General features: G+C 36.1%; 6 protein-coding genes and 3 long non-coding RNA genes across 33 annotated transcripts; 5 read left to right on the top strand and 4 right to left on the bottom strand.

Moving 5' to 3' along the window:
- Positions 1-7,164: 7,164 nt before the first annotated feature.
- ALX1 (ALX homeobox 1) lies at positions 7,165-27,636 on the top strand. Its single transcript, XM_084506163.1, has 4 exons — positions 7,165-7,517; positions 9,846-10,150; positions 13,868-13,996; positions 27,314-27,636. Exons 1-4 carry the CDS (start codon positions 7,286-7,288, stop codon positions 27,632-27,634), a joined length of 987 nt encoding a protein of 328 aa, XP_084362289.1. The 5' UTR covers positions 7,165-7,285; the 3' UTR covers positions 27,635-27,636.
- A 168,157-nt stretch (positions 27,637-195,793) lies between these two features.
- LOC311430659 lies at positions 195,794-259,018 on the bottom strand. Its single transcript, XR_014688927.1, has 3 exons — positions 258,877-259,018; positions 200,358-200,455; positions 195,794-196,754 (listed from the first exon to the last, which is right to left on the bottom strand). It is a non-coding gene; the product is annotated as an uncharacterized lncRNA (long non-coding RNA).
- A 28,513-nt stretch (positions 259,019-287,531) lies between these two features.
- RASSF9 (Ras association domain family member 9) lies at positions 287,532-325,797 on the bottom strand. 2 transcript variants are annotated; one of them, XM_084505608.1, is made up of 2 exons: positions 325,552-325,797; positions 287,532-299,745 (listed from the first exon to the last, which is right to left on the bottom strand). In XM_084505608.1, exons 1-2 carry the CDS (start codon positions 325,596-325,598, stop codon positions 298,470-298,472), a joined length of 1,323 nt encoding a protein of 440 aa, XP_084361734.1. In that variant the 5' UTR covers positions 325,599-325,797; the 3' UTR covers positions 287,532-298,469. The 2 variants fall into 2 exon arrangements, with proteins under 2 accessions (XP_084361734.1, XP_084361735.1); XM_084505609.1 differs by lacking the exon at positions 325,552-325,797 and adding an exon at positions 325,181-325,426.
- A 19,691-nt stretch (positions 325,798-345,488) lies between these two features.
- Positions 345,489-359,197, top strand: NTS (neurotensin). Its single transcript, XM_084507455.1, has 4 exons — positions 345,489-345,774; positions 349,826-349,887; positions 356,678-356,902; positions 358,808-359,197. The coding sequence occupies exons 1-4, from the start codon at positions 345,714-345,716 to the stop codon at positions 358,952-358,954; spliced, it is 495 nt and encodes a 164-aa protein (XP_084363581.1). The 5' UTR covers positions 345,489-345,713; the 3' UTR covers positions 358,955-359,197.
- Positions 359,198-381,386: 22,189 nt separating this feature from the next.
- LOC311430763 lies at positions 381,387-398,780 on the top strand. 2 transcript variants are annotated; one of them, XR_014689021.1, is made up of 5 exons: positions 381,387-381,593; positions 382,057-382,162; positions 383,762-383,887; positions 387,995-388,123; positions 398,637-398,780. It is a non-coding gene; the product is annotated as an uncharacterized lncRNA (long non-coding RNA). The 2 variants fall into 2 exon arrangements; XR_014689022.1 differs by lacking the exon at positions 398,637-398,780 and having other exon boundaries at positions 387,995-388,230.
- On the bottom strand, positions 390,815-782,209 carry MGAT4C (MGAT4 family member C). 11 transcript variants are annotated; one of them, XM_084507472.1, is made up of 9 exons: positions 781,824-782,209; positions 690,520-690,607; positions 654,613-654,648; positions 599,932-599,973; positions 418,726-418,829; positions 414,509-414,682; positions 398,662-398,817; positions 394,037-394,184; positions 390,815-392,579 (listed from the first exon to the last, which is right to left on the bottom strand). In XM_084507472.1, the coding sequence occupies exons 6-9, from the start codon at positions 414,590-414,592 to the stop codon at positions 391,423-391,425; spliced, it is 1,545 nt and encodes a 514-aa protein (XP_084363598.1). In that variant the 5' UTR covers positions 414,593-414,682; positions 418,726-418,829; positions 599,932-599,973; positions 654,613-654,648; positions 690,520-690,607; positions 781,824-782,209; the 3' UTR covers positions 390,815-391,422. The 11 variants fall into 11 exon arrangements, with proteins under 11 accessions (XP_084363598.1, XP_084363601.1, XP_084363600.1 ...); XM_084507475.1 differs by lacking the exons at positions 414,509-414,682; positions 418,726-418,829; positions 599,932-599,973; positions 654,613-654,648 and adding exons at positions 443,990-444,091; positions 455,588-455,697; XM_084507474.1 differs by lacking the exons at positions 414,509-414,682; positions 418,726-418,829; positions 599,932-599,973; positions 654,613-654,648 and adding an exon at positions 455,588-455,697.
- LOC311430722 (uncharacterized protein) lies at positions 779,999-845,410 on the top strand. Of its 10 annotated transcripts, none has more exons than XR_014688977.1 (7): positions 798,158-798,239; positions 814,863-814,927; positions 818,399-818,561; positions 820,169-820,284; positions 824,682-826,382; positions 828,720-832,951; positions 843,850-845,410. XR_014688977.1 is itself a non-coding variant. In XM_084507547.1 (5 exons), the coding sequence occupies exons 1-4, from the start codon at positions 780,593-780,595 to the stop codon at positions 786,059-786,061; spliced, it is 471 nt and encodes a 156-aa protein (XP_084363673.1). In that variant the 5' UTR covers positions 779,999-780,592; the 3' UTR covers position 786,062; positions 793,701-794,101. The 10 variants fall into 10 exon arrangements, 2 of the variants coding, with proteins under 2 accessions (XP_084363673.1, XP_084363672.1); XR_014688978.1 differs by having other exon boundaries at positions 818,404-818,561; XR_014688979.1 differs by lacking the exon at positions 818,399-818,561.
- Positions 845,411-916,905: 71,495 nt separating this feature from the next.
- Positions 916,906-924,822, bottom strand: LOC311430752. Of its 4 annotated transcripts, none has more exons than XR_014689012.1 (4): positions 924,094-924,822; positions 922,679-922,812; positions 922,084-922,208; positions 916,906-916,986 (listed from the first exon to the last, which is right to left on the bottom strand). It is a non-coding gene; the product is annotated as an uncharacterized lncRNA (long non-coding RNA). The 4 variants fall into 4 exon arrangements; XR_014689013.1 differs by lacking the exon at positions 916,906-916,986 and adding an exon at positions 919,724-920,532; XR_014689014.1 differs by lacking the exon at positions 916,906-916,986 and adding an exon at positions 919,724-920,549 and having other exon boundaries at positions 924,094-924,820.
- Positions 924,823-996,516: 71,694 nt separating this feature from the next.
- Positions 996,517-1,000,560, top strand: LOC311444797 (uncharacterized protein). Its single transcript, XM_084536184.1, has one exon. It carries the CDS (start codon positions 997,652-997,654, stop codon positions 1,000,163-1,000,165), a length of 2,514 nt encoding a protein of 837 aa, XP_084392310.1. The 5' UTR covers positions 996,517-997,651; the 3' UTR covers positions 1,000,166-1,000,560.
- The last annotated feature ends 30,065 nt before the right edge of the window (positions 1,000,561-1,030,625 follow it).

Raw genomic sequence — 1,030,625 nt, forward strand, 5'->3', positions numbered from 1 at the left:
TACTGTCTCTAACCATAGACTGGGGGCTGACTTTATTTGCCAATATCAATATTTGTGTGGAAAGCTTAAAATATGTTGTTTTTCCAAGAGCTGAAGTTTTAAGAGGGGAGGAGGGGGAGGCCCATGAATGAAATATTAGCAGCATATCGGTTAACCACTAAGTCCTTTTTTGTATTCATCTAGTCGTTTCTGGTAAGAAGGGCGGAGAGTTTAAAGGCTCGGGGATAGATGCTCCTTAATGCACACTAAGGTTTCGAAAGATACAAGCAGCTCTCAGCAAAGGACAAAATAAGGCTGAGACTGTACAGAGCCGAGTGCTGAAAGACGGGAACAAAATTGCTCTGTGGCTTTCAGCATCGCTGAGTTACACATTTTAAAATCAGATCTAGCACACATCGCAATGAAGAGAAAAAAAATAATTAAAAAAAAAAAAAAGAAAAAAAAAAGCAACGGTTCTTTCAGACGAGCCAGTCTTGAAAACCAGCAGTCCCTGTCAAAGTTAGCTCAATGCATCCATTTGTTAGTGCTTCCAAGCTGAACAGGGATCTATTTCTTAGACCCTGTCCCTTCTGTCTCACACCTTCCTTCAGCTTCGTGCTTAGAAACCAGAATGTCGACCCATATTTCATGCCTTAAAAGAAATCAATTCATCTGAAATGACAAGAGAGCCCCCCACACATTCTCCAGGCCCCTCGATACATTCAGAGCCTCGGGGTCGCTCCGGTAATGTTGCCCGTATATTTTCGGAATTGTCCTAATATTAATCAAACTGCCAGCAGGGAAGACTGCGTAGCTTGCAAAGAAGGGCTTTTCTTCTGGCTTGCTCGTTTGCAAAGGTGCGTTAATGCTCAGTGCTCCATAGTCAGAGCCGGGCTGGTTCGCTATGGTAGATCGAGGAGTTGTTGGTAAAACATCAGCGTTAGTTACTTAGACGTCTCCTGCACTTAAAATTCACAATGAGCTCATTTTGGGGAAACAAACAAACAAAACAAAACACATAGGAAATCAATTCCCGGGAGGGGGAGGAGGTTAAAAGCAGGAATTTTCAGCCATAACATGCTAGAGAGTTTCTTTTTCACGTTTGCATTTTGCTCCTAAGGCGTCTATTTCTTTGATGTGCAGAACGCTGTTTGTATTTTGCACTGCGTGTATCTCTAATTTGCTGGAAAGCACAGCGGAGCGGGAGAAGGGGGTCGGTGGGACAGGATTTGGATTTCAAAGAGCACATGCAGCTGCTGGAGCAATCCCTCCCCCCCCCCCCCCCCCCGCCCCGGCCTTTGTAGCCAGCAGGTTTGTCCCCGCGTGAAGGAGGTGGGACAGACGTCCCCTCCAGCAGCCCCCCGTCTCCGACTGAAGGAAGGACCGTGACTGTCTTTTCTATGTTCCCGAGTGGGAATCAGGACGCTATTCTTACACGAAATGCTGAGTAACTAGCAGATCCGAGAAGCGTCGATAGGGCAAATCTCTTCCCCCTCCGACAGTGCTAAGGTGCATGGGGCTTGAGTCCCACAGCCCAACTTTCAAAATCCTTTCTAAACTTGATAAAGGGCTGTAATAGCAGCCAGATAAAGCACAGATTAAATTCGTGTTGGGTTTGTTTTTATAGTCCATATGTAAGTAGGTTCCATTATAATTTGAACTAGATCAAGATAAGAGATTAATCTGTTTTTATAGAGCATCTCTGCTGAGATTTCCTATGGGGCTAAGATTAGATCCACACACTAAATATTATCTCGTTCCATTTTGTGTTGAGAGAAACGTTAGATGGCTTAAGAAGATTCATTACGTGTTGCAAGAAGAAAATTGTCGAAGTTCGTCCAGTTCTGACAGCAATCCATCTCTCTTAAGGGGAGAAGAGGGACAGGGGAACCTTCCCGTTCACTAGTTGCTTGTCTTCCCACTGAATATGCCTTTGAGGCACATGAAATCTTCATTTTATCTGTGCAGGTGTCGTGGAGGAAACCTACCAAACAGCTGAGGTATTGTCAAAGCGCCAAACTGCAGGAACCGTGAAATGATCGCTGTCATTACGTTTTGGCTGGTTTGTGGATAAAATCTGGGAGCGTCTGAACCTCGAGTCTGGCTGGGAAAGGCTCCAGGCTCGGGCCCGGTGTAATGAGAACCGACACTTCACTTTCTCTGCGCACTGCCCGGGGACGGACGCGGCTCAGCGGTCCCTTGCCCTGCCCATGTAGTGAATTAACCAGCAGAAGAGCCGTCGATTTGCTCCTATGCCTTCAGTTATCTGCGAAGCTACAGATCCCAGGCTTTTGGTAAAGTCACTCCAAACAAAGTCAATTAAACACTTCCCCTCCGAGCGGAAAATCTGAAGGCTACCCTCCTACACCAGAACCGATTTTTGTTTTCTTAGGTGAACAAAAACTGCCCTTTAGTAAGAAAGTTTATTAAACAGGATTCGGATCGGGCCCTTTTTGCAGCTTGGCTGCTGAGACCCGAAGCACAGTCGTTACTTTTACTCATTAGAATAGGATGCTCAATTAAAATAAATAAATAAATAAATAAATAAAAAGCTTAAAAAGCCCAACAGCCCTCAAAGCCCAACTTGTTTTAGTATGCACTGAAATGTATTGCAGATTTTTTGCTTGCAGTAATAATGCTGCAAGTGATTCTTTCTCACAAACAGGATGTCTGGAAAATTATAACTCAGCCGAGCTAGATTTTGAATCTGTAACTTGCGATTGCCCTCATCCCCCGGGGGGGGGGGGGGGGAGGAGGGCTTGGAATGAGCGTGGAGGGTCTTACACTTTCTGCCGCCTCCGCGGATAGGGTCGCTCATTCCCAGGACCGGGCAAGAGTTCCCGAGCAATGGGGACCTGGGCACTCATTGCTTGGTGGGTTTTGCTCTAGCCTACTCCCGAGCTGATAATAATAATAATGATAATAATAACAACAACAATAATAATAATAGTAGTAGTAGTAATAATCATTGCATTTGAACGTGAAATGAGTGACTAGGTGAAGCCTCGGCAAAGAAAGAGGTGGCTTCTGGAAACGCTGCACCATTTGGGCACCTGTCCTCTGAGAGCTTTCTTTCCCTTTGTATTTCTCTGTTTGGACCCTCCTTCCCTCCCGCAGCTGTTGTCATATACGGACCCATTCGAGGAAACACATAGCTCTGCTTTTTCCCCTACTAGTCCTCAGCAGCCCTGTATAAAAAAACTCCTCTGAAATATCCCGCTCTCATCTTCACAGCTTCTCTTTCCCACTTTCCCGGATAACTGGGAGAGAACATCGGAAAGAAGCGAATAATACCCAAATTCGTTTAGTCCGGTCCCAGGTAATGTTGATTTCTTCCCATTCCCCTTTCGTGTTGTAACTTTTCTGGACGGAAGAGAAGTGTCGGTATAAAATAAATTCAAAAATAAAAACTCCTTCTCTGTGTCCAGACATCCATAGCTAAAACGCGGTACTAGGATGGGAATAAGGACCCGGGATGCGGGCTCCTGGGCATTCGGAAGGGAGATCCTCGCCAGCATTGGTGCCGTGGCATTCTCACTTTATTAAGTAGATGCAACAGTATGACTAGATCCCCTGGCTATGCAAGGGCATCGTTTCGGCTGGGACCCGGCATCCAGAGCAGCAGAGGCAGCCTGAACTGAGGAGCCCAGGACGACCACCCCGCGCAGGGCGTGGGTCCTGCACCGTGCAGGTCCACCACCGAGCGTTTCGTTCCCCAAAACGCTCATTTTTCAGCAGCGAGACGCTTGCACTTTGTGCGATTTATGCGGGATCTTCATTTCTCCATTCGGGTCAGTAACTTCTGATCTCAGGAAGGGCAGGAATGTGAGAGCGGAGGGGGGAGGCAGCCGTGGCTCCCGCGGGAGAGCCCGCGAGTGCCGGGCAGGGAAGCCTCCCGCGGTGCGCGCCCCCCGGCTTATCTCAGGGGACAGGCTTCCCTCGAGGAGCCCCGAGGCACTGCAGGGGCGAGCTCCTTCACACCACCTCTGGCCACGAAACGTCTCTCCATCACACATAACACCCTTTCACAGAAGGTTTAGGAGATACTCCATCTCTGGAAACACAGCGGCACATCTGCACGCTGCTCTTAATAACCGGGCTGCCTGGCGGAGGGAGTCAATCCCTGAAGAAAGATGCTTTTCAAAGCTGTCTCACCTCAGCACACGACTTTTTTAAAACTTTTTTTTTTCTTTTCTGCCTTGTCTCCAGGGACCTGTCCAATCCTTTTTAAATGGTTTTAGCCCGCTGAAGTCAGCTTTCTGCTTCCAAGCTTTTAAGGAGAACGAATGCCATACGTGGCGCCAATTCTCCCCTAGGTTACATCTCTCCTTCCCTTTGAAGTCAGCTGGGTTGCAAAGAGGTAAATGAGAGCAGGATTTGGCCCCTGTAGCTAACAATGTTGTGAAACCGCTCTGTGGTTTACTTACTTACTTACTCATTTTTCCTGGGGTGGCGGGAGACTGTTTTTAAGACCCGGTTATAATTTGCGTCGGTCCCCATTTTTAATACTCGGGGCGATGACCGTGCAAACGTCGGTGTAACGACGGCGCTGCCCTCGCAGGGGAGCGCTTCACGGCGACAGGGCGACATCGAGCGGAGCCGCCACCGGGGCGAAGGCGCTGCGGGAGGGGGCTGCGGGGGGTTGCTTGCTCTGCCGAGGCGGGGGAGCGGAGGGGCAGCCGCTCCCCAGCCCGATCCCCGTCGCTGCAGGCGCTGCCACCGGCCGGGAGGGTACAAGGGAGTACGGGGGGGGAGGGGGGAAGAGGAGGTGGCGGGGGGTCGGGGGATCGAAGCCTCTGGGTGCGCTCCGGCCGAGGCCGCCGGGCAGGGAGCGAGCCCCGTCGCCGTCGGGCCGGCTGTTCTCCGTCGGCTGGACACGGGTGGCCCCCGGACGGGCACCCGCGCTTTCTTCAGCCTGCCTTGAAAATGCCCCGCTGCTGCTGCTGGGAGCTGTGGCTTTCACGGGCACAGGAGATGCTCCTCGTCCTCGGCTCCCCTAGAGTTTACTAGCTGCCGTTAAAGAGGGACATTTATTGGGATAAAAGTGGATTGCAGGCTGCAACAAAGTTGCATGTGTCTTTCATTTAAAAGACACCGAGAGCTCTTTTTTTTTTTTTTTTTTTTTTTTTTTTTTCCTTTCTTTTTCCCTCCCCTAAGGCATTTAGTGCTTTTAAGGCATAGTTATAAACAAGCTGCCGAAACGCCAGCACACGGAGATGCGGGCGGTAGGGCCGGGGGGCAGGGAGAGGATCTGTTTCCTTGGGTCTGGAGCAGGCGTAGCTCTAAAAGGTGCAAGGGGGAAACGTGCCGCTTCTGCAAGGACACGCAGAGCTCACACCGCCTCCGAGCAGGCCGCCGGAACGGTTCCGAGCACCGGGGCCTGCCCCTCGCTCGGGCAATGCCGCCGTGCTGACCCCCACCACGGGCCTCCCTCGGCGCCCCTTCCCCTTCTCCGGGCTCCTACCTCCCCCTCCACCCCCTCGGTGCAGCCCCCCTCCGTCCCCAAAGCACCCGCAAGCAGCCTCAAATCCTCCAGCGTCCGCCTCTGCGCTCCCCCGCGCATCCCTCGGCGGGTCGGCCGCGGGCCGGGGGGGCCGAAGGGCGGCCGCCGGGGGGTGTCGGAGGAGGCCGCAGGGCCGCGAAACGGGGCGGAGGGGTGGGGGTGGCCGCCGGCGCTGCGGACTCATTGGGAAGCAAGGGCAGGTTGTGCCTGTGCGTGTGCGCGCCAGGCGATGCCTGCAGCTGCTTGATGGGGCGGTGGGGAGAAATCGCTCAAGCACGCACGTCTAGCTTTGCTCTTTCTCCAGAAAACAAAACAAAACAAAACAAAAACAAGCAAACAAACAAACAAACAAAACAAAACAATAACAACAACAAAAAACAGGCTAAAGATCACCTGAAGAAGGAGCTGGGAAGTACACGAGACCTGAATTGGCCTTCTCTTCACCTTTGGCTGGGTTCACAGGAGAGGTCTCTAAGAGTCTCAGCAGCCCTGGCTGGCCATTACCGCACCTACACTTGTACACTTCAACTGCTCATTAAAGCTTTGTTTCTTCTTCCACCACATGGGGGAAGGGCCCTTCAAACTCGTTTCTGAAATAGCTTTCATAGGACAAACTCGGGCCCACGATGCTGTAATACTGATCTGAACAGATCACAGAACTGTTTTTTACCTTACTCTAATGAATATGAGAGTAAGCTTTCTTTCACCAGGAAGCATGAAGCAAGTCTTTTGTGTAACTTGGGACTTTTCTAAATGTTCCTCCTCTCTCATCTGTGTTTTAAATCCTGTCCATGTGCAAAAGGACCAAGGAATTTAACATTTCAAAGCTCATACTTTGGGTGAAAACCACCCACTTTTTCAATATCCATAGAAATGCACGCATATACGGCTCATTTCTTTTTATTAGTTAAGATTCTGTTTTGTTACTTTCTGTTTTAACCGCCTCATGCACACACGCACACACCACACACACATGCACACACGCACATGCACGCAGAGGAGGACTGGAGGTCTTTTCGATAGCAGCCACATTCCCACATTCTCCTTCAGGCCAGCTTGTGAAGTGAGCGACTTTTGCTTTTAAGTTCCTCTATTCTCCATTCCCACTACACGAACAACACCCTCCAAATTTCTTTCTCTCTTCTACTTTAGGACCAAACTTCTGAGTTTAATAAAGAAGGAAAGCTGGTTCTTAATTTTACAGTTTCAGAGAGCAGGACTGCAGTTACCAGTTGGATCGATTAAAGAAAATTCTTTATTTGAGCGTATGTGCCCCAGAAGTTACCTTGCCATGATCCTCCCCGGGATTTGGGGGAAGAGGGAGGGCAACCCAGGATTACTCTTTTCAGGATCCCTAGAGAAATGCGAATACGTTGCAGAAGGGAAATGTCCTTTCCGTGTGCCGTCCCTCCTCCCTCCTTGTCTCCCCTCACCCTCCCCGCACGCCTGTGTGTGTTTGTCCGTCTGAAACGGATCTATCTGTCGAAAATGGGCCTGGAACTCCCTCCTGTGTTAGGATTAGGTCTTGGGGGACCTGGGGAGGAGTTACAATGCTTGCCTATTTTCATATTCATTAGAAATGGGAGGTTGCATAAGGATCCCTGCTGAGCTTCAAGATATAAAAGCAACTTCGGGTTCCCCCTTTCAAGACAAGACAAATCAAAGGTTCAGAGGCAAAACAGCTCCCTGAGCTCTGAAAGTCTTTCCCTCCCTCCTTCCTTCCCTCCTATCCACTCACCCGCTCTCCCTCCCCTCCTCACAGTCCAGCCTCTGTCTAGGGAAGAGGCTCTCAAGCAGCCTTAGATGATTATGGATTTTCTGAGCGAGAAGTTTGCCCTGAAGAGTCAGCCGAGCAAAAACAGTGACTTTTACATGGGAGCAGGAGGCACTTTGGAGCACGTTATGGAAACTTTGGACAATGAGTCCTTTTATAGCAAAACGTCAGGCAGCAAATGTGTGCAGGCCTTCAACCCTCTGCAAAGGGCTGAGCATCATGTGAGGCTGGACAGGACATCACCCTGCCAGGACAATAACGGTAAGTCTTCACCCCAGGGTTATTCTCGCTCCTCTGCTTCACCCTTCCTGGAGATGTGCTGGACAGTCTGGGGTTTCTCCTGCCCGAGGAGACCAGAGGCAGCCACGCAGTGCTGGCATGGTGCTGGCATGTGGGGTGCTACCAGGTAAATAATACTAATAACATATAAGGCCAATGGCAATGATAATGATAATAATAGAATTATGATAATAACAATCGTGATTACAACAACAACAGAAATGTTCTAAAAGCAGGAAAAGGCGACCGCTCGCTCGGAAGCCTTCTTTGCCGCTCAGTGCCGCCCCCCTGGCTGCTGCCCTCCCTCTCTGCCGGCCCCGGGCAGGGTCCCTCGGCTGTGCCCCCGGAGCACCGCGGCGCTGGGAGCGCAGCGCCGAGCAAGGGGCACGGCTCGCCGGCGGGGAGGAAAGGGACGGGAAGGAAAAGCGACCGAGATCGGGATCGGGATCAGGATCGGGACCGGGGTCGGGCTTCCCGCCCGTGCCGTTCCGGGGCTCGGGGCCGGCGTGCGGTGATCCCAGCTCCGGCTACAAACAGCGGCCGGGCGGGCTCCGCTTCCCCCCGGCAAAACTCCGGAAAACGCAGCCCTGGGGCTCGGGGACGGCGGCGTCGCGAGCACGGAATGCGCTGTCTCGGTGCGGTACCTGCACGGGATGAAACCCGAGGGTCGTTTGGTCACGTCTGGTTCTGCCCAGTAACGCTCCGCGGTTATAGGATTTACCTCTGTTATTGATATGATTTTTTTTGCTGTGCTACCGAATAATGCACAACAGACATAACGTGTGATTCTTCATACTGACTGAAAACGATTGAGATAATTCAAACGTCAGTGTATTGTTACTATAATAATAATAATAGTAATAATAATAATAATAATTAATTTTCTAGCTGTTCGACAAAGGAGAACGAGGAATGTTTTATTTTATATAGAGTTTATAAATCCTCCCATTATTCCACCATGATGTAATTCATGTTTAGAAAAAAAAAAAAATTAAAAGTTCATCCCAGCAGAGTCGGAAATACGGTTAAAATCAGCTGCAATAATGAGACTAACAATAGACTAACAATATCTTACATTTTTTTGACTTCATATAGGTATTGCTTTTTATATATATATATATATATATATATTGAGAACATCCTTTTTGGATGAAACAGTCTGTAAGAAATAATGACAGATTTCTGCAAGTGCAACTTCGAAAAACTGCAGAAAATTGATTTGCCCATTGAAGTTTTTCTTAATTAGCTCATTTAATGTGTGCCTTAGGGGCTTTGGGGCATTTCCTACCTATGTATGTATTGATGGTAAGTGTATAAAATTTCTGTTTTGTTCAAATCACCTCTGAGTGAAAGTAAAAAAATTATTAAGAATACGAGAAAAACAAACAAAAAACCCCTCCAAAGCAAGCCCCTTATCGCATGTTATATGACATATTTGTAAATTTTGGTTTCATTTTTTTTTTGTCTGTTTCTGGGATTAAAAAGAAAAAAAAAAGCCCGTTTGAATCTTGTAATTTACTGCATGATTATTTTTTTTTCACTGATGTGAGATACGTAAAAATAGAAAAATAGAAAACATTTTCATTTGTATTAAAAAGCTACCGAGAAATATTTCTTATCTCTACGACTCAGATTTTACATAAAGAGGAAAAGTTCCTGCGATCCCTATGCAAAGTATTTGAAACGATCTCTTTTAACAAGTTAACATTTTGCAGAAACTCTCTGCATTTTCTAACCATAACAAACTTAATTGGAAACAATTCCACTTTACAAGTCCAGGAGAAGATATGTGGAATCTATTGAGTTTGTAAAGTGAGGTTGATTTTCAGTTTCATTTGTTTCTTAATTTGTCAGTTTACAGCTATTTAGTTTACTCTAAAGTTATTCTGCATTTTCATAGAAATAGAGCGAGCTTTGTTTATCTGCTTCCAAGCTTAAAGTTACATTTGCCAATAGCTTTTTACCACTTATATGATAATCTGTTTTGGGCTAAGGCATCTTATCTGTGCAACTCAAGTTGAATCTGATTTCATGGATTATTACCTACTTTACTGGCAGAGTAATATATTCAAGTAGTCTCTTTATACTGAAAGATTTTATATGATATTTTTAGACACATTTTTTTAGTTTAAATTTAGTGATTTAGTACTTTTATTCTATTTGTCATTAATGCAGAGTCCTTTTCCTCCATCTCATATGGGAATACATGTAGATACAGGATCTGGTACTTGATGACACTGTTTTGTATGAAACTTTCAACCTAAAGCTCCCCTTTTAACCAGTTATTTCCCTCCCCCACCTTGTATACAGTGAACTATGGGATTACTAAAGTGGAAGGACAGCCTCTTCATGCAGAGCTGAACAGTCCCTTGGACAATTGCAACAGTCTCAGGATGTCTCCAGTGAAAGGGATGCAGGAGAAGGGGGAACTGGATGAACTTGGTGATAAATGTGACAGCAATGTCTCCAGCAGTAAGAAGAGGAGACACAGAACAACTTTTACCAGTTTGCAGCTGGAGGAACTGGAGAAAGTATTCCAGAAAACCCATTACCCTGATGTCTATGTAAGGGAACAACTAGCTCTGAGAACAGAGCTCACTGAGGCCAGAGTACAGGTAGGAACCAAATTCCAGCATTTCCATGGCAAGTTCTTCATTGTAAGAAGTGATAAGTGGCACTCCTGGGGATTGTGCAAAAGACCATAAAGCTAATGTAAATAGATGATTTTGCTTTATTTCTTTTTAGACATAAGCTGCTATATTACTGTGCTAAAATAATTTGTTCTTCTTATTATTTTTAATAGCTTGTGTTGCTGTTCTAGAAACTTGTTTAAAAGATAAGAAAATAATATCAATATGAAAGTAGTCTTCATCTTTGGTTGTTCTTTACTGTCAGAATTTTATGTAGTTTATGCATTCAGTGAATGCATAGTGTTAATGTGTAAAAATCCCATTAAAGAGATATGTTTTATGTAGTTCAGATGGTTGATGATGCAGAACTCTGCTGCAGAGTTTGTGTTGCAGTATGAAAAACAGAAATTTAAAAAGCAATCAAATTCCTTGTTTATTCCAAAGAGTAAGCAATGAAGCTGCACATATATAAATGTATGTGTGTGTGAATGCTTGTGTATGCGATTGCATGTGATGTCTGTGTATGGCAAAGACATAATCCTCTCATCTCATGTGAATGCTTAAAGCTAGCAAAATTGGGAAATGCGTTTGCTTGTTTTTAAACTTGAATACTCAACAAATAATGTTATTCTAATTTTTGGATCAATACATGCTGGTGGACATTAATTTCAGTGTTTGAGCTTTCTAACTGAAAGATGATTCATTCATTATGCATATGACTTTGATGTTTATGATTTATGACTTTGGATGTTTAATAAAAGAAGCTAGAATATCCAGGAAAAGCAACCCTTCCCCCATTAAGATAATCTCCCTTAGAAAAAGGTGTTAACTGCATTTTGCAAGTTCATCATGTTTTAAGAGATCTTCCCCGTTCTGTTAATACTCATCACTTCAGTTTAGGGAATAGGAGTCCTGTAGATTCATACCAACTGAGATTAATTCTTTTAATTTAGTGACTTGAATATGATAACAACTTCACAACTTGTAATTAAATGCATACATGCATATAGAGAAATAGACATCAGCGCACATACATACAACTGAAATTAAACCAGGATCACTTTCAGAAAGAAATCCCATTACTTAATTTTATAAATAAGTGTTCGTTTCATGTCTGTTCAACCAGATGGCATACACACTGTTGTCATCTGAAAACAGTCCAAAATCATCTGTCAGTTACATTGATACAACATCAGTGATGCCAATGGAACTTAGTTCAATAGCATTTTAACTCTTCGGGCTCTGTGCAATCCCTCTCCCTCTGAATTTGGGACAATTTTCCAAATACGACTTCTATTCATTAGGCTTTACTCATGACTTAAAAAAAAAAAAAAGAACAAACAAAACCAACCTTGCATAATGTTAAATTTCTTCTCTTACAATTGCATAATTCTGTAATCATGAGAAATACTTCAAGAATAAGTTAATAGGCAGAACAGGGAGAGGAGAATAAGACTTAAATTTGTCTTTTTTTTTTTTTTCCCTCACATTGTTCTCAAAGTTTTAGAATCTTCATATGCTAAAAGTATTAGAAACAAGAGAAAAAAATATTAAAACATAAATGTCTGCACCAGTCTTTCATATAATATCTACTTCTATTTCATTTACATATTTTCCCCTTTCTTAAAAGATAACCGATCTTTGCATTTCTCATACACTAAATATAAAGGGAAATGGTGATCATTTTTATCCAGAGTAGCAACAGTATTCCATCACAAGATTAAGCAATTTTAAAGGCCTTACATCATTAGAGGCAAGCATCTGGCAATGCAAGGATAACAAGCAGCAGATTTTTACATTACTTTGTGGAGGCAAATGGTTACTTTATCTCTGCCAAGAGTCAGTTTCTAGTAAAGTGATGTAAACAGAAACATTTTGGGGGATTGTCAAAGGAAAAAAAAAAGTGCTTTTCTTCTTTAGTCCCTATAAATTCAAGCAAATTGTTTGATTTAGTTTAGCAGGGTGATCAGCTGGATGCCTTACCCACATTTCCCTTCACTGCCATTTCATCAATATCCAGTTTAATATTTATTCTGCATACATGCAGAGAGAGCCAACCTGAACCTAATTTATCTAACTTGTTCCCTTTCCTGCTTCATGTCAGTGAAGTAATTGGCACCCATTTTAAGGAGATTGTCAAGGTCTTTTTTCAATGAAAGAGCCTCATTACTAAATTCCCTTAGTGTGTTCTTGGTGCCTCCTGTGGAGACAGGAGATTTTTTTTCCCCCTCTTTTCTTTTTGCTGAGCCTCAGGCATAATAAATAATACAAATTTACCAACAAGGTCCTTAACAATATATACTCAGCAGTTACATGCATGGGCCTTGCTTTGATTGCTGAGTGCATTTTAAAAGATTGCACATACTAAATTTGCCATGAGTCCTTGAGAATTAAAATAAACAAAATTATGCTCTGGTTGCTTAAGGAGCATCAAAATAAAGTTCTCCAAGAGATCAAGATAAAAAGTGAATTATAACAAATAGTGTTATTTTTAATATTCTACCATCAAGGATCAGAAACTCCCTCAAAATGATGTTCACAGGTGCTGTTTACCAAAAAATAATATTAAAAAAAAAAATCCATTAATATAGGCATCTGTTCAAATGGGTTCACCATTCATTTAAAAGGGAGACTAGTCAATGATATTGTTTCCATTAAAAAAAATAATCTGTTAATAGTGTGACTTCTTTTAAAAAAATCAAAATTAATTTGCTGAGCACTAAAGACTTAGTTATATATTACTTTCATAAAGGAACACATACTTGTCTTAGCAGTTTATTTAATTCAAGATGAGTCTTGAATTAAGACTCATCAAACTAAACTGTTGGAAAGAAAAAAATGTTGAAGACCATTGGATGATGACAGATACCAGTCAAAGCAAGAAATGTGCATATAATAAATTTTGAAATAACACACAATACCTAATTTATTATAGAACAGTTCAAAGGTTATATAAGCATCAAGAAGGCAACTTTTAGTTGACATGTAGACATTGTTTCAAAATGAAATTATGTTGTAATCTAAATGTAAAGTGTAATCTAAATGGAAGTGTTTCTTCCATTGTTGGAAACATAGATATTTCCTAATACAAATGTGAAAAATGTCACAGTAGTTTTAAACTGTCTATGATATCATGGTACTTCATCTTTCTTCTCTGTTAGCTGTAACCTTTGGTTACAGAAACTCTTTTCTGTAGCATTGACTTGTGCTAGCATTTCCTGCCTTTTTATTATAGCCCTTGATAAAGTCTACATGTACCTCTAGGAGACAGAGCACAGGTAGTCATATCAAGTCAGTGGTCTTGTGAAATTAAGAGAAAGTCTCTTTACAATGCAACTTGCTACTACTTGCAGATTTTTCATTAAAGAGCTGACTGGCAAAATTAGCACTACCTGATCATCTGATTATTCTTTTGCCTATTTTTTTTTTTCAAAGACAATAGATAGGAAGTAACATATTTTAACTTTTTTTTTTTTTTTTTTTTTTTTTTTTCAATATCTAGAGATAACTTAACACTGAGAAGATTAAATTTTAACAGGAACTACAGGAAATTCATGAACTTCCCTTTCCTAGATAGACAGTCATTTAGTCATTTCAGTCATTTTCAAAGCTGCTGAAATAGTCCTTTTTTTTTTTTTTTTAATGACTCTGCAAACTATGTAATTAAGTTTATCTTCATGATTATCTTCTTGCTTACTCTAGGTTTGGTTCCAGAATCGAAGAGCAAAATGGAGGAAAAGAGAACGTTACGGTCAGATCCAGCAAGCTAAGAGCCATTTTGCTGCCACTTATGATATATCTGTTCTTCCAAGGACTGACAGCTACTCTCAGGTATAGTGAAGACCAAGTATTGTTTTTGTTCTCTATTTATCTTCTCTTCCATTCCTAGGCATATATCTACACAGAGGATTGAAGAAGACTTTTCTGTGTTTAGTTTTTACTGTTCTTTAGACTCGTTGCTGGGAGATGAAATTGTGAACAACAGTTTTGACACCTAATATGAGTAACTAACTCTTAAAATACAAGTATTTTTTAAGGAATGATCTTAGGAGCTGCAGTTTCACATAAGCTATGTACTAAAAATTTTTGGCAGTATGGTTGTGTAGCTAATTATATTTTGCACATAAAATTACATGTGGATTTGATCTACATACACATTCTGGATGTAGTAGAAACCCACTGAGATTGACAGGTGATCTCTAAGTACCTTCCTTCTGATGTATTAAACACACACCATTACTTTAGAGACCTCAATAGACCATAGAATGTAACAAGTAACTAGCATTAAATTTTTTATGGTCACAAATGATCAGAATTGAATCTATACAGCTGGGAGAGGGAAGTGAGGAGACAATAAAGCTCTCCTGAACAATAGTAATTTGATGACTTTGTTCTTCCTCTTCCTCTTCCTCTTCCTCTTCCTCTTCTTCCTCTTCTTCCTCTTCTTCTTTCTCAGTTCTCCTTCATTATATAGTAATGTATTATTGTGTAATAAGATCTTAACCTTCTGTTTCTGTTCTCCAGTTCATTTTTTCTGTCTCGCGTTACAATCTGTCATTGTTTTCCTGCTTGTTTATTTCATTACATTGAATAGTTTTGTTTTGAAGCCATTGCTTTTCATGTCTCTTGCTTCCCATTGTTTTTACCATACAATTTAAAAAGAAAAGGCTCCAAAGTAAAATTGTTTTATGTGTCCTTGTGGCAAAGTAATTCCACTACTGTTGTCTTGGTTTTCAAGTTCATCAGGTAATAGGGTCTCTGTTAGTCTTAGGAATACACTCATATTCAAAAACATTATTGGTTCTGTCTATGTGGGCTTGTTTTACTCATGCTCTGCATTGGCTGAGTATGATTAGCTTTGGACCAAAGGTTTCAGGCCCATGTCTCCTCTATCCTACTTAATGTGCTTTACTTAGGAGGTTGAACACTAGGTTCAGTGTCTAAACCAGACCTGGCTTGTGTTCTAGTAGCTCAGAGTATGGTCACAAACATTTCAAACAGGGTGGAACGCATCATTCTACTTGTTAGTATTTATAATGTAACAGTGTATTAATGAAATTTACATCAGAAACTGTTGAATGATACTTGGAACTGTTCAGCCTGGAGAAGAGGAGGCTCAGAGTAGATCTTACCAACGTTTATAAATACATGAAGGGAGGGTGCAAAGAGGACAGTCCCAGGATCTTTTCAGTGGTGCCATGACAGAACAAGAAGCAATGGGCACAGACTAGAACACAAGATGTTCCGTCTAAACATCAGGAAACACTTCTTCACTGTGCAGATGATGCAACGCTGACATAGGTTGTCCAGAGAGGCTATGGTGTCTCCCTTCCAGGAAATCTTCAAAAACCACCTGGACATGGTGCTGGGCAATCTGCACTGGGTGTCTCTGCTTGAGAAGAGGTGTTCGGAGCAGATGATGACCTCCAGTGGTCCCTTCCAACCTCAACCACTATGTGATTCTATGATTCTGTGATATACTGTATGTTTAAGAAGGAGGACACAGTATGAGACCTACCTAAGTGGAAGTGTGTGTAAAAAACAAAAACAAACAAACAAAACAAAAACAAAACACCACAACACCAACAACCCAAATCACACGTAGGTGGTTTGACCTACAAAGACACATGCACAGACACTGGTAGATCTCACTTAAGGTGTCCAAATATCTTTAGAAGAAACTTCTGGCTTCTCTATGACATCATAACAGGTGAACAGTGATTTGGCATTCCCATCTCTGACTCAGTTTTCTAGACTGGATTGGCTGTCTCCAAGCTCTTGTATTTTTAACAGGACTTCATCTACAAACGTTCACCACAGTCAAAAGTTTTATTAGCAAAAAATAAGGAAATAAATAAGTCGTTGGTAAGCACTTAAAATTCTTGTCCAAAACTAAAAGTTCTTTTAAAAAGAAACATTTTCAAAAGATAGGAGAATATCACTAAAAAAAATCTACACCCAATGAAACGTCTATTCTGTACTTTCAGATTGTTAAAAATATGAGTGAATTCACAGCATTTTTATTTTTTTTTGGATTTGTTAAAGAATATCTTCCCTGGGCTGATGACACATCTAAGTTTCAGGCTGGCAAAACTTTCTATCACTGATTTATAAATTCTTAAATATAGGAGATTGAAATGGAAATGTTGATAGCATAATCTATATAAAGCATCTCTTAAATATATAGAAATATAAAATGTATACTCATTTATAAATATAGATGTGTATTACTCACCTGCAATGACAGACTGTAGATAAACAGATAGGCTCAAACATAATTAACTCTAGTCACCTGCAAGAGAAAGTTGTATTGTACCATAATGTATGAATAGGAACAAGGAGCTAAATGAAGTCCTCTGTATATTGTCTGTTTCAGTTGGATGCTTATATGCATAGTTTTGCTACATGATAAAAACAAGCCATCTTACTCCTCAATAAAGAATGTGGCTACCTTTCTGTATACTGCAATAAGAATTAGTATCAAGGCAAAAATCACAGAACAGCTAATGCAATTTCACGTTCTTACTAACCTACTGGTAATTCTTTGTAGTTTCACAGTCTTAAATCATCATGATCAGTAAAACCACATATATGGTTTATCATGAATATATAGCTTATTTCCAGTGAGAATACTTTATACTTATGTGAGAATACAATGAAAATCCATATTAAAAACACAATAGCCCTAAATTAAAATCTTTTGAACTAAAACATTTATAAGTGCCTTACTCAAAGGAAATTAATATATGATACATGATTTACCTATAAGTTCATTAATCTATTCCACAGAAAGTGGTACTCTGACAGAAAGGGATATTTAAAATTGTGGCCTGCATGTTTGGTCTTAGCATTACACAATGATTTCCCAGATCAATTCCATTACTTCAGTGCTCTGAGAATGCTCACAAGTGGAAAAAATATGCAAGAATGTAAAGCAAACCTTTTATTATTTTTTTTTAATTAATTATTATTTTTTAAATTTGTATTGTGTACAAGCTCTCTTATTGTGACACTGACATCACTAGAGATTAGATAGATTTTGCCATACTTTCAAATAACCAGATTTTCCTGGGGACTGTGGGATACAGGTTACTCAAGCTTGATTATGAGTCCCTTCCTAACATGGAGGAAAACAGACTTTTTTCTTGGCAAAAAATATAGGATGATGTTGAAAAAATGATAAAATCAAGCTGGGATATTTATTTACTGCTGTGTGGCAGAAGAAAAAATAATAAACGTGAATTTCTGGTGTGCATTATATGAATTTGCAGTCTGAAGATTTCTGCTTTGAGCCCCACCATGGATATGTTCCCAAAATAGACATCCAGCTTGCATTCCAGAAGAAACATCAGTCTCTTTTGCAGCCAACAGAGGGTGTGGAGACCCCTGCTTAGTCTCTTCATCAATTATCTTCCTCAAGTACAAATTAAGAACATGATGCTGCTCTAAAATGTATGTCTATATAAACCTGAAAGGTTTTTCTATGAGAAAATTATCTTTTCAACTTATTTCAGAGAGAAGGCTGGCTGTGAATTTTCTATAAGCCAATCAATTTTGCTATTAAATTACAAATTTTTATCTTCAAAAATAGTAATAAACATTTTTTTTCCTAGATCATATTTGTTTGTGTTGCTAATTCAGTTGCCCATTAATTATTTTTACAGCATGTGGACTTAAGGTGCTGCTTATTGTGCAAAATTATTGCTTAGTTGTCTGTCAAGAACTTAACTAAATTGTCCAAATTCTACACAAAAACATCTCCCATTAATTATATTGGCAACACCTGGATTGCAGGGGAGGATAGTTAGCAGACTATTTTGGGACAATAATCTGTTATTCACCTGAAATTTCCAGGCCTTCTGTGACTACTGTTGGAAAATATAATAATGGAAGAACCAAATAGAATTAAGTTAAATGGCAAGAGGTAAAGCAAGCATTAGTTGACGATTTCTAAACGCTAGATGTTTTAATGTCAGAAATATCATAAAGTTTATAAGACTTCACTCAGGAAAACTATTTAACTTATGACAAAATTATGCTGAAAAATAGATTTTCTAGCACAATACTTTTCATTAATTTTAGTAAAAGGTTTCTGTTTAATTAGTTTCAAGTTTCTCTTTTGGATATTATACATTGTAGTCAAAATAATTTATTGGTTAAAACCATTATCCAAGACGCTTTGTACTTCATTAGTCAGCAATATTCTTCTGATGGTATGAAAGCTAAGAGAATGCATCCTAAGAAGAGGAAAATGAATGCAGATTCAGCTTGCCTAAGTAAATATTAGTAAACAAGTGATACTTAATTTGGTCAGCTAAGTGTAATGTCTAGTATTACTTAAGATGTATTGGGATATCTGAGACACTGTTATGGTGTTGACAAACAAGACTTAAAAGAAACAAGCACCATTCAGGGGAGGTAGTTGCTGGTCAGATAGATCTAGACACTTGTGTTTAGGAAATTTAATCAAAGAGACTTTTATAACAGAACTTGGTTCCGTTTAGAAGTAGGTGAAAATCTGGTCAATGAAGTAGTCTATTCCTAAAGTAGGTATAAAATAAGTAAGGCAATCTCTAAATATGTATTTTTTTCTCTGTTGCCTAGTTCAGATGCAGACATCTACAGATGTCTTTGATGGACATATGTATTTTGTGTTGGGAAAGGAACAACAAAATGGTTGCTTCTTACTTTATTGGTCTTGACCACTTTTGGTGTACTGTGCCCTGTGAGAAGGCTAATGTTACAAAGGCTGACTTTGTCAGATTCAAGACCTCAGTATGAGAAGTACAAAGGTACCAGCAAACCTGAGATAAACTAATCTTTATCCCCTCCTTATTTTCCTGAGTGAAATTTGATCAAAAGCCTATATTATTATCTGTAGACCTCTAGCTTTCCCTGTAAAAGTTAAATTTAATTTATAGTTATACTTATATATAAGTGTATGTAGAGGTAAGTGAAACATCATGTAAATAAACAGCTGCATTAATTTGTGCCCTTGAAAAGCAGACATAAGGGGCAACATTATATATCTCCACCCCACTTGTTCCCTTCCTACACTTCACTTCTTTTCCTCTTGTTCTCTGAATCTGGTTCACCTGTCATTGTCCTTCAAAGTTCCTCTGAAATGTTTTATCTTTTCAAACTGTTATACTTTTCATGCACTATCACATGTGAAATTTGTTTGTTCATTCAAATTTACTTGATAATGTAGGCAAGAGCTGGACAGAACTTAACTTACTTTCATGGAAAATCCAGCGTAGTGTAGATGGGAATCCTAAAAGAAGGCAAAAACATTTTAAAGATATTGGAACTGCAGAGATACAGGATGGAGGGTGCAGAAAGAAGGGAGAATGTTGAAATCGCACACACACACACACACACACACAAAAAAAAGAGTGAAGATTCTGAAGTTTACATTCCATCCATGATAAAGATAAATCAAATTAAATATGTTGAAGAGCATGGCATCACATGACTTGTTTTGGCAGCAGAAGTGTGTAGAAGTGGTATCAATATACATGTGTTTTGTACTAAGCCCTTGGATCATCATTACAGTTCTGCTCTAGCCTTAGTACATATGGGTAATTCTCATTAGCAATAATCAAAGTTACATGCACCAATTAAATTTTTCATATGGCATGCATTAGACACCACATGTTATTTGACTTAAAAATTCTTTTAACTGTAGTAGACATAAATGACAGTTAATCATGATAGTTCATTAAGGCTATGGGTACACTGATTAAGTAGGAGTAGATGTGGTAGACATATCTCAGCTATCTTCAAAGAAGCTTTACAATATACTCATGCTGTCTAGCTGTGACAGCATGGAGCTCAGGCTGGGCCACCACCTGGGTAGTATGTTTCTTGGCACAAATGTGCTGACTGTTGCACTGCTGTGGCTGATCTTTCAACAAGAGTAACACTTCTCATCTTTTTGGGTGGTGTCTGTTCCACACAAAGTAGTTTGTGCACAGTGCTTTTATTTTTTCTTGATTCTAAACCACTGTATGTTGTGAGACTCCTCAGAGTCTCAACTTTGAGTGACTTTAGCTGGGGGTTATTTATTTACAAGGCAAATTCTTTTTTTTTTTTTTTTTTTTTTTTAAGACAAAAACTTCTTTTAAATGTTATTTTCAAGTACGAAGTATTGTGTTTAACTGTATCATAGATGTGAAATGTAACTAATTCTTATTGTAACTGACCCTAAGACTGCAGTAGCAAGAGGTTACAGTTTATCTACAAAACATCTTGTACTAGAATTAAAACTTGATAACTTTTCAAATCCTGCATTATTTTGCTTTTTGGCAAACTGGTTAAACAGTGAAGATTTTATTTATTTAGTTAGTTAGTTTTACCATATGTAAGGCTGATGTGGACTGAACAGAAATATCTTCTATTTTATAGCTGTATCATTAAGCTTCTGGCTTACAAGATCCAACTTGTATTTTATGGACTTATTTGAAAATGGTGTGCTGCAGCTCTCATATGAACCTGAACCCAACAGAGTACAGCTGATCTTCACATGCTCACTAGGTCCAGTGGCTCTGCTAGTGTAAAGAGGATCACAAATTACACCAAGAAGTATTTTGTCTAGATCAAAATTAAAAAGTCAGTGTGAGTGTGGTGGTTCCAAAGCTAGTCATTGAATCTCTGTAGCTGGAGATATTAAAAATTTGATTGGATAGGACCTAAGTAACCTGATCTAAATTCAAAGTTAGCTGTAGGCAGGTGTGTGGAATAATAATACCAGAGGCTCTTTTCAGCCTAAATTGTTCTATGAATTGATGATTCTGCAAACTCAGGATGTACAGGCAAATCTCTGCCCATACTTTCAGTATTTCAAAAACAAACAAACAAATAATAATAAAAAAATGTAGTAAGTGACAGGCCAAATTAGTTGTGCTGATGGACTGGGAACAGCCTACAGATTATAAATTGTAAACTAATAGTTTTGAGCAGTTTTAATGGCTATTGAATTTAATCTGCCTAAGTAGCCCCCTGTGCAAAACCAGGTTTCAGATTTTCTGTCAGGGCAAGGACTGTTTTTTCACATGAAGAAAGAAGGAGTGACACAAGTTTACCATTCATACATTATTTTTTTTTTTCTATCGTCTGCATGTTTTCTATAGTTAGATGGATCCTTAAATGTTGTCTTCCTTGCTATGTCCAGGAACATCCTAAGAACAGAGCCAATGGGTATTATCTAATTAGTATAATAATAACAATAACAGTAATAAACTATTGGAATGGTAATCTAATAAAATAATATAGCACAAATAATATATATTTATTGTGTCATACAATAATAACAATTTAATATCTAGAGATCTTAATAGTGATGCCTCTTATTTATTTATTTATTTTTTAATCATGTGAAGCACTAAAACATATCCACTCAAATAGTAGCTGTGTATGGTTATGTGTGGTTGTCTGTTGGGAAGAGACTCTGGTCTGGATAGGCATGGGAATAAAACACCAGAAAATTAAAATATAATGCAGCACCAAAACAAACAAACAAACAAACAAACAAAATTAAATATAATACATTTGGTAATGGGAGAACCAAAACTAGGTAAGTGATAATAAAAGTCAGAAAATTTGAAAAATGAGTTTATGTGACTTCTCTGCATGATGTATAAGAAGACCAAAGTTCTAGGAACTTGGCATTTTAGAAGAAAAAAGCAATGAAACTAAGAAGGATGACCTATTACCTCAGCTAATTTCCCTCTTCAGTGTCAAGCAGAAGGTCATATGCTTAGGAAGTGACATCATAACTATGTTAACAGCCATAACTCTCCAGTTATATTCTTGTCACAACTTTGAAATCCTATTTTTTTTTTTTTTTTTTTAGTTCCTATTGGGAAGGGTGCATGCATGTATGTGTGTGTGTATAAAATATACAGTAGGTAAATATATTGAAGGGTTCTGGTAATTTCATGGTAACCACAAGAGCAAAGCTCAAGTTGTTTGTGATGTTAACAGAAACCAGAGATGTGCTGCATGTATAGGCTCATTCACAGTCTCTGAATTGCCTTTTATATAGTTCATGGATCACACAAGAGCTTAAGAGGAAAAATATTTTCTTTAAATTCATGTACATAATGTCCTTTTTCCTTCCAACATACCAGAAGAAGGCCTGATAATTTTGACTTATTGTAAAGCATTACTATATTTATTTTTAATACAGGAATATCTTTTGCACCTAGATTTCTCTGTAAGTCATTTATCCTTGCTGAGAAATGAAAATCTAATATCAAAAATGAAGTCACTCAACTACTAAAATTAATGGAAATTTAATATGACTGAAACATAGTTCTGAAAACTGTAACTGTCTCTTGAAAGAAGATGTAAAACTCTTCTAACATCTTAAATAATTTCTGAAGTTCTGAAGTTAACTCATTTGGATTCCCTCCTCTAATGAAGAAACCCATGGCACCACTTTGAAAGTTTTAGCAATGAAAGCTGCTCACATATTTCTTTAACAAGACATTGATATATTTTAGGATTTGTGGCTGAATTTTGTCCTCATTTATACCTGTGCAAGCACACGGAAGTTAAATTAAAAGAGATTTGTGTAGGATAAAAATATGAGAATAACTGGTGGTACTAAACTTAGTTTGCTGCAAAAAAATTAATAGAAATATGTAAAGAAAGGGTGATTTTGTGATACCTCCAGACCTCATAGGTTATTGAGCACTTTCAAAATGAGCCTCTGAACCTTCTGAAGTCTTCCCACCATGACCACATTAAAAGCAAAATCATGTGGACTTCCATTTGAACAGTTTATTTTTAAAAATATTCTTCCAATAATTTTATCTCTGCAATCTGGGCAACTGCAGAATTTGGGATAGGGTTTCTTAAGAAGAAATCTGAGTACGTCAGGTAAATAAAACTTTGTCCCTTGTGAGTTAGCTCTGGGGGTGATGAGCTCCTTCAGAATTAGCTCCTGTATTAGAAGTTGCATAGATGCATTAGTCTCTCTCTGGACAAATTCATCCTGTTGTGAATGTTTTGAGACTAATAATTTGGCCTGAAAACACCATCAGAAAGAATGGTGTTTTATGTGCATCTGTTTGAAATATATGTTTTTTTTATATATATATATATTTCTTGGATTCATTTTAAAATGTATCATCTCTGTTTTCCAATTCAGCAAAGCAAACTGGAGGGAAACAGCATGGATATAATAAGAATGGGTGATTTGTTCTGTAAAAAGAAAGGGAAAGAAAACCCCAACAGTTGCTTAATCTGTCACTGCTGCTGCAAGAAATGTACATATAACCACAAAATACAAAAAAGTACAACTAAAAGATTCTAGTGTTCCTGTACAAAAGAAAGGCACGATTTTTGAATGGATGACTGTGTTTCTGCTTTTGTCAGTTCATGATTGAAACAGAGTATGCGCAGTTTGGGCTTTCAAGAAAAGCGAAAGATATTCTCAATCTTATAGGTTGTCACCTGCTATCTTCTTGATTACTTTTCTTTGTACTCTAATCATGCTTCATATGGCTCCAAAATCCCTCCTTCAAAAAAAAATTTGCAAAGGCAGTAAGCCTTGGATGATCTCTCAGTTGCCATACACTTAACTAACATGTTTTCCAGCTCTTTCAGGGTACTTATTTTCTTTTTGTCAGCATCTGTAAATTCTCACACTCTGCAAAGGATGTGAGAAAACTTCCAGGCAAAAGGATACTCAGGAATCCTTGAATCCTGAGCCATAAAACATGTACTGCTGTCTTTGGGAATATTGTGTGTGACTCGTTTGTGCAACAAACGAGGAGTCACTGAGGGAGCTGGGCTTGTTCAGCCTGGAGAAAAGGAGGATCAGGGGCGACCTTATTGCTCTTTATAAGTACATTAACGGAGGCTGTAGTGAGGTGGGGATTGGTCTATTCTCCCATGTGCCTGGTGACAAGATGAGGGGGAATGGGCTGAAGTTGCAGCAGGGGTGTTTTAGGTTGGATATTAGGAGGAACTTCTTTACTGAGATGGTTGTGAGACATTGGAATGGGCTGCCCAGGGAAGTGGTGGAGTCACCATCCCTGGAAGTCTTTAAAAAATGTTTAGATGTTGAACTTAGTGATATGGTTTAGTGGAGGACTTTTAGTGTTAGGAGGTTGGACTTGATGATCTTGAGGTCTCTTCCAACCTAGACAATTCTGTGATTCTGTGAAACTTTCATAACCAAGGCAGTGGTTTAAATAGGTCCAGACGTTATATGTACTCCTGAGATAAACCATCTGTTCTCCGAGAACTAAAATACAAAATAACATTTCTGATTATAAGTCAAAACAGACTGAGGTAGCTAAGGAGTACTGAGGCAGCTGAAGATCATGTCAAGCTGTGGAGGGTCTCTTCTGAGCCAATGTCTGAGAGTGTTCTAGAAGTTGAAGCTAGGAGGCAAGAATGGGTATGTTATTTCTTTTTTTTTTTTTTTTCAGCCTAGAGAAGAGGAGACTGAGGGGATATCTTATATTGGTCTGTAGATTCCTCACAAGGAGAGCAGAGGGGCAGACTGATCTCTGCTCTCTGTGGACAGCGAAAGGACCCAATGGAATGGCATGGAGCTGCGACAGGGGAGGTTCAGTCTGGGTGTTAGGAAAAGGTTCTTCACCAGGATGGTGGTTAGGCAGTGGAACAGCCTCCCCAGGGCAGTGGTCACAACACTGAGCCTGTTCAGTAAGTGTTTGGAAAATGCTTTCAGACATAGGGTCTGATTTTTGGGTGGTCCTATGAGGACCACGCAGTTGGACTCACTGATACTTTTGGGACCCTTCCAGCTTGGGATATTCTATGGTTCTGTGATTCTATGAAGAGTTCTGAAACTCTCACTGGAGTCTCTCTCCTCCTGTAGATCTCAGAAGGCCCAAAGGAAGGAGGAAAAATTCTCGGTCACCTCCCCCAGACACTTTATTCACTCCATTACCTCCCAACAGATCACCTAAAATATGCAGAAGATGCCAGAGGTGCGCCCAATTAGCTGTGCGTATGTGTATGTTTGGAAAGGAAAGCTGTATTTATGTGAGTGGGTATGTTAGTGTGTTTATGCATGTATGTGTAAACAAGGAGACTGGGCAGACCAAGAGTTTGGGAAGACATTGCTACCCTGACTTTCCTTCAGTCCTCTTCAGGAAACCAAGATGAAGCATTTGCTGGTTCTTTTCTACTGCCGGAACTGCCAATGAGCCCAAATTAGTTTGCCAGCTCCTGATGACATCTACTAATGCAACAGTTTGAAGTACTAACTTTTAAAATAAGAATCTAATTACCTCATCCTTTCTATCTGCACTAGATCTTAGCTAGATGAGTTCGGTGAACTATAATTTATCTCTTTACTTGTTGGTGGTTTGGTGGGTATGTGTTGTTCCAAAGTAATAGGACAATGGGAAAATAACCCTCAGAATTAGAAACATTTTTTTCAGTCTGTGTGTGACTCATAATTTATTACTTCCACTGACCTCAAATTTGGCAGGAAAAAAAATTCAGCTACAGTGATAACCTACACATATTAAAGCCAAAATTCCTTTTTTTAATGCATTTGGAATGTGACGACAAAATTAAGTCTGAAGTGAGAGTTCACTTTATAGTGTTAACCGAAGAATAATTGCAATTACTCCAGTGTATAGCAGAGAAAAAAGACGTGGGCTCTATCCCAATGCAGCAGAGCAATGGCATACTCAACAGAAAACAAATTTTTCAGAAAAAAAAAAATCACAAAAGAAAAGGATATAGAATATGGTATAGGATATAGAAAAAGGATTCTGAACTGCAAATGATGGTTACAAATGCCTTGCATCATGATGTTTTCTGGTCTACTGCAGTTTGTAGTTTGTTTTTTTTTTAAAGTCAATATTTAGGAAAAAGATATAAGTAAAAGCGGAGAAGAAATAATTACAAAAAAAAAAAAACTACATAGAAAATTGGTGAGTGCATGTGAGAAGTGACTGAGGAAGTCACAGTTTGCCAGAAAGTATATCCATACAGTTGTGATGTAGAAATATAAAGAGCAGGGAATTAAAAAAGATAGTGTAGCTGCTGTGTGTGAAGTTTGATTAAAGCCAAGTGAAGAGGACAGAAGAAAAAATGCACAGTCACAGATAATGATGGGAACCTACTTGTGCCAGGCCTTGAAAAACTTTTTGTATGTTCATCTAGTAATAAACATGTGAAAAATACCTATGTATAGTATCTATTCATAGATGATAGGAGAAGTCCAGAGACTCAGAATGAAGCTTTAAGTGCCTGCCAAGTATAGAAGGCATTACACATCAAAGCATGAATACATGGTTACTCCAGATCTTCAGCAGACATTGCTGGTAACCACAAAGTTTGTCTCCTTGACTGTCATGGAATATTTTCCAGGGATGTACAGCACAGCCTGTTAAGTCTGAGAGCTGAAAAAGAAATGTCCTCAAGTATAATTTCATATAAAACTATTATGAAAAGAATTTTTGTCTTAAAGCTATTTTTGAAACAACTTCAGGAAAAAAACTCTTGGATATATTATTAACAACCATGCTTAGAATTTATGGTTTAATTTGCTTTAAAGTCATTTGCAGTGCTACACAAGATTTAATATTAATTTAATATTAATTTAATATTAATTTAATATTAATTTAATATTAATATTTAATATTAAATTAATATTAAATTAATATTAATTTAATACTTATTGGGCTTTGTAGCTAAAGAAAGCCTACTTTGTTTTGTTCACAATTTTACACTGTTTCCTACCATTATATTAAAAATGAATTCTGTTGAGGGGAAATTTTTATCATGAATACAGCTATGGTACTGTATACTCTTGACACCTTTTCTTCAATGGCAATTGTATGCCTTCCCTAATTCCACTGACTGGCTGGGCTGATGGCATCCTGAGGTTCAATGGTAAACATCCAGGACAGACTCACAGAGAAAATGGATGACAGAGTAGGGAATATGATTTAGCAACCCCAGCTCCCAGGTGATGATAGTGATCCATATAGTGTCTTCATAGTATGTTTTTAACAAGATTGCAGAGAACTAGATACGTAGTTGCATGTTTTTGAACAGAACTAGTTATGGATGTACTAAATGAAGCCAAGTAATGCAGAAAACAAAAGGTGAAATATCTAAATTTAATCTTGTTCATTTTATATGTTCCAGATTCAGAACAATCTGTGGGCAGGGAATACAGCTAGCGGTTCTGTGGTTACTTCCTGCATGCTACCACGAGATACTTCCTCCTGTATGACACCTTATTCCCATTCACCCCGGACAGATTCTGGATACACAGGCTTTTCAAACCACCAGAACCAATTCAGCCATGTGCCCCTCAATAATTTTTTCACTGACTCTTTACTTTCTGGGACAACCAATGGACATGCTTTCGAAACCAAGCCGGAATTTGAAAGGAGGTCCTCCAGCATTGCAGTTCTACGGATGAAAGCCAAAGAGCATGCTGCCAATATTTCCTGGGCCATGTAAAATAGCAGTAACTTTTGGTTTTCTTTTTACTTATTTTTTTTTCTTTTGCTTTTGTTTGTTTGTTTGTTTTGTTTATAGCAAACTGAAAACATTTTAATTTTGCATATTTAAAGGACACAAAAATAAGCTGCTGTGTGTGGAATGATAGAAATCACAATATACATGGTCTGCTTTAAAAAAAAAGAAAAAAAAAAGCAATATAATATTTAACAATAAAACATAAGAATAAACCAAATAGATCTACCATGCATCAAGCTCAACAAGCCATTATATATATATATATATATATATATATATAAACATGTTTTGTTTTACCAGTTGATGAAATGTGATTATAGAACCTCAAAAAAGAATAAACCTATTAAGAAAACTTGTCTACTCCATTGGTTTTTATCAGTCCTCTAGGCAAAATTAATACTTTAGAAATGAATACTCCATCAGGGAAGAACTCTGTAAAGGAAAATAAATTTATTAGACAAAAGCCATGAGGTAAATCTCTAAACACTCCATGCAGAGAAGGAAATATATGATCATTTATGTTGTAGGTGAAATCTGTAGACCTGACTCTCTCAGCACTGTGCTGCTGCTCTTAGAGAGCTCACTGGACAACTGTTGTATTAGTGCACAATGAAAAGAGAAAGTTTTTATTCTCTTTATTTTATGAACCTGAGTGTATTCCTATTAAAGATAACAAGATTTTTAATGAAGATATCACTAAAAGCAGGATCACACTGATTAATGGTGTTTCAAAGAAATGCACAGGTTGTGTGCATTAGTGTTTGAATAAAATCTTTAACATTGCAGATAGAGTATCTTGAAACTTAGGTGACAAAGAAGGGCATGGAAAAGTACTGCAACACTTTCAAGAGAATCCAGATTTAGAAACAAAATACAACAGCAAAGTTTTGCTTCTATTTCAGTCTTTTTTTTTTTTTTTTTTTTTTTTTGTTGTTATCCTACAGTCAAATTGAAAAGGAAAAAATCGAACAAGACTTTCCAGTTTGTCTGTAACTAATCTCAAGATGTTATAAGAGTACATTTCATTTAATTTTAGTAACAGTTTGTTGATACTTTGCTTATTTTTATTATTTTTTTTCAGAGTGTAAGACTGGCTTGCTCCCTTTAAAGTCCATAGGAAAAATCTTTGTGACTGCAGTGACAGCAGAATTTGGCTCTCAGCTCCCAGCCTATCACAAAGGAATTAAAATGTCAGCAGACTTTCTGACATTTCTGGTGGAAAAAAAAAATAGAGGAGAAGAAAAATACTTTACATCTGGAGAATTGCTATCTGCTTTGATTTACTTCTCCTCCCTTTCCCCTGTCACATTCCAAGCTCCTTCAGATGAGTGAAATGTCAGCCTCTTTGAAAGCAACAGTCAGTCTCTCAGGTTCATAAAGGCAAAGTAAATTAATTGAAATAAAGAAGGACTCGCATGGCTGTGATTAGAACAGGATGCAACTCTCTGGGCACCCCATGCTCCTTCTTGCTTTTCTCTCTGGCCATTAGTTACAAAGGGAGGGCGGGTGAGGGGAGAAGGGAAGATCAGGGAAGCACATTTCATCACTGCAAAAGCAGAACTACCAGAACTAATAAGAATGTACTCAGAAGAACTCCCAGATTGTCTCTGCTCCTACTCATGAGGCTAAACTTGAAAATAAAAATAGGAGATGTGTTGGGATGTGTCCATTCTTCAGTCTTTCAGTGGAATAAATAAACTTAACTTTGAAACTATTAGGATCAGTTGAAAATGAGAATTTCACAGCTAATTCTTAGCTGATTGAAACTAGGGTTGTCATATTTGCTACTAGTAATAAACTCAATGTTTAACACATACATACACTTCAATTTGTGGTTTCCTAATTTTATTCTCCTTCTAAAAATGAACTTCAACTTTGGCCTGAAGAACTGGGAAAGAGCATTCTGGTTAGCACATACCTTTTCCTTTTTATAGTCTGTTTAGACAGTAATAAAATGAGTCTTAAGATTTAAAGTAAAAAGATTTTTATTAGTACAGGTAAAGACACCACTTTTATATAGATACTTGCTCTACATACAGAAGTGGAAATACAAGTGCATTCCTTTTTTTTTTTTTTTTTTTTTTTTTTTTCTTGTAAGCAGGTCAAACTATTTCTAGTTCTAAAATATGTTTTTTATTTTTCTTTTTTCTTTTTTTTTTTTTTCAGTTTCCTCATAATTTTTTTTTTTTTTTTTTTTTTTTTTTTTTTTAGTATAGTATATAGAACATGTCAAATTGTTTTCCAGATAATATTTATTAGATCATCATTATTGGATAAAGAAGCAAAAGCTGTCAAACTTTGAGCCATTTTTAATTGTTGCCTGTCATTCAGCTTGCTTATTTATTTTGATAGCAGAATTTGTAATTATTGTCTTGTGAAATCTGGAAAAAAGTTAATTGTTGCAAGGCATTTTATGTCAAGAATAAAATTAAACAATTCCTAGGAATTTATTGCACTGACAGAATGCTTGGGGAAAATTAAAATAAATTTTCAAAACTACAAAATTTTTAGATGCTTGAAGACTTCAAAATCAAAGGGGAAAATAAAAGACTGTCATCTTCCTGCTGATTATAATTAAGTAAAAGGGATAGAGTTCTAGTTAAATTTTCTTCCTCAGTTTTAGGAATGGAAATTATTTGTTACATGTTGCTAGCATAACTTTATGCATTGGGCAAACAGGTATTCAACCCTTCATTAAACCTGAGGTGTGATAAGTTGCAGACCTGCATTTAGCTTGTCATGCTCTTGCATCAGCCTCGTCTCAAAGAATGAATGATAGTCTGTTGGTTGCAGCATTTCATTTAGCTAATGAAAAAGTATCTTCGTGTTAGATGTCAAGTACTACAACAGGGTCACATTCTGCCACTTTTATTCAGCAGTGCTTTACTCCATGAGTAGGTGCATTGATATGAGTGAGACTACTCACATAGGCCAAATTGTGAATCACTTGTAACTGTTTATTCACAATGGCCCTATTCATGCAAAGGGCTGCTCACCACAACATGAGTAATCGGTTCATAATCAAGCCCAGCTTAAGGTACTATTCAGCTTTGGTAAGGATGGCAGAATCTGGCCTACACTGGCTGAAGTCCAGACTCAGACTTTTTAACCAAGATGAGTAGCTCCTTATTCCAGAAATAGTGCAAATAAAGTCAACAAGGCTATTTGTAGGGTTCTCTTATAAGAAAATTGTAGAAAAGAGGCATTTCAGTAAATGCAAGTTATTCCAGTAAGTTTAAATTCAAGGTAGATTATTTTATTTCCCACTCTCACATTTGACAGGACTTGTGTTCTTGTGCTTTGATTTTATCCACTTAATGATTTCTTAGCATGAGCAACTAATGTTTTTATTGCTCCTTCAACATGTGGCAGATGCACTAAAAACAAAAGGAGGTGATTTACATGGCCTTCCTGCCAAGTACTTTAACTAATGTTTGAGATATGTGATCATCATGTAATGCTGAGCAGTAAATTTATAGAACTTCTGGGCAAAGAGTCCCTATCCTGTTAAAAGAGAAAGTGAAATATTGTTGTAATTATTACTGTGAAGAATTTGTGATGACATAGTGCTGAGCTCTTTTTCCTCCTATGACTGATTCGTCAACAATTTGAAAATGTTAAGCCTGTGTTCGAATTTTATATTTTTTTTTCCCCCACGGGTGTAAATTCATCTATGAAAATTAAAACTGCTTTTTAAGATTTGTACAGACTCAGGTCAGTAATGGACAACACTGCAATTAGCAGCTAAAGACCCTGTCTGCTTACCATAAAGGTGGTCAGAAGAGTTTGACACCGCTGATTTCTACCTAAAATTTAATTGGCAGTGTTACATACCACAGAAATGTATCAATGAAGGCAACTTTTGTTGCTGAGAATAAACTGAAATGAACTGTAATTCTTACTTGCCTTCTTTACTGTCATAATATTTTATGCTGTCAAGTGTTGAAAAATTCCAGTTCAATATAATAAAAGCATTTTGTTTTGACTGTAAACTTTATGGTAAGGCCCTGAAGTATATCATTGAACAAATACAAGCAATGCAGTGTATTTAATATAGTGATTTTTTAAATGATAGAAATAAATGCTTTTGTTTGCAAATAATAAAATTCAGTATTTTCAAAATGACAGAGATGAACTAATGCTTTCTTGATACATTTCTAAATATTTGCCTGTCTGATCAAAGGTAAAAACTAATTTTGGAACACTTAAACTGCTAAAATTCAAGGTGTTTCCAGGGAAAGTTCTTTCTTTGATAAGGCAATGATTTTTATTTATTTTTTTTTCCCAGCACTTCCATACCCAAGTTACAAGTGGTCAACTCATGTAATCTTGAGAATACACCCTTCCTATCCCTCTGCAGTGATCTAGAACAGGTTTGTCTGTTATCAGAAGGATAGTATGTGTGAGGTACACAAAGCTCATTCCAATGGCTACTTATTTATCCCAGTTATTTTGTATCAGTCTTGAGCAGCCCAAAGAAGCTGAAATACATATATGGTTTAACTTGGTTTACAGCTGCTTTGTATTGCCAGTGCAACACAAAACAGCTGTGGTAAACTGGTGAATTATTATCTGAAATATTGGCAACATAAGCAAACTTATTAAGTAAATATCCAGAATGTAAAGTTGAAGTAGTTGGAAGAACATATTTCAGATTTAAATTGTGTAAAATAAGCAGTAGAATGGGCAAACCCTGAATGTGAAGTATATGTATGAGATGTGCAGTGTGCAGGTATGATGATTGGAAATGGCAGAATAATCTTCTGGGAGGACAGTAAGTGTGCAGTGACAGAGCAAGGAGAAAACCTAAACACATGTCCTGCCATTCCTTCTCTTGAGTAAATTCCGTTACCTAAATTTCACCAGGACCTATGAAAATAAGAATTATTTTATTGCTGCCTTCCTTATCTCCATTTGCAAGAATGGCATGGGTTTAGGGAAGGATATACTGAATCCAAAAATTTACTCAAAAGGACTTGCAGGTGCATGACTGTCACTGCTAATAAAAACATATTGGTAAGTTAAAGGATTATTCTGGGGAGAGAAATCTGGTCTCTACATTCACTAATCATGCATTTTAGATTTTTTTTCCCTGTGCATTTTCAAGGCAGCATGAGGGCAGAACATGAAAGCACAGTGACAGTCAGACCAGTGAATCCACCAACTTTCTGGAGCAAGGCCAGTTTCCCTTGCACCACAAAGCTGTGGCATGCAGGTTGTTCTGTTTTTGGCTAGGATAGAGTTAATTTTCCTCCTAGTAGCTGGTATGGTGCTGTGTTTTTGATTTACAATGAGCATAATGTTGATAACACACTGATGTTTTAATTGTTGCAGAGCAGAGTTTGCACTAAGCCAAGGACTTTTCAGCTTCTCACACCACCCTGATGGTGAGGAGGCTGGGGGTGCACAAGGAGCTGGGAGGGGACAGACCCAGGACAGCTGACCCAAACTGGCCAAGGGGATCTTCCACACCATACATTGTCATGCTGAGGGTGGCTGGCTGGGGTGGGGGGAAATGCTGCTCAGGGATGGGCTGGGCATCAGTCAGTGGGTGGTGAGCAATTGCATTATTCATCACTTGATTTTTTTCTTCTTCTTCTTCTTCTTCTTCTTCTTCTTCTTCTTCTTCTTCTTCTTCTTCTTCTTCTTCTTCTTCTTCTTCTTCTTCTTCTTCTTCTTCTTCTTCTTTCCCTTCCCTTCCCTTCCCTTCCCTTCCCTTCCCTTCCCTTCCCTTCCCTTCCCTTCCCTTCCCTTCCCTTCCCTTCCCTTCCCTTCCCTTCCCTTCCCTTCCCTTCCCTTCCCTTCCCTTCCCTTCCCTTCCCTTCCCTTCCCTTCCCTTCCCTTCCCTTCCCTTCCCTTCCCTTCCCTTCCCTTCCCTTCCCTTCCCTTCCCTTCCCTTCCCTTCCCTTCCCTTCCCTTCCCTTCCCTTCCCTTCCCTTCCCTTCCCTTCCCTTCCCTTCCCTTCCCTTCCCTTCCCTTCCCTTTCCCTCAACCCACAAGCTTTTGCTTTTTTCTGATTCTCTCCCCCTGCCCCACTGAGTGGAGGAGAGGGTGAGTGAATGTCAGTGTGGTGCTTAGCTACCATCTAGGTTAAACTACAACACAAGTGAAGGACATATCATAACACTCTCACATAAGATGTATTTGAGATATTGACCTGTTTCTTTCTGTTGTTTTTGTTCTTCTAAAAAATAATAGAAAGATTATGTTGTTCTTGACCAACTCAGTTTCTTCAAATACTGTCCACACATGAGATGTCATTGACTTTTAAATATATGAAAAAAAAAAAACAAACAAACAGTGGATTTTTTCACAATATGTTATCTTCTCAAACAGCTGTTGTGAGTCCTCATAATAAATAGGTCAAAACTTAGCTCATGCTACCCACCTTCAGTACAATGATTATTCCCATAGGAATAAGCAGTAGTCTAGACTAATAAATCCATCAATGTATAGGCAATAATATTTATCCAAGTGAATAACTCTTACAACCCCCCCCCCGCAAAAAAAAAAAAAAAAGTAAAACTTAGTACTTTTTGATTGGCTCACAATTTGATGTTATGAGAGCATTTTTCCATGTTCTTATCCCAAATATAGCAAGCTTTCATATTCCATCAGCAACTAGCCACTTCATCTCTCAGAAGCTGGGGAGATTAATGATGATCTCTGCATCCTTTAATTAATAAAAACAAAGGAAATAGGCTTGATCCTGCCTGCCTTGTACTCCTGTGAGAATATCCATATGCACTTACCAACCACAGTTTTGTCCCACTGTGCCAAATCTTCTGCTATAATCCAGGAGTTGCAAGGGATTAGACTCTTGCCTGCAAAATTGTTCTGTGAATGAGCACTTACTTTATTGATATGGAGAGGGATATCTAAGAGAGTTAAAAGCCTTTTATGTTAAAAACAGAGCAAAATCCACTCTGATAATGATTAACAAACTGTTTGTAGGTGGTATAAAGTCCTAGTTAACACTTTCATGATTTTCCCTTCTCAGAAAGAGTTAAATTAAAATGGAAGCTTTGTTAAACCGTGTCCTCAAAGAGAGGTAGAAGTATCTGAATCTCTATAAGACTATATTTACTCCAGTATATTTAGTCATTCTTTTTATTTATTTATTTAAACTATTAAAAATGAGATCTTTAAGAGTGAAATAGACCATATAAAGCATGCTCATCGCATACTTCTTTCAAAGTGGGAACAACTCAGCTTCTAGAGTACTGTAAATGATTTTTTCTTTAGTCTTCATAAACATCTTAATATATAATGAAATACATATTTACATATTGAAAAATGTCAGAAGTAACTTAAACAGATAGGGTAAATAAAATAATGAATAACTTTGGGAACCTTTTAGAAAAAATAATAAAAAAAAAGGATTGGATTAAAGATCTGAGTTAGTGAGTATTATTTAGCAAATGCTTAGGTAATATATACAATGAGAAAAGAGGAGAATGCAATCATTAACTGGGAGTTTATTGAAAATTTGGAGCCAGAGCATTCAGTGTTGGCAAAGAGGGATGAAATTTTCCTAACTCTACTCAAAAATCTCCTTATGATCAAATACTAATTGAAGTTAGTGGGAGTCTTTCCAGGGACTTGACTTGAGAACAGAATATGATCTTTAATAAATACATAATACATTTACAGCTCTAAATCAAATTGTCCTGGAACAACATTATTAGTTTATATGAATGGTTTCTTGTTAGGTAGTCCATTCAGCTATTTTAAAAACACTGAACTTTATTAAATCATTGTTTTACATCTAATTGATTACATTATTTTCCATATTTTTTTCTATTATTGTTATTATTTTGCTTTTGTAAGCATTGGAGAGAAAGGGATGGACTGGACGATGTTTTTTGTTTGTTTGTTTGTTTGTTTGTTTTTCCTTTCTTTTTAGGGAGACCTACTCTAAGTGTTTTAATTTGAAAACAGTTCTGCAGTTCTACACATATGCTAAACTGATAGTCTAGAGGCAGAGCATTAACCCTTATATAAACTAATCGGGCTACTTCTCTTCAGGAATTTAGGCAAATATTGTAACTGAGATAAACAGAGAGTCACTTATATGTCCACATTTATCTACACTTCCTATTTGTGCTGCTAAATGCTTAAAACAACACTGGCTCATAAATTTACTTTTTAATTCTCATTCTTTTGGCAGTGTTTCCTACATACTGCACTTTTAAGAATGCAGCTTGGTCTCCTCTCAAATAAATAAGAGCCACGGAAGGAAAAAACTGCAGCTACAAAGTAGTTCTAACCCATTAAATGCAGATGGCCCACAGGGGGTTTAATCATAAGAGAGAGAACACACATCATGCTGAAATATAGAGCTGTTTTCTATCACTTGTTACCATTTGAATGTCTGTCCCAGGAAAGTGAATTCAATATATCTTCCTGGCCATCAGTTGCCCTCTGAATACTCCTTCTCTCTCTGATGTAGCAAGATTTCCCTTTAGAACATACAGAGATGAATGAGCTCTTACCACACGTAGAAGTGAAAGAAAACATTTCTTTCTGCACCAGAACAGATGAGATTCATCATTAAGAGAATGGATTTGACCTTGTCAAGTGGACCAAAGCAATTTATAAACAAACTCCTGCAGGGGAGGCTACTTTTGGCCAAGTACTATATTTGCAGTGTTTTACTTATGCCCGCTGCTACCTTACAATAACTTCACAAACAGGCTGACTTCCTGAAATATAGGGTGCTGAGAGATATCACAGATGTACCTAGAAACACTGGGATAGCACAGGGTTACCTCCCTAGAGGCTGTATAGAAATATATCCACCCACCTTGCTATCTTGTTCTTGCCAAAAGTTACTGATCAGTTGTTCACTACTCATATTAAAAGTTCACTTGATGTTCAGCATATGTATCAAACACCATATTTATACTTAAATATGGCATTATCATATAGTTGTTTGGGGCCATTTTGGAAGACAAATATGTAATTTGTCCAATATATAATTGAGTGGAATCTACTTTTCAGAATACTAACATAATACTAACATGATAACAAAAACAGTTGAGTGTCTGTGTTTATTTTGTTTCCAGGCTTGGAAAAGAGTATGAAGAGTCAATGGCTTGCTACAAAGTTGTTTAGACCATACTCCCTTTTTCCTATCTGTATTTTTTTTTCTCTTTGATAGAATTCTTTCTGATAGGATTCTTAAATTGCAGGTGAGAATTTTAAGTTTGGAAGTCTGAGCCACATAAGCTATTTTAGTGGGAGCAGCATTTTAATGGGTACAAAAGCAAAATGGCCCTCATCCTGTCCTGTCCAATAAGAAGAAAGAAAGCAAGGATATGCAGTGACTCAAAGACAGATCTTTTGTGTAGGAAGAGAAGACTGAGCCAATCCAAGGGAATTGCTGCATGGTGAAGTGAAGGAAAGGCTCACTGGATGTATAAGCTACATATCATTGTTTAGACTATGCTATGACTTCTAGGACATATTTCTGTACCTACATCGACGTTAGTCAAGACAGCAGAGCCAGATGGCATTATCATTTCCACTTTGGCTCCAAAAAGGGAATCATGGAACATTTATAGAAGATAACTGACTAAAATGCTCATTGTTCAATTAGACCCACTTTTCCTGTGTCATGTATCCTATGGCAGCTGGTGCCCAAAGCTCTTCAACTGTTTCTCTCTCTTCTGGCTGTTATTTTTGAGGAAATTGTGGAGAATGGTATCAAGTGTGGTGGACTTTACTTCTTTGTGATCATAAACAAGGTGAAGTTACTACTTACCTCAAAGTCTGTGATAATGGACCTGTATACAGTGACAATGTTTTATTGTAATTTTTGTTCATACTGCCTTAAAAGACATAATTATGGTCAATGATAGTGAGAAGGAGCTCTTTCTTCTGATAATTAGAAGCTCAAGTAAATTATATGAGGAATCCTTCAGGCCATTAAGTCTCCCAAAATTTTCAGAAAGTATGGAAAACAGCATCCATCATTTATGAGTCTTATGTGAGTAACCAGGATCTTGATACATATTTTAGCTAGGGAAAAAATCTATTCTGTCCACGTCTTGACTGCTTCATCTTAGATGCCCTTTAATGTTCAAAAAACAAGAAAACAGTTAACAATGTTTCATTTCCAGGAGATCAGAGTATTGACCCTTTAAGGTCAGAACAATGAAAAGAATTTCCCAAGTCCTTAGATGTCACTATATTGAATATATTCATAGCTGCTTAGCAGATTTATGCCTTATTCATCAATGGGTCAAGTTCTCAGGGTCTTCCAACATGAGGCAGTGGAAAAAAACAAAACCAAACAAATAAAAACTTATTTCTTATAATTGTTCTTTCTTAATGCACCTTTCAATGTGTGCTAGGTGTTTCTAAGTCATATATGGAGATGAGGGACACAGTTCTGATGCTGATTTCCTTAGTTATGTAATCATATCTCCACTTTGATTTCCAAAAGTGTAGAGAAGAACAGAGTCAGGGCCTTGTGCCTTGGATTCATTATTCTTGCAATGTAAATATATGTCATACAGAAATAGGAGAAGATCACAGCAAAGAAGAAGTGATTGTGTATTACTGTGTAACATTTATCTTGACAATTTTTTTTACAAGTATACATCTGTTTACAGTCTTTAAGATGAATATCAGGGTTCACAAAGAATTTTTATTACTTCTTTTTTTTTTTTTTTTTTTTGAAGATACTGTAGTTTATTATTTGCCTTATATGAAACAAAAACAAGTCTGTCACTCTCTCCACTTTTACTTCCAAGATGGGATAAAAGGTATTCTGCTCTGTCTCTGAATTTCTCTTAAAGCACTAATTCATCCTGAAATCAACCCTCACAGTTTCGCTCTACCTGAAAATTCATTAGAACATTTGTAGAGACATTTTGCTATGTTAAGTTTGGTCCTGTAAATATCTAGATTAATCACATTTCTATTGTTCTTTAGCATTATTGATTGTGTTGGAAACTGCAACCTATGATAGCAAGTGATATTTTCCATTTATTTTGTGTGTCCATATTCAGCTGAGAAACCTTGGAAAATTGTCGGGGCAAGAATTCTATGAACTGCAATAGCTTGTTACAGATGACATTTTATTTATATTAACTTCACCACTTCCATTCCTTTTTGGCATTCAAAATACATATATAAAGTGTTGCTGTTACTTTCCAGTTTGAGCTTAGAGTTCTTTGTTTTTACATAAAATAGTTCAGTTAGATATCTATAGTATGTCAAATTTTTGTAAGTCTTCAAGGCTTTGCACATCTGCTTTTCTTTTTTAAATATACAGGCTGGCTGTCAACTATTGTCTCTGTTTCACCATGTTTGTAAAGTTGTTGTGTAGCAATTTATATGCCTTCTTTTAGCCTTGATAGACTGTTAGAGTCTTCCCATTGAATTATTTGACTGACCTACTAATTAGTTCTTTTGAATTTTCTTCCTTGTTTTTGTAGGACAATATGGATTTCTACCAAAATGTATTTATTGTTACCACTCCCATTTATTCAGCTACTTGATTCTCATGCATTAGTCCTCTTAATCATTATAAAAACTCCATTTAATTTCTTAGCTTCATCCCATCCTTCTCTTCATTAGTACAGAATTTTTTATTTATTTATTCATTTATTTATTTTTCTGACAGGAACCTTAATATAGCTTTTACTGTACTGACCAACAAATTTTTCTTCATAAGTGTGTAATCATTGCTCCTGCTGATGCTGTTACATATGAGATTCATACCCAAAGGCTTCTTCCATTTAGCATTTACTACAGAAGTGCTGTCAGCCTCTTAGCTTTTATTAGTATCATAATCTGGTTGTAAATACGCTGGTGGTGGGAAAACCATGGTAAAAGTGAATTAACCATAAGTTATATATTTTTCCATGATGAGTATATTCTTGGATGTGGCCATTCCTTTATCTTCTGACCATCTGAAAAGTTCAAGGGGAGTGAAGAATGAGTATTTGATTCTTTCTCACTGTGGAAGTATCTCATAAGGAGATGTTTTAAATGTACCTTTATCTTTGACTGACCACCACATGAAAAAAAAATCATATATTGAATATAGGGAGGAGATTAATAGAAAGGGAAGAACATACATGAACTACACACTGTCAGGAGAATTTGTTTTTTAATATGTTATTCATATAGAACAAATTGATTTTGCTTGTCACAGAATACAACAGATTTACTGTTACTTTAATAGCTATGAGGTATTCCCTCTCTCTCTCTCTCTTTTTTTTTTTTATTTTTGAAATTTTAAATAAAGATTCCAGCCGACCCACATCTTTTGCCTTATCCTAAAGATACATTAAGCTGTATTGTCCTGTCTTTCTAAAAAATACAGGTAAGGCGTTTCAAGGATAGTGGCCAGTGATAATCCCACTTGCATGAGGTTTTGACATGCTCTGAAAATTCAAATACTCCTTTTGCAAAAAAGTTTGCAAATCCTGAAAGGTTTATCTGTGAGCTTTCCTTTGTGTTGCTGAGACCTAGGGTGAAGAAAGCCTTTAAGATCAAGGTCAGAAAAGAATTCTCACCTGGAGTGTTTTAAAGTTGAAGACATAAGTACCTCTTGGGTTAGGCTTCATCTTAGCTAGGGTGTTGAAGTTGTAACTTTTTTTTTTTTTTTTAACATCATAAAAGGCTTGTTTGAATTCTTTGACTTATACTTTAAACTGTATGTGAAATTCTCTGCAGAAAGTTTTGTGAAATACATTAAAATGTAGAAAGTATATGTCTGTTTCAAAAAAGAAGGTATAAGTCTGTTTCAAAGTGGGTGATATTAACAGAAAATTGTTCAGTCAAAAAAAAAAGTTGTCTTCCCCTCCCTCCCCTCCAAGTCTGCAACATTTGCCAAAATTGATATTTGTATCCAATTTTTTTGACTTTCATAAAAATATGATTTACATATTTTCTGATTTAAAAGAGGTTACAGATAAATGGTGTAAGCAACTGCAAGTGCTGTGTAGAAACTACTGATACTTAGATGTACTTAGATTGAAAACACTTCATTTTGCATACATTTTATTAACAGAAACAAATATTAACAGTCAATAATTTAATATTATAACATCAGTTTTGAAACTCTGTAGTACCAGCCACTGGATTTTACTCCCTTCCCTTGTTGATAACTGTAAGGGACATGAGCGCCCAACTGCTGTCAGAGAGCCACAGGGCTGACACCACTCTCATTGTGAAACATTTTAATTTGTTTCTCAAAACAGTTCACCAGACTTAGACTGCAGAAGAGCCTACCAATCTCATAGAGGAGTTACTCTACATTGGACACCCAGTTATAATGCTTTGGATAAGAAAGAGTTTTTACAAGTCTGAGTCAGAATCTGGAGAAAGGGTCTTTCAAGTTTAATGTCATATCTTGAAAAGATCATCTCACATTTTTACTTTTTACCTCTGTTTGTAATATACTGGATATCACTGACAACAGTTATGAGTATTTATCTTGCAAAGCACTTGTATAGCATGCTCCAAAATTAATGTGCTCCAAAAATTTACCAGGGTTGATGCAGGTAAGAATACTGAAGAACCATTTCTTTGATGAGTAGAATGCAGCAGTTTAAATATCCTATTAACCACAGAAAATAAGTATAGTATTACCACAGGTGCTGTTGAAAAAATTATCTGAGTAAAGGAACTAAGGAGCCGAGTAAAGGAACTAAGGAGCAAAATACACACTGTAAAAGCAGCAGCCATGTCCAAGAAGGAGTATGCAGAACTATCCCTTTCATGGATGTTATTTTTTTACCCTACTTCTACCCTCTAAACATTTTCTGTATATCTTAACTGCATGCATCTGAGAATGTATGTAAAGACATTTTTCTGATACATTTTCAAGTATGGAAATGTAGGTGATTTATGTGATGTTTTCCAGTTCCTGTGATGGCTAGTCCATGGAGGTGTATCAGCTTGATACACCTGATATTGCTCCTGACTGTTACTGCAGGAAATAAGTGTGGAAAGATACAGAAAGGGTGCTCTATAGTAATATGAAAGAGTATTTCTGCCCAAGAAACTTGCATATTAATGAAAAGCGATGATCTCCTCAGATCAACTAAAACAAGCTATTAACCTACCTTTTTTACCTCACTGGCTGCAGAAAAAGCCAAGGGAACCTGGCCTTCTTATCTGAAATCAGTCTTTGTGAACTCTTTATGGAAGAGATGTTTCTATGAAAGTATCCCCACTGGCTTACTAGGCAGAAGGTACATATATCTGCCTGGCTTTAAGGCATGGGGACCAAAAGTGATTGCAAGAATGGCTTCTGGTATAAATTAAAACCATCCTAGGTTTGTATTAGTTTATTGCAGCTCATCTAATGGATATTGTCAACAGGAAAGAACATAAGGTAAACTGTATGCTGCCTATGTCTGAGTACTCAACTGAAGCCAAGTTGGGATTTATTACTCTGATTCTCTATCAAGAGTCATTGCAGATCTAGCACTACTCATTGCACATGGATCTGTCTCCTTTAGATCTGTCTGATGTAGTGATAGTGCCTGTATTTGGTGAAACCTCACATAAAGATTGAGATAAGCAAAGGGAAAAATATTATTTAAAATATGCACAGGTCTGCACATACATGTCATATCTCACAAAAGTTGTGGGGGTTATAGCCTCTAAAGGTCTTTAGGTACTTCTGTGGTAAGAAAGTTTCTTTCCTATATCTTTTAAGAGGAAGGGAAACCCCTATGGGGAGGTCATCTGTGATATATGTTATCTTTGAAATGTGACTATTTTATATACCAGGTTCAAACAATGTGCAGTACACAAATGTATGGAAACCTCTGAGGACAAGTATGTGTAATGGTTCCTCCCTCTTCCTACTTCCTTCCCCCTCCCCACAAGTAAGGCTTGCAGATGTTTTCTTCTGCTCTTTATTCTTTTGTTCCTGTTTGTCTGTGACCCTTACTCTCAAATGATTCTTTTTTGTCAAACTTTGTTTTTTCCTGAGCCTTTGATCCTGTGCTTTGACTCTTACAATAATGAACATGACACTGTTAGTTTGTTAGATTTGTGTTATGATTGCTTATCTCTCAAAGTTCCTGTGAACAATCATACACAGTTTTGCCAGTGTCTTTCAGAAATGGGGGCTTCCACAAAAATTGCCACCTGGGCCTAAAAACAGGTGAAATATAAGCTTGTGTATGTAGATTAAATACTTAGGATTACATATTACAATTTTATATTTTATTATCTATCCTTCCTTTGTTTATATGTATATATTTCAGTTTTCCAGCTGTCAAAGATTAAAAACTATCTAAGTTATCGAACCAAATTGAGAAGACACAGAACAGACTAGAGTCTAGGGCTCCATTGCTGGGTCAGGATAAACAGTTCCTTGTTCTCAGAAAGTAATATTTCCTTATCTTGATGCTTTTTTTCCCCTTATTTCTTTGCCCAGACTTCTCAATTCAACTGAGAGAACCTCTGTCTGCTTCAAGGAAAATAAATATGCCTACACAGAAAACATTATGGTTGTTGTAACAGAGTATTAGGCATAGTATCTGACATATGCTGTGAAGATACTGTAAACCATGAATCTAGATTAACAACTACCAAACTTGTAAGGTTCTCCTCCATGCAACTGTGAATCAGATACATATATAGAGTAGCATACATGTGTAACAATAAAAGGACAGCTTGAGAGAAACTACAATCATGACTTTTCATACATCTCCTTTCAACTGTTCCATTGATTTACTAGAATCTTAAGGTTGGTGGATCTCCTTTGAAGTAAGATGACTCTCTAGTCAACACAAAGCTGATCAAGGATGCCACTTCTCCTTTGCAACAGCAGTGGAATAAGTTATCTAACGTTACTATTGTCAGCTGCACACAGACCTTCAGGTTATTTTAATTTCTGCCATAGGCAGACAGGCCCCAAGCTGTGTTCAGATAATCAGAAGCAGCAGTAATAATTTGGAAACAATATTTTTTTTTTTCCTCAAATATATGTGCTAAGTACAGCTTAGCTGGAACAGAAGCAATCAAATGCAACTTCTGTAAAATGATTGGGTGAAATGAGCAATCTGTGGGAAGAACAATAAGCAAAAAGATAATGGCTTGGACAGTAAATAATTGATCTTATTTTCCTGCTTTTTCTTCTTCAATATGTACTTTTTAAAAGCAAAAAAAAAAAAAAATCTAATAATTATTACGCAATGTCGGAATAAATAAGTCTAGATAAGAGAAAAAGTTTCAACAAAGACAGGTAATTAGAATAGAAAGAAACAAGTTCCTGCTTCTTTCTTTTTTCTTTTTTCTTTTTTCTTTTTTCTTTTTTCTTTTTTCTTTTTTCTTTTTTCTTTTTTCTTTTTTCTTTTTTCTTTTTTCTTTTTTCTTTTTTCTTTTTTCTTTTTTCTTTTTTCTTTTTTCTTTTTTCTCTTCTCTTCTCTTCTCTTCTCTTCTCTTCTCTTCTCTTCTCTTCTCTTCTCTTCTCTTCTCTTCTCTTCTCTTCTCTTCTCTTCTCTTCTCTTCTCTTCTCTTCTCTTTTCTTTTTGTAAAATATCTTCACTTAAAAAAAATCCAAACAAACAAAACCTGAAAGACAAGCAATATAAAAGGAAAACTAAAATGCTCCAAAGGATCAAATTAGTATGAAAATTTGGCAGTCAATAAACCAAAATTATCTACACTGATTCTCTCTGAGAGTAGCTGTTTACAAAGTTACCTAGAATAAAAGGAAATTCTGGTGAGATCTCTTCTTTCAAGAGTTCACATTGGTTACACTTAGAAAAATCAAAAATAATTCTGCTACTCTTGACCCATTACAAGTGACAGCTATCAGTGCTGGGAAAGGCATCTTATGATTTTCTAGTGATTATCTTGTAATTTCTTATTTGTATTTTCTAGATATATGCAACAGGAAACAATAGTTGTTGCTGGAGGGTTGCTGGCAGAAAACAATTATTTATAAACAATATAAATAAAATCCTGAACTGCTAGTAAATTGGCTAAAAGCTGGCAACCCTGATTGGGCTTAATGAAAGGTTTTTGTTAGGTAATAAATTTAAGTGACATGTATACTTAAATAACAAATTTGAACCAGTTCCATACTATAAGACAAACATATATGTTTGTTATAATTTAAAAACAAGAGTGGCCAAGGTTTGGATCAAATCCTGAGCTTCCCCAAAGTCTAGAAATATTCTGAGAATTTGTGGAGAAAGTGACATAAAGCAAGTGGAGATAAAAAACTGTCAAAACTTCGTATTTGTAAGTAAACTTCAACAAAATGTTGACATGTTTTAGTCTGGGATTACTTTTTTATAAAGAATAAATGGTTTGGTTAAAATGCTTACATAGGTTACATAGATGCCAGATTATAAGTCATCGATGGGTCTTTGTTGTACCTCTAAAAAATCTTAAACACAAGAATATGGAATAGAGTATGCCTGAATTTTTCAGTACTTCTTAATCGAGATATTATTACAAAATATATACAGAAACAGTGAAGGTTAAATCCTGATACAAATGAAATCAAAGAAAAAGCTCCCCCAAATCCTAATATTTTAGGATTTTATATAATATATTATATATATATATATAAATAATATATAATATATTAATATTTTTCTTCTGTGTCATCTTTACTATGCTAACGTTTACTTTGTTTCCCACAGGCCAAGTGCAAAAAGTTATTCATTTCTCTTCTACTTAGGATGATTTGTTCTCATGCCCAGAATCTCTTTTTGGTGTTTCTGGATGCAGATTTATAGCTCAATCAACTTTGTAGTATCCTCTCTTATGAGTGGGCTTTCTCTGGACACTATGAAATACATACACTTCCTCCATCCCTTTTGTTTGGAACTTCTTTTTAAATCTCACCATTTTTTTCCTGAAGGTCTACAGAACATGGATTGTATTTCACTGCTGAATTTAGATTATATGCAAACTACTTACCATGCCCAGATGAGACTCAGTTTACAGTTCTTCAGGATATGACCATGCGTATAATGCTCAGCTCTGAAACAACCAATAATCATTAGCAGAAGTACTGGAATTCAGAGGTAGCAGCTTGTTACAAGGAACCACATAATACCACTTTATGTACGTTTCTCTTCAAAATCTACAGTGTGATGATATCCAGGTTTTGAGCTCTTAGTATTGGGTCAAAAGCATCATGATCAGACAATACAAAATATTTATCTGATTTGAAATTTAATTTATTTATTTTAGTTTTATTTTAGTTTTATTTTATTTATTTAAATTTCAATGATTACATATATATATATATATATATATTTTTTTTTTCTTTCTCTTTTTTCTTCTCTTTGGTTAGCCTGTTGCAGAAGGTTGTCATGAGCTGGAACAGGCTCCCCAGGGATGTAATTGCAGCACCAAACTTATTGGAGTTTAAGAAGCATTTGGACTCTGCTCTTAGCACAGTCTGAATGACCTGTGTGGAGCCAGGAGTTGGACTTGATGATCCTTGTGGGTCCCTTCCAACTCAGGATATTATATGATTCTGTGATTCTATGATTTAGTTCATATAGGACAATTTTTGTGTAAATGCTACGCTCTTTTCCCAAACAGGCCCAAGCTCCGTGAAAGCCTGAAGGTGTCATATATAGCTCTGCATCCACAGTGATTCATAGTTTCTTTCTATGCAGATAATTTTCTTAAAAGTTTTTCATGTTGATGAGTGCTGGGTAGATATTTTAGTAGAACTGAGAATACTAGCCAAGGATTTAAGCATTTGCCTCAGTGCTAGGCAGATTAACTCAGAGATGCATGTTTATTATCCAGAATATTTTCTTTAAGGACACATTTACAAACTTCGTGTATATGATTCACACCAGAAATGTAAAGCAGCTCTGGCTATATGCAGGCTTTTCCTCTCATAACACTCTCACATATTCATTCTGAAGTAAGATCAGAAACAGAATAAATAATACATCATAAAGCCACATTCTAAATTTTTTAAAATTATAACTTGTTAAGGTGAATATATCATGAATTTTACTTTTTTTTTTTTTTTTTTTTTTTTTTTCATCGTTTATAATTACTTTTATCTAAATAGAAGATTTTCTTAAGATGATTCTTGTGTGTCAGCAAGCATATTTATTGGCACCCTGGAATTAAACTGGAGCTCATGGAGCTAGATGTAGAAATCCAGGGTTCTTAGCCTGACCTATAACAGACACATGTCATTTGGTAGAGGCAAGACAATCTTGTAACACTTATTCATTTCTAATTTACACTTACTTGTTCTGAGTGCTGAAAAGCAATTTTTATATTCTTCTTTCAAAATTGTGATCCATGATTTTTCTTTTTGGAGAAGGGATTTGAGAACCTTTGTGTAAGTTTAAAGGTTCAAGACGTATGGACAACTTACATTCTAAATGGAATGCTTATGAAACTGTCAGCTTGAGAGCAGAGGTGAAAGAAAACACATCCAGTCCTGATCCAAACTGGAAATCCCATGCCTAGAAGTACAATTTGGAGCTTGCACTTCCTTGACTTACACCCATTAAGCTTTCCACTATTTATTTGATAGTAAATTGTTTAGGTAGAGCTATATACTATTATGGTGTATATTTATATGTTTACCACTCATTTTTTATTACGTTATCATTAGTAAACATATCAAATTAATGTTGAAAAATTATATTTGCCAATTTTGTATTCTTAGAACAAATCAAGTTATTTATCTACTGTTTGCCTTGTTTTCAGTACTGACGTAAATTTAGTTTAGAAAGGGAGAGGAAGAAATACAAGTGAAAATCTGCCTTTTTCATGGTGAGAGGCACTCAAGGATAGGTGCAGTGCTCATTTTGGGCTGCTACAGCAGTCATCCAATATCTATACAATAACTGAATTGTGCAGATTTTCCCTCTATCTTCTCCCGCTGGTAGTAAGAATTCAGTAGCACTTTTACATGCATATACACTTTTAAAACTTCACAAAGGAATGCTTTTGTGAACTGCTATTTCAGATATAAACTAAACCAGTGACTCCTGATCAGTATAAAGCAGGAGGCAATAAAGGTAAAGCAATCATGAACATCATTATGGATGGACTTGGCTGGTCTTTTTGAGCATCAGATATAAACAGTTCTAATTTAGGTTGATCAACCTTTAAGGAAGTAGAGTGGCGTCTGAAATTGATCTTATGTTTTTATTATAAAATACCTGAAACTAGAATTTAACCAGCGAGATAATCTTATATATGAAATTAAAAACAGACAGTATGTTGCCAAAAACTGTTCCTTTAGGAACAGTCAAAAAAGAGAAGCTGGAGGGAAGGAAAATTTCTTATACCAAGGATGAAAATGAGGCAGAGCCATTGCAAGAGCTGTGGTGAGTACCAAGTGGTATTATTTCAGCACATGAATCTCTGGTTTCACTATAGCGTATATAAACATGAGTGTTTCTACTCTGACTTACTCTGGAACATTGGAGAGACTGCTGCATCCATGTAAGGAATGTGCTGTTGGTGACACACTGTGATGCTCCAGGTTCAGCTAAGCCACTTCATGAAAGGCAAATGGCTGTGCCACTCTCTAGGCTGCATTTTGAATTCTTGCTGTATCTGAGCAGAGTGTGATTGATGAACTGTGTGCAAGAAATAGTGTAAACACCTCTTAAAAAAACCACAGCTGCACTTACATCAGAGTTCTAAAAGGCAAACAAAGCTGGGGTGTGTGTGGGGGGAATCACTAAAAACTGAAGAAAGAAGAAAAATGGGAACATTTATATTTGCAGAGAAAAAAAATAATGTACATATAGAATGCTAAAGTAAACCACAAATTATTAGGAGTCCTCTCTCTATTTTTGCAATATTTCTGAAGGGTCTGCATGTATTTTTATTGTGACATCACTCTTGTTGTGAATGCATTTCTTACATGGATTTCTGTGGAATGGTGAAGTTGACATTAGGATTCTCTTCTATTTGGCTCCCATGTAACAGGAAAGTTCTTGTACTAAAGATTTTACACTTAAAAGAGATCCATCTTGTACAGGTAATGCACAAACAAATTGATGTATGATATATATGATGTATGATGTCTATGATATTACTATAATCTCAAGTATTATTTTTTGTTTAAATGATACCCATAAAATTTCATTGCTTCAAGCACATTTGTAATTGCATCCTTCACTAATTCACACATAAAAAAATGTTTTTAACAGAAGACAGATACCAACTGGAACAATTTTCTTGGGGATATGATAGATTCTGATTATATTCCTAAAAACTGTAACTTAGCTAGAAGTTACACATTCAGGACAAGTTAGTAAGTTATGTTCTATTGTCTGTATTTTTGTGATCATACTGATCAGCATAAGTGATAGTAAACATTAAGACATGCATGTTTGACTATTAAAAGAAGAAATGAAAGGAAAAGTGGTATTTCTGAGGTTTTATTCATTAATAATTCTGTATGTATAAAAATTTGGAAACATAATGTTCAAAAACACCAGATCAAATAAAAAAAAATCATTTGATATTTAAAAATTTTCTCTAATGATATCTGCCATTGAGTCGGTGTCATGAATGAAAACACATGTATATTTCTAATTGCCCAAGATGCCTGGTCAGTTCAACAAAACCAAAAAAATAACAACCCAGAAATGCCTACACAATTTGCCTCACTGAGTTCTTAGTGTTTCTGTCCTTTGGTGAAGATTGGACCAGGGTAAGATCCTGGAGAAAAACTCATCTTATGCTTCCTAGGAGGCCCAAAATATAGAACAATCTTAGAAAGAAATATATTGTTTGAACTGGGTTTGTGGACACCATGTTGGCTTCCTCTGGGTTGCTGTTGCCTGCTTTACACTTGTAAAATCTATAATACTCCTCAGTTATTTTTCTATGAAACAATCCAACAGCTATATTCACTTCCCACTGATTTTCATCATAATTTTACCTACAAAAAAAAAAAAAAAAAAAAAAAGGAGAAAGAGGAGAATGCACTTAAATTTCATTTTTTTTTCAATATGTTCATATTTATGAAACCTGATTGTTACATGTTCCATGTACCTCTGTGCCTCACAAGTGGAGAAGATAATAAAGATTATTTGTAATTAAGATCATGTTTTTCCTCCTTGTATCACTCTGACTTGGTTTACTTTTTTATACAGTAGTGTCTATACAGGATAACCTAAAAATAATGGGTGGCCTAAATATTTTACAAAATAAGTGTAGCTATTCAATCAATTTCTTTTGTTAACTGAGTTTAAATTCATTGCCTTTTAACCCACTTGTTTCTGTACCAAGAATTTAGGCACACCCACCCACACCCAAACATACATATACTACACAAAGACAGAAGTTTTCATTTCATATGCAGAAACATCCATCTTGCTGGTAGTGGAAGGGAAAGGAAGTCTCCCAGGAGCTCATTCCAAATGCAATGTCAAGTTTACAATAAACAGAATAATTAAACAGTTTACAGTATTTATTTTATTACTATCCTTGTGATTGCTGAAATTGTAAATAAATGCTCTCCTTGCAACAAATTTATTTTGTTTTCCAGAAGGACAGATTTGCTTCCTTTCCCTGCAATTATAATAATGGCCAATACATGTTTGTATTTAGGTTTCTGTAGCCAATGTAAGCCAGACAGACAGGCAGCTGTTGATCTTAAAGGATTATCACGAAACAAGTTCACTTAACTTTAGAATGTAATTTATCATTCAAGACAAAATTCTGATTGTGTTTTTAAAACAATTGCATTTAAAAAATTGCAAGTACAAAGTATATACAAGATATGAAAAATGATGTACTCTTCCATGAGAAATGGTACTACTTCATGGTGATCATGTCTAAATGCTTAGTTAGGCTATCAAGATAAGAGTCATGCTTATATCAGCCATACAGTAATTGAATACAAAATGCCAAAATGTGCTGACAAGAAAACAGATTTCCTCCTGAAATCTTTGGTCTCCTTGACTCAGCAAAATTCATTTTGCACCACCCTTTTCCTTAAAAGATGGAGGCAGGATTAAGGCCATGCTTGAAGGATGTTCCCAGGGACTTGGCAGCTTCTGAATGTCAACAATATAACTGTATTTTTCTAAGAGTCTAATTCAAGTCTGAATTGACCTCATATAAATGCACCATTAATGTAGATAGACATATAATCTGCTTCATGAACAGATAATACATTCCTTTTCTGGTCAATTCTTTAGGTAGTAGTTTCTCAGGTGGGTAAGAACACACACAAGAGTACTGTCATGGCAGTAGTTTTTCTGAGCACAAGGAATTAAAAAAAATTATATGGAAGGTTCTAGTACAGTTTCAAGATGTAGACAGAAATGTCTTATCTGAACTTATATAAGGTCTAGAGATCTTAATATTTTATTGCCTCTGGAGCCAAATTTTGACTTAAAACTTTGAAATATTTTCACATAATTAGTCTCCTATCAAAAAAAAAAAAGAATTAGATAAGCATTGGCAGAACCATCAAACTTCACTTGATTGCAGCAAACAATTTAATAAAATACAAGAACCTGACTAGAAACAAACAACCCTGAATTAAAATTGACAAAACTCTAGTATTTTTATTAGTTCTAAGATAAATATTTCAGTATCTTGGTTAGAAGTAGGTTTTAATAGAGGAAACATGCCCATTTAAATTAAACTCTCAAAGATTCCAAAGCTCTCCAAAAGTTTTGTTTGTCATTATTATTTCTTAGTCTGAGCTGAAAATATTTTTTCTATATTTGCATTCTTTCAGTCAATAAGAAACCAAATTTTTCTTCAAATACATTCTGACATTAACTTTATTATTTTTATTTTTTATTTTTAATATAAATTTCTTGTCATAGAATTCTAACGGGTGAATAAAAAGGAGAACCAACTCAAAAAGCGTAGCTGCATTTCTTAGGCTGAACTTATGAAATATACATTATACCAAACATTTTGTTTTGAATGATTGTTCTCTTTCCTGTGCAGAAAACATGAGCAATGCTCTTATTCTGCTTCTTCTATACATCCATCAATCTGTATGTCTTAAACCTTTATATGTATCTGTCAACACTTTCCTTTGAAAAAAAAACTTTACAAACAAACCATTTGGTATTTTGTTATTTGATAATGGGTAAATCCTTTGGTATTATACTCATATACAACACAGGACATCTCTAGCAGAGGAAAGGAGTCAGCAATAAAATCAATTGGAGATTAAGCTCATTCACAAGTGTTCAGTCCCCATTGAGCATAATGTTAAATATGCGTGACTACTTCATTCAATATGAGGGCTATTGATGGGGTCCCAAAACCCTAGTTAAGTTTTTATAAGCCTTTTCACTAGAGAACATAATTGCTATTTCCACATACCTACATTCAATTTTCAGGGATTACTCTAAGTGTGAATTCTCAGGTATTTCTTCCAGCTGTCTCCTGTCAACCTATAATCCCACATACAGAGCTCTGTCCCTGCAGGGTAAGCACTTGATCCTAGGGTCAAAGGTCCTTTAGCTCTTGACTAATGCACCTCATTAGAAGAGGAAAGCAGAATGTCTCCAGCAATTCAAATGTCATGAGAAGTAACAGAGCTATATATTTTTAATCATGTTAAACAGGTTTGTTTTATTGTAGATGCTGGGGAAAAAAAAAAAAAAAAAAAAGCAAAAAGGCTTTTCATATATAACCAGTGGAAATGCCGTATGTCTAGTTCTGTGCATCCAAAGTTGATATAGAAGTATGGAACTAAACTGAGAGGAAATAAAATACTGAATAATATATATACAGTAACTACAGTAACTTTTTTTTTTTTTGTTTTTGTTATGTTGGAAGACAGGACATAAATGAACAACTATGATTACTCAAGTATTTGAACTAAAATGAATGTATTAATTTAGTCAGCTGCTGGGTTCTTTAGTACTTTGTTTTAATGTTATGCAATAGTTTTATCTTATTCTGAAAAAGTAATCACCTCATAAAACAATAGATTTTGATTAAGCAATGAAACTGGAACAACTGAATTCCTAAGCAAATGTAAACTACTACATTTTCCACAAAGGTATTTTATCAGTTCATTCTAGTCTTGAACAAATTTCCTTTGCTTTATAAATTGAACACAGTTATTTGCATTCTGAAAAGATGTTATTTTGAATGTTTTTTTACTGTAAACTAACACCAAAAATTCTAACTATTTGTCATCCTTTCTTTCTAAAGGAGATTTACAAGCTAATTATATGAGCTAACTTGTTTGTCAAATTTGAACTGTAATTATTCAATTGTTGAACCTCATTTATCGCAGTAAGTTAACTTACACACTGGTATCCAAACAATTGCAAAGAAAGAAACGTCAACTATAGTTGTAGAATGTGTATTTAAACAAACAAACAAAACCTCAGACATTTTGTGTATTCATTGAATGGAGATATATAAGATGAAATCCTCATGTGACTGAAGACACTCTCCCACAGATCTCAAAACGGTTTGAAATTACTCTAAAAGCTGTTCTACCAGGTTTCTGCTGGACAGATGTTCTGGGACTGTGTCAAATTTTCTAGATTTTCTAGACATTTTCTGGAGTACTGGTAATCTTCAAATATGTGACACTATCATTAGATGGGACAAAACCAGAGAAAAATATGATGTCACAATCCAAGTTTTTATATCATGACCAAAAATGTTATTCTGGTACTACTTTAATGTCAAAAAACCCTGTCATTTTTTTTTCTGTGTCATTTCTTCTAATGTAATTATGAAACATAAATGTGAGACAAGGCACAGTTATTAGATTGACTTATACATTTGGAAAATATTGGACAATTCAGACACAATTCTTTATTTTGAGATTGTAACAATTATAACAGCAGTACATCTATACTTTATTTAAATTCTCTCTTTCTGAATAAAATATAACTTCACACAGTAGTTTAGAGATGTATCAGTAAGTATTTTTAATATCACTGTATAACAAATAAATATTGAAGATTTTTGCAACCTGCTGGTTTGCCACCATTGTGGATGATCCATATCATATTGTTTTAACTTTTGAGTAAAATGACCACAAAAATTGAGGTTTTATTCCATTTGGAGGCAGGGGAATTACACAGTGATTTTTTTTTTTCTTTGCTTGTGTTCCATGTATTAACATAAAAGGTACAAATTTCAGCTTTCTTAAAGGAAGATGTCTCTGGAAGACAGGTGGTTTCACTACCCACAGCAGCTACTTTCAGCCAGCATTCCAATCCAAAAAGATGACTTTCTAAGCCAAATACAATTTTAAGCTGTGCAACATTTATCTCTCAGTCTTTATTTTAGAGTGTACAGCTACGACTTTCTACCTGACTTTCTACCTGAGTTCACAACTCAGCATATTAACGGTGTGTACGCTATTATCTATTAAACACTTGGCTCTGATTGTCCACTTCTCTGAGCAGCCATCCACTTGTGTCTTTCTTCCAACAACCACTATAAATTAAAAACAGTTAAACTTAACAGCTCAAGGAAACTAAATCATCCTACAACAATAACACAGTTTAATTTGGGCTGTAGCAGTGAGAATGGAGTTACTGGACAACTTCATGTTTGTCTTACCAATACATGATTTCAAAGTGTCATTTACGACAGCTGTAAACTCTAGCCTTCTGGTTTGTAAGAGTTGTATTAAACCCATTCTGCTCATTGAAGAAAAACAGTTACATCTGAGGTAGCTGTCGCTACTAAATTGTTTTGTACATTTATTTTCCTGCTGGCTGTTGTTAACTGCTACAATCCTCTTTATAATAGAGTGAAACAACCCTGCTGGCCCTCAACCCTTTCTCTACTGTCCTACCTATCGTAGCCATGTTTTCAGTTTTACAAACTAGTTCATACATAAAAAGCTCAATATTGACAGAAGAGGATCTTCTCTCAAACTATTTTAATGCTGGCAATTGGTTACAGTGAAAGATGCAACATACTGTGATAATTATGTGCTTTAGGAGAAATTCAGTTATATATACCTAACAGGCCTATTTGTAAATAACCCACAAAAGTACTTGCTTCCTCTGGACTTAGGAATGCTATATATCTTATGGTGCCTGAAGATAACTGTAATTTTACCTTTCATTTCCATGGCATTGTCTCCAAAGTATCACTGCTGATGGTCCCATTTCACAACTTGCACACTGTTGAAAAGTTGACAGCTAACAATATAATAAAAAGGTAAATGGCAGCTTGAGAACTAACCATGCTTTTCTGTTTCTCTTGTAATACCAGGTGGCTAACTGTATTCGTGGTGGGTGTGTCCCTTGTCTCTTCATCAAGAAGCACCAAACATTTCACAATAGCAATGGTATTCATGTTTATTCAGATTGTTCACAAAGGAATAAGACACCATCTTCCTACATAGGATACAGACGTAAAAGCAATGCAGACTTTGACAGAACAAGTAGAATTGGAAACATACCTGGATTTACAGAATACCTTCTCTCCTTCAAAGATATTGAAGGGCATATAACTCTACTTCATTTCCATTGCTGTAGTGAGAAAAAGCTTATGGGGACAGTTAAAAGCTATAATCTCAATGTTAATGCTACTATTTCATAATGCTACTGTTCTGCATCTGCAGACTGTCCTTTTTGGTGAACAATATGTATGCTTTTGATTTAGTAACCAATTACATTTTAAGCCCTAACATTAAAAGGAAAAGAAAAAAAAAAAAGTAAAAAGTGGGGAAATGATTGAATTACATAGAACATATTTTTCTTTTAAAATGCAGTAAAGGATTCAACAGTTCAAATTGCTCAGGGCTGATCACATTTCTTTCAAAAGGTGCTCTGTATCTTGGGGGCAGTGTACATATCAATTCCTGCTGATAGTTCAGCAGATGCTTTTTTATTGAAAGTCACAGAAAAGAGTTGCAATAAAACTTGCATTAACAGCCAGAGCTCAAACTGAGGCTGCCTCTTGATTTATGCACTCTCCTTTGGTTTTGATCTTTTAATGAATGTAACTTGCAACATTATATACTCTCCTGGGATTTTCTCACTTACCACTCTCATTACTATATTCTCACAGTTGATCTGATCATGCAGTTTCTTATAATCAGGAAAAAGAAAATCAACAGACAGCAGTCAACTCTGCATGATTTTGTGATTTTTTGTGGCTAAGGATCCAATTCACAATTCAATCAGATGAGTGTGAGGATTCTGTTTTTATGGGGCTTTGGATCAGGCTATGAGTTAAATGCCTTTTCAGGGCATATCATTTTAGGTTATTCCTTGTGCATCTAATTGTTCAAGCGCCCTTCATCTCTAACTAATGTAAGTAACAGCAAAGAAGATAAAGACAAAAAACCTTGCAGTTTCTCTATTGTTCATAACAGTCAAATTCAATTTTTTTTTTTTCCCTAAATTTTAAGGAATACAATTATTTATGAACTACTTTAATCAGAGAATATGACATATGGAAAGTTCTTCAAGTACCATCCATAGCTCTTATTTAATCCTAAGAAGCTGTACAAAATTTTACATTATACTTGCCTCATGAAAATAACTTAGGAGGAAGAATCATTTTTCAAATGTTATTAATAGATAAAAGTAATCCAAGTATAAATGTTTCCAGACTGCAGCTACTGTGTGTATCTAGACTAGACATATATATCTCAGTGTTTTGTTTTTTTAGTCTGACTAATTGTCTTTGTCTTTAATGAGTCTCCTTTAAAAGTCTGCTTTATGTTTCGCAAATACTTAATCATCACTTTGCTTCATCTTTTTATTGGTAGAGCTTAAACATACACATCCAAACTGAAGTGGCATTACCTGAGGAAATGCTGGGCAGAAATCTTTTTTCTATTATTCAGATCAAATCTTTTCTCCCAGCTAACAAAAACAATGATACATTTGCTTTTTGCTGTAAATAGAAATGAAAAAGCCTGTGAAAATGGGAATTGTTCCAGTGTGCATAAAATACACTTAAAAGGGGACCACAGGAGAAAACATCCCTACTCAGGACGCCATCCTGGCCCTTATGAACTGTATCAAGAAGACTAGTAACCCTACTCATGTAAGTAAACATGTGTTAAAGAGTAGGTGAATAGTGTCTCATAGATGGAAGCTTTTACACTCTAATGAAACACCTTTGTGTATGATGTTATGTCAGTGGAACAGCATGTGGCTTTGGTACATATAAAAGCAATTATAGAAGCAATATTGCAATCTAACTTGCCTTTTTCCATTGGTTTCAGAATTTCAAGCTCCCTAAAAGCTCTAACCCATGTCAGAATGATTTTCTTATCATTTCAGAATAAAACTTACAATTCCTTTAATGGCCCAAGAGCTTCTCTGTTTGTTTGTTTGTTTGTTTGTTTTTTTTTTTTTTTTAGAAACTGCAAATAGTTTGAGATATTCTAAATATAATAGTGATTTGGCTTCTGGTTATTTATTGTCTTTTCACACATGTTGTGTCTTGAAACTATAGTATAGCACATGTCCAGATTTCAGAGAAAACCCAAAATGCAGAGTCAGATAATGTAACTACAAAGAGCATGTTATAGCACTAGCTTGTATTGGCCACTGATAACCTGCACCATCTGTCTTGCCTCTGACATGTTAACTGGATGAGGAGAGATGGGGCAGCCTCTAAAAACAGGAGCCATTATGAGAAGAAACAGCAGCCTAGGAGCAATCAGGTATTTTGTTGAACAGTTCAAGAGATCTTTTGTTTGTTTGTTTGTTTGTTTGTTTCCTTCTTCTTTTACCTGCTTTAATGTTCGGTATCACAGCAAACACAGTGTTTTGTAAGTGATTTAGAGAGAATGACTCAAAATTTTCTACCTTAATCAATACAGTATTATTGGTAAGGATTCTTGAAGCCCACTGAGCCAGCCAAGTATCTTTCTTTCCCCTTTTCTCTAGTTTAGGACTTGAAACCTGGTAAGCTCTGGCACAGTTGCACTGCTTCAACACTTCATGCCTATCCTCTTGCTGTATCATCAAGATAAGTTATCCTGTAAGTAATAAAAGATTCCTTTCTTTGTTTCACCTGCAAAGAGCTTTAATATGTCGTCTGTTAATATAAAAATAGTCTGACACACTGTTATTCATTATCTTATACTGTATGCATACTATATGATCATATATGTACATACATATAGAGTCAGTTAAGAAAGATTAGTATGATTTGTTTATGCATACAGAGGAAGTACTTATTTTTTTGAAGATCGTGTGACCCATACAATAGGTCACATGGTGGCACGTGGCAGACTTCACTGCCTATGGAAATACATGTATAAGTTTCTTTGGCACAAATATTGTGAAAATGCATACAACCTCTAATGTTCTAGTAGAGCTGGAAGAGCAGTCCACAACCATTGTTTTATTGGAAATTTTAATATAAGCATCTCACTTCATACTTGTGAGCTGTACAGAATGTTTCTGGCTACTGACTAGATGGACTGGGAATTTGAAACAACAGAGTAACTGTCTCAGCATTTCAGAGCTCAGTATAAAAACCCGGGGAGGGATGAGGTGGGAAGGAAGACGCTTAGTGTACAAAAAAGGGGAAAAGCTAAAAGAAAAATTAAATACGGTATGCATGTCAACTACTGACCACTCATTCTTATCATGCTGTGTTTTTAAGTGGTTCTCCATTTTGTTTAGACAATAAAACTACTCCATGTATAAAGGAAGTCCAGCCTTCCCTTTCATGGAGGAAACTTGTATGAATAATAAATTTTACCTCTTCCCAGACTTAATTTCATTTTTTTTTCCTTTCTTCTTGAAATGATATTGAACTGAACTATAATTGTTGGTAGCCTGCAGGACTCATGCTGAGCTGAATACAATGCAAGCTCCGCTGTTGATTTCTTTGCCTCCTTAGGCTCTTCTGTGAACAGAGCTGGAAACTTTGGTGTATTGGTTTCTGCTTGTTTAGAAGTATTTAGTTCTACTTCTTATCCCTCTGGTTTGAAAACTGGCATCTACTGGCACAGTAGATGGAAGGGTTCTGAAAACTGAACATAAGCTCCTGAAAACCATTATTATAGCCTTATGATATCACTTGCTGTGGCAAATACCAGACACACCTAATATGACATGCCAATTATGATGCCATTTTCTTTATAAGAAGCATGAAAATTTGCATGCTAATATGTAGTCCTAATCACAGCCAAGGTCCCTGTTCTGACCCTTCCCTAATGTCTGGGGATGCTTTGATAGTTCCCAAAAGCTAAATACAAGAGATTCAAGAAGACAACCCAAATGGTACTCTGGTTCCCATATAGAAACTGTAGCAATTTTCTTGCCTTAGTAAATAATCTCTGCCACTTTTATCTATGGTCTCATAAAGACCTCAGTGAGGTCTTTGGTACAAGTATTGTATAGCAGCTTTTACTGGTCCTCTGTGTTGCGTTTCTTTCTTAGTATGAACTCTGTTTGCTTAAAGACTGTCTACCCATGAACGTTAACCATTTGTGATCACATAACACCCTCCCACAAAATGTGTGTCTAAAATTAAACTACAGATGGTGTTCTCAAAGGTTAACCTTAGCCTAGGGTGCCAAATACCCTTAGAATCTCTCCACAGTCAATGGAAAAAGGAAATGTCTCCTTTAAAGCAGTATTCCTCAATCTGTGTTCTGGGAACCAGTAGTGGTCTGGAAGACATCTGATGGTAGTTCATGAAAACGTTGGAAACATTTAACCTTCCCCTGCAGAAAACACCTCCAAACTATATACAGAAATTCCTAAACATGCACACAAGCAAACAATCAATTTGATCGAATTTAAAACTAATAAACAAACCTTGAAAGGGCACTTGGCTGTAAATGAAAACCATTATGACAACACTTCATAATACATTACTAAGTTTTTTTTTGTTTGTTTGTCATTGTTTTTAAAGGTTTGGTAGACCATCAATTAGAAAAGAACTAAAGCTTAATTTTGAGTCTCTCTCTCCCAAGTGTCTACATGAAGTAGCTAAGGAAACTAATTTTCCTTGGATAAAAATTGATTCTTATCTTAAAATAACAAAATATGAAAATTAATGTCCATGGAATAGTGCATCCACCGTAGTATCCACCAACTAAATGGTCATTTTTGAAAGCTTTGGATAATTATCATTATATCATCTACCATATGGATGATAGATGATATAATCTATCTATCAAAAGGATGGTTTGAAGAAAGTATCTTAAAAAATCAATAAATTCTCCTCAAACTGAGCAGAAGAGTCTTTACTTTTTAAAAATAAGCTTGGCGGTGTTTGTTTGTAAAGCAGAGTTAGTATCAGAAGCATTATTAAAGGTCAAACAGACCATATCAAATAAAAATATTCTAAATTGCACCTTGTAAAAATATAATCTAATAAGAAAATGTTTTCATTTGTTATTTTGTCTGACTAAGGATTTTGCTAATTATAATATTTCTATGGTTATTTGTATCAAGTGAAACTCATTCCCATGTGTAAGGCACCATAAGGATTTCTGCCTAACAGATGGGCTTCTCATGGTTTTAATTCCATTTGGAAATTTTAGCTTTGTTGTGCATGAAACAAAGATGAAGAAACCCTTGTGAAGGACTTTGTGTGCAATCCTTATCTATATTGAGCTGCACCAGGAAACAAATCTGATGGTATGCACAGCAAAGAGATGAAGTTAAAAAAAAATCTTTTTCAATCCATCATTTTGAATGTTTAATAGTTTTATTTTGGAGTTAAATACATTTATTTTGGAGTTAAATACTTTTTTTTTTTTTTTTCTCAAATTAGCAGTCTAGGTCCTCTGTCAGTAAATTATAATAATCTGTATTATGATCATATGATCATAAATCACATCCTAGTTAAGAGTTTATTTCCAAATAAACTGTGGCTAACAGTTTTGGGATCCCATCCCAAAAGTTGCTGTTAGGACATTTGTTTCTTTTCATTTGAACTATGCCAACTTTTTTCATGAAGTATATTTCTTACATGTCTCAACAGATTTCCCAACATAAGCACACAGAATATTCATTGTTCCAGGAAAAAATAGAAGAGAAAAAATAGAGTTCTATGTATGAACAAAATAGTATCTAATAGAAGGCTGATTTCTCCAGCCTTCTACATTTTGTTAAAGATAAGTGAAGTGTTTAATTAACCTATTAAACATCAAAGAAAGAGAGACATAATCAGCTGCTAATTATTTTGTAAGTTTTAAAGTTTTTTTGCATGATTTTTTTGGTAGTTTTAACTTTTTTTTATTTATTATTATTATTATTTTTTTTAGTTTTGAGGAACTGATCTGTCTGACCAGAATTTTAGGATAAAAACAAATGTAAATAGTGTGGCATATATATCTCAATCCATGATGCCAAGTCAGTCACATTTTGTAGTACACTAGTATCTACTAGGCAGCAAGTCCAGAAAGAACATCCCAGGGGAAGTAGGGAGTAAGCAAAGGCTGCTGTTTCACATCTCACTCTTGTCCTAGTATGGAGTCCAGCTGTAGCTGAGGTCTTCACCAGGACCAAGGAATTGTAAATGGTTTCCCACTGCTTACCTATAACTAAAGAAAACTAGATCCAAAACATAGGTGTGTGAAGTTCCATTACGTCCTGGAGGTGTTTCGATATATTACTTCTGCCTACATTTCTATTCAAAATGTTCCTCACATTATATCTATCCAAAACTATCTTGGAGGCAGTAACAAGGCAGCCCATTTCAGAAGGCAAAAAGTTGAAACCAGAGAATTATATTACAGAGGGCTGACTTAAACTCAGTAATTTCTTACTGTGATTTCCTTAATGTGATTACCTATATTTGCAAACTGAACAATAATTTTAATAAATGTGTTCAAGTTATCAGAGAAAAGTCAGACATAGCTTCATTTGTTTTTATGCACAATTTACAACAAATTTATATTTTCAAAAATAAAAAAGAATGTATATGAATATATATATATTTAGAATATATATAACAGAAATTACATTATTTTTTGTTAATGTGAATATTTGTGGAAGAATTTCCAGGTATCGATTAAGTTTTTGGACACAATCAGAAGCCGGAAAGAGAATGAAAATATCATCTGGCAAATGATTTTTTTGTGGTTGTTCTGACTAAGGACAAACTCAGCACTTCCATATTCTCCACAAAAAAAAAAATAAATGGTTAGGAGGAGGTGAATTTTGTTGTCATTCAGTCAAAATATTTGATTTCAATGTGTCTTCTATGCTCCATCACAACATGAAGAGCATTCAAGAAGGAAAAAAAATCAAAAAATGCTTTCTAAAATAAAAGTGTAGGATATTTTGACAAAAGTTAAAAAAAATATATATTATTTCTTGAGTTTCATCTGCATTTTCTACAGAATTAACACAATTCTATAAAATATTTTTATTCCAAAGATGTAATTTGTTAATGTAAAAACGCCTACAGTTTTAAAAAATAGTTCAGAATTTAAGGCTTTCTAGTTTGAAATATCTTTTTTCCTCAAAGATTTTGAAGTTATAACTGAAGAGCAATCTTTATCCTGACCATAAATTGCCACCTAATTAAGACTTTGTTTCTTAACACACTGAACACACTTTCTGGGCCAGTAAACCAGCATAGGAAAAAAAATTAGAAATATTAATTATCAGAGAAGTTAGACTAAGAGATAAAATAGATTCACTCCTTCACTCCATTATACAGTGCAGTGCTATGTAGAAATATACGAGTTAATTCTCAATGAGAAACAGTGAAATGAAAAATCAATGCTTTGATGAATTCCCAACTGGTTCTACAGTAAAGTCACAGAGTTCACTTATCATAATGCTATTATAAGTACCTTTTTCTAAATGAAGGTTAATAGCAACATGCTGTGTTTGTTCCTAAATACAATGATGTCCATTTAATAACCTTACCATGAATTATATCCTCAATGCAGCCATTTTCCCCATCTCCTGCAAAAATATCTATCTTTATTGGTTTTCAGTTGTAATCCAGAGCAATGCCTCTCTCACAGACTGCATACATTTTACAAAACCATGTCAACATACACTCCTTGAGGAGGACATTGTTTACTTTGGATAAACCTGCCTTATGAAGGATAAAAACATTCTTTGTGCATGCTTATGAAGGACAAGAGTGAGTGTGCTACTTATGAAATGTTTCATTATGCAGTATGTGGTCTCCTTTATATAAATAATTCCTTTCCCCTTTTCTGTGAGAATACTGAACAAATAATTAAATGAAAAAAAAAGGCTAGGAAGAAATTAGTATAAACAATTTGAAAGATGATTCATAAGTTGAATTATGTTAAGTATATTTCCTACTGAGACATCAAAGTACATTTGGAAATGTGACATACATGTATCTTTTCTTTCCCAGATTTTGTATTTTAGCTTTCTTTAGGGTGCTGATAATTATATGCAATAACTTCATAGAATACATCCTTTTTTTTTTTTTTTTTTTTTTTTTTTAAGGGTTTTGTCTTTGTTATGGCAGTCCTGTGAGAGATGCTGTAGAGTTCACAGTCAGAATATATAAGTGCTTATCTGTTTGCTGTCTTTATGAAGCTTGTCAGCCACAAGGGAAAACAAAAACAAAATAAAATAAAAAGATCAAACAATCAACAAAACAACAAGAACAACAACAAAAACACAAGTGGCAAAGAACTAATAAAATGATGTTTTTTTGTATTTCAATTGCAGTAATATCTTGTGGACCTGATCAGACATTCAGGGTATTGTTTTCTAAAGTAAGCAATGCAGAACTTAGGTTTATAAAAGTACAAGGGCAATTAATTCACCTTTTAGGTGTCTAAGTCAATGAGCTACTTTTAGTATAGATCAGATATTTTGTTACCTTGCTATACCTTGTTTGAATGTATATCTGCAGCTGGATGTTCGCAGAACTTCCCTAGACTTACCAACACAGAGAAAATAATGTATACTTAAGCGTACCAGGAGTCCTGATGTAGACTTTCTACCACCTGTGTGTCCTGTTGGGCCTTCCTTATCAAATAAGAGAAGCATTCTTATCAAATCCGGACTGACTAAAACCAAGACTAAGAAAGCAATATTCTTCTCCCTTTTCCTTTGATAGTGTCATTGTCAAATGGCAATTTCAAATTAAATGCATCCTTGAGGTTGAACTGGAACTGAGGTCTTCTCACTTGGTCTAATGACCAAGCAAGGCAGACTCATTCCTATGCTTTATTTCCCTCCACTTAATGAAATGTTATTTTTATGGAAAATTTAATATAAATGCAGTAAGAGCCATTCATCAAATGCCATTCATCTTCTTTTTTGAGTAGCTTTTATAGTGATGCCCCATAGACAGTTTTCACAGCACAACAGAGCATATCATATGTACAAATTCTGTGTGAATTTATGTAAAACACCCCTGCAGCTTCCTAAAACAGTGGAAAGCTGCAAAGTTCAGAAAACTATTATGTATAAATCAGACATTATTGTCTTTTCAATTTCAATTTCAATTTCAATCAAATAAGCTTCAAATCATCAACAGGATGGAATTATACACTTTTTTGCACTTCTTGTCAGTGCTGCTTTCACACTCATAGAACAAACTTCTTTGACATTAAAGTTTTTTTTTTGTTTTGTTTTGTTTTGTTTTTTTTTTTTTGTTTTGTTTTTTTTTTTCAACAGGAATTGGCCTGGTTAGTTATTTTTTTTTCAGTGAATAACATTCACAGAATCACAGAATCACAGGATGGGTGGTGTTGAAAGGCATGTCTGAAGATCATCTTGTCTAAACCCCTGCTGAGCAGAATCAGCCAGAGCATGTTACACAGGATGCCATCCAGGTGGATTTTGAGTATCTCCAGAGAAGGAGAATCCACAACCTCTGGGCAACCTGTTCCATTTGCTCCTTCTTTTAATCTAAACTTTGGTGTTTGTTTTTCATGTAAAAAAGCATGAGATTTGTGAACAGTAATCATAGACTTCTGAGATGGTCTACAATAGCAACCAAGATTTTCATGAGTAATAAGCATCTGTATCTCTTTCAGGCCACTGAACTTTATGTTGAGCATTATCTATCATCTGCAAAGAAGACAAAACAGAAGAAATAGGTAAGACAAGAAAAATGGAAATGTGTGGAAGACAAGCAGATAGTTGATAGACCTTAACAGGTCCCATCAATCACAACTCTATGTTGAGTGATAAATAAATTCTTCAGTTAATAATATGGACAGTGAACGTCTTAGGTAGATAATGAAAGTACTTAGAACTTATGAAAGTTCTGCTGCATCCATATTGGTAAAATACATTTTTATTGTCTTAGAGTTTTCTACTAGTAATGTGAGTACTATAACTTGAAATATCAGGTCTTAGCATCCATGTAAGTGGTAAGCATATAAGTGGTCAGATTTGATTTAAAAATGCCACCATCACCACCACCAATGAAAAGATCATAGTCTCTTTTCTTTCATTTTTTTTTTCTTACATTTCATCTATGGTTGATGAAGTGGTTCTTGCTATCAGTAATGCAACATAAAGGAAAAACTATACTATATCAAACATATACATTTTTTTTTCCCCACAGTCTAGTTGTTTTCAAAATCATCACAGAAAATTAATATGCCAAGTACAATGGATCAGAAAGAGTTTTAGATGGAAAGAAGCCAAAATATATTTTCAAGAAAAATATGGAGCTGCAGGTTTCATGAAATCATAAAGATTCATCCTTTTGGCAGGCTAGGAGTCAATCTTATTTAAATTCCTCCTGCTCTTAATGTCTGTTCTTGGCAAAATTCCCCTAATAAGGTAAAGGGACCTTGATTTCAAAATGCTGTAAACTATTTATGTTAACTTATAACATGGCTCATTTGACTCCCCTTTCCCCACCCACTCCAGAGGGAATAGTATATAACTTTATGGAGAGAGAACCTGGGCTATTTTGGCAGTTCTTCAAAACAGAAATAAAGTTTGAACAAAGAAATGCATGTAGGGAAAAGATATGGTTATGTCCTCTGATTATAGAATTATTATATTTTGTTTTATTTTATTTGGTTTCTATTGCCTCTGGGAAAGTATTTTCCATCCATGAACTAATTTCTGGTGTTCTTCATGTACATAATCCTCTTGTTTTCCCACAACACTTAAAAGACAATTTTTATTTTAGAGCTTACTGTACATATTACATTGGATTCTTCAGCTCCTCAAAGAACCACCATGAAACTTCTGGAGTCTGTTCTATCTGTCTGTATGGAGTCAGTGTTGTACACTGACAGTGAGTGTATCCTGCACAAAGGACGTGCAGTGCAGACATCCTGAACAGGGAATGTAAGTGTATTGGAACAGGAATGTTCAGGTACAGAGTTAGATGATACAGTCCTGAACAGCAAACATGACAGTTTCATCAGTGCTTCCTACACAACAACAGAACATACCTGTGTGCTTTTTATTCATTTGGAAACAAATTATATTATTAACTAAGTTAAAGAAATGGTTGGCTTTATGTTTATATCAATTTTTCCAACAGGCTTTTTCACCATACCACAATAGCTAAATAATAAATATGCTGGAAAACTTCTTACAGATTTATCTAGTCTCTAAAATTACCAATTTGAGAATGAAAACAAAAGTACATTCATGCAATGGTCCAAAGTACTGATGAATAATATATACCTAGGACCCCACCACACTGTTCCTACCACATATGTGGTCGAGAAATAAATTTTATCATTCACCTTTGCTTGCCCTATTCCATCTCTGCCTGAAATACCTTAAGTCCTGAGCTGCATCAAAGTCTCTGTCAAAAGCACAAAGAAAAGAGTTCATTCTCCTACCCCTCAAGGTAGAACATTCATATTTCCCCCACTTGCTGCTGGTCAATTTTGAGGTAAACAGCAACAACATATTTACTTCTGTTATCTAATATCTAGATAGTCAACTCCTAGACCACTTCACCTACTTAAGAAAGAGATGGGCCAGTTTTCTTCTTTGTTGTTGTTTGTTTGTTTCAAACTATTTTTTTTTTTTTCATATTCTAGATGAAGAAATCAGGAGAAAAAACTAGATCTGTCAGGAGCTTGATAGGTTATCTAATTCATCCCCTCTGGTAATATCCTTGCTGTGTCTTGCCATGCCTTGCTTTGCTTTGTTGTGACTTGCCTTACTGTGCCGTGCTATGCCTTGCTGTACCTTGTCTTGTGTTGCCTATTCCTGAAAACCTACAGAATATTCATTCTTATCTTCCTGTCTTGATTTGCTCTTTAAAAGCAATTTCAGTTTGATAGCAGATGTCTTTTATGTTGGAAAATATTTTTTTTTCCCTTGCCTTCCGTTTCCTTGCCTTCCTTCATTCCCTTCCTTCCTGTCTGAATAATGATGTATAAGTGATACAGGATTCTATTGTCAGATTAAAGTGATCAATTAAGAACCTCTGAAGAGTGAGAAAGACTTCAAGTCAGGTCCTTCATGAACAGCAAAATATTTTGATCATCATGTGGGCAATTGGCTTAGGTTATAAGTAAGGGATCATTAATAGGTAAGGGATATATTAATAAGATCATTTTGTCTGAATTTTTGAGAGCTGAAACAAAGAACTGTCTAGAATGGGACAAATATAAAAATTCAAGAGGTCATATCTCTATGCTATGTAACATCCTCCCATGTCTGAAAAATTGGAAGAATATGAAAGACAACAGCTTGTGGTGGAAACTGAGAAACAGGAAGAGTTTAATAGGGTTGTTAATAAATATAGTTGAAGACTTCAATTCTTTGCTGATTTTGCTACAACTGACATTTTAGAAGAGTGTAGGCTTTGTGTGAAAACAACTGTCTGGAGATGATAAATTAACTGTTGAATGGTCAGAGCACAAAGAGTAGCATTACCGAAGATGTAACCCTGCCAGCTTGTAGTTCCTCTTTCTTGACTCTTTAATTGGCCTCCACTGCCCTGCTGACATGGTAGTCTCTTTGGCATGTTTTCTCTTTGTTCTCCCAGGGCAAGAGCAACCCAGGATGGGGAGCACAAATGCCTTGTTCCACCTTTGTTCTTCAAAGCAAGAAGATACACATATGGAGGCCATCATAGATCCACTAGTGCTGAAGCCAATGTTCTGATACTTCAGGTAAAAGCAAATAAGCATTTTGGACGTTGTTGAGGAAGGGATATCAGTTTAATACCTAAATTAAGATTAAGTACCATACTAGTTGAATCATTAATTTTAAAGAACCATTAAATCACTAATTACTAAAGCTAAAATCACAAGCAATGTCTGACCTTATCATTTTTTGATAAAGACATATCTAAACTCAAACTCAAAACTAGTGCTCAGAAAAGGCTTGACAGAATGTTTGTCCTGATAACATTAAAATATGCAAATCTCTTTGGAAATTGAGAGCAATTCTAGTTTCTGGAAAGCTGAATTGGTGTAATGTATGTTAAAGGACTGTGAGTTACTTGAGAGTGTTTTGATAATCTGAGTGGATATGCCATTCCCTGAGTGTTAGATGCAGATACTTTTAAGGCATTTTGCACAAGAAAGTAGGGTGGGAATTCAGTCAACAAGCAACAGAGACACCCTTAGCATTGGATATCCAATCACACAACTTCAAATAGCACTTTTCTGTAGTTCTAACCAAGAAATAAAGGGTAAATAGCTTTAAATCACTACTTCATAACTACCGCTTAAAATGGATTAGAGTAATGCAGTGAGAATGCATTTATGGACTATCTGAAAATTTAAATTAGTCATTTGAGTAATTTATTCAGTTGTCAAAGGCAAATCACCTATGTAAGTCTATGGGAATTTTGCCTGTGTAAGTCATAAGTAACCTCGAGAAGACAGAGCCCATGATGTTGCTATTATGATAAAATACCCTTTGGATATTTTACAAGCAGAAACCAGGATTTATAAAAAAAAATGGACTCCATGTGCTATTCTTTGTGGTATTGAAAGCACAGAAGTTAGGTTAAAAGAGATATTTCTAATAAAGTTTCAACTCCAGCCTGCTATGAGACTTGAGAATGTTCAGGCTGAATCCTACTGGGAGCTTCTACGTGGACCTAGAACCCCTCTGGGGAGACTTCTACCTTTGCTCGAAGCTAATTAGAATTCATGTTTTCTTAGTGAGTTAAGAGCAGTGATAGCCATTCACCCTTAAATTGCAATTAAGCTTAATGAGCAGCCCAGGCTGCTTTGAGTAAGTATCCATCCAGCAAATATTTTGACACTTTCCTTCATTTCAGGTTTACCACTGAGCACTCAGCAGGCGCTCCCATTTTAGCAAGGAAGTGCTAATGCCTTCAGTCCATCCTTTTATTCTGGTTAGTATGCATCTAATTGATAGCTCACCTCTGGGAAAACAAAACCAACAAATTTGGGTTAATGATCTGGCAGACTGAGAGGTATGGCTAAGTGTATTAACCCAGTCAACCCAAAACACCAACACCTATAATAATACAAGGAGAAATTAAAAGATTCCTTAGCAATACCATCATACACCACAAGTACTTTTCAAATGGTATCAGAAAAGTTAAGAATAATGTTTGCAATGACTTAATTTGTTTTCAAAGGATATTCAGTTTATAAAATAAAAATAAACATATCTTGTGGTAGAAGTCTAAGTAAAGAACCAAAGGTTAATGCCAGAGGACTGATGCAAATATAAGTTCTTATTATTACTTTAGATTCCTTCACTGAAGCACAGCACCTCTACAAAACTAGATTGAGGGTGCTGCATTCTCATCACACTGAGCAATCCATCTTCTCTAACTGTAGGTGTCCACATTTCAGGTGCTGGTATATATCTGGGTTATTTGTGCTTGTTTCTTGCCATGAGAAGCATGAAAAGGGATTTATATGATATGACTGATCATATTGTTTCATGTATGTCCCCTAGAATGAGATGCTCCACACCTTGGATATTGTTGTTCCTCTCTATTGATTATAACAGTCCGGACAAAAACTTCAGCTGTGTCTCTCAGTCATTATTTCTAACCTATTACCTGATTTCCTTATGAAAGATGGTACGTAAATAAAGGTAAGAGGCATATACAGACAACTGTTACTCAAAATATAGCTGTAGAGCTAAATATTCAGCTGTTGAAGTGTGCTTTACTGTAGTTGCTGAAGCCTTTTGAATTTATACCAGCTAAGAAAAAGTTTCAAGATGATATACAGCACAACTCAGATCCTCAAAAATTAGTGGTCCTTGTGAGAATGGACACCTTAATACTTCTGTAAAGTACAAGGCATTTTTTTATGTAAAGTACAATTCAGAGACATCTTTTGCACTTAGTAGCTTATTCCTTTACAATGGATTTCAGAAGTTACTAATTAATTGTACTCTAGAACCTAGAGCCAGCTGGGAAGATAAAAGCATGAAATCATATTTATTAGCTATACTGAATTGCCTCTTTATAAAATAAAGTTACAGTTTTTCTAAAGACAGATGTTCAACATTGCATTTCTAAGTGGTTCAGATCTCAAAATGGATTTACTGATTTATGTGGTTCAACGTTAAAGAAATTATTTAGTATTAATCAAGCATTAATAGAAAAAAAAAAAAGAATGGACTAACACTGACCTTTGTACCATATGTTTAAAAAAAAAAAAAGAAAAAAGAAAAAGAAAAAAAAAACTCTGCCACAGTTAAATTCAGTAAACTTACACAAAAGGTTCTCAGAATCTTTTTTTCTGTTTTTTTTTTTTTTTTTTTTTTTTTTTTTAAATGTGAAAAAGAAAAATGTAGCTAATCTCACAAGATGAAGATATCTGATACGTCAGAAATATTTACTCTCTTGGCTTTCTATCACTCCAAGTCTGGTTCTAACCTTATTGAACATAATACTGGCTTTTTATATAAATTCTGGGGAAGATTATGAAATACTGTAATACACTGGTAATAAACTGAATGTCAGTAATGTTCAGCTTTTGGGAAATGTATAATGCAAAAATGAAAATGTTATTTCATATTAGGGTAGGAATGATCACTTTCTGCAGTCTAATCAAATTTTGTATTTTTTGCAATCCTCCATATAATAAAAAGGTAAATATATTTTGAGTGAAAACTTGTTTACTCTACACTCAAAAAATCACACTTTGTTTTTTTTTTTTTTTTTTTTTTTTATTGGCTAGAGAGGTATTACATCTAGGTGAGGTTGTTTTTGTTTTGTTTTGTTTTTTCATTTTGCACAAACAAAAATTAAACAGTTACACTATATTTATTGAATATTTATGAGTTGCATTTTACAATAAGGTGAATGAATGTGTTGTGACAGCATATCTCCTATCTCTACTCTGATAGAGTCTATTTAGATGTTCTTTAGCCTTGAATGATTAAAAGAAAGCTACACAAAATCTGGAGAGGGACTCTATTGCTACATAACGTAGCGATAGGACAAAGAGTAATAGTTTTAAACTAAAAGAGGGTTGATTTAGATATCAGGAAGAAATTGTTTACTCGGAGGGTGGTAAGGTACTGGAATGGGTTGCTTAGTGAAGTTGTGGATGCCCCATATCTGGAGGTGTTCAAGGCCAGGTTGGATGAGGCTTTGAGCAACCTATTCTCGTGGAACATGTTCCTGTCCATGGTGGGGGGTGGGGTGGGAGTGGAACTAGATGATCTTTAAGGTCTCTTCCAACACAAACCATTCTATGATTCTATGAAAGAGTGATTCAGTGCACACTTCAGAGCTACATAAACTTACTGAAAGGAGCATTCCCATCATCTACCCTCTCTTACTAACTCAATTTCTTGCAAATACTTGGATTGAAAATATGGTAGCTGAAGATTTTGGATGGAAAATCAATGCTTCATTAATTTCAGCATATGATTTTTCAGATTTTGTTCTGTAAGAAACAATATTTGAGCCCCAAATAAATGAAAAGTTCAAGTAATGATGAACATTCATCATTAACATTCAAAAGTTCAAGTAATGATGAATAGATGTAGTTTAAAGATAAACATGGGGGGGGGGGGGAAGAGGGGAAGGGTGAACAAAACAAAACAAAAACAAACAAAAACAAAACTCCTGACATGCCTACTTTTTGTTGTATGTTTTTGATTATAGTGAACAAATATTCATAGTTTGGGTTATATTCCATAAAAAAATAAATAAAAAATAAATAATCAGAGAGACCCAGGAAACCTTTTTGTAATCTATGTTATGTCTAAAACATTCAAAGACATCTCAATAGAATTCAGAAAGAGTAAAACACTAATTAAGGACAATCCTTCAATAATCAGAACTCTTCTTGCAGTGCATTTGGATAGCCATATAAAAAGCTGGTTTATATTCATTTTTTTTCCAAAGAAAATGTACATTGATATTCAGGCATATTTATCTAACATCTCACACACAAGTATACATACAAATGGGAAACACCATCATGTTTACATAGATGCTGTGTTGTGTTACTCAGCCCACAGGGATGTAATTGTGATGACAAGTAAATAGTGATGAATGACTGAGGTCTTGATATGACAGCTGGCATGATTTTGTATGAACTGATACTGGACCTTAAAATGATGTTGAACACTTCATACCTAGGCAAAAAATCACAAGAAAACCCTCATGCATAATAGGTAAAAATATGAGAAATACAGAAATGTCCTCGCAAGGGCTGTCTTTTTACTTCAGTCACAGGTGAGAATAGAATAGGTGGGTACAGAAGAGAAATCATTACCACACAAAAATTTATGTAGTTGTGCACTGGCCAGAAAAGTAGAACAAATGAGTTTATCCATGAAGGTCACTAGTGCCAAATTAGCTAAAAAAAAAATAAATGACTAAAACTGAAAGAGGTTTTTAAAAGTTTTTGGCAAATTTTGCAAAGTGTAAAACAAAACAAAACAAAGCAAAATAAAAACAACCCTAAAATTTGAAATTCCTGCCTCCACCCAAAAATATCCAGTCAATTTTCAAATAATAAAAAGATATTTTGAAATAAATTAATTTTAATTGCACTTAGTTTGCAATATGTCTCAAGAATGTTTTAGAATACCAGAAAGAAACATTTGAAACAAAATGACATTTTACTGTTTTCAGGTATTTCTCATCCCTCTTTTAGCCATCCTAATTAGCCAGTTCCTTAATACCTATATGAGCAGCCTGAGCTCCCCAGAAACTCAGCTTTCAGAGATAGATTTATTTTTTCTTTGAAAAAAGCAGTTTCTGCTGTTGAATCTGGATCACATCTAAAGATCTCATCATTGTAAATTAGATGTTATGACCCTGCAATATTCCTTGTATTCATTCAGTAGGAAAGAAAACTGAGCCAAAAAAAAATTATATTTTATTTTAAAATAAACTGGTACATGGCTAACATAGAGCAATGATCTGATTTTATTTTGCATTTCATCCCACGTCTTGTTAGGAATGATTTGACAAACTTATTGATAGCAGATTATTAGTTGTTTCTTCCAAATATAACTTTGTATATCTCAAAAACTTGGCAACAAATGTATTACACTAAATGACTTATAGTACCTTGAGAGGATGTCATTATATAAAATTGACTCAACAAAAGATGACACAGCTCATTGACTACTTTAATGCATGAAGGCAATTCCTAACTGGATATTCAGTGAGGAAAGTCACAATTAAAAATTTCAAATTTTTATTCCCAATATCATCCTTTAATAGTCACTGAACACTATACTTAAAAAATAATAATTTGTTAGAATAAGCACAAAGCATGTATAAAAACATTATGCTTATGATTTCTGATGACAGCTATACAAGCTCTTCTCAGTGTTTAGAAAAGATGCTGTAAATGTGGAGATGCACATTCAGCCAACCAGTAATCCATTACTATACACACTGTTGCCTAAATATACTGAAAGTTTTTTCCATTCCATCTTTGAAGGGAATAAATATAATCTTCACACTTCTGGCCAGTAAGCTTTATTTTCAATGAATATTCTCTTCAAATTTGTCATATTCATATTAAACATTGAAAGACAAATCACTTATCAAAAAGGCCCATTTAACACTAAAATGAAATAATTTAATAAAGAAAATATTTTCTGTAAATAAGCAGTGACATAAAATTATAGAGGATAGGTACTTTCCTGCTATGAACAATGGAGGAAAATAAATATATATTTTTTTCACAGATGTAGTAAGAGGTCACACAGGTCACCATGTAAAAAGGTCACACAGATATGTATGTATACATATATTTAACATTAATTTATGCACAGACTTCAACCAAGTTGTTAATAAAGATTTGCAATGCACTTCTACATATAATCTGTCCACATGGAAATAATTCCAACCTATGGTTAAGATATTTTTGTCATGAAAACGGAAGAAATATATTCCTGAGCTGGCTCAAGATAGTACTGTAGAAGGTCAACTGACAGCTTACAGGGTGGAGTGGGTTGTCTGTTTCACCTCTCCCTGAAGAGATATGGATAGGATGCTGTAGCCTAAATGATCTGTCTCTACTGCTCATTTTTCTGCTGTAAGGGTACTTGATCAGTCTGTCTGTGAATGCCACTGGAGAACAGACAAAAGACAATAAGTGGGGTAGAGTGCTGTTATCTGTGGGAACTGAAAGGTACTAAGCTAAGGTTGTTGAGGTCTCAGCAATAAAGTCTCTCTGAATAAGGCAGAATGATTTAATCTATGCAAATCCCTCTGAAGCCTTTCCTTACCTCCTGCTCAAAGTGATGCTGAATCTTTCACCTCTTTTATAACCACTTATCACTCCCATCCTTTCACTACCACACAGCCCCATCCCAAAGTTCAGTGATCTAGACTATTTGCAGCATTGAGATCTTTTATTTATTTATTTATTTATTATTTTATTTTAGTGCAAAGTTATTAATTTATTTTAGTGCAAATAGCACTCTGAAAGGGAAATCTTGGTTAACCTGAAATTAATGGCAAATGTTCCATGTCCTTCACTGAAGCTGAATTTCATCCTGCAGACTACATTGAGTCCTCCTTTTGTCTGGGACCACATAAGCTATAACTCTTGGCAAGAAATAGTCTCTTTCTCGCTTCTCATCGTCATGTAAATATGTAAATATTTCATATTTATTACTGGTTTACATGCATATAGAGAATGCAGTCCTAACATTATAGCATTTTAAGCACATTTTTAAACTTAAGCCAGAATGCAGCCAATTCTCAAATATTTTGCTGAACTGAGACCAACATCTTTAAACACAATACTGTGGTTATTTCTTCTTTTGGATCCAATTTGGCATGTTTTGGGTTGGAGAGAGACAAATTTCAACTGTACTGTTACATTTCCCTCCTTTAGAGCAAAATTATTTTCCTGAAGTCTTAATGCACAAAAGAACTAAGACTGTATTTTAGGACAAAATTTATTTAAAATCAAAGTTAATTAGATTTGGCAGAATTTGGCTTGATATGAAAATCTGGACGGTTGGATAAGACAATAATATTTAAAGGAATTTCTATTCTGAGTTTTCTTCTGCCATTCATCTAAATCCCATAAAACACAGGCTTTTTTTGCATGTGGAAGTGTTTGGGAAGGAAGTAAGAATGTGAATATTGCAGCAGCATGATTGTTATCTATTTTATGAAAATAAGAGAAATAATGAGAAATAAGGACACCCTTATTTCTGTTCCTAGGTGTAATTTACCTGAATTCATCTCCAAAAGGAAGGAGAGCATAAGAAAATCTACTTAAGGGCATCATCTGGTGTGGAACTGCTATTATGGAATAGATATTCTAAGTTGTTTTGCTTTGCCCAAAAGCTCTGTTTTCTATATATTAGAATAAAAATGGTTTTATTTCACATTTCCTCTGTTGATTGAGCTTTTTGTGCAGAGTGGTAGGATGTTATCTATGTGAATCTACAGCACTGAAATGTTCAAGGCTTCAGGAAAGCTTGGGACTAGGAAATCTGTGTGTCTTTTATCCTCTGAATATGATTAATGATGCTTTGTGTTTTGCAAGACATTATTAAAAACAGAAGCCTATGACTTCATTGTCTCTGACAATGACTTTGAACATAGGGTCAGTTATTCCACTTTTACATTTCTTTGCAAGATTAAAAGAAAGTAAAAACAATTGCATTGGGAGGGGGAAACTTTACACAGATGTGACAAAGCAGGATACACACACGTTTTCAATATGCTTCTTCCAATGAAAATTCACCTCATTCATATGATACTGCTGGTAAGCAAACACTAGTGACAGGCAAATCTAGCCATCAGGAAAACATACTGGGTTCAGGATTATCTCAAGTACCACATGCTAGAATTGTTGAAAACATTAAGCAAAGAGTTCAGAGACTGATTGGGAAAATTACAAGTAACAGATGTAATTTCTTATTTTCATTCCTGAACATTCAGTGATTGACAAGAAAGTTATCATTATGCAGAACTGAAACATGTGCAATAGCAAATACGTATATTAAAATACTATTGACCTATTAAATATTAGTGCTTTTTTATTATTATTTATTTTCACATAAAATACACTACTTTCACAAGTAGAATATGCTGTATATTTATACAGTTTATATACAGTATTGTTTAAAGTGCTGGAAATCCTAGATCTTCCTCCAATATCTAAACAGGAAATTATTTGCTCTTTTTGAGCTATTCCACTCAGCTGTGATGCATTATTTTATTGAATTTCTGCAATATAAGGGTTATTTTTTTACTGATATCTTCACCTTTTGTGAATGTCAACAAGATTCCCATTGTACAAAAAGCCCAAAGGGGAAACTTAAGTCCCCACAGAAGTTAGTAGGAAAATTAAAAATGCTTTCAGCAAAGTTGAGGTTTGCTAAGTAAGCTGAAAATATGTTTGTAACAAAACCATCATCATTTTGCCCAGTGACAGAGGAATGACTATTATCTAACACTAGCAGTTTTCTGCCATCAGAACACTCATTCAGAGAAGACACTAGAAAAACATGGTACTTTGTTAGTCAAATATGTTTTTCACTGTGTTTAATTAACACCATTACAAAAATTGGCCTGCCAAATGAACAATGTGTATAACAGAATAGAATAAATAGAGAGACAGTCATAGTATTAATCTTATGCATGATCAAGGTCTCTTTTTCTGCACTGTTTTTCGTGTAACTGTTGTTACATATATTTTGGCCTTAAATATAAGGTGTGGTAGAATCAGTTGTGACCTTTAGAGTTAAGTCTTAAAAATGAACCAAATCAGTACATAATATCAGGGCTCTTTTATTTCCCTGAAGTTAAACAACATAGATTTGATTATTGTTTGCAATGATATTTTTACCCATTGAGTTACAGTTCACCAGTTCACTGAAAGTATTGACATGTTTAGAACTTTTGGCCTGTCTGATATAGGCAAACAAACAAACAAACAGAAAAACCTAAATTTCACCATTTTTTGCTATCTGTCCTCTGCATCCTTTTCTCACACCTTGTGGCTTGTCAGACCTTGTTAGACTGGCAACCGCTCCCTGATGGTGACACATATAAAAATCGATTACTCATCTCTGATTATCAGCCACAAATTTTTGTCAGATTTTTGTTGGTAAGAGCATGCTTAGACTTATTATGAGTTTTCATATGGGGCAATATCTGACAAGAAACATATAAATGATCTGGCAGGATTACAGAGCTGGGGTATCCAAAAACATCAAAGCCCTGGGCAGCATAGACTAGAGAGTAGCTGGGATCTCTGAGATAAAACTGATGGTTCTTCTTTATTGCTGGGTCGGCTGTATCTTCATGCCTTGAAAGGTAGGGATCTTAAGAAGCTACTACTATATACATATATATATACATATATATAGTAGTGGCTCTATTATATAAAAAGTGGCTCTTTATATAGCAACTATATATATGTCTGAGGAAGCCTGCACAGCTGGAAGCTCATGGGAGCTTTGTAGAAGCTAAGTAAGAAAGCAGAGGATGAGAATTGTCTTGAGGCTTCCTTGTTTTCCCCCAGGAATTTACAAATTCTGACATAAATATTATTATTTATCTCAATGACTTTACAAGAAATTTGGTTCATTGAAGATTTGAGATTAGTTTCTGCACCATGAGTCTTAATATTTCTACTGAGGGTCCCCACTAGCCTCTGGAAATTCATACTACTTAGACTCAGAACTGTATTACTACACTGTTGCAGCAATAGTAGACAGAAGGTAGACTTTGACAAGTCCTATTCCATTATTCAAACAGCTTTTCTGTCAATGCAGGTATGACTCTGGAAAGCAAGCAAGCAAATAAACAAACAAACAAACCAACAAAAATACACACACACACACAAACAACACTAAAACATACAAGAATATTTTGCTCTGACACCTGTATTTTCTCAAACAGGAGATATGTAAATATGTGAACAAACAACAAGCATGGAGAGGTCTTGCATTTAACAAATAAAGGTAAAAAACAAAGGTAGCTCTTTTAAGTGTCTATTTATTGATATTTATGCTTTTGCTTGTGTAAATAACTTTTCAAATATAAACAATGATTTTATTACATAGTCTGAAATATGTGATGTGTCATATTAACATGCTTTTATATATCTGTCTTTTTTATACACAAGCACACACATATATATGTAAAATATATAAAAAATGCATATACATGTACATAAAATTGTTTTCTTGAAAGTATGATCAAACTGTGTCATAATTATCTACTGATGGATTCTACATTTATTAACAATAGTATAAATCTGAAGAAGTCCATTACTCTATACAGTAATAGAGCTAATCTAATTTTAGTTTAACCAATAGCAGCTTCTTGTCCATTCTCCTCGGTTTCTCTTTATAATCAGTTTCAGAGAATTACTGTTCTAATGTTACATACACCTCACTGGACACCAGGCCACAACCTGACCTTAAATTTATATGAAAAATTAAGTGGAAGGCAAACGATTGAGCTGTGGTTTCTTTCAGTTCATATCATTGCCCTTGCATCTGGCTGAGGGTAAAAAAAAAAAAAAAAAGCAGCTGCCTGATACCTTAATGTCACTTTTAAGTTTTACACTGAAAAAGCACTAAGCAGGACTTACTCAGAGTCATTTTTCAGCCAATTCTTCTTCCTGGAAATGTGATGATGTGAAGACAGACAGAACTGAGGGAAGAAACAGTCCAAAAACCATCTCCCTCACTCTATTATTACGAATCACTCCTGTTATAGACGGAAAACTACACATACCCAGCATGCTTCAAAGAAGGAAAATGATGTGACAAAGCTATAAGGTTAAATTAAACAGATCTGATCTATACAACCAATTTCATGTCTGCATATTTTTCCTTTTAATTAAAAAGTAGTTTGAGATTGTTCTTACAACACATGATATCAAGTTAATGTAGTAAATCAGATCATAGTGTAGTTATGCACATCTGTCTAAAAGAACTGCATGAGTGTGGTTGTCACAAGTTAAATGAATTGGGGATTTCTTTTGTAATAGGGAAGGTAAAACTAACTTCTAACAACATGCACTTTGAAGTGAAGTTTGTGTGCTATGTTTCAAATACATATTTCAACAACCATCATTTTAGGCTTTAACAACCTTTCACATTTCAGCTAATGACAAGTACATTTTCAGCTTAACCAGTTACTCATTCTAACATGCATAGGTTCTGGAATTAGATGACGTAAGTTTAAAAATGAGACTTCTTGATTCTCAGTTCATATTTTTTATCCTTTTTTTTTTTTTTTGTAAAAAGCAAATCTTGCACACCAGAAATAAGTGCAGCAGTCATTTAATAACATTTTTCCTCTATGCCTTCACTGTGGCAGATGATCTGTCAAATAAATCATGTGGTAGCTATAAAAATGTGGGAAACTAACAGGGGACAAAATATCCAGTGCTGTATTGTCAATGAATTAAAAAGTCCTTTTCCATGCATAGAGGAGCATGACAGGACACTATCTATTTCAACACATTCTCATTTTGTGAGAATGATAGAACTCTTCTGGAAAGACTATTTGAAGAGAATTACCAGCAGAACAGAACTACAGCAAAGTGGTAGGGATTTCAGACATTGTCAATTGATTTGATAATACTTAGAAAACTTATTTAGGAAAAAAAAAAAAAAAAAAAAGAGAGAGAGAGAGAGAGAGAGAAAGAGAGAGAGAGACCCTGAATTATTGTGGCCTCCTAAAAGACAGGTGGATACTTAGTTGATGGTTGATGGCTAAGTGTAAGAAGTAAGTAACATTGAGCTCTCCTATAGTCAACAGATTAAAACCAGAAATTCTAAGACAAGTTTTATTTCACCTATTCCTACTTTATGATGGAATGAGTTTGGCCTATCTGTTTCTGCCTTTCTCCACTGATTTGCATGCCTAACATAGACCTAGATATTTGGATTAAGTGACAGATCATAAAGCTTGACAAAGGCTTGATATATGTTTGGAGGATAGATCAGCAGCTCTTTTCATATTGCTGCTATTAACAGATATTACTGCCCAAATTACAGTGTAACACTGGAAAGGTTGAAGGCTTTTGCAAGACTTATTCTCCATGGTTTTCTACCATGCCAATAGATCATCTTGATCTTCAGTGGGTGAAAAAGCAATTAGGTCTATTTTTTTCTGCTGACTGCTATCCAACTTCTGATGACTCTCTGGACAAAATATATCTTTGTTAAAAATTCAGCACTCTTTTCACTTCAACTATGACATAAAAGTTTACAACACACTTTTGTGATCTTCCCTACCTCACCCCCTCAAGCAAAATAACATACATCTATCAGATACGGTAGTGGTCATAACAGTGGCCATAAAAGGACAAGACAATTCAAGTATTATGATGCAGCAGCCAAACTCAGGCTGCTGGCTAGTTGAAGTGTAATTATTACAGTAGCTATAACCTGACCCAAATCAACTGAATGATTTACCATCTGTGGTCGTGCTCTGTGTTTAATGTCTGAAAACTTGTTTGTTTAATGTCTGAAATCTTGGTTGAGTCAAAAATCGCTCTCCAGACTTTTGATAGTAAAATTTAACTCCCCCCCCCCCTCAACCTCCGTCCACAATGTTATCCACTTCATTGACTTTCAAAACAATGTTGATCTTTAGATTTTCTCACATATCATTTTGGGTAACATTTAACTTATCCAGCTAAAAATACTATAAATGCTGGACTCATGTACTCATGGACTCATGGGCCAGCAGACCACTGAGTTCACCCACAGACCAGGGATCACAGTACAAAAGTGCGAAACCAGTAATATACATTTCTCTATATTATTATTATTATTATTATTATTATTATTATTATTATTATTATTATTATTATTCCCACTCAGGGCAACCAAACTTTGTCCTATAGCCTGCTTTAGCTGGTAATGTACAGATAACTGTGATTACTTAAGTGAAAACATGAAACCAACAAAACTTGTTTCAATAAAAATCCACATTCTGTTCCAATCTATGGTGTTACTGAAATTTGAAGAATGTAAAAGGAGATAAAATGTGGCTTAGATTAAAAACAATATTTGTTGTTTTTTTATAGTTTGGGTGTGAAAAAGTCTACATAATCAATAAGTTCCAAAGCAGTGGTGAGTTTTTAAAGCCCTTCAGATGCAGAAAAAATGGGAATATTAATCACCACTGGGCAATAGATCCTTTTTATTTTCTGGAAAAACAATTCTTAACATTATGTGTTTGGTTTATGTTAGTGTGCTTGCTAATGAGAGATTCAAATTAATTTCAACTGATGCCAGGAAAATAACATGTTCAACATTGTTGGGTAATACATATGTACGGAATACCATTGCTGTTTTATTAGACAGTGAAATTACTGATCACTCTTATGGAATAATAAAATATATATTATGGAAGAGCTCTTCATTCAATTTCTAGCTTTAAACAATAGATAAGTTCTATACTGTAAATAGTAATAATCCTAAATATATACCGTCTAGCACTTTAGTTTGAAATGAGAGAATAGTCTACTCAGACTCAAAACCATATGCTATGGCTAAAGACCCATGGAATTTACAAGACTTTTAGTATAATTATTCCTACTTAACAGAATTATGGATGAGAATGTAATAGAGGTTGACAGGGTTTACAGTACTATAATCTAATGTAATCCCTTGGTAAAGTGTCTCAAGTTTTATCTAGGTTATTTTTGAATTTCATTTTATGTTTATTATTTGGTCTAACGAGAGACCAAATGTTCAGAAGAGAGATACTGGCTTTAATGATTTGAAATCATCTACCTATTTCTCTAGGAAGAATCATAGTAATAAATAAATAAATAAATAAATAAAGTTCATATTTGACTTGGGAAAGAAACATACAGAAACACAACTTAAATAATGTTTTATTATGCTCAGTAACTCAATATCCTGTATTATAAAGAAATCTTAGTAAGTTTTTGGTAATTATGAAGTGGTGAAATATGTATTTCCCTTAAAATAGAAAAATAAATAAAATATTGCATAAATATATTTTAAAATTCAGCACATACAAATCACTAAAATTTATTATTTCTACAGTTTTACTGTTAATCTGGAAAAACACTGATAAATCCTTCAAAGTAATTAAAACTTAATGAATATACATACTTTATATATATATACATATATATATATACACACACACATACTTTCATTAGCATTATTACACTTACAGATAGGATAAAGAAAATAGCCATAGCAGAACTTTTACATCATTGCAGAATGAAGGATCTTTAGAGCTCATAGCAAAAGTATTTTAATGTTGTTATATAAAACTTCATGTAATTCTAAGTTTTGAATAAGATTTTATGGATGAAATAAACCTATTAGGTTATACAAATCTCTTTATGCAATATTATTCGTTATTATTTTACATAATCTAATGTTTTTTCCTGACTAGTCAAATGTCACAAATGTCAATCTCCCAAACACAGAAGTGTCTTCATTACCCACTAAATCCAGAAATGAAAAAAAAAAAAAGAAAATCTGTAATTCATCTTCAAATACAGTGTAACAGCTCTGAATAAGAGATAAGAGGAAGCCACTCTTGATGGGTATGATTTTCACTGTTCTGTGGGGAAAAAAAGTAAATCTAAAATTTTATAGAAGTAAAAATTATCTAAATTACCTAAACCAGTAGGTTTTCTGCCAGAAGTTTGAAAGTGGTTTTAGAAAATACTAATAATTACTAAAGCTATTTTAAAACTCTCCCTTCTTATTTTTTTTATCTTGTATTTATAAATGATATAATTTTATATTTGAGGGATCTAATTTATTAGTACTTATTAGATAGAGCAAAACTTATATTCATGCTTTCTGCTATATTTTTTTCTTAGCGTTTTTCTTCAGGTCATTACTTTTCTTCATTTTGTTAGCTGAGTTAGATTCCTCTGCTGAAGTACTGAGTCACAGATGATAACAATGGTAAATGTGCTAGTGTCAAGTCTCTTCTGGCATTTTTACTGGTTTGTGTCATGTTGACCTGCTCTGTAAAAGGTGAGATGACAGCATTTAAAAAAGAAAAAAAAGTTAAAAACCCACCCTAAGCCAGTTTGTGTTTGTCTTCCTATGACTTCAATTACATAAGTGGTTCTTCATTGATGGGAAATTTTAGTGAATAGAAGGCTGTGTCAAGATTAAATATATACATATATATGCAGTTAATTTAAAAGTACCTAATAGTAGTTTAATATGTTTTAATTTACATGAGTTTAATTTACATTTACCCTTCAACTAGGGGCCCCCAAAACAGATTACATTAATCTCAGTGAAAAGTATCTTATTTTTTAACTTGGTGACTAAATATGAAAAATGTATATCAAGCATGCAGTTTTGAAGTTAGTCTAGATATTTAGTTCTCTAGCATTTACTTAGCTATAGTGTCAGAAACATTTGTGACTTCTGGTTACCTTTCAATTTTAATTTAGCTTTCTTTGGTTTTTGAATTTAAAGCAAGCAATAGCTCCTTACTAACAGTTCCAAATTTTCCTTGGGACGGGGGGGGGGGGGGGGGGGGGGGGGGGGGCGGGTCAGAGAGGGAAGCAATCTTCAGTTATTCCTCTAAGAACATTTTGTTAATCTGAAACACTGAGGGGCAGAACCCTAAGTAATTAATAAAATTACTAGGATTAAATAGCAAAAGTATATTTTAGGACATGAAAGAAAATAGATGTAAAAGCCCCCAATGAACCAAGGCAATTTACAATGCATAAGAAAAAGAGAACTATGGAAATTCAAGGTCCATTACAAAAAATATATCTGCAATCTGAATAGTTTTCCTGACCCTATGGACATCCTGTCATGTTACATGTAACACCTTTTTGCCTATAGTTACATTAAGTGTCAGGGTTTAAGATCCACCCATATCACTAAGTAGACCATTTTCTCCTTTTTCCCCCCCATTTTATTTATTTATTTTTTTTCCCAAGCACAGGTAAAAGTGTTTATTTCTCATTCTGTATTTCTCCATAGACCCCCCCCCCTTTTTTTTTTTTTTATTTTTTATTTATTTATTTATTTATTTATTTTTCCCTGGAGACACGCTTATTTAAGTTAAAACAAAACAAAAGTTTTGTGCATGTCTGTGTCTGTGCATTATTAACTTTTGGTTAGAAAATATTCAGTGATCTATTCAGAGTTAAATTTGAGGCCTAGCTTAATGGACTGAAATGTTTCTTTAAAGACACTTATTTAAAAGATTAATTAAAAAAGTGTTTCTTTCCCACAATAGAGATTAAACCATATATCAGAATAGTCTAAGTGTCCTGTGGAGCTACTTATGAACTAGTTAGTGGTGACTGACAGGGCTACCCAGTGTGCCAATGTGTCTCTTGTTTAGGTTTATCAGATAACTGATGAAATGTTAACACTGATGGTGTCAGCTTCCTATTCGCAGTACTGTTAGATAAACAAAAACTGCATAGGATTGTTTGGGATTTTTCACTCATTTGAATTCTTAATTTGTCTTTTCTTGTAAGGTCCCTGTTTCTAATTAGCAGCATTTAAGAGGGGATTAACTCTCTTTTTGCCTTTACCAAGTCTACCATGTCCAGTTTTACATGCAGAATGGAGCTTTCTAGTGTAATTACAGTTTATGTCACAGAAACTTAAAAATAAACATATAATGATACTTTTACCTTTCTTCCAAACTTAGGTTGGCTCCTCAGTTGAATCAGAAAATTTGTGTATGAAAACAGTTTGATACAGTGTGTAATGAAGTTTTTTGCTAATGTAGATGCAATTAAAAAAACCTTCCTTTCAGAAGTTCAAATAGCTATAATGATAGAAAATGCCAACATAGGATGGGAATTCTCAGTTTTGGCTTTCCAAAATTAAGAGGGTTTCTAAATTAGTTGTATCGAGTCTGGCTGGGATGGAGTTCATTTTTTTCATAGCAGCTTGTATCGTTCTGTTTTAGGTTTGTGACTAAAATGATGCTGATAACACACCGGGGTCATAGCTATGCTAACAGTGCTAACAACATAGAGGCCACTTCTGCTTCTGACTTGCACCCCTCCCCCCAGAGAATAGAATGGGTGGTGCATAAGAGCTTGGGAGGGGACACAATCAGGCAAATGACCTCAATTAAGCAAAGAAATATTCCATATTCCATAATGTCATGTTTAGCAATAAAAGGGGGAACAAGATAGTTTAGGGAGGTTAGCCACCTAAGTCTAGATGGAGGCCAGTGACGAGCAGTGTCCCTCAGATACTTTAAATGACTAGACTTTACTGAGATACATAGAGTTCTAGACTACTAAAACTCTGATGTTACTAAAAGTATGATGCTATTAGATTTCTCTCCTTTGTTATTATTATTATGATTTTTTAGCTTTTGAATTTCCATTACTTATCTTGCATTAAAAATAGTAAGTCTTAATTATTACTGAAATTAAAATGGAGATCTATCGCCTACTATAAATTACTGAAAATTTGTTTTCATGCTTTTTAAATACAATCAATAAAGTATAATTCATCTGATACCACAAATCATATTTACCCAGGAATAAGAAAATATCTTGACATAATAAAAAGGTGAAGTTCTTAGTACCCATTTCATTGCAAAACAACAGCCTTATGACTTTAAAACAAGATCCTACCACATACATTCATTAGCATTATTTTTTTTTCTTGAAATCTCATGAATCTGAATATAATCAAATTATGAGTTTAACATGTAATGTAGAATGACAGGATGTGAAAAGCAATCCTTTTGCATTGTAAATACTGCAATGGTGATGGCAGTAAATAAGTAAGAGTACTGCTGCTGACCTGTTGCAGGAAGCCCATTATGCGGTCAGGGTTAGTTTTCCAAAGAGCTTACCGATTTCACAGTTAAGTTTTGCTGATAATTTATACTATTGGGTGACATTTCCCTGAAACTTTGTACATCCAAAAGCTATCATATTTGAAAAGTAATAGCACTCAGGTGAAATCCCGGTTGAGTGTAAAAAATGAAACATCATTTTAAAAAAGGGAAGAAAGAAGGACCAAAGGAACTACAGACTGGTGAGCCTCACATCTGTGCTTGGCAAGATGATGGAACAGACCCTCCTGGAAGCAATGTAAAGGCAAATGCAAGACAAGGAGGTGATCTGAAACAGGCAGCATGGCCTATCCAAGGGCAAATTGTCCCTGATCAATATGGAGTCCTTTTATGATAGAGTGACTGCATCAGTTTACAAGGGAAGACAAACCAATGTCATCTCCCTGGACTTCTGTAAGGCCTTTGACACATGAAATGACATCCACATTACATCCTGATCTCCTATTTGAGAGATGGATTTGAAGGGTGGACCATTCAGTGGATAAGGGATATTGAAGGCTTCACCCAGAGAATGATGGCCAATGGTCTAAGTCCAGGTGGAGGCCAGTGACAAGTGGCATCCCTCAGGGGTCTGTCTTGAGACTGGTATTGTTTAATATTTTTTATCAACAACATAGACAATGGGATCAAGTGCACCCTCAGCAAGTTTTTAAATGACACTAAGGTGAGTTGTGCATATAGTGATATAATGAAAGGAAGAGATGCTATACAAATGACAGGCTAGAAAAGTTGGCCAATGTGAATCTAATGACGTTCAAGAAGCTTCACTTGGATTACTGCATCCAGGTCTGGGGCACCCAACACAAGAACGATGTGGACCTGTTCTAACAGGTCCAGAGGAGGGCCACCAAGATGATCAGAGCACTGGAGCACTTTCTTCCCCTAGGAAGAAAGGTGGACAGAGCTGGGAATGTTCATCCTGAAGAAGAGAAGGCTTTGGGGTGACCTTATTGCAGCTCTTCAACACTTAAAGGGATCTGATAAAAAAGATGGAGAGCAACTTTTTGCTCAGGCAGTTAGTGACCAGACAAGGGGGGATGGCTTTTAACTAAAAGAGGAGAAGTTTAGATTAAATGTTTTTTAGGAGGAAATTCTTCACTCAGAGGGTGGTGAGGTACTGGAACAAGTTGCCCAAAGATGTTGTGGATGAACAACTCCAACATCCCTGGAGTTGTTCAAGACCAGGTTGGACGAGGCCCTGGGCAACCTGTTCTGGTGGGTGGCATCTCTGCCCATGGCATGAAGGTTGGAACTAGATGATCTTCCAACCCAAGCTGTTCTACGATTCTCTGATTTGTTCTATGATACATTTGAAACTAAAATTGTTTGGAATGAAATTCCTTATTTTATGTTTTCTACAAAATATAAGGGTTATAACAAAACTCCTCTTTTTATAGTTAAAAAATAAATAAAAATCTATGTATGGTGGAAAATTGTGCTCAAGGAAAAAAATCAGTACCCTGAAAAAGTAGCAGTTAATATTATTGACTGTTTTAAGTCAATTTCCCTCTCAAGCTGGCATTCATTGTCAGTCACCATCTCTCCAACATACAGGAGCTGTCTTTTTGATCTTCTCTACACATCAAATAACAATAGTTTAACTCTGATTGAAAACAAAGAGACCCAAAGCCATTTTTACCACACTTTTTGAAAAATATATAGTCCTTATTTTATGCTTCTGACAAGCAACAAAATTTCACATTGAATAGCAATCCTAGAAAACAGATGTTAAGAGTATTTCAGACATTTAGGAATTGGAATATACTTAATATTGCATCATTTTGCTTTCCCACGTACTTATGGAACTAGATTTAATTTAAAGAACAGATGGTACAAATCAGTACAACACCACTAATGTAAATTTTAATTAATCTGAAGATCTTTGCCTTCCCACTTTGGAATCAGATATTGTCTGTTGTGGGTTCAAACCTTATTGGCTCTGGTAGTCAGAGACCTGAAGCAACAGTTACTTCAGATTTGCAGAGCTGCTGGCTTTAAGACTGATGAGATACCATTCTTCCAGTGGAGTTGCACAGGTTGACTTCAATAAGAACAAATCAAGATCAGACTCCAGATTTCCTTTCAATTTTAACTGTTAATTTGCCATGTCCAACAAATAGATTGCATATATGGACATGAGGCTTAATAGCTCTGAATCCTTTGAAACATACAAGATGATTGTTAATGGGTTAAAGACTCCCTACCTCTGTAATTAGAAAATCTGCAATTAGAAAAAAGGTCCTGATCTCTGGAAACCATGCCTTGTTAGATTTCCTTAGTAGAAAAGATGGTAATACGTAGCATTACATGTGGTTACTGTTAGTCACATCCTTGCTGTAAGTTACCATAGTGTAGCTAAGATAATCATTTGTGACAAATGGCAGCAAGGCAAATCAGTCTAGGTAGTTTCCCTTGGAATATAGATACTATATGAGAAGGGACTTACACTGTTTTTCACTAGCCATTTTCCATGGGTGCAACGAACAACCATTAACTTAAATTTGAACTGCACTTAAAGAGAAAACAAAATGATTGTGTTACTATGCAGTCTTGAACTATAAAAACGATTGTCAGAGTTAGGTATTTGTTCACACCTTATTTATTTATTTATTTATTTCCCAGTAGAGTTAAACAGTTCAAGTTCTTTGTATTGATTTACTGAATCTGGTAGATTTCATTAATTACCTTAAAAGTTGCTGTTACTCCTAAGTATTCTTGAATTTATGGAGGAGGCTGGATGGTGAGATAAGAAAAATCTTCGTTTTCTTACACAGAAAAGGAAAATACATAACACTTTAATGAGAAAAAGTTAGAAACATTTCAAAGGGCCTTTCACAGCTATCTGGCTTTCAGTTACATGTATGCTGTGGTGTTCTGACATAACGTTGTAGGAGCCATATAAAACCAACTAGTAAGAAACTAGTAGAAAACAGAAATTATTTTGGAAAGTGTTTTTAGAAGAAAAAAAAAATATTTTGCTAAATGTATTTTCTGACTTGTGTTATAAAACCAAAGCAAACTTGGGTTTTTCAAAACCATAGGATGATGGACATAAAACTTAATAGAAAGATATGAATTTTCATCGATGGTAATAGTGCATTTTATTGAGACTGAATTTCCAAATAAAAATGTTTCATTCCAATTTAATGAACAGTTTTCCAGTTCTACACAGATATACAAGATACTAAGATAAGAGCAGAGATATTCTACATGCTTCAGTTTATTTTCTGGAAAGACAAATGATGATAACTCAAACATAAATGCTACAGAATGGCTCATGTCACTAGTGTTAAAGCTGAAGAGATTTAATAACTTTTTATTGAAAACCTTAGTCTTTTATTTATAATTTTATAATTTTTATAATATAATATTTATAATGAAACCCTTTGATGAGGCATAATATATAGTAGAAGAGTTTTTTAGATGTTTTCTCATTCATTCATTTCATTAATTTCCTTTTTATTATTATCATTATTTTTGCTAAAGTCATTGCTGAGTATCATTTGTTTAACATATAATTGTGTAAAGAACTCCTCAAAAATCTATACAAAAAATACCCTTTACTCATGACTGTGAAGACAAAACAAGTGATAGAAATGGAAATAGGGCAACGTTAAACTTCACCCAATAGATTTTTGTATAGCTTTTTCAGAACTGTCGATGGTAGTGTAAATCTTGTGATAGAATCCAAACTCTTCAGTGACTTCAGTGCCAAAGAATACTTAAAAGGCAACAAACCTCAAGCTCCTAAACTAGACATTTTGTTTTAATTTTACTCTTGCACTCCACAGAAATGTTTTATGTGTAGCAAGTTTTTCTACAGTTCAGATTTGCTCATAGTGTATAAAAAGCTATTTAGAAACATGTAAGAAATTATTAAATCCTTAAGCTATGACATACTTTCCTGTTGTCAAACTTGCATTCTAGCTTTCTTTCTACTGTATATTTTTATCTGTCTGTCTGACTGTCTCTTTCTCTCTTAAAGTAACTTAGAATATTTACAGTATCAGTAACTCATGGATCTTTCTCAATGTTACCTTCTAGCTATTTTCAGAAGAACTTTTTAGTCAGTTGGGTGTATGTTTACTAGCTTCTCCTTCCCCAGGTAATTCTCATTGTAAAACTCTTTGTAGGAAATATCTTGTAGTTATAGGATTACAATTTTGTACTTTATTGTCTTTAGGTTTTATAATTCCTTTGCCATCTAGACACATCATGTTACAAAACAATAAATAAGTGATTACATTATGTGGGTTGTATTATGAAAAAGACGCAACATCATGACCATTAAGAAACATAACATTACCATTGTTGTCATGTAATGTGTACAAACCTTGGAGAACACTATTTTAAAATGACATTTGTTTTTAAATGGTCCCAACAGCATGAAATTCAAATATATATATATGAAAGAGAGAGAAAGAGAAAGAGAGAGAGAGAGAGAGAGAGAGAGAAAGACAGAAAGACAGAAAGAAAGAATGAACTAACGAACCTTGGGAACCTTGCAATGCTGTTTCCTTTTTCCTTTTTAACTAGTGGTACTAGTAGTTCCTTTTTAACTGAGGCATCCCAAACTAATATAAAAGATGTCACTTTAATAGTGAACCAGTTAAAAGGTATGCCACAGACCACACATCATTAGCTCAGATGGTGTGTCTTTGTTATTCAATGGAAGCTGAAATTTTCACAACCTTTTCTCTACTTGTGAATGTCTTGTCCTTTCCATCACCATACCCTTCCAACAGTGTATGCCCCAGGGTGTAATCTAGGCTGACACTGAGGTCAGAGCAGACCAGTCTTGTGCCTTGTCTGTCCCTGGCCATTCATGCCTTCTTTTTTCCCTAGTCCTACTTCCTACTGAGGTTGTTGCCATCTCTTCTAGTTCTGCCAACTCATGGACAGCTGCTAAATGTATTCATGTTAACCATGCTGACTTGGGAATTGGGACCAGATTAGGGGCACAAACCATTTTACACGGATCAGTGAGAACCACAACAGCATGTCTGACTGTCCTTATTGTACAGAATTGCTGCAGTATGTTCCCATTCACAAGCCTCAGATATTTGCCTTTTGAATGCTGGTGTACTAATTCTCATGGTTTTACAAAGATTTCTAGCCTCTGGCTAATTTTGCATGTTCTCTTTTCTATGGACATTTTTTTTTCCTTTTCAGTTATCTAAAAGCTGTTGATTTTCTCAGTTGCTGAGATGATTCTGAACATCAATAGCCTCATGGACTATTTAATTTATTGCATACAGGAGTTGCTCTGTAATTATGAGCAAGTTACATTGTCTGGAACACGCATGAGCCTTCAGAATGTGAACAAAATATTATAGTAAGGAAAGATGTGAATGTGCATTCTTCAAGCTTGTGTGTCATGTTTGCTATAGGTAGTACATGATGCACATGAAGGGGATTTGGAACCACATTACTTGGGATAGCTGAAAAATACTGAGACATTTGTGTGGCATCCTTGCCCATGGCAGACAGATTGGAACTAGATGATGTTTAAGTTCCCTTCCAACCCAAGCCATTCTGTGATTATATGATTCATAGTGTTAAGAGTATATAGGTGGAGGAATGTGTTCTTTTACAGATCTTTTTTGCAAAACAACAAATAGGAATTTGGCTAAGCTATTTTTATCTTTCCTTATCTAAGAAGTCAGAATTAGTTGTTATCAATTCTGATAATAACTCAATAAATATTATTTTACAGAGCCAGAAATATTGTTGCTAACCAAAAATCTACTGCCAAACACTTCACCTAGAAATTCAACACAGTTTTTGACATGTTACATTTTGGTTTATTTTGGTTTATGTTTCTGAAATTTGAAATAATAAAAAACAAAACAACAAAAACCCCACAGATAATTTCATTCTGTTTTGAATTTGGCTCCATGAGAAATTGTTTAAAATATCTCATTAAATGTTATTTACCAGTCTGTACATACACCTGATTAATCTCCACAATAAATACATATTTAAAAGACACTAGGTGCTAAAAGTCAAACTAATATAGAGAAAAAGTATGTATTTTAATCAATTGCTATAGGCGCTGTCATTTCATAATACGTACCATTATAATATGTATGTAAATAATATGTATCATTTGTATCATTTTAGATAATACATAGATTTTACATAATATGTATCATTTTAGATATAACATTGAAATGTGTTTTCTAGAGAATTATTTCCAGTATCAGTAACCATATGGAAGAAGAAAACCACTAAAAGAATGAAAATAAGATGGCTTATATCACCTGCATAACTTGTTTTGTTCTCTGCCTTCAGGCTTCAAAATCCACTTCCCATATTTTTTTCCTTTCTTTAAAAATAATGTACATCAGTTTAATTTATCCCAGGTCCCAACAGAAGGATCAGATTTTAAGCATTTAATGCTGTGGTTTCAAATCCAATTTTACAGTGTTCATCATTTCAGAAGTAGTAGAATCCAAACAGAGCTTTTATTTATTTTTTTATTAAAAAAATAAAAAGAGAAAAAAAAAAAAAGAGAAAAAAAAAATAAAAGCTCAAGCATTTCAGTGTGTACATTCTTTTATTATTCTTATTTTAAGATATAGTTTTAGCATGAAGCTGTAACCTAATAAAAGCTTCTCAATGTGTTGTTTACAAATAATTCTGAGATTAAGAATTGTTTCTAATTTAAAATATGTAAAATATGTAAAAGTAGTAAAACCTTGCGTCTATTTGCACATTTGTGTGTATTTCTTCCTACAAGACCTACTGAAACTAGTGCACAAGAAGACACTATTTCAAACTACCAGGAAAAAAAAAAAAAAAAAAAAAAAAGAGCCATTGAACGATTGTAGAATAATTGCTTTGCATCTGTATGTAAGTACACAGTAGCTGGTATATCACCATTGTTCCTTCCTCCTCTTGGAATCAGTTGAGCAGTTTTGGTTACCTTTAGAACTTGACACTAGTTTGAATGATACAGTATCATCTTTTATTCTGAGCATGCTCTTCGTAGAACAACCACAACAAAAGATTCAAACAATCTCTACTGCTTCTATGATATGTGGTGGGGGCAACCTCTGCCATCTGAGCCAATCTGTATGGATGTGTTCACTATCCTACTAGTCAAGTCTGCCACCCTTACAGTATTAGTGTCTGTGTTTCCACTGCCTGTAGGGTGCAGACCCTACAATAAAGATCATAAGAATAAGATCAAGGGCTCATGAGCCAGCAGTGTGCCCTCGTGGCCAAGAGGGTCAATGGGATCCTGGCATGCATTAAAAGGAATGTGGCCAGCAGGTCAAGGGAGGTGATCCTCCCCCTCTACTCTGCCCTGGTCAGGCCTCACCTGGAGTACTGTATCCAGTTCTGGGCTCCCTGGTACAAAAAAGACAGGGATCTTCTGGAAAGAGTCCAGCAGAGGGCCACAAAGATGATACGGGCCCTGGAGCATCTTCCTTATGAGGAAAGGCTGAGAGACCTGGGTCTGTTCAGCCTGGAGAAAAGACGACTGAGAGGGGATCTTATCAATGTTTATATATACCTGAGGTGTGGGAGACAGTGGGATTTGGCCAACCTCTTTTCAGTGGTTGCGGGGACAGGACAAGGGGTAATAGCCACAAGATAGAGCACAGGAAGTTCCGCACCAACACGCGAAATAATTTCTTCACGGTGAGGGTGACAGAGCACTGGACCAGGCTGCCCAGCGAGGTTGTGGTGTCTCCTTCTCTGGAGATACTCAAAGCCCATCTGGATGCCTACCTGGGAAATCTGCTCTAAGGAACCTGCTTTGGCAGGAGGGTTGGACCTGATGATCTTTTGAGGTCCCTTCCAACCCCTTCAATTCTGTGGTTCTGTCATTCATTAAGCAAGAAATAGCTATGCTATTTCCAGCAAGTAAGATTTGCTTTATACGTTCTTCCCTGCACCTCAGTGCATAACAAGTGCAATTCTGAGGTTCAATCTCATTGACTTCAAAAGTGGGTCTGTTACTCAAAGTCAGTGCTGGGTCTACAGACCAAACAGAAGATTGGAGTGAACAATAATATTTTTGGGGGTCCACAAAAATTACAACTGATGGAGACCAGAAGGAAGCATTGTTTGCGAAGAATACAAGTCAACACAATACATCAATGCAAAACAGAGGACTAAGGAGAATCTCCATCCTTTACTGGATGTGAGGAGGAACTTAGTTACAAAAGATGAGGAAAAGGCGGAGGTGCTTAATGCTTTCTTTGCCTCAGTCTTTAGCAGCAAAACCAGTTGCTCTCTGGATACCCAGTACTCTGAACTGGTGGGAGGGGATGGGGAGCAGGATGTGGCCCTCACTATCCATGAGGAAATGGTTGGCGAACTGCTACGGCACTTGGATGTACGCAAATCGATGGGCACAGATGGGATCCACCTGAGGATACTGAGAGAACTGGTGGAGGAGCTGGCCAAGCCACTTTCCAACATTTATCAACAGTCCTGGCTATCGAGGGGGGTCCCAGTCGACTGGTGGCTAGCAAACGTGACGCCCATCTACAAGAAGGGCTGGAGGGTCGACCCGGGGTACTATAGGCCTGTCAGTTTTAACTCAGTGGAAGCTCATGGAGCAGATAATCTTGAGTGTCACCATGTGACACTTGCAGGGCAAGCAGCTGATCAGGCCCAGTCAGCATGGGTTTATGAAAGGCAAGTCCTGCTTGGCGAACCTGATCTCCTTCTAGGACAAAGTGACGTGCTTGGTGGATGAGGGAAATGCTGTGGATGTGGTCTACCTTGACTTCAGTAAGGCTTTTTACACCGTTTCCCACAGCATTCTCCTCAAGAAACTGCCTGCTTGTGGCTTGGACTGGTGTACGCTTCATTGGGTTAAAAACTGGCTGGATAGCTGGTCCCAAAGAGTTCTGGTGAATGGAGTCAAATCCAGTTGGAGGCCGGTCACTAGTGGCGTTCCCCAGGGCTTGGTATTGGGGCCAGTCCTCTTTAATATCTTTATTGACAATCTGGATGAGGGGACTGAGATCATCCTCAGTAAGTTTGCAGACAACACCAAGTTAGGTGCATGTGTCGATCTACTCGAGGGTAGGAAGGTTCTGCAGGAGGATCTGGATAGGCTGGACCAATGGGCTGAGGTCAGCTGTATGAAGTTCAACAAGGCCAAGTGCTGGGTCCTGCACCTGGGCTGCTACAACCCCAAGCAGAGCTACAGGCTGGGAGATGAGTGGTTGGAAAGCTGCCTGGCAGAGAAGAACCTGGGAGTGATGGCTGCTAGTCATCTGAATATGAGCCAGCAGTGTGCTCAGGTGGCCAAGAAGGCCAATAGCATCCTGGCTTGTATAAGAAGCAGTGTGGCCAGCAGGGCTAGGGAAGTGATTGTCCCCCTGTACTTGGCTCTGGTGATGTCACACCTCAAGTACTGTGTTCAGTTTTGGGCTCCTCGCTACAAGAAGGACATCGAGGTGCTCGAGAGAGTTCAGAGAAGGGCGACCAAGCTGGTGAGGGGTCTGGAGAACAAGTCTTACGAGGAGCGGCTGAGGGAGCTGGGCTTATTCAGCCTGGAGAAGAGGAGGCTCAGGGGCGACCTTATTGCTCTCTACAGATACCTTAAAGGAAGCTGTAGCGAGGTGGGGGTTGGTCTGTTCTCCCATGTGCCTGGTGACAGGACGAGGGGCTAAAGTTGTGCTAGGGGAGGTTTAGGTTGGATATTAGGAGGAACTTTACTGAAAGGGTTGTTAGGCATTGGAATGGGCTGCCCAGGGAAGTGGTGGAGTCACCATTCCTGGAGGTCTTAAAAAGACGTTTAGATTTAGAGCTTAGTGATATGGTTTGGTGGAGGACTTGTTAGAGTTAGGTCAGAGGTTGGACTCGATGATCTTGAGGTCTCTCCCAACCTAGACAATTCTGTGATTCTGTGATTCTGTGAAGTCCTGGCAGTGGGCTTTCATAAGTGCAATAAATGACTACCAAATACAGGACTGTGTCACATATGTGTTTGATAATAGGAGAAAATATACATGTCAATGTTAACTACCCATCTGACTTTCCCAGAAAATCTTTCTCTTTTTGGGATACTCCCCTTAGGGAAATCTGTAGCTGATTATAAACCAAATATAAATTTAACACATGAAATGGTAATTGTGAACTGAAAATTGGTTAAATGAATATTTTTACTGCACAAAATTTGCTGTTGGAGGAAATTTGGTTACAGTATCCTACCAGAGTGTAAACCACTAGTGATGGTACCACTGAGGTTACAGGCATAATGATGAAATGGCATCTTGGCATCTTCTTTGTGATCACTATAAGATTAATTGAATTAACTGTCAGTTCTCAGAGGCTGTGACATAAGACTGTACAAGTAACCAGTGTATGATGTTGGAAAGGAGCCAAAGATTTAATAGATATAGAAAGTGAATTACCTTCTTCACTATGAAGGGGCTCCTGCAGGTCAGGGTTCAGACACATTAGTGAGGTAATGTAGCAGAGCTTACACTGATACTACTTCTTCTAGTGATGGTTGTAGGAGGTTTGTCTGTTGGGCATCACAGATGGCCCTAGACTGACTTCACAGGGTGGAGAACACACATTTTTGACATAAACATAAAATATCAGATATTTTTATCAGATATTTGACATAAAAATCTGATAAATATCAGATACTCTCCCCTTAAAAAAAAAAAAAAAAGATAAAGAAAAAAGAGAGAGAGAGAAAAAAGAAGAAAAAAAAAAGAAGTAAAAAATGAAAGAAAAAAGAAGAAGAAAAAAAAGAAAAAGAAAAAAGAACAAAGAAAAAAAAAAGAGTTGCAGATTATTGCTTATATATAGCTTCCCTGTATTGCCTTTTCTTTGGAAGGTATTGTGGAATGATAAAATTCACCCCCTTTTTAAAAAAGTGCAGCCAAAAATAGCCTGGACATTTGATACTGAAGTTGCTCTTGTGCTACCCATTTAAGTTATGTATCAAGTCTAAATTTAATCAAGGCCACATTTTATTTATACATTTCATGCATTAAACTCATTTAAACTTTTAGTCAGATTTCATTAGAGGAAATACTACCGCGCACATCATGCAGTAGTAAAGCTAATGTGCTTCAGGAATTTGAAAGGATTTAGAGATTGGAGGGTCTGATTTCCAAATTTCTTCTTCTTTTTCTGCTTAGTGCTTGGAGCAGGTCTGTATGCTGCATGCAGTTTGTTTCCTAGGACACTAATACAGTCAGCATGCTCTGTACAAATGTGTAAACACAGACATTCCCTGTAATCAGTGCTTTTGGTGTCTTAAGGCAAGATTATGTTTTTTTTAGGAAATGTAATTTATGTTCAGGATTAAATTTCTCCTCCAGACTGATAACGTCTTGAATGTTGAATGAGATCATAAATATTGTGTCCTGACTTTTTGTCCTCCATCTTAGATCTTCATTGCCTATTTTAGTGTTTAAGGAACAGGAGACTGAAATAAATGCATCTATAATGACTTACTTTTGCTTATATAGAAATATAGTCTGCAAGGCTTGATAACATATAATAATAATAGTTATAACTAAAATTGTGGACAACTACAATAACACTCCTAGTCAATATTCTTGTTTTATTCTGATCACTTCTAAGAGTGAAAGAAAGAAAGAAAGAAAGAAAGAAAGAAAGAAAGAAAGAAAGAAAGAAAGAAAGAAAGAAAGAAAGAAAGAAAGAAAAAAAGAAAAAAGGAATATAATAAAATAGTAACATAGTTCTAACTAAATTTCACTCTTCTTGTTTGCCAGATCTATTCTGGTCTGATGTTCCCTGATGCTGTCATGCCAACTGTCTATGAAGTTGTATAATCTGCACACTGTCTTTTATTTTAATTGAAAAAAAGTGATTATATACATATACATATATATATTGCAGACTCACAAGACAGATTTATTTATCTTTGCTACATAAATAAATAAATAAATAGTCTGCTTTTACAGGCAAAGCAATTGGATTTTATTGTCATGTGGGGCCTTTTTTTCCTGCAGTTGCAATTGCACCATACACCCCAAGAATGGAATTTTGCCATTCTCGTGTGTATTGTATCATACAGTGCTGAAAAGTCAGTACATGGCAAAGCTTTAGTGACCCAGGGCATATTTGAACTTGTGATCTGGAGATGAAAGACTTCATATTTAATTCCCAGTCCCATGACTCATCCAGTCCCCCAGCATAGTTTTGGTTTGGGAAAGAAGCTTTTGAATTACAAGTGTGTAAAAAGCTTTCTGACAGAGTTGCAATTTTAAAACAAAATGGCCTGATTTACAGTCATGTTGAACCCTCAGAGTCCCACTGAATTAAGAGTATACAACAGTCATAAAAACAGAACTTACTTAGCACCTGTCTTCAAACCACTGCACAAAAGGTAAACATTGTTATAGCATCTAGGGATCATGACTCCAGATGCATATATGAGTCTGGGCTTTGAAAGGAATGGCTTATATAGCATCATTCCTTCTCTCCTCAGACTGTGAGGAAACCACTACAAAAGAGCTTTTGAAGACACTGGACATGTGGTATGTCCTGAAGGGCTAACAAGACTAGGAGTTCTGCTTTTTGACAGCAGAGAGTATGATTGCATCCCTGTTTGTGTCCCTTTGTCAAACTCTAATGTTTTACCTCCATGCGTTTTGAGGAAAAAAAAAAAAAAAAATTTCCTCTAGCAGCAAATTATTCCCCCAAGCTCAAGTACTTTGTTTCTCTGACAGAAAGGTGTTTTTTTTTTTCTTTTCTTGTTTTTTTTTTTTTTTCAACATGGAGTCAGGCAATCAGAGGGTGTGTGTGTAAACATGGAGCTGCACAAAAGAACTGAAGTCTCCCCTATTGTGTATATTATATTAGTTCAAGTCTCAAGCCAAGTACCTCAATGGTACTCACATTATCAGCTAACCTTCAGTGTAAGACAGTTGTCCAAGTGGATAATTTCAGGCAATCATTCTCAGATCTGTCTCATATTATTTAACATTCTCAGCTCCTGCCTACCTTAGCGGTATGAACACAGCTTTGGAAGGCTATGTGCTGTGGTTAACTTAAACCCACACTCATGCACAGCCAATGAAAGCAATGTAAATGTTCTTAGGTCTTACATAACTTCTTAGCAATTGAACTCCCTTGAGAATACATAGACATACCAACCATTATTCCTCACAGAAAAAAAAAATTGGAATGTGGTAGCTAAGTTAAAAATAATTTTAACAACAGTATCCAGGAGAAATATTGCCAAGATAAAGAAATCAGATTAGGAAAGTGACAAAGTAACTTGCGACCTCAATTAAGCAGAAACCTCATGAGATCCTTTCCTTTTGCATTTTTAGCATCTTAAGCATCTTTAACACAGATTGTAGCACTTCTCTGAACAAAAAAAAAAAAAAATAAAAAAAAGAAAAAGAAAGAGAGAGGTTTTCTTGCTAATATGAATAATAAATTACTTCTGGCTTTAGCTAGATAAAATATGTGTCATCATAAAATGGATTAATTTAATAAGTAGAGACATTATAACTAGCATATGAAGCTACAGTGGAAACTTCTGTCTGGTGTTATAGTACCTGTTTCGTGGAAATTTATGTATGATTAAACTCTAATTTAGCCTAGGAAAAAAGCTAAAATGCAAACAGCGAGGAACATACATGTAAACAGGAAATAGAGCTATAGCAGTTACTTTATGCAATTTTGCTGCTCCCTCACTGCCTTTGAATTGGCACAAGATGGTCATACTAATTTCACATGTATCACTTTCCTTGCTAACCAAAAGACAGCATAGAATCCTGTCTGGAACCAGGAAATTTTCATCCTATGAACATGAAATTTATAGATATCACTTTTAAATGGATGACACGACTAAAGTAACTTGAAAATACAAGGCTTTGAAAACAAAGCAAAGGATTCAACAAATTCTGTGGCTTGCTTCAGCTGCATAGGGATTACATCTTTGAGCCAAATTACATAAAAAGTTGAAGGTGCTATTTGCTGATCTAATTTTGGTGCAGGAGATCTATATTTCTGCAGATTTTTTTTTTTTTTTTAATTATTATTTTTTTATTTGTCAGCCAGACTTTGTGAATGCTAGAATTAAGTTCACTTCTTTTTAAGACAGAAAACAAATATAACTGCTAGGTTTACCATGGTTTTAGACAAAACTATTATTCCCTTCCATGGTCCTTGCAGAAGGAAGCAGTTCATTTTTAGTTTGCTCTGTATTCAGATATTTCTTGCAATAATATTGTCAGCCATAAAACAACAACAGCAACAACACTTAGTATGAAATTGGAATATAGTTTTTCTTTCTACTGAAATTCAAACTGACAGGAGTTTTTTGAAAATATATATTTTATATTAATCACTTTACACTGGTTTAATGCATTGCATTTCGAAAACAAACTAAAGGCGGTAAAAAATGTTGAAAGCTCTGGTGTTTCTTTCCTCCACTAGGTGTCACCATAAGCCAGTGGCTTTGGATGTGAAAATGTAAGAAAAAAGTTTGTTAGAACAGAGGTTTTATATTCAATCCTGGAGGCTGCAGTGGAATAATTTTACTTGCTAACCACTGAAGAAAGCCCAGTCCAGCTTTGAGATCAACAGAAAGTTCTGCTGATCTACACCACACTGAATATCAGAGCAGGACTGAAGATGTTCACCAAAAAAACCCACAACAACCAACCAAACAATCAAAAAACAACAACAAAATTCACAATAAACAACAAAACAACATCCTCCCCCCAAACAAACAAACAAACCAAGACAAACAAAAAATAAATAGACTGTTTCTATAAAAGTCTTTAAGAGAGTTTTAAGATTCCTTAATGGTGTTTATGAAAAATTGAAGATTTGATTAAAAAAATAATAATTATTTGAGATCAGAGAGTGGAGTTCAACTGTTGCTGGAGCAATTCCTGTAAGGAAGAGCTTTTCACCTGATTTCAGAGAAAAAATATCATTGTTTCACCCATCTATGGTTTTAACCTTCCCTTTTCCATTAAAACACCTAACTCCAATGTCTCACTCATCTGTCATGGAATAACAATTTAATAGAATAGTATAGAATAGTATGAGGTGACTCTTACGCAGAAATCACAGCATTGCCCCCTTCATCTGCAACAGTTGGATCCCATTGACACCTAAATGGTCTTTGGCTATGTCTGTGATGGAGGTGAGGGGGGTGGCAGAAAAAGAGAAGAAAGGCAGGTGTTATTATTATTATTTTTCTGGTGCTGTATTCACTTATCTTGTTTTTATTCCTTTTTATTTCTTCTTTTTCACAGTAATACTTGATGCCACAATAAAATTCTAGACACTAATTGGATCTATTGGTTACAATTTTTATTATTATGGATGCTTATTAAGAATTCTTCTAGTCTACTTTATGAAAAAAATATTGAGACTTTTTGTGAAACTTTCTCTACATTTTAATTTTAGCCAGACTGCATTTACAAAAAGTACAGCCTACTTCTGTGGTTTGATTCCTTGCTGCACACTTTTAGTCAAATTAGGAAATTCAAAAATAAAAAAAAAAAGTCATGAAAACACAAATTTGAAGGCATAACTTGAAGGTTGATCCATCCATCCCACACGATCACAGCACTTTACTGTTTTTGTTCTTTGTACTGAAAGTGAGTTAACTCTAGAAGTCTGAGGATACAAAAATAAAATGTATTTGAACACACTTGAGTACACACAGACTGACTGTAAAGTAGGTAATGTTGCTTTTGTTCACCACTCTAAATAGAAATTTCACACTTTCTGTGTTGACTTGGATTTTCTTCAATCTTTGTTTCCAAGGCCACCAGGTAATGGCTCCCCTTAGAACTGTTTTGAAGAATAAGAGAAAATATTTTGTAAAAAGTGTTGACCTTTCATCATAAAGTGACCCAAACAATATTAAAACAAAATAAAACAAAACAAAAACACATCAATAAACAAAGGAAATGCTGCTAACACCTGGTGAGTCAGGACCCCTACCTGAAAAGCCAATGTTTGAGAATGAAATAACTGTTCTGAAATTTGTGCCTGTCTCCTCCAAACCCCACAAAAGGAGTCATCTATCTATTCTGTTCAGGTATTTTTCATATATCCTACATTTTGTAGCTTTCAGAAGCTGTTGTGTGTATATGCCTTAAGGGATGGCCAAGAAAGAGCACTGGTCTTGAGCATGGGTAAGGTGGTGTAGAGAGGATTTTACCTTTCTGGTGAACTCTGTAGGTTTGAATTAACTTTTTATTTCTTTTTTTTTTTTTTTTTCTTTTTATTTATTTATTTATTTATTTATTTTCCCCATTAATCAACTACAGTCATAAATACCATTTGTATTACTCTAATTAAAAATGTGAGTTAGCTCTTTTCCCTTTGTACTGGAGAAGAACCACACCAGCCAGCTTAAGAGATAAGACAATGACACTGATATATATATGTTTTTTAAAGGATCCTAACTCACTGAATGAACTACAGTGGTAGAAGGGTGTCACAATGCTCTGCTACCAGACTTTTCATAGTTGGCATTGAGAAAGATCAAAGGAATCTTACAATATGTGCAAACCTCAATTGAGAAATTCATCTGAAAACATCACAGCAATTTGATTTTGATTTCAAATAAAAATATTTTACAGGAAATGCACTGTCAGGAGTATAATTCACAAGACTTTTAGCATAGAAGACAGATCATTACTGGATGTTTGTAAGCACTGTGATTTACACTGCTACTGGTCTGATCTTTTCAGTTATTGGAAAATCCAATGACCTCAAAAATACCACACAATCCATGCAAATGACAAAGAAATGGGATAGTAATGTAGCACAAAGCTCCAAGTAACCCTGAACTAAAAAGAGGTTGTGGGAATTTCCTTTAGTTAACATGAAGTCTGAGAACAAGTAATTGTACTAGGAGATGGAAAAAGTAGAGAAAACTTAGGCTGCAACAAAGGATTAAATTTCTGGTCAAAGGATTCTGGTTCAAAAAATAAAATAACCATATTCCTTTTTATGTTTCATATTTTTAAAGAGTCGCTAGTACTGTTCCCATCTATGAAAGTGTTTTGAGTAGTGAAGCCTGAAAAGAAAGAAAAGCTGAGTATAGAGTGAAAGTTAGGTCTGTTTGTTTGACTTCAGTGAAAACTTGCTTTCTAGATTAAGGGAATAAAAGTCTTCATCATTACTCAGCTTTACAAAGGCACTAATGCTGCTGTGCACTCTTTGCCAATTACTTAGCACCAATCTGGAGAATGCTGACCCTCTTTTATTTAATCTGTGTGGGTCTACGTCTTGACTCTCAAAGCCATTATTTAAGATGACCAGATATATTATAGTTCTTGCAATACTTTACAGCATCAGACAATGAATTTTGCCTTCAAAACACAAAATAGCATTCTGGGATACTTTACTTTGAATGTCTCATTTATCTTTAAAATAAATTAAGTTTTATAAAATTATTTGGTGTCTTGCCTTGAAATCTTTTGCCAGGTTGTAAGTAGACCAAATAAGACTACTAAATATTTAAAATATAACACAAAATCCTAGCTTCAGTAATTAGTTACTCAGAATTTGACTCACTGTATCACACACACACACACACTCATATATATTTATGAATTATTTTGAAAACAAAGACAGGAAGTTTTGCTGCTAAGCGTCTTAACTTTCATAGCAGAGAGTAAGGCTTGAGGCATATTATTTCTAAGATGCCACCACTGAAGGTAGTACAACACATCAGAGTTATGCATTGGTTTTGGTAGTTATCAGAGGTACATACAAGTAATTTTTTATTCTGATGATAGATTCTCAGTAGAATTTATGGAATGATTACAAATTTTCTACTATTGAAGTCAATGGGATGCTTTCCTGCAATTTCTACGAAGACATTTTATAAACAATATCGGGCCTTCTTCCTAGAGAAGAATTGTTCTGCAAGGTTCTGCCCTTGTTCTGCAAGGCACCAAATGCTGCAAAACTCAAAGAAGGCTGTGTAAAAAACAGATTGAGTCAGGCTGATTGATGATTCCTGGCTACTCCTGGCTATATTGTTTTCCCACAGAGAACAATGATCACAGTCATAGATACTTACATTTTGCCAATGAGCATGATATTTATTAACCAAATTCTGTGACATTGTAGGTATTAGTTAATAGCAAACATTATACTTGAAAACATATTAGTACTCAGCCTCCCAACCTGGAATTCTGGTATAGGGAACAGAATAAGCCTCCTACACTTCAGGTGGAAGTAATTAGAGACCTGCTGCTCCACCTGGACTGTCAGGAGTCCATGGGGCCAGATGGGACCCACCTGAGGGTGCTGAGGGAACTGGCAGATGTGATTGCTGGGCTGCTTACCATCATCTATCAGCGGTCATGGTCATCTGGAGAAGTCCAGATGACTAGAGACTTGCTGATGTGATGCCTATCTATAAGAAGTGTTGTAAGGAGGACCTAGGGAACTACAGGACTGTCAGCCTGACCTTGGTCCCAGGACAGGTGATGGAATAGGTCATCTTGAATGTAATAATGCAGCATTTGTGGGACAAGTGCAGGACCAGGCCCAGCCAGCATGGGCTCATGAAAGGCAAGTCCTGCCTGACCAACCTCATCTCCTTCTATGACCAGGTGACCCAAATGGTGGCTGAGAGAAAGGCTGTTAAACTATTCTACCTAGACTTCAGCAAGGCCTTTGACATAGTCTCCCACAGTGTTCTCCTGGAGAAGCTAGCAGCCCATGGCTCGGACAGGTACACTCTTTGCTGGGTTAAAAACTGTCTGGATGGTCGGGCCCAGAGAATGGTGGTGAATGGAGTAAAATCCAGCAGGCAACTGGTCGCCAGTGGTGTTCCCCAGTGGTCGGTGCTGGGGCCAATCCTTTTTAATATCTTTATTGATGATTTGGGTGAGGGAATTGAGTGCACCCTCAGTAAATCTGCAGACAACACCAAGTTGGGGGAAAGTGTCAACCTGCCAGAGGGTAGGAAGGCCCTACAACGGGACCTGGACAGGTTGGATTGATGGGCAGAAGCCAGTGGGATGAGGTTCAACATGGCTAAGTGCTGGGTCTTGCACTTTGGTCACAACAACCTCAAGCAGTGCTACAAGCTTGGGGAACAGTGTCTGGAAAATTGTGCAGAGGATAAGGATCTGGGGGTGTTGGCCATTGCCTGCCTGAACATGAGCCAGCAGTGTGCCCAGGTGGCCAAGAAGGCCAACAGCATCCTGGCTTGTATCAGGAATAATGTAGCCAGCAGGACCAGGGAGGTGATTGTCTCCCTGTACTGTGCTCTGGTGAGGCTGCACATTGAATACTGTGTTCAGTTTTGGGCCCCTCACTACAAGAAGGGCATTGAGTCCCTGGAGTGTGTCCAGAGAAGGTCTATAAAGCTGGTGAGGGGTCTGGAACACAGGCCTTATGAGGAGCGGCTAAGAGAACTGGGATTGTTTAGTTTGGAGAAGAGGAGGCTCAGGGGAGAGCTTATTGCTCTTTCCATCTACCCAAAAGGAAGTTGTGGGGAGCTGGGGGACAGCCTCTTCTTGCAGATAACTAACAATAGGACTAGAGGGATTGGCCTCAAATTGCAGCAGGGAAAGTTTAGGTTGGAAATTTCGAGAATTTTTTTCTCAGAAAGTGAGGAGAGGCACTGGAATGTGTTGCCCCAGGGAGATGGTGGAGTTTAAGGAGATGTTGGATGTTTTGCTCAGGGACATGGTCTAGTGGGTGATATTGGTGGGAGGGTGATGGTTGGACCAGATGATCTTGGTGGTAGTTTTCAAACTTAATGATTCTCTGATTCTATTTGAAGAAGCAATACTGAGCACAGAATTTTCTTTCTACGAAGTGTTCATCTTGTTGGCCCACCATAATAGTCTATGGATGTGCTGTTCTTATTATTTCCAGGGAAAATATCCTCATGGAAGGAAAAAAAAAAAAAAAAGATGAACCTTGAAAGTAAGTATATTTTTCATCTGGAAATTGGTTCTGGATACAAAAAAGCAACACCTAAAATTTGGTTTGGAAGTCAGTGTAATCTGGGGCAGAATACTGTTATGAACTGCTCTATCGTCCATAAAGTGTGTGTCTATGAAGACAGTGGATACTTTTTTACACTGTATTAATGTAAACAACTCTAAGCATTTATCCAGCACAAATTTTACAGCTTGACTTTGAGATGGCAAACATGAAAAGAATGCTTTTTAAATAAAATAAAAATCTATCCCTCTCAAAAAGTCCAGATAAACTACTTAAAATTTCTACCAAGTGCGTATTCATTAACAAAGCAAAATCTGGATCAACAAAACTTCTAAACAAAAACAACAGGATTGATATGGCACTTTGTTAGATGGATCGCTTTCTAGGGCTCTTCACAGTGGTGTGCCTCACCTGATACAGCAAGCTATTAAAGTTCCTGGAAAATAACCAGTCTTTGCTGGCTGGATCTATTCTTGATTATCCTATGAGATATTTCTACATGTAGGCTATGGGTTTTCTGCTTGGGGTATCAGATATCACTTGTCTGCTTATCTAATGTTTATTCATGACGTAATAGATGTGGTAGTGATATCACTACCTTGAAGCATCCACACTGGTCTCACCCCAGCAGTATGCTATAGAAAGAGGTAATTGCAAGAGTGTAAGAGTAGACAATGAGTTTTTGTATGCAAAAAAGGGGGTATGTATTGGATTGCACTACCCTGGTAATCAGTGACAAAATGATCTCTTTGGTGCTAGTTGCTATTTTATAATACAATCTAGCCAGCCACCCTTTTTTGAAATGGTCAAGAAAGACAATATTCTTCATGTAAGTAACACTTAATGAAGTTGTTTCTAATAAGTACAATGATCTAACTAGCCATTTTCCTTCCTTGGGACATTCTTCAAGGATAGACTAGAGCAATTCCAGACCCATTTGCATTAGAAATTTCAGATTAGCTAGATAATAACATGTGATCATCAAGACCTTTTGGATCTCTACTTTCAATATGAATGTGGTCTATGAAGAAAACAAGAGACCTTCAGTAAAGGGGTAACGTAACATGCTGGATGGCATGTTCTGCTTGGACAAAGGAAATAACTGTGCTCCTCTGAAGGATGTATTTCTGAAAAGAAGGGAGAAGCAATTCCTTCTTCTTCATATAGTTCATGAGAAATAATAAAGTTCAAGGACTCCTGGCCCAGGCCCATGTCCCAGTTAAGAGAAGCCTGTCTATACCTCACCTCTGTGGTGGTCATCTGATATTAAGAGATGGTTACCAAATAAGCAATGAAAGGGCCTAGGGGAATCCCTTCTGCAGTTGGAAGCTCAGTGTTGCTGCTAAACTCTGTTGTAAACCTAGCTTACTGACTTTGGGTAATGATTTTTGCTAGGCCACAGCCACAGGTCACAGCTATGACCAAGACACAGGAACTTGCTGTTCATGTACCAATGGAAAGAGGATCATCTGACACAGCTGAGTCCATGTGGCAGCTGTTTCACTGCCTCCCTTCATTTTCCTCTCTTCCTTATGAGCAATGGTTTCCCTGTGGTCATTAGTAGTCACATGCTATACAGGAGTTTCTTTGCTGATGATCATCTGCAGAATTTATTTTTTCACCCTCAAAGATTTCCTCTTCTGCATTATGAAAGCAGTTTTTTCCACCTAGCCCTAAGCATATATGTACTTTGTCTTTTTCACCACAATCTTTCACTGGCGTTGTGGGCTAAGCAGACTGTACAAACAGTGAATATTCTGAGTAATAATTTGTGCAGAAAGATGGCTGCCATGCTTTGGAGTCAAGCAACTCCAAGATTTTGTCTTCAATATAACAGCTGCTATTTAGATGGTGTGGATAGCTAGGGAAATCAGTATCACATGTTTGAGACCTTGTAACAAGAATAGCATAGATGTGGCCTTCACAGCCCTGCCAAACCACATATCTTGCCAGCAAGTTTGCTTCATGTGAACCACGTCAAAAATAATTTTAGATAAAAAGTAATGAAAACAGTTGACCATGATATAAACGACTTTAAGAGAGGTCACATCCTAAATATTTGTACCATGCTTCTAGACTGAAAACATACTGGTCAAAGAATTTTCAGTCAGAAAATGAAAACTTTAGCTATAAATTTCATAGTAGCTGTTTGCCACATGACTGGAAAGAGATAAAAGCACACTCAATGAGGGGTAACAGGGCACCTTGTACTGATGTTCATTCACTCATCTTTCTATCTACTGTTTTTGATTTACCATGACTTTTAGATCTGTGGATCAGTATTTTGCTGAACTGAAACCTATATTTCAGTAAAAAAGGTAATCACAACACACTCCATAAATATATTTCCTGCAAAACAAAACAATTGTATGTACTCCCTGGACTCTGACACTGTGGGTAGCTCTACAGTTTTTTTGGCAAGTTTGTTACTCTGCAATGCATTCAGAATCACTACCATCATGAGACCGAAAGGAAAATAAAAATTTTATATGCACATGGCATACAGTAAGCTCACAGAGCCAAAACTTTGGACAGCTTCTGCAGCTAAGTGAAAACTCAGACTTGCACTAACAAAACAAGAGTTTCTCCTTGTGTTTTGAGAAACTGGTCTGATTTCATAACCCTTAATTACTGTTTGTAAAATGCAAATTCCAGGTTTAGGCCGCAGTTTATTTCTGTTTGTTTGTTTTAAATCGGCACCTGAATGCAGACTCCTAGATAATTTGGTCATCTAATAAGAGCAGTGTGTTGACCTCCTCCAGCTAACAACTCACATCTGCATGGCCGATGGGGCTTTTGTCACATTGCTACCGAGCTGTGCTCCTGCACGTTGGAACACAGCACCATCTAGCGAGCCACAAACACCAGACACGCAGACTACGATCTAAAACATCCGTATCAATTATGAAAATCTAAAATAAATCTAAGAAAAGCCCCCGTGTTTATGGAAGATCAGCCACTGTTTTCTCTTCCAGTACAAATCTCCCAATATGTTAAATGTAACGATCAATCAGCACTTAATTAAATCGCAAAAGCCTTGGTAGACTTGTTATTAATTTAGTCATGCACTATCAAAATCAAAAGTACTTATTAGAAGACTAATTCATCCTGCTGAAGAGTTTTAAATATTTTTACCTTTTACAGAGAACAGGAAGAGAGGATTTGGCTCTCAGAAAAGCTACCACTGCTGTACCTGACCTGGTCTAGTGATTTATTTACATGAACGTAACAAGATATTAAAATCAGGCTCTGGAAGTTTAATATTCTATATCACTTTTCTCCCTCACTATGGCAACGTAAACTCAAATTTTCTCGTGCAATATACTTTGCTGTACTAGGAGCTATCTGCAAGACCTTATCTAATTCCATCTCTCTTTTTTTTTTTTTTTTTTTTTTTTTTTCCCTCTACTGTTATGTGTGTTGCTCTTATGACTTTCCTCTTAACAAGCCCATTGAGTCTTTCTCTTGCACTTGTATATACATGTATGCCATGTCATCTTTATCACTCCTTGAAAATTTATACAGGCAAATCACTTTCTCTTGGCTTAAATAGTTTCTAAATACAATATACCCTTGTGAACTTTCTGAACAAGGAATCAATTATTTGGAAAAAAACAATACTAGTCAGAGACTTCCCATACAATTAGTAGTATATTCCGTATTCTCTCACAAAAGGCAGATAATACTTTCAAACATAGGCAATCTTCTGAATGAAACAAAACAAAACAAAACTTAACAGAAGAAAGGGTAGCCTCAGGTTCAGACTTGTATATTTCTTTTTCTTTTCCTTTTTTTTTTTTTTCTTTTTCTTTTAATGAGAAATTGTTTAAGACAATCCCAAACCTTTTTAAAAATACGTGTGATTTTAAGGTTCATCAATACAGTGATGAGCCTTCCTTTTGGCAGTACTGCATTTGAAGCATTACAAATGAGAAGGTTTTAGAGACAACATTTTGTAACGAGAATCTAGGAGTACCTGACAAACAAACTTATATCTAGGTGTGGTATAAACTGTTGTCTAACATACATGACAGGATATGAACCAAAAGTTTCAGGAATTTGCAAGTTCCTCTATTAGCAGAAAAGATAAAATACAGTAGGATTTCTTGCAGGAGGTTTTGATTAAAACCAAACAAAATTGAGGAATCATCACATCTGTACTGAAATCTTTCCAGAATTGCCTGTTCTTTGGAGGCACTGTCTCTACTGAAAATAGTCATTGCTCTTCCCAGGAGTTTAACTGTACCTTGACAGAGTATCATTCAGTCTGGGTGCATGGACACAGGAGGGAACACAGGAATTTGGCAGCAGCCCAGCTCTTGACATTCTTGTTTTTATTATTAGAAAACTCCACAATGGTTCTACAGGTTTACAGAAAATAAACAACCCTGATGCAAGTGAAATGCAAGCAAACATTATCATCTTCTGCTAGGGAGATGACATTTTTTTCAGAGCTTATAATGTTGTTATAAAGACATTTCTAGCTTCTATCCAGACATATATAGCTTCAAGTAATAAACTTATATGTATGTTCTTCATCACAATATAACCTCTTCTTCCTTTCGTTCTTTTGTTCACTCTTTTGTTCTTTCACTCATTCTTTCGTACATCCTTTCATTCATTCTTTCATTCTTTCATTCTTTTTTTCCCTGAAAATATATATATTTTTTCACTTTTAAAAAGGTTTATCTCTTCACCTGTATTTATGCACATGTAGAGATCTTATTAAACTCTGGAAATATAAGGTTTGCACCAGTTGTTCAAGTTGATGGATGAGCCTGTATTTTTTTCATGAGTGTTTTGGTTAAAAAAATGGGAAACCCAACCAAAAATATTTTGTAAAATACAAAAACAAACAAACAAAACTGATCTTGTGAATTGCTAACTAAATAAATAAACCACTAAAAAAGACTGAAAGAGTGTTCCTACATAGTTTGGATAAAGTAATTTTCATTGGCTTTTTTGGGGGGGGAGGGGTGGGTGGAGGAAGGGGCTGTCCTTGGAAGTGAGGTGGTAAATGTAATGTCATCAAAGTTCTGTAACAATAATAGCTTCACAATACAAGCCTACATAATCTTAAGTAAAGAGAGTCACAGAACGACTTCTTGAGACTAAGTGAACTCTGGGGCAAACAAAGTGTGGTTTTGATCCAGTTTAGCAGCTCTGATGCTCACAGAATCACACAGAGTAAGCTAAGAAAAAGCGCAGTTACTCTCCTAATATAATTTCTCCAGATCTAGACTCATTCCCTATTACATTCTTTTGATTCACTGTTTCATTAATATCTGTTATCTACTTACTATTAAGCTTCTTAATAACTGTCCTGTCTTTTTATTTATTTATTTATTTATTTTTTGGTCACATTTTGTATTTACTTTAGTAGGTCTCATCTTTGTTAAAGTTTTCAAGGTTTCTAGATATTACTATTACAATAAAATAATGGTATAATATCCTGTTATTAAATACAGATATAAATGTAAAAGTGATGAGAAAAGGAAAGTTAATAGATGCATTAAAATTGTTTTCCCGGGTTTAAATCCTGAGATTGGACTCTCATTACTGATGATGGAAAACAGTTTACAAACAAAACTGAACTATAGTGAACAGTAATTACAGTGTTCTGGACAATTTCTGTGTTGCCTCATTCACTTTCCCTTCAATGTCTCCTCTACAGTCTGATAGTGAGAATAAAATAAGTCAATAAACTTTTCTCCCTGGTGAGATGCATATGACATTAAATTGAAGTTGTGTCTTTAGCAAGCAATACAACACAGTAGAAGGGGATCCGCAATGAAACAGCTGATCATTATATCTGCTGGATTTCAGGTATATTTATTTCAGATTGTCTAATTTATAATGAGCTGTTACGCTCATTAATTTTTGGATAATACTATATGTGATACTGAAGGGTATCTTCTTTTATTTAGTATGAAGGGAATCCAATGATCACACTAAGGACCCTCCAGGACATGAGCCCAAAACACAGCAGACAGAAACAACTAAAAGATCCATTTTAGAAACACACTGATCTGAAAAAGAATGCTAATACACTCAGAAATATCTGGAGATGTTCCAGTTAATTCTTGGTCTAAGCATGTGAGGAAGCTGCACTGATTTCATAACTGCTTGCGATGGCAAATATTGATAAACATTGTGTTATGCTGTTGGTCTTACTTCTTTGCGTAAGATTCTTGATTTCATAGAATCATAGAACGGTTTAGATTGTGTAGAATCTTGAAAACCATCTAGTTCCAAACCCCAGCCATGGGCAAGACCAGGTTGCTCAAATGCAAATCTGCTTGAGGGTAGGAAGGTTCTGCAGGAGGATCTGGATAGGCTGGACTGATGGGCTGAGGTCAACTGTATGAAGTTCAACAAGGCCAAGTGCTGGGTCCTGCACTTGGGCTGCTACAACCCCAAGCAGAGCTACAGGCTGGGAGATGAGTGGTTGGAAAGCTGCCTGGCAGAGAAGAACCTGGGAGTGATGGCTGCTAGTCATCTGAATATGAGCCAGCAGTGTGCTCAGGTGGCCAAGAAGGCCAACAGCATCCTGGCTTGTATAAGAAGCAGTGTGGCCAGCAGGGCTAGGGAAGTGATTGTCCCCCTGTACTTGGCTCTGGTGATGTCACACCTCAAGTACTGTGTTCAGTTTTGGGCTCCTCGCTACAAGAAGGACATCGAGGTGCTCGAGAGAGTTCAGAGAAGGGCGACCAAGCTGGTGAGGGGTCTGGAGAACAAGTCTTACGAGGAGCGGCTGAGGGAGCTGGGCTTATTCAGCCTGGAGAAGAGGAGGCTCAGGGGCGACCTTATTGCTCTCTACAGATACCTTAAAGGAGGCTGTAGCGAGGTGGGGGTTGGTCTGTTCTCCCATGTGCCTGGTGACAGGACGAGGGGCTAAAGTTGTGCTAGGGGAGGTTTAGGTTGGATATTAGGAGGAACTTTACTGAAAGGGTTGTTAGGCATTGGAATGGGCTGCCCAGGGAAGTGGTGGAGTCACCATTCCTGGAGGTCTTTAAAAGACGTTTAGATTTAGAGCTTAGTGATATGGTTTAGTGGAGGACTTGTTAGAGTTAGGTCAGAGGTTGGACTCGATGATCTTGAGGTCTCTTCCAACCTACAAATTCTGTGATTCTGTGATTCTGTGAAATTTTCATGCTAGGTTATGCAGAATATGAGAAAAACATTCCAACACAGATTTTGTTGAGAAGGGCTTGAGCATAACTGTAATCTTAACTGTAACCAGGGAAGAAATAAAATTCCATAGCAAGAAGAAATTCTGCAAAAAATACTATAGAAACTGTAGTATATATAAGTGTATATGTATACACTACAGAAATAGCATACTTAGGTGTGTTTTCACTTTATGCACTCTAGAACTTAGTTTCTAACTAAATTATATATATGGTGACTCTTAACAGAACCTTGTATCTTGATAAAATGCAGTAAAATGGACCTAAGTCTCACATTGCCAACAAAACATTCTGGTTCTAGTCCATTTTCTACTCCCTTATGTCCAAATTGCTGAATTTATTTACTTTCATAAAGGAGTTTAGATAGAAAAACTAGATATCAATATGATTTACACCTTCATTTTTGAAAGAGTTTAGTCCGTAGTTCTAAATTTTGAGGATGTAAATACCAGTAGAAATGAATATTACTTTTCATTTTTTGTTTTCAAAGGTATTTTGGCAATTTTTTCTTCAAATCCACAGGAGTCAGCTCTATATTACACATCACATCACATAAAACACAGCACTTTAAAGTATCCATTTCAGAGCAGCATTTATATCAGAGGATTAGATTCTTTAGAGGAAATGTTAGAAATGATCTCTATGCTTCATATCTATTATGTAATCATCAAAAGGTATGAGAAAAAAACATTCCACCTGCTGTCTTGAAAGCAGGCTGCTTTCCCTGTGGTATATTCCAGCAATGAGTTGAAGAAATATTATGTTGACAGAGCTAGAGTGAAGAAGAAAATGAAAATTGTTCTTCATCGGCTCTCATATCCAGCTTTGGCAGCAGAGTAAGCAGCTACAGTCTAATGACATCTTGTGTAAGTGAATTTACAAGTTGTCATTTTTAAGGATCATTTTCCTGTTGTAAAGCACACATGGTAAGTGAGTATTTTTGGAAGCAAAAATACGATTATTTTTACGCATAGCTCTTATGGTTTCTCTGACAAAATGATTTTCATTAACTTTTCTCCTTTTGGAAATGTGTTCCAATTGTCATAACTGATTTGTGAAAGGGATGGAATGGAAATATTTCCCCCAAAAGGTCTTGTTTTTTGTTGTTTTTGTTTTGTGTGTGTGTGTCTAGACAAATAACATTCATCATGCTTAGTGCTGAACAGTTATAAAAGAGCTTGATACTAGAAACTGTGTTAGTTCCTAGCAGTCCTAGCAGTAAAGTACGAAAGTACGAAACATTCACTATCTGCAGGATCTGTAGGCCTCCCATGGCAGTTTGGACAGAATGTGAATGGTGTACTGCATATGTGTATTTATTAAGAATTATTGTTTTGATAGATTTTAATGGCAAAGAAATGAAAATTAGTTTAACAGCTATTTTCATTCCGGTGGATTCATATAATAAAATAGGTTTAAAATATAGGAAATTGATCTCAACAGCTTTTTGAGATATGTGAGAGGATGTGGTGGCAGAGTAGTTCATGGATGTCTCTCTTTCCCTTTTCCTAGTCTACAGCTGGGAATAGAAGTTACATTGATTAATGAAAGAAATTCTGAGAGATTTCACCTTTTTTTTGTTGTTGTTGTTGCTAAGGAAACCATTTCCTTGGCATCAATGCATCCAGCAGGTCTGTCTTACTTTCTGCTGAGCTCTAAAAGAGGTATTATTTTGGAAAGGGGAAAAAAAAAGAATAAAGTCAGAGAGAAACAAGGAGGAAAAGAACAACAGAAGTAGCTGGAAGTTAATATAGGGTTATTACCTAGTTGAATTGAATTAACTCTTGTTTCTGTGTGGGTCATCTTGAGAGTTCTGTGCACAGGTAAGGATTTAAGGCTCCAGCAAGACTACAGATAAAAGCCAAAAGAGGAACAGAAGTTTCCACATGAGAGAAACCCAGCCCCTGCTCCTCATTTACTCAGCCCCTCCCTCTCCTCCTCCACAAAAAAAAAAAAAAAAAAAAAAAAAAAAGGAAAGGTGGAAGGTGGAATTATGTGGTCTGAATTTGAAGACAGAGACACTGTCTTACTGCTCTTCTACATTAAAATGGAAAATGGTGTTCTAATTTAATTATCTGCTCCCATCACACAATTTATATGATGCTATGTCAGATTAATTGTTCTGTGAAAACGTAGCAATTATTTGTATTTAATACCCTAAATGAACTTTTTGTTGGTGTTTCCACAATTGTAATCTATTTTTTATTTCACTTCTGCATGAGGTATCACAAATCCAGGTAAGGAGCATGAGGAGACAGATGAGTGAGGTGAGTGCGTCCACTAACTGTTCTTCCTGGCTGGCTGTACAACATACCATCTGTTTCCATTTCCAGAACTATTCCTTGCAAATAATTTAAACTCTGCTGAAAATGAAGTGAGTGACAAGCAGGATACACCAAACACCACATTTGGCAGGAAGCTGGCCGACATATGAAACCTATCAAGTACATTATATTAGTAAAACTTAAAAACTTCAGGTAGCAAAGTGGTTGGCTATGGGACAGAGCAGCAATATACAATCTCTTAAAAAGAAACAAGCAAACAAAACAAAACAAAAAATAAACTGCTACAAACATTTGCCTTCTTAAAATGAAATTTTCAAAATTTATTAGTGGTATGGAAGAATGAAGACACTGAAGATGGTGCCTTTCATAAGTGAAGCAAGGAAGTGATATTCCTAATGACCTATTTCTTTCATTATTTCTTTCTTTCATTATTTTTGTATGTAAGATAGCTTATTTCATGACTGTGAACATATACTAGTATATATCACCAAGAGATGAACACAATTACATACTTTTAGGGAACTTTAAGGGATTTGCAGGAGTGAGACTACTCCACAGAGAGGACAAGCTGTTAGCCGAGGGTGCCCCCAGCACAGCTTGGCAATGGCCCCCTGGCCAGGGTGTGATGTGTATGGGAACACAGCAAGACAGTGTCAGCAATGAGTCTCATTGAGAGGCCAGTGCAATTAAACAAAGTCAAGGTAGCCTCACACAAATGTCCAAAGTCAGTTCAGGAAAGCCAAATAGGAATCTGGCTTTAGAAGATGACAGTACCGGAACCAGTTCCAGTGGTGATGCAGCTCAGGCACCAAGGACCAAAGAGCACATGGGGTGAGGTCAGTCCAGGGAGCTAGTCCTACAGGTGCAGGCAGGGTCTAATTCTAGAATTATAGGAAAGTTTGTATTTAATCTGCTATCATGGGTGAATGTCACTCAAAACGGTGTCTTGGACATTATTGGACAATAGATGAGAACTAACCATGATATATGACTTAATTGCAAGAGTTTCATTGCACACTTATAGACTTCCATGTCTTCCAATGGATTTCCATTCCATATATGAAATTAAGAGCAATAGTGAAGGCATCATTGACCAAGGGAGCAGAAGTCACAGTAGCATTAAACACTGTCTCACAAACCTACATGTTCAGGAAGGCAACACCATATAAGAATGTGGTCCATACCACTGCAAAGTGGGTAAGTAAGGCTAGTGAAAATAGTAACAGGTCTTCAAAAATCATATATGTGATTTTTGTCATATATATAATTTTACATATAGATATAAAGTTTCCTCAAAGTCTTTCCTTTTATTTATTTTTTTGATCTTTCTTTGTATGACCTCTTGCATAAATGGAAATGCCAAAATGGGCAAATTCATCCCACAGCAATCCCTGCCATACAATAAATTGAAAGTACTGGGAAACATTACAGAGTGAAATAAATAATTGTTAGAAGGCTCTGAGAAGCAGGACAGCTGGGCTTGCAAGAGTGGTTCCTGGTTACTTTAAAATCAGTTATCTTTCTTTAGGGAATGCACAGTAGAGATGGGTAATCTTGGAGTGTATGATGAGTTTAAATATGCAGTTGATATCTAAGCAGATCAAAATGTCTCAAACTGAAATGCGTCAATTACTAGTTTGCAGTTCTTATGAAAAATTAATATTAGTGCTCTAGACTTACACCATCTCTGAATTCATGCAAATGCACTTTCTGTTAAAAGTAAATTAATGCCTTTATTATTATTATCATTATTATTATTATTGACTTTCTTCTCTCTTGCAGTAGCAAATGAAAGTTTTGTTCTGTATGCTGTGTTCTTTACTTAGTTTAATATGCAAAAAATACAAGTTTTCCATAGGATACATTAAGGATATAGTACAATGAATCTAACTGAGCACTTTTGCTTTTAAAGAAAGAGAAAATTGAGAGAAATAACCTCCAAGATTGCATAAAATTGGCTCGATGATTTCAAAGCCTTAAGTATGTCAGGATAGTAAGTTTTCAAAGCACATACAGTGAATAAAAACTCTCGTTTTTGATGGAAGTAACATCTAGTGAGTGACTAATGTATGCAGTATAATTAGGATGTATGATAGCCTTACTGGCCAGCAGAGAAATTATCATTCTTACTTTATTTTTATTTATTTATTTATTTTTTTTAAGAAGCATTTGTGCTTTTACCAAATAGTACACGAATTTACATAAATAAAGTCATTTGTCATTGTTTATTTGTAGCCTGAATAAAAAACTGCTGTGTTTTATTCCTTCTTTGGACTCAATTCTACAGAAAAATAAAATAAAATAAAATAAAAATCTCAGTTTGTCTTCAAATTCAGTTATTTATTTCCTAGAAACAGAACATTTTAATCTTCTAAAAAGAGAATTATATACTACTTTAAAGCATGCAGTATATGAAAATGCAATTCAAAACTGAGTAAACAAGATATGATTCTAAAAATAAATACTTTTATAAAATATATCTCCATAAAATGCCATGGAATTTGATATATTGAGAATTTTCTCAGTCACAAAGTCCAAAAATAAATTTGCTTGCACATAAGGTTTACTTCCCACTGAGTTATGCAGAAATGATCTCTGTAGATATAACTGGCACAATGTTTTTTGCATTTCATATGCACAATATTTTCTTTTTATTTCTCTGAAATCTTGTTTATTTAACTATTTCTAAATGAATATTCTGCTGCTATTGTGGGTACCTGCAACAATCTTTTGAATATAGGAACATGAACACATACTTCAGTTATGCTTAGGGGGGAAAAACAAAAACAAAAAAATCCACTTCCCACATCATCCCTATCTTTACATGCAAATAAATAAAATTTAGCTTCATAGTGTGGTTTACAGTGTTGATGATTAGACATCAGTGATCAATTTTCAGTTCAGGGGGAAATTCTGTTCACCTTTCCTTCTAAATGATATTATGCTGTCTTATCTAGTTATGCCCAGCATCTTCCCAAAAAAAATAAAAATAAAAAAGAAAGAATAGTATAGTATAGTAAAGTATGGCATAGCATAACATAATATAGTATAGTAGAGTACAGTATAGTATAGTATAGTATAATGTAGTTCAGTTGGAAGAGACCTACCCAAATCGTGAAGCCCAACTGCCTGACCATTTCAGGGCTAACCAAAAGTTAAAGCATATTTAGATTATAATCCTCTTGGACAGACATCAAAAGATCCTCAGATGTTGAGAATTCATAATGAAAAGATCTAACAAGAAGAGCAAATTTCCCCATACATGAGATTCAGGTCATCTTAATGTGAGTAGGATTCAGTTAACACTTAATACGTGTCTATAACATTGTGTTATATAAAGACTGTATCTAAAAACGTATCTAAAAATGAGAGACACCAATTAAAAAAAAATCTAATTTCACATTTGTACAGTGCTGTAGCTATTCAGGTAAGTGTATTTCATTGTCTGCTGTTTATCACTAATCAATCCTTTTTCCTGGTGGCTAATGTGCCAGAGTGTTGTACATTCTTTGTATCATAGACAGACAATGTAGAAGTTATCTTTAGAATAGAAGTTTTTATATGAAAGTTAAAAATGTGTGAGGCAGTCATTTCTTTACCTGTCACATGAGAATAAGAAATAACTTAGTGAGAAACAGAAGGCTTGCTGTTGAAGACATTGTATGCTGTTGCTTCCAACAAAACAACAACAACAACAAAATCCTGGTGTATCTTTCATGCCACCAGCTCTCAGTATGCGAAGAATGCTTCAAGAAGAACAGAACAGAGACCTTCTTTCATATGGGTGGATTGGCTTGGCAGATTTTTGCTCTATATTCCAAAGCACTCCACTGAGCTTTGAAAGACTACAAGATTTATCTGAGGGACCAAGGTAAGTTAGAGAGAATGGACTTTAAAGAAATCAAGAAAAAAAAAAAAAAAAAAAGAAATAACTAAGAATTTGGTCTTTAATTCCTAGTTCTATCCAGCTTCTTAATATTTCACTATCCTCCTCATCAACAGAACTGTGAAATTCTGGATTGAAAATGTGAAAATGCTATAATCACTGACTAGTCCATTCCCACAGATATTTCAGTCCAAAAATGTATGACAACTTATTTTGGCAAATGCATGGTACTTAAAAGCATAATTGAAAACAAACAAACAAACAAAAACCTTTCTGCTACATTCCTTCAATATATGTGTTCAATGTGTTAACTTGTCTAGTTATTAGAGATGTTTTTGAATATTATAGAGTAAATCACAGAGTGAGGTAAACAATAGGAATCCGTATTATGCCTCCTGAACTCTTCTACAGTTTTTGAGGATGACTGTTCTTATATTCATAAGAAGTTATGAAATTGTCAATAAAATTGATTAGTAAAATTCAGAGAATCAGAGTATCAGAGAATCATTAAAGTTGGAAAAGACCTCCAAGACCATTTAGTCCAACCATCATCCTACCACCAATATTACCCATGAAACCATGTCCCTAAATACCACATTCAAACTTTCCTTAAACTCCCCCAGGGTCAGTGACTCCACCACCTCCCTGGGCAACCCATTCCAATGCCTAACCAGTATTTCTTAGAAGAAAGAAATGAATCTGAACCTCCCCTGGAGCAACTTGTGGTCATTCCCTCTTGTCCTATCACTAGTTATCTGTGAGAAGAGGCTGACCCCAGTTCACCACAATTTAAATGAGCTCATGGGAAAATCTGATCTAACCTGCCTGTCTGAACATTATTTATCAGCATTGCTACCCAAGGATCAGGCAGCCCAGTGTGGTTGCACCACTGGAAGTCAGCGAAAGCAGCTGTCTCTATTTCAAACTTTCTAACATAACTTTTTTAACTTTTTTTTTTTTTTTTTTTTTTCCTAATTAAAAGTCATACTCAAGTAGCTGGAGAAAGCGGTAAGGTCTCAGTGTCTCCCCTGAGCCTCCTCTTCTCCAGACTAAACAACCCCAGTTCCCTCAGCCACTCCTTGTGTTCCAGGCTGGTCACCAGCTTTGTAGGCCTTCTCTGGACACGCTCCAGGGTCTTGATGTCCTTCTTGTATTGAGAGGCCAAAACTGAACACTGTACTCAATGTGCAGCCTCACCAGAGCAGAATACAAGGAGACAATCACCTCCCTGGTCCTGCTGGCTACATTATTCCTGATACAAGCCTGCTGTTGGCCTTCCTGGGAACTGTTGTTCCTACCTGCTGTTATTCCTACCTGGGAACACTGCCTGTTCATGTTCAGGTGAGCATCGACCAACATCCCTGGATCCTTTTCCTCTGCACTGCTTTCGAGCCACTCTCCCTCAAGCCTATAACATTGCACTGGGTTGTTGTGACCAAAGTGCAGGACCTGGCTCTTAGCCATAATCCCATTGGCTTCTGTCCATTGATCCAATGATCTGCATATATGAAAAAGAATAAAATATACTGGCCTCAGGAAAATAAAAAAAATCTGTGAAAACAAATTGAACATTTTTGCAATCTTTAAGTCATTCCCTTATGTCCTATCAGTGAGCTAGACTGGTGAAGTAGTCACAATAACAATCAACCAAATTAAAAGAAACTTGTTTCTTAGCACTTGAGTTTCCTTACTGATTCTACTTGATGAAAAGCAGAGACATCAGGCTCAGAATAGAGATGCAGCAATAATTCATATGATTATGCAAGGTAATTCCTAAAACTGCTGTTTGTAAGATGGACTCTAGACTGAAAAACTTCAGCAATAACTGTGAAGTGGCATTTTTAAAGGGGAGAATGTTATACTTTTCCTGAAGTGGTCATTGCTGGAGATGATACTAAGATAGATATGCCACAGGCTTGAAGTAGCCTTGACATCCTTATGTAAAAGCATCTGTCTCCAAAATCATCGCTGGATCATTTGAAAACAAAGAATGAAAGCTAATCTCACAAATACTAGAAAAAAATTATGTGGTTAGTCTTGCTTTTTTTATATATATATATATTTATTTTTTTTTAAGTGCTTTGGTTATATAAGCATAACATTTTTACACCTCTTACCTGCATACAAGAGTAAAACAGAGCAACTGCGCCATATAAATCATCTGCTTGTTTTTTTTTTTTTTTTTTTTTTTTTTTTCCTGTACATTCTACTGAAGCAGTAGTTTTCAAGGAGTAATTATAGAGGTTGGAAATTATTGCTCTCTCCTCATGAAGGGAGTGGAGGAGTGGGTGCTGATCTTTTCTCTCCAGTGACAGCAACAGGACCTGAGGGAGCGGAATGGAGCTATGAGAGTAGAAGGCCAGGCTGGGTGTTAGGAAAAGATTCTTCACTGAGAATGTGGTCAGGAACAGGTTCCCCAGGGAAGTAGTCATAGCACTGAGCCTGACAGAGTTCAAGAAGCATTTGGACAATGCTCTCAGACATATGATTTGATTTTTGGGTGATCCTGTGCAGAACCAGGAACTGGACTCAATGATCATTTTGGGTCCCTTCCAACTCAGATATTATATGATCCTATGCTTCTATGAATGTTCAATAGTTACAGCCTTACCGCAACTACAAGGAGATCAAAACTGAAGAAATAGGGTGGAAAGAAATAGAAGAAAACATCTGTTTTTAAAAATGTTGACAAGTGATTACTTGACTGAATTACAAAACATGATAATGTAAGATACTGTAAGGGAGAGCAAGTTTGAACACAAAGAATTTTTAAAGAGAATTGCTTTTTTAACAACAAGGTGATCCCAGCAGAATGAAAAATTAGTAATATAAACTGTAGCTTATTATAAAAATGTCTAGAACTTTGAATAAGCTGTTGTCTTAATCATCAGTTAAATCAAAACCAATAAGTAAACTAATATGTCTTTGTCAAATAGGAATTTAATTATAAAACTTTAATCTTGGCAATGCCACTTGAAAAGAAACTAAACTGTGACCAGAAGTGTGTGTTCTTATCCTTCCCACTTCCTAATAACACTTCGCTTACTTAAGGGATTTTATTTTCTTAAGTATTTTGTACATTTGACCTTGTATCCATGTTTTTTGCATGCAGTTGAGAGGAATATGCATGCATATGAGCTTGATCCAAAGCTCACGGAAGTCAAAAGATTTTTTTTTTTTCCATTTGTATATTACCAGTTTTGTATGAAGACTTAAGTAAAATTCTATATTACAGGAGACAAATTAAAAAGGGATTGTAAATATTTTTTGTGGACCATGTAGGCATAAAATCCTTTTCTGATAAATTTCTTTCAGACACATAAGTACTTCATTAAAAAGTCATTCTTCTGAGAAATATATAGGGCAGTAGGAATATCATGCCCTTGATATTATCTGCTGTTTTCCTTTATCATATTTTTAATCTTTCACTCTTTACAATTTGTTTGCAAAAATACTTGATTTTATTATAAAATTTTAATGAAATTATTACATTGTCATATTGTCATTGATTGTTAAAATTAATATAATGTTTTCATATTTACCTATTTGCTTTATTATACTACATATTTTTGAACTTTTAAATTTTACTTGCATTATTTATTTATCTATTTTTCTCTAAACAAATAAATAGAATTGTTAGAAAGGCTAAAATCCAAACTGATAGTGCTTTCTCTTGAAAGATAATCTCCAAAGCACAGGAAAGTCTGGCTATGCCAAAGCTCCAGTGTACCTATGATACTGAAGATCTGAAAAGAGTGTGAATAATTCATGATTGTAGACCAATATCCAAACTGAAGGGAAACAAACAAACAAACAAACAAACAAACAAAAAACCACAAACCAACCAACCAACCAAACAAACAAACAAAAATACACCAAAAACTAAGAACTGTTGATGCAAGAACCTCCTCCAAATCAAATTCAAGACACAGCTGAAAGTTACTGTATAGATATCATGTCTTAAACTTTACCTTAATCTTCAGTGGTACAGTCAGCAAGTTTGTAGAGCTTTCTAAGACCCTGCTTAGTAAGATCTGAAGAACTGATATACTTTTGCTATTGTCCCCAGTGTTTTTGATCTAAAGTACTTAGGGATTTATTTATTTATTTATTTATTTATTTATTTATTTTTGTCATTATTTCAGTTCACTTGGAAATATTTCTAGAAAAAAAAAAAAAGTCTAATTCCCCAAACCTCTTTGCTGTGCTGTAGTCTTGAAAAACAAACAAACAAACAAACAGACAAAACATTATTATACAGTAGACAGAAAAAGTTCTATGCTACTCCAAACAATTTTGTTTTCAGAAAAATGTTCAGAAGGCCTTGCATATGCCTTGGAGGCCTGAGGAGAAGAGAGAAGGAAGAAAGGAGAGAGAAATACAATTATTTAGGTAGTCCCATAACAGACTGAAACAGCAAGCTGGGACTGATGGAACTCCTGCTTGTATCAAGCCTCTGAATACAATGCAGAAATTCTGGAAGCATGTGCTCATTCATTAAGATTCCAGTAAGAAAAGCACTTGAAAGGTGTCATTTAAGATGCCATTTATTGGAGCTAAGACTATGAGAATAGAATAGCATGCCTAATCTTATGCCCCTTTAGATGTTGGGAGCATTGACAGGACTCCAAACGCACATGTAGCATGCTGTGCAGACCCCGTCCATAGCAGAGATTCTCCTCTTTCAGTCTCTCAAGGTATTACAGGGTTTTCTTATAAGGAAACAACTCTAGCATTTCTACATTTAAAACATAGAGTGTTCTTATGAGAACTTCTTGCAACTGTGTCAGATAAAGTCAAGACCACATGGGTGGTGCAGTCTCTGGCACCAAGTGGGAGCTGCCTGGAGCACCTTATGAGAAGCAGCCAGCTGCAGCCACTGAATTTGTGCAGCATGGGCCTGAATACCAGCCACACTGTAGGTGCATCATGGCACAACATTGGCCTGCTCGCACTCAGGTTAGCTGTGTTGTGGATCACTCAGTCCTGAGTCTACCAGTCAGGATCACTACAGCAGCTCCCATAGCACAGCATGGTTCTGTACTGACCAGACAGCCCATTCCAAGTTACCATAGAGCTGTTTGAATGGTGTTGCTACTGGGCAGACAGACTGTGCCTAAAGCCTCTTTGAGCATCCATGCTCAGGACTTCCTGATTATGCTACAATATATGTCATGAGACCATGTGATATAACTTTTCTGTAGAACTGGGTTGTTTTAATGAAGGTTTTTCCCTACAGGCCATTGTTTTAAGAATAACTTACATCAGTAGTCACCAATTGGGTTACTACCTGCTGGATATTTGATAGACTGCAAAAACACATTTTGCAGCTTCTGTCACTTTTTAACAGACACATTGAAATGACAAGGTATAGAAAGTCTTTTGAAAAATGCAAATCCTGCTGGCAAGCTATGCTGATATTTCCACTGGCTTCAGATCAGACCCAGAAATCCTGTAGGTTACTCAGCCCTGCAAAGTTTCAAAGCATGGACCTGTACTATTATTCCCACAGTGCAAATCAAATTCCAATTTTGCATCAGTTGTAATAGACAGGAATTGATTTATATATTGAATTATTCCAAAGCCTTAGAATATCCTCTAGACCTCCTAGGAGCTTGTGAAGAAGATTTAGAATTGATGATCTCTTTATTTATTGAAGAAACTCTGAAACTACATAATCCAAAAGTCAGTAAGGAAAAGATACAAAATAGCTTGAGTTAAAAAAAAAAAAAAAAAAAAAAAAAAAAAGGAATATTTAGTTCAATAAAGATGTTATTCCTGTCGTTCAAAAACTCCTCTCTTCAATTTGGCCAAGCATCCCTGAACTGGAAGGCTGAAAAAAAAATAGTACAAGAACACAGTAGTTTTATATTTTTTTTTTTTTCTGAAAACTCTAATAATTAAAATACTCATCCAGTATCCTAGAGACATGATTCAATTCACTTTCCTGGTCACAGAGTAATTTGTATGTTTCTCTTCTTGGGACACCTCCTTAGCTACCCCACTAAAAACTGTTCTGGCAGATGGTATACTATACCTCTGCTGTAAACTATGCCCCATTTAGTTTAAATACATATTGAAGACTGGATTCTGTATGCTCCATTAACTTGGTAAATGGACACTTTTAAACCAGCAGATATAAGTATCCCTTCTACTTCTGTCCAGAATTATTTGTTTTGAATAAAGTCCAACCTTTCTGGGGACAATTCAGAATTGTATTTCTATAGTCAGTATCTAGGAAAAAGGTCAGTATCATTATATTATAAAATATATAGTTCCAACTTTCCTCAGGCAGTAGAAGTAAAGAGTATTCAATATTTTTTTTCCTCTTTCTTTCCTCCTTCTTTCATCCTTCTTTCCCCCTTACTTTTCACCTTACATTCCATTTCAGATTGAATGAAATTTTCATGTTAAACAGAAAAAATAGAGTCAGCTGCTGAATAAAATAAATCAATTCATTGAAAAGACAGTTTACACATTTGCATATGTGTTTTTCAAATGATGAAGTCAAGATCAAAAATCCATTTTAGTAAACATTATGCAAACATAGAAATATGTTATACCTTTCTCAAATGATGTAGTCTGAAACTGTTCTTTTCAGACTGTGAATGAAAGAAGATTTAAGCTACAGGAGATTTTTCCTGCATATCATTTTACTACATAAAAAGTGAAATTAAAATATATTTGTGGTTACCATATACATAATACATACTGTACACCAGCTCCCTTTTCCCACAATGACTGGCTTATTTAGGAAAATTAGAGGGTAAAGTAAAAACAGTATAGCTTTCCCAACATCCTTTTCCTCAAAGCACTGACTCTCTGAGACTCAAAAGAATGGAGATCTCAAAACATCTTTGATATTCCTATGCCTTTGAAGTTTAGGGCAATGAGTGGGTGGCCATTGCATATCAGTGAATACTAATTTTGACCTGACTTGGACTTCATATAGGCATCTTTCTTCCATGGCACAGCTTTCTGAAAACTTCCATTTTAAAATGTTTTTTGTATCAACTCTGGCATAGGACATTTTTATTTTAGATCTGAATACATTTTCTACTATAAATCACTTATTCCATGAGAATTGCAATCCAAATTTCATGTTCCCTCTTTCAGTTGCATATCCATCATGATTCTATTTGTGTTTTGCACTGACAACCACATTTTGGATCCTCATTTGCTTTGGGTGTACTGATGTTATAAACATTTCCTTTCACATCAATATGTCTGAAGTTATACACATGGTTAAATATTCCAGTTTTCTTTCTTTGTTCTAAGCACATTAATTAGATATTTTTGAATATCATATCCAGATTTAAATATCTAGTCTGTAAACTTATTTTTAGAAGAAAATGTAGATTGTTTTCAAACATTTATCAGTTTATTTTACAAGTACTTTTCTTTATCAGCATGACTTCTTTATAAAGATCTTGCAAATTTGAAGCAACTGGATTTTCAAGTGAGAACACTTACTGTAATGAATGTTATATGTAAAACATAACATTTCATAATTTTATTGTTATATGAAAATACTTATTTTCACTTTTTTTCTCATTAAACCAAGGTCATTTTAAAAACATAAGACTTGCTTCTGTCACTCTCCTGTGATGAGTTATGTTCCTAAATTTTAGGTAAGATTATCCAACAGAGAGTTGTTTAAAAAATCATAGGACCATATAGTCATACAATCAATCAGGTTGGAAAAAGCCTCTAAGATCATCTGGTCCAACCTTCAACCTAGTACTGAGAAGTCCACTACTAAACCATGTTACTAAGTTCTACATCTACCTGTTTCTTGAAGACCTCCAGGGATGGTGACTCAACTACTTCCCTGGGCAGCCTATTCTAATACCACATTACTCTTTCAGTAAAGAAGTTTCTCCTAATATCCAACCTACCCACCTGGTGCAACTTGAGGCCATTTCCCCACGTCTTATCACTAGGTGCTTGGGAGAAGCACCTTGTCCAGTTAATTAAAATTGTTTTTCATGTAGACAACATAAATAAGCAGTTTTCAGGCAGACAAGTGGGTGTTATGATCATTCTACCAAAACTTTTTTGGCCAGCTCATGACCCAGCCAAGGAGACTTGGATTTCTCGGATGCTTTGTGGAAGGAAATAAGTTTCCCACACATTCTTTTGTGAATGGCCAAGACCTAACACAGGACTACTGTGTTCTTGTTTGCAAACATAAGAACAAACAAAAAAATGTCTGCAACGTAACCCGCTGTTAATGCTATCACTAAGCTTGCTAATAAAATTTGTTTGCTAGTTATTTTAAGATTATTTTCCCGCACTTAAATTACTTACTTGACATTTTATTCACATTTTTTTACTCTTGGTCCTGTTTTCTAGGCTCTCATGTTGCTATTATTTCCTTGTCTCTCTCCTTTGTAGTAGTTCCCTGCTTCCAAATCTGTTCCCATTCTCTTTAGTTTTTGTATACAAACCTAAATAAAAGTGCTGTTTTTCTTTCTCCCCAACAAAAAATGGATATGTTTGTTGGGGAGAAAGAAATAATATGGGTTTTGTTGTAGCTTTCTGTAGCTTCATTGCAGATCTCAGTTCTAATAATTCAGAATGTATATGTATTGCATTTACACTTATTCTCCAGATGTTTTGCATTTCATATAACTGCTTTTATATCCAGGCTAATATGGTTAATTACTGGTAAAAGTTCTGAAACACTATCAAATGATCTAGCAAAATCTAGGATAAGTCAAACAAATTATTTTACCATTAGTTAATTTACAAACAAGCACTTCAAAATTAATGACTGTTTGGAAAACAATATCTTTTAAATGTCTTTGCTTAATTATATAAGAATTCCACTGCCCAGGTTTCCTAGGTTTATTTTCTTTTGCAGAATGCATTACTGTTGAGCAGAGTTCTTGCTGGACCATTAGAACAATTTATTTACCCCACAGGTATTCAGAAACCTAAGATATTGCCAAGCTAAAAAGGGCATGATGACTTAAAGAATTGATGATGAATGTTTTTCTCCAGCAGATTATTCCATGCAACAGTTTATAACAAGAACATATGGAGTCAGAGAATCTTAAACCTAATTGCAAAGTATATCATGATACAAATTCAGCTCCTTTAAGAACGTGCATGTGAAAATATGTTTTATACAACTGATTTTGCATAATATTTCAGATGTTCTAGTCATCTGCTACTTTTTTTGTGCCTTGGATAGAAGACGATATTTTAAGTCTTAACTGAAAGAAATGATTAGAGCTGTTTTGTGCAATATATGAAATAGTTTTAGTATGGTGTCTGATGTGACACTAGATGGAGCTATATCTTTGAAAAGAGCCCACTGTTGGAAATTCAGCTTTTGAAAAGTAAGTAAAGAGGAAAATAAATGAAGAGAAGAAATCTCACAAGCAATATAATGATTTAAATTATTATGAAACAGAACCTCAAATAATTTCAAGTGAATAAGATGATTTTATATATATGTATATATATATATATACACTGAGAGCTTTCTCCACAGTGGTAACTCTTTATCAAATTACCATTGCGAATATAAAGCCTGAATAATCTTTTACCAGTATACATAACAAAAAATTAGCTTACGCCTATATATAAACGATGCAGGAGAATAATGTAGTATTACTTTTCTGTCACTCCTCTGCTCATCACAGTTCTATGAGGAATATTGAACAATGGTAATATTATATATATATATAATATATATATTTACTTATAGTATTGCCATTATATATATTATATATACCATATATATATATGGTATATCATATACATATATACATACACCATACATACATACATATATATATATATATATTCATTGTAGTTCATATTGTGACCCCATTAAAATAAGCTTCTATCCTACGGCTACTGCTCCTTGGAACGAATAACTCAGAAGCCATCTTCTCTGTGCAAGCAATTGTAGTAGTTTGGTTTGTAAAAGATAAAATGACGTGGAAAAACATAATCTAAAGATAGTTCCAATTAGAAGAAAAGCTGTGAGTATTTGTGGATGGAACTTTTCTTGCAAGAGGTTACGAAAGTTCATTAATTAAAAATAATTAAGGCTTCTTTGCATTAAGGCTCAAAACAAGTTTTGGAGCCTTGAAAAGAATAACTTTTGGTGAGTCCCATGTAAAATTTTCTGTTAGGTACTTGAGTTTTACACGATCTTGTCAGAAGTGTAATAATAGAAATAGGAAAGCTGGCTGTGAAACAAAAAGTAAGTATATCTAAATTAACTTTCCTATAAATTACACAATTCTTCTCCTCTCCTCTCCTCTCCTCTCCTCTCCTCTCCTCTCCTCTCCTCTCCTCTCCTCTCCTCTCCTCTCCTCTCCTCTCCTCTCCTCTCCTCTCCTCTCCTCTCCTCTCCTCTCCTCTCCTCTCCTCTCCTCTCCTCTCCTCTCCTCTCCTCTCCTCTCCTCTCCTCTCCTCTCCTCTCCTCTCTTTTCTGAGGAGAGGAGCTTTTTGTTCACTCAATTGCAAGACCATTCTTGGCTAGCTACAGAGATTGCTAAAGATGTTTTTCAACACAATGAGAAAAGATAAGGAAATCCATAGCTCTTTTCTTTACATTCTAGCCAAAAACAAATTTCCAAAGTCACCAGTGGGTGGCTAGACTGTAGTGAAATACCGTGTAGAGAAATGCTATGATTTTCATGAAGAGTTTTTTTTTTTTTTTCCTTTCTGAAACATTTAAATATGTCTCCTTCTTATTTTCTCTGTACTTTGCTGTTTTCAAGTAGGCTCCTCATCTCATTAATCCAATTTGTACTGGAAAAGCTTTTGTTGATTAATTCTGTATTTCATTATCCACCTATGTGGCTGGATGTGTCCTTCTTTGTCCTTGAGACAGAATTATAAGTGACTAAAACAGTGCCTTGAGGGGAGTCCTGTGGGAAAGGTGCTGATGCTAACTGGTGCTCAGTGAGTTTTGTGAATATACCTCAAAAGTCCTTTTAATCTATCTTAGTCCATTTGAATAGTGTGGAACCTTTCTGCAGAAAATAAATAAATAAATAAATAAAATAAACAAATAAACGAACACCCCTCACCCTAAATTTATCTGAAATGAGTAGATTTTGGCTACAGATTTTTGCCAAATTAACAATGTATTAACAGATGGATTTGGCTTTCTTCAGTTGAGAAACTTAACTTCAGTTGAGTTAAGTTTTGTCTTAACTTTAATATCACTTTTATGCCATTGAGACATCTACAGACAGAAGAAAGTGAACAATAATAATGCCAACATTAGCAGACATTAGTGTCCTGCTTAATCAATATATAACCTATTTATATAAACCAATAGACCTACTTATATTGTCTATGTTTTTGAAAAACAGAGAGGCTGTGGATTGTAAAATTTACAGTGAATCCATTCATAATGTTGTGCTTTAGGAAAAAAAAACAAGGGTTTTAATTTTCTATGTTTCAGAGTAAAACAAAATATAACAAAATATTTATGAAATAATAAACTCCACAGAATTAGGTGGAGACAGTACTGAACATTGCAAAGTTTCAATGCTACGGAAATCATAGAATCACAGAATCACAGAATGGTTGAGGTTGGAAGGGACCTCTGGAGCTCATCTAGTCCAACACCTCTGCCAAGCAGGGTCACCTACAGCATGTTGCATGAAATTATTTCTAGAATACATTGTTACTTCTTCTTGCATACACCAGTATGAGACACAGAGAAAGTCAGTCCATCTTGCTTCAAATGAATTATTGCTAGCCAAAACTTACTTGAAAACATAAGGACAAATTCTGTGTTGAAGTTCATGACTAACATGCAAGGAGATGGGTTATAAAATAAGACGAGGAACAGATTTAAATTTCAAAAACAAGAATTGCTCAAGCTCAGAGTCTCATATGGGTTGTCCTCCTATTAGAATGCTCACGAGTAGATATTATTAATCAAATTTGTACATTTAAAACATTAAAAAACTGTTCACATCATTGATACCATTGTACTGAAAGCAAAATGCAAACTACTGACAGTTCTGCATGTATAAACATATTACATTTATTTGCATTAGTCTGTGTTGCTAAAGATGAGCTGAAGTTACAATATAATTTGATGTTAGGGATTATTCTATGTGCCTCAGTTTCAGTAGTGATCGTGATTTTGGTTAGTACTTGTTAGCAGATTTTTGGAAGGCAGCCTCTTGAAAGTTGAAAGGAAAAAAAGGTAATGAAGAGGGGTAGGAAAAGCTTAGCTGTACTGGAAACATACAAATGAAAGCAGCCTTCTGTTTTGCAAACACACTGTTTTCTGAGAGAAGTGAATAGCTCTCTGAGGAATAAAACATTTGTAAGGGTGCAAAAAGGAGTTTATTTATTTATTTATTTATTTATGTTTTGCTATAACATTAATGTAACTTAACAAGCTTCAAGCACTAGAAGTAGGTTAACAGGATTAATTTTTAGTTGTAGGTGATAAACAGACTACTTGCAGAGAAGTCTTATTTCTGGTATGTGAGAAAAAAAATGAAAGTATAATGAAGTCTTGCATGAAACTGAATTTCTCCTTGAGGAACTGAATTCATTAACCATTTAAATTGTAAGTGATGATTAAAATACAGAGCAATTTACTTAAAGTATCTATTGATTTAGTTCCGCTAGATTTATACCCAGAGATTAAATTGGGTGCAAAGAACAGTGTAGTTATCCCAATGACTGGCACCAGATAAAAATCTAAGAGTACTGATGAAATTCTTTTGGTTCAAATTCAAAAATTACATGAGTGGGTATTTCTCACCAGATTTCTGTTACTAGCACCATAAATCAGCCTTGGAGCTAACTTCTCTTCTGAGTATTTGCAGGGCTTTTTATGTAATCAATACGGATTCACACAAGTGTAATGCAAAGTCTTAATTGCAAGTAGAATACAGAATCACAGAATCATCTAGGCTGGAAGAGACCTCCAAGATCACCTAGTCCAACCTCTGACCTAACACTAATACACTCCATTAAACCATATCACTAAGCTCTACATCTAAACATTCTTGTCATAAGACAAGGAGCACGCAATAAAGTAATGTAACTGGCATTAATTTTAATTGGCTTAGAGAGGTAAAACATATATTGAACACAGCAAAAGAGAAAGAACATGGAAATCATTTGAACTATTTCAAAATATTTTATTTTTCCTTTGCACATTTCTATGAATTTCCTCTCCTGAAATGATTATACCACTTATTTCCTCATCAATTTCTTACAATGCATACTGTAGCTAGATGAAAGAATTCCCAGAGGTGCACTGAAACTTTCTTTTAGTTTTATACTTTTATTACCAATTTAAATGAAGGAGGACTCACACTTTTTTTTTTTTTTTTCCTCACTCAGTCGCTAACATGCTGCTTTTAGAAATGTCATCATAATTGTTTCTAGGTTATCCGTAAAAACTTTTGTTCTTTTATTTTTTTTTCATTTTTTCTTCAGTAACTTTTACATTTCAGTGTCATCCATCCAGTTTATAACAATGAAAACAATGAATTAATGTGCTACCTAGGTCCCAAATAATTATCTACAAGTCTTTCTAAAAATCTGCATTATAATTATCTTTCGAATATCCACAGTTTACTAGATATATAAATGAACAAAAGCTAGACAGAACTGCTAGGTATACACTGTTCCAATGGTACGACAATGTTGGTTAAAAGACATCTATATTTTACATTGTTTCACAGATTTTTTTTGAAGTTCTTCCACTACAGAGTGAGAGGTGTGGTCTTTTCATCCCAGATTTGAGGATATTGCCCAGTTTCTGCACACAAAATTGGTTTTATAAACAGGAAAACATATGATTGAGGATGATTGAAATGACTGAAATAAATGTTTGCTGATTGAAGCTGGTTAATTTTTTAGATCATCCTTAACACAACATTAATCTATGACAGAGCAGGAAAAGAGTACACTAGGGACTTCTTCAGTAACTAGCATGTTTTTAGATGCTGATCCAGACAAGTTCATTTCAGGCTAGTTAGTGGCTGAAGCAAGTTTCAAAGCTTATTATATTAAATTAGTTATTTCTAAGAACTTACAAAAAAGTGTGAAATTCCAGAAGACAGGAAAAAGAAAAGAAAAGATGGAATGACTGCAAAATCTTGGCAGCTCTCCTAGGTAGATGTATGTCATACAAGAGATGTTTCAAATGAGTTTCAAAACAGCTGATGTGACCTGTGTTTATTCCCTATCACAAAAAATAAAATTTGTGGACAGCATTAATTGTTTAGAAAATCGAGCTTTATCTTCCATGTAGCAATATAAGTGCATAACTTTTTGATTTATCCCCTTGGCTATGGGAAACAGCTAATTCCTTTCTGCAGAACCACATCCATGTATCAACATGGTATTTAGTGTACCTATCCCTTTCACCCTTTCATGTCTAAAGACATATCATCTCAGTTGATTAGTGAGTAACTCAAATAACACAGTTCTTTTAAATTCTCCTTGCCATGTTTTCTTCATTCTCTGTATTATATGTGTGCCTCTTCCATGAACCACAGCCTTGTTTCTTGAGCGATAATTTTCCTCAAGTCCAAACTTGAGGAAAATCCAAAACTCTATTTTTAGATTGCTCTATTTGCTCTAGATGAAGCCTTTCCACTGCTAACTAGACGAAAATGTTTATTCTATGTCATACTGATGTTGATCCCATTTAAGCAACCCTTTGCAACATTCACCTTTTCCATCACAGAATGACAGAGGCATGTTCAGAACAGTTCTTTTGTAACCCCTCTCACTACCAGGGACACAGACTTTGAGGTTAACAAGAGACTTTAGTAACTGTGTTTTAAACACTGTTTTTCAGTGATTTCCCAATTTTGCAGACTATCTTATAGAAAGCCCATAGTTTCATGGCAGCTTATGAATATGTCATACAGGGCAACATCTAAATATTTACAGGGGTCACAATATATAATGCAATCCTCAAGATGTATTACCTTGTCAGAGAATGAAATCGGATTGATTCAGTGTGATTTACTATTTAAAATCCATGTTGACTGTTTCTTATACATCATTACACTCCAGATACTTGTCTATAATGTTTATTATTTATTCTTATATTGTTATAGAAACCAAATTTAGATTTATAATTAAATAGTTATTCACGTTCTATCTTTCAGAGGTTAAATAGAATAAGATACAGTCTAAGTTGTTCCTAAATTATATAGGTTATATAGGTTTGTTGCTTACCTAGAGAGAACCTTACTATTATTTAACCTGAAAGCTTTTGGGTTGTCTAAATGTAGGCACTTTTGCATGCTCCTAAATGCTTCCCTTAAGTCTGATGAAACCTACATTTAGTGTTAAAAAGGATCTAAATATTGCAAATATCTGTAGCAATTGTTGCTGGGAAGCATTTTACTTTTTTTTTTTTTGAATATTCATTACTGTGACTGACTCTGTTGAAGAGCCTAGGAGAGGATGGAATGGTTCTAAATTGCTAGGTCTCTTCCCTTTCCTGGCCTTTTCTGTCTTAGGTCTTAATTTCCAAGTATTGCTCAGGCAAATCCTTTCCACTGTATGTGAAGTCCCATCTCATCTGCTCCTTGGTGAAAGACTTCTCCCAAATGAGATATTCTTCCTAAATGGAGAACTGCAGTGGAATATGTACCTTGAAGGAGAGAAGTGATAAATAAATAAATAAACAAATAAATAAAAATAAAAACCTGAACAGTTGCTAGACTGGAATTCAAGAAATGCCCAGAAAAATCAAAACCTGGATTATAAACTGTAGTGGGTTTCTGTGGCAAGGTTTTTGTAGTGGAGGGCTGCAGGAATTTCTTCTGTGAGAAGAATCTAGAAGCTGTTCCATGTTAGATAAGGGCCAGTTTCAGATGTCTCCAAAAGGACCCACCACTGTCAAGAGTCAGGCCAATAAGTAATGCTGTTTGCACTTCTTTGAGAGCATATTTAAGAAAGGGGAAAAAAATGCTGCACAACAGGACCTGGGAGAGCAAAGAGTGAGAAACAGCTTTGCAGACACCAAGGTCAGTGAAGAAGAAGGGCAGGAAGTGCTCCAGCTGCCAGAGCTGAAGTTCCCCTTGCAACCTGTGGAAAGAACCATGGTGGAGCAGGTTTTTCCCCTGCAACCCATGTTACCACATCAGAACAAATTTCCATGTTGCAGCCTGTAGAGGAGACCAAAAGTGGAGCAAGTAAAGCTGACCTGAAGGAGGCTGCGGCCTGTGGAGAACCCCCATCAGAGCAGATTCCAGGCCAGACCTGTAGCCCGTGGAGAGGGGACTATGCAGGAGCAGGTGGCCTGGCAGGAGCTGCTGCCATGGGGGTCCCATGTTGGACCAGTTTACTCCTGATGGATGGACCCCATGGTAAGGACCCATATTTGGAGAAGTTCCTGATCTGCTGCCTCTGTGAAGCCCACATGGGATCATTTCGGGAAAGATGTCATCCTGTGGGAGAGACCCCGCACTGGAGCAGGGCCAGAGAGTAACAGAGAAGGGGCATTAAGAACCTCCTCCAGGTTAAACAACTCCAGCTCCCTCAGCCATTCCTTGTAAGACTTTTTCTCCAGAACCTTCAACAGCTTTGTTGCCCTTCTCCGTACACACTCAAGCACCTCGATGTCCTTCTTGTAACGAGGGGCCCAAAACTGAACACAGTACTCGAGGTGCGGCCTCACCAGAGCCAAGTACAGGGGGACAATCACTTCCCTAGCCCTGCTGGCCACACTGCTTCTTATACAAGCCAGGATGCTGTTGGCCTTCTTGGCCACCTGAGCACACTGCTGGCTCATATTCAGATGACTATCAACCAATACTCCCAGGTCCTTCTTTGCCAGGCAGCTTTCCAACCACTCATCTCCCAGCCTTTAGCACTGCTTGGGGTTGTTGTGCCCCAACTGGTTGGGCCTGCCCTCTTTTCCGAACTGGTTGAACTTGTGCCACAGTTCAATGTGGCCTTGTTGAACTTCATACAGTTGGTCTCAGCCCATCAGTCCAGACTATCCAGATCCTCCTGCAGAGCCTTCCTACCCTCCATCAGATCAACACATCTACCTAGCTTGGTGTCGTCTGCAAACTTACTGAGGGTGCACTTGATCCCCTCATCCAGATCATCGATAAAGATATTAAAGAGGACCAGCCCTAGTACTGAGCCCTGGGGGACTCCACTAATTACTGGCCTCCAACTGGATTTAACTCCATTCACCACGACTCTTTGGACATGCCTACCCAGCCAGTTTTTAACCCAATGAAGCGTACACCAGTCCAAGCCACAAGCAGGCAGTTTCTTGAGGAGAATGCTGTGGGAAACGGTGTAAAAAGCCTTACTGAAGTCAAGGTAGACCACATCCACAGCATTTCCCTCATCCACCAAGCACGTCACTTTGTCCTAGAAGGAGATCAGGTTCGCCAAGCAGGACTTGCCTTTCATAAACCCATGCTGACTGGGCCTGATCAGCTGCTTGCCCTGCAAGTGTCACATGATGACACTCAAGATAATCTGCTCCATGAGCTTCCCTGGCACTGAGTTAAAACTGACAGGCCTATAGTACCCCGGGTTGACCCTCCGGCCCTTCTTGTAGATGGGCGTCACGTTTGCTAGCCACCAGTCGACTGGGACCCCCCTCGATAGCCAGGACTGTTGATAAATGTTGGAAAGTGGCTTGGCCAGCTCCTCCACCAGTTCTCTCAGTATCCACAGGTGGATCCCATCTGTGCCCATCGATTTGCGTACATCCAAGTGCCGTAGCAGTTCGCCAACCATTTCCTCATGGATAGTGAGGGCCACATCCTGCTCCCCATCCCCTCCCACCAGTTCAGAGTACTGGGTATCCAGAGAGCAACTGGTTTTGCTGCTAAAGACTGAGGCAAAGAAAGCATTAAGCACCTCCGCCTTTTCCTCATCTTTTGTAACTAAGTTCCTCCTCACATCCAGTAAAGGATGGAGATTCTCCTTAGTCCTCCTTTTTCTGTTTATGTATTTATAAAAACATTTTTGTTATCTTTAAAAGCAGTAGCCACATTGAGCTTCAGATGAGCTTTGGCCTTTCTAATTTTGTTCCTGCACAGCCGTAGAATATCTTTATAGTCCTCCTAAGTGGCCTGCCCTCTTTTCCGAAGGTCATAAACCCTCTCTTTCTTTCTAAGCGCTAACCACAGCTCCCTGTTCAGCCAGGCTGGTCTTCTTCCATGCCGGCTTGTCTTTGGGCACATGGGCACAGTCTGCTCTTGAGCCTTTAAGATTTCCTTCTTGAAGAGTGCCCAGATTTCCTGGACTCTGCCCTTCAGAACTGTCTCCCAATGGTCTCTGATGACCAGTGTCCTGAACAGCTCAAAGTCTACCCTCTGGAAGTCCAAGATAACATTTTTACTGATCCCCCTCCAGACTTCCCCAAGAATAGAGAACTCTACTGTTTCATGATCACTCTGGCCAAGACAGATCCTGACCACCACATCTCCCACCAGTCCTTCTCTGTGAACAGAAGGTCTAGTGGAGAACCTCCCCTGGTAGGCTCACTAACCACGCGCATCAGGAAGCTATCTTCCATGCTCTCCAGAAACCTCCTAGACTACTTCCTCTGAGCTGTATTGTATTTCCAAGATATGTCTGGGAAGCTGAAGTCTCCCAAAAGAACAAGTGCTGGCAATTGTGCGACTTCTGCCAGCTGCTTGTAGAACAAGCAGCTCATCCTTCTCCCCATCCTGGTTTGGCAGTCTATAACAGACCCCCACCAGGATACTTGCCTTGTTGGCCTTTCTGCTGATCCTAACCCATAGGTACTCAACCTTATCATTCCCAGACTCAAGTTCCACGACATCAAAACACCCTCTAATATAGAGAGCCATACCACCACCCCTTCTGTGCTGCCTGTCCCTTCCGAAGAGCCTGTAGTCAGTCATTGCAGTACTCCAGTCATGGGAGTGGTCGCACCACGTTTTCATGATGGCAACCAAGTCATAGCTTGCCTCCCACACAATGGCTTCCAGCTCCTGCTGCTTGTGGATGATTCTGTATGCATTAGTGTAGATGCACTTCAGTTGGGCCACTGCCCCAGCCCGAACATTGTTCCCCCAGGCTCATCTCTAACAAGCCTCCTTTCATCCCTGTCCCCTTACTTACCTAGTTTAAAGCTCTCTCAATGAGTCCTGCCAGCTTCTGGGCTAGGATCCATTTTCCCCTTAGAGATAGGTGGGACCTGCCTGCACTTATCAGGCTGGGTGCTGAGTAAAGTGCCCTGTGGTCAAAAAAAAAAAAAAAAAAAAAATCTGTGTTGGCACCAGCCTCTGAGCCATGTATTTATCAGGTGGGCTTTCCAGGTCCTCTCTGTACCCCTCCCTGCCACTGTAGGGATGGAGGAAAACAACACCTGTACCCCTACTCTATCTACTAACCGTCCCAGTCCCCTAAAGTCATGTTTGATAGCCTTCAGGCTTCTCTCAGCAATTTCATTGCTGCCAGCCTGGACTATCAATAGAGGATAGTAATCAGAGGGACGAACCAGGTTGGGAAGGTTTCTGGCAATATCCCTGACCCAGGCCTCAGGGAGGCAGCAGACTTCCCTACTGGTAGGGTCAGGCTGACAAATAGGGTCCTCTGTTCCCCTGAGAAGGGAGTCACCTACAACGATTACCCTTCTTTCTTTCTTGGTGGAGGCAGTCTTGAGGAATGGAGTCAACTTCCTTGCCCTAGGCAACCTCCCGTGTGGACTTTCAACCACATCCTCACCTACCAGTCTCTCAACCTCCAAGGCTTCAAACCTGTTGTGTAAGGGCACCTGGGAAGGCAAGGCTGGTAGGGAGGGGGTTTGCTTGCAATGCCAAGCAGGGACATGTTTCCATTCCTCTTCATCTCCTAGGTGTCCTCCCTCTGCCTGACAGCAACAGGGCAGGGGGTCCACCTCTGTTTGAAGTGTCTTACCCCAGTGCCTTTCTTTCAGGCCTGGCAGGGAATTGCTCCACCAGTCTTGCTCCTGCTCACACTCCCTGACAGCCCTTAACCTCTCCACTTTCTCCTTGAGCTCTGCCACCAGGCTGACCAGGTCACCTACCTGCTTACACCTCACACACAGTGTCTTTGCCATCATCAGATGGCAGCAACAGGCTCAAGCACTCCCTGCATCCAGAGACCTGAACTGCTGCATTTTTGAGTGGGCACTCAGTCACAGACTTTCCAGAGCAAGGTTTCTGCCTAGTGTAGACCATGGTGGTTTAGCTATAGGTAGACAGCTGGTAGATGAGCTATTCTCATGAGTGGGGAGGGATGCTCTGTGGTGTCCTCTGAGCGCACCCAACCCATACAAACTGCCCACTGTTTGCCCGTCCTGGTCATTCATGCTCCCTAGGGGCTACCTTTGAACGGCAGGGGTGGGGGTGCTGCTGGGTCTGCCTACTCCTCGTCAGCCTCCCTTGTGAGGGCTACAAGGACGTGGCAGCTCCCTCGGCTGCCTTGAGTAGCCTCGATGTCAGAAAAAAAAGCCTTGCTGCCTCGATCTCCCCTGCTCCATTGCAGAACGCGTCTGCCCAGAGCCAATCGCCTCGGTGAGAGGGGGAGGCGCATTCACACTGGTATCTGTTTGTGTCTGTAAGGGCTATACTGCATCCATTCACCATTTGGTTCAACAGACTTCTACTTAGAAGGTTACTGTTTATTTGTGATGAAAGACAAAATGTAGAGGAAAAGAGATAATAATAACTTATTTTACAATTACCTATAAAACAGTCCTAGAAACTTATAAGGAAAATATTCTAAACTGCATATAATACAACTACTTGAAGTCACATTACATGAAGGAAAACAAATGTTGATTGGAAGATCCACAATTCCCTCAAGCAGAAAATCTGTGTATGCCCTAAGCAAAAGGAGACAAGTGTATATTGCAATAGTGTTTTCATAACTTGATAAAAATAACAAATCTACTATCTTGAAATTATGTAAAACCAGATACTTTTTGTCATTTATATTCTTAAAGTTGTAATGGTTTTGTTATTACTCCAAAAGGGACAGTAGATGGTAACATGGACTGGGATTCAGTTATTCATTTGCTGACTTTTTTTTGGTGTTCTTAGAATACCAGAAAAGAATTTTACAGCTCCTAGAATCCAGTATCTTTTCTGGAACTGAATTCTAATCTTCCTTACACCCTTTTCACAGGACAACAAGTTCTGACTGAAGTAGCTGAAATAAAATGCAGTCAGAGGTTAAAGGTGTCTGAAATATAATGTAAAGTTGTCCAACAGATAGAAGTCAACATGAAGGTTCAATCAAATATTCATTGCAGTGCAGTTCGTTATTTATGAAGACTGCTGTCCAGACATGGGAAATAATACCATTGTCTTACTATTTAACCACGTACATTATTTGCATAATTATTTTCTCAGATGAAATAGTTTATGGATTTTGTTTATGAGTTCAATTGTAAATTCCCAATAGGAGCTGTTTAACAAATAAGTTTGCCCGTGTTTCTGCTTCCTCTATTTATCATGATCAAGTAATGAAATAAATTTGCAACTGTTCAATAGACATGGAAAAGTAATTTTCTGTGAACTGTTTTGTTTGATATGTGTTTTACAAGGGAAGGTTGCTGTTGATACTGAAAATTCACCTGAGTTATCAAATTGCTAGTTGAGGAATCACCTAACAAAAGAGGAAGCACTGTTTCTGAGTAATTACCTGACTTTTTAACATATTTGGAAGATAGAACAACATCAAATTTAAAATACTGTGTGCATTAGAAGCTGCAGAGTAGGAATCTTTATGCCTCTCAAAGGTAGTGAGTGCAGCATAGCAATGAATTACTCAGACCAATATGAAGAGAATGGAGAAATAAGTTATCTTAAGTTTTATCTCTTTTTAAAAGAAACTTGCAAATAAAAAGTACCTTTGTTTCAGGAAAGCCCATTGTCTTTTCTAATTTATTATGAATATGTTAATGAAATTCAAAGAAACTCTTAAATGGTCTGTAAGCCACATGAATTTTGGAAGAGCTTTAAAAAATGTTAAGACAAATGCAGCAGATAAATGTCTCTCTCTGTCTCAGTGCATTTGTGTGAGAGTCCATGGGTATTCTGAGAAGAGAATTCAGCCCCAAATCTGATTTTAGATCTATGGAGAAATATCTGAAGTAAAATTATCTTAAAACTAACCTATGTACCAAAAGATTTAATGAGGTATTTATGTGATATCTTGTTTCTGGAAGACAGTGTGTGCTTGGCCTATGAAAAAAAATCATTCGAGATCTCAGAAACAAAAAGAACTGTGCCATCTCTAGCTTTTATTTACAGTATTAGAGAATTTGAAAATGTTATCTTTTCTTTTTTAAACTTTTTATTGAATGAATAAAGTTAATAGGGATGAGATTTGTAAAGTATTTTAAGTAAGCAACTATCAACCCCCTCAGAACACTACTTTTGCTGTTGGCTGTGTGAAAAGCTGACATTTCTGTTTTGGTTTCACTTGTGTTACACGCTGAAGACTCTCCATTCACAATGGCTAGAGTCCCCCTTATTTTTCATCTGGATTCTGAAGTACAATTAGGAGAACTGTCTTTAATTCTTAGTTCAGAAACACCACTGATTGTTATACCAAATTCATAGTTTCTGTGCTCTTTTACACAGACAAGGTAGTTTTTAAGAATACCAGACCAGATACGTGGAGATTGGTGTTTTCTCTGCTTTTTGATTTGCAGTGGAAAACCTCGAAGTCTTGGGAGTGAAGGGATTGCCCTTCTCCTTAATCATAGTCTCAATGAACACATGCACATAGCTAGCAGGACAATATGCAATTGTTAAAGGAAACAAAGGACATGTGTTGAAACCTCTCTACTTCCAGGGAAGTTTCAACATTCTGGTTTCTTTATTTTCCAAAATACCCTCTTAAGCTCTTTTCAGAGCCAACTGACTGAATGCATGTATTGTGTAAGTAGTAAGTTAGAAAGACATTTTGTGGAGGTGCTTCAAAGAATTTACAAAGGAAGGATATGCAAGTGGGTATGCTATTTGTTTCCTGTCCCTTGTAGGTATGCCAAATGGGTTTGCACAGAGATTAAATTCTCTTCAGTAATTACAGCAATTTAATTGAATTTGTACATACATGCAAAATTGTTCTTCTACCCTGCTGCAATTTGAAACTATTTTATAGAGGCAAAAATTTACTAAAAGCTATTAAGCCAACATAAAATATTTTGTAACAAATGTGACAAAATGTTCTGTTGTCTATTTGTTTAAGTCACGCTTCAGCTTATATTGTTTATGGGGAAATAACCATAAAAAAACAAATGCCAAAAGCTCTCTTTCTGCAAAGTACTGGGTGATATTCTACAATAAAAACATTTGTTGAAGTAGATTACTTTTCCTCACATAAGCGGGAGAGAATCATAAGCACAAAGCTCTTGGATAGACAAAACAGCATTTATCTGCTGACTAATCTAAAATGGAAGATGCTAATACACAGTTTGTATCCTGGCAGGTGAGAGCAATTACCCCTAATTGGGATATAAACAATGTATGAGTATTTCTGGGAGCTTGAGGGAACTGAAAGAGTGAGCAATTTATGTGGTGATATTTCTTTTTTCTTATTCCCCCCCCTTCCCCCCCCCCCTTTTTGAATATTGGTGCTGGTGCTCAATTTCAGAATGGAACCTGTAATGATGAAGACAGTCTTGCTGCTGTGAGTACCGATTTCTATTTAGTAGATCTAAACAATAGTTGTTCATTTTGCCATACAGAACAATAATTCACTGAAGCTATTAAATTAGACTAATGATATTTTAAAATACTTAGGAAGAGTTTGTCATCTTTTTTAAAATTTACACTGGATCTTATTTGTCTAAAAGAATGTAGATTTTCTGGATATCGTTCTGTTGATTACTGAGAGAAAACCTTTGGCTTTAAATTGGAGTTGATTACTGAGGGATTCTAACTAAAATTCACATTTTCACTATTAGATCTAAGAAGTAGTATTGCTGATTCTAAGTGCTGTTCTATAGTGTTGTTTGTCTTGTCACTACTGGGCTGATAGGCACCTGAGAACCAAGCATACTCGTGTGTGCTAATTGGTGCTGGACTTCTGAGAGTTCTCTTTAAAAGTGCATTTGAGTTTTCTGTCCATCTCCTATATTAGCTTTATATTGATTTAATGCTAATACCTAGTAAGAGGCTTTGAGTTCTCTTATAGCCTTTTTCCCATGCCCTTAGCCTTGGAAAAAACAAACAAACAACTTTTGTTGTGCTTGCAACTTATAGTTTATGTTTTCTTTCTAACTTTATTTGAATATACAAAAAAGCTATATCAGAACTCAGGACAGCACTTTCTATTATTCTATTTCTAGTTCACAATTGTCTACACTGAGACAATCCTGAAGGTGTTGAGGTGGAACCTAAATGTATTTTTCTAAAATTATCTGTCTTACAGGACACGTGGATCATTCACTTCATCTAAAGGCCGGGCACTGATGATGTTCCTTCTAGCTAACAAGAAGTCTGTAAGACTTTGGGAATGAAGGCCAGCCAGCTGGAGTAATGGTGATGGTGGCTGCTCCCAGCTCCAGGATTCTCCTTGAATAATGTGAGGTCAATGCATACTTCCTGTACTCTGCCCTACATTAGCTTTTTCAAATGAAAGAGATAAAGAAAGAGACGTAGGATTGTGTTGCTGAAGAGTCAGTATAATCCATATGTTTATGTGGCTAAAAATTTGGGAAAGACTTTCCCACAATATAGCTGATCAGAAACAATTCCTGAATTCAAAGGATGCAGGAATTTCTTTTATAGAGGAGTTAATCCTTAGATGTGTTTATGAATACACAGATAAAAAGTGGTGGACGTCTATTCAATACAGAAACTTGCGATTTCCTTCCTCTTCAGGAGGATGTTTATTACCATTTAAATATTGAGACACGTCTTCTTATATTTTAAAAAAGCAAACAACCAGGTTAGTAAAAATGGAAATTGTTTTGTAGGTATGGAAAACCATTAAACTTAAATCTTACAGTACAAATGACTTGTCTAGGCAAAAATGATACCACTCACTTCATCAAGTACAGCATCAAAAAATGATGCACTTAAATATGAATTTATTTCTAGCTGCTTTGGGGGTGAAGTAGTAGTTAAGTAAACAGTTACTGGTGTTTTAAAAAATAAAACCACACACACAAACAAAAACTATGTTTGTCTTAGAGTACTTTATACATTATCTAAATTTGTCTGAAACGTTACTTAAACTTTGAAAGTATTGTTTTACATCTATATGACTTTTCTTTTTTGGGGGGGGGAGAGGAGGCAAAAGGTAGAAGGGAGGAAATATCCTATTATCAAGATATATAAAACAATTATTTTTACTATTTTTTGTTGTATTTCTAGAACAGGAGCACAGTACCACTAACGTCTTCTCCTTGGAAGCTTCACTTTTCTGCGTAAAATTACTATTTGCATAAATAACCATGCTGGAAACATGTCATTTTTTATCATTGTCTTGTTGGAAAGAGATACGTTTGTTCATCTAGTGAACAGAAGGTTTTTAATGTAGTGCTTGTAACTTCATTATTGCAGGGGGGCGAGGCAGGGATACTGTCAGTATAATTGTTCCAGTAAATTGTAAGTTGTTCACTCAGATTTCCATATAAATATCTTTCTAGAGACTGAAATCTTTTCATGAACAGAAAAGATAACTGGACAACAAACAAATAGGTATACGTGCTCTTAAAGTGAATTAAATATATTCAAATTTAAAATTACAAATATAATACTGCATAAAAAAATGTGATGTTTAAAAATGCCTTTTGCAACTGTACATTAAAAGTAGCTTGACAATTAGCTAAGATAGTCCATAATTTTGTCCATATTTATTCTCCTTAAAGTACTACACTAATCTTGTCTATAGAAGATGCAAAATGAGTTGCTTGACAATCTTATTCATCATGATGTAAAAGATGGAGAAAATAGAGATCCATTACTTAGTGCAAAAGGAAACAAACTTTCTGTGATCTCCTGGGAGAGAATTTAGCATCGCATCAATGCAGCACCATCTCTGGAATGGATCCTTTTTTTTTTTTTTTTTTTTTTCTCATTACTATTTGTCTAAGGTAGTTTGTGAAGATCTTTAAAAGATCTTTCCACTGAGGTTGAGCAGCTTGTGAATTTGGTTTGTGAAAGAAAAAATAAAGAATTTGGAATCCATTTTCTTTGTATTTACTTGATTTCAAATTTTAGGTAGAAAGAGAGTTCTTAGAATCCTTATAAGGAGAGCATGAAATGGTTCTAAAATGGTTCTATAGGGGATGTGTACCTGTGTACAACTCCTTTTTAGAGTTATCTGGATCATTTTTTCATTTGCTGTATTTCCAAAAACTTCACTTTTGGGGTCATAGGAAACAGTTATGAAATACTAATGCTAGAACAGAATTGGCTTCACAACCTATTCAGCCATTTTCTTCACTGTTGGAAACTTACCTATCCAAAACACCCACTTACACTTGTCATATGCCATACGATTTGTAAGGATGCTTCTGAGACTTGTTTTCAGTAATCAAATACTGCATTATTCCCGAAGATCTGAGAAATTCTCAGTTACAAAACTTCTTGGCTTTCAATTTCCCAAAGTATCCCTTAAGAATTAGTTTCTGCCTTAAAGTATTAAAACTAATTTGTATATAAAACAAACAAAAAATACAAACAAAAAAAAATACAAACAAAAAACCCAAACCAACCAGCCAAACAAAAAAAAACAACATGTAACTCCTAACTGAGAGGAAAGAAAAGAGAGAATGGATAAAGTTTAAAAAACAAATCTTTTTGTTGTGGTTGTTGTTTTGTTTTGTTTAACTGTTGCCTATTTTATGTCACTATTCTTTCTGTGGAAGACCTGTAAACTTATAGTAATCTGAATTCTACAGAAAGAATAAATTGTTTATAACTTTGTTAAATTACATAAACTGAGAGCAAGCCTATCATCTGCTAGCTGATTCAGTTAGATAGAGTGACTGTCCTCCAGAGCTTTCTGCTTTGTCTTGGAAAGGTTTTCCATGTTTAGAATATCTCTCAAGCTGACTGGAGTACCCACTTTTAGTGACACTCAGTAATAATGATAAGCCTTTATGTATGTATATATATACATACAAAACAGTCAATGTTTATATTTATCTCATGTAAACATCAGGAGATGTTTACAAGAAAAAGTAAGCATATTGCTTAATATTTTGAAAAATAAAGAACAAAATAACAACAACAACACAACAACAACCAAAAAACAAACAAACAAACAAACAGAAACAAACAAACAAACAAACAAGGAATTAAAGTCCAGGAGATAGTTCATATGGTGGCTTTCAGAGTTAAAGATACCTCTTTAAAGCCTTAACACCTTCAAAGAGAGACAATATACGTTCATGAGGCCTAGTGAAAACAGAGAAAGCTGCAGATGACCCAGGAGCTCTGAGCTGATGACTATTGGTGACTGAAGTTATCACTTACCCTGTGCTGATACATAGACATCTCTTCTGTGCACAGCTGGAGACAAAATACTCTGGCTAGCAGTATGGTTGGTTTATCACTGTGGCTTTCCTATATATTATGGGCTCTAATAGTCCTTTGTGTTCAGCATTTCTCCTTAACTTGCCCTAGAAACTCTGTTCAAAATTTTGGGTCTTATTCTATATAGTAAGCCCAGGCACTATTGTTCTAGTTCTGGAAGAAGTAAAGTAAAAGTAAGCTTGGTGTTGTTTTTTTTTTTTGTTGTTTTGTTTTGTTTTTGTTTTTGTTTTTTGTTTGTTTGTTTGTTTTTTTCTTTCTCTAGCTATTCAGTTTTCTTGTTGGATTTCCTATTCTTTCCAGTTTAATTGCCTTTACCTAATGTACGACAAGATGCATAGCAGAACAAATGTGAGTTGCAATTAGGAGTATTCATAAAGCTGCTTTGCAGTTATGTATAATTTAGAGGTATTGTCATTTAATAGTTCAAAGATAGTGGCTCTGTTGCTGTGCCATGTGTCACTGTTTACAGCCCACATTTACATATGTAACTAACTTGCTATAGAAATCAGAACAAAATATATATTATATATTATTATTTTAGTTTGGTGGTGGTAGTGGTCTGTACCAATGATATATTTGGCTATTTAAAAGTGTGTATTATGTATTTTCTACTACCCTTCTGATTCTGTACATTCTTAAAATCATTCAGATAATATTTTATTTCTATGCTAAGAATATATGGGATCTATAACATTCTTCTTAATCTCTTCTACTGGACTGAAGATTCACTTTAGAATTACAACACTTCTCAGAAAAAACAAACTGTTAGTTTTGTACTGTAGTTTAGAGTGTGTGATGTAAGCCCAAGCTTCTCACAGTCACTGTCATTAAAAGAGACTTCAGAATTAGTGAATGTGAAGTGTTAAGAAACTTGAGTGCAGTGCACAGGTTGTTAGTCATTTCAATAAACAAAAAGAATGAGAACAATCACAACAAAAATGAGCAACTTGTTTAATTTGGTAAATTAACTAGTGATGCTGACTAGCACAATATTCTCCCACCTCTGTTACAGAGGCACAGAAACCCAACACAGAAAGTATTCTTTCCCTGGTGTCTTCCTGTTCAGTTTCTGCTAGTCTGTTCAGGCATCTGTTTTATCATTCAGATACTGAATTATCCTCAGTTGTAGATTTGTTATTATTCAGTAATGAAGGACCTTTTGGCACAAGCAGTAAGAGAAGTGTCTGTGGGCAATTCATAGAACCATATTTGCTTTCTGTGATGTCATCTTGATTTTATATTGGAGGTCTCCTTGAGCTTCACTAGGTGCTTCTTTCTAATCAAAGTGATCAGTGCATCCATTTTTTTTTCCACTGAGTCAGTTCCCACCCTTTCACCTTTAAAATCTAATTAATTTTAGCTTCGTATACACACACAAAGTGTTTAACAGGCTCACACTTGTTTTCACTTTGAGTGCTCTTATTTTTGAACACCTTATTTGTCTGTTATAATCCTTGTAAGTGCTTGGGAGATCTTGCTCAGAAGGAAAATCTGAGTGAACAAAGGCACTCTCTCTTCTTAGTTCATTTAATGGGACATAGAAAGAAAAAAAAATAATGTGTCTAAAAGTGGAGGAGGTAGGTCCCATGGAGGGAGCAGACCTTAAAAAATAACATACCACTGGGAGCATTACAAAATCCTGTAGAGTCATCTGTTGAAGTGAGTCCAGAGGAGGGCCACAAAGATGATCGGAGAGCTGTAGTACCTCTCCAGTGAAGACAGGCTAAGGGAGCTGGGTATTTTGAGCCTAGAGAAGAGAGGTCTCTGCGGAGATTTTGCAGTGCCCTTCCTGTACCTAAAGGGGGCCTACAAGAAAGCTGGAGAGGAACTCTTTATCAGGGGATGTAGTGATATGATACGACAAGGGCTTTAAACTAAAAGAGGGCAGATTTAGAATAGATATTAGGAAGAAATTCTTCACTCAGAGGGTGGTGAGGCACTGGAACAGGTTGTGCAGAGAAGCTGTGGATGACCAGTCCCAGGAAGTGTTTGGCACCAGGCTGGATGGGGCTTTGAGCTGCTCTAGTGGAAGGTGTCCCTGCCCATGGCAGGGGGATTCAAATTAGATCACCTTTAAAGTCCCTTCCAAGGCAAACCATTCTATGATTCTGTAAGTTCACTTTGGAGAATTGTGAAAAGAAATGAAGAAAGACATGATCTCCCATTGCTCAGACATAACAGCTATTATTTATTTAAATAAATAAATATATTACAGCACAGCAAGCCCCATTTCCACTGACTTCTGCTCTTTATCATTTATCATTTATCATTTTATCATTTATATCTGTGGAGGACTGTGTGAAAGGCATTGTTCTGTGGTTGACTAAACAGGGCAGAGGAGGCTGTTTTCCCTGGCTCTGTGCAGACAGTGATCATTATAGTCTTATGCAGCATGTGGAATCTGGCAAGGTCGTACTACCTGAGGTGCCTGATTATTATGACATCAAAACTATTTGCGTTGGTCATGCTGGCACTGAGGATGAACTTATGAAAGAGGCCTAGGGGAATTCAGTGACCAACTCCCTGAGTGAAGAGAAGAAATAAACAGAATAGCTTCTGCTGCTTTAAAGTAAAGATAACTTGGAAGAGAGAGAACTTTAATCCTGAGCATAAGAAAACAGAAACTTACTAATATTATGTTTCTCTACACCCAGCCACTCCTCCCCCTCCAATCTATTTGAAAAGACTTGTCCTGGTCTGGAACAAAGTTGTTACCATTCCTGAATACTGGGAAGCAACACAATTAGAACCACAAATCTGACATAATTCCATTCCTTGACTTTTATCAGGAAAGAAATCATGCCCTCCTACAATAACTTGTGCAAGTCTGAGCTCTTGCAAGACAAGTAATCATTTGCTTACTTATTAATTCTGACATTTTTCTAATGTTTTCCAACCTTCTCTTGGTTAGCTCTAATAGTGTTAGTAAAATATGTAACTACTACACAAATACCTGAAAAAAAGACCACTCTTGAAAAGCAAAAATAATATTTTTATATTAAAATTCATAAATCCTACTCTATTTTTAGAAACTGAACAGGAGGTTTCAAAAAGGAACTAAATGGATGTTATGGCAGTATCATAATGGAAATTTCACTGAAGTAAACCTAAATATGGGTGAAGCTTAAAGATTAAAATTTATTTTCCAGACACTTGAGATTTGTAACATGCCTTATGAGAAGAACAGCAAAACTAAGGTTTAGATACTGATTCCTTCCTCAGGAACTGCCTTATTATCTGTTGTATGTTTGTCACTAATCAGGTCTCTGGATGAAATTGAAATGTAAAGAGGAAAAGACATAAGTACATCTGTCAGGCATCAAACCTTGAACACCAAGCAATACTTGACCCATACACATAGGATGTTAACTGCAGCTATACAGCAGTCAAAGCTTTTTACAGATCATTGGAGATGACAGGCAAATATTAAGACTGTTTTCCTCCATAAAAATTCTTAAAACTGACCAAAAAAAAAAGTGTTTTAAAAAGTGTTAAAAAAATTTTTAAAACTGACCAAAAAAAAAGTGTTTTAAAAAGTGTTAAAAAAGTGTTGACTGGGGAAAAACAAACCAACAAAAAACAAAAACAACAAAACACAAAACCAACCAAACAACAAAACAAACTAAAACCCCTGAAATTTAATATTTAGGAGTCATTCTGTGCTTGTGAATTCCAATATGGACTTATTGACACTGAAAGTTTTATTACTTTATGACTTTGTCCTGTCCAGCTTGTTTCAGACTTTTTTTTTTTCCTTTTTAATTTGAGGCCTCATGACTATACATGGTCTGTTCTGAAAGTAGTAGGTCTCATTTTTTTTTTTTTAATTTATTCATGAGAATAGAACAAATGATTAGAATTTTTCAAAGTAGCACCCTTCCGCATCTACACACTGCTGCCAACGAGTTTTCCAGTTTTCGTACGCCTCCAGGAACACCTGGACCGGAATGCTGTTTAGCTCCCTCATCACGGCCTCTTGAAGGACTTCTACCGATGAGTGATACTTCCCCTTGAGTGCTGATTTTATTCTCGGGAGTAGAAAAAATTCTGGCGGGGCCAAGTCGGGGCTGTAGAGGGGCTGAGGCAGCGTTGCCACCTTGTGCTGGGCAAGATACTCCACTACACGGAATGCTGTGTGGCTCGGCGCGTTGTCATGGTGTAGCTGCCAATTGTTGACGATGGCTTGGCGGACACAAGCAATGCGTTTTTTCAGTCTAGTGAGGACTTCCACGTGAAAAACTGCATTAACTGTTTGTTCGGGTGGTACAAACTCTTTGTGGATGACTCCATGTCGATCAAAAAAGCAAATGAGCATGGACTTTTGCTTGGATTTGCTCATTCGTGCTTTCTTGGGGCATGGGGAAGCAGGGGTGTGCCATTCTGTGCTCTGCCGCTTACTCTCCGGGTCGTATTCAAACACCCACGTCTCGTCACCGGTCACTACATTGTCCAAAAAGCCGGGCTCCTCATTCACATGATGAAGAAGATCCTGGCAGGTCGCTTTCCAGTTGGCCTTTTGCTCCTCTGACAACACTCGCAGCACAAACTTTGCACACACTTTCCTCATGGCTAAGTTTTCTTTCACCATCTCAAAAACTTGGGTTTGAGGAATGCTCAAGTCATCAGCAATCATTCTGATACTCATCCTATGATCATGGTTCAGTAAATTTTTCACTCGTGACACATTTTCATTGGTCTTGCTGGTCGAAGGGCGTCCAGAGCAGTCGTCTTCCACTCTTTCCCTACCTTCTTGGAACAGCTTGTGCCACTCAGAAACAGCTGATCTACCCATGGCAGCATCACCGTAGGCCTTCTTAATCATGTCATGAGTCTCTTTGCCCGTTTTACCAAGCTTTACACAAAATTTGATCGTGTATCACTGCTCCAGTAAACGCTCCATGATTCTCCATGACGAGGCATTTCGACAGGTGTTCACAGTACAAGCGACCTGCTCTCTTCAATGGCTGACAGCCGACTGCCGATTTTTCCCAGCGTTCCCAATATCCCCCTCCACCGATCCTGTGCACGCAGACCACCTCTCATCTGCCCGTTCGCCCAGGAAAAAGCCAGTCCTACTACTTTCAGAACAGACCATGTACATTTATTTAAACTTATTGTCTCCATGCTGGAAATGGGAGTGAGAAAGATACTGTGTGTTATGGAAAACAAGCACATTAATGTAAGAGGAAGAACTTAAATAAATTGAGATGGTCCAAGAACCTTGCTTAACTTAATCTTCTCCTGAAAAGCAGATGACAGTCAAATAGCACAACAGGAGCCCAAAATTGATCTTTGATTAACTGTAATATTGACAGCAGTAATAACAATAACAGCAATCATACTGGCAATATTTGGCATCCAATTAAGTATTAGCATATATATAGTAAACAGTAAAAGGAAGACTAGGGATAATGTGGGTCCCTTGCTGAACAAGGGAGGTGTCCTGGTAACGGGATCTCTTTTTAAATAAAAAGATAAAAACTGTACCAGCAGGAAAGTTCTTTAGTTACCAATTAATAACAATAAATACCTGTTGAAGACTGATCCATGTTTTTAGTTTTTGAATCCACATTGATTCTAGCTTCACTGCCTTCAAGATATCATTTACAATAGGGCAAAAATGACAGGGAAAAAAACAAAAACAAAAAAAAAAAAAACAAACACTGAAAGAAATGTTACCTATGATTACTATGAAACAGGATGCAGTGGTTGGCATACAGATTTTCATTGTCCTGATATCTAGAGGTCTCCAATTTTAAACATCAGTTCTGATCATGTGTGTTTCTAATCTCAGGATATGAGAGACACTTGAGAGACGTGTTGTGTCTTTTAAAGAAAAAAAATAACAAAATAACAAAAGTAAGCAGTTGCAATGCTGGTCTCTGTAAATAAAATAAATAAATAAATAAATTAGTTGTCACCCTTTCTTCTTCACTTCTTTTAAAGTTAAAGTTGTAAATAAAACAAGATATAAAACAATGTGGCACATCCTGTCCTGCAGCAATTACATGAGTGTACCAGCAATATTCACTGTTATGTCTCCAGGCTGTTTTTTTGTAAGTATTTAATTCTTGAATTAATTTGCTATTTAAGAATGAAAGCAGCAGATGGTTGAGAAAGAAACTTATTCACTGTTTAATTTGATTTGTTTATTGTGTTGGTAATTAATTCCATGTATCAGGGCCTCCTGGTTGCTCCTTTTCCCACTTTCCTCCAAGGCACTTGAGCCTAGCTGGAGAAGAGATAGTGGATAAGGTACGCTGCTGCTTCCAGTAACATTGAGAAACCTCACAGCTTCCTGGCTAGTTTGTCTTCCTCCTACACTTTGATTTCTTTGGTCACTAAATTTTGAGCTAGGAATTGATGTTTTCTCTGTATTAGAATAGCAGAGTCTCTTTGGAGACTCTAGTTTGGAGGGTATCCTTCTGCTTTTACTGCCTTCAGTGTTATGTATCATTGTCTACTTTTTGGGTATTGTGAGCTCATATGAACTCTGTCAGTACAAGTACTTTGGTGAGGAGTTTGCTCACCCTTCTCTTTCTGTTCATTTGTGGGTTCTCTTGTTCAACAGTAATGTTTAATTTTTTTTTTTTTTACTATGTATAACACACCTCAAAAATACTGAAGTGACAGCCAAAGATGTTTCTCCTATATCCATTTAAATTTCTGTCAAAATTCTAATTAGCTTCAGTGTTCTGGGATCTGAATAAGCATTCAAGATGTCTGAGAAGAATTTGAGTTAATACTTCAATTCCCAAGATCTTAATAGTCAGAATTACTTTTTAATGCATTACATAGGTTTTCTGAGTTTCCAGTTCTTATTACCACTGAAAGTAGTGATTCATTAAAATAATTACTATTAAAATAATATAAATTCTGTTCTTAAACCCGAACCTTTTCTTGTGTTTCTTTTTTGTTCTTTAAAACTATTATAAAAAGTCTAATACTTTAAATAAATCAAGTACAAACTGAATGTTTTCATGAAGCTACATAAGTACTAAATTAGATTTAGTAAGCAGTATTGAAATAACATCAGATTATCAGTTCCTAAAAATATAACTGCATTAGTAAAACTAGATCTGTTCAGCCAGATAAATTAGAGGTTAAATCACCATTAACTTGGAAATGTTATTAAAAACAAAATTTGTTATAGAATAAGTAAACGTTGTTAGAACCACAACATCATGCTTCAGTTCAAATTTTCCTAATCTTCAGCATGGTTAGAACTCAGGATTTTTTGAATACTTTTGATACAGTACTTCCTACTCAAGATAAAGTCTTAAGGTAAGATGATTTCAGTGTAGAGTGTTTTCTAGTCAATTCATGAAAGTTTTATTGCTTTGCATTATCTTACAATGAGGACTAGCTAAAAACTTTTTACACTATGGCTAAAAAAAAAAAAAAGTTTAAAATTTTTTGTTTCTGAATCTCGTTCAAAATTAAAAAAAAAAAAAATCTCCTTTCAGATAATAAATATATATAGCTCATATTTTTTAATAAAACAGATACTGAAAAAAATAATATCATGATGTCATTGGTAAGTCTGAAAGAACTCACAAATCTATATTTTCTCCCTGCTGTTCAGTTAGACTTTTCCAGAAATTGTGACTTTTTTGTAGCAAACAATGATATAGTGTTGAGCAACAGGAAACTGAAGATAGATAAATTCAAAGATTAAATAAGGAACTAATTTTTGACACTAAGAATAATTTAGCTTAGAAACAATTTATTATGTTCTGCAATAGATTTTCTAGTTTTATGTTTTACTTCAAATGTTGTGTCCTTCAGAAGATGTTCTCTGATGAAAAATGAATTGGTTAAAAATCTCTGTAGCCTATGCTATGTATGAGATCAAGATGGATTCTCACATTGCTCCTTTCTTGAATTAAAATACATAAATGTAATCAGAGAATGGTTTGGTTTGGAAGAGATCTTAAAGATCATCTAATTCCAATCCCCTGGGACACCTCACACTAGACCAGGTAGGTTTCTCAAAGCCCCATCCAACTTGGCCTTGAACACTTCTATGGATGGGACATCCACAGCTTCTCTGGGAAAAACATTCCAATGCCTTCATCTCCAACACAAAATACCATCAGAATTAAAACTGCATCAGCACTGACAGCAATATGTTATCAGTCAATATTAAGTCACATAACATTGTTGAATTCCAGTTATGATGTGTAAATCTTATATCACAGAATCACAGAATTGAGTTTGGAAGGGACCTCGAAAGATCATCAGGTACAACCCACCTGCCAAAGCAGGTTCCCAAGAGCAGGTTCCCCAGAGAAGGCATCCATAGAGCAGGAATCCAGACAGGCCTTAAATATCTCCAGAGAAGGAGACACCACAACCTCCCTGGGCAGCCTGTTCCAGTGTTCTGTCACCCGCACTGTGAAGAAGTTCTTTCACATGTTGGTGCGGACATTCCTGTGCTCTATCTTGTGACCATTACTCCTTGTCCTGTCCCCACAAACCACTGAAAAGAGGTTGGCCAAATCCCACTGTCTCCCACACCTCAGGTATTTATAAACATTGATAAGATCCCCTCTCAGTCGTCTTTTCTCAAGGCTGAACAGACCCAGGTCTCTCAGCCTTTCCTCATAAGGAAGATGCTCCAGGGCCCGTATCATCTTTGTGGCCCTCTGCTGGACTCTTTCCAGGAGATCCCTGTCTTTTTTGTACCGGGGAGCACAGAACTGGTTACAGTACTCCAGGTGAGGCCTGACCAGGGCAGAGTAGAGGGGGAGGATCATCTCCCTCGACCTGCTGGCCACATTCCTTTTAATGCATGCCATTGGCCCTCTTGGCCACAGGGGCACACTGCTGGCTCTTGGTCAACCTGTTGTCCACCAGGACCCCTAGGTTCTTCTCCACAGAGCTCCTCTCCAGCAGGTCATCCCCCAGCCTGTACTGATACATGCGGTTGTTCCTTCCCAGGTGCAGGACTCTACACTTGCTCTTGTTAATCCTCATTTGATTTCTTCCTGCCCAGCTCTGCAGCCTGTCCAGGTCTTGCTGAATGGCAGCACAGCCTTCTGGCATGTCTCTTGCTGAGGGTGGACACTATTCCCTCATCAAGGTCGTCGCTGAAGATGTTAAACAAGACTGGACCCAGCACCAACCGCTGGGGAACACTGCTAGTCACAGGTCTCTAACCAGACTCTGCACCACCGATCAGCACCTTTGAGCTTGGCCAGTCAGCCAGTTCTCAACCCCACCTTACTGTCCAGTCATCTATCCCACACTTTCTCAGCTTTGGTATCAGGATGTCATGGGAGAGAGTACTGAAAACCTTGCAGAAGTCAAGGTAGATGACATCTACTGCTCTCCCCCCATCTACCTGGCTGGTGATGCCATCATAGAAGGCAATGAGGTTGGTCAAGCACAATTTCCCCTTGGTGAATCCATGCTGACTACTCCTCATAACCTTCTCTTCCAATTGCTAGGAGATGGCATCCAGAACAAGCTGTTCCAACACCTTTCCAGGGTCAGAGGTGCGACTGACTGGCCTGTAGTTTCCCGGATCCTCCTTCTTGCCCTTTTTGAAGACCGGAGTGACATTGGCTATCCTCCTGTCTTCAGGCACCTCTCCTGTTCTCCGGGACCTTTCAAAGATGATAGAGAGCAGTTCGGCAATCACCTCTGCCAAATCCCTTAGCACACATGGATGCATCCCAATGGGACCCATGGATTTGAGTGTGTTGAGCCCACTCAGACGCTCACGAACCACTCCCTTGTCAACAAGGGGGGAGATCTCCACTTTCCAGACTCTTTCTCCTCCCTACAGAGTCGAGGAGTCCTGGGGGGGAGTCCTGGAAGCAAAGACTGAAGCAAAGAAAGCATTCAGTATCTCCGCCTTCTCAGCATCTCCCGTTACCATCAAATACTATCATCAAATTTTATTTAAAATGTTTACTTAAATTTTATGGTTTGTTGTTTCATATGGGTAATGACATAGTTATTATCAGCAATACCTAGATAAGCAGTTACAATGTTGACAGTAATGTAGCCCTATACCAACAACATTTATGACAGCATTTTCTAAGTTATATTATTTTCTAAGAAAATAATCACAGAATTTTTCAAGTAGGCCCTGAATTCCCCAATATAAAAATTAAAATCAAGCAACATTTTAGTTAATTTGAAAATATATTTTGTTTCTTCCACTGTCCTATTAAGCAGAAGGATTACATTTTCAGATCCTGCATGCTTCTCAGGTTGGCTTACATTTTGATTATGAGCATGTGTTTTTTATTTTCATTATGTTTTCTTTTCTTATTATTTAAATGAAAAAAAAAAATAGTCCTGATGTGATTCTGTTGTGAAGAAATATTAGCACCATTTAGTTCTGGGCCAAATATTACATGTTTTATTTCTTCATTGCCCAAATTTTGGTTTTGATAAAGTGGAAAAATGTGTCCAATGGAGTAAGGAAAACAAGATGACATCAAAAGGCCTGATATCAAAACAATCACTGTAGCTTTAGCAACCTACAGAACTTCACCAAGGAAGTAGTTAACTCTGAAGTAATTTCTAACAGTAAGTAAAGAAAATTATCACTACTTACCTTCTAAATTGCTCTTGCAATGATTTGAAACAATATTATGTTATGTAAAGTGAAAGAAAGAAAATATTGGGGAGAATAAGGTAAGAAAACAGATAAAAACAATAATAAAAAATAACACAACCCTACTGTAAAGACTTTTTTCCTGTTGGAGATATATGCATAAATAAGGTACACAGTTTGCATATAAGCCATACCAGTAAATATGGAAATATGTTGTCTCTATTGCTTGTAAATGATTGCTGTAGTATGTAGGATAGTTTTCAGCCATCAAAGTGGAAATTTCTAGTTAGATTTCATCAAAACGCTTCAGCACCATAATTCCTCCACTGACAATGAATATTTTAGTAAATTGGTGAAATGTATAAAAGTTAATTAACTTCTTATGGGGACATTAAAACTGTAACATTGAGGAGGGTGAGTCTGGGACATCATGGGTAAGTTCCCAGTATTTCTCTTCTGTCCCTCCCCAGTATTCCCACATTGTGAAATAAAACCATTCTAACATTTAATATAGTGCATGGCTCAAAATAATTAAAATTCAACAGCATTGCTGAAGAATGTTGGTGTGAACTTGCATATTGCTTAACTTGAATGACTAGATACTTGGAATCAGTATCATGTTGATATTATCTTATTTAGAAATGCAAATTCCAATAATTCACAGAATCACAGAATTTCTAGGTTGGAAGAGACCTCAAGATCATCGAGTCCAACCTCTGACCTAACACTAACAGTCCCCACTAAACCATATCCCTAAGCTCTACATCTAAACGTCTTTTGAAGACTTCCAGGGATGGTGACTCCACCACTTCCCTGGGCAGCTTGTTCCAATGTCTAACAACCCTTTCAGTAAAGAAGTTCTTCCTAACATCTAACCTAAAACTCCCCTGGCTCAACTTAAGCCCATTCCCCCTCGTCCTGTCACCAGGCACGTGGGAGAACAGACCAACCCCCAACTCGCTACAGCCTCCCTTGAGGTACCTATAGAGAGCGATAAGGTCGCCCCTGAGCCTCCTCTTCTCCAGGCTGAATAAGCCCAGCTCCCTCAGCCGCTCCTCGTAGGACTTGTTCTCCAGGCCCCTCACCAGCTTTGTCGCCCTTCTCTGCACCCGCTCAAGCACCTCGATGTCCTTCTTGTAGCGAGGAGCCCAAAACTGAACACAGTACTCGAGGTGCGGCCTCACCAGAGCTGAGTACAGGGGGACGATCACCTCCCTAGCCCTGCTGGTCACACTGTTTCTGATACAAGCCAGGATGCTGTTGGCCTTCTTGGCCACCTGAGCACACTGCTGGCTCATATTCAGATGACTATCAACCAATACTCCCAGGTCCTTTCATGTTATTGCTATTTTAATTTAAATTAGCTTAATTATTGTTGACCAAACGCATGAGCTGTCCTGATCTGTTGGTTTGTTTTGCTTTATTAATGGCCAGGTTTTTTGTACAAATATTTGTCAATTGTATATACATGAACATCAGTATGAATTAGCTTGTGACTGCAGTGGGAGTAAGAATAGGCTCTACTGGACAAAATTTTGATTCTTAAGAAACAAGTTCTTACTCTACTTTTCAAGTAGCACCTGTGTAGTGGGTTTACGTGGCAAGGTTCTGGTAGCAGGGGGGCCGTAGGGGTGGCTTCTGTGAGAAGGATCTAGAAGCTGCCCCATGTTTGCTAAGGGCCCCACTGCTGATCAGAGCCGAGCCAAAAAGTGATGTTATTTTGCGCCTCTGTGAGAGCCTATTTAAGACAGGGAAAAAAAAACGCTGTGCCACACAGCAGCTGGGAGAATGAGAGGAGTGAGGAACAGCCTTGCAGGCGCCAAGGTCAGTGAAGAAGGAGGGGGAGAGGTGCTCCAGGCACTGGAGCAGATGTCCCCTGTGGCCTGTGGTGAGGACCATGGTGAAGCAGGATGTCCCCCTGCAGCCCATGGAGTACCACGGTGGAGCAGGGTTCCACGCTGCAGCCCATGGAGGAGACCACAGTGGAGCAGGTGGACCTGCACCGACAGAGGCTGTGGCCTGTGGAAGATCCCTGCTGGAGCAGATTCTGGGCCAAACCTGTAGCCCATGGAGAGGAGACCATGCAGGAGCAGGTGACCTGGCAGGAGCTGCTACGTGTGGGGGATCCAGGTTGGAGCAGTTTGCTCCTGAGGGATGGACCCTGTGGTACAGACCCCTATCTGGAACAATTCTTGGAGAGCTGCTGCCTGTGGAAAGCCCACACCGGATCAGTTCACCAAGGTCTGCATCCCATGGGAGGGACACCACAGCACAGGGGACAAGAGTGACCGAGAAGGAGTGGCAGAGAAGAAGCGCTATATACTGACCATTCCCCTGTTCCCCTGCACCGCTCAGGGGGAGGAGGTGGAAGAGGGCAGATGGGGGGAAGGTGCTTTTGGTTTCTTTCCTTTGTTTCTCACTTCTCTAGCTTGTTATTAATAGGCAATAAATCTTACTATCTTCCTACGCTGAGTCTGTTTTGCCCATTGCGATAATTACTGTGCAATCTCCTCATCCTTGTCTCAACCCTTGAGCCCTTTTCATTGTATTTTCTCCCCATTATTCTTTGAGGGTTTGAGGGGGAGTGAGAGAGCAGTTGTGGTGGAGCTCAACCTCCCACCCGAGTAAAACCACCACAACCTTTTTTTTTTTTTTTTTTTACTTCTCAGTATATCTGACAGCAAAAATAGTTTCTTGATTTAAAATTGTTTGTGCTGCCAGGTCAGAGCCACAAATCTTGAGTGGAGATAGTTTTATTCCAAACATAGCTGTTTTTATTTAAGTGAGATATATTTTGACCAGATCTTAGTCATCTGGGGCAAGCTTTTGAATTTTAGATGGGCATTTGGTGTTTTAAAGTAAAGCTCTATAAGAAACATTAAGGCCTAGATTCTTTGAGAAAAAATACATTGAGACAACAATGAAGAAGACAGCAGAGATGACAATTGGAAAGACAGAAGAGATATTATGATGTTCAACTGTTTTCTGTATGAGTTTTGAAGTGGTAAAATAACCCATATTTATGGAAAATAACACTTTTCTGAGATTTCCCACATCTAATGTTTCTCCAGAGCTTTGTGTGAAATGAAGAACTAGGAAGTCTTGGGAGAAGGAAAGTGATCTATAGTCTATTTCCTTCTTCCTGTGGGTCCAAAATACAGAATTTATTAGAGATGAATTATTTGAAAGGTGAATTTTGGGCCTTTCTACCACCTTCACCGGATCACTGGTGAGATCCTGAAACTGTACCCCTCCTCCTAAGTCTTCAGCTGCATAATTTTTTTTATTTTTTTTTTCCTGGAGGAAGTAGAGAAGCAAATAGGGTTTCAAGTATAATCCAGAAGTGGTAGAAAGAAAACATATGAACCTAAGAAAAGTTATTGCTTCTTCCTGTTGAGTCAATGAACAATATAAAAAAAAATGTAACTCAATTATGGTACTGCTGTATGAGTAGACATAGGTATTTTATAGCCATCCCTTCAGTAGATTTATTTCTTTAAAAATGTATAAATTCCACTTTGGTTATTACCCTAAATGTATTTTCAAACATAAATAATTAGTATCATTCTATATTAAGATATATGTAATGAGAACTCAACCATCACAAAATCTAAATACTTCTGTTTCCTCTGAGTTATAGTACTACAGTTATATAGCACATATCTGAAGTGGATATATTTTCAAAGACCAAAATTCGATTTTCTTTAGTGCTGAGGACTTAAGAATTATGCACAAAATATTTGCAATAGTTGATTTGGGTTTAGTTATTTTGAGACACAAGATTATTTCTAATTTCAGGTGACTTTGTAATATAAAGAGAAAAATATCACAGAAAAAGTATATGGCATACAAATGGTGGATGGAATTTTGATGCTTCTTAGCAAGAATGTGTACTTCAATGTGTGCTTTCAGCTCAGAAAGCCAACCATATACTGGGCTGCATCAAAAGAGGAGTGGCCAGCAGATTGAGGGAGGTGATTCTCCCCCTCTACTCTGTTCTTGTGAACCCCGACCTGTAGTACTGCATTCAGCTCCGGGGCCCCCAGCACATGGACATGAAAGTATTACAATGAGTCCAGAGGAGGGCCTCAAAGATGATCAAGGCACCTCTCCTGTGAAGATGATGAGGGAGTTGGGGTTGTTCAGCCTGGAGAAGAGAAGGCTCCAAGGAGGCCTTATAGCAGCCTTCCAGTATCTAAACGGGGGCTCCCTTGGGGGTGTGTGTCTCTTTGTCAGGGAGTGTAGTGATAGTACAAGGAGTAATGGCTTTAAACTAAAAACTAGTTTAGACTCTTTTAAACTAACCTATGTTTAGATTAGATATAAAGAAGAAATTCTTTACTATGAGGGTAGTTAGGTACTGGAACCGGTTGCTCAGTGAAGTTGTGGATGCCCTGTCCCTGGAATTGTTCAACACCGGGTTGGGTGTGGCTTTGAGCAACCTGGTCTAGTGGAAGGTGACCCTGACAGGGCAGGGGAGTTGGAATTAGATGATCTTTAAAGATCTTTAAAGTTCTTTAATTGGAATAGATTAATGGGTTGGATCTACTAATAATCTAATAATTCTATGGTTATATGATTGTATGAAAGAACTGATGTTTTATGTTAAGAGAACATTATATTTGAACTTGCTAATTCCCCCCACCAAAAACAAACAAACAAACAAAAAAAACTGTTCACCAAAACAATGTGACTGAAAAGCATTCTATTGATCAACAAACTTACAAAATACCTACCTGTCAGAGTAATCTTTATTTCATATATCAGTGAACTTGCCCTTTTTACTCTTTTGCAATTGTTATTTCACTCACTGACCTAGGTCTAACGACCTAGAAAATAGCTATACTTGTTTACACCATAATTCCTTTCTAAATAAGGAACAGCTTTACCTCATTATGTGAGCACTGTGTAAGAATAAACTGTGCTGAAACTGTATAGAGAATGTTTAAATGACAATAAATAATAATAATAATAATAATAATAATAATAATAATAATAATAATAAAATCAGGCAGACATGGTAGTGTTGCATTCCATGCACTTCTGTATTCTCTGATGAGCAATAACACATGGAATGACTCCAAAAGTCTAGTCATTTAGTCTTAAGTCTTATATTTTAGTTTGAACTATTGTGTTTGTTCTTTTTATTTTTCAAAGTTAATTTTACTTACTTAAGAGTTTTCAAATCATGTTAACTTAATATATCGTAACATAAAAATGGAGAAAAGTAAAAACATGAACTAACTCACCAGATTGCACAGAAGAGCAGGGAAAGAAACTGTATTCAAATAGAGAAGTGGTAACTTTACTATATAGACAATTAACAAGAGACACCGACAAAAAGAAAGCATGTATGTTAGGGTGCTAAATTTGTCCTCCATAAATCAAAAATCTATTACATGTTTCTTTCTGAGTGACTTGGGTCTTAAAGAGAAAATATGAGGTATAACTTGCAGTGAACTCAAAGCACAGGTTATAAGCAGAATAAGTTTCATTCTACTTAAAAGACCAATGCAATATGTTTTCCACAAGTTATTTTTACTTTCCTTAATTCCATGGAAAATTATGCTTTTACAGACTGAATGTTAATTTCAGGGCTGTACATTAACAAGATCTGTGGAACACTCATTAATATAAATGAATAGCTGAAACATTAGGCACAGATAGACTCTTATTTAGAATCTTAAATCTACTGCCAGCAAACGTATTTCAGCCTTGTCATTGGAAATGTATTACCATTTGGAATACAAATACTCCCTGAAGTTCAGTGTGTGCTATTTTTATGGCACAGTTCAAATTTTTATATGGACTCATCAAGTACTCACTCATTATTAAACTGTGGAACGTCGGAGCTGAATCAACAGCAGTACTGCAACATACAATCAGGCCTACACTTTCAAACTCAGTTTAATGCCTTGCTGAGATCACCTAATTCACCTCACTGGTGATCCACAGAGTAGAGGCAGAATGATACTGACTGGCAGACTCCCTTGTATGAAGGAGGGGATGATACAGCTGACCCGAGTAGGTACAAGCCCATTTTGCACTAAGGTGCCTTGCTCTATGCTTCTAGGAGTCCCAGTTACCTCCCTGTCATGGTGGAGCTGCACACCACTCTCACTAAATGTTGATGACCAGCACAACCTTGCCTTTATCTGACAATACTGAAAGAACTTCTCATGAGTGCATTGTTTCAATTTAACTGTAGAAATAATAAATAAAGTTGTTTCCTTGTAAGAAAATCCTATAACAACTTGAATGACTGAAAAGAATTGGGAGAATCTCTGCTATGGATAGGGTCTGCACAGAATGCTGCAGGTGGGTTTGGAGTCCTGTTGATTCTATGGCACTCGAGGCTCCCAGCATCTAAAGGGGCATAAGATTTATCAGTGCTATTATTTTCTTGTGGCCTTAAATCTAATAAGTATTATTTTAAATAATACCTTACAGAGTCTGAGTGCCTTTCTTAATGAACCTTCATAATGAACCAGTATCTCCCTGAGCAAAACACAGGCCTATGTGGACTTTTATTTTTTTTTTTCCTGACAGTGCTTCAAAATGTGAATGCCTGTAGGCTGTCCTTTGACTTCTGCTGCAAACATTTTGAAAGCCCTGGGTCAAGAGAATTCATTCTGATTCAGTCCATGTGAGCAATCCAGGGTTTGCTGGTTTCTAACGGCTTCCTGGCAGAGGATGACTATTATTCTATCAGCTCTAAATATTACCTGCTTCCACAAACATTTCCACTTAGCTGCTTTTTCTCCACATAAAACCTAATCAAAGCCAAAGCTGAATTTATGTTTGATTTAAGTTATAAATGAAATCTCTTATTAGCATGGATTATATTCCCTTCACAAAGCAAGTCATAGTATAATTTTATCTTATATACTTAAATGACACTGTTCCAGGCCTACATAAAACCCTCACAGCCACCCCCATATAAAGTTCTGTGGCATCCTGCTTGTACAAACTACAGTGGCCATGTTTCATCTCACTAAATTTAAGGGGTCTAACTAAAGCAGCTCAGTGCAACGATAAATAAAAGATATAGGTACTACAGGGCTGCCTGGTATAGTATGTGGATGGTATCGTTGCATTGAGCTGCATGTAGGACCTTGTATGAGGACACAGGATCTCTATACCACAATGAATAGTTTGAGGTCCAAAGGTGGTTTCCACACTGACTAGCTTACTGAAGAGGGAGCTTCTTCACCTAGTGAACAATGAATTCCAATGGAACTGGGAACCTCATTTCACTTTAGATTCAGAACCATAACCAGTTGAAGAGCTTTTGGGGTCATTTTCCTAAATTTGCCCTGTTAAACAAGACTGTCTCCTGTAAATGAGAAAAGTAGAGATTAAAGAGCTCTAAAGAGGTGAGGAGGCCAAAGATTCCTACAACTTGGTGAAATAACCCAATTCCACATTTCCATCCTTCTGGACAGTGCCTTAACTAGCTATTAGGTATATGAAGATTCTTATATTCACTAATTATTTGTAAAGTCATTCCATTGTATATTCTATCATTATCTTACATAATGAGGCTGAAGAGAAAGAAACAAGGGAAGCATGAGAACAAGTGGGTGGGATGTTCTTCTGAATGGGGAAAGAACTGCATTTCAGAACCTGTTCAATAAAAAATAGCTTACACCGAATTGATAGGTTGATCTAGAAAGTCTGAAATCGTCTCTGTGCTTACTGGTATTCTCTTGATATATGAGGATTCAGGTGTTCTCAGGCAGCACCAAGTTTATACCTTTGGTGATTTCATTAAATACCAGCTTATCTGTATGAAGGTAAAACTACTGCCAGATGTGGATAAAGTTTCTACTTTAAAATTTCTAAGCGGTTGAGTCATGCAAATTTACTCGATACAGATTTAGGAAAATATTTAACTTCTGAGTACCTAAGAGGTGGTAGGTAATATATATGTTTGAAGTCAAATAAAAGATCCAAGTAGACTGTGAAATCAGTCCCTTTTATTCTCAATGTTATTAATCTACATAAATTAGAGTATCCAGAATGGAGTAGCAAGGGATAGAACCACAGTTATTATTTCAAGGAATTGTCCTAACATTTTTAAGCTACACGTGCTTAGTTTATTTGTTTTACACAGAACAGGCTCTCTTTGAACAGAATTTCTTATTCCCAGAAGGATTTTAAAACTATTCTCTCCCAGCTGAGTGAAAACAGTGCCTCAGCTGTTACATCTGCAGGGAACAACAGATGCATAACAATGCATGTTGTACATATTGCATTGCACGCCACTGATTTTAGTCGTGTCTTTGCATTTAACGCTTTCTTTCTATATCCATAAGTGATATTTAGATAATTCAGATGAAGTATGTTCCAGATAGCAGTGTTTGTTTATTTATTTATCTGTAAAAAATTTTAGTAAATGCACAGTGATATTTACCAGAAAAAAAAAAAAAAACAGAAACCTTCTGTTTTGGGCCTCCCTAGACCATAATTATTAGAGAGATAACACAGTACACATGACAGATGTGACTAACTCTTCCAACCATAAATTGGAATTTGTTAGCATAACCACATGGCAAATATTCCTGAATTAGACACACATGCTGAAGTCAGTGGTGTTCAAACCATTCATGAACAGGAAGAGGCTAATTATTTTAACTGAAATATTCATCCAGCTGCCGATGTAATATGATTTTCAGGTTACTATTTAATTAGTGTTACAAGCAATTAAGAAAATTTGTCTGAAAAATACCATGTGGAAGTCTGCAATAGTTGATAGCACCGCATACATTCTTGGCTTTTCAAATGTGTTGGGATCTAGAAGTTTCATACAGGTGGATGGAATATACTGAATTTAATTCAGTTCCAGTCTGTGAACAGTTTTACAGCTTTTAGATAGCTGTAGATTCATTTTGCGGTCCCCTTATTTCCAAATCAATTATCTGTTTTAGTGTTGTTCAAGATCCTGCCATGTTTGACTTTAGAAATGTCTGTGGGAAAAACAGCTATAAATTTGTTGACTCATAAAGTAGCTTTATTTCTTTAGACATGGAAGGAAGTGCATGGAAAATTATTCTAGACTGTTAAGCAAAAAATATTAATTGCAACAATTGCACCCTTCTTCCTGTCTATGTTTCTACTAATGTGTTTGTTTAGCAGATAATTGAGCAAGACATTTTAATACTAAGTTATTCCTATGGACAATTCCTGCTTCATTAATGTCCAATATTTTGCTGGATTTTCCTATAGTAGCATTGATAATAGGACAAGAATTTTCAAATAATAGCACTATATTGTCGGTTTCCATTGTCTTGTCATTTCAAACCTGTTTTTGGAAGGCACACTTGGATATTAACATAAGCAATTTTTCAGAACATTCTGAGATTGTATAAAGCAAAAAGTATGAACTATGTAAAAATACTTGGCCTTAGTTTTCATTTCTAGCAAGGAAGACATGGCAAGAAGCTTTGTCTAGTGTCAGAGGCTTTGTTATAATTACCTTTTAAGGGAATAGCCAGATTTTCCTAAAGATTTTTCCAAAAAAAAAAAAAAAAAAAAAAGAGTACGGTTTCCTAAAAAGAAAAAAAAAAAAAGTATGGTTTCCATGAACCTCAAAGGATAAGAAGGACACTTTAACAGAATTGTAGCTGATGTTATTGACAATTTAACATATAGTGCCGGTGAAGAACTTACTGCTGTTGAAATATTTGCTGGTTTTTAGCCAGATCTGAGTACCATTCAGACTTATTTTGTATCATACATATACATGTATGAACTAAATTACTTATACAAATACAGCATTCTAAATTTTTACTCACACATTTTGTCTAATCATAATATTGTCTTATTATTGATACATTTCTTGTTGTTCATCTTAGGTTAGGTGATCTAAGCTTATATGTTTGGCCACTGTAGTGTTACTTTGAGCAGCCAAAGACATTTCCATTTAAGAGTCTTTCTGAATTTTGGTCTTTACAAGCTCTCTTTATCTCTGTCTGCTTGAAATTGCTATTAAATGTTCCACTGAGCTGTTCTTCCTATCACGTAAACTGAAAGAGAATACTTAGACAATAAAAACAATTGACCTTTTTGCCTTTTCTTAAATACAATACTCACACATCTTTTTGTAATGACATATCAATGACCATTTAACATTCAAATTGTATTTGATATCAAGGGTGACTTTTTATTTCCTATTACTGTCAATTATTGTATGGAAAAGGAAAGAAAAATATTTCTTAAATATTAAAATTTCTTAAATATTAAAATATTGTTTAATATTAAATAATATTTAATATTATTTATTATTATTTAATATTTAATAATATAAAATATTATAAAATATTATAATAAAAGAATTGATAATAAAAGTAAGGCTGTCTTTCCAATTCTTGTTTAAAGGTCCATAAATTAGTAAATAAAGTAAATAAAGTAAGTAGACATTGACAAACATGTCAAAAACCTGTATTTCATGCTATATGTACATATATATATATATGTACATATTCAAAACTTTTGTTGAAGTTCACAGGAGTCTGGGGTAGAACTTTAAAATTATATTATTTGGAATTAGGATATCTTAATCACTGACAAAAAGTTATTTTCCTTTGACTGCTTTGTCCATTTAAAAAAAAAAAAAGAAAGGAGACATTTTTGCAGTGCATAAAGACACCTTACATCTTTGAGCGACAGCCATGAAAAACTACATATTAAAATGACAGATCAAATTATGATCCATTCAAATTTTCTGTGAGGATAAACATTTTTCAGGCTGTGCAAAAGTCAAACTCAAAAAGAAAAATCTTGTGACAGGAAAAGGTGTTGATAAAAACTAGTTTCACTTAAGACCTTCATTTAAAGGGAGTAAAGAGAAAGAAAAATGAAATAAAAAGAGGAATATTGTTTTCTCACTCTCCAGCTGAAAGATAGCTGACCTCCTACTTGAGGTAAGCTGAAATTTGTAGATTGGTACCCACTTTTATAAGGAAATTCAAAATCAAATATTAAATATTCTTTTGGGTCCTTACAGAAAAAAGCAAACAAACAAAATATAAAATATCTATTTTGTATTTACAGACAAACAAACAAACAAAACTTCTGAAAAATACAGACAATTTTGTTGCAGCCTAACCACTAGATGATGACTTCTGTATGCTTTCTGAAATTTATGGAATGGTTAGCTAATCATCCAGCGGCTTGATACAGAACGCTGCATGTGAAAGAGATCCAGAAATCAAATTAGACAGAACCCTAGGTAATGTTAAGACCGGATCGGAGAATAAAGTAAATAAGATAGCACAGATCCAGTTATTTGAAGTCAAACACATGTCTAAAACCTCACTCACTTCAAAAGCAGTTCAAATACTCCATACTTATCCATGGAAGGATGGAAGAGGGAAGTCATCCTGCTTAAGAGAAGAAACTGGAATGCATTTGACTTACGTATTCTGTGACTCCACTGAAGCATCAATGGAACAGGAGATACAAAAATCATTTGACCCTGAACTAGCTTCTTTCTCAAATTAACTTCCTAAAGAAATCTTGAACATTCTTAAATAAGAATGACAGAAAAGAAAGGGTAGGCACCTATATCCTTGCTGAGTGCCTTCTCCCCAGGTTCTTTCTGCTCTCACCTTGCTTCTGAGAGAGTGTCCTGTTCCATTAAAGGCATTTAAAGGCATTTTTTTGCAAAACAGAGTCTGAAAGAAGAACACTTGAGCTGCTACCTAAAAGCTACAAATGGCTACTTCAGATTTTTATAACTAGCTCTTAGCCTTACTCAGTCCTACCAGTAGATAGCACAGCAATTGCAATTTATATTTGCAAGGTGTTTTTGCCGTCATGGAAGACATAAAGCAAAAGAGCTTTTACTTCAAATTTGGGAATAGCTTATCAACTTACCATTTTCCTCTCTGTCTTAGCTCTTTAAAGTTTCATTTAGAGGCATAATTAAAACAGAAGGTGGTTCTGTTTTCTTTACAACACACTGTGTCACAAAAGAAGTTAAAAAAAAAAGTTCTAGTAAATAATTCATAGACTGCAGATTTCTACATGAACTGCTTCAAAGCTTTCAACAGTAAGCTTTCAATGTTATACATTGACACATAGTTTAGAAATTGTAGAAATAAAAATGGTTTAGGAGATATTAGTATTGGATTCCTTATCTTATTAAATACAAAGGAAAACAAACAAACAAACAAACAAAAACCTCTCCAAACTAACAATTTAAATTGCACTCCAGTCCATGTGTAGGAAATCTCTGGTAGAAATAAAGATGTAGAAAATTGTTCTATCAGTACAATTGGAATGATCAATGATCAATGGGAATCACTAGTCATAAAAAAATAAGAAAGGAGAATACATGTAAGTTAAGGTTTTTTTTCAAGCAAGAGAGATTATTCCAGCCAAAGTGACTGCCGTTGAGAAGTAGTATAAAGCAAAATCCAAATTTTATTTTATCTTTCTTAGTGCCTAATCATTTTTTTTTACATTAAGAAAATTTGTACAGTATTTTACAGTTTTATATCTTATATAACATGAAGTGGAAAAAAATGTTTCTAAAAGTTTCAGATTCTGAGAGCTGTTAAGCACTCACTATTTTTAACAATAACTATAAACATTTCTATTCTTTAGCACTATACAGCTATGAACCTTGTCATTTCACAACATATGAGCAATTAAAATCGTATAAAAAGCAATTTAACTGCAACACCTATGCACTTCTATATATAGAAGCAACTACAAGTTTTTCACTTTTGTGGTCTTGTGGGGTAATGGAAGATTCTCCAAGCAAATTCAGTGGGGTAGCTGTTGAAATGCTACTGTTTTGCAGAAATTGTCTCCTAAGGAGAACACTACTATTAATCCTTTTCATAACAGAGGGATAATTTCATGGTTCCAAATCCTAAGTTACATCATTACTTGAAAGCTACAGGGAAAGAAGATAAAAAACTTTAAAGTTACATATTAGAATAGAGAATGTTAATGGCTCAGGGTGAAATTCTAAGTCTTTAAGAAAAGATGGTGTTGCAGTTATTTGTGCAGTTTACTTATATTCCCTTGCCACATGTCACAGAAAAGACTGTAAAATATGCCAGAGATTTTCAGAGGATCTTCACACTTGCCTAAATGTGTGGCCCCTTCTTATTCATAGCACAGTTCAATCAACCTCCAGGCTGAACAAAAACCAAAACAACCACCACCACAACAACAAAATAACACACCAACAACCAAATAACAACAACAACAACATAAACAACAAACCAGAATCATAAAGCATAAAACACTTTTCAGGTACATTACTATTTTTTCAACATTGTCATAACAACATTTTACTTTTTTTTTTTTTTTTCGTGAGTAGCAGATAACTGCTGCTGAATATTCTTGCAAAAATATAAAGCCAAATCATTAAAACGTACCATATCTTTAGGTAAAACAAATAAATAAAAAAATAAAACCTTATAACAGAACCTTGTAATAGTAAATAAGTGCCACCTCTTTTTTTTTTTTTTTTTTTTTTTTTTTTTTTTTTTTTGTGGTCTCAATATCACCTACAGTAACATAAAGGCAAAGAAGATCAGGTTAGCAAGCTTTTCCCTTTTCCTAATTTTATTTTCCTATTATTTTACAAACTCTTTACATCAAATAGACACACATACACTACAATTTGTTAGTCTCCAAATTACTTTTAAACTGGGGACTGGCACATTTATGCTACTTAAATAATTATGCACTTTTGACAAGGAATTTCAAAATGCATGTCAATCAAACAAGGGGAAGTTATTTTTCTCATTTACTTCCACTGTTGACATATGGCGTGGGAAAAACAAGTGCGGTACTTGTCATAAGGCTTCACTTGTTATTTGCTAAGTAACAGAGCCATTGGAATATAACTTTCAAAATACTATGAATTTTCTTTGTTTCTCTTTTTGGACCTGTTGATCAGGCAGCTGTCATGCTGTATATACTACTCAGATTAATTTATACCTAAAATTTGGGTAATAATGCACTAATGACAAAACCATTACAAAGAAAGAAACTTTCCCTCCAACTTTATTGGGGTCTATCTACAAACTTTATTATTAATTTTTTGTGCATATCAGTAGTGTCTGGGAACACAACCATATACTGTTCCTCTGCTGAGAGCACAATGAAAAAAGACTCTCCTAAAAAGCTTGTTATTGGAAGCTGTCCATACGGAAGCAGCTTTCCCAAATAAAGTCAGTTTTAACCAAGAACACATTTTTGTCATAAAGAAGCCATGCTGTAAGACACTGACAGAATGAATCAGCCAATTTTGACAACTGTTTTGTTCTGACCAGTGACCACTGGTTTACTGTTATAGGAAAATACAGAAAAATAGTCATGTACAGAGTGGTTCTTACTCCCAGATCTTTGTAATCAGCCATACAGGTACTTTCAAAGTTGGAAGTTAAACCCACCTAAGTTGCCCAGACCTATTTTGAATCCACATATTTATTAAGTCTATTATAACCTGTAACATTCCACAAGTTTATTTCTTTCATAAATAACTTCTTTCAGATTGCTACTTCTCGTAATACAGCTACAGGCACACGTAATGAAATGTTTGGTTTCCTTTTATGAGCAAAATTATCCTGTTCCATCCTCTCCACAGACCTAGTGATTTGATAGACTTCTGCCATAACTTTGTCTACATATTTTACAAAGTGGGGAGTCCTATTTAATCTCTACTTAGATGGAAATAATTTCTTACCTGTGAATATACTTCATACTTTCTCTGCTCTGTCCTGTTGAATTAGGTTAGAAAAAAGTATTCCTGTACAGCTATTCCAGATGCTTCCTTTGGGTAAAACCAAAGGATGAAATGGTAAAGGTAAAGAAAATAAGCATTGCAATACTGGACAGCACCTTGCTGTGTTTTTCCCCATCTTTTCTTGCTTTCCCTTCTGTCTACTATAAGCCTAAAAGTGTTTATAATTGATACACTCCTATTCTTGGTCATTAAAGGTAACTTAATTACATATACTTATGATAGCTTGAAAATAAATGTTTCAAGGTCTCAAACAAGTTATGAACAAGATCCACTTATGGAAAGGATAGAAGATTCAAGATGCATAATTCATAACTTGATTTCCTGTGGCTGTTAATGCCATTGTTTTGCCTAAGGAAGTATTTTCCCCTGATCTACTAGAAGAATGAGCATGGCTTCTGTGTATACAAAAATGAGCAAATAAGTTCAAGTAAATCCAAAAGGATCCACATGTAAGTCACATTCTAAGTTGCTTGCAGGTGAAAACATTGTCTCCAATTTGTATATAGCCAGGTGTGCAATGATCTTATCTAAAATGATCTTAAATGATCTTAAATGATCTTATGTAGGTCTTATCTAAAAATAAATAAATAAATAAATAGATGTCTATAGCATTAATCTGAAGTGGGTATTAAACCCTTCTACGTCAGGGCTATGTCTGAATTGATTTTATGAGTTATTTTCATTTCTAGGACACCCTACACTTCTACTTATGACTATCTGAAAGAAACTGAGCTTTCCCAGATGATTGTAGATAAATGTTACTTATTCTTTGGAAGGAATAAATACCTTTTCTATCCTTGAGGAAAACAAACAAACAGATAAGCAAACAACAACAACAAACAAAAGCCCCAACATTATAGTAGTCCTAAAATACATATTTCCGTGGCTTTACAACAGTTGTCAGGACTGGAGATACAAATATACATTCAGAGCTTTATGACTATTTTCAGATATATGTACATTTTTGTGTATATAGGTTTCAAAGGCTCTTAACTCCTGAGTGCAATTTACTGTAGTCATAACACTGCTTTGATTTTGGACAACAGGCTACCTAGTCCAGGACTACAAGAAGAGAAAGCTATTTTTCTTCTGCATTTTTTATTGTGATGCCAACTGTGGCTAAACCAGAACAGATACTTTACCTAATTAGGTGTATTTAAAGAAATGTTTTTCTCTATTAAAGGCTTTAGAGCTAAGCACATAATTAGTCTATGCTATAATTAAGCTGTGAATTATATATCAGTTGGCCTGTAGCTAAGAGTTCTGAGTATTAATTTATATTTTTATCCACTTTATTTATATGTTTTGTCTACAATGGGATCCACATTTTCATGTGCAGGTACTATGCAGAGAGTCTGAGAAACTGAGGAACATCTTTGTAGACTATTTCATTTTAACTGGATTTTAATTATATTAGACTTGTCTCTGTAAGTGCCAGAATATCACTTGACCAAATTTAATATGTAGTAAATGGGTTTCCTTTGATATCAAAGAACATGCTGGGTTAGATGCCTAGGACCTTTGTAATGTTAGTTAGATTCTATTTTATGTTTCATGTGTTATGAAAAACTCCAAAATTATTTCCTGATATATCTGTAGTAGAGGTACACAAGGAAGGAATATACCATGTGATCCCGAGGTATTAAAAGAATACATTACTTTTTATTTTCCCTAGTACGAGGTAATATTTAATGTAAATATATATATATATATATAATGCAAAAATAGTCCTGGTAGCATAAGCAAGATTCAAAGTCTTCCAAGGCAGCCTACCCACCAGACTACAAAGAAGTCAAATTCACTCTGTGCCTTCTCTCTGGTTCAATGAACCCTGAACTCTTATCCAACTGGGAACATCTTCAAAAGAGATGCAGACTGTCTTCACAGAATCACACACAGAATCACAGAATTTCTAGGTCTTCCTACACTTCAGGAGACTATAGCCTGGTGACTGGGACATGCACTTTGAAGGTGGAAGATGCAGATCAGTGTTTTCAGTAAAAGGATGGGACCGAACACGGGAGTCCAACCTGCTCAGTGGGTGCACTAAGTAAGCAGTAAGCTTACATACAGCATACACCCACATACTACATTCAACATACTACATGGGAAACATGCAAAGTACTTCTCATATGTCTTCTCCATCTGTGGTCTAAAAATGACCTACTTTAGATTTGCAGTGTTTGAAGAGAGTGATCCTGCCATATTCTACGTCCTCTGGAAGTGTTTTTACTGGATTAAGCTCTTGGGGTGATTCACTAGTTTCTCAATCTAAACTGAACTCAGACATGATCTAAGTGCTGAACTATGTAAGCCTGCCAAATACAGGACAGTTCTGGGCATGTGCAGTGACTTAATGACTGAAGAGATTTAACATCAAAAGTTGAGAAGCTTATAGAGATTAGTTGTCTCCAGCTCACGAGGTGAGTCAGGACTTTACAATCACAATTTCCCCTCAGCAGACCAAACTTACTTTCTTCTAGTACTTAAATCTTGTACTAGAACTTGCCTTTAAACCCTATTTACCTAAAATTAAATAATATAAAAGACCCTACCATTATAAAGTAGCAGGATTCTCTCATCCCTTGTTTTTTTTTGTTTTTTTTTTTTTTTTGTTTTTTTTTTTTTACTAGTCAACTGCAGAAACATCTTTCTTTAGAGAACAAACCATAGTAGCACATGACATGCTCATCAGTAGAGCAACATCTCATCAACCATATTCCTTCACCTCCTTCACCTATGAGCTTTTTCATCTGGGTAATAGCAATACTTAACCCTTGCATTTAAGTAGAGAAAATGTCTATAGAAACAAGAAAAATGCACCAGGCACATGACATTGAGAATATGTTTGCCTGGTAGTATGACCAGCATTACTGATACTCAACCCCCAAGCTAATTCACTTCAGTGCCATTATATTTTGAAGTAATTGGGACATACAGTAATGTAGAAATATGCCAGAAGATGCTCTCTAATATTGTCACATCATCACATATTCAGTGATCATCATCACTGAATATAGCTAAAGAAGTTTGATCTTTTCAGGATGCTGAATAGTAATCAGAGAGAAACTTCGTAACAAGTTATCCCATAATCCTTAAAGCTTCTATATGAAAACTCACTTTCTAAATCAACTCCAAGCGAGCTGGAACACATTTGGATATTAGTTCATATGATCCAGGAGGTATAGACATGATGACTTTTATTATTACTGTCAAAGGTGTCAAAGAAGAACCAACCAAACAAAAAAAAAAAATGAAAAAGAAAAAAAAAGTAGTTATGAATTTCATAATTGTTTTTGAATCTTCACCCTGGGGAAAAAAAATAAATAAAAAGATAAAAGTGTAGTTCTCAGATATCTAGAGTTCTTACCATTGTCACTGGCTTCAGCAATCATTACATCTACCCTGAAATCCACATATCTCTTTAAGTGCTTTATTTCAAAGTCATTCATGTTTGGAAGTGGTTGGTCAAGCTCTTTGTTGTGCAAATATAAAAGTCAACCCTCAGAATGAAACTATTTAAATGAGTCCTCAAATCTTCATAAATCTCTTTTTAGAGACTCTTTTATTAGAGTTTTAAAGACATTATTGCATGGGAAGAAGAGGTTCCTCAAGCACTGAAGTTACCAGACAAAACAGAGACTGAGAAAAAATCAATGTGTACATGACTGTGAGTCTGTGGGTTTTCTGACCTTAGAAGAAAGCTCAGATAGATGGCATATTGTTCTCTGCACACAGGTTCCTAAACTGTCATAGATCAATAGCATGTTAATTAAATTAATTGCATCAATTGCACTTCAGATAAATTTCTTTGCTTATGCTACATTCATCTGAAACCAATAATACTCATTATTCTTTAATTCTTACAATTGATGGTATAGCATTTTAAAACCTACTAATTCTTCTTTCTAAACCTTCTGCCACATTGTTAGTTAGCTTGGGATCAGTCACATATATTTCCATCTTTATTCAAGCTGAAGTCTACTGGGAAGGGAAAATGAAACTTGGAAAATCAAAAGGATCTGAAAGTAGATAAAAGTACATTTTCTTTTTAAGGTGCATTTCTTTTTTGTCTTCTGATTTTTTAAGATCTTTACCACAGACTGATGTTCTCAAGCCACAGGCTATTGAACTTTCTAGTACAAAGATCCAACTGGTACTGAATAATCACACAGAACTTTTGTTTGATCTCAACATAAAGCTTTTAAAGTCATGATGCTGAGCCTGCTGCCTACCATGCTGACCAATACTGTACCACTTCTTCCTTGTACTTCCCTGCCAGTCTGCACACATCTGTTGCCTCTTGCCTTGTCTTTCATTCAATCACAAACTTTTTTGATATAGTTGCTTGTTTCTGAAGTGTTCTCCTAAGTATTACCACAGTGCAAATAGAAAACAAGACTTACATTAAATCATATGCATTACTTTACTGTTTCCTTTTTGCAACAATAGAAAATGTGTATAACATGGTTCTAGCATGGTACTTCAAGATAACATATCTGCATTTGAAGGTAGTTCCAATATGAATGTTTTTAATATAATCAAACAAGTTCTTTAAATATTTAGTACTGTGAAAGCTGGAATCAAGATTTTTTTTTGTATGCGTGTATGAGAAAGTCTCAAATATCAGTGAAATGAGAAATTCATACACAGAAATACTTGCATTACTATGTGATTCTGAAAAGTGAGTACAATTGAGAAAAGCAATAATTAAATATTTAGCAATCTCTGTTTCTTATTTAACAAGAGTCCATAGGACTATATTTCCTTAATATATGCTTAATGCTTCTTAGTCTGACTCTTCAAATCATGTAATCACTCACCCAAATATAATCTACATTAGAGAAATGCCTCTCCTGGATTCCAGAAACAGCAAGTACATAATTAGATTCTAAAAATGCTGTATTTTTTTTATAGAATCATATAATCATTTAGGTTTGAAAAGACCTTTAAGATCACGAAGTCCAACCATCCACCTAACACTAGAAGTTCACTGCTAAACCATGTCCCTAAGTGATACATCCATACATCTCATAAGTACCTTCAGGAATGGCAACTCTGTGACCTCCCTGAGCAGCTTGTTTCAATGCTTAACCACCCTTTCCAAAAAAGTCCTTCCTGATATCCAATCTAAACTTCCCCTGGTGCAACTTGATTCCATTTCCTCACATCCTATCAATTATCACTGAAAGAAAAGACCAACACCCACCTTGCAACCTCCTTTCAGGTAGTTATAGAGAACAATGAAGTCTCCCCTCAGCCTCCTTTTCTCCAGACTAAACAGCCCCAGTTCCCTCAGCTGCTCCTCATTTATCTTATTTTCTAGTCCTTTCACCATCTTTATTACGCTTCTCTACCCATGCTCAAGTTACTCAAGTAACTTGTTGTTCTTGTAGTGAGGGCCCCAAATCCGAACAAGGTGTGGTCTCACCAGTGTTGAGTAGAGAGGGACAATCACTTCCCTAGTCCTGCTGACCACACTGTTTTTGACACAAGTCAGGATGTCATAGGCCTTCTTGGTCACCTGGGCACATGTTCATCTGTCAACCAGCACCTCAAGGTCCTTTTCTTCCAGCCAGCTTTGTAACCATTCTTCCCCAAGCCTGTATCTCTGCACAATGTTGCTGTGACCCAAGTGCAGGACCTAGCATTTGGCCTTGTTGAATGTCATGTGACTGGATATGGCCCATTGATCCAACCTATCCAGATCCTTTTACAGAGGATTCCTATCATTAAGGAGATCAACACTCCCACCCAACTTGGTGCCATCTGCAAACTTGCTGAAGGTGAACTTGATCCCCTCATCAATATCGCCGTTAAAGATATTCAACAAAATTGGCCCCTATACTGAGCTCAGCGGAACACCATTTATGTGACCAGTCACAAAACATATTTAACTCTATTCACAACAACCCTTTGGCCTGGACATCCAGACAGTTTTTTTTTTTTTTTTTTTTTTTTTTTTTTTTTACCCAAAAAACATCCATCCTAACCATGAGCAGCCAGTTTCTTCAGAAGAACTCTCTGGGAGACAATATCAAATGCCTTGCTAGTGTCCAAGTGACCAACATCCACAGCCTTTTCCCTCCTCTACTAAACAAGTCATCTAATTGTAGAAGGAGATCAGATTAGTCAAGCAAGACCTCCCTTTCTTAAACCCACACTGATAGGATCTGCTGACCTGGTTGCCCTGTATGTGTTGTGTGATGGCACTCAAGATGATCTGCTCCATGACCTTCACTGCCACCAAGGTCAGACTGGCATGCCTCTAATTCCCTGGGTCCTCTTTCTTGCCCTTTGTGTAGATAGGTGTCACATTCATCAGCTTCCAGTCAGATAGTCCTTGGTTATCCAGGACTGCTAATACCTTTTTGAAAGTGGCTTGGTGAATATTTCTGCCAGCTCCTTCAGCACCCTTGGAAGGATCCCATCTGTTTCTGTGGATTTGTGGGTGTTTAAGTGGCTTAGGAGGACACTAAAAATTTCCTCTTGGATTATAAGGGTGTCCTGGTTTCAGTTAGAACAGAATTAATTTTCTTCCTAGTAGCTGGTGGAATGCTGTGTTTTGGCTTAGGATGAGGATGAGAAGAGTGCTGATAACACCCCGATGTTTTAATTGTTGCAAAGCAGTGCTTATACCAAGCCAAGGACATCTCAGCCTTTTGCTCTGTCCTGCCAACAGGCAGGCTGGGGGTGCAGTAAGAGCTGGGAGGGGACAGACCCAGGACAGGTGACCCAAATTAGCCATAGGGGTATTCCATACCATCTGATGTCATGCTAAACAATATATAGGGGTGGCTAGCTGGGGGGAGGGGGCTGGACTGCTCGGGGTTAGGCTGGGCATCGGTCAGCGGGTGGTGAGCAATTGCATTGTGCATCACTTGTTTGTACATATTATTATTACTTTCCTATTATCAGCATTGAATTATTATTATTGTTATTATTATTTTTGTTATTATTATTTTCCTGTCTTATTAAACTGTCTTTATCTCAACTCATGGGCTTCACTTTCCATTTCTCTCCCCCATCCCAGAGAGGGAGGGGGGAGGGTGAGCGAATGGCTGCGTGGTGTTTAGCTGCCGGCCGGGTTAAACCACGACAAAGGGCTTCATTCTGCTCCCTGTCTTTATCTTCCAGCTCTGTGGGATGGATATTCTGATAAGAAGTAGTCTTACTAATACAGACCAAGACAAAGAAGTCATTAAGTACCTCAACCTTTTCCTCATCTCTCATTACTATGTTACCCCCTGCATCCAATAAAGGATGGAGATTCTACCTACTCCTCCTTGTCTTTTTTATGTACTTACAAAAACATTTTTAATTGTCTTTTACTGTGGTGGACAGGTTGCAATCATGAATTGTCACATGTGGCTGTATTAAATCATGTCAAGAGTTGCTGTATTTGTAAAATGAGCTTAGCCTGCTACATAAAGCACTATTACGAATTTAAGTGCTAAAAAAGGTTTAGAAGAATCTCTTTTCTTCAAGTCATCTGCCACTCAGGGACTTCTCATCTGAAACATTATAAATGCCCCATTAAATATATATGGAATTTACCATCCCAAAGGATAAATGTATGAGAAAAAGGGTTTCTGCTTGTTTGTTTTAAACTGTCTGCAGAGATTCTAATTCAATACCTCTATTGACATGACTGTATTAAAGCTGCATTAAATGAAATTACAACCAAAAATTATCTACTAAGCCACTCATTTCCAGTTAGAGTAGTTAGCAATATAATTATTTTACCATTTGCTTTATTAATACACATAATAAAGATTCTACTAGGATTTATAAAAAGACTAAAGTTAAAATGAATAATTCAATTTATTGTAATTTTCTTTTCAACTTATTTAATATTTGCTCTTTGAAAAACTTTGGGTTTACAATCTGCATGAAATCTCAAACCTGCAATCCAAGTGTGAGATAAAGACTCAAAATGGGGATGATAAACAGTTGTCTTGTGTTAATGGAAAATATTACAACATTAAAGAGAAATTTGTTGCAGAAATTTTCACAGTCTGCCTCCCTTTATTGCTTTCTGTCACATTCTTATGTGACATTTTTTTTTGTTAAAAGTTTATTTATTTATTCATATAGTTTTATTTATTTATTTATTTACATATTTAGCTATGTATTTTCTGAAAGAATGGTACACATGCATCACGATGTTGTAGGACTTTTTATGTTAATACATGCAAGTTCCTTTACATCCTCTATTTATTATGCCAGAAAACTAACTGTTCCAATCAGGAAGTAACATTTATTTGTGTGCAGAGATGGTACCAGAGAATGGCAATTGTCACTGCATATTATTAATATATGCTTGTTATTCAAATTGAATATTACAAACCTTTAATTGGAGTAGCACGAAATTTCGTTATGTTATTGTACTAAGGAAATAACTGCATGTTACCCCTTTACCAAATGCCCTGTCCTCTACAGAAACAGTTAACTGGTTGTAGAAGAATATCCTACTAGAGCCATTAGGCATACTATTCATTTTCTCTGTAGCAATATGGTCTGATCAAAAGGAAGGATGCTTGGCTAAAGTTTATATACCTGGCAGTTACAACAAGTATTAGAGCTAATCCTCTTTTTTTTTTTTTTTTTTTCTTTCTACTTTTATTCTATTTTCAAAATCCATTTAACTATATATTGTTTAGTTGCAGTCTTTCATTTTTATCCTATAGTTCTTAAGCTATGGCCTTAATTATTTATTTTTAATTATAAGTCAAAGCCCTTTTGAGTCAGATGTTCAAAAAGACTCTACAGTGCAAGGAGACTGTTGATTTTTGTATTATCTATCATATCTACTTATACTGAGTTAAAAGAAATGGACCACCAAATAGAACATGAAAATACACTTCCTGTAGCTTCAGCCATTTAAAAGGCAGATATCGTCTTATATTTTAAGCTCTCTCTGCAGCGAGGGATACCTGTAGAAGGTGATTCATTCCACTGCAAGGTTCATATCTAACACATTGTGAATCACACTTGCTCTTCTTCATTAAGAAAATCTAGGTGACTGGGTAGGTTAGTGCTTATGTTTTAGGCTGCTAAAATGAGGAGTGATAAATTTCACCTTGCTGATCAGAACCCAGCAATGATATAAAGACAATCATTTGTATTACTATCTCACATTTATAAAAAGGTACATAACTATAATTACATTGTCGCTTTACTCAGATTGACTTAGAATACCAAATTTATTTTCTCTTTTGTTTTGTCAGTCCCAGTTTGTGTCAAATGGAAAACTGTGTGAAACACGGATTACACTTATTCTTGCCCCCTTTGTGACATGATTTATGTTGAAAAAATATTGTTTTTTTTTTTTTGTTGTTTGTTTGTTTGTTTTCTGTTCATTTTTTTTCTAAGTCTGCAGGAATGAGAAACTTGTACATGATAGCTGTGTTCTTGCACCAGATAATGTGATAACATTTATCTCTCTCACTGCTAAATGACACTCTCCCTATTCTCACCAGCCTTATTTGAGACTATTAAATAGTTCAATAATTTAAAACAGTTCTTAGTTTCAGAAAAATGAGAAGAAAGTTGCCAATTTAATGGGATCAAATTTTAAAATATAACTAAGTTGTGAGGTTAAACTGTATATTTAGATTCATTGTAAATTAAAGTGGATGAAAAACAAAAGGCTTTGAAAAGACTATTTCAGTCTTTAAAAATTTAGTTAGGGAAGAAGAACTTGCATTGCATATTACTGCTTGGAAACGACACTTGTTTTTCAGCAGTAGCAGGCAGAATTCTTTTGCATTACCTCTAGTCAGAAAATAAGAACACTTCAAGTGAGGGAAAGCTTTTTTCTTCCTTTCTTCTCTTTGTTGCTCACTCATTGTTTTATTCAGAACTGCTGTGAATACAGGATCACCAGTTCATATGTTTGATGACTAAATAGTACATTGCAAACCTTACAATTCATATCATTGTAAACCCATCACTTTGCAAACTTGAACATAGCAAAATAGCATTTTAAAAGTAAGATGAGATAATAAACATCACCCACCCTTCTTGTTTATACTGCAGCAGTCAGTGCTTACTATTGTTCTGTGAAAAACACTAAGAAAACAATCATTTCCAGGCTGCATAAAAGCAGTGTAAATATCAGCAGGTGTATTTAGTGCTATTAACCTGACTGTAAAGAGCTTATTTGCACAGAATGTTCAGGAAGAAACTCTTATTACTTGGCAATGTTACTGGACAATATAGTCTTTAAACAAACCCTGAAATCACTAACTAAAACCTAACTGTGCATGGAATGGAAGCAGTGTTTAAAAGCCTAGTAAAACAGTCTGAAAAGGACCAAGCATCTTTGTGCTACTCAGTTATAATGAAAGCAGCAAACTTCACTTTGCAAAATGAGTTTCTTTTGATAAAAACCACATTACTTTTAGATACAAAGATAGGCATTTCTGTATAGAACTCCATTTGTTAGCAAGGCACTTCATAACCTGAAATATAGCTGGAAATTGAGTGAGTGAAGTCAGATTCACTAGATCGCTATCATTACCATTCTGAATTATTGATTGTAATCAATACTTCTTTCTATTATAATCACTAACAATTGGTTTGCAGATAAGATTTTTCACTGTCCATATTTATACAGCTGGAGCTGGCTATAGTTGAGTAACTCAGTCTTGATAATTCTGCTGTTGCTGCATAAGAAGATCAGAAAGAACCAATGAAGAACAACTGAGTATTTTTCAAAGAACATACAAAATAAGTGTTTTTTGGTTTGTTTTGGCTTGCTTTTTGTTCTTGTTGTTTTCTGTTTTTGTTTTGTTTTCCCTGGCAAAAGTAAACTCAGTTATTTGTGGGCTACAATGAAGCAAAGAAAAAAGAAAAAACAATGAAACAAGTATTGACTAAAGAGATACTAATTCCAGAACTTTTTCTGAGGAAAAAAAAAAAAAAAGAGAGAGAGAGAGATGAAGATACCACTGTTCTGGATCACGGAAAAATATATATAACAGCAATTTTACCAGTGTTTATATTGGCTACAACTACTAGGTAAGTAAGTCAACAATTGGGAAAATCCACAGGCCACCAACCACTGATCTTTTCTTCCTGATAGCAGAAATAATTGATCAATTGGTATAAACAACTCCAGTTGGAATGTTTTCATACTCAATATTTGAAATGAAGACAGCTAAGAAAAACTGATTTTTTTTTCCATGAATTACTCAGTCTTGATTTTTTTTTTTTTTTTTTTTTTTTTTTTTCAACAAGACACTTGAGTAAGCTACTCCTGACTCAGTTCTAACTCAGATATAAAAACTGAAGTAGTACATGTGACTGAACTATGAGCTACCTTTTATCTTCTGTTTAAATATGTTAGACTAGGATAAGGGTTTATAAGATCCCTAATATTATCCCTAATATCAACTTTAAAGAGCCAGTGGAAATTGGAAAAGAATACAAAAAGATTAGGAAAAAGATAATTAAAACCAATTGAAATACAATAAATAAATAAACAAACAAGAAACCAGGAGGCAAGAAAAATAAAATAAGTAAATGATGATAATGTTGATAAACCTAATGTTTATATCTGTCCTCTGGAAACTGAAAAGACAATCCTAGGGAAGGGAAGACAGAATACTTCAAATTTGAAGAAAAAAACAACCCTCTCAAACAATTGCCACCATCAACAACAACACACTTGCATACTGGAAGCATATCTGTGAACATCAGTTTTCATTCAGTATGTTTAATATTTTTCTAATACATAATAATCATAAAAATCTGATAGTTCTTTCATTCACACAGCAGGATAGTTTAAGCAATCCAATGCCCACTTACAGGCACAGATTTCTTCACTGTTCCATTTTTTTGAAGTTGTTGTCAGCTATAATTAAATCAAATATGAGATATCTGCAAGTAATGACGGAAAATTTCATGAGGTGATCCTTATAAGCAACACAAAGTTGTTAAGATACCTGATAGCTTCAAGCACTTTAATCTTCAAATCTGACCGTGAATTTTACAAGAGCAAGTATTTTTTCAATAGCTGAGGCAGTGGAGTATTTAACAAAAAATCAGAGCCTAGATCTTTAGTATCTTTGAGTAATTGATTTTGAACCCCAATCTGAAATGCCGAAAATCATATATATATATTTTCTGAAAAAGAAAAAAAGGAAAAAAAATAGTCTTCAGTTAGGATCTGAGTATGACTCTAAGTTACTAGATCTATTAGAACATCCTTTTACCTAATAAGAGGTAATATTTATTTGAACAACAGGTAAATACAAAGGGCACAGAAAAGAACTATTTTTATTGTCATCAAACATAAGAAGAACATTCAAATGGAAAAATCCTTGTTCTATCTTAGGAGTCAAGTATAACATTTTGAGGTCAAAGCTACTAAAAAAGACATTGTTATGTTGTTACATCTTGACCCTCAGTACACCCAGTTCTGCAAAATACCAGGAGATAATTTTAACATACAGTTACCTTCAAGAGTTTTTTCAAGCAGCTAAATGTGGTTAGAAGCCATTTTCTACTAAAGCATCCACACTTCAGATTTCAGGATGAATTTCAAAAACAAAACCTATGCAACATGATAGAATATTTTGGAATCTCAGACAAACTTTTTATTGCATTCAGTTTTATGAGAAGTTTACATTTAACTGAACAGGTTTCACCTGTTTTAAACTGTAAGGATAGTTTTGTTCTGTGTAATGTACTTCCTTTATTACTATCCTTTCTCTGTACTGACAAACAAACCATTAATTTCCAGTGCCTTATGCAGAGTTATTATATATATATATATATATACATATATACATATATATATATATAAAAGGCACATAGTAAGACATGGACTTAAAATTGAAGAATTGAATCTGATCTGAAACATATGAAGATAAAGGTTAGGTTATTTATTTATTTATTTGCCAGACTAGGGCTTTTGTATTAGAGCTGAGTCAAGCTCATATCTACATCCCCTCAGTCTTCAGGAAAGAGAAGCTGAAAAGACTTACAAGTGGGAAGGATATATACAGAAGAAAATTAGGGAAATAATCATCTTATTTCATGATTTCATGAAATAAGTATCTTATTTCATGATATTTTCATCTTATAATTAATAAACCATTCTGACACTCTCTGCGTAAAATTTCAGTGATATTCTTGGCTGTAAATTGAAATCTATTTCCAGTCAATCACATGTGTCATCTGCCCTTGTTCTGGTAAGATTTACTGATATTCTAAGAAAGAATCATACCATGAAGGAATTAGTATATAAAAAACTATTATTCTAGTTGATTACCTGCTGGCATGATTGCAATTATTATATATATATATTTTAAACCAAATAAAGTGAATTATTGATCTAATAAGGAATCAAGTACAATATTCCATATTTTCTGCTAAAAAAATACTATGTTTCTGAGCAGTAATGAAGATGAATTCACTCTTCAGAGGGCCAGATCTTTGTGGTAACAAACAATTTAATTTTACCTCTAAACATAAAAAAGTGCATGACTACACAGAGAAGTTAAAAAATTTGTGAGTTGCTTTACAGTTAATGCAAATCCTTTTGGTAAAGATGATACAGCCTTTGGGTACAATATATGGATATATATTTTGCTGTCCCAGAAAAAAAAATTATTGTTTTATAAATTAGAATGAAGAATAAACAATATACCTTTCCAGGTTTTGTCCATTCTGGCAATGGAAATGAGATTTGTAGTGTACTTAATTAAAATGAGAGTTGTTGGTTGTTTTTTTTCCTTTCACCATGACATTAAGACAATGCACAAAGGCATGGTCATACACAAAACAAACAAACAAACAAACAAACAAACAAACAAACAAAATGTCTATTATTTTCCTCAGGCTTACTGGAATCTTTATGTTAAACAAGTGTGTCCATATCACACATTAAATTTGACTCAGAGGTTTGACTCAGAGGAGACCAGTATGTTGCCAAGGTCTCACAGTAAGTGGCTGTTGCTCTAATTGCTCTAACAGTTATGTCCAAGTATATAAAAAAAAAAAAAAAAAAAAAAAAGCTTTAATGAAAATTAGGTTGGAATAATTACTGAAACTTCTTGGAAGATCTGAACAGAAGCCGGATGGGTATGCAGAACTTAAGTTCTACTGGCCAAGGGTAATGAAATAATTCATAGAGTTTTGGCTCACGATAAGAACAAACCAGGTCAAAACAATTTAATTTCCTCTGTGAAAGAAGAACCATCTTTGATGAAAAAAGGGAAGAATTATATGTCATATATGCATTCATAAATTTTTGGCTCTCTTTTACATGACAATTTCATAAACAAGGAAGAAAAACATGTTATAGATAAGACAACATTGAGCTAGTTGGAAAACTGATTTGGAAAAAACTAGTTTGATACATAGTAAATAAATTGTTCATGATGAAACCGAAGTAATTTATCTGATGATATCTACAGAGATTTGTTTTGGACCAGTACCATAATTACCATTTAATCCATTTTGACAAACAGATTTTCAACATCAGTACAGAAGGTGTTGCAAGTAGATCAGGTTACAAATCTTGATTGATTAGAAACACTGTCAAACCCCCCACAATATCACATAACATAAGGAATGACAATGATAAGATTTCAAGAAAAAAATAGCTACCAGGGAGAAATTTAAAAATGATCTCATGTATATATAAATATCTAGAGAGAACAGAAAGAAGTGATACTAAAATGATCTGTACTGGGTCCAAAGGTTCCCCTAACTTATCATTTTGTATTTGATACTTGCCAATAAGAACTGCTTAGGAAACGTTTATGGAATAAAATAAGATAGACTGTTTTTTCCCTAGTATAGTCTCTGAAATCTTTTATATTAAAACAGTCTTCTATTATGTAATAGGCAGTTTCATAAATTAATATAATGTTCTCAGCGTCAGCTCTGGATACAACTTTAAAATGTGTGGCACAAGTCTTATTTTACAGGTTTAGGTTAAAAGACAAAAGTAACCTTTTAATAATTAGTAGAGTTAAGTAAAGTTTCAAATCACTATCAGGAGAGATTTCTGTAACAGTAGGTTAGACAAATATTTATTAGGGATGTTTGTTTATTAGCTAATCTTGGAATGAGTCAGGGAATGAACTAAATAAACTCTTGAGATCTCTTCCAGACAAACTTTCTATTATATTATATCTCCCCAGTCATCTTCCAAACATCTTTCAGATGTTTTTTGTTGTTGTTGTTTCTTTGGCAGAAACTGTATGATGTGTTTTATGAATGTGCAAATCTCTCCCTTTACTTAACTATGCTGGTATCCCATTTTCTCTGCTGTAGGACCAGATTGTATATTTCTTCTGCATTATATACCATCTTGTTAATAACTGAATATTTAGCCATCAAATTGAAAAAATTTGTGCGCTGGAAGTCAGCTAAACACAATTATTTTTATTGTATTAGAATTATTTCATAAGAATTACCCAGACCACTACTAGAAGTATGAAATAATATATAAAATTAAACTACTAAAGGTTTCATGTAACATTTCTTGAGCAATTGTTGGCAGTCAATGATAGCATACTTACATACTTCTCAATTTACTTGCATTAAAGAAAATTTGAAAAAGAAAATGCCAATGAAATTTAGGGGAAATTTGCCTTTGTAATTCCCTGAGGGAAAAAATATATAAAATAAAATAAAATAAAATAAAATAAAATAAAATAAAATAAAATAAAATAAAATAAAATAAAATAAAATAAAATAAAATGTGATAGTTTTTTTTTCGTCTGTTGTTACTTTTATAGATTTTTCTCACTTCCTTAATTATGGAACATCTTATGACAGAAACAGTGAACCCCACCTTGACATTTGTACATTGATGGTAATCAAGGCTAATCAGGGCTGTCCCTGTATCACATAGCAACATGATAGTTTTTCTAAACAAAAGTGCACTGTAAAGGTCTTAATTCATCCTTTTATAGTCAGGATTTCCCCTGATAAGTTCAAGTTACACTTTTATTCCAGCTTGCTTTCTGTAAAATTATTTTTCCTAACTAACTGAATAAAGCCCATATTTACATTAATTGATCTTGTCATTTTTTTTGCTGTGCTTTCCCCATGATTATCAGTGGTCCCCATGATTATTTATGTGATCTTATGAAGATCACATGAAGAACAGTCATTTGTGAATACTTCATTTGTGATCTACTTTGTCTCACAGTCCTTAGCCAGCAGACAAGTAATACAAGATTAGCCCTCTCTGAGATATCTTATGAAAAAACTTGTTGCATATCAAGAAAGTTTCTGTTAGTATTGATCTATCAGTATTGATCTTATTTGACATGTACTTATGTCATTATACTAATTTTTTTAAAGGATGACTTCAAAGTTGTTTGTGCTATTCTTCCTTCTATGGTCACAGTTAATAATGCAAGGTTTGAGGAAAAAGATGGTAAGTAACATTACAGAACTTCTATGCCTGTTATTAACATTGCCTACTAAAATTTTCTGTCATATACTATTATCACATGGAAAATACTGATGTTGAGCTTGATGTTTTTGCTGTTGGTTTGTTTTGAAATTTATCTATTCAGTTGTAAATAACAGCTTCACAAAATGCTTTGAAGTGGTAACAATTTTTTTTTCTTTCTTTCTTTCTTTCTTTTTTTTTTTTTTTCATAACATGTTCATATATTTACCTTGATTCTCTACAGTGGGTTTGAACATTGATTAGCTTTGTTTTATAAATATTGTTTAACTGAGATGATTGTGTTGTTTCACTGAGGTGATAAATGTAAGTGAAATATCCTCTGTTGGGTTCAGAGAAATCTAGAAAGGCTCACACTGTGCTCTGTATCAAAAGTTCAGACGTCACTTTCCGTGGAACTTATGACAAGTTGGTGGAAAATTGTAGCCATATTTTGGCTGTTAAATCAAGGGAAAAGATTGCCATTGCCAAAAACAATTCCCTCTGCAATTCTTTACCTCTGTTATCTGCAACATTCTGCTTGTTATCTGTGTTCTCTTTTCATTGTTCTGATTGGCAAAGGAAGTACAGGTCACACTGCAGTGGCACCTGAACACAGCTGCTCAGGCTTTTCCTTGTAATGAAGAGCTTATTAGACAATAGTGAAAAATCAAAATGCACATTTCCTGGCAAGTTGAAAGGTATCACTTTCAACAGAAGGATAACTAATGCAAGGGGGAAAAGGAATCCTTCAAATTCATATCTCTTTATAAAAAGAACTATTGCATAAGTTTTGTCTGCAGTAAAATGTGTTGAGGTCTGATTAATAAAGAAGCTAACACAATGAGAGGAAAATTTTTTTAGTGGATACAAAAAGTGTCCTGATCAAATGCAATACAAGCTATATCAATAATGGCTTGAAAAAGGCTATCTTACTGCCTGCACCAAATGTGTCGTTTTTTTGAAGTCTGCTTAGGTACATTGCTTGTGCATTTAATACTATAGTTTTCTGTGTATCACTTGGTAAGGATTACAATACTGGACTGAAAACATAGTAATGGGCATCTGAGGGATATTATCAGTTTCTGGTGAGATATGAATTTGTTTCCTAAGTAGTTGGCTTCTGTGCAAAAGAGGGGTAGATTTTTTTGTACAGTTCCACCTACAACTTGAAGAACATCCTCCATTAGGTCCTGTGACTCATGAAGACAGCTCACATCCAAGGGAAACTTGAGAGCTGGAACCATGTTCAGGCTACAGTCAACATCCTAAACAGTACAGCCAGTATAGTCTTGAAACTGTTTAGCTGACCAATTACTGCATGTTCACTTTAAGGTGAAGTAGACTTTTCTGTAAATTTTGTTTTGTCTTATTTAATAGAGCTTAGGCATATCAACACACATTCAAACATCCACATTTGTATGTCTTAATTGCAAACTTATTCCCACGTAGATCATTCATTAAGTGTCAAATTTGAAAGACTTTACCATGTCTCTTGTCTTTACAGAATTTGAAACTACATGTATATCCATTAGATACCAATTTTTGGTTGCAATAAAAATCCTATTTGTATCTCAGAAGGTAATTTGATCAGTTGTCATATACCAGTGGAGAAATAAGGATATCACATGTATCTTCAGTTTAAAAAGATCTTTGTAGTCGTTGAGATAAACTGAGAAAATGTGTCTTTTTACAAGCAGCTACAGAGAACCACATAGAATTGTGGGTAAAACTTTAACTTGAAGTTCCAAAAGCTACTAGTAAAATTCTGCCTTCAGGTATAGTAATTTAATAATTTATATATAGTAATAATATAGTATATATAGTAATTTAATAATATATATATTCAATATAGACATAATTTTGTTCTTTCAAGTACTCCATATGTATCTCTATCCTCTAGCCCATGATTCACATCACTACCCCATTTAAAACGTTTATAGCAAGAGATCATTTTTGTGTTATGTTGGGTATCATGTTGTGAATTCTTGTCTAGTGCTCATTATCAAAGATCTGAGCATCTTTTCTAGCTAAAAACACAATCCTTTGGTTACTTTCATCTTCTAGAAAATGTCTTATTACTAGATGCAATGGCATGTATTTGTCAGCTATACTGTCCATAGTTATTTGCTGCAAACTGTATATACATATATATATATATTCATCCTAATCACTCCCCAAATTTTTGAGAATTTCCTTGGAGATAGTAAAAGATTAAAAGATTTTAACTGATTTGTTTCTGCAGTTTCACACCTGTTTTACCTCGTAACAAGAAAAGAAGTGTCAAGTCATTTCGTAGGACTTCAGGAAATTAGGAATAGAGATGGAGGGTCCACTCCTGCAAATCTTCCAATCTGATTACATTGCCAAAGACACTAAGCTGGAATGATTTAATAAGTTTTCTCAAATAATATTCAGTTTCAATAAGACTTTTTCCAATAACCATACTGGAATTAAAACTCCTATAGTTGAATGAAAATATTTTTAAATTTTAATTTAAGTTTTCCCCCATTTAAATTATGAAATTTCTGCTCTTTGAAATCTTACCTTTGGTGACTACTTGAGATAAAATAATGCACAATATAATGAATAGAAATTAATAGTATTATTTTTAAATCATAAGCCAAAATATTAAACTTAGTTCTGAATTATGTAGAGTACTTAAAGTGTAAAGTTTCATTGATCAGCACTGAAGCTTGATTAGATGAGTACTGAAATCAGCAAAGCATTCAGGCAGACTATCTGAAACTACAGAGTACTTGTAATAGTCTTCTATTTCAAATCATGTCTCAGACTCTTACAAACTGATATACAATAGACTGAGAGGAAAATTTTACTGTCTTGAAGAGATGATTTCCACTAGGTTCAAACTGGAGACAAAACATATTTAGGAGTAGTAGATCATTGAGACAGTAGATCTCTTGAGTAGATCATTGAGTAGATCATATTTAGACAGTAGTAGATCATTGAGTTAATTGCAAGTGATGAAGCTATTTTATGTGGTAGAAAAAAACTAATCAATATTTATTAACCTCAGGTAGCAAACCAGTTTGAGAAAGCTCTAGAGAAGTGTGATAATCTGATTTGATCATTTCTTGGACATAAAGACTATCACTCAGGACAAATATCCTGTTCACAGTTCTCACTTGTGTTTCACGTTATATTTGTTACAGGTTTGTAAAAGTTCTGTGATATGTCAAACACCACTCCTTCCTCTGGACAATGTATATTCTCAATTCTCAAATAAACAATCAGCCAATGAAAAATTTTAATGTATGTCCATCATTAGAGAACAAACATATTAGGTTATTTATATTTCTCATATCCTCTCATTATTGTTAACAATGTATAACATTGTAGTTGCTCACTCCTAGAGAATTAGTGAAAAGACAATTACAGAGACATCTATTCCGGAGACTATCAATTTCCAGTCACATTTTCCAAAGTTCAGCTGACCAGTCCCTGTTCCATCCACCTGAAGAGAAGTGCTGCTTTGATCTTTAAATATTAAAAGGAGATAAAAAGTGTAGCCACTGAATTCTATTGTCCAGTTTTTACATTTCCTATTTATTTTATTTTATTTTATTTTATTTTATTTTATTTTATTTTATTTTATTTTATTTTATTTTATTTTATTTTATTTTATTTTATTTTATTTTATTTTATTTTATTTTCCCCTTCAGTTGCATTAGATTACTTACTTCTAGAAGTACTTCTAGAAGTACCTTTTGCTTTGGCTTTTACAATATGCTTATAACTGCCTGTCAGCCTTCAGGTCTTCCTTTAAAACAACAGATATTTGAATAGTTCTATATCCCCTACAGCACAAGAAAAGGTAAAATAGCAGTGAATGGATTGAAAGGGCAAAAACATGGTACTAATTGGGTCAGTGTAGTGTTCCACAGTGGCACATAATACAGTTTGAGGTAATAGCCATTTTTTATCTTCAATATTTCAATATCTAAAATAATTATTTCAAAGTAAATTCATTAGGACAAAGAAAGAGACAAAATTCAGCAAAGGCAAAAGTATGAGGGCTTTCAAATTTTTGATGATCTATCCTGGTTATCATGACTGAAGATATTTTTCTACTACCAAAATAATTTAATATTTACTATGTTATCAAATCTATCAAGTGTACAATTATACTTCCACAGACTGATTTTCAGACAAAGAAGACAATTAGTGAGATGCTCAGGCTTTGTAGACAAATGATCTACAAATATTTTACCTTGCCACAGGTAGGGTGAATTAGTTTTTGCAGAGCTTTATGATGTAGACTTTCTAAATTTAGTTTAAATCTAAGTTATAGTATTATTACTACTATTGTTTCAGTCATTGTTCTAAAGATGTTCTACCCTCCTGAGCCTGAAGTGTGATGGGGCTCGGTATATAGAATGAGTATCCTATAACTTTATCAGTTTTTTTAATGAATTTTTTTGCTGACTCTTTAAATTTTTCAATTCTGTTCTGTCTTAGATTGACTTGCAAGCTGTGAACATGACTGTAATGCTCTTACATAAATGTTCTTGGCAGTTCCTAGCAAAATCGTTTTAGGTGAATATTTATATCTTCTTGGAGATAATATGCATAAGCCATAAATTACAGTGTGATTTTTATTTTCACATAGCCTCCTGTATTTTTTATATATATATAGAACTATATATATTTATATATGTGTATAAGGTTTCCTTATAGAACTACAAAACCTCTTTATGGAAGCAAGTTATGTTATGAAAAAAAAATGAGTTAGAGACAAAGCTGGAAATTGGAAGTAGAAAGAGAATATGGAGCCTCGCACTGAAGACAGTGAGCATTCACACTGATTTACAGGAGCTCTGGACTACACTTCAAATTTGAGGTGCTGCAGTACACACACACAAACATACACACACACATTATGAAAAACAGGAAATTATACAAAAAGAAAGTGTGGAAGTTACTCATAAATAAAAATAGAAAAGTGAGTAGTCTTCAGCTGCATCAGAGAAGAGCTATCTTGCTAAGAAGACTTATTTAGAACTTTGTCACTAAAGTAATCAGGCCTTCAACTAAAATAGATTTCAGAGATGTCATTCCTAGAGATCATCAGATGACTCAGGGTAAGCCATTCAGTAACTGTATGTCCTGGTTTCAGCTAGAACAGAGTTAATTTTCTTCCTAGTAGCTGGTAGGGTGCTATGTTTTGGCTTAGGATGAGAAGAGTGCTGATAACATGCTGATGTTTTAATTGTTGCAGAGCAGTGCTTACACCAAGCCAAGGATGTTTCAGCTTCTCACTCTGTCCTGCCAACAGGCAGAATGGGGGTGGAGCAAGAGCTGGGAGGGGACAGACCCAGAACAGCTGACCCAAACTAGCCAAAGGGCTATTCCATACCATGTCATGGTAAACAATATATAGGGGTGGGAGAGCCAGACTGCTCGGGGTTAGGCTGGGCATCGGTCAGTGGTGCATCACTGCATTATGCATCACTTGTTTCATACACATTTATTATTATTACTATTATTATTATTATTATTATTATTATTTAATTATTCTGTCTTAATAAACTGTCTTTATCTCAACTCACAAGCTTCACTTTCCCGTTTCTCTCTTCCATCCCAGAGAGGGAGTGGGGAGGGTGAGCCAATGGCTGTGTAGTGTTTAGCTGCTGGATGGGTTAAACCACAACACCATATCATTTTCCAAAATATTAAATTGTATCATTTTAAACAATAGCCGAGAAGTACAAATGCTTACTTTTCTCCAAATATAACATATAAGGATACTCAAGGGTTTTTTTGGTTTTGATTCTTTGTTTTGACAAGCGTAGCAAGGAGGCTACGCATTTGGGATTTGGGTAGAAACATAGCCAATGATGACTTTTCAAAAAATACCGTAACAACAACTACAACAACAACAAAAAAAAAAAAAAAAAAGAGGAAGAAATAAACATGTGGTGCATGTGGTGAGGACCCATTATAATGCAATCTAAAAGAATATTATTAGAACCCAAAAGAATATTATTAGTTTACTGCAAAACTGTAATTCATTGACATCATTCAAAAGCATAAAGAGATATACTTTAGTCAAATGATCTTTTGTAACTAGCAGGTGTCTAAGGTTGTAACTATCAAGTTTCTAACTACCATGCATTCTAGGTTCTTTAGAAAAAATATTTATGGTATATTTAAATATATTTAAAAATATGTTCAAGGCTCTAAGTGTCTCCCAGAACTGCTTGTTATGAGACAAACTTCTGAGAACAATGATGTGCTGTGAAGTAACTGACTGTGCTCATAGTCATGGGAGAACTATACATAAGGGAAACATTTCCTAAAATAAATTCTGTTTAAGATAGACTAAGAATAAGAGTACATAACTGTCATTCAAACTCTTGTTATTTTTCAAGTATGTTAGAGTTACATTTTCTTTCTTTCATCAATATCAGAAAATTAGAAAATGAAGCAGTTGACAAAGCATCAAGTATTGATGACATCAATGACTTTGAGTCATTGATATGAAAATCTACTGATTTTCCTTTTCTCAGACATGGAATATGAAAAATATGTAGTACTTAATCATTAACTAACAAAATATGTTTATTTTAAAACTTTTACTTTGTTATACATTACATCTCTCTTTTCCAGGAACCGTAGCCACTATGATTTGTCCTTAACAGGGAAATATGCAAGTAAACTGGGAACAGGCACTAGAAAAATTAATTGCTACAAGAAATTAAGTCTCATCTGAATGGGGATGGAATAGAAAATGGTTACATCAGCATAATTTTTATTTTTTTCTTTAATCTAATACTTGTAAAATTATATTAAATCTGTGTTAGGTGACAGAAAAAGCTCTAAGTACCAGAAGCACAACATGCATTGAAATGTACCAGGTCTGCAACCTCTAATGATTTGAATCTTTTTATTATAGACAACTGCTTTGTCAGATTATAGATGCAATTCATGCATTTTGTTTGAGAAATGCAATCTGAAGTCAAAACATTTTATTTCCTAACATTTGAGTGATCAGTTTTTCTAAGATGTGAAATGACTGCACACAATGCATGCAGGTCTGTGCATGATGGTCCTTCTTTGGATGCATTCCACTGCATGAATTCTGTAGGCACACAATTATCTCAATTACATGAACATGTGAAGAAAGATAAAGAGTAACTTCTCTGCAGAAAAAAAATTAAAAAAATCTCATGTGGAAGAAAACAGTCATTCAGTCATTCACCAGGTAGTGCCAGGGTTTCTGAGATTTAAAAACAAGGCCACTGACTAGTGAATATTTTATTTACTGGTTGTTGAATACATACATAAAAAAAGTTTTTACTTCCCACTCTCATGTTAACTGTCACACTTATGAGCACTTATGAGACACTTATGACACTTATGACACTTATGAGACACTTATGACACTTATGAGCAATATATAACCAGTATCTATTGTTACTTCTCTGATGTTACCTTTCTGTTCAGCTTCTTAGGTTTCATAAGTTGATACAGAACAGAAACCTAATATTAGAAGCTAAAGAACTTGCTGATTTTTTTTTTATTTATTTTTTTTTCTCATTATATTGTAAGTTTGGTAGGCATATGTAAGAAATCTCAGGCACCTTGTTTGGATTTTGTTTTCTGGTTACTCAAAAGGTCTGAGAGAGAGAGTCTGTACAACAGAATGGACACATTAAACAGGTCAGATAGAAGGACAAATGTTTCTGTTTATACTAAAGCTACTATTTAAATTACTTGTGCAGCCTTCTCTTAAGAAGACTTTTATCAGAAAAATACAAATCAAGGAACCCTAAAAGCACAAAATATTTGTTTCTTTAGTTTTCTGCTATTAAAAACAAACAAATAAACAAATAAAAAACACCACAACAAAACAGCAAACAGATTCTCTGACATTTCTGTATTTCTGTGTTTAAATTAAAATTTAGCTGACATTTACTAAAGCAAATTTTTAACAATGCATAAAATTTGTTCTGAGGTTTGATTGAATCAAATAAAGTCTTCTGTATTTCCTGTCCAGATGAAATACCCTCTTGAGAACAGGAAGCAAATCTGAAGTACATTTTAAAACAACATAATATAAAAGTTCACTAAAAAGTTCAGATACATTATTTTTAGTATTAAAAAACACAGAGTTATTTTTGACCATCATGTCTTTTGTTCACATCAGATGAGCTGTTTTTTTATCCTTTATTGCTGGTTTGTTGTCAAGAAAAATGACAATAAATTTGAACTTTCAGTAGATGGCAGTCTTATTCATTCTAAATTTCAGCAGTATATATGGTTTGGCAGTAGACATATATATGAAGATGGGTTTTATTCTTGCACAAATGCCAGTAGCAACCCAAGAAGAGTGTAAGAATGTGCTATTGAGCAATATGCTGAACTGGCAATTATATGACCTGGGTCCTCGCTTTAGTTCTACCACCTTACCTGACATATAACTGCGAGCTTAATCATATGGGCTTCATTCACTAATGGGCTTCTTTCAATTATCTAAAATGAAACAAATTTTAAGTATCATTAGCAATTAGAGACATATGCATAAACTCATACCCTAGGCTCCTCTTGTCAAAAAAATGAGCACTTGTAGAGTGTGTCTGAATCAGACTACGTGCTCTAAAAGTGAATAACTTCTAATTTCACTATAAAATCAAACTAAACAGAGATATTTAATTTTTAAATAGTTAAATTGAATGAACTTAACTTCATCTGTTACTTGTCACTTGCCTATGTTACTTGTCACATGCTGTGTATACAACACCTATTTTAATTGTTTTTTGAATTTTGGTTGGGCCTCTGAAAACTGCTCTCTGGGACATGTTTTAGTCTGGAAAGGTGCACCATTTCCTCTGGAGTAATTTGAAGTCAGCAACCTACTGTAGAACTACAGAGAATGAATGGCAGGGATGGCCATTTTAGGGAGAAAAAAGAAATAAAGTTTGAGGTTACTAAAATAACCAGAAACAACTCAATAGAAATGTTTATCTCAACATCGTAAATTTAAGTTATACTGCTCAAAAAGTAAAACATTCTTTTTTTTTTTTTTTTTTTTTTAAGCATGGATTTAGCTAAATGCCAACAATTGGTTCACAATATCCCTAAAATATTTATGTTTCAGAAGTGAGCTAGCAATTTTTATCCATAGGAAATACACCTTTGAGGAAACACAAATCTATTCCCACAAGTACAAAGGACAGGCAAAAGTTTTGTTGTAACTTAAACATTTTTATTTTCAAGAATGTCAGTAATTTAGTTCCCATGTTAATTAAGATCTAGTTCTCTTGAATTTTAAACATCCTAGATGTTTTTTTGACGTGTTCACTATATTGAAAAGATCTAAACAGATTCACCAAGTGCCTTCATGTCCAACCTTATTATTTTAGAGAAAGTCATTGGTAAATGGAAAGTCATTGCAATGTAGATCAACAAGTGAAAAACTTCAAGATATCAAAATGAAAATTTTAAATTATACTATTCCTATGGTTTACTGAATTTACCTTCATCATGTGGTGACTGTTCTTCTTTCAGATGATCACAGTCTTAATACAAATATAATCTATGATAGTATGAGATATACACAGAAATTGATTTTATAAAGGACTCAAAGTAGCATCCATTACACATCATACAAGAATATGCAGGAATTGGCTCTGTAGGTTCAATCCTTACCCCTCTGTCTTGGGGTAAGCTGGAATATTTTTGACTGAATAATAGTCACTGAACTTGTGTGTATCTTCTTGCTCTGAAAACAAGCATCTGATGCATTCCCTGGAACCTTATAAGCTTAATGCAGTCAAGTAAAATTTCCATGTGGATGTGCAGCTGAAAATAACGATTATCTTCAAACAGGTTTGATTCAGATTCTATTGATGTATGATACCACTAAGCAAGCTACATTGTTTGGTAGTGCAGACATCAGTATTTTGATACTGGATCAAAGGCATCTAAATTTGGAAAGAACAATTAAAATTAACAGAATTTAAAATAAAAAAGTAGACATCAGTAAACATTGAGTAGTACTTAAGTGTAGAGCACTTATTTCTATCATTAACTAATTGTTAAACTTAGGAGAATATAGATATACCAGTCAGTAAACAATGAGAATGGTCTGTTTCATTAAATTCTACTGTTGCTCATCTGAAATTCTTATCAAACAGTCATTGATTTAAACAAACAAATAAACAACAAAACTTCTATTATTAATATAACACTAACTTCATATAAATTTGAGAAAATACATGCTATTTTCATTGGATCATTTTATTTACACTGTCACTTAAACAAAATTGCAGTGGGTTAGAAAAAAAAATATGTGGTAAACACTTAAAAGATTCTCTGGCTCCAAAAAGTGATCTCTTGGTAAGGTTGAGGTGATCTCAACAGTTAAGGTTTTCAATGGTGCAACATACTGAAGAAGAATAAAAAAAAAATAATCATGGTGTTATTTTTGAAGCAGTAAGTTTTTCTTTGGAAAATGCAGTATCAGGCACAAAGGTGTTATCTGTCTGTCTTTTTATGGAGAAAAGTGTTTAAAACTGAAGGGCCTTAAGGATATAAACCAAGCAACAAGGATTAAAAGGATAATCTGTTACATTTCTGAAATAAAGTAGATAGACAAGATCGACAGTAGAAGAGCATACTGAATAACGTTGTTCCTTAATCCTTTTAGACATTTATCCCTAAAGTTTGTATCTTATAATTCTACATAATTTGCCACCGAGCACTTTCCTGAGTACAAATGCTTGCAGACAGTATACGTGCAAAAGTGTGATAAATACCTGACGCTGCATTAGTGAATCAGAACACTTTGAGAAAGGAAGGACATTTTCTGAGATGATTTTAGAGATGCTACAGTGATTCAAAAATATATTAAATTACCTATAGGAAAAATACAACATAAGTCAAATGCACCATCACTGAAATAAAAAAGGTCTGATATGATTGTCTAGGTAAAAATGAAGAAAGAAAGCTGTAACTTCATCATTTCCAAAATAAATAAATAAATAAACAGCTCCTGGCTCTACCTCTGTCACTTTTGACCACTCTAATGGCTTTTTGTTTTTATAAACTTATCCTTGGCTTGAATCTTCATCTCCAAAAAATAATAATAAAAATAAATAAATAAATAAATAAATAACAGTTTATATCCTATATACCCGGGCTTTTCAACTTTCCATGACAGTATTTATTTCTGGTAAAACCAATATGTCTCTAGTAAGATGAAATATGATTTAAAAGTAGACCTAGAATCTATGTGATTTTAGTTAATCCTTTTATAAACAATATAGCTTGCCTTAGGTCAAGTAGCAACGTGCTTAATACTAAACTCCAATACCCATTTCAGCAGACAGCTTTTTGACAGAACAATTTATTAACTTAAGGGAACCTCAAATCTAATCCAACCTTTTGTTCAACCTCCAGGAATATTACAGAAGTGCCTCTAGTACATCATGCAAACGTTGTATGGCCTACTTTGTTCTCCCTTTTACACAGCTCCAGATCAGATGACCTTTTCTTTTACCTTAAAGCGCATATTCAATTTCTTTTCTCAATACTGTTTTTACAAGTCAATTTACCATTATGATCTGCCTACCTTTGTTTTTGCCCAAGATGAAGTCACTGACAAGTGATTATAGCTTATGTGTTTCCTTATCTACATTATAACAAAGTGAATATAGACATAGTCTAAAAAAATCATTTTTGTAGGTATTTGATGACTGAAAGTAAACTCAGCACAAGCCATTTCTACCTACAGTTCAGAAAAGTGTGAAGGCAATGAAATTAAATACTTTGGAAAAGCTATAAAGAGACAGAGCCTTGTAATTGAGTAAAGTAGTTTGCCATAAGAACATTAGTGCAGACTGACACTGGTTTTTAGTTCAGTAAAAGACATTCTAATCAAACTTATTATCAAACTTAAGCGTTATTTAGAGATATTATAGAAAGAAAGATAATGATATGGTTCATTGAGATGCATCATCAAAAGATTTCAATATGATTTTAAAGCTAGTTAACAATTGACACATGCTATCATTGCAAATATTTCAAAGCAAAAGCCCAATTAGTACTGCAAAAGCCCAGTAAATAAAATCATACCCTCAGTTGTTTTTGTTCCTTGCTCTGATATGGAATTGTATCCAGTTTTGATTATGACATTTTGATCACCAATTTTTGTCCCAAATGTATTTTCTTTCCTGAAAGGAAAACAAAAACAAAAACAAAACACAACAAAAACAAACAAACAAAAAACAAAAACAACAAAAAAACCACCAATTAATCACTTAATCACCTCTGAAACTTACACAAAGTATTTCTTTCCAACAAGGCTTTACCTATTCTTGAGCATGATTTCAGTGTTTATGAGCTGTGATTCTGAAACCAAACGGAATTTTATTTCATGGAGACTCTATAAAACACCAATGACCCAACTACTTCTCTTGACTGTCACTCTTGATGTAAAAACTCATTTATTTCAAAACAACGACAACAACAACAATTGAAAGACTATGAGTGAAGTTTTAAAAATATGATGCCAGAAAAGAAACAATACTTTAGTATGTTATCTGCATAGCTTACATTTCCACAGGCTTTGCCAAAGACACTATAATAAATCAGGTTAAACTAAGAACAGAAATTCTGTTCATATTACCAATTTATTTTGAATATACACTTAAAAAAAGAAACAAACAAACAAAAACAACTAAACAAGACAAAACAAACAAATAAACAACAACAACAACAACAAAAAAAGCAACAAGCTAATTTAAGACACTACATTGATAAAAATAGCTGCTTATGTATTGTTTAGAGTAGATAAACATGTATCTGATGGCTCAAGGCTTCTCAGAATCACCCTTACTAAGTAAATTTTCCACAGCATTAAACAAACTTCTTCATAACAATTTAAAATGAAAAAATTCTTTTGTTACAAAACTCCAGTGGAACTCTACAATAAAATTCAAGGTAGAAATAAGTTCTGTCTGAAACACGACTCTTTGATATTTTTACAACATTAAGCTAAGAAGACAGATTTTCACCTGAATTTGGAAGCTGGTCATTGGAAAGTTGTTGCACAGTTGAGTTAATAAACATTCATTCTGATACTAGTTTCAGTCAGAGAAGCCCTACTTCTATATATTAAATAAAATGTTAAAATAAAGTCTATATATTAAATAAAGTGTTTGAAAAGAAAAAAAAAATCATAGAATTATACCATAGAATGGCTTGAGTTGGAAGGGGCCTTAGAGTTCCATCCCATTGCCACAGGCAAGGATGACGCCCACTAGATGAGGTTACCGAAGGCCTCCTCCAACCTGGTCTTGAACGCCTCCAGGAATGGGGCATCCAAAGCCTCTCTGAGCAACATGTTCCAGTGCCTCACCACCCTCGGAGTGAAGAATGAGGTCACCCCAAAGCCTTCTCTTCTTCAGGATGAACATGCCCAAGTCTCTCAGCCTTTCTTCATAGGAGAGGTGTTCAGTTTCCTCCCCTCCCCCTCCCCCTCCCCCTCCCCCTCCCCCTCCCCCTCCCCCTCTCCCTCTCCCTCTCCTTCTCTTTCTGTTTCAAGGAGACCTTAAAAACACAAATCACCTATTTTTAAATCTGTACTCTTTATGGGTCCATATGTAGACCCATAAAGACTCCGATGACAAACAGTACCTCATCATCATTCATCACAATTAGCAGCTGACCAGGGAAACCTGCAGATTCATGTCTGCAAATGTTGCTAAACTACTTCCTGGAATTAAAACTTGTTCTCCAAGATATATGTATTGTCAATGATCTCAGAGAATGAAATGTTGGGAAAGATCTAAGACATGTTACCAACTATAATTGGAAAATATATAGTTATATACCTATCTTCAAAAAGTTTTAATAGTGACTTGTTTAAAGAGGTCCAAAAAAGCTCACATAGTATTATAAATTTGGAAATCTTTATTCTGCTTCTTAGAAGAGAAACTTCTAAGTTCAACATGGTTGACTCATGATTACTACAAAAGTCTGTATGCGAGCTGAAAGCGTTCACATTATTAAAGTCTTCTGCCACATAGTTTAGCTTAATTTTCAGTAATTTATTAACTACTCCTGAAAAATGAGATGGCTGTAGTCGCACTACAAATATTTCACTAATAAAACCTTATAAGATTTAAAAGACTATGCAACTTACTAGGAGAAACAAAACAAAACAATAATGCTATGCAAAATCATTTATTTATTTACTTCATAGCAAATCAATCATCTTAAATAAGAACACTTGAATTAGTTTCTATGGGTTTCTTAAATCTGTGGTAGATTTCATGTGAAAAGAACACGCTCACATGAGATACGCTGCTTTGAATTATATAGGAAAAAAATGCATTGATCTCATGAGCTAAGATTTTTATTGTGCTTTTGCTAAAGTAAGCTGTAGCTTACTAATAAAATAGAATTACACCTAAGTTGAACACTAATGTGCTAATAATAAGATTTTTGTCTTTTGTCTCTCACCAATCACGTCTCTGTTTTCCTTTCCATAGTTTCCAGGAAGATCTGCTCTATGATCTTGTCAGGCACAGAGGTGAGAAACTACCTTGTAGTTCACCAGATTTTCTTTTCCCCCTTTTCAAAATGAGAGATATGTTTGTCCTTTTCCAGACATTGGGAGTTGGAGTTAGACTGGTGAAGTCACTCCCTGCCATGCCTGAGAGAAAGACTCCGGGGTGACACACCCGAAATAGTGATAAAGCCCTGCCCTGTAACTGTTGGGCAGAGAGAAGGGACCTGAGAAATGGAGAGGAATGGAAACAGGTCCTTGCTCAATGTCACAGGTGAGCTCCCTTCCTACCCATCCCACCTCCCGAGGTTCACTTACACAATAGGCTTGAGGCTCTGGAGCTCAAGGGGTAGGGTGATGAGGATGTGGGGCAAAATCCACACAGGAAGCTGTCTAAAGCAAAGAAGTTGACTCCATGCTTCAAGACTTCCTCCACCAAGAAGGAAAGAAGGATAATGGTCATAGGTGACTACCTTGTAAGGGAAACAGAGGGTCCCATATGTTGGCCAGACCCTACCCATAGGGAAGTCTGCTGCTTACCTGGGGCCTGTGTCATGAATATCACCAGGAAACTTCCTAACCTTGTTTGCCCCTCTGATTATAACCCTTTTGTGATAATTCAGGCTGGTAGCAAAGAAATTGCTGAGAGAAGACTGAAGGTTATCAAAAGGGACTTCAGGGGATTGGGACAGTTACTGGATGGAGTGGGTGCACAGGTGGTGTTTCCCTCTATCCCTTCAGTCATGGGGAGGGATACTGAGTGGACCTGGAAGGCCAAGAGGATAAATACATGGCTGAGAGTCTGGTGCCATTGCAGGAATGTTGGGGATTTTAATCATGGGGATGTTTACTCAGCATATGGCATGTTGGTTGCAGATGGGTCCCACCTGTCTCAAAGGGAGAAATGGACTCTAGCCCAGGAGCTGGAAGGGTTCATTGAGAGGGCTTTAAATGAGTTATGAAGGGGGATGGGGAGGAAATGAGGCTCAGTAGAGTTGTGCCTGGGGGAGCAGTCCCAGGGTTGGGGGTGAGGGCAATGGCGCAACTGAAGTGTATCTACACCAATGAATGCAGCATGGGCAACAAAAAGGAAGAGCAGGAAACCATTGAGCAACAGGCAAACTACGACCTACTTGCCATCACTAAAATATGGTGGGATGACTCCCATGACTGGAGTGCTGCAATGGATGGCTATGAGATCTTCAGAAAGATCTGGAAACTAAGGAGGAGTGGGCAGCATGGCTCTCTATATTAAAGAGTGTTTCAATGTTGTTGAGATCGGGGTTGGGCATGATAAGATAGAGTCCCTGTGGATAAGGATTGGAGGGATGGCCAACAAGGTGGACACCCTGGTGAGAGTCTGTTATAGACTGCCAAACCAGGATGAAGAGATGGATGAGACATTCTATAAGCAGCTGGCAGAAGTTGTGTAATCACCAGCGCTTGTTCTCATGGGGGAGTTTAACTTCTCTGACATGCTGGAAAAAAAAAAAAATACAGCCTGAAGGAAGCAGTCTAGAGGGTTCCTGAAGTATGAAGTATGTGGAAGACAGCTTCCTGACTCAGCTGGTTAGTAAGCTTACAAGATGGGGTGCCCTGCTAGACCTGCTGTTCACAAACTGAGAAGGACTGGTGAGAGATGTGGTGGTTGGGAACTGTCTTGGGCAGAGTGTAAAACCGCATCCTTGGAGTTTCAGAGTGCTGACTTTGAATTGTTCAGAACACTGACAAGGAGGGTCCCTTGGGGGTCATTCCTGAAGGGCAGAGGGGTCTAGGAACGCTGAATGCTCCTCAAGAAGGAAGTCTTAAAGGTGCAGGAGCAGTCTGTTCCCATGTGCAATAAGATGAGCCATCAGGGAACACCAGCATGACTGAACAGGGAACTTTTGCTCAGTGTCCAGGAGGAAAAGAGAGTTTACATCTGGTGAAAGAAGGGGTAGGCAACTTGGAGGGTACAAGGAAGTTGCCAGCAGGTGCAGAGATAAAATCAGGAAGGCCAAAGCCCACTGTGAGCTCAACCTGACCACATTGGTTAAGGATAACAAAAAATGTTTTTAGAAATATATTAATGGCAAGAGGAGGGCCAAGAAGAATCTCCATTCTTTACTGGATGCAAGGGGGAAACATGACTACTGAGGATAAGTAAAAGGCTGAGGTTCTTAATGCCTTATTTACTTCTGTCTTCAGTAGTCAGACCACTTATCTTCGGGGTACTCAGACTCCTGACCTGGAAGTCTGGGACAAAGAGCAGAAGAAACACCCCACAGTTCAGGTGGAAAGAGTTAGAGGCCATCTGCTCCACCTGGACTGCCACAAGTCCAGGGGGCTAGATGGGATCCACACGAGGGTGCTGAGGGCGTTGGCGGTTGTGATTGCTGACTTTCCACTTTCCATCATCTATCAGTAGTCATGGTCATCTGGAGAGGTCCCAGATGACTGGAGACTTGCTAATGTGACACCCATCTATAAGAAGGGTCATAAGGAGGGCCTGGGGAACTACAGACCTGTCAGCTTGACCTTGGTGCCAGGAAAGGTGATGGAACAGGTCATCTTGAATGCAATCATGCAGCATATGCAGGACAAACAGAGGATCAGGCCCAGTCAGCATGGGTTCATGTCCGACCAATCTCATCTCCTTCTATGTCCGGGTGACCCACCTGGTGAATGAGGGAAAGGCTGTTGACGTAGTGTACCTAGACTTCAGCATGGTCTTTGACACAGTCTCCCATAGTGTTCTCTTGGAGAAGCTGACAGTCTGTGTCTTGGACAGGTACAGTCCTTGCTGAGGTAAAAACTGGCTGGATGGCTGAGCCCAGAGAATAGTGTTGAACATAGTGAAATCATAAGTGGTCTTCCCCAGGGGTAGGTGTTGGGGCCCATCCTCTTTAATATCTTGTTTTGGATGAGGGAATTGAGTACACCCTCAGTAAGTTTGCAAAAGACACAAAGTTGGAGGGGAGTGTTGATCTGCCAGAAGACAAGAAGGCCCTGCAAGGGATCTGTACAGGATGGGTGGATGAGCAGAGGCCAATGGGATGAGGCTGAACATGGCTAAGTGGAGGTTCCTGCACTTTGGCCATGAAAACCCTATGTAGAGCTACAGGCCTGGGGAAGAGTGGCTCGAAAGCTGTGCAGAGGAAAAAGATCTGGGGGTGCTGATTGATGTTCCCCTGAATATGAATGAGCAGTGTGTCCAGGTGGCCAAGAATCCTGGCATGTATCAGGAATAGTGTAGTCAGCAGGACCAGGGAGGTGATTGTCCCCTTGTATTCTGCTCTGGTGAGGCCACACCTCGAGTACTGTGTTCAGTTTTGGGCTCTTCATTATAAGAAAGACATTAAAGCCCTAGGGTGTCTGAGAAGGGCTATGAAGCTGGTGAAGGGCCTGGAGCACAAGTCCTGTGAAGAATGGCTGAGGAAACTGGGGTTGTTTAGTCTGGAGAAGAGGACACTCAGGGAAGACCTTATTGGTCTCTACAACTGCCTGAAAGGAAGTTGTGGGGAGCTGGAGGTCAGCCTCTTCTCACAGATAAGTAGTGATAGGACAAGAGGGAATGGCCTCAAGTTGTGCCAGGGGAGGTTTACTCTGGAAATTAGTAGACATTTATTCTCAGAAAGAGTAGTCAGGCATTGGAACGGGTTGCCCAGGGAAGTGGTGGAGTCACTGTCCCGGGGAGTGTTTTAGTAAACATGGACTTGGTGCTTAGGAACATGGTTCAGTGGGTGACATTGGTAGTAGAGTGATGGTTGGGCCTGATGATCTTTGAGGTCTTTTCCAACCTCAATAATTCTGTGAACTTCATTCAGCAGTTCCCTTAGGACCTGCAGATGCCTCTCATCACATCCCACAGACTTGTTCACATTCAGGTTCTCTAGGCAGACACAGGGGAAGACAGAGATTCTTAATCACAGGAACACTGAATACAAAGACACCAAGCATTCAAGTTGTTAAATATTAGCCAGCTTTAAGTTGTTTTCAACATTTGGATAAAACAATGAATCACATATAAAAGCTTGAATCACAGAACCTTAAAGTCGTAGGCTATGAGCTATGTGACATATACTTACTCAAGCTAAAACCTTCTAGCAGATTAACCGTGAAGGTATTTTCATTTAGATAAGATGTTTTGAACAGTACATTTCAAACACTAATAAGTTGGAACTAATGAATAAATCACACAATGTTTCACTGAGACCAGGTCAGACTACCAAAGACATTATAAATTTTAGTAAAGTAAAACTAGCATGAAATATACAGTTGCCAGATACAATCTCAACTAATAGCTGTTTTGGAAGAAAATAATTGCAGTCTCATAGTCTTTCATCTTCCAAGTCTTTGGGGGGCAGGTGGGGTGTAATCATGTGAGGGAGAGAGGGGGTTATTACGGTAATGTCCTTCAAACTATGAGTGTTACTTAAGACAGTTACAAATATATACATTCCAATAAATATACACTTTACAACCATTTCCCACATAAAATGATTTCTGGAGTCAGCTCTATAGTGCCTGTAAAAACTGTGAGCTAAGATGAAATTAGCAGTGTGGAATCATCTCAGGAAAATTTAGAAATACTTCATTGTTGCCAATAACTTTAATTTGATTTCTTTGATATACAGTGAAAATATTGAGCTTACTTAAGGTCTTTTCTTTTAAGTAGAAAAGCATACAACACAGAATAAATTGCATAATCTTAGTTTAAGTTACAATAATGCTGAAAACATTTAAGCTGAGAATGCACATGAAAAATGTTTTTATGTTTCACACAGACATTAAAATAAGAATGGTTTCTTTATAGGCTACATTTTTTTAGTACAATAAATGTTTGGGATTGTTCTCTGACACTGAGGTTAGCTTGAATACATTGACTTACACTCATGCCATTACATTCATTTACCCTGTGAATTCACTGACTTGTCCTATCTCCCAAATAATTCAAGAACTCTTTGGGAAAGTTATAACTGATCAGGATAAAAAGGAGGCAGAGTATAGTCAAACAAATGTGTACAATAGAGAAAGAAGGGAAAAAAAATAAATCTTCCATTATTGTAAATATATACAGAAGACATGTTTCAAAACAATAGACATTAGAGAATGTCTATTATATACTGAATGTCTATTATATACATATACTGTAGTAAGTTTGTTTCAGTGCTTTAGGTAACAATATCTACCCAGAGAAGTACACAATCTACTGTTGTGAAAATTATTTTCCTGTTATTAAGACATATCTGTGAGATTATTTTATTTCTAAAAGGTTCTCCATATACTGAGTGGGATACTTAAATTTTATGTTGAGCTTTATCAAATAAGGTTCCCTTCTCAACCTGCAGTATATATGGCTCTGCCCAGAGTCTACACTAAGACAGAGTGGGAAGGGAAGGGAAGGGAAGGGAAGGGAAGGGAAGGGAAGGGAAGGGAAGGGAAGGGAAGGGAAGGGAAGGGAAGGGAAGGGAAGGGAAGGGAAGGGAAGGGAAGGGAAGGGAAGGGAAGGGAAGGGAAGGGAAGGGAAGGGAAGGGAAGGGAAGGGAAGGGAAGGGAAGGGAAGGGAAGGGAAGGGAAGGGAAGGGAAGGGACTACAACTGGATTTAAGAAGGAGTCCATGTTTACTTTTACTTTTTCCTCATCAACTCCATCATCAGTGATACCTGAAGTTAAAAATATCTTCTGATTGTCCATTAGTCCCACTATATCTAGTAAGAAGGAAAAAAAAATCAAGATAAAGCATGTCTAGTAGATATCATCAACAGGATGTTTCATCATATGTCCTAGATAACTTATTCCATGCCCCGCTGTTTATTTAGAATGATCTCACTGTCTAAATAGTATATTAAAGTAATATGATTTAATTACTTTATAGCTTTTATATATTTATTCATTCATGTATGTACTTTTACTTTTATTAATTTCGTTATAAAAGGAGCTACAACTATTTTCATGGTGGTTTTTTAGTTCCAGTTGACTTTCTTCAGACTGCATCAGACCTGTGCACAAGTAAATGAATATCTTCTTTTCTTGCAGCTAAAGCAAGCCTACTGCAGCAAAAATAGCTAGATTAATTGGTAATGAGTTTAATTCCTTTAATCCCAATTCTCAGACCTAGATATATTATCATTAATATTTATTTATCTAAACAGATTGGCTTTAGGGCTTTTCATATCCAGGGTAGTGCTTCTGTTTCCTTGTTATGATATTGTCAGAGAACACACCTGAATTCTCCTACAGCAGTCCTGCTACCTATCCAGACTAAAAAGCCAAAATTTGTTTATCACAGAGAATTCTTTACAAAATTTTTTAAAATATTGTTTTAATTTTTGTACAAAGAACAAAGTAAAAATGGAAATATAATATTCCAGAGATATAACATGAAAACAATAACCTCAAAATTAGAGATTTTCTTGTAAAATGTACTCCAGTCTTAGTTTTGAAATTAGTTGAGACTGAGCTTCTCAGAGGAATATTCTTCAGAGCAGACTTTGTCAAGATTTTTAGTTAATACATTTTCCTCTGCTGGTTAATACATTGAACATTTTTAGCTCAAACACAGGTAATTAAGATAATTAGTATCATGCTTATGATCTGATAACTCAGAGGTAATGCAAGAAGCTAGCATGAGTAATGAAAGGGCAAGCAGTAATAACCTAATGATGACATTTATTATCTACACCATCATCCCATATACTGAAAATTTCAAAAGCCACTTTGCTGACAGATTTGTCCTGGCCTATATTCCTTCTTTTGCTGCCCTGATGTAAGCTATATGTTAATGGAAGTGAATAGCAACATGGTGTGGTTAATCCAGAGAAATCCATGAGCAGACATACAAAAAGGTTTTGAAACAGATAATTTCAGAACATCTCATTTTTACCAGTAACTATTTTGCCAGAAGAAACTTTATAGCCTTGAGTTAGCACAGTGCTGCTGAGAGCACAAGCATCCCTATGTTATCAGTCATAAGAATTATTTCCTTGGAAATGGATTCACTACTTCCAAACACATAGAAGTTCACCTCCAGTTCTATTTCAATCTACTGTTCAAAACAAAGTCTGAAATTGAGATTCCAGTTGTCTCCACAGACAATTGACAGAATAAATAAATAAATAAAAATTGAGCCTTTAAACATTGAGATCTTGAAGTCACAAATACACAGCAGACAAATGGTTGTTGAAAATACAAAATACATCATAGAATCATAGAATCATAGAATATCCTGAGTTGGAAGGGACCCTTAAGGATCATCAAGTCCAACTCTTGACACCGCACAGGTCTACACAAAAGTTCAGACCATGTGACTAAGTGCACAGTCCAATCTCTTCTTAAATTCAGACAGGCTCGGTGCAGTGACCACTTCCCTGGGGAGCCTGTTCCAGTGTGCAACCACCCTCTCTGTGAAGAACCCCCTCCTGATGTCAAGCCTAAATTTCCCCTGCCTCAGCTTAACCCCGTTCCCGCGGGTCCTGTCACTGGTGTTAATGGAGAAAAGGTCTCCTGCCTCTCGACACCCCCTTACGAGGAAGTTGTAGACTGTGATGAGGTCTCCCCTCAGCCTCCTCTTCTCCAGGCTGAACAGGCCCAGTGACCTCAGCCGTTCTTCGTACGTCTTCCCCTCCAGGCCTTTCACCATCTTCGTAGCCCTCCTCTGGACACTTTCCAACAGTTTCATGTCCTTTTTATACTGTGGTGCCCAGAACTGCACACAGTACTCAAGGTGAGGCCGCACCAGCGCAGAGTAGAGCGGGACAATCACCTCCCTTGACCTACTAGTGATGCCGTGCCTGATGCACCCCAGGACACGGTTGGCCCTCCTGGCTGCCAGGGCACACTGCTGGCTCATATTCAACTTGCTGTCTACCACGACCCCCAGATCCCTCTCTTCTAGGCTGCTCTCCAGCGTCTCATCGCCCAGTCTGTACGTGCAGCCAGGGTTTCCCCATCCCAGGTGCAGGACCCGGCACTTGCTCTTATTGAACTTCATGCGGTTGGTGATCGCCCAGCTCTCCAACCTATCCAGATCCCTCTGCAAGGCCTTTCCACCCTCATTCGAGTCCACAACTCCTCCAAGTTTGGTGTCATCAGCAAACTTGCTCAAAATACCTTCTATTCCTACATCCAGATCGTTTATAAAAATATTGAAAAGTACCGGCCCTAAAATGGAGCCTTGAGGGACCCCACTGGTGACCGCCCGCCAGCCTGACGCAGCCCCATTTACCATAACCCTTTGGGCCCTGCCCGTTAGCCAATTGCTCACCCATCGTATGATGTTTTTATTTAGCTGTATGGTGGACATTTTGTCCAGTAGGATCCTATGGGAAACCGTGTCAAAACCCTTGCTGAAGTCCAAAAAAATCACACCAGCTGGTTTCCCTTGGTCCACCATACGGGTGATCTTATCATAAAAGGAAATCAGGTTAGTTAGGCAGGACCTACCCTTCACAAATCCATGCTGGCTGGGACCAATGACTGCTTTGTCCCCCAGGTGCGCCTCAGTAAGTTCGAGAACCATCTTCTCCATGATTTTACCAGGCACTGACGTGAGACTGACAGGCCTGTAATTGCTAGGGTCTTCTTTCTGACCCTTCTTGAAAATCGGCACAACATTTGCCAGCTTCCAGTCTACTGGGACCTCTCCAAATTCCCAGGATCGTTGAAAAATAATTGAGAGAGGTTCCGTGATGACGTCCGCCAGCTCTTTCAGCACCCGGGGATGAATCCCATCTGGACCCATGGACTTGTAGGGATCCAGGTGGAGTAGCAAATCCCGCACACGTTCAGGGTCAGTTGGGAGTTTGTCATCCCCACCGTCCCGGTCCTCCAGCTCAGGGCACCCCGGGTCCCGAAGCCCATCATCGGCATTGAAGACAGAGGCAAAGAAGGCGTTAAGCGTCTCTGCTTTGCCTATGTCATTGTCTGTGAGGAGACCTTCCCTATCAAGGAGCGGCCCTATGTATTCTTTAGTTCTCTTTTTTCCGTTCACATATCTAAAAAAACCCTTTTTATTTTCTCTCACAGACACAGCCAGCTTCAACTCTAGGTGTGCTTTGGCCACTCGAACTTTCTCCCTACAAACACGAACAGCATCCCTGTATTCTTTCCATGACACCTGGCCTTCCTTCCAGAAGCGAAACACTCTCTGTTTCCACCTAATCTCCATTAGAATGTTCCTGGTCAGCCACGCCGGCCTCCTGCCCCGCCTGCCTGACTTGCGATATTTAGGAATTGCCTGATCTTGTGCTTCTAGGCGGCATCTCTTAAAGAATGACCAGCACTGGTGGACATCGAGGCCTTCAAGAGCAGTTTCCCAGGGGACCTTACTGACTAGTTCCCTGAGCAGCCTGAAGTCCGCTTTCCCCATATCTAGGGATGAGGTTTTGGTGGCACTTTTCCTTCTGTCACCGTAAATTTTGAACTCAACCACTTCATGGTCGCTATGACCAAGGCGGCCACCAATCACCACATCTCCCACCAGACCCTCTCTGTTTTCTAGCAACAGGTCTAGGAGGGCACCTTTCCTAGTTGGCTCCGTTAGCACCTGTACCAAGAAGTTATCATCTAGGTGCTTCATGAACCTCCTGGACTTGCTCGTGTCAGCCGTGTGGCACTCCCAGTTAACGTCCGGCAAGTTGAAGTCCCCCATAAGGACAAGGGGAGTTAATCTCGAGGCCTCTCTTAGTTCTGTAAAGAATAATTTATCAGTTTTGCTAAACAAATTCTTGAGGTAAAAATCTGTACTGAAGTATATGTATCATATGAACTGAATAGATCATAGTTCAGTAAACTATGTCATATATCATATGAAGCACGAGGCCTTTTAGACAGGACCACCATCTCCATTTTACTAGTGAAACCACTCAAGCACAAAGGAAATGGAAGACTGTCACTGACAAAATGAGCCTTCTCTGAAAATAAATTCACAAGTATACTTACTATATGAACCTGTTTATGAAAAAGCAAAGAATAAAGAAAGAATAAAAGAAAGCAAAATACCAAAAGTCAGATATGGAAACTGCAACTCACTTTGCTGTAAGAAAGGAAATAGCAAATATTCAAATTTTCCAGAAGATATTTTTAAAGCATTTTCTAGTTTAAACTTCACTTTTTTTCTTTTTCTTTTTTTTTTTTTTTTTTCCTAATACATTTCAATTTCAGAGAATAAAATATGGAAAAATGTTTTATAGTTCTATAGAGCTGCAATTTATGCAATTATGATATTTATAAGCATAATTACAAAAAGGGAGCCATAAATGGGAAACTGAAAATTCAGAATTGGAAAACAAAATAAACAACCTTCAATAGGAGATTTAATTATAAAAACAGGACTATTAAAATAAGTCTAGTACTTATTTACTAGACTAGTACTTATCTAGTACTAAGTCTACTTATTATTACTATATAATTATTATATACTTATCTAGACTAGTCCACTACTAGATTAGTACATATTTACTAGTCTAGTACACTTTCTTACATTTTAAACAACAAAATAATTTCATTAATCCTACTGAGAAAAATAATTGAAGTTTATTGTCAGTGTTGCCCACATAATTAGAAAGGTTTAATCATATTTACTGCATAGTAAGACACGTAAAGATATTTGCAGGAAAGTAAGTCTTCACAACTTCAGAAAGACTGCCTATTAGAATAACTTCTCAAAAGTTATCAATTTTATAAAAATTAACATTTCATTGAAAAATATTAACAATCTATTAGAGGAAATAAGATTATTAGAAAATATTAGAAATAAGTTTTCCAAACAGTTTATTCTAAAGGATAATGTAAAGATTTTTGTTTCCATTTTCTTTTCTTAATAACTTGACTTAGCAATAACTTGTTAATTTCTCCTTGAATCATTTTTCAGTATTTTTGTTTTCATTGACTACTCAATTTTGGTCAACCATGCTCAAAATAAGAAATAAAGAATTCTCATTATAACATACATGGTTAAAAAAATAGGCACAGCTTTAGCAGTGTAGATCCTGTGTGAAAACATTATCTGTATGGGAAACTGGAAAGAATTAAAATTATGAAAGCAATTGAGAGCAATTATAAGAAAGTACAAAGTATGTGAGCATTATTTTGAAGTTCAGAAACAAAATATGTATGTTGATGTACATATTTTTATAAATCTTTGTAAATCAGAGTGCAAATGAAGCATATAAAGCATACAAAATAGATTATTCTTAATTTCAGCCTAAAAAAAACATTTCCAATTACGCTTGTTTCAAATAGTATTTTTAAAATAAAATTTCAACAAAAAATGCAACGCTGAAAGTGCTTTTATTTGAAAAAATCTTTTTGTTCCCTTAAAAGTTGCACTGTTTCCTGAAATTGTACTGGAAAACTTGAAAAGAAAACTAACTGCAGGATTGAGTTCTACATTTTGCTGGGCCAAATCTTGATCTTATGGAATGCTGAGCTTGCTGTCACTGATCCAACAAAATAATTAGGCCCAGAAATTACAACCATGGGTTAGCCTCAAGGATGAGAGGGATGTTTCATTGGATTCAGCTGGACAGTTACAGTGTTTGAGTCCAAAACTACTTGTTCTGCTGGAAAGAGTCCAGAGCACTTAGCATATTGTTAGATAGACACTTAAATGAGCCACAGATTGATCTTGTCCTCAGGTTTAGGGCTGTGCAACTCATTTATTAGCATAGGCTGAAGTGGTGGCAGATAATTACAGAGAAGTTACTGCAATGAACTCTGTACATTGCATGTGTGACAAGACACAAGGAGGAGCAGGATTCCCAAAGTCTGTTGGCAGAGACCTGGCATAGAGGTAGTTAGGCCAGAAAATGTCAGACCACACCCTTCTCAGTGAGAAAAGCACATCCATACAAAAGTATTTCAGCTGTGCTGAAAGAAGTATTAAGTACCATCTGTTGCTTACCTAGCAGAGAAAGTAAAGATTAAACAATTTCTTTCTTATGATTTTATATGTATCTTGTATTCAATTTCTCATTCTCTCTAAGAAATATACAGCATGTACATTCTCAATTGCTAACGATACTTTATTTATTTAATCAGGAAGTAGAGTAAGAATGACAGGGAATAATTAAAATAGCTCAGAATTTAAATGGTAAATGGACAAGCTAGTGATGAACTATATCTGATTCAGACTTCAAGAGTTTGCAAAGACATATATCATAGAATAGAATCATAGAGTGGCTTGGGTTGAAAGGGACCTTAAAGATTATCTAGTTCCAACTTCCCCACCATGGGCAGGGATGTTTTACAGAATAATTTTTTTTCATTACGTTCTATAGTTCTATTCACACTTCTTTGGGTATTTGAAAAGAATTGCATTTTTTCACATCTCTTCATTGATGCATTTTCTACTCTCGTAATTACTCTCAAGATCTTTTCTTGAGCTTCTGTGGTGGTTTTACTCAGGTGGGCAGCCGAGCTCCACCACAACCCCTCTCTCACTTCCCCTCTCCTCAAAGAGGAAGGGAGAGAAAATACAACACAGAGAACTCGAGGTTTGGGATGAGAAAGGTTTAATTAAAGGGGAAGGGAATGGGGAAAAAAAGAAACCACAGAAAGAGTAACTCTGCGTGGAAGCACAGAGAGAAGGGAAAAGAATATTCTCTACTTCCCATCAACGAGCGGTGTTTGGCCATGTCCTGGGAAACAGGGCCTCAAACGCGTAGTGGTTGTTCAGGAGGAACAGCCCCCTCCCCCACGAGAGCCCCCCCTTTTATTTCTGAGTGTGACATCAGGTGTTATGGAATATCCCTTTGGTTGGTTTAGGTCAGCTGCCCTGGCGATGTCCCCTCCCCATCACTTGCCCACCCCCAGCCTGCTGGCTCTTGGGGGCTTGGAAGGAGTCCTGATGCTGTGCCAGCACTATGCAGCAATAGACACAACCAGTGCTGTTCCAGCTATGAGTGCAGAGCACAGCACTGTGTGGGCTGCTGCAGGGAAAAGGTGACTCCAGCTCAGACAGACCCAACACAGCTTCTTTTAGTATTTCAAAATAACCTTTTCTTGAGATGGATTGAGCACTTCTTCAAATTGTGCTCCAGATAATGTAACATCACAGATAATCCCTCATACTTCGTAAGCATTCGTTTGGGTAGCTCTGTGTGGAACCAGGGGTTGGGCTTGATGATCCTTACGGGTCCCTTCCAACTCAGGATACGCTATGTTTCTATTATTTTATGATATTCATAAAAATACATAGGGACTAATAAAACAACTAGAAACACTCCTGCTGAAATCATTAATATAAGGACAAAATTTTAAAGGTATCCAAGTGTCAGGGACACACTAATTCTATGTGCTTTGATAAAATCACATCTTTTGATCCACAGTTTCTTTCCTGGTTAGACTATGCTGAACATTGTGACAAATGTAATCTATCTAGAAAAAAAACTTATTTCATAGAAAATAATGCAAAAAATGAGATATCAAAACTATTTGAAACAGGATACCAACACAAAATTTAAACAAATATGTATTTAAGATTTTTTTTTTTGTATTTATATTTTTATATTACATATATTTATTATGTTTTTAATAAAAGTAGAGGTCAAGGGAAAATGTTATTTGAACAAAAATGACACTTTGATTGAAATGTAGCACTAAAAATCTTGAGAGGTCCAGTATCCAAATAAAACAAAGAAGCAAGCAAACAAGCAAAGACACACACACACACACTTCACACAAATTTCTAAAATAGTCACTTAAGGCAAGCTGTTATTTTACTTATCTGGCTAAACATAGTATTTAACAGTGGAAGACCATAAATTTTAGAAATTATGAACATCACCAGATACAAACCGTACAAGTGAATCCAAATCCAAAATACAAATCCAAATCCAAATCCAAAAATGCTTATTAGTACTTACTTTAGTTTTAGCATGATTTTATAAAAATAAAAATGGACCACTAGGATGCAGATTTACTGTGCTGTTATGCATGAGGAAATAGAGAATTTTACGTGCTTTGATTCCTCAATCAAGGACTTATAAATCATCACACTGTAAATACTTAAAGTAGTAGTAGGGACAGTGGTAACAAGGAAAGGGGAAGGATCTAAAAAGTGTTAAGGTTGTTGTGTTTATGGCCATCTCATTAATTCTACTCAATATTATGCCTATGGTATAAGGCGTATGATGTTACTATGAATATTTTGTCCCTTCCACCTTTCAAGTTTTCTTCTCCCTTTACACAGAAGTTGAAGAATATCCTTCCTTACTTGCCTCTTTTTTTTTTTTTTTTTTTTTTGCCTTTATTTCTTTTTCCTTCTTTTCCTCCTTTTTCCATATCTTATTTGAGTATATTATCCATTATACAAGATTAACTAAATACGTTTTGACCTAAGCTATTCAACTGTCTTATGTATTTGTCTTTCAATATCCAACTGTATCTCATTACAGCACAAATTATTGGGTTTTACAAGCACAAAAGAGTGTTGAACCATTAGGTCAATGTTCCCACAGATGCAGAACATTAGGTTACTGTTTCAAAAAAACATTGCCTACCATTCGGTAGTCTCAGACAGTTGTGTGTACATAAATTGGTAACCAGTGTTTTACACGGTTTACAAAAGTAATCAAAATTGCTCATTCAGTCCATTTCCTGGCAACTACAGTGATTCAATAGTGGATTGTCATTAGTAGATTGTTCATTAGTAGTTTATCTATTCAAACAAAATATCACTACAAAATCTAATCCAGTTATGTTTTGAAATCCATGAAGTGTGCACAGTAGCTTTTTATTATTTTGGTAATATTTTTCTAAGAAATTCTTCACTGAGAAAAAGAAATTCAATGCTCAGAAGATGAAAAGAATAATCAAAAAAAAAAAAATCAGAAGCTCAGGTATTGTAAGACCTGTTGTGATATACGTTTTCTACAGGATTGTTCTATATTGTTTTTTTTTTTTTTTTTAAATATATCAAGATCTCTTTTCCCTTTCTCAAGTGATAGTTCAATTTCATATGTGATTCCAGTACTCTGTGTTCTATGACTACCCAAAACTATCCCTGTGCCCTCATACCTCCAATCTTCAAATAGTCAGGAAGTTATTATATATAATAATTATTAAGTTTGAGTGGGATGACTGTGGCTACTTCAAACATCCAGTTGAAAGTAAAAAAGTTCATATAATTGTATTCTGCATTTATGAAGTTCATAATATCAACATATATCTATGCATCTCAAAAACAAACAAATAAACATGGTCATAACATTTTATTTAAGATATTTTCTCCTTTCAGTGTACTCCATCTTACAAATGTATTATTCTCTAAATCTGTTTCTGGACATAGTTTCCTACTGTAGGCAAAGATACAAAAAAATGACTCAACCGACAAATCAGATTTTCCGTATACACTCTTACATAATGCAACAAAAATTGTTGAAGTTTTTAATCTCCAAATTTAAAACCTTGTTAATAGGATTTCATTTTAGATCTTTTCTGAATGTCATGTGACTAGAAGGATCTTCTAAAAGTCTTTTCTTTACAGCCTTTGAACCACATATGCCCAACATGACTATTTAAAATCTTAATAGAGCACAAACACTGTTGTTGTAGCACATTCATCAGACTGGATATTAGGAAAATGTTCTTCACTGAGAGGGTGCTCGGGCACTGGAACAGGCCCACCAGAGATATGGTCATATGCCAGCCTCTTGGAGTTCACGAAGAGTTTAGACAACACTCTCAGGCATGTGGTTTAATTTTTAGGTAGCCCTCTGTGGAGCCAGGACTCATAGTCAATGATCTTTGTGTGTCCCTTCCAACTCAGGATGTTGTATGATTCTGTGATTCAGAAAGAATCAGGTCCGAAGACCTGTCTGAGTTGAACCATCATCAGTTCTCGAGGGGAACAACGTTTCCATGCAACATTCTCCCATTCTCCCTTTTTTTCTTTTACAACCTTCTTACTATTTTTCTTTCCTCTCTGCCTCTCTCTCTCTCTCTCTCTTTTTTTTTTTTTTTTTTTTTCCCAGTTAAATCACAGCCTTCATAGATCTTCTTTAATTCACTGAAACTGATGATTTGTCCATCTTTATATATGTAAGTTACAAGCACCAAACTCATTACATTTAAGTGTCGGAAGTTAAGCTTCAATGAATAAAACAGGCCAAGCACAATGGCTGATCTTAAACTAAACTGGTTAAACACTTCAAAACAGAGTGCATTATGCTTTTTGTGAAGCACTGTTCCTTGCAGGACTCCAGACTATGTTCATGCACTTCCTGAGAGAACACTAACAGACCTATGTGTTTTATTTTTTTTTCCCCATTTATTTTTTTTAAGATACTGCAAGAGCAACAAATTCTAAAATATTTCAACCTGTTCTGAAACTGGAAAAGCTAGATTGACACATACAGACTTTAAATGAAAGGATAGTGTAACAGTCTGGGTGCTCAGAAGGCATGTGTTTAACACTCTGTTCCATTACATTTTCTGTGAGACTTGGCTTGTCTACGTTTCATTCCCACAGCTTCAGAGTTGTACTTTCCATTCTTCCCAGGGGTACTGTTAAAGATTATAAGGCTGGTTGACTTTCTGGCAACTGCAACTCTGTCACAGTGCACAAGTAAATAGGGAATGATTGTTCCTATCTCTGATCATTAGAACAAATTTAGTCTATAACTGTCTTGACTATTTTGGAGTTCAAAAGCTATTACCATAGAAACATTTTTAATAACTTCCAAAGTGCACAAAATACACTAGAATTAGGTTAATTCTGTTGTTAGGCACTGCACATAATATGCAACTACCTGGGTCCCCATGGAGACTGCAAATAATGCACATTCTAAATAGGAGCTTAATCACCAGATCAAAGCACCATACCTGCCTATGATTTTTTTTTTCCCCTTGTTTACAAAATGCCTTTATTATCTGCAATGTTTCTTTAAAAGGAGATTCTCAGTTTTAAAATGTTAGTGAAAACAATACTGCATACAGAAACCCTTGGCACAGAAACTCTATCCCATATCTGGAAAATATTTATTATGCTTTGGGATTAAATAAAAGGTTCTTATTTTTCTACATTTTATATCCCACTAAATACCAAATCATTATAAGGATATAATCTTTCTGATAAGGTTTTTAGATGTTTATTCTTGGATAAATTCAGAAATGGTTCAATTTCAGTTCATCTTCCGTTTAGCTAAAGTAGGTTTTCTAGATAATTGTGGCTTTTTTGTTTGTTTGTTTTGTATATATATTTATATATACCCATTAGTTTTTCATTTGCATCACTGATATATAAGATCAAGAGTGATTAGTGGAGATCAGTAATATACTGAGAACAATTAACTACATGGTTATATACTATGAGAAAAAGACAAGAAAAATCCCTTTTACATCGCCTGAAAGTTTGTTTTCTGAAATAACATACTTGCTTAATTTTCAGTCTTCTGTGTGCAAGTGTCTTTATAGCATTTGTATATCAGAAAAACAAAAGGCTCTCTAATAAGAGGTGAAATCAGATTTAATTGAAGCACCTTTAAAGGCTTCCTTCCTCTCAATTTATACAAATGTATATGTAGGATACAACATACTTCTACACTTTTCCCCTCCCTTTCTGTGATTTGTAGAATCCAGTTTCATCCAGTTTCTAGCAATGTGGATTTTCTTTTTTTTTTTCTTGTAAAAGTTCTTCTACCAACTACAGAATCAGTTTAGTGAGGAACACAAAATGGCATCTTAAAAATTCTTCATGTACATGAAATGAAATGAAGAATGTCTTCATGACATTCTTGTCATGAAAATTCTTCATGTACGTGAAATGTCTTCATGACAATCCATATGACTAATCTCACATTCAATTTCAGGTAAAATAGCAGAAAAAGTGTAACACGTGGCTGTATCAATAAGTACAGAATATGTGCAGACTGCCTTGTTAAAAATGCTAAATTCTTAGACTAGACTTCAAATATTGAGAGTAACTATATTACTTGCAGGTTATACAATTACACTTAATAAAACCTGAAACTCAAAACTTCATCTTATAAACATGGCATATTACCTCCTTCCTTAAAAAGAACTGAAGGAACTGTTTGGGTGAACCATATTTTTAATTTTATTTCATGAGCCTCATGATATGTAATATCAATATGAAAAGAGGCTTAAGGGCTTACCTCATCAGTCCTTCTGCTGTGCCAAAGAGTTGACATACATTTTCATACTATTTCACAAAATCACAGAGTGGTTAAGGCTGGAAGGGACCTCTGGAGGTCATCTGGTCTAACCCAACTCAAGCAGGGAAAACTAGAATAGGTAACCCAGGACCATGTCCAGGTCAGTTTTGAAGAGCTTCAAGGATGAAGACTCCATAACCTCTGTGGGCAACCTGTTCCGATGCTCCATCACCCACACAGTGAAGTGCTTCCTGATTTCCATCAAGATAGTCTGCACTGCAAGGTGGGGAAGAGAATATTGCCATGTATACCTCATGGGATCTATAGCTTTTATTTGAAATGTTGGTAGACTGTTTTGATGGTTGAACATACATGAGGAACAGAACCCAGAACTCAAGTTTGAAGTTATGGGATGCGTAAATATTGAATTGCATTTCAATAACTATAATGACATATTTAAATGTTAACACACACACACACACATATATATAAGAATTATTTATGAGAACAGCCCAGCTGCTGAGAAGACAAATTCCACTGTGTATCTCACCAAAGTTCTGCCACATTACATTGTCTACATCAAACTAGTTATTCAAAGAGTAAACCTAGTTTTGAGCTCATGATTTGGAGGGCTGGAAGCAGGAGAGCCACTTGGAAAATGTTCAGTCATCAAAGAGATCGCTTTTACACTGGTTACTTTCTATAAATGAGGGTATTCTTTTTTCCTAAATCTGTGCTGAGTTTACTGTCTCAGGCTGAAACTGTATGAAACCATATTTTTTTCTTTTAATGAACTTTATTGAGATTTTCATGAAAATACTGGCCTGACAAGCCATAACAATGCAAAAATTTCCTAAGCTAGTGCACCACCCACTAAGAATATTGCTCTATATCTGAATCAGACATGAGTCAACATCTAAATTGCTTAGAAAGGGATAAGGTAGAGTAACACAAAATAAAACTCATTCTTTTCAGTAACTAGAGAATTAAAGTAATATTTTAGATCACTGACATTTCTTTTTCAGTCTGTTGTGATCTCAAGGACTAGAGGATGCGGGGCAAAAAGTGTTATTTTTGTTTATTTCATATCATCAACCTTTGATAGCCAACACAGTTCCCATCATCAGTCAACAATGACTTTGAGGTTTTGTTGCCTCACCCATAGACCCGGGCAGGTGTAGACTAGAATGTTTGTTCTTACATTTAAAAATACTTCAGAAGATGATATTGGGCAATTACTGACTCTGGCCTGTAGCAGTCCACTCTGCCACCCATCTTGCTCTGACTTCGATGTGGCTGAACTCTGGTTGTGAAGAAGAAACATTGCTGTTTCTTTGATTCAGTTCTAATAATACAGTTTTTGTGCTTTATAAATACTTTAAAAAGAAGAAGAACAACAACAAAACTAAGTTTGATCCAGAAGAGTTCCTGATAGGAAACAGGAACAGGAAATGAAAAAATAGATGTATATTCATAGTATTATTTTTCTACTTTCTCTTCCTTTCTTTCTAGTGGTAAAGCATACTTTACCAGTCAAATGCTGAGTTATATCAGAAGGTGTTACAGTATGAGCTGAATTTTATCTTATTGCTCCCCACAGATAGGGGAACATCATTCCAATACTTCTCCTGGTTAACAAACTTCAATTGCTATGACGTTGCTATGATGTTCAAGAGAAAAGTCAAAATGAAAAAATATTTATTTTACATATATTATATGTTACTGTGTATCTATTAATCAAATATTAATTATTAATTAAATTTTAAAAAATAGTCAAAATAATTTTGATACATATTGCTTTATACAGCTCTTTACCTATTTTATCAGTTCCATCTTTCCTCAGTCTATATACAAGTCAGCTGTTGACATGCATAGTGGAAATATTAAGCAATATTTTCTTTCTTCCTCTGGAAATCAATTTTCTCTCATTTTAGATATACTTAGCATTAAAGTTGTGTAACATAATTAGGAGGGATGAGAACTGGAGAATAAATTAATTCATGTGTAATTAATGGTCTTGAAAGTTAAGAAAAATAGGACAAATTGCATTGATGTGATACAGCAATTTACAGTAATTTAACAATAGACTAATATGATTTACTCTAAAATGAGGTTGGTCTTCAGTTGCAAGAGACAAAAGAAACGAGAGGTGAAAATTGTGGTTTCACCTGTGAAAGGTGAAATGAGAGGTTAACTGGATAAAGGGTAGTAAAAGAACTGTATGTTGTAAAAGTCACCAAGGAGATTTGATATAACATACCATACATGCTTTAGGAAATGTGAATGCAAAATGGAACCAGCACTGGAAGCAGTCAGTGAAGTGGTCAGAGCAAAAAAGGATATATTTGTAAGAGGCAACAAAGACAGGCATATCAATGCTGTAAAGACTAGAATATCTAATGCATATATAAGTTCTATATATAAATGCACAATAAACATACACATATGTATATACATATATTGTATATTACTTAGGTTCTAGATATAAGCAATGCATACCTTAAAGCTGTAAAACACAAAGGTTTACCACACTAAAGTATAACTTTAAAAGTTATAAAAGTATAACTTTTTGTTTTGTGAAAAAAACAAAACAAAACAAAACAACAACAACAAAACAAACTAAAAAATATTAAAATAAGATTAGGAACTGCTTTCCCAGAACATTTTGTGGTAGAACAGAAGGGAGGAAACAACCATTATTAAGATGACAATTGATGTGTTTATGATATGATCTTGATACACGGTTCCCTGATATAACAGATTACTAGGCACAATGACCACAGTATTTGTAGCTGTCTGAGATGTTGACCTGACAATGCTGCTAAGCAACATCTTATGGCACATCTTATGCTTCATGACTACTTTGAATGCTGAATGGCCCCCTGCCAGACAAAGACTCAAGATTCAGTAAACATATTTCATCAGCCATTCAAAGGTACATAACTAAGCAGAAATGTCAAAGGAAGTGATAATGAAGGTCCGTATCTTCATTCAGTCAAGAAATCATTAATGATCCAGGAAATCAAATTTAAATATCTTTACTAGATTACTGTACTCCATCCCAGATGAGACAAAATAACTAACCGTCTAGAAGACCTTATTTGAAATGCAAGGTAAAACAGAGTAAACTTTAATACCTGTGATTGAAATATATAATAACGGAGCATAATATTTAACATTACTTTTAGAACTTTATTTCTTTCAAACCTACAATTGATTTAGCAAAATATAGGATTTATTTTTCTATAAATAACAGATAAATAAATATATATATATATTTCCATATGACAGTGACCTGCATTAGCTTTACCTTAAATCACTGATGGAAGAAAAAAGAAAAAAGAAAAAGGAAACAAGAAAAAAGAAAAAAGAATAAGTAAAAAAGGAAAAAAACCCTATACTTTCAAGTATATTAGGACTATAACTAAGTAGAATAGAAAAACTTTAGTAAAAATATCTGTATATGTTACATATGTAGCATAACACTAGTATAATATTAACATGTGAAGTAGATATGTTTGAAATCTCAGGTACCTGTTAAAGTCTTTTGTTACAGAGAAAACAGCAAAGGACCATGGTAGACCCACATAATAAGATTCTCTTCATAGTTCTGGTTATCTTCAAGCTCAAACAAGGTTACAGGTTAGCTGAAGGGAACACCACTGTCTGATATTACAGTGAACTGGAAAAAAAAATAATCCCAAGCACATGAAGTTTCTTCCCAAGAGTAAATGTTATTTTTAATTGGTGAAAAATAGAGCATGCTAATTCTATCAAATCCGTGAATGAATTACATATGTGACTATGTTCACCTGATTAAGGTAACGATGAATTTGAGAAGGGAAACATCTAAAGAAAATTATTATTTGAACATGATTTGCGCAGCAAACTCTATAAGAACTGTACTCTATTAACATTGGAATATTTCTCATGTCAGTTTTTAAAACTCAAGTATTGCTGAATTACTCTCCAAAATATCTTCTGCTGTTGTCCATAGCCTTCAAAATTTATTTATTTTTTTTTTTATTTGCCTAGCTACCAGCGAAAATATCTACATATCCTGTCCTATAACGAAAGATTAATACCTTTTTGTCTGGACCCCTAATTGTAGTTAAGGTAGATTTTGTGTTCCAGTTCTCTTTGGTAGAGAAAAATAGATAAACTTGCTTTAATTTAGACATGAAAGAAGCAAGAGAAACTAAATAAATACATATATAAATAAATAAAAAATTCACACACACACACACATATATACATTTCCTGTGAGATTGATATACATTGGCACAGGTAGCCCACAGAGTTGTTTCATCCTTGGACATGGTCCTGGGAAACCTGCTGTAGGTGGTCTTTCTCGAGCTGGGGTGAGTTGGAGAAGAGAAGAGATCACTGCCAAAATTTTATGATTTTGTGATAATACTGTATATATATATATATATTTGATTGTCTAAATCTGTTGCATTTTAAAAAAGCCACATGATCACAATGTTGCAGACTTTCATGCTAATATTTTCAGTCATGTTAAGAATTAGTCTTGTCCTACACTTAATAACATCATGCAAAAAATATGAGAAAAAGATATACCTCAGTGATATTGAGAAGAGAAGAGAAGAGAAGAGAAGAGAAGAGAAGAGAAGAGAAGAGAAGAGAAGAGAAGAGAAGAGAAGAGAAGAGAAGAGAAGAGAAGAGAAGAGAAGAGAAGATTAAAAATTAAAAATACTTTTAGTACCACATCATGAAAGTATACAATATAACATAATGTCAACTTAATTCTTTTTATCTGAACTCAATCTAAGGTGTTATTGTCTAGGGTTTCTGAGCAACTCATTCTCTGAACTGCTTATTTAAGTCAATGTGCAAAAGGTTATTCATGCTTCAGTGCTTCTATATCAGCTTTTACTGAAAGGTTGTTTTCAGGTCTATTTTTATTATGTTTGCTGACTGATTAATATTTCACTTCTTAGCAGCAATTGAAAGAAAACTTGGGATGATAAAACAAATTAAACTGTAAGCCTTCATCATACTTGGATTGCTGCCCAAGAGTTATGTAAGTCAGACAAATAATCAACATACAATATGGACTTTATCAACAGAGATTTTAGGTGAGTGTGTTATGGAAATAACTTTATGTTATTTTATTATTTATTTTTTTTTAATAACTCCATAATAACAATAGTAATTTAATAGTAATTTCAAAAGTAAGATCTACAACATCAAACATCAAATCAGATGATATCCTATGATAATAACAGCATATGAATAGACTTATTTTCTTTAGCAAAAACAAAAACTTTATAAGAATATGCCTAAGAAGTAGTGCATGCAGCTGAATTGGCTGAACCTCACAATAATAGACCCCTGTATTCAAACTTTAAAGGCAGTTCTTGCATAAGCGAACAATATATATACCGTAGCAAATACCGATAAGCAGTTTTACTTCCATTCAAAATGTGTTAGGTGGTCCACTTCATCGTGATATGCCGTTACAGTACAACACTTAAAATGCAGAACGGGACATAGCTTTAATTTGAATAGGGTAAGAAGAGAAGTGTACGTGGGTAAGGTGTACTGTGTCATTAGGAATATTCAGCCAGTCTGGGCAGTTGTCTTTAAGAGCAAGACAGAAATCTAATGTCTGAGTAAACATTCTGCTCCTGGGAAATCACATCCTGAAGACCAATTTTCACACACACACACACGCAAAAAAAAAAAAAAAAAAAATAAATAAATAAATAAAATAATAGCTAAATAAACAGAAAGTGACAGGTATGCTTTAAAATGTTAAATGTATACACAGATAAGATCAATTCTACTATATCAACATATATTATGATATATGTTTAGAAACATATAAACAACTACAGATGAAGACTAATGTATGATTTTGAACTGCTATTTCTCTCATACCAACATGAAAAAGCCTCTTTTTAGTGCAAGAAAATAGAATTTTTTCTCAAATATTCCTTCAGTGAAAATGGCAATATGTATGTAGAACTGACACAAAAACCTCACCATACTGCTGGCAATCACTCATCAACTTAGCACATTCACATCAACTGCATTATCACTGTTATTCTGGGCCTTATCAGTGTATGAGATGGTGCACTATACTATTGTATAGAAAGATGAGTATATCTAAGCAGTAATTATGTAAATGATTATGGAATTATCCTTTGCCTGAGAAAGACATTAATATAGAAAATTGTGTGAAAGGAGCCTTTTGCTCTATGGAGGATGTCATAGAATAATAGAATCATAGAATATCCCGAGTTGGAAGGGACCCATAAAGATCATTGAATCCAACTCCTGGCACCACACAGGTCTACCCAAAATTTTAGACCATGTGACTAAGTGCACAGGCCAAATGCATCTTAAACGAGCTGGGTGCAGTGACTACTTCCCTGGGCAGCCTGTTCCAGTGTTCAACAACATCCTCAGTGAAGAACCTCTTCCTGATGTCTAGCCTAAACCTCCCTTGCCTCAGCTAGAAACCATTCCCGCAGGTTCTATCTCTGGTCACTAAAGAGAATAGATCGGCGCCTTGCCCTCCACTCCCTCTCCTGCGGAAGTTATAGATCGCAATGAGGTCTTCTCTCAGCCTCCTCTTCTGCAGGCTGAACATGCCCAGTGCCCTCAGCCACTCCTCATATGTCTTCCCCTCTAGGCTGTTTACCATCTTTGTGGCCCTCCTCTGGACACTCTCCACCAGTTTTACATCGTTTGTACTGTGGTGCCCAGAACTGCATGCAGTACTGGAGGTGAGGCTGCAGCAACACAGAGCAGAGTGGGACAATCACTTCCCTCGATCATCTAGCAATGCCGTGCTTGATGCACCCCAGGATATGGTTGGCCTCCTGGCTGTCAGGGCACACTGCTGGCTCATATTCAGCTTGCTACTAAACACATCCCCCAGATCCTTCTCTGCAGGGCTGCTCTTCAGCATCTTGTTGCCCAGTCTGTATGTAAAGCCAGGGTTGCCCCGTCCCAGGTGCAGGACCCTGCACTTGCTTTTGTTAATCTTCATGTGGTTGGTGATCGCTCAGCTCTCCAATCTGTCCAGTTCTCTCTGCAAGGCCTTTCTACCCTCAACAGAGTCCATAACTTCTCCAAGTTTAGTGTCATTGGCAAATTTGCTCAGAACACCTTCTAGTCCTACATCCAAATCATTTATAAAAACATTGAAGAGGACTGGCCCTAAAATGGAGCCCTGGGGGACCCCACTAGTGACCATCCACCAGCCTGATATGACCCCATTTACCACAACACTTTGATGCCTGGCCGTCATCCAATTGCTCACCCATTGCACAATGTTTTTGTTTAGCTGTATACCAGACATTTTAAAATTTTGGACAACTGAAAAGTAAAAGCAAATTTAATAAGCTGAATGTGGACCACAAATCCTTCCCATATTTATGAAACTGATCTGTGCCATATCTTGACCTGTTATCCAAGCTATCCTGATTCTTCTTGTTGTCATGTTAAGTGTCTTAAATGAATTAGAATGAACAATTTATGCCCATTTATTCTGTTGGTTTATTATGATTAAAACCACAATAAATATATTTCTGGAGTATAGTTAAAATACATTGTTTCTGTCATGACAGGAGCTGACTTCATAAAATCTTCATAGTCTTTATATATATCTTCCTACTCAGTTTGTTGTTTTTTTCTGTTTTGCTTATCCACGAGAGGATAGGTACACTATCACATTAAGATACCATATTTATAGTATTATTAACAAGACATTTAAAAATGTATAACAACGAAAGGGACAATGTTAGATCCCTTCAGACTTACAATTAGTCACTGAAAAATGAATTGCACATACATATAAATTTGACATGCTGAATTAAAATGATGTTGATTGCATGTTCTGCAGACATACATAAGCTGTAATTCTTTGGATTCACTTTCCTGACATATTGTTCTATTTTATTATATAAAGTTTGAATGTGATGGCAAATCCTGCATATGTTACTCAAAGGACATATAGATTTATGTGCTACTATAAAAAGTAATGTGATTTTATCTCAATTTCTTCCCTAATCATTCCTAACTTCCCATTTTCCATTAGATTTTCCACTGAACATGAAATATTGCAGACAGCTATCTGCAGTAGCCTATTTCTAATACTGTGCTGATAAAAAGCAAATCAAATCCTCTGCATCCAAGTGCTTACTTTCCCAGAAAGACTGTAAAACTGTAATATAATATCTAAAACACAAGCAGATATTTTTAAGTTTTTAGAATAACCTTTCCACTAAAATGAATTCCATCATTTCCTGATTCAAAAAAATGAGCTACACAACTATATATTTGGGTAAAATATTTAACAGTACAAAAATAAAATAAAATAGTTTAACTCATTATGGACTTGGTGCATTCTGACTACTCTATTATTTTTCCAATAGTTATTGGAATATTCTAGGCACATTTTGGACTACACTACTTCTGACAGCATGAAACTGAATCCTTGTAAAAATTAATGCTGTTGCTGAAAATGTTTTTGTATCATAAGGAGTAGAATTAGTGTTTCCAATTATCTACATTTGGGGGTGAAAACTAACATCTCAGGGTTCTTGAGAAGAAATGCATGTTTTCAGTGGGCACAATTTAAATGAAAATCAAAATTTCTAGGAACAGAATAACTCTAGAGGTAACAGAGTAAATTAATTATAATGATTAGCATTGGCAGGTTACATCTCTGGTGAGCATCTACCCTAGAGAAAGTGTTCAGCATAACAGAATGAAATATAGGAGAAGTTCACAAAAAAAAAAAAAAACAAAAAAAAAAAAACAGTTCACTAGAAATACCTATTTAATAATGGGAAGCTCTGAAATCAGTGGTGAAAATCAATGGAAATCAGAGACTAAAGACTTTCTCTAATAACAGAAACTTCCTAGCACCCCTTACTGGCAGGATATTTTTCATAGCTATCAAGTAAACTAAGAAAAATAAATAAGCCTTTTAAACAGGAGCTCTTCCTGAGGAAAGGCTACATAAACAGAATCTAAATAAGCTTGAAAGACAATCTCAGCTGATACAACCTAGCATAGATTGAGCAGTGCCAGTTCAATTAACTGTTGTTGAAGTTCTGGCACAGGGTGTTTAGTTTCCAGAATATGGTCTCAGCTTTGCAATTTAGAAACCAAACATGCCTTAGTTGAAACAAGACTTGAATGAGGATCCTTCTAGGGTTTATTCTGTTAGTATCAAGAATACTGAAAGACCCCAGTTCTAGGATAAGTCATTACCTGTGATTTCCTAAACTCATAGATTAAGTGGAATATAAAGGGCCATTATGAATCATGCTGTTTGACCTCATGTTTAGCACATGTCAGAGAATTATGCCAGCAGAAGTACAGTGATGAGCAATTACTGTTGCTCTCTATTTAAATGTTTGTGATGCTTGAGCAGCTGAAAACTACAGATATCAAGGCATAAGAGAAGACACACTGAGGATGCAGAATATAATTTCTAGGATCTTCCTTTTCTACTGCGGCACAACAGAATTACAATGGCTTTGCTGTAAGACTGCATCTCCTGGGCAAAAGAAAAGGAATAATTTTTTTTTCTGTTTATCTCCCTAGAGTCTTTATTAAAACACATATTTGGAAGACATTATGTTATTAGCTGATTAGTAATGCAGAAATAGTTTCTAACGGGAACTTGATTTTCACATATGCCAGTGATGAGCATTCATTATTCACTCCTTATGGTTTTGTTTTGTCTTTTTAGACAGTTACTTGACAGCAGTAATGCTTTCCTTTTGAGAAATTCTGACAATTTCTTTTGAAGAACTTTTCTGTAAGAAGCTGCTGTGCAGGGAGTCAAAGCAATGATGCATTACAGAAAGAGAAATCATCCTACTGACTCTGGGGGCTGCACACACCTCATGCACAAAAAGTTGCCTTCCTGCCAACAGTCCTATTGGGCATGTCTGAGTTCTCTGATGATGAAGCTAATCTCCATGTTAACACTTACTGCTGTCAGGCCAAATAGGGTGACCAGTGCAAAGGAAATACAGACAGCATTGCCCAACATGAAGCTGGTTGCCAGCTGCTGTTTCAGCCCTGGAGGACACATATAACTTGAGTAATTTAGAGCAACTTTTTAAGACAGATCTGAACAATACAGGTACAGCTTTGAGAGAGGAACACTGGTAAAACAAACCTCTTGTGCTGCTACAGCACTAACTTTTGTCAGGTTGGTTCTTCTTCCTTTGCTTTAGAGAAATATTTCCTAACTGATACCTATGGGGAAAGCATTGCTTCTATAGTACAGATTTTCAGCAATGGTTCTTTATACTCTCATTCCTAGAGCAATGTTCAATTATTCAAATTAATTTTGGATCATTGTACTTATTGTATGTAATCATTCTATGAATTCTTAACTCTGAATTTTTCAATTATTTGTAAAGATTTCTCTCAGTGTGTTCATCCAATTTCATTCTGCTATTTCTCCATAAAAATAGAGATATAAAACTGTCCTTGAATCATATAGGAATACATGAAAAGCCTTTTGGGAGAATCGCAAGCATATACTATGTACATGAATTTTCCCATTGAATGATGGGCAGATCTACTGAAATGGCTGTAGTAGTTTTTCTGTCTCTTGTTGCCATGTAAGAGCTGCAACAGGACCCTCTTCAATGGGTACTGAGTTAGAAGCCAGAGCAGTACTGGGGAGCTAACAGATAGTGGTAGCTAAGCCTATGCTGCTTCTTCAAGTATGTGGATATAAATACAGAGGCAGTTGTATCACGTTCTAACATATACATAATCATCTGCATTCATTATAAATGATGACTAAATATTTCAAGTATTTTTTATTCTTGAATAAATAAACATATATAATAAATATTATAAATATATATTTTTAATTATTATTTATATACAGATTTTTAAGCATAAAAAATATTGGATATTTATTTTATGAGTGATACTGGAAAGGTATCACTCATAAAATAAAATAAATACAAAAAAAAAAAAAAAAAGGAAAATTATTGGAACACATGATGTAAGCTGAAGTCAAGCCAGGTTTCATATCACAGAATTGATCTCCTTCACATGTCATACAGCATGGATAGCTTCATTAATGCTAAGAAATTAATCTGACATAAAGAAACTGTGAAACCTATGTCTTGCCAAATGGAAACATGATCTCTAATTTCATTCATGCTATAGGTTTATTATTTGCAGTGTCTTCACTTCAGTGGGAAAAAATAAATTGGAAAAATGCTTTAAAACCCGCCACTTTGGAAATCAGATTATTTTCTTTTATATTTCACAATTATAAAATAATTATACATTTAGTTTTTAGAAATTTTGCTTGTGGGAAACAAAGCTGCGTTTATGAATAATGTTTCAGGATGTATTTCTTAGACGTGTAACATAAACGTGCAAACTGTTCCTCCTTTCTGTTTCTTTCTGTTTAAAACTTGCCTTGAAGTGCTCTATTAATCCCTTAGCACATAAATATTTGATCACAGATTAGTGGTGTTTCCAGGAAACAGCTCATTGATTCAGAATCTTGAAAAGTGAATAGCAATAGAATATCAAATTCTAGATTAAGATGATAACAATTTGCTTTTCACAGTATTTATTCTTAAGTTTGGTGAAAGCTAGGTTGTTTATTACTAGCAGTTCTACATCTGCTTATTATATTTATAGTACATTAAAGCTGTAACTTGTAGAATTAATTTTCATGAGAAAGATTATCAAAAGCATTGTGAAAAATATAAAACAACTTTCTACATTTCATTTATTTTACAAATCAAACTATCCATAGCTATTTACTAGCCATTTACTTCTTGACTAGTTAGATGGAATGTAACTTGCAGATTACCATTCCACTTTTCTAATCGGTTCATGTCATGAAAAGATTGTAGCTCAGAAATTTCAAATTGCATATTACATATAACAGAGAAAACATATTGTCTGTCTTAAGTATAATAATTATAATTATAATTATTAATAATAATAATAATAATAATATACTCCCTAGCCTGTACTTCTGCTCTGAATTATCACCTAAATGTAGATCCTTGTGCCTGTCTTTAGTAAGTGTAGCTTGTCATCCATGAGATTATCTGTAAATTTACTCCCATTTATGTATAAATAATAAAAGTAGTTCTCATTAAATAAAATATCAGCAAGTATATCTCCAGACCTAAAACCTGTTGAAGGTTGATCCAATTAATAGATTATTGTGTCATGAACCATTGGTAATATTTCTTGTTGTGATCATCAAGCTATGAACTCACCTCTAAGCAGCTTGTTCAGACTATCCTCATCATTATAAGTCTTGTCAGATGGATTTTTATTTATTTATTTATTTTTAAAGTCAAAAAAAAAAAAAAAAAAAAAACAGTGCACATAAATTTATAAGAATTTAGATACTGATTTTGCTACTACTTTTCCACTATCCACTGAAGATGTTGCCCTGTCATACAACAGTTGCTCAGCAACAAGTTGTGCCAAAACAGTGCTGGCTCATATTTGTCTCCAAGCTTGCAAACAGTTTGATCATTTTCCACTATTTTTCCATGAATGATTTACAGTTTTCCGATCTTCCTTTCCCCCTTTTTAAAAGAAATTAAATATATTTCTCTTTCCCAGCCTTCAAAATATTACTCATCTCTTTGTTCTGCAAAAGCAATCAATATTTTCTCTGAGATCATTTCAGACAGTTTTCTGCAATCTTTAGATTAATTTTATCTAGGTTCTGATCTCTAGACTATTTGTTGCCTGTTCTAGATAGAAATTTTCTCCTTTTGATTTATTTTTAGTTGAATAAACTCTTCATTATAATAAATCTAACTTTACTGAAGGCTGATTCAAGAAAAGCATAAAGTTCTTTGACCTCATTATCTATACTCCTTTATGTCCATTTTGAATTTTCCTTCTGTTTGTATACTTTTGTTCTGTTTGTTTTGTTCTGTTTGTATTATTTTATGCTTGTCCTTACTGTTTGAGATTGCAGTTAATGAAAAATTTGTGACTCAACTTCTCATTAATAAATTGATCCTCCTATTAAACTCTTATATTTTTGTTGTATTGAAATATTGGTTGTCATGTAGATAATTTTTAAAGGATTTCCATGAAGCTTTATGAGACTTATTTCAGTTCTGTTTTGAAAATGAGGTATTCTGAACTGGACACTAAAAACCGTTAGAAATTTTGCACTCTTAGCTGAAAACTGGAGATAACAAATAGATTTCTGACTGAAACTCAGATGCAGATTCATCCCAAGTAAGTCTGTTTTGATGAGATTGCTTTTTAATTCCATCTCTTTTTAAAAACAAAATGTGCTTAGCAAATTGAGACAGTGCAAATCAAAATTCACTGCATTACTTAATTTTTATGTAGTTCATTACTTTTATTTTATCTTTTCAGATGTTTCACAAAGCTCTGTGATATGTTCTAAATAAACTATTACAGAGCAAAAAGAAAAAAAAAAACAACACTATACGTCTAATATGTTTTCTGAAAATCAAAAATATCTTGGTAATCCTCAAAAACAAACATTACAATTTAAGTGGGCAATTTTAAAGATGTTTTATAATTGAAGAAGTCAAAGAAAGACACATTACTACATTTAGCATACTATGTACATCCACTTTTCTGTTTCGGCTCATGAGTTTTTGTGACTATTTCATTTTCTCTTCTCATTCTGTATCAGTCTTTTCAAGCATTGCAGTCAATTAATTGTATGATAAAACTGATATTACTACTTTTAGTTTCTAATCTTAACAGGAATAAAGTAATCAAGAAAGGTATTGAAGACTGCATTAGCAGGGGATTGGCTGTATAAAACAAACACTGCTATGTTATCATATGTTTTAGAACATTATGGTATCTATGTTTTAGAACATTATCAAGTTCTAAAAAGCTTGATAATGTCCATCAGGACCAGCATGCACAGCACTGATAACCATCCCATAGGAAGGAAGTTACCTCAGAGAAGGTATAAGTGAGGTATAAGGAAACACAATACAATATTGCAGAAGCCTGCTTCGACTTTCCTAGCATTGAGGTTGGGTTTTCAGAAAGCAGAAGTATTCTTCAGAGTGATACAAAAGAAAATAAATATATGAGTTACTTGTACATATGTTCATCCATTCCAGTAAGAATAAAAGCACATGCTGTATTAGTAAAGTGTAGGATAGCAGTGGGGTCCCTGATGATTCTATTTAAAAAAAAAAAATAAAAATAAATCAGATTTTTTCATATGAGCCAGGAAGAAAAACAAAAGTTGTTTGAAAAGATGACTAAAAAACTTAAAGAGCATGCTGCAGCTTAGTAGGAAGCTATAAACTACCCTAAGCTATATACACTAATTTATAAAATTAGTATATATAATATTATATATTATAAATATATATATTTCTATATTTCTATATATTTATATAATATATATTATAAATATATATAAAATTAGTATATATAATTTATAACCCTAAGCTATATACACTAATTTATAAAAATATATATTTTTTGTCCATGGTAAGGGGTTTAGTGCATTGTGTGGGTAAACTCTCCTTTTGAGATTTTAATTCAATATTGCCAGCCACAGGCACTTAAAAGTTATTTTAACACCATGCCTGGTTCCCACCCCACCCAAACAATGAGATTTGTTTGTACCAAGAGGAGTTACTGAGTTTGTTTATTTTTCTACCTCATTGTGAATGTTTATCCTCCAACTAATCTTAAATTTGGAAGGCTAGTTTTTAAATGAAAGCTGAGGTTTCTTAGATAATAGTCTGTTTTCAGTAGCTCAAGTTTCAAACAAAAAAACAGAGAAGACAAAACCAGCAAAGAAAAACCTCACCTATCATACAATTGATGAGAAAATACTCTTGTATCACAACATTTGCTGACACTATTAATGTTTTCCATACAGGAAATGAATAGCGAAAACACATGGAAACATGTGGCCAAATACTTTTCAGTATTTGTATTATCCCTCTGTGCTAAGAAAACAATGATCTATGTAACAAGTGTAATATTGTCATATAATACAGAATCTTGGCAACTTATTTATTATATTTTGAGAATAAATAGTCACCACCGTTAGAATGATGATAATTGGAAGCAGGACCATTTATTACAGAACTTTCAGTTTTCTCATATTAGCTAGACAGTGAAATGGATAACCCATTAAAACTTTTTCCAACTCTAGCATATGGGATTTCAAATCACGTATGGAGTACATGGCTAGGTCTATAAAATAATCACCATCATAGGTAACTTAATATCAAGTTACTACTTCTGGGTGGGTAGGCACCTTATGTGTAATTTATACGAGAGTTAAGAGCTTCAGAAAGGGATTCTCAAAAGTCAAGAGGCAGAACAAGGTTGTCTTAAATACCATTCGTCCCTCTTTTCTTTGCTGCTCTGTACATAGCAGAGTCCTCCTGGATTGTCAGAAGTCAATATAAAGCACAACGTTCATTTCAAGTAGATAAGTGGCAAAGTTCTATAAGAAGAAGACTACACAAAGTTTATTTATTTATTTATTTGCTGTATGTGATAACACTGAGACAGTAATGTTGATAGACTTAAGGTTTATAATGTCTGGAGAAAACAGGTCTAGTTGGGGTTGGACGATCTGACAACCAGAGGTCCCTTCCAACCTTAACAATTCTGTGATGATAATACTATGGTGTCATTCAGAATAACACTAACTTCTGTTGTCCTACTGTTAAGCTTATATTCAGTATAAAAGGAAAATAGGAGTGAAGTCAACTATTCTAGCCACTGAAATTCAAACATAAGTATTTGCTTGAGTGCAAGCAGGTTCAGGTTAGTAGTAATGCTACCAAAAGCCTGTGGGGCTAAGTATAAGCTCTATAAGAGGCAGATGTCTTCTGTCTCTGTCAGCCTGCACTTCCCTAAATGCAGAGCGATGCAAACAGCTGTGGAGCAGGAACTGAATCTCTCTGCTTTTGCTTCAGTCCTCACCTACTGTTTAGTGCAGAGGTGTAAATTAAAAGAGCCCTTTCAGTGAGTTGTGGTATGCAGAATCACAGAATCACAGAATTTCTAGGTTGGAAGAGACCTCAAGATCATCGAGTCCAACCTCTGACCTAACACTAACAGTCCTCACTAAACCATATCCCTAAGTTCTACATCTAAACGTCTTTTAAAGACTTCCAGGGATGGTGACTCCACCACTTCCCTGGCCAGCTTGTTCCAATGTCTAACAACCGTTTCGGTAAAGAAGTTCTTCCTAACATCCAACCTAAAACTCCCCTGGTGCAACTTAAGCCCATTCCCCCTCATCGTGTCACCAGGCACGTGGGAGAATAGACCAACCCCCACCTCGCTACAGCCTCCTTTAAGGTATCTGTAAAGAGCGGTAAGGTCACCCCTGAGCCTCCTTTTCTCCAGGCTGAACAAGCCCAGCTCCCTCAGCCGCTCCTCATAGGACCTGTTCTCCAGACCCCTCACCAGCTTCGTCGCCCTTCTCTGGACCCGCTCAAGCACCTCGATGTCCTTCTTGTAGCGAGGGGCCCAAAACTGAACACAGTACTTGAGGTGCGGTCTCACCAGAGCCAAGTACAGGGGGACGATCACCTCCCTAGCCCTGCTGGCCACACTGTTTCTTATGCAAGCCAGGATGCTGTTGGCCTTCTTGGCCACCTGCAATAGTTTTAATGTGCGTTACCTGTAGGGATATATATGTTAACATCTAATAGGTAGCTTGATGATTCGCCTTTGCTGCTGAGAGCAAAATGATCATTCGCTTAACTGAAGTGCAATTGGTTTGTTATATAAATCTAGAAATCCTTTTCTACCCTAAAAGAGCTGTGTTTGTACAGATATTCAAAGATTGTAAAAAATGTTAATTCCTGGGTTAAAAAAATAAATAAATAAATAAAAATAAAAGAGAGAGAGAGAGAGCCTCAGAAATGTAGAGCTGATACTTTAGAGATGGGCAAGGGCAAACCAATATCTGTAAAACTCAAAATTCTGTTCTGATAAATAGTCAGATGAGCCCATTCTCACATACAGGCTCTTCATAGCTAGCCTGGAAAATATATTAAGATAGAAACAGTCTGATAGACAATGCTTCAGAATGACACCTGATTCAAAATACTTTTCTAATGAAGATGTTCTTTAATTTTTCTCTATATTAATTGTGACACTCTGAAGATTGCACAATATGAGCAGCCAACATTTAATGTCCCTAAATTACAAGCATAAAAGAAAGAAACTGGAGAGGGCTGCTGCTTCTTTTGTTTGTTTTGCTTTGTTTTACTTTGTTCATTATGCTTTGTTTTGCTTTGTTCATTATGCTTGCTGCTCCCTTAAATTTCCTCCAGTAATGTTCAAGGAGAGAATCTTTCAATGTTCAGATATTACCGTGTGTTTATCCATATTCTAATCCATTTTTTCCTCTGTTTTCTATATCCAAGATTATGTACATTGTTGCATAAGCTTGAAGTACTTTGGAAGGTATTCTAGAAAAAAATAAAGTTTATGTCTGGTGGAAGAAGGGGTAGGCAACTTGGAGGGTACAAGGAAGTTGCCAGCAGATGCAGAGATAAAATCAGGAAGGCCAAAGCCCACTGTGAGCTCAACCTGACCACATTGGTTAAGGATAACAAAAAATGTTTTTAGAAATATATTAATGGCAAGAGGAGGGCCAAGAAGAATCTCCATTCTTTACTGGATGCAAGGGGGAAACATGACTACTGAGGATAAGTAAAAGGCTGAGGTTCTTAATGCCTTATTTACTTCTGTCTTCAGTAGTCAGACCACTTATCTTCGGGGTACTCAGACTCCTGACCTGGAAGTCTGGGACAAAGAGCAGAAGAAACACCCCACAGTTCAGGTGGAAAGAGTTAGAGGCCATCTGCTCCACCTGGACTGCCACAAGTCCAGGGGGCTAGATGGGATCCACACGAGGGTGCTGAGGGCGTTGGCGGTTGTGATTGCTGACTTTCCACTTTCCATCATCTATCAGTAGTCATGGTCATCTGGAGAGGTCCCAGATGACTGGAGACTTGCTAATGTGACACCCATCTATAAGAAGGGTCATAAGGAGGGCCTGGGGAACTACAGACCTGTCAGCTTGACCTTGGTGCCAGGAAAGGTGATGGAACAGGTCATCTTGAATGCAATCATGCAGCATATGCAGGACAGAGGATCATGACCAGTTAGCATGGGTTCAGGAAAGACATGTCCTGCCCGACCAATCTCATCTCCTTCTATGTCCGGGTGACCCACCTGGTGAATGAGGGAAAGGCTGTTGACGTAGTGTACCTAGACTTCAGCATGGTCTTTGACACAGTCTCCCATAGTGTTCTCTTGGAGAAGCTGACAGTCTGTGTCTTGGACAGGTACAGTCCTTGCTGAGGTAAAAACTGGCTGGATGGCTGAGCCCAGAGAGTAGTGTTGAACATAATGAAATCCAGCTGATGACCAGTCACAAGTGGTCTTCCCCAGGGGTCAGTGTTGGGGCCCATCCTCTTTAATATCTCTATTGATGATTTTGATGAGAGAATGGCGTGCACCCTCAGTAAGTCTGCAGACAACACCAAGTTGGAAGGAAGTGTTGATCTGCCAGAAGATAGGAAGGCGATGCAGAGGGACCAGGGGTCAATGGGCCAATGGGATGAGGTTCAGCATGGCTAAGTGGAGGGTCCTGCACTTTGGCCATGAAAACCCTATGCAGAGCTACAGGCTTGGGGAAGAGTGGCTCGAAAGCTGTGCAGAGGAAAAAGATCTGGGGGTGCTGATTGATGCTCCCCTGAATATGAATGAGCAGTGTGCCCAGGTGGCCAAGACGGCCAACAGCATCCTGTCTTGTATCAGGAATAGTGTAGCCAGCAGGACCAGGGAGGTGATTGTCCCCTTGTATTCTGCTCTGGTGAGGCCACACCTCGAGTACTGTGTTCAGCTTTGGGCCTCTCATTATAAGAAAGACATTAAGGCCCTAGAGTGTGTCTGAGAAGGGCTATGGAGCTGGTGAAGGGCTGGAAACACAAGTCCTGTGAGGAATGGTTGAGGAAACTGGGGTTGTTTAGTCTGGAGGAGATTCAGGGGAGATGTTATTGCTCTGTTCAACTATCAGAAAAGAAGTTGTGGGGAGCTGGGGATCGGTCTCTTCTCACAGATAAATAGTGACAGGATGAGAGGGAATGGCCTCAAGTTGTGCCAGGGGTGGTTTATATTGGAAATTAGTAGACATTTATTCTCAGAAAGAGTAGTCAGGCATTGGAACGGGTTGCCCACAGAAGTGGTGGAGTCACTGTCCCGGAGAGGTTTAAGGAGAGGTTGGACCTGATGCTTATGGTTTAGTGTGTAACATCAGTAGTAGAGTGATGGTTAGACCAGATGATCTCAGAGGTCTTTTCCAATTTTCACATTTTCTATGATTCTATGATCAAAACAGAGAGTATAGTGGGGACTAATATCACCTTTCCAAACACAGGGAAGAGTGAAAGAATTAAAGACTCAGCAAAACTAGAAATTTATGCTGAAATTTTTATTTGAGCATAACACTATATATTGTATTGACTTCATGTTCCTTATTTTTTTATTACTATTATTTTAATAAGGATGATATTTTTTCTCTTAAGTAGTACGTTATTTTTGTAATTTATTCCAATTTTAATTTTTATTTATTGTTTCATTGTAAATAAGTAATCTCCTTTATTATTTCTTTCCTATTAACCTCAATATAACTTTGAAAGTTCTTCAAGACCACCCCAAAAGACAGTTTTGAATAATATTTTATACAACATCTCTTTCTGAAAATATATCTCTGTATATATCACTCACAAAGTTCACCTAACCTTCTTGGATTCAAAATATATACTTCCAACTTCCACTTGAGTAACAAAATTTCTCTCTTCATGTAAATATATACTCCCATTAGCCAACATTAGCATTGTATAATTCTATTTTGTACAGTGTATTTGCACCTTATTACTGGAAAAAAATAAATATAAATAGAATAAAAGTAGGCATTTTCATAAGTTTTTTGAAGAAACTTAAGTTTACCTTAAAATTACCAGTTAGAAAATGTACTTACATTTCTGAAAATATACAAGTAGGGGTGTGTGTGCAGCTGGAGACAGGTAACTTGCTTTCAAGTCATTTTATGTATTTAAGAAGAAAACTTCAGAGTTCTACTCTAGGGCAATACTGTGAAGTTCTGAAGATTCATATTTTTTTCTTGAACATATAAAACATTTATTCTTCCAGTCTTCATTTTAAACAAATCTTGGAAGTATTTCCTACAGTTTTTTTTTTTTTTTTTTTTTTTTTTTTTTAAGTGCTGTCAAAATAACTGAGAATAATGGTATGAAACTAAGAAAAAGTAAATATAGGATATAGGCTGAGCAACAGAACAAACGAATGGTGAGGAAATAACCAGAACTCCCAGCTGGGGAAGATAAAGCACTTTGATCTGAGCATCTGAGTAATTTAGAACTCAGAAAATCATTTCAGAGAAATATCTTGCACTGGGCAAAGAATGATGCAGATGAGTATTGGTTGCTTAAATTCTTCTCTGAAGCTGACTTCTTATGGTAGACTATCATTCTACTATCATTCAACTACATTATCATGATAATGTAGTTGGTATCATATAACACCACAGATTCATCTCTGCAACATTTTTACAGAGCTGCTCAGGCAGAGTTTCTAATAGGGCCACAGTCCCACCTGAAAAAAAAAAAAAAAAAAAAAAGTGACCATTGCTCAAATTGTAAAAGGAATCTATGAATTATTTATATGGGTATGTGGGTTTGGGTAAACTCTTAATATATACATCTATAATAATGAACAATTATCTTATACAATAAATAACATATCTCTTGATTATATTATATATATGCTATGTGTATATTGTGGTATATATATTTAATATCACTATAATATTTAAGAATATGGCTAAAGTTAAAATTGTATTATACATCTTTCACATTTTTGTTTTTGTATAGTGATATTACATGTATTTGTTTTTTACTGAAATCATCTGTAATGAAAATGAGCATTCCACACATGTAAATGCACATCAAGCAAGCGTTCAGAAAATTTGTGTGTCATTCAGATATTCTGAAGTCATACTGAACATCAAATTTTTTGAAATTGTTCAGAGCATCTAAGGTTCTGCTTTGGCTATGTATTTTTGAGGATAACACACACACTCATAAATGCACACCACACAGACACACATACTTTGTCTGAACATTTTGTAAATGTTCTTCTATCCATCAAAAAATGGTATAAAGACCAAAACTGAAACTTAATAAAGAGATGAAATCTTTTCGAGAGCAGTTGGGATGTGACTACAGAAATCTGGTGTTCAGCAGTAAGAATTCTGGCAGTTTGCTGCATTGCAGGATTATTTGTTATCTCAGGGATTCTACTTCCTCCAGTGCTCACTACCACCATTTCAGTTTCCTTAATAAGAGCTCCATCTTTCCCTCACTACCTCTACCACTATGGCAACTCTCTAGCCAGCTGAAACTGTCAACGAGATCCATGAAACTGAGAAATAAGCCATGGTATAATACAGTTGCCTTTCCAAAATGAAAGCCAAACAAAACAAAACAAAACAAAACAACAACAACAACTAAATCGCTTTCAAACAGAAGAATGTTTGATTGCTTGTGGTTTTGTTTTAATATTGAAGTATTATTTCTTTCTTCCAAGAAGCTATATCAGGTTAATAACCACAGCTGTAATGCCTCATGCTAATTCATGCTAATCTTTTCCAGTATTTTTCCCTTGGATAAGTCAGTCAGGACTCCACAACATTCAATAAAATATTATCCAACTGCACAGCAGCAGTAGAAAATTTCCAGAACCTTGACGATACAAGTTTAGTCATCTGACGATCTTTACAAATTTATAATTTTGACTTGAAATATCTAGAACATTGAAGAAAGAAAATATGACAGAAACAAAGAGTAATTTGCAAATGTCATTCTCCTTCACACTCAAAGAATGAAGATGGAAAAAAAAAAACATGATTGTGACTCTGAATCCTTTTGGACCCACTGACAATCAGGAATACCAAATATTCCCTCAGTTAAAATAGATCAGTAAGTCATTTCTTCAGGCATCAGTAACAGATGGGAATGGACTAAACTGTGTTCTTATTTACACACTTCTGTGAAATTTAAAATTTTGAATCAATAGATTTTTCTCATGATTCCTGTATTCTCTTGAATATGTTTTTCCACACCATTTCATGCTACGACTTCATAACAGTACTTAACACTGATGAAGAAATAGTTGCTTTAAAGAATAAATCTTGTTCACCTTAATTTTAAAGCCCTTGACTCATTTTTCTAAGAACACCTACAGAATTAGAGGATTATTAATGCAAACCTGTGGTTTAGCCACAGATTTTCATCTCATGCTGATCTCTTTCACACTACTTACTTTAATTTCACATGTATTATTCTCCAATTATTTTAGTATGACTGATTAGTCTTTATAATATGGAGATTGATATACATACAGCAATTTTCCAATATCATTTTACAATTGGATATAGTAAAGTATGACTGTGGCAAAAAAGTATCTATATTCATCTTTACTTTAAATTCAGCTGAATAATAACAATAATTAATGTTCTTTGGTCTGACAGATTACTAGCTTTTTCACTAAACTGTTCCTGAACATAGTGCTTTCACAAAATATTAATGTGTACAAATGGAAATGAATTAGCAATGCCATGTGTTAGTAGAACTTCAATTCTTTTTATGAATTTTATTTCAATAACATAAAATTTCTATAAACATTAATGTTAAAAAACTAACGTTTCTAATCTCATTCATCTTTTGACTCTATTTGGAAACCAAAAAGGATGCTTTTCTGTCCCTTTGAACTATTCACCGCACAGTAATGCAATATTGAAGAGGGAGCAAACAATTGGAATCAGTGAGGTGTAACCATAGCTATATCTATTCAGTAATGTGGTTCTTGAGTACTCTTTTTTTTTTTTTTTTTTTTTTACCAGAAAATCTATATTAGATACACTTCCAATGCTTTAGAGCACCATCAGGCTTTCTATACCCTGATGAAATTCTTCAGAACAGTAATATATTTTGCATGGTGGCAACCTATTTCCCTGCTGAGTCTGTTGCACTAAAAGTTAGAAGTTAGAAACGTCAAGACAAGAATAAAGGATGCATTTCAGACTAGTCACAATCTCTAAGGCTTTTTTTTCAGAGTCATTGCAGGAGAAAAATGTCTGACTGTCCTGTAGATGTTTTCACAATAAAATTATCTAAAAAACCCTCAAATAGGCAAAGAATAATGACATTTCTCTCAGAACACTTATGCCTCATTTCAAGGTGGATGATGCATTGACAATGCTGGAAAGAGCAGTGAGAAGGAAATTAAAACCAATCAGAAAACAACAACAAAACAAACAAACAAAACCCCACCACCATTGCCAACAATGAAATAGAAACAGAAAGACCAGTGAGAAGCAAAGAAAAAGGCAGTAGGGATCACTTCAAGTAGATTTCCATAACTTTTCATGTTTGTCCTTGAGATTGTGTGGCTTGCTCTGCACTTTCCAGAATTTTATATCTTATTTCTGAAAGCTGCAGATTATGAGAAGCTGCTCTAATGTCCTTCTTCTTAGGCTATTAGCTTAGATTCCGAGGCTTGTTTGACCTGTTGCTGTTGGATTTTGGAGATGAGTACAATAGGTCAGCATTGTACAGCATGCTGCCTATGGCAGGCACCAGCATGCCATCAGAATGTGTTCAGCTCCAAAGCTATTGTTTCAATATGAAACTCAATTTTCTTGAAGTGACCAGCCAAACAAAATCAAAGTTAACCTACTTCTCTGGCTATTTCTCTATGAAAGATACACAAACTAATTTAACTATATTTAATAAATAGGAAAAATTCAGATCTGATGAATGGAGCAACACTGAAGACTTGATTCATACACACACACCTTCACTCTCTCTCTTTCCATCTGCAGCTACTGTGTCTCTGTCCTTTTTACAGTTAGACTTCTTCTAGTTATGTCTAATGTTTGTTGCAACACCTTTTTGAAGAGGCCTTTCATACTAGATGATCCTCCTATGTCTGTTTGTTTTCGCCTGCACTGCAGAATTTTTTCCTGTCAGAATATACTCGTTTCTCAGAGACAGAGTAGTTTATCCCTATCTCCATGAGTCTCTGCATTGCCCACCCACATCCAGAACACATAATCTGGCATCTGCCTGGCAGCACCATCTTAAACAAAACATTCAGGAAATAGTACATATACCCTGGACTAAGAAGAAATAGATTTAACGTTTCTTCTCTCACTTAGTTCACACCCTCCTTTTATCTTACTTGCTGGACCTGGTCTTATGTTGATGACTGACAGTCCTAGGTTCTGGGATAGATTTTCAATATGAAATAACATGACATTGGAAGATTCCTTGTTTACTTGTTTTCTATCCACTTTAGTAATTTATATAACCGATTTTAAAAGTCTGGGAGATGATAGTGTGATTGAGTGGATTTCCAGAGTAAAATAGTTTGAGAGATGAAGACACTGGGCTGTGTGCATCATTGTTGAATGAAATGACATCAACTGTCATTGAAAATCAGCTGTTTAAAAAAAAAGAGTTTAAATTTTTTTTTTTCTATTGAATTTTATCACTTCACTGCAACTGAAACATAAATGAAATTATACTCAGGAATGTTTGACTTCAGGATTTTTGGAGGTTGTAAATGAAGGTGGTTGTTTATTTCAAACATCACTTTGGAATATTTTAAGATATTTATTTATTATTTTTTTTAATTCAGAATATTTAAATAATATATGGACACTTTCCCAAATATCACAGATACCTGCATGCCTCTGATTAGGACTGATTTTTGCCAACTGCTAATACACTTACTATGATATCATATTACCACACAGAAGGAAAAAAAAAAAAAAAAAAAAGAGGAAAAAAGGATTGTCTACAGGAAGTCAAATGTAATACCTAATTAAGACCATATGGAACATATTGTGGAAACAAATTTGGTAAAATACAGGATTTTGTCAAAGCAGAAATATTTTGCAGGCATGCATCTATTCCAACAAAGTTTTAATGAGAAAACTCTAGGTTTGCAACACATCCAGAAAGTGAAGAAGTGATGCTTGCTATTCCAGTATGCTTTCCCAGTATCTCTGCATGTAAACTGACTTCTACCCATGAACACATAGAATGTGACTGACACAAGTATTTGAATATTTTCATATGGATGGACTAGTTGTCTTATGCTGCACATCATAAGAAAAACAATTATTTCAGAGGAATTCAATTAGTTTTAGAAATATTTGCATTGCATCAGTATTTAGATTTCAATTATACCTAAGCATGTTCTTTTGTTTTAAGCACAAAAATATTTTTCCCACTTTAGTTTCAATATGTGTCCCCAGATAGCCTGGCACCTTCCATAATTATTCAGTTAATGACAGTTAATGACAGTTAAATGGATATATTTGTATAATCTGAAGTTGAAAGGCTTTTTTTTTTTTTTTTTTTTAATCTTCTTTTAAATTCAATTGTTGTTTTCAGTTTTAATTTAAGCCACATTAGAGGGTATTTTTAAATTATGCTGGAGGAAGAAGCTTATTACAAAACTGGTGCCCTCATGGAAAGCTATGTTTTTATACCTCAAGCAGCTGAACAGTTTGGAATACTTTTACTGCTTTAACTTTCCTGGAAATACTGGAGATTCTGGGTATTAAGTTCAGTTTCTGTTACATTCCATTCCTTTCACTGTAGACAAGTAATTAATTTTCTCCTTGCAGTCTACCCCACTGAAAACATCTAAAAGTAACTTTCACTTCTTGTCTAGTTGTCTTGGAAACTACCACAGGAGAGAACTGGCTCTAATTTTCAACATCTATTTTGCTATGCAGAATTTTCTATTTTAGATAGTTTAGATATCAAGTGATTATTGAACACATAAAAGAATATAAAGTACATACTGACAGGCCAAAAAAGAGTTTATCTAAGGTTCTTTTGCAAGTTTGCTAATGAAAAGAACCTCAACTCCAAAGGAAGAAATAAAGAATCAAAAGAAAATTTGGTTATGTTAAGTTAAAAAGTGAGTACAATAGTTATATGAATGGGTATGAATTGGAATGTCTGATTTTGATATTTTACGGAGATTTAATTAGTAATGCTAATTAGTTAAATTAAATGAGATTCTCAAGATCAAAATGAGGAAGCTTCATAATCAAATTTTCATTAAAATGTAAGCTTCTGAAAAGTTACAGTCTGGTGTTTCTGTTTAGCATATGTTTGTTCCAATTTAAAAAGCACAAATGTTTGCTTTTGTAAACAAAAATTAAAATATGGTCAAAATTCAAATCAACTAAACTGTTCATTCCCATGTTCTTTGATTACCAAGTGAGGTAGCACAAATTGTAAAATGATGCACAATTTAGCATTTTGCTATCTATTCTAGTGTCTCTGTCTCTTGCCTGTCAGCAAATTTGGCAAGTTTACTAGCACGAAGGATAAATTAGCTACAATGTGTTTTTTTTTTCACTTAATTATGCTACAGTTAAAAGTAATTGGTGACTGATATCACTAAAATTAATCTTTTTTTCTTTTTTTTTCCTTTTTTTTTCTTTTTTTTTTCAGAAAAGATTGCAAGAAAAAAAAAAAAAACATTTTTGATCTTTTTAAAGGTTGGGTTACTGAAATGAGAAAAGAAAATGAAAGTTGGAGATGAAGCTGAATGACACCAGTAAATATGTCTGCATTCTTTGACCAGTCTGAATATTTTAAATATTCTGCAAAGCAAAATAGATAAATACAGGAAAGGGTGACAGATGTATATTATGATTACTCTATGAAAAGACAGGAATAGATCTTAAATACCATTATTTTTCCTGACAGTAGAGGTTTTCAAACTTTATCACAGTGACTTAGCTCTTTTTTAATCTTCTTTAAAGAGAGCTTCTGCTCTTTTTATAAACTACAGAATTTCACACCTCTTAAAATCCATTGTGAATTTGGGCAATGCACAGATATTCTTTTGGAGAGCATACAAAGAAATCTACAAACACCTGCAGAATCACCTTCCTGATGACTGAGGTATGGGTAATCCAGCTCATGACATGAAAGAGTAGAGCATGGAAGTGATAGCTATGAAAGTGCTTCAGACATCTTAAGGTAGAACAAAGAACAAATGAGATCAAAAGCAGCAGTCTCATATTCCAAAAGAAACCACCCAGATGCACAGAAAGTACATGCTAGTACCAAACTAGTACAGTAGAATGCAACATTTGAAATCTGTTATTTAACAAAATACATTAGGATATTCAGGATTTAAAATAATAATAATAATAATAATTATTATTATTATTATTAATAATAATAATAATAATAAAATCTGTTTAAATTTATGTTAAATACTTGAATTTTCTTATAAAAGTAAAAGACACATAATGTCAAAAACCATTTCCCTTTGTAGTTTTTAATCAGGACAATCTAATGTTAAACTGTTTTTACATGTATTGTCCTACATATTTACACTGTGCTAACATGAGCAGATGCATAAAAAAGTGACAGTTATTGAAAAAGAGTAGGAATCAAGCACATTCCAAGTCTGGAGCATAAGTGAGTTGTGACCTGACAATACAGATATTTAGCTTTAAGAGAACTTTATTTTTTTTTCTTTATAAGAGCAAGAAGTAGAAAAAATTTGAAAAATTGTAAACCCTCTGGTGAACAAGAAACAGTTTTTTTAAGTTTCTTACATATTTTTCTATAGTTTATCTGGAAATTCACTGACCATGAAAGAAAGATACTCAGTAGCCTTACACAGTACCATTTAATACATCAACAACACATTTTGCAGTATTCCTATCTTAGTTTTAGTGCATTTTGAATCTTAAAATGTTTATTATTTCCATTTGTGTCATTACTCTTGTAAGGAAACTAATTCAAAGTTTGGCCATTTCTGGGGCACAAATAACTATGGAATAATATAGGCAATCATATTCTGCCTACTTAAACTTTCACACTGGCTTTCAGCCATTAGTTTTTTGTAACCAGGTTACTCTCAGGCTGTGGGGTGTGCCTGCTGCTTCGTGAGACACAGTTGACAGCATAGACTTTAAGAGAGAAGACTTTAAGCTTCTAGGGGAGCTAGTTAGCTGTGTCCCCCAGAAATCTACTCTAGAGATTTTAGGGATCCGTAAGAGCTTGTTGCTTTTCAAGAACCACCTTTTAAAAGCTCAGGAGCAGGCTGAGCACACTGTGCTGCAAGTCAAGCAAGTGAGGTGGAAGACTGGCCTGCCTGAACAGGGAATTCCACCTGGAATGAAGGCAGAAAAAGAAAATATGTGACCTCTGGAAGCAAGGTCTGATTTCACAAGGAGAGTGCAGAGCTGCAGTTTGCATCTGCAGGGAGAAAATGAGAAAAGCCAAAGTCCTAGCAGAATTGACACTGTAGCATCAGACAACAGAATAAATAAAATAAATGTTTTTTCATTTACCTCAGTGGAAAGAGGAGGTCAAAGGAAAACATCAGACTGATTATTGGATTAGATGGTCACCTAAAAAGTACAGAGGAGCAAGTGGAAGTTTTTGTTTGTTTGTTTGTTTGTTTGTTTTTTCCCTCAGTGTTTAATAGTAATGACAGATCTTGGACTATCTGGACCTCAGAGTTGGAGGACCATGACTGGGGAACAGTGACTTTCCACCTGTGGTCAACAAAAGTGTAAGGGAACAGTTGCATCAGATCAAAATTAGTAAGTCCCTGGGTCCAGAACAGATACACCTCAGAGTGCTGAAGGAATTAGTGGATGCTATAGCTAGACACCTCTCAGCAATTTACCAAAACTCATGGAAATCTGTGGAGGTCCCTGCTAACTGGAAACTAGCCAACATTATATCCATGTATGAAAAGGGCATGAGAGAAGACAAGAAAACTATAGAACTACTAGTCTAACCTCTGTCCTTGGAAAAGTAACGGAGAAGATTGTCCTGAAGTTCTCCTTGTTGAGCTTCATAAGGTTACTATCCTTCATAAGTAACATATCCTTCATGAGTAACCTTCATGAAGTATCCTTCATGAGTAACCTTCATAAGGTTACTTATGAGCTTCATAAGGTTACATTAGGCCATTTCTCCAGCCTGTGCAGGTCCCCGTGGATGATATCAGATATCAGATACTGATATCAGATACTGATATCAGATACTCCTTGCAGTTTTGTACCATACGCAAACTTGCTGAGGGTGCCCTCTGTCCCATGATCTAGACCATTAATGAAGATGTTTACTTTTTAACCCCAGTGTGGACTTCTGGTGTACACTGCTAATTACAGGCTTCTAATTAGACCACAGATCACCACTCTCTGGGCCTGGCCATTCAGCCAGTTTTCAGTCCACTTCACTCTCTGCTCATCCAGCCCATACTTTATAAGCTTGTTTACAAGGTTATGTGAGACAGTGTTGAAAACCTTATCGAAGTCAAGGTAGACAATATCTACTGCTCTCTCCTTGTCTGTCAAGCCAGTCATCTAATTATAGAGGGTCACAAAGTTGGTCAAACATTATATAAGAATATCTCTTAATAAATTCACCACAATTCTCTTTGAAATTATAATGCTTATTTTAAGTCTCAGAAGCTAAAAAAAGGTAGAATAACAAAGAGAACATACCACTCAAGTTTCAAAGATAATGAAACACAACTGTAATATAGAAAACTGAATATATATATATATATAATTTTTTATCATTAATTACTGAAAATGAGAGAAAATGTTTTACTGAACTCACTAAAGAAAATATGACTACAGCCTGATTCTGATGTACTTAGAGTTTTCAGATTTGTGAGTTATGTAAGTTCATCACTAACCTCAAGCCATTATATGTCAGGTATTCCAAGTATAGGATTTTCTTTTACTGTTTTCTTAATTCCCTCCCAATGATTCACCAATTGGTCTCCAATGTTCAACCACAAACATATTCTTCCTGCTTGATATAAAAGTAAAATAGTTTTTGTGCACTTTCATGTTTACACTTAAAACAATTGACTTTCTTTTCCCAGATACCATTTCAGGTTTGATCAACAGGATTCCTATCTACAGCACTATAAGTTCAAAGCAGAAATTCAGTAATGGAGAAATGAAGTACAGTTGCCCTGGTAAGATTACAGACAATGGGATGGAAATGGAGAAAAGAGGGGTGTAAAACCAAAAACCTTACAGATGTACTTAATGTTTCTGTGCTACACTGTGCTATACTTCTAAAGTATGGCAGGGTATCCATCTGGTAATTAATTGTCGGATTTAACTTGTAGTGGAGAAATATACATGAATATCAGATTTCTGTTATCAGGGAAGATTTGCATATGAAGCAGAGAAAGATAGTTCTGTTTTGTTTACAGTCTATGATTTATCTGTTTAGCTTTATCACATATCATATATATATTTTTGGAAAATGAGCCAGTCCTTGCAACTGCCTGAAATTCACTCTTTCATTCATTAATTTCAATCCTGTGTATTGTATGTTATCGTAATCAATGTTTTTTCAGCGTACTTTATGTTCCCTTCATCATAATCAAATCAGTAAAGTGACAATCCAGACAACTCCTACTTAGGAGAGTGGTTTTAATTTCTCAAAACTTAAGTAATTAGTAGATGTCAATCTGTGAGGCTGCAGGTATTAATACCTATTCTGTATGTTTAATTATTTTTGATATCGTAAGTAGTGATACTATTTTTTTTTCTGTAATTTCCAAACATGTTCTCTACTTGTTTTCATTACTGTACTTTGTAGCTGTTTTATACATAGGGAAGAAGCATGGCTGAAAACAGTTTTACTGAGAACTTGTAAGAAAGCAGGAAAGCCTGTCTCCAGGTCTTAGGCCAAGATCCCAGCAACTGGGCTACCTCCCCTCCATTCTTGTCACTTATATTTATTAAAAAAAAAAAATCTCAAGATTTAGTCTTTCCAATGAATTCATTAGGTTACCTATTTCCAAATGGTGTTATAATAAATAGTTAGTGTTACTATATGTTGGTGTTTCTTTATTTTAGATTATCAAAGCAATAATACTCAAGTAACCTTTAAAGAGATGAAGTGCGCATGGTACAGCCCCCTCCCCCCACCTCCCCAGACACACACACAGCCATTCTCTCCAGGAAAAACTAAATATTCTTTGCTTGAGACATCTAACTCTGCAAAGGTAGAACTAACTCTTTCTACTTTGGAAAGTAAAACCTTTCCAGAGCGGAACATTTCAGTCCCTGAGACAGCTATTTCCAACGTACTTCAGCTCACCTTGTAATTTAGAGTGTTCATTTCATCTCTTCTAACCACCATTGAAACCTTTCATTAAATGTCTGAAGTTTTGAGGTCAACCATATTTTCTTTAATTTGAACAGCAGCATTGCTATTAGTGGTGATCAATAAAGTCAACAACAGTAAAAATGTTTTGGACTATCACAGAATCACAGAATTTCTAGGTTGGAAGAGACCTCAAGATCATCGAGTCCAACCTCTGACCTAACGCTAACAGTCCCCACTAAACCATATCCCTAAGCTCTACATCTAAATGTCTTTTAAAGACTTCCAGGGATGGTGACTCCACCACTTCCCTGGGCAGCCTGTTCCAATGTCTAACAACCCTTTCAGTAAAGAAGTTCTTCCTAACATCCAACCTAAAACTCCCCTGGTGCAACTTAAGCCCATTCCCCCTCATCGTGTCACCAGGCACGTGGGAGAATAGACCAACCCCCACCTCGCTACAGCCTCCTTTAAGGTATCTGTAAAGAGCGGTAAGGTCACCCCTGAGCCTCCTTTTCTCCAGGCTGAACAAGCCCAGCTCCCTCAGCCACTCCTCGTAGGACCTGTTCTCCAGACCCCTCACCAGCTTCGTCGCCCTTCTCTGGACCCGCTCAAGCACCTCGATGTCCTTCTTGTAGCGAGGGGCCCAAAACTGAACACAGTACTTGAGGTGCGGTCTCACCAGAGCCAAGTACAGGGGGACGATCACCTCCCTAGCCCTGCTGGCCACACTGTTTCTTATGCAAGCCAGGATGCTGTTGGCCTTCTTGGCCACCTGAGCACACTGCTGGCTCATATTCAGCCGACTATCAACCATCACTCCCAGGTCCTTCTCTGCCTGGCAGTTTTCCAACCACTCCTCTCCCAGTCTATAGCTCTGCTTGGGGTTATTGTGCCCCAGGTGCAGGACCCGGCACTTGGCCTTGTTGAACTTCATGCAGTTGGCCTCAGCCCATCGGTGCAGCCTATCCAGATCCTCCTGCAGAGCCTTCCTACCTTCAAACAGATCGACACACGCGCATAGCTTGGTGTTGTCTGAAAACTTACTAAGGGTGCAGTCAATGCCCTCGTCCAGATCACTGATGAAGATATTAAAGAGGACCGGCCCCAGCACCGAGCCCTGGGGAACACCACTGGTGACTGTCCTCCAGCTGGACTTGACTCCATTTACCATGACTCTTTGGGCCCGGCTATCCAGCCAGTTTCTAACCCAACGAAGCGTGCGCCAGTACAAGTCAAGAGCAGCCAGTTTCTTGAGGAGAATAAACTTTCCCAACTACTTTCTCAACTCTCTTTATTTAATATCACTTTCCATTGGCGAAGTCTTTTAAAGAGCTTTATAAAGAGTTTTTTAAACATCTTATAGCAGACATCTGTTTCTGTTTATCTGCAAATAATGAAAACCTCCTTCAGCCACAACCAACAAAGTGTTCTAGGGATTTTGTATTTTGACCAATTAAGTCACCTCAAATGTCTTGCTTTACCTTCTGCAAGTACTTCAGGTATTCCCACCAGATATTTTGAGAGATAATTGCTATAAAGAATGTCTGCAGGAAAATTCCAAACTAGATAGGTAGCAGCTGAAGGGAGGATAAAATCAACTCTAAATGCTACTGAAAAGTTCAGCAATAAGGGCTGGAGGCAACAAAATGGAAAATTCTCTACTAACAAGCTAAGTCCTTCATATGAAGAGGGGATATATAAAAGACACAAACCCAAGGCATAAGCAACTGTTTTGTTTATTTGTTGTTGTTTTTTTTTGTTTTGTTTTGTTTTGTTTTGTTTTGTTTTGTTTTTCATTTCATCTCCTTCACATGGAACACATGGAAATAATAGTACACTTTCCGTACCTTTTAGAACTAACATACCAGATTTTCTCTTAGGTTGAAACTGGTCAATGCTGCAGTTCATCAGCTTTCATGGGCAGATCTGTAATTAAATTATGTCTGATTTCACTCTATCTGCAAATGTGTTCTTAAGTCATAAAATAAGTTAGTCAAAAGCCAGTCAAATTGTATTATCATATGTTTACCGCAGGCTAAAAGGATACCCACAATCAAATGTTTTGACTTGGTTTATGTGTGATAACGTGCATTATTCACACCGAGTTAATAAAAATAAAATATTAAAGCCCCATTTGTTGGGTCTGGAAACTACTTTAGGTACCTCTACATATTAAGATTCTACAATATCAGCAGAGCCATTTGCTTCTGACACTCTTAACATGTGGCTGGAAAACTATGGAGAGGAAAAAGGGTCTGGGGGTGTTGCTTGACACTCACATGAACATGAGCCAGCAGTGTGCCTAAGTGGTCAAGGCCAACAGCATTCTGTCTTGTATCAAGAATAGTGTAGCTAGCGGGACCAGGGAAGGGATCTTCCCCCTGTACTCAGCTCTGGTGAGGCCGCACCTCGAGTACTGTATTCAGTTTTGAGCCCCTGACTACAAGAAAGACATCAAGGCCATAGCCATTTCCAGAGAAAGGCTATGAAGCTGGAACACAAGTCTTATAAGGAACAGCTGAGGGAACTGGGGTTGTTTAGTCTGGAGAAGAAAAGGCTCAGGGGAGACCTTATTGCTCTCTCCAACTACCTGAAAGGAAGTTGTGGGGAGCTGGGGGTCAGCCACTTCTTGCAGATAAATAGTGATAGGACAAAAGAGGATGGCCTCAAGTTGCATCAGGGAAGGTTTAGGTTGGAAATTAGGAGAAATTTCTTCTCAGAAAGAGTGGTCAGGCATCAGAATGCGTTGCCCAGGGAAGTGGTAGAGTCACTGTCTCTGGGTGTGTTTAAGGACAGGTTGGATGTGGTACTTAGAGACATGGTTTAGTGTGTAATATTGCTGGTAGGGGGACAGCTGGACTTGATAATCTCTGAGGTCTTTTCCAACCTTAATGATTCTATGATACTATGAAGATGCAAAATCTGAAAGAAAAGAATGAAATCCAGAGTCCCATATTGGAAATTTCACATTTGCATACAGTAAGTGGAAAATCAAGTGCTTTAGAATTAGAATTTCATAATTCTCAGGCCACAAAGAGTGGGCAAAGAAGGAATATAAGTTAGCTTCTTTCAACTGGGATCACCAAAAACCCTTGCATTACTTAAATCTACGTTCGTATACAGGAGTGGTAGAGATGTTTTGAGATGTCTGTTTATTCTCAGAAACATCAGGCTCAAAGTTTGTCTTTCAAAAAATAGTTCTTTATTGCTCTCTCTCAGAAATGAGACTGGCCATTCTTGCTCTTTATTTATTTATTTATTTATTTGTTTGTTTATTTATTTATTTATTTAATTTTCCCAAGGCATTTCAACCCAGTGGCTCAAGGCACAGTGTGCTTAGGCAGTGGGAGATATAGAAGCTATTTTTGGGAATGTTTCTAGCACAAGAAAATATTGTTACTTAGAATAGCCACAGCCTTCCCAGGTGAATGCTCCCAACACAAAAACATACAGCCTGGTGGTAAAGCTACTCCTGAAAAAGGAAGAGGTGTAGCCTTAAAATCCCTCAGTTGAAGGAAGTCATTGAATACTCTGTATACCTTATGCAGGTCCTCCAGTCCTCTACAGATACAGCAGTTTTAACAAATAAAACAATATTCTCTGGCTAATGTGGATTATCTAATTAGGCTGAGGCTTTTTACTAGTAATGTTTAAAATAATATGACTATGGCACCACAAAATCTGTGGGTAGGTAAGATACAGGCACCTCACGGTCAGCATTTGGACAGTGAGATGGTGCACCACAAAGCTTGCCACGCCTTACATAGGCATGTAAGGCTGTTCTACTTTCCACCAAACAGTGACCTATTTAAATAATGAGAAAAGAACATTAGTGTTATTCAGTATTTAAAGCGTTAATCTTAAAAGATATCACAAAGACCTTTCATTAATTTATGAGTCACCACACAGCACTGCCCACTTTATAACTGGTTTGCAAGCATCTTGTTCAAGAAACACAAGCAGCTCCTCCTGTTTTAAATGTCAGTCAAGCAATGTTAACATATGGTCTTTCATAGATAAATCTTCCAACATTATCATGGACACTAGAAATTATTGTTATAGAGATAACTCCCCTTCAGTTTTTATACTCAATTCAAATCTCTTCCACAGCATATTCATCTATCCCAGTTTCTGGCATTAGTTTGATTACATGAATAGCAATTACATAGAACTGTACCAGTTTTTCAGCATGACTAATTTTCTCAAGCAGGCAGAGAGAGACAGCCACACCAACAACACACCCACCATCATTTTGCATAATGTGTACTTTATACTTGCCAATCTGTTCACATATAGGGATTTTTACTTTTTTTCATCTGTTGTAACCAAGAGCTTTAAAAAGAGAACATTTAAAGAGATAACATAAAAAGTCTGACATAAAGAAAAAGCTGGACAAAATTTAATTCAGCAAACGGTAAGCCCAACTTCCATTATTTCAGAGCTATTGAAACATTAATCAGAAAGGGTGTAGACACTTTACACATTTGTGCATTTCCTGACTATATCTATTTTAAGATATACTGAACCATGTACCATGAGTAAACTAGAGATAGCCTGGAATTTTCACAGGTAATTTTATAATATATCCCACTCCATGAATGCATGAATTTGTTAAGATTTTTTTGTTGGGTGAATTAACACCTGGACTTCATCAAAATCATCAGTACACATTGCCTGTCTTGTTCTTACAATTCAGCACCAAGCCATAGAAATTATATTCACCAGTTATACGCATCCTCCATTGGAGCAGAAGCTGTGCTGGAACCTGGAGAGATCCACAGAAGAGAAGTGTTGCTTTGTACAACATGCCAAGGAAAAGGTCAGCATCATTCCAGGTACTTATGATCCCTAAAGGACAGTGATTCCGTGGGACTGCAAAGAGCAGGCAGAGAGTCACAAATGGTTTCTGAAGATCACAGAACTTCTTTGAACTTTCCTCTTTAGCTCTGACTACTTTTATTTCCTCATTAATGGACAGGATCAGAGGGAACCTGGTCAGTATTATAATTAAGTGTATATGAAGTTTAGCTAAGTTTAATTTGGACAGCATTTACTCTACTTCTCATTGCTTGTCCTGGAGTACTAGGAAGATAAATTTACCCACTCATCTTATTTATCATATTCCTGTTGTACCCTTTGCTTCACAGTCAGTAAATTAAATTACAGAAAGAAAAAATCTTTTTGAATTTATCTCAAGCTCAGAAATTTGACATTTATTTAAAGCATTTCCTTTCTTCAGCCAGCCAGCCAGCATTGTTCATAAGAAAACAGTGAAAAAGAGTAAATTATATATTTATATGTATGTATACACTCTGCTGTCCTCTACCTCTGAAACTCTACCAGAGTTGCTGGTCTGTGATCTGATTCCTAGAGAGGAGGGAGAAAGCTGTGCCAAACATGTGAGTGTGTGTCGTTATAATTCAGACCCAAGGCAGATACACTTGCAGCAGTACACTGCTGCCACAAATCTGTGCTTCAGCCAGGTGAGGTCAGGTGTCATTTATTGCCCATTCTCCACTGATGGCAGCTGAGGTTACCTTTCTGGATGTGCAGATTGCATGCGACTTGAAAAATGTAGGAGACATATTCATATTGTTTGAAAGTCAGAACTGGAAACTTACTGAAAGAGGTGACTGAGGTCTCTCTATTTAAGTGCCTATTCCCTTCTGAGCTTTTGTGCTGAACAGAGATAACCATCTGTGCTCAATTGCTACTTATGGTTTTGTAACATCAGCATCTGCTGATAAAGAAAATATGGGAGTCTGTGCCCACAATAACTGAAGCTTCATTTACCACATCAAAACTCACTTCCTAATTGTTCAGTTTTATTTTAGTTGAAGTACAGGTGTTGTCACTCCTTCTGGCATCTGAAATTATTTAGAGTAAGATTCACCCATAGAATTTGGTGTTGGCTTTTTTCTTTTTTTATATGATTAATAATAATAATAATAATAATAATAATAATAATAGATTTTTATACATGGATAAAAAGTAAAAGTAAAAATAAAATGTTCTTTATGTTTCTCAAATAAATTAAAAGAAAAATGTGCTTTCTAAGGGTTGTTTTTCTGTGTAACCAAATGCTCTCAATCTAAAATTATAGTTTTAGATTAAGGGGAAATAAAAGTGAAACCTCCTCAAAGATCATAGAACATATGTCTCTTTTGTGCCAGCTGTAAAAGATTAGCCAAGAATGTCTGCCTGTCTGCTACTGACAATTCTCAACAAATTTTCATGTTGCAGCACATGAAATATTAAATCATAAAAAATCAGTCTTACAATTAGCACAAAGCCACAGACCAGCAGCAAGCACAGTGTGTACCCATACCATTTTTATATGACATATCAATTTGGTGTGGAGTGTTGTATTTCAGATTGTAAAATCCCTGTTAGTTTTGAAGACAACAGTGTGAAAGCTGTGGATGACTTAACATAGGAAGCTGGTATATATTGTTAGTGCCTGAAGTGGGAACTTCTCTATCTCACATCAAGGGAACTTCTGTGCCACTGGAACTGCAGAGTATTTGCGTGGCTGTGGAGAGTGAGGCTGGTGGGCTTGCAAGCTGTAGCTCATATCTAGCTATGACAGACTGGAGATGGTTACATATAGAGCAGTTCAGTTGTCTATTGTGCTTACAGGAGCCACAGTAATTGAAATACTACATGAAAAGATCTAAATGGGCTTCTATAAGACTTACCTTGAGCTCCACCTGGTAGGCAACCATCTGCATTTCTTCAGGGTTGAAGTAGTCATCAAACTGTTTTATCTACAGTTGTGCAACATTACCTGGCTGTCTACAAGCAGCTGTACCCAAGCAGGAAGCATACAAAAGTATCTCCAGCCTCTGCACACACAGCACAACTAATCTGAAACTGAGTAAATCTTTAACAGGTAATTGGGTTTATGTAACAAACATTCTAAAAGGAATTACAGATAGATTTTACATAAATAAGAAGCTGAATTTCAAGAAGGAGCTGGAGTTATGACCGAAGACTGTCTCTACAGCAGAGAGGCTTCATTTCTGTTTGACAAAACAAAAAAAAAATAAATAAGAATTGAATTACTTTGTGCATAGACACACAGCTTGAGTAAAAAGACTAGAAACCAGTCCCTCTCTGATAAATTAAGTGCAGGCAGTGTTCTGGGATGTCTGAGTTTTCAAGGTCAGTTGCTGGAGTTGTGAGGTAGGGACCCCTTCTGAGTGCTTCAGGAAGTACCAGGTTACTTTTGCCATAGCAAGTAAGCCTTTGTGATGGTTTTGTTCACTTTGGATGTGGACCTTTCCACGAAAGCTGGGAGTCTAAACTGATTCATATTACAATGTTCAGCAGCCTAGAGGGTCTGAAACCTGCCCTTCTTCAAGACATACTGGATCTGAACCATATGCAAAAACCTTTCCTTGCAAGATGATAAGAAGTATTACGAAACCATTAGAAATTAAATGTTGGTTTTACTGTTGCTGGAAACAGGGAGATTGTTTCTTCTCTACATTAAGCAAAAAATTGTTTATGTTTGCATCCTCTGCTTAATACATATCTATATTTGCTAAGTTGTATGAAATCAACAACACCTGTATACTTTTGTTTAACCAAAATACCAAAATGTTCTGTGCTGTTAAAGTGGTAAGTTTGTATTGCAGGCATTATGCAAGTTTGTTCAAGATAAACTTATCACTGATACAATAATTGTTAAAGTTAAAAAATGACAATTTTGAAAATAATCATTGAATGTGACCTGTAATCAGTTTCAGTTTCTGTAACTTAATCCCCCAATAAATTGTTTGGCTTTGAGCATCAATTCAATGACCTAGAAAGGTTCAGAGGTGACACTTGCCAATACTGACTTATGCACAAACACAGACCTAATTCTGACCATCTGGAAATTTTACATTTTAATTTTATGTGTGTTATTACTCTGTATGTGCCTCCAAAATAATTACAGTGTTATGGTATAAACAAATATTTACACTAGACAAAATAAGAAAGAAATGCCAATCAACTCACCTGAAGAAGCAGGAATAAACCTACTTAATTATATGTAACAGTTGTTAAGCAACAAGTCAGGTCAGAGTGTAAGCTTAATTTAATTTTCTTTGATATATATATAACACTACAATGAATGAAATATGTGTATATATATTTGTTTTGTTTTTTTTTTTTTTTGGGGGGGGGTTTCCTTTTCTAGAGAAGAGGGGAGGGGAGGGGAGAACCTTCAAATATCACCTAGTCCAACTGCCTGACCACTTTAAAGCTAACCAAAAGTTAAAGCGTATTATTGAGGGCATTGTCCAAATGCTGCTTGAATATTGACAGGCATCAGGCATCAACAACCTCTCTAGCCTGTTCCAGTGTTTGACCACTCTTGCACAATGATTTGCTTTCTAGTGCAGTCTGAACGTCCCCTGATGCAGCTTTGTGATGTATCCATGTGTCCTGTCATTGATTACTAGGGAGAAGAGATCAGCACCTTCCTTTCTCTTCCCCCTCCTCAGGAAGAGAAGGCCACCTCTAAGCCTTCTCTTCTCCAGAGTAGACAACCAAAGTGTTCTCAACCTCTTCTCATAGGACAGGCCTTCCATCTCTTTTCCCAGTTTTGTTGCCCTTCTCTGGATGTTTTCATGGACCTTACTATCTTTTCATATTGTGAAAGCAAGAACTGTACACAATATTCAAGGTGAGGTCACAGCAATGCTAAATATAATGGGAGAATTATCTCTTTTGACCAGCTGGTTATACTGTGATTAATGAATCCCAAAATGTAGTTTGTCCTCTTGGCTGCAAATATATAGGCACTTTGCAAAAAGAATGCAAATATGTAGGCACTTTGAGATTTCTGTCTAAGAACGAGTTCAAAGAGAAGATATGAAGTGAAAGAGCTGAAAAGATTAGGTAATTGTAGCAGACTTTTCACCTCCAGATCTTTGTTTCACATTACAAAAAAAAAAAAAGTTATTGCAATCTGAAGACTGAAATAAATTTGGTTTAAATTTGCTTTTCTTAGTCCACTTGTTCCAAGTGAACATTTGTCCACATCACACTTATTCTGAACACAGAGGATCAAACTGGCTTTGTTCCTGGACTGCCTTTTTATTGCAAGGAAATGTTTCCTCTAGGACAGGATGTGCTTTACATCTATGAATAGAACTCTTCTTTTGAGAGTAATCATTAAATATGATCTCACCAAAAAATGGAAACAGAGGACTGAAGGATTAAAATGAAAGTTCAAAAAGAACAAGACTCCATGTAACTCAGTAACTCAAGATAAATATAAGACTTATAGACAAGGATCTACATGGTTTCAGGAGCATCTATATAAATGGTAGGATTTGGTTAGCTAACAACGAGGACAAAGAAGATCATAGAAACCTCAAGGAGTTTCTGCTATTAAAAATGCCACAGAAGATGGACCTGTCCATGCAATGATACATACAGAACTGCATAAATAATTAGAAACTCTATTACAGTGTTTTCCACCTCCTCAATACCTCCAGCTTGGTTTTCACTGGAAGCTGGCAACATTTTAACTTGATACAACACTCCCACCCCCACCCCCACCCCACACATTTAAGGTCAGTAAAAAGCTGACCAAAAAAAAAATATATATATATAAATAAAATGTGTAATTGCTGATTATGTATGGACAGCCAGTCAGAAGAATGTATTTTACTGATTTCATTCATTAAAAGAACAGGTGGAAACCATGTGCAAGACTGAACTGTTTGGTTTGGTTTAGATGTAGAGCTTAGGGATATGGTTTAGTGGGGACTGTGTTAGGTCAGAGGTTGGACTCGATGATCTTGAGGTCTCTTCCAACCTAGTAAATCTGTGATTCTGTGATTCTGTGAGTATTCTCTTTTTTAAACCTATATTTTCTAACACAAGTTTTATGTTGTAACTTCATGCATCACCTTAAGTGCCAGTGAGGTTTGGTGTTCTGAAAAGATGACTGTGTCCAGACACAAAAGTTATGTATCTAGCTGTAGCATATAGTGGTGTTAAAGGAACACTTTTAAATTACAGTAAGTGGAGGCATAAGCAATGAAATGCAGGAGTTTAAATGTTTGTGAAAGGGTCCTGTCACACAAATAGGAATTTGAATATAAATTAACCAAACAAAAAGTTGTCAGGGTCAGATGCTTCTCACTGACACCAGAAGATCATTGATGAACAGTAGTAGGTGTGTCTGCCATATACAGGACCAAAATACATAGTATATTCAAAATGTAGTACAAGAATCTTTTTATATATGCTTATTTACAAGATCACAACAATAAGGGTTTACTTCCCCCTCTCCACCCCCCCCCCACAGACACACTTTGTTGCATGATGAATTATTCCTAGATCATATATATTTGACAAGCATTTTCACAATATATTTGTTTTCTAGCTTACATCAAATGATCTTATCTCTTGTGTTAAGCAAGTGTTTTCAAGTATCTTAAATTGGGCCTGTGGTGAAAGCATTCTAGTTTTAAAATTTCAGGGTATACATATTATTATACCCACACTGGACTGGCCTTTGTCAGAACTTTATTCTGAGACTGTGACCTTATAGAATCATAGAATATCCCGAGTTGGAAGGGACCCATAAGGGTCATCAAGTCCAACTCATAAATACCTTGCACACTTCTCCCCACTATGCCTTCCCTCTGAAATGCAAATGCAACTCTTGTTCCATCAATGCATAGCTGAGACTGTGATGAGTATATCTGACAGCAACCATAAACAGAACTGTATGTAAGGTCAAATATTTTGCTTTAATTTGTGAAGCAGACAACTGATCAATTTTGACTGACTTGCCAAGAGTTCACAAGATTGAACAGTTATCTAAAGGATTCCAGTGCTACAGCTGGTCAGTTCAGACATATTTGAAGTACTTGCAACTCCCCACCCCCCACCCAGCCACACTTAATCCTAGGTATGTTGAGGAAAGATGAAAAAAAGAGAAAGAAATTATTTGTCTGAAGGGAAAGGGGGAAAGGGGAAAGGGGAAAGGGGAAAGGGGAAAGGGGAAAGGGGAAAGGGGAAAGGGGAAAGGGGAAAGGGGAAAGGGGAAAGGGGAAAGGGGAAAGGGGAAAGGGGAAAGGGAAGGGGAAGGGGACGGGAACAGGGACGGGGAAGGGCAAGGGGAAGGGCAGGGAAGGGCAGGGAAGGGCAGGGAAGGGCAGGGAAGGGCAGGGCAGGGAAGGGAAGGGAAGGGAAGGGAAGGGAAGGGAAGGGAAGGGAAGGGAAGGGAAGGGAAGGGAAGGGAAGGGAAGGGAAGGGAAGGGAAGGGAAGGGAAGGGAAGGGAAGGGAAGGGAAGGGAAGGGAAGGGAAGGGAATAAATCTCAAAATACCATCTGCAGTTGTTCTCAGATAAAATTTTCTTTTTCACTTGGGAAAATGGAGAAAAATAAATATGCTGAATTGATGTTGAGGATTGCTAACTATTTAAATTTTGGATCTTAATTTCTAAGAATAGGAACTGTGATCACTATTTCAGCTCAATAGAAATGTTGCTTTGCTTTCAACTTACATGTTATGTTAGGACAAACAGACCCTACTAAGAACTGTTAACAATCAGACCAACTATATAGCATGTATTGTTGTCATGTGATTTTTTAAAGTAAAATTACCATGTAGTAAGTTTCCTTCATGGTAATCGCAAAAGCTCCTGTTTATTTTATTATTGTTATTATATTTTATATGAATACAGGGCTTAGTTTTGTTCCTAGAAACTCTGAGTTCTGACTAGGAAAAAAAATATGAATAATTCTTTATAAATTACTGTTATTTTAGTTACTATAAAGCAAAATACATTAAAACTATCTTTGTCCATATGGTCATTTGGTAATTTATCTTAATTTCACCTATTCACTAAATTGTAAAAAAGTATTTCTCAATTTTTATAATACTTGTCTGTTCACAAACTGATCAGCTCAAATATTTGGCACTTGATTTTGCATAACAATTATTTAATAATTTATTGATTTTGCATAATAATTCATTTACACCATTCAATACACCATTACTTGTATTATTAAATTTACATTTGTAATGTTTTAAATAGGAACTTGCTGAATAACACAATTAGCATAATCATTTATATTTGCAATACTTTAACTTGAGACTCAACTAAAACTTGCACACCAGAGTAAACCAGACTAAAATTTATGGGTAAAAAGGATTCTTTACAACTCCTTTTATTCATTAAGAAAAAAAAAGAAAAAAAAAAAAAAAAAGCATGCTTTTGACAAACATAACCTAAATGGGAGAACTTTGAATCAAGTTTGTCTTTTAACTTACTACTGCAGCTAGGGGAGGGAAGACAACCTTGGGATTGTTGGGGTTTCTTTTCTCTGGGAAATAATTAATTAATTAAATAAATAATAATAAAAAGCCAAAACCATTATTTTCTACTTCACTGTAATATTCTATTTAAGTGTTTAGTTTTTGTTCGATGAAAACACAAAACAGTACTGAAGGTGATTTGCCAAAGTGGCAGATTTTGTTCTAAAAGTTTGATTAAAATTATTTTAGCCATCAGTAGTAGTACAAATATGTCTAAGATAAAAGAATGCATGAAGTTACTGTATTGCTGTACTAATATCTTGCTACACTAGATAATAGAAGATGCATGTTTTAGATATTTTATCAGAAAGGTTTAGATTGGGGTGATCAAATAGTTTAACTCAAAGTGTAACAGCTTCAAACACATTTCAGCAGAGGCAGATCTGAGAATTAAGAATGTGTTTACTACATATAATTAAGCAGGTCTTGAGCTTTTTTTATAGTACTTGGCCTAGTTTTCCCCATCTTCTTAATTTCCTCAGAAGTATGGCATGCCCACAAAATATTCTTGTTAAACATTGATACATATCGTCTACAACCACAATATACAGTATACTTTCAAATGAAAATGATGAAAGCAAAATTGTACTTCTCTCTATAATTTGCCTTGGGACACACTTACAGGATTCTGGAATTCAAACTTTATCAGAAAACATTTCAGTGAAGCAGAGAAACAAGCATTAGTATTAACGGTAGCATTTTTGTGTATTGCTATATCACCTCTGCTGATTTCACCAACAAACATAGGCCCACATAAAGAACTGTATAAAAGAAGCACACAGGTGTATCAACATTATGATACTAGGTGCCAATAAGTCTAATAGTTTGACAGACATATAAAAGAGTGAGATCATAAATATCCGGATCCTGAACCATGTTATATGCACAGGAGAAGCACACTGACATGTCCTATAAGAGAAAACTTGGGGCTCTAAGGCTGCCACAGCTCCAAAAAGATGGTTGATGCAGGGCCTTTGGGTATCAAAAGGCCAAGATCCCTTTAGGGAGCTTGCAGTTACCCTGGTTCTTCAATCAATCTGAATTTGGTGTATATATAGGAAATATGAATATAAAAGTGCTTGGATACAGGTATCTTAGAAAATGCTGAAATATTAAATTGTAACAACTAGTGCTTTCCTTTGACTATATTTGTAATAAATTTTCTTGTAATTGATATATATATATAAATATATTTTTTTTAAGTATAACTGTTCAAATATTATGGGGAAATCACCTACAAAGGAGATGGAAGTTAAAACTTTTAATGTTTTTATTCACCATAATTCAATAATGTAACCTGGTAATCTAATTATTGAATCTCACTTTCCTTTTTTTTTTTTTTTTTTTTTTTTCAGTCTAAAGTTCACATTTGCAATCAACAGAAAGAAAAAGCAAATGATACATAAAGAGTACAGTACTGCAGTGTTGAGTGTAAATGAATCAGAGACTCACTCATGTCTGCAGTATTCTCTTGAGTCTAAAGTAAACACCAACAACTCCAAGGTTAAACACTACTTTGACAGCAGGCCTGTTCGACTCTATTCCTCTCCCTTCAAGACACCCATTTTACATCAATTTTCCTTGTACATATAATTCACCAGTGCATTGGACAACTTCTTGCTTCTTGGCTTCCATTTAGCAAATAGATATAAAGACCAAATCAAAAATATCAGTCCCTCTAGTGATTCCCTGAGTGTGAAAAGGAAGACATGGTGACCAAGCTGGAACAGAACTGCAACTTCTTCCTCAAAATCCCACAGTAGACATTTCACAATCTTTCGACTGTGAAAAAATCACTGTGAAGACTTTGAAAATATATTTGCCTCTGCCAGGGATCTTTTTTTAAATAATTGGTCTTTATTTGTCCATTTGTTGGAGAGGAATTCTCTTTGCCTTTCTACAACCCAAGAGAAAGTTATGATCATCATGCAATAGCTATGATCATTGTGCAACAGATCAACAGATTATTTATTTTTTTGGTCTGTCTGGAACATTTAATAATTCAATATTTCTATGACAGTTATAATTAAAGGTGAGAGATAGCCACCAGAATGCTGAAGAGTTTGTATAAATTAAGTAATGTGGACTTCTGAATTGGGATTTCACTTACAGACTCATAGTAAGTATTTGTAAATGTACTAGCAAAGATGTTTAGACTGTGTCTGCTTTGTTTGCAAGGCTTAGTCCAACAGGAACCTTCTGAAACAGCTTTATAATTGGATGAGATGGAAAGGAGAACACATAATTAGTGGAATAAACATATAATTTATAGAACACATAGAATATATCAGAAAACATCATGTAGAAATAATATATCTAACAGCAAAAAGGATCATGGAGTGACAAAGTTTACAAAGTTTTGCCAGATATAACAGAAGGTAAAGTTTTAATTACTTTTAAAGAGTCAGCACACCTATAATCTGGGGAAAAAAAAAAAAAAAAAAAAAAAAGAGGAATCTTACACACCTGAGTTTTAAAGCTTTTATTTTAGTACTTCTCAATAACAGGCTCAACCTATGCTAATCTCATTTTGTTAGTTAAATGCCTCAGGCTTTCACTTAGTCTAAAATTCCAATTAATATAAAATACCACAAGATAGCATCAGGGTGGGAAAAGTTTGGCAAGGATCTAGTTTAACATACAAGCTGCATACAGTAATGAGTCAGTGGCAATCTTACCAGCTAGATAAAACATGTAAAACTGACAGGCAGACAAATGGAAAATGAGTTGTGGATGTCCTCTTTAGTGCAGTATTACAAATTGCTGATTTAGTTCAGAAAATGGCCAAAACACTTTGCAAATCAGAGAAAAACAGTAACTTGCATGGCAATATTTTCAAAAGTGATGATTTTTAATGCAGATATTGGAAGGATACTTGCGGGTGTCTTCTCTTCTTTCCTTCCTGCCCCTCTTTCTCATATGCATGATCCTCCCTGAACTTCTTAGGTGGAGTCTGGCGGTTGTGGTGAGATTGAGCAGGCCTCTTCAGAAGAAAGTCAACAAGGCAGCAAATGGTTGTGGGAATCTGCAGCTAAAGAGAGGACAGGAAAGCTTCCTCCTGTGTTTCCAGTTTGATTAGAATAATCACAGTGGTTCCTGAAATTGAGTTGCTTCCATAGTCGTTACTCCTACTACTTTCATCAACAAAGTCCTTATTGTTTGGACTCACTAGTGACCTCCATTATGAGTCTCTTTCCCCTTTCACAATTTTATACTGCTCTTAGGTACATTCCTGTTGAAGATGCACCATCTCCTTTTATTTCTGGGCTTGCTTATGTTGGCTTGAAAACTTCTTTTGCAGTTGAAGCTACTTCAGCATTGTCAGGTAACATAACAGGATGCTTTCTGTATAAAAATTACTATTTGTTCATCATTTCGGAATCCTATTTAGTTTGCAGGGAAGATGGTAGGTTGCAAGGAAGGCCAGAAGCTCTCTACATAATTTGTGGAGTCATAGACAGAAAGCACAATATTTTCTAAAGAGCTGTAGAAGGCTACAGAATAGCATATCTATAGCCATCTTCACTCTGAAATCAACAGCCAACATTTTCCACTGTATAATAACATGCATAGGCTAGAATTACAGATGTTGTCAAAGTATGACTTCTAGTAAAACAATTTTGGAGAAAATGTCCCACAAGTAACCTGAAAATCTACCTAAACCTTTGAAGAATGATGGGATCTTGAAGTTAGCTGCAGTTACATGTTTAATTCTACAGTAATCTGCACTTGAGATTTCAGCAAAAGTTGTTTGACAAATACAGATAAGCAGGTGAAGAACAGAGACAGAGTCATCCTTTCTGGGTTTTTGTAGCCATCTCTGAGTGGTGATTAAGAATGTTACAGTGCTTAAAGTACCTTTATAAAGAAGATGAGGTTTGTGAAAGTGGCTGCACCATCCACTAATTCCCATCCTAACTGAGAAGTGATCTAGCCTAGTATGTAACTGGAAATGCTTTGATGTGAGAGAAATATCCAAGAGGATTTGGGGTGATTTCATTTATTTATTTGTTTATACCAATGTAAGGCCAGAAAAATAGCTTTTCTTCTTGCTGTAGCTGTTCTCTGTAATGGAAAGAATTTTCAGTTTGAGCATTTACAGAACTGATTTTTTCCCCATATCATATCCATATCATATAATCTGTTCCCTGTGGAAATAGTGGCAGGGGCTGCTAGGACCAGTTTTCTTTAGCAGCTGTGGCTGCAGGAAAGGTACACCACAACTATGCCTATTGGTCCCTGCTGGAGAAAGGCAGAGCAGTTTCATTATTGTTGTTGTCCAGCAGCGTCGTCTTGCTGGAGCTGAACTATCAGGGAATAAATTTTGGAAAGCTGACAGTTAAAGGAACCTTTCCTTCTGCTGATTACAGATAGCACTAACATGGAGAAGCAAGGCAAGGCAATTGAAAGAGCAGCAGGTTGGCAAAAGGTGCTGACCAACACATAGTCTTATTCTTAAATCGTAGCCTGTGTCCCTTTCCTGGAAATCTGTCCTTGTGTGGTGAAACAGGAATCATCATTATAAGAAGTGGACTTGCTTTGGGTCACAGAGCCTAGAATTTTGTGGAAGCTGTGGCCAGGGAAAATTGCTGAAGGATGGCTTACCAAGCATTTTATCAGTCTCAACCTCAGAAAATTATAGTGAAACAAGAATACTAATTTTCATCTATTTCTGCCAGGATTCACATGTTACAATGAGCCCATATTCACATGATATCAACAGATATTAACATGGTATCAGAGAATTGTCCAGATCATGGCATTCCCCGGCAAAAATATTGATTCAACTTGGCATACTGTGAACACACCTGATAAACTGGACAGCTTTTAGCTTTCATATAGGTAACTTTCATTTTAAACTCAAAAATGCCCAGGCCCCATTTTAGCTATCAGAAGCATGCCACACATCAACCTCCTGATTGAATTGGTTGGAAATTTTTCAAACAGCAAAATACTGTTTTCTCTCTTAGTATTGGAAGTTCAAAACAATGGAGTTATCTGCTCCTGAGGTCATTCATCTGTATTGCAATTTCCTTATCCTCCTGATGGAAAGAAATGGTAAAACACACAAAAGAAAAGATCCAAAAAAACTCTGGAAGGACTACCTTACAAAATGTGAGATTGAGGCCTTTATAGTAGTTCTCGTGAAATGTAAGATTTTTTCAGGCATTGCTTCTTTAGGAGGTGTATTGGGAAATGTTAGGGTGACTTCCATGAACCAGTAGAAAGGGAATTTATTGGTTATAGTACACATCCACATCACCTCTAGGACAACTGCAAAGAATAAATTTTCAACAGTAAAATAGTGTTGATTAAACACTATTCTTTTGTCTGTAATAAACTTTATTATTTTGACTCCAAATGGTTGAATAGCATTCAGCACAAGGTTCCAAATACCAGGCAGTGCCATGCCATCGGGGACCTAGCTTATATTTTATCCTGGTTTTAGCTATCTCAGCTGACTACATAGTTCTGAATTGATTTAAGTAATTCATTTTGCAATTTTTTTTCAAAGGATGAGTTTCACTTCGCCAGCTGCGATAAAACAATCCATTATTTTTTCTTCTGTGTACAATGTCACAGGAATGCTTTCCAGCTTCACTAAACAGTTGTATTTGCATAACTGAAATTTGCAAATGAGGCCTCTTGAGATTTTAATAATAGGAACATGATCTAGAAGTAGATGCCATCACATTTTTTTTAGGTAAAGACATATTATTAGTCACAATTTCAGATAGAACAGGTTTTTTTTGTTGTTGTCGTTTTGTTTTGTTTGTGTTTTTCTGATGACTTTCATGTAGTCTAAAGTCCTTTTAAAAATATATATATAAACTTACTTTCTTATAATTCATTATGAATATCACAAAGAGCTATGAAGCTCTATCACATTTTCTATGACAAGTATACAATCTGAAATTTTCTGTTGATCTATGCTGATCCTGTGTTCTTCATAAATTAAATACAAACTTTTAATTCCCTTCCTCACATCCCAGAGAGGCAATTGAACTGCTATTAAATTGATTGTCTAAGCCTGCAAATTAGGCTTTAGACAAAAGTCTTTGGTTTATTTTCACTGATATGGAAAACAAGAATTATTTAAGAATTCAAAAATTATTTAAGACTTCTATGTCATCTTTACTTCGTGAATAATGAAAAAAATAATGAAAAAAAAAAGTTTAGATTTTAAATTATATTGGAAGTTAATGTCTCAAGAAACATAAAGTAATTAGTATAATCTTTCAAAGATTGTAAAGAAGCACTGCTGTCAGATAGATTTTGTTTGTTAGGGCTTGGTTACTTCTAAATGCTTTATTTTAACTGCATAAATAAAATTTATTTTTAGACAAGGCAAGTCCTGAAGTACTAATCTACCTGCAGTGTAAGTAATTTTTCATTTTCCATGGTATGAAGATGCATCAGACAGTATGAAAAGCTAGTTAGATTAGCTCTAAATTAAGATGAGTCATGTCAAGAGAGGACGTCTTCTGTGTTTACATTCTTGCCTCACAGTGACTTGGCTGAGGAACAAGGGCATGTCATACTGGGAAAGGGAAATATAAAATGTTACGTTGTGTTGTATGCATTTTTCAGTGGCAGCAACAACTGAGAACTTCCTTTTCTGGGGAACCTCCTAAGCAACTACATTGTACTGGTCCTGCAAACGGACCAGCTGCCAAGAAGCTGGCCAGAACATGGTGGCTCTGGACCAGTTGAAATCACACTGAAGAGCTATCTGAAAAGAACCCTAGGTAGCCACTCTTTTGAGGCCTGTACAGCCTCCAAGGATGGAAGTCACAACACAGGACTATCCTTTATGCCATGAAATCCCCAAACGAGAATGCCATGTTAGGGGGCACAGTATAACGCAATATCTGTTTGAGTTTGCTGTACAGATAGGGATGAAGTTCAGGCAATGCCCACATCAAAGAATGAGATCTGGCAGTGTACCTTTCTGGTACTCTTTCTACGACTCAGGCTGACCTTATCACCCCTGTGACTTTATAATCTCCTGATTATCCTGGATGTCAGAGAAAATAACATCTTTAAAAAAATAAAAGTAAATAAAACCTGAGAATTTTGATTAAATTTTCTGCTCCTCAGGAGTTTCTCAACTAGACTATCTCTAAATTCAAAGCTAGCTCAGACTTCTACGTCACTTTCACTTTGAGAAAGCTCTTAGTTTCTGCTGTGTTCTGGAGCAGACTAAGTTTTCACTGGAGCTAAGATTTTCAGAGAAAGCTAGACCTCCTCCCACAATAGTAAAAAGTGAAGGTTTTGTCCCAAAATCAACGATGCAAGGTTGAAACACTAGTATGGCTTGCAAACAAATGGCAAGTCCTGGGGGGTGGGGGTTCAAAATATATTTTTAGAAGAAACATATGCTAATCAAGATATGCTCTATAGAGCCGAAACATCACAATTCACAAGGGAACTCTATTAGACCCAGTTCTGAGTAGTGTTACAACTCCTGAGAAATCAAATAAAGTAGGTGATTTTTTTATTATTATTATTTATTTTTTAATTGCTTTTGCCAAGTTAAGGCCTATGGGCTTCCAGGAATATTTTTTAGTTCTGTTCCTTTCTATTGCTACTTTGCTGTAACAGAAGATAGATTACCATCTAAGAAAAGACCAGCAGTACTCTCCTTTCTGCTTTCAATGGACAGGCAGATCATTAATGCTATACTGCAGACTGCCTATGTCCTGTCTTCTGCAAACTAGACAGGCAACTCATCATCTGAAGGTGACTAGACAGGTATGGTCATAAAATACAACAGAGTGACAAACCCAGAGGATTTAATGGAATAAAATTAGGTGTTAGTTTGCAGATAATTTGGAGTATCATGCATCAAACTCAATAAAATAATGTCTACCATCTCTGAACAATGATGACTAAAAAAAAAAAAGTGTAAAAGTAGAATATTAGGATTCATTTTGTTCAGACTCCATTTCAAAATGATGAATGATTGATAATTTAGTAATGCAACAGCTATCCTATTCCAGTTTATCCATGATAACTTGTGACTGATATATATACATATATATATATTATTTATTAAGAGGGTATTTTTAGAAAATGGAAATATAACAGAATGGAAAAACAGACCGAAAATGTTAGCATTCTGCCAAGCCCTGTACAGACTGTGAGTTTTGTCTTGAACACAGAAGCCAAGGGACAAAAGGGGCTGCTGTCAACTTGCATGCTGCATTTAAATCCTAGATCAGCCTCTGTGACAGGAACAAATTCTGAGACACCAAAGCAAATTCACTCCTGGCAAAGTTTCAGAGAACAGCCTCGGGGCACCAGCAATGATTCACGCCTGCACCTGAACTGTGGATAAGGACATGTGAAAGCTATTAAGGAACAGCCGGGAGTAGGGCAAAGTCAACATGACTTCACTGTCAGAGGTGAGACCAAAGTGACTAACTGTCCCTTCCCCATTTACCCTTCAGAGCTCTCTAAGCCTAAACTGAAGCGCATTTATTTTGTCTCCTGGTGTTCTCAGTTGCGCTGCAGCAGAGAGGGTTTGATTTGAATGTGCTTTCCGTGGCAGGAGGTAGGTCGAGCTGGGCCCTGCTGGCTTGCTGGGCCTCAGGCCAGGAGCACCCAGCTCAGGAATGCAAGTGCTGAAGCCTATGCAGCCTCTGGCAACGGGAATTTATCACGTACCCATGGACCATTAATCTCATTAATCCAATTCTCTTTAGCACAAACTGAAGAATTCCTCTGTTCTCAGACAGTAAAATAGCTTTTCTGTACTTGTATTAAGGAATTAACAAGGCCTTCCCCTTTAGAATGATTAGTATACCTTATTTTAACATACCTTATTTTAAGTTTTCACATGGCTACCTCCTCAAATCTATGTGGGCATTTTTCTATGAAAATAGTCTACAACTGGAATCCAAACCAAAATCTATTTGCTAATGCTAGGTACTTCTTTTCCCGTGGTACTCCACATGCTATATGTATTGTATTTTTCAATCTAAATCTAGTTTAGATCATAATTTGTATTTATTCTATTTATTTTTGAAAATGTGGACCATAAAGCTTCTTCTGTGTTTTTTTTTTTTGTTTGTTTGTTTTTGTTTTTCCCAACCCAAATAGTGCAGAGTAAAACCTCTCTTGTTCATTTCGCTTACTGAGTGTAGAAAATGAATTTGCACCTTCCATTGCTGTTCACTTGAGAATTATGTTACAGTGTTATACAAATGCTTTATTGTTCAGTTACTCCAAACAATTTCTCACCAGCATTGATATTGACCTGTATTCTATTTCATGAGTCTTTGACATGTTTTGTTCCCACTAGTTTTCACCTGTTATCTTCTCAGTGTCACTTAGTAGTCTGGATTTCAAATGGATTATTTCTCTAGTAACTATGAAAAATAAATATTATATGTTCAACCCACTATAATATGGACCCTGCAATAGTAACATGCTGTGAATATACTAAATTTTCTCTACCCTTTATACTGGTCATTTGTTTAATTTGGAGATACTTTCTATACAACATATTATTAATAAAATATCTATTTAAAATAGTTTTAATTAAATTTTCCTATTTAAAATTAATTTAGGTTATATTGCTAATGAAAGCTAATGACAAAAGCATTTAGCTTACACGCTTACTAAGATTGTAGCACCTAGAAATGATGTTTTCTAGTTCATACTGCATTGAAACTTGAAAAAGAACTTGGATGGGAAACCATAAAACTTGGTGAAATACAACAATATCACAATATGTAAGAGCTTTCTGGTTTGGAAAACTTTTCACAAGAATTGGGGGTAAGCTACAGTTTGTAAGAAGAAAATATATTTAAAAATAAATACTACACAAAATGAAATTAATAAGCACAACTAGTCCACTGGGTATAATTTCTAAACACTCATGTTTGCAGAGGTCAAAATAATTGTAAAACAAGGCAGAATTCAGCTTTTTTTTTTTTTTTTTTGGTTGAATTTTATACTGTTATAACAGTACTATTTTCCTTACGACTGCTGAGTGTTTGAAGATTTCTGTGAAGATTTTAGTTACAATACTGTTGAAAGCAAGTTAGCACCATAAGTTGCAGATAACATAAACTGCTTCCCTGTTTTCCCTGTTTACATGGACAATGAGATAAGGGATGGAGTTTCCTGCTTTAGATTACGTAAAATCCAGTCATTGTTAATCAAAGGAAACTTCTTTCCCTTGTATCTCAGATGAAATCTGATCAAAATGTTTCAGAGAGCCATTAAGGCTGGACACAGGTTTTGTGACAGTCATTTTGGCAGATTTCTTCAGGGACTCCTGGGAATGTTAGTCTTCAAGAAGTGTCTACAAAGGCTGCAGAGCTCAGGGCTGGCTGGGCACCTCCTTGCAGCTCCCCATCCCTGGGCATTTTCCCTGAGCCTCCTCATCTCTCTCTCTCTCTCAAGTAGTAAAATAAAATAAATGCTCTATTAAGAAACTGCTTGTTCTACTTCCCATTCTAATACTGGAATGTCACAGGAAGGGTAAAAAACTTCCAGAGTGGTCTGAATATAATCTGACTAACTTTCCAGGAAGTTTTCCACTTGATACAGATGAAAACACAATTCTAAAAACTGTTTTTTTGTTTTGTTTTGTTGTTGTTTTTTTTTTTTTTTTTCTTCCTTCCTTCCTTCCTTCCTTCCTGCCTTCCTGCCTTCCTTCCCTCCTGCCTTCTTGCCTGCCTTCTCACCTTCTTTCCTTCTTTCCTGCAATCAGAACTTAAATTTGTGGCCTGGCCATAACAACTTAGAAAAAAAATATCACATGACACTGGTTTTAAGTAGATACTGCATACTTTATGGAACCACAAAATTTCTATAAATCTCAAATAAGAAATTTTATGTATAAGCAGTATAATTATTCACATCCAATACTACAGTCAAACAAGAAATAATGAGGGTAATTAAAGATATACATATTATGAAAAATATCTGTTAGACTGGGTTGTTTTGGCCAATGAGATAGCTATTGAACAATTTAAATGCATACTACCATTTCCAATTTTATTATAAATAACTTTGCAAGAATTCACTTCATATAGAATTCTGTTTTCATTTTGTAATAGTTTTCTTCCTAATTCAGCTTTTTCTTCATTTTACTGCTCTGCTAGCAAATATGAATTCATGACATTTCATTTAATATATTCCTCTCCCTTTCAACTTCAGAAATTGCACTGCACCAGCAAAATGTAACATGCAGGGCTGGTGAAATACTGTATATATTAACATGAAATAACTTGATTCAAACTAGCAAAATTTCATTGCTGACTTTTATTTATTTTTATTTTTTTAATTAAATGAAAGGATCAATGGTTTTGTTTATTTATTTTATTTATTTATTTATTTTATTTTTATCTGACACCATATTGGCAGGCTTATAGAACATTAAAAAAAAAAATCAATCAAACAAACAAGCAAACAAAACAACAACAACAACAAAATGATTAGAACCTGCAACAGGAAGCAGGACAAGGGATCCACAGAAAGAAAAGAACTCAATTTCTGAAGACAGAATATAAATGTAAATTCTTCACCTTTTCTTATTGAAGAATGTTAAACTTGTTTATTTTTTCCTTGCCTTGCTTTTCTGCCCATGTTATGTCTTCACCATTAAAAATATTTATGTTTTGTTATATACTTGTTCTTCAGTTTCTATTCCTTTTCCTTCCTGAGAAATAACGAAGATCAGTCAGGCTTCCAAAAAGAATTTTGAACCCCTCTCCACATGGTGCATTTTCAGAGTGATATTATTAAAGTAGCTTCCCAATTTACAAACTTAAAGTTTAAAAATATATTAAATCTCAGATAACGGATGGAAACAGGTTCTTTTGTTTGTTTGTTTGTTTTTTGTTTTTGTTTTTGTTTTTTTGGTGAGTCTTTTTCCCCCACCAGAAAGCATCTCCAACAAGGAACATGTTCAAGCACATGTTGAAATCTAAATACATATTGACTTCCCATAGAGAAAATATTGAAAATATTCAGATATATCTGTTTTCTCTAGATTAACTATTTCAGGAGATGGGCCATAAACACTTGAAAAATTTTACCTTTCACTGATGCCTTAAAAGTCTCAGCTGCATGATTTTGCTGTGATCTGTAAAATTCCCTCGTTTCCTGTGCTCACAAGCAATAAATACTCTATATTTTTATTAGGTTTTAGTGTATGTAGTAATTTAGTGGAAAATTTATATTGTATTAATTTCTCTTTCTAAAAGAAAATACCATTTCTAATTTCTAATTTCTAATAATTTCTATTTTCTCTTTCAGCTGTCTGTATGCATGATGCTGGGCCGACTTTTGTTCATAGAGAAGTGAATTTCAGAACCCTTCTTGGCATCATCCAACTACAGCAGTCCTCTATTAATGTTTAAGTACGGCAGGCCGAAGGGAAGATGTCTCTCCAGTATGCGTAACAGACCATGTACTCTCTGCTTAATGGCACTGCAATAAAAGTCCTCCAAATTAGGATGACTAGCAAGTGAGATACATTCCTATATGCTTGCATGTGGTTTTATTACGTGTTCTCCTTGCTATGTTGTTAGAATACGACATAATTAAGAATGTTCCACTTGCAAGAGGTATGAGAATTAATCTTCTAGCTTTATTTGTTACTTAGCAGGGCTATCCATAGAAGGTATAAGACACATTTACATGTATGTTTTCCCTGCATGCTGTACTGCAGAGAAGAACAGCATCTGTTTTTATTATGAATCACTGAATCAGAAGTCAACATTATCTCTGCAACATAAAAACATAAGGTAGGAGTTCTCTTACTATGAAGAATCATAGAATCATAGACTATCCCAAGTTGTAGAATCATAGACTATCCCGAGTTGGAAGGGACCGATAAGGATCATCAAGTCCAACTCCTGGCACTGCACAGGTCTGCCCAAAAGTTTAGACCACGTGACTAAGTGCACAGGCCAATTGCTTTTTAAATTCAGACAGGCTTGGTGCAGTGACTACGTCCCTGGGCAGCCTGTTCCAGTGTGCAACCACCCTCCTCTTGGTGAAGAACCTCTTCCTGATGTCCAGCCTAAACTTTCCCTGCCTCAGCTTAACACCATTCCCGCAGGTCCTATCACTGGTATTTACAGAGAATAGGTCGCCTGCATCTCCACTCCCCCTCGTGAGGAAGTTGTACGCTGCGATGAGGTCCCCCCTCAGCCTCCCCTTCTCCAGGCTGAACAGGCCCAGTGCCCTCAGCTGCTCCTCATACATCTTCCCCTCTAGGCCCTTCACCATCTTCGTCGCCCTCCTCTGGACACTCTCCAACAGTTTAATGTCCTTTTTGTACTGTGGTGCCCAGAACTGCACACAGTACTCGAAGTGAGGCCGCACCAGCACAGAGTAGAGTGGGACAATCGCTTCCCTCAATCGACTAGCAATGCCGTGTTTGATGCACCCCAGGATATGGTTGGCCCTCCTGGCTGCCAGGGCACACTGCTGGCTCATGTTCAACTTGCTGTCAACCACCACCCCCGGATGCCTCTCTGCGGGACTGTTCTCCAGCATCTCGTCACTCAGTCGGTACGTGTAGCCAGGGTGGCCCCGTCCCAGGTGCAGGACCCCGCACTTGCTTTTGTTAAACTTCATGCTGTTGGTGATCACCCAACTCTTCAATCTGCCCAGATCTCTCTGCAAGGCTTTTCCACCCTGAACATAGTCCACAACTCCTCCAAGTTTGGTGTCGTCAGCAAATTTGCTCAGAACACCTTCTAATCCTACATCCAAATCATTTCTAAAAACATTGAAGAGGACTGGCCCTAAAATGGAGCCTTGAGGGACTCCACTAGTGACCATCTGCCAGCCAGATGTGGCCCCGTTTACCACAACCCTTTGAGCCCTGCCTGTCAGCTAATTGCTCACCCATCAGATGATGTTTTTGTTAGGTTGTATGCTGGACATTTTGTCCAGTAGGATCCTATGGGAAATTGTGCCAAAAGCCTTGCTGATGTCCAAAAAGATCACATCAGCTGATTTCCTTTGATTGACTAGACAGGTAATCTTATCATAAAAGGAAATCAAATTTGTTGTTCAGGACCTACCCCTCATGAACCCGTGTAGGAAGAGATAGTTGCAGGATCCTGGCAGTGTGTGAAGATAGTGATATCTGGGAAAAATCTTTTAGGCAAAAGAAATGGGTGGAGAGAGAAGTGAGGGAATCACATGAGGATCAGCTTATAGAAGTGAACTGGTATGGCTCTAGGTTATTTGAACTACTCCATTTAATTCTATTGCAGATGCAAATGATGGCTGTAAAATCATCCCCAAAAAAGACACTACTGTCTCAACAGTGGTAGCACTGTTGGGAACAATTTTGAAAGTTAGCACTTCTGAATTTAATAGGACATTTCCATAGAAGAAACTATAGTCCTGCATATTGTATAACTTTTGGACCTTATGACAAAAGCTACTACACAGCTAGGAAAATATTCTGAATAGAACAGGAGAGCAACTGTGAAAGTGCTGGCAGTGAAAAAACAGATCATGGCCTTTAAACAGAAGGCCAATGTAAAATAAAGAGTCCTTTAAATAAGCAACAAGGAAATTTGTGTATCCTAAAGAAATATGTGAAAACATCAGAAATTATCTGGGCAATTTTATAGAAGGTAAGTGGTGATTCAATTTGTATCCTGATGCCTCAGAATCCAGAATGAGAAAATCAATTCATAATTTGTCTAATGTAAGTAAGTCAATGTAACCTGGAAACAATTTTACTTCGCAGAATGAAATCAACCAACATTGTACTGGGGAGAGTTCTGGAGGGGATTGTGTTCTGATTAATGAGAAACTGAGACACTACAACAAACAGCAAATGATTTGGACCCTATTTTGGTTTTAATTGCACCAATATGAATAAGACTAACCTTACTAATGAGTTTTCAGATGTGTCATAGTTTTGTCTGGGAAAGAGTTAATTTTCTTTGTAGAGGCTCATACAATGCTGTGTTTTGGATTTTTGATGATAACTGGTGATAACACCATCGATATTTTTAGTTGTTACTCAGCAGTGCTTGCACAGAGCCAAGGACTTTTCTGCTTCTTGTGCTGCCCTGTCAGTGAGGAGGCTAGGGGTGCACCAAGAGCTGGGGATGCACCACGAGAGTGGACACAGCCACAGCAGCTGGCCCAAACTGACCAAATGAATGTCTTCATGCTCAGCAAAAAAGCTGGGGTAAAGGAGGAAGGGGAGGACACTGAGAGTGATGCCGTTTGTCTTCTCAAGAAACCGATACATGTCATGAGCACTGCTTTCCTGGAGGTGGCTGAACACCTAACTTCTGATGGGAAGTAGCATATGGATTGCTTGATTTGCTTTTGCTTTACCTAGTGAACTGTTTTACTCTCAACCCATGAGTTCTCACACTTTTACCCTTCTGGTAAAAGGTAATATCTGAAATCAACTACATATTCCAAGGTGGAATATTCCCTCATTCCACCTTGGGAGAGTGAGAGAGCACTGTGAGAGAGTGTGGTGCTAAGATGTCTGCTGCATTAAACCACAACAAAATGTAACAGTCAGGTCAGAAACAAGACATTCAAACTTCAAATTCATCTTGGAAGAGATCAGGAGTGAGTAGTAAAAAAAAAGTGACTTTTTTTTACTACTTTTTTTAAAATTATGATATTCAGAAAAATCACTGTGGAATTTGAAATGAAAAATAAAGGCAGTTTATCAAACCCAAAGGGCATTGGAGAAAGTGAGTTTCCTAACAGGAAAAAATAAATAAATAAAAAAGTAAAAAAAAAAAAAAAAAAAATAGGTAGCATATTTGCTATTTCCATGCCCACATAATTTATTTCTCACAATGACCTTGTTTATGGCATATTAACATACAAACATAAAAAAGTGAAAACTAAGGTACATGTGATTGTAAAGTATTTTTTTCTTCTTTTTATTTTTTATTATTTTTTTTAACATTAGAAAGTACTAAAACCGCCTAAAGCAATATAGCTCACAGGATGATTTTTTTTTAGGCAAAGATAGCTCAAAATCCATAGACAGCACAGCTAGAGATTTCATCCCTGTCTTAAAAAGAGGGAAATTTTGACTGTTATTTTCTGTGGACTCTGAGTTATAGATTGGAAAATATGGTGTGTACAGAGGGTTGTAGGATTTGAGAGGCTTCACAGTACAAGCTTAAAAAGGACACTCTCCATCTACATAATCCACATGACCCACACAAATCTACCTTTATTTTTGTGAACTCTGAACAGCCTGTGTGTCACAATCGTGCAATGTGTTGCCACCACCTACTTTTTTTCCAGCTTCATCAATTATTTTTTTCATATTTGTTATTTCTGTGAGGTCTTGTATCCTGGCCATATTGCCAACAGCTACTACACTATAAGTTACTCTGTATGAGAATTTCAAAAGCATTATACTCCATAGAAAAGCATGAAAGGGTTCTTCATAGTCTTTGGATTAGAAAATCAAAACAAAAGTAAAGGATCATGTTCCTCTCTCCCATGCTACTTTGAGCATATGCTTAAAATGCTTAAAAATTGAAATACCACTACCCAATACAACCACAACAAAGAACAGTGCTCTTAAAAGTGTATTAGAAAGCCATATAGAGTGTTATGTACATAAACAACCACTTTTTCAATTTTCTTTATTTTCCACAAGATTGGAAGTCCAGCACATGTGACCAAAGAGAAATTTCAAAAAGAAATTTCATATATTTCATGGTGTACATTCTTAAAATTGAAGTCAAAGTAGCAAATGCATATAGTATATTCATGTTCATTGTGACTAGAAGTATATTCTCATTTGTAATTGTCATCCAATCCACGAAAGCATTTTTAGCATGTGCATGCTTGCTTATATTACAAAGTTTTAACATTAATGGTCCCATTGGGACTTTTACCATGGACTTCAAAGGGAACCAGATTAGGATTTATAAAGATTTGGCTAGTACCACTGCTTATTATTAAATACTTTCTTTTATGTTACATAAAACTTTGCCAGACTTTAACCATTTAGGGTGGAATTCCATCTGCTTCATAGTTGCCTCAGGCTGAACTCTTCTGGAAAACTCCAAACAAAACAATTCAGCTCTTTTTGAGAGCAAGGACTGACTAGGCAAGAAGTCTAGGATAGGGAAAACAGGAAATGTGAATGGGACTGGGATCATCTGGAAGAGGAAATTTGGCCTGGCATTGGCAGTAGTAATCTAGGACAAGGAAACCTATGACAGAGAATCTAGAGATACATGTTAGAAAAGGACCAAGCTGAGAAACTGGGCATAGGTCATTATGGAGAGGATAGTATGACTAGGACAAGAAGCCATGAGTGGGAAAGATGCAGAACTGGGATATATGGACAATAAATTAGAGAAACTGGAACAGGAGGCTATAATGCTGGAACAGCTTGCACTATTGCAGCATCATCTTCTCTGGAGCTCAGAGCAGAGCCCTTAGCTCTATAACCTCATTGTTCATTCCTCCTGGGGGCAAATAGCCATAAAAGCCACCAGCAAAATTACTCATTTTCCTCTACTGTTTGTCCATGCAGAGGATAAAAATTTACTAATCTTTCCCTTGACTTCATTAGTTTACATAATCATAAATCCTCTCTTTTATTCTATTGTGTTAAATGAGGGATATAAATATTCCAAATTCAATGATCTATACAGGTGTCAATATGAAACCACATCACAGAATTTCAGTTTTCCCCATTTCTTCTTTCAAAAAAAAAATCTCACATGCCTTCTGAATTCTCTGATTAAATAGGTATTAATTCACCTGGGGAGTGTCAGATTTAGGGTCAGATCTAAGCAATTGTCCCTTTCTGACTACAATATTCCTGCTGTTCACTAAACACTTCTGTAGAGGAATAGTAGTTACGTATTTAAGAGAGAGAGAGCACTGCTACCACTGTCACTGTAAACAACTGCAAAATATTATTTGCAAACCAAAAAGGAGACCTCAGAAAATTAACAGAGAACTGAAATCTGGGATTATAGCCAGAAAATCCTACATAACTGTGAAAAATATGTGTCTGATTTATATGCTTATGACTTGCATGCTATGTTCCCTCTTAGAGAGTGAAAGGGTCAGGTCAATTCTTCAAGAAGGTAAGAGATTCCTTCTCCCCTTGGGAAAGAGATTATGTACATGTAGGAAAGTCTCACAAAGACTTTTAGAGAAGGACAGAGGAAAAAAAGAAGAGGAATGAGAGCAAGAAACTGGAAACACATGTCACTATAAAGATAAAGGAATGGACAAACATACCTCTAAGACAATGGAAAGAGAAAATCCCTAGGGACAACATGGACTATGTCATTTTTTTTGGATGATTGACTGGCAGCTGGCTAGAACCGGCCTTCAGGGACATGGTGAAAAAGGAAATGTGGCCTTTTTATTTCTGTTCACTTTCTAATTCTATTTTCTTTTTAAAAAAATAAATCTAATTAATAATCAGAGCAAAAATACTTAAGAGATTTGGTGGAGTAGCATTGAGGTTTGATTTGGTTGGATGTGTAATATTTCTGTTTACTTCAAAAGCCTTGGGGAGCTCAAAGTAAGCAAAAGATCTAGGCAGAGTTGGCTGAAAGATCAAAGATCCTAATCTGGGGTTAGGACATGATAATGAAATGAACTTTTCAAGGACAACTACTGATTTTGCACTCATTGCTATCTAAACAGTCAGATTCCATAGGAAGAAAACTGGTGGGTCTACTCTCATCCTGGCAAACAGTATCATCCCACCTAGTCCCTAGAGTTTGTGCTAGGTATCACATGCTGTGTCTTCAATGGTATAGCTGCATTGCTCCAGACCAGCAGAAACTCTTCTTCATCTGAGAACTTGAGATCTAATTTAGGGGCATCCCAAGGACTCAGTGAAATGCAAACAAAATCAACAAAAGCCAGGATTTTGGACTTGTACCTGTCATTATGTCATTGAGGGCTGTACAATCATAGCATGAGTGAAGTTTTAAAGAACTCTTGTTAAACACGCAATATTAACAGGTATGTTTGACCTTAAGCTCTTTTTACTTCAGCTTCTCCTCTTACCAGAGTGGTTTGAACATAAAATTTGTGAGTCTTTGTGAATCTTTTGCGAATCTTTGATTGCATAGATGAACTCCACAGTGATTGCACAGTGAACTCCAGAGGGGAATTATTAAGTCTTTTTAATGGCTGAATACTGTGCAATGCACAAAGCAGAAAGCCATTCAGGGAACAAGAAGAGAATAATACCTGAGCCAGTGGTCCATTATGTAATAAGTATTTTTCCTGCACTGAACAAAGGAAGGTCCTGCTGAAAAATAGCATATGTAAATGTGATCGGTGCCTCCACATTATAATGCCTGAAGTCAGAGGAAGTGAATTCATTTTGTGAAAACTAACCCCTACATTTGAGTGCTTGATATTGAAGTTAAATAATATGTTTTTAAAGTAATTTTATTGGGGGGAAAAAAAAAAAAAGACAGCTTCTGTAAAATCCATGCAGAAATGTTCTTTGTATTACTAACACAAATATGAAAAAAAAAAAAAAAGAAAGCTATTTGAATATCCCAGATGTTGATGACTGTGATGACTGAAGAAATATTTCCATTATACAAGTGAAGATGTCTCTTAAAGTTACAAATTTGTTTCCATATATTGTACCTGCATATGGACAGAGGGAAAAGGAAACACTGTAATTTATTTTTCATATAAGTGCTATATATTATCATTTAACATAAGTTTTCTGCTGAAAATGCACAATAAAATTTAATTTAAAAAACAAACAAATGAAACATTTATGTCTGAAATTCTGGGTTTCTCTAGAGATTACATATTATTTTATATAATCCTGGAAATCCCAGACAAATTTTGTTGTCCTATTTGCCATTATCTGTTTCTCTAGATTAGAAGGAAAAAGTCATATGGGAAAAAAGGCAAACTTAAAAACCTCTAGTGCCAGCAATAACTACTACTCTGGATCTTTTCACTCACTTGAATAGGAACTTGTCCAAAATAATGGATAGAGAATGACTTTAGGATTCAGTGATCTCATTAAAAATCCCAACTTGGCCATTAATTGACAGGCTAAGTGATGTTGGCCAACTCCATTATCTTTTTCTGCCTTGCTTCACCTTGAAAATAGTGTTATTAATATATTTCATAAGGTGCTATAAGAACTCATGATAAAAAAAAATATTATAAGAGCTTTGCTTTCCTAAAAGCTACTATTGAAATAATCATCTGTAATTAAAGTGCTGCTGCATGTTATATTGAAATGTGAGCATTCTGATATTTACCAATTTACCTTTTTTTCTCATCCCTCCTCCCGAACATACACCTACACATCATTTTGACACATATAAAAATATGTTCATGAATCTATCCCCACGCTCCTGAAGGTCAAATGGCTTCCCCAGTACATAAATACAAAAGAATCAGCTGTCTTAAAAGATGCTTGAACAATGTGGCTTTTCAGTTTACATGATATATGAGAAGGAAAACTTTCAAAATACATTCCCTAGAGTCACCATTTAATAGAGCCAAGTCACAGACACAAATGGCAATGACACTAACACTGGTAGCTTTGTCTCTTGCTTTTTCTTTGAAACTATTTCAAGACATGATCCTATGGTAATAACAAAAGCCATGAGAAACTATTATACTTGGAAGTGGTGGCAGACCCTATGTCATTTGTTGCCACAGCAGGAAACTCCTGAGTATGCCCAAGATGAGGTATCATAAGACAGACAATTCAAAGTGAATCCCATGTGCTATTTGTAACTCACATACACAGCATGTCTTTTGCAGCATGAAACTAAGCCATTTCACAAATATAACAGAGGCTCTTGTATAACTTTCACATGCTTGATAAAAATCCAGCTATTATTTTTGGAAAATGACCATTGGTAAAAACTTTGTGCAATAACATCTTTGGCATGAGGAAGCAATGGTCATCATTTCACTTCATACATAATTGATATTCAGTGCACAGCTTTCCCAGGGCCTGTGGCAAGCCACAGTTCAGATACTGGACTTTCTCCAAGCTAGCATGGAGAAATGCTAGCTTGAGGCCTAGGAAAACAAACAAACAAACAAAAAACTGCATAGGAACATCCCTTCTTCCTTTGAAGCAGGGACACTCTTAGCTATCATGCACAGAAGCCTCTGTTACTGTCTCCCAGCCTCTTGTGAGCAGAGGGAGCCCATTTTAAAATAAATAAATCCATGTGCAACACAATCATTCACCTTTCCTCTCCCACACCCTTTTGGTAGCAAGAGAGGATGGAAGGAACTTCATCACTGATGGACACATCTTCCCATGCCTCTCCTTCGCATTTCTTCTTTGCTGTTCAAAATCCATTCCTGACCAAAGTCAAACTGCTGTGCTGGATGCCTGGATAATAACTGGTCTAGGTTCTGCAACCTTTGCACACTACTGCAATGAGTCCCAGTGTGCTCTTGCTTCTGAAATTAACAGTTATATACTTGTAAATCCTCTGGTTTGTTATTTGGAGAGATTAGCCAAAGGATCTTTGCATATGTGATGCAGGTGAAGCAATATGAATTACAGTAGATGCTAACCAAGCAATTTAATTAATTTATTAGTTAATGATTTCATTCAGACATGGCTTTAAAAAAAATAAAAAATAAAATTGGCTTTTAAAAAAATGACATTTTAATTCTCTACTGAGACTTACAATGCTGCTTAGTAATGTGGCATTAGGATCTGAGCAAGCAGGCAGTGGAAACTGTAGACCAGTCATCTGTATACAGATAGTGGATTGAAAATCTTGATGTACTAATCAGTATCTTGGCTAATATGAAGTATGAAAACAGCATGATTTTCTCTCTTTTGTAGCTTGACAACAACTATAAGACTGTGAGCATTCTAATAGCACAGCTTGTCATATATGAAGTATTTATTAGACATTTTCCTTCTACACAATGAATATTTCTAAAGTGAATAGTAACTGAAGAGATCAGGAAGCGGTTAAACTATGAATAAGTATTTGTCATCATCCAAGTTACTGTTTTTACTTCTTTCGCTTCTGTAAAACCTTTTTTCTTAGAAGTCTGCATGCCATAACCACTTCTGAATATTTATTCCTGGATCTGTTTTCTCTCTAGCACTTCCTCCCATTGATGTATTTATAAAACACCTTATGTTCCTTAATTCTTTTGCCTGGCAGGAATATTTGGCTATCAATGACTTCAGTGTTAATATTCCTGCAAAGTTTTACATTTCTAAGTCAAATGCAAATATCTGACCTTTATTAGAAAAATCTATACGGATACAGGGAACTCACTATTAACAACAACAACAGAAGTAAGAAGAAAAAAGTTACCAGAATTTTTCATTTGTAGGTAACCCAAAGCATCAACCTATGAATGACACAACAATCTCACAAATTACTTGTTTTGGATTATTAGCATCCTGAGCTGGGACAGCATTGTGTTGTACACTGCAAAACACATGAAACTTCCACAAAGAATAACAAAATAACTGCTTTTTGATGCTTGTAACATATTACATTCATCATCACTGTATTTGCTGCAACAGCTCTGAAATTGCTTTAGGATGCAGCATAATATTCAGCCCTACCTATCTGAGAACTAAGTGTACTAAGTTCCTTGCCAATTATGTGAAGTCAGATTACTATTTCTGCCTTCCCAACCCTTAAACAATTCTTCCCAATTTTTAACGCCTCAAGTCTTTTGCAGGCCTCACTGTACAGCTGTACAGTTGGATTTTCAAGTACATTGAGGCTTTGAGAGACTATCAAAACAGTAATTCCAGTTCTTTTTTTTTTTTTTTTTTTTTTTTCCCTCTACTTGTCTGTTCCCAAGAACATTGTATCATTTGCCAAGTTAGCTGAGGAAAGGTGTACTTAACTTACTAGAAAGGAAAGTCATGCAACTCCATGTGAAATAGTTATTCTTTTAAGGGATAAATAGAGTTTAAATTGCAGATGTTCTTATGCTTTCACATGTAATTTGCTACTCAGCATGGGTGTGTATATTCAGAGATCAACACAGTTTTTCAGGGAAACAGGCTGTTTTCAAATAACTTTATTTAATAAAAGACTATTTGAAAAATTACTTTCCAGAGGCTGCTATCAGAAAAGCACATTTGTACCAATAGGCTGTCAACTTTGTTGTATTGTAAATTATCCAATTCCCATTAGAACAGATGGAGTGTGGCAATTAGATGATGCCTCATACAGGACCATCTGAATTTTATTAACTGATGCCTTTGCTGAAACTAGAAGCTGGAGAACGCACTGAAGTATTTCTGCTTAGTTTGATCACACCTTAAATGAGATCCTTCATCTTAGTTTTGTCAAGCGGGGTAAATGCAATTATACTGAATATTTGTTTTAATGAACTGCCATTATATTGAATAAATCAAGTGTTGAAACTTCTGTCATAGAATACAACATTTTTGTAAAGATTTTGAAAGAAAGATTGACCCTTCCTAGTCTGTTCTTTTTAGTGACTATTTTGCATCACCAATAGCCCCATCAGTGATCTTAAAGCATGGGGTATTAAAGCATTTTAACATGGGGTGTTACAATTTCATGGTTCTGTAAAGGGACTTAATCAGACACTCCAGATTTCTTATCCTCTACCATTTTTCCAAGTTTTCAGCCACACCCAGCCATTAGTTCAGATAACCTACCCATTAAGGTTTCTGATCGGTCATTTTGTTTATCAAGGATCCATTTTCAGAGGCTTTTCTTCTGGAATGTACCTTAGATAGCTTTTCAGCCATAACCTGCATAGCTTGTAATGCAGAGATAACTGGAAGGAAAGTAACAACAGAGGAAGAAATGGAGAACAGATGGAAGAACTCTTTTTCTACAGTTTTCTAGGGTGGGTTCATCAGAAGGGTCCATTGCATGTCAAGTTCTAGAAGCATTCTGAAAAAGATGAAACCCCCTGAGAATTTACTAAGCTATTTAACTGTTAGTGTAAGACTAACATAATTACAGTACTTCATGATATTACAGTGCTTCATGATTTATATTGAATATATAAAGGAAAAATATACAGAAGTCAGTTTTGAAGGTATAGTTTTACAGCAGTAAGTTAAAGAGAATTGAGTGCATCTACATGACAAAGTTTAAATAGCAAAAACCAGCTCAGATTATAACCCTAATAAAATAAGACCAGAACTGATTTGTTAGAATTTTACTTCATATTGCTGCATGAAGCAAAACTGTCACAAACCTATACAGAAAGTGGATAGAAAATTAACAATTAAATTTGAAGCAATTTGGAAATTTATAATGCATCCCTAAAAGGCATTTAGCTAAACACTAAAGACAGAAGTAATACCTTTGGGCTATGGTATTTCCATTCTTTTGCACTAATAAAGAAAAAAGTTGAAACTTCATCTTTTTTTATTTTGTTTTGTTTTGTTTAATATGGTGATTTAACTTCCCTTTGCATTCATTCATTTTCCCCATCTTCTTCTCACCTTTCCTCAGGTGTCACGCACACAGCAGTTTGACTCTTTTAGCCCTGTGGTAGTATTACAATTTCAGCAGGAGGAAGTAGAAATGATTTACTGCGTGCAGAATCACAGAATCACAGAATTTCTAAGTTGGAAGAGACCTCAAGATCATCGAGTCCAACCTCTGACCTAGCTCCTCAGAACCTTCCTGCTTCTCTTACAAAGGTAAAGTGTTCCAGAACAGGAGAATCTAGATAGGAAGGAAAGCTGTAACATTACTATCTAGATAGATCCAAACCTAATTTTGTTTATTTCCTGGCTCTGACAGAAGTTTCACAACTTTGAATGACTCAGTCATTATGAGCCTAGTTTCTCACTTGTAAGAGACTATTTCTTTGACTGTTTGTCATTGTGCTGACAGTTGAATCTCTACATGTCTTGACATCAGAGATGTACATTGTGTAGGAGTGTAGGCAATACTTCTTTTAACTGCCAGACAGGAGAGCAGTAAAGAACTCCCAGCTTGTGGGTTGTTTTTTGTTTTGTTTTGATGTAGTTTTTTTGTTGTTGTTGTTGTTTGTTTGTTTGTTTGTTTTCAGATGTGGTGGGGGTGGCTCTTTTTCAAGTTTCCTGTGTGTGTGTATAAGAAGCTTTCAGTTAGGCTGAAATATATGCAAAGTCCAGGGACATGAAAATTCCAGAACAAGTAGATTTGCCAGTTCTAGAAACAGTGGTACTTTTATTACAAGGTAAATATTTTAGGCCATTTTTTTCAGGCCTCCTCTTTCTCTTCATCATTTTTTGATTATTATTTTTTTAAATTTATATATATACATATATTATTTTTTTTTCTGAGAAGCTGTAAAATTTAAGGGCCTATTTTAAGACATAAGGATAATCCGGTTTGGTCTTTGCCTAACACAGGCCATAAAAAAACACCAATAATTCTTGTAGTGGAACATATCATTTTCCCCTCCTATGTAAGTGAATGCTGTCAAGCTCAATAATTTGTACTTTTCTAAAGCATAAAAACATCCTGTCTCAATTTATGGAGTCCTAGAGATGATGAGTTTCCTTCTCTTTGGAAATGGATGATTACTATCATTGCATAACAGGTGTTTCTAATTTTTATTTTCAACCAGAAACAAATCTGGGGTTGTCATATGATATGGATGAGGATGGCTAAAGAGTTTGTCACACCCACAACAAGGGACAAAATATTCTACTTTATATCTGTGTGTACATCTTTGCTCTGCTGGCTTTTATAAATATTTTTTGTTTTGTTTTGTTTTGTTTTGTTTTTGTTTTTGTTTTGTTGGCTCCACTTCAACTCTTACTTTACTTTTATCCAATTTCATGGTAAACCACACTTAAATTTATTCCTTTCTCAGACCTCTCAAAAGCTGTCCCAGGACACAGAAAAAATAAGGCAGAAATTATCCAGTATGTCTATCTGTGAGGTAACAGTCAATTGTATGTTAATGTTGTTTCCTAATGTTGTTCTCTACTGTTAGAAGAAAAGTGTTAGGAGAAAAATTATGGCAGCACAGTTCAGTTCTGAGATTCATGATTATCTGCCTTGTGAGCTAAGTATCTGCCAAGCATAAACTATCCACTTCTGCAAAACTCACACTGGGACCTCAACTACCAGATGCAACTGGTCATATCTAAGTCTGCCTTGACAGCATTAGGCACATGGGATCACGGAGTAGGAGAGTCCCAGCACATTAAATGCGAGAAATATTAGTGCTGTAGCAAGGAAACTTGAAATGGGAGAAAGACATATACAAATGCATGAGTCATAACAAGCCCATTTTCAGTACATTTCAATACTTTGGTGTGTTAAAAAATAAAACAGCAACCTCTCCCATACAAAAATAAATAAATAAATAAAATCCTACAGATGAAGTTTCCCTATACTCTTTATTAGTTGGTGGTTTTCCATTCTCAGTGACAATCTTTCCTGTAATTCATAAAATCATGCATTTTTCATACATCCGTTTCTAAAAGCATTGATAAAAAATCTGTCTCAGTACTGTAGTAGCTGCACTAATAAACTGAATCTGTGTCTATAGCTGTTTGCACTGATCGTGAATCACAATGCTACTTGGGGAGTGTCATAGCCTAAAAACAAAATGAAACAAAATGAAACAAACAACAACAACAAAAAGTAATAAGGAATTCCTGATAAGGAATATAAGGATATTAATCGACTTACTTGATGGCCACATTTCTTGCATACTACTCTGCAGTTCTATTGTCATTCTGTAAATTCAGATGTGAAGAGTTTTTTTGAGGCCAATTCGTGATTTAAAACTACAGCATTACCAACCCAATAACTAAAAGACTTTAACAAGACCTCTTCACCATGACTTTAGCTTAATGATCATAAAAAGTTATTGGTTCTGAACTAGCTTCTCGTATTTAAAGAAAAAAAAAAGGGGGGGGGGAGGTGAGGGTCTTGTTTTCAGGCAGTTCTGCAAAATCAATAAATTTATTCCCTTCCTCACTCCTGAAAGTAGAGAGTCCCGTGTAATCACAAAACTCAAGAAGTTAGATTATCAGAAGAACACAGTTCATAACACGTTCTCTTGCCATCCTTACAAAGGGATTGTTGAGGAACACTCATCTTACAGCAGAAGCTGTGAAATGGCTTTGCTTCCCCTACATAGTCATATATAAGCAATATATCTTATATCATTATATATATATATCTCATTATATCATATATATCTTTCCTGAAACTCATGGAATTTTACAGCAATTAAACAGTTACACAAGCACAGGACTTGGTCTTTCCCTAAATGCCTATGTTGCATAGCTCAAATATTGACTTAACTACAAACAGTCTTGGCCTGTAATTTTAGACGTCGAAACCAAATACACAAAATATGTCTTGGAAAAGAATGCTGAAAACAGCAATGATATGAAAGTGGTTAGTCTTTACAGAAAAGAATTGTACAACTTTTCTTCAAAACACTTGATCTAAAATTTATTTATATCACTGGACCTTTGTTAAGAAATGAAAAACAACTGAATACCTGCTTGTTAATACAAAGTTCTCCCACAGAAAGGGAGTGTTCAAATTTACAGAACAAAACTGTTTGCATAGTAAAATAATAATCAAAAAATTGTAGCCCTCAAAGGCAAATATATGCAGCCCTCAAAATGGTGAATGTTACAAGGAAAGTTCTGCTTCTTGGGGTCACAATCAATAACACCATTCATGACCTGAGTGAACATTATCAAATCCATGTATTGCTAATCTGCTGTTCTGGAAATGTGTGACTGTGCAGTACAGCCCTGGGTTTATGATTGACCTGGCTCTTTTTGACATGACAAGACCAGAAAATAAATAGTACCAGTTCATAATTTTGTTAGCAGAATCCAGTGCAACTATAAATAATTTAAGAAATACTTCAATTAAGACTTAGGTTACATAAAAGAACCTTCTGATCCATTTAAACTTTTTCATATATAAAACAGAATGAAGGTAAGGGCAATTTACTGTATGCAAACTATTATACTAAAATACTTGGTGAACCTCCTCTCAAAGGAAGTCTATATACCTATTTTATGAATGTTTGAGCAAAATAAAATATAAAGTAACTGCAGTGTAGCTACTTAATCTGCAGTTTAAAAGAAATACATGCACTCAGAAGTCAGAAATAAAGCAGATCTGATGTGATAGAAGTCAGAAATAAAGCAGATAAGAATGAATATAAAATAAAAGCAAGATATTTTATGTTGGAAAAATTCTAAAAAAAAAAAAATAAAAATCTGATCTAACCAGCTGAATAACTCAAAAAAAAAAAAAAAAAGTACAAATATGAACATAATGGAAATTGCACAGAGCTGCAAAAAAGGTAAGACTGATATTTAGGTAAAGTGTGAAGATGAGTTGAATCAGAAATGGGGAAAATGGCAAAACAAGTTCACATAGTCTGTGACAACCTGCAAAAGAATTTAAATTACAGTGAACACTGCATATACATATACATATATATAAAATTTCTTATCACTAGAGTTTAATACAGAAGATGTACTACTTGTAGGTCATGACTGACAAAAGCTCTCTAAATCAAAAGATCCCTGTCTAATATTATGCCTAACTACTTTCTCATGTAAATAACTCCCTTTTCCTTGTAACTGACTTACTGATATATTATTCGCAAGACTGCATTGGTGAAGTGCTCAGAAGCCCTTGTGTACTTTTCTACTTCTATGCATTGCAGAATGAAAAAAAAAAAAATACCACAGAAAATAATTGAACTAACTGTTTGACTTTCTTCAGTTAATACTATAAGCTCCCTCCAGCCTTCATAGGATCAAATGGAGCTTCTGGCTGCCAGCAAACTTTTTGTAGGAACTGGGCTTTTTGCTTTTATTCTTTCTTAACTGGATCCTAACAAGAGTTATTCTTAAAGTAATCTTCCTTTCCCCTCAAAAATATTATTTCCTGAAAAATGCTTACCAATGAATGGACTGAAGATCACAAATTAAGTTTTCAAATATTTACATGAATTAAAATCTCAACCAACAGGCTAGTCAAGCAAAATATGCATACAGTTATTGCATAAGCCAAAACCTGCATTTACATGCAGAAAGACTACATTTCTCACCTTTACTGGGGATTCAGCTGACAAAGCTAGCACAGTCAAGAGTTTCTGTCATTCTTACAGTACATGTTTTTGAAAATGGAATGATCAGTTGGTTTTTGAATGAATCATTGATATGAAAAACTTCAAATTCCAGTTGAATAAGATAGAAATCTACTATGTATCATAAAATGTACCTAATGCACCTAATTCATAATTCAGAAAAAGCAAAATACTGCCCAAACCTAACTACATGTTCTTATTTGGAAATGTTTCCTGGGTGAAACCTGAAGGCTAGTCAAACATTACAAAGAGCTCTTACGGGAAAAAAAAAAAAAAAAAAAAAAAAAGTGACTGGATTCTAGCTGGACCTGATCTATTGGACATGAAAGGCAGCCGTAAATTTGATTCCAGAAATTCAGTCTGCAAGCATCTCTCTGAAAATCTCTGCTTGATGTAGGACATAAAAATGAAATATCTGTTAAGTATTAGAAAGAAACTATTTCTGTGTGTATTTTCCATCCCAGCAAACCACTCTTTGTGGTCAATCATTTCAGTCATGGAAAGTTCTGTTTGAGAACAGACTATAAGACTTTGTTATAGTGTAACATACTCTGGGTTGCTTGTTAAAATAAATTTAAAAAAAGTGACAATAAAATAACTTTGGAATGATACTATTACATTTTATGAAATGTTGTGTCACAAACAAAATAGAATCCTAAAAAATAAACTACATTCATTTGAACACATTTCAGATTTTATAAAATGTCAAATAATTTAGATGCTTTTCAAATACTGTAGTAAAATACCCAGAAGGATAAACACCACAGCTCTAGGAAAAGAAAATATTATGCATATAATCATGCTGAGCATGCAACTGCAAGCTTACTTAACTTGCAAGACCAGAAAAGATGGTCTAAGGTAGGTTTAGAAAAAAGTCCTTTGGATTAGACTTCTGTTCTTATGTGCATGTACCACTTGCACTATTAATGAACATATTCATCATTAGCAAAGATATTTTATTAAAAAAAAAGTTTCATGAGATGAAAATGGAAAAAAAAATATGTATATTTAAACAGAATGAACAGTTGAGTATATTAAAAAGTTAGCAAGGAATGCTCACATATTACTAAAGAAAATACAACATGCATCACACACAAAGTAATTCAAATTACTATTTGCTTAAAGTTAAATACATCAGTACATTGCTGAATTAGGTTCATAAATCTAGATTTTTGTCTCTCCAAAGCAATGAACACAATTAAGCAATCAGAAGTAGAAATGATATGATTTTGTAATAATGATTTGTTACATTACATCTGTTTATGTCTTTGCACAGTTGGAAATATGCAAAAACTAACAAATGATGATTCTGGGCATGTAGAGAAATGAAGAGCCTATTAATCTTAGCAGCCTAAAGCTGCAAGTTGAAATTCACAGACATGAGAGTTTCAATCTGTCAGTATCATATAATAGAATATCCTTTGTCAGCAATCTGTATGTATATATGGAACATAAGGCAGCCAGTAGAAAAATCCCTGAATGTACAATCTGAAGATAAAGATGTTATCTATTAGTCTGAAGTAATAGAAGTTTTTGGGGATTGCTCAGTTTTCCAGGGGAGAAAAAAAAAAAAAAATATATATATATATATATATATATGTAATAACACTGTAATTTTTAAGCATATAAGTGGATATTAAATACTGTAAATTTATGTATAATAAAATGATAATTGTATTTTATATTTGCCTTGTAAATGAAAGAGTCATCATTAAGGAACTTAAGTAGGTAATTAAATTGACTCATTTGCTTTCATCAAATTTGTAAAAGTATATAGTAAGTTGTGAAGAAACATGAGATTGAGGACTTTGTTCCATGGAAATTTTCATAGTTATATTGGTTACAAATATAATATTATGTTATGTGTTACTATTTAGGTATGTAGGAGCCAGTACACTTTGTATTAGCCAAGTGTCAGTACTGTTTCATTTCAGTATTATTAGCCCAGGTGACAGTCACTGAAGATCTCTGCCTAGATTCATATCAGAAACATCCCGAAACAATCAGGCTGACTCTGACCCTACTCACTTTGTTATTCCTTTCACTCTGTGTTTTTTTTTTTTTTTTTCTTTCTAAAATTTATTTTTCTTTCAAAACCCCATTGTACAGATGAGTGTAAAGTACTGAATTTCCTTTCACTACTCCTTGACGTTTCCTGTTTTCTCTCCCTGGGTAGAGTTTTTCTCTCCTCTTATGTAAGACTTTTTTTGAACTTTATCCATAAGTATAACATACTCTGTGGAATTTTTTATAAAATAAACCTCAAATGTTAAGATGGAAAGAGAACTGACTTAAAAGAATGTCAGAAAATGAGACAAAATATTTGGGTTTGCATTTCCTTCTGGGAATAATTAAAAAAAAAATGTAGACAGTTAAGGCAAAGTAAAAATGATTAAGTAAGGAGCATAAGGGATGATAAATTCTACTTTTAGCAACCTGAAAATACGTTAAATGAGTGCACAAAAAGTGTATAAGCAGATAAACAGCAAAGAGTTCATACAGTATTTAATTATCTTGTACATTCATTTAAATTCAGAAAGAATTTTTTTTATGAAATATCAAATTATAAGCTTCAAAATATTGTGAATTGTGTTATATTATTTTATTAAGAAATACTCTCTCAACCTATTTTTCCTATTTTCTTTTAAAACACAATAATACTCTAAAGATCTACGTGTTGCAGGGGATGTAGTGTCAAAACATATATTGTGGATAAAGATCATGGCCAAAAACCAGTACAAGTTCCTATACGTAAACTAACTCTGGTAGAGTGTGAGTGGAAATTATTTCCCACACAGGTCTTGTACTGGCCTGCATAGGTATGAATATTATTCTGCTTGAATTTTTATCCCCTAAGTATTAAAAAAAAAAAAAAAAAAAAAAAAAAAGACTCAGTAGAAATAACTATTACCTACATTCACAAGAACTCAGAGAATACATGAGCCTACTCTCAACATTCAGAGTTCTGCACTTGTCAGAGCGATACCACTGATTTCAAAAGATGCTGACTTGCATTAATAAATTATTACAGAGATATTTGATATATTTCCATCAGGAGCTGATGAGTCTACATATGACATTATTACTGAAGTATTCAAATAACATTGTATGATAAAAACACAACACAAAATATATTAAGGTAACTAGCACATATTCCTGGAATAAAAACTCTATAATATCCAGGATCCAATTTTTTTTTCTTTTTTTTCTTTTTTTTTTTTTTTAAAAAAAAAGCAACATGAAAACTGATTTTTTAGACTTTTTTTTCTTTTTTTTTTTTTTTTTCTTCTGTGTCAAATATATGTTAACCAGCAGTCCTAGCACGTCCGTCATTTTAGAATACAGATGGTTGACAGACATTTAAGAGAAGAAAAATATAGGAAAGGAAAGCAGTGCTCCTGAAAGTATATTTATTCCATCCAGGTATTGTCCTTTCATTTACTTTGAAGGCTTTTAATTCCAGGATCTGTTGGAACTTTGTTGGAGCTAAACTTTAGAAATGTTGTAACTCTTTCTCCATTCAATTCATTTAATCAGATTTACATTATGTTTTCAAAAGCCTTAAACAGATCGATCTGCAAAATAGAAACATGGCAATCCTCGGTGTGCAACCCAGAAATTATTCATGTTCTCTCTGTTAGCAAGGTTCTAGCTCAGAGTTAGAAATCTTGTTTGGTAACTGAGAAGACATACACTTCAATTCTGAATTTACAAGTGATCTTAATGACTACTTCCCAAGTGAAATAATTTGACACTCTCCTCTCCCTCACTCATGGCCCAATGTTTAAATTGGATCAGTTTTAGTTGTATTCTAAAGTTCTTACCAAGGAGATAACAAAAGGGCCATATTGCTGCTCCAAATCAGTACTGGACAGGATTGGACAACCTATCTGCTATTTGAGAAGAACAACTACCTGGCACTTGGGAACCAGTAGCCACAGCCAAAAATGTCTGGCCCCTGCCTGTCTCTTGTTTTATGTATGATATGGTAGTCATGATCTGAGGAGGCCAAAGACTTTGGATCCTAATGGTGAGATAAGCAGGAGAAAGCCTTCCTGAAAATGCCCCTGGGGCTAGGTGTGAGCTTGGGATTTGATCACCTCACAGAAACAGGAGGTAGGCAGTTCTGACATGCCCGCTGGCAAAACTGTGTGTCCATATACCGTCACCATGGCAACTGCAGGGTAACAGCAGAGGAGCAAGAGTTTTAAAGATCTTAGTAGCAGTTAGACCCTGCTGAAAGACAATGGAAATTAACTACCTATGTGTGTAAGGTCATTTTTAAATTGGGACATAGGTGGTTTTGAACCTACCATCCTGTTAACTCTGCACTAAGTTTAAATATATAGCATAAATGCAATTGCATTTTTTTGTCTTGCAGCATCATAAAAACTAATTTTTAACAGACTACATGCTTGATTATATTATATTCCAGGGAAACTCCAGTTGAATAAAGCTTATGTAACAGAGCAGAAAATCAATCTCTCCATTTAGTTGGGTCTAATATATAATTCACATTCCTTAAAAGTTAGAGAGATGTAGATGTGAAATAAAAGGTTGTGGGATATCAAAGCTCCAGGCTTTTGGTTCAAGCTAGTCAGAATGCTGCTGTTTCACTGAATATTACAAGGTCTAAACAGTACGTCCCAATTTAGCAAAGCCAACAACTTTGCACCTATTAGCAGTGAACCCATGAGACTGCCTGTGCATTTAATCACAAGTATACTTTTAAGCACATAGACACTGTTTACTTTGCTAGAGTGGTGCCACAGTTGCAACATCTTAAGGGGCTGGACTCTCAAGACAATAAAGTTTACCTATTCTTCTATGTATCCCTCAAAATGTGACTTTTCAAAAATGCATGACTGTTTTCAACTATGTTGATAACAGTACCATGTCCCTGGAAGTAATTTCAGAGTCCTGACTGTGTGTAGAGCTGATTCCAGTGTCAGAGTCTGTATCATTTATGTCCAGATTAGTCACTCTGTGAACAAAGTCAGGAACTGCAATGCTGTTACTGGAATTGCCACTGCCCTTGGGTGGCTCTTCATTCAATGGAAGCCTAGTTTCGATGTTGTCTTTAATATGTAGTAAATTAAATTCTTCTGTAAGAAGTTCATACTCTTTTTCCTTCTTTTGAAGCAATGAGTCCCTGTAGGTAAGCTCTTTCTGAATGCAGCTCAGGTATGAATTGATTCTCAGACCATCTTTCATACTTTTTTCCAGCTCATACTTTACACTTTCCAAATTTGAGTTTTCCAGTTGAGCATTAGAAGCTCCTTCTGTGTGAATATCATCTCCTTTTTTTTCTGAACATATACCATATACTTCTTTCTCAATTTCAGCACACAGCTTCTCTATTAATTGTTTGTGATGTTTCAGTCTCTCTTCAACCTGTAAAATTCCCTCACTTTTGCTGAAATATTCGTGCATCTCTTTTTGATCATCTGGCCTACTCCCTTGCTGCTCAGCCTCACTTGGATTGATTGTTAAATATGAGTTCTGCACATAATTTTCTCCATCATTGGCAACACGGTCTAAATGGAATTGTGCTTCACATTTTTCAATTTCCATATCTAGTTCCTTCATCCTAAGGACTTGCTGATGAATGGTATGATCTTGAGATATAATCAGATGAATCAGTGTCTCCATATTATCTCTGTCTTGCTGAACACTGTCCTGTTTAAGTTTGGCCAGTTTCCGGAAAGTCTTCCTGACGATTTTCTTTTGCTTGTCTATTGGCAACATCTTCATGTAATTGGCTGGGCTGAGTTCCCACTGCTTTTCTACATTTTGTACTACCTTAGCTTCAGCTGTTTTCCACAATGGAAATGAGAGGAAAGCATCAGACTTTACTAACACGAAGTGCAAATTGGGCTGCTCTTCCCCCCAGGCCTTCCAAAGTCTCAGAATCTTTGTCAACGGAGGAAGGACTCGCTCAGAGCCTCTCCATTTTTCTACAATACAGTAATCACTGGGTTTTCCAAAGAGGACCTTTTTCTCTCCGAATGTTGCTTGATGTTCCTCAAGTAGTGCTTGAATCACTTCTGCACAAGTTGTGCGTTTTGTCAGGCCACATACAATCTTCTCTTCCTGGCAAACCCACACCACAATCTCTCTTTCATTTGAAGCCATCTCCTTGCTGGGAGATCTAAAAAAAAAAAAAAAAAAAAAAAAAAAAAAACCAAATTTAAATAGAATTTAATTTTGTTACAGTTTAACTCAGCTAAGCACCACACCACACTGCCATTCACTCCCTCCACTTCCTCCATGGAAAATATCTAAAAATATAGAGTAAAATTCATGGGCTGAGATAAAAACAGTTTGATAGGACAGCAAATGAAGAGAAAATAATAATAATTAATAATAATAATAATATATATAAACAAATTAAGCACAATGAAATTGCTCTTAGAATCACAGAATTGTAGAGGTTGGAAGGGACCTCCAGAGATCATCATGTCCAACGCCCCTGCCAAAGCAAGCTCCTTAGAGCAGGCTGCCCAGGTAGGCATCCAGACGGGCCTTGAATATCTCCAGAGGAGGAGACTCTACAACCTCCCTGGGCAGCCTGTCACATGTGCTCCCTCACATGAAGAAGTTTTTCCACATGTTGGTGTGGAATTTTCTGTGCTCCATTTTTTGACCATTGCCCCTTGTCCTAACCCCACAAACCACTGAAAAGAGGTTGGCCAAATCCCACTGTCTCCCACACTTAAGATATTTGTAAACATTGATAAGATCCCCTCTCTTCTCAAGGCTGAACAGACCCAGGTCTCTCAGTCTTTCCTCATAGGGAAGATGCTCCAGGCCCTGTATCATTTTTGTGGCCCTCCGTTGGACTCTTTCCAGAAGATCCCTGTCTTTTTTTGTACTGGGGAGCCCAGAACTGGACACAGCACTCCAGGTGAGGCCTGACCAGGGCAGAGTAGAGGCTTGAACTGCTGGCCACGCTCCTTTTTATGCTCATAACCTGCTGACCAATCCCCAGCCCCTCTCTGAGCAGCTGTCCCATACCTGTCCAACCATCCCAGTTTTATAGATCAGCAGTACACCATATGGTATGAGACATCTCTCTTTGGCCAGTTTGAGTCAGGTGTCCTGGCTGTGTTCTCTCCCAGCTCCTTGTGCAACCGCAGCCTCCTCACTGGCAGGCCAGCACAAGAAACTGAAAAGAACTTGACTTATTGTAAGCACTGCTTGGCAACAACTAAAACATCAGTGTGTTATCAACATTATTCTCATCCTAAACCCCAAACTCAGCACACACCCCTATGAAAAAAACAAACAAACAAAACCAAAACAAAACCAAAAACCTCTATCCCAACCCAAACCAGGTCAAAATGGCAGAGACTACATGAATAACAGCTATAATCCTGATATGCCTACAACATTGAAAAATTCCTATTTTCCTGTACAAAACAATATTGTTTAAATTACATGAAGAAATACTTTTGGAATCAGAAAAATATGCCTATTTCAGGTTCTTCTCTAATATTAATGCCAGCCCAGGTAAATGTGCATCTCCCAAAAATGTATTTCATCATATTTATTTTTTGTACACTTAACAAGTGTTAACTATCAATAAGTGTCAAAGTGTGGCAATCTGCATTAAATTTCCAGACTGTCCTAGAGTAACATACAGATCTACAGCAGAGTAACTTTCAGTTCTGCATATCTGTTCTCATCACACAAACACTGCACAATTTAGGAGCTCTTAATATCACCCAGGGATATTCTGTAGGGAAGAATCATGCTTCCAAATAGATACTGAGGATAAGTGGACTTTGAAATACTGCTGAAAATGAGAAAAGATAACAGAACTTGATGGTAAAATAGATCTGTAGTTCTGCCACATCTGCATTTTCAAGCAATACAGATTCTTTTTCAAAATATAACTTATATGAATGCAAGAAAAATTTAAAAGCTTTAAGATACATTCTATTTATGAATTTCAATGAATGTGGTATTAACCTGACCTTACCAACTGGTACCACTTTACAGATACAAACATCTAAATTCAAATATCTAAGATCCCATTATAATTGTTGTTGTATCAATATAATCAGCAGAGCCTGGAGTGTGATTCAGATGACAAAAATGCAGAAATTTTACTTTAGAGATAACTTTTTTGTTTGGACTGCCATAGACTGTTCAATGACACAAGGCCACTGCCAATGTAAGAGATGTAGCTGAAAGGAGAGGAGGGTGTGATGTCCAGGATATTCCTATCTTCTAGCCTCTACATGAATAATTTCCGCTTACCCAGATCTGGTGATTTGGCTTCTTGCCTAGAATGATAAAACAATAAATTCTCTGAGCAAAAATGCATATCTTTAGATTTTCTGGTATCACTTCCAGTTCATTTTAATGAATGAGATTTAACCCAGTCTGATGGGGAAAGCCTGAAAACTATAATGAAAATATTGACAGTATTCTAAGGGCTCAATACCACATTTTTTTTTCTACCTATGACTAAATATTCACAAGACATTTCTATTTTTTTGAGACTTAGTAGGAATGGAGTTTTACTTGGGTTAGTTAGGGTTATACCTTATGATTATTAAAGCAATTCAACTTGTTTCTTTTTTCTTGTTTATTACATGGCATGGGAGAAAAACTGTAATCCAAAAAACTGAACCATGAATTGACTCAGTTCTAGGTGCCACTGACCACAAGGCAAGAATCCTCAAAATGCAGGAGACTGCAAATAAATACAAATAAGACGTACAAAAGTGACTTTTTTATTGCTACCACACAGCAGAGCTCTGTCCAATTGCTCCAGGCCTTGGAACATCCTTCCATAAAATTTGTGTTTTGTTAGATTACTCTGAGTGATGACATCATTTTCCCACTTCAATAGCTCCTTCTTACAGGCCAGCATTTTGCCACAATTAGTTTTTAAAACTGGTGTTCAGAAGATTAATATATTTTTCCTAGATTATGAAAATAAGAATATGTCACAGACATAGAAAATGGCAAAATGCATAAAGAAAAAACTATTTGAGTTACAATATCAGATTAAATAACATTACTGTTAAGTATGTCACATGCTAAAAAGTCAATACCTGTAAATTCTTTTAGGTTCACAGTATACAGGATGCTATAGAAATATTTTTGTCTGTTGAGAGATTAATAGTTATACGAAACATATAAATAGACAATTGCAATGTAAGTCAGCAGTGACTGTCAAATAGCTCAGTATATTAAGAATAAAATAATGGAAAGCAAATTATCAAAAGTAAGTGTCTCAAACTATGCTCACCACTTATACATAAACAATACACATAGAAATAAAAGTATACTAGCAGTCATTGAATTTCAACTTATAAAAGTACTGTCAGAAAAAAATAAAAATGAAATAGAAGTAAAAATGTAAGAAATACTAGGCTAGGACTTTAAGGCAGTAAGTTCAGAACAGGTATTTCCCATCCCATTGTTTTTCATAATCAATACATACATTTAAGAGTCAGTCTTCAAGCACTCTTCTGAGAGACTTATGTAATTTGTTTGCACATGGAAATTCCTCCTATTTTTCTCATTCTTGTTTTTGGCTGACTGAAGTATCATCTCCTGCTCAGTATTTTCAGTGTGCAATAGATCATTTGAGTTATGCAGAAGCTTACTTTCTCTTTTAGATATTATTAAGCCTTCAGAAATAAATAAATAAATAAATAAAATAATAACAACAATAAAAAAAAAAACTTAGATACTCCATTGCATTTGTGTACTGATAAGTACTTGTATTATACATGTTTTTACATGCATGTCCCACTGACTATTTTTTTTCAGTTACATTACACTTGTCTACTCAGACTTTACATTGAGTTTTCTTGGGAAGAATTTTTCTCTGCTGGTCTGCTTAACATGCTGAAGTCCACAACTCGTAGTAGTGCTGAAGGAATGGAAAATGCATACACATGAAGGTACACAAAGAACTCAAGTAGCTTGTACATACATATGTACTTTTACATATATATGTGTGTGTGAATGTATAATTATATATAATATACATCTAATTATATTGTCACCTTTTGGAGAAAAGAAGCAAAAACATTCTGTAATTCTTGAATCAAAACAGCCCTGTAAAGTGCAAATTTTTTTTCCATGTGTTTGTCACAACATATATTATCCACTTTTTTTTTTTTTTTTTTCAGTAGCCTTACTATGTTTTTTTGCTTTTGCTTTTTAATTCAAAGAGAATTAGTGAATCTTATAATCTTATTCATACAGTACCACGGAATTCTAATATCTTAGTGTTAGAATAGTGTTAGAAAGTGTTCTAAGAGTTCTTTATTATCTTCCACTATAAAGAGGTAAACCATTGTTGCCTACCATGGACCTTTCAAGTAAAATTTATTCTCTAATTCTTTAATGATAGTTAATCCAAGTTATGCCAAACAAAATTGAGGCTTTAGCTTGCCAGGGACACCATAACAATTATTAAAGACCTGCTTTCAGGATGCAAGGAGATGCTAATACTAGGACCCATCCTTCATTAAAAAGTGCTTTCTTTATTGAAATAGGAGACCAGATTCTGTATGTAAGTGGAATTCTTCACACTTAGACATCTGGAAGTTAAGATTTCAATATATGTGTGTGTATATATATATATATATATATATCATCAAAGCTCCTCCTTGACGTGAGAGGAGAGTAGATTTCCAATAAGTCTCCATATTCTAAATCGTTGCTTCAAATGAAGCTATTCCTCTCTTTCACTAACTACAAGAAATTTGTCACCTTCAACTAAACATTTAATTTTCAGATAGCTAAATACAGGTGAGAATAATCCAATCACATTCTGGTTTATTGTCCAAGAGAAGGGTAACAGGAATGGTTCGGATAGTATTAGACTTATTACAGGTAACTTAAACATGGGACCTAAAAAAATGCTGTTTAGTATGTTAATGTCATTTATAAGGAAATCCAGGAAGTAATTTCAATAGTAAGGAAGAGGTAATCCAGTTTGTCACTCCTTGAATAAATGTTGATCATGGAAAGCGATTTTTTTTTTTCTTCTGATATGTAATAATAGAAATGACAATATTCAACAACAAGATCTAGTTTTAGATGGTCATTTAAACAAAAGGGCAAACTTCTCATATTTACTGATTCCTTGGTCTTTGCATTCTGCATTTGTTTAACAAAAGCAAAAGAACGATTATTTTTGAATGACACATCAATTAATGAGTCTGTAGCAGCTAAGATGTTTTTCCAGTTTAAATATTTGGCTTTCTTGAAAAACAGTTTCAGAAACATCTTCTAGTAGCTTCAAAACTAGCTGGGCAACTTCTCTTTTTGAAAATGTTTGTTTACATCAACACCAATAATCTTTAAAGATTTCAGTTCTGATTTGAATTCTATTTCTTTGAATTGATCACTGAAATGTTCTGTCTATCTAACCATGATTTTAAAGCCTTGATGATAACAGCATGTCTTTTTTTTTTTTTTTTTTTTTTTTTTTTTTTTTTTCCCTCCAAAGTCCTTTCTGGAAAAGATGAGCATTTAAACTTCAGAATGGTCAAAAGTCCTTCCTTTTCTAAGAATTGTCAAAACTACAGTCCTTTTTGTTTGTTTTGATTTCTAGTTTCATACCTTCTATATTTTGCTTCTCTTCATTATCATCCCCCCAAAAAAACATATTAATCATATCATAGACCTCACACAAAGCCTTGATTGTGTCAGCACAAGCTGATTGTTGCATATCAGATATACATGTACGCTTCATTAATTTATTATTCAGGCCTAAGGGAAGAAAGGTAATACATTCCAGCAATGTACAGACAAAACAAAAACACACATTTATGTTGCACAAAGTCAACATATGAGACAGCTTAAAGCAACTCTTCTAATATTGACTAATGCAAGTGATGACTGGCACAAAAACATACATATCAAAAACATAATTCTTTGCCTTCATGAAAGTTTTAACACTCTTACTACATATGAAATATATAGCTTTACAAGCAATCAAACCAATCAAATAAAGGAATTCCTCCTACTTTTACTAATTTCAGTAAATATTATGCTGGGGCTAGATCATTTATGTATGATAGATCATTTATGTATGATATTGATAGCAGCTTAATATGATGTTTCTAAAATATCATTGACAGTAAAAGATTTTTTTTTCTCTGTTGGGATAAAAAAAAAAAAAAAACAGAGATAAAATAGTTCTCTCCCTTCACCACATTAAATTCTTTGTATACTTTCACTTGAAAATAAAATGGAATTTTATTGACATTCCTTTTTTTTTTTTTTTTTTTTTTTTTTTTTAACATATTCATCCCACGGAGCTAGTCAAACTGAGTAAATCAAAAATAAAACAGCTAGTCAACAGCTAGAAATTTCGCAGCCAAGACATATTTGTGAACCCATTGCTAGCACTACTGTTTAATGCTTTACTACTTTTAACTCAGTATGACCAATTTCCTAGACAAAAGTTTTTGTGTTAGTAAAATCCAAATTGATAATCCAAACTTCTATTAACTGTCTCCTCCCAGTCACTGAAATAATTTATATTGAATAAAAAATCTGCAGGTGAACATAAGTAACTCACAAGGAAACACATTAATCCTTTGCTGGAAAATATATAAAACTGTTAATATTTTATAAATTTACTACCAAAGAGTTCATGCTGGAAAGCCATCTGCATGAAATAGCTTAGTTTTGTTGGTATTGAAGTTACATCTATCTTTTTGGGTTGGAATATTGTTATACTTCTCATATAATATAATAATAATATTACCTTTATTTCTTTCATCATGGCATCTGCAAGTGGCATATAAACTGTAATTCTTGATGTCAGAAGGATAGTTTCTAGGATGCTAGCAGATGATATATATAACTAATGTAGCCTGTTTCACTGTAGAAAATGAATTCAATTCTGTATTTAGCATCTCTTCTTCTATTGTTTTTTCTTTTTGATGCTGTACTTTTACAAATACATTTCAATATACCTAAGACCCAGAAAGCCAAATAACATAGCATAGATAACATTTGCAATGAAAACAAGCAAACAAATCAGACAATAATTTGTCATTGACTGGTTGCTTTGATGGGGTTCTAAGGTGGCATGAGCTCTCTGGTAGGTATACTGTTATCATGAGCTCCCCAGAATAAGATTTATAAACTTCTACAAAAAATAAACAAACAAAAACAAACAAACAAACAAAACCACCTATATTTTGTCAAGATACCACCTAGAGTAATTCTCTCTCTCTCTTTTTTTTTTTTTTTTTTTCCCAATGAAACCAAAAGCAACTACATGTATGTGGCGGAATTGAAATAAAAAGATTTTAGAAACAACCCTCTTGCTTCTTACTGAGTACCTGCAGTTGAGTTCTTGCCTATAGTTTTTATGTCTCCCATCTCAGTGCCCTTCTGGAGTCCAGAATGATCTGCAGTCCTCTAAGAAGGAGGTTAGCAGCGTCAGACAGGCCCAGGCAAGGCTATGCTGCCCACACCTCTCAGCAGGCTCTCCCTTTCCTCTCCAGCTGCACACTCCCAGCTCCTTGCCAAGGTATTCTGTGCCTCGTTTGCTGCCTGTCACGTTGGGCAGTGGGGAAAGACCTTGTGGCCAAGTGAGAGTAGTCACTGAGACACTTGCTGTCTTTTGGAAAGGGCACAACAGAGGCATAAAACATCCTGAGAAAACACGAAACAACTACCACAAAAGTCTTTAATAATCTGATGTGTTCAAGGGTCTTTGAGTATGTTGCTGGTGCGTGCAAATCTGCCCATCTGTATTTGGGCAAATGTGCATTTGTGCTATGGTCTTCTGCACCCTTGTCATGCTTCCTCCATGTGCAAGATGACATGCCTTCTTTAAGCACTCGATAATAAACCTTGTTACCTCTGTGCCTCAGTTCCAAGCCATAACTAAAAACAATCTGATAGCTTTTAATTATATTTACTTTTTTGAAAGTATGGAGAGGCCGATATTACAGGGACACATCTTCGATACAAACAACTGCAAATACCTCATGTCTTCATAGCATAGGGCATGCTGTACTTGTCATTTGAGAACTTCTCTTAAAGGTTAGATAAGAGCTAAGTAGTTTATCAGTTTATATTTAGAAATTATAATATAATACTGCTTTTATTATTCATTTTTCAAAATATCAGCATATTACCATATATGTAGAAAGCATACATGAAGCAATGGATAATCACTGGGAAGAAAAAAAAAAAGATAATATATTTTGTCTCTGTGAGATTTGCAACAAGTAAAAGCAGTTTGATCAAACAGTTTTGATCAACAGTTTGATCAAAATGGATGTTTGACTGTGTAAGTTTAAACACTAAAGCTATAGAGAATACACAGCCCATATGAAAAATGAGTTCAAGAGTCTTTCAACCTTTTGGGGAACAAATGGATCGTATTAAAAGTTCACACTAAGTTTAATCAGACCATCCATATTTAATCCACTTTTTTACTCACCTTTCTATCACCTTCTCAAGAGTTATTCAGAAACTAATGAAGGTCAAATCCTATACTCAGTATGCCTCCTGTCTAAGTAGATTACATGCTTCTGAATTTCCTAAGGGCAGCAATGAGGAAGTATCTACTCTCTCACCACCCATTAAAGCTGGAAATATTCCAAATCCTTAGGGATTCAAGACAGTCTGTTAACTAACTACATTCCCATTCCCCTTCACCTATCCATAAAAAAAAAAAAAAGGCAAAAAAAAAAAAAAAAAACCATTAAAAATGCATTTATTTCAGAAATATTAATTTAATGTTATACAGTTGATGTTCATAGCATGTAGGGGATATAAATTCCATATATGAGGTGCCAGATTCTTGCTCTTTCTTTTGTATCACACAAAAGTAAGGGCAATGTCTAGCTAAAAAGTTTCTTGGCAAGACAGTAATAAAAATATGACAATAATAAAAAAATATATATAATCAGATTATTCCTGATACTGCAGGAACATTTGGAAAGAACACCATGCAACTTTTAAAAGCAAAATAATTCTTTCAAAATACATAACTCAAATTTCTCTTTACCATCTGTTTCCGTATCTATTTTTGTTCTATGATATAGCTTCCTCCTCTACAGAAATGCAAATAGGCATTTATTAGAAATAAAAGAGAAGATTAGGCATCTAGATATTCATGTGACATTTTTCAAACACGTGCATATTCAAGATAATTTTGATGTTCTAACTGAAATATTTCAGATATTTAAAATAAGAAAATTATTTAAACAAAAGTTATTTAAAACATCTAGCTTTGTACAACACATTTCTCTTATTATCAGTTTATGTATATTTTGCAATTCCCTTTTAAATGTATAAAATTTTGATTCAGAAAGATTTCCATACTATCAGGAAGTCTTTATGAAACATTTTAATTAGCAACAACTGTTGAGAATTATGGCTTATATCAATTATCATTTTTGCACTTAAAAGTATAACTAGTTCCTTTGCCCCTCCTCCAGAGGAATGCCTTCACCTCAGTTTGCTACTGAATGCTACAAAATTGCATTCATTATAACGATCTATGGTTAGAGCAATGATTCTGCCAATGATCTATGGTAGAAATTTGTTTGCTCAGTCATTTTACACTATATGAGTGCTTTATGACAATTTTATTAAATACTTTTGAATTGGTATGAGATAGTACTTTTCTGTCATAGATAAATAACATGACATTTATGCCTATTTAAAAAAAATCTGTAAGATAATTTTTTTATTGTGAATAAGTCATTCAAAACATAATTCTTGTTGACTTTAAATGTCAAACTTCAGTGAAAATCCCATGGGAAACTGTGTTTTTTCTAATAGCTGTACCACTTGGACACGGGTACCTAAACAAGGACCAGTATTTAAGAAACATAAAAAGAGAGAAACCCAATCCAACCAAAATAGATAAATAAATAAATAATCCATAATACTTAAATCAAAGGAATAAAAGCAACTCACAAGAAGGACCAACAAGAACTGAAATTAATAATTATATCATCTGATAAGTGGAAGTAATAATGCAGAATTTATATGACATAACAATATAAGCCAAGAAAAATGCACTAAATCATAAAGTTGTAGTAATAATAAAGAAATAAAAAGGAATTAATTGTGAGAGGAATTATCCACCTTACTCACTTGATAAAAGCAATAGTTATAGCAGATTATCCTGAAAACAAAACAAAACAATAAAAATGACATTCTCTGTCATTGTGCCAGTGGCAGATCATGTTTTGCAAAATCTCCTTTGCAAATTCCAAGTACAGATTTTCATCAGAGTTGACCAAAAGCTACTGTGTTTGCTTATAAGCTCTGCCCTATACCATGCTTACACTTGCAATAACTTAACCTATAGTCAGGTGAAACAGCTGCAGTCTCCATTCAGATGAAGACTGCATCTGCCCCTGCCTTTTTGTACTGTCTTACCTCTGAAATTATTTCCTTCCCCTGGAGGCATACATTCCCTATAAACTACATCCACACATTAAATCTGCCTTCCTGTCAGACAGATCATCCTTTCTCCATTGTATATTCAAAGTCATAAGGTTGCTAGTGGATATTATGCAAAAAAAGTTTTAGAATTTCAGTGAGTAACATTAACAAATTTGTAGTATATACAAAATGCCGTGATACGCACATCATATCAGGTCTGTATTTGTGATGGCCTGACACAGTGAGGGTTTGAGAACAAAAGAGAGCTAGGTGTCTGCCAAAATATTTTCCAAGATGAGCAACAATAACATTAACAATTTGCTTTACTGGGAAAATATGCTTTGATGTGTATATTGCAACTGCTACTGAGGAAGCAGCTGTGACACAGGAATGGCAGATCCATGAAGAATTGCACAGCCAAAACAAACACTGACATATCCAGTGGTAGGTATTCTTTAGACCACAATATGGGAAATAGGAAGATAGGCATTTTCAAATTCCTCAATGTTAGTAAGCCACATGCAAAGTTTAGGAATATCAATATAGTAAATGCTACATCTGGATTTTGAGCAGTGGCTAGTTCTCACTATATGAGAAGTGAAGATGCCACTGCTTTTTTTAGCCAGCACAAAAATTTTGCTACATTGCAAAAATATAATTACCTGTAGAGCTCCTATATGTATTTAAGTGTTTGTGCTTATTTAAGCATTGGTTATACTATATGAAATCTACGGGGCTCAGAATGTATCTAAATGTATCTAAATGGACAGAATGTATCTAAAATTCCATCACTTGCAATAATACAGAAGAATCAGAATTATGTATAGCTCATTTAAAATGTAGGCTTCAAAATGGCAAAATTAGATGTGCTATTACAGCTAATATAAATTTAGTTTATCTAATTTCTTCCATTAGAAATTTTTGTAACCGTCTTTTAGAAGCTTCATTTATGAGCTTTTTTTTTTTATTATTTATGAGCAGTTATTTATGAGCTTTCAACATTAAAAGAAGAGAGGGGAATTCCACGGGTTGTAGGTACTATTTTTGTTGTTGTTCTATGAAATTCTGTTCAGCTCTTGTTGAAAGGCCAATGTATACTATTTCTCTCTCCTCGGGTTTGTTGATATCCTGCTAAGTGAAGAAATAAACACAAAGCATTGTGAGGCTGGGTCTGGGCTGCCAGAACAAGAACAAAGTGCACTATACTTAGACCAGTGATAATAAGGTAAATTGAATAAAGGGAACAAGATGCAGACAAGTAAATGATAAGATTAGCAGTGTGAGCTTGCAGCCCAGAAGGCCAACTGCATCCTGGGCTGCATCAAAACAGGTGTAACCAGCAGGTTGAGGAAGGGGATTGTCCCCCTCTAGTTTGCCTTTTTGAGAACCCACCTGAAGTACTACATCCAGATTTGGTATCCCCAGCAAAAGAATGTTAGAGAGAGTCCAGAGAGAGTCCAGAGGAGGGCCACAAAGACGATCAGAGAACACCTCTTCTATTAAGAAAGGCTGAGAGAGCTAAGGATGTTCAGCCTGGAGAAGAGAAGGCTCCAGGGAAACCTTAATGTGACCTTTCAATATTTAAAGGGGTCTTATAAAAACAACAGAGAATCTTTACGCAGGTAGATAATAAGACAAGGAGAAGTGGTCTTAAACTAAAAGAGGATAGATTTATACTAGACATTAGGAAGAAATTCTTCACTGTAAGGGCGGTGACACACTGGAAAAGATTGCCAAGAGAAGTTAAGGATGCTCCATCTCTGGAGGCATTCAAGTCCAAGCTGGATGGGGCTTTGACCAATGTGATCTAGTGGATGGCATCCCTGCCTGTGGCAGAGGTTTTTAAGTCAGATAATCTTTAAGGTCCCTTCCAACCTGAGCCATTCTATGATTCTATGATTTCATGCTACCTTTCTGATACTCCCTGGGCTAAAGAAGACTGTTATGATTACCTCCTTGTGGACTTTTAAACACAGAGCAGGGCTAAACCAATTCTACATTTGATGACATGAGACATATGCAAACTTCATTCACACTGAAAGAAAAAAAGTCCAAATGGACTTGATTTCTTTTTATTCTTTCATTCTTTTCATTTCTTTTCATTCCCCAAGTTGAACTGAGGCTCAGCAAAGAACCTCTTCTGTTTCTTACAGTCTTTTCTTTATGACTACCTATTTTCATCACTGCTCTAGCTTCTCTAACAGCAGCCTGTGGTGTATTTCAAATCATAGACACAGTACTCTATGATTATGAAAAGGAACATTGAAGGAATCACTGTTTTTATCTACTGTTTTTATAACACCCCCACACCTCCAAGCTCATTCCCCAAATATACAAAATTGCTTACATCTACCTTAGACAAATTATGATCCTGAATACTACTTTTACAGCTAAATCCAGCTTTATAGGTTAGCAGCTACGAGACTTAGGAATTCATGAAGTGAAATATTTATGTATATTGCTCCCTGAGATAGGTCATGTGGTGTCAGGTGAGAATGAATGCCAATGCAAAGATGACTGGAAGTGGCAAGGAGCCAGGAAAGTAGGCTTAGAAATGCCCTTTCTGCAATGCAAGCCTTTGGATCTGCCCAGTCATCCCATTAAACACTATCCTTAAAGCTCCCCTTAATTATTTCAAATCTGTCCTATTGTGTATTGTAAAATTAAAGAAACCACATATCATTTTTTTCAAAAGATCCAAAGCCTAATCAAATCAGTATCCCCAAATCCAGCATTTGCTATCTTTGCTTTCTTAGTTTTTGTCAGTTAATAATCTTTCAAAACAGTTTATACATGTATGTACGTACATAAATATACATTTCTTATATAAATACACATACAAATATCACATATATGTTATATGATACATATATATATGATAAGATAATTATCATATCATATATATATAATTATCATATCATATATATATATATGTGTGTGTATGTATAATAAAAACTAGTTTGAGTATCTCTACAGTTTCTCAGGAGTTAGAACGGCAAGATGAGCTTCAATTTCTTCTGTATTTATTTCAATAAATTTTGCAGACTATGGAACTGCTGTTAAATTATTCTGTGTGATCTTCCCTATTTAGTTTGCTTTCATTAAAGTATATTGAAGGTGTCTCCTCAAAAGGGGTTCTATCAAGACCTCATTTACAATAATTTCTTCTTTTTTTTTTTTTTTTTTCCAGATTTCTCTCTTGAACTTTCTGAAACTTAATTCAATGACAAATGTGTTCCATTACTTACAATATTTGAAAAGCTGAAAGGAAAAAAAGGATGAGATGATGAAGTGGACTTACAGAAATCTCTAAAGAGCTAAATTGAGTAGTAGATACATAATTATGCTAACAAGAAAAGTGGCCAACGCTTTTTCAAAAAGAACCTTGAAGCATTTTACTATCCATTAACAATCTGGGAGACATGTTCAGCTTATGCTTTCAAGTAATTTTCTAAAATTGCCTATCAATGAATGCTTCAATATGTACTTAGTCAGGGACAGGTTGATGGGGTCTCTGAAATATCACTGCATCCTCTCTGAAGAAGCTGCTGAAAAAAATTAAATAAATTGTTAACCTTACCAGTTGGGCTCTGACCTAGCCAATGATAGGCTAAAGATGTCACAGAAGTTTGAAAAACTAGTTCTAGACAGCTGAACAATAGAGATGGGGAAGGCAAAGAGGGAAGAACTGTTGTCAGGAAGCAAGGTTAATGCTGGATCATAAAGATCAAGAGGAATGGGAAATTCTCTGGATTAATATAAAGAAGAAACTGTAGATGTGAGAGACAGAGAGAATGGTGTCTAATAGCACATACACCATTTTTAGCTGTGAGAAGAAGAAGGAAGCTTATTGCAGAGGGAAAATATTCCATGATTCATATAAAAATGTATGCGAACAAATTATTCAAACTTAATCATGACCTAAGCCCAAAGTCTCTTCCAGAACCACAAGGAAACAGAGATAAAGAGTAACGAAAAAAAAAAAATCATAATCTGTTTTTCAACTTTTTTTCATGTGTTCAGTTTTTATTTTCCTTAGCTAAAATGTGTTGCATTCTGTTAGAAATATGTCTTCTGTATCCAGCTGCGGCCATCTCACTCTAAATGAATCAAAATGAATTATGTCATAAAGATAAAGGCCTTGGAAAACTGTGTGAGATAACACCCCTTAATTTGACTGAACACTTTAAGAAAAAAACATTCAAAAATTTCATGCACCTGAAAAGATATCACACAGATACGTGTCTGTGGCCTAAGGCAGGTCAAAGAAATCATGAGGCTAGTTTTAGAAGACGCATCTCCAGCAGGATACTGATTATCCCAAGAGGGCTGTGACTCCAGAAAGACACACAAACTATGTGTTGTCTTCAGTTCACAAAAAGGCAGACATGAGTCAACATTCAAATTAATCTGCTGTTTCTTTACTTCATGTATCCAAATGTCTTTGCAGCTAGGGATCCTTTCAACATATGAGCAATGTGGATGACTTTATAGTTTAGGGAGGATAAAAAGACAGTTTAATTCTAATAAGACACTTCATAAGCTGAAGGGATACAGCAGTGACAGCTAAATGAAGGTATTCTTCCTTCTGCCATGAGAACAGTTCTGTCATGTTTGGAGGAACATATATACTTAGAAGCTTTCCATGTCACGTTCACATTCCATTTAGCACTTCTGCCTTTAAAAGGACTCCTGTAGCTACTCAGTTTAGCAATATGTAGACGTATTTGAATGCAATACAGAAATGTCTATTTCTGTGCATATTATTTATATGTATATGATGAGTTGGGATTTGTAATACATTTTATTTAACATTAGATATAGATGATACAGGTTAAATCATATGACAGTATATTTTATTAGCTAAACATATGCATTACAAGATCATATATAACACAAATTGTTGTATGTGCATTTGTATACTAAACATGGGCCTACCATGCACCTTAATAAAAAGAAATATGCTCGAGCACTCAGGCAGTCAAGGACTCAGAAACTTTAAGCATCACAATTAAAGTTTTCCAGGCTAAAGTTTCCAGGTTAAAGTTTTCCAGGGTTTCAACCAACACAAATTAAATTCAGCATATCCTTAGTTAGGTGCCTTCTCTGCCTTACATCAGAGCCCATCTCCTGAATGCATACAACAAATACTCAGTTTTGTGAAAGTCACAGAACGTACTGAGGCCTTACTGGCACTGAGTGTTACAACTTTCAGGTGCTTTCCCCGTTGCTGACATTCATAATCCCCTCTTGGGCACCTAAACTTCCACAAAAAGTTACACAAAACAGTTCAACACCTAACAGAATTTGACAGCAGCAAGTTCAGGAGGAACTGACCTAAAATAGGCAGAAACAAAAATTGAAGGATAGAACTTAAATATTTACTGTTAGTCTACATTCAGATGTTCACTGCATAACACATTACAAAGTTGATTAGAACAACAACCAAGAGTCTGATCACCTTCTCCCAGTAAAGCCTTCAACACAAAGCTTTGTCTTCCTCTGAGCTACTGTATGGAAATTGTACAAGCCAAGACAAAATGGAACAGCTTCAACAAGAAATACTGGGAGAATTTCATTTTAGAAAACTTGACAGGACTTCCCTGACAAATACATGTGGAAGATGCCAGTATGGGTTTTTTACAAGGGTGTTCTGGACACTGGGTCACCTGGCTGCAGTTTGTGTGCAATCACACATGCTCTGAACAGGGCTCTTAGGTGGTAACTCATATTTGAAAAAGGTGAAAGACTAGTCTTTTCTTAATTTTTAAGGGTGTGAAGGAGGTACATAACTACTGTTTTCAGGATGGATGTGAAACCTGATGGTAGTACAGGTAGCTGGAGAATGCTGACAGTTAAAATGTTACTACTGAGGGTTTTAATCATAATTTAATGGGCATAAAAAGTTTTTAAAGCTAGTCTTAAGAGACTACAATGAGATATAGGTATCAAAGCCCCTTTCATAAATTTAACCTTAATAACTTACTTTTGTTCAGTATGTGTCCACTTTACATCTTCTCTTTTATGTATGATACTATGCTTTACAGAAGAAAAACAAAAAAAAAACAAAAAAAAAAAACAATTTTTTATTACTTTTTTTTTTTTTTTTTTTTTTACTATGCCTTTTATCACTAGATATTCAACTGCTTCATAAACTAACAAATCACTTAATGTATCTTCACATTCTCTTCTATTGATAGAAGAACCCAAAGCTCAGAAAGAATTAAGCCAAACCATTCACTTGTTTAAGCTCCCAGTATGGTTAAACTGAACTGATATCTATAGAAGTGTCCAAAAGAGGACATCCCTAAATTTCTTCTGCTCAGCCCTTGTGCAAAACAGATGACAGGACATAGAATTATAAAATGAGTAACATGCAATGAGTAACCACTTCTGTAAACTGTATTTTTTGTGACTTGACTAGCATCACGTAGGAATTTTGTGGCAAGGCAGGGAATAGCATCCCTTCTATTAGGATGGTTCTCTCTTAATCATACATTACCCATCTATAATTCACCTCTCCATTCACTATTCCCTTTTTAATTACTAAAATGAATGGTGCAAAAGATGGTTAAATAGGTGTGCTACAAGGTCTGAGCATGCTCTATGAAGGTCTTCCCTTTGAAAATGATTGGGGTGGAGCTCAGCTCATCTACCTTTAGCTATTTAAAATGTAGATGCATAGTTAAAGATAATTTTCTGACCTTCCTCTGTAATCAGTGGCATAAGATAGGTACCTCCAAAGGGTTGACTAATCCCATACTAAAATGGATGTCTAAGTCTGAATGAATTACCCTCTGGAAATGGTTAGATGTATCCATTAACTGCAAAGAGCACTTAGACGAATAGATACCTAAATGTTCAATGGCTAAATTTGACTAAGATGAAATTCACCTTTTGTGCTTTACTGTATAGTGTATGTCTTATGGACAGTCTGAGAGTCAGTAAAACTAAGTACTGTGACCATCCACAACTGCAGTTCCAAAAATAACTCAGGTCTTTGTCTGACACCTGTAATGGCCTTCAAGAGTAAATAAACATGATTAGTTGTCTACCTAGACCTTAAAGTATGAGAACCAGAAGTATGGTAAGGTGCAGGAAAGTCAATATCAATCCTAAATATTTGTTAGGAGACTGGATTTGTTAAAACAGTATACTGTCAGCAAAGTGGCTCTGAGAGATACAGGCAATAATCAAGTTAAACAAGCAGTTAGTACTTTAGCAATCAGTACAGAGGAAGTCTGTCAACAGATAATGTCCAAGTGAAACAACAGGTCAGCACACCAATTTGCCAATTCTTAAGCCAACTGAAACAAGAATAGCTGAAAATCAGTGTATGATCCTGCATTTATAAATATCATTAATCAACACTTTGATCAGTAAGCAGAATCCAAATCTGATAACTTCCAAATGAAGCATAAAATGTCATCAAAACAGTGCCTTGACATTTGTTCTGATTTGTGTTGCTGTTGTTGCTGTTTAAAGAGTTTTAACAGTGGAAGCTACTCTCAAAATAATTAACCTTATTTTGAATTTGGAGGGGGCTGGGGAAAACAAACTAAGATGTTCCCTATGGATGAAGGAATCTATTAACACAGAGTAAATTGCAGGTTCAAGACCCAAGGGCAAACTGTCTTAAAAATGAGTAGTCTTCACTCAAGTACATTATTCCACTGAAGTCATTTATCCTTACAAGTTAAATTAAGGTAAACATACTTATACTTTAACAAACCAAAACTTGTTGTAATAGATTATTACATTTTTAAAAACCTGACTTTGCCCCTGAACAAGAGAATGTTATGCTTTTTCATATTTAATTTAATCCTTACCAGTTTGGTATTATTAAAATAAGGGTAAAATCAATATCTTGTGCTTGTCTAGAGAGCTGATTGTATTTTCCATTATGATGGGAAATTCATAACTCATAATTCTTTACAGTAATGAATGAGAACAGATTGGGTGGGGAATAAAGAAAACAAATTAATCACATTGACAGGTTTTACCCTCTTTCATAGCAAATACCTACCTCTATATAAATATATCTTCCTTTTGCTACTCAGTAGCTGAATAACAAGTGTGAAAAAAAAAAAAAAAAAGAATCTGAGGAAAACAGAAGTTTACATAATCCACAGGTTTACAACATAGGTTGATAGCCTATTTGATATAGGCTATATAGGGTATCTCACTTCTAATACTAATGTTCAAAAATGTATGTCTAGCAACTACACAAGCACCTAAAACTACAAATGAGATGGCTCAAACTATCAGATGCAAATGTACTCAGAAAGACAAGTATAAGAATGAAGGTCTGCGAAAGAGAAACACATTTTTAAATAGTGCATGTTTGAGAGGTCTGCCAAACTTGCAGTGGAAAATTTTCTTTCAGGTGTAGTGTCTTCTATTCCTCTCCATGTGATAACAGAACTTAAGTTTCATAGAATTAAAAATATAATCTCTGGACAATTTTATTATCTTTACCTGTGAAGACCTTCCATTCTGATTTGAGGTTTTAAAAGTTGCCTTTCTTTCCCCTTGTTAAACCTCACAAAACCACATCACTCCCCACAAGGCATATTTAAAATTATGAAAAACTTTAGACCGTTGAAAATTCCTCAGTGAATTATGTGAAATCAAACCTAAACAATCCACTATGTATTCTCATTTCTTTGTGTGGCAGCCAGCTCTAGTGAACTGTACAAGGATTAGAAACAAGGAACTCCCAGATTTTATTCATACCTCTCCTGCTAACTTGCTTTCACACTCTGCACTTCTATAGAATTTTTCACTGTCTAGTCATGCCATACTTGTTCTCCTGAGGCATGTAAATATTATCACCTAAATTAAAGCTAAGGAAAGCTAAGTGTGCTTATCAGTTTTCTGAAGTCACAAACAAGTCAGTATCATTATCACTATTACAACATGTGCTCCTTAAGCTCCTTACATTTCTGGATAGGCCAAGACAGGAAAAGGAGACCACTTGGTGATCCAGGCACTCTTTGAGGTTCCAGAAAGGTTATCAACACTTTCAAAAAATTGTTTTCTTTTGGATAAGGGTCTCCAAAATGTGTAAATTCAAAAATCATTACTTGGCTCCTGGGTTTTATATTTATGCGTAACGTATGTGCATGAAAAAAAAATAATAATCTTTTTTATTGTAAGAATTTTGCAGTTCCATGGAAAATTTACAGTCCTTGGGAGGGAAAATGGCATCACCAGAATTTGCATGACAACTATACTGCATGCAATTCTAACTAATTTTTGTTAGTGGGAGACATAGGCATGGAATAAATGATAAAAATAAGATGACACAAACTAATGACAGAAACTTTCAGAGAATTCTGTGTGATGCTTGTCTGTAACATGTGTTTTAGCTACCTGAGAATTACACTGAACTGTATTTGATTAGTACCTACATTCTGTATAGGATGGTTCTGGCCTTGGTTCAACAAATTAATTTAGTCATCCATTTTTTCCTTCTAATTCCATTTAGTTGCTCACTCTTTATGTTCATCATCCTGAGCCCATTTTACTCTGTTTTGTTCTATGTGATGATGGTGAAATTGCTAGCATAATAACATTGCAGAAGGCAGCAGAAAGTTACCATCTTTAGAGTATAACACATAAAAGAAGCAATAGAAGCAACAATGATAACTCAGTTACATATGCATACAACTGGGCACCAATATGTCCAACATTCAGTTCCAGGCTTCACTACAAGCGAATGTGATTTTAAGCAAAAAAATCTATCTTGTATCACCCTTTTTGTCACCATTAATTTTTATCTACATATTAAATACAGAAGTTGGAGGAACTAATTCATGTTTGTACAGCATTTGTGCTGAAAATGCTTGCAAACAATAACGTTCAAGATCATAATTTTGTTATTATTCATCATATGAAAACAAGAAAAATTCAGATATTCTGAGCTTTAGCATCTACCTTTGTAGGATAATCAAGAGGTTCTAGTATGTGACTAATTTTTCTTAAAGTTATTAGAATTTTAAACAAGTAATTCCCCATCTCTGAAAACCTACATTTTCTATTGAAATCATTACACTTAGCAACACATTTGAGTTTTTCTCCCTGCACAGAAAATATTCACTTTTCATTAGTAAAACAGAAAATCTGCCCAGCAAAATTTTTCTTCTGTATTACTAAAAACATTTTTTTTTCTGAGGTGTGCTTTCTCAGCCTGACTGTACATTGTTTCAGTGTTTCAGATTAGCTTCAACTTAACCTAAATAATGTTCCTTCCTTAGATAGTGTAGTATTACATACATCTATTAGTCATTTTATTTACTCCACTGGAATGAAATTGCTGTCTGCCCTCCCAGAATAGCAGATAATTAACTCTTTAGAAATAAGGTTAGTTAGCTAGACAAAAATCTCTTCCTGAAAGTGAAGTGAACAAATATGTACAAAGATTACAAGAAAATGTATGCAATCAGTTTGACCCTTGAGACAAAGCTGACAAGTCCGACCAGAAAATAAATTATAATGTATGAACTGCAGCTCAAAGAACTTCTTTGATAGCTCACTAACATATCTCACATTCAGGGAAAAGTAAAAATAAGTGTATGTTCCACCATTACCAAACATACACCATATTTTCAAGTTAAAAATTGAACACAGATAACACCACTGATACAAAATAAGCTTTTATCTCCCCGCCCCGTCACCTCCCTCCTACATGTCCCCCCTCCCCCCCCGCCCCCTTCCCCAACATACATACCAATGCCTAGTAGTTTTGGATCAAAAAGCACCCTTACAGCTTCACATAGACTTTTCTTCAGGCACGCTCATCCAAGAAGAGTAGTATTAGACATCTCACATGATCCCTTACACTTACAGAGTGGGTCACACACCGTTCATTCAGATAATCACCTGATCTCCAGTATAGTTTCCAGTCCAAACCTTAATGCTGAGCAATCTCAGTTTCACTTCACCAAGGCTTAAAAAGTACAGCAGCATACTCAACCGTAGAGCAATAGAAGTGTTCTGAGTAATACTCAAATCACTCTGCTACCTAGGTACAATGCAAAACTACTAAAGGGAGGGAGGAAGGGAGGGAACATGGCAATGTTAGCTCACTATCACATGGATGAAGTCTCTAATCTAATTCATTATCCTACACTGTAATAGAGATTCTGAGACAATAATTGAATGTTACTCTCACTGAGGAGGGGCATCTGACTTTCAGGACAGGAAGAACTCCAGCTGTATCTATATGAATGATATATATGGTCTTTCTATGTCTGAACCAGAGATGAGATTAACGAGATCAAAAAAAAAGAGTAGGCAAAGTAAATGATTGTCTCGTATACACTCTATGCTAACTGCTGTGGCACTGAGAAATTGATTGTAAAAGGTGGAAAAAAATCCATAATGAAGTGAAGAGCAATAAATACATTTAAATAACAAATTTATAATACAACTGCTTCATTGTAAAATAGCACTGTGGGTTCAGATGTGTAGTATTGTCAACAGAGCATACATATAATTGTGATAAACTTGGGATCAGCATGAATTACACTGGCAAAATATTTCTTAATCTATATTTCTTTAATATTTCTTAATCTATATTTCTTAATCTATGCCTAACAGGATAGCCCTGCAGAATCAAGAACAACTATGTGAAGAGAAATTCTCTGTATGTTCTCCCTTTTGGATGGCTACTTTCCCGGCCAACAGCCTGCATGGATCTACAGGGCTCTGACAAATTTGGGTAAGGTTTTTGTGAAAAACCCAAGTGGCCACAATGAAAGAGAAGCAGCAATGGATTCAGCTATTGTGAGATCACTGGGCAGGTTAGACAATGATAGATCCAGATATCCCTGATATGATGGATAAAGTTTAAAGTATTTAAATGACTGATAAACCTAAAGACCTATTCTCAGAAGCGACCAAATCTAGCATCCAAGTGTAGAGAAGTCCTAATCTGACAGAAAACTAATGAGGCATAGATTCCTCTTCTACTTAACAAACAGGAAATTGTATACAATGTGAAATACTGGTATACAAACACAGTAAGCATTTATGTTTTGTATATGTTGCTCATATTTGGATAGAGGGTTGTTTTGTCTCTGTGTAGTGTAATGTGCTAGATCAATACTAGACCTTATCTGCAAAGAACTCAGACTATGTACCTCAGCCTTTGGCTGAACATTTCCTCAAATCACACACTTCCAATGAGCAGTGTTCTTAAGAGCTCTGTATAAAAAATTATCCTCTTGGGTTTATTCGTGTTACTGAGGCTTAGTCCTGCAGGAAACTGTCCCTTTTCCTTAATTGCCTTAGAGGATACAGCTGTCCCTACTGAGCAGAGTTGGATTTGTAGGTGGGTGGGGCATGGCCTTGCTACCTTTTGGGCACTTTGTTCTCCAAGGGACAATGCCGACAAGTGCACACATGCTCTGGAGACTATAATTGTTGTTTGATGTCATAGGAGGTTGAAGAATAGCATAAAAACTTACAACTCTTGGAAAAAAAAATCAAGATATCACCCTCTGGCCAAGAAAAAACATGCTGGGGCCACTTTCCTAGTGGCCCTCTCCTACTCCTCTGAAATCTAATCAGGGCTGACTTAAAACAAGGACTTGTGTTGTCTCTCTACTGAGCTAGAATTCAGCAGCCCAAAAAGAGTAACACCAACAGATGATCCAAATACTGGAAGCAGTTCAACATGGGTTTTGTCTTCCTTTGAGGTTTAATCTCAGTTTCTTTCTCTAAAGGCTCATGACATCACAGCCAATATCACCCCTGTTTCCTGCTCAAATACTTCACACATGCAGGTAAAATTAGAGTAAACCCTTTCTTAAACTCTGAGTTCTTTGAGACAGAGACTGACATTTTATGACCTGGATGTGAAGAGTCTACTACAAAACAGGGCCCTGATCCTGTACTGGGACCTCCAGGCAATGCTGCAAGAGAAGCACTAATTATAGAGGTGTCATCTTGTTATCTGAGCAAATGAGTCTAACTCCTTCATTTTCCTTCTGGCTCTTGTTCGAGCTGCCTTCACTAAGCCATTTAACTTAGTTTTATGTCCTCCTACTGTAAACAGAGAATTACTCCTCATTTGTTTATCTCCAGCAATTATATTTGCATGTAGTTAATGGTCATTACATACTTTCAGAGAAAAAGCAAAATGGGAAGAAGGGCAGGAGAAGAGCACTTGCTCCTCCTGTACTCCTTCTTTATGCAACATTTTTTTTTTTTCTGTTACAACTGATTTTCTCAAAGCTATGGACAAGCACTAGACCTAATAAACAAGGCAGCAGATTAAATATATACATATATATGTGTGTCTTTTTTTGGTTCCTCATTACAGGTATGCAAACTAAGGCAAGAAAATGAGCCACAGGTTCTAACTCCCCAACTACTGCTTTTGATTTTAAGCTCACTTGACTTCCTTTTCAAGGTTTCAAATGAGTTGGCAAAGAAAATATTACAATGAAGATTATTTCACAGTTCTTTGGTCATATTACAGATCCAATTAATAATTGGATAATCAAAGTTTCGCTCTCAATATTCAGTATCATGTTAGCTTTACATACACCAAAAAACAAATATTTGAATAGAAAATAGTTTCAAGAATTATGTATTTTGCTTTTTTCTTGATTTAATCCCCCTCAGCTCTCACCTTTTCTGTAGTCACAAGACTTTCAGACCCGTCTTATTCATACTGCCACAATACCTTCTTGCCAGTAAAGACATTCATTCTCCCTCCTTCCCCACTCCACCCTCCTTTCTTTTTTGGGGGTGGGGGGCAGGAAATGAGAAGAAAGGAGAAGAAAGTGCTAGATGTTCACAGTAATGGTTCCTTTGGTATTTTAATTTTTATTGCCTCTTAAAAGCTCTGGATTATGACTTTCTTTTCCTGAGGAACAGAATGTCACATTAGCAAACACAGTGAGATTAAGGCAATTAGTCTCAAGATATATTTGTTTCCAAAAGAGAAACAAATTCACTTGAAAAGCATGGAAGTATGCTTTGCGATTTAACACAGTTATTCAGGTAACTGATGGCAGTAGTAAATTTTCTATTTTAATGGGAACAAATTTTCAGGTTCATGTAAAAGCAATTTCATGTCAAAGTTCACATCCACTTTTCCAAATCTTCAAACATAGAGTGGATCCCAATTTGAGGTGCTTCAAAATATTTCTGTTTCTAGACCTATTAAAATATGTTTGTTTAAGTAACCTATGATATCAATAATTCTAAAATGGTATCTTACTTTTTGAACCTCAACTGCTACAATCTTTCTGATTTATGTTCTGTATAACATATTAATATTTTCATGAAATCCCATCCCAAGAATAAGCTTCAATATATCAAATGGGAAATTCAAAAGTTAAAACTTGCCCTTAGAAGTAAAGCAAGATATTTTTATGTGACTTTTTAGGGCCCAGTTATGTTCGCATGGGAAAAGATTTACCCCCATGTACTCTTAAATATGACCTAAATTTCAGTCCAAGCATCAGTCGAAGAATGAAGAGATTATAAATGAGTTTTGAGTTACTCAGCAAATCAAAATTTCAGTGCTGTTTCCGTTTTTCTGTTCAATTTTATCTAAAACGGGTTTAGCCACTATTTCCATGGTGTCCAAAGTAGTATATTCACTCCAAGCAAACTTTAAAACTTTAGTGGCATCCTACCACTTAAAACGATTACATAACTCTGCTCTACACTATTTTTTTTATTACGATTATTTTTACAGTTCATGACTGTGGCATGTAGAAGTATGCAAAATGTGAGGGTCAAAGTCCCTCTAAAGAAACTTCGCAGGAGCCAACCCAGAGACCATAGCTGTCACCCAGGACATTTTTCTAGAGAGAGAGAGAGGAAAAAAAAAAAAAAGGCACTCGAGTTCAGCTGAGTCTAAAGGCTAACAAAAAAAGCCTTCGCGCTGCCCATTTTGGATCTGCTGCCGAACGAGGGGACGGAGTTGATGCTTAGGGGCTGCAGCTTTCACCCCAGTGAGGGAAGGGAAAACCAAAAGTGGAGGAGCCCAGACGCCAGCGCCCCGCGGCTCGGCCCGCCGCAGCCCTCCCGTGAGAAACTCGGGGAGTTTCTTCCCAGCGGGGGCTAGGGGCCCCAGGTCGCCCCGACCCTCAATGCCTGCAGGATCCGCACAGTAGGGCCGCCAGTCTCGCCTCCCAGCCCCGGCCGAACCTCACCTTGTTAACACGGGGGGCTTCAAATCTTTGCGTTCGTTAACACGAGAGAGGTTCAAAGTCAGGAAAATCTATGTTCCCCTCAATGGAAATATTTCCCAGAACTCAAATGTGCCAGAGCCAAGAGGGGGAAGAGTCGGAGAGGAGGGGGGAGATTGGGAACAAGGGCCCCTTCCCCCACACACGCCGACTTGGTGCCTCCGGCCCAACTCCCGCTCGCAGGTGAACCCCGAAGTTACAGCTCCCAGCAGCTGCGTGGGACCGGAGCGACACATCCTTCCCCCAGAACCAAAAAAAAAAAAAAAAAAAAAAAAGTGTAAAATCCATCATCCCTGAGCCCCATCCCTTTCCCTCCGCGTATGCACGCACTTTACCTGTTTTTATGCCGGGTTTTTAATAAATTCCTTCCAAAGGGAGCCATGATTCCAGCGGCAGAAGCATAACATCAGCGATCCCCAAACAATTCGAGGGTGTTCCCTTCTCCCCTATTTTTTTCCCTGAGCTCCTTCCAGCTTGTTAATAGTCACTGAGCGTAGCGATGAGCTGGAAGTTGTGCAATTTACTGCTAACTTTGAACTCCGGCTTGTTGCTGCTGCTGCTGCACCTTTGGAGTCCTGCCCAGCTGCAATCTTGAAGGAGGCGTTTAGGAGCAGGAAAAAGAAAGGGGGGGGGCAAGGGGGGGGGAGGGGAACACACACTTGCTTTTGTGATATGAAGTTATGCTCAGAACTTGCTAAACTTTCAGCTTCGTCACCCTAAGGGCACCAGCCAGCAAATGGGAGAGAAGGGGAACTCTATAAAAACACACAACAAAAGGATTGAAAACTTTCCCCAGGAGGCTCCAGCCACTTCAGGTCAAGTCGTTCAGCTAAACACCGTCGTTAATGAAGGGCAAGCAACAGTTGCCACACCAGTTCTCAGTACATAATAACCTTCCTTTCAGATCAAGGAGCAGTACCTCTTTAAAAGGTGTTGGACAAGTAATGGGAAGATGAAGGGAAAAACCTAGACCTCTGTGGCCCCTCTGTCCTCCCTGGATTTTGAAGTAAATTATCTGTTTGCATGACAGCCTTTGCAGACCTTTGTGTGGCTAAAAGCACCTTCGACAACTTTGTAAGCATAGCCTAGCAGAGAGCAAAAGAGGCAGCGACACGAAAAATTCAGATTTACTGGGATGTTGCAGGTCCTTTTGTGTTATTCTTTTGAGCTGGTTTGGCAGGAGGGAAATGAACACACACTACAGTTCCTGTCTGCTGGAACCCCATGGGAACAAGGGATTTGTAGTGAAGTTTCAGAAGGGAAAACTTTTAAAAGTTTCAGAAGAAAAATACTACCCCTTCCTCCCTACCTCTCCCCCCAAAAATTTGGAATGGAGCATGGGAAAGAGGCATTGCACCCCAAAGGTGGTTTGAGGGTCCTGGGACAGGAAGCCTCCAGCACAGCCTACCCTAGCCTTCTACTTTTTGCAGGTAATTTAACAGGTATATATTAGATGTAAATCTCCTCTCCCTCTCCTTCCCCCACTTATTACAGGGCAAATTCTTTATGTGGTTTACAGAATGTCAACATAATAGGGAATTGTTTTGTTAACTTGGAGGGGTGGGGTATGACTGGATAGTGGTCTACCAGACTGAGTACTTATCTGAAAAAGAAAGACTTTTCTTTTTCTAAATTCCCTTTTCCTCCCTTAGTCCAGATAGTCACAGCAGCCTGAAGAAAACAAAACAAAGGCCCATTCCATGGGTTACCTATTACTGGCAGTGCTGGGAATGCTCCACATATTTTCAGTTCAGTCCCACGCTTCTAAATTCTCTGAGCTGTGACTAGAAAGAGAGTGACCAGAGACTCTTAAAAGCCTTGTTTGTGTAATCATCCAAATAATACAAGAATAGGAAAGCAGAAATGAAACAACTTTCAGATTTCTTATCCTGCTGCCAGGGGGGGGATTTTAAGCAGTCTGCTTTTGGCATTATGAACGTAAGCCCAAACCCATTAAGTCTGTAGAAGTCTTTCCTTTTGCTTTCTCAGGTTATATGTGCCACGAAGAGGGGATTTTCTCATATTTAAAGGATAGGGAAATTTTTTCAGTCCCTAAGAGAAGTTCAAGGCATAATTGGCATAAAAATCAAATCAGTAAGACTTCCTGTAGAACAATTAATATTCAAATAGCTATTTTTATCAGCAGAGGCAAAATAAAATACCTTTATCTCCAGAATAATATTCACTTTTCTCATAATTACAAAAATAAATGGGAATCTAGCAATATATGTAGCTGGTTTTATTATTCATAAATAGTCACCTCACAGTTTTAATTTATTGAAATATGAAAATATGATGTAAATTGTTCTTCTTTTACTAGAATATGCAAAATACTTTTAAACCAAACCTATGTAATGTGGGAACCGGATCCCTCTATGCAAGTAAATCACAGTGTTACGTTCATGTAGCTAAGCAAAGAATTGTAGGAAAGACTCCAGCACTAATAAGCAGACATTTTCCCCTCAGCTGAGGGAAGGTTCTCAGTCTATTCAATTTCACAATTACTCTAATCAAAAGCAGAAAAACATCGAGTGAGTATATGATAAAGTTTTAGAAAACAATAAAGGAGAGAATCCTAAGAAAAAGAAGAACATTGCTGTTTGGAAGAAAAAAAAAAATAAATGACCGAAGACATTTAGTAAACCATAAAGAAGAGAATATATGCTGTCTCACTTGGTGTACAATTAATCTATAGAACCCAAAATAAAAGTATTAGATAGCAAAAGGACTTAGAGAGTTTATACAAACACATATACAGAAACATAAGAAAATGCAATAGAAGGGACATGAACTTCCATTCTTCAGCACATAAACCAGATTCTCAACAGAGTGGAAATAGTAGAAAAACATGTTGGAGGGACAGGTTAATTTTGTAGGCAGTGTTGACACAACAGTTTAGTGAGCTTGCCCTTAAACTCCCAAAATGCCTCAAACTACCCGCATTTGTATGTACATGTCCTTAGTTTTTTTAAACTCCAGCTCTGATCTTCCAAGAATATCAGGCCAACATTCCAGACCTGGGCCCTTCCCAGCAAGCCATAGGGGCACCAAAACCAACCACAGTTCAACTTTTGAGCACAATCACCTTCTAGTGATTCTCTAAAATGGCTGGTAATGTCCCATTTTTCACCCATGACGTGCTAAGCATAGCCAAATCATTCTTCTATACAATATCTTCCCCCAACAAGAAATAGTGAATGCAAGAGAGTTTCTAGGACTTGTTTTTGTTTGTTGGTTTGTTTGTTTTTGAAAACACTCCATAAATTGTGTATGTACTGGACTTAAAATCATCAGACAGACTAGTCAACAATTCACTCTGGTATTTAAGGCAGAAAGAAAAGGAATTATAAATTTTAGAGTATCACTTCCCACCTGGATAAGCTTGATGAATAATAAATCTGGATGCAAATCTTTGGTGCTTGATGAGAAACCTTAACGTTAAGAAATTTAAATGTTTCTTTTGCCATCTTTCAAAGCAACTCACATGGAATATTTTGCTCATCCCTTTGACAAAAATACTGCAGCATAGAGATGTGCAATCCAGCTTTAACCACAGCAGTCTATGGGTATAATTTCACAGAATGCAAAGAGCTAAATTAATTTTTTGCATGCAACAAGGAGCAGATGTGCTGCTGTTCTTCCCTTCCCTTTCTTCCCTCATACCTACTGCTTGATTCTAGCACTTACCTTACACAGTGTTTGGGTTCTCATCCAATCTCCTGGTAAGCAGGTAACTCACTCAAATTCCAACCCAGCAACAAAAGTTTGATCCATCTGTTTTGGACTGATTGGTGAGGTGAGTTGGCTTACCTCGGGATCAGAAAAGAGCATTCAGATGGTGTGATTTCCAAAGCTGGTGCAAGGGAGGAGTTGAACCAGAAACAGGACTAGGAGAGTGAAAGAGAGGAAACACAGTGAAAAAAAAGAATCAGAAACAGGGGGAAGGCACAAGACTTCCCCCTTTGGCTGTGTGGTAGGACAGCTTGGCAGCTCAGTGAAACCCCATGTTAAGAGTGGATTAACGTTAAATGGCTTCATCTAATCTAATGATTTGCTATCTTCTTTCCTCTCTCACTAGGCAGACTCATGACCATTTCCTTGTGCCAGGTCTGGTTGTCAACATGCTTTGTGTTTATACCATTCAATTTCTTAAATGGATGGAAAGTTGATGTGACACAGAAAAGTGAATAAACTTTTTTTTTTTTTTTTTTTCCCTGGGCTAGCTAGTTAAATTGGCTTATTGGGGTGTCAAACAATTGGCAGGATTGGCAGGAGAGAAAAAGGACCATGTGGGAGGAGGACAGTCTGAGCAACCCTGAAAAGCTGGATTGACTCAGCCACGTTGCGTAATTTCATTCTGACTGCAGCAGTGAGCAGCTCAATGGAGGCAGCAAAGGCTCCCTTTGAAACAAGATAAATTACTCATTCCTCGCTCTACATCACCATATGTAGTCTGATCCTAGTACACTAGCAACATAGTTTTACAACATCATAACTACTTCTGTCTGCTTTAAGTGCAGCCAAGTTTATGAATATAAGACTTAAAAAATAGTCCAATAGGGTAAGAAGTAAAGCTCAGTGCTGTGATTTAACTGGTTAAAACATAGGAAACTGAGAACTGAGTGATGTGTCTTCAGAGAAGCTGTGGATTTGAGTTGTTCAGCTTCCTTGAGAGGATTTTCAAGAGGGATGCAGAAGACTGGTGGGTGATGATAAACTGGCAGGTAAAGGTCATGTTGATGACCTCAGCTATTTTTTTTTTTTTTTTTTTAAGAAGAAAGAAAAGGAGAGAGACAGTTAACAGTTATTCAGAAAGGAATCCAGAATGAAGCTGAAAAGCTACTATAACCATTCATTCTGAGCCTACAGTATCCCTGGTATCCCATATCAAAAATTATATAGCACCATGAGGGAACAGCAAATGGCAGAGAGAACTTTTAAATAAAGAATAGTTTAATATACAATGAGAAAATAATTAGAGTTAAAACTTTTAAATCTGAAAAATGGCAAATGTTTGATTACAATGAGAGAAGTCTAATGTCATGAGAAAAAAAATAGAAAAAATGATTTCTTGCAGTGTAAGTACAAGGGCCTGCTGAAAAAAAAATCAGCAAGATTAAAATGTATTTTTTAATAATTTTCATTTTTAGTTAACTTACAGAACTACCCTCTGACTTAAAAATGCCATGGAGAACAAAAATATGAATAAATTCAAAGAGGTTATGCAAAAGCATGGACTATATAGCCACTATAAGTCACAAAAATCATTAGGGTACATAGCCCTTTGTACAGGAAACCTTTAGGTTACTATTGAGTTGCAGATTAGATCCAGTTGAAACTTCACCTCAGCCACTGTGACCTTTGTAGAGGACTTCCATGTAAGAATTTTCCTGCATTATAATACAGCAGTAAGCAAAACAGGCAGTTTGTCCCTCTGTAAGCAGGTTATTTCAGATACAAAACTATTTTTTATATTCTACCAGCCCCAAGTGCTCCTAATCACACATCTCATTCAGTCTCCCCAGATGTGGAGACAAATTCTTTGTCTCTGCATGACTTCCAGTCAGTACATTCCTAATCCAGCCCCAAATCTTTCTGTCCTTGCTTTCATTAGGTACTGAGACAATGCCCTGAGATTGGATTTACCATTTTTCCATTTACAACATTCTCCTCCCTTATGTGTTTCCACTCTTACTGTAATGGTGTAAATGTTTGTCATCAGCATCAGGGTATATGAAAGAAAATCTTTCTGTCCATTGTAGGGACTATTAAATATAATGGTCTAAACAAGCTTTCAGCTCAAAAAATACTTAAACTGCTGATTACCTGATGTGGGTAGTAAAAAACCTACCTTGTATTTGCCTTGGTTTTGCACTCTTCCCTAAACATCTGCCAGTATCAATGAGACAGGATGTGATGCTAGCAAAGCATTTGGTGTGATGCAGTAAAGCAGCTCTTCTATTAATGATTGGATGTAACAAAACAATTACTCTTTTCTTGTGTCTTTTCTCCACCAGTCTTGTAGATCCTTTTTCTCTACTTTGTAATTTTGATTAAAATGTGCTAAGAGACATGAATTAAATTCTCAACTCATCCAGAACTGCATGAAAAAATCATGGAAACATCAGGCACGGCTAAATGATCTAATATTGTTTTATTATTTTTATTTTTTTATTTTTAAATTTATGTTATGAAATATATTTCATTACTTTTCACAGCACTTCAAATGGCATGCTACAGTAATGTTTTGTGCTTATAGTCTTTGGTTCAAGCATATAAGTGTATGACTTAGTAGTTGCTCTATTGTATCATCTACATCAAATAGAGCAGTTTGGGTGAACTACTGTATCCCAAACTGCCATATCTGGGTTGATAATTGATGTAGAGGCCTTATCAGAAAACCGAAAATGGATCTGAGCACAGACCCATAGTTAAGATTGCATCCATCACAAAAGGTATGTTGGAAACACACCAGATACAATAAATAAATAAATAAATAAATAATATAAAAAACATATTCCTGGAAGAGTTTACATTTTGAAGAGAAAAGGCACATATACACACACATTTTTTCTTATTTAAATATATGCTAAAAATACTTTTTTTTTTTTTTTTTTTTTTTTGATGGGGGGATACAGATATAGAGTTATAAATTAATTTAAATAAACTTTTTCTATATAGCATTTTTTTTCTTTCAATAGATATATGTTAAATTTTCATAACATACTACAACATACCCTCATGTTCTTAAAAAAAAAGGCTCATTATTATGCTGCCCACATCCAATGATGGGCAATGACAGTCTTTGCAGCACTAAATGAGAAAAGATGAGCATAGGATTTTTAGATAAGCAATAGGCAGTACTACGTTCAGTGCTTGGAGGATTTTAAACAATAATGCAAAGGAATATGGAAAGAATCTATGAGAATGGTTCTCAGGACAGTCATAGTCATAGAATGGCTCAGGTTGGAAGGGACCTTAAAGATCGTCAAATTCCAATCCCCCTGCCATGGGCAGGGATGCCACGCACTAGACCAGGTTTCTCAGAACCTCATCTAACCTGATCTTGAACACCTCCAGGGATGGGGCATCCACAACCTCTCTGGGCAACCTGTTCTAGTGCCTCACCACCCTCTGAGAGAAGTCCTCCTTACTTTAAATCTCCATTAATGATGATATACTTTGCACTCCTCTATGAGATTAATAAAGGTATTAATTATAAAACTATATGCCTTTTGCTCTGCAACATTTATGTCCTATTTATTTTATATTTAATGGTTTTCTGAGGTTTAAGAACAGTAAGAATTCTCCCAAGATCTGTCTTTACACAATAGAATAAAAGTTTTCAAACCAAAGTCTGTCAAACTTTACTGTTTCTCTTCCTCCCGCTCCAATTTTTAACTATGTATGCTTTAAGAAGGACAAGGACCATGTATCCACCTGATCTCAAAGGTAAGGAATCCTCATGCCTTAAGGAATCCTCATGTCTTGACTACCTATAGTTTACCTTGTATGAATGTTATATTTAATTTACTTTTATTATTATTTTTCTAACAGTGTCATATTCTCAGTGGAATTGAAGATAAACTGTTGACATGATCGTGGCCAGGTTTGATTCCTCAGATAAACACATTGTAGGGATACATATATATATATATATTTTTTTTTTTTTTCTTGTGATATTTCAAAAACATATTACTCAATTGAGCTGTAGCAGTTATTTCATTATTCAACTCAGGAGCATTATTTTATATTAGAAAGAGAAACTCATTTTTAGGTAATTTAAGTAAATTTTACAGTCTATAGAACTGATCTTTGCAATTGAAAATGTTTTTCAGAAAGAAACAAGCCTCTGAATGTTCACTTGTATGCTGAATGAGAACATATTTTAGAGACAAACATCCGAAAAAAATGCCCCCTGGAGGTGTACGCTACTTCAGTCATTACAGATGGAGTTATATTCTTTAATGACAGTTCCTGAAATCCTGTCAGTACCTGCACCCATTAAGCCTATCACTTTTCAACTTTACACCAAAATCCTTGATATTGTTTTCCTGATGTACATTTCCAGCATGCCTGTTCTTGTCTCTCTGCATAGGGAGAAAGATCTTCTCCAGATGTCAGCTCACATGTGGGTCAGACACAAGCTTTCTCCCTTGCTAGATACCAGACATACATGGAAAATACACAGATCTTACTTAAATAGTAAAATACATCCATCCCTGTGGTCTATTCTCATGCAGGACAGAAACATTTATACCTTCCAATCCTGTATGATCTAGGGGAGAATTGAAAATATCATTGATAATTTCATAGTGGCAAAAAGCTGCTGTTTCACAATCCTATACTGGCACACTGTCAGTTCATGAATTACTTTTAAAGGAAATTAGTATACCATGAAGAATAAGAGAGCTTCTAATAGACAACATATGAAAATTCTAGGCTAAAACAGCTTCTAAATCTTCCTCTCACTCCATTTCTTAGGAAAAATAAAAAATAAAAAAGGAAAGAAAAAGAAAAGAATAAAAGATTTTTCAGTACATTTGGAGTCTGCATATGATGTAATACTTGGAGACAACTAAATTGATACTTGTCTTTTTTTTTTTTTTTTTAAGCTTCAGCATTGAATCCAATGAGAGTTTTGTCTGATCAAGGCCTTTTTACACAAATGAACAACTGCAAATATGTTAGTAGAGACTGGTCTCTGGGACAGTGGATAAAGCAAGTTTTTCTCCTTTAAGAGATAAAAAAAAATAAATTTATGAGTCTGGTCAGAAATCCACATCTAAAAGAATTTCTTACTTTCATCCTAGCTAGCAAGCAAATGTATTAGATGGAACATCAAATTAAGAATCAACCTGGTGTTAAGTTTAGAATAAAGCAACACAAACAGGACCAGCTGGGAAAGAGGGAAGGGAAGGGAAGGGAAGGGAAGGGAAGGGAAGGGAAGGGAAGGGAAGGGAAGGGAAGGGAAGGGAAGGGAAGGGAAGGGAAGGGAAGGGAAGGGAAGGGAAGGGAAGGGAAGGGAAGGGAAGGGAAGGGAAGGGAAGGGAAGGGAAGGGAAGGGAAAACTCTATTGAGACTACTCCCTGGAATGAGCAGAATATCTCATATTGTATTTTCTAGGGTTTGGTCAATTTCAAATTTAATAACACGTAGAAAACTATCTAAGTCCTTCAGAAATCTAAGCCGTATTTGCTCTTTAACAGATTTAGCATTAGATCCAATAAGGAAAATACACCTCTAAGGACAAGTTTAGGAAGATTTGACATGTCTGAATGTTTGTGACCTAATTCAAACTAAGAGATGGCATTGCAAACCAGCTAATACCAAGATTTTCAAATGGCACAAAGCCATGTGGGATGCATGTTTGCATCTGACATACCAAAAGAAGCCCCAGGCAGAAAGACTTTATGTAGCAGAGATATGTATGTCAAGATATACATTTTCTGAAGATGTTACCATGGATTGAAACAGGGTATATTTCCTCATAATGGAGCAGACTTGTCTCCTTGTAAATGGGCATTTCTGTGGAAATCTTCTGTGCTTCTTGGTCAATCATAAAGTCGCAGAATCACGGGATCACATAATCACAGAATCACAGAATGGTTGAGGTTGGAAGGGACCTTGGGAGATCTTCTAGTCCAACCTCCTTGCTCAAGCAAAGTTCCATACAGCATATCACCCAGGATTGTGTGCAGATGGCTTTTGAATATCTCCAGGAAATGAGACTCCACAACCTCTCTGGTCAACCTGTTCCAGTGCTCTGTCACCCTCACAGTAAATAAGTTTTTCCCTATGTTCAGACAGAATATCCCATGTTTCAGTTTGTGCCCGTTACCTCTTGTCCTATGACCACCACTGAGAAGAATTTAGCTGCATCTTCTTGACACCCTCCCTTCAGATACTCAAACACATTGATCAGATCCCTATGAGCCTTCTCTTCTTCAGACTGAACAGGCCCATCTCCCTCAGTCTTTCCTTATATGAGAGATGTTCCAGGTCTTTAATCATTTTAGTAGCCCTTTTCTGGACTTGCTTCAGGAGCTCCATGTCTCTCCTGTACTGGGGAGCCCAGAACTGGACAAGACACTCCAGGTGAGGCCTCACAGTAGAGAGGAAGAGAGGAGATAGAGAGGAAAGATCACCTCCCTCAACCTGCTGGCAATGCTCTTCCTAATACAACCCATGATAACATTGACCATCTTGGACACAAGAGCACATTGCTGTCTTGTGGTCAACTTTTTGTCCCCGAGGTCTTCCTCCACAGAGCTACTTCCTGACAGGTCAGCCCCCAGCCTGTACTGGTGCATGGGGTTATTCCTCCCCAGGTGCAGGACCCTGTACTTGCCTTTGTTGAAATTCAATAGGGTCCTCTCTGCCCAGCTCTCCAGCCTGTGGAGATCCTTCTGAATGGCAGCATAGCATTCTGGGGTTTCAGCAACTACTCACAGTTTTGTGTCATCAGTGAACTTGCTGAGGAGGCACTCTGTCCCTTCATCCAGGTCACTGATGAATAACCATACCAGACTTAAACCATACCAGACCCAGTATTGACCCCTGGGAGACACCAAGAGCTACAGGTCTCCAACTAGACTGTGTGCCACTGATGACAAAACTCTAAGATCCACCATTCACCCAGTTCTCAGTCCATCTAACTGTCCACTCATCCAGCCTGCATTTCCTGATCTTGCCTTTGAGGATGTCATGGGAGACAATGTCAAAAGCCTTGCTGAAGTCCAAGTTGACATAATCCAATGCTCTCCCCTTATCTATTTAGCTTGTTTTTCCATCATAGAAAGCAATCTGGTTGGTTGAGCACAATTTCCCGTTGGTGAATCCATGCTGACTACTGTTGATTACCTTCTTGTCTTCCATGTGCTTAGAGATGGCTTTCAGAATGAGCTATTCTATCAGCTTTCCAGAGACTGATGTGAGGCCAACTGTTCCATAGTTCTTTGGGTCCTCCTTCTTGCCCTTTTTGAAGACTGGTGTGGCACTTTCTTTCAGTACCCAAGCTCCTCTCCTGATCACCATGATCTTTCAAAGATGATCAAGAGTGGCCTAGAAATTATACCTGCCAGCTCTCTCAGCACTCATGAATGTATCCCATCAGGGCCCATGAATCTGTGGATGTCAAGTTTCCCTAAATGATTTCTAACTGATACTCTTCAACAAAATGAAAGTCTTCCTTTCTCTACATTTTCTCCCTGGTACCCTGGGTCAGGGATTCCTGAAGGCTGGCCTTGGCTGTGAAGACTGAAGCAAAGAAAGCATTCACTAACTCTGCCTTCTCTGTGTCCTCTGTCAGCAGGGTCCCTGCCCCATTCAGTAACAGGCACAGATTTTCCCTAAATTTCCTTTTATTATTAATGAATTTGAAGAAGCATTTCTTGATGTCTTTGATGTCCCTAGACAGGTTTAATTCCAAATGGGACTTGGCTGTTCTCCTCGCATTTCTGCTTGCTCTGACTACATCCCTATGTTCATCCCGAGTAGCCTGTCCCTGCTTTCACCTCCTGTACAACTGCTGCTTATGTCTGAGTTTTTTCAGGAGTTCCCTCTTTATTCATGCAGATATCCTGCTCCCTCTGCTTGATTTCTTGATCATAGGGATGCACCGTTCTTGAGTCCAGAAAAAGTGATCCCTGAATATTAACCAGCTTTCTTCTATGGTCAGTTCTCACAGGATTCTTCCAAGAAGGTGCCTGAAGAGGCCAGTTAGCCCTCCCAAAGCCCAGAGCTGTGATCTTACTTATTGCCCTGCTTCCTCCTGACAGAATCCTGAACTCAATGAATTTGTGATCACTTTTGTGTGTATTTTCCCCAGCTAATTTATTAACTATTATTTCAGCAAGAAAACTGCCCAAGGCCCAGGCACCTCACCTCTAAAGAATAAAAGGAATTAGCTCCATTGACTTCTTCCCCAGCCTGCTGGCAGCTAGCATGCTAAGTCCTGACAAGCATTATAAAAGGAATATATTTATCTAACAAAGAGGTATTGATGCTTTTGTCTTAGCATTCCCTCAGGTCCAAATCCACAAAGTTGCTAATATAACTCTTACTACCATTGAAGCTTATATGCAAAGTTACTAGTTCAGTGCTGCAAACATGAATGACATCTAGCACCATTGTACTGTTACTCATGCAGAGAAGTGTCCTCTCCTCTTATCTCCTGCATAGTGAAAATTACAGTCAGAACCATGTATTGAATCTATCTCTAGTACAAGGCCTCTATGCTGTGATGATGCTGTTGTCTGCACACTTCAAGCATTTCCAAACACAACTGCAAGCCCTATTCCACCTAAAAGAAAATATACAGAATAACGCAGCACTGACTACCTGATGAAGTCAGCTTTATATCTGAAGTACTCACTATAAATATATATGTAAATAATGGCCAAATCATTATCCCTAATGTTTCTATTTCTGAGAAACTTTGGAAGTGATTTTTAGAGTGGTAAACTTGGTCAGTGCTATCCTGTGTTCACTACTAAGGTCAGTAATAGCATTTAGTCAGTAATAACATTTGAAAACCTATAGAAGGGGTTAATAAAATGCATCTGGCATTTTGACTGAGGCCTCTGTCCATGATACACATTCTCCTGTTGCAGCTTTGGACTGCAGACAGTAGGAACTACCTATAGTTGCTCTACCTGTATAAACTTGCCACAGATAAAATGCCACAGATGTTCAGTTTTTGAACTCCTTCACACTTTCTACATCCCCCTAAGCTCTATAGTGATGCTATCTAACATTATGCTTTCTGCATTAAGACTCAGATGTTCCCACAGCAGAGGGACCTTTTCTGTATAAACAAATATTTTTCCTTTGATGATATTCATGAAAACAGGGGCAGAGAGCCTTACTTCTAACACCTTACATTGCTCGTAAAGGTATGGCCCTATGGAGTGAGACTGTTGCAGGTAGATCCCTGCAAAGCTGTGATTGTTGGTCCTAACAGAAGATATCAGTCTGTCTCACCAGTTACCGGTGACTACAAGTGCAGCACTTGTTCATCCAGGGGAGGCTGGGAACAATGGAAACAAAAGGAAAAGAAACTGAAATTTTCTGTTTTGCTCTAAAATTTTATTCACAAGTTTCAAAAATTTTAGTTTTCCATAAACCAACATTGTGAAATATTACAATGGACCACCAAGTAAATATGATGCTTTTTAAACCTACTTTCAATGTTGTACTGTTAATATATGTTCAGTTAATGTTTGAAGTATTTCAGAAGTATCTCACTAAAATCAAGAGGTGCAATCCAGGCCTCACTGTTTAAATCAACAGTTTGTGTTCCTCACTGTGGATACATGAAATTTACAAATACAGACAAGCTTGTGTTTTAGCATTTGAGTCATGCTGCTCATCTTAAAATTAGACATGTATGAAGGTGTCTGCTGGATTGGGGCTACATCATCTAGTGATTAGAAAACAGTCCCCTCTGGGTCTCAATTAAACATGGCTCCAGCAGCACTAATCAATGCACCAGGGGGTGGTTTGAAGCTGAGATCATGTCTGCAGCACAAGGTATGGCTGACATCACTGTGTTAATCTGGGGTGTGAGCACTCTGTGATAGCTGAATTCCCTAGTTTACCTGCAGTGAAACAGCACAACTGTTCTTTTGCCTGTAACATGTTTCTATTGAGAAGAGGGGAGAGAGTGAAAGAGGAATAACTAAACCAAGGCTTGATGCATTTATGATATGGATCATGACTGCAGATGTGGAACTACTAACATGGCACCTGGCCAGAAGGATGCTCTTCTCTGGATGATTTTGATAAGGAATTGGGGTAAAGGTTGCATGTCTTCAGAAATCCCTGTGATAAGCCTTACCAGTACACACATGGCTGGTATACCCTGCTTCAGACAACAAACACTTTTTTTTTTTTCTTTATTCTTTTCCAGAGCAGTACTTATACTTAAGATGTATTCTAGTTTAGACATGGCTTTAGTTAATTAATGTTTGTAAAACACTGAGATTGAAAGGTGTTGTGCAAATGCCAAATATTCTTCAGATGCAAAGCCTGATTTTATTTTTCAGAAAGACTGCTTTCTTTCTTTGTCTGTTATGTTTTTGCGTATGTTGTAAATGATTGGTTGTCTGTGTTTACTGTTGTAACATGTCTTCTTATTACTACCTTGTCTTTCTTTATTAGGATGTCTGCTTTTCAATCTTCAAGAAATTTCTTAAATGTTTTATATGCAAATTTCAGTCCACAGATGTGCAAATTAGATGTTTTCCATCTCTCATAGGTTAAAGGGCTGGAAGTTGCAGAAGGGGTGTAGATTTGGAATGCGCATGCTTGCTTGCACAGTACTGAAACCACAGGTCATTGAATTCATATTTTGGTTCTGAAGATAAGTCCTAAATCAAAGGCAATCAAATTTAGCAACAGCTTTTAAATTCTGTACTCATAAATAGGGAAACCAAACAGCTTGTATATGAATAATAAATTTAAGTTAAAAAATAGTTCTTTTGTGTTGCTTAGTGAAATTTTCTGAAGAGAGAAGATAAGGAAAAGCAACAAACAAATAAGAGAAACACTTCTACGAAATTATGCAGTGATTCTCACTCTTTTCTCCTTCTAGTAGAAGAACTGTGGAAGACTGTCCATGACTCCTGAGATTTCCTTTTATAAAAACAGAACGGTTATTTGTAGTTAGGGAACCTCTTCCTATGAAGAACATGTACCTGGCCAGTTGAAGATCTCAGCATAATCTCACTGATTTACAGTAATAATAACACGCTGCCTCTCTACTGTGCACAGAGGAAATATTCCTCAGTATTTTCAACTCAAAATCTTTTTATGACCATGTGATTTCTAAATAACTAGTTAAAGTGAAACTGACTCTCGGGTAAAGGAAATAGCACAATTATTTAAGAAATTTGTGAAGCTGGCAGGAAAGACAAAATAGAATGATTTCACAAGTTTCACAGCACAGAGTCCAATTTCTACTGACGTGATATAATTGAAGCAGTGCAATATAGCGGTATATACTGAATGGCTTTGGTTACCATGTTCCAGGGAAAACTGAAGAACAATTGCTGAGAAAATCTGAACATCATTCACCCTTTGAATTCTGATCAATTTTATTTTGCTCTTTCAGGAATTGTAGATAATTAAAGTAATAATTTTGCACTTTGTAACTATTTTATCAGTTTACAACAGAATTTTAAAGCATGATTACTCTGATGAACAGTGGATTTCATGAATATGCAATCCTCAACAAAGGATTTTATTAGGCTTTTCAGCCATATCCATTCTATATATTACATCCTGAAACTTAAATTAAAATATTCATAGCTCACTGGAGACAAATGAAAAATTGATTAACTTAGGTATTTGGAGAAAATGTGTAATCAGAGAAATGAGGAAGATGCAGTCTGTCCTGGGAATGCACTGCTGAGAGGTGAAAGTAAGCAGGAGGTGTCCAAAGCATAACTCCCATGACACACTGTGGTGGCACTTCTAAACTGCACTGTTTGCTAGGATTCTAGTAGGATTCTAGGATTGTTTACTAGGATACTAGTTAAATAAATAAATAAATAAATAAATAAACAATTAATTAAATAAATAAATAAAAGAAGAAGATAAAAAGAAAGAAGGAGTACGAGGGAAGATGGGAAGATAGTTTTCTTCTGGCTTATTTTATCCAAAACGAATTTTACTAAAACAATTATACATCTACACATATATATGAGAAAGGTTTACAATTTTGTTTTAACTGAACTCTGTTTTAATTGTATATGTGTATGTGTATATGCTGTATTTGCTTTACAATAATAGAAACAGGTTCTATTTTGTCAGGAGAAGGGTTATGGAATCTTGTTATCCCCAAAATATAATGGCTTTAAAGAAAAAAAAAATATTCAAAAGAAAAAATGGTACTTCAGATCATTCTATTGAGAAGAAACTTAAAATATTCTGTGATTTGAGAATCTTGATCCTCTGGGGTATATGCTTTGAAGAGTGAAAGCATCAAGAAAAAATTAGTACATTTAGTTCTCATCTGTAGAGGCTATATAGAATGCCACTTTCACATTTACAGGGTCCAGATCTTTAAATCATAAATACCTTCCTAGCCTTTAGAAGTCCAGGAAGTTTCTGCTGATTTGCAGCTCCTTGAAAATGTGGTGTAGATTTGCTGCACACTATGTATATATATATATATATAAACATTGGATTCAGCTAATAATGTGGCTACTTATGGTTTTGTTTAGTTTTATACAACAGTAAATTCTTGAATATCATTCAGTTAGATTTTCAAGTTTTCCTTAAAGTGTACAACCTCACAATTTTCTAAAATCATATCACAGGATGGCTAAAGGAGATTGGGTTTAAAGTAGGCAAGTAGGCAAGTAGGCAAAGTAGGCAAAGTAGGCAAAATGCTTAATCTTTTACTTACTTAGGAATGATTCACCATGTTAATCGGTATTTTTCCCTTACTTTGTTGTTGTTGTTGTTGTTTTCCTGTTATCATCAGCAACACAGCTGGTCTCCAGGATTTTAGAATTTTTACCAGATGAACACAGCACTTGAGCATCACTTTCCTGACGAACAAACCAAACCAAACGAAACCAAAACACCCTAGATATATTTTGAGACAGAGAAAGAGGCACTGAGGACTCACAATACCTGAGAAATTCATCTGCGGTGTCAGCTTTATACTTTAAATGTGTTTTCAATATGCTTCTGTCCTGCTGTTTTGCTTGAGCTTATTGTCTTTTGAGCTGACATAACAGAAATTAATGTCATCAGTTTTCTATCAAGCATTAATAACCTGAAATGCTGATAAACAAACTGTCATAGGGGCAAAGCAGCTGAAATTGCTACAACTAAATTCAAAGTTGAGATACTGAGTTAGCATCTTGAACCAGTTTGTTGTTTGAAATATTGTCTTGCTGACTTCCTTCAGAATCCTCCTCCTTCTAAAACACATACTTTTATGGTTTGGGTAAAAAAAAAAAAAAAAAAAAAAAATGCCCCCGCCCCCCCCCCCAAAAAAAAAATCAAACAAATTAATATATTTAATGACAAAATTTGAACATCTTGAATTGCATTTCTCTTGATTTGCACTTGAATTGCATATTCATTCTCACTTTTATTTCTGTTCCCAAGGCATAAGAATTCTAACCAGACTGTTCCTTATTGTGTTCCAGTACCTTCTATTGCAGGATCATCAGCAGAATGCTTTTCTCCTTCAGTTTGGTGATTATAGCTTTTGTGATATCCATATGTTGAGATGGTAGTTTTATGTTTCAGTGTCGAGGTAAACATAGATTTATGTATCTGTGCTTTCATGAACCTGCCATTTGACTGACTGTTTCATTACCTTCCGATGCCTCACGGTTGTGAATGGAAATGATTTATGGGCCTGGACAGGCTGTTTAAATCACATGTTGAGGGCAAGTAAAGATAAACTGAGATTCCCAAGTTGACTGACACTAATGAAGAGTTATAAATGTTTTCTCTAGCAGAGAAATATTTAAAAAGAAAGGTGGAGAGAAAGAGATTTGAGATTTTTTTTTCCTTATAGAAGTTTTTTTGATGCACATTCACAAGAGAAATCATTCTCATCTTGGAAAATGTGGTATAATGATGACTTGGTGAAGTCAAGATGATTTAAGGAATTAATTTTTTAAATAGTTAAAAATCCTAATATGCAAGTCTAAACAGGGAATTAGAAGAAACTACAGATGTAGGAAACGTAGAAAGAGTAAGTAAGGGAATATCTGGGAAACAGAGGACAGTTCAGTTCTACTGAGAGAAAAAAAATAATTAAAAAAAAAAGTCTGAACTCAGTTGTGCTTAATTCAGAGGATTTGAAGATAATATGTGAGAACATTCAATGTTTGAGAAAGATTTTTAACAGTGAAATTTCTGCTTTTACATTTCTTAGGAAAAAAAAAAAAACAACAACAAAAAAACAACCAACCAACCAACCAACCAACCAAACAAACAAAAAACAAAACAAAACAAAACAAAACAAACAAAAAAAAAACCACCACCAACAACAACCAAGCAGGTGAAAACAGCAATGATGAAAAAAGGTTGTGGCCCAAAACATATTATACATGCATCCTCTTGAAATTACTAATATTAGAATACCAAGATTAAAATAAATAAATAAATAACAATAATAATAAAAGCAATTAGGTGGTCATCATTTTTTAATGGCAGGGAAACTGGCAATTACTCTCTTCCTGAGGAAAAAAATAAAACGTCATTCTTATAAATTCCAGTTACATAAGAATATGGGCAATTACACTATTGAAGAAATCTGTGACAGAGAGTAGGCACTAGAAAATATCTATGAAATATGATTCTCATTCACAGAGGCTTCTGAACTGCAGAACACCCACAGAGTAAAATCAACTGCAGATTGGTCTTTCTACATCATGGAAATAACAGAAAATGGGACTGGAGGGGAGCATGAGTGGCCATCTAATCTAACCTCTGTGCTAACACAGATGAGTTATAGCTGAAATTCTGGCAGACTAACATAGCCCATACACCATGATAAATGCATTCCTTCCTTCCTTCCTTCCTTCCTTCCTTCCTTCCTTCCTTCCTTCCTTCCTTCCTTCCTTCCTTCCTTCCTTCCTTCCTTCCTTCCTTCCTTCCTTCCTTCCTTCCTTCCTTCCTTCCTCCCTCCCTCCCTCCCTCCCTTCCTTCTCTTTTCCTTTTCTCATTTCCTCTCTTTCCCATCTTAGTAGGGAAGAAAGATGTGTTCGGAGCAGTATGCAAGTCTGGGCTCTTAAAACAGCTAATACTACTAGAATGCACTCGGCTGTATTTTTTGTATGTATTTATGTGACCATAAAGCAAAACAACCTCCAAATATAAGTTTAGTTCTGCTGCAAAAGTTTATTCAGGAAAGAAGGAATTCAGTTAATTGAACTTTTCTCACCAGGTGTTCCATGTAAAAGGGATTTGAAATTTCTGCAGGTTTTCTATTTCTGCAGCATCTTTTCAGTGGCAGAGGCAGGCACAAAGGGTAGAGTAAGACAGCAGCAACCATCACTGTTCTTTGTATTTTAAAGGAAGCTTTCTGCAGTGCGGAGAACATTCACTCTAGCAGAAATCTACCAGAGCGTGTTTCTGCTATGTGTGGTATGTGTATCACATTGTACTATCTGCATTCAACAGATGGAGCATTTGTCTGTATTCGAGAAAAGTCACACTAAAAGCAGTAGCACTATGGAGGCTGACGCGAATCTTCAGCTTTACAGTTACACACTCACACCTTAAAGATTAGCCTGCCCTACCCCCTACTTCAGGAGATTTCCGTGGGAATTTGCTTGTTTAGCTGCCGGGCCGCTGAGGTGCAGGGGGACAGCCCGCGACAGATGCCCGGCGCCAGCCGCCGGGCGCCCCACGGCGCTGCCCGCTGCCATGGCGCCCCCTCCCGGGGCAGCGCCGCCAGCGCTCCGCGGCCGCACCGCCTGCCGCGGAGCCCTTTGTGTCCCCTACGTGCTTTAGGGGTCCGTCAGCTCCTTAGATGTCTTGCCAGTATTTTACAATACTGGTATTTTACAATACTGTTAAGTATTTTACAATACTTCCTTCCACTATTTTACAATACTGGCATGACATTCTCAGATGTCTTACCAGTATTATAAAATTCAAGAAGAAAAAACGAACCAAAATTCAAGCACAAAAATAAACCGTAGAAGAAACTTCTTGTAGGAGCGCTTACTCTCTTCAAATAATAGCTCTCGGTTTACTCTTCAGAACGGATAGCGATCCTCGCCGTGTTGGGCGAGACGCGCATTTCCTGCGTATCTATGAAAAAGCTGTAGCAAGTGACTTTCCCGTTGTCTTTCTCTCTTTTTCACACATGGAATTCATGTTTCCTGCCGCCGTGCCCGCTGCCCTGCCGGGCGTGCGGGTCCCGCCCTCGCTTCGGGGCAAGCTAAAAGGGCTAAAACAGCACGCCAAACGCCGGCCGCACGAGGCTCAGCACCCAGCGCGGGCAGGTGTCTGAGCTACCGCGGAAACTTTCTTTTCATTAACGATGAATATACATAATGCATGTGTCTGGGGGCTTTCCGAGCTCAGGGGACAGCTCGCAGCCGGGACAAGCGCGCTCGGGCGGCGCTGGGGGTGTGGGGGTGCTTGGCGGGGCTGCTGCGCGCCCCGCTGCGCGCCCCGCGGGGCTCCGCGTGCGTCAGGCGGGCACTGGCGTCAGAGCCGCCGGGCGCGGAGCGGCGGGGAGGGGGCAGCAGGAGCGGGGGGGAAGAGGGGAAAGGAGGGGGAGGAGGAGGAGGAGGAAGAGGAGGAGGGAGGCGATGGCGGCACCGCCGTGACATCACCCCGCGGCTTATATAGTTGGGGAAGGGTCCGGGTTCCCTGTCTAGTGCCTGCGGCCGCCCGCCAGCACGCTACCGAGGGCGCGGAGTGGCTCTCTCTCTGTGTCTGTCTGTCTCTCTCTCCGTCTCTCCCCAGGATTTATGGACTTTACTTTCTAGAGAGTGGCGCGACAAGGATGAGAACCCAGCTGGTGTGCGTGGTGCTTCTGGCCTTAGCCTCCTGCAGCCTCTGCTTAGGTAAGTCCCCGCCGCGCCCGAACACGGAGCCTCCCTGGCCCCTGGCAGCAGCCGGCCCCTAGGCGCGCCTGCCCCCTCCAGCGGGATCGGACGCGACGAGGTGGATGAACTTCAGGCGCCCATGAGCTGCCCCGGTAACAGGGTCTGGCCAGCATCGTATTTTCTGTCACTCTCCTAACTTTCTCCCTTCCTGTAAGACGTTGCGCCCCACAGCATCACTGCCGTGGTTGTTAGTGTAGAGTAGTCATTGAGAAACACACGCCGGTGTAGACTGTCCACTTAATTATGCTGCCTCATTTGATTTTTGCTGAATACAATGTATTACCAAACTATCATATATACTGTATTTTCTGCAACATGTATTAATATCTCCCATAGTCCAAATCAACATGACTACATATCCATTGTAGTCACTTTTTAGTAGCTGAAGTACAATTTTAAGATTCTGGAGGAAAAAAAAAAAAGCTAGTAACTGTACCAAAATGATGACAAAAACTGCTGGTCACAAAGATGTTGATCACACAATAGGAAGTTAAATGTAAGTGCATTTCTTTTCCATGATCAGTTACTTTAGAAACACAAAAAAAAGGGCCGTATATGAAAATGCACTGCCTTCTCATTTGGAAAATGACATAGCTGTGCCATTTAGGTCCCCTGCTTTTGTGAAAAAAACAAAACAACAAAAAAACAGGTGTACAGCCACAGATATGGGGCAGAATAGGTTTTTTCACTCTAACTTGCAAATGACCATCATCTGTAAGTCCACAGAATGTAAAGAGTAAATTTACAAATGGCTTTATTTTTGAGCTTCAGTGTTCAGGAAGACTCAGAATTCCCTTCTTTGGATGCAAGTTACCAATTTGCATTTCCCCAGAGAAGAAAAATGTAACATACTTAATATCTGTATTTTGACACAACTTAATCATTATTGTTTTGTGTATTTTAGAGAGTTGATGATCTTAGTGACAGGACTTAATATTTATTACTTTCTTCCCATATATCTAAAGCTTTTTAAGCAAAGGCATTAATAGTATTTTCAGTGAGGCAGTATAGAATTCATAAGCCCAGTAAAGCTAAAGATTTCAGTGGAAATTATAAGAGGTGCATACAAAAATAAATGAAGTCGTATATGTAACTAACATATTTCATTTGCTGGAAAAACTGAAATTAAATTTAAAAGAAATGTCATAGAGAAGCTTGCATGGAAGGCCAAATCAATTTTTACTGATACGGACAACTATGTCACAAAGAAAATGATCTTTAGTTTTAATTTCGCTTTGAAAATATCTGCCATCAGGGGAACGTATCTTCCTGTAGAATGTAACTATTTCTATAGAACGTAGATACATGAATAGAAGCTATATTTCCTATCAATAATAAATGAATAATTAAAAAGACAACAAATAGTGTGGATCTTCCTTAGATTTGGACAACAACATGTAATAAGTTTTTTTATTCTTTGCTCTCAGAGCATCTGCTCTTTTTATGCTTTTACTCCTCATCTGTCTCTTTCACTCCTGAATTATCTGGGTGCACCCCCTTTTCCTCCTCCAACCTTTGTTTCATTCTTCACTCTAGCAACAGTCTCTTAAATAATGTCCTCTAAAGTTCTTTTCTCTATCAAAATGTTTGATACCTATCTATTCAGTGCAGCTTTCCACTTCTGCATCTGTCTTCTACCCTTGACAGTGTGGAAACACCCTTTTATTCTATATGGCCTTTAAAAGCCAGAGTGCTGACCAGATGCAAGTTATTTTATTGCTCTCAGCTGATATAACTCAGCACACAACAAATCACAATGCTGTCACACCTGTACTGTTCACCCACTTGCAGGAGCTGCTGCTATCATTAGTAGAAATTCAGCTGTGGTGATCTTTTGCTTCCAGCAGAAAGACCTTCAGCTACAGGTGAAGCTGTTAAAAGATTAGGTAACAATGACAATAAGTTGTTCTGTAAGGTATTAGGCTAGAGAGAAATTGCTAGTGAGTTGCTGCAGTACTACTAACCAGTTTTACTCAATAGTTTTGATAACAACTTCAATGCAAAAAGAGGAATGAATGAATGCATTGAGCTAGTAACACAAAGGTGAATGTGAGCACGACTACAGAGGAAAACTGTTATAATGCATAGGAATTTTTGATGACCTGGATAATAAAAATGGGAAGAAGTACTACTGTGCAAAGTGTAATAGATTAGGAAATAATAAGTTTCCATTGCAATCTCCTTTTGACAGAACCATGGCTGTTGGAAATGTGTGAGGAGACATAGGACTTGATCATGCTATCTGACCTTACTCTTATTACAAGATAATAAGGTTTTTCAGCCATGAAAGACAAGAAAAATCCAAAAATGTGTCTGAAACATTCTTTAGCAACTGGAAAACATTAAGGTAGTGAAGTAGTAGGATCCCTGATCTAGTTTGTGCTGTGCTGTGTTGAGATCATATCAGGCACAGAGGAGGGTCACTGATGACTTAGGGAACAGGTGGCTATTACGTAGATCAGAGACAGTGTAATGGCTATGAGCATAGGCTTTCAGTGAAGTGTCTATGGTGTTTCCAGGGGAATGAATGGCTTATGTCTGAAAGACTAAAGTAGGGGCATTGTAGAGGCACAGTGACCCTGCATTTGTTTGATGGTCACCATACAAAAATACCTTGAAGATCTAAGTAGGGAAGGGTTATGAACATTCTTAAAACCCACATGGGATGGATAAAAATTAGAGGCAGCATGTATAGTGAAGGAGCATATATGTGAGCTGTGAATAAAATTTTAATTAGAAATAAATTAGGCTTGAAATTAGAAGAATGTGAATAGTTTGATAGTTTGGAAGAACTTCCCAAAGAAGAAATGTGGTCAGGGGTGGGTCATCTTGTTACTAAGACTGATCAAGATCAATTTTTAAGAGCATTGTGATAGTTGACTTCCTGTGCTAGCAGAAATCTATCACAGACAAGCACACACACGCATAAAATGTTTCTTATGATCCTATGTTTTGTAGACAGTAGTAAGATAATGGTGATGATGCCTGAAATTCAGGCTTAAGTAGAATCTATCCACAGATTCTATGGTAGGGTATTACATGCTGATAACATGTATCGTTTTAATAAAACTGAGGCATGGTTTATGCCTCAGTTTTATATGGAATAAATATCTGTGTAGTTTGGTTTTAAATCTATGTAATTGTATTGTTTGGCTTGCGACTGCTGGTATTCTGTGGAACCTAAAAGGCATGTGGAAATTTGTTTCACTTGATTTCTGTATATATCTCATAATTGAGCTGTGATTGCTGCTTCATTTTCAAGGCAACAGTTCTTCCTTGTGGTTCTGTAGAGCATAAAGCAGAAAAGTTTTTGACTGTTTTCTCTTTCTACAGCAGTGTTTACTCTCTTGACCAAATCAAGTCTTGCAAGACCACTGAGCTATTAAAAGTCAATTATATTAGTAAAGAAAATTCTAAGAATTTTGGTTAGAATACTTTCATTTGGAGTATGCATTATCAAAAGAGCTTGTATCACAAATGCTGGTCTTGCTCAGTTCCCTTATATCAATAAAAATACTCTTGATTTAACCAAGAATAATTGAGGCTAAATTTTGTCAAGTAGCTCAGTTGTCATTGATCTAAATTCTTACTTGCTACTTAGGGAAGTATTATTTGAAAATAAATATCCAGTATCTTCCAAGGTTAGAAGAGGTGACAAATAGTGATTATGAAAATCATACAGATTTTGAATGAGGATATGGCAGCAGTTCTGTTTAATGGAATGGTTGTTGACCAGTGAACTGAGATTAATGAATCCTTTCATTAATAATCCCTTCATTTGCATTTCAATAAGCTTGACCCTGCTTTAAAATGTTATGAGTATCCATTTCAAAATAATGTTACTATTACCTAAAGGCTCATCACAGTCCCTTTAGACCACTTTGCTGTACTTCTATTACAGTTTTTATTTTCTTCCAAAACTAATTGAAATATCTAAATACGATTTTCTGAATTCAGATGTCCTGATTTATAATGAAATAATAAACATATGTTACTGATTTATTCCCAGATTCAGAAGAGGAAATGAAAGCATTAGAAGCAGATTTATTGACCAATATGTATACATCAAAGGTAATTATTTTTTCTCTTTTAGTTGATGGCTATGGAGCAAATGAATTCTCATTACAAACCTAGAAGTCTTTACACAAAGTAATAACCTGTGGTCTGGACCTAAAAGTTTAGTGCTAGACATCACTTTGGTGCAAGATTTTCTCAGTTCAAAGGAAATTTAAAGGTGTTGATGTGACACAAAAAATGTTCCTCAGTTTTAGCACTGTTACTTTCATTAAACTGTCAGAAGTGTGTTATGTGTAGAGACATAAATTTATAAGAGGAAATGTGTTTCCAACAAGATTATGTATGCTGAAAGCTAAATTAACCTTTAGTCAAATCTGCAAGTGAGATTTTTTTATGCAGAACTTTTTTCTATATGCATATAAAATTAAGACAGTCATGAAGCAAAAGCTGTTAATGCATATGCTGATCTTAGTTTAGGAATTTCATCGTAGTGTTAGTACAAGAACACGGGGAGATGACTATGAAACTATTAATCTGGTAAATGACATTTCCTTGACAAGCGGCCAGACTGAGTGATGTACATGTTATTTAATACAAATAGAAAAAAGTTATGTTCCAAGCTCATACTGACATAGGTGAAGCAGCAAGTGTTGCACATATGTATTGAACGGGCTGATAGACAAGCACTTTTGCAACACTCTTATGATTTAAAAAATACAGATGTCTAATATTTCTTCAGCAACATACTGAAGAACAAACTCTGAAATGAGTGTTACAGGCTTAAGGTTGAGTGATTTAACTCTTGTTTCTCATGAAGTTCAAGTGCAGCTTGATTTCAGTGGAAAATAAAATGAGACTTTCATGAAAATTTTAAAATAAGGATTCATAAGCTAATGACTAGTCAAATGTTAAGGAGAAAGCCTGCCTGCAATACAGTATTTACTGCATTTGGTTGTGTGAGATTTTTCACAGTAGTCCTTGCTAGAATGAGAAATGAGGCTAGAAAGTACATTGTTCGGATCTGGTCTAGCAATTCTTAAATTCCCACGTTCTTTACTGGCATGGTAGATTCCAAATAAACCTGTTTGCCACTTGCTTCTCTAAGGTAAAGAAAGAATTAATGCAGATTATTTTTCAGAGACAATTTTAAATGTAGGAGGCTGACAAAAATAGTTCTTTCTCTGTGTGCCAAACCATAATGTGTCCTGGGAGAAAACCCTGCAGTTGTTGGTATTTTGGTTACTGGTTGTAGTGGAATTGTGATCCTAACTTTCACTGCCATCTTCTCTCTCAGCATGCTCAAGTAACACAATCTCAAGTAACTAAAAATGCCCAAATATAGTACACCAGTTTTATAATATGAAGATGTATATTATACACTATTACATGTTTTTTTAAATCATGTATTTGATCTCCTTGTGGTATATATATGTATAACATATAAGACAAGTGACACCTGAAGTAGACAGAAACAGTAGACATATGGCAGAGACACCGTTTTAATTCTAGATTATACCATTTAAATAATCCTTTAATTCATTTAACATGATGTCCTTTGACATCAAAGTAAGGAATCGTAGAACCGCTAAAATGTCTATAAAACTTCTTCTACAAGAGATAGACTACTATTCCGTTCAATAGTAAAATGACTTTTTTTTTTTTTCCCTATCTGTTTCTGCTAGTTTTTAGTCTACAACAGAGGTATGGTTCTAATAGGAAAGCCAAATTTTATGATGGTATATATGATAACTGACTTGGTTTTTGCTTGAGATCAAGTTCCAGTTGAGGGCAATTACTATTGAATTGTATTAATCATCTTTGACACTGACTTGGTTAGCAACAACAAGGGAAATTCAGACAACTTAAATAGATTTAGTGGTTCTCCCCACTAACATGGAGGGGAAAATAACGATAAATAAAAAGACAGTGTTTATGAAAACTCAGATCTAAAAATGCAGTAAAGTGGATTAGTACTTATAGTTCTAGTATGTCACAGAAAAGTTCTTCCTAAATAGGTACTTGTATTGGTATTAATGGTATTAAGACTAATAGTCTATCCAAAAATATGGAAAAAAGCTTTTTACCACATGGTTTGGTTCTGCAGACTGTTGTCCAGTGCCTGCTGGCCTTTTTTGCCATTCATCCATATGCTAAATACTTCTACAATATTTTTTTTTTTTAAAGGAAATACATACATGCTTATTTTGAACTGTCTTCAAAATTTAATACAGTTTGTCTTTCTCTGCTGTTACACCTCAAAGAAGATAAAGGGATCAAACAAGTCCCTAAAATGCTTTATACATGCATATCTCTTTTCTAAGATAAAATCCAAAGAGCCCTTTGCAAGATTTAGTAACACTACACAACCTGCGGTGTTACAAGTATGAAATTACCTGCTGACTGCGTAGTGTATCAAAAAGATAGCTCCATTCCTCCTCCTTAAATGTTCTGATGAAACCAGCATTTACATGAAGAATGTCCTTAACTCAAACAAGATTGAGATGATATCAGTTCAATAAAAAGAAAGGAAGAAAAGTGTTTCTTTGAATAACTTATCACTAGAATATAATGTTGTGATCCCCACTTACGTTAATTTTTTGAAATCTTGGACCCTCTGAGCTTCTTACGTTTCTTGGATGCCTATTCTGACAGTATATGCCAGAAAGTTTAACCTTTGTCAGAGGCAGATGAGGCTACAGCTGCCTAGGAGTTGTTGACTTCCTGACTCTGCTTACAAATCATTACATTTAAAGGCATCGGTGTATATCATGGAAGAACTTTGGCTGTAACGGAACTCAATAAATTATCTACTTAAAGAAAGAACATTTTTATTATAATTTCTATTGATACATACTGAACAAAATTCAACTACTGTTCTGAAGAGGAACCCTTGAAGCACCTATGTAGACAGTGCAGACCTGTTGAGCCAATACAGTTTGTACTACTGATACTTTTGCATGACTTCAGCAGCATGCTGAGAGATACCTGCACACTCCTGTTAACATTGATGAAAACAAGGAAAATCCCCGCTTTACTCTATGTAGAGGATTTAATGAAACAAAACTAACAACAAGGAAGTATACCAGGAAAAAAAAGGCTGCTATGAGGTCTCCCTGGAGAAGAGTTTTCTTTTTTATAGCAGCCTTTCAGTACCCAAAGGGAAAAGTGGGAAAGCGGGAGAGGGACTCTGTCATGGAGTGTAGTGATAGGACAAGGGGTAATGTTTTTAAACTAAAAGAAGGTAGGCTTAGATTAGATAAGGAAGAAATTCTTTACTCAGAGTGTGGTGAGGCATTGGAGCAGGTTACCTGAAAAAGCTGTGAATGCCTTATCCCTGGAAATGTTCAAGGCCAGATTGGGCAACCTGGTCTAATGGAAGCCAGGGGGTTCCAACCTCCCAACAGGGATTGGAACTAGATGCTGTTTAAGGTTCCTTCCAATCCAAACTAGTGTATGATCCTATGATTCTATGAAAAAGCACCACAAAAAGCCTTCTGTTCTCAGCCTTATAATACTTCAGGAATTCTGTAAGTGAAGTCCAAGTTTTTACCTATATTTTTGATGTCTTGAGGTTTATTTGGTTATGAATCTGTTTTTCACCTCCTTTCACTAGATAAAGAATATTAAAACAAACAAACAACAAACAGAAATGAACTTTTTAATTATTATTTAACACTTAGGAGGTATTAATTACAAAACAGCAACAATAAGTTATATTAAATAAATTGTATTGGGTCGTCATTCAACCAGAAACAGAAAGAAAAATATATCAGATGTATTATAACTTGGGATTCTCTGTAGTTTTTCATAGGAAAAGACCGTTGTCAAGAAGAAAATATTCTCAAGCGCATTTCAGTTTCATAGTCAATTTTAACTTCACTTTCAACTTCTCAAGATGTAAAAAGGTGTGGGAGATATGACTCTCATATATCAGAGTCATATTTCAGATGCGTGTTCAACAATGGAAATGTGTATATAATATTCACTTCATGAATTCTTCAGCATTAATAATTTTTAAATACTGATTCATTCAGCAGCCTCTCAGATCCCTCCCAGATTATTTTTTTCAAGTTAATCTTCCAAAAAATGTGTTCCTTCTTGACAGATATGAGTTCTTTGATCTCTCGTGGAGGTGTTATAGCAAAACATATCTTGAGCAACTATAGTTGCTATTGCTTAGAGCTGTGTGGAAAATACATCACACACTGGAAGTGTACCTGAACATCTGTGTTACAGTCATCTAAAACTATTTTTGCCTTTTTTTTTCTTTTCCTCCAGAATACCCATCTCAGAGATTTTCCATAACCTATAAAACAAAGCTGTGTGGTTGTTAATGCTTGCTGTAATAGTGGAGTGTATTAGAAAAGTAACATGGCTGCTTTGTTCAGTGAGTGGACATGACCTAGAGAGCTCCAAGTTCAGTTAAAAAAAATAAAAATGTTCTTAATGCTTTATTGTGTGGGTCTGCAGGAGTGTAAGTCAGAAGCATGTGTACTCAAGTAAAAAAATACTTTGAAGAGATATATGCATGGTATTATTGAGAATTAGACTCTTTTGACCAACAAAGTATGGTTACAGACAGAACTGCAAGACTATTTTCCCCTAACCTCATAAGTAGCAGCTAAGACCAATTGCATCTAATGGAGGCTGCAATTTAAGTATTTTACTAATAGAGAGAAGCATTCTTTTAAACAAAGACATGCATCAAGGTAACATAAAATAGAATCTTGTAATCAAAAGTTATTAAAAATTATTCAAGAAGGCATAATGTATTTCCCCATTTCTTTTCTTTTTCAATCCCATTCATTGAACTTGGTTTCAACTTAAAATTCTCACTTGCTCACATAGCACTGTCCCTAGATTTAATTCTTCATTGCAATTTAAATAGTTCATATTTCTTTCATATACCCAAGAGAAAGAATTGTATTGGAAAAGTCACCTCGTTTAGTATGAAAAGCTCCATGGTTTTGCATTTCACAAATATTTTAAAACAGACCAAAGATTTTGAAATTGCAGTGCACACTTGCTCTTTTTGCTAATTTAACTATTGTTAATTAAATTAGGCATTCTGTAAAGAGGTTAAGTTTGTTTTGAACCTGCCACATCTTTTCAAATAATTAAACAGACAAATTTCTGGAATGGAGCACCTGAATGGGACAGCAGATGAGCTGAAACAATGCAGAACCTTCTGAATAAAATTTGGGATTTGTTTTCTTCTTATCCTCAGAACAAAATACTGCTTGTTTTCTGAGACATGTCAGGAAGCTAAGAACACAGCAGTTGTATCAAAGGACTAAATTACTGTTATTCTGAAATGCATGTGTATATCGGATATATACTGAAGTAATGATTAAAGACAAAAGGGTATTTTTCAACTAATGATACTGGTGATGAGAGCCTTTCTTGTTTCTTGCTCACTTCTCTGTATTTTTCTTTTCTCTCAAAAAATAGTAGCAAATGTGCACAAATATTACATATAATACCTCTTCGTTAGGAAATTGATTTGAAGAAACAACAGGTTGTGTGATTACCAAATGTTCAACTAGGTAAGAACTGCATTCACACTCTCAGTTAATGCTGTTGGTTAGTAAAAAGCAATGTCTGTATTAATGCAATAACCGTATTTAATTTGGTACATCCAGGAAAAGAAACTACATTTTAGTTCATTAGTACAGTGTAATTTTAATGTACTCAGCAAGGAAACCCTTGCCAGTAATAAACAGAAATTTACTCTTTGGCTTTTGATTGGAGATTGCTATGTCACCAGTTCCAGTTGAAGGAAACTAGTCTCAGTAAGTAGTAAACTAATACCCATCAATACGAGAAATACAATTTGGAAGAAATAATTAATAGTGTGAGAAAGAAAGTGGCAAAGAAAACAGCGGTGAGTGAGGTAGGCATTATTTTTTTCACTCTATTTTTTTTCCATTGATAATCAAAGCTAAAGAAAACTACTACCACAGTTGCTTGAAAAAAATATTAATAGAAAGTAAAAATGTTTTTTCTTATATGTTTTTAAAGGTTTTAAAAGATAAATAGCTCCTAAATAATGTAAAGTATTGGATTAAGCAAAAATTGTCACAAACCATGGTGAAATTTCTGTTTATTTTTGTCTTTCTGTAACAACTCTGAAATGGTTCATTAAGAACCACCCAAAAACAGTTGGTCTCAGTTTTTCAGTCCAGCCACAAAATCAGGAATACTTTGTTTGCACAACTCTATTTCATCTTTGCTCCACCTTTAACAAATGTTTAACATCTCTCATGTTCATCATAACTCTCGAGTATCCAAAAATCCTGGGGCTTACAAATTCCGTAACATCAGATCCAGCCTCATTAGACAGCTTGCCTTGAAGCAGGGGCTCTGTCCTTTTCTTGGGGAATTTTGAAATGACTGGTATTTGTTCTGAACTGGGGAGGAGTTTCTAGTTAACCACAAGCATTCGGCTTGGAATCTGGCACTGGGAATTTATCCAGCAGTCCTGACTCATTGTCCTGACTTACACCTATGAATTTATATTATATTAATTTCTATTCCTGTTTTTGTTTGCACCTGTGTATAATGACTATGAAATGCTACCATTCTGGTTTGGTAGCAGTTTACTTTAACATCGCATATATCTACCTTGAGGGTAAGGCAGTGGGGAAACAGACTTTGTGTTTTTAATAAAGGAGTTGTCCTAACTTCTGCACTCTCTAATTATTATATTAAAGTTGGGCAGATGAAAAGGACTTCAAACAAACAAACTTGTTCCTACCAAAATGCTTGAATGTCACACATTACTCAAAACAAACCAAAAATTGTATATTTGGTTACATTAAGTAGAGGGCATTTGTATTTTCAGATTAACAGAGCAAAACTTCCTTACTGGAAAATGACCCTGTTAAATGTCTGCAATCTTGTCAACAACATGAACAACCAAGTGGGGGAAACAGTAGAGGCAGATGAAGAAGATCTCATTTCAGGAAGACAGTTCCCTGCTGGTCTGGATGGCTTCAGCTTGGAAGCAATGCTGACAGTATATCAACTCCAGAAAGTTTGCCACAGCAGAGCCTTTCAGCATTGGGAGGTAAAATGTCACAAATGCAAGTTTCAATGCCTATTACACTTTTGTGGTCCCTTTGTCTTCACAGTGATCTTTTAAAATCCATACCCTATGCGTTTCAAGCCTTGTGTGTTCTTGGCTTAAATCACTCTTGTTACATTGTCTAAACTTTCCCTACCTTTATGATATTCTGTAATACCTAATACCTCTAATATGCCTGTTACTGAAAGGGTTGTGAATTAATACAGTTTTTCAAGAGCTGGATGCCTGTTTTGGATAAAGATGCATGCACATATGTGAAGTATTCTTAACTACATAATTTCTCCAGTCTTCATAGCCATTCCAGGGAACCAACCAAACAAGTGGCAGTGAACCAGAGCAAAAAATTAAAATCTGCTTAACACACATGAAATAACTGTATATTTATTCAGGCATAACTAAATGTAGGCAGAGTTTCTGTAAAACCTTTCAAGGCCCTGAGACAAACTGAATTCAAACTACATGGACACATTCCCATGTATACGTGTAATTTTACTAGGTACTCTGGACTTACCATTGCTAGGAAACCAGAATCAAGGGAATCCTGCTTTCCTGTTCTCCCACACCTAAAGATTGCTAATCCTAAGTAGTGATTGTTTTTAGTCCACCTGTCATATGTACCTTAGTGCAATGATCACGTGAAGAACACTTAACAACACTGATACATATTGTATTAAAAGTTATTTTTTGTAGTATCACTACCCACTTTCCAGCAAAACCAAGTTTCTTCAGCTGTTACAGATACATGGGCAGTGTGATTGAGTCCTAATACCCTTTTGCTTGCTGAATCACAGCTCTATATTTGCTTATTCTCAATGTTTCATACCAGCTAGGATGGCCCATACAAAAGTCTGCAGTCTCTGAGAACCAGTTTTCTGAGGACTCCATTGTTTGCTGAAAAAGAGCTACCGTAGCATTGACCACATGCAATAGCCTGTAACTTAATCACAGCTCCTGCAATAACAATTGCATCACTTTTTGTGGTGGTTGGGAAGCACCACTCCTAATCACTAATGTGAAATTAAAAAAGGGTATTTCTCTTTCAGCTTTGGAACACTGTTAAGCGGCATAAGTTTTTTTAAAGTATAATAGAAAAAGAAGGGATAGAGACAGAGGGAGCAGGCTTGAAATAAACAGTTTATGCAATGAAACAAGTTCTTATGATCTTACTCATCCAGGATTGATTCCAAAGTCTGTTGAAACCAGCTTTTCCACTGATATCAACAGAATTTAGATGATCTCTTACTTATTAAGTAGTTAAGTAACAGAGTTTGATTGCTTAGGAAAATATTGAGGTGGGTCTAAACATGTTTTTAGTTTAATTCCTTTCAGCCACAATCAGCTATAATCAGTAGGATTGTACTTGACCATGGAAGAATGTTAGAAGAAAATGAATGAAATCCTAATAGATAAAGCAAGAATTAATCTGAAGAAAACACCTAAAAAACTCCAAGTAAAACTCAAACACAGTTATATAACATATTTGATTGATAAAATTTTAGCTTTATTTCATTTCATACTTACTTACTCATCATAAATTTTGATTTTTTAACTGTAGGAATTTGGAGATAAAAATATTCCTCAAAAGGTGAAACCAGCAAGGAGTGTTTCAGGAGGTTTTTAGGAGGTCTTCCAGTTAAATTATAAAGTGGCAATCATTAGGAAGCTGTAAGTCAAATTTAGTCGAAGAAGGATCAGCTTTTCTCTAGTCAAAACCAATGATCTCGTTAGTTTCAGCAGAATTTAAATATCACTTCCATAGGATTCACCAAATCAGTAGCCTGATACTAGGTTAGATCTGAGTTTGGGGCTTATAATGCTCTCAAGGAATTGATAATTTTCATTACCAAAAACCACTGATACCATTCTGTGTTTTCTGACATCCTACAGTTACTTCAACAAGATGCTTATGATCTAGAGAACTCAAGCCAAGAAAAGGAAATAATGAAAAGAAAAAATCCCTATATTCTGAAGAGGCAACTACATGTGAACAAAGCTAGAAGACCATACATACTCAAGAGAAGTTCATATTACTGATACAGCAGAGGAAAACAATGTGTATTTAGTTTATAGGTAACTGTGTGTTATGGTTATCTGATTTAGATCTAAAATTATACTTGTGTGAAAATATACTATGGAAAATCATCAAGATGACAACATAACTGTGTCTTTTTTTGTTGTTGTTGTTGGTTCCAATGGCTATTTCTTGATTGTGATTTTTTCCTACTTGAAATTAATTGGATCAGTACATTTGCAAATAAATCTAGTTTCTAAGCATGATGTATTGCACACTACTGAGATTTCAACATATTTCCAACAATACAGTATTTTTCCTAATTTTGCACACTGACATACACCAAGGAAATTGATATTGTCCATACACCTGACTGAGAATCTCAACAGTTTTGTGTTATGGAAACTTGTTCTTGGAACACCTCAAACATATATATGCTTTCAAGTTTTTATATAATACAATATTCAGAACTGCTGCAATATTTTACAGATTGGCCAATTTAAATTATTAGAGATTAGGTCTAAGTAAGGTAATATGGTCAAATATTAAATGGCAATTTCAAAATTCATATTTAAAACAGCCTGCTTGTAAGTGAATTTAAGTTCTTGATTCCTGATTTGCCACTTGCCATAATTTAAGAAAATGCATTAATGAGACTTTAACAAAAGTATGCTACTGAGAACAAAGCCAGGTATGCTTCAGAATCTCATGTAATGTTGATTAAATAAGGAAAAAAGTTTATTAAATCAGTAAAATAATTTATGGTGTTTACCTAATTTATGAGTGCTTAGGAAAAAAATAAAAACAAAAAAGTAAAAGATGATTCATGCTCCTGTGGTATTACTGGAAAAGTCACTATACTAATCCAGTTATATGAGAAATTTGGGAAAAAATATTTAAAAGAGGAATTAAAATTAGAACATCTTACATTTACTATTGAAAGCTATTTCCCTCTACAAAGCTCCCTCCCTCTACAACTCTGCAATAACAACAGGTAGTTTGGGGAGCTGAAGATAGTCTTGGAATGCCAATGGGAAGCTCCCATCATGGAAAAAAAAAAAAAAAAAAAAAAAAGTATTTTCAAGTGGTAAATTCTCAAGTACCACCTGAAACTCACACACTACCGAGCTCCATGTGTCTAATCCCTACATCAGATGTAGGGATTAGTGCTCCTGGATTCCAGTCTGGAAGAAAACCATTTGAACTGGGGGAAACAACAACAGTTAAAATAGAGAAAGAGTTTGTGACCTATGAAGGCTTGATGCTCGGACAAGGAGACAAAAAGTGGGAACAGACATTGCTTTTGAAGCCTACCTGTTTTCTGTTTGAGGTATTTCTTCAAAATGTTCCAAAAAATGTCAAAAATCCCACAGAGAATTACCAAATCATGTCACAGGTCATATTTTCTGACAATTACTATTAAACATATAGAGGGATGAGTAGCATGAAAAAATACACTGCTACCAACGGTTATACCAACTTTGTTACATGGGCAAGAATTTTATTTATTTTTAATCTTTTTACTGTAAAATGTATTTTCACTACACTAAAGCTACTTCTATTTCCTTTTCCCACTGCAAATGTTACCAGTTTATAAAATAGCCATTAAATGCATGCATTCACAAGATACAACTGAGCATGCACTAATTACTATAATCATTATAATTCGAACAGAGCAAAGTAATTAAGCACATTTGGCCTCAATGGTTTAAATGCTTAATGTGTTTAAGAGCTTCACTTAAATATGGTTATAGTAGATTAATTTCTTTTTTGTTTGTTTGTTTTTGTTAAACAATTGTAGAATTCAACTGGAGACAGTGTGCTCTTAAGTGAGAAACACTGCTCTTTCCAAAAACCTACAGGCTCTGTTCTATTATAGATAACTTACATTCTAAATTAGCTGTTGATCTGAAATAACAGAGCAGAATGGAGTTTGATGGAGTTTGTTCAAAAATTCACTGCAAGTAATATATGGGGGAAAAGAAAAAAGGGAAGGGAAGGGAAGGGAAGGGAAGGGAAGGGAAGGGAAGGGAAGGGAAGGGAAGGGAAGGGAAGGGAAGGGAAGGGAAGGGAAGGGAAGGGAAGGGAAGGGAAGGGAAGGGAAGGGAAGGGAAGGGAAGGGAAGGGAAGGGAAGGGAAGGGAAGGGAAGGGAAGGGAAGGGAAGGGAAGGGAAGGGAAGGGAAGGGAAGGGAAGGGAAGGGAAGGGAAGGGAAGGGAAGGGAAGGGAAGGAAGGAAAGGAAAGGAAAGGAAAGGAAAGGAAAGGAAAGGAAAGGAAAGGAAAGGAAAGGAAAGGAAAGGAAAGGAAAGGAAAGGAAAGGAAAGGAAAGGAAAGGAAAGGAAAGGAAAGGAAAGGAAAGGAAAGGAAAGGAAAGGAAAGGAAAGGAAAGGAAAGATCTTGCCATGGTACTTTTCTCTGTGTATTCATTTTAAGAGTGTAAGAGTTTAAAAAATATATAATTATGTGGTTGTCATCTGAGAGAAAAAAGCACACACCTGTGTTTCATTTGAGGATCTCAATGTTCGTTAAAGGATTCCACCCTTAACTAGTACCCTACCTTCAAGTGGAAATTACACTCTGACTCTGTGCTCGCTCTTTGCAAGGCACAGATTATCTAGATTGACTGTCAGAAAATGGCTTAAAATAACCCATTTACTTCCAGCACAGTGTCAATCCACACATGGTCAGCTATTGTGTGTCACTGGAGGAGGTAGATCTTATAGTGCGACAGAAGGTAGCTCGTTAAAATGTTCCCTAGCATTTGATGGAGGTGTTCGGGGATCTGTCAGAGTAATGTCATCCAGAGTGAAAGGAAGTCCTAACTAAATGAGGAAACAATATTCATAACTGGTCAGTAAAGTCAATGCTGGTATTTCAGGTTGTTGTTCACTGGTGAAAAGCAAATATAGCAGCATTAAAATGTTAGAAAACACACTGAAAACACATTATTAAGCCAGATAAACAGAGCTGTAAAAGGATGTTTTAATGTCTGGGGGCCCGTTATTTTCTTGAAATCTCATTTGACTTCTAACTGTTCCTGTTTCCTGCTAATCTCACTCCTATGGAATTTCAGTCTTCCTTTAACCCTCCTTTTCAGATGATGCATGCATTAAAAATATATATATATAATAATAATAAATAGGCAGGCACGTTTGTCTCTATTTAGCCCACTCTTTAAGTGGGATCCTTGGCCCTAGTTGTGCACTGCCTGTGAAGAACATGCTGTATTTGCAGCAACAATGAGCACTGAAAGAACTTCAAGGCAGAAGAGACCCTCACAATATGCAAAGATTTGTAAATTCAGACAGCTTTTTTCCCACTGTACCTCAAAATTGATTTAAGTTTAAAAATGTTGGTGTGAAGACATTAACTCAGATTGTTACCTTGGCTTAAATAAATTCCTCTTGATGTGGACAGGTGTGTATTACAGAGAGATGTGCTCTCTGTCTCCACAGAGAACATTTTTTCCTACATTGTCCATCAATCATGTTTATATGAAGTTTATAGATGAATAATTACACCAGTTATTTAGAAACTTTATTATTTCTTGTATTCCTCAGATATTGGATATTGTCATGTGTACCAACTGCATAAACCTCTTAGCTATTTCTAATGTAGAATTTAAATTAACTAAAATTTAACTTGATATGACATACGTTTGAATAGCTATAATCTGTAGTCTCAAAAATGTCCTAAATAAGAAAAGTTAAGCATAGAGAAGCACATAATTTATCATCTCTAAATCATATATTTCTTAGCTCTTCTTTAGAAGAAACAACATTTAAAAGTAATTGTTACTCTTCTCAAGGTTAAATTTGTGGTGATAAAATAGCTTTCCTGAGTCATATTTGTGGTATATTATAAAATCTGTTGTTTTCTGTCTGTTGTCAGTCTAAGCTTAGTTTTAGGTTTCAGGTAAAAGTTCAATGGCTGTGTTGTAAACAGAGTGAATGAAGTTTGGAGTTTCCTTATGAAAATAGACAATTGATTTAATTTTATGATGTGTGATTGTAGCTGTGTATCATACTCTACTCTTAAGTAACAAACATCACAGTCATGATAATTTGGCCTTGTTCTTTATTTTTTTCCCCAAGATTAGTTATCAGTTTGTGCTGTACAGTATCAAACTGAAGATGCAAGCTACTACTGTACTTGAAAGTAGAAGTGCACAACCAGGAGCAGGTTCTCCTGAAATTCTCTAGGGTTCCAGACCGATCATTGATGTTCCCCACATCCCAAATATTAGGCTGACTATAGGCAGTCATAAAACAACAGTTGCAGAAAACCTGCAGAACTCATACCTTGCTATCCAGATAGCAAAGGAAGTGGAGGGAGACACTGATGTCCAGTAAGAACCTGGGAAATAAGATTTTAATAACTGCAAAACTCAACAAATCAATAAATAAAATAAAAAGCCATGAATGAGGCTGCAAAATCTGCAAAGTTGAATAAAGGATCCCAACATATATAAATAAAGTAATAATAGATTTCCAAATATTTTTATTGCCCTCCCTTTACTGCACTACCAGGTTGCATCTGAATCGTATGTTTAAGCTTTGAGAACAATAAGAGCTAAAACATATTTGATTGCCTTTTCTCATTGCTACTGAAATTTGATTTTTTTTCATCCAATCTCTTGAATCTAGCAGGTGGCACTTTAAGACATGCACACAAAATAAAATGTCTATCATCAGTTTTGATGTGCCAGGTTCAGGATACCTGGATGGGTAACAAATGGGCTGGAAAAAGCTTTGTAGTACCTCATTGGCAGGCAACCTCCAGCTGGCTAAAATTAATGACTCCTTTGAAGTAGCAATATGGGGAAACAGCATGGGAAGCATTCAGGAGGTTTTGGAGAGAGGTCAGATATTAAGAAACATAAAGCCTTCAGAAGCTGCTAATTGCCCAACTAAGACTTGCTGTTTCCAAGTAGATGAGAGTGCACATGTACAGCTGTTGTCTCAGGAGACTCCTCAGATCCCATCTTACAGAGGGAAGAGGTAGGACTACAGATAATTGCACTTGAATTATGAAGGAATAGCAGTTGTTCATTTGACCTCCTAGCATACCAGGCATACCAGGCTGTTTTGAGTCAAAAGATACAATGCAGTATTAAACTAGCATTGTTTTCAAGCCACTAAGATCAACTGAGAGAAATAAAAGTTAATAAGAATCCTCTTAACCGTTTTACTCTTGAAATTCAGCTGTAGGAGTGCTGTGCAGGATACGATTCTCTTACATCTACATAAGGTGCTCCTTGGATAGTCTACACGTTTCTTCTATGAATGCCTGGCAACAGCCTGATGTAGTATCTAAGCTGCTTAGCAAAGTGTTAATAGTATGTGAATGAAAAACTGCTGTCACGTTTATGCTAGCAAATTTGATCTTGAGGATAGATTGGAGATTAAAAAACAAATAACAACAACAAAACTATTGGAGGTTTTACTGATTCATCATTAAAAAAAAATCCAAGCACATAACAGATAATATAATCTTAGATTTTATAATGTATTATATTTATTATTTCTTTCCATGAAGTATTTAACTCAAGGCCTAAAATAAATGTGCACACACACACACACAAACAAAGCACTGTATTGTGAATTATTTTCTTAATGGAAGCTGTCCATAGAGCAATATGACTTGGGAATCATTTTGTCTGAACTGAATGGTGTGGTTCCTCCATTATTTTTTTTCCAAAACAGTAATGTTTTTAAAAATGTAAAGACAAGTGTTGTAGAACATAATATTGTAAAGCCTTTTATTGGAAAGTAAAAATAATTTAGTTAACTAAATGAGTAATCCTTATGGCTAAAAAACAATTATCTTTCTCCAAAAAATGGAGATTAAATATATCCGATTTTACTTCAGTTACAGAGAAGATATTAGAAACAATTTACTTAATGATTCTTGCATGAATTAAATAAGTTGGTTATTTTTTGAGTGCTACCAAACCCTTAGGGAAGTTGTATAACCCGTATACTGCAGTTGTTGTTGTGTTTTAGTATCTTATTTACTGATCTTTTAAATAAAGAGCTGTTTGGAACAGGCAACATGCCTTTTATTCTGTGAAAAAAAAAAAAAGTAGGAATCAAAAGAATATTAACAAGAGGAGCAAAGGTATATGTGTATGTAGTCATGAAGAAAGGATGATTAAAATTATTCTGAAATTTGCAGCAAAGAGTATGGGGATATGTAACTGTATAATAATAAGGTACATTGATAGGCTTCCAGTTTACCACAAAAATAGGTAATGATGACACACATTTCTGAATGATTATCTTTAATATGCAGAAGACACCAAAGTATTAAGATTGCAACTGGCTTTGAAGCTGAAATCCTTGGTGAATACTTAACTGCTGTTTTCCTCAAACTTTCCCACTTACCGAAGGCAACTTTTCAGTGTAGTGAAGTTGAGAGTTAATATTCCGAGATCCTGCCTGTGGAGACTGTGGGAATTATGAACATTATAGATAGATAGATAGATAGATAGGTAGATAGGTAGATAGATAGGTAGATAGATAGATACCTGTGTGATTTTTTAGATTTCTCTGTTAGACACTTCTACTGAAACGATCTGTAAGAAAACAAGCAAGTGGGAAATAAAATGCAGACAAAGAAGGGTCTTAATGGGAAAATGTGGGAAGATGTTACCTGGGTAATCCTTCTGTCTGTTGTGGTTGAAGACCAGTAGGCAGCCAAACACCACCCAGTCACTCTCTAACTCATCATCGCTCTCTAACTCCCCCTCATCAACAGAACAGGGGGGAAAATACAATGGAAATCCACATGGGGTGAGATAAGGACAGGGAGAATACTCACCTTCACAGGCAAAACAGACTTAACTTGGGGAACATTAATTTATTGCCAACTAGTAAGATTAGAGAGTAGTGAGAACCAAAAGTAAACTAAAAACACTTTCCCCTCCATCATTTTACCTCCTCCTCCTGAGTGACACAGGGGTATGGAGAATGGGGGTTGTGGTCACTTCATAACACTTAATCTATACTGCTCCTCCTCCTCCCTCTCTTCCACTGCTCCAGCGTCCCTCCCATGTGATACCGTCCTTCCTGAACTGATCCTCTGTGGGTTTCCCACAGACAAATGTTTTCCAAAAACTGTTCCAACATGGCTCCGTACCGTGGGGTCCATACATCAGGAGCAAACTGCTCCAGCACAGGTCCCTCACAGGTGGCAGCTTCCCCCAGATCCCTTGCTCCTGTGTGGGCTCCTCTCCAGGGGCTGCAGCTCCAGCCTGGGGCCCGTTCCTGCGGGGGCTCTCCACAGGCCACGGCCTCCTCCAGGCCACAACCACCTGCTCCACCAGGGGCTCCTCCATGGGCTGCACGGGAACTTTCTGCTAATAATCCATGGGATTCATGGGCTGCACAGGGACAGCCTGCTCCACCAGGGGCCTCTCCACAGGCTGCAGGGGAGCTTTCTGCTCTGTGCTTGGAGTACCTTTTGCCCTCCTCCTGCACTGACGGTGTCTGCAGAGTCTCTATGTTTTTTGTTTGTTTGTTTGTTTGTTTGTTTTGTTTTGTTTTGTTTTGTTTTTCTTCTTTCTCCCAGGTGTTGTTATGCAGCAGTTTTCTCCCCTTTTCTAAATATGTTTTCCAGAGGCCCGACCAGCATTGTCCACTGATTCAGCTTTGACTAGTGGCAGGTCTATTTTGAAAACCATCTGGAACTCACTCTTACCTGACATGAGGCAGCTTCTTGGCTCTTCCTCCAGATCCAACCCCTGCAGCCCCCGAACTACCAAAACATTACCATGTAAATCCAATACAGGCTCCAACCAAAACAGTAAGCATTTTTCTTCTGGGATATGCTCAAACCCAGACTCAAACCAATCTAACAATATCTAATGATAGCATAGAGAAGATTATGCTTCAAGGAGAATTCACCTTTGTTTAGAGGGTCAAAACATGATCTGTGTTCCATTTTCTTCTTTGCATTTAATAAATATTGTTGAAGAAAAATAAGGAAATTACTCTCTGAACAGGCTAAAAAATGTCTTTGTTAAATACTTATATAGTACTCAGGGCAATTAAGAAACGAAGAGGCTGTTCTAATACAAAGAAGGTCGATAATAAAAGTTAGACTGAATTGTTCATGTATCCAGACTAAGTTAACTTAAATTTTATAAATTTCATTTTTCATGATTTTATTTCTTTGGTATTTTTTATCATTTTCTCTGCATTTCCATTCTCAGACCTTACTATTTCGTTCATTCTAACAGGGCTCCTGTTTGTTGCTCTGTTTCAAATAGGATGCTGTTATAATTTGAAGAACTAGAGATGGCCAAATGAGGCTGTGTAGTTGTGAAAAGCCCTTCATCTTCACATCAGTAAAATGTTCAAGTCTTTGGGGTTCCAACCAGGGTGACTTCTGCGTGGCCAGCACCCTAAAAGATGTTTTCTTTGACTGTTACTGATATAGCAAATGACTAGTAAAATATTTATTGAGAACCCACTCACCGTCCATAAACTAAAACAATACAGGATTACTGATTCTTGAATTAATTAATAAAAATTGTGATGCTTCACTGCTTAACTGTTTTCTCAAATCATTTGTGACACAAAAATATCTGTGAGAAACAGCTATTTCTATGAAAGTTTTCCTTCAGTGTATGAACATGGAGTGGCATTGAGAACTGTAGCTTCTATAAGCCAGGCTTCAGTGATAGAGTTTAGAGATATAGCCCAGAAATTTATATTCTCTTTAAAAAAAAAAAAAAAAAAAAAAAAAGTAATCTGAAACTGGTCTTTAAGCAAAGGAGATCTTGTAGATCTTCTTCAAGTATCCAGCCCAATCATGGTACATCAGATAGCTTACTTCGAAGATGGTTCTGTGACCTGGTTCCCAAATTCATCTTTCTTTGACCTGGATAATATAGATTATGAACAAGATCTCTTCTGAGCATTCAACAAGGCAGAAGGCAAAAGAAGATATGCTGTGCTAAAACATTTTTGATGCCTTATTAGCAGCTTTCAGTAGCGTGTGAAGAGACAAAATGTACTATTTGCACCACTTCCCAAGGCATACCTTAATGTGAAAGAAGGATCTGACATTTACTGTGAAAAGTAAAGTCTTTATTTAGATAGAGTGAGTGTTAAAATGTCTGAAGCATGGTGCTTGTAAACCTGATTTCTCTTCACTCAAGCACTTCAGTGCTTTTCTGTTAGAAAAGGGGCATGTGCCCCTTTGAGGATAAAGAAAAGCTCTCTGACTCATCTTCCTCAGCTAAACTTTTACCAAGAAAATGTGTTTGGCAACAGGTGTGAATAACTGATATCTCAAATTCACCAGTACAGTCATTCACTGAGACTGATAGTGTAGAAAGCTGAAACTTACTGAAACAGCAGAGTTTTGTACAACCAGCTGAAAAGATTTGGGAAAACAGAAAAAGGTCAAATAAACAGACAATATTATACCAACAATATGAAGTTTAATAAAGGCAAGTGCGGGGTCCTGCACTTGGGATGGGGCAACCTTGGCTATACGTACAGACTAGGCAATGAGACTCTGGAGAGCAGCCCCGGAGAGAGGGATCTGGGGGTTGTGGTTGACAGCAAGTTGAACATGAGCCAGCAGTGTGCCCTGGCAGCCAGGAGGGCCAACCATATCCTGGGGTGCATTAAGCTCGGCATCGCTAGTCGATTGAGGGAGGTGATTGTCTCGCTCTACTCTGCGCTGGTCTGGCCTCACCTCAATTACTGCGTGCAGTTCTGGGCACCACAGTACAAAAAGAACATTAAACTGTTGGAGAGTGTCCAGAGGAGGGCGACGAAGATGGTGAAGGGCCTAGAGGGGAAGATGTATGAGGAGCAGCTGAGGGCACTGGGCCTGTTCAGCCTGGAGAAGGGGAGGCTGAGGGGGGACCTCATCGCAGCGTACAACTTCCTCACGAGGGGGAGTGGAGAGGCAGGCGACCTATTCTCTGTAAATACCAGTGATAGGACCCACGGGAATGGTGTTAAGCTGGGGCAGGGGAAGTTTAGGCTGCACATCAAGAAGAGGTTCTTCACCGAGAGGAGGGTGGTTGCACACTGGAACAGGCTGCCCAGGGACGTAGTCACTGCACCAAGCCTGTCTGAATTTAAAAAGCAATTGGCCTGTGCACTTAGTCACATGGTCTAAGCTTTTGGGCAGACCTGGGCGGTGCCAGGAGTTGGATCCTTATCGGTCCCTTCCAACTTGGGATATTCTATGATTCTATGATTCTGTGACTTATGTGTTACAATGGAAGATCATAGGCTCTTCAGAAAGGATAGGCAGAACAGGCAAGGCGAGGAGTTGGTGTTGTATATAATAGATGGGTTGGACTGTATGGACCTTGCAATTGGTGGTAACACAGTTGAGAGCCTCTGGGTAAGGATTAAGGGACAAGCTAATAAAGTGGATACTTTTGTGGGAATCTACTACAGACCACCCAGCCAGGAAGATGACATCAATGATTTATCTTTAATGAACTAAGAGATACATATAGATTAGCTCTTGTCCTTATAGGTGACTTCAACTAGTCAGACGTGAACTGGGAATACCACACAGCTGATACAGACAGGTCCAGGAGATTCCTAAAACACCTTGATAACTTCTGTGTACTAAGATATTAAGGGAGCCGATTAGGAAAGGTGCCCTCCTAGATTTGTTGCTTGTAAACAGAGAGGGTCTTGTGGGTGAAGTGGCGATTGGTGGCTGTCTTGGCCATGGTAACCATGAAGTAGCTGAGTCTAGAATCTTTGGTGATAGGAGGAAAATTGCCACCAACACTTCAACCCTGGATTTGGGAAAAGCAGACTTCAGACTGCTCAGGAAACTGGTTGTTAAGGTCCCCTGGGAAACCACTTTTGATGACATTGGTATCCATCAGTGTATCACTACCTCTTAAGAGCACAGGAACAGGCAATTCCAAAATGTCAGAATTCAAGCAGGCAGGGTGGAAGATCAGCTTGGCTGAGCAGGGATCTTCTTTTAGATCTTCTAGATATCAGATGTGTACTGTTTCTTTAATTCTGTAACAAAAAAGGGAGATCATAGTGGGCTGGTGAATATTCTATTCAGAAGGAGAAGATAAGGAAAGAAAATAAAAAATACAAATAAAAAATGAGAGAGACTCTAAGGATAATGCTCTTTTCCATGTTTTACAGCAAATGAGGAAGCAACACGGTTTCTTAGACCTTGTCATTGCAACCAAACACTACTTGACCTATTGTAAAGTAAGGAATCATTTTTTTATAATCAAGACTGCCTTTTAGAAAAAGGTATTTTCTGCATACAGCCTTTTTTCAAACTATTTCAAGATGGCCACCAGAAAACTGAGTTAGCATGTAAACCATAAATTGTCATTTGAAAATAATTGGTATATTTGAAAATGATTGCTTAATTTCCCCAATCTAACACTGTTTTTAGCCCACTTTAAATGTAAACAAAACCACGATTGAAATATAGAAGTTTCCATGGCTTTTATACTCCACCAATTTCCAAACTGCTGGTGAGCACTTTTGACTTTAACAAAGTTACACATTTTACTTTTATGCTTCTTTCTGGCCAAGGTGGATTACTTCCTACTACAGATTTGAGGAGGCTATCACCAATACAAGGTACTATTATAGAGCAAGCCACTCCTTGAGCATGTACACTGACTAGCTTATAAAGTTAGATCATTTCCAACCTTATGTATCATATCAGCCAATTTGCAGCCCAGGGTAAGATTGGAGCTGCTGTTCATAATCAGTGGTCTTATGATCCATGTAATTAGCATGCAGGTGGCTGAAGAATCAGCAGTCAACCTGGCAGAAAATAAGAGCAGAGTGTGGATGACATAGCTGGGAGCCTGGTCTGCTTCATGTTTGGGACCAAAAAGTAGAATATCTGCCTTAACTATGTTTAGCATCTGAGGCTTGATTTTCACATAAGCACAGGATAATTAGAACACAATGCTGCTCCAGGCTTGAAGCCTACTTTTCACAGCCATACAGGTTAGGGTGGAGTGTCAGGGCTTGTGCTGAGCATTATATTCCCAGGGGCCCTGAGCTCAGCCTCTGGAATTTGAGGATTAGCAAACTGTACCCTTTTATTTGTGAATGCATATTGAGGCATTACCAGGAGAGACAAGTTGAACAAAACATAGACAACAGTATTATTTCAACTTTTAAGCTTTTCCCTTGTTAAAAAACAGTAATATACAGCTTTAATTTTGTTTGGATTATGAGATTGTTTCCCAATAGAAGACATTCACTGGCTTCTTAGATGAGAATACAAAGTTTGCATTTTTTTTTCTTGTAAGCACTGAAATGACTGAATATATAGATTCTAATTCAATATTACCATAGCTGAACATTAAGAGTATTAAAAAGCTAAAGTTCAAAACATTCCAAGTCACACCACCCCCTGCTGGCTCTAACAATATAAGCCCTGTACAAGCTTCAAAATTTACTGTTTCTGCTGAGTTACTCATTTCCAGAAGGTGCTGTGGATGCTGTGCACACAATTCTACATTTTATCCAACGTAATTATATCAGAATTAGCAGGAATCTTCCTGTGTTAAAGCCAAGGTCCATCTTTAAGCCAAAGCTAAGCCTTTTCTTGGGCTCATGTCAAAGCATTCGTAACATTTTGAAGTTGTATATCAATATCTAAATATAGTTTAAATACTTATTTGGATTATCCATCAGAAATATGCACCAGTGTTACAGGGAGACACAGAGCAAAATACAGCTAGTAGACTGCTAAAATGAGATAGGTGAAAGCAGTGCAGTCAGGAATCATTGCAGAAAAGGGAAAAATATGTATTAAAATATTTTATTAAAAAAAAATCCTTCTACTACTTCCCTTTTCAATCCATTCAAAACAAAGCTAAGTGACGTCTAAAACTATAATAAACAGATTTGAAGGAAAGTCATTTTACTAATGAAGTATTTCTCTGGCTTTTGGGGGAGTCAACAGACCTCACAATTATGTGTTTTTTTTTTTTGCAATATACCACCATCTGGTGGAAGGAAACAAAAAGACAAAGATTTTCAGCAGTTATCTGTCTTGATAACTGAGAAATTTTACAGCTAAAAATTACTTAGTGTTAATAGACTTCAGTGGGTCCTTAAGGCTTTGGTGTACCAAATAACTTAAAAATGTGAATTTTCTACACTGTTCTTAGAGAAACCTTATTCAGCTTATTTTTTTTCAAACAGATATATAATTTTAAGTATTTTAAATTTTAAAGGGTGTAAGGATGCTCTTAAAGCTAAACAAATATGTCAGTATTAAGAATAACTGGTCGGTAAGACAAGACAGAATTTTGCACATGATGATACTTAAAAATATTTTGCTAATAAATCAAGCAATATTTATCATACAGACTACAGGATATTACTATATATTCTCAGTACTGTTGGAATTTGATTACTTTCTTTTTCAAAAACTCAGTGTCAAGATGAGTTTATTTTTGCTATTTTTTTTTTTATCCTCACATTTTGGTTAAAATCTTAGAGGAAAAAGTCTGGTCACACTGCCCATTGGAGCCCTTTAGGAGCACCGCTTTCTTTTGCATTGCACTGAATATGCATGATTTATTACAGTTTATGATATACATTGTGCTCTCTCTTTGGTTGGCATGTACTCTCTGTGTATCCATCAGCAAATTAAGTTAAATGTGAGAGAAACAGTACTAGAAATAATATATATGTATCCATAAAAATACACCTTCTAGAAAAAAAATAGTTAAAATTTCAAATAATTGAGGAGTTAAAATCATAGAATCATAAAATGATTTGGCTTGGAATGGTCCTTAATTCCACCCTCCTATACCAGGTTGCTCAAAGACCCATCCAAACTGGCCTTAAACACTTCCAAGAAATGGGCATCCACAGCTTCTCTGTGAAACCTGTTCCAGTGCCTCACCATCCTCAGAGTAAATAATTTCTTTATACCTAATCTAAATCTACCCTCCTTTAGTTTAAAGCCATTCAGAGTTAGTTTTGTCTTGTTTGTTTGTTTTCCTTAATCATTATTGTAGAACTAAAATAGTTTTCAGTACTTTTTTTTTTTTTTTTTTTTTTTTTTTTTTTTTTTTTTGTCCCATATATCCACTAACCATTTCTTTTGGATATTGAGGTATGATGCCAAAAAACATAAAGACATTGGAGAACTGTCTGCTAAGTGATCTAAGCAGTCTCAGAGCCAGGAAACTTAATCTTGGAAATCAGGAAGACAGTAAAAGCTTTCCAAGGTATCTAGGGCTCCTGCTGAGCTAGGTCACATGATCACAGCCAAGCAGTCATCTCATCTGCCGGTTTCTGCGGAGCTCTGGCAAGATCAGCCAGTTCACAGGAGTGTGCTAAAGCCAGTCAATTGTCATTTTGTGATGGGGAAAGGTTTTCTTACAATAGTTGAGCCTCCTTTTCTCCATGCTGAACAATCCCAGCTCCCCCAGCCGCTCTTCGTAAGACTTGTTCTCCAGACCCCTCACCAGCTTCGTTGTCCTTCTCTGGACTCTCTCAAGCAGTATCTCCAGCCAGTTTTTAACCCAACGAACCAGTCCAAGCTGCGAGCAGCTAGTTTCTTGAGGAGAATGTTGTGGGGAACGGTGCCAAAGGCCTTACACAAGTCAAGGTAGACCACATCCACAGCCCTTCCCTCACCCACTAAGCGCGTCGCTTTGTCACAGAAGGAGATCAGGTTCGTCAAGCAGGATCTGCCTTTCATAAACCCATGCTGACTGGGTCTGATTGCCTGGTTGCCTTGCAAGTGCTGCGTGATGACACTCAAGATAATCTGCTCCATGAGCTTCCCTGGCACTGAGGTCAAACTGACAGGCCTATAGTTCCCTGGGTCTACCCTCCGGCCCTTCTTGTAGACGGGCGTCACGTTTGCTAGCCACCAGTCAACTGGGACCTCCCCTGATAGCCAGGACTAATAAATGATGGAAAGGAACTTGGCCAGCTCCTCTGCCAGTTCTCTCAGTACCCTTGGGTCCTTTGGGTTTTGTCCTATCTGCAAGTGTGGCAGCCTAAATTGAACCAGATGTTTAGAAAAACAGGGACTACATTAAATATTTAAATGTTTAAATATTAAATAGTGGCATTGTACAAGTATTGATACTATTTTCCTTCTTTCATTATACATCCTCTTCTATCCTCTATACATTCCTTCCCCCATTATACATTTCCTTTTCTTTTTAGACTTGTAGAAGGCAAAGGTCTGGGGTTTGCAGTTCAGCTGTCTAAATTGTTGCTCAAGTAATTTTCATCATTGGATAGAGTTCAGAGAATCATAATTAATAAGTGAAGAATGAAAGATTGCATCATTGAGTTTGCCTTCTTCTATAAGGGAGATGAGAGAATTTAATCAAGGCTAAAGCTAATTTTCCAGTTCCCATTTGCAGACTTCAAAAGACAAATAATCCACTCCCACCTTTGATAATCTTTTCCAAAAATTAATCATACTAATTGCTGAAAATAAGTTAGAATTTGTCAAATGTTATTTTGTAGCCGTTTTGTTTCTATGCTTTTTTTTCTTCCAGATTAAATATCAACCTTCATATTGGGTAATTTTTATCTTTGAAATACCATGCAAATGTATTTAAAATTTAAAATATCTCTTGATTTTCTTTTTGTTCAATTAAATGTTTTCATTATTCACTGTATGGAATGTTTCTATTTCAAACCAGGGCCAATTCCAGATTTTCCACCTAGGCAAATTCAGTTTGGTAAGAACTGGCTGATGAGGTCTGAGGACAATAAAGGGCATGAGGCAGGAAAAATGATCTGTGATGTTGAGGTGAACACTGGGATGTGTTCAGGAGAAAGATGTTAGTAGGCTGGTAGCAAGGTAGCAAGGCTGGGCATTTAGGTATGAAGGCAAAGGCTGTTGAGTCTATGAGGCTTGCTTTTAGTGGGTGGTTGAGACCAACGTAGGTAAATGGGAACTTGCAGAAATTTGGCCTTAGAAGTAAGGTTACAAAAGATCAGCCTTTCACAGAGCTGACAGTTCGAGGGTGAATATTCTTGAGCAGGCTGGGTGAGGAATGAGAACAACTGCTGAGGTTCTTCTGGCCCCAACCTAGATCACTCACCTCCTAGCTCTTACAGTTCTTTTTCTTCTTGCTGTGGAAAATACTCAATACTTTTAAAAGAAGCTCTGTCTCTTCCTCTCCTCTTTTGTGCTTTATGAAGGCTAAAGACAAAGAGTTTAGGCATGCCTTGCTGCTGCTGCAGAGGCAAAAAACATGCAGAATAGAGTTATGAGATGTGAGATAAAAGTCATGATCAGGAAGACTTTGTTGTTCCCTATGGATGTCTTCAAAGGAAGGAGAGGAAAGAGCAATCTTCCACATTTCCTTGTAGGAAAACACATTATTATGGAGACCATTCTTGTCTATCCTCTCTATGGAGAAATCAAGCTGCCTGTTCATATCTGAATTCATACCTGCATTAATAAAACTTTGCTAAAGTAGAAGTTCTGCATAATATTTTTATCAATCCTTTGCCCCTTAATAATAAATGTTTTTAAAACAAAAAGAGCACCGTCCAAATTTGCATGCCTATAATGTTATGAAATATGAAATTAGGTTGTTAAAACCTAATTACCTAAAAAAAAAAATACCTATTAAAAACCTAAATCAATAAGGAAGCAATTAGTGACACTGAATGTAAAAACTTAAGGCCAGTAGGTGGTACCCTTATTCCAAACTACAAAGGAGTCGGAAAGCCACAGTACATAAAAACCGTGAACACTTTCCCTCCCTGTTAGCCACTGCAGACTCCAGCATGCACTCTGGAACTCTGGGGACGGCTAATGAGGGCTTGGACATAGCAATAGCATGTGAACTGTGAAATGGCAAAGGGTCAGATCCAGTTACTTACAAACCCTTATAGCTAGAATTAGACACTTCGTTGTTTTCAGTGTTAGGAAGCTTTGACCTTTTTGGAATCAGTTTTTTATCTATTCGGCACCCTAAACACATACATCATGGACTGACAGATTGTATGACTGGTGAATATGATTATCTCAGTAAAGCTCAAAGATATTTAAGAAATTCATACTTAACTTGTAAGAACATATTTTTTGAGACAATTCTGTTTATTATTTTAGACAATTCCTAGAACACTGAAGGAATTTATGAAGAAAGGTGAGTTTAGTAACGTACAGCATTAATTAATGTACTGTTCCTTGCAGATATACACATTGAAATTATTGCAAAATGTCAGTACCTGTGAAATAAAGGCTATAATGAATATGTTACAATACTTTTCAAATGGATCCTCAAGATTTTGTTTAATGAATTGAGATTAGCAAAACAACAAACTGTGGCAGTAAATATTGATTTCATTTTTGAGACAGTATAGACTAGGAACTTCAGTTTAAAGCATCAGTATTCTTCAGGGTGTGAGTGTGTGGGGGAAACTGAGCTAAGAGGCAAAACAATTAGATACATGTTATTCAGTCAGTCTACTGGAAAGTACTCTACTAGAAGTCTTGTCTAATCCAAGTCTCATTTCAGCCTCTTACAAGAGAAATACCCTGTGAGGTTGCCGTCTCTCTTCAGCTTTTAACTCAACCTAGCACATGATGTATAGCTGTCTAGAGAATGGTTATCTCTGTAGGAGGTTTTACACTGCCTATTGTAAATCAGATGCCACAGTTTTAGGTTGCTTTAATATTGAGGTTTAGTGCCATCTTTTATCCTAATGAATAACAATAATGCTTGGCCTACAGCTGATGCTTCTGGTGGCTGATTATTTCCCATGGATCCCATGTCCTATTAATAAACCCCAGATCCCAGATGTCTGTGATATCCAATAATATCTAAAATGGCACTGAACATCAGTACTAATGAAGCTGAATCCTGTCCAAAACCAATTAATATCTTTTCCCATTTACTGACCCCAAGCAAATGAAATTAATTTGAAAATGTCGAGATGTTACATTATATTTTATTTTGTTTAATTAAAAACAAAAAACAAACAAAAAACAAACAAACAAAAAACCAAACAATCTCAAGTGTAAAAAACTGTGAGTACAGCACTTCTGGTATTTTTACACTTAACTAGAACAGAAGCACACAAAACATTCTTAGTTAAAAATAAATAAATAAATAAACCTCTGTAATCAAATACACTGAGTAGCCTGATAATACTTATATAGACTGGGTTCATTTGGAAATATCTTCTGAACTGAACTCAGTTTCAGACATTTCAAGATGCGCATAACTCAGAACCTGGCCTTCACAATGACAGTCGGCATGGTTTCATTAGTACAAATGTAGTGTTGCCAAACCTAACTTCATAGGTCCCTTTAGACTATTTCTTCTTTAGCACTACCAAAAAATGTATTATTAAAAAAGAATGTAAATTTCAGAAATTGAAAATAACTTTTTGACTGAAGTGTTGTCTTCTTTAAGTGATAGAAAAGAATTCATGTGGGTGCAAATTCTACTGTCTCTTTGTCTTTATTTTCTCTATTTTCTCCTGCCTTATGAATCCACCTAATATTGATCTGTGCTATAGCTCTCTGACATCTCTCAGTCTCTATTTGCCTCCCAGTGGGATTGGCTGTCGTAGATTTTTTTTTCCCATCCTTGTCATTTTTTAAAATTACTTTACTAAAGGTCATAACTTCTGTGACCTGTCTGCTATGAAATGGAAAGGATTGATGTAATTTTATCCTTTTTAGTCTCACTATCTCTCTTTCTCTCTTCCATCCTATTATGTAGCTCCCTCCCTTCCTTCCTTCCTTCCTTCCTTCCTTCCTTCCTTCCTTCCTTCCTTCCTTCCTTCCTTCCTTCCTTCCTTCCTTCCTTCCTTCCTTCCTTCCTTCCTTCCTTCCTTCCTTCCTTCCTTCCTTCCTTCCTCCTTTCTTTTTAACCTGAAGCCTCCTGCTCATCCTTCAAACAGTAAACTGGAGTTTTACAAAATTGTGTAATTGCAAATGTCATTTTCAATCTTAAAAAAATTTAAAGGATTGTGAAAATTACACTAGAAGTTTCTACAAGACTAAGTTCAATTTGTTTTCTATTTTCTATCCCTGGGTTTACAAGTATGCAGAAAAACACACTCCTCTTTGTTGCCCCCACAGCATTCTTTCCATACTGCCATGACTTTGCACCCTCTCACTAAGAAACTTGTTTACTGTCAGTGAAGTCTTTTATTATCTTCTGCTCACACTCTTAGTTATGTTAGAGTAGGAACCTTCAGCCACTGGTGGGAAGTATGGGATACACTGAAGGTAGACATGCAGACACAGAAACTGGGAGAACTGCCAAGGTCCTACAGCAGTCCCTATGTCTTCACTCTGAAGCCTCATGCACTCGCTGAACAATAATCCACCAACATGCTATACATGGTTATTTACCTTTATGCTTTTAATGTGCATTTAAAATATGCATATTTATTACTTTGGGAAAAAAATATTTAATATTTCAAGAAACTGTAATTGTATTTTTCTTTTTAATTCACTTAATAAAACCAAAAGATGTTTCTTCAGTTTTCTGTTTTTAATTTTCTTAATTCATTCATAAAGCTCCTGGTTTATTCTCAGCTATCTTTATCAGTCTGCTAGCAAAAGCATAGACTCTTTGGCTATGGAGATGGAAAATTCAGAACTAGTATTCAAGTAAGTCCTAATTTATGCATGTCAAACTGACATTCCCAAATCAGTATCATTTTAAAGAGTGGAAAATGCTTGTCTATAGTTAGCAAAAACATAGCAGGAGACATGAATGAAACTAAAGAGAATTTTTTCACAGGACCTGCTTTTTAAGATGCATGAATTAGTAAGCGATTTTTTTCTTTTTCTTATGGACACAACATTACAGTTTATATAAATGATAATAGGCCAGTGATGAAGCAAAACCAAACAAAAATATTTGCAGCTGAACAATGTGAAGGCACTAAGACCTGGGCCCTGTTCATATCTGTGCTGTAGTTTTATTACTAGGTCTTGTTAAATCTTAGAATTCCCGTGCTTTACTTCACGTGTTCAGACTAAACTTTTTCTCTTTCTCTTTCCTGATTTATCACTTTTATCTTTTTAGATCTAATACAATAAGAATATTATTGTATATATCAGTACAGACAATATAAAGGAAAGGGTTTATAAATATCAGTATAGATAACTGCTTAGTCAATATATATACAATGTCTTTTTTTCTGTGTAACTGAAGCCCTTGAGCTCCATTCCCTCGGTTATGCCAGCATAAGCAAATGCACAACCAAATGGTAACTGATCTGATCCATATTTTATTCCTCTGATTCATTGTCTGACTGCACTGGATACTTGTATGACAAAGTGCAAGGAGGCAGTGAAAAGACCAGAACAAAAGTAGAAGACTGTAAAACCCAATTTTCAGTTTCAGGAAAATCATGGTAATGGATTTTAATGAATTTTTGGATAACTGAATTTCATTTCTTAAAAAACATCAATACCAACAATGTCCAGTTTTTATGGTTACTCTGTTAAAGTGTCGTCACTAGCATCAGTTAAATGATTAAAGATAATTGCCATATTAAGGTGTGATCAAAGGTATGTTGAAATGAAGTCATACACCCCTTTCAACTTCACTGATCTTTGAAGAAACCTTGAAATATTTTAAATTATAGAATGTTTTAGGAGCACTGGAGATATATTTGTCATCTTTCACTTTGTTAGTGACTGTCCTCTTCTCACAGCTTATTCCTCTTCAGTGGCTGTGGAATTGCTGCCTCCAGGCTCAAGGAATAATTTAAGATACAGTAATTTCTCTACTTTGCCTATTCAGATGTAATCCAGTGTACCATTCTGCATGCTCACTACCAAAACATTTTTCCTTTGGAATGCCCTTCAGTATCAGAGCTATGGCAATTCAACCCCACTACTTTTTCACTTTTGCATCAGTGAAAAAGAAAGTACAAGCTCATTTTGGTAGGGAAATATTTCTTACAAATAATTCCCATTCTGATAAGAAAAACAAAACAAAACAAAACAAAACTAAGTAACCTCTAAAGAGAAGCAGTTAGAATGTCCTCATTTGGCTTTCAACATAGCCAAAAATCCCAAACCAAACCACCACCAACAAAACACACACACAAACAACCCCCCCAAAACAAACAAACATCACCACAGGTTCATAATGCACAGTGATTGCTTAGACACATCAGAAAACTAAAAAAGGCAGTTGAGGAAAAAAATAAATAAATAAAAAAGGTGCATTAGCACTCAGGAATGTGTTCCAAATAGCCTGAGTGCCAAAACTCTGTTCTGGGGTGCCATATGGGAGAAAGGATCTGTTTTCCAACAAAAAGGGTAAAAAATGAACAATTCTCCTGAAGGCTATAAACATTTTTCCTAATTGTTTCTTTGTGTCTCTCACATTTTTGTCTGAAAACTTCAGTGAACCGAAGCAGACAATATATACAAGGAGAACAGAAATAGCTACTGATTGTGTATGTCCTTAATGACCCAAACTTGTAATCCTGATCTTGTAGCAGAAGTGCAGCGAAGTCAGTTAAGCTACTGAGTACAGACCAAGTTGATGTACACCTCATTTATGAATCTTTGAATTTTACCCTTTGGAATAAAGACTGTTTCAGAAGAAAGATAGTTTTCCATAACTTATATGATGAGGAAGGAGGAAGAAGGTTCTGTTCCAGGTTACTGAAGAATGATTTTCAAATCCTTGGGGAATCTGTTTTAGCATTTGGTTTCATGAGAGAGGAGGATATTAAAGTCTCTGGTTTCTTACTGAGTTAAGCTATAGATCTTCTTCCCCTTAACAGGTTTTGGGGATATTTTAATCATCACATTCTATTTAGGTATAATATAAAGTTGAAGAAAATAAGATAGAGAAAGAAAAAAAAAAATAGCTATAGCTTTTGTTTTCCAACCAGTACTAGAAGTAGTTATTTGTACCAGTGTAACTTCACATAAGTGTCAGGCCAAAAAACTATGCTGGCACCAAGATTTTATTTTTTTTCAGTAAGAGCTAGGAATTTTTCCAAGACAGTCTGACTACTGGGAGCACAGAGTCTGACCGAAGTATGCTCACCAGATGGTAGATGTTTCCTTCTGGGTAAATAATGAAATCTATGCAAACTGGGAAGTAAGGGTGGGAAAGGTTTGCTCTTGTTGTTTTCGGTTTCTGGGTGCCTCTGTAACCAATAAATGTGAGGAGGAAAAAATAAAATCAAGCTAGTTTAAATTGAAGAAAAGAAATGCCTCACTATTTTTTATTGAATCTGATCTATTGTTAAATTAGTTTGGGAAATTTTACAGTTAGAATTATTTTTTTTTTCCCTTACCCTAATAACTTTATTACCTTGTTATTCCAACACTTGCTGCACTAAAATAAAAGGTCCCCAGATAATAATGATTGTTTTCTGTAGGGAAGGACGTGAAAAAAAAAAAAAGAAAAAGAAAAAAAAAAAGCCTGCTCTACAGGCCAGCTGGAGACATAGTGCAGTGAGCTGTCTGCCAGCCACTGTTGCCTGGTGCAGCAGGAGCAGAAGGCAGCACCTCTGGTGCCTTGGGGCCCAGATACAGTTTACTTGAAACACCAACAAAAATTAACCTGCACAAGGGCCCTGCACCAAGCAGTGGTTTTGCTGAGTTCTCCTCTTCCATTGGCTCCAAGGCTGGTGCTGTGACTTCAAGCAAAGTGAGGAGAGGTGACTATAACAAAAGTGGGTGAGTGGTCAGGATTTAAGCCTCAATAGCTGTTAGCATGCTGGACCCACTCTAATGCATGCCCAGGGAGTCTTCTTGGTGGAGTAGAATGGCACACTTGGCTCTAGTACCCTGTCTCCGCAGGAGAAGACACTGCTCTAACTTCATCATTTGCACAATGCTGGGTTAGAGACTTATCCCAGTTAGGCAGTGTATAGTAGCTCTACTAGAAAGCAAGCTGGCTGACATGCCAGATGATTTATAGCAGAAGTGGCGTAGCAAAATACTGCAAAATTAATGGAAAAAAATTCACCAAGTGCAGTGATCTCTATATTATGTAACCACAGAGGGACATGAAATGGAAGAAATGTCACCGTGAAAAGGCAGGGCAGTGGGAGAAAATGGTTTTTAGCTTTCTTTGTACTGAACTTGAAATACCTAGGACAGGTTCTAATGCTATTTCTCATACTCTCTTCTCTTCCAGAAACCTGTCCAGTGCCTTTTTTTGTTTATTTGTTTTATTTGTTTTCACCTTCTGAATATGTGCCAGCAGTGAGTGAGAGGAGTGGTAAAATCTGGATCTGAAGAAGGTAGTGACAAAAATAGATGATGGAGAAATACAAGTAACGTCCCACCTTTGCTGTCAGGAGATCTCTCTATGAAAATAAATAAATAAAAACAACTTCCAGCCACTAATTATTAAAATAATGAGACAGATTAACAATATAGGTTCAATAAACATTAAATATTTTCATCTTAAGGACTGCAAAAGATAACTGTTCTATATTTAGGAAGTATAAAAATATAAAAATTTATTGAAGGAAATGCATCCAGACCTGATTTTGTAGAGGTAAGGGAAACACATAGAATCATAGGATCATTCAGGTTGGAAAAGATGTCTGAGATCATCTAGTCCAACCTTTAACCTAGTATTAAAGTCCACCACTAAACCATGCTACTAAGTTCTACATCTACATGTTTCTAGAAGGCCACCAGGGAGGATGACTTAAATACATTATACAAATAAACTCAGTTTTATGAAACAGAACTGGAGAATTGTGATGCTTTGCTGCTGGCAGAAGAGATGAAAGCTTGGGAAAGGGAACTTTTTCAGTAATTTGTTTTTAATTTTTTTTTTCCCTCATAAAATCCTAAAACAGAGATGCTTATACATATATATATATACTTTTTTTTTTTTTAATGTACGGTTAAGGCATAAACACCTTTTCTTAAATATTGGTGCAGTGACTACATATAATCAAGTTTGATGTTAAATAACATGTGCTTCCTCATTTATTGTACTAAAGAGTTTATTGTAAAGCTATTGTAAAGAACAACTGTTTTTCATCAGTTTAAAAGAGAAACAAATATTAAGCTTTCAAATATAAGAAGACAAAAAATAGTTTAATAATAGGTTATGGTCAAGGTATATATATTAATTATAATCAATACTCAAGAAAAGTAACATCTGTTTACAAAATATGTGCAACAGCTTGGCAAGAGATATTGCCTAAGAGATTAAATTCTATGGAATTGGCTTAGAAGAAAGAGTGATTCACTGTAGAAAAGTCAATTTCCAAATTGCTTTTGACACACTGCTTTGATCAAAAAAATAGTTTCTCACCTTAGCTAGAGAGCTTAAAGTCTTTGATGCATAAAGTAGCTGTAGATGTAGGTTTCTTGCAGTTTTTTAATTAACACATATACACACACACACACAGACTCAGACACAGACACACACACACATTAACCTAAAAAGCTTTACCTGTCCTTTATTTTATTTATTTTTGTGTGTGTGAGTGTGTGTGTGTGTTTAACAGTTAAACAGTCTCAAGCATTATCATTTTATCTCATTTGGAGGAATATATTGCTTGTCTCATTTTGAATGCTAAAAAAATATATATATATTTAAAAAAATATCTGGCCATGTTGACTATTCCCCAAAATTAAGAATTTCTGGTTAAAGTAAAACTACATATTTACAAAAGAAAATAAAAGTGTGCAGATGGGAATGAGTTGAGGTATCAGGAAGAAAGAGACCACATTTTAATATGCAGTTTTTAGGGGGAGAAGGGAGAGAACATACGGAAGAAATTGTATCTTTGAAATGTAGGAGACAACCACTAGAGAGATGTGTTTTTTGTTTGTTTGTTTGTTTGTTTGTTTGTTTTTCCTTCCTTCCTTGAAAGACATTATTCATCTATGTGAAGGAGAGAATCCTGGCTCAGTTTGCAACTGTATAACCAGACCACTGCCAGGAAACATTTTCAGGAGTGATTAACAAAACCAGTTTGCTTTACTGGATTTTCATGAAGGTAAAAATTTATGCATATAATTTTGACAGAATCAAAGAGTGCATCATTAAAGCTTTTAGTCAAAAAAGAACTAACACTCTTCCTTTAAAAGGGTGTTGTATTATATTATGTGTATTGCATTCTCAGCAGAGGTGGCATTTAAATCTAGTGAGTAGCGACCAAGCAAATGAAATAATTCTGGGAAATAAATTACAGCTACTGGCCTAGTTTCCTCAATGAAAGTGAAAGAGGTTTGACAATATTTACCCACCATGATGTTAATTTATTCAGTACTGAAATTAAAGAGAGGGGAAGGGATTTCCTGTATGTTTTAGTGAAAGTGTAACATGAAATTAGAATAGCCTCTAAAGGTGCAGATGACCTAGAATCTCACAACTGGCAGTAGCATAAAGCAAGTGACTTAGCAGCACCACATATTGTTGTAAGAACCTAAAGCTCTCTGTACACGTACAAGAAAGAAAGCTAGAATATTTTAAATTGCAGCTCTAGACTTCAATTTGAGCTGGAACTTTAAATCCAGGCTATCAGAACAAAATGCACACACATTTGAGAAAGCAAAGTATACAATAACCTACTGTCAAATTTCCTTTAAAATATGCTTTTTCCTCTGGGGCTATATGTATTTTTGTCCCAAGTCAACCCAAAGAAAATGGGGTATCCGTAGTTAAAAGAAAAGTGAATCATAGGCTGCTTAAAGAGAAGGGTGTTAAGCCAAAGGGTCTTTTTATATCTTGAATTTTTATTTTATCAAAAATTTTCCAGTTACCATAGAAAACACAACAACTGTTCCTGGTCACGCTTGAATCCCTACTCTGGTAGACATAAATGTTCCAGTGCTACTGTACAGCAGGCTGAACAGACGTCCAATATTATCCTTTTTGTGTTCTGCATGCCCAAGGCAATGCTTTTAAAGCTGAGTCTTTCATTTTTTTTTTTTTATTGAGACAGAAAAAAGAAAGAAAAAAAAAGAAAAAAAAAAAAAAGAACAGAGTTCTAGGGGCTATAACAGTCTTCTTTTTTGTTGTAAAAGGGTTAATACAATGATGATACTCTGACAAACAACTGACTTTAAATAATAAGTTAAAGTGCACTCATACAGCAGAAATATACCTGACTGACCCTGTTGCTGAGCAACACATGCCTTCTTCCCATTGTTAAATACACATAGTATTTATTTAACCTTTTCTTGCCATCACAGTACTATCATCCCTTTCTACTCAAATTGCTAAAGATAGATGAAGCCTGATCACAAAGAGAGCTTTGAAAACAGTTTTAAAAATTAAAAATAGGTCTTTTGCACACTTTTTTTTTTTTTTTTAATACCTTTTTTAAAGCCATAGCCATAACTCAATGCAGTTACCTAGGAAGAAAATCCACTCTGATTATGCCAAGGGAAAGAGATCATGAAACTGAACACTGTGCTTGTGCTGTTTTTTAAAAAAATTAAACATAAAAAAAATGTTGTGAGTCTGTTCATAAACTGGAATATTTCATGCAGTACAAACACAGTATCTTTGAGATTGAGAATTCACAGCCTGAGATCTCCATGGCTGCCAGTCAGGTTTCCCTGAACTGGCAACAGCAAACCCAGTGTTAATGAGTAAATAGCAAGAAGGAGGGAAGGCAGCTATTTAACTATCTGAACAGAGGAAATAAGCATCAGCTTTTGATGTTCAGCTTTACTCATTAAATGTGAACCTCTCACATAAGCCCAGCATAAAGCTGGCAAAAGGTTTAATTAATAATGTAACCCTACTTAAAGTACTTTTGAGTTCAACAGGCCTTTTTAAGAGCCTTTTTACTGGCTGCCAGGGCAAAGTGAAATTTTATTTGAGAATATGCAGTAGGTGGTATGGCAGTTGAAAAACATTTAGAAATATAGCTAAAAAAATAGCCTTGTAGCTGCCTAGATGTCAATTCCATTTTATGCCAACTTAATACCAAGCTGGCATTTATGGAAATGTTACTGTAATTAATCTTACTCTGTAGTTAATTCATCTTTAAACTAAAATGTAATAAATATTGCTTAAGATTGAAGTGGGAGATTCATCTTTCTTATTTCAAAGCTGAACAAATTATTTTCATTGAAATTGCACTTGTGGGGAACATGCTGAAATACTGTGAAGAGTAACTATAAGAGTGGTGATGCTGATTGGAAATTAACTTTGTTTCATAGTTTATATGTATCACATGTTTTTACCTATGTTTACATGTATTATATTTAATAACGCAAAAAGAGCAGATCTCCTATATCTTTAATTACCTAGGAATTGAACATTCGGGCTAAACAACTTGCATAGCCTCCCAATATAGAAATAAACATATCTATTGTATGCTTACATGACTCTGGATATGTTCTTTCTCTTCATTTATAACAGGAGCAGCAATCTAACCTTATTCTAGCAGCCTGACCATGCTACTTGCAGTAAGAACTAATTAAACCCTCAGTAACACAGGATGAATTTCCTTTGTCAAAATTAGTAAAACAGGCAAGAACTTGGTAAATACAATGCAGAGATAACCAAATATATCTGTTTGTAGACTATTTTGGTTTCATCCCTCCAGGATGCCTAAAAAATATGGGGAAAAAATACATATATTAGCTTCTATGAAAAAAATAATAAATTACAAAATCTATACTTTCGGACTTTTATAGGTCAATCCTGTTTGAGCTAAAAAGAGCAGAAATATTACAGTTTTCTTCCCCAAAGGCTGAGGATTTGAAGGACAAGACTAAGTTCCTAGTTTTACTTGATCTGAAAAGCTGGTGGAATGGTGGAGACACTTCAATTCATTTGTCTTAATATATAGGATATGAGAACAAAAGCTCTTAATGTGTTTTCATTATAATCCAACTCTATTTTCCACATGATTTTTTTTTTTTTTGCAAAACATTTTGCTATACCATTTGAGGATATGACACTCCTTGAGCTCATAATGCATTTTCTGTATTACTACTGATAATTTAACACTTATTGAAATGTAGCCCAAAAGTAAATTTAACATGAGAGTAGCAAAAAAATATTGTTTTCATCAGGATCTCTGAAGTGCTTCACAATGAAAACTGGTTGCATTTGCAGTTTAGATGATGCTTGTCTATTTTTTTTTTTTACCCTTTTCCAAGATTAAATATTTTCTAAATTGTTTTATTTTTCTCTTTATTCCACTTTTAATAATTCAATATTGAACAGGATCCTGATTTTCCTTTAAAAATCAAAAGCACTATTTTCTAACAATAGAGAATAGTAAGCAGAGAGTAAAACAGAGCATCATGTTGAAACAATGATCTACAAGTAATACATTCATATAGCACCTTAGTAAATTGTCCTTAATGTAATAAATATAGCAAGTACACTAAAACTGCGTTGCCTGACAACTTCTGTGTTTGGGGTTTGTTTATTCTGCAATAAACTAGGGGCTCAGTTCTTCCTTTACTTCATAGGGAGTAGTAGTTTACTTCCTACGGATTCCCTGCATCATAGGGATCACATTATATGAAGAAAGATAGAAGACAAACTGTAATTTAGTTAAGAAAAGACGTTAAGTCCCAGGGGAATTATACAATGAGGAGTCCCAAACAGTGGTAATAGGAACAATACATGCATAAAGTAGTGAAGAATAGTAGTGAAGAATAAACCAATCCGTGTGCAGACCACAGTATCTGTGTTGGCAGTTCAGTATGAAAATACTGACGCTTTGTCAAAAAATGAACACAAGAACACTAACAGAACCCACTGTATACACCAACAAACAGACATTTGTCAGTGATAATCTTCTGCTTCATCAGTGTTATTATAAAGAAAATCCAAACTTTGGGAAGTATCAGTGAACATATACACATTTTTTAACGTGAAGAAAAAGATAATTATAACTTTTAAAAATCTTTCTGAAAACAAATTTAATTTAATTAAATTTTATGGCTTTTTCTATTTATTTTTTGAAAACAATTGCAACCATTTTCATGTGAATGAGATGGATAATATATGCGTTCCTTGGAGGAGCAGGTGGAACCGACATATTCATGTAAATGATCAAATAGAGTTCTTGCCTTTCCTAGATAAAATGAGTCTTTAATTTTTATTTTATTTATTTTTTTTTTTTCCCTAGATCAACTCAAATTCAACAGGAAAGATAGTGCATGCCTCTCCTTCCCAGCACATACCACTATCAACACCTAAGGGAAGTTTCCTTTGATAGTATATTCTTGGCATTTGTGGGTTTGACCATCTTATACTGGTAAGAGCCAAAAGACAGATGAGCTCTCATTACCATTTCTATGATACAGGAAATAAAACTCACTACTAGTGTTTTAAAAAGGAATAAAATTGTGTTCAGCTCTAAAAGGAATGGTGGTAGTTACTGTGACTTCCTAGACTCTGTAGAAGCTATAGATCAGAAGAGTGCAGTCTCCTAAATCCCATGAATTGGCAAATTTAGCACAAGCTAGTGGGATCAGCATTTCTGAACAGGGGTTCAGCTTGTGCATCCAATAGCTCACAGCTGTGACAGCAAGGCCAGGCACCAAACATTGGTGTCTAGACCCCAATCTGAAACTGCATTTTTGAGGAACTGTAATGTAGAACTTAAATGAAAATTAGCTAGATCAATATAAGCACAATAAAACAACAACAACAAAACAAACAAAATAAAAACAACAAAAAATCACGTATTTCATTAGTGAAAAATGTTTTTTACACAACTGAACTTTTTATTTTGATAACTGAACTGATTATTTTGATTTACAGTTCAAAAATACCATTTAAAGTATTTAATGTTAAGAACATTTAATTTGGACAAGCCATTCACATTCTGTGTGGTTTTGCTAGCAAGAACATTTTAAAGCCTTGGACTGAGTACATTTTCCATTCTAATTTGGAAGGTTAAGTTGGAAATACTGAATTCTGAATAAAAATGAAGGTAATTCTCTTTGTTAACATAGTCATGTTTGCTTTGGCAGTAATAGTTGATGATCAAGCAAAGGAAAAATAGAGTGACAGTTCATTTTAAAAAATAATGTTGACTAGTAGTCACTAGGTATTATCGACTAAGTAGCTGATAATCATGGGAGATCACTGTTAAAAAATAAGTCCTTCTTAGGTCTCTATAACCGTTTAAGATTAGAACATATTTTTCATTAAAAAAAAAAAAAGCAATATTTTCTTTTTCAGACTGAACATGTATGCTGCTCTTACAGTATATTACCAAAGATATATGAGAACAATAGAGAATTAAGCATATATCAATGAACAAAAACTCTTCTTTGAGAAGAGGATGCTTTTTTGAATTATGTGAAAGCATTTACTGGAAAATTTATTTTAAAATGTACCTTGCATCTTCGTATGGGGTTTTTACAAACCTGGATCTGAAATTAGTAGTATTTATTAATGAAAAAAAGCAATCTTAATGACATTTTCTGTAGATTTTTGAATAATTTACCCTTCTGAAATAGCTTTGTCAGTTCTGGATGTACTGAGTACAGTAGTAGGTTACTCAAGGTCAATGCAGGCATTCTTGAAAGTTATTCCTTGCCTTCCAGGTTTATCTAAAATCCATACATGTAATTAGACGATAACCATGGTATTCATTAGGTTGATAATATATAATATAATTATATTTTTATTATTATAATAAAAAAATAAAATTAGGTTTTTCATCTCTGTCACATTTGATACAGCTATGGACTTAGTGTCTACTGAGAAAGTCTGGAAAATTTCTTAGAGGGAAAGAAAAAAACATATATAAATTATGTTAATGTGTGTAATATAAATTATATAGATATAGAACCTCCCTGTGTGATACATTAAAAGCCCAAAGCTGACACTGAAGTCATTACAATTGAGGGAATTTTTCTGCTTATTGGCCCAAGCCAGGCAAAACACAGGGAAAAAACAGAGGCTGTGGAAGGAAGGCTGCATGATCAGGATTAGAAATCTTTAGGGACCAAAAAAAAAATTTTTTTTAAATAATAAAAAAAATCAAATTAGAAACACATTAATTGTTCCTTAAGATTCCTCATTTTGTATCTGCTCTATTCTTTAGACATCAGCTAGAAAAAACTAGTGTTACGTTTGCCTCCAGTTACTTAACTTGGTACACTTTACATTTCTATCATGTATAGACTAGGCATAGAATCATGGAATCATAGAATAGAATCATAGAATCATTAAGGTTGGAAAAGACCTCCAAGATCATCTGGTCCAACCATCACCCTCCCACCAATATCACCCACTAAACCATGTCCCTAAGCACCACGTCCAGCCTTTCCTTAAACACTCCCAGGGATGGCAACTCCACCACCTTCTTGGGCAACCTGTTTCAATGCCTAACTACTCTTTCTAAGAATTGTATTCTGTGAGAAGAGGCAACCCCCAGCTCCCCACAACTTCCTTTCAGGTAGTTGTAGCGAGCAATAAAATCTCCTCTGAGGCTTCTCCGAACTAAACAACCCCAATTCCTCATAAGACTTGTGCTCCAGACTCTTCACCAGCTTTGTAGCCCTCCTCTGGGTGCAGCTCAGGGCCTCACTGTCTTTCTTGTAGTGAGGGGCCCAAAAGTGAACAAATGTAATTATATAAGGTATAACAATTCTCAGGAAGCATGCTCCAGTATGTAGCTATGTGCATATTTCTCATCCATTCTTCATCCATTGAAAGAACATAAATGTTGAAACTGAGATATGTTAAGTTGCCTAAGACAACAGGGTTGCTTGTGAGGTGCCTGGATTTGATAGTGATAACACAGTTGCCCCTGAGGTGCCTGGATTTGATAGTGACATCTGTATACGAGCAGAATGCTTGCTTACTATGCAACAATTTATTTAAATTAAATTAAATTGGTTCCCTAAATAATATAGAAGCCAAGAAATACTTCTCTTAGTGAAAGGACCCAGAAAAAAAAATAATAATGTTTATTTATGGAGATAATAAATGCAATTATCTATTTTTTTCACATAGTTGTCATGTCAAATTTATAATTCTACATACATTCCTTTTTGAAAAGAAATTGCAATGATTAGACACACTATTTTCTTCCAGTGCTCAGAATGAAACTGCCAATATCAGGACAGATTTCCGTGTAACAAGTGCCTTTAAAAGAAACATGTCACCAACTATTGTACAAATGCATACTACCATAACTTTTTAAATTTATATGTGCATAAGGTGGAATCCAATTTATTTTCACAACATATCAGTCATAGCATTAAAAATTATGGTAATTATAGAATGTTTTGTTTTGTTCTGTTTAGTCCAGCATGTCTCTCTAAAAAAGAAATTATAATAAAAAGATGTTCAAGATCTCAAGAGAGGTTTCAGATCTTTGTGTTTCCTACAAAATTCAAAACTTTCAACAAAGAAGTGTTTGCATATTGCCTGGCCAAACTAGTAAAAAATAAATTTCCTTGCTTGCTTTATTATTTCCCCAGATTTACTGTTTCTCTAGTAAAGAGATGGAAATAAGTCAGTGTTTCTGGGAAATGATACCATTTGGGACCCAGCTGATTGCATTCACTCTGTACCTTCTCAGGTGGCTTCTTTTTATTGATTTGATGTTTGAGAAGTCCAAATGCTAATGCTTCTAATGATTAGCCACTCTTTTTGACTTTTGGTAACAAGTATTCTCATGCAGTTAATACTGAACAGAACTTTGTGCTCTACATCTGTCATTTCAAAATTCCCATTTTTGAATTCCCCTAGTCTCAAGTAAGTAGTGCATTGCCTCCCTTTTTTACTCCCTATAATCTTTTCTCCTACTTCCAGGGCCCCATGATGCAAAATGTCATTTTGCCGATCTTCAGTTCCAGTGACAACTTTAATCTTAGTGATTTTAATGGGCTTTTCAAATACAATCCCGTAGAAGTCCCCAGTAGAAGGAGCTTTGCCCCAGAAGTACTCATCAATGCTGCTGTAAGCCTTACTTGCCTCATAGTTTTCAAATACATTCATGTTGGTGTGCAAGTTTGCAGGTGGGTTGTCAGGGATATCAAATGATTCCTCTTCAAAATCATCATCTTTCAGCTTGTTTTCAGCTCCTTTGTAAGATGAGTAGTATCCCATGTGCTGGAACAGTGATGGTTTAAAACGTATCACTTCCTTTTGAGCTAACAGACCACGAAAGTGGATCAGCAGCCAATCACAAGGCATTTCTTGGTAAAACATTAACAAAAAATGGGCCAGGCGTGGAAGGTCATGGGAATGGTAAAGTTTTCCAATATACCCCAGTTTGGAGAATTCCAAAGTCACCCAGTAGGATCCTTCTCGTGAAGTAATTACTTTCTTAACAGTGGTCAAAAAGTTCTTTGAGCAGCGAACATCATCTTCTAGCATCACATAATAATCAGACAAGTTAGCACAAAAGTTTAGCAGGAAAGCGTAATCAACATTTTGTTTGGATCGAAACTTCACACGGTCTTCTGGGTCATTGTAATTTCTCTTGAGTCCATCCAGAACTGGATAATACTCCTCAGGGACATGAATAACTATTAGTCTACCTGCAATTATGTGATGTGCAAATTTCTGTGAAATATCCTGGACCATTCCTTCACACCAGGCAGAATCAAAATCTGCAAGCTGCACTACCACTGCAATTTCTTTAAGTTCCTCATAACTTGACTGCTCAAATATGGACTTGATGGTCTCAAGCAAGTAGTTTCCTTTTTTCCTTTTCACAGAGGATAGCCCAATTGTAAGATACCCTGTACAAAAGAAAATTCAGACAAAAATTGAGTATCTGACATGGAAACTATCTAGCCACAAAATTACCCTCCAGAGCTGTGCTTATATCAAGTATATCTTTTGAATGATAAAGTCTGGGAGTTTGTTGTGTAAACTTACTGCATGAAACAAAGGATATTTATTCATTTTTTTGTGAAAGAAGAATCTTATTGCAAGCAAATAGACATATGTAGACTATTGCATCAAACATTCATTCACTTGTTAACTGCAAAAAATGGTGTGAAATGGACAAAAGCCAAAGCAAAGTGCATGTATATGCCTGGGAGAGGAAAAAAACACTTAGGCAATATTAAGGATATAAAATATGTTAAAAGAAAGGAGATTATGACTTACTATTCACACAATATTTTTAAAACAAGGCACTATGAAATACAGCACAAAAACATGAGCTAAAGATTAATTGCCAAACATTTAGCATTTTAAGCACTCTACAAGACAAGTTCCACTTATGCATAACTTTACAGTTTTATGAATGTTGAATAGATAATTCCTCTCTGCATTTTCGGTTTTAACTGAATTTAACCATTTTTTTCTTGCTAATATTTCTTCTTCTAAGCCTCTTTCGGAACTCATTGAGCAATTTATAGGGAACTCCCTCTTGAAAGATGTAATTTAGATATTATTTTAGAGTAGAAGAGAACTTACTACTGCATATCTATGTTTCTATAAGTAATTTTTAATGTTGTTACACTTTTCTGGAGAAAGCTGCATCTTAATTATAAGCGAATAATTTTCATCTCTGCTGCTTTGGAGTCACTACAATTTTTTATTTTTATTTTTTTTTTTTTTTTCCCAGCAGTCCAAATTAGTTCTTTCAGATATCTGTTAATATATCTCCAGTTTGATGTAAAATATGTTAAGAATTAATAATTGAAATGGCATAATTTAGTAGAACCTGCTTCAAGTTTCTTAAAATAATGTGGTTTGTAAAAGACTGCTCTGATAAAGTAATGCAGAGTTTCCCTTAAGGCTAAAGTCTGCTCAAAATTCAGTACATTGTGCAGTGAAGTACTGCACAGAACCCTCAGAACCCAAGAAGCTGCCTACATAACCTGAAATTTCTCAAATTTAATTCAAACAAACTTTACCTTACAGCCTTCTATGCAGATCAACAAATCACAGATGATTTTCTTTTACTTTCTCTGCTTGGAATTCTAAGCATTGTTTATACTGGTGAAATGATCATTTAAAAATCAATCAGTCAAATCAAGGTGAAGATACTGTGGGGCATTCACTGCTAGGAGTGAATTAGCTGGTGTCCAGGAACTGTCAGTGACAGATAAATGTCCTACCACACTCTCTGGGATCTTCAACATTTGTCTCAACCCCTCTTTCCTTGAAATACCACAGAAACTACATGGATTTCACCCATTTTTAAATTACCTCATTTCATAACATTCAGATTGCAGTTACTTACTTTTTCTTGGCAAAGGCGTGCCAGCTAGGTAGCGATAGGAAATGTTTATAGATCCTGAGAAATTAGACAAATCTTTAAAAGTGTGAACATAGCGCTCTGGATTGAGCTGATGAGTGGCTGTTTCTCTGATTAATTGCTTGTCCCCTTCCTATTAGTGAGAAAACAAAAAGAATAAGAGAGGAAGAGAGACAGAGAGAAACACATTTGTGAATGCCAGCCGGAGAGGCAACATGGATAGGCAGGTTTACAAGAATAACATTTTTCAGTGTCAGCTTTTGTAAAAGCATATAGGTGTCACCTCTTTTTGTTTGTTTGTTTGTTGGTTGGTTGGTTTTTAAACCCTGTTATTGAATAACATGCATTTTTGGTCACAGGAAATAACCGTTCAAACCCTTTTCCTAAAAGGAAAAGAAGAAAAAATATTTGGACAAAAACTATGTAAATCCTTCCTTCCTTCCTTCCTTCCTTCCTTCCTTCCTTCCTTCCTTCCTTCCTTCCTTCCTTCCTTCCTTCCTTCCTTCCTTCCTTCCTTCCTTCCTTCCTTCCTTCCTTCCTTCCTTCCTTCCTTCCTTCCTTCCTTCCTTCCTTCCTTCCTTCCTTTCTCTGGAATCACTGAGGACAGCAGATTATTGAAAAAAATATGATGGGGTATTTGAGACAGGGATAAGAGAATATCAGTCAGCCTCAGATGAGATAATTTTTTTGATGCTGAAGTGGAGATTTTTTTTTTTAAATGTTTTCAATGATTGAAAACAACAACAACAACAACAACAACAACAAAACAAAAACAAAAACAGAACAATCAGGTCATTTTGTCACTTTTTTGAGTAGCTCCAACTCAGATGTGATAAGCAGAAATGCATGTGATCAACAGACAGTTTTTGTTGGATCCAGTGAGCATGGTTTAAAAAAAACAAAACAACAACAAAAAAAAACATGCAAATTTCTCACCCCCTCTCTCTACCTTCTATTTTTTTTTTTTTTTTTTTTTTTTTTTAGGAGTCTCTCTGAGCCTAACTGAAGTTGCAGAAGGGAAGCCTGATGAAGGCTTCATCAGCATTGCCTCATCAATAAGATAAGTTAGGTCTCAGTGAAAATCTTTCCCTCAGTCCTTAGTCCTTAAGAAAAGATAACATATCTAACAGGCTGCAGTGTCATGAGATGGAATTTAAAGGTAGGAATACTTATCTGCTGCTTACATTGTTTGATTCTAGTCTGATGACAGACCAGTGAAGAAATGAGTCTTCTCCTACAGTATGTTAATACACTAAAAATCTTCCTGATCTGTCATTAACTGAGAACAATGTGCAGAAATACTTCTGTTGGTAACAAGAGCAACCACAGAAGCAATAATCAGCATTCATATTTGATGATATTCAAAATGTGTCAAGATGGATTTTATGGCACAAAGAAAGATTTCTGTAAACCGATACTAGGTTCACTTTAAGTTCATTATTATTCTTTTATAGAAGTAGTAAATAATCCACTTCTGAGCTCAGTAAAGATCTTTGGCTGATATCCAGAGGTATCTACCTGCACTGTTACACTCTTGATCTGCAATGTCTCTCTGGTAATTTCATTCTAGTGCTGCTATGCAACTTTGCATTTGCTCATAAATTATGAGGGGAAGGTTTATGTTGACCAAATCCAGATTAAAATGTAAGTCATTGGACTGAAACTAAGACTTCATAAGATTTTCATGAGAGCTCATCAAATTAAAACACACACACACAGACACACAGACACACACACAAAACAATTGTGCTAGCTCAAAAGCTTATTATTTTTTAAACAGTCCTTAAGGTCAAAATATCATGTGTCATTGGTTCCAGAATGGAATACTAAGGTACTTATGTTTTGATTGTAACAAGCAAAATATTTAAACTGACCAAAACTGTTTTTTTTCTTTTTGAAAAAATGCCTGTTGTGTGTAATACTGTTGTTGTTGTTTTCATTCATTATTTGAATGGAAAGCAAAACAGAAACATGGATTTTTCCATAAATATAAAAACTGGTTCTTCTCCCTCTGACTACTGTGCAGAAGTTAGTGAAGATGAAAACTCTGATCATCTCTCCTTAGCTGTCTTCTTTGTTTCTGTGATGATTCTGGTTTTCCTCTCTTAATTAACCTTTAATACATCTTGTGGTGTTTGCAGGATCTTGGGCAATTCCTGTGGATGTCAGGGTGCTCCAAAGTGCTCTATTGTTCATACACATAATCTGTTCCACTAACAGTACTATGTCATCTACAGTACAACTATTGTTTTCATAGTGCAAATAACAACAACAACAACAACAACAACAACAACAACAACAACAACAATAATAATAATAATAATAATCACTTCCACAGCAAATGATCTGCAGGGACTCTCAGGTAATCCTGTAGAGATTCTTCAGACAAGTGAGAATATTAAACTGAAAAGGGAAGGTTCTACTCTCCCGTCCTAAGATTTGCAACAATGCATCCCACTTTCTCACTGTAACTTCCTGAAAGTCCACCCATTACATCTTGCATCTAGAGAAAGAGGTACCAGCCCCACATATCCTTGCATGGCCTTCTGTGTAAGACTGGGAAGACCAACGGGACCTTTACACCAGTTTCCATTACACCTGTGCTCTCAGTTATCTTCAGCAGATATCCCATCAGAAAACCAGCTATAGTTAGAAAGCCAGAAGGTCTTCAGGGATCTGAGGACTTTCTAATATCTTGATGGGGACTGGTTAGCCTGCTCTCTTTGAAAGCTATTCCCAGGTGTGTCTCTCCTTACCACTGACACATTAACTACTTATGTTTTTTACCTCAGCAGAGAAGGCACACCAGACAAGTTAACAGACCTATCAGACGTTGTCATAAGAGTTGAAAATAAAATTAAATAAATAAGCTAAAATATCAAGAACCCAACACATTTAAAAAATGCTTGATGGACCATAAATGTATCACGAGATCTGGGAAAACTGTCAAGAGACTTGGCTGAGAGCTACATGAATGCAAGCATGCCAGAACAGTGATGAAATGGGAAAAAAAAAAAAAAAAAAAAAAAAAAAAAAAAAAAAAAAAGCAATGAAAGAACAAATTTCTAAAAATGGTGGGAAAAGAGCAAATTAAGAATAAGACATGGAGCCACCTGAGGAGCTGGCAAATAGGCTAGGAAAAGGATTCAAAAACAAACCAAGAGGAACTCCATTGGTGGTGATAATAAAAACACTTTCAGAAACATCTGGGGGACTTGGAAAGGATTAAAGAGAGAAGAAGAAACATCAGGGAAAATACTGCTGGGGGAAAAACGTGATAAGCCAGGTCAAATTTGATCACAACCAGAGAATTATGAATAAATAAAACAATGAAAAACCTTAGTGCAAGTACTTTTAGAGAAAACAATATATCTGTAATATAGAAACATGCTGAAAGCATGGGTTATCTTTTCAACAGCTCAAAAAGTACTAGCATAGCCTTAATCATATTTGCAATATTAACAACATTGCAATAAGTAAACTTACGAGTAAAATGTTTTTAATTAAAATCACTAGCAAGATATATATATAGTTCTGATAAATTCAAGTATTTTATTATTTACATATTACACATTTTTGATATTATGACATTGCTTTTCAAACCCAAGTGAGAATGTATTTCACCTTCCAGAATATTAGAAAGCTCATACCACCCCAATTAGATGAATCAGACAAAGAAGTATGGCCCACAAGATCAGAAAGATACTCAGTAGTTCAATTCAAGATCAAGAAAGATGACTGTCTAACAATATCACAATGTTAAATATTTAATTTAGTCATTTTATTATTTGCAAGCTCCAGTTAATAAGTTGCAATATCATTTTACTGGGCCAAATCCAACTGGGCCAAATCCAACTGAACATTCAAACCATAATCAGAGTTTACTTGGCATTCATCAGTGAGACATCCATAGGATACATATAAATTGCGGGGTTATGTTACATTGTCAGTAGCCTACTTTTTAAAATTCCTCAGATCTTTTGATAAATCTTTGTTACTATCGTAAACCTACACAAGTTGTCATTTATATCTAATTGTTCACATTGTATCGCTGAACCTGGCTGACTCAAAGCTGAGAAACAGAATGTGAGAAAAACACAGAATAAAAGCACTACAAATAAATTGTTTTTACTAGGACCTTAAAGTAATGTGGAATTCTCTTCTATAATTATATTCCTATAAACATGTTTAATGTAGTATTGACAGGTGAGATTTGCAGTATGAACTGAAAAAGGAGCTCCTAGCTTAAGTAAGTATTCAAAGTGTGGAATTTCTACAGTAAAACTGATGGAAATTAATAAGTATGGGAAATACAAGCTATATTCTGTCTCAGCTGAAGATACGTAATAGAGAATGTCTTCTGCGGTCATTATCTCCCATACTTACAAAAACAGCAGTATATTTTACTTCTGTAAAAAGGCCTGTTCAGGTCTTACTGACATTGCTTAAGTGCAGTATGAAGTTGAGTTCATCAGGAAATATGTTGACAATACTTTACTGATAATGGTACGCTAACTGTGGGAAACTGCAGGAATTATGAACTTTACTGACCCACCAGGGATGTGTTTTGTTCCATTTGTTCCAGGCTTTCTTCCATCTCAGAAACTTACCAAAACATAACCGTCTTCAATGTACAAGTTCATGAACAGCAAGCAAATAACAAGGACTCCTAAGAATGACACTGCTGATCGTTTCCGCAAGCATCTCATTTTATCAAAATATTTCAAGTTGTGCCTCATGTGAAGAAAAGTATATAGTAGTGTCACCTATGAAAGAAAACCACAGTGTTACAAGAACTATTTCATCTACATTTTAGGTATAATAAAAAAATAATATATATTGAAGCTCTTAAAACATGCACAAAATATCAGAATATTCTCTTTAAAGTGGAATTAATTTCATGTAGTCATGGCCATCTTCAAGATTCAAGCTTAATATATAACCCAACCTATAACATAACTTTTTGTTTGTTTGTTTTTGTTAATAAAGAAAAATATCACATTTCATTCTACCCATTTTATGCTGGCAAGAGAAATGATTTGTACATTTTTTCCCTGTGTATCTGTCCTTCCTTTCAAAGACAGCTCGGGCCAACAGGCCAGGAGGAAGTTATAATATGACGCAATTCCCTTGCCAAATGGGAAAGGTCTGAATATGAGAACTACCAGGTATAAATGAGATATCTTTTCTGCAGTGTGGAAACAGTACCAGGACTGTGCAAAATCCCTCAACTTCAGACATCTGTACCAGTATGAAAAGGCTCTCTGAAGCTGTCATTTTCTCTGCTGAATGTAAGAGAAAGATGTCTAGCTTAGTCTGGACACATCTAAGCATTGGAACACCCTTGTGGCCATTTAGATGAATTTGACAAAGAAAAGTGGCACAGACGAGCAGAAAGCTCATTAGTTCAGTTCAAGATCAAGAAACAGCACTGTTTAATCATATGTTACATGATTTATTTCAGTCATATATATATAATCAATGTTACAGATTTATTTCAGTCATTTTATTACTTAAACAAGATAAATGCCATTTTTGGCTAACAAAACACAAACATCAACCTGTGTTAATGCATTTGACTACATGTCCTTGAACTACATGTGTTTGATAAAGGTCTGACCACAAACTGAGGAAAAAATTGGACTCCAGACTGGTCTGCATACTCATCAATTATGTCTTCACTGTTTTTCAGTGTAAAAGTACAATGCCTATTGTCCATACCAAGGTCTAATTTTTTATCATATTTAATATATTTAAGTCATATACAAAGAGAGCATAAAGGTCTACAAATTATGTGAATAGCATTGCATATGTGGTGTTTAAACCCTATATTTAAATACTTTCATTTTCTAAAGCACTGAATAACTAACCTGACAGAAAATATACCCGACTATGATTTGTCATGTCATGTTGAGAAATTTTGCACCAATAACAAAAAACCTTCCAAATGCAAAATTCAATCTCTATTTGCTTTGCCAAACTAATTAAATATATCTAAAAGTACAAAATATAAGTCCACTAGACTCCAGAGAACAGAAAGGTAAATACATCAAGAACGAGTAATGTAAAAATGTGACTACTAGGTTTTGTGCATATAGACAAACTGCAGTGAATGGACACTGGTTGTATAAAGCCTTCTTTTAAAATCACCGTGCTGAGAATAAGAACACCTATATGTTGCACAATGAAAAACAAAAACAAAAACAAAAACAATATATATTTAATTAATTGGTCAGATCTGTGCCTATTTTTTTTTTTTTTTTTTTTTTTTTGATGAAGGAAAAGTATGAAGCAGTCTGAATATACTTAAGCTGATTAAGTCTAATGTTTCTACTTTTTTAGGTTACAGTGACCCTTTACTCTTCCTTAATGTCTAATGAAAATGAATATCAGGAAGGAGCTATTATCAGGGTCATGAACCTCCAGACTTTTCTTTCCTCTCCAGTGACAGAACAGTGGTTAGTGGGAGTCTGTGGATTCAGCAGACTGTTAGAGGACATGATAACAGTTGTGGAAATGTGGAAAGATTGCCCCTGTTTTAGACCAGACCATGAAACATATATATATACACACAAACCCATATGTATATGTATATGTATATGTATATGTATATGTATATGTATATGTATATGTATATGTATATGTATATGTATATGTATATGTATATGTATATGTATATGTATATGTATATGTATATATTTCTCCCAGTAAAAAGACAACTTTCCAAAACAATGCGCTCTTTTAAATTTTTATTTATTTATTTATTTATTTTTTATCAGAGTATCACTGGAAAGATGAAATACTGACAACTCTCAAAGAATGGTGTAAGATAGCTTGACTACTGAAAATTCAAGTAGTGCTTGCAGTGTTTACAACCTCTTGCAGCTTCAGGGGTAGCAGAGATGCACTACAATTGCTCACACTGAAATTTTCCTTTGGAATACTTGGGAATAAGCAAGTGTCTTTTCACTCACATGACTGTGCCATATTTGCTTATTGGGCTAGTGGTATTACACAGTGTAGTGGGTTTACATGGCAAGGTTTTGGTAGCAGGGGGCCATAGGGGTGGTTTCTGTGAGAAAGATCTAGAAGCTGCCCCATGTTTGGGAAGGGTCCCATTGTTTTCCAGAGCTGAGCCAATAAGCGATGTTGTTTTGTGCCTCTGTGAGAGCCTATTTAAGACAGGGAAAAAAACACTGCGCCACACAGCAGCTGGGAGAGTGAAGGGAGTGAGGAACAGCCTGCAGGTGCCAAGGTCAGTGTAGAAGGAGGGGGAGAGGTGCTCCAGGCGCTGGAGCAGAAGTCCCCTGCGGCCTGTGGTGAGGACCATGGTGAAGCAGGATGTCCCCCTGCAGCCCATGGAGTGCCACGGTGGAGCAGGGTTCCACGCTGCAGCCCGTGGAGGAGACCACGGTGGAGCAGGTGACCCTGCACTGACAGAGGCTGCCGCCTGTGGAAGACCCCTGCCGGAGCAGATTCCGGGCCGGCCTGTAGCCCGTGGAGAGGAGCCCACGCAGGAGCAGGTGACCTGGCAGGAGCTGCTGCCCATAGGGGAGCCAGGTTGGAGCAGTTTGCTCCTGAGGGATGGACCCCGTGGTATGGACCCATATCTGGAGCAGTTCTGGAAGAGCTGCTGCCTGTGGGAAGCCCACGCTGGATCAGTTCATCAAGGACTGCATCCCGTGGGTGGGACCCCACAGCGCAGGGGACAAGAGCGACCGAGAAGGAGTGGCAGAGAAGAAGTGCTGTAGACTGACCATAGCCCCCATTCTCCCGTTCCGCTGCACCACTCGGGGGGAGGAGGTGGAAGAGGGTGGATGGGGGGGGAAGGTGCTTTTGGTTTCTTTCCTTTGTTTCTCACTTCTCTAGTTTGTTAGTAATGAGCAATAAATCTTATTATCTTCTTATGCTGAGTCTGTTTTGCCCGTTACAATATGTGTGATTTTCTTGTCCTTATCTCAACCCTTGAGCCCTTTTCACATATTTTCTCCCCATTCCTCTTTGAGGAGGGGGAGTGAGAGAGCGGCTGTGGTGGAGCTCGGCTGCCCACTCAAGCGGAACCATGACACACAGTTCCCTTGACTTTACTCTGAGAAACCTGACTGAAGTCCCTAAGTGTGAGGAAGGTATTTATAACTATATTTGGTGGTTATATATTTTCTTTTTGCACAAGCAGTTTTCATTAGATCATTGCTTTGTTGGATTAGGAACAGAAGTTGAGGGAATTATTCAGGTGAAACTGGAGGAATACAGGACTATTATTACTAATATTGATATGCAGAAAGAGAAGAGTTTAGTATGGCCACCATTTAAAAGAAAACAATTGCATTTCTTGTGTTGGTTTCACATGAAGTCATTTCAACTTTCTGGTTTTACAGATAGAATCTTTGAAACTGTTGAAAGAAAAACACAGTTCCAATGCTGCTTAATTGTTCTTAAAACTTATGGGTTATACCAGCCAAAGGAACCAGAAAGAAGGACACCTCGGTGATGATGCACCAGTCCCTGTCAGCGGGTCATGAAAGAGACACGGATGCAATCACTAACACCAGATGGCAGTGCGGGCGCACTCTTTCCCGACTTCAACCTGCTCCAAAGCCTCTTTGTTTCTACCAGTCTGAACGTACTATTTGGCATATTTATAATGTGAACCTTTAGCTAAAAAAGGTGCGCAGACTTGTACATACTGATTTCCTTACACTTTCCTAGAACTTCATCTTCTTGCTATTCTATTTCCACTTTGTAACATTGCATTGTGGAATATTGCACAAGTGACTTTTGCAAGAATAAAAAGGTAAATTTTCCCTTTGGTGTAGGTAATGTCAGTCATCTTTAGACAAATAGTCTCAGAACTTTCCACAGTGAGACCCCTGATGTTCTTTAAGACCGTTTGAACAGAATATTCGTAATTACCCAAAACTAAGACTAATATTGAAAAAAAAAATACCTCAAGTTATCATTCAGTTCTGAAGTCACAGCTTTGCTCACAGATTTTATGCTTTCATTGTTCATGCACAATTAAGTAGATATTAGAATGTTATAAAGGTAATTTGTTTCATAAAGCTGGCATTAAGCAGTTAAAATGTAATTATTAACATACATGCATGAATTCTAACTCTTTTCCTTTCTGAATGAGATTAGTTTTCTTCATTTTCTTCAGACCCCAAATCTCTAATATTTGCTTGTACTCGTGCATATTTGCACAGTTTTTCATAATAATATGAAACTTTTATTCTTTTGACTTTCAAAAATAATACAGCAATGAAAACACAGTGAACTAAAATATGCAATCACATGCCTTTGCAGCATAAAGAAAGTGTTCTTTATAGGACCTGTAAAGGTGTGAAAGCTCAGTAAAGACCAACCCTGATTTTCTCATAGTAATGTGATGTTTCCTTTGCAGAATTTGCAACACTCAACAGAATTTTATGAAATGTTTTTTTCCAAAAGCAAACCCCTAGTGACTTTCTAGTAATAGCATTCTTAATAAACAAATCCTTGAAACAAACAAGTAAAAAATTAAATTTAAATATAAAGCTGTTAAAAGTTTTAGTTTTAATTTGATATGTCTACGTAGCTTCTTCAAAGAAAATTTGTGCCAAAGCAAGATTTTCTTCCCTGTTTTCCCCCTCTTCAGAGGATTTTTTATTTTGCCAACCCTGCAGTAACTTCTCTGTACCACATACATGCAAGCTCAATGTGATGAGCCACTTCATATTCAGTCCACTTTAATTTTTCATCGTTTTCTGACAATACTTAGGATTTGTGCTTTGTCCCAATTTCAGAGATTTTTGTTCGTTTTCCTGATCTATTTGCTTTTCTAACAGATATATATCAAAAATCACTGTGACGTTCTTTTACCCTTAAATAATCTGGGTTAATGACCTAGACTTACCTGACCAATACAGTGAATCTACTTGTATCTACAGATGTAAAGAGATGCCACAACAAGATCATATTTATATTATATTCTAGTCTGCCTGAGTGTGATGCTCCAGCAGCTCAAGAAAAGTTGCTTATTTACTGAGGAACTGATAGATGTCAGAAGTGACATCATTTTTATGTTATATTTCCAAATCAGAAATGAAACTTTGCCTTTGAATGCAGAGTCTGTATTCTAGGGCATATGGTAAAGAAGATCCATTATTACATTTAGTATATAAACAAAATCCAGAGATAACACACAAAAAAAGCATGACTGGATTATTAAATCCTTTGTGAAATTTATTGCAATCCCTGATTTGACTAAAATGCTCAGAAGCTTTTTCACTCCTCAACCTTAGAACATATAATTCCACTGTTGCATAAATAAATTGCTTTACTTGCACTTCTTAATGCTTGTCCAATTTGTTTTTCAACTTTTCTTTTTGGAAAGCTGCACATGATGCCTCAAGGATTGCATGCAATCCTATTTAAAAAACAGCAAAGGAAGCACAGGAAAAACAAACAAACAAAAAAATATTTTTTTGTACATGGCTATTACGAAAATCTGCATGTGTCAGTCTTCTTAAATAAGATGAAAAACAAACAAACTAACAACGAAAAACATAAGTTGCCATATACATTTGAGCTACTGTTGGTAGTCAACGAGAAAATTATAATGGATAGGCTATTCCATTGGGCTCAGAGAGACTCCCATCAGGCTTTTCACAGTGAAAGCCTGGAAGTATGTAGAAAATGTTTCAGGCTGACAGGAAGGATGTTAGCTGTCATTCGCAACAGAGATGTAAAAACTGGTATGAGGTAAAGGATGTTTAATTCAGAATGAATTCAGAATGAGGCTAACAAATACAGAGGTTAAATATTGGATTTTAAGTTGGCAATAAGTATATTTTTCAGATAGTTTGCCATTGTTTGTGTAGCTCCACATGCTCAAAAATAAATGGCTTAGAGTTTATCATGTCTTCTGAAACTTGTATTCTAGATACAGAAAGCAAAAAGAAAAAAAAAAAAAAGGAGGTAGAAGTGGTATATGAGTGGTAGACTACCCAAAATTTTGACACTGGTAGGATAGGCAAATGACGTGGGTTTAAAAACAAACAAACAAACAAAAAAACAAACAACAACAACACCAACAAAAACAGATTTGAAAGGTATATTGCTCCTTGAGCCACAAAAAGTGACAAATTACTTCAAACAGTGGAATAGTTTATAGAAAAACACAGAACCTGACAATTTGGAAATAAAGGTTGAGAGTTTGGGAGGGAACAGATGCTTCAGCTAAGGCAAGGTACAAAAATACATTAAAAAAGTAAAGTGTGAATTCAATATGGAAATTGGAGGATGAAGTGTCTTCAGCTTTAAAATGACATAAAATGGAACTACAGAACTTTGGCTGCAGTGCTCTGGGCAAAATGTAAAGTGTATCCTCTGGCACGGAGGAGTCAAGTTGAATCAAGGTGAAGAGAAGACTAAGAAATAAGAAGATGTATTGACTTAGATGCTAAAGCAATATCTAATCCATCACTGGGTGGGTGGCAGTGTATATCACTGGATATATTTTATCAAACATATTGTAGTGTAAAAAATGGGTTTTAGAAAAATAATATATATGACAAGTTAATGGAACTCTCTGGAAAGAGCCTAGAAGGCTATAAAAATATCAAAGAAATCTGAAAGAGCCCTCAAGTTCTGCTCTGGGAGATGAAGCAAAGGGAAAAAAAAGAAGAAGATGGGCATGAAGAGAACACACTAATATCTAGAGAGAGTAACCTTAGAAACAGTTGGAGATTCAGGAGTGGAGGTTTAGGATGCATCAGAAATGAAGGTAGAAATGCCTGAGAATTGAAAATAGCATTGGACTATATTCAGATGAAAAAATGTACAGAAAGATAAAAGTAAAAATTGAGTCAAATAAGTATTTAATAGTTTGTGTCCATTGACACATCAACAAAGAAAAGGAAGACATGGATACAAGCTCTGATAGACTCAATGGCAAACTGAAACTTTTATAGACAACTACCACAAATAACATTTGTACAGTGTGTGAGTACAGGGAATATCACATACAATGCATACAGTGAGGCAAACCAAATTTCTTGAATCTGTTAGGCACTAAACTGAATATATTAGTGAGACATACTAGTCTGAATATACTTCTGCAGGTCTCAGTACCTTCACTGAAAGCGCTATATTAGCTACTGACACTTATTCTGTAAGCTAAATTTTGACTCAGGGTCCCATAGTCTCTTACCTGATGTTTACATTAAGAGTTTGTCTTTAGCCATAACCAAGTATCCTGGACAACACCATTGTAATGGAATTGCACAAAGAATTAGATGAACTTTCAAATAAGATAAATTTTGCTGGTGAAAAGAAAAGCAACATAAGTTTTGACTAAAACCAATTAGGATTCATCAGAAAAGTTTCATTCTTACCCTGGCTGAACTTGATCATATTTTTCTCTACAGCACATCATGTAGCTTCATTTCACAGAAAGGTAGCTGGCATCTTTATTTATTTGTAGTCTTGATGTGGAGAGAAGAAAGAGCCTCCTTGCAGCCAGTATATGATCAAGTTAGAGCAATCATTTGATGAAACACAAAAAGTGATGCTTGTCACTAAGTAGTGATAATCCCCCGTGCTCTTCTTGTTTCACAGTTTTCTGTGGCTAGTTACAATATGGTAGCATTACCAGAGTTGCAGAACTCTGAGAGGTATTATGCAATGAGGAACAAGGAATATCTTTTGTGAGAAGTATACACTTCTGAGGAAATACCTCTTGTGTAGCATCTTGTGGACCTATGTCATGTATTAAAAGCTATTTTAACATGGCATCCTTACATATTATTTCATAGAATTTATTATACAGAGCATAATAATGTGCATTTGGAATATCCTGCCAAGATCTAAAAGCAATGATTTTTTATTGGGTGAGTTCCAATATTTTATTTTATTTTATTTTATTTTATTTTATTTTATTTTATTTTATTTTATTTTATTTTATTTTATTTTATTTTATTTTATTTTATTTTATTTTATTTATTTTATTTTATTTATTTTATTTTATTTTATTTTATTTTATTTTATTTTATTTTATTTATTTTATTTTATTTTATTTTATTTTACAAATGGCAATTCTGGGAACTTTAATCTCTAGTTAGACCATGTTTAAGTGTTTCAGAATAGGAAAGAAATCCACTTTGAAGTGTGACTAGCTGTTATAATGCAACTTCCAATCTCATGAAATTCTGCCAAATAATTTATTATTTGCACAAAACCATGTATCTGTGAAGTTCATGGCACCCCTGGGAAATAATGTAAAATAGATTAGGAGATTAAATGTGAGAAAATTGGTTTTCACTGGCTGTATTACTAATCTTTTTCTCAGATAAGTGTTTCATTAAGACTTTCCACTGAGCACTCAGACAGCAGCTTCCTGATCAATAAACTAACTAATTCATTCTATAAAGAAGGCTTAGAAAACTATGTATGTGTTTAAGGGCCAACGGTTTGCTTCTTCTTTAAAATATAAAGCAACCAGGAAAAAGCAAAACAGAATAAAACAAAACAACAACAACAACAACAAAAAAAAAAACACTAAATCTTGGTGAATAAGCTTCTACAGAATGAAAAGAATGCTTTATTAAAAGCTACATTTTGTTCCTGTTTTAAAGATGTTTTATGTGTTAAACTTCATATACCGTCACAATAAAACACAATGCAGTAATAATTTTCTGCTTTCTTTTCAGTAGAAGCAATCCAGTGGGGACAAGATATATCCAAAATTTGTCATCTTCAGTTCTGATTCTGTATCCAGATTTACCAGCAGAAGCTCCACTGATATCTTGGAAGCTACTTGGAGATTTTCAGACTATGAGCCTTTCTTGCATTTGTTTATTTTTTGACAATAAAACATTACAATTATTTGCTATTTATGGGCTAGTCTATCTGTGATTATTACATTAATTATTTTAGTTGTATAACTAAGAGAGACAATATTAGAAGTACAGTAAAATCTGCAACATATTATCTTGCACTGAAATGCAATTAGGTCATGCAAGCTAAGCAGGAGACGTGGGAGAGGTTGCATTACTGCTTCTTCATTCCAAGTCAGTTCTGCCTGACTCTGTCAGAGTCCATGCAAATAGATGCTTCATAGAAAGGAAGCCTTTCGCTACCCAGGAAATATACCATGTACACTGGCAGCTTTCCACTACCATGATGATAATTTTAAGCTTACTCATCAGATTTCCAGCAGGCTTTAGAAAAGTGTCTCTAGGCAGAAATGAGTCCTGGGATGAATAGCTACACATAGGGCAAAGAAGCATTTCAGATCCATGAAGGCATGGTTTCTCTGAGAGCACATGCATCATATTTGCTTGCCCTCTATCTCTGTGATCTGTCAAATAAAGCTAGCTCTATTTGTTTAGGGAACATCTCTCCAAAGCCTAAATAATTCTGTGTGCATCTCTCTGTGATAACCTCTGATATCCAAAGAACAGCTGGACTAAACATCAGTTTAATCAGTTTCATTAAACTGATGTGCCATAATTCAAAAAAATAGTAGTGAAGCAGAAGGGATTGCATCCTCTGCCTTGTAGCAGATTCTTTTCTAATTTCTTTAGGAGATGCTTATTCCATTTTTTCTCCCAGCTTCAATCTATCTACTAATATTATATTAAGTTGTATCTGTTAAGTTATGCCAGAGATAAATTTTGTAACATAAGAAAAACTTCGTTTTCCAAGGCTTCATTGATAGAGTTTTCTGTTTGTTTGTTTGTTTAAAGAAACCCAAAACCAAAAAATCAATAAAATAGCCTGTCAGGTGTGGAGACTTCTTATCCCTAGCAGATGACAAACATGGTAGAATCATATAGTCATAAAATAATCTAGGTTGGAAAAGATCAAGTCCAACCATTAACCTGACCTGCAGAGTCCCATCACCAAACCATGCCCCTTGGTACCATGATGATGATCAATAAAGGCTTAAATGACCTTTTCCGCTATTCTGTATGTCACTTACTATATATAAATTCATACCATAGCAGTAAAAGACTGACTGCTATCAAACTTTCTATTGGCAAAAAATTTTTAAAAACTGCATTGTGATTTTTTTTTTTAATTTTTTCCCCTGCACCCAATTAATAGTTAAATAAATAAACAGAGCTTGATAGTAGGGAATTAATAAACCTTTAAAGTGGCCTTTGATGATTTTGTCTTGAGTGTTCTAAATTTAAGTTTCCAAACTTTTTTTCTCTGAAGAGTCTATATTGCTTCAGGTTAGTGATGGGAAGCTTTCATTTTTTGTGTGTCTTAAATTACAAGAATATCACAGAGACGTGCTTAATAATTAAAACAGTTATTTCAGTGTGAGTGAATGTGCTATTGAGAGCAATTCAGAGCACTCTGATGAATTCAATACACAGACAGAAAGGACTTTTCTTAAATGTTGCCAAGAATAAGTTCAATGTCCACTTTCATAATCTGTTTTTCTCATTTTTGTAATACCAGTAACTGAAGTGTACTTATGAGAGGAAATAAAATTTTAGAGTGTAGGAAAAAATAAGTACAGTAAAAGAATTGCTGACTAATAAATAAATAAATAAATAACGTCTATTTACAACTAAAGTTCAAAAATACTTATTGCTAATTTAAAGCTTTAGTTGGTCCTACATACTATAATACAAAGAGTAAAGTGTTTTTACTGAGAAAAGAAACAAAATATCCACAATACATTAGATAAAATAAAAAAGGCAAATAATAGATGTAAAACCTCTATGACATTAAAAAATAAATTTTATTTTATATTCTACAATTCATATCCATTCCTAGCTTAGCCCTCTTATATGTGCAATAGCTTTCTTACTTTTAAATAGCTCCTGAAATCCAGAAATGTGTATTATGGTGAGGTTTATATGATTGTACACATGCCACTTTGCTTAGACTGGTTCCTTTAGAGCACATGCTTTACACTATTACTCTGAAACACCTTTTGTAGAAGCCTCTCTCTGCCACTACAATAGACAGCTCAGGGAGACTAACAGTCCAATGAAGCAGTGACGTGAAACACCATTGTAAATGCTCTTAAAATCTCCAGTACTCTACGGTTTCCTCACCAGTTATGAAGAAAATAGTTTTAGTGGCCCTTAATAACAAGAGAAAGGCAATCCAGGAGACTCTAGGCTTCCAGGAAACACTACAACAGAGAAGCACATATGAAGGTCTATCTCCTGAGGCAACATATTCAGTCCATTCTTCTATTTGGACTTTTGGGATACGTCTGTTGGATGTATGTCCCATTACTTGTGAGCTCATTGGAGCTGTTTTTTGTTGTCTTCTTAGAATTACATTCTTTTGACCAAACACAGACAACTATGATGGCAATGTCTGAGCTAGTCACATTTAGTATCCCTTTATACCCAGTGCAGAAAGATGTATTTGTATGCTGTGATTCATCTCATTCTAAAGTCAGGGTCTAAAATATATCAGATGAATTGTGCCCTAAAAATGTCCATTTCTCCTCACTGGCTACAAAAGCAGTGTGAGATATCCAGATACAGATGTGAAAAGGGTGCAATTCCACCCACATTTTCCCTTTGTTTATTTTGTTTCATTTATGGGGATAGTACATATACAATAACTCACTGGCTCAAACTCCAAAGCAAGTACCTACGGCATGGACCCATACCTTTCCTGAGCATAGAATTACCTTAATTCTGATAATATCTTAAGATCAAATCATAAATCATCTCCATCTATGACATTGTGGCTGGCACTTCTTGGTTGCAGTAGAGTTCTGTAAGTTATCTTCCTTATAAAAAAATGACTTTTTTTTTTTTTTTTTTTTTTTTTTTTTTTTTTTTTTTTTTAATGACAGTTCCTTTTAAGCATCATGCAAGCCAGTTCTCTAACTCCAGGTATCACTCTCTCATGCTTCCCCCAGGCATTAGCTAGAACATTGTTTTGCTGCTGCTGGAGTTTCTGCTCAATGGATTCATAACAGTACAACACACAGAGGATGTACTATTACCTGCATGCCCCAGAGTAAGATCTTAATGTCTTTACTCCATTATTTTTGAAAGCAGATGGAGATATCCATTAAAGAGCTTAACAGCCACAGTGGACTCATGCCTTCAGGTTGTGTTAATGGGGAAAGTAATCTATGGGCTGTCTGTATCTTTGACTCACCCACAGTACCTGGCAAGATCAGAAAGTCAGTTCATTTGATGCATTCAGATGACGTATATAATTTTATATGGAATAAATTCACTATACACTAGGACAATAAGGCAGGGAGCTGCTTCATTTCAATGCAGTGAGTGAAATGATATTCTGCTTTTACCAGGTAGTGTGGGTAAGTCAAAGATCGACTCTTCAGTCTAAAGGTAACTATTGTGCACATCATTCATCTTGGTCTCTTAACTTCTCAAAATGTGATACCTTTTATGTAGCCCTTGGTATTCACCAAAGATCTACTTATATTGGAGAGGTGACAGTTTTGACCACACTCTTGAATACCACTCAGCTTCTTTTTCCAGAAGACTCAAGTTATAGTGCTAGGTTGTATGTTCATGTATTGTCATCTGAATGGTGATGTGTTTTGGCTCAAAAAAAGTTATTTATTTATTTTATTTTCAGTTGCTGGGGGAGGAGAGGGGGAGGCAAGATTATAACAGATAATTCACTAACTTCCACAAATGAGAGAGAAAAAGAGCAAGAGTGCTTTTCAGCTTTTACATAGCTAAAACAAAGTGACATGAATCTTACCTAACTTCAGTATTTGGCATCCACAACAAGTAATGACAAAGTAGAAAAATAAGGAATTAATACTGTTTCTTGGTACTCTGGATCTACGAAATTCTAAGACAAATTGAAGAAAATATATTACTGAATAAAGTGAAATCAGAAATAATTAATTTCCTTACTCGTACTCCTGATTTGCAATATAGATATAAGAATATACATAAATTCACTAGCTCTCTAGAAACACCTTTTCACTTCCTATCTCTTCAAAGTAGTATCTACTTCAAAGAATTTGATGTGCAAAGATCAAACCCCAAATGTAGAATATATCTGAAATATTTTTGTTGCTGTTGATTTATTGAGTGAATCTCCGGATTCACAATAAAGCAATTGAACTAAGCATTTTCTGCAGAAGCACCAGCTGAGGCCACTGATATATATGAGCCTTTACAGAAATCTTTTTTTAGCTTTTTTTTTAAATTATTTATTTTATTTATTAAAAAAAATATAAGAATATCTACAGTGGAAATTGAGGGCCTTGTAAAATCATTTTCAAGCAGATCTGAGCTCCTTACTGCAAACCATATACGTCAAAGGAGGAACTTTCATCTGTAGTAGTCTTGAGACACAGAAAATCCAGGAATGAAGAAACAATCTGCATTGTCTACCATATCCAAAAATACTGGGATAACATTCTAACTTGACTGTACTCATGAGGTTCAGTTGAGTATTTACCTTCATAGCATCATAGAATGGGTTCTCTTAGCAATATCATGAAGTTTCTCTGAGAAATATCACAAAACAACATTCAAGGGAATTAAACATAATACTCTCCTCCCTATCCCAACACACAACAGTGACTAAAAATATCAAAGGGACCAAACATTCTTTGCATTCTTTGGGTTTGAACACAGATTTCAATGTCTTTAAAATCAAGTATTTACCTTTTTTATTTTTATTTTTCCAAATTAGAGATCATAGATCATTAGTAGATCATAGTCAAGCAGAAACCAATAAGAAAAGATTTACATTATAACATGGGATGAATTCCATGCTTCTAATGTTAGAAGAAAAAAAAAAAAAATAGTAGTCTTTTGCATAATTTAGCTTCATAAGACTTGTAAAAAAGCTTCTTCACATATGTGATAAATTCATTGCAAGTTACTATTATGCTTAATCAAAAGTAGTTCCTGTTCTACTTTCTGGAAATTTTAATTGTTTAAAAGAAATGAATGGCAATCAAAAATTATTAGAGTCCTTGAAGAACTTCTCTCATCCACTAATATTAGAAGAAAAACAATGTATATATTCTTCCATATTTTTAAATATTTTATGCAGAGAAAATTGTTTTTAAGGAGTAAGAACAACCATAATTCTTTTTATATATATATATCATACACATGAAGATATCACATTCATAGTGTTTTCTCCTTATAGTTGCTTTGTAGTTTGTTTATTTTATATTTGTGGGCTTCAGAACACAAGGGTGAAACGAACAAGAAAGGAACATCCATGATAATACAGTCTATTGTATCTTACTGCTACCAGTCAATTGCTGTACAGAAAGTATTTTTTGAAAGTCAGATAAGATCAGGTATTTGATCCCTTTCCCAAAAGTTCTATTCTGTGCAAAGTAGAAAGGAAAATGATGCTTTAAACCCACAACTCAATCCACCCCAAACACACACAATAAGAACAATAAAACAAGCTCTTCAAGCTTGATCTTAAATGTGATGGAAAAGATAAAGCTTAGATAATTACAGTATTTGTGTAGGTATATACTGACTTTGCAGACATGCTATAGGATGCAACAGCATTTCAGAGAGGGTTGACCACTTTCAGAATTTCAAATTAACCATGCTTGTAACAATTTCAAAATATAAGGGATTAATTACACGTGTTACTGAGAAACTATTTCCACCATTTTAGAACCCAAATTATTATATATTAGGTGTTTTTCACTTCAGGGAACAATCCAATAGATTCATCTCATTTTAAAAGTGAGATTAATTCAACTTTATTATTATTCTTTGACATTAAGTCCAGTTGGAGTCAAATCACTATTGGTGTACTCCAGGAATCAATACTGAGATCATTACTGTTTTAAAATCATAGAATCATATAATTATTCACTTTGTGAAAGACCTCTAAGATCATCTAGTCCAACCTTTAACCTAGCATTAAAGTCCAACACTAAAGCATGCTACTAAGTTCTTCATCTTCATGTTTCTTGAAGACCTTCAGGGATGGTGACTCAACCACTTCCCCGTGCAGTCTATTCCAGTGCCACACAACCATTTCAGTAAAGAAATTTTTTCTAATATCCAACCTAAGTCTCTCCTGATGCAACTTGAGGCAATTTCCCCCATCATGGTGCTTGGGAGAAGGGCCGGATCCCCACCTCACTATAGCCTCCTTTAAGGCAATGGTAGAGTGTGATAAGGTCTCTACTGAGCCCCTTTTTCTCTAGGCTAACCTACCTCAGTTCAGCTACACCTTGTAAGACTTGTAAACATCTGTTTACATGTAAGACTGTAAACTGTCAACAAGTGAAATCATTCAGACCGTTGAACATGAGATTCTTCAACATCTTCATTAATGACCTTGGTGCTGGAACAGAATGTAGTTTTAGGAAGTTCACAAATGATACAAAACTGTGAGGAGTGACACCAGATGGTGGTGCTAGCATTCAGAGGGTCCTGGACAGGCTGGAGAAAAAAGCAAGAGGAACTTCAGGAAATGCAACAGGGGCAAATGAATAATCTCATGCACCAGTAGATGTTGAAGGTCTGAATAGCTGGAAAACTGCTTTGCCAAGAAGGACCTAGGGGTCCTGGTGGACAAGAAATTGTCCATATGCAAGCATTAGGAAGACCATTTTCATCAGGTAGAAAGATCCTTCTACTCCACACAGATGAGGACACTTTTGGAGCAGTTCTGGGCTACCTAGTAACAAAGCAAAACAAAACAAAACAAAACAATAAATAAATAAAATATGGACTTATTGAAGTAAATCCAACACTTTGCCATGAGGCTGACTAGTGGACTGGAGCATCTTTCATGCAAGAAGCTGAGAGAGCTGGGACTGTTCAGCCTGGAGAAGAGAAGGCTAATGGGGACATAAGTGTGTGACCAGAGGAAAAGAAGAGGGAGCCAGATACTTTTCAGGATCAGGTTGTCTGAATATCTAAACAGTTATTATTATTATTATTTAATAATTTAGTTATTGAACAAGAAGTTTGTGCAAAAGTTTACTTTGTCAGCTTTTTTTTTACACTAATGTACACTGACCTGTATTTACACTAATGTTATCTATTCACTTTCTTTATGGTTCTAAGAATTCCAACTCAGCTGGATGTTGAAAATCATGTTCTTTCTCCTGTGTTGTTATAGGACCAAAGATAAATGCAAATAATTAATGTTAGTTTAGAAGAAATTGTCCAATGATTCCCCTAATGTAGTTCTAGATGCTACACTTATCATTCTCATCTGCAAGACACAAGAGCTGCTAGTATTTCAAATCACTGGTAAATTTTTCTGAGGAGTGTCTTTAGACCCTAAATGAGAAAAAGTCTTAGAAAGAATATACCAAGGACCTCATCACACTTTCTACAATGAAATGATGAAATTTAATTCTTTTGGACATTAATTGTAAAATGACTCTAATTCTGTATCATCCTCCGTAGATCTGCCACTAAGGAAAGGAAAGATTAAGTCAACGTAGCCAGTTTATCTCTGTTTTCCCTGTAAAGGTGTACCTGTGTTCAGGCAGGTGAAAGTGTGGAATTAAGAATGTTTTTAGCACTTCTATTACTACTGTCCAATGCAACTTGCTTCTTTATCAGAAGGCAGAGTTTAGATCACATCATGCATTTGAACTAAGACTGAATACTAGCCATTTGATACATTATGCCAATTTAAATTTGCCACTTTCTCTTATAGGAGATGGGGTCTTCTTTCTATATAGAATAATAACTTTTTGGAATTCATGTCACTTGACTTAAATTGTCTTATCTAACTAAACTATCTGATTTATACTTCCTTTACACTCAGTGTATTCTGACTAGCAGTTCCCAAAGGTGACTCATTTAAACTTCACTTATAGCAGGGGAACGAATGTTTCTTTTAAGTGCCTTTCTCTTTATTTACTGACTGTAGAAATAACCTAGGTAGCTAGCTTAGTCTTGATCCCTACCTCTTACGTGGTTAAAAATAGCTGGAATAAACACAAGACTACTGCCACTGCTACCACCCAATAGTCTATTAGTAGACACTACAATCAATTGTATTTACTAAAATGTTCTTAAAACTTTTCCAACACCAAAAGCCTTTCAGTTGTAATCTGAAAATCAAACTGCTGAAATATTTATCTCTAAAAATACAAAAGGAAAAAATCAGATAAATGGTAGAGTTTCTGTGAGAGCTTTGCATGTTTTCTACTCCTGTTTATTTCCAAAGGCTAACTTGTTCCCTCCCAAATTTAGTGAAATATAAGGGAACTGTTACCAGTTAATCTCTAGTTAAAACTGATGAAAAATGGAAAAGTCATGAGATTTGTGAAAGTCTTAAATTCCCCATTGACTTTGGCCCAGATATCCTCCTCACACATCCAAGGACTGTGAACACACAAACTCCTGTTCCCTACTTCCCCGCCCTCTTCCCCTTCTCTCTCTCCCCCCCCCCCCCAATAAAAAAAATATATATATATTAAAAAAAAAAAAATCACTAAGAAACACTGGAAGATAAGTGAATAAAACCCAGCTAAGCCAAAATGTGTTCAGTATTCCAGGGCAGTATCAGAGAGGCCATTACTAATGCATGGCCTAAAACCTATTTGGAGCAAAATGTGTCAGAATATGCTTTTAAATTGAAGCTCTGGAGATCATGGACACATGTGCATCAAACACAGACAGTATCCTCAGAAAATAAAGTATTTTCAGTACAGTTGATCAATATTCTTTACTGTAGATATTTAGGTAACAATTTTTTTGACTGGCTGTTGTGTGTGTGGATGAGGGAAGTGGGACTAAACATATTTGCAAATGCAGCCAAGCATGTGTTACATGGTGACTTACTGATTTATATATTAGAAACATGCAACTCAGGAATATAATTGTAGTAAATTAGAGAAAAAGGAATATTGTCTGCAATTTGAAAATCAAGCTCTGGGCTTCTTTCATTCTAAGTTCACATTTATTAATTTTATATAAATCCCTAATGTTGAGAATAAACAAGGGTGAAAATGCCACAAAATTCTGACTCTCACTCCTACCTGGTTTTTTAGTTGTCATTGTTTGATGGAAGTAGGTATGGTAGTGAGAGGGACACATAGCGTGTACTGGAATCTCCTTCTTAATTATTTTTCTTGTGGGTTTTTTACATGTTGGTGGTTGGAGTAGTTTTTATAGTGTGCTATGGAATTTTGGAGATAGATATTTAAAGAAAAGCTGTGAGAAAACAAAAGGAAATTGTGCTGTGATATCTTCTTACTCTCAATGGTGACTTCCAGAACATGAAGTCAAAAGTTAGAACACAGCTATAGTTTTAGGTGCCATCAGCTCTCAGTGTGATATAATATCTAATTGTTGCTTATGTGTGTAGCTTTTTTAAAATGTTAGGTGGGAATGAGAAATCGAAGCATTTCTACTATTTTTATACAATTGAATGAGTTCTAATGACCATTGAGATTCTCATATAAAATATACTGTATAACTTTGTAATACATCTGGACTGCAGATAAACATCAGTCTATGTTTTCAATGGGCATCTGATTGGGAAAACCCTGTAATACCAATGTAGTATACCCCTGTAATACCAATAGATGAAAAGACACCTTTCTGGGATTCCCTTTAACCATATCAGTACATCATTTTAAAGTTCTACTTGAAAAGTTAGTTCATTGTGTAAAGTCAATATTTCCATCAAGCTTGTGCAATACATGCTTGTGCCTAATTTTTCATTTGTAGAAATTAAGATTATTAGAAATATAATGCAGGTTATACTTAATCTTTTATTTATTTATTTATTTTTTGTAGTAGTAGTTATGTAGATCAGTACTACATTGTGCTTTTTTTTTAATCATTTCTGTTCACACAGAATCACAGAATCACAGAATTTTCTAGGTTGGAAGAGACCTCAAGGTCATCGAGTCCAACCTCCAACCTAACGCTAAGTTCCTGTTAAACTGTATGAAACATAGTTTGTGTTTTTATACTGGCCTACAGCATACAATGATTTATAAAGAAGTGCAAAAATGTCAATTATTTAAATAGTTCCATTTCATTTTGATCTGATGTCTATTTCCATATTCTAATTTTTTTTCATAGTGGGAGAAATTCCAAACGTGGAACATGTGTCAACAGGCACAATAGTGAGAAATATTGCTAAAATATGATTGCATTCAGCATGATAAGCTATTCTTTAAATGCTGTTGTGCATTTTTATTGCCTAGTTAAGCAGTAAAATGAATGTGCTGTTATGAATATAAATATATCTCAGCATGCTTTAGCTAGTATGTCAAGATAGAAAAATACTGCTTCTCAGAATCTATGATTTTTCTCATAGGAAAGGAAAAAATCACACATATAAACCCATGATTGTCTTGTGACAACAACTAAAGGAATTTTCAGTTGTACTACTATACAAGCCAAAGAAAAAGTGATTCAAAGACATAATTATAGGCTGAACTGAATGCATACTTTTATGCTTGTAAAATTATTCATAATTAAGTAAACATATTCTACTTGAGATGGTCACACGTAAGACTGCAGAGTTGTGTACAACTGTAGAGGGATTTAAGACTATTTAGAGCTGTATAGAACATTAGAGAGATGTTGTAGTACTTAAAAAGGCAAAGTATTTGAAATATATTTCAGATTTTATATCCAATAAATATGTTTGGAAAAATATCTTCCATATCTCTTAAATATAACTTATATTCAACATTTCTTAAAAAAAAAAAAAAAAAAAAAAAAAAAAGCACTCCTTACCTCCTCCTCGCTGTGACTTTCAGTCACTGTTTATCCTGGAAGCATTACACACATCTAGGCTAGCACCCACATGCTTCACACCCTGCTGGGATGAGCCTGAAAAACTATACCAGAGCATCCAAGAGGTTTTTGAGCATCTCTGGCTGGGCTTATTAGAATAAAAATCAAATTATTTTTAGACACAGAAGCTCAAAACAAGACAGAATATAAATAAAAGAATGTGGAAACAAGCAGTGCTGGAACCTCTGTGTGAAAGATGGACCCTTCCTTTCAGATATTCTCTTGGGTTAACAATAGCTCCTGCTTGTAAGAGACTTTGCACAATCACTTTGGTTTCCTTTGAAAAAATCTTCTCCATTATTATCTGCAAGACCAGTCTATGCATCTGTTTCCCATTAGTGTACCCAAGCCCTTGTTATCTTTTTCAGACTTCCTCCACCACCTCAGCTTTCTTCTTGACCCTTCTCCCAATGTATGTTCAAATGTTCACAGAAAAAGAATAAAGTTTTCTTCCTTCTAAAAAGACATTGACCCAGTGTGAGCTGCTAGGAAGGTCAGACATCTTTGCTCAGACTCAGCTTTTGAACAGAATGTTCATTGACCTGGAAACTTTGAACAAACAGATAAAATTGTTTCTGCTTGTCTATAAACCTGTCACTTAATCCCAATTAGGGTGTTATGAAAGAGTATATGTTAAGTATTAGAGAATAAAATAAAAACCTGAGAAGCCATGATTGACTGTTACAGGCAGCCTATGATAATTTAATTATTATTAAGTTAAGATGTTATAGTATCAGGTCATACTGACAGTACAAAATAGAGAATAGCACAGCTTTCAACAAGCAAACCATTAAAAAAAAAAAAAAAAAAAAAGCTTTTTGAATTAAGACCAAATCACAAAATATTATTACACTGCATAGAGTAGCATATTTCATATTATTATTAAGATGTTAAAGAATTTTTTAATGAAGAGCTTTGTCATGAAGATTACATTCCTCTGACCCTGCTTAGGCAAGTGTTCCCACCTACAGATGTCTTCAGTATCTTTTTGAAGTTTTTTCTTAGTTTGCCTAAGTAAATTTATTTGTTATATTATTTCCCATACTAGTGTTGTTTTAAAATGTCCTTTACTTTTTATTTTTTTTTCTGGTCCTTCTTCTTTCTGTATTTATTCTCATTAAAGAATATCATATCATTGTTGCACAAAAATTCTGACATCGTCTTTGTTGCATTATTCTTTATTTACTAATTGTATGGCATAATTAAATTATTAGATAAAATATTTCTCTCTAATGACATAAAGACTTAATCTCTTTACATCATTTCCTTTGATTCTCACAATTTCATAGCTAATTTTGGAGATCAATGCATCATATCTGTAAGTATATATTCACAACACAACAACAGCCTGTGAAATTAAAATACCGGAAACCTATGTTTTTGCTTAGTATCAACTTACATTTTTACGTTTTACGTTGCTGAATATAAATACTCAAAAGAAAAGTGGAAACTAATCTGTAAGGTAGAGACTTATTTCTGAGTGGACATTTTTAATTTTAACCGCATGTAAAACCTGCTCTTGTTGTCCCTGCTTGAGCAAGGGGTGGACCACATGACCTTCAGAAATCCCTTCCAACAAAGTATTCTGTGATTCTGTGATCTGTGAAAGAACAAATGAATTGCTTCTGAAATATTGCTGTGAAAATAATTTGCAATGAATAATTAATCTGACATTTATTTATTTATTTATTTGTTTATTTTGAGAAGACATATGAAATAAAGTTGTTTTAGGATACTTGTCATTATTTTTATTCGTAGTCTTTGGATTAACTATAATTTGTTCCACGGAGATACTTACCATTTATAACGACTTGGTGATAATTTCTAAGAGGTGTCATGGAATGTCTCTTTGTCATAGAATAATGGAATGGTTTTGACTGAAAGGGACCTTAGAGATCAATTGTTCAGTAGGTAAGTATCTAAACATTATTATATTTGTTTGAGTACATAGAAGGGAAAAATATCTATAGTGTTTTCTCCAAAAAAAAATACAGTTGTCAAATGGTTTCCACATTTTTTATTAGTTTATAAAAAGGTAATAATTTCTGAGTTTTTTCAGAAGACCTCTCATTCTTTGTGTTCAGAAAACTTCATAAACTATCAACACTTTCTTATTTGTGTATGTTGGTTTGTAAGCCTCCTACTTGTACTGTACTTTGTTTCTAAACATCTTCATATTTTTATAGAATACAATGACTAAAATCATTCTGTAAGAAATGTATATTAAGAAGTGGGAAAATTGTGTCAAAATAAGAGAAAATCTGCAAATGATTTTCTCAGTTTCTCAGTGATTTGCAAGCTCAGTTTTCAGTGTGATCCAGTTCTATTGTATAAGAAACAATTATGTCCTTTTTCTCAAACACTGTTCTGCATTTCTGGAATGAATAACCTTTGAGGTTGAATGAAAAGCAGAACTTCTTTATGAGGGTACATGATTTTAGCCAAGAAAATAACCCATAACCCATGGCGTACAGGAGATATTTTCCTATTGTGCTAAGATGTAGCTCAAAATTTTGATAACTGTAAATAGCTTGAATTTATTATTTCAAAGTCAAGGTCTACAACCCAAGTCAGAAAATAAAAAATAATGGAAAGAAAAATACAAAATATGTTGAAGATGGAGTAAATCAGAATTTATTTTGATTAATTGAAAAGTTATTACTATAAAGCTTCCTCTGAATATCATACTGGTAGTTAGAAATTCTGAGTGATCTGTGATTTCATTTAACACTGCAAAAAGTCAACGTAACTCACAACTCAACATTACTCAACGCAATCAACTATTGACTCTTGTGTTTCTGAAACAGATCATTTGATGCTTTATTTTACTCTAGAGTAAAAAGAAATCTTTTCTTCCTCCTGATAAACCAAAAATGAGGTAGAAACATTGAGAGAATGATAGGAATGAGACCAATTAGAATCTATGGGCTTATGTTCTAGTCCTCCACTGACACCTTACCTCTGATCTGTGAAGCACACTGGACACAGGACAAACCTGTGTCGTACAATACCATTAGTGGTCATCTCAGAAGGAATCTTTACGATCTTAATCGTCTTTACGAACTGTTGAGTCTCCTTGAGACTTATATTTCGTTTCCAGTATTTCCTATCAGAAACTCCTTACTCCTTGTAGCTCTGTCTCCGTGACATAATCTCAGTGAACCAACATCAGCAAACAGGGGAAGATACTGGTCAAAAACAAACAAACAAAAAAAAGCAAACAAACAACAACAACAACAACAAAACAACTAAGAGGAGCCCAGAAACTGTAACAACTCTGGAACCTTGTGGGTGTGCCCCAGGGACTGCAGGACTATCTTTTATACTATCTTTTATTATTTTATTAAAGGAGACAATATTGGATAATGAGTTTGGGGCAGTCTGGACTGGAAGATCATGGGTTCATGGGTTCAGATTTTTGGTAGAAATATATATTTAGTAATAAGTTTTGAGATTTTAATTTATTTAAGAAAGGCACTGTGAATATGCAAATTTTATTTCTTCTTTTCACATTTAGAAGACAATAAATTTGGCGAGATGATGCCTGTCTTTGGAATCTCAGTGCAATTTCTGAAGGGTCTAGGAGAACAAAAAGATTTTTATCCAAATATCATTGGAAGTAGATTGATAAAATCCCATCACAGTAGTAAACAAAATAATATGGCAATAGCAAATGCATGTCAAGGAATGTGATTCAAGTAGGAGGAGAAAAAACAAGAATGTCCCAGTCATATACAATTAATTTAGCAAGGATGTAAAAGTCCATATTGTCATAATTTTTAGGATCTGTAGAAGAATTTGTTGCATAAAATAATGAACATAATGTGCTAATCTGCCATGGAAATTGTGTGACATAGATTGATTAATCTAGCTATAAAAACAAAGGAGGAAAAAAATATTTAAGACCTAATTTTACATTCTTATTATGTGTTATTAATTCTTCTTCTGTATCAGCCATGGAAGAGGAGGAAGTCCTATTTTAACAATATTTGCATATCTATATATCGTCTACCAAGAAGCAGTTTATAGTGTCTTCTATATTAGAAAATAATTGTCCAGCTCAGACTAAAGGTAATGCAAGAACTGTATTGTGCCATCCATACCATGGTATGGTTTTGATTTAGCATATACTGGTTCATTTTATTTAATTTTACTTCCTAAATAAACATACTGATAATACATAATGATTTATTGTAATATCATAGAATAAATGAATCATTCAGGCTGGAAAAGACCTCCAAGATCATCTAGTCCAATCTTTAACCTAGTACTGATTATTTCACCAGTAAACCATGCTACTAAATTCCAAATCTACATGTTTCTTGAAGATTTGCAGGGATGGTGACTCAACTGTTTCCCTGGGCAGCCTATTTCAGTGACACACAACCCTTTCAGTAAAGAAATTTTTCCTGTATCCAACCTAAAACTCCCCTGGTGCAACTTCAGGACATTTCCTCTTGCCTCATCACTTGGTGCTTGGGAGAATATCCAAACCCCCACCTCACTACAACCTCTTTTAAGGTAATTGTTAAGTACAATAAGGTCTCCCCTGAGCCTTCTTTTCTCCAAGCTAAACAACCCAATATCCCTTGGCTACTCCTCATAAGACTTGGTCTCTAGACACTTCACCAGCTTTGCTGCCCGTGTTTGGACACATTCCAGCTACTCAATGTCCTTCTTGTAGTGAAGGGTCCCAAACTCAAGACAGCATTCAAGGTGCAGCCTCACCAGAGCTGAGTACCAAGAAACAATCACTTCTCCTGCTGGCCACACTATTTCTGATACAAGCCAGGATACTGTTGGCCTTCTTGGCCACCTGAGCAAACTGCTGGCTCATGTTCAGTTATCTGTCCACAAATTGGAGGACTTGTTAGTGTTAGGTCAGAGGTTGGACTACATGATCTTGGAGGTCTCTTCCAACCTAGATGATTCTGTGAAATATTCCCAAATCCCTTTCCCTGAGGCAGCTTTCCAGACACTCTTACTGACCTACTTGCCAGTAGCATGGGGTTATTGTGCCACACGTGCAGGACCCAGCACATAGCCTTGTTGAACTACAAGGAGTTTCCTTGACCCATAGGTCCAGCCTATCCAGATCCCTCTGCAGAGCCCTCCTGCCCTTGAGCAGATCAATACCTACACCTAACTTGGTGTCTTCTGCAAACTTACTGAGGGTGCACTTGATCTCCTTGTCCAGATCATTGATAAAGATATTGAAGAGTACTGGCCCCAGTGCTGAGCCCGGGGAGACACCACTAGTGATCAACCTCCAACTGGATTAAGCTTCATTCACCATAACTCTTTAGTTTATAATACATCATACTTTATTATAGCATAACTTTTCTTCAGAACAAATAAAAATTTACAAATAGGGATTGGTTAAATAATTTTAGCTTACTAGTCACTAACTACTGATAGAAACATCTTCTAATGTTGTTCATGGACTTTTATCCTGAGCTCTTCTTATATAATTCTATTTATTCTTCACTGCAGAGTCAGCATACCTGTTCCTGTACATAGAATCATAGAATAGAATCATAGAATATCCTGAGTTGGAAGGGACCCTTAAGGATCACCAACTCTTGACGCTGCACAGGTCTACCCAAAAGTTCAGACCATGTGACTAAGTGCATAGTCCAATCTCTTCTTAAATTCAGACAGGCTCGGTGCAGTGACCACTTCCCTGGGGAGCCTGTTCCACTGTGCAACCACCCTTTCTGTGAAGAACCCCCTCCTGACGTCAAGCCTAAATTTCCCCTGCCTCAGCTTAACCCCGTTCCCGCGGGTCCTGTCACTGGTGTTAATGGAGAAAAGGTCTCCTGCCTCTCGACACTCCCTTACGAGGAAGTTGTAGACTGTGATGAGGTCTCCCCTCAGCCTCCTCTTCTCCAGACTGAACAGGCCCAGTGACCTCAGCCGTTCTTTGTACGTCTTCCCCTCCAGGCCTTTCACCATCTTCGTAGCCCTCCTCTGGACACTCTCCAACAGTTCCATGTCCTTTTTATACTGTGGTGCCCAGAACTGCACACAGTACTCGAGGTGAGGCCGCACCAGCGCAGAGTAGAGCGGGACAATCACCTCCCTTGACCTACTAGCGATGCCGTGCCTGATGCACCCCAGGACACGGTTGGCCCGCCTGGCTGCCAGGGCACACTGCTGGCTCATATTCAACTTGCTGTCTACCACAACCCCCAGATCCCTCTACATATTGCTACCTGGATAATTCATTAAAATCATTAACATCTAACCTGCACAGATTAACATTATCTGAAAATTTTGTCTGCCTCATTAGCCAAAGAGTTGTTATTTGTTGGTTTGTTTGTTTTAAAATTAAACCATGTTAACAACAGCTAACTAATGAACACACAAATCAGGATGTTTGAGGTAGAGTAATAAGAAAGATAAAACAATATACCCCTCAACCAAAGAAAGGGTTCACTGAGTCCTCCTGTCTTTGGGACAGAATTTTTGACCAAGCAAGCCCCAGTCATGTAGAATTATATATATATATATATATATATATATATATATACATATATTTCCAATATATATATATATTGGAAAGAGAGAGGGCATGATCACTTCCCATTTTTCTCCCTACCCTCCACTCCCAAACATAGTCAAAACCTAAAAGTCTCAGCTTCTTCCACACTACATATGGTAATCATCATGGCAGCTAGCCTGCTAAGGATCCTTTCCCTGTTATGGTACAAGACTACAAATGAAAATATCATATTCTTTCTCCACTCTTCTTTCCATTCTTCTAGCTCCACGTGAGGAATAACATTCTGCAGAGTAGTGTGATACAAGGTGAAATAAAAGGAAGAGGCAGACTGGCAAACAGGTCTGATTTTGAATAACGAAAGTGTGCAACAAAATTTATAAAGACACTAAATAAACTTACATCATTAAAACAAACAAACAGACAAAAGAAAAGAAACCAGCCCTTTATCTGTCCTGGAGGAAAAAAAAAAAAGAAGCACATATATTTTAATCTGAACAACCTTATTTTTTTTTTATATATATATATATTTTTTTTTTCCAGTATATCATTTCTGATGGAGATCACGCAAAATAAATAGGTTAGACTAAGAAAGCTCTGCCAACAAGATAAACCTATAGTCACAGACACATCTAATTCCTCAAGCTTTCACCATTAATATTTTAAGGTCCTCACTGATCTGCCCAATCTTGAAGAAAAATGTATCTTTCATTTAAGTAGACAGGGCAAAGTAATAGAATTTATTTGTATCAAAAAGGAAAAAAAAAAAAAGTGAAATGCAGAGTACAATAAGGATGTCATGCTGCAAAGTATACAGTTTACTCACTGTTACTTGGAATACTTATCACTGCTAGCTGTATTTATCTGAATAGCAAAAAAGCATTAACATACGTCTTCATTCCCATTAAGACAAAAATATGATGAATGCTATTTGTGGGTGTTTTTAAACTCTACCTAAACACTTCATATTTCTCAGTCATTCTCTAAAATAACATCCATTTCCTTTGCTGCAGATTCCTGTAAGATACCAATACTATTTCAAGTTTAACCTATCAACACTTTTGCTTTATCAGTATTAAAGAGAATATAAGAGGGAAATGATTCTTTACCTACATTCACTGATAAGTCTCAATGCAACAAGGTACTTGTTGCATTGGGTAAAGTGTCTTTACTTGGGTAAAGACACTTGAGAAGATTGTACAATTTAAATAGTTTTGCTGGTGGGTGTGCTTTCATTGATGATATGTGAAAATATAAGAACAGAAGCACTATGCAGTGCTCTATAGTAACTGTATCAGTTACGCTGAGATATAGAATCATAGAACAGTTTAGGTTGGAATTGACCTGAAGAACCATCTAGTTCCAAGCCTGTGGCCACTGTCAGGGACACCTTCCACTAGACCCGGTTGCTCAAATCCCAATCCAACCTGGCCTTAAACACTTCCAGAGATGGGGCTTCCACTTCTCTGGGCAAATTGTTCATAGGAATAACAAGTGTTTGCCTGTGGTAAAGAAGGAACAATGAACTTAACGTAGGGAAAGAAAAAGAAAAAGAAAAAGAAAAAGAAAAAGAAAAAGAAAAAGAAAAAGAAAAAGAAAAAGAAAAAGAAAAAGAAAAAGAAAAAGAAAAAGAAAAAGAAAAAGAAAAAGAAAAAAGAAAAAAGAAAAAGAAAAAGAAAAAAGAAAAAGAAAAAGAAAAAGAAAAAGAAAAAGAAAAAGAAAAAGAAAAAGAAAAAGAAAAAGAAAAAGAAAAAGAAAAAGAAAAAGAAAAAGAAAAAGAAAAAGAAAAAGAAAAAGAAAAAGAAAAAGAAAAAGAAAAAGAAAAAGAAAAAGAAAAAGAAAAAGAAAAAGAAAAAGAAAAAGAAAAAGAAAAAGAAAAAGAAAAAGAAAAAGAAAAAAAAAAGAAAAGAAAGAAAAAGAAAAAAAAAGAAGAAGAAAAAGAAAAAAAAAAGAAGAAGAAAAGGAAAAGGAAAAAGAAAACAGGTATATCAGTTATAACTCCATTAATGCATGCCAGTTTTATAATGTTGACCATGAACAACTCTACTTGTAATATAGTGATATATATGATTCAGAGACCTCCAGAAAAACCCTTAGAGCACATTACTTGTTTGTCCTGCCTAGGCTGTGATGTTTGATCAGATCTCAAATATGCAATTTGCAGAGCAGGGCAAGCAATGCTGGAAACTTTATCAGATGGAAATAAGAGAAACCTTTAGATGTTGAACTTAGCGATATGGTTTAGTGGAGGACTTGTTAGTGTTAGGTCAGAGGTTGGACTCGATGATCTTGAGGTCTCTTCCAACCTAGACAATTCTGTGATTCTGTGAAAAAAACAGATACTGAGGTTTCTGATATAGCTCTAAAATCCATCACCTACATCTGAGGATAGTTTTGCTTTCTTATCATCATATCTGTTTAGTATAGTATATTGGTGTGACATAGAAATTTTCCAAGATATTAAAAAGTCTAAAGACCAACATTCTCTGGGATGCTTATATATAGATATACAAGGTGATTGCAACCAACTCTCTTTACCTTTTCTGTCTTACTGAGCTACAGCATTATTATGGTATGACAGAAATGATGGTTGGGAGCACTATCTATGAATGTTATATAGGTCACTTCCTACTCAAAATGGGACTATAACCAACCCCAGAAAATGCCAGCTGTGGCTTTGTCTAGACAAGGCTTGAAAATCTCCCAGTGTATTCTGCAACTTTTCTAGTGGATTTTTTTTTTTCTCCTAATATCTTATTTGAATATCCAGCTGTGATCTCTGACATTAATAAAGAGCTAAAACTACCATTATGTTAGCCACCTAGCATTAAATATGGAAATTAAAGGAGGGAGAATAAAACTACTTACAACAGTCAATTTGTGCCACGAGATACAGGAACTAAAATATTAGTGCAAAATCATCCTGTAACAGCTCATAAGCAAGACACGAAAACTCTCCCAGCAGAAAGCTTTACCATTCAGGCTGCTCAGGGATCTAGTTAGCAAGGCCCCCTGGGAAACTGCTTTTGAAGGTATTGGTGTCCATCAGTGCTGGTCAGTCTTTAAGCACTGCTGCCTAAAAGTGTAGGATCGGGCAATTCCAAAAAAGAATGAAATTCTGGAAACTGAAAATGCTCTTTTAATTTATTGTCTTTAGTAGTTTATTAGAAACCTATAACTGGGCAAAGACATAGAATAAAATACAACTTAAATAAAAGACTAATGACTTCCTTTTTAAAATGTCATCAGTCTCTACAGTACCTGTTGAAAGCTTACATGTTGTATTTTTGGTTGAAAGAGAGACAGAACAGCAATATTGGTCAGACTCAGAGTAGAAACAGTTTTGTTTTAGTCCTTAGACCTATTTGCCTAAAATTCTTTCACTTACAAATATTAAGCTTTTTGAAAAAAACATATTAAATCATCAGTTTTACATTTTTACTCCAGAAGTAAAGTAAATCTGCTTAGTAAGATATATATACATTGTGTTCTTTTAAACCACTTTCTGTAAAACTCCTAAACTATGAACGCATTCAAAACATTTATTTTGTGATGCCTGAGAGAGCTAGTCATTTAATGAATCTCTTGACCAAGAATTTTTTTTTTTGACATTCAGCAAAATATGAACTCATTATTGGTTATGAATGATCTACCTTTTAAGACCTGATTTAAGTTTTAAATAAAAGCATCTATAGTTTTAAATAAAAGCATCTATAGGGAGGTTCACTGCATTTTTCTCAATCTATATTTATAGTCAATTCATGTCACCTCTAAAAATATCTATTTTTGCAACTCAGCAAAGCCCTAGCTCAAAATTCCTAGATTGTGTCTCTTATATAAGACACCTTCTTCAAGACATTTGTACCAAATCCTTTTCTCTCACATCCTGGAATGGGCCCTTTCATTATGCTCCTTTCATCACAGTTATGAGTACTCCTTTCTCCAGAAAGACTTTGCAAAACTGTTTGTTTTTGTTTTATTTTGTTTTGGTTAAATTCCTATGTAATATCAGACAGTTTGAGCCACAGTTGGGTCTGAAGTAGTTTCTCATATTTTGTCAACATCTCTGATCCCAGCATTCAGTGATTTACACTTCTGTAGAAAACAGACAAATGAGGCAAAATGCAACCCATTTCGTCATTGCCTTTCATGTTTATAAAGCTAGAGTTCAAGTATTTATATCCTTCAGGAGTAGATTTTCCAACCCTGAAACATAGGTCTCAGGGAGACAGACATACTGTCCTTTTGTGTCAACGTCCAGCTATGTCCTATACCTAGAACTGAGTTCCAGCGTGAAGACTTAAGCTATGAAGACCTTCACTAAAATATGTTTTCATAGTACTTACAGATATAAATTCAGAGAAGCTCAGAAAAGCCATAAATCCTCATCTACACAGTTTGCACATAGTTTATATTGTACTGATTCATATTAGGTCAAATATTAAACTGTTAATTTATACTAATATTTTTAAACAACCTACAGAATCATGTATTATCTTTGGAAATATTTCACATAATGAAAACCATGTAGACTCTTATAGTTCCCAAATGACTTTTAGTGAACAGGGCAACCAACTAGCAACTTTTCACTAATTCCTAGGAAATGTATTTATATTTATGTATAGAAGACAAAATGCTATTTAAGTATAGAAGACAAAATGCTAACTGCTTACTGATTATAGATGGAAATCACTACCACTGTAGGATAAATTTATTTTTAAAATTACCAAAGTCAGAAAACTAATGAAAGTAAAATTATGGTTATAAGTTAAATGTTACTTCATTGTTAGTGAAAGATCACTGAGCCTTTTTTTTTTCTATAAGAGTTTTTATATGCAGCACAAAGTTTCATTTTAGGAAATTTGAGTGGTCTACTTCGGTTTACATTTAAAGCCAAGAACTAAGCAATTGATGGAAAAGATGTCAATATAACCTAAAAATCTGTAGTCTTAACTAGTAAAAAATTGAAGGGTATTGATCACTTTATTTAAGGGAAAGGAGGCGGGGTCATTTTTTTTTATGTCCTCTAAAAAACTCACGTATGTTTACATTAAGGAAGATATATTTGACTCTTAAAAACTGAATATTTTCATTTCAATCTTTCAATATAAATGCAGTAAAATGCAAGAACTAGTACCTGACTCAGGAAAACTGAGTTTAAAAATTACCATTGCTTACAGACTATGTCAGCCCAATCAAGACATTTTACTCTGTTTCCCAGTTTTATTGTAATCAGTGCTTTAAAGAATCTCCTGCATCATTAATCTAATGCTTTACAACTGTATAGCAAATCCAGAAGAGTCCATAAGCTAGTTCACATTCCTCCATCCACTGTAGGTCAGAAAACATGCCTACAGTTTTACAGCAAACTTAGATCTACAGAGCTAAAGTCACAAAATGGGAATAAAAATTTCCTCAAAAAGAAGCAAGGGAGATCACTGTTCACCATATTACATCTCTGCAAAATAAAATAAAAAAGTATTAGAACAAATTCTCAGGTATTACTAGGAAGTCAGCTGCACCTAAAATTACAATGAAAACAACACACACACACACACACACACAAAAAAAAAAAAAGGTACCAAGTGCTACAGATATAACTTTGAAGTTTTTCTTTCTTTACGCATATCTAGATATCAGCTTTACTTTGTACAAGTAAGAAGCTTCAAAGAATCTATGGAGTAGTTTAGTTTCACAAGAAGCACCTACTAGGCATCAAACTTATTCCAGCCAATTTTCAATGCATCAGATGAATGCAAAAATTAAAATGAAAAAAAGTCCCATTACGTTATCCCTTCAGAGCAAGGAGGGAGAAAATTCTTTCTATCTCCACATTCACTCATTCAAAACATGAGCTTTTGTCTTTGTTAAACATTTTTGATAGATGAGTGACTGTTATCAGCTGTAAAATGGGGTTCAGAGCTCTGCAAGCAAAAGGAAACTCAGACCCTTGGGGAAATTATTTGTGTTCTCTCTCATAGGTTACAGCAGTTATGGCAGAAAGCAGACACTTAACTTAACCCTGAGGCATTCTCCACTATTTCTGAATGTGACATAGGTGCTCAGGAGTAATTTGTTGCCAACATCTTCAGAAGTAACCCTCAATAAACCCTTTAGAGCCTTTTCAGGTACGTGCAACAGCATGAAAAAGCATTCAATTTTCAAGTTTATAGAAGTTTTTGTCTAAAAAAATGAAAGGGTCATTATCCCTTAGAGTTGCAGGGGGAATTAGTAGGCCATAATCAAACTGACATGTACTAGCTAGACTGTTTCCTTCCCTTCCTCTTGCCTCACCTCGTCTCACCTCACCTTGTCTTGCCTTTATTTGCCTTGCCTTGCCTTTCAAGATATTTTGTACTTTAAAGACATTAATTTAAAGATTTATTTTTGAAACAAATTGTGATACGGCTAAATATATACATATGTATATATTATTGCATTACATTTTGCATATACATATGTATTACATATATGTATTTACATTTGCCAAAAAAAAAAAAAAAGGCTGAATGACCAAATGCAAGTTAAAAACAAACAAACAAACAAACAAACAGTTTTCAGTGTTTTTTAATTTAATTTTTTTTATGAGAAATATCTTACAATGGTTTTCAATATTTTCTTAGTGAAAAGAAGTAAAATTGCAATGAAAACTAGCACATCAAATGAATTGAGCAAATGATACATACAAATGCAATACAAATACAATACAAAGCTTCAATATGTAATTCTCCAGACTTCTTACCAAGAAAATTGAGATGGACTGTGCTCTTTTTGATAGTTTTATTTACTAATATTACCACCCGACTTCTCTCTACATTTTGTCTTTCCTATGAAACAGTAATGTAGTTCAACAAAAAGCATACAAATAATACTTTTAAACATTTCAGTGAGAGACTGCCAATAAAGCAAAAGAACCATGCATAATTTATCTGTCGTAATCTTTAGTTAATACATTGGGCAATGTTCTAAATAGTGTGATTTTTAAAAACAATAAAGATGTCTCACAGAAATATTAACTGTATGTTATATAGGAAGAATACAAAACAAATTTTCCCTAAGATATCTACAGGGACTGTGTTGTAATCCATTTCTTGTGCTGGTATTGTTTCCTTGGGCTATTCTATCTGGCCTGCTCTACCAAGACACAAAATTATGAACAAAATCTTCTTATGATGAAAGATTTTTTTTTCCTCTATGTGCTGCATTTACTTTAAATTTGCCCTATATACAAGCTGCACTACTTAGCTAATTTCTACACTACAGAGACAGTTTTGAAGCAATGTATTGATCCACTCTTTACTGATGAAACTGTCCTTATTCCCTCCATTTCCATCACTAAAGCCTGATAACCTCTCACTTGCATGTTGTTGGAAGTTGTTTTGAAAGAAAGAAAATCAAAGTGTTTATCCGTCTGTCAACAGTCTACTTCAAGTCTGATTCAGCTCCATAGGGTTCTGTTTGGGGTGAAGGGTTTACTTCTACCTCTTTTTCACACAGTCCCTATGGCAACAAACATTTCTTCTCACTGGACCTGCGGTGTGTTTCCATGGTCTGCCAAGACTCTAGTTTCACATGGGAACACAGAATCACAGAATCACAGAATTTTCTAGGTTGGAAGAGACCTCAAGGTCATCGAGTCCAACCTCCAACCTAACGCTAACAGCCCTCCACTAAACCATATCCCTAAGCTCTACATCTAAGCGTCTTTTGAACATTCAGTGATTCTTTCATTCAAAATCATATTCAGTGATTTTTTCAAGTTGTTTTGTGTTCAGCATTATTCCTTTTGTGTAGGGTGATTTAATCCAATAAAATTGTTATAATGTAAATGGATTTCACTTAAACACTCAGTGAAAATTAAAAGAATACTTCTTAGAAGAAATAAGAATTAAATAAATAATAATAAATAATAAATAAATTGAAGAAATAAGAAAAAAAAAAAAGAAATAAGAACTGGAACGCAACCTTGAATGTTCTAAAATTCTGGAATGATCAATGTCTTCAATGCAATGCTCAGTACTTGAGGAAAGAAAAGAAAGATAAGATACTACTTAATAATGGCATAAACTTGGAACTAAAAAGTAATAGTGGACAAGTGAAGATTTGGAGGAAAAAATAAAAGACTTAAATTTTGAGCAAACAGAATTCAGATGCCACAAGCAAGGTAAAGAACACTGAAGGGAATGATTGACAAACTTATAAAAAATGAGTGCTGCAGCACAAGCACTCGAGAAAAAAACAAGAGGAAAAACAAATAAAAGGAATCCTCTTGCTTTGATTAGATTCTCTGCGTCTAGAAGACAGATTATGGACACACAGGGAAGTAAAATAATCCAATTTCTTACTATTACACACACAATTACATTAAAAGATCAGTACTAGTGTTGAAAGGAAAACAATCAAAACTTAGGAAATACCTCAACTGTCTATTCCTATTCACTCTCAGCTTTGCCTCTGGGACATAGTTAATATGATAGTAATATAGTCACATGTTATTTTTTCTCATTTTATCCTAAGGGAACACTGAACTTCTCTTTAATTCCATAATTGGTGAACAAGAAGCCAACCTGTCCTGCTGCAGATACGAAGGCTAAGTGATTCCCATGAGGAAAAATGAGCATGTTTTTTTGAAGTGTAATGCACATTTGTTTCAGTCATGAAACAAACTATAGGGTTAGCAAAATAATCCACCTGCTCAATACTTGCTTCCAGTGTCATGCCTGAAAATGCCTTACCAAAAGTTAGAGGAAGAACAGTTTAATTTTGTAAGACAAACTTCTTGATTACTAAAGATGTTTAGCCATCTATCTTGAATTTAAACTAGTAACAAAAAAGTAAAAAGTTTGTCAGAACATTAGCCCAGACCATCCTGTTCCTTAAATATTAAGCATAATTCAGTTTAGTTTTAACTTAGTACAGTTATTCAAAATTAAATATATGAAGACAATCAACAACCTTCTTATAAATTCTTGATGCTGAGCACACCCAAATGCAAATAAAGTCAACGGTCTACACAAATGATAAGAAAGTCTTAATACCTTTTCCTTAGTTTTCATACATCTTTATACTGAATTAAAAACAATATGAACATTTTATTAAAGAGTTTTTTCAAGTACTGTTGTATGTGGTTTAGAAAAATCATATTTTTGAAGATTGAATTAAACTATTTTTTTTTCCCCATTCCAAAGATACTTGGAACATGTCATAAATTCAACTGAAATAACCCCAATTTTCATTCTTAAAGGCCAATGTAATTGTCCAGTGAAATCCAATCACATCTGAATGATGTGATTCATGATGTGAATGATGTGAATCACACCCATGAAGATGGGTGTTTTAATATTACCTCAAGACATATACCTCAAAAAATATTAATATTACCTCAAACCATGTTATCTGGAGTAAAGAAAGAAAAATATTTGGTTTTACATCTATTACAATATAAAAAGAGGTGATGATAACCTATCAAAAAAAAAAAAAAAGATTTTGCATGAGGGAATAATAGTAAGATATAGATTTGCCCCCAGATTCGGCAGATATATCAACCTCAGTAGTGGAAACAATTGATGAGAGTTTAGAGCAGTGTTTATTTGTATTTTACAGTTTATAGATAAATCCTAATCAGCAGAAGAAATAAAGGTAGTTATGAACTACCTTTTAATACGTTTAAAATACGTTTAAAATAATACGTTTAAAATAAATAATACATTTAAAAACGTTTAAAATATTTAAAAACATCCTTCCTGTAAAGCTGAAACTTTATTTACAAAGTAAGTTTCATTAGATGCTGATACAATCACACCTCAGCATCTAGAACCTACTAGTGCTAGCAGTAGTGTCATGAGCTGGTATTAATGTCATATAAGAGCTAATAAAACAGGCACCATATCTGTTCCTAGAAGCAGGAACAGAATGTTCAGTATATTCTTAAAATACAAATAACTTTGCAAGAGAAGAGGGAGATGTAGTGGAAGACATATGTAAAATACAGAATAAAGCTTTCACAAGAATTATGTGTCTATAATAAATTCAATTAGGATGTAAATTAGAAGAATGTAAAGATCTAGAACAATTTGCTAATATCTGTTAAAGGGTTAAAAAAAAAAAAAAAGTTATTTGACAGAGACAGATCCATTTAAAATAGTAGAATAATAGAATCATAGAATATTCTCAATTGTAATGGACCCATAACAATCATCAAGTCCAGCTCCTGGCACCACATTGGTCTACCCAAAAATTCAGACCATATGACTGAGAGTCCAAATGCTTCTTAAACTCTGACAGGCTTGGTGCCATGAGTACATCCCTGGGGAGCCTATTACAGTGTGCAACAACTCTCTCAGTGAAGAACCTCTTCCTGATAGTCAGCCTGAACTTCCCCTGTTCTTGACACCATTTCCTCAGGTCCTATCACTGGACACTAAAGAGAATAGATTGACACCTGCCCCTCCGCTCCCCCTCGTGAGGAAGCTGTAGACCGCAATGAAGTCTCCCCTCAGCTTCCTCTTTTCCAGGCTGAACAGGCCCAGTGACCTTAGCCATTCCTCATACGTTTTCCACTCTAGGCCCTTCACCATCTTAGCAGCCCTCCTCTGGACACTCTCCAATACATTCACGTCCTTTTTGTACTGTGGTGCCCAGAACTGCACACAGTACTCGAAGTGAGGCCACACTAGCACAGAGCGGAGCAGAACAATCACTTCCTTGACCGATTAGCAATGCCATGCTTGATTCACCCCAGGATACGGTTGGCCCTCCTGGCTGCCAGGGCACCCTGCTGGCTCATATTTAGCTTGCTATCAACCACAACCCCTGGATCCCTCTCTGTGGAGCTGCTCTCCAGCGTCTCATCGCCCAGTCTGTACGTAAAGCCAAGGTTGCCCCTTCCCAGGTGCAGGACCTGTCACTTGCTCTTGTTAAACTTCACGTGGTTGATGATTGTCCAGCTCTCTAATCTGTCTAGATCTCTCTGCAAGGCCTTTCCACCCTCAATAGAGTCAACAACTCCTCCCAGTTTGTGTCATCAGCAAACTTACCCAAAACACATTCTAGTCTTACATCCAAACGGTTTATGAAAACACTGAAGAGAACTGGCCCTAAAATGGAGCCTTAAGGGATGCCACTGGTGATCAGCTGCCAGCCTTATGTGGCCCCATTTACCATAACCCTTTCAGCCCTACCCATCAGCCATTTATTCACCCATTGTCTGATTTTTTGGTCCAACTGTATGCTGGACATTTTGTCAAGTAGGATCCTATGGGAAGCTGCCAAAAGTTTTGCTGATGTCCAAAAAGATCACATCAGCTGGTTACCCTTGATTGACTAGATGGGTCACCTTATCATAAAAGGAAATCAAGTTAGTCAAATGGGACCTACCCCTCGTGAACTCATGTTGACTGAAACCAATGACTGCATGGTGACCCAGGTGTGCTTCAGTAACTTCAAGGATAATCTTCTCCATAATTTTACCAGGCACTGACATGAGACTGACAGGCCTGTAATTTCCAGGGCCTTCTTTCTTGCCCTTCTTGAAAATTGGTACAACATTTGCCAGCTTCCAGTCAACTGGGACCTCTTCAGATTCCCAAGACCATTGGAAAATAATTGAGAGATTTCCCGCGATGACATTAGCCAGCTCTCTAAGCACCCTGGAATGAATCCTATCTGGACCCATGGACTTGTATGGATCCAGGTGGAGCAACAAATATCACACACATTCAGGGTTGGTTGGGAGTTTATCATTGCCACCATCACTGTCCTCCAGCTCAGGGCACCCAGGTTCCCAAAGCCCATCATCAGCCTTGAAGACAGAGGCAAAGAAGGGATTAAATGTCTTTTGCCTATGTCCTTGTCTGTGAGGTGACCCTCCCATCAAGCAGCAGACCTGTGTTTTCTATGGTCCTCCTTTTTCTGTTCACATATTTAAAAAAAGACCTTTTTATTGTCTCCCACAGTCCTGACCAGCTTCAACTCTAATTGGGCTCTGGCTGCACAAACTTTCTCCCTACAAAAAGAAACAGCATCCCTGTAGTCCTTCCACATTGCCTGACCCTGTTTCCAACAGCCATACAATTTCTTTTTCTGCCTAAGGTCCAGATCCCTGGTTAGCCAAGCTGGCCTTCTGCCCTGCCTGCTTGATTTCCAATATTTTGGAATTACCCAATCCTATGCTTTTAGGAGTCAATGCTTAAGGACTGACCAGCACTGATGGATGCCAATGCCTTCAAAAGCAATTTCCCAGGGGACCTTGCTAACTAGTTCCCTGAGCAGCCTGAAGTCTGCTTTCCCCATATTCAGAGCTGAAGTTTTGGTGGCAGTTTTCCTCCTGTCACTAAAAATTTTAAACTCAGTCACTTCATGGTCACTATGACCAAAACAGCTAGCTGCCAATTGCCATGTTGCCCACAAGAACATCTCTGTTCTCAAGCAACAGATCTAGGAGGTCACCCTCCCTTGTTGGCACCTGAACCAAGAAGTTATCATTGAGGTGCTTTAGAAACCTTCTGGACCTGCTTGTGTTGGCCGTGTGGTAATCCCAGTTGACACCTGGCAAGTTGAAGTCCCCCATAAGGACAAGTGCAGTTGATCTCGAAGTATTAGTTTCTCAAAGAATATTGATCAGTGCTGTCATCCTGTCTGTGTGGTCTGTAACAGAGATGACAGAATGACATCCGTTTTATTTGTTTATCTCTTAATCCTTACCCAGAGGCTCTCAACTTTGCCATCGCCAACTTCAAGCTCCACACAGTCCAGCCCCTCCTTCGCGTACAGCACCTCCCCTTCTCCCCCCCCCACCCCCCCAGTCTGCCCTGCCTGTCCCTCCTGAGGAACCTGTTAACCATCTATTGCAACACACCAGTCATAGGACTCACCCCACCAGTTTTCACTTATGCCAATGATATTGCAGCTGTGGGACTGGGCCAAGACTTCTAGCTCATCCATTTTATTCCTCATACTGCTTGTGTTTGTGGAGAATCACTTCAAGTGCACCTTATTGCATGCAGCACCTCATGGAGCAGACCAAAGAACCTCACTAGCACACAGTCCCTCTGATTCTAGTGTGCCATCTCTTAGTTTATCACCAGCAGGCCTGGTTTTATCCCTTTCCCCCTTCAACTCTAGTTTAAAGCCCTACCTATCAGCCTCACTAACTCCTGGGCAAAAATCCTTTTCCCCCTTTGAGAGAAGTGCATCCCATCTGATGCCAGCAGCCCCAGTGTTGTGTAGACCTTCCCTTAATCAACAAGCCCAAAGTTCTGCCAGTTGCACCAGTCTCAAAGCCATGTGTTTGTAAGATGAGTCTGCTTCTCAATATTGATCCCTCCTATCGTAACGACAGAGGCAAACACAACCTGTGCCAATGATCCTTTAAATAGTTGCCCCAAAGCCCTAAAGTCTCTTTTGATTGCTCTTGGACTTCTCCTTTCTAGTTCGTCATTACCAGCCTTTGTTATTACCAGTAGCAGGTAGTAGGTGGTGGGCTGTACCAGGCAAGTGACTTTCCTGGCAATGTCTCTTACCTGAGCCCCAGGGAGGCAGCAGACTTCCCTGTGGATTGGGTCCGGATGGCATATCAGGCCCTCTGTCCCTTTCAGAAGGGAGTCCTCAATGACAAGAACCCTTTTTTATTTCTTGACAGAAGATGTAGCAATGTGAGGGGCAAATTACCTTGCCTTAGGCACCCCTTCCATCTGGGGTGGGTTTTCATCTACAACACTGTTTTGACTGTCATGTTCTAGAGCCTCATACCTGTTATATAAGGGTAGATGGGAAGGTGAGGTGGGCAGGGAGAGGGCTCGCCTACCACCCCGAGCAGGAATCCCTTGGCCTATGTCCCCTCCTACTGCCTGGTGGGATGGGGCAAATTTTGTCTTCTGTGTAGAAGGAGACACTTGTGTTGTTGTAGGCTCATGAGTCTGTCTCAGGGAGGGTAGAGTGTACTTCCACAAGTCAATTTCCCTTTCTGACTCCCTGATGCTCCTGAGCCTACTCACCTCCTCCTGAATTTCTGCCACCAGACTGAGCAATTCTTCAACCTGGGCACACCTCCTACAGACACACCCACTGCTGCTGCTGTTGGACACTGGTAGAAGACATACACCCTGCAGCCCAAGACCTGGACAGCCGCGTGTTTCCCTGAGACATCTGTCTGGGTAGCCACATTGGTGACCATGGCTGAAGGGGCTGCAAAAGATGTGGAGGCCATGGTTTTCTGCCTGGTGGATATCATGACGGGGCTCTTCAAGAGCAGGTTACAACCACCGTTGGGAAGGACCTTTGGAGAAGAGCAGTGAGGGAGCCCTCCCACAGTGCGAACTGCTGTGCAAACTGCCCGCCATGCCCTGAGTGATGTTACATGACCTGTCTGCCCGTCCTGGTTGCTGTGCTCCTGGTCACTCATGCTCCCTATGGCTGCCTTAGTGCTGCCAGAGAGGGGCTGTTTCTGGCTCTGCCCATACCTTGTCAGCCTCCCTTGAGAGGGCTGCCTGGCCCTGGTGGCTCCCTCAGATGCCTCGAGTGGCCTCGATCCCTAGCTCTGCTGCAGAAAGTGTCTGCCCCAGAGCCAATCGCCCTGGTGAGTGCCTGTAAAATGGCAGTAATGTCTGATTTAAATGGCCCGCTGCCTGCCGGCTCTGCCCATGCCTCGTCAGCCTCCCTTGTGAGGGCTGCCAGGTCCTGGCGGCTCTCTTGGCTGCCTTGAGTAGCTTGAAGGATGGAAAAAAACCATGCATGCCTTGATCCCCCACTCAACTGCAGAACTTATCTGTTGCAGAACCGATCACCTTGGCAAGTAGTTGTAAGGCTTGTCAGTTGCAATAGACTGCAGCTAGTGACACAGGAAATCCTTTCCAGTTTGATATTTCAGTTCAGTGAGTGGAAGAAATTCTAAAAGGAAATTATAAAATTATATATACATATACTATATCTGATTTAAAGTTTGAAGAATCTAAGAACCTGAATATTGATGGTAATTTTTTGTGTGTGTGTGTGAAATTACATAATAAAAAATGAGTTCAGAAAGGAAAAGAATATATTAAAACAAAACAAAACAAAACAAAACAATACTAAGTCAAATATTTAATTTCTCTTAGGAAGAAATTCAGTAGCAAAAGGAAATAGAAGATGTTGACACTCAATGAAAGGTCCTATATAGAAGACAGCTAATAAATTCAGTACACAGGCAAGAGTAAAGAAACAAAGAGGTATATCTTACTGCTTCAGTGGCAATTTGGTGGCACTGAAGTCAAAAAAAGTCATTCATAAATGACCAACAATATATTACTAAAGATGAATATTAGAAAATAGAGCAAGTATGCGGGTACACAGTAAGAAAGTTTAGAGAGTAATAATAATTACATTATTATTTATAGTTATTAGTTATTAACAATTAGTTATACTAATTAGTTATAGCTCTTCATGAACATTGAAAATATAGAGGCAGGATACTGTGTTACAGTAGAGAAAAGGAGAAAAAAAGATAATTTAGTACCATCACTTAACAGGGATGGAGAACTTTCAGAAAGTAGACTATAAACATCTGCAAAAATAGAGGAAGATCCCTTCCCTTCCCTTCCCTTCCCTTCCCTTCCCTTCCCTTCCCTTCCCTTCCCTTCCCTTCCCTTCCCTTCCCTTCCCTTCCCTTCCCTTCCCTTCCCTTCCCTTCCCTTCCCTTCCCTTCCCTTCCCTTCCCTTCCCTTCCCTTCCCTTCCCTTCCCTTCCCTTCCCTTCCCTTCCCTTCCCTTCCCTTCCCTTCCCTTCCCTTCCCTTCCCTTCCCTTCCCTTCCCTTCCCTTCCCTTCCCTTCCCTTCCCTTCCCTTCCCTGCAACAAGAATAGGCCTGTTTTATCATATTAGATCTATTTTGTCTGAGATCCAGTTGCTGAAGTCATATACTAATAAGAGCTGCAAAAGTAGAATGACTCAATCAGTTGTACACAGATGTAAAAGATGAAAAGTTAATGCCACCGCTAGTCTTGATTTATATAATAGCTTAGCAGGTAAACATGAGACCTGGGTATAGTTTTATTTTCAGTGAGATGCAATTCTTACCCCTTCAGTATATTGTTTGAGAGAGAATTCCTGCAGCCAAGCACAAAAATGTTTTAACACATCACAGTAACTGAAATGAGGCAGTAAAATCACTTAAAAAGGAATCCAGATTCAAACATAAGAACCATTTCTGACAGCTGATGTAATGGTTCCAATTTTTCTTTTTTTTTAAGGCTGTTTACATTGTATTGCTTACAACACAGCTTCTCAGATTCAGCAGGCAAAAGTGGAAAAAGATCCCATACAGCTTAAATTGTAATGTGACAAAATAACATTCAGATTTTTTTTGGAGAAAAAAAAGTGCCTTTCCATAGCTCTGTTAAGTTCTTCTTTTGTCAATATGTCCCAGGAACTAGCACTCCTGAAGAAACAGCTCTACTCTGCCAAGTTTTTTTTCTTTCATGCTAAAGACTAGTTTTCAATGTGCTTGGGTTTGGACTGCTCTAGGTCTACACAGAGAAGTACAGAACTGCATTTCTATGAAGTTTTTAGGTCAAATTAGGCATGCCTAGTGAGTTTAGACACATAATTTTGTAAACAATAAACAGCAACAAACGAGTGTTTCATATTTAGTTAGCTGCTGTGTACCTGCAACCTGCTTTAGCTGCTTAAATCCTTTCCTTGAATTTGGATCATCATTATAAACAATAATTATCCATCTATTTACTTATTTATAGTGATTTAATGTAAAAGAGAAACTTTTGTACTAAAAATGTACCCTGTTGCAGATTGTGAGATCACTGGGACTTTTAAAATATTTTGCTACAGAAGAATCATCATAGAAAATTATGTACTATATTCTATGCTTGGGAAAAAATGCCTTTTCAATCTGCCTAATTAATTGTAACATGGTAAAGAAGATGAGAATGTATTACACAAAGCTTAAATGCTTTCAACCTCGCATTTGAAAGATTAACACAGGCATCTCAATATGAGAAAAACAATCCAGGGGGAGAGAGGCCCTGAAGAGCTCTTGAATACCTAAAAAGACAGGAAATCAATAAGGCTTGTAATTATTGGCACAGAGATTTAATGAAGTGTAAAACTTTGGTGTAACAACAAATTAAAACTCCATTAATATCTATGGGTAATGAAGGAACAAAAAATGATTCAGATAAAAAAAAGTTTTAGTTTTTTTTTTTTTTTTTTTTTTATGTAAAGAATAGCTGAGAAAGACTTTTAATGGTAATTTTCATGGGAACTTAAGACTTATTGTAAAGCAGACCTAAGCACTTTTTAATACTTCCCAGATGGATATAGTATTTTAAACTGGCAACAAGTTCCACTGAAAAGACTTAGAAATGAATATGAAACATTCTATGGAGAGGTTAATTGAGTTCATTTCTTGAAAGTGTGTTCTAAATTAGCTAACTTTTTTTTTGTTCTAGACAGAATAAAAGGTCTTTGAAGCTATTGTTATTACTGAGCCTGATCCTGAGATGCAGAAGAATCTGACTGATAGCAAGGGGAACCAGGAGACCAGGAGGCTGGTAGTTTACATGTGGATCTCAAGGGATTCTCAGAAGCATTCATTGTCCAAGGAGGATGAATCAGACAGCTTTGACAAATATTTGCAGTAAAATGAATTCCCTTCTTGTCTTACGCTGTGATTATTGCTGGATAAACTCTTCCATTTGTTTTAGTCCTTTCCTGTTTTATACAATCCAAGCCTCTGACAGAGACTGTATGATTTCCTATGACACTGTTACATATATATTTTCCTTGTATTACACAAGCAAGTTAGTAATCAATTTTGATGGATGTTAACACACTGTACAACAACCAATGACCCCAGAATAAAATATTCATCACAATTTGTTCTAGCCATGTGTCTTCTCTAAACATGTGATCTGTCTACGTGCATAAATGTTGTAGAATTTAATAGAGATTCACACAAGATGAAACACAGAAGTAGTTACAGATCTTACATTACTGAAACACTATCTAAGAAAAGAGAATGGCACCAACAGAGATAAATATTTAGTTATTGATTGAACTAAATTACAATACTAGGGAAACAGATCACCTAGCTTTTAGAACTGTGTGTTTAAGAGAGAGTAGAAATGATATGATGTTAGAAAAGTATGAAAATTAAAAGTTGAGAACAAGATTATAGTATATTGTATATTTAAAACAGTCTGTAAAGGGCCTGCATAGACTCTTTGCACAGGAATCTCACCTCTAAATAACTAACCAAAGTCCTTAATTCTGATTCAGAACCCTGGTTTTGATCGTCATTCCCCCATGAGAAATGCCCTCCTGGTGATGGTTGCTGTCCATATTTTCCTCAGTAACTGACTGCTAACCCCTTGGCAAAGGAGCCCTATTTTCCCAGTGACTGTAGCAGCTTGATTTTCTGTCAGGCTTTGAAAAAAAATGCAAAAAGATTCACCACTTGGGCATCTATTTCTCCTTCCTCATGGGAAAAGGCAAAGAGAGTGATAAAAATGATTCATGAGCTGAATTAGACTTTAGGAGAGATTGGAAAATGTGTTAGATGATCTTCCAAACATATTAAGATGAAGACAGCTAAACACTGTAATTATAAACAACAAGATTCTAAGCATCTCTTGTTAGTAATATGCTATTTTTTTAGACATTTTTAAATACCTAAAATATGTTTAATGCAAAACCAGAAATTGCTGCAACCTACCGTCAAATGTTTGAGGATATACTGAGCAGAGCAATTCTCCTTGAACCATCTCTTAATCAAGTTCTGCTGTGGGGTTTGAAGCTACTTCATTCTGACAGAAACCTGAGGGACAATAGAGATGGCAGAGAAGCTATGCCTCTGTAATGAATCACTGCTGATCGCAACAGAATCTATTCCTGCAGAACATCTACTTTTTTTTTTTTTTTACTTTTTTTTTTTTTTTTAAACAAAGCTTTGTTGATAGAAATTGCCTAACCAATGTCATGTAAAACCCAAACTTACACTGTGTGATTCCTATCAAGTCATATTTACAATAGGAATAGAATTATTTTTTTTTTCTGAGCTTGTTTATGTGGAAAATTCACAATATCAAAAAAAAAAAAAGTTTTGGAGGGGCTATATTTTATCTCTGTTGCAAGCTATAGCTCAAGGAAAATGTTAGACAGCTGATCTAATCTGTGCAGTCTTGGACAATGATTACCTATTATCTAGAAACAGAAAAATAGAATAGTCAGGCTCTTTAGCTACTTGTAAAACTTCCCCCAAAGTCAATGCTGTAAAGTTATTAAGAAAGCAAATATAAAGATTTCATTTTATGTCAGAAGAATCAAACATTCCAATTTTGCTGTTGTGGAGTATGGGGGGAACGGAGGAAATGACATTTGCAATAGTAAAAACAACAAAACAACAACAACAAAACAGTTAAATAAACTGCATTTACATTTACATTAATACAAACTTCAGATAATTTAATGCCATTCCATTATGTCATTGAATCAATGTAATGTGGTTAAAAAATTCAGGATTCACAACAATTGACAATACTGATATTTAGATTGAAGTCTAAAATTATATTAGGATTGTGTCCAACCAACTCAAAATTTCATCAAATCAGTCTAACAGAACTATTATGTTCCTATTATGAGCCTAAAATGTAAGAAGGTAGCTGTCACAGCAGGCCAAACCTGATCAGTGCTTATCTCCAACAGTTACCAGGCAGATAGTTAAAATAAAGTTCTTAGAATTCCAGACAGAGTTATTATGTGCATAAGGCATGGGAATATTTCAAATCAGCCAATTTTCTGAGCAAAGTCAGTCCAAAATCATATAGACTAATATATATGTTTTTTCTCCATTAACATGGAAACTAAATATTCCTATTAGTTTCCTATTGAAGAGGTGCTTTCTGTTTCTCTCATCCTCCCAGATATTATAAGTAGAAAATATACTAGGGAATATGTTCTAACTATTTATTTGCCTTTAATAAAAACAATTTGTCTCAATATTGAAGAAAACAAATAAATCAGTAAGGAAACAGAGAGGGTTTAAGATTTTAAGTTCTTTATTTTGTCCTCATCATACTTATGACATCTGTTTCTAACTTGCCATATTAAAATAATAATAATAATAATTTCATGCACTTAAGGATGCATTTCTGAATTGATTTTAAAGCATCTGCAAGCACTTTTCAGCCTTCAGTTTCCTAATTTGCTTCCTATCTTTTATTTAATGTTGTTTTCCTCTTCACTACACTAATTTCCCGAGTTGATTCTGTAGTTTGCTACCTGTCAAGTTTTGATTTCTTACAAAAATGTTAATTTTGACCTATTGTTAGTTGTAATAGTTTCTTCCAATTAAAATTTCCTCAGTTTTAACTTTTCTCCTGAAAAACTTTACACTCCCCAAAGCAGCATTAAATTACAATGTAAATACAGTTCCATGTTTGCATTAAGTAAAATTTATTTTTCTTTTTCTAGATAGCAACACATACTTCTCTTTCTTTACCTTTCTTTATATAGTATTGAAATTAGAGAAAAAAAAAAAAAAAGAAGAAAAAAAAGTCTTCATCCTCTGTCACATTATCACTACCATCAATGGAGTAAATTGAACTTTTTACCTAACCAGTGATAATGGTTTGTGACATTTCTCCAAGAAGATTACACCTACCTCTCCACAGTGTTTTGGATGCAATCCATGATCCGCCAGACCTGCCTTATTTATTTATTTATCTATTTAAATTACTAAATGTAAATTAAAATAAATAAATAAATAAAGATATTGTCTGAGTGCCAGCAGGTTTTTTCATGCTTTTCTACAACCTCATTTTATAAAAGATTTAAAGAAATAACCCAATTTACCATACAGCCTTAACATCAAGAAAACCCAGACAGGACTGAAAAAACAGATCAAGCATATGAATTCAAGTTAAAGATCTGAGTTAACTTAACTGGAAATCACAAGAATGTTAGTAAAGCTAGCAGTTTTCATGTAAAGCAATTCTGTTTCTCCTCAAACAGATTCCTTGTATTTCAACTATCTAATTAAATTTACAGGTTTATCTTCAAATGGGAAATAAAAATTAAGTATTATTTCCAAAGTTATTATTCAACTGGTAAATTTCATGGAAAAAAAAAAAAAAAAAAAAAAAAGCATGATATTCTTCAAACTGATTGAAAAATAACTGGTGCAATCCTAGGTAAAATATCTTTTTGAATCAATGGAGAAACGTAGGCATGATAGTAGAAAAAGGACCCTGTTTTTCAATATCTTCCTCTTCTCTCAATTTTATCGTTCTTTGACATCATTTAGTAAACATGGGTTTTTGTTTGTTTGTTTGTTTGTTTCATTTAATTTTACTTATATGTTCTTCTAAGTATACACTTAGAAAAATGTTTCTCAATAAATTGTTTTTGCTAGTTAATTTAGTTATTACAGTGTGAATAGTAACTGTTCCAAGGAATGGACAATCACCTAACATAATAATCACTGAATGGCAATGCTAGACACCTGAAGCTCACTGTATGTCACCATTCTTTTTATGTTTTAAGCTATTACTTTTAAAAACTGTGAATCCTTTACAAATATTGCTTATAATAAATATTTCAATACATCAAAACTGTAACTTCTGTTGAGTTCTTTATTCATGAATCAGAACACACAATGTTCTATGAATAAAACCAGTAATTGCAGGCCAAGATTTTACTGCCATTTATTTATTTATTTATTATAATTTTAGCAGGGGTTTACATTTACTTTCACTTTATTCCAGTCCAAATATCTTCAGATGCAGTGAACATTGAAGGAAAATAATTTATGTATTTATTTATTTATTTATTTTGAAACCATGGTGATAAATATTGTGATCATGAAAAATACTTCATTTTAAAGTAATTGCTTAATAAATAGCAAGCAGCTCCAGTTACATATATTTGTCTTCTTTGTTTGAAAAAAAAAAAATAATAATCTTGTATAGCAGTTTGCATTTATGCAGATTATTGCAAATTTGGTACAAAATTACAATGAATCCTAGTCCTTTTTAATTCTAGCATAATGTTTAGCACTTGCTCTTTTTATTCAAACCATAGCTAACTAAATCATCCCTAAAACCCCTCAACTTGATGAAGTTATTAGATTTAATCAGTAGCTAATAGATTTAATCAAGAAAAGAGTAAGATTTGTCCAAACAGGCATGTCCCTTTCTGTATTTCTTGAATTTCTTATGTGTTTCTCTTTGCCAGCACTTTTCTAAATACCATCTACTTTTCATAATTACACTAACAATGGAATTCCAGTATAGGAAAAAGAGGGTGCTTTTAGATTTTATCAGACCAGATAAAGGAAAGTGATGTTTTATTCCACTTAAAATAAAAAAGAAAATGATCTATCTCAAGAGACTTTTTTTTTTTTCTTTTGTCAACCAAGGACAAATACAAATATGTCTCATAGATGTAAGTTATTCTATTCTATTTAGAAAAAAAAATCTTATAAATGTAAGTTATTTTATTCTATATAGAATAAAAAATGGCCAATCATAGCAAATATATTTAGAGAGATGAAACTTTTATTAAGTTATTGATCTGACTTCTTCACATTGAAGTTCAAGTTTTTATGACATCAAAAATGTACTAGGTTTAGCTCCTAGTACACTGGCTTAAACTGAGTGAGAAACTGCCCTTAGGGAGCACTAGGGATTCCTGCAGAAAGACCTCTGCAGCTGTAAAGATGATATTGACATCATGACATCTTGTTTCTGAAATGAGTGCCAGAGGTGAAGAAAGGCAATGCCTAAGTAGCTCTTCAGCTAGTACAAATTAGTTAGAAACCATCTCAGCATTGGATCAAGCTAAAGAGTTGGAAATGTAGGAACAGCTGGAAGATGGCTTTATAGTCCCAAAGCTGGAAAAAAATATTGGCATGGCACACTGGGCATGAACCTAGGAACAGCTTTACTGATATTTCTAACTTTGTATATAAGTGGCACCAAATATGACTTTGGCACTGAGAAAATGTTGGGGCAAGTCTTCAGAGCATGTTTATTTATTTTTTTTATTAATTATTGGTAAATCCACTATGTTAGTATATATGTATATGTAAAGTATTGTATTATTAATGTAAAATTTGTTTTGATGCTATACCATATAATCATTTTACACAAACCAAAAATTCTGCTCAGTAGCTTATGTACAGTTATAAAACATCCCATAGCTCTCCACTATACTTTTCAGAGTCCTTTAGGAGTAATGTCAAAGGGCATTACCATTTGATTGATATCACTAGAACAATATTGTTCCATTTTGACCATGTTTAATGATTCAGGTCACTAGTCAAAATAATACTCAGTGGCTTTGTCTAATACATAAAACCTTTCTTCAAAGAGACTACAGAAATATGAGCTTTTTCTTTTGAGAAAAAATGATTCCATCTTAGACACTTATTTTTGATACTGCACAACTGTATATGAAAACAAAGTAAACCTACAATAATCAATTCAAAACTGCTTTCTTGAGTTGTACTCATAAAGGAAACAAAAAGTTCTATAAAGGAAACAAAAAATAATGATTTCAGGGGCATATAAAGATGCCATCATGAGGCATATAAAGACTTTTATGAACTTATATTTTACTGAGACTGTTTTTTAGGTAAACAAAGCTTGAAAAAAAAGGGGGGGTATAATCTTAACTGGAAAGTTGTTATAGTTATAGGAAGAGAGTTATCAAGATAACTGTTTATAACTATTCAAAAGTCAATGACACCTGGTTGAAAATTTGTTTTTTTTTTTTTTTTTTTTCCCTTACAGACTAAACCATATATGTTACTAAAATTAAATTAAAATAAAACAAAATAAAACAAATTAAAATAAATTAAATTAAAAATAGTCTGATAAGTGTAATACCAGTGGTTTTATTATTATTATTATTATTATTATTATTATTATTATTATTATTATTATTTTATTTTATTTTATTTTGAAGTCTTAGCTTGTTTCAATGTTTCAATTGATTTTGAAACAGGACTTTCCAAAAAAAGTCTTATTTTGCAGTCACGAAAAGTTCATTAAAGAAATATCTCTTTGTATGCAAATACTGTTATAATAGTTCAGGAAAAGACAATAAAACAACAACAACAACAAAAAACAACAACAACAACAATAATAATAATAATAATAAAACACTCGAGGTTTAAGGATGATAGGTTGCCTTGTTAATGTCACAGAATACAGGCCTTAGACAACACTGAGATCTTGAGTTACAGATTAGTTAGCTCTTCAGATGGTCTGATTTGATTTACTCCTGTTGAAGGCATCAGAGCGATATGTACATGTATACATCAGCTAAAAACTCAGGCTTTTGTATTCACCAACCTGCCCTTCTACTTTTCAGGTGTCTCTACAGGCAGTGCTGCTTTCATTTCAGTTATAGGAACTCTATCCAAATTCACATATAAATAATGAAATGTATATTCCAAAAAGTCCATGAAACTGAGGGTGGGATTCTATTTGCAGTTGAAGGTTTTTGTTTGTAGATACTCACAGGTGAACTAAGCTACAGTTCAGCTGAACATTAGATTTCTAGTGTGAATAGAAATTCCCTCATCTTTCCATCTGCCCTGGTCCTAGGGTTCTTCTGTTTCACAGGTTTTGCACTGTATCTGCTGTGTGTGGCTATCTCAGATAAATTAAGGCATCTAAAATGATACATGGTGACTTCATGCAGGGCTCTGAGTGATGTACTTACTCAGTACAGTAAGTGAAGGCTAAGAGCAGTTCAGCCCCCCGTAACATCGAAACTTAGGGTGGGATTCTAGATTGTGGCTAGATGACTTAATGACATTTCTGATACTTTGAGTCATCTTAGATATACTTACAGGGCTGAAAGATATGACACGAGACCAACAGAGACATACATGTTTCTGAAATGAGGAAACAAACTGAGCCTAAGAGCATATCTCACAGTCTTTAAAATGATAGACACATCTTGGAAACTCAATTTTGTGTTTGGGTGGCTCATCAGCTGAACTTATTAGGATCTATGTGCAACATAGACCCGGCAGCCCTCGTGAGGGAGGCTGACGAGGCGAAGGCGGAGCCAGCAGCGCCCCCTCCCCAGCCGTTCAAAAGCTGCCCCTAGGGAACGCGAGCGACCAGGAGCATGGCGAACAGGGCGGGCAAACAGGGCGTGGCGCGTCAGAAGGGAGTGGCGCGGCAGTTCGCGCAAGCAGGGCGTGCAGGAAGGGCAGAGCGCTCCCCCTACACACAAACAACACCTCCTTAACAACAGCCGTAGCTAGGTGATAATGGTCGCCACCAGGCACGGCGCGCTCTCCAGGAAGTCGGTACACACCCAGACCGACTACCTGTTAAAAAATGCCGCATTTCAGGTCACCGGATGCAAGGAGTGTCTGAACCTGTTGCTGCCATTTGCGGGAGGCAGAGAAACTGCGTGTGTGAGGTGCGAGCAGGTGGATGACCTGGTCCGCATGGTGGCGGAGCTCAAGGAGGAGGTGGAGAGGTTGAGGGCCATCAGGGAGTGTGAGCGAGAGATAGACTTGTGGAGTAACTCCCTGCAGGGCCTCAAGGGGAGGTACCGAGGTGAGACTCCTCAAATGGGGGTGGACCCTCTGCCCTGTAGCCGTCGGGCAGAGGGAGGGGATCTGGGAGCTGAGGAGGAATGGAAACAGGTCCCTGCTCGACATCGCAGGCAACGCCCTCCCCTTCCGGCCCCGCATTCCCAGGTGCCCTTACGCAACAGGTTCGAGGCCCTGGAGCTCGACAGACCAGTAGCTGAGGAAGAGGTAGCAAATGTTCCCAGGAGGATGCCTAGGGCGAGGAGGTCGACTCCACGCCTCAGGACTGCCTCCACCAAGAAAGACAGGAGGGTTATTGTTGTTGGAGACTCGATTCTTAGGGGAACAGAGGGCCCTATTTGTCGGCCTGACCCTACCCGTAGGGAAGTCTGCTGTCTCCCTGGGGCCAGGGTCAGGGATGTTGCCAGGAAGCTTCCCAACCTGGTACGCCCCTCTGACTATTACCCTCTTTTGATAGTCCAGGCGGGCAGTGACAACATCGAAGAGAGAAGCCTGAAGGCTATCAAAAGAGACTTTAGGGGACTGGGTCGGTTAGTGGATGGAGCGGGAGTGCAGGTGGTGTTTTCATCCATCCCTATGGTGGCAGGGAGGGGTTCAGAGAGGACACGGAAAGCCCACCTGTTAACACGTGGCTCTGGGGCTGGTGCCAACGTAGAAATCTTGGGTTTTTTGAACATGGGGCACTTTACTCAGCACCTGGCCTGATGGCCGCAGACGGGTCGCTATCTTTTAGGGGAAAAAGGATCCTGGGCCAGGAGCTGGCAGGGCTCATTGAGAGGGCTTTAAACTAGGTAGGAAGGGGGATGGGGCTGAAGCTAGGATTATTGGGGCTGTGCCAGGGGGAACAATGGCAAGGCCGGAGGATAAGGCAATGGCCCAGCTGAAGTGCATCTACACCAATGCACGCAGCATGGGTAACAAACAGGAGGAGCTGGAAGCCATTGTGTGGCAGGCAGGCTACGACTTGGTTGCCATCACGGAGACGTGGTGGGACCAGTCTCATGACTGGAGTGCTGCAATGCCTGGCTATAAGCTCTATAGAAGGGACAGGCAGCATAGAAGGGGTGATGGTGTGGCTCTCTATATTAGAGAGTCTTTCGAGGTTGTAGAACTCGAGGTTGGGAATGACAAGGTCGAGTCCCTTTGGGTTAGGATTGGCAGGGACAACAAGGCTAGTGTCCTGGTCGGGGTCTGCTATAGACCGCCGAACCAGGATGAGGAGACGGATGAGGAATTCTACAGGCAGCTGACAGAAGTTGCAAAATCGTCAGCTCTTGTACTCGTGGGGGACTTCAACTTCCCTGACATATCCTGGGAGCACAACACAGCCCTGAGAAAGCAGTCTAGGAGGTTTCTGGAGAGCGTGGAAGATAGCTTCCTGATGCAGCTGGTTAGTGAACCTACCAGGGGTGGTGCCCCGCTAGACCTTCTCTTCACAAACAGAGAAGGACTGGTGGAGGATGTGATTGTCGGGAGCAGTCTTGGGCAGAGTGACCACGAAATGGTGGAGTTAACTATTCTTGGCGAGGCCAGGAAGGGGACCAGTAAAACCACTGTATTGGACTTTCGGAGGGCTGACTTTGAGCTGCCGAGGACACTGGTTGGTGGAGTCCCTTGGGAGGTGGTTCTGAAGGGCAGAGGAGTCCAGGAAGGCTGGGCGCTCTTCAAGAGGGAAATCTTAATGGCGCAGGAACGGTCTGTCCCCACGTGCCCAAAGACAAGCTGGCGGGGAAGAAGACCGGCCTGGCTCAACAGAGAATTGTGGCTTGATCTTAGGAGAAAAAAGAGGGTTTATAAGCTTTGGAAAAGTGGGCAGGCCACTAGGGAGGACTTTAAGGATGTAGCGAGGCTGTGCAGGGACAAAATTAGGAAGGCCAAAGCTCATCTGGAGCTCAATCTGGCTTCTGCCGTTAAAGATAACAAAAAACGTTTCTATAAATACATCAACACAAAAAGGAGGACTAAGGAGAATCTCCATCCTTTACTGGATGCGGGGGGAAACTTAGTTACAAGAGATGAGGAAAAGGCAGAGGTGCTCAATGCCCTCTTTGCCTCAGTCTTTAGCGGCAATACCAGTTGTTCTCTGGATACTCAGTACCCTGAGCTGGTGGAAGGGGATGGGGAGCAGGATGTGGCCCTCACTATCCATGAAGAACTGTTTGGTGACCTGCTACGGCACTTAGATGTGCACAAGTCGATGGGGCCAGATGGGATCCACCCAAGGGTACTGAGAGAACTGGCAGAGGAGCTGGCCAAGCCACTGTCCATCATTTATCAGCAGTCCTGGCTATCGGGGGAGGTCCCAGTTGACTGGTGGCTAGCAAATGTGACGCCCATCTACAAGAAGGGCCGGAGGGCAGACCCGGGAAATTACAGGCCTGTCAGTTTGACCTCAGTACCAGGGAAGCTCATGGAGCAGATTATCTTGAGTGTCATCATGCAGCACTTACAGGCCAACCAGATGATCAGGCCCAGTCAGCATGGGTTTATGAAAGGCAGATCCTGCTTGACGAACCTGATCTCCTTCTATGACAAAGTGACGCGCTGGGTGGATGAGGGAAAGGCTGTGGATGTGGTCTACCTTGACTTCAGCAAGGCTTTTGACACCGTCTCCCACAGCATTCTCCTCAAGAAACTGGCTGCTCTTGGCTTGGACTGGCGCAGCCTTCGTTGGGTTAGAAACTGGCTGGATAGCCGGGCCCAAAGAGTCGTGGTGAATGGAGCCAAGTCCAGTTGGAGGCCAGTCACTAGTGGCGTCCCCCAGGGCTCAGTGCTGGGGCCGGTCCTCTTTAATATCTTCATTGATGATCTGGACGAGGGCATCGAGTGCACCCTCAGTAAGTTTGCAGATGACACCAAGTTAGGTGCGTGTGTCGATCTGCTTGAGGGTAGGAAGGCTCTGCAGGAGGATCTGGATAGGCTGCACCGATGGGCTGAGGTCAACTGCATGAAGTTCAACAAGGCCAAGTGCCGGGTCCTCCACCTGGGGCGCAATAACCCCAAGCAGAGCTACAGGCTGGGAGAGGAATGAGCCAGCAGTGTGCTCAGGTGGCCAAGAAAGCCAATGGCATCCTGGCTTGTATCAGAAACAGTGTGACCAGCAGGGCTAGGGAGGTGATCGTCCCCCTGTACTCAGCTCTGGTGAGGCCGCACCTCGAGTACTGTGTTCAGTTTTGGGCCCCTCACTACAAGAAGGACATGGAGGTGCTTGAGTGGGTGCAGAGAAGGGCGACGAAGCTGGTGAGGGTCCTGGAGAACAAGTCCTATAAGGAGCGGCTGAGGGAGCTGGGCTTGTTCAGCCTGGAGAAGAGGAGGCTCAGGGGCGACCTTATCGCTCTTTATAGGTACCTCAAGGGAGGCTGTAGCGAGGTGGGGGTTGGCCTGTTCTCCCACGTGCCTGGTGACAGGACGAGGGGGAATGGGCTTAAGGTGAGCCAGGGGAGTTTTAGGTTAGATGTTAGGAAGAACTTCTTCACTGAAAGGGTAGTTAGGCATTGGAACAGGCTGCCCAGGGAAGTGGTGGAGTCACTATCCCTGGAAGTCTTCAAAAGACGTTTAGATGTAGAGCTTAGGGACATGGTTTAGTGGGGACTGTTAGCGTTAGGTCAGAGGTTGGACTCGATGATCTTGAGGTCTCTTCCAACCTAGAAATTCTGTGGTTCTATGATAGACAATAATGACCAAATAACTAGACACTCATTGGTCTTCGAATCTGTGAGCTAAAATCCTACCTTGAGTAATGATAGCAATTTATCTGTCATCTTTCCTAACCACTTTCATGGTTAGAATTTATAGCAATAAATCCTTTATATTCTGGACAATAGGCAAGCTCTACACTGTTCTCTCATTATTAAACCAGAGATGATCCATAAACAGGTATGATCCATACTTCAGCTGATCTGTGCTGGCAGCATTTAACTAATAATGCTCATCCCCAGACATGTTTTCTAATCAGAGGACAGGATTACCTAAATAGACAAGATTATTACTATTGCTATTAATATTTCTTTGCTATTATTTGAATCAAACAATTTTGAATAGCCAGAAGACCATCTACCATTCCATAGTCCAAGCTAAAGAACCATAACAGATATGTAATAAGGGATTTAAGGTGTAAAGACCTCATAAGCCTTTTTAGAAGGTGTAGCATTAAAGTGTGGCAAACTAGCATTCCTCTTTGTAATGCAGAATCAAGATTTAAGAAAAACATATATTTAGTCAAAGGTTTCATGCTTATGTTTCTGTAGCTGAGCTGTGGCTTGGTAGTTGCTAGCAACAAGCAAACACGTGGTCAAATATTATTATTATTAAAGGTAATTTGTTTCATCTAAAGCAATAAATAGTTTGTGGTTTAAAAATAAAACTGCAAATGTGGAGAAGACCAAACAAAACTGTATTAGAATTCCCCCATTTCCAAATGTTTTTAGTCTTTCCATTGACACCTAAAAAAAAACCCAAAACAAACCAAACCAAACCAAACCAAACCAAACCAAACCAAAACAACATGAATATGTTGGACTCACTATCCTCAAAGATATCAACTTTGCAAGCATTTAAGACATACTGCATGAGGCAAGTTAAAGTTTAGGTAACACAACTGTGAGAAGTCGTGACTAGAAATTTTCTGGCAAAGTCCAGTCTAACTAAAAAACAGTATTTAATTAGACTCCGGTGTATTTTATCTATGGTGCAGGGTTTTTGTATCCAGCACAGAAACAAGCACATTCCACTCACCACAGCTGTTTTGTCAGAATGACATTCGCACAGTAAAACGACTAATAACTGCAAGTCAGCTTCAGTGCTTCAGGAAATTAGCCATCAGGGTCTAGGAAACTTCTGGCATGCTGGAATTTTGGTGGAAAAAAAAGCTGTAGATAACTTTTTAAATCTGTTTTGCACCAAGACCCTTCCTCTCAACACATTTCTTATATATATATATTTCTTATATATATATAAAATATACATTTTTCAGCTTGTCTAAACTTCAGTATAGGTTACATGAATTTGAAATTTCACCAGAAATGTATGCTTGGTTTAAACAAACAAACAAACAAAAAAGTCACTTCATATTATTACAAATATCTTCCTTCCTTTTGACCAATAAAGAGCTTGAAGACAATAAATTTCAACAATATTAATTCCCAATTTGTAAAAGCAAAATAAATTTTGTAACTGTAATCTTACAGGCATTAATAATTTTTGACACAAATTACAGCATTTAAGTATGTAACCAGATGACTGAACCCAAAAATTAAGTGTCTCAGCAGTTATGTGTAATCATTTGGTTTGCCATTATATATGTACACACTGTTGATTCTGGAAATGACTGCAGGTGAAAAATTGAAGACCAGGTTATGTCTCTTTTTAAAGCATAGTCCTTAATGTAATTTGTATCTTAATACACATTTGCAGCATATATTGTAATTGTTTCTCTAAAGCTCATATCTATGCTATGAATACATAACATCAGTAGCACAGATTGCATATTATACCTCCAGAATACCAACTGTGTTTTAAAATGCCTATTGATTGGAAAGTAGTAATTTGCATATGATGTGCAGGAGCTGCTGAAGTTTCAACATTTTTTTACATGATAAGGTTTAGTAGTTCATATTATTATGCCTACTGAAGTTAACCTTAAAGAGTATTGCAGAAAACCAGAAATACAATATTCTTTAAGGTTAAGATATTCTTAACTGCTCATGTGCAATGTAGATATTACTATAATGAATACTCAATGAACAAATGGAAAAAAGTTTATTAGTGGAAAGATAACAACTAGTTAAGAAATTCTCAATTTCTGTCTGAAAATCCTTGCAAATTGATTAAAAAAAAAAAAAAAAAAAAAAAAGAAAGAAAAAACAAATTGCTTAGAAATAATAAAGCCCGTCACCATTACAAGATTACTAAAAAAGCTAAATGTGTTGAACTGACCTACTATGCCAATATTTTCAATACAAGATGCACTACTCAGAGAAACATTCCATATTGGGTTAATGTGGCAAGAAGGGTTTGGTTGCAGGGGGGGATTCAGGGGTTTCCTCTGTGAGCAGAACCCAGCAGCTGCCCCATGTCAGATCAGAGCCAGCTCCAGATGGCTCCAAAAGGGACCCACTAATGGCCAGAGCTGAACCAGTGACCGATGTTGATTGGGCCTCTGGGAAGGTATATTTAAGAAAGGGAATAAAGTGCTGCACATCTGCAGCTGGGAGCAGCTCGGAGAGCTTACAGTGAGAACCAGCCCTGCACAAACACCAAGGTCACTGCAGAAGGAAGGCAGGAGTTAGTCCAGGTGCAAAAGAAGTTCCCCTGCGGCCTGAAGAGAGGCTCATGGAGAGGTGGGGCAGGCTGTCCCTCTGCAGCTCATGGGTAAAATGGTGGAACAGATCTCCGTGCTGTGGAGGAGCCAACGGTGGAGCAGGTGGATGTGGCCTGAAGGAGGCTGAGGACCATGGAGCATGCCCCAGCAGGAGCAGACTTTAGGCCAGAGCTGTGGCCCATGGAGACATGGAGCATGTGTCCCCCCCATGCATGTTGGGGACACATGTTGGAGCAGTTTGGTCCCTGTAGTATGGACCATATTGGAGCAATTCTTGAAGAGCTGCTGCTGTCTGTGGGAAGCCTGTGCTGGATACATTTGGGAAGGACAGCATCCTGTGGGAGGATTGGAGCATTGGAGCAGGGGAAGACAGTGACCGTGAAGGAGTGGCAGAGACAAAGCATTAGGGAATGATCACAGCCCCCCTTCCCCTTTCCCCTGTGCAGTCACTCAGGGGGAGGAGGTGGTAAAAGAGGGTGGATGGGGGGAAGGTGTTTTTAGTTTGCTTTTAGTGTCTCACTGCTCAAATCTGCTAGTGATACACAAGAAATTACATTAATCTCCTGTGCTGACTCTGTTTTGTCTGTGACGATAATTGTTGAGTGATCGCCCTGTCCTTATCTCAACCCTTGAGCCCTTTCCATTGTATTTTCTGCCCTTTTCCTTTGAGGAGGATGAGTCAAAGAGCAGTTGTGGTGGACTTCAGCTATCCAGCCAGATAAAACCATCAAATATGTCCTATGGAAGAGAATAAGTACTCAGAGTACAATTCCCAAATTGTATTTTAGAAAATAAGAAGCAGTTTGATGTTTTGCTCAGTTGATTCCATTGAATCTGTTTTCAGTTCAAACTGTGTTTGGTCCATTCAAATTAAAAAAAAATAAAATAAATTAAAATTACAATGATATTAAAAATATGTTCATCAGAAATACATACATATGTGTATATATATGTGTATGCATGCAAATATATATATATATATAGCATGTAGAAAATAAATATGGTTGAAACTCCAGTTTCAACTTGCAAATTATTGAAATAAAATATTTTTAAATAGCTTTCTTCCATAGTAATATGTGAATAATGAGACCTGGTAATCTGTCGTGGTTTAACCCGACCGGCAGCTAAACACCACGCAGCCGTTCGCTCACCCTCCCCCCTCCCTCTCTGGGACGGGGGAGAGAAATGGAAAGTGAAGCCCGTGAGTTGAGATAAAGACAGTTTAATAAGACAGGAAAAAAAAATAACAAAATAATAATAACAATAATAATAATGATGATACAATGGTGATAATACGAAAGTAATAATAGTATGTACAAACAAGTGATGCACAATGCAATTGCTCACCACCCGCTGACCGATGCCCAGCCTAACCCCGAGCAGTCCGGCCCCCTCCCCCCGGCTAGCCACCCCTATATATTGTTTAGCATGACGTCAGATGGTATGGAATACCCCTTTGGCTAGTTTGGGTCACCTGTCCTGGGTCTGTCCCCTCCCAGCTCTTACTGCACCCCCCAGCCTGCCCGTTGGCAGGACAGAGCAAAGGCTGAGATGTCCTTGGCTTAGTATAAGCACTGCTCTGCAACAATTAAAGCATCGGGGTGTTATCAGCACTCTTCTCATTCTAAGCCAAAACACAGCATTCCACCAGCTACTAGGAAGAAAATTAATTCTGTGCTAACTGAAACCAGGACATCTATCCACCCCTTATTCCATACCATTTATGTCATGCTCAGGTTACACTCTTTTCCATACATTCTAATTAGTCACCTATAGTAATCATGGTAGTGATAACATACAGTATAATATACTATTTAACATGGTGCAATTCAGTTCATGGGCTATTCTCACCCAGTATTAAATCTCCTTGAGGTACACACCGGACCTCTCCGTTCTTTTGCATCACCCACCAAGTATATCCAGGTCCCTGAGCGAAAACAATTCCACGAATAGGTTTGCCTTTTCCTGAGGCAGGAGTAGCCCAGACTGTTTTACCCAGCATATTTTTTACATGCACTACAGGAACTTTATCCCCATCTACAGTACGTAACAGGTTTGATTGGGCAGGTCCAGCTCGGTTGGTAGATCCCCTAGTATTGACTAACCAGGTGGCCTTTGCCAAATGCGTATCCCAGTTTTTGAACGTCCCAGCGCCCATTGCTTTCAAGGTAGTCTTTAACAGGCCATTGTATCGTTCAACTTTCCCGGAGGCTGGTGCATGATAGGGGATGTGATACACCCATTCAATACCATGTTCTTTGGCCCAAGTGTCTATAAGGTTGTTTCGGAAGTGAGTCCCATTGTCTGATTCTATTCTTTCTGGGGTGCCATGTCGCCATAGGACTTGCTTTTCAAGGCCCAGGATGGTGTTCCGGGCGGTAGCATGAGGCACAGGATATGTTTCCAGCCATCCGGTGGTTGCTTCCACCATTGTAAGTACGTGGCGCTTGCCATTGCGAGTTTGAGGGAGTGTGATGTAATCAATCTGCCAGGCCTCTCCATATTTATATTTCAGCCATCGTCCTCCATACCAAAGAGGCTTTGACCGTTTGGCTTGCTTGATTGCAGCACATGTTTCACAGTCATGAATAACCTGTGCTATAGCGTCCATGGTCAAGTCCACCCCTCGATCACGAGCCCATCTGTATGTTGCATCTCTACCTTGATGGCCTGAGGTGTCATGGGCCCATCGGGCTATAAATAATTCACCTTTATGCTGCCAATCCAGGTCCACCTGAGCTACTTCAATCTTAGCAGCCTGATCCACCTGCTGGTTGTTTTGATGTTCTTCAGTAGCCCGATTCTTGGGCACATGAGCATCTACGTGGCGTACTTTCACAGCCAGGTTCTCTACCCGAGCAGCAATATCTTGCCACAATGCAGCAGCCCAGATAGGTTTGCCCCTACGCTGCCAGTTGTTTTGCTTCCATTGCTGTAACCATCCCCACAGGGCATTTGCTACCATCCATGAATCGGTGTAGAGATAGAGAACTGGCCATTTTTCTCGTTCAGCAATGTCTAAAGCCAGCTGAATGGCTTTCACTTCTGCAAACTGACTCGATTCACCTTCTCCCTCAGCAGCTTCTGCAACTCGTCGCGTAGGACTCCATACAGCAGCCTTCCATCTCCGATGCTTCCCCACAATACGACAGGACCCATCAGTGAACAGGGCATATTTCTTTTCATTCTCTGGCAACTGGTTGTACAGTGGGGCTTCTTCAGCACGACCCACCTCCTCCTCTGATGATATCCCAAAGTATTTGCCTTCTGGCCAGTCCATGATCACTTCCAATATTCCTGGGCGACTGGGGTTTCCTATTCGAGCCCGCTGAGTAATCAGTGCAACCCACTTGCTCCATGTAGCATCAGTTGCATGATGCGTAGAGGGGACCCTTCCCTTGAACATCCAGCCTAGTACCGGTAATCGGGGTGCTAGGAGGAGCTGCGCTTCAGTACCGACCACCTCCGAAGCAGATCGAACTCCTTCATATGCTGCCAATATCTCCTTTTCAGTTGGAGTATAGCGGGCCTCAGATCCTCTGTATCCCCGACTCCAAAACCCCAGAGGCCGACCTCGAGTTTCCCCAGGTTCTTTCTGCCAGAGGCTCCAGGTGGGGCCGTTCTCCCCGGCTGCAGTGTAGAGCACATTCTTTACATCTGGTCCTGTTCGAACTGGCCCAAGGGCTACTGCATGGACTATTTCCTGCTTGATTTGTTCAAAGGCTTGTCGTTGTTCAGGGCCCCATTCAAACTCATTCTTCTTACGAGTTACTTGGTAGAGTGGGTTTACAATCAGACTGTAATTTGGGATGTGCATTCTCCAAAACCCCACAACACCTAGGAAAGTCTGTGTTTCTTTTTTGTTAGTTGGTGGAGACATAGCTGTTATTTTGTTGATCACATCCATTGGGATTTGACGACGTCCATCTTGCCATTTTATTCCTAAAAACTGGATCTCCCGTGCAGGTCCTTTGACTTTATTTTGTTTTATGGCAAAACCGGCTTTCAGAAGGATTTGGACTATTTTCTTCCCTTTCTCGAAAACTTCCTCTGCTGTGTCACCCCACACAATAATGTCATCGATGTACTGCAGGTGTTCAGGAGCTTCCCCCTGCTCTAGTGCAGACTGGATCAGCCCATGGCAAATGGTAGGGCTGTGTTTCCACCCCTGGGGCAGCCTATTCCAAGTATATTGGACTCCCCTCCAAGTGAAGGCAAATTGTGGCCTGCACTCTGCTGCTAGAGGGATGGAGAAAAATGCATTAGCGATATCAATTGTGGCGTACCACTTGGCTGCCTTCGATTCAAGTTCATACTGAAGTTCCAGCATGTCCGGCACTGCAGCACTCAGTGGTGGCGTGACTTCGTTCAGGCCGCGATAGTCCACTGTTAGTCTCCACTCGCCATTAGACTTTCGCACTGGCCATATGGGACTATTGAAAGGTGAATGAGTCTTGCTGATCACTCCTTGGCTCTCCAATTGACGAATTAGCTTATGGATGGGAATCAGGGAGTCTCGGTTGGTGCGATATTGCCGCCGGTGCACAGTTGTGGTAGCAATTGGCACTTGCTGTTCTTCGACCCTCAGCAACCCCACAACAGAGGGGTCCTCTGAGAGACCAGGCAAGGTAGATAATTGTTTAATGCCCTCTGTCTCTAAGGCAGCAATACCAAAAGCCCACCGGAACCCTTTTGGGTCCTTGCAGTATCCTCTTCTAAGATAGTCTATGCCAAGGATACATGGAGCATCCGGACCAGTCACAATGCGGTGCTTTTCCCACTCATTCCCAGTCAGACTCACTTCAGCCTCCAATACAGTCAACTGCTGAGATCCCCCTGTCACTCCACAAATATAGATGGGCTCTGGTCCTTTATAGCTCGATGGCATTATAGTACATTGTGCACCGGTGTCTACTAAAGCCTTATACTTCTGTGCGCGTGATGTGCCAGGCCATCGAATCCACACAGTCCAATAAACTCGATTGTCCCTTTCCTCCCCCTGGCTGGAGGCAGGGCCCCCCTAATCCTGGTCAGAATCTTCCTCGTTTCTGTGTTTGAAGGACTGTCTGCTGGAAGTTGGAGCAGCAAACTTTTCGGAGAATCCCTTTTTCCTGATTGTTTTCTTTTGCAACTCACGTACCCGTGCCTCTAGGGTCGCGGTAGATTTTCCATCCCACTTTCTCATGTCCTCTCCATGGTCTCGTAAGTAAAACCACAGGGTGGCACGGGGTGAGTACCCACCATATCGTCTTCCTTGTGTGGGTGAACGCCTACCCCTGACAGCTGAGACACTGCTTTGTACAGGTGCGAAGGAGAATAATCTCTCTTCAAGTTGGTGCACCTTTTCAGAAAGTTTCTCCCAAGTGTTCTCCTTTGGTCGGTGGGCACTGGTTGGTTCAGGTGGGGAGGACAATAGATTCTCTTCAAGTTGGTGAACCTTTTCAGAAAGTTTCTCCACAGCTGAGACGCAGGCCTGTAAGGAAGAGGAGAGACTTTCTTCGTACTGCCGGAGTTGTTTAGCCGCTTCACCCACTGTGGGTTCCTCATCCTCTTTCCAGGCCATTATTGCCAATGAGCTGGCATATGATGATGGTGCACTCCGTACAAACTTCCGCCACATGGGTCGTGTACACTTGACTTCATCTGGATCTGTGGATGTTTGTTTGACGTCTGGATCCTCATAAATCACTTCCCGTACGGCTAATTCCCTCAGGTACTGGATTCCCTTCTCCATAGTGGTCCACTTGCCTGGTAGACATAAAATATCTTCCTTGAAGGGATACCTTTCCCTCACAGCTGAGAGGAGACGCCTCCAGAGGCTGGTGGGTCGTGCTCCATCTGCAATTGCTTTGTCAATGCCGGCGTCTCGAGCAAGGGATCCCAGCCGCTTGGCTTCCCTGCCGTCTAATTCCACACAATTGGCTCCAGAGTCCCAGCACCGGAGCAGCCAGGTGACAAGCTGCTCACCTATACAGCGACCAAAATCTTTTCGCACATCTCGTAGCTCGCGCTCGTTTAGGCTTCGGGTAGTTACTGTTGCTCTTTCGGCATCCTCATCTTCCTCCTCCTGAATCCTTGACGGCCCAGCGTCGTCATCATCTTCGTCATCTCTATACTTAGTTTTGGCAGAAGCCTTACCTGGATTGGCAGAAGACTCTCTGCGTTCTAAACGACTTGAATTTCTATACCATATTTTCACCTTCTCTACAGGGGCAGCTTGCACTGCTACTGCTCGTTTCTCTGACTTTGCTACAGGGTCTGCCACAGGGGTTGGAATGCCCTCTGCAGGGTCAACTTGCACTGCTACAGCTCGTTTCTCTGACACGGCCACAGGAGCTGGAGCGGCTACAGGAGCTGGAGTTGGAGCTGGAGCAGTTGCAGGAGCTGGGACTGGAGCAGTAGTAGGAGCTGGAGCTAGAGCGGCTTCAGGAGCTGGAGCTGGAGCGGCTTCAGGAGCTGGGACTGGAGCAGTTGCAGGAACTGGGACTGGAGTAGCGGCCGGAGCTGGAACTGGAGCGACTGCAGGAACTGGGACTGGAGCAGCTGCAGGAGCTGGAGCTGGAGCAGCTTCAGGAGCTGGGACTGGAGCAGTTGCAGGAGCTGGAGCTGGAGCGGCTGCAGGAGCTGGAGCTGGAGCGGCTGCAGGAGCTGGGACTGGAGCGGCTGCAGGAGCTGGGACTGGAGCGGCTGCAGGAGCTGGGACTGGAGCGGCTGCAGGAGCTGGGACTGGAGCGGCTGCAGGAGCTGGGACTGGAGCGGCTGCAGGAGCTGGGACTGGAGCGGCTGCAGGAGCTGGGACTGGAGCGGCTGCAGGAGCTGGGACTGGAGCGGCTGCAGGAGCTGGGACTGGAGCGGCTGCAGGAGCTGGGACTGGAGCGGCTGCAGGAGCTGGGACTGGAGCGGCTGCAGGAGCTGGGACTGGAGCGGCTGCAGAATCCACCGTAGGGGTCACAGTGGCCGTTGGATCTGTCACAGGGTTTGGAGTGGCCGCAGGGTCTGTCACTAAGTTGACAGCAGTATCAATGGCAGCTCGATAGGCATGAGCCAGGCCCCAGCACGTTACAATGATTTGTGTTACTTTGGAACTGCCAGAATCATTACACCTTTTTTTCAAGCATTCTGCCAGTTTTTGAGGATTTTGCCATTGTTCAGGGGTGAATTTCCAACACACTGGGGGTGCCAACTGCTCTAGATGCCTGCCCATATCCACCCATACTCCCTGCCACCCACAACTATACTGCCTCCGGGCAGATCTCCGGATGAGCTTCATAAGTAGTTGTTTAACTTTAAGCAGAATCTGAAGTGCATTCATGAGGCAGAACAACAAGACTATGGTATTCTGAGTATTCCAGAAATATTCAATATCTTGGAGAGCTATTGTGACAAGCTCAGGGGATAAGAGGGTGGTGAAGGAGGAAGGCAGAGTGACCCAGGAGGATACAGGGGTGGTGAAGGAGAAAGGGAGAGTAAGCAAGTAAGGAAAAATATCCTCCCCTTTCCCCTCCACAGATTGACTCTCTAATGGAGAAAAACAATAGGTATAATTGCTAATAGTTCCCAAGATGCTGTTTCCAAAGTACAGAGTCCACGATGTTACTGAGTATAAATACCAAGTTAGAGTCATGACCAGATATCTTATCGTCTCATAAGCCATTGCTATAACACTTAGTACCATAATGGTCTGAAACCAGGGCCCGGAGAGGAGAAACAACACTACAGAGAGCAAATACGGAAAATAATGTACTATAATACTCAATTTGGAAAACAGGCGCAGCAGAGTTGTGATTAAAGCAATCAGCATTATGACAAGTGACTATTAAGCAGGTCTAATCCTTACACCAATTTTAGTTTAACACACTCTGATCAGATCTGCCGTTATCTCAACCTTTCGGGCCCCACGTTGGGCGCCAAAAAGACTGTCGTGGTTTAACCCGACCGGCAGCTAAACACCACGCAGCCGTTCGCTCACCCTCCCCCCTCCCTCTCTGGGACGGGGGAGAGAAATGGAAAGTGAAGCCCGTGAGTTGAGATAAAGACAGTTTAATAAGACAGGAAAAAAAAATAACAAAATAATAATAACAATAATAATAATGATGATACAATGGTGATAATACGAAAGTAATAATAGTATGTACAAACAAGTGATGCACAATGCAATTGCTCACCACCCGCTGACCGATGCCCAGCCTAACCCCGAGCAGTCCGGCCCCCTCCCCCCGGCTAGCCACCCCTATATATTGTTTAGCATGACGTCAGATGGTATGGAATACCCCTTTGGCTAGTTTGGGTCACCTGTCCTGGGTCTGTCCCCTCCCAGCTCTTACTGCACCCCCCAGCCTGCCCGTTGGCAGGACAGAGCAAAGGCTGAGATGTCCTTGGCTTAGTATAAGCACTGCTCTGCAACAATTAAAGCATCGGGGTGTTATCAGCACTCTTCTCATTCTAAGCCAAAACACAGCATTCCACCAGCTACTAGGAAGAAAATTAATTCTGTGCTAACTGAAACCAGGACATAATCCTACATGTTTTTGAAGATTGCTCTTTTTCAGTATTCAGCCATCTTTGTTCATAATACAACTTATATTGTGAAGTGCCATGACCTGCAACAAATCCCATTTTATCAGAAGAAGAAATGGCACTGCCAGCTTCCTGTCTCCAGACTTGATTCTACATTGATACACTCAAAAACATTGCCTCTTTTGTGGACACTGCACTTCTTTAAAAAATAAGCTTTTTCCTCCTTAGTGTTTTCATAAAGTTTTTATTGTTGTTGTTGCTGTTTTCCTGTAATCCATAGCATAATTACAAATCTTTTCCATGTGTAATTTATGTGATATTACTGTACTTTCAATTTCAGCTTCCTGATTTGGAGCCTATATGCCACCAAAGTTATTTGTTAATAAACATGGAAAATGCCTGACAGTACAGTTGCTGAGAAGACAGATAAAATGTACCACTTTCAGCATAAAGAATATCTCTAGATTTTAGGAAAATATGTTGCAACTGTAATAACTGAAGATATTTGCAGAGAACGGTTTCCTTTGGAATATGGAATATTTGGAAAATTTCTTAAAAGCTATCATAGCACTATCACATTTGTTTACAGTTGAAGTATCAAGGGACTAATTTCCTTGACATAAAGTTTAGTTAGAAATAAATTCATAAATAAATAAATAAATAAATGTGATAGGAACAGAATAAATTCTACAGGCTCCATAAGAGTCTAATGTGATAGATTTTAGGATAAGAAATGTATTTTGGATATGAGAAGAAGAGAAAACAAAGCCAGCTGCCTAAGAAGAGACATTTGTTTCCCTCTACTCACTGGCCTTTGGATATATAAAAAGTCATTGCTGGTACATTGTGCATCACTTTATTTTTTCTGTTCTGTTTCATAGGAGCATGATGATGGGATGCTCAGAAATCAGCATTTAGCTGATGTGCTAGGTCATTTTGTTGTAGGAAAAACTGAAAAATTGTATGTTGACTCAACTGTCTTGCAAATAAAAGAGCCCAGGAGACCACAGGAACTTTTTTCCTGGCTGCATGTTTTAACAGTATGCCACTGTTATGGTATATTAATAGCTGTCCATTTATTTAATCTATAATTTTTGTTTTCAAAAGTGCTAATCAAACTATACATGATTACACAAGGCATGCATAATGGAGAAAAGGAGGCTTAGGGGTGATCTTTTTGCTGAGGCGATCGGCTCCGGGGCAGACGTGTTCTGCAGCGGAGCAGGGGACCGAGGCGGACAGGGCTTTTTGTCCGGCATCGAGGCCACTCGGGGGAGCCGCCGGGACCCGGCTGTCCTCGCGAGGGAGGCTGACGAGGCGAGGGCGGAGCCAGCAACGTCAGTGGCGGGCTATTTAAATCAGGCGTTGCCACTGTTTTAGAGCCATTTGCTGAGGCGATCGGCTCCGGGGCAGACGTGTTCTGCAGCGGAGCAGGGGACCGAGGTGGACCGGGCTTTTTGTCCGGCATCGAGGCCACTCGGGGGAGCCGCTGGGACCCGGCTGTCCTCGCGAGGGAGGCTGACGAGGCGAGGGCGGAGCCAGCAGCGCCCCCTCCCCGGCTGTTTAAAAGCTGCCCCTAGGGAGCGCGAGCGACCAGGAGCGCGGCGAACAGGACGGGCAAACAGGGCGTGGCACGTCGAAGGGCGTGGCAGTTTGCGCGGCAGTTCGCGCGGGCAGGGCGCGCGGGGGGCTCATCGTCGCTCTTTTGCAGCTGCCTCTCCCTTCGGTGCTTGTAACCTGCTTGCCTAGAACCTGACCATGGTATCGACCAGGCAGAAAAACGTGGCCTCCGCATCTCGTGAGGCATCTCCAGCCACGGTCGCCAGTGTGGCTACTCAGACGGAGGGCTTGGGGAAACACGCAGCCGTCCAGGTCCTGGGCTGCAGAGTGTGCCCCAGCCTTCTGTCGGTCTCCGACAGCAGTGGTGGGTATGCCTGTGGGAGGTGTGCCCAGGTTGAAGAACTGCTCAGCCAGGTAGCGGAGCTCCGGGAGGAGGTGAACAGGCTCAGGAGCATCAGGGAATCGGAGAGGGAAATTGACTGGTGGAGGTGCGCTCTACCCTCTCTGAGGCAGGCTCACGAGACTGCCACGGCACAGGCGTCTCCTGTTATGCAGAAGACGGAGGTTCCCTCCTCCAGCCAGGCAGCGGGAGGAGACCTAGATCAAGGGGGGGAATGGAGGCAGGTGCCTATTCGGGGTGGTAGGCGAGCCCTCTCTCTGCCCACCTCACCTTCTCATCTACCCTTAAATAGTCGATATGAAGGACTAGAGCAAGACAATCTAAATGACAAAGTAGATGAAAACCCGTCCCAGTTGGAGGGGGCGCCTAAGACAATGCGACCTACACGTCACATTGCCACATCATCCTTCAAAAAAGAAAGAAGGGCTATTGTTATGGGGGGCTCCCTTCTGAAAGGGACAGAGGGACCGATATGCCGACCGGACCCAACCCGCAGAGAAGTCTGTTGCCTCCATGGGGCTCGGGTGAGAGACTTTGCCAAGAAAGTCAAGCGCCTGGTACGGCCCACTGACTACTACCCGCTACTGGTCTTTCAGGCTGGTAGTGATGAAGTAGCAACGAGAAGTCCGAAGGCGATCAAAAGAGACTTTAGGGATTTGGGGCGACTACTTAGAGGATCAGGGGCGCAGGTGGTGTTTGCCTCTGTCCTTCCGATAGGGGGGATCGAAGCTGAAAGACGTACTGTTCACATAAACTCGTGGCTTCGAGACTGGTGTGACCGGCAGAATTTCGGTTTCTTTGATCATGGGAAGGTCTATGCTACACCGGGCCTGATGGCACCGGATGGGATGCGCCTCTCTCGGAGAGGGGTAAGGATCTTAGGTCAGGAGTTGGCAGGGCTGATAGATAGGGCTTTAAACTAGAGTCGAAGGGGGAAGGGGCTAAAACCAGGCGCGCCGGTGAAGACCTAAGGGATGGTACGCTAGAATCAGAGGGGCTGTGTGCCAGTGGGGTCCTTTGGTCAGATCCACAAGGTGCTGAGTGTAAGGAGACGCACCTGAAGTGCTTTTACACGAACGCACGCAGTATGAGGAATAAAATAGATGAGCTAGAAGTCCTGGCCCAGTCCCGCAACAATGACATCATCGGCATAAGCGAAACCTGGTGGGATGAGTCCTGTGACTGGGGTGTTGCGATAGATGGTTACAGGCTCTTCAGGAGGGACAGGCAGGGTAGGCGAGGTGGTGGGGTGGCGATGTATGTGAAGCAGGGGCTGGACTGTGTGGAACTTCAGGTCGGCGATGGCAAAGTTGAGAGCCTCTGGGTAAGGATCAAGGGACGAACGAATAAAGGGGATGTCGTTGTGGGAGTCTATTACAGACCGCCTGGCCAGGATGATAGCGCCGATAAATTATTCTTTACAGAACTAAGAGAGGCCTCGAGATTAACTCCCCTTGTCCTTATGGGGGACTTCAACTTGCCGGACGTTAACTGGGAGTGCCACACGGCTGACACGAGCAAGTCCAGGAGGTTCATGAAGCACCTAGATGATAACTTCTTGGTACAGGTGCTAACGGAGCCAACTAGGAAAGGTGCCCTCCTAGACCTGTTGCTAGAAAACAGAGAGGGTCTGGTGGGAGATGTGGTGATTGGTGGCCGCCTTGGTCATAGCGACCATGAAGTGGTTGAGTTCAAAATTTACGGTGACAGAAGGAAAAGTGCCACCAAAACCTCATCCCTAGATATGGGGAAAGCGGACTTCAGGCTGCTCAGGGAACTAGTCAGTAAGGTCCCCTGGGAAACTGCTCTTGAAGGCCTCGATGTCCGCCAGTGCTGGTCACTCTTTAAGCGATGCCTCCTAGAAGCACAAGATAAGGCAATTCCAAAATATCACAAGTCAGGCAGGCGGGGCAGGAGGCCGGCGTGGCTAACCAGGAATGTTCTAATGGAGATTAGGCGGAAACAGAGAGTGTTTCGCTACTGGAAGGAGGGCCAGGCGTCATGGAAAGAATACAGGGATGCTGTTCGTGTTTGTAGGGAGAAAGTTCGAGTGGCCAAAGCACAGCTAGAGTTGAAGCTGGCTGTGTCTGTGAGAGAAAATAAAAAGGGTTTTTTTAGATATGTAAATGGAAAAAGGAGAACTAAAGAAAACATAGGGCCACTCCTTGATAGGGAAGGTCTCCTCACAGACGATGACGTAGGCAAAGCAGAGACGCTTAACGCCTTCTTTGCCTCTGTCTTCAATGCCGATGATGGGCTTCGGGACCCAGGGTGCCCTGAGCTGGAGGACCGGGACGGTGGGGATGACAAACTCCCAACTGACCCTGAACGTGTGCGGGATTTGCTACTCCACCTGGATCCCTACAAGTCCATGGGTCCGGATGGGATTCATCCCCGGGTGCTGAAAGAGCTGGCGGATGTCATCGCGGAACCTCTCTCAATTATTTTTCAACGATCCTGGGAATTTGGAGAGGTCCCGGTAGACTGGAAGCTGGCAAATGTTGTGCCAATTTTCAAGAAGGGTCAGAAAGAAGACCCTAGCAATTACAGGCCTGTCAGTCTCACGTCAGTGCCTGGTAAAATCATGGAGAAGTTGGTTCTCGGACTTATTGAGGCGCACCTGGGGGACAAAGCAGTCATTGGTCCCAGCCAGCATGGGTTTGTGAAGGGTAGGTCCTGCCTAACTAACCTGATTTCCTTTTATGATAAGATCACCCGTATGGTGGACCAAGGGAAACCAGCTGATGTGATTTTTTTGGACTTCAGCAAGGCTTTTGACACGGTTTCCCATAGGATCCTACTGGACAAAATGTCCACCATACAGCTAAATAAAAACATCATACGATGGGTGAGCAATTGGCTAACGGGCAGGGCCCAAAGGGTTATGGTAAATGGAGCTGCGTCAGGCTGGCGGGCGGTCACCAGTGGGGTCCCTCAAGGCTCCATTTTAGGGCCGGTACTTTTCAATATTTTTATAAACGATCTGGATGTAGGAATAGAGGGTATTTTGAGCAAGTTTGCTGATGACACCAAACTTGGAGGAGTTGTGGACTCAAATGAGGGCATAAAGGCCTTGCAGAGGGATCTGGACAGGTTGGAGAGCTGGGCGATCACCAACCGCATGAAGTTCAATAAGAGCAAGTGCCGGGTCCTGCACCTGGGACGGGGAAACCCTGGCTGCATGTACAGACTGGGCGATGAGACGCTGGAGAGCAGCCTAGAAGAGAGGGATCTGGGGGTCGTGGTAGACAGCAAGTTGAATATGAGCCAGCAGTGTGCCCTGGCAGCCAGGAGGGCCAATCGTATCCTGGGGTGCATCAAGAACGGCATCGCTAGTAGGTCAAGGGAGGTGATTGTCCCGCTCTACTCTGCGCTGGTGCGGCCTCACCTCGAGTACTGTGTGCAGTTCTGGGCACCACAGTATAAAAAGGACATGGAACTGTTGGAAAGTGTCCAGAGGAGGGCTACGAAGATGGTGAAAGGCCTGGAGGGGAAGACGTACGAGGAACGGCTGAGGTCACTGGGCCTGTTCAGCCTGGAGAAGAGGAGGCTGAGGGGGGACCTCATCGCAGTCTACAACTTCCTCGTAAGGGGTTGTCAAGAGGCAGGAGACCTTTTCTCCATTAACACCAGTGACAGGACCCGCGGGAACGGAGTTAAGCTGAGGCAGCGGAAATTTAGGCTGGACGTCAGGAAGGGGTTCTTCACAGAGAGGGTGGTTGCACACTGGAACAGGCTCCCCAGGGAAGTGGTCACTGCACCGAGCCTGTCTGAATTTAAGAAGAGATTGGACTGTGAACTTAGGCACATGGTCTGAACTTTTGGGTAGACCTGTGCGGTGTCAAAGAGTTGGACTTGATGATCCTTAAGGGTCCCTTCCAACTCAGGATATTCTATGATTCTATGATTCTATGATCTTATTGCTCTTTACAGATACCTTAAAGGAGGCCGTAGCAAGGTGGGGGTTGGTCTATTCTCCCACGTGCCTGGTGACAGGACGAGGGGGAATGGGCTTAAGTTGAGCCAGGGGAGTTTTAGGTTGGATGTTAGGAAGAACTTCTTTACCGAAAGGGTTGTTAGACATTGGAACAGGCTGCCCAGGGAAGTGGTGGAGTCACCATCCCTGGAAGTCTTTAAAAGACGTTTAGATGTAGAGCTTAGGGATATGGTTTAGTGAGGACTGTTAGTGTTAGGTCAGAGGTTGGACTCGATGATCTTGAGGTCTCTTCCAACCTAGAAATTCTGTGATTCTGTGATTCTGTGATAATAATTACTTAAGCAATGGAATCCAATGTTAATTTTGATGACACTGGTATGGTCGTTACATTTTTATATACATGCACATGCGCACACACATAAACACACACACAGTTTGCTACTGAAAAATGTGAAAAGCGTGGCTTATACCAAAACAAAAACTGTGCATTTCTGTATTTGGTCAATACAAGTACATTTTGGCATCAAATTTCAGTTATATTTCAGTAATTATTATTTTCTTTTATTAGTTTTGGAAATAAGAAATGAGATACAAACCAATAAAAAGTGGGTCAAGAAGTGGTGTTGCTATGGGAAACAGATATTGAAAGTCCTCTGTAATTTCACAGCTTGAGGAAAATACTAGTTGCTTTTGTGTGTCTCCCATGTGACTTCTCCTGAAGTGACATACTTTAAATTACATTGTATTTCTCAAGGCAAGATACCTGACAGGACATATAAATATATATAATTTATTTATATAGAAAAATGATACACAAAATGAAGGATTGCTCTTTTGATTTTTTTCTTTTTTAAAGTTCAGCGACTACTAACTATAATTTTAAAGTGTATTGGAAATATGTTTTGATATTTATCTTATCTATTTAAAATATTTATCTTCTATATAGTGGCTTCTAGCAATAAGAGTTTAAAAGGCTCATTACCTTACATGACAACAACCATCTTTAGAGGCAGTAAGAGTGGAATACAGCAGCCTTTAGAAAGTGGTTATTAACTTCCTTTCTTGTCCCACTCACCCTGCCCAGAGCATGGTGCAGAAAATGAAGAAAGATAATTGCAAGAATGATATCAGTTAACTTGACAGATTGCCATCTTGTTTTTAAAGTTTTCTTCCGTAGAGCTTATACTGTGTGCTCCAGCACTCCATAAAATTATAGAATCATCAAGGTTGGAAAAGACCTCTGAGATCATCTAGTCCAACCACCCACCTACCACCCATATTGTCTACTAAACCAGGTCCACTGAACTACACCCAACCTTTCCGTAAATGCCCCCAGGGACCGTGACTCCACCACTTCCCCAGGCAACCTGTTCCAGCACCTATCCACTCTTTCTGAGGAGAATTTTTCCCAATACCCTCACTGAACCTTCCCTGGTGCAACTTGAGGCTATTGCTTCTTCTCCTATCACTAGTTATCTGTGAAAAGAGGTAGACTCCCAGCTCCCCACACCTTCCTTTTAGGTGGCTGTAGTCTCCCCTGAGCTTCCTCTTCTTCAGACTAAACAATCCCAGTTCCCTCAGCTGCTCCTCATAAGACTTGTATTCCAGACCCTTCACCAGCTTTGCAGCCCTTCTCTGGGCACACCTCCAGGCCTCGATGTCTTTCTTGTAGTGAAGGGCCCAAAACTAAACACAGTACTCGAGATGAGGCCTCACCAGAGCTGAGTACAGGGGGAAGATCACCCTCCTGGTCCTGCTGGTTACCCTATTTCTGACAGAAGCCAGGATGCTGTTGGCTTTCTTGGCCACCTGGGCACACTTCTGGCTCACTTGTAGCCAAGCATCATAGAATTATAGAATCATAGAAACATCAGGTTGAAAAGGACCTACAAGATCATCTAGTCCACCTGTCCTCATATCACCAATACTACCCATTAAGCTACCAAATCATATCTTGTAGCACCTCATCCAAGCACATCCTGAAGACCACCAAGGACAGTGACTCCATCACCACCCTGGGCAGGCCATTCCAGTGCCTGACTATTCTTTGAGAGAAAAAGTTTTTCCTAATATCTAATCTAAATTGCCCCTTGTGCAACTTGTGGCCATTTCCTCAAGTCCTATCATTATTTATCTGACAGAAGAGGCCAACCCCCTCTTCATCACAACCTCCATTCAGGAAGCTGTAGAGTGCAATGAGGTCTCCTCTGAGTCTCTTCTTCTCCAGACTAAACAAACCCAGTTCCCTCAGCTGCTCCTCATAAGACTTGTGCTCCAGACCTCTCACCAGTTTTGTTGCCCTTCTCTGGACACGCTCCAGGGCCTTGATGTCTTTCTTCTAGTGAGGGTCCCAAAACTGAACACAGTACTCAAGATGAGGCCTCACCAGAGCTGAGTACAGGGGAATGATCACCTTCCTCATCCTTTTGGCTGCACTATTTCTAATACAGGCCAGGATGCCACTGACCTTCTTGGCCACCTGGGCACACTGTTGGCTTATGTTCAGATGAGCAATAATCAACTCTCCCAGGTCCTTTTCCTCTTCACAGTCTTCTAGCCACTCTTCCTCAAGCCTATAGCATTGCATGGGGTTATTGCGGCCCAAGTGCAGAACCCAGCACTTGGCCTTGTTGAATCTCATCCCATTCTCCTCAGCCCAGCAACCCAGCCTATCCAGATCCCTTTGAAGGGTCACCCTACCCTCAGGCAGATTGACACTACCTCTGCAAACTTACTGAGGGTACAATCCCCTCATCTAGGTGATCAATAAAGATATTAAACAAGATAGGCCCCAGTACTGACCCCTGGGAGGACATCACCTGTAATGGGATGCCAGCTGGACTTAATTCCATTAACTGCTACCCGCTGGGCATGGCCCTCCAGACAGTTCTTTAGCAAAGAGGAGTATACCTGTCCATGCCACAGGCAGCCAATTTCCCCAGGATAATACTGTGGAAGACCATGTCAAAGGCTTTGCTGAAATCTAAGTAGCCTACATCAGCAGCCTTTCCCTCATCTTCCAGTCTGGTCCCATGGTCATAGAAGGAGTCGAAGTTGGACAAGCCTTTCATGAACCCATGCTGGCTGGGCCTGATCCCCTGGATGTTATGCATGTGCCATATGATCTCACTCAAGATGATTTGCTCCATAACTTTCCCTGGAATCTAGATCAGGTTTACAGGCCTGTAGTTCCCTGGATCCTCTTTACAGCCCTTCTTGTAGATGGGAGTCACATCGACAAGCCTCCAGTCCTCTGGGACCTCTCCAGCTAACCAGGAACACTGATAGATGGTGGAAAGCAGCTTGGCAATCACCTCTGCCAGCTCCCTCAGCACCCTAGGGTGCAGCCTGTTGGCATCAATCAACACCCCCGGAAATGAAGGTGTATGTCTTGCTTTGCTAGTCCTCCATTTTGGTATTTTCTCTACTCTTTTTAGGTTTGAAAAGGAATTTAAATACTCTTTTAAATTACAGACAGTGGTACATGATGTACCTTATAAATGACTTTAAAGAAAAATATATTGATTTTTTAAGCTGCAGATAAGTTATCTGGTAAAGGTAAAGGATTTGATTTAGATATGTTCCCTCTTTTGACACATACTGAACTAGATTCTTGCTAAAACATTAAGACTTTGAATTTAGACTTAATAGGCATTTGTCTATATATGTTGACCTGCCTCCAGGCATCTTAGTACAATCTCTTGCCTGGAAGGCAGTCATGTTGACTACTACTTCTGGGAAGGGCAAAGTAAGAACTTTTATATCATTTCTGAACAAGCTGTTCTCATGACCTGCCTGCAATCAGTCTAGGAAGTACCTACTTATTAACTTGTTTTCTGTGAAGAAAAGCATAGAGGTCACTTCTCTTAAATTAACAGCGAGGGAGGAATTATAATAAATTCCTTTTTTTTTTTTTTTCATTCAGAGTTACAGGAGTACTAAACAAACTTAAGAAGGAAAAGAAATCTCTGTTATAAGAATATACATGGTGACTGATATGAGTGCATAGCATATTTAGTGAATTTCACAGGTATTTGTCAAGCAGTCAAGCCTACTGCTTTACAAATTTCTTATCTAGGGTGTCAGTGGGAAAGACAGGCTCAGCTATGACACTATACTAACCTAACTATACAGCTACTAGGTAAAAGGACATATTTATTTATGATATTTTCTACTGAGTTCACTAATTCAAGTAATATTGCTTATGACTCTTTGTGGAACCTGGTAGCAACTTAATGGGACTACCTTAATTTGAAAATATGAGCTGTATTAATTGCTTTTTACTGTACATGTAATATTCACAAATGCAGATTGACTGTGAATTCTGAATGTGGGTTTCAGAACGAATCTGTAAATCAACAACCTTTGTGAAAGCTTTCTTTCAGTAAAATGGTAAATGAAAACTGTGATGAAGGGCTTTATTAAATGCCTTAAAACAGATATATTTGATTAGCAGAATGTTCATGTACTATGCACAGTGAAACCAAATTTTATTTTTTTGTCTGTTTCTTTTACTTTATTATTTTTTTGCTTGTGTGTAAAAATATCTAGGGAATAATATAACCCCTAAAAATATGGATGTATTAACTAAAATCTAATATAAAAAAAAAATGGAAATAAAAAAATAAATAAATCTGGATTATGTACATATACATCATCATCAAGGACAAAATCCAGTTCTAATGATGGTGAGACCTGTCCTCACTGTGGGTAAGTTTCTCATCTTCTGCCCTGGAGCTCTACACTTTTCCCAGCTGCACAGATTTTCTATACTTGAATCATGATTTACATGGCTTATAGTCAAGTATGATGTATAGGCCAATAAATATTAGATAATTCCAAGGATGAAGTCTTAGAGCTTTAGAGCTCCAGAACACTTTAGGAAGGAAAAATTACCTAATTTTCTTATATAGAAAATAAAATTATTCTCTAGAACTTATTGAAAATGGTATGAATTCCTCTAGTGGTTTTATCTGGCTGGATAGCTGAAGTCCACCACAACTGCTCTTTGACTCATCCTCCTCAAAGGAAAAGGGCAGAAAATACAATGGAAAGGGCTCAAGGGTTGAGATAAGGACAGGGCGATCACTCAACAATTATCGTCACAGACAAAACAGAGTCAGCACAGGAGATTAATGTAATTTCTTGTGTATCACTAGCAGATTTGAGCAGTGAGACACTAAAAGCAAACTAAAAACACCTTCCCCCCATCCACCCTCTTTTACCACCTCCTCCCCCTGAGTGACTGCACAGGGGAAAGGGGAAGGGGGGCTGTGATCATTCCCTAATGCTTTGTCTCTGCCACTCCTTCACGGTCACTGTCTTCCCCTGCTCCAATGCTCCAATCCTCCCACAGGATGCTGTCCTTCCCAAATGTATCCAGCACAGGCTTCCCACAGACAGCAGCAGCTCTTCAAGAATTGCTCCAATATGGTCCATACTACAGGGACCAAACTGCTCCAACATGTAGAAATGCTGACTTATTGCCTTCCATGAAATGTACAACTCTGTTTCCTTTAACATTTAATTATAAAAATACTCCAGATATTAAAAACACATTTACCAAGAATTAATTAGAGTGTAGTCAATGACTCCAAGTATGCCTAGTATATAAAATATATCAGGGTTTGTGTTCAGTTCATCACTGACTTTTCTTCCTCCTTTTTGTGCTACACATTAGCAAGTTGCTTTGGTTTACATAAATTACATAATATCCAGTCTTTCCTATCTGAACTTCCTCTGATACAGCTTCATACTGTTCCCTCACATCATAACAGGATGGAACATCTCAAGCTGGAGGGGACCCACAAGGGTCCATTGAGTCCAACTCCTGGTTCCACACAGGAGTACCTGAAAACTAAACCATATGTCTGAGAGCATTGTCCAAACACTTGAACTCCATCAGGCTCGGCACCATGACCCTGGAAAGTCTGTTCCAGTGCCTGACCACCTCTCAGGGAAGCACTTTTTCAAAACACATATTTGTAATTTGAATGATCCATTAGACTTCCATGAAACTCTAGCCTTTCTTTCTTTTTATTAAAAAAAAATATATATATATTATTGTTATTATTTTTCCTCCTGTCAACATGCAGTTCAGCTTATATAGAATAAACATTTTAGGTTTTCTGTATTCTGTAACCCAGTGTTACAGCCCTATGAATAAGGACTCAGAGGACTCGGAGAAACTCATGTCATTGTAGTTAGTCACAGTGTTATTGGTTTTGTTTTGTTTTGTTTTGTTTTTACTTATTATGGAAAAAATAATTCTAATGATATTTTACATGAAGGAAATTATTCAATGTATAAGCTGCGTTACTTTTTTTGAGATACATGGATCAGGAAAAACATTGTGTCTGTCATATTAGACTTATGCTCTAATTAGTGTTTATGAATTGAAGTGAAAACAAGGAAGAGGTGTTTGTAAACCTAGAAATTTCCCCTATCAGGTAGAAAAGATATACATTGTTCTGTTTCCTTGTATTTCAGGTACATTAATGAAAGAAGTAATATTTGCAGACCCCATGCCATATAGTCACAATTTGTTCTTGAGAAGAGGAGAGGAGAGGAGAGGAGAGGAGAGGAGAGGAGAGGAGAGGAGAGGAGAGGAGAGGAGAGGAGAGGAGAGGAGAGGAGAGGAGAGGAGAGGAGAGGAGAGGAGAGGAGAGGAGAGGAGAGGAGAGGAGAGGAGAGGAGAGGAGAGGAGAGGAGAGGAGAGGAGAGGAGAGGAGAGGAGAGGAGAGGAGAGGAGAGGAGAGGAGAGGAGAGGAGAGGAGGCGAGGAGAGGCGAGGAGAGGCGAGGAGAGGCGAGGAGAGGCGAGGAGAGGCGAGGCGAGGAGAGGCGAGGCGAGGCGAGGCGAGGCGAGGCGAGGCGAGGCGAGGAGAGGAGAGGAGAGGAGAGGAGAGGAGAGGAGAGGAGAGGAGAGGAGAGGAGAGGAGAGGAGAGGAGAGGAGAGGAGAGGAGAGGAGAGGAGAGGAGAGGAGAGGAGAGGAGAGGAGAGGAGAGGAGAGGAGGCGAGGCGAGGCGAGGCGAGGCGAGGCGAGGCGAGGCGAGGCGAGGCGAGGCGAGGAAAGGCGAGGCAAGGCAAGGCAAGGCAAGGCAAGGCAAGGCAGGGAAGGGAAGGGAAGGGAAGGGAAGGGAAGGGAAAGGAAAGGAAAGGAAAGGAAAGGAAAGGAAAGGAAAGGAAAGGAAAGGAAAGGAAAGGAAAGGAAAGGAAAGGAAAGGAAAGGAAAGGAAAGGAAAGGAAAGGAAAGGAAAGGAAAGGAAAGGAAAGGAAAGGAAAGGAAAGGAAAGGAAAGGAAAGGAAAGGAAAGGAAAGGAAAGGAAAGGAAAGGAAAGGAAAGGAAAGGAAAGGAAAGGAAAGGAAAGGAAAGGAAAGGAAAGGAAAGGAAAGGAAAGGAAAGGAAAGGAAAGGAAAGGAAAGGAAAGGAAAGGAAAGGAAAGAACTGCTGAGTATTATAGATATTAATGATTTTTAGAAAAATGTAATAAATGGCATCTAAAGCATTGCCAGGCTTTTATGTCATTATTCATGAATGACTAATGTCTTCAGAGGACAGTAGCTCTGATATCCAAAGAAGCAATGATGAGCCCCAGGGAAGAAAGATGCAAGGAAGCAGTTTGTCATAGTATCCAAACACCAGAGCTATGTATGATATGAGATTTTAACAAAAGTGAAAATTAATTAGTTTTCCTGAATGTTAAGAATAACGTTATTCAGGAAGAGAGTCAAACATGTACAGTGGTTGAAATATCTGAAGAAAGGAGTGGAGTGGGAGTGGTAATGGGAAAGAAAAGTAAAAACAAGCAATACAAGAATAAACCATATTAGAATTTGATAGCTAACAAAATATCGTATAGTCTTTTTTATATTTTGGCTGCACTTACTAATTAAGCTCTCAACAAAATTACTTTTTACAGAGTAATTAATATTTAGCAACATTACAATAGAATTCATTAGCATCAATAATTAAAAATAAAATAATCTGTTAAAATAAATCAAGTGTAATTCATTTATTTTCTAGCCAATTGTTAAAGTGTATTCTTTTAATTAGTCATATATATTCAAAAAAATACAGCTCACATTCCTTACTAAGAAAAAGAATGGGATTTGATATTGAAATGAGCAGCTAACTGTGTATCAGTGATTGTTGTATTGCATTAATTACAAAAATTTTCCTTTTCTTCTTTTTCTTCACCGTCGACACTATCTTCTTGGTTCATCAGAAACAGGATTTAGGCCAATGCTGAGAAAAGCCACCAGGAATTTTTTCATTGACTTTGAAAAAGTTTTGAGAAATGGATTCTCTACAAACAAAGAGTTCTCCAGATATGGGAAACAATTTCATTCTAAGTCTTCTCATACAATTTTTTATAGTGCTGGTAGCTTTCAACACATAAATTCCAATTATGGTAATTTTTGAGGATATAAGTGAAATTTAAACAGGTATCTTAGTACCAGTGATTTAGCAGGATACATTTTGCACTGATATCACGTTTTTTTTGTTTGTTTGTTTAGTTACTGGGGAAGCTCACCATAGTTAAATGAAAGAAATAAAATAATGTATTTTATAACAAAGGAGTGGGAGACAACACGTATTTTCATCATATCAACTATTTATATGTTTACACAATGAGTCTAAGACTACCGATTTTATAGGACATAGTTATCTGTGAAGTTGTATTACACTCCTTAAAATTTTCAGGAATATACCAGGAATTAAGGTGCAGGTATGTACATTGAGGTTGTTACAAGTAAACTATGTCCTCCTCTGTGAAAAATTAGGTTTACCTCATTAAATATGTCTGTTTTAACATTACGAGGTCGTGCCAACATAGCGCTGGCATATCGAGACCTGTGTTATTCTGAAACAGCAAATGGATGCTAACTCTACAGCAAATTCCAAGTTTGGAAAACCCAGTAGGACTTAATAAATCCACACAATTTTTGTCTAATCTCATATAATTCTTCTATCAGATAGAACATACTGGTTTATCATAAATAGTCATAAACTAAATAGTAGTACTAATTTAATGGTTTCTTTGAAACTACATAATTGTAAACTATATGTTTTTATTTCTATTTTTATTTTTGCTTATATGTGAAACAATATGTAAAAGTAAATTTCAGGATGGTCTACCTGCCCACCCAATTTATGTCAACTCACCTTCTTTGAGCATTTATAATCCTATTAATTAACATAAGAAACATAAGATACACAAGTTTTTATTCAAAGAATATCTATATTAAGGTAGCTCAAGGGACATTATTGCCACAAGTTATAAGATGTACCATCTAAAACAAAATCAAAATAAGACTTTGTGTGTTTGTGCACAAGCACACATGCACATGCATGTGTATTTCAAACATATTTAAATCAAAATTATGTATATGTTTGTGTATGTTAGATAATTAGAGTTTAGTATAACCTAAAACATATTAGGATTCTTGTTTGGAAAAAAAAATAAGTCAAACATACTAAAACAATAACAAGACCCCACCACCAACAACAAAAGACCATGCAGTTAAAACTAAACAGAAATAAATAATTGATCTTCATTTCTTAAAAATAACTAGGCTTAATTGCCATACTCTGTTACATGAAATATCTGTTCTTACAAGTTTTTCTTTAGTTACATGTAAGTATCTGGCATCTATATCATTATAGTTCTTGTCAGGTCAAACTGAAGGTCAATATGAAGAATTCTTAAAAACACAGAAACACACTGAACCTTTCTGTAGTGAAAATAATCTTTCTAACATCTGAATAAAATATATTAAAGAATAAATTTTCTTTCACTATAGGGACAAAGGACAAGCAAGGCTGCTAGAAATATATATAATACTTTAATTTGCACCTTTTGTCAGATCCATGCTCATACATGAAAAGAATATTCTTACACGTCTTTCCAAAATGACACATGCTATCTAAATATTATTGAAGGTTAAAAAGATGTTTGAAAAATATGAAGAAATGTACATAAACATTCAGCAAAAATTTATATTATTAGTCATATGAGTTTAAAAATTAATATTCCTCAGTCATCATTCATTCTTTTTTAAAGTTTCCCCAAGTATTGAAATTATCACATTTAGCTGATATTTTATCTCTTTATCAGAAAACAAAATTTAAAATTGGAGGTACATATCTGAAAACAATCAATATGGAGACAGTTACTACTTGTGAAATCAGAGACTGAAAATTGCTGTCCAGCAGGAAACTGCACTGTCAATACATGGTGCAATACAAGCATCGTGCTTATGTGTTCCATAATAAAGTCACCATTTTATTCTGCAAAGAAAAAAATACTTATCATGACATTCAATATTGGATTTGTGCACAGAACAAAATGACTGTCTCTTTTGTCTTGTACAAGAGCAGAGCATGCCAATGTAAGGAGTGGTGTCACTAGTATTAAACTTATATATGAGGAAGAAGAAAAGTAAATTCAATGTTGAAAAGTTCCTTTGTTTTAAAATTTGAAACTCCAACAGAGAAATATAGGTCTTTAGAGTATGACAGAAATCTGAAACTAGCGAAAAGGTGTGGCTATTAGGCCTAAATTTATCTTCAGATATACCTTGAAATATAAATGTATAAGACATATTATATAAAACATATAAAACAACAAATGGAGGTGTTTTTTATTATTATTATTTTTTTTTTTTTTGACATTTGATTGTAGAAGTGGCATTAAAGTGAAAAAGATATTTGAGGAAGAGAACTACCTGGAAGGTCTGTTCACCAGAAGCTTTGGAGATGTGCTGAAGCAGTGCAAAAATGTTTTTTACTGTCCCGTCTTGCCTATCATATTTTGCTGCTGCCACTGTTCATGTAAATGGTGACTGGTTTTTGCTTTTTTAGTCTGCTGTTTTATATGTGGACATCCATGAGCTGTGATTTAAATCACAGAGGAAAAAAAAAAAAAAAAAGAATTTAGACAGCAAGATAGGAGAAATAATGGGCAAAGAAGGAAAGTAACAATAACAGAAAGTTTTTTGGGGGATACATTTGCAGCTAAAAAGTCAAAGAGTATTCTCTTTTGAAGATGTAGAGTTTCTTTCATCTAACTAGATTTCAGTGTTATATGTGATTTTAATGAAAAAAAAATCACATCCATTTCCCTACTTTATTTCTTTTTTCATCACTCCTTTGTGTATATGTTGGAGTCTCTTAAATTCATAACTTTATGTTTAAATAATAACGATATGCGGTCTATATTGTGAGTTGATCTCCACAAGCAAACTTATTATTATTATTTTGTTAAGTTTTCAATGCTGTCCGTTTTGTTCTCACTGATAACTTCCAATTACAAGTGAAACAGTTCATACTGTTTTTCTACACAGTTCTGTCAGTAGAATGACTAACCAGTTTCTGTTAAGGTTTTATTTTAAAAGATTCCCCCCTCCTCTTTTATTTATTTATTTATTTATTTATTTATTTATTTATTTATTTATTTCCCCTCCAACTCCTTTAGTAGAGTAGGTAGAGTAAGTGGTGGTAATTGCATATTTGGACTCTAGTCTGAGACCTACTTTTTATCACAAAAGTCACTACATGGTAGAAGATGATGTGGCACTATTTACAGGAATTTCACTGCAGGTTGGAATCAGGATTATGTCTGTTTGCAGTATGAAACTAAAACCCACTACATTATTAGTACCGGTAAACTCATGTTCAAATGTGTTATATATCTGGTTATATACCACACATTGTCTCAAAGTTGTCACATGGACTGTATAACACTAATAGCTGCTAATCCAGTGATGTATATATAGCAAATGCCATCACTCCAGATAAATACGTCATCATGGCAACAGAATTTGTGCTAAAATACTTCAACAGCATGATTGTAAATATAATACAAGTGCATAGACCACTTATTCTGTAATGTGCTATAGAACTGTTTACTCTGTATGTCCTTGTGTGTTTGCACATCTTTATAATCAGATAGTCTTCTGCTCTCAGGATATAGACATTTTTCTTGATTATTAACAGCCCAATGTTAAGTTCTTCTAAGGCTAATACCTTTAACACAAAAAATTCTTATCATATCTTTGCTCTGATAAACTTGACCATGTGTTTCTATGTCTTTGGAAAACCAGTTTTCCATGTCAGGAGTCTCACTGTAAGATTATGGGCTATCCATTATTATTGTTCTCCTTCAATTGTTATTTTTCCTTTATTTCTCATTGCTTCCTTCTTCTATCTCCAATTGCTCTTTCTCTTATTTATTTTTTTTTCAACCCAAACAAGTGTCAAAGCTGTTTTGATATTCAGACCTATTCCAATTATTTGGCAATATTTAATGATCTGTTAAATAAATTGTGGTTTCTATCCAAAGCAAACTGAAACCACATATCCAAAGCCACATAAACAAACAAACATACCAATAAATGAATAAAAAAGAAAAATAACCAATCAATCTAAAATCAGAAAAAAATGAGCTGAAAATCTGTCACAATCAAAGCTTATGCTTCCCTAGGTCAGGAGTCATGGCTTAATAGAAAATGTAGAGACAGTTCATGGGAAAACTCTGACAGGAGGGGACCTCAGGAGGTCTCTAATCCAAAACCCTGCTCAATGCCTGATCAGAAAAGGCTGCTTATGCTTATACCTAGTCAGGCGCTGACTTCTCATCTGTCTGGGCATCCTGTTCAACAATCCTCCCAGAAAGAAAGTTTCACTTTCCAATTAGAGATTTTCCTGTTTTGATCTATACCCGTTGTCTCTTGCATTCTCAGAATACACCACTATGAAGGCTGTTTTCTCAACCATCTCCATGTAGAGCATTTATTAGTTCCAACCCCAAGCCATTTCTTCTACAGACTGAACAATTCCTGCTTCCCCTGCTTTTCCTGGCAGGTGTTCAGTTCTATGGTCATCTTGTCAGCTTCACCAAACTTGCTCCTGTCTGTCTTGTATTGAGGGGGTCCAAAAGGTAGAAGCTGTATAGATAAAATTTAATGACTGCTCATTAAAAACCTGTCACACAAGCTCTCAACCAGTCTGTCATCCAACCTACAGAGAAATTCCAAACTGCACCTTTGTTCTGAAAGCATCTCAGTATTAGATGTCTTTAAACTATGGAGACTCTAGAGAAGTAGTCCTGCCACAATTGTTTCCTCCCCATACTGCTAAACGAAATCAGGAGTTTTCCTGTTGTGTTCAATGTTCTGTCCTTCCCTTTGTTGAGGGAGAACATTGGAGGAATGTTTTTTTAAATAAAAATATTTAAAATAAATAGTTTAGCTTTTGTCACTCTGACTGCATGACCTGCCGAATCACTTTGTTGGAAATTCATTCCACTGTTTTATTTAGATCTTGGATCTTCTTCATGCAACAATTTTCTTTTCAAAATATTGCTTTAGTATTTTTAAATTCTTCTTTGTTTGTTTACAGAAGCATGTAGGTGTCTTTCCTTCTCTTTACTAAGTGATGAGATCTCAATTATTATAGAAAAAATATAGGCATTGTTTTCTAGGCATTCTAGGTGTTTTTTTGTTTTTGTTTTTTTTTTTTAATTTAAAAATTATCTGTAGACTTATAAATGCTTTTCCTATTATTGTTTTTTCTTGTTAAATTATAGGCAACAATTAACACTCATAGGTATTTAAACCATTCAGCTTGTCAATATCTACTGTAGTATATAACAGATAAGTGGGTATTACAAATCTTTCTTGTTCTCTCCTAATATCCATTTTTTATATAAGTATATATAAGTATTGTACAGATGTGAGACATCCTGCAGTGTTTTTTTACACCAAATATTTTCAAAACTTCAAGTTCTTTATGTTTGCTTTCAGGATTTCAAAAGACAAAATTCATGTGCAAAACATTCAGTTTGATTATCCTTTCTTGGCTTAAATAATCTCACAAGAATGCTGTAAAATATTAAGATTTTCATTCTCATTGACTTTTGAGATTTTTCAATATTTTTTCTCCCTTTCACAAATCAGTTCAGCATCTGAAAATATTATCTCATGGGTTATATCTTTATGTTTTATCTTTCCGTAAATTTTTGTGACAAAGATTTATACTTTCAATCTTAGGCAAATTTGATTGTCTTCTTTACAGAAAGACTCCTACAAACCAGTTCCCACTCATTAGTATTAGAATCATAGTACAGAATCATAGAATGGCTTGGGTTGGAAGGGATCTAGTTCCAAACTCCCTGCCATGAACAGTGATGCCACCCACTAAATCATGTTGCCCAGGGTCTCATCCTTATTTCTTTCTGTCTTCATCTGCTTCACCAAACCATAAAAAAATAAATAAATAAATAAATAAATAAAAGCCTTTTGAGGTACATTATTTTGGTCTCTTTCTTTGGTTTCTTTTTTATTTTCACATTACTCAAGACATGACTGATTCTGAAAACACAGTTTGCAATTCATTTTACAGACACAAATTTGTAGAATCATATTCTCATATCACTCCCTGTGTTCTTCATTTTCATTGTCTCTGGTGCCTCTTTTCAGTAAATGCTTGAATAAGTCATATGAGATTTGAACATTATCTGAAATCTACATGGCAGTCTTCTAAATACTTGCTTTCAACTTGATACTCCTATCTATATTTTAGCTATCACAAACAATCTGAATTTACCTGCAGTTCATCTCTTTAACATAGCAAGCATTTTTTTTTAAATAACATTCTTCCAAGCCAGTGGTCTGAGTATAAACACACCCTGAGGCTTCTCTTGTTCTTGAGATCACTCTAATGTCAGGAATCAGCAAATGCATGATTAGCTGATTATGAAGCAACTAATGTCCTCACTCATTTTGGGTTGCCTTGATATGATAAGTTTATGAAACAGTTCTCTTTACAGACCCAACTTTGTATGTGTTTATTTAATTATTGTCTTTGTTCTTTCTTCATATCATTAAGACTCTTACTAATTGCAATTTTTTTATATGCAGGTGTGTTTCATACTTCCATAGTAGAGTCACCCACTGGTATTTGTTTGTTTCATTCAGGGAATGAAACAAACTTCTATTTTTTAATGCTTTTCATAAAACATATATTTAAACTTCCATCCTTTCGGAAGCTGCATTTAAGATCAATATTTTACCATTTTGCTTTTATTCTTAGCAGATTCTTCACTGATAGTGTCAAAACCAATAACTGCTGATAATAGAGAATCATTGGTCACGAAACTAAGTCCTATTTCATGCCTCAGAATCCCTTTCCTCCTATAAAACAGCGTGAATTCACTATCTTAAAAGATCCACACCCCGAGTATCTTGTGAGGCTGTGATATGTGTGCAGTGTTTCTGAAGCACATGGAGGGTTCCCTCCTATTTATGCACTGAATATTCCACATTCCAACTCCCTGTCTTTTTTTCTATGTTTTCTAATCCCACCCAATAGTTTACTTTTGGGTTCAAAATTTTAGAGGACTCGTAGTACACGAGATGTTAGAGGAAAACCTTTTTTTTTTCTTTTCTCATCAAAGTGATTGAGATTCACACCAGAATATAACTTTTATATATACAATGTTCTAATGGATATATTTGTTTTTCCCTATGAGAACAATTATTCCTAGATCTTTGTATTTGACTTTGTATTTCTTATAATAAGAGTTAAATTTCTTAATATATGTGTAAGAACACACACACATATATATGTATATGTGTGTGAGAACACATATATATACAGAGATTTCAAAGTCACAGGACACAAGGTGAGCTTCTTATGCAAGCCAGCAAACACAGAAGACTTTCTGCTAATAGTAATGTATTTCAAGTCTCTCAAGACACTCCAGAACCGTAGCCACTTTAATCTGATTATACAGGTTTGCCTGGAGTGTTTCTTAACTAGGATAGACTGAAACATCAGGAAAAGATGTGTTTGAATAAAGGCACTGCAAAATCTGAAAACAGTAAAGGAGGCAATCTTCTGTGATATTTGCTGATTCTGAGGACAAAATGTGTCTTTAACCTGAGTATATGTTACTATAAAAACTGAAAACAGTATTGTCAAGCAATAGGTGAAAATATCCCTTATCATAAGGAAATCATAACCTGTAAAATACACGTACCTTAGTTTAAGAATGAATAAACATCTGAATTCCTAACAGGAGTAATAGGATGAAAACACACACACACACCACCACCACCACAAGTTACATTATTAGACTATGAAATGATATTTCAGTAAAAGAGAGAAAAACCTTCCCTCTTGCATCTTATGAAGTATATAAGGATATGTTTATGCAGTCACAGGAATCCTGCATTGCCTAAGAAATATACCTGAAAAAATAAACGCATTTTGAATTTGTAAATGCTAAAACATGATTTTACACAAGAGTTTTAAAGACTAATATACTGGTCCAGGTATACTTAACAAGGATTTTTTTTTTTTTTTTTTTTTTTTTTTTTTTTGTGGGACACATGAAAAAAATAAACCTCTCACTCATATGGCTGAAAAAATGTGAAAATTTACTAGAAAATCTACTAGAAAACATAAACTTTCCATATTTCCAGTATGTTTTAAATCACCTGTTCCCCTTCTTTTTTTTTTTTATCAGATTATGCTTTGTTGATATCTGTGTAAACAAAGGTTAGTATTTTTAGCATTGCTTTTGTAATGAGTGAAGTAAAGAGCTACATTCTACATTTAAGGAACAAATACTAGAATTACTCCATGGCACAGGTTTGACATAGAGGTTGCAAAATTATTTCAACTAATTCAATAGGAAACAAAAGAAACATGAATTAAGAATGGAAAAAAAAACAAACAAACAAACAAACAAAAACAACACCATCATATTCTGAAATTTGACTAATAATAGTGACAAAATTTGTCAAATAATGATTTGATTAATAATAGTGAAAATATCACTTTATTGATTATGGAAAATTATTAATTGTTATTTTTAATTCAATAGATATAAGGGAACAATTCTCTAAATACATTACATGTACATCTCTATATATGTGCATAAATATGAAAACAACCTACATTTCACTATGTGTAGAGTAAGTCTAAGTCTTTGAATTTGTCATCAAAGGAAAATTTAGAAGAGAGATGTAAAAGAACAAAAGAGAAACCAGCTAAGGAGGTGATTACATTTTTAATAAAAATATTAATTAAAAGCAGATATAGAGTGCCATTTGATAGTTTTCATTTGTGGTCATAAAAAATGCAGCATGTAATGCTTGTGTTGTGATGCTTGTTTGGTCTTTCCCATTTTTAGCCTCATAGCACTCATAAATGTACCTATTACAAATGCGACATGATGCACAAGGAAGCAAAATAAATTCATGTAGCAAAATTGTAAGAAAGCAGACAATTGAAGGACTTCTTTTCTTGTTAACTGAGAATTTGTATGGGTTATTCTCCCAGGGAACACATTTTTAGCAGAAAATATTTCACTGATAATAAAAAAATGACTAGCTAATCCTCTTGAGATAAATAGATATCTCTTGTTCTATCTATAATCCACATGAATAACTAATTCTGGCCACAGATCTACTATGCTTGTATCTGACTCCAATAAATCTGCTTGCTTAGATAAACGATGACTAGGACCTCTTTTATTGTTTTGCTTCCCTTGCTATCATTTTTACCTTGATTTTTTATTTCTTCTGTAGAAATAAGTCTAAAAATTCAGCTTGACTTTCTTTTGAATTCTAAAACTTTCAACAGATAGTCAGTGGCAGAATCTAAAGCATTAATTAAGCACAACATAACAGTTAAGTGCATCTCTTACATCTAATGAACTATCTCAAGCACCTGCTAAAAATCTCAGAAAAAGTAGCATCTTGTCTTGGACATTTCTCCCGTTCTCATACATGCCATGCGAAACAAAGGAAATGCATGAGTAGAAAAAAAGAAACATAACTTTCCCATGTAGAAAATAACACATTCTACAACAGCGGTCAGCAACTCCAGACCCATTTCTGAGCCGTATGTATCCAATAGTCAAGTATTTCCAAAATGCACCTCCCTTTCTTGGCAGATGTTGCAGATTCTATCAAAAAGATTAATTGCCTCCAGTTATTCAAGCATTGTTATCCTCAGCGTATAGGGCACAGTTCTGAATGCAGAGCCTCAATAAACAGCTACCTCTTCCCTGAATCAGCCCTGATGAAGGGTTGTCCCAGTCAACTGCAAAAGAAAGCTAGAACAAAGCATCACCTGCCAGTATTTACTGAGAGATAAGGAAAGACTGTGCCTTTGCACCTTGATTCATCTAGAATTATGAGTAAATAATTTATGCAAATTACATGATTTGAAGCTGTTTTCCTTCCCTTTTCCTCAATTAACTTCCAATGGTCAGCAAAACACCATGGTGCTTAGAACTTTACAACGCAGGCCTTCAACACATGCACATGTTCTTCCTTCACGGTCTGTACTGATATATACCTGGCCTTAATGGCTGTGTACCACCTCCATTTTCCCAAGAGATAGCCTGAGGAAATCATGGACTTTCAAGATACTTTTAAAATTTAAAATTTAATTTAAATTTTCTAAATTTTCTTAAAAATAAATAATTAATTGAAATTGCTAATCAGGAAGCTAAGTATCAGCTAATACTCTTCCAGTTTTTTAATGTTAATTTAAAACTTTAAAGTTTTTTAATGTTCATTTCTGAGTGGCAGCTTATACTAATATCCATCAAAAACAAGTCTGAATTGCTTTATGTTGTGTTAGTAATTTTAAGTTTAAAAAGCTGAAATGTAAATTTGATTTGAAATGTGTTTGTGGGTTTGCATGCATAACACAAGATGAGGCCTAACATTCAGACAAACATTACATTAATTATTTTTTTCCATATAAAGAAAATCCCTTCACATTTTAATTTTCTTTTGTTATTATGCATTCTATACTTAAATAAATAAAGAGGGTGGAGTCATATTTATAATCATCTACATTTTATTTCTAAAACTTTACACGCTATTTCATTTACCTGCTGTCTGTGCAATTATAATGCAAAGACATATAAAAAGTCTTTCTTTAATACATTTGGATGTCAGTCTGACAGAGACAAACTTTCTGTTCTTATACATTCAAAATCGCAACATGCTATTGTTTGACCACAGCCTGGTAACAAATGTGATAACATGATCACATGTTATCTTAACTAAAGGAACAGGTTGTACTCATCTTCTTTAAATTAAGAATAAGAAAAAAGGTATTCTGAGAGGTGAGGGTAAATAACTGTAGAATTGAACAAAATTGAGTCCAATACAATCTCCAAACAAATACAATTTGAAGTATACATGTAAGTGCCATATATATGTATTATAATTAATGTCAAACTAACTCTTAAAAAATAATTACAAAAATTAATCTCCTACACAAATAAAACAATTCTTTTTTTTTTTCTTACTGAAATTAAGATACTTCAAACCGTTGTATGTTTACTTTACAAAGCTGTTAGTATGATAAAATTTAGAAGTTAGTGTTTAAAGTTCTTTAACACCTTAAAGCATTTTCTACATTACTATTATTATTGAATTATGATAAAATTTTGTTATTATAAGATTCAATGGTTACTTTCAAAAATGTTTCTATTGCCAATATAAAAACATGATCTTGCTTACAGAACCAAGAATATTCCTTTATTTTAAGAGATAAATGATGTGATATTTTAAGGATGTATTCTGCAGGCATGTAAAGCTGATAAGATTTGTATAAATTGAGGTAATTGAGGGTATTCTTCAACCACACACTGACCCTAGGGAGAACAAGTGCTGGTTACGCCCAAAGTTATGCAGAGCATGAGGTAATATATTATATTGTCAGAATATATTATATGTCAGTTCAATATTGTTATATTGAACTATCTTAAGTTTTTTGTAAGTTTTATCATGTTTATTATGTCAGTCTGTATGTGCTTTTCATTATTACTAGACTAAAAAATCTCTCAGGTAGAGAACTAAAATTAGTAAAAACTAGCATTTGATTCTTATGTTGATATTTACAAAACTGTCTCATATTCAGTCAGGACTAAAATATTAAGATTGACTTTTAAAAGAAGAAAACCAAAATATTTAGAAATGTCAAAATTTATGTCAGTGTTTTATACTGAACTTAGATCTATTGATACATTTGAGTCAAACTATTCAATTTCAGTTTGTTGAACTGATCTTATAGATAACTACTTGACATGAGTCAATTCAACATTCATCTATATTTCTCAACTTTTCATTTAGCTGAAGTCTTCATTCAATATACAAATGTACATATATTATTTATATATATTATTTAATTTAGGAGGAGTTATTGTAATGTTTTAGGTAAAAATAAATTTCAACTGATGATAGCAGAAGTTTTATCAACTTTATATTTATTGCATACCTACTAATATTTAGGATATTTTCTTGAAGCTAGAGAATCTACTCGTGTGGTTACCTTGTCTTTTTATGCTAATTATCTAGTAGCAAAATTTATAAAGAAAATTTTGAAAGCTGAAATTCTAAATAGAATCTAGAAAATAGAGATTTCTATTTTACATGCGAAGATAGAAATGCTGTCAAAGTGTGTGTGTTTTTTTTTTTTTTATTTTATTTATTTATTTATTTATTCTTCTGTTAAGAAGAATTTCTTCTGCCCAAGAAAATGCTTCAGCAAGGTTTTGTTGACTAAGAATTTGTTACTTGTCAACTGCAAAGTAGTATAATTCCTATATGGTCTGATTCCTTACCAATTTTCATATCAAATGTTTTGTTTCACTCTAGGCTACATAGTATCGATATGTTTACAACTACATTTTTAGTCTTTGAGTGTAGTATTCAGCTGTCGGTTAGTTATTTCTATAGTTGTGTATTGTATTAAACTTTGAATGCTTATTTTCAACAGTGATGGGAATAAGAAGAAATAAACTAGGATGGATGGGCCATTGAAACCACTGTTAATATCATTATAATAGAAAACGTTAACAATTGTCTCTTTTAGAGTACGGTAATAAAGTAGCAATATCATTCCAAGAATGAGTTTGCCTTTATCAAGGCTATGATAAGGACAGTTTTACAGAGAAACAGTAATTTATCTGATGATTCCAGGATAAAAGTCAATGATAATATCAAGTAAATGAGAACATAAAAGCGGTTGGCCAGGCAGGATAATGTTTTTCACTGAGCATGAAATATCATTTATGAAAATGGTAGTGATAGCAAAACCATTTGCTTTATTATATGGGCATAGGACAAACTGTGCCTATAGATTAAAATCTGAAACAGATATGTCTGATTTTTAGAATTGTTAAGGAGTCTTTAGCTACTTTAAAAAAATGCATCTTTTCTAAGCCTCAGCTCATTGTCACTGACAGCTATTACACCATATTCTGTTTTGATGAAATATTCTGATTCACGTTTAAAATATCAATATTATTTGACAAGTACAATACAAATAATTGATAGATTACAGAATAGAGAAGAGCTGTCAAGAGTTTTTTCTTTGTTGCTGGTTCTGGTAGTAGTTTTGTTTGTTTGTTTGTTTGTTTTTATGTGGAACCCATTCATAAAGCTTTTCAGTTCTTCAGGCTATTTTCCATGCTAATAAAATTAGATACAGTAAGCCATCTTTCTCACTAATTAGTTAAAAGAGTTCCATTTAATTTTTAGAACTGTGGGTAAGGGGCTGAATTGGCTTTTGAATTTTTGAAATGCATTTTCCTTTACTTGCTTTACTTGCAGTCATGTTGAAGCTGCTGTTGACCTGCACCCCTTTCTGTATAGCTGCTCTCCAGCCACTTGTCACCAAGTCTGTACCTTTATTTTGCATCACTCCATCCTAGGTGCAGCACCCAGCATTTATATTTGTTAAATTTTATACCATTGATGATTGCCTCAGCCTCCAATCTATAGATCCTTCTGAATGGCCTCTCGTCCCTCCAGAGAGTCAACAACACCTCCCAGTGTGTCATTGTCACTGAACTTGCTAAGGATGCATTCTACTCCTGCATCCATTAATAAAAATGTTGAATAGGACTGGCCCTAGAATTGAGCAGTGGGGAACATCACCAATGACTGGCCACCACACTTTGAGCTCTGTCATTTAGACAGTTTATCACTCAGTCAGATAATGACAGGACAAGGAAGAATGGTTTTAAACCAAAAGAAGGGAGCTTTAAATTAGAGGTTAGGAGGAAATTTTTCACTCAAAGGGTGGTGAGTACAGGTTGCAACCTGAGCTAGTGGCTGGCAGGGGAGTTGGAACTAAATGATCTGTGAGGTTCCTTCCAACCAAACACATTCTATGATTCTATGATTCAGAGTAATATGAAACTGTTTATCTCACAGTTTATAAATATATAGTCTAAGACTAAGGGCTTAGTCTAAGTCTAAGTCTAAGGGCTGCATTTAGAACATGTGTTTCTTATTACAGACCTGTTGCTTGATCAGCTGCCTACTAATAAAATAAAACAAAACAAAAGAAAAATAATAATAAAACACAGCACAAAAGGTTTGAATATTCCCTCATCATCATACAAGAGTGTAAGAGTGCACAGTGTTGTCATTCTGATAAGTTTTTATCATAAATAAATGTACACAGTATGTAAATACTAGGAATATTAAATAAAAATAATGAGAGATCAGTTGCACTTTTAATTCATAGACACATTAAATATCTTGTGGCTAAAATTTCTGTAATGGTACAGAAGATGTCCAAATCCTGAATCTCAACACTCAAAGTGTAGTTTACTCTGATATAGATTAACCACATTTTCATGACAGTCTTCCTGCATTATGCAAAATGAATTTGATTACCCAAATAGCATTTCAAGTAAATACTAACAATCATAGAAAAAGACTGAATAATGTGAAATACTGACCCAGGCAATGAATATGATTTTCACAGGTGCTCAGTGGTTTATGGCTCATGGTTTAGCAAGTCCTTCCACAGTTTCCTGTCATCTACTTGTTTAATCTTGCTTTGTTATCTAGTTTCAATCTAGTTGTTCTATCTTGCTTTGTTTAATGTCATTACCCACTTTCAGAAATATGTTTCCAGAAAATTCTCAGTGAACTTCTCAAAACAGCTAGGATAGTTCTCAAAGGACTGCTTAAACCAAGTTTATAATTTTACCTACAGTTTGAAATTACAAGGTCAGTAATCAGACCACTGCAAAAGAATTTATTATAATGAAACATATCTCCCATGGGAAAGTTTAACACGTTTTTATTTTCAATATTCTACTCATGATTCAAAAGCTTTCATTCTGCTGACATGAGATATCAGTCATCTTCTTACTGCAGAAAAGGAAATTAGCAGTAGTTTAGGCCTGTAGTGTTCAACTTTGATTTCATTAATGCATCTTAAGAATTTTTGCCTTGTCAAAGCCTACAATGCTTGAGTTCTATAGCACAATATGTCTTGAAATCTAATAACATTCTCCATAAAAATACAAACAATAATAATAGAACGGTTCTACTTCTTTCTGAACTCAATTGAAATTAGAAACTAGGAAAGTAATTTAAAAACTAGGGAGAAAAACACCCTAGATATGTCTTTGTCAGTATATTAACCCACAACCTGGGTTAGTATAAGTGAAGTCTGAAGATTTTCAGCAGATCGATTTCTATTCAAGTTTGTTTCTAGTTACCGTCTCTTCAGGCAATTGATTTCAAGGGATTATGATATAACAATATTAAAAATAGATCTGCGGTACTGTATCTCTCTTATTGTATATGCACTATATGTTGTGCATATTGTATATGCGCTATATGTATGCATATATTTGCAAGGTAGATATTGTGAAGATATGATTTTGGTACTGAAGATACTTAAACTTTCCACATGGCTCAGACTAAATCTTTAGGCTTCATTTTAAGGCAGACTATTGAGTGATAAAATAAATAAATAAATAAATAAATCTGATATTTCTAATATATAAGGTCATCAACATTACTTTCTTTATTGTACCCTTCTACAATAAAAACATTAACCCTGAAGAAAAATGTAAACACTGAAATTAGAGAATTAGAAACGGTGAGTCTCTTGAGCCAAGCAGCTAGTTGCATTAAAATATAATTAAACCAAATATATTTAACTGCAGAAGGAAGGAAGGGTGGAGAGAAGATAAATAAGAAGAAAAGTTTTTGGGGGACAGGTGAATCCCACATACTCAGTTGTTTTTCCACATAATAATTATGCCATTAAATTCTTCTGTATGAAAAACAAACAAACAAGCAGCAACAACAACAACAAAAGATGCAACACTCTTTGGAGTAATGAACTCTAGATTAAACATTCATGAAAGGTGTTATTATTATTATTGTTGTTGTTATTATTATTAATAATAATAATAATTATTATTATCGTTATCATCATTATTATTAATGATTCTACTGTTTACCATAAAATCACACATAAATTACATTGCAACACATTACCAAATGAGATGGCATTGGTTACATACATTTCTTTGCAGGAGATAAATTATTTTTTCTCTACAGGTTTTCTTCAAATCTTGATGTGTAAATGTAAACCTATTGAATATTATATTGCGTTGCCATGATAATTCCAGATGGCAAATGCAGAACAAGGCAAAAAAAAATGTTGAAGTTACAAAGATGATAGAAATTGTGGAAGAGGAAAACACACCTTTGATTTTCCTAACATATGTTACCTGATTACATTACTATGTGAAGGAAGGCATTCAGAGAAGAAATGTGTGTATATAAAATACAGTATAGTCCAAATTGCTTTGAAGCAATGAAGCATCTTCATTGTTAAATTGATCTAGTGTTAATGGAGTACTTGAGAAGCAGTAGGCCTAGATTTTGGTGCTTCTCTTCCAATGCTTGTTGAAATGTACATCTTTCTTTTCCTTTTGTAGAGAACAGACTACAAACTAAACAATAAGTAATATTCCATCTTTCAGGTAATAGCTGTGTTACTGACTACATTAGAAATTGGTGAGGCCCAGAATGAGTAGGTCTGTAGATCCAAATCTTTTTGGTGTAAGCATTCATTCTCCACATTTTATTCATATCTAAGGTGAGTGTATGGCAGGGGGTGAAGGGTGTAATTTCTGATTTAATCTCCTTTGGTCATGTGGACTGAAATTCTTCTGAGACAAATTCCATTAAACAGAAGCAATCATGTAATTCACTTCAAAAGTGCACTCCAAATCTAAACTAAGATACTAGTATAGACATGTCCACTATGCAGCAAAGAAAAAAGTATATTTTGGGTTAGAGACTGACTTTGGAGAGAAGTTTCTGAATTTAAGTACTTGTTTATACTTTTTATTCATTGCTTACTTGACATAAAATATACAAACACATCTATACTGTGCTCATAACAGCATAATCAGACTATGTTCTAATAATTCTTCCCTAGTTTTTGGAGGTCACTGAGAACAAAAAGTCATACATGTTAGTTGCTTGGTAATTTTTCATATTAATCTGTTATTTAAAGTTTCTACATCACTTAAACAAAAATATACGTTAGCTGGCTTTTGAGTCTGAGTTACTGCTTTTCCAGAAGTCTCTTAACATCAAATATTTTTAGAAAGTAGTACTCTACTGTTCCCAGGGGTCATAAATTTATATGCAGGTAAATTTAGATGGGGAAGGTCTCAGTTAGAATTATATCATGAGATCCTCTAACAGCTTGAAAGGAAAATGATTCCTAGTTACAGAAAGAGCCATAAATGTTCATTTTATGAGCTTCTGGGGAGTTTGACAGGTCAATGTAGGTGTAACTGTGCCACTCCTCTCCTGCTTGCTAAAGCTGATATGTGAAAAAGGTTCCTTCTGTCTCTGAGTAACAAATATTTCACACTGTAAGTTCTATCAATGCAATTTGTATTAACTATGAAATAATTGAACGGTGCTCTTAATAATTCAGTAAAAACTTAAATTAATTGTGAAATAATTCAAGCAGTGCAAACACATACAAAAGATAAAGCTTCTTCAAAAAGAATGACTATACAATATCTTCCAACTATATGAACAATCTTTCAGAGAATCAAGTTCTAAGACAAATTTAATAGATACAGTCAATAATAACTTTGTAAAATATGGCTATTTATTAAAATTTCACCCCCAAAATGTAGTTTATAAACTGTTTATATCCAGAGGCATCATAAAATACACCATCTCTTTTCTGATATCTTCCACACCCTGTTATTTAGTGTAATAACAGACCACACATGTAACAAAGAGAATTATTTTGATGATCAGGAAAATGTACTTCACAGTGCAATTAATCCTCTGCAAAAAGGATTTCTTTTAAAACCCTGTGATTAGAACCTCTTTAGAAATACTACCTCCCCCCATACACACAGTTTTCTGCATTCTGTTAATCATATCTATCTGAATCTCACTCTGCAATTTTCCCGCTTATCAGAAAAGATGCTTAATGCACTGTGATTAGTCCATTGGATGGAGGTTTATAATTTATATTTTGTGAAAGAGGTTCACACTGTTCTAAACAGTTATCTCCTTTATCATATTTCCAGAATATGTTAAAAACATAAGATAGAGTATTTTTTTCTTATCACTGAATAAAAGCATCACACTTGTTCATGAAATGTAATAGAGAGGGTAGCCTTAAGTAGAGGTACATAAACCAGTCAAAATAGGATAAAAAATAGACATGCAAAAGCCTGAAGAAAAATCAGCATGATGTCAAGGTCTGTGTAGTTGATGAAGCACACCAGGAGTTCTGCTTTAATGGAAATCATACTTTGTTTTCAGTCCTGTATGTATCTTGTAAGTATGTATGTTTTTCAGTCTTGTATGAACATGCAATTAAATGTATGCAAAGATTTTTTTTTCTTTCTGAAAAGAAGTAATAATTTCCTCTTTTCTTCTACTGAACAATGCAAAGAAAAAATGGTTTTTCACCTACATGGCTTTTTTATTTATTTTTTAATCATTTAAAATATGTTCATTTTATTTTTTTTCTCCCTTAAAATCTCTTTTTTTTTTTTTCTTTTTTTTTCTTCCTATACAGCTTTCTCCTCAGACTTCACAAAAGGAGGGGCAAAAAATAAAAGTTTCAGGAAAACTCATCTGGAAAAATTTTGCTATTATAATTGCCTTAGGCCAAAATAATTTGTAGTGCTGCGCTTTTTTATTATACAAAGTTTGATTTTTTTTCCTCTTTTTTTTTTTTTTTTTCCTAATAAAATACATTAAAGAACACTCCCTAGGCCAGCACCTTGCCTATATGAGTGCCCTAGGAAAATGTAGAGGACACATATTTCCTAGGGGCACATATATGTAAATAATGTACATGGACATTCTATGTCTTCCATGCACATATACTCAGGCAATAGCAGATCTTGATTCTAGAGTACAAATAAGGATTCTGATACCATTTGTTTACAAAACATGAAAAATTTCTAGCCAAGTCGTAGAAGTTAAAATGTACATAATACCAACATTTTGTAGCAGTACAGCTACTTGTGAAATGCACCAATTTCACTTTTAATCTTTTAGATATTTATTTTTTACTTTAAGATTATATAACCTTTTTTGCATACAGTTATTGAATATTAAGTCCCCCGTCAAAAAAAAAAAAAAAAAAAAAAAAAAAAAGCAAATAAACAAACAATTAGTAAGTGAGATACATTTACTTTCACGGTCATCTTATGAACATCATAGTATATTGCAGTAAATAACAGTAGCATGACCATAATTCATGAAGTTATTTTATACTAGATAAGAATCCAAACATTGTTTGTAAACTAGACAAAGTGGAAAACGCAGCTGAATCAATAAGTAATACACATTGCAAATTATTAGCAAAGCTAAGAAATGATAGGTGAAGCAACTTGGTGAGATGTAATGGGATCTTCTGAATCAGCTGCAGAAAAGCTGTTAGAATCAGTAAGGAGATTTATTTTCATAGTGCACCACTGGTCAAAAAATATAGTTTATACCTGCTGTCCAAAAGTCACTCTGGTACAATGCAGACCTTCTGTCTTGGGTAGCCACTCACATTTATTCTCTGTTCAAGATACTGGGAAAAGAAGGGAGTTTGTACTTGCTTGAATCTCACTTCAGTGCAAAACTGGGATATGGTTAGATAGTGCACCCATTCCCAGATATTTAAAACGGCTCATTGAGTTCACTAATATAAACCAGAATCAGGCCTATTGCATCATCTAGTCTGGTGAAAATATGAGTTCTTGGTTTAGCTTTAAACTGATGTGGAACTTTGAGCACAATTGAAAAACAACATGAAAGACCAGCTAGAAAAATGACTGGAAGCAGAAAGAAAATACATGAAAACCTTGACTTGAGTAAGTTCCTCATCTTTTTAACTCTATACGTCTAATCAAGTGTAAAAACTTTTGATTAGCAGATTTTAATTTATCATCAGAACACTGCATTTTTGTCAGTGTTTTGTCAGTTTTTTATGTTTTCTGGGTCTGTATTACCTTTGTTGTTGTTGTTGCTGTTGTTTTCTTACTCAGCTGATTAGATTTTTTATGCCTGCACAACAGGCAAAAATAAAGTGCAAAAGTTCGCTGAAACTGAGAATACAAACAAAGCATCACAGATAAGCAATAGCAATCTTTAGTTGTCAGGATTGAGCTGTTTATTTTGGATTTCTTTTTTCCTGAAGTTGAATACAAGTGCTTTGTTGTTGTTGTTTTGAATTTCAGTCATTCAAAACAAAAGTAAATGGAAATTCTTCTCAGAGGCATACTGTGTTTTCTTGCAAACTGGCTTATCAAGAATAATTTAGATGTTAGATATCTATTTCTATGCTGTGACAGCTATGATTTTTATTTTCACCTGTTTTGTTTCTTAATTTTATATATATATATGCACACATATATATGTATAAATAATTGTTAGAGTTTAATGGAATAAGTTCCATATCCCCCACTTTTGATTTTCTACCCACTTTTTTTTTTTTTTTTTTTTTTTTTAAGAAAAAAGATACTATTATCAGTCTAACATTCACATACCCAAAGCCCATTTTATAAATCTGAAAATTATCTTCCCAAAAGAAATCAGGAAAAAAAAAAAAAAAAAAACACAGGATTTTACAGAATCATAGAATCATAGAATGTCTGAAGTTGGAAGGGACTTCTGAAAATCACCTAGTCCAACCCCCATGCCAAGCAGGATCACCTACAGCATGTTGCACAGAATGGCATCCAGGCGGGTTTTGAATAACTCCAGAGATGGAGACTCCACAACCTCTCTGGGCAACCTGTTCCAGTGTTCTGTCACCCTCACAGTAAAGAATTGCCCTTTCATATTCATCTGGAACTTCCTGGGCTACATTTCGTGTCCTGCTGCTGGGCAGAACTAAGAAGAGACTATCTGTATCGTCTTGACACACTCCCCTCAGATATTTATACACATTGATGGGGTCTCCCTTCAGTCTTCTCTTTTCTAGGCTAAACAGGCCCAGTTCTCTCAGCCTGTCATACAACATGAGCTCCAGTCCTCCAGTCACCAATCAGCCCTCCTCTGGACTTGCTCCAGTAATTCTATGTCCCTCTTGTACTGGGGAGCCCAGAACTGGACACAATACTCCAGGTGTGGCCTCAGCAGGGCTGAATAGAGGGGCAGGATCACCTCCGTTGACCTGCTGGCAACACTCTTCTGAATGCACCCCAGGATACTCTTTGGCCATAAGGGCTCATTGCTGACTTGTGGTCAGCCTGCTGTCTACCACAACCCCCCAGGTCCCTCTCCACAGAGCTGCTCTCCAGCAGGTCAGCCCCAAGCCTGAAAAGGTGCTTGAGGTTATTACTCCCTAGATATGGGACCCTGAACTTGCCTTTGTTGAAAGTTCCTCTCAGCCCATCCCTCCAGCCTGTTGAGTTCACTATGAATGGCAGCACCACCCTCTGGTGTATCAGCCATTCCTCTGAGCTTTGTGCTGTCAGCAAACTTGCTGAGGGTGCACTCTGTTCCATCATTCAGGTCTTTGGTGAGTAAGTTGAACACTGGACCCCTGGAGGACACCGCTAGCTACAGGATTCCAAGTAGACCACTACTAAGAACAACCTTCTGAGCTCTGCCATCCAGCCAACTATGAATCCACTTCACTGTCCACTCATCTAGCCCACGCCTCCTGAGCTTGTCTGTGAGGATGTTATGGGAAAGTGTCAAAAGCCCTGCTGAAGTCAAGGTAGACTGCATTCATTGTCTTGCCTCATCCACCCAGATGGTGATCTCAACATAGAAGGCTATCAAATTAAGCGTGATTTCCCCTTAGTGAATCCATGCTGACTGCTCCGGATCACCACCTTATCCTCCACATGCTTGGAGATGACCTTCAGGATGAGTTGTTCCATCCCTTTCCAGGGATGGAGATGAGGCTGATTGGCCTGGATCCTCCTTCTTGCACTTTTTGAAGGCTGGTGTGACTTAGACTTCCAAGCTGAAGAGTAAGTAAAATGTCAGCAGCCAAAGTGTAGATGTAATTTTGCTCCAAACAATGATTTTTTCCCCCAATTTATTTCTCAAAGCTTTTCTCCAGAGATGCTCACCTAAATTTCTTTACCTTTTACTAGCTGGGGAATAATTTTTTAATGACAGGAAATTTGTTTCATTAATATTAATCTCAGTAGACATTGTAATGTTCTTTTTTAACTACATTTAGAGAGAAAAACAAACGAACAAAAAAATAAATAAAAAGCCTGAAATGCTCTGTGAAAAACTGAGTATGTTTTTGTAACAGGTCAAAAATTTAAGCTGCAGAATCTTTAAATAAAGCTGCAGCTTCATTTTCATTTCACTAAAAAACAAACAAACAAACAAAAAACACTCAATTTCTAGACAATTTGGTTCCTAAAACTGATTCACAGAACAGTAGCACATAACATGTATCTTTTATCACTGTCATGAGATAAACTGACTATGAAATAATTTTGATTTTGTCTATGGAATAAACACAGAATGATTTTTCATATTAATAATAAAATAATATTGAAAATAAAGAATTTTACCCTTCACTTGTCTTCACTGTGAACTCTGATTACAGCATCTTACAAAGGATCAGGATCCTGTGAGCAGCCATGTTGATTTGATTGTTTGAAATATTTGTGTAACCAAAAATCCTTGGCTTAAAAGCTATCATTTCCATATTAAATAACGATACAGCTAAAGGTAATCTGCAGTTATCTCCACTTCACTAAGTTAAGAACAGAAAATTAAGCACAGAGTTTCATAAAAATGGAATAAAGAGTAGAAAAACTGGAATAATCTTGCTAGAGACGTCATATCACTATGATTTTAATCATTATAAAACATTAAAGCATTATAAACAGACTGAGGTAAAGTTTGGTTAATACATAACACAAAGTAAATCAGAATGGTAGGAATTTGATCAAAACTAGGGCTCCGTGACTCAGAAAGTATTTCCTGGCTCATAATGATAACAGAGAAAGAAGAATCTGTCACACATGAGTACATATTTCTGTTCTTTTATGATCTGAAGCATTTATAGGTTTCCTATTTTTCACACTAGATCCATGGTTTCAGTCTTCTGTTGCACCAAAACATGAAGTGGGAGGAATTCCCAAAAAGAAACATATATCATCCAGACTAAATCTATTTAGTAAAATTTGGATATAAAGTGATTGCAGTATATATTATTCTCTCAAGTGTAGATATACCTCTCCAGAGACAGAAAAACAGGAGTGAAAAATGGAGGTATTGTAATGTCATGGGAGCAAAATACAAAAGAAACTGTTGGTCACAAAGTCGAACCCCCTAGGGACTGAAAATATTACCTCTTCATTGTCTTTCATTGCCTCTGCAGAATAAGGGGAAAACAAACAAACAAACAACAACAACAACAAAAATAAAACACACCACTCTCTAAGTAATTTAGAAATTAATCACCCTAGAAACTAGATGACCTCTCAAATGGTGAGTTTATTCACATGTATATAGAAACATTTTAAAAAGGAACAGAGGAACATTATCTTAATGAAAGTGAACTATCTGAAGAATAGTTCAGTCATATAATGGACTTATACACAGAAACTGCCTGTACACCACAATGTTCTCCAGATTCAGTTCTAGTGTAAATTAATGTGTTTTAATCACGTTAGATCATGTTAGAATGTCCACAGTGTGATACCAACTCGCAACCAGATTTTAGGAATAGTGACTGCATCAGCTGACAAGGAAGACTGACTGATGTTATCTACCTGGACTTCACTAAGGCCTTTGACACGGCCCCACACGATATCCTGATCTCCAATTTGAAAGAGATGGATCTGAAGGATGGACCATTCAGTGGATAAGAAATTGGCCTAAAGGCTGCACCCAGAGTTGTGGTCAATGCCTCTGTGTCCAGGTAGAAGCTGGTGCCAAGTGATGTCCTCAGGGGTCTATCCTGGGACCAGTACTGTTTCTCAAAAACAATTAACAATGGGATTGAGTGCATTCTCAGCAAGTTTGCAGATGACACCAAGCTAAGCAGTGCAGCTGATGCAACAGAAGGAAGGGATGCCATCCAAACGGACGAGGTCTTGACATGAGCCAGCAGTGCACATTTGCAGCCCAGAAGGCCAACTGCATCTTGGACTGAATAAACAGAGGAGTGGCCAACAGGTCACACCTAGAGTACTCCATCTAGATCTGGTGCCCCCAACACAAGTAAGATGAGGACCTATCTGAGTGAGTCCAGAGAAGAATCACAAAGATGATCAGAGGGCTGGAGTACCTGTCCTATGAAGAAAGGCTGAGAAATGGGGATGTTATGATACATCATTGCAACTTTTCAATACTTAATGGGGACTTATAAAAACAAACAAACAAACAAACAAAACCTTTCACTCAGGCAGATAATGATATGACAAGGGGAAGTGGTTTTAAACTAAAAGAGGGGAGGTTTAGATTAGAAGTTTGTAGGAAATTCTTCACTCAAAGGGTGGTGAAGCACCAGAACAGATTGCCCAGAGAAGTTGTGGTTGCCTCATCTCTGGAGATGTTCAAGACCAGGCTGCACAAGGCCTTGGGCAACTGGCATCCCTGTCCATGACCAGGGGTTAGATCTAGATGATCTTTAAGGTCCCTTCCAAACCAAGACATTCAATGATTCTATGAATATACATATATATATAAGTATATATATATTAGAGCTTTATAAAGAGGAAGGGAAGGAAAGATCAGGAGAGGGAAGGAAGGGGAAGAGAAGGGAATGGAATTGTCTTATCTTACTGAACCACCAGAAAAGGGGGAAGAGAAAGCTTATTTGGCAAAATTACTAATTTTTTAAAAACTTTTTTAGAAACAGACCCACACAACAGTAATAACATTTCTGTTGAGTACTCACCTGGAAAGAAGTGTCAGAATGAAAAAAAAATAAATCATATGGTGAAGGCAGTGTCATGGTAAAAGAACATTCAAAGAAACTAAAGAAGAAAAGAAGAACTAAAAGGGAAAACTAAGAAAGAGGCACCGAGATCAGAAACAATGATTCAAATGTTAAACTTTCCTCAAGTTATTACAATACATTTCAGATAAGTGAAGCCACCATTTCCAGGTCTATCTAGAAATTACATGATCTAGTAAATTAAAAGGCAAAATACTGTCATTAAAAAGGGAAATGTATTATTACATAAATTCTATTGTATGGAATAAAATGCTCAAGTTTCCTAAGCCATAGAGCATTTATTAATGAAGAGAAGTGACTGTCCCCACAGGAAATACTTCGAAAGAATTTCTCTAAACATATTAGAGACAACAACAACAAAAATAGTGTACAGTATCAAAATATCAGAAAAATAAGGTGATTTAGTCTCAAAATTAAGGGTAACATTTTGAACCTAATTAAAATAACAGTTGAAGATCTGTTCTTGATTGCCAGAATAATGTAGCAATGCAAGTAGATTTGTATATTACTGCATTCTACTGATTCTAACATGATTATTCAAGTAGTAAATTAAAGAATAACTTTTGTCAATTAAATAAATAGGTAAACTTATTTCTAAATTTAGCTTTTACTTATCTTCTGTTCTGAATAATGACATTTGATTATATTTTAGATTATTGTAACAAAACTTTTAATCCCCTATATAATCCAAATTCAATGACAGAAACATGAAAAAAAAAAAAAGTTATCAGGAAGTGAGATTATTGTATTATCACAAAATTTTACAGACTGATAACCCTTGCACTCAGATCCACACCTGTGATTTCTTCATAAGAAAGGAGTATACTCTACAGGAGAATAAAAAGATAAGAATAACACCACAGGTACTATAATCAAAGAAAACTGAACCTCAGTTGTCATTTCATTACCTTTCCCCCCCAAAACAAAGCAGCCTTGTTTAACATGTGAAAGTCTGAAATAAAAGCTATGATGATGATATTTTAGATACCTAAATTTCTAAGTTTAGGCTCCATATGTCTTGTTTTTTGGGAACAGCTCAAGTAGAGCTTTACTAAACAATAAATAGCCCCTGATTTGGATTTGGTTACTATGAATAAGAGGAAAGAAAGGATGGAGATGGTGGGTTGTTAACAACTTCACAGTTAAACTCATGGGAGAGCTTGGCTCTGTCAGTTTAAACATCCAGTCTGTTCTCAGCAAAGGAATATGTGCCAGAAGGATTGTAAACATTACAGTTAATTTATTGCCTGAAAAAAAACTGCAGTTTTAATTGATTGATGAATGAACAGTAGCAAAGAATAAGGAAAGTAAATTAAAACACTGCAAAAATGGACAGTTTTGTAATTGGAAATTGAAAACATCACTAAGCATGGCTTATTGCTATGTTTTCAAATGGAATCATTGCCTCGTGGAAACCTTTATTTGGAGACTGGATACAAGCAACACTGACTTTTATGGGGGAAAAAAAAAAAAGTTGTTTTGTTTTTGTTTTTGTTTTAATTAATGCTATAAGTATGAATGGACATAACAAACGTGGAGTTGTGCTGCTTCTGGAAAAAATCAACAAGACAATTATACATCAGCACTGACATGCACTTTAGATCTGGTCTAAGATCATACTATACATACCATTTCTGGAGAACACTGTTATTCTGGACACTAAGAAATAAAGATTAAAAGATAAGCAGAAGTTGTAGAGGATAACATTTTAATCAAGATTAAAAGATAAGCAGAAGTTGTAGAGGATAACATTTTAATCAATAACTAAATATTTTAGAAGATCGTGAATCTGTGAATTACTATTATTACTATTACTACTATTATACTATTACTACTGTTTTACTATTACTATTACTACTATTGTTTTTTGTTTTTTTTTTTTTTAAATGAACTAAACATTTATGCTATAAAGCTAAAAATGTTATATGACTTGCCCAATTTCACGTCCTAAATGTAAACAATAAATTAGATATATCTGCCATTGCATTTTGATGTTACTAAAATATTACCAGACACCATGGTTTAGAATTTTTTTTCCCCCAGTATGATGCCAGCACATTTAATTATTTCTATCATAAATGTACACAAGTTCTTTTATCTCCCTCTTAAATGGAAACATCCTTCTCCACTAAATTTTCCTTTTAGTATGTATATGCAAATGTATATACAAGCTGTTCAAGAGTTAGAATAAAAACTATTTCATTTGGAAATTAATCTTCAGCAAAAGGCATCTTTTTCTCTCATGCTTTTTCTAGATATTTAGAATATTTATTTCAATACATAATCTAAGAACTATTATTTAAGCTTACACATATTTTTTTCAAGACAAAATTCTTTTGACATGAATATATATATATTTTTTTCAAATAGTTAATATTTGATTATGTAGTTTAAATTTAACTCAGTTATATATTTGTCTGATTTTTTTTTTTTTTCACTGAAGTTTCTTTCAATTGATTGACATCACTTCTTTCATTCTGACTAGGTCATCTGATAGAAAGTGAAATCAGAATATCACATCTCATAGGCATGAAAGTGATATATATCACAACATATAAATACAAATGCTGACTATTCTCAAGTCAGTGCAAGCTGGGAAACTGTCACACAAAACACAGAATCACAAAATAGTCTATATTTACATGCATCAAAAAGTGAGTATGCAAAAGAGACAAAATTTTCCCAGTTATAAATTTGGTGTCATGTCACTTTTTCTTCTACATCTTTAACAAACATACCTTTCACAACAGAAAATTCCTATGAATTAAATTTAGCTTGTCTCTTGGGAAAGGAATATTTTATAGCATAGAATCATTAAGGTAGGAAAAGACCTCCAAGATCTTCTGGTTCAACCATCCCCCTACTATCAATGTCACCCACTAAACCAAGTCCCCAAGCACAAAGTCCAACCTCTCCTTAAACACTGTCAGGGACGGCAACTCCACCACCTCTCTGGGAAACCCATTCCAGTGCCTAACCACTCTTTCTGAGAATAAATTTATCTTAATTTCTAACTTAAACCTCCCCTGAAACAACTTGAGGTTGTCCTATCACCAATTATCTGCAAGAAGAGGTCAACCTCCGGCTCCCCACAACTCCCTTTCAGGTAGTTATAGAGAGCAATATGAGCCTCCTCTTCTCCAGACTAAACAATCCCTGTTCCCTCAGCTGCTCCTCGTGGGACGTGCATTTCAGACCCTTCACTAGCCCTTCTCTGGACAAGGTTCCAGGGCCTCGATGTCTTTCTTGCAGTGAGGGGCCCAAAACTGAACACAGTACTCAAAGTATATCCTCACCAGAGCTGAGTAGAAGGGATGATCACCTCCCCGGTCATGCTTATGACCTTCTTGGACACCTAGGCACACTGCTGGCTCATGTGTAGATGAGCATAGACCGACATCCCCAGACCTTTTTCGCATGTACAGCTTTCCAGCCACTCTGCCCCAGGCCTGCAGTGCTGCATGTTACCAAAGTGTAGGACCCTGCATTTAGCTGTGTTGAACCTTATCTTACTGGCTTCTTCCCATTGCTCCAAACTGTTCAGGTCCCTCTGCAAGGCCTTTCTATCCTCCAGAAAATCTCCACTTCCTTCCCGCTTGTTGTCACTTGCAAACTTATGGAGGTTACATTCGGTAAATGTACATCCAAATCAATAAAGATATTAAAGAGGATGGGCTCCAATACTGACCCCTTGGGAACACCACTCATGACTGTAGTATCACTTCAATGTCAAAGATAAAAGGTTTCAAATCAATCTGGAAACTGGCTGTTCCTCCTAACAAAGTTATATTTCCAGAGTTTGTTACTGTTATGTATTTCTTGTAGACCACTGTGAAGGCTTAAAAGAACAGCTTTAAATGGAATTAAGTTTTTTACCATATAAAATGCTTTCTGCCACTTAGAGTCACTGAAATGTTGTTCATTTTGTGTGCTGTCCTATTGCCAGTTTTCTTTCCAACAGAGCTGAAGTGAAATGAATATCTCAAATAATAAATATAAATATATATATATTTCACAAAGAGGACTGAGAATCACTGTCCCTAAATTTTCAGTACAGATATTTACGTTGGAGCTAGTCATCTAGGTGTTCTTTAATGTTATTGAATATGAGCCAGCAGTGTGCTCAGGTGGCCAAGAAGGCCAACAGCATCCTGGCTTGCATAAGAAACAGTGTAGTCAGCAGAGCTAGGGAAGTGATTGTCCCCCTGTACTCGGCTCTGGTGAGGCTGCGCCTCAAGTACTGTGTTCAGTTTTGGGCCCCTCACTACAAGAAGGACATTGAGGTGTTCAACCGAGTCCAGAAAAGGGCAATGAAGCTGGTGAGGGGTCTGGAGAACAAGTCTTATGAGAAGCGACTGAGGGAGCTGGGATTCTTCAGTCTGGAGAAGAGGAGGCTCAGGGCAACCTTATTGCACTCTATAGATACCTTAAAGGAGGCTGTAGCGAGGTGGGGGTTGGTCTATGCCTGGTGACAGGATGAGGGGGAATGGTCTAAAGTTGCGCCCAGGGGAGGTTTAGGTTGGATATTAGGAGGAACTTTACTGAAAGGGTTGTTAGGCATTGGAATAGTCTGCCCAGGGAAGTGGTTGAGTCACCATCCCTGGAGGTCTTGAAAAGACATTTAGATGTAGAGCTTAGTGATATGGTTTAGTGGAGGACTTGTTGGTGTTAGGTCAGAGGTTGGACTAGGTGATCTTGCAGGTCTCTTCCAACCTAGATGATTCTGTGATTCTGTGAAGATGGTATAGGTGGTCTGCTTCTGGTAACAAAATGAAAATCTGATAAATCACTGTCAGGTAGTGCCTGTCTCTTGCCTAGCTGTAAAATGAGTTTATTTGTTCAACCTACTTGCCCCCATACAAGTGACTGATGTCATGGAGGTACTCAGAAGTGTCCCACCTCACCTCACTCTGATACTGCAGAAGATCACAGGCAGAGTTTCTGTTGTCAGGCCTGGCAACCTAGGGCATCTCATGTGCTTTTGTGCTGTCATGTTTAGATACCTGAAGCCAAATTCACTTGAAGATTAAGGTCTTTCAATGTAGCTAAATATACAAATGTGAGCTCTTTTGTAGGCACCCATTATAGCCAGAGATGATTTATGGCTTGAAACACTTCCTAAACAGAAGCAGCTAATGCCTTTTGAGATATTCTAAGGTATTTGAGACTTCTGCAAAAGGCCAGTAGATAGGATAAATTACCCTTGTGCAACCCTCTGGACTGGCAGGTAAAGACCAGCTGGCCAGAGGTAGACCAGGACATCTCAGATGTCTCAGACACACAACTCACTTATACAATTATTCAGTACAAGCAACACACCCCTACAGTGAATTTACAGTAGAACCTGCTAAAACTATATAACTAAAAACTAAATAACTCTCTAACTCTCTAAGGTTAACTGACTAAAGTGTTTTTTGTTTTTGTTTGTTTGTTTGTTTTTTCTCCTCAGCAGCAGTATATAGTCTTTTGATATGTCCTAGGGGTATCCATAATATTCCAGTTCATCACTCATCACTGGCCCCCAGCAAACCCCAAAATAAAAACCTTCCTTTTGAATAAAATCTTCAGATTTCTTTTCTGAGCTGTGAAGGCAAAAATCATTTTAATAGTCCAAGAACAGTTCTTTGCTATCAATTTATTCTGTTTTGTTACTTTTTCTCTAATATTTATTTTGCTATTGCACATTCATAAAAAAAAAAAAAAAACAACACTTTAGATTTATAGATAAAATATTTTTTTCTCTTGTGAATGAACTGACTACATATTCTTGTTAATAGCCTGCTTTTCAATTCCTATTGTATTCCCTTTCCTCTTTTGCTCAGTCTCTCAGAAGTCCGTTCTGATATCACATCTTGCCAGCATTCTTCACTACTGTGAAATATTACAGAACTAAGACTGTTTTAATTAGCTGATCACTGCATTAAATTGTATCTATATAGTACTTCCCTATACCAGAGGGACATTTTTAAAATGTACGTACGTGAAATTACAACATGGACCTCAAATAGCTATTTCTATTTCTTAGCTTCAAATTTACATCTCATATGTACACTTTTGTCTGAGTCCTCTTTCAGCCAAACTAACAGACACCTTATGCTGCTGAGTTTACTTTATTTCCTCCTTTTACCGTTAATTAACATGCTTAAATACTGCTATCACAGCCTATGTCCCTATCAAGATTGAGGTCTTATTGTGTTAACTGCTAGGTACAGTAAAAATACAAATGTCCATCACATTCAAAACTTATGAAAAAATTTGTTATATTTCAATGAATAATTGCTTACTACATGAAATATTCTTCTTTTTTTCTGAATACAAAATATACTTGATTAATATACTTGGCATTAATTTAAAGGAACATAATATACAGTTTTTCACACTGAAGGATTAGGATGTCTCTCTCATTATGACAGAAGTCATATATTACCTAAATTTTAATTACAAACATTATTATAATGTTCAGACAACATGACCATCGCTATTTAACAGGGCAAGGTATGCAAAATGAGAACTACAAGTAGATTTATAACAAATAGCCATTCCTATGGCAAAATAGACTGTAAAGTTTGTATTCACAAAGAGAAAGAGTGAATATGTTTCTAAAGAAGCTCTTACTTTATGGAAGTAATGTATCTTAGAAGAAAAACACTGGAATTAAATGTTATATGAAAGCATATGCACAAGTGAAAATTCATATCCTTATTCCACTACATATACTAACATCCTGTTATTAGTAATAATAAAAGTAATGCTAATATAATATAAGTAAAATCTAAGTATCATCTAAGTAATATATAATATAATAAGATATAATAAGATATAGCATAAAATAACATGCTATTATATAACCTATATATACTACTAGTATAAGTATAGATAATAATTAGTAATTTTATATCCTGTAATATCTCAGAAAATAGAAGTGTGGCTACATTCAAATAGAACTGAACAGTCACAAACCTCAGTTACTATGAGTCACCAAAGAATTACAGTTACTCTGGGCATCTCTTCCCAAGAAACACTACAATAATAAAATCACTTCATGTCTCAAGTTTTGGTCAACTTCTCATTAACTTATGCTCAGAATCACCTCAGATTAAAGCATATATTATGATTTGCAGATTTTTTATTTTTTATTCTATCTGTGCACCTGGATGTACTGACTCCATAAGGCATACTCAGCCAATTTTCAGACAAGACCTGTGCACAAATACTTGGAACCGAATGCACTCTGGAACTGTAATTGATATGTTTAAAGATTAAACATGGATAATATAGCATAAGCACAAATAACAGACAGGGCTCCTATAAAGATTATGTGAGTGTGAGCAGTTTCTTGTACATAATCCTTTAAATCAAACTTAGTATAATGTGGCAGTATTGAGGTTAAAGCATGTTCATGCAAAACCACCAAATGGACAGGAAAGATACTTCCCATAATCTAGCAGCTCACTTGTTAAAGTGCTTGTAAGAAGGAATAGACCTTAGAGACAAGTAATAAAGATGTAGAGGAGAAAAAGCCTCTGGTCAAAGATACCCAGGTCCTAATATCTAAAAGAAGGGAAAATCTGATTTCCCAGGTGGCTGATGTCAATGTCACTTCTAAAACATGAGGTAGCAGGGAACAGAATTTGCCTCAGGCTTCTTTTAGCATCTAGTTTGGGGAAACAATTAGATTACATTTCTTGCTTCATGTTGATTGGATTTAGGACCCTAAAAGCTCTGCAGCATAACTTCAGCATAAATATAAGTTCTATTTTCAGGCAGAACAATCTGCATTAGTCACATAATGAACTTACAGTAGCCATTTTTATCCCCCAGAAAGCTCTAAAACCAACTAAAGACTTCAATTGCAGTAGAATCAGGAATACAGTTCTTTTTATCAGAAACCGAAGTTTCTAAATGAGTTCAAAGTGTCTGAGCATTTCAGTCTATGTTGAAATATCAGTACATGGTATAGCACTGCATGAGCTACTCTAATTGAAAGCTTCCTTTTTCTAGAAAGTTTGTTCATCTGAATCACTGACATCTCTTCCTTGAAGATGAGCTAGAATGTCTTCCTCTTCCAAGTAAAAATAAAATAAAATAAAATAAAATATAAAATAAAATAAAATAAAATAAAATAAAATAAAATAAAATAAAATAAAATAAAATAAAATAAAATAAAATAAAATAAAATAAAATAAAGAGCTTTTCCACTTAAACTCCTCCTTTGAAAAGAAAGTTAGGAAGGAGAAAGATAAGAAAGAAGGAAGGAGTTTCTGAAAGCGAAAGTGACCACAAATTATGTTAAAATAGCTAACCACAGAAAGCTTCCCTGTGTCATCTAGTGAAAGCAAAGAGAGTAACTCTATGATGAAATTGAAGTTCATGCTCACTAAGCACAATGCTGAACTGAGTCTGCTGTAGATAATAATCTCTAAACCTTCCTACAGCCTCTCTCTGGAACAAGACACCGGTTAGTGTGTTTTCTCTGTAGGAACCAAAGATTACTTCATGGTAATCAGAGATCCTGACAGAGTTAAGATATCTAACTTTTCATTGTGGTTTTTCATTTAGAAGATATTTATAGTAACAGAAAATACTAAAAACATAGTGTTACATATTGCTTTATTTTCTTGGCATGGTTTGCATTTGATATTTGCATCGTGGCTCAAATTTAGTGTTTATTATTATTATTATTATTAATATTATTAATTGTTCTTAGTATGGACATCTAGCTACTAACTAAATTTGTGCTGTTTTAAAGAAAAGATGATAAAAAGATTAATTATATTTTTAGAGGAAAGAAGGAACCTGTTCCAACAATGCTTCCTAAAATGTTTTTGAAGAAGACTAATTAAAAGAAATGACCTTTATGTTTTTCTATCAGTAATGTTTTTTAAATCATTCTCTTATTAATTTTATTCTCTTATTAATATTTATGAGATGTATTAAAAATTGGAGGTGGAGTAGCAAAAAAATACAGGTAAAAGTGTAACTGACCCAACTTTTGTGTCTCATATTTTGTCAGCATGAGAACTGATTCACCCAGAAAAGAATTCAATTAAGTAAACACTTTAGAAGTTTATAAATCTGCAAAGAACAAAACTTTAAGATTTGTTCCATCTTCAGATGAATATGTAAATGATATTTGAAACCCAGAATATTTCAGCTGGCAATTTTGGTTCATTACACAAATTTCATCCACTATGAAATTATGCAAGCTATTTAATATCTCTGTTCATCTTTTTTCTTCCAAAAATATATATTTTTAATGTATATTTATAAAAAGAAGTAACAAGGTTACAAGGTAATAACTCTATAAGGACTAATGATTTATAAAAGTGTTTAGGAAGGAATAACCAGCAGCATTATGGATATTACAGTCACTGGAGAAAGAAAAAAAAAAAAAAGAAAAGAAAAAAAAGAAAAAAAAAGTGAGATGTGTACATATTCTAGACTCAATTTCAACATAAAATACAAGTTAACAAGGAAAAAGCAGAATGAGGTGAAATGTGGGATGACTTTTGTGATAATATAAGAATAGTCTTCTTTAGAAAATAATATGCCAAGTTAAGAGATGGTGTCAAATAATAGCTATATTAAAATCACTAGGAGTTATGCTATTGAAACTACCTTGAAACAAGATTTTTCTCTTAGTCAATGAAAATTAGACCTCTTTCCATTCACACTTGCAACTCTCCTCACATCTATTTTCAGACATTATTTTAAAATGTGAAGAACTAGCATCGTCATTTTACAAAAAGAGAAAAGAAAATAATTCCATTTAATGTAGAAAATGTACTGAGATCTAATTTATTTAAAATAAGGTAAGTAAATGAAAGCAAAGAAATAACAGTCACATACAAGACATTAGTGTGAACAGTATGGAAAATTGAATGGCTTTAAAGAACATAGAGAAAAAACAAACAAACAAACAAAAAACACAACAATTTAAGATTTCACAGAATCACAGAATTTTCTAGGTTGGAAGAGACCTCAAGGTCATCGAGTCCAACCTCCAACCTAATGCTAACAGCCCTCCACTAAACCATATCCCTAAGCTCTACATCTAAACGTCTTTTGAAGACTTCCAAGGATGGTGACTCCACCACTTCCCTGGGCAGCCTGTTCCAGTGCCTCACAACCCTTTCAGTGAAGAAGTTCTTCCTAACATCTAACCTAAAACTCCCCTGGCTCAACTTAAACCCATTCCCCCTCGTCCTGTCACCAGGCACGTGGGAGAACAGACCAACCCCCACCTCGCTACAGCCTCCCTTGAGGTACCTAAAAAGAGCGATAAGGTCGCCCCTGAGCCTCCTCTTCTCCAGGCTGAACAAGCCCAGCTCCCTCAGCCGCTCCTCGTAGGACTTGTTCTCCAGGCCCCTCACCAGCTTCGTCGCCCTTCTCTGCACCCGCTCAAGCACCTCGATGTCCTTCTTGTAGCGAGGAGCCCAAAACTGAACACAGTACTCGAGGTGCGGCCTCACCAGAGCTGAGTACAGGGGGACGATCACCTCCCTAGCCCTGCTGGTCACGCTGTTCCTAATACAAGCCAGGATGCCGTTGGCCTTCTTGGCCACCTGAGCACACTCTAGCATGAGATGAGGTAACCTGTCTCTACTACAAAAGATGGATGGTAAATATTTCAACAATACTCTGAAATTGAAAGAAGAGAAGGAGAAGGAGAAGGAGAAGGAGAAGGAGAAGGAGAAGGAGAAGGAGAAGGAGAAGGAGAAGGAGAAGGAGAAGGAGAAGGAGAAGGAGAAGGAGAAGGAGAAGGAGAAGGAAGAGAGGAGAGGAGAGGAGAGGAGAGGAGAGGAGAGGAGAGGAGAGGAGAGGAGAGGAGAGGAGAGGAGAGGAGAGGAGAGGAGAGGAGAGGAGAGGAGAGGAGAGGAGAGGAGAGGAGAGGAGAGGAGAGGAGAGGAGAGGAGAGGAGAGGAGAGGAGAGGAGAGGAGAGGAGAGGAGAGGAGAGGAGAGGAGAGGAGAGGAGAGGAGAGGAGAGGAGAGGAGAGGAGAGGAGAGGAGAGGAGAGGAAAGGAAAGGAAAGGAAAGGAAAGGAAAGGAAAGGAAAGGAAAGGAAAGGAAAGGAAAGGAAAGGAAAGGAAAGGAAAGGAAAGGAAAGGAAAGGAAAGGAAAGGAAAGGAAAGGAAAGGAAAGGAAAGGAAAGGAAAGGAAAGGAAAGGAAAGGAAAGGAAAGGAAAGGAAAGGAAAGGAAAGGAAAGGAAAGGAAAGGAAAGGAAAGGAAAGGAAAGGAAAGGAAAAGCTAGAAGGCAGCCCAAAAGGGAAAACTATGTTTATAAAGGTTTTGTGGATGTGAACATACACAAAAGAGTAGTAGTTAAAGACTAGTAGTAACTAGTAGTAAAACAATGGCACACTGTATCTTGGCATCAATCCAGAATAAATAATATTTAGCATTCAAAAAAAGGTCAAAGTGCTGTATCCATATATTAACTAATTAATCTTTACTGTACCTCTGAAAGTAAGTAAATAAGTACTATATCTCTCGGAAAGTAGTGTGTGAACTAGAGCTATTAAGACTTCCAAGCTGTGATACATTTATAAATAGTTTATACCCTCAATGTAGTGACTAGGTTAAATGTATGTTCAATTACCTATTCTGAGATCTGTATGAAATTAAACACCTCATTGAAGACGCTTAATAGATGTGAGTACTTTTAAAATTATCTGCCTCTAATTCCCTTTTTAAGTAAGATAAAACAAAATACAGTTAACTATTATTATTCTATATTCAAGTACAGAGTTTTAAAAAGAATGTTACTTTCAGGAGAAAAAGCCTTGTTAGTTACCAAACACTGCTCTCCAAATATTTTTCAAACAGTCTGTTTTTATTTATTTGTTTGTTTATTTTAAAGTAAAATCTTTACCATGAAAAACTGAAAAAAAATTTCAATACGCGACTGGTAAAATGTTCAGGAGAGCATAAAGGAATAAGAGCCTTTGACTGTAAACGTTGTGCAGATTCTAAACTGTCTAAGTCACACCTGAAAGACCTATTCTTAGTCTTCAGATGTTAGGAAAAAATTCTTCAGTTAATATTTTTGAAATGTATCAGAACAGGGAAACTTTCCCATACAGAATCTTTTCTGAGGAGCTGTATGTCTTTCAGACATAAAAACTCTAAACTGTGAGTTTCTATAGATAGTGATGTCTGCCAGGATCATATGCCATCTGTTTTCTCCCTCAACTGCTAGACCACCAGACCATTAGCTGTTCGTACTAGAGAGGAAGAAAAAAACAGAGCTGAGGATATCTTTGTAATTTGCTTGAGATTTGCTGATAGTTTTGCCCTTCCAGTATCTAACACTCAAGATCTATACTGATAGACCAATTGGGTTACAGAAGCACACAGTTGCATTGCTTAGGCTAGCTGTGGACTGGGACCATGCATTGCCTCCATATATACTTCCATATCTACTCCCTCCTTAACTAAGGTGGGCATCCCAGTTGAAGTCTGCATGAGAGACATGGGACTTATTACTTTCCAGGCATAGCAATTATTACAGGTAATCCCATTAAAAAAGAAATGCAGATCAGTATGGGGATGCAAGGTATTTCTATGTGTGCTTTCACATCAAATCAAAAGATACTAGAAGTGGAAATGGTAAATGGAATCTGTTGAATGGAATAATGTGTGAAAGATTTTATGGATTAAATTTTACCTTATTCTCCAAAGTACAAATAAAGAAAGTTATTTTAGCATCTAAATAATTTACTCAATTATTTTGAACTACTTTCTAGACTGAACTTCTTTTTAAGTTATATATTATTCTATATATATTCTATATATATTCTCTCTCTCTATATAATATATATTAGTTATAAATATATATATTTAAGTTATATATATTTCAGTTTAATAATTTTCCAGTATTGGCACATGATTCAGTGTGGACTATTCCCAGCTTTTCTTGCATTGTTATTCTACTCTGGCTGTTGTTATAGCTGATTTTAAAATCCCATATACTTTAGTATTTTGGCTTTAAGATGTTTTTAGATTCACCAAAGCAAATTACGACTTCTTAATTCCTGATTTGATTTTCAATGTGCAGAGACTCTCTGGAATAAGAAGAGAGGATAGAGAAAATTATTATCAAATCGGAAGGTCACGTTTCTCTGTATAGAGAAAAAATGAGGGATACTACTACGTATGATAAATACAGCCATAAAAATGTTTTAATATATGATTTATGGTTTACAAATGATACTCATCATAATAAAATTACCTTTACAACATCACAACAAAATTACTTTTATTTTCAATTTATTTAAACTGTTATCTACCTCCTCTGTCTATGTATCCTGCTGGCCATCAAACAGTAGTACTGAATGTTCGCAGTTGATTTGATTCTGAGAACTCTAGTAAAATGAAAAATTCTGAGAAGGTATTATGATCAATTATATATATATATTTATTAACTTATATTTATTAACTTTGACTTGTAATGTTTACTATTGTTGCTTCTGTCTTTCTGATAATACATCTAATCATTTGGGTATAATAATTGTATTTATATATGAAATAATTAATAACAAGAAGACTTTCTTGTCTCCTTTAATAACTGGCGTTGTGTTTTATTAAAATGTTATTTATTAAAATACCTTTAGTTTAGTTTATTCCATGCTACCCTGAATTTCAGTCTGCTACCCTGAACTATACAAACAAGCTCCAGAACAAGCCCCAGAGAAAAATATATATATATATAATGAGGTCTTTGTATGTTGCTGTCAGATCTAACCCCTTCAAGTCTTTTAACTTTAGGGCCAATACTTTTTTTTTTTTTTTTTTTTTCTATCAGCCATTACTCATATTTAAATTGGATACACAAAATAATTTTTTCACAGTGTGGGTGGTGAGGCACGAGAACAAGTTGTTCAGAGAAGGTTTAGGTGCATCATTGCTGGAAGGGTTCAAAGATGGGTTGGATGAGGCTCTCAGCAACTTTGTCTAGTGAATGATGTCTGTCCATTGGAGGGGGGTGTGCTACACAACTTTTAAGGTCCCTTCCAATGCAAACCATTCTAAGACTCTATGATTCTATGAAATCAGAATTTGCAATATAAAGAGATATGTGATATTCACCAAAGTGACTCTAATCATATTTTTTATAACAACCATCTCTTCCTCCAAACAAAGATTTATACATCTGTAAATATGACTTGCACTCACTTAGCAACTAAATACAAATATTTTTAAATCTTGTGGTGAAATCCTTACTGTTCTAGTGCAATGCTGCTTATTACACTCCTGAAAAAATCAGCTGCAGGCTTTATCAGACACAGCTGAATAACAAGGCCCAATTTTTCAATGTTTAAACTGCTGTGATGAAAAGAACTGATATTTTACTCATGAGACTTCACCAAAAGGCCTATATAATGGATTATGATTTCTTTTTAGTATACATAATTGTTCTGTACAAAATTATTTTAGTTCAGTTTGGCATGCAGGATCAGATTAGACAGGCATCAGCATTTGTACCTTTACCAGTGCTAAAGACATTCATTCTTGTTAGGAGCAACAAAGTCAAACTAGTCAAAGAGATTCTGTGGACTGAGTCCCCAAGGAGCTGTCCCCAACAAGCAGAAGAATGCTAAAAACAATTATCAAAGACACTGTTAAGAGAAGTGAAGGGTCTGGAATGCAAGAGGGTCTGGAATGCTCCTACGGGGAGCAGCTGAGGGAACTGGGATTGTTTAGTGTGAAGAAGATAAGGCTCAGGGGAGATCATATTGCTCTGTACAACTACGTGAAAGGAACTTGTGAGGAGCTGGGGGTCAGCCTCTTCTTGCAGATAACTAGTGATAGGACTAGAGGACTCAAGTTGTACCAGGGGAGTTTTAGTTTGGAAATTAGAAGACATTTCTTCTCAGAAAGAGTAGTCAGGCATTGGAATAGGATGTCTAGGGAAGTGGTGGAGTCACCATCTTTGGGAAGGTTCAAGGCAAGGTTAGACTTTCCAACATTAATGATTCTATGATTTCTGGGGGATATATAATGCTGTTTTGTAAGCACACAAGTGGTTAAGACATGTTTGCAGAGCTCTTCACTGTGGAAAATGGAGGAGGGCATATACCTTTGGTGCAGGCTACACATACACTTCAGTTGCGGTGCAATGCAAGAACTTTTTTTTGTTTTTAATGACCTAATTTGGCAAATAGGAAATAAGTATTTTCATTCAAAGGTATTGTCTCAACCAGAATGCACTTGGGGAAATATGATGGAATAGTGAAAAACAGCACCACTGAAGACTACTCCATGGTATACATCATGATTGTTTCCAGTTCTTCTCTTAAGGACCAAACAAGGTTCATTGTAACCACACAAAAGCCAGGACTATTGTTGAAATATTTCTGATACTGTATTCTTGTGCAAGGGTAGATCATTGTTTGCCTTTTATATTTTTACATACACTGAGGAAAGTCAAAGTTTAGCACTTTTAAGTAATAACAAAACTATATGCTTTTCACAAAGAATTAAAAAAGACAGCAGAATTCTTAAATTCTTAGATATTATAATGGCAAGCATTTGCCCTGTCCTTTGTCATTTGCAAAGTAAAATAAACAAATTTGGGTATCAAAAACTAGTTGAGACCTTTATGCAGTAACTTTTTGAGAACATGGCAGAACAAGGGTCTTGCCACATTTCCAATAACTGCATTTTATCAAAGCTTTATGAAAATATTCTGACAAGTCATTTTTTCTTCTTTTTGTTCAAGAAAAGCTGGTACACTAAAATTATTTTTACTTCTTAAGATTGTATTGATTTCTTCCTACTCAAGTGGGACATGGTATTGAATAATTTATTTTAACAATTTGAAAAATTTCTACATTTCTGTAATAAAATATAATCTTAAAGTACATGTGATCAAAACAAAATATTCTAGGAAATTCAAAACATTTTATCATATTATATTGAATTATGTTTATTGATTTATATTCCAAACAGAAAAGTAAAAAGTAATTTGCTTCAGTCTTACCAAGATGAAGTTAGATTCTAATATTTTGCATTGTTATAAGATTTTTATAAAAAATCACCATTTGACATTATTTAGGTTTAAAAGTTAATCTGAGCAGTGGAATTCCATATAGATTTTCCCACTAAGCAGAGCTTCATGAAAATTTATAGGAAATGCCATCAGGTAGAATATTTTTGTCTTAAGATTTGTAAGTGCAAGTCTGTGATGTGGAAATGACAGGTCAGAAAGATAAAAACAATGCCATTTTAAGTGATAGATATGTCTAGGTGTCTTGGAATTCTTTGGAAAGCAGAACTTAAAGTAATTTAAAGTAAAATCGACAAATTCCTGATGGTGTCAGGGAACTGTGTCTTGTTAAAATAATCTTACTTTATTGACCAGAAATATATGTGTTTTTAACCCATAATGGAAGCACTAATCATAAATCACCAAGCCACTTTATCCATCCTCCTTTGACACCTTATTGCCTTAGAGTCTCCAGCTAACAGAGCCTCATTCTAAACACACTTTCAGCAGCTGTCAGAGAGATGGAAAAAATAAAATAAATAAATAATAAAAGCATGGTGATTGCTCTTGCTACATTTGTAGTAAAAGACATCATGGTAAATTAGACCTGTATCAAATGATTGCCTCCCCAGACCCTTTCCTTTTTTATTTCCTAAGTTATTAGACTATGGAAGACGTTATTTCCCCTCTTGGATGTTTTGCAGAGCCCCTCAGCCCCTCGCTACAAGAAGGACATTGAGGTGCTTGAGTGGGTGCAGAGAAGGGTGACAAAGCTGGTGAGGGGTCTGGAGAACAAGTCCTACGAGGAGCGGCTGAGGGAGCTGGGCTTGTTCAGCCTGGAGAAGAGGAGGCTCAGGGGCGACCTTATCGCTCTCTATAGGTACCTCAAGGGAGGCTGTAGCAAGGTGGGGGTTGGTCTGTTCTCCCACGTGCCTGGTGACAGGACGAGGGGGAATGGGCTTAAGTTGAGCCAGGGGAGTTTTAGGTTAGATGTTAGGAAGAACTTCTTTACTGAAAGGGTAGTTAGGCATTGGAACAAGCTGCCCAGGGAAGTGGTGGAGTCACCATCCCTGGAAGTCTTCAAAAGACGTTTAGATGTAGAGCTTAGGGATATGGTTTAGTGGGGACTGTTAGTGTTAGGTCAGAGGTTGGACTCGATGATCTTGAGGTCTCTTCCAACCTAGAAATTCTGTGATTCTGTGATTCTGTGAATGAAATCATTAAGGTTAAAGGACATTAACAGAGGTGTTGCACTGAGCACCTCTAGGGAATCAAAAGAATATCTAACAATGACTTCAATTCTTCATGGGTATAGATTGCCTTATTAAGCAGTTATAAGATTAGATATCTGAGTAGCAAAACTCCTCACACCTCCCCTCCCCCCCCCCCCCCCCCCCCCAGCATTTTAATTTGTTGTCTTTGTAAATAACTTTTTCAGGAAACAGGAAATAATTATGTTTCTCACATAACGGATTAATAAGAATTTTCAACTAACAAAGGAAATTGCATATTAAGATTAGTAATCAACAATTAAACACATTTTAAAAAAGCATAATTTATTTCTCTGAAATGCTAAAGTAATTAGGAAAATGTATAAAATTGTAATGAATACAATAAACTAAGAATTTGTAGAGAAAAAAATGTTTATTTGACTTCGGATGTATGTCTCGTAGATGAAGTCTTTCTTCAAGGTTAATGTATGCATTTTTGATCTGAAAATATAGTATGAATAGTCCCTTGTAAGTATGCTTTTTACACAAGTTAATTTCTTCATTCACCTAGGTAAGAAGTAGAAAAAAAAATGTTATTTAAATTAGATTCTTGTGCTTTGGACAAACTGTGAAAAGACAGAAAAATAAAACAGCTAAATTTTAACGTGGAAAAGCTTATTCTAATATATTTTCAAGTTTTAAGGTAATTTGGAATCTGAGAAAATTTTGCTTGGAGAAACATGGATCCAGATTTTGTGAAGCTCAGTATCCCAAAAGAAATACTGTTCTCAGTCCAATCCTTGTTTATACACCCATGTTTATACACATGTAATTATCTGTGCATCTACTTATCTAAAAAGATGGTAGACACCTTTGTAGAAAAATGTGTGGTGGACCACAAGTGGAAGATGAGCCAGCAAGGTACCCATGCAGCAAAATGGGTGGCCACCTACATCCTGGACTGTTCTGGCAAGTTCCCAGCCAGAAGATCCAGGGCAGTGATCCTTCGCCCTTTGTTCTGCACTTGTGAGACCTCATCTAGAGAACTGTGTCCAGGTTTGGGCTCCCTAATGCTAGACCAGAGTGAGTCCAACAGAAGGTCACTGAGATGGTGCGAGGCAGGAGCACCTGGCATACAAGACTGAGAACTGTATCTGTTCAGTGAAGAGAAGGCTCAGCAGAGGTCATATTGCTACCTGACTTGTTACCTGGCAGAGCCAGACATGTCTCAGAGGGGCACAATGGAAGTATGGGAGGCAGAAATGGGGACAAGCTGGAACATGGTGAATTCCAAGTAGATGTCTGGAAAATAAAATATATTTTGAGGGTCACGAGTGTAAATATCATGAGGGTGATCAAATGCTTTAAGAGGTTGCCCATAGAGCTTGTGGAGTCTCTGTCCTTGCAGATATTCAAAACTCAGTTGGTAATGGCTGTGAGCAACTTAACACTAGTTGGCCGTTCCTTTCAGCAAACAACCTGAATTATTCTGTTTTTAGAATAACATTTTCCAGTGTTTAAAACATAGTTAGAATCTAACCTAATTTTATCTATATACCTATACATGCATAGATATTTTTATATTTACAAACACATACCACATACATAAATACATATATATCCTTTACAGGAATAATGGTTCTATGGATAATGGACAACTGTGCTGGGTCTTGTTGGGATGGTGTTATCTGTCCCTGCAGAAGCCCACACATTTCTGTGCTCTGCACTTGTGCTCTGCCAGCAGCCTGGAGATGGGCAAGAGATGGGAGGTGACAAAACCAGGGCAGCTGACCTAAACCAACCAAAGGTATATCTTATAGCACACCATGTCACTGTCAGCAACAAATGGTGGGAAATGGGAAGGAGAGGTGGGGTTCTTGTTATGAAAACATCTGTCCTCCCAAGAAAACGCTATGCATATTGAGGCCCTGCTTCCTGGGACATGGCCAAACGTTGCTCGTTGATGGGAAGTAGAGTAATTTATTTTTTCTCTGTGCTTCTAAACGGCCTTTACTTTTTTTTTTTTTTTTTTTTTTTTTTTCCCCTCATGCCTGGCCTTTATTTTTGTTTGTTTGTTTGTTTTTTCCCTCTTCCTTCCCTTTTCCCTTTAATTATATTATCCTCATCTCAACAAGTGAGGTTTTTTTTTCATTTTCTTTTCTTTTCCTTATACTTTCTTCTGCCTCCCTTTTAAGGAGAATGAGTGAGAGCAGTTGTAGTGGAGTTCAGCTGCCTAGCAAGGTAAAACCACCACAAGTAGTAGCAAGAGATAAATCTGACGATACTGTGTTTAGATATGATTCATTCAAGAAGACCAGATATTTCATCACAGGGGATTCTGTTCAGTTTTGAAAGGACTATTTTCTTACAGGAGTGAAGGATGGAACTCCGTCTTTCAATCTGGTAGATAGACAACAATGAAGATAGGTGCTGATCCTGGAGGTTAGCCCAAGGCCTCAGGAAACAGCAGCTGCAGAACTGTGAACTAGCTGGCTGTAAAGTGAATATGACTTTCTTGACACCAGAAATCTTTTTCCACATGTGTCACCACAAAAGAATACAAAACAGAACAGCAACAACAACAACAACAACAAAAGACTGCCACTGATTTGATAAGAGATTGTTGTGAGGGAGGTTTATGACTCACAGAATAAACCTGTGACAGGAGGAATTCAAACTAATTGCAAACATTAGACAGGGAAGAAGCCTACCCACCTGGTTTAACGCTAAGGAAATAAAAGTGTGTTTGCTGAAATTGTTGGAGTTATTTTTTTTATAGTTTTGCCTGTTGTTTCTTTTTGTTTGTTTGTTTTTTCTTTTTCCAAGTGCTTAAGTAGAGGATGAACAGTCATTCAATAATGAGTGACAAATCTCTTTCCTTCAATTCTATTTTAAATGAGCTAGTGACAATAAATAAATAAATAAATAAATAAAAATCAATGGTTTATTGTGAGATTGGAAATGAAGATTCATTTCTAATTGGCATTGAAAAATGTCTGCTGGTTTCCAGTTCCCATGAGGTCTTGCAATAGAGTGACAGCTAATTGTCATTAATTCTAACAAAATGTTTCATCATTAACTTACTAGCATATTGTAATAATCAGAAATAATTAAAATCACTTTTACATTAAAACTTTTATAAATATGTAGAATCCTATTAATCAATTCATAATGAAATAAATGAGGACTGAGAGTCTCTTTTTGTGCTGTGTAATAGAGAACGAAACTCATTTGGAGTCTTTCACTGGACTCCTGGGCACTATAACAACATGAGAAATAAATTATAAGAGCAGAGCCATGCAAATTCTACCACTATAAACCTGTACTTTAATTTCTAATGATGTATGTGAGCCTGCTGCACTGATCATAACAAGTATTCACACAGTCTTATACACATGTATTCATCCTCTTTACATTTTTTCTTTTCCTCCAGTGATTTTTTTTTTTAAATCATTGTCAGTCTGTTCCAACTCTGACTCCATTTTCTGAACTTAAGAAAATTAGTTTAAAAATATTTATTACAGATGAGTGAATCAAGTGCACTTTGTATTTGGGAAATGGAAGGCTAGCCTTGTTTGCTTGAGCAACTTTCACATCCAGTAACTCTTAATGAGTTTCTCAGTCATTAGTCTGAACAAGTAAGGTTTTCTGGTAACAATAAAATAGGAACATGGTCTGCTAGTCAAGAAAGCAATCACACTGAAGTGGGGGTCTGCTGCTTTAACATTATGAAAGTTCAATAAGACAATAAAATTACTTCGCTGTGTAGTGCCTAGAGGACTCTAGAACTTTGAGGTCACAGATGACCTTCAAAGTCACAAAACAGAAAATGTTGAGGAAATAAAGGACTAAAATAGAATCACAGAATAACAGAATTATTAAGGTTGGAAAAGACCTCCAAGACCTTCTGTTCCATCTTTCCCCCTACCACTAATGTCACCTGCTAAACCATGTCCCTAAGCACCAAGTCCAACCTCTCCTTAAACATTCCCAGGGACTCCACCATTACCCCAGGCAACTTGCTCCAATGCCTGACTGCTCTTTCTGAGAAGAAATGTCTTCTAATTTCCAAACTAAAACTCCCCTGGTACAACTTGAGGGCATTCCCTCTAGTCCTATCACTAGTTATCTGCAAGAAGAGGCTGACCCCCAGCTCCTCACAAGTTCCTTTCACATAGTTTTACAGAGCAATATGATCTCCCCTGAGCCTTATCTTCTTCACACTAAACAATCCCAGTTCCCTCAGCTGCTCCCCGTAGGAGCATTCCAGACCCTCTTGCATTCCAGACCCTTCACCAGCTTCGTAGCCCTTCTCTGGACAAGGTTCGAAGGCCTTGGTGTCTTTCTCGTAGTGAGGAGCCCAAAACTGAACATAGTACTCGAGGTGCAGCCTCACCAGAGCAAAGTAAAGGGGGACAATCACCTCCCTGGTCCTGCTGGCTACATTATTCTACATACAAGCCAGGATGCCATGGCTTTCACAGAATCATAGAATCTAGGTTGGAAGAGACCTCCAAGATCATCTAGTCCAACCTCTGACCTAACACAAGTCCTCCACCAAGCTCTACTCTTTTAAAGACCTCCAGGGATGGTGACTCAACCACTTCCCTGGGCAGCCTATTCCAATGCCTAACAACCCTTTCAGTAAAGAAGTTCTTCCTATTATCCAACCTAAACCTCCCCTGGCACATCTTTATCCCCTCATCCTGTCACCAGGCACGTGGGAGAATAGACCAACCCCCACCTCGCTACAGCCTCCTTTAAGGTATCTATAGAGTGCGATAAGGTCTACCTTAGACTCCTCTTCTCCAGATTGAAGAATCCCAGCTCCCTCAGCCGCTTCTCATAAAACTTGTTCTCCAGGCCCCTCACCAGCTTCATTGCCCTTCTCTGGACTTGCTCGAGCACCTCGATGTCCTTCTTGTAGTCAGGGGCCTAAAACTGAACACAGTACTTGAGGTGCAGCCTCACCAGAGCCGAGTACAGGGGGACAATCACTTCCCTAGCCCTGCTAGCCACACTGCTTCTTATACAAGCCAGGATGCTGTTGCCCTCTTGGCCACCCGAGCACACTGCTGGCTCATATTCAGCCAGCTATCAACCAATACTCCCAGGTCCTTCTCTGCCAGACAGCTTTCCAGCTCCTTTCTGTCCACTTCCTAGGAGAGGATTCTCTGTTCCATGCTACCTGTGCACTCAGGACTCAGGAGCAGCAACTGGTGTCAGACCTGGAGGGCAGCCTGGCCATAGCACAACCAGGAGCACAAATGTTCGTGTGAATGGCATTGAGGACCAAGCTGGTGAGCAGGTGATGTGGTCTGGGAGCAGGGAGTAGGTGAAGGTCTCAGAAAGCCTGTCTTGATTGTGAGAGCACCTGTGTGTTTATACAGGCGAGAGCATAGGATGCTGACAGCTAGGGGGACTAGGATCCAAGGACAGCTGCTGGGCTGACATACTGAACTCTGCTGCTGGAGACACTCACATCACACATGGGTATTATCAGTAGCGGACATCCATCCTGCTCATCTGGAAGGGGAGCAGGATGAGACCATTGGTGCTGTCTATATTCATGTGCTCTGAGTATCTGCCTGTGTGGTCTGTGTAGCCAGCTGCATATGTATGTGATGTATAGGTTTGCTCTGTGTGTGTGTGCCTACTAGGAATGCATCTTTAGCCTTGCTACTGGCTGGGCCTGAGGACTCAGAGTGACAGCAGCCTTGAATCTCTCCAGCTGCTGGAACTGACTAGATACATTTTCCCTAACAAATTAAAGACTTTAACCCTTTTATGAAGAGTTTCCCTCTCATATGCCACTACACTGAGACTCCACTGTTGCACCCCACAACCTGTTCATAAATGAAAGACCCACTCACAAAGGAAAAAAAATCTCTCTTCAGTTCATCTGTCTGTTTGCTGCACTCTTCTCTTTCCTTTTTATATGCTTAGACTGCATCTTGCCAGCGAGAACAACGTAGATGAGATAATTACTTGGACACAGGTCAATAATAGTATCTCATGACTATATTAATGTGCATAACAAATAACAAATAATGATCAGTTTAGAAAGAGGGATTCCCTGTTTTACCAGTACCTTTAACTAGGTCACAAAAAACACAATGAGTTTTTAATTGACAAAATTCTACTGCTTCATGTACTTAGAGAAAAGCTGTGTAATTTGAAAATAAAATTTAAAAAACAAACAAACAAACAAACCCACAAAACAGGTCTACACAACAGTACAACTGTCTGAAAATGCATACAGGTGGTGCTTGTTTAAACATGATTACATTATTTTTTTTGGACTCAGAATGAATGAAGGAGAGTTTCACCTGAAGCCTCAGTAGCTCAGGTTTCTTGAACCTTTGTCTTCATAGACCAAACTTTTTGCCTTAAAGTAACATATAAATATATATAATATTTAATTTTACTTCTTTTCAAATAAAAATATGATTGCTTGAAAGAGAATAAGGTTCTCAATATTATTTACTATATTGTTTGTATTTACCAAATGAAGTATTTCCAGTTTTAGAAGCATTATCATGGAGCATGCATGCGTGTTTTCTTAGAGCAAGTATGAATTTCACATATAATATCTCTGAATATACTTCACAGGAACTATTTATTTTCCTGAGGGGGGGGGGGAGGGGGGAGTCACCCACACAGTAAAGAATTGTTCCCTGATGTTTTGTTGGAACCTCTTGTGTTCCAGTTTGTGTGCATCCCATCTTGTCCTAGCATTGGGCACCACTGAAAATAGCTTGTCTTGGTCTTCACTGAATCCTCCCTTCAGGTATTTGTACACACAGATAAGATCAACTGTGAGTCTCCTCTTCTCCAGGATGAGCAGTCCTAACTTATAGGAGAGGTGCTCCATTCCCTTGATCATCTTGGTTGCCCTCTTTTGGACAAAGAGAAGACGAGCTCATTTTTCTTACAGCATTGCAAGAGAGCAGGATGACAACCAGCCGAACTCAAAAGCCAAATGACTGTGTTGGGACAGTTATACCTTGAACACAGCAGAAATAATCACTGAGAAAGAAGAAAGTCACAGGGTGTTTGCTTACCTTGTAGCAAAGCAGTAACAACACTAAACAGGTATATCTGATTTTTCTTAGTTTGAGAAGACCATAATGGAACTGAAGTAAAGTACCAAAACAGTAGAAATCAGATATCATTGAAGAATGTAAATCCAAAAATTAAAAACTGAAACCTAGCAGTTTAAAACAGGATCAACAAGTGGGCTGTTATCTATATATATACATTTATATATATTTAATAAATATAGATATAATAGGTATAATATATATATATAGAATATATATAGATATAAAATAGATATAGATATAGATATAATAGGCAATGCCCTTATTATTCTGAATCGTAAGAACATGAGTGCAATATGTGTTTATTTAATGCACTAAAAAACTTTGCTAGCACATTAGATACACAAATCATGCCTCTAACTGCAGGTCAAATGAGATCTTCAGTGGGAATTCTGTGTGGATAAAGCAGAACACATAATGCACACTGGGAACTAGGTTTATAATCTTTTATGGCTTGTTTCTTTACTTGAATCTGTGTATATGAATTTGTCTGATTAAAAACAAAAACCTCTACATCTTATATATCACTTTCTGGTATCTATGAACCACCTGTGGTCCACATGGTGCAAGCTGAGAAACACTGGAATAGCAGAATAACTTAAAGGCATGATCACTAGACAGGAGAGAAGGATTAGGGACAAATATGACTGAATAGGAGAAAGGTGGTAATGGGCAATATTAGAAATAAATATATAAATAACAACAACAGGAGTATTAAAACACTAGTCAAGAAATGCAAGTGAAATCAAATAGACTAACTATAGGCTAGTGGGAAGCTGTCTGCATGAGAAGAAAGTTCTATTCTCACTGCAAGGCTTATCAGGAAAAAAACTGTTATCTACACAGAACTGTTGAAGAAACTTTTTTTTATAAATTTGTATCTTTTGTTTCTTAAGTTATCTCCAAATGAAGTGAACACTTAGGACATTTTTACTAGCCCTGTGACAGATTAAAGCTTTAGGAACATCACCTCACCACCCAGTCTGCTCATGCTACTTGGCCACTGTCTTCTGTCAGACAACACACAGTGATGGAGGTCCTGATCCGGTTTTTCTTTCACTGTCTTTGTCTCTCGCCATAGGTTTTCGCAAAACTTGAAATGTTCTTAACTAAATTTTGGCTTTCTCTGTTTAACTAGGGGAAAGTAGCGAGCATCTATCATAAAAAGCAGACAAGTAATATTCTCTTTAGAAAACAGAGGTGCTCTTTGAAGTGGTAAATGAACTACAGATAAGTTATTTGGGGTATCATAGATACCAATTAAATATTTTTCACTGATCATAACTGAATATTGACTTTTGAAAGGTAAGACAGCATAAAGGTTGAAGTGTAAAGTATATAGAGATCACTGTGGAAAATGAGATTCATGAATGAATAACTGATTAGTTTCAGAATGGAGTACGTAAGTCTGTGCCTCTGGGCATGTTAAATTGAATTTGACTGCTGATTCTGCTGGAAATCCACATTAGCACCAAAATTGACACTATATAGGCACTATTTTCAGATGAACAAATTATATTTGTAAACCTGAAGCTATATTGTAATGATACTTGTGATGAAATTGGAAGTCAATCATAAGATTTCATCTAATATCTTATAAATCCAATCAAATTTTGCTGCTGCAAAAGTAGACAGTGCAGTGCTGAAAAAGTATACCTCATATGACTAAAGTTGGCCTTTATTGGCATAATCACTGAAGAGCTCTCACCTATGCAATCTAGCATTCAACTGGAAAGCAGCATCAACAAATCTTTTCCAAGGCTGCCTGAATTATCTCACTACTGTTTACCAAATCAAATCAGAAATGAAAGAAAACAACAACAACAACAACAACAACAAAAACCAACAAACACAAAAACAAACAAACAAACAAACAAACAAAACATTTTCAGTATCATCTTTATTTTTTTTTTCAGCAAGACTTGAATAGCAGCTATTCTATCAAGGTCTCATTTTTATATCTCTATATTATAAAAGATACAATAATGGTTTTATTGTTACAGTATCTTGTTAATTATTAAAATGATTTCCAGTTAAGAAAATTAACTATGTTTTACCAGATACTGTCCTTTTCTTCAATGTTGTTTTCTGAGTTTTTAATGGACTAATTCTAATAATAATTCTGTAAGTGATGTTTTAAAAAATGTGCAGAAAAATGAAAGCAAAGTAGAACTGTAATTTAAGACATGCTGTTATGAGTGATTTGCAGTCAGTCTTTTTGCAAGACAAAGGATTGGTTTACAGGGTTGCTGAGAGCACAAATACAGAATGAAGCAGATGTCAGTCAAATTTCTTGGCTCTGAGTGATTGCTAAAAATTATGAGAAGAGAGTTCAGTTATGTATCAATTAATTTAGTTAATATAAGTAATAAGCAACTCTTTCAAACTGCATATGGATGTGTTCCCTGGTGACATCTAGGTATAGGGGAACCTAGGCCATGAAGAAACCACTAGGTGTGTGGGTCATGTCCTTGATTTAAATGATCAGGGGAAGAGGATCCCCTCTCATATTTTGCTGTGGGTCTGAATCTTCATGTCCAAAACATCAGAGGGCTTTCTAAAGCTGCTGCAGGCAGACCTCAGAGCTCTAAGCTATATAGCTTTGAGCCACCAACAAGAAAACCTATCACCAAGTATTCTTGACTATCAATAATTTTTAATATATATTTTTTTCTTATTTATTTGGCCAAGCAAAAAGAAAAAGTTGTCCTAAGAGGTCCTTAAAAGATCAAAGATCTCCTCACAACCCTTACTGTTATGATGATATTTTAGGTAAATGTGTACTCAAGTAGTGTGTGCAGTTTTGGGTGCCACAGTTCAAGAAAAATATAAAACAGTTAAGAGAGTGTCCAAAGGAGGGCTATGAAGATAGTGCAGGGTCTGGAAGGCAAGATGTATGAGGAGCAGCTGAGATCCCCTGGTTTGTTCAGCCTGGAGAAGAGAAGACTGAGGGGAGACCTCATTGTGATCTACACTTTCCTCTCATGAGGAGCAGAGGGGCAGGCACTGATCTCTGCTTGCTGTTGACTAGTGATAGGACCCAAGGGAATAGCCTGAAGCTGTGACAGGGGCAGTTCAGTCTGGATATCAGGAAAAAGTTCTTCACTGAGAGATTGGTCAGGCACTGGAACAGGCTTCCCAAGGAAACGGTCCTGGCTCTGAGCCTGCCAGAGTTCAAGAAGTGTTTGGATAATGCTTTCAGATTTGGTCTGATTTTTTGGGTGGTCCTTTGGGGACCTAAGAGTTGGACTTGGTGATCCTTGTAGAACCCTTCCAGTATTCCAACTCAGGATATTCTATGATTCTATGTAAATATTTTAAAGTCACACTGTAATCTCCAAGTTGTAATTTTAATATCTTGCAGAAATATTTGCAATGATTTTTAATACAATGGAAGGAGTGGTTAAGCCATTAATTATTTTTAAATTTGCATGTGTGTTTATGATGGGCTTTTATTGGCTGATTAAAAGATGTCGTTTTGAAACTGTTAGTCTCAGAGTACACCTCCCTAAACTAGTGAGTTTGCATTGATGGAAGTTGAGACTCACAATAGGCTGTTAGTCAATATAAAATATGTACAGGAAATCAAAGAGAAGTTAAAAAAAAAAAAATCAATTTGTCACTCTAATACTCAAGAATCTGATATTCTAAAATGAGAAAATCTGTTTATAAGAGCGCAGGGCCACAGAAACTCAGGAAATGTGTGTACTGACAGTGGCGAGAGCAGCATGAATCAGAAGGCAAAAGTGCTTCCATTTCATATACACAGAAGATCGCAGATTTATCTTACCTTTCATAAATCAGTTATGATAGTTAACTTTTTAAAACGTGAAGTCAAGTGAAGCAAAAGTTTTGTTTTTTGTTTTTTCCCCTCATGCACCAGGCACCAATTTCTTTCTACCCAAAGACCTGAATATAGATAAATATGCTCACTTGAGAGTGCATTCCAATTAGTACTTCTCCAGACAACTTCTCTTTCTGAAGAGACAAATATCTTTTAGTGTATCTTTGCTTTTAAATAGGACTTACAGACTTTTCTCTGACAACAGTCTGCTCAAGAAATGTGTGAGAAATCTGTGTGAAAGGCTTGTGCCTGTCCTGGGTTACAGGTGATTGTAGTCACAAACTTCTACCCAGGGAAAAGCCACCACAACAAATATCTTCAAATTTTCTTCATGTTCTCTGTCCTTCACAGAATAATTTTATTAATCAACTTTAAGGTACAAAGAGTAGTAATGTAGACTTACAGATAAGGAATTCACAGTAGTGTAAGAGACCTTCATGCCAAATATACCATTAAAGATATTTTTTATCATTTAAGAAAGTGCCACTTTTAAAGTGGCACCAAACCATTAAGAGAATGGTGCAGACTAATATATACTCTGAGTAAGATTTCTCACAGAGCATAAGGTCAAGTTAAGACTGCTTATTTTAGACAGTAAGTTTAAGTATTATACCACATAAATTACAGATGATTAGTGCACAATGCAGATTACCTGTACTAGATGCCCTGTACGTACCAGTTAAATGTCTTTGAGTGACTATCAATTAAGTTTATATGCTGAACACAGAATCACATTAAGCTGTCCACTGTGTCTAGCTGTGGGGTAGACACAGACTGTGGTTTGCATCACTGTCCTAGTTCCCAGTCATCCAGACCAACTACTGGAGTGCCCAATGTCACCTGTTTTTTGTTTGTTTGTTTGTTTTCTGTTAGAGGCCAGCAGTGATTCAGAAATCTGGGGTTCTCATCCTGAAGAGAACTTGCCACAAACAAGGTCTATGGGATGTAAATACACCAGGGATGTATTTTGTATTAAATATTCACTGGGAAAAAAAAAATCCAAAATAATAATTTTTCCTTCTTCAGAGTACTACAAAGCTCAGTGCTAACTGATTTTCTACATAGCCAGAATTCATATATTACTGTATTCCTGTTACACAGCCATAATTAAGTGGCTGGTTGAGAAAAGCACTGTCTCCACACTGTCTGCTGGTATGTAATATGATCCTGTAAAGACAACAACATAGGTTTCAATGCTTTCAGGGTGAGAATCACCTAGAACTCAGATGTTTAATTTACTATTAAATTTCCAGAATCCTGTCATCTCATTAAACAAAAGAATGGAGCTGCTTAAAATATTTTACCCCAAATGTAATACAGTTCCTGGAACGTAATATAGAGCATACTTTGGAAATAGAATGCTCAATATGAAGCCAAGTTAAAAATGATCTTTCTAATGCATCCAAACAATAGAAAATGAGTAAAGCTGTCCATAAAGGAAGTGCAATTTTAGCTAAAATATATAGTATTAGTCTCTGGGTTCATCTGTAGGAATGTAGCAAGCAAAATCTAATCAATTATATTTTATTGTCTGTAAAAATAAATATATTTATTTATATTGTAAATGTCTGTCATAGTCTTTCTTCTTCCTCGAATTTCTGAGTCTTAGCAAAGTCAGTCTAACCATTTCTCTTAGTATAGCTTTTCTGGAGCTCAGATAGTCTGTTGCAGCTTTGATGTGAAGCATTGTAAAGTCCAGGAGGGAATTCAACTGCAAGAGTGCAAGAAACAGATGCTTCTTCTCTCTGTCACAGGAAAGAAGTTAACAAGCCCACTGAGGATTTGGGTCTGCTTATTCTGTTGTCTACTTCTAATTTAGAGGTAACCTAAAGGTCTCTCTCAGCTACAGGGAAGAAACAATTACCCAGCCCAGGAATGAAACATAACCTGTTAGAAAATTTTGGTTAAGCCAGACAAAGAAATTAATCATTTTAGAGATCTTCAGCCTTTAGAAATTTTACCTCTTCTGGAAAAGTTTCAATGAATTATCAATACTTCAAAACACCCATAAAAAAAAATAAAAATAAAAAAAAAAAGTATACAAAGATGTCTTACTAAATCATATTTATGTGAGCTAAATTAGAACATAGGCAAAACTAACTGTAAAAACTTGGAAGATATACTACACCTATAAGTGCATATGAAATGCTGAGCATGTTTTAGGAAATGTTTTATAGACTGTGTCCTCATAGTACACTGTCCATGTATTACCTCCATGGTTCATTCCATAGTGTAGTTCTAAAAACTGCAATTTTTAAGGTCCTTCCTGGCATCCCTCTGAAAAAGGACAGACATTCTCCAGTGATCTCCTCAGATGATAATAGTCATCAGAGCTCTAGAGATACAGTTAAACTCAATTCCACTGTTTGTTTACTTGAGAAATTATATTTACTCTACATCCCCAACTAATAACTCTTGAAGACATCAGTCAGACATCTTGGGGACAACTGTCTCGGGAACATGGGGACAACACGTTCTACTGAAGTAGAACATGGTAACTCAACTGTTACTCTCTGTACTCTGTGTTGGAGGACCCTGAAAGGAGAGGCACTGAGAAAGACAGTTCTCCTGGTACGCTAGTGAGGGTACTTATTATTACCAGTTAGCACAAGTCAGTACTTGTTACTTGTTACTTCTGCAGAAAGAAGGATGGCTTAGTTTTACAACCAGAGATAACAAGAAATATTAGTAAAAATCACTTAAAAAATCCGCCAAATGATGTAAACTCATAGGAAATCACGTACCATTATTTCTAGGAGTCATTAACACATTTGGCTGTTGCTTCCTTCCTCCCCTCCCCTCGATTCTACATGAACTAAAAGATGAAATGATGAAGAAAGATGTTATAACTCCTACTGTTCTTAGTACATGGGGTGCTGCAATAATCTCAAGAACAATGGCTTTAAATAAATTTATTGAGAAATTTGGGTGTTTGGGAGCATGGGAAGATGTAGATATCTCTAAGTATTCTAATGTCATTAATTTGGCAAGAATTATTCCCAAATATTGGTTTCCAAAGTACATATTTTTGAACCTAAAAAAACAAAAATACAAAAAAAATAGATAATATACATTTTAGAAATTAGGTTTGGAAGCAAAGTGAAGGCATGAAAGTAAAGCAATCCTTTGGGAAGTGAGGCAGTGTTTCTAAAATACTTCAATAAATTTTTAAAATTGCATTTTACTAGTACAGTAACACATGATAACATGAATTCTACTGTATAAAACCCATGCATTGATGTTTCTTCACTTCAGCTTTACTTTACTGAGATATCACTGAACCTCCTTTTGTTTTGCCATGTGACTGCATCTGACATTTTAGAAACCAAATCAAAATAATTTGCCCTGATTTCTATAAAAGAACAATATTGTTAAAAACAAACAAACATACACGCACGTACACACATACAAAAATCTAACTTATTAAAATATCTCACCACTGAAAGTCATGACGTCTTTGTACTGTTATTTTCTGTCTAGTTACTGATATGTAGGATCCAGATGTCTGCTCTGCCTTTACAAATGAAAACAAGGGTAACTGAGAGAATGACTTCAGCACACCCCTTGTCAGTGCTACAGACCATTAGCAATGCTATAAATAGCATGATCAAATCCCAGATTGCAGATTCAGTCATAAAACTGTCTACATTTCATGCTGATTCAAAGGGGCAGCAGCATTAACTGCAATCATCAAGGAATGTGACATCTCCACAGTATTTTCTACAGCTCACTGATCTGGTGACAGGACTATTGTTAAAAATTAATGGAGACCATCAGATGTGGCTAAGTACAGCTTGGCAACTGTGAAAGCCATATTTCCCATTTGCGAGTGATAATGTGATATTATTCTATGATAGATTGCATCAGATTATTTAGATTATGTTTCATTCAAAAGGTAGTAAATCTTCTTACTCATTGGAAATTTGACCACAATATTTTATTTAATTGTTACATTTATAAGCCGAGGAATGGGTGGGAGAAAAGCATTTTCATATTGTATTCTAATTCTAATTTCACTCTTTTGGAAATATGGATGTCCACATTCTCTTTATCCACTTGTCTTTACCTATAAGAATTCACTTCTCAGCTAAATAACATTCTCAGGAAGTCCAAATCCCAAATCCCAAGTTTATGATTCTGATTGCTAATAGGCAATATATCTGTGCATTGTATCGAGTAGTTTCCAGCCTGCATTTATAAGAGCAACTATGTTTGATACATTCTTAGTAGCTTATGTGTATGCATTTTTAAACTGGAATAAAGTATTCAAACAAAACCATTGGCCTGATTTGCTGGATGAAATTCTATGGGCTCTTACACAGAGTGGCAGACTAAACTATCATACAATTCATATTAAGATTGCTTAAGACCTGTACAGAAAAGCTGATCCAGAAGCATGCACTGAAGTACAGGCTGATTGCCCAATATTCCTGTTTAAAAATAGCCATTTACAGTTACTTAGAAGATGGACAGACACTGATCATTTGTCCTGAAATTACAGATAACAGACACCTGATTCTGTTGTCAAAGAATGAGACCAGGCAAGGGACTTTTTTTTTGTCCATAATTAATAGTTGGAATGTCTGAGGATTCCCTAATGTTAGTGCAGAGACTTGAAGGAATGAAAAAGAAAATTGTTGTGTCTTTTAAAAAGAAAAATCCAATTAACTTTAGCTGCATTGTAATACTTTGAAAATATGAGGTGTATATGAGCAATAGATAAAGTATCCAAACAAATGTCCAGGAATAGCAATAAGAGGAGCTTTAAGTACAGGGAGTAATGCTTGACTGATTGAAAAAGATAGAGCATGCTTCCCCTCATTGCCAGCTGTGAAACTATGCTTCCTAAACATTTACATTATTAGCAAATATCTGTGGAACCTCAAAGTCTTGGGTCAAGCACTCTGGTCAACTCCCTTGCTGCTGCAGAGAGGGAATCCTGAGCCTTTCCAAGAACTGTGACTCCAATGCAAAGGAAATGATGGGTAAAATTATTTGTGTGTTTGTTTATATTACTGGTGAAATTCACTCCTACTCAGAAATCTTAACGATCTCAATTAGATCATATTTAAAAGCCTGGAAGTTAGACATATAATCTAAAGTTTTCAGGAAAGTTGTCTATATGGCGTACATTTGACCCCTCAAGAGTGTGATTTAGCCCATCTCTCTAAAGTAATTTTCTTAAGGATTATATGAATCATTATTTGAAGATCCTTCTTTCTCTCGTAGTTTATAAGAGGAACCTTGCTGACTGAAATTAGTTAAGTTTATCACTCTCACTAAAATGAAGAAATGACTCTATGCACTGACCATGCCACATTCTTATGCTGTAAATATACAATTATAGAAACAAAAGGGTCTTGTTATATGTAGGCAAAGATCAAAAGTGAGCTTGCAAAACCCCCTTAAAATCTAGGTTGTAAATCTTTGCTCATGATCTTCTTTTAGTGCAATCTTTGTATATCAGGACTTCCACTGGACTTCATGTGAAATTCTAAACAAAACAAAACAGGAAACAAAATAGGAAACAAAATGTATATGTCAATCTGTACTGTGCGACAGATGCATGGTCTACCTTATTGGTCCTCTAATCACAGACAGATGACCTATTGGAGGGCATCCAAGGTCCACGCTGTTCATATCTCTACATATCTTGACATCTTTTCAAAGGAATACTGTTACTTGGAGGGACAGATGCGGATTTCCCACAGTAGAAATACTCTTTGTAATCTTTGTTCTCTTTGACTTTGCTGTCAGATAAACAACAAGGAAAAATAAAATTAAAATAAGAAAATAAAGTAAGAAAATAAGAAAAAAAATAATAATTCTGAAGTAAAACCTATCTATCCTGAAGTAAAACCTATCTATCCATTTACTGTTTGTTTGTTTGGGTAATGAAATAAAAGCAGACAAAGGATAGAGGCACAGAATAATCTCTTGATCTCCCTTCCCTAGCACCTTTATACATAGCAAACATCAGAGTTCTTAGGATGGACAAGGAGACTGACTGCACAGCAAGGTATTATGGCTATTTTTATAATATGGGAGTTCACACAGAAGCCTCCATGTTTGTTAAACAAACAAACAACAAAAAAACAACAACTGGCATTTGGACCAAGGCTTGGAGTATGAATGGACTCTCTTTCCTGTGCAAACTGGATACAACAGAAAATATACCATTAGAATCCTCTTTAATTTGTACTTTCTAGGGATAACTTTTGTTAGCCTGTTACAGAGGAACAATACTTTCTTTTATTTCATGTTTTTACTACTGGTGATACAGATACTTTTTCAACAATCACTGTAATTAGCATACTTATGCTTACCTGACATATATATTTTCATTGAGAACTTATACATTTATTTATAAAAAAAAAAAAAAATCCCTTTTATCATATCACTCAAAAATGATCTGACAAGAGATGTGAGTATCTTGTGTAGGAGGAATGACTCAAATCTTCATTGTAAGGTTTGTTACCTGATGCCATTGTGAAAATGTATGAGTTGACTCATTCATAGAAAATCAAACAAACAAAATGACCTGTTTTTAAGATCAAGGATCCTAATGTGAATTCTTCCTGATGAGATACTAATATAATATAGACTTCATAGAGCATGCCTTTTGGACATAATGTGTCATTCAAGCACAGGACAGGGAGAACTCTTTCCCAGACTAATGGTCAATCTACTTGTTCATATGCCCGCATTATCATAGTTATCTTAATTATTCTGAAGATAAACCAGAGCTTTCAACGCTATTTTTTTTCACCCGAGGACTGTGGTTTCCCACATTTTTTTTATTAAGGTAAATTTAGTTTCTGATTGAAAGTAAGCAAAAAACATACCAATATTTTTTCCTATAAAATGGTCTTCTAGAAAAGGACTTTTTGTTTCCATTTGAAAGATTAAACTAAATTAGAATGTTTCATTTCCCATATGATTTGCTTGTTCTCTGCTTGGATTATCATATCATTAAGTATCCTTGGCTTGCATAGGTCTATTATTAATATCTGATAAAGCAATGTACATTAATATTCAAAAGGACTAATATATTAAAAGCAGTTTTTGAATGCTTTGGATCAGACCATTGTGAGTATCTAGCAAATCAGCATTAAATCTACATTTTATTCATCACTCAGTATTTTGGCAGAAATTACAGATAATTTGTTCATATGTGGATTTTGGTTAAACCAAGCAGGAACAAAAATATTGTAAGCTCTGACATGAAGCCTAGCAATAAAGCATGGAAAAACTCTTTGGACTTATGCAATGTGTAGATAGTAGAGGTTCAAATACATTTACTTTTTAACTCATAAACAATTAATTGAAAAGAATGCCTGCAAGGCTGGCATACAATAATTATTAGTTAAATTTGATAACTACCTAAGAAAGAAGGGTAAGGTAGTAAAATGCAAAATACTCCACTCCTTGGAGTCCATGGTGAGCCCACCTTTGGACTGGAATATCTGGGAATATCTGGCTTTTTTTAGTGGAAAGGTAACAGACCATTATGAAGGTATCACCTTAACAAATGCATGTTATTCTAACTCCATCCATAATAAAACTAGAGCATTTAAGAGAAGCTTGGGATAGTTTAGGCACATTAATTTGCAGAGCTAAATTAATAACCATAAATATTAGAAGCTGCAAAAACAAACTTATAGTAGTAGAAAGTGCAAAAGGATAACAGGGCTGAGAAACCGTACTCTCTTAAGTGGCGTTTGAGCTGAAAATAGCTTATCCTTCTGATACTGATTAGAGAAAACCTAGTCATAGCTTGACTGAATGACACTATATCTCAATTTTACCGGCATTTATAAGATTAATTACATATGTCATTATTTAAAACTTTGTGTCGTACAATCGTGGATTACTAAAATAAATGCAGCGAGTTATTATGTGGCCTAGGTATTTAGTGAATTCTAATCACAAAGAAAAAAAAAAAAAAGCCATCAGGCTTTTAAATTAACTAGAGTCTGCTATTTATTACCTCCTCTTAGGTACACTACTTGACTAGTTAAACTGGTTATTGGATTCTTCATACAGTAGCCCCTGAACTCCTTCAGTCAATTAAATCCTTTATTGCATCTGATTTGTCAATGTCAGTGTCAATTCTAATCTCTTAAATCCACATCAGTGTAGAAGCTTTAAATTCTATTGCAAAATTAGAAAGTTGCACAGACAGAATCCCTCCCCTCTTTCTCTGTGCAAACCATAGAACTGTTAACAACATGAAGGATATAATCACTTCTTCAACCTCTATATATACTCTCATACAACTACAAAGTGAGACATTTATTTTAATGCTTACTACAAATTAAAAAGGGAAAAGAATACAAACAAAGAAAACTATGCTGGGTGGTTTGTATAGGCATATTGTACATTGAACACTTTTAATATTTAACTCAGTATTTTATTACTTTAAATTATAGAAATTGGCAGAACAAAGTAACTATAACTTATTCTAGAACCTGAAACTTGGACATCTTGGTATTAATCTTCATGATTTTGAACTAATTTCTGCAAAAGTATTCCACAATATTTTTTAAAGTTGATATTATATAAAAATCTTTCTCTTTAAATCCCTCCATTTCTTTGTTCATCAACAAAAGCTAGATTTCAAAGTAAAAACACAGGTATTAAAAGAAAGGAAAAAAATACACGAATTAAATTATTGGTCTGAGTGACGATCTTGTCAGCCTAATCCTCTTTAGTTAACATGAAGTGCAGCATAAACACCCAAGCTATTTATTTCCATACTGTAGAGTTCGCCAGATACAGATTTGCTTTTCCTTTAAAACATTCCCTTTTTAAAGCATCTCCCTTCTGTCAATAGAAGCTACTCTTTACATATTATAGCCTTGTAAACCTCTAACTATGAAAGCAATTCCCCTTACAAATTAGGCACATCTCCTTTATTCCAAAAGAGAAGGTAAAACAGACCAGAGTCTTACCAGACACAGGGAAAACAATTGGTTCAGCTCGATACGGCCGTGCCGTCTGCAAGCCGGCGGCGTGAGCGATGCTTGGGCCTCACACAAAAGCGAGATAATTGGCTCTCGACGAAGAGCTGTAAGCATCCATCACGGCGGCACTGGTGCCGAGGCTGGGAGCTGCCCCGGCCGGGCTGGGTGCTCCCGTGCAGGATGATGTCAGACACATCAACTGGGCGTCCTCTCATTGGCTTCTCTCACCTGGAATCATACCTTAACCCTAAACTGCCAGCCACGAATTGCAATGTGTTTCTCTAACCATTATATGTTAGGCTCGAGAGGTTTTATTTATTATTATTATTTTTTTATTTTGTTTTGTTTTGTTTTATTATCTTATTTTATTTTTTTTTCTTTCATGGGGAGGAAATTGTAGAAAGAGTCCCCAGTCTTGGTGGGGGGTCTGTCCCCCACCCCTGGGGAGCAGGGGTGGCAGGAGCTCATTACTTTGTAATTGAAGACAGCAATTAAAAAAAAAAAAAAAAAAAAAAGAGTCTAAAAACTAATTTACCTAAATTATTAAACTAGGCCCCCAGGGAACTGCATTTTCATAATCTGTTTACTAAATGACAATAATCATGAAATATTGTACAGAAAAGGTATTAAAGGAAAGGTTAACTCACGCAGCACCTGGAGAGCTCACTTTTTTAATGACTTTACATTGCCACCTCTTAAGACATGAGATATAATAAAGGTACACACTGAAAAAAGGTGTAAATTCAAGAACATCACACTGTTTCCAGGTGCATTATTGTGTCTTTGTAAGCATGTAAAACTATCAGCAGAAGTAAAGAAATAAAGAAATGCACAAATGTAGATATGCACTTATTCTTTGAATGTTAAGTAGCAACCCAGACATTCTCTGGTAAATGAGGCATAAACATGCTACCAAATATATGATGTCCTAAATATAGTGGCACTAAGTATTTTTGCTGTGTTACTAGCAATATCCAAAATCAAATGAACTTTAAAATAGTATATTTTTATCTCTCAGCTTTAAGTAACAGAAAACCCTCTTGCTCTCTGGAAAAATGAAAGAATCTTATCTAGAAAGAATCTTATCACTTGTTACATTTATATCTTTTGATCTACATCAACTTTTTTTTTTTTTTTTTTCATCTATGGAAACTAATTGTCCATTTTAATATATAGGAATCTGATTCAGTATTTATTTATAGTAAATTACACTTCACATTAGCTTATTTATGGTCTGATATCTTTCATAATATATATATATATGCATTCTACTCAGTTTGTTCTCTTCTGAAAAGAAAGAAAGAAAGAAAGAAAAGAAAGAAAGAAAGAAAGAAAGAAAGAAAGAAAGAAAGAAAGAAAGAAAGAAAGAAAGAAAGAAAGAAAGAAAGAAAGAAAGAAAGAAAGAAGGAAAGAAAGAAGGAAAGAAAGAAAAAAAGAAAGAAAGAACCAAACCAAGCCAAAAAATCAGGAGAACAAAATATAATCAGACATAGTTTTAGCTTAATATGTAAGATGTGAAGCATAAAATTTCTAGAATAAAATTGATAAACAGCTCTGCCATGGCCTTGTGGTTATTTCACAAAGTTATAGAGACTCAGAAGATTAAATTCTGGGAACTTAATAAACAGAGTTCTGTGTGGGGATCTGTAGGCTAACCTATTAGTCAAAACATACTTTAGGCCAAAATGAAAGACTCTGTTCATTTATTTCTCAGAAAACATAGGAGTTTAGATGGAAATGTATATATATAAAAGGATTCATTGCTATGCAAAGTGACAGAAAACTGAATTACAGATCAGAAAATATGAATTTGGACAATGGGAATGCCAGCTTTGCTTTTGTATGATTAATGATGAAGGTAAGATATAGCAATTGCTGAAAAGGTATGAGTAACAAGTAAAATAATTATCAATGAGATAAAATATGCTAAGATGTGCAAGTTAGAATCCCCTGAAAATTTTGTGGTGTAAATGGCCCAAACCAAACAGACACATTGTTGACAAAATCTGATTATGTGGTCTGATTTGGATGGAAAAAAGTACACCAATTTCAATATCTAGTTAATTAGATTTCAATAATCTTACCATGATAAATTAAACTTCTACATATCTTTTATTCTTACATAGACTACACTTTATTCCTAGAATGTATTACTGTTAGGTGGCCTGGTATATAGTTTTAAATGGTAGAATGCCATATTCTTACAAAGTCTTCAGTGTACATAAAATATGCTATCTATGGTGATAATACAGAGCTTATTTATATTTTTATATAAATTATTATATAAATAATATTATTATATAATATTATGATATTATTTATATTTTGTGAACTAAGCAGCTACTTATACATATACTAGAAAAGTATCATAGAATGCATAATGCAAATGCTCATTTAGAATTTTAATGGAGAACACTTAGTAGATGGCCAGTAAATTTTGAAACATATTCTGTAGAAAAAAAAAAAAAGTCTATGTTCTGTAGAAAAAAAAAAAATATATATATATATGTATATTTATATATATAAGAGAGATAATGTGTTGAAAGTGGATGACATGAAGAGTACTGATAAATTATCACTTTACATATGGTCTTTGTTTAAGAACAAAAACTATCTATCAACCGTGTCTTAGCAGCATTGATGACTATAGAGATGCTGGATGAGGAAAGATAACAGCTGCGGAGAACAGAGCAGGTTCATGATCCTAACCAAGTCACACTGTTTTTCATCCTTTGACTTGCTGTAACACACTGGTTATGTCCAGTTTCACATTAGTATTATTGATATTACTAACAGTAAAAATATTATAGGATTTAAATCATACCGTTTCCATGTGTAGTCGTAACAAGCCAATTCAACAAACAAAAAGCAGACAAAAACAAACAAACAACAAATAACAACAACAACAAAAACTTTTATTTCAATGAAAAGTAATTTAAATAAAATACACATATTAAACGTGTTACAAAAGATCATGGGAAGGTTAAAATGTGCATGAATGTGTGTTAAATTCAGGAATGAAAAATTTATATATTCTTATCATTGTGCCATGAATTGTTTTCTAAATAGACTAACTTGTTAACTCTTATGACTGGCACAGATAATGGATGTACTATCACTGGCAATATTTTTGGCATCTTAATTTCAAATACAAATCACTTTAAAAACAAACAAACAAACAAGCAAAAAAGCAGAACAAGAGAATGAAAGAGAAGTGGCCAATGATTTTCAGTAAAAAAAAAAAAGTATAATTTCTCCCTATAACATACCATTAATTGAGGTATAAATAATGCTGAAGAATCTATCAAGAAAGGATATTGTAGTTCTCAAACGAAATGAAAGTCGGGCTTATTAATACATATTTCCCAAGAGTTAAAATCATTACCACATTTAATTGCTTAACAATTATTTCTGTCATATCATTTTAATGGTTAAAACAATTATTTATATTAGAAAATGTAGTTCTGCATCAGACAGTAATTTAAAAACACAAGTGGATTTTCGGTCTTGTTTACCCTATACATTATTAATATTGGAATGGCTAGGTCTAAAGATCTGGAGGAAAATTAGAAATCAGTCAGGTGATAGGAAATTTTAGAGGATGAATGTGCATGCTGAAAACTGTGGCTTTCAGAATCCTATTTTAGAACTGAGTGCCAAGTCAGGTAGAGCTGGTAACTATTACAAGTATTTAATTTTCTTTTGCATTCTAGCAGTATGAGCCACCTGCTCCTAGTATGTCTTTATCCACAAGATGGCAGCTCTGTTTACATGGTCACTAGCTATTGCAATATTCAACTTGAAAGTCATAACAGTTGTTTGTTTGTTTGTTTGTTTGTTTGTTTTCATTTCATAGCAGATACACTTTTCTACCTCACGAAGAAATAAAAAGCAAGTAATCCCAATTCAAAGTATTAACTACCTACAACGTTAAGGTAAAATTTGCCAAATTTTGCTGATGTTTTGACAGATCAAGTGAAGAATTTTTAACAGCACAAAAACTATTTTTAGAGTTTCATATGAAATCTCCTTTCACATGTATATGTTTTCAGCTACTACAATCTCTAGGCCTTTCAATCAAGCACAGCCTTTATAAAGTTTAATTTTAAGAGTACAAAATGTTCTACTGATAGTATAGGAAATATTTACATGTATATGCCTAAATGTAAACACTTAGATTTCTTCTAGATATAACTATATTTTTTAATACCTAAACTAATCAAGAATATTCATTTATGTTATTAAAAAATATTCATTTAGGTTATTAAAGTCTAAAAGATATCTTTATTTCTAATGTAAAAGACATTGAGAAGATTACATGTAGGGATTAATCCCATGTGCTGAAGAACTAATGTTTGTGCCTTGTAAAATTAATAAAATACAAAGAAACATAAGCAACAGGCTCTAGCTCTTGTCAGGGAGTTTAAATTTTTCAATTATTCTCAGTTTAAGTGGTTAAAAAGATTCTCAGATTTCAGGCAAAGGTATATAAAATGTGAAAACCTTTTTCTTGACAATGAAACCCAGTAAAGTAAAATGAAATTTTGATGCAACAATTCATAATTTATCATGGAAATAGTTTTTTCCTATGGGGTGGCTATCTAAAGGAAATATGTCTCTGTGTAGTCTTTGTAGTCTTTGCACTCTTCTGGAGTGCTATCTTTGATCCCTCAGAGAAGGATATGCAACTCTGAATTACTATTTTAATTTTTATTTACCATCCTCTAAGACCCTTCACACACACCATTATAAATCAGTAGATAGGAGTTGTAGACTGTAACAAATACAAGATACATTGACGAGACTTAACTTAGAGAGAGAGAGAGAGAGAGCACTTAAATAATGTGGCAGGAGTCCATATGTGAGTGGTTGTCTGGACCAGCTAATGGACAGTAACTTGTTAATGTGTCAGCAAGGCAGTTATTCATGGCTTAGGTGCTCATACTTGCTCTTGTAGCATTTTACATAATGAAAAGCACAATTCTGGGATGTGAAAGGCCCGAGAATTAGAGAACGATTGGTATCCTAGGTCATATCAGTATTGGCTAAATTGAGATATGTAGCAGAAGAGACGCAGAAACAAAGGATCTAAAAATAAAGGAGATGTGATGGAAGTGTAAAGGTAATTTGATGTAGTTTAGACTTCTGTGAAGACAGAGAAAGCCATCCACTGCATGACATGGGCATGAAATCAAGTCGGCTATCTCAGAGTAGATGATTCACTACAGATTACAGTCTCAGTGATTTGTTTATTTAGCCACACTGCAAGAGCATAATACTGGTCCTGTAAAAATTTTGTAACAGAAGTGCTCGCTTTTCATCAGAGAATGTTAAAATACATAAATTTCATGAAACTTTTCCATTCCATAAAATAAGCTGTGAAAAAAATATTTTGGGAGAAAACAGTTTCAAGTTTTCTGGGAAAATGTCGGGGTGGGCACAACTCTGGTTCAGGCTTTCCTACAATGTATAAATTTAATGTTGTATTCTGGTCTACCATACGAAGGTGTATTTTAACACACTTTTTTAAAATAAGCATTTTTTTTATGGATTAAAACTCCATGAGAATGAGACTAGAAAGAAAATTTGCAATATCCTCAAAACAAACAAACAAACAAAAAAAGATTAACTTTTTGCAACACTGAAGATAAGAATTTTTCAGATAAAGTTTAAGTTCAAGATGAACTTTTTTTTTTTTTTTTTTTAAATCCCTGTAGTTTAGGAGGCTAATTCTCTTTTTCACATGTGATGTCAGCTCTAAATTATGCATGTCTGAGACTTAGGTTTTTACTGCCTAAATTCAGAGATTCCTAAGATAGCTGTGTAGGAAAGGGTGAAACCATGCAGATTGGGCCCCAGAGCTACCAAAAAGAGGAAGTGGAGTGTCTGTCCCATATACATGGTTAAGAGCAATACCACATGTCAATTGAGATATGGAAATATCTTCTACTTCATTCTACATTACTGAAGTACTTCAGCCAAAACCTCTGCTCACAAGCATCTCCACTTTGACTAACTATAACTTTTCCATAACTGAAACCTCCAAAGCATTTCATGGGTTCTAATTCTGGAGCTGGATGGTATTCAGACCATCATGTGGTGCACACAAGCTTTGGAGAACTTGCATTACTGGATCCCAGAAGAAAAAAAAAAAAAAGTGGAAGACAAAAACAATAAGAAGACAACATACAAAGTTTCTGACTAAAACAAGAAGACTTAGAACTCTTCAGGGATCTGCTTTTTAGAGTACTGTGGGATGAAGCCCTAGAGAGAAGAGAGGACCAACAAGGAGCAAATGGTCTTTTTGTATGTCTGCAAATCAACCCTTTAGCACCTAGCTTCCATACTTGCAAAGAATTTCTATTCTTTGTTAGTCGATGGTATTTTAATTAACAAAAGACTTCTTTACTGGCTCAGTAAACCATTGACTAAACAAATGACTTTATTGACTTTAAAGTTTGAAAGTTAAAATGTGTCTAGAAACATAAGAGAAGTTTCATAACCACTTCATACACAGGAGTTAGAATTTATTCTACATTAAAAAAAAAAAAAAAAAAAAAAAAAAAAAAAAAAAAAAAACACCACCACCACCAAAAAAAAAACTTCTGAGTTTTTTATTTAATTTTCTGTATCAAAAATGCAGTCTGTACATGTTTTAGTCCAAGTAGAAAGAGCAAAAATACTGATGGAAGCCATAACTGCCATTCTAAATTTTTTGGCCAAAATAAGGATCACAGGTGTAAAATGAGTGAGAACATCTGGAGGTGAGTTTTTCAATACTAAATGCTAATCTGAACACCTTGATCTGTAAGACTGTTGACCATACTGGAGCATTATTTTTAGACATTATTTCAGTAAAAGGAGCTCTGTTAATTTTACAACTCAGTTGAAAAAGAGGAATTTTTTGAAGTCTGTGTTTGAAATCTTGACCTTTGAGAACACTTTGCGTGATTACAAGATATGATACAGGCATCCTTCTTTTTAACTTAAATTTTCCACAACTGACTGTGCCAGATGAAAATTTAGAGGGGGTGCTAAAAGTATGCAATATCAATGCCAATTTGTGAGGGACATACCTTATATGAGAAATGTATCATGTGACATATTAGTGACCAAACAGCTGTACAACTCTTCTTCATTCACACAGGTATCAAATTATTCCCAAATGTCATATACTCTTATATTCATATTACTAAACTTATATGACTGTGGTGGTTTTACTCATCTAGGCAACCCAGCTCCACCGCAACCACTCTCTTATCTCCCCCTCCTCAAAGGGAAAGGGGGAGAATATACAATGGAAAATGCTCAAGGGTTGAGATAAGAACAGGGAGGTCTCTCAAAAATTGTCACAGGCAAAGCAGACTAATAGGGAGATGAATGTGACATTACTCATTACTAACAAGCTAGAGCAGTGAGAAACTCAAAACAAGCTAAAAAACACCATCGTCCCATCCACCTTGTTCTGTGTCCTCCCCCTGAGAGGCACAGGGGAATGGGGAAGGGGGGCTGCAGTCTGTCTGTAATACTTTTTCTCCGCCACTCCTCCATGGTTATTCTCTGCCCCTGCTCCAGCATGGCATCCCTCTGATGGGATGCCGTCCTTCCTGAACTGATCCTATGTGGGTTTCCCACAGGCAGCATCCCTTCAAGAACTGCTCCAGTCTGTATCATAGGAGCCATTCGTCAGGAGCAAACTGCTCCAGCACACATTTCCCATGGGTGGCAGCTCCCCCCAGGTCCCCTGTTCCTGCGTGAGCTCCCCTCCATGGGCTGCAGCTCCAGCCTGGGTTCTGCTCCTGCGAGGGCTCTCCATAGGCAGCAGCCTCCTCCAGGCCACATCCACCTGCTCACCTGGGGGCTCCTCCACAGGGTGCAGCGGGAGATCTGCTCCACTGTGGGACCCATGGACTGCAGGGGGACAGCCTGCTCTAAGACCTGGAGCACCTCCTGCCCTCCTTCTGCACTGGCCCTGGTGTCTGCAGGGCTGTTTCTCACTCCTCACTCTCTCAGCTCTTGTTGTGCAGCAGATTTTTGTTTGTTTGTTTATAAATATGCTCTCTCAGAGATGCAAACAACATCTCTTATTGTTTGTCGGGTCTGAGAAGCAGTGGGTCCCTTTGGAGCTGGCTGAAACTGGCTGAAAAATCTAAGCTGCTTGAAGACAGCTGAGAAATCTAACATGGAGCAGCAGCTGGGCTCTGGTCACAGAGGCAATCCCTGCAGTCCCCAACCACCAAAACCTTGCCACATAAACCTAATACAATGGCATGATACATCTATTATGTTATAAAATACTGTTAGGGAGAAGTTATAAATAAAATAGTTAAAAATATTATCAGTGCAATTTAATATTGTTTAACCAAATTAATTTCAGAGAACAAAATTCTCTGATATCACAGGTAACATTTTGAATGTTACAACATGATACAGCTTGTTTGTACTCTTAAAGAGTTAAATTCTTTAGAATTAATATACAGTAAAGCACATATGCACTGTCATAGACTGAAAATTATATAGAAGAATTTATACAACACTATATCCAATAACACTATTACTTTATTATGAATAGTTTATTAAAATGGTAACATCTTTGTTTTTTAGAATGGTTGCAGTAATTAAAGCTGGTTAACCATTTTCCACAAGATAAAGAGTCAGCTGAATTTTGTGGTGTATTTTCAATTAGCCTAGTAGATTAAATCTGTCTTGGCTTAAATTTGTCTGGATGATTTAAAAGGGTAATGTTATGCTATATACAGGATTTGGTTTTAAATTAACACTCACAAATTTAAGTGTGTATGTGTGAGCCAAGATCCTATCTCCCTTTACAGTCAAAGCAGAGTTAATCAATGCAATCACTGGAGCCTAGAAATAAGTTCAATTTAGGTATCTATGGAGAGATACTGTTGTCTAAATAGAGTTGTTTAATAGTATTTGAGATCACAAAGGTACCTGAAACATCTACATGTCAATGTAGCTTATCCTTTCTGAGAAGTGCCTGGTAGAAACAGTAGTTACAGAACTTGTCCAAAGTCTACAGGCCAGGTTACCCAAAGCATCACAGATAGCATCTCATTTCTTTAAGGATTAACCCAGATGGAAAACCCCAGCTATATAGGTGCCTATATTTGATGTTTGCTATTCAATCCATTTGATCCAGGTCCAGAAGTCTCCACTGATCACACAACTTATCTACCATCCTGTACCCTAGACCATCATCTGAAGTAGCAATGAATCTTTTTGCAATTGGTTTAAATCTTTGTTTTCTGAAGTTTAATAGCACCTTTTCAATGTTATTTAGGATTGCTAGTTTCTTAGAAGTTGTTTGTTAAAATAAGTACTTAACTTCTTTAGTCCATCCTTACAGAAATCTGTAGAAATATTGTTCCTTTCACAACATAAAATACAAGATATGTATCCCACTCATCATCCATTCCAAACATGGCATAAAACAAGCATAGAATCATAGAATTATTCATGTTGGGAAAGACCTCTGAGATCATGTAGTCCAACCTTAAACCTAGTACTGACAAGTCCACCACTAAACCATGCTACTAAATTCCAAATCTACACATTTCTTGAAGACCTCCAGGGATAGTGACTCAACCACTTCCTTGGGCAGCTTATTCCAACACCACACAACCCTTTCAGTAAAGAAATTTCTCCTAATATCCAGTTTAAACTTCCCCTGTCACAACTTGAGGCCACTGTACCTTATCTTATCATTTGGTGCTTGGGAGAAGAGCCCAATCCCCACCTCACTACAAACTCCTTCAAGGTAATTATAAAGTACAGTAAGGTATTCCCTGAGCCTTCTTTTCTCCAAGCTAAACAACCCAATATCCCTCAGCTTCTCTCCATAAAACTTGTTCTCTAGATGCTTCATCAGCTTCATTGCCCATCTCCAGAAACACTCCAGCACTTCAATGTCTTTCTTGTAGTGAGGGGCCCAAAACTGAACAGAGTACTTGAGGTGCAGCCTCACCATAGATGAATGTAGAGGGACAATCTCTTCCCTGGTCCTGCTGGCCACACTATTTCTGATAGAAGCCAGGATGCTGTTGGCCTTCTTGGCCACCTAAGCAAACTGCTGGCACATATTCAGCAGGCTATTGACCAATACCCCCAGGTCCCTTTCCCCCAGGTAGCTTTCTAAGCATTCTAAGCTTCCCCAGCCTGTAGCATTGCATGGGATTGTTGTGCCCCAAGTGCAGGACCCAGCACTTGGCACTGTTGAACTTCATAGAGTTGTCCTTGACCCATTGGTCCAACCTATCCAGATCCCTCTGCAGAGCCCTCCTACCCTTGAGAAGATCAACACTCACGCCTAACTTGGCGTGAGTGTCATCTGCAAACTTACTGAGGGTGCACTTGATCTCCTTGTCCAGATCATTGATAATGATATTGAAGAGAACTGGCCCCAGTACTGAGCCCTGGGAGACACCACTAGTTACTGGGCTCCAACTGGATTGAACTCTATTCATCACCACTCTTTGGGCCCATCCACCCAGCCAAGTTTTAATCCAGTGAAATGTACACCCATCCAAGCCTTGAGCAGCCAACTTCTTCTGCAGAATGCTGTGTGAAATGGTGTAAAAAACCTTACTGAAGCTACTGAAGACCACATCCACAGTCTTTCCCTTGTCCACTGAGAATGTCACCTTTTTGTAGAAGAATATCAGGTTCATCAAACAGGGCCTGCCTTTGATAAACCCACGCTGACTGGGCCTGATCATTGTCCTGTAAGTTCTGCATGATGGTAATCAAGAGAATCTTCTCCATGAGCTTCATTGGCACCGAGGTCAGACTGATAGGCCTGTAGTTTCCCAGATCCTCCTTCCAGCCTTTCTTGCCCCTTCAGCCCTTCCAGCACCACATTTGCTAGCTGGCAGTTGACTGGGACCTCCTGTCATAGTTAGGACTGCTGATAAATAATGGAAAGAGACTTGGTGAGCTCCCCCTGTATCCTCAGATGGATCACATCTGGCCCCATAGACTTTCATACTTCTAAGTGGACTAGCAGGTAGCTAACCATTTCCTTGTGGATTATGAGGGCTTCATGCTGCTCCCCATCCCTATCTACCAATGCAGGGGGCTAAGTACCTGGAGTAGTCTTGCTGCTAAAAACTGAGGTAAAAAGGCAGAAGTACCTTAGCCTTTTCCTCATCTCTTGTTATATTTCTCTGCACATCCAATAAAGGATGGAGATTCTCTTTTGTCCTCCTTTTCTTGTTTATGTATTTATAAAAACACACACATATATATATGTTACCTTTTTTAACAAGCAACAGACAGATTAAGCTCAAATTGGGCTGTGGCCCAATGCAATTATGTGATGAACCTTGACTAAGTAAGCCTAAAACTTATTTCTAGGGACAACAGCTTTTATTATTATTATTCTTTTCTTTTCTTTTCTTTTCTTTTCTTTTCTTTTCTTTTCTTTTCTTTTCTTTTCTTTTCTTTTCTTTTCTTTTCTTTTCTTTTCTTTTCTTTTCTTTTCTTTTCTTTTCTTTTCTTTTCTTTCCTTTCCTTTCCTTTCCTTTCCTTTCCTTTCCTTTCCTTTCCTTTCCTTTCCTTTCCTTTCCTTTCCTTTCCTTTCCTTTCCTTTCCTTTCCTTTCCTTTCCTTTCCTTTCCTTTCCTTTCCTTTCCTTTCCTTTCCTTTCCTTTCCTTTCCTTTCCTTTCCTTTCCTTTCCTTTTTTTTTTCTTGTTCTGAAAATAAGAAATTTAAATATGGACCACCTACATTATACTGTCAGAAAAACAGTCCAGGGAGCCCAGCTCTTACAGACAATGGGACTGTATACTCCAGTCCCTGTAAGGACTTGTACTAGGAAAGTACACTTCAGCATTATTTTTTTTATTTCTTAAAAATGCAGTATTGTTTGTTAACTCAACAGAATAAAAAATTTCATTTGGAAGACTGGCAGAGGGAGTGAAAGAGATGAACATCAACATATTTTTTTATACTGTCTGGATCTTTTACTTTATGTGCTACTATCCTATATGACATCTAACTTAAAAGTCATTTAAAAAAATCCTGTGTAAAGAATATGTATGTCTTGGTTTAATCCAGCCGGCAGCTAAACACCATGCAGCCATTCGCTCACCCTCCCCCCTCCCTCTCTGGGACGGGGGAGAGAAATGGAAAGTGAAGCCTGTGAGTTGAGATAAAGACAGTTTAATAAGACAGGAAAATAATAATAACAAAATAATAATAACAATAATAATAATAATACAATAGTGATAATAGGAAAGTAATAATAATATGTACAAACAAGTGATGCACAATCCAATTGCTCACCACCCGCTGACCGATGCCCAGCCTAACCCCGAGCAGTCCGGCCCCCTCCCCCCGGCTAGCCACCCCTATATATTGTTTAGCATGACGTCAGATGGTATGGAATACCCCTTTGGCTAGTTTGGGTCACCTGTCCTGGGTCTGTCCCCTCCCAGCTCTTACTGCACCCTCAGCCTGCCTGTTGGCAGGACAGAGCGAAAGGCTGAGATGTCCTTGGCTTGGTATAAGCACTGCTCTGCAACAATTAAAACATCGGGGTGTTATCAGCACTCTTCTCATCCTAAGCCAAAACACAGCATTCCACCAGCTACTAGGAAGAAAATTAATTCTGTTCTAACTGAAACCAGGACAATGTATTATTTCTTTCCATTTGTGATACATCCTTGAAGACTAAACTGTAAACTAAATAATCCCAGTCATTGTAATTCTAGCAAATGTCAGTGTAAATCTAGATCTTCATATGGAGCATATAGATCTTCAATATGAAGCACAGAAAGAATGCTAATCAATAAAAACATTTATTATCTCTATATTACTTAAGATACACCAAGGAAGATTAAAAGGGAAAAAAAATAATAAATGTATGTGGTTATTTGCATCAGCAGAATTGTGACAGTACACAATTCTTTCTGAGGTGGGACTTGTACATAATGTGTTTACTTTTCAGCTGTGACAGTTTGAGATTGTGATATATCTCTTTTTAGATTTTGTGAAACAAATATATATATATATATGTATTAGAGATATTAGGACATCTAGACTAACATGTTTGTTAGCTCATTTTGCATGAAATTAAAAATCTATACTTTCAGAAGAATAATCTATGACAAATTCCTACACAATAGAATAGGAGCTGCATCCTATGCTAGACCTTTGCCAGGGGTATTTCTCTCACATTACTCATTTCATGTCACTCATATCACATTACTTAAGTCATATCAATATTTATTTATTTATTTATTTATTTATTTATTTATTTATTTATTTATTTATTGTATCTTAGTACCTATTAGTACAATATCACATTCCAGTCATAAATTTTTAAGACTTGATTTGGGTCTATGGAATTCCATAATCAACTAATTTGATCTTATTTATTTTGTGTTCCTCTTACTTGTCATTAATTTTGTGAAATAATTTATTTTGCTTGTTTGTTTAAAGTATTTCTTTCTTAGACACACACACAATATATGTATACGGTCTCTTACTTTTTACAATGCATTTTCTGCTCTTCAAAAAATATCTTTGGTTAGTTATACCACAATGACTATACACTTCATTCCCACTTTATTAGCACAATTGAGAAGAAGTTTGAAATAATCTGGGAAGAGATTACTGTATTCATATAGACTGCTGAATTCATATGCAAATGTACTTCCAGTCCACACTTTATAGTCCTTTTTACGCTATAATGCTAAAATAAGACATAAACTACTTGCATTTTCCTCTTTACCTTGCTTTAACCTGAATAAACTCCCAAATGGATTTTAAGGTCTGCCTTATAACCTTACTTTGGCTTTTTTTTAATAATAATTAGTTACATTGTTTTATTTTCTGCCTTAATTTAAATTGCAAAACTAAATAAATATTATCTATTCTCCATTTCCTTGTTGAAATTAATGAACTGCATATTCCATTTCATCTGCTTCGGATGAAATTAATAAAGTTTGAATCCCATTTTATCTTTTCTTTTCTGAAATTAATAATCTGTATGACCTTTGTTAACTTTCTTTAACTTAAAACAGTAATCTTCACATTTCTTTGTATTTTATTTGTCCTGAATCGGTAAACCCAGGAGATTCATCTCCTTCAATAAAATTAGCAGAAACCTTAAATAATTATTATTTAAATAAAATAATTCTTTATTACAATTTCCTTGCCATTGTTCCTTGGTTTCAGTGAAGATCTAAAACAATAAACTGCTAAGAAAAGCATTATTTTATAACAAGTTATTTGCTTCCTTGTGCATTAGGAAATAGTTTCTTCCTCCTCTGTGCCCCTTCTCCATCCCATATTTCTTTGTGATTTTTAATCATTTAATATTTCATTTGTTTTTTGCCTTTTTTTTTCCCCCACTAAGATGCACCCTGAGCCTCTATCTACACAGTTGTCCTCTGACATGCTCTCTTTGCACAATCAAATTTGCCATGTAGCTGTAATTCATTCCTGTGGCAATAGGAAAGAAAAAAGTCTATGAATCACCTAAGTCCAACTGAAGTCTTTAAATAGACTTTATATTATCACTGTGCATACAGATGAGTTTTACCATTATAGAGTTTCCACAGTTTACTTATATACAGTTGTCAGATCGTCCAATAGAAGACTCCTGGGAATGAATGAATGAATAAATAAATAAATCTGACTAGTATACACTTACAAAGGTGATATAAAATATTTCTCTAAAAATAAAATAAAAATAAATACCTTCACTATATTTGCATTATTCTTGTATGCAAGACTGTGGGTTTTTTTAATTATTGTTTTTATATACTCATTTAGCATAGAATTAACACAAATAAACTGTATTTATAATAATAAAATTATATAAAATATAAAAATAATAATAAAATGTCATTTGAGGATACACTGAAAACTGCTGGTACATTCTAAGTCTCTACTCAGTGATACGGTGAAAATGTTTGTGTACTTCATATTTCAGTCTCTCTAAGATGCTATTTGGATCCACTGACGAAGCACTAGCCCTGCGGTCTCTTTGCCAATCATTTTGTCAGTTGTCACGTAATTCCTGTTTGTAAGATATCCTCAGATATTTAAGAAATGTCATTGCTGTCTTGATAGAAATCTAAACTGTGATTAAGATTTGCATTTTTGAAATCACATTTTTTCCTAAAATCACTTTTAGACTATATGTCCTAGATGACTCCTGACTAGAGTAGGACAGTAAATTCTACGAGATGAACTGGGATATTGGGAAATACAACTGAGAAAAAAGCCCTAGCAAATGAAGGACTTAATCCTAAATATACTGAAATAATGGAAAATTTTCCAATTCTTTTTCCAAGCCAAGCTTCAAGATGATAAGGAACACATAATCAATAACAAATTGTCAGGTATTATCTTCAAGTTACCTAAGGCCAGATCTCCAGCAGATTTAAACTGGTGCAGCTCTTTTTATTTAAATTCAGTATACAATTTAGCACATTAGATGAGACTGTATCAAAAAAAAGCATTCACTGCTTACCAAAACATCTCGTAGAAGTGATATGTCCCTGTAGATTAATTTGAGGTCATTTAGAAGAAATATAAAATATGGATAAAATGTTTTAGACTTTGTGATCATTAGAAATATTTTAACGAAATTGCCTTGTTCATTGTTTCTTTTTTATTATTATTTTTTTTTATAAAGTAATTTAATCAGGGAGGTATAATATCTGCCTTTAATTACAACACCTATCTAGTCTGAATAATTTAACCACAGAGCATTTTGCCTGCAATGTGTTATAACAGGTCACTGATACTGCCTATGATTCCTTTTCTCTCAAACGTTTTTTTCAAAACCCTCACTCTCCTTCCTTTTTCTGCATGAATTATTCAACAGCTTGAAGCACTAGTTAGAGACACTCATAATATACTAATGATTATGCTTCAAAAGCTTAAAAAGTAAGGATTCCCACATGGTATTTTCCTCCTTTGTATTATGAAACAATACTTTGGACTTGAAACTGCCCATGGTTCAATATCCAAAGAAATGTTCATTAAAATTGTATGTGTTCAAGTATGATATTCTTTGGGAATACTGATTCTCCATGACTAATTTTTATTATTTTTTTTTTTTCAGCTGCCTGCAGAAGCCCCATTTCCAAACACATGAGAAAACAGAAATACTCCGTTAGGACTGAGTGCTTGGTGCTGATGCCAACACAGGAAAGTTCCAGCTCTAAGGATCCTTTAAAATTAAAAATACTGTCCCCTGCTGTTTAAGCAGGATGACTGTTTACTCAGAGATGAATGCACATTAGAAGAGATATTACTGCTTAGATAGGGTCTCTCAGTAAAGAGATGAAAATGCTGACATTTTCTGAATAAGTGATATGAAACATTTAAGTTATTTGTTGTTGTTGTTTGTTTGTTTGTTTGTTCAATTGTTTTTGACTCTTTGAGTCAAAGTTCAGCTTTTTTGTCACTCAGAATGAAAACATTTTACATATTTGGAAAACAGGAAAACAAATGGAACATTTTCTTCAAAAAAAATCTTAGAAGATATAGGCTGTTTTCCCACAAGCATCAATGCATGCTTTGTGTCTTTCAGACAGACAGCTTGAGATGGTCAGGTGCTGAGAGTGAACACATTCATTTTCCATTGTAAAACTTGATTTTACATCTACTTAGAGCGTGTTCATCTTAGTTACATCAAGTCCTCCTTGGTTTGCAGTCTATGTAGCTGCAGGGAAGGCAGATGTTAAAAATTCATGGTGAACTTTCTTTAAGCACAAGCAAAACTCAAGGCAATAGATTTTCTAATAAAAAGAGCTCACTTTTATCTACCCAGTTTAAATAATAAAAAAAAGACTCCATCAGTATTTTTTATTCTTAGAAGAAAAAGAGCAAAATTATAGTTTTATCAATGTGATTTTAAGAAACTGCCTAGAAATAATTAATAAGAAGGTCTGTAGAAACTGTCATTTGTACATATGATGCCCTTAAATTAATAGACGTTTACATTGCCTACATTGTTTTCCACAAAGAGTGCTGTTCCATTCTATTTGACCTTAATTAGTATAATTGATAGTAGTTTTAGAGCTGCATACCATTTTAATCATGTAGTTACAGCTTTCATGACAGAAGAAAAATGAAATAACAGCTGGGAGTTATCTATTAATAGTGAGGGAACAGAAAGGTAAAAAGAAAGACTCTTCTCTTCTAGGACTTCAGGGTTTATACAGCGTTAGTAATGAATGACTAATGTATTCTAAGAGGAGCATGCTGATCTCCAAGGATGTAATGAAGGGCAGCAGGAGGTAGGATCAATGTGAGTTAGAAATTTGATATCATTAGGAAATCATATGGCTACACGACTATACAGATAGACCAGAAAAAATGTCAAAGTTTGGGAATATAAACCATGCACATGCATTCGTGTTTGAATGGGATTACCTCAGTATGTGTGTTAGCGGTTCAAACTCTGACATACAGAGTACTTTGAAGTTTCCCAGAAAAGTATGCTACCACAGGCCACTTGTTTAGAGTGAGAAGGGCAGAGCAATCAAAATCCATTTGGAAATATTATTTGGAAAACATTTGAAACAAGCCAGGGTCTAAAGGAAAAAGAATAAACAAGAAACTTTTTAAGCTGTGAGAGAAACATACTAAGGTAATCAGTGGATTTTTTTTTCCTTTTTTTTTTTTTTTTTTTTCTTTTGTCATTATGACATATTTCAGTCTGTTCTAAAGAAAAAAAATGTTAACCATGTATCAGAGTTAACACATTAATGTCAATTAAAGTGAGGAAAAGAGCAAAGTTGGGTTTACATACATTCTATCTCTACACATGAAAATATATGCACAACTATGTCTATTTATCACATAGCTATATAGAAATGGACAATTAAAAAATATCAGATTACTTTTTCCAACAAGTATATCAATTTGGAATCTTGTATCACTTGCTTTACTGCTAAATATATAAATATTGCATTCTATATTTGCCTCTGTACTGATTTAACTCAGAGTTCCTTAGAAGTAGCTGCACATTTGGGAAAATTAAATCTTTTCCTCTTCTAGTCAAAGGGTACTAAACAACAAAACCCAGGGCACATATTTTGAAATTAATTCACAGCTCTGGCAAAACAGAGAATCCTGATTTCATTACGGTTCTCCCATCACAATTACATAAATCCTGAAAAGTAATTATTGTTTGTGATTCCTTCTCCTTTGTCTTATAGTGAATGTGGAGTATTATTGCGTTTATTCAGTACAAGCTATCTCATATTACACTGCAAATGGTAAAAATAAAAGGAAGGAAGGCAAAACAAACATAGAATCATCATGGAATCATAGAATGGCTTGGGTTGAAAGACCTCAAAGACCATCTAGTTCCAACAACCCTGTCATGTTCAGGGGCACCACACACTAGATCAGGTTACTCAGGGCCTCATTCAACCTGGTCTTGAACTCATCCAGGGGTGGAACATCCACAACCTTTCTGGGAACCTGTTCCAGTGCCTCATCACCCTATGCGTGAAAATTTTCCTCCTAACCTCTAATCTAAATCTCCCCTCTTTTAGTTTAAAACCATTCCCCCTCATCCTGTCATTATCTGATTGAGAAAGAATTGCTCTCCATCTTTTTTAGAAGTTCCCTTTAAGTAGTGAAAGGCCACAATGAGGTCACCCTGGAGTCTTTTCTTCTTTAGGTTTAACAAGCCCATTTCTCTCAGCCTTTCTTCATAGGAGAGGTGCTCCATACACTTGATCATCTTTGTGGCCCTCCTCTGGACCTGCTCTAACAGGTCCACGTCCTTCATGTGGTGGTGGCAATAGAGCATAAAATTTCTGAGATTTCACGTTATTCTGATAAATAAAATCATAATTTATGTGGTCAAAAGTTGTTCCTACATAAGTCAATGAGAAATCAGATAATTAAAGTTTTGTTGGTAATACCATAAAATAAAACTCCAATTAATATTTTTTTTTAAATTTGGTAATTGCTTTAATAATAAAGTATATCACAGTATTTTCTAAGATTACAGTCTCAAATACTTACATAAAAATTATTTATTTTTTGTTTATTCAATATTAATTATGATAATTAATCTTGTTATTTAGATTATTATACATACAAATATTGAAGCAGACAAGCCTTCCCAGGCACTCATAGGAGTTATTCTTGTACTATTAATTTAATTTCAAACATACTGTATAATTGGTTCAATTTATGGGTGAGTTGTGTTTGAGTAAAATAACTTTTTTCATTTTTAATTAAATAAACTTCTTCTCCCAAAACAAGAAAATATTTCACATCTTTATTTTATAATCTATATGTATTCAGGAAAAGAAATGCAAACCACTGGTGGGACTGATTTACTAACAAGTTTTACACTGTCCTTGACCCACAGAACTTTTAGAACAAAATTATTTTGGCCTTTTGCTTGCATGAAGGATGAACATAAAGCTAGGAATGGAAGTAAGGAAGACAAAAAATTTCAACCTTTTCTCATACTATCCATATTTATCATGAAGAGTCAATTGCATTTAGGTAAAACAATTTCCAGAAGACATCTGCCTATAAGTTATCATGAAATTTTGAAATCCTGATGCCTATAGTTCTCAATATTGCCAGCAGTGTGGCCAGAAGCAAATCATTGTTTCATGACTGTGGCACAGCAACTGTGTTTCACTGTAAAATCTTATGGGTAGTGAAAGTGAATCTTGATCATAGAAGAGCATTATGTTTCATAGCTCTGTGCCATTAGGAACTAAAAGTGAGACACAGGCTATACATTGCCAGCTAGTAATGTAGCACTTTTTTTTTTTTTTTAATTATTATTATCATTTATTCTGTATATGGTCAGAGATACTTTCTTCTATGATCACAAAACAGTGTTTTAACTGAGCTCATCCAAGCCCCAGAGCATCATTACAAACAGTAAGCAAAACTGTGACTCATCTCTGTATGACTAATATTTTTGTCAAGGCCATCTAATCATTTCACCTGACAGCAAATATGGATTTTAAAAAAGAATATGGGAAGGAATTTACCCATGTGCATTTTCATTGGAAAGGGGATCAAAATAAAACTGTAATTTCCTATCTTTGTGATTGGGTGAGTTAGACATATGCTTTAGATACATAGACACATACTTTTAGCAATGCAGTATAGTGAATCAGGAGAAATACTTCAGAGAAAACGGAGAGTCTGCTTGAGACATGGATTAGGACCAGATAAATTGAGTTATGCAAATACCTGCTTCTTTTCATTTCAAGGCAGTCTATGCAGTCAGCTGAGATGCAGACATCCACAGTCAGGTGACTTGAATTTCACTGTGAATACATGTATATCTTCATAGGGAGGATTCAGAACATGTTGATCAATAGCTCTATGTCCATGTGGTACTGGTCTATGACCGATACTTTTCAATATCTTCATCAATGACATAGACAATAGGATTGAATGCACCCTCAGCAAGCTGGCAGATGATACCAAGCTGAGTGGTGCAATCCATACAACAGAATGAAGAGACCTGGACAAGGCTGAGAAGTGGGCCCATGTGAACCCAGTAAGGTTCAACAAGTTCAAGTGTAAGGAGCTGCACTTGAGTCAGGGTGACACAGACATGAGTACAGATTGGGTGAAAAATTCACTGAGGGCAGCCCTGCAGAGAAGGACTTGAGGGTTCTGGTAAATAAAAGCTTAACATAAACCAGCAGTGTGCGCTTGCAGTCCAGAAGGCTACCTGCAGACTGGGCTGCATCAACAGAAGAGTGGTCAGCAGGTCAAGGGAGGTGATTGTCTCCCTCTACTAGGACCTTGTGAGGCCCCTCTTGGAGTACTGTGTACAGGTCTGGTGCCCTCAGCACAAGAAGGATGTGGACCTGTTAGAGCAGGTCCAGAGGAGGGCCATCAAGATTATCAGGGAGATAAGAGAGGAGCACCTCTCTTATGAAGAGAGGCTAAGAGAACTTGGCATGTTCAGCCTGAAGAAGAGAAGGCTCTGGGGAGACCTCATTGCAGTTTTTCAATATTTAAAGGGGGCTTATAAAAAAGATGGAGAACAACTTTTTACTCAGGCAGATAATGACATTACAAGGGGGAATAGTTTTAAGCTAAAAGAGGGGAGATTTAGATTAGGTGTTAGGAGGAAATTCTTCTATCAGAGGGTGATGACGGGCTGGAACAGGTTGCCCAGAGAAGCTGTGGGTGTCCCATCCCTGGATGTGTTCAAGGCCAGGTTGGATGAGGCCCTGAGCAACCTGATCTAGTGGGTGGCATCACTTCCCAGGGCAAGAGGATTGGAACTAGATGGTCTTTAAGGTCCCTTTCAACCCACGATTCTATGATTCTATGATATTTTAGAGTTACTGTTATTTCTGACAGGAGTTGCAGCAGCTGTTCATTTTAAAGAAAAAACAGAAAAACAAATTATGTATTCTTACATTATCCATAGGCAGAGTCTGTAACTCATCAGATATCTGTTGAACAAAATCTCCTTGCTATTGTTTGAACTTCAACATAACAGATGGAAACAGTTAACTTCAATTATGTTAACTTCTTGTTGGGCTTTGGATATCTTTCTGCCAACCTTTTTCAGCTATATAGAATTTGTCTCTGTGTAGGACTTGAGTTAGTATGAGTTTCCTCATGGGTAGTTATGCTGTTTTATTCCTGACTGCTTCAGGTATTGAATTGTGAAGTGACCGTGCAACAAAATCTACTTAGCATGCATTGGGTTGTAAAATCATCTGCAAACCCACCAAATGACTCTACTTCCGCCTTCTGGTCAAGAATGGTAGTACCTTATAAAGACAGCAAAATTATGTGAATTGGTATTTGATACCCAGGAATATGCACCAAACACTTTTTTTCTTAAACAGGGAAGGTTATATTTTAGATATGAAAATCTTGGACATAAACTACTTAGGGGTTTCCAGAATGTCTTCATGACTTAATGCACTGAAGCCTTGGAACACAGGTTGATTTTTGGCTTTTGAGTACAAAATGGGATGATTCATGCCCCAGGCTTCAGGTATGAGCTCTTTTATTGTAATAGTGGTTTTGTTTTTACAGCATCTCATGCTCAGTTCAGCTGCAATTTTCAGGTATCTGGGATGGATTTACCACCCTAAATAGCAACATGAACAGGATTCTAAATTATCATTGAGAAACGTTAAGAAATATACTTAAGGAATTTGATATGTTTTCTTCCCTTTGGATGAATATAGCAATCAATCACAGAATGCAGTTTCTTGGAAAGGTCACATTAAGTAGATTTTTATACAGTATGTTATGTTGCTGTTGCTGAAATATATTTCATCCTTTCCTAAGTGCAATACATAAGGATAAATTTTCTCAAATGCATTATGCTGCATTTTCACACCAGCCTTCTTTAGCAGCAATTATTTCAGAAGAGTAAAGGATCAAGAAACAGAGTAGGTAAATAATAGAAGGGAAGAAAGAGAAAGAGAAAGAGAGGAGAAAGAGAGAAAATGTACCCTTAGGGATAGACTAAAATCAGAGTTTTCAGTTTTCAAGCTTATATTTCAGTTTACTGAACAAACTTTCTCTGTGTCTGGTCATTTATTTTTTTTAACTCCTTCTTCCTCCTTCCCCTCCTCCCCCCAAGCTCTTTTTTGGCCTGCCCTCATCTTCAGCAGTGATTTATAAGAGTTACTCATATTTACAAAGCACACAATACACAAATGGCTTTCTTTTTCCATCCTGTGTATAAAATATAAATAAGTGTGACTTACACCCCTACCTTCACTTTTTTATTGATAATTAGGAACAGAAAACTACTTCACACTAAGAATCTAAAAATAAAGGTAATATTTTGCCATAGGAAAATTCAATTTCTTGTATTGAAAGAATGTGAGAACCAGAAATATTCTGAGTGAGCAGGTGAGATTTCATGATGTAAGTTATGTCACCTGTTAACCAGAAATCATGAATTTATTGTTCTTTATCAAAATAGAAAGTATTGCTCTCAAATAATAACAAACAATAACAAAACAATTATCTTGTCTGGTACAAACAAAATTAACATTATGACAAGACCATTTACTCAGAATTATAGATTTATAGATAAACCCCTAGAATTATAGATTCTCAGTACAATTCTTGCATCCTTTCATTACTACTACATATCCTTTTCTAACTGAACAATGCAGAGGAGGTACAGAGATCACTGTTACTGAAAATCTCTTCACCTTGTTTGCTACAGGATTCCACATTTAGAATTTAAGCTGTTAAGGTACCATCATAGACTAAAGCAAGCAGTTTTGTACAGTTTTACACATTTTGTCTCCATATTTTTCAGTATCTGTTGTGTAACCTGCTGATTTTACTGCCTCTCCTTCAGCAAATACTTAGCTTTCTTAATTGGCTCTTCTATATGAAACAATATGAACAACTTTTTGTAAGTACAAATTGAGCATGATTCCAAATTTCATTTACTTATTACACTATCAAAGTCTACAGTTCAACTCAAGAACTGAGTGAAAAAGTATTTTTTTCTGCATTTTTTCTGCAATTTTGACTCCCCACTCAAATTATTAAACACATTAGGCCCAAACTGCTGAATTTTCCTTGATGGCGATGAGAAATGACCCACTATTGGTATCATCTGCATCTTGTTGTTTCTTTTAACCCTCATTTATAAAGCACACCAGCTCCTTCATAATGAACATATTTTCAGCAAATCATTAAGACTTCATTTTGGCATTTCTGATTTCTTTTGATTTTAGTAATTAATCTTCTGTTTCCCTACTATATACTGAACATGTTTCTGGAGGAAATGTGATAGTGCAAGGCAAAGGAGCCAAGGATCCTAAGTTGGCAGCAAAGTCTTGTGGCTTTTTTTTTTTTTTTTTTAATTGGTAGGAAACAGAAGTGCTGAGGTAGAAACAGGCCAGTCCCTGTTCTTACCCCTGCCGTCAGAGTGGTTCCAAAGAGTGTTTATCAATACGGTGATTGGTGCTTTATATATATATATATATATGTATGTATATATACATAAATATAGAATCATAGAATCATAGAATATCCTGAGTTGGAAGGGACCCTTAAGGATCATCAAGTCCAACTCTTGACACTGCACAGGTCTACCCAAAAGTTCAGACCATGTGACTAAGTGCACAGTCCAATCTCTTCTTAAATTCAGACAGGCTCGGTGCAGTGACCACTTCCCTGGGGAGCCTGTTCCAGTGTGCAACCACCCTCTCTGTGAAGAACCCCCTCCTGATGTCAAGCCTAAATTTCCCCTGCCTCAGCTTAACCCCGTTCCCGCAGGTCCTGTCACTGGTGTTAATGGAGAAAAGGTCTCCTGCCTCTTGACACCCCCTTACGAGGAATTTGTAGACTGTGATGAGGTCTCCCCTCAGCCTCCCCTTCTCCAGGCTGAACAGGCCCAGTGACCTCAGCCGTACATATATACACATATGAAATATACGTACATATTAAAAATTAATTTAAAATAATTTAAAATTAATTATATATTAAAATAATAAAAAATATATATCCACCCCATGAAGACAAAATGTTATGAGTGAATATATCTGTAATGGCATTTTTCTTGGTAACCAAAGAAGATGGTGAACCCCCACATCTTTCCTTAATTTACCATTAGCAATAGCTAATTATCATTAGCTGAATGGTGACATACTCAAGAGATAGGAATACTTTTGCCTGTTAAATAATTTATCAATCATACTTATTTTCACACAAATTTATCATACTTATTGAATCTCATATCAAATATATCTCCTGCTAGGGGAAAAAAATGGAATGCCTAGTACTTTTGCATTTTGTGTTGTACAAATAAGAGTTTATCTTTTAATGAGATATTAAGCTTGGTGTTCTTTGAAATAGCTGTTTTAAAGTGCTTCATAAGCAAGAACATCAAACAAAGTACTTCCATCATTCCAGAGACTTTCCATAATTGTTAAGAGCTATTCTGGGTTGCAGTACATACTCCAGTTGATATCAAACAAGAGCTCTTTTAAAAATGAAATGTGTCTTTCTTTCTGTGAGCCTAGGCCAACTGGGAGTTCTTTGAACAATTTCTTTTTGTTTGTTTGTTTGCTTGTTTTTCTCTTTTTCTTCTACTTTTAAGTTCTCTCAGAAAATGGCATCTGCTCAATCCAGATTATTAGAGCTTGAACTGAATTGCCATAAGTCTTTAAAGCACTAAGACCATAAGTCTTCTAAAGCACTCTTTTGCTTCTTTTCATATCCCTATTATGACAGTTAAATTGTCACTCTAAGGAACTTACATATTCTTCATGCTCTAGATCTCCCTGTCTAAATGTGTTAGGGATAGATGGATGCTTTTCCCCAACTTTGATTCAGTTTGAACCTACTTGGTTCTCCCTCATGGAATTGAAAAGCTGACATCATTTGTCAGATCCTCCATGCATCTCTTCAACCAGCTGTTAGTAGAAAGTAAATTAAGTCAGAATGCACTATGGAATTCATGGAACAATTTCACTTTGGGGATCAAATAGAAACAAAGGCTGCACAGAATAATTCTAATTCCTAACTAACAGAAGGAAGAAGATTGGTGAAAAGTATTTTTCTAAGAAAAAGAACTGGTAAAAAATTATAAAATTTTAGCATTTATTAAAAACAAAACAAAACGAAACAGATTTGAGATTACTGCTGGTTAGTAGGTGATTATTAACTAAAGAAATGTGCCTACCCCCCTATTAACACCATTTGAACAAATAAACAAAAAAGAACAACAAATAACAACAACAACAAAGAAAAAGTTAACAACACCAAGAGCTAAGACTGAGATACAAGTAAAAGGTCAGAGGGGTAGAAAGGTTAAATTTCCTTCTGAAAAAAAAAAAAAAAAGAAAGGAGTAATAACTATTAACAGTATTATTATATTATGTCAGAAATATGCCACTCAATGCTATTATTTTCTCTATTGATAATAATTTCCTTTCTTCATTAGCAATTGTGCCAGTTCCAAACAAGCATGAGTAAACCAGATTGCTGTGGCCGTCCATTCCAGATCAGTAATACTTCCACATTGCTTGCTACATCCACTGTATATTTATGTTGTTTACTCCCTGTTTCCTCACTCATTTGATCATGTTTTCCCTTCCCCATTAAATAAAAAAATAAATCTGAATATATAATTTGATTTCCATTCTAATATATCTTCTTCTAAATTGGTAAATTGGGTGGTTGCTTTGGGAGAACTTTGCCCTCTGTCCCTGATGAATGGAAACAAGAGTCCATGGGGGAAAGAACAAAAAAAAAAAAATCTAGTTTTGCATGCATTATTTTGGGGCATGACATAGACTGAATATGAATCTCAGAAATCATGCACATGTTAATTGAACTAGAGCTAGTCCTTATACTGCAACCAAGTCTGATAGAATTGTTGTCAACGTTTCAACTTGAATCAGATCTTAATACTGTTTTCAGGTCTACTTACTGTTAACATTGAACCCTAACCTACAATGTATTTCGAGTTTCTATGGATCATCTCCTTATGTATCATTATTTGTTTTATATATATGTAAGTCAATGTAAAAAATGGATACAATGCATACTGTTGTTAAAATGTTTTGTTAGACATCTAAGACCAGGATGTAGGTGTTTATAGAATTTACATATATCTTACTGATGTGGAAATACCATTTCTCCAAGAAATATAAACAAACAAACAAAATAGCTTTTTGTAAGTGAGCTAGATATAAGTTAGTGATGTGAGGATCAAAAAACCTGAAAAACAAACAAACAAACAAACAAAAAATGTTCTGCAATCATGAGAAAAACAAACAAACAAAATTTTATTCCAGCCTAAATCAGAATCCAGATTAAATCAGAATACTGATTCAGTTTTAGGGCCATCTTCTATTAATTCATAATAATTAAAAAAAAAAAAAAAAAAGAAAAAAAAAAGAAAAAAAAGGGGGGTAATATTGGAAAATGAGCATTGCAAGAAGTCACTAAATATTCAGCTTGTTTATGACAAATTTAAATATTTTTTATTTCCTGAAAATCCATGTTATTTCTAGTTAAGATTTGTTTATTTTGTCCCAACTATTTCAACTAACTTTCAAAGTTAGTTTTGTAATTTAGTTCTAACCCTCACGATGAAATGGTACAAATTCCTCAAGATTTCATATAATCTGTATAGAGATTTAACTTTTTTTTTTTTTTTTTTAAATCAGTTTCATGTTTACTGTAATAAAAGTTTACTTGGTCACTGCTAACATCATACTAATGCTCTGAAACCTGTTTTAGAACATCACAGATCTAGGAGTGTGCAATGCCCACAGGGAGTAAATAGGAAGTTGAGTTAATGTTCTGAATATTGTTGTACCACAATTCATATATCATCAGAATAGGTATTCCCTATGTTGTTATCATATGGGATTCTTGTTACTTGATTTGCTTTTAAACTCAAAGGTGAAATGTTAAAATGACTATTTATATGGGCGTGAAAACAGCTTCATATTAATTAATATTTATTATTGTTTATATTATTTGAGCTTTTCTTTTGCCATAGAATGTGTTCTACAAACACTCCTCTCTCTCAACACAAGTTTCACTTACCATGGGAAAAAAAAAAAAAAAAAAAAAAAAAAAAACAACAACAACAAACATTCAGAAAAGTTTTAGAAATGATTTATCAATTCATGTTGCTTAAAAAAGCATAAAATATGTTGGGTAACCCACATCAAATGCTTAAAAACTTTTGGTTATTAAGATGTACAGGTTGGTTTTCTTGTTTTGTTGTTGTTAGTTGGTTTGTCTGGTTTTGGTTTTGGTTTTTAATTTCTTGTGTATATCAGTAAGTACTGCTGTTTCCAGAAGAAATGGAAATATCATTCAATTTTTTTAGCATATTTGAAATCAGCATTCCTAGATAAAGAAGTTTTGTTTTGTTTTGTTTTGTGTTGGTTTTCATATTTCCAGCCTTCTCAGCTGAATTATTTCATCCATTCAAACACCTGGACCCTCCTCTGCACTAGCTGTTGCTACACTCTCTCTGTTACTTGTCTATGCCCCATCACCTAGCTCATCCATATTCTCCCTGTTGCCCCTGAACTTCATAGATGTATGTTCCCTTTCTAAATATGTATTTGTTCCCTTAATTCAGAGACACAGCAAAAGTGCCCCTTCTGAAAAATATGTAAAAGGACATCAAATATTTCCACACCCATAGGTGAAAGAAGATATTACACAACAGCGTGGGTCCTGAAAAAAATAAATAAATAAAGCACTGGAATTGCCAACAAAGTGCTATGTTACCAAAAATCTTCCTACAGTCCTCCCTGTTTTCTTTTTTTTCTTTTTTTTTTTTTTTTTCCCCACTTAATAATTCTTTATCTGCATAGCAAGAATCCCTCTTTATGGTAAGTCCCATTCCTCTCCATTCAGCTGGCCTCCATCCCTTTCTTTTCCATTCAGAACAGATGGCTTCCTCCTCTTCAGAACCACTGAATTATTACACTGGCTGTATTAGGAGGAGTACTCAGCTGTACTTTGCAAGTCTCAGAGATTTGGGCCCTCCACTTTCCAGACTGTGGAGTGAATTGTTGCTCCTTCCTATTTTCCTAGGTTTCACTCCAAAAGATGTAAGCATGGCTACCCATGACTGGCATGCCCGAACATCCCTATTTCCCAACATGTTATCAGGATGAACCCAACTTTCCAGAACAGTAGATAAAACTGAATCATGAAGGAAGAAGCCTGAAGAAGAAGGCCTTTACATACTCATGAATAGGACATACTCATGAAGGACATACTCATGAATAAACAACTGCAAAATACTACTGAAAGAACAGAAGAAAAGAAAAACACAAAGATGGTCAGGAAGAAAATACTGTGCACCTGGAACTAGGCATATTCCTACAGAGTAAAAAACCCTGTACATTAAGGTTGTTGTTCAACTGACCAGAGCAAATTATTCTTTTTTTTTTTTTTCTTCTCTTTTTTCCCCATTAGTTGGTACTCACCAAATATAGTAATTAATTATATTCAAGTTCAATAATTAGATAATTAGAATTAGCAAAACTGATTTCTTTATTATGTGTCTTGTAGATTAATTTGTGCTCCTCAAAAACAAACAAACAAGCAAACAAAAACATGACTATTAAACTTTGTTCATCACTCAGACATTATGCACAGTGTGCATAGAATCTTACAGTGTGGTAAGTTTATTAAGATGTTATCAGTGACAGGAGGAAAAATATCAATGAAGAGGAGAGAGAGAAAATGACAGGTACACTTAGAGTGTGGCCAATGTAAATTTAATTTCCCATCCTTTTCTTTTCACAGACAGAAGTTTAAAATGTAAAATGATACTGTGGATTATCCTGTCACAGACTATTTAGCACTCTGCTTTCTTTAATATCGCTCAGACACTTGGCCATCTATGGGACAACTATATAATTTTTTTTTGCATATGAAAAGTTGTCTTCTCATGTTTCACCTATTCACTGTTCCATGCAGCAAAAGTTATTTTTGCTCTTTTGACATATTTTTTTTTTTCCCCCATTACTGGAAACTTGTAAGTGTTTCACATAATCTTCCAAATCTCCATGGAATATGAAAATGTTCAGCAGATCAGAATTTGAGAACTGATGGATGAATATCTGTAAATGCTATATTCAATGCAAGAAGCTTTATTATTTCCATATTAAGTATGCACAGTTAAAATCTCAGTTAACCAAATTCAAAGTTTGAGTTCCACACTTCAACAGCAGTTCCTAAAATGGTATAGAATATCTATTTAATAGAAAATAGATTAAAAATAAAACATGCAGAATTGAATTTCTAAGAGAGAACATGTAGAACACATAGGACAATAAACTAAAGAAATATGATGCTGAAAATATGACAAAATATGACAAAACAGTGTAATTTTCACAAGTAGTGAAAATTACAACAAATTCAAACAATCATTACCAACAAATCATGCTAGTAATCTCCTCTTATTCATTCTTTAAGAATGTGGATATGTGACCACATATACATCATTCTTATAAACTGTTCCAGAAACATTTTACTTAAATGAATGCCTTCAACATATAAAAATAATTATTCTAATGGCTGAAATCTTTATTTTTCAGTGTTTTTCACAAACTTGAGAAATGCAGCAATCTTAAACCTTAAACATTCTTCTTAGTGTTTTTCTTTTTATGACAAAATTCATAAAACTTAAATGCACTTCTTGTTTATATATAACTAAGCATATATATCAATTTTTAGTGTTATGGTATTGTGACTTAGAAGCTCTGATAATAGAGAACATATGTCTGATTTTTCTCTAGTAGTCAATAGGATTGCAATAAACTCTATGACACTGATTTGTTTAAGTTTGAAGTACACTTAGATTAAACAATTAATCCTGCCACTTGCCAACTGATAAGGTGTTTTATGAAGTCAGGCCACTTTGGTCATAAATGTTTGACACATAATGTATGTTAAAGTGGCAAAAAGTTAATGGGACTATAACTTTTTATTGGATTTATATAGAAAGGTTTGGTAGACGGAAGGCTGCAGTGGTGGGCTCTGTGGGCAGAGCCCAGCTGCTACCCCATGTCAAATCAGATCCAGCTCCAGATGGCTCCAAAAGAGAACCACCACTGCCAGAGTCAAGCCAGTGAACAGCACTGGTTGTGCCTATGAGAGCAGATTGAAGGAAGAAAGGGAAAAAAACTGCTGCTCCACAATAGCTGTGAGAGAGGAATCTTAGAATCATTAAGGTTGGAAAGGACCTTTAAGATCATCTATTCCAAATATCTGCTTGCCACCAATATTGCTTACTAAACCATGTCCCTAAGTACACCTAAATCCACCCTTTCCTTAAACACCTCCAGTGATGGTGCCTCCACCACTTCCCTGGACAACCTATTCCTAACCATGATTTCTGAGAATAAATTTCTCCTAAATTCCAACATGAATCTCCACTGGTCCTACCTCTAGTTACTTGGGAGAAGATGACAACCCTCGCCTCCCTACAACCTCCTTTCAGGTAGCTGTAAAGGTCTCCCCTGAGATTCTTCTTTTCCAGACTCAATACCCCAGTTCTCTCAGCCTCTCCTCATAAGACTTATGTTCCAGACCCTTCACCAGCTTTGTAGCCCTTCTCTGGACATATGCCAGGGCTTTATTTTTTTTAATAGTTACATTATTCCTGATACAAGCCAGGATGCCATTGGCCTTCTTGGCCACCTGGGCACACTGCTGGCTCATGTTAAGGCGAGCATTGACCTGCGGGGTCATATTAAAGTTTAATGGAACACCTGTCCTATGAGGAGAGGCTGAGAGAACTTGGCATGTTCAGCCTGAAGAAGAGAAGGCTCTGGGGAGACCTCATTGCAGTTTTTCAATATTTAAAGGGGGCTTATAAAAAAGATGGAGAACAACTTTTTACTCAGGCAGATAATGACATTACAAGGGGGAATAGTTTTAAGCTAAAAGAGGGGAGATTTAGATTAGGTGTTAGGAGGAAATTCTTCTATCAGAGGGTGATGACGGGCTGGAACAGGTTGCCCAGAGAAGCTGTGGGTGTCCCATCCCTGGATGTGTTCAAGGCCAGGTTGGATGAGGCCCTGAGCAACCTGATCTAGTGGGTGGCATCACTTCCCAGGGCAAGAGGATTGGAACTAGATGGTCTTTAAGGTCCCTTTCATCCTAAATCATTCTATGATTCTAGATGATTCTATGAAGTCTACAAAAAATGAAGTTAAAAATTATTACTAATCTTCTCACAAACAACAATAACTTTTTGATTTAATTAATGTGAAGTTTTTCATATATAGGCTTCAGTATTTCATTTTAGATTGTGACAAAATTGGTAAGTAGGAAATCTTCATGAACCTATAAGAAACACCTCTGACGTTAGATGACACACCTAACAAAGCAAAGAAATAAAACTGATAGACGAGTCCGCTGATGCTCTCATAGCTGACTCAAAAACAAAACAAAACAAAACAAACAAACAAATATAACACAAATATAACATAAAAATGGAGTGATAGTGAAAAAAAATAAAATAAACTTTTACAATAAATACAATAAATACTTCCAGTAAATGGTACATTTCTGAAGTCCCTCATTTCTATTCCACAGTTCATTAGAAGTTGTTTTTTTTTCCTCCAATCCATCTTTGGATTGTCTTACACAGAAATATATCTTATGCTATTCTTTCTCCTCCAAATAGATGCGTGTATATATATATAGAATATAATGTATAAAGAATATTAAGAATATCAAGTTCTCAAGCCTTCAGCTTCTTTTAAGAGTTAAAAAGGTGAAAAAAAAAAAAAAAAAGAAAAAAAAAGATGAAATTTGATTTCCGTAGAGTTGAAAGAAATAATTTTCTTTTGAAAAAACACTATGCCATTTTGGAGAAGGATATAGAAGTTTTAGATGTTATGGTAATTGTAAGTTTTTCATGCGTCCTCTCTTTGCAGCTTAAAGGAATCAACAAGCTAAATCCTTGATATACGTGTTCAATTACTAATGACAGGACATCATTTAAAATATAATATGTAATCATTTAAAATGACATTTAGCATAACCGGAAATCATCTTACTTGTCTTTAAAGTTATTTTACATTATTTATTTATTTATTTATTTATTTTATTAGAATAGATTCAGAGACAGATGTGTGCTAAATAACTTCACATACATAATGGTACATGAGCAGAACAGCAGGGCAACACTGGACATACAAAATGCTATCATTTTTTCACCAATGCTAGCATGGAATATATTGTGTGTCCACCAAAGTTCATAAATTTGTGATAACAACAGAACAAGTTTATGTTCAAATCTAACAGCAGCCTCAGAATAGTCATGCATTACTTTTATAGTTATTTTACAAAGCATGAACAAACAAAAGTTTTCAAAGGGCACAGCTGAACACCCTGTATCTTTACAAATCACATTATCCTAAAAATACTGCCAATCTTCACCATTATGTTCACAACAATTTTCAGTCACTACAAAGGCTAAGTAGCCATGCAGCCTTAATATTCCATATTAAGGGATAATAAAAGTAAATGAGATATATCCACATTCACTTTTAAATGTCTAAGATCTTTGCACTGTGTTGACCCTTCTCTACAGACAGACCATTTTCTTTAGTGAGATGATATAAAATGTCACTTGTATTAAAGTTTTAATGTGACCTGTACTAAAGTTTTCCCTTAAACCACACTTTTCTATAAAGAGTATGAAAAAGGTTACAACTCAGTCTTACAACTGAATGACATCTTCAAGATTTATTGTTATTATTATTATTATTAAAGTTAATGGTAGAGGTTGTAGACACATTGCAAGTGAAATTTGCTTTCATTGTATATAAATATTAGTACAAAAATGAAACAGTCAAACACCAAGAAAAGCAATCTCTTCTGAGAATGTCAGTGTATCAGTATCTGCCTGCAATGGAACAATTATATCTTAAAAAATTACTTAGGGAAATCCAAACAAAACAGACAAATAAACAAAAACAACAACAAAACATAGATGAGAGAAGTCCAGCACTCTAGCTGCTCCCTCAGAGGAACACATTAAACAGAAATCTGACTCAATGTAAATTACTTTGTAATTTGAATAAGTGACTCATGACACGATTTGATATTGGTAAATTCCTTGGAGCAAAAATTATGATTTTTTTTTTTTTTTCAGTTTCAGGAAGTGAATGCTTTTGTTAAGGGCACTATTGAATGGGTGTACTTCAAGTTTCTGCAAAGCTGAGTTACTCTGTACTGATTTTCAATTGCTTATGTAAAACTTTTTTCTCTTATAAATGTCTGATTTATAAAAGTCTGATAAAAGTCTGATACTGAGCTAAACATTCAGATTTATTCCTTCATTTGAAAGGAATTTTCTCTGCTTTTTATAATAATAGAAAACCATCCTTAAGTTCATATTCTCTGACCATATACTGGTCATTATGGTCATACTCTGACCATAAACTACAGATTAGTTTAACCGACTCTTCACAGCTTTAACTGTGTATTTTTAATCCTAAGGACCAGTGACTAGAATACTGAAGTAGAAGATCCAGAAGTGAAACATATAGGAAAAGGATAGAAAGGAAAAGTTAGTGAAACTAAGATAGTATGAAAGAATAAACAGAAGTGATAGCACAGGATGGCAAAGATGAACTGTGTGCTACATAAATGGAATAGACAATGAAATTGGTCCAAACCAGAGATTAATTTCAAATTCCAAATTCAAATTTCATACTTTTCAAACTATGTCATCCTTACTAAGTCATCTTGAAGGACTCAAGAGGGAAAACAACTAGCTGGCCTGTATGAGACAAGAGAAATGTGCTATCTGTAAGTTAATATTTCTAGCATTACTTTTTCAGTTATGATGAAATATTTCAAGATGGGAAAAAAAAAAGTCTTCCTAGTTGGAGAAAACAACATTTTATTTTCCCTGTTCCAGTACAGGGATTAGTATTTCTTTACAATGTACTGATATTAAGAATTCAGGATATTGTACTCAAACAGTGGTTTCCAAACACTAAATGTTGTATTTTGAAATCATTTCTAGGTACAAAACAATCAAGGAGAAAAAAAAAAAATCAACTAAAAAACCTTAGCATGCAGTTCTGTAACAGTCTGACAGTGGAATCTAATTAACCATGTATTTCTATAAAACTTCTCAGTTCAGTGGCTCCATGATAGTAAGCTACACTCAGTCATGTCATTTTTTTGTTTCAACCAGCCTGGAGATGAGCTTCTTAAAATTGAGCAGTAAACTTAAATAAGAAAGTAAGTAAGTAAATAAATAAAAATAGAATGGAATTACATTTGAGATTAACACCGAATAAACATGCATAGTGATAGTAAACATTAACCTACTGTTGTGGTTTAACCCACAGGTAGCTATGAACTCCCTTGGGGCTCATTTTCCCTAACTGAGACAGGGAGAGAACTTAGGAAAGGTAAAAGTGCAAAAAAATTAAGTCCATCCCAGCCAAAACCCACCCACCATTTATAGTGAATCTTAAAGGCCATTTGTAGACAATATTCAATTCTTCAATATTTTTAATTTATTAAGATTACTGAGAATTCCTTTGTTTTAACATTCAAATATTTAAAATTAAAATCGGATATTAGATCAAATAGCTATTAAGAGAAATGCACAAATACACCACTGGAAAGAGGGCTCCCATTATCAATGCAGCATGTGTGTAAATACCTCTTGTATTTGCAATGTTATTGGAGCTATCTGAGAATATCTTGTCCTTACAACATACAAGCTATGTTGTAACAAAGTTATTTGTATGACACATACTGTGTTTTTTGTGGGTAAAATGAGAATCTTTTAAAAAAATAGATATACTTAATATGTATTTACCTAGTTTTCCATTTGAAAGGGAACATCTAGTTATGTTTTGTTTGCATTTTTTGTTCTTCACAACTATTTACGGAATTAGTAAGGAAAAAAAAAAAAAAGAGGTATATGATATATGTCATAAAGCGTAGAGATGTATGATATTCACAAACATATTTCCATCTTTCCTCTATGCTTTTTAGAAATAACTGACTTCCATTGTTGGCTGTTGCTGTTCCTAGAAGTAAAATAAAAACACTGCTTGCTTGTACATTTAATGCATTATTCACACTTTGTATGCAATCAAATAATTAGCTGCAAATTGAGCAATTTACATAAACTACAGTACCAATTCAACAAAAGATGTCATCTGTTGAACAGGGCAGCTTTAGTGTGTGACTCAGAAATGTATCACTGAAGCCTTTTTTTTTTTTCCTTTTTGTTCTTGTTCTTTTTCTTTTTCTGTTGTTTCATAAAATGCTGAAGGTGTTTGAAACTTATTTTTTGCACAATTATGTGTTTCTTTTAGTTTCATCTGTTTCTTTGCTAAACATTAAAAAAAAAAAAAAAAAAAAAAAAACAATCTTCAGGTTTTCCTCAAATACTATCCTTGAACATGAACACGTGTGGCTTTTTTTTTGTTTGGTTGTTTGTTTGTTTTTTCCCTGGGAAATAAATAAATAAAATAAAACATAATAAAATAAAACAAAAGAGTTTTACTATCAAAGGATGTTTTTATAATGTTTCATAATATGAAGAGCAGCTTGGTGGCAATACTAGTTTAAGATATTCCATTCCCTTGCAGTTCTGGAGTTGGAAGAGGAGTTGGAATTATTCATTTTAAAACCTGAATCTGTTTGCTTCTCCCACTCACTGAGTGACTCCATCAGTAACTGTTGCCAGCAAAACGTTTGAAAGAAAGAACAGGAAGAAAGGTGGGAATATCTTAAGCCAGGATTTCTGGACATTTAGTATTAGCATTTACAGCATAGTATATGTTTTAAAAAGAAATGAGCAGTACAACACATATTTGGAGGGCAAAAAGGGCAAAAACAACACCGAGGTTTTGCATGAATGCTTTGACATAAACATAGAGTTTGGAAATGCCTGACTTACCCCTCTTTTCTAAAATCAACAGTGTTGAAGCTGGGTAAATAACTGTACTTTTCCACTGGAGTTCACAGTTTGTAAAGCTGTCACTGCTGACACTTGGTTTATAGCACTGGGAAAATGACCGCTCACTGCACAACAAGAATGCAGATTGAATTGCTTTGGCTATGGGTATCTTGGGAGCTTGCTAAACATTTTATCTTGGAACCAGGTCCTGTCACTTCTCAAAACAACCAGAAAAACTAAACTATGATACAGATCATATCCTGCACATCCTTTAGACTATTAATCTCAATTCTATTTAAAAACAACAACAACAAAGTAACTGAATTGACAGCTGTACTAATTTTAATTGAAAATATTTTGAAATTAGTTTTCATTATGCACAGTTCACTGTTGGAAAAGACAAAAAAAAAATATTCTAGAATTAGTTGAATTAGTCCGCATAAAATAACTAAAAAATAACAAATTTAATAGGTACTTTTAGTTTTAGCAGGAATGTCCTTTATTTATTTATTTATTTATTTATTTATTTCAAAAATAGTTTCATGGACATTGTAAAACAAGTTAAAACATCTGAAAATACCTTATTATTTTTTGAAATCCAAGCCTTTCATATTTGCATTGCGCAGTTGTTAATTCTCAGTCAGAAATTGGAAGAATGCTTGGGGAAAATATAATTATGCAGTGGAAATGTCATTCTGTTAAATAAGGCTAACATTTTTCCATTAATATTTTACATTTCTATAATGTTCCAAATTCATAGTCAAAATATTTTTGTAGTCATTTCTTGTAGAGAATTTCCGCTGAATACAATTGAGACTTTTAAAATCAGCCTAGGTAAAGCAATAATCTAACAAGGACTGGACCTCTTGCTCTCCAAGAGTCAAGATCCAAGCCCAAACAGTGGTGGTTAAAGGATGCATCATCAGGTAAGACCCTGTAGAATAAAAAGAGCAGTGGTATAAGGAAATTCTGGAAATGGGTTTTAATAGGTGGTTAGGTGGTAAATAGTTGAATATGCTGAAATCAGACTGAACCTCTACCAGAAGCCTTTCACTTCTGATGATTGGAGAACTAGAGCCTGTTTGTTTGCTTGTTAACCATTAAGTAAAATTATGACACATAGACCCGACAAAGTAAAAATGGAGACAATTACAAGACACAAACCACTCAGTCACACTGGTTGGATGGGTTATCAAACTACAGGTTTCATTTTCAGGAAGATCAATCTGTACTTGATGGGCAGCTGACAAGATTGTGAACCAAGTAACCTCGGACTGGGAAGGTGCAGAAACTGCAGAGCTCTGCATATCCCTAGGGGTGTATAGGGAGAGGGGGAGCAAGTGGGACAAAGAGGGGATAAAGGGTATAAATGGGCCTGTCTGCACTTGTCTGCCTGATCGCAGGAGTTTGTCCTATCTTCTCCTATTTCCTCATTAAATATTTTCTTAACTTTTCTTTCTTTGTCTCTCACTGTATTAGCACTCTTTCTCCCATGTATATACAGGCTGCAAGGACTCCTCCTCCTGTCAGCTCCTCGAGAGACCCGTGTATGTGAGTGAAGGTTGGTCCCAGCTGCTGAAGTCATGCCATGGCCTTTGATGCCAGCTACCGGTGTGTGTTCAGGGTCTCTGTGCCAGCTATTGGAGTCAGAATTGAGGGTGGAGGCATCCTCTCCAGTAGCCAGCACACCAGCCACTTTTACTCCCAGTCACAGGGGCTCCCAAACCAGTTACTGGAGAGAACCAGTGTGACTATGGGCTTACATGTGTTGTATATGTGACTAAGTGCTAGCTGGCCAGTGAGAGTGGATTTAGTGCCAGCTACTGGATTCGAGATAGGGCTGTAGGTGCCTCACGGACTGTGGTACCAGCTAGTGGAGCAAATCAGGGTCCTAGCATCAGCAGTTTCAGGAACATAAGTTCTCTGGATCTAGAAAGGTTACTACAGACTTTGTGCCTAGAAAACCATCTACCAGGAGAATGACATGAACCAGTTACCAGCTACTGGAATCAGGCCAGCGGTGTGGTCTCCATGAACTGTGGAGCAAGTGGGGGGTCCTACCTAGTAGTTGGCTCTGGGCCAAGGTAAGGCTCCAAAGATTTTAAGTCTAGACTTCCAGCCATGGGGGGATTGGTTTGAGTGGACTAAGTGCCCACTACTAGAGTCATGCCATGGCAGCAGACACCCCTGGCCTCCGGTGCCAGCCACCAGAGAAAATGCAAGGTCTGAATGCCAACAACTGGAGTCAGACTTCATGCCTGGAAAAACAGCTACTGAGGGACTAGCATGAACAGCTACTGAGGGACTAGCATGAACTGTGTGCCAGCTGCTGGAGTCAGGATGGGGGTGTAGACTGTGGGGCCAGTGACTGGTATGAGTGGGGTCCTAGCATCAGTTATTGGAGTGAGTGGGGGTCTTCTACTCCCAACCATGGGGTGGGATCAATGTGTGCTCCCAAATCAGTTACTAGCAAGGACCAACACCAGTGACATGAGTGTCGCAGCAACTGCAGTGGGGTTGCAGATTGCATCCCGTGTGACTAGTACTGGCTGCAGGGAGGAGGAGAAGTGTTTCTATCTTCTGCAGTCTGGAGTGTATGGGGTGTGTGCATGTTGTTAGTAAACTTTAAGCTGGCCCAGACAGAGAATGGGGGGTGGGGGGAGGAGGGGAAATCAGGTCCAGATCAGGGTATCAGGTATGCAGGAGGTCAGTGCTAGTACATTCAAGGGACTTGTGAATGTGGTGTGCATGAGGAAAGAGTGTGTAAGTGCTCTGTGTTTGCAGAGAACTTCAAGCTGGACCAAACAGAAAGCAGGCAATCTGTGAAGACAGATATAGGGCCCCAGGTCTTGGTGCTGGACAAAGAGGCCATGCCAGGTACTCAAAGGATCCACAAATGTATGTGTGCTTCTGAATCTAGAGTGTGCTCTATGTGTGCATGCACCAGTGAACTTCTGTCTCTCCCAGAGAAGTGCAAGAAGACTTAGTTGTGTTTTACATGAGTCCTGTGTGCAAGTGCTGTTGAGAGTGGCCTGTGGCTTGGGCAGCCTCTGTGACTAGTTGTGTCAGTGTCTTGTGTCCTGTATGCATCTGTGTGTCTCTGGATACGTGCTCAGCTTTGCTACTGCTTGGACCTGAAAAACAGAAGGTAGCAGCTGCATCCCCAGCCTGGGCTGAGAATCCAATTACCACAGAAAAAAAAAGAGAGAAAATAATTTGCAAATATTTACTATTATACTACACTACACCACATTGCACTGCACTACACTACACTACACTGTAATCGTAGTATATTGCATCATACTGTATTAGATGGTATGATGATATATTTACTCTTTGTTAAAATCTTTCTAATGCAATAGAAAGTTAAAATAAAGACTACTGTTCTAAGGATAAACTTTTAAGCCTGCCATCTCTGTGTATTTACACATAAACACATATGTGACCTCTATCATCACTATTAAGTGCCATGTCAATTAGACTGCACGTTTTTACAGGTGATTGTTTATTTGTTTGCTTGCTTATTTTTTGTTTTGTTTTGTTTTTCCAATTGGAGGGCACATTCATGTGGAAAATTCAAAAGCTGTGAGCAAATCTGTCAATGGTAGAGACTATATTCTTATGTCAATAAAAAGGTTGTATTACTGAATAGCTTAGAAACTGTATTTTACTTCCCTTTTGAATTTCGCAGAACTGGGCTCTGGTGTGGACAGCATTATAAATAGTTTCCAAATAAAAGTAGATTTTAAGAGAATGCTTGATTATCTATATCCACTATATCCTGCATACATGCAATCAAAGAAAAAGTATGCAATCAAAGAAAAGAGTATGCAATCAAAGAAAAAATGCATAGAGAAACCTTTGAATGGTCATCTAATCCAGTATCCCGCTATGGTTATTTTCAACAGAGTTTGATCCAAAACAAAACAAAACAAAACAAAAATAACAACAACAACAAAAAAACATTAAAACACATCACTATTATTTTTGGGCATTTGGTGCAAGTTTTGCACATATGCAGTTTTAATTCAGAATTACATAAACTTCTATATCAATAATTTATAAAAGGACTTGGAGAACAGAAACTGGTACTTCGCATATAGAGAGGTTATTCTTAGTAGAGTTTCAGAGTTTAGGGAGACAAAGGAAGATCACACCATTGATCATTTTGATTCAGTGTATATGGAAAGGCAAGACAAGATGGCAAGATAAAACTATAATGACACACAAAAGAGCAACAAAAAACAGTTTTCTCACAGATAATATATTTTATAACTTGTTATGTGCTAAAGTAGGAGGATCTCATGGGATATGAATCAACGCAAGTGTGGAAAAATAACTATAAAAGTTAGGAATTTCTGATAAATAATTTATTCTTCCAAGACTGAAGCAATAACATTGCTGACAGATCAGGCGGTCATCAGTAATATGGCCATCATTATTAGAGGATTAGCTTACATCCTTAATAGAGGATATAAGCAATTGTCTCTTCAGTCAAATCTGTAAGAAATTTGTGAATGTTCTTTGTCAATTTAGCATCACGACCACCAAACTGAATGTTCAATACTACTTATCAGGAAGAAAAGGAAGAAGTCATCTAAATGAACATGTGGATCTGCTGGCACAACATAAAGTGGGCTATGACATGAAGGTTATGCACAGGCAGAGACAACAAGGCAATTTTAAAAGAACATGAAAAGAGAAGCACAACGTAAGATTACTTTTTAAATCTCTTGGTTTGCTAGCATATTATGAAATATTTCATATTTTAAAATATTTCAACTACTGTGTATCCACAGAATTTGTCAGCATTTCTTTTTAAAAGTGCTTTTGCAATGCAGTTTTCTATTCTACTAAGTAATTAACTAGTGTGTCTTTCTATATGGTTGCCACAGATTATAACTAACAACTCACTTAAAAGGTAGAGTTGCCTAAAAGAAAAGTGATTCGTCTCTTGTGAGCCAGGTCCAGAGAACATTAATCATACTTGGAAGTTATCACCAGAGAAAAGTTAAAAGATTTATCTTCAGGTCATGATCGATATCCTTAATTTAACTAATGGAGACAAACTCTGGCTCCTCAGTGACTTCTCATCTGCCAAGGAACTTAACCTGAGAGAAAATGATAAACCTTACTCTCACAGATTTTTATAATTTTAACATGGTTTACAAATGTGAGTGAGAATGGCAGAGGGAAACAAGGTGTTTTACACAATGAATTTTAGCTTTCTTAGTCATAGTCCTGAACCATGAACTGAGTTTATTCATATATACTTATACACATATGTATGTTTACATTTATGCACGAGTGGTATTAGAGTAGTTGGGAGACCTCAAAAGGAACCATGAAATTAAAATAAGAGATGGATTTAGTATATTTTCTGCTCCTATGATTTGCTTACAGTGACCATGTTCTCTTCAGTGAAATCAGAGTCGGTATGCCCTGAATTTAAGGTAAATTTTAATAAGTAGGAAGTTTTAATGCTCAGCACTCTGTTTTTATTGGTACTTTCTAATACCTCAGTATAAAATATTTCCTCACGTTTTTGTTTTTTTTTTTTTTTTCCTTTATGCTATGTTTTTCCTATTGTCGTGGTTTAACCCGGCCGGCAGCTAAACACCATGCAGCCGTTCGCTCACCCTCCCCCCTCCCTCTCTGGGACGGGGGAGAGAAATGGAAAGTGAAGCCTGTGAGTTGAGATAAAGACAGTTTAATAAGACAGGAAAATAATAATAACAAAATAATAATAATAATAATAATAATAATACAATGGTGATAATAGGAAAGTAATAATAATATGTACAAACAAGTGATGCACAATGCAATTGCTCACCACCCGCTGACCAATGCCCAGCCTAACCCCGAGCAGTCCGGCCCCCTCCCCCCGGCTAGCCACCCCTATATATTGTTTAGCATGACGTCAGATGGTATGGAATACCCCTTTGGCTAGTTTGGGTCACCTGTCCTGGGTCTGTCCCCTCCCAGCTCTTACTGCACCCCCAGCCTGCCTGTTGGCAGGACAGAGCGAAAGGCTGAGATGTCCTTGGCTTGGTATAAGCACTGCTCTGCAACAATTAAAACATCGGGGTGTTATCAGCACTCTTCTCATCCTAAGCCAAAACACAGCATTCCACCAGCTACTAGGAAGAAAATTAATTCTGTTCTAACTGAAACCAGGACACCTATGGTGAATATTTTTTGTAAATGGGATAGGAGATAAAGACTAGTGTTATTATTTAAAGAGCCATGGATTTGTTTAATATTCAAACCTAACTATACTTCTCTACCAGATTAAAAATATATGGACTTGAAAAAGATAAGAGTTACCCCTGTTTGAGAAAAGTTATGCACATTTAATCAGAAAAAAATACTACAGTGAGTGACACAGAAAGCACTGCTAAGCGTAACTTTAGATGTGAACTGATGAGGATTGTGTAAATATCACACACACAGCATTTTCTTCCCTCATATGGACAACACAAGTGAAGGAACTTTACTTCTTGCAAGGGAATATAAGAAGTAAATTGTTGTATACAATTTCTTGTTGAACTGGATGTAGCTATGAAAGCAAAAATATTTAAGTATAAATACAATCATGAATTAAAATTAATGTTGAATTTAATTACATTTATTCTTGGATAGTATTCACTATACAGTACTTCCAGCTACAAGTTTCATGTATGCTATACATTTTAATGCAATAAAGATTTTGCAGCAAGCACAAGGAAAAGTTTATTTTCTCATTTATAACTTAGACCCTGGGTCTTCATTTGAAGAATACTAATTGTGGTGGTGATGTTCATCATGCAGATCACAGCACATCAAAAGCTTGCTACGTCTTGCTGCATTTTGCAGAACTAGATAGTATTTATTCAAAATATTTGTGATAATGTTGTTTGTCATCCTGTTTCCTATTCTCATTTTTCTAGTGGAGGTATCTAAGCCAATAATCACACAATACAGTTGTCAGTCTACCCATTTTGAACTGAAGCATATTCTTCTCACTTTTATGTGTGTGTGTGTGTGTGTGTGTGTGTGTGTGCATGAATAATTTTTAGATGTGTTAAATGGAGCACCAGGTGGTTTGATTTGCAAAATCATCTTGTCTTCAGGCCACTAAAATACAGCTATGAGCTGAGTTAAAACACACGTCCATCTAGGGTCATTAAACTACAATATATGCAGTTCAATAATTGTAATGTAAGTACACTGAGAGATATCCTTTAGAAGGCTAGGTAGGGATTGAGAGGGTGAAGTTATTTCTTCATTATTTTGAATCTTCATTATTTGAATCTTCATTATATATATTCAGTCTTATTTCAGACAGAAGATTTTAGCATAATGCTCGAAGACCCACTGAATCCATTTGCACATCCATTACTTTAGTAACATCAGAATCAAATGCCCCTTTTCATTTCTATCTCATTTTAGCTTTGTCTCATGCTAAGTTTCTGCAAATCTCATGCTAACCAAAGGGCCCAGAAAATAAGTTTTGGAATTGGCACCAATCAGCTACAATATTTGTTTTCTAAATTCTTTAGCAACCTAAACCTGCTGTGTAGCTTAGAAGGATGAGGGCATGCAATACAAAAAATTGTTAATTCTTTGTGGAGGGAGAGAGGAAAATGGAGGAAAAAAGCTGAGAGTAAATAGGGAGGAACAGCTGTCCAGGGAAGATACTTATTATTAAATAAGGATGGCTCTGGTACCAAACCATGGACTCATGTGTTACCAGTTACTCTGTTCATTTATTCACTCAGACCACAGTCAGTAAGACCTCAGGCACGTTGTGCTCAGTGGTGAAGTATAATTGGTTTGACCACAGATAGTGGCTGCACACAGTCAGTTTTATATGTCCAGCCTTGCAGCAGCCCAGGAAGCAGATGCACATTACTCCATGCACATATCCATAATCATAGCAGCAGGACAACTGATTACTGATTTTTATTGACCAGATACAAATATGTCACCTATCTCATGTGACAACATAAGACCAGTTATAGTATGTATTAAAATAGAGCAGAATTCTAACAACTCACTGTCACTGTGATTCCTCTCCAGCATATTCGCTTGTTTATTTATTTATTTATTTATTTATTTATTTATTTATCTGGCTGTACAGTCAATTATCATGCTGAGCAGAATGGAAAGAAAAAACAGAAGTAATTTATGTATCAAAATAGAGTGTTTCTTTAACATATTATTAAAAAAAAATAATAATCTTCATTACAAAAACAATTAATATATGGATTAAACCATATTAGTAGTTCACATCATCTACATATATTAATGTAATGCATGCTGGCTATATTGTTCAGATTATTTCCTGTAGCATTTTGCATTGTCAAGCAGTATGTTCTATGTCAGAAACACTGTTGCTAAATTTAGTAATCTAGATAGCAATTTGCAGTGCCTGTTCTGTATATGGCTCCCTGAAGAAGACAGAGTGTTATCAGTGATGATGATAGATACATCAAACTACATATTTGACTGGTTTAGTAATAGGCATGGTGTATCTGCATACTAATGATTTTCAATATTTGTTTATTTTTATACAGGGCTTGGACTAGCAAATGAATATATGATTTTATTTTTTTATTGTAAGTTTTCTTTCAGGATTTCTACTCCATTATAGGATCTTTTTCATGTATTATCTCTTTCATCACCTCTATAAACAGTATATAAATATATGCAATCAACACTAGTGACCTATGAGTCACTAAACTGATGCATAAACATGATACAAAAACTGAGGTTACTTTCTAGTACGGAACCGAAATGTAGTTTTAATTTGTTTTAATACTTTAGGAAAAGATATTTATTATTCAAAAAACCAAAAAGTATTTACAACTCATATAACAATTGTAGAAGTCTGTTAAGTCTAATTCATAATTATTCATTTTTAGTAAGAGTATGTTTACTGACTATAAATTTCTTCTATCAGGTAGGGGGAAAGTAAAATCTTTCATTCTGGTAATAATAAAATAAATAACTTCATAAAAAGTTTTATGTTTAAAAATAACTACATGAAATGGATTCATTTCTATTTGAAATTGATTTCCAGTCACTTGCAAATATCAGCACTGAAAATATATCTTGACATTACAATACTTCAGCACTCAATACATTTTGAATGACCCTGAAATTTGAAGTCAACAGCGTATTCATTAGCTCACTCTTTTACCACCCAAGACAGATAAAATTTATCTGAAAATGATTTAAAAAAAAAATAAATATCTGCATAAATAATGATATATTTATGTGTTTTGATAAGCATAGGTGGTAAATATTACCACAACATATTACATAAATATTACTACATATATACATACTACTATATACTACATACTACTATAAGTAACATAATTACTATAACATATTAATATAGATAAATTAATATGTAGTTAAAGGTGTCAGTAAAAATATTTTTGGAAGTGCATTCTAGCTCAATTCATTTATGTGCTCTTGTATTAAGTTGCATAGTTGCTTTATTGAAATAAATGGATTTTTCTAAAGCAAAAGCTATCAGACTGGTATTTTATAATTATATAATTAATACATATATTTAAAGCTGAACAATTTTCACATCTCCCCAGGTGAAAGAAAAAAATACTCATAAAAATAAATATGAAAAGACTATAAGGGGAGATTAAATCCACTGGGATTCTTCACCTGGAAAATGAAATGATTGGAGGACAGTATATGATTGCAATATAAAGAGACATTAATAATGTAGAGAAGGTAAATATATATATATATATATTATTCACTATTTCATATAATCCAAAACACAAGAATAATCAAAAGAAATATTCAAGGAGAATTATTGAATTAGCCATAGTTAAAGTTGTGTTTGTTTCATACTCAATGTGCATATGAATTACAAAACTCATTGCCACGTGCTGTGCCAATATAACTGCTGTTGCAGTTATTACGTGATGTCAAACACAAGGATGAAGAGATAAACACCAGTTGAGAAGGTCCTCAGACGCCCGAAGCTATGAAGTTATGCTGACAGAGTATTAATTCATTCTCACATCTGCAATTGGCAACTATCTAACACAACATGTTGAACTAGACAAGCCTTTTATCTTGACTGTTACTGTTGCTTTTATGAACATTTCACAATCTGATCCTCTCCAAAGAAAGCATTTGACTGCTTGATTTTTATATGGACTTGTATATGAATAAAATTAATCAACTGAAAGCCATGCAATTGAGATCACTCCATTTGCAGGCATGTGCAAAGGACTTTTAACTTGTTACAGTTATTGTTAATTGGCTGATGATCCTAAACAGTCATGGTGTTGTAGTCTGTTTTAGGGAATGAAAGACAAGACCTGCATAAATGACAAGTAAAACACTTCACTTTAACCTAAAGTTAGAAACTGAGTACAAAAACTCATTTTTCTTGTTATCTGCAATTTAAACGGATGTGTACAGTGCCATGGTAAATACTATATTCTGGTATGCATTTTAAGACCATCACTGAACTTCAGACATCACAAAACTGAGCACAGATGAGTTGAGAGAAATTTAGATTTCTATAACTGGCATATTTTTCTCTCTCAAAGATGCACAAAAATTACAAACTAGAGCTTCACAGTTTTCTGTAATTGCATCCAAAGTATTCCTATATGCCAAAAATACATCTGCCCATGAAATTGAGAAAGATAAACTAGTATTAATTCAGGTGACCTATAGAAAAATAGAGAAGGAGCAAGCAAACCTAAAGAATTGCTATGGTATTTATTCCGTCAATTTAGAATTATCCCCCAGTGTTTATTTCAAGCACTGAAATACTAAGGAACAAAGTTATGAACTACTTATTACAGGATATCCTATTTTATGCTTAGCAGGAATTTATCTTAAAAGCATTACCCTGATGTACAATACTACCTTCTTGATTTAAATCACACTTATCTTGGATTTGATGGGTGGACCATTCAGTGGATAAGGAGTTGTACCTGTATATATATATCTGTATCTGTATGCCAGTACAGAATATTCAATTCTAAATTAAAAATCATGACTTGATGTAAAAACATATTTTGCAGGTATAAAGTCTGTGAGTAAAAATTTCTACAATATCAGAAATACTGTTTATATATTGTAGTTTACATGGTGGTTTTTTTTGGACTCATTTTCATATCACAATGTGGGAAATGACAGAAAACCCACAGCTTTTAAATACACACAACTATTGAAGAAATTATGTTGCAATAAAAATAAAAATAGTTTGAGTTTGCACGTCCTTTATCCACTGCAAACATGCTAGTAAACATTTAGAAAAATACATTGTTTTAAAATTGCAAGATAATTTGCCTTCAGGATCAGGAATTCAGGATTTTTGGACAGTCTTAGGCTTCAACAAACCTCCTGAAAAATAAGCCTGAGATTTATTTTTGTTGCCCAACAGCCCTCTCCTTTGACCCTCACAAAGGTCACTAGTGCTCACTACTGCTAAAACAAGAAATTTAGTAACAAATATATATATATATATTAAAAGATTAATATATATTTAATTTATAGTAACTGCAACAAAAAGTTTTACTAACAGAAATTGAAAGACTCTTTATGAATCTTGACTTGGCAATCAGCAGCCATTATATAATGTGTAGCTTCTATAAGAAGCTACAAAAACAGAAGGATGGTTACCTACATTTTATTAAATAATTATCAGCTTTTATAATTAAAAAAAATTTACTGTGAAATCTCTGACTAGATGGAGAATTCAGCTGTCAAGATAGAAACAGTCTATATGAATCAAGTAGCATGGTTCAAGTAGCATAGATTACACCTGAATGTGACCTACTCCCAGCAGAAAGCAATTTGATGCTCTATTGCACATAGAGCAGTATATGTGAACACTAACTAACTAACTAACTAACTAACTAAGATAAATTAGTGACAGGTACATCTGAATAGGACTGCTTCTTTGACACTTATCTGTAACCAGGCAAGCTTGTTTCACCTCAGCATAAAAGATAAAGACACATGGCAGGTTGCCTCTGCAAGTTCTTATCTGCCAAACCTCCATTGTCCATTAGTGAAAAATCTCTCTGCTATTTAAGGATATGTGACAGCAATGGAGGTGAAGTGAAAACTATCTGATAGCAGGAAATTCATTAGCACATTACTAAGCTTTTTGCCTTCTATAACTTTCATCATCCTTTTTCTCTTTTCGCTACTTTTTTCTTTCTTTTTTTTTTTTTTTTTTTTTTTTAACTTTTTTATTATTATTATTATTTTCTGACAGCTCAAATGCCCTAGGGTTGTAGCCATGGCAAAGGTCAAGAACATAACAGCAGGTCTATAAAATGAGGTTGTTACAGAGGGAGAAGCTGCTAAACACAAAGTTTATTCAGCATTAGACAACAAGATGAGAACCTGTATCTCAGCAAATTTATCTTAATAGATGCTGCTGTTTTTGAAAGCATATTAATAATATTAAAATTATTAAGAAGTCTTACAGACAACTGAAACCCAATAAAACTCAGATAAATAAATAAAATAAATAAAACTCAAATAGTCAAATATCTAATGTATTAGAAAGTTTCATTTCTTTTGGGAAACATTGCAAATACACCTAATATGTAGCATGTCTTTTGAAAAATCCATGTATTTCACAAACTATTAATTTAAATTATTCATAAGCTAATATATGTCCTTATATATCAGGCAGGCTCACTGCTGATACAAATGTGTGCTTTCCTAAAGGCTCAGTCACTTCACTATGACAGACAATAAAAAATAAACAGAAAATGCACTGTCTTCTTACTTCTTTAAATAAGTCAAAAATTTCAGTGTTACAAATGTCAACATGAAAGGCCAGACTTTTGTTTACATTCAGTCAACATTGAAAATTTATGGCTTTAATTTTTCACAATCACTGGTAGAAATAAAGATGAATTACCTTTCACAATGTGGTAAGAAAGGAAAGGTAAAAGAGTTCCAGTAGCACTCTTATCAAGTCAAAGCACACGTTTAGTGTTTGATTAGAAAATTCACCATGTAAATCCCTATTTAAACAAAACAGACAAAGACAGAAGAAACTTAGCTTCCTATTCTGAGGAAATGTTATTTTTCATGCACGTGCATTTTCAATGTGAACAAAATATAAAATATTTTAAAAGTGTGAGTTAGCTTTTGTATACACATCCGTTCACATCTGATTTGGTCCATCTATTGTCAACATCTCTCTACTGTGATGTGTGCATCATATAAAAAGATCCTCTAAAGTAAGTCACCCATTAAACATTATTAGGCTCAAACACAAATGGTTTTATGTATATTTTGTGTTATCCAGATTCTATATTAACATACATGATTCAGGTGATGCAGCCAATGCTAAATATTCTGTATTTTGAAACCACTTGTATACACCTGATTTTTTGACCTAGTCCTCACTTTTATGAATATGCTTTTTTTCCAATATATTGCTTGATGAGGAAATAACATTTTGTTTAGAGAGAGATGTGATTATATTTTTCTGGTTTTGATTTTTAGATTTTATACATGTATTCAAGACAGAACTGCATGTTTAACATGGTCTACTTGAAAAAAATATCATACAATCATAGAATCATTAGGGTTGTAAAAGACCATTTGGTCCATCCATCCCCCCACCACTGATATCACCCACTAGACCATGTCCCTGGACACCTCCCTGGGTCTCCCATTCCAATGCCTAGCCACTGAGGAGAAATTTCTCCTAATTTCCAACCTAAACCTTCCCTGGTGAAACTTGAGGACATTTCCTCCTGTCCTATTGCTAGTTTTCTGTGAGAAGAGGCCCCAGCTCCCCACAGCTTCCTTTCAGGTAGTTGTAGAAATCAATAAGGTATCCCCTGAGCCTCCTCTTCTACAGACTCAACAACCCCAGTTCCCTCAGCTGCTCCTCATAGTACTTGTGCTCCTGACCCTTCACCAGCTTCACAGCCCTTCTCTGGACACACTCCAAGGCCTCAATGTCTATCTTATAGTGAGGGACCCAAAACTGAACACAGTACTCAAGGTGTGGCCTCACCAGAGCTGCATACAGGGGGATGATCCTGCTCATCCTGGTTCTGCTGGCTACGCTATTCCTGATACAAGCCAGGATGCCGTTGGCCTTCTTGGCCACCTGGGCACACTGCTGACTCATGTTCAGGAGAGCATTGACCAATACCCCCAGATCCTTTTCCTCTGCACAGCTTTCCAGCCACTTTGCCCCAAGCCTTGTGTTGCATAGGGTTGTTGTGACAAAAGTGCAGGATCTGGCACTTGATTTTATTGAACTTCATCCCACTGGCCTCAGCCCATTGATCCCACCTGTCCAGGTCTCTCTGCAGGGTCTTTCTACCCTCCGGCAGATCTGTTCTGTCACTGTAAGGACTGGTAGTTAAGGAAAAGCGTCAGGGAAGTTTGCCACCATTCGTTCTATCTTTACAATATTATTCTATTCTACATTAAGAAGATAATTATAATAGTAGAAAATGATGCATAAATGTTTCTTTAAATTTGAAATATTGTCTTAAAACATTTTAGACAAAATAATTAATTTTTCAGAGAGAAATCAAATTAATTTATCTCAGAATTAATTGACATGCATTGACTTGACATTTCAGCTCTGCGGAAAGGGACCTGGGCGTCGTGGTGGACAAGTTAACCATGAGCCAGCATTGTGCCCATGTGCCCAAGAAGGCCAGTGGGATCCTAGCCTGCATCAGGAGGCGTGTGGACTCGAGAGAGGTGATACCTCCCCCTCTGCTCAGTTCAGGCCACATCCAGGGGCCAAACACAGGCCTGTTTAGCCCAGAGAAGAGGAGATTGAGAGGGGATCTTATCAACCTCTATAAATACCTGAGGGGACAATGTAAAGAGGATGGGGCCAAACTCTTCTCAGTGGTGGCCAGTGATAGGAAAAGGGTTAATGGGTATAAATTGAATGACAAGAGGTTTCATCACCATATGAGGAAGAATTTCTTTACAATTCAGTTGACAGAGCACTGCAACAGACTTCCCAGAGAGGTTGTGAAATCTCCTTCTTTGGACATATTTAAAACCCACCTGGATGCAATCCTGTGCAACATTCTCTAGGTGACCCTGCTTGAGCAAAGGGTTTGGACTAAATGATCTCTGAAGGTCTCTTCCAGCTTCAACCATTTTGTGATTCTGTGATTTTGACTGAATTATTTGCCAAATCATTTTATATTAATTACCTTAATTTTATATATATATATATACACTCCAAATTTTATACAATCTAAATGGAACTTTTGGAAAATCAAAAGGAGATAGGAAATAATCTCCAGACCAACAATCACTGTTAGCAATTGCTGATATATTGTATATCAACAAATCAAGGGCACGAGATTCTACAATCACCGTGTGAATTGATTAGGCCTATCTGTTTGTAAAAGTCCTTTTTCTTCACATGAAACTAAGCCTACTTAAGAAAACTACAGTTGAATAAAGCAATTTTTGAATGTATAGTTAGAAGATTTTAGAAATGTGCTTCAGACATTTCAATATTCTAAAACTAAAACATTCACCTGGAGAAGAGGAGGCTTAGGGGAGACCTTATTGCTCTCTACAACTACCTGAAAGGAAGGTGTGGGAAGCTGGGGGTCATCCTTTTTTCACAGGTAATTAGCAACAAAACTAGAGGGAATGGCCTTAGGTTGTGCCAGGGGAGGTTTAGGTTAGAAATTTGGAGACATTTCTTCTCAGAAAGAGTAGTCACGCTTTGGAAAGTGTTGCCCAGGGAAGCGTCACCGTCCCTGGCGTGGGGTGTTCAAGAAAAGGTTTGACCTGGTGCTTAGGGACATGGTTTAGTCTGTGACATGGGTCGTAGGGTGTGACATTGGTTGGACCATCTTGGAGGTCTTTTCCAACCTTAAATATTCTATTAAAACTTACCTACTCTTAAGATTCACAAATGTATTTTGACAGTGCACATTTTTTGTTGAGAGTAGTTTGTAATTTGAGTAATTTGTAATTTGAATAATTTTTTGAGACTAAAATATGTTTAAAGAAAAGTAGATTATGAACTTATATACTTGTGTGTGTTTGAGTATGTATGTGTATGTCTGTATGTGAACAAATATGTTAAAAAGAATATACTTCTCCGAATTTGTCAAATAACACCCCTTTTCCCATTATGTAGATAAGAGCCATTGTACTATGCTAAGACATATTTTGGGAGCATTTGACACTAATAAAAGTAACTTCAGAAGTGAATTACTATCTATCTATCTATCTGTATCTATACCAAGCCTTAGGTCTATTTAGCTCTCTACATGCACATTAATATACATAAATGCAAAGGTACATACATAATTAGTATCAACAACACAAGATGCAATGCTATCCCTGTAAATGAACCATTAGTATGGCTCAGTATTGCACATAGCTTCCTCATCTGTACTATGCACACAGTTATCCCAGCAAATAGGTGTTTTGCTCATAGGAAGAAGCATAAAAAAAGGAACATACTGGAAGTATTCCATTTACCTTGAAAGTACGTACAAATTTCTCATGTTAAGGAAGTAAACAATGATTAAATTTATTAAGGGTGCACACGACAACAACAACAAAAAAAAAATAAATAAATAAAAATAAAAAAAATAAAAAAAATAAAAAAAAAAGCATTTCAAACTCCATGAGTCTGAGCATTTCAAAAAGCATTTCAAACTTCTGAGCATTTAATTTTACATGCTTTGGAGATGTCAGGTGTTAATCTCATTGAGTTCCACTACTTGCTAACACAGACTGATCTAATATGCCTTAATCATTATTTTAAATGACCAATAGGGAATAAACAGCATGCAATAACACTGCCAGAAATCTTTACTTACAAGGATTTGAACATTTAAATTTAAATATTGGGTCAACTGAATATAAGAAAATAGTGGTTGATGGTTACATAACCAAAACACTTTTTTGAAAATTACTCAGTAAAATGGGAACAATAACAAAGAGCTGAGAAGAAAGTAAGGTTTGTACTTAGAAAGATGATGTGATGGAAAAGAACAGGAAGAAGTGAGGGCAGCAGCCACAATACCTGTTCCCACCACTGTGTTCAGTGAAAGTTTGGAGGAAAAATAAACAAATTATGTATTTAAAGAAAGCAGTGAGACTGATGCACTGATGAGTCTTCAGAAGAAAAAAAAAAAAAAAAAAAAAAAAAGTACAGTAAGGAGTACTAGCAGAATAAGGTATTTATAGGAATGAGAGCAGTTTTAAAGAAAGTACATCCTAATAAATGATATCTAAGTAGTACTGAGCAAAGAAACAAGTGTTGTATAATTATTTAAGGTTTCTATAAGAACTACATATAGAATAACCAGATCTAATCAGAGTTAAATATAGTGGGTAAGTAAGTATAGTTAAATAAACATATTAAACAGAAGTTATTCATGTCACTAGAATAATTAGAAAAAATATATATATTAATCAAAAGGAAGAAGTTCCATTTTGTTGCAAAGATGACATCATAAAAAGAATGAAATAAATCACTTAACTGGCAAGTTGATAAACTGCAAAAATACTTTAAAAAAACAGAATGTATAAAATAATACAAAATATAATCTACTGTTGGCCAAATGCACTCAGATATTAAAAAACAGCTACAGCATTTTACATGTAAATATTTTTTTTTTCTTGTTTGTAGATAACTTGACACTTTGCAGTTTTATTCCTGCCACTTAGCTTATTTATATCTCAAGTTAGACCAATGACAGTCTTTGAACAGGTGATGCAGAGCTTTAACTAATACTTCATTACTTTGAAGCTCATCAAAAAGAGATATGCAGCTGTGATCATTGGCTGAAAAATCAACTTCTCAGTTAACTGGCTCAAAACTGAATGCACAATTGATTAATAGCAACAAGACTCTGTTTCACTTCAGACCTTCATAGAAAAAGCTGAGAAACACGAAGTGGAACTTTTCCAATTAAATTCAATGTGCTTATAACACACACAAAGTTTTGAGTGATGAAAACCCATATTAGAATAAATTCTCAGAAGCCATGTCATTGCTGAATGGCTCTTGCAGCAAACTAGGTTCCCTCCATTCAAGTGTGTATGAAATGAGGGTCCTCAGCACCTCTCATTCTCAAATTTAACCTAATATAAAGGTAAAAATTTCAGTTACCAGCAAATTTCATAATTAAAAGGTAACACACTCTGCTAGCCTTTTAGAAATGAATTACATTTTGATAATAGGAACACAAGCTGCCATTAGCACTGTCTGCTGTGAGACAATTTTTCTGACAAGACAACAAGAAACCACACCTATGTTGTCATCCCAGGATGAAAAGTTAAAGGGAAACAATGCAAAGATGAGTATAAATATCTAACTACAAGTACATGATAATGTCAGCACAAAAGAAAGAAGCAAGGATATTCTAGAGTAACCTATGCTTAATTAGCATGACAAAATACCCCTTGTGGAGATCTAACACGATAATGAGTAACCACCTTAGGTTAATAAGCTAGCATCTAGCCTGCACATGCATGTTACTAAGTTATAGAACCAAAAATAAGCAATGAGTACTTCTATGATAGCTTCTTCCTTTTATATAAGGCCTGGCACCCAATGCTGGGTGGGCTTGCTTTGTGAATTATTGCCTGGCACCCAGTTCTGCACGGACTAGAAAAACAGTTATTCACTTTGACTCAGGGTGTTTATTGGCTCCAGAGCACCAGGCATGAACCCAACCTTTATTAAGCAGCAACACCTATACCTGGCTCCTCCAGCTTCTGCTACTCAGTTGTAGAGGTTGCTTTAGCATATTACCATAGCCTAACATTGAACAATGAGCCATAGTTCTTCAAAAACATGTCTATAAGACTGGATATGCAGAATGTAAGCACATGAGATTTCCATGTAAATCAACATTTCAGTAAAAACAAACATAACGTGCACGTCGGCATTCAGAGAACCATGTCACATTTTTTATCTAAACTATATCCAATACAGTCTTATTCTCCAATATGCATGTGATGGGTTGACCTTGTCTGTCTGCCAGATGTCCACCCAGCCATTCTCTCCCTTCCCCTCTTTAATGGAACAAGGAATGGAAGGAAAATAAAATGGAAAATCTCCTGAAGCAGATGTAAAGACAGGGAGATCACTTAGCAATCTTTCTCATGGTCCAGTGAATAAACTTGAGGAAAATCAATTAGTTTTATTGCTCATTACAAATAGAGTTGAGAAACAAAGAAAAAATCTGAAAAACCTTCCTCCCACAGCCTCCTTTTTCCAAAACTCAGTCTCACTCCTTCATTCACTACTCTACCTTGCCCTGACAAGCGGTGCACAGGGAAGGGGAATGGGGACTATGGTCACTCAGCAACAGTTCCCTCTGCCACTCCTTCCTCTTTTCCTTGCTCTGGAATGGGAGAATCCATGGGCTGCAGTGTTATCTGTGGCCCAATACCACTTACTCCATTGTTGTCCTCTCCAAGTGGCTGCAGGGGAATCTGCTCCAGTACCTAATACCTCCTTCCCAGCCTATTTCACACTATTTTTCCTCACTGCTGCCTTGTATTTTTCCCTTTCCTAAATACACTTTCCATGAGGTACCACCACCTAGGCTGCTGGGCCCATCCATGCCCTGCAGTGGGACTGTTGGAGCCGGCTGGAACCAGCAAGCATGGGAGCCCTGCAGCCTGCTGACAGGGGCACCTGCACCCAATGCAAAGGCCTGTTCAATCATATAGACCTGACATAAAATACTGCCCTTTTTCATACTCGTATCACTACATATAGTTCCAGGGGAGAAATGTATTTAAAGTGGGAATAAAAAACAGATTTAAGAAATTTGCATTATTTTCCTAGATAAGCTAAATGTAATTAGTCAAGGTCAGCCGCCTCAGAGCTGGCCCAGCCGCAGCACCTGACCACGCATTACAGGGGGATCTCGGGCCCTTGCTTCGCCAGGGGAGGCCCGGGACAGCAGCGCGACCAGACCGCACCCGCCAGCGGTCGTTAGAGAGGCTGACAGGGAGTGAGAGATGCCAGGGCAGCAGCGCCCACTCCCTCCGCGAGCAGGGAGGGGCCAGCAGCGCGTGAGAACCGCCCTCAGCTTGCTGCAGCTTGCTGGTGGGTGTGGGAGCCCGTGCGGCGGGGCACAGGGATTCTGTCCCTCCTCCCTTTCGAGTCCGTCGTCTCTATTGACAGTCTCTGGGTCTGCAGTTTTTACCATGGTCTCCACCAGGCAGAGAGCTTGTCCCAGAAAGGATGTGGCGACCCAAACGGAGGGCCTATCCAGAACCGTGACTATACAGGTCTCTGGCTGCAGGGAGTGCCTGAGCCTGCTGCTGCCGGGGGAGCGCGGCAGGTACTCAAAGAAAGAACAAAAAAACTGAAGTCACTGTAAAGAAAACATTGTTTTCAAAATTATCTCTTCCAATTTAAAATCAAAATTTTACTGGATGTGATTGAATACCCTATATTCACCCTGTATCTCCCTTCATATTACCAATCTAATTTCTATCAGCTTCAGTTAAATTGTTCATGGTTTTCACCAGTATGAATGCAAGGAGAAATAGACTCTTTGCGACTTTAGGACAAACCTTTCAGATATCTCACATTAGTGCCACAATTAATTATTCTTCAGTATATTTCCCCTCACCCTCACCCCCCCCCCCCCCCCCAAAAAAAAAAAAAAGTCAAGAGAAAGAAAGAAAAAAAGACACAACAAAATTCCTGCATACTTCACTGTCAGTTCAATGAAGGGAAAAGATGTCTCAATGTGTAAAACTGAGAAGTTACATTTTAATTTCCTGCTCAATAACTTTTCAGCAGAAAAGCATTCTCCAATTTGTGTAGTAGTCTCATTACAAGTAAGAAAGGTGGTTTTTGTAAAGAAAAAGCATAATCAGTAATATTTAAATATGATGATTTTATGCTTCAATACTGAAAGCATGACTAATTGTAATACATGCAATAGAAAATGATTAATGCAAACTTAAAAACAACTTGGGAAATATTATTTAGATCGAAAATAAGACTTGCAGAATAATTCATAATTAAATTTGCAATTAAAAAAAAAAAAAAAACTATGAATGGAGGTAAATTTTCAGGTTATAAAATGTTATTTTAACTTGTCTGATAGGATGAGATTAAAAATACCAAAAGACTCAGAATTATCTAAAGAACTTACTTCTGTAATGAAACTTTGACCTTATTTGAAGAAGCTTTAATATAGTTTGGGGAAAAAATGAAGATGAAAGAGTCATAAAATACATAGGTTCTAGCAGTTTGTTAGAAGAAGAGCAATATTTATTATAAAAAATAATTGTCAAATCTTTGTATTTGTGGCAATAGCATCAATTGTAAGGATTCAATCTGATATTTTTGCACATGCATAGTTATTTCTATCACAGTTATTTTACATTTTCTGTTAACTAATAAAGATTTCTTTCAGATTAGGGATGTAGGTAACATATAACAATATATAAACCAAGATAAAATCTCAGAATGATGAATCTATGGTATTGCAGGAAGCCACACAATATTCTACTTACCAGAACATTATTTCATACCAAGAAGGAAGATCTTTCGTTTTCCTTTAAAACAGAAATTTCCTTTAAAAACATAATTTTACTACTCAAAATCACAAGGCAAAATAAAACACAATATAATATATCTCTAGGACCGAAAGGAAAGAAGCTAGACTTTGTGTAGTTGGAAGAACATCCAAAACATTCGTAGATTCATAGAATGATTTGAGTTGGAAGGGGCCTTAAAGATCATCTAATTCCAACACCCTTGTCATGGACAGGGACACCTTGCACTAGACCAGGATGTTCAAAGCCCCATCCAACCTGGCCTTAAACACTTCTAGGGCCAACCTGTTCCAGTGCCTCTCCACCCACTCAGTAAAGAACTTCTTCCTAATGTCTAATCTAAATCTAGCCTTTTTTAGTTTAAATCCATTTCCCCTTGTCCTATCACTACACCCCCCGACAGAGTCCCTCTCCATCTTTCCTGTAGGCACCCTTTAGGTACTGGAAGGCCACTGTAAGCCTGTCCCTGGAGCCTTCTTTTCTCCAGGCTGAATAACCCCAATTCCCTCAGCCAGTTGGGTGCTCCAGCTCTTTGAACATTTTTATGGCCCTCCTTTGGACTTGTTCTAATATGTCCATGTCCTTCTTGTACTGGGGACCCCAGAGCTGGGCGCAGTACTCCAGGTGGGGTCTCACAAGAGCAGAGTAGAGAGGGAGAATCACCTCCCTCAACCTGTTGACCACACTTCTTTTGATGCTGCCCAGGATACGGAGTACTTATCTGTGGAAAACAAAACAAAACAAAACAAAAAAAAAGCCAATGGACTGGATTTTTTTTCTCTCCATATATCTATATGGGCAAATAACATGAATATCGTGTTGAAAAATTTTTGTATTTGTTGAAAATGAACCTGTATGAATTAATAATCCATGGATGAATGCCACGTGTTACTGTCAGTGATTGGGGAACATGCTTGTTATGATAATTTCCTTATCCATCTGAAAAAGGGAGTTATCTTATGAATTTTCAAAGGTTGGTTGTAGTGCTTGTGGACATGGTTTGGTGGGTGATATTGGTGGTAGGGTGGTTGGATCAGATGATCTTGGAGGTTTTTTCAAGCTTTAATGATTCTATGACTCTATGATTCTAATAAATTATATTTAATATCAAATAGTCATATTAATAGTCAATTGGTCATATTTCAGTTACAAAGTTTTCACTCTTGTGGACAAATATACCAGAAGCCTGTGATAACAGCCTCAACTTAAGCTTTCTGATGTTATTATTCAGTGTTTCAGGGACCACCACCAAAAACCCTACTAGTGCATATGTTTAAGTTATGAAACATTACTGTGGTCTCTATCGTTAATGCAAGATTCCCTTGAGTACCTTGTAAAATCTTGAAAGTGGTAAAAAGAGGTGAGAAAGAGATCTGGAAGGCACAGCATAACTAGATTTCTCTTTCACATGAAGTAAAGTCTAATAAAAATTTAAAACATCTCAGTTTCAAGGTCCAAAAAAAATAGACAGTTCCAAAGAAACAATAAACCCAAAGTGGCAAATTAGTTAAAATACATAAGCTTTATTGTCTCAGGGACTATATATTACTATTATCTTAATAAGGAAGATATCTCATCTTCAGAAAAAAACTCTGTGGTCAGCCAGAATGATGCTTATTGCCATATCACTTTAGTCTTACACATCTGAATTTGAATTTGGAAAGCATGACTGAAGAATAGCATTCCTCACACATGTAGATGAAATATTAGCCTTCCTCTTGTAGTTTCATTGTTTGAATTCCAAAGATGTAGAACACAACAAGGGGCCATTTGTTTTCTCTAAAATCATAGTGAGGCCGATCGGCCTTATCAGTCAAAATCTATGACTAGAAACTTGATCCTCTTAAATAGGTGAGAGAAATTACTTCTGGCTCAAAATACCAAAGCAGGTGATTAGCCTACCTGTAACAGAGTTCTTTTCTTAGACTTTCTGAAATAAAATATTCTGAACAATGCTTTAATAACCAAATGACTGTTAAAAATACTTCTTTTTGAACTGCTTTAATATAGCTTTATTAAAGATGTAGATACCTTACTATCGTAATTCTCAATCTTTGCTAATGAGTATGCGGTGATCTTATTAAACACCATGCACAAAAAGGATTAGACACTATCTACCAAAAGTTTAAAAACATATTTCTGGTTATGCCTATGTTTACAAGTACTTTGATGCATTACTAATGAATTAGCATATCAAAGTGGTGAAGAGCATACAGGTACCTCATGTGCACTCAGATGAAGAAATTTATATGACACTGCAGTCAGTCTGACAGTCTGGACTAAACACACTGTGGTGGTTTTACCCAACTGGGCAGCCAAGCTTCACCACAACCACTCTCTCACTCCCCTTCCTCAAAAGGAAAGAGGGAGATCTGAGAAATTTATTGCCTATTACTAACAAGCTAGAGAAGTGAGAAACAAAGAAAAACTAAAAAAACTCCCCCCCCCCCCATCCAACCTCTTCTACCTCCTCCCCCCAAGCAGCACAGGAGAAGCGGTAATGGGGGCTGTGGACAGTCTACAGTACTTTGTCTCTGCCACTCCTTCATGGTCAGCCTCTGCCCCTGCCCCATATGGGGTCCCTCCCACGGGATGCTATCCTTCCCAAACTGATTCTGCAGGGGCTTCCCACAGGCAGCAGCTCTTCAAGAACTACTCCAAAGTAGGTCTGTACCACAGCATCCATTTGCCAGGAGCAAATTTCTCCAGCACGGGTCCCCCACAGGCAGCAGCTCCCCCCAGACCCCCTGCTCCTGCATGGGCTCATCTCCATGGGCTGCAGCTCCAGCCCGGGGCCTGCTTCTGCATCTCCATGGGCCGCAGTCTCCTCCAGGCCACATCCAGCATGGGCTCCTCCATAGGCTGCAGTGTGGAGATCTGCTTTGCTGTGGGACCCATGGGTTGCAGGGGGACAGTCTGCTCCACCAGGGGCCTTTCCACTTCAGCTGTGGTGCCTTGAGCACCTCCTTCCCCTCCTTCTGAAGTGAAACATTTTTCACAACCACAATGAACCTTTGGTGAGACCAGTACAGAAAAGATGGAAAAAGAGGAAGAAATAAGGAAAAAATTAAAAAAAAGAAAATGTAGGGGAGGGGGCAGTCAGGAACAAGGTACAGCAGACAAATGAAAGGCAAGGAAGGTAGGAAATGGTGGAGAGACAAATGTCTGTGGAAGGCAAATGAATGAGCTGTAAAAGCTGAGATCTGGTGGTTGAGAAGAGGTGTTAAAGCAGAAATGATACTTGTCTTTTTATACAATGTTTCAGATATGGTGAGAAGTCTGAGTGGTTTGAAAAACTTCTTTTGGTGTTTGAATGCTTGCTAGACACTGAGGTAGGTGGCACTACCCTACTTAATATTTTGGAGTCTCATGCCTGCACTAGGACAAAGCATGTGGTGCTCAGTGGGAGAGAATTTTCCAGTTTTAGTTTCACCTGAAAGGAATCTTGTTTATATACATTTTGCAGTCAAAGCCAATCACAAGAAGTGAGGAGGACCAGGGGGTTCATTTCAAAAATGCATTGCTGCAACATACCTTCTCTCTACATTTTAGATCCATCACTCTTTGACTGTTGAACAGATGAAATAGAAAAGGTATTCAAAGTGAGGAGGAAATAATAAACCTGTTCACATTGTAAGAATTCATAAGTAAAGGTGTAAGAGTTGTTAATATCATTAGAATTTCATATATGTTTTGAAAGATCATCTTAATAATTCAGTACAAATAATGAGATATAATTCCTGCTCTCACCTTTTCTATTACTCAGTTTAATCTCAGCAGGATAGTATTAATGAAGAAATATGTCATGATGAACAGCATACATATTTCTAAAGTAAGGAAGAAAAAAATACCTTTTTACTGTTTATTTTTGTTTGTTTGTTTTGTTTGTTTGTTTGTTTGTTTGTTTTTCAATCCCTGTTAATTAACCAAAGCTTTTATAAGAATATAAATTTTGGAAAATATCTGTTGTTAAAACTGAAAACACAAAGTGCTAAACCTAGTGGTGATTGAACTCCAGTCATCCAGAAATCTATTTCTGCAGTGATTCAGTAAGAACAAAAGACTCTGTAGGTTTTATATCAATTCAGAAAAATGTGTAGCTACCTAAATGTGATTCATTTCCCTTTGCCTGAAAAACCTAAGCAGACTTATCTAAGAAAGTCCCTACTCGTAATTAAAGTTTCGGACCTCAGTAAAACAAGACCATACAGAAATATCTACATTCTTATGACAGGTTAGGGGAAATTTCATAAAAAAAATAAAGACAGTGTGGGCTTTTTGAATGTAGCATTCCTATAGTTATTTTAGAGGAATTACAGTTTGAAATGTCATTCTCTACCCATTTAAGTTCTCGAAATTCTTTTACTTAGTTTCTATCTACAAACCTTCTGTTATGTTCTGTTGTAACAGTTATGTGTATTCTGCATTTTGTTCCAAAGGCGGCTAAATTTCAGAAGTGAATTAAAAGACAACCAACATTCCCTATTATGTACATTTTAAAAGTGTTTTGCAATGAAAGGTTCTTTGAACATGTGAAATAAATGTGATTGTCTAAAATGAGTTTTGGAAGGCAAGAGAAAATAAATGAAAAAACAAACAAACATAATCAACCAAACAACAACAACAACAAAACACAGTAAAGTTGTCAGGTATTTCCTAATATGAAACAGAAAGTAGAACAGGTTTTCTATCGCTGTCTCTTTTATCCCTTACTATTGTCTATTAAAATATATTTTTTACTTATTTTCACAGAAAAAAATATTGTTTTTATTTATTGAAAATAAAAATAAATTAAAAAATATTATTTAAAATTTTAATGTTGAGTGAAGATTGATCCACAAGTGTTTTTTATTAAATTACTACCAATACATTTAAACATCTATTTTACCATAGAATGCAACCCTTACAATACAAACAGTAATGCAAGCCTTACTGTTATGAAGGGAACAATAGCAGCTCTTTGCACCTTCTGTTGCACCTGTAAGGATCTTTAGAAAGCGTCATCCTTATAGCAAACAAATCCTCCATAAACTTCAGTTAGTTAGTTCTAACTGAACTCTGTCAAATTAGGTAATAATAATGTTCCTAATTTATATTTGGAAAAGGAATTTTCCAGATCATGATAAAATTTGAAATAAAATCTTAATTTTCTGAATCTTTAAAATATTTTCTTGCTTGCTTGCCTGTAAAAGGTAAGGAGTTTTGTTAAGAACATCAGGATTATATGTATCTATATGTACTATGTGTCCATGTAGAGTACTACATTTTCTCTTCTGATTTCCAGTGGCCAAAGCAGGACATAATTTTAGAAATACTGCAGATTTGCCTGAATATTTTCAGCCAGTTACATGGAGAGGTGAGAGTGAAAAACTAATGCTTACAGATTCATTAATATATATATATTTAAAAAAAAAAAAAAAAAGAGCTTGTTTCAATTTTAAATAAAATTTATTTTTTTATTTTACTTTTAATGTTTAAAATGTTTTAGATTGTATTTAGATCATAAACAAACAAGCATTATTTTTAAATATAAATATTTTTCTGTTCTTCCCCCAAACTGTCAGCCAGGTGATATTTATTATATATCATCAGAACTAACCTCAATAATTCAAGAAAAACACCTTCTTGTACAGCTTTTTCAAGCAGAAAGCTTCATACCTTGTGAGATGCCCTTTTTAAGGGCTAGAAATAATTTTCTTTAGACCATCTGATGTTTTGGCTTTCTCCTAACCCTTTTATTTACTGAAAAGGAAGAGGGAAAAATAAATAAATATGGCTAAAGCACCCGAGTCTCAGCTGCTGAACAGATTACACATTGTGGAAAATATAAAAGGGACTTCTGCTAGTTTTACTCATGCTCACTACTTTGGTCACAATATTTAAAGTGTGTTAGTCCTCAGCATGTGATGTTGGTAAGATCACACACCAAATAAACTACAGGCATAGAATTCCTCCATGTATTGCATGTACTATAAAACACAGGAAAATTTCTTTTGTTGTAACAGAAAACAATAAGATGACTCATAAACAGATGAATTAGGCAAAACATTATTTAAGAGATTTTTTTCAACCTTATTTTCACTATTTGTATAAAGCAATTGAAATCTGAAGTGATCTAAACAGCCAGGAAATAAATAAATAAATAAAAATTTAATGTGATTTTGAGAAGTGTTGGGACTCTGACTTGCGCCTTGACGTTGCTATTTAATGTACTTGGAATGTATGGAATTCAATATAAAATACATTTCGAAGTTGTATTTGAAACATGTAATTGTTTCAAATTAACAGAAAAGGAAGAGGAAGAGGAAGAAGAAAGAGATAGCAGTGTTATATTTTCTGTATGTTTTCTATTTTTTAAAAATAAAACATTTTAGCCTAAGGAGTAGAAGCCCAACTCTACTCAGGTTGAGCCTTCCTCACCCTGAGGCACTCTTGGCCCACTTTCCAGAGGCAGAGTACTTGGTCTTTGAGTTCTTTTACAAAGGAGTCTACTTCTCCTCACAGAGATGCTACCACCCATATAGTGGCTGCCTACAATGAACTTGCCAACTTGCCAACAAGGAATATATACTTTCCTAATGTCCAAATTTTTCATTTATACAATATATGTCTGTTATTTCTATATTTCTATATGTCTATATTTCTATATTGTTGGCACATTGTGAAAAATGGAACTTTTTTCTTTTTTTTTTTTTTTTTTTTTTCTGAAAAATGTGACTGCTGTAATCTACTTAAAGGCATTTTTTGTAATCAGCTTACAAAACTCTGTATTCATATTCCAGATGGAAAAGAAGGAATTCTTAAATTTCAAAGATTAGTGTATATGCAGAGATAAACAACACATCTAGATAAAAGTATAATAATGTGGATTAATTTATGCATATATAAACAAATTTTTAAAGATAATTATTTACCTTACAGTTGTCTTCATCTCGCATAGTTCCAACATTTTAATTGGAATTCAGACACTTGAAAATGTGCCTTCTTGATTCATTAAAAACTGCATCAAATGTACTGACAAGCACAAGGCTAAAGCTTTCATACTTCAAGCCTCCTGAGGTTATTAATAAATCACTGGTACAATGTTAGTGTAGATTCTTATCACAATATGGTATTGAATTATTACATATAACTTATATATAATGTAAAAATAATACATAGCAGCAGGTTTGAAAAATCTTCCAATTACAGAAAATAATTTTCAAGGGAAGAAGATGACAAGTAATAAAAAAAAAGTCGAAATTAATTAATTAATTAAGAAAGACCTGAATAATGCTTCAGAACAGCGGTGCTGTAATGAAATACGTATTAAATATAACATGATACCAAGATACTGCAAGTAAGAATGTAGATGATCTGCAAATATATATATATATATATATATATATTTCAACTTGAAAAATACTTTTAAGTGTTCCTTCAGCATACTATAGTGTATTGGGTTTACATGGCAAGGGTTTGGTAGCAGGGGTGCTGCAGGGTGACATCTGTGATCAGAGCTCAGAAGCTGCCCCATGTTAGATCAGAGCCAGCTCTTCTTTGGGCCTCTGTGAGGAAGAAAGGAAAGAGGAAAGGAATTGCTGTATAATAGAAGCTGGGAGATAGGAGTGAGAAACAGTCCTGCAGGCCCTGGGAAGGAGCTGCAGCTTGTGGAGAGGAGCCCACGCAGGAGCAGGGGATCTAGGGAGAGCTGCTGCCCATGGGGGACCCGTGCTGGAACAGTTTGCTCCTGGGGGATGGACCCTGTGGTACGGAGCCATGTTGGAGCAGTTCTTGAAGAACTGCTGCCTGTGGGAAGCTCCCACAGAATCAGTCGGGAAGGACGGCATCCTGTGGGATGGACCCCACATTGGAGCAGGGGCAGAGAGTGACCCTGAAGGAGTTGCTGGGATGAAGCATTAGGGACTGACCACAGCCCCCATTCCACATTCCTCTTTGCTGCTCATTGGGAGGGGAGGTGGAAGAGGGTGGATGGGGGTAAAGTGGTTTTAGTTTGCTTTTAGTTTCTTACTGCTCAAGTCTGCTAGTGATAGGTACATGTAATAAATTAAATTAGTCTCTCTACGCTAGGTCTTTTGTTGAGTGATTTCCATGTCCTTTTCTCAACCCTTGAGCCCTTTCCATTGTAATTTCTTCCCCTTCTTTGAGGAAGAGGAGTGAGTGGAGTTCAGTTGCCCAGCACAGTAAAACCACCACATATAGAAAGAAAGAAAAAGCATATAGTAACAAGATAAAATGTTTTGATTAACAGAGACAGAATTCTGTGACCAGGCTAATTGGACACTTTTCTGATCACCCACAGTTCCTGCTTTCTAGTATTCCCTAAGGTGTGGCATGGTTACAGACAGATTTGTTTATTAAGAGATGTTTTAAAGGGCCACCACTGTCTGCAGACTTGTGGTGGGGGGTTCCTCTTGCCTGGCCGCTGAAGCCAAAGTGGTGAGTCCTGAAACCTAGAGGTCTCCATCTCAGCAGTTACATCTGTTGAACTGAGATGCAGACCTCCAGGTCTCAAGGCCTTGGCCTTCTGCTCTCTGGCTAGTCCAGCTTGAAGTTTGCTAGCAAACTATGCACACATCCCACATATACCCACAGGTTTGGAGCCAATACCAACACTTGCCTCCACTAGCAGCCAGCACCAGGCACCCAGGCTGTCCCACTCCAGGCACTGAGCCCTGCACTCACCCTGCTCACTGCAATCTCTCACAGTAGATTTGTTTTGGGATACACCCTGTTCCTGCCCTTCTAGCTGGTGCCCAAGACCCTCACATTCTCCAGTGGCTGGCAATGAGATCCCCACTCACTTTGTTAGCTGACACTGTAAGACACTGTAGCTATATCTGCATCCCTGGTCTGACTCCAGTTGCTGGCTCCCAAACCACCACACTCACCTCATCATTAGATAGCACTTAGTCTTTACTCACATACACAGAACGGAGGGTGAGATTACACTGAAAGAGAGTTAAGAAAGGATTTGACAAGAAGATAGGACAGATGATTAGATATGTTGTACAATCAGACAAGTTTACCAACTCACAATGACTGCAGTGTCCTTTAAGTGTTTTGCAATAAATCCCAGAATAATCTTCTCCATAATTTTACCAGGCACTGAAGTCAGACTGACAGGCCTGTGATTGCCAGGATCTTCTTTCTTGCTCTTCTTGAGAATTGGAATCATATTTGCTACATTCCAGTCAACTAGGACCTCTCTGGATTTCCAAGGCCATTGAAAAATAATTGAGAGAGGTCCCACAATGACATCAGCCAGCTCTCTGAGATGAATCTTTTCTGGACCCATGGACTTGTATGAATCCAGGTGGAGCAGCAAATTTTGAACGAGATTGGGGTTAACTAGGAGTTATCATTCCACAGTCACGGTCCTCCAACTCTGGGCAGCTGGGGTCCCAAAGCCCATCACTGGTGTTAAAGATAAAAGCAAAAAATGCATTAAACATCTCTGTTTATATTATGTCCCTGTTAGTGTGATGACTGTCCTCATCAGTCAGTATCAGACCAGTGTTTGCTCTGGTCCTCCTTCTCCCTTTCACATACTTTAAAAAGCCTTTTTAATTGTCTGACACGCTGCTGGCCAGCTACAACTCTAATTGAGCTTTGGCCTTTTGAATTGTCTCTTTACAAAGGTGAGAGGCATCCCTGTAGTCCTCCCATGTTGCCCAATCTTGCTTCCAGTGGCCATACATTTTCTCCACCTAGGCTCTTGAAGAAGACCCCTGCTAATCCAAGACAGCCTTCTGTCCCTTCTGCTTGACTTCCAACACTTTAGAATTGCCTGTTCCTGTGTGCTTAGGAAGTGATGCTTAAAAACTGACCAGCACTGATGGACTGCAATGTAAGTTTCCCAGGGGACCTTACTAACTGAGCAGTCTGAAGTCTGCTTTACATAAATCCAGGGTTGAAGTTCTGGTGGCAATTTTCCTCCTATCACCAAAGATTTTGAGTTCAACTTCCTCATGGTTGCTATGGCCAAGGCAGCCACCTATTGTCACTTCACCCACCAGACCCTCCGCATTTATAAACAGGTTCAGGAGGGCACCTTTCCTATTATTCTCACTTAGTATCTGTACCAAGAAGTTATAAATCTAGCAGATTTGTGTTTCCTTTTGTTCTTATTTAGCACTACCTCATTTTCTTATTTTCCCATTTTGCATTGAGAAAGTCTTTGATTATTGGATAATCTCAATGAAGCAAATGTTCTCACCTTTCACATATCTTTACAACCTTCTATATTGAATTCTAGATTTCTAATAGAAATTTCTATTCTATTTCTATTTATTCTACTTCTATTTCTATTTCTATTGAGTTCTAGATATCTTGACATGCTCCTCTGACCATGATGCTCAACAAGGAACCACAGAAGGTAAATATATGTATATATATATGATTTTGCAACAGAAGAGCCTGTCGCATCTGTCTCTGTTTGAAAAATTAATATTTTTTCATCTTCTTGGTTTCATTTTATAGCTTCTCCACGTTTTATTTTAATTTAATTTAATGTATTTTATTTTATTTTATTTTATTTTATTTTATTTTATTTTATTTTATTTTATTTATTTTTTGTCCTCATAGCAAACAGTTATAAAGTTTATTTGTGTTTCAATCTGCAGTACTAACTCTGGCATTCATCATTGGCTAACGTCCCTGAAAATGTGAAAACCCATCTTTCTATATTTCTAGAGGAATTTTCTTATTAACTAAATAACACCTATTGGGTGCCAAAGGATCAGGCTTAACAATGTCATATTGAAAACATTTGTTCTCACCATCAAAGTTTTAAACAAGCCAGTTTCTGCTCCTTTGTTCCTTTGTGCTTCTTTTCCCTTCATGTACACCAACCACATGCTCATTTAATAATCCCTTTCACTTCATAATCTCATTTGGACTTCATATCCAAACTTTTCTTGAAATTGCCTTCACAGCTGGCTTTTTTTTTTTTTTTTTTTTTTTTTTTTTAATTCAGTGCTTTCACAATTATCTTAGCTTTCTATTATTTCTTTCCAATAGAAAAGAACAATAGAGAGTAAGTAGGTACCATAGTCAGTCCATGAAATAATGAAGCAAAACATACTTTAAGAAGAGATATCTTGATTTGGTTATCTTCCAGCAGATATTATTTCTTCTTCTTTTAAGGTTCCCCTTTTGCCCTATACCCCAACCTCACTTTACAAGAAAGCCATTCCCCTCATTGTTGTGACAAAACAGCATTGAAATTATGCTTTTAATTACCCTGTCAAAAAGAACAAAAAAGAAAACTTCTTTATCTTGTAATACTGTAGAAGCAACAGAATGAACATAGGAAAAATTAAGCAAAATCACTGAGGCATTGTTTATATGAAGATTTAATTGTACAGGTAGCTAGAATGTGAATTGCTATTAGTAATTGTAAAAATGTACATGAGTAAGGCACTTTGAAGTCCATATCTTGACATACTCTACAATAATTTATTATATTGACATGCCCCAAGTTAGTATCTTTGTTTAGGGAAAGTCACATGGTTTTCTTTGCTTTGTTTGGTTTTAACATCAAGATAGTTACCATGAGAATGATAATAATAATATCATTAATAAATAACAATAATAACAATAATAATAATAATAATAACAAGAACAACAACAACAGAATATTTGGGTTGGAAGGCGCCTTAAAGAGCATCTAATTCCAACCCCCCTGCCATGGGCAGGGACAGCTTGCACTAGACCAGGTTGCTCAAAGACCCATCCAACCTTGTCTTCAACACTTCCAGGGATGATGCATCCACAACTTCTCTGGGCAATCTGTTCCAATGCCTCACCAGCCTCTCAGTAAAGAATTTCTTCTTTATATCTACCCCAAATCTACCCTCTTTTAGTTTAAAGTCATTACGCCTTGTAATCACTACATATCAAAAGAGTCGCTCCCCAGATTTCCTGTAGGCCCCCTTTAGATATTGAGTTATAATAATAATAATAATAATAATAATAATAATAATTATTATTATTATTATTATTATATTTATATTTATATTTATATTTATATACAAATAATATTTCATATATTTTATATATAATTATTTATATTATTTTATATAATAATAATAATTTAATATAATAATCTTTTATCATTCATAATATATAATATATAATATATATAATGATATATTAATATAATATATATAATATATTTAATTATAATTTAATAATAATGTAATTATAATATAATTATATAATAATAATAATAATAATTAATAATATAATTATTATTATAATAATTATTATTATTATTACCTTCACTGCTTATCTGATTCCTGTTGGACTTAATATACTTGTGCAGAATGCCTGTATTTGCTAGAAGTGTCTTGCTGGCTTAGAGTAATACTACATGGATTAGAGGTCTTATATTTACCATGGGGATGTATAATTATTCTTGTAGAACTCAAGTTAAAAAAAAAAATTGTTCTTGAATTATTATTTTCAGGGGTGGTGGAGTATGCAAAAAAAAAACAAACAAACAAAAAAAAAAAACAAAACAAAAAAAACAACCACACTCTAATAAGGTAATATCCCAATCACATATGTTATTTTATTCCAAAATAGAAATATAATTATAAGATGCACAAATATTAGGTAGAGTATCACTCTCATGGAAGTCCTCTTTGAGTATTGCATTCAGTTCTGAGGTCCCCTGTATAATAAAGACATAGACCTGTTAGAGCATGTCCAGAGGAGGGCCACTCCTATGAAGAAAGACTGAGAGACTTGGGGTTGCTTGCCCTACAAAAAAGGAGGCTCTGGGGAGATCTTATAGCAACCTTCCAGTTCTTTAGGGGGGCCTACACAAAAGATGAGAGGGACTCCTTATCAGAGTGTAGTGATGAGACACTAGGGCAAAAGATGAGAGATTTAGATTTAATTTCAGAAAGTTCTTCACTATGAGGGTGTTGAGGCACTGGAACAGGTTGTGCAGAGAAGATGTGGATGCCCAGTCCCTGGAGGTGTTCAACACCAGGCTGGATGGGGCTTTGAGCAACCTGGTCTAATGAAAGGTGTCCGTGCGCATGGCAGTGGGGTTGGAACAAGATGATCCCTTTTAATCCAAATCATTTTCTGATTTTATGATTCTCAGAATATAGATTTTAGCATTATTACACATTAAATTTCTGTTTATTGAATATAGTGTAAGCGGTAGTCTTACAGTTAATAATCATATAAACTCAATATTAATAAATATTGCCTAAGATTTTGGCAAAAACATGAACTGATGATGCAGAAAGCAAAAATGACCATTATGTGTAATTTTGTTAATATAATTTATTTTTATTATATTTTTATTATGATGGGGGCAATAACATGAACTACTGTAGTTTTCTCATAATATATTGTCTTAGATGTTGGACAAAGCTTAATAGAAATAGTGTAGATTGTTTCTATAACTCCATAACTTCATATAATAACATTTCCAAATGAAAACTGTAAATCTTTCCCTGTTATGATCCTCTGTAGTGTGAATGTGTTTTTAAAACAATCAGAAGTCATAGCAGTGGAAACCTCAAACTCAGGCTTGTGATTTTCGCAATATAAATTCTGTATTTGTTATAGCTTGTTCTTTACTTTTTCACAGTGTCGTGGTTCCGCTCGAGTGGGCAGCTGAGCTCCACCACAGCCGCTCTCTCACTCCCCCTCCTCAAAGAGGAATGGGGAGAAAATATGTGAAAAGGGCTCAAGGATTGAGATAAGGACGAGAAAATCACGCAATAATTATTGTAACGGGCAAAACAGACTCGGCATAAGGAGATAGTAAGATTTATTGCCTATTACTAACAAGTGAGAGAAGTGAGAAAACAAAGGAAAAAGCAAACCAAAAGCACCTTCCCCCCCATCCACCCTCTTCCACCTCCTCCCCCCGAGCGGCGCAGGGGAACGGGGGAATGGGGGTTATGGTCAGTCTACAGCACTTCTCTGCAGCTCCTTCTCGGTCACTCTTGTCCCCTGTGCTGTGGGGTCCCACCCACAGGATGCAGTCCTTGATGAACTGATCCGGCGTGGACTTCCCACAGGCAGCAGCTCTTTCAGAACTGCTCCAGATATGGGTCCGTACCACGGGGTCCATCCCTCAGGAGAAAACTGCTCCAACCTGGATCCCCTATGGGCAGCAGCTCCTGCCGGGTCACCTGCTCCTGCGTGGGCTCCTCTCCACGGGCTACAGGTCCGGCCTGGAATCTGCTCCAGCAGGGGTCTTCCACAGGCGGCAGCCTCCGTCGGTGCAGGGCCACCTGCTCCACCGTGGTCTCCTCCATGGGCTGCAGCGTGGAACCCTGCTCCACCGTGGTACTCCATGGGCTGCAGGGGGACATCCTGCTTCACCATGGTCCTCACCACAGGCCGCAGGGGACTTCTGCTCCGGCGCCTGGAGCACCTCTCCCCCTCCTTCTACACTGACCTTGGCACCTGCAAGGCTGTTTTCTCACTCCCTTGACTCTCCCGGCTGCTGTCTGGCGCAGCGTTTTTTCCCTGTCTTAAATATGCTCTCACAGAGGCGCAAAACAACATCGCTTATTGGCTCAGATCTGGAAAACAATGGGGCCCTTCCCAAACATGGGGCAGCTTCTAGATCTTTCTCACAGAAACCACCCCTATAGCCCCCTGCTACCAAAACCTTGCCACGTAAACCCACTACACACAGATAAATTTTGTCAATATCAAGGCCCTTATAAATTCTACTGATTTTAGTGTCAAGCAATGGTGTTCTATTATTCATGATAATACAAGGTTAGTAAAACCAAAATTCCATCTTCTGTTCAAATACTTAATTAAGAATTTGAATTATAGTCTTACTAGGAACAATAGTTACTGTGTAATCTGGTTAACTGCTGGTTGTTGTTGTTTTGTTTGTTTGTATTAATTTTCAATTTAAGAATTTGCAAAAATACTGTTTGGCCTTTGTTTATAAATAATCCATGAATTAAAAGAAAAAGATGGGGAGAAAGGAAGACTAAAAGGAGCTAAAAATTATGAATCCTGAAAAGACTATGCAATATTCAAACAAAATAACATAAATTTAGAATTAAAAACTTTCATCCTGAAATGTATTGTTTTTGACTCTTACGAGTTTTTTTTTTATTATTTTAACTACTGAAATTAATTGTAAGTTTAAAGCCAAAATGAGTTTTGGAAAACAAAACAAAACAAAACAAAACAAACAAAAAAAAACCCTTCCCATATAAAATATCAAAATGGTGCATTGAGACAATATATGCTGATACATAAAGGAGGTACTAATCTACAGTTTTCTGGAGTCAAATAGAAAATTTATTGACTGAACCTATTTTCAATATAGAGGGAACATCTACCTGAATAAATCATGTTACTGTTAAAAGGAAGTCAAGATTTCATCCAAATGCTCTTCCTAAAGTACTATACTTAATAAACAAAGCAAATATTACTATACAAGCTAGATAAGAAAGGAAAACAGTTTATGTTCCAGTTTGTTCGTTGATCAAAATGGCATCAAAGACAAGCTGATGAAAACTGGGAAACCCTGTGTGAAAGGGAACAAGGAGCTTCTGGTCATCTTAATTCTATAATCTCTTGCAAAGATGGGTCACAAATGAGAAAAAATCTTTCAGCCATGATTTAAGTGTAAGAAGCAAAGCAGTCAACAGAAGCTTTTGCTGTCCTAAGACCATAGCTGAAGAACATGCACACCTCTGTCAAGTATAGCAAAACCTCACTTCTGAGTTATTCTTGATCACATTGTAGAAGGCCACTCTTAACACAAATATAATGTGTTTTCCTGCTCTATGTTTAGTTTTAGTGGTCTGTAACAACCCTCTATTTTCATTTCTTCAGTGTGGCCAAACTCTAATGTGCCCGATAGTGAGGGAAACTACTGCAAAATGCTAAAAATTTATGTCATTGCACAAAAGTTGAAACAGAATTTAGATGCATAGCTTTGAACTTTTCACATTTGAAAAGTGTACTGAGCTTTTTGCTTTATTCAAAGCATGACAACTGTAATGCCTCTATAAAGAAAGCCATTGGATTTTTTTCCCCTTGAAATGTACCATAATTGTAAATGGGTTTCCTCCATACTTGAGACAAGTGAAGTCAGACATACCAGGTTTTGGTATTTATGCTTTTGCACTATGCCGTAATCACTTCAGTTACTTGTAAAGATTTACAGTGGTACTTCAAGGTCTACAGCGGAGTCAGTGTTTTAGGTGTGATGGAAACAGTTCTAGCTAACACAGGCATGGGCAAGATTATGTGCAATCACATGTTAGCCAATACATAGCTTTATGTGTTGTCGTGTCCCTCCTCTCCCCCCCCCCCCCGGCTTTTTAACTAAAATAAAAGTAAAATGTAAAACATTCTGCATATTATAAAAGGAAGTGTGCCAGTTTTAATGAAACAGTTTTCTTAATGGATACCAACCAGAATAGGGAAAAAACAAGGGAGTTGAAACACTCTAATGTTAATGACGCCATAAGCTGTGAGAGTGTTTTGTTTGTTTGTTTGTTTGTTTCTATGCTATTTATATTTTGCTTGCAAGTGTATCTGGTTGAGCACAAAATGCATGGTTATCACATACTCGGTGGTCACCAGAGACTTGACAAGCAAAATTGCTTAGGTCTAATGAAGATAAATAGCATTCTAGACATGGACACATATTACATACTGAAGAGAAATTGTCACTGACGTTGTTGCCAGGCAACTCATCTTCCCATATAAAACATGCACTTCCTATGATTTTACTGCATATGTATCGGAAAGGGGGGAGGGAAGGAGCGGGGGGGAAGAAGGGAGTATGTGTATTGGGGGAATAACCAAACCAAACCTAACCAAACCAAAAAGAAACACGCTAGAGTTCTCTTTTCACTGAATTGTACTACTTTGTACTAATGTATCAGAAAACAAACAAACAAAAAAATCTAAATGTAAATTATGTTCTTAATGCTCTTAAAAATGGTCTTAAATATAAGATCCTTTTTTTTTTTTTTTAATAAATCTTATATATAGATATAAAAGGCAAGAAAGCAACTGTCACTTATTTGTGGAAATTTAAAAGTGAAATTGTACATTTTCATAGAATAAGGATACTTCTTCAGGAATTAATATTGGTAGCTGGGCAATTTTCTTGATACAGTGACAATCATTATCTGTAAGTGGATAAAATCACATTTTGTCTTGTTTCGTTCAAACAGTGAAAATAAAAGATGCAGTTCTACCATCATTTATTCTGTATGTAGTCAATTTATAACAGAGTTTTGTTTTCCATTTTCATTATATTTCTCTTATTATAGAATAGGTATGTGATTGTTCTTTTTACATAGGGATTTCCTAAGTGCTATACAAATACTACATAAGCTTTATAATTAAGATTTATTTCTAACAAAACAGAATTGAATTACCATTAAGAGAAGTGTATAGAGCTTAATGAAATTCTAGTAAAGCTCATCAACTCATCCTGTAACAATCATTTATCTGAGAACCTGTTCTCATATTTTCTTGGTTGTGCTGCAACATCTCTGATTAATATACACTCCAAGAAGCATGAAGAGTATTTACCGTAGCAACAGATGTCATTTTGTATTTCATTCCACATTTTGATTCTTTGTTTCATAAAATGTTTTAATGTACTTTGTTCCTGAATTCTCACATAATTATTTGTTGAGAGGAGAAAAGCTATAGAAAGCTATCAACACACTTACAATAATTTAACAAATACAATGAATTTAATGTTAATTCAGCAGTGTACTTAATTCTGAAATGCAAGCTCTTTGCAACTGGTCCTGTCTGTCTATGTTCTAGATGATAACCATAATAAATATTCACCATGTCTCAGATGCCAGGGGCTTGATACTCAATTTTACACAACCCAGACACCAGTCTTTCAGTTTTCCTCACTGCTAATTCTGTGACAGATAATTGAGAAAATTCTAATGTAGCAACCTCCAGATCAAGCAAAGGCATCATTTGGCGGTTGCATTTTCAAGAAACTTAAAACCAAATTTGAGATCAAATATTCGAAGAAATATTTTGTTGATTCATGTTTGAATTCATTGCTTAATGTTGTTTGGGCTATTGAAGAACTGATAACTTTATCATCCCTTTAAAAAGAAAACACTACACAAAGATTTATTCAGTGCTGCATCCAATATTGGATAGGAGAATATGTAGATCTTCCTGCAATTTAAGTCCCAGAGCTATACATTATGATATGACTTTCTAAATTGGGAGGGGATGGGGGTGGGGGGAAATAAATACATTTCTAATGTAAAAGATGGAAGCTTCCATAAGTGTTTCTCTGACACAATTTTTCCTTTTATATCAGGCTTGAAGCTGCATTTAGCAATATAACCTTAACTTCCTTCATTACATTTTACTTTAATGTGATACTGGACTTCTAGTTATTAATGGAATAATCTCTGTATTCTGCCTCAGGACACGGTCATGCTTTAGAGCTTCTTCTAAATAGAGGTCTAATGAAAATGACTGATCTAGACATAGAAACAGTGAAATACACACAACTATACACGGTTAGTGGAGAAGACAACAGTCATAACCAGTCCCAACTATTAGGCAGGTACTCTTCCAATGCAAATCACAGCTAACTTCAATAACCTGAAAACGAATGAAGTAAACATTTTCTCTCAGGCATTTTACTTGATTTTGTTTGTTTAAAAGTAATAGATGATAGGAAGAGCATCACATAACTACAGCCAGTGATGAGCACTTTCACATGGAAACAAAAGGGATAGGACTTCCAGCTCTGGCTGACTGTGTTTATTATGAATTATGTATTAAGTTGTGGATGAAATGAAAACAAGGTATTCTGGAAGGAATAGATTTTTCTCAAGACATATTCAGGGGTATTTGTTTATTTCTGCTTTCCCTGTTCTTATGTCAGTTAATTTTATGTTGGATTTTTTTTCCACACTAGGGTTCAGGCTTAATTAAATGATAATAAATTTTTTTCAATAATATACTTTGATAATCATTGAAATAATAAATGTTAAAATTCACATTATTATTACTGAAACATAAATGGGCACAACTGAGATAAAATGAAAGGATTTGTGAATTATATCTTATTACAAATCATTTCAGAATCTGTCAAAACATTCAGTAATAGTTATAGTTCAAGTTCAGAAAGCTTTTATTTTTCATTTCCAGTTTTAAAGGCTAGTATTTGATGACATCTGTATTTGATGACATCTGTATTTGATGACATATGAAATATTCAAATACTGATTGGTAATTTGAAAGAAGAAATAAACCAAATCATCCTCCATAGGATGTACATTTATAAATTGTGCCTTCAGATCCACACCCACAGCATTCACTGAAATTAAGGATCTGAGGGATTATTGAAAATCCAAATTAATGAAATTTTGCCTCATGGCAGAATTATAGTACCACTTTAGTTGTGTTCAGGGGTGAACTTGTTACTGATACTGTTATACTTAAGCTAAAAGCCAGAAAAATCACAAAGAAGTAAATGACTGATTCTTATCAGAATTCCAAACAGATAAGGTGCATATTTTTATGAATGTTCAGGGATCCAATTTAAAACTGTTTTTCTTCAGAAACTGCTTTATTTTGTCAGTTAACTTCAGTAAAACAGGAATTAGGAAGAAATACTTACAAATTAAGTAATTACAGAGTCACTTAAATAGAGTTTTCATGCCTATTCAAATATTCTGACACTGTTCTTATACCACAGATAGATTTTAGCATAAGTTAATGATGAATATTCTCATATACCTATGCTTTCAATATTCATATGAAGGGTAGTATATCATATCACTTATATTTAAGTACTGAACAATGACATACACTACGGCAAACCTGACACTTCTGTATTTTTAAACTTAGAGATTAGTTTTTGTGGGTTTAGATAAATTTTATTTTTATTTTCAGGATAAAGAAATCAATAATAAGAAATTATTATGGATTTTTAAAAATGCCGAAATTAAGGTATTTTTAACATTTATATTGCTAAGGCAACAACCTGACATAGATAAGTTCAACAATACAACCATGTTATGGAAAAAAATATTCTGTGAAAGAACCACTTCGTTTCAGTTATTAGGTACAGTAATAGCCCTCTGGAGGCTATAACCTTAAGGACAGCAGTTTGACACATACAAACTCATAACAAGTCTGAGACAGACAAAGAAGTAACTTCAAGAAAAGATTTCACATAACAGATGTTTTCACAAAGTCTAGGTTTACTTTATCATATATGTACTGGTGGTAGAGCAACATATTTTATATTTATGTATATATTTACATGTATGTTTTTCTTTTACCTAATGCATATTTTTCTAAAATTTTTATTATTATAGTAGTTATGAATAGTCTGCAATACAAAATATATCACCAGTAACTTAATTTCATGATAACCATCACAATGTTAATTTACTTCTTCAATGTTTTTCATCAAAATAATAAGAAAGGAAAAAATAAGAAGTGAGTAGGCATGTGTTCAAATTATTTATCATCTGGTATCTCAAACTATTTCTTTATAATAATTATATTTATTGTCCTTAAATTATACTATTTTGAATTATACATTTTAAATCAATTTTCAGATTTTATATAGTTGTTTTATCTGTTATTCTTAACATTATTTTTATTATATACCATTTGAATTTTTATAACTGTAAGAGTGAAGGAAACAAAGGAGATTTAAAATGGAAATGCAGTTATTTAACAAAATTATATAATATGAAACCAGGCTGATGAAGGTTGATGGTCACATCCAGAGATGATGTGACAGTAGGCTGGAATTCATTGCAAAAATAAAAGTTAAAATGAGGTATGTATGTGTGAGCTTGGCATCTTCTATAATATTTAAAAAAGAGACAGTAAATTCACTCAGTAGAGATGAGGTAATGATTTGCCTGACTAGATGTTATACGCGGAATGCTGTTTCCTAAACAGATATGTCAAGTACCACCTACAGCACCAAGAGGTTTTTCATGCAGCCAAGGATGGAGCCAATGGGACAACCTGTGACTTGCTGGAATGGCAGCCAGAAAAAAAAATGTGACACATTTTAGACAACTAAGAACATGTTTATTTAAATAGCTCAATTGAGCCTTAATTTCAAGTTTCATTATCTATATTATACATTATACATTAATATACAATTGCAACTAAAGTTAAGTGTAAGTCTTAACTGAATCCCATATTGCAGTCACATTCCACACAAATCACAATTTAATGTAAATGTGAAAATTCATCCTATTTAATAAATAAATAAATAATAGTATATGTCTGCAATAAATGTTTTATAAAAGTCGACAACCAGTTCTTGTATAACAATTTTCTTTCCATAAGATGTGTGGCTTAATAAATATGTCAAACAAATGCTCACTAACAAGAGATTATAAATAATCAACAATAAAGCAGATCAAGTAGTCTCTTTGATTACCAAATATGATGTTCTGTATAAATGAAATAAATGCATGATTATAATGTTATAACAATTATAATTATTAATCCATTTATTGCAGAATAATATGAAATATTGTTGGAGGGGAGGAGAAAAAAAAAGTAAAAAAAAAATATTCCAATAACCATGTAATATTTAGAATAAATGTATACAAAATCATTAAATATTCATACATTTTTTTCCAACTGCTATCTCAAATGATAAGGAAAGTAGACTACATAACACAGCACATTTCTTTTACTGCTAGAAAGTCAGAATATAATTATAAGTACATATTTCCTTTATTTATATTTCTTTTCAAGACTATTTTACTCCATAGAAGTTCTATAAGTTTAGAAACTAAGTTCAATATGCACTTCTCATTTGCTAAATTGCTAAAGCAAAATCCATGAAGTGAGAAGAAAAATCAGAAAAGCAGCAATGACATTTTTATATTGATGAAAATGGATAGATCATATACTAAACAGACTATTTCAGAGCCTGTATGTTTGCATATACAAATACATATATCTATATTAATTTCATCGTTATGTGTGTGTGTATATGTGTGACATTATCTACAAGGATGTGTTTTAATTTTTGTATTGAGTATTTTCAGATAAACAGAGATACTATGCATTAGACTGTACTCAATTTTTTTTTTCTTCAAGTTTTTTGAGATATTTACAAACAAACCATTGTATTATTAATAAATATAAAATTTAATTAGTCTCATTTATATCTGAAGCAGTTTCCAGTGTAAATATAGCAATTTTAGATTGATTTCTTTTGCAAGGTATATTTGGAAAAACAAAACAAAACAACAACAACAAAAAAAAACAGGCATGCAATGCTCTTAAAACAATCACAAATGTACATCACAAATCACAAATGTACATCAAACAAAACAAAACAAAAAAATGCATAAACCTGCGAATTAATGTCTCTACTATTGTTATTGACAATGCATAGAAAATGTGTTTCAAGAAAATGTTTAACACAAAGTTGCCACAATGTATATCAAAGGATTTCTGTCAGTAACACCAGCAACATTTTTGCAAACCTTCTAGAAGTCCAGTTTAATTACCAACAGAATTGCTTAAGTGTTGGTAATCAAAGATTTCAGGTTACCATACTATTTGCCATGGAACATCTACAGGATTAAAAAAAAAAAAAAAAAAAAGAATACCAGCTGATATCTCATTCTTATTTCTGAGTTACTATCCTTTTTACCATTATTTTTTCAGTTTCCATATAATATGTAACTTATTTAGTGATAAACTCCTAATACAATTTATGGTCTTTATCAGAAGGCATTAATATTTGGCTATGTTTTCCAATTTGTACATTGACACATGTTTCTATGTACGATTTTCACATACCTTAACAAGTTATATGACAGATTGCCATAAAATGCTTGAGGATTCAAGTGTATTGTTTTAATTGTTAATGGAAGTTTATCTTATTATTATTCAGGTTTCTTAATTTAATTCTCTTAAAGACAGTTTAACTCAGATGATAAGGCCTGCAGTATTGAAAATCAAAATATTGCATGTGAAATAAACACATTACATCCTTTTCTGTATAAATTCTATTAAATTGAAGCAGTATTCAAAATGTAATGACATTTCACATATTTATTTGAAAATAATTTATAAATGCCTTAGGGGAAAAAGAATTCTCATCTCTTCCTCTCTCATTTTGTAGATGTGCACAGAAGCATACAATAATAATCTGCCTTGTAGATTACTTTTCTCATAACGTAGATCTTTTTCCCTTTATTTCAATGAAGAACAGTTTTGCATTCCAGGTTTTGACATTATACAGAAAGATAAGCAGAGATGTTGACTTTCACAAATCATGTATAGCTTTTGTTGAAAGGATACAGTGTAAAATGTCTACTGGAACATCTTCATCCAGAACTTTGTTTATAGCACTCTACAACTAATATAAAGAAAAATTGAATCACCTATCTACCTACATTTCTAATTGTTTTCCAGATTGTTTTTTGAATTTGATGACAATCTCCAAAGTAACTATTTCTGTGAATCACCCATACTGCAAAAAGGAGACAGTTTCACAATTAATTTGAAAATTAACAAACCAACAAACTTGTGGTATTAAAAAAAAATAATAAAAATAAATAAATAAAGATTTGAAATTTGTCTCTTTATCACAGGTTGTCAGGTATATTGTAATGTCTTCCTTGTATTATAAAGTCATAAAGAAGAGACATGGATTGTACATTTTAATGGTTTAACATACTTATTAATAGAGTAGTCTGTGACACAGCTATAACATGTTAATAGACGTTTAACCACTGAAACTTGTAACACCATTATTTGCAACACCTCTAGGTATTGTTAAGCTATTATTGAGTTGAAATGTATTTATTTATTATATTATTTATTATTGAGCTATATTATTGAGCTGAAATTATTATTTTTTTCAGACTTTTTTTCTCTTTCCTTCTCTTTCCTCTTTTTGTTCCCTCCACTCACCACCACCACCACTTCCTCATCCAATTAAACCCAAATTCTGTTTTTCCTTGTCTTCCAAAAACTATGTTTTGACAATGCCTTGAACTGTATTCTAAGAAGAATCACATTTTCTGACACAGTGAGACAGGCTACTCGAAAATGCTTCTGTGGTGCTCCAAAACAGTCCAGGTAGACCTCAAAACAACAAAGACCCTTGAAACATGGTTCTAAAATTGTCAACGTCTATTGTTTAATGAATTTGTTCATTAAAAATATAATTTTAGAGAGAACTGTATAGGACTTGAAAACAAATATGCTGAATATCTGAATTAAACTGAAAAGGAAATCGATATAAATGAGTAAGAATATACTTATTTGATTACAACCAAATGTATGTAGATATCAATGATAATACTGTAGCATCAACTGTAACATCAAATGTCTATTAAATCATCCAATTAGATATGAAGGAGAATATACTGATATTTGATTGTTTTGAGATTGGAGAGAAAGCACCAGCTTGATATTACATATTCTCAGTTCAGTTATTTGAGACTACTTTACTTTTCTTTCTTTGTTTACTTGTTTGTTTTAATTGAGTAAGCTATAAAATGATTGTTTTTCTATTTTTTAATGTGGGCTACATAACCTTGATATTATATGAACTACCTTGTGGAAAGCTTTAGAAATATCTCTAAGAGCAGAAGAACCATTTTCCACTAACAACCACTGCAAAATAATAGAATAAAATAATAAAATAAAATAAAATAAAATAAAATAAAATAAAATAAAATAAAATAAAATAAAATAAAATAAAATAAATAAAATAAAATAAATAAAAAAAAATAAAATAAAATAAAATAAAATAAAATAAATAATAATAAAAAAACTAAAGTATTTTGAGTTGAATTCTCTGTTAGAAAACCTACATTTCCAAGGAGATTTCTGAAACTTGAGCTATGAGACCAAGACTTGCAGTAATCCAAATGTCCTTATAATTTATTCAATGTTTCCCCTGCATTTGGTTTCCCCTCATCAGGGACCATGTGACAGAGGTCTTCTATTGACGCACTCTGTACGGATTAAACTCTACAGTTTATATGTGGATATTTTAAGACAACACATTTCCCATCTGCTTTTGAATTCCACTAAGTCATTGTCTATATTTTTCTTTATGCTGCTGGTGGGATTAAAATTTCTTATTCTGGATGAGTGTGTGGAAATCTGTGTTGTCAGATAGATTGCCAGTAGCAAACTTAGAACACTGGAACATTTCCACTTGCCTAGTAACCACAGATCCCTGAGCACAGAAAAAAAAATAAACAAACCAACCAACCAACCAACAAATAAATAAATAAATAAATAAGTTCTTTTGCCTCCACTATGGCCACTGAACATATGATATATTCCTGATGCAAATGACTGGACTGGGAACACTTTTCTGGTATTATTCTAACTTGTTTTTCACTGCAGCCTCATTTGGTACCACTCTAGTTAAAGAATAACGAGAATGATTTTTTTCTGTCAGTGTGAAATCTTATATATACCATTAACAAACTAGCTAGTAATTAACAATGAGTCTTGTCAGCCACAAGAGGTATTACAGATTCAAGAATAATCTCGAGAATATAGTCTAACAATTATATACAGTAATTACAATATTTCAGATGCTCACACAAAACATATTTCAGCTTTATTAAACTTCAAACTTTTCATGCTTCATGTTTTTAATGATTGAATTTAAAGTACTATTTGATAGAAGAACATTACGCAAATACTGTTTTGCAATATACATTACAACCTTGTGTCTGTCTAAAGATGACATTGCCACATCTTTCAAAAGACAATTCATCATACTGACGCTTAATAAGACATTAATAATTCAAAAACTACTCCATGGCTCACTAATATAATGCATGATTGACTGAGGGTTCTGTAAGACATCCAAAGTCTTATTCTTTGTGTACTTATGCCAATGTAAAATAGGAAAAAAGTTGTATCATTATTAATTAAATTAGTCTCAAAAATGTTCTTGTATGTATTGTTAAAAATAATACTGTAAAATTCAGCTTGTTTTTATAAATCATATTTTTTCTGTTGCATTCCATGTCTGTTCACATAGAGGTTCCAAATTTTATTTCATCACCCTACTTCTCTCTGATCTTGATTTACTAATTTTTTAAACTGAATGCATTCACATATGTCACACTTGATAAATACATTATAGCAAACAAGTGAAAGCAAAATAAGATTCTGGTAATTACAATAAAAGATAAAGAACAACAACAATAAAAACTGTCTTTGTATGCATCTGCCTAATGTGATACCAGTTTAGATCACATATAAAACTACAGAAATATTTAAACAATGTGATAATGTTGACATAAAACTTCATTGCTGTTAAGTAAAATAAATCTCAAAACCATTACATTACAACCAAGAAACTGAGCAATTTTAGCCTTATTTTGTAACTTTCCCTTCCCTTCCCTTCCCTTCCCTTCCCTTCCCTTCCCTTCCCTTCCCTTCCCTTCCCTTCCCTTCCCTTCCCTTCCCTTCCCTTCCCTTCCCTTCCCTTCCCTTCCCTTCCCTTCCCTTCCCTTCCCTTCCCTTCCCTTCCCTTCCCTTCCCTTCCCTTCCCTTCCCTTCCCTTCCCTTCCCTTCCCTTCCCTTCCCTTCCCTTTCCCTTTGAAAGAGAGGAGAGGAGACTCAGAGAGGAGATGCCAGTCTCTGTAATTGGCCCAGGTTGCCAGAAAGTATTAGATACAAAGAAAAATCTCAACTTTGAGGACAATTAAGCATAGAAAAGCTTGTCTATGTATGCAGTGGAATTGCATCATTAAGATATTCAAAGCTTGGCTCAAAAAGGCACAGAGAAATCTCTCTAACTTTAAAGTTAACTATACTGTGGACAGGCTGGACCAGATAATCTCTTGGATACAATAGCCAAACATAGACTTTCTATGATTCGAGGTCTGAAGTCCTGAGATAAATCCTACCTTAGAAAGATGTTGTTCAAACTATTATTTCAGAAAAAAAAATAAAATGATTTTAATAAAACCTCAATTTAAAAAAGCTAAACATCATGCTGTTAGACAGACGGGCAAGATTATTAGTTTATAGAATCATAGAATCATAGAATATCCTGAGTTGGAAGGGACCCTTAAGGATCATCAAGTCCAACTCTTGACACCGCACAGGTCTACCCAAAAGTTCAGACCATGTGACTAAGTGCACAGTCCAATCTCTTCTTAAATTCAGACAGGCTCGGTGCAGTGACCACTGCCCTGGGGAGCCTGTTCCAGTGTGCAACCACCCTCTCTGTGAAGAACCCCCTCCTGACGTCCAGCCTAAATTTCCCCTGCCTCAGCTTAACCCCGTTCCCGCGGGTCCTGTCACTGGTGTTAATGGAGAAAAGGTCTCCTGCCTCTCGACACCCCCTTACGAGGAAGTTGTAGACTGTGATGAGGTCTCCCCTCAGCCTCCTCTTCTCCAGGCTGAACAGGCCCAGTGACCTCAGCCGTTCTTTGTACGTCTTCCCCTCCAGGCCTTTCACCATCTTCGTAGCCCTCCTCTGGACACTCTCCAACAGTTTCATGTCCTTTTTATACTGTGGTGCCCAGAACTGCACACAGTACTCGAGGTGAGGCCGCACCAGCGCAGAGTAGAGCGGGACAATCACCTCCCTTGACCTACTAGCGATGCCGTGCTTGATGCACCCCAGGACACGGTTGGCCCTCCTGGCTGCCAGGGCACACTGCTGGCTCATGTTCAACTTGCTGTCTACCACAACCCCCAGCCTCTTCTAGGCTGCTCTCCAGCGTCTCATCGCCCAGTCTGTACGTGCAGCCAGGGTTTCCCCATCCCAGGTGCAGGACCCGGCACTTGCTCTTATTGAACTTCATGTGGTTGGTGATTGCCCAGCTCTCCAACCTGTCCAGATCCCTCTGTAAGGCTTTTATGCCCTCATTTGAGTCCACAACTCCTCCAAGTTTGGTGTCATCAGCAAACTTGCTCAAAATACCCTCTATTCCTACATCCAGATCGTTTATAAAAATATTGAAAAGTACCGGCCCTAAAATGGAGCCTTGAGGGACCCCACTGGTGACCGCCCGCCAGCCTGACGCAGCCCCATTTACCATAACCCTTTGGGCCCTGCCCGTTAGCCAATTGCTCACCCATCGTATGATGTTTTTATTTAGCTGTATGGTGGACATTTTGTCCAGTAGGATCCTATGGGAAACCGTGTCAAAAGCCTTGCTGAAGTCCAAAAAAATCACATCAGCTGGTTTCCCTTGGTCCACCATACGGGTGATCTTATCATAAAAGGAAATCAGGTTAGTTAGGCAGGACCTACCCTTCACAAACCCATGCTGGCTGGGACCAATGACTGCTTTGTCCCCCAGGTGCGCCTCAATAAGTCCGAGAACCAACTTCTCCATGATTTTACCAGGCACTGACGTGAGACTGACAGGCCTGTAATTGCTAGGGTCTTCTTTCTGACCCTTCTTGAAAATTGGCACAACATTTGCCAGCTTCCAGTCTACCGGGACCTCTCCAAATTCCCAGGATCGTTGAAAAATAATTGAAAGAGGTTCCGCGATGACATCCGCCAGCTCTTTCAGCACCCGGGGATGAATCCCATCCGGACCCATGGACTTGTAGGGATCCAGGTGGAGTAGCAAATCCCGCACACGTTCAGGGTCAGTTGGGAGTTTGTCATCCCCACCGTCCTGGCCCTCCAGCTCAGGGCACCCTGGGTTCCGAAGCCCATCATCGGCATTGAAGACAGAGGCAAGGAAGGCGTTAAGCGTCTCTGCTTTGCCTACGTCATCGTCTGTGAGGAGACCTTCCCTATCAAGGAGTGGCCCTATGTATTCTTTAGTTCTCCTTTTTCCATTTACATATCTAAAAAAACCCTTTTTATTTTCTCTCACAGACACAGCCAGCTTCAACTCTAGCTGTGCTTTGGCCACTCAAACTTTCTCCCTTTATAGCTATGTTTGAGGAATGTTGCTTATGGGAGCTGTAAAACTCGGAAGCACAATGGTACATTCAGGAAAAAAAAAAAAAAAAAAAAAAAATGAATACACTACCTTCTCAAAAGGGAGAAAATGCTTATTAAGATTTTATGAACTTCAAATGGTACATTATAAAGTTCAAAAAATTTAAACTCTTGTTTATTTGAGTTTAATCATTTACTAAATTCTGCCTAAATTTATTTACTTATGTCTAAGTCAAATCAAAATGATGTACCAATAAGCATCAAGCATGCTTCAGTTCACGTGTGTTTTCTATACACCAAGGTGATCAGAGCTTCCAACAGTGCTGTAAGTACTGGAGGGAGACAGGTAGACAGCTGTGTAGGTATAGCAGTAAGAAGTCATACTATATTAAATTTTTAGTTAAAAAATTAGAATCCTAATTAATCATTCACTTATTTCTGCCTTCAGAAGCAGACTTTTTCTGAGGTGTAAAGGGTGGTATAAAATTTTAAAAATAGCTTTCAAGTAGGAAATCCACATGCATTGGGGTGTTTATAGAAAACATTAAAATTCAGAAATCTAGTGTTTAAGATTTTAAATGCAGTGCTGAAATAGAGATGTTAATTTCAGCTACTAAATGGGCACTTAAATGTACAGAAGGGTTTTGATTATGCTGTTTACTGTACCTGAACACCTTATATAATATATCACTGTATTTAATTTACCAGCATATTTACTCCTTACCCAGTTCTAAGAAGGTAAGGATCACTTTTTATTTCTTTTCAATTTTATCTCAGAACTTTTTACAAAAGAAGCGGAAGTTAAAAATCAACTTCCATTCATTATGTTTATACGCATTATGTTTAATGAACAATGAAACTATTTAGACTTTTTTTTTTTTTTCCCAGACATTTGTATTGTTTTCTCCCACAAAAGGGAATTTTCTTTGCTTATAACACCTCTGCGTTGGAGTTTACTTTTTGTAGCTTTGTATGTGTTGATTATATTTTTTATCTTTGTATCTTATGAGCATTTTTGGTTCCTTCCATGCCCCCTTTCCCACCTATCACCTGCACAAGAATAAATTTGTGCAGTTTGGTATGAGCTGCGTGAGCTCTTCATGGCCATCGGGACAGTAGGACAGGAATCACCAAGGTCCCAGCTGACCCATGTAATCCTGACTACTTGGGAAGAACAGATAATTTTTGAGCTTCTGATCTAGCTTTTTGTCTCAGTGTAGTCTATAACTAGGCAGTATATACACTTTTTTTTTTTTTCCCCACCAGGTTCTGAATTTTATAAAATTGGGAGCATTTACTGTTTTGAGATCTGTAATTATGGGTTAAATTTAATTTAATTGGTCAGCAGGTAAAGAGTTATTAGGGGAAATACAGATGGAAAGAGTGATTGCATAAATCTTTCTTAATGAAGCTAGGATTAAAAAGGAGAATAAAATATAATAAATAAATAAATAAATAAATAAATAAATTAGATGTTCAAAATAAAATCTTCAGCATTCAAGTTCCTATATACTTTGTAAAATGAATATCTAAAGAATCCTTGAATAAATAATACCACCCTTGAAACCATAAAAGGTAGTCCCCTGGGACTGAATTTGACTTTATGAATTTCTGCTGTCTGAGAAAGTCAAGCATGGCTTGTCTGTAATTGCTCTGAGAATAAGCTACTTTTAAAGTAATCTTTTTGAAGAAGGAAAGAAGAGGAACAGGAAAGGAATATTACTTACTTTTTCTTAAAAAAAAAAATAAATTGTTTTGAATTGTAACTTTCTTTAAACAAATTGTTACATTTCATTTAAGGGTTAAAAATCAGTGCATTTTCATTTAACTTTTCAAATGGAACAAAAGTCAAAGTATGTAGAATTACATAATGAGCTGAATTGAAATCTCATATTAAAACTAAATTAAAACTACATAAAAACTGGACTTAGATGCCAAGTAAGCTTTTTTTTTTTTTTTTTTTAATATAAATATTGCTATTTTAAAATTTCAAGTCATCGTGTATTTAAGTCATCACTGGCATAGGTCATGTGATGTTCTGTGAAATCAGCCAACTTTCATACACTTCAAGCACCACCTTTCTCCATCGTTTGAAGAGTGAGCTTATATGTAAAGTGCCTTGATAAATTTGTAAAATTGAATGGACTGCCCTAAATTCTGAAGGTGAGGACAATTATTTTAGGCAACAATTATTCACATTGCAAAATGGAAATGAAATATTTCTGAAACAAAGGAATTCCATATATCTTCAACCGAAAGAGAGGAACTTCACCAGCTAGTAAAGATCTCTGGTTTGAGATTCATAAATGTCATGGGAGCTTGTATAGGGTCTCCTCCTTCGATATCTTTTACTAGATGATACTGGTATACAAAGCACAATGTTGAATGCATTTATTATTCTTTCTTGAAGGTAATTACACTATCCATAGGTCTGGTATCCCCGCAAATAGCTCCAGCAATAAGAGACCATTGAATATCATAGTTACTTTGACTAAAATGCTCATTAAGAAAAGGTTTTATGTTACTTATCTACAGTTTTTAAAATTGAATTTAAAAATGCCCTTGACAGAATGAGAAAATTCCTTCTGGCTAATTTCTACACCTACATTTTTAGGTTGTGCTCTAGAGAGTATGATTATCTTATTTTGGAACACTTGAGCTCTTTTCAATCGTATTTAGCTAAAATACTGCCATAACTTCAAAGAGAAAGAAAGCCATATGTTAATTTATTCTATCACAGACACACTGGACAGAGGTTTCAGACTCTAGAGGCTCTTGTTTGTTATGAAGCTGTCAAAACATTGCTACAGTTTCTCCACTCCTAAAGGAATGACGGTATCTCTGATAAAATCGAAACGCATTTGCACTGTAAAATCTTCTCTAAGAAAGTAAAAAGGATTATTGTTGTTTCTGTTTTATTTGTTGGTTTGTTTCTTTTGTTTGTTTGTTTTCATTTCTATGTTGTCATTCTCTACGAAGAGGCATGTGATTACTTATCTGAATATTTATTAGGTCTCAAAAATAATTGAAAGAAACTTCAAATTGGATATTGAAAAATTTCCACCTTTGAAAAGTTAAACTAGCAAAGTATGTCTGCTAATCACTGTCTCCAAGTTCCTTAAAAAATACTGTATAACAATCAACAGTGGTTGCTTTTCATCTAAGATATGTCTTTTCAAGCAGCCAGCTGACTCTAAATATATAGGTACAGAATTAACTAAATATCACAAAAGTTTCTTTGTTTTTCTTTGATACAGAAAGTCTGGCAAGCAACATATCTGCATTAAGACTGTCCAAAAGAAAAGAAAAGGAAACAAAACAAACCAAAACAAGCAAGCAAACAAACAAACAACAGGGATAAAAAGACAACAGCAAACACACCCTAGGTTTTTGTAGGAAGAAGATAAATCCAGGTTTCACCCAGAAACAAGTTCTGATTCATTGTGTTATAAAACACTTTACAAATATACAATAATACAATACATCTATAGAATACAAATATGTATATATATATATAATACACATGTATAATACAAATATAAAATACTTTGCATAGCCAAATACTGGTTTACAATTTGTACCCATCACACGACTACTCACACTGTTTAGAAAAGAGGAATGCATTTTAAGCTATAAATATCGCTTTTTTTCTAATAATTTTTTCAAACAGTAAAAGCTTGTCAATATTAATCTTATTAGAAGACAAAGTTTAAGTATACACATAGTAAATTTAAGTATAGAACAACTTAAACAACCACTGTCTATATTTTTTCTTTATTTTCACTAATTTCCATGTACTTTCTTATGTTTTGTTATTCCTAAACCATTTAATATTTCCCATAACTAGAAATATTGTGTTCTTCATCTTTTGACATGCCAGGAAAAAAAAATAATAAAAAATCAAACGTACAAAGAAAGTATATGAAATATATTAAGAAAGTTTATGAACCTTAAATAGGCTTGGTAGGCACTTGTCATAAAAATGCTAATATAAAATAAATAGGTTAGAATTAAATGAAATCACCTAAACTCTGAAACTCTGAGTTACGCAACTTTGTCAAAGTTATAACATAACATAACATAACATAACATAACATAACATAACATAACATAACATAACATAACATAACATAACATAACATTGAAGGAATCATTCTGAATTAAAAATTAGTATACCCTTAACTTCTGCTGCTGTCAATGGAAATAGTGTTCCTGATCTGATTTTTTCTGACTGTATTTTATTGGTTTCAGAAGTAGATTGTCCTCAGCGTACTCTGAACGGAAGTTACAGAGTTATGCAATACATCAGGAAGACTATTCAAAAACCATAAGGCTAGTATCTATATTCTATTGCTGCTTCTGACCACCACATGTGTTCTTGAGTGTGGTATAGCTTTCAAAGGAGACTTACTCTCCTTTGAAAATACAGCTGGATGTTCTGTTGCTGTGCATTGTATTTTTCGTAGTAGTCTGTGGTTACACAAATTTACCAAGAGCTGGAAAAATTAAGTACTGTAGGTTTTCTTTTTTTCCTTCTGATGTGTATCTCAACAGTCAGGTGCAGCAGATTTTTTGGTTAAGTGTATGCTTGTTTCAGAGTGTTGTGGTGGCAGACTTGCTACCAGTATCTGATATCTGTGCTTAGCAGTAGTAAAAAATGAGATATATATGTAAAGTTCTAGTGGGGAACTATTCTCAAGTCAAGAGCCACTGTTTCCAGAAACTATTATTTCATTGAAATAAAGTCTCTGAAAATATAGATACAAGATTCATACATTCATAGACTAACTCTTTGGTTCCTATTTTTCATCCAGTCTAATAAAAAATGCAGAAGTATTCTTGGGATTGTTTTTGTCATGGGATAAGAATTCTTTTTGCTCCCCTGCCCACACCTAAATCCAATCTATTATAGCCATATAGATAGTCAAGCCCTTTGTTTGCCTTCAGACTCCTTACTTGCTTTCCTAACTACATAACGTTTTTGAGAGCCGAATATCTAGCAGTCCTGTGCAGAAAGTCAACTAAAATCACAGTACCTGTGAACATGCACTAGGTAGATACCTAGTTTTTAAGGGCACTTAATCTGTTGGTCGGTTATTTGTTTGTTTGTTTTTCCTTAGAGAAATATGTTAGTACTATCTGTGTCAGGATTCTTGCTTTTTAAGAAAGCTCACACCTGAATACCATAAAAAATGGACTGACAAAGCTGGGGACAATGTTTCCCAGACAGGGAGCAGGGACTAAAAACACCATAAAGAGATGAGCAAACTTTGGCCAAGCACTTCATAATGTGAAGCCCTGACTCTGGCAACAGAATGCATTACTGTATTTTTCTGAATTATTCTCATCATTAATTTGGATGCTTAAATTCCACATAATTTTAACTTAAAAAGAAGAAAAAAAAAAAAAAAAAAAAAAAAAAACCTTACTCAAATATGACTAATATTTAATTTCAATGTATCACAAATTATTTTTTTTTAGTATAATACACTGCTGCTATACCAGTAATACAGATTATTCTAAAGAAAAAAAAAAAAAAAGATTTATCTAAGCTTTTTGCCATCTGGTCCAAATACTTAATCTGAATGCAGGAGTGACTTTTGGTAATAGGCTTAAAGAATAAGGTACATATAATTTAAATACAGCTATATGTTAAACCATCTCAGAATACAACTAGAAGTTTCTTTTGTGCCTTATGTTAGGCTCAGGAAAGCATGTATGCACACAAAGAAAGGGCTGATGGAAAAGAAATTGATATGATTGTAAAGACTCATATTTGCTTCACTGATCTTTTGATTAGAAATAATAGTACATCTCCATTCTAATAATTTACATGTTATGGTGGTTTTACTTGGATGGGCAGCTGAACTCCACCACAACTTACTCCCTGACCTCAAGGGAAAAAGGGGGAGAAAAAAAATGTAAAGGGCTCAAGTGTTGAGATAAGGACAGGGAGATTGCTCGACAATTATTGTAATGGGCAACACAGACTCAGTGTAAGGAGAATAGAGAAATTTATTACCTATTATTAAAAAGATAAAGAAATGAGAAACCAAGAAAACAAAGCAAAACCACCTTGCCCCCATCCACCCTCTTCCACATCCTCCCCTCATATAGTGCAGGGGAAGAGGGGAACAGAGGTTGTGGTCACTTTATAGAGCTTCACCTCCAACACTCCTTCACAGTCACTCTCTGCCCCTGCTCCAGTGTGGGGTCCCTCCCATGGGATGCCATCATTCCCAAACTGATCCTATGGGGGCTTCCCACAGGCAACAGCTCCTCAAGAACTGCTCCTTTATGGGCATGTACCACGGGGTCTATCTGCCAGGAGCAAACTGCACCAGCATGGGTCCCTCATGGGTTGTAGCTCTTGGCAGATCATCTGCTCCTGCAGGGAGCTCCTCTCCATGGTCCATGGCTACAGGTTTTCCCAGAGTCTGCTCCAGTGGGGGTTATCCACGGACTACAGCCTCCATCAAGTCAGATCCACCTTTTCCACTGTAGGCTCTTCCACAGGCTGCAGCATGGAAATCTGCTCTGCCATGGGACCCATGGCCTGCAAGAGGACAGCCTGCTTTACCAGGGGCCTCTCCACAGGCCGCAGGAGAACTTCTGCTGTGTGCCTGGAGCACCTACTGCCCTTCTTCTGCACTGACCTTGGTGCAGGGTTGTTTCTCACTCCTTGCTCTCTTAGCTGCTGTTGTGCAGTAGTGTTTTTTTATTTTTATTTTTATTTTTTTCCCCTTTCTTATATATGCTCTCACAGAGGCACAAACAGTATCATTTATTGGCTTGGCTCTGATCAGCAGCAGGTCCCTTTGTAGCCAGCTGAAATTGACCCTTATCCATGGGGCAGCTTCTGGATTTTTCTCATAGAAGCCACCCCTGCAGCCCCCTGCTACCAAAACCTTGCCATGTAAACCCACTACAAAGTGGAAATATTTTCAGTCTCTTAATGCTCATTGCACAGCAGTGTTATGTCTTCCGTGAGACGACAGAGTCCAGAAAAGGTAAAAGTGTGAAATATACACTTTTCTGCACTAGATAACATCTGCAGTTTCCCTGGTGTCCAACCTGCCTTCTCCTCACTCTTAAACAGGTATTATCAGCACTCTTTATAAGAACTCCAATATCTCATTTCAAGAAATATTAGCTATAGAAGTATACCTCATTATTTTGCATTCCACACCTGGAATAAGATTCCTACTTTTAGGGAGTAAAACTCTGAGTTTCACACTGGCTAAGAATCTTTTATGATCCAAGGTAAGACTACTCTTAAATAAGCACTAAAAATAATTGTTGTCAGGTATAATCTCAAATAAATTTCTCTGTCACTGGTAGAGGAAATGTTGTAGGACCTAAAATATTGCTAGTTAGAGGTTGCACATGTACTATTTAATATTTATAGATTGCAATTTTAAATATTTTGGAGATCAGTAGTATGATATTGATAATATAAAACTGTTACCAGAAAACATAAGGCTGAATCATTTATTAGAATGAAAAAGCAATCACTGCCTCTTGCATAATTAGTGATTAAAAAGCACAAAGTATCAAAATATAAAAATGTTTATGTAATCATATCTCTAGTTAGCTATTTTAAAATGAAGTACCCAAAATTGCTTAGCACTTCGGATGCTTTCTGACATCTAAACTACTATAATTTCTATATCCAAACATCATTATCCTTTCATAAAGCAAGAAGGAAAACTCATATACATAAAGTTACGGACATAGTACTCTGAAATTATTAAAAAAAAAAAAAAAAAAAGAGTCTGGGGAGGTAAAGTCACTATAAAACTAGCACAAAAGCAAACTTCCTATTTTAAATACACAAAGATAACAATGACAGATATGTGATGTGTTCAGCTCTAATAAACAGTGTCTTATAATGAAATATTTAATGTATTTATTTTTCAAGGCAGGATGGAAGTATGCCTACATCACAAGTTACTCAGAAGTAAAAAATGAAGAATCTCTTATAAACTTCACTGTCTCTTATAAACTTCCCAAATGTCCAAATGGCAGTTCCCTTGAAGTGAAAGTTTTTGATTTTCTTCAAGATGAGCTTAAAGAAGGGAGGTTAGGGAAATGAGGCACCAAAGCTATGGAAAAGTTATTTTTTAAACCTATAGAGTAATAATAAAATCAATAATATTCATACAAAAATAAGGTTGTGATTTTTACGTGTAGAAGTGAAGGTCCTCAGCAGAATCATGTGGAGTTAAACTGTAGGAGTCATAAAATTATCTTGAGAATCTGGGAAATAAATGTTTCTTCCCATGAACCCTTTTTTTCTCAAACTTTCCCTTTTATTCCTCTTTTCTTTTTTTCAATTTTATTTTTAATTGTTTAATACATCGAAGTAAGAAACATTAAGTGGCTGGTACTAGAATTACATTGAAAATCCCAGTTTATTGTCTCTAACTCTCAATAATATAGCACAAATAACATAGGAGCATTGTAACATAGCCATTGAACTTTGTATCCAGGAGGTCATAAAAATCAGAAACAGATCAGCAAAAACCTAGAAGAGCACAGGAAGAAAAGTTAGAACTAACATAACAGAAAAAAAAAAAAAAAAAAAAAAAACAGAGGTTGAGAAAGTAATATGACTATATTTTCACATGAAAAAGTATGTTTTTACCATAATCACAGAATAGATGGAAACCACGACCTGAGAATTTTATAGAAATCCAGTTCAAATGCAATAGAAAACAACAACAACAACAACAACAAAAAGATGAAGGCAAAAACACAGTGAAAAGATAAAATACCTGATCTCAGCAGGATTTTATATCAAGATAGCTAGCCTACTGAGAAACAATGTGCTGGTGAGGCATAAAGCTGGAAGAACAGTAACCAGAATTTAAGACCTCAGTCTACCTCTTGTCATAACTATGAACTTCTGTCCTAAGTGTAGAGCATATTTTTAAAATACCGTTTAATTTGATTTAAATTTAGTACATATTAACATGTGAAATTAGTGAAGGTTACTGAATACCTCATGTTATGCCTAACAACTCATTTGTTAAAGAAGTTCTTCCTAATATTATAATATATCCCAGGTGCAACTGTAGCCTATTCCCCCTCGTCCTATCATCAGGCACATGGGACAATAGGCCAATCCCCACCTTGCTACAGCCTCCTCTAAGGAGAGTGATAAGGTCACCCCTGAGCCTCCTCTTCTCCAGGCTGAACTCAGGCTCCCTCAGACACTCCTCAAAGACTTGTTCTCGAGATCCCTCACCAGCTTCGTTGTCCTTCTCTGGAATTGCTTGACACACAGCACTTGCAGGGCAACCAGGCAATCAGGCCCAGTCAGCATGGGTTTATGAAAGGCAGGTCCTGCTTGATGAACCTGATCTCCTTCTATGACAAAGTGACGCACTTAGTGGATGAGGGAAAGGCTGTGGATATGGTCCACCTTGATTTCAGTAAGGCTTTTGATACCGTTTCCCACTGCATTCTCCTCAATAACCTTGTGGGAGTGTGGCCATGGGGGTGGACAAGCCCCATGGTTGGTGATAACATTGGACTCTTAACGATGAGGCCAGGAGGAATGTAAGTGTTTAGAAGGTACAAAGAATATGTATTCAGAACATGCCTTGCTGTCTTGGACTGTTTGTTCTCCAGTCATTAAGACATGGAAGCCAGGGGAGGTTTAGGTTGGATATTAGGAAGAACTTCTTTACCGAATGGGTTGTTAGGCATTGGAATGAGCTGCCCAGGGAAGTGGTTGAGTCACCATCCCTGGAGGTCTCTAAAAGACATTTAGATGTAGCACTTAGTGATATGGTTTAGTGGAGGACTTGTTAGTGTTAGGTCAGAGGTTGGACTAGGTGATCTTGGAGGTCTCTTCCAACCTAGATGATTCTGTAATTCTGTGATCTTACAGAAACTTCAGACATTTTACTGTCTCTTATCTTACCTTTACTGGGTTTATCCCATTACAGCATGAGCTACACCATTATTTTCATAAAGACAGTAAGTGAACAAAAGTCACCTTAATGAAAGACAGATCTGAAGTGAATGAAGCAATATGCCAGCATTTTCAACTGAAATTGCTGTTTTTTTTCTGAGATAGGAAACTACAAAAAACATAAGCCTTTTTTTTTTTTTTTTTTCCTCCTGGAAAATGTACAGAATCACTGTGGGAAATAGAAACATGTTTTTCTTTCCTACTGTTGTAAATTATGGCCTCCCTTTTTGTATTATGCTTTTGGCCGAAGAACTCATAAAGCCCATGCCAGCCACTAACATGTACTAGTTCACTTTAGGGCAGACTGAAATAATTAGATATCTTTCTTTGGTAAACAGAACAGGACAGAGAGATAAAGGCATTTCCCTCTTGGTTAGAAGTAATTAAGTATCCAAGTTATAGTTATACAGACATTTATCTGGGGGGACTTAAATTGATTTCCAAGTCACATGAAAGACAAAAGTTTTCCATCTTTGTACAGAACGTCATTTCTATTAGCTTGTGTCTGAAAGACAATTGTTAAATAGATAAGAACTGTTAGGGAAAATGCAAATGGTTAAATTGTATTAACCATTTAACATTAAAGGTTCTTCAGAGGACCATGTTGTCCTGTTCAGAGGAGCCTTCAAACTAGCATGGAAAATCCTATCTTTCTTAATCCTTGATTTCAAAGTATTTATTCTAGTGTGTCCTCTCTGTGTCATGTTCAGGAAAGGACACTTGCAAGATTTGAGAATTTATACCATTCAGGGATCACAAAAATGGAAGAAAAACTTTATATGTTGTAATGTCTCTTGCTGGCTTGTGTAAGGGAAATGTTGAAGCAAATGGAATGCAATATTTCCAAATAACTCTTCATTACTTATTACTTTTATGGTAGATTCTCTAAGACATTCCTGGCAGAATTGGATTATATGGAACAAAGTGTAAGATAGACTTAAGACAAAGGACCTTCCATGCTGAAATTTACAATCTAATTATAAGAGAAAATAACTGGATACAATATCTTGAAACAAACAAATTGTGGGCACACAGCTATGGATCTTGTTTTATTCTGCCACAAGTCATAATAGGCTGCATTTTTTTTCCAACTACATTTCTTAAAAGAAATATATCTTTTAATTACCCTGGCATCAGAACTACTATTTAGGAGAGAGAGGATGAACTATTGATATACAGAGTTTCTTACTTTACTTTGTTCTGCTTTACCATTAAATTTAATAAAGAGTAAACAATTGAGAAAGACAAAGGAAAAGAAGAAAAAATAAATCCTCTTAATTCTTTAAATGAATATTCAAATGAATTGAAATGGAGGAGAATTATACAAAATAGAAAGGCTTCACTAATTCTTCTGGGAGACAAAAAACAAACAAACAAAAAAACAAACAAATAAACAAACAAAAAAATAAAATCTTGTTTTGGACCAGAACTAATTCTAATCATTCTTTACTTTATGGAATAATAATAATAATAATAATAACAATAATAATAATAATAATAATAATAATAATAATAATAATCAACAGTTCTCTTTACATACAATTTCAGCAGGGATTATTAGGCAGACACTGTCTTAAAAATTAAAACACCTAAATCCAAAATAATCCTTGATTCTTAATAAAAGTTACCACAAAGCTTTTGTAAAAGACAATTGTGGACTAGCCAAAATATTTTCATCCTCTTAGATGTTCTTATGTGCAAGCCACAGACTGAACTGAATACTAGAGGTGAACATAGGTAATGCAAAGACATGTTGATGTAGGGTATCGTTCCTATCCTCCAGAGTATAGATTATCCCCCCAGGGGTAACTGCACCTGCTGATTCCCTAAAGTGCCTGTACACCAATGCACGGAGCATGGGAAATAAACAGGATGAGCTTGAGATCTGTGTTTGGTCACGGGGCCACGATCTCGTTGCAATCACTGAGACATGGTGGGACAGCTCGCATGACTGGAACGTTGTCATTGAGGGCTATGTCCTCATTAGGAAAGACAGGCTGGGGAAGTGAGGGGGTGGGGTTGCCCTTTATGTGAAGGAGCAATTAGAGTGTACTCAGCTTCAGCTGGGGGAGGGTGAAGGACAAGTGGAGAGCTTGTGGGTAAAAATTAAGGGGTGGGCTGGTATGGGAGACATGGTGGTGGGGGTCTACTACCGGTCTCCAGATCAGGAGGAGGAAGTCGATGAGGCCTTCTACGAGCAGCTACTAGTAGCCTCATGATCATGAGCGCTGGTCCTCATGGGGGACTTCAATTACGCAGACATCTGCTGGGTAAGCAGCTCGGCCAGGCACGAGCAGTCCAAACAGTTCCTACGATGCATTGAGGACAATTTTCTGACACAGGCAGTGGAGGAGTCAATGATGCAGGGGGTTCTCCTGGACCTTGTTCTTACCAACAGGGGTGGCCTTGTTAGGGGTGTGAAGGTTGGGGGCAGCTTGGGATGCAGCGACCATGAGATCGGAGAGTTCCAGATGGAACTAGGCAAAGGAAGTAAGGCTAAAAGCAGGATTGCTACCCTGGACTTTCAAAGAGCCAACTTCGACCTCTTCCGGGACCTGCTTGGGAGTATCTCATGGGATAGGTTGCTAGAAGGCAAGGGTGCTTGTGAGAGCTGGGCTACATTTAAGCAGCACTTCTTCCATGCTCAAGATCAGTACATCCCGAGGAATAGGAAATTGGGGAAGGGGGGCAGAAAACCCGCGTGGATGAGCAAGGATCTCATCAATAAGATCAAAAGGAAGAGGAAGGTCTATGAAATGTGGAAAAAGGGCCTGTCCTCTTGGGAGGAGTATAAATGTGTTGTCAGGGCCTGCAGGGACACAATGAGGAAGGCTAAAGCCCACCTAGAGATGAAGCTTGCAAAAGAGATAAAGGATAATAAGAAGGTTTTTTTCAAGTATGTAAACAGCAAGAGGAAGACTAGGGATAATGTGGGTCCCTTGATGAATGAGGGGGGTGTCCTGGTCACGGGAGATGCTGAGAAGGCAGAAATATCGAATGCTTTCTTTGCTTCAAGGACACTCCCCCGGGACTCCTCGCCCCTGGCAATAGGACAAAGGGTCTGGGAAATGGAGGGCTCCCCCCCTGGTGGACATGAGAGTGGTTTGGGAGCATCTGAGTGGGCTCAAAGCACACAAATCCATGGGTCCCGATGGGATGCATCCGCGTATGCTAAGGGAGTTGGCAGATGTGATCGCTGAACCGCTATCATCTTTGAAAGGTCCTGGAGAACAGGTGAGGTGCCTGAAGACTGGAGGATAGCCAATGTCACTCCAGTCTTCAAGAAAGGCAGGAAGGAGGATCCGGGAAACTACAGGCCAGTCAGTCTCACCTCTGTCCCTGGAAAGGTATCGGAGCAGCTTGTTCTGGATGCCATCTCCAAGCAATTGGAAGAGAAGAAGGTTATGAGGAGTAGTCAGCATGGATTCACCAAGGGGAAATCGTGCTCAACCAACCTCGTTGCCTTCTATGATGGCATCAGCAGCTGGGTAGATGGGGGGAGAGAAGTTGATGTCATCTACCTTGACTTTAGCAAGGCTTTCGATGCTGTCTCCCATGACATCCTACTAGCAAAGCTGAGAAAGTGTGGGATAGATGAGTGGACGGCAAGGTGGGTTGAGAACTGGCTGACTGGCTGAGCTCAGAGGGTGGTGATCGGCAGAGCAGAGTCTTGTTAGAGACCTGTGACTAGTGGTGTTCCCCAGGGGTCGGTGCTGGATCCGGTCTTGTTCAGCATCTTCATTGACAATCTTGATGAGGGAATAGTGTCTACCCTCAGCAAGTATGCCGATAATACAAAGCTGGGAGGAGTGGCTGACACGCCAGAAGGCTGTGCTGCCATTCAGCGAGACCTGGACAGGCTGGAGAGCTGGGCAGGAAGAAATCAGATGAGGTTTAATAAGAGCAGGTGTAGAGTCCTGCACATGGGAAGGAACAACCCAGTATCAGTACAGGCTGGGGGACGACCTGCTGGAGAGGAGCTCTGACGAAAAGGACCTTGGGGTCCTGGTGGACGACAGGTTGGCCATGAGCCAGCAGTGTGCCACTGTGGCCAAGAGGGCTAATGGGATCCTGGTGTGCATTAAAAGGAGCGTGGCCAGCAGGTCAAGGGAGGTGATCCTCCCCCTCTACTCTGCCCTGGTCAGGCCTCACCTGGAGTACTGTGTCCAGTTCTGGGCTTCCCGGTACAAGAAAGATAGGGTATCTCCTGGAAAGAGTCCAGCGGAGGGCCACAAAGATGATACGGGGCCTGGAGCATCTTCCTTATGAGAAAAGGCTGAGAGAACTGGGTCTGTTCAGCCTGGAGAAGAGAAGACTTAGAGGGGATCTCCTCAATGTATATAAATATCTGAGGGGTGGGGAACAGAAGGATGTAGCCAACCTCTTCTCAGTGGTTTGTGGGGATAGGACAAGGGACAATGGCTGCAAGTTAGAACACATTGTTCTACAAAGTTCCACATTGACATGCGAAAGAACTTCTTCATGGTGAGGGTGGTGGAGCATTGGAACAGGCTGCCTAGGGAGGTTGTGGAGTCTCCTTCTCTGGAGATATTCAAGGCCTGTCTGGACACCTACCTGGGCAGCCTGCTCTGAGGAACCTGCTTTGGCAGGGGGGTGGACCCAATGATCTTTCGAGGTCCCTTCCAACCCCTACAGCTCTGTGATTCCTATCCTCTGGAGTATAGAACTGTAGAACAAAGATAGCAGCACCAAAATCTTTTCATCTCATTTTAAATGAACTGGATATAAATGCAAAATTCCACAAGTAAATCAATGACCTTTCAAGACAGAAGAGCAGTGAAAAGGTGCATTTAATACCAGAAAATGAAAAAGATGCAGACTCTTAAGAAGTGTTTATAAAACTTTTAAACATTGTTATTATTGATTTTTTTTTTTCTGGAATTTCTTTACTTTTTTTTTTTTCTCTAATCTGGAATAATATACAATTTATTTTTATGTTATTTTAGTTTTTAGATTTCAAATAGACTAATACTAAGTCTTTTGCTTTGTACAATAATGTATATTTCATTGACTAACCCGGGTAAGCTGCATAACTTGTAGGAAAACAAAACACTGATGAAAGAATGTGGGAGAGTTGTAATTTAGATGCAACATGAAATCAAAGTAAAGATCATTTAATGTTTTCTTTGCATACACTTTACTTTTATAAGCTTATTATTCAAAAAAAAAAAAAAAAAACATCAGGAAAACCAGTCAGACTACATTTGTTAACACAGATCAAATTCTGTTTGCTGAAATGCTTACAAGTGCAGCCCATACATGTTCTGTAAAACAATAGTTTCTGCTCCTATGTCATTATGGAGGGGACATAGTATAAATATGGAAAGGCAAATGCAGAATATGAAAATATGAAAATACAGCAAATCAAATAGTGCTTCTGAACAGACAGTCATCAGAGAAATAGGAAAAGGAAAAAAAATATTGAATCAAAGAGGAATGACACATCAAAGAAAGCTTTAAACAGTAATGTATATTGGCAACTTGCAGAAAGAATCAAATAGAAAAAAAAAGGTTTTGTTATGAAGAATGAATAATAAATTATCATTAAAATATTATTAATAAATGGAATGTAAATTATATAGATAACACTGACAAATTTGAATATTGTATGAAATTATCATATTAAAATTTGATCTTACATACAACAAGATTCACGACACATGACAGATGATTCTCATGAAAGAAAAGGAGTATCTTTATTATTCTGTAAATTCATTAGTTCCTTTTCCATCCTGTCATTCAATTTAGCTAACATTTATTAACATTTATTAACATGTATTAGATTTATTCTGTTATTATATTTTTATCTAAATCTAGTTTTTATCTAAATATTTAATTTTCATTGTTTAAATATTAAAAGAGACTGTAGTTTAAAACAGTGAAAATGGTCTGTGTCTTCAATTTACAATATATTATTAACTATTTTTTGCTTACAAAATAGCAAATACTGTACTGTTAATTTCAATGAGATTTTTAAATGTCAGGATCTAATGCACTGTTGATATAGTGCTGACTCTATATGATGCTGACAGCACTGATTTGGGCATTTTGTAGAGTGGAGCCTTTCTCTACAAAAACTCTAATAGAAATTCACTAATTTTTGTATCCATAAGACCCTGGCTTTGACTAAGAATTGAAGAATTACACCATCCAGACCGTCCCGTTGTTACTTTACAGTTTTCAGAATATTTCAAACATAGTTTTATATATATATTTATTTAATAATTACTGTTCTAATCAAAAACATTCACAATATTTCTTTACTGTGGCAGAAGGAATTTTTCTTTCTAGTTATTTTAAGGCATACTAATTAGACACAGTTCAACTTGTTTGGTACAACATTATGGCTGACATTCAGAGAATGTCAGTTGAGACAGCTAAATCTGCACGTAGAAGATGAAGACTTACATGAAGAGTATTAATGTGTTTTAGCTGAGAGACTTACATGAAACCAAAGTCCAGGATATATTCTTCTGTAAAAAAGGAATGTGAAGTTTTTTGGTTTGTTTTCCAACAGCAGCAAAATCATAAATATTGTGGATAAATTACTGAATAAACATTTTAACATAAAGTTATTTAGCCTTCACCAGAAGTGGGTCCTCAGTAGCTGAAAGTATAAAAATACTTATCACATTCCTTGAACAATCCAGTGACATTTGTTTTTATAATTTGAAACTTAGAGTGAATGCAGTTTTAGACATGTAAATTTATATTACTAGTGCTTTTTAAATCATTGTTAAAAGTACTTTGAAATTGGAACAGATTAGCAGCCCAAGAATATGTAATTTAAAATGACCTATCTTTAGATATTAGGAATAAAACTATTTACAGACAAGTAGGCACTCTGAACTTTAGAGAAAAAAAAAAAAAAGCTAACAAGCAAACGTGAAATTTGCAGTCCTTACTATGATTAAAAACTTTTCAAATCCACTCTATTGCTGCTTAATGAAAAAGTTCTTTGTTGATGAATATACAGCAACAATATTCTAATGTGAACATTCTAATGATGACAAAACTAACAGGAAGGTACTCCAACTTCCAAGCCACATAGTTAAAAATAGTGACAATGTTTAAGATTTAAATTTAACAGTAACCACACTTAGTCTCTCATTCTTATATAGAGATCATGTAATTGGGAAGAAAAAAGTCCCCAAACTATTAAATTATGTATGGAAAAAAAAAAAAATCTTACAGATAGTTTGCAACTGAAATCAATGTCGTTTACTGAACTCAAGAGCACTCAGGATGTCTTATTCTATCATTTTCTTCAATTACTGGAAAATGAGTAGCATCAAAGAAACATGAGAGTTTAGGGACAGGAAACATTCAGTGTTTTACATTTCAAATTTCTTCATATTCTACTTTTTTTTCTTCATATCCTACTTTTATAAATTCTTAAATTTATAACATAGTTTTTAGTATTCAGAACTATTTGGAGATCCAGATGAGAACATGTTGATCCACCACCACATCTCCCCCTAGACATGCATAACCTGCCTTGTAGCAGCACTGCTCTGTTTCTGACATTCCATTGAGAGTTTTCATAAACTGCTGGGAAATTTTTTCTTAATCTAAAACTGATTACAAAATAAAGATGATATAAAACCAGCCGAATTATTTTTAGCAAGATTTAGAGAGAAACAGTAAATGGTTCTCAAACCTGTAGTGCAGTGCTCCTTGCATCATAGGAATTTCACATACTTCATTATAACTCTCCCACTCCCTCTACTTTCCGCTAGGCTAATGATGACTATGTGCATTTTGAGGAGAAGATTATTTTTCTATGGTGTGTTTGTGATGTACTCATTAAAGTAAGAACTTTCAAAATATTAAAACCTTTTGAAAAACTTTGAATTTGAGATTTTTATGCTTTACCTTTTTACCCAAACACTACAAAGAAAAGCTGAATGAGAGATTTTCAAATGTTTCCTGCCATGCTTACTGAGTGTACATTAGTTTTTTAGTTCAGAACAGGAGTTTTATTTTGAAGTGATCATGCCCAAAGTCAAAATTTAAGATGTGGAAGAAGTGTCAAATAATGTCAAACAGTGCAGTTATAACTTTAAATTTTACTTTCTCTAAAATCCAAACCGCTCAAATCTATGAGAACAAATGTGAATACACGAGCAAAAAGAAAAACCGTTAGGGCCTAGTTTCTTCAGTAGTCTGTACTTTACACTGGCTGGTGGTCAACAGGGGGAATATAAGTTGGAAAAAAAAAAAAAAAAAAAAGAAAATGTGTTCCAAAGAATTGTTCCCAGAGCTCTGCTAATATAATTAATAACATAGATATGTACAGACACAAATGATGGAGAGGAATACTATTGTATAACATTTGTCTTATATAATACTTGGGAGAAAAAACCCTTCTGTTACAGAAATCTTGACACACACTATCATAAACCTTGAAAGAACCTGTTAACATTTTTTTGTGCCCAGAGGAAAACATATAATGATACACCTAGATTCTGAAAAATTACTTCAAAACAAGTAAAAGAACGGTATTTATTATAAAGTGGCTGGATTAACAATAAGTTTCACTGCTTGTTTTTATCAGGCACACTAGGGTAGATGTTTGTTTCTGAATAGTTATCGCTCTATATCACATTTGGACTTGATGACCTTGGAGGTCCTTTCCAACCTAAATAATTCCATGATTCTATGATTCTATGTCTGGTGCTTGTCCACACAGAATTCTACAGTCCCTTGTCATTTGTACTAGATAAAGAAGAATGATACATTTCAGATAGAACCCAGAGTTTTCTTTCTTTTTTGAGACCTCTTATTCTCTGTAAGAAATCTGTAACACTGGATCATTCAAGATTTTTCTTCTTACGAGGTGCCTTTTGGCATCACTTGAGGTACATCTCTTTGCTACCAAATGTTTTAGTTCTAAAGATTATCATATGGCCATCAATTGCACTGAATCTTACAATTGGATCACAAAGTAGCTACAGGTTTCAAAACAAATCCCAAAACCTCTTTGCCACATTTTCTTTTCTTCAATTGGCTAAGAGCTAATCCAGAAGCATTCCGTCTTTACCTTGGATAGTACAAAACTTTTTAAATGAACAGTCTTAGGTTTGTTTGCCAGTCTCTGGTGAACTGAAGCAAAACAGCTCTGATTCCAAATCAACCTTTCAAACAACAGTAGGAGAACATTAGCAGATATGTGTATATGAACACATTGCAGCCAAGATAGAGTAGCTCATACAGTGCTAATGCCCCTGAAAAGATCATGCACTTGAGTGATCCTCCATTAAAATGACGCTGATTGAGATACAACTTCAATCATCTGAGCAGCTACTCAAAACATTTAATAAATGAGTCCTTTCTTTTAAAATGTGTTTCAATACTTGAAAATGTGTTTGTTGTTGTTGTTGTTGTTGTTGTCAAATATCACAAACATCACAATTTAGCAGCATGTTAAGTAGGTTACATATATTACATATTTAATATATTACATAAAATATAACTGCAGAAACAGTAACCTAAATTGTGTGACACTTGGAGGCAATGGCCTGTGAAGGCAGAATTCATGAATGGGAATAGAATGTGTCCCCAGAAAGGGACAAACTGATATATTTGCTGACACCATATGAAAAGATCTGTCACTTGAAATATGAAGGTGAAAGAAAAGTCAGGCATGTAGGAAATGAATATATAATAAGAGACATGAGAACAATCTTTTCAGAGAGTCAGGTCATTAAGGTAACAGGAATGACCTTGTGGAGAACCAGATGGATGAGAGGCTACAGCTGTGGATATAACAGGAGGAAGACATGAAACTGCCAAGGCTTCAGTCTGCTCAGTCTAGGAGACTATTTGTTGTCTGAAAGGAGCGATGGCAGTTCAGAAAAAAAGAAAACTAGAGAAAGATGTCAGGGAAGGCGAAAGAGTTCTTTCTCAAGGGGACACTTCAACCAAGTAAAATCAGAAATAGATATGAGGAATCCATATGTCAGTAAAAAAAAAAATGTATCTTGCACAAGTGAGAGAGTAACAGTTAAACATTTCTGAAGAAGATAATACAGCAGATTTTTTTTTTTTTTGCAAAATGTTAATGGTCATATAAATGATAAAGATGAGATACAAGAACATAATCATAGACAGGCACTTTTAGGAGAGAAAAACAAAGAGAGATGAAATGGGATCAGGAATCATGATCAGCAGAATGCCAATTATTGGTGTAATACTAGTTTAATGAAGAGAAGGCATTTAAAAAGCAAAAGAAGCAAAATTTTACCAATATAAATTGTGAAGTAATGGAAGATATCAGTGAAGGAGAAGTCAGAAAAATAATGTCAGAAACAGTCTCAGAGAAGTGAACCTCCATGAAAGATGAGTGATCAGCAATGTTAAAAGAAGCAGAAATAAACAGTAAAAGGGATGAAACAGATTTGACAGAAAAAGTAGATATTTATTTTGCTTGGGGCATTTTAGTTAGCCTAAAGACATTTAGCATTCTAATGTAATGCGATGCATGATAGCAACAAAAAAAATAAAATATCATTGACCTATATCAGTTGACATAATCCAGTAGAGCTCTGCTGTTACCAGTGGAACCACTATGATTCATACTATGTGAATGTCAGGTGCATAAAATGAAAGCACTCAAGTTCATAGAATCATAGAATGTCTTGAGTTGGAAGGGACCTTAAAGATCTTCTAGTTCCAACCCCCCTACCACAGGCAGGTATGCTACCCACTAGAACGGGTTGCCCAGGGCCCCATCCAAAACTTCTCTGGGCAATCTGTTCCAGTGCCCCACCACCCTCAAGAGTTTCCCCCTAATATCACAGAATCACAGAATCACAGAATTTCTAGGTTGGAAGAGACCTCAAGATCATCGAGTCCAACCTCTGACCTAACACTAGCAGTCCCCACTAAACCATATCCCACTAAACCATATCCCTAAGCTCTACATCTATATCTACGTCTATATCTAGTCTAATGTCCCCTCATTTAGTTTAAAACCATTTCCCCTCATTATCTGCCTGAGCAAAAAGTTGTTCTCCATCTTTTTTATAAGCCCCAGATAAAGGTCTCAATGAGGTCTCCCTGGAACCTTCTTTTCTCCAGGCTGAATACCCCACATCTCTCACCGTTGATTCATAGGAGAGGTGCTCCTTTGATCAACTTCAACCTCTGGACCTGCTGTAAACCACGTCTTGTAACAAGGTCTGGGTCCAGGTGGGGCCTCATGAGGGCAGAGCAGAGGGAGACAATCACCTCCCTTGACCTGCTGGCCATGCCTCTTTTGATGCAGCCCAGGATACAGTTGGCTTTCTGGGCTGGAAGCACACACTGTTGGCTCATGTTGAGCTTTTTGTCCAACACAATCCCAAGTCTTTATCCACAAGGCTGCTTTCAATGAGTTCTCCACCCAGTCTATACTCATGTCTGGGATTGCCCTAACTCAGGTGCAGCACCTTGCATTTGGACATGTTGAACCTCAATGGGCCCACTTCTCAAGCTTATCTAGCTCTGTTTGCATGACTTCCTTTCCTTCTGTTGTATCAACCGCACCTTGGTGTCATCTGAAAACTTGCTGATAGTGTACTTGATCCCAGTGTCTATATTGTTGATAAAGATATTAAACAGCACTAGTCCCAAGACAGACACCTGAGAGACACCAGTCATCACCAACTTCCACCTGGATATAGAGCTGTTGACTGCAACTGCCTGCACGTGACCATCCAGCCAATTCCTTATCCACTGAATGGTCCACCCTTCAAATCTCTCTCTTTCTCCAATTTGGAGATCAGGATATCATGGACTGTGTCAAAAGCTTTAGAGTAATTCATGTAGATGACATTGATCAGTCTTCCCTTGCCAACTGATGCAGTCATTCCATTGTAGAAGGCCACCAGATAGGTCAGGCAGTATTTGCCCTTGGTGAAGCCATGCTGGCTGTCTCAGATCAGCTCTTTGTCTTGCATGTGCCTTGACAATGCTTCCAGAAGGATCTTTTCCATAATCTTCCTAGGCACTCAGGTGAGGTTCACTCACCTCAGGTGAGGTTTGTGGTTCCCTAGGTCTTCCTTTCTACCCTTTTTAAAAATGGAGTGATGTTTCCCTTTTTCTGGTCACCAGGGACTTCACCTGACTGTCATGACTTTTGAAACACGAGAGTGTCTTGGCAACTACATCAGCCAGTTCCCTCAGTACTCTGATGTACTGAGTATGTTATCATGCCCCATAGAATTGTACCAGATGAAGTACAGACTACAGACTGGCGGCTAGCAAACGTGACGCCCATCTACAAGAAGGGCCGGAGGGCAGACCCAGGAAACTACAGGCCTGTCAGTTTGACCTCAGTGCCAGGAAAGCTCATGGAGCAGATCCTCCTGAGAGTCATCATGCAGCACTTGAAGGGGAAGCAGGCGATCAGGCCGAGTCAGCATGGCTTTATGAAAGGCAGGTCATGCCTGACGAACCTGATCTCCTTCTATGACAGAGTGACGCGCTGGGTGGATGAGGGAAAGGCTGTGGATGTGGTCTACCTTGACTTCAGCAAGGCTTTTGACACCGTCTCCCACAGCATTCTCCTCAAGAAACTGGCTGCTCTTGGCTTGGACTGGCGCACGCTTCGTTGGGTTAGAAACTGGCTGGATAGCCGGGCCCAAAGAGTCGTGGTGAATGGAGCCAAGTCCAGTTGGAGGCCAGTCACTAGTGGCGTCCCCCAGGGCTCGGTGCTGGGGCCGGTCCTCTTTAATATCTTCATCGATGATCTGGACGAGGGCATCGAGTGCACCCTCAGTAAGTTCGCAGATGACACCAAGTTAGGTGCGTGTGTCGATCTGCTTGAGGGTAGGAAAGCTCTGCAGGAGGATCTGGATAGGCTGCACCGATGGGCTGAGGTCAACTGCATGAAGTTTAACAAGGCCAAGTGCCGGGTCCTGCACCTGGGGCGCAATAACCCCAAGCAGAGCTACAGGCTGGGAGAGGAATGGTTGGAAAGCTGCCAGGCAGAGAAGGACCTGGGAGTGATGGTGGACAGTCGGCTGAATATGAGCCAGCAGTGTGCTCAGGTGGCCAAGAAGGCCAACGGCATCCTGGCTTGTATTAGGAACAGCGTGACCAGCAGGGCTAGGGAGGTGATCGTCCCCCTGTACTCAGCTCTGGTGAGGCCGCACCTCGAGTACTGTGTTCAGTTTTGGGCCCCTCGCTACAAGAAGGACATCGAGGTGCTTGAGCGGGTGCAGAGAAGGGCGACGAAGCTGGTGAGGGGCCTGGAGAACAAGTCCTACGAGGAGCGGCTGAGGGAGCTGGGCTTGTTCAGCCTGGAGAAGAGGAGGCTCAGGGGCGACCTTATTGCTCTTTACAGATACCTTAAAGGAGGCTGTAGAGAGGTGGGGGTTGGCCTGTTCTCCCACGTGCCTGGTGACAGGACGAGGGGGAATGGGCTTAAGTTGAGCCAGGGGAGTTTTAGGTTAGATGTTAGGAAGAACTTCTTTACAGAAAGGGTTGTGAGGCATTGGAACAGGCTGCCCAGGGAAGTGGTGGAGTCACCATCCCTGGAAGTCTTCAAAAGACGCTTAGATGTAGAGCTTAGGGATATGGTTTAGTGGAGGGCTGTTAGCGTTAGGTTGGAGGTTGGACTCGATGACCTTGAGGTCTCTTCCAACCTAGAAAATTCTGTGATTCTGTGATACTTGTTACAGTATAGAGTGGAGTGGAGACACCGTGGCTAGGCTCCATGACAAGAGGGGGACTTGATTGTTCTTGTCCACACCGAGACCGATAAGCTGCACATTTGCTACCCTGAGCCAATGACCTGCCATGTTTTTACAAATTGCTGTACTCTAGTGAACTTTTAATATAATTAATATAATTATAATATCATTATAATACCAAAAAACACCTCCATCCCAAAAGCTAGCTGCCCCCAAGGTGCGACCACCCCTCACTGAGCATGCACTCTGAATTTCTCAGAGCCTATATCTTTAAACTAAAATGAGAAAACTTTTTACCAATCATAATCAAGATATGCTTGACTAGAGTCACTCAATCTCCACCTAAAAGATAGAAAAAAATATAAATTGGCTTAAGAGAGAGGGGATGTCAGGGAAGATATCATCATGAGGGAAGATACCATCACAAAGGATACCTTCTGACTTCTGGGATCAGTCGACAGGCTGATCTGACTAGATGTGAGTGAGATGTGATGTGACTGACAACTAGAGTGAGGGCGTGTTACGTTGTTGGTGAATCTGTGACCATGATAATTTAGTACCCTGAATCCAACTGGACCATATTGGTGAATACGTTATTGGTGAATCTGTGAATGTGACAGTTCAGTACCCTGAATGTGACCAGAAGTAACGGTTAATCAATTACACCCCTTAACGTGACACCTGTTCAAAATACCTAGTCACATATGCACCTATGTTAGTATTCTTCTCCACTGATTTCTGAACTTTTAAAATTCAATTTTAACATGTTGTAATTTAGGGGTGATTGTCATGTGGATGTTTTCCAAAGCAAAAGACTCACATCAGAAGAAACAAAACATGACACAGCAGCATGCCTTTGCCACAAAAAGAGTGTAATGGTATTCCTGTCAAAGCATTGCCAGCAGTTTGATGTAGGTGATCTTTCCTCTTTATTCAGCAATGGTGAGGCCATATCTCAAGAGAGACATGGACATATTGAAGAAAGTCCAAAAGAGGGACATGAAGGAAATTTTCTATGGAGGAAATTCTTCACTCAGAGGGTGGAGATCCTTTCCCTTTGAGTATCCGTTACTACAAGATATTAGCGTAAGGGAGCTTAATTGTAGTGCATTTAAATTATTAACTTTAGTTTCATTGAATAGACTAGATCCAATCTAAGAGTAATGAAAACTTGTAATAGGTTAGTGAAATAAAAGGAAGAAGAACACGTGCTGGAAGTACAGTGTTAAAACTGTAAACTTATAACCATTATGCCTGATAGAGGGTACTCATTAAGTAACTTCATTATACTCATTGAATAACTTCATTTTGAGTTAATCTAAGTAAGATAGAGAAACTCAGAGATTCTAAATATTATAGCAAAGACCTCAAATGAACAGACGGAGGAAGCCAAAAGGTATGTTCAGTCTCAAAAAGTCTCGAAAAATTGGTTAAGAGCAGCTTAGCTAAACATTGCTTTCTCATTCATTTTATACCTATTGATTGCAAACCTTATCTCTTTTGTTCAAATGCTTAAACAAAAATGTCAGAAATGTGCACTAGATATCACTGGTGTGAAAAGAAATGCATCTACATCTACATCAGATACATCTACATACACCTACACACATCTAGAATTAACACCTACTTTTTGCCATTTTAATGAACGTTCCACAATAGTTTTCACATGCAAGCACTGAGCGGGATTCCATTAAGGAAATACGTGTACTTTGGGATGTATCTCAATGAAAGATTTTCTTTCATGATTTTAGTATAGAAACAAAGGCAGATAACTGCACGATTGTATCTTTACAAACTTCAAAATTTATACTGGGAAATTTCAGACATAGTTGTGCTTGGTATTTCTTCAAGACCCTCTTGGCTATTTTGAGAAAATGTCTTTCCTTACTAACTTCATCAGTTATTTAGCTAGCTAACACTAGTTCTGAACAATTTCATTTCACATATTTTCAATCATTGTAGTAAAATGGCAAAAAGATTTTTGCAGCCCCACTCATCTATCATATCACAAGGGTTATTTATTTGAAAAGTATACATACTTGTCTTCTGGTCTCAGGAGTCAGCAGTGAAAATGTCTGAAATACCAAGAACAAATAACAAGAAAAATACTGGATAGAACATCATCAACCATAACCAACTATTAAGACTGATCACAGATTGTTACTATTTAGGGCTCTTCATGCATACCTCATTGTGAATGCTTTAAAATTGTTTAGTTTTATAATAAAAAAAAATATTTCATGAACACAACTGTGACTTCTGCTAAAAGATATTTTGCTCTATGAAAAACCTGTGGTATGAAAAATTACATGATTACTTGCTACATACAAACTCAGACAGAGGGACACAGATATATATGGTCAAGCATGTTTGGAAAAATAAAACAAAACACACACACACACAAAAAAAATGCTACCCTTGATGTGCTGCACTATAGGAGAGCAGAGGATACTGTTCTGTTCTCAAACATCCTACTTAGGCAAACAGATTGACTCTGGATGTGAGGCCCTGTTGCACACACTGCACAGAAATGCACAGAAAAGAGCAACGTTTAGCCCCTTGACTTACATTCTAAGAGCCACAAAAACAAAACAAAACAAAAACAAACAAACAAAACAACTTCTCTAAATCACCAGTTCTGCTACTCCGTTTCTTTATCAAGCATATGCCATCAATAAAAATGAATGTATCATGCTGTATGGGAAAAGTTATACCATGTTACACAGATATTTCAACCTGCCCATGTTGGTAACATTTTTCTTTCTTCTTCACTACCTTAAATACAAAACTTATGAAGTCCAACATAATAAGGAAATATAAGAACTAAGCAATACAAATAAAATGGTTCAGAAACTATAAGAAGATGAGAGTTTAAGGTTGATATTAGTGATTATTTAAATAAATTTTATTTCTTCCCAGTGCAAAATAAGGAAGAAGCCAAACTGATTCAAATTTCAGGTAATTTTGTACAAATTGATATGGAAATTAGCTGTAGCCCTCTGGTTCTTGAAAAGTTGCCAGTGTGGCCTTTATATTTGTAAAGGTTGTAATCCACTGAGTTAGACAAAAGAAGCAAGACACAGTATACGTGAAAAACAGAAAGAGCTATTCAAAGAATTAGAACCAAATAAATAAGATAAACAATACAAATGGTATCTAAATAAACATATTTTTCACACATTTTCTCATTGTACTCCTTAGTTGTTCAATATCACCTGACTGATATTAGTGGTAGGTATTAGCACTCTGTTCCATAACTACTTCCAGTCTTTGTACATACAGAGAAAAGGCTATAATCTAGTAATCAGCCTGACTACTTTTTCTTTCATCACACTAATGTGTCTTGCCAATAGTACCAGCACAGAACATTTGTCTCTTTCTACAACAAACATTATACATATTCATATACATTTTTCATCCTAAACTGGAAAGCTTGCCAGCCCTTTCCATTGTATTCCTGCCCTTTAAACTCCATATCAGAAAATTATTTAAAAGAAAATATATACATAGTTCTATCTAAATGTAATTTACCTCTCCTTACTCTACTGTTCCAATCAGCAGGGTGCAGCAAGAACCTCACCCAGAAGACGGGACCCCTGTGGAAACTTGTTTCCAAGGGATGCTGATTGTCCACCAACTCATGTCCTGGGGTGCACCAGGCACAGCACTGCTAGCTGGCAGGGCAAAGGGATTCTCCAAGTTTGCTCTGTGCTGGTGCAGCCTCACCTCAAGTACTGTGTGCAGTTTTGGGCAACATGATATAAGGACATAAAATATTGTAGAGTGTCTGAAGAAGGGCTATGAGGATGGGGAGAGAGATGTGAAGCTCTGAAAGGGTGAGAGGTTTAGAGAGGGAGAGAGCAATTTGGAGAGAGATTTTGAGAGGGTGAGATATTTTGAGCGGGAGGGAGATTTTGAGAGAGGGAGAGAGGCTTTGAGAGAGACACTTTGAGGGAGACACTTTGAGGGAGACACTTTGAGAGAGAGGTTTTAAGAGAGAGATTTTGAGAGTACACAGAAGAGATTTTTTGAGAGAGAGAGATTTTGCGGGAGAGAAAGATTTTGAGAGAGAGAGGGGGAGATTTTGAGAGAACGTGAGGGTGATTTTGAGAGAGTGTGAGAGAGATGTTTGAGAGAGAGAGCTTTTTTTGCCTCTCGAACTGCTTTGGCCCTTGGATGACTATAGCCTTTGAAGCCTGGAGACAACTTCATCAACAGACCGGTGTGACCCCATCTTCTTTGGCAGAGGGACAGTCAGCAGCAGCCGCAGAACCTTCAGATGCAGAAGGGCATAGATGAAGCCTTCTGTAATAGATAGTCTTATGAAATTTTATACAACTTTTATATGAAAAGAATGTATTTCATGAACCTCTAAATGTATAGAAGACTATGGCTAAGTGGAGCTTGTAATTCTTCAATGGCTAGAATTAATGGTTAATCAGTTGGAGAGGGCACCTTTCAAATTTTCTCCCTGATAGAACACATGAGAAGTATTGATGAGACTGTCCAGGTACAGGAAACATGAATCTCTTCTCAGTACTTTATTGGTGTGTGGGTGGTGTTGACAAACTCCAAATTGTTGTACCTACTCAAGGATATTCATGATTACATAAACCATGATTTGGGAGGCTTCCCAGCAAGGATGAGTAACAGCTCAGTTCAGCATTCCCAGGCTCAAAGGAGATGCTGGCAAGATATTCACAGGACTTGTGATATTGGAGATACGATACCCCAGTACCACTGGCTATGCAAAAGCCCACAACATGACATTATTTGCATGTCACACGGCTGTAAAATGATTTTGTTCTCACGAGTGCAAAATGGTTTCATATAACAGATCAGAAAAAAAATTTCCTCATTTTCTTAATCATGGGTGCCAGATGTGTCTTGTGTTGCCTCTGTAAAAAGGAGATGCGACATTTTATCCAGCCTAGAAGAGCAAAGACCAGCTTGTTTGGGAGCTGTACACTCAGATGTCCACATAATCTGCAAATACTCAGGACACCTAGAATAGCACTTGTATGTGTTTTTGTTGTAAGAAATAGTTAAAAGTCAAGGAGAAGATTAAATATGACAATGGGAATGTGGCTGCAATAAGTTTTTGACCTTATTACAAAGATAATGAATTGTGACGTTTCCTTGGAGTCTTGAATGGCAGTGCACTGGATCTTCTGAAATATCAAAAGAGGGCAGCAGGAACAACTAGTCCCCTTAAAAAGGGAAACGTGAATGTGTGGCTATAATGGGTACCAAGGTTTTGGTAACGGGGAGCTGCAGGTGTGGCCTCTGTGAGCAGAGCGCAGCAGCTGCCCCGTGTTAGATCAGAGCCAGTTTCATTCAGCTCCGAAGGGACCTGCTGCTGGCCAGAGCCAAGCCAGTAAGTGATGTTGTTTGAGTCTCTGTGAGAGAATATTTAAGAAAAAGAAATCTGCTGCACAACAGCAGCTGGGAGATCAAGGAGTAAGACCAGCCTTGCTTACACCAAGGTCAGTGCAGAAGGAGAGCAGGAGGTGCTCCAGGAGCCAAGGCTGAAGTTCCCCTGCTGCCTGTGGAAAGGCTCCTGGTGGAGCAGGCTGTCTCCCTACAGCCTATGGGTCCTACATGGAGCAGATCTCTATGCTTCAGCCTGTGGAAGAGCCGACAGTGGAGTTGGTAGATCTGACCTGACAGAGGCTGCAGATGACAGAGTCCCCCCAGGAGCAGGCCCTGAGCCGGAGCTGCAGCCCATGGAGAGGAGCCCACACAGGAGCAGGGGGTCTGTGGGGACCTGCCACCCATGGGGGGCCTGTGTTGGAGCAGTTTGCTCTTGAAGGATGGACCCTGTGGTATGGACCCATGTTGGAGCAGTTCTTGAAGAGCTGCTGCCTGTGGAAAGCCCACACAGGATCAGTTCAGGATGACATCCTGTGGCAGGGACCTCACATGTGGCAGTGGCAGAGAGTGACCATGAGGAAACGGCAGAAATTAAGCATTAGGGACTGACTGCAGCGCCCATTCCCTGTTCTCTTGGGCTGCTTGAGGGGAGGATGTATGAGAGGGTGAATGTGTGTGGGAGATATTGTTAGTTTGTTTTTAGTTTCTCATTGCTCTAACTTTTATCAGTGGGTAATAAATGACATTAATCTCCCTGTGCTGACCCTGTTTTGCCTCTGACAATAGTTGTTGAGTGATCTCCCTGTCCTTATTTCAACCCTTGAGCCCTTTTCATCATATTTTCTCCCCCTTTCCCTTTGAGGAGGGGGAGTTAGGGATCACTCATGGTGGAGTTCAGGTGCCCAGCTGGGTAAAACCACCACAGTGGCTTGTAAAAAAAGACAAGAGGAAGGCTGGACAGATAAGGAAGGAACAACAGGAGTCACTAAGGAGGTTGGGGTCAATAGCAAATACGAAGTTATATGTGCCATTTTTTATATAAGTTCTCCATAGTGTGGGCTGGTCAACTGATATCTTCAAAACCTTCTGTTAGCTTGTGTATATTAGCACATTCCAGGAGATTTTTACCTAGTCTTTGATCCCAACACTTTTGTTCCTATTACAGTCACTCCTTACAGTCCAGTTTCCAGTTTAAAAGGAATCGGTTCATCTGCATAAAGCCACCCTTTCCTGAACAACAGCCCAGTAAATGGAAATGAAAATGGATCCACTACAAAAACAAACAAACAAACAAACAAAAAACACCATATTTTAGCTACTTTGGTGTACTAAATTCAAACACAATAACTGACAGAAAAGTTCCTTATCAGAGAAACATTTACATAAAAGTAAACAATACATTGTAGGTGCTCCAAAGAAATAGCAAAAGTCAAATGGTATATTTGTTATACATGAAATTCATTAAATAACAGCTTTTTTTTTAAAGAATCTGCATGGATAATTATGTACCAGATGGGAAACTTACAAAACATTGGCAACTTTACTTTCTAATACACAAATAATTAAGATGCCCTAAAATTAGTCTGACCTATACACTTCTGGCAACTGATGTGGGCTTATTCTCTTTTTAGATTTAAGGAGGCTTATGAAAAGTCTGAACTGCTAGATGAGGCATAAGCAATGTTTAAAAACTATTAAACTTAAAAACACTGAATCAGTTAAGCTCCCTATAGCATACCATTACTGAACGTGCTTTTCCAAAGTCTGATTTAAAATAATCACTAACTCTCTATAACTTTAAAAATAATGTATCTTGGTTTGGAAGGAAGCTCTTTAAAAACAATTTACATAATAGATGCAAGCAGTATATGTGTGGTACAAGGAGATGAAATAAAAGAAAATGATGAGTAATAATAATTATATTACAAAAAGGATTTTTTGGGGGGGTCTTACATATTTGTTTGCCTTTTTTTTTTTTTTTTTTTTTTCCCTGCTGGGGCCAATTGATTATTGACACTGTAGAAACTGAAATTTGTACATGACTTGGACAGATCTGTTATTTTTTTCTACATGAAAAATAAATAATTGTTTATTTCTGTGTAAGCAGTATTTCACCTTCTTTCAGTGATTTTTGATATGATAATTTAAATTGAAAAATATTATTTTGTCTGAAACTCTTTCTCTGTTTATGTAGGCATTACAACATGGAAACAGAGACTGAAAGACTGTAATAGTGGCAGTATGCCATTGTTTTGGCTGGGACAGAATTAATTTTCTTTGTAAAAGCTCACACAATCTGTCTTTTGGTTAAAATAGTGAGGACAATACACCATTTTTTTATTTTATTTTTTTTTTAATTTATTTTTAATTGTTGTGAAGCAGTGCTTAAACAGAGCCAAAGAACTTTGCTTCTCAGGCTGCCCTGCCATTGAAGAGGCTGGGCATGCACATGAAGCTGGGAGGGGACACAGCCAGGACAGCTGACCCAAACTAGCCAAAGAGATGTTCCATACTACGTGGCATCATGCTCAGCAATAAAGCTGGGGTAAAGACAGCAGAAGAGGGTGACATTGGGCTTGATGGCAATTGTCTTCTTAAGAAAATGTTCTATATGTTGAGTGCTATTTTCCTGGAAGTGGCTGCACACCTGCTTGCCAATGGGAGATCGCAAATAGATTCCTTGGTTTGCTTTGTTTATGCATGCTGCTTTTGCTTTATCTCTGTTTTTAACTGTCTTTATCTCAACCCATGAGTTCTCACACTTTTACCATGCTAATTCTCTCCTCCATCTCTGCTGGGGAAAGTGAATGAGCAGCTGTGTGGCACTTAGCTTCCTGCAGGGGCTAAACCACTACAAAAAGATGAGAAAATAAATTCAAAGATGGTTTTATAGAATCAATATTAAATGTAAATATTCAAAGGAGATTTAGATTTCAAGTGAGCATTGTGCTGTGGGAGTGTGGCCATGGGGGTCGACAAACCCCATGGTAGGTGATAACATCGGACTCTTAACGATGTAACGACTCTGTAATGACTCTTACATCAGGAATGAAAAGAGATTAGAGGGAACAAAGAAGGGCAATTCAGGATACTGCTTGTTCTCTGGTCGTTAAGACATGGAAGTTGCTGGGTGTTTGCTGTTACGGGGCAAAGTTGTTGACCAACGAATAGTTAGGGGAAAAATACTGCTGTAGAGCGAATAGCATAAGAAGGGGGGGGGGGGGGAGGGCTGTCCTCAGTAAAGGGAGTTGTAAGAGTTGAAGTTATGTCATATATAAAGAAGTAGCAGTTACTGATCCTAAAAGAACCCTAGTGTCTGTGGTCTGTGTGGTTCTGTACACCACATTGTGCAACAGTTTGCTCTTCACATTATGCCAGCTCCAGATGCGCAAGATTTTATTACTCTTTGATTATACAGTTTATTTATTTATTTATTCAGAGAAATGGCAGTACATTTAAACTACAAGACATCTAATCTTCTTTAGTGAACCTGCTTTGGCAGATGGGTTGGACACAACGATCTCTTGAGGTCCCTTCCAACCCCTACAATTCTATGATATTATTGGAAATATGAGTTTTTCTCCTTAAAACTGGAAACCTGCCATTCATGTCTTATTTTATATTTATATAACATGAAAGTTAAAATTGATTTCATCTTATTAAAACATGTATTATTTTGGAAAGATTAATACCATCTTTTCACATAAAACTATCAAATCAGGGATATCAAGATGTCCAACCAGTTTGCAGTGTAGTAGCTTCATTATTTAAGTACAATTGTACACCCACAGGTTCACAGAGCTTTCAGAAAAGCCATCAGTCATCTCCTTATTTAGCCTGCAGTATCCTTTTACAGTACCCTATAACGTTGCTATTACACAATACCAAGGGTCTCAAGTCAGCCACATGTTATGAATTAATCCTATAGGGATCAAAAGCACTCACTTATAATCAGTAAACCCAGTAAGAAACAGCTTAGTGCCAAACTGGAATGTCTAAACAGCCTGATTTCCAATTTTGTTTTCTCTCTTACATAAAGACATAACAAACTATTGGAAGTAGCTTGTGAAAAAAAAAAATAATAATAAAAAAATAATCCATCAATAAATGAAACAGCCATTAAGATATAGGACATTTTAATTTAAACTGTTAGGTAGGAAAAAAAATAAGTTTTTGGGAAAAAGTAATTATTTTTTATTTTGTTATTATTAAAAATATTTTTTACAGGGGAAATTTTGTTATATATATTGCAATCATAATTTTTGGCAACATCAGAAAAGGCATTCATATGACACATTATATGTATAAGATACATAATAAATGAATAGTGTTATATATGGAGTGGTAATTCGTGTCGAGAAAATGGTTGATATTAATAAAGAAGGGGGAGATTTGGGAGTGTGGCCATGGGGATTGGAAAGCCCCGTGGTTGAGATAACATTAGACTCTTAATGATGAGGCCATCAGGAATATAAAAGTGTTTAGGGGGAACAAAGAAAGGTGATTCAGGAGACTCCATGCAGTCTCCAGTTGCTTGTTCTCCAGCCATTAAGGCATGGAAGTTTCTGGGTGTTTGTTGTTATATTCAAAGTTGTTTGACCAATGAAAAGTTGATTTTGAAAAGAACTGCTGTGGAGAGAAGGGTATAAGAGGGGAGCCTGCCCACAAGATAAAAAAAAATAAAAAAGGCAACGCGATGTGATGAAGTTATGTCATCAATAAAGAAGCAGAAAGAAGGGATGAAAAGGAAAAGGCTAGCGGAATGGAAACCAGGACGGGAACAGGCACTTCGATTGCCTCATGAAGACAGATTTGGCCAAACTCAGCAAACTGCTCAGAGAAGCTCGTACTGAAAGTCGCTGGAAATGGGTGCACCGGAGCTGGGGAGAAGCTCAAGCTGAGAGAAGTGGACCCGCGCACACAACTGCCTCTCGCTGGTAAGCAGCTGTGCATTATGGGGAATCATACGTCCTTAGGAACAAAGACTGTCCTGGTAACCTTACAGCTTATTCTCCTTAACAATCAAACAGTTTATGATCCTGAAACATGAGACCAAATTGAGGTCAAGGTGTGGGACTCTGCAACTAAAAATGAGAAGGTTGCAGTGGGATTACTCAGCACCTGGTGAGCAGCCTCTGAGGCCTTGGGACCTCTGGGACCACAGTCAGAAACGTGTGGTTTGCCAGATAGTGAGGGAGCTGCGGGCTCCTTTACTGATCCGACTGCTACGCCATGGGCCCCTCTGCTGCTACAGCCATAGAAGGCTTTTGCTGTTACGCCCCCTGTTGACCTGAATGTGCCTTTTGATCCAGGCTTATGGGCCTTGAAAAGGAGATGGATATGCTTTTCTTCAATCCGGGAAGAACGGGATACAGAAGGCCTGAGTTGCTTGACAACTTAAAGCGAGACATATTGCTCAAAAGGAATGGAAAATGGAGACTTGTTTGAGGTCAAGAAAAGGAATGGAAAATGGAGACTGTTAAGTCATGGAAGGATTGTTTGTTACCTTTCCTGATTGTATGTATGTATAGGCATACTTGGGTTTAGTATGTAAAAGCAATGTTCTGTATGTTCAGAAGGTTCGATGTTTGTGTGTGTGTTGGTGGAGCGTAGACTCCCTACACACCCAGCGCTGTTTACTTGCCTTTTATACCTTTTATAGCTTTTATACCTTATATACTTTTTATATAAGTATAAATATTACTAAATTCAGATTGAGTTGAGACTTCATTTATAACAATAGTATTTCAATAACTTCAGATTTCTTGAAATTTCTGTTCTATTTGATTTTGTGAGGAACTTCTCAACATTAAATTTCAGTATTTATATTGATTAGATGCATAATTTGGAAATGAAATTCTGTAGGAATTGAACAGTGTGAAAAGCGTATCCTAAAATTCCATTTTCTCTTAATAAAGATTCAATTAAATAATGTAATTAAGAAATACTAAGATGCTCCTATTATCCAAGTATCAATTGGAAAATTCATCCTAACTGAGATTTAAGATTTTTTTTTCTTTACCACACTTCAAGTCTGTTCGAAAAGACCCAGAATTTTTCAGGATATGCTCTCTTCAATGCTAAAGGAAATCCTATACCCATAACAGGTTTTCTCCATACTCTAGACATTTCTTAAGCCTCAATGATGTATAAAATGCAAGATTGCTGTCAAAAGCTAAGTAAATTTTCCTTTTTATGAGTTGGGTATGAGATTAAAGATGGAGTAAAAAGTATTAAGAGCACAGCATAGTCATTGAAAAGAGAGGAAAGGATCCTGGTTAAATACCTGCAAAATTTAACTAGGAAACTTACCGTTCTACAAAATAATAATACTTTTTTTTTTTTTGAATGGACCAGCATTTTAAGAACAATATTTTGAATTCCCCAGTCTTACTTTTAGCACAATGATATAAAACAATCATCTGAGGGATACAGAAACATTCAGATATGTTTTTGGATTTTGGTAGTTACTATTATCATCCCTGTCGAGGACGGCAAAAGTTTATGTTCCAGTCACTTTCTTTCTCAGAAAGCACTTTTAAGTCTTAGCCAAAACACAAACGTTATAAATGAAGTCTCAACTCAATCTGAATTTAGTAATATTTATACTTATAAAAGGTCTAAAAAGCATAAAAAGTATATAAGGTATAAAAGCTATAAAAGGCAAGTAAACAGCGTTGGGTATGCGGGGGAGTCTATGCTCCACCAACACGCACACACAAACATCAAACCTTCTGAACATACAGAACATTGCTTTTACATACTAAACCCAAGTATGCCTATACATACGTACAATCAGGAAAGGTAACAAACAATCCTTCCATGACTTAACAGTCTCCATTTTCCATTCCTTTTCTTGACCTCAAACAAGTCTCCATTTTCCATTCCTTTTGAAGAGTATGTCTCGCTTTAAGTTGTCAAGCAACTCAGTCTTCAGGCCTTAATGTATCCCGTTCTTCCCGGATTGAAGAAAAGCATATCCATCTCCTTTTCAAGGCCAATAAGCCTGGGTCAAAAGGCACATAGCTCCAGGGATATGTGGCTCAGAGACATCATGAGCCACAAACAGCATCTTTCCCTTAAGTAACCCACAACAGATTTCTTTTTCATAGTTTGTTTGTGTGCTTTCTTAGTTTGTATGAATTTTCAACTCTTAAAGCGCCCTGCGGCAGAGACTTCCCAGCTTCCTAACATAGTCTGTGGAAAAGTGCCCTCATGTTTCTTTGGTGCCTGCCAGCATATTTGGTGAGCATGGGGGTAGGGCACAGCCATATGGCAGAGTGAACTATTGGTCCACTACTGACTGAACTGGTGTGACTTCAGAGACTCTTTCCTTCCCTTCTCATCCTGCTTGCCTTTCTCTTTGTGGTTTCCAGCTCTGTGCTTGGCTTCAGAGGTAAGTGGTAGCTTATTGACAAATGTACATCACATTCTACTTGTTGCAGCATCCTGCAGATCAGTGGTAATGGTTATGGTGGGGAAAAAAAAAAAAAAAAGCAAACAAACAAAAAAAATAATCTGAAGAGGAAATACCCATTTCTAAGCCTGGCATGACACAAGTGTTTCCTTTATCATTCTTGGAATATTTCCTAAAATTTGGAGTCAGTTTTTGTCTGTTTTTAAGACTAAATTGCAACTATGTTAAGATTTATTTTGTGTGTTAAACAGACCAGATCTCCTTGTTGTTGTTTATTTACTGATATATTTTACTGGTGTGCATATGTTTTCTTCAAGATACCAGTTTAATGACATTAAAGTCTTCATAGAGGTCTAGACTGGTAATGATGCCTTAAATCTCAATTTATTATTCTAACTATTCAGATTGTTCCATTTTTGAGGTTAACCATGATTAACTGCAGGAGCTTATATATACATACCCCTCCCCCTTCTCTCTCTCCCCCCAAGATTACTTTTGCTGTTAATCTGCTGGATTTAAGATCATGTAACATTCAGAACCGTGTCTTGCAGACAATCAAAAGCTGCTTGTTGTATTATTGGTTGTCTGACTCAGGAAGCAGTCAAATATTAACTATACACTCTTAATTCAGTGCATTGCTCTTGCACTGAAATAGCTATTCTCTATTGTGTTATAAACACATTAGTTGATCTCATTTCAGTATTTCTATTTCACAGTTATTTCCAGCAGACTTCCATCATTGTGTTTAAATGAATGTATGTCTGTTCATGGTTTTGATAATTGTTGTCATGTTTCATATTGAAATGGGAGTTAATGGAGACAGTTTTTTGTTTTTTGTTTGTTTTCTGAAAGTTGTGAAGATATTTTTTTTTTTGTTTACTGTAACTAACAATTTGTATTGCTGATTCTGTTTTGTTTAGGAGACCATTTATCACAAATGTTTTTAACCTTCCTAGTGAATCTATATTCTTCCTTCATACAGCACTTGAACTTTAAGACTGTCCCACTGTGTATCCCTTTGATGTCCCTTATGTAAGGATTATAGAATCATAGAATTATTTAGGTTGAAACCTCTAAGATCATCAAGTCCAACCATTAACCTAGTACTGCCAAGTATGTCCTTCAAGTGTTTCTAATAATGCTACCAACCTGCTCTGCAAACTCCAATACAATTATAAGTTTGTCCACAAGCTTTCTCTTGTCTCTTCCAAGATATGCCTATTATAGCTATATTTCCTGATTTATAGTATATATATCAGGAAATTGCTAAGTCACTTCCTGCTACCCAGTTTTTTAATGATGTAATATCATATTTATAATATCAGTGAGAGCCTTGTACCCGTTTGACTTCACTAGTATATCACTGAGGATTTCAGAATGTCACAAACTAGTCTGGATATAGCACAACTTTAAGTAAAGTATCACAGCCAAAATTATTTAATTCATATACATCCTTAGAATGCTGCTACTCCTGCATAATATTTCAGTGAATTCTTGGCAGCAATAATCTTATTTCAAGCAGAATACTGCAGGTGAGATGGACTGTGCTTACTGAGCTCTGACAAGCCAGCTGCACTGTATATATTATCCTTTAATCTTTGAGTAACCTTTAATTTTTCTGTCTCTGGAATTTTGCAATCAGTATTTGAACTCACTAGTTATGAATGGTGAAAACTCTAAACACAGACTGTTACATCCTTATATCTTTTTTTTTTTTTTTAATGCAAACATAAATAATCTTGATATCTTTATATGTTGTGATAGAATCACGGAATTGTTTGGGTTGGAATGGACCTTAAAGATAGTTCCAACATAGTTCCAACCTAGTTCCAACCTAGTTCCAACCCCCCTGCTGTAGACAGGGACACCTCCTGTTAGACCAGTTTGCTCAAAGCCCTGTCCAAGCTGGCCTTAAACACTTTCAAGGATGGGGCATCCACAACATCTCTGGGCAACCTGTTCTAGTGCCTTGCCACCCTCTGAGTAAATAATTTCTTCCTAAAATCAAATCTAAATCTTCCCTCTTTTAGTTTAAAACCATTATCTCTTGTCCTATGCACTCCCTGACAAAAAAAAAAAAAAAAAAAAAAAGTCCCTCTCCAGCTTTTCTGTAGGCCTCCTTTAGGTACTGGAAGGCTTCTGTAAGGTCTTCCTGGAGCCTTCTCTTCTCCAGGCCAAACAACTCTCAACTCCCTCAACCTGTCTTCACAGGAGAGGAGCTCCAGCTTCTTGATCATCTTTGTGGCTCTCCCCTGGACTGATTCGAATAAGTTCTTGTCCTTCTTGGGCTGGGGGCCTCAGAGCTGAACTTAGAACTCCAGGTGGGGTCTCACAAGAGCAGAGTAGAGAGGGAGAATCACTTCCCTTGACCTGCTGGCCACACTTCTAAGCCTAAGTACACATTGTACAAGCACAGACAGCTAACTGTTGGATGACCTTGTGTGTGTATTGCAAGTGGCATACTCTTGATGAAGCTCTGGTGCACATTTCCACTCTTGGTTACACCAGGACAGAAAACAGTTTGAGTAGACCAGCAGTGAACACAAGTAGTACCAGACTACCAGGTAAGGACGAAAGACATATTGTTGCAGAAACAAACCTCCCACGTTATAAATCATGAAGGTTAGATAAACCAGAATGGTCTTTTGTGATCAGGGTGAACCTCCAAAAGAAAACAGTGTCTCTGAGAGAGAAATTTTCTCCTGAGATTTTTGAGAACATAACAGAGACATGGCTGTCCTTGACTGCAATAAGGTTGTTTTGGCACCGGAGGACATCCAGCAGGTAAAGAAAAACCTATATGAGACCTACTCAACAAACATTTGGCATTATTTACTAGGAAAGTACCTTCATGTGTGGATCAGGAAAAATGTGCTTATCAGGATATAAAAACAAACAAACAAACAAAGAACTATAGTGGTACGTAGTTGGAGGAATAGATCTTTATTCTTTGGAGGAATAGAGATAGGCCTTTAACCAGAGTGGACTACACAGTGACTTATTTTTTGGATACAAATACTTCATAAAGAGGAGGGCAAGCAGGATGAGAAGGGAAAGAAAAAGTCTCTGAAGTCACACTAGTTCAGTACACTGGAGGTCATGAGGCTGCAAAAGAGACAAGTGTGGAACCATGCTGTTCCATGGCCCCAAGTGGGTGGGGAAGTAGACCAAACGTTCACTCTGTCATATAGCTGTGCCCAACCTCCCTGCTCACAAACCTTACGACTTATGGAGAGAAACTTGATATATAATATATGATATATAATATATATGATATATAATGACAGGGATAACTTTTTCACCAAGAAATTACTACAGAACTAGATTTATTTGCCAAGTGGAAAAAAATCAAAATGAATGTTGTTGCTTTTGTTTTTTTTTTTCTTACAACTTTACCATGACCATTAAAAGTTTAATATGATTGATTTAATTTATTATGCTTTGTCATGTTCACAGATATCTCAAATTTATATAACTGTCCTTGCGTAAGTAGCTTGTTTTGTGATCTTCTCAATCTTTTTGATATTATCATGCAGTTGGTTGCTTCTTCAGTGTTTATTTTGGAAATGTTTTCCAGAATTCCATCTCTTTGAGGATTTTTTCCATTTTCTTCTAAATGTATAATCAGTTTTTCCATTGATAATACTTTCTTATACTTTCTTTTAATGATTTTTCTTCATCAGAGCTTGCTTTCAGACATCAAAACTCCCTTCTTTTCCCATTCAAAGAGTGGCCATGAGACAAGTGAAGAAAGAAATTTGAAATATTCTGACAAACCTACTTTTGGGGAAATGGAAGAGATTAATTAAGAGATTAACAGACTTCTCTTTTCTCAAAACAGGTTGTGTTAGCATCAAACATGTAGACGTAATCTGGGTGAAGCGATGTTCTTACAAGCTTTAGAACCTGAGCTAACTTGTTAAATTATTTACCTAAAGTATTCATTTCTGAAGGTTAGAAATAAAATCATAATAATCCAATACAGTGTAACCCTATCTGGTGCTTTTTTTTTTTTTTTTTTTTTTTTGACAAAAGCTTAACTCTCAAGTTTTTTAATACATTCTATTTAAATTGTATATATTTTTGAGAAAATATATACATGTATTTACTATTTTTCATATGAAAAAAAAAGCACTAGTGGCAACAGTACAGCTGCTGTTTCAATAGGTTGTATGATTTATTATTTTTTTCTTGGTTTGTTGATGCCTCCACACTAGAAAAGTTGGTAGAGAGAATCTTCATTAATGTAACTAGTATGTCTACAGAAAAATGTGTTAAACTAAAAATTAGTCTTTTTTTGCTATCACATCATCAAAAAATATCAGTAATGGTAGTATTTTTAATTAATTACCACATGGGAAGTTTATTAAGATTGCAGACATTGATTTGAAGTATGAAGTTATAATTTTCACTGTTTGCAAAAGAAAGTATCAGCATTCATATTTTGTAAGAAGAAATTCAGTGTACTGATTGTATTTTGTATATTAATTTGAGGTTCTAATTATTTAATAGAAAATGTAGTAGTATTACTACTTACACTAATATTAGATTATAAAAGTTAGTAAGAGCTATACTCCATGAAATAATTAAACATAATAATGCCACTTTGGCCACTTCAATTGCACTTAGCACCAGTTGAACATTTAAGGTGTTGAACTGTTATTTTTCAAAGCAAACATTCTGTAGTATGTTAAGTTCTTTAATGGTTTCCTCCTCATTCAGGACAATCTAGGAAGCCTCTCCAATGACTTAATTATTTTCCGCACAAGTTTTGTACTAAAAACAACCTCCCAAACATTTCATTCTCTTTTGGATATAGCTCTGGTGGGAAGAGCTCAAAGATTTGATCTACAACATCCTGCGCCTCTAACTTCCTGTATCTTGAGACCAGCAAATTGGAAATGATTGCTAAAATCAAGCTGTGTAATTAGACAGCATAACATCTAATATACTCCTTTTGTCAGCTTGCCAGAAAGAGAATTTCAGCAAATGATACATTGCACCATGAAAAAACTCTTTCAAACAAGCCTGTTAATGATGATAAATAAAGAACTTGTGCAAAACCAAGCAATTAATCCTTTGCAAGCTTTTCATTGAAGTTGCAATTAAGGAATCAAGAAATGCAACTACATACATAAACAAATCCTTTGTGAATATCCCACTTAAGGTTCGTGCATTTTCTTGCAAATCCATCTGTAGTTAGCTTTTTTCATATCATTTATTATTCACTAAAATACATGTATTGTTTTTATTTTAATAAAGAAACAATCCACAATTATTCGTAGTGTCAGGAGTCAGTTAAAGAAAAATAAACATATCATCTTATTTTATTTTTTATATACCCATAGATATTTCATTTTCTTTTCAGAGAATAGATATTGATTTATTTACTTATGAAACCACAATATTTTTTGTATCTGCTACAAGGGACAGAGCAGATTGCAATATTCTGGTCTTAATAATGCATTCAAAATAAAGGTGAATGGTAAGCAAAAAATTCTGCTGCATGTTGTAAAAAATGTGAAATGTCAAAAGGTTATGGAAAAAAAACAGCTCTCAGTAAACACTATTTTGAGTTACAGTCTTGTAAAGCAGTTTCTTGCTGTGCAGGCAGCTAAGTAGATCTGTGTATCAGCACAACAGAGGGTGGGATATAAGAATTTTCAGTTATTTTTTGTTTTCCATAGGTTCCCCAAATTATTCTCTGTTTGTATTATGGGCTGTGGCTAGAAGCTTAAAATAAAGGTTTGCTTTATTTATTTATTTATTTTTACATGGTAAAACAAAGCAGTTCAGATCTCAGTTTAGATCTCACTCAGAGAGGATGAAAATCTTTTGGACATTTACTTTCAGTATAAATCATATTAAATAAAAACAAATAAACAAAGTACATGTTGCAAACTGTGGAATTCTTTTGCTCTGTGTAGTACAAAATAGATCTAAATCTTAAGCAGTCTGGAATCAACATTTGCTGATTCACACCACACTTCTTTTGGTAGATCTTTCACACTGCAGAAGGTGTCATGACATAATTTATGTAGGTCACATATATCACCTGAAAGAACTTTTTTTTTTGTTGTTGTTCTTATAGACCTGTATTATTTTTTCTTTGCTGTATACTTGAACAATAAAAACAATAAATGTTAAAAATGTAAAGAAGCCTAAAGAAGTGGTATGACTGTTGGCAATAAGACAAAAAAAGTGATTTAGTGGAAGGTAGAATTAAACTGAAATGATCTTCAGCTTTTTTGACTGTGTCAGGTTTCATATCTAAATAAACTTCAAGATGATTCTAACTAACACAATTGAAAGCTAGATCAAATGGAAACACTATGTCGGGTGAGGGTGGTATCACTAGTGTATAGTTGGCTAATTGCAGGATTTTTTTTCTTTTTTTTTTCTTTTTTTTCTTTTGTCAGATACCTCTTAAAGAAAGATAAATCTGAGAGGTCATGTTTTTCTAAACTGAATGACTGGCAAATCAAAAATAGGAAGGGCACAATGGGAAAATTAATCAGTTCTGTCTTATCACATCAAGAGTTGCAGCAAAAACTATACTGGAAATACACAGAAGAGTGCATTGGTCTTGGAAGCTGAGATTCCTTGTACATTGATAGAGTCTGAGCATGAAGACCTTATTTTTTCAGCTGAACACTTTAAAAGTTAGTGAAAACACAGAATCGCAAAACTCTTGAGGTTGGAAAAGACTTCTGTAGATCATATGATCTAAATCCTCTGCTGGGCCACCTAGAACCCATTGCCCAGGGATATAGATGGCTTTTGACTGTCTCCAAGGATGGAGAGGCTCCACAACCTCTAGGTGACTGGTAACCTGTTCCTGCTCAGTCACCCTCACAGTTAAAAAAAAAAAAAAAAAAAACACCTTTTCTGATTTTTATGTGGAACTTCCTGTGTTTCTGTTTCTGCACATTGCCTCTTACCTTTTCACTGGGCACATCTAGAAAGAGCCTGTCTCTGTTCCCTTTGCATCCTTCCTTCAGGTGTTTGTACATTAATAAGGCTCCCCTGAGCCTTGAACATTGATTAAGCCTACACATTTATATATTCCTCCCAAGGGTGTACAGTCACAGCTCTCTTGGCCTCCTAGAAAGATAGAAGACATGCTCTAGTCCCTTCATTATCTTTATGACTCTATAATGGACTCTCTCCAGTAGCACATCCTCCTACAGGGTAACCCAAATTTGATGTTCACCAGGAACCTATGTCCTTTTCTGTAGAGCTGCTTTCCAGCTCTGTTGCCCCCTGCATGTACTGATGCATGGGGTTCTTCCTCTCCAGGTCCCTTGTTGAACAGTCCTTTAATGAAGTTCCTGTCAGCTCATTTCTTTTGCCTGTTGCGGTCCTTCTGGATGATAGCATAACCCTCTGATCTATCAGCCACTCATCCAAGTTTTGGATCATCATCAAACTTCCTGAGGAAACACTCTAACCCATTGGCCAGACCATTAATAAAGACATTGAACAGGACTGGATTCAATATTGAGCCACAGGGTACACTGCTGCTTACTGGCTAACTAGATTTCTTGCCACAAGTCAGCACCCTGTGGGCCCAGCCATTCAGACAGTTTTCAGCCCATCTCACTGTTTCCTCATCTAGCTCATACTTCATCAACTACTTTGTGAAGATTTTATGGCAGACAGTGTTGAAAGCCTTAGAAGAATGACAAAGGATTACCTGATAGGAAAGATTCTGAATTCATTTCTCAGTTTTGCTACACATCTTTAAGTAATGGACATCTTAATTTCTGCATCCCTATATTTTATTAAATAGAGGCAGTGATGCTTTCTTTCTGCTGAGACCATATTTTTAGTAACAAATTCTTGGTTTTGAAACTCCCATTTATTATTTACTATGGTAACATGAGTTACCATAGACTTGTATTAATATTATGCGTTTATAGACATTAATACCAAAACTAACCACATTAAATATTTCATTTTTTTTAAATATATTTTTTGTGTTACTTTTATTTGTTTCTTCATAATTTCTAGTGGTATCTTCCAGTGATTCGGATACTTGTGTTGGGCTACATAGTAAAATGTCGGTCACCTAAAAGAAACAGGGAAAAACATAGAATTTGTCTATTTAGTTGAAGAGAGTTTTTGAGAGTTGAAGAGACATTATTTTCTATGTTATTAATTTGTTGCATGGTTAGTCTGGGAGATGGAAAAAGAATAGGTAGGGAGTATTCATAATGCATGTTCTCAACACAATATCTTTTAACACACATTTAATTATCCAAGCCATTAACAAAAAACATTATCCACTCTCTTTCTATTTATTAAGAAAGAAATTTTCTTGACACATCTCTTACAGAGAATGATACATGCAGAATTAAATCCCTAATCCATTAAACTCATAAACAACATGAAACCATTTTTAACCAGAGAGTTCTAGTGTAGAGGTTTAATCTCGATATATTTTCTGTTAATTTGCGTGTAAGAGTAATGGGTTAAATAAAGCTAAAGCAAAACAGATACCTCACCAGATTCTGTACTATATAGCCACAAGCACAAATTCTGAACAGCTAAATAATGTGCTGTGAAATAAATATTCCATTATGTGTCAGTGGGGGACTGAAAGAAGAACTGATAGGGGAAGAAGTTTTTAAATTTGAAGGTAAGGAATATTTTTGCTCTGACCCTAAAGTTAGTAAAAAGATTATTATTTTGAGGGAGTTGAGGGAGATTCACTATTAAAAAAAAAAAAAAAAAAAAAAAAAGTGGAGTTTTGTTGTTGTTGTTGTTGTTGTGTATTATCTTTATTTTGTGACCTGGATAATGATCTATCTTTCCATGCTCTCTTTACAATAGAAATCCAGAAATTTGAGACTGCTTTGGGACAATGAGACTGTATAAAATCAGGTACTATAAAATGTATTAAAAAGTAAATACATAAAGTACTTATGTACTTAAGTCACTTATGTACTTAGAGTAGTTATGTACTTAAGTCATCACACATATAAAACTATTTTAATTGTATTTTTAATGTCAAAAAATAATCTTCATAGTATATTAGCAGAATTACTTGGGATATTTTCTTTCACAGAATGGCTGCTGATACTACACAGGTTAAGTGACAGATGTATTCCCCCAAGACAGGTTCCATGGAAGAGAAAAAGAAAAGAAAAGAAAAGAAAAGAAAAGAAAAGAAAAGAAAAGAAAAGAAAAGAAAAGAAAAGAAAAGAAAAGAAAAGAAAAGAAAAGAAAAGAAAAGAAAAGAAAAGAAAAGAAAAGAAAAGAAAAGAAAAGAAAAGAAAAGAAAGAAAAGAAAAGAAAAGAAAAGAAAAGAAAAGAAAAGAAAAGAAAAGAAAAGAAAAGAAAAGAAAAGAAAAGAAAAGAAAAGAAAAAAGAAAAAAAGAAAAAGTACAGTCTGAAGTTTTAGATTCAGTGGGAATTGATTTAAAGAGTCTATTTTTCAAGTTTTTATTGTATCTCTGAGATAATTGGTCATCTTGCGCTGTTGTGATGAATTCTGTATTTGGCTCTCTAGTAAGAAACATGCAGGCAATTGTTTTCATATATCAGAAGTAACCCAGAGGGGCTGATTCATTTTGGCAAGGATGATCTGCTGGGGATTGCAACAGAAATTCAATCTACCAGGAAGAAATAAGAGACATAGTATATATTCTAGGCCACATGTCACAACATTTATCACTTTGAATAAAACAAAAGAAAAGTTTTAATGTAAGTGTTACATATCCTCAGTCAGTATTATAAACTCTGAAAGTGGTGTTCTTCCTCCATGTTACTTATTCCATCTCCCATGCTAATACACCACATTAATTTCCAAAATGTTCCAAATGTTGTATGCTTAATATTCAGTTTTTAGAACGCAAAGTTGAAGGTCATGATTTCAACTGATTGATTTTTATTTTACTTTTTCATTCCATTCTGGCCTGACGATTTTTAAAATAAAGGATAGCTGATTTTACGGGTATCCTCTAAGTGGCACTACTTGTAACTTATGATTCAGAGGCCTTGTGATTTTCAATCAACCTGTTAATTGGTCTGCCCATACGCTTTATAACGAATTGCATATGTATGACTATGAAATAGTCATATAGAATATAGAATAGTCATATAGAATATATGTTTTAATTTTGTATGCAGTGTTGTGGAAATGAAACTAAATAATTAACATAATAGGTATATATTTGTTATTTTTATTATTTTGGTGCTTTTGAGAGTATTAATGTAATTCCTGGGGTTCTGTTATTAAAATACAACTCTGAATAATTGTTAAAACAGAATTTATATTAATTTGTTGTACTAATAATGTACCTTTACTTTGAAATAATTGTGGCCAGGCATTGACCAGAAATGGCAGGACATAGCTGAGTAAAATATTTTTCTGCTAAACTAGTATGAAGGGAAAAATACATATTTCACTGTCAGAGGAATTCAAATATCAAACTGTATCTTAGTCAAGAACATTTTTGAGAGCTACACTTGACAGAGGAAACCAGAAAAGATTAATTCTTTAGTGTGCTTTCACATTTCTTCCTTTCACAATTCTTCCTTTTGCTTCACTGGTGGTAATGTTTTCGGTAATACAATTAAGTTAGTAACAGTGATTCCAGAGCACAGCAACTCTCTAAATTTTAATGGTGAATGTATGTAGAACATAAATGCAAAGGTGAGGAACATATCTCATTAACTGCTAGAAAGAGTGGAAGACATGATGATTGGTAGAAGTTAAAAAAAAAAAAAAAAAAAAAAAAAAAAAAAAAAAAGCCAGTATTCAGGCATTCAGGAGTCAGGGAAACAAAGCATATGTTGGTAACATAATGCAGAAACACATTCCAATGGAAGTAAAGTATGCTTTCTTTCTTCAGAAAAGGGAGAAAGAGATCACATCTGCTCTAAATAGATGTGAATATTTAAGAGAGGTTTGGAACCCTTTCAGTTTTCCCTGTTTTAATGGCATACCTAAATGGAAATCAAAGCTTCTCCTTATTATTTGATCCTGTGTGAAAATAACACAGGGACAGTAAAACAAGACCATCTGCCTTTTAAATGTAATCTCATTAAAACTTCTGAAGTTGTAGGTCAGTCCAGTATTTCAGGTCATGTGCATCATAAGTGAGAAGAATAATTTGAAGGCCAGTAACATTGTTGTGATAGCAAATAAGTGAAATGGCTGAGCTTCCTTGCAATTTGCCAAATACACAGATGTGGAAGGGCATTTTCGAAAACAGATCCAATTTTTTCTTTCACAAAGCATTTATTATTATTATCATCATCATCATCACCATCATCTTATTATTATTATTATTAACCTAAAAAGCCTAGAGGAGAGATGAAGATGAGATTCTGGGAATCTCATCAGTGTATATAGATACATGAAGGAAGGGTACAAAGAAAGAGCCAGGCTCTCTTCAGTGGCGCCCAGTGACTGAGCAAGAGGCAAATGACGACATGAAACACAGCAGATATTGGGAAACTTTTTTTTTTTTTTCCTTTTGTCTCTCTTTTATGCTCTCTGGTAGGATACCTGACCTCCCAGGTTGCCCACAGATATTATGGAATTTCCATTCTTGGAGATATTCAAAAGCTGTCTGGACATGGTCCTGAGCAACTGGCTCTAGGTCATCCTTTTGAGGAGGGCATTTGGGAGATGATCTCCAGAGGTCCCTTGCAAACTAAACCATTCTATGATTCTGTTATTCTGTGAATAGTATGATGTAATGAGGTACTCTAAAGCAGTATAAACTTCACATCAATAAACTATTGAAGGTAGTGTTAATTTTGTGAGATAACTGCAAAACTACAAGTATTTGTTTGGTTTTGTCTGTTTTTATTGCCTTTTTTACAAATGTATTATTTTGTTTAAACAGACATTTCAAGAATAAAATGCACAATATAAAAATCTATGTTTGTAAGATATCTTTTGAAATGTACAAAATAGGCCAAGTTATTGCTACAGCAAGGGGACAGATAATGTCTTTATAAAAATAATACAAACTTTTTTTTTGGATATGTCAAGATTTGACTTTACAGTTATGATGTGATAAACTTTCCCAAACTGTAAAAAGTTTCCTTTTCCCAATTGCATTGCCTTTCATATCTTATCTAGTACATTTTAAAAGCTAATTTTTTTTTTTTCAGGCCTCCTACTTAGCATCACTTGTTTTATTTGTTTTTTCTTTTGAACAACATAAATTATTAAAAATTATTTTATTACCCATCTAAAGATATGTACACATTGGAAATTATATGTTTACCAATTAAAGGTGAAAAGTTCTTCACTCATATGGATGCCACTTGACTTCAAGTATTACTTCGCAATATTCAGAAGTCAGAGTTAAGCATGACTACCAGACTAGTCAGAAAAAAAAAAAATCACTAAACAAATATACATGATGAAACCTACTATTCTGTAATATTTCAAGTGACTAACCCACACTTTTCTGATTTAAATAAATTGATGAGTGGTATAAAGATTTTTATTACTAGGGCTCTGAATTCAACACATTTTAAAAACTCTAAATTACATTTATTTTAAATATGTAACATGAAATACAAAGTTATTAAAGGTTCTCTCACTTTCTTTGAAATATCATTCTCATAAATTGAGATAATGTAATATTACTTCATGTAGAAGAACAAATATGTATTAAAGACCTAAAACTGCACAAAACACTAAATCTTCCTTTAATTACATTAAAAAAAAAAAAAAATCAATGAAACTATCTCTTCCCACTATACAATTCAGTAATAGCAATTTATACAAATCTATAATGTAGTAGCTTGATTACAGAAGTTTTTAAACTTTTATTTCCTCTTTAATTATTTTATTTGTAGATCTTATTTGAATACATGACTGAATTCAAGCTGATATTTGTGAAGGTGTACGAATATGTGATTTTTTTTTGCCTCTTTTTCATTGAATAATATTAATATCTTACTTTTGCTGGTTTCTGAATTATTTTTTCCCTTTTAAAAAAAAAAAAACAACAACAAAAAACAAACAAACAAACAAAAAAACACAATTGCTTCATTTAAAGTGTTGCACTTGTGTTAAAATATTAAATGCTGGCTGCATTGAAACCTTAAATAATGCCCTCCTTTCATGTGGAGAGAAAGTATGAAAGAAAGAGTGCTCTAAACTGTAAACTAATGGAGTGTGAAGTTTTCATTACCTGAATCTTTTTGAGTGGTGACAGCCTAAACATCATCAGAAATCCCTATTTTTGTATTATTGTACAACTTCAGGTAGACAAACTGTTTACAGCACATTCTAAAAGATGGCTTAAGAATGTACTTTCATTTATGCAAGTCTCAACTACATGCCAATGGAAAACGAGATTGCTTCACTATGATTGACACAAGCATTATTATTTACCTAAATACAGAAAACTAAAGGTAAGAAACAATAAATACTCTTTCATTTAAAAGCAATAGAGTTAAGCATGTCCTTTGAAAGTTAGAATAAATTCTAGAATAAATTTTAGAGATAGATGCATTGTAACTGAAATATAAGTAATACTTTAACACTCTCGTTCCGTATTTGAAAACATTATTTTGTCTTCATTAATCAAATATTTGGCTTTATTCTCCTAGCAAAATTAGTCCAGCTATCACAAAAAAAAAAAAAAAAAAAAAAAAAAGAACATTTTTTTGTTTGTTTTATAGCCATGAGCTCAGATTATTTCAGAAGAAGCAACAGATAATGGGGCTTCATCAATTGGTTTAACCTAACAATTTCCATGTGATCCAATTGAATTAAGAAGCTGCAATATAACATCTTTTAGAAAGATTAGAGTTTTTCTTCCCAACACTGCTTAACTTATTAGTTATCAATAGAGAATTAGTAAATGTCATGCTTATTTATAATCTAGATTGACTGAACACATTTCAAATTCACATCAAAACTTAAACATCTAAGACTACAGATTGGACCTAAGAGTCAAGCAAAGTGTTCTGCTCACTCCCCTGTGTAGTGACATGAAGGCTGCTGCACTGTAAGCACTGGGGTTCTAACTCTACAAGCCAAGGGTCCCTTACAAGAAACAATTAGTATTAAGATGGTAGAAAAATAGCAGATTTAAAATGAACATGCAGGTATTGGTGGTGTTCTTGTTAAGTAGAGCTTGGTGACACAATATACATTGACAAGAGCTCTCTTGAAATGGAGCAGAATGTCAAGCGGAGCTCTACAACTGTTTGTTGTAAAACTATTGCTGTTAAATAGTTTAATAAATTAACTGTATAATGTAAAGGAAATTCAGTTTCCAGATAGCTCAAAACTTTGGAGAACAATAAACATACTCTAAGACAAACAAAAATTACCTCAAGATATTGCAGAATAGGTCCAGAAAGACAGAAAACCACTAGAGATGCACTTACACACAAATTATGTAAGTACTTAGTGCAAAAATAATCAACAGAACAGATACAGGTTGGGCAATCACTTACATTCTTTGCAAAGTGATTTTTGAAGACAATGTAGAGGTGTATGAACAGGAACAAAACCATGAAATCCCATAAAGCCATAAACTCTGGCTGTGACTGGAAATAACAATCACTAGAGTGTTAAGACCAGTTTTGGGAACTGCCTTCTAAAAGCATGTGAGCTAAATAAATAAAGGTTAGATAAAAGTAACAAGCATTAATAAAGCTTTCATCTACAGGTCCTGTGATGCAAAACTACCCTGTCTATCTCTCTATGCAGAAGACTGAGAGAAAATAAAATAGTTTTCCAACACATCATAGGGCAATCTAATCTAGTGGGCAGAGGGATTGAAACTAGATGATATTTGAGGTCCCTTCCAACCCAAGCCATTCTATGATTCTATGATAGGTCAAGGAGAAAAGGAAAACTAGCTTTCTTTATGAGTGGTATTAGTAAAATGAACACAAACATGCTTCATTTAAAATGAAAAAAGATTCAGAAAATGAAAATGAAAATAATAATAATATATATTTTTTAAAGTACCAAGAACAAGGATGCTGAAGCATTCCAACAGTCAGTCTAAGAACAGATTAGATAAAAATGATATTTTAATGACAGATGTTACAGATAATCCTGGCTTTAGGTAGTAAGCTTGTTACATTAGCTCCTAAAGCATCTCTGAGAGCTTCTGCTTCTGTGTGTAACTGCTAGAGGGTGGTATAGAAGGTGGTACAGAAGTAGTATAGAAGACTAAATCTTGTAATCTTATAATGTTAAAGTATTTGTGAAACCAGTCTAACCTTAAAAGAACAAGCATTAAATAAAATCTAAAGAAATAAAAAGGCACAGTTAATAGCTAGCTCTTCCTAAGTATCTTGGAAAAAAGACAATAGCCAATATAATTCAGTTGAACAGCACCAGAAATTACCACCTCTGGCTTTAAGAAAACATAGCAGCCACAATTCATTAAACCCAACTAGCTGCTGGTCAGTGTAGAAGTTTTGTGGGTTCTACAGAGTTCATTTCACAGATTTTTTGTTTTGTAGTTTGTTTGTTTGTTTTAAATTACAATTCATTCTCTAATCAAGTTGAAATGTTTGCAACTTCAAATATTGCAAGCATTGCATTTGGAGGCCTGATTTTTATGTCACATTATTAAACTTTATTGTTTTATATGTAAGATGATATTTCAAAACTAAGAAGCTCAGTGACTTCAAAAGAAAATTATTTCAAGCTAGAAAAGCATATTGAAAACATCATGTATAAATTAATACCAAAGATTTCAATAACCTAACATTGTTTTTTCTCTTATAGCTTTCTCTGCTGACACATTGCTTACAATGCTAGAACATTATATTTATTAAAATGAATTACATAAGTAGCTTTCAGTTTTATCAACTATTGAAAAATTATGCAGATTTCAATGATTCATTGCTTTGTCTTAAAAATATATTTTTGTCCTTTTTGAAACTAAGTATAAAGTAAATAAGTATTTCAGAAGTTACAATCATTTAGAAACTTAGGAAGAACTTCAGTAATATTAAATAGGCAATATAAGCACAACACATTTTTAAGATCTGACAGATTACAAAATGAGATTTGGTAATAACTTACTAAATAAGTATTACTATTAAACATTAATTTCTATTTAAGTAATAATAATAATGAGAATTCTTGTAACTCCGATCCTACAGGTACTTTGAAATCACAAAATGCTAATGACCTTTATTTTTAATAAGTCAGAGTAACATTCAGCTGTGGAGCTGTTAATGTCTCCACTTTACACGTTTTGTTGTCAACAAAATATCTTGATAAAAATAAATAGAAATGATCATGTAGGCAATTGAAGGACTGTGAAGCAACAGCTAATTATGAAACAAATTACATAATGTTGTTTTTAACTTGGCAGTGCTAAGTTAAAGATTGGATTAGGTGATCATGTACGTTTTTTCCAATCTACATGATTCTATGATTTTAGACTTTGCAGTAAACATTCAAATCAACAAAGCATTGGTATAATCCTTGTGTAATACCGAACGATCTAGTAATTTATTATTATTATTATTTTAATCTGGAGAACTAATGAATCTACAATTTGGTATTCTGAACCAGTAATGTGTTTCCATGGCAGCTGAAGAAATATACTCATTACTAGAAGAACTGAAACAGCTAAGTTAATGTAAAATTATTTTTGTATAAACAATCCTAACATGAACAATAGAACAATTAAACTATTTAAAATGTAAATTGTACTTAGAACTTTCTAATGGCTGGAGTTTTCATGAAAGTTAAAGGTCATTTAAGTTTTAAATCAAACTATGTTTTTTTGGTAATTAATTAGCAAAAAATATCTCTGTGGTTAAAAATATTAAAAATATGATGGCTGTTGCAAAAAGAGCAATTCTTTCCTATTCCGTTTGCCTTCTTCTTCCTTCAGTCCTCCCACATGGAGATACCCCCCACCTCATTAGTGGGAAACCTCTGAGGTATGATTCAGATAAGTAACTATGTAGAAAATTATTCACTTACTAAGTGAAATTAATTCATGAAGCGGTCAAATGAGAACAATGTGGTGCAATAGAGCTAGAAGTCAAATGCAGCTCAGAATACAAGAAAAAAGGAAGGGAAAAGGACTGGTAACTTTGTGCTGACAGCAGTGAGTTGTTAGATTAACTCAGTTATGTGACCCCTCTGCAACCAAGAATATTTATTTCCATATATTTATGTCATTTTTTCATATATATATATACATACAATTATGTATGTGTGTATATATATATATACACACATATTATATTATATACACATATATATACACATATTATATACACACATATATATACATACATATATGTATATGTATATGTATGTATATATATGTACATACATATGTATGTATATGTATATATATATACAGATTAATGAAATTTTTCAATTGAAATATACTAAAATCAGGAGAAAAAAATATTTTATAGCTATTATATAGCAATTTATAGCAACTGCTGGTACTGGTCAAGAGAAAGTAAAAAGCTAAGAAACAAATTAAAAAGAAAAACATGAGAATTAAAAAAAAAAAAAGTATTTTAGCTCTTTAAAGGGTCATCTTCTTTGCTATGAGAAAACAAATTATTTTATTCTTACATATTGTCAAACCTCTCAGAAACAAAATTATTTTATTCTTATATTTTGAAACCTCTCATGCATCAACAGGAAAGTTCCCAGCTCTTCAGCAGGCAAGGATTACCTTATAATTATCTGAAAGTTACCTCTTTCCTAATAAAATCTATTGAACCTTCATTTTTCCTCTTTGTACTACTCCACAACGAACTAGGAAATAGACAGTCCCACACAATTATAGTTTGCTTTTCAGTACCTGAGAGTACACAGCCAACAATAACATTCATAGAATGTTTAATAATAATAATAATAATAAATGATAGAGGTATTCAGACAGAACAAAGAAGCAAAATTTGAAGAACTTGTCAAGATGCAAATTGAAGAAAAATTATTTATTGATCAGATTAGAAAGCTGAAAAAAATGCTATTAGTCAATGATGTTGGCAGTTATTTTACCACATTCAGAATTTGGTAAACATTGTTATGTAGGCCATAGTCCTCCTAATATATCAGAAACTATTCAGTTACAAATTGCCCATTACATTTCACTCTTTCTTTGTAATTTCTATCACATTATGTCATCTATTAACTTAATTGTACAGACACTGCAAATTTTCATTCATATATAGTTAATAAGCCAATAATCTAAGCCAATATTTAATGGCTTAGAAGATCATGTTATTTCCTCATAGTCCCAGAAATTAACAGTCCTACTCATTTTTCCATCTTTTAAAGGGGAAAAAAAATGTAACATGCTTTCTATCCTAATTTATCAAGAATGTTTGATCATAGTGTGAATTTTTTGTTGCTCTTAACTTTGAGAACTTCAGAACATTACAATGTTATTACAGTTTGTATGCATGCCCTTCTGGCACCAGTGTTTTGCCCTGCCAATCCTCAGAAACTGACACCTTCACATTCTGTCATTTATGTTAAGCCATTGTTCATTTCTTCATTGTTTCAAAGGCCAAGAACTGAGCTTTCAGGAGGCAGACATGCAACATGTCTGTAGTGCATAATACACCAGATATGACCAGATACCAAATCTTTTTAGTTGATATCTGATATTCAGAGTGACATAATTCTGTGATTCTGTATCCCTGGAAGTCTTCAAAAGACGTTTAGATGTAGAGCTTAGGGATATGGTTTAGTGGAGGGCTGTTAGCGTTAGGTTGGAGGTTGGACTCGATGACCTTGAGGTCTCTTCCAACCTAGGAAATTCTGTGATTCTGTGATTCTGTGATAATATTTTTACTATTCCGTACTTTGATGATGCACAGAAAGCAATTTAAGCAACACTCTTAAACTTAAGAACAACACTCCTCTATGTGTAAAGAATTGCTCACAATTCTCTTTAACTGCTTGGTCCTCCAACTTATTTTTAAATGCATCTGAACTGTTAGTATATGAAACAACTGAACATCCTGAAGAAACTTTATTACCAAATTTGCCATTTATAAATTTGCCATTTATATATCAGACATAAATATGTATCCCAAACAATTCCATGCTCTTATACAAGATATATTGTAGAGACAAATGTCCATTTCCTTGACTTTGATCCTACTTATTTCACTTCCTGCTGAAGACTAACCTCTTCAAGCAACCCAACCAAGAAGTTTGGGGTTATTCTCCCCTCCCCCCAAACCATTTAAGTGTGTATTTGTAGTTATGCAATTTTCAGCATTCTTTACCACAAAGGCAGAAATTTTTGATTCTGAAGTTGAGACTACACACTTTAGAGACAATAAGTCACCATCAAAAGAAAAGGTGACATGGCAAGGAACAACTTGACATAATTTTGATATTAATTTATCTCGCTGCATTGATGTACTCATTAGGAACAAGAATAGGTTCTCTTATAGACGGAATGATAGCATGGACTACATTTAGCATGTAGCACACTGCTTCAAACTGACTTTTTTCAGATAGTTAACACAGATTATCTGAACAGTTGTGGTGGTCTCACACTGACACATAGCTATGTTCCTATATAGGTCTGTACCATGGGATCCATCCCTCATGATTGGATTGCTCCAGCAGTTTCCCCACAGGTGACAGCTCCCACCAGGCCTCCTACTCCTGTGTGGTTTGTTCTCCATGGACTGCAGCTCCAGCCCGGGGCCTGCTTTTGCGGGAGCTCTCCTTGGGCCACAGCCTCTTCCAGACCACAGCCTCCTCCATATCCACCTGCTCCACTGGGGGCTCCTCCATGGTCTTCAGCATGGAGAATCTGCTCCATGTGGGACCCATAGGCTTCTTCAGGGGGACAGCCTGCTCCACCTTTTCACAGGCTGCAGGGGAACTTCTGCTCCAGCACCTGGGACATCTCCTGCCCTCCTTCTGCAACTGACCTTGGTGCCTTTCTCTCTACATTTTCTCACCCCTCTCTCTCCTAGATGCTGTGGCACAGCACATTTTTTTTTCTTTTTCTTTTTTTTTTTTCTTTCCATCACTCATTGGCTTGTTTCTTGGCCAGTGGTGGGTCCCTTTTGGAGCCACCTGGAACTGGCTCTTATCTGACATGGAGCAGATTCTGGGCTCTTCTCACAAAGACCACAGCTACAGCACTCCCCTCCTCCATCTCCTGTCTGCTCACTTCACTATCAAAACCTTGCCAAGTTAGCCCAATATGACAGTATACTTGCTTTCCTACATTTCAATCAATTCATAGTCAACATGCTCTCCATCTTACTTCTTGTGCTCTAGTGAGACTGAATTAATGTATTTCCAAAGAGTATTAGGGTGATAAGAATATGCATGACAAGTTCCAGAAATAGCCCTTGGCTCTTCTAAGATCCATCTATAAAATGAGTAAAACAGAATTAATTTACATAAATGACTCATTTTATCTGTTATAGTTGTTTTTAATTTTAAAACTTGATAGTTTCAAATAAGACAGTATATGGAAAGGTCAAGAGAATTCTGTTAAATTTTTTCATTCTAACAATTTTGGCTAATTCTGAACTAGTTTGGACAATTCCCTGTATTATGAGAATTTCACTACACATACCAACAACTGGAGATGTTCTTATATTATATTTGGTTGATATGGTTGGTAAATGTTGACTTTCAAAAATGTAACCAATACAATTTATCTTTAGTCTCAAGAACAGAAGATTATTTTCCTTTGTTGAGAAATGTTTTTGTTTCTTTTTGTGTTTTTTTTTTTTTTTTTCCTTTTCTTTTTTTTTTTCTTTCAGAAAGTATGAAAGAATATTTTTATTCTGTGCTTGGTCCTGTTAATACAAAAATGTCAATCAAAGCAAAACAAAAAACAACAAGAAAACACAAATAAATATGATGTAAACTGTAACTATGCAAAGACTTACACTTTATTTCTTAAAGGTTGAAAAAAAAATCCCTAAATTCCCTAAAAGAATCCCCTCTAAACAGTAAGAAAAGCACTCGAGTACTCAAGAGTAGACTCAAGTCTACTCTTAGTAGGTCAGGCATAAAGTAGCTACAGTAGCCAAAGTATCATCATTTTCAGTATAGATGTAGAAGTCATTTATTCTACTTTATGTAGGTTTGTACAAAATACGTCTTCATATATAGTTTTTACTTCAATCACTATTAGTAGATCTTTGTATATTTTTCTTCTGTGTAGATGTTTTCTGCTCTTAGAGAGTATTTAATAACTTTCTACAATGAAAATATCTGTAAGAAGTACACATACTCACTCTGAAAGATTAAGATTATAAAATACTTATTCTTTCATTTCTTTTACACTTGAGAATATTTCTGTTACTGTCTGCATTTACTTCAGGTTTTACATGTTAATTATCTTTTCAATCCAACCACCCAAGATATGACATTCTAGTGTGCAAGACTATAGTGCTATAGCCTGAAGAGTTCTTGCTCAGGACTCAAGCATGACTTAAAACTCCAGGAATCAAAGGAAAAAAAATATTCCTGAAGATATAGATTCATTTAGATGTTCCTTTAAACTTTGGGGAAATCAGTTTAAAACAGAGTGACATTCAGGCTATCAAAACATCAACTGAAAAGAGAGTGAACGGAATATCCAATGACTTTTTTTCAATAAAAAAAAGTCATGAAGAAAGCTACTGTTGACAGGTAACCGTTTCGCAAACTAATACTGTTCTTTGCAAGCTGAGTGTTATATATATTTTTTTCTCTTCATTGTCTACACTTTCCTACCACTAAATTACTGAGCTTAATTTCTCAAATTCAAACCACTGCCTTCCATGCCAGCTTTCAAAGAAGACTGTTTTGTACAAACTGTTTACAATATTTTACAAAAAGGGCAGTTTTTGTTCTTGTCAATTACAAATATATAATTATAAATGGGAAATTACCTTTTTGACAATATTTTCCTTTCTCACATACTTTTAAGAACATAACTCTTCACCTTCCAGCCTCTAGACTAATGACCATTAGCCTAAGAAAATTGTGCCTCCCTACTAATTTTTAAGTATATGTATGCAAAAGTTCACATTTAACTATGTTTCTGATGTTATGAAGTATATACAAAGCTACTTTTAGGTCTTTACAGATGAACAATAGTGTGCAAAGATAGAAGAAATTGGGATCCCTTCCCTAAACAAGTCCTGTAATGCAATTCCATAATATGAGACCTTAGCCAGCAGTCGACCAAATCCAGAGATGATCTGCAAAGCACAGAGAAATAAGTGCCTGCACAGATTTCTGGTTTGTTATAATGCTCATTATGTATTAGGCAAACCACAAAATATCTAAAAATCACTGAATTAGCATTATAAGAATTTTAAGATTTGAGATATGAGATTTGATTCTATCCTCAGAGTCATTCAGATTTTCCATTTGTTCTTATGCAGATTAGAACTAGCAGTTCCACCATTTTTCATTATTAATAATTTCATTATAATATTGTGGGATTTTTTGACTCAACTGAAATTTTAGATGTAATAAAATGGAATTTTATTCACATAGGATCTTTTAGGTTGGGGGATTGCATCTGAATCCAAATTGGATTCAATAGCTGTAACACATTTGCTCCAAGCTTTACACCTAAAGCAGATGGAAGCGATATTGCATCAGGAGATGAACCTTTTCAAATTACAATAGTTTATGATGTTCATCTGCATTTTAATCAAGCATTTAAATAAAGGATTTATTCCTAAAATACATCAAGAAACACTATTTTCAACTCCTGTAATTCATCAGGGAGTTTATAACCAATCAAGTAAAATATGTTGTACATTTTCTCTTTGTGTATTTTTCTCTCTGCAATATTACGTGGATATAGGTATTAGTGATTTTACTAGCAACTATTCGATAAGCCCATTGAAATAGAGACCAGAAAGTGATTTCATATGCCAAATCCACTTTGTTAAAGATTTAGCTCCCAAGCTCAAAAACAACAAGAAGATAAATTTATAGTTAGATCAGATACACCATAAAATACCATTTTTATTTGAAATACAGTGCAATACAATACAAGCAGAAAATTAAAACAGATAATATGTAGTCAGAGACTAGGAAAACTGTATGATTTGAACAGAAAGACTTATATTGTCATTTTTTCTTCTTGTGACCCGAGAAGGCATGAATTGAAATTAGCTTTTGTCGTGCGCAAAGACTGAATGGTGAAATTCAAATCACCACCTGAAAAATACATTCCTGTCCAATAAGACCATTATTTCCAAAATATTTCATTTTTTTAACATTTTTTTCCCCAGGAAAATTGTTTTATCTATTGAGTTATAATTATTAGTTTTTATTCATAGAGTAACAATAAGTAAAGTATAAGAGAAATTCATTGTCCTAGAAAAAAAAAAATGCACATAGCAGATTGCTAACAGCAACTTATTTAAGACAACTATTGTTGAAAGTAAATTCAACTAAAAATTTTAACAATTCATTTTTAAGCTATGTTATCTGAAAAATGAGATGTTACTCTTGGAGTGCAAAAGTTTGGAAAAGGAACATGGAATAGAAACATTTCTATTACCTCATTAAAAGAAAAAAAAAAAAAAAGGAAAAAATCACCTATATTGTCACAATATAATAGTGGTGGCAAAACTAATGATAATATCTATTACTATTAACACTAAATAAATGCTTGTTTTCTACCTAGACAAACAACAATAACAACAACATACAAAAACACAGCATCATAAAATTAGGTCTTTTTTTCCAAATCCTTAATTGTTTGGTGAAGCAGTGGTGATACATCTGTTTTATCTGGACACTTTTCTCCACTATCACTTTATTGACACTAACATTAATGCACAATTAGTACTTTTTTAAATTCCAGGTTTTAGTCTTTCATTGTGATAAGTTTTAGTGTGCTTATGATATTCAGATAGTAGCAATTTTTTATTTTTATTTTTTAAACCTTTGATTGCTCAGAATGGATGCATCCTATCTCTAAAGTCATTATTCAACAGATTTGCATGCTTTCAAGAAATTGGCAAGGTTTCTCATGTGAATCTATTTTATAAATGTGATGGAAGGGCCACGATATGTCAGAAAATAAAAACACTTTTATAACTTCAAGTATCTACAAGAGAGATTACTTTTCACAAAATTTTCAACAATTGATTTTACTAATGTTGTGATTGAAATTGGATTTTTCTGTGTCAATAAGGAAAATAATTGGCAGGAGATATTTAATCAAATACGAAATGAGAATAATACTAGAAGAGAGGTTAACAGAAAGATAAAGAGAACAAAATAGATTTCTGATATTCCTGTGTGTTAGTAGAAAAATATTTTCAAGTAAAATTTAATTATTAATGGCATAGAAAAGTCAATCTAAAGAATAGTAGCAGATGGAGCATGTTCATAATGTTGATACAGCATTTAGGGAAAATAGTTTTGCTTCAAAACATTATGATAAAATCCTTTGCAAATAACAGCTGACATAGGTTTAGAAACAGTATTTTAAAAACACTTAATATTTTATGTGTCACTCAACATTTTTCACATAATCATAGAAGCAGTTTCTATCAAGGGGATTTGGGAATTCTGTATAATGATGAGGAATGTTTTTAAAGTGTTTTTAAACACAAGTATACAGACCCACAACAGAAAAAAGTATTCTTAAAATAATTAATACTGCATACTCAATACAATACATACATACAATAACAAGACTTCTTAAAATAACTAATACTAAGGTAACCAGCTTCACCTAAATTAAATTACGCTAAACCCTGACATAATTGCTTTCTCAGCCTTACACTCATTTAACTCTTTCCATTTCATTTGATTATTTGTATTAAGCTTGCCCAATCTTTGTTTTCTGCTTAAAAAATATAAATAAATACATCACAGGAGGGATATATCCACCTTATGAAGCAATTTTCTTAGAGTTGGGGGCACCCCAATATTCATTGGCATCTAATACATTTGAAAACTTGGATTCTTCTTTTACTGATCCAAAGACATAAACAGAAAAAAAAAAAAAAAAAAAGGTTTTGGAAAAAATAAAAAATCACAGCTTAGAAATTACCACAAACAAGTTAAACTACTGCATATGTTTTAAAATAGATTTAAAATATACTCTCCCCTTGCAGGTTTTAGATGTTTTAATGCATAATAATAATGTCACCTGCTAAACACAGAGGTTTTCATTTTCTAAAACTGATTAATGCTTAAAATTTCACTTACCTGTTAACTTTGCCAAATCTAACAGTCATCTGAAGAGGTGGTTACTGTATCAAGGCCACGTAATGAGGTTCAAGATACAGCTGTTCCTCTAGAAATAAACAGCAGACAAAAATGAAATACATGTAAATCTTTCAGAATAATTTATTTTCTCTCACTTTCTATACAGTGGCTCACCAAACAAGGTCATTTTATTGTGTATAAAATAACAAAAAACAGATCAGTTTAGCATGCTGTTCTCTAGTGTTAACACAGGTTGATACAAACACTGTGAATTATTGGGAATAAAAATTTGCGGAGAGTAAACAAACATTCTAGAATTGTTTGATTGTTTCAGTGGAGCAGTGCCATTTCCATATATCTAGAAAGTTTAAAACTGTAAAAGTGTAAGAAAAACTTGAAGTATACTTTGTCCAAAGTAGAATTGTGCAGATCCATCACTGCATAATATTTTTCTTCTCATTTACATGTTGAAGAGTGTTAGTAGTCTAGGCCACAAATACTTTTAAGCAGCATACCACAAGGGTCAGTAGTGGGGCCAGTACTATTCAATATCTTCAATACTGAATCATGCATAGAACCACAGAATCATAGAATGGTTGCAAGGGTTGCAAGGGACCTTAAAGATGATTTAGTTCCAAACCCCCTGCCATGGGCAGGGACACCTTCCACTAGACCAGGTTGCTCCCTTAAACACTTCCAGGGATCTATATCTACATCTACATCCTCTCTGGGCAACGTGTTCCAGTGCCTCACCACTCTGAGTAAAGAATTTCTTCCTAAAATCTAATTTAAGTCTTCCCTCTTTCATTTTAAAGCCATTAACCTTTGTCTTAAGTCTACAGTCCGTGACAAAGAGTCCCTGCCCAGCTTTCATGTAGGTCCCCTTTAAGTACTTGAAGGCTGATAAGGTCTCTCTGGAGATTCCTCTTCTCTAGACTAAATAACCTCATCTCTCTCAGCCTTTCTTTGTAGGACAAGTGTTCCAGCCCTTTGACCTTTTCTGTTGCATTCCTCTGGACAGTGCTTCAGTTGCCTTCCTCTGGACAGGTCCATGTGTTTCTTATTCTGCAGGCCCTGAATCTGAGTGTAGTACTCCAGATGGGGTCTCAGGAGTGGAGTAGAGGGAGAGAATCACCTCTCTCAATCTGCTAGCTACACTTATTTTGCAGCACAGGATATGGTTGGTTTCCCAGGTTACAAGCACACATTGCTGGCTCATGTTGATCTTTTAATCCAACAATATCCCCCAGCCCTTTTCTGCAGGGCTGCTATCAATCCACTCATTGCCCAGTCTGTAAACATGTTTGGGATTGTCCTGACCCAGGTTTAGAAACTTGCACTTGGCCTTGTTGAGCTGCTTCATTGTGTTGAACTGCTTCATTCATGGTTGCACTGGCCCACCTCTTGAGTCTGTCAAGAGCCTTCTGGACGGTATCCTTTCCCTCCAGTATGGCAATTCCACCACTCAACTTGGTGTTGTTGGCAAACTTGCTGATGGTACACTCAATCCCATTGTCCACATCACTGACAAAGATGTTAAATAGTGGTGGAACCAATAGCGACACCTGAAGAACACCAGTTGTCACTGGTCTCCACCTGGACCTTAAGTCATTGGCCACAACTCTTTCAGTATGACCATCCAGCCCATTCCTTATCCAGTGATATTAAATCTAAGTCTCTTCAATTTGGAGGCAAGGACATTATGCAGAACAGTGTCAATTACTTTGCACATGAATAATGAAGCTGACATCCATTCTTTCAGGTAAGAAAAAATATGATGTAGTTAGAAGTCAAAGACATCACAAAAATGTACAAATTCTGTTAAGTTTAAAGAAAACAAACAAAACAAGATAAACAAACAAACAAACAAACAAACAAGCTTTCTAGGGACCAAAGCATTCCACTGAATTTCAATTAATATTAGTGGATACTTGTCAATCTCAAGTCTTCTGTAAAAGATTTTAAATACAAAATGGTACTATTGTTAAAACCGGTAGAGCAGTATTATTATCCATGCAAATAGACTATATCTTGGCAAATAACTCTTTTCTTCTTGTTGTTTTTGTTTGCTTGTTTCCAAAAATAGAAATAAAATTACAATTTTATTGGCAGGGGGGAGAATACTGTTTTATTGTGAAGAAGGACTCAGATGTTCAAAGAATTATCAAAAGGTGTGGAATAAGCTGCTTTTCATTGTTTCTTATATATTAGTAGTTGCCTTTCCACTAAAAAATGGGTTTCTGAAGCTAAACACATCATGTGAACCATATAGATATATACCATAAAGAACCATCACAATCTTCCTTATAGTAGATCTTTGCTACCCTACAGAGTCTGAAAACTATATTGATTGAAATGAAACGAGGGATGAAAAATGAGGGCATAATACATTAAAGTTCAACTTTCCAGGAGATGACATGCCATTCAGGCAGAAAAGTACTTATTCTGTATTGGCTTAAATCAAGCAAAAATTGTAGCTGATTTTTTTTTTTTTTTTTTAGCTTAAACTGTGACCTCTGGTGATAGGATACATATAATTTTCATTTTCCTTTTTGCAACTCTTTATGCTGAAATACATTAATTTTCAATAGAAAATTATATTTCCATATTTATATCAAAAATATTTGTTTAAAATTTTCAAAGGAAATACACAATCAAATTGCACTTACATAGAAATAGTTTTATGAGCCAAAAACTTACCAGTAAAATAAAAACCAATTTGGGTAATGATATAACAAAACTTACTCAATGGTCTAGTACTATAGTCTATCCTATTCTCTGCAAAAGAGTTCACTAGATTTTTGTTCATCATAGCAGAAGAGACATCATTAGGAAAAATATCTCAAAGCTTATATAAGAATATGAAGAGATAATCTATAAATCTGGAGTGTTTGAAGTAGTTTGAATTAGGATTTCTCACAGATTCAGGATCTAAACAGAAATTCATGAGATGAGAAAAAATTTCAGATTAGAAATTGAGCTCTTCCTGGTTCTTGTCACTTGTTGTGGCTAATGACTTATCCACTGCACATAACAGACAGAAGCATTCCCAGAAATCTCACTGTACAGAATTATGTACATCTATGTTGCCTTATCTATAAAGGAAACATTTCCCCCTTAAGCAATAGGTTTTATTTCATATAAAGATTTATAAGTGCAATAAAACAATAATTCTGCCCTGAATTAATACAACTAATTAATACAACTGAAAAAGTTGTATTAAAATCAGAACTTGCCATAACAGGGCAAGTTCTCTCTGTATGTACATGTATGTATGTATGCCTGTATAATCTACAACAGGACAATTTACATATACTGTCTATGTGTCCATTTCAATTCTCAAACTCTAGGAGAAATAAATCTATATTCTTTGGAGTAGAATCTCCCACTAAAAGAATTTAAACATTTTCTTTTTGATACACTTAAGAAAAAAAATGCATTGGAAATTCACATTATATAGAATATTAATTATATATACTAAAGGCCAAAAAAATGCTCACAATAATATCTTGAAGAAAGTCAGAAATACAGAAATTATAACAGACAAACTAAACAACACTGCAAATCACCCTAGTGCTTCAATTTGTCTTTGTAGTTGAATATTGTAAGGCAAATGAGTATTCTGATAAGTTCAAAGACTGTCAAAGAAAAGTCTGTGAAAACATTGGATCAACACTGTGTACTGGCTAGAATTATTTTTAGGAATATTAGGTCAGAAAACCACACATGCAATGCTACAGGCTTGTGGCAAAGTGGTTGGAAAGTTGTGCAGAGGAAAAGCTATCTGGGGGTATTGGTCGATGCACACCTGAACATCAGCTGGCAGTGTGTCCAGGTGGCGAAGAAGGCCAATGACATCCTGGCTTGTATCAAGAATAGTGTAGCCAGTAGGACCATGGAGGTGATCATCCCCCTGTACTCTACTCTGGTGAGGCCACACCTGAATACTCACTTTTGGTCCCCTCAGTACAAGAAGGACATTGAGGCCGTGGAGTATATCCAGAGAATGACTATGAGGCTGGTGAAGGGTCTGGAACATAGATATCTTAGGAGGAACAGCTGAGGGATCTGGAGTTGTTTAGTCTGGAGAAGAGGAGGCTCAGGGGAGACCTTTTTGCACCCTACAGCTACCTGAAAGGAAGTTGTGGGGAGCTGGGAGTTGGCCTCTTCTCACAGATAATGAGTGATAGGACTAGAGGGAATGGCCTCAAGTTGCACCAGGGGAGGTTTAGGTTGGAAATTAGGAGACAATTCTTCTCAGGAAGAGTAGTCAGGCATTGGAATGAGTTGCCCAGGGAGATGGTGGCATCACCACCCTTGGGGGTGTTTAAGAAAAGATTGGACATGGTGCTCAGGGACATGGTTTAGTGGGTGGTATTAATGGTAGGGGGATGGTTGGACCAGATGACCTTGGAGGTCTTTTCCAACATTAATGATTCTATGATTTGATAAGTTAGTTGAAATGCAAAAGAATTCTATGATCAACTGAAGTTATGAAAAATTTTCTTTCTTCAACGGTATTAAAGCTGGAATTGCGCTATTCACTATTCAATAACAGACTTGTCAATATCTTGTAAAATACCAAAATGCACCACAGCTGCAGAAAAGGATTAGCCAAAATGGAAGCATCTAAACTGCCTCTGAACAAGAATTTTGGGACAATTTAGAGTGTATAGAAATGAGTTTATTCTATCACGACACATGGTTAGGGAAATACATGATGCAGCACCTACTAGTCTGTGTTCTCATGCAAGGGGTGTACAATTCCAGCAACTTAGCCCATACTGCAGAGAGGATAGTTCTACTATTGCTGTACTATGACTATTTGGTCATATCTGTCCAAATGTTCAATAATATATGTAAAATTTCTATTTATCCAATAGCAAATGAGCATCTCGGAATAGACTAGTTGATACTCTTTAAATGATATTTGGAACAGAACAAGAAAGTAAAGAGGAAGAACAGTAATATGTACACATTACAAGAGATTTTATTTTGTTAAAACTTTGAACCACTGAACCTCTGCTCATCAGAAGACCACTATACCTGATTGCCAACTACCTGCTTCAGAAATTTAGAGGATTATGGCACAGTTATTAATACTGACTAAAATATATTGTAGTAACTATCTTCCATTTGAAAAGCTATTTGATAAACATTTATTTAATAAATGAAAACAAATGTGTTGCTTTAGAAATTCTATAAAATCATATGCTTTCAGTGTCGAAGCAAAACCTACCAAATGTCAAGATTTCACGGTAACATTATGAGTTAAGCATAATGTACTGTGACATTCAATGATATCTGTTAAAATTAAATGCTAAGGGGAACAGTAAAATAAAAATCTAACATCATAAGTATTGATAAGTATTCACATGCAAAATATGACTAAGCTCTGAATTTGCATAGCCAATTTGCAAATATAGATAAAACTCTTGACATCAACTAAAATGAGACAAAATTAACGAAAGGGATTTTAACAAAATGTTAGAGACAGTGACATACTGATTAGGAAAGAAAAACTCCAAGACTAATAAGAGACAAAAAAAAAAAAAAAAGAAGGGAAGGGAAGGGAAGGGAAGGGAAGGGAAGGGAAGGGAAGGGAAGGGAAGGGAAGGGAAGGGAAGGGAAGGGAAGGGAAGGGAAGGGAAGGGAAGGGAAGGGAAGGGAAGGGAAGGGAAGGGAAGGGAAGGGAAGGGAAGGGAAGGGAAGGGAAGGGAAGGGAAGGGAAGGGAAGGGAACAGCAAAAGGAAAAAAAGTAACTGAAGAGGAATTGAATAATAATACTATTTACACTATTGAACTCTTTTTTTAGTGCAACCTCCTTCTACCCTCCTGACATGTGGTGTCTCTTGTGCCTAAATTGGCTCTTGCAGCTTGTTTGACAATTATAATAAAGCTCAATTTTCTCTTATACTCATTACACATTTTGTCATTCAGTGTATGATTCCAGTATATGGCTTATGTTTTACAAATTAGAGTTCACCCAAACAAACAATTGCTTTTATTGGCAATGCTTGTAACCTCTGAAAAGTCAGATTTTATTAAGACTACACATTGACATAATGAGATACAAGTCTCCAAATAATGTAATCAAAACTACCCAGGATGAACTCTTTCTGTAAAATAAATAAATAAATAAAATAAGTAAAAAATCTGTAGCATCCAAAGAAAGGACAATATTTATGGTATATACATAGTCACAACAATTAACTGTACTTAAATTAAACCTACTGTGTCAAATCCAGGTCTTAAAAGAAATCACTATAACAACGAACATTTTCAAACAAAATACAACAAAAATTTCAGGTCTTGTTTCTTGTGGAAATTTCATAGCTATTTTTTCAATCACTAACAATATCACATTGCAATCAAACCTATTTATTGTTTAAAAAATATATAATTAAAACTCTTCAAATCACCATGATCTCATAACTTTTTTGTACCTTAGAATGCAATATATACCTCAAAAACTATGCTCTAGGATGATTTTAAGTGAAACGTCTTAGTGAACTATAGTCTAGATACATAAGACTAGTCTAGATACGTAAATGAAATTAGCTTACAATATATCTAGTGTTTTGATCTTAAACCATACTTCTATTGCTCTCCTACCTGGTTTTCGTGTATATACTTAAAGTATAGTAATATACCAGTCAAAACTTATGGGAAAAAATATATGTCTCCATTTGTTTTGGTTCATTCAGACCTATAGACAAGGAAACAAACAAACAAACAAAAAATAATAGTAATAAAAAACAATCTTACATAATTTTTCACATCAGGTCTGACAGAAAACTATACCGTTGGTGATGGATTCTAATGTATATTCATATTCTAAGAGTTAGAGGGGAAAAATAATACTTCTGATGTGAAACATCTGTCAGAGAAGTTTAAGCAAACAGGTTCTTGCTAACAGCTTTAGTTGCAAGGAGACACAGAATGCTGTAATGTGAAAGGTGGATTCTCCTTCATTCTCTAACAGGGCACACAAGCTGAAAAAAAAAATCATGTTAAAAGGTTACTGTAAATGGTTACTGTTTGAGAGAACAAAGCTGAAGAAGAATGAAAGTGTGACTTGGTAATGAGCTGACTTTAGGGTCAAAAGCATGAAAAAGATTTGTTTCTAACCTTTTAGTTGTTAACCTTCATGTTAAAAGTTGTATACTGAACATTATAAGGTGAGAGCTATGGAGAAACAAACCTAGAAACTATTGAAACAGATTTTTATAGGTATAGAGTCAGTAGCTATCGGCAGTTCCTGCTACTGGAAAATACAACTTGGATTTTACAGCTACAGTTTTCAGCTCTGTTTCAATAGTTTTAATTAGCAGTCAAACTAATCTAATAAAATTATAGTCAAAAATAGCCTCTTCTCCTCAAGGGGAGGAGGAGAAGTATAAATCTGATAGTCCTAGCCAGTGTAGATAAAACACAAAACATTACGATCTACCAGTAATTTTGAGATTTCTTTTGAATTAATTCATTTTGGTTCAAATTGAATAAAGCAGCACATTTCTCCCAGATTTCCTGTGGTAAAAGTATCCTAGCATTTTTCAGTTGCTCATTCGTTTAGATTTAATAAATAAATAAATAAATAAATTATGGGACTTCCAATTTTCAGATGTAGCTTTGCAGCAGGAACCTCTGAAAGGATTTCAGTTCTTCCTGCCATATGGATTGGTGCCAGAACATGTTGCAGAAGCAGGCATACCAAGCTTTAAGGTATAAAAACTTTATGAGAGGGTGTAAGTTATTTAACTTTATTTAACTGTAATTTAACTGTTTAACAGTAATGTAACTGTTATTTAACTGTAAGTTATTAACTAGTTCATGCAGCCATGTTCCTTTAGGAAACAAAAACAAACAAGCAAAAACCAACAACAACGACAAAAACACATCCCATGTAAACGTTTCTCAACAATATAAACAGTCAAACCTCTGTTAAAGGAAAAAGCTTGTTGTAAGCTTTTCTAGCTACCAAAAAAAATAGAAAAGTTTCACATAAGTTTGTGCAAACATGTTTGTTCATGTATAAGTAATATTGTATGTGTGTAAGAAATACGTGATATAAGAGAATTTGAGAGCACTAGCTTTCAAAATATGTAACTGAAAATATCAAGGTCTCACAATCTTGAATTATACTTGTTTTGTGATAAAAGTGCTTATAACTCACTAATGTGGAGTCACATATTTTACCTTTGATTCTTGTGGTTGTTTTACCATGCTAGGCAGCTGAACACCACAACCACTGTCTCATTGCTCCTCCTTAGAAGAGGAGGGGAAGAAGTAAAGGAAAGAACAACTCATGGGTTGAGATAAGGATAATTTAATTAAAGGGAAAAAATAATTATTAAGGAAAAATTATTACTAATTAAACAATTTAACTAAAGGAAAAAAAAAAAAAGGAAAGGGGAAAAGGGAGGGGGAAAGGGAAAAAACAAACAAACAAAAAACAAAACAAAACAAACAAACAAACAAAAAAACAACAAGTAAAGGCTGTGTGGAAATGCAGAGGAAAGAAATTACTCTCTACTTCCCACAAATGAGCGATGCTTGACCATGTCCTTGAAGCAGGGCCTCAGCGTACATAGCTGGTGTTTGGGAGGACAGATGTTTTTGCAATGAGAGCCCACCCCTCCCCTCTTCCTTTTTCCACCGTTTATTGCTGATTGTGCCATCATATGGTATGGAATATCATTTTGGTTGGTTTAGGTCAGATGCCCGGGTGATGTTCCTTTCTCACTTTTTTGCCCACTCCCTAGAAGGGTTACAGATAGTCCTGATTTTCTGTCAGCACTGCTCAGCAGCAGACACAACACTGGTGTGATACCATTGCTGTTGTAGCTACAAGTGCAGAGCATAGCACTGTATGGGTTGCTGCAGGGAAAGTTAACATCCCAGCCAGACCCAGTACAACTCTTCATTTTTTCGTCTGTACTGTACACTATCTCCTGCTAGCATAACTGCTTAACTTTATTTATTTCCACAAAGATAGCTTAGTCTAATATGTCCATTATGGGCCCATTAAAGTGAGGTTTCTAAGGAACGACCAATATCAGTTGTCTTTCACCATTCCCATCTCAGTGTTTTTTCCTCCTTCTCCCAAAACACTGCTGGAAAAATTAGAGACAACACAAGCACTTACTCATTTGCCACGTATACAGTAGTACAGTAGTCCCTACCATTTTTTCTTTTTAAACACCTTCCATTCTATCCCAGTTACAGGTCAGCTTTATTTATTTATCTATTTTTAATGGTGTTTTATGAAATCTCCTCAGACAAAATATCTAGCTTTGTATTTAGAATTAATCCATAACTTCCCACTGTGAAAGCTATGACACATTTGGCTATTCTGTTTCCATTATATTTTGAACTCCTAAATGCAGTCCTCCTCTCTGTCCTTGAGAAGATACTTTCAGACTGCACACAAACATGAAAAAGTGGCAAATATCCTTCTCTGAATTCTTTACAAATTCTTTACAAATTATTTACAGCTCTTCCTTTAGCCTATTAAATCTTGTAGATAGATATTTGTGCATCAAAACACCAAACTGTCCGATTTTCACATAGGTTATCTCAAATGTATAAATCTGTTTATGTAGTTCACAAGACTAAGAGGCTTACTTCAAGGTTTCTGAAATCCTCAGAATAAAGTCTCTTTAATTATAATACTTTTGCATACCTATGCAGCCTGAGCACCCCAAGAATAGGTGGACTCTCTCTCTTTTGTGGCTGAGATAAAAGGGTTTAGAGAAGCACAGTGATGTCTTATCTCAGCCTGTACTGAATTTACTCCAGGCTGAAATAAGTAAGTTCCTTTCCCAGTCCACATTTCATGAACATTTAATCCATTCTGAGCACTCTAAAGAGCTACATTATTTATTTGCTTGTGACCTCTTTATATGGTGTTACCTTTACATGCAAAGGGATGGTCCTATAATTCAGCTTAAAGTTCAGTGTTATCTTTATTTCAAAGCATTTCTACATCTTAAGCTCTCTAAATGATATACTATGTAAAATCTTTCCTAATGGGTCCCAGAGAGCAAGGTTGATAAAAAGTATTCTTATATCAAAAGCTCTAGTTCAGCCATCTGTATGCTCATCTGAAATGACAATACTTTTTTAATAGAGGCTCTCAGGAACTCAAGATGCTCATTAGAGATGCACTGCTGAAAGACAGCTGTATAAAGAAAGAAAAAGGTCACCGCATTGTTAGTAGATTGTCCATGTTGCATCAGAAATATTAACATATCCGGCATAAAGCTAATTGCCAGCCAGCAAAAGAGAAACATTTATTTAGATTCTTCACTCTTGATTAGCTATATTAAATAATGTAATTATATTGAAAGATCATATAAGGAAAAGATGCAAATCAAAACAGGAAATAAAAATCATACTGGTAGGTTTTTGTTTGTTTGTTTGTTTGTTTGTTTCAGACTGTATTCAACTTTTTTGAAACTTTTTTTTTTGAAGGGAAAGGGGAAGAGGAAGGAGAAGGGAAAGGGGAATGGGAAGGGGAAGAGGAAGGAGAAGGGGAAGGGGAATGGGAAGGGGAAGAGGAAGGGGAGGGGGAAGGGGAAGGGGAAGGGGAAGGGGAAGGGGAAGGGGAAGGGGAAGGGGAAGGGGAAGGGGAAGGGGAAGGGGAAGGGGAAGGGGAAGGGGAAGGGGAAGGGGAAGGGGAAGGGGAAGGGGAAGGGGAAGGGGAAGGGGAAGGGGAAGGGGAAGGGGAATTAACAGGAAAATAAATAAACCATTAACTTGATAGGTCTGTCTAGGGACAGAGGAGATAAGTAACACAATTTTAATGGTGTAATTCTATTCCAAATTAACTATGTTTATGGGATAAGGTTCTCAGGGGAGGTAATTTTAGCTATTAGATCATTTATATTACTTAGGGTGAAATCTCATATAAGATTGGTCTAAGAAACCACATAAGGTGCTGCAAGAAAAAGTATCAAACTCCACAAAGAAGTTAAGAAGTATTAAAAAAGAGAAACACTTTAAAGGAGACGGCCCATTTCTTAGCTTGGAGTTCAAAAGAGTATTTACAATACATTCTTCACTGAAATACAAACATAAAAATAAAAGCAAAATCCCTTCCTCAACCAGAAATTGCTAAAGAAAGGCATTCCTGCAGACTGGCAATGCAGTATGAGTTTCCTATCTCTAAATTTTTTCATTTGACACGATAAACATTAAAAGTAAGTGTTACACTTCATATGCATTAAGAACATAACTAAGACAAAGTTAAGAATTTACAAATTGGGTAGACAGTCTCCTATCTGTGAATTTCAGATTTTCATTTTGATTCCTGTGTATGTGACATAAATAAATGAATATGCCCAGACAGAAAAACCTCTGTGCTACAATCATCCTCTGCCTATGTAAGAACACATTTTATTTGTCTTTTACTTGAAAGTCAGCTAAGTTTAAGTGAGTTAATTGATGGTGTTTCAGCCATATTCACATACCCTTTATTAATGATTTTTTTTTTTAATTTATTTAAAATGTACTACTTTACTTACTTTACTACTTTCTAGTAAAACATACATATTTTTATGAAAATACATGATCCTAAGGTAATTATATACTTTGTTAATATACTTTATTACAATCTTCTTTATGTGTCAGTGATATCACAAAACATCATTATATAATTGGCTTCAGCAAAAACATGGAGCAAATTAAGCAATACGGATGTTGCCAAGTTACTCTGGCACCAAACCCTGAAGACTGGGGTTTAGAAGACTGGAAGGTTCAGGCAGGAGAGTATGAACCAATATCTCACAAATAGTATTGTTTTAGTCTGCCAAGTCATGTGTTCTTTACACCCTCCAGTTGCTGAGGAACTAGGCTTTGTAGGCCTGTAGAAAGAAGTTTAAGACTCCATGATGAGCATTTTTAATAAACTTCTGCAGTTATTCATGGTATTTCATCATATTCATGGCTGTTTCATCATGATACATCTAACAAAACACAGCACAGAACAGGGAACACCACAGAACCCTATCAATTTTCAAAACTTCAGAGAAATGTCTGCAACAATTGAATGAAAGTTAGAATAGCTGACATTAATGTCCTGGACCAGTACAACACATTTTACACCAAATTAATTTGATTAATTATGAAGTCTTGCGAAACAGCTTGGCTCAGAAAAGTTTCTTAATCTCTGCTTCATTATGTCTCCCATGTCTAACTTTTTATTTATTTATTTATTGTCTGCCTCGGTATCTAAGTCTTATTAAGTTTCATTCACTTATAAAGTTTTATTATAGTAATTAATATATGAGCAAAACTTAGCTCCTTAAAGAGTAGGAAAAAAAAATAAAATAAAATAAAAAAATCAATGAGGTACAGTAATACTTAGGCCTCCAAAAACATAAATACATTCATTGAGTTACTTTGAGAGATCTTTTTGTATGAGGTTCTTCATATGAGGAATTTTAAATATCCTTAGAAGAAAGTTAGTTATGCATATACCTGACATGCTGATTGTCATCCAACAAGTAATCAGGATGCTTTATGCATAAACATTAGCATATAATGAAAATAGATCCCTGAAATAGCATGCTGAAAATTTTCTGTCATCCTAGAAAACTATATTATAGAATAATCAAACAAACAAACAAAACTTAAATGGTTATTTTTGTAAATCTCAATTATAGATCAAAAACTATTTAGCAAAACAATAACTAAGAAATCACAAAAGACATCACAAAAACAGAGCAGGTTTAGTGGCATTTCTGAGGATATTAAAGAAGTTAATCATAAGTAAGGATATAAGGTTGCTAAAGGCCATGGGGTTTGCATCTTAACTCCTAAGTAAAGTGTGATCTCAATGATAATTAAATTATTATCACACAAAAATTTTATTTACTTATTTTTTTATGCCTTAAATTACACGACAAGAGGAAAATTCTATTTATCAAAGCAAATAATGAAAGTATTTGGAAGATCTCTGAATTTCATGTTCTGAATAATATCACAAGTCTTCCTGTTTTAGAAGAGTAAGTGCATATACTAGATGAGTGACTTTCAGCCTCTGAAATCCTCAGAGATTGCCTTAATTTTTTAGTAGGCTTTGAAAAATCAAGACACAGACAGATTGCACTATTCATATTTTCATGTTGCTGGAAATAACTCTTTTATGACCTTTTCATCAAGGTCATATTAATAAGTGTAATTATTATTATTATTATTAATGTGATAAAAGTAAAAGTAATTAAAGGTTTGACCTAAGTGTAATTATATACAATGTAAAAATATATACACATAAGTATATACGTAAAAACAGAGAAAGTAGAAACAGAATTTTGTTCAAAAAGGTGGCAAAACAACCAGAAGAGTTGAGTTTTCACCAAATTCTTGTTACTTATATGAAACTTCTTCCAAACAAAACAAAACAAAACAAAACAAAACAAAGCAAAACAAAACAATAAAAGGCTCTGCAACTCCTTTGGAGTAAGTACTTTTTCATGTTCCCAGATGTGGAAGGTATTTAATAACAGACAAGGGCTGAGCTACTCCATCAGATGCATCTGACAGAGAGAAATGGCTCTCTGAAAATGTTTCAAAACACGATGAACATTTGTCCATTTTTATCCCCTTTACAAGAGGTTAGAAATTCAAAGCTGCAGACCGCAACAATATAGGAATGGTGCATGGATTCAGCTCACTATTCTGCAGATCTTCTCTCTGGTGAACTGTTTGGAGAAGAGATTGAAGAGGACAACTTGCTGTGTACTGATGACTATACTCAATTTCACGTATAGCAATGACCTGTCATCAGGGACAAAGTAAGGTGAAGACTTGTTTAGGTTACTGCTGGAATTATAGGAAAAGGGAAAGAGGAAGAAATAAATCAGCTTGTGAGTCCTGAAAAGGTCATTGTGTTTTAAGGGCACTTTCCTACTTTTTTTTTGCAGTCCACTCTGTAGACTGAATGGCTTGAGCCATTGAGGAGGATCTATCTCAAAGACTTGAATCTAGACTAAGTAGTTATAAAAAGGTGGACTCACCAGTGCTGCATTAAGTGCAGCCAAGAGTTGTATGACAAATTTGTCTCTCTTATTCCCTTAGAATAAAGACCAACTTTATTTCAGAAATGTTTTAAACCTAGTCTGAGTCTTCTTAACCTGTCTTCAATCTCTTTCTTATTGTTCTCAATGTGTGAAGTTACTGAAACTGCAGTCTGCAGGTACAAGAATGGTCTAAAATGGTCTAGGACATTTCTGTCCCTTGGAAGATGATTCTGAACATCTACTTTCTCACTCCCTAAGAACAGAAAAAAAAGATAGATGCAGTATCTGCATTGTAGAAGTGTTTCTGAGTGATTTGAGAACTGTCATTAGTCATCACTTAAATTAACAGATACTTGAACACTAAATTCAATGATTGACTACAACTATGACATATTTGAGGGAAGCAAGCTGGGTTATTTCTTGAGAAGCAGGGAAAAACAAACAAACAAACAACACAATTTATCATAAGTACCTTTATCATATCCCCAAAACTAATTTGTAATGTAGAGAGCATAAAACACCCATATCAAGGAGTGTTTAATGGAGAGGCTACAGGAAATCCATTGGTTTCCTTTCCTGTACTCTCAGTAAACTTTTACTGGGCATAGATTGTGAAACTTGAAGAATACTGAAATCATACCAGTTTTCAAATTGCCAGTGTGTCACTTTGAATCACCATTGAAGACAATAACTATAACAAAATGCAGTCTTTTTTCTTTATTTATTTTATTTTATTTTATTTTATTTTATTTTATTTTATTTTATTTTATTTTATTTTATTTTATTTTATTTTATTTTATTTTATTTTATTTTATTTTATTTTATTTTATTATTTGCTTGACCTCTCTTCTACAGTATTCAAAAGCTTGTGTAAGAAATTGAATACTTCTCTTTGCTCTTACTGCTGGTAGAATTACTAAACTTACAAAAATCAAACCATGAGCTTGTTCACAAAGTCAACAGGAAATGTAGAGACAGATCTTCCAGGAATTGGAAAAAAAATAATAATAATAATAAAAAAATATATATATATATATTTTTTTTTTGAAGTCAGTGCCACAAAATTTGCCCATCTGCTCCTCAATCATGAGACCAGAAAATTAAAAAAGGCAAGCTCTGAGGAGAATTCTAATGGAGAACACAATTTTAATTAAACTATGCTTTTGAGCTTTAAATTTCAGAATATGCTCCCATTTTTCAGCATTTTAAAATTCTGTACATAGATGTGCATTAAGACTTTGAAAAACAGATTTTTAACACACCTCCTCAGCAATGAAAAGGGCAAGAAGTTCCTAAGTCCAAGCACTAATGTCATAAGAAATACCAAATATCCACACTTTCTTTTTAGAAAATAATAGACATTAACAGACTTTTTTTTTTTTTTTTTTTTTTTTTTTTTGTAATCCCTTGTAGTATGCATTTCCATAGCAAGAGGGCCATATTAGTTTGACGTAATGACCTACAGAGGTCCCTTCCAACCCTAAGCATTCTGTGATTGGAACTGAAATAGTACATTTGAAGAACTTTTGTGAATCAACTTTAATATCCTTTCAAGTGATTTTTCAATGTTAACAATCTTTTGTCAGCTGTGCAACAAACAATTCTGCAAGTACCACTAAGACAAAACTCAAAACTAACATATAATGGAGGACTAGCCATGTACAAATTGATGATTTAATGGAATTATTGTCCTGCAATTTAGTGACTGAAAACCTTGTGAGAGAATTAATTGTTAATAATACCAGACAGTGCTCTGAGATATTCCTTTTAGCTCAAGCCAAATCCCTATAAGATTTAATTCCCAGAAAAGTTCAAATGCCAGCAAAACCTTCAGACTTTAATGACACTTAGAGTAAAAAGACTGATTTAAAACCACTATGAGCTTCTAACATGTACAAGGAAAGTCTCAAAATTGCTTCATGTTGATTGCTAGTGTATTGCTAAGGGGCTTACAAGAAGCATTGGTCATTTAGGTGTTTTTTAAGTTCAATCCTTATACAATATTATCAACTGAATCAGGTTCTGATGATTTTCTAAAAGTAGATTAGGCACATTTTCCAGTAGATCACTATTTCAGTTTAACATTTTTTTTTTCAGTCTTACAGGGACCAGAAACTAAATCTCAATGTCAGAGAACAAGCTGAGTGAAAAGTGTCAGAAGAGTTACATTTTAGGCAAAGAACTCTCTTAAATACTTTAATGCTAAATATTAAATTGACAGATAATATACAGTTTAGAAAGGTAACCAGTATTAAACAAGACATTACATTTCCATATCTATGTGTGTTTTTCAAAACCTGACTTTTTAATAAAGAAAAAATATGAAACATTAACTTGCCTTTACAAAGTTTTATTATAAAAGTCATGAAAAAAAAAAAACAACAACAAAAAACAAACAAAACACAAAAAAAAACAAAAACAAAACAAAACACAAGTGATTTAGATCTATCAGAAATTTCTGAAGCTGAATCATATAAAGCTTAATTTATTATTGTTCGAATAAATTTTATGACATAGAAAAAAAAAAAAGAGTAACCTTAACATACAATTAAGTGTTGATTTTTACAGAACCAGTAGCAATTACATTCCTTTCACAAAACATATCCTTTAGAATTTAGAATCTTTTAGAAGAAAGTTTTCTTCTAAACCTTTGTGTTTAGAATAAGCTATCATGATGAGCTTATCATAATAAGATTAAATAATGGGTAAGACAGGATATGGTTTAACTACATGTATGTTAAGAGAGAACACTTCCTCTCTGCAAAGCAAATCTTTTATTTTCCTCGGTCCTCTGCATATCAGACTAGATATCTACTGTGTTTTTAAATATATTGACTAGAAGATGGTTAACTTGGCATTGTGTTTTTCATAGTCTTAAGCCTGAAGCAAACTGATCTTCATTAGAAGAGACACCTGACTTTCATTTCAGTTTACAGTGGATGTGTTCATCAATCAACAAGGAAAGACAGCTGCTGAAGCTGTCTTTGCTATCCAATCAGGCAAAGAATCAGTGCTTACAGAGAGGTAGAGAAGGGGGAAAGAAATTTGCTGGAAAAGAGTGATATTATTTAGTCATTTAGCACTCCTACTAATGGTAAAGGCTTCATTTACGGGCTCTAACTGTCAGACAGTTCTTTTTTTGCTTGGTATTTCTTATTTTGTTCCTCTCGGAAGGAAACCTGTTTATTATTCTTCATGTACAACCCATTTATGCAGGAGAGGGAGAAAAAAATCAAACAAGCAAGCAAACAAAGAAAAATGAGCCTGGCCTAGCTGGAGAGAGACATAAAAATGGGTACTATCCATGTGTACTGATTGAGAACTGAGTTAACTATATACTTGTTTGGGGTTGGTTTTTAATAAGATGAGGCAAGTAGCTGTGTTATCTGACTTATAAAATTCTAGCATTGCTTACTGAATTATTAGACCTCCTGATGTCATTCTAAGTAGAACGTGTTTCTATTTTGTCCTTGGGCTTTTACCACTCCCCACAAAGGATATGTGCTTGTGATGCTTGTGAGACTAATTATGACTACTGAATGATTTTTTTATATACTTAAAGCACTTTCTTGTACATTGAATACAGGTTACATCTCAAAGAATATAGTTTATTTTCCTTAGAGAGGGGGAAAAAAGAATCCAACAACACCAAAATAAAATTATTTATTTATTTGTTGTTGTCTTGATGAACTATGAGCTACAGGCCACCAAAGCACAACAGAGAACAGGTTTATTTGCATGCTTTAAGTTCTTTTGTACGATACTTTTAGCAAAACATGAGATGTCATGAAAGAATTCAGGGCAAGTGACAAATGTGAGGAGAAAATAGTACCAGCACTAAAACACCTCAGAAAGTTCTAAAGAACAACTAAGTATGTATATAAAGAGAATCATAGATTTATTTGCTAACCCACAACATAAAGAATAATCAAGACCAGATTGTTCTTGAGACACAATAAATATTACTTTAAGGGGCTAGTTTCACAGACCTAATAAGCCTCTCATCTAATTTCTTAGAAACTATTTAAATATATAAATATATATAGTTAAATTCATACATGCATGGACAAATATTTTAGCAAAAATCACCACATAGAATTATATATTACTAAATTATGTTTTACATATATTATACACCTTAAATATTATATGTTTCAGAGTGGAATCTTGAATTAAGTTACTTTTCTTCTCCAATAGCACATGCAAAAGCAAATAAATAAAACAAAAATATCCCTTTTGCCAAATATTAAGGAGTATTCAAGAACATTAATAAGAAGCACTGAAAGCTGAATACGTATTTTGTTCATATCTTATGTTTCGTATTCGATTTCTGTTTCAAGGATGTCAAGGATTTCAGTCTACTCCATTCAACAAGGAGTTGTTGTATGCAAAATCATTGAATATCTTTTTAGGGAACAGAAATTTACCAATAAGAGCTTCCTAGTCTGTCATATAAAGTAAAACTAAGTATACTGAAACTAGAATATGTGCATCTTTTTTTTAACTTTATTTTTTTTTAAACCACAGAAGGCAGTAATTCATTAGAACCATTAGAAAAGGTTGAGCTTTATTTTCCATGACTGACAATTTTAAAATCAAGATTTCATAAGAAAGGCTTCAGTTCAAAAGCTATATTAAATATGAAGTAACAATTGAGAATGATCTCCTTTGAAAGGAGATCAGATTACATGAACAAGAACCTTTCTGACTCTATGAAGACACCCAGAATTAAAAAGGAAACAACAAAAACAACAAAAAAAAAAAGAGATGTGAAATGCATTAATACAACTCCAACAAATGCAGCCTCCACACCAATTTTCCACAACAGCGTATCTTTAATATAATTGTTAGGCACTTCCTCGTTATTTGATCCTATATGTCTTTTATGAGAATTGATTAGAGAATGTAGATATTTGTCAGCATTCTGGATGGAGAGGTCAGCAAACTTTCCAATATATGAAAACTGAAACTTTTTTAGTAAAATGAATGTAACCAAATCCATGTTGAGGGTACATACAGTAGGTTTAATTCTATGCATACTCTATTAGGAATTATTTAAATAATGTAGGTATTCGTTTACAGTAAGAACAGTTATAATATCAGCTAAGTATTCACAAAAATAAAAATAATAATAATAAAAAAAAGTCTGTAGCTGTTTTCAGTGAAGGAAAAAGAAAAGAAAACAAAACAAAACACCAATACTACTAAAGGATTAAATTTAATATAAATCAATTTTACATGTAGTATGAACCATATCACTAAATTACAAGCCTGCTGGTGCAGTTTTCAAATATTCCTTCTTTCCCTCCTCTTCATTAAATCAATACCTTTTCAAGTTAAGTCTGTCTGGGAATAAGGAAAAGAAAAATAATGTCTCAAAAATTGTCTGTTTTTCTTTTTTTTTTTTTTCTTCTTTTTTTCAGAGTAAAATAAGTACATAAAAATTACATTCATATTCTATGTGGGTTAATGGTATTAAAACTCAAACATAAGCTATGTTACTGTCTCTCCTGGTAATATTCCTCACTCATTTCTCATATGTTTTCTGAAAATGATATAAAAATACCTTTTAATCAATATAAACCATATTGGCCGATTATTAGGAACTGGATACTAAGGAATCTTAATGCAAGCCATGATAAATGTCAGCAACATTTGAAATTACATCAAAGCACAACATGTAACAATAATCAGTTTGCTGCTGTTTAATTATTAATTTATAGATTATAAAATTAAGATCAGACATGTTTGCTCTCCTTTGTTGTTAGAAATACTGTATTTTCCCTCAGTTGATATAAAAGACAGCCTTCTCCTACTCAAAAGCAGACATAACAATCTAATAATTATTAGCAGTAATATAAAAATATAGTTATAAATGTCATTTTTATTAATTATCATTCTAACCACAAGGTAACTGTTTAAAGCATAAATTTCAAAATTAGCTTTAGGTATTCACCTAATTTATTTTCAAGCATATGCTCATTACTAAAATGATTCCAAATGAAACCTTCACATATTTTTAGTGTATAATGAATAATTAAAAGCATTTTTTTAATTTCTTTCTATGATGTTTTGGGGAAAAAAAATCTCTGCACTATTTATATATTAGAGGGCTTTTTGTTTCTTTCTTTCTTTTCTTATCTTTTTTTTTTTTTTAAAGAACAATCACATTTTTTGCCAGACTGCAAATCTATTTTAAAGTTACATTTTAATGTCCTCTCTGCTAACCATTTTCTTTATATTGAGCTGAAATACATAGAATACAGCAAGAAAAGATTTTTTTTTTTTTTTAAAAAAAAAAAGCACCATCCACCCTCTTCCACCTCCTAATCCCGAGCAGTGCAGGGGGACAGGGGAATGGGGGTTATGGTCAGTCTATAGTGCTTCTTCTCTGCCGCTCCTTCTTGGTCACTCTCATCCCCTGTGCTGTGGAGTCCCTCCCATGGGATGCAGTACTCGATGAACTGATCCAGCATGGGCTTCCCACAGGCAGCAGCTCTTCCAGAACTGCTCCAGATATGGGTCCATACCACAGGGTTCATCCCTCAGGAGCAAACTGCTCCAACCTGGATCCCCCACAGGCAGCAGTTCCTGTTCCTGTGTGGTCTCCTCTCCACGGTCAGGCAGGGGTCTTCCACAGGCAGCAGCCTCCGTCGGTTCAGGTCCACCTGCTCCACCCTGGTCTCGTCTGCAGCATGGAACCCTGCTCCACCATGGTGCTCCATGGACTGCACGGGGAAAGCCTGCTTCACCATGGTCCTCATCACAGGCTGCAGGGGACTCCTAAAGCACCTCTCCTCCTCCTTCTTCACTGACCTTGGCACCTGCAAGGGTGTTCCTCACTCCTCTCATTCTCCCAGCTGCTGTGTATCTCAGTATTGTTTGTTTGTTTGTTTGTTTTTTGTTTGTTTGTTTGTTTTGTTTGTTTGTTTTTGTTTTCCCTGTCTTAAATATGCTCTCACAGAGGCACAAAACAACATCACTTGTTGGCTCGGCTCTGGTCAGCAGTGGGGCCCTTACCAAACATGGGGCAGCTTCTAGATCCTTCTCACAGAAGCCACCCCTATGACACCCTGCTACCAAAACCTTGCCACTACACCTGGCTAAACAGTTTAAAAATTCTGAACTACAGGGCAAAGTACACATCATATCTTCCAACAGTGACTGCTTCAGAGGGAAACAAGCAAATAGGACTGAAGATTAAAATATTCCACAGAATTTTTAATAAATAAATAAATTAATTAATTAGATTGATCAGTCTGTGTTCTGAAGAAGCAGCCAGCTATTGTGTCTGCTTTTGGAGACTTGTCAAATTCTAAATTTGAATGACACTAAAATTGCCAGTTTTTAATAGGTCACCCTAATTAATTAATAGAGAAGATTTAATGGCCACCCTCAATTCCATATGGAGAGAGACTACAAGAATGCATTTCCAGGAAACACTAGCTTCTCAAGAATCTAGAATGCTTGTCTGGACAGTCGTAGAAGAGGGTGACTGCAGTGACTTTCTCAAAGTACAGAAAGCTGATTACTGGTTAGTATTTAGATTACCCTGGTAGTATCTAAATTCTAAATTAAAATAATTCAATAATTATTTTTAATGAAACCGTTAGACATTATTCAGATCACCTTCCCATAAGAGTAGCATTCCATAGACTACAAAACTGAAACATTCTCCAGACTGCATCTGTATTTTGTTTGTATGAAGATCGGAAGGTAAAATTTTAGAATTAATGTGGAATATATGTATATATATACCCATATACTTATATATACACACACACGTTTATACATATAATATAAAAATATTTTTTCAGAGATTCTAAATAAGTGTTTTTTAAAGGCTGTTTTAATCACCAAATATTTTATTTTACATTACAGATATGTTACATATAACTAAAAAGAAATATAAAGGATACAAAAGACCATTGCCTGGCTAAGCAGCTGAAAAATTTCAAGTAATTCACATCAAGACTTAATGAATAAAATGTCAAGGTATTTTGCATCTTGACTTATGGCCTGCAAAAACACATACTTTTGTTCATCTTTTCCATTGAATATATTTGTCAGTATAAGGAATAAATGGAATTAAAACAAACAAACAAACAAACAAACAAACAAAAACTGCATCAACTTCACGAAGCATTGTTGTGTTTGTCCAATATCCCTACCAGGATGATCAGGTATGTTCTACCTCATGAAAAAGGACAGGAATGTTGTATCATTAATTACTATCTCTGTTTCTTTAGAGTAGATGACAACAGAAATTATACTTGTAATTTAAAAAAAGCAAGTGATGTTAATACCAGAAGTGGATTAGTAGTGATTTGTCATTGGATTTAATTAAGCAAGTCACATTTAATTTAAGTTTATAAATAAGCACTTTGCTAGGGAAGAGTTATATTCTTTTCATTTTTTGCCACTTAAAGAAAATCTATAACCAATGTCCAGAACACTTATTTTATTAAAAGAACAGTCAATGCATATAAGGCATTTATACTAATTAGATACAGCTTTTATACTTTCTCACTTACTTTTTGTTGAAGAGTATTAGACAGGAACAACATATATTTTATTCTTTCATCCCATAAGAAATTTGAAAGTAATGTACCACTCTCTTCAAAAGCTAGAGATGAAACTAATATTATTTAAAAGATTTATCAATAATAGAAAAAATATAATGAATTCCACAGACTGACTCTTTTATTCATAAAGACTACTTTTTCTTTTCCTAAGCAAAATAACAGACTATTCAAAAGACTTCCAAGATATAAAAATCAAGGGTTTCCATTTATTGTGTTCATTTGAGATGTTACTGTAGGGAGCATCTGGTTAAATAAGTTGTCTGGTATTTTAACCAAACAAGGTACAATACAATATAGTGATTTATGTCAATAAAACTAAAATAAGTTCTTAGGTTTTTGCAAATTCAAGGAAAGAATGAAAGCTCTTGTGTAGCTCTTGTAGCTTTACTTCATCATGTGAAAATCTAGTGAACTGCATTAAAAATTGGAGCCATTTGCCATCAGCCGGTTGGGAAAAACTTAACAGTTATTGATCTGTACACCAAGAATTTGGCTATCAAATTGCCTATCAAAAAATAAAAATAAAAAATTGCCTGTTGCAAATCTTAAATATGCCTGACTCAGAATGAGTAAAACACAATTATGTTGTCTTTTCCTCCACTTTTGAGAACAGAGTTACAGCTGAGGCACTCAGGAGTGAATAAACTAGTGTCTCCACTGATCCAAGAACTCCCCATCACCCTGGCTATGAAAATGCCCTGAAGGAGGACAGACCCATCTCACAGACAATTTGACCACTCTACATATGGTTACTTTCCAACTGCCAATTTACATGGTGGAGCCAAAAAGGTAGAATGTGTCCTTAGAAACTTAAGATTAGATTTTTTTTTTTTTCCCAAAATCGTAGATATTATTGTATTGATCAACTTTCCAGTGTTCTCTACAGCTATCAGTAAGACTGAGATTTTGACAAGGAAATATTGTCTGAATACTGTCTTGTTTGCTTTCAGTTTAAGTCCTAAATTTGTGCATCTGATATTAATCAGTTCTGTCTTGCCAATTCTATGGCTTGGCAGCTGAGCTAAGTGTATTTGTTGATTAGTTAAATGCTTGACAGTAAGATTAAACTGCACTGTTTATATTGTGTTTTTTCACTACAGAAATAAAAGTTACAAGATGCAAGTTAAAAATAAATTCATGACACACCAACATACTCTCCAGAAGTTATTCATTCTTCACCCTCTTTTCTTCTTTGTTTCTAAAGTGAAGAATAGGACTGAAAGTTTATAAAGCAAGGTTGGCTTTGAAAACTGTATATTTGTTGCTAAGAGAACTTTAAAAAACAAATATTTTTATTTCATTTGTGATAGAATTTAAGTAGTACAGAGTCATATTAAGAAAAGTCAATTCAGTAATTAACATGCTAATTATGATTCTTTAGCTTCATAAAGGTTAATTTGCTTCATTATAAATAAATTAAAAAAATCTGGATCAAATTGATTCTTCTGGATTCAAGGATTCTTAAGAAAATCTCTATAATCTATATAAATGTGCAACAATGAAATTTCATTTTGCATGTAATTTGTGCACAGAGTGATGGCTGACTGAGAATTGACAGAAGCTAGGGGAATAAAATATCACCAACATAACAGATTATAGAACAAAAGTTGGTCTATAACAGAAAAGTGAGAAAATATAGAATCATATCCACAACCGCTGTGGGCAACCTGTTCCAGTGCCTCACCACCCTCTGAGTGAAAGCCTTGCTTAAAACAAATATACTAATAACATTCATTATATGATGTAAACCATTGGAATATATTGCTCATTAGCTTGACAGCCCGCTCTTCTGATAAAGAATGCCAAAAAGAAGAGACCAAGTTGTTTCAACAATATGCTTGTGCTATATGAATAAAGGTAAGAACATATTCAAGCCATACCCAGGTAAGTGAAAGTTTTTCAGTTATCTGAAAAGTTTAATTTTGCTAATACTTATAGGCAATAAAGATCTATTCATAAAATACTTGTTTATTTGTAAGCATATCATTATTAAGACATCTCTCCAAAAAAATAACTCATGCTTCTTGAAGAGTCTGCTATTGTAATACTGTTGACTGTACTCTTCTTAGAACAGTCTTTCTTTGACTTAGGGACTTTTCCATCTCCTTATTAACCTTTTCCCATCCACTCTTTCTCTTTACTCTCCATTCTCATCTTTGGAATTCCAGAAATAATCCAGAGAACTCTGGTCTTTGTCCCTTTCTTTTCTTCTTCAACTTATTTACAAATAAGTGAACTTCTACAACTGTATAGGAAATGTTTCTGCTCTACAGTCTACTTCTTCTTGACTAGCTACTTTCTCTTTTTACTGACCAGCCATCAGCTTCAATTCCCATCTCTAGTCATCTTCAAAAATGCACTTTTTTTTTTTCAGGAGGGAAGACCAAAAAAAAAAAATTTGTCACAAGTAAACCTCGTCACAGCAAAAACCTTGGTAACACCTTTCACGCAAAGAAAACAGAAAAAAAAAAAAAAATAAATTGCCAAATCTATAACCTTTCTCTTTTAAGTAATCTTCTTTATTCTCTTGCATGCTCCCATTTCACCTTTACATTTATCAAAACCAGATAAGCTCTTGTTCAACCAGGGATACATTCAGAATTCCATGATAAAAATGATTCCATGATGTAAATTCCATTTACATACATTGTTGTTTTGAGCATCTTTCATTGTTCATTCTCTCTTAATCAGACCAATCTTACTTGTTTAGATAAGGATATTGCTAATACAAGCTGTGCAAATTTTCCAGCAAGTTTTGGGAATACCAACCAGGTTTAAATTCCATATCACACACTATCAGCACTTACTTATAGAAATAACATATATAACATATGTAATATAGTAATATAATAATATAACATAATAACTTGGTATTTATGCATATGCAACTAAGAATTCATTCTCTTAGTATTTCTCGTTGTCTTGATTCATTGCAAGCTCAGTTATATGTTGATCTCTTCTTTTTTTACCCTTTAAATTTGTGTCAATATCCACTGAAATGTTATATCAGTCAGGATGTTAGGTCACTGTGAAAAGTGGAACAGATGGTCTATATTGGAAAATTAAAAACACAGGCATCTATGATTCATTCATGCTTCTAGGAATAAAAGTAGATCATCTAGTGAAGTAATATAAAAAACCTTTAGAGATCTTCAGTTGATCCAAGAACTTTAAAATTTAAAACTCATAGTTTTTAGTTAGTCTTATTTTTTTTTCTTCCATGTGGAGAGACAAAAATATGCAATATATTAAACACTTTTCAATTCCTTTAAATATTTAAAACATAAAGCCTTATGTTCTGTTCCACAAGTCAGGAGTTTAAATGATATTACAATTTAAGAATAAACGGTGTAACAAACTAGAAAGTGTCTTTATATACACAATAACAATTTTTAATGTTTAACTTGTTTAATATGTTTTTTAATGTGTTTAATATGTTAACTTTTAATGTTTTTTAATGCGTTTAATTTTTAACATTACTTTTGGTAAAGAAAAAGAAAGGAAAAAAAAAAGAAAAAAAGAAAAAAGTTATTTATTTCTTTACTAAGCAGTCAAAACACAAAATTTTCAATACATAAATTATATAATAATTGGAATGAGTATTGTGTGTGAGTGTTATTAGATTTATTTCAACACAAAACTAAGGCTGTTTTATTTAACACAGTAGTCTGAGTTTTTCACTCTTCCTATTGCCTGTTTCTTTTCTGACATTTCTTTTCTGACATTGCTGTTATTCATATTGGTTTCTGTATACTGAATAAAAACAAAAAGGCTTTCATCAAGGGGTTATTGAGGACCATTCAATTTCCTGGGAAATTTCAAAATTTTGAAGCTTATATTTATTCTTCAATGAAGGTAAAACAAAATCTTTTTAAAATATGTTTAATATAAAAAATGTTTATAATCTAATATAAATATAATATCAAATATGTTTAAAATATGAAAACTCAGGAATGGTCAGTCTCTCTCTCCTTTCCTGGGACAAGAAGAGTTGGTAATTGTATACCAAAATGATGAAAATAATGAATAAAAATCCTATTCAGCAAAGGAATATGTAATCAAGATATCATGTTTACAGAACTAAATTACATCCACCAGGCTATTTGTTAGATTGGAATCCCTCAATCTTTCTCACACAAAATAATGTTTTCAAGGGACTTAACAGAGAAGATTTTTTTTTTCCCCAATAAGCTACATAATCAGAAATAGTGTCTGACAGTTTCAGTTACAAATAAATCTGCAAATATGAAAAGCTAAAATAAGCTTTTATTGGCCGTGCCAAAACAACAAAACAACAACAACAAAAATGAACAAGAAAGGTTTAAGATAGTCTTTCAGGATCTGACTGTGCTTACACAGGAGAAATGAGGGTTCTACTGTCACAGAAAAACATAAAAACAGGTTAGAATGCAGTCATTGTGGATATAGAGAATAACCATATACTAACAAAGGATATAATTAAATCAAAATAGCAGTTTAAGAACATTTAATAATGTTCATATAATGATGCTGAAAGACAAAATTAAATTCAAAATTAGAAAATGTCAAAGTTAATTATACAACCAACCACAATTTGGCACCTTTCCAGGTATGATTTGTGATTGGCTTTTTTAATAATACAACTAGATGCTTTCCATCTCTATACCTTTCCCAGAATCCTTTTCTAAACTGAAGTATAGTGTGGACAGTTTTAATAGTACATAATGTTTTGGTTTTGTGTTCATTCTTGAATATATGTTTATTATTGCTGTATATCATTCAGCCATCTCTTTCAGAATGTAATTTTTTACTGTGACTACTGTGTCACATAAATGCTATGTGTTTAACAAATGTGTATCTAAGAAAAGGGCACAACAATATTTTGCAATGTTTTTAGCATTACTGTACATGTCTCAGATTCTTCACAAATGCTTATGTTCGTTATAAATAAACAGTGGCTTGTCGCACTGTAGCTATGCTATTCTCTTGCCTCTGTCTTCTGTTCTTCCCTCTCAGGGATACGATTGCAGGATATAGAGTTGACCTGACTGCAATCCAGTTCAGTTTGCTAATGTGAAGAATATATGGTGATTTATTATTATTATTATTATTATTATTATTATTATTATTATTATTATTATTATTATTAATTTGAGAATGTTTTACCTCAAAGTTTATAAATGAAAAAATGTAAATAACTTTTTCCAGTTTGAAAAGGAAAGAAGTAGCAATATCCCACAGCACAGTTTTCTTTGTGGTAAAAAAAAAACATTTTCAGGTGAGACTTACTTACCAGCTAAAGGAAAGTGACACATTAGTATTAAAAAATTTAAGATGTCAAATGGTAAAGCAACATTATTTTGAAGATAAAGAAGAGAAATATTTGGTTAGGCAGATATTTCTTGACGTTCTGACAGGCTAAACGTTTTCATCCTAGGTCTGTAATCTTTACATATGAAATAAAATCTTAATTTAAAAAAAAAAAAAAAAAAAAAAAAGTCAACATTCTTATTTCCTTTGCTGCAGAGGCATTTAGTAAGTACATGAGAAGGCTACTTAGGTGGAAGCAAAAATAATTCTGAATTGCCATTAACAGAAGTGATGTTTAACAGTACTGGAATATAGACATGGACAATCCCCAGAAGCTGGATATTTTATAACACATGAATGTTCCCCAACTTTCCAAATATCTTAGATGATATCAGTCATTCATGTACTAGTTTTGACTGAGATAAAGTTAATTTTCTTTGTTGGTATATTGGTATGTTGCTGTTTTGGATTTTTGATGAAAATAGTGGCGATAACACACTATGTTGTAGTTGTTGCAGAGCAGTGCTTGCTCAGAGCCAAGGACTTTTAATCTTCTCAAGTAACTGTTATGAGTGACGAACCTGTCTTTCCTGACAGTGGCTGAATGTATGCCTACTGATGAGAAGTGAATGAATTCCTTGTTTTGCTTTGTTTGCATGCAAAGCTTTTGCCTTACCGATTAAACTGTTTTCATCTCAACCAACGAGTCTTCTCCCTTTTGCCGTTCTAATTCTCTTTTCAGTCCTGTTGGAGAGGTTGGAGGTCTAAGCTAGAGGCTTTGTGGGACTTGGCTGCCTGCATGGGTTAACCTATAACTAATCTTCAGAAATGCTACATTTATGAGACAATGCTACATTGTCTTATTTTATATATGAGGAATTACTGACTTCTTGATTTTTAAAATAAGCTATTATAAGTTTATTTATTGTTTATAGATATAGTACCTATAACTAGAAGTTTTATGGCCTAATATACTGGATCATATGTTTTAAAAAACATTTAGCAACAGTTCAAGTTGCTAACACAAACATTTGTGTTAGCTACCACACATGTTTTACAGTACTGTAAAGAACATTCAGAATAAGTAGATTTTGAACATTTGTTCATTGTTTAACAAGAAATATGTGCTTAGCCTTTTATTTTATTTTATTTTATTTTATTTTATTTTATTTTATTTTATTTTATTTTATTTTATTTATTGTATTGTATTTATTTTATTTTGTTTTTATTTTATTTTTGGTGCCAAGGTCCCTCTTGTTACACTGAAATTTTAGTCAGTGTCACCCAGCTCTGCCAAAATCATCAATACTAAGAAATAAGCAACATTCATTATTTAAAGGCATCTTAGAAGAACCAGTACAGACTTACTGTTCCAGTTATATAAATTAATTTAAATAAAAAATCAAAATATTCACCACAGCCTGAATTCCCAAGCCTACTTGGAAAGTTGGATTGATTTTATTAAGAAAATCAGAATCTTGCATGGATTAGAAATTTTCATTAATAAAAATAAGTCCTAGCGCAAGTGCTTCCAGGGTATGGTTAGTTTTCAGATAAATGTGACCTTTTAGTACTTAAGGGGTCTTATAAAACAAATGGAAAGGGACTCAGCTAAATAATGGTAGGACAAGGGTCAATGGTCTTAACCTAAAAAAGGATAGATTTAGACTAGACATTAGGAGGAAGTTCTTCACTGTAAGGATAAGGAGGCACCATAATAGGTTGCCAAGACAAGTTGTGGATGCCCCAACCCTGGAGGTAGTGGAGTCCAGGCTGGATGGGGCCTTGGCCAACCTGATATAGTGAGTGGCATCACTGCCTATGGCAGGGGGGGTTGGAGTTAGATGATCTTTAAGGTCCCTTACAACCTGAGCCATTCTATGATTCTGTGAATCTATGAAATGCAGAAATAAATATTCCTGAGCTAGGGATGGGGGGGGGGGGTGTGGGTGTTGGGGGGGGGGGGGCTTTGTTGCTTTGCTATGGGTTAATTTCTTGTTATATGCTTTGATGTACTTCACAAAAATGTTCCAAACTTAAGCCATTTATTAAAGACTATTTTTTTCTAGTATTCTTACTTGTATTCTTAAGGATCTCTGCAGGTAAGAGATATGTTTTTTAAAGCCACATCTAAAGGATAAAAAGCAGCAGGAGAATATTATCAGCCGTGTGAAACTCCAGAGTTTGCTTTTGCACGACAGTGTGTTTATGTGCAAAAGAAGTCTTCTGGTTTAGGAATGAGTGCTACATAAGTTCATTTCAATCACATTTAGTTTATGCATTCTGTTTCATTCCGAAGGAACAAATTCATTCTGATCATTTCATCTATGGCTGAGAAAATTGAACTCTAACAGATTGCAGTCCCAGAAGAAATTGCTCAGTGTTAGAGCTGCAAGTAATTGTTAAACTCCCACATGCCTCAGGGGAGAAAGTATGTCCTTGATTAGAAAAACAAGTTGGAGGGAGGAGGGAGGGCATAAGAGAAATGAGGTTTGCAGTTAATGGCATTGTGCTTTGGACATATTTTTATTTTTAACTAGAATAATAGCTTAATATCTAAGGTAAATATTAATATCTAGACTTTATACTTTTATACTTTTTTTTTTTTTTCCTACAGAAAGGTAGGTATCTTTTTAATATAAAATTAAATATGAGTAAAGTGAGTAAATAAGCACAGAGTACTCAGACACCTACTTCAATTCATTCTTATTCTCATTAAATTATATACTTCAGACAGCTCAGCAGTAACAAGTTTATGTGTTCTCTTCTGAAGAAAAAATATATAGCTGAAAATTCAAAGCATGGTAACAAGAACATTTTGATGGTTTCTAAGATTGCACAGAATATGGTTATTGAAAACTTGTATGAAAGAGTATATTTTTCTTATTTCTGATTATATTTCAGCTCAGACTCATTTACACATGAATGACAGATGGATTGTTGCAAAGGCCTGAATTCATTCAAGACTCAAGATTTTTATGTCATTGTTCCTTTGGACCCAAAACTGTAGGTGAAGTATATACTGTGATTCTAGTGATTTTTAATTAATTAAAGTGTCTATATTTAAAGACAATATATATATATATATATATATATGTATATATATATATATATATATATATATATATATATATATATATATATAATAAGCTCTTTGTAGTAATTAGAGATTCTGACATAGATATTTTTTGGGATAATTAACCATCACACTCACGAAAGCAACAAGAATTTCCATATAGTGTGTTACTCCACTGTTTGCATGAGAGGGATAGCTTGACCCATGACCTCCGTTTCTCAGAAAGCTGTCTTATAAGACCCAAGTTACTTCAGATAGTGAACCTTACTCAGCTCCAGTCTGCATCACTGTCAACCAAAATCCACAAATTTAATAGGATTCTGATATTAAATTTAATAGTAAGGAGAGTCCTTTAGGATTAAGAAATCTGGATTCTTTTTCCTACATTCAGGAACAGACTCTATATTTTTCAAACTAAAATTAGAGGAGAGAAACAATGCTAAGAACAAACCCATCAAGTCACCTGGGCCATTTAAACAGCCAAACTGGAAGTAGATGGTTAAACAGCTGCTGTCATTTTTCCACTGTTCCTAATGCTTTATCATTTGAAAATTTGTCACTCTATGTTAACTTAGAAATAGGTCATTATTTTGCTGCTACTACCTATATTTTAGGCATCCTTCTGGCACCATTGCATTTTTAAGTTTTCCCCTTTCTTAAAGGAAAGGAAATTATCAATGAAAAAAGGTAGGCAACAGTATTACTATGGTATAGTTTGAAGTCATCAGTTGGTTCTTACATAATGAATTCTCAAAATTTGAAATGATGGGCCAAATCATAGAATCATAGAATGGTTTGGATTGGGAGGGACCTTAAAGATCATCTAATTCCAACCTACCATTGACAGGGACACTTCCCACGAGACCAGGTTGCTCAAAACCCTTGAAACACTTCCAAGGATGGGGCATCCACAACTTCTCTGGACAACTGTGGAGTAATTGCCTAAGGCAAGTAGGAAATTTAAATATTCACATTTTAAACAAAATGTACAGCATTGAAGAGACTTTAAGTAGGGCACAGCTGCATTACCTGAGCATTCCCTAGGCTTCCAACCGTAGATGCTATCATACTGGGGGAATCTGGTGTGCTGATTCTAAGGAATAGTATGGAGCACAGAGTGGAGTAGAGACACTGCGGCTAGGCCCTGTGACAAGAGGGGGGACTCAATTGTTCTTGTTCACACTGAGCTGCACGTTTGCTACCTTGAGCCAACAACCTGCCATGTTTTTGACAAAATGCTGTAGTCTAGTGAACTTTTAATATAATTAATATCATTATAATACCGAAACACACCTCCATCCCAAAAGCTACCTGCCCCCAAGATGCAACCACCCCTCACTGAGCATGCTCTCTGAATTTCTCAGAGCGTATATCTTTAAACTAAAATGAGAAAACATTTTACCAATCACAACCAAGATATGCTAGACTAGAGCCACTCAAGCTCCACCTAAAAGATAGAAAATAATATAATTTGGCTTAAGAGAGAGGGGATGTTAGGGAAGACACCATCATTAGGGGAGATACCATCATGAGGGAAGCACGAGGACATCCTGACTTGTGGGATCAGTCGAAAGGCTGAGCCTCTCTTCCCCCCTCTCTCTCCCCACCCTCTCCCACCCATTGCAATGCATTTGGGTGAGATTTGAACACTTGTTATAGAGTGTGTCTCCACAGAAACTTAGAAATCTCTATAGAGTCTTTGTGCCTTTTAACATGTTAATTTCCAAACTGTGCACCTGTGTATTTCATGCATGCTGGCTTGCTTTTGCAGACAGTAAATTATTGTCGGCAATCCAAAGAGCCCGTGTACCTGTTGCTGTAATAAATTGCACTCAAGTACATCGTTCCTAGCTGTGATAGTTTTCATTGAGCATGACGAGAATGAGGGTGTGTTACGTTGTTGGTGAATCCATGACCGCAATAGTTCAGTACCCTGAATCCTACTGGACCCATATCAGTTAATATGTTATTGGTGAATCTGTGACCATGATAGTTCAGTACCATGAATCCAACCAGACCAGTAACGGTTAATCAGCTACACCCCTTAACGAACAGCAACCTGTGCCAGTGCTTCACCACCCTCTGAGTAAATAATTTTTTCCTAATATCTAATCTAAATCTTCCCTCTTTTAGTTTAAAGCCATCATCTCTTGTCCTATCACTGCACTCCCTGACAAAGAGTCAGCTTTCCTGTAGGTGCCCTTAGGTAATGAGAGGCCCTGGAGCCCTCTTCTCCAGGCCCTGGAGAGGCCCTGTTCAGTCCTCTTCTCCAGGCTGACCTACCCTCAGCCTGTCATCATAAGATAGCCGCTCCAGCCTTTTGATTATCCTTGTGGTCCTCCTCTGGACTCATTCTGATAGGTCTGTGTCCCTATGCTGGGAGCCCCAGGTTTGAATTCAGTACACTAGGTAGGTTCTTACAAGAATCTACATGAACTTTTTCAGATTAAATGAAAATAAATAAATAAATAAAGTTTGATTGTAACTCATTGGAAGATTCAGTATGAAGACAATTTATTGGAATGTAAGAATTCTGCTTAAAACAAGCACCTACAGTCCATTTTACACTGAGTTCTCACTCTGAGTATTTTTTTTATACTATGTGTCTTGCAATACCCACCTGCATATATATGGATATATATTTCAGTAGGAATGAGACCCAGCTATTCCTCTGCATGATTGCTATATTCAGTGAACTACAGTCTAATTCTAACATTATCTTCTCTCTAGTAGAGAGTTGAGCTTTTATTTGAGAGGCACAAGGGCAGAATCCTTTTCTCATGGCTAGGTGCTATGTTTCCTATTTTGTCTCAGAAGATACTGGACAGTGAATTGGCTTCTGCCTTCATCTGTACAGGTTTGATCTGTACAAAGCTGAATTTGTTATTCCAACCTCAGACTGAAATAAGTAAGAGAATTGTATCCCAGTGAGACTTTTGTTTAACTAATTACTGCAGGATCTGATCTTCTGTTGAAGCAATAATATGTTATCAGGAAAAAAAAAAAAAAAAAAAAAAAAAAGCAGGAAATCAATTCCTACTATAATAAAAAAGCCTGCATCATTATCCCCATCAATAATAACAATATCCATTTCCAAATGACTCTTCCCTTTCATGCACAGCAAAATAAAAGCTCAGAAATAGATATCATAAAATTAAGAAAACAGCCAAATATAACAACTGGATTTGATTACCAAAGTACCCATATTCAAGAAAAAATCAAAACTGGATGCATTTAAGTATAGAAACTGAGTGACTTCAACTAAAAAAGGGGATTGGATATACAATTTATCTGAAGTATGGAAATCTACAATTTTTCTTAAGTATGGAAATCCTACAAGCTGATCCTCAAAAGTATTATGGTATAATAAAGGTATAATTTTGGGCAGTGAACATTGTCTCAACTTCTATCTAAATAAGCAATGAAAGAATCTCTGAAGATTTTCCTATTCTTATTTAAGTATAAAATGCATATCAAGGAAAAAAAAAAAAAAAAAAGTCTCTCTCTATTCATGTTCTGTCACCTTGTTATTATTTTTTAGTTTTTTTTTTTTTTTTTTTTTTTTATGATGTGGAAGGTTTGTTCGGCATTTCATCTATTTGCTTTAGAATAAACAGTGGACTCTATGTTATTTATATCAGGATGATATAGTACAATATCTTTTGCTAAAGACTGTGGAAAATCCAGTTGCACTTGGATTCATTCCTAAACAAACAGCAACAATAAAAGACTATTTTTTAAATTATTATTATTATTTTTCCAGCAAAGCTAGAAAGGGAAATTATTTATTCATAAGGTATCACACAAAATTCTTCAGCACAGCTGTTACTGCCTGCACAAAGAATTCCAAATGAACATGATGGGTTATAAATTTAAATTAAAATTGATTAGTAATACAAATCTTAATGACTACAGAAACAGGACAACGTAAAGTCATGACACTCTGTACTGTATTTCTCTCTCATAAGCTCATATCTCTTAAAGATATCTGTAGAGATAGCACCAAAATATATTTATGGATTTATATCAGAAATGAGCCCAAACTTGCACACTCTAGTGATCAAAGAACCCACCTGGTGAACCAACTTGCTAGTGTATACTCTCTGCCAGCGGAAACTGCCTTGTTTCCATATATATAAATATGCCACTTTCCATAATATAAATTTTGTTTCTTTGGCTTAATTTTCATTAACAGCTCAGCAATGTCTTTAATGCTGTTAATATATCTCAAATGCTTAAGATCACAAAGATCCATTTCAAAAAGTGATAAACAGGACTTCATATACAAGTAATATATTATGATGCTATTTTGCTGTAGTTTGGTAAAATTGACATATTTTTCAGTTTTTAGTAGAATAGTGTTTTGCTAACTTAGCTTTGTAAAAGTATAATCACAGTTCACGTCTTCAGTTCAATCCCAATTGCAATAATAAATCTTGTCTCTAATTAGAGCACCCTGACACAGTTATTAATTGCATGCTGTATCTGAAACATATTCAATTACAGTGAAGATAAAGAGTATATAGCCAAAAGAGAGAGACTGCTGTTTGAAATTAGAATTTTCTTTCCTTTCTCTCTCATTTTGTTAATGAGACTTTTGTGTTTCCCAAACAAGCGGATTCTTGTTTGTACTTAATGATGCTTTATCATTTGTAAGCTTACATTTCATTTTCATTATTAGTATCTATGTACAATTGACAAACATGACAAACATTCAAGTTCAAAGCTATGGATTAATCCAACCTGATTATAGATCCAAGGTCATGTTTTATCAGTAAAGACTTTACTCTAACTCCAGTAATTCTTAACAAACATTTATTTATGATCCAGGAAATATATATATATATATATATATATATATATATATATATATGTTTCCTTTAAAATAAATAGATAGTGGGTTATCTTGCTCGTTTAAATTTGTTGAACTGTTAAATTCCTCTATTAAAACACCACAAGTAAATCAGGGACAGCTAATTAAGTAAAATTCTATGTAAAGCTGAGACAAGAAAAAAACAACCCTGAAATCATAGAATCATAGAATCATAGAATATCCTGAGTTGGAAGGGACCCTTAAGGATCATCAAGTCCAACTCTTGACACCGCACAGGTCTACCCAAAAGTTCAGACCATGTGCCTAAGTTCACAGTCCAATCTCTTCTTAAATTCAGACAGGCTCGGTGCAGTGACCACTTCCCTGGGGAGCCTGTTCCAGTGTGCAACCACCCTCTCTGTGAAGAACCCCCTCCTGACGTCCAGCCTAAATTTCCCCTGCCTCAGCTTAACCCCGTTCCCGCGGGGGGGTTAATTATCAAACTGATATTAAACTGGTAGCAGCTAAACCTGCTGCTACCCTGCTACTATGTATCTCAAAAGGGAGATTATCCAGTTTATTTTTCCTCCCCAAAACAAGCAATTAATGAGATTTTTGGATTTTAGTTGGGAGTGTAAAGTTATATTTAATTTTGAAGCTAGTTCATCTGAATGCTTCAAGGAAAACATAGTAGTAGTAGAGTCCATGCAACTTTGGGAAAAATATTCAGTTAGAGGGATAAATCTGAAACAATTTTATTTTTTTTAAAGGCCAGTCCTTGCAATGTAGATGAGAAAAATGAAAAATTAAAAATATGAAAAAAAAAAAAAAAAAAGAAAAATATGGGGCAACTGGGAATGAGATATAAAAAGTGAGATGTAAAGTAGGACAAGCATAAGAGAAAATAAGATACAGGAAGTAATGGCATAGTGCCAGTCTGGATGTCCACGTGCTTGACATCAACGCTGAAGAAAAAGAAATACCTATTGGATGATTGACTTGGTCAAAAATATGAAGAAGAAAACAAAGTTAAGAGTGGATTGTTTAGACAATGGCAATAATAAAAGTGATTAAAAAAAAAAAAAAAGAAGAAAGAAATTAGAATATTTTAAAGTTTAAAGATAAATAAATAAAAGCTACATGACTATATTGATATATGAAATAGCTTCTATAGACTTGAAAAAGGGAGGAGGGCATTAGTAGTTTGCAGATTTTGTCACTTAGAGACTACCAGTCATCCCAGAAGACTGTCAATGAACAGTCTGTATTATACTAGGATATAATTATTTTTATACTACCTGTTTTAGAGAAAGGACCAAATTTACTGTTAAAGTAGACTTAGAGAACTATAAGAATGTATACATTTTTTTTAAATTGTGTATTTCTGAGAAAAACAAACAAACAAACAAACAAACAAAACAAACACATAAAGTCTCATTTATTCTGAAATAAATAAAAACAAAAGAGAAATATAAAAATGTAGCCAAATTCAAAATGATAAAAAATGCTTTACTGCTTCATATGTAACCATTAGGGCAGAAAGAAGGTTAGAGAAAATATTAAATCCAAAGAGTTAGATTTTCAGTAGGTCATGCCATTGAAAATCATCAACTCATTGAATCATTGTCCACTTTTTTTAAAATGAAATATGCTTGTACATCATTGTTTCCTGTACTTATAATAATATGTGGCTATCTGTACACCATCTGTTAATCTTCTAGGGAATGACTTTGATATAATCAGTTTCACTGTGCAAATGCTACACAGGTTGAGCTGTGGTTCTTTTACAGTCTTTATACCTTGCATTTCAAACAGGAACTGAATGTGAAAATTGAAGCTCTTCTATCAACTGAGGTTCTTTTGGTCAGCTGTCTTCTCAGAAGACAATATGCACAACCAGCTGCTTAAAATTTGTATGTAAAAACTCATTTTGTATTTTTACATTAGTTATCCACACAGCTGAATAACAGCAGAATTCTGAGATCTTTCAATTCTACTGCTGTGGAGAAAAAAAAAAGAAAAAAAAAAGACATTATAAAACATATGGTAAATTAAAAGCAAGCAAAAGCAAGCAAATAGGTTGACAGCTGCAAGTTTTCGATGTTTTCTGGATGAAATTTCAGAATACTTCAAAAACATTTTGGTAGTAAGATTTTAAGTAGTTACACCTCTCATTGATTAATATACACTATCTGTTGGCACCTTGTCACCAGACTGTTATGCACTTAAATATTTTTATGACTGTTATGCACTTAAATATTTTTATTTATTATATTATTTTAATTATTTTATTATATTATTTATAATATTATTTTAAATATTTTTATCTGTGACTGTATCTCTAAATCTAAAGGATGATATTTTCACATTTTTATTATAACATTCAATTAGATACCCTTACCTTTTTCTTTTACAAAATAAACAAGAATTTGGATTTAAAAGAATCATACAAAACCACAACTTTTAAATTTGAGTAACTACCCTCATCAGTAACAGCCCTTGGCATATGTTTAAAATTAGTCTTAAAGCTTAGGTATCTCAAAGCTAAGGATTGAGGGGAAACAATATTAGCAATGTGGAAAAATATCTGAATCAAAAGACACAAAGTAAAATTTCTCTGCAATTACTTTTTGAAGACAATATGCATCAATCAATCTCTGTTTTTGTGAAGAGCTGTTAACATAACTGAGGATTTAGGATAAAATTGTGTTGGAAATGAGAGGAAGGAAAGTGAGAAGAGAATTTTGTGATTTAAGCCCTGAAGCAAAAGATAAGGAGCAGAAAAATGGAAGCCTGGCAAACTGTTAGAAGGAATACTAATAAGGTAAGAAATAATATTGAAATAAGAAATGTTCATTAATAAGTTAGTAGTGACAAGACTAGCAGGTGATTAATGAAAGAAGAAAAAAAAAATGAAAAAAAATACAACACCTTAGCAAGTTCATTTCACTTCAGGTGGCCCACACCTTATGCATTGTCGGCTAAGGTAATTAATGACTTTATCTGTTAGTGACATTTTAAAAATTCATAGATGGAGGACATTAAAAAATGTCGGCATATCGGAGATTCAAGATTTCTTAATATATCATCAAAAATGTTATATCCTGATAACAATAAATCATGAGGCACTTGACACCTACAGTATATATCTGAAATAAAATAATCAAATTCAGCAATTTTAACTCATTTTAGAAATCCTGTAATATAGTTATTTAAATGTAATTCTCTTACTACCTTACTAACCTTAGCAGTACTATTTTAAAGAAAAATAAGGCCCAGTTTTTTGTTTTTAAATGTAGTTCAGAACATGTAAAAGGATATTATGGTGACTGGTTACAATTCCCCCCTCCTTGAGTATATTTTCTATATTAAATATAGACATCACTATATTATATTAAATATATATATTAAATATAAACATCACTAGAGTATATTTTCTATATTAAATGTCTTCCATTGCTATTTCTTATCCTCTTTTCCCTCCATTTTCTCAATTACATATAACTATATGATCTTTTATACACCTATTCATACACCTGGAACCACATCCCAGAGAGTGCTAATAGTGTCTGCTCCCAGCTCTCCTCCACTCATCTTTTCTCTGATGCATTCTACTTTCAAGACCTCATTGCCCGTCAGTGGTAAATTTATCTATCTCTAAATCAACCAACAAATTCAGCCTGTTTAGAATCTTAATGGAAAAATCACAGTTCCTCCCCTGTACTGTGACATGTTCTACTACAACATTTCAGTATTTCTATTTCTTAGGGCTGACTGAAAAACAAAATATTCCAAAGTTTTGACATCATTTTCTATCTACTATAGCAGAAGAGACTCCATTACTGTTCACCTTTCTGTTGAGGAATCAATGTTCAGACTGTGAAGATAGTTATTTGTGCCTGTTAATTTCTATAAGTTATCAAATATTTCAGAGAAGAAAGAAGGGCTGAAAAATTATCTGTCTTGTTAAAAAATTATCTGTCCTAAAAGAAACCCATGTTAACTCACTGTACTGAATCAGAGGGAGAGAGACTTGTTCCTAGAGGTCCTGAAGTCCAGAAATAACCCCTTATCATTGTTCTGTTCTCAGAGGGTTTTTATACAGATATAACACTATATACAGTCTCGGACTCAGGAAAGCTTTCTCAGTGATGTTTTTATTCAAACAGCCCTATTTCCATGAAAAAATATATTTTCAATAACCTGACATTTTCCACTTTCCTTTTGTTTCCACTGCTCCAACCTGTGTCCCTCTCAGTTGGCAGCTCCCCCCAGACCTCTGCTCCTGTGTGGGCTCCTTTCCATGGGCTACAGGTCTGGCCTGGAGTCTACTCCAGCAGATATCCTCCACAGGCTGCAGTCTCTATCAGTTCAGGTCCACCTGCTCCACCATGGTCTCCTCCATGGGCTGCAGCATGGAACCCTGGTACACCATGGTACACTATGGGGGACAACCTGCTTCACCATGGTCTTCACCACAGGCCACAGGGGACTTCTGTTCCGGCACCCGGAGCACCTTTCCCTCTCCTTTACTGACCTTGGTGTCTGCAAGGTTGTTTCTCACTCCTCTCTCCCAGCTGCTGTTTCCCAGCAGTTTTTTTTTAGTATGGTCCCACAGAAGCACAAACAATATCGCTTATTGGCCCAGCCATGGCCAGCGGCAAGGCCCTTATCAAACATGGGGCAGCTTCCGGATTCTTCTCGCTGTTCTGCGAGAACAATCCAAAAGCTGCCCCATGTTTGATAAAGCCTCTATGGCCACCCTCCACCAAAACCTTGCCATGTAAACCCTCTACAACTCCCTATCAAAATGTTCATTACTCTTCTTACATACCATGTGGAAATATTCTCCAATAACCTCAAAATAAGATGACTTTCAGCTCTTATGAAAAAAAGATTACTTTTTCACTTTCATAAGTAAAAAGCACACTGTTAGTTACTTATACATTTATCTACAAACAAAAACACACAAAAAGGTCATATTTTGCATACAGAATAAATGTATGCAATTCAGCTAGGATAATCTGTACAAAATAAAATCGGGAATAGGCAAAATAAAATACTTCTGCATGTAGGATCCTTATCACCTTGCCTATTCTAACTATTGCCTGTTCTTAACACAGCATAGATTGAAAGAACAAGAAATGAAAAGAACAAGAAATCACTGTTCGTAACATAACAACATGATCTTTTAACAATTACCATATACAGCTGCAGCGGTAAAATTATGCTTATTATAAAAGGACAGCAGAGTGGATCTACTGTTAAGTTAAACAGAAATAAAATTTTCTGTTAACACTACCTCAAAGATTGATGTTCAATGGCAATGTCAAAAATCTTAAATAATAAGTATGGATCTAGGCTATCCACCAGTAGCTTAGAGTGATCTTTTCATTGAATCTACTTTCCTTCTTTTTTATTTTATTTTTTTTTTCACATTTTTAATCATTCATCTGACATTTTTTCAAAATACCATGAATAGTTTATTTTTTATAAAGTCTTAGTTACAACTGTTCTCACCAACCATACTAACAGTATAAACAAATAACTATGTCTTTTCAAATGAGAGTTAGTCTTCTGCACCTTCACAGTCACACATTAGCATATGCAATAGGTCATTTTTCTCTGTTTATAAAATGATAATTGTGATATAATGATCTTTGAGTCTTTTCTACCAGATCTCTCAGAGAAAGGTGATCGTCACTTGAAAATGAGGAGCCTGAAGTATAACTGACACCTGTAATTAGTAGAAAATAAATTGTTCCTTTTTCTTTTATTTTCTTTTCATCCACTTGAAAGCACATGTAATGAATTCTGAGTAATGGCTGACATGTTCTCACTCTGGAAACAAATTCACTGGTAACTGAAATCAACTATAAAGAACAGAAGCAGAGGCTCCAGGATCTGTAGACAAAAACAGTATTTTATTTGGAGCCCATCCTGAGACACCAAATGCCTTGACAAAAGAGATGGGAATTAATTAATGGGAAAAGATCCAAATTGGATATATCTTTTATATATCTTTTTTTTTTTTTTTTAATGATGTTTTCTTTAGGCTCACCAAAAGTCAGTTTTATAGGACACTGTACTGACACTGTTTTCCTTATTGCTTTTGAAGTCCTGCTTTGTCACAGTGGCATCTGATGTCCTTGCCATTCTGTTAGGTGACATATTGACTTATATAAGATCATGGAACAATCTCATGAAACAGTGTAAATGTTTATCCTTTTTAATTTTTTGAGCATTTAATTTTTGAAAAATCCCTCAGCTGTGCCATGAAGAAGCCTCTTGTTTAACTTTCTGAAAAAGAAAAATAACATTTTTAAGAAAAAGTGTATGGGAAGTTGTCTAAACTGAGATAAACTCCAAAACCAAGATAGAATTATTGATTTAAAAGACTTTTAACCATAGGAACATTTTAGTGTTTATACTTATGTACATTCTCAATTTTTTTTTTTTTTTTTTTTTTTTTTTTTTTTTTTTTTGTGTGTTTTTATAAGGCAGACTGGTGGGATCTGGCTAAGAACTGAGTTGCAATGAAGTCATACATTAAATAATACAATAATGACTAGAAATATGTGAAATTTATTGAACATTTTTAAAAGTAAATAATGTTATAGGCTTTGCCACTGTAAAGATCATTTAATTTTGTTCATAATAATATTGGCAACTTCATCTTTCAGACATCTTATAAGCAATTAAAAACATACTAGCAAATACATTCTATAAATCTGCCTGCCTGAAAAATATATACAAATTTGAAAGAGGAAAATAAAAATAAAAATTAAAAAAAATATATTAAAAATAAAAATAAAAAAATAAATAAATAAAAGTATAGTCATTTCTGGATGTTGCATGAAATCATTAGATCAGAATCAGTCCTAACATCAGAGCCAGCTGAAGATCTGTGCCTTTCTTTGTACAAGTTGAGAGAGACTTCTCAGTGATTTTTAAACACCCTTGTTTTTACAAGTATGTTATACTTGTAAATATGTTATTTATTATATAATAAATGTTATATAAAATTTATATTTTTTATTTTTATTTATTTTTATATTTTTATATTATATTTTTATATTTATTATATTTAAATATAATAAATAAATGTTATATATTGTGTTCATATATATATCGTGTTCTCAATCTCCTTTGCACCAAAACAGGCAGAGAGAGAGGGAGAGGAAACTTGGGTGTATAAAAGCTCTCAGATTTGATTCTTGGGCATTATTTCATTTGGCAATAGAGGACAGAGGGAATACGAAGAAAAATTAGACCAAAATTATATACTGTATTTGCCAGTTAAAATATATACTCCATAAACCATATACTCTGTGCTGAAAGTAGGTATTATGTAAATTTAATGAGCACACTTACTTATGAGTGTGATTGAGATGAAACAGTAATGTTGAAACTCACTGTGCAAATTAACAGACAGAAAAGAGAACACCATGCAAATAATTTCAAGAGTTATATATGTTTTCAACTAAAATATGAAAAGCAGACACACATAAACATCACAATGTTCCTGACTCACTCACCATAAGGCTAAGTGCAGACAACCTGATACACTGTTCATATGTACTCTTGCTTTAGCAATATACTATGGATCTTCTCCTCGCTCTTTCTTTCCACACCATTTAAAGATATAAGAAAAGTTAAAGATATAAAAAATATATAAGTTAAATATGTAAGTTAAAGATATAGAAAAATGTTATTCTGGTTTTGGGGGTTTTATACTCCCAAATATTTTAGAGCTTTCCAGGCTGAATTATTTACAAAGAGAAAATCCTTTTTCTATGTGATAAAATAGATGATTTAATGCAAATACAATTAGATGTATTTTTTTTTAAGATCAGTGAGATAATGCCTGGTTTTAACTTTTGGAAAAAAAATAATAATAAAGATTTAAAAAAATAGTTCTAAATATAGTTTGACCATTAATTCACACACTTGTAAATGCCTACATCTAAAGGGATGATATTAAACATTATACAAAATTTAAATTTCAGTTTTAAAAATGACTCGTTGAAATTTTCTTTTTTTTTTTTTTTTTTTTTTTGTAGAATTTGCAGTTTTAAATGAACATCTTAGAATTAAAAAATAAATTTAGCAAGAATCGTAGATTCTTTAGCAAGAATCTAATTTAACAAGAATCTAATTTGGTTAGAATTAAATTTAGCAAGAGAGTTCAAGGACAGCAAGAAGGGCTTTTTCAAATACATCAGCAGCAAAAAGAAGACTAAGGAAAATATGGTGTGTGCCTTGGTGACAGAGGATACAGAGGTGTAGTCACTGAACGTCTTCTTTGCTTCAGTCTTTACTAGTGCCCCACTCACTACTGAGCCCAGAAACAAGCAAGAAAATCTGTAGAGAGGAAGACTTTCTCCTGGTTGAAGAGGATTGTGTTAGAGGTTATTTAGGCAAGCTAGACACCCACAAATCCAGATGGGATGCACCCAAAGGTGCTGAGGAATTTAGCGGATGGGATTGCTGGGCCCCTTTTCCATAATCTATCAACAGTCATGGTCATCTGGGGAGGTACCAGATGACTGGAGACTTGCTACTGTGATGCCCGTCTTATGAAGGGTCATAAGGAGGACCTAGGAAACTGTAGGCCTGTCAACCTGACCTTGGTGCCAGGAAAGGTGATGGATCTTGAATGTAATCACACATCATATGCAGGACAACCGGGAGATCAGGCCCTGTCAGCAGGAGTTTGGGAAAGACACATCCTGCCTGACAAACCTTATCTCCTTGTGACCAGGTAACCCATCTGATGGATGAGGAAAAGGCTGTTGATGTAATCTAACTAGACTTCAGCAAGGCCTTTGACATGGTCTCCCACAGTATTTTTCTGGAGAAGCTGGAGACCCATGGTTTGGACAGGTACACTCTTTGCTGGGTTAAAAACTGGCTGGATGGCTGGGCCTAGAGAGTGGTGGTGAATGGAATGAAATCCAGCCAGTCACCAGTGGTGTTCCCCAGAGGCTGGTGTTTGGGCCCACTCTTTGATTTCTTTATTGATTATTTGGATGAGGGAATTGAGTGCACCCTCAGTAAGTCTTGCAGATGACACTAAGTTGGCAGAAAGTGTCCATCTGCCAGAGGCCCTGCAGAGGGACCTGGACAGGATGGGTGGATGGATAGAGGCCAATGGGATGAGGTTCAACATGGCTAAATGCTGAGTCCTGCACTGTGGCCACAAAAACCCCATGCAGTGCTTGGGGAAGAGTGGCTCAAAAGCTGTGCAGAGGAAAGGGATCTGAGGATGTTGGTTGATGCTTGCCTGAACATGAGCTGGCAGTGTGCCCAGGTGGCTAAAAAGCATTCTGGCTTGTATCGGGAACAGTTTAGCCTGCAGTATCAGGGAAGTGATCATTCATCTGAACTCGTCTCTGGCGAGGCTGCACCTGCAGTACTGTGTTCACTTCTGGGCCCATCACTATAAGAAAGACGTCAAGGCCTTGGAGCATGTCCAGAGAAGGGCTATGAAGCTGGAGAAGGGTCTGGAACACAAGTCCTATGAGGAAAAGCTGAGGGAAATGGAGTTTTGTCTGAAGAAGAGGAGGCTCAGGGGAGACCATATTGTTCTCTACAATTACCTGAAAGGAGGTTGTGGGGATCTGGGGGTTGGCCTCTTCTCACAGATAACTACTGATAGGACTAGAAGGAATAGCCTCTAGTTGCACCAGGGGAAGTTCAGGTTGGAAATTAGAAGACATTTCTTCTCAGGAAGACTAGTCAAGCATCGGAACGGGTTGCCCAGAGAGGTGGTGGTTACCGTCCCTGGGGGTGTTTAAGAAAAGGTTGTATGTGGTACATGGGGACGTGGTCTAGTGGGTGATATTGGTGATAAGGGTATGGTTGGACCAGATGATCTTGAAGGTCTTTTTCAGCATTAATGACTCTACGATTCTATGATTATATGACTTAATAAAGATGTTCTTGAAATCATTTTAATTCCACTGCACAGCTGATGATGCCTGTGTTTTGATCCAGATATTCACACACCAAACATTGGTTTATTGTACTACCTTTTAAAGGTAATATTAATCTTAAACTGAGAATTTTCCCATTTGATAAAAGTCTTTTGACATTAAAGTAAGTATGCAGTTTGATAGTCCTCAGAATTTTCATGTTTATATTGATGAATTCTGTCCCTAAAGCAGAAATTCACAATTTGTTTTGTAATTAATCATGTTCTGCTAAAACAATATCTGCATTAAATTAATGGTTCATACATGAAAGAAAATGTAAATAGCATTTGAATTACTAACACTGTAAAAGAGAGTTATACTATTGATTTTTCATTCTGACAGGTTAGTAGGACACAGTTCAAATAAGCTTTAACTGAAGCCAAGAATAGGATGAATTTATGTAAGCATCAAGTTTAAAACAGAATTGTTATTTATTAAAGCACCAAATTAACAAACTACTGAGGACCTGTCTTCAGATCAGATTACATATAAGATTAATTTCTGAATCTCCAGATTGGATTGAAACATACTATTACAACAATTAGCAGCAATTTTGCCCCCTACTAGGATTCAAGAGTGGGAAAGTTACTTTGTGAAATGATTGCTCTCAAGAGAACCTGTGAAAATAAATTCAAAGTACACACATTACAGAGATGTTAACTAAAATAATAATAATAATAAAATAAAATAAATCAGGATTCTCCACTAGGCAGACAGTGAATATGAAAGATATCTGCCCATAGCACTTCAGACTGTTCATTACAAATCACTGCTGTTCTCACAATTTGTACAGCAGACAGGATGAATCAAATAAACAAAAGAACTTTCCTTGTTATTTGATTATATATATATGTACATAATACAACAACAATTGTATATGTAATACAATATTATTACTATATTTAATGTTCAAAATGATGTATAGGTATAGAATATTTATAGAGATATCCTAAATATAATTGATGCTGGGGATTGGGTTGAAATTCTCCAAACATAGAGAACTTCACAAAAACTGCATGGAGCTGGATAAAATTCCTAATTCCATTGAAATTAATGAGAATTTCCTGTTAATTTTCATGAGGCCAGTGTTTCATATCTGCCTAGCTGCCTGTCAACATTTAAAATGAGGAGCATTTTTCTATATCAGTTGAACAACAGTTACGTATGAACAGTATTAACTTACAGCAGGCTATGAGCTGCTGTACATATTCTTGAGTATGGCTGATTATTGTTAAAAATCTATATGTTTCAACGTAAAGATCTAGACAGCAGATGCTGAATGCTATAGTACTGAAAGGAACAGATGCAGATAGGAAGAAAATGGAAAAACAACAAAAAATAACTTCACCATCTAATATTGAAAATTAAATGGATCCATGTCGTCCAGTGTTCAGTAAAATACAATTTTAAAATAAGAGTATTTGAACTGAAACAGGAATGGAATTGGAGCTTCAACAAGCAGACAAGGGGAAAAAGATTGTTTCCTTTCTCTCTCTCTCTCTCTTTTTTTTTTTTTTTTTGTTACAGATTTTAATTAGATATACTTAGAAGCTTTGTGTATGTATGTTTCTCTGTATCTTATCCAAAGCCTGTGCTTTAGAACATTATCAATTTGCTAACTGTGTGTGCAAAAACAATAGCCACAGTAAACTATCTTTTTCTAGAAATGCAGAGGACAAACTTTAAAAAGTTGAGACATAGTTTCTGTATTTGTTAACTCTTCTATCACATAACTTACAGAACCTTTTATTATATATTTTCCTAAATTCATTCAGAGTTAGTTGAGCATTTCTGAAGCAAGGAACTAAGAAACATGAATTTAGTATTAAAAAAAAAAAAAAAAAAAAATAGTATTTTATTCTCTGGGATTAAAAAGGAATTACAGAGAATTCCAAGGAAAGTGATGTGATGAGCCTTATCTGTCCTGCATTAGTAGACTTGAAAGCCACCAAGACACAGAAATTATCTAGAATCAAATCCACTTTCACTGAAATCAACAACAACACTTGTAGCGACCTCAAGACTATTTAGGGGTCCCAAATAAAAGACTGCATAATCATAATAAATAAATTTCAGTAAAGATTCTTGACAGTTGCCAGAACAAAAAATGCCTGCTGATCTGTGTATCATAATAATACAGATATACTTTTATATACTTTTTTTTTTTTTTTTTACATCCATCAATTTCTACAATATATTTTCCAAAGGTAAAGGTAGAATAAAATATAGTGCATTTCAGAAGCTGTTCCTAGGCATTTTCTTTAGGCTCTTCTATCTCCTAGATGACCTGTGAGTATTATAGAAGTAGTTTTAGTAGTCTTAATTAATTACAGCTGTGAGATTGTATTTAATTTACGTTTTAAGACTTTAGTCTTATAAAAGTAAGAAACATGTAAAAGTAACATGCATCATGTAATTGCAATTTGATTTTTCTTCACTTAGTAAATATAACATTTATATATGTTTTCCCAATTCACAAGCAATGAGGAACACAAAATTAAGAAAAGACTATATTATCATAAGAAAGGGTAAAGCTGTAAATCAAGTCACAAAGATATTAAAAGTGTAATAGCAGAATAAAATAATGCCTGCATTTCATATCAGATATTAAGATGATCCAAAATTATAAAACTTTTTTGACCTTTCGAGATGGGAATGTAAAGGAATGAATGGGAATTAAAGTTATTTCAGTTAACAATAATAATAGTAATTATCAACTGTATCTCAAAATATCTATTTACAATCCCACTTACACAGATTTTTTGACTCTAAATCATGTAAAGAATGTAAAGAAAATGGTAAATAAACAAATCATAGAGGTTACTGACTGAGCTGTAGCTTGCAGGTTTCTAAGCTTAGGAAGTTTTTCAAAAATATTTCTAAGTCATACCAGTCTCCTGAAAATTTCACTCATGCTTGTTGTAAGTGTGCAACCAAAGGTAAAAATACACAATGCAGTGCTCTTTCTTAGTACTCAGGTCTCTGTCTCCTTGAATTACAATTCAGCTCTTAATCTTCATAGCCTAGTTATTTGTTTGGGGAAAAAAAAAGTTTTCAGAAGAAAACAGGGAAATATGTCTGAAGACTTCATAAGTGTTTAAATAAATTCAACTAATACATAGTACACATAGACCAAAAATATTGATAATTGCTTATCTGAAATGCAAGAAAAAATCTTATTTCATTGTCCACTTTCTCTAGTGGATGAAAGTAACATGAAGGCATAAAAGGGTGTATTATTTTTAATGTTTTACAAAAAAAAAAAAAAAGAAAAGAAAAGAAAAGAAAAGAAAAGAAAAGAAAAGAAAAGAAAAGAAAAGAAAAGAAAAGAAAAGAAAAGAAAAGAAAAGAAAAGAAAAGAAAAGAAAAGAAAAGAAAAGAAAAGAAAAGTGTGGTTTCCTTTGCCTCTTTGCAGAAATAAAAATAAAAAACAAATATGGCTTTAATATATATATATATATATATATATATATATATGTAGAACTCTTGTAGAATGTAGCTTGTATATTTATACCCATACTGTTACTTGTCTGAGGCAACCTAGTATAGAGTCAGTACTTCAGATAGCCAAATAGCTGGATTTTTACTTATATCAAGGTAATTAATTTCAAGTACAAAATAAAATAAAATAAAAATCCAGTTGAGAGGTGTGCCTCATTAGTGTGATTACAGCGATTTGAGTAAAATTAACAAATCTTGGCAGAAAATTCCAAAAGTACTGAGACTTACTATTTTGTCTGCACATACTAGAGTCCAGAACGTTGGAAGATTTTTTTTTTTTTATATGAGCTTTTATTATATTTCATTAATCAATTTTACTGTTTTGTTTTTAATTTTCACTACTTAATAACAAGGTAAAAAATAAGGCAAACTAGTACAGCTGAGATGAAAATCAACTGTAATCACTAGAAAAAAAAAATCTAAAATAAACATTAAGTATTCCTAGTTCTTTGCACTTCAGAAATCAAAACAAATGGAGTCTTTGTACATTAAACTAGACAAGTTTTAAATGACTTTTTGAGTTAGAGAATTAACCCATTTTATTGCAGAAAAACCTTAATACAGTTCTTTAAAATTAGGAGTTGGTTATCTCACTATGAAATATTGGTGAACTTTCTGCTGTATAGGTCTTCATGCCTTTAAAACAATATATTCATTTTGGCAAATCAATTCTATTAAGCTAAGCTAGTTTAAAAATAAGGTTTTTTGTCAGTCTGAAGGGCCATGAGTGAAGATGACATTGAGAAGCTGACCTAAAATGTATATTTCCAGGTTTCAGTTCAAGAAACATGACCTGTAATAGTCCTCAAAAGGTTGCTACTTGAGAGATGGCCAGAGGCAAATAAAGAAGCCTCATGCATAATTCATCATTGCTGGTCTGTTTATGATTAACTAATGGATAATGACAGTTATAAAAGAGAAGAAAAACAGTGATATCCAGCAGCATGAGGAAAGAAAATTTTTTTACTCTCATAAAGAACATTTGACCATTGAATTATTTTAAGAAATACATTCATTAAAAGGAGTTTAAAAGGACTTTTGCTTCACAGGCTCAGTGCAAAATAAACAGATTGACAGTATGATTTGAGAGTATTTACTTTATCAGATGGTTTAACTGAAACAATCCAAAGAACCATTATATTCTCAGCACATGTGAGAAGAACCTTGGCTGAACAGTACTAAATAATTTTTGCATTCAGAAGACAAAAAACAATTTAGGACTTGATGAAACAGCACACTGAGATCCTTGAGCTAAGAACTACAAAGCTGTTGTATTGACATGACACTGCAGAGTAGAAAACAAAAACAACAAAAAACTCTAATTTTGAAAGCAATATTGTTGTATGCATGAAATGCTAATAGCTGCAGTCTCAGCAGAACTACTTACCTGATCCACTGAAAAGGGTATACAGAGTCTGGAGATCTCTCATATTGCAGTACTAACACATCATAGCAGTTTTATTTCTGACTGTCTGAAGACATACTCTTTTCCAGGTATGCACAGCTGAAATTTTAGACATACAGAGTGGGTCCAGAGGATCAGTAGTTGCACTTGCAACTGTCATATGTGCAAAAACATTTGTATCCTAGGCTGAAATCTCCCTTCTCTGAGGGCAGCTAAAGGACATTTGCTCTCTGTTTCTGGGCTAGGAAGTAGTTTGTGTAATTCAGATCTAGAAGTGTCTGAATCTATAATGTAGCTTTTTACTGAAATCTGATAAATAGAAATTGTCAATGTTCTGTTTGTATGTTTTAAAATAAATTAAAATAAATTGAGGAATTATGTTTTCATATAAAAAGCTATGCATATCTATACAAAATTTGATTATGGTTTTAAAAAAGATAATGGAAGTTAGGGAGCTAAAATATTTTCTTCTGTAATAAATTATCTGCAGATGCCATGCACTGTTTTGCAGATTAGGTAAGTCTGAAATTTTCTTAAAAGAACAGATAAAACTCAGAAAGTAAGAGGCATACTTTTTTTTTTTTTTTTTTTTTTCTTTAACTGTAGTTAAGAACTTAAAGGAAAAAATGTTTTGATAGCAGAAAAGAAACAACAACAAAAAAAGCTTTTAAATACTTGTAGTACTTCCCTAAAAATAGGATAGAATACAGTCTTGCTTGACAGAATTGATGAGTATTCTAATCTGTTCTTACAGTGAGCATATATAAATGGTCTGAGAGTAGTATTTTTGCAGTGCATCTTCAAGAATGATATATTAATTTCTGGTTTTAATGTAGTAAGACAAAACAGAAAGTACACTCACAGCTAGGGTGTTTATCCCCTGCTAGCTCTCTCTGCTATTTATTTTGTTTCTTTGGTTTATATGAATTATAGATGGCTTCTTAGTCTTCTGACTTCTTTTTCTATTCCAGCTACTAATTTAAATTTTGAAACAAAAAGTCTGCTCTGATATTTTATATTTGAAAGTGAGCTGAAAGTGAGCTTCTACCAATCAAAATTATTATTATTATTATTATCATTATTATTAATAAGAATAATTTCATGATCATTATTAATTTTATTATTATATATTTAATATATTATAATATAATATGGTATAATATAATTATTAATTAATAATAATAATAATAATAAACTTAATGAATTATTTTATGTAAAAACAAAAGAAATAAAACAATTACAGAAAACTTAGGGAGGAACTTAAACCTTCTTTATTGTCATTGAGCAGCAAGTTTGAAATTAAATTGTTTAACCTTTAATTGTTTGATTCCATTTGAAAATCACTGTGAAATCAGAATATTTCTGGGGACACTGAACACATTGCTATAAAGTTCTTTGGCTGTTAAAATCAGCTAAAGTGTTCATAAGTGTTCCAAGTGTCAGATTATATTTTTAAGGTAAAATTAATCATCACAAAGTATTATATAAATGCAATAAACTGCAGATGACCGGCTTGTTTCATAACAAAATTAAACAGATCTATAACATTGAGCTCCTAAAAGTCTAAGCCTGGAAGATATTCAGTATATTTAAAGTTTAATATAATAACATGCAACTAACTTCAGAGTATTCTGTTATTGCAGTACTGTGTAATATCAGGGTCCAATGCAAATTTCAATCAAATATTTCCCTTACAAGTTTAACTTTCCTCTAAAATTTATGGATGAAAACCATCCCTGTGGCCAGTTCTCTGTAGTGTTTCACTTTGTCAGTACTGTCAGAAGACCTTCAGGGAGGCTGAGGTTCATATGGGTCAATTTTTATGGGTCAAATATAGGTAAGCAAGAAAAGTGCAACAGCTGCATGATCTTTTCTACAGGAGAAAAAATGAAGGGACATTTACTGCAGTGTGGGTCTATTGCAACAGCTATATTAAAAAAAAAAAAAAAAATGACAGAAGCATCTTTCTAGCATCCAGAGTCTTGCATCACAGCTTTTCTTATTTATCCCTGTGAATTTGTACTTTCGATCTGCCCCAAACAGCTATTCTGTGAAATGCATAAGTATTACAAGTGCATTGGGAAGACGAAAATTCCACTGCTAGAATGCTTTGGACAATTTGGTGGGTTATTTTTGTTGTTTTTCCTTTAGATCCCTTTATGTCAAGCACTTTTTTTTTTTTTTTTTTTTTTTTTTTTTTTTTTTGAGTTTCTCTGCAAAATAATGTGAGTCCAGTCCTCAATTTAGAAAGTAAAATTTCAGTTTACCTTATTATCTCAACTCTCAGTGTATGCCTGGGGTGACTACTAGACCATAAAATAAAACAAGCATATCAATAACAATTTAAGCACACTTATGAAGATCTATTACTTAAGGAAGGAAGGAAGGAAGGAAGGAAGGAAGGAAGGAAGGAAGGAAGGAAGGAAGGAAGGAAGGAAGGAAGGAAGGAAGGAAGGAAGGAAGGAAGGAAGTCACTGTATTCTTCCTAAATTGTTAAACTAAACTGAAATAAACAGATACAAGTACATTTACCTCATGACTGTCCATTAAAGAAAAATAAACATCATTGTAACCTAAAACTAAATTTTAATCTGAACATTTTAAAGAAATAAATTAAATAAAAGTGTAAGTAATGACATTCTCAAAAAATTATGACATCATCATAAGTTACCCAGGCACTGACCAATTCTTAAAATAAAGAATGGAGGAGACAATAGAATTTATTTTATAGAGAAAAGTTCAAACCTCTGAAAGATTTGTTGCCCATTCTTCCATGTACATGCCCAGCATGCAACTGAACTGCATTTTAAGAGAAATGAACTGATCAGAGGAAGGGACAAGCAAGAAGCCGCACAGACAGATGGAGGCCCAGGCTGCAGAACAAAAGATCAGCTGGCTGAGGTAGATGGCAGGAGACCAGAGAGACCAAAACAGCTGCACTGGAGTAGCCAAAAGAGAATCATGAGTAACCTGTTGGTATAGTCAGATAGCACCTCTCATCTATACTCACAGAACTGATGTAAAATTTTCTTCTTGGGCAAAATAAATTCCTGTCAAATCCATATCAAGTATCACGCTTTTTAGCAAGGTGCATGAACTTGGCCTAGCCACATTAATCTTTTCACAGGACTATTCCATGAGGGTGAATGAGCCTCACCAAAGTAAATAAAAGTGTCTACCCACATTAGAAAATGTGAAGATGCCCTCCAAATGTCTTTTAAATCTTAAATCTTAGATATTTTCCCCTGTCATTACTGGGAAATGATTTTGTACTACATTTCAGATCAGCCAGCCTGGATGTGAAGCCATGACACCTCTGCATATGACACAAAGCTCCATGCAAGGTAAGCACCTTCTTTACATGAGACCTGAACTTCCATTCAGAAGCTAGTGATAGTCTTTAAGAGAAACACAGGGAAAATTCTGACTTTAAAAATATATTGCATTTTAAACCTGTAGTCTCAGTTAATTAAAAAATATATATATAATTGTCATGCAGACCATTCACTTTTATATAATTTAGGCTCTTAATAAGTGTTGTTTGCTTTATGGAAGAGAATTTCCCTTTCTTCTCAACTTGAGAAATACAAGGTCTCTTACAAGACCAATAGGTCTTTGTACTGTTACACACAACAACTATACATCATCTTTGTTAAAGAAGTATTTATTAATAACGAATAAATGAAAGGGAAAAAATAAGTGGGGTGGGAGAGAAATAGGAGCTTACAGACAACTATGAATTGACAAAGATTTAGAATAATAATCTTTTTCTCTTGCAAATTCTACTGTTATTTTCTATTAATTACTGTAATTGATAACAGTTATAAAGATATCTGGCATTTTAATCATGCAGATCTGTCTTTTGCTGTCAGAAGAGAAAATTAAAACAGCTAGAAGTCTTTTATTTGCAGAGTTAGCTGGAGAGGAAATTAAAATAGAGCTGGTAATAGATGAGCAACATATTCAATTTAAGAGATCACAGATATGGGTCACAGGGGTACGACGACACAGAGGACTTTGACAATCTTAAAACCGTGATTCTTTCTAGACGTATTATAAGCAAATTGAAACTATATATACAGATGGGCTTGGTAGCTAACATAATGCTAATATCACTACAAATATTTACAATATATTTGATGTTGCTACCATTATCAAACAGTAAAAATAGCAAAAATAAAAATAATAAAAAAAAGAACAAGATACACTGTGCATGGGCATTTTGTTAGTATAACTGTATATACATACAGATGCCAGTTTTGGAAGAAATTTGAAATATAAACTGATGCTTTTTAACTAATACATAAACTACTTCAAGGGAAAAAAAAAAAAAAAAAAAAAAAGTACCTTTTTTTGTAACTGGGAGCTGGGCTAAATAAAGAAGTCAAGTAGATCTGATGAGTTACAGGGAAGTGAAAATTTCTTCTGGAGATCTGGACTGGGTAATCACCATGGGCAATTTACAAAATCCACCAACAGAAAAATAATTTTGTTCCTGTTGAAAGAGCAATATCTTTAACCACTCCTTCCCCTCAGGAGACATCAAAGAAATACTGAAAAATTAAAAGACAAATGTTCAAAGCAAGCCGCTAAAAACTGTATTGCCATAAATACATATGCCCACTTTGGTATCTCTAGTGAGAACATAGAAAGCAGCCAAATGTTCCTTGCTAGTTTTCCTATTATTTTATGATGCAGCTGATTCTGATGTCCTGGTGGTTTTTTTGTTTGTTTGTTTGTTTTTTTGGTGGTGGTTGGTTGTTATTGCTGCTGTTGTTTTTTGTTTGTTTGTTTGTTTGTTTTGCTTTGTGTGTTTGTTTTCTATTTGTTTGGTTTGATTTCATAGCTTGCTTTTTTCTCACAAATAGCTGAAATAGATAAATGATTAATTTTATAATTGTGATAAATAATGTCATTCCTTTCTTTCTGAGGAAACTTACCCCTAATCCACTTATCTTCTGCATTACCTACCATTTCTTAGAAGAAATAAAGCAGAAATGCCTAAAACTAAGCTTGTCTGAGAAAGCTACTGGAAATAATGAAACAATGTCCTGGTTCTGGTGCCAGTCTGCAGAATTTTAGGCCTCTCTTTAACCTCGTAAAATGCAAAGAATTAGAGAGGTCCCTAAGTCCTTTTGTGCAGATGAAAACCTGAAAGCCAAAGATGTTATGATGTTTGGATCAACCCAGGAAACATGTTCAGCATGAGGGGAACTTGTACACCTTGGGAGCGTTCAGGATCAAAATCAGTGGTAAATATTACTGTGCAGGTTCAGGCCAACAGAATAGGCATGGGTTTTGTAGGGAAACTTCTGGTAATAGTAAATGACATGGAGAGTTAAAGTCATCAGCAAACACTTCAGACAGTATTCAAATTAATAAATTATCTTCAAGGATTAGTATAGGGAAGGAAGATAATTTTATTTTATTCATAGATAGATTCATAGGCACGAATAACAAGCATACACAACCGATTATCTGGACAAAGTCTTCTCTTTTGTTTTCCTATACATACCGTTTAACTGTTGCACTGAGAATCAAGATTTGTTATGTCTCAACACCACTACTTTGAAGTAATAAGGGGGGTGTTTTTCGTGTCACTGTTTTTATATCACTGAAACTTGAAGTATGAAATGGAATCAGGTAACATCACACATATCTAATTCCAATAACACCAAAAATTAAAATGTTTTGAAGAAATCTTACAGAAATAAGAGCTGTTCTCAAGCTTCTACAGCTTACAAGTGGCTTTTTGAGTATATTGAACATGGTGCCATCAATGTTTAGGAATATTTTATAATAGAATATTCAATTTGACTTTTATTTTATTAAATCATTTAGGACTTAAATTAGCAACAAATAAAACATACACATACACACAGTATGGAAATTAGTAAACTTTATATACTGCATTCTGAATCCAGTATTCCTGGAAAAAGTAAAGAATAAATCATCAGACTTAATAGAAACAATTTCAATGTGCTTTGTAAACATTAAAAAACAACATTCACATGTAAGTAAGAATCTCACTTAAAGTGAATAATTTTGGAATATTGCTGAGGAATGTTGTTTCAGTTGAAATGGTGTTTGCTTGAGGTTTGTTACTGAATTGGCTTACACATCCTTCTGAATAAATGTTCTGTCAGTGTGTATATATATGTTTATAACAGTCCTTTTGCCTTCTTCAGTGTAGAATCTGACAAATCAACCACAATTCAAAAACTATGATCACTGAAATTAATATATATATATAATTTGTAGAAAATTAGCTTGAAATGTAAGGCGCAAAGAGTGAGGAAGGAAGCTAAGAGTCATCAGAGATATATTATGACTGAATTTCATATCACTTAGCATGGAGGGAAAAGAAAGTGAGACAGAGAGTTGGTAGAGAGGAATGGTAAAGAGTAAATTAACGGGAGTTTTCAGGAAATCTTTAGTTATTTGATTAAAAAATATATTTTTATGATTTAAGTTTAACAAAACAAAAAAGGATATTTGTTATTTTTATTTTATTTATTTCATTTTATTTTATTTCAACTTACATATGTTCTCAGAAAATAACTTTAGGTTAATAACTTTCCAGGATGAGCTAAAATGAAAGACACTTAAAGCAGAACTTTTCTTCCTTGAACTACAGATTCAAGGCTCAAGAGATTATTACTTATATTCTGATTCAGGACCTCATGGGAAGAAAATTGATTTGAACTTTATAGTTATAGCAATCCTATGAAAATTAAATAAATACCTCTGGCCTGTAAATTGAGTAGTATCTTATTTCAAATTTAAACAGAGTCATTTAAAATATATGCAATTTTGTATGTAAGGGTGCGTATGTGTGTGTGCGTGCATGTGTTTTAGTAATCTTGATCACTTGAATATTTTTGAAAATCTTACTCAAAAGCATATTAATAAAATATATATTTATTATTACTATTTATATGTTTCCTGAACACTTAAATGTGTGTTAAATCAGACACACAGAATGATATTTTCCAAATGCAATGAACCTTTATAATTTCAAATGTGTGGAATCAACCCAACAAAGTTGATGTCTCTCAAGACCATAAAATTTAATCTAAACAAATGGAAATAAATATTTCAAATACATTAAGCAATTGTATATAGAGAATCTATTGAAGTTTATTCTATCAGTGGATCAAAGCTGAACAATTGTATAATATTACTGAGGTTAGATCAAGTAAGTCAGAACAGCACACAAACAGAAATCAGAGTAATTTTGTAATATTCCCATTACATGTATATATATTAGTACAATAACAAATACAAGAGTTTACTAAAAGGCTTAAATGCCAAGTATGCTTTTGCTACTCTAGACAACATAATTAAGAACTATATATATTTGATCAAAATGTGAAAGTTTGATACACGATGAAAATGGTTAAAGCTGAATTTCTTTTTTTTTTCTTATTTTTTCATAGATTTAGAAATGTTAAATCCCAAACCTCTAACAATATGAAAATCTACATTCTTTCTGCATTTCCTTTTTCATTTAAATTGTAACTCTTTTCATCTGTACCACTTTTCATTGATTCTTCACTACCTTAAGTCACCACTGTATTAAAATTTCAAAACAGCAAATTACTAAAAGGCAGTGTGTCCAGAGAGAATAGCATTGGCAAGCAACTTCACCAATGAGATCATTTATGATATCGAGGACACATGACCTATAGAGTAGGTTCTGAAGGATTTTATTTCATAAAATGCTTATGTGAAGATCAATTTGAATGTTTCAGGAGGAAGAGTGGAAGTTAACTCCCCAGTTCAGTTCAGTACAAGTTTTGACAACTGACTACAACCATTCATAGAGAAAGAATAAATTAAATTATATAAAATTACCAAAAACCTGTTGGGTATAGTTTGCATAGGCACGCTGGTCAATTATCAGACTCTACAACATGGCAAAAACTTCATTCTTTGATTTATGAGATCTCTCCTTTGAAATGTTAGATGAGATTATAAGAATCACTGATATGTTCTGAAAATTATTTTGTCAGAAGTCTAAATGAAAGATTTTGTGGCTTTATTTACACTACTCATATGTATAGGTAATCCTTAGATAATGAAAAATTATCATAGGCACAAGAGAAGAAACAGTAGATATTTTTTGAAGGTCAGGATTCTAAAAAGAGGTTGCATAATGAATACTTAATGAAAGGATTATTCCAGCAATAATAAAATGAATTTTGACTAATTCCTTTTATACCTTATTTTTTAGACAACTTTTACACTGGAACACCATTTACTTACTCTTGCTTATGTCAGTTTCAGAAGCAGCAACAAAGAACATCCAGATTGCTCATTTAATGTAAAATCATCTAGACCTAAATTAGCAAATTCAGCCAGAGACAAAACTTCTGAATCTTTTCCAGTAAGCTAATACTTTTGTACATTCATATAGTACTACTTCAGACTGAAGTAAAATGGCTAGCTAGAAGAATTTTTCCTGCATCTTCAACCATCTTTGCACATCCCAGAGAGATTTTATTGAACCTCTTGTAGTGAGTTAATGCTTTAATAGAAAGTACTTCTGTTTCAGTTTTCATTTTCACATATTAAAGTGTCTATAGTTGCTTCTTACAAAAGTTTCCCAGAGCTTTTTTGGTAACATTAGGTGGATATATACCAGTCAAATTTAACATACTAGAAGTAGATAATATAGACATAAAAACCAAAACAAACAACAAACAACAACAAAACCCTGCTACATTAAACAAACTCATATTTAACTTCATAATTCACTTCGTGACTTAAAATTTCAGTAAACAAAATGAACAAACTGCCAGAGAACCTTCCCATAGACATGTTTAAATTATTCAGTATTTTCAGGAAAAAAAAAAAAAAAAAAAAAAAAAAAAAAGTTGATCACAGCTTATTTCATTTAGAAGGTATTGCATTTATTTTTCTATTATTTAAGCAGCAAATACTAGATAGAGTTTGTAGAGGTGCTGGAATGAACACCACCATTTATAGTTTACTCTGTATCCCCAGAAAAAAAAAAGTGCTTTGGACACTCCTGAAGAAAAAAATAAGGAAACATATTCCTTAAATTTTAATGTACACAGATCTTTTTAACTGCAAATTATAAACTGGTAAAAAAATAAAATAAAATAAAATAAAATAAAATAAAATAAAATAAAATAAAATAAAATAAAATAAAATAAAATAAAATAAAATAAAATAAAATAAAATAAAATAAAATAAAATAAAATAAAATAAAATGATAGTGGGAGTGAGGGGGACACAAAACAAAACAGATAACTGGGTATGCAAGATGAGAAGAAAAGAAAAAAGAACACACAAGGACACATTGAACAAAATGTACCATTCGATAGGCAACAGAGTGGAACATCTCACAGGGAGAAAAGACTTTCAGGAAGACTCACTCCTCAGAATGAATCCGTTATTCAATTAGAAGTGATCACTCATGCAATAACAGACACATGGAGTGGAAAACAGTGAGATAAACTGTGCTACCATATATCAAAGATACAGCATACATACTGTATGTATAAGCTAAGATAAATTACCCTCTGTCCCTGAAAATGAAGATGAAATATTGGATTTAATTGTTAGAAAACTTGAGAAGCTCATAATACAATGTTGCTTAAATACTGCAAATCTAGATGTATAAATAACAGTGACAGTCTTACTGATTTTGTTATAAGAATAAGCCAGAATTAAAATTTTGCAGTGACCTTTTATTTCAATAAGTATACTTAAAAGCAAAATTTTTGAGATGATTTCTTTATCTCTTTTAAGACTTCTGTATCAAATACACGAAATACATATAAATAAAAATAAAACATATATTTAATTCCTCTGAAATTTGTAGCTGAAATACATCACTAAAGAAAAGAGATAAATGTTTTTGTTTGTTTGTCACCTCCCTTGAGCTGCTCTTTTAATGCAGCTGGCCTTCTGGGTTGCAGGCACGCACTGCTGACTCACATCAAGCTTTTGATCCATCAGAACCCCCAAGGCCTCCTCTGCAGTGCTGCTCTCAATGGGTTCTTCACCCAATCAGTACTCATGTCTGAGATTGCTCCAGCCCAGTTGCAGCACTCTGCACTTAGACTTGTTGAACCTCATTAGGTTCATGTGTACCCACTTCTCAAGCCTGTCTTTGGATGGCATCCCTTCCTTCTCCCATATCAACCGCACCACTCAGCTTGATGTCATCTGCAGATTTGCTGAGGGTGCACTCTATCCCACTGTCTATGTCTAATTTCTATCCTAAACCAAGATTAATGTCACTCCACCTTTAGCTAATTAAATATGCTGAGAACAGGAAAAGCTATTGTGTTAGATGTTTTCACATATTTTCTACCTTTTTTTTTTTTGCGTAAGGTTGTTCAGTAACTCCTATTTTTTATGATTTTTCTTTCACATCTTCATCAAATACTCCATGCATATATCTTTCCATAATAATGGTCAAAACTGCAGATTCCTAAATGCAGTTTTTTAGGATTCCTAAACCCAATATGCTTATATGGATTGTTCATATGGGTAAGCTCTGAGACAGACCTTCCTTTTTAATACATATGGAAGTGTATTTTTCTAATACAGAGACATTTACACAGGGCAGGAACTGTGTGAGAAAAAAAAATCAAGGTGGCAATGGTGCAAAACCTCATTGGACATGTGAATGTCCAATTCACATTATTCTCATTATTACATGTGAAGCAGGAGATTTCTGTCAGGTTCAAAAATTTCTCAGGACACAGTGAAACCCCAGTAAAATCTCCCTTTATGCATTAGAAAAATCAGAGTGAGGGAGATAAGACATTTTCTTGTGATCTTTGCTTGATTTTTTAAGGTTGAATAAAGACTACTTCACATTTTTTATTATTATAAATTAAATCCATTGTCTCTGTATTTTACTTTATACTTTTCTTCTTTTCCACACCAAAGAGATCACAAATTCAGCACATCAGCTACATCATTTTTTTCCCATAGCATGATAATTATAGGTTATGAGATCCTTCAAACAAAAAAACTCCTAGCTAAATTCAAAATTTGGAAACAGTCTCTCTCTGGATAAATATCCAATGTGAGATTTTCCTAATCCAAATGGGAAATATTCTCAGTCTTATGTCCCTAAAAAATGATAAACGTCATATGTTTGCAATTCTAAAGGCATTCTGAAATCATTTCAATATGTTACAGGCATAAGAACCAAGTCATTGGGTCTATTATTTTGCCAGTGTAAAGGCATTATACAGTAAATGAACATAAGTACTCTACAGACTGTTCTATGACAAAAGTGTCATTCCATTCCTAATTCAGTTCAGGACCTCTTAAATATATTAAAATACTGTGTCCAAAACACAGTTGTTCTTTAACAACATTGTCCAAATGAAAGAAAAATGCTCCTTCTAAAATACATAAATGCAAACACTTAAAAAATTATTAGCCAATTTTGAAATATATATCTAAAGTGTAAGGGAAACTAGAAGACAGAGCTATCTTAAGATAACTCTGCAGCATAGGGGAAGCCTGAGCTCAGATTTAATTCTGAAAGTTTCTTCAGTATGTGCTGGGACTGTGACCACGTATTTCAGCCTCATTTGTGCACAGTAGTAAGAAAGTCCTGTAGAAATTAGGTCATCTAAAGCTCAACTTGTCTAAACTATATTCAAATTACAATCTATGAAGGAAGAAAGGCAAAAGACAATTTCTTCAATGATGTTGAAAAAAAAACAAGACCAGTTTTCTGGCTTTCAGGCAAGTGGAGTGGCCTTTTTATACCCACAGTATTTATGATTTGCTTTGAGAGCTCCTCTGAGTTCAAGGTGATACACCTATTGCACTGAAATATAATATACATATGTTCATTTGTTTGTTTACAGTTTAATGTCTCTAAAATAATACCTTGTTGCAAGGTGTTTTCATAGTGTGAGACAGAAAGTATGTTTTGCATGTTCAGGTTTGAGACTTAGAATACCAATGCAAACTAGATTGCTGAGACAATGCTGAATTAGGGTGGAGTGAGTCAAACTTGATTCCCCTTAGTACCTCTACTGCAATTCTTAAAGAGCCGTATCTAATAATAGGGAAAAAAAATGCAAAATATGTGTTAACAGTTAAGTAACGGATGAATAGTGATGCAGTGTTTCAGTTCTCTCCTTCCCTTCTTCCCTCTCTGCCTCTTCTGTGTTTCTTAGAAGTAGAGATTGGGAAGACGGTACTGTCTTCGCAAGTGCTCTCTAAAATAGCTGAAGGATATAGACATATTATCTAACTTCAAACATTTAGACAGATACTTTAAAGACCTTTGCAGATATCTTCTCTAAGCAGAAAAGCAATCATTATTCACTTCTTGAAAATTACAAGGAGGATCATCTTTTGCATCACTGGCTATAGAAAAAGATAAAGATTAGCCTTCTGGTATCTAATTTGCTGAAATGTGTGAATCCTGAACAGAAGTAGTAAATATAAAAAAATATTTAATAGATATTTTTACTCATTTACTTTAAAAAAAAAAAAAAAAGTATATACATATGTATAAAAGTAGAGACTGATAGGGTAAAGGTGGAGGACGAACAGAAAGTAAAGCAAAAGAGAAAACAAAGAACATATGTAGTGAGCTGACATGCTGCTGCAGAAAACAATTGTTTATGTAAGTAGAGAAAAACTAGGAGTTACCAAATATTCTAAATTCCAGGGACTGACATTTATACATGTGAAAACTTAATGAACAACAGATCTGTTTGATAGATAAGTAGTAAAGCAATCGGTAATACATTTTTCTATAGTTATGGTTAATTAAATGATAATAAAAAACATAAGCCAAGAGTTATCGTATCTATATCTCTATTTCTAGCATGTCATTATATAGCAAAATTATCACTAAAAAATTACCAAATAGAAAAATATACAGTTTGAAATGTGAAATTCAGTCCCAGTTCTGCATTGAGGCATACAGATAGAGTATATTCTTAAGATCTTTACTGAAGGTCTATTTGATGTAGTTTCTCCTTACTCAGTGCAGGACAGCTGTTATGCTTTTATGATGTAACACTCCACACAATAATGCATTTCCAGCTTTATGCAAGAGCACTTGGTAAAGTCTGCTAACAGTATATAAGGAGAGAAAACTTTACTGCCTATAGGTTGGTTACATTTTAGTATAATTACAAAGCATCTGATTAAATTTTCACCAGGAATCATGTTTACTACGAACAATAAAGACCATTTCCTCTGCTGCAATCTGGTAACTACATATATAAAACAATGTATTTTGTTTATTATTTCAATACATATTGAAATATTTCAATTGAACTAATAATTTGAGCACTACCATGTATTGTGTCTTACAATTGCAAGCAGTTGTCTGTTCATGGCTTTATTAAGACATTGTGCTGGATCACTGCAGGGACATTAAGAGCCTCCACCTCACTTAAATGAGATTCACTCTTAAAACTGAGTATCAGAGTATCATCTGCAGGCAAACCACAGTAATACTCTCTCACTGAGGAAGCAGTGGTTCCCTCAAGTGTCTTTCCCACCAGCCTTTCATGTTCTAAGTCTTGAAGACACATATCCTTTCCCCCACCTTCTTAGAAGGCCCTTGATATGGTACCTTCAAAAGATTGCCAAAGCAGAACTGGAAGTTTTGGCTGAGGCATTTGAGACAAATAATTTACTATCTGCAATTAGTTAAGATATTCACTGAAATTGATAATACTCATTATAAATATAGATATTTAGACTTCTAATAAAATGTTCATATCCCCTAGCAACTAAATGGTGTTTGGGTGAAATATCTCTTCATACCATGGCTGATATAATTACAAAGACAGACTCTAAATTACTTTTATTGGTTTGCCAGGAACAGATTTTTACTTAAGTGGTACACTTCATTGCTGTATACGCATTATGAGGAACAAGCTAATGAGGGTGGATTTGATATTTTGCTCAAAAAGTGTTTTATATCACAACTGAGCTGGATCTAGCTTCTCCGAGGATTATAATTATGCTCTTTGCATATTCCTGCCTCTCTCCCCCCCCCCCCCCTTTGTTTAAAGAGAAATACTGATAATGATTCAATTGGGGCATACAAGTATCAACTATTTATTATATTATTAATATTATTAGCTTTCTCCCCTTTCTTTCTTCAGGAATGTACTACTATTTTTTTTCTTATCAGATTTCATGCTTATTTGGCATTCCAAAGCAATTAAAATATTTTCCAGTCTAGCTGATGGACACACACATACATTTTGGTTCTTGTGAGTTTATGGGTTTAATTGTGAATGTGATAGAATCAATTTTACTTTAAAATAAAAGTACCTTTCAATCTTTTAAAATGTTACACTGAGATTTTCTACAATGTTTCAGTGTTAGTTCCTACATATTTATCTTCATGACCATTTCTTAAAAAACAAAACAAAACAAAACAAAAACAAACAAAAACAACAATGACAGCAACAAAAAAACACAGTTTCTCTTTTCTTTCTCTGTCCTAGTCTCTTTTCTTACATTTCCAGTTTGTTCCTTACTATTTTGACTGTGTAGGGAACCGTGAATCATTATGAGGCAGTTCTAGGTATATGCCTATTGAATACTGTAATCAATGTTTGGATCCCAAACAGTAAGCCTGAATCTATTCTTTGATCATAGAAGGATCATTTCACCTCTAAAATATGCTTCGTGGATTTGTATGTTGTCACACTACAGGACTGAAATAGTCCTACCAGCAGAGAAACTCATGAATTGCCACTCAAATTCAAATTTCAGAAGTAAAGAATCAGTAAAATCACGTCCATTCTTCCAATCATGTTAAATAAAGTCTTTTTGAACTAACCAGTCCAGCCAGATCAATCAGAAGAGAGAGATTCATGTATTTAAAGACAATTTTCAGATGTCAAGTAGTTCAGAACTTCTCTCCAGGTCAATAAAAACGTTTGGACTGTTAGCAGTGCTGAATGTCTCTAGTTTATCAAAGCAAAAAATAAGACTGTGGAAAGTAGAGGATTTGGGAAGGGGAAAATATAAGGGAGGCAAGGTAGTTTAGATGTGAAATCTGGTCTGATTTTGACAAATGACTTTAAAGGCCCACCAAATTACACAAGATGAAGACCCCTGTTTTGAACCCTACCCATCTTTTCTTTCCTTTCCTTTATAATAATTAGAAAAACACAGGAATATCTTTTGAAAATCATTATACTTTTTTTTTTTTTCCACAATTCTGATTAAGACAGATAAAAAGATTTTCCACAATAATGGATGCTGTAAATAATTCTTCTTTCCTTCTCTCATTATGTATTGCTGTTTTGGTTTAACCCCACCAGCAGCTAAGCACCACAAAGCTGTTCGCTCACCCTCCCCCCTCCCTCTCTGGGACAGAAACAGGAAGACGAAGCCTGTGGGTGAGATTAAGACATAAGATAACAATAATAATAATATATCAATATAATATAATAATTAATACCATATAATATGATATAATAATATTATATAATAATATAATAATTAATATAATAATATTATTATATATTAATATATAAATTAATATATTAATATAATAATATTAATATACCATCATTAACAATAACTTTATTATTATTATTATTATTATTATTATTATTATTATTATGCGTATGAAACAAGTGATGCACAATGCAATGCTCACCACCCACTGACCAATGCCCAGCCTAGCACTGAGCAGCCATCCCCCTCCCCCCACGGCTAGTCACCCCTATATATTGTTTAGCATGACGTCAGATGGTATGGAATACCCCTTTAGCCAGTTTGGGTCAGCTGTCCTGGGTCTGTCCCCTCCCAGCTCCTGCTGCACCCCTAGCCTGCCCACTGCCAGTACCGCGTGAGAAGCTGAAAAGTCCTTGGCTTAGTGTAAGCACTGCTGTGCTGCAATTAAAACATCAGTGTGTTATCAACATTCTTCTCATCCTAATCCAAAACACAGCACCCTACCAGCTACTTTGAGGAAAATTAACTCTATCCTAGCAGCAACCAGTACAATTGCTCAGCTCTCCATCTTATAATTGTTCTGCTGCTGCTAACATGCAAATAAGGATGAGAGAAAAAAAATATATCAAAATGAGCAGAAGTACATTTGCTTTTCCTAGACTCTAAAGTCTTAGCCTTATTAAAAACTGCATCTGACTACAAAACCTCCTTAAAACTAGTAGTTTCAGTGTGATAAATTCCAACAAAATAATGGGTAGTTTCAAGTAGGTCTCTCTTTCAAATATTTTTATCACAGGCAGAAAGAGTAGTTTATTGAAACATACCAAAGCACAAGGGAAAGAACAGATCAGAATGCATAGTCAAGGATTTATTGTAATCACTCTGAAGAAGTTTGTATTTAGACTATTTGGGAATTAGCCACGCTAGTTTCTGAATTAAACTCTGATGTGTAGCAATAGCTAAGAATTAAATTGATATTAAAACTACTCCAAAACTTAAGAACAGTGATAAACAGCACACATGGTAGAAGGATAGATCAAGGAAACATACCCAAGCATAACCTAGACACAGATACCATTCTGAGTGAGTAGGCCCCTAAACTATCAGGATTCTACTGGAGAAGGAAAGAGCCCAGAGCATGAAAAGAGATCACGTCTGTCTATGTTAAATAGCTTTCAATGCTGTTTATCTATACTATGGCTTGAGAAGTGAAATTGTACAATCCGGTGGTTTTTTTTTTGTTTGTTTGTTTGTTTTTGTGTGATAACTTGTGAAAACCAGGAATGTAGTTTTCAAAATATCTCACTGAGTTTTTCTGATAAGTAAGATTTCCCCTGTGAAGGTGAAAAGTAGAATTAGTCTTTTTCCTTCTGTGACGTAACAAAACAGAAAACAGAACTTGAACAGCATAAGATCAGGTTTTGGAAACCTCAGTGGAATCAAGCCCTGCTGATTCCTAATGCAGGATGAGGAACAGTGGGACATATGGCCATTAATTAGAAGAGTAATGTATAGATCCTGGTGAATAAGGACAAAAATGAGTTAATCATTGGAAATATGTGAAAATAAATAAATAAATTGATGTTAGTAAAACAATTTTTTTCCCAGCAAATTTTTGGACAAAGCTGGTCCCTTTCAGTTGATGTTAACTCCTCTTATCTATATGATAATTTTCTATTTCAACATAAATTTAATTATTTTTATTTTCTTTTCAAAGGACTTCTGGAATTCAGTCCTAAGTTACTAAATGAAAGCAGAGACTTCTTCCTAAGTAACAGTCATAACACTGTTTTTTAACTGTAACATTCTAATTCGGCATCACGTAAATAGGGTAATAATACCCAGATCCACTACTGTAATCCACCTAACCTGACATTGCCATTTCTATAGAAACAGCACTTAACATGAATAACAAAAAATATCCCTCAAAAATACTGGCCCTGTCTTGGCCCTTTCTCTAGATCTCAGTTTAGATACTTAATTCTTCAAAAAGGTCTCTGGGGTCTGCAACATTTTTAATTATGGTGTCAATACTAATTGTTTTATTTCTTATTAATGAGACAATGATTAATTATTCCACAGCAATTTCTTAATAATTTTTAAAACTATGTAGAAATGTACTGCCAGAATTTCAGTTGCTCTTAACTGCTCCTTTTACAAAATTCTCTTTTCCTGTTATATTTCTTAAAACATGAAAGATCAGCTACTACCAGGGAAAACTTGCAGATGTGTAATGTATAAAATCATTTTCTGTGCTAACTGCATTCAGGTATGAGAAAGCAACAAACTATAGTACAAATAAATAATTAAATAATTTTCTTGCAATTATTTTTTTCTTCCAAATATTTTTTGACTTTCTACTGATAAATAAAAATGTTTGACCCCCATTAATATTCTACTCCATACATTCCTCATACACACTGACACAAGAAGAATGATTAATGATCGCTACTGATTCAGAATTTAAAATGCAACAGAAAGGAAGCTAGGAAATTACTATTTTATTGCCTATATTTCTCTTGTAGTTTAATAGTTTCAAAGATATATGGTTAGATTTTGTAGGATACGAATGCATTTCACAGGTCTTGTATCTGGCTGTTCCCCTCATTCTACCCTAATCCATGACTGGAGAAGGACCTCTCCCCACATTTCAATGATAAGAAAAGCAAAGCATCAGGTTTGAAAGGATGTCTAATGTGGCCACGAAGACCAATGGCATCCTGGTTTGAATCAGGAACAGTGTAGCAGGCAGGACCAGGGAGGTGATCGTTCCCTTGCATTCAGCTCTGGTGACACTGCACCTGCAGTACTGTGTTCAATTCTGGGTCCATCACTACAAGAAAGACATCAAGGCCTTGGAGCATGTCCAGAGAAGGGCTATGAAGCTGGAGATGGGTCTGGAACACAAGTCCTATGAGGAACAGCTGAGGGAACTGGAGTTGTTTAGTCTGAAGAAGAGGAGGCTCTGGGGAGACCTTACTGCTTTCTACAACTACCTGAAAAGAAGTTGTGAAGAGCTGGGGGTCAGCCAGATAACTAGCAGATAGCAGATAACTCACAGATAATTAGCGATAGAAGAAGGAATGGCCTCAAGTTGTGCCAGGGAAGGTTCGGGTTGGGAATTAGAAGAAATTTCTTCACAGAAACAGTAGTCAGGCATTGAAACAGGTTGCCCAGGGAAGTGGTGGAGTCACTGTCCCTGGGGGTGTGTAAGGAGAGGTTGTGTGTGGTATTTGGGGACATGGATTAATGGGTGATATTGTTGGGAGGGGGATGGTTGGACCAGATGATCTTGGAGGTCTTTTCCAACTTTAATTATTCAACAATTCTACGTTTGCCCGGGTGCTGCAGAGCCTGTGCATACTCATCATCAACTTCAGGGAATATTCAAGATCAAACTGATGATCCACAAGATCAGACAACAGAGTCAAAGTCCTTGTAGAGTTCAAGTAGAAATGGTGAGAATGGCAACAGGAGAGAGGAGATAAAGTGATAGACAGTCCAGAGAAGGGACACGAAGATGATCAGAGGGCTGATCAGAGGGCTTCATATCCTATGAAGAAAGTCTGAAAGAGCTGGGGATGTTTAGCCTGAAGAAGAGAAGGCTCCGGAGTGATCTTATTGAAGCTTTTCAGTACTAGAGGGGGACTTAGAAAAAATGATGGAGAACAAATTTTAGTTCAGGCAGACAGTGACAGGAAACTGGGGAATGATTTTAAACTAAAAGAGGAGAGATTCAGAGATTTGGAGGAAATTCTTCACTCAGAGGGTGGTGAAGCACTGGAAAAGGTTGCCCAGAGAAGCTGTGGATGTCCCATCCTTGGAGGTGTTCAAGACCTGGTTGGATGAACTCTGGGCAACCTGACCTAGTGGGTGGCATCCCTGCCCATGGCAGGGGAGTTGGAACTAGATGATTTTTAAGTTCCCCTCTTTCCCAAGCTATTCTATGATTTTATGACTAGCTATTTTTATGAAAACATTAGAGAATGATGAAAAAAAAAAAAAAAAAGTGGGGAGAGGGAAGGTGGAGGGGGCTAAAACAGAACTAAGCAAAAACAGGATCAACTACAATAAAGAATTTTGAAATAGTTACTGAATGCTTTGCAAATGTTTCAAATTTCTAAATATTTCCCACATGTGACAAAGAGAAAAACATTCATGCTTAGAACCTGTTTAAATATAAAGAAACTGTTTAAATTTCATTTCTTGGTAGTTCAGTGAAGGTTCAAATGCAAGATTTTTCATCTGGAAAGGGGCAACCCTGGCTACATGTACAGACTGAAGGACTAGAGGCTGAAGAACAGCACCACAGAAAAGGATAACAGCATTTTGCTTAACAGCAAGTTGAATATGAGTCAGCAGTGAGGCAGCCAGGAGGGCCAAACATATCCTGTATGAATCAAACACAACATCACTAGCTCAAGGAGGGAAGTGACTGTCCCACTCTATTCTGTGCTGGTGCAGCCTCACCTCAAGTACTGTGTGCAGTTTTGGGCACCACAGTATAGAAAGGACATAAAACTATTAGAAAGTGTCCAAAGGAGAACTATAAGGATGGGGAAGGGCAAGATATATGAGGAGAAGTTGAGGTCACTTGGTTTGTTCAGCCTAGAGAAGAGGAGAATGAGGGGAGGCCTCATGGCAGCTTACAGCTTCTTCACAAGGGGTAGCAGAGCGGCAGGTGCTGATATCTTCTCTCTGGTAACCAGCAATAGGACCCAAGAGAATGATAGGAAGCGGTGGCATCAGAGATTCAGGTTGAATATCAGGAAAATGTTTTTCACGAAGAAGGTAGTCGGGTACTGGAACAGGCTCCCCAGGGAAGTGTTCACAGCACAGTTCAAGAAGCATTTAGACAATGCTTTCAGACATGTGGTTTGTTTTTTCTGGGTGGTCCTGAGTGGAATGAGGAGTGGGAATTGATGATCCTTGTTCGTCTCTTCCAACCTGGGGTATTCTACGATTCTATGAAATATAAAGGAAAATATACTTAAATTGTTATACACTTTATATAATTTATATAAGTATATAAAATATACTTAAATCCCTGGAAGTGTTTAAGGCCAGGTGTCCACCAGGACTCCCAGGTCCCTCTCTGCAGAGCTGCTCTCCAGCAGGTCAGCCCCCAGCCTGTTTGGGGTTAAACCAGCCAGCTTGGGGTTAAAACTCAGAAAAAATCCTTTGCTGATCTGTATACTTGAAAATCAGAAAGTTAGTACAAAGGAAGGCAATTCGAATAGAGTGAAAGCAATGTGGAGGGAAATAAGGAAGATAATGACCCAACTTGAGATCCCCACTGCATTCTGCTGGATGTTTTAAAACATTATCATCACCATTGGCAATCAAAACAAACTGATCTGTAAACTCAAGCATAGTGACTATTTATTGGCCAGTCAGATTCCTCCTTTCAACCTTTTTCTCTTTAATGTATTTTTTAGTAAATTATCAAGACACAAAATGATAATAAAGAAGCTAACTCAACTTATAAGACTCTTCTGAACGAAATTCAAATAACTTGTTTTAGTCATTCTTGTTTTAGTTATTCTAGTTTAATTTTTCCTTTTCATTTAGTAACTCATGTTACAAATGACAATGTAAAATGAGATGCTTTATATTTTTTGTTTATTTCTCCTCTCCATTACATCATTACATGACCTTATAGCCTACTGAGTACAGAAGGATTTTTCATCTATATGTATTACTCTCACATTTCTCTTTCATATTACTCTTTTTTAAGAGTGCCAATAGACAAAATAAATAGTGGTGAAATTTTATTATTCCTGTAATTTCTTCTCAGTATGTTAGTCACTATAAATATAATATATTTTTAACTATGGTAAAGGAAATCTGTATTTGTTAGATAATTTTAAGTTCTAGTTTCTGTCAAATTTCACTTGAACCTTAGGTAGAGCAAATTTGCTTTTTGCATATTTGCTCTTTTTAAAAAAATTAACTCACACTTGCAACTTTCCCTTGGCAAGGAACCAATATTTAGGGTAACCTTTTTGATCAGAGTGTCAGAAAAAACATGAAATCCTGTGTTTAGAAAATTGTCTTTAGATTTTTTTTTTTCTTTCTTTAAGAGAGAGAGTTCATTTGAACATATTCCAGATAGTTCAAACCTTGAAATTTAAATTTTCTTTTCCACACTTTTTTACTGCCAGGGTATCTTAGATATAACATATAACATCAGAGTGATAGATAGTAATTTTTTTTCCTATTTCAGATGTTTATTTCAACAGTTCTGCATCATGGGACAAGTTATTTTTTACAGGGAATTAAACAATTGCATACTGTGAAAAAGACAAACTGTTATACATCACAATGAAAAAAATAATTTACAACCAATTTGATCATGGCTCAAAGGCTTTTGTGGAATCTTTGGATTACACTAGTTACAAAGTTGTGAACAGAGCATGCATTTAGATTAAAACACATTAACTTCTGGCTGCAGCTTTGTGAATCTTGGGAAAAAAGTAATTTTTGTAAAACTAAAAATTCTATTTAGCAATTAGGTATATTCCAGTTTTAGAAGATGTTCAACAACCATATATTTTGTTATTTCAGTGGAAATTAGTTGTTTATAGCCTGGAAAATTCTACATGTTTGAAAGCAGAGAGTGGCTAACAATAATAAAATATTTATTATTACAATAAAACTAATAGAAGAGATTTTAGCTGCAAAGGAGCTAAAAAAAACCCACATCATTAAATGCTTTACTGAGGAAATAAATCATAATACATTTAAAAGTCTTTTATATACATCCTCTTAAAATTTAAAATTCTTCATTCTGTTCATTTCATCATATTTTTATTAAAAAAAAAAAAAAGAAAAATACAGACTATTTTAGATTCAAAGATTTGCTTGAGTCTAAAGACAAACTACTCAATATTCTAACAAAGAATAAAAAAAAAGATGTATATGGAACCTTCAGTTTCACGTTCACTTTTACTTAATTATCTGTGCAGTTAGTCTCAAAAAGTTAGAAAATAGACTGATTCATCATTCCTCAAATCTGAGTCATAATGATATTTCTCAAGATCATCAAAGCACATTATAAGCACTTGCTAGCTTCATCCATATTAACCACAAATTATCCCCCCCCCCCCTTTTTTTGACTGATATCCAGCCTTTACTTGGATCTAATCTTCAAATGGGGAAATGGGGTAATTTCAGATCAGAAATAACACTTTAAAAAGCCACAACGGAGAACTGCAGCTCATTCTGGCAACTTGCAAATTATTTTTAAAAAGTATTTCTCCACTGAAATTAATCCTTTAGAGATTACATATAAAAATTGAGTTCTACCATATCAGCAAAATATGTTTTTTGTTTGTTTTATCCAAAATTACGAAGTGAAGGTAGTTCTGCAGTTTCAAACTTTAGTTTTTTGCTTAGGGTTTTTAAATTTGAGTTTTTATCTAACAACATGCTGCACTTACCAACTCGAATCTTCTAAACAATCTGTCTTCACTGAATCTGGACCATGGCAGTTTGGATAGGGGGATATTTTTTAATTTTACATTTAAGCTTCTGAAAATCTACATCCATAGTCTACAAGTTCAATCAGACTCTCCGAATCTACCTTTCTGTATTGCGTACTTAATAATTAACACTTAATAATTAATAAGATCAAATCAGGAAAGAAGAAACAAGAAACTGTCATGAAATAAAGGCAATGTTATGTGCGCAACTATAGGCAATGCTAAGTGCAACTCCTGTGAAATGGTAATATACATAGCATACAAACACACATTTCGCCTGGCAGTGAAAAATGTTGGGTGTGGGCAAGAGGTGGGGAGGGGACATCACCATGGCAGCTGATGTAAACAAACCAAAGGGATATCTGATACCATATGGTGTCACACTCAGGGAAAATAAATAAATAAATAAATAAATAAATAAATGCATAGTATGCATATGGATGTGGCAAAACATTGCTAATTGATGGGAAGAGAAAAATTGTTGTCTGCTTGTTTAACTTTGCTTCTGTGATTTTTTTTTTCTTTCTTTTCCCTTTAATTAAATTGTCCTTATCTCAATCCATGAGCCTTTTCCTTCCCAGCATACTTTCTTCTTCCTCTCTTCTTTCAAGGAGGAGTAGTGAGACAGTAGCTGTTGTGGAGTTTAGCTGCCCAGCAGGGTAAAACAACCACACACTGGTGTTTGCAAAAGCATGTGAACATACTTGTCATTTTAATGTTCCTTTATGTTCCCTTTTCAAATGTTTTTAACAGCACAAATTCATCTTAAAACACATGCTTTAGTCTCTGATCTTACCCTTATTTTTTAGAGCAAGACTAAACTGATAACAAATGTAGGATTTTAACTCATTCTGAACCGTAGATGCATTACTCTTGAAGCTAATATTCATACTTCTGTGACATTTAAAAATAGAGTTAAGAAAGCAGAAATTAGAAATTAGAAAATAGAAAATAAATTAAGAATAAATTAACTAATGTCTCAACAGAAAGACAAAAGTGAAATGAATTAATTATGAAGAAAAGCTCTGCTGTTATTTTAGATAATATAATATAATCTGGAGTTTGAAATAGTCCACAAAAGATATATTCTAGAATCAAGCTTGCTCCATCAACATCTATTTAACCACAACAGCCCTTAAAACCTTCTTATTTTACAAGAAGTATAAAACTAAATTTCAACCTTAGGTTAGTAAAATAAATCTTTGCTACAATTTTTTTTTTTTCATTAAAATACTGGTCACTCTGATTTCTGTTCTTTTGAATGCTTGACAAAATCAAGATGCATACCTTAAAACATAAGATGGAGCAAGAATAACTTTCAAAATTGGATGATTAATATTTTTTTAAAACATCTTCCAGTAAAAAGAATGAAAATAAAATAATAATAAAAAAAACTAATATATTAAAAGTCTTTCTTTGAAGATTCACATTTAGAAAAAAATCCATTTTATTTATTTATTTATTTATTTATGAGAATAGAAACCTTGGAAAAACTATGAAGAACTTCATAAGTAGCATGAATTTGAACAAAAGTCACCTATTTTTTACACGGTTCAGATTAAAGACCATTAACTCACAGACTTTTGAAGGACTCCTCTTAACATAACCCACATGTAGTGTAGAAGAGAACAGCTATTTCAATTTTCAGGTAGTTTTACAGTACAGAAGAATACTTCCTGTTCATGCACTACTTAAATTTCTGTTATGTGTTCAACAGGTATTAACAGTTTACTTTCCTGAGTAAATTTTCCTGAACAAATTTCATGAACATATTTCCTGAATAAATGTTCTAAAAATATAATTTTGCATGCATTTGTGATGGGGCTATGAGCCAGCCACCAATTTGTGATGAGCATATTTATCCTATTCCTTCATTTATTTTATTTTTTTATTTTTGTGGTATGACCTCAACAAACAAACAAACAAATAAATAAATAATTGGGAAACATCATTTATTCCAAACTACATATAAATAAATAAATAAATAAATAAATGATTCCTGGGAAGAAAAATTTATAGACAGAAAAAAAGCATGGATTTCCTGGATGAGACATTAAATAAAATACCTGAGAAAAAATTCTTCTCTCTCCACCAGTTCAGAGGAAGAGATGTCGTCACCTTGATTCTTTCTTTCCATTCCTACAACTTTCTCTGATTTACAGGGAGGAAAGATTCCATGTTATCTCCCATCAGTTTCCCAAAAAGGCTTTCTTCTATCTGTGATTTACTAGCTGAAAAATTACTCAGCTCCTTTCAGGCATCTCCCAGCTTGCAAAATCAATTTTGCAGTTTTCTCCTTGTTGGCTTTTTCAGAGCTGTCTGTCCCACATTACAATCCAGAAGCTCTTCTCAGCTAAATGTTGTTTTAGCTGAGGAAGAAGGTGAAGTTTACCCTGTGTGAAAAGTTACTTCTCAAAAAGAGTCGGTCTTGAACAGGGAGCCTTCTTTGCTGCTCAGATGAATAATTTTACCCAAAATGTATATATACAGTAAGCTGTGAATGAACAGGGCAGACAGAGCATCTGTTAGCATCACAAAGAAATAATGTAATTTTTTGCTTTTTCTTAATTAGAAAAATTTAATTAGTAAAAACTTAATTAGTAGCTGCATTTTAGGATATCGAATGTGGAGAAATAATTTCAAAATATAACCCAAGCTCTACTAACATTGTGATTTTACTAAGTAGGAAGAGAGACCTTATATGCCATATATATACATATATATATATGATATACATGGTGTATATACATATATATATATACACACACCATGTTATAGACTTGTCTATAAACTTAACAGAGGCATAAAAATGTAACACATCAGTGCAATATCGGCAGAAATATTTTAGGCTGCAACATTGCTAAAACTTTTGTTTTTCCCTATGAGGTCATGATTTATTTCCATGGCCAGATCTTTCTGGTATCATAGCACGCATCTGATTAAGAAAACTGAATCCATGAATCACGTTAATATTTGCAAGCCCTGAAATAATCTTAAAAAGTTAACCATCACCAAAAATAATAGCCCTACTGATTTATTTATCGTTCCTTAAAAAAATCTTAAAGGAATTGCTTAAAATAATGAATTCCTGATATTGAAGCAAATAGGACAAATGTGCAAATGACATCAATTTATGCATAATGAATTCATATTTTCTCAAAAAGCTTAGTAATGATAGTAAAAACAAACAAACAAATAAAAAGAAACGGTTGTGAACCCAGGAGTTGGGATCTTATATACTGCTGTTTCTGACACTCATGTTTCTTCTCCTATTTACCAGAATTAGCCATTCCTATTCCTATTTAGGACAAGCCTAAACTTGATGATGAAAGCCTTTATAGAAAGCTTTTTTATTTAGCTGAGAAGGTCACCATTCTCCATGTGATGTCAGCTGATTATAATTTGTGACTACATGCAAGGAAGTCAGTATTCTAGAATAGTCTTTTTCTGTACATAATGCCACTGTATATTATTATTCAAAACGTATTATAAAATATATTCTGAGTAAAGGCAAAAAAAAAAACACACACAAAAAAAAAAAAACACACACACAAAAAAAACACACTTTTTCAAAAAAGAAAATACGAAAAAAACTATTTGCTAACAGTGAACACAGAACATGAATCAGAGCTGTTTCATTCTCAAAATCATTTCCTCCAAACTCATAAAATCTATTCCGATATGCCAAAAATGGTAAGCAAGAAAAGACAGAAGACTTGTACAGATGAAAAAGGAGCTTCTGACAATCATAAACATGAATAAAAAGCATACAAAAAGTAAAAGTGGGGTCAGGCCACCAGGAGGAACATGAAAATATAGTGCTAGGTGTATTGGGTTTACATGGCAAGCGTTTTTGGTAGCAGGGGAGCTACAGGGGTGGCCTCTGTAAGCAGAGTCCAGCAGCCCCACGTCAAATCAGAGCCAGCTCCACCCGGCTCCAAAAGGGACCAACTGCTGGCCAGTGAGAGAAGTTGGTTAGGCCTCCAGGATAGCAGATTTGAGAAAGGGAAAAAAACTTCTGCGCAACAGGAGCTGGGAAAGAGGAGTGAGAAACATCCCTGCAGACACCAAGGTCAGTGCAGAAGCAGGGCAGGGGGTGCTCAAGGTCTTGGAGCAGAAGCTTCCCTGCGGCCTGTGGAGAGGCCTCTGGTGGAGCAGGCTGTCCCCCTGCAGCCCATGGGTCCCACATGGTGCAGATCTCCATGCTGCAGCCCCCCCATGGGTGGAGGAGCCCCCGGTGGAGCAGGTGGATGTGGCCTGGAGGAGGCTGCGGCCAATAGAGAGCCCCCACAGGAGCAGGCCCTGGGCCAGAGCTTCAGCCCATGGAGAGGAGCCCATGCAGGAGCAGGGGGTCTGGGGGGAGATGCCGCCCACGCATGCTGGAGTAGTTTTCTCCTGGGGGATGGATGGATCCCATGGTACAGAGCCATGTGGGAGCAGTTCTTGAAGAGTTGCTGCCTGTGGGCAGCCCCCACAGAATCATTTTGGGAAGGACAGCATCCTATGGGAGGGATCCCACAAGGAGCAGGGGCAGAGAGTGACTGTAAAGGAGCAGTGGAGATGAAGCGTTAGGGACTGACCACAGCACCCATTGCCCGTTCCCCTGTGCCACTCAGGGAGAGGAGGTAGAATTGGGGGGAAGTTATTACTAGTTTGCTTTTTAGTTTCTCACTGTTCTGCTAGCACTGTCTGCTCGTGAAAGGTAATAAATCATATTAATCTCCCCATGTTGAGTCTGTTTTGCCCATGACCGCAACTGTTGAGCGATGTCCTTGTCTTTATGTCAACCCTTGAGCCTTTTGCATTGTAGTTTCTCCCCTTTCCCTTTGAGGAGGAGCAGTGAGAGAGCAGCTGTGGTAGAGTTCAGCTGCCCAGCACGGTAAAACCACCACACTAGGAAAGTCAAAACCCACCTGCACTTGTGAATCTTGTGAGGGAAATGACAGAAGGACTTCTACATGTATCATCAGCAAAAAGAAGTTGAGGGTAAAAGTGATTCTATTCCTGAGTGGAGCAGGAGATTCAAAGATAAAGAATATGGAAAAGACCTGAATGATGAACAGACTGTACCTTCAGGAAGTTTGCAAGTCTTATAATACTGGGAGTGTCAAGGATATATTGCATATATCCATTGCTATTCAGAGAGATCTTGACAAGTTGGAGGAATATGCAGACAGGAACCTCATGAAGTTCCTCAAAGGGAAATATTAAGTCCTGTACCTGGGGAGGAACAAAATCAGACACAAATACGCACTTGGACAACTGACCAAGAAGCAACTTTTCAGAGAAAGCCCAAGCAATACTTGTTAACCAAGTGTAGTGGTTAACACTTAAGCTCATCCCAAACAAATATGACAGTCTGTAGAATGACAAATAAAAAGATCTAAAATATGCTTTAAGATATCTTCTTTTTCAAGTAATAGAGGTCTTGGAAATTACTTACTAGAAGTGATACAAGAATCAGGAAATATCTGAATATGTATTAAAAACTATTTCTGGAATGTTTTGCTTCTTACAGAAACTGTCTCCTAATAGTAAGGTATTTGAGCACTAGTAGATATCACAGGTATATATGCAGTAGATATCAAGACTCCCACCCAGTACTTTATAATAATTTATTACATGAAATATTTATAAAGTAGTTTTTTTGTCTGTTTGTTTTCATTTTTACATTTCAAATAAAGGATATACTTTTATGACAAAACTTTAAAACACAACTTTTCCATTAATTGTTATTATTTAGTATTTTTTTCTAAATTGCTGTTTGATCGGACATTATGAGGATCTGCATTGTAGTAAGCTTAGAAGATTGTTGCATCTCAAGGCTCAGCATGAGTCTCAATTTTGGACAATTTCATACACCTGTAGCTTAGCAAAGTAATTTTGTGAAAGATCATTTGAAATAACGTATGATTTTTATTGCTTTTTTGGAACATTGTTTCACTCCCATTTTTATGGAAACCCTGAAAAATAAATATGTTTGCTTTATGGCAAATGGAAAAAAATAACTTTTTTTTTTTTTTTTTTCCTTCCTGCTGTATTTCCTTTGTTGTCGGTCCGATAAGGCTGCTTCTTTCTCTGTAGTCCCCAGGGCTTTAAGCTACAGTGAGTTCCTGAGGCTAATAAGAAGGGGTTACTTTGAGTAAGCAAAACAATTAAGCCTCTAATTACCCTAATCAACTAATGAAGTTTCTGTCAATTACTTTTTCATACTGCAGGTGGCACTTGCCTAACACTGTCAGTTCAGACGTGGATTTCTTGATATACATAAATATCTTGACTCAATGATCAGATACAAAGCTATGAGTCCTACATGTAAAACTATTTTTTCTGTTTGAGTTTGATCATCAACACATCTATGTTAATGACTTAAGAAGTGAAGTTCACATACACTGTGTAAAAATATTGCAATAAAGCCTAGGTTAGTGATGGCTTGTGAGGAAAATGTTCAAAGTATTCCTGAGACCTACCCTCAGGGAGACTAAGTATTCATCAGCTCCAAGATTTCTTTTACGTAAACAGTTCTAATGTGTTAAATAAGGAATATTTCTAGGGACATATCCATCACGTGAAATATATTTTATAGCAAAAAATCTTTTCACATTTGCTTAAATGAGCAACATGAATTTCATTATGGACAATGTTTTCTTTGTTTTACATTTCTGACATGCTAAATTATATTATGTCAAATTGTGGTAAATGATGTGGCATCACATCATGTTACATAGCTTACATTGTAAGTCAATTCAACTTGACAAAATATGACAAAGTAATGCAATATATAATTTCTATAAACACATTTTTTAAGTAATGAAGTAATGTCAGCATACAAACCAGAGCACCTATTTAGCATTAGATATCCATCTATCCATCATATATTCCAGCAGTGGTATTTGGAGCAACTGAGTCAAGTATCTGGAGGAAGAAGAAATTTTTTTTTGTCTTCTCTGCTAATTGGTTAAACAGTACCATGCTAGCTTTCTTTCCACATTGTGCAAACTCATTTCGTTAAAATACTTGTCAACAGCACTGAAACACTACATAGTCGATGAACATATGTGTCGTTAAAACACACAATTTGGCTTTTAGGCAAGACTGGTCTTCATAAAATCCATGAGTTAACCTATTGCTTTAGTAAACAAACTCTTACTGAAAAAGAAGTTTTCATGCAAGAGGGTAGCATGAAAAGAGTGATTTCAGGACAAGAAACTTAAAGAGAATTTTTCTCAATAAAAGTACTTCGGGTAATTCTAAAAGTGATAGGAGTGACTAGAATGCTAGTCCTCTCCATAGAGCAAATACAGCACTGAGTAAACCGCTTAGTTAACTGCATAAGATCAGAAATTATGTTTTTCTATGTTTCATCCAAACAATTTTTCAGTTGATATGTATATAAACCACTATTTTATCTATACCACTATTTTATCTAAACCACTATTTATATATATATATATATACCGTACCATACCATACCATACCATACCATACCATACCATACCATACCATACCATACCATACCATACCATACCATACCATACCATACCATACCATACCATACCATACCATACCATACCATACCATATATATCATTTCCATGCCACTATAGCTTTTTGTCTTTTGTGGTCTGGAAATGTGGTTCACTTAGCTTAAGAATCAAGTGGTACTTTACTGTTTACTGTACAAGAGGTACTTTACTGTTGCAAATACTTTGGTTCATACACTTGATTTCACTCTCAGTAAAGGCAACCTCTTATGAATAAGCTCTCTTCCAATAATAAATCTCTGTATGTATATTTTCCCCCTAAGTTATCACAGTAATTCTTTTCAGTAAAAAGGTTAACAGGCAATGACCTATTTGCAATCAGTGGCTTCTGATATAATCCTGCGTTTCAATTACATATATTTACAGTACATGTGTATATCAGCTTTCTTTCTCACCCAAAAAAAAACAAAAACCCAAAAAAAATAAAATATCAAGTCTCCCTTGTCTTATGATCTGACTTGAAGTACTCATATTTAGGATCTAAAACAGTAAATAATAACACATTTTCTTCTTAGGGAAGAAATCATAGAATACATGAAATTTAACATAGCAGACCATCCAAGACATTGTCAAGACATTTTTTCAGAATCATTTTATGGTTGCATAGAGCAGCAGCTTCAATCTCACCTCCTCCTTTCCTTCAGTACATTCATTCTACAGTTTGTTTTTCAAGTGCTATAGGATCAAAAATGTTGACAGAGTTGAAATGATTTCCTATATTGGCTTCTGCCAATAATTACAATTTAGATCACTAAGTCTTCATCAGTTGTCACACAACCTCAGTTCTCACTACCACCTTGAAGATAATTCTGAATCTTAAGGGACAAATTTATTATATATACAAACCCCTTGATGTCACAACCACAGTGACAGGAATACCTTACTCCTTCACAGTTCTCCAGCTTTGTATTGTTCCCTTGCACAACGATTCAGATTGCAGTCTTTCTCTGGATGACATCTGAAGTTAAAAATATTTTGCACAGTTTGGTTTACTATTCAAAAGTTAAAATAGCATTTTATTATCCTTCTTTCAGTTTCAGTTTAATTAAATATGTTAAATTTGGTGTCTTCTCAGTTCAAATTACTTTTCCAATGTTTATAGTTTTTTGTTTGTTTGTTTGTTTGTTTTGTTTGTTTTTAAAGAGGGGGTGATCTATATTTAAAATCATTACACATAACACATAAAACAGTAGATGATATTTAGGAACACAGAGCCTAGCTCCTGGATCTTACAGGACCAATCAAATTTTTTGTCTACTAGGAAAGTTTTCTTGAATGCTGCATTACATCAGTTCCCTACTTAAGAAAAGAAAATCCTGGGGCCCCCCAAGAGGTAGCTTAAAAAGTAAAAACAAACAAACAATCAAAAAGCAAAAGAAAACAAACCATCAGATGTCATGATCTATATAAGCAATATATTATTTATTTTACTGCCTTCTGCTTAAGAATTATTCTGATTAAGCTGATGTGGTGGTTTTACTCGGGTGGGCAGCCGAGCTCCACCACAAGCGCTCTCTCACACCCTCTCTCCACAAAGAGAAAGGGGGAGAAAATACAACACAGAGAGCTCGAGGTTTGAGATGAGAATGGTTTAATTAAAAGGAAAGGGAATGGGGAGAAAAAGAAACTAAAGAAACCATAATGCCGTGAGGAAGCACGGAGAGAAGGAAAAAAAAATTATCTACTTCCCATCTACGAGCAATGTTCATCCACGTCCTGGGAAGCAGGGCCTCAAAACACGTAGCAGTTGTTCAAGAGGACACCCCCTCCCCCACAAGATCCCCCCTTTTTATTGCTGAGTGTGACATCAGGTGTTATGGAATATCCCTTTGGGTGGTTTAGGTCAGCTGCCCTGGCGATGACTCCCCATCACTTGCCCACCCCCAGCCTGCTGGCTCTTGGGGGCTTGGAAGGAGTCCTGATGCTGTGCCAGCAGTATGCAGCAATAGGCATAACACTGGAGTGATACCAGTGCTGTTCCAGCTGCAAGTGCAGAGTACAGCACTGTGTGGGCTACTGCAGGGAATGGTGACTCCATCCCAGACAGACCCAACACATCTGAAAATTAAGATACAGAAGCACACACAGTAAAATATTGGAATCTGGTAAATTGGCATTGTCAATTTCAAAATTTACTCAGATACTTAGCATAGTTTTTAAGAAGAAACCAAAAGGAAATCTTTACAAAAAAAAAAATAAAATCACTACTGATTATATGAAAGCATATTTTCCCATTTTTATAAAATTGCCCAAGTTTGGGCCCAGTTTAACTAGATCCAAGAGATTATAGAACTGGCTCTTAGAAATCCTTTTTTTGAGTTACTACCTTGACTACTGATGCATCTGGACTTTTGATAACAGAGGAAGCTTCAAAGCTCCAAGTGATTTCTGTCTCAGTGTTTGGCTTCCAGGCTGCTTTTCTCCAGGGAGGCAGACACTGGAGCAATATAACCTTCTCTGGACGTGAGCAGAGATTGCGCTTTTCCTCCACTGACACTTTTTGACAGGAGGCAAGGAGACATACAAAGAGTGAAAGGCAGGTTTAAGGTGAGGTTAAATGTTAGAGCTGATGTAATCTAAGAGTTTACTACAGCAAAAAGGAGGAAATCCTTCCTTCCATCCCATTCTTCCAGCAGCCTCAATCACCCTGGTCCTTTTCTGATGTGATTCAGGTGTCGGATTCATCAGCACCTTAGCTGACATGATTAAGTTTCCAGACTATTGGAAAACTATATATATATATTATTTATATATATATATTAATATATATATATGTTATATATATATTATATATAAAAATAATATATATCTCATATATATATAATATAATATATGACATATATATATTAATATATATATGATATATATATTATACATATATTAAAAATAATATATATATATATTTTTTTCCTGCTGGGTTAGCATCAAGCTTGTCCTTAGAGTGGTTCATGGAGAGGGCTGAAAAACTCCAGCACAAAGCAAACTGCTGAAAAGCCTATCCAGAAAAGGGAAGTGAGAGGGTAAGGACATAGCAAAACATTTCTTTGGTGTTGGCAAGATGCTAAAGTGGCTTAGTCATTGTATCATACTCATGCATGCCCTCACTTCTTACAAAGAATAATACCATTCTCCCAAACACATGCCTTCCAGTAATGGGAAGAAAAGGACTGTCTATCCCAACGTAACCTAAAAAGAACCTTGTAAACAGAAGGGGGGATGGAGAGGGAGGCACAGCAGGTGACTATTTGGTTGTAGAAAAGGCAAAACTATTATATGATTGATTGACACAGATTATAGTAAGAAGGAAAATATTGTCTTGAACAAAGGATGGAGAGAAGGAGAACTGAACTGACTGCTGAGCAAGGAAGACCAGATACAGGAATGATGCTTTGGTAGTGTCAAAGTACTAAATACCTACTTAAAAACAAACAAACAAACAAACAAAAAAACACTGTTAATTAATGACTTTTTTTTCATGACTTCACAACATAGATGAGACAGTTTATTAATCCCTTTTAGCCCCAGACTGTATACAAATAAACACTTGTAAAATGAACAGTTCCCCATATTTCTTCAAAAATATATTTTATTAAAATATTATTTTATTAAAAACATCTTTTATTATAGGCTTATAAAGTCTTATAAAGACTCTTAAGTTTGAGCTTCTCTCTGCTTCATACAGCACCAGAAAAGTTCAACCTGACAAGCTCAAGTTGAGAAAAAAGGATAACAGGAAATACTGAGAGAGAAAAAAGGATAACAGGAAATATTGGAGAAGGAAGGCAAAGCATATAGACAGTTACCAACTCCTCCTTGATTCAGAGTGTACTTAGAGAACTCTTCGATCACTAAATATACAGTAATATGCTCCACATTTTAAAACACAAATTATAAATGCTCCTTGGTTCATGTGAAAATGCGAGCATTTGCCAAGATTTCGAAATGTTAATCGCTATTCAAAAAGAAGTCAAATCAGGACTTCATTTATTTTAAAACACAAAAATTAGCATAATGACAACACATCTTAGAAATATATCCCAAGTAATAACCATATAGAATATGTATGTTTCATACTGTTTAAATAGTGGAAATTTGGAATATAAAATAATTAATAAAAAGCAGTCAAAGGATTCTTTAAAATTATTTGAAACTTTTTTTTTTTCATCTGCTTTAAATTCTAATGAAATAGTTTTCAAAATTTCAGAAGTGATGGACAATTGTAAAGTGTAATTAGTCTTTGGTAGTAGCTGGAAGAGCAAAACAAAGTACTTTTATGTCCAAACACATAATCTAGCTTTCAAAGTCTTATAAATAAACACAGCTTAAGACAGAAACCTCATTCTGACCATTGTGTAGGAGCAAACAGGGATACTTAAACACCCTAAGCCTGACTCCACTGTCATTTACTCCATTGACTTCAATCTAATGACTTCCTACAGTGCAAGAGACACAAACTGGAAATTAATTGACATTCAGAACAAAATATATCACTATAATTTCTTCAGGAAAGTTATTTATCTCTCTATGTGAGAATGCATTTGCAATGACTACATTAAGATAGAAAAGCAATACTGAAGCTCCAAAAGCAAACAAGATTTTTAATTGCACGTGAGGAAAAAAAAAAGAAAATCTGCAAAGAGATATTTATATGCATATTTTAAATATGCATTTATTGGCAAAGAGATGCCAAACGTGGATGTTTCAGAATAACTTTCACTCTCAGCAATATAAGAAGGAGACGGAGAAGGAGAAGAAGGAGAAGGAGAAGGAGAAGGAGAAGGAGAAGGAGAAGGAGAAGGAGAAGGAGAAGGAGAAGGAGAAGGAGAAGGAGAAGGAGAAGGAGAAGGAGGAGAGGGAGAAGGAAATGGGAAAAAAATAAAAAAAGAAAAAAAGAAAGGAAAAGTCCAGTGTTGTTCAATTTATTCATCAACAACCCAGATAATGGAATGGAGTGCACCCTCTGCAAGTTTGATCATGACACAAAGCTCAGAGGAGCGGCTGGTACCCAAGAGATCTGTGCTGTCATTCAGAGGGAACTTGACAGGATGGAGGGTTGTGCTGAGAGGAACCTCATGAAGTTCAGCAAAGGCAAGTGCAGGGTCCTGAACCTAGGGAGGAATAACCCCAAGGACCCGCCAAGGTGGGGGGTGTCCTGCTGGTGTGCAGCGCTGCAGAGAGTGACCTGAGAGACCCAGTGGACCACGAGCCAGCCATGTGCCCTTGGGGCCAAGAAGACCAATGGGATCTTGCGCTGCATTCAGAAGAGTGTTGCCAGCAGATCAAGGGAGGTGATCCTCTACTAAGCCCCAGTGAGGCCATATGTGGAGTACTGTGTCCAGTTCTGGGCTGTTTTCAGTTGTGCTCAACAAGAGGATGAGAGGCAACAGGCACAAACTGAAGCACAAGAGGTTCAGGCTGAATATGAGAGGACATTTCTTATACAGGAAAAAAAAAAAAAGAGAGAGAGAGAGGAAAGAAGAGGAAAAAGGAAAAGGAAAAGGAAAGGAAAGGAAAGGAAAGGAAAGGAAAGGAAAGGAAAGGAAAGGAAAGGAAAGGAAAGGAAAGGAAAGGAAAGGAAAGGAAAGGAAAGGAAAGGAAAGGAAAGGAAAGGAAAGGAAAGGAAAGGAAAGGAAAGGAAAGGAAAGGAAAGGAAAGGAAAGGAAAGGAAAGGAAAGGAAAGGAAAGGAAAGGAAAGGAAAGGAAAGGAAAGGAAAGGAAAGAAAAGAAAAGAAAAGAAAAGAAAAGAAAAGAAAAGAAAAGAAAAGAAAAGAAAAGAAAAGAAAAGAAAAGAAAAGAAGGAAAAGAAAAGAAAAGAAAAGAAAAGAAAAGAAAAGAAAAGAAAAGAAAAGAAAAGAAAAGAAAAGAAAAGAAAAGAAAAGAAAAGAAAAGAAAAGAAAAGAAAAGAAAAGAAAAGAAAAGAAAAGAAAAGAAAAGAAAAGAAAAAGCATAAGGCTAATTTTGTTGCAGAAAAAGGAGGGTGAACACTAAAATCTACAACAAAAACATTAGTGAAATAAATCTTAAACCAGGTGATTAAAAGTCCAAGATTTCTTAATCTGAGATCAGAACTTTCCAGAAAGTGAATAGACGTAGTTATTACAGGTTTTCAAATGAGGTTTCATGTCTTTTGTGAAAAATAAATAAATAATTAAAATTATTTGGAAGCTTCTCAAAACAAATTACTTTGCTTACAGTTTATCAAGCTATGGTTGGCCATAGAACAAAGGAATACAAATCCACTTTTAAAAATTAAACAAAAAATATATAAATTTGAATGATATTACTTGGAAGACCGTGTTAATTAATTTAACGGTGGACTTCTCAATATTTTTGTTAGCTATATACCTTTCAACAGGAAGAACAGCTACTTTGAAAATGCAAACTTTGCGTGTTAGGAGGATATAAGGTATCAAAGTTGTGTTATTATTCAATCCACATTCTCTTAAAAGATGAGGACAGAGACATGAGAACAGACTTCTGTTACTTTTTTTTTTTAATGCAAAGGTGAATAAGTATCTACTCATTTGCTTAAATATAGTGGCTTAAATATGTGTCTATTAACATTTCAGATGTCATGTATAACTGAACTAAGAGGTTGGAAGGTAGAGGTTGGAAAACAGAGCACAAGACTTACAAGACACCTGCATCTTTTTGGACTTAGATGTTGTATTGCTCTGCAGGGTAGCCCACCATTTTAGAAGGTACATCTCAGTTTGAAAACATGCAGAAGATTTTCAACCAAAATAAGAGAGTTTTGTAAGCATTAACTATTTTTTTATGTTCCCTGCTTCTTGATGTGCTGTACAGTTAGATGTGATTCTGAGGGGAAACCATCCTTTCATTCTAGCTCTCTCACAATTGTGAAATTATGTGTGTGAAAACTCTTGCTGTATGTCATTAGTCCTACCTAACTCTTAACAGTACTAACTGTGTACTAACTGATTGTGTTGCAGAGCTAATGGTCTGTGTAAAAACTGTGCTTGAAACAAAGGAATGCACTTTACAAATTATGTAAAGAGTGACAAGGCAGTTCTCAAATCTAAAAAGACATGTAAAGGTAAGGGGAAAAAAAAAAAAAAAGGTCATTGTACATTCTCATGTTAGAACTCATGTAGATTCTCGTGTTTTAGTTCTTGCCTGAAAACATTTATTCTGGTTTAGCAAATTCTATTGTTATCCAGGCACCCATGCCCTTCTTTCTCTAAGATGTTTTTTCAGTAGTTGCCTGTTAAAGTTCAAAGAACAGATAATGTGAACGAGTCATATTTCTTCTTTTTCAAAATCTTTAAGTGATGTTACTTATATTCTCTGTGTGGAATTAGGATGGTTACCATAAATTCTATTTATAACACAAGTAAACAAGGGTGAGAAGTAGGTCTCTCTCTTTTTTTTTTTTTTTTTTTCCCCCACCAGATTCTACGTAATATTTGTGCCTTCTTCTTGTGGCTCACTCTGGAAGAAGAATAAACTCCAACTGCAAAAATCTCTTAAATAAGCACAGGGGAAAACCAAAAGCATTGCAGAAAAAAAGGTCAAAATTAATCTTTTACTTTTATGATTAGTCTAGCACAAAGCAAAGAAGATAGGAATGAAATCTAAGAAGCTATCAAGGAAGGAATACAGTCAACACTTCAGTTTACTCAAGCTAAGTAGAGCACAGAAGATAAGCTGTAGTGACCAAGGACTGCTGAAGAATGTGAACAAGACAGTGCCATTTGCTGTACCTCAGTAAGTTCCCCAGGGTTTTTTTTGTTTTGTTTTGTTTTGTTTGTTTGTTTTTTGTTTTTTCCTGAAGAAATAAAAATAGTTTTGCTTTGTTTTGTTTTGTTTGAGAAAATCTTTATCATAGGGAAGAAGAAAAAATAGCACCTTGAGAGAACACCTTGGAAAAATAGCATCTTGGATTTAGCACCTTGAAAAAAAAAAAAAAAAAAAAAAAAGATTTGTGCTTGGGTTTTCTTCCTTCACTGATCTCAGGTAAAACACTGAGAAATCAGTAGCAACTATTCCAAGTGTTAAGTGGTTTTCATCTGCTTATGCTATGCCACATTTTATAAAGTAGTTTTTGACAAAAATGTCCTAAAAATATTTAAGAAGAACTCATGAAGTTCCAGATGCAAATAGTGTATGGGCACACCATAGTTCTCTATCAAGAAGGGGTATATCTGTGACTGCACAGCATGCACAGATAAAACACAAAGCCAGCAATGTGAACATAAATATTGAATATAAAGCTATTATTCTTCATTTATTTCCTGTTATTTAATACAACCCTACCATTTTATGTATGCATGTATGTATTTGAGTATTTATTTTGATTCATCTTGTACTGGAAAAGTAAGTTTTTTTTTAAAGCAGACTGTAATAAGAAATTCTCATATCACCTTCTGAGGCTTTGATGCTCAGAAGTGATTGCATAAAATTCCAAAACATCCATGACTGCCAGCATTTTAAGCTGGCTCTATATATTTGAACCAGAAGCTTGAGAGATTGGGACAAACAGAGGCAGTGCAAATACACCATTTAAAAAATAGCTTGCTGATAGAAGGAGTCTCTAGGGAAAGTTTAATGAAAACCTCTTTGCCTCAGTCTTTCTGATGTCCATAGCAAAGAAAATACTTTAACAGAGTTCATTGGAAATGGGACAGAATCAATCTTTCTCGGTTTTCTTTCGGCGTTTCCAAGGCTCTGGAGGAAAGAAACTTTCAGGTGTTGCATACATGAGCAGCATATACTGATGGACTTTTTTATTAATGCTTTGAAAATATTCCCTAATTAGTAGAAGCTAAACACACTAGAAAAAAATGCTAATATCTCAGACTTACCAATTTTAACCCACTATTGGCCTCTGAAATCTCCTTCTGCCCCTATCTTGTTTCCCTATTACTACCATATTGCTTTCTTTTAGCAGTACATAAAAAATATGACAACCATCTGTTGTCATATGCAACATGCAACTGAACATCCAGTTCAGCATATCCACTGCACTACCAAGTGCTCCATACACAAGTTCATACATGTAGATCATTTACTTTTGGGAGCATGCAGCAGCACAGCAAGTGCACTGGAGAAGAAGCTACAGGTAGGACATTTTTTTTTTCTCCCAGGACTTTACTCTTGCCTAGCCCTGCATCTGTCTTTTTGTGTTCATATCTCAGAATTTGAGAGTGTGTACTCAGGTAGGGTGCCAAGTTGGGAATAAATAAAGGCCAGGACTTGAATGTGGCAGTGCTTTTTCCATATCTGCAGCAACTCCCGCGCTTGGAACTGTTCAAAAATGTCTGTCTGCTTCTGCAGTTTAGAGAGATCTTTCATTTTTAGGTCAGCCTGCCTCACAAGCTGTACTGACAGACATACAGTAAGATTTCCAGACTAGGAGGCAGATGCTGTACCTCTCACTTAAACACAAAAGTTTAAAAGGCAAGAGATTGCCTTACATATTTTGTTTTACACACACACATACAATTTTGGTATGTAATTCTTGTGCTTTACTAAGAAGCTCCTGGAGTCTGGCAGCACAGATGCAACAACAGGCTTCTGATGCATACCTCACATTGGAGATTTTGAGAAATAAATATCCTGTTTCCCCATGCAAAAGGGTGGAATATCACAGCAAACAAGAAAATATCTAACTCCATAATTAATTATTTGTCAATTTGTCATACTTAAGGGAAGTTCTGTCCTTACCCCCATTTGGAAAATATTTTGAGACAAATACTTACCCATAACAAATATGAGAATTATGATTTTGCTTCTCATTGCTTCAGGAAAAAAAAAAAAAAAAAAAAAAAAAAAAAAAAAAAAAAGCATTCTCTGGCCAGTTACTATTAATTTGTGGCAATATTTTATACATTTTATGCAGTACAATGTATTTTTGCTTTTTTTTTTTTTTTTTTTTTTTTGTTGTTGTTGAAAGGTTGGGGTTATTATTTGCCTGGGGGAGGTTGCTGACAAAGCACTTGGCAGCAGGTACAAAACATCCATGGTAAGTATATCAGAGTATTTTACCAGCAAATATGCTGCAATAAAGTGCTATCATTCAATCCATACAGATTACTTAGTTAACATTTTTCTTTATGTACCTGGATTACTAGTTCATTATATCACTACCTGATAAATAGCATGGGTAATGAATTGAGAGAGTAACTACATACCTTCAGGAAGAACCTGCCCGATAACAATAATCCATTAGAAAAACTGGCAGTATCCTCTGATCTATTGCCCGCAAAGCTATGACTTGATGGAGAGTTTCATTCCCTCTGCTCAGCACTCCAGAAGAAAATCAGCACAATTTAAATATTTCTCAGGATGTGACAGCTCTCTAGATCCCTGGTTGCATTCTGTTCCCAGGGGTTGACAATCTGGTGTTCCCGTGTGCACAGAGCAGTGAAGATGAATTGAAAAAGCTTGAGATAAATTAGGGATGGCTAAGTTAAAATTGTCTCTGCTCCCGAGTCTCTCATCTGCAGTCTGCAAGCCTATTTTGCTGTGAAAAAGCTAGATGGCAGGCTGCCTCAATGAGTTCTTCTTAAGCGACAGGGAGCATTTTCAATGAAGAAAAATTCTCCCATTATCTAAGCTAATGTGACTGCAGCTAAATCTAGTCTTTAAAGTGTCTACTAGCATGAAATTCATTCCCACTGTTGCATTCTTTCAAGATACAGGTAAAAAAAATAAAAAATAAAATGAAGAAAAAAAAAGGAAAAAAGATAAAATTAAAAAAAACAAAGGACCACCTTAGATATTTCTATCTGAAAGAAATATTCAAACTTTTTTACCTGACAAGTGATAGCATGATTTTTGATATAGCTGTGTCCAGTAATCTAAGTAGGGGAAATTTTCACTGTTTCACGAACTTCCTTTGCTTATATTAAAATTATCCTTCTGCTAACTATTCTTTCTGATGGCTTTTAATGGTTATCTATATATTTCTTCACAAACATCTTCTCTTTGAATGTCCCAGGAGAAAAAGTGGCACTATTTATCCATAGTTGGCACAAAATGAAATGACAGCTAAAATTCTGGACAACTGATATGTTTAGCTGTAGATAGTGAACCAAAAAGACATCTGAAATTTTGTAACAGGTTGTTGATCTTTAATTATAAACCAGTTCTCTGATTGCACCACCTTGCAAAAAAAAAATAGAGTTGAAGTTTCTCAGACATTAGTTTAGTGCCAAAGTTGTTGGAATAGTCACTAATTTTAAGCTGTTATGTAAATTTTATTATATAGATAGCTCAAGCACAGGAGGTTAGCATTACACATAGCAGATGAAGTTTAATATTAAGTTTTATCCCCTCAACCATTGGATACAGTAAAAAAAAAATAAAAATAAAAAAAATCAGAGAGCTGAGCTAAGTTATGCTCCTTAGTAAACAGGCATTTCTGCAAACTTTTTTTTTTTTTTTTTTGTTTCAACTAATTTAGTTTTCTGAAGTCCTAGGTACCTTAGAGCAATAACTTTTCCAGATTTGAATGCTGCAGGTTCCTACCCTTAGGTAAACAAATAGAGATGTAACTGAATAATTGTGAATATAATCTTAGCTCTAGAGTATCCTGAGAACAATAAATAAATATACCACCAAGAGACACATGTAGATAGTGCTTTCCATCAAACAGGCATAAAGAGACTGGAAATCTTTGGGGCATGACTGCTGAGGTTTGTTTTTTTTTTGTTTGTTTTTGACCTTGTGGAGGGGTAAAACATGCACACACATTAACAGATATCCACCAGCTGAAGTGAAAAGGAATGGTCAACAACAGCTAATTTCTTCCAGGATTGTCACCAGCCTCACAGAGTCTCCGTGTTCCATGGTGAAGTCATTACATTCAGCCTAATTCCTTTAAGCAGCACATCCTTCAGCTTTTGTCCCAACAAATCAGCTCCTGGATCTTATACAAACTGTTGATGAGACTCAATTCTTCAGTAAATACAATACATGTAAATAACATTTCTTTCTAGAGGGATTAAAAATGTATTTGTTTCCCAAGCTGCCTTGTTTCAGGTTTATTTCTGGTGCTGTGACACTTACACTTCTGAATTCTGTGTGGGCCTGTGTTGTACACCTAGTCATTAATGTTTGATATAATTCTTCAGAAAACATGGGTAACTATATGAATTTTGATTGGCTGATTTTAACCTTCATACATAATCAATTTAATTAAATCTTCAAAGGCATGTAAAACAGTTTATTTTACAAAGTTGTTTTTATAATCACAGAATCATAGAGTAGTTGAGGTTGGAAGGGACCTCTGGGAACCTCTAGTCCCACCACCCCGTCAAATAGGGTCACCTAGAGTTCTGCAGAGAGGGTCACCTACATTGTGCAGTATGGCATCCAGGAGGGTTTTGAATATCTCCAGAGAAGGAGACTCACTCCACAACCTCTCTGGACAACCTGTTCAAGTGCTCTGCCATCCTCACAGTAAAGAAGTGTTTTTTGAAACTCAGATGGAAATTCCTGTGTTTCAATTTGTGCCTGTTGCCTTTTGTCCTGTCACTGGGTACCACTGAAGTCTGGACCTGTTCTCTTGACACCCTCCCTGCAGATATTTATGCACATTGCTAAGATCCCCTCTCAGCCTTCTCTTTTCCAGGCTAAACAGGCCCAGTTCTTTCAGCTTGCCCTTGTATGGCAGGTGCTCATCATCTCATCATCTTTGTAGCCCTCCACTGCACTTGCTCCAGTAGTTCTATGTCCCTATTGTACTGGGGAGCCCAGAACTGGACACAGTACTCCAGGTGTGGCCTCATCAGGGCTGAGTAGAGGGGGAGGATCACCTCCCTTGATCTGCTGGCAACACTCTTCTGAATGCAGTGCAAGATCCTACTGGTCTTCTTGGCTCCAAGGGCACATTGCTGGCTTATTGTCAGCCTGCTATCCACGAGGACTCCCAGGTCCCTCTCTGCAGAGCTGCGCTCCAGCAGGTAGGCTTGCAGCCTGTACTGGTGCTTGGGGTTATTCCTCCCTAGGTTCAGGACCCTGCACTTGCCCTTGTTGAATTTCATGAGATTTTTTACCATCCAACTCTCCATCCTGTCCACGTCCCTCTGAATGGCAGCACAGCTCTTTGGGGTATCAGCATCTCCTCCGAGCTTTGTACTGTCAGCAGACTTGCTGAGTGTGCACTCTATTCCATCATCTGGGTCACTGACGAGTAAGCTGAACAAGATTGGACCCACTACTGAGCCCTGGGGGACACCACTAGTTACAGGCCTCCAACTTGACTGTGTGACACTGAGCACAACACTCTGAGCTCCGCCATCCAGCCAGTTCTCAGTCCACCTCACTGACCACTCATCTATCCCACATTTCCTGAGTATGTCATTTAGAAAAAAAAGATTCATGGTTACTGAGAGAAAATGTGTTCCACTTCAGTTGTGATTCTCATGTCAAACTTTTTCATTTGTTTTTATTTTCAAGTGTTCCCAGCCAGTTGAAGAAGATGATCCCTTTCCTGGGATCAACTTCAGCCCTGGTGAGGCCACAGATGGAATATTTTCACAGAATCACAGAATTTCTAGGTTGGAAGAGACCTCAAGATCATCGAGTCCAACCTCTGACCCAACACTAACAGTCCCCACTAAACCATATCCCTAAGCTCTACATCTAAATGTCTTTTAAAGACTTCCAGGGATGGTGACTCCATTTTTTTTTTTTTTTTTTTTGTCCAGTTCTCATCTCCCCAGTACAAGAGAGACGTGGAGCTACTCTGAGAGTCCAGAGAAGGACCACAAAAATAATTAGAGGACTGAGAGAGATGGGCCTGTTCATCCTGGAGAAGAGAAAGCTCAGAGGGGATCTTATCAGTATGTATAAATACCTGAAGTGTGGGTGCAAAGAAGATGGGGCCAGGCTCTTTTCAATGGTGCCCAGTGACAGGATAAGATGCAACAGGCACAAAATAAAATGCTGGAGGTAAAGAACTTCTTTATTGTAAGGGTGACTGAGCACTGGAAAAGGTTGCCCAGAGAGGCTGTGGAATCTCCTTCCTTGGAGAAAAGGACATGGTCCTGGGCAACCTGCCCTAGGTATCTCTGCTTGGGCAGGGGGTTTGGACCAGACGACCTCCAGAAGTCCCTTCCAATCTTGGGTATTCTGTGGTTTCCATTTTGTTTAGGAATCACCAGAATCCTCAGTTCATAGTGCCAGTGATCTTTTTTCTGTTAAAATGTTTACTAGTATTGTTAAGATTTTTGTTAAGATTATCTAGAAATTCTTTCTCAAATGGGGGTAGATTTAATTACTTTTCTCTTCTGTTCACATAGGTACAATATCTGCTGCTGAAAACAAAGAAACTGTCTGGAAAAATCATTATCCGATTGACCAAGATCTCACTGTACAACAGCCCAGCTGTAAAATTCCCAAAGTCATCCCTCCTCCTCAGTAAGGTAAAGCGTAATGGAAAACTTCAGTGCTGAAAGTCACCTGCTAGCCTTAAAGACAGGTTTAGTTTGTGTGTGCTATTTATAAATTTTAGAGTAAGCATCACTCACATCTCCCCTCTTTCTTTTGCTACTTCTTCATGGAACAACCAGTGGCTTAGAGCCTCACTAACTTGTGTCATATAGCCAAACCAGTATCTTCATTCATGAAAATCTACAAGTTTGAACAACAGAAAAAAATAATATATAATTATTTGTCATTTCTAATAATATTATTTTACAAGGTGCAATTTATGCATATTAAATGGTTTGAATCTGCAACAACAAAAAATCAGTTTCTAGGATGCTTGGTTTTACATGTTTTGATGTGACTTGGAAAGAAGTTGAGAAGCAATTTCACCAAAATGTCTCAGGAAAATTCTCAGCTTTGATCACAGATTTACTGCAGCATTCTCTTCTTAAGGGAATGGGGGTAAGGGGAAGGAAAAGGAAGGGAGGAAAGAAAAGGAAGGAAGGAAGGAAGGAAGGAAGGAAGGAAGGAAGGAAGGAAGGAAGGAAGGAAGGAAGGAAGGAAGGAAGGAAGGAAGGAAGGAGAAAACATTTTGATATTACAATACATGTACATCAAAAGACAGCAGCATCAAGTGTTATGGATGTTATGGACAGAAGTTAAAAAAGGTGAGCATAGAGCATATTGTAACTCTGTGAAGAGATACCTATCAGAATAACAGGAATTTTAACTGTTTTAAGAATACTTTGACCATACTGTCTCTCCACAGTTATATATATCAGAACTTTAGGAAAATTAATTTCTAGAAGGCAAAGTTATACACTGGTCCTATTTAGCTTTTAAACTTAAAAAGTAACGTGACTCCAAAGTTACACTGGCAACAATCTAAAGCATATAAGAAAACTCTATATAATAGGGTATACTGAAAGATGTATATGTGGCTAAATTTTGAGAACTACAGTTCTCCTCCAACAAGTAATTCTCAGTGAGTAAATTAACTCAATTTAGATAAAAGTTTATTTTTTTTTCTGTATATGTGCACACAAGCACACATATAATAATAATACCAGCATGTACATGTATTTAGTAAACTTTTTAGTAAACTTTTTAAGTAGCTTTTTCATTATTGTGGGTTCAATTCTTGTATAATTTTAGCTACATCATAAATTTCTTCACTGTTTGATCTTGATATAGGTGTCACGTTCTGTTAGTGACTTCATGGCTTTAGGCCACAGTTTATTGCTAGTTTTTCTTTCTTATATTCTTAGAGGATTAGGTCTAGTTGAAAGTAAAATGCTTTAAAATATTTTTGCTGACACTAAGATTTCATAATAGAAGATCAAGTCTGGTGAAGCCACACTCCAGTACTGTGTACACTTCTGGGCCCATCACTACAAGAAAGACATCAAGGCCTTAGAGCGTGTTCAGAGAAGGGCTATGAAGCTGAAGAAGGGTCTGGAACACAAGTCCTACAAGGAGCAGCTGAGGGAACTGGGACTGTTTAGTCTGGGGAATAGGAGGCTCTGGGGAAACTTTATTGCTCTCTACAGCCACCTGAAAGGAAGTTGTGGGGAGCTGGGGGTTGGCCTCTTCTCACAGATAAGTAGTGATAGGACTAGATGGAATGGCCTCAATTTGTGCCAGAGGAGGTTTAGGTTGGAAATTAGGAGACAATTATTCTCAGAAAGAGTAGTTAGGCATTGGAACAGGCTGCCCAGGGAGGTGTCCCAGGCCCTTCACCAGCTTCATAACCCTTCTTTGGACATGTTTCAGGGCCTTGATATTTTTCTTGTATTTAGGGGCCCCAAAGTGAACACAGTACTCGAGGTGCAGCCTCTGGCAATTGAGACTTAGTGAGAAGAAAAAGAAAGTAAGTATAGGCTCTGAAAAGCTGATGTTCATTCTCCTTTTTTACTTCTTCATAAAATTCCCACTTTCAAGCCTTCTTCATTGTGCCTTTGAGAAAAGCAAACATTTCCATACTGGAACATACAATATTAAACAGTAAGATTTATTTATTTATATATTTATTTTTACTACACAAAATATACAGGTAGATAGATTCTCTAGTTTTCTTTCCTTACTAAAGTTGTACACTAACAGAATGCAATGGAATGATCATGTCCCAAAGACCGTTTAATTATTTAAGATGGCCCCAGATAAGTAGAAGATATGGGGAAAACACAACACAACACAGGAATTCCTAACTTGAAATTCTGAATGAGGATATGCTTCCCATAATTATCAATTATGAACGTTATACAGAATTATCAATCACTCTCTGACAATGGCAGACACAATTTCCTTGATTCCATTTTAGCCTTAAAGCTTGTCACATGATCCCTGTCCCAGACTGCACATTTTCTTATAAATCTATGTAAAGCTTAAATATTTTATGAACATATACATGGAAGAACACATACAATAACATACTTGCTTTATGAGAAGTTGACTATACCTACTATCACCAAGATGTGAAGACTGGAAATGTAAGATCCGCAAAATATAGGAGGTGTAATTTCTATGGTATCTACTCTTGTTACATGTATTGAATATGAAGTTGGAGTGTATTATACACATTCCTAAAGCAAGCTGTTCATTTATTTGTTGCAACCAAAAGGAAATCAGATCATGCCCTCTGACGTCACCCAGTTATGCAAATCACAACACAGGAACAGGGAGCACATAGGCTATTTGCTCCAAAACACTAATATACATGCTATATTTAATGTGATAAAGATAAAAATGGGAACTGAAAGAGGAGTTATGATCTCTTACTATTGATGGAATGGAAAAATGGAAAAAAAAAAAAAAAAAAAAAAAAGAATAAACACCAAACACATCCACCCTTCCTTCACCCAACTCTGCTGTCACTGTTGAATATTTCCAGGTTTCTTCCCAGCTGGAATTTTTTATTTCGTACTTCAATTTTCATAAACATTCTCAAACTGTTTTTTGTTCTGGTTGCTTCTTTTGATAATCCTATTTAAATCTGCATACATCACATAAAAATAAATAAAATAAAATAAAATAAATCAATAATGTAAATCCATAATACATTTTAGTGGTTGGTATTAAAAAAAAAAAAAAAAAAAGACCCTACCAAACAAACAAAAAAACCCTTGATTTTTCTTTAAAGTGATTAAACACTGATATTAAAATATATACATATAGAATCTTAGTGATTTAAAAGATCTTTTTTCAGTTAAATTATAGGTGTAGCAAATCATTAAACAAAAAATCTCCCAATAGTTTGCATCTGATAAACAAAACATATATTGTTCTGGCTTCCATTGTCTTCTCTCCTCCACTGGCTAGATCGTAAGGATGCACATGCACTCCTAACATTTAAGCAGTCAGTGACAAAAGGTCCTTCAAATTTCAACCTTCTAATTATATATTTGTTTCCCTCAGTTGTCATTTGCATTACAGAGAACAGGGTGTCACTTTGCATACATACATCACCTCTAATTTCAAAAGCATAAGGCAAATTAAATGTATCTATCTTAAAATCCATAAAGCTTGTGCTACACAGACTGAAATCAGCTGTATGTGAGTAGAGAGCATCTGATTAGGGTATTGGAGGAAAACAAAGTAAAACAACCCCCCTGTGACATAATTCCAACTAAATGGATCAGGTCTTTTAGACACTACTGCAATGCAAATAAATGTTTATCTACAGAAACAATGTCCCAAGAAATGAGCAGGGGCAATCATGGAATATAAATACCATGTCTACTGCCGGAGTAAACTGCAGGATTCAGAGCACATTCAAACATGTCCAAATCTTTAAGTATGCTCAGAAATCTTGTGCTGAGCTCTGAGGTACCTGTAAATGGTTTTGCAGTGAAAAAAAAAAAAAACAAAACAAAACTGATAAACCTACCCTGAACATCCTGAATTTAAGGTATATAAATAATTAAATACATATAAAGAAAAATAAGGGAAAGGATCATAGTACGTTATTTTTCGTTAAATATTCTATTGAAATTTAATAATTCTATAATATTAAGATTATCCTACAAATAAGATATCAGGGGAAAACATCTCCTTCTATGTTATTGAATAAGGATATTTTTAAGTAGAATATAAAGAAAAAGATAGCAAGGTTCACATCTTGTTTCCAGATGCCACATCAAAACAGAATAATGAAAAAGGGTGATACATTACCTATTTAAAAATAAAAATAAAAATTAAAAAAAAAATAAAAATAAAAATAAAATCAGATTTTTATTCAAAAGCTTTCAGGTATTATTCTTTTTTGTGTTTCATTTTATATGTAAAACTTGGGTATTAATCTTAAAAAATGAGGAAAAAGTAAATGCATCTTGAAAAAACAACTCGTATCATGTATAGTACATTTATCTAGACGATACCAATACTGGGGCATGAGAAACTGTCTACCACTGATGAAAATAGTGGCCAGGTGATCAGATATCTTTGGGTGCATAGATCACTGCTGAGAACCATCTAATAATTTGCTCAAAGTCAATAATTCAGGATTATGAATCCTAGTTTCTTCTGTTATTTTATTGCCATGTTGTCCATATTTTTCAACAGATTATATTATTAAAAGGGGGGGAGTGGGGGGTGGGGAGGGTGGCTGCATTTCAAAAGAAATCTGGCCAAATAAAACCTTGACTATTGTGTCCAACATTTAACATATTTCCCTATCTATTGTACACCTGAATTTGATTTTAACATGTTTTAGAGACATGCATTTCAAAGATAAAGTGTCAGGCTGCCTTCATAGAGAACACAAAGAGCTATCATTTAAGAAAAAAAAAAGAACAGTAGCAAAATAAAACTAAATAAATTTTATTTCAGTTTCTCTGTTTTAGTTGTCATTAGAAAAACATCACAGAGATACAAAAGCACAGCCTTCCTATACACTTGTAATGACAAAAGAAATTGTCACTCATTTCAGCAACAAATGCGAAGATGCATTACTGCACCTTGTTTAACGCACAAATGCATTTTCATATCTACAGTCTCTGTGGGCATAACGAACTGCATTGCACAAAGGTACAGTAACATACAGTAATGTTTCCTAGCATAAAGAATATATTAATATTTAGATTTTTTTTTTAAATCCAAACAATTTATCTGCAATCAGATTAAACAAACAAACAAACAAACAAACAAAAAAAAATAAAGCACAGTATTTGACTGTATGGATGAAAAGTCCTTTGGAAGGCTGTACAAGAAATTTAGTTCAAAGGAATTTCCCATCAAACAACTAAATGACAAAAATATCACCACAATTGACCACATTGATCTCATCATTCAAAGTACTAAGTTATTTTAAAGTAATATAAATAATAAAACTTTTTTTTTTTTTTAATAATGAGGCTAATAATAAAAACAATATTTTTTTGAACATTTTTAACTTGCACAAAACAAGATTCATGATTACAAGAAGAAATAGAATGAAGCTGGTATAAAAATTATTTACTACCATACAAGATTCCTTAGCTAAGGAAACTAAACATTTCTGGAACTACGAAGTCTATATGACTTAGAGATTTTTAAGCCTCTCTGGAATGTTAGTGTTAAGTTTGTAATATCTTGGCATACCAGAGGAGTTTTGGAAGATGGTTACATATGCCAATATTTAAAAGAGAAAATGACATGTTGAAATAATTTAGAGAAAATCTTAGAGTGGTCATGAATAAAATTATGCTGTATCTGAAGCAGACCTTAGTAAAGAAGAAATATGAAGAGATGGATGGATACATGGATGATACATGGATGTAGAAGGGAGGAGAGAGATTTTGATTAATATATATAATATAAAATTTTTTGCATTTTAATCATATAATATATATATTATATAATATATATGATTAAAATATATAAATGATACATATATAATATAATATGATTAAATACAATATATATTATATATAATACATAATATATATAATATGATTAATATATATATGTGATTATATATATAATATGATTTATATATATATACGATTATATATATATATATGATTTAAATGCAAAAAAAAATAATTTTGGAGACAGTTTAGTGTGACTGAAATGCTATAGGTACCACTGTGGTTGCCTGCCAGGTTGCAGACTAACTCTTTGTTTTCCTTGGTTATCTGGTTTAAATCTTTCAGCTGTGTAAGCCCCAACTTTCTAAAAGCCTACATGGTGCATGTGCATTATTCCTTCTGCAGCATTGATCTACTGAATCTTGGTGAAACATTTGTTACTCAGTTCACAGCAAAGTCCTTTCCTGTGGTGACAGACTATGCCTTTTAAATGAATGAGGTGGTCAAGTTCTTTGATGTATAACTAAGGACATTGGATTTGAAACAGTAATAATTTAAGCAGGTCTGTTACTCATTTCCATGAAGGATATCAAACTAAATTAGCTCAGTTGTACTTTGGGGTTTCTAGAAAATAACTAATGAATTATTTGGTGATTTGGTCTCCCTCTGAGACTTGCACAGTTTCTTGTTTGAAACAGTTGTTAACACTTCCTTTACTGATCATCATAACTATTAATGACATCACTGCTGCTGCATCTAGATACATTTTGATTCACTGACTTGCATAAAAAACAGGCCATTTGCACTTCTGATAACATCAGAGAACCTACCAAATGTCTGTCAGCTATGTTTTAGTTATTTGTTGTGCTATAGTACAAAATATACTACAGTATAGTACAACATACATGTATACTATGTAGTATAGTATGTCTATATCACTGTTTGAAAAAGGCATCACCTCACTAGAAAACTCAAAATTAAAAAAATAAATTAAATTCAGTCTACAGACAGCTTTTACAAAAACCTTGTTTGCAGGGTTTTTTGGGCACACGTATACACTTCAAATAATCCAGTGATTCCATGTAAAATCATTTAAAATGCGAAGTGTATACATTAGTGTAAAAATAATTTCTTGATGAGAAACTCCATCCCTCTTTAAGAGATGAAAAATACTTTCTGCCTAATTATTGATGTTAAATGTTCATTGCACTTTAACAAAAAAAAATAAAATAATTTTGACAGATGTCTGTTTGACTATATAATTTTTCCCCCAACAACCACATTTTTAAGTACTGAATTTACCCATAATGGAATTCTCTTTAAAGAATGTGGGGAAACATAAGGAGAATAAAAACAAAGAGCACATTTACCCCGATAAAACTTGCACATACACTCATTAAATGCAGCATATTTTATTCTCACAGTGCTCTTTTTACTATGAAATAAATTAATATGGCACTTTCCTCTTCACTGGTGAAAACAAAATTGGTTCTTTCACAAAGAAATTGCTTGTATATTTTAAAAGGAACTAATTCTTCACACACATATTTTGTTTGTATTTTCTCAGATTTTTCATTAGCATCATGCAGCAGATCAGATTTAGTAGTCAACGGGGCAACTGCATGTGGAAAATGCATTAAGATTCTAAACAAAGCGGGGTGGGAGTGAGTGAAAAAAGTGGAGATGGAGGGGGTGGAAGAGGAGGAAATGAACCTGTCTTGCTTGGTTGAAAAGTTATCTCATGTTTACTGTGTCCTGTTCCTTGCCGTGTTCTACTCATCCACATCACAGAATGGCTCATCTTGAGTCTTACAAGAGTTGAGCAGAACACAATGGTTGCCTTCACAGTATTCTGCAGAAGTTTCCCCTTGAATTCCTCCTGGTGCAGAAGTTCATCCACATCTCCATTTTGCAGTGATCAATTACATGATATCCCATGGACCTCTCTTTCATGCTGCTAAATGAGGCAGAGTATCCTTACTGACGCTTCTTGAGGAATACCATTCACAGCTGATCCCGTCTCCAGGCTGTTCGCTGAAATTTGAAATGAAACTGTCTCTTCACACTGGGCTTCCTGTACTCCATGACACTCACAGTTTTGCATAGACTGGGAAGGTCTCATCATCAAGAATATGCCACTTCTGCACACCTTCAGTGTATAACAAGCTGCATGATTTGATGCTTCTAAAAAAATGCAGGCAAAGGGAGAAAAGCATTTTTGTAACTAAACTCTCAACTAATACCTTTGCCTTCTAAATAAAATCAGTCCTCCCCAAGCTGATCTTGCTGTTGTCTCTGAGGTGGTTCATGGGAACTGGGCAAAGTTCTTCCTGATATTTATACTCCTTTTTGAGGATCTTTTGCAAAGTTGAGGGATGTAGACCTTGACGCAGTACCAGAAACCATAACCTATTTCAAATTCTTCCACATCGCATTCTCAGACCACAGGATCTAAAGATCCAGCCAGGTGGTGTGCTGCCACTCAGAGCTTTTCACATTCTCCAAAGTACACCTGCCTTGAGGTCTATTACCTTAGTCTTCAAGTCAACAACTTTAATCTTTTTGAACCGTATGCAACACTCGCATGCATGATCTGTGCAGTAAGCAATACATAAGAAAGGCTTAGTGCAAGTCATTCTTTTCCTTTCAACACATATCTTCTGTATCCTGCAGGTACTTACTTTATTTGCCAGTAGACAAATGGCAATACCGGCACAGCTAACTACGTGTGTTCATTCTATATGTATTTCTCCTTCCTTCCTTTTGGGCACCTTCCTTCTCTCTGTCTACTTCCTACAATATCTATCTGGAAGATTTTTACTATAATTTTGAAGGCCTGCAGAGGCGTTGATGAAAGCAATGAAGAGTAAGCAACCTTATATGGAGAACTTTGACCATTCCCTTTTAAACCAAAACAGAAATTACTGTTCTTTTTAACTCTAAAGCACCTTGTTATCAGGAAAAAAAAAAGAAAAAAAAAAAAAAGGTGAGGGGTGAGGAAGCTGTTTTATTCTTATGATGTTTTATTTGAGATATTTAAGGATAAATACACTGTATTTACAGTAAATTTCAATGAAGTTGCATATGTGATTATATTCATTTTATTAGCATTCATTATTATGAAACATTTCACACAATGCAATAAGAGCAAGTTGAGTCCCGTTATTCTTGATGCATTTAATAACTTAGATTATTATTATTTTAAAGCAACTTTTTTTTTTTTTTTTTAAACTTCCAGTTAATATAACACACTTTGTATGGGAGATGTCTTGTTTCACTTGAGAGATAATGTATGTGAGATAACAGTGCCATTAAAGCTGCTAATCTTTTTCCAGCCCATGTCAGCTTTCTTAACTTAATCAATCCACTTAATAATGCATTCTAGGTATTATTGTGAGACTGGGCCTATAAAATAAATAGGAATGCAGAGCGTTTTAGATTAAACAGTTTCTTATAGATAGATATAAGGATACATTCATACATTTGAATGATTTGTAAATGACTGCTTTGGGTAATTAAGAACTTCAATAAGTATTTGAAATTAAATAGCCTATTAATATTGTCACTCAGGTTCAAACGCATCTAATTAGATCACATGTAATCACAGAGATAAACTTTTTTTTTTTCCACAGTGACTTTCCTCCTTAAAAATAGCTACATGTTCAAACTTTAGTAAACTAACCTTTTCATCAAACTTTTCATCATTTGAAAACACCTTTCTTGCTCACATACTTTTCTACTGAAGGAAAGTAACAATGCAGTTGTACCTTAGAAGTAAATCCTAAATGACATAAGATACCTTGAGATTTAAATGAAAACAGAATATCTCATGTTAACCAAAATTGTCAGACAGTTCAGCACAAAACTGCAGACAAGAGAATTTATGCTGGGTTTCATTAACTAATGATATTTTTTTTTTCTTATTCTTTATTTTCTCTTTACTTAAATTTTATTTCTGCATTCAGTCCCACAGTTAAAAAACTTATAGGGAAAAACAAAAACAAAAACTCCTTGGAGCATGTATTTTTACATGCTCCTTGGAGCATGTAACTTAATCTAAAAGGTGTTTTGATTTTCCATAACTAACTTATACATGTAGGTATGGGCTCGTAACCTATTTACAATTAAAACCTATTACAATAGGTTTTTACAAACAGAAATAAAGGCTTTTAGCTAACAATGAATTCCAAATATTATTTTTTTTGTCCATACTTTACATTTTACTATGAATTGAATATAAGATCGTACAGCATATTTAAGATATGATACGTATTGTATTCTATTTGATTATCTGTGATTAGAAATACTGACTTAGAATCCTAAAATCCTAGAATCATCAAGGTTGGAAAAGACCTCCAAGATCATCCAGTCCAGCTATCCCCCTACCACCAATATCATCCACTAAACCATGTCCCTAAGCACCATATCCAACCTTTCCTTGAACACCCCCAGGGGCGGTGACTCCACCACCTCCCTGGGCAACCTGTTCCAACACCTGACTGCTCTTTCCTTAAGAAAAGTCTCCTAATTTCCAACCTGAGCCTCTCCTGGTGCAACTTATATTTATGTATGTTGGCAATACTAACTGCTAGTACTTATTCTTTGTTCAAAGATAACATTTAGATTAGGATTTTAGCTGGGAGGAAAAATAAAAGGAGAAAATATCTAACTCAAATTAAGTCAATGTTCATGGTAAGATAGAATATAAGTCTGTTTTTACATTAATTACATTTTTATATTATTAGTGACTTGGTTTACTGTTATCATTAGCTTTTCTTTTCTTTCTTTTTTTTTTTTTTTTTTTCACCAAACACTGCCAAATATAATTATAAAGGCAGCATAAGGTTTTCAGTACAGTACTTTAGATATATATGTACTTTTAAGAATACATAAAAAATGTTTTGCCACAATGAACAACTACACTTCACCTACATTCTACATCATGTAAGTTCTATCAGTGCATAAACTAAATTTAACATTTGTGATAATATGGGTACATGTTTTAAAAGAAGAAAAGAAAAAAGCTATAAAATAAGAAAATAATTGTCTTCTTGAATATCATGTTCACTTTGACTCAAAGCACCTGACCGATGAATGTGTTATTCTTCCACTTCAGTGTGATTGTTTTAGGGCTCTACAGCAAGGTCAAACACTTCTGAAAAATTATGTTTTCACCTGCCAGAGAAGTCTTTTCGAAAATATCATTATCTGAGAGTTCTGGAGTTATTTTAAGACTACTATGTTATGCATAATAAGCCTGACCTTCATCATCGACATAAAAGCACAGAAGTTTATTTAAATCCTTTGTTTCACTGTGTCATACACTGAGGACACATGACAGAACTGGTGTAAAAAAAAATCATTCAAATATATGTCACCCAAAACTTCCATGTTTAGAAAATGATTTTACCATTTCTGACTTTTTAAATATAGATCTTTTCTATGGCTAATTTTTTAGATAGTTATATGATTCTAACTAAGTATATAGCCAAGACAAGAATGTGTGCATATATTTAAAAGGAACTACTTAACGTGGATTATTTTTTTTAAGCTCTTGCCAAGTCTAAGACCAAGGATGGTGTAGGAAGGGAGGAAAGTTTTTATCCTTCCATTGAAGTTGCAGAAAACAACTGAGTATACCACATCTTTAAGAATTCATATCATTTTGATAGTACCAGCATTTACAATCTGCTTTACTAAATTTTTGCAGCATTGTAGACAAGCATGAACTGATGCTTTCCCCTCCTCAATACTGACATCATATCTGCTTCTGAATATAAGAATAATGACATTCATAATAGCAAAACAGTACTTCAATCTGATCCTTTACTTAAACATAAACATTTAGATATGTTTATAATGCTGGCTTAAGTGGGAAGAGAAAAGTGAATTAGTATGACTATTAGAGATACCACAGAGATAAAAACAACAGTAAACCAAGGAAATAGGAGTGACGATGAATGTTCTTGCTCTGTAGTTATTTGATCACATAGCAATGCCACAATATTACCTACACCACACACCTTCCAACAAGCTATAATAAAATCAATATCCTACACTCTCTGTTTATCTTCATTTAAGTGAGAGACCATTTATCAGAGACGAGAAAAGCAGCTATCAGAATAGTAAGTGTACTTTAAATTTGTAGGTTATCACTAATTAACCAAGATTTTTAGATACTTTTCTGTTCTTCGCAATTAGTTCATGTTTCTATTTCTTCCTCCAGTAACCTTTAAAAACTTGGTGACTTGGTGGGGGCGGGGGGTGGGAGGAGGAGGGGATAGGAGGAGGAGGGGATAGGAGGAGGAGTTGAAGGAAAATAGAGAACAGCCCTAACATTCAGTGGCTGACATCTCATGTGAGAAGGCTTTGTTTTCCCTTTTCTAGGTAAGCTTTTTTCTCTCTTTCAGTTTGTCACTATTTCTCAACAGTTTCTCTAAGTTATAAGATTATTTAGCAAAACAAACAGTATGAATAGATTTGCTCAAGCAGGCAGGTAAGTCTTAACACTATATTTTTCTACAAAGACAAACTGACTGAAACTAGGAATTTGAACGAAAGGAAAGGAAGATCAGTTTGGAGGGAATACATTTCATAGGAAAAAAAAAAAAAAAAAAAAAAAAACAACACCACAAAAAAAAAAAAAGAGAGAGAGATATTCACAAAAGCTCATTTAAGAAGATCAAACTAATTAGGCTATAATATAGCACTAAAATAATTTGTTTAATTTGTTTGTGCTACTAACTCTAGGGAAATCTGGTTTAGCAATAAAGCCCAGCTGCTGCTACATTTTGACTTTGTATTTCTTGCAGTTCAGAGAATTTTAAAGGGATGCAGCTGTGAACTGCTCTGAATAGCAACTGTTTGCATCTTGTGTGAAGTGAGTTGAGTTGCTACTGTTGTTTTTTTTTTTTTTGGTCATATCTTTTTTATACTAGTACTTTCATAAACAGAAAGCTACTATATGGTTATTAACACTAATCCTGAGAACAGTTGGTAAGAAAAAAAAAAAAAACAACACAACAATCTTTCATCTAAGTTCTCCAGCTGTACAAAACAGTTACATGTAGAACCTGTTCCAGCTGAAATATGGGATTCTGTCTATTTTACCTCTGAATCAACTTCATTGTGAGACACAGTCAAAGCAGTGAGAGTCATTTGGAGAATCACAGGTTCTTAAGCATAGAGATCCTTAGAATCTTCTGTGTTATATCCCTCCAAAATCTTGCATTATAGGTTTCCCATGTTTTGCAGATACCAGCAACTGAGACTAAAACCTCTGTGTAGAAGTATGAAGACATAATTTAAACTCTACAAGCTAGTATTTTATACTTATTTCAGTGTTAATATTCCGAAGTATTACAGACTTTGCCACATGCAAGAGCAAGTTACATTTTAGAGATGTAACTAACTTAGAAGACTATACCTTATTTAAATTAGTGAGTCAGAAATAAAGCAGTTCTTCATCCCATTTCTCCCACCATGAAATTCTATAATGTACACCCGAACAAAATGAAAACTTTTATTAAATAGCAATGCCACTTAGGCACTGGACAGATTAGTCAACTGTTCCCCTAATTTAAAAAAAATAAATTATGCCTTGTTCTACCACCAGAGATATTCTTACACCACAGCTATGAATTTTATTATTTTGCTACTGCTTTTCAGAGGAGAATTGTGATGAGAACCTTGTGCAGCCTTTACATTTCATATGTCACAACAACTAACATAAGTTTAATTAATGGCCATTTTATTAATCAGACCTTCAGCATCATTATCAGTGGCAGACTGCTGAAAAGCAGAGAAAAATGCATTGGGTGAATGTGACTTTTCAAAGAAAAGCTAGAAAAGTAAAATGGACAATATATATATATAAATATATGGGTAATAAATGTAATGGATGATATATATATATTGCGTCATTAGGCACTAATTTTGCCTAATTAGTCATCCTAATAGTCATTCACTAATTCTAATTTGCCATTCACTGTCATTCAGTCAAGGAAGCATAAAACAAAATAATTTCTGCCCGACACAGTCTACAAAAGGAGATTTTGAGGGAAAAAAAATTACAAAAGTTCTGTGAAACCCAAAGAAAGCAAACATATCTTCCACATATAACTGGGAAAAAAAAAAAAAAAGCCTCTAGGTTTCACAAAGACTGAAGTGCTAGGACAAACTGGATACTGAGGACTGTACTATTCTATTTGATCTTGCAAACAGCAGTGCATGTGTTTGGTTTGCAACATGTGAGTACTTCATTAAGTTTGTTTACCTATGGAATTACACACATAGTTGTTTGAAGAACTGATTTCCAACTCATCCTCAGGCAAGTTAAAACCAAAAGTAGTATACTGATCGCATAAGCCTAGAAGAGAACGAAGAACCATAGAGCTGTGGGAAAAGCTTGTTTTCAGCTGTTTGGTGATCCAAAGCGTATCAATCATAGGTTGTTCCAATCTTTAAGTTAGAACCATATATATATATATATATATATTTTTTTCCCAATAGTATAGCCCCTCATTAAAGGGAATTCTAGAAATTAGAAAAATTGGGAGAGGAAAAAAAAAAAAGAATATTTTTTTCAATTTAAGAAAAGCGTGAATAATTACTTAACCAATGATAGCTTAATATTACTACTCGACATTTCATATAGTGAAAAAGTGAAACTTATAGCTCTTATTATAAAAAATAAAAAAAAAAAGTCAAAAATATAATACAAACAGTTCTGAGTCATGTGAGATGATCAAATTCCATTTAATGGAATTTTGGGGGGTTGGAATTAGATGACCATGATGGTCATCTCAACCATCTTGCTGAGGCAATCGGCTCAGAGGCAGATGTGTTCTGCAGCGGAGCAGGGCATCAGGACAGGCAGGGCTTTTTTTCCAGCATCGAGGCCACTCAAGGCAGCCAAGGGAGCTGGCAGGACCTGGCAGCCCTCTTGAGGGAGGCTGATGAGGTGTAGGCAGAGCCAGCAATGCCTCTCTACCGTGACATTCAAAAGCAGCCCCTAGAGAGCGCGAGTGACTAGGGCAGAGCAAGCCCCCCCCCCCCCCCCCCCCAGCCATAAGAACAAACCATCTAACGGATGTCTTCCACTAGCTAGGCTGACTTTTCTTGAGAAAGTCTGTATCCACCCAGACTGACTGCCCGCTCAAAAATGCGACAGTTCAGGTCTCTGGATACAGGGAGTGTCTGAGCCTGTTGCTGCCATTTGAGGGAGGCAGATGTACTGTATGTGTGAGGTATGAGCAGGTGGATGACCTGGTCCGCCTGGTGGCAGAGCTCAAGGAGGAGGTGGAGAGGTTAAGGGCTGTCAGGGAGTGTGAGCAGGAGGTAGACTGGTGAAGCAACTCTCTGCAAGGCCTGAAGGCATCCCCCAGGTCCTCTTTAATATCTTTATTGATGATCTCGATGAGGGGATGGAGTGCACCCTCAGTAAGTTTGCAGATGACACCAAGTTAGGTGCATGTGTCGATCTGCTCGAGGGTAGAAAGGCTCTGTAGGAGGGTCTGGATAGGCTGGACTGATGGGCTGAGGCATGAGGTATGAAGTTCAACAAGGCCAAGTGCCGGGTCCTACACCTGGGGTACAATAACCCCAAGCAGAGCTACAGGCTGGGAGATAAGTGGTTGGAAAGCTGCCTGGCAGAAGAGGACCTGGGAGTATTGGTTGGTAGTTGGCTGAATATGAGCCAGCAGTGTGGTCAGGTGGCCAAGAAGGCCAACAGCATCCTGGCTTGTATAAAAAGCAGTATGGCCAGGAGGTCTAGGGAAGTGATTGTCCCCCTGTACTCGGCTCTGGTGAGGCCATACCTTGAGTACTGCGTTCAGTTTGGGGCCCCTGACCACAAGAAGGACATGGAGATGCTCGAACAAGTCCAGAGAAGGGCAACAAAGCTGGTGAGAGGACTGGAGAACAAGTATTACGAGGAGCAGCTGAGAGAGCTGGGATTGTTCAGCCTGGAGAAAAGGAGGCTCAAGGGCAGCCTTATTGCTCTCTGTAAGTACCTTAAAGGAGGCTGTGGCGAGGTGGGTATTGGTCTGTTCCCATATGCCTGGTGACAGGACAAGGGGGAATGGCCTAAGGTTGTGCCAGGGGAGGTTTAGATTGGATATTAGGAAAAACTTCTTCACCAAAAGGGTTGTTAGGCATTGGAACGGGCTGCCCAGAGAATTGGTTGAGTCACCATCCCTGGAGGTCTTTAAAAGACGTTTAGATGTAGAGCTTAGTGATACGGTTTAGTGGAGGACTGGTTAGTGTTAGGTCAGAGGTTGGACTCGGTGATCTTGGAGGTCTCTTCCAACCTAGATGATTCTGTGATTCTGTCCCTTCCAATCCAAACCATTCTATGATTCTGTGGCTCTATGTTTCAGTGATAGATACTGAACAGTATTGGTCTCACTATCAACCCCTGTGGTAAACTGCTAGTGACATGCTTCCAGCTGGACTTTGTGCCACTGAATGCCATTCTGTGGTTCAGCCAGTTTTAAATCCACCTTTCTATCCAATTATTACCTGACCTGTAATTTTTCGCCTTCTCTGTGAGGATGGGCAGTAGTGTCTGAAGTCTCAGACAGCTCCCTTAGCTACACTACTAGATGCAATTCGTATGTCCCCATGGACTTACATATTTCCTGTTTGTTTATGCTCTCTGTAACCCAATCTTCCTCCCCTGAGGGTAGGTCTTCATTGCTCTGGTCTTACAGGTCTGGGATTCCTGATTTTACTTTACCAGTAAAAACCAAGGCAAAGAAAGCATAGACCACCTCTGCCTTGCTCACGTCCTTTCAGCCATGGGTGAATGTTTTCCCTAGCCTCCTTTTTGCGTTTGATGTACTTTCTGTTCTGTTAGAATCCCTTGCCAATTTCAACTTCAGGGTGGCCTTGGCTTTTGTAACCCTGCACAATGATCAAACACTGTACTCATCCTGGGTCATCTAGTTTGATTTTCTACTTGTTGGGATGGACATTTCTTGAGCTTGGAGGAGGAGGTGAACCTTGAATATCAACCAGTTCTCCTGGATACCTCTTCCTCCATGACCATATTCCATGGGATTCTTCCAAGATGATCTTTACTTTTTGGCATGTAACTTTTCATTATATATAGAACTTAGTTGACTAAATTAGGATAGTGGATTCTACTTAGAAAAAGAACCTAAAAGTTATATTCTATTGCCTCTTTATTTATTTATTTTGTGGGCAAGACTCTTCTGATTACCATCTGATTTCAATTTCAACATGCATTTCACTCAAAATAGATCAGATCAATAAAATATTATTTCTATTCTCTGGTTACCCTCTGATACAACTGTTTGCAATATATGTTTTTAATTTTATAAATAATAGTAGTGTATCATTTTACCATTCTACTTCTTTTCGTGTCCCATTCCAAAAATCACATGTATATACAGAAAACTAAAACCAATAATATGTTTACAGACTGCATACCACACTAAAAATCTTAGTGGAAGCTGTAAACTATAATTTGATTCTGATGAGCATTTGAGAAGGGAGACAAGCAGGACAGAATAGGACTTAAAAATGGAATACTGCAGCACAAGGGAGCACTTTCTATACCAGAGCTGATAATCAGCAAGGTAGAGAACTACACTTTATCACATAGTGCAGGCTGCATGGCAGCAAAAGATAGTGCTTTGGTGCCAGACAGAGGCAGCACAGTGAGCTTGGCAACACAGGAGATCACTCTTTGTAACAAAGCAGACGAGCAAAATGGTAGCCTCGTTGCTTCCACACAGAACAGGTTAAAAAGCTCTGTGCTTGAAATAAACAGTGGTCTGATTTTATTATTATTATTATTATTTTAAGTCAGCTGCATACAGAGGGTCTGTTTTGACTATATACTTTTGTAAGCTATCATCTGGGGTTGAGTTTCGTTGTTAACTGAAAGATGCCAAAAAAAAAAAAAAAAAAAAAAACAGGGCTGAAAAATACACCAGGGTATCTGTAATACATTTATTTATTTTCAGAAATGTTCCTTAGAACTCCAGAATTTCTATCTCACCAAAATTTTCACATAATTTATACTTTAAACTTGATAAGGTTTTATTCTGCTGTAGTACTTATTCTTCTCAACTATGACCTACTTTTTTGCACATATGTTAATACCTCTTGAACTAAAACACAAAAAGGAGCATACAAAAGATGGAAATGACAGGCAACAAAAGAGAAGTAGAAGTATTTCTCAAATATTTACAGAGAAATTCAAGAACAAAGTCCATCATAAGCTAAACCTAGCAAGAGACGTTGGAGGTATCTGTTGTGTGTTGCCTGTGAAAAAGCCTTCACATTACACCCATCATTAAGAAAAACGAGAAGGGGAAAATGGAGAACTGTGGGTTGGCCAATCTCATCTCAGTCATTGGAATGGAGTACATGTATGTCCTTTTGGAATACATTTACAGGCATACTCGGCAAAAGAGTAATCTGTTCTACGCATTCTATACTTTGACTTTTTAAAGCCTTTTGACACTGTGTCCCACAACATTTTCAGCTGTAAAGTGATTAAATCTGAGCTGGAATACTTGAGTGTTAGAAGGGCTCATAAGTGGCTTGACTGGGCTCAAAAGGTGTTGGTCAATGCTTTAACATCTTGCTGATGGCCTGTAATAAGTGGAGGATGACCCAGGTCAGTACCAGCGTCCTTATTTTTCAACGTTCTCATCAACAATTTAGATGACAAAACAGAGTGCACTCTCACCAAATTTACGACGACATTAAATTAGGGGAGTGGCTGACATGAGTTTAGAGCTTCAGTCTAGAGTATACTTGATGACAAGCAGAAGCCTCACAGATTTCATATTTCATATTTTCACTTTTGTGTACGGATCAGAAAAAACATGTTTCAGTACAGACTCTGGGCTGAATGGCTAAGGCCTGCCATTGGACTCAATAGAGCCAATGGATACTATTCAGATGTGCATATGTGAATTTTCACATTCATTGTGGGGGTGAGGGGAAGAAGAAAAAATGAAATAAATTTGAGAAAATTGTATCCATTAGATTTGTATCAGCAGTCCAAGGGATTTTCTGTTCCCTTTTATATAGCAGTGGCAAGGCTGCATTTGGAACACTGGAACCAGTATGTGCCCCTCCTAGTTCATAAGTGATGTGAATAAACTGGAGGAGGGTTTGGTTGAAGAGGGTCACTCACCGTTAGTGCATGACCTTGAAGAACAGCTTAAGGGAGCTAGTTGAGGGAGATGGATTTCTTACATTAATGGAAGAGGAGACAAAAGTAGTATCAGCCTACAACCAGAAATAAAGGAACCAAGTTCTCCTCAGTGCTGGTGAATGATGGGGACAACAATTTATCTTTGTGGCTTGGGAGTTCCAGTCTGGACATCAGAATAATGTGTTTGCTATGAAGATGGTGTAGTAGTAGCAAGGGTTTCCCAGACAGGAAGCAAAATAAGCTCAGGAATCACCTAGCCAATGCTATCCATTGCTGTCTAGAACTACTTTTGGTAGTAATCATGCTTTGAGCTGAAAAACAAACCAGATGATCTCTAAAAGTGCCTTCCAACCAGCATCTTGATTTCTATGAGTTTTGGTCCTATTAGATTCCTGCTACTCACCTAAGAAGAATAGAAATTTGGTTCTATAAATATATTTTATTAATGGCATTTTTGGCCTGTGTTCTTTAATTTCATGCAGTTACTAGGATGAAGTTCAGAGGTATACTCCAGAAATCTAAAAACTTTTACAGCTTCTAGAATTTGTAGTGTACCAGAAAATAAATTTAGAATTGAGAAAATGCCTTTTTTACAATGTACCATTAATTTTTAATAACAACATCATAAAAACTACAAATCGCAGGAGGGTTCAGAAATCTACATACAGAACTTGATAGAGTAAATGAGAAGATATTGACTATAAGTCATGCAAGCATTTGTGTATGAAAAATTTTACAATACAGCAGCACATAACTGTATAGAATTAAGGAATAAATTTCCATGTATTTGTTCAAGAAAAAAAAATATATATATATATATATAAAAGTGTATTTAACAAGCTGGATGAACAGTCAAATCCAATGGGCAGTTCATACAATCCTATGACAGGCAGAAGCATAAGAGCTACCAAGAATTTGATATGTATTGCTCTGACTGTATTTTACCCTTCAGGTACTTAAAAGAGAATGAAACCCTGGCCCAGCTGCAATCACTGAGTGTTTTGTCACTGATTTTAGGAATGCTAGGATCAAACCCAACAAAGTTTGCTAACTGTAGCCTCCTGTGAAAATAGCTTATGCAGAAGAGATTGACAGTAATTATTTTATAGTTTTTGTGATTATTTTAGTAATTTATAAAGCAAGGCGTAAAGCAGAATCAACTCCTGATTCTTATTTCTGACTCTATTAAACATATAATAGAAACAAGATATGAAATTATTATCTGTTCTTTCCACAATCCTTCCCACTGTTTTCTCTAAAAATAGTACCTACTACATAGTGAGTCATATAAGATGATAAAACTTTAGCACAAGAAATACGAGATTTAGCTTTACCACTATAGAAATATTGATGTGAACAATTTGATGCTGCCTTTGTCAATTCTGTGCCCCATTAAAGTGCACAAACTTTCTACTTTCCTAGATAAGTAAACAGAACCAATTACAGAGGTGAGGCACCTAATAACAATATATTTACACTTTACAATCAATTTTTCCTGAAATATCCTGAAAAAAAAACCACACACACACACACAAAACAAACAAAAAACTGAATATGCTATCATTTGTGAAATGACTGTTAAAACTACAAAACAGTTTAAAAATTGCCTATAAACTGTTGACAGTCTTAGGTAATCCATATTAGGTGTCACACATCAAAAAACACATACCATTCCACTTTGACTTGCAAATGTGTTTCAGTTTCTAGTCCAGAAACTAGATAATAATGTCTGTCTTTTACCTTCTGGCACTAAAGATTTATTCAAGAATTGGAATTTACAGTTGGAAAGAAAAAAAAAATGCATATATAGCAGTGCAGTAATAACCTTTTTAAAATATGGCACCAACAAAAGTCTAGATATATTCTGTTTTACACAAGGTATGGACATTACTATGTTAGCAAGAACATAAATAAAATGCTACATAGAGAAAAAAGTTAGAATATATTCATTTTAAATGAGTTCAAATGTTACTATAGGAAGCATAAGAGAAGAGGTAAGTAATGGTTTTGAAAAATTTTCACCAAAATTACTAAACTGTTTGGCATATTTACATGAAATTATTAGTCTGTTTTCTTATAAGCAAATATCACCTTATGCATAGAAAAGTAGGAAGGAAGGTAGGTAGGAAGTACCTATCATCTTCTGACTTTTTAAACAGCCTCTAAAAAGTAACATATACTATTATTACTGTATTTTATATTACTGTATTATTACTGTATTTACATAATATGCCATTATATAATTAGTTCAATAAAACACAAAATTAATATAAATACTACATAAAATAAAGAAGAAATCATTTTGAAACGAATGTTGGAAGAACATTTTTGTCATACACTTTGTTTACGAGTAATGGACATAATGTTAGACATAATTATTTTCCCCAAAATAAGGGTTAACATTTAAGGAAAATTTGAGTAAACTTTTAGTTCAAAGTTAGTGTTCATAAACACTAACATGGAATAAACAAGAAGAAAAGAAGCATAGAAATGCCTGAAGACAATGAATGGAGAGTAAACAATTGATAAAAAAAAAAATAAATCAGTAACCCTAGAAAATGAGTTAAGGAGAACTGTACGGTCAGCCATGTCAAAACTACCAGAAAGCTTGAAGACAGGCATATACACGAATTGTTGACAAGCAAGTACTTCACTAACTTTTTCCCTCAGCAATTTCAAGGAAGCTGCTGATGAAAGGAAGTAATAAGCACAAATATAAAAACGTAACAGAGCAAACATCCTCAGAACTAGTAGTTTAAATGATTTAAAACTTTCTTCTTTTAATATTTCCCCTAAGTAAACAAACAAGAAGAAAACTCTCCTAAATGGACTGTACAAGTAACCAGATACTTTTTGCGTATTGTAAACTAAATCATTTTTCCTTAACTTGTATGAATATTATTTATGACAGCCCTCATGCCTTTCTGCTGGTATTACTTGATGGAAGCTTAAAATGAAATCTCATGGGAATAAGGTGAAAACAGTGACTAACACCAAAAAGAAAAAAATATCTTTAGAGTATGTGCCTTAGTGTGCCTCAAGTTTTTATTATTACTGTTTTTTTTTAATTATTATTTTATAATTTTGCTTCTGCCTATCATTCTTATAAGATTCTATGATATTTTGATTTGCTCAATTTTCATATGAGTAATATTATAATTTGAGTGTGAGGTTCATTGTTCGTTATGTAGAAGAATTACAGAATTTTCAAATAACCTCAGTGGTAGTAGTTAATTTCCTCAACTTTTGGAAGAACTGTCCTTGCTCTCACTGCATTAAAGGCAAAATTCTTCCTTAGTGAGTTCAGGTTTTCATCCTGAGTGTTTAGATGCCTTCATTGGTAAGATCTACAAAATCTAGCTGTGCTTGTTTGGCTAAATTGCTTCTGATTCATCAGTTGATGAATTGATGCTGATAAACCTAGCCTCTGCCAAAAGCCTAAATATGTTTTCATTTGAAGCATCTTTCTAAGAGAAACAAAAATAAAGCTTAAAAGCAAAGGGAAAACATATCTTTTATGTAGCCTGGTACAGTGTACCAGATGTTGCTTTTATAAATAGGTATGTTTTACGTTACTTTTTTCATTATTTACCTTGCTCCTTTCTTATTTGCAGCATGAGTTCTGTACCTTGGATCTTAGCCAACACCCTTCACTTCTCTTCAGTAGGGCAGATACTGAAAAAAACTAATACTTTTTAAAGGTTCTGCTCATATCTTAGTGTGTGTATATATGTATATATATAAAATATAAACTTTTTTTAGCAGTATTTTTCTTAAAAACAAATATATTGAAATCTGAAATATGCTTTCATTTTACTGTGTACTGTTATTCTGCCAACACAATCATTGCATTAACATCCTTTCACTTGCAACCTGCAAGGTCATTATTGTCAAAGTGTAGGGTCATATTGCATGTCTTGTGGCAAAAAGTCATACATTAATCCTGAAAATTAATTTACACATCAACTGAAGGGGTTTGTAGTTATATTCTAAAGCTTACTGAACAATTAGTAGTCAGAGCTGCTTCTATTAAAAGGAAACATAACTGTCAATAATGCGAAACTAGGTGACATTAATATGATTATAATTTGAAAGTAAATGCAATTACAATTGAATTTTTATGAAGTTGTAATTTCTTATACAGTAGATCCATGCTGTCATATTCATAAATGTTCATCTGTCAGATGAAAGTCCACAGATTTAATTAAGGAAGAATGTCATTGCAAACTACAGGAGGAAAAAAAAAATCTAGTTAAATTTTCAATTTGCTTTCAAATACATACCTTTATACTGCATTATTATTATTTTTATTTTTTATTTATTTTATTTTCTTGCAAAAGAGTATATAAGTTCTTTTTCAACTTTTGTGGGATTAAATAACTGAAATAAATAAAGCCCTTAACCTGAGACCATTGTCCATTCACCTTTCCTAAACGAAATGTGAATATGTTAGACAAATGTAGATAAATAGAATTTCACTGGATGCTGATTTGTGAAAATTTGAAGTTCCATACAAATAGGAAGGTAAAACACAAAGACTAAAAGAAGAGAAGCTGTGAAACAAAACAGTGTCCCCCTGTACTCAGCTCTGGTGAGGTTGCACCTTGAGTACTGTGTTTAGTTTTGGGCCCCTCACTACAAGAAGGATATGGAGGTGCTCGAGCAAGTCCAGAGAAGGGCAACAAAGCTGGTGAGGGGACTGGAGAACAAGTATTATGAGGAGCAGCTGAGAGAGCTGGGATTGTTCAGCCTGGAGAAAAGGAGGCTCAAGGGCAGCCTTATTGCTCTCTGTAAGTACCTTAAAGGAGGCTGTGGCGAGGTGGGTATTGGTCTATTCTACCACGTGCCTGGTGACAGGACGAGGGCTAAAGTTGTGCCAGGGGAGGTTTAGATTGGATATTAGGAAAAACTTCTTCACCAAAAGGGTTGTTAGGCATTGGAACGGGCTGCCCAGAGAATTGGTTGAGTCACCATCCCTGGAGGTCTTTAAAAGACTGGAGAAAGAAGGAACACTGAAGTCTGTTTGTTTTGATTTACCTGTCAAATGAAGGGAAAACACACCAAAGCATCTGAGACAAAGATGGTTGTTTTTGTTGTTGATGGTGGTGTTTTATATTAAATGTGGTGATACAACATAATGATGTCTCTACTCTGTAGGATTTACTCTGTAGGATGTCCCGCTCTACTCTGCGCTGGTGCGGCCTCACCTCGAGTACTGTGTGCAGTTCTGGGCACCACAGTATAAAAAGGACATGAAACTGTTGGAAAGTGTCCAGAGGAGGGCTACGAAGATGGTGAAAGGCCTGGAGGGGAAGACGTACGAGGAACGGCTGAGGTCACTGGGCCTGTTCAGCCTGGAGAAGAGGAGGCTGAGGGGAGACCTCATCGCAGTCTACAACTTCCTCGTAAGGGAGTGTCGAGAGGCAGGAGACCTTTTCTCCATTAACACTAGTGACAGGACCCGCGGGAACGGGGTTAAGCTGAGGCAGGGGAAATTTAGGCTGGACGTCAGGAGGGGGTTCTTCACAGAGAGGGTGGTTGCACACTGGAACAGGCTCCCCAGGGAAGTGGTCACTGCACCGAGCCTGTCTGAATTTAAGAAGAGATTGGACTGTGAACTTAGGCACATGGTCTGAACTTTTGGGTAGACCTGTGCGGTGTCGAGAGTTGGACTTGATGATCCTTAAGGGTCCCTTCCAACTCAGGATATTCTATGATTCTATGATTCTATGATTCTATGTACAGCTTTTGCTGAAGGGGTAACGAATTGTTTCACATAGGAATAAACACCTGCCAACTTAGCTGAGATTTATTCTTTGAACATTTATTGGAAATAACTTTAACCCTCTTGTACACAAGAAACTACAATAAAACTTTAATTTTAAGGTGACTGGTAGGCATGACCACTCGTCACATGTTTCAGAAAGGCAGAAACAGCATTTTCTATGTGTTTCATATGTACTAGTTTTCAATACAAGGGTTGAAGAAATATGCAAAGGCTGTCACTGTAACTATTTTAAATGGTGATTTTATTAGTTTGGTGTTTTGTGCTTTTACCTTTACAGTAATTTCACTGTTGCCAGCAAGATAACCTCAAAACTCTTTTTCTTCTTCTTTCTTCTTTCTTCTTCTTCATTATTATTATTATTGTTATGGAAATAATTTTAAAAAGGGTGGAGGGAGGGGAAGGAAAAATGAGGCCCATATTTATTTGTCCTTTGCATCAGTAGAAAGAAAATACCGTGGAAATGAAACACAATGTTAATATTATAGTCTTATAGTTATAAACTTTTGTTGCGGTGAAACACTAAAGGCTGCGCTGTACTCTCTACACCATTTAATTAATGTTTATGAAGAAATAGTGCCGTCATAGAGGCTGCAGTGGTGGCTGTGGTGATAAAAGTCCAGGGCTGCCCCAGCCAGACAGAGCCAGTTCCAGCTGGTTTCAACTGCTCCACTGCCAGGCATGGCTGAGCCCAGCAGCCACTCTGGGGCACCTCAAGGAAAGCGTATTTAAGAAAGGCAAGAAACAAACAAATAAACAAAATACCAGACAGGGGAAGAAGAAACAAAAACAGTGAGAAAAAGCAACGGGAACATCAAAGCCAGAGGAGGAGGAAAAGGAAGAGGAGGGGTACTCCAGGTACCAGAGCAGGGGCCTGTGAAGAACTTACATTGTAGCAGGTGGACATTTACTGAAAGAACTGTGGTCCCTGGGGAGAGTACATACTGGAGCAGGGGAAAGGTAAGAGAGAAGTTGCTGCAGAGATAAGCCATTATGTACTGACTATAAATGTACCCCACCATATTGCACCGCTCAGAGAGGACAGGTAGGGGAGCTTGGAGTACAGCAGTGAAGTTGAGTCTGGGAGAGGGGGGAAAAGGGTGTTGTCTTAATATTTGTCTTTGTTTGTCCCTCACTGCCTGAATCTATTTTAATTGGCACTAAATTAAATCATTTTTCTCTAAGTCAAGTCTGTTTTGCTTGCAGCGTAATTGTTAAGTAGTCTCCCAGCCAGCCTTTATGTCAACCTGAGAGCTTTCTCAGCTTATTTTCTCCTTTTGCCCTGATGAGGAGAGAGAGAGAGTGAGCAGCTGGATGGAATTTTCAGTGTTTGCCAAGGCTATCCAGAGAAGAATAGAGTTTGGGCCCATTCATCCCTCAAAGTAGTTTGATTTGAGAAGTTGTCCCGGTTTCAGCTGTAACAGGGTTAATTTTCTTACTAGTAGCTGGTATGTTGCTGTGTTTTGGATTTAGGATGGAAATGATATTGATTACACATTTATGTTTTAGTTGTTGCAGAGCTGTGCTTAAATAGTGCCAAGGACATACCTTCTCATTGTGTCTTGCCAGTGAGGAGGCTGAGGATGCACCAGGAGCTGGGAGGGGGTACAGCCAGGACAGCTGGCCCAAATTGGTCAAAAAGATGTCATGCTAAACCATAAAACTGTCTGGGAAAGGGTGGCTGCTGCTCAGGGTGTACTGGGTCTGCTCACCACACCTTGCAATCAAGATGACACTTCTTGAAGAGCTTAGGCTATATTCTTCAAAGTGGTGTTGTGCATCACTTTGTATATTCTTTTGTCATTATTGTTTTCCCTTCCTTTTTATGTCTTAATAAATTGTCTTTATCTCAACCCATGAGTTGTTTGTTTGTTTGTTTTGCCATTTTTATTCTCTTCCCCCATCCACCTGTGCTGGAGAGGGAGGAGTGAGCAAACAGCTTCGTGGTGCATAGCTGCCTGCTGGGTTAAACCACAACAGAACTGTACAATAAATGAGCACCTCTTTAAATATATTTTTAGAACATCCTGTTTAATGGCATAACATTTTTGTAAAGATCAGAAACCAAATAAAGATTGACAAACAATAGTATTAGGAATTTTTTGCTTGCCCGTCACTCATTTTCAGAACAAATCACTCAATAAAACCCTTCTACTGTCTTAAATTATATAAAAGGTAAAATGACTGTGAAGTATATTGATACTTGGTGAACCCTGGGGCCTACAGAGGTGAACTGAAACAGGATTTCATCTGTTACCTTTTCTAGTTGGAACCATTAGATAAGGGAAATAATTCAGTATTGTATACTTCACTTCTAGGGATTACATTTAGTGCTTGCTTCTCTTCCTGTCAGGAGTACATTCCAAATAGAAAAAAATAAAAATCAAAAGGAAAGTAAAGGTGGAACTCTAAACTGTTAGTCACTTAAAATAGCAGTAATAACAGTTTTAATATGATACCAAAGCAAACTCCTGGGACAGAATAATATTCCTTATTTGCCAAAAATTAGAATAGGAGTTTGACAATCTGTTCTGTATATCTTCACTGATAGAGAAAATTATTTCATTTCAGGCTACTCAGTGATAGGCATCATTATTAAAACTGCTTCAATTTTTCGTATGCCTTATGCCTTAATTAATCCCCAATTTAAAAATGGTGGAATGTTTTTGAGTCCTTGAATAAACAACATTATAAGAAAACCTAACGTAATTATTCAAAGTTTTACTTTACCATGAACAACTGCCAGGCTCAGCAACAGTAATGATTAGGATATTCATTTATATTGCAGGAGATTAATACATGCATTGCTAGGGCATTCCAGAGAAAACCAAATTGAGATATATTATATGCCTCTGACCTGTTTGTTTCACGCATTTACGTTCCTGAGCCATTCTGTTTTTACTGCAGAGAGCTGGCAACTATGACCATAAATGCCTTCTGCTACCCATGACAGAAACAACCGAAGTACACTTGTTCAATAACATAGACGGTATAGTGTGACATAGTAACATAAACAGTAATTTGTAATGGACAGCAGTTTTAACTGTGTCCACTACATGCTAATGTCTGAATCAAAATGCCAATAATTTCTACCTTCAGAATAAAATCTACTGTGTGCTTTCTATTTACTGAATTGCTTCATTCTATTACCAAAGTGGCTGAATATAATAAACACCTTGCAATGAAGATGACACTTTTTGAAGAGATAAGAATATATTCTTCAAACATTTTTAGTACATTATACTAATCCTTCTGTGATCTTTCCATTCTGCCATTCTCTGAAAAGAGTAGCTTTTTTTCATGAACTTCCAACAGCCTAACTCAATATTAGAAAGTACTGTTACTAAACATAAGAGTTCTAGCAGTTTCTCTAAACATTGTGTTGTATAATTTAAATTATAGTCTTCTCAGAAATTGTTTGCTACAAAATACATTATTGCTTAAGAACATTTCTTTGAGGTCTTCATAGGTACTGCAGAAAGGACAAGTAATACACATAACTATGGATTAAGAATGCACAATTGTTTAGGAAAAGAATGTTAAATGGTAAGTATAGGACGAATTCTCCAAGATAGAAGAATCATTATTTACATTCTGAAATACCGAAGCTGCTGCCAACACACATTTGAATTTTACAAGTTCGCCAGCATGTAGAAGATTTTCTGAAGGGAAAACAGAAAAGATTATCACAAAGATATGAACATACTGTACCATCTTCAAATTAGACAACAAGCAAAAAACAAAAACAAAACAAAACAGAGATAGAGATTTATTTTAAATTCCTTTGGACTGGATTGGATAACAACTAAAAATTTGGCATTTGCCACAGCAAGAAGTTGAACTATAGACAGAACCATCTTGCCAAAGGAAGGTTAGATTCATGCACTCCAGACATAGGGAGCAGCAGATAAAGTAACGAGAGGATATGGTTTTCACCTGTCTATAGCTTTATTTTGACCTGAAGTCAAATGTTTATAATTTACTTGAATAAATTTAATATATATTTTTATTTATTTTTTTTCCCAAGTTACAAGTCTGGTTTTAAAGCCTGTGGCCAGTGGAAATAATTGACTGAACACTTCTCCCAAAGCTGTAAGTTTATCTTTAATGATTGGAACTGAACTATCAATACATTATGAGTATTTTCAATAGCATGAATCTGTGCTTGTGTTTTTTGTCCAGCAGTGGAAGATCATTTTGCATATTTTCCTAATTCTTCTATGATGCTTTTGCTTTGTTGCTTCTGCTGAAATGTAAAGTTTCATCAGTGATGAAAGCACTCTGTTCATATCACAGAATCACAGAATCACAGAATTTCTAGGTTGGAAGAGACCTCAAGGTCATCGAGTCCAACCTCCAACCTAACGCTAACAGCCCTCCACTAAACCATATCCCTAAGCTCTACATCTAAGCGTCTTTTGAAGACTTCCAGGGATGGTGACTCCACCACTTCCCTGGGCAGCCTGTTCCAATGCCTCACAACCCTTTCTGTAAAGAAGTTCTTCCTAACATCTAACCTAAAACTCCCCTGGCTCAACTTAAGCCCATTCCCCCTCGTCCTGTCACCAGGCACGTGGGAGAACAGGCCAACCCCCACCTCGCTACAGCCTCCCTTGAGGTACCTAAAAAGAGCGATAAGGTCACCCCTGAGCCTCCTCTTCTCCAGGCTGAACAAGCCCAGCTCCCTCAGCCGCTCCTCGTAGGACTTGTTCTCCAGGCCCCTCACCAGCTTCGTCGCCCTTCTCTGCACCCGCTCAAGCACCTCGATGTCCTTCTTGTAGCGAGGGGCCCAAAACTGAACACAGTACTCGAGGTGCGGCCTCACCAGAGCTGAGTACAGGGGGACGATCACCTCCCTAGCCCTGCTGGTCACGCTGTTCCTAATACAAGCCAGGATGCCGTTGGCCTTCTTGGCCACCTGAGCACACTGCTGGCTCATATTCAGCCGACTGTCCACCATCACTCCCAGGTCCTTCTCTGCCTGGCAGCTTTCCAACCATTCCTCTCCCAGCCTGTAGCTCTGCTTGGGGTTATTGCGCCCCAGGTGCAGGACCCGGCACTTGGCCTTGTTAAACTTCATGCAGTTGACCTCAGCCCATCGGTGCAGCCTATCCAGATCCTCCTGCAGAGCTTTCCTACCCTCAAGCAGATCGACACACGCACCTAACTTGGTGTCATCTGCGAACTTACTGAGGGTGCACTCGATGCCCTCGTCCAGATCATCGATGAAGATATTAAAGAGGACCGGCCCCAGCACCGAGCCCTGGGGGACGCCACTAGTGACTGGCCTCCAACTGGACTTGGCTCCATTCACCACGACTCTTTGGGCCCGGCTATCCAGACAGTTTCTAACCCAACGAAGCGTGCGCCAGTCCAAGCCAAGAGCAGCCAGTTTCTTGAGGAGAATGCTGTGGGAGACGGTGTCAAAAGCCTTGCTGAAGTCAAGGTAGACCACATCCACAGCCTTTCCCTCATCCACCCAGCGCGTCACTCTGTCATAGAAGGAGATCAGGTTCGTCAGGCATGACCTGCCTTTCATAAAGCCATGCTGACTGGGCCTGATCGCCTGCTTCCCCTTCAAGTGCTGCATGATGACTCTCAGGAGGATCTGCTCCATGAGCTTTCCTGGCACTGAGGTCAAACTGACAGGCCTGTAGTTTCCTGGGTCTGCCCTCCGGCCCTTCTTGTAGATGGGCGTCACGTTTGCTAGCCGCCAGTCAATTGGGACCTCCCCCGATAGCCAGGACTGTTGATAAATGATGGACAGCGGCTTGGCCAGCTCCTCTGCCAGTTCCCTCAGTACCCTTGGGTGGATCCCATCTGGCCCCATCGACTTGTGCACATCTAAGTGCCGTAGTAGGTCACCAACCAGTTCTTCATGGATAATGAGGGCCACATCCTGCTCCCCATCCCCTTCCACCAGCTCAGGGTACTGGGTATCCAGAGAACATCCGGTATTGCCGCTAAAGACTGAGGCAAAGAAGGCATTGAGCACCTCCGCCTTTTCCTCATCTCTTGTAACTAAGTTTCCCCCCACATGCTTAACTGTTGACCACTTTTTTTTTTTTTTTTTTCCTTCGTTGGCCACCTAAATCATATAAAATACTTGTCTTTGACTATATCTATATCCACTTCCATCCTAATGCCTGGAAAAAGTCACAACCTCTTCAAAATGGAATGAAAACTGAAATATAGCCTGGTAACATTAGCTACATCAGGAGATCTCACGATGCCATATTAACCTCTGATCTGATCTGATCTGGAATTGAAGGTCAAAAAAGTCAAATACTTCTTGAAATGTCAGTATTTGTAACTTTCCAATTACACCAATAGATGATCACTACGGAATGAATAGGACCAAAGGAAGTTATGTTGTCTTGGTTAACAGGATTAGATAGGAAACGACCTCCATCAGTAGAGTTCATACAAAGAAGGGATATTGCTGTAAGCTTATTTTTAACTTATGAGAACTAATACAAATCCAGAACAATTCTAGTGATCTTAAAACATCTCTGCATTTTTAATAATGCAGCTAGGTTTAAAATCCATTTCTGTGTTAGCTCATTCACTCCACTAATGAAAGACCAGAAAGAGAATCAAATAAGGCAAAATAAGATTATTTATTTTAAGGTCGTAGTGTGTATACAGGTATGCCTGTATACACACAGTCTATACAGTTCTATCTTAAACCAGTGTGGTTGTTTTTATGACAGAAAAAAACAATCACATACCTGTTTTGAGAACTATAAACCCCTATTGGAAATGCAACTGGACTTCACAGAAGGGCTTTCTTTGTTCCATGTTCCTCTTCTGTACAATGACAACTTGAAGTCTTATAAAACAAACTGAGTTTTGAACAGTTACATCTTTCTCTGCATTTTTTAAAGGATAATGTTAATTCAATAGCACAACACCAGAAGTACATAATTATAAAGGGTGAAAGAAGCTGCATTCAAATTACCCATGAGTCTGAATGCTTGGCTCTGTATAATTACTTTCAAATTATTTCTGTCAAACACACGTTATAGTTGAGTTAGTCATTTATATTTTAAGAAGAAAATTAAGAAAATCAAGGAAGAACTTACTTAGAATTTTTAATATGAAGAACTTGTTCTTTAGCAAAAAGTATCAGTGTTTTTACACTGGAAGTAAAATTAGCAAACTATGTACTGTGGATATTCTGCAAAAAACAGTTTTGCATGTTAAAGACTACAATGACAGCGTTTGATATGGGCAATATGATGATCCGACATAAAGTTGGATCCAGTATGTATGTGTGTGAAAACTTTGCACATTTAAAATTGATTTTTCATTTCCTTGAATTGCTAGTTTTTACTGCTCTCATATCTAGCCTTGAGTGAGAAATCTTTAAATCACATTATTGTCATGTAAACCACCATTGGCTCATCATTAGCACTTAGAGTTGTATATGTTTTTAGTTCCATCCTACTTTTTAAAATGTGAGTGACCAGAAAGTCTAAAGTTGAGGTAGACACACTGTTGTTTTTGTTTGTTTGTTTTTGTTTTCACATATCTTTGTGCAATATTTGTGTTGATGATCAGAACAGGAGACAAAGGAAAATAAAGAAAACTTTCTGCCTTCTTCACTGCATACGTATTTATGATCACCAAGATCTGTTCTTCTACGCACTTCATATCAATTTGAAACAGAAGAGACTACCACCCGTTGGTAAAAATGCACAGTAGGACATCTGGAAGTTCCAGGGTAGAGTATCTCCTTTAGATTTAACAAGCCTTAGTAGAATGAAACTTTGTCTCAGTTCTATGCCAGAAACAAATCCATAGATTAATGAATTGAACAGAGAATAGGATAGAGAGACCAAGCTGAAGACAAACAGAAAGTAGTAGATGATATAGTACTGTAGAATGATTTATCCTTTGCTGCAGTGATAGAAACCTGGTATACATGTACTATACAAACCACTGAAATACCAACAAAGCCATTTATATGAGACCACATAGTTTCTTTCTATTTAGAAACCTTATTTCGTAGGGAAAAAAGAATATTTAGAATTATTGAAATATTATTTTTTATTGGCTCAGTTTCCATATTTTGATTGCTGTTATTAACATTCTTCATTCTGCAGAGTTAGACTTTCTGAGACCTAAAATATAGTACTGAGTTCTAAGTCAAGTGATTTTGAAAGACAGTTATTTATTAATGAGATACTTTAACAGTTATGATTTCAGAGCACTATGAACAGAGGTGTTTTCCTCTCACAGTACTTGCAAGTATTTCATATTGTAAAGAAACATTTCAGGCTTTTTAGTTATATAAAGCTCACAGTTCCAAATATTGTAAACTGGTCATCTCTAATATGTCATCTGTGGAGGAGAGCTATTTAATGGAAAATGACCTAGCCCAAACCTTAATATAGATGAGAGCTTCCATTGGATTACTTTATGTTAAAACAGAAGTGAAAAACTCGTGGGTGAGAAGTTTGCATGTTCTGAATGGTTTTGAGCAATAAAAATACTTGAGGATGTGCAATCGTGGTGAGTCTGTGTCTGTTGTATGTGTGTGGAAGACCACTGAACATACAGGTCCTCTTCATGCCACCTTGAAGTATCCACACACAAATGCCAGAAGCTTAATCACCTAAGAGATGTAACATTCCTTATATCCATGCTGACATCATTTGGCACAGAATTTGAGTTAATGTAAATTCAAGCTTGTTGACCCAGCTAGAAATATGGTCTGGAACATGGAATCTTCTTTAATATTGCAAGAATATTTTTAATGGTTAAATCTCACTAATTATGGTAGTCTGCTTTCCCAGGTACCTTCCAATGAATGCTCAAAGTATACACCATACAACCAAATCAGCTAAGAAATATCTAGAATTATGTAGAGTTAAAGTGGATGCTGCCAAATACACACAATTTGGCAGATAGGGGCTAGACTAGGCTAGTTAGGCAGGCCAAGGTACTTACATCTAAATATCTCTTATCCCTCTGCTGATGCAGTGGAGATAATAGCTTTAGTATGTATCACAGAACTGCCATGCAGAAGTGGCAAGGTAAAATAACTAAGTTGATCTGATCTTTAGTATTGTTGATAAAATCCTCACATGGGAATATTTTTCTTTGTTTGCTAATGTTAATCTGGGAAACAGCCTGGATTTTGAAAAAAAAAAAAAAAAAAAGTGCAAAGAATCAAATAAAATTAGCTTTTTAGAACTAGGTGTAATCCAGTTGAAATGCTGCATATTCCATTGTGCTGAAAATTAGTATAAAATCACAACTGCCACAAAAATGTCACCTAATGCTATATGTTTCTCCATTAAATATGTATGTTTCTATTCCACTAAGGACAGCTGTTTTAGAGCTGACAGGAATGCTATATAGATTTCTGTTTCCTGGAGACTTTGTTTCTGTAATTAACGAAGATGAGGAAATTCCACGCTATAGCATCATCAGAGACATGTGTAAGTGTTAGAATTCACCCACTTGATATTGTGTAAAGTAACAAGGCCAATATTCAAGAAATTATTATAGATGTTTAGTAGTTAAGTATAGAACAACTTTTCATTTCTTTAATAAAAAGCCATTTGATTAGAACACATCGTGTTGACTCTACTGTAAAGCAAAAGTATTATGGAATAATGATTTGAGCTAAATAAAATAAAAATAACTTTCACATTAGAAAAAAACTGTTTAATTTCTTGCTGCAGAATTCCTAAATATCAGTCAGATTGCATGTGGTGGTTTTACTTGGGTGGGTGACCGAGCTTCATCACAACTGCTCTCTCACGCCCCCTCCTCAATGAGGAACAGGGAGAAAATACGATGAAAAGGCTCAAGGGTTGAGGTAAAGACAGGGAGATCACACAGTAATTATTGCGACAGGCAAAACAGACTCAGCATAGGGAGATAGTAAGATTTATTGCCTATAACTAACCAGCAAGAGAAGTGAGAAACAAAGGAAAGAAACCAAAAGCACCTTCCCCCCCAACCACCATCTTCCACCTTCTACCCCCGAGTGGCACGGGGGAACGGGGGTTATGGTCAGTCTATAGTGCTTCTTCTCTGTCACTCCTTCTTGGTCACTCTCATCCCCTGTGCTGTGGGGTCCCTCCCACTGGATACAATCCTTGCTGAACTGATCCAGCGTGGGCTTCCCACAGGCAGCAGCTCTTCAAGAACTACTGCAGATATGGATCCGTACCACAGGGTCCATCTCTCAGGAGCAAACTGCTCCAAGCTGGGTATCCCACAGGTAGCAGATCCTGGCAGGTCACTTACTCCTCCGTGGTTTCCTCTCCACGAGCTACAGGTCCAGCCCAGAATCTGCTCCAGCAGGAGTCTTCCACAGGCCACAGCCTCTGTTGGTGCAGGCCCACCTGTTCCACTGTGGTCTCCTCCACAGGCTGCAGTGTGGAATCCTGCTCCACTGTGGTACTCCATGAGCTGCAGGGGGACAGCCTGCTTCACCACGATCCTCACCACAGGCTGCAGGGGACTTCTGCTCTAGCGCCTGGAGCATCTCTCCCCCTCCTTCTACACTGACCTTGGTGCCTCCAAGGCTGTGCCTCACTCCTCTCACTCTCCCAGCTGCTGGGTGGTGCAGCATTTTTTTCCCTGTCTTAAATAGGCTCTCACAGAGGCGCAAAACAACATCACTTATTGGCTCAGCTCTGGTCAGCAGTGGGGCCCTTACCAAAGTGGGGCAGCTTCTAGATCCCTCTCACAAAAGCCACCCTTATGGCCCCCTGCTACTAAAACCTTGCCCCATAAACCCACTACATTGCACTAAACTGTTCAGAATGTATTGTCAAGAAATTTATTTATTTATTTATTTATTTATTTATTTATTAAGAATAATTAGCACATAATACATTGATCTCAGCACTTCAGAATTATATATTTTGGCATTGATTTAGTTGATAACTTGTAACATATCCTTCCTGGAGGAAAGGAAAACCATCAGAACTTATTTCCAACAAAAAATATTTTTTTCAGGTTCAGTGGAACACTGTTTCTGATGACATGGCTATTTAGTGTTAACTAGTTCAAGTATGAAAGTTATAATGTAAATTCTGATTGAAATGGAAAAGATACGGTAATTAAAGCTCACAATAACGGTGTGATTAGTTGTGGGAATAAATAAATAAATATATAAATAGGCTTATTCAACACCAAAGATCACAGAATCACAGAATTTCTAGGTTGGAAGAGACCTCAAGATCATCGAGTCCAACCTCTGACCTAACGCTAACAGTCCCCACTAAACCATATCCCTAAGCTCTACATCTAAACCTCTTTTAAAGACAAATTACTGTAAATCCATAGTAGGTGTGTGTCAAAAATGAATTAAAACCACAGAAAATTTTCCGTTATTTTGCTCATGACAATGCAAATTGTATTGCTGACTGATGGGTTCAGGAATTAGGCTTTGGAAAAGGAATGTTAACTAAACTGTAACTGAAAGTCTTCATATCCATATGCATGCATTATCCATATGAATTCCAAATACATGGATCACTGGGGATAGAATTATTTGTCTCACAAAATTCTTTCTTTCATTTTGTTTTGCCTCCATCTTTTTTTCTCTCAATTCCTATCATTGCATAAATCAGAGAAATAAAAAATGTCAGTGACTTTTAAAGACTTCAAGACAGTAATACATTTTTTTTTCAATAGGGAGAGTTAAGAAAATATTTATACAACATATGCTAACAGAATAAATAAATCCAATTATAAGCCAGCAACTGGCTTGCTTTTGCAGATGTTTGTATAATCAACGGTCATGATGCTCAAATATCATTCAGAAATTGAGAAAAATGGTTTGAATCTAATAAGAGATCATATAATACTGCTCTGCCAAAATAGTCACATAGAGAGGATGGCAGTATAGCTTATCTGTAGCATAACACTATGTTTGATTCTGTAAATACATCAGTTAAAGGGATATTCTTAAAGGAATCATCAGAAATGACTGCCCCCACTTAGAATGTGAATATCTGGAATATTCCAGTGTGAACACTTCATTGCAACTCAGTGAGATCTCTAGGAGAAATTTCTAAACAAACTTATCATTTGCAAATAAAAGGCAAGAAAAAAACATTGTTCTCATGAAATACTGTGGGGAAAAAAAAAAAAAGTTTCTATAAAAGGTTCAGGTCCAGAAGTTTACCAACTCTGTGAACTGACCTAGTTGGTATGAAGAGGGGTGCTTTCATAAACTAGTGAATAATCAAGCACTTTAACATCTTTACTTTGAAAGATGGGCTTCTGACCTTAGTACACATTATACCAGATCTCATTACAGTGCAGTTAAAAATGTTTTTTTATAAAACCATTTAAACACCCAAATATTAGAAAACATTCTATGCTCATGAACCAGATGGGGTATACAGAAACAATTGAGTGGACATGTCTTGAACCTATTAAATAAATTAAAACTATTAAGTAAGAGCAAATTAGAAATTAAAGTTTAGAAACTGTGCAAAATTTGACTGAGATGAAAATAGAAGAGAAACCTCCAACCTCAGCTTACAAAATCTACAAAACTGCAGCTTACTTTGTGGCCTAAACAGATAGTCACCGGAAATAAATTGCCTTTAAACCTGTTTCCTTAATAGTAAGCTTTCTTTGTGCATAATTTGACTTTCTGGTAAAGAAAGAGCATTGTCTTACTGATGAAGTCAGGAAAAAAAAAAATCCTACTGTTATTTGGGCCAATTGCAGAACTGTCCTTGACTTTTGGTTGCTTAATGTTTTTTTGTTGTTGTTGTTGTTGTTTTTTTTTGAAACATTCAACACTAAAGGGATTATGACAATATGATAAAGTGTAAATAATATATATATATATCAAAAGGTTTATGAAAAAGAATCCAGATCCTCAAAGAAGGCTCAATTTCTTTTTATCTTGCAAAAAATATAAATGCTGTGAACTGAGACCACATAATGCTCTTGTGATAATTTTATAAAATACTTTTGATTTGGTAGAATTATTTATGGAGGCAGGTCTGGCAAAATATTTTGAGAGCAAATGTATTGTTAATGTGCATGTATACCAGTACTAAGCTTGGGAACCTTTTTTGTTTGTTTCTTTGTTTAACTCTGAGAAAAATACAAGCATAAAAAAATATGTCTAATAATTTTGCTTGGAATCAGAAGATTATTTTGAATATATGTTATATTTCATTGAGTCAGAGGCTGTGATGTTATTATCTATTAATAATGGAAGAAAACCACAAAACAATTGGGTGAGAACACTAAACTATTAGAAAAGATTTTGCTTCATAAGAAAGGCAGCATAACTCTGGAATTATAATAATATTGCAAATACTGATAATTTGACTTAAGAGAATTTAATCATTTAAATAACCTACCAGAACTAGATGCCTACCATGTAAACAAGCTCTGTGTGGAAATGATTGCAAATAACCATAGAGTGCAAGGATATAAATCACAGGCCAAGGAGGTGGTGCATTAACAAATGCTTAACTTTTTGTCACCATAAAATTGTGACATCTTCTTGTTATTTCTGGAGTTGTTCAGTACAGCAAAACTAGAAGAACTAATAGGTCCTATCTTATCAAAATAATTTCTGATCATTGACATAATTTCCAAAGACAAATTACTTGTTCATCATGGAAAGATCTATCAAGGATCTATCATGGATAGATCTTTCATCTTTTTGTCCTGTTAGTAAATGTTGTAGTGGTTTTCCTAATATTTGCCTACAAAACCTTTGACCCTGAATGTAGAACAAAGCCCTGTATGCTACATTGGTTGAAAATGCTGTGAAGAAAGAGGAATCGCCATTTGCAAGTAGTCACCCCATGTTAACCCTCCTTCTATCTCTCTCTCACCTCAGCCATGACAGCCACCAGCCCTATACATGGAGAAGGAGAGAGCAGACATGCCCTTCCAGACCTATTGATTACAGCTGATTGATGTAAGATCTTTTCTGAGGTATAACACTGTTTTGGTCATCCACAAATATACCTGGAAGCTGTGAATTGTCTAAATTTTCTGCACTGTAAATGAATACATTCATAATTATCATTGTACATGATGTATTATCTTCACATTTTCTTTTTTTCCTATGCTATGACTTTTGAAAAAAAAAATCTAACAAAAATCTGACAAAAGTTGCACTACTAAAATGAAAGAGTTTAATTTCCCAAGATCTTACACTGAACGCCTACTACATAGACTCAAAGTATGAGGTGTGAAATCCTTTCTTCTAGAACTATACATGATTTATTTTTCTAATGCTATGAATGCAAATAGGATCTAAAATACTTGTTGAGATAAGCTCTGATGAAACATCTCTGTACAGAAGCAGAAAAGGGGAATAGGGGTAAGTGATATTTTGGAATCAAACAGAATATTCTTTTGTATAACTTTTCAGTTATTCTTAATATTTTTACAGCCTTCTAGAAAGAGTGAATGGTTTTCAGAAAGCATAAGGTAAGTGTAAAACCCCTTTGAAATGTGCCAGTGTTGCTTACACAAGCTGTTGATTCTGATGGAGATGGCAACTGATGAGAAAATTAACACACGGATTAAAAGTATTTCTGAAATATAAAAAGCAGTCTGTTCTTTTGAAAAGGTCTTTACCTTCTAGGAGTATAAGTACTCCAAAAATACACAGATTCTTTACACATTTTTCAGTAAGTATAAAAATGTCTTAATACTGAAAATAAGTTCAGTTCAAAACAAAATGAAACAAACAAACAAAAATCTTGTTTTGAAACTTTTTCAGAATCTTAAACTAACAGACTGACTTTTCATTTGTTTTCTTTTAAAGAACAAACTGAACATAGAAAAAAATGCATGTCAGGAGAAGCTGAAACAGAATGTTTTCATTCTTTCATTAATATTTCCCATTTGAGTAATTATCTAAACTTGTGGTAGCTTATTTACTCTCTCCATATGGGTTATCACAGTCTTATGTGTAAAGGAAGGGTAACAATTGCACTTGGGATTTCTGAACATGAAATACAGAATTTCTGAGTTGAAAATATGTTTCCAACTTTATATCAGTAACGTTCAGGAAGGACAGTGATAAACATGTACTTGAAGAACAATGAGATCATTACCAGGTCTGGTGGTTTTACTGTGCTGGCCAGCTGAACTCCAGCACAACCACTCTCTCACTCCCACTTCTCAAAGGAAAGGGGGTAGAAAATATTGAACCCTTGAGACTTGAAGGCATTCCCTTTCAAGGCTCAAGGGTTGAGATAAGGACAGGGAGATCACTCAACAATTACTGTTACAGGCAAAACAAACTCAGCGCAGGGAGATTAATATAATTTATTACCTACTAGAACAGTGAGCAACTAAATGCAAACTAAAAACACCTTCCCCCCATCCCTCCCACCGAGCAGTGCAGTGGCACGGGGAATGAGGTCTGTGGTCAGTCCCTGATGCTTTGTTTCTGCTACACCTTCACAGTCACTCTCTGCCCCTGCTCCCCATGGAGTCCCTCCCACGGGATGCCATCCTTCCTAAACTGATCCTGTGTGGGCTTCCCACAAGCAGCATCTCTTCAAGAACTGCTCCCACATGGGTATGTACCACAGGGTCCATCTATCCCCCAGGAGCAAACTGCTCCAGAACGGGTCCCCCACAGGTGGGCGGCAGCTCCCCCCAGAAACCCTGCTCCGTGGGCCACAGGCTCCTCCAGGCCACATCCACCTGCTCCACCGGGGACTCCTCCACAGGCTGCAGCGTGGAGATCTGCTCCTTGTGGGTCCCATGGGCTGCAGGGAGACAGGCTGAAGGGGAACTTCTGCTCCAGCACCTGGAGTACCTACTGCCCTCCTTCTGCACTGATCTTTGTGTCTGTGGGGATGTTTCTCACTCTCCTAACTGCTGTTGCACAGCAGTTATTCTTTTTCTTAAATATGCTCTCACAGAGACTCAAACAACATGACTCACTGGCTTGGCTCTGGCCAGCAGCAGGGCACTTTTGGAGCCAGCTGGATCTGGCTCTGATCTGACACAGGGCAGCTGCTGGGCTCTGCTCACAGAGGCAGAGTACCTGCAGCCCGCTGTTACCAAAACCTTGCCCCGTAAAACCTATGATAATTAAATTACTGTGATAATTAAATTAAATGTTCTAGCGTTCTACTTAGTTTAATAGAACATTCTATTAAAAGTTAATATTAAGTTTAGAATTTATATATTTCTTATAACATAAATCTTAACATGTGGTACTCATCTTTAAAGTTAAAAGGGCCAGAGCCTCAGATGATAAAAACTGGCATGCCTTCAATTTGAATTGCTCCATCCACTGGTATGTGAAAAGTTTCTCTATATTTTGCATGTATATCAATGGAATTTTAGACAGTCTAACAATCTTTTCCAGCATCACAGTTTCCTTCTTTCTTACTTAAAGAATTCAGTCAGAGCTTCTCTTTGATGCTGTTCCCAGTAAAACAATCTCCTAGCATATAATACAAAATCCACTATATTAATGCAAAACTGCTCATTAATTTAAAGAGACTTTGAATCATGATGTGCATTGGAACATGCTGAGGTAAAACACAACACCTTACAAAAATTAATATGTTTTCCTTTTTCCTACAACTTTATTTATTTATTTGTTTGTTAAAAAAATGCCTCTGGGTCGGGGCAATCCCAAACATGAGCACAGACTGGGAGAAGAAGTCATTGAGAGTAGCCTTGCAGAGAGGGACTTGAGTGTTCTGGTAGATGAAATGATTGACATGAGCTGGTAGTGTGCACTTGAAGCCCAGAAGGCCAACTGCATCCTGGGCTGCATCAAGAGAGGAGGGGCCAGCATGTCAATAAAGGTGATTGTCCCCCTCTGCTCTGCCCTTGTGAGGCCCCACTTGGAGTAGTGCGTCCAGGTCTGGGGTCCCCAGCACAAAAAGATGTTGATCTGTTAGAGCAGGTCCAGAGGAGGGCCACAAAGGTGATCAAGGGGCACCTCTCCTATGAAGAAAGGCTGAGAGAGCTGGAGCTGTTCATCTCCAGGGCAATCCTTATTGAAGCTTTTCAATACTTAAAGGTGGCTTATAAAAAAGATGGAGTGTAACCTTTTTGCTCAATCGGATATTGACAGGACAAGGAGGAATAGATCTAAACTAAAAGAGGGGAGATTTAGATTAGAGGTTAGGAGGAAATTCTTCACTCAGAGGGTGATGAGGCACTGGAATAGGTTGCCCAGAGAAGTTGTGGATGTTCCATCCCTGGAGGTGTTCAAGGCCAGGTTAGTTGAGGCCCTGAGCAAACTGGGTGAGCAGTCACCCACTGAGCAAAGTGGGTGACATCCTTGCCTATAGCAGGGGGGCTGGAACTAGATTTTCTTTGAAGTCCCTTCCAACCCAAGCCGTTCTGTGATCCTATAATATCTAAATATCCCGCAACCCCAGATAAAGGCAATCAAAGTTTATGGTGTGAACAGAAATGAACACAATTCCTTCAAAGTCCAGTTTAGCGCACTAAAAGCAAGAAAAACCTTCCTCTATTACCTGTTTTGAAGAAATCTCATTAAGATCTGAATGATATTTACCTTTTGTTTTATGTGTTAGGAAGAACAATTCTGATTGAGCAACAATGTTAATAGAAATCATATGCAAACTAAAAGGAACTTTTAAAGAGCAAGCTCAAAATCTAAGTGTTTGGGGCAAATTGCGAGCAATTAGGAACTGAAGCTCAGTGCATGGATATAGTTCTGGATCAACCTCATTAAAAACAATTAACAGAATGTGAAACCTATCATCATGTTCTGCTATGTATCGTCATCACTTGTCCTAAAGTTGCCAAATAACCTACTGAGAGATCTTTAAAACAACTTAAAAGACTAATGTTATATTATTGGTAAACTTTTAACCTGTATTACAAGTGACAGGTTTTTGTTTGTTTGTTTGTTTTTCAGGAGATGAGAAGATGGGAAGAACAATCTCTGATATGAAGTATTGGAAACCAGTTACAATGTTTTTCTGAGGGAGCCCAGTAAAACAAATTTTAATATAACTAACTGGAGAAAACATGCTAGCTTGAACCTAGTTTAGGAGTAAATAATAAAGAAATACATACATAAAATAGATAGTAAGATAGTGACACAAACCAATATTAAGATCTAGAGAAGAATGGTTTTCAGCAGAGTTCAAGAGATCTCTCATGTACAAGCAAATGCATTCTGTCTGTCTCTAATTTAGGCAAAGGAAAAAAGAAGTTAAAGAAAAGACAAAAATTACCGACAGCTTGTAACTAAGTAATATAGGTAGAAATAACGAACCTTAGAACAAGAAAAATATCACTGGTAGTTCATTTTGAGAGTGACTTGTTTACCTCAGCATTTCATTATCTCCAAGTATTATTTTCTATAAAAAACAACTGTGTGCATATCTTAACATCCATGCATTTACAGATAGCACATTCATGTAGTACTAGAACAGGTTATTTTTCTCACCCTATATACTGTATATCCTTATCATAAATACTATATATAAATACTGCATATTTATTTGTATTATAAATAAACCTTGACTATAAGCCAACATACAAAATAATGCTGGTTTTCAAAATAATTAGTTATTCCATGTTGTGAGGACATAGATAACATTGTTTTAGGATTGTACTTTCAAAACTATATTTACTTCCTTGGGAAAAATCACAGTACAAACTTTGGCCACAGCTTAGATTTTTTTTAAATTAATTTTCTGTCTGTGAGACATTAATTCCCCACCTCTATATTCTGGCTCCAAAACAGGTTTAATGAACCAAAAAGAAAGAATAAATAAATAAATAAATAAATAAATTAGTAATTAAATAAATATCCAGCTCTTAAAGACCAGGACAAATCATGGAGGAGATCATGAAGGGCATGTCTGGGAAAATGGTATCCAAGTTATACTTAAAAAGGAATTTTTCCATCCTGTTCTGGATGATCTTGCCTCCTTATTTACACTGTTTTAATAACCTGACATAACGTATCTGAAGAAAACAGATTTACCTTACAACACTATTTGCATTCTTAAGAGTAAGAGTAATTGTTATTACTCTTGAGATAACAAGTAAGAGTAATTGTTATTACTCTTGCTATTTATTATTCTGCATTGAACTCAGTATTTCAACCAACATCTTGGGCTATGTCTTTTATCAGCATAATTAATAAAGACAGTTCTGTCCAAAGTTAGTAAATAAGCAATATTAATCAATCACACTCTTTGCCAAGAATATATTTCATGGATTCCATTCAATTTCAGGGAAATTTTATCTATTTCAATTCACCATACTTTTCACTTTATTTATTTTATTTTCAAAAATCTCAGAGAGTTAGCAATTCTATGTGCTTTAAAATTTCTTTCAAAGAAGCTTTTGAAAAAATTGTCCTTTACAATTTCTTTCAAAGAAGCCGAAGATACATGATCTTAGATGACTGACTTTTTAACGCTACTACCATTCTGTTTTTACTTCTAACAGTGATTGCATCTGATTATAACTTCAAAATAGGCATATTTAACTTTTTTGAAGTTCATGGATATTCCATATTTTCACTTTCCATTTAATGTCTCCAATTTTGATGGGATTGTTTTTCTGTCTGTGGAAAAGTATAGCTTATTCTTATATTCTTATACTTATGAATATCTTAAGTATATTCTTATGAGGCTAATTAAAAGATGACCATTCCAGGGGAAATATATTTTCTCCGGTGACTGTGAACACCTATATTGTATTAATTTGATATATTAAAGTTATTACATCTACAGTATCATTTGAAGTTGGCTATGCCTGCAATAAGTGAAAACTTTGGAATTGGAAATGAAAACACATGATTAATGATATACACCAACTTTTTTAATTATATAAGGAGCATTCTTATTTTGATCAGTTGTTTCTCCTTGAAACTAGATTTTTGTGGCACTTGTACCCAGGCCATTCTATGATTCTTTAACTCTGTCATGTACAATACTGAGTGGGAATGATGTTACAATTTGTCAGAATTCCTACATACAATGAACATAAATATTCCTTTTGTCCATCCTCTGGCTAATTTTTTCAACATTATTTCAGGAGCCACTCACTTCAAAAATTCTTCTGGTAGTTTATCTACCTAAAGTGTTTTCAAAAAAAAAAAAAAAAAATCACATCAGCACATCAGCTCTTCCCTTGAAATGCATTGTTCTGTCATTCTGTCATTTGACAACGTGCAGAATGCATGTTAGGTGCAGAATATTCTTGATTGATGGTGAGCTCTCCATCCTAGTTGATATCACTCAGTTCAAAATACATATTTTTTGTATTATGAGAGTTGGTAATAGAAAAACTTTCTTTGTAGGAAGCATGGTTGGAAAACCCAAATTTCAGTTTTTATGAATCTTAAATTCCACTTGGTGTTCAGCCTTCCATTGCTCTGAATTACTACTATTCTTTTCAGTCATTTGTATGTTACATTCTGGTGTCCTCCCTATTTCATTATTCACTGATTTCCTGTCTGTGTGTGGTGGGTTAACCTTGGCTAGTTGCCAGGTGCCCTCCAAGCCACTCTCTCTCTCCCTCTCGTCATAGGGGCAGGAAGAGAAAATCTGATGAAAAAGCTCAAATAAGGACAGGGAGATGGCTCATCAAATATGATCATGGGCAAAACAGACTCAACTTGGAGAAAAATAATTTAATTTAATTATATAGTAATTTAAAAGAAAAAATATTATAGAATACTATACAATTATTTTAGAATTATATAATTATAGAATAAAAAACAAAACTAAACCAAAACTAAACAAATGTGTATTTTGATCAGTTAATAAAACTTTGTCTCTGCCACTTTCTTTCTCACACTTTTCCTCTGCTCCCACATGTCTCTTTCTCATAGTCTGGAGCTCTTTAAGAATATGTATAAACTATAATGTTTTCAGTGTGCAATACGTCCAATTCAAATCAATAATAACTATAAGTAAGTAATAAGTACCTAGTCAATTATATGTAATATATATATATATGATACTACATATGCATTTATGTAGTGATTTTTTAATGTAATTGAAATCACAGACAACCTAAATTTTATTTCTATCTACAGGTGATGAAACTGTGGTGCATATTTACCTAAATTCTGTGTTATTTCAATTAATGCAATCTGCACTTGAGGGATATTTTTTTTTATCTTTGACATATGAAATATTAATATATCTGTCTTAATGGGTATAGAGATTGAAAGAAATGCTAACATATGTAAAAATGAAGAAGGCTAGAAAAATCTAAGCATTAAATCCTTTTAAAATAGTTTTTTTGGAAGTATCTCACTTTTTCTTCAGCCCAATTAAGTAAGATGAATCATTTATCATCATTGATTGTATCAACAATGCTTTCAAAATGATGGAATGCCAGGACTAAAACAGCTTGTGCAATATGTCATCATCTCACTATTCTGATTGAACATTAAATAGCATAGGAGAAATTAAGGTTTCTATTTTCAAGGTCTATACGCTTATATGAAGAGAATTAAGGTTTCTATTTTCTTCTACAAGGTCACAGAACTATTTCTTACGTATAGAATGTGAGTTGAAAAATAATTTACATAATTTGGAGGATTAAAAGCAAAATGATAGGTGAAAATGCTAATACCAGTATAATATTGAAGTATATTTAATATTTATTATTAAAAATATTTAATAATATCTAATATTAGCCCATTGAGCACAATAGTGAGCACACTGTGAATTCTGACATGCATTATATACTGCCCAGTTCACATCAATGCATACTGCCCATCTATGAGTACACACTCTCTACTCTGTATCTTTTCAAATACAGGAGAGTTATTTTAAAAATTACACTACTATTTGCCTGCATTTTTATATACTTGAACAAGTCGCATATAAGACAAAATATTTTAAGACTGTAAGAAAATTCTGAGTTGGTTGTGATCACTATCTAGACCCCTCTCTTTTCCAGTGGTGTAAAGAGTCAGTATTTGTGACTGTTACAGTAGGCAACCCATTTTTTTCCAGTATCAGTGGAGTTTGTGGTCTCATGTGAGAGGATATATATTTTTGTCTTGAGTAATGTTGAAGAATGTGTTTTCCACTCTTGCAGGTATCATTAAGGGGAGCACTGTGTTTATGGTATCTTTTTGCAGTGATTGGACCATTTCTATTGACACAGGTGAGAAAGCTCATAATAATCTCTTACATCTTTCGATGATCATGTAGGCACAGCATTTCTGAAGAGATCACACACTTTTTCTAATACACCAATTTGCTATGAAGGTGTAAAAATCCCATCACATTTTGGAAAGCAAATGTAATGCCAGTAAAATTATGTAATTTGCATTAAAAAAAAATCATATTTCAGAAAACTCAAAAATAAACTTTTTTATTAGAGATATTATTTCTGTTGTTAAAAGAAAAGGTTTTGCTTTGTTTTTACTTTTTAAGTACAATTGTTCAGAGGATTATTTTGCCATAAAATAGACTGAGAATGTCTTCGATACATTTTTTTGTATTGTATTTTCTTGGATCACAGCTGCACACTGTTTTATACCTCTGTGGGAAGCTTCACGTAGTGTCAGTGTTTGAAAGGTTAATGGCATTTACTGCATTACTAACCTATTCTTCAAACCACTGATTAGCATTGAAATTGATTCCCAACTCCTCATGGTTGAAAGAGCATTAATCTAGTCTCTTCTATTAAAAATGTTACAGGTTTCTCATGTTACCAGGTGATAACACATCATTAGTTTGACTGCTTCCATTGTTCTGTCCTTCATTAGAACACCTATAAATGTGAGCAGTAAGTAAATCCTCAGAATCTTCATTCAAAAAGAAAATTTATAGTAAGTTGTCATTAAGTGCATTTGGAATGTGAAGGGCAAGTATTTTTTGTAACTGTTAGCTACCCAGAAGTATGGATACCAACATTAAGTACTGGTCACAGAGAGAAATTATTATTGTTCTAAAAATTGTAAATGCAGAAACTGAGATAGATAGGTAGGTAGGTACATAGGTAGGTAGGTAGGTAGGTAGGTATGTAGGTAGATAGATAGATAGATAGATAGATAGAAAGATAAAATATTCCTCAACGAGACCAAACTGAGTCACATTCTTTCATTGAATGAATATAAACCCTGATTCACTTGGTAAAAAAAATTGATTGAATTTCTATAAATATATTAAAGCAAAAAAGAAAAAATACACAGAAATCAAATGAAGTAAAAGATGAATTAAAAACAAATTGAAGCTATATGTTAAAAAAAAAAAATCCTGAAATTAAAGATGAGAAAACTCTTATATTTACCCCAAACTCTGCAATTTTCAGACAAAAGAAAACATCATCTGTTGAGACAGGAAAGATGAACAATGAACCACAAAGAAGGAGAAAAAACAGTATATGGTAGAAATATACTGCTTTAACAACACATTTTAATCACTTGTTATGTTATTTGAATTCCTGTTATATCCATAGATACATTTGGATATATAAAATAAAAAATATAAGGCAGTATTTTAACATTTTAGATTCATAATTTCTGGTAGCAGATATCTGAAATAATCCTGAGAAATGTTGCTTATTGTTATTTGCATGGAAAGAAGAGAAATGTACAGGCAGAAAGACAGACAGATAAAATTTCTTAGCAGATGGTGGCTTAGATGTTAGAGAAAGTAATGAGTAGCTGAGAAAGAGGTGGTATCTCAGGGGGTTTGCTAAGAGAATGAAAATTAAGCAGATGGTTTCCATTCTCACCCACAGCTAAGGTATTACAGTAATATTATTTCATCACAATTCTATAGCTGAAACAGTACTATTCATTCTTTCTTCTTTTTTTCTTTTTTTTTTTTTATGACTTTGCAAAGAGCAGAATAAAATAAATTCTACCTTGCTGATGGCCATAGAACTTTCTGTTTTTAATACCTAATACTAAAATTATCAGATATTATTGCTTTCAGATTTGCATATTTTCAGTAAGGATTAAAAATGTATGCAGATTTCTTAGATAAACTAGTAGAAGAATAAAAATAAATAAATAAATAAAAATAAAAATAAAAATAAAAAAAAATAAAAATAAAAATAATAATAAAAAAGATTGGACCACATCAGAAATTTCCATAAATATTTTCTGTGATGATGCTTTTGGTAAAATCATTTCCAATTTCCTAGACTAACTCTATTGTTGATTTTTTAGCAAATATGAACTACTTAATGCAAGCACTTTTATTGAGATACAGCTCAAAAGATTAGAACAAGCATAAGAAAACTGTCTTTTACAGTCATTGATGTAAAATGATCATCTACTTTTGTAGTTGAATTCTAGACGATCATATTTGCAAAGTTCAGGATAGCATTGGTGTATACTAATAAATGAAAACCTATAGCAATAGTTCTCAATTCATACTCATCCTGAATTCCCTTTAAGAAACTTTAACTTGTATGACTCATTAGGTTCTTCAATGCTGCCAATCTAGCAAATCCTTAACATATTGCAGAGTTCTAACAATAGCAACCTAAATATTAAAATAGTCACTTTTGAAGTAATAAGAGATTCAAATTGCTCCAGCAGGAGAAAGATCAATTATTATGTTGCAGAACCTTAAAATAGGTATTCTTGCTTTTATTTCAGATATTGGTGGTGGTCAGGGAAATTTGACTGACAGCTTTATTGCTGGCTCAAGACTAGAGGAAAGAATTAAAAATAAAGAAGGACTTCTTTTAACTTCTGCAAGCAGATTTCATAATATGGTTATTATGGCAGCTCTGAGCAATAAATGCACTTAATGATTTCTTTAAGCTCCATGAACTAAATCTAAGAAAGGGAATAATGAATCAATGTAGTAGTGATGCAACATCCTGTTTTCAAATATCTTGTCCTTGGAACTTTATTGAAAATGCATCTTATCTGCGTAAATGAACTACGAAATGTCTAGAGTTAAGAACAGAATTCAAAAGAGCCCCCATTTTGAACAAGATGCCATAGGATACAGAATATACTATGAAGATTCTAAAGCTAGACAAAAAGAAACGGGACATATTTTCAACTCTGAACTCTGTTGTGTAATGTGCCTTTTTTATAAGCACAGAGTGCTTTTGTGCATCTGGAAACTTAAGTAACTTGTGCCCATTCTTAAATGGACATTTTAGATTTAAGTTGTATTTCTTCCTTTGTTCCTATTTTACAATTCTCCCTTTGTCTACAACCCTGTAGAGGTTAAGGTGCTCATAGTAATGTAAGAAACCTAAGCCCAATTTCTTCCACCTCATGGGATTTGAAATCCCATAAGGGGAAACAAAACCAAATAAAACAAAACTAGAGTAAGAAATGACTTAAACTGGGAAGAAGACAATGCAAAACTAAGTGAAGCTCTATTGCACTGCAGTTATGGCATTCAGTGCATAAAGTGTCCCTGACCTTATTTTCTTATACAATTATTATTATGTAGTTTATGTTGACTATCTATCTATCTAAGTGCATATATATTTGTTGGAAGAGAAGGGATGCAGGACTTACACTGTGCTAGAGGTCTTCTAGGACTTACAGAAGTGAGTGTGCTCTCTCCCATAGTTGGTACAAGTTGGCCACTTGTACCAAGAAGAATATGAAACTGTTCCTTCCATAAATAGCTACATCCTAAATCTGGAACCCAGTGCCTGCACAATTCTTCAGAAGTGAAAAATACCAGTAGCTGGAGGCCAAAATGCATGATTCATCCTCTTACAAGAATAAGCACTAGGTAGAAGAGCCTTTTTCCTTCAGGAATACACACTTGTATTTGTGTAATACTCCTTGTCCCAGAGTATTGTAGTTTTTGGTAGTTCCCACAAGAAGGATGACTCTTGTGAGATAAAGACCTAGAGAGATATGATGGGTTAACCTTGTCTGGCCACTAGGTGCTCATCAAACCATTCTCTCACTCCTCCTCCTCAGCATGAAGAGGTTACTTCAGAAACCAAACAATAATGAATGCCCCCACCCCTCCTTTCCCTTAGCTTTTATTGCTAAGCATGATATCATGTAGTGTCGAATATCCCTGTGACCAGTTTGGGTCAACTGTCTCAGCTACATCCCCTCCCAGCCTCTTGCTCACTCCCAGTCTTGTGGACCCTGGGGAGGAGAGAGATACAACCTTGACACTGTATGAACACTGCAATAGCCAAAACATTTGTGCATTATCAACATTGTTCTAGCTATAAATGCAAAGCACAGCACTATATGGACTACTAAAAGTAAAGTTAACCCAATCCTAGCCAAACCCGCTACAAGGGGGTTACATTAGCCTCATCTCAATCCTCGAGAAGGTGAAGGAACAGCTAATCCTGAACAGCATGAGGTACAAGAATCTCTTCATCACTGACCAACCTGGTAAGCTTATATAATAAAGTGATGGATGAGGGGAGACCAGTGGATATTGTCTACCTGGACTTCAGTAAGTTCTTTAATTCTCTCTTCCATAAGATCCTCACAACTTTCAGATGTATGGGCTGGGTCGGCAGACAGTGAGGTGGATCAAAAACTGACTGAATGGCAAGGTCCTGATGGTGGTTATCAGTGGCACGAATAATGAATGTCCCATCCCCCATTCCTCCTTTCCCTTATCTTTTATTGGAGGACAGAAACTAGGAATGAGTGATATGACCCCAGGGATCAATACTGGATCCACTTCCGTTTAACATCTTCATTTATGATTTGAGTGGTGGAGCCAAGGGTACCCTCAGCATGATTGCTGATGACACAAAACTGGAGGGAGTCACTGATGGACCAGATGGTTGTACTGCCATCCAAAGAGATCTTTCCCCTCTATTCAGCACTGTTGAGGCTACATTGGGTGTACTGTGTCCAGTTTGGGGCTCCCCAGTACAAAAGACATGGACACACTGGACTTCTGTAGAGCCATGATGATGATGAAGGGACTGGAAAAATAAAAAAAAAAAATAAAAAAAATAGGCACATCTACAAGGAAAGGCTGAGAGAACTGGGACTGCTGACTCTGAGAAAAGAGAAGGCTTGGGGGGAAACCATCAACTTATACTAATACCTGAAACAAGAATACAATGAAGATGGAGACATTTTCCAATGCTGTCAAGTGACAGAACAAGAGGCAACGGGCACAAACTGGAGCACAGGAGATTCTGTCTGAACATCAGGAAATGTTTTTTTGTTTTGAGGGTGACTGAGCACTGGCAAAACTTGCCCAGAGAGGCTGTGACATCTCCTTCCTAGTAGATCTTCAAAAGCCATCTGAGCATGGTCCTGACCAACATTCTCTAGGTCACCCTGCTTGAGCAGGACTAGAGTTGGGCTAGATGACATCCAGAGGTCCCATCCAACCTCAGCCATTCTGTTATTTTATGATGGAGAGTGCTTAAATTTAGCACAGTTTGGCAAATACAGTCCTCTTGGCTGGATTAAGTTTTAATGGCCTTCTGTCAGGAGAGAAAATTGAAGAAAGCTTTTCACATTAGTATGCTATACAAAAGGGAGAGAAGTATCCCCACAAATTTGAACAATTTCTGACAGTTAGGTACAGGGCCAGTCAATAGCAGTCTGGAAAGACTTCCAAGTTCAGCCCATAAAGAACATCTTAAGCTGTTAAGAACACCCTAATACTCATAAAAATAGATTTGAAATTGTGGTCTGTAGTCCTAGCTATAGATTAAACTACTTGTGGGTAAGTGCTGAAGCAGAATTTTCAGCACCTAGGAAGGTACTGAAAGAGAGTCACAAAGAGGCAAAAGTGATGCACTTTTCTAAATTAAATATCCCACATAGACAGTCACTCCTTAGTCCTTGGCATAAATAAAAAAGAAAGGAAAGAAAGAACCTAGTGTTACATGCCCAATACTGAATGTTCAGTGGTAAGAGGAACATTTTGAATTCCATCATTAGAGGGGGTTAACAACACCTGGCACAAATTTTGATGTTGCATAAAAGTCTGGTAGATTACAATTTCTGCTAAGCATTGATTGTTAAAACAACAGCATAAGGTACAAAGTAATTCTTAATACTGTATGAAGTAACAGCAGTGTTAATACAAATGTCTTTAACAACAACAACAAACCTAAATTGTTTAACCACTTTATTGATCAATAAAATAGTACTTCTGTAATGTAAGAGATGTACTTCCACTTTTTTTTTTTTTTTCTCAGTAAAATAAATAACCTTACTGTGTACTGGGCAGGGTCAGAGATTGTCAAAGAGTGCAGCTGCTGAGAGAGAAATAAAATAGATTTTCTACCTAAGGACTGTTTCATTATGCCAGACAACACTTTGTATTGATTCTTCTCTATTTATTTCTAATTTTGTTGTCCCTGATTGAGCTGAGCTCTAAATCTTATGATGGCTTACATGCTGTTAGGATGCAGCAATGTTGTGCGAAGTACAAGGTAGCAATGTTCTTATTTTAAGTTCTAATTTAGTCTGATTTACAACAAATTAGGCTTTCTAAACTAGTATTTTAGTACTTAGAGACCATTGGTTTCATGTTTTCTATAATATGGGTAGAAATTTCTGTACTGAGAAGTCGCTGAAGGTTTTTGTTAGCTTCACAAGGGCCTTGGTAATGGCCTAATCATTTTTTAAAAGTAATTTGATGCTTTTCATTTTTTATGACAATTAAAAAAAAAAAAAAAAGCATAATGTCAGATTTCAGTAGTTTATGGGAAATAGAAAAGGACTATGTAACTTTTTATTAGCCTTTTCTTGATATAAAATAAATTATGAATTACAGTAAATTTCATTTATAAAATTACTTTTGGCCACTATTTTTATAGAGCAGAAGTCCATTTCCTTACGAGTGATGATTTATCAAGAACAGGAGTGGAAAAACAGGTTCCTAGTCAGGGGAGACACACTGACAAAAGATCCAATTGCATGATAATTCTATGTTTTAAGAAAGTGTCCAGAAAGGAAAAATAGAATATATTAATAAGTGTAAAGGAGCTGTATTCCCATCAGTGCCATCAATATTACACAATACACTTTCTTGGCAAAATACATCCCTCTTGCTCATGCAATGTATCCAGCTACATAAATGAAAGAAAATAAATTGCAAGCATTTCTTAATGAGCTATGAATTTCCAAAAGAAAAAAAGAGTTAAAAAAAAATAGGGAAATTATGTGTAAAACGTATAATCTCCAATCTAGTAAATTTCATTTATTTTATTGTAGATGATACAGATGATCACTTTGAGATTCAAAGACCGCTAGCTAGTATTTTATGAAACTAGTTGGCATCTTTAAAAATTGCTCTCAAAATGAGAGAAATAAAACCTTCTCAGGGAGGGAGGAGGAGATAACAGAAAGCATTCTCACTTACCTATGTTAACAATTTTTAACCAGTTTTGCAGTGATGCATTTACACCTCTTCATGTATCTGAATAAAGGCTTTTTGTTTTGGGAGATGTATTATAATGAGAAGTATATTTAGATCTTAAAACAGGATTTAACTAGTTCTTAAATGTAGAGATTCATATTTTGTCTAATTGATGCTCCAAAAATTATTTGCTAATCATGTTCTCAATGTCTTCAATCACACAAAGATAATTCTGGAAGAACGTAGTCTCTTAGTAGATAGTCTAAAGAGAAAATCTCTGTCCCTCTGTTGTCATATTTTCATTGTGCATGACTTGGTAAATAGCTTTTGCAAATGAAATAAGTGAAATTGTAAAAATGTGTATATATATATATTGTTTTGCTTTGTGCCTTTCTGTCATCCTTACACTGGTTAGAAATGTAATTTTATTTTATTTATTTATTTATTTATTTTTACAGTCATGACTTACAAACCAGCAAAACTCTGAAGCATGGTTTTGGCATAGATTTGGCCTTTGAGCCAAAGCTACCCTTTGAGTAGCCCACTTAACTGAGTTTGGAAGAAAATCCATTCTAGTATCTGGCTCTTTATATGAAATTGGCTAATGGTTAATTTATCCACTTAGATGTCCACATTTTACTCTAATGAAAGTTCGGATAGAGTGGCAATCCGCTTTTGTATATCCATCCCATGGTATGTGGTTGGCCACAAATAAGAAGAGAGCTGTCTGCAGAGCCTGGAAGCTAGCTTGAGTTCAGGCTGCCTATCAACACCAGTTGTCTTTGAAGAACTGTGGTCAAAGTTTCTCTGAGAAACCCTGTCTCTCACAAGCTGACAATAAGCATGCATATGTTTCTATGATGAGATGTAATAGGCATCAAAAGTGCCATTGTCCCTTTTTGCCTTAAATTCTGCAAAAGGGAAAGGGAAGGGGAAGGGGAAATAAAAGAGGAAGGGGAAAGGGAAAGGAAAAAGTTTCTGGTGGAGCAGAAAATATAAAGTAAATAAAGTAAAAGAAACTCAATAATTGTAGAATATGTCAGCATTTCAAAGTTATGAGTGAGTAGTGCCTAGGATCAGAAGAGATTATACTACAATTTTATTTTGTTTTTGCTTAATGGAGGCACTGCATTTCATCTGTTCTACAGAACTAGTGAGATTTGTCCAAACTCCAACCACAGCTTTTTGGAGATATTCTGTACCTTTTAGACGCAAGTAGCTGAAGCTTTGGCTTGGATGTTGACTATCAAATTCAGCAATTTCATAAAACAAAATAACTATGTGATATTTAAAAAAATAGCTATTTTAGAAATAGTTTGTTAGACTATACATTGCAAGGTATCACACAAGGAAAAGCAATTTGATATTGTCAGACAAAGACAAAAGGTAAAGATATAAACATTCCTCTCTATTTTCTACTCTCATCTATAAGTTAAAAGAGAGAAGTTGCTAAATTCTATTTGTATCTGTAACCTGTATTTAATCATGCCATTTTTGTCCACTGCATAAAAAGATGTATAATGCCTTCTGCAGCCCTCAAAGTGTATACATCAGCTGCTGTGTAAACACAAGAGAATTCAAAGAGGAGTAGAGACCCAAGCAAAAAGTGGGTTTCTTGCATGATTTTCTATCTGTGTGAGGCAATATTCTTGAAAAGCAATACTCTTACTAGGCAGAATTCAGCTAGTTTTACCTAATTTCAACTCAATTTCCTGATCATCATTTCTACATTTGATTTACACACACAAGCTGTCTTTTAAGGAACCCTTCGACCAATATAAATCTGCACAGCTTTAGTGGTATCCACAAAAGAATATGAGGAATATGAAGAAAATTAATATTCAATATATTCTTCAGTACTGATAATAATGTGATATTTTCTTCATGTAAAAAACAACATCCATAAAACTAGAATTTTTGAAGGATTTCCCTTGAAATCCAAGCAACTTTTCTTTAAGTTTAAGTTTTTCTAACAGTACCAAAAAGAAAAATACATCTACTATGTTCTTCCTTCCTCCCTTCCTTCCTTCCTCCCTCCCTCCCTCCCTCCCTCCCTTCCTTCCTTCCTTCCTTCCTTCCTTCCTTCCTTCCTTCCTTTCCCCAGAAACAAAATATTTCATTAAATTGAAATATTTCTTGGGAATTCTTTTGTACACCATTATTAAAGTGCACTTTTTTTTTTTTTTTTTTTTAACTGTAGAAATGTTTCCATGCCTTGCATCAGTTACATGCTCAGTAATCAGTTGATCAGTGTAGATCAAACTACAAATGAGATGAACGCTTTTAAAGAATTCACAATGACTGTAGCTGAGTTAAACATGTAGGAGGCATTGGGAACTGCATAACTTTCTGTAGTTAATAAGGAAAAACTCGAACTCCAGTGCTAAACTTTATGTGTCTGTGTTTCATTTTAGGGGTACTTATATAAAACTATTTAATTTATTTTACTATCTTTTGAGTAAAATAATAATAATGATAATGATAACAATAATAATAATGATAATAATAAAGATGTGAATTTAAGGACTTTTTATAAAAACAAACAAATTTGAAATGCTTAACTATTTACCTATTCCATGGTGATAAATTGTCTTTAAAATCTACAGATACGTTCAATGTGACCTCACTATTTTTTGTTTGTTTGTTTGTTTCTGCTGTAAGTGAAAATATAGCCTTCTTAAATATCTTTATATGGAAGCTGTACCTAAATCATAGCATCGTGAGAAAATGAGCACAGAGATTTGTAAATAACCCACAATGGTTTTGTGAAATGCATAGTAGACTTTAGATTTTTCTTATAAACCCCCCAAATTATTACTGTCTTTAGTCTTCGGCTTATATATACATTAAAAGATAACCACCAACAAAAATGAATATGTATGTACATATGTATTGGAAATCTGTGTTGGGAGAGCTGTATATCACTCAAATACTGAAAGCTTTCCTTCCTGTACAGACACTGCAAAGAAAAAGAGAAAAATCATTTAATTTCATCCTCAGGGAATGTTATCTATTTAAAGCTGCCTAATGTGGAAAAAGTCCTGAGTAAGCACAGCAAAATATAGTGGTTTTAATCTCCAAGACACCTATATAAAAGGATTATTGCTTTTATGAGCTCTTTTTAATACTGTATCAATATTGATCTTGTCATGCAATTATAGAAGATTCCCCAACCCTTTTTCTCCTGGAAGTGGGATAGAATTCTTTCAGAATTACTTATAGGTGTTTTTTTGTTTGTTTGTTTGTTCGTTTTGGGTTGGTTGGTTGGTTAGTTTTTAGTAAGCAAGAATGAAACAGGTTCAGATTTTTCTTTCAGTTTAGCACTTCTCATGTCCTCCAACTATAGTCAAAAAGAAAATCTAATTTATTTTCTGTGAGTATAAAGTAAGGGCCAGAGTCAATAAAATTGCCTTCCAACATCTTAGCCACAAACACCGGATAAAAACAGGCAAAAGAATTTGAGTGATTATATTTACATTTAATTAACATTTGGCAGCTTAGAAAACTCTCTGGTGGTTAGTACATGGATAATACCAGATCTCTATTTCCAGGATAGGAAACTGGTTCATTTGACAGTGGTTTTCTGTCTTTAAAAGAAAGTCCAAGACCATGACATACAGCTAAAATAAATACAGTTAATTATGCATCTTGTTTCTGATAATCTGCAGAAAAATACTAAAAGTGGTTATTTTTTTTTAGTGAATATATATAAATATATATTTCTAAGTCTTTCCCTCTTTTCCTTCCTATTTTTTCTAGGTCTTTGCTGAGAAGCTTGGAAATATCACACTGTCAAAATGGGAAGAAACACCTTCAAAACTCAACTCCTTCAGGAGAATATATTTCAGTGCCTCAGGGCCATACACAGTATTCTGTGGGGTGGACTAAGACTGACAACTCATAACTCTAGCTTCAGAAAGTCTTCTATGTATATAACAAACTCATACACACGTAGCACAGCAAGAATTTAGTAAAAATAACCATTATGATCTGATGTCAAACTGAAATGATGGAAAATATGCTAGATAAGCATTAAATAATATTATAAGTTCTATACAATTACTTGAGATGCTTGACGAACCTGATCTCCTTCTGTGACAAAGTGATGCACTTGGTGGATGAGGGAAAGGCTGTGGATGTTGTCTAGCAAGACTTCAGTAAGGCTTTTGACACCATTTCCCACAACATTCTCCTCGAGAAACTGGCTGCTCTTGGCTTGGACTGGCATATGCTTCATTGGGTTAGAAACTGGCTGGGTAGCTGGGCCCAAAGTGGTGAATGGAGTTAAATCCAGTTGGAGGCCAGTCAGTAGTGGAGTGCCCCAGGGTTTAGTACTAGGGCCAGTTCTCTTTAATATCTTTATCGATGATCTGGATGAGGGGATCGAGTACGCCCTCAGTAAGTTTGCAGATGACACCAAGTTAGGTGCATGTGTCGATCTGCTCGAGGGTAGAAAGGCTCTGCAGGAGGATCTGGATAGGCTGGACTGATGGGCTGAGGCATGAGGTATGAAGTTCAACAAGGCCAAGTGCCGGGTCCTACACCTGGGGCACAACAACCCCAAGCAGCGCTACAGGCTGGGAGATGAGTGGTTGGAAAGCTGCCTGGCAGAGAAGGACCTGGGAATATTGGTTGATAGTCATCTGAATATGAGCCAGCAGTGTGCTCAGGTGCCCAAGAAGGCCAACAGCATCCTGGCTTGTATAAGAAGCAGCATGGCCAGGAGGTCTAGGGAAGAGTTTGTCCCCCCTGTACTCTGCTCTGGTGAGGCTATACCTTGACTATTGTGTTCAGTTTTGGGTCGCTCGCTACAAGAAGGACATGGAGGTGCTTGAGTGAGTCCAGAGAAGGGCAGCAAAGCTGGTGAGGGTCTGGAGAACAAGTCATATGAGGAGTGGCAGAGGGAGCTGGGATTGTTCAGCCTCGAGAACAGAAGACTCAGGCGCAACCTTATTTCTCTCTCTAAGTGCCTTAAAGGAGGCTGTAGTGAGGTGGGGTTTGGTCTATTCTTGTCCTGTCCTGGAGACAGGACAAGGGGGAATGGGCTAAAGTTGTGCCAGGGGAGGTTTAGGTTGGATATTAGGAGGAACTTCTCTACCAAAAGGGTCGAATGGGCTGCCCAGAGAATTGGTTGAGTCACCATCCCTGGAGGTCTTTAAAAGACGTTTAGATGTAGAGCTTAGTTATATGATTTAGTGAAGGACTAGTTAGTGTTAGGTCAGTGGTTGGACTAGATGATCTTGGAGGTCTCTTCCAACCTATATGATTCTGTGATTCTGTGATTCTTTTGAAATAAGTAAAGCATTATTTTATATTGTCATGTTCTCAAGTAATATATATATATATATATATTTGTACAAAATAAATTAATTTTGTTTACTCTTCCCCAGAAAAGTCAATTTTAATATTTTTTTTTTTTCTAATTTTTACTAAATGCTCATGCTCATGGGAATTTGGACAAGTTTTGTTTGAAAATAAATCTATGCATATTTCTTTACAGTACACTTTACCCTCTTCTGTTAATGGAGCAAATAAAAAATATACAATAATTGTGATCATTAATATGACAGACTTCTCAGTTAAATTTTTATTACTTTAATAGGAAAAGGAAAAAAAAAAAGGCTTTTCTCTTTGCAAACAGTAATTTTCATATGCTTTCAAGGAGAAGCAAATCTCATGTAGTTTACTTAGAATATATTTATCACATTCTTTGCTTGCCTTTGGCACATGTTATCAATTCCAATAATAAATGATGAAATGCTCCATCATTCTACTGTATTTTCAAGTATGTACTGTATATTTACATATTAAGGTGATTTTCAACATAATTTATCAAGTCAGTGAACTGGTCCTATAATAGTAAATATATTCTGTAGGGCTAATTTCAAGACAATGTAGTCATTTCATTCTTCAGCATAAATGATTAGACTTTTAAACTCACTGAATCTGTTTTAAAAAGCTGAATGAATTTTAATGAATTCCGTTATTAAATACAAAAACTTATTAAAGACTTAGACTGCTAAGTAAGAGCATTCAAAACATGAAATGATTAAAGTAAGATTATTTGTGCAAAAATACATACAGATCCTTTGTGCATACAGATTTAAAGATAAACTCTAATTATAGTCAATTAGATTGACTATTTTTTTTTTCTTAGCTCTATGTTTAATAACATTTAAGACAGTGGCTGTGACCTGCTTGCTCACATGGTTAGATATGCTGAAATTAACAGAAATATAAGATCATATTTCATATAAATAGATGAAATAATATAAAAGCTCTTTAAACTTAGGTTTTATCTGTTAATTATCTCTCTAATTTTCCAATAAAAGCTGAAAATACCATATGTGAAAAAAAAAAAAATGTGGTAAACCTACCTGAAAAATTGATAAAAATGTAGACTTAATATACTCCTGTTTGCTGAAGTCCCATTTGCACAATTCACTATGATTAAGTAATACTACAGTGTAGAAAAGTAAAAACTCAACTAAATTAAACTAAACTAAGATAAAGGGAACTTATTAATGCACTATTAAAAAACAACTGTGTTTCCTGTGAGTGAAAATTTATTCACAATCAAAGCATGTTTCTGTAAATATCTGAGACATACATATTTTCTTTCTACCTTCAGGTTTCTTAGAGTAAAAAATAAATAAATATATTAATTAAAAAAAGTAGAACTAACTCTGACTTAATGAACATATGTTTATGTAAATCAGCTTGAAAACGGTAACTAGGTGAAGAAGGAACATATTCTAGGATAGGACTATGCACTTCTTTATCATTATTTTGGAAATAGGAGGGTTTTTGATTAGGAAGCAAAAAAATTTTCATTAGTCCTGCATAAAACTAAATTACAGCAACTTGTTTGCTGTGCTGAAGTGCAGAAGGAAGGTACAAGTCAGTATAGCTCGCCCTCTGAGCCCCTGGTCTAAGTAAATGTGACATTGGAGACTATGTAGGTAGGAGTCTGTTGGAGATTAGAATTTAAGAAATTGTTAATCTTAATTTTTATTTTATTTTATTTATTTATTTATTTTAAGTAAACAATTATTATCCTTCCACCTGTCTTCAATTCAAGGCAAAACTGCTAGAATATCCCAGTATTCTCCCTCTGTCTCACTTCCTACTTATTGTTTTAATTGTTCTCTGCATGCTACATACACATATTTCTCTACAATATATTTTGCTTGTGATGGAATCCAAGATAATTAGGAGTTTGAGAAAAATTCCTAGCGAAGTTGACTGTTTAAAAGCAGTGGGCAGAGCTCTTTCCACCACATGCCAACACTCCAAAAGATGAGGACAACTGGCTATAGTAATCCTTTCTGCAGTGTCCAAGACTGAGCCCTTTTGTATATTTATCTGCAGGTTAGGATTAATGAAAAAGAGTTTGAACAGCAGGATTTGCCTGGCATAATTCAAATGGGATTTTTCTGGTCGATTGTGAAAATGTGTGTGAAATGAAAAGCATACTGAAACTGCCTATGAAGTACTATCTTACTACTAAGCTTTCAAAGAATGCTTTTCATATATTGATCTTCCACTTCTTTGAGTGTGCAGTAAGTGTGATTTCAAATAGAATGGAAGTCTCAGTGTCTTTAAAATATAAAAGAGTGGATCAGCTTTTTCCTTCAAACAAATTTTTAAGAAAACTATCAAAAATTTTATATACATTATTTATATACATTATTTTATGTCATTTTATATACAGAAGACATCTGAAAATCTTGCTGCAGTAATTTTTTCAGTATGAATTATAATTCACCAATTATATTACTCTATAGAGACAGTAACCAAGGCACAAGTAATCCACTGTTAAACAACCATCTCTCAAATTTTACATCTTAAAAAATTATATTTCCCATTTGATCACTGTCATGGTTGATGACAGTGGTCATTTGAGCACTTTTATCTGGGACAGAGTTAATTCTCTTCATAGTAGCTGATATGGCACTGTGTTTTGGATTTAGGGTGAAAACAATGTTGATAACACACCAATGTTTCAGTTGTTGCTGAGCAATGCTATCAGCAGAATATTGACTAAAAGCTTCTTTCAGGATACAAAAAAGAATGAATTCTTAAAACAAAGCCCATTTATTTTTCAGAATATACGTCTAGGCCTAATTGTCATAATTAATTTTTGTTTTTATTATTTTATTGTACTTTTATCATTTATTAACAAAGACAATATTATACATAATTTTTCACTTCACTGACTGAGGTTTCACAGTGATTACAAGAAAGCAGGATTTCCCGTTTAACCAGGACTTACCAAAATTAAAGGAGCTATAAATTGAAGGGATCCCAAGAGGCAAACTAAGCATTTGGTTATATGACCATAAAAAGAAAGGAAGGAATCTTTGGTTGCATTTCCTTTGAAGTTCATAATAATTTTTTTCAAAAACAATAGTAGTCTGAGAAAATTAAAACTTGATCTAGCATTCCATTTTACATAAAAATACCTCTGGAAGGAGAATAAAAACTGTAATTCTTCCTATGTAGGGTTAAAAATTTAGTCAACTAACTCTCTCCAAGGGTCAATCTAGAAAATGTATTGTTTCACAATTCCAACAAACACACATAGGATTTACTTATCTTTCAGAACATTTAATTTAAAAACTCTATTAAATGTGAAACATGTTAAAATCAGCTTGCACAATCTCTTATTCCCCTCCTCCCACTCTAAACACACTTCAAAGCAAAACTGAGTTTATCATCAAACTAGAGATTATGGCAAAACATGATTCTTTGAATCTTGTGACATGACAAAAAGTAAATATGTTTTAGCAAAAAAAAAAAAAAAAAAAGATAAAAAATGGTTTTGACTGCATGCTCTCTGAATTGCTTAACATCCACAGAATAAAAAAGATTTGGAATAAGAAATCACTGAGAAAGAACTGGTATTCCATTTTTGCAGGTTGCCACTCTTTAGTAAGGCAAGTGATAACTTTTAAGTGGTAATAAATTAAAAAGGAGCATTTACTCTTAGGTGATTAATGGAAAGAAGTATTGGATGGGACATTAAATGAAAGGCCTTATCAAATACTTAAATTTATCAGTCACTGAAAAAGCATGCTTCTTTATTCTGACACAAACTGCCAAAGAGTGATTTAAATTAGCCTGTATTAGAATCTTCGAAATGCAATTCAGCCTGCATTTTAAGGGCAATGAAATGGTTCCTTTATTAAACTGGTATCTGGCTACTTAACTGCTGTAGTTTTGGCAGCCCATTCATACAAAGCATAACCAACATAATTGATTTTCTCCCGCAGTTTCAAAACCAGGTGAAAACAATTTTCTCCACTGCAGACTTGTTTGTGAAATAAATGTAAATAGTCTGTACCTTGATGTACACCTTGTATCAGTAAACTACTTGTTTATCTTACAACCTCTAAGATACTCAACACACATCACTCAGCTGAATACACTTTTTCTTCATAGGTAAGGTGAAGGTAACTTTTTTGTACCTTCTATATACCTTCTAAGGTACAAAGAAGTACATACGTATGATGTATGTATGTATGTACACACACATACACACACACACAAAGCCACTGAGAAAAAAACTGTGTAAGGAAAAGTTGTGGAAAGGCTTGGGGCCTACATTTAAACTCAAGCCCCTGGCTCTGCCCTGCTCTGTGTTGCAGACATGCCTATTCCCATCCTAGTATGCTTCTGCTGTTCCCTGCAGAAAAGCATCACTATATGAAGTCTTGCACAAACTGCAACTATACTTTTGTTGCAGACAAAGGCTGCAATAATTGGGGATGTTTTGGGTATGTATTTAGTAGCAATGGAAGAGTCAGTATATTTTTCAAAGCCTCCCAGTTTCTGAGATGACACTATTGAGAAGAGGGCCAAACTCATTACTGAAGCACACTGTAGAGGCCACAAAATGATTATCATAAACTGAAAGAGGAGATGATCTAACTCAATATCAGAAAAAGGTTTTTGCTAGGTTGCCTACAGATACTATGTAGTCTTCATCCCTGCAGGCTGTAAAGATCCAACAAACCAAAGCTCTAAGCAAACTGCTGTGATGTGAGAGCTAGCCCAGCTTTAAAGCAGGAGCTTGGACTGGAGACTGAGATCCTGCCCAGCCTCAATTATTCTTTCATCTCAAGAGGGGAGAACACAACTTTTGAAGGGGGAGATTCATTTGTTTACTTCTTTCCATCTGAAAGTCTGGTGTGGTCATTAATATTTCTTTGATAACTTTGTGGAGAGAATTTGGTAAGAATAATCTCTCTAGAGACATTCAGTGCTTGGTGTTTTGACAGTGTGTCTGCCAAAACATGGACTTTGTTGGATGGATACTCTTTGAGGGGAGGAGATGTATTTCCCCACTCCTAAAGCATTCAGAGTCAGTACAACATACTTCCTTCAAACAAGGTTAAAAATAAAATATAAAAATCACTCTACTAATAATTCAACAATTCTTAACAAACAGTATTCTAATGTCTAAATGTTTTCACTCACTTTTTTTTTTTTTTTCACTGTTTAATTGCTGCAAATTGAGTTGTTTTCTCAATTAAACAGTTTATTGTTGTAAAGTGTTTATTGCAATTATGAATTTATGGCATGACCCACAGCTAATACAAAATTTGAATTTCTCCTAGTAGTTTGAGTTGGTGATTGCCTTCTTTTATCTCTAGGCTGATGAGGAAATGGATGGTAAAAGTTCTGTGCACTCAAACAAAATGCACAGTGCTGACATTTTCTTGCCTTGACTGAATTCTTTGAAATCACTTGATTCACAAAGCAAAGAATACTGCATGTGTTTTACTGTGCATATGGAAACAAAATAAAAGTTCTGAAATTTTCCTTAATGATGTATTTCATATATTTCCCATGAAACTTGAATCGGGTCAGATTCAGTTCATTTCTGTGTCATATAAGGTACTTTATATTTTTCTAGGAGAAGGCCTGTCTGCAAATACATGAAGTTATGCTTATTCAAATAGTGATCAATGCAATTTTTTTTTGATTCATTCACTTAATATTCAGTTTTCTGAAATACTAAACAAGCACAAATAGATATTATACCTATTTAAATATTTGGCAGTACAACTAACCATACCATTATATGCTCATAAAACAATTGTTTCCTTTATAAGAAATCATGATTAAATCATCACTTCAGTTAATATTTTGTTAACAATTAAAAGTTACAGAAAATTTCAGACTCTAGTCGTATTATTTTCAAATATGATGTGACTGTAGTGATACCCAAACTGGAAGCAGACACAGACAAAGAATGTATTCCTCAACCACATGCAAGTAGAAGTACCATAAGGAAAAATGCATTCTGCTGAGATGTAAAACTATTTGCCCACCTAATACAATAACAAAATATAACACAGTATAGCAATAACAAATATAACACAATGTATAAACAGGCCTTAAAACCAATATTTAATTTACCAATATACATGGGGTTCACTTAGCCAGGATTATACTGTAAAGAGTGTATATTAGTATATTAGTATAAAGAGCTTTTACAGTGTAGGTATAAAAATCAAGAAAGTTAAAACTCTAAATTAATCTATTTTGATATTCACACAAATCTTTTTTTTTTTTTTTCATAACATTGAAGTCAGTGAGATGTCTCAAGGCGCAATGTTCAATTGCTGCTTCTGTAAGAAGGGACAGAATCAGTCCAATTTCTTCTGACATTATTCTATTTACAACTTATGGTGGCCCAGGCAAAAATCTCAATGAACTTTCAGTTTCAAGAGAAGGGGGTTTACTGCTAAAAAATTATGTTATGATGGATTATCCCTTGTTAGAAGGATAAGAAGCTTCCAAAAGGCTCTATGTAAGTAAGTAGATCTAAACAAATATGAACAAATATGTTGTTTGGACTCTTTAATTTGGTTCTATAAAAAAAAAAAAAAAAAAAAAAAAAAAAAAAGACTTCGTAAATGAAATCAATAAACAATTAAGACCCTTTACAGTGATATACCCCCACAAGAAATCTATATAAAACTGCAGCATATGGAAATCAATAAAAGCTTTATTTTAGTTCCTATTTGGTCTTCTAAAATTTAGTTGAGATGCAGGTTCAACCCCTAAACAGCTTTGCAGTTCCAAACAATGGAATGATTTTATATTTGCCATTGTGTAATACTTTTCCTTAGGTAACAAGACTTTTATTTGTAGTTAAAAAATAACAATAACAATAACAATAACAATAACAATAACAATAACAATAACAATTACAATAACAATAACAATAACAATAAATAACATAATAGATTTTTATAACTTAGAATAAATATAGGACCTTCTTATTAAAAAAATAAATTAATAATAAATGTCTAAAACATCATAGGAATTTGAAAATTAGAAGCAAATGTTTAACTGAAGGGTGTGGCTGGAAACAGCATATTTTTTTCATCTAAGAAACCTCAATATTTAGCAATATCAAGCATTACAAAATGGAGTTGTTTACTGTCTTATTATAAAGCAAAGTACTATCATTCTTGTTAAACCAAATAAACAAACATTTACAATCTTGAATCAAGTATTCAAGCTTTATTCCTTTATTTACAGCTACTTTATTCTGAAAATTTTGATCCCTTAAAATCCTATGTTCTAACTAATAAATATCTGAATATAAGTATCTGAAGGGAGGGTGTCAAGACGATGGGGACAGACTCTTTTTGATTGTGGCCTGCACAACAAACTAAAGCACAGAAAATTTCAACTGAATATGAAAGGGCAGTTTCTTTACTGTGAGGGTAACAGGTTGCCCAGAGAGGCTGTAGAGCCTCCTTCAAAACCTGCCTAGATGCGATCCTGTGCAATGTACTGTAGGTGACCCTTCTTGGCAGTGGGGGTTGGACTAGATGATCTTCAGAGGTCCCTTCTGACTTCAAGCATTCTGCGACTCTGATTCTGTGATTCTCAGCATGAATAATTTTGTATGTTGGCTGTTTAGAATTATGCATCCTATTTAATTGAAAATATTTAAATGAAAGTAAATCTTTTTTGTACTTAATTTCTAGTAGAAAAAATGATTGTCTAACACATATTGATTTTTTTAACAGCAACAACAAAAAGGTTATGCGTAAAACCAAGCATGTAAACGTTTTTCTTGACCAAAGATTTCAATAGCAATCATGTGCTCAAATGTTTTGGAGAAACAGTACTGACGTTTTGTTAAAATTTTACCACAAGAACGAACCTATTACAGAAAATATCCCATTATAAACCACCTGGACAAATATTTATTAGGAGTCACTTCAAGTTAAAAGAGAAACATAACCAAAAAGGTAACCAGGTAAAAGGTAACTGACCACAGGCAGTTTTGGGTCTGATCTGATTTTCAGAAAGATCTTTAGCTCCTGTGCATTTACCTGAAGTTCCCAATACCTCTGAAAAATCAGGTAATACCAGGGGTGGAATTATTTCTTGTTGGATACTACTAACACAAAGTCTTAATACAGAAATAAAGATATATAAAAAGATATTTATTTTTTTTTCTAAAATTATTTTAAAGTGATATTTAAGTAAAGGAACAAAAGAATTTATCTCTGTGAGGGAGGGAGCTATATTTGTATCCCTAACCAGATACACAAACAACTTGTCAAATGGTGCCTATTATAGTTTCTTGCTTGAATAGTTTGGCAGAGGAAAAACAAACAAACAAAAAAAACAACAACTCAAGTTTTGTGCCCTTCCTGAAGCTTTTGCACTGTGGATAATTTATTCTGAGTAAAAAATAATCAGGATACAGAAATGGTATCTGCATAGGTATCTGATCTCATTTCATCATTATGGTAATAATCATCATAATAGTGATTGGTATGAAGATTACACTTTGATTTTAATTTAAATGGATTTTACTGGTAAATTGGATTTTGTTATGCTTCATAAGAATATAGTTCATGAAGTGAGCTGAATTGCCTACCTTTACAAATTGATATGGATCAGAAGAGAAACTTCATTTCATGCAACCTTTGAAATACCCATACAGAAATGTAAAATTTATTCTTGCATGTCATCTGTGGCTCTAATGCATTAAGAATTATTTTTATCTAGCCAGATGCAAAAGTTTTGTATTTAGTTTGCTATTTACTATCATATTTTTTGTTTAATTTTATTCACTATTATCAAACAGTATTAAATTTCATTATATCTCTAAAAATATTTCCATTAATTTATTTTTTAATTAGTCTCATTCTACATGTGCCTGAATTTCCTGTTGTATTCCTATGCCTTCTTCAAGCTAATCTTCTTCAAATTAATTTGAAATAACTCTTCAATCATGAGATAATCAGTATGAACTTCACAAAAAAATATATTTTTTCTTTTTCTTTTTTTTTTTTTTCCCCCCTCTGGAAATGTATACAAAATGGAATATAGTTGCCTTGTTTTATGTTTCTCAGAGGATTCTGCATATGCTTTTCTTCATATTTTTCATTCAGACCATAAAAATTTAAATGTAAAAGCTATGTGTGTGGATGTGGTTTAACCTACACATTTTAAACATGGCTTTCTATCATAGATAACTACATTTTCAATGTAGTCACATATCCTAATCCAAAATTGCTTTTTTTTTTTTTTTTTTTTCCCACACCAGAAAACCAAAGCATTTTAAAAACTCAAATTTTACAAAGTGGTCAAACATACAATTCATTTTGATCATAAATTTAAGGTGCATTTTCCTGATACCAACACCTCCCTGCATTAGTAAGTGTCTTGAAGCACTGTTATGAAGAAAAGCAATGTAGCTTAAGTGAAGGAAATATAATAAAATATCAGTCAGTTTTATCTTACTATTATATCTTTATGCAAGGGGATTAAAGTTAATGTTTACTTTCTTATAAACATAAAAATGAAAATATATTCTTCTTCCTGATACCACAAAGAGCTACATTTGTCGTCAATAAAAATATTGTGAGTGCTGTTGCCTGGCAACCTTCATGCAAGGAAAATTGTATTCCTGAGCACAATTTAAACTGTAATATAAGATTCTAGTATACCTATAAAATGTTGATACTGTGTTATTTCTATGAAATGCAATCAGAATCCTATAAAAAAAAAAAAATCAGCTATTTTAAATTAGTATTAAAAATTTTTAATGTTTATTGAAAAAAAAAATAATATGAAAATAAAAAACAAATTTAAAAATTATTTCAATTAAAAAAGAAATCCATCACTAGTGAAAACATGCTTAGGTCCATGACATCCAATAACACTGAGATGTTATTGATTCCAAAAATTATACTGTAGTTTTATTTTAAAATTTTAAAGGTAAATATTGCTACCAGAAAGAGAGATATTATTTTATAGAAGCATAAGGATTACATTAGTGTTTGAAAAAAAAAAAATCATATGTAGATATCTCAGTAATATTAATGCTATATTCTGTATTAGTTAGACATCCTACCTAACTTCAGACATTCACAAGATGGCTCCATCATACTTATGTTCACTCTTCGTGAAAACTTATGTTATCTTCTATTTTCTTAAAGATAAAAATAATCAGAATTGAAAGTGTCCATGTTTTGCACAATCACATAAAAATGCTAAGGGAGATACTCTGGTTTAGAAACTGGCAGAAATGTTGGCTTCATCCTTAAATATAATCAACATATAGAAATCTCATGCAAGGAAAAGCAATAATATTTAAGCAGTGCCTTCTATTTCTCTTGTTATCCTTTGTTATCTTGTTATCTTGTTACGTTTTCTTTTATTAAGAAAAAAATATCATTTTCAATATCATCAATATCATTAATATTATCATCAATATCATAACTTTTTCTGTTGTTAATTGAGGCTTAAAATAAGTTTGAAATAAATTAGTGATTTCTAGGCAGCATTTTTTAACTGAGAGTCTACAACAGCCATGTGCACAAGTATATATTAATAACAATATTCTGAAAACTGCTCTATTTTTAATGTAATATTTTTGTGATATTAATGCAATATTTTTGTCCCATCAGTACAGAGACAGTTGGATTCTGTTAGGCAAATATTTAAAATATATTTAATTAAACAATGATAAATTATATGCCCAACATTAAATGAAAAATTAGTGCTTTCTTTGAATAATTTTATCTTTTCTTTGTATAGTCTTCTCTTTATAAAGTTTGACTAACTCAAGCAACGTGACCTTAGACTTATTGGATGGATTAGAGTGATAGACAAGATATTATTCAGGGATGCTATTCACCACCATCAGTGTGGTTTGCCAGAATGGAACTACTGTTTCTTTTATTGATATGTATGTCTAATATTAGCAAAAAACAGCAGTGGTGCTTTCACAACATAAAAAGGATAATAAGATACTTGAATGCATCTAGAGGTGGGCAAGGGTAAAATAGCTGGAAGGCATATCCTCCAAGAGGATAAGACAAGAGGATCCTCCAAGAGTCTGAGGAAAACTTGGGCTGTCTAGTCTTGAGAAAAGTAGGCCAAGAAGTGATCTCATTGCTGTCTACAACTTCCTGAGGCAGGGAAGTGAAGAAGGAGGTGCCAGTCTTTTCTCCCCTGTAACCAGTGACAGGACACCTGGGAATGGCACATAGCTGCAACAGGGGATGTTCAGACTGGATATTAGGAAAAATTGTTTTACTGTGAGGGTGGTCAAACACCAGAACAGACTTCTTAGAGAGATGGCTGATGTCCTATGTCTGTCAGTGTTCAAGAGGCATTTGCATAATGCTCTTAATAATAATGTTTTAACTTTTGTTTAGTCCTGGAGTGGTAAAGCAGTTGGACTCAATCATATTTGTAGTTCCCTTCCAATTGCGCTATTCTGTTCTATTCTGTTCTGTTCTGTTCTGTTCTGTTCTGTTCTATTAATTCTTTTCTCTTGCTATAAAAAAATAAATAGTCACTTGAACTATATTTTATGCCAAATCTGCTAAATATATGAAGAGATATGATAGCCAGAAATGGGAAATATTCTCTAAACTTTCTGCTTTTGATAGCAGCACTCACTTCCATCTGTTAGTCCCAACTGAGAGGCTTCCTAGCTAGCTATTTAAAGTTTAGGGAATACTATAAACTAATCTGTTTAGACTTCTCGACAATCTATGCATAATCTTTTTTAAAAGATCTGTAGGAAGAAGCTATTTTTATCTTAGATAGTTGTTTTAGGCTGGAATGATTTACTGCATACCTTCATATCTCCCCTGGCCCTACAGAGAACAAAGAAAATTGTCTCATGCTTGCCACTACTAAACTTGATGTTTTATCTCAGGTGAAAGCTTATGATTATTACATACTTTGTTATGTACGCAAACACAGATTATAAATTATACATATGTTAATTAGTATTTATGGCTGAAAATTGAACAATTTTGTTAATTAGTAAGAAGAAATTGACATTTATTAACTTTTCTATCTTATTCAAATTCTTTTGAAATTCTTATTTCCCTTGTCTAACCCAGCTCCCTGGGTAGTTTTTAATTGGAGAAAATAATATATTCTTAGTCTAGAGCCTCTTAATTCCATGCTATCTCATTGATGCTGCTAAGTGTAAGAAATACCGAGCCTTCTGGCTTCTGTGTAGCTGACATTGAAATAACAAGTACAGTGAGGCTTTGCTTGTTGGAAAAAACAGTATTTGATGACTGTAAGTGAAAACAAAATACCAGAAAACAAATTTCAGAATGCTACAATTTTAGAGGAGTGACCTGAGCACTATGAACTGAGAATTCTAGATCTGCAAGACTTGCAGAGAAGGGATAGAATTGAACACCTGGACCTTCCCAAAGGGATTAAGAATTTTGGGTTGCTACATTTTTACAGTCTCTAGACGTAAAGTTTTTATTCCTTCAAAGTGTGTAAGATTGAAAGGAAATACCTTGCTCTGTATTACTTCTGGCAAGAAGTGAGCTTTGTGTCTTAGATAACACCTCATGCAGCTGATAAGAGTAGGAGGAAACTATTTTTTAAATGTATATATAACATTTCAATTTTGGAAATCCATCATAACCAAAAATAAAATTCAACTTAGAAGGTTAGGCACACTCAGATATCTATCTCATCTCATTTCAATGAATTTTCACTACACTGAAAAGCAAGAAGGTAAACTTATGCTTAATAAAAAGATGATAAATTGTAGAAGAGAGAGGTGGTTTTTATTTATTTATTTGTTTGTTTTTAAGAAAGGAGGATACAAGAAATATGTCATGTCACCAGAGGTACCTGGATAGCAAAATCAAAGAAAGAAAAATATTTGCTGCAACTCCCTGCTGTCCTTTGAGATAAAACATGCAGGGGAATTCTCTCAGTTTTCCAATATACAAGGTAAGTTTCAAAAGCTTGCCCAGCGTCAGAGAAGAGTTGTTCCCACTGACTGTAAATAACCCTTCCCTCTTGGCAGCTTTGCTGCTGCAGTAATACTGCCAGAAAATATAGGCCTCAAGGTATCTATAGTACAGAATCAGTGAAATGTTTCATTGTGAATAATGTATTTTGGCAGATGCTTGATCTTATCTTTTAAAAGTAAAAGTGAAACTAGTCTTCCACAGTGTTCAGACATTTCATCTTTTTAAAAGGGTTCCTTTGACAAAGTAATACAGATTTGGCTATCCTGTGTCTCTTTTTCTCCTACTACAGAAAGATATTAAATTGTACGACTTTGATGAATATGTCATTCCCTACAAAATCATGAAAAATATTTCAAAATGTCTATTAAAATAGGCTATCTGCAAATGTTACCCCCTTATGTTTCAGATCTCAGCTAGGTGTTCCATGGGATCTTGAATTCAGGACTAAGACATGAATCAATTAGGTGTTCAGCCTGTGCAAGTCTGAAAAGGCTTGGAACAAGAATACATTCAACATCCTTCATTCTTTAATGAAATCAGCAATCACAAGAAAATGTATCTGAGATAAAGTAAAATGGAAAGAAAGAATATAGAGCCCTTGACAGAGAAAAAAGGAAAAAAAAAAAAAAAAAAAGAGAGAGAGAGAAAAAAAAACACTATATATGCGTGTGCATATGAACTGTATTATAAACATAAAGAAAGAAAGCTAGACAAGTGAAGACACAAAAGGAGAGAAATGGGGAGGGAGAGGGAGGCAGGGGAAGCTACAAGGAAGAGTAGGCTAAACAGAAAAAAAAAAAAAAAAAAAAAAAAAAGAGAAACAATACTATGAAAGATATATATGACCAGAAGTACATATATTTAGCAAACCAAAATTAGAAAATAAATAAAATAAAATAAAATAAAATAAAATAAAATAAAATAAAATAAAATAAAATAAAATAAAATAAAATAAAATAAATAAAATAAAATAAAATAAAATAAAATAAAATAATTAAACTCACAAATAATTAAACACAAGGAAATGGACAGAGACAGCCAAATCACTTGTGTAAGTGATAATGAAACAAGTGGTAATGAAACAAGAAGTAAATAAATTAATGTGAATAAAGAATAAGAATTCAATACTAAAAAGATAAAATAGGATCCAGAGTGCTGAAATATTTTTGAGTGTATGCTAACTTGAAATTATTTTTTTAGCTTTTTTTCCTGTATATGGACATATCCAATTTTCTGTTCCTTAGAGGAATGACTCCTGATTCCTCTAAAAATAAGCACTATAATTTATGACATTCCTGGTTTTGAACAGTGTTTGGGATGTTCAAAAAATTTGAAAAGATTTGAGAAAATGGGAAAAGCAACAGTAGTAACTTTTAGGAGACTAATTAATACATTAGTGTGTCAAAATGTCTTGTTAATAAAACAGTGAAAATAAGTCTGGTCTTTTTGTTTACATGCTTAAAGTTTTATACCTTTAGTTTGTGTAAGTACCACATTCTCCCAATATTATGTCTGCTCCCTTCTGTAAATTATTCTATACTGTGATATATTCTTTATGTTCAATTCAACTTATCACTGGTGTCATTTCTAGTAGCGTGTGTTAAACTTCTAGAGGAGACTCATACCTCATTAAGCCAAAACTTAGGTATCTTGATTTTAGGTATCTTTATGTGAATGAAATGTTTAGTCTCTTGCTTTGGTAAATGGAGACATAGTTAGGTTTGTCAATGAAAGTCATCTTAAAGTAAACATCAGCAAACCAGTGTCAAGGTTCCCTTGACAAGGGTCCTGACTCACTCAACTATTCTGAGTTTGGTGCGTAGCTAGACATACAGAATTGTCTAGTACCATCTGATATACCCTGGGGTGGCCAGGACTGTATTAGAAGATATGAAACAGGACCTCAGGGAGACTGATACTATCCCATAATGGTATCTGGAAGCCCATTGGAACATCTCAAGAAATTTTATATGTTCATGGGTTTGGCTTAGATAAAGTTAATCTTCTTCATAGCAACCTGTATGATTGTGATGTTAAGATCCGTGATTTAAAGAACATTGGTAACACATCAGTTTTTTATCTATTGCTGAACAACTCTTGCACAATATCTATTTCTCACACTGTCCACCCCAGTGAGAAGGCTGGTGTGTGTGCAAGCTGGGGAGAAATATCTGGGACAGCTAACCTGAAGGGATATCCCATAGTTATATGACGTTGCATTCAACAACAACAACAACAAAAAATCCCAGAGAAAGGAAGGGAATGGTTATTTCCTTCCTCTGTAATAAGGGTTATTTATTTGACTTTCCATGTAAATGTTACATGTGATGGAGTCCTGCTTTCCGGGTAGTGCGTAAACATCTGGCTGCCAATGGAAAGAAGTGAATGAATACCTTATTTTGCTTTGTGTGCATTCATATTTCTGCTAATATATTCAACTGTCTTTATCTCAACCCACGTTGTTTCAGCTTTTGCTCTTCTGATTCCCTCTTCCATCCCACTGGAGGGTGAAGTGAGCGAACAGCTGTGTAGGGGCTTAAGTACTAGCAGGGCTCAAACCACCACAGTAAACAACAAATAGAGCCCTTGGAAACACTTGTCTGGAAACACTTGCATAAAGACATCTTAGTATTTTATTCTTAACTTTCAGGAGTCAAAATGGACATTCTGCATGAAGACTTTTATTTCATTTCATTTTCAAACAGTTAACAATAATTTCAGAAGATCAACTGATTTTCTGTGAGAAGTTCTAATTTTCAGCTAGTTCATTTTAAATGTTGTTTGTTAACTTTCTCCCATTGAATATTTTGCTTCTTTTGTTCTGAAGTGAACATCAAGTTATGCAAAACACATTTATTTTTACACTCTCTTAATGGTGTTACGTCATGATCTTATCATAGAAAAAAAAAAAACATGCAGACTGGACAAAAGCATATGTCTCATGGGCAGAAAGGAATGTCTAATTTAGCATTTATTTATAGCAGCAAATGATTGCTTCCTCTATAAGCACTGAACACCAAACCTGATTATGAGTCCTATAATGATATGTATATCATTATAGGTAGCCTATATGATATGTAAGTCAATAGGTGCAGCAGTACTTTCTGGATAGATTAAATCTTGAAAAGAGAGAGAGAGAAAAAAAAAAAAAAAAAAAAAAAAAAAACTGTAGAAGGAATGATAATTGAATGAAACTAAGAAGTATAATCACAGTCACTGAAATACAGTTAATTGAATATTTCTAACTGTTAAAGTGTACCTGGACCATAAAACTGCTAACACTGGAAAATTAAACTGACTTCTAGGAAGGTTAGGGTAGGAAATTTTGTTCTCAATTGCATTAGTCAATTATATTATTCATTGAAGCAAATCAGCTAACTCTATATGTGCATGGATATAAATGAGGCCAAGTAGATCTAGTCAGCAAATGACCCTTCTTTAAAGGAAAACTTAACTTTAGTGTTGTTGTTTTTTTTATTGTTGTTTGTATAAATGTTAACCAAGTGTTAAAAAAAAAAACAAACAAAAAAACAAACAAAAAACAACAACAACACACATTTGTTAACAAAACTGAAATGGGAACAAGAAAGTTTTATATCAATTATAACCTTTGTATATTTCATATGCATAGGATATATATGAAACAAATAAAATATATAAATTAAATTTTATATATATAATGTGCATATATATAAATTATATGTATACATATAAAACTTTGTGTGTATGTGAATAATCACCTTACATTTTATACATATTACACATATAAATGTATTTTAATAGAAAAAGAATTTATAAATAAAAATATTTTTGTTATGAAAATGCAACATTGTTTTTTGTTGTTTTTGTTTGTTTGTTTGTTTGAAGGAAAAATCAAATCATGTAAAATCCATGACTTTTAAGAAAAGGTTCACTAAAGAGGCATTTTGTGTCAGAAAATTGGTTTGATGGTGTCCAAAATAGTTGGAGATGTATCATTTTTTCCAACTGTAAACAAGTCAAATGTGTCCATTACCTTAATATAATTCTTGTTACTTGATTGAGGCAATTCTTAGAGTCAGACAAGAATGGTGAAATTTTTATCAGCATCCTTTCCATTTTCCAGTAAAAATTCTTGATGAGGGTTGAGATGGATTTTTTTAAAATGATGTGGAGTTAAAATTCAGTTCATTAAAATACAACAGTAGGGCATCTGCTGAGCATCAGGAGAATTTTTCCATACAAATGAGGCAATGTAGAACTTACACTGTGGAGCTAATCATTAAGAATTCTAATCATCTGAAATTCCTCACTCCATGGGTGCTGATCTGATGGCTCCATAATTCAGCACATAAGGGTAGGATTACATTAGAATTTTAAAAAAAGTAGTCTTCATGGTCACAGAGGGCCAGTTTTAGGCCTTCATGAATAATACATAGACAGAGAAGGGAAGAGATTTAATTCAATGTTCTAACCTGAACAATTACAGGAGAGTTTTGGAATAAAATGAGTTTATTTGATTCTATTCAGTTTTAAAAGCTCAGTACATCCTAAAAGTCAGTGCATCCTAAATTTATCATTAATGTATGGATGAGTTATCAGAACTAGATAACTTATTTTCACCAAATGGTATTAGTCTTACATAGGTAAAATGCTTTGTTTCAGTTGAATTAGATTAACTAAAGATCTCTGCCTAGAATTCATTTCTATAGGGTTGCCACAAAATGTAAATGGTTATATAAATTATTAGCTGGGCAAAATTCTACACTCAGTCCTGAAAACTGATTCTTAGTTTCTTGTTACGACTGCTTTCACCTTAAATTTCAATCAAACTAAAAATGATCTGTGCTTGATCAGATAAAGAAAACTGTGTATTCTTAGGAGCATTATTCCCCCAGTTTTCTGTATGAGCAACTTGAATTATATGAAATACTACCTGGAATTTAGCAAAAGGCACACTGGCTTGGGCCAGAAAAGAAGAACTAGGAGGCTGAGAGGACAAAAACCACAGGGACAGCAGTATGTGAACAATCCATAAAACATTTTTGTGGAGGAAGTGTTTCCACAACATCACTGCAGTGGAAACTGCTAAGGTAACTTCTTCCTTATGGACACTTTTTTAGGTGTCTATGTGATTATTAAAATGTGATATCCTTCTGAAATGGAGGAATTTTCTCCATACTTCTGAAATGGAATATATAGAAAACACAGAAGAAGAATGGAGAAAAATGTTATTTATTCCTGAGAACACACTGATCTAAGATAACTGATTAGTTTTGCAAAGATCCAAGGATCAAATAGAAAAAAAAAAAAAAAAAAAAGATAATCTAGTGCATTGAGAGTCTGCAATAATTAGTAATATTTTGAGGAATGTTACATATGCATTTATTCATCCAAATTATTCCTTTATACTGGTGACAGACTTGAAAAGTATTTTACTGGGCTTAGTCTTAGCCACATTTTGCTTCTGCTCATAAAGCTTATCTAGTTTCTGAAAATATATACAAAAGTCAGCAACCTGTTTTGGAAAAGCAACAATGCTTAACTTATACTGACCATTTCATGGAGCACTAGTGAATTTAAAGGACAAAGGGAGAGAAAAAGTAAATATATATATTTAAATAAAATTGTTTAAACACAAAATAATGTTACTTATTACATAGAAATAAGAGTATTTCCAAATATAATATGAGGCAACAGATTTCTAGAATTACCTATCCAATATTAAATACCTGAGCAAAATAGTGATGGTATTGTTCTTTTCTTTTTGTTCCCTCTCTGTTTGTACTAGGTTCTGCTCCTTATTTCCATAACAAAAATAATTCATATCTTCACTCACTCTTCCAATTCATTATATTTTTCAGATCTATGTATGGATCCAAAGAAAATCTCCTGCCACAAGTGAGAAATATGTTTAAGACAGATTAATTTTTTGGGGGGGAAAAAATAAACAGGGGAAAAAAAAAAAAGGCTCACTAAAATATTTTATGTAGTCAGCTTACTTTCAGAACACAGTCACTCTATGCTAAATGTATTATTTTATAGTGAAAACCTACATTTCAAGGTTAACACAATAAAAGCAATATTTGACTGAATATGTCTTTTTATTGTCTGTACTTCAGATTTTTATTTCAATTGCCTCAATTTTTTCTTCTAAATACTTCTCTGATGCAATTTTTAATTGTGCCATTCTACTCCACATTTCTCTAATCTCATAATTGTTTGAAAGTTATGTTCTTTTTGATAAGAAAAAAAAATAGACTCAAAGAAATGAGCTGAAGAATGAAGAGTAGAACAATACTTTGTCAACGTGAAGTAAGAATGCTAATACTATCTTAATTAGGAGCAAAATTGATGAAAGAAAGAACATTGCTTAGAACCACTTTCTAATTGAAAATGATAGCAAAATGGTTGGTCATGAAAATCATAATATGATTCAAAGTTCAAAACTTAAAACTACAGGTTTTCTATTCTAAAGAAAAATACACAATAAAATATTTGAATATAAAATATACTTAATACCTCCTTCTCATTCAAAGACACGTGACTTTAGCTTCATCATTTGAGGGAAGGGAAAGAAAGAAACATCCATAGAGGAATTTAATGCTCTTAAAATTTGTATTTTAATTAAATTGGATGAAGTACACTAACTGTAAAAAAGACATACCCTAAAATATAGATTGATAAAGAATATCGATTGATATGATTGATCAAGACTGATCAAGTTTCAAGAATCAAGTTTCAATGGGATTAATTTACTTAGAACATTTCAGAGAATCTGCTGCACAGAGATACTAACTTACATCATTTTGCTGACTACTTAGGAAATGGCAGTCTCAGCAATATTTAAAAAAACTTTTCAGCATTCTAGAACACTTGCTTTGAAAAAAGATGGTTCATAGAAGAATATCTTAAAAAAAAAAAAAAAGGCATTCTGCGTAGAATGAAGAGTGTACAAATTTAGAGGGTAATTCTTATTAACATTTTTATTTTAATCCTTTTACCATTGTCTATAAATAAAAGAAAAGTAACTTGATTTCATGGCTGAGGAAGGGAGGGGAGGACAGTTCAAAGAAAAGAACTATGGCATCAGAGGCATGCAAGGCAATCAATCATCTTCAGATATGGGTGAGTCCTGGAAACAATTTTTAAATGACCACTTAGAAATTTAATTGAAACAATTAAAGATTTGAATACCTGAAAGACAATAAGGAGCACTGTACAGAATAAATCCAGTTGCTAATAACCAACAATGACACATCAAAGGAAAGATTGAAAAATCAAAGGCTCTTTTTTATTCCTATTTGTCCTCCAGTTACTTCTTTTAGATGGCACTGAAACTATGCAAACTTCTTAAAGCTCAATTTCATGTTTAATACATTTTCATAGCTTAAACATTCTGTACATTTATAACACTCATGATGTATTTTCAAATGTTATACTGCTTTAAAAAAAAAAAAAAAAAAAAAAAGTTTCATGAAACTTCAAATACTACGTAACACATACTCCAGAATATTTTCTTGTTCAGGAGAGATATACAAAATAGAGCATGTACAGCACCTCGTCCCTATTCTGACTGGCTCAAGAAAGAAACAAACAAACAAACAAGGTCAGATAAATTTCTTTCCACATTTCCTATCAGTTATAACCCTTTCTGCACTACTACTACTATTTCAGCTTGGCACTGCAGCATCACTATTCCCTTGCTTCCGTCCCCTTGCATCTCAGTCCCAAGCCTGTACAATGTGACAGGACTATCAGGCTCAGGGAGCCATGGAGCAGTAAAAACTTCAGGAGTGAGCCACTTAGTTCTTTCATTTCACTTGCTGATGGTACTCTCCTTTTGTCCAATTACTTCAGCAAATTAGAACAGAAGCAGGTACTGGGGCTAGTCAGTGAAGGTTAGGGAGACTGTTCCATATCTCAGAAGAGCCATAAGACTCACTTTCACTGCATGCCATGTGGTAGAGGAAAAGGATAATAGTGGGAACACAGACCACAGCTCTCAGCCACATATAAGTGCAAGCAAATGACCACAGCTGTTGCCAAGAAATGTCTTTCTCTCAACACAAAGGGGACTGATAGAGGGTGATTACAGATATGTTATTGGTTATAGAATAACAGCCATCAATAGATGAGTAGATAGCTGGTGGTGTAAATGGTTCTCCCATGTTCATTAAGTGTGTGAATGTCTCCCTGAGTTGGCCAGACCAGTGAGGGGGGACTGAATACATGGTTCAGCCCAACAGAGTATAAAAACTTTTTGACCAGTGAAACAATTTTGAAGAGAGCAATGGGCTTGAGCTGGTCTCAACCCACAGATTCCGTCCTTGGAATTGGGGATGTCCAGCTTCATCATGGTGAGCATATATAATAATATATAGAGACTGGTGATGGGAATCACACACATATTGTAATCTAAATTTATATTACAATTTTTCTATTGTTTGTATAATGATTTCAGTACATTACTGCAATACTTTTCTAAGTAAAAATCCTGTTTAACATCGAATAACTTTCAATAAAGTTGATATTAAACATTACACATTCAATGTGTATATATTTGGAATATCTAAAAGAACATGGTCAGAGTATTGGATTCTGAGAGCCAAGCCCAAGTGTTGATCTCTTTTCCAAAAGGTTTTAAAATAATGTACTGCTTCTTTTTATCATGATAGTGTTTATTTTATGCATTTTTATTTTTACTTTTTGTCCCATGAAAAGTCACATGCTATTATTTACTTTTGACGTACAATGGAAACAAGATTTTTCATCACATCTAAGTGAGAAAATACACATCAATGAGCTGATTAACAACATATGCAACATCAGTGACAGCCTAATGAAATTAATTTAGCTGGATTCCTTATACAAGCAGTGAAGAGTACTGAAGTATAATTGTCCTCATTTTGGCTGGGATAGAGTTAATTTTCTCCATATAGTCTCATATGGTGCTATGTTTTGAATTTGTGATGAAAGCAGAGTTGATAATATACTCATGTGCTAGCTGTTGCTTAGCAGTCAAGATCCTTTCTATTTCTCATGCTGCCCTGCCAGAGAGGAGGCTTGGGGTGCACAAGCAGTTTGAAGGGGGACACAGCCAGGACAACTGACCCCCAAAACAACTAAGGGGATCATCCGATACCATTTAACATTGTCCTCATCATTAAAAACTGGGGGAAAGGAGGAAAAGGGAGTGAAAGCTTTTGTCTTCCCAAGTAACCATTATGCATGATGAATCCTGCCATCCTGGAAGTGGTTGAATGGTGTTGTTGAATGGAAGTGGTTGAATGGAGTGGTCTGTCAATGGGAAATAGTGAATGAATTCCTTATCTTGCTTTGTTTGTATGCACACCTTTTACTTTGTGTAGTAAGCTGTCCTTATCTCAAGCATAACGTTTTTAACTTTTACCTTTCCTGTTCTCTTTCCCACCTCTCCCTCCCAGGTAGGATGGGAACAAGCAGCTCTGTGGGTCTCACTGCCTGCTAAGGTGAAACCGCAATGATCATTAAAACCAGAAATTTGCTTTAAGTAGTCTGTCTTTTCTTGGAAGGATTCTTTCCCTGGTTGTGGAAGAAACCTAGCATTCCCAGATTAAATTAGCTTTTGTGAATGTCTTCCCTGCTTTGTGTCCCCTACAAATCAGTAATTCTAAGACCAAAAAAAAAAAAAAAAGCAAACAAACCAAAATAAATCCATGAATATTAGTAGTTAATAACTTGAAATTGACAAAATCTAAGTAACAACTGTATATTTTGACTGTTAGTTCCAACTACACTTGAATAAGATACCTGTTAAATCATATGAGAAGTAATTGTGAGTTTCCAGAGAGATTACATGCAAAAGGGACTGGTATATTCATTTATAAGACAGAAATATCAGTTATTTTTTATTATTATTCTCATAATTTTGGAAGTTATGTTAAATGTTATAACTATGTAAAACAATAGAGATATGAAATATTTAATGTGCGCTGAAGTAGAAGTGCATCTAGTTCTACCTAGGTAACCTTCACCAAAGCATTCCATTTTCTAACTAAATCATCCTCATAAATGTGACCAAAATGAAACCAAACAATAATCTTTGTGGTCAGTGATAAAGATTTATAACTTGCATTTCAATTTGTGTTGCTACCCAAAACTAATTCAGAACAGATACAGAGAATTCATTCTACCACTGTGAACAAAGGATGTGACCTACAAAATCAGTTAATTTGACTTAATGTAGTGGTGTAAACTTTTGTCGACACGGCAGTCTTTCATTGTGTACAGTTGTGTAGGTTTTTTTTTTTCTTTCTTTTATTTGTTTCAAAACTAGAGGCACCTCAAGCAAATTGAATTAACTTCCAATTTGTGTTTTTCAGTAAGGCTGGTGATGCATAAGAGTAATTAAATATGCAGTTTCAGCATCACTGTATTAAATGACATAACTTAAAAAAAAAAAACAAAAACATAAACAAACAAACAAAACAACAACAACAACAACAAAAACATTTTAAAATAGAGCTCCTTTTCAAACATTAAAGTAGTTGGTTATCAAGGACCACTTTCCACATCATTATAAATCTAACTTATTTGAATTTTTAATGGATAAGAATAGGGCTTACTTTAATGCTAATTACACCCTCTTTATTAATTGGGCACGAGAAAAGCATAAAAGACATAGCAGTGCTTTTGAATGATTCACCTTTAGTAAACAGACATCTGAATATGTAAGCAAGCCGATTTACATCCGCAAAACTACCCAGCTGCTTTGAATTACATGCGTGTTTTCTCATGTAGATAATGATAGGACTAGGGAGAATGTTTTTAAATTGAAATAGTAGATATTTAGATAGGATGTTTACTCAGAGGATGGTGAGGCACTAGAACAGGTTGCCGAGAGAAGTTGTGGATGCCCTATCCATGGAGGTGTTCAAACCAGGCTGGATGGGCCCTGGAAAACCTGATCTAGCGGGTGGCATCCCTGTCTATGGTTGGAACTAGATGATCTTTAAGGTCCCTTCCAACCCAAACCATTCTATGATTCTATGAAGAGTGGTAGCTGACAACTTTGCAGACAGCATTAGCTTTTGATAAAATACATCAGAAGCACCAAAACGTTTGAAAAATATCAACTTAGTAGACCATTAATGCAATAATGATATACCTAGCCATTTACAAAAAATTTCTGAATATATCCCTAGGTCTTGCAAAAGAACAGAGAAATATTTTGAACTATTAAAAAAAAAAAAAAAAAAAAAAAAAAAAAAAAAAAAAGAGATAGAGAAAAGAAAAAAGACAAGAAACAATTTTGATTTGATTTTCTAAAAAGTACTTCATGGCTCCAGCAGAATTAATATAAATATTCAGTTTTCCTTTGATATTGGACTATATTCAGTCATATCCTAACAGTTCACAGGAGGCATAAATATTTTTTACAATAATGGAGCCACACAATTTTATGTATTGCAGCCCTGGCAAATTGAGATTATCACTCATACATGAGTATATATTCAATGCAAAAAGCATAAAGGAATTCATTAAATTCCCTCTGGCTCTGCTGAATGTCTCTATAACCAGAGTATGAATTTATAGTCTACCATTGCTTCTCAAAGTGCCCTATACATGGGAAAGAAAGCAAATAAAAAGAGCACCAAAAAAAGAATAATCTTATTTCATTCAGACCAGGTATGTTAGACACAGATAGAGCACTCACAGGCATGTAGCCTTAGTCATGAAAATTTAGCCTTAAATTTCAAAATTCCAGGGAGACTAGAGTATCTGCAGCCTGCAAGTATGATGTTAACCTTTTCAATATTCTGTGGTTTGTTGCTTGTTTGTTGCTCTTTTTGCTTACAGATTACTAAACCTGTAATCATGAAAAATTTTCCATCACAAATAAAATTTCAAAAAGCTAACAAAATCAAAAATAAATCTGTTTACTACTATCTTTCAGGGACTATATAACACTTTTGACAGTTATTGCAAAGAATGTGAAATGTCATAAACCCATTATTGTGACAAAGATTTTCACAATTGAAAATTATATGAACTCAGCACAATTGTGTCTACATTTCCAAATAGGTTCATCTAGCACCGTTCATAGCAACTGATAGTCATGAAAGGATGTAAAACAGGACTGGAAGGTTTGCTCCTGGTCATCTTTCACCCATGTCTAAAATATTTCTATAACTTCTAGCTAAATAGGCAATGAATGACAATGTGGGATTTTACTGAAGAAGATGGAGGAAAAAAAGAAAAAAAGTGTGACAGACAGTGAGGGGAAATGGGGATTGTTTCAAGCATTTAAATGCTTTTCTACTCTACTGCAAGAAGCACCACTACATAACAGAATAACTCAGGACATATCTACTCTTTTTATTTTTCATAGAAATATGAGAATGCTGCCAATATTTTTCAATATTTTTGAAGACCCATAGTTGGCAACTGTAACAGGATGTGGACAGAAGAGATAAAAAGTATATCTCAAATTGTTTAGTAACTGACTAGCACTTTTTCTGTACAGCATCATGTACAGCATGGGCTTCTTGGGTGTTTCACTTGAATTTTATATTTTGACCCTGTCTTTGAAAGAAATAAAATTATCTGTTGTCGATGGAAGGAAGACACAGTCGCTCAATATGAGTGAACAGTGAACTTCTTCTTTAATGGATAGCTCAGTCGCCTTTTATCTAGTTCGAACATAATCAACTCATACATATTGCAAAAACTAAGCTCAGGATTGGCTAACATTTCCCGCTCTTTTCAGGTAGTTCCTCTTTCTTTTAGCCACCGTCCCACCTTAGGGACTTTCCCAATCGCCCAAGGGCATCGTGTCCTTGAGCCTGATTGGCTCTCAGCCAGCTGTGTACGTGCCAGACTCATGTGAGTTGAGTACGGTACTTCACTAGCCCATTGCCTCCTAACTGCCCAACATCCACATGTCCTATTTCACTTAACCATTCCTCCACAATTATCAAAGAGAGTATCATCTAGAATAAATTGAGCAAAGAAGCTGGAAGACTTGTTCTTATTTTCAGATAGACCAATTAATGGTAGTAGCCATAATGGTGACCTAGCTCTTAATGGGAAACATACAGACAAAAAAAAAAAAAAAAAAAAAAAAATGTCTGCCAGTCAGAGAAGTACTATCCTGAGACCAAGGACAAAAACAAGGCACTGTAACATAAACCTATCAATAAACCTATCATCTGATAATGAGAAGATAGTGTAGGAATACAAAATTTTGTACAAGAGAACAGGAAATATCATTGTTCATTGGTTGTCTCAGTTAACACATAGAAATTAGCAACAGCTGCTCTAAGATGTGGTGTCCTACAATCTCTTATGTCTCCATGACATAAAAAGGACTTGTTCTCTACCCAATATTGAGTCATCTGTCTCAGAGAACTTCCTGTATTTCATGAACTTTACTTTCCTACAGGATTTCTTAAACAAATTGAATCTTTGCTGGAGATGCCTAGCTGCCTCTGAACTTCATGAGATCACACAGATCACCTTTAAAGTGGGATTTTGTGTGTTATTTGGTCCCACTCCTGAGTCCACTTCTGAGGGGCAGTTTATTCTGAGATAATTTTCCTTAATTAGATGCTTTTGATGCTGTTTTTTTGTTTGTTTGTTTGTTTGTTTTTAACTAGAGCTATTTGAAGATAGCTTGACACCCCCCTATCCCCCCCATTTCTCAGATCAGTTTGTTTCATTTGGTACTGGTACATTATATACATATAAACATACATATATACGTATATATATTATTAAATATGCATGAATGTAATCTGCTCTTGATAAGTATAGTATTGACAAGTATAATCTGTCATAATTTTTACTATAGTATTGATAGGCTTGCATCCTGTAATAAGTACATTTACTATCACAGTACTGATAACTTTGTTGAGCCTATAATAGTAATCTATATTTGTTGCTGTTTGTAATTAGTGCAATTCCCCCAATATCTACTAAATATATGTGTTTTATTCCTGGTAATACCTTGTTGTCTGTGTAGATGTTTGCTTTTTTAATTGTGGTATATTTGCTAGTGGTGACTTGGGGTAATCTGCAACAAACAGAAATTTAAAAAATAATACCTTCATTCCCTCGTGTATTACAGAATACTACAAACACTTTATTGTGATCTCTTTACCCTTCCAGGTAAGGGAACCGTTTAGATCATGACACCATTATTCTTACTTGTGACTTTTTAATAATTAAAAAAAAAAAATCATTAATCATTATTAAATTTCCTCTGCTCTTATGCTTTGAGTTACCTACTATCTACTAGAAAACAAAATAAAACTAAACAAACAAACAAACAAAAACTACAGTTTAACCATGTTAGAGAAAAGCAAATAGTCTTGAGAACCAATTCTGAGGAGCAATCTTTCCCATGAGTTCCAGAAACAAACCCTAAATGAAAGCTATCTATTTTACACTTGTAAACAACTTTAACTTGCTTTAATATTTGCATATTTCTTCCCTACTACTGAAGACATAAGGAGCTCTGAGTTCTGCATGTTCTGCTTGGATTTAGGCAATTCCAGCAGAGTTCCATATTACAACAGAACAAAACTGTTGTGCTCAAACTTTGGTCATACTCAAAGAGTTGCAGTCAACAGCTTGATGTCCAGGTGGAGACCAGTGACAAGCAATGTTCCTCGAGGGTTGATATTGGGAACAGAACTACTTAAAATCTTTGTCAGTGACATGGACAGTGAGATTGAGTGCACTCAGGAAGTTTTCCAACGGCACCAAGCTGTGTGGTGTAGTCAACAAGCTGGAGGGAAGGAATGCCATTCATGGAGAGACCTGACAGGCTTGAGAGGTCAACTCATAAATTTCATGAGTGAATTTCATGAAGTTCAACAAGGCAAATTGCAAAGTCCTTTACCTGGATCCAGGAGCATTTGTGAAACACCAAATACAAATACAGGCTGGGAATGGATTGAGAGCAACAGAAGGAAAAGGACTTCTTAATTGATTGATGAAAACTTGACATAATCTAGCAATAGGTGCTTGTAGTCCAGAAAGACAACTGTATCCTGGGCTGCATCAAAAGAAGCTTGGCCAGCAGATTGAGGGAGGAGATTCTGCCCCTCTACTCCAGTCTTGTGAGTACCTGGGATACTGCATTCAGCTCTGGGGACCCTGATATAAGAAGGACATGGACATTTGGAGTGAGTCCAGAGGAGAACCACAAAGATGATCAGAGGGCTAGAGCACCTCTCCTATGAAGATAGGCTGCGGGAGTTGGGATTGTTCAGCCTGGAGAAGAGAAAGCTCCAGGGAGAGCTTATAGCGGCCTTACATAAAGGGGGCCTACAAGAAAGTTGGGGAGGGATTCTTGATCAGGGAGTATAGTGATAGGACAAAGAGTAATAGCTTTAAACTAATATAGGGTATATTTACGTTAGATATAAGGAAGAAATTCTTCACTCAAAGAGAGGTGTGGCACATTGCCCAGAGAAGACGTGGATGTGCCATCCCAGGAAGTGTTCATGGCCAGGCTGGATGGGTGTTTGAGCAACCTGGTCCAGTGGGAGGTGTCCCTGCCCATAGCAGGGGTGTTGGAATTAGATGATCTTTAAGGTCCCTTCCAATCCAAACCATTCTATGTTTCTATGAAAATATTAATGAATAGCACCATTATAGTTCATTCCTTAACTGAACCAAACCAATCACATTTTTTTTTTTTTTTTTTTTTTTAATTTTTATAAACTGTGCTCATCACAGCAGCAAAACATTCATAGATTGTTATCTACACACAGCAAGAGCTTGTATATAAAACCTAAGCAATAGCTTTGGTTTTATTAACATTTTGCAATTTTTTTACCCATTTCCAGCCAGCACTTTATTACCATCAGTTACTTTAGAAAGTCATCAAGTAACTTTATGTGTACAGATACATACAGTTTGTCTTGCATTATGTAAGCTATATTTATTTTACTTTTCTGAATTTTATATATCAAGAAAAGTATATTTATGGACTGGTCATATTTTTAGCATAGCAGTAATCTAGGATAACATACCTGTTATCCTAGGCACTAATAACAGTATAACTATGATGACACAAATGCTAGAGAGTTAAAAAACTATATTCTGAGACATTTTGTTTGTACTGTTCTGTTCAGCAATGGCTACACATGACTACTCATATTTTCTAGTTTAAAACAAATCTCATGGTTAATTAATCTTCGTTTGTCATCTAAACTGCAGGGTGAGAAAAACTTCAGCCCAACTGAGTAACATGTCTTTGGGAGAAGAGCTGATAAGCCTTACCTCTTTATTTCTCTGTCAAAAATCATCACAAAAAATCATAGAATCACAGAATTTCTAGGTTGGAAGAGACCTCAAGATCATCGAGTCCAACCTCTGACCTAACGCTAGCAGTCCCCACTAAACCATAGCCCTAAGCTTTACATCTAAACGTCTTTTGAAGACTTCCAGGGAAGGTGACTCCACCACTTCCCTGGGCAGCCTGTTCCAATGCCTCACAACCCTTTCAGTAATGAAGTTCTTCCTAACATCTAACCTAAAACTCCTCTGGCTCAACTTAAGCCCATTCCCCCTCGTCCTGTCACCAGGCACGTGGGAGAACAGACCAACCCCCACCTCGCTACAGCCTCCCTTGAGGTACCTATAGAGAGCGATAAGGTTGCCCCTGAGCCTCCTCTTCTCCAGGCTGAACAAGCCCAGCTCCCTCAGCCGCTCCTCGTAGGACTTGTTCTCCAGGCCCCTCACCAGCTTCGTCGCCCTTCTCTGCACCCGCTCAAGCACCTCAAAATGGTTAACTCAGGCTTGAAATACATTTTTTTCACCTGTTGTGGGCTTTGTATCTGCAGCCACCTTGATTATACTTAGCCCTCTGAAGTTAGCAAAGAAATCTGATATGATAGAATGTTTCTGAGTTGTATATAAGTAGCACCATAAAAGCAAACCAGGTCGTATAAATATGTAGCGTCAGTGTTTTTCCACCAAACCACTAAGCACTCAATACATTAATAGTGAAATATCTTTGTCCAAAGGACATGATGTAGTTACTATTTGTAAAACAGCAACAATGTTGGTGAAGCAATAATTTCAATTCAATAGGGACTTAAAATACAAAAATTGCCCTGGACACTTGCAATATTGTAACAGTATTTCTGTATGTTCTTTTAGAACATCAGCAAGACATAGACAATATTTTACACTTAAAATCAACACTTAATAGTCAGTAGGCATCTGGGGTCACTGCTTGTTCAATTAACCAATCTAGTGACATGATAATTGGTTGGACTCCATCACTTTCATGTGAGGTTTTGCCTTCCTACAGTAAATTTGTTTAACACACAAAAAAATTCTACTTTGATAAATAAAATTTCAATTTATATTGCCATTTTGTGTTTACTTCTTTCCTCCTTCCCTTCTTCAGCAGATAGGGTCCTCAGCTCTGCTGGGCAGAGTTCAGACTTGAATTCTGCTACACCAAGAAAGAGTAAGTGGCTATACTTCGAGTCTTTAAATTAGAACTTATCTCCTCAGGTGAAATACTTTCTCTTTCATTTTTCTCCAGAGCAGAGCAAGAGGTGGTATAACCATGATCATAACTGTCACAGTCAGGATGATTTTATTCCAGTGGAATGTTCCAAAACCAAGAGAAAAATTTTACAGTCTCTCCAATTAATGTCTATTCTGCAGTGATATATATTTTTTTTCTTAATAATAATAATACTTTCTATAATGTGGACTTTTCTTGATGTTATAGAAAAACATATTAAAAATATATTTTCTTTCAACCTTTTGCACTTCATCAACAAGAAAAAGCATTGTATAGAGATGTGAATGGATTCTATGGCTTAAAACCACATTCAGTCTTTTAAGAACAAAATTCACAAACAATGCAAATATTATGATAGATATAGTCTAGACTTTATACACCTCTGTAGAGATAAAAGATATTATATAATTACCTACACTGAGAACGATATAATTCTCTCTTGTATTAACATGAAATGTATCAAATGTTTTTAGTTAGATTTTATCTAGTAAAACTTCTTCACTCATTTTAAACAGCTGTGAAATATTACTCACCTAAAAGGTTTTCCAAAGATATTGCACAAAACATATATTTGCAGAGCAATATCCACTTGACTGATCATTTCACTTTATGGAAAGTCACAGTTAGTAACCTGAGTATCATGTTTTCTTTTATATAAATTTAAATAAAAGTCATCTGTGTTCATTTACACAAAACTAAAAGTTATTGTAAAAATAAGAGAATAGCCAGTTCTGTTATTTCTGCTCCACAAACTTTTTTGAAAGCAATGGAATTGAAAGAGTTCTTCTCTCCTAAAGAAGTTAATGTCATTTTTCCTTTTATACTTTAACAAGTAACCTTTTTGCACAAGGAAAGTGAAGGTAGGTTGATATGCACAAATCTTTATTCACAGGGTCTTCAGCTGATGTCACTTCAATGTCATCCTGTGAAGAAAATATTAAAACAAACAAACAAATAAATAATAAAATCAGGGATTGAAAAGAGGCTATCTGGGAAGTGGCAAGTGCTTTCCTATAAACATCCTCTCCTGGGAGTCCTCTGCAGTGCAGCAAGAGGTCACAACTGCATCTAAAAGCATAAAAATAGCACCCTAGTATCCTTCTCTCTGCCTTCCCTCCCCTTGCAGAAATGTCCTAGGGGTTCTGATGGACACTAGGTTGAACATGAGTCAGTAATGCGTCCTTGCTACTAAGGCTAACAGAAGTCTTGGGTGCATTAGGTAAATTGTTTGAGGCAGGTGACCCCTATACTCAGCACTGCTGAGGCCACACATGGAGTGCTGTGCCCAGACATGGACATACTAGAGCTACATAGAGCCACCAAGAGAGGAGCTCCCTGGCCACGGCCCTTGTAAAACAGCTCTGGGTGGCCCTGCTTAAAGAGAGGGGCTGGACTAGATGACCTCCAGAGGTTCCTTCTAACCTCAACCATTCTGGAATTGTATGGTTCTGTGATTCTGTGAAGTTTATATATTTAAATAACACCTTCACCTTTAAAACAGCAATGGAAGCACAGTATTTGAATTTAAACAAAATATTCCTTTTCCACTGTGCCTAGATACAAGCTTCTTATATGTCTAAGAGTTCTAACTCTAATTTTTCAAAAAATTCCTAAATATGAGTGGGAGGCGATTTATATTTTCAGTTCCACTTAGTTTTCAAGTTTTGCAGCAGATATGTTTTGGATCAAGAAAAAAATTTTCAAATGTTCTCATAAAAAAGGAAGGAAAACAATAATCATTTTCAAATATCCACTCTAATTCAAACTGAGTGAAGGATAAAACTCAGGTTAACTGTGTTCTAAGTGCCTTCAGTGTGTCATAATCCACACAGAAATTGATTGTATTCAGCTCTTTCCTGATAGAGATGAACACTACTGATACAAAAGCCTTTTATTAATTAAAATTTATTTGAAAATAATATATTCTCATTAATAGTTTTGATAGTAATGTTTCAGAACTATCAAATGAAAGCCGACTATCTGAAATAATTGCCTTTCAAATATCTTTCTTAAAACATGATTGTCTTTTGTAATTTTATAACAATGCAGTATCTGTGCAAAATAAGCAAACACTATTTCGTAGTCATTGTCAAATTATGCTTAGTGGTGATCCCACATTATCAATATACTTCTGCCTTCCCCAGCTTGCCTGCATCACTTATTTTCCCCTTTTTTTCAAACATAGGTTCCAATTCACTGATCACATATATCACAGAATCATAGAATATCCTGAGTTGGAAGGGACCCATAAGGATCGAGTCCAACTCCTATATGTATTAAACCTGTAGTATATTATGTCAGTGCAAACAAAAGCCAAATGTGAACATTGAATGAAAAATGGAAAAACAATGGTTCTTCTACAGGCAGTTTAGTGGTACTTATTTATAATCTTAACCTCCCACATAAATAATGTGAATACTTATCTGAGTTGACGGATTTCAACTGTGTAAGATAAATGCATGACAGTGTCATCTGCCTTATTATCTGACAGATAGGAAAATAAACCGTCATTGTGTATATCTGTATTAATGTAATACAATATCATAAAGATATATTTTATGTTCTGAAAATATTTTGTGTACATATAAAAAGAATGTACTTTTAAATTCTATTATTGTGAGATTATCTGAGTTTGTTTAAAGAGCATGATAAATCATAATGCAATTAATTGACTGGAATATTTTAGATCAATTCTATTAACTTGATTTGTAGAACATTAAAAATTGTGAGAGTGTTTGTCACTTGATGACAAGAAACATGATTAAACTGCAGGTTATTTTTAATTGCAAGAAGGATATTATTCAGTCACAGTCATTTTCAAGGACTGACAAATAGCAAGGGTCAAGGTTACAACTGAGGTAATTATCAAACCTACTAAGTAAGAGGGCAAGAATTAGATTATTCCTCCTATATCTTCTATACCCTTCTCACACACTGAATAATTTGCAGGCTGAATTATGCTGCATATCTAGAATGAAGCATTGCTGGATAATTTACATGATAAGGTCTTGCACTACTGGAGAAGTTAATAAAGAACCTCATAAACTTCCCTTCTGAGAGATATATGGAGCAGTCCATCTTTGATAAAGAGCACTTGTGATTGAAATGCCTATGTGTATCCTGGTGCCTGATCTCTGGACAAGCTGTTCCTTATAATATGCAAATAATATATCTTTCTACATCCATTGCAAAGCAATCTTTAAGCAGAAAACATATTACATACTGACAACCTTTGATCGTATAAAAAATCCATATAATAATAATACAAATCATTGTAAAACTAAACCATATAAGAAGCATTGTATTTCAATAAAATCAGATGGATCTTTAATGAATTAGATAACTAAGGAATTAGATGATTTTTAAGGTCCCTTCCAACCCAAACAAATCTGTGAAACCATGTTAATCCTATAGATGCATGAAGCAGCTAATTTTACCTTTCAGCTTATAAGCAAAGTATGTATTATTTTTGTATTAATTAAATGTATTATTTTTTGTTGTATCTTTAGCCCTTTGCTGCTTAAAGGGCAAGGAGGAATATAATCAAAATAATGAGTTTCAGATGGACATCTGGGTTAACTATTGGGAGGGTAATGGGAAGAAGCAGAATTGAAACCTCAAGCAAGAATGTCATTAGTCTCTTTGGCTGCAGACATTTCAGCTGCAATCATTGTAAGCTGTGTGCTTATTGAAATGAATAAAGAAAACATAATGTCAAATTCTCATTTTTTTTTTTTTTTACTTTTTATTATAAGTTGTTCGTATTATCATACACAGTTAATATACTGTTGATCTCAAGTAGATATAAAAATCAGTTAGGAGTGACTGCATTGTCTGTTCTATAAGATAATGAGCTGTTGATGACCATTAGTGCCTGGTAAAATTATAGAGATGTGACTGTAAAAGTGGTCATCGTATGGCAGTACCTGGTAAAATTATGGAGAAGATTATTCTCAGAGTTATTAAAACACACCTGAAGGACAACGCAGTCATAGGTCACAGCCAACATGGGTTCACAAGGGGTAGGACCTACTTAAAAAAATTGATTTCCTTTTATGATGTGATCATCTATCTAGGTGATCAAGGGAAGCCATTGGATGTAATCTTTTTGGATTTCAGAAAAAGCTTTTGATACAATTTCTCATAGGATCCTACTGGACAAAATATCCAGCATACAGCTAGATAAAAACATCATATGATGGGTGGATAATTGGCTGACTGGTAAGGCTCAGAGGGTTATGGTGAATGGGGTTACAACAGGCTGGTGGCCAGTCACCAGTGGGGTCCCCCAGGGCTCCATTTTAGGGGCAGTTCTTTACAATGGTTTCATAGATAATTTGGATGTAGCACTAGAAAGAGTTTTGAGTAAGTTTGCTGATGATACTAAACTGGGAGGAGTTGTTGACTCTGTTGAGGTTTCTGGAAAGGCCTTGCAGAGAGATCTGGACAGATTGAAGAGCTGGGCAATCACCAACGGAAATAAGTTTAACAAGAGCAAGTGACAGGTCCTGCACCTGGGAAGGGGAAACCCTGGCTATATATACAGACTAGGAGATGAAATGATGGAGAACAGCCTCACAGACAGGGATCCAGGATTTTTGGTTGATACCAAGTTGAATATGAGCCAGCAGTGTGCTGTGGCAGCCAGGAGGGCAAACTGTATCCTGGGGTGCATCAAGCACGACATTGCTAGTCAGTTGAGGGAAGTGATTGTCCTACTCTACTATGTGCTGGGGTAGCCTCACCTTGAGTACTGTGTGCAGTTCTGGGCACCACAGTACAAAAAGGTTGTGAAAGTATTGGAGAGTGTCCAGAAAAGGGCTACAGAGATGGTGAAGTGCCTAGAGGAAAGGCATACGAGGAGAGGCTGAGACCACTTTGTTTATTCAGCTTGGAAAAGAGGAGGCTGAGGGGGACCTCATTGCGGTCTACAGCTTCCTCATGTGGGGGGAGCAAAGAGGCAGACACCAATCTATTCTCTTTAGTGACCAGTGATAGGACCTCAGGGAATGTCATGAGGCTGCGACAGGGGAAGTTCAGGTTGGATATCAGGAAAAGTTTCTTCACCAAGAATGTTGTCGTGTGCTGGAACAGGCTCCCCAGGGACGTAGTCACGGCGGCAAGCCTGTCCTGTTTAAGGAGCATTTGGGCTGTGCTCTTAGTCATATGGTCTGAATTTTTGGGAACCTGTGTGGTGCCAGGAGTTGGATTTGATGATCTTTGTGGGTCCCATCCAACTCGGGATCTTCTATGATTCTATGATCATTTTAACTATATATCACAATAATTTGATTAATATTTATATCATTACTATTACTATTTCTATTATTATTATTATTGCTTTTATTCAACACATTCACAAATGTTTCTGATTGTCTATAATTTCGAAAGCATTTAGGCTGCTTAAATTTCTTAGAATCTGTACTAAGTTTAAGAAAAATATTTCAAATTAACAGAAGTTACAAACAAACAAAGTCACAACAGTAATAAAACTTTTTACCTCGATATCTTAAGTATTGGATCCATCAACCATTGCAAATTGTAACTAACCTGTGTGTGACAAAAACACAGATCTGAGACCAATCATCACTGTAATGATAATTTGTAATAATAATGAGCACTTGCTTAGTCATTTTTAGCTTAACTAAAATAAGCTAAAAATAGAATTGAAATAATCTTCAGATGATGTCTGAGTGTTTATAAATGAAATAGAGTGTTAGAGAAGTGATAGACAATAGACTGAAATACAGTGATTAGGCAAGTATTTCTTTAGATAACACCATAGAAATTTCAGAAAATATGTTTTCCACTTATGTTCATAGGAACCTGACAACAATGCCTTTAGTGAATCTATGGTTCTTGTTTTGTTTGTTGCTTAGTTGTTGTTTGTTTTATGTTTGAGATACTTAAAAATGTTTTTTTTTTTTTTTTTTTTAAATAAAAATGTAATATAGGTAAAGTTACATTACAATTTCTAGCAGAATTCTGGTTGAAAAAATATTGGTATTGTACAGTCCAGTTTGTCTCAGAAAATCCGAGTTGTCTGAGCAGCGGTGTCCACCAGTACTGGGTCCAGTGTTCAATCTATTCATCAACGACCTGGACGATGGAATGGAGTGCACCCTCAACATTTGCTGATGACACAAAGCTCAGAGGAGTGATTGATTCCACAGAGGTACTGTGGTGCCATTCAGAGGGACCTCAACAGGTTGGAGGGATGGGCTAAGAGGAACCACATGAAGTTCAACAAGGGTAAGTGCAGGGTCCTGCACCTAGAGAGGCATAACCCCAAGCACCAGCACAAGCTGGGGGGTGACCTGCTCTGCAGAGAGGGACCTGGGAGTCCTGGTGGACAGCAGGCTGACCATGAACCAGCATTGTGCCCTTGGGGCCAAGAAGGCCAATGGTATCCTGGGCTGCATTCAGAAGAGTGTTGCCAGCAGGTCAAGGGAGGTGATTCTCCCCCTCTACGCAGCCCTGCTGAGGCCTCACCTGGAATACTGTGTCCAGTTCTGGGCTCCCCAGTACAAGAGTGACATAGAACTACTGGAGTAAGTTCAGAGGAGGGCTACAAAGATGATGAGAGGACTGGAGTACCTGCCGTATGAGGACAGGCTGAGAGAGCTGGGCCTGTTTAGCCTGGAAAAGAGAAAATGGAAAGGAGACCTCATTCATGTATATAAATATCTGAGGGGAGGGTGTTGAGAGGATGGAGCTAGTTTCTTTTCAGTTGTGCCCAGAGAGAGGATGAGAGGCAACAGGAACCAACTGAAGTACAGGAGGTTCTGGCTCAATATGAGGGGGCACTTCTTTACTGTGAGGGCAACGGAGCACTGGAACAAGCTACCCAGAGAGGTTGTGGATTCTCCTTCTCCGGAGATTTTCAAAACCTGCCTGGATGCCATCTTGTGCAACATGCTCTAGATGATCCTGCTCAGCAGGAGGTTTGGACTAGATGACCTCCTAAGTTCCCTTCCAACCGCGCCCAGTCTGTGATTCTGTGATTCTGATTTACTACCACTTAAATATGCTCAATTCTAAACTGTCTTTGATTTTCAAAATTATTACATATTTTTAGGACTACCAGTAATATCAATACATCTAAGTAATGACACAGGTTACTAGGTATAGTACTACGTTAAGGCATTATTTGAATGTTAATTAGAAATGTTCTTGATGGATCTTTGGATAAGATATAACCAGAAATTACTCATTTGTTGCAAATATATATATTTATTAATTATGAATACTGTGGGCAGTAGTCATCATTATCAGTACTGTGTTACCATTCTATAAGGCCCACTGCTTTTACTGGTATTATCAATTCACAACACAAAATCAACACACAAAACTGGTATATGGCAGGAGTGTTATAAATTGATGCCTACCTAAACTTAAACATTTATACTTACCACTATAATCCTCATGTAAAATTAAATCCTCTAGTAAAATTAAAAGCATAAATCATGCTGGAATTCAATTACAGTAATTTACATCTCTAGATTCTTTTTGCTTACTCCTATCCTGTCTTAATTAAACTCTTATTTATTCTGAACTTGTGTAGTATTCATAGTGTTTATAGCATTCTGAGCAATATCTTGTCACATACTGTTGGCATCAGATCTTCAAACAAAATTTTAAAAATTCCTTAAAAAAAAAAATTGAAAGCACTTTATTGGAAATTTATCTGTACAAGTTTACAAGGTCACAGTCTAACTTTAGCAGTTCATCGAACTGAAGAATAAGTTAAATTGCATTAAATTATATAGTCATGCTAGAATACGCATAGGCATGGATAATACATGAGAAAAATCCAAATTCAGAATAATCAAGATACACTGGTCAGCAGCATTAACAGTATGGCTCTATTCTCTTTCCATCCAGGAAAACCCTGCCATTTGCATTTCTGAATAATGTATTTTGGAAAAACAAACAAACAAACAAACAAACAAAAACAACAGTAATATGAGAGTTTCCATCTCTGTTCCTTGGACAGAACTGCTCATGTTGTTGCTGAACTCCTGGTTTTCCCAGGATATTAATAGTTTCAATTAATACCACTAAGTCACCTAGTACAAAATTGAGACAATTGCCTACAATTCCTTAATCTGTGTTTTTTTTCAGTCGACACTGCAGAAGACAAGCAGTTTCCAATAGCTTCATAATGACTGAGAGCACATTCAGATAACACTTTTTTATCATACTATGATGAAATACCTTTCTGACCATGGATAGGAGAGGATGTGTACTTCTGAATTTTGCTGCCATAGACTTAAATACTCTTGGAAAGTTTATTCAATATGACAGACTCAACCAACATGAAATCTTGGAACTTGAGTTATCAGTGAAATGTGAAATACTGATATCACAGTAAACAATAGCAGATAATATTTCCAACTGTGACAGAGGTTACAACACACAAGGACTTTATGTGTACCTCAAATGCAATTTTATATGGAGGGCTTTTTTTTTTTTTTTTTTTTCAAAGGAATGAGACAAAAATACTAAAATCTGTTTGAGACATTTTATCAGTAAAAAGATATGTGCAGACTGATTTTCATCTACAATGTTTTGAAAGTGTTCCCCCCTCAAAAAAAAAAAAGAAAAAAAAAAGTCAAATAACCTAAAGTACTTTAACTGATAAGTCCTAATTAAATCTAAGATTCTGTTTCCTTAGTAACATCTCACTAGCATTCAAGAAAGGTGCACAAATCCACAAAAAAGAAAAATCTTATTTTGGCCAATTACTTATGAAATATTAGACTGAAGTATTTCATACTGGCTCCTACTGATTTCAGTGCTTTATAAGTAGAGTCTTGAATCAATCTGTTAGATTGATTCTGTTTAGATCTGTTAGATGCACTGTCCAAAGTCAGTGTATCTTAGTTTTATCTTTCTTTGAAATTCCATATTCCTGTATTATAGGATACTACACTTGCATTTATTCTTGTTGGATACAATTGCATGTTTGAGAACCAAGTTTTACTTTAATATTCTTCCTGTGCTTTTATTTTTTTTATTTTTATTTTTTTGTACATTTTTGGAATTCGTAGACTTATATGGAAGTAAACAGTGCTGTAGAAACTGAGGAGGCAAAATTTATATCAGCTTTAAAGAGCAAAATAAGCTTTAGAGAGTAAAGGCAAAATTATGCAATCAAGGTGAATTAAACATGGAAATTGGTAAGGTAGTACTGTCTGTATTTCAACAGTAGGAGTTTCAGCATGTTTTGTTCATACTTATACTATGCTGACATTTTATGGAAAACATTTAGCATTATTTAATTATTTCTGCCTAAGAGAAGTCACTTTACTTCAAAAGAATGTCTTAAAAATAATAGGGTTACCCAGCAGGGTCAATTGGATGGGAATGAAAGAATCAAGTTCATCTACTGCTTCACTGACTCTGCTAGAAGGATGAATATGACCCAAACATAAAGAGACAAGCAGACTTAGACAAGGCATTTCACTGGAAATGATAGCACTCTGGTTATAGGTTCTTAAATGCCACAGTCACCTTGAAGCCTTTACCTCCTCTCCTCACTTTTATGTTCTGAGCTATTTTCAGTGAAACAGACCTTTGTCCAACATAAGAACTTTAACACTTTATAACTTTATAATGGTAAGGTGTGCTTGTGTAGTGTGGCTAACTGTATATTTTGTTCTGATTCCTCAAAAAAGCAGTGTCCATTTTGCACAGAAATGATGGTTTGGTAATGTTACCCATCCCTATTATAATCTTAGGGTGGTAGGTTTTTTTGTTTGTTTGCTTGCTTGTTTTGTTTGATTATATTTTTTCTTGAAACCCAATCAATTGTGGCAACTTCCCACAACACCCTCCTCAAAAACAAAAACAAAGGAAAAAGGAGAAATCACAGAAAAGACAAAGCACCCCAAAATAACTTTTCTGATGACCACAATCCCTGGGAATATTTTTTTTCAGTTTTTAGGAAAAGCAATCCCTGATACCTTTTTTTTTGTTGGTCAAATAGACAGTTAAAACACATATGTAATGAATATCGATAATGCTAAAAAGTCAATAGAAGTATATGGCCCAAAAAAGTGACATAAATTCTTCCTAAGAAGTAAGGGGGGAAAAAAAAAAAAAAAAAGCAGAACAAATTTAATCAGACATTCCCAGGGACTGCGGTCATCAGATGTTGGTGTCTTTGTCCTGCCTGCACATATTAATGAAATATTTTCCCAATGGTGATCCTAAGGTGATCCAAGGTGATCCTAAATGTCACCTTTTTTACTTGACTTTGTTTAAATTCCTGACATTAAAGTTTCTCTGCAGCTTAAAAATTTGTTTTTGAAAATACTTAGAAGCATTTAGTCCTTGTGATGAGAAGGTACAAGGATCGTACCCAAACCTATGACTCCTTAGCCTTATTCTTAAACCTCATAGACAATGTTCCTTCCTTGTAACACTGAGCTGCCACTCAATTGACCTTTACCAAATGACTCAGGATATGTGATAGGCTCAGTTCTACATGTATTTGACCTGAGAAACCCATGTTTCCAGCTTCCTAGCACTGCAACTGAGTTATCTACATACATTTTGCATTAATCTATACTAGTAGCAACTGGAATTTGCAACAGTCATGTCCTATGTAGATAGGACACATCCAATAAAGGATGGAGATTCTCCTTAGTCCTTTCCTTGTTTATGTATTTATAGAAATATTTCTTATTGTCTTTAACAATAACCAGACTGGGCTCCAGTTGAGCTTTGGTCCTTCTAATACTGTCTCTGCACAGCCTCACAACATCTTTATAATCTTCCTGAGTGGCCTGCCCCTTCTTCCAATGGTAATAAACTCTCTCTCTTATTCTTCCTGAACTCTAGCGACAGCTCTCTGTTCAGCCAGGCTGGTCTTCTGTGCCGGCTCATCTTCCAGAATGTGGGGACGACATGTTCCTGTGTATTTAGGATTTCCGTCTTGAAGAGTGTCCAGCGTTCGTGGACTCCTTTGCCCTTCAGGACTCCTTTGCCCCTCCCAGGGGACTCCACCAAGAGGCTAAAGTCTGCCCTCCAGAAGTCCAGGGTGGCAGTTCTGCTGACCTCCCTCCTAACTTTTCCAAGAGTCAAAAATTCTATTAATTCATGATCTTTGTGCAAGATGGCCTCCAACCCACATCACCCACAAGTCCTTCTCTACCCAAACAAATCTGTGAAACCATGGATTGGACTAGATGATCTTCAGAAGTCCCTTCCAACCCCACCCATTCTGTGATTCTGTGATTCTGTGATTCTGTGATTCTGTGATTAAGTAGTAGAATATTAACTATATTTTTACATCTATTCAAAGATTTCAAATGCTATGCCAGTACAGTAACTAGATTTAGTCATGCTGTTCAGCTTCTCACTAGCCTTTTGGAAAATGGTAGAATGTGTGTATAATAATTAAACTTGTTAAGATTATTTAGGATACACACATAAATTAAAAAAAAAAAAAGTACTTTGAGACTGAAAAATATAAGAACTAAATTTGTTCACAATGTAGACCAAAGCAAAACTGTATAAATTAATTGAATTTATCAACTGGCTAAGAAAATAGGGGGCTGGGGATTTCCAACTACAGCAGTGGGGTTAATAAATCTAGAAAATAGTTTGCCAACCCCTCAAAAAATCATCCTCACTTATTTTTAGAGCATCTAATATATCTAGAAAATATTTTTTTTTTTTCAAAAAAAAACAACACTCACCTTCACTCATTTTTAGAGGATCACAGACACAAAAATACTTAGACCAAAACGTTGTTATCATTTAAAGATTTCTACAGCACCTGCAAAGAATGCTACAGAAGTATTTGGTAGGCTTTTCAAAGTATTTATATTAAATCCTGGCTGCAATGGGGAAAAAATAAAAATAAAAAACAAAAACACACCACCACCACCAGCAACAACAAAAACAACCTACATAACAGCAATTTTAACAAAACCCACAACTGATTCCCTTTCACATTTATCTATATTTTTATCATTATTTCTGCCATACTTCATGACCTATCTCCAGCCTAACAAGGGGTGTGGTAAATCTAGAATATAAAATAATTCTAAATATACTTCTAATCCAGACTTGAAGACCAGCAATTTTGAATCACTGACATTAAAGTTTAATCAGTGCACAATTATTCACTGCATGTAACCAGTTATTACACTAATTCTGCATTGATTTACACCCACTGTTTCATTAAAAGGTAATTTAGTCTCCAAGTATAAAAGACAAAGAAGCCCTACCTAGCTAATTTTGTGTGCCTAATGTTCCTGACAGTTCTAAGTGTCCTTATCTGGGAAGTGTGTCAGAGGTGCATGGTCTTTGTAACAATATTTCTTGGGCCATTTCAGTTCTCATTCAGCACCAGGTCCACCTCTTCAGAAAAGGCCCCTGTGGCTCCACTTTGGAGGCACAGGGATAAAAAAGGCCCATTGCTAAAATAGAGTACATCCTGGTCTTTCCTAGTGTACAATTCCTGAGTAGCTTGTCTTCAAATAGCCAGAGGGGTTTGCAGCGCATATACAGTGAATCTTGTATCATTTTGCATGTTACTTTATCTCTGTAAGGACACAATACCCAGAGATTCACCGACTCTTAAGATTTTGATATTCTGAGCATGTCCAGATGTCCCTCGTTGTTTATGATTTTGCACCTGCCTCTTCCATAAATCCAGTTAAAATAAATAAAATAGCTGTTCTTCAACTAGAGTTGCTTAAGGCAATCTGGTGTGTTCTGAACCAATGTAGATGATCAAGTTTTCTTTTACACCTCAAGGATTTTTAGATGTAGCAAACAAAGGCTCAATTATTTTCTTTGCCAGAAATGAGTCAGGCTTCCCACTTTTCTTTCCACCCTAAATACTCCAGGATGATGTGCTCTATAGGAGGATATTGCTGGGGGCAGGGGATAACAGTGAGACTTTAAGCCTGTTTTCCCATTGCATAAATAATTAAAAACTAACACAACAAAAAATAACATGTATTTAATAATCACGGCTTTCCATTCTACTGATTAAGATGCTCACTCAGGTCATTCTATTACCTGAGACAATTAACATTTCAGCATTTTGGGTTTTATATTAAATAATAACCATTCAGTAAGGGAAACAAATAAACAAACAAACAAACAAAAAAACTAGCACAAGGTATTTTTTCTTTTTTTTTTTCTATCTTTTCTATACCTATATATTTTTTTTAATATATATGTATCTTTTCTTTTGCATGCTTTATTTCCTTCTTAAAAGTAAATCTGTAATTAAATTCAAAAATCAAATTGCTGTAGCTGAACAATTTGTGAACAATATGCGAACGATCAGGGACACTAAGGACCTATTAGTAAAGGGCCTAGTAGGATCTTTCATCCTAGTGGCTAAAAGATGAAGGTTTAAATCAGATAAAAAATATTGAATGGGAAAATTAAATGTTGTGAGAATGCAATATTCTCTGAACTGTGAAATAAGAAGAAAGTATATATATCACATCTCTGGCTATAATTTATTATTTGAAGGCATAGATTACCTTTTGGGTACTGATGAATATTGGAGCTCTGAATTCCATTTGGAACAGTTTAGTTTCAGACAGGTCAGGTCCGATCTGCAGAATACTTTTTGACTAACCCTAGAAACTGTTCGTGTATTAAGACAGCTGTAATTAATCTGATGTTATGGAATCCATCCTTTCTCTAAATTGTTTGAGATGTACTGCCTCTCTCAGGAAGTGAATGCTTTCCTAGTAGTCAGTTCAAAACCTTAGATTCCTTATAACTCCATGCTGTAGTAACATATATATGTATATGCATATATATATATAGAGAGAGAGAAGTATATTTTAGTTCTGTTTCTGGCACATATGTACATGAAGTTTAATATCATTGCTGAGTAATAAGATTATAATTTTCTATACTACCAGAATTTCAAGATTAGCTTACTAACTCTTAATTCAGTGTCTAGATTAATTTGTTTTGATAATCACCCCTATCTGATTACAACCTTATGCAAAGTTGAGAGCTTCTGTACCAACATTAGGGCACCATAGCAGACACACTCTGTCTTTAAGTTGTGTAAAAGGCAACTGTGCCATAAAGAACCTGAACTGAAGATGCACATTGACTGGCAGTGCTATTGAAGCTAATGGTTTTAGACAGAAGTGTCTTCAAAGAACTGTACGCTCCTATTTTATGCACCAACAGGGGACTCTGAAAAGCATTCTAATTAAACTTTTGAGGAGTTACTTCATGTCTTCTGCAAAGAATTCTGAAAAAAAAAAAAAAAAAAGGCATGAGTGCGTCTGCAGATCATACATGTTTGTATTGCACTTCCTAATTATTCTGCCTGAAAAGAGGTATAATTGAGCTGTTAGTTTTGCATGGTACACAGAAGTCTACAAGAAAACAGTTTGAAATAAAAATACTTGAGATGCTTAATGGACATGACAATTGGTATAATTCTTTACTGAAAATATTAATAAGAGGATTTGCATATTTAAAAAATTATTCTTTGGGTCCTTAATCATTTATTCTGGTTTCTAAAAATTTAAATGCATAATTTAGAATTCTCTATAATTTGTTGTATCAAAAAAAAAAAAAAAAAAGGATAAAAGGATCCATTACTCTTCTGTTTATACATTTTTCAGCAGAAACAGTTAACGTTTAGTGTATAGAGGATTCAGATATCCTCAGCTTTGTGCCCTTTGTTGGATTTGACAGCTCGAAATGTGAGCCTCTTGAAGAAAAGTAGGTATCTGGAGTCATTTAGGCATGTCACTGTTTGACACTGATTCATACTGTCTACATTCCCCACATAAAAACAAACAAACAAACAAACAAAAACAAACAAACAACAACAAAAAAAAAAAAACAGCAGTTACTTCTGTTAGTTAGCCCATTCTCTTCAAATGTCTGCAACTTTTGAGTGGTTCTTTTAGTTGTCAATATGTAGAAACACCTACATGTGGCATCTCTGGTGTATGTGTATACAAAAATATCAACCTTAGCCCATGTAATAGAGGTAGTAAAAGTAAAAAGAGCAAGAGATAGAGAAAAACAAAGCATGATTTTTTTTTTTTTTGAGTCTGTTGTTTATGATGTCTAGCAACAAGTATGTAAAAATGCCTTTGCATTTGCTTCCACAAATTCCATGTTCTATATTCATAAAAACCAGGACTTCTCACTCAAGGTTCAGTTTTATAAATGTGGCTTTTATTACAAGGTTTCAATGTAATGAGGGTTTTTATATACATAACTTAAAATCTCTGTATCAGCACAGAAGTATCTCACCATCAGCTTTGATTTTTTTCTAAATATTACCCCAGAAAACCCACATACTTTCAAGGTCCTATAGTATGAGACTGCTGCCCAGTCCAGTAAGTGATACTATATGTGCTACTATGGTGCTTTTCACTGAGAATTTTCTTTGATGATCGGAGGAAGACAAGAAGTCAGGATGGTGCAAGTGAATACATCCACAGCTTCTCCCAAGTATGAGTTATGTGATGCAGTTGATGTTTTCTGCTTGGGAAGGAAGTTATCTGAACTTTTCTGTCTACCACCTTCACAGGCCAGGCATGCTAATGTCTTTTTCCAGTTAAAAATTTAGTTTAATAAGTAATAATAAGTAAACATCTACAGTAAAACTGGGCTTCCAAGGTGAAAAAAGTCATCAAACTATTTTGTGTCTTTGAAAAAAGTTCAATGGTAAAAAAAAAAAAAAAAAGATGAAAATTGACTGCAACATCATTAGTGATCCATAAAAACTTTCTAGAATAAGAACCAGCTCTTGTTTTTACAGTGTTCATTGTCTCATTATCTTAAATTTGGCAGCAAAATATCTGTTGAAACACAAACTTGCACACACTGACAAATACATAATAAAATGTGTTTTGTTACGATGTTATAGAATGTTATGATGTTATTTTGAAAATGAAAAATGAAATAATGAAAAAATGAAAAAAAGAAAAAAAGAAAAAAAAATAATATTAGATTACTTTCCATATATATATATATATATTTATTTTTTGGGGGGGAGAGGAAGGGAGGCTATAATCTACATCCAAATGTCACCCACTTTTCATCATGTTCAGTTCTTTTTTCTTTTCTTTTATAACAGCTTCAGAAGAACAATAGGAATTCATTATAAAAGTTTTAAAAACACATGATGCTCTAACTTGAGATTGCAGAAAGAGATGCCAGTTTTAACATACAGTCAAACAATGATAAGCATGTTGAGGCTAGAAAATAGCAATGTGACATTGAAAAGAATAGAAACAACTTTATCTGTAAATTTATAGCATCTGAAATTTTATAGTAGCTTTTATAATGACTATAGTAATGTTTCATTCATGATTTGTTGAGTATCAAATACAGCTTATGTATATTTTCCTGGAAATGTCCCAGTGACACATACATGTATATGTGAAAACTTATTTCTAGTGCCTGTAGTTTATATAGATAGAGAAAATGATATACAGACCTATTTTGGACGCCTCATGTAAAAATGCATGTATTTTCTAAAGCAGCTGCTTGAATACATGCAACAACTGCAACAACTAATATTGTAGATTAGTCAAATGTCATTTCTCATATGTGACACGTTAAAAGAGCAATCAGAAAAAAAAAAAAAAAAAAGAAGAAAGAAGAAAAAAAAAATCCTTCTTTATGCTGAGCTCAAGAGAAGGCAGACTATTTATCACACACACTGAATTGCATACTACAGTTGCTGAGAAAACTGCCCAAGCTACCCTGATAGTTTTGGTTCTCTGACAACACCTCATATGCTAAATTGTCTGTTGAAGCACTGTCCAAACTTGTGTCTGCAATTTATGAAGCCAAAGGACTGTTCTTTGTTAAATCCTATCATGAATGATAGAAATATTATCTACAATCCTTTGTTAATCAGTGTGAGCTGAAGACTGCTATGCCTATCTTATAGCTAAAATATCATCTATAAACACAGACATATATTTTTTTTTAAGTCTGTAAGATTTTAATCTATGGTGATCTACTGAAAACAGTCACATCATGATTGTATATATTAAAATTGTAGATGCCTACAAAAAGAATACTGTAATAAAATTATTTTCTTAAATACTTAGTTGTTAGCCAATGTTACTAAAATAATATTTATATACTCAAATAACTCATTTGGCAACCAAATACACTTTTTTTTTCTTTTTTTTTTTTTTTTTTTTTTTCTGGAGTTCCATATGTGAATACTCCTTAAGGACTTACAAATTAATTTTGATTAACAGAAGAACAAAGCTAAATCTAATTACAGACAGTAAAAATATTATTATACATGAATCCAAAGCTTGCCTTCATTTAATTGCTTTTAAATTATTTCTGTAACCTTATTACTATAGGGATTTATGTTTCTCATTTTAAATTGAAAAGTAATTAAAACACTTATCTAGTATCTACACATCACTTGGGTTTTAGAGAATAAAAAATACAAAAGATAAAGCTGAACCTATGTAAAACTTAGAAGGGGGTTCATGCTTTAGCTCTAAAGGTAGACAAGCCAGACACAATGTTCTTAAGAATGCTCTTACTGTAATAGTTGTCAATTTCTTCCAGAGCTTTGTGGAATTTCACTTATTGTACAGAGCCTTGAAGTTTCTCTCATTCAGACACCTTTTGTTTAGGTAATACTACATGTTCTATAACCAAATTTCAATTGTACTAACGTTATTTCTGGATGGTAATCTCCCTATGACTAATTTAAATTCATGAAAGCTTGTTCAGGCTTCTAACTTCTCGGATGACCTTCCAAGAAGACAAATTTTACAGTAGTTTTTCCAGTCTTGTGACTTTGGTAATGACCTATCCTGCAAAGGCATTGCTAGTAACTGTATGAAGTCCTCTAGCAGAGACTTCAGATTGAAGTGTAAAAAAGAAAAAGAAAAAAAGAAGACAAAAATAAAAAGAAAACCACAAAAATTAATCTGCCCCCACATGATTAATCTGCCCCCACATGACAAATTGTCTTGTTTTTTTGTAGCATTTTTATTTTATTTATTTATTTAGTATAGTAGCTCTACATGAGATAATTATCCTCTGAACTGCAGGTTAGCTGTTGGTGTTTTGTTTTGTTTTGTTTTGTTTTGTTTTTTGTGATTTTTTTTTGCTTGTTTGTTTTTGTTGTTTTGTTTTGTTTTGTTTTTCCTATACTCCCAACATGCCCACATATGTCTAGAAAGCTTTGCAATGTAAATATGGCCTATGATACTTTAAAGGTATGTAATACAAAACATACATTTTGCCCTTTATTACCAGCGGGGGGACCAGATCCTTATGCATTCTATGTTTGTGGGTTCTCTATCATAGTAGTTTTCCAGTCTAAATTACAACAGTAGAAACTCACAGTATTCAATATGAGGTTCTGAATTCATTTTGTATTTTACTCTTTCAAATATCACTGCTACAACACTGCAAAATGTAGATAATTTTAATGAAAGATCAGTAGAATATTTCATTTTCATTAGTTCCAGAGGTCAAGCACAAGGAAAATGTTTACTTTGTTCTGGTGCAACCACACTTCAAGCACTTTGTGCAATGTTCAGTACCACAATATCACAGAATCACAGAATTTTCTAGGTTGGAAGAGACCTCAAGGTCATCGAGTCCAACCTCCAACCTAACGCTAACAGCCCTCCACTAAACCATATCCCTAAGCTCTACATCTAAACGTCTTTTGAAGACTTCCAGGGATGGTGACTCCACCACTTCCCTGGGCAGCCTGTTCCAGTGCCTCACAACCCTTTCAGTGAAGAAGTTCTTCCTAACATCTAACCTAAAACTCCCCTGGCTCAACTTAAGCCCATTCCCCCTCGTCCTGTCACCAGGCACGTGGGAGAACAGGCCAACCCCCACCTCGCTACAGCCTCCCTTGAGGTACCTATAAAGAGCGATAAGGTCGCCCCTGAGCCTCCTCTTCTCCAGGCTGAACAAGCCCAGCTCCCTCAGCCGCTCCTTATAGGACTTGTTCTCCAGGACCCTCACCAGCTTCGTCGCCCTTCTCTGCACCCACTCAAGCACCTCCATGTCCTTCTTGTAGTGAGGGGCCCAAAACTGAACACAGTACTCGAGGTGCGGCCTCACCAGAGCTGAGTACAGGGGGACGATCACCTCCCTAGCCCTGCTGGTCACACTGTTTCTGATACAAGCCAGGATGCCATTGGCTTTCTTGGCCACCTGAGCACACTGCTGGCTCATTCCTCTCCCAGCCTGTAGCTCTGCTTGGGGTTATTGCGCCCCAGGTGGAGGACCCGGCACTTGGCCTTGTTGAACTTCATGCAGTTGACCTCAGCCCATCGGTGCAGCCTATCCAGATCCTCCTGCAGAGCCTTCCTACCCTCAAGCAGATCGACACACGCACCTAACTTGGTGTCATCTGCAAACTTACTGAGGGTGCACTCGATGCCCTCGTCCAGATCATCAATGAAGATATTAAAGAGGACCGGCCCCAGCACTGAGCCCTGGGGGACGCCACTAGTGACTGGCCTCCAACTGGACTTGGCTCCATTCACCACGACTCTTTGGGCCCGGCTATCCAGCCAGTTTCTAACCCAACGAAGGCTGCGCCAGTCCAAGCCAAGAGCAGCCAGTTTCTTGAGGAGAATGCTGTGGGAGACGGTGTCAAAAGCCTTGCTGAAGTCAAGGTAGACCACATCCACAGCCTTTCCCTCATCCACCCAGCGCGTCACTTTGTCATAGAAGGAGATCAGGTTCGTCAAGCAGGATCTGCCTTTCATAAACCCATGCTGACTGGGCCTGATCATCTGGTTGGCCTGTAAGTGCTGCATGATGACACTCAAGATAATCTGCTCCATGAGCTTCCCTGGTACTGAGGTCAAACTGACAGGCCTGTAATTTCCCGGGTCTGCCCTCCGGCCCTTCTTGTAGATGGGCGTCACATTTGCTAGCCACCAGTCAACTGGGACCTCCCCCGATAGCCAGGACTGCTGATAAATGATGGACAGTGGCTTGGCCAGCTCCTCTGCCAGTTCTCTCAGTACCCTTGGGTGGATCCCATCTGGCCCCATCGACTTGTGCACATCTAAGTGCCGTAGCAGGTCACCAAACAGTTCTTCATGGATAGTGAGGGCCACATCCTGCTCCCCATCCCCTTCCACCAGCTCAGGGTACTGAGTATCCAGAGAACAACTGGTATTGCCGCTAAAGACTGAGGCAAAGAGGGCATTGAGCACCTCTGCCTTTTCCTCATCTCTTGTAACTAAGTTTCCCCCCGCATCCAGTAAAGGATGGAGATTCTCCTTAGTCCTCCTTTTTGTGTTGATGTATTTATAGAAACGTTTTTTGTTATCTTTAACGGCAGAAGCCAGATTGAGCTCCAGATGAGCTTTGGCCTTCCTAATTTTGTCCCTGCACAGCCTCGCTACATCCTTAAAGTCCTCCCTAGTGGCCTGCCCACTTTTCCAAAGCTTATAAACCCTCTTTTTTCTCCTAAGATCAAGCCACAATTCTCTGTTGAGCCAGGCCGGTCTTCTTCCCCGCCAGCTTGTCTTTGGGCACGTGGGGACAGACCGTTCCTGCGCCATTAAGATTTCCCTCTTGAAGAGCGCCCAGCCTTCCTGGACTCCTCTGCCCTTCAGAACCACCTCCCAAGGGACTCCACCAACCAGTGTCCTGAGCAGCTCAAAGTCAGCCCTCCGAAAGTCCAATACAGTGGTTTTACTGGTCCCCTTCCTGGCCTCGCCAAGAATAGTTAACTCCACCATTTCGTGGTCACTCTGCCCAAGACTGCTCCCGACAATCACATCCTCCACCAGTCCTTCTCTGTTTGTGAAGAGAAGGTCTAGCGGGGCACCACCCCTGGTAGGTTCACTAACCAGCTGCATCAGGAAGCTATCTTCCACGCTCTCCAGAAACCTCCTAGACTGCTTTCTCAGGGCTGTGTTGTGCTCCCAGGATATGTCAGGGAAGTTGAAGTCCCCCACGAGTACAAGAGCTGACGATTTTGCAACTTCTGTCAGCTGCCTGTAGAATTCCTCATCCGTCTCCTCATCCTGGTTCGGCGGTCTATAGCAGACCCCGACCAGGACACTAGCCTTGTTGTCCCTGCCAATCCTAACCCAAAGGGACTCGACCTTGTCATTCCCAACCTCGAGTTCTACAACCTCGAAAGACTCTCTAATATAGAGAGCCACACCATCACCCCTTCTATGCTGCCTGTCCCTTCTATAGAGCTTATAGCCAGGCATTGCAGCACTCCAGTCATGAGACTGGTCCCACCACGTCTCCGTGATGGCAACCAAGTCGTAGCCTGCCTGCCACACAATGGCTTCCAGCTCCTCCTGTTTGTTACCCATGCTGCGTGCATTGGTGTAGATGCACTTCAGCTGGGCCATTGCCTTATCCTCCGGCCTTGCCATTGTTCCCCCTGGCACAGCCCCAATAATCCTAGCTTCAGCCCCATCCCCCTTCCTACCTAGTTTAAAGCCCTCTCAATGAGCCCTGCCAGCTCCTGGCCCAGGATCCTTTTTCCCCTAAAAGATAGCGACCCGTCTGCGGCCATCAGGCCAGGTGCTGAGTAAAGTGCCCCATGTTCAAAAAACCCAAGATTTCTACGTTGGCACCAGCCCCAGAGCCACGTGTTAACAGGTGGGCTTTCCGTGTCCTCTCTGAACCCCTCCCTGCCACCATAGGGATGGATGAAAACACCACCTGCACTCCCGCTCCATCCACTAACCGACCCAGTCCCCTAAAGTCTCTTTTGATAGCCTTCAGGCTTCTCTCTTCGATGTTGTCACTGCCCGCCTGGACTATCAAAAGAGGGTAATAGTCAGAGGGGCGTACCAGGTTGGGAAGCTTCCTGGCAACGTCCCTGACCCTGGCCCCAGGGAGACAGCAGACTTCCCTACGGGTAGGGTCAGGCCGACAAATAGGGCCCTCTGTTCCCCTAAGAATCGAGTCACCAACAACAATAACCCTCCTGTCTTTCTTGGTGGAGGCAGTCCTGAGGCGCGGAGTCGACCTCCTCGCCCCAGGCATCCTCCTGGGAACATTTGCTACCTCTTCCTCACACACCGGCCTCTCAATCTCTAGGGCCTCAAACCTGTTGCGTAAGGGCACCTGGGAAGGTGGGGCCAGAAGGGGAGAGCATCGCCTGCGATGTCGAGCAGGGACCTGTTTCCATTCCTCCTCAGCTCCCAGATCCCCTCCCTCTGCCCGACGGGGACAGGGCAGGGGGTCCGCCCCCATTTGAGGAGTCTCACCTCGGCACCTCCCCTTGAGGCCCTGCAGGGAGTTACTCCAGAAGTCTATCTCCCGCTCACACTCCCTGATGGCCCTCAACCTCTCCACCTCCTCCTTGAGCTCCGCCACCATGCGGACCAGATCATCCACCTGCTCACACCTCACGCACACAGTTTCTCTGCCTCCCGCCGATGGCAGCAACAGGCTCAGACACTCCTTGCATCCGGTGACCTGAACTGCGGCATTTTTTAACGGGTAGTCGGTCTGCGTGTGTACCGACTTTCTGGAGAGCGCGCCGTGCCTGGTGGCGACCATTATCGCCTAGTTACGGCTGTTGTTAACGAGGTGTTGTTTGTGTGTAGGGGGAGCGCTCTGCCCTTAAAACTATTAGAGTGTGTCCAAAGTAGGGCTACAAAGACGGTGAAGGGTCTAGAAGCGAAGACATATGAGGTGCGGTTAAGGTCACTTGGTTTGATCATCCCAGAGAAGAGGAGACTGAGGCCTCATGGCGGCCTGCGGCTCCCTCACGAGGGGAGCGGAGGAGCAGGCACTGAGCTCTGCTTTCTGGGGACAGTGACAGGACCCGAGGGAACAGCATGGAGCTGGAACAGGGGAGGGTCAGGCTGGGGGTTAGGGAAAGGTTCTGCACCTAGAGGGTGGTCAGTCACCGGGACAGGTTCCCCAGGACAGTGGTCATGGCACTGAGTATGCCAGAGTTCAAGAAATGAACAATGCTCTCAATGGACAATGCTCTCAGACACATGGTCTGATTTTTGGGTGTTACTGTGGAGCCAGGAGCTGGACTCGATGAACATTATGGGTCCCTTCCAACTCAGAATATTCTGCGATTCTATGTCCTGTTTATTCAGCGGGTACCATCAGTCATGAAAACCTAACATACTAAATTGTAAAATCAAGCAGTTTTAGAATCTGCTTAAACAAACCTTAATGCTAGAACAATAAACCGGACTGAGAATGGCCCACGTGTGAACCCTCCACTAGTGAACACCGTCTTCAGTAAAAAAGCTGTTATTAACTGTCCAATTAGCATTTTCTTGGCAATGACAAAGCTGGATGAGAAGAAATTATAGGGTTTGCTTTGTATCACAGTGCATAAGCTATATAGCATTTGCATAGCATGATCTTAGCATAGTAATAGGAAAAAGATTATTTCTATGTTAGAAAGACTCTTTTCCTCAAAAAGAGTGTTTTAGTGCTCTTTTAAAGTGTTTATATGTGGGAATAATTGCTTCATATCTGTTGTAACTCAACCTTTTTCTTTTTCTTAGTATTTAAAGAGGCATATAGTTTCTCTTTTCACAGTCAAGAAACTACAATACAGAACACAGACATGAGAAAATTATTTTTTCATGTGTATTAAATTACAGTATTCATTAAAAGTCTTAGGTATTAATTTTCTTTTATTATTTTTCATAAAAGCTTTAACATCTTACAATTATCAATTTTAAAGATATTCTGCTGCAGCAAAAATTTTCAGTCAGGACTATACACGTATCAAGGGCATTGTACAGATGCCTTTGCTCAGGTATTGCTTATTGCAGAACAAGTGCCCTTATTTAACCTTTTTGCTTATCATAACTGAAGGCCTCAGTATCTACTTAGTTCCCTTACTAGACAACTAATTTCTTCCAGCTGAACTTGACAAAAAACAGCCAGATAGTACTGCAAGTAGTATGTTCAAAAGACTGCAATTATTATGGAAGTTTCACAATTGCTAAACATTCTCCTAGACTTAATAACAATAATAACATTAACAACAACAAAACAACAAAACAACAACAACAACAATAATAATAATGCATAAAGTAAGATTATGGTTGTAGTGTTTTTGATGATACCTGTAACAGTCCTTAGGCAGCAGCTTTTCATATAACAGTATAGATCCTCTCAAGAAATACTGACTTAAGAGACAAGAAGAAGTAATGATGACAGCTATTTCTGAAAGGTATAACAGTATAAGAGTAAAACATACTTGTGTACCTACAAGACTCTATATTTGGTTAAATATATTTGATAGAACATCTGATATAAAGATGCTCAGTAATATTAGAGTGAAGTGGAGGAAAAGCAAAAAGAGATGACAATATGAAGTATATTTAAGCTTAATATAGTATCTAAAAGGATTTCAGATATCCCAATATCTTTCAGATCTTTCCCATCCTTTATGAGTTCCCCAATACATTTTCTCAAAGGATTCTCCTGTTAACAAACATGAAGTTTTGCATGATGTGACATTAAAAGAGAAAGAAAAAAAAAAAAAAAAAAAAGTAACTTTAGATTTATATCTTTACAGACTGCAAAAAAGTCCTCTATTTTTTTTTTTTCTAACTACGTGAGAACAAATCCATAAATCTGAAAGCTATATCATTTTCTGTGTAAATGTTGTTAGAGGACTAAGGCTCCTTTGACCATCTGCCTGCTGTCTTTAATTCATCTCAAACTCAACTTAAAACAAGCAAATGCATGCTCTGTAGATTTTAACTGAACTATTTAAATCTACCTGAAAAGTATGAGAAACCATCTGAAGATGGTTTGTAGAAGGTCCCTTCCAAGTGAGCTATTCTAAACTATACAATTTTGTATACCATGCATTGAATACTGAGGACTTCTCCCTATCTGCTCTCCACAAAATATTCATAATCAGGTTGAAAAAGAGACAATATATAAAATAACAGATGTGCATTACACAGCACCAGGACTCCCATAATGTTACTGGAAGCTTTGCATTATTTTTTTTTTTTTAATTTTTAATTTTTGTTCTTCTTAGCACTCCATCTTAATATTATCTTATACACAAAATCATGGAAGTCAGACTCTTAAACACCAGAAAAACTGAACAGTTCCTTTACCCCATTTAGGCTGAACTTTAATGTAATATGAAACCAAATAAAACCCACCAGCACCACCAGAAAACAGACTCCCCACTTTCATGTTGAAAATAACTTCTGAATGTCAATGTGCCCTGTAGGGTTCATATGTTTTCTAAAGAGCTACCGTCTCATTTTAAACAACGACATACAAAATGACATGGTATTATAAATATGGATTCTTTGAACAAGAAACTGTTAGCTCTTATGCAATCAGCAGCTAACTATCTTCGAAAAGTTCACAAAATTACAGAATGGTTGAGGTTGGAAGGGACCTCTGGAGGGCATCTCACCCAACACCCCTGCTCAAGCAAGGACACATAGAGTGGGCTGCTCAGGACTATGTCCAGACAGTTTTTGAACATCTCCAAGGAGGGACACATTATAATTTCTGTGGTCAAGCTGTTCCAGTGCTCAGTCACCCACACAGTAAAAAAGTGTTTCCTCACATTTAGGATGAACCTCTGAAATGTCTATTGCCTCTTGTCCTGTCACAGAGAAACACTGGAAAATCCTGACTCCATTCTCTTTTTATCCTTGAGCCTTCTCTTCTGCAAGGCAAGCAGTCCCAACTCTCCCAGCCTTTCTTCCTAGGAGAGATACTCCAGACTCTTCGTTATCTTTGTGGCCCTTTGTTAGACTCTATCCAATAGCTCCATGCGTATCTCTACTGGAGGCCAGAACTGGGCACAGTACTCCAGGCATGGCCTCAGCAGTGACAAGTTGAGGGGACAGATCATTTTTGACCTGCTGGCTACACTTTTCCTAATGCAGCCCAGGATACCATTAACTTTCCAGGATACCATTAACTAGGCAAGGGCACATTTCTGACCCATGTTCAATTTGGTGTCCAACAGGACCTCTACATTCTTTACTGCAAAGCTGCTTTCCATCTTGGAAGCTGCCAGCGCTCACTGGTACCTGGGGTTGTTCCTCCTCAAGTGCAGAACTTTGCGTTTCTCCTTATTGAACTTCATGGGATTTCTGTCAGCCCATTTCTCCAGTTTGTCCAGACTCCTTTGGATGGCAGTAGTAGGCACTCTCTCACTTATCCTTCTCAGAAGGACAAGGGGAGAAAATACGATACAGAAAAATCTTATGGGTTTAGATAAGGATAGATAGAACACTCACCAATTTGTCATGGGTAAAGTAGACTCACACTAGGGAATTATTAATGTAATATATTGCCAATTACTAACAGATTAGAGCAGTGAGAACTAAAAGCAAACTAAAAACATCTTCCACCCTCTTCCATTCCCTGCCCTAGGCAGCGCAGGGGAACAGGCAATAGGGGCTGTGGTCAGTCCCTGATGTTTTGACTCTGTAGCTCCTTCACAGTCACTCTCTGCTCCTGCTCCACGTGGGTAACTCCCAAGGAGTTACTGTCCTTCCCGATCTGATCCTGCATGGGCTTTCCACAGGCAGCAGCTCTTCAAGAACTGCTCCAATACAGGTATGTACCACAGGGGCCATATGTCAGGAGCAAACTGCTCCAGCATGAGTCCCCCATGGGCGGCAGCTCCTCACAGACGCCCTGTTCCTGTGTGGGATCCTCTCCATGGGCTGCAGCTCTGGCCTGGGGCCTGCTCCTGTGGATTCTCTCCACTGGCCGCAGCCTCCTCCAGGCCACATCCACTGCTCCACTGGGGGCTCCTCCATGGGCTGCAGCATGGAGATCTGCTCCATGTGGGACCCATGGGCTGCAGGGGGACAGCCTGCTCCACCAGGGGCCTCTCCACAGGCCGCAGGGGAACTTCTTCTCCAGCATCTGGAGTACCTCCTGCCCTCCTTCTGCACTAACCTTGGGGTCTGAGTGGCTGGTTCTCACTCCTCTCTCCCAACTGCTGTTGCACAGCAGCATTTTTTTCCCTTTCTTAAATATGTTCTCCCAGAGGCCTAACCACGGTTTCTCACTAGCTCGGCTCCAGCCAGCAGTGGGTCCCTTTTGGAGCCAGCTGAAGCTGGCTCTGATCTGACATGGGGCAGCTGCTGGGCTCTGCTCACAGACACATGCCCACATGTATACACACACAAACGTACATACATGCTACCAAAACCTTGCCACATAAACACCGTATGTGGATATAACTCTGTGCCTGTTACAACAGTCAAGCATTGATTCAGTCACAATATCTTCACTAACAAGACAACCCAGGACAACAAACTACCTCTCATTGTCTGACCTGTTACTGTATGGTATTGGTTGAAAGCTGATGACAGCCTCTTTAAAACTGAATTAACAGGTGATTATAGCTAATAATAAAATTTAAATCAGCTATTTATTAATTTGATGCATACATGCACATAAATTCATAAATAAAAATCACAGCTTTTTAAAACCCTGTGATTGGTAATATTTGTAGGCAACCACTGATAAATATAGCAACCTTCCATTTTGAATTAGATCAAAAGTGAAAATTAATTCAGTATATTATCATGGTTCTAATCCATTGCCCTATTTTGCTCAGAGAATTATGTTGGAATATGCGACATAATTTTGGTCATGTTCTACATCAGTCAGGACAGTCAGGATTGCAAAGTACACCAGGAAGACAAATTTCATTCTTACCTCATTTAGAATGTACTTGACAGCAATTTAAGAAAAGCAGCAGGGCTTTGAAAATTATAATGAGAAAGGAAGATTATTTTCATAATTTCTCTATCAAGCACCACCACTGGGCACTCACCAGTGATTTCATTTCATTGCTTTGTAACAAGTTGCCTCCACCACTGCTCTTTGAGCTATAATTATGGTAAAGTTACTACTACAATCTTTTTGTTTCAGATTTTCAGATTTTCATTTTTGAGGTTTATATTTTGATGAAATTCCTTTGTATCAGCCCACAGCTGTAAGTTAATAGACTGTAACAAATCACAATGTCATATATAACGGAAATACAGAAAATGGAAAGCTGGTATGAAGCACAGCTAGTTCCATATTCACAAGTTCAGAAAGTTAATCAGCCATTCCTGAATGTGGAGAACACATTATTCAATTTTCCTTTCTACAGATACCCTCTAACCATCAAGTAGCCCCACATTTCCAATAAAACACCAAAGCATATCAGGACTTATTTCAATAAATTCACTGATAGTGATATGCATTAGTTACCCTTGTATTGTCACTGAGCAAAATGGTTCAGCAGTCAGTCTGTTAACTACCACACAGCCATGAAAATTAAACTGTAACAAGTGTTCCTTGAATTTCTACAGTCTAAATACCCATCCTCTGGACAAAAGTGCTGCAGAATTTGATAGTTGAATTAGATGAGAGTTATGAATGCTAAAATCTGACTCAACTTCTCATAACTTTATTATAACTAAAGATTGAATATATTAAACCTCCCCAGCTCCCAACACCCACTAATAATATCTAGATACTGAACTCATGCCAGCTAGTGAGCAATAAAGGTAAATCAAAAAACTTGTGTTTTGGGTATGGGCTGACCAGAAGTCAGGTCTTCTGACTCTGACTCTTCTGACTGTGCAGGATACACCTCATTTCAACTATTTGAATTAGGGTGTACCAGAAAGTGCTGCACTTAGGACAATCCTGTCAATCCCTTGCAAATGAATTTGACTTTCTCTGTTATTTCAGCTTGCTTTTTTTTTTTTTTTTTTTTTCTTTACAGTATTATTGCAGAACACTAAAATGATAAAACCCATTGTCCTGCATCTTCTTGGTTCAGAAATTAATTATAGTAATTACAGTAGATACCTCTGTGAGAAAATGTCTGGAATTACTACCTGGTTTCCAAACTTGCCAGCCCATGTTTTAGCAGTTTAATTGTTGACATGTGCAGTGTGAACAATTGTGCACAATCAAGTGCAGTGAGCAGAGGAAGGAGGCTTAACAGTAAAATGCTGTTCTAATTTATATGAATATATCCATTTTATATATGGATAATACTATATATATATAGCATATATGAACATATATATAATATATATATATGTTTACAGTGCAAAAGTTGGAAAATCCAACATAATAAAAATAAAAGTAATAAAAGACACCACACATTGATCTGCATCTATTTTAAGTTAAATGTAGTTTAATTTTTAAAAGCTCCTTCACCAAACACATATTTAAGGCTGTCATTGATATTTTACATCATAAAGAGGATGTCTTTACCCTTAAACTGTCAAAGACAGTATGCATTCATGTATTTGTTGTACATTCTATTTCTTGTAGAACCTTTCTTGCTATTTTTAAATAGTTTTCTTTTCTTGTTTTAATTTATATTATTCCACTAATATCACTAATATGCTAACACCATTTTTATAGGAGTCTACTTTGGGTAAACTTGTCTGTGGCCTTTCATCAGAACAATGGTAAACTCTGTATTAAAAGTTACACATTCTTACCAATTTCTATACAGATTAGACAGAAATAAATAAGCAAACAAAACAGTCAAAACAATAAAAATAAAAATCCATAACACATTCTGTGAGGTGCAACTAGTTTTTGTACTCCATGAATCCTCTATGTGAGAGCTACAAGGCTATTTTCACTAAAGGAAATAATAGAAATTATATTTTTTCATGGGAAAAGCTAAAGCCTAAGAAATTTTGCATCTTATTATTCATCAGATAAAATGAAGAGCTTCATCATTCTTCTTCCAGATAGTCTTAAAATATAAACTACCACATATTAAAACATATAAACTTAAAAAATATAAACTGACATTGTGTGTACTGTAGTAACAGTAGATGGAAGCTTTTTTTTCTTAAGAAGACGCATTTATAGCCAAAAGTACATACTTGATTTACCTGCGGCAATATCTCACCACATAGGTATGTCTGTAGTTTGCAAACAATCAGTACTTGGAAATGGTAGTAGCAAGAGGTGCAATTTTTCTCCTGTCTTTACTTATTCCAATGAAAACCAAAATGCACCGCTCTGAAATATGAATGCACAGGTTTAATGGTTGCATTTCACACAAATATTGCTGTTCTCTCTAGAGATAACTAGAGCTAGTGCTCTTCATCAGATAAACCGGTCACTTAAAATGTGAACTTGCCTTTTTCAGCTTTACCCCTTGAATGATTTACACAGGTGAATCACAGAACTGCAGTTCCTGCAAATGTCCTTGGCAATTTTATTCCAGTAACTGTTTTGAAGACAGAATAACTACTATAAAAAGAATTCAAATAAGTTATCTGCAATTATACAAGAAGACAATATGCTAGTTTAGATTATTTAAAAATATATAATAATATAGAGGCAGCATTTTTAGTATATTACAATAATCCTTTTCTCCTATAATTCTGTGACAGTTGCCTGTTTATCTCTTTCTTTTATTCCCTCTACATAAATATCACTATAGTTCCAGAATTTTGCCTGTGACCAATCATTCAAATAGCTGTGTGAAAACCCGTCTTATTTATTCCTTCTTCTTAAAAGATTTTAAAGATTGTAAGTACTATTGTAATTCTGTTGGGAGCTTCAACAAGTAGAAAATGAGTACTATATTCTGAGAAGGAAATCGAGACTGCTTAGAAAAATACTCTGTGAAATGCCAAGATTTAAAATTGACTGATCTTTCTGTTTATATATATATATAATATATATAATATATATGTATATATATGTTATATATACATGTATATATGAACTGAAGAACCTCTGGCTCTGCTACAGCTGCTCTTAGTGAATTCAGAGAAAACAGAATGAGTAAAATTTTGTCTCAGTGAAATCAAAGGGAATCTGCTATTAATGTCAATGATGCCAGAATATCACTTTATATCACTTTATGCTTATGATCTTTCTATCAACACAATGAAGGTAATAACAGTGTATTTCCCTTTCTATTTGATTAGATTGTTACTTCTTCAATGTAAGAATGGTTTCTCACTGCGCACATCAGAAGGCACTGAGCTTGATTAAAGCTTCTTGCACTACCTTAATGGATAGAGTTCAAAGTTTAAAAAAAAAGGCAAGTGGAATGCAAGTGGAATGCATTTTTCTGAACTTCAAAAGGACTATTATTTGAATTTCTTTAGTAGTACATATTCACAATGACAACAAAATATGTCTTTGCATGGAGAACAAAAAATCAAGTATTTTTCAGTACACACTTTCTACACCTTTGCCCTTCCAGCCAAAACCCTTTGATATATATATATATATGCTAGGCCTTTGTATTTCCAGTGAATCCTGAAAACAAACAAACAAACAAACAAATAAAGCTATTTCTTTCATGGAGATTCTAGAATGGTTACAGATCAATTCTTTAGAAATAAAATAAACTGGAGAAAATATCACGGTGTGTACAATTACAGGGACTGTTCTGCAAACTATGCTTTTATTACATGTGCTCTCTTCCTAGTGGAAGACCAATTATTTTGATATAAAACCATTTCTGTTAAAGAAAGGTCACATACGTAAAACCATTTCTTACAATTTTTATTTGAATTTTTATTTGAATTTTGTTAAGAGATGACAAGTTAGAAAACTTTCATAGTGACATTCGGTTTTCTTTTTTTTTTTTTTAATACAAGTATATATATATGAGTGCAGCTTGGATACAGTACAGTGCTTGGTAACACACCTCTTTAGATACGTAAATATTATTTTGTACATGTAACTGCCAAAGACTATCTATATTTTTTTACTATTTAGTTAAAAATACAAGTAACAAGGCTTAAAATAGTACATCATAATGCATATCACAAAATACTGCAGAAATTTATAGAACTGTAGAAAACAATATATTACTGAAGATTATTCAGCCATTCTCACAAGTTCTTGCACAAAATATTACAGAGACAGACACTCATTTTGATAATACATCACCAAACAACTGATAATTTACTTGGAACAATGACTAGACCTAAACAATTACATCATTAGCATTTTGGAAATCCAAAATAATGTACTTCAAGAAACAACCGATTACTTCTCTACTGCAAGTAAATACTGAAGTTCAGTTTGCTGTTCTTGTTTTTCTTTTGGAAGACGTTCTTTCTCCTCCCATATTTAGGTATAGGTGCCTAATGGTAATACTTAATAGAAGTGCACTAACTAACATTGGAGCAACTGCAAGTCATTTTATAGTGGTAGCAGGACCATACATTCTAGGCCAGCAAAAGCTTATTGCTTCTTATGAGATAGATAGATAGATAGATAGATAGATATCCCCTGGTGTCATTTGGTATTTGATACCTTTCCTTCTCTTATTATATGTTGCTGTTACTAACTGATTGATGATGCTTGTCAGACTGTAAACATTGTGTTCTACCTCTGTGTCTGATTTTGGCTTTTATTGCCAGATCCTTCCCAGGAATTGTGTGTTATTGCTGTATAGATGCCTTTCAATGAAGGGATTAGGTTAAATGATCCATAAAGTTCCTTCCAGTCCAATGCATTATAGTTTTAGATTTAGAAAAATAAATAAATAAATAAATAAAAAATCAATTGTGGTAACAGCTATATCAGGTTTCTGCCTGGGATATCTACTCTGTGTCATGCAATCTGGTAATAATCAGGTTTACAGAATATTAGGAGAGTGAAGATAAGTACAATTGGACTTGTACTATATATGAAGATGTGTTAAATGTGCTTTACACACACAGCACGTATGTGTTGTTATTTTGACTGATTTCTGGTCATGTGCTACCCAGATACTCAGAAATCCTGGAAAAATCTAGAAAAAGAAACTTATCTAAAAGATAAGAAATCCTTCTGGGCCCTCTTACCCACTTCACAGGTCACCTACTGGGTGACAGCCTGAAGATTGCTGCACACACACAGCACTCACGTGTGGGAGTGTGGCCATGGGGGTCGACAAGCCCCATGGTTAGTGATAACATCTGACCCTTAATGATGAGGACATGAGGAATGTAAAGAGTTTAGAAGGAACAAAGAAGGGTGATTCAGTAGATGCCTTGCTATCTTGGACTGCTTGTTCTCCAGCTATGAAGACATGGAAGTTGCTGGGTGTTTGCTGTTGCTGGGCAAAGTTGTCGACCAACGAATAGTTAGTGGAAAAGTACTGCTGTAGAGCAGTTGGTATAAGAAGGGTGCCTGTCCTCAGTAAAGTGAGAATTAAAGTTATGTCCTCAATAGGAGCTGAAGCTATTGTCATCAATAAAGTAGTAGCAGTTACTGATCCTGAAAGAACCCTGGTGTCCATGTGGTAATTACGCAACACTCACAGGCTTGTCCCTCACACACACTGCATTCACAGGTCCCCCTGGGTGTACCAGCATGGCTCCCTTGCCCATCTGATACCCTGGCCAGGATCCAAGGTGCCCACTACTCACTGCCTGGTCCAGCTTAAAGTTTGCTGGCAAACAGGCACACCCCAGGCACACCAGGCTGGGGAACATACAGACGCTTGGCCCCCTCCAGCAGCCAGCACCAGGCACAGGTGCTACAACCTGCAGCCCTTCTCCAGTCGCTGGTGTGGAGCCTGCACTCAACTCACCCACGCTGCCTTTGCCCCCCCCAAGTGGCTGGTTTGGGAACATAGACCACCTCCACCCCGTGGTTCAGAGAAGAAGAACCCTGCTCACTCCAGTATCAGATGCTAGGACCCTAGTTGCTCCAGTTGCTGTGCCATTATTATTCTTTTATTTATAAATTATGTGGAGCAATTATATTTTTAACAAAACTAACTGCAATCAAGATTATGCCATGTTTGTGTTTCATTAATAATTGCAGACTTGATTAGCTATTTAATTTAGAAAGGAATGATCTTTGTGAATTTCTACAGTGCAATGCATTGTCAAATTCTGGGCATCTCAAAAAATAAATAAATAAATAAATAAAAATCCTAGACACTCTCAGATAGTTTTCTACTATAGAATTAATTAAACTAGACACAGGTGCAATGCAGCACTCTGTAACAGCATTGCTTCACCTTTCAAATTTACTGTGTACGCTTAGAGAAGCACAAAATAAAATGACCTCCTCTGAATTACCCAACTGAAAAGTTGCTGTTCTGTTTCAAGACAGAAAAAGAAATTCAGGTTCATTTCAGCACCTTTGAAAACAAGTCTATTGCAAAAGTCATGCTTAAATAACAATTTTTAGCATTAATTTTAAATATCTAGATTTGAGAGTCTAGCCTATGCACAGAATGGTAAGGTACTACTATGTTGTATTAAAATATTTGCCAGGTATCACTTGAAATGTAATAACTACTGTGAAAAATAGACAACGTTAAAATCACAGAATCACAGAATTGTAGGGGTTGGAAGGAACCTCCAGAGATCATTGGGTCCAACCCCCCTGCCAAAGCAGGTTCCCTACAGCAAATTGTACAGGTAGCCATCCAAATGGTTCTTGAATATCTCCAGAGAAGGAGACTCCACAACGTCCCTGGGCAGCCTGTTCCAGTATTCCATCACCCTCACTGTGAAGAAGTTCTTTCTCATATTGGTTTAGAACTTCCTGTGCTACATTTTGTGGCTATTGCCCCTTGTCCTGTCCCCACAAACTACTGAAAAGAGGTTGGCCATATCCCTTTGTCTCCCACACTTCAGGTTTTTATAAACATAGATAATATCCCCCCTCAGTCTTCTTTCCTCAAGGCTGAACAGACCCAGGTCTCTCAGCTTTTCCTCATAGGGGAGATGCTCCATGCCCTGTATCATCTTTGTGGCCCTCCACTGGACTCTTTTCAGGAGATCCCTGTCTTTTCTGTACCAGGGAGCCCCGAACTGGACACAGCACTCCAGGTGAGGCCTGCCAGGGCAGAGTAGAGGAGAAGGATCACCTTCCTTGATCTGCTGGCCACACTCCTTTTAATGCACACCAGGATACTATTAGCCTTCTTGGCCACCAGGGCACAGTGCTGGATCATGGCCAACCTATCGTCCACCAGGACCCCCAGGTCGTTCTCCACAGAGCCCCTCTCCAGCAGGTCATCCTCCAGCCTGTAGTGATACATGCAGTTGTTCCTTCCCAGGTGCAGGACTCTACACTTGCTTTTGTTGAACCTCATCTGATTTCTTCCTGCCCAGCTCTCCAGCCTGTCCAGGTCTCGCTGAATGGCAGCACAGCCTTCTGGCATGTCAGCCACTCCTCCCAGCTTTGTATCATCAGCGTACTTGCTGAGGGTGAACATTTTTCCCTCATTAAGGCAGTTGATAAAGACGCTGAACAAGACCGGACCCAGCACTGACCCCTGGGGAACACTGCTAGTCACAGGTCTCCAGCTGGACTCTGCGCTGTTGACTACCACCCCCTGAGCTCGGCCAGTCAGCCAGTTCTCAACCCACTTTACTGTCCAGTCGTCTATCCCACACTTTCTCAGCTTTGCTAGCAGGACGTTGTGGGAGACGGTATCAAAATCTTTGCTGAAGTCAAGGGAGATGACATCCACTACTCTCCCCCCATCTACCCAGCTGGTGATGCCATCAGAGAAGGCAATGAGGTTGGTTGAGCATGACTTTCCCTTGGTGAATCCATGCTGACTACTCCTCATAACCTTCTTCTCTTCCACTTGCTTGGAGATGGCATCCAGAACAAGCTGTTCCAACACCTTTCCAGGGACAAAGGTGAGATTGACTGACCTGTAGTTTCCCAGATCCTCCTTCTTGCCCTTTTTGAAGACTAGAGTGACATTGGCTATCCTCCAGTCCTCAGGCACCTCTCCTGTTCTTCAAGACCTGTCAAAGACGATAGAGAGCGGTTTGGCAATCACCTCTGCCAGCTCCTTCAGCATACATGGATGCATTCCATCAGGGCCTATGGATTTGTGTGCGTTTATCTCACTCAGACGCTCCTGAACCACTCCATTTTCAACCAGAGGAGAGCTCTTAATTTCCCAGACTCTCTGTCCTCCCTCCAGGGTCCAGGAGTACCGAGAAGGAGTCTTTGAAGCAAAGACTGAAGCAAAGAAGACATTCAGTATCTCCGCCTTCTCAGCGTCTCCCATTACCAGGACACCAGTCTCATTCAGCAGGGGACTCACATTATCTCTAGTCTTCCTTTTACTGTTTACATACTTTAAAAAATAAAAACAAAAGCAAAACAAAACAAAATAAAACACCTTATTATTCTTTATCTCCTTTGCCAGCTTCATCTTCAGGTGGGCTTTAGCCTTCCTCGTTGCATCCCTGCAGCCCTGACAACACTCTATACTCCTCCCAAGGAGACAGGCCCGTTTTCCACATTTTGTAGCCCTTCTTCTTTCTTTTGATCTTGTCAATGAGCTCCTTGCTCATCCACACAGGTCTTCTGCCCCCCTTCCCTGATTTCCTACTCTTAGGAATGAACCGATCCTGAAGTTGGAAGAAGTGTTGTTTAAACGTTGCCCAGCTCTCACAAGCACCTTTACCTTCTAGCAAACTAGCCCATGCGATACCCCCAAGTAGGTCCTGGAAGAGGTCAAAGTTGGCTCTCCGAAAGTCCAGAGTAGCAATCCTGCTTTTAGCCTTCTTCCAACAAGTTCCATCTTGAACTCCACTATCTCATAGTCACTGCATCCCAAGCTGCCCCCAACCTTCACATCCCTAACAAGCCCATCCCTGTTGGTAAGAACAAGGTCCAGAAGCACCCCCCACCTTGTCAGCTCTTCCATCACCTGCGTCAGAAAATTGTCCTCAATGCATTGTAGGAACCATTTGGACTGTGTGTGCTTGGCTAAGTTGCTTACCCAACAGATGTCTGGATGATTAATGTCCCCTATGAGAACCAGCATCCAGGATCATGAGGCTACTTCCAGGTGCTTGTAGAAGGCCTCATTGACCTCTTCCACCTGATCTGGTGACCTGTGGTACACCCCCACAATACTGTCACCCATACCAGCCCAGCCCTTAATTCTCACCCACACCCTTTCCACTCATTCTTTACCCTCCCCCAGGTGGATCTGGGTACATTCTAATTGCTCCTTCACATAAAGGGCAACTCCTCCCCCTCATTTCCCCAGCCTGTCTTTCTTATGAAGGATGTAGCTCTCTGTGACAGCATTCCAGTCATGCGAGCTGTCCCACCACGTCTCTGTGATTGCGGCCCTGCAACCATACAGAGGTCTCAAGCTCATCCTGTTTATTTCCCATGCTTCACGCATTGGTATACAGGGACTTTAGGGAAGCAACAGGCACAATTACCCCTAGAGGGACGCAAGAAGATTCTGGATGGGGTATCGGGGATATTACCTTCTCTGAGGAGCCCTCAGACAATCCTGTGGGACAACTCAGGGGGCTTTCCCTACTATCTTCAACAGCGACAGCAGTGACAACATCCCCCAGCCCTTCTCTGTCACATTTAAATCCCCTCCCTTCCCCCATTGAATCCGGTTTAAAGCCCTGGTAATCAGTCCAGAGAGCTTGCTCCCAATACACTTGTGCCCCACTTGCTGAGTCAGAGTCCATCAGCAGCCCACATACATGACTTCTCAAAGGCCTGCCCAAGATCAAAATCCCTAAAGCCTTGTTATAGACACCTCAGCCAGTCATTTACCTGTCCCATTCTCCTCCTTCTTTCTGGGTCCTGGTCATCCATGGGGAAGACAGAGAACACTACCTGCACCCCAAATCCCTTCAACATCCTTCCAAGGGATGCAAAGTCCTTTTTAATGTTACTCATTTTCCTTGTTGCAGCTTCTCAGGACCCAGCCTGAATGATGGTAAGAGGATAATAGTCTTCTGGTTTAATGAGTTGCGGCTAACGTCTCTGACACGCGCTCCAGGAATACAACACACCTCTCTGGAGAGGTTATCCAGACAGCAAATAGGAGCCTTGGTGCCCCCCAGCAAGGAGTCACCCATCACTAAGACTCTCTACCTTTTTTTTGTGGCACTGGTTTGGATGCTGTGCCCCATCCGTCCCTGCCCCCTATGCTTGGTACTTCCCTCAACCTTGACATGCTTCACAGGGCCTGGGTTCCTACTGTTCTGGACCCTCATCCTTTTCCTGCCCAAGAGCCTCAAATCTATTACCCAGGGATACTGTGGGTGTTGGGGGCAGATGCCTCCTTCTGCTTCAAGCAGAGACGAGGGTCCAGCCCCTTTCCTCTTGTGGGCTGTCAAGCCCTCTGTCCTGCAGGTGAGCAGCTGCTACCCTTTACAGGGACTTAGGAGGGGGCTGCTGGACTTCAGTAGGGGTAGGTTGACACATCCTATCTGTCTCCCTCAGAGACTCCTAGGAGCCCCTCAGGCTGCCGATTTCTTGCTGCAGTCCAGTCATCTGCTCAAGCAGTTACTTGAACAGGGCACACCTGCACCCACGACATCCCTTTCTTCCCTCAGGACAGTCAGGGGGTTGAGTGAAAACTAAAAACAGTGTTTACAGAGAAATAATATTTCTTTCTTACAGATGTTTTCTTATTAGCTATCGCCTCTGAGTCTTATCCTTAGAAGAAGATCTCCTGGAATAAACAATGTGTATAATGTCTCACGCTGAAATAGCCTCAGAGTCCAAGACATGCCAAGAAATAAGTGAAGAATTTTACTGAGTGCAGACACAAGCTTATTTATATTTAATAACTAAATACTAAACATGAGATTGAATTACTAAAATTACAAAGACTAGAACCGTCTTGAACTTGTCAATTGTCTGACTCTCCCTGCAGTTCTGAAAGGATAAAGCAAAGATTCAAATCACACTTTAGTCTGTATCAGTGTGTATCAGTCTCCAACTTATACATTCTAGAGAACAGCCTCTTTAACCTCTTAGAACTCATTCTCCCCATGCTCATTATCTTTGAAAAAAAATAAATCACTTTTGACTAGTATACTTAATCTAAATGTGAGTTCACCTTAAATATTTAAACCAAGTTCCTAGCACCCAAGATTCAATTTAAGAAAGGGTTTCTAGTATGATCAGAAGCAGTAGGAAAATAAGGGGATTTTTTTGGTGGTGCTACACAAAAATCAAAGTTATTTATGACACAGATATTACTTACCTTCTCAGAGTGAATCTCATTTTTATATGAGTTTAACAGTACTGAAAATCATAAATATCTGTAATAAAGGTATGAGTTTCAAGACACTTTACAACTTTCTTCCCTTCCCTTTCTTCCCTTCCCTTAGGCAACATTTATCAACATACCTATATTACATATCCACTGAAGCCAAAGCCAAAACAAAAACCAAAAACCTTTGACTCCAGTTAAACCATTGGTTACACATTCCTAGAATCAGTGTTAAAACTGTCCTAATATTTCAGCATTAAACAATTATATATATATATATATATATATATATATATATATTTGGTAAGAAGGAGTGGTGGTAGTCAGTCAGAAAATGCTAATTTATCTAATGTAAACTTCATTGTAAGAAATATCAGATATGATAGCTGACTTACTGAAAAAGAATCTCTGGATCCAAGCCTAAATTTCTAGTAAAAACAGAAGGAAAGACAGTGAGATAAGATGCATGATTGCTCTTCTGATATAAATATCAAGGCCCTTAGTTAACAATTAACCCGCAACGCAAGTTAACTAACTGCCTAATGATTGGACATATGACTATATGGAGATAGTGTGCCCTTTTCTGTTTGTTTTATAATTATTTTTCATTATCTACTCTCTCCTGATATTATTCATTTTCTTTAAGTGATATTTCAAATAAGATTCAATTTGAATTTTCTCTCTTTAACATGATTAGATCATAGAACCATAGAATATCCCAAGTTGGAAGGGACCCACAAGGATCATTAAGTCCAACTACTGGCTCCACACAGATCTACCCCAAAATTCAGACCATATGACTAAGAGCAGAGCCCAAATGCTTCTTAAACCCTGACAGGCTTGGTGCCATGACTACATCCCCCACTGGGGAGCCTGTTCCAGTGAAGAAGCTTTTCCTGATATCCAACCTGAACTTCCCCTGTCACAACTTCATGACATTCCCTTGGGTCTTGTTGCTGTCACCAGAGGTGAGATTGACACCTGCTGCTCCGCTTCCCTCTTGTGAGGAAGCTATAGACCGCCATGAGGTCTCCCCTGAGCTTCCTCTTTTCCAAGCTGGGTAAACCAAGTGGCCTCAGCTGTTCCTTGTATGTCTTTCCTCTAGGCACTTCATCATCTCTGTAGCCCTTTTCTGGACACTCTCCAATACTTTCACAACCTTTTTGTACTGTGGTGCCCAGAACTGCACACAGTACTCAAGGTGAGGCTACACCAGCGCAGAGTAGAGTAGGACAATCACTTCCCTCAACTGACTAGCAATGCCGTGCTTGATACATCACAGGATACAGTTTGCCCTCCTGGCTGCCACAGCACACTGCTGGCTAATATCCAACTTGCTATCAACCACAACCCCTGGATCCCTCTCTGTGGGGCTGTTCTCCATCATCTCATCATCATAGTCTGTACATATAGCCAGGGTTTCCCCTTCCCAGAACTTGCTCTTGTTGAACTTATTTCTGTTGATGACTGCCCAGTTCTCCAATTTGTCCAAATCTCTCTGCAAGGCCTTTCCAGAAACCTCAACAGAGTCAACAACTCCTCCCAGTTTAGTATCATCAGCAAACTTACTCAAAACTCTTTCTAGTGCTACATCTAAATTATCTATGAAACCATTGTAAAGAACTGCCCCTAAAATGGAGCCCTGGGGGACCCCACTGGTGACTGGCCACCAGCCTGTTGTAACCCCATTCACCATAACCCTCTGAGCCTTACCAGTCAGCCAATTATCCACCCATCATATGATGTTTTTATCTAGCTGTATGCTGGATATTTTGTCCAGTAGGATCCTATGAGAAATTGTATCAAAAGCTTTTTCTGAAATCCAAAAAGATTACATCCAATGGCTTCCCTTGATCACCTAGATAGATGATCACATCATAAAAGGAAATCAATTTTTTTAAGTAGGTCCTACCCCTTGTGAACCCATGTTGGCTGTGACCTATGACTGCGTTGTCCTTCAGGTGTGTTTTAATAACTCTGAGAATAATCTTCTCCATAATTTTACCAGGCACTGACATGATACTGACAGGCCTGTAGTTACCAGGGTCTTCTTTCTTGCCCTTCTTGAAAATTGGCACCTTTTCCAGCTTCCAGTCAACTGGGACTTCTCTAGACTCCCAATGCCACTGAAAAGTAATTGAGAGATGATGTCAGCCAGCTCTCCAAGCACCCTGGGATGAATCCTGTGTGGACCCATGGACTTGTATGGTTTCAGGTGGAGCAGCAAATCCCACACACATTCAAGGTCGGTTGGGATTTTTCATTCCCACTGTCACAGTCCTTCGGCTCAGTGCACCCGAGGTCACAAAGTCCATCATCAGTGTTGAAGACAGAGGCAAAGAAGGCATTAAACATCCCTGCTTTGTCTATATCCTTGTCTGTGAGGTGACCATCCCCATTCAAGCAGTGGACCTATGTTTTCTCTGGTCCTGCTTTTTCTGTTCACATATTTGAAAAAGACCTTTTTATTGTCTCCCACAGTCCTGCTCAGCTTCAACTCTAATTGGGCTTTGGCCACACAAATTTTCTCTCTACAAAGGGGAATAGCATCCCTGTAGTCCTTCCACGTTGCCTGACCCTGTTTCCAGAAGCCATACGCTTTCTTTTTCTGCCTAAGCTCCAGAAGAAGATCTCTGGTTAGCCAAGCTGGCCTTCTGTCCCACCTTGACTTCTGATATTTTGGAATTGCCCAATCTTATGCCTTTAGGAAGTAGTGCTTAAAGACTGGCCAGCACTGATGGATGCCAATGCCTTCAAAAGCAGTTCCCTGAGCATCCTGAAGTCTGCTCTCCCCATATCCAGGGCTAATGTTTTGGTGGCAGTTTTCCTCCTGTCATGAAAAACTTTAAACTCAACCTTTTCATGTCACTATGACCAAGACAGCCGCCAATTGCCACATCCCCCACAAGACTCTCTCTGTTCTCCTGCAGCAGATCTAGAAGGGCACCTTTCCTAGTTGGCTCCCTTAGCACCTGCACCAAGAAATTACCACCAAGGTGCTTTAAAAACCTCCTGGCCCTGCTTGTGTCAGCTGTGTGATATTCCCAGTTAACATCTGGCAAGTTGAAGTTTGTCCCATTAGGACAAGGGCAGCTGATCTTGAGGTAACTCAGTTCCTCAAATAATAATTCATCAGTGTTGTCATCCTGGCTGGGTGGTCTATAACAGACTCCCAGAACAACATCCCCTGTATTTGTTTGTCCCTTAATCCTTACCCAGAGGCTTTCAACTTTGTCATCACTAACTGCTAGGTCCACACAGTCCAGCCCCTCCTTTACATACAGCACCACCACTCCACCTTGCCTGCCCTGCCTGACCCTCCTGAAGAGTCTTTAACCATCTACTGTAATTACAGAACCATCCTTTTTTGTAGTTTAATGAATGACCATCACCAACAGGAAATGAAAGTAGAGACACTCAGTTTTGTGCTGCCTGATTTTTTTCTTATTAAATTTTCATTTTTCCCCTGAAAAGTTTTAGTTTCACGCTTCCAAAGAGAAGGCGCACTTCCTAAATTTCAGAGTTTAGTAGATTGAAAATATACTAAATAATTATTAATTAATTATTATACTAAAATAATTATTATTTTGAAAAACCACTCACATTTCAAATGCAGGGCAGTTTAAGATATAAAAATTTTGACATTTGAAACTACCTTATCAGTTCTGCATTCAGTTTTCAAAAGCAGCTTCAGTTTCTTTTCCATTATTTCATTTGACTAAATGATATTTTACTTAACTCATTTGCTTAAATGCAGTATAATCTTTTTGTTTCTTCTACCAGAACAGGATGAAATAAGTGCAAACAGTGGAAGCTCTAATGTTCTATAGTTCGTTGGGAGCACAGGAAAATCTTTTCCGATAGACATGTGTGTGCACATTTGTCACAACACAAGAAAAATATCCCACAAATCAATAACAGAAGTTATTCATTTTCAAGATATCAATAACAAGATGAAAATGTTTAGCTAGTATGCATTGGAAAAGAGTAAAAAAGCATCATTACTTTGTGAAGGACCTTAAAACTTTCTCTTATGTCTTGTTTTTCATACTCAGCCCAAATTCCCATAGATTTGTCTCTGGAAGTTTGGGGATAAAGAGGGAAATCCCCACTGAGGGCATCCCCACTATACTATATCCTTCCACTTCCACTGTGTGCTCCTGATATATGTTTTGTTCTGCTATATTAGTGTGCTGGGCTTCATTCTAGTATGTGCATCATCTGCAATAATAAAGAAAATAAAGAAAAGAAGAAAGAGGAGAGAGAAAGAGAAAGAAAGAAAGATGTAAGACTCAAGAAGATTTTACTGAGGACTACAAAGCTCTTCTGGGGATGGACCCCACAGTCACCAAGAAAAGAGCCAGCACTGACTACAAATAAATGTGCGAATAAGAAGGTATCACTTTTTTTTTTTTTCTCTACAGAAGTTCACAGAAAAGTGGATTGTATAGAATATAATGAACCACTTGCAGAAAACAGGTATTCATTTGGTTTTGATAATGTGAAGTTAATGCATAGTGTGGTACTTATTCTGTCACTTTCTCATCATAGAAGTAACAGGTATATAGAGATTATATAAATGCCATTATTTGATATAGCTAAGTTAATACTAAACAGCAAAGGAATTCCAGCAGTAGAATGCTTTTATATGCTTCTCAGTGTTTTTTTTTGTTTTTTTTTTAAACTTTTTTCCAACTTTACTTCCGTGTGAATAGGAATATGCATTTCCAAACAAAATAAGGTGCGCTGTCAGGTTATTTTGATGCTTCACTGTGCTTAGACATTTAATTATTTCTGACATGATTCTAGGATATGTTTATTTAATGAGATATGGATACAAATAAGATGAGATGGACTAATGCCTCCTTTAAATAGAAATATTTTTTGTACGAAGAAAAATGTGTATTTGTAGACAGATTTCATCCTGATTCTTATCTAACATATAGTCTCTCAGACTTTGCTTCCTGTTTCTCTCTTTGCATTTTTTATTTACAATGACCCGCTTTTTTACCACATTTTCTCCCTTTTACTACACCTATTGATGAATGATAGGCTCCAGATAGAAAATTGACAGGTTTCCCATTTTAGCAGCTTTCCCTGAATTTCTACAATTATTTCTTAGTTCCACCTGAAGAGCCCCCACAATAAGAGAATGTTAAAATATGTAAATCAGTCCTTTAAAATGCCACAATGCTGTTAATTACAGTCTTGCTGGTATCATGTGTTTACTATACTATAGTTAATGACTATTTTATTGTTTAAAAATGCTCATTACAAAAATCTTCTAGCAAATATCTGCTAGTGTTTAACACCACATACTGTAATCATCTCTCAGAGGAATGTGTCTACCTAAGGTTAGCTGGAAAATGCAAAAGACTAATTAGCATCTTGAATCACCATTCAGCCATCTGCTGTGAGAAGGCAATGCCTGAATCTGAATCACCCAAAGAAACTAAGAGCGTTGTTAGAAAAGTACAAGTATGTTTTGCTACAGTACTTGTAGACATGATAGCAGTAATATTGCAAACAAATGTCAATTTCAAATAACGAAAATATTGTTTCTTTAAGCATTTGTATATTATTAAGAAAGTATGGATAGAGACTGCTATATATCAGATTCGTTAGATGGTGACATCAGCATTCCACATCTAGTTTCCCCTTGCACATGATGTCTGGTGGAAATGAAAACCTATGTTAAACACAAATGGTTTGAAACGATTTTTATGACTTTGATACAAATGATTTTGTAGTTTATGAGTTGTGGATTACATTGAAAGCATATATATACATTATGTGTGATTTCAATTTATATATATAAACTTTGAATTTTATATATATTTTATACAAACATACATAATGTACACAAGCATACCAGCTGTTGACCATTGGCTCAAAATATCCAGCTCATCCAACCCCATTAAGTCAGGTTAAGACTTTTAAGTCACTTTCAATAACAATTAAAATTATACAATCAGGCAAATCATAAAACTCATGCTTTGAATTCCAACAAATATTTCACTTGTGACAGAGTCTCTTTGTTTGTTAATTATTTATTGAACTATGATATGCTTTTCACCAAAAAGCTGCGGTTAGATAAGTTGACTCCTGTTGATTTCTGACTGTACAGCTGGTGTGGAGGAGATGACCTGTTCCCTGACAGTAATTAGACATTATCAGCTGGGGAAAGCTCCTGGATTGAAAACTGAGTGAGGAGCACCAGTAAGTAAGAAGCCTGAAGTGCAAGAGAATCAGAGATGCTCAGGACAAACACCTTGGGCTCCATAAGTAGCTATCATGGCCCAATGGTAATATACCTGCAGTACAAGCTGGTGCTAAGGTCCTGCTGTCTGCAGTATGTATAGATCAGCTGTATTTACTTAGCATAAATTTAATAAAAATAAATTCAATAAAAATAAATAAGCATAAATTTATCATGTACCACAGACTGAAAGTTTATTAGTAGATGAAGTATGTGCTTCTGAAATTTATTTTTCACAAGAATGCATCTTTCAAGAATGTATCATTCATCAATTAATGCCATCTAAGAAAAGCTAGTTCGTTTAATTTCTGAGAACACTGTGAATAAAACAGAAGAGATTAAATAGTGATGATGGGAGTAAACAGTTACTTCAAAATAAAAGTGCAGGACAATATAGTGGCTGCAAGGCAATAAGCTTGAATCACAGATGGTCCTTTACTGGTCATTAAAAGAATGTAGGTTTTTGAGCTGGATCAAACTGATTTGGGGGATAACAATGAGAGCTAAGAGCACAAGGAAAATACCACTCGTATAGTAAAACTTGAATGAAACATGAGAAAAGGAATCAATGAAGAAAGACCAAGAACGTGAACTGTGTTATATAAAGTTGTAAAAAGGAACAGAACTAATCTTAGTGGGACCATGAAGAGGAAACCCCCTTTCATAAGTATCATAGTCCTCCTGACTGTGTCATTAGATTTTAATGAATAAATATTTGAAATGGTGACAGCCTTCATTGGACTTTTGGTCCAGTTTTTGTTCAAGTTCACCTTCAGCTGAAGCCATCTAGTTCAAGTTACACTAAACTTGAAAAAATAATGTCTTATACTTGACTCCAGGCTGACAAAACAATGTAAGTCATTTAAAATGCTTTTTCATTTGGATTTAGTATGAATATGCTAAACCAATATCTGCAATGAAACTATGGTTAGTACTAGCCAGGTCATCCAAGCAGCATGCTCACCTTCTGAAAACTGCGGTGGGTCCTATTACAGCATATAGACAGTAGGTTCTGATCAAAACAAATCCAGCAACATACTATAGTTTCTTCCTGGGTCTCAATTTCTTGAAGTTATCCTCTTGTTACACCTAAAAAAGGGATAAAAAATTAAAAAAAAATAAAAATAAAAATCAAGCCATTTCTCGGGGTCTCTGCACTCTTCTAAAAGAGGAATTGAGAACATGATAGTAAGATTCCTCTTAAAGGAGAAAAAGAGTGTGCACTCCCATTTTTTCTTGGTTTGATGAGACATAGCAAGAACTTAGAGCGAAGAAAATGTGCGGAGTAAAACCTTGATTTTTGCTGATGCGTGAATTTAGAAAGTAAAGAGCACATAGTCTTTATCTTACATGATTATGTTTTAGGATCTGCTCTAGGGAGAAGTTGTGATGAAAACACAGATAACAGAGTGACCACTGGAGTAGATTGCTGCCCTAGTGTACCTTCTCCTTCCTGGAAAAAATTTAAGTCATCTGTATCATTGAACACAATACAGTAAGAGCACTCGAAAAGGTCAGATAAAAGATGACATACAGTGTATTTTTGTTTGTTTGCTTACCATGTTATACTGTATTTCTTCAACAAGGGGTGATTGTACAGCAAAGTGAGAAAGATGCTTATTTGTCTTTTCCTGGCTGCTACAATTTCAGTCAAATAGAAGCTTCTGGAAAGGTGAAAAATTGTCTTGTAATTCTGCAAAGGAAAAAAAAAATAAAGCACAGACTCCTCCTATAAAGACAGAATACATGTAGGCTAAGTGGAGACTGTATCCAAACCTTCCTAATTTCATCATTGCCCAGTGACAGGACAAGAGGCAGCAGGCACAAACTAAAATGCAGGAGGTTCCGGCTAAATATGAGAAAATACTTCTTTACTGTGAGGGTGACAGAGCACTGACACAGATTGCCCAGAGAGGTTGTGGAGTCTTCTTCTCTGGAGATATTCAAAACACTGTGCAACATTCTCTAGGTAACTCTGCTTGAGCAGGGGGTGGGGGTGGGGTGGACTAGTTGATCTCTAGCAGTTCCTTCTAACCTTGACCTTTCTGTGATTCCAGTTTGTGTTAGGCAGCAGGTCTGTACTTTTATATTAAAATAGATAAATAACCTGTTTTAGTTATACCTTAAGAAAACCTAGATTTATAATTTGCATGTCCTTCTTGTGCTTTGCATATGCTTACTTAACAGAAAACATTATGGAAGATCTACCTCAAAACATAGCCAGGGGATTTATTTTACTAAGGGGGGGGTGGGGGTGGGGGAATAACAACGCAAGGAGAAAATAATTGGGAAAAGAATGAATAAAAGTTGGAAAAGAAATTAGAATCCACAAAAAAACAAACAAAAAAAAAAGGTGAAAAAGGAGACGGAACATGTAGCAAGGGTAACACAAAAGTATTCTGTATCATCTCCTTCACATGCTCTATATAAATTGATACACTTGATTTGCTCTGAAAGGCCATTTTCTGCCCTCACACCTCCTGGAAGACTTCTTGATATTGAAATTGATAAGGAATAATGGTTAAATACATGTATGTAATTCTAGAAATCTGCTGCATCAGTTTCCATTATGCTTATCCTGTATCCACAGTTAGCTCAGTTACCTGGGAAGATGAATGTCTAGGATAAACGTTACCTTTGTCTTATGTTTTGGAGTGTCAGTGCATTAAGACCATGGTGTCAAACTGGGAAAATGGTAATTCTTTTTTAGTTGGAGATTAAAAAAAAATAAATAATAATAATCCTTATTTTTGCCATGTAAAACAGAACACCAAAAATAACTGTTTCATATTGATTCCTATTAAATGCTCAGCTATTAAGTTATCTAGTGTCATAAAAAATACCAATAAAACAAAACAAACAAAAAACACACACACACACACCAAAAGGCACTTGTGTGAGTCAGCACAGACAGGCATCGGGAACACCCACAGACTTGCAGCTAAAATGCAAAGAGTAGATTTATTCTCATTACCTCGCCAACTGGGGGATCCCTGAAGCAGCACCCAAGCAGAGATACAGGAGCACAGGCACACAAGTAATAATGCAGGAACCACTAAACTGAGTCCATGCTAGGAGATCACCAGCCTGCTAGTTTCACCTGTTTTTATCAAGAGTTCACACAGGTGCAGTTTTTACCACTACACCGTGATTCTCACTGTGCTTCTTTGATCTCTGTACCAAGGCTGGGAGCTTAAATACATCTGATAGGGCACCTCCACGTCCTCCAAAGACCTACATATCTATGCACAGATGTGCTACTTGCCAAACACAGAGAGCACAAACAGCAGCAGGCATAATTTATATGTTTTTCTACATTGTTGCTCCCCAGACTTCATGCATTCCCAGCTGCAAGGTCACTTGAGTGTATTTACAATCCTCCTCACCAGTCTTCTGTTCTGATCCCACCCTCTTCAACAATCTGCTTTTAACCCATTCCTCCCAACAGCACTCTCCTTTACACAGATGTTATACAGCCTAGTTTTGTGATCAAGAACTGGCTAACCCACAGACTGAATAAGATTTCTCTACAAGCAGGTGCAACAAGTCTTAATTCCCTTTCTCAGTCATAACTTTTTCTTTTGCCTTAATTCCAAAATAAATCCAAACAACAAAAATAACCCCAAAATATTTTATCCTGGTCAAGAAACTTGGCTGCATTTGTTTGTCCTATCATCATTTATAGCAGGGTACAGGTACTCAAAGCTGCATAGCCATTTTACAGAAAGAGCCACAAAAATACTAATACTTCTTAGTTCAAGTTCTAACAGAGATATATACTCTTATTATTGTCTTCTGAATGAAATTGCCTCAAAATAATTATAGTATTTCATAGGATCCCCTTCACAACCCTTTTTTTCCTTTATATAAAAAAGCATAACTAAGGATGATTTTGGAATATCAAAAACTTCAAAGATAACTAAGCCGTATTAATTGAGCTGTAAGAAGTACAGAAGAATTCAGAATCAAGTCACGTTTTTGATTGTTTTAATCTTGTGCTACCCTATTGACACAGTAAAGAGGGCTTCATAACAAACACTATCTTAACTGCTGTGGTGCTTCAAGCTATACATTTATCTTCAAAGCTGAAGCATTTTGAGTCACATTTCCAAGAAAGATTGTGTGATGTTAGTAAAAAGTGATTCCAGTTCTGTAAACATTCTTATTTAGTACTGTTTATATTTCTCTTGAAAATGACCAAGGACCATATCAAGATTTTTGGTCAGTAATTTTTGTTGCATGCATCTAATGTCACCATCACCTGGAAACTGAAATTAAAGATAAAAAATGTTAAGCCTTAACAATCTTTTTAGGTTCTTAAACTGGAAATAGGTAGTTTTATAAACAAAAAATCTTGTCATGGTTCAGTACACTTTAATAACTTATTTATAAATGTAATATAGTATTAGATTATTAAAATGTAGATTTATGCCTTCCTGCCATAATAATAATAAAATAATAATAATAATAATAAAAGCAAACAAACAAACAAACAAACAACAACAAAACACACACACACACACAAAAAAAAACCACAACACTGCAAGCATGGGGAATCATTTTTCAAGGATCGTCAAGTCCAACTCCTGGTTCCGCACACGACCACCCAAAAATCAGACCATGTTTCTGAGACCATTGCCCAAATGCTTCTTGATTTCTAGCAGGCTCGGTGTCATGACCTGGGGAACCTGTGTCAGTGCCCGACCACACTCCTTTCCCAGCCTGACCCTCCCCTGTCCCAGCTCCATGCCGTTCCCTCGGGTCCTGTCGCTGTCCCCAGAAAGCAGAGCTCAGTACCTGCCTCTCTGCTCTCCTCACGAGGGAGCTGCAGGCTGCCATGAGGCTTCCCCTCAGTCTGCTCTGCTCTGGGCTGAACAAAGCAAGTGACCTCGACCATTCTTCATTTATCCTCCCATCTAGACCTTTCACCATCTTTGTAGCCCTACTTTGAACACACTCTAATAGTTTTATGTCCTTCTTATACTGTGATGTCCATAACCATGATTAAATATGGAGGAGAAAACAAAAAAGCCCTGCCAGCAAAGAAAAGACATTTACAAAGATAGGAGAAAATTAGTAGAATCTAAGAAAAAAAAAAAAATAATAATAATTTTAAAAAATCAATATCAGTGTTGGGCAGGAAAATCATGCAGAAAAAGGAATAGGAAGAAAATTAGAGTCACAGCAGTAACAATAAAAGAAAAAAAAAAAAAAAAAAAAGTAGGGCTGAGGACTCTGAAATTGTTAAATTTCAGCCCACAGCTGTTAAATACAGCCCACAGCCCTGTAAATAAGATATTGTCATTGCTAGAAACAGGCCAGAAACTTAGTATTAGCTCAGCAGTGCAAGGGCTGAGGACATTTTAGACTTTTTCAGGATTTCCAGACAACCATGAATTTTTAACAACTGAATTATTTAATCTGTATTAGCTTTGTGAAATCATGGTATATCATTTTAGATATACCCAGTATATCTAAAATACCATATCTAATAAAACTCAGAATTATGAGTAAACAATAATATTAATTAAAACAAAAACATACAAACAAACAAACAAACAAAAAAAAAGACTGTGTCCACAAACATACAAATAGCTCCAGGGAGAGTAAGGAGGAACAACTTCCATCGACATAATACTTCTTCCAAAAATGAATTAATTACACATTGGAAAGGTGAGCACAAAGGTATAGAAAGGGGTAGAAAATCTGCATATAACATTTTTTTAAATTTTATTTTTTGTAATGAGCTGCCATCAGATAACTGAACTTTAAGTGCTCACATATAAACTTCAGGTGCTCATAACTGAACTAAACTTAACTGCTCATAACTGAACTAAAAGTACTTCCTTTGTTTGTTTTGATTGACTAACTATAAAGAATTATTGTCTCTGCACATCAGTTGTGTTTCTTTATTGCACAAAAATTGTCCTGAGTACAGTGCAACAAACAGAAAGGAGCTCTGTCTCTCCAGAGCAAGTATACAAGATGGATCTGATATATTTGGAATTACTCTCCTTGAGTCATCTGGCTGGGAGAGACTTTCAAGAATTTTAGTCACAAGAAATGTTTTTTTTTCTGCCCTACAGGAATGCATTGAGTACTGTGGCAGCTCTGGTATTCTCTTCAGGTCATACTAGGACTTTTCTGTGTAGGTAATATCAACAAGATGGAAGCAGACGTAGTTCCTTCAATTCTTTAGACACTTTCAGTGACATCCCAGTACTCCAACACTCCTTATACAAAATCTCATGTCATGCAACAAATACCTTTGGTGTAATGCTATGAAATTACCATTCTGACCACCAATATGAGGACACAGTCCTCATATTATTTCAGGCACTTTGAACTGAAAAGAAACACACACAAAATATGATTTAAGATTCAGAGCTTACAGGTCACATACTATTTGTTGTATACATAGATAATTTACTCCAAGGGAAAATATGGGGGTCCTAACCAGAAGCAGTGATTTTACCTATTTACTAAGTTAAAGTGGATGAAATTGCTTAAAATAGTCATTGGATATGTTTTAAAAGCAATCTTTAAAGCAGGGTATGGAAGCAAACTCTCATGCATGATTTCTCTAAATATGATCCTATTTCACAACCTAGAGATAACTGACTTTCATCTTTGACTGATGTTTGATGGAAACATCATACCTAGCCCTCATTTTGAAATCCTCAATGCATTTACAATTCTAAGAAATTTACAAAAATATGATGATTTAGATTGCAATAATGAAATAAAGTAAAGTAAAATTAGGTAGGTATTCCGTAATCAGACAAAAGAGAAAGGAACAACATACAGTGGTTTTGAAGTAAGGAAGAGGTTATATTTAAAATAGTCTAGACACAACCTAATATTAACTGAATATAATGCGGTTATATGCATATATATATATAAAACAAAGACTAAAGAATAACTCTCCCAAAGGCTGTATGATCATTGAATGCTTCAGCAAGTGCATAATGCTTAGTAAACTTGTGAAACGAGCTTCAGGTGACCTTTCTGCAAATGTCAAGTGTGAGATGTTCCACAGGGAAGACAGCCTCACTGCTTAAAATGATTAGATGAGTCCTTGTAAGTAAGGCAGTTTCTCTGCTGGCAGTTTGATGACAATCTATGACATGCTATGGTAACCAGGATGGCATTCTTTGTGAGGACTCTGGCAGACCTCAGGGTCTTCCAGCCTTGACACAAAGAGGTGGAGAGTCCTTCTGAAGGCTTTTCTGTTGGTGTAAAAGAAAAACAATTGTTTATAACCTAATGTGTAGAGGGTTGCATTTGCTGATGAAGCATTGGATTTCAGATAGACATGACAGTCACAGAATTCCTCAGGTAAAACCTTTGAAATGGTTGTTTTGTTTTGATTTCCTTATGAAAGGGGAATCAGCCACAAGAGCCTGTATGTCACCTACATATTACTGTAGCTACTGAAAGGGTTTTTAATAGGTAAATGAGGAAGACATCACATTACTTAAAATTTGCAGTGCCTGCACTTCTGAACTGAAAGAGCTTATTGATATTACACTGGAAAACAGGTCTTTAACTGTAGATGAAACTTATTAGACCCTTCAAAAAGCTCTACAGGGGAGTGATAATGCTGAATACTCTTTCACCATGAAGCCAAAAATTGACAGTGACAGGAAAATAAATAAATAAATAAATAAATAAATAAATAAATAAATAAATAAATATTAGAAGCCACAGGCCCTTAGAGACAAGGCCAAGAACTGGAAAAATGACTGAGGCTGAGAAACATGACTTATGAGAGTACCAATATGCAAGTGCAACTATGTAACTTAGAAGGTAGATTTAATAGTTTCTTCTACTGTTTATGAGGATTTTCTTCCCTAGAGAACAGATATGCTCAAACTCTGCTAGTTAACCAGCAGTTTCCTTAGAGACAAACTAAATTTCCATTTATTTATGAGAAGGACCTCTGAGGAGAAAGAGAGGTCCTTTATTTAAATATATATATTTATATTAAATATATATATATATTTAAAGAAAAAAAAAAAATAACTTCTCAGCTTCACACACTGCCTTGCCAGTGAGGAGGCAGGGGCATGCACAATGAGATGGGAGGAGACACAACCAGGACAGCTGACCCAAACTGGCCAGAGATATTCTATGAGCATATGGTGTTATGTTCAGCAATAAAGCTGGGGGACAGAATGAGGAGGGGTGACATTGGACTGATGGTGTTTGTCTTCCATAGTAAACATTATATGTGATAAGCCCTGCTTTCCTGGAAGTGACTCAACAACTGGAAGTAGTAAATCAATTCCTTGTTTTACTTTTCTTGCATGCACAGCTTTTGCTTTACCTAGTAAACTGTTTTTATCTCAACCCATTAATTTTCTCACTTTACCTTTCTGATTCTCTTACTAGTACTGTTGTGGAGAAGTGAGGAAGTGTCTGGTGCTTAACTACCTGCCAGGGTTATGCCACAATAACAGTCTAAAAGAGTATTGGGAAGGTGATCTGCATCAAAGAGACTTCTCTTAAAATTAATTCCCAACAATGATAAACATAATAGTTATACAATCTATGAAAAAAAAAAAAAAGTAAGAAAAATTGTCATTAATAGTCCATGGTGTCTGAAAATACATCTCCCTATTTTTTTCCTAAAGTAGTACATTATCTTTAATGTTTGGACTAGGAATTCATCAAAACAGATTCCCTGAGTTTCATTTACCTGTATTACTTATATTTTTCTACATATATCCTTCTAAGTACTCTGCATGGGAATAAATTCATAGATTAGGTTCACTCGTGTTACAATACATGATCATAGTTCCTGATTATTATTTTTTTTTTAATTTGTGTTTTTATTCCTCATTGTGAATTGTAACAAGCTAAGTCCTAATAAGTAACATTTGTTTTTTGTATCATAGGCTTCTATCTATTAAAGTAGAAGAAGTAGATATCACACCTTCTTTCTATGATTGCATGCAGAAAAGGAAACACAATGATAAATTTACTTTTTCTTTATATTGTAAGAATAGGATGGTTTCAATGGGTGTACTTTGAGTGAGGGTACATTTCAGATCAGTAGCATGTTTTAATACAAATTTCTTAATTAGCGTAATGTACTTCTAACCAGAAATGATCTTGGAATGCACAAGCTCAATTTCTTCTAGAAAAAAATAAACAGAGATGCACCACTGAAATAAACCTCAATGTGTTTCAACAGCTACAGGTGTTCAGTCCTCAGGATTACCCCTTTAAAATTCATGTGGTGTAGAATTCACCATTTTCCATGTGAGCTGTTTTGTCAGCATGTTTGATATCAGCATGCCATCACATGGCACTTTTTGCTAATGTAAAAGCCTTTATTTATATTTTATACTCATCAGAAGAAAAAAAAATCAGTAATAAATAATACTAAAAAAGTTGATAACATTAGCAGTTTATTTATTTTTTTTTGAAGAAGAAGAAAAGAAAATGTTAATGCCAACTCTAAACTTTCATACAGTCCTGCTGAACTAGAATGAATTAATGGAGATCATGAACCATAGTCACAGTTTAAGAAAAGTTCTCAGTTTACATTAAGGTCAGATAGAGTGCTGCATTCTATAAGTCTTCTCAAGCTTAAAACTAAACAAATGACTAAAAGTAAAACATCAGATCAGAGCCTACATTTCGAGAATTAGGATTCATGTAACGGCTTTCATTATGGGGCAATGAGAGTTGAACTGTAGCAAAACTGAATTAAAAAACCCTCTAGTCTTATTTGATTAATATTTTTCATTATAAATTACTTTTATAAAAATAATTAGGTAGCATGAATAATGAATATTAAAAAAATAATACATCTGTTAAGGCTGGAGATGTTTGTTTACTTCTAGTATACATATTTATGTGTATAGATGAAAGTAAGGAAATGTAGCTATGTAGAGTCATTTACTGGTACAAATTACAATATTAAAATTGTTATGTTGCAGTGCATTCCGAAGGTGACAACAGCTGTTTCTGAATGACTACTCATTAAAATTATTGTTCATGCTCCCATTTTCACCTGACCAATATAACTGAGTAGAGAAGATATATCCTCCAACAGCTGATGTGCACTTCACCGGGTACTGTCTGTGCCATCCCCTTCTCCAAGCATTCACGATCACTTTTGTCTTTGCCTTATAACCTCAAGAGAAAAAAAAAAAAAAAAGCTTCCAGAAAAGGAAGGCAACAAGTTGGTTTTTTGTTGTTGTTTGTTTTTAATTGAACTCTAATGCTACACAACAGAGATTGTGTGTTGGACCTAGGACAAACATAAAATAATACACTGTCATCTACATAAATTATGCAACAATCCATAACATTATAGGTTACACTGCTGTCATCAAGCAGTCTAGACCGAACAAATTGACCTAGACTGAATAAATTTCATTAACAATAGTTATTGACATTAATTAATTCAAAATAATTTCATCATTCTTCTAATTTTAATATTATTTTTATTAGTCACAATCTCATCTTGTTAAACTCATAAAACTTGGAAAGTTGCTTTTAATATAAATAACAAACAGACATGAAACCTTGCAGCTTCTTCAGATTTTCTGACATCAGTAGACATAAAAAGGCTTTTTATCTCTGTTTACACAGTTTCCCTGTAACTCTCCACAACATAATAGCATACTGTGGAAACAAAAGTGTGAGCAGAAAATACCATCCAGGGAATCTTCTACTAAATATCTAAGGTCACTTTATCTGGCCATTGTCAGAAAAGTGCAGAGCCTCTTTTGTGAGGTAAGAGCTTTGTGAACATGCCCTATGTGTTCAGCAGAGTCAGGAGGAGATGATATTCTAATAAAAAAGTATTTACATCCATGTTCATTTGCTGTTTTTGTTTTAGTGGAACTATGACAGGGACTGAAAATGTAGCCTCTTAAGTTCTACAACAAATAAAAGTATTATAAATGTATTATGGAAAAATTTGTAACATATGGATTTTTAGATTGCCATTGAGTCAGAATTCACTTGCTTGCATAAACATTCCAAATGAATGCAATGCAAAACAAAGTATTGCATCAGTTAAAATAAATACACATTAAAATTAAGATAGATACAGATATCTGCAATGCTTAGAGAAATAAATAGAGATCAAACTAAAATAAATGTAAGACACTGAAAAAAAGCATGGAGCTTTTACAGAACATGGTAAAATGAACACTGCACCATTTAAAACTGATTGACAGGTAATGAACTATAAAATCTGTATTGAAATGGAAATGACAGTGAAAGAATATCACAAGTCATCATTGTGATAGTAACCAGGATGAAAGATGGGAAAATTTTGAAGACAACAGCTCACTAAAATTAAGCAAATTAAAGACTGATGCGTTCAAGATCAATGCATTCAAATTGAATTAACCAGTTGCTGAGAGACAGAAGAGTGCTGCAGTTTAACATGACTGTTAAATGGATGCTTCTGCATGTATCAGACATGCTACACAGTTGAAACTGAGACACCAGTAAAACAGAATGCATTCCTTCATCTCTGACCTTTCCATGATTGTAACAACATATGCTAACCATGTAAACCAAGCTTACTATACGAGTTTCAATATGGCAAGTACTTAATGAAGTAAACATTAGTTTATTCTGATCTCAAGGTTCAGGATTCATTTGTTTTGCATCTGTTTTGAATTAAATTCTAAAAAAGTCTTTTCCCCATCTATTTGATAAACAGAAATCAGAGAGAAACATTCATTTCAGAGGTTGGACTCGATGATCCTGAGGTCTCTTCCAACCTAGAAATTCTGTGATTCTGTGATTTGCAACATTTTCTGATACCTGGATTAATTTAACAGGATATATTAATTTAACAAGGGATGTTGGTGATGCTTGCCTGAACATCAGCTGACAGTGTGCCCAGGTGGCCAAGAAGGCCAATGGCCTCCTGGCTTGTATCAGGAATAGTGTAGCCAGCAGGACCAGGGAGGTGACCATCTCCCTGTACTCAGCTCTGGTGAGCCTGCACATCTAGTATTGTGTTCAGGTTTGGGCCCCTCAGTACAAGAAGGACATCGAGGCACTGGAACATGTTGAGAGAAGAGCTACAAAGCTGATGAAGGGCCTGGAACACAAGTCCTGTGAGGAATGGCTGAGGGGACTGGGATTATTTAGTCTGGAGAAGAGGAGGCTCAGGGGAGACCTTATTCCTCTCTACAGCCACCTGAAAGGAAGGTGTGGGGTGCTGGGGGGTCAGCCTCTCCTGTGACATGGGTGGTAGGGGTATGATTGGACCAGATCATCTTGGAGGTGTTTTCCAACCTTAATGATTCTATGATTCTATGATATTAAAGGTGTCATTCTATGATATATATATATATATACATGGTCATTATGTATACAGGTTTACAGAATAATGACTTTCGATATCCGTAGTTTTGATACAATGGACTCTGATACTCAGGAGAAACCTTTAGCTAATCTGCAGAATATGATCGTTTTCAAAATGTTTTTAAATAATTACTGTGATTATAAACTCATAATATTCAATATAAACTTTGAATCTTAAAAGTCTTGAGTCTTATCTGTACTTAATTAAAAGTTTGAAGATTTCTGCTCCAAACTATCAATTTTATTATTTTTACTGCATTAGGCAAAACAGTAAGACACTTCTTTTTCATTTTTTATTATTGTTATGCTTAGTAGGCTCAATGTCATGTAGGGATAGAACCTGTCTTAAGTAAATATATATATATACATTTATTTTTTTTTTTCCAAATTGATTATTTCTTTAGATGTATGCTTACTATATAACATCCATCATGCATGCAAGTTGATTTTTATATGAAGTTCTCTAATATACTACCTTATAGATAATCAACAAGCAAACAGTAATTTCCCTGAAGTTTTAGCATCAATGGAATGAATATGAAGTACAGTAGCCTATATATTAAATATAGAATCATAGAATCATAGAATATCCTGAGTTGGAAGGGACCCTTAAGGATCATCAAGTCCAACTCTTGACACCGCACAGGTCTACCCAAAAGTTCAGACCATGTGACTAAGTGCACAGTCCAATCTCTTCTTAAATTCAGACAGGCTCGGTGAAGTGACCACTTCCCTGGGGAGCCTGTTCCAGTGTGCAACCACCCTCTCTGTGAAGAACCCCCTCCTGATGTCAAGCCTAAATTTCCCCTGCCTCAGCTTAACCCCGTTCCCGCGGGTCCTGTCACTGGTGTTAATGGAGAAAAGGTCTCCTGCCTCTCGACACTCCCTTACGAGGAAGTTGTAGACTGTGATGAGGTCTCCCCTCAGCCTCCTCTTCTCCAGGCTGAACAGGCCCAGTGACCTCAGCCGTTCTTCGTACGTCTTCCCCTCCAGGCCTTTCACCATCTTCGTAGCCCTCCTCTGGACACTCTCCAACAGTTTCATGTCCTTTTTATACTGTGGTGCCCAGAACTGCACACAGTACTCGAGGTGAGGCCGCACCAGCGCAGAGTAGAGCGGGACAATCACCTCCCTTGACCTACTAGCGATGCCGTGCTTGATGCACCCCAGGACACGGTTGGCCCTCCTGGCTGCCAGGGCACACTGTTGGCTCATATTCAATTTGCTGTCTACCACGACCCCCAGATCCCTCTCTTCTAGGCTGCTCTCCAGCATCTCATCGCCCAGTCTGTACGTGCAGCCAGGGTTTCCCCGTCCCAGGTGCAGGACCCGGCACTTGCTCTTATTGAACTTCATGCGGTTGGTGATCGCCCAGCTCTCCAACCTGTCCAGATCCCTCTGCAAGGCCTTTACACCCTCATTCGAGTCCACAACTCCTCCAAGTTTGGTGTCATCAGCAAACTTGCTCAAAATACCTTCTATTCCTACATCCAGATCGTTTATAAAAATATTGAAAAGTACCGGCCCTAAAATGGAGCCTTGAGGGACCCCACTGGTGACTGCCCGCCAGCCTGACGCAGCCCCATTTACCATAACCCTTTGGGCCCTGCCCGTTAGCCAATTGCTCACCCATCGTATGATGTTTTTATTTAGCTGTATGGTGGACATTTTGTCCAGTAGGATCCTATGGGAAACCGTGTCAAAAGACTTGCTGAAGTCCAAAAAAATCACATCAGCTGGTTTCCCTTGGTCCACCATACGGGTGATCTTATCATAAAAGGAAATCAGGTTAGTTAGGCAGGACCTACCCTTCACAAATCCATGCTGGCTGGGACCAATGACTGCTTTGTCCCCCAGGTGCGCCTCAGTAAGTTCGAGAACCATCTTCTCCATGATTTTACCAGGCACTGACGTGAGACTGACAGGCCTGTCAGGCCTGAACTTTTTCCGTTCACATATCTAAAAAAACCCTTTTTATTTTCTCTCACAGACACAGCCAGCTTCAACTCTAGGTGTGCTTTGGCCACTCGAACTTTCTCCCTACAAACACGAACAGCATCCCTGTATTCTTTCCATGACACCTGGCCCTCCTTCCAGTAGCGAAACACTCTCTGTTTCCGCCTAATCTCCATTAGAATGTTCCTGGTCAGCCACGCCGGCCTCCTGCCCCGCCTGCCTGACTTGCGATATTTAGGAATTGCCTGATCTTGTGCTTCTAGGAGGCATCGCTTAAAGAATGACCAGCACTGGTGGACATCGAGGCCTTCAAGAGCAGTTTCCCAGGGGACCTTGCTGACTAGTTCCCTGAGCAGCCTGAAGTCCGCTTTCCCCATATCTAGGGATGAGGTTTTGGTGGCACTTTTCCTTCTGTCACCGTAAATTTTGAACTCAACCACTTCATGGTCGCTATGACCGAGGCGGCCACCAATCACCACATCTCCAACCAGACCCTCTCTGTTTTCTAGCAACAGGTCTAGGAGGGCACCTTTCCTAGTTGGCTCCGTTAGCACCTGCACCAAGAAGTTATCATCTAGGTGCTTCATGAACCTCCTGGACTTGCTCGTGTCAGCCGTGTGGCACTCCCAGTTAATGTCTGGCAAGTTGAAGACCCCCATAAGGACAAGGGGAGTTAATCTCGAGGCCTCTCTTAGTTCTGTAAAGAATAATTTATCGGCGCTATCATCCTGGCCAGGCGGTCTGTAATAGACTCCCACAACGACATCCCCTTTATTCGTTCGTCCCTTGATCCTTACCCAGAGGCTCTCAACTTTGCCATTGCCGACCTGAAGTTCCACACAGTCCAGCCCCTGCTTCACATACATCGCCACCCCACCACCTCGCCTACCCTGCCTGTCCCTCCTGAAGAGCCTGTAACCATCTATCGCAACACCCCAGTCACAGGACTCATCCCACCAGGTTTCGCTTATGCCGATGATGTCGTAGTTGCGGGACTGGGCCAGGACTTCTAGCTCATCCATTTTATTCCTCATACTGCGTGCATTCGTGTAGAAGCACTTCAGGTGCGTCTCCTTACACTCAGCACCTTGTGGATCTGACTGAAGGACCTCACTGGCACACAGCCCCTCTGATTCTAGTGTACCATCCCTTAGGTCTTCACCGGCGTGCCTGGTTTTAGCCCCTTCCCCCTTCGACTCTAGTTTAAAGCCCTATCTATCAGCCCTGCCAACTCCTGACCAAAGATCCTTACTCCTCTCCGAGAGAGGCGCATCCCATCTGGTGCCATCAGGCCCGGTGTAGCATAGACCTTCCCGTGATCAAAGAACCCAAAATTCTGCCGGTCACACCAGTCTCGAAGCCACGAGTTTATGTGAACAGCACGCCTTTCAGCTTTGATCCCCCCTATCGGAAGGACAGAGGCAAACACAACCTGCGCCCCTGATCCTCTAAGTAGTCGCCCCAAATCCCTAAAGTCTCTTTGGATTGCCTTCGGACTTCTCGTTGCTACTTCATCGCTACCAGCCTGAAAGACCAGTAGCGGGTAGTAGTCAGTGGGCCGTACCAGGCGCTTGACTTTCTTGGGAAAGTCTCTCACCCGAGCCCCAGGGAGGCAACAGACTTCTCTGCGGGTTGGGTCCGGTCGGCATATCGGTCCCTCTGTCCCTTTCAGAAGGGAGCCCCCCATAACAATAGCCCTTCTTTCTTTTTTGAAGGATGATGTGGCAATGCGATGTGTAGGTCGCCTTGTCTTAGGCGCCCCCTCCAACTGGGACGGGTTTTTATCTACTTTGTCATTCAGATTGTCTTGTTCTAGTCCTTCATATCGATTATTTAAGGGTAGATGAGAAGGTGAGGTGGGCAGAGAGAGGGCTCACCTAGCACCCCAAATAGGCACCTGCCTCCATTCCCCCCCTTGATCTAGGTCTCCTCCCGCTGCCTGGCAGGAGGACGGAACCTCCGTCTTCTGCATAACAGGAGACGCCTGTGCTGTGGCAGGCTCATGAGCCTGCCTCAGAGAGGGTAGAGTGCACCTCCACCAGTCAATTTCCATCTCTGATTCCCTGATGCTCCTGAGCCTGTTCACCTCCTCCCGGAGCTCCGCTACCTGGCCGAGCAGTTCTTCAACCTGGGCACATCTCCCACAGGTATACCCACCACTGCTGTCAGAGACCGACAGAAGGCTGGGGCACACTCTGCAGCCCAGGACCTGGACGGCTGCGTGTTTCCCCGAGCCCTCCGTCTGAGTAGCCACACTGGTGACCGTGGCTGGAGATGCCGCACGAGATGCGGAGGCCACGTTTTTCTGCCTGGTTGATACCATGGTCAGGTTCTACACAAGCAGGTTACAAGCACCGAAGGGAGAGGCAGCTGCAACAGAGCGACGATGGGCCCCCTGCTTGCCCTGCCTGCGCAAACTGCCGCGCCACGCCCTTTGATGCGCCACGCCCTGTTTGCCCGTCCTGTTCGCCGCGCTCCTGGTCGCTCGCGCTCCCTAGGGGCAACTTTTAAACAGCCTGGGAGGGGGCGTTGCTGGCTCCGCCTGTGCCTCGTCAGCCTCCCTCGCGAGGACTGCCGGGTCCCGGCGGCTCCCCCGAGTGGCCTTGATGCCGGACAAAAAGCCCTGCCCGCCTTGGTCCCCTGCTCCGCTGCAGAACACGTCTGCCCCGGAGCCGATTGCCTCAGCAAAATATAAATAAATAAATAAATAAATATATATGTATAAAAAGAGAGAGAGGTTTTGATTTCCAGATTTTGGTCACATCACTCTCTATTAGCTTGAGAGTGCTATTAGGTTGCATGATCTTTATCTCTGTATTAGCTGGTCATTACATTTTTCCTTCCACTTTGTTTATTTAAACATGTTTTCAAAAAGTTATTTATTCTTGCTTTGAAATCAACAGAAAACAGCCTCTGTGTTTCCATGGATATGCTAAACAGTTCTCAGGCTTTCTCCCCATTCACAAGCATGCTCACTGTGTAATCCCTAACCTTATCATAAATTAAGGCAAAAACATAAGTGCCCTACATCTTCTTAGCACAATCTAAAAAAATCACCTAAATAGTTTCCCTAACTACTTCAACCTACTAATCTTCGAGATACTTTTTTTTTTTTGTTTTTTTTTAAGCACTTCCTCAGGACATTTTCCCCTCTTATCTGCTGAAACCTGTGCTAGATTATTTTTTGTGTAGTGTTCTTCAATTTCATGAAGAAGCAATGTATAAATGCCAAATACCATTCTATTTCTTCACCAGGCACTCTGAGAACATAAAGTTGCTGATTTCCCTTGTTCTTCCTCATTTACTTTGTAAATGGATAGGAGAAGGAAAAATGTGCTACCTTCAACATTAAGCACCTTTTCAGTATTTTTGAAATCCTGAAATTGCACAGTTCTATTGGCTACAGTTCATCTCTGAATCAGATCTCATGTTATTCTCTTTTTTTTCCTATTTGATTTAATTTTATGTTAATTTGTCACAATGATCCATTCAACATATTTGACTTAATGTTCAGAGCAGCTTCTAGTTACCATTCATCCCCCACACATATAATGCTTTTGATGTTAAGCTTGTGATTTATTTTTTTTTTCTATAAGATTACAATTCATGTTGATATTCATTGTGTTTAAAATATTTCAGAAAAGTAGTTACTTCCAACAGGTAACAAACACTTCAAATGAGAAAAAAATATAAATCAATTTTTTACAAAAGGGAAGTACATTTATATCTGAATATAGAGATGTATGTAAGAAAGCTGAGAATGAGTAAAAATCCATCTTCCTGTCATTGTGCAATGGATTATCTTTAACTACCTATATATTTTTTTTTCAAGACAGTAATAGTCTGCAAATATACACATCAAATAAATCACTGAATAAGGAGGAATGAAACGGAACAGATCTATTTAAAAAGGTATAGTGAAGTGTGTTGACTGCTCTAATGCACTGAAATGAATTTGAACTAGCTTTACTACACTGTTGTACTAGAATACTAAGGAGAAGACTGTATGCAATGTAAAAAAATAACTGAATAATGCACTGAGAATACTTGCAGATCCATATCTGGCAGATCTCCATCTTCAAAAAACTTTTCAGAATAATAAATAGCAATATCTTCAGTTTCTAAAAATACCTGGCTAGAGACATTCCATCAATTACTGAAGAAATAACATGGTTTGTATCAGTCTGCGAAATCTAAATCCCTGGAGTTCCTGGATAACAAAAACTTCATACAGTTAGATACAAGAATACTGTCAAGAAACGTCGAGATATGGAATAGCAAAAATGTTACATGGATGATACAACATATTAAATCTGTCTGTAAAATAGTTTAGGCCAGGATTAATAAACTTTTTCAAGAACAAAATTCAGAACACGTTCGATTGTTATGTATAACATCAAATTTATGGAAAAATGAAATATTAAAAATATTTCTAATGGAAGAAAAGGAAAAGGAAAAGGAAAAGGAAAAGGAAAAGGAAAAGGAAAAGGAAAAGGAAAAGGAAAAGGAAAAGGAAAAGGAAAAGGAAAAGGAAAAGGAAAAGGAAAAGGAAAAGGAAAAGGAAAAGGAAAAGGAAAAGGAAAAGGAAAAGGAAAGGAAGAAAAGGAAAAAGAAAAAGAAAAAGAAAAAAAAAAGGTAAAGGTAAAGGTAAAGGTAAAGGTAAAGGTAAAGGTAAAGGTAAAGGTAAAGGTAAAGGTAAAGGTAAAGGTAAAGGAGAGGGGAGGGGAGGGGAGGGGAGGGGAGGGGAGAGGAGAGGAGAGGAGAGGAGAGGAGAGGAGAGGAGAGGAGAGGAGAGGAGAGGAGAGGAGAGGAGAGGAGAGGAGAGGAGAGGAGAGGAGAGGAGAGGAGAGGAGAGGAGAGGAGAGGAGAGGAGAGGAGAGGAGAGGAGAGGAGAGGAGAGGAGAGGAGAGGAGAGGAGAGGAGAGGAGAGGAGAGGAGAGGAGAGGAGAGGGGAATATATATAACAAAGAAGTTAAGATACAAAGTTGAGATGACACCTAAAATGTCAATTATTTAGGCTTTTCAGTCAGTAACTGACAAAGATTTTGTTAAAAGAAGAAGAGGGCAGGAAGATGAACTTCAAAGTTTAGTATAAGGGTAATGGAATGTTAAAAATTAAGCCATGATTTCCCATTGTGACCATATCAGTCATTAACTGCTAGAAAATTATTAAGACAGCATCACATAGAGAGCATTAGATATAGTGTATGTAGGAAAATGGTACTTCATATATTCTTAATTTTGCATGGTTTATAAATAATGGCCTCTGGGATTAATATTTTCTCATAGTTAATGACTACTTGGTTTTAGGGGCAAACTCCTCAGGATAGTCATTAACTGTCAAGAAATGCTGACCCCACAGGTCATTCTTACTGAAGTGCTGTATAATGTGTATAATAGCTATGTAAATGCTGAGTATCACTACGATAAATATTTAAATGAGGTGAAAGGATGCTTAGTCTGGTTGTAGAAGATGGGAACAAGGATACTCTGTGAATATTTGCACATAGGGGCAACTGATTTACTGTCTTATCAAAAGGACCTGGGATCAAAGCTTAGTATTACCAAAGATTAGAGATACTGAGGCTGCAGAAGTGAATCTAGTTTGTAGTCCTGTCCTTTCTGGTATTTGACTTCAGTGGCAGGAATTATGAATTGCATTGCAAAATAAACAACATCCACTTCAAATGTTCTCACTGCTCTCACAGACACATGTCCAGAAGCAGAGCATCCATTTTGCTCACCCTCCTTCGATTTATATAGGTAGTTCAGGCTCATACCTGCTTAACACACCTGCTATTATCTTTAGTGAAAGCTGTATGTCTCCAGAGAGTGTCTCTGAATCTTAATCACCGATCCTCCTTCACTTTACTAGTCAGACATAGGGAGGAGGAAGTTTTCTTTCCCGACTTTAGACACATGATAAAAGGTTGGTATCAAGCCCATCTATTCTGAATTCAGAGCACTGGGTCCTCTGCTGTAGACAGGTATATAACTGGGTAGACCTCACTTTTTTTGAAATGCTGATGGCAACAGTGTCCACTTTTTAATAATAATAATAATAATAATAATAATAATAATAATAATAATAATAATAGCCAGTAAGCTGGAGAACACGTCTAGGGAGAGAATATTCAGAGATCATTTCTTTCCTAAGTCTGAGAGCAATTCAGTTTATCTTACCCACTTCCCAAGCAAGTTTTATGCTCTAGATTGTAGCATAACAAAAGCTAGAAGCACAATCCACACAAGGCAAGAAAACAATAATTGAATACCCAGAAGTCAAACACATAGCAAACTCTTAAACATTTTGGTGAAGCATTAAGCATGGAGAGGAAAGGTTTGGTTTTCTAGTCACTTCCCCAAGTTCTGCTTTGCTTTTTAGGTTGGATCAAGCACTAAGTAAAAAGCAAATCCTTACAAATAATTCCCTCTACCAAGTACTATATAGGCACTACCTCTGTGAACAGAAACCGCTGTGCCTCTCTAAGATGTTGTATTTTTTCATTATATATCTGAAATCATAATATGAGCAAAAGTTGTACCACTTTTTTTTTTTTTTTCTTGCAATGATACATTTATATGCATTGTAGACCACAATTTATTTATTGTATTGGATGAGTGGTTCTAATTGAAGATCAACTGAATGTCCACATTTCCAAGTTTAAGGTGGAAATTTCAAAATCATTAAATCAGTTGTATATGGACACTCTTAATCTATTTTATAGATCAGAATACATGATCTGCATCCATCATACAATCCTTTCACCTGTCTCTTGAGGACTGTTCAGGAAGTGCAGAACTTACTGCACTTATTATGGCTTTGTTTCTAAAAAGATTAGTCTTAATACTGTAGACAAGACAGGATCCTGTGACACCTATAAGTGTACATATAAGTATATAATTAATATTAACTAGACTTGCAGCTGAATATAGGCCTAGAAAAATACAAAATACATATGTTTTATGGCATAACCTTTATGGCATAATATAGTCAGACAAAATTTTACATAGTTAAGAATTATACAGAGATGGGTATAGTAGCAAAGGAGAATCCTGCAGCTTTTTTTTTTGGGGGGGGGGGAGGTTGGGTGGGAAGGGAATGATGCAAAAACATCAAGCTTAAGAAAAAAAATGAAAGGTCAGGGAAAGCAAGCCCAATTCTACTATTCTACTTTGAACAGTAGTGCTGAAATCCACAAGGAACAGTGGATTCATCAGTGCTAGCTGTACAGCATTGACTCTCACAGCCATGTTAGAATATAAGTACTAAAGGCTATGTTTTGCATATACAGTGGTGACCATAAATTGAACTGATAATAAGAAATTAATTCATTTACAAGAAGGATTGACCATTAACAAATAGTGTGTTGTTTGTGAATGAAATTAGAACTGTCTAGCTTTGTCAGTCTTCTTAACAGTACCATCACAGCCATCTCTGATTTCCTGATACATATATCAGTTACAATACTATAAATTCCTCCATAAGAAATGCTAAATATCAAAGTGAAATGGAAAGATGATTTAGAGAGATTTACTGTGTGGTAGCTGTCACAAATGATGCTACTTTTATGAAAGATGGTCATTGCCAGAAAGTAGCTAAGAGATGACAGGTATAGTTAAAATCTTTGGTTTGAAATGCCTCAAAGAATGTATATGGTATGACAAGTGAGTCCTACTAGGCAACATACCTTCAAAATAAAGATTAGAGAAAAATGACTGATTGCTAATTTTCAGGAAGATGGACATTTTTGTTTTAATTATCTTCTAAAAATATTTTCTTTTGTGTCATTTTTTCAGACAAAAATCCAAACTTACTGAAGTATAGTCTATACTTTGAGCTATGACAGGAATCGGGAACTAGTTCCAAGACTAATGTCTAGAATATGCTTGGATGTTTTGGACTGCATTACAAAGACCATGGAACAAATGGTCTTGAAATAAGAATGAAAAAAAAATAACAAAACAATATATTGTATTTAATATATAGCCTAAGTGTACTTTCTCACAGTAAGTGTATATATACCCAGGCATTGTAAACTAGTTCATAGTGACGTCGCTTTTTGATCCTACAATGTAGGCTCTTCCTATCATTGTGAAGCAGAATTCACCAAGTGTTGGATTGTTCTCCCACTAATAGGGAACATGAGCTGGGATTAGACCATCGTGAGACAGCTTAATTTTACCCTACTGTGTTGTTGTGCTAGTAATTCTAGCCAAGGGCCTAGTTCAAGAGCCTCTGTATCAAGAGACTTATGCTGTGAATAAAAATATCAAAACCATGATTTTGAGACTCTCTACAGGACCACTCCTAAAACAAAAGGAGCTCCTTACATTGGGGTTGTGGAGTGCAGGCACATGAATGTACTTTAGTGACTAGTTTAGCTTTTTTGGAAAATAAGAAGTTATATATATATATACATGCATATTATAATATATGTATAATTATATACATATAATGTAATATAATTATACATATATTATAATATATACATAATATACATATATATGATTATATGTATATGATTATACATATAATATACACTATTTTATATATATTATATAATATTATATATATATATATTTTAATGGATTTTTGGATATTCTTTCTTGCAGAAATTTAGAATTAATCTTGAGGAACATTTTATCATACATATGTTTATTTACTGGAAAGCTTTAAAATACTCCTTTATTGCCAGAAATTACTTCAGCCAAGAACAACACTTTCTTAAATGGGTAGAAAAACATGTAGACTGGGAAACGCTCAAAGTATGGCTTTATAAGGGTTTTGAGTGTCAGGATCAAGGGATCTGGGAGATGAGGTTTTTAAGTTGATTCTGAAATATAATATGTAAGTTTTATATGTCTACTGTCTCACAGATAGGACAATCTCTGATGGATTTGTATAGTCACATAGTGTACCTGAAAATACAGTATAAGAGATCTTGCTGTTATTACACTGTACCTACCATAAACTGTAAAATACCAAAAGGAAATCTGAACTTTTCTGGAGAACAGTAACTTTCATCCACCAGGTACTCTGGGTGGGTATCCTACCAAAAAAAAGGACTTTGCCTGAGTGTAGAAGGTCACCAGAAGGAAACTAAAAGAAAGGTTAGTAAGAAATGAAGCACCAAAAAGGAATTCATATTTTTGAACCAAAAGAATGTCTTTACAAATAGAACACCATCTGAAAGCATGATTATAAACTTCAAACAGAGCCTGACCTCAGGCTGACCTATCAGAGCTCAGTAGTATTCCACTGAAGCAGTAGGATGAGTCTCCAGCTAAGGAGATGCCATGAATATGTATGTGTATCTCAACACCCCTCCCCACTATTACAGGGTACTACATTAGAATTACAGGAATGTTGTATATAGACAATGATGGCATTGGCTCCACAAAATGGATTTTCAGGTCTCCAGTATTTTTTCTCACACAACTTTGACAGTAATGTATAAATTCTTAATGAAATTGTTTGTTTAACATCAATTTGCATTTATACATTTAGGTAATGTTGTGTTCTGGCATGTATTTGATAAAGTAATGACTGCCACATATACTGTTGTCTGCCAGCCTTATGCTTCTTTATTTGTGCTGCTAGTGTACGTTATTAATTGTTTTCAGCTTAATTTTATGAGACTGTATGAAATATAATCTTATATGATTGTCATAAAATCATTTTCAAAGGTGATTGGATTCTCATGGTTTTGTTGTTGGTTTGGGGTTTATTTTATGTTTGTTTGTTTGTTTTTTAGTTTAAAAAAATATTCTCTGTAAATAAAAACAGACATTTTTGAACAGAAATATAAACTGCAGAATTTAGGAAAGAAGGGACTTCTATTGCAAATAAATTCTGTATGCAGAGTACATACCCACTCCTGCCCAAAGCTATAGGATGAAATGCTGGGTTAAATATGACCTATTTAGCTCTGCCCTCCCCTCCCTTCACCCCCCCCCCCCCCAAAAAAAAAAAAAAAAAAAAAAAAAGAATATCACTTTCTTTGAAAAGAAAAACTCCTTGAGGAAAAGATTATATGGCTTCCTCCACATTAAACCTTGAGTTACTCTTTAATGTATTTTGCTCCCTGTAGAAGTTATCATCACTTTTTCAATATTTTGCCTAATCTATTTTCTTTCCACTTTCCTTGGGAAACTATATATGAATTATGTAAATCATTCTCCATCTGTCAATATGGAAATAGTCATCAAGAGCACTTAGAAAAAATGTAAATCCACAAAAATATACAAAAAGCTGTATTGCAGAACTGTATAACCAAGCAAAACTTATTTTATTCTCCAGTTATGTTTACAGGATAATAAACCTCATTCAGGAAAATTTAGAAGGATTGATTTCATTGTTCTTTATGCCCCCAAGAACTTTATAAGAATAGATGCCATGTTATGAGGGATGGGCTGGAACTTTGCATTAGATGCTATTGCTGTTTAAGAAAAAAATGAAAAAAATTGATATACTGGGAGCACAAAGAGATTATTTTCAGAAGTAGTAGCAATATTACTGAATACAATAAATAAGGTAGAAGACTAGCTGTCGAACACTCACTTATTTGGTCTCTGAAAAAGCAATCTTAGGTTTGATATTGATTGTTCAAGGCCTTCAGCTTTTAAAAGAAATATTCTGTTACGGAACCTTGTAAACTCAGTAGTGTTATTTAGGGGGATAGCAATAGCATTGTTACAAAATTAAGAATATTCTAAATAAACACGTTATTTATGAAAAATAATATTTTGTGATGAAGCTTTTTTTTTTTTTTTTTTCCTAATGCGGGATTTATTTATAAGTAAATCATCATAAATGATCACCTTCAATACTACTACTAACACAACAATGTCTGCAACAACCTTATATACATTTATATCCTAACTCTTATATAAGTAGAAAATGAGAATCAAGAGAAAACTAAATCCTCTAAATAAATCCTCTAAATAAATCCTTTATTTTACAAATTACAAAACAGAACAAATTACTTGTTCTCTTGAAATTTTGAACTGAAATATTACAGCAACTTCAGCATAGATCTAGAAGAAAAATGTCATATTTTCTTAACAAATGCTGTATCAAAAAAAAAAAAAAAAAGATTTCCTCAATAAGGAACTGTAAATATGCTTTACATGCACATACATTTATAGACAGAGAACTCATAATTTATGCTTTGGCCTTTAAAGCAGTTGATCAAAAATAGTTACCTAGTTTTCAATTAATTTCTAGTGAGAAAAGATTCAGAAGAAAGTATTTTTAGTGGATTCACAAGGCTACCCACAATTGGTACAGCATGATTTGGTATCTGGTTATTTGCACTATAGCAGTAAAATGCACTATGTTCAGACATTTCTTGTTCACAGTAGAGCATATTATTTTTCTAGCTATAGGACCATCATGTGGCTGAATCCAGTCAGATTTCTAGTAAAGTCAATAGCATTATTTACTTTAATTTCAACCATGAAAAATTGGCCAGAGTACATCTTCTCATTTTCTTTCTTGATATTAACCAGTAGAGCTGTAATCTGTGCTCAGTGTTAGTGCCTTTACATCTGACAGAAATGTATGACTGACATGTTCTGTTATGTGAATAGTTAGAAATGCACTGATTTGTAAACAAGTCTCATTGCAAAAATTTTTATAGCATATTTTAATTCAATAGGCACCTACGGAATCTAGTATTCAGCATCAGTTTATATTACATGAAACTGTTTACAGAAATGTAAATTAATAAACTTCTATGAAATGATTACTGCATTTTCTCCTTTCTGTTTACAATAATAATAATGATAATAATAATATTTCATATTTATTTTTCACTCAAGTCTAAATGAATTAGTGATACCTAATGGGAAAGATAGAAAAAGGAGTCTTCATATTGTCTTCCAAAGGTCATCTGACAGTCTTTGGAGAGATCAGAAGAAAGAAACATACAGAACTGAAGATATTTCAGTTAAAAAAAAATAAAAAATAAAAAAAATATGTATTTAGGAAAGCCTTTGTGTTTGAAACAGAAAGATGTTTCAAATACTTATTCCTGCAGCTATCATAGTCACACCTGTTTTCCCACTACCTTATCATGCCCCTTCTGTTATAAACATGAAAGAAAATTATGCATTCACTCATCTTTTATTTCCAATGTTCAAACATTGTTATTAGATTTTTTTTGGTTTTATAGTACAACTTCAACTCTTCAGTAGTTAAGAGTTTATCTGAACTTAGAATCTCTTGGCATATAGTACATCGCTATAGTTACGCCTTATCATATTAACCAAAGAGAAGCTATTTAAATAAGTCTAAGTTAATTCAGAACTATCCATGGATTTATGCTTAAGTATTCTCTAGATGTGGTGGGTAAGTTACATACTGGAAAGATATCTGACAAAATCTTAAAAATAAAGTGAACGGTGAAGGAAAGTATGTAATTTAAAATGGGTGCATACATTAGTATTCTCCTTAATAATTCTGCAGACCTTCAACACTAGAGACACAGTAATTTACTGAAGTTTAATTAGTAGACCAGTGGTTTACCAGTGATTTAAAAAATTTGGCCATCAGTACACACTTTGCATGGTATCCAGCCTACTTCCTTAAATACAACTTTCCTAATGAACAATCTTTAAACATTTGAAGTCTGATTTGGCTAAATACCTATAGGTCTGAGTACTTTAATTTACCACATACTTGAATTATATGAAATTGCCAAATTACTTCAAAAAATACCATATGTCTGACAGTGCAGGTTACATTTGATATAGATCTCATAAATACACAGATCTCTCCCCCTATTAGTGCTAATACATTCAGATTCTTATAGCCCACTCTGATTCTATTCTATTTTCTTTTAGACTTCATATACTTTTCCAAAAAGGTAAGACAGCAGTGTTACCTCGTGGCTAGGGGATGGATCACCCTACATAATCTTACATGTAAAAGACCTCAGTTAGAAGACATGTACCCTAACTGCTACCTAACACTGTATTATCTTTCATATAACAGCGTACATGATTTCATGAGTTTGGCAACAACTGTTTTCTTGTTTAAAATTTACACCATAAGCTATCCAAGAAACTATAATTTTTATGTGTTTGAAGAGTATATAGCATCTGTAGCACAAATCCTGCATCTCTAAGTACACAGAAAATAAATAATAATACCAGCAATGACAAGGTTTTCTGTTACTTCAATACTCCTATATTTGGTTTTGATACAAACCAAGATGTTCAAATATAATATCAATATTTTATTGTGTCTCCAAAATCAAACCCAGTTTCAGTAGTAGTGTATGTAGCCCTCTTTTCCTCACATACATAGAATTGCTAATGTACTCTTTATGACAGCTAATAAAATTAACTCCATATTGCAGAAGCAGTAAGATACACACCTTTTCGTTACCTATCTGTTTAGTGAATTGAACCTATTTTCATTAAGACCTGTGTAACTGTGTAACAAGTTCTGATAACTCAGGATCAGAAACAAAACTTCATCTGAAGAAGGACTACTACTTTCAGGAAGAGAGAAAGACATCAAAAAATGCATCATTTAATAAAAACAAACACTGAGAAGAAATTCCAAATACTGAGCACAGCATGTTAAAAAATATTTTTTGCTTATTTTCTCTTGAAATATAAATGATCTTGGCAAAAATATGAAAATCTAATCATGTAGGAGCAATGATTTAACATATTAAACATCTTTAACATCTAACATATTTCAAACTATACACCTAGCAGAGGGATTGGCCTTTGTATAAGGTTCACTTTCATTGATGACATAAAATCTTCCTACTTTTCATAGAATATCCTGAGTTGGAAGGGATCCACAAGGATCATCAAGTCCAATTCCTAGCTCTGCACAAGACCACACAAAAATCAGACCATATGTCTAAGGGCATAGTTCAAGCTTCTTGAACTTTGGCAGGCTCAGTGCTGTGACGACTGTCCGGAGGAGCCTGTACCAGTGCCTGACCACCCTCTTAGTGAAGAGCCTTTTCCTAACACCCAGCCTGAAGTCAGGTCCTGTTGCTGGTCACCAGAGAGAATATTTGATTAACTGCCTTTCTATATGTCATTTGAGTCTCACAAAATAAAATAGAAAAATAAACATAGTTTGAAAAGCTTTGAACCAAAAATATATTTATGAAGTTAATGTGATATGTATATATCCTTTTTTGTAGGTAATCCATTTCAACATTGCCCAGAACTAATCAAACATACTATATTCATTATCTCAGAACCATGAGGTACTTGGTTCCTATACCTAAACAGCATGAATTATGTGAATTATATTCAATGCATCAGAGGGGACATCTTACTGTCAGAATAACCTAATACCATATTGCATGAAAGAGAAAGATGTCTGCAAGAGCATAGCCCAGCTGATTTATCTCCGGAGCTGTAAAAGATGTTTCACAGAGTCAGAGTCACTCCATGCAAAAAGCAATAACAACGTTCCTTCCTTTCCTTCTGACAAATAGTTCTCTGCAGTGTCATAATTTTAAATTGATCACCAGAACTGATGCTTTATTGTCCTTTAAAATTCATCTCTCGAAAGAAACATAACTTAGGAGACAATGAGATTTTATTTTATTTTATTTTATTTTGCATATCTAAACAATTCTTTAATTATTTTTTTTTTTTTGAAGTTAGATTCCTAAATGTATAAATGAGTAAAATATGTAATTGAGACAAAAACCTTGAAATAGTGTACCAACATAAAACACTGAATCCTCTACAAAAGGCAAAGAAGGTGTTGATTACCTGTTGTGGTTTAAACCTGCTAGGCAACTAAGCACCACACAAGCACTGACTCACTCTTCCCACAGTGAGATGGGGGAGAGAGTCAGAGAGGTAAAAACATGAGAACTCATGGGGTGGGGACAGGTTTCTAGGTAAAGCAAATATTGTGCATGCAAGCAAAACAAAACAATTAATCAATTTCTTGGATTTCCAGGAAATGGTTTCCTGGGAAGACAAATGCCATCATTCCAAACAATCCCCAGTCCTCCTTTACTGCTGAGCATGACATTGTATGGTACAGGATATTCCTTTGGTTGGTTGGGGTCAGCTTGCCTGGCTGTGTCCCCTCCCAGCTTCTTGTACATCCACAGCCTCCATGCTGGCAGGGCAGTGTGAAGAATGGAAAAGTGCTTGGCTCTGTGCAAGCACTGCTTAGCAACAACTAAAACATCAGTGTGTTATCATCATTATTTTCATCATAAATCCAAAACACACAAGACTCTATGAAGAGAAATAACACTATCCTAGCTGAAACCAGGATGATACCTTAACTTTTCTCTGTCCTTTTAAACAATATCCCCTTTCCTATTTGGCAGTAAGTCTATATTTGCCCTCTTTTTGCTGTTTGTCTACTTCTGTGATCCTTTCTTGTTACCCTTCATGTCCCCTTCCAGCTTTAACTGCAGGTGGGCCTTGCTTTCCTAATCCTATTTCTGCACAATTAGACAGCATCTTTCCATTAAATCTGGCTTACCTGCTTGTGCTTCCTCCTCTTGTACACTTCCTTTTTATGTTTGAGTTTAGTCAGAAGCTCCTTGTTTACCCGTGCAGGCCTCCTGCAACTTTTGTTTGATTTCCTTCTCATTGGAATGGACCTACCTTGAGCTCTCCAAGGTCTCTAATACTGTCTTTGAATATAAACCTGTTGTCTTGGACCCCTGCTTCTCTCCAGGATAGTTTCCAATGGGATTCTACCAGGCAAATCGCTGAACTTCTGTTCTTCTGAAATCCAGGTTTGTGATCCTGATTTCAGCCCTGCTGCTTACATGCAATATTCTGAACACCTGCCATGGTCATTTCAGCCAAGGCTTTCACAACCCCCAGACAGTCCTTCCAGTAAGTAGGAGGTCCAATAGAGTCTATCTCCTTGTTGTCTCCCTTTACCAGACTATGTTAGGAATCACTCCTAGAACTTCCTGTGTTGCTTATGCCCCAGTGTGTTCTTGTTGTGGAGGGCAACACTGATAGGCATCTTTGGCCGATACTGCAGCTTTAACGTCAACTATGAATACAGTTTTAGGCCTGAGTCAGTACCTTTCCGTGGGTGAAAAGAAGGGCAGCTGCTTTGGCTTGATGATTCTGGTAAAATCCTCATGTTGAAAACATATGCAAGAACAGTGGAACAGGACTGCGATGTTACAGAGTGTATCACACATTCCTGTAACTTTTTACATGCTAATGATCATTAATATATAGTATATATGATTAAAAAAAAAAAAAAAAAAAAAAGTATTTTAAATTCAGTTTTCTGCCAGAAGTGCAGAAAACACTAATAAATATTTTACTGCCTGACTCATGCTGCCTGGAACAAATTTTAATGAATCACATTTTAATGCTGTAATCCAAGCATTAAACTGTCAAAGTTATGATTAATAGAGTTGCATTCTAATAAATGAAAAATAGCTGTATAAGAGAAGAGGATTTTTTTCATCATTACTATGACAGCGGTGTGATAAGGGTACTGCATCATCAGATGTTTAGTTATAGAACAAATTCTATAGAAATATAGAGAAAATGCTCTATATGGAAATAGAGCTGAATAACATACTTTTGAAAAGTAATAGCCATAGCAATGATGACCTTAAAAGTATTGTTACTCCAAGAAAAAGGAGCAGGACCAAATATCAGCTTTACTGATATAGAAGAGCTACTCATTGACCAAAATATCAAATTTTAGGGTCTAACTGAACTATGTTGTAGTTACTTTAAGAAAAAATTAAAAATATAATATATTTAAAGGTTTTATTTTTTGTTTCAGCATGAAAAAGTTTGACCTGATCATTTTGACAATTTTTTCATTCAACCAATGAACCAAAAAAAAAATAATCAATTAGTTGCACAGCCTTGTTTTGATTATTCTTTTTATACATTACTGATCTCAGAGACACTAAACAGCATAATGGTCCCAAGAGTAATCTACTATCAAACTCAAATAAAAGTTCTCAAACTAAATACTTTAACATGTAGAGAGAGAACTTTTTCTGATGCCTTCTCAAGGTAGTTTTATATGGATATGTGACAGAACACCACATCATCCATAAGATATTTTTCTTTTCATCACTAGTAGACACTTCAAAAAGGTCAAACACAAGTCAAACTATATTCCATCTCCCTGTTAAAGAAATAATGGATTATATTTCCAGACCATTAATCAAGTATCTACAAAATTTATTTGTATTACTGAAGAATAATGGAGGCATAGAAGTGAGATTTGAAGTATTTTACATGTATCATACAAATTGAAAAGATTTTTCTCAGGTTGTAAATCTGACTTCAAAATTGTTCAAGATATACTTGAGGATAAGTTAGCTCTTAAGTCAGTAGAAATTCATCTCTGATGCACCCTGTTTGGTGCTGTGATACGCCTATGTTGGTGCTCTAGTATGAATCAGCTTGAAAGAGGTTTGACACAGAAAATACATACACACACAGACACATTAAATTCTAATTTACTTAGTAGTAAATTACATAAATAATTTAACCTTAATTTACCTAGTAGTTAAATATAACGTTTCTCTTTTCAGTAATGATTGCAGTAATAAAATGTGGAGACTGGTGAAAGAAAAAGGATTTTCCTCTAGAGAAAGTGAGGGAGATCATGTTAAAAATAAGTAGGAGCGTTGTTTTGCAATCATTAGTGAAATAAAATATGCAAAATAATTATTTAAATAATTGTTTTAAATAATGTTAATAATTTAAATAATGTGTGTTAAAGTAGTTCATTTAAAACACATATTTCTACTTTGCCAAAAACACTGAGATCTGAACTAGACTTCCTGAGCTAAAGTACCTATGACAAAGGAAATGCTGGCACATTTTACGAGCCAGTATTATATAAGCACATTAAATATTTGTAGAGTATACTTTATTTTTTAAAAAAACATGAAGAATATCACATAGACTTCTTGTTAAGTTTAACAGACTGTGCAGATATTTGTCTCAATAACAGGGAAGGAGTAAATGCTTTGCCCTCAGCAGAAGATAACAATTAAATAATAATTTAAGATATCTTTTAGGTCCTCTTAGAGCACACTGTTAAATAAAACCATTGTAATTTTTTCCATATTAAAAAACAGAAGACACAAAATCACTGTAAAAAGACACTGAAAATGAAATGAATGCAACCAGCTACTCCACCAGTGAAGTAGGTCAAAGGCAGAACCATTTTTGTCTCTAGCTAAGCTCTTCAAACATGTTGCCCACTTATCATTAGCATATCACTTCCTAAAGTCTCAGGGTCCTACCTCTATTTCTATGTACTTGACCTCTCTATAAGAACTCTCTGAAGGAAGTCATACAGTAAAATTTTTCTTAGATATTTAGCTTTAATTTTAACTGTTTAATTTTAAGCATATGACAATGTTACGACAATGTTACAGCAGTACAAACAGCATATTCATAGCTGAGGCAGACCAGTAAATAAGATTCTTTTCTATTTTGCTCTAAAAAAGAAAACAGGAACAACAGGAAAATAAAATAAAAATCCTAAAGGAACATTTACTGATCAGCCTGTAATTATTTAATTTTTATGACAAAGTCATAAGCATTTCAAATCACTCGAATATTTAAATATAGATATGCAAATACATATACAAGGCTGCCATTGGCTTTCACAATCCCTGAACAGTCCTTCCTGTAAGCAAGAAGTCCAGTAGTGCCTATTTCCTTGTTAGTTCCCTGATCAGCCTAAAATGCATACAATGCATACAAACACATGCACACATGCACAAACATATACTTATCAACAGTACAATATGAGTAGCAAATTCTCCAAAGATATGCCATTTGGTAATTTGAAAGAAAGAAAACAAATATATAAAGATTTTCACATGTGGCGCTGGTGGAATATCCTGCTTATATCCTTCCCTAGGCTTATATTAATTTCTCTATATTAAAAGAAACACATACATTTCTGGACACAGAGTTTGTTGTCAAAAAGAGATTCAGGGATTTAAAGTATTTCTAAACCCATGCTTAAATCTTCAACAAAGACATTAATCAAGTCATTGTGTTATGCCTGATTTTTCCCAATGGATATTTTTAACAAAATTAAAATTAAAAACTAGTCAATGAAGAAAAATAATTATGCATTTTGTCATAATTAAAATATACTGCTGTCCTGGTTTCAGCTAGGATAGAGTTAATTTTCCTCTTAGTAGCTGGTATACATGTAGTGCTCTGTTTGTTTTGGATTTAGGATGAGAAAAATGATGATAACACACTGATGTTTTAATTGTTGCAGAGCAGTGCTTACACTAAGACAAAAACTTTTCAGCTTCTCACACCGCACTGACAGTGAGGAGGCTGGGGGTGCACAAGAAGCTGGAAGGGGACAGAACAGCTGACCCAAACTGGCCAAAGGGATATTCCATACCAAATGATGTCATGCTGAGCCTTAATAAGGGGTGTCTGTTACAAGGGATTGGGGGGGACTGCTGCTCAGGAATAGGCTGGACATTGGTCAGCAGGTGGTGAACAATTGCATTGTGTATCACTTGTTTTGTACATATTATTATTAGTAGTAGTAATTATTATTAGTTAGTATCATTAATAATTATTAGTATAAATGTATTAGTAATATTAATAATTATTAATGATAAATAATAATATTGGTGTTAATAATCATTATTAGTAATATCAATAATTATTAATTGGTATTAAATATTATATTTATTGTCTTATTTCTTTTATGTCCTAATAAACTCTTTATCTCAACCCAGAAGCTTTTACTTTTTTCCGATTCTCTTCCCCATCCCACTGGGGAGGGAAGAGTGAGTGAATGGCTGTGTTGTTCTTAGCTGCTGGCCAGCTTAAACCACAACTATTTAGTTAAAAACAGTGTTTTCTCTCAGTTTACGTCTTCTCCTTGTAATCTACATTTGGCAAACTTATTAAGTGGTAGATTAATTGCTCATAATCTTTTCTGCATATGTGGCCAAAGGGATGAAAAAGTTGAAGCATTAGATTTTAAAATATGAGTACTGAAAATAATTTATGTTTAAAAGTAATGCGTTTTAACACAAAGACCTTCCTGCACTTAGCAATATCATACCTTGACATGCAAGGTAACAAGTCCTTGCATGGAGTGTCTGTAATAGATTTTTTAGCACTTATTAAAGAAACTAAGCATTATAAAATGCAGCAAGGTCTGTCATGGTTATCCAGAACACCTTTTGGAGTGGTGGTCAGCATTGAGACCAGCCTGATAGCTTGTTACATGAACTCTACATATTTCAATGAAAATGAGTAAGGCAAAATTTATTTGGCTCACCTAATTTAATTGCTTGTATCATACACTGATAGGCTATAGACTAAGAGAAGGAATACACACCAGGAATCAATCGGGCTGACTGGAGTAAGTAAGTATATTATGAAATTTATGAACATGTATGAAAATGCTGTTTTATGTTAACATGTATTATGTATATGACAGCTAATGGCTTTGTTTGGAGCATTTTGTATCTCTAGTACCTAGATATACAATTAGACTGCTATATAATATAGAATTATTTTTCACTTTTTTCTTGAGGAAATGGTAAATATAACACATTACTATTTATTAAAGCCAATGGAATTAATTAGAATAAAAAACAAAGTATTGCAGTTTTACAATGGTTGACTTTTGAAAAAAAAATCTTTCAAATCAGAAAATACTACAAAGTAAATACTAATAGAATTACTACATGGATGACAAATAATCAATATAAACAACAGTTACTGTTAAACATCCGTAATATTTATTAATACTGTTGAATGGTATTATGGAATAAAGAAAGAGATGGTTATTTTTCAGCTTTTTTTTAGGAACAGTAACATTTATTTATTTATTTATTTTATATCAACAAAGGACCTTTGAATCTAAATATCATGCAATTTAGTTGAAAATCAAAGGGCAAGATTTATTTTTATTTCTATTTCTCAAGCAATACATTTCCATCTCATTAACAATATAGTTCTGTATTATTCTTAGATCATTCTTTTCATTTACCAAAAAAAGACATAAGGATTCTATCTAAAAAACTCCTTCTTTCAACCAGTACAGTAATTTAATATTGCAAAGAGATAGATGCAAAAAAGACAAATAATTAGAGCTAGTGATATTGAAACCTAACTGCATGTGGCATGTTTACTTCAAAGAAATTGTGTGTCATCCCAGTAAGGAGGGAGAGAAAAAGTCTGCCAAGCCAAGTTTCTGTTGGGTGATAGAATCTAGAAAAAAAGTTTATGTTATTTAAGCAAATTTGACAACAGGCAAATCAGGTTATAAAGCTGTCTCTCAGTAAGAGATACATGTAATTATAGGGTCATAACCATACTCACATTAATAAAAGGCTTTTTGCTTGTTCATAAGTTCAAAGATGGCTATGAAAAGTTTATATGTTTTGGAAAGCACCTTGAACTATATTTCTTTTAAAAGTACTTTGAGACAGAAATGTTGAGCTTCAAATGTGTTATGTTTTTTGTTGTTGGTGGTGGTGGTGGTGTTTTTTGTTTGTTTGTTTGTTTTTGTGTGTTTGTATGGTGTTGTTGCTTTTTTTTTTTCCCTACTATTGAATTTTGTAAGTTTTTTAAACTCCTGAAAAAGAAGAATATCTAGAAAACATATTGGAGGAAAGAATTCTACTTTACAGAGACAACATACTAAGACTGTAATTAATAACAGCATCAGAAAAAAGGGAAAGACCAAGACTATGAAACCTAGTATTTTTCTCTCAGAGTTTGAATTAGTCTCTCTAAGAAGCACCTGACAGTGCTGCTCCCTCTTCCATCCCAGGGAGGGTTGATGATCCCTCCCAGCTACACCTCCTTTGGAAGCAGGAAGAAGTCACAAACCAGAGCATATCTCTTTCACTTCTCAGCAGACCAAGAAGTGCAAGAAGATGAACAGGGTCATAAAACGTGGGGAGATGAGATCTACTTCTTGTAAAAGGGGCTTGAAGTAGAAAATACTGTCAAAAGAGACCAAGCATTTTGGAGTAAGGCTTAACACAAAGTTACAGGTCAACTTCAAAGTGAACACCATGTAAAGAGGAGTGAACAGAGAATAAAAACATGAGAGACAATCTACACATCTCAGAAACCTCTAAAGTCCCTGTTTATCTCTCCCTTCTATAAATGAGTTTTCCTGGACCAAGCTGTAAAGTCACTGAAAATCACTTAGACACTTCTTTCCCTTCCACTAAACTTGCTTCAGACAAGCCTTTACCTGTTTCTAACAAAACTGACTTCTTATCTAATTTAACCAAATTTAAATTCCTCATGAAAACACACCGTGTTTCCATTATCATATCCCCTCATAGGTGGTCAAAGCCCAGAACTAATTTCAGAGGAGCACAGTATCATACCTAGAAGTGCCCATGATCTGATGTGTGATATTTGACAAGCATTATGGGTGTTAGTGCCATACATCTCTTTAGAATATATGTGCTTTGGGGCATAGACTGTTTTCTGTTGCTAAGATCAAAAAAGAGAAGCAGAACTGAGAAATGGCTTATACTTATATAAGCTTTTTTAATTATTGTTGTGTTCTATCTGCTTCTGTTCATATCTATACAGTATCATCTTCTGTCTGATACTATATACTTCCACTTCATGACAATCATAAAAAAGAAACAGAAGAAAAAAAAAAAAAAAAATTACAATAAGTTTAACTTGAAGGGAACAGAAGCCGAAGATACAAAGTTGAAACTCTTGTCCCTAATAGGATGTTTCTCAAAAAATAAAGAAACAATGCCTGAAGAAAGAAAAAAAAATACAGTGGACATAAATTAAATAGATAATTTGGCTTTACAAGTTTCCTGGAAAACAGACCATTTTCTGTAAGTTTTGTTAAATTTGTCTGCTGCATGTTCATTTTCACTGGGCCTTGGAAATCTTGTATATAGCATGAGAAAAATAGGTTAAGACATTTTGATTGCCATTGTGTAGCCTTTGCTGTTTTCTACATAGTCTTAGATCAACAATTCAGTTGAAGTCAGTTCTAACATGTCCATGACATTACTAACAGTCTGAAATTATTACAAAACATTGCATCAAAGATTTTGACATGATGAATTTATGCTTGTATTTCCTCAAATACCAAGTATACTTTATAAACGAACCATGTTTTCTTCCTGATTCTGTCTTAGTCATCTAATTATATTACACGATTTAGTGGTCAAACTTCATATTTTACTAATCAACCAGTACACATATGTGAGTTGCTTATTTTAATAGTTGAGAACTTAGATTTTCACATTATGTAGCTTCACAAAGTATTCAATTGGATCAGTGAATTGTATAACTCAATCAGAAAAAAAAAAAAAGTTCTGAGAATTTTTTCATCTTTAAGTATTATTTAAATACAAAATGCTGTAATTTTTGACAGTTTGTCTCCCTTGACTGCTGCAGAAATTATCCCTGCACATTCTACTGCAATTAAAATTTTTATTTTCTATCTTCCTGGCAGGGTAAAATATCCAATATTGTGCTGCCAAGCTAATTATGCCTATGAAAGCTGGCTTAAAAGCAGCTCAGAAAAAGGTTTTCTACCTTTTCTCCTTTTTTATTTTTTTTTTATTATTATTTTTTATTTTTAGTGTATGTATTTGTGTGTGTGTGTGTGAGTGTAATCTTACCAACCTGAGGTTAAATCTCTCAATTAACATACCCTAACTAAAGAAATATAAGAAATTGTGGCAGCATCCGATATCTGTAAAGGAAGAGAGTACGAATATCTTCTGCAAAAGTTCCCTGAAATGGGAGCTAGGTTTAGGTTTTCCTATGCAGACACTGAGAAACTGAATTTTCTTTTAGCATTTGCATACAGGAAACACTTAGAGGATGCTGAAATGAGAAAGACAGCTCCTCATGGTCAACTCCATAATGGGGAATTTAATGGGGAACCATTAAACTTATTAGACAGAAGGAACAGAAGTTTTAAAAATGCCAACATCGTGAAACTGCCTGATGGTTTCTCCTCTGACGGAAAAGGATTTTGAGCATCAGTAGGAAACCTTTACCATCCTACAAAAGCTGTAAGTAGATAGAAGAGTACAGGCCAAACAGAAAGCTGAGGAGAAAAATAATATCTTTCCAATAAAGGATTTGTAGCACTTTCAATAGCGAAAAGTAATATGGGACTCTAGGAATAGAGGGTGGAGTGGCTATTTGGTAAAGATAATACGATTACAGCCTGAAAGATTAGCAAAATACAGGGCCTGGGTAGGTTTCTGCCAGACAATAGGTGATAAATCTTTGAGGGCTTTGTACACAAAAAAATATATATTTTTAACATCACAACAAACAATTTTGTTGTGATGTTAAAAATATATTTTTTTTTCTGAGTAAATAACTTTAGACAATGACGTTTTAACTTTTAATATTTTTGATCATGCGCAGAAAGAAATGTTAATTAAAACTTTGCAGCTGTATCTCTGCTGTACAAAACTAATCATGGTGAGTAATATGGAAATTACATTTTGTAACTCTGCATTTTAGTTCATAGTCCTTGAATTATACATTTGGAATCCTGTGTTTGTGCAAAATGTTCTAAACTGTTGATTTATTATGCTTTGGGAAATACATGGAAATGGCTACACTTTATTTCTACTACTTCTGGGCTGCTACTCTGTATTTGTTATTTCTGAACAGTAAACAACCATCAAACTTTTACTTATCCACCCCTGTCAACACACATATTTGTATATCCACCTCAACAGAGTTGCACAGGGATTTTTTGACAGTATTTCTGTGTTTTCATACCAACTTGGTCTCAGTCCAAAAATACATTACCAGTGTCCATTAGGCAAGAAACATTCCTGTTTGCTTTCTTATTCAGTAGGCTAAAACTTATTTAATTCCTCATAACACTGAAACAAATGTTGAGCAAGCTACTTAAAACTCTACATGAATAAAATATTGGAATCAGGCCCTAAGGGAAAGCTAATGTTTAATGGTTAGATGCATAATATTGATACATTTCCTTACACAGAGCATTCACAATAATAGATTTCATGTTGAGAGTTTCTAAAGTGGTACTTCAGTTGGATTAAAGCAAAAATTGGTATCTTTTATGACGCCTACAATTTCTTGAGGGATTAAATCCTATCTTTAAGATAAGTGTTAAACTGTGTTCATAATAATGAGCAATAGTGCAAGTGTGAAGGAAGTTAATAAAGAGTTTTTGTCATTGTTGTTGTTTTTTATAATCAAATAATATTTTTTTATTTTAATATATAAATATTTTAATTAATTATTTCTAAATTTGCAGTTTGTTGGCAAGAGTTACCATAGCACTAGGCATGGAAATTTAAAATGGAAATTAAAGAAATAAAGTATGCTTGAAATTCTGCTATTGGGTTTTGTGCGGAGGAAAAGATTCTTTACTTTAAAAAAACTAGGAACTACACCGTAGTTATACAATTATACAATAATGAGGTGATATTGATTATTATGTACCTGATCATTCTGCAGGAACAGGAAATAAGCTCTTGTTCGGCATAGTTCTTCCATTAACATGGACTAATGAATCTAAATGTGGCTCATGTCTTTACATGTCTTTACCTATATAATTTTGACTAAATCTTTTGGTACGAAGTCATCATACTTCTTCCCTTTTTTTTTTTTTTTTTTTTTTTTTTTTTTTCTATTGTAAGAATTAGAAGAGGCCAATATTTTCTCATATAAAGACTGATTTCATTAGGAATCACTTTTGTATATGCAAACCTATTCTGTCCTAGCATTTTTGCTAGCCAAAGTTAATGGAAAAAAAAATACTGAGTGCAGAATGAGTAAGAGAATCTTAAGAATCTGTCAGAATCTTAAAAATACTTTCTAAAAAATCTTTTAGATTCTCTACAAAAACGTCTCTGGTTAAAAAGTCAAAACATTTTGTTAAAATATTGACAGAATTTATTTATTGTTGTGTTGCACAACTAGTGTTGTCACAGTGTTACACAGTATTGATTCAGAAACAATTGCATAATCACACTATGCAATAAGAAAGCATTTGCATTACATTGTTTTACACATAAACCACATGTTGATCCATGAAGATAAAAGCAAGAAGATTGAAATAATGCTGAAGGACAGAAGGTATGTCCATTCATTATCTTTTTTTTACTTTTTTTCTCCTGTGGATTATACTTTTGATAAGTTTCAATAAAATAAACATAAAGATAGATTAATATGTTCAACTATCTGAAATATGAAAATAACATGAAAATAATATGATGATAGTGGTTCTATACATGTATAGTTTTATATATTTGTTTTGTATTGTAAAAACAAAAATCCTGAAAACAGTAAGAATTCCTCCTTTAATTAAAAATTGAAAGAATATTTTTATTTTTTACGTCATGCAACTGTGTTAACTCAATATGGAATAATTGCCTAAGGTGACTTGGAAATTAAACTGATATTTACATTTTAAAGAAAAGGTACAGCATTGAAGAAGCTTCCAGGGTGGACTACAACTGCACAACATAGAAGTTCCCTAGGCCTCCAACCTTAGATGTTAACCACACTGGGAGAATTTGGTGTGCTGACTCTAAGAGAAACAATACGGAGTATGGAGCAGAGTGGAGACACCACAGCTAAGCTCTGTGATAAGAACTTGATTGTTCTTGTGCACACCAAAACCAATAAGCTACACATTTACTACCCTGAGCCAATGACCTGTCATTTTTTTTGACAAAATACTGTACCTTGATGAACTTTGCTCATTATAATATCAAAACGCAACTCCATCACAAAAGCTACCCACCTACAAGGTGCAATTACCCCTCACTGATCATGCACTCTGAATTTCTCTGAGCCCATACCTTTAAACAAAAGCAAGAAAATTTTGCACCAATTGTAACCATGATATGCATGACTGGAGTTACTCAAGCTCCACCTAAAAGGTAGAAAATAATATATATTGGCTTAAGAGTGAGAGTATGTTAGAGAAGATACCATCATGAAGGATGCCTTCTGACTTTTGGAATCAGTCTCAGTTTTGGGATCAGAGGCTGAGCCTCTCTTCCCCCCCCCCCTCATTCCAGTCCAGTGGGATGCCTTTCAGTAACATTTGAACATTTGGTTATACCAAGTGCCTCCCCGGGAAACTTAGAAATCTCTATAGAGTGGCTTTATACTTTTTAAGGTGTTTATAGACAGGCTGTGTTACTTATACTTTTGGAATTTGCATGTGCTTTGCAGACAGTGAATTTATCACTGGCAATCCAAAGAACCTGTGTACCTATTGCTTTAATAAATTGCACTTCTCATTAAATTTAGCTGTGATAGTTCTCACTGAACGTGTCCAAACTCCTTAAATGTGACCATGGTGGTTCATGGAATGTGACTAGATTGAAGGTGTATTACATTATTTGTGAATCTGTAATGATAGTTCAGTACCCTAAATGCAACCAGCTAATTTGGTATCACTCTCAATTACTTTAACACTTAATGCAACTGAAAAATTGGCATAGTTGACAGAATTGCCATGGATAAACTGATGCAAAAATATGTGATTTTCAAACAGTGAATTGATCACTGGCAATCCAAAAGAACCTGTGTACCTGTTGCTTTAACTTATAACACAACATTCAAAATTACAAAAGTCAACGGATCATCTTCTAAGAATTTTATTATGATTACTTGCTTTCTTACATCCTCTAAAAAATACATTTTCATTCAAATAGGAATGATTTTGCTATAACAGCAACAGGCATAAATGAAAACACAAAGAGCAATATGATAATCCCAAATAAGAGACAATTTTAAACTATCTCTGTATAAACAAGAAATATTTCCTATTTACTTTTCATTTATGTGGAAAAAAAAAAAAAAAGTGAAGGACTGCTATTAAAGATTGTTCCAAAATGTGATATTATCTCTGTCTCAGCAGGAATTACAAAAATCAAAGAAAAACTCACATATTTTGACATAAAAAAGATACTACTTGAAAAGTGTCCCACTGTTTTATCTATTTTGACTTCATGTAATATATTAATTCACAATTGTTTGTAGATGAAAATAATCAGCAATTATATAAACTCTTCCAAGACATATTGTTCAAATGATATATAATCGGCTCTTAAATAACCCTTTCTTTTCCATATTTTCAACTTGATCTGAACCAGTCAGTAAGGTTCTTTAAAACTGTTTAATGTAGATAAAGGGGACACAAGATTTACACAGCATCTCAAAAAGGAAAAAAGCTCTTTTTTCATATTATGGATGCATTTACAGTGAAGACCTATTGCAGATGTTGCACAGCACAAGGAACTATCCCTTTAATCCCTTGTAAAATCAAATCTATAATAGGAAAATATGTATACATATAAAGTTGTTGATTTTAATACCGTTAAAATTATTGTTGACCATTACAATAGGTACAAGTTGAAAAAGCACATTTACAAAGAAAGTGCAAGGGAAGCAAGCCTAACTTGTCACAGTTTCTCCCAGCTTCTAGGGAAAACAGGACATCTTCCTGTCGCTATTTGGAATATTATTGCTTTGCTCCACATTTAACTCCCTTTCCTGTCTTTCTTCAACATCCCTTCTTCAAGAATAACATCTCTTCACACCTTAAATAAGTATCCCAATGTTATCAACAAAACTGCTGTATTAAGGAGGAATATCAGTAAGATTTTATCGACAATCAGAGCCAGGTCATCTGCTTTGATGGGTGATATGTTAAATGAATCTTCAGTCAGCTTAATCTTGTAAAAAAACACAAGGTTAGAAGGGACCTCAAAGATCATCTAGTTCCAACCCCCTTGCCATGGGCAGGAATGCTACCCACTAGATCAGATTTTCAAGACTTCATACAAACCTGGTCTTGAACACCTCCAGGGATGAGGCATCCACAAACTCTCTGTTCCAGTGCCTCACCACCCTCTGAGTGAAGAATTTCCTCTAATCTTAATCTCCCCCCATTTAGTTTTAAAACAATCCCCCTTGTCCTGTCATTATTTGACTGAGAAAAAGGTTACTCTCCATCTTTTTGTAAGCCCCCTTTATGTACTGAAAAGCTGTAGTAAGGTCACCCTGGAGACCTCTTCTTCAGGCTGAACATCCCCAGCTCTCTCAGCCTTTCTTCATAGGAGAGGTGCTCCAGTCCTCTGATCAGCTTCATGGCCCTCTTCTGGACCTGTTCTAACAGGTCCACATCCTTCTTGTGCTGAAGGCCCCAGACCTGGATGCAGTACTCCAACTGAGGCCTCACAAGGGCAGAGCAGAGGGAATCACTTCCCTTGACCTGCTGGCCATTCTTCTGTTGATATAGCCCAGGATGTGGTTGGCCTTCTGGACTCCAAGTGCACACTGCTGGCTAATGTCAAACTTTTCATCTACCAGAATGTTCAAGTCCCTCTCCGCAAGGCTGTTCTCAATGACTTCTCAAACCCAGTCTGTGCTCATGTCTGAGATTGCCCTGACCCAGGTGCAGCACCTTGCACTTTGACTTGTTGAACCTCATTCTGTTCACATGGGCCCACTCTTCAAGCTTGTCCAGGTCCTCATACAAGAAAATGATTTCTCATCCCTTGAAAGAAATGTGATAAGTTCAGATACAATTTCAGCTACCTCATTTAAAACTCTAAGTCATAATAAAAAATTCTACCTTTTCTAAAAACATTTGGAAGAGGTGTGGGAATATTAAGAGTTCTGTTATAAGAACAAAGTCCTGGATTTTATTTTGTTCCCTGTTTTTCATATTGAACCCTAAATTGTGTCTATTCTGGTAGATAAATTGTTGTTTGTTTGTTTGTTTGTTTTATAAATTAAATTAAGTGTTTTTAAATGAAAGTTAAGAAAATCCAAAATGAAAGTTTTGTTGACCCTGTTGTTGATTCAGTATTATATGACTTGCATACTACAATAGCCATAGCGAGTGCTATGTTCATCATATTTTCTTCCTGTTGTTATAATAAAGATATTTTAGAGAACTTTTTAATGTAAACTATTTTCATGTTACAGATCAGACAACATATTGGTATTTTTTCTGATAAAGAACCTTTGTTTTTCCAAAGCTGTTCAGTGTGATATTGTTAGTAGATAATTATCAGCAGATAATGTTCTTGAATCCAATGAAGGATCTACATAGATCCAATGAAGGATCTATATAAAGCAAAATGTGTTGAGTTGTGAGTATATAATTAAGTTAAAAAAAAAAAAAAAAGCTAGAAAACAGAAATGCTGTTTCACATTTCAGTTTCACAAAACTGAAACTGATTCTCTAGGTAGAGCACTTCAGAAAAAGCAGATACAAAGCTATAATGTGGATAGCAACTACAGGAAACCATTACCATGGAAGAGAAATGCTGCATGAATTATGCAAAAAGTACTGTATTATTTTATGCTGCTGCATATTTTATGACCAAATTTAAAGAACGACACAGAGAAGGTTTGTCTAATGTATTATATTTACTTCTATAAAGTGCAATGAGGAAAATTGCAATGGATAAAACCAAATACACAACTAAAGTGTTAGGTTACCACATTATACTTTCTATCTTTCTCAGTAACATGGCACTGACACAACGCATTTTCAGAACAGTGAAAATGAAGTAGTTTTCAAACTTCTGACTGAAGAATGGAAATGAGTGAAGTATTTAAAGAAACATTAGGAAAAAAAAATTAAAGCTAGAAAAATATTAATTATGTAAAATAATCTCTATATAGCTGGATATAGAATCCTGCAGGTTTGTGTGAAGGGAACAAAGCTAATATACTGGCTTCAGAAATGTGCATCATAAAATATGTATAAAATAAATGAAATAGTTTGGCTTCAGTGTTGCATTGGGAAACATCATTATTATTATTCACAAGAAAGAGCCAGAACATTTACACTGAAATTATTGTTTGTAACAATAATTTTAGATAGTACCCTTCTGGGAAACCATCCAGAGGATATGTATTGGATGAAACAGTCTGCCAGCACACTAAAAGAAGACAAAAACTGTAGTACTTAGTGCAAAAAAAAAAAAAGCCCTGAAACTAGAAATAGTATATAGCTGCAGTTCAGAGAAGACAAAACATTCTGTTAACAGGAATAAAATGCAAAAATATAAGAGATATTATCACTACATAAAATTTTGTTGAAAATAACCTCCTCCATTTTTTTTCCGGTAAACATTACAATAGGCAATTTTGATAAATGACAATAAAGAGACTGAAGTCCTGAAGGTACGCATTGCCTTTAAAAATCTGTCTCTAATAGCATAGCAGTAGGTGAGTCAAATAAAAGCAAAGGTCTGAATTACTTCATCAGAGAGACATAGTATTTTCAGCAACTTTTATAAAATATATAATAACAATAATAATAATAATAATAATAATAATAATAATAATAATAATAATAATAATAAAAGTTATTTCACTTCTGTGACTGCAGAAGAGAATAATAGCACCACAGGATAAATTATATTCACCAAAAAGAAAGAAAAAATTGGAATAGAAAAAAAAATGATTTCTGTAACAGTCACTAAACATTTAGGAGGTCTGTTTCAGAATATTTCTGATTAAAATAGTGATTGACAACTGACAACAGCCTTGATGCCTGTCTGGCATCTTTTTTTTTTTTTTTTTTTTTTTTTCCTTGCTTTATTTAAATGAGGTGCCTGGTACCTCTGCTTCTGAAGTGACCTATATTGCTTTGAAATACTTCACCATATTATATATTTACTTAATATTCTATTGCACTCTTCTGTAAACACATTTTTCAAAAGACAATAATTCCAACTATATAAATGCTTTCTATACACTGACACCTACAGTTGTAACACAGTTTTATTTTATCCACAACAGGAAAATATTTCTCTTCTTTTGTTAATCATGTAAAATATGTAAAGAGAAAGAAGGAGAGAGGAAGATTTTTGTTTTGTTTTGTTTTAGATTTGTTATACAATTGTAGGGATTTCTTCTGACATGAAGAATGAGAATTTCCTCTGATTATTAATCAAAACTATGAAGAATAAAAGCAAAAATAAACAAATAAATAAAATTACAGACGTAGGCAATTAGAAGTGGAGGGCTAGTATATTTGGAATAAGGATTAGTATATTTTGGAAACAATAATATATGAGCTTAAATAGCTCATACTGGAGATAGAGAGCTACTAGAAAGAGCCTAGGAAAGAGCCATGAAGATGACAAAGGGTCTGCATCACCCTTTCTATGAGAAAACACAGAGGCAGCTGGGACTGTTTGGCCTAAAGAGAGAAGGACTGGGGGGATCTTATTAAAGCATATAAATATTTTAATAGAGAGTGCAAAGTGGACAGAACCAGGCTGGTTTTGGTAGTGTACTGGGACAGGACAAGAGTCAATGGGCACAAACTGAAACATGAGGATGTTCCTTCTGAACAGCAGGAAGCACTTCTTAACTGTGCAGTGACTAAGCACCGTCATGAGTTGCCCAGAGGGACTGTGGATCCTGCCTCTTTGGAGATATACAAAAGCCATCTGGACATGGTAGCAGGCAACTGACTATGGGGCTAGGACCAGATGAACTCCAGAGCTCCCTTTCAATCTCAGTTCTGTGATTGTGAGTAAACTTGCACCTCTTTTAAAAATAACATATACCTTTTATACTCTTCCTTTCTGCTTTTACCAGTTAATAACTAGGTTTATTCACGCATTTGTTATACAAACTGCCTGCCCATGGAACTCAGAAAACATTCCTAAAACCTCTATACATGATCATATATTTTGTATACCTCAATGTGATCAGCATCAATACTATATCCTAGCCAATCTCAAATAAAACATATAAGGAAATGAACCTGAAATCATCTTTACAATTGTTCTGAGTGCTTAACTTTATTAATACTGATAAAAAATACTACTCAGACCCCTGTAGTTTTTTTATTGTTTATCCATAGCACTCCTGCTGGATAGTATCTGCATTGCTGCTTAATGATTCTAAAACACTAAGGAATGTTCTTTGTAAATTATACAGAGGTAAATTCTTCTCTCTCCTATATTCCTTTTGATTTATTATGTACAATTCTTTTTCATTCTTCTTTCTTTCCCTTTCAGTTAGTTAATTGCTCACTTTTTTCATTATAAAATTGTTTCAGGGTATTTCTTTTCCTTCATGTTCTCAAATAGTAGTCAGAAAGAAATAGCTGATCTACTTGTTCATCTGCAATAAGAAATTTTATTTTTAGAAGGTGGAATCATAGCTCTTTTTGATAGCTTTAAATGCTTTTTAGAGATGAACTTTAACTGGTTATTGGCACATGTTCAGCTTAATAACCTACATAAAATAAATGAAAGACTAGCTTTACAATTTCCATGTCACTTCATCTCCTTTTCTATACCTCATATTGAAATAGCTCACAATACATTATTATTTATTATCCACAGGATTCGTATAGATGTCCTGGTTTCAGTTAGGACAGAGTTAATTTTCTTCCTAGTAGCTGGTAGAATGCTATGTTTTGGCATAGGATGAGAAGAGTGTTGATAACACCCCGATGTTTTAATTGTTGTAGAGCAGTGCTTACACCAAGCCAAGGACGTCTCAACTTCTTGCTCTGTCCTGACAACAGGCAGGCTGGGGGTGCAGCAAGAGGTGGGAGGGGACAGACCCAGGACAGGTGACCCAAACTAGCCAAAGTGGTATTCCATACCATCTGACGTCATGCTAAACAATAAATAAACCTCCCCCGGTGGCTAGCTGGGGGAGGGGGACCAGACTGCTCGGGGTTAGGCTGGGCATCAGTCAGCGGGTGGTGAGCAATTGCATTGTGCATCACTTGTTTGTACACATTATTAGTAGTAGTACTATTATCATCGTTATTGTTATTATTATTATTGTTATTATTATTTCCCTGTCTTAATAAACTGTCTTTATCTCAACTCACAGGCTTCACTTTCCCATTTCTCTCTCCCATTCCAGTGAGCGAACAGCTGTGTGGTGTTTAGATGCCGGCCGGGTTAAACCACAACAATCCTTTTTGGCGCCCAACGTGGGGCTTCTTCAGCACGACCCACCTCCTCCTCTGATGATATCCCAAAGTATTTGCCTTCTGGCCAGTCCATAATCACTTCCAAGATTCCTGGGTGACTGGGGTTTTCTATTTGAGCCCACTGAGTAATCAGTGAAACCCACTTGCTCCATGTAGCATCAGTTGCATGATGTGTAGAGGGGACCCTTCCTTTGAACATCCAGCCTAGTGCCAGCATTCGGGGTGTTAGGAGGAGCTGCGCTTCAGTACCGACCACCTCCGAAGCAGATTGAACTCCTTCATATGCTACCAATATCTCCTTTTCAGTTGGAGTGTAGCGGGCCTCAGATCCTCTGTATCCCTGACTCCAAAACCCCAGGGGTCGACCTCAAGTTTCCCCAGCTTCTTTCTGCCAGAGGCTTCAGGTGGGGCCGTTCTCCCCGGTTACGGTGTGCATGTAGATCACATTCTTTACATCTGGTCCTGCTTGAACTGGCCCAAGGGCTACTGCATGAACTATTTCCTGCTTGATTTGTTCAAAGGCTTGTTGTTGCTCAGGGCCCCATTCAAACTCATTCTTCTTATGGGTTACTTGGTAAAGCAGGTTTACAATCAGACTGCAATTTGGAATGTGCATCCTCCAAAACCCCACAACACCTAGGAAAGTTTGTGTTTCTTTTTTGCTAGTTGGTGGAGACATAGCTGTTATTTTGTTGATCACATCCATTGGGATTTGACAACGTCCATCTTGCCATTTTATTCCTAAAAACTGGATCTCTCATGCAGGTCCTTTGACTTTATTTTGTTTTATGGCAGAACCAGCTTTCAGAAGGATTTGGACTATTTTCTTTCCTTTCTCGAAAACTTCCTCTGCTGTGTCACCCCACACAATAATGTCATCGATGTACTGCAGGTGTTCAGGAGCTTCCCCCTGCTCCAGCACAGACTGGATCAGTCCATGGCAAATGGTAGGGCTGTGTTTCCACCCCTGGGGCAGCCGATTCCAAGTATATTGGACTCCCCTCCAAGTGAAAGCAAACTGTGACCTGCACTCTGCTGCTAGAGGGATGGAGAAAAATGCATTAGCGATATCAGTTGTGGTGTACCACTTGGCTGCCTTCGATTCCAGTTTGTACTGGAGTACCAGCACGTCTGGCACTGCAGCACTCAGCGGTGGCATGCCTTTGTTCAGGCCACAATAGTCCACTGTTAGTCTCCACTCACCATTAGACTTTCGCACTGGCCATGTGGGACTATTGAAAGGTGAATGAGTCTTGCTGATCACTGCTTGGCTCTCCAATTCATGAATTAGCTTATGGATGGGAATCAGGGAGTCTCGGTTGGTGCGATATTGCTGCCGGTGCACAGATGTGGTAGCAATTAGCATTTGCTATTCTTTGACCCTCAACCCCACAACAGAGGGGTCCTCTGAGAGACCAGGCAAGGCAGACAATTGTTTAATGCCCTCTGTCTCTAAGGCAGCTATACCAAAAGCCCACCAGAACCCTTTTGGGTCCTTGAAATATCCTCTTCTAAGATAGTCTATGCCAAGGATACACAGAGCATCCGGGCCAGTCACAATATGGTGCTTTTGCCACTCATTCCCAGTCAGACTCACTTCAGCCTCCAATACAGTTAATTGCTGAGATCCCCCCATCACTCCATAAATACAGATGGGCTCTGGCCCTTTATAGGTCGATGTTATTACAATTAAAACATCGTCGTGTTATCAGCACTCTTCTCATCCTATGCCAAAACAGCATTCTACCAGCTACTAGGAAGAAAATTAACTCTTTCCTAACTGAAACCAGGACAATATCTTTTTTTTTTTTTTTTTTTTTTTTTTTTTTTTTTTTTCTGAATACTTACATATATACTCATTTCACCCAAGAGCATCTATTTACTTTTCATCCCACTATTCCAATTGCAAAGCAACTCCCATCCAAGTTTATCAAACTGTAAACAGATGCTTTACCCAGACCTCTCTGCTCGAATGACATTCTTGTACAGCTGATCCTTCCATTCTTTGTACCTATTTCCCACACTGTTTCCCCAGGGTTCTGCTCAGCTGATTTTTTTTATCACACAAACTTTATATGGTCTCTCTCCTTTCTTGCCAAGATAGGAGTAAAACAAGGCATGTTTATGCTGAGCAGGGGAAGTAATGCAAAACAGATACCACAAGGGAAGATCCTGATGAGTGAGATCCTACTGCTGCCTGAACTAATAGAGAAGAATGTGTTCAGACAAGCACAGAAGGTAAAATGCAGCAGATTTGTTCAAGGATGAAGTAGCACCAAATGACTTTATATAGTAGAGTCAAACAGAACAGAATTGAAGCTGCTGGGAATGAAACAGAGTAGTTGGGCAAAGGAACTCAACCTGATGACATTACAGATATTTTTACCGAGAAAAAAATTCAAAATCAAGAGAGGCTTCTTTTAGAGTCCCTTCTAAAAGCCACAATGAATTTGACATTTAAGAAGAATTATTAAAAGACCATGTTTTCATTTCCAGTACATTATGTTCCTTATATCTTTAGAGAAGTTAAATAGGCCTGACTGTACATTTTGGCAAATATTGTCACTACCGTATTTTGCTAAACTTTACCACCATCATATTCAGAATGTTTGATGTAATCTCTCTAGTTGAAATAAATGATGATTAAGCTGGTCTGTTTTGACAGCTCATTAAAACTGGTAGTTTCATTGATGTGCTTTATCCTAAACAATGCTAAAGTTCAACTTTTGAAACACACAGTGATTCTCTTTTCAGTTTATTGCTACAAGGCAAGTGAAAGCTCTGTCCCTTTGCTTAGGTGACTGAATGTCAAACCAAAAGGTCTTGTGTTTGTGTGTGTGTGTTTTAATTCATTCCAGTATTTTTGGAATAATTGTGCTGCAGATCTGGATTTACTTACTCAGTACCACAGTGGCGTAATTTTCATTTGAAATTCATTCAGATCTTGTTTATATGCATGTAGGTGAAATCTTAATGACAGTGCCCATATGGACTAACAGAAATCTGTTAGTAGATAGCCTCCCTGTTAAACTAGCTAAATCATCTGCTTTCATCCACAACCTGTAAAATCTGTTTGTTTGTAACAACTTTGTTTGTTAAGTATCAACTTAAGTTGTTTTGGAACATAACTTCACTCTTTAGCCTCAGATTGAAAAGAGAAGGCAAATCAAGAGTTTTAAAATTATCTATGTTTCTCTTCAGAGGAGAGAATGGGGAATGAGTGGAGAGGGACAGAACATAAGTGTGTGATTTATCTTTAGCTGGCAATTAGAGATGATCATATCTCAGGGTACTATGTATATGAAAAAGCTTTGCCATCTTCTGGAAAATTCAGCTACTATAAGAAAGACTATTTAGTTGGGGAAAAAAAAAAAAAGTGATTCTATAACACATAAATCAAGGGATAACTGTGGTAACCTTTTGAATGTAACAGATCTGAAAGGGGAGAGATTTTCAATGATAGATCTTTCTCAAAAGGCTTTCTGGTTAGTTTAACCTCCTAAGATAATGAAATTATGAAGTAACCTTAAAAATGGATAGTGGTAAGCTGATATTTTTTCCCAGTGAGCTCATACAGTTCAATAAAAGGCAAAGATTCTTTGCTAACAAAAGAAACTTTAGTGTGGATGGATTCTCCGAAAATAAAAAATAAAAAATAATAATAATAAAAAAAAAAAAGATAACTGGAGGCTTTGTTGCCCAGCTACTGAAACTTTTTAACTTGACAGAGTGATTAACTCTCATAAAGTCCGTTATAGTGTAGTGGAAATTGTTTTATACCTCAGCTGAATCATTTAGCAGAAGTTCCATCTCAGCTTCTCAGCTTTTACAGCATTTGGAAAGAGTAGGCAGAAAAACATTTCTGAATTTCACCAATTTCTATATAGCTATTTTTTGAAAGTCTGTATAAATCGAAGTTCTCTTTCTTACCACAAGATTCTGCTGCCTGTTTAAAATAATAAGTGACATTTAAATAGTTTCTAGAAGAGTAATATATTATTTACCTGACACTGTTACCTGAAATGTACTAGTTATATTTATATTTATTTTCCTATTTCAGCTCAGAAATTCTCTTTAAGGAAACAGTGATGCGTGCCTTCTTTTCCAGTCCTTCTTAATGGAAAACTGGTAAAAACTGTGCAGGAGATTGGATTATGAATGTACAAATAGGTAATACAACTGAAAGATCGAGTAGTCTATTTGAATATAAAAATTCTGGGTATCATTTCCCATACTGCAGAAAAGCTCAGAGACAATCCTTAAAAAAAAGACACAAAAACAGCCTTCTGAAATAATGGAGGTTTCAGTATCACGGTAAGTCTCAGTACAAAGTGGTAATAAAACTTCTAGTATTCTGTTTTGCTTATATTCTTAACAAAAATTCTGCAGAGAAGCCACAAAATTGCCAGACTTGTAGTAGAATATGTCCTAAACCCAATAAGCTTTTATTTCATTGTAAAGAAAGATCCATTCACAATTTCATAAATCTTACAGTCAGCTACTCAGTGGGATAGTCTTTGTGTCATTACTGAAAGTTCTTTAGACAAGGAGAATCCAGAGATGTCTGTCAATCTGCTCATCATGAATATGGTGCTACAGATGCACCATGCTGACAGGAGCTTCTCCAGGGAGACTTGAATGGATTTCATCTCTTCATACCGAAAGATGTCATCTCCTTAAGTTGTGAAGAAGGACATGTCTTCTGGTGATTTTCCTCTGCATTTAAAAGTACGAGTACCAACATAAGTACCAATTTGTGTAGATTTAACCAAATTTTCATGAGTTTTCTGAGCCAGAGGTGAGGAAGGACAACTATTCTTATTCTCAGTGATAATTAGGACTAAGAGGAACTGTAATAATCTTTCTGTCCAAAGCATATTTGTATTCAGTTTTGGGCCCCTCACTACAAGAAGGACATTGAGGTGCTCGAGCGAGTCCAGAGAAGGGTAATGAAGCTGCTGAGGGGTCTGGAGAACAAGTCTGACGAGGAGCAACTGAGGGAGCTGAAATTGTTCAACCTGCAGAAGAGGAGGCTCAGGGGTGACCTTATCGCATTCTATAGGTACCTTAAAGGAGGCTGTAGTGAGGTAGGGATTGGTCTATTCTCCCACATGCCTGGTGACAGGATGACGGGGAATGGACTAAAGTTGCACCAGGGAAGGTTTAGGTTGGATATTAGGAAGGACCTCTTTACTGAGAGGGTTTTTAGGCATTTGAATGGGCTTCCCAGGGAAGTGGTTGAGCCACCATCCCTGGAGGTCTTGAAAAAACATTTAGATGTAGAGCTTAGTGATACGGTTTAGTGGAGGACTTGTTGGTGTTAGGTCAGAGGTTGGACTAGGTGATCTTGGTCTCTTCCAAGCTAGCTGATTCTGTGATTCTGTGATCTCCTCCCAATTTCTCCCTTCTCAGATTACCTTTACTGCTTTAAGATCCTCAGATTGCCCCAGTGTGCGAACTCCATGAGCTCAATAACCTAAGGATCTTCTGTTAGGTTCACTTTCAACCCTGCTTCATCAGACTCTTAAAAATGGTGCAGATTCAATTCTTGCTTCTTAATTGCTTTTCTTCTAAGTGACAGAAATGTTAGTTATGGCAGTTATCTGATAAAGCTGATTTTCTACCATACATGCTGTTTTGAAAATTAGTGGAGAGATTGAAGCACCACATGGTTCAATTCATGCAGCAACAGACAGCTTTGGTCTGAGACCAAAGAACTGGAATAGCACAAAGAGTTATCCTCCAAAAAAGTTAAGAAACTCTTCTAAAGAAATTTACAGGAAAAATATATATATATATATCTATAGGAAAGTTAAGATATCTATAGGAAAATTAAGCAACTTTTCAAGTTGCCAAATATTTGAGAGGACATGAAATGGTCTTCCTGAAAAAAAAAAATGTGGATGAAGTGGATTTTCACTATGTTTCAGCTGAAAACTAATGGGTTATGATGCTTATATATTGCCGATCACGTTGGGAGTGCAATTGTAAATGCTAAAAATGTCAAAATTGCCATTCAACCCCAGAACAATATAAAACATATCCTCTCATTTAAAATTGACCTAGGAGATCAATATTTTGTTTTTCACTGAATGTGATTGTTTTGGATTAAAGGCCAAATTTTCAAAATGTCTAGAGCATAGGGATACAGTTATAAATAAAATAACAGTACTTTTGGCTTGACATACTGAACAGCAATTTTACAAAAATGGATTTGGCATTCCAGTCAATGAACTTCAGAAATGTGATAAGGAACAAAAGCTTCCTACAAATGCTCTCTGGAATTGATTATCTGGAATTGGAAAGGCATTTTCATATATCCGCAGTTTTTAAAGTTTTCAATAAATTTCAGTACAGTGAATACAATACTCCTTTTAAAGTCTTTTGGTATTAACATTTAACTGAAGAATCTAGATATAAGTATAAAAGAAAATTTAGATTTTTTTCAAGTAATCTGATTTATTCAGTATTACAGTCTGTTAATTTCCTGCTAAGATAAAGGTTTCATACGAAGATTTATGCAAAGTTTTACATATAACATCATACAAAGGTTTCATACAAAGGCATGCTTGGTATCAAAAAGTTCACTATTAAATCAGATTATGAAAACATATTTTGAGAAGATATTCATGGAGCATTTAAAAGACAGCTACTCACAAATATCTGGATATTGGTTTCGTCTCATACTGGACTCAGTAGAATACGGGTACATTCAGTCATGGCTGTAGAGACTAATAATTTTGCCTAATCATAAGATTTGATTAAGAAATAAAACTTTTAACTGTACTGATTTAAGTGTGCTCTCATTCATCATGATTGTGTATCTGTAGGAGTAGTAAAAAAGGTACTTCCACCCCTCCATTTTTCTTTTTTTAGTGCCCATGCATGAATTGGATTTCTAACTGGCATTTGCTCATATGTTTAGCAATATTGTATGTTTTTCATAGCATTACTTGTTAAAGGACTTGCAGTAAGAAATAACTCTGTGCTCCTTATATTTATTTTGGACTATTTCTCTCTCTCTCTGTCTCTCTCTCTTTTTGATCTAGTACATAATTAATACAATTGGTGTCAGTATTTTTAAATAGTGGAAAATATAACAGAGACAAACCAATGTGCATAATTTAGAAAATAATATGAAAATAATAGCTTGGCAATGTCTTAACAAATATTTGAATGTTACAGTTTAATATCTCCACCATAAATGTGTCAGCTCAAACTAAAAAATGCATTATATACTGCTATACTGTAAGCACAATGAAACTGAATCCATCTTCATTTTCATTGTCCAAATGTGCAATTAAACCCTGCTGATGTGGTAAATATAAAGCTGCTTTGTTGCTTGTGAGGTTGATTATTACATAGAAACTGCCTAGTTTGAGTTTAAATGAGAAATCAAATTGATTAGCATATAATTAGAGATAAACAAGGAAGCTCATATAAAAATCTAAACTCATGCTAGCATTGTCTATTCAGTTAAGTAGGGCTCAAACTGAGCTTTCCATTTATAAACATAAATTGGACTTAGAAAGCTGAAAATTGTTCTGTCTCCTGGCTTCCAGTGATATGATTCAACATATTTGATAATCTGTCATTGTGTATTGCCATTTAGAAAAGTGAATACTAATATGTACTGTGACAAAGTCTGCTGAACTTCACATTTGTGATTCAAATTAAAGCTTTTTGTCTATTATTATAAGAAGAAAAACCTCGATGGGTTAATGGATAAAATGTTGACCTTTCCCTGTCCACCTTCCAAGCAATAAGCCCACATGAAGCGATGTTGTGTGGTTAACCCTACAGAAGTAGGACATTGTATCCTGCATGATCAGCAATCATTATTTGAAGAAGACATCAAGAAGATATCAAGGTCCCTCTAAGACTATCCTAAAGAAACCTGTTTTTCTATTCTACCATATACACTATCATGATTAATTATAACCTAAAATTTGTACCAAAAAAAAAAAAAAAGTAAGATTTTATAGTTTTACTGCATCTGTTGTTTGTTTGTTTGTTTGTTTTGTTTGCTTGTTTGTTTTTTGTTACTGGACTTCATCAGAGAAGTATCAAACAATTTAAGAGATATCTTTTATTCAGAAAAAGATAGAAATGGAATTAAGTTGTTGCACAGACTGAATTTGCTTGTTATTCTAATTGCATTCAGTTTCATATTTCTGAATTGATTTTGAAACCACGGGTTAAAAGTGTCCTTGCATGTTTTTTGTTTGTTTGTTTTTCACTATCTGAACAACATGAAAAATAACTTATTTCAAGGCAAAATGTTTTGAAATATAATTGTTATTGTTTACCTGTTCAACTGAATTAGCAAACCTATTTAGTGCACCTACATGTATAAAGGCACAAGTTAATCATTCAGAATTTTAACCTGACCATTAGAATTAGAATCATAGAATCACAGAATATCCTGAGTTGGAAGGGACCCACAAGGATCATCTAGGCCAACTCCTGGTTCCACACAGGACCACACAAAAATCAAACCATGTGTCTAAGAGCCTTGTCCAAACACTTCTTGAACTCTGGCAGGCTTGGTGCTGTGAACACTGACTGCCCTGGGGAGCCTGTCCCAGTACCCAACCATCCTCTGGGTGAAGAACCTTTTCCTAACACCCAGGCTGACCCTCCCTTGTCCCAGCTCCATGCTGTTCTCTTGGGTCCTGTTGCTGTCCCCAGAGAGCAGAGCTCAGCGCCTGCCCCTCTGCTCCCCTCATAAGGGACCTGCAGGCCGCCATGAGGCCTTCCCTCAGCCTGCTCTGCTCTAGGCTGAACAAAGCAAGTGACCTCAGCTGCTCCCCATTTATCTTGCCTTCTCAACAATCCTTGCAGCCCTCCTTTGGACACTCTCTAATAGTCTTATGTCCTTCTTATACTGTGGCACCCAAAACTGCACGCAGTATTCAAGGTGAAGCCACACCAGCACAGAGCAGAGTGAGACAGTCACTTCCCTCAGCTGGCTAGCAGTGCTTTGCTTGATACACCCCAGGATACAGTTGGCCCTTTTGGCTTCCAGAGCACACTGTTGGGTCATGTTCAACTTGCCATCAACCAAAACCCCAGACCACTTTCAGTGGGTCTGCCCTCCAGGCTGTTATCCCCCAATCTGTACGTCTAGCCAGGGTTGCCCCTTCTGAGGTGCAGAATTTGGCACTTGGCCTTACTAAATTTCACATTGTTGGTGATTACCCAGCTCTCTAAATCATCCACATCTCTCTTCAAGATCTCTCTATGTTCCACAGAGTCAACAGCTCCTCCCAGTTTTGTATCTTCTGCAAACTTAATACACCTTCTAGTCCCACATCCAACTTATTTATGAAAACATTGTAGAGAACTGGCCCTAATATGGAGCCCTGGGGAACTCCACTTGTGACTTGTCTTCATACTGATGTAATTCCATCACAATTGCTTAGAATTAAGACGATATTTCTTCTTACACTAACAACTATGGAGGTGCACTTGCTATGTTGTTCATTTTTGTTTGTTTGTTTGTTTGTTTGTTTCTTGAAGGTGCTGCAATGGTTAGGATGTCACGCACTGTTAATAAAATCATCCACTGGAGAAACTATAACTACAACTTGATTTCAGAAGCAGCTAGCAAGAGTACACTGGATTAATACACCCATACACCTCTCTTGAGATAAGTGGCAGAATATATAAATGGCAACTTAAAAAGAAACTAAGTATATGTGGGTCATTTCTGCTACACACATTTTACTGGCCAAACATTGCAATGCTGTACTTAGTCATAATCAAACACCTTGCTTGGACATTGAGTTGAAGTTTAAACAGAATTCTTTCAGCAAGAGAAACGAGGCATATAAGGAACATTCTTAAAACCTCTCTGCATGAATTAAAAATCAGAAACAAAATGAACAAAAAATAAAGGATCTCATTAATGAAAATAATCCTTAAGATTGATTTAAATGAAAGAAGACTGCCAGAAAGAGTTTGCATTCAAGATAGATTATGCCCAAATTGTTTCTGTTTTACAACAGATTGCTTTGCATCTTCATAAGCCATTTATTCCTTAGTGTACAGGCTGCCCAGAGGAGCTATGCAGCCTCTGCCCGTAGAAGTTTTCAACATCATGAGGTTCCTTCCAGCCTGAATGATCCTGCCCTCTTATGAGAAGAGCAATTGACAAATAAGTGTAAAATATCTCCTGTGTAGAATTGGAAAGATATTTGTTAGAATGCATGGATTCTACATTCTCAGAACAAGAGAGGTTTTGCATTAATATTTCTGTTTAATTCTAAATTACGCCTGAAGAGTTCACTACTAATCAAAGATTGATCTGATGATGAGTCCTTTATAGACCATTAGACCATTAATGACGGGAGAAAACAAAACAAAACAAAACAAAACAAACAAACAAACAAACAAAAACAACAACAACAAAAAACACCTACTCAGTGTGTACTCAGTGTGTTGCAGCTTTTGCAGCTTTTAAAAAACACCTGTTAAATGAACCACCACTAAATAAAATAAAATAAAATAAAATAAAATAAAATAAAATGTTATCTGGAGTTTAACATTTGTGTTTCATTGGATAAGTGTTTTTCGGCATAGTGAAGTATCTGACATCTCCTTGTTCAATCACTTAGAACATTGTGGTGGTGCTGTCTATCATAACTGGGCGATGTGACCTTTTAAGTCAGATAAAAAGGCCAAACAAGCCAGATTCCTGCTGCATCCTTTGGAATGACAATAAGTTCACTGTGAGCTCAACCTACATTTGAACAGAGAAACACTGGCTTTTCACTGCTTTTCATAGTAATGAAAAGAGAGACATTCCCTTGCCTTCCAATTATGTTTCCAATGGTTCAAAGCTGAAGACTTCACAAGATCTTTATAAATTCATATCTATGTAGCAAATAGTGTAGCAATGAAAGGACTTTATCTATTCAGCACATAGTGCAGGCAGGGCAAATGAAGCAATCAGAATATGACCCAGTTGTCACAAACATGTTTTTACTTTTCTCTGTGAATTTTCTTAAGCATTTTTCCACCAGAATGTCAGTTTGTTATTTTATTTTAATTTTTTAAAATATAAGAGGATACATAGAAACATTTTGCTGTAACTTGAAGATGTATCCTGGAGATATAAATGGGAAATTGCTTACTACAGAACCACTTTTTGAAACTTGACCTAATTTAAAACGATTTGCATATAAAACTTAGTGAACTCCTGATTAGGGGAGAGTAAGTTAAGCAAATAGGAAAAAAAAAAATCTCTTTCACAAAATGTATTAGAGGCTATTTCAATTTTTCAGAAAATAAAGAAGGAAAAGTTTTATACCTGTAGCTGTTGTAAATACTAAAGAGATGACAGCTTGCTGGAAAAAGTGGATGAAGATGACCTTAAAATGACAGAATGACCTTCCTGAATTATTTTCAGCATCCATTATTCAGTTTCAGGATTCCATTCCTCTTCTTTCTAGGTTTTGTAAAAAAATATAAAAGGAGGTCCAACGGAGCGGGAAATATAAATATAATTACAAATTTCAATATAGCAGTCAAACTAGAAGTCTGGGGGAAAAAAAATAGCCTATTTGCAGCAGGAAATGAAATAAGAAAATATGACCTTTTGTGAAACTGTTTTTCTTTCTCGATCACTGCAGAAGTTTCTGGAAAAGGAAGGTAATGCCAAGGAAAAAAGCTATCTTGTCTGAAACAAGTGAAAATCTTTTCATTGAGAGAATAAATAAGCAGAAAACAACAATAGACCTCTTTGTGAGCTTTTGCTGACTACCTTCAAAGACAGTTTAGATTCTAAGGGACCCTTATAGAAAATTCTGTGCAACATAAAAGAAAAACCAAGTGGACGGTCTGCACACAAAGTATGACAGGATAGCTTTGTATAACAGAATAATATATACATATATTTATAAATAAATTTAAAAAAAATATCTAGGATTGGTCTGAAGAGCAGTATCATTAAATCAGCATACAGCTCAAACTAGTAAACCCTGCTGAGCTCAACATGGTCACAATCCCCTGACTACAGGACTATCAAAGTTATAAAAGTGCTAGAACATCTATTCCATGATATTATGTTCATATGATTAAAATTTTATTTGGATTTCTTCTGGGCAAGCCCTGAAATACAAACATAACTCCCTCAATATTATTTTCATAAATAGAGCTATGAAACAAAAAATTTCTCTTGCACAACTTTAGGTCTCAGACACTTGAGAACCTTCAAAATTAGATATATTTCCTAGATGTATGATAATTCTGTGTGTTCAAAAATACACTATGTTGTAGCTATGAATGATCTATTGTTGCTGAAAAGAAAAATTATATAAACAACTATTTTGTTAATTTTTTACTTTTACCTTTGTCTTTAATACTCCAGTATGATGGAAGGTGTTCTTGTTTTGTTTTGTTTTTCCCTACAGCCTTCCTTTTAACAACACTTAAACTATTAGCTAGCTATTAGTATACATATGCTGCATAGAAAAGTTTTTCTGAAAATATGTAATTTAAAATAACAGATTTTTATTTAGTAAAAATAGCTGGCCTCTGTAAGACACAGTATTTGCTGACAAAAGCAATGAAGCAGAGTATCTGCACATTCAGTAACAATTTTTCCATCTGAGTTGCCTGAGATACAGAAGTCACATAGAAATGGTATAGGTCATTCCAAGCTATGTAACCTTTGTTAATTCAAAGCCTCGATCTCTCAATTTTGATATCTATTTCTGCCATGCCTCACCAGGGAGAGGTTAAAGCAATCCAAGCTGAGCTGATATTTTAATTATAATTCAGTGCAATAAGATAAAGACTTAGCTAACATTAATTATAAAAAAAATTTCAAAGGCATTAAATTGATATCTAAGAGGTTGTTTCTCATTTGTATTATGGTTTGTTTGTTCTATTCTTCCTTGGAAATATATGGATTGGTAGTCATGGAATAAATTACCATTTACTCAGTTCTTATTTCACTGAAAAGTGATCACCTGTCACAGGTGAATTTGGTTCCTGCCCCATCCCACCTGTATTTTTCTATTTCAACAGAAGATATTTTCAAAGGATGCAATGCTTAAAAGATTGCATATAGGATTCTGTTGTGTTTCAAACAGTCATTACTCATTACTGAAGTGAGAAAAAGCAAAACAAACTAACTGCTGTCATGTCTCTGCATTTCATCAACTATTTCAGATTCACAGAACAGAAACCAGATGTGCTATCATTTTGTTCTCCAAGTCCAGTTTGCAATGACAGAATAACATAACTGTAAAATGCTTGTCACTGGGATGAAGTACTCAAGATATAATAGCTGAATAAAAATTCCGCAGTCTTCTACACTTATGACATCTGATTCTTTGTTGAAAACTTTAGGAAAGTACTTGCTTTTTTTTTCAGATTAAAAAAAAAAATAATCTATTCCTAAAATAATTCCCTGTCATTCATTATTTCCTCATTGTCCAGAACTTCCTCTACAGCCTTCTATAGCACTTCCATACAATCATATACAGAGAATAAAGAGGTGAAGTGGTGATGAGTCTACACACTGACTAAATTCAGCACATTGCGCTACCCACTCTAGGTCCTCTCAGTAATTTGCTTGAAAACAAAGACATGGACAGTGTCTGTCCATGTATTTAAAGGTAGTTGTGTCCTGAGTTATTTGCATAAGTCTATTGTGCAAAACACAAGAAAGCAAGCTAAATGATATAATTTGCATTGATTGCCCAAAGACTTTTGGCAGAGAAAACTAATAATCAGAACACATAAAAAGACTGAAGATTCTTGCACACCTTGCTTAAAGATAACAATCAAACAAAAACAGGTGAAAGGGGTACATTTTACTCTCCCTCATGTCAGTGAAGCAATGTCACAAGAAGAGCTCTGCACGGGTCTGTGCTGGAACCTGTACTAATCCACACAGCCATGGGTAAAAACAAAACTGATAAGTCTACATATAAGTCTTTGAAGGCTTGTAGAAGGACATTATAAGATTGATGGTCTCAGCAATAAAATGTTATATGAAACTCTGTAGACATATATAAAGTGATACATATGAAATAATAACAACTTCACATATTATCTTCATGACAGACACTGGAAGTATTAGTTTTTAACCAGCAAGTTCAGGGGGAGTCAATGTAGACAGTTCCATGAAACCACTAGTGCACCAGTAGCAACCAATTTCTAATATTTCTTTTTTATTAGAAATGCAATGAAAAGCTAAAAAAAAAAAAAAAAATCTTCATTATCCTACTGTACAGATCCAAGAGATGACTCCACTTTGAACAGAGTACAGTTATTCTCCTTCATTTATTAAAAAAAAAAAAAAAAAAAAAAAAAAAAAAAAAAAAAGATACATATATATCATGACTAGATGTAGTTTTTTTCAAAGAAAGACAAGAAAGTTTTTTCAAAGAAAGATAATCAAAGCTAGAGAATGGCATCAGCTTATTGAAAAAGCTGGCGGTCAAGTACTTTTCATCATAGAAGAAAATATGACTTACAGGAAGTGTAATTGAATTTTAGATATCACTAAAAACATGATGAAGGTAAATTAATACTGACCGTTTACTGTGTACTCCAATACAAGAACTAAGCGATATCAAGTCAAGTCAGCTGGAGTTGAGATCAGAATAAATAGAAAGAGGGATGCGCTTCACACAACTGGTAGAACACCAGTAAAACCCTTTTGTCAAACAATACTGTGGTTGCAAAGTCTGTGCTGGAGTGGCTAGACAAAAATTTGAGAGACCATTAAGACTTTGTAGACCAACATCGCAGAGCAAAATAAAATAAATAAATAAATAAATCTTTTGAAGTTGAAAATAATCAAATGGTAGGAAAAAGCTATGAGATACAACATTTTGTTGCCTAATATCTTATGTCCCTGTATATCTGTTTATGGTCAATATTGGAGGCAGAATACTAAATGGATTCTCTCTCTGAGCCAATATAGTCTTTCTTAATATATTAGCTGTGTTTTCTCCCATAGAAAGAACAAAAGAACTAAGCTTGTATTTTACTTGCTGGCTTTTTACCTTACAAACACAAATAGATGCAAATCTTTTGAGATACTAGAAACTCTTAAGCGGTTTATGGCTGTCAACATGTCAAATGCATGTTCCTCATTACTTACTAAGTTTCAGTTGTTTCAAGTACTTGTGTTAAAATAATAATAAAAAAAATCATTGGTAATTATAGAGAACAGTGTAATTTCATTCTCCTTTCATCCTACACCATTTCTCTTAACCTGTACAGGGAGAGAGAAAGGAGGCAGGAAAAGAAAATGATGTGTTAGAAGAAGAGGTTGGACTTGATGATCTTGAGGTCTCTTCCAACCTAGATAATTCTGTGATTCTGTGAAGAGAGCAGAAAGAAGACATTTTTCATTAGAAGATTTAAAATGTACTTAGATTTGTCTTTAGTAAATGTTACTACTAGTGATCCTTTATGTGATCCATTTAAGATGTATACTACATGAGAAGTTCAAGAAAATATATTACCACAAGACACTATCAATCTGTTGTTTTCTTTTGTGCAATTACATCCCTTCATATTGCATCCTTCTATACTGAAAATGCAGTGCATGCGTTACATTCTGCTTCATAAATTCATAACCCAGAAGGAAGTTCTCCATCATAGAAACAGACATAGAATTACAGGATGTAATCAGAATCAGTCAGAGAGTCAAAGAAACAAAAACCGGGGAGAAAAAAAATACCATCAGAAGTCATGAAATTCTATGCTAGTATCACTGTTAAAATTTAGGCATTTTTTCTGAGTCATCTGGGTGGACTTTGGGAAATTATGTTGTACATTACAGGATTAACTGCTTGTGTGAAAGAAGGTTTCATTGGACAGAAAGGAAGTTACTCTAGAAATGTTGAGGGAAAAGAAACTTAGACTTTGTATACTATGTATTTAAAAGAATGCAGTTTGCCAGTGAGAGATGTTGAGAATAAAAGGATTTTGGTGTTGCATATTTTACTTCAAGGTGTTTATTTGCTCTTTTTTTTTTTTCTTTTTTTTTTTTTTTTTTCTTTTTAATCTCACAGACTCTACCATTCTGTACTGGAGTCCTTACCATAGCCACATCTAGAGTTATTTTTTCCTATATGATTGTATAAGACCCACGTGAAACATGAGAGAATAGTATGCCAAGTCAAACTTCTTTCATTCTCCATACTCTAAACAAGCTATACACCTAATTATAAAAATAGATCTCCTCAAAGTTTTTGCAAAAGCAGAAAATTTAGAGCAATTGGCAGCGTATCATTGAGAATATATGATACAGTAACTTTTAGCTGATTTATAATACTAATAATATAAATTGAAAATGTCACTATTATAATAATATAATAGTAATAATTCTATTACAATAGTAGTAATGTTATCAATGTGTTTATTTTTATTTTTTGTTGCTTTTTTTTATTACTTAGCCTAAGAGCAAATCATGGAAAACATTTTGTCTTGCTTAGCAATTATGGCAAGAAATGATTAAATGATTTAATGTCTTCTGCAAAAATGCCAAGAAATGAGAGATTTATTTATGAGAGAGCATACCGCCCTGTATGTTAAAACAAAATTCTATATGCCAATTTTTGTACAATTCAGACTTAAAGCTGTATTTTAAACGAAAGTAAAAGAACGACAATATTCTAAAATAAATAAATAAATAAATAAAAAGTCAAATGTAAAGAAACAATGATAGAAGGAAACAACTGCAATAAAACACAACAAAATCTATGATTTAAGATACAGATTACCTTTGTTTTCTACAATTCAATTCAGGTTGGTTATAGATATTTAAAAATATTTTGCGGCATTTTTCTTCTTTAAAAGGATGAAGATTAGAAAGGTAATATGGGTGTGATAGTTGGCAAGTCATCCAAATGCTTGATTTTCAGGAATTATTACTCAGAGATATGAAAATATCTGGGTCTTTCTTTGATTTTCCAAGAATGAAATGAGATTTCTGTCTGAAGTCATTTCTAAAATGCCATCTCCAAAAATAAAAATGGCAATCTCACAGCTTCTTCTGAGAAACAGTACAAAAGTACTATTTTGTAGTTAAGATAATCTACTAAGGTGCCACAAACCCCAGGTCACTTCTCTCTCACTTCATACTGAAATATCTGAGCCATTTTATGTAGGCATCTTTCAGAGATAAGTCTTCCATGATTTTTTAACAATTTATTATTTTCAAACTTTTCAGTGTGAAGACTTTTCAGTTTGGAAAACTGAAACAGGAACAAGAGCTTATGAATTTAATAATTTTTACTGTACTTAAAAATGTTACTGGAGTGAACTTGAAATAATAATAAAACAGTTATAAAGCAAAACCCATTGTGTTAGATATTTGAGATTCTAAGTATTGCAATTTAACTTCATTCTTGCTAGGACATTCTACTGAGTAGTTTGCCAAATGGGACGTGTTATTGTGGTTTTCTGTTATTTACTTTAGTTTCTTTTTTTTTTTTTTTTTAAAAAAAAAAAAAAAAAAAAGCAAACAAATTATAGTTCTTAAATATGCTTAATAAAGTCATTATAAGACATATTTACTATTCTATGAGTTTTTAATATATATCTATGTATGGCCAAGTCCAAACAGCAAAACATCTCTTATTCAACTAGTTTTAAACCTCACTTTTTTCCTTCAAAATATTTGGAGAAGGAAGAAGAGAAAGAAAAATCATTGTAGACTCAAACAGATGACCTTAACCTTGACATATTTTTAATACTCTCTCTGGTTTTAAAGTGAGGATAACATACACCTTCTTTAACAGAGATATTGAGAAACAATAATAAATTTATAAAATGTTGAAAAGCATTAGAAAAGCTCAGTAAAATTATAAAATAAAACACTACAAGGCAAATAAATCCATTTCATGTCTGCTGTTCTGATTTCATAAAAAGTGTGACAATGTTCAGTGATTATTAGTTTGTAAGACAATAATCCAAAAATCACATCGTGTATAACGTGCATTCTATAATATTTTCTTAAATTATTTAATAATTATAGATAAGAAAATAAAGTTATCCATATTTGTCAATGGAGTTGCTTCTGAGTTACATTGTGCAAAGTTTCTTTCTGACATTTAAAAGTTAGATTAATTAGCAGTATTTAGTGCAGAAGCTAAGAAGAAATTAAAATGGCAGATGTTTAAGTCCAGTCAGTTCGATTTTAAGGGGCAAGAGGGAGAATGGCAATCCACCAGTACTGAAGAGCAGTTAGTGCAGTAAGATAAAACCTGTTCAATTTGGAACAAGCTTACAATAATGTCTACACTTTATTATTATTATTGTTACTATTACAGTATATTTTTTCAATGAAGTCTTACCAGGAGAGCATCTGGTGTGATTATTGAGTGAGAAAGGAAAAACCTTTCAAACCTGTGTTTTTGACATCTGAATAAAAATATTTTCACTCAAATAACGATTTTACAAATCTATCCAATGACAGAAAGAAATCTTCTTTTGCATACCACTGTATCTGGCTTAAAACATCATATCTATTTTGATTGCCATTTCTCTATTGAAGCTTCCAAACCAACAGTCAGAGTAAAGAGTTTGGAACTGTGAAGAACTCATTGAATGAATAAAGATAAAAATAAATTAACAGTCAGTCACAATTACTATTTTTATTTTAGTGGTCCACGGCTCTCTTGTACTTTTCCATTCATACTGAAGAATACCAAGGAATTGCACTGCATTGTACATTCTTACACCTTCAAGCTAAGATTTAGGGTGAGATTAGTAACTATAGCAATAAAGGACATCTCCAATGTCAGAAGTTGAAGAAACACAGTGTATCACAGTCTAGAATATTGTAGAAGGAACATACAAAGATCAAGTCCTTACCTTAGCTTACCTTACCACAAAACTAACAAAAAGTTAAGATATTATCAAAAAGAGGGTATTATCAAAATATCTCTTGAACGCCTCAACAACCTTCACAATAAATACATTTTTCCAAACATTCAGTCTGAACTTCCCCTGGTGCAGCTTTATGCCATTCCTGGGTGTTCTATCATTCATTCTGATTACATGAAACAATGCATGCCCCTGATTGTGCAGTTAGGAAGATTACAGCTGTACAAGAGCCTTCAATAAGTCTGAGATATTCCATTCAAAATTGTTTCCAACTTTAGAAAGCATAATACAAAGCATAATAATATAAATGCTACCCTACATACAAAAATTTTATACAGATATAATTTAAATACTGACATTTTATATATATCTCAGCAATTGCTTTATTTAGGTATACATATAAACATAGAGTGAGTTAAAAAGAAAGCTAAGCCAAAAAAACAAACAAACAAACAAACAAAAACAACTGTAGTTTAATCACAAAAATATAAAACCACTCTGTGATACTTTTAGAGTTCAGATGGTTTATCATGTTATCTTTCAGTTGTCTTTATACTCTACTCCTGTAATATAAAGCATTCTAGAAACTTGGGGAGAATAAGAGCTGGAGTGGGTCAAAAACTTGTATCTCCTTTGTCCACCTATTTGATGATTCAGAGAAGCTTATTCATTCCAGAACTCTCTGCACTGGATTTATTTTAGCCCTTCTGGACTACATCACTATTTTTCTTTATGGTACTGATTGGCCATTTATCTGTTATTTTCATCACATATGTATTTCTGCATCTTATACAAGACTTTCTGTTACTGGAAGTCACCAATACTTTCAATCTCTATACAAGTTTTAGCAAAATTAATGCCAATTTGTGTAATCAGCTGTGGTGTAGGTACCACACAGACACCAGGGTTCTTTTAGGATCAGTAGCTGCTACTACTTTATTGATGACATAACTTCAACTCCCCTTATTGAGGACAGGCTCCCTTCTTATACCATTCGCCCCAGTTCCACTAACTATCCATTGGTCAAAAAATTTTGCCTGGCAACAGCAAACACCCAGCAACTTCCATGTCTTAACAGCCAGAGAACAAGCAGTCTGAGACAGCAAGGCATCTCCTGAATCGCCCTTCTTTGCTCCCTCTAAACTCTTTACATTCCCGATGGCCTCATCATTAACAGTCTGATGTTATCACCAAGGATGCAGTTTGTCGACCAGCATAGCCACACTTCCACAATCAACTGGTCAAAACTTTGACCTAGATCTGTACAAATCTTTCCTAAAGGTGAGTGGCCTCCCCATGACAAAAAAAAAAAAAAAAAAAAAAAAAAAAAAAAAAAAAATCCAAACCAGAAAACCCCAAATCTCCAATGCTTAATTTATTAAAATAGAAGAAAAAAAATGAATATCTTAAAAAAGTCAGACACACTGAGTGAAACGGACAAGAAACACAACTGTTTGCAAGCCAATCTGTTCCCTTGCCCTAGCTTATTTGCAGTTGTTTCACTCAATCTTTTTCCTCAGTTCAACAGCTTTAAGGATTATCTGACTTGCAGAAAACCCTATCCAATCTTCTCTTTTCTCTGTATAGCTGGAAAGATATACATTACCTCCCTTGATTTCTGAGGAGTGTCTTGTCACTTTCTGTGAGTCTCAAGCCCTCCTGGATGACTCCATCCCTCCCCCTAACTCCAAATCTCTTCTGTCGCAGGGTAGTATCTGCTCTCAGTTGTGAGGAATGTTTTAACAATTCGTGTCCATAAAGAACAATTCTGTTTGAATCCTGTCTGCCTCTGGGCCCTGCACTGGCAATTCAATTCTTGAACCACAGCTGCAGTGTGTCCCAGTCTCCCCCTCATTCTAGTCAATTTATCACTTCTTAAATTTATGAACCTGTTTGCTTTTGTTATTCCGGACTTCTATTTCTAACACTGCTATAGATGTGTCTGTGAATGGCTGGGGAAGAATGTTTTAATTACTCATGAAGCGTCAAATAAGAAAGCTGTTTGTGTTTGATGTCTGGGAGTTTCAGAACAACTGATAACAACTAGTGACTGTTATGGGATACTATGCGGATCTTTGGTATCTGGTTAGAGGGGCCGAGAGATTAAGAGGAAGGAAAAAGAAGCTGAAGGACGGCTGGGAGACAAGACTTGCAGAGAACTTGGCATGGTGCCCAGTAAGTACAAAGGGGGAGAGGAAGACTACGAGCCTTCAGCATGAAAGACCCCTAGAGACCCCCAGAAGAGACCCCAGAGGAGACTGTGCATGCTCCGGTAGGAGGGACTGCACCCCGGAAGCTAATTTTAATAATCTATTTTTTTTAGAAGTAGTAATGAATATGTATTAGTCTAGGAGCATAAAAATCAGCTGCTTGATGTAACTGGTGTGCGTCCTGGTGGAGCGGAGACTCCCGGTGCACCCAGCGCTGTTTGCTTACCTCTATTCCTTTATATTCTTTCAATAAATCCTATTTTTTTATTTAATCCTAATTTGAATCCTGAGCCATTTATAACACAGTGAAGTGGCAACCTCCCATGCCTCCAGAAGATATAAGCACGACAACAACCATCATTGCTGCTGCTCATCTCCTTTGTTTTTAAACAAAAATTAAACAAAATTTCAGAGGAATAGCAAGAAAAATTATATGTCATAATGGTTGCAATTAGCAACAATTTACAGTTATCTACATTCAGAAACACAAAGACTACCTAGGAAGAAGTGAATCACTAGAAAATAGGTTGGGAAAGGGAGGAAATAAAATAAATGAATGTTCAGCTTAAGCTGGAAGTGTTCAGACATCATGAGGTGTTTCAAGGGTCATCAATCAATGGTAAATATGGGCCCTAAGAGGAACCACTTAACTTAAATGGATAAGTGATAGAGGTCTTAAACTTTTACAGTCTGAATTGCTGCTTATACTCATATAGATATATATGTTTTAACTATCTGGATCTTGCAAAAAGCCGAAGTCCATTGCATTCTTTACCAGAAACTAGTCTTGTAAATCTCACAACATAGTTCCATCATCAGCTAGTTAACTCTTCACAATACCTGTGTTCTAAGCAAGTCAATACACTAGCCTTTAAAATTAAAGCAAGTAACACTGGAAATCTGCACTCTAGGTCCAATTTTTCTTAGATGTTGTGTTAGGTCTGTAAAACCACCACAGGTGTACAACTCAGTCTGAGTACCTAACATGAGCTGATCTGTGGTAAACTGAACATCTGTGATTTATAGATTTTTGACAGAGATCTAAGATGTCATAAGCATATGACTGAGTTTTATACTTTTCAGTGGAGATCTCTAATCCTATTGAGGTCAGTACAACAACTAATTTTTTGAAAGGTGTATTCATTATTATCCAGTATTATGCAATACACAGTATGACTTTAATAAAACTACAAATAATTCCAGTATCCAGATGTGCAGTACTATTAATTTTCTTCTTTATTCTAAAACAGATGTAAAAAGGAAAGAAAGGCAGCTTGGAAAGAGTTGGACCAGATTCCATGTGTCATTTAATGCTTTGTTGAATAATTCCTCATGTTTGGATATGAAATACATTAGATCTTGAAATAGCTTATCTTCGTTTTAATTACTGCTGTAATTTAACTAAATGGCAATGAAATCAGGTTGTACAGTTGAAAGACAATTTGAAATATGAAATCAGATAATATTTTCCTAGAGGTTGACTGAGCATAATCACAAAATAAAACCTCCAAATAATTTACACCTTCTTGTGGTTTAACCCAGCAAACAGCTAAGCACCACACAGCCATTCACATGCAAAAAAAAAAAAAAAAAAAAAAAAAAAAAAGCTTAAAAAAAAAAAGCTTATGGGTTGAGAGGTTGAGATAAAGACAGTTTAATAGGACAGAAAAGGAAGAGAAATAATGATAATAGTAATAAAGATAATAGGAATGAATTATTATTAGAAATGATGAATAAGTAATAGAAATAATGATGATAGTAATAACAGTAACAAAGTAATAATAACAAAATAAGTGATGCACAATGCTTACCACTCGCTGACCTATGCTCAGCCTGTACTGGAGCAGCAGTCCCCCCCAGTCCCAGATAGACATCCCTTATTAATTGGTCATCATGACGTCACATAGCATGGGATATCCCTTTGGCCAGTTTGGGTCAACTGTCTTTGTCCTGTCCCCTTTTGTGCATTCCTAGCCTCCTTTTTGGCAGGGTGGTATGACAAGCTGAAAAGTCCTTAACTTAGTGTATGCACTGCTCTGCAACAATTAAAACATCAGCTTGTTATCAACATTATTCTCATCCTAAATCCAAAACACAGCACCATACCAGCTACTAAGAGGAAAATTAATTCTATCCTAGCTGAAACCAGGACACCCTACAGCATATTAACTCCAATTTCTCCTTCCCCTAGCTTTTCTCCATTTATTCTTACCAAAAATTGGATTTCTTTTTACAGAATATAGGATACTACATTAAGTAATATGATAGTTGCTAATACATAATTCTTTTAAACTAACACAGATATCATTTGCAGTAAAAAGTCTGGTTTTATACATAGGAGAATGTTAATGAGCAAGACAGATCTGGATGCTTTTAAAGCCTTCAGTGAAACAGAAAAACAGGAAAGAAGACCAGAGTTTCATTAAAAATAAGCCAGATATTTAGTTAAACAAGAGTTTTACTTTATCAGAATTCAGATAGGTGTAATACCTCAACCCTTTAATATTTCAATTCAGTTGTCAATAAAATGCTTTATAAAAAGATTAAATTTATTTTACTTGGACTGAAATTTATTATTGCCTGGAATGAAATAACAGCCATAGTTATTGGACCTTTGTATGTTTTACTGATACAGATAAGAGATAATAAGTGCCTGTTATTACTGCCTAGAAATGGCAATAATGTTTATGGTGTGTTTTTTGGGACTATTTTGGATTTTAAAAGCTCAAATTGGTACTATATAGGACCAAAAATGGTTATAACAATTCATTTAAGTAATATATTTAAAAGGACTAGTCAGTCTTAGTATATCTCCTTTAATGACTACTGAACTTTCTGCTTCATAATCAGCAATGTACATAGAAGGAAAGTTTTGGTGACGTTCTGTAGTAGACTAGAATAAATGTCATCACTTCTTATCAGATAAAATGTTTAAAAATAATATCTGCATATCAGCACTGAATCATTACCTTTTGAAATGATTGCATTGGAGCATATGCTGCATCAAACTTACATTATTTGATTTGGTAGTTGGCAAAAATTAATTACTATAACCAGGAGGATAGGCTGGAAAATTAACTGCTCAGTAACTGCAAAGCATAACTAAAATACATCTAATTTCTAAGAGAGAGGTTGATGCTTACCGTAGGTTTTCAAAAGTTTAAGTTCATCAAGTATCAAAGGCTGATTTTTGGAAGAATATTGATTTAATTTTCACAATACTAATAATATTTTTAGCCACTTATTCAATATTGATATACTTATATATTAGCAGCTACATTATACTCAATGTTAATAGATTTCGGGAAAACATTTTTTTTTATTAATTGATATATAACAGTGTTTTTCCACAGAGAGAAAAACTTGAAAAAAAAATGTTTTCTTTGCTGCTGGATATTTATAGTTATATTTTTGATTAATATGTGAGAGATTTTGCCTTCCTACTGAAATATATAAATAATTTTAAAAAGCATGAGTCTCACAGAGATGTATAAAATTATGAATAATCACAGAGAGATGCTAAGGGTTAAACCTAAATTAAATCAAAGAAGTGCATAAAGGGAAGAACTTTTATAATACTGAATTTAAGTGATACTAACGAACTCAAAGTGTTTGGTTTATTTCAGAGTTTATGATGCCAGTTTTCTGGTACAAGCTTTTTTGGTCTATGTATAAAATTAATTTTTAACTAGACTTTAGATAATTTTAAAAGGAAGGCAACAGAGGAAGTTAGTACTTGACATTTTTTTGTGTGTGGTTTTGGAAATCAGAAATACAGTATTTTTAAGTGTCATAGAAGTCATGTAGTCTCTAGCTTAACTCCTGTTCCAAAGAGTAGTCAAGGGTTAAGAAAATCTACCAGCAGACTGGAGCTAAGAATTACTTTAAGCTGTTTGAATGTCTTAACTTCAATTCTTAGCTTGTGCCCAAAAATGTGATTTTAAAGGCAAAGCTTTAAGCAAATGGTAAAACTCATTTACTATACAGATCTCTTAGGTGTAGCACATTTTATATTACTGAAACATATACTTTTCTCTCACATTTATTTTTATATTATTTTACATGTTTTATAAATAGGACATTGTGATTGTAACAGAGGGAAGTGATGAAATCTTCTGTTGTGATTAGATGTATTTTACATTATACTCATTAAATCCCTGAGCTTTTTCATATACAGTTCATGAACTGAAATTTAAAAACACAGATTACATAATAGGGTGGAAAGGTGTATGGGTGTTAATGGCTTATTTTATGTGTTACAGTTTGAAACATAGTGGAAACAGACTAGACTAGACTAGACTAGAATCCTTTCAGTTGGAAGGGACCGAGAAAAAATCACTGAGTTCAACTGTCAGTCAACTTTGGAGCTGACCCAAAGTTAAAACAAATCATTAAGAATGTTATCCAAATGCCCCTTAAACACAGGCAGGCACAGGGCATCAACTGCCTCTCTAGGAAATCTGTTACAGTGTCTCAGTAAATAATTTTTTCTAACATCTAATCAGAACCTCCCCTGATGCAGCTTTGAGCTACTGCCATGAGTTCTGTCACTAGATAAAAGGGAGAAAGAATGAGCACCTCTGTCTCCACTTCATCTTCCCTAGGAATCTGTAGAGACCAACAAGAATAACCCTAAACTTTTTCTCCATGCTATTACAGTTTAAATCCGATAGGTGCCTAAACACCACAAAGTTAGTCTCTCACTCCCCTTGCTCAGAAAGAAAGCAGAAGACAATACAATGAAAAAGACTGAAGGCTGAGATAATGACAGGGAGCTCACTCATGAGAACATGAAGTCATCATGAAGTTCAACCAGGAGAAGTGCAGAGTCCTGAACCTGAGCAGGAAGATCTCCAGGCACCAGTATATGCTGGGGGCCACCTGGTTGATAAGCAATTCTGCAGAAAAAATTATCTAGGAGTCCTGGTAGACACCAAGTTGAACATGAGTCAGCAAAGTGCCCTTGCTGCTAAGAAGGCTAAGGCTAATGATAGCATTAGGCAAAGTATTGCCAGTAGGTCTATACTTCTCCTCTACTCAGCACTGGTGAAGCCACATCTAGAATACTGTGTCCAGTTCTGGGCCCACTAGAAAAGGAAACAGAGGAAACATAGTCATACTGGTAAGAGCCCAGAGGAGGGCTACCAAGATGATGAAGAGACGAACAACTCTCCTGTGAGGAGAGGCTGAGAGCACTGGGACTGTTCAGCCTGGAGAAGAAAGCTTGACGATCTTATCAATGTCTATAAACACCTGAAGTGAGGGTGAAAAGATAGTGGAAACAGGCTCTTTTCAGTGGTGACTAGTGCTGAGACAAGGGGCAATGGGCACAAGCTAGAACACAAAAGCACCTCCCAGTTTAGTATCATCTGCAAATTTACTAAGGGTGTCTTCAAATCCTTTATCTAGATCCTTAATAAAAATATGGAAAAGAATTGGCCTCAAGACAAAGAGAAATATGTGTATATTTCTTGGTCACACTTGGGCAGAGTGACCACGAAATGGTGGAGTTCACTATTCTTGGCGAGGCCAGAAAGGGGACCAGTAAAACCGCTGTATTGGACTTTCGGAGGGCTGACTTTGAGCTGCTCAGGACACTAGTTGATGGAGTCCCTTGGGAGGCGGTTCTGAAGGGCAGAGGGGTCCAGGAAGGCTGGGCGCTCTTCAAGAGGGAAATCTTAATGGTGCAGGAATGGTCTGTCCCCACGTGCCCAAAGACGAGCTGGCGGGGAAGAAGACCGGCCTGGCTCAACAGAGAATTGTGGCTTGATCTTAGGAGAAAAAAGAGGGTTTATAATCTTTGGAAAAGTGGGCAGGCCACTAGGGAGGACTATAAGGATGTTGCGAGGCTGTGCAGGGACAAAATTAGGAAGGCCAAAGCTCATCTGGAGCTCAATCTGGCTACTGCCATTAAAGATAACAAAAAACATTTCTATAAATACATCAGCACAAAAAGGAGGACTAAGGAGTGTTGAGGGATTTCTTGAAACAGCAAAAATCCCATGGCTTGCTGTAGCTGAGCAAACCAAGCTACCAGGGCAACTATGAGAAGTTCCCATGACAGTGTTCCCACATCGCCCAATTGAGGAATTCAGGAAAATATTGTTACCAGTAGCTGGCCTCAAGGACAAGGTCTATGTGACTGCTAATCACAAGGGGGTTGTTTTCTTGCAGGTGGGGTTGTTTTCTTGTAGCTGTTTGTCTGAGTGCTTTTGACCAATAATCTTGTGTGAAACACTGTCCACCCCTGTTAAGTTCTCTATAAAAGTTAGGCTATTCAGGCAATAAAATGGAGCATGATCTGACTCTACTGTGTGTCTGTCGTGCTTTCGACCGTGCTTCCTGCAACATATGGCGCCCGAACAGGCTGAGACCTGAACAGGACCCGAACGGAACATCGCAGCTTCGCCGGGACAAACATCGCAGCGCAGCGGGACACCAGCGGCGCCGGCACATCCGAACGCAGGTAGACCAGGAGACCAGCGGCGCCGGGACCAGTGGCGCCGCGACCTCGCCGCGCCGTCGGGACTTCGGAGCGCCCATCCGACCGGCGCTTGAGCGGACCGGACACCGGCCCAGGAACACGGTACACAGGACTCACGGTGAGGCGTGGTATTCCCGCTGAGACACGCGGAAAACCGCGGGGAACGGGGTTTTGCGGCGGGACGTGGAATTGCGGAGGGCCGCGGGAAACGGAGTTGCGGCGGGACGTGGAATTTGCGGAGGGCCGCGGGAATTAGAGTTGCGGCGGGACGTGGAATTTGCGGAGGGCCGCGGGAAACGGAGTTGCGGCGGGACGTGGAATTTGCGGAGGGCCGCGGGAATTAGAGTTGCGGCGGGACGTGGAATTTGCGGAGGGCCGCGGGAATTAGAGTTGCGGCGGGACGTGGAATTTGCGGAGGGCCGCGGGAAACGGAGTTGCGGCGGGACGTGGAATTTGCGGAGGGCCGCGGGAATTAGAGTTGCGGCGGGACGTGGAATTTGCGGAGGGCCGCGGGAATTAGAGTTGCGGCGGGACGTGGAATTTGCGGAGGGCCGCGGGAAACGGAGTTGCGGCGGGACGTGGAATCGCGGAGAGACGCGGAAAAGGGAATTGCGGTGAGACGCGGAATCGCGGAGAGACGCGGAATCGCGGTGCGATACGGGCCATCCGAGATCGAGTTGCTACGGGAGACCAGAGGCGTCAGTGGACAATGGCGGCCGACCCTCACCGTGTGGCGAGTCGGCACAGAGCAGAGGGGCGGAGATCAGGACTCTGCAGCCTGTCTGACGTAACCATGGAGGCAGCGGCAGCAGCGGCTGTGCTGCTTCTCTCTGGCATTCTTTTTATAAGAAGTTATCTTGCAATGCAAAAAAAGACTATTCGTCCCCAGATCGGTGTTATAACTATGTTTCTGGATAACATTCCGTGGGGTTGCCACATTCTACAGACTATTAATGACGATTTAGCTCTATTGCAGGGCAGGAGAGCAGAGACGCAGATTACACCGCCAAATGACCACCGTCAGGCTCGTTCACAAACAGCTTCTAGGGTTGCAGCTGGCACGGCCTGCAGCCGTATAGCAGACGTTACACTCTCTTTCCTAACTAGTAATCATGTGTCTCATCCATTTGTGGTGAATGGTCAGTGGCAAAAAGAAAAGGGGGAGAGTAAGGGGCAACAAAGACGGAAACGGTGCCAGGAGGATGCCACTGACACTAACAGCATGGGTAATAGGAGTAGTATAAGTGACACAGGTGACGGTGTGGGGCGGCGGCAGGCGCTGCCGTGCTGCGGGGCACTCTGCCTGCTGCTCGCCCTCGCCGGCCTGTGCACTGCTGCCGACGGTGCTAGAGCAAAATGTGAAGACTGCTCAGATGGCAGTGATGAGAGTGCTTGTGTGAAGAAGACGTGTGCTGAATCTGACTTTGTGTGCAACAGTGGTCAGTGTGTGCCAAATAGATGGCAGTGTGATGGGGATCCGGACTGTGAAAATGGGTCTGATGAGAGTGCTGAGCTGTGTCATACGAGAACATGCCGGGTAAATGAAATCAGGTGTGGTCCTCAGTCAACCCAGTGTATCCCAGTGTCCTGGAAATGTGATGGTGAAAAGGACTGCGACAGTGGAGAAGATGAAGAGAGTTGTGGCATTGTGACTTGTAGTGCAGCAGAATTCACATGCAGTAGTGGGCAATGTATTTCCAAAAGCTTTGTCTGCAATGTTCAAGATGACTGCAGTGATGGTAGCGATGAGTTGGAGTGTGCACCTCCTACCTGTGGTGTTCATGAGTTTCAGTGCAAGAGTTCTACCTGCATCCCTATCAGCTGGGTGTGTGATGATGATGCTGACTGCTCCAACCACTCGGATGAATCTTTGGAGCAGTGTGGCCGCCAGCCTGCGCCTCCAGTGAAGTGTGCTACGAGTGAGGTGCAGTGCGGCTCAGGTGAATGTATCCACAAGAAGTGGCGATGTGATGGAGATCCTGATTGCAAGGATGGAAGTGATGAAATTAACTGCCCTTCTCGGACCTGCAGGCCAGACCATTTCAGATGTGAAGATGGGAACTGTGTCCATGGGAGTAGGCAGTGCAGTGGTGTGAGAGACTGTCTGTATGGCACTGATGAAGCAAACTGTAACAATGTTATTCAGTGTTCTGGACCTGGCAAATTCAAGTGCAGAAGTGGAGAATGCATAGATATCAATAAAGTGTGTAACCAGCAGAGAGACTGCAAGGACTGGGGTGATGAGCCCCTGAAGGAATGCATCATAAATGAATGTGACTGTCCAGCTGGGTTTGAGTTTATAGACAAGAGAAACTGTGGAGACATTGATGAATGTCAAAACCTTGGTATCTGTAGTCAAATGTGTATCAACCTGAAAGGTGGCTACAAAAGTGAACGTAGCCGTGGATATCAGATGATTCCTGCTACAGGAACCTGGAAAAGGTCATACTGGTACAAAGACACAAATAACACCTGTGATTGCAATGACGCTGCTAAGCAGGGTTTAGGGGTTTGTAGCATGGAGACAAGGGGTAACAACTACAGTGTTTGGAACAATTGTACAGCTTTGGCCTTACCTCCTGATGTGCTTCTGATTTGTGGGGATGGGGCCTGGCAAGGTATCCCTGCAAATGCTATCAGATGTCCATGTTACATAGATAAACTCATTGTATTTGCTCCTAGCTTGTTACAGTTGCGTGAGATCACCAGACATAAATGGACATTGCTTGCATTGGATTGCAATGATAATGTTGAATTGTGTGGGGTTGCAGCTAGAGTGGCATTAGCAATTTCAGTGCCTGGAGTGGCATCTGCGGCCGCATGTAACAACTTAGAAAAATTGGTATGCTGGGCCGAGAGGCAAGCCTATGCCACGACAGAGATACTTGAGGAGATGTTACCAGATCAAAATAGTCTGCAACATCTGCTTTTACAGGATCAAGCTGCTATTGACATCTTGCTTTTGGCTCAAAGGAATGGGTGTGAGGACTTTAAGGGAATGTACTGTTTAAACCTTTTTGATCATAATGTGTCAATTCACAAATCCATTACTTTCCTGAAAGAGCACATGAGAAAGATTCAATATGGTATCAATCCTTTCAATCAATGGTTCACTGACTTGTTTGAAACAAAGTGTAGATGGTTGCTGGGTTTAATCACAAGGGGATTAAGGATTTGGTTTATGGTGGTGGTAATCATCGTTGTGTGTTGTAAGTATAGCTAAAGAGTTACTTGTAAAACTGCTGTGTCAGGCTTGGTTTGCTCAAAAGAAGAAGGGGGAATTGTTGAGGGATTTCTTGAAACAGCAAAAATCCCATGGCTTGCTGTAGCTGAGCAAACCAAGCTACCAGGGCAACTATGAGAAGTTCCCATGACAGTGTTCCCACATCGCCCAATTGAGGAATTCAGGAAAATATTGTTACCAGTAGCTGGCCTCAAGGACAAGGTCTATGTGACTGCTAATCACAAGGGGGTTGTTTTCTTGCAGGTGGGGTTGTTTTCTTGTAGCTGTTTGTCTGAGTGCTTTTGACCAATAATCTTGTGTGAAACACTGTCCACCCCTGTTAAGTTCTCTATAAAAGTTAGGCTATTCGGGCAATAAAATGGAGCATGATCTGACTCTACTGTGTGTCTGTCGTGCTTTCGACCGTGCTTCCTGCAACAAAGGAGAATCTCCATCCTTTACTGGATGCGGGGGGAAACTTAGTTACAAGAGATGAGGAAAAGGCGGAGGTGCTCAATGCCCTCTTTGCCTCAGTCTTTAGCAGCAATACCGGTTGTTCTCTGGATACTCAGTACCCTGAGCTGGTGGAAGGGGATGGGGAGCAGGATGTGGCCCTCACTATCCATGAAGAACTGGTTGGTGACCTGCTACGGCACTTGGATGTGCACAAGTCGATGGGGCCGGATGGGATCCACCCAAGGGTACTGAGAGAACTGGCAGAGGAGCTGGCCAAGCCACTGTCCATCATTTATCAGCAGTCCTGGCGATCGGGGGAGGTCCCAGTTGACTGGCGGCTAGCAAACGTGATGCCCATCTACAAGAAGGGCCAGAGGGCAGACCTGGGAAACTACAGGCCTATCAGTTTGACCTCAGTGCCAGGGAAGCTCATGGAGCAGATCCTCCTGAGAGTCATCATGCAGCACTTGCAGGGCAAGCAGGCGATCAGGCCCAGTCAGCATGGGTTTATGAAAGGCAGATCCTGCTTGACGAACCTGATTTCCTTCTATGACAAAGTGACGCGCTGGGTGGATGAGGGAAAGGCTGTGGATGTGGTCTACCTTGACTTCAGCAAGGCTTTTGACACCGTCTCCCACAGCATTCTCCTCAAGAAACTGGCTGCTCTTGGCTTGGACTGGCGCAGCCTTCGTTGGGTTAGAAACTGGCTGGATAGCCGGGCCCAAAGAGTCGTGGTGAATGGAGCCAAGTCCAGTTGGAGGCCAGTCACTAGTGGCGTCCCCCAGGGCTCGGTGCTGGGGCCGGTCCTCTTTAATATCTTCATTGATGATCTGGACGAGGGCATTGAGTGCACCCTCAGTAAGTTTGCAGATGACACCAAGTTAGGTGCGTGTGTCGATCTGCTCGAGGGTAGGAAAGCTCTGCAGGAGGATCTGGATAGGCTGCACCGATGGGCTGAGGTCAACTGCATGAAGTTCAACAAGGCCAAGTGCCGGGTCCTGCACCTGGGGCGCAATAATCCCAAGCAGAGCTACAGGCTGGGAGAGGAATGGTTGGAGAGCTGCCAGGCAGAGAAGGACCTGGGAGTGATGGTGGATAGTCAGCTGAATATGAGCCAGCAGTGTGCTCAGGTGCCCAAGAAGGCCAACGGCATCCTGGCTTGTATCAGAAACAGTGTGACCAGCAGGGCTAGGGAGGTGATCGTCCCCCTGTACTCAGCTCTGGTGAGGCCGCACCTTGAGTACTGTGTTCAGTTTTGGGCCCGTCACTACAAGAAGGACATGGAGGTGCTTGAGCGGGTGCAGAGAAGGGCGACAAAGCTGGTGAGGGTCCTGGAGAACAAGTCCTATAAGGAGCGGCTGAGGGAGCTGGGCTTGTTCAGCCTGGAGAAGAGGAGGCTCGGGGGCAACCTTATCGCTCTCTATAGGTACCTCAAGGGAGGCTGTAGCGAGGTGGGGGTTGGTCTGTTCTCCCACGTGCCTGGTGACAGGACGAGGGGGAATGGGCTTAAGTTGAGCCAGGGGAGTTTTAGGTTAGATGTTAGGAAGAACTTCTTTACTGAAAGGGTTGTGAGGCATTGGAACAGGCTGCCCAGGGAAGTGGTGGAGTCACCATCCCTGGAAGTCTTCAAAAGACGTTTAGATGTAGAGCTTAGGGCTATGGTTTAGTGGGGACTGCTAGCGTTAGGTCAGAGGTTGGACTCGATGATCTTGAGGTCTCTTCCAACCTAGAAATTCTGTGAAATTCTGTGATTCTATATTCAGTATAGGATTCAGTGAGGATGATCAAAAACAGGACATTATACAAGCAGGTACGTTATTGTGATGTTGACCAAGTTCGATAAATTTCACAAGAACTAGGCTGTTTTAAATGGTAAAAGATTAATGTCCTTTCTTCTGTCCATGATTCCCCAAATGTTCTTCCTATTCTGAGCACTAAGCATTTTTAAGGTAAACTTCATTTTTTACCCCACTAACAGACTCTACACAGTCAGACAGTCTAAATTTTATTCCTTTTTGACTAGAACAGCCTTTACACTACAAGCCATTTACAGTGAAATGTAAGTTTTCTGGTGGCTCAACAAGAGGGAAAGTTGAAAAAAAAGTAAACAACTTCTTGTTCAGCATTTCAAACCTGCAGTCCGAGGCAGAACTTTTGAGAACATGCTATTGTAGAGAGACTCTTGTAGGAGTCAAGAAAACAGTTTTGTTACATATTTTCCTTTTCCTTTATTTGAGGCTTTTAGACTCAAATAAATAATGCAGATCACTGCTAACACCTTTGATATAGTTACAAACCCTCTACAAAGTAATTCTGGCCATCTAGTGGGATATCTCCTTTCAATTTTGCTTCTATTTCTTATTATGGAAAAAAAAAAAAAAAAAAAAAAGGCATGGCCAGCAGTGCATATACTCAATCATTTCTAGCTGTGAAAACACAAGTTTCTGCTATTTACTACTGGTTCAGCATTTTTCAGTCTACATGACTCCCAACAATATCTTCCCATCAAACCATAAGTATAATTCAAAAGAATGCAGTTAGCAGAACAGTTGGTTTTTAGTCATCAACACTGATTTTTCACCAGTTGCCTTTGGATACACTAGCATAATACAGACAGGATGACAAAGCAATGTGGGAGCTGCTAGAGATAAACCAGTAATGTTTGGGATGCAAGCTATTCACTGGAAACTTCTGACTACAGAAAGAAGAACACGAATCAAAGATTTCTTCATAACAAACTCTTCTTAATGCTTCCAAAATTAGCCACAGTCTAAACACATTTAATGACATTTTTATGCTGAAAGTAGAATTAGATAAAATCTTTTAACCCAATGAGGAAACTAAATTTGAAAAGGTTTAGTATTTAAAATGAATTGGCAATTTACATCTCAACACAATAATTCCCTCTATCTCCTGCTTTGACACATTGCTAAAATAAATTCTGCTATAAATAAAAGAGACAGCTAGGTTTTCAATGAAGATGCTTTTGTCTCTATATGTGTAAGATTTCTTACAAAAGCTTTGTATTCATATGTATTCATGACTTACATTTTCATTTATTTTCCCAGTGTGTATGCTGCCCATGAATTTTAACACATTAAATAATGTTTAAGTCATTGATTTCTCAGCCAGATGATATTATGCAACCTGTGGTGTTGGCAATCAAAATTACTAAGTGTGTTCAAATCTTCACTTTTGGCATATCACTTTCAAGAGGTGTCACCCAGACAAAAGAGCATGTGTACCATGCCTTACTAGTGGCACAAAGAAAAACATTATGAATGAAAAAAATATCACTTTAATTATTTCGTTCATTGCCCCATTACAGCAAACCAATTATTATTTAGCACCTGAGCATTTCAGAATAGGTCTGAACAACTTAATAGTAGGAAGAAAGCAATCATAACGGATGGCACCAATGTAGCTAGCCTATTGACAATTTATGTTTATTAGCATAGTTTCTCAAAGGCAAAAATCCTAGCTAAGAAGATCCAAGAAGCTTTATATTCAGCAGATACACAGCTGTAGTTAAAAGTAAAGTTCATGAGCTGGACTCATTTTTTAAAAAACATCTTTTGGAGGTATTTCTATGCAGAGGACTCTATGAAATGAAATACTAACAAAGAGGGGTTTTAGAATCATACAATCACAGAAACATTCAGGTTGGAAAAGACCTCCAAGCTCACGTACTCCAACCTTTAACCTAATACTAAAGCCCACCATTAAACCATGCTACTAAGTTCTACATCTGTACATTTCCTAAAGACCTCCAGGGGTGGTGACACTTCCCTGGGCAGCCTATTCCAACATCCCACAACCCTTCCAGTAAAGAAATTTCTCCTAATATCCAACCTAAACTTCCCCTGTCACAACTTGAGGCCATTTCCCCTTGTCTTATCTGTGCTTGGGTGCTTGGGAGAAGAGACCAATCAGCATTTTGCTATAGCTGCCTTTAAGGAAGTTGTAGAGAGCAATAAGGTCTCCCTGGCTAAATAACTAACAACAGCTAATGTCTAGGCTAAACAACCCCAGTTCCCTCAGCCACGCCTCGTAAGACTTGCTCTCTAGTCCCTTCGTCAGCTGTATTGCCTTTCTTTGGACATGCTCCAGCACATAGATGTCTATCTTGTATTAATGGGCCCAAAACCAAACACGGTATTTGAGGTGCAGCCTCACCAGAGATGAGTACAGACAAATGACCACCTCCCTGGTTCTGCTGGCCACACTGTGTTTGATATAAGCCAGGATGTTGTTGGCTTTCTTGGCCCTTTGAGCACACTGCTGGCTCATGTTCAGATGGCTATTGACAAATACCCACTAGGTCCTTTTCCCCCAGGCAGCTTTCCAGACACTCCTCCCCCAGCTTGTAACATTGCATGGGGTTGTTGTGCCCCAAGTGCAGCACCCAACACTTAGCCTTGTTGAAAGTCACGTGATTGGATTCAGGCCATCAATCCAGCCTATTCAGATCCCTCTACAGAGCCTTCCTACCCTTGAGCAGATCTATACTCCTGCTTAACTTGGTGTTGTCTGCAAATTTACTGAGGGTGCACTCGATCCCCTCATCCATATCACCAATAAAAATATTAAAGAGAACTGGCCTCAATACAGGTTTCACCCGCTTTTGACAAGACCTGGATATTATTAATTAATAAGGAATAAGAGTGCTTTTTCTGCAGTTTAAAATAGTCTCTTTCACCAATCTTCTATCACACAGCCTGTAGCGTTGCATGGGGTTGTCGTGCCTTAAGTTATGTCCCTGTACTTAGCCTTGTTGAACTTCATACAGTTGGACTTAGCCTGTCTTTCCAGCCTATCCAGATCCCTCTGCAAATCCTTCCTACCCTCAAGCAGATCAATACTCGCACATAACTTGGTATCATCTACATATTTACTGATGATGCACTCGATCCTCACATCCAGATCATTGATATTGAACCATACTGGCCCCAGTATTGAGCCCTGGGAGACACCACTACTGATCAGCTTCCAGATGTATTTAACTCCATTCACCACAACTCATTAGGCTCAGCCATCCAGCCAGTTTTTAATTCAACGAAGCATAAGCCCACCCAAGTCTTGAGCAACCAACTTCATCAGGAGAATGCTATGGGAAATGGTGAAAAAGGCCTTACTGAAGTCTAGGTAGACCACATCCAGAGACTTTTCCTCATCCACTGAACATGTCACCTTGTTGTAGAAGATCAGGTTCATCAAGTAGGACCTGCCTTTCATAAACCCATGCTCACTGTGCCTGATCACCTGGTTGCTCTGTAGGTGCCATGTGATGGCACTCAAGATAATCTGCTGCTTGAGCTTTGCTGACACCAAGGTCAGACTGATAGGCCTGTAGTTTCCCAGACCCTCCTTCCGGTCCTTCTTGTAGTTGCGCGCCGTGTTTGCTAGGTATCGGTTGACTGGGACCTCCCCTGATAACCAGGACTGCTGGTATGTGGTGGAAAGTGGCTTGGTGAACATTTCCTCAGCTCTCTTAGTACCCTCAGGTGGATCCCACCTGGCCCCATAAACTTGTGTACATCTAAGTGGAGTAACAGGTCGCTAACCATTTCTTCCTGGATTATGAGGGCCTCATTCTGCTCCCTGTCCCTGTCTACCAGCTCAGGGGGATGAGTAACCAGAGAACAGCTAGTCTTGCTGCTAATGAGTGAGGCAAAGAAGGCATCAAGAACCTCAGATTTTCCTCATGTTATGTCACTGTGTTTCCCCCCACATCTGATAAAGGATGGAGATTCTCTTTAGTGCTTTTGTTGTTTATGTATTTATAGAATTATTTCTTATTGTCTTTAACAGCAATAGCCAGACTGAGCTCCAGCTGATTTTTGGCCCTTCTAATTTTCTCTGCATAGCCTCACAACATCTTTATAGTCCTCCTGAGTGGCCTGCCCCTTCTTCTAAGGGTAATAAACTGTCTTATTCTTCCTGAGCTCTAGTCACAGCTCTCTGTTCAGCCAAGCCAGTCTTCTCTGCCAGCTCATAATTTAACATGGGGGAATGACATGCTCCTGCACCTTTAGGATTTCCTTCTTGAAGAGTGTCCAGCATTCCTGGACTCCTTTGCTCTTCAGGACTGCCTCCCAGGGAACTCTGCCAAACAGTCTCCTCAGGTGGCCAAAATCTGCCCTCCAGAAATACAGGGTGGAAGTTAGCAGAACTGCACCCTGGTGATTTTTATTTTTCTTGCCCCTTTCTGTTTGTGTTTTTATTGAAAAAAGTGAGGCCCGCAAATGCTGACATTTCTAAGTCCATAAATGTTGACATTTTTTGACATTTTTAGGAATATATAAAGGTTCCAGAAGTGCTAAATTGTACATTATCCAAACCATAATCAATGCAAGCAGATTTTTTATTTATTTTTTTTTCCTAAACTGAAAAGAGAAGTTGTCTAAATGGATGGGAATTGCATTCAGGATAAAGGCTTTTAAATGCTACTGCTAACCTACAAGCTAGATGTGTAAATTTCTATTATAATTAGTGCAAAATCACTCAGAATAGGTATGCACTTTTGTTTCCACTGAATAGCTGTCTATCTAGAAATGAATTCTACCCAAGGTGGAATCTTCTTTTTCATTAATATGATGCCTTTTAGAAAACAGGTGAAGGAGTTGATGAGTTAATTTCCTCCTTTAAAACATGACACTTGGTATATTGTTCTAAGATATTAGTTGAATTCACACACTGAGGGAAAAAATAATATATAAAAATTGCATAGCATCTATTTGACATTAACCAAGCCCCTGACTCACACTAAACATTTAAATAAAGACGAAGATTTTATTTAACTTAATTCTATGGCTGAAATGTGCAAAACAATAAAGAATCAGGCATGATTATATAAACAAACAAAATATTTGGTATATTCTTTAAGTACACAGGAGTTGCCACTTTATAAAATGAATATAACAAGCAAATCTCTTTCCTAACTCCCCCGCTCCTCTAAAACTCTGATTTGTACCATATTATTATTTGAAGACTGCATTAGAGTTGTACCTCTTAAAAAGAATGCTCTTTAAAACATATCCCACAAACAACACTGAAAGGTTTCACGTTTTAAAAATATTATGAAACAACAAATAATGAAAATTTAAGGATTTTTTTAACCCATGCTTTGAAGTAGAATAAAAAATGTTAAACATGTTTTCTGTACCTATTTTTTCCGTCTTTTCCAATTAATTTCAGTTAATCCTGTTTCAATTCTCCAGATAATGAAGCAAAATGGACAATGTTAAAATCTCTTTCTTATCTTCCTCTTGAAAATAATCAAGCCACATATTCAGAAAATCTAGATGTAATTGTTGTAACTCAATGAATTAGTAGGAAAACATTTGCAAATCAATACTATATTCTGTCATCAAGAACATAACAAATATCTCTGTTTCACATCAGCAAATAGACTTTGAAAAAATGTCCACAAAACTGGAAAAAAAAAAAAAAAAGTTAGTCCTTTTTAATATAAACAGGGAAACTAAAATTAATGGGAATATGTAAATTAAAAAAAAAAAAAAAGATTACATAGAGAAACCTTAAAATATTTCTTTAAAACAAATATCAATTCACATGTAAAATGTAGGTAGTCCATTGATTATAATCTGTTTATTATACAAATAAGTTCACACAAGTAATTCTGTCTTTGACATATAAAGGTTTCTTGTTATTTCTAAAATAGTTTTGCTAATACTTATGTATTATTGTTGAAAGTAGAATTAGCTGTTTGCATTTAAAAATAATATTTCATTATTTTTTAGTAGTTGTTTGTAACACCAACATATATTCACATATCAGAAAATTTTGTTAACTTGCTATAACACTATTTATTTTAAACAACTTCTCTAAGCACTATTTTAGTCTACCCTTTTTGACTAGAGTCATGCTGCTCCTAAACCTGAATTCCTTATATTTACATCTTGGAAAATGTTCAGCATTTGTTCTCACCCTATTTTAATAATATGATATTCCCTTTAAGCCAAAATTTAACAACCAATTTGTTACCTGAGTATTTTCTTTCAAACTGAAGAAACTGCAGAATTACCTCTTTGTTAATTATCATCATTTTGGTCCTTTAGAAAGCTCTAGAAATGTAGGTGCCATTTCGTATGCTTTGTTGTTTTAGAATTAAATATATTTTTGATTAAATTTAAATTTAATAAGTTGATTAAAATTAAAAAATAATTAAATTCAAGATATTTTAATAATTAAATCCTAAGAAACCTCCAAGGCATGATTAAAAAAAAAAAAAAAAAGAAACATATTACCACATCTTGCCTAGCAAATTCATTCACATCTATTCTAGTGAGCTTTTTCTTACTTTTTTTTTTCTTACTTTTACTATCTCAATACAAAACTGTGATACATTTCTATGTCACCTGAAGACCTTGGTTACTGTGATTTTTCCACTACATAACATGCAGGTTGTTCTTATTATCATATGTCTTCAAAAAGAAACTTAATCTGCCAAATCCATCTCTGAGCTTTGCAATGACATTATGACAGTGCACTGCTATTAGAACTTCTTTTCATAAAGCAACAGTCTCTGCTAACTGAATGGTAATTTGTACAGGAATAACCCTATGTGTCACAGACTACTTCTGAGTGAGCAGAAAATTTACAGTTACATTTAATAAAGAAAGATGGTACACTCTAATAACATTTTTTCATTTTTCACAGTTCCTCCTCCTCTACCCTTCCTCCACATATGTACATTTAAGATTTAATCAACTGTTCACAATTAACAGAGAGAAAAAAAAGTTCTAGAAATTTGGTTTCAGGGGGGTTGTAACAGCATGTGAGTATGACCAACCAAGACTTCACAGATTACTGTCTCAGAATTCCCTCCCAGACACTCCCCACTACCCTTCCAGCTTCCTGCCAAAATAATATTAATAAAATAATCTGTACTTTCTGTACTTTCTGTTATTTATTGTGTGAGATTCAGCACATTTTTATACTGTTATGTTTCAAACTTTCTCAAGTGATTACATATGCATCTACAGAAAAGTTTGTAAAACTCTATCACAAAAATGCAAAGATCAGTCTATTTAAAATAGATTTAGTGACACTGGAGCACAAAAAATAGAGGGTACTTACCTGAGTAACACAAGCATGTTTTTCTTTGGCAGAGGTGTCCCATTCACTACTTCCTTGGATGTTCCATCAGCTTTGTCAAAAACTACAAATATGTGAGGTAATCTCTAGTGATAACACAAGACAATTGAGAGCATGTAAGATAAACATCCCTGCAGACACCAAGGTCAGTGCAGAAGAGCAGGAGGTGCTCCAGGCATGCAGCAGAAGTTCCCATGTGGCCTGTGGAGAGGTCGCTGATGGAGCAGGCTGCCCATGGGAGCAGTGGAGCAGATCTTCACGCTGCAGCCCATGAAGGAGCTGGACACTAGGTGGATGTGGTGTGGAGGAGGCTGTGGCTCATGAAGAGCCCACAAAGGATCAGGAGGTCTGGGGGGAGCTGCTATCCATGGGGGACCAATGCTGGAGCAGTCCACTCCTGAAAGACTGCACCCATATGGATCCATATTAGAGCAGTTGTTGAAGAGCTGCCATCTATGGGAAGCCACACAGGATGAGTTCAGGGAGGATGGCATCTTGTGGGATGGACCACATGCTGGAGCAGGGGAAGAGAGTGACCATGAAGGAGAATCATTAAGTGTTATGGACTAACTGCAGCCCCCATTCTCCATTCCCCTGTGCAACTCAAAACGAAGAGGTAGAAGTCAGTAGATGAGAGGAAGGTGTTTACAGTTTGTTCTCATTTCAGTTCTCACTGACCTAGTAAGCAATAAATTACATTAACCTCCCTATGCTGGGTCTGTTTTGCCTGTGATGGTAATTGGTGAGTCATTTCCCTTAGCTCAACCCATATATTTTTTTCATCTTATTTTCACCCCCTGTCCTTTTGAGGAGAGTGAGTGAGAGAGCAGTGAAGTGGTGCTTAGCACCACCTTAAACCACATAAAATGTATGTATATATGTATATAAAATGTACATAAAATAAATACATAAAATCAGAATGTCAGAGGCCTTTATACCCTCCTGATCCTTCAAGCATTTCTTCATTGTTACTCAGCTTATTCTTTATATCAGAAACAGGTTAACAGAACATTAACAAGACATATTATGAAACTAAGGTTAAACAGATAAAAGATTATTATTCCTGGTTTGAAATTGCTGAGCATTCAGTATGTGGGATAGGGGAAAATTAAAATAGATTATTTGTGTCTTTTTCTTTCCAAATCCTCTTGACATGAAAATAAACTGAACCATAGATGACAATTTTCATGGCCAGCACTTTTTCCATTCTATAATTCTCCCAGATAAACAACATCCTGGCAAAATTTGGGCAACCTTGTTTTTGTTTTAGAAATATTTAGGGGAAAATAGAACAGGTGTCATAACTTTGGCTGTCTAAGAATAAGGTGATTAAAACATTTTGCAATTTGAAAAGAAAGACATGGAGTTGATACTTTCCAAATATAGTATATGATGCAGATACTACATTTTTACGAAAACCGCTGGTCATGAAAGTATTGTCTCTTGTTTCTAAATATGTCCACTTAGATTTTTTTTACATGAATATACATACATATACATGCACTTTTTAGACACTAAAAATACTACAGTCACTCCATTCAGATGGAAGAGCTTGGATTAGATCACAGGTTCAGATTATAATAAAGTTGATTTAGAAGTATATTTGTTCTTGGTTACTCCCATCCATTGCATAAATTATTCAGATAAAAGCAAATTATTGCTGATTCTTAACGTATTTCATAACTCTACTGAGTAAGAAAATGTGTTTAAGCACTTACTTAAATCAGGCAAATATTGTGACAGCCCATTTCTTTCAATAGACTGAATTCAGTCCCTACTAATACGGTCCTCTCATCCTTCCACAACCCCTTCTCTCACACCTACTATCTACAGTTCTGGACATTTGTCCTTACTAAAGAATAATTCAAATCAAAATGCAGAAAGGGCTAAAAATAGTTACTCTACACAGGTAGACATAGAGATTCACATGCTTCCAGCCAGGCAGATGGAAACCAAACATGGCTCAGATGCAGCGCCGCTGAGATAGCACTATTCTTGAATTAATCATACCCTGCCTCTCAGCAGGACAATGACAGTCTGTCTTATAACTGGAGAATAAATGAAAAAGACTTGTTTTGTCTAACAAAACAAACAGTGAGTGAGTATGACTGTTATCTGTAAACACACTAGGAGGTAAACATCAGAAAGGCATAAGAGTTACTGAAATTGAAGGGCACTGTTGGTACATGAGCAAGTGAGTAGAAACGCACCATGAAAAAGTTTAAGCTCCAAATCAGACTACCTCTAAGCAGCAGAATATGTGGGTTCTGATCTGCTTCCCGGCAGCTCTGCCTGCTATTAGTTCTTTTCCAATTTTCTCATGGGAATTTATAAATTTATGAAACACCCCATGAATTAGTTGCCCAGCATAGCAGTGGTTAGACTGAATGACTCTTCCAATACTTTGCTCTCATATTCAACTGGCACATGTGTGAATAAATATTCCTGCATTATCCCATGTTTTTGCATGCTGTCTTGCAATTAGCATACCTCCCTATTTTCATATCATGGATCTAACTTGGAGCATAGACTCCAAGTGTGTGAAATAATTCCTAGTAATAGCTGTATTCTTCATCTTCTTCCTACAGAAATGGCTGTCCCAGATTTTCTAATCTCAACTCATTCAGATTACTTATGCAATTTGAAAAATACAGTAACTATTCTTAATTTAACTTAACTAAAATGTAACACTAATAAAGCTAACAGTGCACTGCAGAAGTATATCTTACTTTCAAATAGCCAGAATATTATTTAAGCCACACACTGATTAGCCAGGTTCAGTTGCACTCATATTTCATAGAATCATAGAAAGAGAAGGTTGGAAAGGACCTACAAGATCATCTAGTCCAGCTGTCCTCTTACCACCAATACTACCCAAAAGCTACTAAATCATATCTCATAGCACCTTGTCCAAGTGCTTCTTGGGCACCATGAGGTTGGTGACTCCACCACCTCCCTGGGCAGGCCATTCCAGTGCCTGACCATTCTTTGAGAGAAAAGTTTTTTTCCTGATATCCAATCTAAATCTCCCCAGGCACAACTTGTGGCCATTTCCTTGAGTCATATCATTAGTTACCTGAAAGAAGAGGCCCACCCTCCTCTTCATCAAAACCTCCCTCAGGAAGTTGTAGAGTGCAATGAGGTCTCTCCTGAGCCTCCTCTTCTCCAGAATAAACAATCCCAGCTCCCTCAGCTGCTCCTCATAAGACTTGTGCTCCCTCACCAGTTCTGTTGCCCATCTCTGGACATGGTCCAGGGCCTCAATGTCTTTCTTGTATTGAGGGGCCCAAAACTGAGCACAGTACTAGAGATGCAGCCTCACCAAAGCTAAGTAAAGGGGGACGACTACCTCTCTGCTCCAGCTGGCTACACTATTTCTAATACAGATCAGGATGCCATTGACCTTCTTGGCCACCTGGGCACACTACCAGCTCATGTTCAGCTGAGCATTGATCAGCATTCCCAGGTCCCTTTCCTCTTCACAGTCTTCTAGCCACTGTGCCCCAAGCCTGTAGCACTGCATGGGGTTATTGTGGCCAAAGTGCAGGACACGGCACTTGGCCTTGTTTAACCTCATCCCATTCTCCTCAACAGTCCCAGAGACTGTCAGTAGATAGGATGGACTCAAAAGGGAGGAGGGACAGAATCCATGCGCCCTGCTGCACGGGCTCCCACACCCACCACTGCAACTAACTGAGGGCAGTTCTCACGTGCTGCTTGCCCCTCCCTGCTTGTGGAGGGCACAGTCGCTGTTGCCCTGGCATCTCTCACTCCCTGTCAGCCTCTCTCACCACAGCCGGTGGGTGAGGCCTGGTCATGCTATTGTCCTGGGTCACTCCTGGTGAAACAAGAGCCTGAAATCCCCTTTACTCATGGTCAGGGGCTGCAGCTGTAGCTGAGCCAACTCCAAGGTGGCTGACCTCGAGTACTGACTACAACCTCGACTATTTAAAGAAAATGTGAGAAAAATATATCATCATTATACTCTAGACTACAAAAACAATGCACCATTTAATAAAAATTAACAACTCCAAAGAAACACTGACATTTTCTTTCAAATACTCCTGAAAACTTTGGCACCTACAGCTTTATTTGAGAGATTAGGAGGTCCTACTATAATTTGAAACATTAAGTAACTTTTTTAGTAAATGGAAATACTTGCTAAGGATAACTTTAGCCAAGAGAGATGCTTCCCACAAAGTGTTTTTACAGTCAGAAAAAGAAAAAAATGCTTTTTCACAGAATTCATATCAGGAGTCTAACTTAGGTTTCCTGAAATGCCCTTTGACTCAGAAACACTAGAAGATCATTTGGTCTGGATGCATTTAATGATTCCTGAATACACACACACACACGCACACACACACACACATATATATATCTCAAACCACTCCTACGATCCTAATCCAGCTCATCTCTTTTGGTCACGTTTTCCTTTCACCTGCTACTAGATTTAGCACTTGCCAATTTTCCATGTAACTAAAGTGCTGTTTTTTGTTTGTTTGTTTGTTTTTTGTTTGTTTTTTAAACTTTCTATAGTTCCTTTTAGTTAGACCAGTCCCAGGTCCACATTGCCAATGCACAGCCTGTTTCTCTTGTGCATCCCCTTGAGGTATGAAGCTTCCAGTGGGCAGAAAATCCTTTGCACAGGAAAAGAAATGTGACAAGAGGACAGTAGTGGCTCCAAAATCTCTATCTTATGTCTCAAACAGTACAATATCTCCTTGTCTCAGGGAATCATTCTGTAAATTTGAAAGAACTGTGTTGTATAAACATCGTTTATAATCCAGAAAAAATAAGGGATCATCTATTATTTTCTACAACTCAAAACAGGGAATACCGACACCAAACATTCCTTGTAGATATAAATGACTGTTATTCTCATTTACTCCTTTCGTGGGACTTCCCTTAATTTCTTCATCTTTCTATATATGGCTTACAATATGCTATTTCAGCACATACCAACCGGTTTGGAAAATAAATATGTTCCAGTTGGGACATCAGAAAACAAGTCACTTTTGTCTTTGGATGAACACTGAGTTATACAGAATGGAAGTTCTGTTAACAATTATTGAAATTTGGAGTTAAAAAATCCTACATTTAACCTAAACTTCAGTCAGATATCCAAATTGTTCTTTCCTTAGAAAACAAGGATTTCTTGATAGCATTCCATGAGTTCATTCATTTTTGGAGATAAAATTAAAATTTATTTCTTTGTTATTTCTACCGTTGTTTGCATTTAACTGTGTAATTACAGGTGTCTTTGTAAAATATTTCTGGATTGTTTCATAGCACATTCTACATCAATTCAAAGCTATACATTGGTACTCTTTGTAAACATCTTTAAGAATTTAATTTTAAAAGGAAAATATATTCACAATTCAAATATTATAGAATAACTATCAGAATTTTACTGATACACTGTCGTGATAAATATGAATTAGATAGAATATCTTTTTAAAAAAACCTGCACTTAGAGGTCTGAAAAAAGGGAGGTTTTAATCATAATTTTGCCTCAAATTGGAATTTACTTTCCATAATTGTTTTGATTTTTCCCTTTAGTTCTCATGTGTGCCACTATTATCTACCTGGGGGATATTCAAGCTACATGAATTAATTTTCCATTGGTAACAGCCATGAACACAATATTTTGCAGCTCTGTAAGGAAGCAGAGTACATTTCATTGGAGCAAGAAAGTTGTTCTTAAAAGACACAATTCATATTTGTGGAACAACTCTATTTTTTTCTATATAAATTTTAAAATAATTCTTCTTTCAGCTCCTATTTTTCATTTTACTTTCACAGCAAATTCTGACATCTTTAAGGGGCATTCATACCAAAAGGTATGTTTTGTTTCTATTGTGCAAGGATGGAATACTCCCAATCTACCCAGAACACGTAGCTTCTCTGTAATATATTCAAATCTACCACCACATTCTTCCTAAATTTGTAAAACTGATACATTTTGTTACAGCTTCCACAGAAAATTCTAGATATAAAACCAATGTCTTATTTCCATCTTGTGTTTCTTCTTCAAAATATGGTGTACATCCTTAAAATTACCCTGAAGAATAAGTCAGCTAAAATAACCAAAATAATCATCCAGATTCATATACTTGGCCTGTAATATTTTATCTCAGTTACTTACAGTTCAGTAAATATTAATTTAAATTACTAAATTTAAATTTAATAATTTAAATACTAATTTAAATACTAATTTAAATTACAAATACTAGTACTTGTAAAATTAGAATTAAAAATGTAAAGTTATATTAATAAACAAAATTCACTATCTGGACCTTACAGATTTCTTTTTTCTGTTATTTCACACTGAACTTCAGTAGCAGAAAATCTTCTTTACATAAGAACTATGTAACAGAAGCAAAACTGCTTTGAGAAACTGCTGTCTGCATAATCTGTTTTTCCAAAATAATTTGTCATGTCTTTTTAAGTTTTTCTGTGGCAAAAGACAGATAAGACCTATTACTAGTTTATTTTGCTTTATGATGTGTTCCAAACATAACTTTCATTTATCCATGTGGGTAAATGTTGTAAGCAATAGTCATTCAGGAGCTATACAGGGTTCAAGAACAACAACAAATTATTTTTCAAGCTATGCATCAGTTTATTGCTTTAAAAGGATTTAAAGTATTGAATTTCAAGGTAATCTTGTTCCAACATATGCTAAGCTATCATATAAAGCTACGTAGCATGATATAATATGGTAAAATTAAACATAACCACTCTGAGATTAGATGAACCTTCAATTGCATTTAAAGTGTAAACAAGTAAAATATTGGTTACATTTAGACTGTTTGTCTCTGTCTTCTTCAGTGCAGTGTACCTGAAAACTGCCTTGCTTGGATTAATTTCAGGTAGGAGTATTTAAAAATGTAACCTAAACTAGATGACTGTGAAAATGACTGAAAACCAGTAAAAAGACCTGAAGTGCAAGTTGCGGCAATAGACTGTATCAATCACAAAGACATTGCCAATTATTCACTTTAACAGCTTATGTCCATTTGGCATTTTTTCCAAACAGATTTTAGTTAGATCATTACTACTTCACAGATTAGACATATTGAGACTGTAGGGGAGACTGAGTCCATCCATTGTTCTTCCTTCTGCTCCCAAAAAGCTGTCAGAAAAAAAAAGCTGCCTTTACCCCTTCTCATTTAGAGCAATTGGGCCCCATTTTTCTTCTTGTTCTCATGGTTCTTGTGCCCAGAGCTCTTCCTAAAGTTTCAGTCTATTTCAACTATTGAGTTTGGGGTTAAAGGGAAAAGATGAAACAAAGGTTAGCTTAGACCAGCATAGGAGAACCTTGACTAGAAAAGTGGTAGTTGGTTTTGGCCTGTGCTGGAGTACAGCTTCACAGAAATGAAAGTTGATAAATTATTAACATGAGGAGTTTGACAGGAATTAATATTATTTAAAGAACACTGACAGAGAATGGTGACCTTACTTTTCTGAAAGTCTTCAGGTCAGTGATGAAAGAAAGCTTAATTCAATTAATAATGAAATTATAACTTAAAACACAACAATATAATAGCATATATTAAGTTTATCAGCAATTAACATCTTAACATATTTTCTAATACATCTGAGGAATTTTGAAGATATAAAAATAAAATGTAAAAGACACATTTCAATGAATGATTCTTTCAGGTCTTTCCTGATAATACTGTTTCTGGTCCTCATAATGCTCTAATTCTGACAGGACAGACTAAGACAAAGAAGGTGACCAACTGCTTTGAGTTTAGCAACCCAGACTCTACATGAAAGCTACTTGATTTCTGCTTGATTGACATCTCACTCTGACTAAAGATAACGTAAGTTAATTGTATCCTCTTTTGCCTTTTTTTTTTTGGTGAGACACATAACACCACAGGAAGCAATTCTGACTTTTGACAGTGGACAACAGCTCCTCATAATATTACTATTGCATCAGAACAGATACAAATTTATCTTTATCCAAGTATTGTGCATGCCATGCAGACCTGAAAATCACCAATTTTTACAATAATTACTGAATCATTTTTGGATGTAGGAAAGAGTATATTTCTGGCATTGTTGCATTCATTCTGTGTGCATAATCTCGTTTCTCATAATTAACATCTAAACTCATTCTGTTCTCTTCTCTGTGCTGAGATGTCTTCAAAGGAATTGTACTGCTAAACTGTGTCAGTCTAACCTAAATTTCATTGGCAGTTAAGAAATCTGATCTACTGTTGCATAGAGATGTATGAAACATGGTCTCCACAAGAGTGGTCAAACTGCTCATTAGTAATGTAAGAATGTAAGATGCCAGAAGTCATTAGTGGTAGAACCTAGTTGAACTGTCACAATTTGTATATGAACTGCCAAAACCAAAATATCATAAAGTCTGAAGGAACCAAAGTATCTACTGAACTCAGCAGTTATTCTGTACGCTTTATAGGCTTTAGGTGAAATACAAAGCCCAATGTGCACTGAACACTGTGAATATAATCACATCCAAAATTTTCTATATAGATTGTTGATGAATTTTTGTATTTGAAAAAAAAAAAAAATATATGTGTTTTTCTCCTATTTGTAAACTCTATCTTGAGTTGTATGTGTTGAGACAAGAAGAGACATTTTTATAAATCATACACTTGATGATTTGAATCTGAATCAAATATGAAAGCATCTGAATATGGATTTCAGTTTATGTAGAGATATGTGATATCAAATAGGAATGAACTATTGAAAAGCTGAACTATTTGAAAGCTGGGATTTGCTTTCAAATTAGTAAACAATTGAAAAGCAACTACATTTGAAGTAACTAACTTCTAAAATTTTTATTAATCTGGTTCTTCAAAGTTTTAAAGATATTGGTTCTTTCGAATCAACCAGTGATTTATTTTTTTTTTTTAAATACATAAAAAAAAAAAAAAAAAGAGAAGAAGACAGAGAGCCTTATAGATGACTTGTTATTAAATATTGGGCCTTAAGGATTTGTTTGTATGTTTGTTTTTTAAGTAGACAGCATTTTCTGACAATAACATTAGAATTGAGTCAGGATTATAGACAGAGTTAATTTGTTGGCTTTTCTGACTGACAGCATAAGTCTAATTCCATTGCTGAAGGATTTTTTTAGGGCAGCTTAGCTACCATCGTATGACAGAAGGCTTATTAATAAAATGTGTTGTGTCACCAATGTCAGTTACTGCCTATTATAATCCCTGAGATGTGTGATCATTTTGACTGTCTTTAAATTAATAACATGTTTTTTGCTAGCTTGATGGACCCTCAATTAGCAGAAGAGATTCACTGAATTTCAATCGTCTTGAATGAAATTAGGATATATTAATTAAAAAGGAAACTCGGCATTATTAGTGTCAAACAATTTAAAAAATCTGGTATCTTCTGATTCCCAGAGTCATTTTAGGATTCATGTGTTCTTCATGACAACAAATGCATGTACAAGTGTAATTTCTCCCCTTATAAATGTTGTAGACATAGAGGAGTAGAGGAGTATGATCAAAAACCTCATATAGAAGTACACATGTTAACATGGGTACTGACTTCAAAAAAATCACCTTTTGACCTAAATGTATAAAGTGATATCTGAAGTGATATCTGATTTATGATGTCTTTTTTTTTTTTTTTTTTTTTTTTCATAGGGCAAATTAGAGGAGCTGAAATGTTCCTTAAGGAAGTTCAATGGCTGTAAACCATAAGTATGCACCAAAATTGAATACTTTAAATTTGTGTTGCATGTCACATACACCAGATTATTTTCTTATGTTTTAGGGAATATACTACTTTTTCCTAGTAAATGAAGAGAGCATTTAATCATGTCATTAACACTTTTTTGAATACACTGATTTGAATACTTTTGTTCCCATGTATACATAACCAACAATATCAGCAGCCACATCATTTTTGTAAAAACACTCACAGTGCAGAGCAGATTTCTCCATTTCTTTGGGAAAACAGTTTTGTTGTTGCTGGTGGTTGTTTGTTTCTTTTTAATGTGAAATAACATGACCAACTTGATCTCTGTTTGGATTATGTTCTAGTATAAAAATATTCAACAGATGTGGATGCTATTGACAGGGGATGTCTCCTTGATGCAAGATGCTTATGCACGCAGTCCTCCACAAAGAAGACTCCAAATGTCACACTCAAACAGAGTGCCCAAATAGGCAGCCTAGGCTAAATTGGGGCTTTAGCTGGCAGGAAGGAGATTGAGATGTTTCGATCTTGGTCTAGTGTTAGCTTCAGAGGAGTTCGGAATTTGGGGGTTTTTGCTTTCCTATAAAAGAGGGTGAGCAAATATTCCTAGACATTTTGTGGGGGTGTTTGTTCAAATAAAGTTATCTATCCATCAGCTTTTTGAAAGAAAAAAAAAAAAAAAAGTTTTATATTGAGTGGCAAAGATACTTAAAGTCACAAGCCCAAAAATATGAGGTATTCTAATTAAGGTCTTAATAGGAGATTATGTGCTTGCATTGCAGTGTGGTATAGCCGAACTCTGCAAATAGGCAAGAAATCATTTTTCCATATCAGGATATTATCATCCCAATAAATACTGCTTGCACTGTAAGATTTCAGAATGGCTTTTTCCATTTACAATTAAACTTCTATGATGAATTAGCTAAAGGATCTGCTACAGTCTGCATGTACTTGTTATTTTGACAGATCTTGCACTTATTTCTTATCCAAGCATAAAAACAATTGGATACCTGTTTGGCAGAGATATCAGTTACTGTGTGCAATAACTCCATAAACACTTTTTATACCATGGGGAAAAATTACCTTTTATTCATATGGCAATGCTTAGAAAAAACATTGTGAGCATAATGTATAGAAATATACCACTTATCAAATAGAGTCTTTCAGCTTTAAGAACAAAGTAGGTAGAGATCACTCTATACTAATTTAAACATATATATATATGCACATATACAAATATATAGATTTATTCTGACACCTTTATTTAAGCAAAGGTGTAGGGTTTTTTTGGTTTTCTTTTTAAGGAAAATATCTAAAATAGAAATATTATTGTTTTCTGATGATGTGGTAGTGATATAGCATAGTGTACTACTATGTACTGAACTACTATTTCATCTGCCGCAATGCGTCCTGGGCTGCTAACTGCAGTTTGTTCTAAACACGTACTTTTTCCAAACATGCAACTGCTACATCTTCAAACAAAATTTAAGATTTCTTGCCTTAACTCCAACAGTTAATTCATAGCCAGGTTCATTTATGTATTTATGACAAAATTATCTGAGTTTGCTACAGTATTAAATTTAACATTTTATAAGTCACTGTTCAGGAGATCATTTGAAAAGTTAATGAAGATGATTGCTGTATGTAAAAGGTACAGAATATTTCTCTTACTTTAGAAGAGATGCTTGTATTTGTTTTATAATAAGGCAAGTCAGCTATAAAACACATCTAACTCCTGTTTAAACTTTAATTTTCATTGAAAATTAGCCCTCGTTTTCATAGAAAAAAAAAAAAAGCTTTTTGAATTTATGATGGAAAGAAGAAAAAACAAGATTTATTTTTTTTTAAAGAAAACAAAACCATAAGCTATATTTTATCCTGCATATTCATTCCATTCACATAGATTTAAATGCTTGTGTATGAAAACTATAACATGCAAGATTTTATATTTCAATACAGACTAAAGTGAAACCAACTGCCGCATTACCTGCAATTGCAGCATTACAATGACCATTGAACAATCAGTCGTGGTAAAGCATGAACAACAAAAAAAAAAAATGGCAATCCATTTTCTTGAGGGTCCTCAGGCAGACCCCTAGGTCCAGTCTTGGCTTTGTGCTTAGCAAGGGGAAGGAATTTCTTGCTCAGTCAATGTGCCTGATGTAGTTTACAGAGTTTACAGTGCCCCAGAGGAGGCTTATGGGGAAATGTAGCAGTCATTAGAAAGAGTAATAGTGCTTACAACCCTTCCTGCTCTCTGATAGGGATCATGCCTTTACCACAGTGGTTCTCCTTCTCTTCCAAACAATACAGCTTTGTTTTGCCCTTCATTCAGTCATCCATCAAGCCACAAGACTCTGACATCAAACCTGCAATGATCTCCGGGGCCCCAGAGGACAGTATTTTCACAAAATTATGTTAACATATTGGAGGTCCTTATGTGCATCTAAAATCGAGATTCTTATAGCCTTTTTACAAAATCTTCTGGTCTTCTTATTGTCATCTCTCTCCAGTTCGATTACATTTCAGAAAGAGAGCTCAAAGCAAAACTATATAATGTATCCTCAGATTCTTTGAAAATGTTTAAAAATTTTGTCATCTAGCACTTTGAAGCATATTTACATATATTTACTATAATAAAGCTCTTAAATAGACTGCAGAGACCACTCCTTTGTGGAGAGTTTACAGCTAACAATTTCTAGCACCAACTGCTAGGTTTCCACAAAGCCCAGGTGTTCCTTCACTATTCTGAGATATTCACAGTCCCTTGGTCTTACCTATAAACTTGCTACTGCTGCTATGCTATAATTTCCCACACATCTGCAAAGCACCAGCACTATATGCACAAGAGGAAAATATGCTTTGGAAAGGTTCCCAGTGGATGCATCACTCTGAGTTAGTGGAATTTCAACCTCACAAAAAGGGACATGAAGAAGTAATGTGGAATGGCTGTACCTTCATTGTATAACCTGAGGGTTAGTCTAATAATTTAATAGCAGGTTGCTGGAGCTATTTGCTTACTTGCAGAGAGATAGACAGATAATTGTCATTTTTTCTTCTTCATATTGCTCTACTCATTTCAACTGAGTTCTCAGATAATCACTGAAAATTTGCATCTAGGTGATCAAAACCTCTAGACTTGGCTCAGGTAAAACTCATGTCAACATCATTATGGCCATTTAATAGTCCTGAACTGAAATGCAACATAATATAAATATATCTGCCTAAAAATAAATGTTTTAGTTACATTTATTCCACATTTAACAATACAATTCTGTTCATAATAGGTTTCACTGGGACTACATATAAAGTGATGTACCATTGGCAGCAGATGCAGGTTCAGTGTGTTTAGTTTCTACATCATTCTTCATTAGCTTTCATTATATACTATCTTATTTAATAGCTGCAGATTGTTCTGTGTGATGTGTTTTGTTGTCTACCAAAGATAGCCTGCAATACATATTTCCTTAGATAATATATGAGAATGGTGTGGGTATTTTTCTTATTTTTAAGCTTTCAGAATAAATGTAATGGAAATAATGGAAATGTAATATGATAGTATTTCCAAAACCTTATATCAATTAATTTATTGAGTATGTTCTAAAGCAAATGACTTGCCTTAGTTTTAGAAAAATGCATATCTATAGGAAAAAAAATAAAAAATAAAAATCTGTGGATCCTCAAAATGGCATAAATGACTGAACCATTTAGAGTTGCAATTGCACTGAAAAACCTCTGAGATGCTTACAGACCCTGCAGCCCTTCAGAGCATAGACTGACAACTTGCATTTGAAATTTGTTTTGTTTCTTTTCTATTACTAATAGGTCTGTTCACTCGACAGTGTTTCTTGACCTTACTTCAGAGGAGAAGAACTTAAATTCTATTTTTACAGAAAATTTTCTAGTATTTGAGATCTTAGATGATCTGTTGTTGAAAAGTAAATTAATGTGATTATTTAGACAATGCTCTTTTTCAAACCCTCTTTAGAACTTCTTACTGGAAAGCAGGCTATGCATTGCTACTGTCTAGCCATTTTGAAGAAACTGAAGGGTAATAAAGAGAGCGAAATTACACTTTTTTACACTTTTTTTTTTATTATTATTCTCTTATGTCTGAAAGAATGTTTAAAAATTTGATGACATTTAATTTCATACTTACTGTTTTTATGGTCTGTTAATATCTGACACGTGAAAAAACAGAACCAATGGAATTAAAAGTTTATGTACTTCACAATCACTGCCACAGGTAACAAGTTAAAATCTGCTGATTTGAACCTCAGAAGAAAGCCCATTTTTAGTTGCCTGTTATTACCTTGTAATGTTTCTGTCACTGGGGAGAGAAAATGTTTAAGTCACCTTTTCTCACAGAACTCCTGTTATGAGCAAAAAGAATGTAATTATGAGTACATTTTTCCAAATGTATAAATTTTGATTGGAAAATTGTGCTTTGACAGAGGAAAAAAAGGGTGTTACCTAGAAAAGGAAGGTATAGCTTCCTATATCTATAGGAATATAGATTCCTATAGATTCTATATAGGAATCATAGAATCGTAGAATCATGGAATAATAGAATGGCTCAGGTTGGAAGGACCTTAAAGACCATCTAATTCCAAACCCGCTGACATGGGCAGGTACACCTCCCACTAGACCAGGCTGCCTGAAGCCCCATCTGACCTGTCCTTAAACACTACCAGAGATGGGGCATTCACAACTTCTCTGGGCAACCTGTGCCAGTGCCCCACCACTCTCTGAGTAAATAATTTCTTCCGAATATATGATCTAAGACCACCCTCTTTTAGTTTAAAACCATTACTTCTTGTCCTATCACTATAGGACAAACAAAGAGTCCCTAACAAAGAGTCCCTCCCTAGCTTTCATTTAGGTATTGAAAGGCCACTATAAGGTCTCCCCAGAGCCTTCTCTTCTCCAGGCTGAACAATCCCAGCTCTCTCAGCATGTCTTTATAGGAGAGCTGCTGCAGCCCCTTGATCATCTGTGGCCCTTTGAGTAGCCAGTCAAAGCTATAGGTTGACAGCTTGTCAAAAACCTTTTGTATGTTGCGAGACAGAATGAGAATATCAGAACTTGTTGACATTAACATCTCAGCTACTGCAAGAATACAAAGATTTGTTCATTCTTATCTTATTTTCCTGTGTCCATTAAACTTTGCACTAGACTGCTGCCTTGAAAGAAGGCAGTAATAATTCTTCCCGGGCATTGCCATAGACACAACAGACAAGTACACCGGTAACAGTACTAAAGTTAATTTTGTTTTAGCTGAGTTAGGAATGCTGCCACACTAGAGTAGAACATTTATCCATTTAATCTGGCAACATGCTTGTAGCAATGGACAATATCTATTGTTTTAAAACAATAGTCTCATTCTGCAAACAGCCAAGTGTAAATTACTACATTCACACGAGAAATATTTCTTCCATTACCAGCTCCATGAATACCCTCTGCCTAGAAGAAAGATTTTAATATCTTTGGCACAAACTCTACAGTTCTTTATCAAGGAAAATGAACTTAAATTCAGTGCTTGCCCTGATAACTAACTAAAATAAATTTCATTGTTTGAAAGTATGAAGGTAATTGGTGTGTTAATAGCAGAAACATCCATAGTAACATGGTTTTGGTATCCTGTAACTAAGAAAGAGCAAGCTTGTGATATTATATCAGTTAGATTTGCAAAAAAAAAAAAATGTTGTAAGAAAGAATTCCCTAAGGTGAATAGAATTTATTTTTCTGAGTACAGAGCCTTCATATTTTATGTGTGAGATAAAGTACCTGATCTTTAAGTTACACATAAAAAAATATATCATGTAAATCATTAACAATCTTATCAGCTATTTTTCTGGCCAAAGTAAAACTGAAGATTTATCCTAAACTATGCATGCCTATTTAATGACCCTATTTAATGACCATTAAAATACCTTAGCTTTTTTTAAACTAACATTGATATCCCACCTTAGTTAATATACTTTATGTTATGTCAAAAATATTCTTCTAAAATATCTTCCAAGTTCTAATATTACTTTCTTTGTGAAATTGCATGCAAAATTTAAAATACCTGTAGCAATGGACATGATATAAAATTTTGGAAGAACATCTCAAATGCACTGTACTTCTGTAACAGTTTTTCTCACCTTTATAAAACTGCAAAGTTTCCTAAAGAATAGGTATAGACTTACCTGACAGGTTCATATTATCATAATGATCTTAAAGAAACACAATTAGCTTTTCTCTGCAGTTATCAACATATGACAAATTTCTCTTTGACTTTCTTCTATTCATTTCTGGTTCTCTTTCTACTTATTGAGCTACTGCCTCATGGTTGTTTGTTTTGGTTTGGTTTGGTTTGGTTTGTTTTTTTTTTTTTTTTACTGCATTTAGGAAATTAACCTTACTGTTTCTAATTATTTTCTAGTGAAGTACAGCACTTGAAGTAATGTACATAATCACAACACTCACTTATTTTAAAGGATTTTAGTGAAGATGAACTTTTGAACTCGGATGTTGATTATTTGCAAATTCTTTGCTGAAATAATTTGGCTCTACAAAAAGCTACTAGCAGTGTCCAAATAGTAAAGAATTACTGTAATAAGACCAGTTAGTTTTAAGATAAAAATTTACAGGAAAAACTAGGATATCAGTCCCATAGCTTAATAAGCAGCGTGCTGCCTGCTGTGTTCTTTCTTTTCTGTTCTACTAATACTTTTCAGTCCTTTTCCTAATACTTTTCTGATAGACAGCTTGATTCTCACTTCTATGCTTTCCCAGTCAGAATGACACTTTTTGGTAAACTGGTGATTTAAACTCCATTATTATTCTGCATTAAGCTGCTGCAAAATGCCAGTCAGACATTATGATTTTTTTCAGTCCAGCTGTGCTGAACTACAAGTAGATATGAAGTAATTGACCTTGTTGTTCACTGAATTGTGCAATGCTTTGCTACCTACTGTTTTGTGCCACTCACTTCACTTCATGCATCTTCACAAGTCATGACCTCTCTGGTGGATATTATGCTCCAACATAGACAAAAATCACCTTTACTAAAGTAAAACATTAACCGTGACTTACATGACATTTCATCTGCTGAGAGGCCAAGCAAACTTGCACTACTAAAATTAGAGATTCCAGATGAGATTCTTCCAACAGGGGCACAGAAAAAATAAAAAAAATAAAATAAAAAATTGCTATTATGAAAGTAAACACTAGGAAAATCTCCAGTGAACAAGTTAATCCTTCCTATTATCTCAGACAGACACAGTGTTTTCTTTTGTAGTTGGGAAAAACTACACATATTCAATTTACCACTCATAAGAAAAAAATAAAAATAAGTAAAAGATAAATTTTAAATACAGAAAAGCATAGAAGCAGAAGTCCAACTGGATAAATTCTAAAGCATTACAACTGAATTTAATAGAGCCTTTGAGAATTGCTAACCTAATTCAATAAAAAAAAAAATTATTAAAATAAAAAAAAACAAACACGTTAATAAAACCAACTTACATGTGTATTTTACTTTAATTCTAACAGATGGAGTAGCACTAAGAGGTAGAATGGAAATACATATCTATTCCTCTTTAATTTCCTTACTGCTGCAATATGACACAAGGTATTGGCAGATAACATTTCTGAAGATATTATTATATTTTTAAAACTTATTTGAGATGCACATTATACTGGGTTCAGGTGCCCTGGCACTGTCAAGGGGCTACAGGATGGCCTCTATGAGGAAGGGCTGGGGCTTCCCCATGCTGGACACTGCTGGTTGCAGCTGGCTCTAACAGCCCCAGTGCAGGGCATGGCTGGGCTCAGCAGCCACCCTGAGGGTGGCTTGGGGGAAGCAGGTTTAGGAAAGGGCAAAATACCATACAGCAGCACAGAGTGGCAAAAAAAAAATGTGAGAGAAACAGCCCAAGACTCCAAGATCAGTGAAAAAGTAGGGAGAGGATATGCTCGAGGCTCCAGAGAAGACATTCCCTGGCTAGCCATGGAAGAGGCCATGAAGAGGCAGGTACTGCCCTGTGACTCATCAAGGACCCCACACCATAATGAGTGGGTGTGTGCTCTAGAAACTGTGGCCTACGCAGTCCACAGTGGATTGGGTTTATCCTGATGGACAGCAGCCTTCGGGGACCTCATAATGGAGCAGTTAATGAAGGACTGCATCATGTGGCAGACCCACAGGAGCAAGAGAAAAGCACAAGGAGGAAGTAGCAGCAAAGGCAGAGGAGGTGGAGGAGTCAGAAATGACAGGGTGAAGTTGAGCCTGTGAAAAGAAAGACTTCATTTTGTTTGTTTGTTTCTTTTTGTATTGTATTTTTTGCTCCTGATTTTTTTGCACAGAATGCAAGAGAAGAGAGAGAAAACAATTATATGACCTCCAGATGTCCCTTCCAACTGCAATCATTCTGTTATTCTGATCTCCCAGGAGACTGAACAAGAAAGGAAGAGTATTTACTCCACCACCAGTGAGTTACCAAAGCAGCAGTCATTAGGCATGAGGCTTTTGTACAGAAAGCACAGTCAGACATATTTCTTCCCAAAGCCTTATTCAGTGTAGCTGTTGCAACACTCAGGAAGGCTAAAGTTACGGTTGTGTGGTTTCCTTCAAACAGGACAATATTGCTGATCCCAAGTGAATAGCCAGTCAATTACAAACTAAAACTAGTCCATTTAAGCTATCGAAATAAATATAGTGAGGGAACCCACACAGAGTGGGTTGTGAAATCTGTAGTGGAAGTGAAATAACTTGAATGCTTATGATTGCAGGATCAAGGTGTAAATGTGCTTTGGAAGCACAACAAAACTTGTAAAAGTCTCACAGTAAAGTGATGCAGTCAATAGTAAAGTGATTTTAGTCACTTAGATGCTGTTGACTCATCCTAGGTCTCAAGAGGAGAGTTTTCCTCTGCAAACTCTAATATCTAAAATGAAGTATCCTCTTAAAGGAGATTGAAAAGAAATTTATTTTCAGAATGAAAAATAATGATTATCTAGAGTATATTATTTTATAAACAAGAAGCATGCTACGGTTTTCAGAAAGGCAAAGTACATGTATTTTCAAAAATTCCCTCATATTTTGGGCTAATTAAAATTAATTTATGAATACTTAGCATTTTGTGTTATTTTTTTAAAAAATATTATTCAAAATAATATTAATATTATTCTTGTTCACGACCATTATAAAGCAAACAAAAATGTTTTTAAGTGGATAGGATTTATTATTTCTCTTTTCATGTATGCTGTAGTTAATGCTATAATATTGGAGATTCAAGATAGAGTCATTTCAGTCCCTCATGGTCCATAATGTGTGAAAAGACCTATATCCTAGATTGTATGCAAGGCATACACATCATTATTTATTTAAATAAACTCGAGGGAAAGTCAAACCATAAAGGTAGATTTTTCTTCTTTATTATTTAGAAATAAAAAACACATTAAAATAATAAAATGTCCTTTTACATTTTAAAGTGACTTTTATAAAGGGTACATTGTGGGGAAGTGACTTTTGTAAGGCATGTTGTGAGGTTTTATATATGTTAGTTAAAGTAATTTCTTTCAGAAGCATGTTCATTTGGGTTAAAAATGTGTTTCCCATATTTCTTCTGAGCAAGACTAAGAATGTACTTCAGGAGGCCCACTATATTTCTGTTTATGAAAAATCACATCAAAGTCATCAAATACAGTCTCAGTAAGATGTGTACAATGCTATGTGGAAAGATTACACATAGATAGTAAGTCAATAACCACTTTATGAATAGTGTGAAATACAGCCATAAAAATACTCTTAGTTAAATAAGGAAATAAGATATTAGTGATACTGAAGTAACATAGTAAGTCCTTATTTGCCACATAAAAGTGAACATGATTCTCAATACAGATTGTTATTTTCATGTTATTTTCATTTTTAGAATACAACTACAATATGGGAGTGAATGTAGAAACAGAATAAGCAGTGGTCAAACTATTGTTTCTGTGGATTACATTCACTGTTTTTTTTTTGTTGCTGTTGTTTTTGTTTTTTAATAAAATATATGTCATCTGGCATACTCTAGTTGACTGTGCACCAAGCTTTTATTTAATTAATTAATTTTAATTTATCATGGAATGATAGAATGTGTTGGGCATCTAGTTCCAGTCCCCCTGCCATGGGGAGGAACGCCACCCACTAGATCACTATGCCCAAGGCTCATCCAATCTGACACTGAATGCTGCCAGGGATGGGGCATCCACAACTTCCCTGTGCAATCCATTCCAGTGCCTCACCACCCTCTGATTAAAAAATTTCCTCCTAGCATCTAATCTAAATTTCCCTTCTTTCAGTTTAAAACCATTCCCCATCATCTTGTCAATATCTGACTGAGCAAAAGGTTGCTCTCCATCTTTTTTATAAGCCACCTTTAAGTATTCAAAGGTTGCAAGGAAGTCACCCTGGAGCCTTCTCTTCTTTAGACTGAAAGTCAAAAGATATCAGCCTTGCTTCATAGGAGAGGTGTTCCAGCCCTCTGATCAACTTTGCGGCCATCTTTTGGGCCCCTTTCCAACTGGTCCACAAACTTCTTCCTGGATTCCCAAGATCTGGAAGTAGCACTCCAAATGGGGCCTCACAAGGACAGAGTAGAGGGACACAGTCATCTCCCTCGGCCTGCTGGTCACTCCTCTGTTGATTCAGCCAAGGATGCAGTTGGCCTTCTGGACACAAAAGCACACTTCTGGCTCATGTTAAGCTTTTCGTCCACCAGAACCTCAAAGTCCTTCTCAGCAGGGCTTCTGTCAATGACTTCTCCCAGTCTGTACTCATGTCTGGGATTACCCTGGCCCAGGTGCAGCACCTTGCACTTGACTTATTCAACATCAGTAGGTTCATGTGGACCCACTTCTCAAGCTTGTCCAGGTCCCTTTGGGTGGCATCCCTTCCTTATGTTGTATCAACTGCACCTCTCAGTTCATGTCGTCTAACTTGCTGAGGGTGCATTTGATCTCACTGTCTATGCCACTGATAAAGATATTAAACAGTGCTGTTCCTGAGACAGACTTCTTCTGAGGGACACCACACACTACGAGCCTCCACCTGGAAAAAGAGCCATTAACTATCACTCTCTGGGTGTGACCTCCCAGCCATTTCATTATCCACCAAATGGTCCACGCTTCAAATCCATCTCTCTCCAATTTG

This window comes from Aythya ferina, assembly GCF_964211825.1.
Source record: "Aythya ferina genome assembly, chromosome: 1".
Taxonomy (NCBI): domain Eukaryota; kingdom Metazoa; phylum Chordata; class Aves; order Anseriformes; family Anatidae; genus Aythya; species Aythya ferina.

Excerpts from the sequence above, each read along its gene's own strand:
- ALX1 (XM_084506163.1), top strand. The coding sequence starts at position 7,286 with ATGATTATGGATTTTCTGAGCGAGAAGTTTGCCCTGAAGAGTCAGCCG. Across the intron at positions 7,518-9,845 it reads ACCCTGCCAGGACAATAACG|TGAACTATGGGATTACTAAA; the intron begins GTAAGTCTTCAC and ends CCTTGTATACAG. Across the intron at positions 13,997-27,313 it reads GGACTGACAGCTACTCTCAG|ATTCAGAACAATCTGTGGGC; the intron begins GTATAGTGAAGA and ends TATATGTTCCAG.
- RASSF9 (XM_084505608.1), bottom strand. The coding sequence starts at position 325,598 with ATGGCTCCCTTTGGAAGGAATTTATTAAAAACCCGGCATAAAAACAG. Across the intron at positions 299,746-325,551 it reads AAAACCCGGCATAAAAACAG|ATCTCCCAGCAAGGAGATGG; the intron begins GTAAAGTGCGTG and ends TTTTTTTTTTAG.
- NTS (XM_084507455.1), top strand. The coding sequence starts at position 345,714 with ATGAGAACCCAGCTGGTGTGCGTGGTGCTTCTGGCCTTAGCCTCCTGC. Across the intron at positions 349,888-356,677 it reads CCAATATGTATACATCAAAG|ATTAACAGAGCAAAACTTCC; the intron begins GTAATTATTTTT and ends TTGTATTTTCAG. Across the intron at positions 356,903-358,807 it reads GAGCCTTTCAGCATTGGGAG|TTACTTCAACAAGATGCTTA; the intron begins GTAAAATGTCAC and ends GACATCCTACAG.
- MGAT4C (XM_084507469.1), bottom strand. The coding sequence starts at position 542,102 with ATGCTTACAGCTCTTCGTCGAGAGCCAATTATCTCGCTTTTGTGTGAG. Across the intron at positions 394,185-398,661 it reads TTGAAGACGGTTATGTTTTG|GAAGGGGACAAGCAATTAAT; the intron begins GTAAGTTTCTGA and ends TCTCACTAATAG. Across the intron at positions 392,580-394,036 it reads CACGCCTTTGCCAAGAAAAA|GGTATCTTACAATTGGGCTA; the intron begins GTAAGTAACTGC and ends TCTTTTGTACAG.
- LOC311430722 (XM_084507547.1), top strand. The coding sequence starts at position 780,593 with ATGACAACCATCTGTTGTCATATGCAACATGCAACTGAACATCCAGTT. Across the intron at positions 785,150-785,345 it reads TGGGATCAACTTCAGCCCTG|TTCTCATCTCCCCAGTACAA; the intron begins GTGAGGCCACAG and ends TTTTTTGTCCAG. Across the intron at positions 785,481-785,939 it reads GCTCAGAGGGGATCTTATCA|GTACAATATCTGCTGCTGAA; the intron begins GTATGTATAAAT and ends CTGTTCACATAG.
- LOC311444797 (XM_084536184.1), top strand. The coding sequence starts at position 997,652 with ATGGCGGCCGACCCTCACCGTGTGGCGAGTCGGCACAGAGCAGAGGGG.